The sequence below is a fragment of the Columba livia genome, chromosome 2 (genome assembly GCF_036013475.1).
Source record: "Columba livia isolate bColLiv1 breed racing homer chromosome 2, bColLiv1.pat.W.v2, whole genome shotgun sequence".
Lineage (NCBI taxonomy): Eukaryota > Metazoa > Chordata > Aves > Columbiformes > Columbidae > Columba > Columba livia.
Window position 1 is genome coordinate 20,853,647 of NC_088603.1, and position 1,132,199 is coordinate 21,985,845.

At 37.5% G+C, this 1,132,199-nt stretch overlaps 5 protein-coding genes and 2 long non-coding RNA genes across 52 annotated transcripts; 3 read left to right on the forward strand and 4 right to left on the reverse strand.

The window, feature by feature from the left end:
* Positions 1-159,164: 159,164 nt before the first annotated feature.
* On the reverse strand, positions 159,165-432,223 carry PLXDC2 (plexin domain containing 2). The gene is made up of 14 exons (XM_065050838.1): positions 431,399-432,223; positions 307,090-307,301; positions 286,527-286,673; positions 281,547-281,616; positions 231,232-231,354; positions 228,222-228,340; positions 219,614-219,713; positions 210,043-210,138; positions 209,030-209,111; positions 189,867-189,927; positions 186,787-186,940; positions 185,409-185,447; positions 174,526-174,686; positions 159,165-162,201 (listed from the first exon to the last, which is right to left on the reverse strand). Exons 1-14 carry the CDS (start codon positions 431,505-431,507, stop codon positions 162,085-162,087), a joined length of 1,590 nt encoding a protein of 529 aa, XP_064906910.1. The 5' UTR covers positions 431,508-432,223; the 3' UTR covers positions 159,165-162,084.
* On the forward strand, positions 430,464-450,357 carry LOC110365556 (uncharacterized). Of its 2 annotated transcripts, none has more exons than XR_010469986.1 (4): positions 430,464-431,381; positions 435,248-435,369; positions 446,361-446,439; positions 447,963-450,357. It is a non-coding gene; the product is annotated as an uncharacterized LOC110365556 (long non-coding RNA). The 2 variants fall into 2 exon arrangements; XR_002425129.2 differs by having other exon boundaries at positions 430,464-431,048.
* A 6,131-nt stretch (positions 450,358-456,488) lies between these two features.
* On the reverse strand, positions 456,489-711,812 carry MALRD1 (MAM and LDL receptor class A domain containing 1). The gene is made up of 41 exons (XM_013370091.3): positions 711,650-711,812; positions 707,610-707,750; positions 703,069-703,163; positions 702,830-702,991; positions 700,958-701,051; positions 693,878-694,021; positions 688,781-688,938; positions 682,199-682,291; positions 679,821-680,028; positions 673,098-673,244; positions 670,039-670,148; positions 663,458-663,625; positions 662,689-662,809; positions 661,134-661,280; positions 654,244-654,396; positions 653,989-654,094; positions 652,516-652,883; positions 650,459-650,871; positions 637,916-638,003; positions 635,932-636,108; positions 633,310-633,487; positions 617,868-618,024; positions 614,831-614,941; positions 613,726-613,939; positions 608,330-608,577; positions 602,355-602,652; positions 579,092-579,337; positions 575,887-576,044; positions 553,204-553,384; positions 540,676-540,804; positions 537,067-537,228; positions 530,271-530,428; positions 524,649-524,850; positions 509,174-509,449; positions 503,772-503,897; positions 502,779-502,845; positions 472,246-472,328; positions 472,063-472,153; positions 462,630-462,705; positions 460,923-460,979; positions 456,489-460,190 (listed from the first exon to the last, which is right to left on the reverse strand). Exons 1-41 carry the CDS (start codon positions 711,810-711,812, stop codon positions 460,062-460,064), a joined length of 6,603 nt encoding a protein of 2,200 aa, XP_013225545.2. The 3' UTR covers positions 456,489-460,061.
* Positions 463,924-485,455, forward strand: LOC135578426 (uncharacterized). Its single transcript, XR_010469987.1, has 3 exons — positions 463,924-464,056; positions 472,240-472,484; positions 474,438-485,455. It is a non-coding gene; the product is annotated as an uncharacterized LOC135578426 (long non-coding RNA).
* A 92,976-nt stretch (positions 711,813-804,788) lies between the features above and the next one.
* On the reverse strand, positions 804,789-823,399 carry ARL5B (ADP ribosylation factor like GTPase 5B). 3 transcript variants are annotated; one of them, XM_065050876.1, is made up of 7 exons: positions 823,200-823,366; positions 818,018-818,161; positions 814,427-814,487; positions 813,126-813,273; positions 810,036-810,119; positions 808,205-808,356; positions 804,789-806,330 (listed from the first exon to the last, which is right to left on the reverse strand). In XM_065050876.1, exons 4-7 carry the CDS (start codon positions 813,267-813,269, stop codon positions 806,282-806,284), a joined length of 429 nt encoding a protein of 142 aa, XP_064906948.1. In that variant the 5' UTR covers positions 813,270-813,273; positions 814,427-814,487; positions 818,018-818,161; positions 823,200-823,366; the 3' UTR covers positions 804,789-806,281. The 3 variants fall into 3 exon arrangements, with proteins under 3 accessions (XP_064906948.1, XP_064906947.1, XP_005511647.1); XM_065050875.1 differs by lacking the exon at positions 818,018-818,161 and having other exon boundaries at positions 823,200-823,399; XM_005511590.3 differs by lacking the exon at positions 823,200-823,366 and having other exon boundaries at positions 818,018-818,171.
* NSUN6 (NOP2/Sun RNA methyltransferase 6) lies at positions 823,373-849,882 on the forward strand. 28 transcript variants are annotated; one of them, XM_065050864.1, is made up of 15 exons: positions 824,573-824,696; positions 825,359-825,464; positions 827,266-827,338; positions 828,351-828,425; positions 828,651-828,759; positions 829,507-829,662; positions 831,299-831,378; positions 832,603-832,712; positions 835,024-835,177; positions 836,768-836,849; positions 839,246-839,365; positions 842,125-842,269; positions 844,117-844,265; positions 845,196-845,321; positions 848,993-849,882. In XM_065050864.1, exons 5-15 carry the CDS (start codon positions 828,685-828,687, stop codon positions 849,203-849,205), a joined length of 1,410 nt encoding a protein of 469 aa, XP_064906936.1. In that variant the 5' UTR covers positions 824,573-824,696; positions 825,359-825,464; positions 827,266-827,338; positions 828,351-828,425; positions 828,651-828,684; the 3' UTR covers positions 849,206-849,882. The 28 variants fall into 28 exon arrangements, with proteins under 28 accessions (XP_021155635.2, XP_064906946.1, XP_064906928.1 ...); XM_021299959.2 differs by lacking the exons at positions 824,573-824,696; positions 825,359-825,464; positions 828,351-828,425 and adding exons at positions 823,471-823,502; positions 824,193-824,353; XM_065050866.1 differs by lacking the exons at positions 824,573-824,696; positions 825,359-825,464 and adding an exon at positions 823,473-823,502.
* Positions 849,883-856,665: 6,783 nt separating this feature from the next.
* CACNB2 (calcium voltage-gated channel auxiliary subunit beta 2) lies at positions 856,666-1,102,788 on the reverse strand. 16 transcript variants are annotated; one of them, XM_065050843.1, is made up of 14 exons: positions 1,102,496-1,102,788; positions 1,091,223-1,091,315; positions 936,578-936,697; positions 893,770-893,892; positions 889,347-889,483; positions 887,515-887,591; positions 883,388-883,407; positions 880,123-880,203; positions 879,753-879,811; positions 877,133-877,242; positions 864,543-864,694; positions 863,723-863,818; positions 862,192-862,377; positions 856,666-857,541 (listed from the first exon to the last, which is right to left on the reverse strand). In XM_065050843.1, exons 1-14 carry the CDS (start codon positions 1,102,592-1,102,594, stop codon positions 857,050-857,052), a joined length of 1,845 nt encoding a protein of 614 aa, XP_064906915.1. In that variant the 5' UTR covers positions 1,102,595-1,102,788; the 3' UTR covers positions 856,666-857,049. The 16 variants fall into 16 exon arrangements, with proteins under 16 accessions (XP_064906915.1, XP_064906911.1, XP_064906916.1 ...); XM_065050839.1 differs by lacking the exon at positions 883,388-883,407 and adding an exon at positions 883,553-883,686 and having other exon boundaries at positions 1,102,496-1,102,786; XM_065050844.1 differs by having other exon boundaries at positions 856,666-857,538; positions 1,102,496-1,102,784.
* Positions 1,102,789-1,132,199: the final 29,411 nt, after the last annotated feature.

Sequence of the window (1,132,199 nt, forward strand, 5' to 3'; positions counted from 1 at the left end):
CATTCTATAAATAAGTACGTCATTATTTAAAATAAACACTTTTTTCCCCCCTTTTTCCTGTGACTCAAGATGACAGTGACATCTTCCAGTTTTGTAGCTTGTGCTGATCTTAGGAAGCACACATCAATAATGAGTTAGATGAATTAGGCTCTAAGGGACTGTTTAGGCAGACCTTGATATCTGCAGCTATTATACAGTGTGGATATCTCAAGTCAGATAGGAAAAATGGCATTATCAGGTCTTGATAGCAAGTGGTTCAACTGAGAATGGAGTTCATGTATTTATTTGAGTGACCCAGCTATTCAAGGGACTGTCATTTTCATTTCTGATCCATCAGTTGAAAACAAAGACAAGAATTAGATGACAATTATTTATAATCAGCTAATTAGCTGTGCAGCTTAAATAATTCCTCCATCAACATGGAAGTACAGAAAGTGAATTGGATAGTTTTGGTAAACCATGTGCAAATTGGAGCAAACAAGCAGGCTGAACATCAGGCTAGAAATTTGGGTTGACATTCAGTATGCTTGTGCTTCCAACCTTTATCTTTCTTTCTAATTTTTTCAAAAAAATAATGAGAAAGCTCTGCTCCTCACAGCATGACTTAACATGCTGTTAGACAAATTAATCTTTAATGGAAGAATAGATTCAAGGGCAGGGGTGAGATCCTGGAAGACAACAATTTACAGTTATGCTTTCAAATGCTGAAGTTTCCAAGGTCCTTTTACTTAAACGAACTTTCCCTTTGGTCCTCTGTATTTTCTGTTGGCCCTCTATACCTACTAAAATTATTTTACTCTGCTGTACTTTGAAGTTTGCATTTCTTGTGGCATTTACCATTGTGAGAAGGGGGAAAAGACCAGAAATGTTGGAGTACTTCAAATAACTTTCTCTTCATACAATTTTTCATTGTTATGCTGAATAACATCTGTGGAATATCCTCCATTCCAAGGCCCTTTATTCCACCCTCAAGCAACATCTCAAAAATACATAACATATTTCCTGTCCAAATGCCCCTGGCCATCATGCTCTGTTGCATAACTGTGATTATTATGTAAGGGAGAACGTGTGCTCCAATGAATTCTAGCAGCTGCAATCACAACATTAGAGCAAACACGTAGAAAATATTCCTATGAGAGCTTTCTTAGCTCATCACTCCTTTGAAAAAAGCACCCATCACTGCCGTATCAGTGCTCTGTGAGATCAGTAAAGCTGTAATTTTGCAACTTGGTTTATTTTCCAGATGATCCATGAAGTGCATACAGTTCTATGCCCCTAAAAATTGTTCCTTCTCCAAATACTGCTGGTCTAGTGATTATGTATTTTAGGGTTACATGAATCCTGTTTGAGAAACACAACCCTTTTTTTTTTTTTTTTTTTTGGATAAAATAACAGTAAGTTTTTAATGTCTTTTTGCAACATGCTTTAACCCTGATGACCATTAGGAACCTACAGCTGGACCAGAACTTCACAGCTTGATATGGTAGGTGGAACAAGCCTACCTCATCTGTGCACTAGTTTGTTTTAGAAAGCTTTTTCTCATTTGAATTCTGTACAAATATGCAGTGAAGAGTTCTGTACAAGACTGAGCAGTTTTATGTGGTTTTGGAAAGAAACACTGGGAAGCAGTGGATCATGTCAGAGAGGACCTTATTTCTTAGTCCAGACTAAGGTTTCTTAGTGTGCCATATTTCTTGTCGATATCATGCTTTGTGTTTAGCAGAGGCAAAAGCATAGTTGAAGGGGCAGATTTTATAATATATTTAGGTTCACAACCATGGAGATGAGAGAGAAGTGGGATTTTCAAATCACAGCTGAAATTATCAGCATTGGTTACGAAGTGATGCTGAAAATGTCACTCAGCATTTTAACACTCCAATGAGCTTTAAGAGATCAGTCATCATCCTTTAACGTCCTAACTACAAATAGTGAAAAGTTCACTGAATTAGGGATGATAAAAATTTTGCTCAGGCTTGAAGAAAGTGTCTAACAATGAGACTGGAGCTATATTGTCTTTTTCCATCCCTTTAGTTTAAGAATGTTTAATTATGCTATATGAAATTGGACTGCATCAATGAAATGGATGTCAGTTCTGAATTCACCATGGTTTGGCAGTTAGGGTGTTATTCTTGGACAAAATAATTATTCAAACCCCTTTGACAGTGAGAAGAACAAACAAATCCTGGATCAGGATGTAAGTTGCTGGATTAAAAGAGGGGTAAATATGTCCACTAGTAATGCTCTGAAAGACCATCTCTTCTTGGTTTTATAACAGGGCTGAGATACACCCTCAGCAAAATGTTCAGGGCTGTGAATTGTGAGTAGGGAATGACTGGATGCCTGTGCCATCCCAGGTGAGAAGCTTCAGCCTTGGAAATACTTGAGACTTGGTTTTGGCCTCAGCATTGCCAACATGCTGTCAAGAAACCACGAAGGGGCAATATATAGCACATAGCTCTGAGTCAGTATGTCCTGTGTGGCTGGACACCTATCATGGGTTATTTTTAAATCATGTTGTATGGAATAGGTGAGGGAATGCTCATGTTTGTCTTCAACAGACAGGAAATCCTCAAGCAGAAATGGGCCACCTGGAATAAATGAGGGCCAAATCCCGATTTTGTGTCCCAGCTTTGCTAAAGGTATGAGTGCTCCTTACAAAGCTCTGAAATTTTGCCCTCAATGAGCTGGTGGTGCCTCCCCTCAGCTGGTGAGAGCGGCTCCTGAGCACAGACCTCCTTGGGGCAAGGTGCTTGAGTGGGTGGTCTTGCGGACACTTTTCTCAAATGCTGCAGCTCCTCAGGCTCTGCCGTGCCATTCAGCATTGACTCAGTACAAGCAGATTTCTGAATCCTCCTTTTCTTTTTAAAAAACATTTTTCTGTAAGTTGCACTTTCTGCTTTGTTGCATATTTTTATCTCAGGCAGCAGAGCAGTAGCTGTGGCAGGAGGGACATGGGGACATGTCTTCTGGAGTTGGTGGATGCCGGGTGCTGGGTGGGGATACAGATCCGGGGGATGCAGGAGGAGCTACAGAGCTGGAGGTGCCCAAGTGAGCTGGAACAGACTAAGTCACCTGGGAACTGAGCCCCACCACTTGTGCTGGGCAAGAAAGCATGGTGAATGGTCAAGAACCATTTCTCCTAAGTATGCATGTGAGCACTTGTGATGAATATTTTTCACAATCTCCAGGCCATAGTTTACACCTACAAAACCTGGAGGAAAATAAGGAGTATTCCTGGATTAAAATTTATCTTTTTGCTTTGAATCAAATTATCCTTGAAAATACTGGATGCCTCTCTTGGCCTACCGAGAATTTACAATGAAAAAAAGCCTTCATAATGTCTTGTTTTCTTTCTTGTTGAATTGCAGATCAAACTTCCTCTTGTGTCTTCTTTTATTTGGGCAGTTTCTTGCTGTGATGGGAGAAAAGGTCTCTTCACCTGGTGCAGATGCAGCAATTGGCCAAGACATTCAGAAGCTGCTACTGGCCATGGTTGTTTGCTGTAATTCTCCTGTTCCACATACCACTACCACTGATAGTTATGTACCTATCCACATTTTTCTAAATCTCTCTGCGCTTTTAGAAAAATAAATCTCTAGCAGCCGAGATGGAGATGTACACCAATATCTCTTCCTCTTTTCTATTGTACACTGAAAGGGAGGTTGAAGAGCAAAATACCTGCATGTGAGCTTTTAAAACTTACAGGACTGAGTGAGCCGTAGTGCTGTAGTCCCCTTAACGATAAAAATGCAGTCAAGTATAACTGTCACAAGGGGGCAGATGTGCACCATTAAAAACGTCTTCATAGTTTGTGTTTATGAATTATCAGAATTAGCACCAAGATATAGTCTGCTAACTGTCATCTTATGTGCATAAATGTCTATGATAATTGTGTTAACTGGAATGAAAACTCACATTTCTACATAAAATCAAAAGGCTTGAGCAATACAAATTGATTACAAAATGTCATTTCCAGTGCAGATGAAATCAGACATAACTACGGAATAAAAATGCTTCATTAATATTTTTTTTCTGGATCAGATGAGATGCCGTTCAACTACCATAATTCGACACTTAAAATGTAAACATATTGACACCAAATATTGTGATGCTCAAAGTTATTCTAGTACTTAAAAATGCCTATGTGCTCCATGAACAGTGACTATTACTTGGAAACCTGTGGTGGTGCCTATAGTGGTGTCTTATGAGTTCATAGAGTCAAATGAGAGTACAAAAAGCTGCATATGACTGCAAGAAGAAAGCCAGTGCAGGAGGCATGGTCAAGGAAAAGCTGCAGTAAGAGATGCTAAAGCAGCAGAGGTTTCATTATGCTATTAAGACAAACTAATTTGCTGCAGAGACAGCTACTCATGCTGTGACAGGATTTTCCTCCCCAAACCTCTCCTTGCCTTTACGTACACAGCATCTTCATTACCCGATCTGTTCCACATTTTGTCCAAAGCAAATTAATGTTTTTGATATATTTTTTTTTAAATTAAAAGAAAAAAACTCAAGTTCTAGCGATAAAAGCAGTAATTTTATTTCATGTGATTCCATTAAAAATGAACTTTAATTGCTGGCTGGACATGGACTTAACACAGCACTTCGTTGCTCAAGCAATGCCAACTTCAAAATCTTTTCCTATTCAGTTTCATCTGAAATTTTTCAATATGCAACACACAGAAATGAAGCTTTGCAGGAGCAGGGGTATTTAATGAGAACCTCACTGTGGCTATGTTGAAATTAATGGAATTAATACAAGAGATTAAGCTATTACATTTATGTATACAGGGTGAGTCTGCAATTCAGTGTTCATTTGGGAGATTTTATTTTTCTATGGAAGGAAAATGCACGTAAGACTGTTTAAAATCTCCGTTTCATTGCTATAATATTATGTCAGCAGATTATTAAAACTTGCAATGAAACACTGGGGGCTCTGTTAACGTGGACAGTGCAGAGGTAAGTAGATGATGCTTCCCTGGTGCCTTTCTTGTTTCCAGGTATGTTTCTCAGCCTCGCTTGGATTGTTACAGATCAAAAAAGAGGATATTCCTTTCCAAACCGTTGATATCTGACTGTCAGAGTATTCCCTGACTGATGTTCCCTAAATATATGATTTCTTCTTTTCACCTACTGACCTGCATTACTGACATGATGAAGCAGTTCCTTTGCCTTTTCTTTATGTAGATGCTTTCTACATGAGCATAGCTTTAATCTCTCTTCCACAGTTGCCAAATGTATTATTTACTTAAAAATTTATTCGTATGCCAATTGCAAATAAATTCAGTTCTCTGAATTTCATTTATTTTCTCTTTGTTTCCCTCATTGCCTAAAATGAGTGCAAGGATTAAGAAACCTTCAGCAGAAGCACAGGAAGAAAAACAAGCGCTACATTGCTCTAAGAAGTGAAGCCAGTGACACAGAGTCTAGCTGGGGGTCCATGAGTGTGATGGAGAGAAGAGCCTGGGCAGCATCTCCACCATCAGACACTGCTAAGACTTGGCTACTGCTCCCCTTGGGCCTCTGTAGGAAATCTGCTTCTCTTATAGATCCACTTGTTTCCTCATATTTATTTGCTCTGTAAAATTACATCTCCTTTACTGCTTTCTTCCACCTTGGGTCCATGTCCTCTGGGTCTTCTGTGTCTCTTTCCTACACTGGGGTATCCTGGCCTTGGTGATCCAGTTCATGTGCTCCAAACTAGAACTGGATAACATGGCACTGTAAAAATCATGCTGATCAGAGCATTTGCAATGAAAGTGAATTCAGACTCAGGCCAACGTGGAGGTCTAGATGTGGCTGTGTGGCTTCACCCCTCTGAGTAGAATCAAAGACTGGCTTCAGCCCCTGGGAATGGGCTTCTGGGAAACTGTGCAGTGAAGGCCTCCTTCTCCTGGCTTTCTGTGTGGCACCATACAGGCTCCCCTCCCTTATTTGAGAGTGTAATAAAGCAGCTGCTAAGTGGTTAGTTGCCTTGACTGCCTTTTTCCAAGCTTTGAGTTACTTTTAAGGAATCTTCATGGCCTTGAATTTTCAAAATTAATTGCCTGTGGTTCATTAAATTCCATAGTTATGTCCCTAGCTACTCAGCCTGAATATCACTGTTGTAATAACTATTTCTATATAATTTTAGAAGTGAGAGTTCCAAAGCTTTTTTGTTTCTCTACAGGCAACAATTTACCTAATTAATTCTGACTATAGAGTTGCTGAATTCCTCCACTGTGTTTTGTGAATGTAATAAAGAACAGAACAGAAGATATGAGAGCTTGAGTTTGATTCCAGATTTTTTATTTTGTTTATTGCTAGGTCATCGCCAAGATGTTATAGAGACACTTTGATTAAAAGAAAAAAATACATTACTGAAAGCAGGAATACTGGACACTAAAATAAAGCTATTCAGCATACCATAGTCTTTTAAATTCCCGTTACCTGCTCTGTAAACCTGGGCTAAAAGTAGTTTCTTTGCAATGTGATCCAGTCCCACAGGAAACGTGCTAACATTATGGAAGTAATTTTAAACTTTGTACATTATTTACACAATATGATGAAGACCATTTCCAACTACTTTGATGAAGACTTAATTTATGGTCTGTGAAGAGGAAATGTCTGTCATTGAAATAATTCCCCTGCTTCATCTTTCAACCCTAGTTTGTTTTCTTCCTCAACTTTTAGTTGTTGGTATTTGTTAACCTGTGTTTGACAAGACTGTGAGTACTGCTAGAGAGCTATTTTTAGCCAATCCATTCTTGAAGGTTGATCATCTTTGTCCTGGCATAATGTACAAGTTGTTCCTGACCTCAGTTCTCTGAAAACATGGAAAACAGTATTTCCTAAGTTTTAGTGGAAGATTTGTGATAAACATTACTGTATTTACTGAGTGTTTGTAAAGCATCAAATAATGTTCAGCTAATGACTGTTTAGTGCTGAAGTTCAGCACATCTCACAGCTGGACATTAGCTAATGAACACAAGCTGGACTGAATATAACATCTGTTTATCCTTTCGAGAAAAACACAAGTTTTGTCCCAGAAAGACTGTGTGAAGCTTTTAACCAGACAGTTTTACAGACATGTTGTCATTCCTCAAATTAAGAATATTTCTCCACCACCTGCGCATGCTGTAGGAGCTATGAATGGTGACTCAGTAAAGGAACAGCTTTGTGGCTGATTTATTTAAGGATCCTGACATAGTGTGCTGTAGAGCAATACGTTGCTATGCATAAAATCGTCATTAAAATTGTGCACATGCTCTTAAAGCACATTTTAGAACAGGAGGAGTACTATTCCCTGTGTCCTGACCAAATTTGGGTTTGCATCATTACTTTAATCATTCTAATTACTTTATATTTTCATAATAATTTATTGATTTCAGTAAGACAACATTGATTTTGTTGGTATACATTTTTGGTATACTAGGTAGGGTCCAGGCTGCTGCCCTGACCACCTTTTACTGGCACAGAGCAGGGCTCTTGAGTTCCTTATGACACTAGAATTGCTGCTGCTTCCCAAGATGGCTTGGTGGTACATTTTGTAAGCAATGAGTAATTCACAGGGAATTTCTAATGACTTTTGCTGAAATAGTTATCTCTGATGGTGCTATGTCTTAGAAGTCATGTTACGAGAAGCTTATATATGCAATGACTAGAAAATAAGTCTGGATGAAACAATACTAGATTCTCCAGTGAAAACTTGGACAATTGTTTCCGGAAGATTTTAGTGACTATTTCTCCTATGTTTATATGTGTGCTTTGAAGGCTCTTCCTGAGCAAGTGGACAGGTGATCTGCTCAGTCAGCCTCAGCTTTAAACTCTGAGAGAAGTGACAGGTGGAAGAAAGGAGAGAAAAGAAGACAATAGAACATGTATCTGTCTTAGACAATTGAGAAGTGCTTGTGGTGGTTTTTACCCTCCCCCCCCCCCGCTTTTTTTTCCCCAGTTCTTCAAACATCACCTGTCAAATAATTTAGAGGAATTCATTCAGTAACCCCTGTTGACTCTGTGCAGCAGAATTCATTGAAGATGTGACAGGTGTTTTGAAGTTGCACCACAAAGCTTGCGGTTCAGCTCTTGCTTCCCTGGCTGAAAACATCGTCACAGCCAAACAACTATCAGAGATGGTAACCGATTTTCAGGCCCAGAACTAAAGAGAATATTATGGCCTGTAGATATCTCTTCCAGTTCTTGATTCCAAATATTCAGTGCTTCATTTTGCTCATGGGCTAAATTTGTTGTGAAATGAATCATACGTTTACATCTCTACATCTTGACTAAGACCTTACCGGTAGTACTGTGCATCAGATGTTAAATACAGTATCTGCAATGGTATAAAAAGATTATTAATTGTATATATTAAGGTTCTTGAATCCTTAATTTCTGTCCTACACATAACAAAGAAGGTGATTGGTGCTGTCCTAAAGCAGTGCCCAAAAGTACTAATAAAAGGCAATGCCAAAATATGTTTGGATAGCTAAGATCAAGAGTGTCTAATTATGTCTTAGGAGTGTCATATGTCAATTCTCCCTTGGAAGAAATACTGAGAACTGGGAGAAGAATCACCATTTATTAGTAGCTTATTGGTGACTGAGTAGCTTTTCTTGGCAGTATATGCCACGGATGCAAATCAAATTCCTTAGTGACTAACGTCTTTTAGCTTTCATTTAAAATTATCAAGTGGTTGTTACATGATTGTCTGCTAGAAGAACATTATGGGGTAAAGTTTTGATCCTTTTACTTTCCTTAGGTTCTTGATCCTACCAAGAGTTTGTATACAAGCCAGGTAAGTTGCTTATTTTGTATAAACTAGTGGAGGATGGCTCTTGGTATTTTCACTTTTAAACAAGGTGTGTAGTAAAGATGCTGCTTTAGTTGCTATTCAGAAACTTTCATTTTGGCTTCTTTTGAAGTGTATTCCGATATTTATTGGTCTGTATATATATATATATATATCTATGTACACCTATATATATATATACACACACACCTTAACAGATAAATTAAAAACACTGGGACTTACACACCTTAACAGATAAATCAAAAACACTGGGACTTTGTTGTTTAAACTTTGATTTTGGTTGTGTAAAACAAATTGGAAAGCAGAGATAACTGAAGTTCTGTGAGTTGTTTTACCTGATGTGATCTACGTCAGTGAGTAGATGAACCAGCCCTGCCTGACCAGCCCTTTGTTCTACCCCATACCCTCCTCACTGTTCCCCCAGCAGAAGTATCTGTACTGTAGTGAACCAAATCCAACAACTGAGCACAACTACAGCTAATCCACAAACAAAGGAAGTTAGTTCTAACCTTGTCAATTCCCCATCCCAGGTCCTGGCATGGCTGATCAATGCAAGCTGCTACTCAGGGGTAAAGGTCAGCCAGAAAAGAGCAAAAAACCTGTCAGAGATTTTAGTGGAAGATAAATTTCTTGGTAGAGAATTGTTCTTCAGTGACATTATAGCATTGTTTTCACTGCTGTTTCCCAGAGTGTAGGATAAGCTTTTTTTTTTTTCTTTTTTTGGTAAAAGTTTTTTCTCCACTTCTTAGGGTATCTACCATAAAGAGCAATGAAGTTTCAGTCTTGCTCAAGAACTGTAATAGAAAGAGTAATAGTAAAAGTTTGATGTCCTACCTTGCTAACACCAGTTAATTTCATCAGATGTAGACATCCAGGAAGCCCTGTTGTGGTGTGGTGTTTCACTGGAGAATGTCATGTTGCTCTCATGGTACATTTGTCCAATGTAGGTGAGGTTTGAAACAAAGCATAGCTGCTGATTCACGTAGTCTGCTATCAGTAAGAACTTTTAAAGTCAAATTTTGTGTGAAGCATATCCATTAGAATTTAAAACCTTCTGACAATGTTTTGAGCTTATTCCTGCTCTGTAAGCCAAGCAGCCCACTCTTTGAAGGAAGTTTGCTAAGATTCTTAAGCAAAATATGGGATGTTTTGCTATGTAGCTTAGGTAAATGTATTTGAGGTATGTTAAGACAGATAACCTGGATCCTGCCAGCTGTGAAGCCGTGGCGTGCAAAGTAAAACCTGATCAAGGAGCTAGGTGAGAACTTCAGTGTTTTGCTGTGCTGAACTCTGCCTACTGTAGCTGTCAATACTGAATTAGCTACATCAAGGCTAGCTTGGACATGTTTACCTGAACTGCAGGGACATGTCCTTTGTGTACTTCCAGCAAATAAGAGATAAACAATAATGCAAAGTACTCATTAGAGGATAAACAGCTCAGGTTCTGGGTAAGTGAAACATAGTGGGATTCATGTGGGTTAGGGAAAAGATTGCAATTTGAGATGACAACGTGCCAGTCAAATTAGAGACTGTGGGCAGGAAGTTGTGCTTGACCTTTTCCCTTGATTTTTCCACAAGGGGAAAAATAGAAACGAAGAACTAATAAGCCTAAAAATCAAGGTACTCTGGGGCTTGATTTTATGTGAGCTATACCAAAGCCAAACAGTTGAGGTTGAAATTCAGACACTATAGATATCACTGAGGAACATTAATTCCTGCCATTGATTTGCTCCACCAAGATGTTATCCTCCATGTTAAGGAGAGGAAGACTGAGGTTTTTGTGAAAAAAAAGTACTTTTTTTTTTTTTTTCTTTCTTAAAAGGGAGAAACTTCCTGGGGTACCTGGAAAATCAGTGCCCTTTCACTTGACAGTCTTCAGCTATATCTTCAGCTGATATAGGAAACAGATGCATGTTTTGTTAAGATCTGTTATTACATATCTATTCTGTATATGTGGCCTTGCAGCAGAAAAATGTTCTCTACCAACAATATCTGCACCTTGGTTTATATAATCCCTGTAATATTAATTGGATAACATTAGGGATATCTTTACAAATAAATAATCATCTCATGTTAGTGTTCATTGCTTTCAATTTCTATATTTAGAAACAAGCATGTAAACTTCTGCTGGGTCAGCACAGATGGTAACACAAAAAAATTTTGAATGTTGGGTTGCATGTTTCCTGAATTCCTGTGCAGACCCAAAATAATGCAAATTATATAGGCAGTGCTGGTTATAGGTGTTGACAAACTGAGAGTTTCCTTTCTCTGATGACAATTCTTTCCCGTTCTTATTCCTAACCTGTGGGCATAAACTCATTAGCACTAATAGAGTCATTACCTCCAGTATTTTATTTTCCTTCACTGGAATCTAAATACATTTTCTTCGTCAAAGAAAAGATCATGAATGAGAGCAACGACTTTATAAAACAAGACATTGTAGAAGGAAAGTAAACTGTTTGAATGCCTAGGCTTTCTGCAAGCAAGCCCAATTAGCAATAAAGAAGTTTTGATTTTATGGGAAAACAATGATGGTAACTTTATTAGAATGAAAAAAGATAGGCTATTTTCAGTCTTCATCCCTTTAAAAAACCTTACAGGCATTTACATTTTTTTTACTCTTGAATTTCTAACCTATTCATCAAGAGACAGACGCTTTACCTGTTAAATTATGCTTCTCTGTGTGTATATTCAATTGGTCTTTTCACTCCTGTAAAGCCATTATTAGTCGTATTGCGATGTTTGCTTACGTCTTTTCTGTGTCAGGAAGATTCTTTCTATTCAAGTCTGCATGAATTAACAACATTTCCTAATTTCATACAGTCCTAGTACATCAGAGCAACTCACTGTGCAGTCATTCAGCTGGTGAATTAACTGTACTAATTCCTCGGTCCTTTGCCCATTGACGTGCTCAGGCACTTGCTGCAGGAGAAGCCGCAACTTTCCCATCCCAGCAACCCTGTTAGGTACATCCCTCCCTCTTCTGCTCAGAAAATGAGTACATACCTAAAATGTCTTTGGTGATGAAGAAGGCTTCTTGTCTTAATTTTAAACCTGACATACACAGTGCAGTAGTGTAATTCAGGCTTCGGCTATCAAAAATCCTGTGTCCAAAACCAAGTAAAAATTGTATTTTGGGATACAGGAGAGCAAGAGTTTTAAGGAACATTTGGTTCTTCTTCCTCCCTGCTCCCCTCCGCCATCCCAGCAAGTGTGCTCATAAATCATTTATGGATGAGTTTTTTTTTACAGTTAAGCTATGGCCGTGAGAGCTTGGAATTGCATACATTTAAATATATTTAAAGAAATATAAAATTAACATAACATATACAAAGTCCCTTGAGAAGGGCTGAGTAAGATTCTGTCTCTGAGAGTGCAGCTTAATAAAAGCACCAGGACTCCACAATAGATTTTATGTCTGAAATGTAAAGTTTCAAACTTACTGTGCATCCCCAGAACAACCATATATCATCGTTAAAACTGGACAGATAGTGAGAAATATTTGTAAACATGACCTAATTGGATGAACACTACTAAGTCATTCTTTTCTTTTAAAGGCTTGGTGAGTAACAGGCAGGAAAAAAGAGACTGAATGAGCTTCAAAGCCTTAATTCTGACAGCCAGGCTTTTTCAAATGGAGAAAAAAGAATGAACAGCCTATGCCTTTGCAAACTCAAAGCATGTTGTTGTAATTCCCCCAATCCATCACTCTGATATTCACCTTATATATAGAAGGGGAGTCTGGCCAAAGTTAGCATCCCTTGTCCTGCTATCAGTAACAGCATTTTCTGTTGTATCGAATGAAGTTCGTTCAACATAACTCTTTGATGGCCTTGGAGCTCCAGGCAGCAGCTGCATAGTCAAACAGCTATTGGGAGCAGTGTAAAGTTTACAGACAGCTGTAAAAGCCCAACCTTGAGCCTGTGCAGTTTGAAAGGCTGACATGAGGCATAGTATATGAATCACAAAAACCTCTAAACTATTTTGCAGCAGAATGCAGCTTTTGAGAGATGTTTTAGGCAGCAAGGAAGGAAATACTGGCCTGAATTTAAATTTCATAAAGTCAAAATTATTTTCAATAGCTCTAGAAGGACAGCATGCTGTAGTAAGATATGGAAACTATTATAATAACAATGCATGTTTAGAGACAGAAGTAATAGAGCCTGTAAACAAGAATAGGAGATACCATAACAATCTGAGATTTGATGCTGCAGCTCACTCCAGAGAAACACAATTTGATTAAGTTTCAAGAGCTTCAGAACCAGACACAAGCCAATGTAGAGAGCACTAAAGAAGAATAACCTCCAAATTCTGTTACTGTTTTCTTTATTTTTCTAGCCAGCACTTTTGACTCATGGCTAAACCATTAATATTCCAGGAACAGAAGATGTTGCCTTTTCTAGACAGTTGTTTCCATAGATCCTGCCTCCTTGCATCCTCTTTTGATAGTAAATGGAGGTGGCTTTTGAAAATGTGATAATTGCTACACTAGCTTAAACATGAGAAAAAAAAAAAAAAAAAGAATTTATTTTCAGTAAATTGAATAATTTAAGCAGTACTGTGTGATGGGTCGGGTATCAGGTTTCAAAATGTGCTGTGAAATATGAAAGGATGAACAGCATTATAATGAAAATAGACAAAATTACTGTATCAGCTCCTGGAAAGTAAAAACACACTGAGGATGTCACCTCAGTGTTACAACTCTTTGACTCTGATGTTCTGTGTGATCAGAGTGCACTAATAAGCAATGATTTGTTTTATGTTTTCACTCTGATCCATCTGGCAGTGGAGAAACAAAGATTTCTTTTCTCACAGGACTAGAACATAGTGGAAATAGCTGAGTGTACATTAAAAAGTGTGTTAGCAATATTACTATTGCAATTCTCCTTGTTCTTTTGCAACTAGGTTTAGCCTATGGTCACGGTAGGGTGTCTTGAGGTTAGCAAATGTGATGCTGATCTACAAGAAGGGCCAGAAGGAGGATCTGGGGAACTACAGGGCTGTCAGTCTGACCTCGGTGCCAGGAAAGGTCATGGAGCAGAAGATCCTGAGTGACATCATGTGGCACATACAGGACAAACAGGTGATCAGGCCCAATATCATGGGTTTATGAAAGGCAGGTCCTGCTTGACTAACCTGATCTCCTTCTATCACAAGGTGACCCTCCTCATGGATGAGGGAAAGGCTGTGGATATTGTTTACCTGGACTTTAGTAAAGTCTTTGAGACTGGTTTCCAGAGCAGTCTCCTGGAGGAACTTGCTGCTCATGGCTTGGATGAGTGTACTCTGATGGATAAAGAACGGGCTGGAGGGCCGGGCCCAAAGAGTTGTGATGAATAGAATCAAATCCAGTTGACAGCCGGTCATGAGTGGTGTTCCCCAGGGCTCAGTACTGGGCCCAATTCTGTTTAGTCTTTTTATCAATGATCTGGACAAGGGGATAGAGTGCCCTCTCAGTAAGTTTGCAGACGACACCAAGTTGGGTGGGAGTGTTGATCTGTTGGAGGGTAGGAAGACCATACAGAGGGATCTGGACCGGCTGGATCTTTGGGCTGAGGCCAATTGTATGAGGTTTAACAAGACCAAGTTCTGGGTCCACCACTTGTGTCACAATAATCCCAGGCAGCGCTACAGCCTTGGGGAAGAGTGGCTGGAAAGCTGCCTGGCGGAGAGGGATCTGGGGGTGCTGATCAACAGCCAGCTGAACATGAGCCAGCAGGGTGACCAGGTGGCCAAAAAGGCCAAGAGCATCCTGACTTGTGTCAGGAATAGCGTGGCCAGCAGGACTAGAGAAGTGATTGTCCCCTTGTATGGGGCACTGGTGAGGATGCACCTTGAATCCTGTGTTTGTTTTTGGGCCTCTCACTACAAGAAAGACATTGAGGTACTGGAGTGAGTGCAGAGAAGGGCAATGAAGCTGTTGAGGGGTCTGGAGCACAAGTCTGATGAGGAGCAGCTGAGGCAACTGGGGTTGTTTATTCTGGAGAAAAGGAGGCTGAGGGGAGACCTCATTACTCTCTACAACTATCTGAAAGGAGGTTGTAGTGAGGTGGGTGTTGGTCTGTTTTCGCAAGTAACTTAAGAAAAAACAGCCTCAAGTTGCACCGGGGTTGTTTAGATTGGATCTTAGGAAAAAAAATCTTCACAGAAAGGGTTGTCAGGCATTGGAACAGGTTGCCCAGCAAGTGGTTGAGTCACCATCCCTGGACGTGTTTAAAATACGTGTAGATGTGGTGCTTAGGGACATGGTGTGGTGGAACTGGCAGTACTAGGTTTACAGTTGGACTCAAGGATCTTAAAGGTCTTTTCCAACCTAAATGATTCTATGAATCTAACCCATTAATTGGTGCAAATCTGACTTAGATAAGTTGGACATGGATCTCTGTCCTCTCTGTCCTTTCACAGAAGGAGAGAAGGGAATAAGGTTGTTCTACTTCAGAGGACTTCATTCAGTTGCTTACACACAGCCCATATGCCATAGGGTTTCCCACCTGGCCTCCAGCTACCAGTACAGTGGGGCACCAGTCTCTCTTAGATCCTCTGTATTTTCTATAGCCCCAAATAAATAAACTCTGCCTTAGGAATCAGCCATGCAGTTGTCAGCTTCTTGTGAGTCGATCATCATAAGGCTCTCTTTATAGTCAAAGCAAGGAGTAGAGTTGTAGGGTGAGATTTATCTGACCTATTTTAAATGGCTACCTTAGGATGAGAGGAATTGCACCCTGGAGTCTACTGAGCATTAACTCATTCTCTGTTGACTGAAGCAGGATGGGAGGGCCCGCTCTGCTGTGTTTACACTAGAGATATGTGTCGTTAATCATATGAATGTCGTTGAGTGTGACTGAGCACAGAGCAGCCTGGAGCAGTTTGGGGCAGCTGATCTATCACTTTGTTATTGGTTTCTTGGGACACAACTTTACATTATGTCTGAATTAAACTGCAGAATCCCTTCTGTGCCCAAGCCATTGTACAAGAAGGAGACTTGCCACAAAACTCCCCAGGTATGGTATATTCAGCTGCTCCATAGGAAATTTTGATGCCTTTTTTTTTTTTTTTTTTTTTTTAAATTGTAGAACCAGAGGAATTTTTAAGTGTACAATTCAAAATCGATTCAGTTCTTCTCCATGAAGTTGTCAAGAACTTATAATCAGTTCAGCTGCTGTTTCTAGTCAGAATTTATCCATCTGTACCACTGATTAATATGGCTCCTGACTTAACCAATATTAACAGGACTTGCTGAAAAGATATTATTACATTAGAAGTGATTAAAGATATATTTCAAGAAGCAATAATTCTCAGAACCGTATTTGTTATTGAAATGTCGACAGCATTGGTATCAGGATTTTAATATCCTGCTTGATAATTAAACTTCTGCCTGGCAAAGATTTCCTCTGGGTCTACTGTATGGGAACCAGATATTACTTCTGAGTTACTGAAGAGAATTAAATTCATGTTCTGGTCAGTGAAAGATTGCCACTAGTGCTTTTGTCTTCGTAATGTTTCATGAAGATGAGCCTCAAGTTACAAGGAGCAGCTGCCAGACGAGGAGAAAAATTCAAATTCTCTAGTCTTTGAATATTCCAGCTTGTCTTCAGTTTCAGGCTGACATGCTTTAGGGTACTTTGTGCTGTCAGATTTTCATTTGGCATAGGGGGTGGTAGTGGTTAGGCTAAGGAAAAGAGAAGCTTTATAAAAGAATACATCAAAGAATGATGAACTCCTTGCAGATGTCAGTGTGATACGGCACATTTTACATGAATTATTGGTGTTGGCTCTTCTGCTGAAGTGCAGAGAAGAACAGTCTCAGCTTCAGTTCACTGCTCAGTTCTTGATTTCCCTTAAAATATGTGAAACAGAAGACAGCTTATTAAAGAGGAGGCATAGTTTGGAGGCTGCCATAGAATGCTAACTGCTATCTTCCTGTTTTTCTAATGGATTTTTTTTTCAAAGTCTGTTAAATTAAAATATCTTTGGTGTGGCTCCCTAGGGGAGGAAGGGTTGTAGCATCACTCTGCATGTCTTTGCATAGCTTTCCAAATCCTCTTCTGGATAAGTCAGTTCGTTGATATAAATCCAATCTAATAAAAGGAGGAAGTGCTCTGAAGAACTATAATTTCCTATATGGTTTAAGAAAATATACAGCCAGGCTGAAGATACAGGCCCTGGTATATCCTTATTGAGAGAAAGACTGCAGGGAGAATTCAAATACCAGGTAATCCACAAGCAATAGAGAAAGTAGTGGCTATCCTGTTTTTGTTGCTCATACTTTGGTAGATAACAGAGGTGAACTTAATGGGAGCCAACTTTAAACATATACAGTGTGAACAGCTACACCTGAGCTGTTCAACCTGGAGTTTCTGTACAATCAGTGGAGAAAAATATGCAAATTGTGGTGGTGGCAGAAAGGACCAACTTGCTGAACAAAATCATTCTCTTCCCTTACATACCCTCCTGCCTATATTCCCTCCCATCCCAGTGTTATTCACCTGGAGGTCAAGCTGCATCTTCCACCCCATGAGGACAGACTAGTAACTGGTTAGGCAGGTATTCTTTCCCTGAGTTTATTGTAGCCAATATCTCTATCTCTATCTCTATCTCTATCTCTATCTCTATCTCTATCTCTATCTCTATCTCTATCTCTATCTCTATCTCTATCTCTATCTCTATCTCTATCTCATCTCTATCTCTATCTCTATCTCTATCTCTATCTCTATCTCTATCTCTATCTCTATCTCTATCTCTATCTCTATCTCATCTCTATCTCTATCTCATCTCTATCTCTATCTCTATCTCTATCTCTATCTCTATCTCTATCTCTATCTCTATCTCTATCTCTATCTCTATCTCTATCTCTATCTCTATCTCTATCTATCTCTATCTCTATCTCTATCTCTATCTCTATCTCTATCTATCTATCAGATCCAGCAAAATCTGCCAGTGTATCTCTCCTGTCACCAGGGCTGAGAAAAGATAAAATCTTTTCTGTCTCCCCGGTGCAACTTTTACAGGATATGAATGTTCTGTTATTTCTCAAACATCAGTCCGTGCCCAGAAATAAGACTAGATACCTAATTCCCATTGATTTCCAATTTGTTTGAGTGCAAGTTAGACACCCAGACAGAAATTAGGTTTCCAAGTACCTTCATGAGTGTGGATCTTGCTTCCTATTCTTGCAAGACCAGGTTAAGGAGGAGAATGAAAAAGGAAAAAGAATAATAAGTTAAGATTTTTTTTTCTTTCTGGCATAAACTTATTTTCTTAGTTTTTTTTCCAGGTTATTTTGAAATTTATTTGGAGGCATTTCAGTCTCCGCGTACAGAAAATGTCATTCTAAGTGGATAGTACAAATTGTATTATTCCAGTCACAGATGGGAAAGGCGGTATACAAAAAACTATCTCTATTGTTATTTAAATCTTTATGTCAAATTTCTAGAGATTTATGAGTGGTCAGGTTTAATCTGGAAATGGAAAATTCTAATGTTCTGTATGTAAATGCTGTAGGTAATTTATAAAGATATATATTTTTAATGAATTTCTAGACTGGGGCTTTTTAGAACAGTTTTGCCATTATTGTTCAGAGTGACATTGCATAATTATATAATTTTGAATTCAGAAGGACAAAGTCTTTTTTTTTCCTTTAATAACAGCATATTTAACAGATGTATTGGAGACTATTAATTCATCCACAAAAAATGCCTTATAGCTTTATCTAGTAGTTTTTTGTCAAGCTGAAAATGAATACGTAAAACTTGAAAGGGGAAAAGGAGAATGATCATAATAATGCAAATACAACTTTGCAATGAAAGGAGGAATTTTTACTCTCTAGTGGGGTCTGGCAAGATTTTACGTAGCAGAGGTTTGGCAGATTGTGCAGATAAATGATAATGATCTCCACACTTCAGTATTTAAATCTGCAGCTCATCCATTTTAACAGGTTTCTTTGGACAGACGACTCTTTTCAAACCTTTGTTTAGAGTTCAGAAAGTTGAACATCTGATTGAGCCAAGGTGTCCCACTGAGCTACAGAAAGGCCAGTTTTCTGTGGCTGACAGCACACAGAAACCAGCATGGCTATCACCACATTCAGCTGCCTTTGATGCCTCAGGTCTATCAACTTTGTATTATTTATAGCTTCACAGAGCGGGAGTTTGCTTCCTCATGAGTCTCAAAGGAGGTCTGAACTCTTGCCTCTTGGTCTGTAATAAAAACAATTAAACTGCCTTGTCACAATGTTTTCTTGCTCTGGGATTATTGTGTAAGTATGTGTGTGTTACGTGTATGTAAAATTACCAACATGCACATTGATAATTTTATGCATCACAGTCTTGCTTGAGTAGACCATGTGTCATGATGTGGGCAGCCTGGAAGGTTTTCTGTTTACTATGTCATCATAAAATTAGAAGTTATTGTTGTCAATGAGGGCAGATATTAAAGTTGTTGATACATATGAATGCATGTTATTGCAAAAGGCTCAATGGCCACTCACACAGAGGGCACATCCATTGTTTTGAGGGAGATTGACAGAAATGGCACGTCTACAGAAGAGTTAGTGAACTCAGTTTAAAGCAGTCAATGTGTATGATCCTCCCAGTGGGCTTTATTAGATATTTTGAGAGGATTTAGAATTGGGATTAGCACTTCAACTTTGTTGCTAAAAGAACACAGACTATCAGATTCCTTGGGCTGCTCTGGCAGCTTTGCACTGTGTCAGCAACACAAAGCAATAACAAAGCTAGTTTAACTGGCCTGTTAAACCTGGTTTACAGCTGCTTCGCATCACTGGAGTGGTACAAAGCACCTGGCATCCACTGGTGGGTCTGGCTCTGCGTGCTCAGTAGTCTGTTGCTGGTGCTGGTAGTGGCAAAATGGTTGTGAATGACCTCAGTATGAACTGTGTGAGTGATGTTTGGTAATGTTAGGGTTGGACTGCTGGCAAGGAAACATTGCTAAATTTTATTGTCTAACGAGTGCATGGCTAAGAGCCCTTTCTGAATGGCTGTTTCTCATTTGTTTCCCTTTGAAGCAATGGAGGGTATTAAAGGGCAGAGAAAAGCTTTTCTGGTGCTAGAGTTGAACTGACTTAAGGTCACTTTTTCTCCTAATATTTCTTGTGTCCTGTCCAGTGTTTCTTTGCTTCACAGAGCCCTTTACTAGGAAGTCCTTTGGACCAAGTTTCTCTTAAGATAGAGCATTTTTCAATAAAAGGGAAAAGCCTCTGCCTCTAGTGCCTCTGCCTTCTTTTCATGGCTTCTCTGGTCTGAAGTGGCTGACATAGCGTCACTGTGTACATTGACCCTTGCCAAAACCCTTCTTGTCCTTCTGTGGCATTTCCATGACCTGAATTCACATGAACCCTGAAGCTGTGTGTGACTTGGGGGCAAACCCCTGGGTTTGAATCATGACAAGGACAGGTCACCTTGTGTGCCTTCCCTGGAGATTTTTTCTGGAAATATTTGCTTCCTAATGCAAAACTATATGGTCTGTGTGAATTCTTGTGCAGTGAACATGTCCTCCTTAAATGAAGGGCTGTAGACAAAACCTTTACATTCATGACGCTTTACTTCTCTCATGCCATTGTTACACTGCTGCTTTGTGACCTGAGGGAACAATGCTATATAGTGGCTTCAGTAGGCTTCCTCGGGGTGGAAGATGCTGATGGTTGGAGGCTGTGCCGCAGGCTGGAGTCTGGTAACATCTCCTTTGAAAATCTCTTTCAGGCATTTACTATCCCAGAACTGCGTTTTTTTTTGTTTAGAGATAGGATGAAATGCAATGGACTTAACATCCACAAATGCCAGCAACCTTCAGCTATTTGCATATTCAATGAGGTAGATAAAAGGTCACTTTGGCTCTAAGAAATAATCTTTTGTCTGAGCAGTGACTACTTCAATTAAACTAAACTAAACTAAACTGAAATGTAGAGAGAAGGCACTGGAAAACTACCTGGGACCTTGCTTCTCTTCCTCTGAAGCTCCCGTTCATCAAAGCAAACAGCAACTTGCAGGTCTCCTTGCTAAGCTGGGGTAACTGGGAAATGTCAGAGTTTAAAATTGCCTTTTCTCACCTCCAGCTTCTCAAGAAACAGCCCTTCTTTTCGAGCAAAGAGCTATCCACTGGAAAGAGTGAATGAGCACATTTGTCACAGCGAGCCATTTGTCAGCTCCAATTGGGATTACTGTATAATGCTCTTCCTGCTGGTACACAATATGGCTCAGGCTACCACATACTCCAGTTCCCATAGTGACTGCTGGACTCCTGATGACTGTTTAGTGACCTGGTTCACTCTTCAGAGCTATTGGTGCAGCAAACATCGGTTATTTTAAAGGGGTTTTTCCAGCTTGATTTTTAACTGTCATAGCAGACCAAGAAATAAGGACAAGATTTGTCACTACCTGGGATAAAGTTTTCTCTGTTGAAAAAAAAAAATAGCTATGAAACCAAATTTTAGAACTGAATAGATGAATCAAGTGTCCTACTGTTCTCTAGAGGTGGCTGCATAATATTCCTCTCTCTAACACGGTGAGAATGATGCTCTCAGCACTTACAGCCCTTTTTATGCCAAATCCACCCAAATAAGAGATGAAAGAAAATATGGCAAGCGAAAAACAAACCCCAAGAAACAAAAAACCCCACCCCACAAAAAACAATGTAGAAGGATACTCTTAACAGTATTTTGACAACGGAAACAGGAAAAGTGTTGAATACTGCACAAGATCATCTGCATGTAGGTACAGAGTGAGAGAGAGAAAGAAATTAGAATGGCTGTGGGCAGAAATATAACACAATATCTTAGGAATTCAGGTGTCTCTTTTCTGTTTGTCCTGTAATGCTCTCTGCTGCCTGTTAGGTAGGATATTTGTGTGAATATATACGTCTGTAAGAAAAAGAGAGAAACAGAGTTAGATAGGGGACCAATCTCTCATGTTAAAACAAGTTTGCTGACAAGTCAAAGAAATGTGTGAAAAGCCCTGCAGCAAACATTCAATATCATCCAGTTTACACCAGAGGACATCTGCTACACAGATGGCTTGGGATCAGAGGAGTAAAATGCTGCTTTAAGCCACACATGCCCTCCCTGGTGAGTTGGTGTGTGTATGTCGTATCTGTAAGCAAAGGTTTTTCCTGCCATTCCAGCCCAGGGGGGTGGGACCAGGTAGGCTGTGAGGAAGGGATTGCATTGTTGCCAAACATTTTTTTTTTTACTCTCTTGGTTAATTATACCAGGTTTTGGAATAGAGTATTGTCTTAGAAAGCTGGCTTGGGATATCAGCATTTCAGAAGAGCTTTATCTTCTGTATACAGTATTCTTGAAGTAGGTTGGAATGCAAATTATTTTGCTTACTATATTTTTTCCCTAAAAATCCAAAATGAAAAATGAATATTTTAGATGAAGGGTCCTCACTCAATAAAGCTGGCACCAGTCCGATTCTTCAAACTTTTAAAAAAGAAAAGGATTGTGCTCATTTTCCTTGTCTGTAAGTGTTGCACAGGAGTCTTTGTGTATTGAGGTTCTCTGTAGAGATCACTAATCCTGAGAGACTGCAATGAGAGTGAGCAGATTTCCACATCCTACCTATGTGCTAAGGACAGATAAGGCAAAACAGGTATCTCTGTGGCTTAGATTTTCCTGTGGGGATATAAATACCTGACATATAGTAGAATTTGTAGGGCAGTATGTCCTGTTAGATTTTAGCCTTACTTCAGAATGAACGGCCTGCCTGGTTCTTGATGCTGTGCTTTCTTGATATCATCTTTGCACATTTGGGCAATTTATTTCCTTTTAATGATTAGAGGCAGTAGAGTATGGGAGGATGGACTGTCAGTAGTCAAAAGGGTGCCTCTGAGCAGGGACCGTTAACCCAGTGTGGTAACAGGCTTTCACACCCTTGAGTTGAAAGGCTCGTGAGTTTTACAGTGCAAAAATAGTAATGGTAAATTATGTGATCCAGATTCCCATCATAAAATGCCAAGCACTGTGTTTCTGATTTCTCATTTCTCATAATTTGTTGCTTCATACCTCTCTCTCTATTCTAATAAATATGTACAGTCAACCCTGTCTCTAAATACAAAAAAGCTGAAGTGTCATTTTCCATATACTTAAAAAAAATGAATACAATGGCATTTGCAGTGGATAACTGCGGATTTTTATCAAATAATCTTGTATTATTAAACAGCATGTTGGTCACGTATACAAGGAACTCTAAAGAAACTTCAATTTTAATCTGAAATTCATATTTTGTTCCAAAACAAGTATGGCTGGTGCTGTGGAAAGCAGGTTATCTAGGATATGTTTCATAGACTTATTATCCAAGCCACGAAATAACAAATTTTTACCTTGTTGTTTGTTTATTCATTTATTTATTTATTTTTACACCAAAGAATTGTGATTTGTACTTGCTAAAAAAAAAAAAAGCATCTCTTTTTGATCTTAATTCTGTTTGTTTATATTGAGTCAGGCACCACCCTGGAGAGTCACCATCATTAAGATGGAAAATTTGCAGAGAATGCATGTCAACTGTGGAATTAATTCAGTGCATAGCTCTTAATTAATAAAAATAATATTTACCTTATATTTGTGTTCCTTGCTTGCATTTTAAAGTATACAAGAATTTTGCTCATATTATTTCTAGTGGTTGAAGTGTACTGGACATGTGTTGCTTAGTGAGTGTATTTGAGCTGGCTTGTGAGTGATTTGTATCAACTGCTGTGTGCTTTGGAGCAGCCTTTTGGTTCAATCTCTATAAGGTATATCTAAAGTCATAAACCATTTGATATTTAGACATCTAAGTACATGTTTGCATGTAATTTTATGACAATTCTGTGTGAAATTATCCTAAATATAGTTGCCAATGTAGGCAGTAGTAGTATTTCACACAAACAGAGCCTTAATCACACTTAAAGTGATGTATCTGTGTAACATTATTTTGAATAACATCTATCTACCACATGTACACGTTTTTACAGTGTATAGTATTATACAACAGGAATAAGTTAGAGTAGTTGTGGTGATTGAAGCATTAAGAAGTGAAAATGCAGCAGCTATTCTTCTTACCTTGTAAAAAATTTAACCAAAAAGAAAATCAGCTGTCTGACTGCAGATTGAGAAGACATGGCTATATATTATCAAAAATCACATCAGGCTTCATTTCCCTGCTGCCTGGAGGAAATTTGTAAATGGAAGTAGTTTATATCTTCATTTTGTGCGCCTAGAATTTTTAAAGAGCCAGCCGTTTTAAATTTATAGTTCACCTTCCTTTACTGAAGGCAGAAACCTTTCTTTTACTTTGTTTTCTGCTTCTAAAGCTATGGACACGAGATATTAGAAATGTTGCCATCACTGATTAATTCAGTCACTTTCTTGCTGCCTGAGTTTTGCCAATAAATAGGGGAGTGTGAGTGCGAGGTCAATTTAAAGCAACAGAGGGGAAACTGAAGTGGTAAACTTGAATTGCAATGCGTTTGAATGTTTAGAATCAAATTGCTCTTGCCTAAGTTTAGACATCTTTAGTAGAGATGTATACTTGTGCTAGTGGTCAATAGAGAGTAACGGCAATTTCTGGCATGTGATTTAGATGATCTGTTTTAGATTTCTTAGGGTCTTAGATCTTCTGGTGTGATGAATTTTGATCTATGTGTAGTTGCATATTGACATGTAAAGCCGTCTGACCTGCAGGTTCACAAGTGAACGTCAGATATTTGCATTGAATGCATGTATGTTTGAGGGCAGGAGTCTCACTCTATGCCTTCCGTGTTCTCTGTCCATTCTGAGTTCCCATCCTGCTGCATACTTCTGTGCTATATTGCATGAACTATGACTTTTATCTTTAATCCAGCTAGGTAGTGGGAATATTTGTCATATTTTAGGTAAGGCTGAACATGAAGCTAAAATACGAAGGTTGATTGTCCAGAGTGGTGTACAGTCTTTTTAAGAATAATGTAGTGGAAGAGATATTTCCTTAAAGAGATTTCTTCAGAAATATAGCTATATGCATAAAATTGGCATTTAAACATTTGGGAAGCAAAATGCAAAGCTGTGGTTGTTTATACCCGTGGGCTATTAACCTTAGAATCAATAACACTGTTTTCTCATGGGATCTGCAAAACAAATGCACGATAGCAGTTTCCAAAGAAGCATACACTAAAAAAAGCCTTAGCCTGTAGTCTGCAACATAATAATTGACTTCAAAAGAGTGGTAATCAGATATGAACATTTTTATGTAGAATATTCACTTTACTGTGACATTGCTCAAGATGTTCACATTAGCTTCATTAAGCTCAGCAGACACTGTTGGCTGTGATGGTTTAATGAACCAATGAACATTTAATTGTGGTGTACTGTCAAAACATGTGTGGTGAAGTCCACACAAATTAATGGTCATATACAATCTCATAATCAGTGCGGTAGAAAATATCTGTGATAAGCAGAGTATTAAAGATTAATATCAAAGCTTTGGTAAGGGCAAATATGGCAAAACCTGAGTTCATTTTAGATGATTCTGAAAGTAAAATGCCTTATATGTCCCCTCTCTTGTAAACAATGCATTCTTTTAGTTCCTCTATCACATTTCAAAATGAAATATCACCTAGATACACAACTAATATCTTCCATTTCTCAAAACACTGAATACTATGGAAACAATTCCTACATTGTTGTAATGTGTCTGATATGTAAAAGTATTGAGCTGTCTTTTGTCAATAAGAAATTTATTATTCTTGCAAAAGTAATCCTTGAAATTTTGCTTTCTCAAGAAAATGACAAAAGTTCTGTCCAACTAATTAGAAGGACTATCTACTTTTTTATACTTTCCTACTTGTAGTAGGTAAGTGCAAATGAAGACAAATGAAATGCATATAGAATAAAAAGCAGAAAGGTAGAAATAAATCAAAATGTTAAACAATTGATCTAGAAAACAAAGGGACAACACAAATATTTCATCAAATAAGAGAAAAATGAGTAACAGATGTGATCAAACCAGAAAAAAATTGCTAAGCGAAAAGTTAGATTACAAAAAAATTTTTTGTACAAGCTAGAGAAGGCTGAGCTGACATGAGAAACAAGTTCATAGGTGGCTAAGCCAGGCATTTGAAACACTAACCAGTCTACGGATTTCTTGTTCATATTCTTGAATGTGAAACTGAAGTCCAATTTAATGTTAAGTTATTACAACTTAATCAGTTAACTGAGGTGTTGCTCTGATAATGCTTACATCATTATAACTTGGACTTTCATGTATGGTTTTCCCAGGAATGGTAATTTACTTGATTGTAGATCCTACTAGAAAAATTACTATTGAACAACTATTTATTACATGATAGCTTGAGCTGAGAAGAATAAATGTAACTGTGCATGTTTTTTTTCATGGGTTCAGCTATAAAAATGCAGAATATGGATGATGATGGAGAAATGGATTTCTGCAAGACACTCATATTGTCCGAATGGAACCAAATCCTATTGACTCTTTTTGTTGCCTGTATAGACAATATCATAGAAAAACAGAAAGATTTTGGTTGAAAGAATGCTCTTGAGGTCATGAAGTTCTATCATCTCTCAGAGCAGGGCTAACTTTAGATCTAGATCAGGATGCTCAGGGCCCAGTCCAGGGGAGGTTTGAAAATTTGCAGGGATGGAAGTTCCACAGTCTCTCTGAGCATCTGGTTCCAGCAGCTTAGCCACTTACATGGTAAAGAATATTTTCCCATGTATAATAAGAATTTCCCTTGTTTTAGCTTGTAACCATTGCCTTTCATTCTTTGGCTGTGCACCAAAGTGGAAGTCTTAGTGTCTTCTCTGTAACACTCACATTGTATGTAACTGCAACTAGATTTCTCCTTTAGCCTTCTCTTCACAAGGTTTAGCAAAACCTGTTTTTACAGAAGAGTTCCAGTAATTTTGATCTAACATTTAGATAGATACAAAACCAGGGTTCAATACAGGACATTAAATGTAATTCAGTTTTGTATAAAGTACTCTCAGAAAAATCTGAGCAGTGACCATCCAAGCCCATGGGAGCATAGACTTGCAGTAGCTGTCCTCATTTGGCCCCAGACCTGTGCATCTGTATTTGCCTCATGACACAGGTTATGTGTCGTTCCATGGAATCAGATCATTCACTAAATGCTCTCGTGAAGGAGCATTTCTTCTGGTGATGCAGTATCTTTGTTTGGAGAGGCTGATAGAGGACTGGAATCCACCAGATAATCTCTAAGCACATGTAACACTCACTTACAGGTTAGTAAGTCTGAGAAAATGTAGCTGTGTCATAGCATCACAGAGTAATCCAGATTGATAGGATTTCTGAGATCATCTGGTCAAGTGCCCTGCACAATTCAGACCATACCATCCTGTTAAAACTAGGCCTGAAGGAGGCACATTAACTTTGCCTAACAGCCTTGGGACGAGGGCACCTGAGACTGGAGAGCCCACGTTTGTCCCCTCCTGCATCCAGGGGGTTCTGGCCCACAAATACGCTCCCTATGGGCAGGTCTGTGACGGCCAGCCAGGCTATAGGCTAAAGAGATGTAGGGACAGACTCTCATATGGAAACTATGCTGCTGGCAAAAGGGAATCAAGCTGCATGTTCTGTATGAGTGAATTAAACAGCTCTGGGAAATGCTTCCAGGTGTTGGAAAATCAGTGTTTACTGTTAAATTCTCTAAATGGGCAACTGTGTGGCTTTGGCTTCCTATTTTTCCAGACAGTTCTGCTACTTGGTTTGGGAGCTATTGCAGGCCAGGGACCTTTCCCAGCTGGCAGTTTGCATGTGGCCACCTTGTTTTGGAAGTTAAGAAAGTTTGGCAGCATGAATATGAGTTGTTCCATGCCACCTGACCTCAGGGCCAGGCAATGGTCATGAACACATCTAGTTTACTTACAGAGACATCACTACTGGCTTAGAGAAAGCTGGTGTGCATGAGCAGAAGCATGATTCTGTCCTGAGGGTCACTGCCAAGATTGTCCTGGACTCCTGTGTCTCTTCTGAGTGGTTTCTGCATTTTACATTAAACAGTTGGTTGCTAAACTATAATGGCACTAGAAGCTGTGACCAAAAATACAGATATGTCGGTCCTGACTAAGTGACATAAACATTGGGTTGTTAAGTCAAAGACTGACTTGCCATTGCTTCCTCATTCTCTTATCCTGTAAATTTTCATTTTCAGCTCAGTGCACATACTCGGTAGGATTTGCATTCCCATTCATAAATGTTTAGAATTGGCAGTTTGGGTGCTCTCCTTGAAAGTGGTAATTGCCTAGACAGTATGAAATGCAGGTTCTTATCTCTTTAGGCAGAAAGCATATTGAACCTTTACTTTCCACTGCTGAGATGAGCACAGGAGCAAGTAAGAGTTTATATGAAAGCAACAAGTGGTGTGTCCTCTATGGCATTTTACAGGAAAGTAGAGGACACTATTGCAGTTTTGTGATGTGCTTGCAGTTTTGTGATGTGCTTTGAAAATACCTGCTAGATCACTTATCAAAGGGACTTAAATAGGGAGATGACTGTCATCTGAATCAAACCAGGTTTAGACAGTTATTTAGCTGCTGAACTCTGCAGGTTGCTGATCTGTACAAAGTTCAAGCAGGTGGCTGGGGGTCTATTTTGTGAGCTGAATGTGTTTTTTAGGATGACAATTTGGGGACAGACACATGCCATTCATGTCTCTGGCTCTCAGGTCTTATGTACTTCCCCGATCCACTCCTGCCAAAGAAAGACCAATGGCACACACGTGTAACTTTTCTGTCCAGGATGACATTGTCTCTGTCTTGCATGAGACACAGCCTTCAGTGTCTAATGTCATGGCTGGAAGACTGCATAGCAATTCTGTAAGCCATGAAGCTAGCCAGGATTTGAAACAGAACTAAGATGGATATATACATATCTAGGAGTGAACAGTATCAGATTTTATATCATTTGCTTAGGCCCTCACATATGGAAATGGTTGCCTAACTCTTGTGAGGATTTTACCTTTCAAAATCATGGCTGGAGTCCCAAATACATGTGAAAGAACAAACTGAGCCTTCTGAGCATGGCAATCAGCCACTACCAGTTGCTGAAAGCCCATGCAACATAAGCAGTGCCAAGAGCCAAGCTGTGAAACATTTCAGCTCAGTAGCAGTCATCACCTGCAGCTGCTTGTCAACTTGTTGATTCTAATGTGGTAATGAGAAATGCATTCTTCATGACATTTAATACTTGTGCAGGCATCCAGAGAGAGGGTGTATAGGATGTTGTGGGGACTGAAAACAGAGATGAGGGATAGAAGCTTCTGCTCTTTGTGGTCATAGCAAACTGCAACCAAGTGTAAGGAACTGACAAGGTAATAATTGGCTAACAAATGATAATGAGTCCATTTGGTACTACTGAGCTGTACAAGGTAAGACAATTAACATTTTCTTTGAGAGAGGGGTGTGCCTTCAAAAGACTGTTGAAAAGTATCACTCTTTGGCGTGCAGACTGAGTTGTGCTGTCAAGATGAAAGTTTTTATGATCCAGATCTAACACACTGCCTCTAGAAAAATGTGAAGCATGAGGGAACCTGTCTGGGTCCTTTTGATTTAAACCATCATCTGATCAAATAAGATGCAATGATAGAACAACATGGATACAAGGTATCCAATTTGACTTTTCCCCCAACAGGACATGTGGGGGACTACAGTGGGTCCGTGGATTCCCTGACGGAGGGCATGGGAACAGAAGATGTTGGGGCCTATCTGAGAAAGATGGGAGTAACGGAGTGTCCGGACATGAGTAAAAGAGTAACATTGATAGCAAAAATAGGTGATGAGATGTAACTGCTGTAACTCGTAACCAATAGTGAAGAGACACATTAATTGGTAAAACTGTATAAAAATGCACTTGTGGCAATAAATGGCATCAACTACTTTCATCCTGGAAGAACTTGGTCTATGTTGTTTGTCTGTCTCAACTGTTACAAGGACATTTTTCTGAATTTTGTAATTTTTGTAGTCAAGCCACTAGATAGTTAAGTTTTCTTTATGAATTAATGAAAGCATTTAAGTAGATTCTGCTGGTGTGGGGTGATCACAATTAAAACAATACTTTTGGTTGGAAAGTTCTGATTTGTCATAGGACAATCATATCTCCAGATACAAAATCACCTATTAACACTTCTGGGTTTAGTTCAAAAGGATCTGGAAAATTATTTTCCAAATTTCATTTTTTATGTTCCTACAGTCAAGCAAATCCAGCTGGTACTGCCATATTTCTTCTCTTCAGGATGGTGAAAATCTTTGAAAATTTTTGTTCTGAGATTTCCAAAGATCATGACACAAAGAGCAAGAAATCTTATAAGGATTATTAAAGAGATTTCAAGCACAGATATTATGGACTGGAATCACTCTCACTTACAGGGGAAATTACACACATGGCTAGAATATAATACACACTTATCTCTGAACACACACGCACACACAAAAACACACACACATACCTACTTCTGATAGATCTCCTGGTAAGAAAGGTTTCTGACATCTACATTGTAAAACTTTTCAAAATACTGTATCTCTAGACACCCCATACACAATTTTAGTCTCTTTATTGTGTACCAAAAAGCTTTATTTTTCAAATATTCAAGACATTTCTCCTGCAAAGCCACAGCTGTAACTTGTTAACATCTTGAAAAGACATGGTTACTAAACACTATTTACTCTGTCTAGTCTATCTTCATCGTATTGAATTTAATTGCTTTGGGTTTCTACTATGCAACTAAGCAAGAATTGAAACAATTTAAAATTTTGTGCATTTTATGGACGTTCTACGAGTTTGCAAAACTATTAATAGGTGCTGCAGATACCTTATATACTAGGTTTTAAATGTTTTGTAGCTAGATGATGAGTGCCAATAACACTATTATTACTATTTTGTTTCTGGAGGTGTTCACAGTATGCTGTTGGTGTGCAAGCAGAGTAAGAAATGAAGCAGTTTAATCTATCATCCTTGAAAATCTCTTGGGCTCAGGATGTTGCTAACAAGCTACAATCCTGGCTGGTAGAAGAAAAAAAGCATGTTGATATTTGGTGTGAGAGTGTCCAAAGCTAACAGGAAAATTAATGGCTTCTGTTCACATACTCCAGCATTTCTGAATGCACTTGGGCTTTAAACAAGTCTCCACATGCAAACTAAAATTCCATTGGATCCATAGAGGTTTTTTTTTTTTTTTTTTTTTTTTTTTATGTGTTTTCAGGTCCTTGAAGCTTTTGATCTGCATTCATGGGAAATTTGAGCCAACTTTGACATGTGGCTTGTAAACTCTTGGGTGAACCTGAGCTTGAATTCTGGAACCAGATAGTAGAGCTGCAGCACTATGAAAACTGGCTTCAGACTATTCCCAACATGTAAAGTTAAGCATGGCTTGAAGTTTAAGTATGCTGCACTTGAATTCATTAACAAATTCTTTTACGTTTTTTATAAAGTTGTCCTGTTTGGAAGTGGGGGGATGGGGAGGGATGAGGACAAAAACATGGAACTAAACGAGGTATCTGAAAATATCTAAACTTATCAATTGTCTGAAACAGGAGTCAGTGTTTGACCTACACCAGACTGGGGCTGGATAATGTTTTTGTTCATATGCACTGATAGCTACCAATGGACAAGGGAGAAAAAAAATTACATTACAAGAAAATCAAAGGGAGATTTAAGCGTAAGAAAGTGTGAAGGAAAGCAGTATCTTAACTGCACTGTAGGTATTCAGTCTACCTCCAGTCCCTGTTATTTTACCCTAAATCAAGCACTAAACATATGGTATGTGCAGATGGCTCATGCAGCTGCTCATGCCTAGAATCCAGGTGGGTGTTTCTCTGCAGTTCTATTATATTTTGTTTCAAAATTGTGTTCCAGTTTTTAATGAGGAAGTTTATGGGAATGCAGTAATAAAAAAAGTCTCAATAATACCGGGCAATAGACAGTATCCTCATTTAGGGCTAACTTGCATTATTGTTTAGTGTCAGGCCCTTGATCTGAAATAAGGATCCTCAGGACATTTTTCTTAATGGGTATTTCAGCATATTATTCAGGCTTTTACAGATTTGCTTACTTACATGTCACATATAGAGGTTCTGAGATTTCTGTACCAGCTGACCACCACACATTGTGTGTAAAGATACATACACAAGGACCAATACCAGATTTATTAATATATCCCTAGAAGAGAAGAAGACTAAATACTCACAACAGGACAGGTGGCCAGTGGGAGTTCTTTGAATCAGATGAAGTTATTTAGGGATTTTGTAAATGCTAAGTGTTCATCTCAAGACTAACGGTGATGTCTACGGACAGTGTGTTTTTCCCTTTGCAGAGCAACAGACTAAATCAAATATGTCTTAAGAAACACATGATCATACAGGGTTGTCTTGTCATTTCCCTGTTGATAGCTCTGTTCTATTCTCAGCCAGTGAATTACTCAATATAGATCATGGCTGTTAGGAGACTTTAGTACTGATGCTTCCTGCATTGTCACCCTAGCTTGATTCCTGCCTTTTCTATAGTTCTCTCTGTTCTTCTTAAAAGTGTAGCTGAAGGGGGGCTGTAATTATTCTCTCTCTAGATATTTGTATCTTGCTCATTACTTTGGAACTGTCTCTTTTATTGCCCTTGCATGGGTTATGTGAAAGAGTTGTTACTGCCATGCTGTCTGAACAATCATGAGTCTTACAGAGCTGAAGTCAAGCCACTCTGCTTGTGGTGGGGTGCAGTGGACCTGCCTGGAGGGACACTGCATCCCATTTTACTGAGGCACCGTGGTCTTAGTGTGGTGGCTGGCTAAAGGCCTCAGAAACACAATTAAATTAAATATAATATCTGATATTATTGCCACTGCAATAAAGTTGTATCTTTTACTGACTATGAAACTATGTCTTGTTGAGACACTGCTTTAAGATTAAAATATTGAAGTCTAAAATTGCAGTCCTCAGGATCTCAGTGAGCACCTGCCTGATTCTAGAATTGTCTGAAGTTCAGACACTGAATAAAATACACAGTGAAAGTCACTGGTCAAAATGTGTAACAGAAATAGCCAAACACCCATTTTCACACCACTATGTGGATTTGGGAGTTCAGGCCTTTGAATCTTGGTCAAAGAAACATTTTTTCTTGAACTTCAGAAAAAGATAAGCCAAATGGGGTTAATCTAATATTTTGGTTCTGTAACAGGCAACATCCTGCTTCATCTCCCCTCTCTTGCTCTATGTGCACACTCCCAACCTGTAGCTTGCACTAGTTCTGGAGTTTGTCAAAATGTTGATTTGTTTCACTGAATTTGACAGAAACCTAACTGACCAACAAAACAAGTACTTTACTCAGCTTGGCTGATCACCGGGGGACCGTGTAATTTTCACTGCTGGAAGAAAGGAGAGGAGAAGAAGGAGGAGAGGAGAGGTAGGACCTCATTCATGGGAGCAGTGGGCAGTTAAATCTGAAGTGGCTCAGCTGTCTCACTAAAGCTCATCTTATCAAAATGATGCCTCAGAGATGGTTGGGATTGAGGACCTGTGCCTTAGTTCAGTGTTTCCCTGTTAGCTAAGTTGGATTACTTATTTATTTATTTTTTTAAAATAAGATTTAATTCTGAGGTGCTTTTTTTCTCTGTGCTCACTGATTGTGTATAGGACTGTGAATCCTATCATGTAAATCAATGTTAGGTAATGTGTTGCTGATCACTGCAGTCTCTAACTCCATCCCAGACTGTGCCTACCTTTTCTGTGGGGTGGACATCAAAATCACCCTTGCTTTTCTTTGAGGCAAAATTCATGTAGACTAAAATTCAATTCATGTATTCATGTTTTTCCTGGATCTGCAGGGGATTAGTAGAAAGAGGACAAAAAAACCCTAAAAGAAAAAAAAAAAAAGAGAGGAAATTGCTTGGTATAAATCAAAAAACATTAGCTAAAAGCAGTGCAGTCATCCACCAGCTGAGGATCTTGCCTGTTATATTTCATTTTTGGCTCAAACCATTCAGACTGTGATTTGTTTACCTGTGTTTAAAATGGCTCATCTCCACTGCAATTTTAAATATTTTTTTCACTGAAAACTAAAGAAGGACCTCAAGATTCTGGCTTTTGCTAATTTAATATAAGTCCTTTTAGATGAAATTGCTTCAAGATATGATTCCTTTCTGCTCTTCAGTATAATTTAATTAAGTGGCTCAATCTAAAATATTGGATATATTTCCTTCAGAGCAAACATTTTGTTTATCCCCTTCAAAATAAAACACTTCTCAAAGGAAAAGATGAAAAGATTACTTTCTACTGATATGACTACAGTGTAATAATAATTGAGGTGATTCCTAGACCCTTTGTAAAGCACGTTATTTTTCTGCCTGGGAGGCTTATGTGTCATTGTCTGTAAAAGAGAGCATCCCCATGCTAACCTGGTGCAGTTCAGTCAGGAGCCAGGGGAATACACGCTACAGGAAAGCTTCCAAACCTGGAGTCATAAGTTATGAGAGAACTGAGAGGTACTGGGAAGCACTTCAGGTGAAATGTTTTGCTGCAGAATAGTAGAATTCAGGTTCTGTTGAGAATATATGACTACAGAGCATAAGTGGTCTTGTTAAATTGGAAAATAGAAGGTTTGTGGGTTATTTTTACAATAATGTTGTAATGTGCTTTGGTGCAATATTAATCACAAATTTTTACCTCAAATATGTCATTATTAGTTTACTTCTATTTATACTACTTTTTACTACTTTCATAATTATTATTTTTATGTTGAATCAACCTGTTTTTCAGGAACTTGGCTATAAAAATGCTCTGAATTTGCAAATGTGGTTCATGCTAGGAATCTGCAATATGTAAGATGAGTCAGAGATACGTATGTACTAAGCATTTCTGTATCTATGGTGAGATGATAGGATACTAAAAGTTATTTAGAATGCTATACCTGAAGAATTCTTGCTTGTTTGACTTCTAATTCATGTTTTAGGTTTATCAAAGAGGTAACTTTCAGTACAGTATTCCTATTCACTTTGACGTCTAACATGGCATCTGAAATACATTCAGATTTTTCATCAGCTCTATACAGATTTGAGGAGAAAAAGCCATGAGAGTATTAGTTTGAAGGATCATAAATGTATCCATGTGATAGTGCTTTAAGTGTGTGTTGATGAAGCACGTATACATACTGAGCTTCAGGAAAAACATCTCAAAACATACCAATACTGAAGATGAAATAAAAACCTTCATCTAGAAAGCAAGTTCAATACTTTTCAAGCCTTTGAAAGAGCTTGGCTGACTTATCCTTATTATATTTGCCTTTCTATATATCTGCTCTTGGGCTATTTCCAAAAAACTGGAAGCATAAAATACAATAATATCTTCTCTCTTGAGATTTCCAGCCCAGATTTACTCGCTTCAAGAGTCTAACAGAGCTCTGACTTCATTTTTAGGGTGAATAATAGTTTAGATGAGCAAACATATTTTTTGTGTGCCTATACAAACCAAATTTCAGCTTAGTTTAGGGCTCTAAACACATTTATTTGTACGGAGTATGGACAGAATATATAGTGGTGATTGTACAAAAGCCTCAGGAGTCAGTGATTCTGAGCATACCAGTGAATTTAAACTAGCTTTTTAATCTCAGCTCTGATTTAAAAATGAAACACAAAGAAACAATTATGTATTAATTTTTAATTTTTCTTTACGCTATGTTGTCATATTCTTTAGGTTAATCGTGGTTTAAAAACACTATGCAAAGCTGCACACCTTTTGGGTTTACTCCCCGGAAATCTTCAGGTTGAGGTGACAGTGAATGGCTTAACATCTTATTTTTTATGGTCAGTGAACAAAGGTTGATGAAACTTTTCGAAGAGGAGTACAGGACAAGAGGATGCAGAGGGACTATCAGCCCCAGTGCCAGAGCTTGAATGCTGTCGTATGTTTGCATAAAAGCAACGCTTGGAAGTGCTACTGCTGGCTACAGAGGAATTTCTAATCCCATCTGAAGTTAATTCCAGAACCTTGTAACAGAATAACAAAGTAACCTTCTAGCAAAAGAGCTAATCGCCTTCGGGACAACAAAATGTAAACAAAGAAATGCTCTTAAAAATTACGATTGAAGGCTGTAATGTTTTAATGACTTAGCAGCTAGCACAATATTGCTTGACAAACAAACAGAAACCAATACCAATGTGTCTCTTGGGTTGGGAAGTAAATGTATAATCACTCAGATTAAGCCACTTGCCTTCAAAACAAATCTCAAGGCTACATAATAAGGTATACGTAGACTCAAGCTGCAGTGGGAACTGATGGAGCAATTTGTTGAGTGACTTCGCCACAGACTTAATGAGCACAGAGGATGTCCTCCATGCAGATAAAACATTATATTTGCTACTTCAGATAATCTGATGGCCGAAAAGTATTAGGAAATGAGTTAGAGGCATATTAAACAGGGGCACACACTGAAGTGAGGGATAATACTGCTGAATTCCTTATTCTTGCCATGAGAGAGACATAAATTGGGTGGTTCTACAAACTTTGAGGTTGCCTCTGATAAAATACACATGAGCAAATAAGAATGTTGTTTTATGGAGTAGACTAACAAATCTGATTACTTCCTGCACGTCTGCTGGTTTTCCAGTTTTAGATCCTCTGACTGCATGATGAAGGAAGAGGTGAAGATTGCCAGGTGAGTGCAGAGGGAGGGGTTCATACCTGGCATCAAATGGCAGATCTCTCATTCTGGATTCAGACATTCCTTGCATCGAGTCAAGAGCTTTTGTATGGTAGGTTTCTAAGGACAAAAGAACTCAGGAAAGCACACTAGAGTAAGAAGGGAAAACACAGAAAAGCTGGGTTAGCCTGTGTATTAAAAGAGAAGAAAATAATTATCCAAAGAGACGTTCTGTGGCAAATTTGTATAGCACCTAAGATGAATGAGCTAGTAGTATTTTCCAGAAATCTAATAGAGACCCTAAAGAATTACACAAAATACTTCACTGAATTATTTCTTCTACAGTCTTTCAAGCCTTTCATAACATTTCTTAGCAGCAATTTCAGGCCAAGACCTGTCAAGTTAATGTGGGTAAGGTACGCTTATTTCTGAATCATATGCAAAAGAATAATATATAATAGCATGATGTCTGGCCATCTTTGATTCCTTAGCTCAGCAACACTTACAGCTTGCTTGCTTGCTTGGAGGCAGTCCTCAGCAGAAGTTCAGAGCAGGGCTTAGACCTGTGCTACAGGTTCTTAGTGAGTCTTTCCGACCATTCTACTCCACTAATTACCTGATTTTTTAATGTATAAGTATAGAAAGTTGTATATAAATGCATGGATTACAAAGATGCATGCATGAATGCACATATAATCATGTCATGCATATATTTGGGGTGGGAATACTTCCCTCCAAAACTACAGAGGATGTCTTTGTAAAAGGACAACTATTCAAATTTGCTGTCACAATGGGCTTTAGAAAGCAGCAAAAAAAATGAAGGGTGTAACGCATACAGCGTAACCTGGACCTCTGCTTCATGGAAATATTAAGTATAACAGGAGCAATTAGTTATTATTAAATTCCTGTCCAGTCTAATGATCAGGTTTGGTACAGAAAAGTACATGGCAGGGAACTGCTGCACTTGGGAGGGAAAAAGCAATAGAGCAGCAGACAGCCTTAATTTTTCAGTATGCTGTGAAGAGCAATGCTAAAACAATGTTCTATATAAGCAAATTTGGAAAAATGCACATAAAATCAAGTCATGTTTTTAATGCATGAAATAAGATGGGAGTCTGTGACCTATTTCCAGAAGTGACTTAGAGAGCATTTATACTAAGGAAATAAAAGTTACATGCAGAGGTGTAGCAATTTTAATTTACATCATTAAGCGGCTAAAGTCCTCTAGAGAGATGCTGTTGTCATTGGGAGGGTATCAGTGTGACCACTTCCATGTGAGCATAGCTGCATTCCTGGGTGGGAGGTGTTGGGGTTGCTGATGTTATTATAACAGTAGAGGTAAAGGAGAACAAAGTTTTCATATAGGCGTGAGGATTGCCTCTGATACCTTCACCCACTGAACAGTTGCAATCACCCTCAAAACATTGAACTCTGACACCTTATTTTCAAAGGGTAATTTAGCTCTTAGATTAGCCGCATCATCCTGTTAATCCTTATGATGTCCAGATGTCTAACAGAGACACTACAGCTAAATGCCTAAGCCAAAATGAATTACATCCAGACCCTCTTCAAAATAAGGTCCAGCGCTAGCATTTCTGTGTAGGTTTGCTAACTTTTTTGTTACCATTCCTCTGTAACCAGCTCCTGCTTATCACAGACCAGCCTACCAGACTAGAGAAAGACAGAGATATCATATAAATATTTGCCACAGAAGGTAAATGACACAGAGTCTCTTCATTGTATGCAAAAAATTGATTTATATTACACACATCTTACTACAACTACTACCAGCTACTAGTTGCTTGTATCCTCAGTGATTATCTTCTGTCATGTTAGACTTTAAAGGATTACTACAAAAGGTGAATTTTTAGAAACTGATGTGTATTAAAAGGAAACATAGATGTTATACATTTGCAATGTCCCCAGTGGTTATATGTTGTGGAACTCAAAGCCAGTTCTGCCCATCTCAGCTGTATGCACACCCAGCACTTAGAAATGTGGGACAGAACCTCAGTACTTAGAGCTGAGGAAGCCATTTGTTTAATTTTATTTAAGCTGGTGATCTCATAATGGTTCTTTAAAGTCTTTCCACTTGAGAAAGCTGACTGATAGATTAATAGTCTTTTATTTTTAATAAAGCTATTGTTTAATAAAATCAGTTTAATCTGGAATCATATCCACATGGGGGAGGTAAACTGGGATAGATAAGGGAAAGAAGAAGAATACATTATTCTGTTAAATTACACTGTCATTATGCCAATCAATTTCCCTAAGTAGGAATGCTCTAGTGGCCTGATTCTATGAGACTGGAAATGTATCCTGCAAATCTTATTTGCAGCAGTGCATATGGCTTTTTGTTATTTTTTTAATTGCTTTTCTAATTATTTACTTCATTGCCTGCCAAATGATAGACATTTCTGGACATGGACAGTAATGTTCTGTGCCTGCACCCTTAATTTATGTATTCTGCTCTCAAAAGCAAATTATCCAGATAATATCATATTGCAGAAAACTACTCTATCTGGGCCTCTTTTTTTTAACCTGAATTCAGTTTAGTTAAGTTATAAACCTCTCTATATGTGCTGTGATAATGGAAATGAAAGCATAGTCTTAAATTAGAAAGAACTTTGGTGACAGGTGTTATGGCTGTGAATTATGGATGCCTTTAGAAAGGCATGAAGGATTTTCATTTTCCTGTTATAATTACCAGAATGTGTGTCCTTTTGTTCTGATTGCTGCTGGATTTTTTTTGCCATTAGGAAGGAACAGGAGCATCTGTCTTAGTTCCTTACTAACCAGAAGTCCAGAGGACATGTTGGTTGGAAGACATGCATGTCCTCAGAGTTACTGTACCTGGTAGTGCTCTGTTGCTACCTCTTGTATCAGCTGGAGGAGATCAGGGACACTGAGAGATGCTGGTGTTTGAAGCCACCACTGCTCTGTCTCAGGAAGCGGATGTCAAATTATACGGGAGATGTAATCCCCTTGCTCAAATGACTGGGATTTACTGTCTTCTGTCAAATGCAGCTGGAATTGCCCACCGTTTCAAAAGATGTGGGAGCAGGATGAGGAGGATGGAGTCTGACAGGTGAGCAGAGAGATTGACAGGCATCCACACACAACCCTTGTGCTGCCTTTTCACCTGAAAGCAGGGTAATGAGTGCTTTCTCCCACCAATGAGGCATGAGGAGGAACCACTTGGTGCAGTTAGTGTGCAGGAAGGTAGAGGGACTATACACAATGTTCAAAAGTCTTCAAGAGGAACAATGCCTCTTTCATTGTGGGCTTGATGTCAAGTCACTGGATTGCGGTCCTGGCTCAGACCCGAGGTACCTCCTGCCTCCGACAGTGGCCAGCGCAAGGTGCTTTGGGCCCCAAGAGACGGCAGGTATTAAATGCAAAACTTTACAGGGACATCTAAAAAATTCTGACACAAACATTTTTGTTTCCCTGCAGTTTTCGTTAAAATTAATTACTGGCACTGTGAATGTCCCTTTTATTCATGTCCGTTTCCTGCCTGTCTCTGTATCTTGGCTAATAAACTGTTGGCTTCTCAGCGAAAATCTTCTCAAACCTCTCTCAGGTGGATTTTCATGCTGTTGCTTCTCTGGAGTATCTGCTAAGTCTCCATGAAAAAAATAATTATAGTAAAGTTAATTGGGTTACTATAGATTTATACACTGGTGTAGAAAATAAAATTGCCTTTTGTTTCTCAGGTTCCACTTTTTATATTCTGATGGGGGATGATCTTGAAACTTAGTCGCTGGTCCACAGGGCATGTGTTCTGTCTCTGGCCTTGCTTGTGTTAGGTGTTTTCAACAAAATGTGAGAATGAGATCTAAAAAATAAAGCAATCAGGGAAAAAAAATACTCTAAGTGGCACTGGAGTCACTAGCAGAAGCTTTGTCACTATATTTGACACAGTATCTCTGTAAGTGGATGTGATGCCCTAGCTCCTGGTAGTTGAATTCGGTAGCTTGCAGAAAAGAGGTGTTTGAGATTATAAAGAGAATATGTTTGTTCAGAGTTTTGTGGGTTTTTTTCACCTTTTATATTAGTCAACTTTATTTGACTCTATTCTATGCCCAAGAATTCCATTTTTCCCCAGAATTCCTGATTCTGTGGTTTATCCTAAATTTCTATAGAGCCTGATGGGAACTGAAGGTCTCTTCAAGCCAGCAACTATATCATGGATTTATATCCTATATTTCCATTTTTTCTTTCCCAACAGCAGTGAAGAAACCATCTGAATTGGCTGCAGGTTCAGCATTGCAGGCAACACAATGTCTCTAGAAGCTTTTGAAAGCACAAGAGTAAACATGATAGTTTCTGGGTGTGTTCCAGGACTGAAAAACAAACCCTTCTGCATCTCTTCAGTCTCCTTCTGTTTGGAGACTTGAACACTGTCAACAGTGCTTGATTCACTCAGGGGAGCATATGCATCACAATATGGCCTGTAATTACTCAGTCATAAACTGTTCCTCAAGTAATATGGAATTGTATCCATATTGCTCTGCAACTTCAAATCACTGCTACTTGGCGTGTGCCACAGTTCTGAAGCCTCTTGTGAGAGGATGTAGAATTACATAGTAATAACTAATAAAATATTTGCATATATTTGAATGCTGTCTGTAGACCATATTAATTTTCAGCTAAAAAAAAGGGTTTGCTGATGCAAGGCTGCTGTTTGCAGTGTATGTTTCTAGCCACAAACTCAGTGCAGGTTTGGTATTGGTCTTAGAGGACAGATCCTCACTGGGCTCTCAGGAAATGGAGCAGGTACTGCATGATCTGAGAAGAGTTCTGGGAAGCAGTAGTGAATATGACTGCATTTTCAGTCTTGATGAACATACACCTCATTGTGGATTTATGTTGAGAAACTGCAGATTTTAGCTTAAGGTTAACTCCTTCTGGAATCCGTAAGGATTGAAGTTTGTGTAGAATTCTGCAGGACTTAAATCTTACACTGCAATAGGCCACAGGTTTTTTGTTTGTTTGTTCGTTTGTTTTTCCCTCTGCTCTGTAAGTTAAGAACAAGCACATTTAACATATTTGTGAATTAAATGCATGATCTAAGATGTCATGTGCAGAGTGTCAAGCCATTGCAGCGAGTAATTTTAGAAATGAAAATGGGTATTGGTAAAAGGAAATGCTGATGTATCCAAAACTCTGCAGTCCCAAAGGATGCCACTGTAATGTAATTTGCTAGAGATTAAAGCAAGAGGGGAAGGGTCTCTACTGCCTGTCATACTGCACTAACAGCAACCACAGCACATTCTAAAATGATAAATGGTGAGAGGGTACAAAAAATATTAATTTTAACAGATGTTAATAAACAGTGTTTAATAGGAAGAAGGCTGTGCAGAATGTCTGATATTTGTTTACATCTACTCAGAGGTAGAAAAACTGAAGAGTATAAATTATTCCTGACATCTTGATTCTCAACAGAATTCTGTTGCACGTAGAAAAGCTATGCAATAAGTTTTTTATAAGCCATGTGACCTCTGCATGTGGTTATGAGATCAAATGTTGACAAATGCTTTCCTCTAAGCAGAAAACAGTGCTGTCAGCCTGGAAATGTGGAATTGCTGTGCTTCAGCAGGCACTAAGTCTTAGGCTCTGTTCCGTCATTTTGAGGTGATGGCTGTAATGCAAAAAAATGCAGGCTTGAAGAAAGATGCTTTCATCAAACTTGGGACTAGGGCACTGGAAATTGTGTGCATGGCTGAGGATAAAGAAAAGGTATAAGAAAGGCAGGGAGGAGGTGGTCATGACTTTGTCTCTCCCTCAGAACCTTTTTGCTGGTATAGAAAATGTTCAGAAGTGGTACCCCAGGAAGAAAGATAGTTAAATGTAGAAATTAAAAACGTCAGGACTCTACTATACATGGACACAAGGAGGAAAGCTGCAAATTAACTGCAGCATGAAAAAGGAGGCAAAACCAGATCCTTAGTGGTATAAGTCAACACAGCCCTTTGTGAATCAATGAATAAGTACTAAAGGAACAAGTTTAGGGAGAAAGGTGTCTGGTTGCTCAGTATCCACCCAGAATCATGGGGCAGGGAAGATGCTGCATGTGCTGAGGTTGTGGCCATGGGTGTGGAAAGAAAAGACAGAACGAAACAAAAGCAGATAAAATGATGAAAACCCCCCTGTCCCCCTTCCCGACAGAGGCACTCACTGCTAGACTTGAGGAAAAGCAGACCTGGCTGCAGAGTTGCAGGCTGAGTCCAGCCTGTTGGCTGCACAGAACCAGGTACTTCTCAGTGGGAATCTGGCACTGAGTAGTTTAATTTTAGATGCTTTACTCTTGCCACCCTCCATGGTTGCTATAGAAGGAAGCCTTGCTCTTTTTGGCTTGAGTGTCTCATGCCAGTTGACTTCTTCATGGACTGAATTAAATTTATTTGCAACAAATGGCCCACTCACAACAGATATGTAATATTTGTATAAAAACTGCCATGCTCTGTGTAAATACATGATGCTTATATTAATGAAATGAAGATAATAGAATGTTCAGCTGTATTACTAACACCAGAACTTGTTGTGAGTAATGATATATTTTAAGTAGCAAAAGCAAGAAGAGATTGAGATGGGGACAAAGGGAGTCCTGGTCAGGGCTCCTGGGGAGGAGAAGCCCTATGTAATACCAGAGGGGCTATAAAAGTGTATCTCCCTACTACAGAACAGTTTCCTGGGAAAAACCACCTAAGGAGGAAAATGCTCTATGCTGTTTTACACTCTTTGATTACAAAACCTTCAAAACTTCTTAATGTAGACAGAGCCCCAAGTTGTCATCCTTGCTGTCTCAACAACTAACTTCTACTCTCACCACCACAACCCTTACAGAAGCTCCTCTCAAAGTCTTGCTAACTCTTTTCACCCCAGAGCTATACATCTTTTCTCAATAATCCATTTCACAGCACCTTGCCTCCTCATGATCCTTCCCAGTTCTCCACACTGCTCCCGTTCCCCCAAAACATCCTCCTACAGAAGCTCTTTTGTCCTTCTTTCCTTGGTCCCCAGTCACAGGCTTCTCACCTCAGGCACTCCATCACTCTGTTAACAGTACCATTTTGGTGGCTGGCACTTCCTGCTGCCTTGCCCGTAGCAGATTTTGTGTGTTTTTGTGGAAAAATGAAGAAGAGGGGTCTTAAAATCACCCTCTCCCTCCAGCCCAGAAGCAGCCAGTAATTAAAAAAAAAATCCATATAAAGGAGACCCTGGGGATATTTCTAGGGAAGAGTAGACACATGGTAATCTCGGATACAGCTGTGATGTCCCCAGGGCTTGGCAAAGCATGTTGAAGCCCCAGAGCAAAACAGCTGTTGGAGAGAGAAAGATGAGAGCGGGAAGGTAACTGTTGAGGAACCACCTTCTTAGCCACTTCTCATCTCTCACTGTTAGCAGCTAGGCTTGCTGGAGTGAATCACAGTCCTGTTACCAAATTGTTCAGAGTGTAAATCTGTTAACATACTTGGCTTGCTTATTTTTAATTGCATTTGTCAGGAAAGAGAAATCTTAGAGCCCCTCTGAAGTCCAGCACTCATCCAAAGGAATACCACAGTACACTTCATTTGGTTTGCTGATGCAGTCTTACGAAGTTCACTGAAGTTACAAAAGAAGCCATTCTTTTTTTTTTTTTTTCCTTGTATTCTCCTCTGTCACAGGGCCAAACCCTGGAAGCATATATAATGCAGTCAACCTACTGCATGACATAATCAATCTTATTTGTCTCTCAGTTGTCCTTGGGAAAGAAAATATTCGGGATCAGACTGCAGCTGCCCCAAGTAGATAGCAGGCCAGCTCTTCCTGGTAGGCTGCAAGCCAGTCTCGGGCTACCTATAAAAGAAATTGATCCATATTTACATTTAAGTTTTATTTCCTGTGGTTTAGGTCTTCAGTTCTTGCTACTGTCTCAGTGACTTCAGTGTACAGCCTGGCTGGATCTGTGCTACTGCAGCACTAAAAGGGCCTGGAGAACATGACCGTAGTTTTCAGATCCAGGTTGACACATTTACACAGCCTGATGCTCTGTTACACAACTTCCCAAAGCCTTTTTTTGGTGTAGGTTTGGAGACCTCTGTGCCACGTTTGCTGGTACAGGTGCTCCTGAACAATAATATAAAGGCTCTAAATGGAGTTATGGGACAAGGCATACCCATTAGTCACAAGCTACATTTGCACAGCAGAGTGTTGCAAAATTCTCTGAGAAGAGCAAGGAGCAAGGACTCACTACCAGCCTGGGGTCAGAAAGAAACTTCCTCTAAGGGGCATGCTATTATATATTCATCTTGCATTTTCTGCAGAAGCAGGTGATGCTGCCATTGTTAGAGCAGGATATCAGTTTGACAGCCCCAGGGCAACCATGCTCCTTTGTTCCACTTCTTTCTGCTGCTGAGGGAGCTGGAGGTGGAGTTGATGTTTTCCATTCTCTCCTACAGTCCAGGAAAGGTCTGTAGCATGTAGAATATTGCTTTTCACTGTAGCAGGGTTCCTTGTTTCTGTTGCACACCAGTCTTGAATTATTTAGTGAAAAGCGTTGTAAGATGTTCTAGTGCAAGGTGACCACCTAAACAGGGAGACTTTAGAGTTGTGTGACATTACTCTCTGTGCTCATGCACTGCACCATGCAGGAAGAGGCAGCCACACACATGAAAGTGGTTGAGACACAGAACATTTGGGGAAGGGAGGAAACTATTTTAATGTAAGACCAAGGGCACAGGGGTTTCCCAGGTGGGAAGGAAGAGCAGCAGCAAGGAAGGGACTGAACTTCTGCAAGAAGTTCAACTTGCAGGCTTTCACCTTCACACGTGAACATGTGCATGGGCTTCTAGCTGAATACATGGGTCTCCCATCTGCCAGAACTTGCAAGTCCATCCTCAGAGAGGCTAGGGCTGGGGCACTGTGTGCCATGTCACGAGGGTTCTGTACAGGACAAGCCAATCAGATCTGAGGCCACACACAGGTTTTGTCCAGAATTCCCTCCAGAGTGCAAACCTGCATTGCTGAGCCTTAATTCTATTTTCACTTATCATCCCCAGCTGTTTCAGCCTGCAGTACTAGCTCTTTTATTAGTAACAGCTGCACCAAATTTTAGATGCAATGCTCTTGTTAGTTTTGCCTGGAGCAGATTCTGAATGGCTTGAAATGTCTCTAATGTATTTATGTGCATTTGATATTTGTGTTACCATTCAACAGCAAAAGTGAAGACAAAAATTAAACTCAAATACAGAGAAAGAATAAAATATTGTTAAGTGGGCTACCTTTAGCTTCTATTTTTCTGCTACTGTATTTGTTTTGGGGTTTATGAACCTAATAAATTTCAGAGACTAAGTGGAGTCAATTCAGTCTATTAAGGTTCATTTTCTTTTAATATCTAATCCCTTTGGGATGCCATTTGCTGTAATTGTTTCTTGAATGATCCTCCAGTGTTTAAGCTTTAGCCTCCCACTCATAAGCTATTCTGCATACACTTGGCGGCTCTGTGCAAAGAAAAATGGGACACATGACATCTGTTTCAAATTTGTTTTTCTTTACTTTGCAATTATGCCCCTTGTCCACTTATCTGTCTCCCACCAAAGAAAAAAAAAAAAAGAAAAAAAAAAAAAGGGGGTGCATTTGGCATTAACTATAATGTTTAAGATGTTATATACCAAAATCAAATCTCCTCAGACTGTGTTTTTATAGCCTATAAATTCAGATTTTATGGTCTCTTCTCATACTTCTTTTGTCCTTGGATCAATAGTACTGCCCTTCTTCTGAACTTAACAAACATTAGGCAGGCCCATGAAGTTGTGTTGGCCAGAATGACAGATCGCATTGAAGGAAGACTGCAGCCAGACTACACTTTTTACACTCACAACTGGTTTTGACTTGTGGCCTAAATTCTACATACACTTTCATATCCAGTTCTTTTAGAATTCCATCACATTGTTTAGATTAATGTATTTCACTAGTAAGTATTTATTTTTAACTGTTCAATATTTTTAGACTAATATTTTATTCTCAACACTACAATTTTATTTTCTTACTGAAAAGTGATGAAAGATCTTTTAAAAAGTCCAATCTGTGTTGCTGGTAAAGCAGGTTCTTTCTCTGCATTTTCTAAGTATTTTGTCCATCCTGGCTTGAAAAGTCTCCAAGGTTCTCTGATTTTTCTTTTTTTTAAATGACTTTATTCTTATAGAACTTAGTATCAGGAAAGATATTTGTCTGACATTTAGTATGAATTTTCCTTTCTTAAATTCCTGTCACGGCTACTGGCTGTAACTTCCTATATGGTACTAAAGGATGCCTCACAACCTTTAGCAAGCCCCACCTCCCCTTGTCCTTTAATAGTACACTCAGCCAAACTACACAGACTCTGCTCTTTTAATTCCCCCATAATTCAGTCCCTCTGTGCCCTGAACATTCCCATTTCTGCTCCCCAAGATTCTCCAGAGCCCTGGCCATGACGAAGCATCCCCAGGTGCCTGGGGTTCTGCAGTGTGACAGGACCAGCACCCATCCTGCAGCTCTACCAGCAGCAAACAAGCCAATGGAGCCATCAGGATCTACATGAGCTACAGATTTCCCCCTGTGCCCAATCTTGTGCATCTCTGCTATTGTATTGCAATATGACGCCTTCACTTAGGCACTCTAAAACTGCTCAAGTGTTTTGTGTAGTTATACCTCCTTGCAAGTATGTCTTTCAAGTAATGCTCTGTCCCTGAGACTTCTGTTACAGCATTGGCACTTCTCACATTTCTCACTTAAATTGACTACTGCATGGATAAGATTACATTCCTCTCAACAACCATACAAAAGCATGTGTTTTAATGTATCTACTTGTGGGATTTTGCTAATGTATTTCTATGATTTCCAGATCTGTTCTGTATTATTGTTTTGCCACAACCAGTTTCTGCCACACTTCTCAAGCTACATGCAATGTTTTTCCTATACCATTCTATGCTGTACTACATATATGAAGTATATATTGTATTTATACTTAATATTTATATGTAATACTGTGTCTCAACTTTACATTTCCTTAACTTGTGTTTGTTTCCTTTTCTAGATGATGGATAAAAATGATACCATAAATATGTGCAGAAGTTTATCGAAAGAGTGTTTCACCTGATTAGGAGCTGTTGTTTTCATCTGTGGTTTGCCTTTTTTTTTTTTCCTTCCCTGCCCTCCCCTCCCCCAGCCCCCAATTTTAGCTTACAGTAGTGGTTTTGTTCAAGCTGCTGATTTTCATCCAGATAAGCCTCAGTGAGACACAGTATTTACAGTGAGCAAATATAGAATACAAACTTTGAAATGTAATGTACACAAGACCATTTTTCTTAGGCAACTTTTAAACAAGAACCCTTCTATTATAAAATGATATGAAAATTCTTATGCTTTGCTCTTATACTTGGGTTTCTTCCTCAGAAAGAAAGGAAGAGAGAGGGAAAAGCAATAAGTTGTGGAGAAAACAGTCTTTCTGTCATCAATTTACATTTTCTTACTCAGGAAAGAGAAAAATAGGAAAAAGGGAGAGAATTTGGAAGACGTATCTCTTCTCTTTCCTCTTTTCCTCACTAAGAAATGATTAAAGTAAGGAGGAAAAATTTAGAAGAGTATTTTTTCTTTTTCTTTTTTTATGTTTAATATTATTTATACTAGAATAGTAGGATTTAAAAATGGAGTTTGTTCTTACTAATGGTATTTTGAGGCCAGTGTGAAAAATACTAATGAACTTTCAGTAGGTTGTACTGAAGCCTTATAGCAAATGTTACTTAAGATCTGGGGGTATTTATGTGAAGTGTATCTGTATGGCTGAGGTGTCTCTTTCTGAGGCTTTTTTCTACTCCCTACCCTTCTCTTTTCCTAAAACGTTAGAGTGACTATTGATGCCTGTAATCCTTCATCAACACATTTACCAATGAATGAAAAGGAGCTGTGCCTGCTTGCACAGGGAGGGTTGGTCAAATGCAGTTTATCAGGCTGCAGGTGGTGCAACAGTTGTGGATGTATCATCAATGAAACATACAGCAGAGAGTAAGTGGAGTGAAAAATATGGTGATAGGTTCTGGGACATTGCTTCTGCAGCCGTACACCTTAGTCTTGAATCATTCAGTTTGCTGAGTCTATGGGGATGTCTCCAGCTTCTGGATGTATAATTTTCTCCCTGATGCTCTCAGTTGACAAATTTCTCTGGTGGCAGGTGTATGAAGCCTGGTAGACTGATTGGCCTTAATGGGAATTCTCTGCTGTCTCCAGACGGCTGCTGGGCTTTCCAGCAACTGCAGCAGTGTGCTTCAACCAAGCATCATGCTTGCCTCTCTGTGCCTTGCTCTGCCAAAGTGCAGGATTCAAGCAAAGATTATGTCTCAGCATCTCTCAGCCTTTTTCTTTATTACACTAGAGAAAATCAATTCTTGTAGCACAAAAATGTGGGTCATGAATGTGTGTCCTTTTTCCTTCTTGAAATAACAAATTTAGGTGATTAATCTCCATGCTATCTATTTCCAGCTTTGGCTTCAAAATGGAGAATGTCAGATAAAGTGGTACATATATTCTTCAAGTGATATGAGGCAGCAGCTAGATAAATAAACATCTTCCATGTTCAGAGCTCTAAGTAACAATTACAGTGTTACAATGGGAGGTATGCAAGCTCATGTGGATTAAACTATAGTGAATAAATACAGAGCAACTGCTGGGAAAGCTTTATGAGAAATGGGAAGAGCTTGCCTAGCTAGCTCTGCAAAGTGAACAGCAGCAGCCCTTTGGGGATACCTTTGTTATGGGAGGCAGTGGGTGAACACAGATAAAGAAAGTAAGAGTGTACCTAAGTGATAGGGAAAGGTGGTTTGCAAGCACTATGCTGAAGGCAAACCAGTGAAAGAAGACCAGAGAGCTGAAAAAAAACCTTTTTCTCATCAAAAAGCACTACTCAAGGAAGGAAAACAGCTGGTAAGGGGAAGGGAGGGCAATATCACGGGTGATCAATTGTCTTTAAAAAAGAGAGGTCAGCCATCATGTAGTGAGGTGTTTAGTATGTGAGGGGAGAACAACTGGTGGGTGAAAACACCTCATATATATTTGGCATTTTATCCCAGCTGCTGTATAGCTTAAAAAAACAGACCCTTTAACTGCTGTTTGGTTATGCAGGGAACCTGAAACTCAAGTCTAGTCAGGAATTCTCAGAATACTCCTTCAAAATGCAATGAGAACGTAAAAGTTTCTTTTCAAAAGCAGCTTTTTCAAGACACTAATGGGTTTAAATGCTCAACTCCTATTGACTTTTAATGTGTTAGACATCTGACATCCTTTTATGCCTTTGAAGAACTCCTTGTTAATCCTCAGTTTACAATTTGCCCTCCAAGACTGCTCTCTCTTAAAATAAATAAACTCTGATCCTTCTGAAAGTTTGAAGGGCTGTAAAAGTTTGAAGGGCTGTCTTGCAAAATGCCCCCATGAATGAAGTATATGTGGTGAGGGAGAATTCTTCTTCATTATTTTACTCAAGATCTCTTATGAAGTTTCGTGCATGAATCAGAGAGCCTGAGCATCCATCATTTCAAATAATAAATGAAAGTAAAGGTGCAGAGCAAAGTATTTTAGTCTTGTGGTTCACTGTGGTGAGAGCAAAGCTAAATCATTATGGTGGTAATTGGCACATTATTAATAAAGTCTGATGTTATTGAATGTTACTACCCATATAGAAAATCTCCACCAAGTCCCAAAAACTGAACACCTGCTTATGACTTTTGCTTAAAGAGGAGCTAAGCAGAGAGATGCCCTTGCCTGAAGGTCACATATTATGGAGAACTGCTTCTATTGCCTCTTTCCAGACTCATAAAGCCACAAATGCTCTTTAGTTTTGAAATAAGCTGCACTACTTAAGCTAATGTCCTGAGAGTCTCATCTGCAAACATCTTTGCTGCTTCAATAATTCACATTGTTTTATGTTCTCCAAGGTATATTACTCATAACTTGATTAGTGGCCATATCACATCCTGAACTACAATCATCTGTCACTAAACCATAAACAGATGTGAGTGCTCCATACCCATTTAATAGAGACTTCTCTGCTCACATTAAGAACAAGAGCAAGAGCAGGTTAGAGAGGCGGTGTATGGAAGCAGAATGAAGAATGTAGAAGCACCGAAGGAGGTAAAGATCCAGCAAAGTAAACGTGTATTCCCTGTGTCAATCAAATACCAGCAGAAGCAAAGGTAATAATTCAAACTGCTAAACTTAATGATCTCTGAAGCCAGTGAGGCAAGCTTGCATAGATAATCTCTATGAAGTTTGAGTAATAACAAAAATAATTTAAGCCACAAACATTCCAGATTCAGTGAAAGAGATCCAACCTGATTGTCCTCAGATTTGGCAAATCTGGACAGACCAACTTTGAGATGAGATTAAGGTGCCATTTTACAAAACATGACAAAACCAATAACTGAAAAGAAAGAGTGATGGTGCTTGTCTTCCCAAGTACCTGTTCCACATGTTGGAGCCCAGCTGTCCTGGAGATGGCTGAACCACTGCCTGCCAAGAGAAAGAAGCGAATGAATTCCTTGTTTTGCTTTGCTTGCATGCACAGCTTTTGCTTTACCTATTAGACTTTCTTTAGCTTAACCCATGAGTTTTCTCACTTCTACCCTTCTGATTCTTTCCCTGATCTCATGGGGGAGAAGTGAGTGGCTGCTGCTTAGTTATCAGCTGGGGTTAAACCACAATAGTCACTTAGACTTATGCAGACTTTGTGTGGGCAGGGAACTTCACAGAGCCAGTCCTCCTGATGTCAGTCCAGAACTGTCAACCTGTCATAGCCTGGAGTTTTTGTTGGCACCTGAGAAGTAAGTGATTCAATGGAAGTCAAATTTAGATTTGTAAATTGCTTTGATTTCCATGGAAATCTGGACTAAACTGATTTTGCACAATTTGCATAAAGATTTAGCAAGATTCCTTAACTGTGATTATTCTTCTGGATGTCATATCAAGGAAAATAACTTCACAAACACTAACCAATTTATATGATTATTTCTGTTTCTGATTAGGTTGTCCAGAAAGGAGAGGTTCTCTTTGCATACTTCTGAAGTGATGAATCTGCCTGAGAAGCCAGAGCTGTTTTGTTTTCAAGTGTGAATCTGAGTCCCTGGGGTGATGGTTCCTGTCTAGTGTGTCTCCCAGCCTACCAACAAAAGCAACTGTCCTCGGAAGAAGAAGAAATTGTGCATGTGATATTTAGCTATATTTAGCACCACTGTAACATCTACATGCCTTTTCATTATTTATTAAATAACTATTACTGCTTCACCACTCTTGCATCAAAGATTGGTTTGGGCAAACCAGATTAAAAACATATAGTAATATGCAGAATAGATTAGAAGCACAGTGATAAGAAAAAAACATAGCTAATTTTACAAGTAGTGGAGTTCCTCACTTGAAATGTATATACATCTGCTGATCTATTTCATTGTAAACAAGAACAAAAAATTAGAGCAATAATTATACCTTTGCACTGATGGAAGACAATGCTGATGAGATATTCCAGAAGCCCTCAGAAGTCAAGTAGGTACCTTATTAGATTTCATTGGAATTAAGAGATTAAAACAATGAGTAGATGTTCAACACTGCTGATTTGTAGTAATTCTTTTTCTGAGGAGCTGACTGTGCATACATGCAGCGCAGTGCCAAGATACTCGAGTTAGCTCTGAACTCATTACCTGGGGCACTACGAGTTGTGTAGGAACTTCAGAACTTGGGTTTGCCTTGGTTTCTCAGCACATCTAGCTACCCAGCAAGGTGTGCTTACAGCTATGCTGCTTTTGGCACCACAATAACTCTATGTGTACTGGATGGATAATTATCCTTCTATTCCTTCAAAACTTGAGTTGGTGAAATGAGTTTACTTATCCTTACAAACCAGTACGGGTATGCTAATATTTCTGAAATGGATGTAGTGTTCTTAATTGCTCTACATGAGATTTGGAAAATACACAGGGGTAACAGGTCCTTTCTGCAGTGGTTGTCACAGACAAAATCGTCATCCATCAGCAACTACCACAGAGCAAGAAGATTAGGGTGCCTGACTTACTGGGCTATAGCAATAGTGATTATAATAGCCACTGTATTGCATGGTTAATTTAATGTAATCTCAAGCACTGAATACATTTGAGTAGCTGCAAAGTTGTAGCAAACTTTACAAAAGTGAAGAAACAGAGGAGAGTGGAAAAATATTTTGCTGCAGTGGGATACAAAGGAACAATATATGTAAGTGGAACATCTTTTGTCTAATTATTCTTACCTTTGCTAGTTCATTTTTGCCCTTCAAGAAAAGTGTTAGTGATGTTTGCCCTTCAAGAAAAGTGTTAGTTTATTTTTGCTTTAAAGGTTGCTAGGAAGTGTTAGACTGGTTCCTAAGAATTCCTACAACTGTAGTTAGAAGTGAGGTTGAAAATCCTTTTGGCCAAAGAAGGGAAAGATCTTTTTTTTTACTTTCTGAGATATATGCTAATGTATGCTAGTGTTACTAGCTTACTGCAATTTAGGTTTCATATAACAGCTGTAACCAGATATTGTACCTCTGCCAACAGCTATATTCACAGCAGAGGCAGGGTTCAGATCACCACAGAGGTTTTATTGTACCTTTCCATTTGCACACTCATAACCTCATTTTACTCATTAGCAAGGAAGACTTTTTTTTGGAGTAGGGTCCCCCATGACATATCAGAGTAGTGTAAGGATGATTGTCTCATATTTATCTTCTAGAAAATAAGCTTCAGCTTTGGAATGATTTTGCACCATTCTTGCATCTACATTGCAGTCTCCAAGCCTCAAGCTTGGGATACTGGGTTACACACACACACACACACACACACACACACAAAAATGCTGGCGGGAAGTGGGAGTGTACTGAAATCAAACATCCATGAGTACACAATTTACATGAAACATGTTTTACCATTTCCTTATTAAAGCTATTGTCCTTTTTTGAGAAAATGTATGTATGCTGTTGGCTTCAGTCTAGGTATTTTGTTAATTTTTGTATTTTGTGTACTAATAGAACCAATGAGGACCATTGTATCTGTGTTTAAGGACAAGCAGAATAAAAGAATGAACTAAATTTTCATCAGAGGACATAATGTTTTAGAAAATACAACACATGACCAGAACATACAAGAAAACAGTGTGGAGTACCATAACTGCACTGACTGTAAGTAGTTTCCAACAATGTTTTTCGTGGAAAATCAATCTGATAGGATATAAAGCTCTAATATTTTCTGCTAATTCATTATAGAAGGGATGGTGCAAAAAATATTCCTCTTGAAAGAAAGATTGCCTGATGTAACTCAGAACTTAGACTTTAATGGTTCTTTCATGAGCTGCAAGTAACATATCAGCACTTTCCATTAAATTTCAAGTTTCAAGGCTGGTAGTCCAGAGACAGATGTTTCCCTATACTAAATACAAACTACTTTCTCCACTGGTGGGTACTTACAGAGACCAATCGATCTCAAATTGTCATCATTCCCTTCAGCCAACCTACACTTTCATCTAAAGCTTTAAGATTTTTTTTCAGTTTTTTTTTTTTTTTTTTCATAAACACTCAATGCAAGCATTCTGTCAGAAGGAAAAGACCAGAAAACAGGGAGTCCTTTCAATTCCTCTGATAATAATATATATAATTCAGCAAGATATACTATCACCAGCTTATAAGGCACTGGTGTATCTACTGATTTCAATGAAACTGGCTCGTAGAAAAATATACACCCTTAAGACAGAACTACTGCAAATCTTCAGTCATGATACTATTTCTGTTTCAATATATGGATGTGAAAGTTGGAAATATCAAAGGGATAAACATGTCTAAATGGTTTGAAAGTGAACATCTCAGGGAAGAACTAAGTAGTAAATGGGATGAATCTATAACAAATGCTGACTTTTTGCTCTGTGTGGAAAGGAAATGGAAATATTTAGAATATAGTAATGGTGAAGCTAATGATAACATACCATTAGGCATCTGGGAACCATGGAGAATCCAATGCAAAGAATCTACCAAAAGTCCTCAGGAAGGAAAAAAATCAGGAAGACAGGAGAGAGAAGTAGACGGTACATGGTGATGGGACAATATACATTTGTACAATGTGAGCTTTGATGATTGAAAAAGGACTTGTTCAGGAATCTGATAGAAAGAGGAGAGTGTAGCAAAGACTCCAAAGTAGAGCAAAAGTTCCTCAGCTCTGAACGAAAGCAGTTTGGATGAATAAGAGCAAAAAGTGACTTATGTTTGTTATTTATATTCTGATATAGGTCTTCTTTAGAAGGTTCTGAGACATATTGTGAATCTTCTTTACCCTGGAGCATGCAGCAGAACTAGGGTTAAGGATTTTTTATTTTTTTTTATTTATTTTTTTTTTTACTCTATAGCTGGCGGGAGGTTTTCAAAACTGACATTCACAAGTGTTTTCTCTCTTCGTGCCAGTGCAGATGGTCTTGTCAAACTATGCCTAGAAAGTCATACTCAATCAGAACAAGCTGGCTGGTTCAGGGCTCCACAGGTAGTTTTTATCTGTTTAAGTTTTATCAATATATTTTCCCCAAACATGAAGACTTCAACTTGATAAGAATGTGTATATACCCATGTGGCATTGTATTTTTTTATTATATACAATACACCTGAGTCTAAGAAAAGTACCACAACCACATCAAATTAAATACTAAGTGTTGAAAGAAAACTTATTAAAAATAAATCTTTTATTTTCTTTATGAGTACGAAATGCAAATATCACAATGACAGCAGCTATGTCCTCTGCAAGCAGTAATGCTTCTGACACCAATTATTGTTTGCTGTGTGCTGACACTTTGACTGGCACTACAGTGGACAAGCAGTGGGCAAGCCATCCACCTGGGTAACAACAGTCCCGCTTACCACTGCCCTATTCACATGTTTGAGTGCTTTAGAAATACAAAGAAAGCAAGGAAAACTATTTATCTGGATAGTTACTCTGTGAAAATGAACTGAATAATGTCTTTTAGCTGGTCGTTTGCTCTATTTCTCAGTATTGTGGTGCTTTTTTTTTTTTTTGTTAAGAATATATAGCAAAATTAACTACACGGCATCTTTGTAGGTGACTTAGAATCATGCAAGTATGTGTAATTTTTCTCAGCTAAATAGAGTGAATCAAGGGTAAACATCATAATATCATTGGCAGATAAAAGAGGAAAAAAAATCACAGAACTTAATACTCTGAAAGATCTTGTTTCCTAGCTTTAAAGTCACCTCACAAATATGTTTTATGCATGGCCTGGAAGGATCTCCCCAGAAAATGAATTGAAATTTCAGGTTTTGTACACTTGGAACACCAGACCCAAATTATTGAGGCGTACTTTTCCAAAGCTTTGAGCAAGCTTTGAATCAAGTCCTATGTCTTCAGCTGGCCAGTCCTGGTTTTAGACAATAAGTAATATTCTTTCGTCATCTGAGCATATAGAGTCTTAGTAATTTCTTCTGACCTCAGAGGCTTGTAGTGTACTCATCTATATGTGAACTACTCTTGTAAGGATCCTTTCACAGCTGGTGAAGGGAAATAGGCACTTTTTGGGTGCAATTCCTCTTACCTATTCTATGCATGTACTTAGCGTAAAATAAATGATGTGTCCGCTGCACTGACTAGACAGATTTCCATTGACAGTAGACAAAGCCTTGGTGATTAGCTCATATGGATGTCTGCATTAGGCAGATGAATGCCACCTCTTCGCATTCAAAGCTGACCCTGATAATTTCAGACAAGCTGCCGAGTACACTAGATAATCATTAACGATACAGGACTAAATTCAAATAATTACCTACAGGCTTGAAGATATTTATCTAATTTTCAGTAACTTGGATCAGTCAATATTCCTAATTGTTTGTTTTGGTGAGTACATTAGAATCCTTCACACTAAGCACATTACTCTACTTTAAACATATTTTAAAATATTCTCAACTTTTCTGTAGCACACTGCAGTCCTGTTTAACGACAAGTGGCTTTTCTTGTATGTAAAAATTGATTGCTGGCACTCTGTGTTTTATTACCTGATTTCTTTTTTCCATGTCTAGACCCTGAGCTGCTGACTGACTTCCTAGCTTGACCTCGGACCCACCCTGGGGCTGGGGACGTGTCTGGCCAACGCTGGGCTGTGTCTGACCCTGATCACATATGCTGGTCCAGCTCTGCTTGACTCTTGCACACTGTGGGACCTAGCCAGTGAGACCCTGCCCGGCTGGTCCCCACCTCTCCACGCCTGTGGGGCAGGCCCTGCTTGCTGCACCCTGATGCTCAGGATAGAGAAGAAAAGGTCTTTACAAGAAGACTACTTGCATCTTTACAAATGAAGGTAGTGTATGAAGGGAAAAGCTGCTGTATTAGAAACACTGTGTAAATGATTCTCAACCCTCAACAAAAATACAATGATTTCTTAGGCAGGTAAAGGGATGCATGCTTTATTGCACTCATGCAGTATGTGTGCTTTCATTTCTCAGATGACACTGTCCTCATATCCCATTTCAGACCTTGCATGCTGTCCTGTCCTCACCAAGGGCTATGTGTATACTTTTGTTTTCTTCTTGTATAAAGCTTTCTCATCCTCTGTTCCTGGGAGAAGTTCTGTATGCCTACTTTCCCTCCCTAAGTCACCTATTTCTCACTTGTTGGACATTCCTCCTTCACTGTCTCTGTCTTTTTGGGTATTTCAGGGCCTTGTGCTTCCCTAAGGCAGGCATTCTGTGTAGTTCCTGACAGCCCAAGCTACATTTGTACAGGCCATTCCTACCATACCATTACTCAAGTCCCCAGATTATTATATCACTGAAACAAAATTATCGTTCTCTGAGAGGAGATTACAAACTGATAGTGGCAATACATAACAAAATATGGTAACATGGAAAACACATACATGTAAGTATTGATCATAGTGAAATGATTTGGAAATAGGTCAATTTCAGAGTTTTTGCTATTAGTATTCTGTATTTTCTCATCACTGAGGCCTGGCTCCCTTCAAATAACAGGTGGCACATATACCCTGTGCTGGAAGAAGGTGTTCAAAGAATGAGTATCTGTTTCTAAACCTGTGCACAAACTGTATGTTGAAAATCTGTCTAAAATTAATGCACAAGTTCATTTTTCCCCAGGCAGGCTTAATTTACATGCTGGTATCTTATAAGAATAATTTGCTTTCCCTTTACAGATAGTATGTTTTGCATGTTCACTTGGGGATTCTCTCTTATCTCGTTGACTCTGCTTTTGCTGTGCTTTGTTCCTTCCTGGGTTTAGTTGTTATGAGTTGCCTTGAGTTTTTTTCTGAGGAAGAAGAAAGGCTTAATGAAGTTCCAGCTTTTTTAGTATGTTTGTGATATCTTAGTTGTGACAGAGAAAGAGGTGAGATGGAAGAAAAGCTTTGCTTTGGCAGACCTTACACTAGCTTTTCAAGGTTTCAAGCAGCCAAATATGTTTTGCTTATTCAAGAATCATCCAAATGGAACATCCTTGTTGACCTCTGATAAATTAAGTACCTTTGTATGAATAGTTTAGTACTTGATAGGAACTGAAAGAATAAGGTACTTGAAGAAAATGTATCTCTTGACCTCTTCTTTGGATGCTTTATATCAACATATGGTTTTACTTCTTATAAAGCTTTAATTCCTGAGGGATATGTGCTAAAGCTTCAGTTTTTTATCAGTGATGATCTTATTGCCCAGTGTGGCTGCGTTTGAGAGTCTGAGGTGCCTTTGAAGAAAAAATGAGTAATAGTAATTTGGATGAAGCTGTATCCCAAGAAGCAGAAGAAAGAGATTTTGGAGAGGTATTTTTTTGCCTTCCCTAACTCTGACTTTTCATGGATTGTGAAACTAAGCCATGAGCCCTCTTTTCTGTTTCATTCCTATATTCTCTTTTTTCCCTTCTCTTTCTCTGTCAGCAAGAGTTTGACATGTGTCTGGATGGGGGGCTTGCATTATGGAACACACTTTATCTACTGTATTGCTATGCCAGCCTTAAGAAAAGAACTACTGCTGCAAGAATACCAATTTCCTACTAATCTTTTCAATACATTATGTTCCATTTATTTTGAGAATATAATTGAAAAAAAAACAATTACACTTTATTATTTTTGTTAAGTGGACTTCTCCCTCCCACAGATCAGTCTGAGATGCAGTTCCTCCCCCATGGTTGCCTCAGCAAGCCTTAGTTCCTTGTGTGTGCCTTTGTCCCTTGCAGCAGTGGCAGCAGTCACCCAAGCCCAGGGGTCATGGTGGGGTAAACTAGAAGGAAGATATGCCAGCTTGTTAGGAGCTGGACTCTGAAGCTGTCCTACACCTGAGCTAGCAGGCTTTGGAAGTCACTCTAGCTCTATGACTATACACAAAATCAGGAGGTGAGTCTAGGTTAGTGTTTTAGTTTGGATAAAGGATGAACTTCTGAAATCAGTCTACTGCTGAGCCCTCTGAGGGTCCCAAGGAAACTGAGCTTCCCACAGGCTATGAGGCTGTGCAGCTGCAATTGCATCAGCCCAGGGTGTTCTGACATGGTTGGAAGTTGGATGATTGGGTGATGTGTGGAGGCAAGATTTTGTCCCCTTCTGCATGTCATGGCTTCTGTAGACTCAGAATTTTCAAAGAAAAACTCACACTGTGTTCCAGCAAACATTTCTAAGGGAGTCTTTATCCCTCAAAAGCTGATAAGTGTTTGTTTTAAAACAAACAAGTGATCTAACAGGTTTTTAAAAAAAGAAAAAATAAAAAGCATAATATTTTTCTCCATGTCTTTGAACTTCAAGTGCTGCCAGTGACACACTGCCATTTTAAAGCAGAGTATTGTTTATTTAGAACAAAAGACTGACAGAGAAATCATATCAAAAGCCACTAATCTATCTATATGATTTCTGCCTCCTTCTAAGTCTCATTTTCTTTTCAGTTCAGAGAAAGACTCTGATCCTCACAGTTCTTGTCACTCTTGTCAGTCCCTGGTGTGTTTTATGTCAACATTTTTGAGTATTTTTAATGTCTCTTTCTTTGTAGGACGGTCTCTTGAGATGAAGAATGGGATAGGATGCTTATAGACAAGAGCTTTAGGTATCATCTTTCAGGTTTGGTCCTTATTTGTATCTGAGAAAGTATGGCATTACCTTATTTTGTGTTCTTTCTATAGCTATCATTGAAATAAACAATATTATGGCATATAAGAAACATTGCACTATAAATAATACCTAATCAGAATTCTTGATTTATTGAATAGCAAGTAGTCCTATCTGCCACAGCATTATCCTATGAAATATGAATTAAACATTTGAAAAAGGAAAAATAAAAGATGTATAATTAGCTATGCTATGCCATCTTTAGCTTCTTTATTTAAAGATGTGGGATTCTCATTCCACAGGCAATTTAAAATGTGGAATTAATTAGTCATTTTATAGTAATGGTAGATTGATAGTAATAGAATTTTTGTTGAATTTGCTACCGTGTAAAGCAATGACACCTGGGCACAAAACAGAAAACAGGATGCACAGGATTCTGTCCTTAGGATCCAAATTTCGTTATTCCTAACTATTTCCTAAGTTAATTGAACATAGTCTTTGTACCATAATGCATTCTTTGTCCTGATCTTCCTTTTTTTTAATTGAAAAGTTTTGGTTTTAGACATACTATGAGGCCAAGGCTCTGTGACATGACACTGGAGGTGAGGGGCCTGCTTCCTCACACTACGTTCCCAGAATGAGTGCATTTCATGCAGTTGTCTTATGGTGGTTATACAGCCTTATGAGTCATTCCTGAGACCACGTAGCAGGCACATTCCAGGCAGACTTCCTCTTCCCCAAGACTTTTATTAAAAGGACATTTAAAAAAATGCAAACAATGCAATAAGTAGACATCCCTATGAAATTACATCCTCTAGTTAAGATAACTCAGAAACATTTTTAAGTACTCCCAGGATATGCAAACCTCATTCACCCTAAGTCTGCTTTCTGGAACGTAAACCTGTTGAGATATATTTAATGAGTCACTGAAAATCCTGAAATCTTTACTGTGTAGCATGTTTTCACTTATTTGCTTGTATGCAAAGCCCTGATTTTTTGTCATTGTCTTGACGTATGGAGGTCTGAATTCAGTTGCTGAAACACAGGTGTCCTTGAGATTCCCTAAGGATCTGAAATCTCTGTGATGAGGAGGTACTGTGCCTTTGGATAACTTTCAGTGCCTATATTTGGGCAACAGGATTGAATTCAGAATGACTCTTGCTGAGCTGCCTGGTCTCAAAGTGTAGCCCTGGCAGAATCATCTCAAATCATCGTGAACAAGCCTAGGTGGAACAGCTTAAGAAATCTGAACCATAGAATAGAATAGGACTATTTCAGTTGGAAGGGACCTACAACCATCATCTATTCCAACTGCCTGACCAGTTCAGGGCTCACCAAAAGTTGAAACATTTTAAGGGCATTGTCCAAACAGCTCTTAAACACTGACAGACTTGAGGCATTGACCACCTCTCTAGGAAGCCTGTTCCAGTGTTTGACCACTCTCTTGGTAAATAAATGCTTCCTAATGTCCAGTCTAAACCTCCTCTGGTGCAGCTTTGAACGATTCTCACATGTCCTGTCACTGGATACCAGGGAGAAGAGCTTGGCACCTTCATTCTCTCTTCCCCTCCTCAGAAAGCTGTAGAGAGTAACAAGGTTGACCCTCAGCCTCCTTTTCTCCAAACTAGACAAAACCAGAGTTTTCAGCTGCTCCTCACAGGACATTCCTTCCAACCCTGTCACCAGCTTTGTTGCCCTCCTCTGAGTGCATTCAGGGACCCTCCCATCCTTCTTAAATTGTGGACCCCAGAATTGCACACAATATTCAAGGGGAGGCCATACCAATGCAGAATACATAAGGATAATCACCTCTTTTGACTGGGTGATTATGTAGTGTTTGATGCTCTCCAGGATGTGATTTGCCCTCCTGGCTGCCACATCATGGCAATATAATAAAACTAACAATAAACTAATAATCCATCCCTTCCAAACAACTTATTCTCTCAAATTCTTAACCTTAGAACACAAGGAGGCCAGAAGTAACATCACTGGCATAAGGATAATAAACATCTTTTGCCCATTTAAATTCTTACACCAACATTATGCTTTTGTGTTTCTCTTTCATTTAAGGAGATGTATCTCAGCAGCTTATTTAGAATAGTCTGGCTCTATTCATGTCACAAGGAACAAGGAATAATTCCCAGAAAAAGACATATAAGAAACTTTACAGATCTGTTGATTCCAGAACATAATACTATGTATTAATAAATTAAACAGTAGTAGATAATGCTCTTGCGCACCAGGAATCTGTTGTCTGTACTAGGTAAGCTGTTAGCATGGTCTCATATATGATTGTAGTGATTTCCAAAAGGTGATTTGGATGAGGATGCTGTTTTGTAAGATGGAGACTTTATCTGTGTCTCTGTGACCCTGGTTCCTGAGAAAAAATTCTGGTTATGTCTAATTTACTAACATAGGTATAGCCTAAGAGTTGGCAAAACACCAAGTTCCAGCCCATTTTAATGATAAAATCTGTATGACAAAAAAGACATTCCCATGTTAAGTGGTAAAATTATTTATAGAATTTAAGAAAGCCTGTAACCTTGAAAAAATCAGCAACTTCCCTTTCCTCCAGGAAAAAAATCTAGTAGAGTTTAGCTCTGGAACTTTTTTGTTAAATCCCCAATTTTTTACAAAGGCTGGTTTTCTTAGGTTTGTATTAAAGTTGCATTTTCAATATTGAGAAAAACAAGAAAATAGATCATCTTTGTTGTTGATAGAAAACTCAGCTGCAAAAAAGTCAAACTTTTTCATCACTCTTGGAAGGCTGGACATGAAATGAATGACAGACTCTGTGGCATCATCTTGTAGAGAAGCTCTGAAGGTTGCTTTTAATAGAGTTTTCATTTCAAATCAGCTTAATTATAGTCATCAATATGGTTCATTAAATACCTACAATATTCCTGACCTGACAATAAATTTGGTAAGCAATATTTCTTTGGTTTTCCTCCATTTGTGAAACACTACAGTGTACATTAAACTACAGCATCATCTGTACTTAACCTTGTGTTCACACATATGCACACATTTTTTTCAGTTAATATAGTTTGTGTCATGAAATATAATTTCTAACTATCATAATTATTTTTCTTCCTAGTTAGTTAAAAAATACCCTGATTTTACGAAATTGAAGCATCATAACGTGAAAACCTAATTTCTTAAAAAAGAGACACACTTCATGTCAGTCTTAATGACATTTCCATTCATTATCAGCATACAGTTCATTAGGCCATTATATTTTTAAACCCCAGTAGTTGCCTTACTAGTTTCAACAAAGCCACTAAAATTACATCTTTATATAAGTGCCACAGCTTTTCCCTTTGGGATCAGTAATATAATTATGAATAGACATTACCTGGTTATTTCCATTACCTGGTGGATTTCCATTACACAAAATCTTTGCATTTCATTAGTGGTCTAAGCTGTAAATTTAGCAATAAGTCTGTTTTTAAAATTAAAGGCTAATTGCTTCAAACAAAGCATAGTAGTTAGGATAGCCTATAACAGTTAATTTTAAAAATTGGAAACAGAGAAAATGTTTATGTGACTGGTTATATTGGGTTTACAGGAAATATAATAAAAAGAAAGCCACCTAATTCCAGCCATGGTAAAATGTTGCAGTACTGGTATTGACAGAGTACTGAATATTGCTGCTGTTGGGAGTCTATTGAGCTTTCAGTACTTCTTTGACACAACAAGAAATCAGCACTAGAGGCGTCTAGGAGATTCTGGTTGGAATAAAACCAGAGAATTTTAATCATTACCTACAAAGTGCAAAAAGAGCTGCTAGGAAAGGCGGTGTCATTTATTAGCTAGATTTGCTGTGTTCTTGACAGGTATACCATTTCCCAGGCTGATGGGATTCTGCCTGGGATTTTATAAAGGAGACAGAAATGAAGCAGGTAACCAGCTCTCTAATTTGGCACCCATAGGCACCTCAGAATATCACAAACACTGGGGATTGCCTGCAAGTGTGCTCAGATTAGTAAGCAGACTTCAGGGAGAATTTTGGCATTGACTCAAATCCAGCTTGGAGAAGTCACAAAACCAATGTTTTACTGTGTATTATAAAAAACAGCTGAACTTTATTATGAAGAAACAGGAAAGGTGTAAGTTTCTGTAAAGTTCAGACTTTAGGAACACATCTGAAAATTGTATTTACTTACAATAATACAGTGTCCTGGCAACTGTTGTTGTAACACAGCTACAAGCATGAGCAGGGACACGTGTGCAGTGCACAGTTAATAAGCTTCAGACAGTCTTCACACTGCTCAGCCAGAATCCTGTCACCTCTGCTGAGTAATTTTTCCCTACATGCTATATCAGATAGATGTCTTTTTACAGTGGATGGAGAAGAATGACTGCTGCAAGAGCGGGGTTTTGTGGTGTCAAAAACTGTAGTTCTGTTACTAAAGAGGAAGTTTTGGTCTGGTGTCCATGACATACAGAGAAATAGAGCAGAGTTTTATGTATTAGCCAAAGCGTGTACTACCACTGGGCAAGGATCATTCTTGTGAATGCTAAATAGTGGAAGGGTATAAGCAGAGGGCACATTATAGACACACTTTATTAATAACCCATGCGAGTAGTGAACTTGCAGTCATGCTATGCATTGCTTTACCCTTAGGCTGTAAGAGTGAGTGAAGGAAAAGTTTGGTTGACGGTAACCAGCAACAGGTATTGAGATGTATATGATATGCATGGTTGCCTTCTTAGTCACCAAATCTCAGTAATGAGTGTGTATTTAGCATCACATGTGCTACAAAATATGGAACGTATTCACTTCTTGCTTCTATTTGGAGTGACAGACCTGGTATTAAGATCTTAGTTAGGCAGTTATGCTCAGCTGAGCGTGTCTGCCAGTTGCTGTCAATATTGCTCTCAGCTTTGCTTCCTCTGATCAAATGGCAGGTGGGGAGAGTTGATTTCTTTGAATGCTCAGTCTTCTGTGGAACACCATTTCCAATTCAACATCTTAAACAATCAGGAGGGAACTTTTATGTGAATTTCTTTAACGAGGGAAAAAAAGTATTTGTCTACCTGCCAAGTATAAATGCTTTAGTCATCAGAATCTTTGGGTTTCCTGGCAAAAGACGTATATTTCGGCATGGTGCTTGTACAATACTCTTCCTACCTTTCCTATGAAAATTACAGTATTTATATTCATCTCTGTTTACAACATGCTTCATATCTAGCTTCAGAACACACATTTTTCAGCAAAATGAAATGGATGAGCACAATGAGGAAAGGGAATAAAAATCACATTTGTTTTCAATCCAAGCTCATATTTGTTTTATTCTGTGCCCTCTTTCATTCCTTTATTTAGAACAAACATTAACAGGATTATGACTCCAATTCTCATTTTCATTACAGATGGTTTGGAGGCACTGCCTCATCCCAGCCCAGAGCTTTGACCACCTGTACAAACAAATACGCTGGGTTGGGCCAGCTACCCAGAGTACAGTGTTTGATTTTGTTCTGTTCTCCTTCTGTCCTCTCCCTACATTACCAGGGAGGACAACACAACAGATCCATGGTAGGCAGAGTTTGACCAGGTGGCACAGGGAGACCTGGGATGTACAGACTGGTGTTTCTTATACAGGAGATCATCTGGGCTCTGTGCCACAGAGGCAGCACGTGGTCCAAAGGATGGTGTATACACAAGCCTCGTCCTGGAAGCTGGAGAAGAATGTATGATGTGGGTGGAAACAGCTTCCTATGGTGGAGTGAAGAAATAATCCAGAGAAGTAGGATCATTTGCACTGAGAAGAACCAGTGCTATTTTAAGACCTGGTCCCACTGAACTTGAGTGCTAGTATTCCAGGTAGAATAGGCCTCCCAAAGTGCATTAAATTGTGCATGCACAAGGATGCTATGGCAGATGATCTGGATTTAACTGCCTATCCCGTTGACGTTACTTGAAGGAGTTCTGTAATATTATTTGGTGGATTCTAGTTAATTGATTGTGCAGTTAAAATCAGTTTATTTTGGATTGGTGTGGATTTAGGCAAGAACTATGTCCAGAGCGCCTAATACCCTAAAAATGGCTATAGACGTAATACATTCCAACTGCTTCACACCATTAGAAAACCAAAAGTCTGGACAGTCCACCTCCACCAAGCTCCTGGAACGTCTGGGAGTGTAATTTCCTGCAGCCACCGTTAATGTTGACTCATGGATCAAGGTGTAGATCTCCAAACCATGTGCTACCCTGGCAGAGGAGAGGTGGGCAGCTGTTTTCTCAGTAAATACAGGAGATGGAGGGCAAATAGAGAAATGAAAAAGTAATTCTGAAGTTTACTGGAATTTTGTACTGTCCTTAGCCCTTCCTCATTATAATTTAATCTGTGAGTGAAGTTAGCCACAGACAGTTGTGGCGTTTTTTGGTAGCAACTAATGTGTAAGTAACTAGAAAAAGTTTGAGCTTTTTTTTGTATGCTAGAAAGAAGAAACTTGGTGACAAGGACATGCAAAAACAAATGGCTTAAAGTGAAGAAGTGGTGAAAGACTATTTGTCATTAAAAAAGAATAAAAATAGCAATAGTGGAAAGGACACATAAAAACATGGGAGGTTTTCAATTTAATGAGAGTGGTAAGAATACGGAACACAAGTTCAAGATGTTCAGTAATATTTTTATATATGTGTTTTCAGAGACACTAGTAAGGGAAAATCTTTGCCTGAATTCTAGCAGGAAAAGTGGCATTTATGTCATGAAAAGATTAAAATTTTCTACAGACACTAGGTGAATTTTACTATGAAGATTTAGCAAGAACCTTAGAGCTGAAAGCCTGATTTTATTTAAAGAGTGTGCTGGGAGAAAATGAGACTTTCTGGCCATCTTTAACAAATCCCAAGAGCTCCTTTCCCTGTTGAACTGGTTTCTGTGGAAAAAGTGAGAAAATGTTTGGCTTAATGATACAAGAGTGTCTAAGAGGAGAGAGCTGGTCAACCAAAGAACAAGCTGCACCATTTGATTTCAAAAAAGCTCACCCTTCACGCTGAAAAAAAATTTCCTTTAACTTTCAGTAGTATGTACTTACTTACCCATAAGTAAAGAAGACATAATAATTAATAAACTGTGGAAGGTAAATGTTTCCACTATTTAGCTACTTTGTGTTTATATGCTCCATCCAACTAAGTTTATAAGCTTCCTTCCAAAAACTATAACAAGAGGGTCTGTTGAATATAGTAATGCAGAGAAAAAAAATGCTACTTACTCTTATCATGGAGATTAGACCACTTATTTCACTTCAGGTGAACCGTTCTTCATCTGAGACAGATGTGACAGGTGAACAGCTTGTACCTTATATTTAAAGACTGTTTCTTAAAACAGCACAACATACTTTCTTCTTATCATCATATTAAGCGGCAAAGAAGATTCTTTATTACAGTTACATGAATTTTAATATAAAAGGGATATGCATGTTAAGATGCTGGTTGAATTAGAGGGAAAACTGCACTTTGGAAACAAAAAAAGGATCCTAGAATTTTTTTCAGCAGAATACTAAGCACAGGGAACTGGCTGTATCTACAAATATCTTGACCATACTTGAATGAACTATTTAGGAGCCACCAAACAGGTTAGAACCTGTTCCTTCTCACCTGTAACTGAATTGTGTCCTGAAAGTGTAGGCGACTGCCTAATTGAGTTTGGAGTGGCCAAGCCAAATGCACAGGATTAGTGCTTCAACTGCTAAGGTGGGCTGAGACACAACCTTTTGCTGCTTATGGGTTACCTGAAGAGATTATGTCAAATAAAGGTCCTCAGTCTGTTACTGAAGAGTTTCAAATATTCCTAAGGAGAAATTCAATAAAGCACGCTCTGTCTATTGCTTATCGGCCAACAGTGTCAGATAGGTTAGCAGAATGCTTTTGCAGACACTTTCAAAGGGCCCTAGGAAAAATAAAAATTCAGGAGTCTGCCATACAGAAAATCACAGCAAAGTTATTTCCCAAATGTCAGATGTGAATTAGAGTTGATGTATTGGATTGTGATTTAGCAAAACAACTAAGAAAACAGTAGAGTAGATGTATTTTTAAAAGCCAAGTACACATGCCTTGACTAAGGAGTTAGTTCAAGGCAGGATATTTTTTTTGGGGGGGTGGGATGGGGTGTGTTGCAGTCCGTGTTTTCTGTAGTGGGATGAAAATGACAGATAATGAAGAAATGTGATGATTTGCTTCAATGTAGAAACTTCCAGAAAGGGAACAGTCTTGGCAGTACTGAAAATGTTTTTGAAAAGGGAAAAATGAGATATATATATTGACACAGAGGGACGAACGCAAATATTCAAATTTTGATCTGGGGGACAGTAAAGATACTTGTGGACCAGGTATCTATAGGTGTAATGAAATATAATGCTTTACAAGTCCAATTATGCAACGACTTAAAAAAATTAATTGTATATAGCTACTTCAGTGCTATCCCAGTGTGATTATACAAAGTATCCGTAATTCATATATATGTAGTGGGGAAACATAGTATATATGAAACCTATAACTGCAATGGTTTTTGTTTTCATGCATGTCACCTCTATCTTTATAGGATGTCACTGTTGCAAAAGGAGAAATTACGTGATGAAACACTGTTACTGCAAACACCAGAGGAGAAACACCCTGCTGCCTCCAGTGGCCTGACATTTCTTCTTTCTTACCTGGCTACTTCACTTGATCTAGAGTGAATGTTATTATGACTCATAGTATATGACATTCCCTCTGTATATGAACTGCAGCCAGTCCCATTAGGAATCTTGTAAGTTAACCAGTCATTGCTGTACTCCTGAGAACTTTCTGAACCTATAAAACCACTTTGCTTTGTGAAATAGCTGAGTTTTCATTTTTCATTAAGAGCTAGTCACAAAAGGAAACCTAAAGGCATCAGTATGTCGTCTTCAATTTTAAAAAGTGCTGAGCAGACAACATTTGATAATTATTAACCCTAGGAAAAAAGCAAATCAAAACAAATGAGTATTTTAAGATGGAATCCTTATATGTCATCCTTTTGTTTTTTACCTTTAAGTGGTAGGAATTATATCTTCCAAAGACTAACCAGCAGTTTGAGCAGGCAAACAAGTGAGGTAGAGTGCAAGGGATCTTTTGTCATCATTATTAATAGCACCTTACATTTTCTGTAACACTTTTTCTCAGTCTCCAAGACTGATCTGTGATATTATTGAACAGGGTTGATTTTTTAAATTCTGTTTTTGTGAAGCTTGCTTGAATATTAAGCCATGAAAAACATTAATTACATTTAATAATTATGCTAAACATACATTCAGATCTGTCATACAACAAACAGATGTGTCTAAGAAGCATTTAAAGCACTATATTAATTTATTCTAAAATGTGATAATATTTACATAAGGTTAAAAATGTTGTGTTGAGTGACACTGAAAAGTTTTCTGAACCAAGGAAGAAATGTTTTCAAAATTATGTGAGTTAGAAATAAAATACAATTATAGTTTTGCTCACCACATTGCTGTATATGAGATCTTTTGTAACAGAGACATGAACCAAATCATTTGATGCACCCAGCTGAAGGAAATGGACAGTGTGATCAATTTGACATCTGGAAAAGTAAGTATGAATATTTACAAGGTATCTGAAAGTAGGAAATGTGATGAAAAATATAAATTCTCGCTACTTTAGTGGAGTAGGTTTTGTAGATTGTTGTCAATTTGAGGATATCTAACCCGCCTGTTTAGTGCACAGTTGCCAGGACACGACAAATCCTCCCTGACACGAGAATAGGAGGAGCTGATGGCTTTGCAGAGACATTTCTCATAGAAGAACTCTGCAAACCCCCCATTGGCATGCTTTATGGCCACAGCTCTAAGAAGCAGAGAAAATCTGCAGCCCAACAAAAGAGAGGACTGGGAAGTAGAAAGAAATACTTTCTCATATGACGCCATCAAAATTATATCAGAAAGAAAGTAAAAAGAATAGATAAATAATTATTTGTAGAAATAGTTCATCCTTAAGAGTAACTGTAGCCATGAGAGGATTTTTGTCTTTGTAGCATCACAGAAGTCACTGGCATGGAACTGGAGTCCTGCCTGCAAATATTCCTCTCTTTGACACATTCCAAGTTTGTTATTCTCTGAGACAGCATTTCTCTAACCACCACTGTAGAAAATGGTTTGTCTTGAAAGGCTTGTGGATGAGTGTATTGTACCAAAATTTTCATGCGAGCAATCTTTTGGCCTTCCACACATGAGGTATAAACTGACACAGCAGAGGTCTGACATGGTGGTGATAAGGCTGATGGTAAGCAAGCAAACATTTTTTTTTTTTTTGCCTGTATTTAGGCATATTATTTTGGTAATAACAGGCATTACAAATGTTTCCATTTTAGTCTACCAGTGTATTAAACCAGGGTCTGAGTTATCAAAAATATTGATTGCTAGTACTGAAAATTAAATGTTTTAAAATTGGCTTGAATTAGGGAAACAAGCCTTGAGCAGTGAGCTGGTCCAAAAAGTAGAGTTTACTCTGGAAGTCTTGGATCTGAGATTTCCCCTCAAATATTGCAAGCACTCATTAGAACTATGTGTCAGGTAATTGCTTTAGAAATCTGCTGTGGGATACCTGATGCTGAAGCTGATAATTTAGAGTGGACAAGTGAAGAGCTTAACTGTGCTTTTGATTTACTCATAGCCTCACCTCAGTCCTTCCTCACCAGCCATTATAGAATGGCTGACTCATTGCTCACCTGGACGTGATAGTTTACTATCAACACCAGATGTTGCTTCACCTAGGAAGTGTAAGTTACTCCAAAATTTCTGTGTATTTCTATATTTCATGGCTTTATGAAGGTTAAACTGAGCCCTGCTCTAACACAAAAATTTTTGCCTATCATGTTAGTCATGTTTCATTTTTATACTTGGGAGTTTAAGTGAATGCCATAAAGTAAGAAACCGAAGTAGAATATGGTTTAAATTTTCTCTGGCTGTTTGAATACATAGGTATAAGCAAAGGGTAATAGCATTTTGTTTGCAACACAAACAGAAAACTTAAGAGGATAATGCAGAATTTCTAGCTTAACAAATTGTGGCAGCGTGTTTAATGCTTCATTGATAAAACAATTCATAATGCCACTGTATGGATAGATTCATTGTAGGAATACGCATGGTTAGTCACAGGGTTGATCTTGATGTTAAGAAACTCCACTCCAGACCAGACTTTCTTGCCGTCTACACTGTTGTGTTAAATTAGGGTTCCAGCTTGCACTTGCCTCAACACAGCTGATTGTCTGCACTACCTGCTTATTGATTTATACTCCAACTAATGTCTAGAGCAAACCAGACAATTTACCAAGTGAACATAAACACAAAAAATTGGAACCTGCCTTTTTAGACTGGAGCAACTCTAATCTCTCAAGCCATAGGGTCATGCTTTGTCATAATTAGCTATTTAGTACAGATGAGAAGAGCACAAGAAATCCCTTCCCCAATTCCCCACTAAGTGAGTCTGGTATCGTGATTTCTTCTGGGGCTGTATCTGAACATTATTCACTTTTCATTCTTTCTCTCTGCACACCAATGCTTCTGATTTTTAACGAGACAGCAAAGAGTGACAGAACAGAAAACACTGCTGAAATATTACCTTACTTCTTTAGAGTGTTCAGGATTATGTAGGAAGAGAAAAAACAACCTTCAAGAACATTGAAACCAGTGTTGATTCCTTTCCAGATGTTTTTAAGATCATAACATTTGATTCTGGACAGAGCCTGAGGTCAGCAGTGTTTTTTTTTGTTTCAGCTAATTTCCTGTATTCCAGTAATTTTGCTTCTGATTCCAGTTAATGCTGGAAAATACAGTTGTGCAATTTGCAAACATGAACTTAACTGTACTTTTTCTAACCCTACGATACAGTTTATCACTCAAGTCCATTAACTTTTTGTCATACCTGTCAATGGGCCACCCAGACAATTTTGTCTACCTCTCACTGAAAAATTTCCCTTAAATTTTTTCTTTTTATTTTTTTTTTCTGTTCCTCTGCTGCCTGCTACTACCAAAATATTTCTTAAAAAAAATAAAAAAGGTAATTTCTATGTGAACAGTTGTCAATGCATCTCCAAAGTAATCAATGCCTTTTATTCCAGATTGCCATGGAATTATTGAATTTCTGGCAGACACCCTCTCACTAAACTCATTATACCTTCACCCTTGCAAACCATGGGGATTGAGAACAGCTGGAAGTGTAGTCCCAGTTCCAAATAATTGCTCAGGTGGTGATGTTGTTAGCAATATTGGGTGGCAAATTACTCAGGCTACCCAGATTATGCATCATACTCCAAAAGAGTTAAGGATTGAGATGACTTCTGCATACATAGTTATTAAAAAGGTTTTCTGCAAAGGTGTTTGTAAGAAATTCTCTGCACACCAACAATAAATATATTTTCTGGCATTATGTTTTATTTTTTGTGTAGCTCCTCTTTAAAAGGTACTATTCTATCCCCGGAGATATGAAATGTAACAATGTAAAATGAAACTATGCATATGTAAGGTGTGATTAGAGATTTCTGGTTTTTAATTTAAAGTCTGTTCTCCCTGACCTTTCAGGAGAAATGAGTTACTCATAATGCCTAAGTGACTCCAGAGCCTAAAAATACACCTGTAACATAGATCTGAATTGCAGAATATATGGTGTCAAATGACATGATATTGTCCCCTTAAGACTTCATTCTGTGAATAAAAAATGGGTTAATGGTTCTTTAACATGCTTGTTAGAAATCTCTGTCCTGATAACAACTTTTTTTTTTTTTTTCTATGAATAAGGTTTTCTCAGTGGAAAAAAGGGAGTATGATTCAGTATTCTTTTAAAAAGTCACCACTTCAAATATTGTAAGAGTGAATTCAGAAAAATCCTGATACATTCCTGTATTTATGGAAATGCTTCTCTTGAGACAGTGGGCGAACATTATCTGTTTAGGCCTTCTCACCTCCTGAGAATCTGAGGAAGAGAGAAAGTAACTTCCATTTCTTAAAAGTATAACTTTCACAAGATGACTTTGAGAGAAAGATACATATATTTTTCCTATTTGAAAAAATTTATAGAAAATGGAAAAATAAAGATGGGGAATGTTAGCTGAATTCTTTCTCCCTTCTTACTACTGGAAGTTCAGATTTTTTAAATAAAATTAGATGAGAATACATTTAAAAAAAGACAAGGTGCTTGTTTTTTTTTTTTTTATGATATTATCATTTGTTTGTACTAAAAATCTTTGGTGAATATTTCTGTATGGAAAATGGACATTTTCCATTCAGCTCTTAAATGAGTATATTCACTTTACAGCTTTAGAACTATTCTAGATGCCATTGAACACTGAAAAAAATATATTTCAAAATGACCAGATTCAGATGTGTTAAATTCAACCTTAGTTGCTGTTTCAAATGTCATTTCTCCTTTGAAAAACAGCTGTCAGCCAATAGCAAGCACCAGGAATAAGACACTTGCGTTGATATTGATTAGCTAATGTGGATTGAAAAGTCTTCTTAGGAGAAGGGAGCAGGTGTTAATAATCTGGGCAAAATCACTCTCCTTTTGAGACTGTTCCTGAAAATAAAATGCAGTAAGCGATTCTTGACTTCTTGCCAGTTGGTTTGTTATGACTAATATACTTTATATTCCAGATCTGTTGAGGTTATTTTTGTCTATGTGTTTTGTAAGTTGCCTTTAAAATTGTGCTTTCCTTTGTTGTTATTGATTTATTTAAATGTATTTAGCCAGAAGCACCCCAAAAGATAAAACACCTCATTTTGTTATTATTGTTAAAACTAGACTTGAAAGTGCATCCAAAGCTGCTTTGAGTTACATCTGGTGAAAAACTGTAGGAATTAAAAATCTGCCCATTCTCTATATAGTGAAAATTGAAGTCTATGATTTAAACTGAAGTGGTTGAATTCAAGGTAAGAGAACTGCAGAAGTGCTAAGTAAAGCTCAATTGTTCAGCATGAAACCAAAAAGCACAGCACATCAGCAGAGATGAGACAGAAGCAGGGATTATTATTATTATTATTATTCTTTTTTTCCCAAAGGTTCTTACAGTGTGACAATATGGATAACTAACTTTTTAGCCTTCGTTCGTAGGTTTTGAATTTTGTGTACCCCATGCACCAAAGCTACTGGAGTGTGGGCAGCAGAGTGCCTGGGGCAAGAAGTGTCAGAAGATGGGAAGATGATGCTGGTGCATGTGAGTCCCAGCACAAAGGCAGTGCTGGGGCTGACCTTGGAAGATGCCTGGATTTCCTTTGTGTATTACATCTTCATTTTACTTTGCAGCACAGCCCCCAGCCAGCCTGGACTCCTCAGGCAAACAGGAATGGATTGATAAAGACCAGGAGACTGGTATTTATGCGAGGGACTATGGCTGGGAGTCTTGAATATGTCTTTCGGACTTCCATTTACCCCATACTCTGGTAGGGAAAGGCATATGCTGAGGTCAGTGCTTAGGTCAGCCAGGTGATAACCTAAAAATTGTCTCCATCCATTAGGTAGTCACCTGAGTGTATATACCAGACACTGCAAACAAGAGTAGCTCTCACCACTCAGTTAAAAATTGCAGCTGGAAACATTAATTCCCTATTTTTTTTGTGTAACAGCCTCAAGTTGGTTTCCATGGAGACAGCCTATACACTGAGGTGTGATCTGGGGTGGAGGAGGGGAGCGTGGCACCCTGCCTCTTGCCATGCAAGCTTACAATCATATAGCAAACGTGGTGACCAGGAGGCAAGTGAGACAAAACTGATTCTGTGGGCCAAGCTGTGGTCCTTGTACCGAAGTTTTTATGGGTTTTTTTATGGCCTCCTGAGCCAGCCCCAAATTGGATTTCTGAGCTCCCAAGAGGAGTCAGATCTCAGACACGTCCTGTGGGATAGTGTGCTGGGTGTTGGGCATCCCTCATGTGGTACCCGCTTTTCTCCTGAAATCTATAGAAACCTCAGTTCCTGGCTTTGAGTTTTGGTTTCTCACCCTCAAACCCAGGTGTAAACAAACAAGAAAACAAAAACCAAACAAAAAAACAATATATGCATATGTGTATGTGTATGTATATGTATATGCACACCGCCTAAAGGCGAGACTGAGAGCTCCACAAACTCCTGGGCTTCAAATTCAGGATGTGTTGACTGGTTACTCAAACAGCCCAGACTGTTGACATGGCATAGCTAAGCTATTAGATGGTTTCACCACAAATATAATTTTACTGGGAGCTACTGTGGGTATAAATCACAATGACAGGAACCATTTGTTTAAAAAAGAAATAAAGGATGAAAGGGATAAAAGAAAACTTTGCAAAGAGTTGCTGATTTGATTAATATCTTTAGGGGGTGGTGGGAGAATCACTACCATATCAGCACTAGAGAAGTCTACCAAGACAGCTTGATTAATTGAAAAAGCATTACGTAAATGTATAAGGGCAGACATAAGATGAATTCTTGTAATTGTGAAGTTTTATAAAATATCAGCTACAAGATTAGAAAGATATGATATTGTTTCTTTTAAAAAATTCTGTACAAGAAAGATTCACTGTAAGTTTGTTCAGTTCTGAGTAAGAGTAAAAATAAGGGACAGTCATATAAAATTAGACTTGGGAAAGGTAACATTTTTAAACATACATACAGCATCTTAAACATTATGTAAGTCTGTACATAATTCAGCAGGACTTACTGATAAATTACCTTGTTTGATAAAATGTATTTTCTGTGACTATGATAAACTATTATTTTTGACTCATTACTTCATGCTTAGAGAGAATAGCAAAAAATATACAAAACAAAGCATCTCAGGAACTTTTCTCATACATTTAAAGGGCAAAAAACTTTATACTTATTTTGTTGGCATATCTGTGGTTTTTTTTTTTTTTGTTAAAGAATACAAAAAGAAATTCATTAGATAAACTTACAAGATTATGGATCTCATTTGAATTTATTTTTTTGAATGATGGGGAAGTTGGAAATTAATTCATGGTATTTTGAAGTAGATAATTTCTGTTGTAGGCATACAAAGTTTTACAATAGAACAATTTATTTTGCTTATAGTTAAAGAAATAAAATATAGTTACTTAGAAACTGACTACTTTAAATATTGTCATATTCATCAAGCTGTGCAGTCTCAGTCTCCAGATACTGAATCATGACATGATCCTGAGTACTCAGATCCCACACCTGTTTACTGGTACCATGGATAATGTGCCACCTGAATACTTGGTGATTTCCAGCTCCTAAACATAGTTTCCGTATGAGATGAAGCACAAACAGACACATGTGCACTGTCTGTAACAACTGAGACAGATAGAAAAGCTGCACATCAAATGCTGTAAAATGCATGCATGAGTTTGTGTGAGTGCAACCTTTTTGGGGAAAATGAATAAATTTATTAACTCTTTTGTAAAGCTCATCAACAGACTGGTCGGTGCATCTGGAGAAGACTAATAGGCTAGCACTGACTCCTGATGGTTATCTGAAATGATTTTGTTCATAGGAATCCTAAACCTATTGAAACTTTATCTGTCATTAATTTGGTTTGGCTCTTAAAGCTGTCACTACAGATCTTGCTCTATTGTCCCACAGCCACTGAGGCTATTCCAGGTGTGCGCCTGGTGTGACCAGAAGTTGCCTTTCCCACTTTCATGGTATGTCTATAATCCTGCTGTGGCTTGGCATTTAGCACCAAGACTCTACCCCTGTTCTTCAGCCAGACACACAGGGTCTGTGCTTTAAAGGCTCTGTACAGATATTGCTGTGCTAGTACAAGCTCTTGAGGAACACCAATAACCATTTCAATTTAGTTTTAGAAATTTAAGTTGTATGTACCAAGATGAACTGAATGGGTGCTTTATGGTGCATGCTGCACAACCTATACTTTTATTCACCTAGAATTCTATTTTTTGGTTGTTTTGGCACAGGGCACACTGTCAGGTTTAAGCACCTGGAAAATTTGAGGTAGGATGTTAAATAATTTTAAGGTAATATGCATGTGATATTATTGTCTTAGATGGAAAGAAATTTTAGGCTTGCATAGTGTGGCTAAAAATGCATGGATGGATTTTATTTGTAGGATGCTTTGTTCAGAAGTCCAAATCTCCCAGTCCAAATCAGTCATAATTAGTTGCAAGAATAATATATATTTAAAAATAAACTCTATTCATGCTAATTTCATTCCCCCTGATCACTTTCATCTGCTGTGTGGCTCCTGGGGCAGGTATTTTTTTTACCATGGATCTGTTTGCTTTTGACTATAAAAGGTATGACAGGTATTTCAGAAACACAGTATTATTTTTTGATATAATCGAAAGCATGTTTGTGTACCTCTGATTTTGGGGGGAGAGTGTATGATAGAGGGCTAAGCAATGGTAAACATCCTGCAAACATAGACTGTGAGCAAAGTTCAGACTTAAGCCAACAATAAGTCCCTGGTGAAGAAAAGCGTGGCTGGAAATGCAAAGCACTTGCAGCCTCTCACTGTTTTGGGAACAGTTTGTGTGTGTGTGTGTGTATCTGAAACCACAGTTTGGTCTGCTGTTTGAAAAGGTTGCTTGGGGTTACGTTCTGCCATAAGATTTTGGCATCTGGCTCTGATTGGAGTCAATGGGAGACCTCTGAGTGCATCTGAGGGCACAACATGACCCTTCCGGCTTGTTTTCACTCACTGTATTTTTATTCTATGGCACTTCTGAGCAGGGACAATCTCAGCTTTTGCTTCCTTTCATTCTCTGAGCAGTCCTTAGCCTTCTTTCTTGACTTCCTTTCTTTTTGATTTATTAAGCTACTAATGCTCAGATCACAGTCTATACAAATTAAAACTTCAATCTGAAAGAAAAAATAACCAAGTAGATAACACAAGCTCAAGATAACGGCACAAGCAGCTATTGGCAGACATAGCATATTTCATTTTCAGCTGTCTTCTGAAAGACAAAGAACAGTTCAGTCAAATTAAAAATGTGGAGAGATTTTCCTTCAAGCCACATTGAGCAATCAAGTCTAAAAAACAAGCATACTGTGCTCGTGAAGCAGATAATAATGTAAGTGATGAGGTATTACTATTAGGATTAAATGGCTCCCGTGAAATAATAAACTGATTTAATGGACAGAACGATCATAAGGTACTTTTCATGGATATGCCAGAGGCAGAAATTTTTTTTCCTGGATTGGAGTCCTGATTTGACATTCTTACTGCAAAGCTCCAGAAGGCTTGAAGTTTATGGAAGTATTGTGATTACCATGATGGAAATAGAAGTGGGACCCTGACAGCTGAATGCTCCACAGCCTGTTAAAGTATTCTTCAGGGTCAGCAATGCTTAAAGTTTTCAGTTGCTCATAGCACAACTCTGATCTAGTGTAGTATCTTGTATTAAATATGTTCAATACCTATGGAATTATGGTGGGAAAATGACCATCCTTTCAAGGAAGGCTGCTTCCTATTTAGGAAATTGTGTAAATTGATTTCACTTCTTTTGGTCTTTGAGGGTTCTACTGACCTAGGAATAGTTTCAAACATTCTAAAACTAATGAATGTTAGTGAAGGTGGCAGCCGTTTTGTAGATTCCACAAGCACTGCTGTATTTGGGCTCTTGCACTGGTTAACCCTGGAGATTAATTCTGTGCAACAAAAGTGGCAGAGTCTTAGGGACTTCCCTTGGGATATGAAAGTTGAATGTTAATTGTAAGCATATCCCTTGCTATAATCTGATAATTGTTCAATATGGAACTTCTTTTAGTATCATGACATATTTTAAAATATAGATGGTCTTCTTTACTTCCATAGAAATGTTTCTTCTTTCAATCATTGATTTTAAATTTGCTCTACTTTGAGTACAGTCTTTCCTGTCACTTCAAGTTTTGCACCATCTACACTGTATCTAATCTTTGTCCTTTCGCCATTTTTTTTTTCTTTAATGCTCCATGCTTACCTTTGTGTATAATACTGTAACTTTTGCAAAACAAAATGAATGCTATTGCCTGAAATTTATACATCTCTTCATTTTGTCATTCCTTTGACCTCTTGGAAACAGTGTTGAGACCATTTGTCTTCTAGTATTCAACATGAAGTAATTTTCTTGTAGAATTTGTTTTAATCCTTTGATCTCTTGAACTGGTATCTTGATTTTGTTTGGAGTTCATGACCTTTTTTCCTGTAGATATACAGAGCATAAGATCTTTCCTCCATTCCTTCCCATAAAGCCAATAACTTTCTCTGGTGCCTGATTTGAAGGCACCTCCATCTGATAACTTTACCCAAGACCTAGTTTTCTGTTCTGTTGCCTGAATTTGTATTGTGCATTTAAACCACCTTTTCTTGTTTTAAACCTTTCTGAAGGGTGCCCAGTTTCAGGGGTCATAGCCACTCAAAAACTAGATTACACATCACTCTGTAATATTAGCGATAAACTATTTAAATGTGTAGTTGCCATAACAGGATCCTAGTATGACACCAGGATTTATTGCACAAGAGAGGAAGAATTAGGGACCTCAGAAAAGTTGTCTATAGGGTGTTGAAGCGAAATAAGGACTCAGCAAAACAAGTTGATTCAATGTGAATCACGCTAAAGCCATTTATTACAGAAACCAGCCTCCTTATATATGCAACTATATTCTAATCACGCGTCCACGCTCCAAGCATCGATTCGCTAAATGAGTATCGTGGGCTGTCCATGTGCTGGAGTCTCACCGATGATACGTCCGATGATTCATGCCACGCCAGGACCCCGCTGATTGTGGAACACCCCTCTTTCTCATAGCAGATTCTGTTCTCAGCTTCTTGAAGCGGCCTTGAGATTCCTTTGAGCCTGACTAATTCAGCAACAAATCTTTATCTATCAAAACCCCTCCACAATAGGGAGCATATTACTACCTGTAGGTAACCTATGTGGAATAAGAAACAGAAATATCTGCACATCTGTATGTCTCTGGCACTGGAGCATGCATGAGCAAGCTAAGGTGTGAAGGAAAGACCTCCATACAAGAGGACAGAGAGCTACAATGAGGAAACTTCAATGTAGAAAGGTTTTCTCTGTTCAGAATGCACTGCTGCCTCATGGACTCAGGAACCTGGTCTTGGCAAGCTGTGATCTCTTCTTTAATCCAGTACCACTTGTTCTTATATGCACTCAGTTCCTCATTCACTAGGAAGCAGGGGGCTATCTGCTCTGAAGAACCAAAACCTTATCTTGTTTCCGAAATCCTGTGCTTTCCCCTCAATTCTACTGCTTTCAATTTGGAAACTATCCCACAGTCCTTCTTCCCAAAGAGCAGTCATCATGTCAAAGTGAGACACACAGCACTCTTTTATCAGAATATTACCAGATTTGTTGTGTCAATGACTACTTGCAATACAGATATCCAGATGCTGATCCGCCACTCTGCGTCATGGGGTAGTGAGGTAGAGCTGCCTCAGGAGTTTCTTGTCCTTTTGCCCAAATGGAAAATGCTCTAAATGACCTTACTTCTAATGCTTTGATGACCTGCTGGAGAGAAACACAGCAGGAAGACTCAGTTTGTAGAGAGAAGAGCTGAGCAACCTGGTCTGACCTTGTAGCTGATCCTCTTTTCAACAGGAGGTTAGATTACAGACCTCCTGGGGTCCCTTCCAGCTAGAACTATCTCATGATCTTCTGAGAACAGGACTTCAAATAACTAATCCAAAAAGCTCATCTAACTGAGCTTTCAGGCAGTTTGCAAAAAAAAGTCAACAAGTGAATGTTGATTTTTCTAAAGAGAGCTGATTCTCATATATGTGAAAGCACTTTTTTTGGTAAAAATTTCAGTAAAAAATATAAAGATGCCATCCTTGCAGTGAGGTTTTTTATTATTGTAATTTACTGTTATCTGTACTATACTACTGAACAGAATTCAGTTTTATTTCCTCTGTCACCTTGGAAACATTCATCTCTGTGACAAATGGATGTTCAGGCCAAGAACATGAAAGGAATTTGGGAGTTTCCTATATTGTCTGGTGCCACCTTTGTTTGGTTTTGCTTTTTTATACAGGTGAAAGAAGAAAGTGGTCACAGTAGAAAACTTTCCTAATAATACTTTAAAGATTTAGCTCCCAGGATAGAGCTTTTAGATTCTAGATGACAGTGAGAGCACTTTCTAATTTGTTGGCTCCCCAATGTAAAAGAATCATGAAGTAGATTTTTGTTTAAAAATTACACAGTCCTCACAAGTTTTTCCTTTGCTTGGAATTCCCCAGTATCTGGTGACTTTAACGTAACATCAATAGTAAATAAAAATATCATGCCAAAACAATTCATATTCCAGTTTAAGAAAAATAAATTAAGCAGTAAATAAGTGTAAATATTGTTTCTACTTTCTTTTTTTTTTTTTTTTTTTTTTTAACACTTTCCAATTCTGGAGAAACTTTAAAATGGTTGCTAAAGCCTTGATGAATACAGGGAAAGAAAAATGAACACATTTCTTTGGAAAAATATTTTAGTTGCAAAATGTTTGGTTTATGCAGAGATGTCACTGTGTTCACATATAATTCAAATAAAATGCTTTAATGTCCTGGGAGTTTTATTGCAGGGGAAAAAAGGATTTTTTGGAAACTTTTTTTTTTATGGCCTCATTTATCTTTATATATGAATTTACAGAAGAAAGGAAACATGAAAAATACTGTGGAAGGAGTTTGGAGGGTTCAGAACAGATATGATGGATAAACCTGCCTTCCGTGTATTGGTAAGACAGCAAGAAGAACAAATTGATTTACTTCCATCTTTCAAAACATGAAATTCAAAATATAAAACTACAGAGAACTTAAGGAAGTATCACCTCACCTTTTAGTCTTGAAGATTGTTTTGTCAGAATGACATTTTGTGGCTAAAAAATTGCCCACAAGATAGATAAAAAACAGTTCCTGACACTTCTAACAATTTGTTATCTCATGGTGGGTGCACTATGCTATGAAGTTACCATCCTCAGCTTCTTTGTATATATTTTTTTTGTTGTTTAGGTATATACATGTGAACAGGTTTTCTCAGTTTTCTGATTTATATATAAGAAAATGCTCTGACATTTCTGGCTTTTTGTTTGGGAAAACGTATCACAAAGATACATGTACTCTCACAAGAACAGGAAACGTGTTGCCTGAAAAAAACCTTCATTATCCATAACATTGAGGGAGTATTATGTCACTTGAGAATACATGATGAGTGGCTTTTTCAGGTTCGCATTTCTGGTATGTTTTCATTAAAATTTCCTGAGTGTTTTATGAAGGCTTGTGCATTTTCTATGAGACTGCCCATATACAATCTATTTTCCTAGCAAATTAGCTTCAAAAAACTATTTTATCACTGCTTAGCACTTTTGTGATCGGGTCAATTGTGTCTCTCTGGCAGTGCTAAGTGTATATGTAACATAATGTTATAATTTACCAGTAAAAGCTATCTATTTAGGCAAAGGCACTAGGGAACTATCAGGAACTGTATTCTGACAAGCAGATATCAGTTTAAATGGCTCATATCCCAACAGCTGTTGGGAGTATTTTGTGGAGGGCTAAGGCACAGGAGGACTATACAGCCTGTGCTTTGGTTAATCATTGCTTGGAGGAAGAGAGACATTTTTCTTTGCATATTGCACTGTCTGAAGGTCATGTTAATTGTTTAATCTATTCTGACAAAAATCTGATTAACTGATGGAGCAAGAGAGAAAATGCACCTTTGGGGAATTTTTATTAAACTGAGTCTGGTTTACTGGATCTCTAGTCTAGTATAAACCCTCCATCTGCTTTTCTTTGCATAGCTGGAATACTTGATCAGTGATTGTGTTGAGCTTTCAGTTCAGAGGCATGCAGGCCTTCTAGAAGAGAGCAGAAATAAAGCATGTCCCCCTGGAACAGAGAAATGCATTCTATCTTTGAGCTTAATACTTCAGAAGGGTCCTAGGATTCAGCATGTTTACATGTGGTTGGTGTTGATTTTTCTTCCTGTACATCACATGTCTGAGGTCTTCTGGGGGACTGATGAAGACAGATTATGTGTTTTCACCTGGTAGTTTTTGAATTTCTGTGAAGGGTTTCCTTGCTCAGATTACCTGAAAAGAAAAAAAAAGAAGTGCCACTCTAATAATTGTTTTCTCTAGACCTGTTGCCAGCATTGCCACAGCAGCAACTATATATCTAAGTGCTGTAAATGCTTTTTCAGGAATCATGACATCTGACAGCATAACAATGTAACTTCTTTTTCATGTGTGCATTTTTTTTCTTGTTCCATTAGCACTGACAATAATTATCTCTGCATAGGCTAATGGTATTCCATACCCCTAATTAATCTATAATTTGTACAAATTGTATATATTTCTAAATTATTAAATTACTTGAATTAAAAAAAAAGACATTTATTGTTCGAATATCTACTTGGACATCTTTCTCAATAATTCATAGAATGCCAGGTTGGAAGGGACCAGAGGGATCATTTGGTCCAACCTTTCTTGGCAAAAGCATGATCTAGATAAGATGGCTCATCACCCTATCCATCTGAATCTTAAAAGTGCCATTTTTGCAATTGATTAATGTCTACTATATATTTTGAATGATACAATTTGAAAGCTTGCATTTAAAAGGCATAACTGTATTGTGATGTTTGTAGAAAACTACAGTTCATAAAATGACATTATTTTTAGATGTCAGGGCAATGCGGTCAATCTGGATTCTTAACACGTTGTTTTTTTAATATCCCCCCCCTGCAGTGATTCTACAGTTAGAAAGTGTGCAATTATTTCATTGATTAAGAGATTTAGAAAATGATCCATCTTATTTTTCTGAACACTAGCTCTTCAGTCTTAACAGTGATACCATCTGTTTGTTGATCTGAATAAGAAAGGATACAGTCTTATACAAGAGTTTCACCCCAGCACATTGAAGTTAATGGGAACTCTTTCATGAACGGAAATGGGAGCAGCAGCACAGTTGTACAACACTCCCTGCATACAAATTACCCAACTTTTGTTTGAAAAAAGACAAGAACGGGAAATTGCCAGAAGCAGAAACTACAGCAAGGAACAAAATTTTCACTATTAACAAAAGTTCCTTCCAGGTTCCTTTCTTGGGTTTGGACATGGGGGAAAAAATGTTTCCTTGCACTCTGCTGTGTTTATGGAAGAGGTGGAAGTACTGTTTTAACTAACACTGTCCAATTCCCTTTTATGAGACAGTTAACAAATAGATAGAAATTTTGCCAAAACATTACTCAATTAGGTTGATATTCCATGTCAGATGATGGCCCAAGCCAAAACACCTCTGTGTCAAGCATCAGGGCTGAGGAGTTCGTTGTTTTGGAACTTTGAAGTGTTCTAGCTCTACATCCAAAAACGAACAGGAATCTAAACTCTAAACTTTCTTTGTCACTACCTCAGTACCTTTCTTTGAGAAGTAAGAAGAGGAAAATATTTCTGCTATAGCTCACCTAAAGAATATTTTTTTCCCTGACCTAAATGCAGTCCAAGTTGATTAAGATTTTGCTTTTATTGATATGAATTGTGGATTTCTGTGCTTCGGCCTGATAACATAGTAGTGTACTGTGCGGAAATATGAATTCCTTCAGGACAGGAAAAATATTTTTCTTTCCTAAACTTTTTTCTGATCATTGATCTGTCACTTCTTAAAGGTAAAGAAATGAAAATAAACCACAAGAGTGAAAAGCCACACTGGGCCTATAAAAAATAGTGCAATAACTTCACCCTCTGGGAAAATACTAGATGAACCACCAATTGAGGAGATTCTGCAATTGAAACTTAGAGGCTTTTTTTTCTTCCAGTGTCTGAAAACAGTGAAACTCCTGGCACCAAGTTAGCTGTGTGAGACTGACTGTGTAGGGCGGTTTCATCTCTGAGGTGGATAAGGAAGGGGCAGAATTTCAGGACCATCATTTCCGCAGTTCAAGGGCTTTGGCTCAGTAGGTTGTCAGGGAGCTAAGTTGGTGGGTTGGTAGGAAACTATACGAGTTTCAAACAACCTTATCAAAAATCTATCCAAACCTTTTTTTTTGTTTGTTTTCTTTTTCAGAAAAATGCTCTGTTTTCAACAGAAGACTGAGTCCTAAGGGAAAATGTTTTGTTGGATATCATTTCCACCCCCAACCACCTCTAGAATGTGAAATTACTTTATGATGGTCAGATTCAAGATAATGTAATAATGAAGTGTTCTTATTTATGTTTTAGGGGAAAGGATTAAGCCTTAAATATTGGAAATTATTTAAGACATTTTTTGGTGCTCTTCAGGTATGCAGAACCCAGTTAGTTCTCCTAGAAAGTTAACTGTTTATTTGGCCTCTTTAGATCCACAAATGTGAAAGAATTGGGGGTGTTATTGCTCAATGTGTTTTACAAAATTAATATTAAGAAAATGTATTGCCTTCAGTATGATCGATGCTGTGGCATGAAGAAAGGATGAGGAATGTATGAGGAAGTATGAGAAATGCATGGAATAAAATGCTTTTACTTGCACAAAAGTAGAGCTGCATTGAAAATCTATAAGGAGAAAATTAAAGAAAGGCTGATTATAAGCAGCCATGTTAGTCTTATTCAGTAGCAATGCTGAAACTGAAAGAGTAAAGGCTTTTCAAATTTGAAATGCTAATGAATAATGCAAAAGAATAGCTAGTTTAATTTAATGTTCATACCGCATATAAAATTATGTTGTATCTTAATAGAGTAGGCCATGTGACACAATTTATCTTTTTGCTTGTATCACAACATTTCTTCCTTCCATTTTACAAAACATTGCTGTTTTATTACACCTTAGTAACCATCCATACTGAGGTGCAAACATTGATCTCTACTGCTTTCACATGTATTTTAGTGAATTTCATGAATTTTGCATTCAGGTCTTAATTACATTCATGCGAAATATTCTGCATACAAGAAAGGGTGAAATCTGAATCTATTGCCTCAGTGATTCTACTACATGAATCTGCTACCATGGAAGATCTACATAGATTGCATTTTTAATATGCCATGAAACAATGATGAAAACCAAGTATGAAAGTGATTTGTATATATTTGGAGACTGACATTAAAAAGTAGAGGCTTTCATTTCTCATTAAAAGGCAGCGATGGCTGTTTTCAGTATGAAAATGAATAGGAAATTGTTCTTCCATCAGTTTAATCATTTTAATTTAAAATTATATAAATTAATAGGCTTTATAAAGCACAAGGCAGTCTGCCTACTTCCATGCTAAAGAAAATGGATGTTTAAATACGAGAGCACAGCACTGAATTTCTGGAAGAAATAGAGACCAGATCTAGCAAATCACCACAGTGATTCTTAGGTAATTTTTGTTCATTTCCAGCATTTACCAAGCAAAGTTAGCTGCTCAGTTTTTGAAGTTGCTGATCCAGACTTTTAGTGCCAGTTGGCAAAGACCTCAGCTGTACCAATTTGGAAATGTACAGAAAAGAAACAATCCTACCTCTTGCAGGAAACTTGAAGGTGTTTGAGAAAGGTGCCAGGTGTCAGGAAGAAAATCATGTCTCTTCAACTCGAAGTATTGAGTGGAGACATGAGAGGTGACTTTCAAAACTTGTATCCATGTTATTTTATGAGTTGAGCAATAATTTACTTATGAGAGCCAGAGACATTTCAGCAATGGGCATACCAAAGATTTTGTGCGAATCAAATGGAGTTTGGACAAGCATCCAAATGACAGAGACCATTAGGTCCCAAAGACTAACTGATATGGCACAGTTTACAACCATAGAGCTAAATTATTTTACCCTTGAGTCACCTGTTTTTGTATTAACTTGGAGTTTGTATCTGGAAGGTTTTCTGAGAGAGTAATAAATGGTAGGAGCTTAAAGTGTAACAGGGACTATGCTAAAATCAAATGGTGGTGATGATAAGATGGTGGTAGTAGATTTTCTCTGACACAGTTTTGTTTATTATAGAGCATGAAAGATGTTGAAGAGAAACCTGGAGCCTCAGCTTAACACTACCCTGTGGGCCAGGTTGTATAGGTCAGGTTGATTTATAGCTTTGTTAATCACTCCTTTTCTACTTAGCAAGAGAGTTTCCAACTTATGCAGTGAATTCTTTTTTATATGAGCAGATCCTGTGCAATTGTGCTTGACTGGCATTTAATGGTTTGGAGGACTGTGTCCTGAATGGTGAAACCCTGAAATAACTGTTCATTAATGCCTGGAGCTCTAAACTTTCACCCTCACTCAAGCTCAAACTTCAAATCTACCCTTGACCATTTCCAGCCTTATGCTCTGATAAACATGAGACACTTAGCACTGCAATCACTGTCAGTCCTATTAACTCACCACGTCTTGAAGAATTTAGCAATAAACTGCATTCTGCAGCCTCTTCTCTCCCTAGCATTACATTAATCCTCACCATATCTTTTCCCTGACTAGTATTCATACTACTGTGTCAAATTTCCCAGCCCAAATCAGTTAACCAACCTACCTGATATCACATTATGAGGCCCTGTAGACCTTGCTGGCTGAAGTAGTATAAACATATTTCTATTCAGATACAGGAAGCATGTTCTGCTAGAGGTGAAAGTTGGATATTAAGCTAGGCAAGGGTCATAGTGATGGTATATGCTTAAGTTTAGGGTTAGCTTAATCTTAAGGTGTGGGAAAGAGTAACTAGAACTTCGCTTACTGACATGTTCTTTAATGATTGTTTAATCTTGGAAGACTGGTCATCAGTCAGGATAGCTGAGTATAATATGAGAGGCAAAAAAGGTGTCTGAAGGAGAAGGACTATAGAACAGTATTTACTCCTAAGTTTTTCGAATCTGATGACATCAGGAAAAGGGCTGTTGCTGCCAGAAGCTTAAGATCTCATTGTACTGGTGCGATTGGAAAGTCCTACGTAACTAAAAAGCAATGCTTACAAAAATCCATGAACAGAAATCTCCTGTTTAACTTCAGATAATGGTGCTTTTGTAATGATTGAGACCAGCTTTAGGGTTGGCAAGAGAGTTAGGATTCAGAAAAACAGCATCTGAGGAACTGGCTTGTTGCCCTTTTCTGCAGAGGTCAGTGTGCTGAGGTAAGTGTGTTAGAGATGTAAGCCAATGCTGTACAGCAAACAGGATGGTATACTGGGATCACAGGGTCATACTCAAATTGCAGGTTGATTAGGAAAATATGAGCATGGAGAGGTTTTTTTTCTTTGTATTTCAAGGACTCCACCCCTTGTGAAGTTGTCTGGCTTTGTCCTGAATGCGTTTTAGCAGCAGGGTGGGCCACTGCTCTTTATAAACTTCTGCAACAGCGAACACTCTTGTGCAGCAGTTTGCTGTTTAAAATTTAACTGTGGCTTAACATGCATTAATTTAACAGGAAATTTACTTCTAAGGTGAAAAGAGTCAAATAACTCTAATATAAATTGTCCTGTTGAAAGATTATATTTCATTTCAGTAGGAACCGGAGGCACTCAGTGTCTTGCAGTATCAGTAGTTTAATATCTGTAAATGATATAGATAGTGAGCCAAATAAAGCGTATCCTGTTTGTCAGGGGAACTTCAGCAACATTAAGCACTCCTAGGCTGAGAACTGTGTTTTTCCAGGGGAATGAAGTCAGTTCCATTGCTGAGCCATTTTACACAAGGCTGGGCAAGGCCTTCCTGAGAGCAAGAATCTTGCAATGAAGGAAATGAAAAAAAGTTTCTTAGTTTTTTTTCTGGCTCCTATGGCGGGAAATACTGTCTGCTGGGTAAACGACATGCCTGTGACATTACTATATGAGATCTGTATAAGAAGGCAAGTACAGAAATGAAACTTGGCAAAGTTTTTTGGCCTGATCCTGCTGTTTGTGTACAAGAAAGATTCTCAGAATGATTTAAGGTCATGTCTTTTGACTGAAAACTCCACAGATTAATAGATTGCTTACACAGACTTCCTATTTGTCTGATTATTTAAATAGTTTTATTTATAAGTCAGAAGTTGACCATATGTTAATAAATAGATTCATAATTTCTTTTTAAATAAATTATTTTGGATGTTTTATTTTGGAAAAGCATATTTCATATGAGGTCCAGAAAGTATCAAATGGGAGTTACACCGTCACTATGTTTGTGCTCTTCCAAGCTGCATAATTCTGAAGTGTGAAAAGACTAATCTGATACACATTCTAGTTATTTTTAATGCATAAGTCTTTTGATATTGGAGCATTACAAATATCTCAGAGGGAAGCCGTTAGCCAATATTTATACAAAGCCATGTGAATACTCTGTTATCCCTCTGCAAGCTTTGCTTCCTCTTGCTGGACATTCTGCGGTGACAAAAACTAGGCAGCACTCACTTGTGGAATTTGCAGAAAGATTATGTATTCCCTAAATTGAGTGGACCACAGGCAGGGCTAGGATGCTGCTAGGGAAAAAAAAAAGATAAAGAGTGCTTTCTATTTTGTTCCCTCACTAGTTGTTTAATATAAAATACATTACTTTTAGTATTTGAATAAATTAACTGACAGCTGTAAGAGACCAGTTTTGTAACATTCAATGACGTGTTTGATATTTGCAAACATAAAGGTCTTGGCAGAATATCCATTAAAAACCTGAAAAAATGAATGTGATACTTTGCCATCTGGACTAAGCCAGGTTCAAGGGGAGATGTGAAACCTTTTACTAGACCAGCTGATATAATTAAAAAACCAGACAAGTTTAAAGGCATAAAAAGCCTTTCGACACTTTCGAAATATAAGGCCTCAACCTTCAAAGCTACATGCTAGTGGAGAATAATTGGCTAGAATTTAACTTGCTTACATTCAGTAAGAGATTCAGAGAAAAAAGCTGGTTATCATCAGTAGGACAAGATGCTCCAAGGGAATATCATAGCAAGTGAAGTGCCCAGGTGGTACTGAGAGAGGGAGAACAGCGAATTATTTTCTGACGAACACTCAGTGATTAGTTGAAGTTGAAAGGGAAAGAAAGAAAATTGGTCTGACATAAAAGCAGAATGCTTTTTGTGTCTTTGATTTTTAATGTTCAGGACCATTACAAATTTGAGTTTCCGTGCAGTACAACCACATTATAATACAGGTTAACCTTTCTGTATTTTCCTGAGCAACAATATATATATTGTGTTTGTATATATAGCTAAAGAGGTATATTTAAACAGAAAAAGCTGTCATCTTTGATACAGTTAAGAAAGCAAGCTAAACACATGTCACATTATGTACTCCCAATGGCCATGCCCTTTTGGTATAGGCATTTCTACAGATTAGAGGAATCGATGATCCAGAGGATCACAGGGTTGAAAAAATAGTTGTCCATTAGTTTTATTGAAGCGCTGTGCACTGGATGCATGCCAGATAAGGCGTAGTTTTCTCTAGAGTCACTGAGGAAGAGTTTTTGCAAACTGTGGATACTATATAAAAGAATTAGTGACTCACAGAAGCACGGAAGGATTCCCTCTCGGGTAACTCATCAATGAATGATTTAATCAGGTTTTCTATGTGACAAAAAAAAAAAAATAATTCTGTAAATAATAAATCCAAAAGGTGTCTCTGTTTCCACCCAGAATAATTTTTACCTGAACTGAACTTTTGAACTGTTCTATACCAGATAAAGAAACCAAAGGCTCAGACAAAACACTAGGTCAAAAAGGTACAGACAAGATATGGTTTATTATTAATTTTCTGTATTCACAATTGTGAAGGCTAGCAAAAGAGACTTCTACTGCCCACCTCCTCCTCAGCTTCTTTTTCCCAAGTCTTACTCGTTAAACAAATTTTAGCTCATGGGTATATGTCGTTGTCCTTTGGAGTATCACAAAGCTGTTAGGTATCTGCACATGCATGCAAGGAAAGGGAGATGATGTTATTTCATGTGGGAGTGGAAGAGAGTTCAGCAGAAAGCTGCGTGTTTAAGGGAGGCAAGAATCAGTCCGGAGGGAATGGCTCAGGGAGGAAGAATTTAAGCCTTATTCATGTTCACATTCTCCTCTTACAGAAATAATATTTTGTCTGATGTATTGAAGTTAGAGTTTTCAGGAGAAAGGAGCAATAGCTGAGAACTGTCTGAATTTTCAGCTCAGCCTGAAAAATTCCCTCCAAGTCTCTAGGGAACGAATGCTAAGCACAGATGGAGTGGTGATATACTGAGCTGGGGGAGCTGCCTAGACTGTTTGTTGTTCTGAGTATTTGATTTTCTGAATAGCAATAAAGCCTTTTTCATTGACCTCTGAAAGATTAATTTCTTAATTTAACACTCAGTGGCTAAGAAGCCTGCATAAAAAGAAAAATGTATGTGCATATAATGAATTGTGGTGTTTATAATTTGTATAAGGCACAAAACCCATAATCTGCTGATTGCAGTTGAATTTGAAAAGTGCTAATTCATGAGCTTTGACATTCCAATTATTTTGTTATTAATACATTCTGCATCCACCTGTGCTGCTGTCTTAGCATCATTTCAATAACCCTGCTAAACAACACTAAAGACAGACAATGGGATATGCCATATCACTGTATTTTTCTTAAGGAGGGTGTGGGAAATCTAATGAGACTTTCATTTGATTTAAGGTGGTTGCTTCTCAAAGCAGAAGTACAAGGTGTTGTGAAATTGTGCTGACAAAGGAAGGTAGGAAGATAACAAAAACTCAATTCCATTGAAATTTTAGACTTGTTCAACCAATTATTTTTGTGCTTATCATATTTATGAGTGGTCTGCTGCAAATGGCTTAATATTTCTTAAAAGAGTTACATTCATTTTCATTTATAAATTAATCTTTTTCTCTCTGCTGGGTGAATTTATCCAAGTCATGTTGCCTTATAATTAAAGCGTGCGAGAAGGGAAACAAATAGAAAGGAACAGAGATAATTAAATGAAAGTGCTTTTCAAGGAGTAACCTTTTCTGGTTACAGTGCAATTATTACAGAAATGAAACTGTGATATGGCTTTAATGTTGTGACATACAGACTGTGTAGTATAATAATTCCAGACCACCTTTCTTGGAGTGACTAAAAAAGCCAATGCATTTAAAACCAGACAGGTGTTAAGGTCACACAATTGCCTGGATTTGTGTATGCTGTCAAAAAGAACAACTAAATCCTCTTAAGTGAAACTAAAAGCACTCCTGGTGATGTGATTCAGTCAATCTGCCTGTGTCACGCCAAAGACCTGATGCTCACAGGACCTGGGATGCTGCTCTATGTCACTTCAGTGTACCAGGAGCAGGACTGCAACACAGGACCCTCTTCTAATAGGCCTGCAAGTCCCTTGGGCAGGTTTTATTTCAGTCCTGAATATTATCTCATTAAATATAGGGGTCTTTTTTTCTCTGCTGTACAAACCCAGGAAGAAGCGACATGATTTTTAAAGCACCCCTGGCTTGCCTTATTTTGCCATCTGGCACACAGAGAAAGAAATGGGAAACCAACATTATGGATCTTAATGGCAACACTGAAGCCCAGGGAGATCCAGCTTTTCCCCTCTGACCAAAAGCTGTAAGATAGGAGCCTTTGACAACAAAGCATATGTTTTAGTACTGCTAATAATTCCCCTTGGTGGCATTAAAGATGCACTATTTGCAGAAATTTTAACTTTGAACACATCAGAGTATATCACTTCAAGGTAAATACACTATCTAGCCAAGTGAAGATAGTCTAGAGCATTACTTTTATTCTCTTCATATTGTTATTGAAAGCAATTTTGTGGTATTTTTTTGGTTGTTATGAGTAATGAAACTGGGTGCTTTATTTATTCCACAGACTTTTTCTTAGTACATACAATGGTTACACAATGTTTCCTGGGGCTACTTCTCAAGAAAGTTGTCTTTTCTTTCATGGTCCATATAATGTAAAGATAACTTCTTTCTAGTGATGAAGGAATCTTTATATGGACAAATGTTTTCATTAATAAATAGACTTTCTAATGACCATTGCAATGTGATTAGTTATCACTTCAGCAATTGTGTTTGTTTTGGTCCCCCATGCTCCAACAAACTCCTTTTTGAGAAATTTGCTGGTTAGTTTTCAGTGCAAAGGTAGCTGTCTCACTTTAGTGGAAGGAGAGAACTTCTTGTCTCTAGGCATAAAAATGCAGTAGGAATTGAATCATTAATATCAACATTTGTGCGTTTATTACCAGCCTATCCTGCTTGTCTGTGAGTAACTGTAATAACCCGTTTTCTGACATTTATGTGCATATTATATCAGAATCACATTTAAGAATTCATTTGACTTTTTCAAGAGCTGGAGATGAGGAGAGTAATTTTCATACATCTCTGAAAACCAACCTTTGTCTGCAGCTCCTTATCTTGGGAATACTTCTCAAGTTAACAAAAATTTCAGCCCTAGTCTAAAAAAACCTCAGAGCCTTACAATTAGCTAGAACTAATACCTAATGTAAAATACCATGAAAACTGTCATTTACAGGTATTTTCTACTCAACAAAAGATAATTTTATTGAAATAGTTCTAATAAAGCATTGTGAGCTTCTGTGATATTGTAAAATAAGTAGAATGATTAATATTTTCTGACTATACTGAAATTACCTATTATTAAATACAAGGGATTAACAATTGTCTGCTCTCAGTTTATGAAAACTACAATACAAATTATTATCAAGTCATACCAATTTTGATAAGCACCATCCAAACTGAAAAAAATAATGGAACCACTCATGCCCCAGAGAGCTTACAATCAATAGCAGAGGATAAGTTGATACAAATGATGATAAATCAATAGTAAAGAGATGACACACTTTAGAAAATTATTGACTGTCTTATGGTTTAGCCAGCCCAGTTACACAGCACTTGCTATTAGCCAGCTTAAGTGCTTCATGATCCCTATCAGCTACAATACACTCAGCAGGAACAGTTTTTACTGTCTAGCACAGACACATCACATTGCACTGAGGTCTAATGTGCTCCTAGTTGGGAAAGGAGAATTGTGAATTGGCACCAGTGGTACCCCAATACTTGAAACAGAAGGCACTTAACATTGACAAGTGTTTCTTGGGTGAAGAATGTAGCTTTCTCCCTGCCCTTCTGCTTCTATTCCCCTTGCACTTGAGAAGAAATGAGCCCTTTCTAAGATGGGCATTCTTCCAGATTTCCAGTGAACTGCATCTTAGTCAAGTCAAGTTAGGAGCGAGATAATTTTAAACTCTTGCTGTACTTAATCACAAGAAATAGATATGTCTCTGATGGCAATTTTCACCTTTGGGGGCTGAATTGTCTTCTCCACTGATCTTGGCTTTAGAAAAATCGCAATACATGGGAGCTAAACTGTGTTATTCTGACTTTCCAGATGGACACACGAGTTTAGAGTTCAGGGCATAGAGAAATATTATTTGACAGATGAACACCAGTCCTTGTTGCTGTGTCACTTTGTGACAGAATAAGACAAGCTAACTCGTTAGAGAAGTTTTTGAACTCTCTTAACTGGTACACCTTTAGCTAAGCCTGGAAATAGACCTGTGTACCTATTAGGATAGAGACATGTCTGATTTCTGTTGTGTGGTGATATCTACGTGGGCATGCATTTGTAAATTTGTACTTTTTTTTTTTTTTTTTTTTTTAATTTGTGAACAAAGTGCGCGTTCCTCTCTTGATCCAGAGAGCTAGCAAATCCTGCCAGGCATAGGGGCAAGATCATACAGGATAACAATAGTGTGGTCCTGGGTTGGAGCTGTTCCCACCATGTTCAGAATGCTGGTGGGCACAGGAGGACCTCTCCTCTTTCTGTGGGAAGGGTTGCTGGTCCCCACTTGTCCTGGACACTAAGGGCAAGTCAGGCGATGCTGCTCTTTATAGCAAAAGGGAGAGTCAGGGATTTGTGGGTAGTGCTAGTGAAGAGGATTTACCTCTTGTAATTTTGAGCAGCACTTGAAGCTGAAAGTGTGAAGTGAAGGAATAGAGTAGCACACTGAAATGATTTGTGATAAACTTGGAATATTTTTGATGTTATCGCACATTGCTTTTTCAGCCATTCCAAATCAACAGAGGAATCTAGATCTGATTATAATATTGGCAGAGTAAATATATGTACTCTATGGCTCTGAGACCATGCTGTCCGTATGGAACAGTCCCAGCTTTGTGACAGAAAATCAACAAAAGTTCATCCATTCTGGGTCTGACTATAAACTCCCAAAATAATTAAAAAACTTGAGCATTTCTCAAAGGGCTGCAAGGAGCTTTAAATTACGCTGCATATAGATCCTGAAATGATAAAGAAGTAGCCTGGAGTATCGAGAAAACAGAAAAGAAGGTACGTGTTCCATTAATGGGAAAGATAAAAATAATAGGAAAAGACGCCAAAAACATGACTGCAAAAGGTTTTATTTGAAAGAGAAATTAAATAAACACTTTCTTACACATGGTAGAGAAGATGGTAGTACTTAGATGAGTTTCAAATCTCCACTTATGAGTGAATAAAAAACTTAGCTAGTGACTAGCACTGGAAGAAAAGTGCTTTAACTGAGGAGTAATTAAGGAAAACTTTTAATTCTACTGGTTCTCAAGCCTGTTACATGCAGCTTAGAAGATGAAATAAGATATTGGCTGTTAATGCTCGAACCAAAGCATGAAATCTGTTAAAGACTTACAAAGCATTAAAAATCACAGCAGAAAATATGTTTTATAAATTTAAAACCAGATTTTTTGAAATATGTTGCCCAGATTCCATTCAACCTAATTCTTAACTAGACCAAGTTGTTATATGTGTAACTTTTTATCATGAAAATTAAGAATGCAGGTTTATGGAAATGAAATAATTTTAGAAAACACATTTAGATCAAGTAATTTTCCTCTGTGGATTATGCTGTTAGCTATGCATATGAGTATCAAAGCAGCCAGACACAAAAATTCCTTTGCAAACTGTGGATGGACTATATTCTCGGTAAACAGCAGACCTACAATCATCAAAACGAAAATCTTCTGGGAAAACTTTGCACTTGTTTTGCAGATTGATACATGCAGCCTTAACCCATGAGCTTGACTGATGTTCCCTGGATCCTAGTTCTTCAAACAGGTTTGCCCTGTAGGAATTTCCCCTGAGGTCTGCTGGTCTCCTCACAAGGTAAAAGCTATACTTCAGCCTAGAGATATTCAGGATAAAGTCCTGGTTTTCTAGAAGTCAATGGCAAAGCTTCTACTGGTTATCATGTAGCCTGGATTTCACCCAACTCTCATTAATAAATCTTGTTTTCTTCATAAAGCATCACCACTGAATATGTATGAAGAGTAGGAATTTTACTAGACAGCAAAGAATAGGAAGTTGCGTCTCCAGGAGAATAAAAGACAAAGTCACTTTAATACGATGGGACAGAAGAACAGAATGCATTCCAAGCCATAGTAAGACTGAAATTTTCTCTGTATTTTGTTGTTGAGGGTGGGGGTGGGCATATGGGCAGGCAATTGGACTTCTGGTTTAATGGAATCAAGATCTCCACGTTTGTATGTATTCCGTTCTCTAGCAGAGTACTGATGAGAAGCCCATGAGCTATGCACACTAGGAACACAACCTCCTTGTTTATTAACTTGCTGAAAAAGGCGGTATCTAGTATGTAAAGAGTGGGCAGGAAAAAAGAAAGAAACATAAAGAAATGAAGAGACCATATATAACACAGCAGTTGTATCTGGTCCCCTGAACTGACACGTTTCTGTCCAGTAAATTGCAGTTATCTTCAAACAGGACTTTTCCCCTTTGGAAATGTAGTCCAGGAATGGCTACCACAAATATGCTGATAACAATGAGAGTTTGAGATACTGATTGTTTTCTGTGACTTGAGATATGTTTGGAGAAAACTCTTTCACAAAAAGGCCTTTGTTAGGTACCATTCTATCTTTTACTGAGACTCACGCACTGAGATAAATAAGGAAACAGAGACTGACAATGTTTGCTACCAGCAAACTTGAGCCAACTCCCAGTGTCTGGAATAGAAAATCAATGTGAAGATCTGGAAGAGAAAATGAAGCAATTAACAGGTAAATTGATTCCAACTGATCTACTTAGAGAAGTGACTATCTCTTCTAAGACCTGGTGAGAACTTTGTTGTTGTTGCCCACCATTTACATGGTGTGATACCATTTATTTACTAAATGTATAGGTAATGAAAGTATGTAAATCTGATATGAAAGAAGAAGAAAGTAATTATATTTTATTTTTCTTATTTGTCATTTCTTGCATTTTTCTGAAATGACAGGTGCAAGAAATTACAACTGTCAGCGGTGCAAAAATGTCTGTGTACTTCCCCTGAAAAGAGTCTTACTGTATTTGTATTCTGCACTGACATAAAAACTCACTGAAATAGCATATGATGAGCTTGATAAGGAACAACTCAAAGTTGAGCCCCCCTTTTCAAGTAATCTAAAAAAAGAAATATTTTTGACAATTTGGGATCTAATATCAGATGCATTTAATCTTGGTGCCCTCCTGATAGAAAGGGTTTATTTTCTGTGCTAATTTGTTGTTTCACTGAAATAAATAGGTGAGCTGGATGATTTCTTGCAGCTCCACTTAAGCAAAATTTAAAAAGCTTTTATGGAAACTTACAATGGGTCTCAACTGAAAATTCGTCAGAAAAAATAAAAAGTATTTTTTTGACATGGCTGGTTTATGAATGTTAGTCTTGTGATCCAAATCAGGTCTAAACTGCCTGGACATATGCTTCAATAGTGCTAGATTATCCTCTGTAGCTCGTGAGTTATGGTACCACTGAATCTACATGTTCACAAAAAAAGATCCTATTTCATCTTCTGGAAAAACTGAACAAGAAAGCTTATGGTTGAAAGCCAGTTCATTAATTTTCCCTGCCATATATAAAAATATGCTGCATTTATTTAGCAATGGTGGATTTAGAAGTGAAAGTGTAGAAAATGTGGCTATAGTAATAATAAAGTATTTCATATCGTGGTTAGTTCTAAGTCTGCAATGTGGGAAAGGGCTATCTTCACCGAACCTGTTTATACCAGAAAGGACTGTCAAATATGTACACACACATTTCCCTTTTATTTTCCCCAGGATCAAGAATCATTGCAGTCATTCAAGCTGGTGCCAGCCTTGTTAAAGTAAGACTACATTCACGATGAGGGCATAGGATTACTTTTATCACTAATTCTGTGATACTATGGGTTGAACTGGATGCAGATGAGAAGTGGTGTAAATTACAGAAATGATGAGTTTTAAGAAGTTAAGAACCTGTTATGTCCATGGGTGTCCTGTTCATGTGATAAAGAGATGTACCTGGTTGGCTCTGCAGCATCCTAAGCACCTGCAGCGTGGATATAGACAGTGCTTCAGACTGGGGTGCCCACACTAAAATGACCTAAGAAAGCACTGAAGAGGTGTGCAACCTTTTGAGTAAAGGCCCTAAATGAAAATAAAAGGGTCTGGGACCTGACACAGCCCTGGAGAAAGAGGAAGACACACTGTATACATTGAAAATATCTGATGAGAAAATTGGTCGTTGTTGAAGGGCTGCATTTTTAAGAGCCTTTTCATGGCTGGAAAAGTAGAAATGGGAGGAAGTTGTAAGAGACATTTTTTTCTGTGGATTATTTTTACAAAGATCATTCCTGAATACTGTGTGACCTCTGCAAACCTATCTGTTTGTCCATCTGTAAGGATATGATGAATGTCAACAGAGTAGCAAAAATAAGTTAGAGAAGTAGAAAGGCAAAAATCTGTTAAGAGATCCTTAAGCCAGATTTACTACCAAAGTCAGTACATTATGAAATGAATCTTATATTGCTGTACATTTCTGTGTGTTAAAAACTAAAATAATTTTGACAAAGTAAGAAATGCATTTGTAAACTGGGTCTGATTGATAAGCTGAATTATTTTCTCCTGTTGACGATAGGTCTAGAATATGATGTCGTTGTCTGAAATTAGTCAAGTACTGGGAATGAAAGTTTATTACACACAGAGATGCATAACATCATCCTAGTTTGCAAGGTGCTGAGAGACTACTATCAGAAGCTATTTTGATGACTTTTCTGATTTGTATTCCCACATTGTTTTTCATCCAGCAAAGCAGATCTGTTCTAGTTTCAAGCAGGTGATGGAGTGTACAGGGTTGGAGTGTCTAAATTCAGATAACATGCTTTTCAGCTGGTTTAGGGAATACTTAAGGCTGCCTAAAGTTCAAAAAGTAACAAATAAATTTTCACAAGGGAAAATATATTCAGACTTAATTTTGAAAGGGAAACAATTGTCATGGAGCAAGAAAATGAGCTGATACTACATATGCTGACAATTACCTTCTCGAAATGGCTCTGTGAGAATGGGCCAGGTACCTTACGTCACATGCTCAACTCAAGGCTGTCTGCCTCAAGGATTAAGATGGGAAGGAGTGAAATACACCCACACTCATCTACACACCTCTCTTGTTTGTGGATGCACAGTGGGTTTGTGTGCCTGGCTCCCATCAGCCCTGTTCCACACGCTCCACACCAGATGATGACCAGGGTGATGGTGACCTTTGGTTTAGCACGTGCATGGTAAGTCTGAGACATTGCACAATGATGAACTCACTGTCTAGCCACTGTACTTGAGCACATATTTCAATCTTAGATATCCCAGACAGAAATATGAACCCCCAGGGCTGTAAATCACCATTTTCTCATTGAACCCTAAAGCTGATGAAGCTTGGATTGACCTCAAGCCTGTACACAGACAATGGAGGTGTTTGGGCTGTGAAAAGTCTGGAGGTTTCAAACACATCTCTTCAGACTGCAGAGATTTCAGGTGTGGAAAAGGATGTGACCAAAAAGAGCTGAACAGATGATAGATTTTTATATTTTTAAATATGTTTTATATTCATTCCTATTTCTTGAATCCAGTGCCATTTGCCAGATCTAGGTGTGAGGAATGAATGTTGAACTGCTAGTATTCCTAGGTAGGCAATCCCTTTCCCATCTCATTTTAGCTTGGTAAATAAGGAGACATCTGTTTATTTCATCTCCAAATTGCAAATATTCTTGATTAAGTTCTTTCTTGAGCAGAAAAATTCCCATCTCTGCATTGGTGTGTTTCCAAACATAGTGCATTTCAGCCTTCAAAAAAGAATAAGCCAACCATTCCTTTCCACCTCAGAGCACTTGACTTAAAGTGCTTATTGCATTCTTATACTGACTAAAGATGGATGAAATGTGTTTGGGTTGGTCTGTTTTGTTTGCTGCAGAACAGCTGTACTGCCAACATCTTGTTTTTATAAACATCATCTTTTTTTCCTCTGTAAATATGTGTTTTTCATTTTGAGTAAATATTTTTGCTCACTATTCGGAAGCATCAGGAGTGAATATAAAACTGTAGGTCTACTTCCAGGAATGACGTGAAAATACACGCCATATTAGATTTTATCTTTCATGCTTCTCAGAGAAACAGTTTGTACTATTTGAACAGGACCAAAGAAAAGAGCCATAATTGGAATTTCAGTAGAACTTGGGTTCTACTAAGAAGCCAGGTGGGGAAAAAACACAAGTTCAATACTCAGGATTCTCTCTCTTCCACCACAGCACTGCTCACTGCCTCTGCCTGTGTGTGGTGTTTCCGTTATTATTATTATTATTATTATTATTATTATTATTATTATTATTATTATTATTATTATTATTATAGTTCTTAAAAACTGCTTTGCATGAACTAGAGCTGAGTGCTGTCATGGAAGGGAATGACACTGAGGAAAGTATTCAAAGTCTTCAAAGTTATGGATCCAAAAAGAGTGCTTCAGTTCCAGTTTTCCTCTACACAAATGGCCAGCCCTGCCCCACAGCTGAGGAAATCTGCATGGGAGTCCTCTCCACCAGAAAATATCCATTAGAAAAAGGTAAGAAAAAACAATAAATGAAGTTCTTAATCTCAGCACATTTCCCGTGATCATTGTATTCAGCTGCCATAGCTCTTTGCCTTCTGTCCATTGAAAGCTTTAGGAATGTACCTGAAACAGCAGATGGAAATCAAAGGTGAACTATTCTTGCAACAGTTTTATTTTCTGATTAAAGCTGCCATGTACTCTTAAAGAAGGGATTTTTTTTTCCTGGTACTAAGGAGACATATGCAGGCTGATGCAGGTCAGCTATACACTGAACCCCTCATATTCAGGACTCAGATGCTTTCCCCTAGAACAGATATTGGTGGGATGCGACGTACAAAGGGAAGAGCAGCCCAAGCCATTGGACAGGCAGAGCAAAGGCTGTGCTGCCCCACACTCTTAGAACCGCTGGCTGTGACTTCCAGCAATGTGCCTTAATCATGCTATGAGGCTTTGGTTTTATTATGTGTAATGGGGTGGCAGAACAATTTGCTTACTAATTTACACCAGACATGGAATTAAGGCTTAAAGCTATGGGGTGAGAGAATTGGCCTTTGTGTTGTTTATAAAGTGTCACAACCATTCATATCTTTAAAAATAAAATATTTTCTTGTTCCTCTTGTTCAGCTCTAGCCATCGTGCCTTCTACAGATTGTGTGACACTCTCCAGAGTTACTTATTCTGCTTTTAGTTAAGATTCACAATGTCACTTGCCATTGTAAGATTTTGTTTTTATTTTCAGCTCTGCTTCTGTGAGTCTACACCCAGGGATATATCACATAGTCAGCTTTTCATTACAGTCTGGAAGATAAGTCAAAATTAATTCAACCATTTTAGATTAAAAGAAAAGATAGATGGAAAATACTGTTTGCTTATATTAAAAATGTTTACATGAGAAGCATTTATTATCTGTGTCCTTTGAGGTAGAAGCTGGAATAGCAGTTCATGATTGTTTCTCTGTTTCCAGGTGAAAATGCTTAAATATTCAAAATCTGAATATTTAAATTTAAAATCTCCAGTAGAAACATTTGCCGTATGAGAGACAAAAATATCAATATTTCTCAACTTGTGGTCTCTACCAGAAAGCTAATCATGAAATGACTGGAAATCTTTTATGATGTGTACCCATCTACCCACAGAAGCATGAAAATAAACAAAATGTTAACAATGTCAAATGATAGTTTGAGCTGTCCTTTTTTTTTTTTTTTTTCTCAGATAGAGTGGGTCAGACTTGATTTTCTTTCAGAATGGTAGGGGGTTCTCTTTTTAAAAAAAAAACCAAAAAAACAAGCAAGCTTGGAAAACTAGTATGTAGTATGGACAATGGCTGTATTCAGAGCATTTATTCCTAGGGTGGTCCTCCTGCTGTGCACAGAATGAGACAGACATCCCTCAGAAAAAGAGCGTGGAATCTTATATTTAAAGGCAGAATTGTGTCTGAGGACAGAATCACAGCATGCAAACACAAATGTGCTGTGACAAGCCATATGTTTCAATTCTTGATTTCTTCATTATAAGCAACTTGATATAGTAAAAACAAGTATGCTTCTACATATTGTCCATCATTCTACTTGGTATTCATTTTTGGAGTGTATGCTAATTTCAGAAAATATAGAGTAAGTCACAGCACCATTTGCCCAGGTAATTTTAAATATACAATTTTTTATTAATATTTCATATACAGAGGACTCTGCTCCACTTGTTCAGCTTGAAATGAGTGTAATTTTAAATATTCTACCTGACAAATTAAATGCATTATGTTACTCATAAGACACATTAAAGCAGTTAGGCTTTTTTTATTATTCCCTAAAAATATCTCAGCATAACAGCAAATTTAATCACATTAAGTGCGAGCAGGAAGGAGTAAATAACAGGAAATAATCTATATTTCATAGGTCCAAGCATCAAGCAAATAATATATACTACTCAGTTTCCCTATTGCTGATATGACTTTTTCAGGAATAAAACCCCAGAAAATTAAAAATATCCTCTCATTTTAATATGTTTTACTGACATGAAATTTGATCATGTTGGATCAGTCGTCAGGAATGGGAAAAAGCAAGATAAGCTATAGTTTGGAGACATGCAGGAAGAGCAAGTAAGCTATTTAGTGTAGCAATACTTTGTCTCTTTAATGGTTTTCTGCTGATTGTATAGCTTTGTCTGGAGAACATTAATGAAACAGCAGTGTGAAATATATGTCTGGTGAGACAAAGGCAATGTAATAAGTGACTTAAGGTAATGTTTTGTGATTTTTAAAGAGTATTTTTTGTTTGTTATTGCCTTAAGCTTGCTCAATGTGTTCAATTTACATCTTTTTCTCAGATGTGCCTTCCACGATATGAATTCTTTCAAACAGAAAATAGTGAAGATGCCAAAGCTAATAATAAAGAAGGGTTTAGAAACAAAGTTTTAATCTGAGGCAGACAGATTAAGGTCCTGACTTTTTCCAGCACTGAATACCAAATGGTTCCTGCTGATTTCAAGGTTTAAGAATAATAGTGACTTGTTCCTCTGCTATGGGGTAGTTACAATTTTGTGCTGGACCTGTCTTGGCCCTCTGTACCCGACCTGGCACACTGGGAGGACAGCTGGACCATGAGTGCTGACAGTCTACATACCTGGAGGGTGGTGTCACTATGACAGGACTAGACAACTGAGCATTACGAAGCACAAGATGTTTGCAAGCAGCTTTACTTTTGAATGCATTTATTTTTTCTGCTACTCCTTAAAAGTGGCTATTTCCACTCCATTTCCATTGCTTCTCAATCCTTCTGTCCATGTAATGCTGTACCCTGCAGGATGAGGCAAGGTTCAGATGTGGAGGCTGGTGCCTGTCATGTCATCATCATCTGGCTCAACACAGGACTCCTGCATTACTTTGTGGTAGGGTGTAGAGGGTGAAGAAATGAGGATAAGTTCCTTGCAGCACTTCTCCCCAGCAAAACCATGCAAGATACTCATACAGAGTCCCTAAAGTGAGGGAAGGGGTATTATTATTCATAAGACTTTCCCCAGCTTTGTTCCAAGAAGCATCATTTAGCGCAGTGCTAGAACTGGTTTTAGCAGCCTGTAATATATTTGCACATCTTGCTCCACACCCTTACAGCTCTGTTCCACTGAGCACATTTCCTCCAGCAGGAAGACCCATGGAATTTTGTTTGCACTTTGTCAGTGGGGAAATTGCATGACAGTCAAACATTCCTCACTTCTGGACTTGAATTACAGTTATCCTGCTGTATGCTGTGGAGAGCTTTTAAGTGGAGTGTTTGCCATTAGAGCCTCTCCATGTGAATTATTTACTATTGACAGTGGTAACTAGTAGGGAACATTTTGGTGGGGTGTAGATTTATAATTACACTGTTAGTTTAAGGATTAAAGCTTTTTTTTTTGAAGGCTCAGGGAGAGGTTTTTTGGGTTTTGAAACCATGGGAGATGTATGGGAAATCTGACCTATCATGTTGTCTCTGGCTCAGGAGAGTTAATATGGAATGAATAATAATAATAATAAAAATAAGGCAAAGAATTATTTTCTCTAAAAGCACTTTAATCTGATTCCATGGACAGATGGCCAAAGCAGAAATTGTTGTGTTTATTTGAAAGGTTTGTGCAACTGCCTGGAAGCTATTGTGCCTGCAGCAGGGTGGGCAGTGTGGGCTGAGCAAATTCTCCTGGTGAGCTTCTGTGAGAAGCCAGCCAGATTCAATCAGAAGCCAAAGAACAATAACGTAAAAGCATGGCAAAAATACCATCACCATGGGCATTTCCATGCCGCCCTGGATTTACTGTATCCATACCATATGGTATGGACTCAGAGTGAAAGGAGGGCCACCGTGTCAGAGGCACATGGCTGTGAGGGGTCCATGTGCAGCGTGTCCACCTGATCTGGGTCAGAGCAAGGGGGCTGCTGGGTGGGGGTTTGACTGCTGGGTGGAGATTTGGCTGCTAGGCTGGGGAGTGCTGCTGCCACGATGCTGTGCTCAGCTTCTTTTAGTAACAGTGTGAGGTTAACAGCTGGACTTGATGATCTTGAGGATCTCTTCCAACCAAAATGTTTCTATAATTCTATGATCTTTCACTGGAGAGGCTTTGCATTCAGCTGGCTCTGATCAGAGAAGCTTTTGCATAGACTGTGTGTCAATATGGATATATCCCATACTAAACTTCTATAAAAAGCTTTGACTCTAAATTTGAGTGTCAATGTCCAGATGAAGACTATGAAGAGGGAACGTCTTATTTAAAGACCGTAGAAGGAAGATTTAAAATATACGACTCCATTAGGTCCTCCTAACTTTATTCTCTTTATAGAGTGTAACACTTTTAAAGTATAGTTTACTTATATTCTTTTGATTATTTATGACAATATGACAAAGTTCAAAATAAACTTATAAAGACGGCCTAAGAATACCATCCAACACAAGGTGGATATGTTTCTTTCAACAACCAGTCTGAATGTGATTGGCTTCTCAGAGTGAAAAAAATTGGCTATTCTCTGAATCAAAGTACAAATCCTAACTAATTTTTAGTTTGATTCCTCACTGAAACAGTGAAGGGTAATAAGTACAAATGTAGTTTTCCAATTAGACAATTACAATTGTCCTTGCTTTTGGAAACCAGTGCAACTGTCATAAAAGGAATTTCAGAAAACCACAGTCCAGAAAATGCAAAATTGACTCAGGAGAAGTGCAGCATGCCAGAAACACTTTACATTAACTTACAAAGAAGTTGCTAGCGATTATAATGTCTCTAGCCATGTTACAAGTGGGTGTAATGCGGCCACCAATGGCACAGCCTGGCAGTGATGGTGCACCGGTGTGAGCTACCACTTGTGGCTCAGGTGAAGCACTTGCTAGAATGGCTGCCATGTGCCAGTTGCTAACCCATAGCTAGCATGGCTGTTATCTTTTTCAATCTGTAGTATTTTTCCCAGCTATGGTAAAATGGTTCTGACAAATGCTAGACTGAAATATCAGAAAAATTCCATTTTTCTGCAAGCCTTACTCTCCAAAGTGACACAATATAATGGTGTTCCTCTGTCTTTGTATAAATGACTAAAGCATGTGTCACCAAACTGTTGAGTAGATTTTAAGTACATCCATTTTTAATATCGTATGTATTTTACAATGACTTTCACAGTGAGCTGGCTGACAAAACTATATGAAATGTGTGTTTTTGTTTAAATATTCAGATAAATCAAAAAGCCATTTTCCAAAGATTTTGTCTCAGGGCAGAAAAAAATGTGGCAACTGAATTATAAAACCTTGACAGCCATTTACAGTAAAAATGCTGATACAGCAGGAACTGTAATGCTGTGACCAATACTGCTATAATATAAATATTCTACTTTCCTTTTTGATTTTGCTTTTTCCCTTCAACAGCTAGTTGTGTGTGTTAGCTAATGCATTTGAAATAAACCATGACCATCTCTTTCTCTTCCTCTTCCAGAAAGAAAATTCTACAGGCACAATGAAAACTTCCTAATCAAAACAAAGTTGTGAACTAAGAAAGAAATCTCAAATTGTCGTAAATGTTACTTAGCTCTGTTCTGGTAAGGTTATGGCTGATTTTAAGCTTGAGCTTTTTTGGGGACTAAGCCTTGTTTCATTGAGACCAAGCCTTGTTTCATTGAGACCCTCACAGTCTAAAAGCCTGATTTTTTTTCAGCATGAGTTAATAACAACTATATCAATATGTAGAATTAAATGAAATCTGTAAGAGGTATGACTTCATAGAATAAAAATATAATTTTTAGAATAGTTATAGTTACATGATAGTAAGAATCTATGTACACAAGAAAAAAACTTGTAGAACAGAGGACCAGATTTGGTAAATCCTAGTTTGTAATAGTTATTATCACTTTGAGAATGCCTCAAGGTATGCTAGATGTTCTAGAAGCAGGGCTGAAAAGGACACAGGACCGCTGCTTTGCATGATCTGTGGGGGTGCATGGAAGAGAGCCAGGTCCTGGGTGGAGGAAAGAAGAATAAGGAACCTGACAACCGGGTCCTCATATGTGAGATTTGAAAGATGTGTTGCAGAGATGTTACACTTACTTACTTCTGACTAAAGTAATACCTGAGATTTCGCCTATGCATATTAGAAATATGAAGTAGTTTTCTGTCATCCTGAAATTAATAAGTGCAATTACACAAGCAAGTCTTTCCGTTTCAAGATCACAGAAAAATTTTGTCTCACAAGAAATGTACTTGTTAGATAGATGAGGCTGAAGTCACAAGGTGAACAAGAAAACACACAAATACAAGAAGTCTGGCTGTCTTAGAGGCTTTTGTGGCCTTTTGTATGGTTTGACTGGATATTCATAGTATATTCTGGTCTTATGAAGAGTCTACTGATGAAGAGTAAAAAGACAGCCCAAAAGATACCAGTGAAAACAGATGATAAGCAAGTTTGTGTTTATAATATGCCATGAACGAGAAAGGCACAGCGGATGCTGTTTCCTGGATGAACATAGTGAGGATTACAATGTTTTTATATGTAGTATATTGACAACAATGGACTGGAGCAATCTCAGGATCCTGAGTTGCTTTTTACATGTGAATAGATCTACTAAGGGACTGAGGAAATTTTCTACAGTTCAATGGAAGTTCTCACTTGAGCTGGTTACTGATTATCTAGTTTTGAGGTTGCTGGCACTGCCTTGCCAGAAAATTTACAGAGAATTAATTCTGTAGTGTTTTTATGTTAATAAAGAAGCCCACCATCATTCAGCACGGTGTTTTTTCCTGTTGCAAATGTGAAGATATGGAAAATTCTATAAGGGACAACTGCCTCTCTTGGGAAAAACAAATAAACAAACAGACAAAACCAAACTTAGAATGCCTTGACATAGAAAGTACTTGAAATTCCTACAGCTTACTGCAAAAACCCTACAGTCTAATACTCCAGGCTGGAAATCACTGCCAATGGGATGAACAACATTTTCTCAAAGAATGAGACAATGGAGATATTGCGATAAAGCAATGGAGAAAATTATGGCTGTGTTGACGAAACTTGGAATAATGCAGTTCATCCAAACTGCCTCTGCAGAGACCTGGGGACTGATGACAGGGATCTGCTGAGCCACTCACCAGGATGCTGGGCAGCCTGCCTATTCTACAGCTACTAGGAAAGTAAAGATAGTAGAAAGTGCTGAGGGCTCCACAGATGGAGTATTTGTCAGTGAAAATGGGAGAGGTAGAAAAATTTCATCTTTGCATATATTTAAGCGGCATTCGAGTCACTGTCTCTCTGGGATCAGTTTTAGACTCCATTGATGCAGCTGAGTGGGGCATGTGCAGAGAGTAGCTCTCAGACACTGGCTTGAATCCCGAAAGCAGTACAACACTGTTGGCTACAAATAATACAGCAGGGAATATGCAGGCAATGCTGTTTTCAATACTCATGTTAATCTATTACAAGTTTGCTTTGGTATCTCTCCCTGACACACTGTTATGCTGCTTAGACTTGCCCTTCATGTGCAAGCAGTGAAGCTCACTGATTTTCCTGTGCTGAGGCAATATGTAGCTTGATAGTCACAGCTGTACTTTGGAAAGAGGGAGAACAGATGGCCTGAAAAGTGAACATGCCATGTTCAAAATGTCAGTTAAAGGCAAATTTTATGCTTCTTGTTGATGGATAAAATTCCAAAAGAGAAAAGTCGTCAGTTTATTTTGGTTCAGGTGATTATATAAAAAATGAGGACTGAGGCGTAGCTTCACTGAAAGATTGGAATGAGATTGCTGGGAATGGACAAAAGAGAGGGAAAAGAGAACTTTGAAATCATGCATAAAATTTTTGTCCTAATAGCAATGGAGAAAGAATGGCCAGCCTTCAGGTTACAGGCACACTGTGTTCATTCAGACTTCTGCCTGCAGACTGGAGGAGCCTGGGCTGTGCTTGGGAGATACAAGCCCTGCTGCAGGCAGTTTTCTGACTCCAGTGGCAAGGGAGATGTGAATGACTGAAGACAGGGCTAGCAAACGCCTACACTGTGTCCCTTATAATTACCACAATAATAAAAACTTACTACTGTTCTCAGATTTCTGACAAACAAGAAGGTCACAGCGACGCTAACAGGGAACATTTCTGAATATCTTTATTTTATTGTCTGTTTTATATTAGGTTGTGTCTGATTTGTGTAACTCAAAGCAAGATAAGTCACAGGCAAGTCAGTGCACATTTGTGTGCCAACATATATGGAAATTGTCTATAAATCCTCTGATTTCTACAAATAATTATGATTAAATGAAACAATATTTTAAAAAAGGCACTTCCGTTGCCTAATTTTGTACACAGTCAAGAAGAGATTAAGATGATAACAGTAATGTATAAGGAAGGATGAAACTTGAAGACTGTGATACAAATTATTTTGATCATATACATCTATTTCACCAGAATATTCAAATTATTTTTTTCCCTTCTCAGCCACAAGTTAAAAATCACTTATTTCTTCTCAGAAGCTTCTTTGTAGTTAATAATATTGTGTGGGAACTGGAGTACTGTCAGAGAAGTTTGACACTTGAAGAAAAGGGAGGGCAGCAGTAGTCAGGTCTGAGGGTTTCCAGGCTGGCTATGGGCTTTGCTGGGAGCAGGGGGAATGCTCCACAGCCTGGATGAAATCACAGGGTCATGTCCTAAGGCCGTAGGGTCAGTAACTCTGTGTATTTATACCTCTTTCTTAATCTATATGCATAATAGGCTTTTCCATTTTTGTATGAATATTTTTGAAAGTGTTTCTGGTCTGTATTTGCGTATGCATGCCAGATGATGATGCGTTAAGTCTTCAAGCCGAACTGAACATAAAAACATGCTCAAATGAAGCAGGGAAATATTGCTGTGTCAAAGCGACAGATAATATTCCAGATGCAAAATTTAACCAGCAAGTTGCTGGAAAAGAGCCATCTCTTTGCAACATTTAACTAAAAAGGCAACATTCTTCATTGACAAAGAGTACCTGAGAAAGTAATAGGCTAGATCTTTAAAAACATCTAAAATCTATCTAGCACTGTAAATCAGTTATGCAATGGATTTTGACTAAAACCAAGTTATGATTGTCAGCTGATAAGTCTATTTAGAAAAAAATTTACTTAAACATGCAATTTATACTGCTTCTCAAGTCACCTGAGACTTAAAGTTTAGGAGTATGTTATGCATGACTTCTGACGATAATATAATACGTGTGATATGCCACATCTGACTCTCTTGTATCTGTCCATGCTTGAAAAACTGTTTCTAAAGTATGTTTTATCACTTTCGGTACACAGAATTGCTCTAAGCATTAATGTGCAACTGCTGAGATGATGGTGTGCTACAGATGACATTTCCATTATCACAGATGCCAAATAAGACTTATCTTAAAAGTGTATGCTTCCTGACTCTGTGAGGTTTTATTTAATAACTGCAATGAATATATGCACAGTTTCTGATTTTTATTTTTTTTTTTCCAGATTGAAGTGAGAGTATTATGGGCCTCTCTATTTTCAAAGAAAAGGTTTGACGTTTTCTCTACCATATTTACATTTCATTCTGGGAACTCTGATTTAGCAACAGACAGGTTGACTGTCTTGGCAACTTGAATTCTATAGACAGCATTTTGATGGTGAGTATCTGCAGGCACTTTTTCACTTACGGGGGATCAAACTTCTGCTTTAAATACTAGTGGAACTACAGGATACCAGCAAAATGTATGGTCTGCTTCTCAGATCTTGGCTCTGCAAGTGTTTCCTCTTGCTTTCAATGCCTCTCTGTCCAAATTCAAAGCAGAAGACTTCAGGACATGGAAAATATCAAGCAGGCATAATTTTCATATATGCTTTGACTCATTATATTTTTTACATTGTGAAGTTTGCATTTGGCTTTATTCTTTCGTGGGGCCTGCATCTTCCTCTTTTCTGTCTGAGCTATTTTACTTGGCAAATGTATGATTACTGGAGTTAAACTGTATTTGAACTGCTGCAATGTTCTAAGTGAATGACACTTTCTACTAAATACCTTTTTAACCTTACATAACAACCATCTGAAAGTCAGACAAAGTTGTGTCTTTTCCCAAAGACATAATTTCAAATTTACTAGCCAAAGTTGTCACCGGCAATTGTTATGAAAGGAAAGGAACTAATGAGATAGATAGTGCTCATAATTGATTTAAGCACAGGAAACCTGTGTCAGATTTATTTCGTTGCTCACTCAGATGTTTACTGTACATGATAAAGATGAATGTCTACAAAGATACATTTGAATTCTTTCTTTTAATTTCCTGCGAGAAAGGATACCAGAAAGGTTTGTAGCACTCTGCATACTTCATTGCTATCTATACCCAAGGGTGATTTCTGATCAAAGATGTATTTTTAAAAGAAAACTGCTGAAGATCCTTTAAATAAATGCAAACTTCCTTCTTGAGTTGATCATCTGTATAAACAGGTGATGTCACTACTCCTGGGGTGCATTCTGCAGTCAGCTAAACAGCCAGCTTCCTCCAGAGCAATGCCCAGGATGGCTGCAGGGCATTTGTCTAGGCAGGATAGGTGACACTGCGACAAGCTGGGCTCACAGGTACCTTGCACAGCTGCCCTGCCCACAAGTTTACACCTTTGCATATGTGTCTTCATGCTACACAATGTGTCAGGACCAACAAAAGTTTTTCATATTTTACTATAGAACCATCACTCCTCCCTTGCAACATCACTAAGTAAATGATAGTGACAGTATCGTCTTACCACTAAAGGGATCTTCCTGATGATCTGAAGAAACCAGGACATTAGTCTCCGTATACACTGAAACACCCCCAAAATAGAAATGTTTCGCTTCTGTCTGGACCAGACACCATCCAGTGCTTCTGACCTGATACAGAGCTGACTAAATGCCCACCCATCAGTCTCAAAGTCTGTGTAGAGTCTATGTCTCTATGGGATAGATAAAGGAAAATGCGAGCTTTTTTTCCCCTACCATCCCCCTCCAGTTTTTCAGCCAAATTTTATGACAGAAAGGATATAAAGCAGAATGTTTTTCTCTTTTTTTTTGAATTCTGTGTTGGTGGTGCTAGTCCTAGAGCAGTATAAATTCAATCTTGCCCGGATATCTTTTTAAAATGAAGTTTCATATAACATGTTGGAATGTTCCAGCTGTTTCAATGTTTGGATATGTATATCTGATGAAAACTTTAGAGTTATAGAGGACTGCAGAGACATCCAGAGATTCCAATTTAGAAGAGCATTTAATGCATTTAGGAAGTCAACAGAGGAAGAGTTTTGGTTCTTCTGGAGCCAGGAAACCTGAAGTATATCCTTAAATAAACTCTAGCTTTTAAAATAAAGAATACTTCAATTTACAGATGAGAGCTGTTAAATTGTCTTGATGTATCTTCTATCTCAGGAGATTATCCCAAATAATTATTCAATGTTTTTCAGCAAAAACAGTCTCAATTTGATCAATGCTTTAATGTACTATATGCACAAGGTTTTAAGATGATAGCATATTTTAGTAGGAGAATCAGCATCATTCAGAGCTCGATAGCCCCCAAATACAACTGTTTTTCCAGCTTCGTCAGTCAAGCTAATAAAAGACACTATTTCTTCCTCTAAACTCTGCCTGTTTCTTGGTTAGGGAAGAACAGTTTTTGCAACTTTCTCCTTTGCCATTTAGATGACATTGGCTGACACTACAGCAGAAAAATATATGGGTTTCTAGGAGCTGAGTGAGGAAGATATGGCAGGGCTGCAGAGTAAAGGTAAAAATCCTAGTGTAAAGGTTAAAAATCTTGCTCCCAGCAGAACAGAGGGATGGGAATGGATGGGAGAAGGACAAAAAGGGAGCATCTGTAGAAAACTGTGCAAAGGAAATCTGCAGTTTGAATGAGGTTGCTGCTGTAACAGGTGAGAGCTCTCTTCTTCTGCGTAGGCAAAATGAGCAGCCTGCAACCCTAGCAGCCAGCTTGTGACTCCAGGCAGGCGTTCCTTTCTCTAAAGCTGTTTGTGCAACTCTTGGTCACATTTTACTTCCCAGGAATTTCTGCTTCTCACTCCTCTCCAGGGCTGATGTTTTTATTTTTGCCAATGCATGGGTGCTGGCTGAAGAATCACAGCTGGGAGCCTCTGTGCCATTGCCCAATGCTCAACACCTGAGTGTAAGGAATTGAGGGTTGCGTGACCACAGAGCTAGAGATGCTCTGTCAGTTTATGAATGTTCAGTGGTTGTGTGATGTCCAGGCAACTTAGTAGGCAGCCAATATCTACTTTTTGATTTTTAGTGAAGTTTGGTTAACAGTGATAAGTCACGTCCCTGACATGAGGATGTGCATATTCCTTGATCTGAAATCTCTGATCAAGAGCTCTTCCAAATATACTCAAACATCAATGATTTTCAATCTACAGTAATTTCTTTGCTGGTCCCATAGCAAGTAGAGTATCACTGTCAGTTTCAAATCAACTTTTTATTCATGTGAAAATGGAATCCACAGCCTATTGGTTTTTTTGTTCTTTTTCATTGATGAACAACCTCCACCACTTCATGTTTTCCAGAATGCCGGAAATATTTTACAATATTTTTCTTTCTTCTGAATTTTCTGTTTTGTTTAGATTTTTGTTCATGTGTAGTGTTTAAAAATAGAGGCATATAGTAGATATGTGGTCCAAGATATAGTAAAACAATTAAATTATGAAAGCAGTTTTAGTACATGCCAGAAAGAGATTTGCCTTTTTTGAAGCCGCATTGTGATTTACAATATACTTCTAATCCTTTTCTTAACGTAGTTTTTAACTTCTTACTCCATACTCTGCATTTATGCATTAAATCTTTTTCCTTTTCATGTGATGTGCCTCATACATAACTCATCATGTGTGAACTTCTTTAAATTTCAGAGATCTTATCCAGAGAACTTTCTATTTTGTGTCATCTATTAATTTTGCCAATATATTCTCAGTATAATTTTCCACCTTAGTGAAAATATTGAAGATTTTAAGACATAAGACAAATCTCTGTGAGAATGTATTTATGTCTCCTTTTGGTAGAAAACAGACGCTGAACTATTCTTTATTCAACTTTCTGTACAGCAGTTTTATATAGACCATGTTTCTCTAGTTTGATTATGAAGATGTCATGTCAGTCTGTGTCAGAAGCCATAGTGAAGACAAGATATGTCACACTTAATGCTTCCCACTCATTCACTTAGCCAATTATTTTGTCAGAGAAGGAAATTGTATTGCATAAGCACAATTTGTTTTTGACAAATACATGTTAAATGGTTCTTACCACCCTCTTGGTGTTAACAAACCAATAGGTAATTTGATATTTCTTTTTCACTGTTCTCTGGGGTACTGAAGTTAGGTTGAATAGTCACTGATTCCTTAGATATACCTTTTTATTCTTTGAGAAGGATTTTCTCTTTGCACTTTTTCAGTCCTTTAGAATCACACTGTTCTAAGCATCTTAGATATCAGTGCTAATCGTTCTGAGACTGCTCTGGCTACTGCTGTTGGTCCTCAGGGGCACACTTTGTCAGGCTCTGCTGTCTTTGGTATCTACAACACCTGAGTAATCTTCCATGCCTCTAATTTATCTCCCTTCCCCTTGTTACGGATTACACAATAGTTTCTGTATGATTTGTACCAGTATGTACTTTGCTTTGAAACAGCTGCAGTTCATTGAGTGACTCCACATAAAGTCTAAGTGTTTACTGCATCTATGGCCACTATTGGAAGCTCTAGCTTAGGTCCATGTCCTACTCTCCTTTGCTGTCCTAGGAAGAGAAGTGCTAAGCTTTCCTCTGACATCCACTGGTGTCTGGGGTTTCAGGAGCACTGAGCTCAGCAGAAGGCCTGGTTCAAATCCAACCGGTTTTATCTGTTGGAAGAGTGATGGAGGCTTCAGTTTTCCTTTAAAGGAAAATAAACCAAATAGCTGGCACCCAGAGGTGAAGTTCGAGTGCCCATGCTCTCCCTGGCCCTGCTGTCTCTGTCACTCCCTCACAGGAGCCAGTGCCATGCCAGGGATGCTCTGGGAGTACACAGGAGGGAGACAGAAAGAAAGGACCAGGACAAGAAGGAGCAAGCCTTGTGCTGCCCTGCTGGTTTATGGGAAGAGCAAAGGTTAAGCTGTGGTTTCTGTGCCAATGATTATTCCTGCCTCTTTTGAACACAGAACTGTTAGAGAACTGTTCCTTGTGGTATAAAACACTGGCAAATTTTATGAAAAGCTCATTTTTTAAAGATGTGTTAGATTCTAAAATAATGTTTTAAATAAAATCATTTGTTTATCCACTAACAAGTACTCATTGTGTCATATTTGTCATGCCTTCTGACAACAAATTCAGCATTCACTGCAAGGCACATTGGCTGCTGTTACATAAGGTAACAAAATTGATTGAAAAGAGGGACAGCACAGGGAAAAAAATATCACTTTAGTAAATGTCATAATGATACAGTAATTAATAAAAGAAGAAAACAATCTTCTTGTATAGAGAAAGCTAATACATTTAAAATACACCCCTGGAGCAGTTTGCTGCACTTCCAAGCCTAGGTGAAATCTGCTAGGTGCATTAAACTTTCAGTGTAATTCACTTTATCAGTACTGTGCCAAGCAGGAACACATATAGCAGATATAGCATAGAATATATAGTACACTAGAACCTTCCTTCTGAAATCTGACATTTTTAATTTATGAACTTTTGTACAAAAGTCTTTCTTCTTTGAAAAAGAAAACAGAAGATATACTTGAGCTGCACTATCAGACTTCTTCCTTGCTGCTGCATCAGAGTGAAATATTTTTTTTTAATTTCACAATTGGACTGAATCTAATGGCATGTGTTGACTTCTCTGAATTCTGGTTTGCCTAGAAGTAAAACTGAAGTGGGGAGGTCACTGAAAAATTACTGTGGTTTGATCAGGGAAAAGGAAAAAAAATGTATATGGATTCAATTAAAAACCACCTACAACTACTGGATCTGGAAGGCCAGGTGACTGTTACAAGTCCAGGTAGGTGGTTACTCTAAAAGTTACAGCAAATGAAAACACAAAGCAAAGACTCCTGAAGAGGTATATATTGCCTGTTTTTCCAGGAGAGAAAGAGAGGTTAATTCAGTTCTAGAAGAGAAGGAAGCTGACCTGCTAAATCCTTTCTAGAGAAGAAGGAATGTGGGATAGGAATGGATGTTTCACTTTGCAAAGCTCTGAAGAGTGGGTTTGGCATATTTCAAACAAGTGAGAAGTACATCCCTGAAACAGTTCACTGGCAAGCAAGAAGGATCTCTCAGGCAGAAAATAGAGTTTGTTAAAGCGAGTGTCTCAAATAGCCTAATCTGTGCTGATTTCCACAGACAAGCTGAAGTGAGTCCTTCAGAAATCTTTAGGTCACATTGTTTGTGCAAGTTCATGACATGCATACAGGTGCACAAGTATATCAGCTACAGGTGCACAGAACAAAATGCACCTAGAAAGTCACACAGATCAAGGAGCATAGAAAAGGTCATATGCAAAAGCTGCACAAGTCATCTCTAGTTCCCCAGCTTCACACCAGGGATCCCTCTTGAGATTGTTCATAGGGCAAGGAAATGGAAGGTGATTTAAAAACAAAACCAAAACAAAGCGAACCCCTACAAACAAACAACAACAAAAACCCCAACCAAAACCAAAAAGCCCAAAAAGACAAAACTCAAAACAAACCAACCCAAAAAGTAATAAAAATCCCCTTCCATGAAGTTAATCAAGTGCTAAAGTTTTTAAAAGGAATGTATTATCTAAGGTAAATGGCATTTTCCTGCTATGGTCAGACTACCTGTGGATTTTCTCCTCAAAAATACCTGTAGAAATGAGGTACACAGACCTGGGGGCAAGTTATCTCTTCCTCACAAAAATTTCCTAAGTTTTCCAAGCACTCAATTTTTCAACAATTTCTCTGAAATACTGATAAGAAGAGATTTGAGGAATGAAGAATGATAACTTCATGAAAATGTATTTTCTTTCTGCTCCATAGAAGATAGCATAAAGCAAGGTAAGAGAGAAATCTTGTTTTTTAGACTGTAATAATAAGAGTCTAGTCTCTGTGTTTATTATTAGTCATGTTCTGTCCAGCATGATAAATAGACTTAAAAGATTTACACTTCATGCATAGTACTCAGCAGAATGAATTTTTTTTTTTTTTGCCTTTATAATATTCATATGAAATATGATTTTTTTTTTTAGGATTTGTAAAACTGCTTGAATTTTAAAGTGATTTTATTTATAGAGTGTTTTACTTGTCTCTTATTTTGTAATAACACAAAGATTAGTGATTTCATTCGCCAAACAATATTTCTTTTAACTTAAGCCTTTTTAGGAGCAAAAATCTTATAAAACTTCTTGCAATAACAAACAAGCCATCAGGAGCTCAGAGAACATGCTTGTTTCTAGCTGGCCAGTATTACACCTTCCAAGCAAAACCTGCAGAGACAGCCCTGCTCTGCACAGCCGTCAGTCTAGCAGGAATAACCACTAACTAATACGTAAGAGCGCAGAGAAGGATCCAGTGTAATGGGAATGAGGGATTTTCATACGTGTCTGCTAAAACACCTGTATTGGTTCATTCCAATCACATGGCTTTGGCACCTGAAAGCAAAGTGGCAACAGAGAATGGAATCAAGTTTATAAAGACTTGGTTTTACATCTTCTCGCTTTTCAAGAGAGACATACAACACCACAAAATCATCAATGGACGATCTTTCAGTTCTTGCAAAATTCACCCTCAGGCATCCCAGCTCAAGGGAGATACTGGATCACACAGCCCCTTGTGGTCCCAGGGGCCTCAAAAAGTCTCACTTTTGGATGGCTATTTATACTATCCTGAGATGACTGGCTTTTCTCAGTATTTTTCATTGTGGCCATAATTCATGCTGAGGTGTTCTGGTATGCAATTCAAGCAGCAGATGACACAGGGTTTGCCTGGGAGTGCCTGATGCCCAAGCCACTGTGCTTGTAACCAAGATAACAGAACAACTGGGGCTTATCCTGACATCTCAGAAAGGCCCAGAGGCGCTGCACCACCACTGTATTGTTTAAGATAAAAGTGAGAAGGGCAGGAGGGAGAGAATTTGTCTGGTGTTTCTCCAGGGATAGATCTAAGCTGAGAGTATCTGGGGTTTTAGGAATTGTGTCTTAGGCTATACCTCTATTGACAGAGATTTTCTCATGAGTATCTGTACACATGGGTTTTGGATGACTTTGTGTGTGGCAAAGCAATATACTCAGAGCAATAATTTGGCGTGTCACCTCATTTGAATGCACCAAAGCACAGCTGGTAAAATGCCGGTGGGACAGAAAAGGAGTAGCAGTTGGACACCAAATATATCAGATGTTGTCTTGATGTAAAACAAGTCTGTGCAGAAATACGTACGAAGAGTTTGTAGCGCATTTAGGATGAACACAGAACATGGATGCCTAAACATCCCTTCAAATGTGGATTAAGGTACCTGTTGCCAAATTCATGAGGAACTGGCAGTGTAAAGCTGCAGGTGCCTAAAACTAGCTCTTTGCTAAGAGGTCTACAAGGTCTGGTCTAATAAGGAGCAGTTTTGAGTGAAGACGTTGGACTGATATAATACATCCTTTAAGCTCATATACATGCTTCCTTTGGTGTATGAATGTCTATGAGAGGCAGTCCCTTTGTATTGTTGTCTGGAGTAGGCGGGGATGAAGTTGTCAAAATCCAAGTTTAGACAGCAAAGCTGCTCTACTTCAGGGCTGCTTGGATCTGAGCAGATGAGAAGTGGAGAGATATTTGAGTTATGCCTACTGCTAATCTATATTAACAAAAAGCACTGCAAGCTATTTTCATTATCCTTTGCTTGCTTTTCACTAATCCTTCACTAGTCAGAAAAAATGTAGCAATACTTTGAAGGCTTAAATTTATTTGCATCTGTTCTGCAGATTTGCAAGCATTGAGGAGCATATGCTTAGAATATTATCAGCCCAGGTGTTGCACACATTAATCTAATTGAAGACCACCTGATTGCCTGAATGAATTCCTATTAACTAGAGTTGAACTGGTACCTCTGTTTGTTTCCTCTCCTGCCACTAGATTACATGGAAAAAAGAACAATTTCTCAGAAAGTCAGTCAGCCAGAACTTTTTACATTGGAATTGAGCAGCAACGCAGCCTCTCACTTGTTGCCAAGTTCCTTGTGTGAATTGGAAGCAATAATAATAAAAAAAGATACTTAACATTTACATCCTCATAACACTTGCCCTCTACAGAGGCCAATGACCTATCATCTCCAGTTTGCTCAGCTGCAAATGAAAGTTTAATGGTTCGCTCAAGACAACATGAATAGTTTGTTGTTTTGTTTTGTTTTGTTTTTCCTGCATTTTCAGCATTGCAATTAATCATCTGAAATATTGCCTTTTTAAGATGGTACCAGAGGTCTAATCAATTTGATTGTAGCATACTGATTTTTCAAGATCAAAGCAAAAGCCACAAACTTTACATTGTGTATCCTGACTACAAATCCAGGAACATCCCAGATGTTTTTCATAGTGTGTAAGGAACCAATTGAGCAGGTACATTCAAGAGAAAAATAAAAGACTTTACAAAGCTAGAAGAGCACACGAGATTTAGAAAAGTTGTATCAGATCTCTACATTTGAACAAAATGTTTTGATCTTGCAGAATTTAAATTCTGCTGGCAGTGGTCTCAGAGCTTCTTAAAAACCCATATTGCCATATCAGAAAAATATCTGACACAAATATCCACATTCATAGGTGTTTATTAAATCAAAATCAGAGAAACATTCCTACTGAACCACACGGTGATGGTTATTTGCAGCAGAAAAGGAAAATCAGTTCAAATACATAGAAAAAGAGAAAGCTGAGCTAGAAAGGGGAATAGAGAAATGAAATAACAGAACAATAATGGATGACTGTGACATAGATGGATTATGAACTCAGCTTCAACTGGACTCATAAGGTACAAAAAATGTATTTTCCCTCAACTTTCTCTCTTAGATAAATTTCATCTAAAGACTGTTTTATTTTTTTTTTTTTTTTTTCTCCCCTTTCCCCCTGGAAAAGGCTCTCCTGCCCTGCTGCAATGCCTGCCTTCTTTCCTCAGGCTCTGTTTCTCTGATACAATAACTTGTTTTCCAGGAATTGTCAAGTGTCTGTGATGGCTGGGAGAGCCTGACCTGCTTCTTAGCTGCCAAGAAAGTCTTTTTACTCCAAGGGCTAATGCAGGTCCATTCCAAAGGGACAGGTATTATATTATGACAAGCCTGTGCTGTGTATATTCTCTGGGAGTATAAAACCGACATGTGGGCCTGTTCTAGTGTAATACATTTTCAATCTTTTTAATTAATTGATTTTTTCCTGCTATTATCTAGCTAAACACATCTTTTCCTTGTTTGTCATACAGGTATTTTGAATTGAGGGTACTAGTTTGTAAAGCTTATTAGCTGATGATCAGTGATTCTGCCTTGTTTCCTGGTGTTTTCCAATTAGGTAATTTTCTCTGTCTTCTGTGAACTTCCTCTTCCATGATCTGCACATCACTTTGATTAATCACACCACTTCATTCACTTATTCTTTTTTCAATCTACTTTGCCAAAGGGTTATATGATGCCCCCCATTCCAATTGTTCATTCCAGAAATCAGTCATGCTTAGTTCATTTGTCACTATATTCTTCTCATCTTTCTGCCTGACAGTTTGAAAGATTTCCTCTGGTCATCTCCACTTCACTGGTAATGGTGTTTGTGTGTGTATTCCTTTAGTTCTCTTGTCCATGTCAGAAGTTGTCCTTCAACTCCACTTCAACATCTGCAATGTTATGAGATCAAGATTTTTTTTCCCTGTGATTGTATTAGTATTGATCTACTTTTCAGTTTCCCCTTATTCATGCCACCACAAGTAAAGTCACTGTCATTATAATGTTCCTGTAGACACAGTGGGACAAGTACAGGGTGGATATGAAATGGAGCTATGCCTATTAATCAGTACATGTAATTTTATATGGGGCAAAGGTTTGAAAATGGAAATTGTGCAGCATAATGTCCATTTAGATTTGCTTATTAGTATGGCTATGACTTTTGAAGTAACACTGTACTACAGGAATCTTTAATGATTCTTTACTGATTCCCTCAGGAATTGTCATCTCTGCCCAGGTGAAATGCTTATTGCACATATACATATATAGTGCTATATTTCACACTAAAAGTGAGCAATTAAGACACAAAATTCTACAGTATATTCTGTTTCTCTATGTCTCTCCTCTGCTATTCCAATGGATGAAATTGTAAAGAATCATAGTGAATGAATGACTGTGTGGTTTGGGTCAGGACTGTCAACATAATGGTCCATCACATGTCAGGGAACCAATTATGCTAAAAGCATTCATTTCTGGTAAATCAGTCGGAGAGAGAACTGTGTTCTGCATTAACTCTGTACATGGAGGTATAAAAAGGTCATAGCAATTGCTGTGTTTAAAAACTTCTACTTTATGCAACATAAGAAGCACTCCATAAGAGAACAACAAATACACATCACAGTAGTTCTTCAATCTTGTAGCGTCGGTACAAGCCTCTCCTATGACTTTTTGTCCATTACAATTAAGAAGTGGCAAAATCTTTTTCTTGTGTGCTCTCTAAACACCCTTTCTCTTAGGCTAGGAATCTTTGCTGCATAAATATGTTTTGGTTAGTGATGTCTAGACTAGCTTTTTACTACACACCTGCTAGCAATGAAGTAAAGCTTTGACAGCACCCTTGTCAGCCCCCTTAATATGTTCACAGGGTTTTTAAGCACCATACTGCCGATTTCTGGGTAGATAAAGTCAGAATTTAGCTGAATCTTTTATTGTCCCTGCATATGACCACTGCTTTCAAAGCTCTAGTATGAATAGTTCCATACCTAAAATATCAAGCTGATTAGCAGCGAGCCATGGAGAGCTGCTACAAAGTAGAGCTGGATATTTTGGTGGGTGAGATACCTGAGAAGAGAAGAAGTACAGTAAACTCTATCTGGCTCATTTCTTTCAGTGTAAAATAGGTTTTCTAGTACTTGCTGATCATGTGTGTACATACACACACACACACGAGGCCATGTTCCTCACTGTCCTTAGTGTTGTGAAGAGGCTGGTAAAGCTCTTATATATCTAACACTCATAAACAAAAGTGGGATTCATCTCACTCAGTGATAATCTTCTAAAAATTTAGGTGTATAGGATCTCCCAATAATTGAGAATGAAAGTCTCAGTCTTGCTTGCCACGGACACCTGTCATCAGATGGAATGAATCACTGCTCTGAAGGTGACTATGTCTCCCGAGGGATGACAGAGGTTACTGGATTAAACTATAAATCCTACTTTTAGAGGCTATTTTTTCATATTCTAAATGGAAATATCAATTATGGCTGTAAGTAGAAAATACTGGTTTTTACCTTAGAACGAACCTGGCATCATCAGACATGATGTTATACCAGGAAACAGCCCTATCAGAAATTTCTAAATGCATTGATTTTCTAAACTTGGAGAGAAAAAAAAATAAAAATCTTTAAAACCACAAGCTAAATTAAAAGAAAGTAACTGAGTGAAGTTCACTTTTATTTCTGTTCTTGGTCTTTCTGTATTTTCATGCTTTCTGGGATGTGACTGTCACACTGTTCTATTTTTTTTTTTCAAGAGAAATCTTGTCAAATATTTTATTATTGACAGCATTTAAATTCAGGGTGATAAAACCTCTAAGTATCCGGCCAAATCAAGGAGAGGAGGCAAACCTATTCTCCACACCATTTTACCATCTTTCCCCACTGAAGGGTTTCCAGCTACACAGGTCTGCAGCAGTTGTGGTCAGCAAACTGCTGGTGGTATCTGAGGGACAAAAATGCACAGACGGAGGACCTTGAAGTGTAAAAGAAACTCCTTTCCAGACTGAGTGTTGACTTCTCCTTACTACCTTGAAACACTTGTTAACTTCAGTTTCATTTTGTTCTATTACCAGTTCTACACAGAATCAGAAGGAAATCCTGACTGGGGCATTATGAGTCTGAATTAGCCATTAGTGAGTAGCTGTGAATGTAAAATGAGTATCAGTCACATTATACCACTTTAAATACCTACCTCTATGCAAGAGAGGGTATGCAGAAGCTGTGGTTCCATGCCAGATTCCCACTCGGATCTTCAAGCACACATGTATTTAGCAAAAGTATGGTAAAATTTTTCAAACCAATGTGTCATATAGACCCTTGTCTTTCACTAAGATCAGAGTGAATCTGTTGCAAGGGTCAGCTTTTTGTTTGTTCACATATTACTCTACAGAGCTAAGCGCTGTTAGGCAAATGGTTAGAGGCACATTTTGACGATGTACAAGAATAGAGCTTAACGTTTTTTTCAACAGTCTCTGAACTTTATTGGAAATCTGAATAAAATGCCTAAACAGGTAATGAGAAAGAAAACACCTATGTGACTAACTTAAATGATTGCGAATGATGTCTACTATTGTAGCACTATTTACCAGTTTAAATAATGATGGTTTTGTCACAAAACTGAATGTATAGAAAAAGTTACTGCATATTCTAAAATCTTTGCTGTGAAATAACTGAAAAATATTCTGTCCACATGTGCTGAAGTGTTTCTCTTTAAAAGTTTGCTTGCTTAAAGGTCATTCACTGCTGCGTGCACTGGATAAATAGCAGGATTTGAGGATCTATTTATCATAAGAAAAGGTATTGTATGAAAGAACAGGGTGGTAACATTCCCTTTCAAAACAGCTGTGCTGCAACACTGCATTCATTTAGTGGGAGATCTGAGAAAAGAAATTGTAATGATGAGAGCATCAAAGAGACAAAGAGACCGACGTTCCAGAGAAGACGAAGAGCCACACATACATATGGCAGCTTGCACAAGTGACTAATGGCTAACTGGAATTACGACAGACATCTTTCAATATTTAGTGGGTATGGACATAGAGAAGTGACAGAACTTTTTAGCATAATGAAAACAAGGAAAAGTGTAAATGTCTTGGGATACGAGACAGTTATGTAGGAAATAGTCTATTAGATCTGTTGAAATAATCACTGTCAGTATAACATTGCCCTAGTTTTGGTTTGTAATTTTTGCATGACTGGTAGAAATTTGCTTTAATGACAATAAGTAGGGATGTCATCAAAGTAACAAGAAAACGAAAACTCCACTTTTGAGAAGCAAATCTTCCTGATTGGTGACTTTGATGAGCTCTAGAACTTTATGGAATGCAGTAAAGTCCTGTCACTTGGGACCCTGAGAGAATGGGAAAGATGTAAGGAAATTCATTATAGCAAGCACTTGATCAATGTACTGACAAAGAGCAGAACTAGGTTTGCTGAGGTTTATCCGTTTTAAATTTCAACAATAAGCAAAAACTTTAACTTTTTAGAAACACATTACCCTTTGGCATGTCTATTAATATAATTCAGAAGACACTAGAAAAACCCTGCAAAACAAATAAGCAAAAGGTTCTACTGTGCGAAAGCACCCCTCCTTCTCCATCTTCTGAGAGCTGTGCCCTAGAGAAAACAATGGAGTGAATGTCATTTAAGTTCATTCTGGAATATAAACATCTTCGCCAGGACTGGCATGCACTTACCTTGTTCGTCTACCAGCACAGGATGAGAAACTTCAGCAATTTTCATCATCCACTTAAACACTTGCAGCACCCAGCGAGACATGTGACATAGTATCTTGGAAGCTCACTCCTAGAAGTCTACCTCTGTAACCTGTCCTCCTGACTACAGAGACGTGTGACTCCTGATGGTTGTTCAGAATAGTGGGTTTGATTTATCTTCCTACTCTGGCTGTAGTGATCAAGCACAGGGCTACTTGACCAATAGCCTTGCAGAGCATTGCTTTCGTTCCTTCCTTTGCCCACTCTTGCACCTAGAGTTCTTTGCCCCTATCTTCTCCCAGATAAAGAACCAATCCCTATCTACTTTTTCCCATTTCTGCCAGTTTTGGGACATTCATACCCATATTTGGTATTTCTGTTACCATTGCTTTGGTAATCTTAATCTTACATGGTTATTACTGATCTGGTCACTGTTGACCTTGCAAGACTTGATTAGCCCAGAGGTCCCCAGTGACTCTATCTAGTTAACCCTAGTGATTTCACACATAACTTCTCCTTAACCATCTGTGAAATTCAGACCTCTCCAACAGAGCTCTCTGTAACTTTTGATGACATCTGACACTGTTACCTGTCACATCCAAGGACTTCTCAGGCTAGTTCATCCTGTGGGTTTTCTTGCCCTGTCCATCTTAGACTCACCAAGGCTCAGTCCAGTAGCTGTGGCACCTGCCTGCAGCCCACGTGGTCTGTACTTTTTTTCTCTTCCTCTTATTTCATCCACTTGGTATATTTTATGCTTTCTGAGGTTTGTTTCCTTTTGAATTTTTCAGCTTCCTTCCACTTTGAAAAAAATATTTTCATAAATAACCATAAATAAAACTTTAAAAGAGCAATGTATTGTGATCTTAACCTATATCTGACTATAACTACTGAAAGAAAGAGTGAGTCAGAGTCTGGACTGCCCTGCATGAGCTCTGATGTCATGTGTGATTTCATATTACAGTACGATAAAGGAAATTGGGTCACAGCTTATATTTCCTTGACTTAGTGAAGAAATCTATGACTCCCTGAACTACTGTGTTGTTATTCTGACTAATCCAGCTGGAAGGGTCCCAGCTGTAAAAGACAAAACATAGACCCAGATCCCTGATAAGTGTAATTACAGAAAGGTGGAGGGTTTGGGATCTTTGGATGAATAAAATTGCTAATATGAATATGCCTTAGATTAATGCACTTAATGCATTACCACTGTCCTTATTATCTTATAGGTGTGTTTCAGAGTTGCCTTCTGGAGGACTCATGATAAATTAGTCTACTCCCACATTCCCAGAAAAGCCTGCAGCTCTTTAGGTGTCTCCAAATAAAGGTTTCTGGCCCTCTTAAAACCTGAGCCCAGTGCTTGAGTTCTTGCCCCTGAAAAACTGGATCTGCACTCAGTCGTAACTTATTGTTTCACTGAGTACCACATTTGTTAAAAAGTAGCCAGGTTTTTGTCAGGAGAATTTCTAAACCTTTTTATGCTCATAAGAAAATCATAGGCAGAGATTTAAGTACTTGCACATATCACTCCTTTCCCCTTCCCTAAAGAAAAGTAACAGTCAGTGAGAGTTAATGCTTGCAAAATTGCACTACTTCATTTCTATTGGTATTTTAAATTTTAAAGGTTTCTTTTATAAAATAACACACATACACAAATCACACTTGCTTCCTCCTATTAAAACAAACAAACAAACAAACAAACAAACACCTAGTATATGCACTTCTGTGTGTTCGTATGTGCGTGTGTGCGTGCACACACATGTTCCCTCTTCTATTCAACAACAAAAACCTGCCATCAGGACAATGTAGCCACCTACCAAGCAGACATAAGATGGATTGTACCCTTAATACTAAGATATAATTTGCTAGTTGGGTGTATTTAAGACACACTGCGTGTTGAGGATAGATTTGGCATTTTTTTTTTGGCCTCAACTGCAAAAAGACTTTCTACAATAGAGCTGACTTCCAATTTAGACATTTCTAATATGTTATCCTTATGATAAAATTCCAGTGCTCTAGAAATAACTGGTGTTCCATTTCTGCTTTCCATTCCCCAATTCTTATCATTGTTGATTGTTGCTGTTCAATATTTTATGTTCTTTCAATGTCATAAGCATCTCTGCCATTCTTTGCTATTGCTGCATCTGGTCTTCTCACATATTTTCCCATTCCATTAATACTGATGTTTGAAAATTTTGGTAATGTTTTTTCATTTCTTATTTTGTACATCTTTGTGTCTTCTGAAGATAACATTCCTGTCTTACTTGCTGCACATTACTGCCAACTTTCTAATGCAGTGATTTATACTCATCTCCAGACAGTTAGAAACATTAACTGAACGTGATTTAGAGTTAATGAGGCCAGGTCACACATTTTATTGTCTGAATTCACATTTTTCCCTACCATCTGTCTTCTGTCTCTGCGTTAACATATCTTATGCAAATAACCTATTTTGAGCGGTCATAGTTAAAACTTCAGACTGTTCTGTCTTTCCTCCTTTGTCAGGTCACTTGTAATTTTCCGATTTATTCAATGAGATTTTAGAAAAGATACTCTATGTGGATTTTTCTCATCTTTTTCTGCTTGAGTATCTCTTCCTGTTGTCTAATGACTTATTGTCAGAAGTAGTATATTCCTCAGACAGTTTTGGTTTTGATCCAGTAAGTCCATCTCTCATAGTTTCCTGCCATTACTCATTGTAGTCCCTGACATCCTTCACTGATCTCATCTTCCCTTCTGTACATTTCATGCCAGCATAAAGTCACTTCAGGTCAGAGTTCATACACTGCTAACGTCCTCCTGCTGCTCCTGTCAGATTCCCTTAAATCCACTTTTCATCAAGTCGCTAATCCCAGGCATATGATCTAATTGGGTGGTATGTTGTAGCTCCTCAAGTAAGCCTAAGCATTACTCAATTTCCCTTAAAAATACTCTTTATTTTCTTCATTTCCCTATAATAATTCTTTTCTCTTGAGCTTCTGTATAAAGCTGCCTACATCTGCACTGTTACGCAGCCTATGTCTCTTTCCTGTGGTATCCATACAATTCCTTTCAATTTCACAAGACACTGTTAAATACCCACTCAGAAAGTTTTTAATGAGGAATTAATATCAAGGCAAATCTGCACATTTTTATTCTGTAGAAAACATATGGCAATTGTTCTCTTTTTTTAGTTTTCCAATAGCATTTCCTGTACATTTCAATATTAGCAACTTGAAAAAAAAAAAAGAGATGAGCAAGAGCAAACTAGGCCTTTCCTAAACACTTTTCTTCCTGTTGTGTCAATCTGTTATTTTCTCCATGCAGCCTATTTTAAATTCTAATAACAGAAACCCCTAAAAATTCAAACATATTCTGTCTGCAAATTCTGTCAGTGTGATACTGTTGTATACTGCAGTGTAATTTGCCCAATGAAACTGCAGGGTTTTCCTCACTGTTTGGCAAAGCTTTCCTATCCATATCACCCTTGTCTGCTTTCTGATGTTGGAAAGGTTTCCTCCTCTACCAGCCTCACAAATACCAAGAGAAAGGATGGGTTGCCATACTACTGTGTTAGTATACAAAAGCCTACATGACCTGCTAGCACACCTGAGTGCTTTTGCTTGCTGAAGAAAGTAGTCTGGCAAGAAAGCCTAGATAAAGTTTCCATCTGCTGGGACTTTGCTTTTTTTCAACAAGGCTCTTGCCCTCCATAGTGATTTCTCAATAGAGAAATCAGTGTTGGACAAAGCCATGTTTTGCCTTTCCATGTCAGTGTCACAAAATTAGACCACTGAGGAAAGGAATTAGGATTTTGGCAACTATATAGGAGCACATGATGTTTGGCACCAAAGGATATGATGATGAACACATAATTTAACACAAAACCTTTTAGTGATGTAATAACTGGCCCAGAATTTGCTGACTGCTTGTTAATTATTGAACAAACCCTAACTGTCTAACCAAAAACCTACCCTGTGTCTCCTCAGCTCCTTGTCCCACAAGCAACTGTTTATGAAAGGGGTCCAAGAATGTCCTTGTAGTGCCTTTACTTTTCCCCAGCTCTAGCCAAGTGTCTACATACCAAGAACCCTGAAAATCCAAGCCAAAACCTCTCCCTCTTGGTACTTCCATAAACAAGTTTTCTGTTAGATTTCAAATACAGCTGACACTGAAATATGAAAAAAAAGAAGCTTGAACAGGATTCTTTGATTACAATTTCTCTTAACATCTGAAAAAAAGATGGCATTAGTGCCAGTAACATAGAGAGGAAGGGAAAAATACAAAATATTAACTCATTTGACAAGTAACAAGAGGTAATAGTCTCTAAATTCAGCTGTGAATAATAATACAAAAAAAAAGAAGTTTTTTACACAAATTGTCGGTTCCCGTATCTCTAAGTTTCCAGAAGAATCTGGGGAACAGAGACTAGGTGCTACCTTCTGAATTCTGACCCGAATTTCGAGAGATGAATTTTTTAGGTGAAACCTCTAAAAATGTATTTTTTGTAGAATCATTGAATGTCCTGGGTTGGAAGGGACCCACAAGTATCATTGAGTCCAGCTCCTGTCCCTGCATAGGACAAACCCAAAATTCACACCATGTGCAACAGTAACACCACTCAGCTCACAGAAACACAGCGCTGCCACATGTTGACTTCTGCATGTTCTGGGGTGCGTTACTGCACCCTGTGAGACAGCAATGGACACTTGATACAGCTCAGCTGCTTCCAGGGCCACCTCCAACACTTTGCCAACACAAATCCCAGGGCTGTCCTTGAGCTTAAATACTTTTATAATTATTATTTTTTTTTTAAAAAACAGGTGATTAGTTTTACAAAATCAGATACAACTGAAAGAGAAAACACAGCAAAAGCATAGTTTTGAACAGGTATCTGTCATTTCTGTTATACTTCGCACAGGCTAATGTTATGAAGTTTATAAAAGGAGAGCAGGATTATTCCTTGGTCAACAATGCCCTGATCAACTACTGTCTGAAGAACTTGTCAAATGTGCTCCATCACTATTATTGTTTAATCAGTTTTATTCCTTAAATGCTGTTTGAGCACTGGCTTTATTCATATTCTGAGTTTTAACAACACCATGCGCTAACCCTCCCAGCACAACTCAGAAAATCTTTTCTCCTTAAGAAAAGCTCTCCTTTCTTCCCTCTGTGATATGGTCACATCTATGACTTAAGCCAAAGGAAAATAAATACATAAAATCTTCTGCTTCAGCATAATAGAAATTAATATACCTTGTCCCTTTTCTGTCCCTAAAATCCCAGGAATGTGTCCATAGAAGTGAATAAAAAGCAATTTCTTGCTATGTCCTACACACTAGTAAAGCAATTTCATTTGCCTTTCCTGTCTCTGTGGAAACACTGCCACTTCCTCTTCAACTCTGTTGATTTACTCTCTGCTTGGGAATTGGACCTGCAAGTAGCTTAGATTTTTAACAAGCACTTTTATGTCACTGTACATCCTCTTAGTCTCTCCAGATGGCTTATTTAAAGTCTTGACACCTTCAGGCGGAACATTGAAATATGCGGAATCAAGATTTTTTTTCCTATTTTATACATAGCAACGTGCCTTTTTCATAATCCCTCTCTTCAGTTTGGTTACTTCCCATTGAAACATGTACTATTGGTCTGTCTGCTAAAACGCATGTGCTAATCTACCCCTTGTCTCCTTTGCCTTCATATTGATACTGAATCAGAAACAGTGGCAGCAGCAACCAAAAAGAATTCTTCTCTCCATGTCTCACTGCAATCTCTTCTCTTAAATCATCTACTTGGTGCCACATCAGAGAGCATTTCTTCAACTCAGTTCCTAGAGAGGAATCCAGAACTGTGCCTCCTACAGTTTAAAGAAAAATTAGAGACATGAGGATGGAACTGAAAATGACCAATGGAGTAACCCATCTAGTGCAAGTCAATGGGAAATACTGAGGATGTGGAGTTGTCTGTTTTGTTGTTGTTGCTTTGTTTTGTTTTGTTTTGTTTTGTTTTGTTTTTTACCTAGGTGTTTTCAGGGCTATGACTTTAGATAGGGACTTACAATCACAGCCTTGGATCCCCTCCTGGTAACAGCCCCAAATAATTGTTATTCCCATGAAATGAGTAGTGTTCATTCTTTTTGTTTACAGAAGGAGGTTGATGTCATCATCCATTTTCTGTAGTAAAGTGTAATTATTATGGACATTCTGAAAAATATAAGAAAACTGAGTACAGTCAGGCTGTAGCCAAACAGACACTTAGCCAAATATGTTTCCACCTTGGGTATGCTTTGGTAGTGGGATGAAGGTAGAAGCAAGTCCAAAACAGCTTTGACCTCGGTCATTGACTAAGGTCTTTGAATGAAGTAATGCATACCAGTTTCTTAGCTAATTGGCTGCCTTATATATCTTTCTTCATCTTGTCTCTCTTTTCAGTGTGACAGTTTCCTCTGTGCCTTCAGATTCCCTTCCACTTGTAACCTTCAAGTCTGGTCTAAATTATCTTCCCTACATCTCTTGTTCCAAACAGACTTCCTGACAATACTACTGAAATAACATTCCTCACAAGAGATACTCCAAACCACACTTTTTACCAGGCCAAGGAATACACTGTTTCTCTGTTATTTTGTCTATATCTTGTCTCTGTGCATAAAAAATTGGTTACAGATTCTTCCCCAAGTTTAGCTCTTGAACCCTATGGCATGTCCATGATTGTGTCTGCTCTTAAGTTGTGGTAATCCAGTGCTGGCTGCTAGTGGCTGTCAGACCTCAGGACCAGGACAAGACTTTTGTACTCGGGCCATCTGCCAATATTTGTCATGACTAATATTAGTTAGAGGACTAATAGTTATCCAACTTTAGTTTTTTACAGTATAATTTGATCTAGGAAGATCAGATGTGCTGTTTTTAGAGACACAAGATCTAAGATTTGCATCATAGTTTGTAAAACCAAGCTAAAAAACTATGATGGTTTAAGAAAAAGAAACCAGACATCTGTTTTTTTTTTCTTTTTATGGACTTCCAGTCTCTTATCTCAATGGTTTCTTTGCTTTTATGTCACCACATGCAAACTAGGGGTTGAAAGGCCATTAATATTACTTGAAGATTGTTCAGTGACTAAAAGCTGTGTAGTTATCACACAAATTGTATCTGTGAAATGAGCCTGAATTTTTCCAAATATAACTCTATTAAGACTAGACTATTGATCAGAGGCTGTGCTTTGTGCTAACTAGCCACAACTTGTCTGCTGCCCAAAGTGGAGGAAAGGCTGCCATGCTGCTGCACCTGCACCAGGTGTGACTGTCATGCCTGAGGCTGTTGAGACGGGCACTAGTGGTATGAGTTTAACGAACACAGGAGACTTGGTGTTGATCACAGACCAGGGTGAGGTGTCACCTGGGATTTCTTTTTTGTGCATTGAACAAGTTAGGCATCACATACGTAGCAGTTTCACTAGGTGGGGGAGATTTAACTTGCTTTGAAAAACCAAGTAAGCACATATTTAGCCTCTAAATATTTCTGAATGGCTGCTTCATAATGATCAGAAGGAGTTTGTCCTTTTGTTCAGTATAGAAATACTGCCTCAATTTTATAAGATGTCTATATGTGCCTATTTTTTTAATATATATTCTGTATCTGTATCCATAAGGCCTCATTCAATCAATACAAACATGTTGATTTTACGCATTTTTAATGCACTTCTAGTTTCCAACAGAATACAGAGTGGCACAAATCCCAGTAAGAAAAACATCTTTGGCATGCCAATATGTGATGCAGCATATGCTGTTTTTGAACAAGATAGAAAAAATGCAAAAAGTAAGAATCTGGCTATTTTGGATTAGGATGAATCACTCTTTGGAAGTACATGTCTCCTACAACTAGCTAGAATGAATTTAACTTAAATTAGGTTCTGATTTCTAAAGTTAAGACACATGAATCCTACCTTCTCTGGATGATCTATAACTGCAAATTAAACAAAACCAAATTTCCTTTAATAACTGACCAATGAACAGGGATTCACTGTTTTAGGGGAAATGATATACAAGCACAGAACGTGACAAAAATCACTAGTTTAGAAAAACTTTGTTAGCAATTTAAATAATGACTAAAAATGTTTTAAATCTCTTGGCCTTAAAACAATTCATTACAATCATAACAGATGATCAAAATAATAGTTTGTGTTTCCAAGCTACTGAACAACATGAGATGAAATGGAGCAACCACTATGGGGTAGAATTATTCACTTGTCTTTGATTCAAAGCTGTGTTTCAACTACATGATCATGTTTTAATAAGAACTTCAAGTATCTCCTGTGAAAAGAAACATTTTTGAGAATGTTCTGTGATTAGGCACCAGTGAAATTTGTGATCAAGTACAAGTATTTTGTACAAAACACAAACTTCCTGTGTATATGTATGTTCAGTCACTGCTTATTTTTAAGCTTGCATTGATTTCCCTCAATATTGTGATTCAAAATATTTTTCAACCACATTTCTTCATGTAACACTTAGAAATGAGCAAATATTAAGATACTTTTTCCTTTTGATTCACCGCAGCCAGTGCAAATGGGAGAGGTCTGATGGGAGAGGCCAACCACCCAGGATTTGTTACCTCTAAGTGCTGAAAACTGGGGCAGCTCAGAAAACTGCCCATATTTTTAGATGTTTATTTGAACTTTTCAAATAAGCTAATAATGCTGTTCCTGTGTCCTTGTGCATTCTAATGAGCATGTAGTATAAACAATATTTTAGTTCCTGTCATTATAGATATATTTCAGAAACTGAATATGCAGATCTAATGATATCTAGACCTAAAAATGAAGATAACTGAGAGAATTTCCATGGAAGAAGGAAGACTATTAACATATAATAATAAATATAAATATAATAATAAATACACAGAATACAAACATACAGAAAAAGTAAGAGTTAAGCTGTGTGTGCCATGAAAATCAACATTGTGTCCAAACAGAAGCTTATATAAAAAATGACAATAAGAATAATTTCAGAGTGGATTTGGCACACTGAATCAGTCCATAATCTCTAAGGACCCAATGGTAAAAAAGGATACTTCAAAATACATAAAAGAAGCAAACTGAATATTAATTCTTATGAAACTACATGCAAATATGACTAAGTAGATTGCAGGTTGGAATGTATTTGGTCCAGCTTATACATGTACAATTTACAGCTGTAATTTTTTCTTGGGCAATAGATTTCTGCTATGTCCTTAGCATACTTTCAAACTAGTTTGGCAGTTTCCAAATCCTCATTTGTAATATCACTACTCACTCTAAGAGAAGGAATTGTGTATAATTTTCATGTAAAGTAGCTGATTGTGTCTTTTATGTCTACAGAAACATCAGAACAATAATAAATAGGATGCAATACAGATTAGATTAACTAAATTATTTTAAAACTCATATGTTGGCTTCATAATATCAAAACATAGATTTTCTCCCTGATTACATTTCCCAGAACACTGCACACACAAAGAGGATTTGTAGCCCCTATCTGTTGTTCAGTAGCTGCTAACCTCTCAGATCCAAACTCAGCAGTATACCGTTGATAAATAGTATGCAGATTGAAGAAATACAAATGTATGTTGTGGCCATTTAAATATATGCTATTCCACAGTTAATCAGTTATTCATAAGAGTACAAACCTTCTCAAGTATCCTTCTTTTCTCAAGGAAATTGTCATCTGCATTTATTTCTCTCTGTAAACCCATGATTCCTTCAAGCAGACTGGATTAGCTTTTCACCATAAGTGTAATGGCATCTGGTCTGCTGGAGAGAGTGTATTTACTATATCCTTTTTCTTATTAAAGTATCTAGGCACATTCAGATAAAAGTGGTGTCTGAACTGAAAGAGACATTCAAGTTTCAAAAAGCAACAAAAGTCTGAAACTAGGAGCTTATTAGATGCAAAAAAAAAAGTGTCAGAAGTTACTATGATATTTAATCTGTGACTATCACAAATTGCAAGAGGGAAATGAGAAACTTTTCTTGCTGTTAGATTTTTTTTTAATGAATCACATTTCCTTTTGTGAAATTGAAACCTTATACATCAATGCCCAGTTGATCATGAACAAAACAATTTGAAAAGCTGAAATATGATCTCAAAATTAGAATAGTATCTATTAACTTTTATGTTTATTTCAGAGCACAGAAAAAAACTAACTGAAAGAACACAATATTTTAGATTTTGAAATATGTAATTTTTCTGTCCAGTTTGTAAGTTTCAAGCTATTTGTACATAAGCTTCTGTCTCTAAATGAAAGCTCCAATGGCACATCTGTGTCATCTTCTCAAATAATAATATGTTATATGATAGAATTACGTGTTTGTCCTTGGTGATAGAAATAGTCTTCAATTTGGGCATGTAAATATTTGCACAGTTAATTCAGGACAAAGAATTGACCCAACAGGCCTGCAGGCTGGCTTGAAACCACTTATTTAAACAAACAAGTGTGTTCCTAGTAATAACCTCTACTGCCTTGGCTGAAGAACCTGTCACATGTCTCCTCAGCAAACAGACATGATGAAGTTTGGAAAAGTCTTCGTTTTCTCTTGTCTATGTTTATAGGTGACTTTTTCTGGACTCTTTTTTTTTTTTTTAAGTGATAAACTCTCCCTCCTCCAGCCTTTCGGTGGTGTCTGTAGATGCTCAGGTGTCCATAGCCACCCTCAGCTTATGGCTCTGTGTAAACCAAAACAGTCATCTGTCACAAGTTATTACAGCTGTCCCAGTGACCTTTAGTAATTTGTTTTAGACAACAGATCCTACTGAAGCAGACAGCCAAGAGCAAAATACAAGAGCAGTTTAAAACTGCACTTTTATCACATCATTTCCTCAATTCATTTCTCGCTTTCTTTTCCTTCTCTTCCTAAACTTCACATTCCAGAATGATGAGCTACATGTTACAGACACATAGACTTTATACTGATCCTTCCAGGGGAGCAGGCTCCTGGGTGATGCCCACAGAGTTCTATCTGCAAGCTGAAGGCAGAGCTATGCCTTAGTAGCTGATTTGATTCTATAGTTAAGATTTTGGATTTAAATTTAGCCTAAATTTAGGAAAAACAAAAGGGAATGGGTAGTGAAGAAAGAATGTGAAAGACACATCAGTCCGGTGGAGAATTTCAAGGGCTTTAGTCACCTTTCCTCAAACTCAGAGGATGAGATCCTGGTGTGCCTCAGCAGAATCAACTAGGTAAAAAGGATAATACTGACTTCTCCAGCTGAAAATCTTCAATATATTTCCTGCTCGTCCCTCTCAAAGTTTATTGAACTAAGCTCACTTAGAGGAGAACTGGAGAAACAAAACTAAATACCTTCACTGCCTCCACCTTTAATTTGACAGAACAAACCTATGAGTATTCTTCTTCGTGGTGTTATGGTCTGACAAGTGTCCTTCTGGGAATTCAGGGCTTGGGTAGGACCAGAAAACCACCAGTACTCTCCAGTGATGTCTGTGTAGTTCAGTTGCCCAACAAAGCAACAGATCTGCTTTTGATGCACCCTGATAATACATCAGCAGTTATAAGCAATTCAAACCTGCTCTGTCAGTGAGAGCCTGCAAATCAAGCTACCACAGCCTCTGCCAAAACTGACAGCCAGTTGACAGCTAGTGCCTGTTGTGACATCTTTGCCTGGTGACACCTGTTCATAGAAAAAACCCAGAGACAATCACTTAATTGCTCTCATCAGTTACAATCGTTCAGTTACCCTTTCTTTTAAAGAATACCACAAGAACCATAAATGAACACATCTGGGTAAGCAGTTATGGGAAAATAGCTTTTTACAGTAGGTATTAATAATTTTACTTGAGAAATATAGTGTAGCTATGATAAATGTTGTCTATATACAACTCTTTCAAATGAACTGGTGGTTTAGATTATTTTTATAGCGTTAAGTCTGGTTAACACTGACATTACTGAAGCTATTTGGCAAGTCAGTCTAAGGCTTCCTATATTTACAGTGATCTACAATAAAAACATCTGCTGCTACTGTTATAATTCTTTATATGTTCCCATCTGTACAGCATGATTATTGGCTATGTGCTGAAACACAGCCTATGTAGAAGACCATAAACCAACAACGTAATAGCTGTGTTGATAGTTTCTTGGATCCCAATGATTTTCTTAGGCAGCCTATGAGCCTAATCAGATTGTAGAAGTTTGGCGTACCACAGGTGTGTAGAATGGTCAGGGACAGGGGAAGGGCAGGAGGAACATGCGGAGCTAATGAAAGAGAAAAATTGATTCATCAGCTTGAAGGCAAAATAGATGATACATTAACTCACAACAATTAAAGTGCTTTGTAAATAGTTTTAACTCATTCAAATAACAGCCAAATAGATGAACATACCTCAGTATTGATAAATGCTGAGGGGGGATTTTTTTTTTAGGAAGGTATGAGTAAGTGTACCAAGGGGGAGGAGGAGCAGAGGAAGAATGGCCTCCATCCCTCCACCCTTGAATTGGATTCTTGGCTGATTCTGTTCCACAGACACCAGGCAGTACCTCAGCTGACAGAAACAAAGAAAAAAGAGGAAATTAATTTGTGTTACAATAGCAAGAAATTCAAGTCCGAACTTCCAGGGAGATTACTGCTTTTCTCAGGTTGTTGAAGCTGCTTGGCTTGAAGCCCTGATGGCTCACACCACTATCCAGGGAGCACCAATTGCCTCCAAACACACTGACAGCCTTTTCTTATGGCTTCTTTATAACTTGGGTTTGCTAGCTACTTCTCTTATTTTTATTTTTTTTTTTTAATTTTTAGATTTATTTAGCATTATATGTATTTGTAATGATGGATAATGAAAAATATGATATCAATATGTTAAATCTGTTTGCTAAATTACTCAAAATATTTTTTAACGTCTACACTATTTACCAATATTACTTAGATGAAATTTACAGATAATTATATGGGCAGGGTAGTTTGTTATCTGAGTGTTTTGTTTGCTTTTGAACAAACAAACCAAACTAAGGATTAGAAAGCTGTTTGGAATTACATTGGCTTGACTAATGTGGGGTTAGTACATTTTCAAATTCACTGCCTTAGTATAGCATTAAATAAAGAAAACTAAAGGTGTACTCACAGTAAACTTAGTATTTCACTTCCAGCTCTCACTGGTTTTGCTTGAGAGTGTCAAAATTATCAGATGTGTAAATATTGTGATAGTAAAGGGCACTAAGTGAGCTAAAATTCTGAAGAATTTCATTTAGAGAAAACAATTCAAAGCTTGTGTTTATCCTGTCAAAATCATTTTGCTGCACAGTACTTTCATTTCTAAATGGATGTTTTTCTTCTTGGAAAAACAAGGGAAAAATACATTTAGGTTAACAAAATCCTTGGCATATAAGTATAATGAAAAAAAATAAAATATAAGTTTTAATTGGGAATGAACAGCTCAATGGCTTATTTAATGTGAAATCTTTTGAAAATCTTTGAAAATTCCTAAACAATTAGGAATATGTATGTATGAAATTAATCAGAGTTTTTACAGTTATTCACCATAATTCTAATGCTACACATAGTCAAGTCAGCAAGGTCACTGCTCTCCCATCCAAAGACACAGATGTGTTTCCATATCCTGTGATAAATTTATTCTCAATACTGCATTAATTTAAGCATATGTGTTCCTGAAGGAGATCCGCCAAAGGATATAATATATATTGCTGGCAGTGTTTGTCAATTATCTTTCCCCATGAACTATATCAGTTTTTGTTAGGGGAAATAGGTCTCCTAGGAACGACAAAAATGTGCATTGTCTATAAAGGAAGTGGTGAAAATCTTATCTTTTTGGCATCTCGGCTTTGGAACAGCAACCTATGTACCTTGCTTGGGGGACTTAAGGTTTGAGATAAGAAAACACAAAATAATTGCGCTCCTATTAGGGAGTTGGACTAATGTTTGCACATCCCCAAAGGGTGTCTTCTGTCCCTCAGGGTACCTGAGTACTTCTCTGATTTCTTTGTCTGAAGCAGGCACAGGAGTTTATACATTGGTTGGTGAGACTGATGTTGTCACTGACACTGACTCCAAATTGCAGTGAGCATTCTTGTGGTCACCAGTAAGCACTCAATGAATTTCTGACAGCTCCAGCATTAAATGTCATCTTAAGGTTGCTTGATGTTTATGTGGTTGGGGAGATAGGAATTTCCACTTTGAATTTATGCACCAACAGCCTACTTAAAACCTCACTTATGTAAGCACCTGATTTCTTTTTAGGACAGACTCCATAGTGAACAGCTAGAAGCTTTGGTGCTCATTTGTAAAAGGAGAACTCTTTCAGGCACAGCTGGAAGGATGGATGCTGATGATTCCAGCCTCAGCTGCTGCTGAGGACTTAACTGTCTGAGACATGAGCATGGAATTAGGCCATCACATGTAGTAATATTTCAACAGTGAGAATAAAAGAGTTCAGATGACAGAAAACTTGATAGGGTAGGTGTGCTACAGCCTCTCTAACCCATAGTGTTTGATGAGAGGTGTGTGATTCACTGTGCCATGCACACCATGTACCTCTTGCAATCAAATCAAAAGACCACATCAAATGTCTTAATAAACCCCAAAATTAATATCTCAACATTATGAGCAAACACACTGTGATGTGGTAGGAACAGTTACACACTGCTTCTCTTGCTTATCATAAGAAAACAGCATTTGTTGTTTTGAAATCACCTGGGTTTAACAAGAATTATTTTTATGTTTCCATTTACTATGAATCTGTTGCAATAGTTTAGCAAACATGCAGTCTTATTGTCTTCTAAAGTCCTTCAGTGTTTTGGGTCTATTTTTTTGGAAGAGGATTGTCTTTGTGTATTCCATTTTCATATTCATGAAAGCCACTGAAAATGACTCCCTCAGAAAAAAAATTAAAAAAAATCAACCAAAGGCATTGAGTTTCCAGGGAAAATATTTCATACTTTCATCAGTCGGAAAGGGAGCACTTTACTATAGTAGTTACCAGACATGTTTTTTTTCATATTTCTAAAAAAATTTAAGAATATAATATCATCAGGGTACCACTTATATGTTTTTAAGGACAGTCAGAAGTTTCTTTCCCTCCACATGGGGTTTCATGAGGATGGGAAAATTATCTGGATAAGATGGGTAGTATTCATCCCACCTAACTTGGAAAAAAAGGATTTCTAACTAGGTTAATAACTTTGGGTCCCTCTAGAGTAACTGATGAGTCACACATGCCTCTACAGTTTATTTCATCTTATTCTAAGGTAGATAAGGAAAATGTTCCTCTGGACGTGACAGTTTCTGTTCACAAGCTGTATTTTGGCCCTAGGTATCTAATAGAGAGAGCCCTGCACTTTCAGAAAGCAAAAAAATGGCATGAGGTAAATCCTGCCCTGCTTATCTGGTCTTTGCTTTTAGGCATAAACGTGATTATTCACTAACAAACAAGCTTTTTTGTGTGTGTTTTAACATTATCTGAAGTGCTAATTTAGTGGGTACATGCCGTAATGCTTCTCCACTAGCAGGCAAAGGAAATTAATTTCAGGCACATTTGTGTTTTTGTAATATAGTAAAACACTTAAGTTCATGTTTTAATAGTTTTAAAAATCAAGCAAAAGGATTAAACCGGTAGTTAGACCTTTTATGTGATTACGTCTACTGGACCAGAAGGAATAGTACCTTATCGCACTGAAGCTGATGACCTCCAGCACCTCTTATATTTCTGAGCTGGCTGCCGAGACCTGTGTGTTATACAGCTTGTAAAATACCTGACAAGGAATATTTCATTTCCCCTGCTGTCGAACTTTTAACTTATCTATTCATCCACTTCAGATTCCTCGTGAACACAGGGAATTGATATGTGTTGGAGAAAACACACAGCCCACGATTTTAGTGATGTTCAGTACTATGAAGAAGTGCCCAGTTTAGAGATATTTATCTTCAGAAACTACCCCCTCTTTATCTGTACAGTTGCAATTCCTATACTCCAAATAGAAAAATCATAATAGTAAAAAAGGTAGTGCTTATCAGAGCTACTAGATTTATTTTATGCTAAATTGCATATTTGAATAGTCTTATTTACTCAGAACACACTGTGATAAAATAACAAGTCCATGATTTTTTGATCTGTCTGTTAATAGAGCATGGTGATTTTCACCCAGGGGTACATGTTTTAAAATTGGCAGAGGAAAGAGTGTTTGAATCCTGCTAACAGCAAGAAAATAATGTTTACCCATTAGTTAGGTCTGATTACTGTACACAGGGCACAACTAAAAAATAACCTCTTTTTCTAAACATTGCAGAATTTTGTCAGAGTTGACAACAGTGACTCTTAAATGCAGCTTCTTGTCTTATTCCAAGCTAAGCTCCATGTGGTCAGCTGGACCATTCACCAAGTCTTCAATGGGGCTCCAGTACTCCCTCTATAACTTTAAAAGAATTTGAGTCTCTTTTACCCATTCTCTCTGAAAGGGATCATAATTGATACTACTAAATAATGACATACTGCTAAGGTACAAGTCTGAGCCAGCAGTGGAGCTATGAAGCCTCTCTTTGGATTTTCTTCAAAGATGACAAGGTTTCCTGCAGCCCAGAGAACAAAGTAAGGATGTGGTACTTTTAATCTGAAAGGGAGACAATATATCTTAAAAAAAAAAGGAGTCATAGAATAGTTTGGGTTGGAAGGGACCTTTTTAAGGTCACCTAGTCCAACTACCCTGCAATGAGCAGGGAGATCTTCAACTAGATCAGATTGCTCAGAGCCCTGTCCAGCCTGGCCCTGAATGTTTCCAGGGATGGGGCATCTACCAACTCTCTGGGCAACCTGTGCCAGTGTTTCAGCACCCTCATTGTAAAAAATTTCTTCCTTATAGTTAGTCTAAATCTAGCCTCTTTGAGGTTAAAGCCATTAAACATAAGGCCAATTATTTTGAAAAATAAATTATTGAATCCTCTTTATACATGATAAATAAACATTAAAGAACAGAAAATGTATTTCTTTGGTTTTGTACACCACCTTTAAGACTTCCAGCTCTTAAATAGAATCTTGCCTAAAGATATCACAAATCTGCTGCTTTTTAATGGCTTGTTTTCAGCAAAATAATTTTTCATTTTAATACCAGTTGAAATTATTTGGCAAATATATCACTGGACAAAGACAGGAAACAGAAGCAATATTTAGCAAAGTTTTGTGCTGAAGATACTCAAAGGGTGAAGACAAGACGATTTAAATCTCTAAGTTTCTTTTCTCCATTAGATGTCTATCCAGAACAGTATTAGGTGCACTGCTAAAATGAGGTGTTTCAGATACGCTTCTGTCCTCGACTTCCTAAGTCAGAAGTTTAAGCCTTAAGCAGTCATGGAATTGCATGGCAATCTCCTAGATCTGTAGTAGCTACAGAATGTTCTTTCTTCTTTTCATTCAACTATTTTTATCAGCCAAATGTGACTCTCCAGGGTGGAAATCACCACGTTAATCGTGTTATCAGCACTGACAAAAGTAAACGGTAGCCTTCCAGACAATTCCTTTTTTTTTGAAACAAAGACAACTCCCTCTTTGCCTTGTGCAAATGAAGCTGATAAATATGTCATTTTCTCCTCTTTCATTCTGCTTATTCAGAAATATGTAGGCACTGAACTGACATTTATCTCCAGTGTTTTAATATAACTGTTGAGGGCAAGGAATAAAAAAAGAACAAGGACAAAAAAAACGTTTCCTTCAGTTGCTCATAAAAGTGTCAATGGCAAGTTCTGCTTTAATAGCAAAAGGAATACTGCCGCTGTCTGTTGAAGCAGAAAGAATATACTGCCAAAGGAAAAAAAAAAAAAATCAATGTAAATTATTTTAAATGTCCTACATTACATTATTCTAAGTCAGATAAAACAGATGAAAGCAATGCTGTATGGGATGGGGGAAGGATGTAGCTAAATACTGAAAGGCATGAATTATTTAAAGCTAATGGATGACAGAAACAATTCTGCACAGATGCAGGTGACTTATGATCTGAGAATTTGCCTTACAAGCTTATATAACATAAAGAGAAGCAGTTGGGAACTAATGCAGCAAGTTGACGTGAAATGACAATGAATGAGAAGGAAAAGAAAAGCAAGTGAGAAACCAACATATGTACACTGGGGTAAAGGCTGTGCCTCCAGCAAGTCACTTTTTTTCTCCACAACCTTTTGAACAGGAGGCACTAATAGATCTCAAACTGTGGGCCTCTGAGGCCATACTACTTGAACAATATATCACATGGAGCTCTGTGGCCCAAGGAAGCCTGCTTAATATTGGGCTTTTCAGCTACAGTGTAGTGCTGGGCTTTCCCCCTCCTGTGTGGCCCGCAGTCTTTCCCCATCACCTCCCTGGCCATTAAGATGCCATGGGCAAGTGGTCAAAAGTGGAGACACCTTGGCAATCAGCTGTAGCTTTGTTCATTCAGTGAGGATGAGGGCCAGAGCTGCTTCACTCCATAACCCACAGAAACATTATTGCTGTTGAATGACTTCTTAGCAGTCTGAAGCTACATGGCATCGTTTCTGTCAGGATGTTGCAGTCAGCACATCCAGCAGGTTGAGTGAATTGAAATAATTGCTGCCATAATAAGGTATCCATAAGGCTGCTACAAAGTCACTCACATAGCAGTATTTGGAGACGGGAGATCTGCCTTGCCGAGAGGTATGGGAGCTTCCCCTTCAGTCCCAAAACACACCTTCAAAACTACATAAACATTTCAGTGGGTTGTGGTGCAGTGGAAACCTTTTGAACATTTAAAAAAATGACCTTATGTTTACCAGCTTACGAATGACTGCAGTATAGCTGCTTAAACAACATGGAGTCTAACTAATGATGCTGGCTTCATTATATCTTAATGTGTAGATGATCAATTATTCTTGAATAAATGGAAGTTTAAACAGTCATGTGAAAATTAGCATGTCATGGTATAACATGGCAATTTTAAAGCTATCAGAATGCAGATTAACTAAAACAAATATCATCAGACAAATCAGAGAAGACTGATTACAAAGGAGTACCTGTGTCATATGCCTAATTAATGAAAGAAACAGAAAATTAAAAATGTAAAAAAGACCACAAAATGTCCCAAGGTTACTGAGCAAGCCTGTCACTTGTGCAAGGGCTGTAAATAAGAATAAAACTTGCCTAGTAATATGTGTTTGCATGTATGTATGTTTGATTTTGGTGGTCCTGTTTGTCTAGTGACATAGCCTGAGGAAAGCAGCTCTAAAATGTACACAAAGCAAGGCACTGACAATACATATTTGTAATGATAAAAGCTAGTTTGAGTCCTAGTAGTACTCTATACTTTAAAAGAGTTACAGGATATGAGCAGCAGGAGAAATAGTCAGGTGCAGTCTGATTTTTCTAATAAAAATAAAAAATAGGTTATTCTGGATACCCTGTTATCAATGACATTTTCATGCGCAGCAATGCCAGCCTTGCTATATCAAAGCTATACTTATTTCCAGGATGGCTTTCTATTTCTGACAATTACTATCCTCCTTCCCCCTCCAGACCCCCACATACTAGTCAATAATCCTCCTGTCAGAGCAGACATCTATAGTATGGCCTTTTTAATGTGAGATTTTTGCCATGCATTAAACTGCTGTTCAGTCTGGTATATTTAGCCTAGTTTAGGATAATCACATCCATTGCTATTGTCTATTCTGTCTCCTAAGACATCTCATAAGCAAAATGTAAAAAATTGCATTAGAAATCTAGACCTCCTTGAAGGTCTCAGTTTCAGGTGTTCTTTCATGGGCAAGTGGAGCTTCCACCTTTGCAAGCTTCCACCTTGAGCTTTGAGCAATGCATCTGGAACAGTAGGTTTCAATTTTAAGAATATTTTAGCTGCTGTGAAATACAAAATCAGGAACAAAGAAAAGTACACTGACTGGTGATGCTAGAAGAGATTAAAAAAATATATTTCCCTGCTTTCTGCACAGCCCGTAACAGAGGGTGTTCTGATGGTGATTGCTCTGAATTTGAACTCAGTTTTAAACAAGAAGGTGAATTTTCAAATGTCTAAGTAATGTGCCCTAGCAGTGTGCTTGATTACCTTTCTCTGCCTATTTGATTTTGTCTTTTGGAAAGCTAGGGCAGATGGATCTTCTGTCATCTGCTGGCTTTCACAGATCAAGCACTACTTGTTGCCAGTGCAATTTGAAGTCGACATCTTCCCTTTGACTTGAACATTTCAGAACAATGTGGCTCTAAGATTTTACTTTGTGCAATGGTTGACATTTAACCTATAGGTCTTCCAGTCTTGTGTTTTATTAAGCAAATGGCCTGATCAAGCAGATCTTTAATTAAGGCTCAAATCCAGAAGGCCTGGACCATTAAAATCCATCATCATTAAAATTCAGAGCCATATACCCCTTGCCTCTAGAACTGAAGAAAGAGGACCTTCTATGTAAGATGAGGCTCAGAAGTTGTATTCAGGCTTCTAGGGTGGAATTTTCTTAACTGTATGTAAAATCCCTGGTTTTGAATAACAGACATTTCAGATTTCCCATTAAAGAAGTTACCGACCATTAATAATCAGCTCTAATTAGGTACCAGTTTTTCTCTACTAGCCTTTATAATGCATCCGTGAAATAAATGTTCTTTATCCCAGTAAGAAAGCCCATTGCCACTCCTTTTCAGCAGGTAAACAACAATACTCTGTGTAATATGTTCCTTTGGCCAAATCAATAGTCAAATTAATTTACATTTTTAAGAGGAATAAAGATTGCACTCTGGTTTTGCTTTCTGTGCAAGAAGTGACTGGCTGCACTTCCTGGACTTCTCTGGAAGCTCAATGTACATCAGGATGCATGAATGTGTGGAGCACCTGAGGGAAAAAAATGAACAGCACCATAGTGAAAAGAAAACCCCCTGATGTTCTGGAAAAGTTATAAATACGTGTGTGAAGGACATTTGGAAATAAAATAACCTTGTCTACCATCTTCACACTCAGGTAGGTATTTCCAGAAGAAGAATAGTGGTGAGTATGGGAACATTGATGAGCTAGAATGACAAAGTGTTAATAAACCCCTCAAATTTGGCTCTTTAAAGGTCAGAAACCTTTTAACATTGGAACACTGAAGGACTGGAAAATAGTATACCACACACTATAAATCTTCTAGCAGAAGCCTGCAGAAAGCTATAAAAGATCAGTGTTACAACATACGTGTGATTGAATTTCAACGAATCATCATTTTACAGGGTCCCTGGCATGAAATCTCCATCTTCCTCTGAACCTGAAGGTTAAGAGTGATATACTATTTTAAATTGCCCTCATGTTTATACAGAATTCTGAAAACAGAATTAAGGAAAGCAGAAAATAAAGGAGACATACTAAAAACTATGTAAGACAACAGGGCAACCATTGTTCTGTTGTACATACATAGTTAACTGGAAAAAAACCAAACCAAAACAAAACACCTCAAATTAGTACTGTCCATTCCATAAGTGTAACAACCAAGACTGCTTTGCTTTGGCACCTGTAGCTTTATATGAAGCATACCTAAAATATACATGTCCAATGTTTTTAGATATAGAATAAATTTCGATTTCATTTTTTAGGTGACTAGCTCAAGCTTTGATTTCATCCTGCAATTTCTTGGTTCAAAATATGGCACCAAGACTTTAAACACAGTTCTAGGGAGCAGTATTCAAAAACCAAACCAAACCAAACCCGAGAAACAACACCCCACCAAAACATAAAGAAAACTTATGGCTCTATAAGCTTTAACTTCTGGCTGGATTTGTCAATTGTCATGTAGCAACAGTGTTAACTTTCTTGCAACAGGAGATTTCACATGCCAGTTGACGTCTGTTCTTCCTGTGCTAAGTCAATAGTCGTACATACTGCAATTAGTAATAATCTGATGAGGTTGGTAACTGGTTCTTCACAAAATAATGAAGGTTGATCCTACTGTAAATAATAATACTTACAGGCAGTGTATGAGATAAGTAATGTGCATTATAGGCCTGATTTTGAAAGTGACTTTCCATATTTTCCTAACCAAATAAAAATTTATTGCACCAATTTATTGATTGGGGAAAAAAATAAAAAAAAGTTTAATAGATTTATGAAAGATAAAATCATTACAGTCATAGCACAGGAGAGTGAAAAGAGAAAGGATTATTGCATTGCTGGCCTCTGTGAATGGGATTTAGAGAGTACAGTTCAGTTTCTGGTTTTATCACTGACTCTTGATGTCACTTGTGACTTAGGCATTATGAAGAGATTGTCTATTAAAAAAAGGTGTCATCTTGAAAAGAAGCACAGAGAGTAGTGGGTGCAAAAGGGAAGGACCCACACCTTGGGCATTAACTATAAAAGATTGTTAGAAGTTTGGTGTTCATTAACATTTTAATCATGTCTGGTGTTGCTGTTCAGGGTAACTACACATTTGCTCGGCAATTATTTGTCATTAGTAAATCAATAAACTTTTTCCATCCCACTTTCCACTACTTCCCTATATCATATCCAGTGTTATTCATGGTCTTGATCCTAAAATTGGAAAAGACAGATGAGGTTCAAACAAAAAATAAAAATGCTTAAAAATCAAATTTAAGGGGCAAGACTTCTTCTGTAAGTTGTAATGAATTGCACTTGCACAGTTAAGATATGCTGTTGATGAAGGTTACTGTAAAACTCCTTTTTGCTTGCTGAGGTATGCCACCAATTAGCAGTCAGAAGATCACAAGATCTGTTTTGCAACTGACATGGAATTTTTATGCCAATTTAGTTTCTTAGAGTATGTAGCAGTGAAAGGAGGAGAATTAACAAAGTAGTAACTTTGACATAGCATTTGTATGGAACTTTTTGTCTGAAATAATGTTGTTTCATTGTACAAAATCAAAAAGACACTTCCCTGAGCAAGACATTCAGTGCTGGGATTTTTTTGCACATGAAGCAGAGAACTTGCACTTGCCTGGGGTGAAAAATGCTGTGGTAGCTTGGCTTCTGCCCTGAGTTTGGTCTGTCCTCAGGTCTGAATATAATGTCAGTATGCATGCTACGGCAGACCCTCTAACATACGGTAGAGATTATAGTATTGCCTGGAGTTCCTTATTTGAGAGCTCTGCTTTGTAACTGCACTTAGAAACCTGTGCATCTATGGTGATGTTTGGGACAGTGCATGGGGTTGCAGGAGCACAATTGCTCAGATGTGGGGAAGCCTTCTCACCAGCAACAGGATCTGAGAGAGCTGTATGACATTGGGAGTGGAGTTCCTCTTCATGATGTTTTTCCACATGATTGACATACCAGTTTATAAGGATTTGTATTGATGATGTCTATCACCATATGCCAGAAGTGTGAAATGCATTCAAAGTGAGCTGTAACCTTCAGTTATCAAAAAGATTTCATGTTAAAATGGGATACCTAAGAGAAAAATATAGTTTATTGGTAACCATTATAGATTTTGTGCAGCATAATATGAGGGGTAAAGGCTTGCTTATACATTGGCCACAAATATGTAGGAGGCACACCAGCTAGCTTTAGTGCTTTGGTCCTTTGTAGTTTTGGGCTTGATGAGATGGTAAGAACAAGCATAGTTAGCATAAATCAATGGCACAAGTCACTAATTCTTTGCTTTCATTTGGCGTGAACTTGAGTCGAAATTGAAAGCTCTGAGACTTTTTTTTTTTTCCACTCCCAAGATTTAGCAAGAGATTTTGAAAATTATTCCAGAAAATAAGAAGGGTGAGGAACATTTCTATCATAGCAATGACAAATTTTATCTTTTCTGGACAAGCTGATGTTTTGATTTTGCTTGGGAGGAGCTGCAATGACTGAAGGTCTATGGTAGAAAGAATAACTAAAAATTAACATTTCTGCAATAGCTCAATCACAGTAACAATGAAATAACTTTGAGAAAAAAGACAAATTTCCTGAGATGAACAAACTATAGCAATCACAAAAAGGCCTGCTACACCATGAGCTTAATCACAGCTAATGGTAATAGCATGAAGGACTGAGAGTGTTTCTGTCCACTAATGACTGTGGCTAGAAAAATGCATTGCAGTAAAGCTGAAAGGTGTGCATGGGGGTAGATATCATGCAGTACACACACATTTCATCTGTGTCTGTCTCATGCTCTTTTGTATCAAAAAAGAACTGATGATGACTTTTGTTTTATACCAAGACCAAATTCAACATTGATACACATGTATTTTATTTGTTACTTACCAATGAACCTAACGCTGCAAATGGCATGGCACCTATTGGGCAGTATGTGTGGGAATCTGGGGTACTCATATTGTTCATCTAAGTAGCAGGCCTTTTATTACAGGTTAGTTATAGCCAACCTGGCAGTTGTAAAAGACATGGCACTAAAAGCCCCATGACTTTATCTACCTGAGACTTGCAATATATAATCATAATGAAATGCTCAGCCGGAAATGTCTACTTATAATAAAAGTGAATAGATAAAAAATGAGAAGTTATAGTTCCACACATTTATTAGACTTTATAGATGCAAATGGTGAATTTTCTGAATCAGATAATCATAACATTCCAGTTATTTCTGCTTGTCTGAAAACCTTATTAACAGTGTATAATGCTTTTCCTGTCACTTTTATTGTTTTACATAAGGTTGGATCACGATAAGGTCTTGTGTAAAAATGACCCCTTCTTATTCAACAGATTTGGTCCCCTGCTTAGCTAATCTGTGTATTAATACATATGGTGAAGGAAGATGGGTTTGTAATAATCCATTTGCTCCAGGCAGCACAATTTGCCAAGGCAGAAAAAGTGAGCAAGCTGGATTGTACCTCTGCTCACATCTCACCAGCACATTGTTTCCTGCAGTCCAGTTCCTGGATTAGTGTTAGATGTCAGCAAATTCAGAGAGGACAATCAAAACTCACAAGTATCACTCAAAGCAGAAGAGGAAAACAAGCCACCTGCCTAGACATCTGACATCAGTGTTTAGCCTTATGAGACCTGTATCAGTGGAGCTGATGTATAGGGAAGAAAATGGTCCTATCAACCTTCAGGACGCAGCAATGATTTTTCCAGACTAATACTTAGTCAAAGATACAACTACGTTTATATCCAATAAAACAAAATAATTACGTTTGGAATTACCAGGGACAAAAGATTTGGATACTCACAATGACACTTTTACCAGACACTTTATGTTATGATTCTACATTAGTTCAGAATGATATTTTCTAAATGTAATTTTACTGATTTTTTTCTTGTCAGGTTACTGGTCCAGAGCCCCAACTCTGTGGATTACCACATCTCATTTGAAGTTGGCAGCATAACCGATAGCCATATTCATCCATGGTGTGAACCTATTATGAATATAAATTTGGTCTGATAGGCTGATGCACTTTTTTGGGGAAATAGTTTGAGATATCCCTCAAAGGTCTCCATAAGAAAGCCAAATAATAGCAGGCTGGGAGTCCACAGAAACTTATGATAGGGTATTTTCATACTTTCCTTTCACAAGTAACCAGCACTAGTTTGAGAACAAAGAAATGGAGTTTTAAGTATCACATATTTTTTCTAACATAGCATTTAAAAAAATGACTAATTCATCACATTTTTGGCAGTCTTGGTGTAAAACAGGGAAAAAAGTGAGAAGTTACGTGGACAGAAGTATATAAATGCAACACTGCTTCATTCACATATATAGAAAAAAAGGAGATCTGGTGTGGTGGCTTGCCTCTTATACAAAGGATGTTGTTTGTTTCTTTTTTTTTTTCTTTTTTTTCCTTTTATTTTTCCTTACAGAAGTTTTTACAGAGATCAAGACCTTACATTGAATTCCTCCCAGATAAATTTCTTCTCTTGTGTTCCATTTAACTAAATTGAAAGATTATATTTTATGGTAAACTATCTAATTTAGAAATGTATTTAGCTATCTGTAAGTCCATAAATAAACCCAGCATTTTCTTTGTCCTGTTTCTTATAAATCTATATGTCAGATGCTTTATCTCACTTCCAGTTCCACTGAAATGAGAAAGAGGATTACTCTTTTTTTAAATTCACATTTGCTATCAGTAAAGCAGTCTTGGAGCATTATAAGCCTATCTCTCCATTTAGTTTAAGTAGTCCGATTATTGACCACTGTTTGGAAACAACTTCTGCAATACCCGGGGCTGTGAGATGGATCCCCGTTGAAGTATTAACTAGCCTATCTCAGATCCAATTAGCATTTTGGACAAAATTAAATTGGCAGCATTGAGTTTTGAATTTCATTTGAGGGCAAAAGAAATAAAGTGACTTTTGCTGCTCAGTACCAGGAAAACTCACAAGGAAAGACTAGCTTGTTTGTTTGTTTGTATTGAAATAAAATATTACCTCTTGGATTATAATGTTTGGAAACAGAGTTGCTTGAGTTATTAACAATAAAATGCATTGCCAATGGGTCTTGAAAGCCTGGCTCTGTTTGCAGCCAGTACTTCAGGATTCCTCCCAGGATTGTTGTCCTGTACAGAGATCTCATTATTTCCTGGCATATCTGCAAGAATGGAAATGGAGAATGCTCAGATTTGCTGTCACTGGTCAAATTACACTTGGAGTTTTGAGTCTGATATTGAATTAGACACTGCTTTATACTGGTGTTTCTACTCACACTTGTCTTGTGTGCTTTTACCTGCTTATACTTCCACTTTGGCTTGTTCACCTCCTGCAAGGAAAATAAAACTTCTAGAGCCTGGGAGCTCTTGCTAGCATTCCATAAATAAGATTATACTTTGCAGTTTGTAGTGTTGTCCTCACAAAACCAGAAGTGAGAAGTTGAAGTTGAGAACTGGAAAGTTCAGGCTTTGCAGTAGAAATCTCATAGCTATTATACAAAGAACTTGGTTACAGCTGTTCTGTGGTGAGAGGTGAGCAGACAGGAGCTTCCTTTGGCCATGTTTCAGTTCAGACAGACATGAGCTAGCTGGGTACATGATGAAGGGTATCTGTGCTATTACTGGGCTGAGGCTGTGCTGGCTTGACTTTAGGAAGTCATTGCATAATATCTATATAATGACACAGTCTGACCTCTCCTGGGCCCCCATTACAATTTGTGTTTAAGAACAAGGATTTTTAAAGTAAATGACTGTGGTTTCTTCTATGTGTGCATTTTAAAATGTTTTCTGGAGGTTTTGAAGTACTTCAGGTACAGAAACAACTTCTAATTTTGGCCTCAGTTGTGTTGATTGTTCAACTCAGCCTTCCTAGGAAGGCTAAGGGTAGTTGCACTTTCACTTCGGGAATTTTTATCAAATGGAACATTTTTGTGCCCGTTAGCACTTAAAACAAAAGTCAGAGAAAAGAAACTGGAGGTAGGAAATTCACCTCTACCTCTTGCTACCAGAAATGTCACGTTGTGTTGTGTTTTCTTTCTGCATGGTTGCTCTCTGCTTCCCATTGTTTCCTTATTCCACTGCTATGCCAATAAGGTTTATGCTGGAAACTCACTTCAGGGATCCAAGTCTTTCCAAGGTCAATACCAACAGCAAGAGGAACTGGAGGACACATGGCCATTTACCATTAGGTTTTTGAAGCCAATAATGAAGTGTGGAGTGCTTCACTTCCACTGGTAAAACCACTACCACCACCACTAGAAATGATGGCATGTGGGAGGAGTATGTTATGCGTTCTGGGTTTCTGTCTCTGTTGCAATAAGAGCAGAGGTGTCTGAGGGCCTCAGGGGTGCCATATCCTTGAGGCAGGAGAGCTGATGGCATGTGTTCCCTCCCCCTGAGCCCCAGGCTTTTGCCTGTGCCGCCGACCAGCTGTCAGCTTCTTCCCCAGCCAGGCTCCCAGTGACTGCTTCACCGACTGCCCGTCGTTGTCAGGATTTGCCAATTTCCACAGCAACCTGCTCCCTCATTGATGTCTGTGTGGGCAGGCATCAGACCAGAAAATTCCTTGTGTGAGCTGGATTTCTGTTTTTCTTTTCAATGCAATCGCATGTGTTTTGGAGCAGGGATTTTTACTGGTTGCCAGCAATGTTTTCCTGTAAGGGACTGTGTCTCTGCCAAAGTCATATATGAGCATGACACAAATTACCATCCTGAGTAAAGTTATGTATTGTGTTACATAACCCCTAAAAGAGGGAAAAAAAAAAAAAAAAGAGTACCAGCTAAAGCAGCACTTCTATTTATGAGCAGTATTTCATGGCATTAGTTCCATTTAGTCTGTAATGCTTCTCTGACACAGATGTTTAATCTACTCTTTATTTTCAAGAATGTCATGCTTATGTCATCCAATAATTCTGATTTCAAATCTACCAGCACACCCTCCACCAGCCATTTGACTAATCACTGTTTTAAAAACTTAATAATCTTTCAAGTGCTGTAATGAATTAGCTGAGATTTGTTGTTTTTGTTATGTTTTGGTTGGTGTTTTTTTGGAAGTGGTGGGCAATAACAGGACTGGCTGCTGTGTAGTGCCAGAGGGTAAACCATTCTGCAGGTTACAATAGCTGGTATATCTGCTCTGAAGGAAGAAAACAAGAAATAACAGAGTATCCACGAGGATTTGGGTATTCACAAGTTTCAATATGGTGGCTGAGCATACCATTAAGCTCTCCTCTTTCTCTCCAGTTGTGCATCCCTTTGCCTCCCTAGGAGGTGTCAGTCAGCTAAAGTACCCTATTTTTGGGCACTTCAGTAACTGATGACTTTTAACGGTTTCCATACTCCAATTTAATGTCAGTAGGAGGGAACTCAAGCTTTCTCAGATAAATAGCCATTTTTGGATCTAGCTTTCCCAAGATGCTCTTCATTCTGTCACTGATGTCAGTAGGAAGGTTAATGAAGAAAGATGCTTGTCAATGTATTGAAATATAACTTTTATTTTTCCTCCACACTTTGGAGTTTTTTTGAGTAAAATGTGTAAAAAGACATTTGTATTTTGGATCTTTACTTGTAAATTTTTATTAGTGTTTACATGCCACTGCTAAATGTTTGCTAATACTCCTTCCAATATTTGAAACATTTGCAGTGGTTTTAGTGCTTATGTCAAGGATTGAATTAATTTAATATAGAAAATGAATTTCAAAACATCTGAAGTGCTTTTGCTGATAATGCACGGCACAGCAGGCTGGCATCCTACAGGTAATCAGCAAGGAAAAAAACCACTAATGCTATAAATCCAGGCAAGCATTCACATTTTTAAACTTAATGAAAAAGGTTTGCCTTTTATTCATAGTTTGGGCGGTGATTATGATTATAACCATGGAAAATGAAAGACAACTTTATTCAGATCAAATGTACTGCTGCTTATTTAACACTCAGACTTGTTCTGTTACAGTTTTCACAAAAATATCTGAGTATTACTAGATATGGCGAGGAGTATTTGTGGAGGGTCATTTTACTCATTCTTTTCCCATTACCACTTGTAGCAACTGACATTCTTTTTAATACTTCAGCTGAGCTCTCTGCATGCTCTACAACTATTAATACCCACTTCAGAAAGGAGCAAAAACATGGCTCAGAGTTTCTCTAAGCAAAAGTATTGCTCTTCCATATAGGGACAACTGATAGAACTCTTATTAAAACGACTGTGTTGATAAACCTTGGGTTTGTGTATGTAGTATCTTATAAGTAGAAAAGCTGACATATTTCCAATTTGGAATAGGCCGTGGCTGGAGAGAAGACACAGACCAGACAAATAAAAACTCCATACATCATTTAGTTCCTAAAGTACAAGGTGATAGTACTAAAGCATTTGAGTAAATGGTGGCTAGACTAGCCTCCACACAGCACTTCATCGCTTCTGCAGTGAAGGGTTCATCTGATTTCATTAGTGTCTTGCTCAGAATTTCCTGTTGTGTAGCAGAGAGAAGAGTCTGGCTTTTAGTTTGTGCTGTGTGTGGATCAGTATATTCTTTGTTCTCAGTGATGTTCATCACTAATACCTCAGCACCCGGCAGTAATGTTTTACACATCCTCACTCCTAAGGCACCTAGCAAGTCAGGGAACAGCATACGGTGATTCAGAGCATTTCCACATCAGCTCCAGGAATTAAATTCCCAAGCAAATGTTGTAGACCTAAATAATGGAGGACTGGATTCCTGAGAATGAAGCTGATAAAAAATCACATGATATAAAAGGCAAGGGTGTTTTGCTAGTAAAATAGCAGCATGTTTCTGAAAATCCATATCTTACTGATTTGGGGAGTCCAGCATCCCTGATTTAAGCGTATATTTGAGTAAGAGCTACAACCTCAAACTGCTTCCTACTTGTATGCCGCGATGAAGAGTACAATTTCAAATACCAATTCTAGAGCAGAATTCAGGACCCAGCACACTCCCTGTTCCTCGGCACAGACCTTTTACAGTTGGGCACTGGCTAATCCTGTTCCACACTCACTCTTTGGGGCCAAAGACTCTTGCATCTTTTGTTCATCACGGTGTGGAGCAGCTTCTTTAGAAAGCAGCTGGGGAAGCTTAATGTACATGCCATTAGTTGGGGTGCACTCCTGGATGAAGACACTACACATGCCTCCCAGGCTGACAGTTGCATCTGTCACCTCATGATCAAATGATCTAATTGCTAGACTCAGTCTCTAAGAGGGGTCAGAGATCACCATTAGCCCTGAGTATAGGTGGAGATGGCTGCTGAGCTTTCTGCTGTGACGATTGCTCTCGGCAAGCGTTAAGGATATGTCATGTGTTCCTCTGGTCCTTGAGGTCAACACTGTGAAGGATAACTCAGCAGGATAATTCAGTCAAACAACTTTACATACCAAAGTCACTTCACTAAGGAAAATTTACATCCTTAGCTAAAATTTTAGATGTTAGGTCTTTTAAAAAGATTGATCATCAGCTCCCACCAGGCTCCTTGTCATGCCTAGCTCCATCTACACAGCAGCTGCAGGCCAAGTCAAGCCCCAAGCACTTGCAACCTTTCACTGACATGCTCACCTACACCTCAGGTGACGAGAACAAAGTACTGGGAGGAGATCTATCAGGTCCTCACAGGAGGGATGCATGTTGGTGCTATGGGAGGTACAGAGAGAAACAGAGCAAAACGACTTTGTGTCATCTTTTATGGTAACAGAGTGCTCTTGCTTTTGTATTGTCTGCACTGCTCACTATTCAAGGCTCTATACAGAGAAAACACTTGAAACCCAAAATGCAACCTTGACAGCAGCTGGAAGAAGTGGGTGCATGTGACAGCATGCAAGTGTGCATGTGGGTGGCTGCAGTGTGCCATCCTGCACTGAAACAAGGCTGTGCCCATGCTTCCCGTCTTGGCCCACTGCGCTTTCCTCACCTGGCTGGCGAGAAGACTCTGCTCATCCTCAGCGCTGACAAGGCAGGGGGTGGCATGAGGTCACCCTTGTTTTCTGGAGAGCGGAAGCCTTAGCAAGGTGCCTGCTGTCTACCTGTGGTCTCCTGCCCTGGCTCCTTCCTGGCCCACAGCCCACGTTGGAGAGGGGCTGTGGCCAGGCTGGGGACCCAGCCTGGAGGCTGATGAGCACTGGAGATAGTTTCATCCAGTGACACTGTAGCTGTACATGGTTTACAGAGTTAGTTATTTTCAGTTACGCTCTGTAAGCTAGACTGCCAGACTCCTCTCTCTAGGAAGAGGATTCCCTCTGGAAACAGGCCATTGTGCAAATACACACATGACTATGAAATGCACACCACTTCTTTCCTTTGAGAAAGCTGCATTTGTCACTAAAAGAGCAGTGTGTGGTGTGATCCTGATGTCCCCAGAAGCAAGGCAGAGCTGAAAAACTTAGATAAAAGGCCACGTGTACTCAGACATAACAACTGGATCACAGCATCATTTGCTACCTCCCCAAACAAAATTTAATGTCTCTTATTGAAAAAAACAAAACAAAACAAAAACGACTAAGAAAAACAGCACTCCAAACAAAGCTAGATAGCCTTATGTGACACTTATTAGTGAAAGTAGTAACAGCTTCTAGGTGTCTGAGGAAACAACATGCCACCCAAGCAGTCAATAAACTAAGTATCTTTCAAACTGAGATTAGCAATTAATAGAAGAGCCTTTTTTTTTTTTTTTTTTTTTTTTTAAATAAGAGCTACTCCAAAGGAAATTATAGAAACTCTGTGGGAAGAGTTTAATGAATATCCCTAAACACTATCTTCCCAGAGAGACAACCGAGAACCAGGCATCTACATGAATTGTGCAAAAATATCTGCTTAGTTAAATGCATGTAATTAAAAGCAATGTCTTGAGGCCTGCTTTTGAAGTCCTTTTGTTGCTTTAAAAAAATATCTGGGACAAGTTATACACCGGACAGACCAGTAATTTGTTTGACCAAAATGTCTAAACAAAAAGCTTCCAAGATATTCAGAATTTAGCTTGCTAACTCCCATGGGCAGACCTCAGTCTATAACAGGAAAATCTATCTTCAGATAGTTGTTATTGGCCAGAATCCACATACAGAAGAAAAATCAAGTGGATCTTTCTTCAGATTGAGGCTTATTTTGAGTGTCACTGAAAGTGGTCATTTCAGCATTCAGGGCTTAGAGGAGTGCAAGAAAAAAAAGTAGTGAGAAAGCAGAGTTAGATCAGAGGTGGAGAAGAACCGAAGACAAGAACAAAATGTGATCTAGGAGAGAGGTATTGAAAAATCTTGCAAGGCAGAGAATTGCATTGAAAAACATGAAACACGTCTTGGAAAGACCCTGGAGTCAGTACTGGACCTGTTGAAATGTGAATGAGCTGTGCACAGGGAAGCACCTAGTCTAGTTAGAAGACAACTGTGCCAGGAGATGAGACTCTTCCTATGAGAAAGCTACTTCACTTCACTTGGCAACCTCAACTGTTTTCATTTCCATAAAAATGAAAAAGTCAAGAACCTCTCCTAAGATCTGACAATAAACTGATAAGTTAAAGGCCAGCTTCTGGATCATGATATTGTCTAAATCAAGTCGAATCAGCTCACAGACTTGAATATTTTGTTAGTGCTTGTGCCATAAAAATATTGGCTGCTGTGAGAAAATCTTATTTGACCCTTATAGTTTTATGTAAACTGTCTCCCGCTTTGTCATATTTGGCTTCTGGTAAAGCACTATGGGCACACTGTTCTACCTTAAAATGCTGCCTGTGGTTCAATCTTTTTTTCCCTAAGGGGTGACATAAACCTTCCATGAGACGAGATATGGACTCTGGCAGGTTTAGATGGAATCTAGTTGCTCCGGTGACATTTTTGTTTTTTAAATGATGGAGCTGGACATGAAGAAAGACCTCATGTGTCCTCACTCAGTGCCATTGGCACATGGTACTGATGCTCTCAAGGCTGTGCATAAGGTTCCTTGCCTCTAGAACATATGGGGATACTGACCGCCCTCTCCTCCTGCATATTCTCCTCCGCCTACTCCAAAAGCACCCAACCCCCCCAAAACAGCACCCAAATCCAATTTAGCATTAAATCTGTAAAGAAAAGTAGTAGCAGGTGCCAGCTCCTGAAGTCTCTGTCTAATACATGAAAATTAGGGTGAATGCTACATTATCACTCAGTAGCATTTAATTCCCGAGTTTTTTTAGGCTTTAAGCTTCAAGTAGATCTCTGCAAGAAGGTGCACATGTATAAGGATTCCAGTGATCTTACTCTGAATAACAGTGCTTGCTGCTCTTCTTTCTCCTCACTGGAAGGAATAAATTCCCTGAGAGCCAAAATGTTGATATGAGCTGAATTTGTGCTCTGTTCCAGTTCTTCTCCCAATGGCCAAAACTATGGCTGTAGGCACTATGATCTTGCACAGCTGAGATACCTTCTGGGGGGATGCCAAATCTTTATACAAAACTTCATTGCTGGTGTCAGAAAATAAAAACATAGCCATTGCTTCAGCCACAGTATGCACTCAAAGTGAAATCTTCCTTTGATGGTCTGTGAGCTGGAACATGAAACAACACGGGATATTCTGCATGCTCCTGTCACCCACCTACTATGTTAAACCCTGCCAGCTCATGACAACTGCTTGCAGAGTCTTATGTAGAGATTGTCTGCTAACAAAAAAGACGGATGTTGTCATTTACAACTTCTTTTGCCTACCCAAGAGGTTCTCTAATAGAATATAGAAATATTCTCATGTTTTCCTTGGAAGCATTATTACTCTTGTGTAAAGAAAATATCTTCCCTGTTCACTGGCAAACTGGCTCACCACTTCCTTTTTCCTTGATGTCCACATTTGGATGGCAAACCAATGATTCAATTATTCAGCTGGCTCAGGTACTTGTGTAGTGATTTTTATGGTTTGAACTCTGTTGACCAAGAAAAAATGGTGAAGTTTTCAAAGTCAAATATTCTGTTCAGTTTGTGAAAATTTAATTTGGCTTCCACAATTTTCCAGAATACAGTGATGTATTATGTTTTTCCCCAGAATTCCATCACACACATTATTTGTAGAAAATGCACTTGATGTGAGGCCAAATTATAAGAGCACAATGAAGGAGGTTATAACTTACAAGACATCTATGTCTTCTGTAGCAGAAGCTGTTGAAAATGAGGAAGGCAATTGCAGGAGAAGGAAGAACCCTTGCATATTGGTCTTCTCTGGAAAATTGTCTCCCTTCACAGGCATACTCAGAACACAAACAAATCAAGATGTATGTATCCCTCAAGCATAATGACAATTGGTAAGGAAGAAAAATCCATGAAAAAAATAAAAGAAAAAAGTCCTTGAAGTCTTCTGAGCAGGGTTGGGGCAGTACGTTACAAAATGCAACAAAATTTGAGCAAGGAAAGAAAAATATGGAATAGCTGCTTCTTATGAATAGCCTGCATGCTCCACGTTCAATGCATCACAGAGTGCACAGAGAAACATAGCAGGCAATTAAATAAGACTGCACCATTATATGTATGCACATGGAAATAAAATTATAATTTGGCTACTTCTGCAGTTCCAGAATTTCTTAATGTCTGAATACATATATCTGATTTATTGTTTCATCTTACTAAGATGTAAAGGGCTATTTAGTAATGTGCTTTAAATCCTTGTATCTCAAATTTTCCTTTTTTTTTTTTTTCTGTGAAACAGGATGAACTGAAGCATAGCACTGAGAGTGTTAGGTGTTATGGACCATTTAACACGAAAACGGAAAAAAATAAGAAATAATAATTTTGGGAGATCTTGCAATCATTACATGCATTAGATATACAAATTTACAGGAAAGCTTAAGAGTTAAAATAGCTATTAGAATAAATGTGTCTGTAAGTAAGCATTTAAACAAATGAAATATTCTGAAGTACTTTCAAATGCAGGACCAGTGGGAATGCTAGTTAAGCCACTGTTTCAGAGATCTGGATGGAAATTTCTTTATGAATTTTTGAATAACCTTTCAGCTGGATCTCTGAGAGGGGAGTTATGTGACACTTTTTCGGTCTGGATCAATTAACCTGCTGCTTCGTAAAATTGTAGCAATAGGATTCTCTGTTGATTTCAGTATTTCATCACACCTATAGGTTAGTATTTGTATAATTTTTAATGTGGCAATTTTAATTATTTAAAAAACTAGAAAACCAGATGGAATTACAAAACAGCAACAGATTACTTAATTAACTTTTGCCTACTGGGATAAATAGAACATACCACAGAATATATCAAAGCAGACACCAATGAGACATGAGACAATATACATCCATTAGTATGCAGGAGGTTTTCTCTTCAGATATCAGTTCTTGTCAGACATAAACATATGCCTATCGATCTTATTTAATAAAACCAGCAACTCATCATGTTATAATCCATAACGTATAACATCATGGCAAAAAAGTCCAAAGTAGTACACTATGACGCTCCCCATAGACCAGTGAGATCTGCCACCAAATTCTGAGAAGTGGACAAAGAATGAAAAAAATAATTGCTATTATTTTATAAAGGAGTATGAAATGCATGTTAGTTTGTAAATACTAATAAATATCTTTCAGCTGTGCAAGAGGGCCTTAAAACAAAACTAATCAAAATGATGGATTTTAAAATTACTGTTGTGTTTGTCTAATCATGTTACAAACATTCTGTCAGCTTCACTGCGTGACATGTATTACATACATGGGTAAAAACAAGAAAAACATGAGTGAATCAGCCGAAGTGCAAATCTGTAAACCCATAGTAATATAAATCTTCTTTATTATATGAAATATCCCTTGAACTTATTGCAGCACTGTGTAGATTTTTGTAAATTTCTCATATAATTTGCCAAGATGTGCTCTGAAATAAAAAATATTTCAAACAGGAATCTATCATGCTTCAAATGGAATCTCTACACTTGCTTCATTTGGCCAATGAACCCTAGCTGATGACTTCCAATATTCCTAGAAAAACTAATAATAAATATTGCACACCAAATACGTGTCTAGATGATGTGCACTGATAACTTTTTATTTAATAAAAATGAGTGTCACCAGATATATATGTGCATACATTTGGTTATTGCTATTGGAATTAACAGCCTGCAACTTAATCCCAGTTTATTAGAAACAGGGCTCAGCAGACCAACACAAATTGAAATGAATACTTGCCACAGGCTTTTCATCAGGCTTCAAGACAATGTGTTTGTTAGTACCTTCAGATTAATATCAGTTAGGTTTTGAACAGTTTCAGACTCACACTAGATGATTTAAAACAGATGAAAATAAAAGTGTGTTACACAAAATAAAAGAATACAGAAAATATAGTATTGTATTATTTACTGAACAAAATAACAAGTAAAAATAATGTTTGTTTGTTTTTTAAAACAGCATTAAGTAATCAAATTTAGACCATACAAGCATCAACAAGAAGTGTAAATAACTGTACCATTAAGGTGGTATCTACAACTTTTTTTGATTGCGTGAGATCCGAAACTGCAAATGCTGTATACCTCACTTTAAAATGATTCAAGTGCCTTGTAAAGTATGTAAAAAATGGATAGTCAATGGTTATGATGAAATGTACATACATTACCTGAATTTAATATTTTAATAGCTCAGGCCCAGATCATAAAGTATTTAGGTTCCCACTCCTCATGGAAGATCTGGGTCTCAGTTTATATTAACCCCTTCCATGAAAGGATTAACTGGTTTTGATGGTGTGCATTTATAGTCTTGCCTTTCCCTATACAGGGAGGGAAAAGGTCAATATTAAAGAAAGTGTGGTTCCAATAGGCAGATAGGTTATGGTACTGCAACTACATGAACCACCTTCCCTACACAACATAAAAATATTCTAATATTAAGGATTATTTTACAACTCAGTGGAACTATGCAGTAATGCAATCCATTTCCTTTGTCTGGATGACAAAAATGCAGTCTTAACAGTCACAAGAGCCCGCCTTGTGTTAGCTATAAAAAAAAATATATTTTTATATATATTTATGCAACTACTATGTGCATTAAACAAAATCACGTTATGAATCAGCAGGGTTCAATAACACTTGTATCTGAATTTCGGGAAGGGGTGCATTGAAGTCTGTGGTGCTTCTCAGTAAGGACTCACAATGAAATGGCAAAGGATAGAAACTCATTTGTTTACAATCTTATTTTTCATTTCACATTACCTAAGAAATGATCTGTAAGATACCTTGAAGCTAAAAGGATCTGTTGCTGTTACTTCAGTCTGCTGCTCAGAAATGAAATTATCCCTTGAAACAAACCTGAAAATTAATTTTTAGTGAGCACTGAAACTCAAAATCAGCCCAATTTCATTGTGAACTCTCATGAAATAAAATCATTTCACCATTTTGAAAGTTCTGTTGTCTTCATTTCTTACCAATTTGTGTATCATGAGTTGTTTAGAAGGAAAGTAATCAGCAATGTACAAGAAACATTGTACTACTCCTGGAAAGCACATACATTGTGACTCACTCAGTTAGGTGGATAGTTTAATTTATAACTAAAAAGTGAGTGCATTTCACATCCATTTATAGAAGTATTAGAAAATTACTTTTTTTTCTTCTTTATCTGCATTGAGATACCTTCCTCAATTACCTGTGATCACTGATGAGTGCTCTTTGCACTGAAAGGGTACAGATTTCTCACTCAGTCTTTGAGATACCAGAGAAGAACACTTGAACCAAAAGGTAATACCCTTGTGCACCAAAGCTTTATTATATTTTCGTTTACTGTGCATCCCCATACCTAAAGCCAATAACATGGCACTTGTGCCATAGTTCTGATACCGTAGGTGTCCACTGACAAGTGTTCTGCATGAACCATTGTGTCTCAGTCCACTAACAAAAACTACTGTGCAGTGGTAATCTGGTATCTTAGATAGTTTTTCTTCTTGGACTAAGCTTGTCCAAAATCTTCTATCAGGCTACAGCAGCTTAGGGCTCCTTTTCTTTAAAGAGAGAAAAAGTAAATGTCTTACACCTGTAGGCCAGTACTGGTGTTCTGTCCTAGAAGTTTTAGCACTGCTCCGATACAATGAACCCTTCTTTTTCTCCAACTGGTTCCACTTCAGCATAGGCAGGATGTCCAGAACCTCTTCTGAATTTCATTGCTGGCCATCTGCTTGGACGTCGCTGTAACAGCAAAAACAAGAAAATGAATTTTCAGAGTATGAAGGATACAACAATAAATTATTAATAAAAAACTTCAACAATGCCCTGTAATTTTCATCTCCAAAATCATACTAAAACCCACTCTGTGTAGTTGTTAAAGGAGTGAAGAAGCACAGTTCAGCAGCAGCAGAGGGAATGAATCCCTCTTTCTAAATTTGTGGATGACGGCTGTTCTCAAAGACCTATAGCTACCACTAGTTCTAACAATGGAGAGGATAAAATAGCTCTCATCTAAAACCGTTGACCAGTGGATCTGTGAATTTTGTTATATAAAGATCTGCTGATCTACCACCCCTTAAAAGATCTGTCCACTGTTCTTCCTTCCTAGTTCTGTACAGGAATTTGCTAACATACTCTGCTCCATGGGAGAATGTGTAGGACAAAATTCTGGTATGCTTATGCAGGACTACTACAATAATGACTTCCTATTTCAAATGCTGTAATTTCTACTTGAGTAGATTACCTTGATGGTTTAAATAGAAGCAACCTTTTCATTTAAACTCTTATGAACTTTGGGTACAAGTGTCCTAAGAAGCTGTAAGCAATTTTCATTAGGATCTTTGGTGCCTGCTTTAAAAACCAGCTAATAAATAGAGAAATAAATAGATCTTTTCTAGGGTAGATGACACAATGCCTGTATGACTGTGATGCCTCTGGGAAGGAAAAGTTCTTTAAAAATTCTGTATTTTCACACTAATTAATATTTGGGAAGGCTCAGACTCTGGGTGAGCAAGCCGAATTTCTGTCAAAAGGAACAATTTTCAGGAAAGTAGGGAAACACTTTCTTAAAGTCAGCAGAAAAAGCTCTCCTAAAATGATTATTCCCTACTGAAAATTTATCTGCCAAATATGCTGATACATACTTCTTTTCCTATAATGACAATGTTTACAACCTGCTTGGAAAGAGGGCTGGAAGATATAGGAACCTATATAGAAACATTACAGGAAAATCAGAGGAGAAACAGTGAAGACAAATTATAGACCATATTTTCGATGACAATTCAAAATGTAAACAATTTTATTTTATTTTTTTTTTCTGAAAATAAGCATTGTATTTGTCCCCACAATACCCCATTTTGATTGCGTTCTGATCACTAATGATATTTCATGCTGTTGAGGGGCAGTTGGGGACCACAAAACAGCCACAGCCATGACATTATGCTGGGCTCATGATGCTGTTGGGCAGCAGCCACTAAACAAACCTTGGGGAACCACTGAATCTTGTTACCAACAGCTACACGCTGGTCTGCAGGTACAGCACAAAGTCTTCCTCAGTGATCACCATTACAAGGGTAAAGTATAAAATCAACTGATTTCTTTTTCTCCCACTGCAGGATCAGATTACTTCTGAAGCATCCAAAGTTAAATTGTTTGGCAGGTAATTTAAAATCCCAGGCATTTCAAAGCAATACCTTTCTACAAAGTTGGAGGGCAGAACACTGTCCTCTTTAGTGAATGTCTTTTCTTAATAACAAAACCTAGTCTATTCAAACTTTGCAGACTTTTTTTCTACCTAGGCTTGATTCAGTGTGGTTTCAAAATTAAGAAGGACAGTTTGGTTACTGATAAAGAAAAAGGGTCATATTCTGTTTTCAGACTCACTAAAGTAAATCAAGAATAATGTGATTAAATGTAAAGGACTTAATCCAGATTTACACTGGTATAAATGAGAAAAGAATCTCACCAAGAGGTCTCTAATGAAAAGAGAAAATGAAAAACCACTGGAAAGCTAGGAGGAAAAAATAATTAGAAACAGTCTCAAATGGCAGTATTAAAGGATGAGCTGACTTTGAATCCATTAAGATGCTCCCTAATTTCATTTTAAGATGTACCCATGATTAGTTACTACATTACTGTTAGAAACTAAAGCTATTATACCATTTTGGGCTACACTTTTTGATTGGCCTTTCCAGATAATGAACTATGCAACAGATGTGTACCAGTTCTAATGATAAAATGCCATACACCATAAACATCAGCTGTTGTTCCAGAAATAAACCAACAGATTAGAAGGTCATTTCCAAATATTACAGTTGCAGCTTTCTGTGGTTTCTCTTCATGCCTAAGGTGAGATTTTCCATTCCCAGTGACTGTGTAATTTCAAATTCTTTGTGTGCATGTGGGTTTTGTAAATTGTTGGCAGTCTTAAAAGGAAGCACTGACAAGTTATCAATTCATTGACTTGTGTATTTACCCCAAAGAAGCTGTAGAGGCATCACAGTTTTAATTGACAAAATCAAAAGTAACTTATTTGTTATCAGGAGATGCAAAGGTCTGTGAGTTACTGATGCAGCTCAGGAAATGCCTAATGCATTCTTCTACTTTATTTGCTGATAAGAAGAGCAATAAGAAGATACAACAAAACCTAACACCCCCTCAAAAACAAACAAACAAACAAACAAACAAACAAACAAACAAACAACCCCCAACCAAACAAACAAAAAAACCCAAACCAAATCAACCAACCAACCAACCAAATGAAAAGCACAAAACCTTCAAAACACAAACAACCAAAACCAGGGAGAAAGCAAGCTGAGTATTTTAATTAATTCCTTAGTTTTGTTATCCAATTTAACAGGAAAAAAATATGTTTCTTCCTCTGGAATTAGAACTCAGGGGAAATCCTCTGAGCTGTGGCTGGAGATTTGTAATTCCTGCTTCCTTTCAGTGTTTTATAAAGCAAGAAAGAAGGAATAGTTTCTTTTTCTCATAGGTCTGAAGCTTCCTTGCGTTCATTATTTTAAGAAAACAAGGATGACGGAAAAGCACTTGTGACTTTACATGACCAGGATGCTGAAGATACTTGTCAGGATGCAGAAGAATAATTATGAAACACGTTTTAAAAAAGTTAGTTCCTACTGAAGATCAATAAGATAAAATGAAAGTTGGAAAATCTGTGGGAAATGAGACCCATCTTTCATGTTTCTTACATTACACTTGTCTACAGCAGAGGTGGAATGGATACTATTTCATAGAATTCCAGGCTGGAAGGGACCATAAAGATCATCTGGTCCAAGTCGTCTTGGCAAAAGCACAGACTAGACAAGATGTCCCAGCACCCTTCCAGTTGAATGTTAAAAGTGTCCAATGTTGGGGAATCCACCACTTCTCCAGTGAGATTATTCATCTTACTTCTGAGATGAAAATGGAGGGGATTCCACATATGAATTCTAAAGGGTGGAGACTGGAGTATCTTCTGACTATTATTGCACAGAAAGGTGTCCAAGTGTGTTCCTGTAGTTGACCAGTTTCTTCCTTTTACATCTTCCAACAGGAGGGAATTTTGAGCCTTATTGGATCTTTCATCCATCTAAATGGTATCATCTCATTAAGACAGAAGAAACAAAAATAAAAAAAAAGTTTGATACCTATCTGGGTGCACTTAATTGAATATTATCTAAACAAAATTCAGATAGTATGATATGAACAGTGCTACAGTCCATGACTTTTTTGAGGTTGCTAGCTTTAGACCATCTTATTCCCTGCTGAACAGTAACTTTTTTAAGCAAAAGAGAAAAAAGTGGGTCAAGTTGAAAACTACAGGAAAATTTCAGATAGATCAGTGCTTTCTGTATATTTTTGACTGTATTGGTGGAATTTTACACAGAAATTTCTGGTAAAGTTGACCATATTGAAATGGACAAAATGGAAAAGGACCCATCAGTTATTATGTTACCGGACTCTATTAACTGTCCAGATATCTTTTAGAGTGAAGTAATTTATTTTCTACTGTCAGCAAGGCTTCTACCTATTATGAACCACCAGATCACCAATGATACAACTATAAAATAAGAACAGAACAGTCCACTATGATTTAGTAAAGAGATAAGATTCAGTAAGAATTATGTATTTCTGCACTGACTTACAGACTAGAAACCAGTGTCTCAAATTAATATTATCATGAAAACAAAGGAAGTGATCAATTCAGACTTCCAGCAAAGCTGGTAGAAAATCAATTCAAGACTTTTGAATGAATTTTACAAATATTTGAAAAAAATAAACTGAGTGCACTTAAACAAGAAATGAAATCTACTTTGTACCTGCCACAGGAAAAAAAAATGTAAGGGATAAGCGATATACAAGATCAGTTACATGAGGACAGACAGCTGAACAAAGTTTTATTGAAATGCTGGTATGTGAAGACTGATGCCCCGCTGCTAAGAGATTCCGGTGCTGACATTATGCACCACCCCTAAAATTTATGCCAGTTAATATTTTCTCCTGAGATGGTAATTCATTAAAAGCAATTGTAATAATGTGTATTTTGTTAGCTGCAGTAAGTCTAAGCTTTAACACTTCCTTTCATGCATATGCATGAAGACAAGTTTCTATCCACAATGGACAGAAGGCGCTTGGCAACATGTAGTACATATTTGATATTCTTATATCCTATCCTCTACTCTCCCCATCCCATCCTTGTCCTATCCTTCATTCAGTACAGAAAAATGGAATTAGCATGATTCTGTACAGATCTGCAAGGTCAGAAGAGCAGTGAAAGGAAAACATAATGAAAAATCTGCCCCTCTGTCTTCTCCCCCACCCTGCCACATGCACATTTTGTTCTGAAATTTTTGTCAGTTTATCTAAAGTTCCTTCATATATATCAACCAGCATAAAATCCCAGAGCACTTGTGCACAGATCAGCTCAGTGCTAAATTTGATCAATGGATCTCACCAAGACGCACACAGATTCTCTTTCCAAACTGAGTATACGTGATTATAAATACTTGAATTATCATGAGAAGAGCAATCTTTCAAAGTTTTAAAAGACTTGCCAGAGCTCCCTAAAAAACTTGATTTCCCACTAAACTACACAAAAGCTCAAGTTACTGAATACTTTTTAGGTTGAATGCTCTGATGCAACTTTGTCTTCTCTATTGATTATCTTCCTGTATTTCAAATCTTTCAAACTTCCAGAGGACTGTTTCACTCTTTCTACTGAAGGCTGCATCTTACATTTCCATCAATGCGAATTTCTTTGCCCAATTCAAGGGCATAAAGATACTTAAATATATTCAAAATCTGTACTCTTCAACCACACTTTGCCAAAAAGGCCTACTTAACTTTCTTAACTGGAAAGATATAAATAGAGAGCTATCCAGATTCTGGATAAATTGCCAAAACCCCAGAAAAATTTTAATGACTTACTCAAATGTATTAACAAAATGGGAGAAACCTATAGGAAGGTCTGCTACTAAATGACCATATGTTAACCTGATACCATCAAGAGGCATTAGTCTAAGTACACTTGTCCACTGCTAATCTATGTGTGCATCCAGGCCTTCTGCTTTCTCAGGACAAGGATGGATCTTTCTGTTATAAATTACCTTGTTCAGGAAATGTGTTTGTGTGCTCACAGTTACCTGAAATAATGTTTGGACAGTTTTAATTTGTGGATCAGTCTTCAATCTCTCCTAGAAACACCCAATTTATTTGTCAGAAATTTGTCAGAAATGGATGAGGCTTCAAATATCTGAAACTGTACTTCTGATATGTATTTCCAGGAATAAGAAAAGATCAATTGCCTGACATCAAGTTAATTTCATATTTTGCAGAAACTGTTCTGAAATCCAGATTGCTTCAGACTTAAAATTCGGTAGGATTATTTACAGGCTTAATTTATTTTTCTTTTTGATAGAAGTGCTTGTTTAAAATACCTTTGTGATTTAAACTGCTTCTTGTTATAAAAATGTTTCTGCAGTCTTAGGTTCATCTAAGTAGCTGGCTGCTGACAGATGAGAAACAGAATGCCGCCTTCCTCTCCACCTTTGACTTTTATTGTCAGTGTTGATTATTTATTTAAGTGCTTTTCCCTTGTGGCTGCTTTAGGTTTCCCTTGCTAAGCTGCTGGTTCCTGCTGAGATGGATAAGCTTTGGAAAAAATAACTTTACTATCAGTACAAGGCAATGACAGCGAGATCAATGACAATACTCCAATTGCCAGGATACTGCAAGAGTTTGAAAGAAGAGAAAAATGATACTTGTTCTTTTCTTTTTAATCATCATCTTCATGAAATACAATTCAGCCCAAACTTCTGGGAAAAAGCAAATTGATGTCCATGTCAAGCCTTTTACAAACTAAAAGCATAATTCCCTGCAAAATGTATATATAATAAAAACAACGGGCCATATTGCAAAAGAAATTAGCAGAGCTGTGTGGGCTTCATTACCTTTCTAAGCCAGCTGAGGACCTGGCTCTTTCTAAAAAATGCTTTTTTTATTTCTTTCTTATACTGTCTCCTATTTACTTTTCATTTTTTTGAAGATATACATTGCATCTGTGACATTAATGCAGAAATCTTGAAATGGTGCATGGAGAACAGGGCTGACTGTTAAAGAAAGGCTCTTATTTGTGTTGTGCTGCTATGAGCAGAGATGCATAACAGTGAGCCACAAATGCTCATTAACTCCCTGAGCTCTGAAACACGAAAAACTGTCTCTGGATTTTTTGAATATTTTCTCCTTCTGTTGCCTTCCTCTAAGCAGACAGAAGATGAGAAGGTCAAAATCTGAAGAAAAGCTACTGGTCTGCATGCCAGTGCATGTTTCCAGATACTGCAACACAATCCACTATACAGCTCAATTGTTAGAAAAAATATCCAACAATTAGTGCTTTCTCAGACCACCCCAGCCAGGGCTCAGGATTAGGGAATGGTCCTCATTCAATGCTTACAGTCTGCATGCTGTCACCTTACTGTCAGACTAACAGAGTTAAATGACAGGAATACAGAACCTTCTATGCTGGTTGGTTTCTAGGCTAAAAACCAGTCCAGGCTTATTTAATTTACCAGTAAAGACATAATTCAAGTTAAATCAGGAAGAGGCAAGGTGCATCCCCTAGGCTGTGATCCCACACTATTATTTATTTGCTGAAGATTTGCAGCTGCTCATTCCTTCCTCCCTCTCTCCCCAAGGTCACCTCCTGGCTACATAGCACCAGTTCAAATCTCTGTGTGGCCATATAAAAAAAAACCACCCAGATTTGTGAAATTATCCATCTTAAACTTCCAAAATGAAGTAAAACAAACAACTAAAAAAGACATAGCTATGTGCGAGTGAGTGTACATGCATGATTCTAAGCAGCTGAATCAGCACAATAAACTCTAGAAAACCTCCAGGGAGGGTGGGAACATGAAGGAAAATACTATAAGCTTTAAAATAGGATCTTAACTTGAAAGAACGATGACATGTAACCACAAGCACCCACACTTCTCTTCATTGTGTGACATTATCTGCAATTAAGACATACACAGCCACTATTAAGAAATACACAGGCTCTGTATTCACTCACATCCCTACAGCTTCAGAGTCTATGTGTGTTAATAAGTTGAATTTGGTTTCATACCTACAAGCTGAAGGTTAAGATGGTCCCAACCTGCAATGCTAGTTTAGAGTCCTTAAAATCCCCTAACCTCAGAGAACTATCACAGAAAAATTTTATTCTGCTGTCGTCAAGCTTTACATAAACACATTTGGCCACAGTGTCTTGGTGTCCAGCTGAGAAAACACATCACAACGCCTGACTCCCTGCCTTCATGTTGGCCAGCAATTCTGCTGCTGTCTCCTCAACTGTGGCCAGATCATGCTGCCTTTGTTCTACAAAGACAGAGCAGTGAGATGACAGCCAAGGTAAGTTTCCAAGATTAAAAGGATTTTGGACCAACATATAACTAAGGAAGGTAAGAAAAACACAAAAAAAGCAGGCATATTAAAAATTCTTGTGTCACCTGCAACCCTTCTGTCCACAGATAACTTGGTGCAAACAGGCGCAGGATAGCCGAGTAAAACGACAGTCTGCCTCATGCCTTGCTTTTTGCTTTGTTAAATGTTACCTGGACGTAATTACTTTCAGTGCCAAAGCTCACACACAAATGCAAATCAACAAAAGTTAAAAATATATGAAAAAAAGAACATGAAGAAAAATAAGGGAAGATGTAGAATCTAAAATACTCCTAAAGCTTCTATCTGGCTCGCAACTCATTTAAATTTAAGCAAATCCATCTGACACAGCTAGGAGTTTCTTCACCCATTTACATTCAGATCCAGACATCTATAGCACTTGTGCTATTATTTATATCACAGTCATGTAATCCACTACAATTGGGGCATCATGCTTGCCTTCTTGGCCACCAAACCTGAAATCCTGAATGCAAGTATGCTACATAGGTTAGTGAATAAATTAATTACTTTTTAATTCTGCTATGGTTAGTGTATAGCTATATGTGTTATAGGTAGGTTTCTGACATAAGCTTCTGCTTTGTTGAAAAAGACATGAATAACACTATTTGACATGTATGGTATGCTCAAAAAATCAGTGCAACTAAGTTCAAAGTATACTCAAGAGACAGAAGATTCCTCGAGGTAAGAGTAGGTATGTAACTTGATTCAAAAAGGGGAAATTCTTTGCAATGAAATCAAATTCAAGAGAGAGAAAATACCACAGGGATAAGCATACCTAAATAAAAGACCAAAGCATACAACATCTCTTCTGTCACTGTGCAAGGAAATCTTTAGTCCACATTTACTGCCAGCTTTTAGAATGAGCCTGCATTCCTTGGAACTTTGACTGGAACTCCCTTAACTTTAAAATTTGATAATTCATCCTATCTTTAGGTCACCAGAGAAGTGTCTCACTAAACAATGAAATACATGTTGAATGGCACGGGAGTTGGAAGAAACAGGAAAACATTGCATTTTTATTTGAATCTTCTACACTCTTAACAGAAAGCGGAACTATTTTTTTTTTAAATATTGAACTATTTGGATGGTATTCTTTTAGAGTGATACATTATCATGGCAAATTGAATAGCGTTAGCATTTAAGACTTACAAAGTTATTAATTCAAAATAGCTATTTTTGTTCCAGTTGGGGCCGCAAATATGCATTGTGCTCAACAACCATGAAGAAAACCACTAGAGGAAAAGTTTTCTTCAGACTTTAGGGGTAAAAAAAATCACAGAATAATGTTAGTCTCTTCTAAAACAATAGTTGCTTTTGGAATAAATGGCATTTTCCTTAGCTTTCCAGAATCACATATTTAAACCAACTAATGTACTCAGGATATCATTCAATGGTGCTCAGAAGTGTCACAAGGGATTGCATTTATCAGTGCAAATTTAAACAGTGCAGTCAAAATGTGGGTGTACTTATCCTTATCTGAGGGAGCTCATTGAGAAAAGGCACTACATGACAAACATGAGGGGCATCATGAGTGGGACTCAAGATGAGTTATGTGAAAACTTGAGTGAGGTAGTAAGTGAATGTGGTCTGATATCTGCAGGTAACACAAAGGAATAAGAGACTTAAAGCCTCAGATACGGGATCCGTTTATCATACTTTACTTAGTAAGCAGTAACCCTGACCATAAACCAAATCAACTAAAAGATTATTACATAGCCCTTCACCTAAAAAACCCAACAGAATCTGACTGAAAATTATGCTTTACCTACAGAATCATGACAGCATCCTAGAATCTTAGATGTAAAAGATGTTTCTTTGTTAGTCATGTTACAGTTTTGAATGAATGCTGTGTTTAATGTCAGCATCATGCCTCTGTCAAGTAGCTTCTTTAAAAGCAAATACAAATGGGGCAGGTCTCCATTCTTCATTTGTCCCAGTCTTAGATCTATATTAATTATTGATGACAAATAAACTGATGCAGATCTTGATTTGGCTAGAAAACTTGATGGTAGACTACAGTGTAGTAGTCATTTTTTAGACAACTGCATGAGGAAGCTGCCTGTCTACCTGTCACACCTTGTTTAACTGTGCAACTTGCTTTATTAGTCAAGGGACTCATACAAAACAATATTATTTTCTGAAATACTTATGCATTTATTCTCATTTCATGACCAAGCCCATGGCAACCTTCTTGAGCTCCTTCCCCAGGGTGGTAACATCAGATTCACATTTCATTCATTTCCCATAAATAATTCAGCTTGTCTTCTGTGGGTACCATGTTATCTGTAACAGCTTATTCAGAAATATTTTCCAATTGCAGAAGGAACACTTTTTTGTAACTGTGATCTATTTATACAAGTTATGCTTTGTTATTTTTTCTGTCCTTCAAAGTGCAAGTCTGAAAAGATACATTATCCTCTGTATTGGAAACGTGTACACTCTATAGATCAGATGAATATAAGAATAATATAGTCTACTCTTTATTTCCTGAATTGGTCAAACTATTTTTTTTTTTCCTTTCGAAGCTGAATGATTAAACTTTTTAAAAGCAATTTCATTTCCAGAATGGATCACCTTATTCTGTTCTATTATTATGATAACAACAATGGCTTTAAAGTTTTGGAATTTGTGGAAATGTCCAATTTGAGATTGGACATGGCACTTAGTGCCATGATCTAGTAAATGGACTGGAGTTGGACCAAGGGTTGGACTTGATGATCTCTGAGGTCTTTTCCAACCCAGTCGATTCTGTGATTCTGTGAAATTTTCTACAACACAGAGTAATCCCTTTCTCCATCATTTGTAGTTTTACCACCGTGCCAGTGGCTTTACCCCTCAAAGGGACAGACCACCCTTTCACAGAACTTTTTATAATTCTTGCTAGATGGCTGATTCTTCACAAGTATCAAAATATTGCTAGTAACCAAAAGAGGATGTAGTTTATACCACATTTTGCATAAATTTGATGTTGACTGATTTACTTCTGTCCATATTGAATTATTTCTCCTTTATTTTAAAGAGAAAGATTATATTTTTCTGTTTTCTAAAACCCACATGGCTTGCTAAAAGACATTTTAGCTTTGTCTGTATAGATTGATCAATTCTGCCTATATTTAGTGGAATGGGTTTAACAAAACTGACTAAGGCATCAATGTTTGCATGAAGAGTATGGTATCAACAAATGAAATAAATTAATATGCCATTACTGCACTGAGAACAAAATTACACAAATACGTGTTTTAATTTGGTAATCTTCACTCCTTAAAAAATTGAGTTGCTATTTATTTAGCCTTTCAGTCACATCAGAACAGATAAGAAACTTGTTTTCAACAGCAATTCAAACAGAAACAGCAATTCAGTCTGCGTGTGAAAAAAATAAAGGGACAATTCCTTTTCTTTTGTACAAGGACTTTAGTGAAGGGTTTTTGTTTGTCTATATCAGTGGAGAAGTGGCTTGAAATGTCACATAGAAGTGAAAGAAAACTATTGATTTTACTGCATAGATGCTGTTCCCTGATGGTTAACACAGTTACATCACTTGAGCCTGGAATACTGACAAACAATTCAGTTTGATTTCTGTCACTACTATTGCATGTAAGCAGTATATTTATTATAATATGATTTTAAGGATGAATCATTCTGTTCATGTTCATGTCTCACTTCAATTCACACTGCTGTCACTAAGAATGAATGTCTATATCTTCCTGGTCCAGGCTTTTACCTAAGCAATCCCTAGCTATGTCCCTAGTGCCACTTCCAGTGGTTCTGCATCTTCACTACTGCCCATTAGAAATTGTCTGGACTCTTAAAGGTTAGGGAGTACTGCAGGTGGGGGTTATGACCAATCAGCGTTTCCTTTCATGTTTAGCAACTCTATACTTATCATAAGTTAGAGGAATATTGCTGAGTTGAAAAAAATACAAGTCAGTACAGGTATTCACAGTTTTTTGCAGAATCAAACACCTATGGAAAATGTTCCTTTCTCATATTGTCATGTACAGTGGAGTTGAGCTGACTAAATGCCAGCATCTGCAATGTAGATATCTACACCTGAGGTAGCTATCTATATTTGAGGAGCAAAAATTGTAACTTATCTAATCCCAAAGGAGATGTCTCAAATAGGTCAGATGAATCATGGTCTAAAGGAGTTTGTTTCTCTCTACACTTACAAAAAGAGCAAAGGGAGATGATGCTCTTCTGGACAATTAATAAATGAAAATATTAAATGTTTTCACAGGAAAATAATTGTAAAAAATATATGTCCCAAAATAAAATGCCAGTGCACATAACAACTAATGGCAAAATCCTATGGTGATGGCAATGAAGGATAGGAAGGAGAGTGATATCTGAGATATATCATTTAGATATATGTCCTGTGTAAGAAAAACAACAACAAAAAATATGTTTAGTAGTTAAAGAAGCAGCTGAGTGACAAATATGTTAAGAACAAAAGAGCATCACCTACTAGGTGAGGTAGGTCCCTCTCTTCAAAGCTCACACTATGAACACAAGAATACTTTCTAGATTTAGTTAAGAAAGTTCTGTTCTGGAAACCCCAGTTATACTAGCTGAGTGAAAAGACTAGTGGCACAATATATTACTTACCTCTATAAAGAAGAGACTAGCTGCTGATGTTGGATGATGATACATATAGACAGTCACGAGGATGGCTGCAGCCACAATGAGGACCAAGACTAGAATGCCGACAATTAAACCGGCATGAAGCGTTCCACCTTTCTTCTCTGCCGCACTGTCATCTGTGGAAGCTGCACAAATGGCACACTTATTAGCACAGTAGCTTACATCTTATCCATTCCATTTCACAGCTGGCAATGGAGCATTTGTGGGTTTTTTTACATGTTCCTCATTTTCCACAGCCCTAGTTGGAATATCTCTTTCCTACAACTGAATACTCTCATAATCTTAATGAACAGACATTTCCAAATGTTTTACTATTTCTAACTCAATAAACAAAATTAATATCCTTTCTTTTGAATTCAATCTGGACATTATGAAGTTTCTAATTACCTTCATAATTAATTTTACATTTATTATCTCATAAAACTATTGCAGTTGCCCTACAGACAAAAAGTACTAATTGAATATATTTTCATCTTTTTATTTTTATTCTTTTTTCTAAGCTTCAAGTTGAGACATGCCACAAACCCTTGTGAGATCTAGCTAATAAACACATTCTGAAAGCCTGATTCATTAGCTTGGAGAGGGCTTCTGAATCATCCTGTGTAACTGAATCAGACAGCCAAAAGTGTAACAGATGGATGTTAAATGACCCTGCAATATTCTAATCTTGGTCTGAATGGAACACTCATCATACCAAAGTATAATGGAAGACCATCCATTTACTAAACTTGATACCAAGAGGCCACTCATGTTATGCTCTCATCAGGAGAAAAGAGAGCTGTGTCTGTCACACAAGCAATCTATCAGCAGTGCTTCCAAATAAGTGACCGGAAGTCTTTTAACAACACTGTATCCTTTGTGGAAAAAGTCTCAAAAATTAGCCAACATCTGTAGAACTCCCTGTGCTTGGGTGTGATTCCTAGTTGGGACAACCTGGAATTTCACAGCAAGTACAAACACGGGGATAAGCGATGATTATTGAGCATCCTGATGCATAGAAGCAGTGCTGTTCTATCCGCCACTGCAAGCAAATGAGTGATTCAGAAGTCCTAGATTTAAGAAACAACAGCAGACCATTGGCCATTTGGCCTCACAAACTTGTATCATCGTCCGAATACTCCCACTGTTTTCTGCCTTTCTGGAAATCCTGAAATGCCTTATTCCATATAAAACCTGTCTCGGATCTTGCTCATGAGAAATCTTCTTTCAAATCTACTAGGATGTGGGAGGCATTAATGAATTTAATGAAAAAATGCAAGCAGGCATCCCCACTCAGGTACTGCTTTTTACTGAAAAATTCATGAGTACCTGTTCACACAGGAACTTCAGTTTTAATTGTGCTGACTGCGGACATCAAGATTGAGCTTAAGCATGAATAGGATCCAAGAACCAACCCTCTCTTTGCACAAATCCTACAAAGAGATTTACTTAGCTTTCTTAAAGCTTAGTTCACACAAATGTATAGAAGCTTTTTAAAAATAAAAGCACTGTCAGCCTTATTTGATTTTTTTTTTTTTTTTTTTAACACAGTACATATGGTGAAAATTTCCAGGCCATAATTTATATTGCAGTGAAAGAAAGGAAACATTGCCCAGGATGTGGAAGATCTATTTTCAGATGTATTCCCATCCATAGGGCACTTAAATGACTTCCTAGTAGTTGTAGCACTATGTAGCAAGGGATATGAGATTCATGGAGAAGACAAGAAAGAAAGGTGACACTAAAAAAGGTTCCTCTGACTTTCAGACAGCAAAGTCTTTTACTTGACATAACCATTAATAATTTATTAAATAGTCATTCAGTCTCAGCTTAGAATAAATGAATGTATACAAGGTCCAGTCTTAATTTCTGTTCATGCACTGTAACAATATTTAGTACTTGTACATATATTTCAAATTGCCAAGAAAATGGAAATTAAGCAATTGAAAGGCCATCAGGAAAGGCCAGCTTTATTGAACATGCTCTGGGCTGGGCTATTAATTCCCAATGATGAGCAGTTAGTTGTGTGAGTCACCCTGCTGGGAAGTAACTGCTCTCAGAAGGAGCAGTGGATTCATAGTTTGTCTGTCTCATAATTGTCTTTTTGACAGCTGCATACTCTTCAGCTCTTCCATTCAATGCCACATCGGTGCATCACAAACTACCTTATCACTCGTACCCATTTTCAGGCCAATTTGCACTGAATGCATTATTGGTGTTGTTACTATGTTATGGTTGAAGGCAGAGCATCATATTCTGCAGATTAAAAAATGCTGGACTTCAGCAAAGGTCCTAACCACCATGTAAAAGCCATCAAATTAATCCCCTTTGATTTTATATTTTCTCAGTGTTTAGCATCTAGATTTGTCTCTTCCAAATAACAGGTGACAACTGCCTGCCCACATTTCTACTAGTCTAGAGAAGAGCACTACATGGACATAAATGCTGTGATCAGAATATCAAATACAAAAAACCTCTATGAAATACAATAAATGTTTTTCTTAAATGACAACAAGTGTGAGTAACTTGTAGTTTCCATAATCAAAATTCAGTTCATTGACCTCAGGGCTCAAATACTCATGAGAAATTGATTTCACTTTCTTTGCAGAGAGACAATAAACAGTGTTGTCAACTTTGAAAATACTCTCTGCTGCAAAATCAACTGGCAGATCTTTTAAAAAGCTACCAAGGGAAAGAGATGAAAAAAATTGACATAGAATTTTTTTCAGGTACAGAAATCTTATTACAACAGCACTTCTGCCATTCCAGGCAAGGCTATACCCATGGTGGGTTATATGTCTTATGACCAAACCTTTCCCAAAAGGAACTTTCACAGTGGAACTTTCCCCAAACTTTTCTATTGCTCAAAAAAGCAATTGTTATATACAATATGCATTATTTATAACGTCTCCCCAAATTCTAACATGTACGAACCTTTTAAGCAGAAAGAGCATGTGAACATCTGCAAGGTTAGTCTGCTTTCTCATTATGCGCTGAATGACAGCACAGAAACAGCAAGTAACCTTTTTTGCCAAATACAAAAGCACAAAACACAAACACGAAATAACTGTTCTTCTGCTGGAATGCTGTTTAGAAATAAGAAAACAAAACAAACCACCCCCCTAAACAAACAAACAAAAAGGCAACAAAAGAAAAACACAATAAAAATATTCTTGTTGTTTGCACAGTAAACACATAAAGACCATATAAACCTTGATTTTGTATTACTATACTATGTTTCTAGTTGGAACAGGGTTAACTTCTTTCGGTGCAGGAAAACCAAAAAACTCAAGGATTTATCAGGAATGAAAATCTTTTCCTGTTTCCTGGTGAATGTGATGCTGACTTTAACAGGAACAAAGGTGTGTTCAAACTGGGACTGTTATTTAGAGTGTTTCTAAACACACTGTGGATACTTTCCTAATATTATTTATCTCATTATTGCTTATTGACCATTGAGGTCTGTAAAATAATGAAATACAGTGTTTTCTATTCTCTAAATTTAAGGTTTACACAAAGTTTCTATTGTGATAGTTTTATATATGAGAAAACAAAATTGTGGTACACACTTGAACTCCTGTCATGATATGAGGCAGAAAAGAGTTCATACCAGAGAACAATATCTCTGTCTGTGAGAGGAGAGATACAACAAAGTTTTATGGCAAAACAGATGAAAAATAGGTGAAGTTCTGTTACCTCCTGGCTAGAAGCTTTCCTTTATATAAAGTGACATGGAAGCAAGAGTAAATGACAGACAAAAAGTAGAAGAATTTCACTGTGTGGACTTGGAAAATAAAGCTTTGCTTTTTCCCTCCAGAGCTATGTCATTCCTTTTTACTCTTGCATTTTGATTAGATGGTAAAAAGCTCCAATTCAAACTCTGTTCTCATGTGCATGTGCATCTTTAAGGGATAAATGCAATACCTTATTTGACCCTCCTGACTGACACAGCTACACTAGCAAATCTAGGGATATAAATGACCTAAATAGCAGCAATCAGCCTGAAGATGATAAGTCAGTACTGAGTTTTGTTCTTTTCTCTCCTCTTTTTACCAGATGAATGAATTTTCATGGCAAAACCCTGAATTTGTCACAAAGAGAGAATGAACCCTGTAATTTATTCTCATATAGGAATGCTTTACAACAAAGTGAGTGTTTGCTGTTGGGTCACATGGCAGGAACTGGATGAATTTTTAATGTTCATCAAACTGATTATATTTTTCATCTGGTTGGTCAGATGAATATGAAACTGTACTCAGCACTGGTGAGGCTGCACCTGAAATACTGTGTTCAATTTTTGCCTCTCACTACAAGAAAGACATTGACATGCTGGAGCAAGTTCAGAGAAAGGCAATGAAGCTGGTGGTCTGGAACACAAGTCTGCTGAGGAGCAGCTAAGAGATCTGGGGCTGTTTAGACTGGAGAAAAGGAGGCTGAGAGGAGACTTTATTACTCTCTACAGCTACCTGAAAGGAAATTGCAGTGAGTTGGGTGTCTTCATAAGACTTGTGCTCCAGACCTTTCACCAGCTTTCTTGCTCTTCTTGGAAAACAAATGACAGTCATGTTTCCACATGAGAGATCTCTACAAACAATTTAGCAGCACCTCTTTTTCCATGTGTTTGCTCTCCTCTTTGAGCAGCCAAAGAGCAGAAACCCTCTCTTGCATGGTTTTGGGCTAGCCTGCACCTATAGATCCAAGTTCACTCCACCAGCCGTCCACAATATTGCCTATCATTTCTAGCCTGGATGCTGTATCACCCTATTTGCATGACCATGGCTTTGAGATAATATGCTACTGGTAAGAGGGAAGACCTAATGTTTAGGACAGCTGAGCGTACAGGGTCACAGCCTACAGTGAACTCAGCAGAGCCACTGGATTTTTCCCCTCTTTCAGGCCTCCATTTACATCTGGAATGTGAGTACACCAGGAGACTGCTTGTTTTATGGGGTGGGTATATGGTTCTCCAAACGTAAGCATTTTTCCTGTACATAATGCAGATTCCTGAACAGATGATTAATGACCTACACACAGCGACTGTGGGAGGGAATAAGGGAATGTACAGTTAGAAGGATTCTCCAGAGGCTCAGTGGAAACTCCATAAAAATGTTCTCTCTAACTCTTTTAGGAACAGCCTGCTCTTCTTACTTTTGTGGGTTCATTCCTTTAGCATTTGTTAACATTTTGAGGTTAAGCTATTGCTACACTCTACTTGGTTTCATGATGATTTATAAACTTATGGCTCAGGTAATGCTTTAAAAATTGGTTTCCAATTGCATATAAGGAATGAAAGGTGGTCTTTGAGTGTGAATATTACAAACTGTAACCCACAAATTCTGAATTCAATATCTGGCTTTGCTATCAATTTCTTCAGAACCCAGGGCAACTGGTAAGTTTGTCCAAGACTGATCAACTGCTTAATGCAGCAAATGGATGAGAGTGCACTAAAATAAAAGCCCTCCGTTTATAGGATGACAGCACACTAAATGTGTTAGCTAAGGACTTTCATTCTTCCACTCTAAAATATCACCTAACACTACAACAGTTGTCATCACCATTAATTTTAGTTTGAGTTGCCTGAGGCCATTTAAACCATTACAGTACTTAGTAGCATCAAGCAATGGCGATCACAAATCTCAATATTGCACCATACTGAACACTAGCAAGCCTGTCTGTTCTTTCTTTAAGTCACAAGATTTCTTGAGGAGGAAGAACTTGAATTACACTGACAGAATAACTTAATGTTTCTTACAGTAACATACTCTGTTAGATCCGACACTTTTGCCTAAGTATAATGTTTTCCTATTCTGAGTGCTACAGCTGAACTTGCAGAAAGCAGTGAGCAACATTTAGCTTTCTACATATTCTTGTCTTATTAACATATTTATATCCATCACCACCTGTTTTACATATCTCTGTGCTATGATGCTTTTCTCTATGTCTTTTATTTCCACCACTACTGAAACCATTCCAAAGCTGTTCTTTGATAAGAATTTTTTTATACAAGCAGAGCATACGGTACAGCATAGATAAAGAATACTTTATGACAAGTTGTCTCCAGGGAAATCCTTGCTTGCCTAAAATTGTGTGAACCCTGCAATTTTAGGAGAACAGTTCAGCAATTTCAACTAACTGGAACATAATCCATAACTTCTCAACAGGATTTTTGCAATAACGGCAAAAACTTTAAATCTTCCCTTTTTCATGCAAGAAGAGTAGAAGATGTCTGAATCTTGGCCTGCCAGGTTACTGGACAGCAGTGGAAAACAGAATACATTAGCTAGGACACTGTTAAGAGTTAATGTGAAGAAAGCTCAGGTACCTCGAGGCACACTCTTAACACCTCATTTAGATTCTTCTCTGTAGCTGACAGAGCTAGGCACCTCTGTGTAGTATCTTATGCCACTTTGAGTACTTCTTCTAGGATTAAATGAATTACTTCCTCTTGCCTATTGCTTGCCACAAAAGAAGCGCTTGTGACTTTCTGGTTAACATCAGATGAGATGGAGCCTCTGGAAGGTCATTTCCTGTGGCTAGGCCAAGATCTGATGACAAAAGAAAGCCATACCCCATACAAAGTCCACTTTAAAACATTTTAAACCACCACAAGGATTAGTTTTAGCATTGTTCATTGTTGATTTTTTTTTTTTTTAACTTTAAAACTGGAGATGACACTCAGCTAATTTGTAGTGACTTTTTTTTTTTTTTTTAACCTCAGTTAGCTATTTTGGAATGTATGGCCATAATAACTTTAGCTATGTCAAAAATATTTGCTTTCCTAAAGGGTTGGCTTGCCTCTTTCTTGAAGCAGGTTTCATATAGAAAGAAATGTTAGATGATTATCAGCAGAAATGAACTAGTGTTAAACATGCTGCAGCTGGAATTCAGGGTACACAAGAAAAACAGGACTGAGTCTTCATAATTTGTCAAGAATTCTTCTGGTAAGAGGAGCCCAGGCTGCAATTTTTAAGGGAAACAGGAGGACAGATCACTAATGGCAGCTAATTTCTGGTCATAGGGGACTGTCAAAAAAAGAAAAATAGCCTTGGGCAAATGTATCACTGTATATAAGGTATATAAAGGTACACTTTTTTTCAAAACTTGGGTCTGCATTTTAATTTCTTACTGAGCTTCCTAATATTCCAAGCTCAAATTAAGCTCTGTAAATCCTGTATATCACTAAAGTTCATACCTAGATGATCTTTGAAAAAGTCCACCACAGAGTATAAGCAGCAGGGCACAGACATCTCCTAGCACTATATGTGCTGGGATGCACCTGTACACAAATAAATAAAATAGCTTTCTCCCTCAGGTAGATAGATTTTGCATAGCTTGACTTTACTTATTTTTTTTTTTTTTGTAAAAGCAACATCTGTGCATCTTGATGAATGAGAAGTGCAGCAGTTTCTCTGATGCTGTCAAACACACATGCACTTTTCTATTGACTTATAGAGCTGAAGGACTGAGAAAAACTCATAGAAATCAAATCATCACAATAAGGTACCTAAAAAGGTGAAATAAAAAGTCTAGATGTGCTGGGCAATCATCTAAATCATCAACCAAGGAGTTCTCAACAGGAAAATACTGCACTACTGTGTAGCCATAGGCAGTTTTCCACAATTTTTATGAATAATTAGTTTTTTAAACTGTTTAGTCATCTGTGTTACAATAAAAACAAAATAAAATACCCAGAATCTGCAATTAATAACAAAAATTTGTATTTGTATTGCTGGACGTATCTTAAAACTCACAGAATGTTTATTTTAAAGAGAATAAATATTTAACAAAAATGTGAAGACACATCAGCTATATTTTAGAATGGTTTAGACATGTATGTGTTAGGCATCTAACATGTTTATTAAGACAGAATGAAGACAAAAGAAAGAGAAACAAGAAAATTTGAAATGTATGTTAAAACATGCCACATAAGATTGTGGGTGAGTTACAGTACTAACTTGCAAGTGATTTTCTCATGTAACTAAAAGGTCAAAGCAGTCTGACCTGAACTTGAAATTTAATTTAAATTTAGTTGCTGCTTTATAACATTTAGTTTCAGAAGTTCCATGCAGAGGTGAGATGCAGAATTTCTATAGAATCCTTTTGTTGTACCTAGCCAGATATTGACTGCTATCATTCAAGGACACATCAAGCTATAGGCCATCATTGATCCAATATAGCTTTCGTTTTTCATTATAAAAGCTTCCCTTTCACAGAGTTTTAAAGGATCTAGTGTGAGAAAGTAAAGACTCTGTATTCGTGACCTGAAATAATCTACTCTTTATGAAATGCTGACAAATCATAGAGAATCAAAGAATGCTCCTGCTGCTACAGGGATTTTATCTGAGCCTAATCTAGGGGTCACTGGAAAATTCAATGCACAATTGAAGTATCATCAAAAAGAACTTCTCAGAATAAAAGCTACGTTTACTGTGTGAACGAGAAATCCTGGTGTGTTGCTTTGCTTCTGTGTTGTTTGAAGTCAGTTTCATTAAAAAAAAAAATAAAAATTCAAGAATAAAAGGAACAGCGCAAGGAAAGTGAATAATCACATCAGGCGCTGGTTTGTCCTTCTAAAATGCAGCAGCTTGCTGCATGGAAATGGACTTTCTATATTTAAGATAAGTGATGCCACAATCCTTACCACCTCACTCTACTAAGTAGGCTACAGCCATCCCTCACTTGCTCTACTATTCATCACTTTGCTTTCACAGGGTTTTTTGTTTCAGACCTTGGGCAAAGAGTAGACAAGTGAAATGAATAATCCTGTTGCAATTCCCAGACCAAAAGAAACCTGGAATGTGTTTTCTAAAGCTCACATTTTGAATTATTTTTAGTGTAACAGCATACTATTGAGCTGTTCATGAGATGCTCAAGATGGAGAGCTGCCTGGTCCCAGGCCAGCCGCCTGCCATGCAGCGATGGGTTGCAGGGCAGAGCATGAGTAGAGCTCAGCTGGGAATGTGCCTCATGTACAGAGCAGACATTAAACAGGAAAGTGAAGTGCTGACTGATTCACCTTGCCTGTTAATCTTTAAGAGCACTGAAGCACTTCTCACAACAAAATAAAAAAACAATTGGATTTCAAGAAGTAGAAGAGAAAAGTTCAGGGGCATTCCTGTAGACAAAATGCCTAAAATTATCACCCTGAATTTATAGATGACCTTATTCCAAGGGACCACTTACGTGTCAAAGCCATGTCAAACAACATTGCCAACAAATGGACAATTCAATGCCCAGTATTGCATGTGACCAGCTATGTCATGCTCAGTGACAGCAAAATTAGAGGAGTGACTGGTAAGGAAAGGGATGGCAACTGCATCCTGTGGACTGAGCAGATCTCTAATTTGAGGGATGGAGAAAATCATGGCTGAATATTACTAAAAACAAATGACAGGAAAACAGACTAAAATGCTAAGTGGCATCTGCATACAGTGTTTTATCAAAGCTTGAACAATTCTCTGCCAGGGCCCTGAGAGACTATTATGCTACAACTGCCCCTGGGACCTCTGCCAATGGGCTTGGAGATTCCATTTAAGCTCAAGCGCAAATCTAAACTATGCTGTAGGTGAACTGGTAGTCAGCTCTGTCTTTGGTCTTGTCTTGTGGATCAACCTTGGATCTATGCTGAAGGTAGCTTGTCTCCAGTCCTGTCCTTGTCCATGTCTCCTTGGATGGAAGTTGGAGTTGTGTTGTAGCCTTATCTCTGGCCCCATCTCTTTCTGCTACTGACCAGACTTCTTGTATGGACCTGGTTCATCACTTCACCTTCTCTGGGACTGCTGATGGGAGCTGCTTTCTTTGGTCCTTGCCTGAGCTGTGCTGCTGGCCCCTGTGCTTCTCCTGCTCCCTCACCACTCCCAGCCTTGCCTTGCCAACCTGGCTTCTTGCCTTGACCCCAGGCCTGCCCTTGTCTTTGCAGACTCGGCTGATGGTCAGTAGTCTGAGGTTGCCCCTGTGCTCCTGGTCTCACACCATGCCCAGCCCATTCCTGCTGCCACGATTGCTGCTGGTTCCCCTGCCCCTGGGGGAAGCTCAGTGCTCCCTGCCTGGAGGAAAGGGAAACAGAACCAATAATTCTCCCCTTTATATCAAAGGAAATAAAATGTATTTCAATTTACTCAGCAAATCATCCTCTGCTTTGACAGACCATTCTGAAGCTGGTAGAAAACAACCTAAATCTTTCCCTTCTCCTAAGCAAGCTCTACATCAGCAGTGAGTACAGATCCAGCCTAGATGTAATGATCCAGCCCTGTTCTAACAAACAGCAAAATTCTCAGCAGCTTCAAAGGGAGAAGGAAAAAACTTCAGGTCTCAGTCCTTGAACCCACAATGAAGATAACAAAAGCAGTCCCCTGCAGAACCTCATTTAACAGAGGCCTTTACCAGTAGGACAAGGTGATCTTATTAACTTGCATGGGAAACATGCAGAGAGAAATATAAGATCTCTTCTAGTAGAGAGACACAGATAAAAAATGATATATTTATCAATGAAATGTCATGTAATAATTCTCTACTATGAATGAGTTTATAACACAGTATTATTATTTAGAACTAGTATCGTATCTTCTCTTAGTACAGTTAAATAACATTGTATTATAATACAGTTAAAAATTTACTTGGCATGGCCATATTTGGAAGTTAATTACACCTGTTGTTTTATTAAAGAGTTATAAAGATAGTTGTAAATGTTTAATTTACTGATCAGTTGCTAAGCTTATTTACCCTGCTGCTGTTTGACATAGATGTGGAAGGCTGAAGTCCTTTGAGAGTCTGGTAAAAGCTATTTCTACAGTCTGATTTTGATTAATGAAGTTCAGAGGAGTATACTACTGACATTCTTTACAGACAAAAAAAAAATCATCTCTTACCTCCATTGTCTTTTAGGTGCAGTGCTATCTTCGTGTCATCTATAAAGAAAATTCAAAGTCAGTTGTAGGAAAATGCATTTTTCTACATCATGAGTAATTTTAGGAATGACTTTCTAGTGTCAAAGAACTTTCACAATTAGAAAATTATTTCTTAATGAGCAATGCTTTATTTCCTTGCTACTAAAAAAACATTTATGAGAATGTTGCAGTGTGAAGGAGGATTCAAAATATTGGTAAATATGGGTCTGCCTCATAACATTCACAAATAATTCATTTATCTTACATGTTGATACATAGCTTGAGCATTCTGCCATACTAAGTACTACATGAACCAATATATGAAAATAAACCAATGACTTAATTCCTCTTCTAAGGATCATGAAAAGGTCTACCATTTTTAAATCCTATTTCTTTCCATATTCCTCTTATTTTTGTGAGTTTAGTGTACAAAATGTCAGGGAATAATGCTGCTAATGCAGTCCAAATCCTGCACTGACAGTTTCTAAACTTCTCTTGCTGCCAAGAAAATGAGCCTTTCTTATCAGCAGATTCCCATCTTGAAATACCTTCAGTGGAAATTTTCCTGTCATGAGCTGCTTGAAAACTCTGCCTGTGCCTTTTTCTTGTGTTAACATACAAATCTAACAGAAAACTTCCCTCCCTTTTATATATGCTAAGATTCTACTTGATTAGTCTGGGTTAGCTTTTCTACCCAGCTGAATTTTCCCCAGAAGGACGAAAGCAGAATAGCACAACCACAGAAAAGCAAGATGGAAGCAGCCAGTGAACAAGGGTGGGAACTGACACACCATCACTTGCCCAGTTAATTCCATTCAGAAGCCTAGAGAAACTACTTCACAACAGTGAGCACTACATGAAAAGAACAGTGTCAACTGACTGAAAAAAATGTAAACAGGCAAATTTCAAAGATGTTTTTAATTTGGTTTATCTCTAATTTTCATTCGGCTACACAGAATAGCCAACGGGATTCCAAATTAATTCCGTCTGTGATGGAAGTTTCATCACTAACTTTAGCAGGGCTCTCTCCATCTTCTGTTTCAACAGGTTTCAGAGTATAGCCTGATGGTTAAAGGAACATGAACAACTCATTGTAACCATAAGTTGCCCAAAAATCTGCCTGGCTTGTCCATGCACCCCAAGCACTGCCCCCTCTGACAACACTCATCCCCTCCACTGTTGTCAAAGCGAGTGGCAGTTTAAAAGCAGTAGCAGATATTGCCTTGACTGAAATTCCCCACTCCTTCCACTGTCCAAAAGACAAACGGTCAACATGAACACATACTCAAAGGAAAAAACGTATTTTGGATTTGTAGATGATGTATTTGTGCAATAGAGTAATGCAGTGTATACACTTCACCTTCCGTGGGCAGGCTAGTCGGCAGGTGGGAAGTGGTGGATTCTCTGGTGGTTGTTAAAACTCTGAACTTTGTGGTGGTTGGCAGAAGGGCCGTGCTGGAGTATGGAGGTGTTTCAGTTGTGTCTATATTCTTCTCACAAATCTTATCTTTTGACTGTTGGGAAACAAGAAAAAAAAAGAAGATAAAATTAATTCTCAGTGGAGACTGTCACTGAAGAATTTAAGCATGGACAAGCTGTCAGGATAAAAAGAATGAAAATGGAAACACTAAATCAATGAACTTCAAGAGCTTTTTTTTTTTTTTTCCCTTTGAAGTGCTCTATATAGTATTCAGCAACATATATTTTTCATTTAGCTACGAAACTTACAATGCTCAATTGTTAATGACAAGGCTTCAAAGTCACCCCTGAATGTCAAGCTTTATTTCCCACAATCAGATTCTAGCACCTAAGATTATCATTCAAATTTTCACTCTACTATTGTGAATGCTCACTGCTATTGGTCTGAGTGCCATAAGACATGCTAAAAAAGTATGTGGGACTTAAATTGTAGCTCTTCCTAGTGAGTATGTATAGTTAACTGGAGCATTTAATTAGGCTTTACGTGCAGTTATCACAGGAGAATGTGCACATGTGTACAAACTGTGTGCACGTATTCAGCTTATAGAATATTTATATACCACGCTATCGAGAAACACATTCACTATATACCTATGAATCCCATACAATATTAAAATTTCATATATTATATGTATATACAATATAACAATTATTATATAAAATATAAATGTTCTAAAATATCAACTATAAGAATAATAATAATTAAAATAATTATATTAGTCCACCATAAATAATATTCACCATCATATAATTATTTAACTTCTATTTTCATGAGCAAATATTTCAAGACAAATCTTGAGTCTTTTTTAATTAAATTTCTGGACACTTTTAAAATACTACAGGTGTAACTAATCTTTTCTTTTATGGATCATAGAGTTTTTCAGGAAAATACATCCAATTAACTAGCAGAAAATATGGGAATTGCCTGTAACTCCTGCTGTCCCCATTCATTTTATTGAGAAGTGGAATCCCGCAAAGCCTCTTCATTTTATTGAGATCCATCTGTCAAAACCCAGTGAGTGTTGTCTTACTTTTATTATGCATGGATATTTTATTGTCCTTTGTTTGACAAAAAAAAATATATATTACATTTAAAAAGGTATCAGTACTTGCAGTATAGCTATTCTTTAAATTTCTTCATGTTTTAGCTTGAAAACCACTCTTAATTTCACTGATGCAATTTAATAAAAATGTAGCTCAAAATTTATATTACAAAGAAGGAAACATTACTATGAGAATCCTCACTATTCACCATTCTGTGTGCTAATTATTGATCCTTCATTGAACTCCAGCAGTCAGCTCAGGCATCATTCTGGAAGGTGTCAAGTCAGCTGTTGCTTTTGCTCCAGAGCCTGAAAGCTGGACTGTGAGCAGCAATCAAGTACCCTGAAACTGTGCAAATCAAACTACTAGTTTCTCAGATACGCTTAGTATATCAATAATTTCCTCTCAGATCACGTACTAAGCCTTGTAGCACCAGTTGTGTTGAAACAAGAAAGAAGCAGCAGAAAGGGATGCCACTGTCATGTCGACAGAGGGTTTTGGATAACTTCATCTACAGCAGGAGTGTCAAATTCATCTTCACCGGGGGCCACAGCAAGACTAGCTACATTTATACAGTCCTAAAATTACATTCGGCCCTTTGAAGGCAACCACGAGGCTGACGTGGCCTCCAGTGAAAATGAGTTTGACACCCCTGATCTTCAGGCACATCTGAGTCCTAGCTAATTTTGATCCGGATTTAAGCAATATGAAGGTTGTGCACTATAACAACAAGTACTCCCAGCAACTTTTATTTCATGTTCTTGAAATACTGTCCTCTGCAGATGAAAAATATCACAGAAATTCCATTCTTAAATCGTCAGTTTATAAACTGCAAAGCTGAAGCTCCAAGCCCAAGCAACAAGGCAGTATGCAGGATGCAGTTATTTTGTGATTACAGTTATAAGAAAAAAAATCTTCCATCAGACTGGATTTATATAATTACTTCTCTTTGCTGCTTCTGAGAATAAAACAGAATGTGCTGTTCTAACTAGACACCTGGGGCTACATTTTACCCTCAGTTTTACCTGACATTACACTTCAGAAGGGCTATGTTGCTGAAACTCATGACAGAATGTAGCCCTTTCAGGCAAAATGGAAAAGTAACTGCTTTTTTATGGCCATCAGGAGATTAAAAGTGTCATAAATTAATTTGTTCCTATTACCACACTCCCCAAATGAAAAAAAACAACTCACCAACAAAAAAGAACCCTCAAAGCAAAAAGCCTCCTAAAGGGAGCACATTGGGAAAGAACCAGCAGTAAGATATTAAAAATGAATGGCTCTGGTCCAGAAGTACCCCAAGCACCTCTTTGAGAAAAGGCCTGAGTCCTTGTTTGACAGTATAGCACTACCACAGTCAGATATGTTTCTTGTTCTCTCACTGTCTCTCCAGGAAAGGACATCCAGATGACTTGTAGGTTTTTTGGTTTGGTTTGGTTTTTGTTTCTGTCTTATTTTAAAAGTATTTGAATTAATCTATGTAATTTGTTTTGTACTAAATTATTTGGACAGTTTTCATAAGCAAAATGAAGTCATGAAATGCCTATTTTGCACTTGAGACTGCTCTGGCAGAGGCTTTTCTGCTTTGAGGAACATCACAGTTTCTTCCCCATTTTCCGGCAAGATTCAGAGGTCTAAGTGAAAAACAATGCAGGGACATTGTTTTGGGGCAGGCCTTCTGGTATTTTTATTTTCTATTTAAAGTATTTTTATTTTGTGTCCATTTTATTCCCTGAAATGGGGACAGAAATTGCTCAGCCTATTTTTCTTTATTATGCCTTACAGTATTTCCACTGAATGACAAAGATAAAAATAGCATGTCTTTGGCCTTGAAACCATGCTTCATGATATGAAGAATTTAATCAAAAAGTATATAAATGGCCTCTGATGGGCTGACGATGTAAACTACTCACATACCTCTTCAGGGCAGCCACTGTCTACCCAGTCTTGCCGGTGACGGTCAAATCCACTGGAGCATCTTTAAATGATGAAATAGAAAGGAGTTGTCCAGATGGAAATAGAAGGAAAACAGGAAGAAAAGAAGAGGGAGGAAGAGAATGACAGAGAGAATAAGTAAACAATGTGATTTATTTTAAAATCCATACGATTTATGTGGTATTGCTTTCATTCAAGAGGCTGTTGCTTGCAATATGAGTTAATCATTTAATACACTCAGTGAAAGGCATTTCAATGAATGAGTTATTTTTCTAGGTGGTTTTACTTTTTTTATTATCATTATTTCATAGTTTTAAAATAGGAATGTCTCCCTTCCACTGGATAATTATTCTTAAGGCTGCACTGAACCATAGCATTTTTGATGTCAGCCACATGGATGTAAATTGGTTTAATTATTTTTGTCCAGACTCCTTAGTCAGGAAAATGTAATCCCACAAAGGATGTAGTGAACCAGTCACTGCTTTTATCAGGCAAGGTGATCTGAGACATCAAGATACACACATAATGATGCGAACAATGTTCACAGATTTAGATAAGAGCTCCTCTGAACAGCCTTCACAACAATTAGAGAATACTATACAGTTGCATCTACCTCCTCACTTGCTGCAGAAAACTTAAGTTGTATGCATATTTCTTATCAAATTAGATGAGGGTAATAACCTGCCTGCAATATCTTTTCTCGTTTGCAATATGTAGTGAAGAAATTTTAAAGAACCTCTAATACTTTAATATAATGATTCCCCTGGAAATCCCCATCTCACAAGAGTGTTATCAGGGTTTATACAGTAACTTACGGTTTCCTAGACAGCAAGTAGCATTACAAACAGAAAGCATTATTAAAATGACAAGTAAATAACTAAACTATGATGTCCAACTTTGATTCTCCCCAGTTAGGGTTTTAAATTTTTGTTTGTTTATTTTTGCTTAGTTTTCTGCATTTTATTCCTGTAGTAGTTTGTTATGAGACAGGATGATGTCAGTTGGCATCCATGGTCATAACTTACCTGACTGTAGAGCAAATAACTTTCTCATTGTCTTTTAAAAAGACTGGGCAAGCATACAAGCCCACTGTTATGGTTAATTGTATTTATGGGGTAATGTTTTGTTCTCAATGAATTGAAAGATTTCAAGACATACTAAGTACTACCCTACTTCAGCCAAGGTAAAACAGGTGCATTTGTAGGAACGGAACCATGGAATCACCTTTACAGGAGGAGAGGATGTTACAAGAGGGTGAAAACAATGCTAACAACACGTTTTGTGTAATTAACTTCTCCATATAATTATTCTGAGCAGAATTTACAATGTCTTCGATAAAAGGTTTTAGAAAATGTAGATTTTCTTGTTAGTTGTACTTGCACTAATCCACATTACATCATTTGCAGTGTTACTAAAAAAATGCTCCAACACTAACAGGTGTCAGTTATCACTCACTCTATAGAAACTGACTTTTCAAAAAATATACTGCAGTGAAGAAAAAAGATGTCCAAATGAGAAATGCATTCCAGAGAAATCCAGAGACCTTTTCCCAATGGATGGGAATAAAGGCTACAGTAAAGAGCTTTTTCTTCTTGCTGAAGGGTGAGTGAATTGGTGCTATGTTGGGAGCTCAGTGCTGCCTCCCCATCTTTGGGGTGTTCTGTCCCCTTGAATGCTTGAGAGAACAAGGAGGACCTTCCTAAGATGAAAAAAATGATGACATGACATTCCAGGTATGAATAGAACACATTTTTTGAAGTCTTATCTTTCTTACTTTTCTTTAAAGTTTGAAGAACTTCAAAAGGAATCAGCACACCACCAAAAGCTGAATGCAACATGCAATGACTTGGAATGGCTCTTTCAAACATCTGAGACACTCTTCAGGTGACCCTACCTTAAAAAAGACATTAAGCCCTGGACACTGTTTATTTAAAATTTTCTATGGATGCAATTGTGAGTTCATTTCAGAAGTCAGCTTTATCAGGAACTAGAAAGGCTCCAGCCTGTTCGTAAACTTCCTTTGAGGCATGTGTCAATGAGATATCAGCTGTAGCAGGTACTATCATTGCTCCATCATTGATTTAGAATTCTGGAAACTGTCATTTCAGTGTACCACGCGCTCTGGTGATTGCATTTTTAAGAGCTTTGTCTAGTAGCATGGTGACAATTCCCTGTTGCCATTAAAACACTGGAGCAGATTTGATTACATGGCATTTATGCCATCTGTCAACATGCCATTTTATGAAAACGTTATTTTCGAGTGATGACCAAAACCAGTTGCAAAGCAATAACCAAGATGCTATAGGAAATGAGAATTGTGACATTCATGAAATGTAAAGAATTCCAGGATTTCTGCGGAACTTGGGAGTACTGGTTCAGGGAGCAAAGGGAGAATTAAAGTCTGCAATGATGATTTGGTATAACTAATGCAGCTGAATCTGGGTAGCATGAAAGATGTCAGAATCCTTTCAGTGAAATGTACATAAGAAGAAAGGAGATGGAGATGTCATCACTCTACCAGATGCCATTTACCTCTATTTAGCAGAGAACAGTTACATGACAAGAAGTGTCCATTCAGTGCATGAAGTGAAATCCTTTTCTGCTCCTCTCTTAAGAGAGTTCAATGAGGATTAATAATAATAACAAATCAGATATCCTATATATGGAAAATTCATCAAGGTTTAACCTGTAAAAGCTAAAAACATGATGGAAAATTATTGGGAAAGAAAGGGATAAAGTCTGGATGGAGAAATCTTTTCACCAGGTTGAGCTTGTATAAAACAGGAGTATTGAAATGCACAACACGTGTCCTTTAAATCAATTATTCCCTAGCTGTGTTTTGCCAGGATATCTGTAATAGCATATGAAGAATGAATTTCTGGCAACTGAAGGGCATTTCAGAAATCTGAAATGATTTCTTAAATATCATGTAATTACTCAGCTCAGTTAAAATGTTCATTAACTCCTCTAAATAAAAGGTTAACCTGGAAAATTAAATAGAAAATTGAACAGACAGAACTCTTTCCTGCCTTTAAGCACTAAGGAAAGCCCACCATATCAGGAAAAGATTGACACTTGCTAGGATGTTTGAATTACTAAAAAAAGTATTAGAACATTTTAAAGTGGATTTTTTTTTTCCAAGCTGAGGGAGGTAGGAAGTAATATATATATTTATAATTTTTTTTTTTTTAAATAAAAATATTGGAAGCCTTTAACGTTGTTTCTGTCCAAATGAAAATACCCTAACCACAGAGTGATTTTTGGAGGAAAAAAAGCATTAACTTTGTGCTCGATCTGGCTTCACCTCCCTTTACTGCAGAACAGGCTCTGAATATCACTTTCTTGTCACAGTGTGCTGTCTGGGAAAAGACTGTATTTTCTCCCTTTGTTATTTTCCACTTCTCCTTGTCACAGATGCAGAATTTTATCACAGCCCAAAGCACTTATGAAGTTCATGTGAAGTGTCACTGTGAGTGACTGTGGTATGAATTCATAAGGTATTTGAATGGTATTTGTGCTTAGCATCTAGCTCAATATACCTAATCATATATCCGAATTCCAGCATAAATGTGTGGTCTCTGTTGGTCCTTTACTTAAATGTATTGCTTAATTAAACTGTACTTCAGAATAGGATGACAATTTGGATTGTTGGAAGAAGATTTGCTCCCATTTTGGTGACATAAGGTAAGAATAGCTAAGATGATTTGTTAATACAAGGATTTTAAACATACAGTACTACAAACAGCCTATACTATTTTAATACTTTTGAAAAATTCAAATTTAATTACTAAGGCATAGTTTATGCTCAATGCAGCATATCCGTGTCTGCAGCACCGAATTCCATCATTGTCTTAACATAGCGTGCCTCTCAAAATTTACAACATTCAGATGATTATAAGGATGATGAGAGAGTGGCACAGATTTCAGCAGGCAATCTTCAACCTGATGATGGTTCCACAATTTTATGGGATGGAAAATTTGGATAAATATAGCTACAGGTTCTGTAAAATACTTCTGCAATATCAGGTAAACAGAGAAGTGAAAAAGTGTTAAAGGAAAAAAAACCAAAGGCTGTTATTTTAAAGTAGAAGACTGAACATGAGTAAGACTCAATATTTGTAACTGACAAAACGTGAATAGGCAGTAGGAAATAAGGACTCCCATAGGGAATTCTTGCAGTTGGTAGAGTCTAACAATAAAAGTAAGTGTTATTTCCAATCCAACTAGAAAGAAAGGTAAAAATCCTAGTTAAAGTGAGGCTTGGCAGAGTTCTGATTAAAGAAGAAAAGGAGGATATTTTCTATAATCTTAATGTCAGTTACAACAACAAAGGAAACATACTGTAAAGCAGATAAAGAATAAAAAGAAAGCTTTTGGTAAATGCCCTGCTTTGAATAGCTAGAAGGAAAAAAAAAAGTGTAAGAGGAGAGCCATGGAGTCAAATTTATGCAATTATGGTGGCAGAATTTCCACCAGAATCAGCAGAAAAAAATAACAATCAAATGTGTTCTTGGGAAGGGGCCACACTGAAATCAGTCTCTGATACTAGATCATATTCTCCCACTGCCTTGACCTTTGTGCATTTATACCTGCACAAAGTGGGTATAAAGTGCCTATAGCAACAGAAGTTAGCAGAGAATTCTGATCTGTTGGCATTGCTACCTGTTTTCCACACAAGTAATTACTCAGGGTTCAAGGCAAGGAGCTCTGAAGCACTACTGGGTTTACTTTACAGTCTGCTTAGTGATCCTAACCAGTACAATTAATCCCATTCCTTACCTTTACGTGATTGTCTAAACTCTTTTCTATCTTTGAATATCCAAAATGATATTTTCAATTTTAGGGTGGATGCTTCCATGATCTTACCTTTTTTTTTTTCCTTTATGACATGTTACATTTCCTTCTGGTGAACTACATAAATGTGAGTGGCCAGCTGTATTTTGAAAGCTGCTTTAGAGTTCTTTACACTGGCAACCTCAGAAGTACAGTTAGCCTCACATACCCTTTGCTTTGTCTCTTATTTTTAAAATAAAAATATGAAAATTACCTTTGGATAAAATATTTCCTTTTCCACTTTAGAGGTGAGGAAATAGAGCATAGGAGCCATGAAATGACAAGCTGAGATAGCACAGAATTCTGTAACAGAATCTAGAGTTAAGCCCAGATTTTCTGAAAAGAAGACAAGTGGAGACTAATTCACAGCTCCTATGCTTCCCATAGAACTCCCAGACATACGAATTGCAGAACTGAGAATGATATTGGAAAACATCAAGTCTTGGGTGGCATGGACCAAGGCACAGATCTCATTTACACATTGGCCAAGCTCCCTTTTTTATTCATTGGCTTTTACAGGGATTTTGATCCTGTAGAAAAAACCCACTGATAATGTTAACAAGTAGTAGAGTCCTTGGGACACCATGAAAGTGGTGTGATGCCTGAAGATAGTATGAAATAGACTGTTCACATTTCTGTTATCAGACATGAACCCCCAGCAATTGTGCAATAAACAGCATGGCTGTTGCAGTACTAGTGGGCATCAGCATCTGAGCTGCTAGAAAGAGAAGTGATGTTTCCATTAGGCTAGGTTAGTGCTCCTGTCATCCCTCATTTACAACTCTAAAGAGTAAGAAGTCTAAGGAAGCAGGAGATATGAGAGGAGAAGGAGCTAGGGAGCAAATGAAAGGAAGGACGTAAATCATCCTGTAACTGGTTATGTTCAAACAAACTCAAAGTTCAGAAAGTTGTGTCCCAAATGAGTGTTCTCCTTGCACCTCATTTTTTATCTAAAAGTCAGTGAAATTCTGAAATCAACATTCAGCAAGAACAACCTGCAAAACAAATTACCAAAGAATTACAGAACAGTTTGAGTACATAAATTTTTTTGTTAGTTGTACATATCAATATTTCCTGTCATATCTGGTGGTAAGCAAGTGGTTTCATTAATGCTATATGATAATGCAGATTTTGGAGGAGTTAATAGAACTGAATAGAGACGGAACTCAAGATTTAATGGTGCACAAAAAAATCTTTGATATTTAGGGAGAATGCTGAAAAAACTGTTTATTTCTTTGAAACTGGGAATACCTCCTATAGGGAAATGTTACAGAGTCTCCACTGTTTAAGGTGACTGGAAAGACTGACAAAATAAATTATGCTCTAGAGAACAAGTAGATCATGTGGAGAAATTGAACAGTTTACCTCAGCAGCTTTTAATCTCAGAATATCCAAATTTTATGAATATACATGAGGATTTCAGATTTATCTAAATAAAAATTTCTGGCAACATTACATAAGAGCATGTATATAGCAATATGCAAAATGTAAAAAAATATGCTAACATAATTGACTTTTCATTTATTGCACTTCCTTAAAAAGTGATATCTAGGAGGCTACAAGACAAATATGATTTCTGTGATGTTCAAGTTATATTGAGGAGCACAACCATAAGAGGTTAGCACTTCTGGAAAGAGTTAAGACCATCGTGGTAATTTTGGCTGTTTCTTTACTAGTAAAATGAACACATCCTTGGCACTGAAGATTGCTGACACAGAATGGCTTATGCCTGAACAAGCAAACTCTTTCAACCTCAAAAAGAAGGATGCTGCGCATAAACTGCCAACTGGGATAATTCCTGGAAAAGTCCAACTCCTGCACCATGCCTGGGAACAATTCTGGACAGTGGTCCTGGGCATGGACTGAAATCACATCAGGGAACATCATGACTACTTAATGGCACAGACAATCATTTTCCAATGCCCAGGAAGCTTCATAGGCTCTGTTTGATTAGCAAGTAATTCTATGTCAAAAACATTTAGTATGGGAAGATGAACTACAGCTGTACAAGTGATGATTTTGTACGACCGCTGAACTGATCATTAAACAAATCTGAGACTGCCTTTCTGCATTATATTTCAGTGAAACAGACAAAGTGAAGGAGAAGAAAATTTGATATAGTTCAAAACCTTTCAATTACAATAATCTTGATTTATTCCATTAAAAATACTTGATTCATTTAATTCCTTGTTTTATTTATTTCCCTTGTAATGATAGCAGAGGAAAGGAAGAGTGAAGGTCACAAAACTGGTGGAAGACAGATTTCTCCACAGTAACGCAGTGGGTTGGGTGCTTATATGAAGGGAAGAAAACTAATGCTTCCACAAAAGTACATTAACCTTCATCCTATACAGTATCCTAGAGTCAAGTGTGATAACCTGGTCTGCCTGTCTCCACAGATGTGTCCTGAATTTCTATCCTAAACTTTGAGGTTTTTTGAAATGTTTTGTTCTCAGTTTCTGTTCTTTCACTTTTTATAAACACTTGGAATAAAGAAAGAAAAGGGCAGTTGAGAAAATTATCTAGCCCAAGAATTTAAGATATAATGGGGATGTGGTATCTGGGTTCTGGAATATGAACATCCAAATATTTGAAAAAAGATACACAGCAACTCATTTCTCACAACATGCCACTTTCCAACAGTCAAGGAAGGAGTCAGGAACTACAAATTAAATTATCTCAGACACAAAAGGGAAGAAATCTGACACCTTATTCCTCACTAAACTAATGTTCTGCTAAGAAGGCCTGTTGGGCAAAATACACCTACTCCACCATCATTGTTTTTGCTAATCCATTAATGAACTTTTTTCTGTAACTGAATTTATCAATTGTCCTAAGTCATAAGGCTTGGGTTGGTCAAATTTGTGTATTTTCTAATGTGTCATTGTTGGAAAAGAAAAAAAAACTCCCAAGTTGTCCAGCTGTTGTAGGCTAAGCTATATGACAGTGAGACAACCAAATAGGAGTTTGGGACTCTGACTGTATTCATCTCTCTTTAAATCTGTGCTCATACAGAGGACCTTCCTACCTGCAGATGTCAAAACCTTCTTGAAGATCTGTCTCTGAAGTCAGGCAAAGTAGGTAAAATTTCTGCCTTATCCACTAACTTCTCTGTTGGTGTTTTTGAAGTAATCTTTACTCTTAAGTTAAGTAACTATCTTATTTTTTCTATTTTCATTTCTGTTCTGTATTCACCTAAGCATCATCTACTTATATTTCACATTACTGTATCATGCAAATTAACATCCTAACTGTTTTGCATTATACTTTATTTACCCAGTGTAATGCATAAGCATGTTGTTAATTTGTTATCAGGAAAACCTATTTTCTTTGATAGGTATACCTTGCACTCTTCTGATTATACAATTAAATTCTAATAGTTACATTAGACCACCATTGAAGACATTTGGGAATCAGCCACACTATAAAGCCTGCTGTAGAAACTCAGTCCTGAGAAAGTCCATCTCATGGCACAGAACAATGACCAGAAGTCTGGGTCAATTTTCTTAAAATGTCTAGGATACATATAAATTACATTCTGAAGCATCTGTCTGTGGACCCTTTTCACAGTCCAGTGTCACATTTCACCAGTGAAATAGGAACATGTTTGAATTCACAAACTTTCTGGTAGTAGCTATCAATGTAAAAAATGAACAGGTAAAAATGAAACCAATCAGAACAGAATTTGGGGCTGCTGTGTGATGGAACATGATGCAGTTCTGCCAGTGAATGACAGTTTAATCCCAGAGGGAATGCCTGTTTTATAGGGCAGGGCAGGGCAATACCCACTCTTATGGCTAAACAAACAATATGGAATTAAGTCTGAACTTCACTCTGTTTTGATTTTGCTCTGTTACTGATACAGAAGTTGCAGTTCTAGATATAAAGATTTCATCAAAGACTGAGTGGGGTTTTATGTTATTGCTGTAATAAAATAAATGAAGAATAAAAAGTTACTAGTATGTGAAAGAAATGCAAAAATAGTTTCTACAGAAAAGAGCTGTGCTACGCACCTATTTGTCTAGTGTTTTAGCACTAGGGTACCTTAGGTGCATCTGTGAAAATGAAAACATGAAAATGAGACACAGATTTTGTGATCTTCCTTCAAAATTAATCAGCAAAATTAAATATTCTCAAAGGTATAAATGACAGATGGATGCCTACTTTCCCTCCTCTCAATGGGATTTAAGTGCTTAACTGTTCTCTAACTTTGATAACTACTTTCTGCATTTATAATAATACACTTTAGGAATGTGATGTATTTGATAGAACTACATGAGACAGACTTTGCATTAAGGTCTTAAAACAGTCTAAGAACTTGTCCTTTTTGTATTGACTGTGATATCTGTGTCTTGGCCAAGCTGTGTTGCAAAACTGAATACCACAGAAACCTGGAGAGTAGATAATAATCAGAGATTCTAAGCTCCAGAAGACACATCATAACCTCTGGCAAGGGAAACAATAGCTAGCCAAACCAATCTCAAGTTCTGAAAGGCAAATGATATGGTAAGAAACACAAATATAAAATATGAGTGGTGTGACTGATGTGGCCTAAATAAATCACTGTGTTTACATCTAGTTTAAGAAACTTCAAAATGCTTCCCAGTCTTCAGGTTCAGGAGTTCATAGAAAATATTTAAATAAAAATATTAGGATTTCAGAGTAATGAGACTTATAGCAATCTTCTGCCTATTTTCTAGAAATAATTTGAGGTTTTGTAACTCGGACTTGCCGTTCTTAAAGATCTGCATCAGTTGTAACTCTTGTCCTCATGTTGTTCTGAATTACTCAGTAAAACAGAGCAAGACATACATATGTAAAAGTGTGTGACTGCTGCAGCTGTAAGAGAACTGGCTAGTTTCTGTATGAAAACATGATTTAAATTCATTTGGGTAGATATCAAATCTATTAATGGTGATATAGGGGTAGTTTTATTCTCTAGCTTGGGGCTGCTAAGAACATCAGTAAGCAGAAAGGAGGACACTGCAGAAGAACGTCTGGAGGAAGGAAACTCAAGGAATGAAGCTCATAAGACAAAGTTCTGCTAGTGAAGGAGAAAACTCAGGTGTTTGCCCTGAAAAGATATTCCACATAGCTCTCAGGCAGTATGTATCCATCTTAAGATATCAGCTTTGAACTATGCAAGGGGATGATTCTACTCTAGCGGGTTCCACACTGTACCTAGTAAATTGGCTGGTCTTGTTCTGACGTGTCCTAGGCCTCTGAAAACTACTGTACCTTCACAAGGGTTCTGTTTAGAGACTGAACTTCTTAGGTTTATTTGTGTTAATCAAGGGAAATTACAGAAATTCCATGTTAATTCCATGGAATCCAGCTACTAACAAATTCCACAAACATATCCTAGAACCTAGAAAGGCTATTTATCCATGTATCAATCTCAGCAAAAAGTTGGTTCATCTGCCTACAGGCTAACTTTCAATAAAACATGTTAAGAGCTCAGGGTCATATACATTCCATAAAAGCACTTTTAAAGGTACTGTTATGTACATTTTACTGATATGTACATCTTTATTGTTATGTATTTTTAAATGTACCTTCAGGCTCACTGAAGCTTACACTGTCTTCTAAATAGAACTGTCTTCCCACTTTAGAATATCTACTACTGTGATCTTGTGAGGCTTTTTTCATCAAACAATATAATTGCTGGGCTCACTGTGGTCTGAGAAAATGCTTTGTGCCTTAAGCACTTCTGTGCCACTTTCTTTTCTTGGTTTACTCCCATCAGGCTTGCCATGCATACAAAATTCTCAATTATTGAATGCTAATTTCCTAACAGTTTCTTGCAGTCTATGCGTTCAAACTAGCTTGTCAATTAAGACCGAGCAGCTTGGAAAGGATTTGAAGAAGTTCAGTGTAGAGCAATTTTCTGCTCAATAAAGTATAGATCTAGTTTTCGTATCATCCTTACCAGTAAAGTATCAGGGCTGACAAATTTACACACTCATTCTTGATACATTTGTTGCACTAGATTAAAAAGACCAATTGCTGTCTCAACACAACTTTTAAAACAGAAGAAAAGTATGTTGGATTTTAATCAGAACAAACCCTGTAAAAGGGCCAGAATTTCTACTTCTCAGATTTTCCATATGGTTGCTCCACAATTGGCAAAGAAACAGTACACAAGTTAGAAAAATTGGACTGACATTACTTTTTATTATCACAGGGTAAATTTGACCTAATTCAAGAATCTCCCCATCAAGACCCAGGTGTTAGGACTCTGCTATGTTTTCATGTGAAGCCATTCCAGCATAAAGAACTGCTGGAGTGGAATATAAATTCTATACACAGGCAGAATCTGGGCACATTTCTTTTGCATTGCCTGAAGCAGCAGGATGATCAGCAAATTAATGAAGTTTTACACATTGATAAAATTGAATATACTTTACGGACTACACTATATTTTAAATGTCTAGCCCTTCTAAAGCATTTAAAATGAAATTTCCCTTGTCATTTGTATATGAATCCATTACACTGATTGGATTATATATGCTCCCTCTGGTGGTTTACTTAATCCATACAAATGTCTCATTTTTTAATTTTGTAATTCAATGGCTAAGATACTGTGGCCAATTTTGTAATAACAGCACACCACTGTCAGTTAAACAGTGTAGGGATAAAAACAGCCTGAGTATAAATCAGCAGGTCTTCCTCCCATCTTTTAATTTGGAATTGAAATATGTAATGTGCCTAAAGCAAACAAACAAGGAAGATTAAACCTTCAAATAGTTAAAACCAAGAATTATTTAAAAGCAAGCATTTGAACGAACCTAATAGCCTTTTATTATTGAGTGACTCCATCAGCGGAGAAGGGAAGAGCTGCAGACGTCATCTGTCTGGACTTCTGTAAGGCCTTTGACACGGTCCCTCACAACATCCTTCGCTCTGAATTGAAGAGACATGGATGTGATGGGTGAACTGTTCAGTAGATGAGTAATTGGCTGGATGGTCGCATCCAGAGGGTAGTGGTCAATGGCCCGATGTCCAGATAGAGACTGGTGACAAAGGGTGTCCCTCATGGGTCTGTACTGGGACCAGCACTGTTTAATATCTTTGTCAATGACAGAGACATTGGGACTAAGTGCACCCTCAGCAAATTTGCAGATTACACCAAGCTCAGTGAGGAGTTTTATGTAGTCAGATAGTATGATTTCTTTTTTTTTTACTTTGGAATTCTTATGGGTGATACTTTGCCCAGCTGATAAAATATTTTAGATTACAAAAGACTGTTATACTACAATATTTCACTCAACATATTTTTTTAATAAAAATGGGTCTTGTCAGGTGGGACATACATAACAAGAAACAAACAGAAAACCTAACCCTTTTCCTCTTCCTGATATTAAAAATTTCTAGACATAAACTCAGATTTGAAAGTTAACTAAATATGTTTCCAAATTCTTTCTAAAGGAAGAATAAACAAACGAGACATTTCAAGCTTTCCCAGAAGTTCAGAAGACAAATAATAGGCAACCATTTTTTATTTCAATTACCGTAAGGGTATTGTGGAAAACTATCATTTCATATTTCTACTGTAAAATGTTTTCTTAAGAACTGCAAGTGCCTAAAGATTTTCCCCTCTTTCTAGCTAATCAGCATGGAATGCAAAACAACTTCTTTCTTTATTACCTGCTTAGATGGGAACAGTGATTATCATAATAAAAGATGAGAAGTATCACGACTCAACTCTCATTATTGCTGCTATTCCTAGACACATTTCTGATTTTTCACTTTGCTCAGAACACATTCCATAAAACCAGACATAACGTTTTCTTTTACACAATGAGTGCTGTTGCTGCCATGAGGGATTAAGCATTGAAGTGAAATGTATCACAAATGGGATTCTCCCATCTTTATAGCTCAGGATTGTCCTAAGAGTACTAGAAGCTTTGGGAGTTGTGCACAAACACAAGGACAGAATAACTCTACCTAGAGTGCTTGGAGTGTCCTGGTTCATCACTGCACACAGAAAGTTCAACACTCGAATTCATGCAGCGTGTTTCAGGTCACTTTTCAAACTGGGAGCTTACACTCAATATCATAAACTGGCACGATCTCAAACCAGATTGTTCAATGCATAGTCTGGAAAATAGAGACTTTCAAGGATAAAACTGCATTTAAGCACTTAACATGAGCAAGACCTTTCTGTGAACTGGGACTCACAAAGTTTAACCTCTCTTCCTTTGCAGGCCTGCCTGAAGAGCCGTGGCAGGAGCTGACCCTGAGTCTCTAGGCAGCCACTGCCTGAGGGTAGCAGAGCTGCTCTGAGCTGGAGCCATGCAAGGGGGTATGAGTTTCATTGCTCAGGTTTAAGCACCTTGACATCTAATGGATCATCCTTTGGGGTGACTTGGGTTCAGAGGACCCATGATCACTTATCTCCTGTGTCTTAGGGGATTCTCTGATTGTTATGAGGCTATTGTTGTGTGAAGGGCAGTGCTATACATAATGAGCAGAGGAGATCCATGGGGCTCAGAGACTTCCCTGCTGAGCCCTGCTTGGACTCAGGCAGCTGTAGGTGTTTCCTCAGACAAAGTGCCCAAGAGACCTTTCTGTTCTTAGACACTTAAGTTCAGAGTTTATAAGAAGGTACTTTTAGTACTGCTTTTGTATTCTGCATAACTTCCCTTGAAAAACTAAGTAAACCGGGAAAACACCCTTGTGCATGTAACTGTTAGGTTTTTGGGTCCCCTTTGGACAAGGCCACCAGTTTTGAGGACTTAAAATTTGAATAGAGGTACCAACAGTGACAGCTGAATAAAACTATCATCTAAACTGTTCACAACCCTTGCCCTTAGTCTTTCAGTACTCCAGTTCCCTATCTCCAGTGGGATCAAGCCGGAACACAAGAGGTTCCACTTAAATTTGAGAACAAACTTCTTCTCAGTGAGGGTGACAGAACACTGGAACAGGCTGCCCAGGGGGGTTGTGGAGTCTCCTTCTCTGGAGACATTCAAAACCCGCCTGGACATGTTCCTGTGCGACCTCACCTAGGCGTTCCTGCTCCAGCAGGGGGCTTGGACTAGATGATTTTTTGAGGTCCCTTCCAATCCCAAACATACTGTGATACTGTGATTTAAGTATAATATTTCTGTTCTATTATATTTCAGTGCCAACTCTTCTAAGGTAAATAAACACGATTTATTTCTTAGGCAATTAACTTCAAGTATTTCCAAAGGAACTTACTATTTCAGTAACATGAGAAAGTTGCACAAATTGAACCTATAATGTAACAGCAAAGTTGCCTTAAAGCTTCCAAAACCTTTCCTAGAAAATTACATCTCTAACATGCAGGCTATACCAAATGTCCAGAGTATATAGACATTTGCAGAAGCATGAAAGGATAATATAAACAGATCTAAAATTAATGAATTCGCCCAATTTTTACATGCTGGGAAATCAGAGATAATGAAGAGAAAACCCAAATTTCAGACACAGGTGACTATTATGAAGCAGATGATAAGTATTTCTGACATTTTGCAGACATAGATCCTTGTGCAGGAAAAAGCTAGGATACCATCTTAGCTTACATACTTGTAGTTAGTCTCGTTTACTTATGCAACTGTTCTTATGGAACAGTTACGGAACATATATAGTCAAAAAACAAAACAACAAACAAAGAAACAAAACAAAACCTCTGAGGGAGATTTGCCATCTGCTGAAGACAGAAGAAAACAATGTGTCTTTGCTTCAGTCGTGATGAAACCGTATGACATACCTCGTATTGGATTTCAGAGTGAATAGCTTGTCGATCCCTTATGAAAAGAAAAACTGTGATTTAAGGTTGTAGAGAGCAACAGGAATAGAGGAATCACCTACAAGAAGAACCTGACTCTCTGAGGATTACAGAGTTTGCACAGCAGCTGGGCTGAAGTTACAGGTAGGAAATAACCCACTGTTATAAAGTTATTTTCATTCCAACACGTATTGCCCACATGGGGGAGTACCCTTATTCAGCAATGGCTCTGTGCTCAATTTACTTGTGCAGTTACAGGATTTAGAGACACTTTCTGGTTTTCCAAAAACTGTACTATGTTGTGTAAAAGATTTAATATATGGTTTAAATTTTATGCAAGGAGAAAAAATAGAAAATATGCTGTTCTTTGTAGCAATGTTGCTCTGACTAAACGGGGTTATAACTTGTTGAGAATAAAGGGTTGTAGAATTGGTATAGAGTTTTGTCTCCTCCTGAATACATTTGCTTGTTGCCCACATGGAAGCCTCTCTGCTCTGGGAGATCTCACTCTAAAGTACCGAAGTGCTACTGTGGCTTCACAGGAGGAACATCACTGTCTGTTATAGCCACATCTGGCCCTCATTGCCCCCAAGAGCAAATAGTCATTCTCCATCTGCAGACATTGGAGCACTAGATCAGTCATTAGATTATTGCCACACTGGAAACGCATCATTATCAAGTTCAAAGCCTTCCTCAGACTTTTGCACCAAAGGCTGTTTGCCTCCCCCACCCTGGGCTCTGCCTACAGGCACGAGAGACAACCTCTGGTTTCTCACCTCCCAGAACAGTGTCTCCAGTCAGCTTTGCAACCCAGAAACTCAACTCAGGCATTACTCCCAATCATCTGATTCTGCTTACTTCAAAAACTTCTCTGAGCACTCATTTGTAAGTGGACTGTAAATATTAATTTTCATTGTACTGTAGGCATTTCTGAAATGTTTAAGTTAATATTTCATATAATGCTTTGCCCTTGTTTTTGCAAGCAGATTGTATTCTGCTGAAGTAGAGTAATGTACATCAGAACAGGAGATAAAAGTCTAGGTTGATTTACAAGGCTGGTGACTGAAGAGCAGTGACACACAGAAAAAGCTGTGATGAAAGAACTCACATTTTTCCATCCTTTATGATTTTTAACAGGACATTGGTGCTGTCTTGTTGAGCAAGTGCTTCTCTATCACATGCAAAAAGGACATTTTAGCAGAGCAAATTTATTTTTGTGGGGAGCAAAACCACAATGTGGTTGTAAATGATTCTGAATACTCTCCTGTGATCCAGACATCTCAATTGAGAATGGAATCAGGCTTTTTTTCATATCTCCGTAAAATGAATAAACATGCTGAGGAATAGCAGGGTAAAAGCGGAGGCACTGGACTAAAAGGCAGGTGAGAGTATACAGAACTGGTAGGGAACAGAAAATTGTCAAAGTTGAGATAGGAATGAGTCCTGATCACAATGATCCTGCAGTGTAATGTACCCTAACTAAATAAGTGCTCAGTCTTCACATTTTGGAAAGCAAGTTGCCTCTTTTCATAAAGTATGCATCCACTTATTATTTCAGATCTGTTTCTCTGTATAACTAAATTAGTTGAAATAAGCTGCTCATTTAATAGATGTGGTCTATCTTGATGTCAGCAAGGCATTTGACACAGTCTCTCACAGCATCCTTGCTGCTAAACTGAGGAAGTGTGGACTGGATGATCAGGTAGTGAAGTGGACTGCGAACTGGCTGAAGGAAAGAACCAGAGAATCGTGGTGAATGGGGAGGAGTCTAGTTGGAGGCCTGTATCTAGTGGAGTGCCTCAAGGGTCAGTACTGGGACCAGTATTATTCAATATATTCATCAACGACTTGGATGAGGGAATAGAGTGCACTGTCAGCAAGTTTGCTGATGACACCAAACTGGGAGAAGAAGCTGACATGCCAGAAGGCTGTGCTGCCATCCAGCGAGACCTGAACAGGCTGGAGAGTTGGGTGGGGAAAAGTTTAATGAAATAGAACAAGGGCAAGTGTAGAGTCTTGCATCTGGGCAGGACCAACCCCAGGTTCCAGTATAAGTTGGGGAATGACCTGTTAGAGAGCAGCATAGGGGAAAGGAACCTTGGGATCCTGGTGGACAGAAGGATGACCATGAGCCAGCACTGTGCCCTTGTGGCCAAGAAGGCCAGTGGCATCCTGGGGTGTATTAGAAGTGGGGTGGTCAGTAGGTCCAGAGGGGTTCTCCTCCTGCTCTACTCTGCCCTGGTGAGACCACATCTGGAATATTGTGTCCAGTTCTGGGCCCCTCAGTTCCAGAAGGACAGGGAACTGCTGGAGAGAGTCCAGTGCAGGGCAACGAAGATGATTAAGGGAGTGGAGCATCTCCCTTATGAGGAAAGGCTGAGGAAGCTGGGTCTCTTTAGCTTGGAGAAGAGAAGACTGAGGGGGGACCTAATTAACATTTCTTAATATATAAAGGGTGAGTGTCACGAGGATGGAGCCAGGCTCTTCTCGGTGACAACCAATGATAAGACAAGGGGTAATGGGTATAAACTGGAGCACAGGAGGTTTCATTTAGATTTGAGAAGAAACTTCTTCACGGTGAGAGTGGTGGAACACTGGAACAGGCTGCTCAGGGAGGTTGTGGAGTCTCCTTCTTTGGAGACATTCAAAACCCACCTGGACACATTCCTATGTAACCTCATCTAGGTGTTCCTGCTCCAGCAGGGGGATTGGACTAGATGATCTTTTGAGGTCCCTTCCAATCCCTAATGTTCTGTGATTCTGTGATTTCAGAAACTGGAAGAGAATGGCCAAGAAATGAAACAGGCCACAGACATCATCACCAAAGCCATGTTTCCAGAGAAAATAACAATATAAAAAATAAGGTGTAAAATGTAGTATAAAATGAAGAGGATACTTAGGGGACTGGACCATATCCTCAGAGTTTTTCAAGACCCAGCTGAACAAAGGCATGAACAAACTGGTCTGACCTCACAGCTGGCCCTGCTTTAAGTGGCAGGTTAGATGTATTGGCCTCTAGTGGAACCTCCTATTCTGAACTGTTTTATGATTCTGTATACAGTTCTCCATTTGCTTAAACCAGACTGAACATCATTCATATTTAGATGCAAATTGGATGGTATGACTGTTTTTAAACTACTGAAATTCCTGTGTAGCAGCATAATCTTAGTTTTATTCTCTGGATCCAGCATTTTTTTTAACTAATTGACTCCAGTTCCTGCTTTTCCTACTAGTCAAACAATGTCCAAACACAGTCAGCATGAAATAACAATCTCCCTACTGTCAGTAATGGGCTAATTAACACCAATAAAAATGTTCAGTGTATCTGCTCCAGCTCGTGAAAGGCACAAATGTGCTGCAGCATGGAGCCAGCTGTTTTTGGGAAACAGTGTAGGAATGACTCACAGTAGGTTCACCTTTGATTGCAGTGTAATCTTCACAAGCAAAAAGCATGATTTATTTTTTTTTTTATGCAAACTTTAACTGAATAAAAATAAGTGTGTTGAGTTTATATTTTTCTGCAGTAAATTACACTTTGCTGGTTGTGAAGGAACAGCCACAAATTCACCTAAACATGTAGAGGGAAACACAGTGCAGCTATATGCCTGGTGTTGCTTCTTGCTACTGATAAAGGGTAAAACTCTTTTAGTTCTTCACAGTGAGTTTGTTCTTTAGTGAACAAAACAGATTTTCCAGCAATTCCGGAACTCAGGAAACTGAGTTCTTCAGGATCTCAAGGATCACCTATTTGTCATAAGAGGTCCGAACTTTACAATTTCTTCAAATCTCACCTGCTAGAAGGTAGAACACTGGCCACAAACCAACAGACCTTGCTCAAACTAAAGCCAACAGATTCTCAGTGCTACAACATTTATTAATGGAAGTCGAATCAAACAATTTTTGAAATTAAGAAATGGGTTAAAGCAAGTGAGATCTCTTCATGCTTGCTTGGAGGAGTTTTCTATAAGTATCCTTACACTTGAAGATGTTTGATATATTTTCCATGAAATGATTTAATTTAGTTCTAATTCCACTGAAGAATTTTTTGCAAGACAAAATGACAACAGAGTGACTTCTCACATGATTTACTAAGGCAGCAGAAGCATAAGAAAACATAATAAAAGTGACCTGAAGTTCTGTGAAGTACCGTGTTCATCAGCTATTTATCAGTTCTTCAGCATGATATCAAATTATTACACTGTTTTAGACAGTGATTAAGCCAGGGATAGAGGGAGAAAATATGAATTTTATTACGATTTCTACTTGTTCTCCTTCAAAAGGATTTAAAAGCAGGGCTAAGGAAACAGGAACGAGGGCTCAAGTCATAAACCAACCTTTTTGACCATTCTTGCCTAACTTCTCTGCTGAAGTGAAATGGAACAATGCTATGTTGCTAGTGATTGCAACTGAGGTGTATGTTTGCATGAATACATGTATATAAGATGTAAATATAACAACCTTTTGTGCTGAATAACCTATGGAGAATGTGTTTTGGATACCCTTTGACCACAGCTGTATATCCATGCAAAAAAAAGAAAAAAAAAATTCTTTTCTTTACCTTTGGAGTTTGCTGCACCAGCTGCAGTTGAAACCAATCTGGGCAGTGACACAGGTACCACAGCTGGTAAACTGGAGACAAGCTGGGATGTAGATAAACAAATGCAACTTATTACATTAGTCTCACAAATAATTCTCATAAAAAGCACAGAAGAAGGATACATCTTCTGACAATACATATTTAGGGACTCAACAGGTTCACACGTGTCTCAAATAGAACACTAAACCCAGCCTATCATAAAGCATTGCCAACTGCATGCACAGAGGTACATTTTATCTGTAGGATTCTATTTGTATTCTGGTTTTAAATGTATTTCCACTTACACATCTGTTCATTCAACTTTATTGCTAAATTTTTATCTTCTTGCTTAATATTAAGTATTTCCTTAAATCTCTTTATTCACTAGCTCCAGTATTCCTTGGTGTTGCTAACATTCAGACATAAACAGATAAGACTGGCAGGAAAGTGTTCAAGAACTATAATTGGATTAGAAAAAAGAAAAACAGCTGTTTCCATTTTTTCACAGTAGTACAGCTGGCAGTTTAAACTCAGAGATTTCTAAACAACGTGGTTTTACCTTGGACAAAAGAGGCAGATGAACTGCAATATGTGTTTGGAGATATTCCTTTGCAATGAGACATATAGCACACAGAAGAATTTGTGTTTGCCTTGCAAGCATGAAAACTGTTTTTTTTTTTTTTTTTCTTGAGGAAACAAATGTAAAGGCAATATAATTTTTTTTTTTTTTTTTTTTTTTCTGAAAAAAAAATGATTTGGCACAGATTTCGCTCAAAATCTACTGGGACCTGCATACCTATAAACTTGAGATATAGGATGATGCACTGGATAATGCATCATCCACCTGTGAATAGATCTGAGAGAGGATAAATTAATCTGTCCGTGATTCCAAGTCTACAAATAAACCAAAATATTTTAAATTGTGTATGTATTGCTGGGAGGGGGAAGGGAACCCTTCCCAGATCTGGCTCTTGCTCATGTTATATTTTACTTACTTGGTAGAGGTATCATTTCCACAGCTGAGAGATTGGTAATCTTTGACATCTGCAGCTCCACTCTGTGGTACTCATAAATTGTTCTTCTACGGACATCTACCAGAAAAAGAAAAATAAATATATTTTCACCCTTTACTATATTGTAGTTTGTAGATTGTAAAAAACAGTTGATGTAATGATTGCTCACTGTTCCTTAGGTGCACACGTGACACAAATTTTCCTCAAGAATATATTTTTAACTTTAGACACCATGAAGGAACATGTAAAAGGTATAGACAGAGAATTTTTGACTTGAGAAAACATCAGAGTTGACAGAATAGGTGCCTATTCCCAGTAAAGGATTATGAAAATGCTGAGTGTGCTCTCGAGTATCTTAAGTCATTCATTTAGGCAGAAATTCTAGGGAGTATACTGTCAGACATTTCAGGCTATCTTTCAGATGCCTGCTTTCCTAAGACATTTCTTGGCTTGCAGACTTGATTATATGTTCACTTTGTCAGTTGTTGTCAAGATGTGCAAACAAAACTGATTTCATTGCTTATAGAATTTGTTAGCAACAAGCTAGCTCACATCTAAATGTACTAGAAAATTTCTTCATATTCTAACATTGAAGAAGACAAGCCTTCCTAACCAGCCAATGCTATGCATAATCTTTAGAGAAATGCACTGCACCTAAGTTTCTCAAAGCAGTAATTCAATATAGTCAATGCACTGTTCTTATGGGTTTTGAACACACAGATGACTGTAAGACCCAAACACAAGAGAAGTGTGAAATAATCACATAACTGTTCATTTCCAGATGAATATCCTATCGTGTATTCTGAATACTCCAGATTTTAAGTGCATGGCTGAACTGCAGACTGGTGAGCTTGTACATTTGCAAACAAAAAGCACAGCCTATACTGCCAATTTGACAAAAAAATGATTATTTTCTGGTGTGCTGGATTCAAACTTATGTCCTTTCCGAAGGTCTGTTAAACTAACTGAAATCAATACTACAACCACTGACCCCGTGGAATCATGCCAGAGAGGAATAAAGGGTTATACAACACTAGGTTACTCTGGTCAGTGGCTGGTCTGAGTCTACCTGCAACAAAAGAAAAGGAATTGCAGATAGCCACAGACTCAGTCTTAGGCAGTCTTCTGTGTTGACAGCCCTGTGTGAGTTAGGGCACACCTCATCGCTTGTTAGGAAGTCAGTGTTTCTGCAGCTTGACATCAGCTCACATGGGTTCCCCAGCTGTTAAGCAATCACATACCATGACATCTGGAGTGGTTTTGGCCACCTCTTGTTAGGAGGGATGTTGTAGACATTTTTCAGACAGAAAACAGAACCTCAACTAAAATAAATCAAGAAATAAATACTAATTTTTAAAGGAAAAGAGAAAGTGCACTAAGGTATGCTGTGGCTAAGGCTATTGGCTATTGACTCAAGTGGACAAGGCTTTCTAAGAAAAGCAGGATGGCTAACCTCTAAAAGCACAAGAGTGGGGATCCCCTTTACGTCACACAGAAAAAAAGCCATCAAGTTATTGGTTTTAGTTGAAATAAACAGAAGAATCTCTGAGGAGGGATGGGAAGGCAGAAGCAGAGCTGTGCTGGGTGGGATAACTCTTCTGCCTCAGCCAGGGTGGCTGCATGTGAAACGGCTGCTCTGCCCTCTCTCACTGCACAAACCCCCAGGTGCAGGTAGGCAGCATCTGGCTTTCAGACAATAATATTTCTGTTTAGCTCCAAATCAGCACCTTTGCCAAACAATTCCTCTTGTTATTTATTTGAAGCTGACTTTGCTGTGGCCTCACCACTCCTGAGAGTGCATTTCTCTTTTGCTGTGAAATGCATTTATAATTGAGCTAGTTTTATGTTCTACCTGCAAAGTCATTGTGACGAGTTAAAAGACAGATGTGCCAAATGTTTGCCCCAATATACGCCACAGCAATATACTTCAAAGCCACTGGACAGAAAAGGTTTTCAAGACAAAGCTAATCATGTGCTAGGGTGGAGGAAATCCCCTGCCAGCAGCGAGAGGTTTATGTTCCCAGGACGGTAAGTCCCATAAATGCACCTGCCAAATCAGAGTGATCAGGAAACGTGTTTGAAACTAACTCCTGTCATTGCTGAAGGCTGTAACTTGTTTCCATGGAAATCTTAATCTGTCTCAAAAAAGTTATTACACAAATGTAAATGGTAGGTTCTGACAATTTAATTGAACTGCATTTCATCTTATCAATAGTGCTCAAGACTAACATGATTTAATCCCACTTACTCTAAACCTTTCCTAACAGACTCCTTGCAGGGAGAAAAAAGGAGCTTCTGTCTTTCCAAAAACCCAGTAAGAATCAGTGACTCAGGTCACAGACAGTTTTATCTCATCCAGTCCATGAAATCTCTAAAAAATACTGATTTTAAGAGAATTAAGTTTTTACAGAAAAAAATAAATTCTAATCATGCGTAGTTCAGCATGACTGTTGATACCTTTAAATCCCACTGCCTGGTAGACTCAGATTTGATCTTTTCTTCTTCAGGAAGAAGACTGTGTCAACCACAGATGGTAAGTTTGCATATGAGGGATCTATCTACTGTAAGAAACGTAAGCACAGAGAGGTATTGACATGATCACCTTCTAACAGCTTTGTATATATTTACAGGCAGGTGGCTGGAAACACGAGTGTTTAAATTTATCTTCCTGGCCAGGTTGTAAAAAAAGTAGGTGTAGATTCTTCTGAAAGTCTGACTTGAAAGACGCCATGCTTAGCTCCTCAAAATGCACTTTTCCTCACAATTTAGAATTCTGAGCCTGTATCTGCTTACTAAAACAGGCTAGAAAAGCTAAACTCAACAAGATAAACAGAAAAATGAATGCTCTCCCTTGACACTTTCCCCCTCAGCCTCTCCACACACAGGCCTGCTCCAACCCAAGACACACACTGTCTTTCACTCACGTGGAACTTGTTCTTCTTTGACTTATGCTGTCTATTTAGCTCTGTTACAAACAAGTGCAAGTGCAGAATCACAAAAAGCTTATGAGCCCACGTACTTCAGTATATACCTTAACTTGACAAGAACTAGTGAAATCTTTTGATGTAGTAACAGACAAAAATTTAAGCAGCATGTGCAGGTATTTTACTGAAAATAGGCATTACAGCAAAGGGAGAAAAATAAAAGGACTTTTTGCATGTATATATGCTTCTGAAGTACCATTCCTGGTTCTGAATTTCAGAAAATATGTGGATGTCCTTCTCCTAATCATGAAAATATTTTACTTTTCTATAGGTCTGAGTATCTCAAACACTTTTTAAACATCTGTTTTTTTTTACATTTGGTTTAATTTACAGAATGGCCCAAATTGCACTTTTGTCTGTTTCTGTGGCATGTACAATCTTTGAATACAAGGCAAAGGTACAGTCCCAGCAGAAAAAGATGAAGAAACCACCAGTACTTATTTGAGGTAAGTACATTTCTCAGTGACCTAGAGAAATAACGTGGTGGGTCAGAAGGCCAACTGAAAGACTCCTTTTAAGGGATTAAGCAATGGATTAGTAAATTATACACGTGCAAGGTTCTGGTGAGACAAAATTTCTATATGGTTTTATCACAGTATTTTTAAACTAAATAATGGCATATAAATATTCTATGAAGCAGAATTTCCAGAGTTAACTATATGCACTAAATAGGGAGCATGCTCTGGAGATGGAGCAGTGCCAGAAGTGCATCAATGAGTTCCTAACACACCTGAAGGGTCAGTAGCTAGTAATAAACCATTCCAAATATATGTCCAACAGATGACCAATCTCTCTGGCATTTTTCCATCACATAATCACTTTTCCTCACACAGCATTCATCAGCTAAAACCTGCAACCCAGTGAAATGTGAAAATATTGGAGAAGTCAGTCTGATTTTTTTTAAATTGTATGTTCACTCGAATAAAAAAAATCTTTGCCAGCGAAAGATTTCTAGGGAATTGAGATCAGCCCTATACCCAGCAAAAACTGCTAAACAAGGCCATATGTATTCATACAGCTGCACTTTTGCTTTTAAGTCTAGCTGATAGGCAAAACACAAATGGTAAAAGAGTGCATTTGATTATGCAGAAGTCAATTTGAAGCAAACATTTTATGAAACGTATTCATTTTACACTGCAAGCAATTTGTGAAAAAATATAAGGGATACAGAACAATGGGCAAAGCTGCTGTATTATACAGCCACTGGTTTTGCCTGATAGGAACTTTGTTTAGGCACACTGGCTGAATAAAATCTTCATGCAAATATACATTTTGCCAACCTGCTATGTGTGATTGCCACTACTATAAAAGGAAAGGGAATCAGAAGGTCAAAGCAACCTTTGCTCTTTGTTTTTAACGGCTTCATATTACTAAACTTATCAATATTAACTAGTTCTCAGGGCACCGACACTGGGATCACACATGTCTGTAATCAAATCACCACCACAATTGCTGTTGGCCAGGGACTATTATATGTCTGAATCTAGCTCAAAACTCAGATTGCCTAATTGTATTAATTTTATCATTCTCCTAAAAGTTACTAAAAATGCTTTAAAACCTGGAAGCTGCACCTCAAAGATATATAATCTGCGAATAAGCTAACCAGTTGAAGTAGGCTCTGAAAATAGCTGCTTTATGAACAATGCAGAAGAACTGTTCTGCAGCAATGCTCTGTGCCTACCACACACCATTTACTTAGGAACTCTCCATGTCCTTTCAGATTTACCCCAATTCCTGATGCCAGCTGAGCTGCTCTTAATACAGGATCTGAGTGTTAAAGACATGCTTTATCCCCCTAAGCCACCATGCACCCAACTGTCTAATTCTGAGATTGGTTGATGGCCACTTAAGGCTTTGGCTAAAATGAGAACATTTTAAACTTTGATCACCTCATACCAGTCCCTGAAGTGCTGTTATACCACCAAAGACTGGCAGCATGCCCACCTCTTTCCCTCACTGCTCCTCAATTGGGGATGTCGTGCCAAGGAACCAGCTGCCTGGTTAATGCCTTTTGGGCCAGCAGACAAAGACGCAGGGCTGGAGGAGCTGGCACTCTGTGGAATTAGTTACACCAGTGGAAAGCGAGAATAAATACTGTGAATTTAGAGCAATAAATTTGGAGAATAAATACTGTGAATTTAGAGCAATAACTTTGGAGCCCACTTTGCACAGAGTGACAACATTACCAGTAAGGTAGCAGCAAATTGGACTTTGTGATTTCCCAAATGATGCTGCAACTTCACACAATAAATATCACAACATAAACTCCTAGTTTTCATTTACCCTTCAGGAAGGTAATGCTAAGGTTCTTTCAGGGGCCTCATTTCTGTAAACAAACCGAAGAGAAACCTTTAGCAAACAGTTATAACATGCAGAGTTGTCATTTAATTATATGTTTGAGTTACACTACCTGTTGAATGGCACTAATTGCACTGAAACTGGAATATTACGAACACATAGCTCAGCTACAATTTTATTTGTGTACACAGTGTTGTGTCCAGTGTCATTAAATGTTGGGTTGTCAAGTTATGGATTTCCTAGAAGAGCTCTGCCTAATACAGTAGAGGCCAAGATCATGGACAAGTAGATTTTATTGTGGAGAAAAACCTAGCCAGTATCTGTAAGCTCAAAACTAGCAATTCACTGTTTCGTTCCCCTAAATCTGACACTCTCTCATTTTATCAGTGTATTTCATGGTCTCATGGAAAAAAAAAAAGCACAATCTGGGCTTTTTCATTGCTAAAATGAAATAGCAGGTTGCAAGAAATGCAGCCTCATCTAGATGTTCCTGCTCCGGCAGGGGGATTGGACTAGATAATCTTTCGAGGTCCCTTCCAATCCCTGACATTCTGTGATTCTGTGAAATGCTTTTTATCTTCTTTGCACAATAAAAAGTTAATGAAAGACAGAGAGAGCACTGAATAAAGGAGAGAAATGTAGAAATCATGAAAGAAATGAAAGATTAAGGGAAGAAAGATGCTAATGAAATTAGAGAGATCTTGGGAGTCTGCAGAAGGGAAAACAAAGGACAACACAGGTGACTGAAAGAAGGACTAAGAACAGAATGCCAAAGTTGGCTGAGAAAATACAAGAAGTAGGAGGGAACAGAGATGATAGCAATGAGACAGGCATAAGGTTCCTGATACAGTGAAGATGCTGAAGAGGGAGACTTGCTGGATGATATGTAAAGTGATCCACCAGCTCCATCTTCACCAATAATGCCTTATCTAATTGGAAGACTTTCATAAAACATTCTTAGTGCTTTTGTTACAAAAGGGAAAATAGTTAATGTACAAGTGTTCAGTGTGTCTGCAAAAGAAGTCAGGGTGGTCCACCTAACTTATTGGACAAATCAGAAGCAGAATTCCACATCCTGGCTTACATCACTTGAATTACCTGGAAAAAGCCAAAACTTTTTCTCTGAAATTAATTTGTGGACTTATTTTGCCATATAGATTTCAGAATTTATGGCTTTTCTTGTTAACCCTTGTGTCAAGCAAAAATACACTTCCCTTCACACATTACCATTCATTCCAGAGCACCTCTAGAATATATCCAGGCACATGTATCTCAAAACAAATATGTAGAAATAAAAAATAGTGGCTGATCTGCATCAATATAATAGTATCACATATAGGCTCGAAAATAGAGACATTGTCTGTTTATAAGCAGTAGTAGCAGATCAAGGAAAAAATCAAACATAAAAACCAGGCAAAAAGCAACCTGCCAAAAATCTCCCTTCTCCATGCTCTAGCTCTTATAAGATAAGGTAATAAAGTGTAGGTACCTGTATTTTTTTAGGAACAGATAAAAGGATTATTACTGCAAAGCTTTTAATATGTAGGAGTATATTAATAAAAATTGATATGAAATGCCCAGGTCCTCCATTTCAGAAAGTTCAGAAAATACTTTCTTTTTGCTCTTGGCTCTTCAAAATGATCCATTTCAGCACTCATTAAAATGCACTTTTGAAATGAAATGGCTGATCAAAAAGCACGTTTTTCTCTCCTAAGAATGAAATAGGTTTGCCTGGCTTTAGAACTCACCTTTCAGAAGTATTAAAAAAGTTGTTAATAATGAAACAATATTATAAATGGGTCTAAATCTTCCAATTTTGCTTCTATAAAACTAGGACTATTATGCTGAAATTTTAGAACAGTGAGCATACATAGTGCACCAAAGACATTCAGCATTTTTGAAAACTGAGAGGATATTTTTTTTGTCCAAATAAGCTTGTGTTGCACTTAATGTCTCTTTCCTTTTCAAATGCAAGATGTATACACAAACAACTGACAAAACTCAAGCAGTAGAGTTGTTGTTGTGGGTTGTAGTTTTGTTGCTGGTGCCATGAACATAAAGGGAAGCTGGTCTCTGCTTGACAGAAAAGTCTTTGTTTAAGTGTTAAGCAAGAATAGCTATGCTATCTTAGCCTTCTTTTGGGACAAACAAACAGCAATTTATATTCTTCTGTTGTTTTAAGGAGCTAACAAATGAAGTAAAACAACAATTCTATCATATAACTTTTTCAGTAATTGACTAGAGCCATGGCTGATTTAACACCTCTGAAAAACAAGAATTCAAGAATGCAAGCACATGTCTATTTTAGGAGCATATGACACTCACTCTCTGTAGGTCAACATTATTTACCTATTCAGTCAGTGTCCCATTATTTCACCTGTATGTACCAATATAAACCTGCTTCACTAAAAGCACAACTTGACTTTAGAAAAATCTACTGCAAACTAATGGTTCCCTTGATTAAGACTAGCTCTAGTATAAGCTGCAAACTAGCAAAAAGAATAATGAATTGCTACCATCCATATAAGCATTTGTTAAGGAGAAGAGCAGTGCATTATATACAGAAAAGCAATATAATGCTATCAAAACTATCGTGGTAGTGGCACCTTTTGAGACTCTTTACCTGCATTCTATTTTTCTTACCTGACTTTCCTTAAAGTAACTTAATGAACAGAGTAAGTTCAAGATGAAAAATGACAGATTTTCTGATAATTACAGTCACTTCACTTGTCAGAAAGTGTCATGTGACAAAAAATATTTACAGAAATACTAAAATAGAAGACTAGTAAGGACCTGTGTCTTAATTAAAGCTATCATTATATAGTGGTAGTAAACCAAGGTGCATATCTGAAATATTTCTAATGAAAAGAACATTCAAACTAGAACAAAGACTCCCATATACCATCTATTTTACATATAAAATATGCTGGAGGTCTGATGCTAAAAGATATGCATACTGCTTTCACCTCTTACATTGAATTTCTGTGTGACTATTCTCATAAACTATTTGCACAAGTCAATCAACCTAATTTCTAACTGAATCCATTTTAGGAGCTCTCACAAACTGAAGAGTCACAGAAATATTAATACAATTAACTTACAAACATCACTCAAATTGCTGAATTCCGTTGTCTAGATTCATTTGTTCCTAAGCACTCAGAAGCAATCCATGTGACCACAGCCACATCACAACTGTCTATCATACTTCAGAAACATATTTCTCCCAAGACCTGATCTCCTAAGTGAAATCTGGACAAGTCAACCTCCTTCACACTATTCTGAGTTCACAACAAGCAACTGATAGTACTGAAATTTTCCACCTTCCCCATGGCAGGACATACGAGATACGGGATTTATGCTTCCTCATATCAAATACTGATAAAATGTGATGAAGAGGGGATAGGATGAGCTGAGAGGCAATGGTACCTGTAGCTTTGGTGTCAGCCCCATCTACAGACTGTCTTAAAGATGGGCCAGTTCAGGTCAGTCCTTATGAGCTTTATCTGTGTCACACTTCTGTCAGTGTTCACTTTAGGAGAATATGTCTAGACTCAGTCCTAGGAGGCTGCTTCAAGTGCAGCTCCATCTCCACCCTGTTATTAGTCATCATCAAAAACTGAACTTTGTAAATTTGCTTCAAAGGTGTAAATAAAACCAGCACACTTGGAAAGAGAATATACTCTAATGGCTGAACAACCTCAAAGGGTTCTGAACATAGTACCTTAAAACAAAGCATTAAGGAAATCACATGATTTCCTACTCTTTGTTTGCAGTAAACCCATATAAAGTATACTTAATGACAGAGAAAATTAAATATCACCTGCATTACTGTTGCCACAAACATGTAAGCCCAAGATGTTATTAATATCTCTCCTTTTCTCTCACTAAAATCTGTGTATGAATTTGAAGTTCAGAATTTAAATTATCAAGAATTTCCAGCCTGGATATTTTTGAACAGGTTGTTTCTTCCCTACTACGGATAAGGAGACATCCAGATAGAGTATCTTATGGAATAGCAAATTGTGCTGGTTGACAGTTTATTTTTACATTATTTGGCTGGCCATCTAGTTTTATTTACTTAATTTATCACCTCAAAAGAAACAATGACAGAGAAAGCCGCATTGGGAATTATCAAGCAAATAAAATTACACTTGAATTAACAAGCTGAAATGAGCTAAGTGATTTGTTGTGCAGCTAATGATCCTTGATGAAATCAGCTTATACTCATTCCTCAGCCTCCAAACCATTAGCATCACTACAGTACTACGTACTGGGAATCTGCTGGATCCTGTGCACAACCACAAACGCATCTGAGAGTCCCACCTTCACTGGGTGATTGGTGGAACTTATCTGTGTCACAGCAACAGGAATCTGGAAGACAAAAAGAAAACATAAATGAAATATTTAAGTAAAAAATTCAGACTAAAAGTAACAACACTGTCAGAATGAACAATTAGCCAGTGTAAATTAGAAGTCCAAAATAAATATATTATACAACGCAGCATAATATGACTAAGGATTTATTGAAGATTGAAATTACTGTTTTTAATTTTTACTTTATTCTAGCTTGCTTTGCTTTTTATATAACTATATTCACATCAACACTTTGAGGTGGAACAATTCTTAATGAAGACACAGAAAAAGGCAGTAATTTTCCATAATTAATTTCCCCCAGCTGAAGAAAATGTGGGACAATGTGCCAGTATCAGACAAGGAGGAGGAGAAGGCAATGCCTCTTGTTTACTATTGAAACAAACTGTGAAAGTTCAGCTTGGGATGAACATTTTAAAAACTTATGGCTCAGTTAACTTGCACTGAAGAGCTATCTGAAGAGAGCTCTGACCCAAAAATGTAATGTTTAATATGTCCTGGAATAGTAGCTTTAGATAACAGAGATGCTGACACTGGCCAACATGGTTGTATGAAATCAGGTATCAAGTTTTATTTCATTCTTTGGGGAAGATTGCAGCTTTGGCTGATATTTGTACAGATGAAACAACTTTAGAGTTTTGTATGGTGTTTGACTTAGTGACATGTACTCTTTATACAATATTAACATAGTTAACTAGACTGACTGATCACAAACAGCAGCCACCACTAAAGAAGCAGCTCAAACTTACTGTGTATTTACAGTATATCTTGCTTCTCTAGACATCAGAGACAGTATTCTAAAATTTTGTCAGAGATGGGGAAGGAAACATAAATTTACTGTCTAGCAGTTCTGCAGATGACACTAGCAGAGTAAAAATAATGAAATGCCAGGATCAATTAGCAAAGTTAGATCTTGCAAAAATTACAAAGTTTTAACTGAGAAAACAAAGACTGGAAAGTAGAGGTTTGGAGAGGTTTGGAGAGATTTGGAGACCAGCAGTTCTGGAAGGAATCTCGAGATTGTAGCGAATAAACAACTCCAGCTGTCAGAAGAGACACTGTGGCAAGAAAACTTAACTGATGTAGTATTTTGTTACACAAACACTGGAATATAGGCTAGGACTGGGGTGGTCATTTTACTTGTACCTGCACATTAGATTATTACTGAAACGCGACACAAACTTTGGGAGAGATTGTTTCTTAAAATATGCTGAAAACTTAAGAGAAGGAAGATTAAGAGAGTCATAAAAACAGTTTGAAAACTTCTGCAGTTCTTAAATGCCATTAACAGAAGAGTTAAAGAGCTCTATCTGTTTGGGTTCTCGAAGGGAAAATGGAAAGCTGGCTGGATTACCATAAGAAAGTACTGTCATGAGGAGAAATTACTCAAGGGCTAAAGAGTTTTTTCATCTAGCACAGAAAGATAAAACCAGAAGCTGGAAGAGCAGACAGATATCTTGAAAGTAGAATAAGGCACATGTTTCCTCACTGAATGTTACTGACCAGTGGGATAAGCTACCAAAGGAAATTATCATTTCCTACTCATTGCTGCTTTCAAATCACAAATTGATAGCTTATTTTTCAAAGCAGACCTTCAATTAACCAGCAATTACCAGGCTGAAGACTGAAGAAACTTGATCAAGTGTAAGAAACTGAAACACAAGGTTCTAGCTCAGCTAATCTAATATACTTCTCTGACTTTATCTGTGTAAAACTACCAAAACTATACTGTTGGTCTGTATTTTTCACACAGCAGAAAAAAGCCAAAGTAAAAGTGTAAACTAATGGCATGACTTCTGGTATTTGAGCATTAGCAGTTGTTGTCCTTGTTCCCAAAATATTATTTAGCTGTGCTTTTTCCTGATTACACTGGTATCTATCTAGGGAAGGCTAAATTTGAGAATATTAACAGAAAAAGTGAGTTCTTGTCAATTAAACACTGTCATAAATTTCCATTTCTTTTACTTGATTGAGTGATTCATTTAGTTGGTGCATTCAAGGCTTCTCGCATTCATGATTTGTTTGAGTATAAGAAAAGGAATTAAGTTAAACCAACAAGAAAAACAGAAGTGGCTTGGAAATACTGCTATTAATACATCAGTTTAAATTTGGCTTATATCAGCTTAGCTCTGATGTAGTTATTGGTGACTATGAGAAAAGAAGGCTGAAAGCCATATTTTCAAAGTCTGTAAAATAAAAGACTCACTGAGTTCAGAAATAAGTCTGTAAACTTTTTCCAGCACGAACATATAAACAAAAGAAGGAATTTATTCACAGTCTCAGAGTACTGTAAAGACAAACTTATATTAACGATGAAAGAAACTGTCTTAAAAGAAGATTTTGATGGTACTCTAGAGAAGCTATTGAAAATAAAGTTAGAAAAAGCACTGATGAGAAGGATGTAATGACTATCTTTCAAGTTACAGAGTAAACACAGCAGTTGAAAAAAAGAAATCAGAGTTTTATGGGCACAAAGTGTAGCTGGAATTGGCATTATAAGTCAGTGTGTGACCAACAAACTGTGCTGGCAAAATTTGCAGCTGAAAGCACAAATTGTGTCTGATTCATGAAAATAATTATACTCATTTTCAGATGTGGGTGCAAGCCAGGAGAAGTTGCACTCAGGCCTCCTTGAAGAACCTCCTTGTTTTAATTCTAGTGCCTTTTCACCTGATTCTTGTGAATTTGTGAACAATTTACCTCTTTCCCTAAAACATGATAACAGCAGACTAATTTGTCCCTTTTTTTTTGGGGGGGGGGGGGGGGAGTGGGGTGGGGTGGTGAGAGGAGAGCAGGAAGTAGTTGTGGGTTCTTGCAGTACAGATGCCACAAGTAGTTGTGGTCTTTGTCATTGTTGTTGTTATTGTTTTTGTTGTTGGTGGTGGGTTTTTTATTTATTTATTTATTTTCAATACAACTGGCTTCAGAGCTGGAAAATCACTTTCAGTGTCACTATTTAACAAAACTTAAGAATGAATCTAATATCTGGTACTAAAATAGTAGGCTGTAGACAAGTTGAACAGAAAATACAAACTTCAACTAGAAAATTTTGGAGCAGAAGTATCTCAGTAGATTTTGCCAAAATGCCTCCAGGTGTCTGCTCTCTTGTGCTGGGCATTCTAGCAAGAGTGAAGAACTTGCAGAATAATTTTCTAAAACAAATAACAAAGCTGTAGTAGGGTCCAGTCTAGTAGACTATCGGCTTCAAGAAGCAGCCGAAATTTTCAATATATGTTTTATAAACAGAGTTTAAAACAAGTGCTTGCTTGTGTAAGGTGGGGAAACCATAAATTAGGTTAGTATAGCCAGCTCCTCAAATTGAGGTACAGCCTATGTCCAACAATTAGTCATTCCAAGAGAAATGCAGCCAAAATAGAAGGGAATCCATGACCAAGGAAAACTTTTATTATCTTCAAAAACCACAGTGTTATTAAACCTGTATTTACAAAAGCGTACGTTTACTTTTAATGTGTGGGAATATAAATAATTCTACACAGCTGAATACTTCAGTCATTCAGTGATGAGTGTACTTAGTGTCAATTTATAGGTGAAATCTTTTGAATGAAATGTCAAGATAAAATATGCTTTTACCATATGATGGTCTATTAGGAAATATGCCCTTTTGACAGAAGGCTTGTAGTAAATGGTAAAATAATTTATTGAAAATTACAGTGAAACACAGGTAGCAAGCAGATAGCTAGTGTTCTGAATTCCTCACCTGAATAGCAAGATATGTCATGACAGGCTGGCATATTAAATGGTTGAACAGTAAGCTAGGAATGTGCATGTGGTTGCTAATGGGTGGCAGAGGTTTTATGACCTTACATTCAGAGGATGGATTTTAACTAGAAGAATTCCAAAATCTATGTTAGCTTTACCAAGAACTCTTGTGTTGTACAAGTTACCAGCTTATGAGAAGGCTTTCCAAACGCATACTAGCCCTGGGGCTATTCATGTCGATATTTTGGATTATCCACTTCAACAATAGGGAGAAAGATACTTAGATAATCATTGGAAACTGTAATCTAGACAGTATTTTCCATCAGAGTTCTAAAATTTTACTCTTTTCAACTTTCTCTGAGGACATTTCAGAACCTTACCCTTTAGGAAAGAATAAAAAATGGCCTCTGACCTTATTCTGAAGGAGAAGGTGCAGTTACTGCCCCACTTTAAAAAAAAAATGCAATTACTGCTCCACTTCAAAACTAAGTCAAAGATAAGAGCCAGAGTATGCTGCAAAATAATAATTAGGAACACAATAGTACTTATATAGGGGTTTCACTGTTTCATTGCCAGTTTCCTAAATAGTTCTTAATTTCTCTACAGGCTAAACTCCATGAAACTTCTACAGGCTAAACTGCATGAAACTCAGGCAGGAATTTTAAGTTGTATAAACTGATCACCTCATAAAATCAAAACTCCCCTTTCCATGTTAATATTTTTGATAATAACAAAGGTAAAGAAATACCAGACATGTATAGTACAGGCAGAATATTCATGAAGACTACATTTATTTTTTATGTTTTTTTTTTTCAGTTTTCAGGAAACAGTCACAAGGTTTGGAGTCTTGTTACTGAAAATAGAATATTTTCCATCATGCATAGGAGGAGCACCAATTTTATCTAAGTGCTAGCACTTAAGCAGTTCCATTCAATTTTGCCTCCTTTCATAGTAGAAAGAAATACTACAAGTATCTTTTAGAATAATTTTCCAGCTTCACATATTGGGCAATTTGAACAAGCATTTCAACTTTAATAATGGTTTCTGGATGACTATGTAAATTGTCATTACTATTTAAATTAACAAAGAAAGCCTTCAAGACAAAGATCCCAAACTGTTAACAAAGCCTTTGGTACCTTTGCCTAATTTGTCCTGTATTAATCATGAACAGAAAAAGAAACCAAAAATTACGCTAAGGAACATTACCTATAAGCAATAATGGGAAAAGCGGTATAGAATAATTATTTTGTTCAAAAAGAAGCAAAGCTCTTAAGAACTGAAGTTCTGTGAAATTTAGAACGTAAGAAATGAGTATTCACTGCTAATACATAAAAAGGTATGCCTTTGCAGAAATTTTTTTTTATTACTATATTCTGATGTGTAGTTTGCACTGTAATGTATTTCATACATAGTAGAGGTGCACTAGTAAAATTTTCCTGCCAGCTGTTGTGTCCTGACACATTGATCATTTTCCAGAACACTAACATTTGCACTGTAAACAAAGTAAATTGGTAAAGAAATTGACTTGCTATAGAACCTTCCTATATTTCAGATGGTTTCTACGTTTTGAAAACATGGCTTTACAGCTTCTTCTCCTACTCATTAACTGTTCTGAAAGATACTCTGATGTCTCCAGATTTCACTATCCCGTTGGCTTAGTTCCTTTTCTAATTTTTTTTTTTTTCAGAATCTATTCTGGGTTTTGTATAACAGTTGTGTACTTCAGACTGCTTCCTATTGGAAAAACAAGAGAATGCAGAAGATTGAGCAAAACAGCTCCTTTGATACTCAGCAAACCCCAGCCAAGATCCTGCCTTAGTGGTCAACACCAGCGTTATGAGATAGCAAACCTGATGTGGGAACAGGAAGGAAATGAAAAAGGGAATTTCAAATGGCCTGAGTAAATAAGAAATAAAAGGTAAAATTTGCCTGAAATGCTTTAGACATGAAGGTCCCTATTTGTACCTTGCTTAAATGTATAATCACAGTTATTTTAAAAGTGGATTCTTAAGATAAATGCCTGAAATCACTAGTATGGAGCCCTGTGGGATACTTTATAAAGTTACTGGCAAACTGTCTGCTGCATTTCTTACATGGTGTTTCAGCTTGGAGACTTCTGACGAAAATGCAATGAAGACTTTGTAGATATGCCATACATCACTGTCATTTTTTATGAACTGTGATGCTTAAATAAAATGGCACCAAAAAGAAGGTAGAAATCTTCTTGGGCAACTTGCTCAATTTGCTCATGCTAGTGAGCACTCACACAAGTAACCTTACCGGATTTAATGGGGCTCCTGACAACATGACTCACCATCAAGAAAAATGGTTCCAGGAGGAAGGGCTTCCTCAGAAAGCAATGGATTCAGCACTGGAAAGTAAATCAATTCCTACCCAGACTTATAGCACTAGAGTCAAATTTTAATTTGCAAATGTCTCAGTTTTTCTTTTCAGACAACTTGTGTCTGATCAGTGATTGGAAATTTTATTCATTTTTCCTCATTTAGGTGAAAAGCTGAGGTAGTTTTAATGCAGTAAGGCAAGCTGCAAATAAAGAGTGTAGTCTTCTAGAAATCACAGCCTACAAATTCTTTCCCCAAGTAATTCCCAATGGAATACAATAGTTGTGACATTCTAAGATGTTACAAATATCTTTTGGCAAAAGATTTACAGACCACTAGTAAGTTACTATTACCACTTTAAAAAGTCTCTTTCTTTAACTATGTGCAGTAGTTCTAAAGGGATGTTTGGTAATTCCATTCAGGACAAGAATAACTCAGGGGATTTCAAAGATTCATCAGTGGGAAAAATTAAAATTACCCCATTTGTAAATTCCAATTATTTCCATCTCATTATTAATGAAACTAACATTAGTAACTCCTCCCCACAAAAGCACCGTGGTTCTGGAGGAAGCTTCCACTAGTGCAGTGAGAGCAAGGAGCCTCCACCATCCTAGCACAGAACTTGTTTATCCTCAGTTAAAATGACACAGTTGTATGCAATTACAGGGAACCTAGGTGGAATTCTAGGTGGCCCATTTCTTCCCGTCTTCCTAAAAAATAAAGTTTTATGTTGCCTGGAACCCTGAATCATCATTATATTTATACAAATTGAATGCAGGATACTATCAATTTAGAGCAACGGCTTCTATCACCCATATTAGATGTATTTTGCATGGGGCTGGACAGTAACAAACAGGGCAGAGCACCTCATAACCAAGAACAGCAGTCTCTTGAAAATGTCACCATTTTAATGTCAGAATGTGTATATAGTTCTTCTCAAATTTATCTTAAAATTACAAGTTGAAGTAGTGTCCCTTTCCACTTCTCTGGGTCCTAAAGGCAGGAACTTTTTCTACGGTCTTTAAAAAGATTTTTTTTTCTTTAAAAAGGTTTCACCAACAGGAGATAAAAAAAGCTTTGGTGCACACTCCTTTGGTCAAGTACAGGCTCCATTGTGCTAAGCAAAAGTTTCATGAAGCTGGAGTCAAAAAGCAAATGAACTTTTTTCATAGATGAAGACTATCAGCCTGTGCATAACATTCAGAAACAGAGCCAAAGCACAACTTGCATCAGTATGCGTTTTACAAAGTAAGGAAAGCCAGGTACTTGGGCACGCCAGAAGTGTATTTTGTCTACGAAACGATTCCAGTAAGAGTATCCTGCAGCAATCCTGTTTGCAAGGTACAGAAACATCTGTCTTAGGTGAAGATATGACTGCGGCTAGTAGAATAATAGAATAACCCAGATCCTCACTAGCTTTCTAATGAAGGGGAGAGGAGTCCTATTATTTCTGCCTCATTCAGGTGCCTGGCTTCAATACAGGCATGAAAAATGAGCCTGGAGGCTCATAACTGGTCTGTAGAAAAGAGAGAAGAGAACCCAGTTTTCTCCAAGTCTGAACAATCAGTTGTATCACTGATTACACTTTTTTTAATATGAGGAGGATAATAGAGAGACTTACATCTTAAAAGGAGAAAATCATACTTTACATGCCAAACTGAGATTAAGTAACCAAAAAAAGAGAGATTGTTCTTTGCTCCTAGAGTTTTGAGCTTTCCTACTGTCTGATTCTCATTTGCATGAAATTCAACCAGAGATACAGCCTCTGGACTATATCCTCTAGGACTGTAGCACACACAAACAAAATCACTTAAAGTAACAATTGGAATTCTGAAACATTTAGAGAACAGAGAAGAGCCCCACTGAGACTACGACACATTGGTGCTATGAGGACAAACCAAATAGCCTTAATCTAACCAATGTTATCACCAATATATATATAAAATCTCACAGAGCTAGAGATACAAACCAGTTGTTTCTTATTTGAAATATATGAATTTTGAAAATATGTCAGTTGCCAAGAAATGATAGCTGCAGGAAAAAGGTGCCCTTTTATACTAACCATTGATTCCAGAGTATTTTCAAACAGGCATAGATTAGGTAAACTAATTGATCAAATTAGACCCCACCTTTCAAAACCCAAGAGGAATTCACTAAACAATCAATTTACTAAACACTCAACACTTACAACCAGCCAAAAAAGGCCAGCTGAAATCCAGGAGTAGCACACTTGTGCGTGTTAATGGTTTTCAAGTCCATCACAAGAACATCACTTTTACAATAAAATGTCATTTTCATCAAAATAGTGATCTTATAAGCAATATAATGAAATTACTTTATATAGCTGAACTTTCAAATGTCCCTCCCTCCCCCCAAATGCTGGGAAATTCCAGGCAGGTTTAAAGTAATTTGTCCACTGCAATAACAATTTTCAGACTCAACTTACTTCTTTGTAGCCGAAAATGATACGCCCATCATTGAGAAGGGTGGCCTGAAAAGTGAAACTGCCCAGGTTGTAATTATCCTGCAGATGTACATGGTCCCACTGGACAACTAGTGCTGTGCCTGTGAACCCCAGAGTGGGGTAGAGAGGCAGAGGGAAGAAAAAATGTGAGAAAAATATCAACTGACTGTAGGAAAAGTATTTAACTGCAGTTACTTGAAACAAGAACAGTGATTTGTTTCTTTTTAGCAACCTTCAGCCCAGCATCTTGAAATGCCAAAGATACTACAAACACAAGTTGCAAATGAAAGCCTCTTAAAGGCAGACAACATAGTGCCATAAATAAATGCCTCAACTACTCACACAAAAGTCTGCTGAAGTAAGAGTGGTCAGTAACTTGTTCGGAATTGCACAAGACATCAACAATCAATAAAGGTAGGATCCAGCACTCAGAGGTCAGGGGTGCTGCCACAATCACTGGTCTACAGTGGCTTTTTTTACACTGCACATATATACATGTGTATACATATATATACCCTGATGACTGAAATGAAAAGTGCTAATAGCATTACCTGTTTAGAAAAAGGTATTATTTGAGAAATTTAGATTATTCCATTAACTATGCATTAATATAAATAGCATTTTTTTTCCTGCATGGTGCAAATGGTTGTTGAGGTTCTGTAAGTCGAAAAATAGTAGGTGTTGGCAATAAATAAATGTAGTTTAAATTAAAACCATTAATAATGCATAGATGGGGTAAATTTTGAGTCTGGTGTGCAGAGATATAGTTGCAAGAGGCTCCTTAATATTCATGGGAGTTTTGTAGCTGAATATCCACTCATGGCACTAAAAATGTACCCCAAACGACTTGCATACCCTGTAAGCATGTTTTGCAGATGTTTAGAGTTATAGACACATTCAATCAGCTTGGCTGAAAGACAGTTATCACCAAAACTGTGATGAAAAATGGCTTTTTCATCTTTATATGCCTTCCTCAATGCACTTCTCTCTTTGTCACTAATGGGAGTGACATACTTTGATTCACAGGTGGGTCAGGATGCATCCAGCTCTATGCATACTTGATATATCCTTGTAACATCTTTTGTCACAGATCTTCTGTGCTGTAACTTTCATTAACATATCCTGGCAGAAGATGTCACGAAACTATGAACAACGAAATTTTTGGTGCATACTGCACTTAAGTCCACCGTATTATTGTACGCTCATTAATTGTGCACACAGTGCATTTTTCCTTCTGTGACCATATTCATTAACTGCTTTCTGAATATTTGATTGTATTAAATTTCATTTTAAAGGAATTTACAGGGAATTTTAAAAATTATCGGAGCAAAAATAGCCAGAACTTCTTATAGTCAGTCTTTGAGTATCTCAGATCTATGTGCACCTCAGAACCCCAGGCTAAATTTGAAGTCATCTGCCTCCAAAACAGTCTTCTTATTCCCAGGACCTTTAGGAAGATTGAACTGTACATAAGTTCCTTGCAGTTAGCTCCATGAGTGGGACTGAGATGGGTCACCACATTCTGTGCTTACTCACTCCAGATACTGCTCTAAAGCAGCACACTTACCGGGATAGACTGTAGATGAGTAAGAAACAAGGAACTGAAGATGCAATTTGCTCAGTGCCTTTTTATTTGGGGTACAGACAGCAAATTCTTTGTCCTAAAGCACGAGGTCTAAAAGATCATCATGCCTTATACATGGAGAGGGATCCAAAACCTTAAAGAAGTATTCAATCTTGTCATTAAAGCAATGTGATACAGCCTGATACACCTGGTGTGAAGACTGGAAGTCAGGAGTAGAATGAGAATTAGCCATGTCTTTCCCAGAATCCTCAGATTCTTTCAGTAAAGATTACAAATATCAGGCCGTAATGTCAAAAAATGTATGAAATGAAAATAATATTTGTTTCTGCTTGAAAACTCTCCATGCAAGGAATAGTCTATTTTATTGGATTTTTAACAAATAAATGCTGTAAGTAATGACGAGATTGAAAGGAAAGATTATGACTAGGTGCAGGGTTTATAGGATACATTTTGATTCCTGATCTAAAGAATAAAAATTAACACACCTAGTTGGAAATGTGGTGTATTGTTTGGACATGTTTAGAATTTGTGTTTAAAGTAACTATGAATATACATAAATAGAAGCTCATCCAGGAAGATTTAAAACAATCATAGCTCTCATTATATTAAGTCACAATACTAAACCCTCTACATTTTACATTCAGAATAAACAGTCACTGACATTGTATTTGATCACTACAGGCCCAAATGCCTTTTAATCACACAGGTTATGTTTTCAAAATATTGATTATAACTGACTTCATGAGACAAGTATCCACACATTCAAGGCCTTTGAAATATCTCACAGAGCTTCAAGTATAACCCTGTGTTGTCTTTTACCCTTTCAGTCTTTTGTACAAGGAACTGTTGAGAACTCGTGGAGTAGATGAGTGTATTGGATTCCAGTCCTGGGACTCCATGCGCACTTAGTCATTGACAGGTATATTAACCTTATACCTGCCCTGGTTCTGTGTATTTTTGCTACTGCATTCCACAAATGCTATTTTTGATCTAGCTGGTGGGTGGGTGGTACTCACTATATATATTTTGAAGTAACAGGAACTTGCACTTTTATACGAAACAGAATTTTCCTTTTAAAACTGACAAAATACATCGCTAATTTGAGTCTATGTATTTTAATATCCAGAAGATATTTGTCCAATTAGCAAAAAGGATTCATGACTCTAACTGTGTTCTAAATTAAGAACTGTTTATGGATGTCTAGCCACGTGCTTCATCCAGTCCGTGAGTTAAAACAAAACCAAACCAAACCAAACCAAACCAAACCAAACCAAACAAACAAACAAAAGCAAAACCCAAACCCCAATATTTTATAAAAATCTTTAATTTTTCCTTCAAAAATAGTCACTGAAAATAAGAAGAGCCAAGGGGCACAGACATGTTCATTTATGAAGGACTACTACATACCATTATCAAAGTATCTGACTGTTGAATTTCTTGACACACTGGGGTCAAAATTTGCCATTAAGGGTGCAATATATTGTGTAGCTGTTAGCATTCGATGCACAACTTCTCCAGTATATATGAAACCTACAATAAAAAAACAAATATTGAGACCATTTCAGTAACTTCTGAAAAGATTTAAAGAATGGCAGATTGAACTAGGCATTGCCAGAGCATTAATGGGTCATCTGAGAGAAATTAATCCCACCACCAATTTTATGGTGAATTAAGTAAGTGCTAAAATTTCAGGAAAATGTCTGTCATGCCTGCAGAAGAACAAGATCCAAGATGAACAGTGGAACAATAAGCTGAAAAAGCAAGTTTCCATATAGAAATAAAAACTCAAGGAAGAATAACTCCAGTTAAGAAAAAAATGCAGATATGTGGCATTATCAAAATGAGCCTTTCACTACCATGTATATTCATAGTGCTTTTTATCCCTTCCAAAAATCTGCAATTTCTTTTGCTTTTACAAATTGCTACCTCTTCAAAAGTTAGTCTAACCCTTTTTCTTATTCTAAGGACAAAGAATAAGAGACAATTTCAGACAAGAAGAGGTGAAAACTTTCAAAAAAAAGGAAAAAAAAAATTCAAATGAAGAGTGGAACAGACAGGATTTTTTTCACAATTTTAAGCAAAGCAGCATTTCTGCTACATTCTCTGCAGTGTCAGATCTCACTAGTTTGTCTTATTCATCCCTTAATCTACAGTACTCCTCAGATCAATAGTGGGCTTCTTCCATCAGAAGTGCTCACCCAAAACCTCTTACTGGTTTAGAACTGGAGTTCTTCCTTCAAGGAAGAACAGTAATCTATGGTGAATGCAGTAATACTATAGTTTTCTTCAAAGCAAAACTTTGCGTATTTTTATGGCAGGAAACCCTTATTTTAAACAACAAATGGTCTACAAATAAACCTGTAGTGTTTAGATTTGCCAATTCCACTTCAGTTGACTAACTTCTTTAGATGCTCCAACCTAAAGCCTGACTTCAAAACTTCCATCTCCCTAGAGTGAGTCTTTTCTTAAGTTTTATTTTAGCCTTTGCCTTGCTGGTCTAAACTGACAAACTTTAAGTTGATTGGAGCTACAAGTAGATTTTAAAAGCTAAGGTTTGCATATTACTTCTCCTCTTACAGTGATTGCCAGATGGTACTTTATGCTAAAGTCTTTGCTTTTTCCACTTCTATTGATTTAATGAAGTATATTTCAACAGCAAACACCCCAATAACAATAAGAATATTAGAGTGGACTGAAAATTTTCTAACAGAAAAGATCTAGAAGATGTCTCATGCAAATTAAATTCTTTACTGGCAAATTATAGTATCCACTGCAACATGTCTTATGCTGGTTTCTGTTTTCTTTTAATTCTTCAGCCATATTGACAATCTCTCTTCCTCCACAGCCCCTTTTACTGTCAAGTCCAAGAGGTCCTTTCTTCTCAAATTTAGTATCATCACAATACAACACATTATGAAGGAACATATAAATCTATCACTGAAACACAATTGTGAAGTTCCAGAACTAAACACAAACCTGAACAACTGGTATTACCCTCAAGTTAGTAATACCATTTTCGAGCCAAGTTCAGTTAATACATTGTATTAAAAAAGCATTAGTGTGCAACTCCACTTTCGTAATTGTAGTATCTTCATCCTAACCACTGTGAGATGAGGCAGGTTTGTTAAAGGATTGTTTGACGATATAGGAAATCTCTGAGAGCATGAAAAAATAACAAGTTTCTGGAGTGCTTTAGGCATCCTTCTACTCCTGTTTCTTCTGAAACATGTTGGTAAATGCTCGCTAACTGTTCATAGAACTAGTTCTGCAAGTCATAAGATGCTATAATAAGCAAACAAAAAAGGTGTTTCTTTGGAATAATTTTCCTGTATTACTGCTACCAGTTAAGATCAAGTACCATGAAGTCAACTCCAGTGGAGGTGATAGGAGATCTAAGAAAAAGTCAGGCATGAGGAAAATACAGTAAAAGATTCAGATGGAAACATCTGGCATTGACAAAGGGGTGAGCTAGGAACCTAGTGACTTGCTTCATTTGAACACACCTTTTTATTCAAATGATAAAGTATTTTCATATCTGGATATCTCCTAACTACTAAATTAATTCTTAGGCCTGAATGACAACTGTTTTTTTTTTTTTTTTTGTTTTGTTTTTTTTTTTTTTTTTTTTTTTTTTTTAGTGGAGGGAGACAGCTAAATATCTAAATACCACTTTTTTACTTATTTATAGGGAGAGAGAAAAACCAGTTAAACAAAAACCAGAATAAAACAAACAAACATAAATCTGCCCACACGTATTTACATGTCATGCATAGAACTTGACTTTCAGAATATACAAATGTGGGTGTAATTTTGCTCTATTACTCATCATTTTAGGATAACCAACAGTCCTGCCAAAGTATAGTCCCTGAAATGCATTTTCATTATTTCCTATTTATTGCTGTCTGCTTCTAAAATGTCATTCCCTTGAGAAATATTCCCTCATGCTTATTTAGACATTTTAAATACATATAATTTCATAGAATATATGTGGTGCTTATTATCCTTATGGTCATGTGTACGCATATTTTAACAAAATCTTGGGTACATCTATAACCTTGAAATCATTCCTCAAAAATATTTTGAAGGCAATATAAACAAAACCTTTGAATCCATATTAATGTATTACAATTAGCCTTAAAACTTCAGTACTTATTCATCCCTTGCACAATGCTTCTATCTTTACACAGTTTCCCTTCCATTTACAGTATAAATGTCACCATTATAACTAATAATGAGGCAGATACAATAGGAAAACAAAGAACTTAATTGTGTGGGAACACATAACTAAATAAATCAGCTCAGGTAATTAGTATCCATAGAGCATATTTCCAAGTGTTTGCCAGATGCAGCTTTACTTTAGACAAAAATGGAAAGCAGGAGGTAGATGATAGCTGGGAAGCAGGCAGGCCTTGCATGAAGATCATTCTAATGAGAACTCCAGTCATGCGTTGGAACAACTTGAAAAGCAACACAAAGTCATTTCAAATTATCCCAGAGATTCAAAGGCTGAAGCCACTGTTGAGCATGGACATTTTATCATTGCCACTACTACTTAAAGAAAGCACCAAATGTAAAAGTAACTTATTCCTGAATGGACTTCCACAGAAAATTGGCTTATACTATCTGTGACCTAATTTTCTGACAGTGGCAAATGTCCATGGTTGATTCATTTAGTCAAGGAAGAATTTTTCAGACCTGCAGTTTCCTGAACCACTTAATCTCTCCTTTGTGGAAGGGGTTGGTAGAGCTCTTTCCAAAACTCTTCACAAGTACTATACCTAGAAGCACAGTATGCTCCTTAACACTGGAATGAAGACAAATAGGAAAGACTGCTCAGCACTTTGTAAGCTTTACATGTACATGTAAATCTAACTAAAACTAAGGATGAATTAATACTAAAGCCACTTGTAAATCAAATATGGTATACTCTTAGCATCACAGGGCAAAACTGTGTATATATATACACATATATATATATATACAATTAAAAGCACACTTCTTCTTGATGCAGGGCCCTGACTTGATTTAAGAATGTGTTGCACATCTGAATTTACCCATTCCAAAATACAGTCCATATTGGTTGCATTTTAACTTATTAGATTTACATGTAAGTTTTAACATACAAGATTACAACAATCTGCACCTAAGCTTTCTGTGGTTTCTTTTTGTATTCCTACCTGTGCATAAAATCAGTACCATTTAGAAAGTTTTTCAACAATGTTTCTCAAGTGTGTAGAATAATGGAATATAGGTTCTAGGCAGGATGGGCAATGAGCCCTTTGAAGTTTCTGTTGTGTGTCTATAAAAATATGGCAGGATATGACATATGCAAGCAACATAAAAATGAAATATCTAGGTTGATAACTGACTTGTCCCTTCTAAGACCATGCATGAGCAAGTTACATAAAACTAAGTCTGGTTTTATATGTGCGACATTATGATGAACTTTTTTTGCGTTTCAGCATTTAACCAAATTAAAACAAAACACACTTTAGATTACACTTTCATGTGTGCTTTATTTTGAAATATCTGAAACAACTGGCCATATCTTAAAAGTATCATACTGAATACAGGGTACAAATGAAATAACTATACTTCTATCTGTTTGTACTGAACAGGCTCCATTTCGAGAATATATATTTTAGTTGCTCAGTACTTATTCAAAGCTATTATGACAGCTCATCCTTTACCTATGTGGCGGGTTGACCTTTACCAGCTGCGAGACGCCTACATAGCTGCTCTTGCACTCTCCCTCCTCAACAGGACAGGGAGACAAGATGAAATAACTTGTGGATCCGGATATAGACAGGGAGAACACTTGCCAACTACTGTCATGGCTAAACCAGAACTCACTTGGGAAAAAATAATTTAATACATTGCCAGATAAAATAGGTTTGGATAGTGGTAAACAAAGACAAATGAAAACAACACCTTGGCCACAACCCTCCCTTTTTCCCAGGCTCAATGTCACTCCTTCATTCTCAACCCTTCTACCTCCTTCTCCCCATAGAGCAGCCCAGGGGGATCAGGAATGAGGGTTGGGTTGCAGTCAGTTCATAGAATTTCATCTCAGACGTTCCTTCCTCCTCATGTTTGTCCCTGCTCCAGTGTAAGTTCTGCCAACAGGCTGCAGTCCTTCAGGATAAACCTGCTCCTGTGTGGTTCCTCCATGGGCCATGATTCCTTCAGGACATGTCCACATATCCAGTGTGGTGTCCTTCACAGGCTGCAGTGAGGATATCTGCTTCAATATGGGCTCTTCTGTGGGCTGCAGGGAAATACCTGCTTTAGCCTTGTCTCCTCCATAGATGTTTTGGCACCTGGACAACCTCCTCCCCAGTCGTCTCTCACCTTCATTTTCACAGGGTTTTTTCCCGTACTTTTTCCTCACTCTTGATACTGCTGTGCAACATTTTTTACCCTTTCTTACATATGTTTTCCCAGAAGTGCCAGCAGTTTGGCTGATGTGCTCAGCTGTGTACCGCAGGGGGTCCACTGGAGCCAGCTGGATCCATCTCTATCTGACACGGGACAGCCCCTCACCTCCTTCTAGAGAGGCAGATGCCCCACTACCAAAACATTGCCATGGACCCCTAATACAAGCTAAGACTTAACCTAATATTTTACCTATTTTATATATTACATGTTTCATATTTTATTTTCTATATCAACTATTTTACCTAACATGCAGCAATAACGTTATCTACCTGAATGACTGGAATTTCTAGTCTCTTATTAAGAGGGGTTTTTTTAAAACTATTTTTATATTACTGATTTTCTGCTAGAAGATAAGTGGAAATTTGCAGCTGAAACAGAGTACTTAATGTACCAGTCTTATCCTCAGCAACTGAGAGCTCTTGCCCAGGTCAGATCACTCCCACTATATAATAGCTTTTGTCTTCTAAAAATGGAAAAATGTTCTGGGAAAAAGAAAACGATCTAGAGAAAAAAAAAATCTCATTGTATTTTCTGAAAAATAAAAAACAATAATGGTGCTAAATAACAGCAATGAAATAAGTTGATGTGGAATTACTCCTTCGAATAGCCATGACATTGCTTTCATAAAAAGGGTATACGATTGTGCTTATTCCCCAAAACAATCTTTATTGGAAATAAATACCTAAACCAATACTTCTTTCAACCAAAGAACCATACCAACCAACACATTTGACAAGAATAGGAATGCTCAAAACCACTTTGTATACCTGCCAATAAGTAGTTTGACACAGGCCTGTAATAATCTTTCCTTTCATAGTTCTGAAGAATTTGAGAGCTTGACTGAATGGCAGGTAATTTCCACCAAAGCTCCATAAAACAACTCTACTTACCAGGTGGTTTTGCTATCATAGTAAGAGTTGGCTCATGTACCTTTTGTACAGCAGCATTTGTGTTTCAGTTACAGACATCAATACAGATTTTATGATCTACAAAGCCTGATGTGTTTTAAAGGTAACTAACTGTTCCCATTCCACATGGGTTGACATTATCCAAAGTGTGTCAAGGAGTCCCCAACAAAGGCTTTTTCAGTCATACAACATGCCTGAAGATGTTGAATCATAGGGAAGTAAAAGAAGCATGATGTACATTGTTCTTGGGACACCTTGCTTAATTTGACATCAGAGAACTGAAAAGATGACACTTGGAATTTAAAACCAAATACAGAATTGTGCATTTAAAAAAAACTCAAAAAAAATGGAGTGGTAGAAGAACCTGGAGGTCAAAACAATGAACAAATCTAACCATCTCATACAAAATATTAAATGTAGAAAGAAATAAGACTGCTTTGGAAAAAAAAACAATTTCCCTATCAGGCAGATGATGTTAAGCAAAACCATATGTTAAAACTCTTAGTAATAAAACAAGCTGTGGTTGCTTAGCTGAAAAGGTAACTGCCTGCCAGCAGCAGCTGAACAATGAAAGGTTTTGCATGAGAGAGACTGTCACTGGGCAAAGGCACAGCTGCCGCTCGAGTGCACGGTTCAGTGTGGGTTTACTCAAGTACACTTGCAGCATACAAACTAGACGGGAAATAGCAAAGCAGCTTCCAAAAAACGGAACCAGGGAAAAGCGGTTTCCCTAAGAGCGTAGGTCACAACCCAGATGACCCAAGGGAAAGCCTTGATTTCAATTTCAATATTAACATATGCAATGAACTTTGTAGAAATGTAACAACGCACTCTCACACACCCCCTGAAACGTTATGTAAAGGAATAATTTATTTCCTTTCTCCCTGTTCATTTTCTTACTTAGGCAGGGTGGGAGTACATGACTTCGGCTGCTCATTTTCCTCCAAAAAACTCTGAAAACTGTTTGTGCAGCCAAGAGAGAAAGCTGCAGAGGAATTGGCAGGCACTTCCCGGCTCTCTGGCTGCTTCTCTTTTGGTCTCAGTAAAATCAAAGCCTTCTGAGAGAATCTGCCCTGGGGCATATGATGGTATCTAATATGACCCCAAAGCTACCCCAATGGGTAGCAGTGCTTCTACTCCATCTTTACTATCTTAGACCCAGCGCACTATGCATTTTTTTTGGAAACCATACTTACAGTACTCTGCAGATTAAGATTTACCACAATTTTCAAAACTTTACCCCCAACCTAGCAATTATATTATTGAAAGTATGGATATGTTATCTACCTCATCTACTTCCCTGTCCCTGATGAAGAAGATACTAGGAGAGAAATGGTAAGAGGTTTACCTTGGACTTGTTTAAAAAACCCACCGTAACCAGCTGTGGGGCCAAAGAAGTGTTTAATGCCTGGCTTCTTTCAAGCAGAGCTTGGCGTCACCGACCATGACAAAGATAAGCTGCTCAGAACTTAATGGGGGTTAAAACCCCTCAAGTCCTATAATGGATTCATATACCATCTTGATGTCTGCAGGTGCCAGAGATACCATCTTGCCAAAGAAAAATATTTGGGAAGTGGAACAAAAAGTTTTGCTCCAGGTTCCCCAATTCGATGACTATAATCACTGGTAATGCAAAAAGGTGCATTCACTTATCTTGTTAAATTGCCAGGACAGTAAGAAAAATAGACCAGAGATAGGGACTGAGAAGTAGGACTTGAGTGTTTATATCAACATCCTGTAAGACTGGTGTTCTAAAAGCAATTTCAAAAATTAAAATAATTATCAGATTTAGCGCATTTGAGACAATTATTATTGTGTTTAATTGTCTCCAGCAACATCTCAGCATATTTGCATGAGACTAGCTTTAAAGAACATTTCAGCAATTTCTGGATATTCCCATTTGTAAATAGAAAGCTTCAAATAAATTACATAGAAATCAGTGTATAGAGTTTGTTTGTTTGTTTGTTTTTCTGTTTGTAGCTAGAAAGCCCAGATTTAGATGGTGAAATAAGCTAGTGAAACGTGTCTGCACTCTCTGTAAAGATTACTGGAGCATAGCAACAGCTTTGTGAAAGGCAGGAAGGAAACCACAGCCTCTGCCCTCAGGGCCACCCCATGCTGTGTGCGCTCTTCCCTTGCTCAAATCACTCCAATACCTTAGTCCAGACGTATTAGTGAGTCCAGCTCAGTGGGCCCAGCCCACAGACATCCCACCTAAGATCTCTTCTATTTGCCAGCCACGTGCTAATATGTACCTACAAAAAGAAACACCCAAACCAAAAATCAAACCATTAAAATCTTTCACTCTGTGAGCAGATATTCCTTAATGAACTTTTTCTGTAGTAAGATAGTGGCAAACACAGCTATTATTTGGGAAAGCTGTGGCCTCTCCTGCCTTCAGCACAAACAATCAAGCTTTCCCCAGTAGGAAAGCCAGAATGTTGTTACTTAGGCACATATAACCATCAGCTGGGATCAATATAAGAGAACACAAGCATAACTCAAGAAGATATGCATTTGTATTTTCAGACTGCCAGAGAATTCCGAATTGTTATACCACTAGAAAACTCCACCTTTTAAGCAACTGGTTCTCACGCAGTCATTCACTTCTAAAAGATTTTTGTAAACAAAGCTTTACTAAAAATTAGCACCTAATAAAATCCTGACATACTTTTATTCAATAGTCACCCAAGAAAACTCATTTCAATTGCAGCACACAAAACAACTCATTTGCAAAGACCTCCTCTCTGTTTAAACAAGAGAATAAATTATGTTTTGTGCCACATGTAAATGAGACCAGAGAAACCAGACTCCTCCTATGAAAGACTCTTCCACACACACTAACACCTATTCTTGCTCATCTCTATCTTTTTAATAAATATAATTGTTCTAACTGGTAGGGAAAGATTTGTCCCTTTTGTTGCAGCTACTCTTCTCCAGCGTCATAAAACATTACTACTTCAGATGCACCTTCTCATTAGGTTAGAAGACAGTTATTTAGATTGACACCGTATAAACATGTTATTGAAATAATTCTTACATCATCTTATTTTCACTCTTTCATTTAATTTGCCTTAGTATGATTATAACCAACATCATATAAATTAACTGAGAATAAGCAGACCAGCTCCCTAACCAGTAAAAAGGTATTTGAGCTTTATCAACTGCTAAGATTATCTCTGTAAAGTTGCCACATGTTTTTGCCATTTCAAAATATATTTTCAAAATATTTTTCATCAGTTTATGATCATATCTGATACCTCAATTGGAAAAGGTCAGAGCTGCAAGTTTTGTCTCTGGTTGAAAGCCCAGTTTATAATTATTTTAATTGGAGCTGCTGAAAACAGCTTCAAAATTTTGACTTACGTTTTATTTTCAGGATGCTTCTTGTTCTCCATCTCACTGTTTCTGACATATCCCTTTATTTATTTATTTATTTATTTATTTATTTATTTATTTATTTATTTATTTAATTTTTTATTTTCTATTCCTCCTCAGCAGTAACACTAAAAACCTTATGAAGCTCTTCCCATTTCTGGAATTAAACTGCAAATGGACCCAAAATACACTTTTACATTTGATGGAAAAATGGCAAGATGTTTCATGGGGGAAATAAAACATATCAGGAACAGTGTTGCTCACATGTTTATTTGGTGAGACTGACAAATATTGTATAGGTGTATAAAGCATCGACCACAAAACTCTGCACTGTGTATTTTTCAACTATGTTAAAATGTGTTTTCCCTCTGCTTTTCCTGATATTTGTCCACCAACTCTCTCATGATGAATCAAACTCAAGAATATGTTATGCTATTAAGCCTGTAAAATATATTGGAATGCTCAATTCTAGAAACAGATAATGTAATTTACCTTCAAACACTGTCCTATATAGCCATATTAATATTTCTTTGGTACTTGACTGAAGTAAGCTTCAAGTAAGGTCATTTATCCCCAGATGGCTAATTTATTGTTATGTCTGTGGAAGAATGTTATCATCACTGTAATTGCATGAAGATTACAGTGTAATTAAACAAAAGGATAACAGCAACTCCAGATCCCTCAGACAATCCGTGAAAGTTAAATACCTTAATGGGCTTTCAAGATCAGTGTAAAAATGAACCAATCTCTCAGATTATTTTATAATTTTTTTTCAGCCTTCTGAGGAAAATGAACTAGAGACAGATTATACATATTATATTTTTTGGCTTCGATTTTGCTTGACTGGATTGAATGCAAGAACCCATTTCTTCTTCCAGCCTGAAAAGTGGGCTATCTGAAAGCTAAGCCCCAGAAGGCATAAGTATCACACACTTTCTTAATTGCAGAATCTTACAATGACTTCTTGTGTGTTTGTGCATGAGAGAAAAAAGAAAAGCCAGCCATACCCTTGGCCGTACTTCTGTGTTATCTTACGTAGATATCCAAAGGACAGAGGATTAGTTTTTCACCATTATTTTTCCTGCTGTTTTGTTAATACTAAAAACATTATCTGGAAAAATTGAGAACATGTAATGTATGTCATTGAGTGAATGCCAATAAGTTTCCCATCTTGCTCTAGTTTCCCTACTACTCATGGCTGTTGTGAAAAGTATATGATCTAGTGGAATGCAATCCATTCTGATGAAAATCCTATTCCATTCAGAAAAGGGATTTAGGGGATTATGTATCATGAAATGCTTCCAGTAGAGTTTTTTTTTTTCTGACATGTCACAAGACAGCCTCTGTCAGGAGGTTTTTAGATATCACTAGGAAGTGTACAGGAGCAAGAAAAGCACTTTTAAGGAAGGGTACTGTGATGGACTGCAAACAACTTGCGAATTTAATTGTAACTTTTAATGACTAAATTGTGAATGCTCTCAAGCTCAGAAGAAACAAACCCATAGGTTTAGAGTCTAATGACTTGTATCAGTTCCTGTCTGATCAGGCACATACTTCCCTGGAGAAAATTCTTGGACAGAGGAACAAAATACACTATCTACACAGTGAGATTCCGCCATGCGATAGCTCCCAAGTGCCTCTCAGCTCCAGCCAAACAAAGACCAGTACAGTGCCTAGACAGGCTGGAACCAGAGAAAAGAGGTTGGCTGGAGGATTATCTTGCTTGGGCTGAATATCTTAGCAGCTGTGTCGTTGCAGTAATCTTGGCGCTGCTAAATCCTAGGATAAGGCTTGAATAGAGCTGTTGGGGGGAAAACTTATTTTGCAATCCATTTCTGATATAAGGGTCTCTTTCACGGGTTGGGTAAAATATCCTCATGCCTGAAGAGCTCTTGTCATCAACAAAAAAGTTGGGATGGAACTGAGGAAAACGGTCTTTTAATGTTGGAAAACTTTAAATAAAAAATGGTTCCTCTTTGAATCAAAATGTTGTAATATCAATATAGATTTTTTGTTTCTTATTTATGCTGCTGTATCCAACAAAAATAACAATGATAATATTTTCTGCTTGCCCTGTTTATTCTCCTCTTCCTTCTAGCTTTTAAAGCTAGTTCTTAACTGGATCAATTTTGTAAAATATTAATCATGTGAATCACATGAATCATGTGAATTTAATGAAAAATGAAAGACTTCCAGGTGATGAGGAAATCATTATTATCCAGAGTTTAAAAAAATTAAGTATATAAAATAATAATAAAGTTCAGAAAAATGATGAATGCTGTCAAACTGAGTTTGTCATTCATTTTTACAGAAGTTTGCAACAAGAACAAAACAATGTTGCAGAACATTATTCCTTAAAGTTTAAAAAGTCTGCTTAAAATTTCTGCATAACAGAAAGAAACTTTGCTGAATGTCTCTTTCCTGCTGTAGTAAATCAGTATTATTTGAAATATAATTTTAGGATTATTAGGTATTAGATTAATTCCATGCCCATTATATAATACTATTATATTACTTCTATTAATCTTTCCTAAACTACTAAAGCTAATCCTATGTATATAACATTCACATACTTCTATCCATGTAAAACAACATCCTACAGCATGTCAGGGAATACCGCAGAGGCTGGCACGCATCACTAGAGAAATTTCAGAGAAGCCATTAAACTATGTTTCAGATATATACTTATAAACTAATTAAGAAATAGCATGTAATGAACATGTTTTTCATGCTAGCTAGCAGGAATTTTTCAGAAGGGCATTTAGCTCTGTGTTCTTCTATTGCCAACATCCTGCCATAGTTACGTGCTCTCCAGTTCCTTGTTTGCCCATCATGTTTGTTTGTGTTGGCCACAGAGTTCAGAGGGGAGGCAGTACGGGTTTGCCTCCAGCAGGACTAGTTAGCTCGAAACAACACAAGAGAAGCTGGTAGATGTTCATGTGAAACTTGGACTTCAGGGGAGCAAGTGTGTCTGTTCAGAAAGAGGTTCTTGTTCACGTGTTTCTCAGTTAAAAGTTGGGCATACATAAGCGTATTACCCTGGTCTCTAGTTCAACTCTGCACCCTGCCACGAGGACTCCTCTAATGGAGCCATTGTAACAGAAAAGTAGATGGTTTCTGCCCCTTTCTGTGACTTCACCCTAATGACCAGAACTGGAAACTCCACTCCTCAGGCCTCACTGGACAATTTATTTCCCTGGTTTGTGAACTACTGGGGGGTAATGCTTTGGATGATGAACCTCTACTCAGGGTCAAACAAAAAATAAGACCCAACCCAAACATTTTTGACCAATATACACTTGCTGGTCTAACTCTTACTGAGCTAGACAAAGGTTGTGTGGGCAGGCGGGGTGAGGGTGGGCATCTGGTGAGCTGACAAGGACTGGATAGCAAACAGGGAAATCAATACTCAACCAGAATTGTAGCAGAAATACCATATCCTGAAGTTGAAGCCACCAATTTTGGGCTCGTCCTTTCTTTGCCTCCTTTCTCCACTCATTGCTTCACTACCACTTTGGGCTACACTCTTCGTCTGTGGAGTGGATTTATGAAAACATCTGGCTTAGAACAACTAAAGCAGCAGAAAACTGAGAACAGGCAAAAATCTAGGTGGGGGGAAAGACTAGAATATATTACTCTCAGTGTTTAGAGTTTGGAAATTAGGTCTCATTAGCTCTGGTATCATTAGTAATTCCCTTGTGTTTCCTCTCTTTTGCTGCATTAGTTTACATTAAAGCGAATTACATTACATGAAAGCACTGTATTCATCTGTACTTCAAAGCACACAAACAGAACTTCTGCAAACAGGTGGGAAAATGGACTGACTTCCCTTTGATAAAGGCAACTATTGCCTGGATAAAGTGTTCCTTTGTTATGTTTAGGTTTTTACATAATTTCAATACTAAACATCTTCCTGAGAAAAGCAAAATAGCTTTTTAGTGTCAGTTAGTACAGGAAAATATTCACTCAGATCCAGAAAGATGAAATTTTCTCTCTAAGAAAGTACCTTAACAAAGGTCTCATAAAGGTGTCATGAAAACCTGTAATGTCAAATTCGGTAATTATGCTCTCCCTTCAGATTAATTCTTTTAATCAGAGAAAATGCTTTCCCATATTTTCCTGTTAGAACAGGAACTGTTCTCTATCACAGTTCCAAGTCCAAGGTTTTAACAATCTGACCAAAAAGAATGAATGGGAAAAAAAAAAATCAATACCAGTCTGAACCAGCTGATGGCAAATTTCTGCCCTAGAAAGCATACTAGCCTCAACTTTGAACACAAAGATTGCAGTAAAAGTAACAGCAGTATGGTGCAACTTTAAAAATAAAATTTGTGTGTGAATAAGGGCTCTAAAGGGAAGAGTGAGATAAGTTCTCTTATGGTTATAAAAAGAAAAAAGGAAAAATCTTTAGTTCTAATTCAAGTCATCTTCTTAATATGTGGGTTGCCCCTTAAAATAAAAGAATCTTGGCAGAGGTGAGCCTATGTTGGAGTTGTGCATGCAGAGCTTTAAGAGCATAAAGGAATTAATCCTTCCCTCTGAAGATATCAGATGTGTAATAACCCATCTCTTCCATACAGTCAGTGTGTGGAAATAGGCCATGGCTTGGCAACTGGTGACATGTAGCTCTGCATGTCATAGGCATAAAAAGTCAACAGCAGGAAGCTGATTTGCCTGCAGTCACTGCAAATCCCTTTAGTAAACACAGTTCTGCCAAGTCTCATTGCTCTTTTTTTTTACTACATTTTTAACAGGCTGAAGTGTAGAGTCACCAGTGGGATGCACATGCTGTGATGGGTTGCCTGGACATTTTATCATGTGCTAGCATTAACCCTGCTAGGCAGATGCCTTTAATAAGTAAATTCTACCCCAATGCCTTGAAGCACAAGTGAGCATGTACTAACACAAGCATGAAATTGGGTTTGTTTCTACACTGAAAATACAGCTGGTTCATGTCTTTCAGACATTTGCAAATGACTAGGTCACCTTTCACAAATTCAGTATGCAATGCTACATGATCTGAAAGAAACTCTGAATGAATGACTCAGATTGTAAATGTTTTATACAAGGCTTTCAACAATCACCTGATGAGCTCAAATATGACTACTGAAGGAAGAGTCATAAGAAGTAAATGGAAAATACCTTTAGATTAAACTAGACCAAAAATTAATTTTAAAAGGGCTGAGAACTTAAGCTACAATATTGTTCTACTTTGTGGAAGACATATCATGCAACACACACTTCACTCTGATGATAAATGTTGGTCATTTAATCATATGGTAAGTTACAAGCAGCAGTAGGATATCTGTGGTAAATACCACATAATTACAGAGTACATAAACAGTGATCCCTGACTCCTAAACCAAAGTGCAGGTTACAACATAATTATGTTTAGACTTACTAAAAGTAATCATCACATGTGGCTGGATGGTATATGCCAAGAAAAAGTCATTTAGGTTTTGCTCAAAGAAAACATACTCATTCTTTTCAACATTAGGAGCTGGTGAAGCATAACTGTAGACTCATCACTCATCCAAAAGATAAAAGTTATGGCAGGAAAGCTAGAAGACTACTCTTAATGCATGAAGCCTTCAACAGACATTAGCCGTAATGAGGATAAAGGTGCTTTATCCTGCTGTGGTGGAAAACACAATAGGCTGCTCTTCCCATCAGATGACAGCTACAGAAGAGTGGTGACAGTTTTTTCCATGAGCTTTATACCCACTTCCTTTTGAATGAATAACAAAATGGAGAGTATGGATTAAACCATCAAGAAGAAAATCTTTCCTCCCACAAAATCTCAGAGGGCAAAATATAGTCTTGTTCACATTCTGTTATTTTTTTAAGAAGTGAAGTTCCTGAAAGATTAAATTCAGGAAGCATGCACAGGCAGATGCAGGAACAAAAAGTGCTTTCAGCTACCACCTGTACTCACAGTTGTTTTCATTGTTGGAGGTCATGAAAGGTAGGAGAGAAAAAATGGAGAACATATGATTTTTTTTTACTTCATTCACCTTGTACCAAAAAAAACCCAAACCAAACCAAAACAAAAAACAAAAATCAACCCCGCAGGCTCTAATTATTGCCCTTGAAAGTATACAGACATATGGCTTGGTATCCTTCTGGCTGCTGTCACGGCTGCTGTGGCTTCATTAGGGAACTCATTATTACCTTTACTCTTGCCCAAATTTTATAGCCTAAAAGCTGCTACTTTCACAAGTTGCCATTAGTATAGCAACTCATTCATAGATATGGCAAAATGAATTGTCTTTCCCACATGCCACACTAAGTCAATAACAAGACAATCAGAAAATAAGCCAGCATTTCTGTCACTTGAAGATTGAGCGAGAGGGCTGTGGACCAGATCTGAGAGATTGTAGGCCAGATAAGGAGGCAGACATGAATATCACATCCAAGTAGCTCAAAACAACAGGGTGGTGCTGCACACATTGCAGCACACTCTGAGATAATGAGCAGAAAAAAGCAACAGCTTGGAGGTGCAATCCCCTGGAACTTACTTCCTCAGACTGATATTAGTAAAGCTTACAAGGAGCAAAAGAAATAATAAAAAAGCAGGATAAATTCATGCAGATACTAAAACAGACTAGCAGTTCTTCATGCTTCTTGAGCATACTGCCTCTTGAGTTCACAATACCAGTTTTTGAAAAAAGATTTTCCTACACAACACATGCTACTGGGTGTCACCATTGCTCTTTCAGAAGGAAGTTTAAAAGGTTTATTTGTAATATTGTTATTTATTTGTCCTGTGCACAACAATATTGGAATATGTGCTATATATACCCGTTTACAGCCATAGCTATCATCATGATAGTGAGAATTGATTTATTACATAGAGACTATTTTAAAAAAGATTACTTTTATCAAATCATTTACAGAAATTGAAGCCATATTTACTAGTATGTCACATTTCAGTGATCAAACAAAACAGTGAACCAAGTGATAGAAAAAGCTATTTAAGTACATTTAAAAATATTTCTTTGACGAACATAATTATGTGTTCAGAATACATTACCTCATCAGTTAAGCTGCATATACCGTTATTTAGGGGAAAAGAAAGAATGCATTTTTCTAACACAGGATTTGATGTTCTTTGTCAAGAATTTAAGAACAAGACAGCAGGAAATGATTTCAAATGTCCACACTGAGTATACAGTTTGGGACACTCAGAAAACAAAGAAAATTTTCAAAGCTGGACATCAGTACTATTTATTCTTTGACAACCTGCTCACACAACTGGGTGCCCATCTTCACTGGTTTGAGGGCTCAGTTGTAATGGTCAGTTCTCACCATTACATGACTCCACACTCTCGAGCAACATCTGGGCTACCTGTTTTTAAAAGCCACAGATCACTCCCTTTCAAGGTCATTGCAGAGCATTCAGCAATTAACTCTTGGATGTTTTTGGTCTGACAGGACTGCAAAGTTTTCATTAACATGGGAAACTAATATGAGAATCACATGTAGATAGAAGTACCTAGAAATGTTCTTTTGTGCTTGAATGTCATGGGAACGGAACAGGAAGAAAAGAGGGGCGGTTTGGGCATACATAACTAACTTCTTCAGTGAAAACTGAAACCACAGTTTTGGTCTTTGGCTACAACTTTGAGCAGGAGTTTAATGTTTAAGGGATTTGTAAAGTTTGTGTTCATTTGTGTACTTGTAAACCCTTCTTGCTGGGATAGTTCTAATACACCCATACAGATTTCACTTCATCTATTCTCTGCCTCTGTGCGTAGCAGTTGCAGGATGTATTCAGTCACTTCTTATTTGGAATTTTAATTGCTTTCAGAGCATGGACATTTCGTGGTAGTTTCTGAGAAAAGAGAGTTTGCCTCTTATCGTAGGGTTGATAACTAATGCACTGAAGACAATAATAAAATTGGAAAAAGTAGACATGGCTGCAAGGGAGAGCTGTCCTCTCTACACAGACAAGTGAGATGAGGAGCACACTGAAGCCATGAGTACCTGTATTAATCAACCTAAATGACAAGAGGCACAAAAGTTTTCTGCCTCTTGACAGAAACACCAGAGCTGTGAGAGTGGTGAGAAGTCTGGATATTACCACAAGATACACTGAAGCAAACATTCTGCAGACAAATTTTCTGACCCCAGACCTCCAGATAGCATTCTTACATTCTGGGGTAAAAATACGGAAGAAGCCCTGGTATGTCAGGAAAAACTTTAGAGCAGGGTTTGAGAGTAGCTTAAAGAGGACTCAGAGGATGATGACTGTCATGGGAAAGGAATCACTAGGCAGAAGGGGGATGTTAACCAGGTACCCACAGCCTCTTACACAGCTGGCTGTTCTACAAAAGTCGTTGCACTGAGTGAGCCACCACTGGGCCAGGAGATTGTTGCCTCCACTGCCAGTCACACAGACCCTCAGCTCCCTTGCACCGTCATGGATAAAAGAGCTTGTGCCTCTGCATCTGTCATGGCATAGGAATGAAGAATTGCAGTGCATAATATGACCCAGCTCTATCCCCAGAAGAGTCCCTAGCCTGGGAACCCACTCATCTGGACACAGTTATTTTACATCTTCCCTGGATACTCGTTCTGGCTTATCAGGCCAGTACTTGACAGTTACAATTTTTAAAATTCACTGTGGACATACAAATACATAAAACCAATCATAATTTGTTCTCACCATAAATGCATTTGGTAACATGAAGCAAGGAGGAACCAACTTGTACCCTCTATTAGTAATTATACCACATGTATATGTAGTGCAAGTCATAGCTAGCAGTAACCAAGATTTTGTAACTGAGTCTATGCAAAGCCCTCTCCCTCCCACCCCACCACCCCGAGATTTGATTAATCTGGAAATGTAAAGAAGGGATAGCTGATACAAAGGGTAGTGCAATCCCGAGTCTGGCTACAGCCTTCCCACCCTGGTACTATCTGTTCCCTTCTAATCACGCAAACATTATATAAGGCACTTCAGAAAAACAGGACCCCGATAAGGGAGCAGACCAGCTTCATCTGTACTCTCCTGACATAGGTCAATCACTACAGCAGTGAGTAGTGGAGTTGTAGTGATTCCTGACATTGCCAGAGCACAGTTTTCTGAGCTCAGTGACTGCTGATGAGGAAGGCAACACCAAAAGTGATCAAGAGCAGCACAGTGACTTAACAGCATCCTGTGCATCCTGACTTTCTCATACAGTATCAGTCAGGAAGGAAGGAGTTGTGGAAGATAAAGATGCCATGCAACTTCCTACATCAATCAAAGTGACAGAAGGAAAACTTTGATTGCGATTTACACTGGCATACAATGTGATAGAATAATATTTTTTCTTGTTATAGAAGATAATGGTTGGGACATGTCTGATCAACAGGACCAACACACTGAGAAATCAAACAAGTCAAACCCACTGTGATCACCTCCATATCTGTTATGCAGTGATAATACTGGGCTAGAGGGCTGAGGGATGTAATCTCCTGAATAACACTGGTGTTTATTGCCTATTTTGCACTAAGGTATCTGGCTCAGGGAAAGGCAGTTTCCAAATGCTCATGTCAACTCTCTTCTCCTGTCACCAGAAACACTGCATAAGAGCCAAGGTCAACAGGGATTTTTGAGAGAGCGGTCATATTTCTGTCCTTAAATTCTGTCTTCACTGCCCATATTCCTCTATTTGCAAGATGAACTTTAACTACAGCTTGTTACTCTTCAGACAAACTCTGATATTATGCAGAATGGGCAACACCTCAAAAAAATAACTGCCAAGGATTTCTACCAATGTGATTGCTGTGACTCACATTGATTCTTCTATCCATGTGTGCTCAAGCAAATTATGTAAGATGCCAATTAAGAACAGTGAAGTTCTCAAAACAGGTACAGGCACACCATGAGTACAACTATGTACAGATCCATGCTGTTGCTTCTCCTGTTCCTTCTGCAGTTGCCCAAAAGGAAAGGCCAAAACAGAACTGCTCTGGCAGTGCCTAAAGTCAAACAGTTAGTAGGGCACCATGGCTGTTCCTTTCTCTGATGCTGTTTGCTGCAATGATGGCTGGTATGAGAAGTGAAAGCTTTTCCCTTCTTATGTTCTAGGCGGAACTGCATTTAAATGCCCAGTACAGAACAGGGCTGCCTTCCTTTTGCATACAGTATGGATGGCTGGCACTGGATCCCTGGCTTACACCAAGATAAATGCCCACTATGTGTTTATAACTTTGAAAGAGGTTGTCACTGACATGGCACTAATCTTCATGCCACAGCCTTTTTGCCCCCACGACTAGACTCACACATCTCAATTCAAATGCACCTTCTCAGTTCATTAGCTTAAGTTTAACAAACATACCGAGGTGATGTAAACCTACATCCCTACCCAACATACCGTTGCCAACCACTTTCCATGCTTTCACATCCCTTCTACCAAGTAACTGAAAACTAAGCCAGCAAAAATACCACAAGAAAACCTTCATTACTCCACTGTATTGCAGTACAAGCCATTTTTCTATCATAAGGATAGTGCCCTAAAGGTAGCAGGCAGGGTCAGCAGTGAGCGAAACTGCTTTGTTTGTTGGCTGTATGCCAATTCATTGTCTTTATGAACTTCCAGCCTTAGACAAGTCAGTATGACTAATGTTACTTTGAAACTCCCTAGAACTTTCAATTTCCACTTGAGACTTTTAAGCAGACTAATCTAGTACCTCTCAAACTTCTAAAATTTTTGGTCTGAATTGCATCTAGCAAAAATTTTTACTTCTGCAAGTGTAAAGTAAGTGTAAACCTGCTAGCTAGACTTTACCTTTTTTCGTCAGTTCTAAGGTGAGTGAAAGACCCCTCCTGAACTGAAATCACGTGCCTGCAGGTCTGGGACAGCTAAAAAACTTCTCTCAACAGCAACTGAAAGATGCTTCTGACAGTAGAAGAGACATGCCCTAGAGACAGATTTTCTTCTCATTTGCAAATATACAGCTTCAGTGGCAAGGCATGAGGAAGCAGTCATATAGTACGAAAATTCTGGACCTGAATGTTTAACATCAGATCAGCCACAAAATAAGCCAGTAAAACAGAAAAAAAAAAGTTTATAACAAGATACTTAAAATCACCCAACCAGAAAACTTATGAAGGACCATAAATCTGTCTTTCATTAGATAGGTTTCTCTACGGTGGAAAAAACCCAAATTGGTTCTTCAGAAATCATAGTCCCACACTTTAGTTCAGCTTTTGAAAACTCATTAAACCCCAACAGGTTGAAACCAATGGCTTATAAATTTGATTTAAATGAGTGCCAAGCCATTTCTCAATAGAAAAAAATGCAGGCCTGTCTCTTTAATTCTAGTCACATACACAAACTGTAGAAATAGTATAAGGACGAAGCTCTATTAAAATTACCTATTGAAATAAAACTGGTGAATCCACAAGATGGAATCACAAAAAGAGGGAACTCAACAATTCATGTTAAGTATCCAAACTAAATTTTAATACAGTTTTTCATATACTGATGAAAATCATGTTTCATAAAATAAATACACATTATTTACAGTGAAGCCTATAAGCAATCCATGCATTTTATGACTAAATGTAATGCTTCAGTTATTCAGCAAAGACTGGTAACACAATAAAATGAAAACCCCTAAAGGGCTGAATATTCTACCAGTTGCAGAGATGCCTTTTCACATTTAGTAAATTATAAAAGTATTTAAGGGCTTGAGAAGGCAAAGGCTTGAAGGACCATCAATATCTATTGAGTTCAATCAATATTTAGGGTGCTTACAGAGTACAAAAGGGCTAATGGTTTTGACAGCAAGTCTCTTTTTCCATTTTTCCACCTGTACATTTTTTTTTTTTTTTAACAAAGGATAATGCCTATCTCTACAGCTCCTGCCAATATTGCCATGGTACTCAGGAAAAGTCTATAGCTACCATTCAGCCACACATGGAATAAACTAGTGGAAATTAGATTTAAGCTTCTACAGACTTAAGTTACTACTTTAAGGGTCTGCAGGGATATCTGGGAGCACTGACTTACGGTGGCCCTGCAAGCACTAACAAGACATTCACATGTAGTCCTCTAGGCAGTCAAACATTTGCAGCACAAGTGGCTGAATGCCAGACACAGTGTTTCCCATTTTGTTCAACAGCATCAGACAAAAGAAGAATTCAGTCATGTCTAGGGACTTTTCTGCCTCAGGCTGCTTCCAAGCCTTTCATTCAACCACAAGAAAAAAATTGTATTGATACCTCTGGCAGATGGAAATCATGTATACACCTAAGCATGGGAGAGGAAATGCTTACACATTTCGCACTGGCTGCTCTCACAGCACATTTGCAGATTGCAGAGGCAGAAGGGCCCTGCTCTAGGGAATGAATCCTATTGCACAGGTTGAGAGGCTATTCTTCTGAGAAAGCCAAAATAGGTGCTCTGAATTGGCTCTTTTGTTGCATTGACTAGCTGTGGCTTAATTTGAAGAGTGCTCCATCTCTCCTGCTATGTTTCCTGTTTCATCCTTCCTTCTACCTTCAGAGAGAGGAGAGTTTTTATTGTATAAAGATTATTGCTTCTTTAAAAATCACAACACCAAAAAGAATTTTTGTCTGCTATATTTAATTTAAGATCTATACAACTCAGATAATATTAAGAAGAAAAGATGTCTTATAAAAACTTTTTTTCAGTCATGTTCATACTATTGCTAGCTAGACAACAACTTGACAATGCCACTGATATGCTCTTTCTCTTGAACTACTGAAATGAGCAAGCAGAGAACATATTTAAAAGCATCAATACAGAAAAGCCAATAAAGGTGGTGGGCTAATTTGGGCAAAGGGATGGTTCTTCCTCTCTTTCTAGAATTCAAGATGACAAATGGTTTTCCTTATTTCACCTCACTTCCTGAAGCTGGCTATTTTCTGTACAGATTGCACCAGTCAGTCTGTATGTGGGTGTTACAGGTTAATACATTTGCTTCTATATACCACTGGTTCAGTTTCTACTTAATTTTCTCCTTTTTAATTGTTTTTAAACATGGGTGTTTTTTGTGAAGATCAGGATACCAGAAGTTCACATGGACAGTAAGCAGTGGAGCACCTTTTCTACTAAAATGTGACTTATTTGCACATTTTATTTTCAGCACAACAACACACTTCCAAAGTGAGTAGAAATCTGCAGTCAAAAATATTCCTGCAGTGACAATTTGTTTTCAGCCACACTTAACCTTTTATTTGGGAATGTGTAATTTGCTTGGTTTTACACATTTCATCCTCTTATATGATACGTGAGTTGTGCCTCTTTACTTGACCTGAAAATTAATAAGCTGGGAAAACTCATACCTTGTAGAACAAGCACCAACATCAGCTAGCAGGAGCTATTCTTGGACGAAGCCCAAATGAAACTGCTGTATTTATTACATTTTTTGAGTTCAGAGGACAGAATGTACCTACCATATAATGCCCATCACCCAAACTCAGCGAACACCTTCAGATCTGGTGGCTATGTCTTTTAGAGAATCATCTATCTTGACAGAGCACACACAACTCACACTCTGATACAGCTGAAACACTATGGCTGAGCTCCCATTGAGTTACCAACGTGAAACAGAATGCACAAGTTCTCCCATCACATGTTCGCTTTCAAGTTCATAATAAAATCATGTATGAAATCATATAATGAGTTTTAATTAGTGCCAAATTTAGGCAGATATCCCAGGCATAGTTTTGCTAGGCCTCTAACACACACACACACACACACACACACACACACACACACACAATAAAGCTGGAATCCCCATGGCACTTACCATTGGGAAATGACATCTTTTGATCTGAACTAGCCCATTATGATATCCATGCATTATGTCCATGAGACTGCAGAGCAAAACTGAGCCTTTTTCGAGAATTCTGTCTCAACTTCTTCTGTAAAACCAACTTCTTCATGCTGTGCTAGTAGACAAGGGCTCCTTGGAAAAATATGCATATGCATGTACAACATTTCTTATTCAGTAGATAGTATTCACTTTTTGCAAAATGGACCACACAGAAAGAAAATGAGATAAAAGTAATATCTGACTTATCAAATTCATACAGTTCTTGGGTGCAATTCTTCACTGGATCTACACCCTTTAATCTTATGCATAGTCAGCCAAATGTTTTCTGAACAAGGTGCCAGGAAAGTAAGAACTCTGCTGATCTTTTGATACTTTAGTAAAAGTTGGCAGGATTTACGCAAGTACTTGCTGCTTTTCCTTCCTTTTAGAGCTTATGGAGACAGGAATTTAAGACACCAGCATTACAGATTTAGCCCTTTGCAGGGTATTACTCACTATCCAGTCAAATATATTGAATATTTCTTCTTGACTTTTCACTGCTACCAATCCATCTATGGTCAAAGATAAATTTTCCCTTTACTGTCAGTTCTCAACAAATCACAATTCAAAGTCTTTTGCTTTGCCATCCTCCTTAATCTGAGTAGGTATTTCCTGAGGCACTTGCATTGGTCTTTTAAATACTTTAACTCTGTAATCAAGTTCTGTTTTCTTTCTCAAGGCTGCCTGTTTTTGATATTTTGGGTCTTTCCCCATGAAACAGGCTTTCTGATCTCCAGGTTAGAATTGTACCCTTATTGGCAACTGACTGTCCCTAAGAATTTTAATATGTTTTCTAAACTTCAGTGCTTAATTCTGACTACACTTGTTTTAACTGAAGGATTTTTTTCAAAGAGAAGGGCAAAGGATTCTGTATCTAACAGAACAACTCTCTTGATTTTAAATAATAATCTGTGTTATGCAGCCTGCATACTTCATAATATTTTTGGCAGTATCATAACACTGTGGGTTTCTTAATTTGTTTTCTACAATGTTTATTGCTTATTTCTGTGTATCAAGAATGCTACTGAAGGTAGCTAAGATAGTAGAGGACTACTAGCTCACATAAGCTGCTTTAGCTGCTGCCCCAAATGCACATCCAATTGCTGTGGATTTTTCCATCCTGATAAGTCTCCTGCTGATGACGTCTTCCATATCACACGTTTTGACACTGCACTTCAACAAAGGACTGCTCATTTTATTTATTGGAACATTTGCAGTCTTTGCTACCAGAGATCTGAAAACCTTACAGGGATGTCAGAAGGTGTAACTCTCCCCATTTCTCGGAGTGAAGGTGTGCTGGTAGTATATTCCTCCATCTCATCAGGTATGATCTGCTCTTGGTTTCTCATCAATAGCCTCTTAATGGGAGTGAATTCCTATACCAGGAGCAAAGTGACAATGTGCTGTAGTGCTACGATGCTCTGCTATGAAGATTTACTTCAAGCAGTGCCTCTGAGTTCTGAAACAGCAGACAAATGGGAAGAAAAAATGTGTCTTGGTTGGTAAGATATCCATTATCAAGCTGCATAAAAAACCTCCCTGTTATGTTACCATTTGACTTTACAGGGAAGGGAGTTAATGGGACATTAACAATTCGTACTCTCCCATCAAGCACTACCCTGTGTTTACCCTGTTACAAAGAGTCTCTCAGAAAGCTCTCCCAGGTCTACATACTGTGTTTTGCTGAATCAAGCTTTTCTTTTATTGCATGGCTAAAGAGAATCCAATTTTAAGTAACTAATTCCTGGAGCTTTAGTTTGTTTGGAAATTATCTTTGCTCAATGTGACATACTATATCCTCATCTGAGAGCTAATGTTACTCAGTTAAGTGCCTGCTAGCTCTGTACTCCTCGCTTTTTTTCTCTTTTCTTTACATTAGTGCGGCACAACAAAGCTTCTATTATATATAATAATGAAAGTGATACTTTTTTCCCTATAGCAGGACCTCATATGAGGAATACCTTTCCAAACGCAATCAAACTAAATCAAACTGGACCATGTTGTGATATAGATATGTTACAAAGCTAAACTATTTTGATAAAGACATGCTCAATCAAAATCATTTGAAAAAAAAATTAAAAAATCACCAAGAACCTTGTGTAAGCACAAAGCAAACGTTCTTTTTTTCTTGAAGAAAGAAAAAGGCCATTCTTCTGACCTTTTGGGACTTTTAGATCCATGAATTGTAATTTTTAGTGTCTGTAATTCTGGTGTCATAAGAGCATGTGCTATGTACTCAAAATCAGTGGAAAGAGACCCATGGAAGTATACAGCTAGATATACTATAATATTCTACTGCCAGTTGTTTTTTGCTCTTTGTCTGTTTTCAGAAAATTAGCTGATGCAAGTCAGATATACTATCTGCTGATAGCAAGAAAGCACCAACCATTGAAGCAAACCTTTGTGAGATCCCTCCTATCACAGCTCTGTGCAGTCAGATGTCTTTCCTTCAAGTTCTAAAACAATGAGTCTGAGGTTAGACTTATAGCATGCTGTTTACATTGAAATTTGATATTAAACCTAAATTTTCATTCTTGCTCCAAAGTCACAGTTGGTATAGCTCAAGTGGAGTAATTGATTCTATTATATACCTTTCTGAGCAAATGCAGAAGACCATGCCATAAAATTAATGCAGGTTGGCAAGCTATCATTTTAAGGTTTGGTGACACCAAGTTAGAGACACATAACTCCAGTATTTGTGAGTTAATGAGTAATCTGAATATTGGCTGGAGGCTTCAGACTTCATGTTTGTGTTTTTTTTGTTTGTTTGTTTTTGTTTTTCTTTTTGTTTTGTTTTTTCTTTAAGACTATATACTAGGGGGTGGTTGGCTGGAAAGGAGCTTTGCAGAAAAAGACCTGGAAGTTCTGGTGGACGCCAACTTGAACATGAGCCAGGAATGGTGGGACACATCCAGACACATCCAGAGCTGTGTCCAGCTCTGGGGTCCCCAACACAAGAGAGATGTGGAGCTACTGGTGAGAGTCCAGTGAAGGAGTCTCCAGCAAGGACAGTCCAGTGAAGATTATTAAGAGGCTGTTTAGCCTAGAGAACACAAGGCTCAGGGTGGATTTCATCAAGGTATATAAATAGCTGAAGGGAGGGTGCAAAGAAGATGGAGCCAGGCTCTCCTCGGTGGTGTCCAGTGAAAGGGAAGAGGCCATGGGCATAAAATGAAATGCAGGAGGTTGCCTCTGAACATTATGCAACACTTTTTCACTGTGAGGGTGACTGAGCACTGGCACAGCTTGTCCAGGGAGGTTGTGGAGTCTCCAGCCCTGGAGATATTCAAAAGTCATCTGGACATGGTCCTGGACAACCAGATCTAGATGGCCCTGCTTGAACCAACGACCTCTAGAGGTCCCTTCCAACCTCAGCCGCCCCTCTGTGATTCTGATTCTTTGATGTTCAAAAAATTACCTTTTCTGTGACTGACTGAAGGCAAATGCATGCAAGGCTAGTATGTGTATGTTTTGTGACATATCCATTAATTTTCAGACTAATAAGAAATTCTGCCTTAAAAAGCATCATTCCATAAATGAACATTTCATGAATTTTCTTTCCAGCCTCAGCAGTGTAATGAGATCAAGCTGATATACTAGAAAACAGAATATTTAATGGAGATCAAAGTCATTAAAACACTAGCAGACCTGCTAAACTAATCCAATCGTGGTCCTTTGTATTTACTGCCTGACTATTGAAGTTGTTATCATCACCTGCCCCATGGGGCACAATAATTTCATTCTTAAATTGCACTGTTGGAGAAGCTATAGTTATAGAATAGGACAATCTTACAGGATGAAGTTAGCGAGTCATCCATGAATAAAATTAAGTGGCCAGCTGAATTGCACAAACTGTCTGCAGTTTGCTGATAACTATACTGTTTTCTTACTGCTTCAAACTTTACAGGGAGGTGAGGTACTGTTGAGATCACACCACAACCCTTTTATCGATTTTCTGCTGCATTTCCATGGAAACTTTCCCACAAAAAACCACACAGCTTGTTACAAATTCATGCATACGCTGTGTTCATTTTGTTGACGGGTTGGAGGAGTGGCCAAATCTAAAGGCTCCTTCATTTTAATCATCCAGTTAACTGATAACAATGTACCAAGTCCTATTCAGTAATTTTTCTTACGGCTATTTATTTTCTCAACCTCCTTACAAGATTGAGAAAGTTTCAATGGATATCAATCAGCTCTTTAATGAGATTTTTCTACTGAATGTCTCTTTAAAGTTTCTCCACTCATTCATTAGAGAGGCAACATTTTATTTGTTTCTTCCTCAGGTTTATTGCTCTGAAACCACTGAGCTAGAACTCGCTTATAGGCGTTGCGACACAAAACGGGCTTTTAGGCCAGTGCTTTTAATTCATTCATTTCCTTGAGCAGGTGAAAGGAAAAATTTTCATGCAGTTATGTTTGCTTTCATGAAATCCATCAGGGAAGCAGTCAGGCTTTAATTCTTTCTACGGTACGGACCAGTCAACATATGCTCAGAAAAACTGGTAGAAATGGTTAATGGTTAAATAATGTTAATTTTGTTTCTCTTTAGAAAAACCAAACCAAATCACCTGAAAATTTGTGTGTTTATGAAAACAGCTTCATACAGCTGTACTCAGCTCTGTAATTTTATCCAAGTATCACATAACATCTGTTTAAGATTAAAATAATGAATTAGGCTAATAACATGAAGAAGACATTAACAGGTAAAAAGTTTCTGCATTCTTATGGAAATTAAGTGAAACAAACAGTAACAGAAACCTAATGAGTCCTTGTCTCCCAATGACCATGGTCTGCCCTGCTTCACCAAGTCTACAAGGGCTTTTACTGTTTGACTACAGCCAAACCAGGTCAGATGAATATTTATGAAGCATGGATGCCTATGGGAAGACCAAAGATTGCTCATTTTGCATCACAACATTTTTTTTTGTGTGTATATCAATGCACTAGTGAGTCTCCTTGGTCCATGTTTTAAGCGTATTCTGTGTTTCTGCCTCCCTAATATTACTGGAAATGCTTAAAGTCTAAGCACCTAATTCCAAATTTTATTGCAACTATAATAAAGATTTTAAATTAAATATCTCCCTGGTTTGTATATTTAAATACATTGAAGGAGCAAGTATTTCAAGCGAGACTAATTTGTTAGCCCCCTGCTTGGAGCCCAGGGCTGGACACAGGAATTTCGGAAATCCCTCAATCTGAAGTGTTCAACATTTCTATGATTATTTATATGGCTGTCACATGCAGAGTCCACAATCAGAGGTTCAGCCTTTTCTTCTTTTTTTTTTCTTGCTTTTTGTTTTTTTGAAAGTTTAGCATAAACATGCCATAAACAAAATTGCTCTTCCATCCAACAGCTTTCAGTCTCAGTTAATGACAAGACACAATAGGAGGATGAAGCTAAACTGCATCACAGATTGATTCTCACTCTTGTCGAAGTCAATAACAAATCTCCTAAGGATTTTGAAGAGATAATGTTGCTGCTGAAAGGTTCTGTTTCAATAACTGTTTTAAAGCTCGAGAATATGCTAAAATATAGACAGAAATTGGCTCCATATTGGTAGCATTGTTAAATAAAAACAATATACAGAAGAAACCAAAATAACAGCAAGAAGACACTAAAATAACAGCAAGAAGACAATGAAGTAGCTAGAGACAGAAAGAGAACAAATCAGGTTGAAGCTCTGAGACTGTCAACAGGACAAGAAGGTTTGATATAACCAGAAATGAATGAAATAAGACCAAGAATGTATTAACTGATTCTTCTGTCTGAAACCGAAATGTAATGTTGTATATCATGAAGAAACTAATGGAAAGAAAGCAGGTACAAGCCTGAGATACCCATGTCATTACATTCAACAGAGAAAGACGTTTTTGAAAAGCTGATAACTTGATCAATGCCTTTTGCTCCCACTTTGAGACACCAAAAACCACTAAACATCCATGATCAAGTAGAAGAAACTCTCCAGGAGACATCAACAAAGAACAGAAACAGAATTACAGATATAATTAAAATTCAGTATTATTGCTGGAAATGGAATAGAAAAAAATAATCTTCCAACAGAAAATTCATAAAATTTTCATCACAGTTTTATGACACGCAACAACCTAGTAACATGACCCTTTATTCTGACTAGTCTTACATCAAAAATTGTAGCGCTCTTAAAGATGGATTTATAAAGCTGACTAACATGACTTCATAGTAATTTAAACAAGTAATACACATTTTTCATAATCCTGATGTCACATACATAAATATATATAAGGATATGCATGATCAGATGCATATTTTTTTACTTTTTCTTTCTCTCTGGCAAAAAGTTACTCAAATCAATGAAATAATTTGTGAATTTATAATCTTACTGTGGCCCCATATGGACACATTTCAGTACTATGCTGAGTACAGAAATACCCATAAGCTATGTCTGGACACAGGCTATCTGCCTGAATCAGCTATTGCCCACTTCCCCACAAAAGGGTGGCCATTCAATGTCAAGGCCACACAGACTTTTCACGACACACTGAACCCACCTAGTTCATCACCTGTATGAACAGTGAGGGCATCTCCATTCTGTTGGTATCAACACACAAGAGGTACTAGCTGAGCTTGTTGGGGCTTTTGTGATGGATCGCCTGTGGGAAGGAGGTTCCACCAAGTTGTGCAAATTTCTGTCATGCCAAGACTCATCTCATTACTCCAAAATATGAGACCAAGGTTGCATGATAATACTTACCATAAAGAGATTTGTGAGAACATATTTATGTTTTGACTGACCTTTTGTTCTATGACTCAAAAGCATAATATTATTAAGTGCACCCTACCAGTTGTGCGGAAGCTAGGGGCATTAGCTTAAAGAAAGTGTAAAAAACAAAGCCAAAACCCAACCAAAAACCACCACCAAAACAAACCAAACCCACGACAAACCCCACCAAAAAAAACCCTGCCAAACATACGGAAGGTATGATGTTAGATAATTTGAAGTCAAACTATTAATAGAAATGCTAGTGTGCCACTGAAAATAATGATGAGGTGACAAGATCTCTATAAAACTATTCAAAATGAGCTCTACTTTCTCCTACTCCTTACAGTTTTTTAACTGAAGCTTCTGCTGGTACATTGTTATCTTTGGAGACCATCAGTTTCACATTGCTGTCCAATAAGTATACTTTCAGAGCCTGGTGGCTTAAAGGACAAGTTGACTGCTTGCTAAACAGAATCTTTTTTTTTCCAACTGTCTCAATTTTACATTAATGCATGAGGTGACAAAATTATTTGCCATATTATCAAAATGCCCAGCTTATTTGTTGCAATACAACCATCTTTCTCCTCCAGAACTGCTGTTCAGTTGCAGTACAATTAATGGGCACAGCAGACAGACATGTTAGTGAAAAATGTGCCAGTAAGCTGCCTACCAGCCCTGTGGTGGTGTTTGCTTTTACAGTAGTCAAGCTTCTGACATATCCAGGGAAGACAACTGACTGCTAAGGGCAATGCTAAAGCAGGGTTGAAGAACAAAGAAAGGTCAATATGCTCCCAACAAAAAGCCGCATATAGTACCCTCTGATCATCCAACTACCTGTGGTACAGAGGGAATCGTCAACAGGCAGAGAACTCATTTTAGAAGTTTCTTAAAGTTGATTCATGCCTTGTTAATGCCAAGTTTCTGGTAGCACAGGACAGTAGCTCTGCATTTCCTTCATTTTGAACCTTCAGAACTGTACTAGTTTTTCTAAAAGGGACATTTTTTTATCTGTGTAAAAGAAGAACAATTTTAATATGGTTCATTGCCATCTGTGATTACTGGATTTGCAAGACCAAAAAATGTCTCTGCTAGATGGTCAATTTCATGCAGACCATGTCAACAAGACCAAATGTCCCAAGTCATTATGGGTGGGACAAAAGCTACCATGTGTCCTCATTTTCAGTGATGACTCATCTAAAGGAGCAAGACTGAAAAGGCCTTTCCCATGGAACTGTTTTCTATAAGCTGCACAATGGCAAACAGCAGAATCTGAGTGACCCAAGAAGAGCTGCAAGTTAATAGTGGTGCTTACATTTCATTTTGCAAGACATCACCCAAAAAAAAAAAAAAAGTTACCTGAGTGTGGCATCTTGACAACATGACTTCAGGTAAAAAACCCCAAACCATAAATGTTTCAGAAAAAAAACCAGACATCTAAATAGGAAACACTGAATGAAAACCATGCCTTCATTAATTTTCAAATCTCTGATAAGTTTAGAGTGCTTTTGCGAGTGGAGCTGACCTTTAACATCTGTACTGACTTCCAAAGTGGCTAAATTTAAAAGAAAACAACATGCCAACATTGCTATACTTCACATCAACTACATTTCAACTTCAAAATATTTGAAAATCTTCTTGACTGCTTAGCCACTACTGCATTTTTGCCTGAAAGCACTTTCAACACCCTTGAAAGGAAAACATGTCATATGAGATTCATGAAAATTCTGATATTTCTCATCTCTGTAGCCTTAACAAGAACATGTGAGAGAAATAGACTAGGATTCTGTCAATAAAACATATACATGAAACTGTCTCCAAAGCAGAAACTGCCCATCACATGGATTTTAAAGTAAACATTTTTAATAGATAGAGTACTCCACAGATATTTTTCTACTTTTTTATTTCACAGTAAACTGAATATATCATTTAGTACAGAAAATCCACATTTTACCATTCTTCTCTGGTCTGCATAGAACATAATTAGACCTATAGGAATAACTGGATAATTATACTGGTATCATGTTTCAATGTCCCTCTTTTAAGATGCACATTTATGGACAGATACTACTTGTGGTCCATTTGCTTTTCCAGCAAAATTGTGTCTTCTCAATAAACAACAGTGATGATAGAATAAATCTCACACAGCTCGCAGTGAAAACAGCATGTCTCAAATAATGAAATGTAACCAAATACTCCTTCCAAATGTCCAGAGTTCTTGATTAGAAATACTTGAGTTACTCTTCATGTAGTGTAAAACCAGCTGTATGCCTCATAAATACCTGGCCCTGTTCCCTCTCCTCACAATGCAAATAGATGAAAAATATATTTTTAAAAATTGAAAGAAATGCATTTGCAGGGCTAGATTTTAAAGCCCTTTGAGTTCTGAGAAGTACCAGAGGATGCAAGCTGCTTCACCAAACTTTTTCGCTATTTGTTGAGTAAATATATATGAAGTAATGCCAAATATTATTCCTTGGACATTGTCACAGCTGAATGCACAACCTTCTCATCTATGTGTTATCAGAAGCTTATGTTCATAGTAGAAGCTGGAATTAACAACAACAACAAAATAGTCATAAAAGCTACAGCTGAAGAAGTGTCAAAAAAAGTGCTTTTAAAAACTCAAAAACTTTCCTTAAACATAAATTTTTATGTACATAATCAAGGTGCTGGCTGGCTGTTTACAGAATGCAAGCATGTGTCCTCCACAGTAAAAAATGGCTTCTTTTTCACATCACTTTTTAAAAGAAGTCAATAATTTTGTAGGATGGCTAAGAACAAAACTTGTTTCAAAGAAGGCCTGAAGACCTTTTTCCTGAAATCATGGACATAGATTTTTGTAACCAAGGTAACACTCTGACCTAACCACTTTCTGACACTTGAAGCCATGTACAGCTCAGAGCTGCTAAGGTGGAGAAAATGAAGCAGTGATCACAGGTAGGAGTGTATGATTTAGACAGGGATGCAGGTGTACAGTTCACACAATAATTGGCCTGGTCATTAAGGAGGTCTGAAAATCTCCAGGTCTAACGGCTTACAGAATACCCCTCAGGAAATAAATGCAGGCCATCAGTTAAGAAACACAATTTTGCCCTTAAAATACTGGTTGTAATGCATTTTGTGAGAGAGGTGGAAATTGGAGTGTAGGAATCTGAAAGTAAAATGCAGTAAAAAAGAATGGGTTTATAGAAATTGATTTTGTTGCATCATTAAGTCATTGCCAAATTACATCTTGTATTTGGCTTCACTGCAACACACTAGTGAGATCTATGAAATCACACATCTACTGCCATTCAGCTCAGGACATAACAATCATGCAGCTGGCTCACTCTAATTTATAAACTCTTAAATTAATAAACATTATTTCTTTTAAGAAACAATATGATAATATCTCAATCTTAGCAAGCCAGTTATGTCCTTCGATTCTTAAAACAGCCACCATTCAAGTTCTCTTCAATAGCCTTCAGACTCTGTTCTCAGATGTGCAGGCACGTCCCAGACTGCCACATGCAGCAACTTGAAACCAAAAGTCACCATTTCTACTTGAGCAAATAGCTACAAAAGGATTTTTCAAGGTAAGCGGCCCTAAGCAGCAAGGGTCATGATGCAGTTTTACAAGGTCTAGCTTTCTTTTTTCAGGTTGGTTAAAAGCAGAGTTATAGGCTATACTTCAGCTCGAACAGATTTTGCAGTACAGTAATGGGTGAAGTTAAAACACTTCTAACAGGAATTGCAGGGCAGACCCTGCCTGCTAAGTTAAACCAATGTTGTCTCTGGCAACACAAGGCGGCTTTGAACCCACTAACACTTGAAGGAGCAGCAGCACTCACAGCGATGGCCCTAACCCCACGTGTATTCATCCCACGCTTTTTAAGAGCTGAGATCAGGACTGGTTGGTGAGGCAAGAGTGAGAACCGCACATGATTCTGGCTACCTTATAATTCCCTGGACACACACGCAAAAGGGACACCAACAAGCTGCTTTTCCAGACTGAACTAGGAGCCTATTTCATTGTCACTATCAAAATGACACACATAACATGTGAAATTATTACTATACTTTGGGGGAGTGGTATAGTAATAAAATAAAAGCTCCGTCTAGAATAGTCACAGCAATGTACTGGAACATGAAGAATCTGTTCAAAATAAATGAAAATGAAACACATTAAGACAAATACCTAGTTTTGAGGAAAACTTTCCATGAAAAAAACAAAAACTATTTTCTATTTGTTCCATTTTTCATGATACATAGTTAAATCAATGTTTTGTTCAAGATTTAGGAAGGAAAAAGAAAAAAAAACTCTGTACAAATTCTTTCCTAAGATTTACTTAAAAAGCGAACTGTTTACTCCTAAATTATTCTTTTCCACTTCTCATACCTGGAACCATCTCCTCAGGAACAAGCACATGCATGAAAAAGCTTGAAGGTTGGGGATGTCAAAGCCAAATGACAACACTGACGGAACGGGAAAGGATGTGAATAGAGACAAGGCCAAAATTGTAAGGAAAAGTGAGAAGCGAGTGAAGAAACATAGGTCCCACTTCAGTACTGACAAAGATCCATGGGAACCTATTTATTTCAGTGGCCTCTACTTCAGAAATCAGACTGATATCAATCTGAACAATTTGCAAGGGTAATGAATTTAGCAAGGACTGGCTTGAGACAAGGTTGTTGCCAAGGAAGGAATGATGTTATAATGAAGAAGCTGGCAACAGACAAGTGATTTTTCATAATGTGACTCACACAACAGTTGCAGGCATTCTGTTTTCCAGCTGTTGAACATGCAATCCACGTAGCAGCATTTGCTTTTCTTAAAACTTTCCTAGAGTCAGAGGAGGACAGTCATCACATTCACATTGCAGCACAGTCGAGATACTAAGAAAATCTGTATTCCTTATACTGTGTGTTAGAGATGCTAACAAAATTCCTGGTGCAGACATTTCCTCTGACATTGGCAGATCCCAAATAGGGAAATTAGAATGCTTTATCTGAAGCAATAAACATAAAAAGGTTTGCACGGTTTGGTTCATGTGCTTTTCATACTCTCCAGCAGCCTTTCTTCGGACAGACAGATAGGAAATGGAAATTATGAGTGATCAGTAGCTTTGTATACAACAAAGCAGACTCTTAATAGCAAGAGGAAGAGAAACTATATTTATTTTTTAATAATGTTGCTGGTAACATATAAAACTGACTAAATAGCCTCTTCCTAATGGAAGGCTGTGCCATCAGTAGGATGGTTCCAGTCTTTTTTAATGCTGCCTTCTTTTAGCTCACAAAGGATATTTCATGCTTTCTCATCAGTGAGTACCAGTAGTGGGTCCCTGTGGGCTGATCTGGAACCATTTTAGGATGCAGTTTACTTTGTTAATTATATTTCTCCAGCAATAATTTCAGTGTTCACTTCAAAATCCTTCATTGATTTTAATTAAGCCTGCGTAAGCTTCCAAGCCTTTCTTGCAGATAAGAGAAGCTGCTTACTGCACAACAACCAAAAACTCCACACTCACTAATGCAGCTGGAAACCAAACCTACTGCTACTTGCAAGAATTGTTTTGGATATATTGTCAGTGTCCCAACAAATTAGTAAGCTTGATGTGAAATAAAAGGGGAAGAAATAAGTTTTTCTTCCAAGATATTACAAGTTGCAAATTAGGACATTGTTTCAAGGTTTTAAATTTATCTTTTTCCTTTTTTTTTTTTTTAATATTTTTTTTAGTTATTATTTTTTCATTTTTTATTAATTAGTTATTTGCATGATGGTTCTTCAGGTTATTTATCTATTTATTGGATCAAGTCTTTATAAGCATATCTATTCCATGTAGTGCTGCATCATGTTAGAGATACTAAAGCTAATGTAATGCAATGCAGAGGTATTAGATTAAGTTACAAAGGTAATATAGCATAAGTGCTTAACTGTTGTACTAACATTGTACTAGCTTAAATACCTTGCTATACATCATCATATGAGCTGTTGAAAATACTGTTTACGGTATTAAATTGCACAGCATAAAAGTGGAGAAAGTCTCCTTCATTGCTAGGAAAAAAAAAAAAATAACTGGATAGGAGTGTCATCTAATCAGTTTTAAAAACACCATTTAGTTGAACTGACATAGCAGTTCATGAATTCTTCCAAATATCATATTTCTAATATCCTTTCCTGACAGAATTAAAGGCACTTTATCTATACACATGCAAAAAACCTGCCCATATTACTCTCTTCTTGTACCTAATACTACTAACGTAAGTGGAAAACATCCCCATAGACTGACACTTTACCTTTTGACTGTTGCTCTGCTACAGCTTGTAAATATACTGAGCTATTTCAAAGAGAAGCAGGAGTGTCTACTGGTGCCACATACCATGGCACAACATGGTTTTAACAAAGCAGCTACCTTGAGTTGGAGAATTGCCCTGATTTGAAATATAGGCAATTAGGGAACCATCCTGCAGCAACATGTGGAGCTTTGTATCTTGAAAGGAAGACCCACCCTGTAGGAAAACCTGGATAGACTGGAAGAGTGGGCTAACAAGAAACTTATTAAATTCAACAAGGTGGGGAAACACAATCCAAGAGTGCAGCACAGGCTGGGATCTACCCATCTGCGAAGCAGCTCTGTGGAAAGGGACTTGGGGGTCCTGGTGGACAACGTGCTCAACATGAGTGAACAGTGACCTGCCAACTTGATGCTGGGCTGCGTTAGCAAGGGCATCAGCAGCAGAGACAAAGTCATTATCCCGCTCTACTGAGGGCTCGTCAGACCACACCTGGAATACTGTGTTCAGTTTTGCTCCCTGTTATGCAAAATAAGATGTGGACAGGCTAGAGAGGGTCCACAGAAGGGCCACAAATATGATCAAAGGACTGAGAAGCCATCATGTGAGGAAAGGCTGAGAGAACTGGGTTGTCTTCAGCCTTGAGAAAAGAAAGCTTAGGGGAGAACTCATCACCGTGTTCCACTGTTTAAAGGGTGGCTACAAAGAAGGTGATGACTCCCTCCCCCTTTTTTTTTGTACAGGGAGTCACATGGAAAGACAAGAGGCAATTTGTATAACTTAGTCCTGGGGAGATTCTGATTGGACAAAAGAAGGAATGTTTTCATGATGAGAACAGTCAGCCATTGAAATAATCTCCTCAGGGAAGTAGTGGATTCCCCAACACTGGACACCTTTTAAGATTCAGCTCGACAGGGTGCTGGGCCAATTTGTGTAGATCGTGCTTTTATCAAGAAAGGTTGGACCAGATGATCATTGTGGTTCCTTCTAACCTGGTATTCTATGATTCTGTGATTCTATGATTTTATTTTGATGGCAGTAGGATTAGAATATAGTTTCTGTGATCAATTATTTTAACAGTCATTTCTTAAGGAAACCAAATGATCAGTCAATGCAGGAGTCTGTAGATTTCAGCAGAAAGATGAGGAACAATTTGAATTTCATAAGTGTTTTAAGAATAAGAACATCAATTTGTGATCTTTACAGATATAGATGATGACATGTGAAGGAAATGAAGGCCTTAGTTACCCTGGCTGTTACAAGTAAATAGCAATGGTACATGGTGCTATGGTACCAGACAGCTGTAGTATTGCATAATGTACAGGATTCCACATCCAGAATTTTGATACCGCATTTACAGCAGCCTAATTTGAAACCTAAAACAAGTTCCCCTTAAAGATGAAAGGAAAGAGCCTTCACTGTGATGCACATGGGACCAACTTACAGAAAAGCTTTCAATAGCCCTTTGCACTTAAATTGATATCAGTAGGTAGACAACACATAAAAATACAAACAAGCAAAAAAAAAACCCAAACCAAACAACACAAAACTAACAACAAAACCAAAGCAAAATAAAAAACAAACCAGTAAAAACTTACTTGATAGGCAACAAAGCTTTTGCCAAAGTTAGGCATTAACTTCTTGGAAAAGGCCATTCCTTGATTATATTTGGACAGAGCAGTCCTTCTGTTTAATAATTAATAGTGATTCTGAGCTGAAATTTCAACACATTGGCCTAGCCTGATTAGTCTCTAAATGCTCTATGCTTTGAAAGATTTAATTTTTAATAAATGCTTGTAAATAAACTGCCAGCATGTTTTTTTATTTTGACTTTATGAAACAGATATATACAAGTACTATTTTACAAATGTTGGAAGCTTTATGGACTGAAAACATTTCATTAGGCCCAGGACTTTCACACTAATACACCATTTTTATGAAGCAGTGCCTTATAAAAACAAAAGGCCTGTTTCACACTCTTTATCAGGAATTTCTTTTTTTAATTAGAAACTAAATGTATTATCAATTTTCCCCATCATCTTTCTGTTGCCTAATTTTGGTTTGGGAATGATTTTTTGTTTTTCTCAGTAAATGACTTTTAAACCAGGGTTTACAGAGTTCAGTTATTCAAGCGTTTACATTGAGATTAGGAGCTAAAATTGTGGTATAAAGTAGGACAGACAAAATAAAATGACATAAAATGTCATGAGACTGGACATACATAGCAACTTTTATAAAGTCAATTGGTAGAAAGGCAGAAATGGAATGAAGTTTATTTTTTAACATACAAGCATGCAGCAAACCAAATAAACATTATATTTTGTAGGAGGTATAGAAAATAAAGACTTGTCATCCCTTAAAAATCTTTGCTATGGTGCAAAACCACAATATTATTGAAACTATGCAATGCTACTATAAAGGCTGAACACAAGATACACTCCTACTGTAAAATTCTACAATAAAAAGTGATGGATCCATCTTAGACATAGGTTATGCTCAACAGCTTCCAGTGCTCAGTTGCTGGCTGTTTTGAAGGCTCTTTGCCTTAACATTAAGCCATTTATTTTATTATTAATTGTCTGATCTGCAAAATTATTTAAGTGTTTGTTTGGCATTACATGAGGAAAATGGTTTGGCTGGTTATCTGTTATTGTATAAAACAGAACCTTACAGACACATGTGGTCATTTTACATCCTGTTTGTTACCATGTCAGTGCAGCTACTGCCTGTAAGTCTCACAGTCAAAGTTGGCAAATGCTTTTCTATACAACAGTCAGGGTGATGTCAAGGCATATGGACTTTTTAGTTGTGTTTTTTTTTTTTTTTTTTTGTTTGTTTGTTTTTCAAAAAGCTTATCATTCTTTTTGTCCTAAGTGTTTCTGATTGAATTTGCAAAGATAAAGCATAAGGGCAGGAGCAGAAAGAGCTGTGAGAGTTCACTGATGGAAGGCAAGACAAAACAGAGTTTCAAGGGAAAGCTAATAGAAGGGGGACCCAGTTACAGAAACAGGAGTTCCAGAAGGGACACTTGGCACAGGAATCATAGGAAAAGAAAGCTTTACAGGTAGAAAATAATTTTAACAGCTGTGCAGCAACATAAGACATCAGAATGGAGGATGTAAATAGAAGGTAATTGTGTGAGCTGGTATCTGCCAGTCAACAGTAGACCTGTACAGTCCTTACAGAACAAGCCACCAATGGGTGATGATAAGCAAAATCCCCTGCAACTGACACAGGGTAGCTGGAGTTGCTGATTTTGGCTAGAAGCACCATGTTTGACTCTGCTTTATATCACCTTTGCCATTCAACAGATGTTGACCATAGGGTAACTTTTGTTATCAAAGAGGTATCTTCGTTAAGCGATGAACACGCCTCCCGCTGGCTCCTGTGCTGAAGAGGCCAGCGCAGCAGCAACAACCAGAAAAGCCTCACTGAGGTTTCTGGCGGGACCCAAGAAGATGCTCCATGCAGTACACTGATACTCCAGAGAACAAACTTCACCCATCCACCAGTTTTGAAAATCTAAGAAAGTAGATTTATGAGATGTGGGGAAAATGCATGTGAACATAATTCTCCTCTAAGGACTGGAAATCTGAAAATATTTGAAGAGCCGAGGCTTATTCCAGGCTGAAAGTTTACAGCCACCCTCACTCTTAACAATCTCAGATCCTAACCCTGTGTGGATCCTTCTCTTTCCATAGTGCTACTAAGCTAGGCAGACAGATTTCCCTCCTGCTCAGAGGTACTGCTCTGTGTGCCAACAGAAAAAAAATAGAGCTCAGACAGTGCAACATCAGGCTTTATTCCTTTCAGCACAGCATACACTCTCTTCCTTCATTGATCCTGTTTCTCTGAAAGTCCTGAAAAATGTGATGCAAATTTACATTATGATCCTCTGTACCAGTATTTATTTTTCATAATATCACTCCTGGTGTATTGAAAACAGTACAATTAAACAATCCTGTTTACATACTCATTGTCAAAAAGGGAATTCCAAATATATTATCTCTGCATAGAACTTAAACTTTTAAACAGCTAATCAGCTAGCTATCTAACCCAAGACTTTTTGTCTCCGTTACTTTCCCACAAGCTATATGCACACTAAGAAAGAGTTTGACACTGGAATAAGTGTGATTCTTTCTTCTGAGAATACTAAATGACTTTAAATCAGTCATCCTGACTGGTCAGTGTTTTGAAATCTCGCCCAGCTACCTTGCAGCTGCTCATAAACACAGGTTCCATCACCATCAGGTTTCAGTGGAAAATTTATTTCAATGCCTTCAATGTCTATGATTTAATCTTGAGTCAATAGTAGATAAAACAGTTGTGGTTTTGATGAAAAGATGTGTCTATCTCATATGCACAAAGACCTCACTCTTTAATAAGTACAAATCATCCTAAGCATATGATCTGACCTTAGGAAGTAACATAATCATAAAAAGAGTTTTTGATTTCAGTTTTATAAAATAACCAAATTTAATTTGATGACAGTGGGATTTAATATTGATGTGCCTTTTTATTTCTTTGTTTGGTACTCCATCAACAATGGTAGAAATGCTCAGGCAGCATTGCCACCATAAGAATTATCATAGAACCATTTAGGTTAGAAAAGACGTGGCAGTTGCACACCCCCCCTCTCTCCCCACCCACCACCGTCCTTTGTTATGGAAGGTGAAGGCGCATCCCCCTCTCCCTCAACACATCTCCCCACCCTGCCTCTCCTGCAATGGGGTTAAACAGCTTATTTTGTTTGATCCCAGAGCCTGTTGGCCAGGGTCTTTAAGAGAGAAGAGGAGAGGCAGAGGCACCAAGGAGCTGAGAAGTTTCTGGGCTCCTACAGCTAGAGTGCGGGGGGTGCCGGGAAGTTTTGGGGCACCCCACAGCCAGAGCAGGGGGGCAGAGAAGCTTCTGTCAGCCAGATCTGACAGGAGTATAAAAAACGGGGCTCCCGTTGAGGCATCTCTGTGTGTGTGTCCTCTCAGGGCAGTGGGCCAAATGCAGCCGAGAGACCCTCCCCTTAGGCCAGATTGCCACCTAAGGTAACCTCCAGGGACTGGCACTGCTTCACCGCACCATGTGGGTGAGTGATAACTTAATAATTCCATGCTAAAATAAGTAAGTGTATTTCCTCGCCAGATAAGTGAGTGTATTAAATAATTCCATGCTTAAATATAAGCACGTGTATTTTTTCCTGGAGTCAGGGACAGCTCTGGTGTTGTTTTTTGTAAGCCACATGTATGCACACTGTGGATCTCTATTGTTATTATTTGCTGCACCCCAATAATTTCCTCAACTGATATTCGAACCTGTATTTATGTTACTGGAGTGGTAACTGATTGCATAACCCCCGTTTCTTATCAGTTAATTTGCTGCAGCTTTTTGACGAGAATAAAAGTTTGGTTTGGACCTTTTTGTCCGCCTGAAACTAACTTCGGGGTGCCTCCGTGACAAAAGACCTTTAAGATCACCAAGGCCAACTGCTAGTCTAGCACTTCCAAGTCCAACTCTAAACCACGTCCCTAAGTGTCACATGTACAGGTCTTTTAAACACCTCCAGCAACGGTGACTCAACCACTTCCCTGGGCAGCTTGTTCCAATGCTTGACAACCTTTCAGTGATGAAATATTACCTAATATCCAATCTAAACCTCACCTCAAGCAACTTGAGACCATTTGGCTCTTGTTCTACTGCTTGTTACTTGGAAAAAGAGACCAGCACCCACCTCTCTACAGCCTCCTTTCAGGTAGTTGTAAAGAGCAATAAGGTTTCCCCTCAGCCTCCTTTTCTCCAGGACAAACAACCCCAGTTCCCTCCACTGCTTCTCATCAGACTTGAGCTCAAGACCCCTCACCAGCTTCATTGCCCTTCTCTGAACTCTCTCCAGCACCTCAATGTCTTTCTTGTCATGAGGGGCCCAAAACTGAAAACAGTATTTGAGGTGCAGCCTTACCAGTGCCCCATACAGGGGGCAATCACTTCCCTAGTCCTGCTGGCCACACTATTTCTGATACAAGCCAGGATGCTGTTGGCCTTCTTGGCCAACTGGGCACACTGCTGGCTCATATTCAGCCAGCTGTAAAATTATTTCAAGTAGTTCCTCCATCTGCTGCTCAGGAATGTTCCTCTACTGAAGGATGATTTATCAAATATGATATCACCAGATTTTAATACGGTCTTTACTAATTCAATTGCTTGCTCCAACTTCAGCATCACTATACGTGACTGAATCCCTATCCTCAGATAAATGCCAGAAACTCATTACAGGGTGACTGGGAGCCATTACCTCAGTTGTCTTGAGCTGGAATAGCCTACAGCTCAGCTGACATATGTCAGTGCTTTGTGTCCATTGTTTGCTGTGGAAGTGTCTGACAGTTTCTCTAGTTTCCAGATCTCTGAGCAGTAAGCTACAGCAATGAGGTAATACATGGCTTGCTTTTTAAAGGCCCACCCCTACTGTGCTTCAAAACGTATTGCAGATTTTTGTTGGCTTCTACTGCTGTACTCCCCATACACTCCCATCAGCCCTCTAATATTCCTCATTGTATTTGGCCAATACATGTTGTCTTTGGCATTCCAGGTTGTTTCAAACATCCCAAGTATTTTATTTTCAGTGCTATTTTTTTTTTTTCCTACAAGATGCCATTTTAGCTATCTTTTCACTGGTTTAGCAGTTGCAAGCTTTCCTTGTAATTCTTATATAAGATTTTTACATATGCAGAACATTTTTGACTCATGTTTTTTCTCTGTAACAACACTGAGTTCCATTTTTTCCTGACTTGTATTTGTGCATTTACTATGTGCATGGAGTAAGTGGACATTTCTGGAGCCTTCTTCATGATAGCTGGTAATCTGTTTCAATAGTCAACTCAGTCAGCTTTATAAATCTAAAAATGTAAACATCTGTATATGAGCTGATCACACAATTTCCTTTTTGTAGCAATATATATATATATATATACACATTGATATATAGAGAGAATTAGACACAGGATGCAATTCACCCAGCCTACGCTAAACATCTACCTTCAGTGTTCAAGTGCTCTCCTAAATATACCGATAACATCTCTACTCACTGCATATGAGTTTAGGCTGACAAACGTGGATACAGATGTTGGCACAGTTAGATGAATTGTGTCCTTTGTATATTATATATATATTTTTTTTTACTTGTAAATTTGCTTGCAGGCTATACCCATGACTGTAGCTCATTTCAGACTCTATGTGCTTTCACTGCTGAGTGTCCCTTCCAGCAGTAGCAGTGATCAACCCATCATGAATCAGCTAAGCTTTCACAAAGCAATAACCATGTTGCTCAGTCCCATTTTGTTTTCATTCACCAATTATTAATCTCCTGTTTCTCTGTTACTTTTTACTTCTTGATAGCATACATTTTATTCAAAATGAATTTTTCATGGGATGTCCAGGCAGCTACTAACATGTTTAGAGGACACTGGAACAGATAGTGATCTTTGCCTACTAGAGGTCACCAGGTGGTTGCTCTTAACTTTTTCAATTTATAATCTATCCCCTTACAATTCTGTGGTTTTCCTAGTGCAACCTTCTTACTATTAAGTATGCTGATTTAAATATTTTTCCATACAGAAGCGTGCCACAGTTATTTGCTTTGCATTCTTCTGTCATTTCCAAAGTATTCTTGTTTCACATACCTGCAGAAATGCACTCATTTCCAACATAATAAACTGCATGTTAAAGAGAGCACCAAAGAGGTATGACATTGAAGCTTCATCTTTTCATTCACACCTGTTTATTATTTTCCTCTTGTGCCACTCATCTGTGCTCATCAACACCAGTACAAAAGCTTCCACACTGGGACCTACTACTGAAATTGCCAACCTATTAAATGGCTATTAGTTATCCTCATAGTAGTGACCTCCAGCTTGATTCCTCCCTCCCATCCATTTCTCCTGCAGCTTTCCTTCCCTTTAGATTTTCTGGGATAACACCACCTCCTTGCTATAATCCAGTGCTCTCTAGTGTGGTTTAACTACAGTTGGCAACTAAGCCCCAGGCAAGCACTTCCTCTGCTCCCTGTGGGATGGGGTACAGAACTGGAGAACTAAAGTGAGAAATCTCATGGGTTGAGATAAGAACAGTTTAACATTTGAAATAAAATAAAATAATAACAACAATAAAAGAATATAAAAACCAAGTGATGCACAATGTAATTGTTCACTGCCTGCTGACTGATTACAGTTCCTGAGCAGTAGCCCCTCAGCTAACTTTTCCCTAGTTTATAGACTGAGAATACACGTCATACGGTATGGACTATCCCTTTGGCCTGTTTGGATCAGCTGTCCTGCTATGTCCCCTCACAGCTTCTTGTGCACCTCCTCACTGGTAGAGCATGGGAAGCTGAAAAATCCATGACTTAGTATAAGCACTTCTTAGGAACAACTAAAATATCAGTGTATTATCAACATTATTTTCATACTAAATCCAAGGAGCTCCTAGGAAGAAAATAAAATCTATCCCAGCTGAAATCAGGACACAGTTGAAGCCACATCCAGCTATATTCTACCTTTTCAGTGTATAAATTTCTTTCAGCTCCTTCACCTCACAGGGCTCATGGCTCCTTAATTCACCATTGCAATTCCAACAAAGAACCCCTTCCGCCAACTCATCCTGTCCCCTAATCATCGCCATCCTCTTGTCCTGGTACAGTCCACCTAATTGGGGTCTACACATTCATCTCCTAGAGGGAACTAAGCTGCAACCTTCTAATGCCCTTCATCACTTTCTCTCCTAGATTCAGATCTTATTTTCTCCCTTTGAACTTGGAAATCGGTAGTTACCTGCCTGAGTTAAGACAGAGTGAAAAATTAACCAGAGACTTCAGGATTTAGCTGACAGACCTAATTTCCATTTTTACTTTGCTGAAAGTAATTACTCTTACATTTTGGGGACTAACATTCAAGTAGTAACAGTTTCTTTCAATTCTGTAAATTTCATTTCGGTAATGATATCACAACTAATTGAAATGAATTTGCTAGCAAAACATTCACGTGTACAGTCATAATCATAGAATCACAGGATCATATAATACCAGGTTGGAAGGGACCACAAGGATCATCTGTTCCAGCCTTTCTTGGCAAAGTCAGCGTGGTAATACTTGCATTCACTTCTGTTTTGCAAACCAGTGATTGGCTTTGGGAATAAATCATGATGGATGGTTCAAAGTAAACAACGTCAATATCAGAAAACTCTAGCATGACAGAATTTTTTGGCTCAATCTAGAAAGATTCACCAGCAGTAGAGAAAATCTGACAGAAACAGGTTTTGCACAACAAAACAAAAAACACAATTAAATCCAAGCTGATAAATTCCTTATAACAAAACTGTAAAATTTTTCATTGATGCTCACATGGTTTTCTTTGTAATGACAATTCCTGAAACACTGACTAAATCAAAGGTTATATTGACTGGCAGGGTCATCTAATCTGTTTTGGAGCTTCCAGATGTTGCTCTGCCAGAAAAAAAAAAAAAAAAAAAGCAAAGGGGAAGCAAATAAACATTCAAGTAAGGGAAAATTATTGCCATCATATACTTACAGATTCCTCTAATAGGAATTAGCAGCAGATTAACTCCAAGTTTTACACGTGTATTTGAGGAAGAGTTTTGCTTTATTTTCAGGTGTACAAATACTTTGATAATATTCTAAACACCTTTTCTATGCATTCACTGCAATTTCCACTACTGCCTGCTTCCTGCTACAGACAAAACAATGAGAGGACAGAGGACAGAAGAAATCTCATCTCAGCCCCAGCAAACAGATATTCTGTGCGACTGCTGTGGAGTTCATTACCTTAATGGGGTCAGACAGACTGGGGCTCCAGCAAACAAAGTGATAGTGACTGGAAGGATGAAGGGCTCGGCTTTGCTTTGCTACCTATACAGGGCTCATGCTAACATGATACGCTCCTGGTTTCCATAATGTAGTTTCCTACTGCAGTTTCCTGCACAAAGTCTGTTGAAATATTTCTGGGCCTCTCTGTCACCATAAGTTCCCAGTGCCTACAGGGATGGTGTTTCTCATTCTGTTGTCGCCACTGTGTATACAAGAGGAGTTGGAACAAGAGCCAGGACAACATTAATCTCTGTAAAAGCTGACTCACAGACTTCTACCCAGAAGCCTACAATCTGGGTGTGAGTCCTGCACGGATCCAGCAAGAAGTTTTTGGCTCCTGACTTAAATCCTGTTTACCTAAGGTGCCTTGTGAAGCCACTCTTGGACAAATATTGAAGAATTTCTATGTTGTCAGCCCCATACAATAACCTGATAACCAGATTTACCTGCAGTGCAAGCTCTTAGCTACATTTAGCTGGTATCTTTATCTCTGAAAACTCTACCAGTGTATTCAGTGCTAACTACAGCAGCTCTTATTACATGCACACTATATGGGCAAGATAACTACAATATGAATAGTAATAACTAAACTTGCCTAAAGATTTTAGGGAAAAAATACGAAAAAAAGTGAAATAGTGTTTAACATAGATATGATTGATAAAATCATACGTTATTTTTCTGTCAACTCTAGATAAAATGATACCTCAATCTTGGTTGCCTAGAGGTAAATTCAAGAAGACTGTATAGGCTTATTAAAGTCATTGTGAGGATGATAAAATTATAATCAAAGATGTACCAGCAGAATGTTGCTGAACTCATCCTAGTTCAAAAGACAACAGCACAAACCACTACAAGAAAACAGTGTAAACTTACGTCAGTTCAAGATCTATCTCTGAATCGAACTTGCAATATTTATATGGTACACTACCTATAAAAATCTAGGACCCCCATGAGAAAGGTGGTGTTGCTGCCCGGAGAGCTGTAGCGCAGGGAGGGTTTTCCCAGCTCCACAGTTACCAAGCTCCAGTGGGGATACCAGCGACAGCCACCAAAACAGACTTCATGAGCTTCGCTCTCTGACATTCACAACATGACTCACTAACTCATGAGTGGTTTATTACAGAAATAACTGCACTTGTGGCCTGGAGAGCACAAACTTTAGAAAGCTTCATAACAAAAAAAAAAAAACCATAAACCCTCGTCTGCTTCTTGTGTTATCTACTATTAACAAAGCTTTGAGAGCTCTCCAGAGAGTGGAAGGAGAGAGATGCCCATATCCCAAAGACCCACGAATTACTAATTAGGTTAATAATATGACAAACTGTCTTACCTCCTAGTTATGAATTGAATAGCCTGATCACATATAAGCTAAGGTCAACAGTGAATAAAGCCCTCAAACTAGTTGTTTTCACTCCCTGTTCTTACTTCCCTTAGCCAAACACAATCAGATCAGCAAAACCATTTGGAAGAGGAAATAAACATTAGTTAAACTGAATAAAAAGTTGACTTTTATAGATCAGCGATTTCAAAGTCATGTTAAGTAACTTGGAAACCCTACCATGCCATAACACAACCTCCCTGAAGAATGGCAGAAACCATTTGTGTAGACATTTTTATTGTGACAGAGATTTAATGTGCTATTGTCCTCAACTTTCCTTTTAATAAGGTTATTTAATTTATGATTTGGAGGTAAAAACAGTTTGTAGTGTTGTCATTAGCATAATTAATCACATCCCACTCTCCAGGAAGTGGACATTTGTCATGCGGGACTCCTATACACATTAACTTTGTCATTCTTTTGATCTCGGAATAACCTTCGGAGTTGTTCCAGATCTCTAATAATAGTAACGCCATTGTAAAATCTCAGTTACTAAGAAAGAGCAGACCATACAACATAAAAAGCACTTGGAACCTGTCTCTATGCTCTGTTGCTAGGCTATAAGCCACACTGCAGCACCAAATACTTATGGTAACAAAATTTGCAAATATAGCCAAAGAAAAATATTTATCAGAGAGTTATGACAGAAATAGATCTTTCTTTTCCTGCTAAATGGATGTAGGAGTCTTAAAGTTGTAGAAAAGTTTGCATCTTGTCCTGGATTGACAAGATGACTTAAAGTTACTGGGCTTTATCAAGATAGCATTTTTAAAGTGTTTAGTGACTAGATTCTACTTGTTCATGATCAATTTTGAGGCTGTAAAGTGTCACATGAAAGAAAGAAGTATGTCTGTGCTAATGTCAGTGGCCTATAGTAAAAGGACTGATGTTAAAGTCCTATTTATCTTGAAAGTAAACCATAGATTTATTGAAAGCAATATTATTTTATTTAGTAGAAGTGGAAGAAAAAAAATAAACAAACAAACAAAAACCTCCCAAAACCAAACCAGAATTATCATTCAGTGTTCCACTAATAGCAAGAGAAGAGACCGCTGCAGAGCTGCAGTGATTCTTAAATCCTCACATGCTTTAGAAAACAAACCAACCAACCAAACCAAAACACCTAAATTCCCCAAATGTTCTACACCAGAAGAAAAAATGTTTCCATCACAATTTACTACTACACAGCTCTCCTTAGGAGCTTAACTTTACTCACAATTCTTTGGGGTGGAGAGGGGAAACTAATGACAGCAGCATATTACTGACAGCAGTGGTAAAAATTCAGGGCTTCCATTAAAAGAGAAGGCCCAGCAGAGTGATCACAAGAGAAGAATTACTTAGGGAAAGAGTGAACTTTTTAAGGAACCAAGTTCAGCACTAAGAATAATGGGACATTTCCAGAATGAACACTGTCCTCACTGCTGTTGTTTTAGCTGTGCGACATTCATCCCACCCCATTCTTTCATGCTACAGAGACCATGCACTTGATTTTGGCACCCCATCAAATGCAACTCCTAAAGTGGGGGAATACAGAACTAGGCATCAATGATCAGGCACCAAAATGAAACTAAAAGCAAAGCAGAATAGAAATTAGACAAGTCTCAAAATTCCAGTCAGTAGTTCATGGCTCATCTGATCCAAATCAGCATCAAAATATTGCTGATCAAGAAGAGAAAACCCTTGTACTGAAGTTACCCCATAATGCTGCATCTTTTTACCATTCTGACTGCAAATCAACCATTTAATATCAGCCTTTATCCAACTTTGCCCATCTCTTGTATTCTTCTGGTTTGGTAGCAAAATGTAGATCATGATGCAGAGCATGACAAAAACATCTGTTCCAGCTCTTACTCTTGTTGAGACACTTGCTACAATTTTCTTATCACACCCTACAAATTTAGATTTCAAGTGGGACATGGGCATTCCCTAATCCTGGCCAGCTGGGCAGCCATAGCATGAGAAGGAGAAACCTTGTCTGGGGCAGGTCAGGATCGGTCCCTGGTGATGGTGACCCCTACTTCTGTTTCCTTGTCCTCTAGGCAGAGTACCACCAGCCAGAGTTCATGAACTTGCTGGACACATTCGAGGACCAGAGGATGCTGTGGGTGTGTTCTCTGTGATGCTGTCATCTGCCTCCTTGTTTTCATTTTGTTGACCATTACTCCTCCTCTTTCTTTTTCTCATTTGTTGTCTTCCCCATAATTTCATTTTTTCCTCTGTTCTCCTCTTTGTCTTTCAAGGAGATGGAGCAGAAGGGGTCAATTGCTGTTCCTAGTGCAGGAGATTTGTGCAAGAAGCCAGCAGCAGTGGGAGGGAAAGCCCCAACCACAAGCCACAGCCCAGAGTTACAAGACCAGGAGCCTGAGCTATGCTGTACCCCCAAATCTCAACCCACAGAGGCAGTAAGAGGAACACCACAGTATGGTTGCAGACACCGTACCACACCAAAGCAGCACACTACTAGGGGTTTGTCTTACAGGTGACAAGTTATGTATTTCCAGCAGCACTTCTTATCTTTGGATAGTAAATCTTCTGCCCTCATGCAGACAAACCCCAAATTTCCCTCCTTGTTTTGGCACCAGCAGTAGCTCCACAAGCGCAACTGCTCCAGATGCACACACAGACAAAAGATTTCTAGGGGAAAAATACCTAAATAGAAAATGATTAATGTTATGAAGTCATATACACTGGGAGTTTTTTATAGCAGTTCAACTTGAGCAGCTGGAGGTTTTTCATCATATTGATATTTTGCAATTTTCTTTTCATGGAAAGCAAAATTTCCTATATAAATGCTGCAGTTTATCTCTTGACATATATTGAGGCGGGGGGGGAAGTATTTTAAATAGCTGCAAGAAACTCTTCTCGTATTACTCAACGTAAATGGTTAGAAAGCCACTTACCCCCAGTTGCCACAGTAATTTCACGTAGAAAATGACCATAAAATGGAAAATCGAAGGACAGATTCACTCTCTGAAAGGAACAACACCAGAAAATAAAATCAATATTGTGCAGAAAGGTAAGAGAAAACAAAATGAACAGTCCTCCCCTTCAAACACCCGTTTCATTGTTTTTTATAGCAAGCTGGAACCTTGCTATTCTTAATTTGGAATTGCCAATAGCTAACTGAAAACAACCCTGTATAGCACTTAAACACCTGAAAGCAGTGGATCTTTGTAACTGAAGACTTTAGAAAATAAAATACATCAACAGACACTATAACTTTGTCATAAGAATGTCATTAATAACAATTCGTAGAGCTTTTCCTAAAAAAAACTTCCTAAAAAGCTTTTCCTTAAGAGGAGCCATCAATATTTAAGGCCTTAGCAATAAGTAAGTTCTATATGATGGTCACTGCCTTGGCTACAGGTGGTTTTCTCCTCTGCCAAATGCTCCTTCAAATTCAAGTGCTTTCCCTGACATCCTACTGCTATCTGAGTGCTTATCTGATGAAGGCTGGTCACTGGAAGGCAGGCAATTCCTCCATCAGTTCCACATGACATTGGTTCCTAAACCTATCTATGCTGTTAACTAGGAGCTGAAATGTTTTGTAAAGAAATATTCAACAGAAATATTAACAAGTGCTACTTAAGGTACTTACTACAAAATAAAAAAGGAAAAAAAAATCTTTTTCCCCCCAGTGTGAGCCTATAGGTGACTGTTGTCTATCAGCTGAATTCACAACAGAAAACTGTAATTTGGAGACTCTTTACCTCACTAAGCTCTTCATAAAGCATAATTCAAATGCCAACTCATTTTGCCTCTCTGCCCATGGTTCTCTCCCACCTATTCCACTCCTTTCCCAAAGCTCACTGATTATTGTGGCCACCCATTATCATCACCTAGCGTGCCACCTGGTTCAACTCTGAACAAATTAGTAGCCATGACACAAAGGAATGCTGAAAACTCAGTAAGGTCTTTTCACTGTTTAAATGTAATATCCCATTAAAAAAGCATCACTTCCATAATGGTTCAAAGTGCAAACAGGAACTGGGTATGCAGCTCATTATTATCTGTTATTTAGGAGGAGTTACTACAGTAAAAATTCGTATGAAGATGGGTTGTTGGTGACTGTCCCTCAATCCTAACCTTTGATGTCTCCACTTAAGAAAAGGTCCCTACATAAAAAAAACAAACAAACAAACAACACAAAACAAAAAACCCACAACAAAGCTAAACTAAAAACCCCACAAAACAACAACAAAAACCAAACAAACAAAACCCAAAAGCAACAACAAAAACCCAACAAAAATATTATTTTCCCTACCATTATTTCTATCCTGGCTTTATTATTATTTTTGGATTATATCCGAGTATTTGTTCTCTCATGGAGATTCATATTTACATCCACCAGAAATGCTTAAAGAATTATTTAGCATGAAATTAACAGCTGAAGATTTACAGTAACTTTAAATTAGATTTTCTTTCCACTCAAGTGGAAGTCAGAATTTTGACAGAATTTATTAGCACTTTTTTGTTTGTTTTTAATTAGAATGCAAAATCCATTTGCATTGTGTTAATTGGACTGAGTAGGTTCTAATGACCTTTTCTGTAGATAGATATATATATAAATATGATATACAACTGAACATTTCTAATCAAAATGGCATAAGCAAAAGACAGGTCATGAATTCACCTAAACAAATAATTTTTTTCCATGTTATGAAGTTTTCACTGCTGAGGTGTATGCTATGTTTATGTATGCTCTCCATTTAAATTAAGCCCTTGCTCTACCAAACACTGTTAAAAACATAATTTTCTGACCAAACCTTCCCTCTTTCCTTTATACAGTATTTTTCATTTTACCTATTACGTAATAACATGATAAGCTTTAAACTGCTTCAAAAGATAACTATGTCACCTTAACACTCTTCTAAAGAGCTATAACATTAATATTAGTATAAAGATGTTTGCAATAAAAATGTTTGTTTCTATCCTCTCTCAAGCCAGATATACCTCTCCTATTGACTTCAATCAAAAAATGATGCCTTAAGTTCTGGCAAGGTAAAAATGTTTAATATAGACAACTGTTTAACCTAATACTGTAATAAAGAACCAAAAGATTTAACGACTGTTTTAAAGTGTAATGTTGTAACAGCCACTAGAAAGAAAAGTGTTTTTACTTCTGCCACCAGTAAGCATTTCTCCTTTTTCAGAAAGAACACCAGAATTTTCAAACCACTGGAATAAAAATTATTTCTCCGTGCATGAATGATAGAATGACCTGACAGGAAAGGGAATTGAGCTTCGCAAGTATGAGGTGACCCTGTATCTAATTCAGTGTTTGAGTAATCAGCTATTAGATATCTAACCTAAACACACCGAGCATCCAAGCCACACCTAAAGTTTTACTATAAAAAGATGGTGATAATATACTGAAAAAAAAAACCCAAACCCACAACCCACTATTAGTGATATAAATCCTGTAGTACTAGGCATTTTAATTGCTCCATTAATATCTGTGTGTTACTTTCCTCAAACAATGACTATGCTTTTTATAGAGCCAAACCATCTCATGGATCTTTATTACTTTTTCCTGTAGAAGCAAAACCAATTGGCAGCTTCTGGGAACTCCTAGGATTACATGCTTCCAAATGAAGAAAAACACAGAAATTCAGCATTCAAATTTAGCATTCAAAGAATCCCAGACATGATTAGAAAAAATCATTAATACTTAGTAATTTAACTCCTTGTTCTACTGTCAAATTGGAGAATAATCTTTAGAAACTATCAGCACATAAATCATTAAGTCACTGAAAGATGTACAAAATGCTCTTTTTAAAAGTGTAATGGCAAATATTATCTGTATGGAAGAAATTGCTGCTTAGTTACATATGATCTCCTCAGAACATAGGACTCTACAGTTGTTATACAGTTATAGAGAATACATTTTTTTTTTTTTATGTTTTTGCATATTACACATGGGATTACACATGGGTGTTGTTTGCTTGGACACATACAAGAAATCAGTTATAGAGCCATAAATAAAATATAAAGCCTTACAGGATGACTCACTGGTATTTTTCATCCTTCAGGCGGGACATAAAACAAAGCTCTGAAAACAGCATGTAGACATGGCTGCAGCCACTTGAGTTCACAGTCCAAGATATTTGTGTAAGTATGAAAACAGATGGATATCAGCGTGCTAAATTGGGACCACAGCATTCTCTGACAGAACTGACAAAAAGGCAGAGTGGGCACTTGTTTTGGGGAGAAAGAGTTGAAGACCTCCTGCTGCCAAGCTCCCCTCTGCCATACTGAATGGTCCTCCACATTGATCCCACACCCAGACCAAAAGCATCATTTAATTTTAAACCTCTGGTTCAACGACTTCAACAAAACGTCCCCCTTGGAACTGACATTTTTAAGTGTATAATCTCAGGGATCCAACTGGAAATAAAAGTGCTCAGAACAAAGGCATGGAAGGGTGCAGTCTTCACTAATCATTAAATAATAGGTTAAAAATTCTCAAAAGAACTTCACTAACGTTTAGGTCTCAAGCCTCAAAAATAACTTTTATTAGGGAAAAATGTTTTACCTCATATAGGTATTTTTAGTTCCTTTATTACATTTTTTGTGTGTTTCCATTCTCTCCCTCAACACAGAGCACCAGGATTCCAGATGAAGAAGGCAAGGGAGACAATACAGATTCTTACTTTTAGGTACCTTGAGACTTTTTTCTTGTTAGAAACAAATTGTCCTAAGAAAAGAGCTGATACAGTGTTTTATTAAATCTACCCCAAAGGTATATAACTGCCTGAACCCTCTGGATTTGCATTATTCCTGGCTCCTTACAGTCTTTTTGACTATGAAGAATATATTTTATGTATTGGACTCTGTTAGTCACATGTAGTGGATTTATCACTCCATTCTGCTCTTTGTATTCTGAGCTAAATACCACAGTATTTCTTCTTGCTGCTGCTTACATTCCTCTGAGCCAGTCACCTGGCTGGTGCCAGGGAGATAACAGATAAACTGAGAGAAATGATGAAATAAACTTGGCTTTTCTTTGAGTTTTAAAACTGTTAAACACACCTGCATCTTTAAAAACTGTACAACTTTTAAATAAGGCATTAACTAAAGTTTATTTTTAAATGGGGGAAAACAATGGATATTTTTTAGGAGATAAGCTGGTGAATGGATGAAACAAGAATCTCATAAACCACAATTCTGAGTTGTAATTTTCTCTATTTTATTTGTGCTAATATTGGCTCTTCTGTGTATGCAGTTTCCAGCCACAGCAGAGATCCAAGAATCTATAACTCATGCAGTATTCAATTTCACTTCTAAGTGTGTATGACCACTATTTTCATACACATTTTACCATGCAGTATGATTACAATAAGTTAAACAACACTGGTATTTACATGATATTTATTTGTTGACACCCAAAAATTGTGATCCCCTCTATCACTTCTGTTACCTTATGACCTTGTCAGGAGTTTTATCACTTCTCCCAAAACCAAAAATAAGTGAGACGCATTATACAGAATGGAAGTGCAAACATAGATATGCTCCATGGGAGACTGAAACTTCAGCAACTTAATCCTGAACCCAGTTCTGTTGCTATTGAATTCAGTTGTACAATTCTCTCTGACTTCAGCAACACAACTAGTTTATTGTTTGATACCTTGTGATCCTTAAAAACAGAGGCAAATTTAATATATCTGTAAAGGCATCTCTGAAGGACTGTTATAGCAAAAGGTACAAAATGGCAACTTGGAATCATTTGATAGCAACACTGTGCAAACTTTCATAGCTTAACTAAAATTCAAAGGTAAAGCTCTGTGAACAGTAATCTCAATACTTAATAATACTACTGTGTTGTTCACTGATGAAAAATATCCACATCGGTCCATGAGGAAAAAGGTGTAATAACTTACTGCTGCTTGCCGATGGGTATTGGAAAGGATCCCATGAATCTTCACTTTGTCTTTCTCCATTTGGTCTATATTGACCCACAAATCCCGGCTGGTAGAATCATATGGGCCATATGTCCTTGAAGTATAATAATTATGATCGGTATCCTCCTAAAAGGAGAAGAAAAGAAAAAAAAAAAAAAAACTAGCATGGAAGACTGAGTCCTGTTGCTCCTGGAAGCAGCAGAAAAGACTACACTGCATGTCAACAATGAAGAAAAAGGCACACATTGTAAATGCGTTGCGGAAGACAGCTCTGCGCCTAACCATATGCAGTTAGCAAGGCAAACAGTTACCTCATGCAATCATCTTCTATTATTACTATAATGTGCACTATTCTCATATCCCAATCATACAGTTCCTATAACGGCATCAGTAAAATCCATGGCAAAACATTTGATGGCTTTCAAGGCAAGATGGCCAGTAAGTTCCTGTAACAACAGCCATGCTCTAACAAAGTCATAAGCAGCACTCATAGCTAAAACATTAAAAAAATGTATTTTTAACATTTCTAAACATCATGTACTAGAATATCTATATACAGATGTCCAAAGAATCCCTAATAGCTTTAGGCTTAAAATGCTATTTCATTTTATAACTCCAAAAGATTGGTTTATGGTACATTTGCCACTCAGATAGAGACAAATACACATATATTTGTGGAAGAAATCTTCCTAGTTCTTGTGGTCTTTGAAATTACAGTAGTTGCTATCATGCTCACATCACAGCAAATTCAGAGGTAAAATACATGAGCCCTACATGTGCCGTGGGAGATTGTGCTAGTGGCCCATCAGGCTTGCACACATCCAATCCCACAATAAAGTCCATGGTTCAGAAGACAAAGTCTTGGTAACGATGTCTATTTATTTCAATGTCAGACTCATTGCATGCCACTCAACCTCACTGCAATTAGTTTATACTTAAAATCATATACATTTAGCACAGTAAAAAAAGTAAAGTTTTGAAATCTTATTATGCAAAGTTCAGTAAATGTTTAAAAACCTAAGTATAGGAAATTCCAAAATTTCTGTTGATGTCAGTAGCTTTGATGATCTGTACCTTCATAAAAAATACCTAAGACAGTGAAAAGAAAGAAAAAGTGTATGGTGTGAGGTGAGATATGAAATACATCCCGGATTCCCAGTCTTTCTTAACTTTTTCCAAGCTATTGTTATCATAAAAGATTTAAATCAACAGCATTGACAACATTCTGCTGAATAACTACAAATAATACTTTTTAAAAAGTATGTGCTGTATTTCTCATTTTTTTCCTCTGTTCCTTCTCCTCTGCATAAAACAAAAAATCAACAAAGCCTCAATGGTAATGTTTTAAAATTAGAATAAACTTAGAAAATAAACAGTGGCATACAAAATGGAAAGGGGGATTTAGAATTACCTCCAGTGATGGAGAAGCTCCTCTCCTGCAGCACCTCCTGTATCCAGCAAGCAGGGTGGGACCCCCGCATCACACTGTGCTGCCATGCAGACCTGACACCCCCTCCACATGGCGCACTCCCAAGAACGTATCAAACCCATTTCTACTGACATGGTCCTGAGCTGAAGATACAGTTGTCAAGGGCTTATATGCTAGATTAAACTGTTCATGTTCTAGGTTAAATATATTGGCCATAAATCCTGTTTCAGCTGGTTTTCATCCTACATTAACACCATTACTGATGTTTTACTTAAGCTGTTGCAGATACAATCAGGTTATTTTCTCCTTGACATTTTCTATATCTTCTGCTGTACTTTATATGCCAGGATGTACTCGCCCAGTAAATCTCAGTGACACTTTTGAAGCAACTTCTAGCAACTTCAGCAGCTCTATTTTAGTCACACAAGCAAACATAATTTAAAGTATATTGTCAGGAAGATGACAAAAGCCAGCCTTACCAATTTTTTTGCTTCTTTAATGGTCAAAAGAAACAATTACTGTCATGTATACAAAGGAGGTACAGTAAATCAAAAGCTTTTGACAACAAAGATGTATTGTCCTAGTCCAATTTGTTATTCTGATAGAATTTCCATAGAAACTAAAAGTTGCATTTAAGGCATCACAAAGTCTAAGGGAAAGAGCTCTGAGAGACAAAGAAGAAGAAATAATTACCAAAATAGCTTGTTTCAGATAAAAACACAATATTTAAAGTAGAGTTAAAACTGTGCAGAGTTTTGGCATTTCCAGTTTTTCATAACTAATAAAGTTATTCCACTTAGTTACTAATAGCTAAGGCACTACCTGCCCAGCTAGAAAGCTCTAACACTCAGCCTGGCTGGTTGCTCTGTAAGAATGCTTTACATGGTACATTGAGCCATGCTTGAAGCAGACCTACCATACATCTTGGAAATCACACAGATTATAGTCTTCAGCTCAACTATTTGAGGAATCACTGATGTATAAACAACCACCAAATTTTGTGTCAAAAAAGTCTTTTTGACTGTTTATTTCAAGTTAATTAACCTCAGATACTTCTGGAAGGAAATAAATTCTTTTTTACTTGGATGACAGAAAGAAAACAGAATTGCTCTTGGAAAAGCTTAGTAACCTTCATGTAGATTAAATCTATGAATGTACCATTAATTATTTCTCTCTCACAGCCTATTTTTTTTTTAATCCTATCTATAAATTTACAGTATGACTACAAAAATGAACACACAGCTAAATACTACAGTTGGTCTGAGCAGCTCGGGAGCTCTTAGTAAGGTTAGGATCCATGCTTGTATTCCAAGTGTCTGCCTTCATAGTTTTTAACATGTGTTACCATAGAAATGAAATTGTTGGAGTTTCCATAAAATATTTCTCTACAGCTGAGAAATTTTTGGGTAGCTATAGATACCTACGAGTTTTTGTTCTGACAGACCTCTTTATGGGCTTCGGTTGATTGCACCAACTTCATAATACATTCCATCCGTTACAAGTACTATATGCATAAGAAGATGGAAAAATGTTTCAGAAATTATGCTGAATTTGCATATAAACGAGTGAATTAAGAAAATAATTGTAATATTTCCATAACACACAGATGCACACTTCTGCAGATAGGTACAATTATCTTTCAATACAAGTATTAAGGAAACAAATTTACGGTATGTTTTAATGACGTAGAAGCATGTTACCGAATGAAAGAACATGCAGAAAATCAGAGAACATATCCATTACTACTTCAAGAAAATTTTTATTTTTTTCTTTGTTTTCCAGGTACTTTGGAGAGATGAGTTATTTCACAATGCTTCTCTAGATATACAATCCTGTCAAAATACTGCATATATATGAAGCAGAAAGCATCTATTTTATGTTGACAAGTACAGCTTTTAAGCAAAGGACTTTTCCAGAGATTTTTTGGACAAGCTGTGGGGATTACAGTTGGCAACCTTTGTGCGCGTAAGGGCAATATTTATTAGAACCTTTCTCATAACTCTTCTCTATTGGGGAAATAAGTTATTTTTTACCTGAGACACTCCTCGATGCTGAGATGCTATCTTATCATAGATTGTAAAGAAAATTAATTTCTTACAGTTTTCACAAGGGATATTGTCTGATGACACCTTGAATATATTCCCATACTTCTCCAACTACAACTAAATTTTCTCAGGAGTGCTGAACACATACACTGTTCATGAAATCTCAGCACAACCGAAGATTAAACCTTCTTTAAAGCCTTGGTGTTCAGTATTTGTGAAATTCAATGATTGAACATCCATTCCATACCTTACATATACAGATACTCCCAAATACAGTCCAAATATCACATACCCATTTCCTCAATAACAGCTGTCCCGTAAGACTTTAAGGCTTCAAATGTGCCAGGTGAGCTGCCACAGTCAAAGTAGTATGATGTAACTGTGTGTGATATTTAGAAGTAACCATTACATTGTGTCTTTGAAATGCTTTCAAATTACTAACTGGAATTCTGGCCAAAGATGTATATTAAAATACTAATGAAACAGACATGAAAAAATGAAGTTTCCTCTCAACTAAATAAGACATCACGATTTAACAACGATGCAATCACATAAGTAGTCAGGGGACTTTACAGGTTTTATTCTCTTCCTGTCACGTTTTTTTCTTTAACAGAAACTGAAAGGTACTGTAAATCTCTAGGGGACAGAGGATAATATCAAACAAGATTTAGGTTAAAACTAAAAGCTTCTGTTGACTGGAACTGGATGAATATTTTGTTTTTAAATACTGGATTCAACTGGGTGCAAACCACAGACCTTACTGAACAAAAATTTTGCTACATATCTATATATCTATATCTATATATCTGTGGGGCTGTAACTGAAACAAACTACTAACATCAACCAGAGAAAAGCAGCTGGCATCCAGGAATGAGCTCTTCTGTTGCACAGTAGTACGCTGTAGGGAAACTCTTAGTTTCTCTGTGGTTGAAAGAAGAAAGACATTCACAAAGCAAGTCATAGATCAGCCAGCCCAACAGCAGTTACATGTCGATAGCTGAAGTTTTGGTTGCCTTCTCCCAGTCCTGGGACACTGTGACATGACTGATTAAAACTAACTAACCTAGTAATCCAAGGCTCCTTATCTTCAGATATCTGTAATTAATTGTCATGAATCATTGCCAGCAGCAATAGAAGACAATTAGATTGCATGTAATTTGATAACTGCTGTCCCTTCAGACATTCTATTTATTGAAGCTGCATTTTCAGACTTCCATTGAGACAACACCACAACAAACAAACTCTGAAGCCATCAAGGATATGGAGTCAGACTTCATAGATGCCTGATTTTATCACTGTAAAAGGAAGGTCTGGTATCTTATTTTTAATAAAACATATTAACATATTGCCTAGATGTTTCTAAGGCACAGACTAGACATGTTTTAAAATTAACTGATAGTGCTGCAGGTATTTGTCTCAAAAATTAGTGTTGAGGAAATTAATCACCAAATGCTAAGTTCAGAAAGTCACCTTTAACTCCAAATATAATTTAAGCACTTATAGATGAATAGCCTATGAAATTAATCAGACAATTATGCTTTCTAAAAGCTGCATTTGTAGAATAAAAAGGAAATACTGGCAGACGAAAGCAGGGAGTTATAGATTTAAAAACAGACTATGTTTCAGGGAGAATGCAAAGATAATAATAAAATATTTCTTGGGAAATTCAGAGGAAGGAAATGAGCAAGCAATTAAAAGAATTTCCCTAATGAAGAAAAGCAGTTCTGGGAATTCATTTTGCAGAGGAAAAAACAAAACAACACTTTTTTTTTTAATTAAATTGAGCCAGCAACAAGATAGCCCTGCACAGATAAAACAAAATCAGCTTTCTCAAAACTATTTGCACTCTTACCCAGCCTCACTGAATGCTTCTTACTTTCTTACCACATCTCTGCCTCCCTCAATAGAGCTAAAATTGGCTTCTGAATTGTTTAAGATTTTTGTTAAAAAATTAGTGTCAGATTTCTGAACATCGTTTGTGCCATCCAGCTAAAAACAGCACAGGAGAGAACAGAAATGACAACTTGTGCAGGAGATCAGCTGGGCTCGGCATTGTAGCTGATGGAAAACCTCTTCCAGCCAGCATGTGCTTGAGCCCTGAGAAGGGGTGGGAGAGACACTTGGCCACACTCTGTGTTACCTGGGAAGAGGAAGCACGTGTGCATAGTGTTACAATTGAATTTCCTAATTTATTTACCTTTTCTTTAGGCAGGCACTGAATGAGGCAGAGGTAGGTGGCAAAGACGTGTAGAGACTATCCCTGGTCTAATAGCCATTAGCAGAAGAAATGAGAGAGTATGAAAAAAGATAATTTATCCTGAGATGGGGTCCTAATGGGAAGATTAAGGACAGAGAAAATGAGGGAGGAGACACTTTGCATGCTGCTGCTGTGTAACTGCACTTTAATACAGAGTACTGTAATCATCATCATAACATAGCAATGTTATGATGGAATTTTACAGTTTTATGGGATCTGATAACCGCAGAACCCTGAGGAATGCTTAATTTGAACTGGCCTCTCAGAACATGAAAGCTCTAATTTCAGTAGATAAGCTAGATGTGAACTACCACATGAAAGTGTTTCAGAGGTTATATATAGTGGCTGCTACGTAGGAAGCTGAATTGTTATGAGTGGTTCTCTGATGCTCAGAAGTACTGATTTCATTTCATAAGCACTTTGTACCAAGACTAAACTCTCTTTCTTAACAAAATCATTTGTCCCTTATGAATGTCTACTGAGGAAACACACAATTTAGAAAACTGCCTTGTTGCTTCCACAATGACAAAGGTACAAGCTGTTCTCTTGTGTTTTTTTGTGGGTTTTTTGTTTTGTTTTGTTGTTGTTGTTGTTGTTTTTTTTGTTGTTGTTGTTTTATTTTTTTTTCTTTATTATCTATCTAGTGTGGTGAGAACTTAGGAAAAATATAAATATATATGGACATACCATACTTATTCCACTCAACAATCAGCAGAAACCTGAAGACAGGCTGCAAACATGACTGTTGATTAGACAAGCCTTAGCAGAATCCATTTTTAACAGCCTGTATCATGTCTAATGAATGAGGGGAACCCAATCTAACATAGGCGGAAATCCTTTGTGTGCACTGAGATAAAGAACTTCATCTCACACTTCAAGTGTGTCTGGAAAGCCCATTGTGTGTGTGTGCAGGAGTCCTCAAACTCAGGTTTTAACTATAGCCAGTATGGAAGTCACTTTGCCCAGAATCTCACAGATTTACATCTGAAGGTTGTTATTGTAAACACTGAATTATGTCATCAGCTGGGATGAAACAAAAACATTTAGCTCTCAGCTCTTGCCCCTATGTACACACAAGGCTTTACTCAGCTCTACAACATCTTAAACTGCCAGGTTTTCAAAGCGCACTTTTCCGAACACTTGACAGCACCTGTAATGGGGAGTCACACACTGACAGACAGTCTGGCAGAGGAGGATGCCATAAACCTGCTATTAATCCAAAAAGCCATTTAGTCTTCCCAGCTTTGTGAAAAGTCAATGTGGAGTCATTGCCTTTTTCATGATATTCAGATGCTTTTGAAAGGAAGCTTCCCTCTTGGGGACTGCTATAAAACTGTCAGCCTATTTAGGGGTCATTACAGCAGTCCTATAAAGCCCCATGGACTGTCTTGTCATAAGAGACAAGCTTCAAAAGAGCAGAAGTCTCTGCAATGCCTTACTTAAGAGATGAAAAAAGCCAAATCACCAAGTCACTCAAAAAACCAATTACAGTAGCAAAATATTTTTAATGCAGTTTTGTTCCTAATTTGCTGGAGCGGGGATTTGAGAAATTACATTCTCAAAATAAGCATTTATTGACTGCTCTGCAGCATCCTCTCCACTAAAAGAAAACAATAGGAACCGTTGCAATAAAATGACCATGAAAACAGCTAGCAGCAATTTGATTATGGTTTAATTATGAAACATGTTATAGAGTTTATTTTCTGATTTGTAGATATGTATAAATTACTAATGTGTAATTTCTAAAAAACTAAGACCCAGGCCTAGACTACAGGCATCAGTGGTTATGACCCAACGTCTGTTACCAGCCCCATTCTTGGGGGCTCTTGTGTCCAGATAACGCCACAAATAGTTACATTTTTGTCAACTTAGTTTTTAAAGATTTAGTATTTTAGCTATTTGAAGATTCACTTCTTGTGTGGAATATAACCAACAGCTGTGATCAATGGTCTGACGGGAGGCCTGTAGTTAGTGGGGTTCTCCAGGGGTCTATATTAGGTCAAGTTCTGTTCAACCTGTTCATCAATAACCTGGATGAAGAGAATGGGTGCACCCTCAGCAAGTTTGCTGATGATACCAAACTAGGACGAAGGGCTGATACACCAGAAGGCTGTGCTACCATTCAACGAGACCTGAGCAGAGAAGAACTTGATGAAATTCAACAAGGGCAAGTGTAGGGTCCTGCACTTGGGGAAGAATAACCCCATGCACCAGTACAGGTTAGGGGTTGACCTGCTGGAAAGCAGCACTGCAGAGAAGGACCTGGGAGTTCTGATTTCCAACAGGTTGACCATGAGTCAGCAACGTGCCATGGTATCCTGGGGTGCATTAGAAAAAGTGTGACCAGTAGGTCGAGGGAGGTTATCCTTCCCCTCTACTCTGCCTTGGTGAGGCCACAACTGGAGTACTTAATCCAGTTCTGGGATCTCCAGTTAAAGAACAACGAATTACTGGAGGGAGTCCGGCAGCAGGCTACGAAGATGATTAAGGGCCTAGATCACCTTTTTTATGATGAAAGACTGAGAGAGCTGGGTGTGTTGAGCCTGGGGAAGAGAAGGCTGAGAGGGGATCTTATAAATGCTTACAAATATCTGAAGGGCATATGTCAAGAGGATGGGAGGATTAAAACAGTTTGTAGTTGATCAGGGTTTTATGTAGAACAGTGAAGGAAGCTGGTGTGTGCCATAGTTCCCGAGCAGTTAATAGTGTGACTCAGGGATCCATCAGGGCTCACAGCTGAAATCGTAGGGCAATCAGTTGTAAGAACACACACAACTGATACTGAGTTGAGACAGGCAGGAACATGATTTTATTAATGTGGTAGCTTTTTACCTGTGGGGATAAAACATAATTTGAAGCTTTTAAAGGTGTCTTATGCTCACCTCATTGAGCACCAGTCTTTGCCAGTTTAACACTCAGTTTAAACTGTTCATCTGTTCAGCCAGAGCACTTTTTTTTTAGCTCTCACATACAACACACTTGATTCTTCAGTGACTAAAAGACAGGACTGGCTGAAATACATCACCAATATGCAAACTTTCAAGATTACCATTCATGTCTGAGAAGGATAAGATAGTGATGATTGAAGTGGTTATGCTGTAGCCCCGATTTCTATTGCTCTTTGGAAAGCTCACGCTTTGTTTTGGAAAAAGTATGCATTTTGCTTTGTTTGCATGTTTTTCTATGTACATATGTAAGTGCAGTTCAGCCAGATTATTCTATACAAGAATACTGAATATGATGTACAATTATAACAAATTGTTCTCACTAGCTGCATTTTTTAAGGACTTGTCAGATAAATGCTTCTTTACCTGATATTGCAGTAATGCTCAATAAATAAATAAATCCCTTGAGAGGTCTCATATTAATATAAGTGCCACAACTGCAAGACATCCTATTTAATTGAGATGCTTGATGAGGTACATGTTGGCTAGACAGGCACTTTCAAATCACTCCCTTTGCATAACATCAGACTCCAAACAAGCTTTCTGCAGGATCTGCACTCTTGCTTTTTTCAGTGGAGACACTCTGAGCACTTTGCAGTTCCTCAGACAAGATCAACATGCTAAATAACATCCTTCCTCTGCTGTCTCTGAAAAGCACAACTGCTTTCAAGTTAACCCGGCATCCAGTTGATCCATTATTTTCAAATATTTCAAAATTACACTAACACATTATTTTTCTTTTTGATAGATGATTTTTTTCTTGTATATAATTTCCAACTCTCTGTTGCTCTTTAGAAGTAGAGTTATTCAAAGTGGGAAAGTTTTATAAACTTCTACTTCCATTTTTGGCTTTCAGCTAAATACAGGACACTAGCAGGTAAAACACAAGGTGCTACAGAATTACTTTTTACTTGAAGGGTGTCTTTTCATAATTTCAAGCAAAAAAAGGTGATGGCAAACACATATATCTCCTCCTAACCACTGAAAAACAGAGAAAGATGAATACATGAGATTTTACTTGCATTTCTTGTTGTTGGTATATCTGTAAAGAATATCTTGGCCTTTTCACTTCAGCTTTAGATAAACGAATAAGTAGCTGAACAGGGTGGTTTTCAGGTTAGGCACTGCAGCTGTCTGCATAAGAGCTAGGTTTCTAAGCTCTCATTATCAGAACCACAGACCTAGTAAATGCTGTCAATGAAGGTTTGTCAGCAAGCTCAGCAAGCTTTCAGGTTCACTTTAGAGCAAAACAAATACTCATCTTGACAGCACTGCCTGTACTGACCACAGATGAGATGCAGAAGTTGCCTAAGCACAGGAAGACCCCATGGCCATTTGAGACTTGCAGGTATGATCCAGGACCTACAGCAGACCCATATTCTACAGGAGGAGTAACATACCATTCAGTAAAACCACAATGCCTAAAATTATACCAGAAACCTATAGCTATGCAACTGAATTTCACCTTAAATTTCCACCACCTATGACAGCATAGTTTACCTCACATGCAAGTGTTTGCACATACTTCATGTACTTATGCAACCAAACTGCAGAGCTGAATTTCACCTTCAAATTCAGTATTAACTGCAACTAAAAAAGAAAACCACCTCTACAAACTCCAGCCTTTCATAAATATCAAAAACAGGCTAGTATTTTATACAAATTCATATACATTATTAGAACAGTATACAGATGTGTGCCACCTTTAATTGAATGTTTATGTAAGAATCAAATTTATGCACTGTATTTAAGAAATTACTTTGATTTCCAAGGTGAGGGAGTAATATGCCTGACATGTACCATGAAGATAATAATAATAATACAAGGAAGTCATAATTTATACAATGTTAATGACTAGATAATAGCATCAAATGTTCTATTTCTATTTTTGTTGGAAAAACACACTCAAAGCCTTTTCTCACATTAATATAACTGTAGTCCAGCTATATAGCACATGAATTGCTTTTTCAACAGAATGAAATTTCTCAGAAATAACTTACAATTTCATTCAACTACATAGTCATCCATTGTACAACTCTAAGTATTGGGATTTTGTTTTCTAAACAAATAGGGACATTTAGGGCACTTGCTTATAACTATGGAAGGAAGATGTCACAAACATCCTCACCAATCTTGCTGTAAACCACTGTGTCAGCCAGTCAGTTATACTCCACAAGGGTATAACTGAGCAACCCACAAGGCTGCTGATGTATGGACATCACATTGTTGGCCCACTCCTGGTTATGGCTGAATTCAGTGGTAGCACTTTTGAGCCAGATTATACCTGTTACAGGACTGGAAGGCACTTTTCCTATCATACACGGGGAAGGAGGTATCTGCACTTTGCCTGAGGCAGGAAGAGCCCAAGAAAGCTGCTTGTTTTGCTGTCAGAACTGGAGCAAAAGGAGAATGCCTCCAAAAGATCATGGCATTTTACTGCTTCATCTGTGTGAGATCAGACAGATAGGATTTCAGTCTGCAGTTTCTCCCTCTTCCTAACACTTTTGTTGCTAAGGCTACAGAAAGAGTACGCTAAGACAGAGATGCTTTCATTTATTTAAATATTTTAATAGGAACTCTTGAAAACTCATGCAGCTTGATACATGCATGAAGCAAACCTCCAAGTAACCCTGTCACATCTCTTCTGTTAAATGTTGTGCCCCTTAAAAGTCTGGTGAATATGTGAAGCCTTGCTGTTTGGTTTTTTTTGTTTGTTTTCTCTCTGTTGTTCACATTGCTATTTACTGCAGACTCTCCAAAATCTCCATTGCCAATTTTGTGTTCTAGAAGTAAATATACTCTTTTCTTATTGATAGTCTGTGAAAATCTAGACATGCTGAACATGAATGCATACAAGTGTTACAGATGAAAGAAAATGACAAAAAAAACCCACCCCACCCTGTTATTTTAATTCCTTATTCATTTATTCTACAGCTATTAAAAGTGTTTCATCAGCATTTTCTTCAGCAGTTGATAGAATTTAGCTGGCACTTTTGGAAGGACAAATGGACATTTTACAAATGAAACTTTCTTAACTCTGATCCCTCTCTTGATATGAATTCTGAGCTTTGGCCCTATTTATTATTCTGTTTGAAAAAATCTGTATAGCTCACACAATCACGATGAAGGCATGCTGAAATCTCTCAAGTTATAATTACTAAATTTACACACAGTCAAAGGAAGTGTCTGACCAAATCTCAAATGATGTACATGCTTACATGCCAAGTTGTTACTGTTTTGGGATAACAGAAAATCAACTCTCCCATATTACACAAACACGAAAGATTTTTCAGAGTGGCATGAAGTAATTCATCAATGTCAGCCAGATTCCTACAGCCTTGAAAATCTATCCCCAAGGACTGGTGTTATCCAAACTGGAATTATGTGGCTTAGCGTAACAACTTTTTACTTACCTACTGAAATTACCCTGCACTAACGACTCAGTAATATATTCATCCTCGCTCCCTGCTCCAAACCAGCTATGTACAATTTGCTGTGTGCTGTTATATTAGCTAGGGCTGTTGTTTTGCATGGGTTGAAATGAGCATTGTCCTCAGCTTTTTGCATGACTGGATCAATACAAGTCTTCCTTAGAAGGGTATTCTAGGGTGCACGTGGTGAAGAGGGTCAAAATGAAAGTGACTGGAAATAAGAGACCTTCCCAGTCTTCACAGTCACACTAATATTCAGTTTTCACCAGCTGAAACTATTTTCAGCCAACTTCTGCAAGCAAGGGCTGAGGCATATATGACTGAAATAATGACTTCAGAAAGAATGTACAAGGTCTGTTGATACCACTCGTAGCTCTTTTCAGTGATGAGTTCAGGGATTCTGGAATAATTGTAATGTGCTTTAGGAACTTGGAGATGAAGAGGGATATGGAAATGTAAAATTTTATCATAAAGAAAATTCAAAGGCAGATTCCATTAAATTCTGAATCCCCCGTCTCCTTTCTTGCTATAAAAATTCATTATCATGAGCATATTAAATTAAATGCCTTGTGTGCCAACATAGCTAAGCATGTGGAAATGAAGTCAGGATTACCACAGAGAACTGTGAATTCCCTTACTTAGGAGTGGAAAAACTTGGTTTTTCTTTCTCCTCACTCCCCCCTCCCAAGTTTAAAAGACATAGAGAATGAATCTCACCTTCAGCCTTTGCCTTTTTCATCTATATTTGTTTTATTAGTAGAATCATCACCCCTTGAGTTTAGATTAAGAATAATGGAAAAGTTGACAGGTTCATTACTACAACACTACTTGAAGAGCTGGTAATGAATTTGGTCCAGCTGAAGATTGCAGCAAGACCCAGTACAAGTGCCAAGATTACCTCAGTTTAAGTAAGCAATGCAGTTTTGGGCACCTCATAATAAGAAAGACTTTGAGGTACTAGAGACAGCGCATAGCAGGGCAACGAAGCTGGTGAGGGGCCTGGAGCACAAGTCTGATGAGGAGCGGTTGAGGGAGCTGGGGCTGTTTAGCCTGGAGAAAAGTAGGCTGAGGGGAGAAAAGTAGGCTGAGGGGAGAAAAGTAGGCTGAGGGGAGAAAAGTAGGCTGAGGGGAGACCTTATCACTGTTTACAGCTGCCTGAAAGGAGGTTGTAGTGAGCTGGGCGTTGGCCTCTTATCCCGAACAGCAAGTGATAGAAAAAGAGGAAATGGCCCCAAGTTGTGTCAGGGAAGGCTTCAATTAGATATTAGAAAAAAAATCTTCACAGAGAGGGTTGTCAGGCATTAGAATTGGTGGAGTCACCATCCCTGGAGGTGTTTAAAAGGCATTTAAATGAGGTTCTTAGGGACATGGTTTAGTGCCAGAGTTAGGTTATGGTTGGACTTGATGATCCTGAGGGTCTATTTCAACTGAAATGATTTAAAAAAAAAAAAGTACAAAAAGATATGAGTCTTTTGTCTAGTTTACCACTGTGCAACTGAAAGCTTGAAAGAAAACAAGACAGTGATTGATAAGTCTACTGAGCAGATAGTGTGACATCACTAGTGGAAAACTCAGCTGGAAAAGTGGAAAAAAAGTCAGTAAATTAACGATTGCCCCAGATTCTAATTCTAGTTGCAGGTGACATACGGTTTGAAATGATTTAGTAAGAGGAGAGGACTAGGATGTTTTGTGTCTGAATTGTTCTGTTTCCAGATAAATTCACTTTCGGACTCTTCTTTATCACTATTAAAAAGCAGATTAATAGTGAATTTAGCAGTAATTAACAGAAATTTGAATTTGACTTAGGATGTCATTTGAAGCAGCTTGCTTTTTGTGATAGTTCAAACACTTTCCCTAACATCATATGAAGAAGTGTGGAACATTTTTTTTCCCCTTGATGCTGTTTGAAAAGAGATATGATTTTTCTGAAAATAAATTACATTCTCCATCTCCATAATCTCCAAAGTAATGAAGTAATTTTCTGAAATAAACTCTTGAGGAGTGTGAATAAAAACATTTTAAAATAGCAATAATAACCTTTTCAGATAACAGAGTAATAAAAGTTGTTCAGAACTACCACAAGAAAATCCTATACATCTTAGCCTTAATTACTATATCATTTAAGAAAAATTTTAGTTCTCTTACAACAAAAGTATCACATCAAAATATTCTGCTACATACAAAAGCAAAAGATACATTCACAATGTCATACCACCTTCAACTGTAAAACCACAGTTTTTAGGCACAGTAGTTTGGGCCCTGTAAATGTCAGTAAGCTTTATCTATACTAAAGGACCAAAGGTTAATCAGAGATTGTGAAAAAATATTTGCAAGTCTACTGCAGGAGCCCAAAGTTTCCTTCCCTCTCTTGAATGAATCCTTCACATACACCAAAAATCACATAACATATTAATAATTAACTGTGAACAAGAAAAAAAATATACTTCCCTAAAATTAAGAATAAATGCAACTTTTGTTATAGTAAAGGTCTTGCAAGTAGATCGGGTGAGCTGCAGGCATGTTATTAAAATAGTTAAAGTGCATTTCTTCATTCAGCACTTAAAATTATCTTAAAACAAAATTTGCCATTTCCCTTATTTAAGGCAAGTGCTCAATATTATTTGAGCTCAGTAATACAGTCTATGATCTGTTCCCAAAATGAATCAATGTTAGAAAATAGGCATCAAAGATAAAACCGATTGTCTCTTTTGCTTTTCAAGTGTTTGTTTTGTTTGGGTTTGTTTGTTTGTTTTGTTTTCCCACATGGCTTTTTGCAAATACAGATTTCAGAATAGCAGTACTGCTCTTTTGATCCCTAAAGAATCAGTGAACTCCAGTGACAAATCTGTGCTCTGCAAAGCTTCATTCCTCCTCAGTTGTAAGTTTTAATCTAATAAAAATTAAAAACCTAAAATCTGGTTAAACATTTCTACTGAATATGCACTGTTTTGATACTTTATAATCCACTTTAAAATGTGACTATGCATTAAAAATGAATTCTGTCATGATGCAGAGATCAATAGCATCCCTGTTTTTATTACACTGAATGAATATATCAAAATGTCATCCATGGAATTCATTCTTGCGCTGCCAAGGATCTCCAAAAGAGAAAGGAAGATATAAACACTATTTAAGCAAAATTTTTGAACATAAAATTCAAAAGATAAACAAGCCAGCAACTCTACACAGATAATTAAAGGCTCTAAGAGATGGCAAGTCAGGAAACAGAGTTTAGAAGTAAAGCATGTCTCTCTCACACATCGGGATGAGGAAAGAAAACAGAAATACTTGTTAAACTTACATGTTAATACATATTTTTTCTTAAATGCAGAACATTTTTCTTAGTAACTCGGAAGGACTGTGGTTTTAGAATGCAGTATAAGTAACACTGCTATTTATTCCTAAATCTTTTAAATATAACTGGCATTAAAGCATTGGGTTTAAAAAGAGAAAAGAAAAAATAGGAATAGACAGAGGCAGGCTTGGCCAAACTGACAGCTCACTGTGCGACTGTGATGTTGTTTAGTTTTGAGGCTTCAGTTATAAATGGAGAAGTTTTTCCACTTTTAATACAGTCCATTAGAGCCGTAATCACAGGACTGCCTTATCATTTGTCCAGCTGAGTGAAATTTAATCTTAACCATTATTTTTTTTTCCTTGCTCAGATTTGCAGTGAGAACACAGCAGTGGACACGCTGACACTGCTGTCAGTAGATGAGAGTAATTGCTCTCGAATCCCAAGGGCTGTAAAACTCAATCTCTTCTGTTGTTTTTGCCAGTCAAAATCACACATCTTCACTTCCATTACTGACTGAGACTGATAAGGTAGAAGTCTTTTTCTGGGCAGAAACTCTGGGAGAAAATACAAAATTCAGCAGAAGATTGTTGCCAGTAGGAAATCCACCAGCAGTGTTCTGATAGGGGCAAGACACTTCCTGGGTCTAAACTACAGGAATTGCTAAAATTTACATTTCAAACAGCATCTAGAGAAACTAAAGAAAGGACAGAAAAGGAAGAAAGGTGTCTTCAGTTAGCAACAAGTCTGTTTTGGTTAAAAGAAATACACAGTGGGAGATATCAGTGAGATCCACAGGAATAAATTAAGCACTTCACTACCTAAAAAATAAATCTGTTTTGTACTGAAATAGCCACAATTTTCTATGCTCACAAGTAGTATGTTGGGAGAAGTGAAGAAAGTAAGATACAGCATGTTAAGCATGCTCAGTCAAATCAAACTTGGCTGTTTCTTGCTTGGAACAGGATCTTTTCCTGTCATACAGTTGCAATCATTCATTCTCTTCTAAAACTTTATGTGGAAAATTATGTTTTTCTCACTCTTTTCATAGTGCAAAGCAATAAAACCTTACTGTTAGCAAGGCTGCAGTCAGCTCAAGCTTGACTATGATTTAATCTATTATGTTATTGCTGGATTTCTTTTTTAATATTGGAAGTTTGTGAAAGACTGTTGTTTTGATATAGGATCTCTATACAGTGGCAACAAATTCAAAAGTAATTCATATGTCCCAAAGTTATTTTGCAAAGTTTGTCATCTTCTGCTAACACCAATACAAGCTATATATTAGAGACTGCTCCATTTCAACTTCTCTGTATTTTATTTTTCAGTGTTGTACTGTTCAGTGGGAGTTAGCAGTCACAAGGATCAGGGACAGAGAATAGTAAAGCAAAGGACCAAGCAAGGTGCCTAGAAATCTTCCATACAGCCTGCAGCTAGAGATGCTTTACAGAAGATCTGGGATAAAGAGACAAAAACTATAAATACAAAAGCAGAGTCACCTCTATACAGAGCTCTACATAGCCATAATCATAGGATATCACTTCAAAAACTGTTCACACGTCAAACTGTGGTAAAATTATCATTCAGCATCTACATAATGCACAATTATATATTAATGCATTATTAAGCCTTTTCCAGTGCTCAGTGGCCATGTCTACATTAGCAAGCACTGTGGCAAAATAGTATGTATTTGTGGATACCTTAGGGGTGGATACTAGGGACTTAACATTCATACTAGGTTAATTTTGGAGATCAGTTTCTTCTCCAGTAAATGCAAAAGAGCAACAGGCAACAAGAACCTCTGCTACCCACGTTCATTACCTTTACATCTGCAGTGCTCCAGGGATCAACAGAAGGGTCAGTCTTGCCATAACCATGAATCTGAGTTTAACAATATTAATACATGTAAAGTCATTTGCTTAATAACAGTGAATTATTATAGTGCATACATTCCTTTTATATATGTGAAGAAAGGTAGGTAGTATGTTTATCCTATTTTTCTCCTTGCTTGAAAGAAGACATGCCCAACTAGATATATTCATTAAGATGTATTTTCATGCTCATTGCTTTTTCAAGGACTTACAGTGTTTGCAGCAACAAATTTCACCCCACACATTGCCTTTGCTAGGCTCTATTAATTCTAAATAAAAGGCACTTCTGAATGTCCTGAGCACAATAAACAAACAATAAATGTGGGTTTTTACTGCCACAACACTGCACCTGTAGACCACAAAATTCCTATTCTCCAGCAACACAATGGGCCTTGGAAGTCATCTTTTCCATCCCAAGGTTCCGCTCATTTCTGAAGGTCCTGCACATCAAATAACTATAGCCACTACTTCAGTTAGTCTTTGCAATGCAGTTAAACTTCCACAGAGTCCAGTTAAAGAGAACATCTTTGTTCAAAAAAAACCTGAATACGTCCATCATTTTGCATGAGTTCTGTCCCAAATCACACTGCTAAATAACTAGAGGAAGTAAAACAGCACTGTGCAGAGCAACAGCAAATGTCCTGGAGTCTCTAGTGGCTGCACCACTTCAGCTCTTGGACCAGAGAGACAGCATCTCTAAAGAGAATTTGGCCATTATCATCTTCCCTATATACTGGAGCGGGTCCACCCTGGCTACTGCAAAGATGTGATTAACTGATTTACAATGCACTTCCTATGGCTGTCCATGAAGACCTGAACTTCATGTTCCGCTCAAGTGGATCTTAAAATAGCTTCTGGATGATGAGAGACCCAGGATGATGCTGCTGTGAAGGTACAAAACTCCCAATAATTCCAATGGAAAAACATGATTGAAAAGTCTCATTAGCTGAAAATATAAAGAAAAGCCAGTGGAACTAAGCTATGCTCCGCGCAGGTTGATTTAATTATTTTCCACATTACGATTGCATAGATTTGATAATACTGGAAACATTTAGAGTGATTTTTAAACTGTATGCAGAAATTTCTGCATACCACATTCTCTTTTGTCCTTGTTTGTTTCTTTGGTTTCTTGGTGGTTTTTGCCTTTTTTTTTTGGTGGGGTGCTGGAGAGGTGTTTTGTTTTGTTTTTTAAAGCTGAGTAAAAGTAGCCTCATCATTATAAAGAAGAACAGAAAATAATATCAAGTGAAAATTAAAGATATGCTCATTACTGTTAGCCTTCCAGCAAAAGACATCTTCCCCATTTGCATAACAAGTCTACAAAATACTTTAGAAAGGGAAAGCATCTGCAATGGAGGAATGTTGTAATTCTGTAGTGTCATTAAATATGAATGGCAGGTAGTACCCATTGTCTGGATTTTCTTCAACGAGAACTGCAACATACACAGGGTTTCAAAAAATCAATACGCTCTCCAGCATCACCGATAAGCTCCCAAGCTGCAGAAGACTTTGCGACATTTGGATTCTTTCGCTGTGAATATGTGTTGTAAGCTTTACCTCCTCTACAAAGCTGGGCATCAAGGTTTTTTTTTTGTAAAATGCCTGTGTGTTGCAGTAGGGATTTACAATGGAATCCGATAATGTGTAAAACCACAACTTGGTTATCTTACTGTGCTGAGAAGAGTTTAGAAAAAGAGAGGGCCGTGACAGAACACAAAACCTGAATTCAATAAACTAAGGGTGATATATTTTTGAGGTTAAGACACCATAAGAACATTAATCAGACAGGAAAGTTGTCCCTGGAAAAATACTGTTCTACAGATGTCCATTTGCAAGCATTCATTTTTTTTTCCTGAATGTTGACAGATATGAGTGTTAGAGGGGAAGCTCTGGCCCATTTTGCTTCATAAGAGCTTGGAACTCAACCAAATGGAGATACTGCATGGGCATCTACTGGTAAGCCATGGAAACATCAGCTACACAAACTTGCTTGTATTTGAGACACCTTCCACTTCACCTGCTAAAATAATTCGAAGAAGGATCAATCTGTGTCACGTCTTAGTGAATTGCTACAAGTATAGCCAGATGGGGAATACAGGCAGCAAAAAGACAAATAATAACAAGAACATACAATGCAAAACTATGATTTACCAACAAAAGAAGAAACATAATTAGCACTGTGCAAACTGAGAATCTTAAAAAACAGCAAATGCAAAACATACATCTCGGAAAGCATTGTTATTTTTCGACTCGTGCTGCAGAGACACCATTGTCTCTACAGATGGGTTTTATATTGCTTTGCTTTTGTTATTGTGTAAGATAACAACTCAAAATCTGAAAACTGTTTTGTTTGCCTAAGTGTGAGCTCCTCAGACCTGAAAAATAAATGGCACTGTTGCTGTGGAAGCAGAATATTTTGACTGAAAATATTAAGTGTAACTTATTCCACGCTGTATTTTATTTGAAACCAGGATGTAGATTTTATTAATAGGAAATCCCAAACGTAATACGTAAAACATATCAGTAAAAACATAATTATAATATTAACAGTTGCTTCCTGTGTATAAATACAAAATAAATTCTCCCTAGAATACTTGAAACTGAGAGCAACTTTATAGACAGAACTGGTGCCTACTTGGATTTACATTATGTCAATATGAGGGTAATTTGGGAGCTAAAGTTTTTTAAACAAGCAATCAAAAGTTGAATTAAGCCATAACAAAGGGTGAGAACATCCCAAGATTTCATTTAGGTAGATTTGATCCATGTTATTATTCTTTGGCAGATCAACAATCAAAATTATGGACAAATTCTTTTAATGACCAACCTGGAATTCTTTCCAGTTTCTTATGTCTCCAGGGCCATTTAATTTCCTCCTTCATATCTGGCTATCACTCTACATAAAGACCAGGAAAAATCCCACAAATTGAGAAGTTTATGCAAACTTTTAAGAAATAATTTTTTTTTTTTAATACTAATTAATTTCCCAGTTCTCCAGCAAGAACTTCAAAACCCCTCAACTTCCCATAACTGTTTTCCAGCAGAGATACAGACATCTTCAAGACACTCTCTTCAAAAGTCAGACAGGACAGGGTCCAGACCCTGTTTTCTGCTGCCTTCCATGTGCTGACATGATCACAAATACACACCATGAAGTTCTCTTCCTCTGCCAATGTTTATGTACACTGAAATAAATGTCTTAATTTTTTACTAACCCTCGATCAAAGATAAAAAACTGAATAAAAAAAATAGATAGAATTAATTTCTACCTCAATCTGGGTGGTGTTGTCATGTGCCTCTTCAAGCAGCAGGTCTGTGAAACCCCCTGGCTCAGAGGAATCCTGCCCCATACTGGCTCTGTTGGTGTCGACTGATTTGAGAGACTCTGAGTGCCTTCTCCACCTGTGGCTGCTTACATGTGAATCCACTTGCACATTTTCCTCCACTCGAGGGAAGCTCTGAACAACGTCATAAAACACAACTGTTTGACAGGAAAAAAAAAAAAAAGAAGATGATAAATGAGTGGAACTTTGGATTACTAATCATAACTGAAAACTCAAGAATAGTATTGTAATATTTCAATTTTATGTTTTGAACCACTCCATAGCACAGCCAATTAGCTCTCTGATAAAGCCTCTACAGCAGCATAAGATTTTAAAATAAGAGACAGTGTATTATACTTCCACGAAATTCAAGAATTTTGACCAAGTTTTATAGATTCCTCTAAACATCCAAAATGTTTTACTGTCCTGCTTATTTTATGTATGGGAAAAAATTTCCCTGTAATCTTTGTAAGTATGCTACTTGCTTACCCATAAAAGTCACTTTTCAAAATAAAAGAAATCTATGGAAAAAAAAAAAAGTTAATATAGCAAAACGAAGAAGAGGCAGAGAAACACTGGCAGGGGCTGAGCTTTTGCTACTGATCTTATGTGGAAAGAGCTTGGAAGCCATGGTGCAAGGCAGCCAAATAAACATTATGAGAGGCATGAAATTCCCATAAACATCTGTTCCAGTGTAAAAATAAACTTCCCCATTGTGTAAGTGATAAATGCAAATGACGTGTGAAGTCTGCAGACACCTACTATATCCCCTGCAGAGGGTGAGCAGTTGAGTGGTGTGTTTTACATATTCTTTTTGTCTTTTATTCATGTTCATTCACAACCTTTTCATGCTAGTAAAACTATCATCAAGACAAACCCATAAACTCTTCAGGAGTTTCAATTTTGCCCAATCCAAAAGTCAGTGAAAGTATTTTTATTAATTTATTTCAATTAACACCTTTAAGAGGGGGTAAAGTAATTTTGCAAACTTTACACTGAAAATCAGATATGCTTTTCATACTGTCTTTAGGTCTAAAAGGAGAAGTGGAGGGGTTCTCTGTGCTTTTCATATAGGGGATATTGTTCAAAAAACAGAATGCGAGGTTCCAAATGAAGTCTCAAGAGAAGTGGCCAAGTAAAAGAAAAATACTGAAAGTTTAGACTCATAAAGACATTACTTTTACCAACATTTCCATTGTTCTGTTTGGCAGAAACTTCTGACCAAAGGAAGGCACCACTTCTAAGTCCTTACTAAGAATTGCATATGTTGTCTAGATACACAAGAGATGGAAAAAATAGAAAAATATCTGTTGAAGGTTTAAATAAGAATTAAGATTTTACTGCATCATAGCAAGAACAGGTACAGGCACCATGGATATAGGAGAATCTGGCAGACATTGTTCTTGACAGACCAGAAAGAATTATGGTACAGAAAAAAAAATCCCTAATATGATTTAGGTTCTTTGTGATTCCATTTTTCTATCAATTTCCCCCAAATCTACTAAACTTATTTCCTAAGCTATTTGATCATGGTCAATCACACTGAATTTACGTGAGCCAAAGGTGCTCTGTCACCTAGAAAAATCAGAATTTAACAGAGATGCAAAATAAACAATCTTAGGCCATAACTGTGCTCAGACCCCAAGTAATCAGACTTCTGTTAATTGATGACTTTTTGAAACCTGTTTCCTTGTGTTTCTTAAAAGCCTTAGAACACCTGTCTTCAACAAATTGCCACTGCACTCCTTCTTTTATCAGGCAATCAGCTGCCAGATGCAGAGGGACAGCTCAGCAGATGAACTGACTTATTCCTCCCTGGTCCTTATCAAAATCCATTCAAAGCTGCCCTCTCTGCTTCAGCTTGGAGGCACTCACCATGGAGTTACGGGGATAGGGCATCAGAAAGCTGACAGGCACAGCAACCTTCTCAGATACAATTGCAGAGAGGCACTTTCTGCCTGTGATACATGATGCCTGAGGCTGGATCCATGGAGACAGTGTTTGTCCTCCCACCCAAGCCATGTCTGCAGCTCTAAGACACCTCAGCGCCTGCTGTGGGGCACGGGGAGCATCAGATACCTACAAACAGGAGTCACAGTGCAATAGCTATGTGTCTGCAGGACCTCGCTCCCTTCTTCTCAAGCATCTTCCCTTGCTGCCCTTTGTGAGGTAAAAACAGAAAGATAAAAAACATATTTACCCTCGTTTTGCACTCCCATTGCAGCCTGCTCTTTTTCTGGTCAACAATCAACATGTTGAGGCAGGCACCAAAATTAGCAAATAGAAAATGTGAAAGTTAGGGGAAGGTCTTAAATCCTATTCACCTCAGGCTGAGCCTCCTCTCTAAAGAAAAGCGATTATACTTTTTATATATCCTGAATAGAAACTAATGTGGTTTCTAAGCTTTAAGGTGTTGTAACATAAACTGCTTTTAAAAATAATAATAATAATACAGTGCTGGAGAAAAAAAGGAGATATGAACATTCAGGTATTTCTACTGGCTTGAAAATTCAAACACTTTTCTTCATAATAATAATCTTTTATAGTATAATTGCATCACAGCATCTGAAAAATTTGGCATGGGCCATTCCCTGTTAGAGAAGCCTTTGATGTTGCCAATGCACAACTTTTATCCTGTTTCAGCTGTTTTAATTATGTGATTTTTCTCTTGAAATGGAAAATGTTCTAACCCATATTGTTACTGCCATTACACTGATAAATATTATTTTCCAGGCGCAAGCTACACTGACACAAGGAAGATTTATAAGCATCTAACTGTATTCAGAATGCATTGTATCTTTCTAAATTTAATAGCAGCAAGAATTAAAAGCATGAACTGATAATGTTTTCATGTGCTGGGAAGGAGGAGATATTTCATGTGAGGTTTTTCTTTCTTCACTATTATCTGTGAAAGCTTTTACCAATGTTACCACTACACTAGTTAACTGTCCTAAACTGGCAGAATGGGGATACTGAAGCTTCAATGTGAGAGAAAATCTGGATGTGTTCTAAGGGAATAAAGAGAGAAATTCACTGTAGGCTTCCTCCTTCCTTAAACCTTTTCCTTAAGCTACTGGGGATGGAGAGAGAGAGATGATGGGCTTAGCCAGACCAGCTCTGATCCAGTGTGGTGTCTCTGGTTTATCCTAAAAGGTCTCTAATGCTGAGAAAGGGACAAACAAGGATAGATAAATTAATTTTCAAGTTCTAAACGCAAGCAGCTCATGAAGGAAAAACATTCAGAGACATACAATTCCAATACTTTACAAGTTAGAACTATTTCATGTTTCTGGTTGAAATCCCTGTGTAGATAATAAACTACATAAAAGGCTTTTTTAGAGGAAATATACCAAAGTATTATATTCTTATCTTCTAGATCTCTGAGCTTGCACCTAATTAACACTGAAGGAGAAGATGTCATTCAAATCAATTGGAAAGCGGCCAAATGCTGTAATATCTGATTAATAATAAAATCATAATATTGGAAAACATAAATGAGTAGTAACTTGTTCAGCCTGTATAAGCAGAGGCTCAGAACTACAACAAGCCTTCAAATCATTTAAAATTTGAATTACAGCTTTCAGCTGATATTTTTACGTGCAAAACACAAGAGTGTTATATATAGGTCTGCCACCAGCATGCAAATACCTCAGAGTGAAGGTCTGCAGAGTGATATTGTACTGCAATATTTTGGAAGCAGTGAAAACAGACTACAGGTCTTTCCAATGAATATGTAATTGAGCTGGTGTTTTGGTCTGATCTTTCAGCTCTTGTCCTTGAAGTTTTCATAAAAATTAGCAATGAAAATCATTATGTCTGCAGCTCCTTTCCCCCTTGGGTTAAGTAAAAATTTAAAATTTCAACTCTGTGTTGAATAAAGCTAGAAAGGCAGTAGGGTGGGGGTGTCACGGAGGCACCCCGTAGGTTAATTTAAGGGACAACAGGGTCCAAAAACAACTTTTATTGAACCGGTGAGAAACAGGGTTTTAGCACTCCAAAAGTGACTTAAATACAGGTTCGGATATCAGTTGAGGAAAATTATTGAGAGGCAGCAACTAATACAACAGGCGGTCCACAGTGTGCATGCACGTGGCTTCACCCAAAACAATGCCAGACCCGTCCCTGAGTCCCAGAGAAATGCACACTTGTCTAAACACGGTGTGGGATTATTTTTAAAGAGATACAAGCACTCGTAGTGAGTACGGGAAGTGTACACTCGTGATTCCGCGAGGGTAAATTTATAATACACCCGCAATCCTGCGAGAGTTAATTTACTTACACGTGCAAGTGTGCATGGAATCCTACACGTGCTTATGTGGAAGCACGGGAGGAAAATACACTCGCGATTGTGCGAGGGGCTCTTGGCGGCCACTCACGATTGTGCGAGGAAATAATTTATACACGTGCTCGTATTGGGCACAGAAAGTTACGCGTGCAAGTGTGCACAGAAGGAAAATACACTCGCGATTGTGCGAGGAAATAATTTAAAGTACGCGTGCAAATGTGCACGGAAAGTTACATGTGCATATGTGCACGGGAGGAAAATACACTCGTGATTGTGTGAGGATTAATTTTACACACGCTCATATGGAGCACGGAAAGTTATACGTGCATATGTGCACGAAAAGTATAAATATACTCGCAATCCTGCGAGAAGTTTTACTTACACACGTGGCAGCAAGGCAAGTGGAGTCCCCATCCCGGGGAGGGGGGCTCTCGGCAGCAGAGAGAGCTCTGAGAGACCCGCGACAAAGGGCGGAGTCTCGACGAGAGTCCCGTTTATATACTGTCTGATCAGATCTGACTGTAGGCACTCTAGGAGCTTCTCTGCACCCCCACACTGTCTGTGGGTGCCCCTGAAGCCTCCAAACATCCCCCACGCTGGGCGCAGCTCGGTGTGCCTCGGCCCTCCCTTCTCCTAATGGCCCTGGCCAGGGTGCTCTGGGGCCAAACAAAAGAAGCTGTTAGCCTCAACTAGCAGAGAAAGAGGGAGATGTGCCCCCTCCTTCCATACTGAAGGAGGGAGGGGGAGAGGTGGTGGGGGGATTGCATTCTGCTACAGGGGGTGAGGGAAACAAATCTATAAAAAGCTTTCATTCCTCTGTGATGTTCTGGAGCTAATGACTGGCTGTTGGTAAGTTCAGAAACTCCTGTCTAGTTGGCCAGTTCAGCCCTTTGTTGTCAATATTATTGATCAGAATTACCACCAAATGCTTTCAGGTTATAGGGGCATGATTTACACAAACTCGAAGGACCTATGCAGAATATTTGAGAGGAAACTGGGGAAGGGGAATAGCTGAAATTTACACACAGGCTTACTTCTGCTTACATCTAAGACACGTGCTTTAAATTTCCTTCTTACATGCTCACACGTAAAAGACATTTAAAAGATTTCAGCATCAATTGCCTAAACCACCATATACCCAGATAATAGTTTTTTTTACTAACTTAGCTTGCATTTTAACTATTAGTGAACAAGTTTTTAAACTGTATTAAGCTAACCTGATGGAGGACATACCAAAACCTGTACCTTCTTGTACATCAACACCTGACCTTTGAAGTGGCTCTTCTAGTCTGAGGTTTTTGGCAGGAAGATGTGTGTCCTGTGCTACAAAAATACACAGAACTTCTTAACAGATATCATTAACATAAATCAATGCTGAAAGTGAACAACTGAATACACAGAGAAGTTTGTCTACTTCAATATTGTGAATTATGCAAGCAGCTCTTACAGATTGGAAGTGTGGATTGGGCTATATAAGAAAGATTTGCAGAAAGCGAAGATGCCACCTGACTATGGCAAAGGCACAGGTTCTCTGCTTTGCAAGTCTGCCCTCAAAGAAAAAGAGGAAAATTCTAAGTAAATAAAATAAAATTGAAACAGCATAGCTTGACAATTAAGACAACTCTGATTTAGTAGGGAAATCTGGTTTGCATAAAGCTTTATTTAGAATTAGGATCTAGCTCACATTTTACAAGAATAAGAAACATTGAAAAGTTTATGGACAGCAATATAATTGAAAAAGAAAGGAAGTGTATTTTGAAACAAAAAAGCCAAATACGTAAATTATCTACCACTCATTCAGCTGCGCTGGTTATTTTGTTTGTTTTGTTTGTTTGTTTTTTCCTTTTTCTATGAGGTCAAAGAGAGGTTTGTGGAATGTTTCAGCACATTAGAATTTCAGAACTGCATTTCTGAAAAACACGTGTTAATTACATTTCATGATTGCACATATTTAGGCCAACTCTGCAATTTGACTAATTTCATAACTGCATCATAATCAACAAGACTTTTTTTGAAGTCCCAGAAATACTCACATATTGAAACCTCCATTTAACAGATTGCTTGTGAGAGATAGTATCATCTTTCTAAATCTGCCAGAGCCCAAATACCAGCAAAATCAAATTTATTCATCAAGGAACTGAAAATGCCATCATGCTCTTTTAATGTAAGTAACTTTCTACAGCCCGTTTCACGAATCTTTATTTTTTCTACGACCATTTTATTAGTAAAGATGAGAAACCAAAAAATGTTGGTGGAAGATATGAATACTGGACCCATGAAGTGACAGATTCTTCAAAACATAAATGTTCCTTTAACGGATTCTCCAGGTAGAGTGCTCATATAATGAATGCCCAGTATCACAGTGAAATCAATCATGCTTCTCATAAGAAGAATTTCCAGTTTAAATTATCTCTGCCTATGAACAGCTCAACACTACAGAGCCTTTATTTTCTGCTGCACGTCATTCATGGGACTAGGACCATTTGAATTTTTCAGACCTTAATTTTTGAAAGAAATAACAAATATGCTTGACTTTCAATATGCCCATGGTAATGATAGGATAAATGTCTTTGCAAACTTACAAATTACAGGATTTGTAAAAACTGTCCTACAGTGACAATTAACACACATGCAGCTGTGGCAGTTTGTATCATGATTTTAAAAACAACAAAAGACCACAACCTGACAATTTCTTTTTAAAGTATGGCTGAGACTCCTAAAATAATGTTATGTGTGAGAATGATACTTATGATGACTGTATTTTCACCAAACGGGGTGAAATTGGAGTCAGAGGTTAACAATAACAAAATACTGAGTGACAGATTATGATCACAGTTCTGAAAGTACTGCTGTTGAATTGTATGCTCAGAACAGCAAATAATGTCTAAAATGATAACACCACCTTGATAAATGTTTCTCTTGCAATTACACAACAGCTACTAAGACTCACTTCTAATGCAGAGTTGGTATCAATAATACTAGGTACTGTGGCAGGGAAGAAACATAACTGCTAATTTCCTTACATATGCATTTTATCAACAATATAAATTCAGACTTTTCCATTTGCAACCTCCTTCTGTTCAATAATTATTTTTCACTACTGTAAGTGGTCCCAAAGTGCATATTACCACACTTCCAGAAATTTATCTTTGTCACAACTACAACTGCTGGGGAGGAGGGGCTGGGGGTTATTGTCTGATTTACTTTCATTTTGAAATTATTTATGTAATTGTCCTCCTAAATCAAAATTGTTAAAGTCAGGAGCCTGAGTCCACTGGTAACAATGTCGTAACTTTAATTAGTGAACATCAGTACTTGGGAATTACGGTCTAATTCTTGTTTCATACATACTCTCCAGATACATAACCACAATAATTTACACGCATGTTGAATTTATGAGCCATCTGATTTATAATGTATTATGGGTTAGTTTTGCTACTCTTCCTGCTATTTCCACTTGGGGACAAGGACTGAAGTTTATTGCAGAACAAAAAAAAACCCAAACCAAACTCATGCCTCAAAGAAGGCTTACAGCCTCGAAGATGCTGGGTAATAAGAAGGGAGAGAGTTTTGATCAGTAAACAGTGTTATCAGATATCATTATAAATCTAACTAGTATCAAGATTTTGAGGCCATTATAGTAAGAAGATTTTAAAAGAAAAAAAATGTGTTATCATTTGATGTCCTTAAATTTTTTTACACACACAATCTAGATAGACTGAAGTTGCTTTCACAACTGAGGTTTAAACAGTGACAAGAGTCTAGGCAACATGGATGGTAACAGAAAGGGAAGGCATAGAACATTTTACACCTATTAGGCTCTTGCATGTCTCATGCACATCTGCAACCCACAGGCAGAGACCTTTGGTATTGCTTTTGGAACAGAAAAATCACAATTATGTTTACGCTAACAACGCAGAGTATAATCCTTTATTATAACCCTCCACTTTCTGAGATAAGGAGACAAAATCACTTTGAAAAGAAACCACAGAAAAACAAGATGGAATTGATTCTGGTTTAGCCTTTCCTTACAAAAAAACCCTCTAATAGGCTTAGATACCCAGCCATGGCAAATACAATTTGAGTACTACTCAGCATCCCTATTAACAAAAAAACAGAACAGCCAGAATTGTGTAGTTCTTATTTAATTTAAAACTCCACAAATGTGCTGTTACTGATGTGATATTTTCCAGAGCTTTCAGGTGGATCAGGTCAGAGAGCTGGACCTCAAAGAACACATGAAAAAAGTCAAACTCATACTATTAGTACCTATCTAAACTCAGTACACAATGCACAACTGAAATACTTTCTCCAACTGAAAAATGGGAAGTAAAGAGTTATTTTTCTCATTAAGTGTTGCTTGTCTTAGATGCTGTAACTCCAGTATAGCTTCTCTTTACATACCTTTGGTCTTTGTTATACATACGACCATTTATTAACACTGGCCTTCAACCTCTTTTTTTCAGTTGGTGATCCCTAAAAATTTCCTAGTAGGGTTGTAAATTTAAGCTTACTCAAAGGTATGCTTCCAGGTTCTTGTTTTCCTCTCCTTTCCAGGCCACAATCTTGCATTTTAAAAGGGAAGCCTGACTCTCCTAATCTCACCTGACTAGCAGAAGAGAGGTGCTTCCTGAGACAGTGAACAGTGCTGGGATTCTTTCTTCCAGATTTTTACCTTCAGCTCCCCATATTCAGCATGATTAACATCACTTAATGTTTGCACACTGTACAAATAGGTTTCATATCCACATTGCCAGCAGCACTTCCAACAATTATCAGCAATGCAGATACCAAGTGTACTTAGGTGAATATTTATCACATACCAAGCTTCCACATAAAGCAAAGGGAAGAATATCTGTAATGTTCTTATGTTCCTGGCACACAACTCAAAATGTTCATAGTTCTATTTTCTTGTGGATTTTCAAACTACAGAACAGAAAAACAGGAGGTTAACATTGTTTTAAATCATCTGAGGTTTTCTGATTAACCATTGTAGCAATAGTGTCAAAATGTTCATTCATGTGTAATTTATGTATCTTCTGTCCAGGCTTCACTATATCACAAATTCTTGCTAAACCACAAAATTATTTGTGTAAAAAGTAGCAAAAAAATAAAGAATTCAACAAAAAATTGTCCTGCTAAGAGAAATGGAGTTTTCACCATAATATTCTATTTATATGCAAATTCATGCTTTTCCAACCTAGATTCAAAGGTTTTCCAGAGAATACTAATACCAACTGTATATTATTTAAAGGCATTGGAGAAAAGTTTAGAAAGGCTTTTTTCTAGTCGATAACTGGATTACAGTACAATTGCCAACATCAGATACTACAATCTCCAATGTTTCCACCCCACAGTTCCAATTTGAAAGCATCTTTCTTTTTCCTGAAGGACACAGCAAACCTGTGCACTAGAACAACCCAAGGATGCCAACCCCATGGTGGGTCAGCTTCTCCTCTAGATTTAGGCTTAACCAGAACCAGCAAGCAATCCATTCATCTAGAAGATGGGCACCAATTGTGCACAGATGTATAGATTACAAAAACAGAGTTAAAAAACTAGATGGACAATTTTGCAGTCACATTGTTAGGACTAACTTCTGTTTCTGGGCAGCAGAGAAAAGCATACAAAAATGAAATAGTAATTTATAATTTGAACTGCAGCATATGTTTGGAAGTCCTTTTGCATGACTTGTCGAGGGAGAAGAGAGCAAATATTTGGGATGTGCCAAACTGTGTTAGCTTGGCTAATCTGCACCCTTCCCAGCAGCCAATGGCAAATGAAACTGGTAGAAGAACTATCTTCATTTTCAGCCCAAGGAAAAAACAGGGGCTGAGAGACACACAAGCCCATTGCTTGAAAAACAGATCAGCACAGACAGAGCTAGACTTCTTGTGGTCTGCAGAGGCAAAGAGCAGCAATTCCACGGACACTGCTCTGGCCAAGACACCATCAGTTAGCTCTCCACAGGCCTGTCACTCACGAGTGTCAGAGCAGCATCAGAGGGTAATTGGCTGCCCGGGTAGCCCTGTCAGGCTGACTTTGAGTCAGGTATAAGGATCGGTGTTAGCATTCACACCAAAGGCCACCATGCTGGATTTGGTAGCTCAAGCAAAAAGATACAGAGAAGAAAACAAAACTCACATATCAACACGACGGAACTACCTGTACATACATGTATATACAACATCACCTTCACTGGCACAGATTAATGTCTGAGCAACCCAACGCGGTGGAAATAAGAAAGGCAGCTTAACACCTCATTGGGTACAACAAACCCTGATAGACACACACATCAAAATTTTCTTCTCCTCCCTAATCAGGAGTGCCCAACAGACTGGAATCACCTTGTTAACAAGTTTGTCTACAAAAAGGGACAAACTCTTAAGCCCCTTACTAATTTCTGACTCCTGTGTCAGTGGGCCAAAATACAGCCTAGGTAAAGAGTGCCACCACTCAGAACCTGAACTAACCTGTACACCTTCAAACTAGGAAGATCATGCAACATAGTCCTGGCACAACTAACCCATGACACATTTTTCCTGCTGTGTCCTCAGTTCCCTCTGACTCGCTTGCAGGAGTAGAAAGGAAGTGGTTTGCGGTATTAGACGTTTCACGGAGCTCAGGATTTGGAAAACTGGAAAAAGAACAAGTAATTGCTGTTGCCCAGAAATGTGTAGCAAGGAATGCAATAGTATCTGACATTATACAAGCTGAAGAAAAAAGCTGCACGACTTTTCTTCCACTGTGCTGTACAGGAAAGTTTTCAAAGATGTCAAAGTTAAAATTTACAACTGTTTGTGGAGCCATAACTTGGGCTTTCCTTCAGCTCAGTGCTAAAATGCATGAAGTAATTTCAGACAGAACTTAAAATTTAAACCCCTTCATTTTCACTATGAATTAAAGAAGCGAATTTAATTTCTTCCTTCATTTTCTGTACATGGTTTCCTAGACCAGTGATTCAGAATTTAGAAAGACTATACCAGCTCCAAGTAAATAGCTTGATCATTTGTGGAATTAATGAATTCATTTAATAAAAAGTGAAGGCTTAGTGCCAGAATTCATTACACTGTGGTGTCAAGACAGGGTTTTCATCAAATGTCCTGCAAAAAGTAAAAGTAGTAAATTGGCACACCCAAACATGGAGTCACTCCACAGGTCAGGAAAAATAAACCTCATTGAGGTTATGTGGTGGGGTTACATGTTTAGGACAGCAATGACTGAGAATTACATTAAATATTAGTACTTTAAAATGCTCAAAATGTTTTTGACCTTATTTTCTTGGCTTTACAGAATCACTGAATTATGCTTACTGTGTTTTATTCTTGAGGCTTTTTCCATAGAGACGAGATGGTCAAGACACTACAATGATAATTTTTTTGAAAGAAGAGCTTGAATCTTGTTTCAGTGTCTCTTCACCCTCAACTCACAATTGCTGTTCAACTTAAATTTCTCTATACGTTTACGCAGTTCCCTCATTTCTTCAAAAATAATAGCACAAAACTTCTAAAAAAGAAGATCTATTTACTTCCATTGTTATCCATAGGGTATTTTCAGGGCTTTTGAAAACATAATAATGATTTTAAACAATAAGGGCTCCAACCTGGCCTGATGCAGTCAGTGCTGTAGATATGGCACTCCGTAAGATGAACCACTAGAGAAGTCAGAACCTTTCAACTTTACAGGAAGCACAAAAGAAATGGTGTAGAAATGGTGTAGAAACGGATACAATAAAAGAAAATAAAAATGTACTGTGAAAGCCTGGTTTACTTAATTTTTTATAGTATTTTTGCATAATAGTTCAATGGGTGCTTCACTTTTGCTATCTGTAAGAGGCAGATAATGATACTGGCTTTGTCTGTTAAACATATTCTGTGTTACTGATGACAAGCACTAGATAATAGCTATGTACTATTCTATTACTGAAATACCATTGTTTATTTCTTCCAGACTATCTTACTGTGCAGGGGCGAACTATTTTCTGTCTTATCAAACAAAGATTAAATTTGTCACTGAAATTAAAATGGGTCTAAATGCCTCCAGCTCCTTTTCAGGAAAAATTCTCATTTTAGCTTCATCAGGAGATCTAGTGGAGAAAAACATTGTTTCTAGCACACTAATGGGAGGAATTTAGAGCAGAGACTGTTCTTAAGCTCTGGCACAAAAATCTGCATTGCTAGACTTGATGTGGGAACAAAAAAAAATAAATAAATGGTACATTAAGGAGGAATTGTTGTAGATATGTAGATATTTAGGGTCAAAGAACAGCTGTATTAAACCAATCAAGAAGCAGAGACATAAAAATAAGAATTAAGCCAGTTAGAGATATGAATGATAGAAAGACATTCTTTGGCAGGAAAGAAATAATCCATTTGAAAACTGGCAGAGATACCAGGGAAACAGAAGAGAAAATATTGCATCAATCTTGAAACTTGTCAAAGCAATGAAATTATCTCACAAATGTTTAATTGGACTGCCCGATATATGGAGTATTGAATACTGCCTTTCTGTTCTCCCAAAAGACAGACAAACTAGTACTGTGGACTGTGCAGATAAAGTGCAGAAAGGACAGTTTTTAATGAACCAAGAAGACTGGAAGGACTCAAGTCTTATAAAGGGGTTTTAGCACTTACAAATGGAGTATGGGCATTTTTTGATTTATAATACATTACGTTTTATACTGTTTACATGCACCTCCATTGCCCCAAAATAAAATGAGGAAACTGCATTGCTTTCATCCACTTTTAACACACGGAACTAACACGGAACTCAGTTATTCAGTTATTTGGATAGACAAATTCTGGGAAAAGATCAAATAAATGTTTGTGGTTTTTTTTTTTTCTTCTTTATTATAAATCTTCCAATTCTCCCACAATATTCTCAAGAAAAAACATAAACAGCATCACAGAACTCCTGCTGGGGTGGCTTTGCTTGTGTGCCGTGTACGAACGTTTCATCTGTGCATTTTTTTAATGAGGAGGCAGAGACAGATAGTGCTCACTGCAAAGCACATGGTGCCTTGGAAGCCGTGCAGGGATGAGCCAGCTTAAATTACATCATTCTACACTTAGGAAAGGACAGATTTACAACCCTCTCTGCTGTGCCTCGTGCTTTTCTAAGTGGAAGATAGGGTGTTATGTAATGTGTGAAGATCATTACGCATCGATCATTAAATGAAGAGTATGTTATTTCACTTTTCAGAGGGTAAAAAAAAAACAGAGGCAACACACAGAACAAGACGGTTCGGTACATTTCTTAAAAAAAACCAACAACAACAGCAACAAAAAACAAAACAAAACAAAACAAAACAAAAAACGCAAGTGTACTTTAATGCTTTGGAGTGGCTTATTTTCTAAATGAAGCTGAGCTTATAGGAGCTCAAACTTGGTAGACTCAGTGACTTAGATGCCTGCAAATGTTGCCCAGTGCATTATGAGAGCTGAAGGGATGGCTCTGTGAGGAAGAGACCTTCACAGGAAAATCTGTTTCCTTCCTGGGTAATCATCATGGTGCAGAGCATTTACACTTCTATTCAGTGACTTGCTCCAGCTGTTGCTCAGGTTCTTTATTATCACTAGTTAGAAGGGAAAATCAAAGAAGAAAGAGGAAAAAAATGTCTGGAAATAAGAGTATAGTGGGTTTTAAAGGTTTTAGACACAATGACATCTGAATGTTTGCCTCTTCCTGGCTTATTCATCAAAGACAGGATTACTCCACGTACAGAAGGATTTGCGAAAACAAGTCAGCCAAAATGTGGCCTATTTGTTAGACAGAGACTGATAGATCCATAAAATATACTTGAAAAATCACCCCTGTTTCTTCCTGTTCTACCCACTACAGATTTTATTCCTAACAAGCACAGATCAACACTGTCTCAACATGCTATTTTTTTTCCTTTCCAAAGCACAGTGCCAGCAGTCAGCTGTGATTCCCCATACCCTGTCCTTGAGATTCAATGACAGTAAAGCACTAGCCAGTTGCACAAAAAGCCATCTTTTACAGCAGTCTCATATTTCTATGTTAATGCATCTTGCTGCCAAGGTTTTAACCCACAGACTGGCTGACAGCCCATCCAGAGCCACAGAAGCCACAGTAAGGTTTGGAAACCAACTCTTTACATCTTGCAACATGGAACTGATTCAACAACAGATAGACTTCATTCAGTGTTATAAGAGTACAATGCAAAGATTTACCTGATTCCTGGACAGAATATGACCCTAGAAATCATACTGAAATTTCTCAAGAATATATTCATAGTCCTTTTGGTTTTGTTCCTCATTAGCTCAATACAGAGAAATAGCATGGCATAAGCTCTACCTCCCTTCCACATACATTCACACTGTCAAACCACTTACATGTCATGCAAGTCTCAACCTGGTGAACTTAAATGGGACTTTAATAGTCTCTAGAACTGCTCATCTTCCACAGGGCTGTCAGTTCCACTTCACTGAGGAGTTAATCTTACATTAATCTGTTTTCTTGCTCAATAGCAATTGCCTTCCTCATCATGTACACCTAATTTAGTCACATAGAGAAACAGCTCGGTCACTACAGATATATCATTCCATGTCTAAATTATAGAGGCATAAATTTCCAATTCCTGGATGTCTAGGTGTCCTGGACATGCAACTTCTAAGCTTGGAGAAGCTGGCATTCCTTAGGCAGTATGTCCCACAGACCCATCACTTTCAAACCCACTGCAGTTAACAGGCCTGATCTACAGTATTTTCTCTTCAGACAAATGAGCTACCTAGTAGTAAAGGATGCAGTGAGACTCAGTCAGTAAAAGACTCTGGCAGACCTTGTGTTCCCACCTTACTAAGAGATAATGGCCACCTTTCTTCCCTGCCTGAGCAGCTCCCTTGCTTCTGCTTTCCAGTTTCAGAAAGCTCATGTTCACTGTGACAGAACTGTCTCTCAAAACACAGAGTAAACTCTTTTTCTTTCTCAGTCAGGGCTAGTGACAGTCACAAAATCACAGAATAGGCCCCATGCGTTTTCTGAACTGTCCATCCTCCTCCCTCTTTTTTGCTCCAATTAGTCTTCAATAATTTCTGGAACAACTTCAAAAGCAGGACACCTTGCTAGGAGATGGAAGACCTCCTCCAGGGTAAAGAGAGCCTTGAACTCTCTGTCCTGGTTCCATGGGGAAGACACCAGTACTTGGGCTTAGAAGATAAACTGAGAGCTTTTCTTGTCTCTTGCAAAGACCAGCTGCAAGTACCACTCTCAAAAATGCGTTGCACATGCTGGATCCAATTACGTCTCTTTTTGCAGCCCTTAACTGAGGAACTAATCCCCAGGAAGATGTGGCATTTCAAATATATGATGAACATTGCTTCTTTTTGTTTCTCTTTTTCAGGTAACGCCCAGATCCACAAACAGGTGTTTGGGATTGCAACTTAAGTGTTAACAGTCAGCACCTAACACAAGGCTTTAAATCTGCTTGAGAGTTAGAAAGCTACGATTTTTTTCATGAAAACACTGGGCTTGTAGATGCTCAAGTCCTTGATCAGAGGAAGAGTTCGTTAAACAGTACCCAGTGCTGACAGCAAATGCCCACTTTGTTTAAAGACTAAATCTGCTTCTGAAGCCTGTGTATCACATCTGAGTTTTCCGGTTTCATGTCAGTCATATGGAAGTTTCTCATAGTTTGATACATTTGGGCACATTGTTTGGCTCTAAACGAGCCCCCAAAACCACTGACACTTCCATGAACCAGGGCCTTTCAAAGGCCTGTTATTTAACTGAACTCCATTGCATAACTCCTAGTGGCCATTCTCCCTCTCTTTTCTTTAAGGGTAAACCAAAAACTCACATCTTCTTGTGACCCAAATTAATCTCCACTTCTGCCTGTGTATGCCAAAAGTTGGAGGTTTTCCACACAGTGTATGGTTCCCTTCACATGATTTAGCTAAGCTGTTTCTAAGCATCTGTCTAGTATCATGTTTGTAAAAAAAGGATGAAGCATATATCGCTTTTTGCCCACTCCTGCAAAAGAAAAGTTATAAAAGACAGCACATTCAGCCTCCTCCTCTTACATAAATGCAGTAAGAAGGAAAAAAGCAACAACTTACTTTATTACTCCCATCAGTTTTGCTGAAGTAAAGAGGCTGAAAGCTGTGCAAGATAACTTCCAGTATCACTAATACAGCTTCTCCACAGGAAAAATGGGCTCCTCAATAGATTGTTTTTCAGGTTAAGCTTTAAATGCGAGTGATTTTACAAGCATGAGCTCAAGTAATTTCTTTTAGGTCTGTAATGCACTGGTATTCAAATATATGCAAATTGAGTTTCCCTTTGATTTTTTTTTTTTTTTTTTTTTTTTTTTTTTTTTTTTTTTTTTTTTTTTACCCCTATCTTGATAATCTCTTCCCTTTTCCTCAAGCGCCTGGTCTCCCCGGATCAGCTTGTGCTGTTCCAGGCAGAGGCATGGTGTCAGACCCCATAGAATCATAGAATAGTTTGGGTTGGAAGGGACTTTCAACTGTCACCTAGTCCAACCCCCCTCCATGAGCAGGGACATCTTCAACTAGATCTGGTTGCTCAGAACCCCATCCAGCTCTTCTGTTTAGCCTAGCTGTCAGGCAGGAGGATGCAGACCAGAGCAGAGAGGAAAAGATGATGTTGCATGCAGAGACTTCTAGTAGCATCAGACTAAGGCTTTGGTCCCACTTGCTTCCTATCTCTTCCCAATCTTACTGTCTGAAATCAGATGTTATCCTCTCCAGTGACCTGTCGGAAGAAGATGAAACAGCAGAGGGGAGAGTAAGACTGTGTGCAGCTCTGCCCAGAGTCAGAAAATTGCTGCTCTGATAAGCAACATGACAGGCTCGAACTCTATTTTGCTACCACATATTTTCTCAGTATCACAAAAGGAATCTTATTTCTAGTTTTAAACTTAGGACCTATCATATCTGAACTTAATATCAGAAATGTGTTACAAGTGCATAGCAACAGAACTGGGCTTATTTCACACTTCAAACCTGTGGACAATGAACTTACATGTTTAAAGTTACAGAGTAGTTTCTATGCGTATTATAATTTGTTACTTGCTGTTCCATGAATAAATGTGACATACATCACTAAGAAAATCACTCAGTCAAGGCAATAGCAAAACAGCAAAGTCACTGCATGCACATAGTGACAGAAATAAATAAAATGGCTGTGCACATTGAATCCAGTAGGATGTCTAGATTCCAGGAAAACAAATAAGGTAATTTACTGATATCTAACATACACCACCACCATAAAACTGCTAGTCATAGAACGGGCTTGTCTCATGCCTCTTAGAAAACTCAGATGCTAGAAAACTCAGAAAAAGACAGAATTCTAGTATTCTTCTACTGCAAGATGCACTGTATGTCCAAGAAATGGGCATCTTTAAATCTTACAAAGGGATCTGGAAGCCCTGCATTTTGCATTACAGTGATTAGGAGTACTTGCTGGTGGTCTGCAGAGAGCGGATTAGTCACAGCATGCTGCTTTCTCTGTATTCAGCTATTAAAACACATTTAAAAAGTTAAGCTCACATTAAACATTTAGCTGATATTTATTGTTCCATGTAAGCAATTGCTGCAATTGCCACAGGAATATTATTCTGTTGCCAGAAAGAGGATAATAATCTATGTAACGGCAAACGGGCTGGAAAGTAGGCCCAAGAGGCAACATCTCTGTTGAAACATGAATTTGTGAACAATTTGTATTACCAAACCTTTTGGCCAGCATTGCTTGACATGACTGAGCGCATTTTGCAGGTGCCTGATGGAAGCATCTTTAAGAAGCATAATTTTTGCAGGGTGACCTATTAGCACTTTCTGAACATCCAGAAACATGTCTCCACAGATATCCACCAACTTTTGATCTTCTGGTTCTTCCCATTAGTAAGCTCAGTTCCTTGTTTACATTGGCACTGTCCACACACAGTTCAAGGCTTAGAATTATGATCATTTCTTCTGGGATAAGTAAATGCAAGTATGCAACCTTCTGAAGATCTAATGTTTTCAGTGGGGTTGTGGATGTTCAGAATCCCTTTGATGTCAATCCAATTCCAGTATGGCATGGAGTCTGACTGCAGGTGGAAGCCTCTCTGAAACATCCAGCTGTGGAAAATGCAGTTGAAGTCAGGTGTAACAGACTCCTGCATTTCTGGAAACAGGTACTGCTACCTTCTTACAAATCTATATGCCTCATGTAACGTCAGGTGGAGGAGGATATCATTGCCCCTATTTTAAATCCTCCTGAATACTGCAGTTCTGAACTTTGATCTAGCTCTAATGTTGCTGTATAAGTTTTTCCCCATGGATCAAACCTTTTTGGCCTAACTAACTTGAAATCCTTTAAATCTAGAATATACTAGGTGATCAACACCAACGTTTTTCTCCTTGTATATAGAAAACACTTCAGGCTGTCTGGCTGCCTGTACCGTAATAACTTTATATGTTTTGAAAGCATTCTAAACTTTAACCTGGTGTACAAGTAGCCTAATTTTTCTCAAATTAGAACCCACTAACACATTGCCTGCTCTGAAATTCCCTGTCATTGCTGTGAAAGTCACCACCAGGTCACTGTCAAGCATTAGCATTTTCAATTAGGTAACTGCTATTTGTGGGGAGAAGGAGGACTTGCCAGCAAGGACAAAGTTCAAGAACAAAACATCCCACATTAGCATAGTTCAGCTCTAGTCAAAATAGCTTTTTTTATTTCCTCATTTGAAATTAAAAAGCCCCAAATAAAATCCAGATGTCTTGCGTTTATGTATTTATTTTCATTTTTTAAAAGCAGAAAGTGATGTAGGAATGGTGTGAGAGTTTGAAAGCTCTGAGAAAAAGCCTTGATTCCTGAAGCATTGCTAAACTGTTGTAAAACGTATTTTTCTCAACAAAAATACTAGGGAGAAGAAAAATATATTTTTTTTTTTTTAAAAAAAAAAAAGCTAACAAACAGTTTATACTCAAAACAGCTAAAAAAAAAATTAAAAAAATTAAGTGCTTCTAAACACTTTCTATGTATTTCTACCCTGTATTGTGATTCTAACCAAATGCAGCTGCTTTCTCCTTTACTTATTGAAAATGCAATCAGCAATGAAGTTAATTTGTGTCTGACCAAGGCTCTTACAGTAACTGATTACTTACAGATGCCAAGTCTCCAAGTGAAATTTTTGCCACCTGTTTTCAATTTCAGGATTGGCAGTTTTGTATTTCCACAGCTTACTGACCTCGTGTGGGGTGATACCATCTGTTGCTATATTCTCCATGCTCAATCACCAGTTTCTGCAGGACATCACCAACATCAGAATAGCTCAGGAGTTTTCATCCTTTACAAAAGGAGGCATACGAAATACTACAGCTTGGAAATATCAAAACTGCCTTCCACATCAAAGAGAAATTTCAGATGAAACACTGAATCTTTTCCTGTAGTAAGTGGTTTCATTCAGGGTGTGAATATGGTTTATTTGTATGTCAAATTAATGATATCAAGATGTTTCTATTTATTGCACAGGCCAACTTTCACTACATTTTGATTTGGATACCCATTATCTAAGATGAACATTTTGCCTTAAGTTCTTCAGGAGAGTCCCTTTGATTCACAGAAAGAATGCTATCAACATTAAATCTATGTACTAGAAAATATAACAATTTAATCAATTTTAAAAGGGTAATAAAGACACTTGGGTAATAACAGTTTGGTGATAAAGCAATGAATAGAAATACAGAATAGCTCAATTTTTCCACGAATCTGCAAAGGATATGTTGCTAGTTTTGCAAAATATTTTTCTATTTCAGAATGAGACTTGTTTTCCAAAATACATCACCAATATTGTTCAAGTCATGACTCATCTTACAAACTAATTCCAACATGTATTCTTATTACAACTATTACTAGATGGTATCTGTAAGAGGAGCCAGCTGTGGAAAAGGACTGTTCAATTATTCAGTCTGTAAGTTGCAACGCAAACCTCTAGGGGATGCTGTGTATACTAAATTCACACCACATTTTCACTTTTGGACTCTTTCCACTATGGAAGTCCCAGCTGATACTAACCCACATGGCTTGTGGTTGGTTGACATTATTGTTTTCTGCTTGTATGATCGTAATGGCTAAGTTCTCTCACTGTTAACAAGACCCATGATGGTAGATGCCCTACAAACGCAGAAAAAATAAATTACTGTCTCACTCTCCCTGTTGCTGCATGAAGAGTTAAGTACGTGCTAAAGGTTGTGCCCTGAGATATGCTATAGAGGATGACTGGTTCCTTGTAACATTTTAATCACATAGAGCCACAAGCAGTACAGGACCGAAGGCATCTTGCCTGCAAATGCAGGGTTTTCTGAACTGTTGAGCATCTTCCCACTTCTAAGGTGGGCCAGTGGCAGAGATGGCAGCAGGGGGGGAGGTCTGAGTTGGGTGCTCTTTCCACAGTTTTGGAGTGGGATATCAGGGGTGGAAATGGTAGCCACAGGCATGAAGGGCAGAGTGGGCGTGGATTGCAGACCATGGAAAATTCATTTGGGATGGGAAAAAGGGAGACTGGGCTGAGAGATACTGACCTAAGGCTGAGAATAAGGGGAAAGAGAAAAATGATGACTTTTTGCTAAGACACCAAAGCCCTTCAAATGATTGTTTCCCCATTTTAACACCAACCACAGAGATTTCAATACCATTTTCTCCCTTCTGCTGTAGGAAATGATGGGTGTTCCCATCCCCCCCTTCATGAGGCAACAGAAGCTCTTTTCTCCAAAAGAACCTCTAAACTATTCCCATCAGGTCCAGTATTTGGAGGCAAGAGACAGCACAAGACCACAAGACAAGCTCCAGTCAGCCACTGCTCTTCCAAGCCTGTCAGACTTGATTATGGCTCTCCTGCTGATGCTGATAGACATAGAACCCTTAATTCATCATAACAATTTGATTAACCTTCTGCCATATCATTTGCTCTCACTCCATCCCTAGAAGAGTGAGGGCAATTTTGGCATCAGTCTGAAGCCACTACAGTTTTTATGTCTTTTGCTTAAAGGACTCCGCCAAGCAAAAATTAGACAGGATTGTGGCCCACTCGCTGCGATGTCCTCTGACCTCAGTTAACACTGACATAAAACTAGAAGTATGCTGTTGACTGGAGCACAGCTATTCCCATTGTACAGGAGTGCATCTGAGGTCAGAATCTGACTCAAACTGCTTGCCAAAGACTGCAAAATATTATGAAAGAATGGCTAACAGAAGCTACCCACACCCACTGAGCTGTGGATGTTCAGCTGAGAAGCAGATGTTTTAAGGGTCAGTATTTCTGTAATAAGTAAACACATTTATTGTAATGTAGAACACTGAGCTAATAATATAAATACCAAGTAGAACACTTGAAATACCATGCAAACAACAACATACATCTGAAAAATAACTACAACAAATGCTTGTTTTTCAGCAGAAAGATCACAGGATCAGCAGCTGTTTACTGCTTCAGCAGAGCAATTACAATGTAAGCTTAGCCAATGTTTCCAGTAAAGCCTGCTCCCATCCATCCCATTTCTAATAATCTGTGACATTTTTTCCTGGGTCTGATATTCAGAGAGCTTGCTGTCCAAAATGCTAGCCGAGTTACTCTCAGAGCAAGCCAAAAGATCACGTGCTCTGCTTTTCAGACGCAGTTAGCTAAACTAATTCACTTTGTTCTTTGCAAAGACCCCCTGTTTCTTACTCAGCAGTATAACTGTAGAACACAAATAACGAAGTTTCTGAAGACTAAACGTTTTAATTAGAAACAAACAAAAAAAGCCCTGCGGGAAAAATAAATCTTGGCATTTACTTTTGTTTCAGTGATTTAGCTAAGTCAAATACACTGATATGATAACAGCCAAGCTTTCAGCCAAGAAGCAGCCATTCACATAGATTCAAGAACAGACTCAATATTTGGTGGGCTCTGGCCCAGCTCTCAACAAGGCAAATAAAATCTCACTTTTACAGGGGTTCTGCTTATTTCGATCCTTGTGCAAGTTCTCCACATGCTTCCACCCTTTCAGAAGGAAGCCCCAGAACCTCGTGTGGCACATTGACAGAAGCTTGAGCTGTGAGTCCAGGGCACCAAACTGGGGCAAGGACAGGCTGTCAGTCACAAGGGGGCCACCTGTGCCCATGTCCATCCCTGCCCTGGGAGTGCCTTGCTCCAGCTGCGCTCACCTGCCCACTTCCCACCTGTCCACCAGCCTTATCTGGTGGACTGAGTACACTGGAGGGTTAGAAATGGATACAGAGCCCTGCATCACAGTCAAGGAGAGAGACTCTTGCATTTGCTGCACTATTCAGATACCTTCAAAAGTGCAAAAATTCATAAATGAGCTCATAAGTGGGAGCAACATTATCACCAGACCAATCTAACTGTTGCATCCAAATGGACATTTTATATTGTTCTAGATGTCAACTACTTTGTTTTTATTTTTCATTTTAGTCAACATGTTAAAGCAAAAGTATCATCCTTTTTTTTTTTCTTCAGGAGAGAAAAAGGCTAAAAATCATAGTGAAAATGCATATATACATGCATATTTTTGCTAACATATCTGAAGTTTTGTAGACAGGACTCATCCCTGCAATTTCCTTTTCTAGAAGAAATTTTGAAATATCCTTTATTGTTCAAAATTTTAAAACAAAAGCCCTACCTACTGTTCCACAGAACTCTCTTTCACAAGTTTGGGTTTCCACACCAAGCAGTGAAGCTGCTGCAGGAGAAGCATGTGAACCAAGCAGCCCACTCACAGCCCAGCAAATAACTCCTCATAATCCATTTCAATATACTTAAAACTGTCTTTTGACCTGCAGTTTTGCACTTACCAGCCCAAGGTGAAGGAAACCAGTTTGCAGGCTCCAATAACCAGAGAAAACTTCACAGCCAACTAAGGAAGAACTTGCATGTAAAACATCATCTAGAATTGTACTGGTTTATTCTCATCTTTGAATGTAGTGTCTGCCTATTTAATTATTTATTTTTTAATCAAGAACATACTCTTCTGCTTGGATAAGAATAATTTCTGTCTCAGGCTTCTGTAGCCCATTAAGATACACATGTGTTTCTAATAAATTGGGGGTCCTTCCTCTGTCCCTGGAGTACGAAATGTGAATACAAATGTTGATACAGATAAACATGGATAAACTAGAAAACTCAGGAGCTGAACTGAGCCATCAAATTTAGAAAGTGAATTGGGTAATGTCAGATGACTGGATGAAGGAAGAAGTTTTTCATCAGAGCATCAGCTAGCACCCTCTGGTAAATGGCATGAGAGCAGGAAGAGCTCAGGTAAATACCTCATTGCCAGCTATGAATCTGGATTTTCAATCAGTTCTAAGCTATAAAACTGCTTGCAGAGTTTCATCCACATAGTTTAAAAGCATAAATTATCTAACTGTGGGATCTAATGCTCTGTATCAGTATGTGGAATAGAAAGGTGACTACACTGAAAACAGTATAGTGTGGTCTAACATGAAAGATTTAATTAATTAATATAGTCACTAATTTCAGTTGCATTTCCCTAATTCAGAGTGAGATTTATGCTATTTGCACAGCAGAGGCCTGTAGGACAAGACCGATGACTGTGACATGGGGCTTTCACAAAACAGCCTTGTTCCTGCAGCTTCAAAATAAGCAAAGGTGCAAAGAGAGCTGGAGGGCTAATTCCTTTAATATACAAACTATCCCTGCAAAATTATACAGTGTAATAACCTTATAATAGTCCTTTAAACTTTAGATTTCAGCAAATAGATAACTTAAAATAATACACATAAACCAAGCAGCTAATTTCTGCTTCTTAAGGAGACATGGATGTAAGAACACAGTGATGTACAGTCATCTCTAAATGAAAGCTGCTGACTGGGTAGAACAACAAATAAAGAACATTAAGTCTTTTAGATTTTATTTCAATATAAGGAAACAACAAACATATTAGAGTTATATAATAGGGTAACATAAACTCAGTTTTTTGTAAATCTCTTCATTTTATTTAACTGCTTTTTATGTACATTTTCTTCCTCATGAAAGGTAGAGGTTCGATTGCCTCTTTAAAGTATACTGAGAATAAGGAATCTAATAATCATTAATGTCTATTAGCTGAATTTTTTTTCAAGTAACATTTTGTCTGTTTTAAAATATTTTATCCCTACTTTGGTAAAGCAATTTATCTAGATTAGTATAAATTGACTGCCTGCTAAATTAGCTGAAGAATGCATGGGAAAATCTTTCAGGTTAATATCTAGTTGCTCAGCTGTGTTTTAGAAAATGTTTCAAACAATATTCTCCAGGATACAAAACTTCTTCTGCAAGCCAAGCAAGTTTTACCAGTAATTATGTTATTAATCTTCAGTGTGACTTCAGTGATTTTGTGAATTGCACAAGTGTCAAAAAGCATAATTATGTTTACACATTAGCCTCTTGAATGTTGTAAAGTACCAAAGTAGAAATAAAGGTCTGGCACAGCAGAGGAAAAACTCAGAGTATGCAGAGTATCAATGTAAGATTTACGTTCTAGAATTTCAGAGGTATAAGAAGAGATTTAATATGACAACTACCATTGCAATCTTGCAGCTCAAATGTATTCAAAATGCAGACAATCTATTAGGAGAATATACCAAAAAAAGTAGACAAATTAATACAGCGATTTTAGTACTTTAAAAGCAAAGACAGCAAAACTCTATGAACTCCACCAAACACTTTGTTACCATTCCCAATCTTCAAGGACATTGTTGTTCTAATTGACAGCTGTATATAATCCTAAAATTACTCTAAACCCATTTTCTATCTGTTCTCAATCATCTGCTCTGCAGAGACAGACAAGTTACTGTGTGTTTTTCTTGTCTAATTTTGGGGTGGAAAACAGTCCCCCTGATATGGATAAGTGCCTCCTGGTCTGGTGGAAGTGTGAAGCTGTTAGGAGGCATTTTATGCCCTGAAGAATAAGGATGAAGGATACTGAAAGTCTCCAGATTATTTCAATTTTTTCCCCACACAGCATGAATTTGAGCCAGCAGGAGCATAGGTACTGTAATGAAGGTGAGGCTTCTTGGACATGCACTAAGACATATAGCATCTGCCATAAACAATAATTATTTCTCATATTAGAGGAGAAAAAGAGTGTAAAATTATTTTAGATAATATGAGGGAAGCATTTTATCTACACCTTGTCATCTTCTAGCTTTCAAAATAGGCTTGTGCTTCATCATATGAAAAGCAGATATGCAAATCATCAAGTGCATAAACTTTACCCTCCCATGACACATCCACAAGTCTGAATAATGAAATCACATAGTGAATTTCTGGAAATGTATCAGCCCTACATGTGCTTACATGCACTGTATTCTACACAGCTACAAAACGAATTAAACCAGTGTCAAGATACAGGGCCAAACTTGCCCAAGGGCAGAATCACAACTGATTGGATGCTCCCCTGCCAAAAACAATGGACAACACTCTGCAAAAGGAAACACAACCTGAAGACAAAGTTCTCATGAGCATGCCAACTTCCTTAACACTCCAGGGAATAAGTGGGTAAACTCTTCCTTCCCAGTATAATATCTGAAGATACTATAGGTGTAAAAATTAATAAACACACACACAAAAAAATGGTGCTCACATACTATCCAGGTTTTATCACCCAGGTTTTATTATTTTTCCAGGATATAAGTGCTGCATTTTTCTTCCTAATCTTACTTCAAGACAGTATTTTGTAAGATGTGTCAGACTGTGAAGCTCAGTCCTGCAGGTAAGCTGGCGGTGCTGTGAAGAGCTATACAAAACGCTCTGCACAGGGCTGTTAATTTTAATTTCCAAATGCAACTGACTGAAGAGTGAATATACATTGTGAGATTCAATACAGTGATTTGTTGTTAACTACTTATCAGTGATGGTTTAATAGCACCAGTATTTTCTAAAGCATCTTAGTTCCTCTGATTGCTGAAATAATGGTGTCTTTATGCACTAGATTCTAAGTCAAGTAAATCCCTGGTGTGACTCAGATGTCAGGCTGCAGATTACAGACATTTTCCTATCTCTTCAAAATATCTCTAAAAGTGAAAATTAAGTAAATTTCTCACTCAAAAAGAAACCATGCTATGCTTTCAAAACAAGAATGCAGCCTTGCAAGTAGATTGCTGCCTCTTTCATTCAGGCCCAAAGGATATGTTAAGAATACGAGAACTCTGCTGAGTAGCACTGCCAGCACTAATTGCTGTTTCATGAAGACATAACAAAGAACAAACTAGGGACCAATGGAGAGAGTGATTCACTGACATTTTTTTTGCCAGGGAAAGTATTTCAAAGAAAGCCAGTGGAGTATTATCAGCTGTGACAGAAAGGGCAAAAATACACACCACTTCAATGAATTTAGTACATTCACCATGGGCACACTGACCACTGATGTAAAACAACTCTAGTTTCCAATATATGACTATCTTTGCATTAATAATTCCCAGATTTACCTTTAAAAAGTTTGCTCAGGATGGTAATCATTCTAAAATGTAAAACAGAAATGATACGTATATTTTCTGGGATTTGTAAAATCAGGAAAGTTTTCTGTCACTCCATTTGGTTTATGACTAGTTTTAATGAATTTCTTAAGATATGCAATCTTTTTCTCAGTTGAGCTAGAAAATATAATCAAAATAACACAATCGTACAGACCTATTATTAATGCTTCATTTTTCACCTGCTTGTCTTGTATTTTTTTTTTAGGAACAAATTTTTCCTGTTATCTTCTACTTACGAAAGAGTCTAACTTGACCATGGCCATTTTCCCTTCTTGGAACAGGCTGTATTGCTGATCAACCTGAAGGCATCTTTTAATAAATAAACTTTGAACTCATCTATTTTAGCCTTTTACATTAAAAAGCAGTGCATGGAATATAACACTACTAGTCATTCAAGAAATTAGAAGAAAATAATTATCCTAATTCAAAAGTAATGGAGCCCTTTGAAAACAAATATAGTATGTTACTAACTGTGAGAGCCTATAATATTGGCTCATTAAATACCAACTTGGCTCGCGGCAACTTCTGGATTAGACAGAAATAATAATCTCCTGTGGCCACAGAAATTTTACACATTTACTAAAACCACCTCTAAGTATGTTTGTAAGTAATCCAGAAATTTTGCAGGCTGTGAGATGACGCTTTTACTGTACCACTTCAGTTGAGATGAGCAGATCTGCTGCTGCCTTCAGCTCTGCCTTGTCCTGCTCCCCTGCCCGCAGCGGCTGTGGTCCAAACCAGACACAGGTACAGCTGCAACTGGGGCTTCTCTTTGGTACTCACTGCTGCATGCAGACAGAGAAGGGATTAGTACTATCCAGGACTATTCAGACACACAAAAGACAACATATTTTCCCTTCCTTCTGGTATCAGCTCTAGAGCATTACCAGAGGCAACACAGATATTAGGCACTAAGAGCACTGAGGCAGTGTTACATCCAGAATACTCTCGGCCCTAAAGATCCTGTGTCCAGCTGCTGGGAGGGAAGAGGGGCGTGGGTTGCACAGACATCTGCAATGCTGGTATGCTGCAGCATTTTATTTTAACATCCTGTTTATCCTGGCCTCAATTTTAGCTCATTGCTGGGTAATGATGCAAGAGATCATCTGATGAAGCAAGAACTCTGAACACGCAACCGAATTTCCAGGCAAAGCAGGTTTTCCATTTTCTCCTTGCAGCTGAAGAGCCCCTTCTGCTTTAACCTGGTAATCACACACCACAAGATGAAGAATATTATAGCACAGACAGATGACCTTCTACTGCAGTTTTTACTCCAGGATCTCCCAGCAAGTTCTTATTTTCTATTGCCAACACAACCACAAATAATAGAAGACCTTGACTTCTTCAGACTATATATCAAAGTACCTAATATCGCATCTTTATTGTATTGTTTTTTCTTTAGTATAAATCACATAATACATTTTTACTCACTAAAAAGTTGAGCAGAAAGAGGAGCAGAGCTGAAGAAAGTTTCAGAACTCATGACTACAGAGGTAAAACTCAAAATTTCCTTTTGAGCAAGTTGGAGAGAAGACTCTCTTCTCTTGCTTCCTCTCCTCTTTTCTCTTGTAGAAAAATAAAGTGTTTGCAGGATGCAAGTATCTCTTCTCTTTGCATAAAATTAAAGTTGGTTTGCGGAGTTGAAGGACTTTGCAACTAAAAAGTGCCAGAGGCTGCAACACAAATCATGTTTAACCCAGGAAAGCTAATAACAGACTACCCTGAGCTGGACAGAGTGATAAAGGAGCAGAACTGCCACTGGGATTGTCAAGTCTGCAGACAGCTGCTGGCATGCAATGGCCCAGAGGCAGTGAGGCTCAGCACTGCAGATGGTGGTCCTGCTCAAGACCCCAGCCTGTTAGGATACCTTCTCTTGCTGTTAGCAATCCTCACAGCCCTGGGAAAACAGGGGCTCATGGGAGGCAGCCAGGGCAGCCCTCCTGCCCCATTCTGCTGCAGCCTGTGTGTAACTGCAGTGCCAGTATAAGGTCACGTATGAGAGCAGTGCACTATAGGCTTTATGTTTGCTGAGCTGCCTGTCATTTTGACTTTTAATAAACTATTTTCCTGTTCAGTCTCTCAGAGGAGAAATGTTTGAGAATGAAGACATTTCAAAACAAAGGGCTTAATAAAGTTTCAAAATAAGAACATATAAAACTGCTTGTCTCAAACGCAGACTCATACAGCACACCAAGGCCATGCTCCAGATGCATGGTCACAACCACATTCTCAATACAGATTTCTTCACGCTAAAGATATAAGTATGCAACCCGTTTTCAGATCTTCTGAACTGTGCTCAGGTAACCAAAATTGCACCTTCTGGTTATTTAAGTGTTTTATTTTCCTGCCTTTGCCCTTTATCATCACAGCATGTGACAATCCCAGAAATAAAAATGTAGTTGCTGGTGTCTAACAGGCTTTTTGGCTTCCAGATGCAAACTTTATGATTCTGCCATCATACTGTAACTTGTACAGGTATGATTAGAACTTTTCATAGAGGAACTCGTAGTATTAGTGAGAGGCAGAAAGTAATAGGCAGGGTTTCCCAAAATAGCAGTCAACACTGATATTCATTTTACTGTTGGGAAGACAGGCTACAGTCAAAAATCCAGTGCATTACAGACTGAGGGAAGTAGCTGAACTGCACTGATGGGTTAAACTCATATCTGCTGGGACACAGAAAGAGTAGAATCTCTTCTACTTTATACTATGAAGTAATTAAATCGAAGGCATGCAGTCAAATGCAGCTCTGAGAACCATGGGATATATTCCTTTATATGCCTCACCATTTCACTGGAGACAATGCAATGCCCATTTGAACAAAACAGCTCCAACACAGCTTTTTATACAGAAATTTCACACCCAGACTAGTCTAACCCAGGCACTAATTTGCCAGATTAACTCTGCTGTGAACAGCTTCTACTCCATAAGTATATTCTAAGTGCATCTGACAGAAATCAAAGGCAGTATTATTTCTTCTTTTTTTTTTTTTTTTTATCTCAATAAAAGTAGACCATTCTCCAAGAGAAATTCTGCTTCTAAAACAAGCTCTGATGAAAGGTCAATACTGACAACAGGCTCTAGTGATGGTCATATAACTTTCTATCTAATACCATTATTTCTGCCAAGTCTAATGCAACAGAAGACAAATGCTGCAGCATGTACTTCACTACATCGCACACGAAGGAAAAGAACTTGGAAGCACATGTGTAACTGCACATGCAGTGACATCTGCCTTAACACTTATCTGTTGTCAATTATATAACATAATAAATCAGACATAAAACAACATCTGTGATGGCTACAACAGAAATCCAGCATTTGGGAAGTCTTAAGGACTTTGTTTTACTTTCTCTGATGTCAGCAGTAATTTTGTTATTGACATTAGTAGACATGCAACTGAGGACAAAAGCTTATTTCAGACCTCAAAATAGTTGCTGACTGAGGTGAAAGAAAGATGAATTGTTTGAAGAGACCTTCATTGTAATGCTGGGGCATTTTTTTGAGGTCATTAACCAGAGTGTAATAGGCATAAACGGAGTAAGATAACACAGCTTACTATATGATTACATACACAGATTATTTAGTTTAGTGTGAAGTATTTTACTTGCACGATGTTGCTTCTCAAGATCAGAGCATAAGGGGTTCTGCTGCTTCTTCAGTTAACCAGAACATTACCTGACTAGTATAGCAGGCTATCCTGTATCAATGTCCCTCCAGAGTTTGAATGCTATAGTAGATACATCTATCCCCTTGAATTTTACAGGGATTCCATAAATTACAAAATAGATTTAAATCTGTTTAGGACCAGAGGGAATGGCAGGAACCTATGGCAGGGGAGGTTTAGGTTGGACATTAGGAAAAAGTTCTTCCCCCAAAGGGTGCTGGAGCACTGGAACAGGCTCCCCCGGGAGGTGTCACAGCTCCAAGCCTGACAGTGTTCAACAAGAGACTGGACAACACCCTCAGACACATGGTGTCAGCTGTGGGGTTGTCACATGCAGGGACAGGACCTGAACTTGATGATCCTTGTGGATCCCTTCCAACTCAAGACATTCTATGATTCTATGAAATCTGCATGCAATTTACAGATACAAATTTGGATTTGCAAGTGCTGGTCCATTGACAATTTACTCTGAAATGCCATACACGGGTTTCACTGAAGTTAATGAAAATTTTCCATTAAATTAATAATACCTTAATTTGTCTTCCATGTATTCTTCTAACCTAATGAAGCAACTGTATTAACAACCTGAATGTCCCAAGATATCACCTAGTATACTTGCTTGGAAAGATGAGGGTGGACAGACATTTTGGGGACTAATTTGTGACTGGTTTGTACCACTTTGGGAAAACAGTGTAATTCCTCTTGCTTCAAAGATGTTCTCCTTAGCCAAACAGAAGATAAGTTCTTGAGTAGGTTGCTTTTTGAAAATAAAAAAAAAAACCCAAACTTTCACTTATTTCATGTTTTGAGTCAGGCTTGTAATGCGCTTAAACACTGTCTGCAGAGCAACCAAAGTTTCAATTATCACTTTTTCTTTGTTTTTTTTTTTTTTTCTCTGAGTTGATTTGCCTCTGCACACATTGCTAAGCCTTGCCCAAACGACTTTATCCAGAGACTCACAGAATTTCACATTAAAGGAAATGTAGTAACTTGTCTGATTTTATTCTATTCTACTTTTTAAAAACAGGAACCAGAAACTACAAAATAAGAATCTCACCTCGCATCTAGCGGATTTTCATCTCTTGACACTTTTGACCACTTTGAATTATTTTCTCCAAATTCCAGTGGAGAGGGCATTTCTAGTTCAACAGTATTAGAAATTAAAGTGCCTTTTACTGGAGGGAAGAGCCGCAGAAAAGCAAGTTTACCTACCAAAATATCTTAGAGATCAGAGACGTAGAAGTAGACAATAATTCAATTTACATCCATTTGATATTTGGCAACTTAACAGAGTAAGCTAAAAAGGGTGACAATAAGTATCAGTTACAGTGTAAGTTTTGCCAAGCCAAATCAAAACAATTGCAGGTATATCCACAATACACCAAATATAAAACAAATTAACAGACAGTTAATGAAACACCATCACTTCAGCTTATGCTGACTCTGGTCAGATTTGGACAGAATGATTCATATTTTAAGAAGAGAGTTAGCATTTTTTTCCAGTCTGCCCCTCAGTTAATTTCATTCAATGAGTATTATATTTCCCTAGTGCTATCAAAATTACTGTTTTAAGTACCGGCACTTAACTCTAAGTCTAACCTTGCATACTCCCAGAAGATATGCAGATGCTGTTGCAGTTAGACATGCAGATGCGTTTGAGCTCAGGATGAAGCTGCTGCCAGCTGTACTATTTAACCTGAGACATTACAGAGGAATTAGCATCCTTCATGAAACCTTGTATGTTATTAAATCTTTATAATAATGGTGACTACTACAGTTCACTAGTACTTGGATTTTTCCTAACACTACATCAATTTGTTTCAGCCTGCCTTTTTGAAAATTAATTCTAAGGCTGCTGTCATAAACTAAACATGACTGTGGAATATATGCCCAAAATGTACAGAAACCAGGAATGACATTTGCAGTTGTGATAGTCTGAAACAGTGGGCTCATGATCAGCTCGCTCTTCTGAAATCTGTTTTCAAGTACTGTCACTATTCTTTTAAAAAAAAATGGTCGATTCAAGTGTGGGATTTAAGCATATACCTGCCTCTTACTGTGCCATGTTTTTCTGTACTGCCTTCTGAAAGTCACATGTCCTACCACCGGTACTGCCTAGGAGGCAGTTCTCTGTCTCAACAAATAATCTTTTGGACTTAGCAACATATGCATTTAGTATTTCTGATTTGCGCAGCACTGCAATGCACAGCAACAGGAAACTATGCACTCTCAAGAGGCTACATTTGTTATGAATGCAAACACTGCATTTTCTCAACAATCTGGATTACTGCAAACACCTTCTTTTAGACTATAGTTACAACAGACAACACAGAACTAAGCCATTTATAAACATAATTAAAAAAAAAAACACATTCAGAAGTTTACAAGCACTAATCCTTTCATAATGCTGATTCTTTATAAAATATCATGTCAGACTGATTTTATTCTTTGCCTTTAAGGATCTCAGTGAGAAATTTGCCAAGTTATCTACATATCAAATGAGGCAGATGACTAGCTTGATTTTCAATGCTCAATTCCAGCTGATCGAAATGAAAGGCTTACAAAAATGCTCCTGAAAGTCTCAGTATGCCAACTTGCATCCTCTGACAGTTCTACCTTTGAAAACATGACCGCTGATGACTGCTGGAGTATCTAAAACCTTTCCTCAGGCACTCTTTTCAGGAATGTAGTCAAGATGCTCCTCACTCCTCTGTCCTATAACTTAATCAGAACACGGACCTCAATACAAGAATACAGGATGAAAATCTGTTTAATTTCAGCACCTCACCAACACATGCTATGAGAAGGTCCATTTGTTCAGCATGTCTTCCCCACATATTTTTGTGGGCCTGCATGTGTGTGTGTGCAACACAGCCTTTTTTCCTAAGAGTACGAGAAAAAGAGAAAGAATCATTTGTATAACACATTATGTTATTTACCCTGGTAATCATGGACGAATATCAAGCAGCTCAGCCTTCCTGTACCAGATGGGTGATTTCTATGGCAAGGGTCTGTCACTTAAGCAGTTTATGGACATTTTTTCTCTTCCTGAAATGATACTGTTCTCTTCAGTTATTGATTATTTCATAACTCATGACATAGAGTTCGACCAGGTGTATCTTTTCAAGGATATATCTGATGCTATTAGAGATGTACATATGAAAGGAGTGATGTACAAATTAATTGAAAAAGATCTGGAACAGCATATTCTACATCAGGAACAAATCTGTTCTGCATTAAACCAACTGGTGAACCATAAGAAGAAACTCTCCCTCATTACTCACAAACAAGACTGGGCTTTGTATCCCAGTGAGATGGCATTGCTATGTTTTCAAGTCAAGTCAAGAATAAGAAAAGAAAGGAAGTCAAACAAATGGTGCAAAACACAAAATAAATTTTTCCAAGGAACCCGTATGCCAGCCTCTGAAAGCTCATATAATCTGGCAGTCACTGAGTTTCTTCTCAGAATAGAGGAAAACACATTTTACTTTAAATGCCATAACACACTATGGTGAACTGTCTTATCATGGCTCTGAACACAAGCTACCATAATTTCTCAGGCCGTCCATTAGATTTGCTTAAGACTTTCTTAAGTTTTTGAGATATTCAAATAATCAATGATATACACCTTCAACTTCAGATGACAAGAAATAAAAAGCTTGAACATCACCTAGTAGATCTAGTCCTTTGAGCAATCCATCTGGCTAATTAGAAATAAATTTGCTTTTAATTTACGTGTACTAGAAGAAGACAGGACATATCAGAATGTATTACAACTTTCAGTACTATCCAGCAGCATTGTTCAGTCCCAAAAGGACTGAAGGGTTTAAAATGGGAGGTTTATTCAAAGAGATTATACATTATATTCCTACATGTTGAATAATTAATCAGAATCAATTCTACACATATTAACAGCTTTTTTCTCCTTTGCACAAGTCCCAAAGATCAGTTTATAAGAATATGAAGTGACTCAGATATCCTTACCATGTTTTTCACGTGGTTTTGTTTTTGTTTGTTTGTTTGGAGGCTTTTGGTTGTTGTTTGTTTGGGTGTGATTTTGTTTGTTTGCTTTTTTAAACACCACCTTCAGACTTACTGTAAAAATGGGACTATGTATGGCAACACAAAAAAACTAACAGTGGTAAGGGTTAATAGCAGTCTACTTGCTCAAGTGATAGAGCTTTATGTTGGACAAATCCTGATTTCTTGGATGTTCAAAGTCTATCTTTGCAAAAAAAAAAAAAAAAAAAAGGCCACAAATCATTTTTATTGCTGCCTTCTCCTCCAAGAAAACAAGTTATCAACATAATTCACTCCACAAGAATAGTTTAATACACTTAAAAGAGCAAAGCACTACATTTCTCAGATGGTTGGAACTAAGCCAAAGCAAAGAAAACACAAATTGTTCAAAAGCACTATTAGATTAGCAGGCCTGATATAGGAAACTAGCTGTGCTGACAGGTTTGTCTTATCTAATATTTCCCGAACAAAGTGCAGTGCTCTTATTCTTTGATGATTCCCGAACACTGTGCTTAAGCTTTTAAACTAAGCTAAAAACCGTTTGGGACAAAGAAAACCTTTAATATTTATGAATAGTCTTGTTCAACATCTTACATGTTGAACAGCTGAAATCAAGCAGGCTCAAGTGACAGGTTCTTCTAGTAAATGCCACATGATTTTGTCCTGTCTCTCTCAAGACATGACCACTCTCCAGAAAACTGTCTCTTTCTAGAGATGATCAGCATGGTCCTTCTGCAGTTCACTCCTCTGTAAAGTCATAACACACTCTGTTCACTATGCCACAACTTTAATTCAGGTCCCTTCACTATCTACCTATCACATATGTCAGTTGGTAGGCCTGGACTTTTCCACCTCACTCTGATGTAAAATCACTTATGATCTGATTCTTCTTGGCCTAGAACAGGAAAAATTCCTGTTTACTACTCCTGGGAATGAGACAGGCCCCACGGATACTTTTCTTGAAAAAAGCTTCTCTCTGGAAGATTTTTAAAGATACTGAAAGTGTTTTGCCAAAATACCATATTAGATATTTGCTCAGTGAGGATTAAAAAAGTGTCTTATGCAGTTTGGTACAGAACCTCAGAAATATTCAGAAGATTCAATGTTTAGCATCCTTAACTCTCACTGAAATGAAGAATGCATGTAATGAGTCAGGCTGTAAGTTCTTATTTAAATATTGTCCTTTCATTTCAAGTGTAGCTGAGCTAAAGTCAGAGTCAAACAATCATAACCCTGCTGCGACAGTTTTTCAGCAATTTGTCAGAGAAACATTTCCAGCAGATTTAGCTGGCTCTCTTTCCTCCTGGGTTAACAGGCACTTTTAAGCTTTCCCTTTCAATCCTAAACCTTATGATCCTGTTAGGCCACCTGGATGGAGGTTGACATTTCCCCTTTATTAGCACTCCTACTGCTCTCACAGGACCTCCTGTTTCTCATGGAGACATTTTGTCTCTGAAATTGTTCTCTTTCCTGTTTTCATCCTAACAACTTTGTCAGCAAATCCAACTGACCCTGCTGAATATTATCAAGCAGGTAAAGTAATACTAAATATCAGCTATACAAGAACAGCAACAAAAAGATATATATTTTGTTCAATATGTGTTGCTTAAAACAAACATGACCTCTGTTTCCTCCAAGTTCTGAGACTGCAGCCAAGAGAGATGGCAGCATGTCAAACTAAGAACAGAAGAATATGTTAAAAGTAGAGTTCCCAATTTTGATATGAAATTAGGATAAACACACTTATGTCAAACTCTTGGCAGGGTTGATCTCACTGTCCTTCTGTCACTGCATTTGCTGAAATTTAGTCCCTATGCCAATTATTCCATTGCTGACTTGCTACATACAAATATAACTGATTTCTGAATTTTTCTTTTTGATAAACTTAATTAAATAAAAATAAACATTCTGTGTTGCTAACATCAAAATGTAGATACAAGACATAGATACGTATGATTGATTCATGGAAACATAGATGTGCATAAAAGTAGTCACCCTTTCCTCTTTCAGAAAAAGACTTGATTTAGCTGTGACTTGAATTCAGTCATGCTTACATGTAAACAGCCTGGTCCACCTCATCCTCCAGTGAAGCCTCTGACCAAAGCGGATTGATAGCCTCTGCCCACCGTTTATATAGCACAACTCCTGCCATGTTTTCTTTCATCCACCTTCCTCCCTATTTTGCAGCCTATTCTTTATTTTCTGTGTCCTCTCGTTTTCGCCTTCTCAACTTTTCCCCCGCCTCACTATTTTTTTCTAGTATTTGTATGCCTTGGGTTTATTTTCACCACTAAGGAGCAAAGATGCTTCTTGGCATGTTGCCCTCCTGATGACTTCAACAAGCCACACTGGAAACTTTTTTGGAACTTAAAACTGAGTGTTCCTGGTGAAAAAAGATGTTCAAAAAAGAAGCACTGGTCTTGCTGCTTCTTTTACTTCTTCACAAAAAGAAGTAGCTCTTTCTGTGGTCAGCTGGAATAAAAAGCCACTGCTAAAGGACAATGCAGGTCTAAGTTGTGACAATTATTGTGGCAACTAAAACAAAAAAAGGCAATGGATTAATGTGAAAAAAGATTACATAGGATTAAGCAACTTAATCTTCAAACTCTTATCCACTCTGAAACAGTTTATACCTCAACGGAGGCGAGTGGTTTGCATAAAAGTAAAGATCTATCATCATTTCAAACACTTGTTCACATTTTGGGAAGAATCATTACTCTCAGATATTAGATATACTGCAAACATGCTCATGTGTACACACAGACACCCACACACACTGAGGAGTACCTCAGGCTGTGGAGCGGTGATGCTCCCACTCTCAACAACACTCTGTCTTTACCTGAGAAAGTACGACATACTCTGCGCACACCTTAGGTGAAACTTTGATTTAGCTTGTCATACACCATTAGACAAGCTTTTATTAGCTATAAGGTATGTAAAGTCAACTAAAAATATGTAGAAAAACGCTGAAAAAATAAAGAAGCACGTTCTGGAAAGAAGCCTTGACCATTTTCCCTCCACCCCTGACAGCGAAAGAAACATGAAAAAGAAATCAGAACATTTACTGCCAGCAAAAAACACTCAATGAGCAAAGATTAAAGCTGAACTCATCGTTATGCCCTTAAACCCACTTATTTTTTCTCCTGATAACACTTAAAATTTTTTGACAGTGCATGAGTGCAGAATATTCTCAAAAATTCCAGCATGTGTTCTTTGTGCTAAAAAATGCAGACCAGTGATGTTAAAAGCTTTGTAATATACAGTTGATAAAATATTTATACAGTGCATGCTTAGAACCAAACTATTAAGTGTCCTAATCTCATTTTACAAGGTGTATAAACCATGGCACAGATCTGATTAAATGCTGTACAGGTTCTCTGATCAAATATAGATAAGAAATGCATTCTGATTTTGCAATACATATTGTTGATCCACTTAATGTAATAATTCTAAAAGCACTGGTGAATAAGTTTAAACAACCTCTTTGCCTAGAGGAGTAAGCAACAAGTCAGCAAACTCTTCTGAACTGAGAAAGAGAGGTTAACTTTATCAGAATTTGTTGCTGACAGCTGCTCACCACTGTTAAATTAGCTACTAAGGATGCCAAGGTGTGAAAGGTCCTGCTCCATACACCTAAATAGCATCTGCCACCAAGAATTCAGGCTGCTTCATGAGTGTAAGTGTGGCCCTAGGGTTTGCTGATCTTGTTAAATGACTTTGTTCGTGGAGTGTAGCCTTGATGTAAAACTTTGGAGCTTGATAATTATAGAGATAACACTAAGCTTGACTTGTGACAGTGAATCGTAAAAACACTTGTGAATCTTGTTGTCAACCACAGCCTCAGCAGTATGGTATAATACATAAGTATCATAACATTCCTATTGCAATCCTCAGATAATTTGAGTAGGGGTAAATAAAAAGTTTTTTTTAAGGGAATATGCTGGGTTTTTTCTGCCATCAGAAACTAAGGTAAATACATAAAGTTAATATCTGTAAAATAATCAACAAAATATAACATGGACAGTAAACAGTTAAAATACTTCTATATATTCTGAAGTCTTCAGAAAAATGTGGGTGGGATTTAGACATACCAGATGTGAAAAATATTTTATGTAACACAATTTTTCAGATTTCAGCTTTATATAAGGAGAAAAGGAGAGAGAGGGTGGGAAGAAGAGGAAGAGGTGGAGGGACAGGGTGAGAGAACCTTTGTATCCAGATCAGCTCTGAATATAAGATGTTTTTATTCTGATTTTTGAAATATGAGAAGTTTGACAAGGAATGGAAGCAACCTTTCTTTGAAATTTCCAGGATAAATTAATTAGCTAGATGTAGGAAATCAGGAAACATAAATATTTGTCCCACTGGCGTAAAGGTTTCTTGTTACTACATTAGAGAATGTGAAAATAGGATCTCTGTAATGCTACCATGTTTAACAAGACTCATGGATCATCTGTGATTAAATGCAGGTCACATAAAACAACACCTGTAATGCTGTCAGCTTCAGTGAAGCTCAAGCATGACAGTGATTAAATGCTGGTCACATAAAATAACCTCTGGATTCTATAAAACACAGAACAGATTTGCATTTCAAGTACACACACACAAATACATACACATATTCAGATTATAACTGCTGTAGATTAACTAGCAGGAAATTTTTATGTTCTTTAAGAAGGCTTAGAAGGCTGTAAAGCAAGCATAAATGTGAACAGAAATGTCTTACGAAATCAGGACCTTTACTAACATGTTGGAGCAGTGGTGTTGCTCCTCACACGCAGGAGTGCTGCTGGAGGAAGCTCTGTAGTTCACCCCACAGCACTGGTAATTAAAGATATTCCCACACTTCAACAGCACATGTCCTCTAAACTTCACACTGTCTTTATTGAACATTTGGGGAATTTGTGAGAAAATAAATAAGAAGACCATTTCCCTCTCCTCTTTTTTTTCAATCACTTGGAGTGCTGTCAGTTAGTAAAAATACGCAAGGGAGAGCACTGCCACATAACCTGAACTCGCTGAGGGATGGTGAGGCGGAGGAATAACTGCTTCCTGAGGCACACACGAAGCAGAGTTGGGTGCCAAAAATACAGCTCCTTGCATCAGCTGCTGCTGCCTTTTGATCCAAGAGCTAAGAAAGACGCATTCATTCACATGGGTGGGCTGAGAATGAAACATTATTAACTTTTGTTAGTGCTGTTTTCACAATAGTTAGTTGTGGTATATTACTATAAAAATGACATTTTCAGAAATAGAATAAAATAAAACCCACAGAATGACTTAAAATTAAAACTCCATTATATTTCCTGCATTTTAAAAAATATTCTGCTTCAAAGTACTCACAACTCAAGCTACGTTTTCGAACATTTAGAATACCAGGTGCCACAACAAGATATCAGCAAGTTTGTAAATTCCTGCTTGTCTATAAACAAACGTCACTTTTGTATCAGTTTAAGAGCTAAAGATGCTTTTTTATTTTTATTTTTTATAACGTCCTGCTGACATAGCAAACACATACATCCCATAGTCTTTCTTAGCCCAATAATGGCAGCCCATCTAGCTGATCCTTACCTGAGGTTTTTCATTTACACTAAACCACTGATGTCTTTTCTTCTGTATTCTTACTTTTTCTTTCTGACCTACTTTTTAAACATGAGGCTCTGGGAATACTATTACACTTACATTGGCCTGCTGGATGTCTGGACTTCTGCTAAAGTGATCTGTTCATTCCGACCCCAGCATACGTGACTGTTTTCAGAAGAGGAATAAACTAGCATGTTAGATAATTCACTGCCAGCATGAAAAAGCTACACTTAAATATTTCAGGACAATACCACAAATGAATGCATTTGCTGAAGGTTTCTTAAAATAGATGACTTTTTCAGAAGCTGAATTTTGACTTACAAGTTGAGCAGGTTTGCTAGGCATACTAGCAAGCATATTGACAAAACATGTAATTCTGTCAGCTGTCATCAATTTAGTCCTTTGACCTTTGAAATCTAACGGGAAATCTAGCAAAATGCTCTACGTTACTGAATTTATTTGAATAGGAAATACAATACAAATAACCTGCCAATTAGTTTGGCATCCAGCCCTACCTTGAACTTGAATTTCCACAGCCATTTGGTACTGGGACTTTGGGTACCGAAATTATAGATTTAAAAGAAAAAAGAAAACCTCTCTCTCTTTCCTGTTAACAGGCTTAGAAGTTGAATAAGTGGTTTTATAAAAGCACAAATATTCTACTTCTTTATTCTCATATTTCCTTATGTTCTGTCTAGTTCATAGCCCAGATGTTAAAAGAATGAAGCAAAATCTTCAGTCACTTAGGGAAGAAAGCCTTCAACAATCCCACTTCTGAGGTGTAACTTGTAGATGAAGTGCTTAACGTATGTCATCTCTTAAAAAAAATACGAAACTCTAAATTAATACTAAAAACAAGACTAGCTAATAATTAAAAGAGAAACCTTATGCTCCAAGGACTAGTCTTTGCAAAGACTGTGCACAGGTGCTTTGCTTTGCACATGAAATACAACTCATTAAAATTAATGGGGCAATTCACTGTATGTCAGAGTGTACAGATTTAAATAAAAATGTTTGGAATCATCAAATTTAATCAGGAGTTAAATCAGTAAGCAGAAGAGCTTGACTTAATTCTTTTAGTTTAATCTTGGCTTTCATTTGTAGAGTTTTTTTCTTTAAAGATAAGTTGAATCTTTCTGGCTGGTACAATTTTTCATCTTGTTTTGCTGCCAATGAGCATTAAACACCATATACCCATAAACCGTGACCAATGTAATTGTGTCTCTCAGTAAAAATTTATTCAAATTCTTATTTTTTTATTTTATTAAATATTAATACGGTGAATAGAGTATTTCTTACTAAGTGGATAATGGTTAAACCATATTATTTTACTTGGGTCTATGCATATAGGTAGAAAATTCTATCTCAGCTTAAGTAAACAACAACAACAAATTGAACTACTTTAGTCAGGGAGTAATCTTACTTAACTTCATCCATCTAAAAGTTAAGCACCTAGTCTCAGCCAGTAACTGAGGCTCTGTTTGTGGTCAGTGGAGATAAGATGACATTTCAGTAAAGATGAGACGATTTGCCACCTGTAATGGCTGTCTTCTCCCACCGACTAAAAAGGTAAACCAAATTTTTTGCTTGGAATTCAACAGCTAATGCTAGGTGTAATGATTCTCACTCATATCATTTAATATAAACACTGAAGAGCACTAGAAACATAAGAGAAAGAAAAAAAAAGCTACCGAAACATATACTATTAAATAAATTAATAATTTCAAATGCAAAGGATGCACTATCTATATTTTGCAGTTTAAATAGATTGATTTTGGTTAGCCCAGTCTTTAAAATTTTAGAACTAGTAACTAGTACTTGTCTATCGTATTGTATTTTAACCATAGACTAAAAGTTTAAAATAATACCAACTTTCAAGCTTTTCTAATTTCAAATTGACTCTTAGCTTGTAGGGAATAAATCACCAAACAGAACTCACTGAATAAACTTAAATAAAATACTTCTGACAAAGATTAGGATATTTCTTTCAGAAGCTGATTTTGCACTTCAGCAAATGTATGTTTCAGGTGATTGCCCAATGACTTCCAGTGGTTCACTCAGATACCTTTTGAAAAAGTGTCTACCGCAAACACAGTATGTTAAATATCCTTTTGTTGTTAGGGTGTTGTTGGAGGGGGTGGCGCTTTTTTGTTTGTTTTCATTTTGTTTTGTTTTGGTGGAGGGGGTGTGTGGGGGTTTGTTTGTTTGCTTTCAGGGAATTTGCTCTAGGAGAAACAGATGTTCAGAAAGTACTTGTGCACTGGATCATATCAGCTCATTGTAATTGTGGCTCTTCGCTATAAGAATGTAAGTCTGAGTTAAAATAAGCATTTTACAACCATCACTGTAAAATCTTTCATCTAGATAGCACATATTTCTTCAAAATTTTACATGTTTTTCAGGGACAGAATTATTAGAGAAAAACAAAAACAATTAATTAGTAGATTGCTTGTACCTATCCAAAGAAAGAAAAAAAACTAAAGCATGTCTTTCACCTCTATTTCAGAACATTAAAACAAACAATTAAAGCTATGTTTGTTAGTAATTGCTTATTACATTTCCCATGCCTGATGAAAATACTATAGGAGGAAAAAAAATAAAAAAGAGATTGAGAATTCTGCCTGCTGGTGCTTCTATTAAGTAGAAAATCACATCTCCCCTGCCCCTGGGGTGTTCTGCTAACAATATCCTGCTATAGGCAATAAAACACTGCTTGGATGCTTGTTCTTTTCACAGCAGATTTACCGCTGGAAGGAAAACCAGACCTATTAAAAGCACACACCACCACCACAACTACCCACCCCAGACCTCTGTCTATAACTGAGTTGTGCAAAGACAGGAACATCCTACTTGAGCACGATACGGCTGTGATAACATGTTTAGGATAAAGTAAAATTGATGTACAGTACCTGAAATTGTGAATACTTCAGTTGAGAAGCTGCTGCAGAAGTTATTTATTGTCAGTTCTATCTAGACAACACATGAAGAAGAATTTCTATCATAAAATTAATGTGTCACAATACCACTTAGAAAATAACCTCTTTCTTGGCTTTGAGGTAGTACATTTTGATCTATTATCCTGTTGTAGACACTGCGATAACACTAGAAAATGAAAATATAATAAGGAGCATAACGACCTTGGATTATCCTTGGTGCCTTGCTCTGAACTTTTTCCAGTTTTACCATGCCCTTTTTGGAACAGGGAGACCAGGACAGCACACAGTATTCAATATGCAAGAGCCTCATGTAATGTAACAATTGCACAATGATGCTGTGATGTTTAATTTTCTGTTACTTTCCTGATAAGCCCTACATTTCTATTTGGTTTTGGACCATTCCTGTATATTTATCTGAAGCTTTCACAGCAATATCTGCCATAACCCTTACATCTTGTTTTTCAGCAGTAATGGTCAGCAGCTTAAGGTCCATAATTCTATTTGTGAAGTTAGCATTGGGATTTTTTGCACATAAGCATCACTTCATAAATAAATATTTCTACTGAATTTCATCTACATCTCTGGCCTCTGCATGATGAGACACATCAAGACTGTAGTTGCCTATATGTACCTAAGAGCCTGTTATAAAAACCTGCATCACATTTGCTTCCTTCCAGTCTTCAGACTCCAAGGCACAGTTTTAAGCAAGAGCATAGGTACTCTCACTGTATTCACCCGTGAGTTCTAAGAGAACTCTTTTCTGAACTCTCTCTCATTCTTAAGACTTGCTACTTTTTGTCAATTTGTTCCATAGCAGCTTCTTCCATCTTTTTACTTTTAACTGATGCTCCACCGTGTCCTCCACAGAGAAAGCCACCAGATTTCATTCTTCTTCAGTCATCGGATTTTCATAGTGAAAATCTCTACAGCTCCTTTTTTACAGTGCACATCAACACAAAGATATGATTTAGCTTTTCTATTATGTTCTATGTTCTTAATCTCTTCCTCTGTATAAATTCTACTAGATCTGCAGGTACTCTTGTAGACTTGGTGCTTTTAGTGTGTTTGAGGAAATCTTCACTATAATTTAGATTTCCTTTACTAATTGCGCCCCCAAAATCATAGGAAACAATGTCTACCAGAAATTAACATATCAATGTTTTCAAGAAGTCCAGTGGAAAAAGCTTGTGAACGATTCAGTACAGTATGAATAGGAGTCATTTGACCTGGCTAGAAATATGCCAGAGTTAAAATTCTAAGCATAAGTTTGTAATCTAGATTTCTACTATAATAAAATCAGTGTCCATGGCAAAGGAATCTCCACAAAGGCTATCCCAGTTGTTTCAGAGTGGAATACATTGCTTCTGGAGGTACCTCAATATCTCTATTCATTATGTAATACGGGCAAACATATTTTACACACAAAGCTGTGTATAAAAATTACTAAAAAGCTCAAAGGAACTTTTAATTACTCCCAGACAACATGAATTCACTAGGTAGTTGAAGGTTACTGTTGGAGAGATGTTCAGTAAACTAAAATTTTAGAGCAAAATTTGTTTGAGCAGAAAGAAAGCTCACATTTGTGAAAGCCTTAAGATTAATGTCTGTATTTACCATGGAAGAAACCCTGGCCCCCTCTTCTTAAATTACGTGAAACCTGATTTCTAAAGTGATGCTCAATTGCCCTTCATTCATCTGAGGTTTTTAAACTGAGATTGGACATGGCACTTAGTGCCATGATCTAGTAAACAGACTAGAGTTGGACGAAGGGTTGGACTCGATGATCTCTGAGGTCTTTTCCAACCCAGTCGATTCTGTGATTCTGTGATTTGCAGTAGCTTATGAATATTAAGTTTATTCCAGCAGTACTGTCAGGTTTCTGTACATATGTGAACACTGTGAAGTCTGGCCATAGAAGATATTCAGAGCTACTAACTTTTCAAATGCTATAATCTTTTTAACACTGAAGTAACAAAGAGACATATCACTATGTTTCTATACAACTGCACTTGAGAGTAGCTACTGCCGTTACTCAGGGGATTTTAAGTACAGCAGTGTACAAAAAACAATGCTTGAATTAAGAGAACACCATTAAATTGATTGCACCCATAGTGGCTTCAACTGTGAAACCATTTAAGTGTAAGCATTGAACAGTCAATGGGTAACTTCATAAATGGAAATCGGTAGACATGCCCGTTACAGACATTGTGTCTCTTCTAATTATCTGCACATCACAATTTCAGGAAACTTTCCAAAGGAAGATAAACCAAAACCCTTTGTGCAGAATGAAAACTGGATGGTGTCACATGTGAAATATCTCATGTAAGAGGCAGTGCTAACCAGGCAGTTCCTAGAAAATCACTAGGCGAAGAGAAACCTCTTTGTTCCTTAATCTCCTTTAAGCAACCTGTGTAAGCTCTGAACTACTTTTTTGCATGCTCCCCTTCTGTAAATCAGTGAAGAGAAGTTGTGGGGCAGTGAAACAGCAAAAGGAAGAAGGGGAACTCTGTGGCTAGAGTCTCTCATCTACATTCCTACCTGCTCTCATCTATCAGTTACATAGATGCCTCTTAAAAACAATGTTTCCCCTTTCATTTCCAGGTAGGAGATGCTGCAGCAGAATGGAAAGTAATTTTCCTTAGCCTATGACTTTTTTTTTTTTTTCTTTCCCCCTAAAGAATTTATTCTTTGGAGGGAGCAAATAGCGAACTCTTTGCCCTGCATAGGAACTGCCACCCTTGAAAATTTAACCAAATTAGAGGATGTGAACAATGTGTGCCAGGTACCCACAAAGATCTGGATGTGGTTTCAGGCACTGGAGGTGACACCTCCATTAGGAAAGCACACCTCGAAGCTACAGGCTGGGATCACCAAGTACCAGGTACACCTGTCTGTGACTAGCTGATGACACATCCCATCCTAATGCAAGTATCTGAAGTAAGGAATGGCTCGCTCCCCACTACCTTAAGACAGAGCCTCCCTCATTAATACAAACTTAAGCTGTGATCAAATAAATGCAATAATCATTTTGCATTTTACCATGATTATTTCAAGAAACAGATTGGTTCAAGAAACAGTCTCCATCAACAAAGGCAAAAGAGATTAAAAAAATTTTAATCCAAAAGATGAATGAATGTTTGAAATGTTGAAAGGTAATAAGAACATCCTAAATGCAACTTAGAAAAAAATAGCAGAGGAAGAAGTATAGCTATACAAGAATTATAAACATGAAAACACTTGAGTATAAAGAGTAGGAAAAAACGAAACCACATGGAGGGAAATAATGCAGCTTTCAGGTTTTCTAATCAGCTCTAATTATCAACAATAATTAATACCTATTCAGAGGCAGAAAACTAAGACCAGACATGATCACAGGGACTGAAAATGCTGTTACCTGGCATTTGCATTAAACCCAATCCTGAATAAAACATGCTTACCCTGGGGCTGACACAACAGCCTGCTTGGTCTTGAGTTCTTCTGTTTAAGATCTCATCACAGCTCTGAGCAAAGGATCCAGCCAAAGTGCCCAAGAGACATTTATTCTCTTTTCAGCAAAACAAAACAAAAAAACCAAAACAACAACAAAAAAAACAAACAAAGAAAACAACAACAACAAGAAAAGCACCAAAAAAACATTTACAATGTGCAACTTGGAGTTCCCTTGGCTACAGCTCTGAGACCTTAGCATTCCCTAGCACCTCTCCACTGCACACTGTTCCTAGCAATAGCAAGGCTGATAAGTCATCTCCTTTTGTCTTTTTTCTTTGCAGTCGAATTGTATTCTCCACTGACAGTAAGAGAAATAAATACAAACATACATTTTATTAAAATGTTCATATTAAAAAAAAATTAAGGGAAATAGTTTTAAATTGAACAATATTACTGATTTCTGTGCAAAGTAAAAGAAACATGTTACATAACTAAATTTAGTTACCTAAGATGATTAACATTGCCAGACCTCTTCCTAAATTATTAATTGCAGTTGTCCTGAGCCAGCACTATGGACATCTAAAGGTCTGATCTTCATGGAATGTGCAGAACTTGAACCATCAAAAACTAGGGTACCCACTTCCCTGTCTTGGAGCTACACACTCTTCAGTTTCAAACACAAATGCAACACTAAAACTCCTGTGCTTAATACTAATAAAGAAATTAAGAAAAAAAAAAAAAAAAAGAGTGTAAGAGAAGGTTTCTGAACCGTTACTTTAAACTGTTTAAGCACCCCTACGTGCTGCCAAGGTTAACATCTAAATGGATTGTCTGCCACATACATCTCAGCATGGGTACAGTATTTTTATAATACAAAGATGATGTTTAAACAAACATGCCACCCTTATTCCTTTTCTCCCTGGCTCTGTGGTTTTTCCAGTTTGAGTACTGCAATCCAAACGATATATATTTAAAAAATCTGTTTTAAGAAATACTACTTTGAGATTTCTCAATTAAAGCTTGGCCCAGAGTATTTTTTTAAAACGTGAAATATATAACTGCCTTTATCAAGAAGATTCTAAAACCTGTCACCTTTTAAGGTTGAAATTTTATTAAACTTGAATTTAAAAACCAGAATCACCATTTTGATGCCTGGGGGTAAGCTCTGATTTCTCTAACACATCGGTTTTAAAGTATTTTGTTCAAGATTCTATGTTATCTTCTTCATTTTTAGATCTATCCTCAAAAACACCGGAAATTGTATTTCTCGTACTGATTTGAATACTTTCACACTGCTATTTTGTATTAAGGATGAAAACCTATTTGGTGTCCAAAAATGCTTGTGAGCCATATTAATGATACATGATGATGTGAGCCAAGTTAATGATAAAGGTTGTTTTATAATAATACTAATAACGTTAACAATAATAGATAGGAAAATATTGCATCTGAATGACTTTTCCTGTGTATGGGTTAATGGTGCATGTGAGCTGACCTGGGTAAAATGTCCACCCAGAAAATAAATCCTGAGCATGAAGATTCTTGTCTACAGTTGTGGAACATGACTGCTTTAATCCAGCCAGCCTGGTTGCCAAGGACAAGGTAGCTACAGAGGTGTGCTTGGGATTGAAGCATTCTTGGATCAGAAAGGATTTGCTGCACTTGTGCTGGCAGGAGATTAAATTAAAGTTGTGCATGCCAATGCATAGGACAGTCATCTTCATCTTCTGTGTGGACATATTCAAAGAATAATGCAAGGGGTTTAGGTGATGTTTTATGTTAGGCAATTCATTTCAGCCACATGTAAATAACATAGCAGGGAGGATTCAAATACAAAAGATAAGTAGAAGTTACTTAATGTATGTTAGAAAAATGTTCTGGAACTTACTATATTCAAAACAATGCAAAATACTCAGAGGAATATGTATAGACATTAGAGGTTATTAATCATCGCACACTTTGCTTCCTCAGGGAACAGAATATATATTAACAAAATTCCTTTATTATTAAATCAGAAGACAGATTTTAAACAGAACATGCACATCATGAGGGACTGTGTGTTGACAATGTGCTAAGAACAATGGCCAGCAGGTCAGGCGCTTAGCCTCTTCTGCCACGATGCAAAACATCATCTATCAAAATATTTAACAAGGTTGCAGTTTTATGAAGAATAGATTTTTGCTTGCAATGCAAAGTAAGTGGTAGCAAATCTCTACCATATTGCAAATCTCTAGCATATTGCAAACAACAAACATACCACATAAAAGACTTAAAAATACAGCCACCTCATGTTATCCAACACTGCACACAAAGCCACAAATTAAATAAAAATCACATTTATTTAAAAAATAAGGAATAGAAAGAAAGAGAACTAATCAACAAATTATTTTTCTGGTAACAGGATACAAAGGTTCCCTAAGCTTTCATCAGCGAATAAAATAATGTTCATATGACATCTCAGCCTCAGGATGAGACTGCAGATCTCCAAGGGTGGCAATGAGACAGTTTTGTTGTGTTTTTTTTTTTTTTTTTTTCCCCAAGACTGGAATGCATTAGAAATGTTGTTCTGAACAGACTGTTCAACTCCATAACTGGCATTACCATTTTTGCAGCAGGCTCCTCATCAAGCTGAGCAAATATGGCAACTTGACTCAGGAGTTCACATTCCTTTTAACAAGCGCCTACATGCAAGATAATGTGGTTTTAACCATCCTATGCCAGTGAACAGAACTGACATGAGAACAGCAGTGTCTATCACTAGATACCCCTCTGCCACCAGCACTGACCTTGAGGAAAAGGAAACCAACAGATTTGGTTTTACAACCAGTCATTCTAGAAAAGACAAAGCATAAGAGCTCTACCTGAGTAAAGATGCTTTAAATCAGGTAAATTTTTGGAAATTTTGTATTTTATTCTGTGTTGAGAAGGAAACACAGAGAGATTTTTCTATAAACCTAACAGTCACCTCCAAAAACCCTATAAACATTTAAGCAGTCTTTAAAAAGTACAGAAAAATAAAATATTTTTGTACCTTGACTCATTTTCTCTTCCAAACCCTTCTCCTGTATTTTGCTTTTCTCCTCTAGATTAATTTTGCCAACTATCTTTGCTGTCTTCATAAATTTTTTAAATGTTGCCTTGATCTTCCCCATGATTCACCTGTTGTGACACAGGGCAGATCTGATGCTGAAGTAGGATGATATCTTACTAATTTATATTTAGTGGCTTGTATTATTCCTTCCTACAGAGGATTAAGTATAGTAGAGTACTTTCTAAATCATGTATCTTGCCTTGGAAGTAAAGAGTGTCCAGAGCTAAAGAAATGTAAACCAATAAATCAGTAAATCAATACAGTGTAATTTCAGTGTCCAAAAATGCTTCTCAGTGTAGCAATTTGCCAGTAGGAATGTTTGCTCTTTAACTCTTAAATCTCATTCCACTGAAATTAACAACGAAACTCTTGGGTAATTCTGGAGTGCCAAACTGACCTAAAAATATGTTCTATAAACCACACAAATATAGCAGTATTTTAATTCCCTGAATCACGAAATATTGCTTATAGTGATAGTAGTAACATTTTTCCTTAAAATTAAGAGGCAAAACCAATGAGAGGTTAAACCACATTTCATCCACATTGACTTTAGTAAAGTTCCTTGGGAATAATCATGACCAAATTTCATGTCATCACAACAAATTCGTGTATCAATTCACCTTGTCCTTGAATCATAGGCTTTTGAGGGAAGGATAGTCCAACATCAGGTGAGAAGCCAGGAAAACATGAAACAGACCAGCCATCTTATCATCCTCAAGAGCCCCACAAGGGGAACCTTTTCCTTATGAAGAAAAACAATTTTCTGAAGTGTAAACCAGCTAAAAATGAAAATTATGAGCCTTCTGTTAAGTCACAACTTAGTACCACAGGGCAGTGAAATGGAGCTGCAGGCAATCTGCAGGCTCCTTGCTACATTTAGCTTGGAGGCCACAGGTTCTTTTGATCAGGACTGAAGAGGAGATGAACATGAAAGCACCAAACAAGGATGTGAAAGACCTATGCTGACCTCCACATAGCAGGTTATCTGGTATTAAATCTATTGTTTCTGATCTTTCCAACTTGAAAAAACAAAGGTGCAACACCTGAACTCCTGACAATTAAAAAGAACCCCATACTTGGAAGCATCCATTGTCATTTCACTTTAAGATTTAAAAAAATAAAATAAATGAAAACAAATCAATTTTTGAAATAGCCACCTTCTCTGATGGATTAATTGCCTAGCTTACAAGCTCTTCAAGTTAAATATTACAACTCACATGTTTGTGTATTGGCTGAAGTAGAAAGATTGTCAGCTCATTTGAAGCCCCTGTATGTATTAATTTATATATCAAAATAAGAGAAATGCCTAAAATCTCCTGGGATTGTAAGCGTTAGGAGAGTAAGAATGTCAATTTTAATGTTTTATAACTGTTCTCTTTCAAATATTTATCTGCTCTTTTATAACATATGCCATTTTTTGTTCTCATTTCTTTATTTTTCCATTTCTTATTTCTTTCTGGTATCATTCCTTATCTGTTCTTGCAGTTGCTTTTAGAAATGGAAGCTGGAGAAAACTCCTGCTGAAAGATAACAGCTCTGTTTGCAGATTAAATAGGCCATGAGGAGATTTAACACATGCAGGGGAGCCAATTCTGCTTGGTGCTAAGGACCATCAGTCACACTCTGAGCATCAACAATCACAGCTAGCTTCAGTTGGCTTAAAAGTGGCAGCATTTTGCTGGATTCAACCTTGTCAAAGAAGACAGAAATAAAAGCAGAAAGAAAAATACGGCCATAGCTTAAATGTGAGTGAAGGAAAATGTTGCAATCTAGATGTAATGTAACAGGAATTTTTTGTACATCCTGAAGTCAGAATTACCAACCCTCATTTAAATCAAGCATCAGATATCAAATACCATACGTACTGAAAACCTCACTCTTGCACAGCCTCTAGAACAGCACAAAAATCTGAAGACAGCTTAAGAGAATTCCTGAAACTTAAGAGAAATATATGTCATACTACAGTGACAGGCAATCATTAAGGAAAATATTTGTATGCTGTAATACTCTTCTCAAAGCCAAAGAAATTAATCACAGAGCATGTTTAGAAGTATGCTAAAATTTGAAGCAAAACCAAATATTACTAGATTTTCTGTGATTCAGCCTCCCAAAATGTTCCCTGGTCTCTGAAAAATGACATACAGCCTGAGGCAGTAATCCAGCATTTCCCTGTGGGATATCCTACTTAGAATTGCCTAAAATCAAAGAAAAACAACAGCAATATACCATGAATGAGAAAGGTTTTCTAAGTTTTGGAGAATCTGGCATACTGAATTATACACTTATTAAGCTGAACCAACCACAAGAAATCATCTTTTCTCTACCTTCCTAACATTCTGTGAGTATTTGTGCATCACTAAAGCTAAGACATACAGTTGCTCAGACTTTATAGTGGTTGAAGGTCTGAAAATAGTGTTAAGTCTCAGTCACTGATATAAGCACTTCACAGTTTCTAGTGTTTTTATTTTCACAGTATCCATCAAGTGCTCTGACCATACACAAAGGAGAACAAAAAGAGCTGGAGATTCATTTCAACTTCAGCAGCTCAAAGTTACTAGTATTATTTAGTCTGAATTAGATGCCTCAGCCCCTACAATGTTGAAAGACAACATACCAGCACATCCAGAAGTTCATTTGTCCCAGCATTTCACACATTAGTCTGGTCAGAATCAAACCTGGTTGTACTTAGACCTCCCCACTGGTTACAAATGGATCCTAGCTGATTAACCGATCAAGCGCAGGCTAACCCAGCTCCATAGGCAGCTGCAGTTCATGGAACAGTTTCCAAAAAGTAAGTCAGAGTAATACCTAGCAATAAATTCATGCACCTAAGTAATACAGACTTTCTGATCTTGACCACAGTAATCTGGTAAACATAATACAAGGAAAAAGCAGCAGAGAAAATCTCAGAGTTATACCAAGCCTTTGTTTAGTATTTTACTCAGAGGATCATCCTGACTCTTGGAGTTGCACACATTTTTAAATCAGGCATATGAGGATGCCTTCTTATTTTCACAGGACTACAAGGCATGTACTCAGTAGGAGTGCCGCTGACATGATTATCAAAGTGGAACTGTTTGTTTCACATTAATGAAATAACAAATTTGCTCTGCCTAGGAAGATTAACCTCATCTTTTTTTTTTTTTCCTTTTTTTTTTTTTTTTTTTCCCCCTAGTATTTTTAAAACCACTTTTAAGCCTGAAATCAAGTTCTGGGTTTTTTATGCAGTAAAAAATAGGACATAGATCTATAGCAAACATACAAGTAAATATAGGATTAGAACACACTTCGGAGGTATGCAGAGAACTTCAGAAAGAGAGGTTTGATTATTATTACTAACCCTCTTAACCTGCATTTCATATTAATTTAGGTGCTGTAAACTCAGTACAAGATCCAGTGTTACTTTTGTTGAACTTGTACAAAAAATGTACCTTGCTAGGGCACCGAGACAGCCAGGTGTGCCTCCTGATATGCAGGACAGATGATGCTGGATGGCAACCCTTCTTCCTGCCCACCTCTCCCCTCCAGCTCTCCTTATTCAGCAAAACAGTTCAGAGACAGCTCATTTTCTTGAACTCCAGAGGCTTAAACTTGGTTTTAAAATCACTGACACACTGCTTTGCTGACTTAGAAAAATCCAGCAGCCTTGGATTCAACAATATAGACAGAAGAAGCTGGACAGGTGACTACAAGCACATGGAAGTGTCCCAGGTTTGACTTAAGAGGCAGACGTCTGCATGTTTAAACCACTCATGCAGTTAAAGCTATATCATCCAGTTATTACTTTTTTTAATGAATACATGTTTCTGAATGCTGCAGGAAAGCTGTTGATTTCAGATACATTCATTAAGGGAGCATCATGCTGAATACATCTTCTATTTAAAATGCTGTTATAAATGTCATATGTGCAAACGAATGCAGTCTGTCTGTCAGCAGTGGTTTTTACTATGTTTCAGGGAAAAGCACAGGCAATCAAACAATACCAGGGGGAGAAGTACAAGTTCTGTTTTTCAGTCTGTTGTGCCTTCCAAGATGGAACGGACACCTCACCATTCTTACTGAGCATGTGCAGCAAGAAGGAGGCAGAATTCCTTTCATAAAATTTATAGGGAAATAAGAAAAAGTGGTGGGGGTAGAAGGAAGCAAAAAAAACAGAGATGACTGTAATTTCATTGTGCACAGTGTGTCTGGCCATTGATGAATAAAACAAAGACAGTGTGGTTCATTAAATGGAGACTGCCAGTGTGTAAACAGAGACTGCAGGCTATTGATTTAACTGAGTAAATTCCACCTATACTGGGATGTTGTAGGGATGCACTAAGCTTTCTATATCACTTTGAGCAATTTGGCATATTTCTCCATGTCGTATGTTTAGCTCTCATTAGCAAGTGTTTATTTAATCTAATAGCACTTGTACTGGGAGTACTGAATGTGTGCAAATTCCTGTAACCTCTATTAATAAATAGGCTTCCAGCTCAGTGATACAAGACTCAGTTCCAATAAGCAATAAGGATGGTCAGATGCCTTTAGCAAGAAGCAAGCCTGACAATGCTCATCTTCATATTTTGCTGTGGTGAGACTGTAATTGGAAACAATTTTTCGAAGCTAGGCTAGACCCTGAATCTATCAAAACATTCAATGGACATGAGAACTGCAAGATACTGGTTACCAGAGCCTAAAATTAAAATGTCATGATGTCCCATCTTGGAATTAGCAAAAATTCAGTGCCTGAAACTGCATTTGAGATAATAATTTCCCCACAGAAAAGAGAAAGCATCTAAGCAGAACAAGACCAACACCTTTTCAGTTCCATCTAAATTAAGTATGAAATTTGGTAGAGCTGCTCTATTGCAGTATTACAAATAGAGCAGAAGAGAACAAGCCAGGAGGAAAGAGAGGTTTCATTTAGTCCAGTTGTTATCATTTTGGAGATCAATTCATACGAAGTTATGCTCCATTGAGTGCCTCACTTCCTCTCTTTGGAAAAGTGTATATTTCCATGGAGCACCTTGCCTGCTTTTCAGCATATTCCCAGAGAATGCTCAGCATTACAGTATGCCCTAGGAAAGTACACCTCACTTCTTGTTCCACAGAAGTTCTCATTCATCATCTCTTATTAAGTCTCAAGGTAAAAAAAATCATCTGTTTACTTCAATTGTTGAAACAAAGCAATCCATCACAGTTCATTCATTCTGCATGAATTACTGGCACCAGACATAACAGATTTACTGTGGTCTCTGCCCAATGGATCAATATGTAAAATCTCAAACAATTGTAAAAATTACTGAAAATTCCAGTGTAGAAATGATTTAGTGTAAATTCTCATCTGCTTCCTAAATGTAAACTGACTTTTCCTGGTATTAGACATCTCTGTTTTTTTTTTCTTTTTCTGTTTTTTCCTTTTCCTTTCTTCTGCACCCTCAGTCCTGCCAGGGCCTGAATGCATTCATAACAAACCACTATTTAAAAAAATAAATAAATAAATTATGCTTGAAATCAGTGATTTATATAGCACAGGAAAAAAAAATCTATCATGTACCAGGTGAATGTGAAAAATGGTGGGAATTTTGATACTGTAGAATTGGAGATTTGCAGATTCTGTAAAGATTTTGCTTATGTCCCATGCAGAATGAATGGAAAACTACAAATCCTACAGACATGAAAAAATATTCTCAATTTTAGGAAAATGGAAGTCATAGTCATGCAAATAACAATCTCCTAAGCACCTCTGACACTTTGAAAGCAACAGCCAATGGAATGGACCATGTTTAGGCATATTCCATGATTTGGGATAAACGAAAAAATCCCATATGTTGGTGCTTTGTTTTCTTCCCAAACAATAACCCAACTTTGTTTCTTGCCAGCTGGTCTACAACAGTGAAATCTGAGCAATCACTGGCAAGAAACTCTATGCCAGACATGATAGTGATCCTTGCTTCAACAGTGACAAACTTTAAAACATCTCAGCTTCCATGTGCTATTTCTTACAGCCAAGAAATCTAATTATTTCCTTCCATAACAAGACTGCTATAGCTACAGTCAGACGAAGAGTTTATCACAACTGAGTTGTTACACAGAAGACAATTTTCAGACCAGAACAACCTTCTGTGGGAGCTGAAAACCTCACCATCTTGTTTTTTTTTCAGGTGCAATAGGCACTCCTTTGATTTTGCCAACACAGTATTTTATAGCACACGTATGATGTACACGTAGTTTACAAAACCTCCTTAAAACTAAAGCAATGTTGTTTAAGCAATCTCCCATCTGGAGAAAGGAAAAAAAAGAATGAACCCCATATGACAAACCTCAGTCAAGCTGCTTAGTGTGTTTCTGCAACACAGTGAAAACTCCCTGATAATGGGAGTAGCAAAAATATAAACAGAGCAAGCAGACAAGGGGAGAGGATAAATTATTTAAAGAGAAATATGGCAAACAAACCTATCTTTGTAAAGGACTAACAGTACTCAATACATAGGTACCCGCAAATAGTCTGTATAGAGAGTGATAAATATATATTACAGAACTGAAAACAGAGTTCATAGGCATTTCTTAAAAGAAATAATATAATGCAGGGTATTAAAATTCAAATGAGAGATTTATAAAAACTCAAGACATCAGCTTTTGGTGTTAGGTAAATGAATGTATCCCCAGCAGACACAGCAAGGTCACCCCCATTTAAACAAGATGAAAACTACGCTATTGTAGTCAGTTGATTTGGACTTATTAAGAGAGCACTTGCCAGCTCACCAAAGTGTGTTCTTGTTCCTGTTAAACTCTTCTCATCCAGCATCTTTCCTCTTGATTATTAAGGTATTCATTCAGGTACAAATACACTGCTGCTAAACCAACTGCAAGTCACCTGCTATACATCTGTTTGGAAGTTTGATTGTGTGGTCAGGGGACTCTGACAGGGTGTTTGTACATTAAACATACACATCACACCTACATGTAAATTTGTTTTGCCTCTTGAGCCTCCCGATGCATCTCATCCTCTCTGTCTCTCTGGACTACGACTCTCTGAAACCAGAACCGGATTGATATTTGTGTCTGACACAGAGTTTAACAAATAAGAATTAGTAGCGATATTCCAGGGGGTGTTGTGCAGCAGCAGAGGAAAGCTGTTGCGAGGTCACATGTCAGCGGTGTCTGCTCACTGCCAGCGGGCTTTAAAGGGTTTCAAGAAGAACCCCTGCAGAATACTGAGCAGGAGAACCCCTGCGGAGTCATTCATCCAAACCCTGCATCCTGCCACCAGAAATAACACCCTGGGGAATCAGGTTGGGGAAAGCAAAAAAGGCAAGGAAAAATAAAATAAGCAATAAACTAGAGACATACGTACAGCTGAACTGCTTGGAAGTGAAAACTCAGCAGGGACGTAAATGTTGCCACATAAGTCTGGGACCATATATGACACCAACAGTCTTGAAGACCCTCCAATTTCCACGCAGTTTAATTGTGAGTTCTTTCCTCCTTTAGGAATTAAATCAGTGAGAACCATATAACTTGAAGTGGCTTGTTATGGGCTCTATCTCCCACAATCAGCGCCTAGTTTCATTTTTTCATGAATGCTGCTTCTGTGATTGCAAGTGTTATTTCTCTGCTCCTGTATAACCGGATTGCAGAAAAAGGTGTGTGGGAATTTTCAGATAGAAAAGTCTGCCGAATTTGAATGAGACAGCTCCACACTCTCATTTCAAATCATGCCAAAGGGTAGATGCAGAGGCTGTAAATGACATGCAACTAAGGGCTCAACAAGGCATCCATAAAAAAGATTGAAATGTAAACTGAATGGTCCAAATAAAATAAGCCTTGCCTATATTTTTTTAATTAAAATCCCCTGCATGAATGCATTCTAAAAAGTTAAAATGGGTAAATGAATGATCTTAAGAATAGTTGCAGAACAAAGCTGAACATTACATTTTTCTGTGACTGAAAGAGACAGTGTGAAAGTCAATCAGACCAAATATGCAGCCTTCTTTCTTCTTATTATACATTTATTAATTCAATTACTGAACTATTTGAGACACTCCTCCCCTACTGTTTCTACCCTGCCCACAGAATGCAATGTTTCACCTCGACATTACCTTTTAAACCAAAACCTTTTCTGCATTATAGCCAGTGTGGAATTAGCAGCTGCAGAAAATGGCATTCACTCCCAATTCATTGCACAGGAAGAAGAGGGACAGCAGAAAATTTATTTGCAGAAAAGAAATTTCTTTCCCAGCCCATGTATGAAGACGATACTTTTAATGCCAATTTGGACGCACATTTTTGTAACAGCCAGTGAGTATACGGGTTGCAATTTACACATTCAAATAATATTTATAGGTCTACAATGGCAACCTGCCAGGATCATGGCAGTTGCTACCAACTTCAGTCAAGCATCAGATCAAACTCTATCAGGTTAACTTCACATTTCATTCATTCTCAGCACTTCTTGGTGTTTTTAGTGTTTGGTAACATCCAGGTGCAGGTGTCCCACCACTCCTTTTATTGTCACACGAAAAAAGTTATAAAACTCAAAGTGACCTGCTATTACTTCCAAAAGTTTTAGACCAGAGTAATTTTTGACATCACTTCTGGTGATTCCAGAAGGGTGAATGTTTCCTACACTAAGTGCTAGAAAGATACAACAAAACACTGCACCGAAGGATGAAAAACAAAAGGACCTCCATATTAAGGCAGCTATTCACCTTGAGAGATGCCTCCCAGTGTGCTTCTAAGCCACATGCACACATTTCCAAGCTTTCATCTGTCCACAGCCAGCCCTCCTTCCACATTTCATGCAGGATTCTACAGCAATACTTACAATTGAGTGTCACACATACACACAACAGTGAAATATCCTTTAAGAATGAATGAGAATGAAAATGGCATTTTATGCTTCCTTGAACAGAACTCAATTAAAATGAAAACAGCGCTGTGCTTCATTCATTCACTGATATTCTCTGACAATTAGTAGACATAATCCCTTACAGTATTTGCTGTTAGTAAAGAGAACAAAAAGCGCTAGAAATCATCTTCTCGGGGCAAGATGGAGCTGTGTTGTGGATGGGTAAAAGAACAGAAAGGAAAGGAGGGGCTTGCACAGGTAAATACGTGCTCACATGTTAGTGCCTGGGGAGCTCCTGCTTTGTTCAGCAGGTTACAAGATCTGCGTGACACGGCAGCCTCAGCCACGGCTCACATGTGACGGCAGCTCCTGTCTGGCCCTGGGACAGGCACTGCACAGTCCTGCTGATCCACCGTGCGAAATGGGACTGTGCACCGTGCTCTCTTGTTTTAACGGGGCACTAATGCACCCTGAGGGCTCCCCATAGGCAGGCTGGGCCTGAGGCCACTTTTTCTGGAAGGCTACAACAAACAGATGAGAACCACTGTCTCTGCAAATCACCTTTGAGATATCACTCACCATGCAGGCTCTCTCTCCATTTTTGCTGACTGAACATAAACCGCTCAGATTCACACTTAAATAGATCCAGAAGTGCCTACCCACTCCTTAGTGGGTATTTTGTTCCTGTCACCACGTTTCAGCATGGTTTGCCATCACCCTGTCCTCATGTCAGAGAACTGTACCTGGGAGGCCTTGATTTTTCCTGATCCTAAGTTCTCTATTAGATTTCAAGATACAAAAGGTGCCCAGATGCAGGGATGGATGTTCTGGATGCTGGGAGAGACTGGCAGACGCCCAGGTTTAGCTCAGTGTGCAGATACATCTCTCTGAATTCAGTCTATAACATTCTGTTCTCTACAACGCAGCTTTCAGAAAGACATGCAAAAAACTCTATTTAAAGATTTTACATGTAGGAGAATCTGCTGAATACCTGTGCAAGCTGTTCTTGGGGTTAATTATCCTAGCTATGTTAAAGTCATGTATCTTTTCAAGTCTTAATTAGATTGAAGCCTTCAGTCATCAGAACACTTTACAACTTTCTCCTAAACATTTCTCTTAGAAACGTCACTCTTTTTCTCTCCAACTGATAAGCTAAACAGATCAAGCTTCTCACTGGGAAAAAAGGTCACTTTCGACAGTCTTTTCAATATTATCAGTATTATTTCTGAAGAAACAGCATGACGGCCTCTAACAATGCATAGGATTTCTAGTCCCTCTTAGCTGGTTCATACATCTGCAGATGATGGCTGGTGGAAAGGATGTTCACTGGTCACCATCAAAGCTCTAAGCTAACCTAGAGTTACTGCTTTTGAAAACACCTTGTTTTGTACAAAGGTCACTTTTGTGTAACTCTGTTTTTAGTGGTATCGAGTGGGGTGTTTAAAAAAAAATAAAATATGTATTTCAGATTTCAATTCATCATAATGTCATTTTTTCTTATGTATTCAGTGCTGAAGTTGCAGGGACTGAGGATAAAGAAGTCTGTGCATGGGAGTGGGAAAAAAAAAAAGCTCTATTTGCAAATGGGCAAAATTACCTTTCTGAATTGCCAGGAAATACCATTATAGATGGCCCATTTATAGTTTGCCCATATGTACCAGTATGTATTAGATCATTATCCCTCATTTGAAATATTATAATGCAGTCTGTAACTTTGATCATGTAACCATTTTTTTAAACACTACAAATATTCCTATTTGTTTTCAGCATAAGCATGATGTGAAATTTCTGACGGACTATCTCTGTTAAAAACTTCAGAAGAATGAAGATTAAGCTGAAGCTCACTTTCATTATATTTCACCAGTTATGTCAGGGCAGTGATCCTTTGAACAAGCATTTCCAACTTCAGACAAAAAAAAATGAATAAAATGTTAAAAGCAATCAGAAAAGGGTTGGCTGTGGATGTTACAATGCACAGTCCTGATGCAATGGAAGAGTACAATTCAAAATGTAATAACTGCGGTGTTACATTCATTTCTACAGTACTGCAACCAATTTGCAAATAACAAGGACACCATCTGTTCTCTGAAGAACCATGGGAAAAAATGCCTGCTAGCAATTAAGAGGTTGTACACGAAACACAATTTCTGCAGATTTCACTTCTCCTTTTTTCTATTTCGTTTTGTTTGCTTGTTCTGGAAAGTATGTCATCACAAATACCAGCGGATGGTCTTACCAGTGGTGTTTTTTCTGTTCTAGTCTACTTAGCTTACACATGTACTTTTTTAATCAGTGTATTTGGTATTCATGACTAATGTGAATTTGTAGAGAGGAGATCTGAGAGAATTATGAGGATTTAGGTTTAGAGCTTTTCCCATCCTGGCAGACTGACATTAGTTGAACATTTATTCTGCTCTGGCTAATGTATTCTCTGTCTCTGGCCTCTCAATTATTCTTAGTTTTCCCTTTCTCTTTTTAATAGTTACGGTAGATTAGTGTAAGTACTGTTTCTTTGGGGTTATGCTATTATTGAGACTTTGCTAACATGTGGACAGTGATGCTGTCACAACTAATTTCACTGTTACAGATTTCCACCGTCCTAGGGGGTTTAAATTTAAGAGAGACTATAGATTTGTTAATGCATTTTACAATTTGATTTTGCTGATGTGCTCAGATCTTCAGAACAAGTCTGTGTCCTTTGAATTGTATTTGTGTTTGATTCCTATGCACACAATAACATTCTGGCACATGATACAATTGTTGTCCGAATAAGTCAATAAAGACATAACAAAATGCAAAATAAAGTCATGCAGGAGAAGTAAATGACATAGGCTGCAATATTACTTGCTGTCATACATGTTCTCTTTGGACAAAAAAAGCTTTCCCTAAGTGGTTCCAGTTCACTACTACTATAATACCTTGTATAGTTAGCTGAGTTTTGGTAGCAGAGCTGCAATGATTATTTTGGTTTCTGTTTACAAATTAGCTGCAGTAGGCCTAAACAACACCAAACACTTTCTTTTAATGTGTCCCCACCCTTGAAAATCACATAATCCTCCTGTAAATAGAGCAGTGTAAGGATTAGGACGAGTAGGAATTCAGCTGTAATTTTAAGCTACATGAACACCTGGGCTCCTGCAAAAATCTATCCTTGTTGCAAAAAAAGCTTGTACAGACACTGTTCTAAATCAATCCTCTGTGCCAAACTCCTCAAAAGCCTATATAAGTGTGACTAGTAAGATATGATTGCATTTGTCAGTCACAATAAAAACAGGATTATTGCTTTTAATAGAGAAGGTCAGGACCAATCCCTTAGGACAGAAGATAAAGCAGGCCAGCATCTTCAAAACATCTACACAGAACAATCCTGACTCACATGACACAGAGGAAGCCAAGGGGCACTTTGGTCACACTGGTGTTAAAAAAGAGAAACTTGCAATATCATTACACAGACTCACAGAATTGACTGGGTTGGAAAAGACCTCAGAGATCATCGAGTCCAACCCTTGGTCCAACTCTAGTCTATTTACTAGATCATGGCACTAAGTGCCATGTCCAATCTCAGTTTAAAAACCTCCAGGGACGGCGAGTCCACCACCTCCCTAGGCAGGCCATTCCAAAGCCTGACCACTCTCTCTGTAAAGAATTTCTTTCTAATATCCAGCCTAAATTTCCCCTGGCAGAGTTTAAGCCCATGCCCCCTTGTCCTATTGCTAACTGCCTGGGAGAAAAGACCAATCCCCACCTGGCTATAACTTCCCTTCAGGTAGTTATAGAGAGTGATGAGGTCACCTCTAAGCCTCCTCTTCTCTAGACTAAACAACCCCAGCTCCCTCAGCCTCTCCCCATAGGTCTTATGTTCAAGTCCCTTCACCAGTCGTGTTGCTCTTCTCTGGACCCCCTCCAGCACTTCAATGTCTTTCCTGAACTGAGGGGCCCAGAACTGAACACAATACTCCAGGTGTGGCCTCACCAATGCAGAGTACAGGGGAAGGATCACTTCCCTTGTCCTGCTGACCACGCTAGTTTTGATACAGGGCAGGATACCATTGGCCTTCTTGGCCACCTGGGCACACTGTTGGCTCATGTTGAGCTTCTTGTCAATTAGTACCCCCAGGTCCCTTTCTGTCTGACTGCTCTCCAGCCACTCTGCGCCCAGCCTGTAGCGCTGCAGGGGGTTGTTGTGACCAAAGTGCAGCACCCGGCACTTAGCCTTATTGAACTTCACCCCATTGGAATCAGCCCATTTTTCCAGTCTATCCAGATCCCTCTGCAGAGCCCTCCTGCCTTCCAGCAGGTCAACACTCCCTCCCAACTTGGTGTCATCAGCAAATTTGCTGATGATGGTCTCAATCCCCTCATCTAAATCGTCAATAAAGATGTTAAACAGGACTGGACCCAACACTGACCCCTGGGGAACACCACTAGTGACTGACCACCAGCTAGATGCAGCCCCATTCACCAGTACTCTCTGGGCCCGGCCCTCCAGCCAGTTCTTAACCCAGCGTAGAGTGCACTTGTCCAAGCCATGGGCTACCAGCTTTTGCAAGAGTATATTATGGGAGACAGTGTCAAAGGCCTTGCTGAAGTCCAGATAGACCACATCCAAGGCTTTCCCCTCGTCCACCAGGTGAGTCACCTGATCATAAAAGGAGATCAGGTTGGTCAGACAGGACCTGCCCCTCTAAACCCATGCTGGCTGGGTCTGATCCCTTGTCCATCCTGAAGGTGCTGTGTGATTCCATTCAGGATGATCTGCCAGGCACCGAGGTCAGGCTGACAGGCCTGTAGTTGCCAGGGTCAGCTTTGCAACCCTTTTTGTGGACTGGGGTAACATTGGCCAATTTCCAATCATATGGGACCTCCCCAGTGAGCCAGGACTGTTGGAAGATGATGGAAAGCAGATTGGCAAGTTCTTCTGCTAGCTCCCTCATCACCCTAGGATGGATCCCATCTGGTCCCATAGACTTGTGAGGATCCAGATGGCTCAGTAAATCACCAACTATTTCCTCCTGGAATACAAGGGGCCTATTTGGCTTCCTATCTCTGTCAACCACCTCCAGAGATGAGTTGTCCTGAGGGCCACCTGTCTTACTGGTAAAAACTGAGGCAAAGTAGGTATTAAGTACCTCAGCTTCCTCCTCATCTTTGTTAACTATATTTCCCTCAAAGTCCAACAGAGAATAGAGGTTTTCCTTGCCCCTCCTTTTGTTATTAACATATTTGAAGAAGGACTTTTTATTATCCCTGACAGAATTGGCCAAATTAACTTCAAATTGCACTTTTGTTTCCCTGAGTTTTTTTCTGCATGATCTAGCTAGTTCCTCTTAGCTGCTAAGAGATGCGTTTCAAGACTGATATAACCTGAGCATGTGTAAATTCAGAACTACACAGAGAACATATAAAGAGACCTCACATTCATTTACTGAATTAGTTTAACAGCAAAGAATTTAACAGCAGGATTTAAAAGCAGAGCATTTTACAGCAGCAATAAAATTGCCTCCATACAACTGAGCATGGGCTCAGATTTCCTGGAACTGAACCTTAATTTCGAAGGTATCTTGCTCTTGCTGATGTCTGGTAACATCCAGCATTACACTGCAATAGACAGTACTGGACTTTGATCAATGAGAAAAATTCAATGGTAAGCAGCAATTAAGTGGATCTGAGATGAATGCAATAGATGTATTTTCAGTATTGAGCAAACCAGCCACATGGGTTGCATTCATGGGAGTTATGCTTTTAAATTTGATTTGTACCATATGCTGGAAATCCTATTCTGTTCAACTGATCTACATGATCACTATACCTAAAAATGGAAATGAAGAATGATTATCCTCTTTCACTTTTGGCTAATGTGAGCGACTGACAATTCAAATACAAATGGCAAGTCCTGACTTATCACAGAAGGTAATACTTTACATAAAGAGGAATCTCTGCTCATAGAAAACAGAGGGGAGTGAGCAGGCACACTTCTAGCCTGGACCTCAGAGCACATCTGGGGCCAGGGAAAGCACAAGCCCAGGCGCTCTGGCACAACCAGTGCCGCAGGGGACATGAGGTGATGGCAGGGACCAGCAGTGCTCATCTCCCTCAGCGGTGGGCAGGCAGTGTGTGTGAGGATGGGACACAAGCTTGGACTCGCTCTGGTCAGATGTTTTCTGGTACAGGTACTGGCAGAGATGTACACAGGCAGCACTGGCTGCTCCCTCTGGGCTTCAGAAGCACGTTTTGAATTTTGTTAGCTAACAGAGCTTTCAGAGGCAACCACAGGTCAGAAATCATAGGATTTTTATTTACATTTGAGAAATAATTTGTAGCATGTTTGTGAAAATGTGCCTGTAAACATAGGGCATAAGAAAGCTCAAACATGTCCGGATATTTTGTTGCTACTTCTTGTTTGTGTGGAAATGAGCCTTACTGATTGCATCAGAGCAGAGATTATCTAAGAGAAAAAGCATAACTACTCACTAATACTTTGCTTTAGGGTGCTTTGTGGCAACAGGCTATTCATACTGCTGTAGCTAGAGGGAGATTATATAGGCTAGGAAAGCCAAGGTTTGCCACACTGGCTGTATTTGCATGGATGGTCTGTATATGTCTGTACATTATGAAACATTTCTCTGTACCATCTGTCTGTCCGGTTTATCTCAAAAGAAATGGTGCTGAAATGCACAAAAGTCTTATTTTTCAAAACAATATGTATGGCAGGACCACTGCATATGTCAGTACCCTGCCTGCCCACAGGATCAGAAGGGCAAAGTACCTTCTTCATAGATACAAATGAAGAATACCCTCAAAACACCACTCTGCTGCTGTTTGGTCTTCCATTCACCAGAAGAGGCCATTTAATGAAGTTTACTGAGCTTTGTCTTATCCCTCCTTCACTTCTCCCACCATAATTTCACTCTTAAGAAAGGAGAAGGGTGTATTTTTTTATATCAAATAGATTACATTTTGAAACTGCCATCCGTGAGTAATTCCTGTAAGCTGGTATTGTTCTCACTGCCATTTAACTCTCCAGTTTCAGAAGTTCATATATTTTTCAAAGTGAAAAAATGGTTCATTTTGGCACTCGACAATTTGGCCTGGGAGAAAAATAGCGACAGCACTGAAAAATCATTCTTGCAGTGATCAAGCTGCAAAAATAAAGAGATGACTAGGTAAGGTAGAAAATATATTTTCACAAATTGATCTTTCTAACAGCAACTCATTTCTACTATCAATTTTAGTTTGGTAATACAGGCAAAGATTCTCATTTGCACCTGTGGCATCAACTTAAACCTCTGTTTTTTGTATCTCCATTTAATAACCCATGCCTTGCTCCTAAGGGAATAAAATAAGCATGCAAGCACCAGGCTCAGTATTACAAGTCTACAGGCCAGATACTGACACAGCAAAGATAAAGCACCTCCACTGTAAGGATAAATGTGATTTCTAGACAAGAAACCTTCTCAGAGCCTGATCGAAGGCAGCATAAATGACCACCACAACCCTTATTGCTACCTGCTGCATGCACAGGGCACATTTCTGTGGCTTTGTCCTTTTTCCACATGGGCCTCTACAATCTGTTTAGAGAGGCAAGATGCTATCGTAACAAAGTCTTCATGACAAAAAAGCCCTATGAAAACAAGGTAGCTCACTGCAGACACATGGGCGCTTTCCCCTTGGAATCTGATGAAGGGATAAACGTACAAAACCATATTCTATTTCATATGGCCCAATAGCAATGGTACAAGACTTTAGCTGCACCACAAGTCCAAACACTGATGTAAACAGGAACCATTCTAACAGCCATGACTCGAAGCTCTGCAGCAGCAGGCTTCTCCTGTGACTAGAGCCAGGTTTAGCCTCCAACCCTGCCCCACTCACCGCCATGTTCTTCAGGCTCCAACCCTCTACTTTTCTCTAGGACTTGAGCAGAGTCCCAGGCCACCAGCTACTGCCCTGGAGGACTAAATAGCTAATGCAGACAGCACAATCTTGTATACAAGCATTAGGCTTTTCCCAGTGAACAGCAAAGAAGGTGGCCTGCTCAGGAAACTGCTCAATCACAATAAACCATCTGACACTTCTGCAAAAAACTCAGGAAAGGAATGTGGCATTTGCTACAGTTTCCAGACTTGTCCCATAGAAGTCAAATACGGTTTTAGTATTGATTTGTTTGAAACACTTTACCCTCTGTGCCTGGTTTAAATGAGAATGTTGTCCTCTATGCTCCCTTCCTTGATGAGGATATTCCTGACAGACTAATGAGGAAGAAAGAAGCAGCTACTCATTTCACAGCTAATGAGTCTTGCTTCTTTCTGAAGTGTATCATTCAAAACAGCTGGTGACACTTTTAATGAATCTCTATCAAATATTTATCACTCTGACTACAGCCAGGATTTAATTTGAACTCTATTGATGATGATCTCAAGCAAAACTCTTAAACAATCACTAGAACCCAGAAAAAGACAAATTTGATTGTAACTCCTGTTTGTAATATGCCATGCAGCCATCATCATTTGTCAAAGTATAGAAAAACTGGTGAGTTTATTAACATACTATAAAAGTTCTTCCCTACCTCTCAAGTAGCTGTTTGGTTGTGGTAGTAAATACTCTATATTTACATCATAGCTTCAGTACAAACCAAAGCATGCAAATTTCAAAACAAGCTACATAGCTTTTGTATTCTGTTTCATGAAAAAGGAAGAGGTTAAAAAAAGAAAAGAAGGAAAGGAAAGAGGAAAAAAAAAAAAAGGAAAAAAAAAAGGAAAAGCAAGCAAAGGAAAAGGTAGTAGTAACTGACTTACTGATTTAGACTTTAATTAATGGTCAAATAATTTGTTGAACATCAACAAGGTTTTAACACTCCCCTGAAGGACTATCTGGAAGTTCAATATTGTGTTAAGACTATAGCATGGTTCAGTGACCAAGATAAATCAATAGTTAACAAATCAGGAGTCTGTATTTGAAAAATGGAAATCTGCTGTTTTCTGCTAAATGCTGGATTAATCAGGTATCGTTAGCCAATATTTTTGCCATTTTCAATACCACAAAAACCAGCCCATTACTCACTTGTTATTCCTTCCCTTTTTTACTTGCAAAGCTGTTAACGCCCCCAAAGATGCTAGTCAGTTGAGAAAACCAGGAAGGAACAACAGCAAATGGAACAAAAGATCATTTCATTTGCTTGACTAGGCACATTAATGAATTCCACTTAGACTGAAAAAAAACAGTGAGCACCACAGCATCATATACTGCTTTAGCTTGAGTAATTCAGAGTGTGTGCCATTAAAATGTACAGTAAACTGTAATTAAGCAATTAAACATGAAAGAGCATAGGCTGGACTGAAATCATGTTAGACCCCAAATGCCTTGTCTGTCTTATGCCTTCAGCAGATTCACCTTTAGCTCTGTTTCAAAATGACATATGCCCTGGCAGAGCTGTCTAACTGCAGTTATAAAAAGCTACCTCTTTCTCTTTCCTACCACAAAACAATTCTTTAATTATTTTCTTCTTGCACTTTTGTGTAAGCCCTTTCAATTCCTGTTAACCCTTTTGCTGCTCACAGCAGCTGCCTTCCAAACAGTGGGATGATGGCTAAGAGGCAGGGAATGAAAACCAGAGATAGGCAAGCTTTCTTTACCACTAATAGAAATAATCATCTAATCTACAGAATAGTTTTAGTATAATGTAAAATGGGAGCCAAAATTAACAAATATTTTAAATATAGGCAATTGTAAAACTTTACTGGAAGAATGTAGATTCTCCACACCCCTCAGATCAGAATGCAAAATATATAAGTAGGAAACTCATACGAAGGACATAAAGACAGACAAGGTGGTCTACACTGTAATGGACAGTTATGACTATGTCTCATTTGTACAGATTTTCATATAATTTCAGTATGTAAAAAAAATCCAGGTCTCACAAAGACTCAGTGCTGAAGTCTACCCTATATGGAGCAGCACAGTGAAAAAGGGAATACATTGTAGTAAAATAGAGATCAATACAGAAATGTTATAACATAAGACTTCATAAATTATAGCAGTGTTTTGAATGGTCTGGAACACGATCATTTGTCATATCCATTTTTTAAACATATGTTTTGGTGATCTTAGCTTGTTCCATGCCAGCATGTCAAAGTTTTAGTATTAGAACTTGTAAATATTCATTCTGACCACTGCATGGCTTCATTCAGTGTCTCATAAAGCAGAGATGACACTTGCTGAAAGCATTATGAAAAGATTAGGAAAAAATAATCGTAATTACACAGCAAGTGTTTTGCTGAGAAGAGTTTAAAAACAAATCAAAAAATCCTACAGAGTTTAGGAAAAAGCATAGCTGTACTTAACCTATCATAGTGGGATCTTTAAGCATTAGGTTTCACATTTTCAGATGTGTATTAACTTATTTTTAGAATGTTATGTTTATCCCAAAGCATATTTCTTTTGGTAGAAATAGGAAGGTAAAAATTGTAATAATTATTATTGCGTAACAGCCACTAGCCAGCAAGGTATGCTTCCTTTTTTCTTTCCAAGATAACAAAGACATATACTAGATCTATAGGGTTTATTTTCCCTCTTCATTTTTTTTAAAAAACAAATAATATGTATTTGAACCACTAAAATAAAATATTAAAAGTATTAAACCCTTAGAAAGTAGATGAGATGTGATTTAGGAAAATAATTAAAAAAACAAACAAACAAAAAACCACAAACAAAAAAAAACCCAACAAAAACAAAAACCAACAACCAACCAAACAAAAAAACCCCCACCAAAACTCTTCAACTTTTTCAATTAGAAAAAAAACAGGTACGTAAGGTGTGAGGTATATTATAATGGGTTTCACATCTTAGTCTGAAGCAGCTGCTGCTGAACATCAAAGGGATCAGTCTAGCGAGATTGAACACCAGCCTGATTCAGTGCCACAAATGTTATTTTACAAGGCCTTCTCCGTTTCCAGAGCTGACTCTTGATCCCAGGCAGCATAAGACTTTCCTCCACTCTCAGACAACACAGGGAGTTCATGTTCAGCAAAAGCAAACAGTGTTTGTGAGGTATCAAACCCTCCCTCCTCTCTGCATAGCAGGAAAAACAGCTGTGCAGAGTCCAAGGCAGAACTTGGCTCCAAAAAAAAGGAACAATCATTAAAATCACATTAATCTCAAAAAGACCTTCCTAGCCTTTTTCTAACACACAAACACACACACACTTATTTCTTAAAATATTAATAGCTTATTCATTAGTCTATAGAGAGTCTGCCACAGCACTCCTAACCTCTGGGCAGAGTCATCTACAAAAGAACAACAGTGAAAAAATTGAAGAGAATTGTGAGATCATGCTGTGTTTTGGAGACAGTCAACTCTCTTTTTTCCTACCCCAGTGACTGTCTAGTCATATTCCTGCCAAAACTTTGTTTTTCTCTTTCTGTGTTTTCTGTTTTGTTTTGTCTTGTTTTGTTTTAAATTAAGATTACATTTCAGTTCAAAGATTTAAAATAGCTGAGTTTTCAGGTTTGCATTGAGAATAGTCAATTACCCACTTGAACTCTCAAAATCAATTTTACTTATTTTCTCCAAAACTGTTGTCATATTTATTCCAAATAATTCTGTGAACTGAGCCATATTGCAACTATATATTTAATCAGGCTGTAAATATTTAACAAAAAAAAAATAAGATGGCAGTATTGAATACTTTACATTCCGATTTTAGAATATATAAGTCTCTCAGCAACGACACAAACTTCATTTTGCTGACGTCTTTGCAAAATAAATAAGATCAATTTAAAGGTTACGAAATGGCTTGGCTTGGCAGACTTGCAGATTCATGTCCGCTGTTTTTCAGGACAGGAGGAATGTGGATAGTGGCCAGGACATCTGTCAAACTCCATCAACAGCCATAACTCAGTGAGCCAGACGTGTGCAATCTAATAATCCTGGCAAATCAATATTATGTAACACTGAAGTTGGTGGACTTGCAGGAGAGAAGCATTTAGCTGCAACTAATTATTATGATCAATTTATAGTGTGAGAAGACGCAATTATAGGATCGGTACTGCAGGCCAAACCAAGCTTTTTTTCTCCTTTCCCCCTTTTATTTATTTATTTTTTAAAAGACAAATACAAACCCCCAAACCAGCAGAAACAATAAGAGACAAAAAGGATTATGTCTCAAAACCAAACAAAAAATAACCAACTTGATTTATCAGAGAGATGTAATGCATCATCAATATAGGACATAACATACCAAAACACCCTTAAAATAATTATTCAGAGATTAATTATGTCTGGGGGTGATGTGGTTCAATCCCTTACTCAAAGCATGACTGACATTGTGATTTTTCTTTTCCTTAAAAATCTAACTAGATTTCTTTTGTTGCAACTTGCGTCCATTGCTACTTGTCCTACCACCTCCCATTTTTAGCTGCAGACAGCAGTGAGGTTCCCCCCTCTCCCCTTTTTTCTTAGGGCTTAACAGTCCCAGGCCCCTCAGCCTCTCCTGGTCTTTCCCTTGTTCTTTTTCTTCAAAATATGCTCTGTGCCAATCAGCCTTCAAAAAGAACAGTTCTTGAAAGGTAGAAAAAGCCAATGTAAACTTACTTAATCCCTGTGTATGTTTTATGGTGGCATTTCTGAATATACAGTTACACTATTTTCTTCACAAAGTTTCCAAATCATCCACAATGCAACTCATCTTCAGTGAGTGCACAGAGCTGGTACATTATTCAATGTAGGACCTCTCCTCCTTTGCTTCCAGAGCTAGATAGCCAGTTGAGACTGAGGGAACAGATACTTCCTCACCAAGCTGCAAATAATTTTTGTTGGATTCTTGTCTGATTTAAAGTGTCAAATCAGCTGACACAAGCCAATGCACAAGAGGGACAGTGGCCAGGGACCCAGATTTGGGGACAAGCAGTGCTGAAAAGGAAAGCACAGTCCTTTCGGTGTGCCACCATGTCAGCTCCTCTGGCTCACCTCACCCTGTGTTGAAATAGGTTAACAGCTACTCAGGAGAGTACGTTGTCCTTCCCTCAGGCTTATATTCCCCATACCAATGGTGGATGGTATCCTGTTAACAGAAATGTTCCTGAATGGAGGACTTCCTGGCTGCACAATTACTGGCATTCATGTCCCAGTTTTCAGACATCCTAAATCTTCTGCATGCTCATGCAGAATCTGTGCAGTGCCGGTCTGTGCTTTACACTGGAACAAAACACACAGGAGCTTGCTCAGGATGAGCAGCAAGTGAAGTGTTTCTAGCTGCTGCCAAACTCAACTCAGCACAACACTCACCAAAGGCAGGAAATTTTAACAAAATGTAACTTAGCTAAATCTACACGGAGCTGGGGAAAGGGGCGGGAATCTTTGTAATATTCAGCCTGTTACTGCAAGATTTCAAAGGCAAGCAGAAACCTAAAGACGTCAGAATTTCTCAAAAACACGATCTGACATACTGCACATACATAGTTAAACCAGGGAAGTAATTGCTTTAATAGTAAGTTATTACTGCTCTTTGCATGTAAAAAAACATAAAATAAAATATCCCCCAATCCTGTTTTATCTGGAGAGATTATCTTGCACATGAAATTAACAGACTATATGTAAGCCTGTCTCCCATGGATCTCTAGTAATAGTGCATATGATAAGCTCCCATATGAGTCAAGTACAACCTATGTTTTGGGTAGAGAATGAAAGACAAGAACATTTGAGCGCCACAGAATCATACTGCCATGACTTTGGCTAAAGAAGGAGAAACATCTCCCTTCCACCCGGGTCATAAGTGTCAGGATCCCAATTTTACAGTGTGCAGGGGAAGCAGTCAGTGACAAGATCTGCGTGCAAGGTGGGAAGAGAAAACAATGGAAGACAACAATGTTCAGTTACACATATAACTAAATACATCTCCAGAGGCATTCTGACTCCTAGGCTGTGTTCAAAGCCAACTATATTTCCTCTCCTTAAATCCCAGCCTGCATTTCCTAGAAATAAGGGAAAGGAAAAATAGTTATAAATTCTTTAAGAGGCATTGCAGTAACCTGAGATACATACTAGTTGCAGATTTGGTGCCACTCCTCGTTGTAGTGTTCCCACAATAGGGTTAGGGACAGCCCAAGGCTTCTTCACAACAAAAGCAAAACCCGGCTTTGCCACACTAGTAATAAAGAGCCTGTTGCTGAAGTCAAAGGGCTGAACTGGGGTGCCTGGGAGAAACGGCAACAATCATGGGGAGCTGCTCTTTCTGCTCCCACTGCCCATGATGGTGCAGCAGACCTGCAGGTCCTCCTTGCCTGTGGGATGGACAAAGCAGAAGGCACAGCCATGCTGCGGGAATGCTCCTGGCACTTGGCTGCCCTGGCTTTGTCCATGCCCAGAGCAAGCCTTGGTATAACAAACTGCCAGGCTTTTCTCTCATTAGCATGGAAGATGCAATGATGTTCACCATTTTATCTATTGAAACTGCTACTTTCTCAGTACTAGATGATATTTTGTATGCAATTTATCACATTTTATACATTTCAGTTAAAATGATAAGATTCATTTGTGCTGCCCTATGGCAGTTCCTGAACTGTATTGTCACTCTGAGAAGCCTATGAACAGCCTAAAACAGGGGAGCAACCTGCTCCCACCTTTAAATGTATTGCCATATCCTGCTTGCTTTTCTTAGGCAGAAAGAGGAAAAAGCATGTAATCCCCAGCAAGCAAGCGGTGATAACTGCTATAAACGAAGTTGCACTTACATATGCAAAGAGCATGGGAATTTTACCATTTGGTCTATTACAGGTGTGCTCATCCTTGCCCAGGTTTATTTCTTTAGCAATTTTTTAGCAATTACTTCCTAATGTCACTTATTAAATCTCCTTTTATTTTAAAGAAAGGACTGAACAAACATTTAGGTGAGATTTTAATCTTTAAGTCACATACATTGCTTGATAAATGCAGATTGTCACATGATCATAGAAGCATAGAGCTGGTAAAAATTAAATACAAGCTTTTGAGTTTACAATCACATTTTTCTGTAATAGGAACATTAAATTTTAAAGCTATTTTGTATCCAGCAGTACCTACATGACAGTCCCAGATGAAAAGGACTGTTCAACTCCCCATGTCACTTTGTGTGCTGTGAGCAAAAGCAGTTTATTCCCTTATTCTAAGAGAAAGGCAGCTCAGACTGAAAATATAAACTTGTCAATAAACAAACCAACCAACCAACCCACAAAATCCCCACAACACACCAAACCAGAGATTACCAGTGTGTTAAAAAAAAAATTTCAGCCAATCTTATTGAACACTTCATGACGGATTTTAATGACTTAACAGGTCAACAAAGCATATTCTCTTTAGCTCAAAACCAATGTAATAAAATATTTGAAATTTCTATTAATATCATCCTACCTTGCAAACTAATAAGGAATGTCTCTGCAAAACATGATAATGCTGTTTAGTTTCCTAAGATAACTACACAAACACACGTTGACTGGATATGAAAACACAGCCTTAAACAATCTTAAATTATTCCAGAGAAAATCTGATAAGATTTACTATTATGTTATGAATATTATCTTGTGTTCTCTCTCTCATAATAAAGTACTAAGGACCAAGCTCCATGTAAATAATTTATGTTAGTTCTGACTAAGCTAATTAACTGAATTCACAGTATTTAACTTGTGGTTTATGGGTCTGAAGCTCTGTGAACTCCATCCAAGTTGTTCTCAATAGGTAATTAACAAAAGCAAACCCAGTTTCAGTAAAATAAGATTAGCGGCACAAGCAGGCAGAAGTCACTAGAAAAACACAGAAGCCTATAAATGTACGGTGTTAAAAGTCTCTGCCTTACTGGTTTTTAATTGTCTAGTGCATTAGATAGATGAGTAACATTATTAAAAACATAAAGCAGAAAAAATATGGCAGAGAAAAGCAAGTTACCTGTCTTTACTGAATTGCTTTTAAAGACACACTGATCTCCCCCTCACTGTCTCCTACTGCAATATGACAAGCCATCAAAGTTTTGACATTTGCTACAATGCAGAGTGGCATCTTGTGCAAGGACTTGAAGACATCCAAATAGCAGCATTTTTACTCGACCTTTCTCTCAGCATCTTCAGAGAATTTGAAACTTCTTCAAATAAAAAAATGTAAAAATCAATGCTACTACAAACAAAGAGGAGATAAATTAAAGCAAGATTATGAAATTCTAGCAATTTCTTTTGTCAGTAAATCAGAACCATCTCCGACTACCAATAATATAAAACCACAAATAGCCCTGAAGTTAAAATAGAGGAAACAAGACTGCTTTCTTCCAACATAGAAAAAAAAAATTTCTTCATTTATTAATGGGAAGGTTTTCCTACACTTATCGCAACTGGATCCATAAGATTTCACACTGTGAACAATCACACACTGTACATTCTTAATTATATTCTGAAGGTCTGGAATTACTAAATTCTTTAATTAAATGTTCTCCTACTGGCTTTAACATATCATTAAATAGGTATTATGCTGATAGCCCAAATACATCTCTCTGAGAGATCTGAACTATCTCTATTCCTAAATGAATTGTCATATAATTATAAAAGCCACAACTAAGGCTATCAATCATCCCATTTATTTACTGATGAACTGTGAGTGACACAATTCCACAGAGAGCAGTATTGAAAGAAGAAGCTAAGCGCCAGCCAGCCAGACGCAAGTGCAAACCAGGAACTTTCAATTTGTATCTGGACTTGTTATTGTCAACAGATTACACTGGTTCACAACTTCCATCCAGCCAAAGCAATCAGTGAATTGACCAAGAACAGACAGGATGCAGTAACATGATTCCTGCACCATGCTGGAGAAAGCCAAAGGCCAGTTTTGCTTTTCCTCATTGATTAACATCTTGATGCAATCCTTTCAATTTAGAGAAGGCTTTAACTAATGTTTGGTAAGATTAAGCATCACTTTAGAAAACTCTAAAAAGGGTAAAGGAAGTAATGGAAGCCAGGACATCATCTTGCCTACTTGCAATGGAGGAGTTTCACAGTGGTGCTAAGGGCAACTGTCAGACTAACTTCATGCAGAACACGTTGTGCATTATTAACACTTGGCAACTGCAGGACTGATTAAGAGCTCATCACTACAAATGCTTATTCACAGAAATAATTGCTATTCAGATAAGAAAGCCTACTGAAAACAATGGGTCTGCTACGATGCTCACAAGGACTGAAGTCAGGGTAAAACTGTTCTACAAATGAGAAGCTAAAAGCAATCTAAAGCAGCCTGGTCTATTCTCTGTCTTCAAAAAGAGTCACACGTGTTCTTGAAGGAAGAAAGCAGGGCCTCAGCTTTAGGGTTAGGTGTTTCCTTGGCTAATCTTATTCTATGCTGTGTTGTGCAAGAAATACTCATGATTTAGCTAAGCTGTGGATGGACAATAGTCTCCAACAGATTTAGCAATTTCTACCAAACACTCTAGCTAATTACACAATAATAAAATGCACTATTTTTATCTCAATTTCACATTGAAATTACTCTGATTGCAAAATGTGATAGTAACCTTTAAAAAAACACTTTGTCCTATTTTATACAACACAACAATGAGAAATGAGATAGAAAAATAAGGCATGCCATGGGATTAAAATGCTACTGTCCTTTCACATTTTGCAATACTGGAAATGAGAATTCATATTGCAATGCTTCCGACTCTCACTGTTATTTCAACAAGTGCTTTAACAGAGCACACAGCAAAGACTATTAACTTGCGGCTTCCAAACCAAACACTTCTCCTGTGCTGATCAAGAAGCTGGTCCCTTCCTGGAATATGGTTGGCATTAGAAGCAATCCAGCACAAAAGCAACTGACAATATGAAAAGGGAGCTGCTGAGATCAGGCTTGCTGGGTTACACAAAGCACAGCTGCACACCCAAAGCAGCCCAGTCCCCAGCCCACCATGATGCAGTATGAGCCTTGCCATTTAACTGCTTCTTGCCTTTGAGGTACATACATACTTTCCCATCCTCTTGCCTTCCTGAATTAAGTGCTGTGCAAGTTGTGGACACATAAAGGTTCCCTTGTGTATCATAAGATGAAAAGCAATCTGAAGTATATCTAACATCGGGACAGAGAAATGATACTTTTGTAAAACTCTTTTGCCATTAAAATTCTATTCATGGACACATACATCTTTGTCTGCAGGTCAAGATGGGTGGTGAGTGTTAACTTTAAAATGAAAAGTTTTCAAAAAGATAATAGGTTGCATAATTTAGCCAGTAAAATTCTGGCATAGTCTTCCCCAGATCCACAGGCATAATTTCCATTAATGTCAATAAGAACAAAGTATACAGAGAAAGGTAAATGAAAAAAGCAATCATTTATTATATTATTCTGAATATGTTAATGTAGATTTCACACAGCAGACACAGATTTTCATTTTCACAGTCTATGTCATATTCATATACAGATTTTTTCTGCCTCTATGTTTACCACTTGGCAACAAGCCATTAGATAAACCACAAAGTACAAAGAAAAATGCAAAACAAAATCATGCTCAGAGTCTCTACAATCAGCAGTGCAGACTTCGCCACACAGAGCAGATGATGTGGTCAACAAAGATGCAGAAGGTGAAAGAATTAACCTAAGGGAATTAACAGGATACCTGACACCAGTTGGCTCCCCAAAATCTTTTGTGCTGGCTTCAGCTGTCTGTGCATCCACTGCACATGGTGAGCACGCACAAACCGTGTGTGCCTTTCTCTGCTGTTACTGAATTTAGTGATTGTTTTTACTGTGCTCATCTCATTTCTTTTCCATTACGCGGCTTGGCCAAGAAGCCTGCACTCCAAACACTTTGAATTGTAAATTACAGCCGATAAAAAATTAACCTCTAACATTGTTTCTTGTGCATTTTCTGCATTGTTGCCAAGGTAATAAAAAAGGCCCTTTCTTGAGAACTCCTGTGCCTTCTTCCCATCTCCAGCATAGTATGCTTGCCTGGTGCATCTGCAGTTATTTCTGGGTTTTCCATGTTTATAGCTGTCTACTATTCCCCACACAATACTGTGGCTGCATCTTTTCATATTCTTTCCAGATGTGTATTTTTTTCAGTTTATCCTACTTAGCACAATGAAGATGCAAAGGAAAAAGGACATAAGCCAGGATGACAAAAGTTTTTTTTTCAATAGAGACTTCAGTGGCTCCTGGAACATTATACCTTTGAGATGTGGGATAACACTATAAAGTTAAAAACTTTGGAAGAATTGGATATAAAGGTCTACTTCCTACAGCAAGGGTTGATTTGGGGGTGCCTTGTACTACAGTCTCAGATTTTCTGCATAAAATATAGAACAAAGAAATAAGTATCTTTGTGTAAAAAATTTAGAGGTAATAATTCCAAAATGATGGAAGTTAACTTCCATTCCTACAAGGTATGCATGTGTTTGTGAGTACATGCATGAAGGGAAAAGGAAAAGCTTGTAATCATTTTGCTATTATTTAGAAGGTTCACACTTGCTCCCTGAGGTTTCCTTTACTTATTTTTAACTTCCCTCCAAGTCTTTCCTCTTAAAACTGCTGTGAAGCCCCTCAGTGAGCCTGTGACCACTGTGCAGTGGGGCACAGATCAGAGAGTCCAAGCAGGTCACTGCCTGGGCACGTGCTACTGCAAGCAGTATCATTACATCAAGGTGATGTCACAGGTGACCTAATAAGGGCCATCTCTGAACTACTGGCTCAGGTTCTAACCACTGCTCTCACTGGGACTCACTGCAGGGAGAGGCTAGCAAGGCTTATTACCTGGTTTAATGATGCATTGCCATTTCACCAGAATTACCTGTGAATACTGCTGCACTGTGTAACCTAAAATGCCTGAGGGAACCAGCATGGCTTCCCACAGAATGGGGCAGCCTGTTCAGACAACACATCCTTTGGGACACTCCCACGCTCCAAATTTGTTCACCCTGTTGCTCCCACATTTCTAGGAACTTACCCTTACTGGGGCCAAAATTATTCAATATATTCATTAACGATTTGGATGAGGGAATTGAGTGTACTATCAGCAAGTTTGCTGATGACACTAAGCTGGGAGGAGTGGCTGACACACCAGAAGGCTGTGCTGCCATCCAGCGGGACCTGGACAGGCTGGAGAGTTGGGCGGGGAATAACCTGATAAAATTTAACAAGGGAAAGTGTAGAATCCTGCATCTGGGCAGGAACAACCCCAGGTTCCAGTATAGGTTGGGAAATTACATATTAGAGAGCAGTGTAGGGGAAAGGGACCTGGGGGTCCTGGTGGACAACGGGATGACCATGAGCCAGCACTGTGCCCTTGTGGCCAAGAAGGCCAATGGCATCCTGGGGTGTATTAGAAGTGGGGTGGTTAGTAGATCGAGAGAGGTTCTCCTTCCCCTCTACTCCGCCCTGGTGAGACCACATCTGGAATATTGTGTCCAGTTCTGGGCCCCTCAGTTCAAGAAGGACAGGGAGCTGCTGGAGAGGGTCCAGCATAGGGCAACGAAGATGATTAAGGGAGTGGAGCACCTCCCTTATGAAGAAAGGCTGAGGGAGCTGGGTCTCTTTAGTTTGGAGAAGAGGAGACTGAGGGGTGACCTTATTAATGTTTATAAATATATAAAGGGTGAGTGCCATGAGGATGGAGCCAGGCTCTTCTCGGTGGCAAACAATGATAGGACAAGGGGTAATGGGATCAAGCTGGAACACAAGAGGTTCCACTTAAATTTGAGAAAAAACTTCTTCTCAGTGAGGGTGACAGAGCACTGGAACAGGCTGCCCAGGGAGGTTGTGGAGTCTCCTTCTCTGGAGACATTCAAAACCCGCCTGGACGTGTTCCTGTGCGACCTCACTTAGGCGTTCCTGCTCCAGCAGGGGGATTGGACTAGATGATCTTTTGAGGTCCCTTCCAATCCCAAACATACTGTGATACTGTGATACCCCTCTTCTCTGTATCTCTGGCCATGATCTCACCTAAACTGAAAAAACTACGGATTGTATTCTAGTCAGAAATATCCTTCAAAGGACAAGGACAACATAGTACCTCTCCTTTATCAAACTCTCTGCAACAGGAAATCATTAATCTTTTCTTCCAAACATCCCAACAGTCCCACAAATGTGGCAGGATATATAGGTTGAAGACTTACCAAAGGAATTGAGTTTTTCCAGCTTTTTTCTTACTCTTGGTGAGGTGAATTCAGTGAAAATGAAACTTTTTTAAAAAAAGAAGATATTGGGAATCTATCTGATTCAACAGTTTATGTTTTTATCCCTTTCCACAGCCTCTAGATATTATTTGTACTTTTAATCTTGTGCTAAGACCTTTGCCTCACTGCCGGGAAGAAACCTACAAGCAAAATATGTCCTTTAAATTTTACTCTTTCCCTGCTGTCACATGCTGGTAGCAGTTGATCAAGAAATCAACAACAGCAACATATTCTGCCTTTTGTAACTTTTTCTGTACTGCATACAGAAGTGGCAAATGCACATTATAAACCCTAAAGAATTATCTTTTGCCTCATCTTCTCCTTTGTAGATTTGTTGGCCTACTGAATAACCAAACTTCGCAGAAATGCTGACCAATACACCTTATGTTTACAATTTCTGCTTTCTTAACTAGCTTTAAGTCCAAAAGTAGCATTAACAATTATTTGTTGCCTTAGAAATTTGTGAGCTACACATTCATGCCTTTCTAAATGCACATGCTTTTATTTTCTATAATGCTCTGACAGAGATCTACCAAAGCCTGAATTTTATCAGCTAAGCATTACCTTCTACAATTAAATTATTTATCAACCGCTGATGACCATTTGACTTTAAACAAGGTGCAGATGACTTTTGCCAACTCCATCTCTGACCAGTGTCACTAAAATATTTCCCAAATAATGTTTTGGTTTTTTTTGTGATTTGTTGTTGTTGTCTTTGTTTTCCAGCAAAAATAATAAATATAAATGTTGCCCTCTATTATAAAAGAAAAAATTTGCTGGCAGTTATTAGTTATCATTTTCATATCCAGAGTTTTCTTTGGCTTGGCAAACTAAGCCAACTGCTGGCTTTTAAAGACAGTATCTTGGACGCCGTTCCTAAACCACCTCTTCATACTTTTTTCCATATACATTAAAAGTCTTTGCATGCCCTACAGTGTATTTGGGAATTTATTAGCAAAAACAAGTAAACTTTCTATTACATTACATCCACATTAATCACACCACAGTAACTACATGAATATCAATCAAAATCCTTGGTGTCAGAACAGCCAAACCTCACAAGCATCTCATGTTATCAAAATAACTTTACCATCTAGTCTAAATACATTCCTACCCACCAAATTAGTATGGGGATGTATTTGCCTTATTAGACAATTAATAATAAACAACTGTCTGCTTTCTGAATTAAAGGCGAGTGATTAAACATACCAACCAAGTCTCAGTTCTATTACACAGCCCAACAATGCTCTCAATAAGTGAATCCTTTAGGCAGTCTACATTTGTTTTTGCTTTTCACTTGCTACAGTAGTTAGAAACAGAAACGTAACCAACATAATCTTCAAATGCCCTTTTCAAAGGTGTGCTTACAGCCCATTTTCTAGAAGGCCTATATTGCAGACAGGCAAGCCCTGCTCCACTGAGAGCCTGGGGACAGACGCCAGCGGGAGATGAGCAGCCTCAGGGCACTCGCTGAAGCTGGCACCTGCGCAAAGTGAATTTCACAAAAGGGGGTAAAAGTTCCCTGCAAAGCATTTTGTGGAAATTGGGCCAAGATTTCTATAATACCTCGACCTCCCAGCAGGTGTTATGTTGCTTAAAAATGTGAAGAACCAAAGTCCTAATTAGATTTGTAACACTGTGTTCAGATTTCCCAGGTATAAGCAATTAGGCAGGAACTATATAACAAAACTTGAAAAGCAATTTTACTTCTGCTCTACAGCTGTTTTCTCAGAACATGGTATTAAACTAACAGCAGCAATACCTAAAGTTTCAGAAAATCTTTTTTTTTTTTTTTGTAATCACAACGTTTTTCATTAAGGGTATTTATTACTGTGAGTGAAACACATAATCAAATAAAGACCCTGAAGAATATGGACACTATGACTGAGATGTACAAATAGGTCCAGCAGTCAAGCCTCAAGTTCACATACTAATGAAAAGACCCAGTATACTTATGATTATATTAAAATGGAAAAAGCTTTGATATATGCACAACATAAAATCCTTGCTTTACTTCTCTGCCCATTATTCATCTAGATTTCCAAAGGTACTTTATGGGAAATTATTCTAAACTGCAGGTGATTCTGTACCCTATACTGGGAAAGAAGAAGAAAGCAATTTCCCAACAGTCCCCAGCCATCAATCCTCTTGAAAAATAAGCTTGACCGTAAGCTTAAGGCACCACCAGCCTGAGCTGGAAAATCCCCAAAGGACATTCCAAGCTATGCTGGAGCAACTGACACTTCTTAGGTGAAATGTAAATTCTAAAAACTTTCTAGTTGAAAACGTTTTTTAATACGCTAAGATTTACTGAATGTGTACACAGTGAAAAGCAAAAAGAAATAACAGATACTTGCATTTTTATCAGCTAATGCTTCACAGACTTTAATTAGAAGGAACTTTCTCATTAGTTTATTTTCAGGAAAAATTCCCACTCCTCTAAATGAGATCTAACGATATTTTCTCTGCACTAGAAGTTTTTTGATGATCAGTTATGACAATAATTTATGTTGATTTGTGAAGAACTTGACAACATGGCAAAAAGATAAAACATTGACCTTTCAGAGATTACTATTGTACTTTGTTACATACTTTCTGATGCATATTGATGAGCTCATTGCCTACTTAAGAAAAGATAATTTAAGTTGAGCAATGCACTAGCCATTCTTCACAGCTTGGGATTCTCTGTGGCAAACAGTGCCCACAGTTGACATCAACATTATTAATATAAAAAGAAATAACCAGCAACAGAAGCCAAGCACATAAGGCTGTCCTCGAGTTTGATTCTGTCTTTCTTTCTGGACAAAACCTGCTGCTAACCTCAGAGAAATCAAGGAAAAGTTAATGTTTAAGAATGCAAAACAGATTGGTGTGTTGAATGCATAACCTTTTAGCCAGATAAATCTGTCTGAGCTGGAGCTACAGAGGTGCCATATTCCAGATAAAACAGTCTCATTATTTTTGCACAGATGCACAACTCATTCTTATAGGCACCTCAGATAACTCAGAAACCTCTGCTTTTGTCCAGATCACTTCACAGATCAGATAAACCTGTGAAGGCATTTTAGGAGAACCCCAGAGACCTACAATTAAAAAAAAAGAAACTGAAACCAAGGAAGACTGATGGATTAGTCATAAAGAAAAAAAGGATTCTGTCTATGATCTAGTAAATTAAAGAAAAATTTCCAGGTCTTTACAGGCAAAAGTAATATCCACACCTCTATTTTGGAGTTTTTGCTTAACCACTAGGACTTACTGAATGTATATTCCCCAGCTTTTGCTAAGGCAACACTCGCTAATGAAGGTATTCTAGTCAGTAAAGCCTCTCAAAATAATCCTTACCTGCTTGTAATTATCTAGCTCTCTTCCTCCTATCATTTCTACTACCATCATTGCTAATTTTTTTCTTTAATTAAAATCAAGGGACACCTCAAGAAGAATGATTTCCTTTGCCTGTCAGTTCCTTTTTCCCTTCCCTTTCATTAGCCCTCACTAAAGCCTGCTGCACCAACACGCTTCCAGCACAAGTATCTCAGAGGTCCCAGCTGACATTTCTGAAAAATGAAGTGTTTGAAATCCTTACAACATTTTTCTGACCACTTTAAAACTTTTACTTATAATTTATTATATTTTATTTATTTTTAATATATATAGTCTTAAAGGTTTTCATATAGCACCAAAATCTGAATTATAATTTGTCTGTTAAAACCTACATTTCAATAACTTTGTAGGAATGTATTTGCATATATACCAATAAATGGAAAACCTCTTGCCTTCCTTTGTGATTAAACAGCACCTATAGCAGCACAGTTTGATAACACACAAATCTGTTACCATAAGAAAACAGTTTTAAACTAAAGGAGAGTAGATTCAGACTAGATGTAAGGAAGAAATTTTTTACAATGAGGAAGTGAAACAGTGGCACAGAGAAGTGGTAGATGCCCCATCCCTGGAAACATTCAAGGCCAGGCTGGATGGGGCTCTGAGCAACTTGATCTAGTTGAAGATGTCCCTGTTCATTGCAGGGGGATTGGACTAGATGACCTTTGAAGGTCCCTTCCAACCCGAACTATTATATGACTCTCTGATTCTATACTGTTTAGCCTCTGTAACTTTTCCTCAGCTGTATTAGAAAAATAGCGTTCCGGCAGTATAGGCAGAGACAGGATATGCTTGCAACATACTGTTACTTTACTAGCTCATTTTCTAAGGAAAATGACAGCACAATTTAATTTTGCTTCAGTTGTTAAATGCCTTCTCATAATTGAAACAAAGAGAATATTGACAACTAGTCAACACTAGAATGTTGCTTGTTTTAGGTGACTGGTGTAAAGCTTTCATTTGCTTTTAAATGAACTAGATAATAGGAACATTTCTTTACCAAGAGGGGGTCAAACACTGGAACAGGCTCCCTAGAGAGGTGGTCAGTGCCCCAAAACTGTCAGTGTTTAAGAGTCATTTGGACAATGCCCTTAAAAACGTGCTTTAACTTTTGGTGAGCCCTGAATTGGTCAGGCAGTTGGAAAAGTTAGTTATTGTAGGTCCCTCCTAATTGGGACTAGTCTAGTCTATTCTGTTCTAAATAAATTGTAAAATAGATAGATAAATAAGAGAGAGAAAAAGTCATTAACTGCCACTCCCAGGGAAGTGTAAGGCACCCAGCAATGCGCATCAGGGCTGCCACATTAGTTGTGGGTAGATGGAAGGTATCAGAGCATCAGCTCATGTCTATTATCAGCCTAAGGAATTCCAAGCACTGTAAGTCTTTCTCTCCCTTCTGAAGTACTGTCACTTTACTGCTAAGGGGCCTTCCAACCTCTGCATTACACCACCCAATAGAGCACTGACACCTAAAAGAGGGAGACCTGAATGAATTTGTGAGAAAATACTCTCACTGTGTCAAAAGATGGCAATGCTCGGTGTTTTGTTCATTATTACCTTGCTTTAAAATAACCAACAAACAAACTTAATTCAGTGAAATAAGATCACTGTGAATGCTTTAATTTTGAGATCTGTACAACATTTCATTATCAAACATTATCAGATAAAGCCCTGATTTGATTACTGCATGTTTATGATACGTAATTGGCTAGTTTTCAAGCCCATCACCTGTAAAACAGATATATCCTATATCTTTCACATTGTCTTTACGTTGCCAAATTCAGACATGTAATATGATTTTTAAAAGCCAATAAAAACCGAACTCAAAATGTGGCATGCATTTAGTTGTTTAACTATTCATTTAAGAGCCAGAGCTTTTACCCTACCTTGAATGAATGAACAGGTAAAAATAATCTTAACAGAATGATACATACTTCATCAAAAGTGCATCTGAAGAACTTTTAAAAATTGTTTTAACAATGTCATTCATAACAAATACATACATAACCTATAAATGCACTACTGTCTAACAGCTGTGTATCTCATTCTGAGCTTTGAAAACTGAACACAAACATATTGGCTTGTTATACTTTAAAAGGCACCGATGGACACTTCCTTCCTCTGTTTCATCTGTCAAGCATTAATCACTGCCTTAGTTGGAAATGAAACTTTTATTGGGCAGTTATCATCTATGTCTATATAAAATCCTTGCCCTTCACTCCATGTATTAGGTAAACATGCCATTGCCTTAGGAATACAGCAATAATACATTATAAAATTTGAAATCTAATGAAACAGGTGCTGTGTTTCTTGTAACATCAAATTCCTGGATTTGACTAGTATATAGAGCAGAAATGCCTGATGTCTCCCTGACAACTCCCAACATTACATCAGCAAAAACAGAATGTTCTCCTGGCAGTGCAATATGTGCACAAAACCCAAACAGCATTTCTTAATCTTTTTCAGTTGAGAGAAGAACAAATCAAAACAACAACAACAAGAACCACAAAACAAAACACACAGGTCTCCTTCTCTCTTTCCCTTCCCCAAAAACCTATGACCCCTCTGGTATCCTACTTTTCAAAACTGAGAGGAAGGAGTAATGAAGCAATTATGAAAATAAAATGTTATTGCTTTAAAAAACTGTAATTTTACCCTTATAATTGAAAGTGAAAAAAACATCAGCGATTAGTATGCTTCTGATTATGCCTGTTGACATCATTTGAGAAGACAGAACCTATACTAACATTAGACAACTGTTATATTACCTTTATTTTCACCCATTGTTTGTTCATATGCACAGGGATGTTTACACCTCTTTAAAATTTGTACAGATTCCTGATATTTTTATCTTAAGAAAGAGCACAGTGAGTGAGCAAAACCATGCTAAATAATTAATGAGCAGTCAGTTACACTCAGGCTGTCTAGAACATTTGGCCAAATCTTTCAGTCTTTACTACATGGAATGCAATTTCTGTCCAACTCAGCTGTCTATACACAATAGGCAGAAAGGGAAAAATGTGAGGTGTACGCCAGCCTCTCCAGTCTCGCAGTAAGAGGATGTCAACTGGCAGCTGTTTCTGTAAAAAGTCCCTCAACTAAGTATTCTTTTGAACTGGGATCTATGCAGATGTTTATGTCAATACAACTTTAGTACAAACATCTAACAGAGGATGAAACAAGAACATTAAAAACAAATAACTTATGGTAGCCCCTGGGACAACAAATGGAAAGCCAAGGGGAAAAAAATAAACACACAAAACACTGAAATAAACCCAAACAAACACACAAAAACCCCAACAATTCCTTTAACAATGCAATTTACAGAACTTCTATATTTTTTTCCATTTTTCCTCAGAGGGTATTCAAAACGTAAATGCAACATGGATATGGAGCATCTCAACAGCTTAAGCAACTTTAGCTACAGCTCTTCCTGCCGGCCTTTACAATGGGAAGAATCCACCGCACTCCAAGATGTTTTCTCTATGCTCAAAACAGGCAGGAAATTAGAAATTTTTTATAAGTTCAAATAAACAAAAAGCAAGTAGCAATAAGTAGGAAGACTTAGCAGTTAGGCATCAGTTACTCAACCCAGTTCACTTCTTTAATAACCAAAGCCCAAATGTGAAAAAAAACATTGATTAAATAAAATACAAAAGAAATGGCAGAAAGGTTTTTCAGTGAAAACGTAAGATGTTTTGACTACATTCTTTCATTTTATTCTCTACAAACTTACAGTCATGTGCTTTTTTTTTCCTCCCCATAAAGATTGCTTTCAAACAATTAAATTGAAACAGTATCAAGTTTGGCATATAATGCAATTGGGATTAATAACAGCAAAATGCTTCAGATGTCTAAAGTTGAGATGCATAATTTTCTTCATAGCATATTCATATTGAAAAAAAAACTAAATTGGTTCTCTGTTTTTTGATCTTTTGTTTTCTCTTACGATGGGTTCACCACTTGCGAATTCAAGTGTTACAATAATGACCTAGATGAGTGGAAGCTTATGAATTCTCCTATTTCTCTTTTAAAACTTGCTATTTGAGTTTTATTACACTGCCCATTGGAGCTTTCCTATAAGTAGACTTCCACAGCAGAATACACACTTCTTATCCACAATTAGTGGCTCTGTTCCGAGTATGTAAAGGACACAGCACGGTACCAATATGTGAAAGTTTAACCTTATGTGATCTTCACTCTTGTCTTCACTCAGACAAATCCAAATAAAACAGGAGTTCTATGACAGGCCAAATGTAAGACAGATTACCATTTTAAGAAAACTCTTTACTAAGTAGTAAATCAATACCGAGAGAAGTCAAAATTACAGGCAAGAAAATGATATTTTCCTTGTGTTACATCCACTGTTGTGGACAGAAGTATTAATTCATGGGAAGCAGCAAAGAATAACCATCATCCATCAACTGCAAAGAAATGGTAATGAAAGAGTAAAATACCCTCCCAACACAGAACTCCAAAACTCAAAAAACTATGGGAACAGAGAGAAAACTGCAACAAAACCTCCAATCAAATCAGTGAGGCTTTTAGAAGATACAATTACCTTTAGGTCTTTTTTTTTAATATGAGTAATATGATTTCAAGATCTTTCACTAAGTCAAATTTGTGAAAGATGTATTCTTTTCTGTATGCATAAAAAGCATATATTTTTCAATTTATAGCATTAATTTCTGAGTAAATATTAAAATTCTAGGAAGAGAAAGATACACAGGTGAATTTTAGACAGCTTTTCACACAGACTTCCATCTTCATGCACAAAGTAGACAAACTGTGTGTCTGTAGCTTGGTTTGTACTGGTACTACGAATCTTCCTTCCAAAGGTGTTTCTGAGCAGACTGGATTATTTGCTGTCTATTTAAACAAAGTTCTGGAAGAAAACTGATGTTCCATCCAGAAGCATCATACCTTCCTGTAATCACACATATGGCAAAACTGGAATCTGAAAGAATGTTTGCAGATTACCAGCTTTCCTGCCTGAAAAAAATGGAGAAATTTTACCTGGCAAATTATGTCACAGAATTATACAGCTTTTACGTGAAACTGTCATGCACCACAGAGGAAAATTCATTCCATCAGAATGACAGAAAAAAATAGGGAAAATAATTGGATGCTTTAGGTTGAAATCACCCACTTGCTGGAAAGGTCTAAGCACTTACATGCAAGGTTTTTAGTATATCAAATCAGTAATACTGGTTAGTAAGCAAGAAAAGACCTCTGTTAGTGCAACACGCCTCAGCACATGCTCCCTGTCTGGTCTGACAAAATTATATTAATGAACAGTGCAATGAGAAGATACCACAGTGTGAGGATGAGGCACAGTTAGACTTGCTGGAGATGGGTTCATTAACTCAGGCTTTCAGAAGCCACATCCTGTTCAAGCATTCTCATGCCCTCCTTCGGAAAAAAAGTATACTCTAAGTTCTCCCACAAAGGCAATTCACATCCTAATATCTTCATTATGTGTCCCACTAACTACTAGGCAAGACAGTCCTTGAATGCTAAAGATGCTGTTCATTAAGTTCTCAGACATATAAACACAGGGCAGAGATTTTGCTATATTCCTTCCTCCTGCTAGCTTGAATAGTGATACATAAAAATTCTGCCGAGATTTTAGTTTTGCTTGGGAAGCACTCAGATTCTGATTCATTTTCAAAATATGTACATACTGACATAATTAGGCACCAGTCTCTGAAGAAGGGAAAATTGTTGGGTTTTTTGTATTTGGTTTTCTTTCTTTTGTCTTCAAAAGGCTTCAATAAACTATAGAAAGCAAAAAGAGTTCAAAGGAGTATTAAAGATGAAAAATGAAACAATGCATTCATAATACATTTACAAGACACCTGGAAAAGCTTTAATTGAAGACTTTAGTACCATCAAAGTGCAAACAGAAAACCTGCACTATAACTATTGCAGGAATAGTAATTAAGCAAATAAGCTAAATGCATCTGTAAAGAAACATAATTGCTTCATCTCTTTTAGCTTTGGGACAGACCTACCAAATGCTGAATCAGCCGGCTCCTCAAAAATAAAAAAAAAAAATTAACTCTACTAATGCATGGGATATTAGAGTTTTCTTAAATTCTCAAGAAACCAAATACTATTGGATCTAGAAGATACACATGTAGTGATCTGCAGCTGTTGTGTCCTGTTCCCTAGTCCCTGCAAACGCTTGTTTTCTGAAGGAGTATGTTTGCCAGGTAAAGGTTGGGAGCCAGGGCAGCTGCCTGAATTCAGAGTCAGAGGTGGTGCTGAATAATACAGCACAAAATGTGAGTCCAACCAAAAACCTTTTAGTTTATACAAGCCACCACACTCACTAAATAAAAGGTGAATTCAATTATTTTATTTGTTATTTAAAGCGCTTAATGCTTCAGGATTGGCCAAGGAACAAAAGCAACAAAATTCTTGTTCAACAAGACAACAATTATCCCAGAAGAGTAATTGCAATATGTGCTTTAATTCTCAAGCTTGAAACTCAGGGTGACTACACAACCTGGTATTCAGAGCATCTGAAGGACACTCACAAACACATCCATTATTTACTCTTCTAAAGAAAAGGCATGAACATGTCTGACAGTTTGAACGTTTGAGTTCCAGCACTAGATTATATCACAATTAAGCACACAGCATTTGCCACTAGACTAGCCAGCTCTCAGAAGCCCATTCATATAACACTGCTCCAGTTCTGATTTATTTATTTTTATTTCAAGAAAAATTCCCATGAGTCTCAGGTTTCATGAAGTCCCTGGACTTCATCTACCATTCTGAAGGCAAGAATACAAATAAAGATCCCACTATGATATGAGGAGAAAAAGAGAAGACTGGAGACAAAGTCTTGACCTTATGCAAGACACTGGCAAAGTTTCCTGACTCAGGGAAGTCCAAACATCAGCCTAAGGCCTGTCAGCATATATGGATATAGACAGTCATAGATGACATTTTAAAACAGAATGAAAAGCAAACACAGTGACACCTGAAGGGTAATAGCAATGAATCTCCACAAGTTTTCCTAACTGTTGTTGTTCTAATTTCTTCTGGAAGGAAATACTGTTCTGTTACGCTTTCCTCTGGTTGTGGTGATTGTATTTCTGACATCTTGTCAACATTTTAGTATGTTAATCTTATAAAGCCTGTCCATAATAAACCAGCAATAAAACTTCCCTAAGATTTTTTTTTTCTGAAACAGATAAAAGCTGTTGCTCAGTTCTGTCTCAGAATATTGTACCAGTGAAAGCCCATACTTTACTCCTAGCTGTCAGAATATCAACTCAAATGCAACTTTTCTAACTAATCTTTGCTTTGGGTCTGTTAAGATGATTTCCAGGGTGAATACACAGATGCCTGTGCCTCAGTCACAGGGTCCATCTACGGAACCACGGTCAAGATTTGGCCAGCAGTAGTTATTCAGCACTAGAATCAGCCAAAATGCCTCGAACTAAAATGGTTTGGGAAACATAAATGACTCTCTAGAGAAAGACAAAGTGAGTATCTTTTTATGTATTTCACAGAGAGCATACAAAATTGAGCAAGAGGAAATCTATCACATCCCTCTGCATGGAAGGAGGCTCAATTATACCTCAGATAGTCCTGCCAGACATTTGTCTAATACATTCTCAAGTACCTCTACCAGTGGAGATTTTCCATGTCATTAGGCAATTTACTATAGAGCTTAACTGCTCATACAGTCACAAGGGTTTTCCTAACCCCCTATTCTCGTTTTCCTTGCTGCCATCTAAGCCTGGCACTGCTCATCCCATCCACAATGGACAGGGAGAGCAAACTGTTGTCCTCTTTGCAACTCCTTTTTAAGCACCTGAAAACCACTTTTGTGTTCCACTTCAGTCTGCTGCCTTTTTTTTGCTGCCAAGCCCCTCTAATGTTTTTCTACACCTTCCAGATATGTAAGTCACATTTCCTACATCTTCTTTGTCATCTCCTTTAGTCTAGTTAGCTGGCTTGCATCCTTCCCAAACTGAAACATGCAAGCCTGGATGCAACATTTCTGTTGAGACTTTACGAGCTTAGAAGGTAACAGACAGCCTTACTTCTTCAGATATGTTCTTGCTTTAAAATTTCTATTACGAGTGTTCTGTCTCACCCATCTTTTCTCATTCCTGTAATGGTGCAGACGCTATCCTGAGGAAAAGATTCTTGCACATTGACACATAGAATTGGCTTCTATTTCTTTCAGAATGCTGCTCTCATTTGTCATGATCATCCTGAATCCAACCCTCCAATGTACTTTTAATCCTCTCACCTTTGCTTCATCTGCAAATTCAGTAAGTATTTCTCAGTTGATTTTTCAAAGCTGACAGCCTATTAGTAAATGTGTCTAGCATGTGCAATAGCATCCGAGTTCTCAGTTGAGAGCACAAAATTGCTCATTTCTTTAGTTTCTTTTCAATATTATAGAATCCATAGCTATGGAACAAAATATGCCTATTTCCCTTCCATTATATCCTGAAGTCTCTTTTTTTTTTTTTTTTTTTCCCCCCTCCCAGGTATACTGTCACCCAAGTAACTTGCCTGTTCTTTATAATTGTGTTATACAGTGTGTACTACGCCTCTCATTGCTGAAAGAATGTTAGGGTAGTGTTTGTCTCTACTACTGTTGTTTGCTGTTGTGCAACTTATGATTATATTTACTCTTTAAAACCTAAAATGTTTCCTGTTTTGTAGCTATTACTCTGCAGATAATCTGCTTGATATGCAGCTGTTCATATGAGTTACACAACGGATTAAAAAAAAAAAAAAAGCCTATTTTTTTTTTTGTTTTAAAGTTAACACATGTATAGTATAAAGCTCTTTGTGACACACTTTTTAGGCAAAGCTAGGCATATTTCTTGGACAAAGTCCCTAATCTATTAGGCTGCACTGCCTAGTATCACAGTCTACATAGTACCTAAGTCTCCATTTTCCATGTGCCTATGGGGAAATCATGTTACATTGAGGCCCACTGAAGTCTTAAACTTCATGCAAACAAAACTCATTGCTTCAACTGATACTTCTTACAGCAAAGACTTGGAGGATGGGCTCTGGTCAATAGTCACTAATTTAATGAACAAATTCTACTCCAGTGTGAACACTCTTAATTGAGCTGTGAAGGGAGGCTAAAGACATTTCAGATGGGAGGTTCTGTGAAATAGGGGACGTAATTTGGGGATGTTTCAGGATGATGGAAAGGGTGTTTTCCATCAACATCATCTCCATCATTTGAAGCTGTCCACTGATCTTTGCAGAAAGGAGTTTCTGAAAAACAGGAATGTGGAACACAGCTATTATTACTGTCAATGAAGTATGACACATAGGTAAGAAACAAAAATTCTCTCTCCATCAGTTAGAAAACCACAGCTCTGGCTAATAAAAGCTCTACATTTCATCTCTGGTCTTTACTACAGAATTCTTTAAAACTATTAGCAGCATCTTCTGTTTTCTCAGAATGAAAGCTGATAAATTAGCAACAAAGCGAAGAGCTCCTAAGCTAGACAGTTCACTTGGAGTTGTTATATTAATGGCCTTTCTGAAACGTGTCCAAGACTTGAATTATTCTGATTAGTTGATGGCTGTGGGACTGGCAACAAGCCTTTTCACTGTTGCTCTCACAGTAATTATTATTCTTGTTTCACTGCATATTTCACTAGCATTTCTCAAGTATCTGGTTAAAAATCTCTTAAAAGCCTGAGGACAGTTGACTCAGTAGAGGTAAAATAAGAACAGATCCAAGCTGATATGATTCTTGCTTTCCCTGTATGACTATTTTTGAAGTTGAAAACAACCTGGAATTGATCAGAATACACTTCAAAGAGGAACTGGAATGCCCTAAAGCCTATCAATTTTATTTATATATCACAAAAGGATATATAATTTGAAACAAGAAAGTTATGAGTTACTGCACAGTTTGCTTCTTTTTGTTCAACTAACTTGTTAAAAAAGGAAGCTAACTATAAAAATAGAATTTCTAATATTCATTTCCACAACACATTTTTCCTTGTAGATAACAGCTCTCTGCAGATTCACGAAAGCTCTAAAAGATCTCATTTATCTAATCTATCAGAACCAATTAATTTTACCAGAAAAATATTCCTCTCGTATCCTCAAACATCAGACCTTTCGTGTTCCCATAATTCATCTCTCCAAACTATCAACTCTGTAATTGAAGTTTGTGTCTCTTTGTTCCCACAGTTCTTTCAAATACCACTTCAAGTGCCATCATTTCTCATTAACTAGTAACTTCTGTAACTCTCTTTGATAGAAGAGTCAAATCCCCCAAGTCAAAACTTTATAAATTAGCATTCATTATTCCATGTTTCACCCTACTCTCTATTATCTGCCACTGAATCAGGAATAGAAACTGCTGTCTTGGTTCCTAACATGTTAAATAACTTTAGAAAAGTGCTCTTTCATTGCCCTCTCTACAGATCATTCCTTTGACCCCTGTGCTGTCTAAGAGTGATATAATCCACAAGATATTCCTCTAACAATATGGTGTGACATGCCATCAAAAATCAGCTGTGAAGTATTCTCTGACAGATGCTGTAAGACATTTTCAATGCTGTATGATGACAGTCGATGCAAGCAACCTTTTAATTACTTACACCACATTTCAGCTCTCAGCTTACTTTCCTTCTTGATCTCCTACATCCAAATGGGTAAAGGGCTTAATTCTGCTATTTTCAAAAGATTCAGCTGAAGTAATCTTAAATGAAATATATATTTATACCAAAATAAAATTTTAAAAAAAGATTAAACATGCATCAGTACAGAAGCTGAGTTTCCATTTCAGTTTGTTCAATATGAAAATAGATGGCTGGCAATTGCCAAAGATTCCAACCATAATTTCATCATTTTTGGTGAAGTAGGCTCCAAAAAACTTTCTTATTCCACTAATACCTTTTCTTCTGTTCAATAGTACAGAACAAAATGGCCAGACAATAACTATTTCCATACACACAAATACCATGAATACCACCAAAAAAGGCAAGAAGAAAAATATACTTCATTACCAATATACTTCATTACCGATAAGTTAGACTAATAACTGAAAATATCTCTATGTGAATACAAGATGATAGCAAAGGAAAACGGTGAGTGGGCTGAGGCACTCAGGAAGCAAAGCAGAGAGTTATCAGTACAGACAGACTTTCCCTGGACAGAAGATGATAAATGTGCAAGGGAACTCTTTGTAAACTGAAAATTCATATGGCTGATTAGGTAGAAACAATTTTTCCTTAGGATCTTAGCAGCGTTTTGTTTTGTTTTCTCATCTGACAGTACTTTCAATTATTGAGACAGAATGACAAAAGAGCATATGTGCTCAATGATCAGAGGACCAGCACCATCAAACTGGGCATCTGCTGCTCATTTCTGAAGCATGCTGCAAGTGAGACTTGAGTGAAAACCAGAACACTGAATAGTGCTGAGTTGGCCAGCTGGAGCAGGACCAAGAAATGGGGCTATTTGGAGAAGAATTTAACACAAGTGTTCTATAGAAAGTAATTTGTACCTGGGAATGGACCCTGTAATTGTTTCATTGTATCATCTAAGTTCCAGAAATGACTTAGGCATACATATGGTCAATGACAGACCAAAGAGAGGTGCAAAGGCAACTTGATTTCAATAAAATATCCTTGGCTTTGGTCCTGAAGGGAGTCAAACTGTATTGCCATGACCCAGCCATTAGTCTGCAAAAATATGACTGGATCTGAAGGTACTGTACCCTTGAACAGGATGCATCACAGAAATAATCACCTAATTTATGAAGCTGAAGAGTATTCTCTGACTTGATTTCATTCTAATCTGGCTTGCACCTGCCCCATGCTGTCCTGAATTGCTTACTCATTTTTGAAAATGTTATGGCTACCTAACACATTCACCAGCTGTAACACCAACTGTTACTTCTGTTGCCCTTTTCTCCACCAAAAAAAGTTCTTTTTCCTTCCATCTTTTCCCATAACCTGACAGCCTGGTAAAACACATTTTGCAAACAAAATTCTGAAGCATTTCACAAATGGGAAGTCCAATGAATGCATTGCATAATAGATGCTCAGTGACAGAATCAATAGGGATGCAATGTTACTTATAACTCCTTTCTATTGACTGCACAGCATTTAGAGGACAGTTGCTCTTACTTCAATTAATTTTTGTTTCAATAAGTCTTACAAATATTTTTTTTTTCTTCTTGCATTGCTTCATATAAATCCCTCAATAACCTTCTTAATAATTCAGTGAGAGCACATTTTCTTACATTGTATGGAGACAGTAACTGTTTATAAATGTATGTTGTATAACACAGCTTCTCCTGGAAACCTTTGTAATCTCACCACATTGTGGGAAAGAGGAGAGGGAGAGAACTCCTTTTAATTGAAAGCATGGTTAGGAGTGAGTTTCTTCAAAATGGTAAATGGAATCATGGAATCACAGAATAATTGAGGTCAGAAGGGACTTCCAGGATCATCTAGTCCAACACCTTCTCAGAGCAAATGTATTTAAATCAGGCTACTCAAGCCCATGTCCAAGCAAGTCTTGAGAACCTCCAAGGACAGGACACCACAACTTCTCTGTGGATCTTATTCCAGTATTTGATCATGTTCAAGGTAAAAAGAAAAATCATAATATCTAATCAGAATATCCTATGTTGATATAATTTCTGTTACCCAAGCTTTTAAAATACATGATTGATTTAAAGTCACACTAATTACAAAAACACCTCCATATTTATAGGTTTTGGCCCCTCAATCCCACTAATGCAAAGTTTGATTTCCATTCAATATCTGAGTGGCAAATGAAAATATGTAAATAAAATCTGTACAGGAATTCTGTACAGATGTAGGGGAAAAAAGGGATCCAGAATAGAGAATAGCTTCACAGTTGTCTAATAAGCTATTATTAGCAAAAAAAAAAAAAAAAAAGAGCCTTTACCCAGTCCCCTACTACTCCAATACAAAGAGCTGAAAGGTAGACACAACAACTCCCATTTATTTCATTATAACAGAAAGCTCTTTTCAAACCAGTAGCAAATGGAGAATGAATCAAACTCTTTAAAACTTTGAAGTTGTTTAACAGTTAATGCTCTGCTGAAGGATAACAGGAAAGAAGGGATATTTGTAGCCACTGAGGAAGATAAATAATAGCATTTAAGAATTATATATATCACAGCCCTAAGAATGGTGCCTGCTCCTCAAGCACATTTTTAATAACTGTGTTGGAGATGTTCACATTAGCCTTGTAAGTGACGTTTTTGAAATTCAGCAGAACTCTCAGACTCCACAACTTTTGTCAGTGAGTTCTTACAGGTTAAACATGAATCACACAAAAAAACAAAACAAGACAGAAGAAATCACAGCTTTTGTTTTCTTTACCTTTTTTATTTGTTCTCTTCAGTTTTACTGGAGATGCCTTTCCAACAGCATGAGAAGAGCATTTGGTTTGTATGCTCCATCCTTGTTAGTTTTTCCATCTTTCCTCAGTTGTTGCCTTTCAGTACTAAAGAGTCTAAAACAAAGAGATATCATCCATCTGAAAGGCCTTTTAAACCCCAATTATTTTCTAGCTCACTTCTGAACTCCTTGTCTTTTCATTTCATATAAGATGAACTTTACTTGAATGCTGAGTTCATTTAAGGACAGTCAGTGATATATTTTCAAAGAACAACAGAGGAAAAAAAGCAAAAGGAATGTCATACACAGAACAGATGCAATGAGACAAGCCAGGTGGCTACCTGGGTTAAACAAAGACTAGAATGATTTTTTCTAAAAATTGACAATATGCAATATCAAAGACACTGAAAAAGCAACAACATCAAGAGGTACCTTTACAGAAAGCCCTAGAATGGCACAAAATGAAATGGTGTGTTCTCCCATTCTCATCATTAGAATGACTGGGAATAACATAGAAGGAAGAAACAGACATGCAATCTGCTTGCACCTCAAGGCATTCATCAGTTCACAGAATCACAGAATGTTAGAGATTGGAAGGGACCTCGAAAGATCATCTAGTCCAATCCCGCTGCCGGAGCAGGAACACCTAGATGTGGTTACACAGGAGTGTGTCCAAGCAGGTTTTGAATGTCTCCAGAGTAGGAGACTCCACAACCTCCTTGGGCAGCCTGTTCCAGTGTTCCGTTACCCTCACTGTGAAGAAGTTTCTTCTCATATTTAAGCAGAACCTCCTGTGTTCCAGTTTGTACCTACTGCCCCTTGTGCTATCACTGGTTGTCACTGAGAAGAGCCTGGCTCCATCCTCAGGACACTCACCCTTTACATATTTATAAACATTAATGAGGTTTTCCATAACTACTGCAGCTAGTGCTCTAGGAGGCCTGATAAACATTTCCAGTCTTGGGCACTGCTAATTCAGCAGTGCTCAAAGCATTACAATGGCTGAAATGAGTATACATAACCATAAACAAAGATTGCTCAAGATTTTCTTGGTTCTTTTCCCTAAAAAAGCTCCCATATAGATAGGAATAAATGGAGCTATGATAGCAAGAAAAGATGGCAAAAATATTTCTTAAGTCATGTTAAATCCTATTTTTGCTCATTCTGTTTTCCAAACTTTAAATAATATGACCAATAGTAGTAAAATTTGCCTTTTGCAGTAATAGCAAGAGATTTTTCTGCTGCCCCTGGCTACTGCCAGGAGCCTTGAATTTTATAACACTTGGAGAATTATAGCGGCAAAATGTTATACCACTCTCTTAATAATTTTATTTTATGGAGTCTCAGACTAAAGTGATTTAGTAGTTTATATTTGCAGAGGACACAGTCACTCTGAATGACATTACTCTACTTACAAAGTAAATATGAGCACATGCTTCCACACTACCCCAGAAGACTTCACCTGAAACACAGAAGATCTGTCCTCAGCTGGAGGAGGCTGAATATAGGTGAGTTTGTAAAATTTTATCTGGGTTATCTGGATCTATTTCAACATCCACCTTCACTTTGAAAGATGGGATAGTCAGGTGGCTGATTTGTGAGTGTACAAATCATCCCTTAACAAAAACTCTTAGGAATTTCTTAACATCTCTCTTGAAGGCAACACAACAACTTCAGTGTCCATTGCTGGTTTCACTGCCTTGTTAGCTGCTAATGTAAAGCTAATTGTAGAGCGAGTCACATTCACGCCACTGGAAAAAAATCTCAGTTACTTTTATGGTGCATGACCAAGCCCTAAAAGGAAATAATAAAACCATTAATTAAACCCATTTAAAAGGAAAAACAACAACCAGTAAACACAACCCAGCCGCAGTAATTTAGAATTATGTGTAATTTTTCTAACCCGTTACTTTCCCAGGTAAGCACAGGGGCCATTGCTTTGTTAAGCTTTATGTAAACCAAACCACAGAGCACCTCCTGTTTTCACACACTACCACGCTTGGCTCGGCCTTTGTAATCACAGTATTTGGACTGGAATTTGCAGACATCTACTGGCACTTTCAGTTAACACCTTCTCTTCCTCAACAACACGGAAGATGTCTATGATACATCAGGCCTGAGAACTGAAGCAATGCTTCCTCTGGGTGCCATGTAAAAAGTCTATTTTCATCAGAAGGTAAACACGTTGCTGTTTTCCATAAAACAGCGAATTCAAAACATTAAATAATGATCACATTTCAGAGAATACGAGTGCACTCTAGCCAAAAATACTGGCTGCAGAATATAGCATCTTCATTTTACATCTGTGATAATGCAGACTCAAAACATCCCCTCCTTTACTTATTTATGTGCAACAACAATAAAGACTCTCTTCCAGGCAGCAGCAGGCATATAAAAAAATAGAGTTCAGCCTCCACTGTTACTCTGTGCCTCAGGACTGAGAAGACAGAAATCCCAGCAGCATGGCACAAGATAATTAAAACATAATAAACTATAGCTCAGCCTTACAAGTAAAGTAATCTGTACAAGAGTGACAGGATGCCAAGGCTTTGGCACCTGCAATGCATAAACAGACAACATACCATGTCCAGACTGGGCAGAGCACAGTATCTGCTGTTCACTACGCTATATGAAATGCTTACTGAGACATTGGATTAAGTTTACCTAGTGCATTCCTTCTGTTTATCCACCATGAGGCTCAGTAAAGTAAACAAGCTGTGAAATCAATAGCTTCCCATTTGTTCAACTTTTCAGAGAGGAACAACACTTTTTTTTTTATATAAAAGAGCTTGAACTACGAACATGTCAATGAATCTGAACAGACTTACCAGCCAATGACCCAAGAAGGTAATCAGCACACACCAATGAGCACTCAATGCTTCCCCACAAGCGAGACAGTTTCATAATGGTGACATAACCTTTAACTTCTGGGTCATCAGATATAACATATTACTGTCCAGTAACTACTCAGTGACCCAAATGACAAGAAGAGTTGGCAATCACAGTCCTTTTTTTTGGACTTGTGTTGAGCAATTTCTGGCTAGACAAGTAGTTCTCTACAGTGCCAGGCTAAAGGATGCCAAGTCTACTCTGTTCCAGCCAAGGAGTCACACAGGTATTTCAATGGGATTACCCAAGGTCTTGACAATTGAGTTTGGAGGTTATGTTGGACTGGGACCAAAGTGCTCAGCACTAAGTCTCTCTTGATTAATTTCTCTGATATACACATGTATTGCAAAAAAAAAAAAAAAGAAAAAGAAAGAGAGAAAGGCCTAGATCCTGAACAGTATTTAGACGCTAAAATCCCATTGTTGTAACATGCTTGAATATTTCTGAACATATGATCCAAAGTCACCCTCTACACTTCTAGTTACTCTGTTGGGAGCCTTAGTGAAAAGGCTAGTGACAGCACAAGCATACAGACAGGCAAATCACAAGTGGCAACCTGACATGATAGAGAAAGTCATCATGGTTCACTGTACCATGATTTAGACTCTTTCGTAACTATACAAGTTTCTGCTTCTCTCATTTCACAGTCATCTGTCAGCACTGAAGACTCCTCAAAACAAAAAAGAAAATGCTTCCAATTCTACAACAGTCCTACAATAGTAGCCACAGTTTAATCACAGCTACAAAACAACCAGTATATTACACTGAGTCATATGCACCCATTTCCCTAATCTGTATCAGGGAAATATCCACTTTATTTATGAAGACTCATTTCAACAGCTTATCTAAAACTCTAATAGCTGGATGCTAAAAGAAAGAAGCCATACTAGCCTTTAAATGGTAGCCACATAGCACATTCAGTTGTGGTGCATGTTTTCTCTGTAATTTCCTTTCTCTGAGCATGCAGGCTTTGAGATGCAGAAGAATGGACAGCACTTGTCAAACTATGATTACTTCAGAAATTGAAATACATAAAATAATAACTGATGCAATCAAATGTACATCCAACTATCATTTCCTTGGAATGTAGACAAGCAGATAGCAAATAATTCAATTTATAATTAATTCACAAAAAGGGGGAGTTGAAAAAAAGATATATAAATACATTCTTCAGAACCTGGCAGAAAATAATGACTGAACAAGCATCTCAAAAGGAAAATTAATGAATGGCAACAAGAGCAGCACATGTGTAATGTAGAGATAGACTGTAAGAAAATTAAACAGGTTGCTTATGGAAAACAGCCACCTTCTCCATTTTTTCCTACATGGTTCCTAATTGAATTCAAGACTATTATTCCATCAGAAGCTTCTCATGAAGTCAAAAACTGTGAAAGTATGCTTCTGAAAGCAGAGCCCCAGGAGATAATTGAAGCCTTAGAAGCACAGTGGTGATTTTCTTGAACACTTATCCCCTGGCTATCTAAAATAAAATCCATCAGACATTAAGATACAAATGCAGCAACACAAAGGTTACAGTGAGTGAGATGTAAATAAAGGAAGGAGAAAAAAATAAAATGTATAAACAATTTTTTGGGAAAACTATGTGTGAGTACTTGCACATGAAGGCATGTAAAGTCAACTTTAGTATATAAAACAAATACCTGAAAAAAACTCACATTTTAAGAAATCCTAATTCCCCTTTGAAAGGTCTGTCCAGAGTCTTCACATACCTTTGTAGTGTTTTAAGACACTTGCCATATCTGCAGTTTGAGAACTTAATGACAGTTTTCAAAATAATACTCAAGTTTTCTAATGGAAACACTGGATAAGAGGGACATGGCTGTGTGTAAACACCCCAGATGTCATAGCAGTGCCAAATGAATAACCACATCCTCTGGCTTCAAACTGATTGAGATTTAAATGCAAGTCAGACTTACAAGGCAGATCACAGCCTTACAATTCACACATTATAACTGCCTCACTAAGAGCAAAAAACATTTTTATGGAAGTCGTAGAGAGGGAAAGAAGGGTCTTATTGAATTAAAAATTGAGATCATAAATCCTATAATGCCACAGGATGGAGAGAATGGAAAAGAGAACAACTTTTTTCTTCCCAGGGTCAGTACTGAAATTAGATCTGTGGTCTTCTCAGACATGAAGCCAGCTCTCAAGGACATTCAGTGCTAAATTAAAATGTTAGAGGAGCCTCGTATTCCTCATATGAGGAGTAGATCCCACTCTGTGTTCCCATTCCACACGTCAGCAGATAGTGGTGTGCTAACCTTATTGTTTGCCTTCAAAGTTCCCTCTCCACCAAATGTCACTACTGCTCTGAAGTTAGGGTCAGAGAACAGCTGGGACAAAGATCTGTTTGCACCATTTGCCATTTAGTACTACATATAACCAGTGTACTCGTTAAAGTTAAATGCCAACGATGTGTAAATTGTAAATTCCATCATCCAAGTCCAGCAGCCACTAAAGCTGATTAATTTTTTTTGCCTAAATGAGAGAATTTAGCCATTCTTCAGTCCCAAGGTAGACAGAATGCACACCATACATCATACAGGGATGCAAAACCATCTCTCAGCACAGCAAGGTGCAGCACCAGCAAAGAAGACTTAAAGGATTATCAGCCGAGGGTACAGCAACACGAGCTGGCACCATCTAATTAATGGGCCAACAAGTATGTGGAGAGACCTTCAAATAGGGAAGAAAGACAAACTACTTGGAGTATCGAAGAGCTAGTGGGCAAAGGTGGCCAATGAATGGCAAGATATTAAATAAGCTTAATATACTCCTTGGGTCTCACACATAAAGTGCCATTAGCTCACACATACTCCATCTTCCAAAAAATGGATTACAGAAGACCTGACACTGTTTAATGATTGAAGCTTTTACTCTTTGGCATCTACAGGAAAAAAAAAAAAAAAAAAAAAAAGAAAAAGTCTGCACAACTCGCCAATATTATTATTTCCTAACAAACCCCATGATTTCTGGAGACTCATGACATTTAATTTTGGAGTCAGTTGCATGGTAAAGCTTGATTCATGCAGGCAGGGGTACAAGTCCGTTATCATCAGTATTGGAAAGTCTGAACACTGTCCCAGTGTGAATCTATTGCTTGTTTGATCTATATACTGGAGTAGGAAATATATATTCCAACATCACTGAAGAAATTCTAAAATTTCACATTCTTATTTTCTCTAATTACACTGATAAAATTAACTTTAAAGGATATAGTAAACTAGTGTCAGGCAAAACACTGCAGCACTTGCTCCTCATAAACAGAAGGTTTCTAGTCAGAGCAAAATCTGGCTGCTACAGTAATGTCATTATTAGTATGATGTTTTTCTGACATCTGCTGCCCTATAATCAGTGCTTGGATGCTAATAATGACATGGGCTATGATACTATAATTAGTGCTTCAGCAAACAAAAGACCAAGTCAAAAGCAAAAGAAAGAATCCAAAATCAAACTAACATGGAATGGATGTTTTGGTTCTCAGGTGTTCCCATTACCTGATACATTTTTGATATGTAGTAAAAAAATCCCAACTTTATATTAAATTATGTACTACCAAAATTCATTTCCTAAATCATAACTGTATTTCAAACAATTTCTGCAACACATGCCTTTTCTGGAACTCCTGAGGAAGAGGTGCTCCTAGAGCTTCTCTTCACATGATGCAGAAATGTGTGAAATTGGTGTTGATGGGGCAGGGTACAAAGCTCCCTTAGCCATCCTTCCCTTTCTCGCTGAAGTCTTTGGACATGAGTCTTTATTTGTGTGTGTGGAAGCACATGCAATATAAATACCAGCTTGCATGAATCCTGGAGCCCAAATAAGACAGTTGTGATTTCAACTCCCCCTGTGATTTACATCTAAATGTATTAAAAATTGTCACCATCCTCAAAGACAAATCATAAAGAAGGAAACACTGTTCTCAAAACTGCTGGTGACTAGGCACAGAAATTGATTTTCAGTTAGGTCCTTTGACACAGAGAAGATAAGCTCTTGAAAGAACCAGGATTGAAACTGGATCTCTTGATAACTGGTTGGTTTGGTGACTATCCTACAACTGTAGGATGAAATTATATATTACAGTCTTCATTACTTGAAGTCTTTAAGTGAGACTTCTTTTAAAATACGCATATACCCAGGCCTTAGCAATACAACATCGAAGTTGCAAACTCCCACAGAACTCTGGGAACTGACTCTCTGTTACTTAGCTCCCCACCACAGAGATTTTGAGGTTAGTTTGATAATGGGTAGACATGCAGACATTCCTACCAGCCTGTACGGCCCTGTTATCCCTTGGATACTCTGAAGAATGATGATGAGACATGGGGCAATGGAAGAGGGGTTAAGTGCTTTGTCCCCTCTGAACAGTTTTGCAAGACTGAAACAAGCTCCAAGGAGACAGAAGCAAGAGAACATATTATCAGCATCTCCAACAGCACAGTAACTTTGTTAGACTGACCAGCCAGCTTCTCAAACTTACCACACTAGCAAGTATTCGGAGCTACATTTGGTCATTCTCTCTGAAACAGCTCTTCTGGCCACCAGTTCTACACTTCTTCAAGATTCTCTTTGCTACTGAATTTTATTTCTTTCAAGCATTTCTGGTTTCTTTTGACTAAATAGCACCTCCGAAAAGAAAAACATGGTACAGAGTAAGTATCTGGGATCCTCTCACTATGTTTCCGAACTTCAAATGCCAGAGCCCTGCTCATTCGTCCTTTCAAAGGTTGCTTCCTCTTCTCCTGTCAGTGGGTGCTAGGATAGACACATTTCCCCCCCACACACACACCTTTTTAAAAAAATATCTTTAGATTTTTCTTAATTATGTTAAATTTCTGGATTAGCTTTAAACTGCTTTTGCTAGTTAAAAGCCTAATGCATAATGACAAAATTTTACTAATCGTAATCACACCAACTTTGTAATGACACATGTATTAGTCACATAACTGAAATTACCTTCAGGAGCCAACATGTTCTAAACATGGTACTTGAGCATAACTTAATTAGAAGATTAGGGAATGGGCTGCCTGATGTGCGTGACATGCCTGTATCCCTTCAGGGGAATGTTTGAAGGGCCCAAACACAGCGCTATGATGCTTCATTTTCAATCCTCCACTACACAAGGGCCACAGTGGTTTTAAAAACAAATGACCATGCTGCAAGGTTTGGACAGACTGCAAAAGAGTTTAGCAGGATCATGTAAGTGCCTATGACAGTGTCATTATAGAAAAACCCGGAGTGAAATCTGTAGTTAAACAGCCATGCCATAAAGGCTGTGCAGAAGCCAGCAGGTTAGTCACACAACTGTGATGCTAAAAACCCCACTCTTGTTGGGACAGCTGGAGCAGAAACAGCAAAGTTATGATATAATCTGTACCCACAGACAGCACTGCCGGTGACACTGCAAGCCAAGACTCCTGGACAAAGCCCTGTTGCGATGCTCTCCAGGCAGCAGGAGCTGTGGCATTTGTTTCAGAGTCTAGCACACACAATTTAAGTGTCTTTTGGGTTCGTGGCAGAAAAGGAATTGCAGGGCCAGAACACGCCAAAAAAGTAGATTGCCTCTGAACATGTTTACTTCTCTTACATTTCCACCAAAGACTTTGGACAACACCCCTCCCTTGCACTGTTCCTGCAGGTGTTTATCTGTGGAAGACTGACTGAGCAATGTTGGGAGGCTCATTCATCACCTCCTGAAATGGACTAAATGCTTTCCTCCACAGTATTTACAACAGGACCTGAAAGGAGCAGTTTAAGTAATGCAGTGGTTACAACTGGAGTTGGGAATCCAGCACCCTACAGCCACATATATCTGCTATATAATGCTTCATAAATCTTAGGTACACACTCTCAGGAGAGCTTTTTGACTTTGAAAGGGAAGCACAACTGCTTTATTGGTTACTGATCTTTGTATTTACAGTGTAAATTTATTCATGGCCAATGCATAACTTTTTGTTTTTTACCTCAAATATATCTTCTCTGCTTTTTTCTCCCTAAATATATTTATAGAAAACTATTACTACTTCTTCAAGACTTTATTTTCTGAGACTAAAGAAATTTTTCTTACTTCACAGAGGATTTTGTGTGCTTTCATCCCAAATAGGCTTCCTCTGCACCTGTTGCAATTTGAACGAATTTTTATTGCAACTGAATGATAGAACTTTATGCAATATTTTACTTTCAGCCATACCAGCATACTTCCTCAGGCTGCTGAAAAAGCTGGTTCTTGTATCTTCTAGAGGCACATTCACTTTTTCCACAACTGTCACACATTTTCAGGGTCCAGTCCTTCTGCAGTAAGGAGGCAGATTATAAGTTTATTCAGCTTAGAAGCAGAAATTTTGTCTGTCACCAAATGTGTGAAACTTAACTTTCTATTATTTCATGCCTTTTTCATATCCACCATTTCCTAGTTATTTTTAAATTATTTTCTAGTCCTCCTCTGACACAAATTAAAAGGAATCATCAGTACAACAGCAGAATTTACTGGCATACTCCCACTTTTTATGACAAATTTATGACGGAAATGCTAAAAAACACCAGCCTAAAAGCCAATTTATGAGAAGTTCTATTTGCTTGGAGGGAACCTACTCCTGCTTTCTTTTTCACACAGTCTTGCCATGTCCATTACAATTCTTCTGTTAGTAACCATTTTCCCCACCTGAACTAACAACTGCCATGTGATAGCATACCAAATGCCTTTGGAAAGAAAAGTAAAAGAAGATATACCACAAACTCCTTTCACTAAACAGTAAAACAATGATCTTCCTGTTCTCAAAAATTCCATCACCTAGATCTTAAAAAAATAATAAAAAAACCCTCAATGGTAAATCACTACATCAGTGTATCATTGCAATTTTTAAATTATTGTTTCAAAATGTGTTCTAAAGCCCAAGAATATAATTGCCTGCATCACTGTTTTTCTCATTCTGAAAAATGAGAAACATGACAAAATGTCATGTATTACCAAATAAAAAACAGATTATTTTTTCCTAGAGAAACGCTGAAAACCAAAGGGTGAAAAGGTGAAAGCTTTTTTTTTTTTTTAATGAATACACTTTCCCCATTTAGCCAATTCCTAAAAAAAAAAAAAAAATAAACACATGTTTCTTACAAAACCAGCTGCAAAACAAACCACCCCCTCTACTAAAATGCAGATTGAGCCTGGACTGATACTTAGTTGAGAATGTTTTGATTTGTATTATTATGGGGTGAAGAGGGTAGGGAACTTCTTTGCTAAACTGCTGGATAAACTTATGAGAAATCTTTTTGAGTATGTTTAAGAAGTCTCCTCTTTCAACAAAGCACTTTCTATAATTTGCTTCAACATCTGTGGGCCTGCTGAGCTCCTTCTTTATTCATGTTTCACTAGACCTATAATTAAACCCTCTTCAAAAATGCATCACTTCAGGTGTCCTAATGCAGAATCCTGAGGAAGCTGGTAATAATTTGCTAAAGTAGAGCAACAAAGCTGCTTCACTACTTACAACTATTTCTTGCAAGATTCATTCTCTTCAGCAGATGGAGGGCTGCAGTAAAAGGCAGAGACTCAGGCTGAAGAGGTCATAAAACTCTCAAGAGCAGGAAATTACATAGGCATATCTGCCAATGTGGGCTATTTATGAAAAGTCATTAGACATTCTCAGTCTCTTTAGTTCTTGCTTCCTCAAATAAGAGAACAGCATTTTAGGAGCAGTAACCTCAAATCATCTTGTTTTAATTTAAGCTTATTCTTGCTATTTGCTTTTATATGCTAAGCGTATAACTCATGGCAAGCACAAAAAGTATCCACCTGCTACAGACTAACCAATTAAATGTATAAGTAAGTGGGGGATTTTCTCCCTTGAAACTTGATCCTGCAGCCCATGGGGAGTTTTGAAGCAGTAAATACCTACTATAGTATCAATACTACATGATTCAGCTTTTGTTTCAACAGGAGCTTTAGTCCCCAGTTCTAACAAGCTTTGAAGGCCCCGTGTTATTATGCCACAGCTGTAAGACTCAGGGAGAAGTCACCCGCCTCCCAAGAGCTGCATCATGTGTCAGTTGATAGGACAGCACTGAGGAACCTTCTTCCTCGGGGACGGGAGAGCTCCCTCAGCATCACGCGCCTTCTTCCTCTTGGGCTTCAGGCAGCCACTGTGAGCAGCTGGACCCCGGCTGTTCCATGAGGGCCAGCTATAAACCTTAATAGGCAAATTGTTGCTGGAGCCACTGGGATTCTTGCCAGAGTAAGGAAAGCAAATTTAGACTAACATCTGTAAGCATACAATCATCAACATGCAAAGTCGCTTGTATAAGGACCAGCAAAAAAAAGTGGTTGGAAGAACCCTGATATCCTCATATAGTCATGATATTTGAATGCACTATGAGGTCCTATTAGGAACAGGATTAGGTACCAGTAGAAGTGAAAGGTTGAAAAGTAAAAGTAAACTTCAAGAAAATATAATTATTAGATGCTCTTTTCAGTCTTCTGTTGACTTATCACTTTGATTTTTACCGAGAACAAAGATATTATAAAATACTGTAAACAGTAATTAAGCTAGTATAAAGAATGTTGCACTTTCCTGAATATACCACATTGTATCAATAAACAAAAGCAAAAACTTGGTTTGAAATATACTCTTAGAACAGAAAAAGGAATGTTACCTCTGGGAAGTAAATACACTAAGTGTTCAAAATAACTTACTTATTATAGAGACCATGAAAATAAATGTAATTTGCTGTATAACTGATACAGGGCCTTGTCTTTAAATATGTCTATATATACACACATGTACCTACATACACCCCTTCTATCTGTACATTTATATAAGAGGTTACACACTGATGACAAAATGATTTGCAATTGGGCACCAATGAAAATGGGTTCATAAATATTATCAACATGCAAAGCCGCAATGTCCCACAGCTCCTTGTAAATATTTCTAATTTATTTTGCATCCTTCTGACACAGTTGTGACATTTTACATTTCCTTAAATAACATTTAGTGGCAGGAAACAAAGACAGCCAGGATCATGAGACCTGGCAGCCCCTTGTACGTGCAGCTCAGCTCTTCCCAGACCAACAGCTTCCCTCAGGCCTGTGAGAGCTGCAGAGCTGAGCTCTTCAGGAATCGATGGGAAATGTTTTTCAAGAAACACATGTTCAAATGTCCTGTGAGTACACGGGACTACTGATCAGAAGTCATTGTGTCCCAAGACTGACTTCTATCCTTTTTATATACTTTGATTTCAAGGACTAAATGGCTGGAATTAAGTTTGCTCCCAAGGAAAAGTCTTACAAGGCTGCAAAACCTCCATATTACCTGGTATTATTAAAAATGAATAGGAAATAAACTGTCCCAAACTGAATGTAAAATATAACCTTCTGTACTGCACATCTAGAAGTGCTTAAGGAGATTTTCAGGCATTTAGCTCCCACTGACGCCAGTGCTAAATGCCCAAGATGAAGCACTTAGGGAACAGTACAATAATAGTCAGAGAACTGCATGGTATAACTGTAAGTTAATTTCATCTTATTAACTAAAGTCTTGTACTTTCAGTTCTGCTGAGGGGGTTCCAAATGTAATGTGGTCATTGTAAAGCCAGACATTCCAAGCTTAATGGAGCACATGTTTCATGGAAGTTATTAAGCAAAGGATTAGAAAACTTTTAATATACTTGTTCCTATAAATCTGCTCTAAATATTCAGACAATTGTATATCTTTCAGACTTCAGACAATAATTTTACTTGATGACTTAATTAAATTTCCAAAACAGATAATTGTTCTTTAGAGAAAAGAAAAACATCCAGCTGATGCATTTAATTATAGCAGACCTTAAAATAAATCATACAGGTCATTAATTTTATATTGTAAAAGTCCTGTAAATTAGATTAAATGCTCAGTTGCATATATTGCACAAGAAAATTAACAGTTCACATTTGGCTGCCTTTTCCTGGTCATCATTTCTTTGGGAATAACTCTTCAGCAACTTGGCGTACCTTTTTCAAGGTAAACTGAGCTGATGAATGACTTATATATTGATTTCTAGGCTACCCACTTTACATTCTTCAGGTCAAGGAAAGAATGCAAAAGGCTGTTGTGCTGGGCTCCACATCCTGAAGAATATGGGGCTCTTCTAGCACCAGAGCTTAAATTTTGGGTACCTCTACTGCTGGTAGGTCCCAAAGCCAAGCTCAGTCACAATATCAAGTCAGTTTTTTGCTGACTGTGAAAATGTTCTGCAATTTAGTTAAAAAGCAGGTACATTTTATGTGTAGGCCAGAAGAAATGTTACTTTTTACTTTGTCCTTGCACACTGAGGTAGAGGAATGCATGCTCTTAGTGAAATCCATTGGAAAGGATCATTTGGAAAAATGTCTTAGCAATGTAGCTATCCTTGGGCTATGTCATCTCTCCAGTTTTGTTCTCTTCTAAGATTTCTAGGGCCTTCATTATCTCCTTCACATACACACAAGCAATGCTGAATGTAAGCCTAGACTCCTCCAGGCCTCCATTCTCTGACAAGCCTTGGTTCTAGGACAGCGTGGGTCTCTGCCTGTACCTTTGACCTCACATAACTTCAGCTTTTACTTCTTGCTCATAGCATTGAAAGAAAAAATTAGAAGTAAAGAGCTGAGAAAGAGGAAAATAAATTGCAGAAAGTTTTTAAAAAATCTAAAATGGCAAATAAATACAACCTCTAACTAAACTACTAACTTAACACAGAGGTGGGGTTTTTCATTTGTTTTGAGGGGAGGATTTGTTTATTGGGTGGATTTCTTTGAGGTGTTGTTGCTATTGTTGTTTTGGGTTTTTTTGTCAAGTGTATATCAGTATTCCCACGGAAGCAAAACTGATTCCCTAATTACTTTAAGAGACTGCAACTCTACTCAGCAGTAAGTTTGAATGGCACCTTGCAGCAACAGAGAGATGAAAAACCTGGTCTTGGACTGCCAAATATTTAAATGGAAGTTAAAGAGCTGTTGGCAGTATGGTGGAGTTCTGACAGAATCTGTAAAGAGGCTATGGGCTTCTGTTTTAATGAGTAGTATATTTGAGTCTGTAGTTCTATCAATGTGAAGTATACACAATGTCTGCTCTGAAGGTTAAACATGAAAACACAAATTAGAACTGTGAGGTTTTTTTTTTCTTGTGCCTACATTAAATTTGCTGTGTGTGATCTTGGCAAGTCATTCAATACTCCCATGTTCCATTGGTAAAATGAAAATAAATAATAGCAGTTATTAGACATGGCAGTTTTGTGGCTAAATCCATCAGTCTTTACAAAGAACTTTAAAATATGATGATGATGATGAAACCTATAGAAAAGCTTATAAATAGTTATTTCAAAATTCAAAGCCATCCATTCTAAATCCACAAATGGTAAGCAAAACATATTACATCATATATATCATGAGGGATGGGAGGGAGAAAAAGCACATGTCATGACTTTAAATCATTAAATGCACATGGGACTCCTTGGTGTGTTTGTAGAATGATGGCTATTTTTCTTCAAATGTCATTTGGCAGGATAAATATGAACAGCAGGAATAGCTATAGTTCAATGAACTTCCTACTAATACCTTGGCAGCTGGGTATCATAATCCCTGAGTAAGAGCAGAGATGTCTCATTACAGATAAGAGCAAGTTGAGGGTGATGAGCATCTGTGACCCGGAAACATGTTTTAGGATTCCTGGGAAAGATGAAGACTGGAGCAATTTGCCTTGGCAAACAAAGATAAATTATCTACCATGCCGGTTAACAAATTAAGGAAGTACAGCCCACAATTGCAGAGGTATGCTCAGTGAGAGCAGAACACATTTACATTCAGCATCCCATTTCTAATGAAACCATTATTTTGGGTTACATCTTTGTGATTTGAAATGCCACAATGATGGTCAGAGGATACTCGGTCAAGTTACAAGTTGAACCACTGTTGCCACAGTACAGCTGTAAATATACAGATAATTACCATAGGGCCAAAAGAACTCAGCCTGTACTTATCTTCATCATCATCATTCATTTTTGTTCCTCCCTCCCCCTCATAAAAGCATGTTTATGGGAGTGTATAAACAACTGGATCTTTGAAGAAATGCTATGGACCAGAAGGGCCCCACTCTGCCCTTCTGGCCCATCCTCCCTCCATCTAGTGATGCCTTGCTAAAGCAGGTGTTCAGGAATGAAAAAGGAAGCATTGCTCCTGAATGCCTAGAAGCATAGCCCAGCACAGATCCAGACAAAAAGTCTTTTCATTCCTCAGATATTTTTTACAAGGCGGCCATTGATAAGAGCAGTCACCTGGCAGGGAGATACAGGTCGGGAACCTTCCTTTTCCAGTTTACCTGTCCTATATAATTAAGAAGTTTCTGACATTCCTTAAACTGTACAACAGACAGTTGCTCCTTTCTGTGATTTTCAGGAGTACAGAATCAGAAAAAGTCTTTTGTGTGTGTGTGTTTTGTGTGCTTTTTTCTTTTGCTTCTTTTCAAAGACTGAAAAAGAAACTGAATTAGAATAGAAAATGCAGTAGTTTCCCCTAAAAGAACGCTGCTTCCCTACAGAGCTTCTGAATATATCCTTTCCTATCTCTGCTTTCTAACTCCCTATAGATTTAAATTAAAGGAGCAGAATATTTGTCCTCAAAGTAACCTTTTCTTTTTTTTTTTTTTTAATTAATGTGGAAGTTTTGATCTCTTTCCTCTAGATTTCCAGGCTGAATAGCCCCACAGGATTAATATGGCTGCTTAAATGTATAGAGCGAACTGAATCAGGCCTTTCCTGCCCAGCAAATGTTCTGATAGCTCTCCCAGTCAATCCATAGACTGCGCTACTTGCTCCTCTTTTTCCCATTTCAAGACCCTCAAGCACTCTGAAAAACAACACACTTCCTTCACCCTTCCAATTAAGTAAAAGACATTATCATAAATTATACGTAGATAATTAAATTATAAACATCAGCAACAGACACTCAGAACCTTCCAAATACCTTCTAAGAGTATAATGAACAACTTTGAGAAATGCAATATATGTTCAGTACCAAGGTAAAAATCACTCCCATTCATTCTCTTCCTAGGAGTGTACAAGCCATACTTGCTGCTCATGGGAAAGTGGAATCAAACTGCACTGTGACCAAAGATCCCACACTGCAATATTTCACATACACTAGGGGTTGTTGAGCTCTGGACAGAATTAGAGGGAAGGCTTTGTGGGCTAAAGACTCTTTTCAAATAGACCCAAACTGCTCTTAGAGGAGTAAAATGTGGTTGTGTTGAAGTATGTGAAGGCAGAATTTAACCTTTTTTTTTTTTTCCTAAATTAATTTCTCTATATAAAAGGCCCTATAAACGTTTTAGCAACACCTATCAGTGTGTTCTAGCACAAGTCAGTTTGGTAAAGACTACATACGGACTTCTCTTCAAGAACACACTTCAGTTACATTTTTAAGTGTTATGCCAAATCAAGACTTTCAAGGGTAGCAACTATTTTTCTTTTTATAATGAATTTACATCTTTCTTCTCTGTCTTCTCCTACTTTATAGAAAAGCCCAAAATGGATTTGTATACTACTTTAAAAGCAAAAAAAAACCCAAAACAAAACAAAAACAAACAAACAAACAAACCCACAACCCAAAGCCCCTTTATCGAGGTCTCCAAATAATAGATTATTGGAATAAGTGGGCCAACTGGCTGGCTCTACAACCATACCAGCATCAGTCTCAAAGACTCTCAGATAATTAGAGATATGAAGTTAAAACTGCAGTGGATTTATGATGAGTAATAAAACATGATTGTGTTGGTGCAAGACATAACCAAACACTGGACAGTCTCCACGGCCACAGAGTTTTTAAATTTCAGTAGGAATACTGGCTTGGTATGTACCTCCACTAAACTGTGCCATGAAATAGCAGAATATGGATAAAATAATGAATTTCAAATATAGCCATGGGACAGCAGAGGCTAAAGCTAAAATAATTGTTTTCATTTTACAGGCTACACTAACTACAGCAAACTTCTGCTGATAAAGCTGGACATAACTTCCTATCCTGAAGATCTCACCTTCAGATTATTATCTATGCCTGCCTGGGGAAAAAAAAAAGTGATTCATTAACATCTCTGGGTCATCCCTTGAAGCTAACAGCAAATTTGTTTGTGTAAAGAGTAGAACAATAAACTATAAATTTGTATTCAAGAAACAGCATGTAATAAGTGTTTACACTTAAATTTGATGTGAGCTGTGTGTGCTTATTGCTTCTCAAGCTCAGGCCACAATTCAGTCCCTTGGAGACAGATCATAAAAATCTAAGTGAATATTTACTTCATACATCTCCTAAATATGTCTTGTTCATAACCAGGGAAAAAAAAAAGTATCCTAACACCCATCTCTTAAAGGGAAATGCAACATACATGCATCAGAAGATTACTTTCTGTAGTCCTCTGCTGTTATCCATTACAACAATACAAGGAGGTGGCAGTCATCTTTCCTGCAGAAATTTCTCCAGGATCTGCAACAATGCAGCAAAACTTATTGCCACTGTTGCAAATGGCCCCGTATGTTTCGGCCAACTAAATTCCAATGTCCAAGATCAGAGAAATATCTTAAACAGCTACATCTTTTTGAGTCCACTCATCTGTAGGACACCACTTGTATACATTGCTACTGTTACACAAACACTTAAACACAGTTCTAAATCAGGGAAGTTTTCCATAACTGGAGCCTAGATATGCAACCCCAAATATTCCAAAACAGCAGTGCTGCAAACTGTTTGCTTTGGAAATCATCCTTCTGACTAGTAATTACTGAATCTGGATTGTTATTCTCAAAATTTAATTGCAGGAAAAATAATTTTACAGTTTGTGTAACACCATTGTTCTCTCCAAGAACTCAATGGCAAAACCAAAACATTTTGGACATAATCCTTCCAAATTGCCAGACTGCCAAGTAGCAGAAATCTGACCCAGTATTTGTCTATCCTTCAGACACACTTATGTTTAGAAAAGAAACTTATTACATTAGACTACAAAATGTGGCAGTTTAGGATCTACTGTATAAACAGCTGAGAGACACATCCCTCTCCTGCTGCCAGACTGAAAGAGGAGAGGAACATAAGAAATAGCAAAATCTACAGCAGTCTCAAACTAAGGCTTCTTGTCTCTGCACTAACCACAGCCCTTAGTCAACTTTAATCTGGATTTTCTTCAAGACAGACACAAGTTATTTGATCGGGGTCTGACTGAGATTTAAAAACTTAGATTAGCGAATTCCAGGATGGGAATAAAGAGAGAAATTACAGCCCTGAATTTGGTGAAGAAAGGGGAAACTCAAAAGACAATTGTACTATTGCAGAATAAAAAGCAACTCTTATACTCTGAGACACGAGTGACACATTTTTAACTTGGGCAAGGTACCCACTTTTCCAAAACTACCTTCCTATTTGTAAAATCAGGATATTACCTTACTTCTACAAGATCTTCCCAGAATAAAAATACTCGGGTATATAAAGCATATAGCTATGATGATTATGGGAATAATTGAGAAAGCTGTAAGACAAGTCTGGCCTGCAAACAGCAATGGAAATGTAAAGTGTACAAATTGCCTGCTGTTGAGTGATGAAAATAAAATATCTGGGGTTGAACCTCAGAGAATACTTTACACTAAGTTACGAACACAAGCTGGATTCAAGCTTGCAGTATGACACAATGTTAAAGGATTAAAATTAGTCCAAAGAGCTGAAATAATATAAATTCATATCCAGATGAAAAACAAACAAACATGGGGAAAAAAAAAAAAAGCAACCAACAACAAAAAACAAGTACAAAGGTTGGCCTTTGTATGACAAAACTGCCAGTCCTCAGGCATCCCAGATGAGGCAGAGTATAGACCTGCTTCACTTTAAAAACTAGACCACTTTTCAGGATGTCGACAAGCTAGCTCAAGAGACTGACAAAAGGTAATGGTGGCTCCTTTTCTCCTTTAATGCTGACAAGTTTATTATAGGAAGAGCCATTTTGCAGGTCATTTATACTACTCAAGAAAATGGCTCTGAATTGAAACAAAACTAGCATTACCAACTCTGCAATAAATGTCCATGTAATCGTGCATGAAACAAAGCAGGGGCTGAAAAAAACAAGTATATTAGGTAAAAAACAAACACAAAAAACAAGCAGAAAAACAGGCTAAGCAAAGACAGGTAAAGACAAGCTTTCAAAAAAAGCGTACTAAAATTAAAAATTCTTTCCTATTGTAGAAACTTGAATTGTTATCAATGCCCTTGTTATCTCCTGTGGCACATTATTCTTGGGGCTACTTCTATTTTACCACATGCCTGAAGAGTGTTATGGGGAAGAGCATCACTGGTGGCCTGCGGCACATGGGGGCATGTGGAACAGACAACCATGACACAACTGCTTCTCATCCCAGGGAAGGACTTGATGACCTAGGTAGTCCCTTTTAGCTATGTGGCCCTAGAAAAGAAATTGTTAGGATAACTTACTACTATTATTGTTATTGTTTTATTTGTGCATTGGAAAGATGGAAATGCCTTGAACAGCTTGCAGTATTAGAAGTAAAATGAGAAGGTTTGGGAAGGGTACATATATTAACATTAGCAAAACTGAAAGCTGTTATGGTTTTGCTTAGCTTGATGTTTAATTGAAGGAAGACCCTTTAGGTTTTCTGAGGTTGAATGCAAACATGAAAAGTTGTGTACTTCCACAGTGTACAACTATAAATTTCAATTATTAAGTCTTGCATAATTTGCATAATAAACCAAAAAGCTTTGCATTACAGATACTTTATTCATAAAAACTGCTTTTAAAGAAAATTAATAACAGGTGTTAGAAAAAGTAAATGGAAACCAGAATTGATGATAATCTATAATGGTCATTCACTCTATCCATTTTCTCTGTTTTGAGACAACAACTTAGATCAGTATATGTTTAAATAGGAACAAGTCATAAATTGTTTTGATATTGAGGTCAGGTTTCTGCAATAAACCAAATGCTGAGCTTCTAGTCCATAAATGCCTTCACTGCAAATAAACCATAAATCTATTATCTTTACAGCAGCTGCAATCTGGAAAATGTGCTCTCTTTTAATTTAGTTGCCTCATGAATATCCTATTAACCAAGAAGCAACCTGAATGAGAAATGTGTTATAAAGTTAAAAAACAAATGGACAAAAAGCACCAACAAAAACACCAACAACATCAAATAAACAAACAAACAAACCCCATAAAACTTACTGAATTATCAAGAAGACTGTTTTTTTCAGCCATTACCCCCTTTCCTGTTATCAAATTAATGTTTCTACAAGATAAAATGGTCTGTTCTTATAGGGCTTACAGTACATAGTCAAATTCTCAACAACAGTCTCAATTAGAGATGACTAGAAAGTTCATTCCCCACCCTAAATCAAAATTTTTACCTTGTTCTGATTAAAATGCTTGCTATAGGATATGAAATGAAAAATATTTATATATACTGAGACAAACTCCAAAACAAAGTGCTTTATGCTTATATATCCTAATAATTTTAATCTAAAAGTCAAAATGAAAAATTTTGAATGAGACATTTCATCATCATCAAAATAAGACACTCAAAATTGCTTGTTTTGACACCTCCCAGTGCAAATATTTTGACAAGAGCATGTCAACTTTGTAGTAATTTTCCCATTTAAACTAGCTTTTTCTTTGAACATTTTTTGACTAAGCATATATAACACTTAGTGTTAGTAAACAGCAGTCAGGTATTCCACTTTTTCAGAGTTTTTATGTTGTTCTAAAAGGATTTATAATGCTCAGGGATTTAAAAATACTACATTCAGTCTCTTCATAATTTTGTTTTCACCTCCCCTGCCTCTTTGACAATGTAGTATTTTCTCTCTCTCCCTATCTTTTTTAAATCTCAGTTGACTAATGAGAGCACGTCTTACCCATCTGACCTAGAGCATGGCCACACAAACTACTGAAACAGTGCAAGTGAAGAGGAAGGAATCTCTGAAGCAGGCAGGGAGGGCAATGAGGAGATGAAGGACGGGAGAGAAGAGCCTGGGGATGCTGAAACCTGTCCTGCCACAAAAGGGCTCCTAACAGAGGGCCTTGGGCTTATACCCCAGGGGTGACTGAGGCTGAATTGCAAACAAATACTGTCTGGCTTGCAAATTCAAAAGGAGATTCACATACACCTGCACAGGAAAACAGAAACATGCAGCTGGAGAATATCATGGAGCAACTATAGTAATAAAGACTCATGCTGGCTCACAATTCTCTACAGAGGTAAAGATAGCATTTTCCAATGGATTTTTAGTTCAGCTGCTGACTCACAAAAAGAAGAACCTCCATAGCAGCGAACTCCCCTCTCTTTAACACTTCAATCTTCAGAAAACCCTCAAGTTACAATAGATGATACTTGCTTTTTACAATCAGACTAGTAATGTAATAACTCTTGTGAAGAGAAACACTGTAATTATTCAGCTCAGATACAGTATCAACCATTTAATATTTGCAGAACTGACATTATGACCAAAGGGGAAAAAATAAAAAAAAGGTAATGCTTGAACAGAAGAAAAAAAACATGGCTTGTGGTTGTTACTGGATAACCACTCTATCTATCCTATTCTACTACTAAATGCAGATGAAATTTCTAACAGAATCTGCCCTACTAACTACAGCAGTTAAGGAAAGCTACAGTAAAAACTACAAATGTCATTGCATCCTTGTAATATAAGCAGCCCTTTGACACAGTTCAATTACATCTATAAAGGACCAGAGCTCCTAGCATCAACTGTGAAACAACATATACTTGAAACGTTACTAGAGATAGGTTAAATAGAAAGGTTTATATATGCCATTTGTGGAACTCTCCCTATTCAAGTAAAGCATTTTTCACTCAATGAAATGACATGGGATAAGTGATGCTTCTATAGAGTAAAAAAAAAAAGAAAAACCACTGTGAGAGTATCTTAGAAGAAAAAAAATATATCTGCTCATATTAAAAGACAAAATTTCTAAATCAAGTAAGAACAAAATCTGATTTCAAAAGCCTTATTTCATGACATAAGAACTCTAACTACAGCAGCATTCTGAATGTCTTAAACTTGTCTACAGCCACAAAAAGTGTATGTTAAAATAGCATTAAAGCCACATATATCATTGGCAAATGAGAGGCAGAGGCCTCAAGCTAAGAAAGCACTTGAATTCATGCTCGTATTTTATCTAGGTGGGAACTTCAAGGTGAACCCTTGTGTACTGAAATCTACCACACAGAATCATTCAAGTTAGCTGAGTGAGACCTTGAAAGGTCACATTGTCCAGCGATTTGCTCCAAGGCAGAAACAGCTGCCTTTCTGGACAGAATGACATTTCAGACATATGTTTATCTAACACGTTTTCAGTGATGAAGACTAAGAGTAGTCTGCTCCCCTAGCCTTAACATTTACAAGTCTGCCTTGCTGCAATTTAAGTCATTATTTGTTGTTGAGGACAAGTTAGTCCATTCTCTGTGGAGCCATTTACACATTTGAAGATTGTTACCACGTAATCTCTTAGTTTCATGGTCTCTAGCAGTGTTCTTTCCTTTTGTTTTTCATATGACATTCCTCAATTAGTCCACGTATTTCTAAAAGTGCAGTGCTTGAAACTGAAGGGAATATTCCTGTTGGGATCTTATAATTTTTGAGCAGAGCACATGCATCACTTTTGTGATGTCTTGTATCTATCTTCATATTAATCCTTATATTTCTCTTGATGAATCATCCCATCAAGATGTTTACTACTTTTGAAACTGTGTGTTCAATTCAAGAGTCAAGCCTGACCCTGGATCGGGCTTAAGAACCTGCCCTATTTGCCTGTTTCAGAAGAGAAAAAGGTTGGGCCAAATCCAACTTGAAAATACACTCCTACGCACTGCCTTTCAGTCGAGGGGACATGAAAATGTTACACAAGCTCTTTCAAACCCAGAATTTACTAGGACATTTAGCACAACTGATTGCTCAATGTTGACAGCAAGGAGCGCTAATTGAAGCTCTGTTTATTAGTTGGATGAGGGAAAAGAAAAGAGGAGGAAGTGGAGGAAGTGTTCCCTGATGAGACCCAGCACCCAGCACTCACAAATATTAACTCAGGGCAATGTTTTATGCTCATTTGTCAGAAGCCACAAACAAAAACAAAACCCACGTGTACTTAGCATGGCTTCTCTGCATACTTCTCCATGGAAAGTAATCTCTTGGGTTCTTTCAGTTCCTGCTGTGATTATGCAATTCTCCAGTTTAGTAAATACGACATCTGCCAATTGCATCGCATTAACAGTGCCAGCTCAGCCCTCATCAAACCTAATAGTTGGATATAAGTTCACACTGCTGGCAAGCTTGCAAAATTTCCTTATACCGGATGAGAAATGGTCCTGTCAAATTACCTTTTGTTCACTCTGCAGAGAGCTCGCAGCACACACTTACCTGAACTATTGCCTTCTTAAATTGCTTTGATACTCATTTTCCTTGGGAATCATGAACCACACCAGGAATTCAGAATACGCTCACACCAGTTATCCCAGCTGTGTTCTCAGCCTAAGAGACTGCAGCCTTGCTAAGTTTTGAAACTGGGACAGCTATAGAGCTTTCTTTTTGCCAGCACTGTCAAGGTTATGAGCAGCAGAAACTGCTCAGTACTTCACACAGTCCAGTGAAACCACAGTGACTTTTATCAAAAAGGGAGTCAAACGATGCTTTTATTTTTATTTCTTTTAACGGGAAATTTTTATTTCCTTTGTGGAGAAAACCAGCAGGATTCAACTGACCATGTTTCTTGTGTGATAGCTGTCTTTAGCATAATTCAGAGCAAAGCAACTTTCCAAGCATCGCTGCACAGCAGTGCTGCAGGAAACACAAGCTTCAGGCCCTAATCTCCATCTCCTGAGGTGTGTGCAGGTGCAGCGGCCTGCAGCACTGCTTCACCAAAAAATGTGCCAAAACATCCTTAATGAAAATGCAAACTCACCATAGAGCTGTGATTATTTTCCTCAGTGAGTCTCTCTCATCACCTGACACTATGAATTCCCTCATCTACCTCCTTCATGGTTTCAGGATTGTCTTCCCCTAAAGGAAACTGCCCTCCTTAACTGCAAATTTTTTGAGAGGAATCTGGTATTCAGCAAAGCAGTAGACCTTGTCCCAGCGTTCTGCTCTAAATGGCTTGTCTGTGTTGCTAATAAATTGTTGCCCAGAACAAAATAACTTATCAAACTATGAAGACGTTTCCTCATTTTCTACATTTGTTTACAGTGTAGAGAGCTAGTTGCCCTGTTGTTTATCATCAACTCCAAGTGTCAGACAAAACCTAGCATCTGAGTCAAGTGTTTGCTGGGTTTTAAGTGCCTGTGCGATGATGTAAACTCTGAAGCGGAATATTTACAAACAAAAACACTGTTTTACCCAAGGGATTTTTAAACCTTCAATGAAGTATGAGTATTGATCTTAGTCTAACTTTGTGGAAATGAGTTTCTGTGAAACTGAATTTAATACCTAAGTCAACCTTATCATAGTCTTAAGTTACCCACTATTTACTAACAATATTCAGACTACCCTTTCAGATGAAATGACAATGGTAAAAAGCATGAAAAATAAAAGGAAGAACTAGGTTGAAAGTTTAAAAAGATTACTTCTTCAGAGAGAATTCTTAATAAAATACATATTACATGTAAATCGTATTTACTCTCAAATGTCACTGGGTTTCTCTAATTCTCCATTTATATACACTGTACGAAAAAAAAAAGTAATTTTGAATGCAAAGAGAAAAAAATCCCTATGCACATGTTGTCTAATATCGTATTTCTTTTGATACTTCTACGATAAAAGCTGAAGGTCCTAATGTGTAATAATGGAAGTTGGTTTCAGTTGTTTAGTTTTTACTCAGGTAATACAGAAAACGTGACCATTTCAGCAGTAGATAAATGATAAATAAATATTCTTTAATAGTAGTTTATCCCATAAAAATAATTCTGCCCCTCTCTGAATGCTGATGCCTGGAGACAGCAGCAGTCCATTGAATAAAAATTATACCAGGATTCTGGAATATTGACATAAGAAAAATTACAATAACAGCCTCCTAATTCTGACTGATGGTCTTTGCAAAAGAATGCAACCTTTTGAATGCTTTTTGCGGCAACACTTCAACAAGCAGCGAGCCCTCACTTAAACAACTGGGAGCTGGAATCGTCATGCGAGCTTTCAAAAGACCATTTGCTTCAGTTCACTAAACGCATTTCATATTCAGTTTGCTTACTGTCAAATACACACGCACACAAACCTGATGCTTAGGAGCCTTCATCCTTGATCCGCAGCGGTTTTGCCCGCACACCCCAGGCCCTGTCCGGCCCTTGGGGGGTGATGGGGGCGCCCCGCGCCGCCGCCGCTGCGCCCCCTGGCGGGGCCAGCCGCGCTCGGCCAGCGCAGCCTCGCACCTTCCTCGCAAAAACCTGGGTTGTAAAAAACACCCAGAGGCAGCCAGAGAAGTTCCGGCGTGCCTAGAAAATCATTAAAATTGAATTGAACTGACCTGATTTTACCCGGTAAGATAATTCTGAGGAGCTGGCAAAAAATGCCTGTGCATATCTTTCCATCTCTGTTGGAACCATGGCATATCACTTTGGTAGCATCCTTGGAAATCCTCTCCTGGCTCCAGCTCTGCCACGCCATACTCAACATTTCCATTTCTTGATACTATTATTTCACTCCATTTCAAAAAGGCGTTTTGCTACTGAGTATTCAAAGAATACTCCCAACAGCCTTCCTTTAATAATTTTCAGCCACTTCAAATATTTACTTTTTTACTTGAATTCTTCAAAGGTTCTATCTGAGCTCATCTAAAGGCATACAGTAGATGCTAAATATAATAAAACTTTGAAACAGCACTTTTTATTTTGACCCACAGAACATGAAGTTAAATTTCCCTACCTTTACGTAATTATCGTCCTCTTACTGATCACAGTCCTTCACTGCATTTTTTTCCAAAGAGCAGTATTAATACCAAACAAACAAAAATGCAAACATGTTAAATACAACTCCGATTATGTTAATGACATTTAGTTACTGCTGTCATAATACAGACTTTTTAACCAGGGGAGAAGGAAAAGACACCAGAGCTATAAACATCCAGCAGTCGAAAGTGACATCAGATTGTCCACTTTACTGGTTGAAGAAAAAAAATCAACCAGTATATTTTCTTCTGAATGTATTAAATATCAAAATAATATTTGCCTGATTATAAACTCCTTGATACTTCATATCACATTCAGTAAGACACAAGACATTAATGAATGGTTTATGGGTAAGCAAGCTGTTGGCATACCTTCTATTTAGCACCTCCTGGTGCAGCCATTGATGACTACTACAACTTAATAGCCTAAATGTGTGGTGATTATTTGCCCACTGATAATTTATATTCCATTTAGTTAGAACTAACATTTTCTTTTCTAGATACAATGGCTAGAAGAGCCAACTTTGTAAGCTCAGTCCACTGTCACACAACATAGTAATTTTCTTTTCTAATCTCTACACTACACTCTCTTTTTGTTTATAACTAACATTAACAAATAATAACATTTGTTTTCTACAGCCCTGATAGCAGCAACATTAATTTTGCAGTAGCACATGAAAAGTCTCCTCCTGTTTTTTTCCCTTTGGTCCCAAGTGACATACAAGCCCCAGCAACCTGCTGAGCTACCTTGTCATTTAGTAATTCCCAAACTCAGTGGTAGGCCCCTGCCTGGGAAAATCCTCATTCTGTCTGGCACATTATCTCACCGGTCATTTAAAAAAAGCTCCCCAGTCTCTCTTGTTCAGGTCAGTTATGCTGTGACCACAAAATTCTTCACATTTGTATCAAACCTTCTAGAAAAGAAAGAAAGGGCAGTTCTGTTGCACCAGGGAAGCCAGTGGGCATGTTTCAGCTGACACTAATCTGGCTGGTATTTCAAACATAAAGGTACAGCTTTTAAAAATATCTGTAAGCTAGAAGCTGCTGCAGCAAGGTCCCCTGACACACAAAACCCACGACTTTCCTCACTAGCTCTGTAAATATCTATCCACAAGCTCACCAAGCTTTTCTTTAGAAGCTTTCCCTTCCACAGCACAAGAATGTGGGATACAGAAGCCTTTAGTGATAAAAAGGGAACTCCATGCTGCAGAAAACTGTGGCCCAAGAGAAAGCACTACAGGTGCAGTGTCACGCATTAACAGGTGTCTCCAAGAAGGACTGACAAAAGGACCCTAATACTGTCACAAGTAAACTTAGTCACCAGAGTGAGCCTCTCGCTCCTAACGAACAGGTCCCACAGCCCTGTGGGGCACCCTCCCTTATCTTGCTCCTCTCAACGCCTGGTTTCCAGGAAAGGCTGCAAGCTACTGACTTCCGCCGGGGAGGAGAGTGCCCGCTAGCTCTCCCAGGCAGGATCTGCAGGGAAACTTTCCCTTCCCCTTCCATGGCTCGCTGCCGGGAGAGCAGCGGGGCCCCGCTGCGAGCGGGTGGGGGGAGGTTGCCGGGGCGCCCGGGCCGGCGCTCCTCGCTGCCTCGGGCTCTCGGGGCCGCCGGTGTCTCCGTCCCTCCCTTCCCTGCGCTTGAATGGAGCCCTTCGCCTTCAGAGGAGTCTCGTACACGGCTGGGAAGGAGACTCCTAGGACCCCGCGAAGAGGCTGGGGAGGGGAACAGCACCAGGTCACGGTAACCGTTGGTCAGATTTATGAAAAGAGGAAAACCCCCAATTCTCATTAAAATAAAACATGAAGTAATGGAGAGCTCTTTCCGGAGAAGCCGGGGGAGGAAAGGATGAGAAGCCAGGACCGGGGCACCCCAGGCCTCCCTCGGGAGCAGGAGCAGCCAAACCCCAAACAGCGTTTGCCCTCTCCGGGTACGCAGCCCGCGGAGCTGCCGGCGGAGCTCACGCAGCGCCGGTGCTGCGGGAAGGCGGCTCGGCACCCCGGCTCTCCCCCCCTCCCGGCCCGGCCGCGCTGCCCCGGGCTCCGCGGCAGCACCCGGACCAGCCCCGCCCGACAGGTACCGGCCTCACTTACCGCGGCTCTGCCTCGGCGTCTCTCCGCCGGCGAGCTGGCAGCGCTCGCTCAGGCACTGGAAAAGTAATAGAAATCCAGCGGCTAGTTTGCTTCTCCGCAGTCTCGCCATAGCACGGAGCCTGCCGAGACAACTCTCCGGGGTGCGGGGTGCGCGCCGCTCCTCGTTTGGGGTGGGAAAGTCCGGAGGAGGTGGCGGAGAGTAGCCCTAGCAGGCTCCCAGTCGCCCAGTCCTCGGACGAGCTCTCATACAGCGGGGACGACAGGGACAAGCCGCTGGCGCTGAAAGCGCTGGACCAGGTCTGGGGGGCGGTGAAGGGAGGGAGCTCCGTCCCCCCAACTTGCACGGTCGCGCCGCTCTCAGTCCAGCGGCATCACCGCTGGGGAGAACAAGCCCAGTCTCGCCTGCGAAGTGCTAAACTCTTCCCTCCTCGCAGCCTGGTGATAGATTTCAGGAGAGCCACTGAGATCCTCCCTTCCTGGCTTGCCCCCACCCAGCTCCCTTCCCCCGCGGGGTGAGGCAGGGTGCCTTAGGGACGGAGCCTCCCCTTGGTACACCGCTACCGGCAGAACCCCTCCAAGGGAAATGAGCGGCGAAATCTTCCAGCTGGCCGGCTGGCGGGTCGGCCCTGAGCCCTGGGCGGGGAGCAAGACCCGGAGGGCGGGCGGATGCGCCGCGGGAGAGGACGTGCGGGCGGTGGGGAGGCAGGCGGAGACGAACAAGTTCTCCTTCTCTTTTGGGGCGGTTTCCGCGGCCGGCCGTGCTAGTGCGGGGCTGAACGCAGCCGCGAGAGACGGGCGCTCCCCCGGCCCACAGCGCATCCCCCACCGTCGTGTGCGCCCGTGCTGTCGCCGCCACCCGCTGCGCAAGGGCGGGCGGGGGGGATCGCCTTGGGTCGGGTCCCTGCCGCCCCTCTCGCTCTGCCCCACACCCCTCTCGCAGGAGCGCGGTGGGGTGCAGGCGCTGGTACTGCACCGTCTTTCCAGCCACTGACGGCGATGGAGCGCTCCCGCGGCCGCGCTGAACTGCGCGGGATGCCTCTTGGCCACAACAGGGAGCCGCAGGGGGTTTCCCGGAGGCGCTGCCTTCTCGGGCAACCGGTTACAGCGCGGCTCCCCGCGCAGAGCGGCTCGCTGCCCTGGAGCGCTGGAACCTCCCGTGCATGGTAGTAGGCTGGGGCCGATGCTCGCCCCTTGCGCGGCCGCGGAGCGGCACGGTGTGTGGGCGGGGAGAGGATGGCGGGCGGTACGGATGGCCCTCGGGCCCGGCTGGAGCCCTGCCGCTCCGCGGGATGGAGGGAGCCCAGCCCACCGTCGCCTGGTTATTCAGAAGTTGCTTGGTAGTTTCGCGGAGTGACAAACTAAAGCAGCCCCCAGATCCTGCTTCCTTTCCCCTCCCACCCCCGTGCTTCTGGGGAAACCAGCCTCTCTTCACACTCCCCCACCCACACCCCCTTTGATTTCTCTTCGGTAATCGACGAGTCATCACTTCAAAAGTGCAAGAATTGAGGGATCTCTCCCGCAAAAAAAAAAAATCTATGTGTTTAATTTAACGGACTGTGAATAATCCCATCCCCTACATTAATCTGTGAACAACGGCGCAGAGACAAAATCTAGCAGAGGGCAAATCAGTCAAGCACAGACAAGCAAAAGGGGCAGCGGGGACCGGGTGGTGGCCTTTTACCGGTTCAGCAAATTGTGGCGCTGGTAATCAGTTGAGCTCCATGTAGACATCCATGAATGCACCAGCCTCTCAACCCGTGCTACAAAATAATTAAATTAATTAAGACGACAATTAAATTAATCAAATAAATAGGGCTACAGAATCTCAATCATAGCAGATAACTAATACTTAATCACAAAAGAACCAACAGTAACAAGGATGTGTCTTCCCTTAATTTACCACTGTTTCTGAGATTAAGAATTCATCAGCTCCATTGTAATTGACTTGCTCTTTAATCTTTGATGTGCTTATGTATAAATCAAAGCAGAACACTTGCGGTTGTAAGAAGTATATTTGAAGTATAAGCAGAAATTTGCAAAAACTTCTCAACATATATTCAAATAGGATACTGGAAGCTAATATGAGTAAGGTTTATCCACTTGAGTTTGTGGCAGGCCCTTGTAGTCCAAGCTTTTTGCACATCTCCTTAAACCAAAACAAAACCAAGCAGTCCAGGTCTTGCTAAAATGTAACTGCACAAATTATTTTCTAGGAGAAGACAATACTGAAGAGCTTATGCTAAGTAACATCGGGAATGACATCGTGGCCTCACTGAAATCTGTGGGAATTTGGGGAGCGTGATCACCCTGTATACTAGGCGATCTGGCTTATGCCAGATGTTTGTGCAGATTTGGTCAAGTTATTATTAAAACTATTGCTGTTTCTTAAGAAAAATGGGGGGAGGGGGTTTTCTTCATACTGTTTGAATACCAATTTGTTCCTTGACACTTGGTCAGATTGCCTAATTTCCCCCAAGTTTTGCTGAAGTTGCTGAGAGGGTTATTGAGCTTTTGGCCTTTACTGGAAGGGGTAGGGAGGAAGTCTTAAAGAAGGACTGCTTCTCTCTCTCTCAGCTGTTTGCAGCAGTATTAGGTGAGAATAAGAACAGTAAGGTCTGGAGAATTTTCAAAATCTGTTTACATCTGCTTTTGTAATTTTTATCATAAATTAGCATATCATAAAGTGATAGTAAATTTTAAAATATAGAAAACTTGAATAATTTGAGGAAAAAAGTTTACATGTTGCTGGAATAAATAATAATAAATACTTCAAGACCCCACGTATATTTTTAAAAAGACTGAATGAGGGCAACTCAAATTTTCTTTCATTTGCCATTTGTTTCTCAGTCTTACTGAAGTTAATAGTTTCAGATTTATATTCATCATAGATGGACTAAAAAAAACTTGGTACACTAATGAAAGGAAAGGATTAGCAATAGTCGGCTGAAGCATGCCATTGCAGATAAAAGTACTAGCAACAGACTAGGTCCCACAGTCCTAATTTGCAATGCTTTATGCTGTTGTGTGACAGTTTTGCAGTGTGCATGCTGGGAGGTTAGCATGCAGTCACTGCATTCAATACCTCTTGTGCTCCATGGTAAAATTCAAACCATGCTCTCTGAGGAAGGCTGTATGCATTGTCCCTCTGGTACTCAAACAGATAATCGAGACATAGCTATATCTTGGTACAATCATGTGTAAAAGCACAGGCAAAACATTTTATTGCACTGAAAAAAAAGCTCAGATGAAAGCTAATAATGAATCCTATAATGATTAATGACAACATGTCATTTCTGGAGATGCATTCATTGTTATTTATAAAGCACAAGTAAAACTGAAAGAACAACTTTGTGAAGGCTTCCTGAGGTTATGAGCTGTGGTTATCTGAAGCACAGTGCCTCTGATAAGTTTTCAGTTCTCCTATGTGCTTTTATCTTCACCATCCTTGCACATTATCTCACCTCTCTCAGGGTTGTATTTTGCAGTGGTGTAACTTGTAGTGACTCCATAGAAATCAATGTGAATGCTTTCATTTTCACCAGTCAAGAATATGGCCTTATATTTTTCTCTTCTTGCATAGCTCTGGTATCCCTGATTATGACATCAATCATTCAGGACAGAAAGGTGGGAAGATTGTCCCTGTTCATTGTATTCGACTGTCATATGGTTTGCAAGTGCTCACTCTCATTCACACATTAATTTAAGAATCTGCTTTTTTTTGTATCAACATAGGCTTTTCAACCTACATGTCTTCTGGGCTTATTGCATCTGATTATGAAAAGTGGAGTTTTTAACATTTCTTTTCTCTGTCCTTTTTTTAACATGCTGTTATCTATTTTGCTCTGATAGGTAGAGCTGAGGCACCCCTCAGCTGCACTCCTGTAAGCACTCAGTGCTGCCCTGGAAGGATACCTGCTTTTGAATTTGAGAAGTCAGGCGAGGATCTCCATTTGGGAAAAAGAAACTGACAGGTAATTGCAGCATCCATGAGAGTGGAGAGAATACCTCTGTATTCTCTTCCAGGAACAAACTAAAGCAAGTTTTCCTGTTTAGTGAACTTACATTTGCTGTTGTTCTGCAGGGGATCGCGCCTGCATATTAATAAATACACTACAACCAGCAATATCTTATTCTGCAACTGAGGAATGTCTAAAAATTATCTACTTTCCCAGCAGCAGTGACAAAATGACCTAGATAATTTTAGAGCCGTAAATAATACCTGATCTTCCAGGATTAGTTCTCACAGGGACAAAATTGAGTATGTGACCCTTATGAGGTAAGTAGTCCACAGCCTGATGTTAAGAGTATCATAGACTGATGCTGCACATAGACTTTAATGCCCTGGAGTGAGTTTCCCACTGAGTTTCACCTCCCTCCCTTTGGAGCTCTGCTGATAGCTGATTAGGGCTCAAGTAGGTGAAGAGTATTGCTATTGGGAATTCAGCTGAGGCATTAGGTTTAGTGTTGTCAAAGTAGAGGTGCTAGAGCTGTGAATTTAGAGTGCTGCCAAGCTGGCAGCTGCCTTTGAATCTGCCCGTTCAAAGGACGAGCACAGCGTTTTAGCTGAATCACTAAAGGGCCATGCAAAACTCAGATGTGAAGTATGAAGAGGAGAGATGCCTTCCTTATTAAATAGGGAAAACCAGGAAATTTCCAGAGAAGTGGCACTGCACTCTTAAACGAGCCTTTGTTTCTTACCCTCTTCCCCTGGCTGGGAAAGCCTGAAGTCCCACCACTCAGCTTGAATTCCTGGGGCAAACACTGACATTCCCTTCCTGCCCCTTCCAGGAGGCATCTGCCAAATTCCCTGTAACTCCATGCAGTACAATATGCAAATGCATGAGTTTGCATAATTGTGATTAATTAGAATATGCCCATACTTTAGCTCTAATTGCTGTGCGGTTAATGCTGGTGCAGCTTAGTTCAGTGAAGCTTTCTGTTTATCTTTAGGACAGCAGTATGACAAACCTCCCACATGTACTGCCTTATGCCTATGGCTGAATCTATGGTTAGGGAGAGGTTCTGTGGGGGTAAAGAGATAGTTCAGATTCCTGGTGTAGTGGACACTTTGTGATGGGGAAACTGGGAGTCAGTGTATTTATTGTATGTAGTGATAAAGTGGTTCACTGGCAATTTGAAGGGAGGGGGATTAAGAAGAAACATTTCAGCAAGCAAGGCAGCATGAAAAAATAATAGTGTTTGAGGTTAAACAAAAGTTTAATCTAAACCAGTTTTGATTCCTATTTGAGTTCCGTAATTATTTTAAAATAATGGAATAGTTTTTGAAAAGGAACAACCTTTCAAAAAGAGAAACCAAAATGTTCCAGCTAAAGTTTAATTATTTGAACTAGACATGCTTCACACATTCTTTCAATGAATCTGCCTTTGCAACAACATTGAGACAGGCACCAGCAACACAGCACCAAACAATGCCTTTGCCTACTTGTGATCAGGAGCTCCAAGGACATTACTCAATTTTGAAAACCACAAGGCAGCAAAGCCCAAAACAGGGTCTGAGAGTTCCAAGTCCCACATCCCATCCTTGCAACTCCAGCAAAGGCTGTGGTTGTGACCCTTATTTGACATATGTCCAGTACAGTGATAGCTATGGGACCCAGGAATGGGTAAAGAACCAGAAGGCTCCCAGAATGCTTGTGACGGGGCTGTGTTTAACAGAGAAGTTCACATTTCAGTATAGCACTGGTCAGCAGGCTAAGTTAAAGCTGTAAGAGAACTGAAAGAGGCTAAAGTATGGCACAGAAGATAAAGCAAGCATGGAAATCAAAGTGAAAGAAGAAAAAGACAATTTTGCCAGTGCCATTTCTCTATTGCTGTGATGGAAACTTTAATATATATGGATACAAACTTTTGTGTGATGAGCCATATGTGCACAGCACCCAGGCCTTTTATAATGGGTGGCCACAGGGAAGGTTGGATGGGCTAAAAAGAGGAATGGTGACCAGAGCAATCCGCTAGGCCTCAGTCAGGGCAGTGGCAGTCAGCACAGAATGATATTCAGAATGGACACATTTCTTAGTGGGTATGTTGGTACCAGTGGTCACTGAAGTAGTTAATTTAAAGAAATCTGGGGAAAGTTTTTGAATAGGAAAAAAAAATTAGCTAAAATGAAAACCCAATAAGTTTTGAACAAATCTTTTCATTGACCACATTTTCCAATAAAGCAACCTTTATTAGGATCTGCAGAAGTTTACCAAGCAATTCCACAATAAGGCCTTTCTTACTCATGATCTGGAGCTGGTAGGAGGGCCTGAGTAATTACTATGGCCCATACAATTGTGAGTAGAGTTAACTTTTTTTAATCAGCCGAGACCAAAGAACAAAATCTGCTGCTAGGCACAGCAGGGGAAGGCAGACAAAGGTTAGGACTGGTGTTACCAAAAGTAATTGGATTGGGATTAGGTTTTAGGTCAGCAAGCCTGGGAGAACTTTAATGCTAGAATGATCCTAACAAGTGTTTAGCTGAGACAGCTGACACAGGAGTGGCTATGGCACAGAGCTTCTGCAGAGGGTCAGTGTCGGGTGTTAACTATGGTTGCGGTGGTAGGGGAGTGGGACAGCTGCAACCAGTAGCAAAAATTTGGGAGTTAAGTCTTGAAAACATCAAGCACATTCTTGTGTAGTGGCCACAGCAGCATAACAATCTGCTGCACCTCCTTCAGCTCATTGCCCATTTGCCTTTTCCCAAGATGCCTACAGATGAAACCACACCACAGACTGCTCTGGCAGTTTGTGTCCAGGAAGACCTGTGTAGCTTGGATTGCCACGGTTCGGTTCATTATAGGCATCAAGACTGTGCAACATGCTTAAGATGAAGCTTATAAATGGTGTTTGTTTGTTTGTTTTCAAATTAACACCTGGAAGAAATAATACTGTTGAACAACTGGCTTCCTTACAATATGAGGACTATGCAGCACAGAACTGTGGCTTATTCCCTATCATATGGGCTCACGTATCTAGGCTTAGCTGTCCCCTTTATCAAATATATAAGTCCTGCTTTTGTTCTGGACTTCTATCTATCTGTCTATTTATCCATCCATCTATCTCAGTGTGGTGTTTACACAGGTTAGACAAGCACAAAAGTCCCATTAGACAACACGTGCTCTTTTCTGAAAAAGAGCAGTTTGCTGTATTAGCATCTTGCTGTATTAAGGCTTCATGTTTTTTTCCTTGTAGCACTTGTGTATCCACTTATATCTCTTCTGCAAAACTGTTGAGAGGATTTTGCTTACTTTCAAGGAATAGTCTTGAAGAGTCTTTATTAGCCAACAAAATAATCAGTAAGTCTTACTAGCTGACACAGTCTAGCTAAAGACTTTAAGTTTATGCTTAGGTCGGTATCATTTTCCTCTGCACAGTTTTAATAAACAGGGGAATTTAAAGGCCCAGATTAACACAGAACACTTTAGAAGAGACTTTCTCAATTCCAAAGAGGAGAGGATGAACTTTTAACTGCAAGGCAGTCCTGTTCCTGGGTCTTTTCTGATGTCCAGTTACTCTGCTCGTGTGACCTCTGCATGTGCTTCCCAAATGATTCTCCCATCAGAACCTCACATAGGAGTAGGATGTGTATACCCTGAAGCCTGCTTCAGAAGCGTGTCAGCAGCCTGCATCACCAGCATGGGCATTTCAGGACCACACCAGGGTGGGCAAGCAGGGACCTGATCAGGTAAACCTTTCACAGAAGCTGCAGCCTGTGCAGGCAGGGAATGGCATTTGCCAGAGACATTAATTTTAGCAGTGGTTCTGTTGAACTGAGCTAAATCACCTTCAGTACAGAGCTGTTCCAGCTACAAAGAAATGAGAAATGCAGTTACTCAGAAGCTGTGTTGTCTTAGACATCAGCTTAGAATATTTCTCTTGTGTTGTGATAGAGCATCTTAAAATGCATCATCAGCATTCAGTGTGTAGAAATGCACAGCAGATTTGCAAAATTCCACTGTGACTTGTGCTGATAGTAGGCTTAAGGAGGGAAAATACCTTCAAAGAAGAGTATAATCTAGCATGTGTTCCTCCTTTCAGTCACTGTGGCAATACTTCCTTTGCCAGGGAATTCTTCAAGAAGGGGAGAACTGTGCAGGAGCAGTTGGAAGCTAAAGCTGATGAAGTCCTTACTTGGATATTGCGAATTGAAAAGATTTCTGTAGTGGCTCCTATCTCTCAGAAACACAAGAAAGGTAGATATACCCATTTGCCAGGCAATGGGCTAGCTCCAAGCACTAAGTCCTGCTTTCTGACAGGTTCCACTTCTCTCCACACTAAGGTTTCCCTGTGATTTGCATGTTATTCCAATATACCCTTGAACACCTTAGACTCATAAACATCCAGATGTGATTCTTTGTGGCTTCTGCATACACCATGGAGCCTGGCTTTGTGCCTAATGAGAAATGGTAAGCAAGAGTTCAGTGAAGGGTAGCACTTACTTGATGATTTTTCATGTCAGAAATCCACCCCAGCTAAGTGTTTATCATGAGACTTTGATCTCAAAGATTTAGCTCTCCCTGCAGAGCAAAAGCAGATGCTTGGTAAGCTGTAGCTGTAGTCCTGACAACCCTTTCAAGTGTCTAGACAGTGGAAAGAGATGATTACATCCTCTTTTAAACTCAACTGCAACAATTCAACGTACTTAACATGTTTACCTCAGGATGACCCTATTTACACAGCTTTGTTTCGTGGTGATGCAAGCATCTAATACTTTTGAAAGATGAAGAACGATAAGGTGGTTTGGGATAAAACCCCACTGTTATTAGCAGTAATAAATCTGGCATATGTGCTAGGTCACATACGGTCCCTATGTAGACCTTAGCAGGGACCTAGAGATTAAAGAGTTTGATAATATGCATTTACAGCTTATATATCTCATTTAAGAGTCTTGAAAACATTAACACTTGCAGAAAGGCTATTTAATTAATGCTAATTAAAGAACATGTTAAGTCCCAGAGATAATCTTGGGAAATGTCCAACATTGCTGTATTTACTTTATGCAATGTATTGACCAAGGGAAAACTAAGTTATCTTAGTCATAACTAATGAAGAGCTATCTTAGCGCAGTCCTACAAGATAATAGACTTAGGAAAAGAGATCTGAAAAGGGAAGGGAAGAAGATTCTGGCTTAAGCATGATCCAGAAAGTAAATATAAATTCAGAAGGTTCTCTAAGACAAGTCAGCTGTGAAAATAGGAGATGTTAACATGCCAGGTTTGCCTCATGTCAACCAGGACACTAGAGAAGGTATGGAAGAAGTTTACAGTTAACATGAATCAGGACTACATTAGCTATTTTCCAGTTTTGTGGTTAAGAACCTAGAGCTTTTCCTTTTGGTATAATAAAACTTCTGATTTTCTTATTAACCTGTTGTGGTGTTTAAAATGAGCTCAGGCACTTCTGATAAATCAGAATTTAATCTACCTAAACAAACTGATATTGCTAACAAACCCTTTGAGTACTTTAGAGCTCAGAAAATTTTGGGAATCTCAGAAAATTTATCTAGTTCTATGCTGAATTGTGTGTGGATATTACTTCCAAGAGTCAGATTTCAAAACAAAGCTCTAAGTAAATGTAAATTTCTCTTACCTTTGGCAAAGGCAAGCAGTTGACATCTTCAGGAAAAGCCATACCAAGGTATACATCTTTATTATTGTTACTTAGTCAATTGTCAAGGTCAAAATGCCAGCTTATGCAAACATTTTGAGGTTACTATTTTCAAAATCCAGTCATAAGCTTGATTCAGAAATGTTTCATGCACTACTTTGTCAACTTATCTTTCTCCCAACAGTAATTTTGAACAGTCTTATTTCACGTGATCAGAAAAAGCAATTTCACGGTAGTGTTTGTATGATGACACTAAGTGAAGTCTCATTAAATCAATATGAGTTCTCATTTTTGAGGGATCAAGTACAAAGCTTCAGGACGCTTGTTCACAATTTCAGTTTGTTGTATCTATTTAATTCACATAATGCTGAATAAATAAGTTTTCAAAGAGCTTGCCAGTATGGTCATGTCACCAATTCAGATTGAATTTTCAAAATAAGAGGATAGTAAAAACGTACAAGTGACATATAAACACTCAGTAAATATAAGAGTTTTCTGAGATTATGGCCTCTCAGATTCATCATAGGATCATTTTGGTTGGAAGAGACCCTCAGAATCATTGAGTCCAACTGTAACCTACCTCTAGCACTAAATCGTGTCCCTAAGAACCTCATCTGAATGCCTTTTTAACACCTCCAGGGATGGTGACTCCACCACTTCCCTGGGCAGCCTGTTCCAATGCCTGACAACCCTTTCTGTGAATAATCTTTTCCTAATATCCAAGCTAAATCTCCCCTGGCACAACCTGAGGCCATTTCCTCTTGCCCTATCACTTCCTACTTGGCAGAAGAGACCAACACCCTTCATGCTACAACCTCCTTTCAGGTAGTTGTAGACTCCCCTCAGCTTCCTTTTCTCCAGGATAGACAGCCCCATTTCCCTCAGCTGCTCCTCATCAGACTTGTGCTCCAGACCCCTCACCAGCTTTGTTGCCCTCCTCTGCACTCTTACTGGTACCTCAACGTCTTTCTTATGAAGGGCCCAAAACTGAACACAGGATTCAAGGTGTGGCCTCACCAGTGCTGAGTACAGTGGCATGATTGCTTCCTTAGTCCTGCTGGTCACACTATTCCTGATACAAGCCAGGATGCTGTTGGTCTTTTTGGCCACCTGGACACTCCGCTGGCTCATATGCAGCTGGCTGTCAATCAACACCGCCACATTCCTCTCTGCCAGGCAGCTTTCCAGACACTCTTCTCTGAGCCTGTAGTGCTGCCTGGGGTTGTTGTGACCCAAGTGCAGGACCCGGCACTTGGCCTTGTTAAACCTTATACAATTGGCCTTAGCTCATTGATCCAGCCAGTCCAGATCCCTCTGTATGGCCTTCCTACCCTCCAGCAGATCAATACTCCCACCCAATTTGGTGTCATCTGCAAATTTACTAAGGGTACACTCAATCCCCTCATCCAGATCGTTGATAAAGAGATTAAACAGAACTGGTTCCAATACCGAGCCCAGGGGAACACCACTTATGACCAGGCCCCAACTGGATTTGACTCTGTTCACCACAACTCTTTGGGCCCAGCCCTCCAGCCAGTTCTTTATCCATGGCAGAGTAAACTGATCTAGGCCATGAGCTGCCAGCTTCTCCGGGAGAATGCTGTGGGATACCCTGTCAAAGGCTTTACTGAAATCTAAGAACACAATATCCACAGCCTTTCCCTCATCTACTGGGTGGGTTGCCTTGTCGTAGAATGCTTCACCATGAAGTCTGATCTGAGTTGCCCAGCTGCAACGGTCGAAGTTGCTCTGTTAACGTCAAGAAGAATTAGATTCTTTTATTTCTACTGCATAACAAATATTGCATACAGAAGACAAACAGTGCATATGTAGATTGTAAAACAAAATGTTTTTAAAATCAAAACAGAGAATAACATCTTAAATTGACAGTGTTTGAATCCTAGCAAGCAAAAGGAAAATGATGCTAAATTTTATTACGTTTGGAAGCACTCAAAGAATGTTTAGGGACAGATGACACATAAAAAAGTTAACTGAAGTCTGTTTAGCTCATGAGGTCATAACTCATGGTTTCTCCTCAAACCACACTGTTCTTTTGGCAACAAGTAGCTATTTAATAATATAAAGGAAGGAAAAGATGCAAAATAAACCCCTTATATTTTTTTCAGTAATGAAATAAGAAGTCTATACAGCTAATTCCTTTGCACGTGGTCTGAGAATTTTTATCTAAATTAATTTTATTAGGTACTTTGGCAGCTATTTATTCAAAGATGCAGATCAATCAGTGTCACAAGTCAAACTCTGTTCTGAAAAAGAAGCTACTCTAATTTATAATTCATCATCAATTTCTTTCCACCTGTATTTTTTTTCTTTGTATCTTTCCTTAGCTATCACTTTTTTTTTTTTCTTGTGAAGAATGGTGCTTTGAAGCAAGAAAGTTATAAACTGTAGGCTGTGCAAATAAGTCTATGTCAAACATACTTCAAAGATTTACAATGTCTTTGTCATTCAATTGAATTGTTTTTAGAGGTTTGACAGTAGACTAATTCTGCGCAAGTGTTTTTCAAAATCATTAAATACTTTTTAAATTATAATTTTTGAGGTTTGGACACATCTGATTTTCTTGTTGTTGCTTATTTAGGAAAGAGAACAGCATAATTTTCCAAATTCAGTATTTTATTCATCACTGACTGTTAGCCATACGAGTTCATATAGGTAATACTATTTCTATCAGTCATTGAAACACAAATAGGAAGAAGCCTTAAGTTTCCCATTTATCTACATTCCTTGTAACGTCAATTACATTGGTCTGAATAAGAGTTAAATGTGCAGGACCAGAGGGAGAGGTTCTTGGCTAGCATCAGTCACGTAGCACTGCAGCTTCAACACTGCTAAGGTAATTTAGCCAAGTTAGACAACTGAGCCAGTATGTATATAATAATAACCAGTCGTGGTCTAGGGAGGAAAAAAAAAAACATATACAACTGACTCAGGCCTCCTAGTTTCTTTTGTTTGTTTATTTGGTTTGTGCTTTGTTTTTTTTTTTTTTTTTTTTTTTTTTGCTGCTGTTGTTTGTTTTTGTTTGTTTTTGTTTCTGCTAGTTCACTACAACAATTGTAGAATATTTTAACTCTCTTCTATAGCCAAGCAAAAGCTCCTCCTGGAAATCAGTGTTAGAGTTCCAGGCCGATGCCAGGCAAAAAGTCTTATCTGGTTAAGATATCACAGGAGGGTCTGCAGTTGGTGTGAACTGAAACCCTTGGATGTCCAAGAGAGTTATGTCAGCTCAGACTACTTGAGGCTATGCAATATAATGGAAGAACATGACCAGACTCCACAGTTCTTCAGAACAGCCCCCTAAATGAGTTACAGACTAGCCTGCAGTCTTTCAGCAGGTGAAAAAATTATACAGGTAACGATTAGAGAACTGCTGTTTCCTTAATGTTATCCAGCATTTAAAAAAACGTTATTTATGTTTTTATGACAATAAATGAACTGAGTCTAACATGTTACAATACCTTTAGTTTTGCTGGATAACAGTCAGATGAAATGTAATTGTTAGGTAGCATGACTGTAACTTGGAGAGTTTTACAAAGCTGATATGGAAGGGAAAAGGCAGGGTGGGGGCTTGTGAGGGATGTGTGTACAAGCACACACCTCTGCCAGCTGGAAAATGTGAGCCCAGGCCTCTTTGGTAGCAAGAGAGTTGTGAGTTAACTCCTTCCCATTTGAACTGTAGGCAAGGTTTATTTAGCATATGAGTATCTAATATTCCAAAGGCTCATTACATTATCACACTTCTGTGGTTTTTTTGTTTGTTTGGTTTGAGTTTTTTTATGTTTAGGTAGCCACCATGCAATATTATCAGCTTTTGGCAAGAACTTAAAGACAGGTTCTTCTCCTGGTTACATGGAAATACAGCACTGCATGCTTATAACCTTCTGTCTTTTGTTTCTTTTCTTTCATGTTTTCTTCAGCAGATTTTCTGCATATTAGTAACTATAGTCCAAGTCCAATGATTATTTTTGTGTGGTTTGCTTCTCTAGTTACTGACTCCCTTGGGTGGAGTTTGCTGTCTGTCTAGGCAGACCCATTTAAATCCAACTCTCATTTTTGGAGTCACTTGATAAAAGGTAAGAAAATTAAAAGCAGTCCGTAAAAATGACACATGGAAGCATGGATATGACGTTTTAAGTCCCTTTCCTGCTTTTTGAAAGTTGTGGTTTGTGGACAGATACCAATTTTCAAAGAAGAAGCTGTTCTAACATGATGACTTCTTTTCTCATCTTTTAAACTGCATTTTCAAGACATCATAACTGCTTGAATCTTTCAAATTGCAAGAAAATAAGAAAAAATGCTGAAATCTAATTTTTCCAAAAAGGGCAGCTATTTTCCAAGCTTCAAACTTGTATTTTAAAAAGTTCTAGTCTATATGTTGTCTTTCCACATCCTTATACAAATTTCCTTGGTCTTACTTTCTACCTGCAACTCTAGCAAACATGTTTTCCCAATACAAACATTCACATTTTTTCTAGTGCCTGCAAAATGTGATGCAACTGTAATTGAAAGACAGCATAGCTCAGGGTAAGCTAAGGGTAAACAGGTTCCCTAAGATTAGTGGAAAGATATATAGTTACAAGTGGTCTCATTAACCTGATTTATCAAGGTTCTCAAGCAGATTGGACTTCTTAGTAGAAGAGGAAACAGAGCCAGAAGTTACAGCAGGAGCTTGTCAAACAGAACTGGGCTCAGTCCCTGCTTTGTTACTGGCTTTTTTGCGAGCCACCAAGACAGCAGATTCCCCCTCCTAAACTAAGAAAATAGCCTGTCCTTACCTTACAAAGCTGCTGTGAGGGCCATGCAGGGAGGCTATGAGGTCTGACACCGCACTGGTAAGGACAGCTGTGCAATAGATGGTGCTATTCCCACACTTCAGAACCTGGGTGACCTGAGGTCTGTCAAGCTGCAGGTCATGTGCTGAGGATGTTTGTTTGTTTGTTTGTTTATGTATTTGTTTGTTTATTTTTGTTGTGTTTTGGGTTTTTTTTTCTCCTCTCTCCTATAATGTTCACGCGAAGAGCAGGATTATTAAGATATTTCCCCCACCTTCCTCAAGTAATATTCAGATTTCCTGCTTTGTTTTTTTCTTTTCTTTTTTTTTTTTGTTTTGTTTGTTTGTTTTTTTCCCCTAATATTCTCTCTCCCAACAGCAGTTTTCCTCCACTAAGTTCATCCATTATTCATCTCACTCTCCATACTTAGCCCTCTCTCCCTAGAGCAAGTAGAAGAGGCTCATTCATTCCATTCAAACATGGAAAAAACATTTTTAAAATGCTGGTGCTAACTGCTACGTCTTGGAATAAGTTTAATAATTTGAATCAAATCCTTTGTTCAGAAGACAAAAGAACCAGCAAAGAGGATAATGGATTATCCACTGTCATGTCTCATCTGGAAGTTATCTAAAGACTGCTTTGGTAAGTAGAGTGAGAATCGGTGATGTGACTAATGTGGCATCATTATATTGCTACAACCTATAAAACACAGAGGTACTAGGACTGTAAGAAATACTGTCACAAAGCATCCAAACTGGATAACAAAAGTGAAGGAAACTCTGGCATCTCATCCATTATGTATATTTCATTGTTATAAAAAATGGTGGTTTTTTTTTGCTAGTAGGAGTGAAATAATAGAAGTCCTTATACAAAACACCTTCTTGTTGATGAGGAGAGAGATGTGTTTAGTAAGGCATAAGAGAGTAATTGAATATAGACATACACATATTCAGACAGAAATCTTATCTTAGTTTTCTTGTGGTAACTATAATAATACATACATCTGTCAAAAAACTCCAGATATCACCCTTTAACAACAGTGATAAGTAGGGTAATATATTGTCCGCAGTTCTGCTGATGGCTGCCTGGAAAGAAGAAACTCCACTGACCAACCATTTACTGGACAGTTACAACAGGAATTCTAGTTTGTCTTTAACGCTACTCTCCAACCCACTTGCAATACTTTAAATAGCTCTTAAAGACTGCATGAAAAAACGTTTAATATTTCCAGTAATTTGACAGACAAAACAATTGTCAAAAGCTTGACAAGACTTTGCTGTTGTCCTTGTCTTCCTCCTCCTGGTTGAAGAAGCTGTTGATATACAATAGCAGGTATTTAACTCAAAATTGCCGCAAAGAATAATATTTGTTAAGGCGTCCTATTTGCTCTATGCACTGTTTGTTTTCTTTCCCCATTGTATATTGCTCCATCTGAAACATCTGCATCTCTCATACCTCTCAAAATCTTTGCAGTACAAAGATAAGAACATGGGTATTCAAGAGAAGTGTCTCATGGATTTTGTGTTCATGCATGTGGTAAATTGTTTTTGCCCTAAAATAAAGCATTGTTCTTAAGGACTCTGATAGTGGTTACTTAAGAGTAGGAAATGATAAGTTTATGCATAAAAAAATCCAGGAGACAGACTGCAGTAATAAACTCCAGGAAATATTCACAGGCAAGAGGGTCAACAGAAGTTAAGCACTGACCCCGAAGTAATAGTACATTACGGTTTTCAACTCCAATATACTGAGTACAAAGAAACAAATTGATTTTTTTTTTTTTTAAGCTTTGAAAATTAAACCAACCACAGTAAAAGTGTTTTATTACACATCAGCAAAAAAACTTGTAAACGCTGCCGTAAAAGCTATTCAAGTAAAAACAAATGTCACCACAGACACAGAAAGCAAGATTCTGCTCTTCTTAATTCAGGTGATTCCTCCCTAAGGCTGTCATTCCCTAACAGCTTCATTGCTACAACTGATGGAAGAACTTGGCCTGGCCCTGGGGACCACTGCAGTGTAAGACTACAGAATTGGTTTCTTTTGGAAAAGAGGGAGTTGAAGAAAGAGTTCTGAGATGAAATTGAGGAAAAAATAATTTTTTTTTTTTTTTAACAAAATTAAATCCCCCATTTCAATCTAATCAGGCTTTTTCTTAATCTCAGTATAGGGTGCCAAGAGCCAACATCCATTTCTAAGGCATATCCCATACTGTCTGCACAGGAGCATCTCACTATCCCTACGTACAGCATAGATCACCTACCTCTGAGTAACACAAAACCGAGGATGGATTAGTCCTGCGTTATCAGTCCTTTAATACCAGAGCCAACGTTTCTCCTTTTGCAGGGAAGTGCCAGCTCAAATTCAGCTTCTCTTGCAGGCTGCAACCTGTGTTAGCCTGCTGATGCCTTCCACCATGGGCAAGGCTCCTCTCACCACCAGGCTGCTCCAGCCATTTCAAAGACACCTGTGGCATCTTCACCCACTGCCTTTACACAAGCTGTTTTGAAGTCTTCTTTAGCAGCTGCCCCTCATTAGCTGCTTGGTGGAGGAGCAAGAGGGAAGAAGAGGGAGGAGAGCTCATTGGGGTATTATTAACCCTTCCTGGACGACTGCTGTGGTGTGAAGTGTATATTCTTCATCATGTCTTTCGTAGTTCCAACTGGTGTGACTGGGGGAAGAAGTTTCTAATTGTGAGATGAAAGCAGGCTGAAAGTTATACCTTCTTAATTATAAACTGCATAAAGACCTACCTATGGCTGGAAGGTTACCTATTAAAGTAACACAAACAGATATCTTAAAGTGATGTCATGTAGTTGGCCTGCATTGGTACTGGTCTCAGTTGTCAGTTCCTGAAATCAGATATAACCATCTTCCTACATCTGCAGCTCACAAAAAATGTGTTTAACTTCCTGGCAGAATGGTGTGGTAAAGATATTTCTTGAAGAAAATCTCAACTATTGCTTTTTTTTTTTTTTTTTTTTTGACAATTGCTCAGAAATACCAATGCTAAATGATCTCATTCTACTTTTTGATTGATTGATGTCATTATGAAAACAAAAATATTTCCCCAGATCTTGGTTCTGACTTGATCTTGTATTAAAAAAAGCTATCAGGAAAGTAATTGCATTTTGAAATGTATAAAACGTGCAAATTTTTGTTTATCTGTGTGAGTTGTTATGTGTGTGTATTTTAAGTTTAGAAGCAGAAAAAGAAGAAAGTACCTGTCAATGAGACAAAACATCTTCATTTTGGGTACACAGAGATATATCTTGGTTTCAATAAGGACTAAAAACGTATCATTTGGGGGAGGAGGGGCGGTGGGAACTACACAGTAGAAAATCTGTGCTGAACATTGTTCCTTATACAGTAACATGTGATTACGTTCAAATCTCCTCTTTCCCCTTTATTAAATAATGTACGGCACAAAAATAAAAAAATAATAAAATGTCTGGATGCTCAGAAATGAATAAAGGTGAATAAAGGTATCTTTTAGATACTGTAATAAAATCTTCTATTAGAACTGTTGCTAGCACAACAGTTGCTCAAATTGCATTTTTAAAATGTACATCTGCCTTGTCTCTCGGATGCTCTGAGGACAGATAGATCTTTAATCTCTGCAGACACAAATAAGCACTCCAGAATTTGATGGGTTTTATACAATAGGTTGAATTAACCCTGCATAGTAAGGCACTCTGCACATCCAGTACAAGTATACATTGTGTTGTATGGATTCTCATTTCCAGATGTCAGTATTCTTACTCAGGCTACTTGTTATTTCTTGTAGCAATAAAGACACTTGCACCTTCAAGCTTCAAGGCTTTGGCAGAAAAAAAATCCTTTGTCATTTATTACTACTAACTTAAATATTTGTTCAGCTCTATCTATTGATGTTAGCTGAGGACAGCAGTTTTATAAAGTATGAGAACCAAAGAGAAGTGGTCTTTTACTGGTTTGTGGCCTTCAGCAGGTGCCGGGCTCAAAAGAGCCAGAGCAAAGCACTGTGGTCGCTGTAGCACTTGTAGCCCCTAGTGCATGGTCAGCTCCTTGGAACCTGAGAACACTTGAAAATGAGATAACAAGCTTGTCAAAGATGGAAGCTGGGGTGCCCTGGTTGAACTCCTTACCCGCAGTATACTTCTTCTGTGGGCTTGGGCAAACCTCTGTGCTGCAGGCTCATGAGTAGTGTCTCAGTGGAGCAGGGTATGCAATGAGTGAGACACTGCTCTGAGGAAAGTGTGGGGGAAGTCACCAACCAAATCTCCCTGTAAAATAAAAAAGTAAGCTAGGTGCAGAGGAAGATGCTTCCCATCAGGCAGCATACTCAGGAGAAGGAATCAAGCCGACTGCTGAGAAGTCCTGAGGAGAAAGGGGTATCTCCCTTCCCAGAGCCCTCCAGTGCTTGGACACACACTTACCTGCAAACCTAAATGGTAAAATTTGGTTTCATAGCATGAAAGTCCTTTCTGAGATCTGATTTTGGATAATAAGCTCATTCCCTTCAAATTTGTGATGGTGTCACTGTTAAATGCAGGGCAACAATAAACTGTGGCAGATGCTCTCTGTCAACCTCCCCCCAGCTCCAGCCCTCCAGCCCTCCCCACCAAGACAACAGGAAGAAAAGAGAGAGGGACTTGCAAGTTGGAAAAAAGTTTTAAATTATTTACTAACGCTACTAATAAAATAGAGAAAATAATACAAAATACACAAAACCAATCTTGAATTTCCCGGTACAGTTCAGCGTTGCCCACTGGAGCTGGCTGCTCTGGCAGCTGCAGAGCAAGCACTCGGGAGTCCTGGGCTGGACACCACAGCAAACTGGAACTAAATTCAGGGATGCAGGGTCTGTTTTAACAAAACCAGGACAGATGGGGATTGGGTCTTAGAGTCTGATCCTGGCTTCTGAGAACACACGTTTTCTTTTAAGGGATCAGCAATGAAAGTACATGAAGAATAAGACCCAGGAATCAAGACCCCTGTGCAGAGTTCTCTTGCTTCTGGTTCTCTGTCAATGAATCTTTCATTCACTCTGAAAATGTGTGTTTGCAAGAGAATTTGTGGATCATCTCATGGCTGTAGCTGTTAGACACAAGATCTTGTTTCTCTTTTTCCCTCTTCACGCTGGGCTTGGGCTGAGCAGCAGCCTCACATAAGCACCGTGCTCCTTCCTCCTGAGGGAGCAGAGACTCAAGGGTTGGATGGATGCGGCTCTGGTGCTGTATTAAGGGAAGAGTTCTTTGTGTACAAGGGAAGGAAAAGTTATGGTGAAGGAAAAGGGATGGAAGGGGGTTTCTGGGGCCAGTGAGGGTGCAAGAGGAATCCCTTAGAGAAGCTGGAGAGCAGCATTTGTGTGAAGTTGCATGAGGCATGCCAGGACACAACTCAGGTAGTCCTTGCTGACTCTCACAAGCAGGGTGCACACAGGGTGCATACAAAGTCATAAAGGACCACTGGCTGAAGTGAGGAGGCTTAGGTATGTGGGATGTATGAAGGTAAGGGTAACTATTATCAAAAAGGAAAAAAAACTACTCAGTCTTGAAACATCTAAGAATTGCTGTTTTACCTGTTCAGACATTTAGTGCTTAAGGTGTTGTCCCAAGAACAGGGTTCTTTACCCGATGTGAATGGTAATGAGCCAAACACACAGAGGCAAGATATTGTTTATTACAGAGTTGTGCAAGTCTAGATGTTGTAATAAAGCCAGCATGCCAGAAAGAAAAGTAACTGCCATTATATACAAAATCTTACCACTACTCAGGGCAGTCCTAAAGAGCTAATTGGTTACATATATTGGTTACATAATCATTTTAGTGTATAATGAGTAATGTTCAGTTAAAGGACACTATATCCAACAGTCTCAAGATACATGTTAAAGCAAGACTCAACTAACTGTGCAGGCTTCAAAATGTCTAAAGCTGCAAGGTCAGTAGTGTCTGTAGTTTCTGATTAGGTGTTTTGCAAGCCACTCTTATCTTTGTTAGAGGAGAAAACTAACCTAAAACTGAGAGGATTTACATATCTTTAGGTTAGGAATTGCTGACAAGATTAATTCTTTTAAGTGGTAATGACTACAAAGGCAGTTAAGAAGTAAATCACAGCAATGATATTAAAGGATGCATTCCAGTAAAGCTTAAGCAAGTACTGAAAAATTAAATGTGCGTTTAAAAACGTCACTTAATTTTCTCCTTGAACAGAACTGGTCTGAACTGTGGTATTTGATGCAGTTATGTCTCTTGTTTCATAACTGAAACACAATATTTTATGGATATGAAAGAGAAGCCTATAGCTTTCAGATGATTTAGGCTAGTCAATATTTATGTATTAATATTTAGAAAAAGCTGATTTCCTATAAGAACAGTTCCGAATTTTGTATTTCTGAGAATGTATATCAATATTTTGGCACTGTCATTACATAGCACCTTTTGATACAAAATTAGTCCCACCTAAGAATATCTGTGTCACGTAACCATCATGTAGGATATGACGTGTTTTCTAAACAGCTTTTTTGACAACTCATGATGACCTAATCACACAAAAAACTATAGTCATGCTTGTATAACCTTTATATTGATGGGACTGCTCTTGAATTACTGATGTGTTTAAAATGAAGCACAAGCAAATACCTCGTAGAAGTGTGATTGAGGGAAGGCTTGGTAAGATGATTCATTGGTGTCTTCATGTTAGCTTCAGAACTAATATACCTATTGTTTTTTGATCAGTCACAAATACTTTGTGCAGAAGTGCACTACAAACTGGATCATTGAATGTGTAATTACACATTGCACATAAGTTCAGGACCTATTTCTTTTGTTTTAAGGGCTGCCATTAGTGGTTAACAACAATGTGCAGCATTACTTTCCGTTGAAAAAATATACAGAAAATGTTATGCCATAACAAAAATATTAACATAAGTTTAAATAAAGAATATTCAAACCATTTTTATTTTCATTAGGCTACCCCTTAAAGTTATATTTAGCATGCACTACTAAATATAATGGAAAGTACATATTTTGTCAAATGTATATGTGTAATACATAACACATATAAATACAAAAAAGAACAGAAGATAGTTATATATTAAGCATGCATGGAAATTAAAATCAGCTCCTTTAGTATTTAGATTCTGAGAACACTGATAAAAGAATTTCACAGCGAGCTGTTAATTGTATACAGACAGAATATATCCTATAAGGCATCATAGCCTAAATTTTACTACTGGGCAAGGTGTATTTAGCAGTAGAGATTTTTTTTTTCCCTCATTTTAAAATTTAATCATGATTGTTAAGGTTAAAAGTTCCCAATGTGCAAAACACTGCCCTTCAGCATAGCTCAGATCAAATATTTTGGGCATTTCCTTTGGGCAGTTTGCCACTGTTCTATTGGATTGGAAGTTACAGCAATTGGACTGGTATGTCTATTAATCTGTTTTTTCCCTTAGCTATTGAAAGCAAGTATTGTTGTGTCTGTACTGCAGCTGAAGTGGTTTTGCAATTGAAAACTTGCACATTTGCTTTCTGCTTATGCAATGATCTATTTTGATACAGAGTTCTGTTGACTGCTGCATAAAGTAGCAAGTGCCATCGTCAAAAAAGTACAGCTTTACTAGAATAGCAATACTTCTTTGTTAAATAAAAAAGGCTGCCTGTGTGATTTACAGTGCTGGCAGTGTATTAAATGTGTTACATGGGTGTCAGAGAAGGACAGAATATTTTCTTCTGATGTACAAGTTCCTCCCGCAAGTCTGTTCTTGAGTCCTACATAATGTATTTACTATTTTAAAATAATGTAAATGGAAAAGTGGTGTGATGTATCTTTGTGGTACACTGCAGTTCTGTAGCCAATAATTTTATAACGCAAAATAGACATACCAATATGAGCTCACTATTCACATATTCTTAAGGTCAAAATGTGTCATGAAACTTGAAGCCAAGTAGAGAAAAAAGGTTAAACAAAAGAGAGTTTCTCTCAAGTCTGTGGACTATTTCTTCTCTTTTCTCAAATGTTTCTCAAGAAATTTGAGTTTACTAGTTATAACACTCATTAAGCAAATTTTTATGCAGTAGAGTATCATAGATCCCTGCAACACTGCTGACCCTTGGGCCATATTTTAACAGAGATTAGGCCACTTTAAAAGGTTAAAGACAAAACCAAAACAATCTATCCTCATTCCTGTCTCTGCAAACAATGTTTCTCCCAACAGCAACCAAACAATCTTTTATTATCTACATTTCTCCACAAAGTCACCTGGTGCTTTCCAATGGGAGCTGCATTTGAGATACACAGATATCTACTCCCAAAAGAGAGTGAATTGGGATATTTCAGATATCCAGAATGAGTAAATGTCACAATGCAGGTATACTTGTCCTTTTCATCCATGTGAACTAGGAGCTTTTTATTCAGGAAAGAAGAATCTACTAACAAGTGTACTATTTTGGACAGGGTACACCTTTTCTTCCTAAATTAAAACTTATGGAGGGTTTCAGTGTACCCAGTTAACAAAAACAAACAAACAAACAAACAACCCTACATCTTCTGTGGTTCTAAAGAAAATACCACTTTCATATGCCATATTGATAGATTATGAACATACTTGTACAATTACTCAGAATTGGAAATTCTTCATCATGTTATGTAGTTATCTTTGGACAAAGAAATGCCTGTAGTCACTATTTATGGTGCTTTAACACCAAGCATGCATCCAGCTTTGTGGAACAACTATGTAAAAATGTCACCATTGGCAATGTTCCTTGGGTTATCACTTTGCCAGTACTTCCTGAACTGCTTGTTTTGCACAATTCTGCAGGTTGTTTGCTTTTCCCCTATGCTATGCTGCTTTTTACTGGGACTCAAAGGCAAAGATTTCCATTGACTAGAAGAGGTAAAAACTACACCTAATCTTGTTAACTAGGCATGGCTGGTTTATAGGTAACTGTTCCAAATATCTGAGGCAGAGCAAAATGCCAAGATACCAGATAGAAATCAAAGTGATAGGTGAGCTCCAGAACCAGGTCACTTGAAAGGGGAAATTAATGTATTGATCATATTGTAAATTCAAATTAAAACAACAAAAACTCCACAACAAACTTGTCTTTCTTATTGTTACACTGTTAATTGCTTTGTGGTGTGCTGGAAGGAAAAGCATTATTTGTCTAAAACAAACTCTTCCCTGCCACCACGTGCCCTGCATTGCTTCCCAGGGGTGTGTTCTTTCAACCATCAGGCAGCGCACAACACTCGTTCCACTCGTGGTGTCACAGGATGGCACAGGGTAATGGAGAAGAACAATAATGCTTAAAATGTCTGTCATGGTATGTTTTAGGTACAGTTCCCACAACACGGTTTTGAACTGTCTGAAACTGATTTGATCTAACGGTGTCTCTTCTATGAGAAATGGCAATGGAACTGGCATGAAGCAAAATATAAATGATTATTTAAAACACTGAAACAAAGGTGCCTGAAGTTAGGACTTTCAATCTAAATTTTCGTTGCTAAATAAAAGTTTCTTAGTGTGTCTGGAATTCCTTGAGGTTCCCAGGGATGCAGTTCCCATTGACTTCAAGAAGATATATAGGCAATTTAAACTCTTGAATATCAGGTGACATTATTCAAGATAATCAAGGTAGAATTGCCTGAGGACCAGGAAAGCCCCAAGGAATTTTCAATCCAATATATAATTCAGAGGCAGTGTAGAAAATAAGTATAACCTAACCAGCACGACTGAAACAAATGGCATATTTGTTCAAAAATCCATTTCCCTTTCATGTGGGAGAGAGAATAAGTGAAGGGTTGCATGATCAGTGCACGAGGATAGGAAAGAAGAATATAAGAAGGCAGATAGGAAGATTGAAAGACTGAAAAAGATCAAAAGATTGAAAGCTGAAGTAAACAGCCTATTGGCATAGGAAAAGAAAAGTCCAGCCAAAAGCATAGACGGCTCTCTGAAGTACAGAGATATGTGTGTGTTGCTTGCCTTTCCTCATGGCAGCTAGCATATGTACGTGTATATAGATTTGTGATTAGTTTGTGTCTGAATGTAATGTGGACTTAACAATTTAAAAAACTACGTATGTGCAACTTGATTAATCAGTACCATGGTCAAAGACATCAAAGCTATCCATCTGACCTTCTCAGTGAGAGGTTTTATATTTTCTTTTGTAAGACTCTATGTAAATAATAATATTTGTGAATTATCTTTTCAGATTCAGATAAAAAGTTGTACATCAGTCTGAGATCTGTATATGGTATGCAGTAGGTACCACTTATGTTTTAGTTTCATTTCTAGAGAGTTTTGAAGGAATGTATGAGGTGATGAGTGAATTTAATTGCTGTTTATGGGAGGATGACAAGCTAAATATAAGGAGTGAGCCCACATGTCCCTACTTACAGGCAACATTCTATGCAGCAGCTTTCTGCTGGAATTTTTTTTTGAAGAATTCCCACTACTATTGCAAAACAGAATTTTTGGTCTGAATTGTTTTGAGTTTGTTTTTGTTTTTGTTTTTGTTTTTTCCTCTTCCAGTTAAATTCTTTAAGAATTTTCTTAGGCTAATTTGCAGTGAACTCAGAGAAGGAGCATGTTAGTTTATTCTTTGATTTTTATTTGTAAGTAGGAAATGGGCCACAAAGAGGATACATAGTAAAAATTAAAAACTTGGTCCCTATGTACCTTAGTATGTTGAACATTTACTGAGATTAATTATCTCCCTTGCCTGTCACTGTGCTTCCCCATATATATTCCAAGACAGTTTTGTTGAAATTGAACTGAACAGGGTTTCCCATGTTTGGTAGAAAAGTTAAAGTGAAATACAAAGGCATATAAACAGGAAATTAAAATGAGAGTAAATCCAAATGTGTCAATGCTGCCTTTCAAAACTGTCGCATGTGAGAGACAGATCTTCAATAGAAGGTTCACAAAGCTAGTAAAATGGGCAGATTTTAGAGCCCCTTTTTACAAAAAGAAACAACACTTTACCTGAATCATGTTGAATACTTTAACTACTAAAGTAGCTTTAATACAGAGTTTCATCAGAGACCAACTGTAATTAAGTGCTTATTAACGTCCATTTCTTGATAACATGTGAATACCAAATAGATTGTTGTTAATTCTGTTGATACAGCATGTTTCTGACATAACTATACCTTCCTGTTCAGTCACTTTTATTCTAAACCTTAGATACCAAAACAGTAATAATGCAGACTAAATCCTTACAGATTCACATACCATATATATTGTAAAACACCTGTCAGAGAATTACACTGTTTTATGACCTGCATGAAGTGGTTGAAAAAAATGAGTGATTTGAAGAAGTAGGACTCAAAATTAAAGACTACAATGAAGATCAAAATGAAAATGGCTTTCTTTTGAGGGGAAAAAAAAAATACATATAATTACGGTTACATTATTTAGATTTGGCAGCCCAAACTTTCAAAATATGCTGAAAATATTAAAGCAATAGATTATTACTTTTACTTTTTTTTTTTTCCCCCTCCACAGTTGTGTGTTAGTCATTGTGCTTAGTGCAAATTAAGTTTTTCCTCCTGTTACGATCAGTAAAATGGAAATGATCACATAATTACACACAAGATTAAAGAATTCCCGTGAATAATTTGTGCTTATTTCTTCCTTTTAAACCCATTTAACCCAATTGAGTGTGTCTTGCTGACTTGCCTCAGAGACTCACATTTTCATTGGAAAAGTAGACTACTAACCTTTTCCTCTAGCTGATAACTTTTTCTGACTTTGTCCTGTTGCATAAACATTTCCTTATACTTGACCAGCTCAATAAAATGTCTGAATGTTAACACTTGGTTTAAAAACATTCTATCAATTATAAAAATGGAAAATTATTTTGGTGAAAGGCTTGTCTTGCTTCAGAGATAATCCAGAAGAGTCACAGTTCTCTCAGTAAATAGCTACAGATGAGAAATATTATATTCTTTGAGTTACTTTACAATAATTCTTTATAGTCATATGCGTCTATTTAGGACATTAAATTATGAGTAATGCTAACAGTAAAATGAATATGTTTTGTTTCATAAGGGAGAGTGTGATAAAATTCTACCATTATTAATTTTATCTTTTTCATTATTGTAGTTTTTTAAAGATACGTTATACATAGTGTGACACAATGACGGGAGATGTAAGGACTATAGCATAACCAGCATTTTAGTGTTTAATGAAATTCTGAAAGCAGTGCTAGTCTATTGCAGAATAAATTAGGATTTGAGTATATGGGCTTGACCTTGTAGGAATGTTCAATGCCTGTTTATAATGTGGAGATCAATCACCTCACACAGATTTATCAAAATACCAGAGTTCAGGAATTGGAGGCACTTGGCACTTTGCTGGATCAAGTGTAATCTCTGTGTTTCAGCTTAACAATTGTAGTAAGCAAATTCCATGTTTCTGTCTTGCTTATCTTCTTTCAGAAAGAAAACAACATGTGTGATCCTCCTGTCACAGTTTCTTATTTAAAACCTCCATGAATAACATCTGGTAACTTCCAACTAAGCTCAGCATTTAAAACAGGTGTGTGTACAAAACACGTGAAACTCTGAGTGGCTTCGTTAAAGCAGCCATGGGGCAGGAGACAGCTGTATGAATTCAGGGCACAGAGGAGGAGAAATTGCAGTGTGACTTTGTTACCTGTACTGCCAACCAGCCAGATGTACAGCAGCTGGTCAGCACATGTCACTCTGGGCCAGGTGGGGATTGATGCTGCTTTTTCAGTTTGTATTAGGGAAACATCAGGGAAACAAGTTCAGGAGACACAGTTTTTTGGGTGGGCTACAGAGCCTGGGGAAGAACTGAGGACACTACAGTGGATTACAGAAGAGATGGGGAGGAGAAATATTAGGTTTTACAATGCAGCAGAGAGGCATTTATGATCATATTTCTGGAAAAGTATGGAAAGAATGATGAGCAAACATCTTTGGGAATCATGCCTTGTTACTTCTGCTACCTATCAAACAACATGCCAGTCAGCTAAGAAAACCTAAATCGAAAAGTAGTTCTGTAGCCCCAGGTAGAGAGCTATTCATGACTGTTAAGCTATTAAGAAAAGGTGAAAGAAAATATTAAACAACACACAAAACAAGCAGTCCCATGCATGATGGAATGAAGCCAGGTTTTGGTGTGCTCTTCTGCCTGGAGTCACAAAAGTCTACAGAATTTGAAGCATTTCAACTTTCCCTAAATGAAGGTATCAACAGAGATACTGTCTATTATCAAGTTGTCTGTTTTTATGAAATCTGTAGGAGTTCAGTATCTTTGAAACTTGCCAATAAGTTTAAAATTAAGTAGGCTCTAGAAATACAGTAAGTGAGGAAAACACAAGCACAGCAGGAACACTTAAACCTTCAAGCTAAAACTGACCACTGTGTAATTCAAGTGAGCATTATGAAAGATGACATATTGTCAGGTTATTTAAAGTGTAGACACTATTACGAGCTATGTCTTCTATCACAGAGGATGACCCTCAAAATCAGGAGGAAATCCAGAATTCCTCCCTAATGTCTTTCTCATGTAAGCATGGGACAACATAAGTTTCAGCTGTGTGGGAGGCCAACATATTCAGCAGAAATATGGTTTCCTGAACATGCTAGTTTCCACCCTCTGTCAACCACTAAGCTAAATTTATCATTAGTACTGTGGTAAGCACTGTAGAGCTGATCAGAAGGGAATTTGGTCAGATAAGGCTATCAAGGTTAACAATAAAGATATTTTTTTTTAAAATAAGTGTGCATACCAGCATGTCACATTGATGAACCACGTGCTGAACTGATACGAAAATCCATGATTCATGACCAGCTTTGGTTTAGCTTGATATGTTTCTAATTATACAAAGACTTTTCTTTTGCTTCTGTCCCTTTGAACACTAAAATAGCTATTTAAAGTTCCTTTCCAATGCAAAATTACAGAAATATTTAAGTCATTATTTCCCAAATAATTGTCATAAAATTATGATTCCCAAAACTCCAGAATCTGTATTTGTTTAAACATTTTATTAACATACTGGAATTTGAACTGTATAAATGTAAAATGAATTCATAGTATAGTTACCAATCCCTTTCTGCACCAAGAGAAATTATAGCGGACTGTATGTTTTACTTGTATATGGATTCCATTTTTAATAAAAAGTTACTTTCTGAACATAATTATTGTAATAGAAAAGTTATTCTGTGAAGAGTTATTCATTCATATTGCAAATGCTGTAGAACCACTACATACTGTTGGATTTTAGAACAAATCTTCAGAAAAATAATTACACGCAATATTGATCCTGTTTTATGTCTGTTTTCAAGGAATTGCATAATTTTTCCATATCTTCAGATGCTTCACCATAAAGGGGATTTGGAAAAGAAATAGCATTTGCATCTTCATTAAAAGGATGCTAAAAGAAAAAGCATATAATTAAATATAAAAATGAAGTAATTAAATTCGTTTGTTAGAACTGACAGATTAATGGCTGTAGATCCATTACAAAACTAACATATGATATTAAGTTCAAAGAAAACTATAAAATTCCTGAACTTTTTAGAACAGATTTTCAGCTGATAAAAATTAACACAGCTCCACCAAAACCTTGATCTGATACATACAGCTGATCAAGTCATTTAAGCTTCTTTCCAATCTGTTCCCACCTTTACTTGTGTCCAGAGCTCTTGGTCTAATACACACACAGTATTATTTTGGGGGAATCTGTGTACAACAGTGTCATTGAAGTGAGTCACAAATTTCTGGTACATGGTATTGCAACTTAAACAAACAGTTTTAATTTTCTTGAATGAGGAGTGTGTGAGAAGAGAGATCATGTGAACTCTTCAGGTAAGGACTTCTGCAGTTCTAAACATTTTCTTCAGTATTGGCCTTACTGGAGAGCGTTGAGCTGCCGTATGTTGTCACAAGTGGCTACAGTAAGCAACATTAATGAAATTGCTATTATGAGGTCCTTGTCAGCCAATCCAACTCTGGTTGTCTTTCTCAGATTTCCAGAGGTGCTAACATTATGAGTAGCAATATACCATTGACTTTAAGTGACTTTTTTCCCTTTCCTCTGTAAATGAATTTTATTTAATAGCTCAAAACATATTCTACTTTAGAAGAGAAACATGTGGTTACATACCTCATGCCATGGGGAAACACTGATTTGAACAGTAGGTGAGATGGCATGCACAGGAGACTATAAAAAGAAATAAACTGCTTCAGAATACTTTTAGTGAGCTGCAAATAATATTCCAAAAATATCCTTCCATGTGGCTGTCTGAGTAACACACTCTATGAATCCAAAACTGTGAGGCAATATTATAGGCAAGTGTGTGGTAATGCAAGTGCACATGGTTTTGGTGTTCAGAAAGGTCTGGAAAGAATTGTTTTTCTTTACAAAACTCGTATATGCCTGCAAGTGCGTAACTTGTGGGTATTCAGCTGGAGATGGGAGCTGTTGCTTGTGTTTTACCATATCTTTTCATTGGTAATACACCGTTTGGATTTAAGGTTCATCAGACTCAGAGAAAACCCATAACTCTTATTTTCCCTTTTAAGGGAAGATTTAGTGAAAACACATATTTTCCCAATCTTAAAGACAATAGAGGAAAATCTGCTACAGCACTGGACTTCAATCACAGTGCCTGGGGCTGTCTTCCATGAAAATGTCTCTTTTGACACTGTGCTTCTGTTTTTCAACTTGCTATTAAATGAAGACTGTCAGGAATCTATTTTAACTAGAATAAAAATGTCCTGATAAATTGGGCATGATCGTGATGGGAATGTTTCCAACTTGGAGCTCTCACAAACCCCAACCTGTAAGTGAATTAATTTGATCTAATGTCTCTAAAATCAGGTGTAAGGAACCTTTTATAGAAAGTAAATGGCATGTCATAGTTAATCCTATTCAAAGCTACAGTGGAATCTTGTATTACTGACTGTGGAAAGGGCAAGGAAGTTTTATTTTCTATTTCAAACCAAGCCTGGTTCTTTCAGTGATAATAAGGATAGTATAAAAATGAGGGCAGGAAGAGTGTTTTAAACATTTTTTTTTTCTCTCTTTCTACCTCCAAGATGCTTTTTCTGTATTGTTTTCAATGATAAGTAGCAGATACAGATGCCTTTTAAGTCAATCATATTTCTCTTGTTAAATGTAAAACACAAAATTTATCTAGCACTCTAATTTGATAATTAAATCTTACCTTGAAATCTTTTGCTATACTATGTTCACTTTTACATATGCATTTATTTACAGACTTCTTTGTTGCTCTTAATTATGATCAACAAATAGTATTAGGGAAATGTATGAACAAGTGTTTGTTCAGTGTCAAGATGAATTTTACAGTGATGGGAATAGTAATGCACATTTACAGTATTGGGAAGTGTTATAAGCTATTTTATTAAAGTTAAGTAAATGTGTAAAGGCAACCTGGGTGCTGAATTATGCATTGTGTGATTTTGGTGATAGTGGTGGTTTTTTGTTGTTGGGTGTTTGCTTTGTATTTTTTTTTTCCAGAAGCAAAAAGAGACAAGTCCCAGTGATATTTTTTTTCTTCTATATATCTGACTAAATATTTCATCCAAAAGACACTTTTTTTCAGATTGAGCAGCTCACAGTCAGTTATAATACTCAAAACTAAAAAATATATTCTCAAAACTGAACTGATTTCAAATCTGCCTATGTTTTGAAAATGCACTGGAACAGATCTGAGTGCTGTGGTATTTTTTCTTGTTTTATTAAATAACATTCAGTGAGGGATTACACTGCTTGTTTTAATGAAAAACATATTTGAGAATTACAGCCTCATATTTTTCTGAATGTATAGAAGAAGCTATTGCTACTTACCGTTGTTTTCCCAGATGAACTAAAGTCTGCATACAATGGGTTGGCAAACGAAGCATTAGTGGTTTCCTCCAGTTTCCTTGAAAAGTCAAGCAATCAACAACAAAACACCCACAATATCACACAGGTTAGCAAAGAACCAAATGGCTCTAGGCTGAAAAAACTTGAGTCAAAATATTTATGCTAAATATATTTCTGACTGAGCTCTACTGATACGAATGAAATCAAACAAATGTTCTGTGTAAGTTGTGTGTGGGTTAAAATAATAATTTTTCATTTGTTGCTGCTAATAATATGTATGATTTTGGATATGCATGGGCCTATTTGGTATTCATAAAATGCAGGTAGAGCACTTTACATTAAATAAAACATGATATTAGCTAAAAAGCTACGTTGCTATAATTTGTTTGCACATGATGAGACCACGTTCTTTCTGTGTTTTGCTACAATCACACTACCAATTCAATAATTATCATGGTCTTAGGCTCAGAGATCAAGAACACTTTAGTTATTTAATTGTTTTAAGAACTTTTTTCCAACAAATTGAGAAAGAACTTACATTTGAGGTCATAATCATCAGCATTAGTATTAAAGCTATAGTCTCCCCCCATACCTTTTGCTACAGAATCAAAATTATTTAAAGAATAACTGAAGTTACTGGAATTCAAAGGTTTCATCAATTAACACAGTGCCTTAAGTAATTTATAACAGATGAACAGGACAAATTTTACTAATTATGGGTCTCATGTCCATTACCTCAGCTAGAGGTTTTAAGATATGCTTTCCTGACAGAGGCCTTCACATATTCCTTTTTTTGGAAGCACTTATGACCTGTGCAGTTAATCCCATTAATTCTGCAGAAGCAAAGGATATTTGGGGATGGAACTTTCTGCCTATGTCTATTTTTTTTCCATATATCTGGCTGGTTGCTAATATTCTACAATACTTGAAATCATCAAGACTGTTCCAATACTATATACAAAGCAACAGCTGTATTAGTTAAAATTACTGAAGAATGAAGCAGAAACATATTTTTAATCTTTGTTTTTGGAGACATTATTATTTTCTTTTTTTTAACTAATGATTTTATGAATAAGCGCATATCCATGCTTTTGTGTACATAGGAAGCTGTGTACAGGATTCTAAAATAAGAATTTCCCTAAAGACAATATTCAATCTCAATGACTGAAAGGTGCATTTAGTTGTATTAAAAAGTGTTTCTATTCAAAAGCTGCATCTATAGATGGTTTAAGCAGTGTCTCCCTGGGAACTGACAGGCTCCGTGTTACTTTGGCAGGCAGGACTGAGGGGACAAGAACAGTCACGGAGAAATAACAGATGGAGATGTTGGGAAGGGAAGCTGTTGTTCATCAGCAAGAGCCACAGAAGAGATAAATTACATTTCTCTTCCTCTTAGGAGGAAGGCACAGGTAGGCTACAGAAATATATTGCCTTATGAGTTAAATCAGTGTGAGAACCCAAGTTTGGGGTTTAGACTAAACCATGTACATCTGCTTAAAATCTTTCACAACAAGACTGTCAGAAAGTAATTCCTTCTAATGCCAGTCTCATAATTCAGTTTGATTACCTGACACAGCAATGTGGAGAGCTGAATATTTGAACATGCTGATTTGTTCATTTGATCTTAACCATAATAAATAATAATATTCTGATGCTTTTATTTAGTTTAGTGAAACTAAAATATATTAGGTCATTTATAGGCCTCCGAAGTGTATATTTGCATACTAATCCTTCTGAATAAAATCTACAAAATGTATACAGAATTGTTTTTTACTCTAATAACACACCATGGCTCACAAAACCTGAGACCAGAAGCAAACTCAGATAAGAAGTTTTCAAAGAACTTGACTGTGCTCCTAAACTATTGCCCAAAAGGCCAGATTTGCATGCCTTAGTTTTGGTGTCTCATTTAGACATCACAAACCAACTGTATAGCCTAACAGCATGATACAAAATTAAGCATGTCAATTCTGCTTGCAGTCAGTGGAGACATTTCCAAATGGCAATGAAAGTCACACAGTTCACTAGAGGGAATCACCTTTTATGTGCAATTGACAAATTATAAAGATAGGGATAGGTCTGATTCTCTTTCCTCCTCCACTCTCCTGCTGAACTTAAGCAATTTGTGCAAGACATATACGTTACTTATTTGGGCAAGAACACACTGAGTACTCAGGTCTTTCCTGAGGGCAGGAAGGACACCGAACAGAGATCTCCAGTGTCTTCTGCAAGGAGGATAACTAACCAACAGAATACTGTGCCAAACCATGGGCACCAAAAAGAGAGCTGGCTGAGCTCTTCAGCAGCATGTCTGTGGTTGCTGTGTTTAGTGCTGAAATTGGGTTTGTCTGTGTGTGTGAGGTTTTCTCAGGCATGAAAATTGGATCTTGCTCAGATTGTCCAGCACATTTCAGGCATCCCTCCACTTTAGGTCTGAATCATGAAAGAGCATATGTAGTTGAGCACCTAGTCTTAGGAACTATGGGAATTTTAAGGCCTAATATATGGGCACTGGTTGAATTTATGCACCTTGGATTAAGGTGAAGTGGAGAATACCTTGTCTCCTGTTCTTAGGAACCTTTTTGGCAAAGCAGGACTTTGGAAGTCATCTTGAATATATTACCTAACATATAGTATATATGTTGCACATATATGCTCATAGATGGATATATATGAATGTATTTATACAAACATATGTATGGTTAAACCCTATCTATGATTGTATAAAAGCAAACAATTATTTCCAAGGGGTACCAATAAGTATCCTTAAAAATTTCTGAGATATTTTTGAATTACTTAAAAGACCTCAAGAAAGTGCAAATTTAATCACATGTTTATACAAGTTCTATAATTCATTAGTTGGATGAAGTAGTAACTGGCCGAAGACGTCAATGTTTGGGAACTGAGGTGACATATTCATACTACATGTTGAGCATCCACCCCCAGAAGTAAACACAACACATTAGATCTTTAATTAATTAGAAATATAAAGCTTTCCTTATTAAAGCAAAGCAATGGTATGCCCACTCTGGCGCTCTGGCACCAATATAAATACTGCTGAGGAAAGCATAAAAGTGCAGTATTAGTCAGTGGGGGGATGCCTTCTGGTCAGCAGTTTACACCCTAGTTTTAAACTGCTTGATTGAATGGTTTAGCTTCATGTACTGCAGTGGCTTGAGTTAAGCTCATCCTTGCAGCACTTGCTGTTACTTGGTTTAAGTAGAACATTGCCCTGATAGAAAATGATACCTTAGTGCTACAGTAAAAAGCAATATACCCATCACAAGGTCTTGTGATGGAGAGAGAGTTACATATGTGTTACAACTATAAAGTAAGGGCAAGGGTAACTCATCACTCACAAAAATTAAGGTGCAGAGAAATTAATCAATGTGAAATGGTTATAAATCTCATTTATTAAAAAAAAAAACACAAATGCCAAGTTCAGAAGACTGTACCAAGCAGGGAATAATTAGGGTTAAAAATGCAAAGCATAGCATGATTTAGGAAAAAAAAGAACAAACTCAAACATGTGGGTGAGGCAGCTCAGAGGGTATTGGGTTTTCTAACATAACCAGAAATACCACAACAGGAAAGGAGAGGATTAATCATCTTGCGATGGTCACATGGGTCACAGCTTTGCTAAGCTCATCTGCATTCTTTAGTAGCAAATACTACTGTCTTGTCATAGGTTTCTCTACTACAGCTTCACAGAAATGGGAGAAAGTTGAATGCTCCACAAAATACCTGCCAGTATATACAGGGACTGCTTAGTAACATCATGCCTTTAAATGTAAAACTGAAGTATCTAGATTTCATTTGTTTGGATGTAGTATCTCAGAATTCTGTACTTTTCAATGTATCATTCAATGAAAAATCAAATATTTATTTTAGAGAGCATACACATTTGTAGTAAATAGAGTACTAGAAGAATGTTTACCATCAGATCCACAAGAGCAAGAACAAAATCCTAGTGGACTGAAGCTACTAATTAAAATAATCCCTTAAAATTATTCTTTATAGATGTTCTAAAGCTTCTGTTCTAAACACAAACTGTAACTCAAGATCTCAACTTCCAAAATGTTTTAAAAATATTTTAAACCAAATTTAGATTTGCAGAGGTAGGCTATATTTTACACATCCCACAGAGGGAACAGGAGGCATGATGCAAGGAGGATAGACTTTCTAAAAGCTGTATTTGAAATAACTGGTAAGTCACTTCAATGCTTGATTAGGCTTTTCATATTCTCTCTGGGCTTCCTAGGTGTGCACTTTGTACCTTTTGAGACACTTCAGGAAACTTAATTATTTTTTTTAAAAAACAGTCCTTTGCATCTTTCATCTTGGTGATCTTGAAGACTATACACTGAGACATTTGCTCTATTTCAGCATGTCACCTCCTATTTCTTTGCAAGCTTTCCTATGTGTAGTGGTTGTGAGATGTACATTTCAGAAAAACCGAAGACTTCTGACTGTAGCGCTGTGTTTCTTCTTTCAGAAAAAAATATGATGCAGAAGAAGGAATGGATTTGTATAATAGCATTAGACTAATAAAACAACTCTCAAACAACAGTTTATGACTGCTGCTTCCTAGTTTTGCTTTTCTTTGAATCATAAAACTGCATTTTTTTCTCTCATTCTAGAAAAAACAGTATCTGTCTCCATTCCAGTTCACAAGCTGAAAATAGTTCAATAAATGTAGTTCTATTGTCATTCTTCTTATCACTTCAGGATATAGGAACAGAGGCATAGCCAGCAACAACCTCTGACAGTCCTTCAGATCTGCTTGGAGACCCCTCCCTGGACTAAGTTATCCAATTCCTCCAGACCTCCAGAAGTGTATGGGTCTAATTGGAGAAAGTCCTGGCAACAGCAACTGGGAATCATTGTAATAATTGTGAGGAAACCTTAACCACGAAGAAAGGCTAAAAGCGCTGAGCTTGTTTAGCCTAAAGAAAGCACCGTGTAAGGAGGCATGATAACTGTCTTTAAGTATGTAAAAAGCTTACTGCAAGGGGGAAAGGAATGATCTGTTCTTGTCCATGGTGAATAGGAATGAACTTCAATTGTAAACAGATATATTAGAAATTTGAAAAAAACTTTCTAACATTAAACTTTCCATCTACCTAGGGCACCAGAATTGCCTGAGGATGCCATCAAATTTGTGTTGTTAGACATCTTCAAGCACAAACCCAGAAGTGATACAATTGAGTCTGTCCTGTGGCAGGATGAAAAATGGCATTTGTGGGTTCTGTTTTCCCATGATTTTCTATAATTTTAAAATATTTTCTCAGAGCACCTCAGTTTTTTCCTCTCTTGCCTGTGTGGCAAGATACATTATTGATACACTTCGGAAAATCTAATGTTCTGTTTTCATTATGACTGACAGACTAATAACAGCTGTGTTACATTAGCATTGCAGCTGAAGGCACAGATCATGAATAGGAAAGGAACAAGCTGAAAGGGTCCAGGGACACTGACTTCTTTGGAAGCAATAGCAAAGAAGCACATCTTAGCTGGGTGGAAAGTATTTGATTCTCACGTTTTAAAGTAAAATGAACCATGAGATGGAAGCTGCAATAAAGTGGAAGCTAAAATGAAGTTTTGCTTCTATTTGGTCAATAAGGACAAAGTGGAGTAACTGGCAGCCTTCCCTTCTGGACTACGAAATGTCATCTCTGGAGCATGAACAGGAATGTGAGAAACTTGTGAGCTTTCTCTGATTTGGAGTTTATGTACAAAAATTTCACATATTCCCAGCTGGGAGCTGGGAAGTAGCTTGATTATCTGAATGCCATTGTGGTAATGAAGTACACTGCTGCCAAGCCACGTGGTGGGCTGCTTTTGTCTATTAGGAAATAAACTTACATGATGACTTCCAATAACTCCCACTCAGGCACTGAATAATTTAAAGCCTGCAGATCAGAGAGGAAATTCTTGCTAAGGGAGGAGAAGGAGAGAGCAAAGGGACAGCAGGGCATTCTTTCCAGGTTGAAAGGAGGGATTAAGGCACTATCACTCTTTCCAGTGAAGAAAAAGATAGCCAAAGTAACTCGTATTCTCACTACTGTTAGTGACAACTTCTTTGCCAGCAGTGGTCTAAGGGGTCACCAGCCTACCCTTACTGCCTGCTACCTGGTTTTCTGGTGAAAAAATTAGTTCTGTTGGACTTAAAAACTTCTCCTCCGGCTCTTGTACACATTCCTGTGCTACTTCCATCATGGCACAGATGGATGTGCAATCCATTTTAAAATACTCTGGGAGCTAGCACCTACAACTGTTGGTGTGTCTCTGAAGGACGGTCTGCCAATGCCTGCATGTATGATTTTATACCAGTAAAGAAAGAGGAGACACTAATAGAAATGATTAAAAAAATAGCTAACAAAATAACTTATTAAAAGGTAGTAAATATGGGCTCAAGTGTGTGAAAGCTTCCCTATGAAAGAATGGCCAAGCAGGCACTGCTAGAGTGCCTTTCTTGTCTAATGACTTTAAGAAAACAACATGATCCAGGAAGGTGGACACAAGCCTTGAAGTGAAAATGAAGTGAAGGAAAGTATCATGCATGTGCACAGTTAAATTCCTCTAGTTCATCAAGTCACCTTAAAAAAAATCAGGAGTAAAATCTCATGCCTCTGTGTGGTGCTGTCACATTGTACATTTTACAGACTTATGCAAACACAAGTCACTTCTTATTCTAAAGCCTTATCTTAAAGATCCAAAGTTCAGTATGATAACATTGGCTGCATTTTGACTAGTCGCTTCTGATTACTGATTAAGCACTTTGGGAATAGCTTGCTTTAATTTACCACTATGTTTCAAGCTGTGGTTTTTATATACCAAAATATGCTAGGCACTAGGTAGTTGAAGACGGAGAGGTAGACTGCCTGGCTGTGCTTATCTTCTCAAATTCAAAGTTTCAGATTTTATTGTTTTCACGATTTAACAATTTCAATCAAACTGCCATGTACTAGCTAGATTATTTCCTGACATGATGCCTATAAAATGCATTTTAACTTACATGTTAAGTCAACTGTGATTAAAACCAATGGAAATAAAAAGTTTTATCCTGTACCGTGGGCAAAACGATTTGACGATCCTAGTTCCTAATAGACAAAACTTGAAACCAAATATATTTCCGTCATAATTTACCTTTCTGGCAGCTCCAGTAAAAACAATCAAGACTGGAATGAACTTTGCTGTGTAAACTATCTAACCCTCTATTTCACAGCTCTGATTCTCTTCACATCAGGGCTGTAATAAATGTAGTGCCATTGTAAGAAATCCTCATTCATCCCTATTTTATTATATACCTAATAGGACTATTTGGCATTATATTGCAACAGGGTACCTTTTCATGTGCAAAAAAAGACTCTATTTTTTTTTAACATGTATAATTGCAAGAAAGGAAAGAACATTCATTGAATTCAGATATGTGGGTAGAAGAGAAGCGGATAACTATGCAATAACCCTTAAGCAGACATTTATGAAAGAAAAAGGTAAAAGGGAGTGTTTAGAGCACAGGAGAAGTAGCATAAGAAAAAAATACTCTTTTGTTGATTAAAATACTCCCAAACATGTTTTGAGAAGAGACATTACTCTTTTTTTGGGTCAAAATTATTAATGGAAATTACAAAAACAAAAAATCAAGCGGGTCTTATAATACAACTAATCTTGCACTTCTGAGGTGCCTTTCCATATGTGTACCTCAGCAGGTTATATAAATATGAATGAATTGAGTCTTAAAGCCCCTGTGAAGTAAGATAAGGAAATGCTGTTATTCCCACTTTACAGAAGAAGAAGCAGACATAAAGAGAGTAGGTGAAGCTATGCACTCAGTTAACAGTAGCACAACCACTAAATGTTCCTGCTTCAGCATTTTGCTTCTGTGTCCATAAACAGCTCCACCTGTCAGGGGTAGCATGCTGTGTTAGGAGACGTGTCAGCACCAATAACATCAGGACAGGAGTCTGCACTGTTTAGTACATAGTTTGGGAGATAACAACATCCCCAAAGAGAGAAAGGTCATAGGAAAATAGACAGTTTTGAAGATGAATTCTGGAAAAGAAACTGAGGGGTAAGGGAAATACAACATGAAAGTGGACAAGGGAATGCACAACAGGAATTACTGAAAGGGAGGGACAGAGGTGGGTACTTGCTGACAGAGAAAGGTCTAGTAGAATAAGTCATGACATGGGCAGACAAGAAATACAAGTGTTAGAAGAAAATAAGAAACACCAATTTTTTCTTTCAAATCTTAAATTTGTGAGGAGACAGAAAGCTTATCAGAGGGATGACAGGAATGGCTAGGAAATATATTTGTGAAATAATGAATTGCCAGTCTAAGGCATATCTTAAAAAAACTCTGAAATCAAATAACTGGATGAAGAGTTCTCTCTAGTACTAGTAGTACTGTTATTCAAAGCACTCAAAATAAATTTTGAAATAGACCACCACTATTTTTTTTTCATTTACTGAGAATGCACTTTATGTTGTAGGTTATCAGGAGATAATTTAGTTGCTATTTGCACAGTACTAATAGCAAGCATAATACTGGATGGAAGAAATATAGAATTTGAAAAAAAATAACCACCATCTAGAGCACTCATTCAACATGAGTAAGACAGGTACTTTTACCACAAGCCAAGAGGTCTGCGGACCTAGGGCAACAAGGCTGTACTGGATAGTGGGTGTGAGATGATGTCGCAGGGGAAACGGGTGAAAGGAACAGGTAAGGTGACATTGATGGAACACATCCAATGAACCACTGACCAAGATGACTGTGCTAACCAAAGGGGCCATATACTATGTTTTGTAAAAATGGTCACGTAATTCTGCAGTCTCCCAGCTTGCATTTTTTCTGATCTATTAAAGATTTTTTATGAAAAACCCTAACATTTTATGATAGAAAACCTCCCACTTTTATTCCATCCAGTTATCACAGGGAAAATTCTCAGATGTGTGTAAATATTGAAATATTTGGGGCAAAAATGTCTCCTCAGGTGCATGTGGTACTCAGTAGCTTCAAGAGGAGCTGTGAATTTGCTTGTAAGAAACTAATTTGGCCTCTCAGGTTTCAAGAAACCATAAATAACCTTCTGTTTTTCACATTTAAGTATCATGTACAAAAATCAGGGCTACTGCTGTTAAGGTGGGTAAATGATGAATTTTATAATTTAGGAATAATCATACAACATTGCAATCAAAACACTCAAAGCAGTTAAACTGTAACTCATTGTTTCCAGACTGAGGTCCACTAAGGTCAGCTTGTGTTGTAAAGCTAGGTTTTATGCTTAGTGTGGCATATGAAGGCAAACAGACTGTAGGGTGATGTAAAAGTTGAAACCAAAGAGACTGGGCAGTTAGCTGTTTCTTTGTTGCCGCATTTGTCTCTGCTTTGCACAAAAGTTTCACTTACGTTTCTGGCTCTTTCTTCTTTGAAAGGAAATACAAGGCAGCAGCTGTAATTTTAATCAGCAAGAAACTGATACCCAACCCAATCCAAATATCTGCAAAATCAGAGCAATCAAAGACAGAAATAAGTAAAATGAAACATTCAAAGAATGAATTGAAAGATGTTTCTTTCTTTTTACAGACTCACCATTTCGAAGAAGACTTGAAGATGGAGGCTGAAGAGGTTTAGAACTTATCTGGCAACGGTTTCCTTTCCATTCTTTTCCACATCTGTGAATAAAACAACAATTTTTGGCAAAGAAGGAAGCAAGGATCGTGAACAGTGACAAGCACACAAGAAATGCAAATCCTTTTGATTACTTTTGCCAGTGCCTAAAGCTTACCCAAGAATCACAAAGAGCAGCATCAAAGTTAATAGAATGAAATGTAAGAGAGAAATAAAAAAAAATGAATTTAAGAGAGAGAAAAATAGAACAAAACAAAGTTCAAGTGTCTTCCTTGTCTATATTGCCACCGTATTGTTCTCCCACAGCAAATAAATTTTACTTATTTCCCTGTTATCACCCGTGTGAGGGTTAAATACATTTCTGAGCTGAGGAGGTGGGAACCTAATATAGAGAAAGATAGATGATTAGAGATGAGAAAGATGTTTTTCTCTCCCCACCTAATCTATCTCTCTTTCGTTTTTCTGTTACCTTGTAAAAAGGATACCCCTTCAGCAAATGCCTCTTCAAAACTGAAGCACTGCATTTGAGCTAAGAACTGCAGCCATGTAAAATTACACTAAATTTGCTGTTTGGTTCAAATCCAGTCTTTCTTTGAAGTGAGCAAAATACAAACAATTTGACACAAGTTTGATATTTGACTTTACAGTTGTTGCTTAAGTTACAGTGTATCATTTCTCACTTTAATTTGTCTGGGTTTAGCTTTTGGCGACTTGCTTTCATTGTGCCATTCTCCATCGGAACGAAGGTACCTTGGAGACCCAGGTGAGGGTCAGATGCCTCTACTGAGACAGGCAGCAGTTTGGAGCACCCCACACTGTCCTTCTGGGTACCCCAGAGAGCCTCAAAATGGCTGTAAGCACGTACATTACAAACCCTTAATGATGACTAGTGTTAGAGGTTGTTAGAGGTATAGCTACATATTGACACCTAGATTTCTGGTGCTCCACATGATGAGCTAAATCCCACCCTGAGTGTCACACTGGAATGACTTACACCAACTTTTAGATTATCTGCATGGCTGATGGTTTATGAGCTTCATAAATTTTTAACTTTTTTTTTTTTTTTTTAAGTAGCATCAGAAAGAAGTAATGGTATTAGTTCTGTTTCAGTCCTACTAGTATCATATGAATAGGCAATTAGTTTCACTTCTCATGATTCTTCTCTTTACAGTTTCTCAAACTGTTACTGTGGGGGAAGATTGTGTATTGAATTGCTTTCTTACTGTAACAGCAACAAGTTTTTCAGTCACCGATTTTTATAAAGTAATTTCTATTTTGTAATCATGGTTTCCTCTCCTTCCCTTAAATGCATAATATGAAATCTGACATGTACACAATTAAATCTTTATATTAAAGCTATTTGAACATGTGAGAGAGGACTTCGTGTTGTTTGTCGTGGTTTGGAACATGGTATTGCCCATGTGCCTTATCCTAGCAGTTGCATACTGAGTTATGAGGCAATCCAGAGGGGGAGAAGTATTTGATTTGCTCAGAAAATGAGTGTGGTGGATGCAAGGAGAGAAAGGGTAGGAGGAGGAGCAGAAAGCATCTGTCTACAGCCTCAGTGAAATTTAGGAGAATCCTGAAAGGATCAGGCTATGTCTGAAAGCAGATCTATATCCCAGTCTCAGATCTACTTGAGCACAATTGGCAGAGATAGATTTATTTAACCCTCACAGACCTGAGTTTTCTCTAGTTAAAGAGTTACCTTGTTCAAGGTTAGTAAATGGCATATGAACGAATCCTAGCTTTAGATACTAGAGTCAGCAGCATATTCTGGCATGCTCATTCTAAAGAAAAAAGTGGCATAATTTCATTTGATAGCTCTGGCTGAGCTGGAGACCCATTGCATTCAGTGACTGAAAATACCTGCTCCCTTCAGTCTCCTTCTTCAGCATACTACAAAATATCATGTCATTTGGAAGCTGGTCTTTTATGCAGACTGATGATTATGTACAAGTGTCAAAGTGCAGCTGGGCTCATACCAAGCCCTGTAGATCCATGTAGAAACATTACAATGTGATGGCAATCACCCATTAAATTCATTTACTGATTGTTCTCAATTGTATAATTTTCTTTCTTTGCATTTGCCAGATTTTCTGTTGAGCTGAATATGCTTTTAACCAAAATTTCCCTCTTTCTTGTCGTTGCAGAACTTACTTGACTGTAGAAGAAAGAATGAGAAAACAGATTTGCAGCTGTGTGGAAGCACTAGTCAGACATGACAAGAGAGGTGCCATCTGCTGCTCTGGAATCACTGAGATGTGGATCACCTCAGAGGTGTGAAGAGGTAGTTCCATAACGCAAGCGTACGTAGGCACGTACATTTACAAACCCTTAATGATGACTAGTGTAAAGGGTTATTAGAGGTATAGCTACATATTGACACCTAGATTTCTGGTGCTCCACATGATAAGCTAAATCCCACCCTGAGTGTCACACTTCAATGACTTACACCAACTTGTACCAGTACAAGTATAGGAAAATCCTACTACCCAGTGATAACTAAACTTATCTTTATATGCTATGTTTCCACCTAGTGATGAAATATTTCCACATATTAATGGTGTTTAAACTGTTTTTAAAATTTAATCACCTTTTAGTTAGGTAGATAACTAGTTCATCTTCTTATATTTACATACAGGTTTTAAAATCAACTACTAACTTCCTTACATTGACCATGTATTCCCCTCCACATCTCTGAATCCCAACATATTGTTTTATGTTACGTGACACATACCGGTTGGGAATCTGAAGTCAGACTATCAATGGGTAATTTTGATCAGTGAAATGATTTTCCACTGCGTGGCACTAGGTTGTTACCAAAAGTGTCACCTTATAATACTGCCATTGCTTATTAAAAAAATATTGGGAAAAAATGGATTAAGGTGGAGCAGAGAAAGTATCTCTGAAACTTGGCAAGTGATTAGGACAAATTAAAAAGCAAATCAGTGTGAAAAATACAGCAAAGCATGAAGCATGGGTACTCTTTATAGGGAGAGGGAGAAGGAAGGCAAAAAAGATGAAGACAACATAACTAATCCTCAAAGACCAGGATGGAAAAGGAGTGCTAATCAACAAAAATTTTGAAGACTGAGTATATCAGTTGGTTAAGAATTATAATGTGTATCTTCATATATTAATTTGTCTGTTCATTTTTCTCTTTGGCAGGGGAAGTTAGCAATTATCCCTGACACTGAGATAAAATAAAAGACTATCAGAAAAAAAAAAAAAAAAACAAGTTATAATTTGGAGATTCATTCAACTCTTCCTAAGGTTTGTTTGTTCATTACTTACAAAATTCATCTTCTCAAGTAAAAAACCAAACCAAAACAAAACAAAACCAAAGCCAACAAAACAACAACCAACCAACAACAACCAAAAAAAAACCCACTAAACCAAACCAATCTAAAAAAAAAAATTCAAAAGTGAAAATAAGAGTTACAGAGACCTGAGAAGCCTGCAACTTTCAGTGAGGTTGCAAGAAAAAATGGGAAAATTTTTCATTAACATCTTTGGCTCTTCACTGATGCAACCACTGCCTCTGGCTTTTGCTGAAGCCAAGCATTTCCTGCCTAGAACAGAGGGGAATGTGTCTTAAATATCCAAACCAATCTTCGCTTATAGATGTCTCACAAGATTTTGGTTCTTTTATTTCTATACTTTGTAGAAACTCTACCTGACTGTGGTGACAGCTGTGATGGAGATATTACTCTCTGACTTAAGAGAACAGAACGGTGCAAGTATCTGTCAGTAACTCAGACTAGGGAAGCTACTCCAGTTATTTCACTCAGCATTGGAAAGCTGAGGAGTACTTTCAAAATGAATAAATATTGTGGGCATGGTCTTATATAGGATCATAGGAAGTTTTGATAAGAAATGCAGAAGATTGAGACTGGTTTACAGAACTAAGAATAATATACATTTATATATCATTTTCTATTAAACAAAATACAGAAACCATTATTTTGGAAGGTAACCAAAACTTACACAACAAAACAAAGAACCTGTTGTCCTTAAGGTATGAGATGCATGTACCCACTTCTCTGAGTCTGACTCTATGTAGCCTTCTGCCTATGCAGTTCTTTGCAACTGTGTGAGGGGGGTGTTGAAATGGTGTCATTCTCATCTGGTGACATTTCCCGTAGACTTTACACTCTGTCTAATGCATGTCGGACTGGGTGATTGATAGAAGAGCAGAAGTCTCCCTCTTTTCATCAAGGAATAAAATGAAAATATCAGGAAAAAAAAAAAAAAAAAGGTGGGAAGGCAAGTTCCAAACTAAGCATAATATTAGTTCATAGTGTTTTTGAGGACATGGAAGATGTTTCCTTAGCTATTTGTACTGCGGACACAGAATACATATTCATGTGCTTTTGCAATCATGATAATACAGTCTCAACCTGCAGACCTGGTCCTTTGCCTGTTACTGCAAAACTGTATCAGTGAATAACAGTAATACCAAGCAGCTTTATAGTAAGTCAAGTCAAACTTCACCTTTCTACTGTGCTGTCCTTGACATTTGTAATCCTGAAGTGAACTTTAATTACTCTAACAGCTCCAGGTAGGTCAGAAGAGCAGCCTGTGTTATGCACCCAAGAGATGGCTTACTTGAAGTCCAGTTAATGAAGGAGAACACTCTTAATTAGCTACCTACTGCTGTGCATGGACTGCACTTACAGTGCTTTACTTTCAGTTGGGAGGCAGCTAAGTTGCTTCTTCGAAGGCACTATTAGCTTCCTCTCTGGTAAGAGCAGCTGGGGACTTGCAAATGCTGATGTGGTGAAGGACCTTACAGAGTGCAGATCAACCATGTCTTTTGGGCAATGTGTTAAATCTTCATTAGCAGGGTAATAGGAATTTTGAAGAGCTTTCTTAATAATCCTTTTCTGCTGTTTTATTTTTAAGACAGAAAACTGTGAAAAGGCTGTATTTATCTCTTGAGCCATGAAGCTGAAATTCCACATTATTTATGTACAATTAATTTTCTTGGACTAATTACATCTTGACTAATTAGCAGTAGCACATTTTACACAAGTCTTAAGCTTATCTGAAATACAGAGATAGCCATTGCAATCCATTCAGACAGGAAGTTCAAACAGGAGGAGTAAAAGAGAAAGACAGATGAAATAGCACTTGAATACTTCCATCCCGGTGCACATCCTAATCTACCCTGCCTGACAAAATGTCTTCTGCTATTAGCAAGATCTTACAGGAAAGTCACCCTGGAGGAGAGAATGTTAACCCTCCAAATTTGCCTCTAGGATTTCCAACTCATTTTTTCCTAATGTAGATGTTGGTAATGCAGAGGAATGAACTTAGCATTGCCTGTGTTGCTGCATCCTGTGCCTGGGGTTATGGCTCATTTCACTCAGAACAAAAAATAAAGACCAGACAAGGTGTCTGTTGATTTTGATGTTCATTCGGGACAGGTTTCATTTACAAGGACATGTCTGGCTGATGCAGTTCTGCATTTCAGAATATCAAACTTTGTGCTGTATTAAAGGTAGCATATGTGAAACTCAAAATAAATACAGATGTGTAATTGGTTTCTCATTTTCCTCCTGGCACCTGATTCCTTGCTTGTGCAATTATTTTCTTCAGTCTGAGGTAGATAAACCCTATCATTCTAATGCATTGGTATAACATATGGCTCTCGGGTAGGGGCAAACGACAAGAGAAGAGCTTTGCAGTGGGGAATCAAGTCCACAGCCTCCAAGAAGAAGCACAAAGCCAGCTCCTTATTAGCTTGGAAAGAAAAAGTTCCAACAAGCTGCATTTTCAAGGAAGACTTACTTTGATAGGACTGGAAAATTGAATGCTGAAATCTGATGGGTTTCTTTGTTTCTTTCTTTCCTTTATTTATTTATTTTTTTTTCCTGAACAGCAGTAATTATTAACATTTCATAATGACTAAGGTTGTTCGTTAAAAAGCAGTGCTCTGCATTTTCATTTTTGAAAGTTAGCTTTTGTAAATATAATATATTGGTTTCACTTTTCCCAAGAGCCCTCATGTTTTATGCTGAACCTGATAAAAGGTTAAAGAAAATATTAAATCATACATGATGTTAATCTAGGAGCATTCAGGCATTAAAAACTAAATATCCATTAGGCATCTCTTCTATACTTCTTCAGATTTAATCATTTAAGTGCCAATCTCATATATATTAAAAAGATTTGCATTAAAAGGCAGACTGAGCATTAAAGAAATGTCCTGAAATGTTAATAATCTTTTGCAAACATGGAAATACCAACAGAATTTTATTTTTACTTATTTATTTAAATCTACTCTGATGTGCAAAAGGAATAGCTCAACAAATACCGGAGACAAAACAGAAATATTAGCCGCTAGAGAAGGCACAGTGACCATAGCTGCTTCTGGCCACAAAGATTTCGTAAGTAGATAAGAGTGAGGTACACCCAGTGTGTGATAAATGTTAAACCAGCACTAATTTCTATTTTTTTTTCTGCAAGTGTCTCTGAGATAACTCAGTTACTGACAGAAAACAATTAACAAATGGGAAGTACAGGACTAATCAGGACAGCTCCCTCTGTCCTTCTCACCAATACCTTTTGGCCAAAGTACACCTCTTCTCTGTTGTGAGATACATCTGCTTTTCATATTTTTGTCTGAAACACTTGTCACACAGAAAACCTAATCTGTTATGTCTCACCAATACCTTTTGGCCAAAGTACACCTCTTCTCTGTTGTGAGATATATCTGCTTTTCATATTTTTGTCTGAAACACTTGTCACACAGAAAACCTAATCTGTTATGTCATGTGTACATTCAGAATGTCCAACAGTTAGTCAGCTGTTTAGTGCGCATGGCATTAGTAGTATATAAATTAAAGAAGTAGTATGTGAATTAGAGTGCACTGTCAGCAAGTTTGCTGATGACACCAAACTGGGAGGAGCGGCTGAGACACTAGAAGGCTGTGCTGCCATCCGGTGAGACCCGGACAGGCTGAAGAGTTGGGCAGGGAAAAATTTAATTAAATATGACAAGGGAAAGTGTAGAGTCTTGCATCTGGGCAAGAGTAAACCCAGGTTCCAGTGTAAGTTGGGGAATGACCTGTTAGAGAGAAGTGCAGGGGAAAGGGACGTGGGGGTCCTGGTGGACAGCAGGATGACCATGAGCCAGCACTGTGCCCTTGTGGCCAAGAAGGCCAATGGCATCCTGGAGTGTATTAGAAGGGGGGAAGGTCAGTAGGTCGAGAGAGGTTCTCCTTCCCCTCTGCTCTGCCCTGGTGAGATCACATCTGAAATATTGTGTCCAGTTCTGGGCCCTTCAGTTCAATAAGGACAGGGAACTGCTGGAGAGAGTCGAGCACAGAGCAACAAAGATGATTACAGGAGTGGAGCATCTCCCTTATGAGGAAAGGCTGAGGGAGCTGGGTCTCTTTAGCTTGGAGGAGACTGAGGGGTGACCTCATTAATGTTTATAAATACGTAAAGGGTGAATGTCACGAGGATGAAGCCAGGCTCATCTCCGTGACAAACAATGATAGGACAAGGGACAATGGGTACAAACTGGAACACAGGAGGTTCCACTTAAATATGAGAAGAAACTTGTTCATGGTGAGGGTGACAGAACACTGGAACAGGCTGCCCAGGGAGGTTGTGGAATCTCCTTCTCTGGTAACATTCAAAACCTGCCTGGACACATTCCTGTGTAACCTCACCTAGGTGTTCCTGCTCCGGCGGGGGGGATTGGACTAAATGATCCTTCAAGGTCCCTTCCAATCCCTAACATTCTGTGATTCTGTGAATTATTGTAGTAATATTTTTCTGTTCATTAAAATAAGGTGTATGACTGCACATTTTGTAGTATTCTCTAGAGAACGTACTTTGGATCTGCCACAGTGCACTAAGCTACTGTCTTCTGTGTGAACCCAGATTTGCCATTGTTATGTTTATAATACGTTTGCTATGTTTCTAGTAAATTTGATATGTTTATAATATATTACATGGCAATCATCATACACGAGTGCTGACATAATTCAGGAACTGTGCTGTACCTATTAGAGTGTAGTTTACTCCAGAAGTGGTGATGGAGGATACAGGGAAAAGAAAATGAACAACTCACAACAACAGACTTTACATCCCTCTGCTATATCAGCATAGAAGTTGTTTCTCTGCTCACGAGCCTTTCCAATCACTGTTATGCAAAATAAGCTTCACTAGATGCTCGTGAGTATGATAAAACCAGCAACTCTTTGTTCTATTATGGGAAAAAAAATAACCTGTACTTCAGCAATGTAATTATCTGTTTGCACTCTATCTGCTATTAACTACGTACTCAAAAAAAAAAAAAAAACAAAACCAAAAACCACACATATTCTCTGATTAGTCTTTATTGCTGAATCAAAGTATACAAAATTCCAATAATAATGTTGCATTAATGGCCTCAGAAGATATCGTACTTCGGTTGAATGTAACCTGTTGCCTGCTGACTGTAGCTGGAATTAGGAGCCACGTAACTCCATTTATGGTTAAGCTCTGAGGACATGTGAGACAAGGAGAAACCTCTCTTGGAAAAGACAGGTGAACCAAATGGTAACCTTGAATGCCAATAAGCTTCAGATCAGGCACTCAAACACCACAGCTAACCAGGAATCCAGAGTATAGCGAACTCAGGAGTGAAAAGATGTACAAACTGTTTTCTTCTGTATTAAAATAGTGGAATCATAGGATGGAGATGACAGAGAAAGTAAAATATGTGGATACATTACCATGTGACTATCAGTTACCAATGCTATGTAACCTTAGCGGGAACGGAAGAAAAAGGACACATGAGTTGTACAAGAACATGCTGTAACATGTGGATAAGGGCACATTAACTCACTGGGAGACAGTCTGACATTCTCTGAAGCACTGTGTGCAGTTCTGGTCATTCGTGTTCAGAAAGAGAAATCAGAGTGGGACAAGGCAAAGGTGGACTGCTATGATGAGCTGAAGTATAGAAAGGCTGTCTCACAAGAGGATTCTAAAAGAGTTCATCTGGTTTAGTCTAATGCAAGAAGAGTTGAAAGGCTGTTCTCTAGCAATGGTTCGGAAGATAAACAACAGAGGTATTAAGGTTAAGGGAGGATAGTGGCACAATTATAAATTGGTATAAACTGTCTATGAAAAAAATAATGAGGAAATTATTAGAAAGTATCCAAACAGAAGAGGAAGGCTCTTATCCTTCCTGCATTTCTAATAGTATGCTTCTTCAGAAGAGTCAGCTGTTATTCTCTGTACCTGGTATCATGTAGTCCAAAGAACCTCATATGCTGGAAACTCTCAGTAACACAGTGAGGTGGAGAGGAATGTGCAAAACAAGAATTCCCCATAATTGCTCATAAAATAGATATATGCTTCTGTTCTGGAAACTGCTAAAATTCATAACTGGCAAATACAAAAGAGTCAACATGAGGCAGAGTAATATGAGCTATAAACAGATTCTAAATGAAATATAAGTACTCTGAGAAGAGATTTGGGCTTCCTCATCTATTATTCAATGAAAGTAACTACTCACTTTGTATCATAAAAGCAGGCACTATGCATAAAGAATAAGATAGAAGATATTAGAGATTACAGTGATTAAAATCATATGGCAGAGACTGAAAAGATCAGGTTTAATTTATACAGAAGATGAGTGGGAGAAGAGATGATGAAGGTAAACAAAATGATATATGGTAAATGGAAGAAAAATTATGTGTTGCTGTCTGTCCTCCAGAATGTTCAATCAAATGGAAAGCAAATACATCTTAAACTAATAATATGAAAGATATTTGTCACATATTGCTTAACTGACTTGGAGGAGTTCTTGCCATAGTAAGCCTTAGGAGTCCAGAACTTAATGATATGTACTGGAGAGAGCTCAGTAAAAGAGGGAATAAAATAAAAAGAAAAATAAAAGAAATAAAAGAAAATAAAATAAAAATAAAAAAATAATAAAATAAAAAGAGAGAATAGAATTTTCTTCCAAATTGCCATCAGTTAGCACTTTAAAATCTACAATTTCTGAAAATTCATATATAATACTACCATTTTCTACATGTATCTTCTGGTAGCTTTGCTCCCAGGATGTGCTATCAGATAATCCCAGGTCCCCAGCATGACACAGTGTGATTACTCATTGCTCTTATAGCCACATTGAGAGATTCTAACTACAACCTCTACTAAATAAGATAAAGATAACTATTAGAAGGAAGGACTCATTCAGTGCATCTAATTGTTTTTTATATAGATATACTATGAAAGTATGGTGACCAATTGTAACGTTTAGAGTGGGACTTAATTTTTCTAACATTAACCACCTGAAACGGGAGGTACCTAGAGACAACTCAAACAAGATTAAACTATGTAAAATAGAGGAATCTTCATCTGGATCCTTTACCCTTGGTTGTAACAGTGTCACAGAGACTAGTTCAGATTAGATAGGTGCATTTAGCTGTTATACAACTAGGGAAGAGGAACACCACCTTAGTGCTTGCTGTTACATGTTTAAACACAAAACAAGCAGTGTCTGATGTTAGAGCAGGAGTATGAGGGTGACCTTTGTATCACAGACAGCTTGTGAATGACATCCTGTTAGACCCAGGCAAACCATTTATTAAAGAAGGAAGGTTAAATATTATCTCTAGCTTCAATTATTTTAAATACAGATAATCAGAAAATTCCAGAGCAATTATTTCTTCACTGAAATTAGTTGACATATGAAACCTGCCTGATCATAGAATCATAGGATAGTTTGGGTTGGAAGGGACCTTCAAATGTCATCTAAGTCCAACCCGCCTGCAATGGGCAGGGGCATCTTCAACTAGATCAGGTTGCTCAGAGCCCCATCCAGCCTGGCCTTGAATGTATGCAGGGATGGGGCATCTACCACCTCTCTGGACAAACCAGTGTGATATTCTACATGACAGATTTATTTTTTATTTTTTTTCAGTGTATTTTATCTTATAAGGAAATGCAGACCTATATGGAAATAATTTTCTGTGTCATTTGCTTTTGTGTCTTTACTCTTCAATGATCTAGGCCTCAGTAAAATTTATTGAGTGTTGGTATGAAGCACCCACTCTATTTTATAGCACAGATTCATTCAGCTACAACAGTGAAGGAGAAGTATGGGCTCACAGAAGACAGACGTGAAATTCACTATTTCAAACAATTACAGTCTTTCTTATGTTACCTTTTCCCACCTTCTCAAATAATAGTTTTCTGGTGACAGATTTTCTACTATCATAAAATAATGATTAAAAACCCCAGAGCTACAAATTGTGATGCAGCTTCTGGCACTGAAGAAATTATTTGGTCCTAGATTCAACAGGGAAAGGACTATTCACTTAGCTAACCCCTAAACTAAAGTCTTAAGACTAAAGTCTTAAGATTTCTTCCAGAAAGAAAAAAAAAGGATATTTTTTATTTTAAAATGGAGTTTTTTCTTGGACAAAGCCAGTATTTCAACCCAAACTTATTTAAAGGTCAAACCACCAGGCAACATATTGTTTAATTCTAACTGATGCTGACATGAGACAATCACACAACAGAAAAACAAACAGCTTGAAACAATGTAGTAGGTGCATTGATCACTGATCACTGGAGATCAGAGTTCAAATTACGACTGCGTCCTGAATTTCAGCCCACTACTTTTGAGTCTGGAGCTGTGCTCTGTAAAAAGTGACCATCAGAATAACTAACTTTGCCCATAAAAATCTCTTGTCATTTTAAACTTGAATAAACCAGTGAAAATTAGTCATTTTGTGAGCTAGAATTAAAAGATAGGATACTGGGAGCATGGGGCTGTCACCTTGCCAACTGAGGGAGGTTTGGTGCAGTTACTCCAGGTGGTACTCATAGTACAGAGAGCATTTCACTAATGAGATAAGGGACTTACCTCCATTTTATCTTACTCTAAGGAACCTAGGAGATTGAAGTAATATAAATTACCATTTATAATATGAAGTGAACATGCTCAACAAGTCTGGATCAGTACAGTGGTATCTGAACTGTTGAAGTAAAGCAAAAAAGCACACCAAAGATACACACCTTGTCTTAAATCAACTTATAGTAAAGAACAAGTCCTTTATACCAGTCTCCATGTCCATCTTATTTCCTAGTTCCTTTTTTTTCTGTTGTTCAATCTTACATGCCTTTCTTTCTTTACCCCTTCTACGTTTATCTTTCTTCTATACTTTCCCTCCCTACTTTTTGCTATTTGTGAAACATGCACTTGGAGCTGATGCTTGATTTGCTCTTGAAGAACACTCGGAGAAATGGAAGAGCATAAAGAGAAAGAGAATGAGGAAAGAGACAGAGAAACACAAATCTCTAAAAATACTTTTTACATGTTTGTGTCTCAGATACAGACCCTAGCTGCAACTTCTAGAGGACTGAATAAAGATTAAGGAATGACCTGACAGAAATCCTGACTGTGCAGCTGTATTGACAGCTGGTAGCAAAATTATTTTGCTTTCAGAAATGGCACTGATTTCGTATTTAGGTAAAATTGAGAAATAATTCAAGGAGAGGTATCTGGTTTTAATATAGACCTGTTAATTTCACAGAAAAAAGCTTTTTACTTAAATGACAGTACTGTTGATGGAACAGATGGTGTTCTGTATCACTAGAAAACCTAATAAAAGATATGAACATATTTACACTGACTGGATTTTTCCAGAGAGACCTTAATTTTCTTGCTTTTTATTTGCTAGCTTGTGGGTTTGTTTTTTGGGGAATGGAGAGGGTTTTTGTTTGTTTGTTTTGCTTTGTTTTGTTTTACTGTTTCCTCTTATTGATTTTAATCATACTGTAAGAGTAGTCATATTCACTAGTTCTTTATCTGCACTGTAACTAGTTAGGTAAGAAATAATAGGCATTTATTGCAAAATTGGATCACATATCTGCTTTTCACTGCAGTTTACCCTCTGAATAGATTTCACATGGATTTATCTGCAATGTCCAGATGAAATTAAATAGTTAATTAAAAAGCTTGAGCAATGGAAGTGTTTTGTCTGTATTAAACCACACATTTGCCACCCAAAACCAAACCAAACCAAAATGATAAAATTTTTTTCTTTCCTGCTGTCCCTTTTCAGTATTGGTCTAGTCTTTTTATCAGATGTAATGGTCTGCTTCAACCAGAGCCTGCCCAAACGGGGCATTGCTGCTTGCAGGTGGATTGTAGTATATATTGGAGATTATAAATCATTGTGTCATTCTTAGACAGTCATAAATTTATCTGCCTACATGAGAGACAACACTGCACAATAGCATCTCATGCTGCTGCTTCTCAACATTGTACAAGCTAGATGCACAAGTAGAGGCTAACATTAGATCAAAATAAATATACTCTTTAAAATGTTTTGCTTGTATTTTGAATGTATGCCTATAAGGAACAAGCAAAAATACCCCCAAAAAGCCACAAAACTTCTCTTTTGCTTGCCCTCCATGTAATACAGGCAGTAGTTTACACTCCATTTGAACCACTTATGCACCATAAGTTCTGAATAAGTTCTACACATGCCAGTGTGGTCCAGGGAAAAAATAATGCTGAGATGTTGTCTGCATAAATTGCACAGTCCTCTCCTGGTACTAGAGATGAGTTTCACAAAAGCTTGGGGAAATCACTCTCCAGTTTCTTGCTAACAAGTTAAATTTATGAAATCTTCAGAGAAATGACCTTTAAACAATTTATGAGAACCTAAGACACTTTAGATGCAATAAAAATAATTTCGTCACAACCTTTCCCCCAGCTTCACATTCTGTTAGTGTTGCTATGGTTACAGAGTCAAGACTTGAGAATTTAGGAGAGACTGGAATTAAGGATTCCCATGCAATTTCAATTCAAACCTTCATACATGTGTGTTCAGTCACAGTATTTAATTAGAAGATCACAAACTCCCCCTTCACCTCCCTCCAAAATTAAAAAATAATAATGATTCTGATATTCAGCACTTAGATTTACAACAAGAGTAGTTTCATGGCATAAAGCAGAGGTAATTCACTATACCTAATAAAAACCAGGGAAAGACTGTTGTTATTATTAATAGCTAAATAATCTCTTCTGTCATCAGCATTCAAACCTGCAAAAACCAGCTCTTAATACTACCCTATTAGTTGTCATGAAGAGAAATTTGAACTCCAAGTACATTCTTGAAACTTTTATTGAGGAGAATAGATAGCTCTAAAGATGGCTTATTTGCTTAAATGTGACAGAGGATGTAAAGGCTTATTTCAAATGTTATACTTGGCCCTTTGATAAAGCAAAATCTTTCTCATGGTCTTTAGTGCTCCACATATTGTTAATAATATATGGTGAACTACAGCAAATGTTAGAAGAATTTCTAACAGCATTCCAGCATCCATTCAATAATGTATTTTCTTGGTTGCAGCCAATGAATATGCAGTATAGATGAAAAACTGAGAACTGTTTCCCTGACATTAATGTTGCTGTGCAATGAATCAGTGTACTTGTACAATTCAGAGCAGCATTTGTGCTCCTTTAACATGTACCACCAGCCAGAACAAAAACCTAGTTAACCTGCATTGCCAGTCAACAGCTCTAACAGACAGAGAGAGCATCCAAAAATTTGTGAGGTCAAAGAATCCCTGCGATGTTATGTTTTTCTACTGATGATTTTATGTCAACAGTTGGGATAAGGTGGCAGGGAGCCATAACAAACATTCCATATTAATAAGGGACAGATTTACATTTTGCAGAGGCACAGGACCAAGCCTTAATATAAGCTGAAGTCAGTTTTTATACAACTGAAAAACTGGTTTCATCAACCCACTTCTTTGAATGCAAGGACGTTGCAATTTTTCATCTATTTGAAATAAAAAGTGCAATTTGTTTTTCTACATGATTCCAAGCAGATGATTTTTTTTTACTACTCTTCAAACAGACTGTTACAAGGGTGGTACAATGCCCTGCCTTTACTTTTCCATGTTAAATAACTGAAAATCAAGACAAGATACCTTAATTTCACAGCTCTTTTCAAAGAACTGAGCAAGAAATGTATCTTATTACACATCAATTACTTTTTAGTAATTTATAGTAAATAAATTAACAAAATACTGTATCAAAGCATGACATATTCTGAAATGTGTTCTCAAATATGACTCAAGTTAGCCAACTCTGTAATGTGTAAAAGGAAACTGAGCTTCTTTCCACAACAGTTTTCTGTCTTTTGAATAAGATCAGGCATTGATAAGATGTTTTCTGATTTATTTTTCTAGTTTTTCTTAATAGAATGATTTTCTCATAACAGTTCTTTTGAATCTGTTAATGTAAAACCAAAAATAACACAAAACTTTATCCTCTTTTCATGATGTACTTGATGACCTGCTGCTTTACAGAACTGCCAGTTTTGTCATTGAAAAATTTCCTACCCATTTTGTCTGTCTTTTTTCTTGTCTTGGGATGTACTCTTAGTTTTAGAGCTCACTAGCCTATGGTAACTTTTTTTCTCTCTCCAAAACTTGTACAGTAGTACTTTTTTGCTTATACTGTGATATTAACCAAAACTCACCAGGAGGACTGATGTTCCATCTGGACCTGGACTACCAAACCCCAGAAGATAGGGTGTAGGCACCAAGTGTATGCACAGAGCCATGAAAATAGTGACAGGCTAATGCAAGGCTAGCAAGTTGCCCATTCTTGCCATTTTATCACAGGATGTACAGAGCTTGTTTTACATATTGAATATCTGAAAATCTCAGCCTGTTCCTTTTCAAATGTAAATACATAAATAGAGTGCATGTTTGTTTTCAGCCTTATGTTCAGTTCCTTTAATCAGCATGATTAGCTTTGGTTGAACCTGCTGATGGAGGAAACAGGTTACTTTTTTTCCTGAGAAACTACTGAGCAAACGGAGAAGAGCTAGGGAGTAGAGCAGAGACCACAGATGAAACCAGGCTCAGCAGGACAGGGAGACACAGAGTTGCCAGCTTGTGGCTTACATAAAAAAGACTGAGAAACAACTGAAAGGAGAGAGTCAGGCCCTCAGAGCCCAGGGGATGATTACTTGGGACCACAGAAAAAGGAGCAAGATTTGCAGCCACTCAGAAAGTGTCCAAATTAACTGCAACAGGCTGGGAAGTGAGGACACATCCCTTGAGGACAAGTAGGAAAAGGGACAGCTGTGAGTAATGCTTTTATTTCTACTCTGTTCTCCCTAGTCACACTGAGTTTTCTCTATTTGAATAGTATCCTAATTCAGATTCCAGTAGAAGCTGGCTTTTAGTTTAAAAAACTTTTTCTATTCAGTGTGGGCACAACATCCACTTTTAAGACAGGGTATGTTGCAAGTAGATCTTATTGTCCTTAATGTGCTACCTTCAACTTAATTTTTATCTCTTCAAGTAATTTACCTCCACCTCTAACACTGACATTGCCCTATTTCAGTTATTAACCAAATACGTCCCTCTCTTAGTTAAAAGTCTAACAAATGTTTTCAGATCCCACAGGGTTCTACCAGTTTAGAAACACATCTACATATCCCCACAAGAGAGATTTCACTCCTAAAATGCCTGGTCTGCTCATGTCCTTTCAGAATCCTCATTCTCTCTGAGCTTAACTGAGCAAGATGAATACAGAGGATTCATGTCTCTGCTCAGGCTGACCTGACGAAAGTTTAAATTAACTGACTTGCATGACAGTGAATAACTACTATTTGTGAGTTAGATGGATCAGAGAAGAAATTTTGGCTCAGGCCTCAAACATACACATGACTGAGAGCCCCGTGAGCCCCCACTCCAAAATTTCTTGCCAGAACATAAAGACAAAACCTGAACTCTAATCTTAAATAAAATAAAATAACAAATATCCAATTATTTTTTCTCACCTGCTTATAATAGGGAAGAATTTTAAATGACAGTACTTAAGAAACGAAATTTTGGGATGCAGTACCGTGACTCAAAGTTTGATTCATAAATATATTCGTAATACTTTATGGATATATAGATTTTCTTCTTTAATCAGTTGAAGTTGTGGCAGACTTCTATTACAAGGAATTCAATTCAGGACCTTTTGTTCAAATATCTGGGAGAGAAAGGCATGTACAAATTGTAGAACTTGTATGAACATCAGTGCAAACTGAAGGATCTCCTCAGTTTTATAAACTTAGTACTGAATTTTGTTTTTTATTTCAACATTGAATTGTTGCTATTACCTCAGATAACCCTCGGGCTTTTCTTGAAGGCTTAAGGGTTAACATGAGATCAACACTTGGTGTTGATGCACTTGGTGTTCTTGTGAATAACCCTTTAAATTATTTTGTTTACCCTTGAGGTCAATTATTTTTTCCTGAGCATTTAATGCTGCTTTGGTGCTTGTCTCTGAGCAATTCAATTCCAGCTCTTCTTTTATTTCTTCCGCAAGAAAGAAACTTTGAGAACTTACTTTCCATGAGGATTCAATAAAAACAGCCTTCCTGTTGCTCTGGTCACCCACACAGCAAAAAGGAAGTTAAACTGTTTGCTGACATATCTCTTATGGTTTGGGACTGAGCCTTTGCTCTTGAGCGTGCTGCCAGAAGTTTGACTTGCACAGACAATACTTTGTGGGTGGTGACTTCACTGGGAAACAAGAGCCAAGAATTGGAGAAATGTCCTGTGTGCCATATCTGTGGCGATTAGGAAAGCATTACTGGATCCACACTTTTAAAGTTACACCATATGTGCTTATTTTGTGGTAACCATGCAATGGAAGAAATCCGTTCTCTGGCCCCTAAACCTCAGCTTTGTTAATCATAAGGAAGGTTAGCAAATGCAGTATTTTTCTCATGATATTTCATAAACACAGTGTTTCAAAATGAATGTGGATGGAAAGGCAAATAATCCTTGCATCCCTTGTGATCTGCATAGAATTGTGGTTTCCCTGAACTGGATGAAAGCTCAGGGTAATTATTGGGAAAGATCGGCACTGGTTAGAGAGCTAATGTATCTATATCAATTCTTATTTTACCCTTGCATTCTTTGGAAAATGCAGATGAATCTTCATACATTCACTGTTAACAGATATGTAAGGTCTATCCTAGGTCCAGAAGTGGAATTTCAATTAATATAATTGATATTTCCCTACAAGGAATTTAGTTTATAGGCAGCTCTAAGGAAGCAGAAATGGACACATAAACCAATATTTACATAGAAGAAGTGAGTAGAAATTAAAGATGTAGAGATATTGATTGCTGTCTAACCTAAGGATATCTGATTTACTCCTATATATTCTGTGAACACAAAGGCAAAAACCTCAGTGAAAACTGAGCAGTGATTCCAGATAGAATAAACAATTCCAGTTTTGCTTTAGTACATTACTGAAGATAACATTTATTGAATATTCTTAACTAGAGTCTGGTTCTCATTACTAATGTCCACCAGAGTTTATTTATCAAACTGCTACATACATCTATTATTACCTTACACTGACAGTAGTCTTCCAGAAGCCTAAATAACATTTAAAAATAAATAGCAAAAGTGTGATTTTTATTAATTTGGTTTTCAACTTTCTGAAATAAGCACATAAGAAAATCTGAGTGTTCTGCAAGAACTCGTATCATGCTTCCAAGCTTTTACAACAGTACTGTTTTTTTCAGAAACTCTTTCACTGGCTTCTCAGGATACTCAAAAGGCTCAAAGAGCATGTAGAACCTTAATATTTGTTTATGCACTTAAAATTTACTATTACAGATCCTGTGTTTGTTATTTTATCTGGGTCCCATTTTATCAAGACAAATGAGAATCCAAAGAGTCCCTCTCTTGAAGGTCTTGAAACAAACACACCAAAAAGGGCTGGAAAAGAAGGAGCACTGTTATAAGCTCATTACTGATGAAAAAGTAAGTCATAGAGAGGAAAAGGGTGAACTCTATTAATACTTAATACTGTGTCAAAAATCCTCTGGAAAGTGCAAAGGTTATGGGCTTTTAAGTTGCTTGTATGCTTTGGAAGACTTTATATTAAGGGAGGTACACATGCTGAACTCAGAAATCCTCAATTCCATACTTCCAACTTTTTCTCAGGACTAGTTTTATACCCTCAAAGAAGCTGAATGAATGGATATGCACAGTAAGAGCTCAGTTACTCAAGCATTTTTGTCTGTGGCCTTAGAATTCTTATTTCAAAAATGTGTTTTTCAAAAGGCTCAGACATCCTTCCTACCAGGCTTCATAAATACAACTGCAGCTTGAACTGCCCTAAAAATAAAAACAGCAAAAAAAATGTCAATGTGGCTTCTTTGTTGCAGAAGAGTGAAATTAGTCATGAGGAATGCACACACTGGCACTGCTCTGAATACTTAACTTCAGTAATTTTTTAAGCCACAAAATAATTTTTGTTTTACAATTTTTCTGTGCTTCCTGTTTCACTGACAATACACCAGGATATGAGCCACAAATAAAAGAGTCTTCTGACAACTTTTGTGTTTTGGTAACATTAGAAGGGAAATTGTTTTGGGATACTGGGTGGAAATACTTTGTAATGAGGACACCATTCATGAGAAGGAAAGTTAGTTTTTGGATGCTGAAAAAGTACCACAACTCCTGAGAACCTCTTCTCTTCATCAGGTAACATATATATGTTCCTGATGTGTTTGTACAGTGATAGCCCAGGCTTGTATTGAGAACAGTGAATCTTGACTGGATACTTCCTTAAAATTTATAACCCAAAAAAGCCAGAAAGGTGCAATCTAAGAATTAAGACAAGTATTCTTCCTTTCTAAATATTCCAGAGATTTTGGTTTGGTCAAGTGGGATATTTTCCCTCAATAATAGTTTTGTAGGCCACTTTTCTGACTAGACATTTTTTTGCAGAATATTTTTTGAAATTTCTGCTTTTCACCAGAAAACTTCAAATGTTTGTTATTCTAGAAAAAAAAAAAAAAATGATTCCTTGTCTGGAGAATTTGAGCAAAAATAACACTATTTACTACTCATTGCCATGTCTTTAAGTGAGGGGAGTGAAAGCAGAAAAAGGGATCAAATTTCCAACGAATCTTCTAAATCCATTGTGTAAAATTTTACAAAGTTTAAACAACTTAGAATTTACAGAATTTGAGTAAAATCTGCTGGTCTATTGAAGAAATAATATTATATCCCTAGCATGCTATAAACTACATGCCAATTGTTATTCTCACAGTTCCAAGGAAAAAGAAATGTTTGTTTGGCCCATGATGTTAATACAGGTGTTGTTTTCTGCGTTTGTTGTTTGTTGTTGCTTTTGGTTTTTTTTTTTCCTGAAAACCCTTATGAACTATAAATTACATTATTGAGTCAGCCTGAAAAAGGGGGAAGTTTTCATTTTTATTACTACTGCAGCACATGTGTGCTTCTGAAATGTCAGCAGCAGAGTTTTGAACATTGCAGTCTAGCATGCCTTTACAAAATAATTTTACAGTTCACTGCTGTGCATTTTTTGGGAATACTTGTACGTTCTTCACAGTTATAAGAAAAAATATTCAAATAGAGATGGCCTTGAAAATTTACTGAAGAATTAGCTTTGGGTTTTCATGCCAAAACCAGCTGTGAGGACTTCATACAACCAGAACAAAATAGATTATTAAAAAAGAAGGCTAGAGACTGAGGATGAGAAAGTTGTAAAAAAAAGCTCAAATGTCAAAGGCAATATTATCGTACTATGCTTTGATTTTCTGGTTTTGTAGGGAAAGCATATGCTTAATTCCTTCGTGGGCTCAATCCTTTTTCATGCACATTTACATTAAGTTATTTTGAAAGAGATACCTGCTTTTTCTTCACAAAGTGTAAAGTGTTTTGTCAAATTGTGCTCTAAAATTTGACAAGGGTGCAGAGACCCTGGATTAGCAGCCAGTATTTGAAATGTTTCTAAATATACTTGCTAAATGAGAAATGATAGATGGAATGGGAATCAATTATGAAGGCTTTGAAAGCAGGGTGAATAATTAGCATTGATGCAATAAGAAAATTAACATTGATGCAATAAGCAAGAGTGAGCAGAGATGCAAAAAGAACAATATGGTCAAAGCAGTGGTCAGAAAAATCCTCTCTGCAGCTTCTTTCTGAGGAACATCAGCATAAAATCCTTGCAGTCATCCAAGCAAGGAGAACAGTGCTGCAGTAACTGAGATGCAAGATGACGACAGCTTGAGCAACAGCTTTTGTTAGATGTCATAAGAACACATTTTAAAATGAAAAACTGAGAAAGAATGTGCAAGGTACAGACGTAACCTGCTTGTAGGTATTACAGGAAGTTAAGAAAGTAGAACTGTGGAGTAGCTCAGGATGATTAAGGAAAAGGTTTTCTGGAGGACATTTTCACAAGACTGAAACTCAAGTGACACTGACCTGGCAGTAGGTATAGACTGCATAGAGAAACCTGATTAGATCTTCACTCTTTTTCATACAATAGTTCTGCCATATAAAACATATATATAAAGCAAAATAAAATACATTATCGGGGTCACATTATGACATCTATTAAAGCCTTACTTTGGCCTTACTGTATGATAGATTTTAATGGCAACATAAATAAATAAATATTTTTAGAAAACTAAGAAAGAGTAGTTTGATATTTTATCAACTTCTACATTACATTTAAATACACAGTTGTGCTGCATATTCCCATCCTGAAGTGTGATGCTCATAGTTCTCTAGCAGTATGATTTTTATAGGTCTGACTAAAGTATCAGGCACAACTTCTGCTTTTACAGTGACTTGTACCTTGCTGTCCGTAGTAACAGCACAGTGAAAAGTATTAGAAGGGCACAAAGTACTAGACAGATAGGTGTAGAACCTATGTATGTGAGTCTATATATATAAGCTAACAGAAGTGTACTAGTATAATCCAGTTCATGTTATTAGTGACACAGCTGTATGCGCATTTTTAGCTTTCCTCTACTATCTTATGATCCATCAGAAAAAAATTCTCAGATACTTACATTAAGTAAAACATTATCAGTCTGTGGAAGCTGATCTTATTACAAAAAAACATACTGAGAGGCTTTACTGATAACATAATGGAGGCCCTCACAAATGGAGAAGAATTTGATAAGATACCTGTTAAAACACTTGAACTATAGTAATGAATAATAGCTGATGTGTAGCCTCAAAATGTATTCTGCCAAATCTCCTCAGCTTCACCTCTAGAAACAAAAACAACGGGAAGATAATCTCTGTGCATTTCTGTGACTATGCAAACACAATATTTTCCACATACTAAAATATTAAACAAGCTTTAAGAGATATTTCTTCCATTTTCCTAAGTCCCAAACAGATTTCACATTAATAAAGTATTAATTTACAGAAGATATAAAGAAAAACAAAGCAAATAAAAGCCTTTTTTTTTTTTTCCCCACCTATTGAAGGCTGTTAATAATGGATGTTTAAAAATCTCCTGCTGGCTTTTTTCTTTTTTTTTTTTAGTAGACTACAATACAAGCCAAACTGTGCACTTTAATTCAGCTGATAAAAATCAGTGGTTTGCAAAAGAGTATCTGAAATCTAAAAAGAGAATTACCAGAGGAGAAAAAGCTATTTATAAACTAGAATTCTTCTCTGTAAAAACAAATGTTCTGATATTCAGCTCTATGTAGCACTGCTTGAAAAGGTTTTGTTCTGCTCCTAGCTTCATTTTACAACCCTAAGCAATATTTTTTTAAATTTTATTTCTAAAACTTTTGCTACCAAACTCAGTTGAGCAGGCATTTCATCAGTGGAAAATACAACAGTTAATAAGGGTGAATGGCAAAAGGATTAAAGCACAAAATTGAAAAGTTCTAAGTGGAAACAAGGAAACTCATGAAGTAGTAAAAATAATTTTCTTATATACTAAGTTAATGGCCCAAGGCTTAAACGTGTTTAATGTTATAATTTAGACAATCCTTACTGTAGAATCTCACTTAGCACTTCTACTTAAGAAGCCATTGTCTCATATAACTGGCTCCAATACTGTTTTATTTTCCAACAGAGACAGCTGTTGAGGGTTAGCCTAGGTGCCATACATATGTTGATGTACAGTTGATACCTGAAATCCATGCAAGGAATTTATACTGCTTCCAGGGTGCTCTAAGTACATACCAAACTAGAGATAAAAATGGAGAAGCCAGTTTGGGCTTGTTGACAATCCTTTCTCACCACAGAGAGGATCACCACAGTTTTGGCTTCCATGTGGCTGCACCGAGGGTGAGTTAAGGCATGGTTTAGTTCAGCATAGCTAGGAAGACATATGATAAATTTCCAGAAATCTGGCATATGATTTATCTGTGTTCTGCTTTGTTATCTAGTCTATTGATACAAAAGAACACATACTACAACTAAACAAAAACTGTCCGGTAATTTGTCCTATCCACAGGGAAATAATTTACTTAAATCCAAACCTTTCTTACCTCCACCACTTAAAAACAGACAAGCAAAATCTCAGCCTCCTGTAGTTTACTGAATTCTGAAGGCTGGCTTGATGACTGATGTTTATTCCTGCAGTAAGTGTGGTGTTGATATCAACACTGTAACTCTTGCATGAACCACATTAACCTGATAGACTCTAAAGTATATTTTAATATTCACATATATCTCACAATCCATTTACATTTAAAAAAAAAAAAAAATCTGTACATTGAAAATATGACTTGCAGACCAGATGCAGACAAAATTAGTATAGCTTAAATATATATGTACTTTTCCCTAGAAGAAATACAAAAGTCTGTGTGGGAATACCATATAGTTACTTCTTCCTGCTTAGAGATGTAACCTAGTACCTGATTACAGCAATAGCAAACATGAAAAGATCCTTCCAAGTGCTGAGAAAAATCCGCTGTGTTTGTATATGTGTTTAAAATGCACGGAGCTTTCCAGATTAGTCAACACTGCAAAAGCTGGCAAGAAAAGTTCAAAAGTTCTTAATTTAGTAGTATTTGCTGCTTTTATGCAATCCCTTAGCCACCTAGCAACAGCACAAAAGGCATAATTCTTGGAGACATAAATTCACACTGGTTGAACAAGAGGGAAAATTGCAAACATGCAAGATAGCTGGACGGCATTGTGACACCAGGAAGCCTATTGGGTAGGACTGTGTAGGCCACATATCAGGACATAATTAGTACAGAATAGGAGATGTATGTCTTTCCTACACAACTTCTGCAATAATACAGATTCTGAAATGCAGATCTCCACTATCTCCATCTTTCCTGCCATCCTCAGCACAGACCTATCTGTATCACAGTCTTCCTCACTGTAGTGGATGTAGGGAAAAAGAACGAAAACATTAATTAGTGATACCTGAATATACACATTCCACAAATCTCCAGGTGAGTTCAATTGGCCGTTACATATGACTGTTAAAAGCAACCACAAAGGGTGTGAACACGGCAATTATTTTTTTTTTAATTAAAACTCTTGAAAAAAATATCAGTATTCAAGTGTTTTATAAAAAACACTGTACTATCAGCAAGGATGCATGAAAATTTATTGGGAACCAGTTCTATTTAGGCTGCATATACTTGTGGTTTTGTGTAGCTTTGATTATTTCTTTTTTATTGAATGGAATCAAAACACTCCTGAAGAATTCAGTTTCCTCTGATGCTTAGCTTTCTTGTATCACATGCATGTTCTTAAGGACATCAAGTTTGCCTTTTTTGGAAAAGGCTATGAAGTCAGAAACATTAAAAATTAAAAAGCAACAGTATTATTCTATTAAGAACAAACATCTTGATTTCACAAAACTTGTCTGAATAAGAAAGCATATAGAATAAACAGAAAATAGTATACGAGATAGAGAAAAACTTTAGGAAAGAGTTTTCTGTAAGCAAATTCTTAAAGGTGCCTTTCTATCAATATACTGTATATTTTCTTTCACAACAAGCCGCATCTAATTTATTCTGGAGAAGAGAGTTAGTAACTTGCCTTTCTATTCTCAGTTTTACCCAACTCAGCATCACTTTTCAGATGGCACTTGGGTGACGGAAATATATGAACAAATTTCTCTATGCTAGCTATGTATGTTTGTATATATGTCTCCATAAAAGAACACACCTTTGACTTCTTTCTCCCGAAGCAAAATGTTAGCATAACACTCCTTTTCAACGTCTTATCCTTTTCATTACTTATCATGGTGTTTGTTTTCATTCATGCTTACATTTTTTTCCGTTCCTCCCCTATCTACAATTGCTTTTGCATGACTACCACTTTCTTGGGTACATATATAGGCTCTATATAGCTTTATCAGCTTACCTATGTCACAGTTCTACAGCAAATCTGAAAGAAAATTTTTATAAATAAAGTGAAATCAGTACTGATTTGCTTTTCTTCAGCAGCCTATAATCTGCAGTGATTCAGCAGCTGCTATAGCAGCAATCCTCCCTCCCCACAACTGAGGTGGGAATCTCTGAGAGCAGCAAGACAAACAGCTAAAGTGGAAACTGCCATCTTCTCCCATTATAAATAATAAATATAATAAATAATAATAAATTCTCTTTACTCATGAACTGGATATGTCTATCTTGTCAGTGTCTAGGCTTTGTATTTCTATCATATCACAGGCTAGATGCTTCCAAGCATTTTATTTTATTTGGTGGAAATACTATTATCATTCAGTTTTCATGACATACTGTGTGATATTAGAACAATCTCCTGACATTTAGTTTTTAAAGATAACTACCACCATCATTTCTCAAAAATTCGGTAAAACAGTACATGTAAAATTACATCCAAAGGCAAATATATTTAGAAAACCCCCTACATTTCCCTCTGAAAGACATTGCCCAAATAGGATGTGGAATTCCCATCCTTTTGCACATGAGATATTTGACTGCAAAAAGCGTTGAACAAGCCTACTGTGGCGTTAAAGTTCCATGCCACCTTGTAGGGCTTATCATCAAAAATATAATATGTGTAGCAGCCTTTAGTATTTTGAAGATAAAATCAGATTCTGAGAAATGTCTCAACTACCAAATAGGTAATTTTTTTAATGTTTGTGGAATACTATTTGTTTTTGTGCCATTGAGGACGAAATACTTTATTCATCTATTAAAACAGAATGTTTGTCATTATAATAAAGAGCAGATTTTAAAAATGAGAAGAAGAGAAGTAAAAAAACAGAGGACCAAATAGCCTGTAGCTTTTCTAAGAGGCATAAGCAACAGTCCTCGCCTCTGAATAAATTATAACCCTGTAAAATCAATTACTTTTTAAAATGTAATAGGGAACATAATCTTTTTCACTTTTATCTCATAAAGCAAGTGAACAAAATAATTCTGTTTCTATATCTTGGGCCAAACCGGCATTTAGATACACAGCTACGAAGATAACCTTAATTAATTACATATATATAATGACTCCTTGAAATTCTAATCTCCACAGCTCAGTTAGCTAGATGGTACATTTAAAAACTGTTTCATGAAGATGTATTTCTAGTTTATAGTATGATTGTTTAATTACAGGCCTGTGAATGCAATTACATTTTCTGTTTAAGGATAGAGCCTTCTTGCACATCACACATTAATAAAAGCTCTCTCATTATACTCTTTAGTACTAGTCAGTGTAACCTCTCTGAAATTTGGTATATTACCAAGTGTTTGTATAAAATAAAAAGATGAGTGCAATCATGCATTTATTATACATGAGTTTTAGTACACTTTAAATATGAATACATTGTATTGATCTTGTATTGCTGTAAGAGTTAAATTTATGTACTATCAGTCTGATAAGAAATTTTTGTTCTCAGGGCCTTTTTTCAGCACTGGTATCTTTGAAGCCTCACCCTTCAATTTCAGTGTGTTACAGAAGCACTTTTCCCAGCTTGCTTATTCTCATCAATATTCCTTTCCTATGTTTACAGAGGTCTGTGGTCTCACTTGAAATAAACAAAACCAAAGTCAACAACCACCCACCATGACCAACAAAAAGCAACACAAAACAAACCACTGGACAAATGACTGGGGAAAATACATATATGATCAAAAGAATAACGTTGAAATCAGACCACTGAAAGTGCAAAAGTCCTAAACATTTTTGCTCAGATTATCATGATTTTCATGTATGGCCACAGTAGTTACCAGCACTAGCCACTCATCTGCGCATCCACAACAGAAGGGGGACTCAGTCAGGACAAATAAGAGCCACAGTTTGTGACATGAGTGTCTGTAGCATTTTAGACTAAAGCACTATTTAGTCTCGCAGCCAAAGAGGATACTCAAGAAGTAAAATGGTTAAGATAAGCATATTTGATATGAACCCCAAGTACTCTCCTGACCAAGTAGGAGAAGCAAATGTAAATGGCTTTAAACCTAACTCAGAAGTCCAATATCAGAGAGGACCAGGACAGCCATTGAACTGTGTTTCATTCAAGAAGTAATCTAACCATCACCTGCAAAGCACCTTTGCTCTGCAGTTACTCACAAACTCTTGATAAGAACAGCTGCCACTCTATCAATAGTCATATTCTCAAATACTGTGGTCTGGCATGTTACGCAATTCATTATGTGTCAGCTAAGAAAATCTTTTTTCAGTAGCATGAATGGAAATGACAGAAACCTGGTATACCAAACCCTTTTACCCAGTCCAATATATACTGAAACTATCTGGACTCGTATCCATTGTTACCTCTTCCAACTAGTGTACAGATACCTTTTCATAGAAGAATGTTAGAGCTCACCTTCCACCTTCTACTGAACCCTCTTAGGTACATACTGCTGAAAGGATGGCAGGTTGGCATCCTGAGTAATCACTTTATATATCTAGGCAAAAATAGTGCACACGTGTAAAAATATACAGTGTCAAAGAAACTTGAGAAATATTAAATATATAAGTTATTGTCGATTTTCAATCTCTTCAAATAGTTGATTTCTTTCTCATGCTGACATATTAAACTACTTCAAGGAGTCTATAAAGTTAACTACTTCAACTACATTGCACTAAAAACATGGAAAAAAGCCACCCCATGTCACCAGAGGCTATTGTCTATCAATATAACTCCAACGAAGGTAAGAGGAGCATCAGTTTTGATTTTTATGGGAATGGGATGGAACCTTGAATCAGACAAAACTTCGAGATCTGATGAGACTGTTGTTGTTGTTGTTAAAACAAGCTTCTCAGAGAAAGCCAAAGAGACTTTTAAATTACAGGATCAGATTTTAATTTATAGAAAATGGAACACAAGAATTTCAAGCAGAGGAAGACCAGGATCTGTTATGTAAGAAAAACTAGAAATAAAAGAATAAAATGTTCCCCTTGCCCACTCTGTCACTGAAGACTATTAATCAAACTTGATGACTTTTGGGATCACTGTAACTGACACAGAAGTACCTCTGGGTATCCAGGAAGACTCTCCCTCTTGCCACTCCTGTGACAGGGCAGTATCCATCCTTTGCTCTTTTCAGGCACCTCCTTGCTCTCCCACAGCCTCCCTGTCTTCTTTTACACTCTGTTTTTTTCTCCTGATCTACCCTGCAGTCCGGAAGAGCAGTTGCTCTGAAGAAAAGATACGTCCACCCTAATCTATCATCCCTTTATCAGGATATATAAACTAAGAAATGAGGGGAAAGAAAAAAAAAAAAAAAAAAAGAAGTGTCTTTTCTACATTCATTTCTAGGATTTAAATTTTTTCCCCCTGGGGAATGAAAACTCAGATACATTTTTATTCCTTTCATTGTTTTCATGAAGCAGACATGTTGGATTTTCAAATATTATGCAGATGCTTATACTGGAAATGGCTAACTCCCCTGTTATATATATGAGCAATTTAAAAAAAAAATATTATAAAGCCTTCAGTGGTAGTGACATTGGACTGCTGATCTGGCTATTCCTTTTCTGCTCCATTTGCATTGGAACAAGCTGCCCAGGGAAGTGGTGGAGTCATCATCCCTGGAGGTGTTTGAAAGGCCTTTAGACGAGGTTCTTAGGGACACAGTTCAGTGCTAGAGTTAGGTTAGGTTAGGTTATGGTTGAGCTCGATGATCCTGAGGGTCTCTTCCAACCGAAATGATTCTATCATTCTATGAACATGTATTACTTTTCCAGTTTTCTTGAAAAGAAATGACCTGTTTCCCCAACGCAAGAAAATACAGGTCTTGGATTTATGCTAGCTCATAAGATGGGTCATTTTCATTTATGTGCCTTTGCTCCATTTACCTATTCAGTATGATGTTTCTCACTGAATGCTGAGAAGTAACCTATTAATTATCCTATTGTTCCGACTATATTTTATTTCTGTGGATAAAGAAACACTTGCTATTTTTGTTTCCTTTCATTTGCAAATCCTAACATAAACTCAATTTCTATAAATCTCTGGTATATCTAAAATCTCAGTTGCTCTCCCAGTGCCCTACAAGCAATTTTCTTGTTGTTCATTTGTTTAATCTACCAACTGTAAACTCCCTGGCTATTCTCAATCCCTTCATTTTCTGGCTATCCATTTCATTTCATCTGCAACCTTCCCCTATGTTTTTAGTTCCTTTCTCTCTTTCTGTGTCACAAGAAGTTTTGAAATAGTCAGCTTAATGAAATTCCAAGCTTCTTGCAGAAACCATTCTCTATTCTACAACAGAGGAGGTTCTTTAGGAAATCTGCAGATAATTAATAGTTTTTTTCTGGGAGCTGAATCAAAGTACTCCATATGGAAGTACCTGTATTTCCTGAGTGTGTTACTTATCACATTTCTTCAACCAGTAACGGGTAAACTTGTCTTGAAAGATACAGATTCTGCAATAACTGAAATTTTGTCAGCAAGCTTATTAAAGTGAGTTTCCTAGAGACTAGGAGGCAAGCCTTAATGTTTGATCTTGACTAAGACAGATATCCTGATAGAACAGTTACTTTTTTCACAATTTGGTAAACTCTTCAGCAAGATCCACTGAAGTACGTGAAGGACAAAAGTATGATAACATGTAACATTGCTTTCTTTTGCACTTTAAAAAGTCTCCTGTAGTTCCCCAGTGGGAAACAGAGTAGTATCTTGTGTAAATGAATCCTGTCAGATATCCTGAGACGCTTTCTAAGGACTCATAGATTCTATATCAGAATTGCATACATTATTTGTATTTGTTTTTCAGCATAAAGAATTTCCAGAAAAATACAGGCATATATTTAACCCCTTTTTCAGTATAAGTGGAAAAACATTACCTCTTTCTCCAAATATATGCAGAAAATAATGTATAACAGAAATACATCACAAGTTCAGGTAAAGATGAGAACACGGCCTGCTCTAAATCTCATCTGAGATACACAACACCTGCTGCATATAAGGCATCATATTTCATAGAAGTGTGTATTATATGTTGATGTGAAACATGACACAGAAAATTTAAGGTGTCAGGTCAAGAGGCTTTCTCACGTAATGGTAGATTAAAGTTACAGAAAAATCTATCTGATAAACAATATTCTTCTCTAAATGTGTTTTACTCAGCAACTGTAAATAAATATAGAGACTTTAAAAAATACACTTCTATTGAACATCATTTCAGTTCCTGGGGAACGGATCAGCTCTTCCAACAGCACCTTTTCCCAGCTTCAGGCACAAATCAATCCCCAATGAAACTTACTGGCATAAGGGAATGTCGTCTTTGATGATGCATTTTCCTCCATTTTTGCAGTATTCTTCAGGACAAACTACAAATATAGGAATTAAAATGATAATTTAAAGTTTCCCCCTTCATTATTGTATGTGTTATTACTGATTTTCAAAATAGCAGAATATTCACACCTGTCATTTTGGGTGCTTAACACTTCCAAAGACTCTCCCTTTAGACCACGGGTGTCAAACTCATTTTTGCTGTATAATAGGACTGTATAAATGTAGGAGTAGTCCTAAAATTACATTCGACCCTTTGAAGACAACCACGAGGCTGATGTGACCCCCAGTAAAAATGAGTTTGACACCCCTGCTTTAGACTTTGACTTGGTGATACAAGTGTCAAGTCATAAATACAATATAGTCAATAAGCTCTGCTTGACCTTATATAAATCCTGGTGCTCCACTTGAACAGGCTTGTAATTTTCTCAAGTCAGAGTTTCATTTGAGTCCAGAAATGGAGATTTTGCCACTTACTAAAATAACTGAACTTATATTTATTTAGTACCTAAGTCTACTTTATTATTAATAGATTTTTAACAGGGGTGATGAACAGACACTCCTGTGTTATCAGCCTTCTTATTAAAGATGTTCAGAATTTTAACACTTAGAATTACACTCTGAAAAGAATTAGAGATATCAGTCTTGAAAAGAGTAAAGCTGTATAAGTAGAGGAGTATGTCAGTGATACACTGTTGTCAACTTTTAACATCCCTTAACATAGATTTTCACATCATCACATCTACTTTTACAGAAGGTTAGTTTCACATCCCTACAGCAAGAAAAACCCCAAATCAAAACCACTATTTGATCTGTGTCATACTTTCATCAGGAAGATTCATGCCTGTTGTAATTGGATTAAGTTTTAGCAGAGGGAAGTCAAGTTTGACGGCTGCCTAAAGATTCAGTAGGAAATGACTATACTTTTTAGTTTCAAATGATATTTTTATGCAAAACTGAGTACCTGAGCAGCTGGACTCATCAATGCTGAAATCAATGCAGTCTGCAATGCCATCACAACGCTGGAAGATTGCTATGCATTGATTAGTTGAGGCACATAACAAAGAACCATTGAAACAATCTTTAATGGCTGAAATGAAAAGTAACATGACAGTTATTATCAGCTATATTTATTTTCCTCACTATTAAAAAACTACCAGAAAATTTGATTCATACTATAGTATATAAACTTGCATCTGTGTGACCTCTACAAGCTTTTCAAAGACATACAACTTTAGTACTGAATAGACAAATAAGTAAAAAACCCAGAGCACAGGTGTTATAGAAGCTGGATTTTCCTGTTAGATTTGTTAAGGGGGATGTTTTCACTTAAAACATTGATAGAGTAAACTGCAAAACCTCAGTGAAAACCCATCAAACAGTCACCTCTCATTCATAACCTAGATTTAATATGATGGAATTAATTTTTAAACATAAATTTTAAAAAGACATTATATACAGAGTGTTTCAAAAAGATGTACCTGATTTCAAAACAGTAGTGAATTCAAATTCGGTCCATCTCTTTAAAACACACTGTATTTTTCTTCTATTACAAGAACCCAAATACTAAAAGATAGTTAACATATAAAAAGTAGAGAAATACTATACTGAAAAATCTAAACTTGCACACCTTTTTTATTCTTGGGCATTTAGTAATATGTTCTATATTTGTCCAGAAGAATTATGAGGGATAAATCTTGCTGGAATAACATAATCCCTCAAGTACTGAATTACTCCTGAATCACTGTTCTACAGGATGTGCCTGATACTCTTGCAAACTCCTGTGGACTGTAATACAATTTTGTCACTTTATCTTGCACAATGTTCTCTTATGCTGCCTTAAACTATTGTTTTTAAGGTCGTTTTTTGTGTAATTTAAGCTGAACTCTGTCACCATGATGCTAATGCAAATCAGAGGGAACTCTTCTGACTCCATCAGTGTTAGATATATTCACATTAGCTTGTGAGTTCAGAGTGAGAGAAAGAATTGAGGAAAATTAAAAATACCCCAATGCAGCATCTAAATTCAATAATATTTCCTGTTCCTGGTCAAGAGCCAATATACACAGTAATAAGCCTCCCAAGCTGGATGGGCAGGCTGCTGGAGGATGCATTTGTTACAGTCTCAGCTATAATTTAAATCACCGGTCTATATAGACTGAAAGAGTGTGCTAAATTTAAAATGCTGCAGTTCAATTTAGACCACAACAATGGAGGCAAATCTTACCAGTTTTGATCTTGCCAGTCAACTCTTGCCAGTTTTGATATTCTTTCAGAAATATGAAATTACTCATGTGAGTAAGGGCTTGTGGGATCAAAACTTTTGATTACATGCACTGACCATTTACTGTAGTCTGCAGAAAAATTTTTAGAAGAATACTAGCTTGCTTTTTTTCCCAATTCCAAATCATGTTTATGAGAACTTTAAAGTTCTGGCTGATTTTAAACCATCACTGTACTGTTCTGCGCATGCATTTAAATCAAAGTCTCTTCAATTGACTGGACAAGTCTTGACAATGGAGAGGGAGTTTGCTGGTAGTGACAGCAGGATAAAAGCAAGACCAAGAAGAATTAAAATTTCCTTTTCTGCTCTCCATTTCCTTGACCATTCAGTTCAGTGGAACAGGTTGTGGCAGATTGAAAAACCACAGCAGACTACAGCATCACTGCACATTCGTAGCATATCCTACCATCTATCTCATGATTGTCAGCTTTCCAGAAAGTAACTGAGAGTCTCATGCCCTCTGCTGCAGTTTCCTAACCAAACAGTAATCTCATACTTATTTTGGTGCAATCAGACCAAATCCTGTACACCCTTTGCAATTGGGGGGATGATGTCCCAATGTTATTTGAACCAGTTTTATAAGTAGTTATTTGCACACAAATACCCAGTCTGTAAACATAATTACATATTCAGACTAGGACTTCAACAGAAGCAAAGTTGGAAATTTGACATAAAACACATTGTTCTTATGTGCTTTAGAACTTTTTTGTCTGCATGTGTATTTTGAGGATGCTGTAAACTATGTGGACGTAGAGTACTGCTTGTAGTTTGCCATATATATGACTGATAAAGAGATTCGGTTCCTGAGCTCTCACTTGCATTGACGGTTGGTGTAAGAACAGAAGGTGTAATATAGCCCTTTATTACTTCCCCTAGTTCTGGACTGGACTGACTGCTGGGTAAAATAGAAGAAAGGCTGATTTGTTTTCTTTCATTTATTTCTATTGACCATCAGGTTGGTTTGACATATATCTTTACCTTGAACAAGCTTATTGCGCTGAGATTTTTATATGATTTACAGAGGGAACAGTCATAGTAATGGATATGACTGCTGAATACTTTGCACAGATCCAGAATTTCAGACAGAAGGGACAATGAACTAAGTTATAGGTGCTGAGGTAAAGAATGTTGAGAACACATTTTAAAAACAATGCTATTCTTTTACTGCACTTAAACTAAAATTGATATTGCTTATTGTTAACAACGTTACAAATAGCTTCAAATTACTCCAGCTAGTTATTTTTTATTTTCATGAGGGGCCTTAAAGTATTTTTGGGATAAAGACATTAAATGGAGGCAAGAACAACAGTGAAGACATGAAAGTGAAAACATCAGCTTTTTGTCTATATTTCAATTTTCAATGTCCAAATTAAATTTGTAGAAAGGATAAAAATATCTCAGCCAATTTGAAAGTATATAATTTTTAATATTTACTAGGTAGCTGAAACTTACAGGACTACAACAGATACATTTTGGTACATTACAAAGAACTGTCAGATGGTGTTGGAGTCTGAGAAAAATTACTATATATACCCCATTGGTGTTAACGTGTTTGTTTTCCACCCCATACTATTTTAATCAGGCAATTAAAAAAATATTAAATAGGTGAGATAAAGTACCCTTCACTAAAACTGACAACAAGAAGGCTGGCCAAGTAGAACATTTAAAACTGGAAAACAGTTCCAAGATTTTATTGTTAAAAGCAGCAAATAATAAAATCCACCACATTAGTAGGTATAAAACAGTATTAATATAATATTGTACAACCTAACTGTTGAGTGAATTCTATGCAAAATTATGTCTGCATAAATCTCTATGTCATGCAGAAAAGCATCTATGTGGTAAAAATGGTGGTTGTAGTAGAGATCTGACTAATGCTTTTTTTTTATTATTATTATTTTTTTCCTTTGCCCTGACCTTCTTTCAGGTTTTATACTTAAACTTTGAAAGACACAAGATGCATTTTGACAACTGGTCTTCATCGCAGAAGACAACGTTCTCTGATGAATCCCTGAATTCAAAAGCCAGAACATTTTTGACCACATATTGACACTTAAATGACTGAAATTGCTAATGAACAGGGCACACACAAAATGGAAGAGGACAGTAATTCCTACACTGAAATTTTCTAAAATCGACAGGAAATTTTACCTGCACCAAGAAAAACAAAATAAAACAAATCAAAACAAAACACATCAAATCAAAACAAAACACAAAACAAAACAAAACAAGACTTTGCTACTTAAAATTTAATCTGTGTTCATAACTGCTTAGATAAAAAAATATTCCATTTCAATTTAAAACCTGAAAAAAAACCTCACTCCTAAGCTGTGCTGTTATTACAGTACATATAAGCTGGAGTTACTAGCACAACAACCAATTTTATAGATTATGCACAAATTTCAATAAAATAAATACAACTTGTGAGATATTTGATTTTTTCTCTCTGACTTTTCTTTGTTGACAAACATACATGGTATTTCACATGTTAAAAGTAGACAGCTAGAGATGAAATGTTGCACTTTCATGGCATATACATTTTGATGGCAGAACCAGCTGGGACAGTAATCACCTTCTCAATTATTCCATTCCAAATCACCACTAACTGCTTTCTTTTTGCTTTACCTGCAACTAGCATCATCTTCAAAGAAGGAATATCAGTTGCTGCTTCTGTATTCCTGTCTTATATTGTCAACACCTACATGTTTGTATAGTCCAAACTGAATTTTGTAGTAACAATGTGATTACAAATTTAGCTAAGTTTTCCCATGGTGTGCAATAACTATGGAGAATTTTTGTTCTTTCAATAGACCATTACTTAGTTTCCCCTCATATCATGAGCATGGCTTAGAAATCAAAAGCAATGAAACAATATCTCCATTGCTTGGGGAATACTGATAACCATGGAAATCTTGTGGTCTTCGGATTTTGGGATTTTAGAACACATTAGCTGCTGTAATGTGGATCTGGGATGTACATGTACTAGCATACAGCAGGGACGTCTCTGATAGAGGAGACATTGAGGAGGAAACAGCGCCAAATGAAGATTAATGAGGTTTATCTGAACTTAGGGACATATAAAATTTCTACATGCCTTCAGGGCATGTAGAATTTAAGATAAAGAGATACCTGCAAAATCAGGCCTTTTACTAACAAAACCACAGAGCCTGCTTCCAAATGAAAGTGCCTAGAAAGACATGTACAGATAGTATACAAAATCCATACTGGTTTTGTAATTTGTTAAAAGAAATGGCACATTCAGTGGCCTGCGTTCAGTAGTTTTGATACAAAATATTAAAGAACTTGAATTTCTAGTTCACTGGAAACTGATACTTAGTAATTGTTTTGGTACTGATAGGATGAAAAGAAAATGTTAAAAAAAAAATTCTTCAGAATGAGAAGTTTAGGAAGAAATATTTTTATATTTTTTTTTTTTCTTTCTTTCTTTCGTCCTGTGTAGCTAATTAGTTTGACCTTCTTGGAATGAAACATTTTGCCTCAGTTCATCTGCCAATAACAAAATACTTTGAAATGGACAGACACTTTTGTGTCTATCTGAAGCTTTATGGTGTCTCATTACAATTACAGTTCAAAGCCTGTTTTCCTTGTGTTTTGCTTGTGAACCCTTTTCCTTGGTCAGAGTAGAGATTGCTGCTACTGCATGAACAGACTTGATTTCAAAATCCTTGAAAGGTCAGTACTGCTTTGAGTGTTACTGAAGTACAGAACTGCAAAAGTCTATCTATCTGTCATGTTGTAGTCAGAGATGAGGCAATGCAAATGCAGCTGATCGTTCTATGGAAAAAAAGTGGAAGTGCTTCCAATAATTAACAGAAATACAATGCAAATGATTTGAAACATTTTTTGAAATTGATAGCCAGGGAGTAAGAATGCATAAGTTAAATTATTTGCAAACGTAGAGTGTCTTTCCAGGTAACACATTATACGTGATACAATTAATGTTTTTCTTGATGAGAGGATAGTGAATTTACACTGTACTTCATAATGTTGCTCTGTTTCACATCACTGTTTTAGGAAAGTGAGTTAGCATCACCTTAACTGTAGCAATGAAAGTAACTTACGGCAGCCAACTTCATCTTCATTAAGGTGGCAGTCAGGCACACCATCACATCTCAGGAGGGATGGGATACACCCTTCGGAATGACACAGGAACTCTGTTTGCTTGCAGGAACCCGGAGAAGTGGCAGTAGGTGTCTCCATGGGACAGTTAATTTCATCACTTCCATCCATGCAATCTTCAGCCCCATTGCATTTTGCAGCAAGGGGCAAACACTGCTGCACATATGCACATGTAAACTGGTCACTGCTACAAGTTGGAGGGTGTGGATCAGCAGGTCCTACAAGAAAAAAGGGATATTTATTGATTCTGTTCTTTCAGTAGTTATCTATACTGCCTTTGAGGTGAACATAGGGACTGCTAGGAATGCAGCTGATCCTGACTACTAAAATTATTAAAAAACCCATAACAACTTGTATAAAAACACAGCTCCTAAGTACAGAACACGCTACTGAAAACATCATACTAACTCCATAGTTGTTTTTGTTGCAAGATTTCCTTCTAAAGTTCAAATTCAGCACTTGTTTTGATCCTGTTGCTGCTTGTGCCATGTATGTATAGAAGTGTCAATATCAAAGTATTAAAAAAACTTATCTTTCACTGTGTAACAGGAAAGGGTTAAAATAGCCCTCAAACTACAATCTTCATCTATTTGTATAATGAATTGGTGAACAAAAATCTGGATCAACATGGAACTCATTTAACGGAAAGGTATTATAAATTATAAGGGCTCAGCCCTCAACAGAGTGAGAAAAATATTTTCATAAAGTAACTAGAAAGATTTTTATATCAGAGTGATATAGTTTATTATCACTCTGATTCTGTATCTTAGCTTGATGTGATAGAGAATTAAATCAAAGAAAATAATGCATAAAAGTTTCCAGGGTACAAATGAATAAAAAAAGGAAGTATTTTTAAATTTCAGACTTTAATTCAGACAGCTGACAACAGAAGAAGAAATATCCCATGCTTACCTGCATTGCTGGAAAAAGTAGTGGAAAAAAGTTTCTGTGATACCTTATACAAGTGAATTTTTCTCATGCACTTAAGTCTTTCTTCCAATGATAATAATTGCAACAGGTTTTTACCAGCAGAAGCAACAGAACTGTTTATGGAAACTGATTTATAAGAAGCTGGCTATGCCAATGCTGTGTTCTTTACACCCATGGTGTCTCCCATAAAAGCAATGTGATGATTCCTGTAATTTTTGTCTTATGTACTGGGGAAAAACCAAAATGAAACAAAACAAAACAAAACAAAAAACTCCAAACCAAAACAAAACCAAAACCACCTCTAGAATTTAACTCTATGTATTTAATCTTTTCTAGGTCAATTTGCCACAGGTGAGTATAGAAAATATTATGCTTGTTAGAGACAAGGAAAAACAAATTAATTTCACCACCTCTGTAAAGAACAGGAGTTTTGCTGTTGACTTGCACTGAAGCAGAGCAGATCAAGTGCAAAAGTTCATGGGTGGGTTTTAGTTTGCCCTTTAAAACAGTGCAAGAATTGCTCTCTAACCTCAGAAGTCAAAAGGTACTGCTGCATTAGGACTGTAAAACAATATGTGGATTTTGGCATTATTTTACTACTTCTAGTCCACTGAGCATAGGAGTATGTTTTTATGTTTTGTGATACCAGGATGGGGTTTTATAGCAGGAGAACTTTGCTGGAATATGCTCAGTCTCTAAAATACCTGCATCATGAACAACAATAGCATTTTGTACAAAAAAAAATGAACTGCTAATGCATTCAGATAAACAGAATAGTAGTATTTTACCATCTCGTTGCTTGTGGAACAGTTTCAAGGAAAAAGACTTCAAATTGCTGTCTGACTTTGAATTTGCTAACTTTTGATGTTCATGTTGACTTCAAGTCAGAAAATCAGCACTGGAAAGTTTCATACAATAGAATATTCTTGACATAATTTCATACCACTAGTGTTGTTAAATTCTATCATGCAACTAGAAAAATAGCCCATCATACACTGGATATATTCTAAACATGAAAAAACAATAATGGATTTTTCTACAGTGAAAATAATAACCTACTGATCTTTTGGCTTGTTTGTACTCAGGATTACATCATAAATCCCTTGAAGACATGTACTTTTAAATGGGACTGAAAATATAGAATTTTCGTTATATGTTTTATAAACATATTAATACAAAAAAACCCAATAATGATACTTCAAAAGTCTTATGAAAGTGGTCTTTAGATAGATGATTATAGATCACATAGTGAATTTATTTTTGAATAAATGAAAATAAATTTGGATTTTGCTTTTTTTTTCTTCTTTGTTCCCACATTTTAGTAGATAATAATAGTAGCAGATAAAGTTGTTAGAACTGGGTTCATCATGAAGAATTTGCATATAAGACCATGATTCTGTCAAGGTAACAAGGAAATGGATTGAAAGTCATTGGGAATATATATATTTCTATCTTTGTTGGTATAAAACTGGTACTGCTAAAAATAGAGCAGATCTTACAAAATGGATTTTTTTAATGAATTATTTTATATTTTTAGTTTGCACTTGCTCTGGAGAGGAAAAAAAAAAGTTTTAAAAAAAGTACATTTATATTAGATAGTATTTTTTTTCCTTCTGTTCTTCTTAGGTGGCATTTAGGCAGCAAATATGACTTTAGTTGGAGTCAGTTCCACTCAGGCATGCACTTTTCTAATTGAGTAGTCCAGTTTTAGGTTTTTTTTGTGTTTGTTCTGATGCAGTGGAAATGAACCCCACGCAGCACCAATACAGTTTACTATCCTATGTTTACTTGTTTATGTTGCAGAAAAGATTGCTTTTACAGTACATTTGTGAGCATTTTTGACCCAGTTTGATTCTCTATACCTGTCCTGTTCGTCATAGTTTGCTAACAGGTTTCTACCAAGCTTTGTTCTGAAAATTAAAATCCCCTCTCAAACTCAATAATGCTTGAATGTATTGCTTGTTGTGAATCTGTTCTTGAGTGTTAAAATATCTTCAGGCTTTGGTAGCTCTGATCAGCTCAACCTTGTGTCTGTGCTTGTGTCTGGAAACAATTTCATACTAAATTCAGCAGTTAGGCAAATGGTTGAATGCTTTACTAAAAGGAGCATTTTTTAATTATTATAATTTTCTATCATGATTCCCTACCATTGTTAGAAAATAATGCCTAGAAAGAAGCCTTTCCTGACTTGCATACCAATTATTTTAGAGTGTGCAATACTCACTGAGAGCAGTGAAGATGTCTCCAATCTATTTTGGAGGTTAAATTAGGGGTAAGGTTAACTAAGGGTGTTGTTGATGTTCATTTTATGCTTTGAGAACATCAATAAAAATCCAAAGTGATACGCTGAAATAAGCAAAATAATTTTAGATCTGAACGATAAATAAAATGAGAATATACCTCAAAAACCATAAGGATACCACCTTGCTTATTAACTCACATTATTTATTAATTAGTTCACAACTTCTTTCTTTCAGAAGCAATAGGAAAATTGTGCTCTGGATGACATTTTATAATACATTATGATTGCTGTGATTCACTAAAAGTGTACAATAAATACTTCAATTTATTTTCTTTACATAAAATAGTTTTCTTAATTATAAATTAAATGTCCATGGTAAAAGTTTTTGAAAATTTATAAAACATTAATTTGTATATAGCTAGCATTTAAAACTGACTAATTAGGAATATGTACATTTAGAAAATCATTAGCTTATTCCAACCGAAAAGAAATCTCAAGCAACACATTAATGTAAAACTACATGCATTCAAAGCTGCTGTCTATGTAATTATATATATTAAGCTCATCATTGCAGTATTTGCTACTGATATGTTTTATTCTAAAGAGTGGCAACATTAATTCTGCTTTCTGGGAAAGAGTTGAACTAAAATGTTAACACTGCAATGTAGTTTGCAGTGAAAAATGAGCAGGCACTAATGGGAGACTCATAAATACTCTCCATTGTGCTGAGTTACACAGTGGTATTCTCACCTGACTCAGCTGTAGAAACTAACTTTAAACTTATGCATATAAATGAATACTTCATCCACTCTTGTAGATATATATGAAGGTTATGTAAATAGCAGCAGCTGAAGTGTGTTTTTTCGATGCAAATTGAACTCTCCTTTTGTGGCCCACAGGCCATTTCTGTCACTTAAGATCATTAAATTCAACAGTCACCTAATACTAGCATGCCAAAAAATGTTTCCCTCACCTTTTGCCAAATGCAGAAAAGATGTTCCCAACCCAGCACTCACCTGAGTACTGTGTGGCTCTCATTTTCAGACCACATTCAGGAGTGGAGGAGATATTGTACAGGTTACTTTTGTAAAAAGCAGTATCTATTTGAAGCTGTTTAAGGATTTGGAGATAAATCTACTGAAAATGATGTGTTCTAAGGAACACAGGATAAAAGCTTAGCTTTCTGTATCCAGGCTGCATGATCATTGAAAAGCAGGAATGGAGATCCTCAGGAATACATTCAGAATTTTCACACAGATGAAAAGAAAACTAATCAAAAACAATTTCAGAGAAAATAACCTTTACTCTGCAGAGAGCTTAGTCTCCATTTAGATCTGCATGAAAAACAGCAGCAAATTGTTGATGTTCCATTATAGCTAAAGGAGTCATGAGCACATGTCCTATTTTATTTTACTTTGCACTCAGTGTTTTATTTTACACTTATTTTTACCTTGCATATGGCAAATACCCAAAATTAAAGAAAGGGTTTAAAATGTGTGTGTAAGATCTATGTGTACATCATAAAAAAGAAGTTTTAATTAGATTCTAAAAAATGGTATTTTAATTCAGTCCTAAATCTTTATGAAACCTAGTCATGCAGCTGTGCTGGGTGAGGTATAACCTAAGGACCAAGAAGTGCTAACCTATAAGCATCCTCACACTTTGAAAAGAAATTAGGGAGTTGAGGTAGATACAAAAAAAGCAAAAATTAAACCAGTGTATAAACTAAACCAAATTTGGTCTGTAATGCTTAATGAATTGCAATAACCACAGGTCATATACCTGTGTTTCATTGTTGTCAGATAAAATGTGTGCTTTTAGATTAATTTTTTTCAACATGTTAACCATCAAAACATAAGTTACACTAAATAGAGCTCCTGAGCTGATGACTTACATTGTGAAAAGTGTTAAGTCAATAAGTGCTCATCGTCAAGGACATAATTACATATTTGCAGGATAGGGATTTATTAAATGCTTACTGTTGTCTGATGAACACTTCCTGTACACATATGCTTTGTTGTACTACTGTCTTTGTCATCCACAGAGTGTACTGGTCCTATATCCTGACTGTATGCCAGACTCCACGGGTTGGCACTGTACACATTTTGCCCATGAATCACAGGAATTCAGTCACCAGAAACCACAGAATTGCTATTACCTGAATGCTAATCTAAAATAAATGTTTGTATTACACAACCATTTACACTGCCAGAAAGAGACAAACACGCTTAATTTGAATGAAACAACACCTCCATGCTATCCACGTATTTTATACCTTTCTTGTTCAGACACCAAGATCTCTGGCACAGAGAATATCTCCATTTATATTTATATATCACCTGTAACAGTGAATTCTAATTAAGAATAGTAGACACTGGCATTAAAGTCGACACCAGGAAGCATGAAATAAAGTTTACACATGCTATTATGCAGCATTAACTCAGTTGTATTGGAGTTTGCTCTGAAGTCCATTTAGGTAAATGGAATAACTCATACTGATTTTAATGAGCCTTGCATCAGATCCTTGAAAACTAACCTGTCTGATATATTTGAATAAGTATTTTGCTTACTAAACCAAATAAAAACAGTGAGCTTATTAACTGTAGTTAAAAGAGGCCAAAAATAACGCCCTCCAACAGTTTTCATTAGACAAGAGTATAAATTAATTGGAGGCCCAACCCAATGCATTAATTAAGTTGAAATAAGTGGCAGTCCTCTCACTTCAGTAGACATTGGATCAGGGCATAAAATTAGCCCATTCAAGGTGGCTGCCAGAAAATAACCACGTTAAAAAAAAAATTACCACACTAAAGGTGTTCCAATACTTTAACAATCTGTCTGTGAGTGTTTATCAGTGTTATTTTCTTCTATAAAATAAAATGTTAATTTCAAAGCTTATAAAAAGACAAAAAAAACATAAGGAGAAGTTGAGTCTGGCCAATGGAATCTTTAAATCTCTTTCTTTTGTGAGAGCATAGAAGTATGGGGTAGGGTGCTGAAAAGGATCCCAGAGACCCTGTTACAAAAACAGAATTAACAAAAACAGGACTGGGCTTAATGTTTTCAGAGTTGTATATGTCTGTGAAGTATTTATTTTAAATGATCACAGTTTTCTCACAAGCAAACATAATGAAAAACAGACAGGTTTACTGCCAGTAAAATCAAGGTATGATTTATAGTTTCCACTCAGAGAACTACCACTTCTGGCTGGAATACACTAACTACCTGTGACAGAAATATGACAATATTTCCCATATTTCTGCTAAGAACAGTCCAGAAATTGCTGGCTATGTTCACTATTGTGATAGATTTATTTCTTCGCTTATTTATTAGGAGCAATGAAGAAAACTACGGTAAACTCTATAATTTCTGAGATAAATCTGAGCTTGTGATTTACTCTTATTTAGGAGAGAGGTAAGTTTTACATAACAAAGAATTTGAGAATTTTCTTCTCTCCAAGACAGAATAATAAATCTTATTAAATCTAAAAACTATTTATTTCTATCCCTCCAAGGAAATATGTTGATTTTTGTGAGCAAACTTAGCAAGGCAAAATATCATCTCTGTGATTTGAGTTTTGCTTGGGGTTTTTTGGTGTAAACAGATGGGTTTTGGAAGTTCAATATTTATGAAATTATTGTCATCCACTATTAATAAATCCAAAGATTTTTAATTTCCCAAAAGACATCCAGCTTGAATCAGAAGATTTTAGTATTCTGTACAGGTATAAGAAGACAGAGAGAAACTGAAAGATGTGGACCAAGGTATTATAGTTACTTAAACATACGTTATATAATTGCATTCAGGACTTGTCATTAATTGTGCTAGTTTATTTAGTGTAACTATCTTATCCTAAATTTATTCCCAATTTCCCTTCCTGTGAAATCCATGTAAAATTGTGGCTTCACCACCAGCTAGTTCTGTGCACTGGAGGATGCTGAAATAGGCTGGAAAATCTAAGGTACTTTGCCCTGGATCATAATTTTTACCCTTTCAAAACACAGAAATGCCCTATGTCTGCCAAGCAATGAGAATCTAAAGCATATTCTGATGAGTTTCTAGGAGAAACTAATTAACTAGAGAAACTATTCACAAATATCCCCAATATACTCAGTTGTCTATCACTACTAACCTCGCTTTCCTCTTCCCCTCCTTTGTTTCCAGAGTCAGTCTCCCCCAGCAACTCCCCCTGAATCTTCTCTTGCCCTTGAGAATAGAAATTCTCTGAGCTCTCAACCTGCGAGAGATTTCTGCTTCACTGCAAGCATGAGCAGACAAGCTAACAGTGATTCCCATGGCTCTGCAAGTTAAAAAATCAGAAGTCTCCGCTACAGAGTTTTTCCCAGTGATCTAACACTGCAGTATCAGCAGCTCCAGGAGTTAACCCTTTCAGTATCTCCTGCATTCCGGCTGTGGGTGTTTCAGAGATGGATCATTGACTTAATCTCAGCCTCTGTTAGATGAGTTTTGTTCTGCTGCCGAGTTTTCTCCCTGTTGCTTAACATGCACATGTGCACACACTGATGCACACCCTTCAGCAAGACTTTCTCTGCACCACTGGGCTATTTTTTTTTTCACAAACAACACATGCAAAAAAACTCTACACTTTTTGAGTTTTTGTCTCTTAATTAGGTACAGGTGTCAGCTATGCTTTTCTTATAAGATCAAGTGAAATAAGATCTACCAAAAGTACCAGAGAGCATATAACATTATCTGGATGGTTTCTAGACTGCTTGGTTATTTGGCTAGTTTGCCCGTAATGCTTTTGCTGGCCTGCCTGTTTAGGGGCTATGCAAGAGAAACATTTTGGCCATTTTATATTTTGCTTTTTGTTTCAGTTCAGAATTCTTTCTTTTTATGACTTGGAAAACAAAACCATTTTGGACATTTCCAATCTGATAGCCAAAATTGTAGAGGTTACTTTCTTTCATTCTCTTTTTAGTTGGCAGGTAGATAGCATTATGTAATAAGAAGTAATTATGGAGGTAGGTATCAAATATTTTTGAAATAATCACGCACTCTAGCTGTATGCTTTATAGAAAACTGCTTCATAAAGATAAATAATTCTATGTTTGGAGGGCTATCTGGATAATGTGTATGGAGAAAACAAAATATTAAACTATCTCTCACCAGGGATTTCTCTGTATTGGAGAAAAGTACTCTGAATAAAATAGTATTCAATAATATGGTTAAAGATTATGTCATTGGATATAAACACACAGATCATGTTGTGAAGCAAATGGAAGTCTGTGACAAGAAGAGCAGGAAAGGTTTATAGACAATCAGTGTTCAAAGAGTGTGTTCCATGAAGCAGAGATAAAATAGGGAGAACAAGTTTTCAATATGTGACAAACAAATAAATAATTACTAGCCAAGATTTTATGAAATTAGTATTTCCAAGCATCAGTACCTTTGCTCTGTGATTTATAATCTGAAATCACAATGGGCTTTATTTCTGAAGAATGGCTACTTAATGTTTTCTAGAAATTAAATACCATATAGCACCTAAAATTATAATAGCACAGACTAGTGGTTGATTTTTAAACAGTGACCATTAGCTCATTATCCACATGGATTTTTTTTTTACTCTTTCTTTATGCTATCTATGCTATATGGAAATAGAATTCTTTTACTGTGTTACTTCAATGAAAAAGTATTAGCAACAATCTTCACTCTGCTACATTTTAATAATGAACACTCAACTGAGACAGTTTATATTAGATGTCAGTGATAAAGTCCATTTCCCTCTACCTTGAAGAAGGAGAATGGTCTGTAGTTTTGGTCCATGTGACATTCTCCTCAGCTTGGTGCCTGAACCTGCACGTTTCATACATTTTTGGTATGACATTGCATATGGATATTAGACAAGGCCTAATTCTGCTGTTTTTGGAAGTCAATGGAAATTGGTTTGCTCTGAAGGAACTTAAGTATTGGGTCTGTCAGGCAAATGTCTGTTATGAGATCTGAAGCTGCAACATGGAGAAGTTTTGAAGAAATCCTACCCACCAGACAGAAGAGTGAATCACCAAGATTTAAATAACATTTTTATACATTTCAGAACCTAAATGAGAAAGCACTGAACAGCTATTCTGTTCATGATGATAAGCCTAGATTCATACAAGCATCAGCATATAACTTAATTCCTAAATACTAAAAATTTCCCTGGTGTTAAAAGGGCAACCGACAGGTTCAAGTTAAAAAAAAAACCAAACAACCAGTAGATCACTATTCTGAAACAACATACAGCTCATGAAAGCTCTGAATTCCAAATGGCAGGCAATGGGGAATGTATCGGGGGAAAACAACATGTGTAGTTCCCCTTTTCTTATACTCTTTCACAGGCATCCATAACTGTTGGACCTCTTCCTTGTTTACTATGTCTGACCTGAAGTTCTGAGTTTATCTATCCTAAATTTTGTGATTGAAATATAATTTCCTTTGTCCAAGCATATCTTTGCAATAACAACTCTTCTAGAAAGTTAGGGAAAATTACCTATAGGAATGGATCTAGCTGCCTTTCATGACTGCCTTATGGTGGCTCAAAGAAACTAAAGACTCAGTTTCTGGAGGATGTTAGGTTTTAGGATGTAATGTGAAGCCTTTGTGTGCATTTTTTAAAAAACCTTTAAAGTACAAGGCAGCTTGGGCTTGAATGTAGAGCCAAATCCAGTCCTGTAATTCACAGAATCTGATTTGCTGCTTCTATTTGTTTCTTCAAGATAAATGGAAGCTCCTTCAATGTAAGGATTATTTAAAGCCTTTACAACAGGTCTAGTTTGTGTTTTGCTATGGAGCAATGGGAAGACTTGGATGAGTTATGGCATGCCAAAGCAAACTTTTCACCTAAGTGAAAGCTGTCAGCAACCACAGAAAATTTTACTGTCACTTCAGTACATAAATGGCAAATCTGACCCTTTTGTTGGTAGCCTGTATGACAAAGTCAAGAACTGTGACAACATTAGGAAAAAGCCAACACACAGCAGTCTGGGAAATAGCATTGCTTTTTGAGCAATTTCACCATGCTTAGATTAAATAGAGTTAGAGAAAAATATGTCCTGTCTGTGCTGAGTGTTTTGCATTATTTCAGTTACCCTTTAATCTCCAATGTATCCTTATATAATGTTATTTTCTGCTGCAGGCAAATCTTTCAGGTGAAAGTTAAGCTGCAGTAGGTTGCAAAGCAAAATCTATAACACTGACAGTCCTTTCTCATGTATTAATCTGGTAGGCTAAAAAGACTTTTAAAAAAGAAAATATTTTGTAAAGACAAGAGAAAAGAACAGACGAAAAAGAGAAGCACAGAAGTAGAAAAGGCTTTAAAAGAAAAAGTGACAAATAGTAGTTCACAGAACAGAAGAAAAGTATTTCAGATAGTACTGAGTAGCTGCAGTGAGTAAAATGTGAAAACAGACAGAATTAAAAAAAAAAGAATTAAAAACTACAGTATGATAAGGAAAGGAGTAGTAGAAGACACAGAAACACCTTTGGATTTATTTTCTTCAAATTTTTAATTATTTCACTAGGCAATGTTAATACAGAACTGGTGATAAATACTGGAAACATGACTGGTTTCTCAGACTCTTCAGAGCTTAGGGCACTGCATGATGTTTGTACTCTTCTTTATACCCAAAATGCAGCCCAAATATTAATCTTAAAGCATCAACACTATTCTTTTTTAATAAGCCAAAACATAAAGCAATTACTTAAAGCAGTAGTATTTAGAAGTATAAGTTCACAAAGAGCTGTTGCTAAGGCAGGGATAGCAGGTAACCTCACCACATGAAAGGGCTGAAGCAGTAGTCAGCTTTGATTTTGTGCTGAGATTTACCTTCCTCCAGCAGAAGACCTCAAGCACAAATGTTTTGCTTGGATGATCTCTGAAGGAGGTCACAAAATATATTTACTATTTATTTGTTTTCTGAGAATAGTCTCCTAATACTTAAAAACACTATGTAACTAATACCTCACTATTTCAATTCCACAGACTTTGTTCATCTAGTTTATTTCTCCAGTAAGGAGTGACAAAACACAGCATTCTGATTTATATGAGCAGAATAAAGTTCGGGTGTTAGGCATCTTTGGGCTAATGCTGTGATTTAAATTAAGTACAAGCAAAAATTTTAAGAATTTATGTGATGTCTCCTATTTCAGCTGAACTAGAAAATACTTTGAGACAGATATTAGTGAATACAAAATCTAATTAAATACTTTGATATTCTCAGTCCATTTGAAACTGGAAATGGAAAGGGTTTATTTCACTTGTTTGTTTTTCAAGATATTAAATAAAAATAGAGCCATTTTAAAAGAAATCAAGGTATTTCATAAAAGTTTAAAGAAGATGGTTAGAACTGAGCAACAACTAAATTATTTGGTCCTGAAGAGGCACTAATTCCTGTAATATAAGGTCTTCACACGTCTTTATCAGCAGAAAATAAAGGACTTCGAAAAGTGGTAAGAGTGCATCTCATTTAGCAGTTGATTCTGAACTAAGCAGATCCTGTGCCACTGATAGCTGGCACTGCAGTTCTCTCCATGCATGGGCATCAGCTAGAAGTTACTTCCGCAGTAGGACAGGGAGTAGCTTGACCACAATTTGTTTAAATGCTAGGAAATATTCTTGGATCTGTAGAAACTCTCATAACAAATGAGGGCTGACTACTTAAAACTAATAAAAACAGCTGCTGAATTGGAGCTGCTGGTAATGCTTTATTGCTTAGAGCTCCCAAACAGCTAAATTGTGATTGCTTCTGTTTAGAACATGTTGCCTCAGGAAACCCAAAGTAATTAAAGACAAGCTGAAAGATAATAATTCAGACAGAGGAAAAAGATCTGCAGTAGCAAAGCTATCTTCCGAAAGGGAGAACATAAAGCCTGTAGTGCAGGTAATATACTTTCTTTGAGATAGGTCTTTGAATAAACATGATGAGCAAAAATCAAAACAGGACTGACAGTCAAGGCGGTAAACCTTCCCACCCATTTCTGTTTAAGGAAAATTCTTGCTGAGATATCTACAGGGCACTAATTTTATACTATCTCAAGGTAATATCTTCAAATTTTACCATCTGAATTCTTAAGCAGTTACTTATCAAAAAATATTAATAAGAAATTGAACCTCCTCCTAAGTAGCTGCTGTTTGTCAGGAACAGCATTAAAAAGTCAGATATAGGTTCTTCCTCCTAAAATGCTGTAGTTTATTTTATTTTACAGATTTTGTGTAGTTCTCTTGTCTTCTCACAAGCAGAGATTTGGTCTACCTGGTCAGCAAGGATTATCAGGATAGGACTTTTCCTAGGACAGCACAAAACCATGAAAAGCAGAGTCAGAATGTCAGCACACACGTAAGTAACAGCATCCAGATATTATTTTTTGTCTGGAGAAGAGATTGTGTGTCAAATCACAAAAAATCACAAACTCATTAGGAGATTGCCTTCCATTAGACCTTGTTTTTTTTGAGAAACAGTAAGGCAACAGTAAGAGTGACAATAAGACTGGGGGAGGGGCCTGATGATAGAAGAATGTTGATGTTTTTCTAATAACAACTAAATTTGAAACCATTTTTCCAATAACTAAAAATGTGTGTATATTCAGAAAGAACTGGCTAATTCACAGAATAAAAACCAGATGAGACTTATCAAAAAACATAAATTTTCAGAGCTTCAGAAAGTCTCAACGCCAAATTAATAGAGACTGGGAAAGACTGGGGCAGGGCAGAACTTACTATATTCTGTCCTTCTAATACATTTCCTTGGATATCCATTATTGGTCATACCAGAAGAATTGCCTGGGCTGCTTTCAGGGTAATATAATTTATGGCACTCTTTCCAGAGACAAAGAATAGACTTATAAAGAACAATGTTTCATAAAGAATTCATGTATAGATCTTTTCTATACCTCTAGAAATCACCATAAAAATTCAGAGAAATTGTCAGGACCATAAAAGTGAATACAAAGACCAGTATCCTGCATTTAAGTTAAATATGTCAGCTGTACAAGAAAAGGTCTGTTTCTTTTTCAGACGAGATACTAATGTTATAGTATGAAATAGAGCAAGATAAACTACTATTTCTATCTTTTAAGTATTGCAGCCTGTAAGAACCAATTCCAGGCTGATTACCAGTTTACTATAGAAAGAAATAAGTTTACTTCTGAGCCATCTGCCTCTTCTGCAGCTGGGCGAAGAGCCTAGATGACCAACTAAGACTGCACTATCTGATTTATTTTTAAGTGATTGCATGTAGGTAAGGTATGAGCTTTTGACTTATCCAACAAATTGTAAGCAACCAATATAACTCCAACAATTTTTCTTCAGCTTTTCCTTATGATACACCATATTTGTAAGACAGAGTGTGATACAAGTTAGATACTTTGAAGTATTCGGCAACTGAAAATCTCTGGAGAAAAATAAGGTGATTAGAAAATGTTGCTCCATAGAAGTTATCTTATTTCTATAGTTATGATTATTTCAGGATACCTTAACATACACTTTCCATAGAAGAGTTTTCCTTTCTCTGAATTCATGCTTGTTCATAATAAATTACCAAAGTTCCATTAAAATTGGAAAACCAATTTATATACATTGTTGGAATATATACGTAACTCTTCCAGTTAATTAGAGGTACTTAAAATATATAATTTGAAAATTTCACTTTCTATTATGCTATATAATGCATTAAACTGCTTAGGGAATTCTTAAGGTATGGCTAACAAGAGTAATTAACATAATAAAGCTAGAACAAGTACTTGTTTATGGACATAGGCTGCAGCTAATAGAATAACATTCCAAATACAGGATGTTTCAAAAAGATGGACCAAATTTCAAAGATATAGTGATTTCAAATTGAGTCCATTGTTTTGAAACACCCTGAAGCATTTGCCTGAGCCTTTTGGTGGAATTATTCAGAGAAAGCAAACAAAACTTTTGTTCAGTTTGAGACTGAGCAGATGCCACCTGTGTGAATACATTATTTCACTTTAAGCCTTAATCAGCATGTGGTGAATTCTCCAAGGAGCTTTTTAGTCATTAAAACAGAACAACGCCAAACCAAACAAAAACAAACAAAACACAAAAGAACCCCTCAAACCAACCAAAACAGCTTCTTGAACATCATGACAACTAATGCATACACAGGCTATCCTATCTGAACAACAAGAACTGTAAAAATACAAAAATACAAATAAATGTTACTCAAGAACATTTTTATAACTTCTGTACTGACATTTATTTAACTATCAAACACTTTATTGACCCTTATAAATGAAGGTCTACACTAAAAGCTGTTTCTTTCCTTGGTTTTCTTCCCCTTTTGACTCTTCAAAATCAGGAATGGCTGATGTTCCTATCAGAATCTGTTTACACATATACGTATTTTTTTTTCTTCCGATACTGTATCCTATGCTATATTTCATTTGCAGTAAACCACTACCTTTATCACAGAATAAACATAGCATTATAAGGTGTTAAAACTTAACTGTTTTGGGGTCGTTTTGTTTGTTTGTTTCACAATTCAAGTCACTACACTGCTTGTGTAGCAGAAGTGAGATTGTAAATTCTCCGAGAAACTGGCAGCAAAGTAAATTTGCTACACTGCGGAGATACTTTATTAAGAGAGCAAAGATTAAAGAGCTAAACATTTTGTCTCTTAAATAATTATGAACCACTTTGATACTACATAAAACTCTTCCACCACAAATGAAGACCTCTCTGACTGTTTTCATACAGAAGAAAACCAACCCAGTTGAATGATGATAGATCCTCCTCAAGTATGGTTCATAAAAACACTAACAAGCCCTCAATGGCAGCCATATTCTGAGTTGCCGTAATTACTCATATGTTCAACCACTAGTTATAACATGAAACTATCTTCCACAATCCATGGGCAAATATTTTTGTTCAGATGCTGCACCCAGCCGAAATAGATAGGAGTTCCTCTGCTAGGTATAATGGCTCTTTTCCTTTCATTAAAAATTCGCCACAAGGGTCATACACGATAAATTTGATCTTTCTTTCATCTACATATTTTTATTTCCCTTGAAAAACACAAACTTCTTTGCATGATTGTGCTGCACTCATTTGTTTTCAATGTTTTTTTTAAGTAAAAGCATAGCAGCAGTAGAATAATTTCAAAAGAAAACCAAAACAAAAATGATTTTTTAAGTGTGATATACACTGAAATATGAAATGCCACAATTTTCCTCTGGTCTCTGAAAAGAAAACAGGTATCGTATATATTTGTGTAACAGCATACCTCCATCAATGCATTCTGGGGTGAAAGAAATATCATCAAGAGCAAATTCGGTGGGTTGACTCCAGCCCACTTCAGCCTCGAAGACAGCTCTGAAAGGGCTGTTACTGGAAAGGACTACATTTGCATACATCCATTTGTTTTCTTCATTTCTGGTAGAAGACCACATAAGAATATCCATTCCATGTTCTTCAGCTGCGTATACCTGTTGTAAGTAAAACCCAAGAGATGCAACTGAGCCACCATGGGGCAGCAAAGGAGTGCAGCTGTCCAGAGAACACAGCCCAAGCACAGCAGTGCAGGTACCTGCCTGGGGTACTACTGGCCCTCTAAGATATGGTTCGAACCCACACCTTATTGGTGATGACTAAATGTTACTGAATATTTTTGCTAATGCTAGTTCAGCTGAAAATAAAGAGCTACCATGAAAACAAAATAAGAAGAACAGTAAATACAATCACTAATTGGAAAACGTACAGAGAGCCTTAGCCTGACATACAGAAGTTAATGAGTAAAGACCAAACCCCAAATTCACCAAAACATTGAAGAAAAGACTCAGAAGGATCCTGAGCTATCCTTTCATCTCTAAAAGGTGACCTCCAGATAGCTGTAGACTGGGTGAAGATTTTAGAGATACAACTTAAAAGCTTAACATCTATGGAATTAAGTCCATAGTCTGGTAAAACAATTTATAATGATGTTTCAGGCAGTCATGGTAAATTAGCTCAAGCTTATTTAGGAAAGCCATAAATAAAAAATAAACAAAACAATTAAACAGTGAAAGTAATAAGAATGACAATGAATGAATTCACAATTAACCAACAACTGATGAATTAATGCCAAGCACACACAAAAAAAAATCTGGATATTACACAGGTAGCTGCTCTTCTCACTCAGGTATCCAAAATCTTTATACAATTAAAAAATGGTCAGAAATAATGAAAAAAAATGGAGTAATGAAAGTAAGCATATTCTAGCCATTCCAAATGATAACATTTATTTTAGGGACTGAATATTTTAATCATTCTCTCCTCATTACTTTCAAAAACATCCTTCTCTTAAGACTTTATACGAATTTTCCACTGACCCATGGGTTTAAGTTCCTACTGGAGTGCCTCAGTTCAATGATGGAGCACAAAACCAAAGGCTCAAGAAAGTTATAAACTTAAACCCATAATAATGATCTGTATGACTACATATCTTTGATTGTCCCAGCCAAGCTGGTGAGACAAATAACCTAAAAACCCAAATGCCACTGTGAACCACATACTTTATAGAAGGTGGTGTGTTGATTAATGTATCTCTGTTGCCTGAATGCTCTTGCAGTTTATTTCATTTTTGGAGGAGAGGAGCATCAAGAAGACTGATGTATGATAGTCCAAATTTGGACCTAATTTTTTCAAGCCTGATATTTGGTTACAGGACTGTGTAATAGCAATATCATGTCACTGTCTTCTTAAAAGCATACATCTTGCAGGGTAAAAGGACAAGTGTCGAGAAGAAATGGCTCATTCAACCCATAAAAAAACGAAAAACTCTGTGTAATAAGACTCTAAAGCCTTAATAAGTTGAAACCTTTAATTAGAATAACTCTACATGTGAGGTTAGGACTATGAGTCAACAGCCGTATGTGTCACTGGAATTACTCACTATTTTACAAACCATGAAATATAAAAAACTCAGTGATTTAGAATTTTACAGCACATAATAATGGTAGTGTGGTTTTAACTGTTACTATGTCATGCAGAGGTATTTTCTGGTTTTTGAAGGTTAATATTGAGATAATATCACCTTCAAGATACCTGATTGTGAAGTCTCACAGCTGCACAAATAACTGTTGGGGACGAGAGCAGAATCAAAAACATTTGAAGACAATGGTAGAGTGTCTTTTAACAGGACTGTTAAAGACTGAACCACTGCTTAAAATCAGATGCTTTTTTCCATTCCTTTTTGTTAAGTTGGGAGGAGAAGGTTTTCACAGTAAAAACTTCAAAGCATGTGGCCTGCTTGAGCAATTCTGTCTACGTACAGAGAAATTGTGTCATGTCCATACTGAGCCTGGTCTCAGGTGGAGTGTGGATATATTCTGTGTACATAAAGATCAACCCTGCATCTCAAGCTCAGCACAAACAATAAAACTATCATGAAATCTGCTGTATGTATACCGGCTACTGGGTCTGGGGTGGCAGCAAGTCAAATTTGGTCTAAAATGCAACATTTTGATGACAGTAGCTTCTGTTCTCATAGCAGTAAGGTAATTTTATATGCCTTGTCTTTCTTTTCTTTGAGTTTTAACTCATATTTACTGTACAATAAGGACATTCAGACATGTTATTACTATGGATTAGTTGATATGTTGTATTAATCTGCGTGGCTCTTTTCTCAGTCAAGTTTGACTGAAGTTTAAACATAGTGTATGGTTTCTCATAACAAACACATAGGTAACCTGTGGAAACTGATAGCATTTAGTGTAAATCTCTAAACTGGTACATAGGAACTGTCAGGTGAGCTCCCAGCTCTGCTCCATTTTTCATGTGTACTCCTGGGGAAATCCATCAATCCCACTTTCCACCGAAGTACTCCTGAATATTTTACTTAACTACGCCAAGTCTATATCTATCCATAACTATGCCAGGAATGGTTCTGTTTTCTATGTATCTTAAAAAAAATTAACCTAAATTTCTAAAATAACAATACATAATTCAAAATATATACTAATTCAAAAGAGATTACAACTGAATTCAGAAAATTGGGAAGCCCAAGGAGTCTGTTCCTTCAGTTTACAAATCTTATTCTCTCATAGTTTGTGCCCATAGAAAGTGAAGAAATAATTACAAGAGGTAATACTGTATTCTCTGCTAAGGTTACCCACATCACTGAGAGTATGAAGCATCTTCTGGGTCAGGAAGTGCATTTAGCGTATACAAGATTTTTGCTGACCTGCGTAACCATACATGGCACTTGAAAGGTACAGCAAATTCTCATGGATATGAGGTCCCTGGGTAGCTACAGCTGTGTGGTGCTTAGTGCCTTCAGAGACCAAAAAACCTCCCTACACAGCATCCTATGAACTGTGTACAAGCCAGCCTGGTGATGGAAACAAGTTAACATGTGAAAGAGAAAAAAGCTAGCAAGATGGATCCCACTATATGATGTATAATGAAAAAAAAACCTGTAGCGAAGTCCCATTCAGCAACTCTATCTGTCAATAAGGGGAGACTGTGCTCCAGCTAATACTTGTCTGGTTATGGACTAAATCCCATCATTTTAATTAAAAAGTGACAAGCATGTCTGTACTAACTAGTCACTGTATCTGTGTATTCCTCATTCTGTGTTGACACCATTTCTAGATCACACACACAACTGAAATCAAAAAGAATAGGAACCAAGAGTAGTAGAGCTATCATTTCATTCACTGCAGAGTGAAAAGCTCAGTGGAAATACCCAATATGCACTTCGTAGTGATTTTAAGAAGAATTTAGCATGATAATCTTCATGAGACGAATGTGTGAGTAAAGCTTTTATACTTGCTTCGTGGTCTTTCTCCAAGGTGCCTTTGTCAGCTGGATCATTTGTAGTCCATAAGTGAAAAGCATTCTTTAGCACATCCTACTTTCCTGCCTTAAAATCATGACTCATTTCTAATTCTCCACAGCATGTCCTGTGTGTCAGAAACTTCTGAATTCTTTTTTACAGCTTCCATTTCATTTTGGGGATGGCAAAAGTGCATGTACTTTTGAAGGTCACATAATATAAACTGCTATTTTCTACTCAGTCATCAGCAGTTACAACTTATGTGGCTCTCCTGTACCTTCATGCTGACTTCTCAAGATACAATAACATATTATCTTCCTCATCTTGCCTGACTTTGGCTGTTGGCATACTGGAAGGTAATATGTTCCATCTGAACTGAATAATCACTTAGAAGTCAAAGTAGATCTAAAGGGTGAATAATGAGAGGTGAATTCTCCCATCATTCCCAAGATATAGTCTTTAATCACCAGTCAAGGAAGCAGGAAAACCTTGCGAAAGAGAACTTGTATTTTCACTTCATTTGGCACCAGAGACTTGTGTCAGCTGAGGAGACTTTCCACTGGCTCTGGTGAATAATGACACTATGGCTCTACATCCTCCAGATCATGCCTCAGTTCTGTTAGTATCAACAAATATCAAGGCAGAAAAATGATGTATTAGAGTTATACTATCATATCAGGAATTAATTTTGGTTGTACTTCTCAATTTTATCACCAACTCCTGAACGGCAGAGATAGAATGCTTAGTGAAAGCTGAAAGCCTTGTCTCTCTGACACATGACTGATAGGATCCCCATTGGAATGAAACAGGTGTAAAAATCATCTCCATTTCTTGCTGAAACTTCTCTCATGTTTGATTGAATGTAACTAAATAGTCATAAAAATGTAAAGAAAAACAACAACTTTTTAAAATTTACATTTGCAGCAAATGCAGTAAAAATTGTTTATATTAGCTCTTGAGCTATACTTCTTCAGAGCATATTAAGTTATATTTTAGACTAGTCATTTATTTAATGCTGAATAACTCACCTGTCAAAGGCTGTTGCCATATGCTCCTAAGGAAAGCTAGTGGTTTTGTACTTAATTGTTAAAAAGCAACTTATTTCTCCTGTTGGTTAATAGTTGACTGATGTCTCAAAGCATCAGTATTCAGATCTCTTTTAAATAGCATCCATTCTATATTACTGCAAGAGCTGCTGTAATCATTGTGTCCTTTTTAAATATAATAATAATCACCTATGCTTTTGGTTTGCCTTTGAACAAATTCTAGAGTTTATGACAATGGAAATGTGCAATTGAAATGTGTATTGAGAATGCAGAAGAGAAGCACTTTCAATTTCTTTTACTCTATTCTCAATGCTAGTTCATTTTCTAGGTTAAAATAGGATTATTCCCATAACTTCATATTATTTTGTGTAGTTATACCACATCTACTTCCTATACGAATACATCCTTCATTTTTATCTTTCTTTTTACAGATTCCCTGTATGTCATTTTAGTCACACATCTTAGTACGTTCTATATCTACAGTCCATTTTTTTTTTAAATTCAGACTTGAGCAGATTGCTGTATTTCAGATAACAGCTATAACATCAGCTTTTGTACTGATGTTATTATATTCTAACACATTATTCAGACTTCCTATTACAGTTTGACTTTTTTCACCTCCAGTGCAACCTGGAGAAAAACCTTTACTGAGCTGTTGCTTTGAAGGTTTGGGCTGTTGATTTTGCTGTTTTTCTTTTTCGTTCTTTTAGACTTTTTTTTTTTTTCACCTAAATGGTTACTGTTCATTTATATTTGTGATTTAATAACTGCAACAGTTGATGTTGAAATAGATTATTATTTTGATAAGAAAAAGCAAAACTTCTATAATTGTAAATTGGGTCTGTGTTAGGATGGTAACTTCTTGCTAAGTACTTCAGTACTTGTTATATGGCCATATCAGCAAAAATTTTGTATAAAGGTGTAACTATGATTAAGTACTGCTAATCTCAGCTCTGAGATTATGCTCATTCTAGACACAGAAATGCAAATACTACTAAAACAAATATTACTGTCTCATGATGTAGTAGAATTGTTTTTACCTTACCTTTAAGACTCCTGTTTGTCTAGAAGCAAACATCCAGAACCAGAATCGGACCCTACAGACCCCAAGGCTAGCTGGGAAGAGTTTGGTAGTAATTATTCTTGCTCTGTTTCCTTCCTTCTGGGCAGACGAATTTACATACAAAAAATGTTGTCCTTTACCTTAATAAAAAGATTAAAAAATATTTATAGTTTTTCTTAACTACTTTATGATTCAGAGCATGAGCATTATTACACACACAGTTACTCGTATCTTTTACCACACTCATGTGTATACCCTAACTTGGTTGTACAGAGATCTTCCATGTTAATAGTCTGTATCTTTGTGGTTTTTACATACAATATTAATATAAATTTCCTTGTGCTCACTCTGTCTTTTTATCCTTCTGTAAATACTTGATTCATAGTTGAATAACAAATTAAAAGCATGTTGCAAACACAAAAAATCACAGATTCTAAGGATCTGTTTGAAGGTTGACATTGCAGGTGTCAGGAGCACCTTTGCTGACAGCTCTTAGCCAGGAAAATTCCCTGTATGGTAGTAGGGAACACCTCAAAGTCCTGAGGCTTGTAAACGGGCTAAGATATCCACATTTCCTACTATTCAGTTGCTGCTGAAGAACCACAAGGTAGCATAAAAGAGAATTAATCATTCAGTCCCAAGTAGAAAAAGATGTCGCCCTCTTAGATCTTAGGCCTGTCACCTAAAGTGAAAACACCACTAAATGCGAGTGGTTGAATAGGCAAATCATGCTGCTGACTTGTTTCTTTTATTAGTTAGCAGTAGCCCCTTCTTTGTAATAACTTTAATTCCATCTGCTACAGTAAGAGGAAGAATATCCAATGTGGAGAGGACAGCATCACAAAACCTTCTATGGTAAATACCTCTTTCACATAGAGGAAGGAAACTGTTGGGACTGTCCTGACCAGCAATACAGAGAAGACCTTAGCAGACAACTTCTTCCTAAATTCAAAAAACCAACACAGCTGAGTTCAGTAGTTGTTCCTGTCTGGTTGGACCACTCCAAAGATAAATTCAACCCCATGGCTATATTCTTGTCCCTGATGTAAGAGAGTGAATTCCCCTTCATTATAATCAGATGAAGCTTTTGTCTTCGTGTTCTAGACCTTTTCAGTTTTCATTGGGAATGAAGTTCTAACTTATTTCCAGATTTAGTTTCCCTGTAACTTCACTGACAACATGCTATGAATTGTTAGCTATCTCAAAGGGCTTCTTCTGGGCACCCACTGCCTAAAAAAACCTACAACCAAACCAAACCAAACCAACAAACAAACCCCACAAACAAACAAAAACAGAAAAAAAAATCCCATTCTTCTACCTCAATCAGTTCTCCGAGCATCTTAAATAATCTCAAGACCATAATCAGGCTCAAGAACAAAGCTTTAGCTTAACTTTGCAGTCCTTTTCAAGGAGAAGCTTGAGAGCGATTGAGACTTTGAGCTAGAGAGACTGGGACTGAGAGAGGCTAGGAAGGCATGTCAGGAGCCAGGCAGCATATTTTATCTAAGGCAAGTTCTCTCCTGTCAGGACCCTCTTTACTTTTGGAAATGTGGCTTATTTTTTTACTGCTGGTAGGCTGAGCGTGGCATTGAGACCTGCTTAAGAGAGGTGAAGCTGGCTGTACACATGCTGGTATCTGCTGAGGGTCAAGTAGAGAGTAGCTGTAACAGTGTTATTAATACATCAGTGTCTAAGCATCAGTGGATGAAATGCACAAATCTTCGCCCACACCACCTGCGAAAAGTTATTGCAAGTGGCTGCTGAAGCACTGGGCTCACAGCTAGCAGGTCTGGGCAGCCTCATAAGCCTTTTTGATGTAGTTTTACTGAACAAACAGCTTTGCTGTCAAAAAGGGAGGGTAGAGATACATTTTTTCCTCTAAGCTAAAGGACACAGAGGGCACTACAATCAAGCTAGGCCATTCAGACAGTTCTGCTGTGGGGGTATATGCTCCAGTCATGGCCATACAGACAGTCTACATACGAACTCTGAACATTGCTGTCCCAAAACACACAGCACTTCTTTAATAGTATTCAGAAAGTCAATCTGTCCTATCTCTCCTTACACAAATGTATGAAGTGATGGAACACACTGGTAAGGTACAAATAAAAAAAATAAATTAGTAAGCCTGCTTACTAAGCTTTATTTCAGCAATAACTTTTCAAGCATGCTCTCTCAAGACTCTATTTTCAAACTTTTAAAATGCCTCAGTTATTCAGGTAAGATAATTTTCCTTTTCTCTGTTGATGCTGTTGAAGGTCATGCTTAGTTTTCCCAGGAGAAAAAAAATTCTGAATTTTTAACATCAGAAATGTATCCTAATACTTCTTTTAAGGGGCACAAGACATATAAAACATGATCAGAATCACAACAGTAGTCCAACCAGCCTCATGTGAGCTCTTGTAATCCTCCCTGTAAAGAGCTGATTAACAAGTGTCCTTCTGCACTGAAGTAAAATAATTCAAGAATGCATATTTGTGAAGAATAAGGTATATCCTTTATGTGTCTGTGTGGGATGCAACTTTTAAGAAGGTATGATTGTGAAGAGAGCAGCAATTGTGATGGTCTTGAGGTACATGCACAGAAGAAACGTTCAATGAGCTAATTGCTATTTTGGAAAGGAAATAAATATTTGTAAAATAAACTGCATAGTGATGGACTCAATTTCTAAAATGTAGCTTTTCCCTATATTGACAAATTATTAAAATAGTGTAAGTACCATATGCTAAGGCATGGTTGCTAAATTTTTGGCCAGACTGATGAAAACCCCCCCATGCTGGAAACCTCATTACAAGACCCAGAAGGCAAATGATTTCCTTCTCCTACAACTTTTCCACCAAAAAAAAAAAAAAAAAAGTATTATGAAAAAAAATTTTATTTCAGCTGTACAATTGGCATGGGATACAATCTAGGACTCCTTATTAGTAAGGTGGCAAACACCTTACTAATTTTAGGAAAGCAAGCCCAAAAAGCTGCTTAGTGCCGTGCTACTTCAAGAGTCAGACCCACTTGGACCAAGGTGAAAATATCAAAAATAATTTCCCATCTGAAGTGAGCTGCAGTTATTTCTATGTAAAATTGACTGCAATTTTAGGCCTTTCACTCATAAAATGAATCTATGTAATGGGCTTTCAAACTGCTATCCAACATGTCATTCTTACAGACCTGCAACTGGGCATTTGTTCACGGTGAGAATTATTTGGTATGGATTTCAGTCAAAGGAAACCCAAAATTTGTACTATTTGTAAATAATAATGGCTATCAAGGAAATGTTCTTAGTTTCTCTTGCTGTACTTGAAGCAATCTTCTTTGAGATTATGTTTTCAGATGAGGTTATCTGGGTATCACGTTGTGCCTCAAGCTTTTTCAAGAAACAGTTAAATTTTCTCAGGAGAGAAAAACCTATTTGAGAGATTATAATGACACAGATATATTAATACTATCTTCTTTATAAATAGAATGGTCCTGTATAGTTGCATACTGGCCAGCAAACTAGAAGACCAAGGTGCCTGGCCCCTTGGTACGTGATATAAGATATATGGCAAAAATATACGTGACATACAGCAACAGTTAAATAAGTTTTCTTTGGTATTTGGTTGAAGATTTTGAGGTTGAAGTGTTCTGCACTTGATTAGCTACATCTTCTGAATATTTAAATAGTTCATGGTTGCAATGTCAAAAAGTTGGAAGTGTCCTGGTTTTGAGCAAGAAAGAACTATTTCAGAAGGAAATGTATGGAAAGGAATATTTTTGAATTTGAGACCTGCATAAACTACACACTAGTCAAATTACAGAATGTTAAACAGGTGAAAGACAGTTGTTAAAAGACAGTTGCTAAAAGTCTTTGTTTTCAAATCACAGGATTTATCTTCTCCCAAAGACTGTACCAATGCAATGTTAATTTTGTTAAACTGATGCAAAATTTTTTCAAATGTACGTTTCTATCTGTCTGAAATCTGTAATGTCTATTTAAGTTTTGCCAGATGAAGCAATATAAGACACTTTCAAACCAATATGAGATTCTTCCAGACAAAGGTGTGCCAATTCACCTCATACAAAGTTGATATAATATCATGGGCTTTGTTACATTGCTATAACGGTATGCCTGTTCTGTGCAATGAATTTATTTGCTTAGTAACTAAAGGAAATGAGTTGGGAACAAGAAGGGATTGGATTTAGGTCAAGAATGGGCTGGTGTGTACTTCTGAACATTAGAGGTCATGAGCAACTAGGCAACTTGGCAATTCTGACAAGTGATTTCTCTGTAGTTAATGTGGATATTTCTTGCCCAGTTAATTTACAAGTAAATTATAATTCAGAGTAATTTTGCAAACACATTTGCTTTAATTTTGTTTTCCTTTTTCCTTCACTTTTTATGAACTTTGTTTTTCTTACAATTGCTGGGTAATGTCACAGAGGCAAAGAAGAACCAATTAAATAAGAAGTGAAATAGAAAAACAGAAAATCTCCCTGATGAGCCAGGGGTTACTGGTTGTTTTGTCATCATTATGCATCAAAGAAACAGCAAGAAAACAAGTCAGACTACTGATTTGCAAGGAAAAATTTGCCTGGGACAACTGCAATATTTCTACCTCTACCTGTCTGTTCTATTCCTTTTCAAGAGGAAAGAACTTCCACATTTACTGCCTACAGCAGCAACAAAAACTAGTATGGATGTCTGCTTCCTTTAAAATGAAAAACTGATTTGTGGCAGATAAGCAGTTTCCTCATGATCAGATGAGCAGTTCCTGCACCAGGTGCAGAATTCTCTAAAGGAAAAAGAAAGATAAATGAGTAGAACAGAAAGAGTCACAGCTAACTGCTGACAAGATGTCTCTGTTGGTTTTGGAAACATAAACACCAAAAAAAGATAGAAAATTGGAGATCATGCTGCTTACAAATTGAAGGGAAAAAACAGTAGAGATGTGATGTTTTTACACTGAATATCAACTATTCTTTGCTGATTAGATGGAAATTAAAATAGGGTTTCTAACCACTAAAGCTTCTGGAAAGCTAAACATTTCCCAAATAGAGATTGGCATATTTATGATGGAAATTAATATTCCATCCAGATTTATTATATTATACATCCTATCTAATATATTGATATGATTATGATATTAAATGATATGATGTGATGTGATGTGATAATAGTTCGCTGTCTACAAATACAGATAACTATAACTGCCCATCAATATAGTTCATCCTCCTGCCAATCAACTGTCATTTTGGTAGTAGTTTGTCAGCAACAACTTGTAGGGCCATCTAGGGAAACACTTCAGTATTAATATTTCTGCCAACCCAATATCAGGGAGATAAACTGAGATTTTTAGGTAGGAGCCTCAATCATGTGCATCCCCATACATTGTTCCTCAGCCACTCCTTAAGGACTGGTGTATGATTGCACGTTTTTCTAGACTTCATTAGGAAAAGTAGATTATTCAAAATGTTGTCAAGGAGAGAAGTATTATTGTAGCCAGTTACAATCTCAAAGAATTCAACTTTTAAAGTCAGACTGTTAAGAAAGAAATTGTCATTCATACTGCAGTTACATTAACAGAAACCACGATTACTGGGGCTTGACACATGAGGTTTCATAGAGAAATTTCATTTGAATCCTGTGACTTCTGTAAAGGAGTGAACAAAATACTAGTGAAAGAATAAAAAAATGCAGAGTTGGTGACTGAGAGAGGGAAAGATAAGAACAGATTAAGCTTGGTTCTCAGAAAAACTGGTTCTTGAACATAGCTTAGCTAGAGGTTAGCAAGATGTCCTGACGTTGCTTTGTCTGGGTGCAAGACAATACTGGAAACACAAAGCTGATACTTTCTTGGACCTGCCTATAGAACTGCCTACAATGCAAAAACATCTTCCAAAGATTGACTACAGCACGATTGGGGTCATTGGGTGGTCTCAATCAAGGTGCTACATGATATAAAGTCTACACTGTGCGCTCAGCTGACCTAAAAGAAATGGATGACTGAACTATTATTTGTGCCTTTGCTTAGTCAAAGGTTTTCAGCCATTTAGCAGCACATGGATTTACTGTCACAGCATTTCTGAACAAGACCTGATGGAATATCTTAATGACTCGTGATTATTTTCAAATATATCATCTTCCATTGAGTTAAAATTTTCATATCTGTAGTTTTTTCTAAGTTTTCAAATAGACCTTTAATTAATAGTATAATTGCAAACCTAGAGACAGTTACTGCCTCTATACAAGCATGCTGTACTGGTTTAGAAGGATGTTTGTTGTGTCCCAGATGTGATAATTAATTAGTATCTTCACATGTATTTAGCAGCTTCTTTTCTAGCAAATAACTGAACAAATGCATCAAGCTGAAGTGGAATATAAAGACTGATATAATCATGACCACTCTGAAAACAGTAATCTACAGTGCTGATGAAGCAATGATTAAAAAGATTGGTAATAGGTTACTTTGTCAGACTGTTTGGTTTTCTGTTCAAACAGAACTAGAAGTTACTAGATAGTATAAATGACAAGATTCAACATGTTAAAACACATAATATATTTTTCGCATGTTTTTTTTTTTCCTGTGATACTTTTCCTCTATTGTAATTTTAATATGAAAGGAAACACTTTTAGTGCTTGTTGGAACTGCTTTGTGAACTGTATTAAGTGCTCACTGTGATTTTTCTGCATATAGAGTAAGATCAGAGATTTGCTGTTATCTTGGCACTAATCTACAGGATTGTTTTTTAATTCATTGAGTATTTCATTATCCCAAAAGTGATGTAAGACACATGCCAATACCTGGTGTATGGTCAGCATCAAGATCCATTTGCCCAGGGACAACACTGTTGCTAATATTCCAGTCAAAATCATCATTAGGGTCTTGTGTTAATCCACATGCAGTGGTCCATTCTTGATCTTGTGTTTCAAAGTTGCAGCTTCCAGGAATGCTTGTGTAGTAACCTGAAAATACAGCAAGAGGTAAGTTATTTTCCCTGCTCTTATAGGTGAAAGTTGTAATGAACATACTCTACATAGTAATGGAAAGGATTTTGTTGGGCTAATGCTATGATTCCCTTGTGTTACATGTACTGACATAATATATGGTAGTTAGTAAGGAAAAAAATTCACCCACTGCTTCCTGGACAAGTCCTAAAACTACATTTGGCCCTTTGAAGACAACTGTGAGGCTGATGTGGCCCCCAGTGAAAATGAGTGTGACACCCTTGCAGCAGACCTTGTTTCGAGCAGGAGGTCGGACTAGATGATCTCCAGAGGTGCCTTCCCACCTTCAGCATCTGTCCTTGGGTTAGTGCTATTCACAGCATCGCCTTTGGGGATCATGACAGGAATACACAAATGCACTGAGAATCCACAGCAACACCGAACACCCTCACACACAGGCAGGACAAAGAAGGGAACCTATTAACTGAAACAAGTACAATTTTCTTGTGCATTTCTAATAAGATCTAAGCCCAAATGCATTTAGAATGTATACAATTCATAAGAGATTACCTGGCTTCAGGATTTTTACCCTAATATATTAACAGTGCATTCAGAAGGCAATTAATAATAAATATTTATGAACAATGTTTACAGGGTTGACGCAGTCACCCGACATCTGCACCTGGTGGGTACTTTTTATTTTATGGGTACACACAACCTATTTAGAAGCCATCAGAAGAGGATTGTTCCATTTATCTGAAAAACTGCTCTTATTTCAATAATTCAAGCATTGCTCTAGTTGGTTCATCAACACTGAGGCTTGCTGTTAATAAAATCATCGTGTATAATTGGCTGAAATTTGTGCAAATTGAAACTGCTTTCATGTGTGCTTTTTTCACCTCAGTACTTCCAGTGGGTTAGTGAAAGAGAATGAAAATTTTGTAAGATTGTCTGACTGGACTGAATGAAGCATAGAGTAAGTAATTTCCATGAGTTTATTAAAAAAAAAAAAAAAAAAAGTCCACCAGCCTACATGGATACAATTCATTTCATTCTGATTCTGTTGTATATTCTGCACAGAGGAATTGCTGCTGAGTAGATTATGGTCCATTTACTTCTTTGGAGCTACGCTAGTATAAAACTATAGTAGAATGTGAAATAAGCTTGAACCTTGAGCTCAGAGAAAAGGAGAAAATTGCAGACAAATGTGGCCATAACCACTTGTGATGGGGCAGGCTAGACTGTGAAGGGCTTTATCTGTGCTCGTTTTTCTGATTAAGCATCTCCTGTTGCCTTTTTGTTAAAAATGAAGTTTCTAAGTCTAAAAGGTATTACATGCCCACTAATGTTGTTTATTCCCATTTATAAGATACACGCTCAGGGAAAAGGCATGTTTATCCAAATGTAAGGCCTCATCTATTAGAACTAAGATACAACAGATATGGAAATACTATACCTGAGGCTTATCTGGGTATTCCGTATGCCAGATTACAGTATCTCTCCTCTATTGTTAACTTGATATTTTGTCAGTCCTGCAGCAACAGCAAGACTAAGACTTATGAAAACATTTTCATGTAACTACAGCCTTTCTATAAACAATAAAAGGATAATTCACTCAATTTATTTAAAGTGAATGTCAGCATTTATTTTTTGTCTTCCCTTAGAAAAGCATTTCTGCAGTATAGCAAAGACTGTGTTGCTTTACTGTGATTCAAGATAATTTATGACCTGAAATGTTTGCATTATCTGACTAAGAAAAGAGTTGATGCTATCACAGTCCTTCTAGACAGCACAGGACTACTTCCCCCAATGGAACTACTGTATCCTGTAAAAATATTTACAGAATAAATCAAACGTCTTGATAGTTTTCTGAATATCTTCACAGAGGAGTTTACGTTGGACAGAAATTCAGACTTGCTGTGTCTCTGTTAGGTCTGTAAAATGTCATAAGGATGAGTTCACAGAGTATTCTGCTGCACGCACTTTGTGTATCTCCTGAAAAAATGTGACTATTATACAAGAAATACAGATTATAAGTTTAAAATCTATCTTTTCCTGCAATCTATTTGAAAGCGTGCTAGTTTTTTAAAGTTATCATTCAATGTAGACTCATTTCCATGAATATGACTCACAAAATTTGCTGGAATGCAAAACACTGCAGGAGGTAGAAACCAGATATAGAGGTGCCAACTTCAGTGTATGTACTTCAAAGCTGTTATTTACTTTTATGAAAACAATAAAGAGGAATAAACTCCAAGTTAAATCTCCTATAGTAACATCTTCACATGTATTCCAGGTTGTAAGTCTGCAGTCTGGTTAAAACAATATAATTTATGTCACCTCGTAAAGGATCATTATTTTTGTAACCCTGTCCAGTTAAAGTACTTAGTAACCCCATGCATGAGAAAATGCCTTTGATTTTCAAGTGGTCAACAACTAGTGGTTGATTTTCATGGAGTATTTGGACTTCATCACAGTGTGAACACTGAATTGCTGCATGTGATGCATTTACTTTGTCTACCAAGGTTACTTTTGATCATATCAGCATTATGGCAGAATTTGGCCCTCCAGTTTGAAGATTAACAATTAGACTGATTACTGAACTGTATGTACAGCTTGCTAAAACTTCCTGCTACAAAAGTCTGGTCTGGACAATGATTGTAAATAAACAAAGACATGGAGCAGGAACAAAGGCATGATGTTTCACTCTTTTTGAGTTTCAAGTCTGAACTGGAAAGCCTGTTGATTTGATCCAGATTTTCAAAACTGAGCTGTGTCCTTCTATCTCAAACAACATTAGTGAAGAATACCTACAGACAAATTTGGTCTCAGTATTCACCAGGACTGCAAAAATATAAACAGACTGGATTTTGTCCAACTGTTCTATAATAAGAGTGTTAGCAAGAAAATATTTTCATATCTCTGCAGTAGCAGCAATAACAAAGACCATGGAACATATAGTAGTGACACAACTCATCACAAAAACAAGGTTAATCTGAAAGGAAAGACAGGTCTGGTTTTAAATTATTACTTTTTACAGCAGAATCATGTAAATGTTATTGTGGATTAATTTACTTAGCTTTCTCTTTCAACATTGAGAGCTCAACATACTTTCAACTTAACAAATGAGTTTACATTTCTTCTCAGAGTTAATTTCTGTTGTAATTCACGGATTTTATTCCATAAATATGTTTTTAGCCCTTAAGGTTTGTTTTTTTTTATCAAGATATATTTAATCTTTGGTTTGAGCAAGTTAGCCTTTTGCAACTAAATCATACTTATATACTTTTTGCAGCAAATATCTCTGAGGATCTGAAAATGTCAGACCTGTGTTGGGGGAGCAAGCAACCTCCTTGTATTATAATTATCTGCTGGGTAGCTGTGGGAATTCACCTAACATATGCTACAGAATTTAAAGTTATAATTTGGACTGGATGATACACTGACACACAAAGAGATACTTACTGCAGTCAGCTTCATCTGATAGGTCTTCACAATCTGGTTTATAGTCGCAGACGAACTGAGACTCTATGCAATTCTCATTCCCACAGATGAAATCAGTGATGGCAGGGCATTCCCTGGGATTATGTCCAACTGAAACCAATAGGACATTTAAATCGTTATTGTAATTAAATCAAAAAATGATCTTTTTTACTTATTTAGCCATTTTTCACCATGACTTCAGTGATTTACTGCTTCCAAGAGCCACTATTTGTTCTCGCTCTTCTAATGACGCATTATGCGTGTCCGAACTACTGCACTGGTCTTGCCTAAAGCTTCCAGGGTAGGATGTTTTGTCTGGAAGAAAATTCAGTTCAGCATCAACACGACTGTTTCCCCAGTGTATTTGTTGTGCATGTTCCATAAAAAAGGGTTCTGTGAGCTGTTGAAAAGTACACATGCTAAATGCTTTACTATGCTCACAATTACAGGACATCATTTGGAAAATAAGAAGATTTTAAACTGAGAAAAATCACTGATATACAACATTTGCGTAATGCATAAACTTTTAAAGCCTTTATAAGATGTTTAACATTTTTTGAAGAGTTTAGGGAAACTTCTTTGAGTGTGTGAACTGCTCAGAAGTTCCTCTTATGGCATTTAATATGAAAATCTGTTTTACAACAACAATTTTTGATCACCCTGAAAGTGAGTGAAAATTGTGTCAAAAAATGAAAGTAACTTAGTAACTTGCACATAAAGTGCTAGGGCCAAAGCCAAACAGTGCTGGCATTCAGCCATTTCTGAACTGTCAGACTATAAAGAAATGTACATAATTTATTTTTAGTTCAGTGCACTGGGTGCATAACTTCAATTGGCACTAATTGAAGCAGCTCTGATAATCCCAAACGCAACATTTCAGATGCACTTCTATTAACCTAAGATTGTTTCTCAGTCTAGAGCTCCTAGTTGTGCAAAAAGACATTTAGGATAATATATTTTGACTCTCTTCATTGCAATAAGTTTCGTTTTTTTCTTTCAAACATGACTAAAATGTGGCACGTCATTAAACACAGTCTGGGCAGAACATCTTGATATTTACCTTTGTGCAGACCCATATTTATAAAAGGGGAAGTTATTGTTGTCAGGCTATCAATCTTCTCAAATAGAAGTACCTACTGAATTTTATAGACAGACGAACTAAGTTCTCATTGAAGCAAAATAGGAAAGGAGAACTAAATCTTTGGTTTAGTCTAAACATGTACACAAGGTAATATTGAATAGAGAAACAACATAGCGTTAAAGTGTAATTCAAACATTTAGAATGGATAATTCAAAAAAAATCCGGTGGTAAGGTTGGTTACATGCAGGACCTGACTTAAATTTTGAAATACATACATCCGTAAACTTTGCTATAAATAAAATCTAGTTTCAAACTGATATTTGTCTTCTTGTTTTTGTTTTAAATTTTACACTGACAATTTGATCTCATTAGGTGTCAGGGAATACACAGACAACAGTATTGCCATGAATGCCTTAAGTACAGGAAAAGCTATCGCTGCTTTCTACAGAGAATTCACTTACCAAAGAGCCCTTAGCAGAGGAGTAGACTCTTGAGAAAAAAATGACTGAAACACTTCAGATGTTTAAGGCAGTTTTCACACCACTCCCAAATTACGTGCTAAAACATGATTGAAAATACTATCAACAAATCATTGCTATGGCTTACCCTAAATTCTGGAAAACCACAGAAACACAGAATAGTTGAGGCTGACAGGAACCTCTCAAGATCGTCTAGTCTAACTGCCTGTTCGAACAGCCTCTACTACTGGTTGTACAGGACCATATCCAGTTGGATTTTGAACATATCCACAGACGGAGACCCAACAACCTCTCTGGACAATCTGTGCTTGTGTTTGACCATCATCACAGTAGAAAACAAACAAACAAACAACAACAAAAGTGTTTTCTTGCATTCAGATGAAATTTTCTGGTTTTTAATTTGTGCCCATTGCCTTCTGTCTTGTCAGTGGGCATCTATGAGAAGACTCTGACTCTGTCATATCCTTTCCTTCCCATGAACTGGAATTCCTGCACTGGAAAATTAAGTGACTTTGCCAAGTCACTCAGTAATTAAGTAATGACAGAAATTATTTAGTGGCAGAACCATTAGGGTACAAAAATTTTCATATCTTATTTCACTGCCTGGGAAAGAGGTACATTATTACCAAACAGGGGAATGACATCTGAAAATCCATGGCTTTGTGACTGATCACGTTCCTCACCTTTATCTCCTTTCCCCTTTAATCAAGAAAATGTTTTCTTATTCTATCATTTATATTTAGCACCTAATATTATTTACAGTAGTTATTTTTTTTAATAAGATACTTTACAGTATATTAGGCATACCAGAAACAGCATCTAAGAACATTATTCATTTCTTAGTTTATCTTAAAATAAAACATGTGATCCATAGATAGACAGTCATAATTAGAACTTATATCTCCAGAGATGTGAATGTCATGAAGTCCAAACAGAGTAATGGATCTGTGAATTTTATCCTTTTAGATTAAGACCTTTTGTATATTTAGGGATACCAAGTTGCATTTATAAGGATGAAGATTCTGCTACAGCCTTTGGAAGAGATAAAAATAAAATCCCTCTCAAAATTAAAGTACCAGCATTAGCATAGCAGAGTAAAAATAAATATTCTGAATTTCTATTCAGAATTGTGGCATTAAAAACCAGCTTTCTAGAGTACATGTTCACTTTGACCAAAACTCAAAAACACCAGCTAAAAACTAAATCAAAACAAGAATTATGGGTGGGTTTTAACCAAACAACTTCAATATCAACACCACCAATAACCAAACAGATGTGTACACAGAAAAAATAGCTTAAAAGTCTCATTTTTACTAGACATGATTTAAATACAAATTTAAATATATTCTTTATTAAATATAAATTTATAAAAAATATATTTAATCAGAAAATGCTATTGAAGAACATAAGTTCTCAATTCTGAGGGTTGAGCCACGATCTAACAAGAACAATAAAGTTAGAGACAACTTTGAACAAAGAAAAAGAGAGGACATTCAAAATATTATCTTGCCCATTTCTAATTTTACCATCAAAATTATGGGGTTGTCAAGATCTGAGATTCAGTCTATCAGTGCTGAATTTGGAAAAGGATGTTTCAAACCTCCCTCTAAGGAGTTGAAGTCTAAAGCAAAATATGTCTCCTAACGAACACCTCAAAATATGTTTAAAGCTGGTATTTCAGATAAAAAGAGAAATTTTAATAATATTTTATTTAATTGCATATGTTAATTGTGTGGGACTCCATGTAAAAATGTATTCTTCATATTCTTCATTTTTACTTTGATTACCAGGAAGTAGAAAGATAATCTGTATTGGATGAAGGCTGCCTATATATAGCATGTCATATTATACATCTGTTTTTCCCAGTAATCTGACTCTCAATATTCCATTAAAATCCAAAGACACAGAAAACCTAAGAAGAAAAAAAACATGAGAAAATATGGCTAATTTTCTTTCTTGCCTCTTTCTTCTAACAACAACTATAAGGAAAAAACATACCATTGAATACACCCCAAACAAATTAGGAAAAAAATATATAATTAAAAAACCCCAGTTTGCTCACTGTGTTGCTCTGTAGTTATTTTTGTGAAGTTACAGCATTAAAATGGATCAGTGACCCAAAGTAAGCAAAAGAATGAGTTGATTCCGTGCTTGAAAAAGCCAGGGATGTGAAACAGTTAAATATACGATACACAAATGTGGATTTGTCACACAATGGAAATGAGAGGAATTACAGGGAGTTGAAATATTTTTGGTAAGTACTAAGGTTATTTCTGAATATGCTGTGAAAAGTTTGAAGAGAGCTAAGATATCCAAAAGCAGAAAGAAACATTTCATTTTAATTTAAGAAAACTCTTGATCAGAAAGAGACTTGCACTTAATGAAAAAGCCATAAATGTTCTTTTTTGATCTGACCTGCTTCCAAATCTTTGGCTTAACCACTAAACTGAAGAGTCCATTATTTGCTTGAATCTAAACATAATTTTACATCATGGAAAACATCCATACATATGTGGGGTGTTGGTTTACAGGCGTAGAATGAGTGATAAAGGAACAGCATAGAAATATAAAAATTGGGGGTGGTGGGTAGGGGTATTTGTTTGTTTGTTTGTTTTTAATGACAACAGAAGTTCAAACAATATTTATTAATTTCCAACACTCTTGGACATTCTTGGAAAAGTTACTTTTGTTTTTCATTATGCTTTGCTCTCTCCTCTCCTACAATTATTTAATCCATAAACTTGCAGGATCTGAAGACTATACAGATATACTGCAAGTCACAAGACCACAATGCATTCCTTTCCCACAAAACGAGAATACGGGCAACAAAAAACCCCACCCAAAACAAAACCAAAAGAACATAAAAACATGAAGAAGAATTTCATAGCTTATGATAACAACCAAGATATAGATCAGCACAGAAATAATTAGATTAGCAGGAATGAGTGGAGCAATTAAATTTTTCTCTAGACCAAAGCTGACAGACCACAGCATATATCTTTGTAAACCACGTATATTTTGTAAACCATGTATATTTTGCAAACCACCTTTTTTCCCTTACAGTAGAGTCTCGTAAGTTAAAAAAAAAAATGCATAGTGAAGTGCTAATGTTTTATCATACACATTTATTTGTTTTCCCCTTGAAACTGCAGCATTTCCTGAAAACCAGGACACCACCACAAGAGACTAGCACCGGACATATTATAGATCAAGCAGGACCTACTGACTCCATGTTATGCAAATCCCTGCATCAACTGAAGTGGCAGTACTTAAAAAGGGAAAAGCATGCACGAGGTATCACTTTTAAATTAAATACTGTTTGGATTGATGCAGCAAAGAGCCATATAATCTTCTGAGTAGTTTTTAACAGACCAACAGAACTGGCTTGGCTTTTGGATCACTAAACCCTACAAAAGAAGCATGTTAATGATGGTTGCTGAACAGTCAATTTTATTTCTACATATTTTTTCTGTACAATGTAATACTCAGAATATCAGCAAAGATAAGAGCTTTCTGAGTAAGAATACATGTGTGTATTTGTATATACATAGAAAACAAGACACAGATGCACATAATGCATACCACAGATAAATTTTGACTCTACTGTGGGTACATCACAAGCTCTATATTTATATCTGCCTCCAGTACATGGTATCTGTGGAAGACTAGTCCATGTGGTGCTCACAGAATTTATAGGCATGACAAGATTCACTGGGATATAGATGATAAATCACAGTATCACAGTATGTTTGGGATTGGAAGGGACCTCAAAAGATCATCTAGTCCAATCCCCCTACTGGAGCAGGAACGCCTAGGTGAGGTCACACAGGAACATGTCCAGGCGGGTTTTGAATATCTCCAGAGAAGGAGACTCCACAACCTCCCTGGCCAGCCTGTTCCAGTGCTCTGTCACCCTCACTGAGAAGTTTTTTCTGAAATTTAAGTGGAACCTCTTGTGTTCCAGTTTGATCCCATTACCCCTTGTCCTATCATTGTTTGCCACCGAGAAGAGCCTGGCTCCATCCTCGTGGCACTCACCCTTTATATATTTATAAACATTAATAAGGTCACCCCTCAGTCTCCTCTTCTCCAAACTAAAGAGACCCAGCTCCCTCAGCCTTTCTTCATAAGGGAGGTGCTCCACTCCCTTAATCATCTTTGTTGCCCTACGCTGGACCCTCTCCAGCAGTTCCCTGTCCTTTTGGAATTGAAGGGCCCAGAACTGGACACAATATTCCAGATGTGGTCTCACCAGGGCAGAGTAGAGGGGAAGGAGGACCTCTCTCAATCTACTAACCACCCCCCTTCTAATACACCCCAGGATGCCATTGTCCTTCCTGGCCACAAGGGCACAGTGCTGGCTCATGGTCATAAATACAACATTATTAACCCGAACACTTTTTTTTCAGTTACCAAGAAAAGATTTGCTATGAAAACAATTGTCTTTCCTTTAAGTTTGCTACTGCATGACAGCACTGGACCAGTGACTGTTTGTCTGACTCTGGGTACAAGAGCTTTCTTTAAATGACGCTTTCCAAGACGAAAATATTCCTGTGATATCCATTACATCTAAAACAGGCCAAATATCAGCTCTGTAAGATACAGGTCTTGATTGTCTGAAACAAAATGGATACTGCAAACATTTTTTTAGTTTGATAGACAGCAGTAAGTTTCATAGATAGCATGGTAGGTTGACAAAATGAATGTTCTCCTATTTAAAACATTTATCACAAAAGAACTGTTTGGTCACACAGCCAAAAAGAAGAGGTGCTCTTGCCATGTGACATTACAACACTTCAGCATTACATATAATAGGTTGTTAGAGGTTGGTTGACAAGTGCTATGTACTTGTGAAAGGCTTAGAGTGACTACCAAGTTATCATGGCTGCTAAAGGCTGGGGTGAACAAGACCTTGAGCTGTTTTGGAAAGCAACGTGTAACTCAGGGTCAAATACACTGAGCTATTGCTTGTGAGAGTCTCATCTTCACTGCTCTCCAAGAGAAATGTATGCACTCACTCAACAGTACACCACCACTGTGTCATCAGTATAAAACCAAACATGTAATGTATATTCAAGGGATACTAGACTTTTTTCTCCTTATGTGTCTTTTTAGAAATTAAGGTCCTTTCTGAGTAGAAAGGTTTTCAAATTACAGTTGAAAGTTCACCTCTTTCTATTATTAATTTTAAAAATTGTGTTGTATAGTGAGAGTATATATATAACTTCACTTCTCTCTTCTACAACACTTGACATGTAGGAATAGTCAAAGACAAAATAATTAAAAATGTTTTGCTGAAAATATTATTCAGTGAAAGGAACTTTACTTTCCAAGTTTCACCCTTTGTTTAAATTAAAGTGTATGAAATACAAGCTGCTAGAAGGTTTCATTAGAACTGGAACTCAGTACTCCGAAGTTCAGAAATTATGAAACAAAATTTGCATCAAGGTTTTCATTTCCTTACCCCAATTGTTCAATACCCTTTTCTACATGACTTTTTATAGAACATTAAAACTCTATTAGCAAACTCATCAATAATATTTCTCTCCATGGATGACCTTGGCAATCTTTTGTGGGAAAAACTAGATGAACATTTTCTACTCGTGCCAGCTGGATATAACTTCAAATAAGGTTCTTTTGTAATTCAGAAACCATAGGGAATTCTCCTCACGGAAAGTGTCATTTAAAAGGCCAGATTAAATTCTAAGATATCCTTTGGCCCTGACATAACAGCAGATCTAACAAATTATATTGACTCTTAGGAGAGAATTTCACCTGCAGATAAAAAAGTCTTCCTAAGAATGCTCAAAACAAGTAGTATTATGGTGCCTAAGGCCACCAAATAAACTGGAAATGTACAACTCGCTCTGGCTCAACATAAGAGATTGGAAAAATATTCTCTTCAACTTCTAGTGCTGATATCATGGAATATGTAAACCCACACCAGACATGGACAGAAGTTTTTATATTTGATTGAGACTCAAAGATCAGACTTGGTGTAGTGTGCATCAGAAGAATAAGGAGCTTATATAGGGAGATGCCATGTTTTGCTTAATACTAAAGAAGACACCAGGAAGAAGCCCTCAGGACTGAGTGATGAGTGAGGATCTGGTGCTCTAGGCTTTATCTCTTTGGAGCCTGCAAATGGCAAAAGAAAGGGAGGAGAGGAGAGAAGGTGAAAAAATCAAGTGATGCTTTTGCAGAAAATTCTATTTCCCAGTGTTTATCATAGAATCACAGAATTATAGAATTCCATTTTGGTTTGGAAGGGACCTTAGAATCTACCATCAGATCTGAAGAGTAAGCAATATGTGAAGCTAAGGCCAAAATGATGAGAGTTTAAATTTATTCTGAAAAGCTGCTTTTGCAGCCACTTACTACCAAACCAAAGCATCTTTGAAGTCAGCAACTTCTCTTCAAGTTTCACATGAGATAAACAGAAACTGAAAAAGCCACTGAGGTCTCTTCCTGAAAATGAGGTAACATCTAAAACTTTCTTCTCATGTTCAAAATCTGTGGTAAATGACCTCAAGTGTTTTCCTAATAACAATCTGAGAGCTGCAAATGGAGAAAATATCTTTTGGTTCAGCTCTTGTGCATTTTTTATGTAATCCCAAATAGAAATAGCAATCCTGGAGTATTAGAGTTGTGTAAATGACTTCTGGACAGTGACTAAAAATTTAGAGAATATTGTGATTTTCAAACTGATGCCATATTTATCTTCTTTCCATTCTTTTAATCTTCCCAAATAAGACTGTAAAATACAATATTCATTCCTTGAATTCAGGCTATAGAATTTTTGCAATGCTGTTTAAGCAATAACCCTGTGCATAACATGACTTGTGCAGGAATTCAGGTCTTCCTCCAGTGTAACTCTGGGAGCCTGTATGATGGGTTGAGAGAGCCTGTATTTCCTTCGCATCCCTCCTGAGCACATGTCCTTCCCTGCGGAGTCCTTTGTACAACGGCGTTTGGGATGTCTCATGGAAGGCAGCCGTGGCTGTCTTCCACGTTTCCAGAAGAGAGATTATTTCTTACCTAGAACCAAACTGTATGTCATCTGTACCCTCTTCTGTATGTAATTAGATCTGAGTTCAGTAAGATTTTCACCCAAAAAGGATAAAGCACATTCATGTTAATGTATGTAACAAAAATTAAACTACAACTACCAAAAACTACTAGATTTCTCAAAATGAGATTTCTTCCTCTACGATGAAGCAGATTCGATGGATATCAGCAATTTATAAACTGGCAGCTCAAATCAAATAATAATTGCCTTCCAAAGGCAAAATACAAACATTACACTAACCAATAAGAATTTTACCACTAATTTCATCTACTGAGAAGTTTTAGCCAGGTGATGTAATCCCAGTGTCCTATATCAGAATATTCTGACACTGACTTTTTATAAAAACAGGTGAAAAAAAAATCATAAAATATTAAAACATTTTGAAGAGAGATGAAAAAAAGAATAAAAAAAAAATCAAAAACCCCAGGTAACTGAACATCCATTCTGGCTGAATGCAAATTCACATCTTGAGTGACTAAATCAGCTTTCTCTGCCTGAATTCCCTTTACTTTCACTTCAGGGCCAGGTTTGTACTGAATATTTCTGTTACAAGAGTTTGAACTTTTCTCAAGTGTCTGAGCAGAAGGAACTAAATTCTCCACTGAATGTAAAGCTTTGCATGATACATAGCTTGGGATTCAAAGAAAACACTGGTTTATTTTAAAAATAAAAAGTTGGCCTACTCACTGAAACACTAGGACATTTTAGTTGTTTTCTCCCTGATCTACAAAGCTAGATGGAATTCTAATGAGAAAGTATTTCTCTGCTGAGACTTTCAAAGCTTCTTGTTTATGGGAGCATGGAAGCAAAGTTTTTCAAAGGGTTTCAGTATCTTCACCTACACTATTTGCCATAAACAGTAGGGAAGGAGGAATACAAATGTATGAGGAGAAAGGGAAAGAAAAAGTTTACCAGCAGGCAAAGCAAACTTTACTATTTTTTAAAGAAAATTTCTGTTCACCTCAATTTGGCAAATCAATTTCCTATTAATAGGAGTGCCATGGCATTTTGATTTTGTTTTTTTTTAAAAATGAAATACCACTTCAAATATGATTGAGTGTGTAACCTATTTACCTTAAACATGAGAAGAAAAGCTTGTGAAGTTTGTTTCCAAACAGGTAACCCACAAGAATGTGGGGGGAAAAAAAAAAGTAATCAATTAATAAATAAATTAATTTAATATTAAGAGCAATCTTTCTCTTGCTGGGATGTGACTCCACAATTTTTCACATTTTTCAATTAAAGTTGCAAAATAATAAGATAACAGATTTGGTATTTAAATTATGTTTGCTATCAAAACATAACTTACCCTCTCACAACCAACTGATAAGAGCCTTTGCCATAATCTTTTTTTCTATCTCTGACAACATTTCCAAGTCCACTTACATTTCCAGTAAAGCCACAGTTACTTCTCAGTCTTCACTTTCAGAGAAATTAATGAGAGCTGAGGGAAATGAACCTTGCAGAATAGGGTCTCAGAAGCTCAAATCATAATAAATAAAGTTATCTGTAGTATTCTACCAATATAGAAGCTTTTAACTAATTAATTTTCAAAAGGAGATACTGAAGAGATTCTCCTTTGTTAGTTGAAAATACCCATGTAACGTGAGATATGTAAATCACAACTATTATATGCAAGTGAAGAACAAAGAAATCAGAAGACGTAATCTATCTCCATTAAGATTCTGTTATGGTATGTGCAGTTTCTTTCTATAACACAGTGTATGAAAGCAAGCTGAAGAAAAACATATGTACACAAAGTCAGTATTTGGATTTATCAAATTATGTGGTAACCATTGAACATTAACATACTGCATAAAAGCAGTTCTAATATTCCTGTGTCCAAAGTCCCCACACAGACTACCTCCATCTTCCCTCTTCACTTTCTCTGCTTGAGTACATTACTGCTGCAAAGAGGAAATTATTTTATTGTGTTGACTGTAAACCATGATCCAGGTACACCATTCAGCAGCTTCCAAAAAGAGTCTGTGAGGAGGAGACTATCCCAAAATATCTAAAGGACTCAGAATTGCTCTAACATTCTACCCCATCACTACATGCCATCTACTGAGAAGCAGCTAAACATTCAATTTTTTTTCCCAAGGCACTTAAAGGCTTTCTCATTTCCATTCCTTTCTGTTTATTTTAAACCTGTTATTCAAGTGTTAATTATTTTCAATTATCTTATAGTTTTTTTCTGTGCATGGTCTATTCCTCTGCTTATGTAATTACCTTGGCTAGCATATCCATAATATTATATAAGATTTTAGTTTAATTTAATAATTCTCAGTGGAAAATACAGATGTGGCCTTCAGTTACCCCAGAGGACCCTGACCGTGTGTCTAGCTCAGTAATTCTGCAGCTATAAACACAGTACATGAACCAAGTTATTTTACTGAGAAGAAACCCCTGACCCCCTTCTGGTTTGTGCGCTACTCTTCTCCTTGTGTTTGGCCACAGTAAAATTGTGTTTGCTGCCTTTTAGCTTTGTTATAACAGACACAATAAAAACTGTGAATCTGCTCTGTGAAAGAAACAATTTAGACATGACATGCTTTCTCTATCCTGAATGCCCTAGGCTTGGGTCACATGGGAAATGTTATTTTTGAGAATCTGGCAAAATGTACTTTGTTTGTTTGTTCTACAAAAGTAAAGAATCAATAACAACAAGAATGAAAAAGGGCAGACCAGGCTCCTTCATGTCATCATACCAACAGGAAGGTCAGCATACCAAAAGCCTCAGGAAAATTAAGCAGGCAGATCTCTACTTGTGGAGTAGAAGGAAAAAAATAATGCATGGAGCTGATGTGAAAGGTGCTAAAGACAAGGCAATGATTCCCTCTTGACTTTAGTTTGAGCTCAAATATCACTGCAGATTCAGAAAGAACGAAGCAGGGGGGAAGGGTTTTTTGCAATTGTTGCCTTTTTTTTTTCCAGACATGCACTGGTGCATGTGCACATACATATTGTTAAAAACTAAATATATGATAGGGTCCTGATCCTGATGAAGAACAAAGAGATAAGTATGAACCCATTTCTATAGAATACATGCACCTAAACTTTAATGAAAACTCTGCTGTGCCTAGCATATGTTACCAGATGTGCTGTAAGCTGTAAGCGAGCCATTTCCTGATTATATAAAGACTGTACCTTATTACAGTGCAAAAACATCCACGATACAAGTGACAGCTCTATAAATGGCCAGAATCCTGGGTTTCCAACTGTTCTAATTCAGTCTTTAAAAAATATGTATTTGTATGGAATATAAGCCTTCAATTGTGTATTTCAAAGTTCTATTAAAAAAAAAGAAGGCAAACTCTGTTCCTCTTTTAGGCTGTGTCCACAAAAAGTTGAATTAAATGAATTGACTAATCTGTGAAGGAGTCAAAGCTTTTCTTTACTTTGCTGGCCTTAAAACTTGAACTGAACTGAGAAAAATAATAGTGACAAAGTTCATTTGCAATCTCAACTCATTTTTATGGCACGGGTCTATATGATAAAATAGGGAGATCACAGGCTTCACTTGGTATAATCTGAAATAATTTATATAAAATGATAATATACAACATAAGAGACTCAATAATTTCTCAATGAATCAAAGAAGGAAAATTCTTACTCAAAACCAAATAAATTAATGAAACAAAAACTCTGGCATTTCTTGGATTTATCTGGAATAATTTAGTGTGAGAACACTGCACTAATACAAGACTTTCTGTATGATTAGAAAATGTTATTGAAGTTGAGTGAATACTGTATTCATAACTGATTTTATGAACAGTGACATCGTGATAAAAACATTAAACCAATGACGTATTTTAAAACAAGAAAGAATATCTTACATCTGCTTTAGCATCCCTCTAGAAACTTCCTTTTGAACTTACTTGTAGTGCAGTTGTTGAACTCTATGTCATCTATTGCTGCTCCTCCTCTAAGGTCTCTGGTACGAATGCCTTCAAAGACAACTTCAAAATTCCTCAGTTTCCCCAAGTGTAACTCGACTTTATTCCACTTGTCACCATGACTTCCTGATTCACCCCATATTTTCACAATTCCAGCATCAGTCTGAATTTGAACGAAATATATATATGGATTATCAAATACCAATTTTGGGAAAAACAAAAACACAAAACCAAGCAAAACAAAAACAATCCAAACACAAAATGAAACAAGAGAGAAGATTGGAAGACAACCTTTCTGTTTTGTTGAGAAATGGTAAAGATATGCTTTGCCAGGATAAAAAGAAAAACAGTGAAATGAGATGGTTATCATACAAATCACATAAACATCAATAGTAAATGGAGTCTTGGTATGAAATTACTATGTGCAAAATTGAACTCCAAAATAGTCCATATTGGTGGAGTTGAATTTGATTTTATATAATAACGAGATTTGCTCTTTTCGTTTAGAATATATTATTCAATTTAGTCTACCATTTTAAAATTAGAGCATCCAATGAGCAAAATCTTTAAAAAGTTGTGACAATGTTAGTGACAAGGCAGAAAAAAACCTAACAAATATAAGATAATCATATGTCCAATTTAATTTATTTGAAGGTATTATAAATAAGAGCATTCTGACTTTCAAATAAGCTAATAAATTTTAAAGATTTTCTTTAAATATCTAATCATATAATGTAACTGGCAAATCAGCAGCAACTTGCTTCACCTTTTAATAGTAGTGTTAGAATGCAGATACACCAGTTTCAATTGCTGTGAATAGAAGACACATAGAAAGTACAGAAAGTACATAAAAGTACAGAAAGTACAGAAAGTACTTACTTGCAAAAATTTTGTATATGTCCCAGTTTATTTTTATGATTGTGTAAATAATAATCCAAATTGTAAATAAGACATTTTTTGCTAGTCTTTACTCAGCAAGTCCATTAGGACTCCAGCTAGGGTTAATAAAAACACCATGCAATGCATCAAACAGCTAAATGTGCTGCACAACAAAGCTTCTAAGGAAGTATTACACGAACAACCAAAATCTGAGGAAAATAGAGACAACAGCAATAACAGGCAGGGAAGCAAACTAATTACATTTTTTTATACATGGTGAACCTGTTAGATCAGATTTATGTTAATAAGATTGTCTTATGCATATTTATGATAAGAAAATGAAGGTTGGTGCTTTAGATACTGTATTCTGAGTAGGAAAGGGCAGACAAGCATGTACAAAAATGTTCTATTAGTTATTCCTGAACTAGGGAATTCACAGAATTGTTGATGTCTTTTAGAAGGAGGTCCTCAGACCTACCAAAACATAGAGATATTGAGGTGTGACTTCGTGACATTGTTCTGGAAAATAATTTCTAACTGTAAAGAAGTTAGTTGAAAACAATGGCAATGTTACTTTAAATGGCTGAATAGGAAAGAAAACACAGGGAAGTGTCTCCATAACTGCATGTAAAGTCACAGATACTCAGCTGAACAACTCCATTGCTGCACACTACTAATCATCTTGGAGTAGCAGTGACAGTAGCCCTTTTATCAGCCACAATGACTGAAAACACAAGCACCTCCAGAGGTAAGTTTAGACATTGTGTCTTCAGTTGTGTCTCATTGGTTTAAAGCCAATGAAACACTCCCTTAAAGAGAAGATACTGTAACAGGACCTTGTTGGTGCTTTGCACCACTAATTCCACAGTCAATGACAACTGGTGATGATTTTCCTGACTTATTTCTCCCAGTGAGACTTCTGACTCAACTTATGTGCCATCACATCTGAGATCCATTCATTTATAGGGTAGGTCACAACCCTTTCAGGCCTATAATCAATACAGTTGAGGGGAACTGGCATAGAATTAATGCTTTCTAAAAATTCCAGTTAAATTTCGACCTGGAAGCACAGCATAGAGGACTCTTTATTAACACTGAGATAAAATGAGTAGATACAGTAACTGAAGCTGATTTTAACAGTGGTAAAACAGTTTTTCAAATCTAATTTAACTTTATTCATATTACTCTTTTTCATCAAATACGTGGTCAAGAATTTATCTTTATTTGAGTAACTCAACAACATCTATTCCATTGATTCTGATATTTTTCAATAACCTCCAAAAAAGTATCATGTATTATTGGGGTAATTTGTTTAGTCTGGAAACATTTTTCATCTATCCATTACACGAATAAAAGGGATGGTTATGATGAGTTACATTTGGCTTTAAGGTCTCCAACATGGAATACAAAACAAAACTTAGAAGAGAAGCAATTTTTAACCCTTAATCCATTTATTTACTCTGGAACCTCTTCTGTCTGCCCTTGAGAACTCTTTGGAACAGGAAAGTTTTCCAAACATTATTTATAAGAAAGTACTGATTAATCTTTTCAAAGTATTTCAGTGATATTAGTGGTGAAATTAAGAGACTTATAATTAAGCTGATAATAATAATACTAAATGATAAGGAAATTCCTTTACTTTTGTGCATTCAAGCAAGAAAAATTCAAAACTTAAATCTATGCCAAAATCAAGTCCTAAACCTATAAAAAAATTACATGTGTTTAATTTTGTATTTATGATAGTCAGTGGAACTTCTTAAAATATAAAGATACAAGTATTTATTTAAAATCTGAAAATGTTAGATGTAGCACAGTTGGCCAGAATATGAGCTTTACTTTTACTGTTAACCTGATTCTGATTGATTTCACAGTATATTTTATTACTTTTTTTTTTGTTAAAACTTCTGTTTATCATGTTGATTTTTGAGTAAAGGATGCTGTGAGTAACAAGTAACACTGATCACATATTTGTTTAGAGGTATCCACATAAAATATTGTAGCAATCAATTTGTAAACATAAACCATAAACATAAAATATCAAGTGTTTATACAGTTACAGGAACAGTGCTATTTTTTTCCACAGTGAGACACTTTGTAGTGTATGTAGAAAACCTTTTGCCAGAAAGAATTTTTACAAGAGAAATGGCCATCTCCTTGCATTTCAAAAGTTCTTGAATATGAGTACATGAATAAAACATAGAAGAGAGAGATGTTTCCTTTCCTGTCTAGGTTCAACATTAGCAGTTCCTATACAACAGCAGTACTTCATAAAGCATGAAAGGCTCAGCTACAGCTCTACATAACAAAATGAAAAGCAAGCTCATCCTCTGCATAGCTGCATGAACACTGCTCTAATCCACAGTGAAAAGTCCCTTGAAAAACACAAGCCTTGTACATTGTCTGCATGAAACAGCTGAGGAAGAGGTGGGAACGGGAGAGACAAGCAGGAAGCTTGGCTCTCCTCCTCTCCTCAGGTCCAGACAGTGGAGCTGCCTTGACTAAGAACTCTAAGCTATACACGTCTGCCGGATACATTCTTGGCATGAGAGGATCATTATTTGTAAGCTTTGCAGATTCCATGTCATAAATTATTGTTTTGTTTTCTGCACTCCCCAACCATTTAATCTGGCTGGTGCCCTGGCATTCCTTTCATATCTTTGGAATGTGTTTGCTTCTAAAATAAACATAAATATGTCCTGAGGAAGGGAAAAAAACAGTTTGCACTTTAACCTGCCCATTTCTTCCAAAAATCCTTTCATCTTTTTCAGATGATATACATTTATTAATGTAAGACAGAGATATGCAAAAGAGAGATATGACAATCAGAACAAATGTGTCTCAATGTAGAGGAGGCTGGACACCACATTGACACCTTTCAGTTTTTATGAGGCTGTTCTACTGACATATATCGAGTGTCTAGATTGTGCTTCAACCAGGCCTGGTGGCAAAAGGCCCAATCTAATTCTATGCTCCAACAGACTGATAAAAGATGGTTAAGATCTGTTGCTTTGACGGATAGTACTGCCTGTGTGAGGGGGGGGGGGGGGGGGTTGATCATGCTGATTGTTGGTCAGAGCAGAAATCCCATTTTCCTGTTAACCTGCTGGAGTCTAGCTACATGTGGTTCTTTCACAAAAACCCCAACCCAAACCAAAAAACTAACAAACACAACACAACAAACAAAAGACCCAACCCAAATGAACAAAAGCAGAAAAAATCTCAAACACATGAACCAAACCAGAACCAAAACCAAAACACCAAACAAACCAAAACAAAACCAAGCAAAACTGTAATCTGTTTTGCTGCCACTCATCCACATCTCAGGTTTCAGCCCTCTTCTACACTGTAAGCATCATACCCTAGGCTCCACATTTTCTTCTTTGCTACACTTGCTTGCATGTAATTCCAGTCTCTCTCTTCGTATCATACCAACACCTTTGTATCCAAGCCACATTATTATCTTCCTCATGTCTCATTACATTTGCCTTGGCCTTCCTTCCAGTTCGTATTTGTTCACCTCACACTCTCCCTTACATTCCTAAAACCATGTAATCATCTAGTTTGGGATTTGCATCCTCATATTGCCTGCATTTCTACTCCAGCAGAGTGATAGACCATCCTCAGCCAAAGAGGGTATTCCAAAGTAACATGAAAAACTAGCATCCAGAAAACACTGTATGTGGAGGGAAAAATAACCTTATCTTTCCAAACAAAAGGTTAAATTTCAGTTCTGAATCCTGAACTATGAGACTTTACAATAATTTTTATTTACTATATATATTCAAGTCTTTGAAAGCGGGGAGAAGAGAGAGTCTCAGATCTCACTGAGACAGAATGCACAATATTTTTGCCCTAAAAACTTCATCAAAATATATTTTTTTAGCAAGATATCTCATTTGACAGCAAAACACTAACAACGACACATCACTACTAACACATGACAACCACCAGATTTTTTTTTCTATTCAGGCTAAAATCTCATGCTATATCTTAAATATCTTTCTGTGGATGTCACCCTCAGTTGAGGGGAAATGTGGCTAGAGTAATTTAATCTTTCTTACGTTTTCTTTTATGACTTCTGTGAACAGCCCCACAACCTGCATGCCACTCAAGCTTGTAATTTTATTATTGCTGAAATCTTTCTGAATCCTTATGCAGTTTATGTTAATATTTTGAAACTTTTCCTGTTAACATCTCAAAGAACATTATAAGTTAAAATTCAGTAGTTCTTATAATCTGATAGGTTGAGGGCTGATAAAGCCTTCATCTAACTTTTTTTTGACCTGCACAGCCCATTCTTTTAAGTATTTTGACTCTTTCTGAACTCATTTTACCTCCTCTAGCTGAATTCTACCTGTAATGTCAAACCAAACTATTTTGAAGTGTCTTTTATACCATAGTCCCAGCTTTATCTTTTATTCTTTGTCAAGAAGTTATTTCCTTGCTGGTCTAACTCTTGATACAGGAATTCATTGTCCATTTATTACTTATTAAAATGTACAAATCCATGTTTCCTTCTGAGCCCCATCCCTCTTCTGGGATAAAGTATTTGCAAGTTAGATCTAGAATAAAATTCTTTCAAACAGTATAGATATGGATGTACTTCGGTGACTCCCAGTCACTATCAACAGCATTTCATAGCTCCTTTGAAAACCCAGTGAACCAGTGTGTCCTTTCAAAAGCCTGTCTTTGTATGTGCACATACATGTCAATATTTCAATTACAATACCTAATAATTAGCACTTAAATAATGAGTATTTTGGAGGCAACAGTACAGCACTAAAGTATCAATAAAAACTCCAAGTATTATAATTATTTTTCTTGGGAAGTCGGATATTTTCCTTACTCAAATAAACAGGGAACCACTAGAACTTCCTATTAATAAAGGGAAAAGAGGTACAGAATGTTGTCACAAGAGCAGGCGGAAGATTCACTGTGCAAGTACTATCACAGCAGCCACCATAGTGCAAGTGCTTCTGTGGATCAAAAAAAAAACCAAGAGTCATGCTGCCCAGTTATACCTCTTGACACACAAAAAGTTATTTTGATATCAAACAAGTTAACTTGGTAACATGTATCTATACCTATAGCATAAAAGAAAGAAATAGAGTCTGATTTATCAAGTGTCCACATCATAGGTCCAGATTGCAGTAAGTTTGTTTGTTCCATCCTGGAACAATGGGAAGGGAGGAACCCAAAAGTCTCAATAGCCTTAATAGTCACCTAATCTTGTTGCAGAAAAAAATAATTAAAGAGGATTATTTTTTGGTAATATCCATATGCTTTAGAGGACAAGAGGATCATGGGATACAATAGAAGAACACCCGCTTATTGTGTTTGTCACTTGTCACTTTGGACTTATTTCTTCACTGCATGGGGTCCACTATCCCCTAAACTCAACCTGACAAAATCTGAAAGTCCAATGTTATTGACACGTCAGCTAACAAAATTTCATTTCTTCCCAAAAACACACACTGAGACAACTAAAAACAGATGTGAAAGAGAGTGTTTTCGTTTAAGGCACTAAAAAGTTGTTATTGATTGTATGTCACTGCCCTCTATGGGTTAACATAGGTGAAGGGCAAGCTGAGGTGATAAGCCACTATTAAGGAAAACTTGACAGTAAAAGGCATGTTTTTCCATTGACTCGTAGCAATGGGTCATGGTTTCTCACTGCCCCATCATGCTAGGCGATAAACCCTTTCAGAAAATGTCAGAATTTTCTCTAAGAGGAATATAACCTGGTTAGATCTATATGTCTATGTCTAGCCATATTAGAAAATTCTGTTCTTATTCAGAGGATTTTTATATACCTTCTGGTAGTCTGAGGGGAATTATTTCTTAATGATTTCATTACATTGCAATTCAGAATCTTATTCATGCTTGTCTTCATCTGAAGAACGATCTAAAGTGTTTATAATCTCTCTTCTGAGAACTTCAGGGAGAAAGTATATCTTACGGGGTTCAATATCCTCATTAATTCACCAGGGGATACTAAGAATGAAGGACAGGGAAGGATTTCTTTCTGCCTTAGAATTCCTTTCATTTTGTGGCTGGGTTTAATATTTTTCCTATGTGGCAGAGACCACCACTGTTCTTAAGGCTACATTTCTACAACAGTCAGAACAATGTTAGGAACTTAATCCAAAGCATGCAAGAGGAGTATGTCATTTCCCGTTACAAGATATTGCAAAGAAACTTCTTATGAATGCACTCTCTGTCAGAAGAATACACTAAGTGTTCCAGATGCAATTATAAAAGTTCCGCTATGATACAATCTGCCTCGTTACGTCTGCAGTGAAACAGCAACGAAACACAGATTTTGTTCTTGATCTGCACCTCTCCTTCTATTCATCTTCCTAGCTGGGTTCAAAATATTTCACTGATTCATTTGCATCTGATATTTATTTCAGCAGAGCCACAGGAAATGAAGCTAACCAAATGGATGGAGGCAATAAAAACATTTGCTAAATATTCCTGGACTCTTCAAACCAAATATACTTGAAGGCTTTTTAACCATAGACAGAATATTTTCAAATGATTCATCAAAAAACATGATCTGTTTTTTATCAATACCATAAATAGAATTTCACGATTTACTGTATCAAAAGGCTTCTCTTTCTGCAGCACCCTTCAGACTTTTGAGAGAAGTCAAGCTCTTTTTACATATTTTTTTAAATGTTAGGAAAAAGCTTTTCTCCTATCCTTTCAGATTCCTTTGAAAACAGTATCTTCCTGGCAAGCTATTACCATCCCAAATTTTCAAAACAAGATATGTGTTATGCAAAGTGCAGAAGCATAATATGGAATGAACATAATGTGACTTTAACTATCACTGCTAATTTCTCTAGCTTTTGATGCATGGTAATCCCTCTGTTTTACGAGAGTATTTCAGGAGGGCAGTTTACTTTTCATGCTACTACTTGTTTTAGAATCAAGAATATTTTCATGAGATGCAAATGAAGTTAATAAATAAAACTGGTTTTAATGAAGTTTTACTTTTCTTGGTGTAGTATAATCATTAAAGCCTTTTGAAGGCTGAACAAACAGTTTAAAGATGGAGTATCCCATGATGAGGTATGTTCCTTCCCTACCCCTTTTGTTCAATACAGAGTAGAGGGCAGTCCTGTGCTTTTACATGTGCATAAAAGAAACAGGAGGTGAAAGGAAGAAAAATCCCATTTTCCTCATTTTACCGTATTTTGAAGACCTCTCCTATGAAGCTGTATTTCTCCAAATCACAGAACAGAGAGTATCTCTTCCTAGGACTAAGTCTGTCAGACATAGCTAAAAATAAAACAAAAACCACCTTCCCAGTGCCCCCAAATAAACAAAACAAACAAAAAACCCGCAACACATTAAAATGCAATAAAACTGAAGATTGATGCTGTATAGCAGAATCTCTTATCTTAAAGGAAAAGATGTGAGTTATTGTGTCTTCTTTACCTAAAATTATTTTCTAAGCATATAACAGATTCTATCTCTTTTTTTTTCATTTCTCACTGATTTCCTCTTAAAACCTAACTTCCTAAAAGAATATTGCTTAGATTATTTGAAAACAGTAACTTAAATGTACAGAGTTTGACCTTATGTGTCATTCAAGCAAAAAAAGCTCTACATCAGATAAATCACAGAATCACAGAATGTTAGGGATTGGAAGGGACCTCAAAAGATCACCTAGTCCAATCACCCCACCGGAGCAGGAACACCTAGATGAGGTTACACAGGAATGTGTCCAGGAGGGTTTTGAATGTCTCTAGAGGAGGAGACTCCACAACCCCCCTGGGCAGCCTGTTCCAGTGTTATGTCATCCTTGATGTGAAGAAGTTTCTTCACAACCTATAGTATCAAATTATTGAAATTATTTACGTGAATCAAAGAATGAACTCAAGTTAATATTTGTTCATACAAGATTTGGATTCTATGTTCAATTTTCTTTCCTCTTCTCTTTTTTCCTTTTTTTCTTCTTTTCGGTCATGAAGATATGAGTTATGAATGAACATGTATGTCCTCTGGCACACAGTCACCAGGCTGACAACAACTCAATACAAGAAGTTCAGTGGCACTTTATAGCAGCACTAATTACAATAATTCAGCCTTGGCAAACTACTTAATTGTAGGGAAAGACACATACTCTGTATGGCAAGTGTCATGTTGGTAGGTGTATGCAAACAAACCAAATAAAACATTTTTACATGTTGTTAATCATGTAGGAAAATTTGGGTGCACCGGTAGTTATTTACTACTCTGCCCTTAGCTACTGCTTTGAAGATCTGTCTCTCCTATTACGTGACCCACAGACACTTGTGGTTAAGATTACTGTTGCCTTTAGAAAATTACTGCTAATTATCTGAATGTTGAAGCTCTGCATTAAATATACGATTCAAAAATTATTAAGTCCGCCTAGAACAGCTCTGAGATAGACAAACAGAAACAATTTCAGTGTAGGGAGAGATTTTAAACTCGAAATTTACACTTTCCGTCACTAAGCTAAGGGATGCTGAGGGATGCAGATAACAAAAGGCAGATAACAGAACTGCAACAATCTACAGAGTAGTATTCCCCAAAGACCAAAAGATAGGAAAATGTAAATGATGAGTAATGCAAGAGGATGAGTTTTACTTTCGGGATATGCTGCTGAAAGTGATGAGCTTACTCAAGTTCCAGTGACTTCAATGAACATTCATCATTCTCAGTACTGAAGAGAATACATTAAAAATAAGTTTCTCTCTAATGTTTCAGAGTTCTATTTTGAAAGGAACCAGAAATGCTGTTTGGTATGTCTCTGCCTTCTATAAAAACACTTGAAAAAGAAACATCAAGATGATCAAATGGTATCTTTAAGAAATCATTTGATCTGAGCAAAATGCATGAAAAATTGACTTCACTTGTAAGGATAACATACAAGATCACATAACTGCATTTTCACAGTGCATTATAGAAAGAAGGAAAACAACAAGATGAACCACTGATATTTCAGTCTTCAAGGCTTCTATTAAACAGTCCGCATGTATTAGTCTCAGCAGATTTTCATAATAACAGCTAATGACAAAGCCCATCCATCTACCCATCCATCCCTTTCATTTCCTCCTTTGTGGAAAGTATTAAGATGATTTTCACTCTCCGAAATATCTTTTCTCCAGTTTTCACTTCCAAAATTAATATCACTGTAATAAAGAAATATGCATTTCAGCAAGGGACATGAACAAATTTGATAAATGAATTTATGCTACTGATGAAATTCCTTTTTTTTAAATGGACCAATTTTGGAATTCTGAAATTTCATATTGAATTCCTTTAGAGCATCAGAAGGCATTAACAGCTCACCCTGTCATGAGTGACAGCACTTGCAACATTTCTAGGAGCTAAATGTTAGGCTCTTGTTTCTTAATTGCTGTAAATACTGAGTTGAGAAAAGCCAGTTTCAAAAACACTTCGACAAAAAACAACTGATAATTCATTTGGATACATGATTTTGTTTGAAGCAGGTAGGCATTTCAAGTTATGACAATGAAGTTATGCATTGAAAACTCTTACTTTGGAAAAGAAATGTATACTGGGAATGCAAGAATAATGTATTGATTTTCTTTTAATTATTCTGTGTCACCTTCCTAAAACTTTGATTATCCTGTCCAAAGGCTCTTAAAATACATCTTCATCATGCGCATTATCATTACCAAGTAAAACAGAGAAATAAAACAGTTCCACTTTGTCAAAGAGGATTCATTATCCACGTTGTACTACTTCATCCTGTCTTCATTTCCTAACCTTCCCAGCTCTCCTTTCTCCTCTGATGTAAACATTTCTTCGTCATTTCCTAGTATAATCTACCTTCTTTTAGTTTTGTTTTTCAGGTAGCTTAAGGGATACAATTATTATTGCTTGGTTTTCATTTTTTTTCTTTTGGTTCAAATGCTGATTAAGAATAAGCATCGAAGCCATTTTTTAAGACCATTAGCATTTCAAGCAGCTTACTTACATTTTGACTCAAACCTTGTCACACCTATGTTTTAATTGTGTTTTAAAGGTCTCCTCAGATTGTCCACATCTTAGAGTTGAGTAATAATAATTCTCAGGAAAATTGAAGCTTGAAAAAGAAGTCACAACTACAAAAGCTCTAGGAAGACTCTGGACAACTGTTACAACCCTCCACAGTGTGATAATCATTGTGCAATAGTAGATTACCTGGATTACAAGACAAAGGTCAAACCTTTACTTACACTGACTACCTAAACAAATGCAGAACATATACAGTATGGGATGCAAAAAAACAGCTTATGAATCAAGATAATAAAAAGACATATACAGAAATGGTAGAACCTCAAACCTGTCATGTTTTTCCTCTTACAGAGAATACTCAGAATACCATATTTGAAAATGTGAGACATAATCACATATAAAATTTCAGCCTTTTATTACGCAGCTTTAACTCTTTGACTCATCTTCTACATATCTTTCCCCCATTAACATTCTTCTTTATCAGTTGGTTATGGAATGAGACAACAAATACAAAATTGTTGTCCAAATAGGAGGTATGTGCCCCTAATAAGTCTTCAACCGGTGGTGACATCCATGTTTCACCCTGACTTCAGAGTACTCAATAGGGAGAGAGTTGGCTGGGCACAGCTTCCTGAGTGCCTTGGGAAGTCTGTACATGCAATCAGCCATGGTGAAACTGGGACATGGGCAAAACTCACATCTTAGGACCACAGATCACATCAGATACCGCCAATGTGTATTTGTCTAAGATGTCTTTTAGGTGTGTGGTGAAGCACCTTTCTTTTCATGTATGCCTGTACCCATCTATTTATACACACTGTCTGAAGTAAGTCTGATGGTGCAGAGTTGTTTGGCACTTTCATGGCCCCTACTGAATGTTGACTAAAACTCTCAGCTAGGATTAAAAGTATTGCTGAGCTGCATAAAAAAAGTTACTTTGTCGGCTTTCTCTGTGGCCAATGAAACAGGAAGTACGTACTAAAAACGAAAGAAATTCATCTGGTCTAGATCTTCTCATGCTGAATTGCTGTTTAATAGAAACTAAATTGACAAATTGCTCAACTCAGATAAGTATCTACCAGTATGGATACTTATTCAATATTCACTTGATCTGTAATTTCAAATTTTTCTGGCAGCAGGACCAAACTTCGCTTATGTATTGACTGGTCTTATCTTGGAACGATTTATCACCATGTGTGGTGCACTCCTGGGCAAAGGTATGCTTGGAAGTGGTGCACCTTACTTTAACAGTCACATGGATGAGAGTACTGTTTGAGTGACACAACAGGCAGGCAGAATTTGAGCTGGTGGGACTAATTTTCTTCTGTGAAACTTCGACAGTTTGTGACTAAGGTCAGAAGCATTTTTCTGTTCAAGGTGTCACAGTGTTTGCTAAATCATTTCAATGAAAAGGAAACCATGGAATCAATCTGCGTGAAAGCCAACTCAGCTCTTCAAAATATGAAGATTTGTTCATGAAGAATTAAAGCATTAGGGTTACAGCTGCCTTGAAAAATAAAAGCCCCAAAGCAAAGCCAATTCAGCTGAACAAAACATCTGGAATCTTTCAGAGATTTTGTTTGTTTTAATCAGTATTTCAATTCAGCAATTCTCCTCTAATATCACCTTGATTCTGTATATGAAACTGATTGTAAGGAGTAGGAAAACACATCTTTACAGGAATTCTGCTGAAATAAAGCAAAAATAAAAAACTTTAAAAAGGGAAAAAAGTTCATATATCTGCTGTAAACTGAACATGTTTGTTTTGTTTTTTAAGTAAGATTATTTTATGGCAGTACAGTAAAATAATAAGACTAGAAAGAATTCTTAATATTAGCAATGGTAATTCTTAATTCTTGTACAATGGCACTGAAATTTTTGAGGTTTTATTAAATATTTCATTGGTCACTTCTTTGAAGTGACAAGTCTGCAGGACAGAATTGACATGAATGTTCCCTACTAATTTTCAAAGAGTATCTTATGCTTTTTTGGACACATAAGAGATTGATCAGTGTTAGTCAGATTTCATCCCTACTTTGATGTAGTGGGATGTTCACTGGTATAAAACTGTACTTCTTTCTTAGTGACACTTTCATAATTTATTTGTATTCTGTTAGAATATTCTTTTCAGTTGGATTGTTACTTGGGGTTTGTAGATATGTAGAACAGATGCTCTGGGATATTAGATGAACTGGACAGGCTCAGGGGAATCAAAACACTAAGGCTGAAAAAAATAATAAGCTCTTTATATAGTCAAAGCTCGATTAAGTATTCTTAAGCTTCACTGAATTGATCCTGAGCAGAGACATCTTTAAGAGGAAAACTCTAATATCTGATGGATACAACTATTTATTCCTTAGAGAATGCCAAGGAATCAGATATCTGATTTAAATTTTTAATCTGTAGTTATGAAACATATTTTCTACTATGTTATGATCAAGGACATATAAAATTATAAATATCTATACCATGGTAGGGATGTAGAAGATGAAAGTTTGCAAACAGATTGTGGTGCTTGCATTGACAGCATAGATAGGAAATATCTACATAGGTATTAAAAATATTTACAGAAATATCCAAAATTCAAATATATATGCAAAATTCAAATATTTATCCAATTACATTTCTGAATGTACCCAATATTGTTTATCAAATATTAGTATATACAGTTGCATGTCTACAGGAAGCTATATGGAAAGTAATATCCACCTTTCCTCTTATAGATGCTTACTTTAGGCTGAGATAAATCATACCACAAACTCCCTTTGACATAATGAGTAAAACCCCATCATCAACAGAGAGGCTAGAGTGACTGCTGCAGTGGCTACACAGGAGGCATCTATGACTTTAAGTAACAGGAATTCCATCCACGTTGGGACAAATTACAATTTAATAGCAGATTCTTAAATCTTAACATGTTTATTGAAAAAGAAATCTACATACTGGAGAAAATGGAGCAAGCTTTTCCTAATATGTCTTTCCTGTGCTAATATAGAAATGATTTGCCTACATAAAGGCAAAATGATAGGTATGAAAACATGCATCAGCCACACTTCAAATATGTAAATGAAACTTCATAACAACTTTCAACCTGTCAAACAAACACAAATAGAACTAAGGTGGAAAAGGAAATTTAGTGATATGTTTTTATCTTTGTTTTTTTTTTTTTTTTTCCAATGAAAATCCCTTGGCCCTCCTTCCCTTTCTTCCCAGTGCAGCCATTGTTACATAATCTGTTACATAATCCACTTCTGGTTACCAGTTTCACTAGTTGTGATAACCTCGATTCCCTGTTTCCACTTGTTCAGTTTTTTCTCTAGATGCTGCAGATAATGCAGAAGTTCTATCTGTGTTTTCTAAATGGGTTTATTCCCTACAGCAAATAAACAGAGAGCTAACTACCAGAAGAATAGAAATCTCTTTGTGTGAACTAAGGAACCATTGCAACATTAAAAAAGGCAAATCAGAGGAAAAATGTAACCACTGAGTGATAAAATTATGGAAAATAACAGAATGTAAAGGGATTTTTGGAAGAACATACTTTATCATGTTTGCATGGAAAGGGTGATTTTAAGATGAAGTCTGACAACTTTCTATAGCAATGACATCCTATATGTGTCACCTTATGATTTCTAGCCATCTGATTGGTGGGCTCAAAGAATTTGAACTACGTGACATCTCAATAAACTAATTGAGAAGCTAGCTATATAAAATAAATAGTATTATGGTATTGTACAATTGCATAAGTTTCCACTGTGGTTTCCTATGACCTTTCCACAACAGCTGTCTCACATTTAAGCAAGAAGAGTAATCAACCTCCAAGTTGTTCATAATTATTAACTGCAAAATGCCACCTGTGATATCAAATTTCCCCTAGCATTACAATGGGAAAAAATAAGGTTATTTACACCCTTTTGTTCTCCACGCTTTAAATTGTTTTCATGATAGTATGACTAGTAGAACTAAAACTAGTTTATAATATTACTGTGTTTTTATTTAATGACTGCTATTCAACAAAATTCGCCCTAGAATGTTTTCCATCATAAGAACTTTTTTTTCACTTGTACAGGTTTTAAAGTTAAGAAAAAAATTGGTGTAATAGTTTTTATTTATTACAAAAATCTGAAAAATATCCACATGATTATTTTGATAGAAGACACATTTTTTCTTTAATATCATCTCAAGGGTTTTTTAGGTTTTTCTTTTGATTTGGTAGGTTGTGAGGTTTTTTGTTGTCCCAACTCTCTTTAGCATACAAGACCTCAATCCTTCTAAGAAAGTCCTCATATTTTTGCCACAACCAGTTATTCCTGGTCCACATTAGAGCCCAGCATTACAGCTAAAAGATAAATACTTATTTTTTTTTTCTTTTAATTCCATAAGAACCGTGCTCATAATAGAGGTAATTAATTTCATTTGCATTTGTACAAAGCCTTTAAAACTTTCATGTCACCTAAAACTCCTAGAGCTAAAGAAAAGTTAGTATCACAGACAGATTAAGAGCCTTAACCATTTTGATATATTGGAGGTAAGAAATGCAATTTTATTGTTAATTTTGTCCTTTTAGTGCTCTTGCTGAAGGCAAAATCAAACATACTCTGTAGACCACACAGTTACATCCATATATTCCAGGGACTTATGCAAACAGCCTTTTAAATTCCTGATTTTAGTAGTAGTACAGTATAATCTCTCATTACTTCACTAATTCAAACAGAAAATCACATTAGCATGGTTTCTTCTGCTAAGAAGACTTCAACCTTAACAGTAGTACTAACATTCCTTAAATGAACTTCTTGCCTTTTTAATTTTACAGATGAGGCCTGGAAAAATTTGCAGGAACATGTTACAAAAGAATGAGGCTAGGTGGGAAGTGGTGAGGGTAGTAGACAACCTGAGGTGTCTGACTGGACATGAAGGCCTGTCAAAAGAATTTGAGTATGAAAACATAGATAAGAAACTCGTATGAATGGACTATGGAGTTTTCATGATTCTGCAGGCAATTCATCTCTAAGCTGCAATGACTCTCTCATGGGCTGGGAACACAAAGTTACCAGGTCATGGAAAGGTAAGTAAGACAGTGGGAAGAAACAAAAGTCTTTCAAAGTTCCCATTATAATGACCCCATTAGTCTCTGCTGCAAATGATAACTGCTTTTTCTACCACGTAGGATGTCAGTGCATGCAATGATAAGACAATTCTACTTAAAGCAGCCTTTCATCTTTCATTTAATTCACCATTACATTATGCTATGGGGTCAAACTACAAACAAATACACATCCAGATCATTAAAGTAATAAATATAGGCATTAAAAATATCCAGTATGAACCTTGCATGAAATTAATTGGAATCAGATACTTCCATCTTTGTGAAACAAATTAGAGCAAACACAGAAACACAATTTTTTTTTTCTTTTTTTTTTTTTCATTTTCCTTGTGAAGCTACTGTGGATTCAAAACTGACAAGATTTCTCGAAGCACAAAAATTAGACTCTTTGTGTCAAGACGCTTTATTGATTCATCAAAGTAATTTTGATCACAGTACAGCATGTTACTGCAAGGCTGGCAAAGATCAAAGACTACCAGAAACTAGAACATCTCCAAGACACTAAAAACGAATTATGAATTAAAAATAAAAGTTGCATTAAAGGAATATAAAACTGGAAACAAATTAATGTTCTACAATGAGCACTAGTGCTACATTGATACTTGCTGAATTTTTGCCGTTATAACATCTGTTCAATTCAGTCTGTTTGACTAAAATGATACTTTTCTTGATGGAAGACACCTTGGGCTGTAAAAAGAGATGAGAAAGGAAAATAGAAAAAAATAAAGATCTTCCACCTTTTTTGAGATGAAATTGAACTCTTGGAAATGTTCGGTGTTTTTTCGTTTTTTTTTTTTTCAAGTAGTTGTTGATTAGGAAAATGAGATGCTGTCTTGGGATTTCGGGTTTGATCAGTGCTATATGCTTTCTAAAAGATGCCAGCAGGCACCAGGTTGCATGTTGCATTAATTATTTTTATTTCTTTTAAAGACATGTTAATTTAATTTCTAAATTTATCTATTTAGAATAAGAGATATAAAAACTTAATAAAATGGTCAGAGCTCAAGACTACACTTCTATCATTTAGAAAAAGTCATTTGTCTTCATAAAAATACGTTTCTGTTTTACCGCTGCTGTATAAAAGAGACCTGATTTTGATGCCTGTTGCTTCAGTAAAAATTGTTCAATAGCAGCTCTATGATCCTTAAAAGAACTCTGTCCCAAGACACACTTAAATCACAAGTTTCTTGAATGTCTGCCCTGAAAAGTGTTAGGAAAGAGCAAAAGAAGTCTGACCTGCAAAGATCCTGGAGATGTTTTAAAGCCTCATGTGCTAAAAAGCAGCAATGTAACCACTGTCACTCTGTGAGACTATAAATGTAGAAAACCATAAAGTAAATCACTCCCAGAGATCTCTGATTTGGGGAATAAGTTCAGTTAAACAACCCTGGAGAACTGTGTAGAACAGAGACTTAAAGTGCATTTTTCATCTATGTCACATGGCTTCATGTTGCCAGTTTGGGACAGAAAATAGGAAGGTGGGCTTATGATTCCAGGTGTAATGTTACAGGATATTGTTATGTTGCCTCGATGATTCTGTATGTATTGTGCTGTCTAAATCTGTTAGCCTGCTCAGTTTTCTAACCAGGCATTGCCCTGCCTGGCAGAAGACATGCCTTTAGTCACACTAATCCTTTACTACCCATTGTCCTCATCTCCTAAGGGAGAAAAAGGTCAAGTTCTCAAAGAATTTTAACAAAAAATGCTGAATAATTCATATACTAACAATTTCTCCTATATGTTTCTAGAAACACGATGATTTTAAATTACAAATCCCCTGATGAACCTCTGTCTTCACAAGCAAGATTCCAAAATACAAGTGTGATTCTTTAACCCTTCTTCAAAATGTTTTTTTTCCTTCAAAGCACATCTGAACGTATTATTCCAGCTCACCAACTTTTTGGAATGAATGCTTACATCTGGTTGCAGTATAAGAACACAAAGAATTACATGATTTCAATAATTTACAGTTAAGAAGATTGAAATAACCTCCAACTGTACTCAACTGAGAAAATAAAATGCACTGAATCATGTCTGCCCTTATCTACGGTTGTGCATATTTCTTTGTTCCTTCTGCATAAACTGTTTTTTTAGAAATGAAGCTCCCACTGAAAACTGACTTATTTCTATTTAATCATTGTCTCAGACTCCATTTACTTGGAGATACGCTTATGTAAATGGTCAAAATCAGATCTAAAAACAACCTGTTTGAAACAGTGACAAAAAAAGGTGGGAAGTGCTGGTTTAGATTCTGCATTCAGTTCAGGAAATGCAAATATAAAAATATCTTGCTCTAGGAAGTAAAGCTGCCATAAAAGTTAATCTTCCTCTCTTTCTTGATAGTACGGTATTTCACAATATCCTCACTGATCTCCTGTAAAGCTCCTGGGACTAAGGTGATGCTACCTTATCCTCAGTCACTAGTCAGACCAGACATTCTGTTGTCCCAAATACAACTTTTAATAGCAGTTCACAAGTCAACAATGGGAGTAAAGGGGGTTAAACTGTGTGCCTTTTGAGCAGTATAAAGAAACTCGCTAAATAAAGGCCATTACCATTGTGCTTCTATGTGGAACCAAATTCTCTTGAATATGGCTTATCCTGGACTTAGTAAAGGAAAACTATTTGAAATAAAAAAAAATTACTAGGATTCAGAAGAAGAAAAGGATAAATGTAAGCTACTGAACATATAGCTAGATATATTCACACATGTATCTCACTCATATGCAAATACTAGAAAACATTAAACTTCTGCATTAGATTCAAAGAATTTCTCCAAAATATTTATTGTCTAAGAGGGCAAATGAAAAATCTACACATTTTCTACATTGCTTGGAGCATGGTTTGAAGTTCAACAGACTCCTAAGTAAAACATTCAAGCAAATCTTTGAAAATCTGAAGTTTCTTCCTCTAGCTGTATGGAGTTCAGGTAATTTGCTTTAAGGATACCTGGATACAATGGAATCTATAACTTCAATATTAACGTGGGGAGTTGATTGTTTTTCATGAGAAGAATCAATGTAGAAATACAGACTCTGTTTAAAGCTGTGAGGCAAAATAAGTTGTTACCTTAGACTTTATTCTTGAGTCACTTCCCAGAGAAGACGGGTCAATTACATTGATTTGTGAAAATTTCATTTTAAACTACTCACTCCCAGAAATACAAATGTCCAGAAGGTATCAGCTGGCATCTGTAGCATCTCTGCTGAAGGTTTTCTGGTCAACAGCTCTGGAAATTAGGCTGCTCCACTAAAAATAGCCAGGAAATCACAAAAAAAAACAAAACCAAACCAGCGCTTGGGCTGCATCAGCCCTGAGCAGTGTGAACACTGGCTGCTGGCTCCAGCTGCCCACGCCACTCTGCCACTCCAGCAGTGTCAATGGGAGCTGGCCAGGAAATCTTGTCCTCCTGAATATCATTATGTCTTTGTTCATTACTAACTGGATGGAATTAATTCACTATGACAAATGCTTGAGTAGGGTCCACTGGATATTCCTAAGACCCTGTATCTATAGGCCTTGTCCCACTCAATGGAAGTAGTTTCTTGTGGCAGCTTTCATCTTCCTTGTACATCCACTTATTTCTTTTTAGAGGCTTGTTTCAAATCCTTGAAAAAGGTTCTTCCTAATTCTATTAGATGCTAAATTATAGTTTTTAAATGAAAAACTCTTTATTGGAGGCAAGTAACATTCATCCCCCCAAAATTATCATCAACAAATCGATTTATTCTTTGATTGTTGTTCCTTTCCCACTGTGATACCTAAGACTTGTTTCTTTTTTATGACAAAAACAACTTAAGTGGCAATAGGAAACTTCATGTCAGCAGAATAATATAATGTATCATTACTTTTACTTAGGAATGCTTTCTTGCCTCTTTACAAACGTGTAAAAAACACTGGTTCTTCTGATTAATAAAATAAATCAGTATTGAGTGCCAATGAGGAATGCCACCATCACCTCTAAAAGAAGCATAGTGAATATGCTCTACTTTAGCTTCAGAATATCTCTTATGATGGATTGTATTCTTTTACAATTGCCAAATAGAAGATTAGAAGTATCTCAAAATCCTACTGCAGTTGCAAAGCTTTGACGAGTTATATCCAGATCTCTTCTGGTAATATTCTGTTTGCCTGGGAAGCTTTTGAAATTCTATTAAGCACATCGTAATTGCAATGGCTGGTGAGTTCAATATTGCAGGCTCCATAAATAAGTGTAATGTCAATATCTTTTATTTGCATAAATGTTGAGGGGGGTAATTTGAATACTGTAATTTTGCAAGTAGTTCATCTGCCCATCATTTTGATTGGATTATTAATCTCTGTACAGAGAGGTTTATATGAAGAATATGTAGTACAATTTGAGGAGAAAAACAAAACCAAACCAACCAACCAAAAACCACCAAGAAAACAGTGGTAACTGTAGAGAAATTCCCTTAGAAAATTAATTTATTTTCTCTAATGCAAACCTTAACATAAAGTTTCATGTTTGGTTGTGGTATTTCTTTTATAATCCTGCAGTTTTATTGGTTATATCATTAGCTGAGTTACTACAGTACTATGACAGATAATATTCTTAAGCTTCTTGAAAGTAGTCAAGCAATGCCAATACTAAGAGATGACACCAATACACTCCATGAACTATGATTTAAAATAAATGGCTTTTTACTCTTGTTTACCATTTTTCTTCCAATGTGATATTCAAGAGGAAGAGATCTGTCTTCCTTATTCTGCCTACATACGATATTTCCTTATCACGTTTTTCTTTCCTGTGCCGTTGGTGTGTATGGCGTTCACTCAGTTCAACTCTTATTGGATATGGTGAGACAGCTTGCTAAGCTGTCAAATTTGAGATGCTAAATTCCTTCACAGGTCATCTCCTCTTCCTTGCTTTTTCAACTATACCACAATCTGCTTTGAGTGATATTAATTTCAAATCAAGAGTTACTCAAAATGGATGGAGATATATTGGTGCTGCAGTTTGAACTAGCAAGAGAAGCTTCCGTATGACTTCCCATGAGTATTTGTTGATAAATAGTTTTTATTCATACAGACACTGCTAAAGAGAAACTCTACTTAGAATATTGACTTAAAAATCCTTACAGGCAACATAATGGGTAAATTAGGTTGATCTGCAAAACAGTCCCAGATGAGAATAATTTTTCCTACCTCCATGTAGAATTCTTGACTTCATTAAAAAAAAGAAATAAGAATAATAACTCATTACTCAAATGCCCTCTATTTACACTGTCTTAAAAAATATCTTTGAGCTCACTAGAGACATGGATTTAAAATAATAAAAATAATTAATGAAAAGTTTGTTAGGATAGTAAAATCAGGTAAAAATGAGGAGATGGTTCTTGTCAATGAGGATAACTACCTGGTAATACTCTGTTCAGGTCAATGTTGTAAAAAAATTAAAAACTAAAATTAAAAATTAAATCCTTTGGTCCGTCTTAAAGTGGAAAATATATTTAAGGATCCATGAAAAAATCTCCTAATGGCTCATTGTTTTTATATTTCAGTCAGACTGAGCTTAGGTTGTTTCTTTAAGACTATTGAAGTGTTTTATCTTCCAGAATTTTGAATTATTCTTATAATATCCAGAACATTTGAAAAAAAAATGTTAGAAATTTATTTCTCTAGGACAAAATATGATTTATCATTAAAAGTTAGGCAGTGAACATGTTCTTGGGAAATAAAACAGAAATTTTAATGCAGTTCACCAAAATAACTTCTATCCCAAGATTTTTTTAGACATATTGGAGAAAGAGAAGGTAATAGAGATATGGCAAATAAATTACACCATGATTTAGACTTGAATAGCCAGAACTCCCCACACAGATACAAGCACAAATACACAAGCTGTCATTTGAAAAGGTTTCTATTACATTGTTCATTGTGTTGGAACACTATTAAAATGCCCAGTGGTATTAAAATGTGTAGTATGCCCAGGGAGGTGAAATATATGCTTTTGCTACACTGATTATTAATTCCTACATTTTACTCAGAATTATGTTATGATTTAAAACTTGCTTTTACAAACGTGTAATCCTTTTTCTTTTTTATGAACAACAAATGGAACAGTTAATTTTCAAGGAACCTATCGGTTTTCACTTGTAATTGAATAACTAAAGAGTTTTTTCTTTTTTACTATATATATTTTTTGTTCATTGCACATTTAGTGAGAAAATGACAGTTCTAAAGGCAATTGATTATGTTTTCTCTACCTGTCTACATAAAAAAAGAAATAATTTAATAAAGTCATATTTTTGCATTTTATTCTCACTTTGTGTGGGTTGCTAGATTATTTTTTTGGTGGATGTCATCCCATCAGAATGACAGGGTTATAAATTGATAGCTACCAATAGGCATGGCAGCAAAATATGAAGATAGGTCTCACATGGAGAATATAAAAGAGAAAGGTATTGTGTGTAAAGAGGGAAAATAGAAAAAGGTTTGTTAAAAGATTTTCTGTGGCTTTTGAGAGAAACTTCTTTTGGAAGAGAAAAGGTAAAAGCATTTTCAAGAGACCAGAATAACAAAAACAGTGCAGAACAAGGACGTGTGCGGAAGCTCTTCCAGCCTACAAGCCAAACAGAATGTCAGTGCTGAACCATTCTGCTGGAGTACATACACCCTTACAGATATCAGTTATTCCAAAGAAAAAGGGGGTGTTTTATTACCTTAATCAGAACCTGAATATGTCCCATGGCTTTTGATGGCTTGAAGTACCAGAAGCTCAGCACACAAGTCCCACTTGATTCTTTCCATTGGGAACTCTTCACATGGGCTTTTTCATTTTTTAGGCTTATTGCAGTGGTCTCAAGATACAGGAAATGTCCTGAAATTAAACAATGTATTACGGAAAAATTGTTTTGGACTTTCAAATTAGGTTCTGAAACTCAGCGAAGAAAATACAGAGACATATGAAGTATGCTTCCTATATTATATACGTCCTATACAAGTTAAGCTCTGCTTAGGGTAAGAAATGACAATACTTCCATGTTTCTCAGCTCCTCAGATTACGAGTCCTTGTCCAATGTCATTAGTTGCTATTTTGACAGTACATCAGACAATAGCCACACTGTGGCAAATTTCAGGTGGAAGTTTTCTGAAAGATAACCTTCAAAATAGTGAACCACACTATACAAAACCTTGCGAAACAGGCTAAAAATCCTTCATATATTTATAAATCATTAGATATCCCTAATGATTCATATTACTTTCAGCCATCTGTACTCTAATGTATGAATATTAACTCACATTTAAATTCTTTAGTCAGGGGAAATTTAAAAATGAGATGCCTGCAGTTAATATTTTCCAAAACTGTTACGGTCCTTGAGTTTTTCATTTCTGCTTTTAATCATAAGTACAATAAATTCTACAGGTTTTCAAATTCAGTTTTGTATTCTGTATGAAAAAACAAATGTGTTAATCACGTAAGCATACTATAAATAACACACTGGCAAATTTTAATTGCAACTCTACTGAAGTTTGTATATGAATTAGAAAAAAAAATATTTCATTAGAGGTGGAATAAAATGGGCTCTTTCATTCATTCTAACTTTGACACTGCTCTGGCTAATTTACAACCACAGATGTTTACCATAATACTGTGAGTTTTGAAAACTGAAGTCAAGTATATCTGTAACAAGCATAGCAGCATCTCAGTGATATTAAAAAAAATAGAAAATGTAAATGAAAACTTATTTTTTCTGCATCTACTATTTCATATATTAGATAAGCCATGTACATAAACACTACGAGATATCAAAAATGTGTCATCTCGTGGCATCAGTGTCCTCTAGGATGATGTGGCTAGGCTGGATTCAGTGCTGGAAATGCTGATGTTTGTTAACACCTGTTTAAAATTAGGAAAACCACTTTTGTTCAGAGGAAAACAAACAAAACAAAAGGTTTCAGAGTCATCTTCAGTAAGAAAACTTGACTGACTAAGGTGAAAGACATAGGACACTCTGAAAGACACCTTGATCTGAACTACTAGGACCAGCAGTGTGGGATCATGGCTAGTCAAACTTGGCTAGGAGATAATATGACAGATAACTTAATTCTACCCAGAATGATGTAACTCTAGTTGTAAGCAACTTTTCAACATTTTAGTGTTGAAAATTGGGGTGCACATGGGAGTTACCATTAAACAATTGCTAGATGCAAGCTCAGGATATGTAATTTCAGAAGTAACTGCTGAAATTGCTCTGTGTCTTTCTTTGTGCAGCTACTGGTGACTGAATACTGCAGTATTCCTACCATATATGACAAAATTTTAGCAGCTGAGCTGAATTTCGTTTTGATTCTCTCATGGTGAACAATGAGAACAAGTGCTGTCAATTCTAGCAATACGGCCAGATTCCACCTTCACCTTTAAACACTTGACCACATTAAAATTGTGAAAAGTGAAATGAATTCTAATTGAGAGCACAATTTCAAGACTATAGAGCAGCTCTTGAGTAAAAAACTGAGAATTTGAAATCTTTGATCACTCACCACAACAAAAACACTTAACTTTCAGATTACAGAGTAAATTTCTAGGCTAGGGAGTTAGATCAACAGTCTTTTTATACATATGTTGAGTGCATTCCATGTATATATGACAGAGACACATAACTAGTTATTCTAAAACGCAAATGAAAGCCAGGGACACATTGGAGGACACTTCTCTTGTACTGCATCTTACTCTGAGGTCAGTGAAATGCAGCCAGGCTGGACTGTCTCTACATTTAAAAACATCTGAACACTTAATCTTTGTGATTGTTTGTTCCTGCTTCACTCTCATTCACCCTGGCAAGCTTTCGCTAGTTCCTGAGTTTCAACATATCTTCAAGTAAACTTTGGTTTTATTGGGTTTTGTCCTTGGGCAGTTCAAGGAAACATTCAACAGCTACTAAATACAAGTCCCATGCCTTTGTGCAACTCTGCTGTGGAATATTAAATTTTTAGATCAGTTTTGAGCTCAGCTTTGATAACATCTTTGCCTGACCTATAAGAACTTCAAGATCAGAGGATGAAGGCACAGAACTTGTAGCAAGAACAAGAACAGACAACTGGATGCTTTGGCCAAAACAAGTCAGGCACTGCACTGGCACTAACAAAGCAGATATATTTATTTAAATGTATTAGCTTAAAATTACCTAGAATTAAATTATGAATAGTCCTTATAGGTAACTTTAAAATTCCAGATCAGTTTCTTAACTGCTTTTTTTTTCCTGTCTTTCTTTAGGACACAATTTAGATATGATTAAGAAGCTAAAAAAAAAAAAAAAAAAAAAAGGATTTTCCTAAGGTAAAAAAGGCACTCGTGCATCCATTTTAATCAATTATCAAAGAGAGATTATCAAAGAGAGATTGAAAAGTTTTATTGCACTATTGCACTTTGCAAACATATATTTTTAATGTGTGTTAGATGTTTGGCCCTACTCAGAACTATTGATACCCTCTATATAAAATATCATATACCAGTGTAGAATTTTTATTACTCTCATTCAGAATGTTGCAGCATGTTCCAACATTAGGTACAGCCTCCTGGAAATGAGCTTAGGCTCTGGAGGAGCAGAACCCAGTGGATCTCGGAGCTGACCTAACTTACCCTTGCAAGCTGCAGCCAGACCGAATGCCTCTCTCCTGACAAGTAACAAACTGTCTTGCTTGACTCACACAGTAATTCGTAAAGAGGAAACAGCGAGAATCATTTTTTCCTAGTCTAAAGTCATTTTACAACAGTAATTAGTCTTTTGATATTGTTACAAATTTAATTCATTAAAAATGACACCCTAATTAGACATGTTAGAACCCACTTGTTGCCTCTGAAGGGAGGCATGAAGAGAAGATTCATGAAGACAATTACATCTCATTTGTGAACTGACAACATACCAGTTCTATTTCCAAATGTGTGGTCCCCAGGAGGTCTAAGACTTTGAGGTGAGCTGACCCCTAGCACCCAGTTAAAATTGTCCGCCAGGGAATTTTGCCAGCCGCATCTGCCATTCTCAAAGGTGCAAGAAGTTCCACATTCACTCTCATCTGTATTATCCCCGCAGTTGTCTTCAAAATCACAGCTTTGTTCTGGTCTGTAACACTTGCCATTCTGACATTGCAAATAGCCATATGAACAGGAGCCTGAAAAGAGAAGAATGGGGGTGTCCCAGTGAATCTCACTGCCATGCATCCCAGCAAGGTTACTGGAAGGTTACATCTCATTGAGCTTGATATTTAGGAGGAGGAGGGTGGTCCAGAGCAGTTTTATTAAAAGCCTTTGGTTTCCCTGAAGTGCCAATCCATTATCAGTTTATTTCTTTTGTATTTTGTCAAGAGATTGCCTAAATAAATGACTGTTTCCCTTGTAAAGCCTTTGAGGGCAAGCTCCAGCCAGGCATTCCTTCACTAACAAAGCTTTTTAGTCTGACTTAATTGCTGACATTCTCCTTTCATGTGGTGTAGGATTAAACAATTTCATTTTAGCTGCAAAGCTGAGCTTACTTCAGCAGCCCCAATTTGGAAGAAAGAGCTTTTCTATTTTAACTATAGAGGTTTGCCTTTTAATGGATATTTTTTTCCCAGACGAGTTCAGTGGGGTTATACTGTCCTTTTTGTGCAGCTTTCCTTGCATCACTGAGGGTTAATTCTGCTATTGTACAGGCTAAAAATTGCAGTACTCATTTCACAAGATTCATTTCCAACATTCATGCTTTCATTTCAGATCAGTTTCTGCAGGGAGGTGGATTAAAAACAGCCCCTTCAGTACATTCTCTAATCAGAAAGGGAGACACAAAATTCTGAAATTGACCCTCCCTATTTCCTTCCATTCTGCTCTCCCAGAAATAAAGCACATCATAATTTTATTTAAAAATAAGAATATCACTATATGAGATCATCAGACATAAAATTAAAATATATATGTGTGTGAAAGCTGTACAAGTATGGGAAGAATTTTAATTAATTGATACTGAAAATCACATGGTAATTTAAAGAAGGACCTGATTGAGCTAAATTAAATTCACATAAGGCTAGACTTTATTAAGAGCTCAGAATAACAGAGATTAACCAAAAGAAAATATAAGATGGCATATTCAACTGGTGTGTTGTCAGTTTCCGTTCCTAAACCTTTGTTTATTCCAGACTTTAAATTAGAAGTCTCCAAAACTAAGTGAAAAAGCACTGCCATTCCCTTTTGCTGCAGACTTTGGGTATAGTGAATGCAAGCCCTGAATCACTATATGTTACCTAAAGAAAACAAGCATTAACTCCTCTTCTTTAAGTAAAAAAAAAAAAAACTTACTAACATTTACTTATTAGAAATAGATAGATAGATAGATAGATAGATAGATAGATAGATAGATAGATAGATAGATAGAAAGAAAAATACTGGAAAACCATGGAAATACCTAGGAAGTTTTCCTGGGAAATAGTTAATTTTCAAATCCTGATTTCTCAATAACATAAAAGCACGTATTGTGTTTGCTCTAGAAGTCTATGTTTAGCTTCTTACAGCTGCTCAGAGAAAGGAGGTAAAAGTCTTGAACAGAAAGGAACAAGGTGGAATAAAAGTCTGATAATGACTTAGAAAGTCAAGAACGTCAGACAAAAGTCTCCAGAAATGGAGAAAAGGAAAACGGGTAGGCTTTGACTAAAAGAAAAAGACCTGTTTGAAGTTCACTGCTACAACTTTATGAAAGCATCAGTGTGACCTTTCTCAGTACACAATCTCTGAAAATGGTCCTGGCCAAAAGAATGTATTGATGTATCAGTCAGTGTCTAGTTACTGAAATCTGCAAGACAGTTGGAGTCCATCAGAAACTTATCTCTATCGATCTGCTTCAGAATTTTAATCATCTGGATTATTTCCCAAAGGGAGAGAGAGATTTGTTATAAAATTGCTGCCTAATTAAAATGGCGTGTATTTTTAGGAGCTAGTTATTATAACACTACATTCCTTTTATGTGATTGCACTAAGAATTTAAGCAAAAAAAAATATTTTTGTCAACAAAATAGGAATTTAAATTTCAGGATGCAGTCCATGCTTGGAAATATTTTTCCTTGTTGTTCATTTTAACTGATAATTGCAATAACTACTGCATTTTGAGATCCATTTGTAGCATTGCTTTCACTTTCAGATTAAAACAAACAAAAAAGTGAATTGAAAAGGGAGGAAAACCAAAAAAAAATGCATCTTGAAACCTCGCATGAATGCATCTTTTCAAGCATATGTAGTGAATGATATTGTTCTGAGTCTGTAATGTAACTTGCTTCTAGACACACTTCCATAGTATGTTTTCTCTTTAAATGATATGTTCCTAAGGCTTTAGAACTGAAAACCATGACACCAATCAAAACACATACACACACAAACACCATGTAAGAAAAGTGGTTTTTTAAGCTCTTTTCCTTTCTTCCCTACTTTTTCTCAATACTAATAATCCAAACACTCTGTTATATAGATGCTTGTGGGTATAAAACAGATATTTAATTGAGAGGAACTTCTTAACAAGGCTCAGTAACTTTTTCCTCCAAGCAGTATTTCCAAAAGATTATTAGCAGGCAGACTTTTTGCCCTATGCGGTAACTACTACAACACACTAGGCTACAATGGACCCAAAGGGGCTGTTAGTGTCTTTCGGATCAATAACCTCTGAATTGAGGAGGATTTACACAACAAACAGTCGCACCAGTCAATAATCCCCTTGTTTTATATACCCTGAGCAAAATTAACAGATGAAACATTTATATTTTAAAATATGGAATTAGGACAAGGATTTGTCACCTTTATTTTATAAAGGTGTTTCTCTTAACTGTATTTTGAAAAAAACGTACCCGCAAATATCAAGAGAAAAAATAGTCCTACTAGCAGAACCGAAATATAGTTTATCTTCTGTATCAATGAACTCTGAATATTAATAAAGATAACATGGTGTATAGACTGCAGCACTGAGGCAGAACAACAATAAATTACAGAAATACATTCATGCATCTATGTGTAAACTTCAAAGTCTGGCAAGAAAAGTTACGTTCTCAAAGTAGTAATTCCAGAGAGGAAAAAATTATTCTTTGATCTTTGAAATCATAGGCTGTGTCACAACAGGACTTTTCTATGAGGTAGCTAATTTTTATATTACTCTATAGCATAGTAATAACTTTATTGCTTGTTTAGCTGCTCTCTACAAATAAATTGATATAAAATTTTAAATCCTGTAAAATAAATTAACTCCATTAATATATGATAAGGTGATACACAAGTACTGTTTTATTTATTCTTTTCTGTTACTTTAGCAGATGAAGATATTTGAGAAGGACTTGATTTTTTCCACTATTACTTAAAAGGTCTTAATGTCTTTGGATAATATTCCTTGATCTCTGCTCAAAAATACCTTATACTTAAAAATATTTTTTTTTTCTCACCCAAATTCTTTATCAGTTGTTTGTTTCTTCCACAATATTTCATTTACCTTTTATTTCACCATAAAAATCCCATTTATGTCAGGTTGAGAATCCCTCATTCTTCCCGTTATAAAGGTAATAGCTTTTTTCTTTTTCTTTTTTCCTTTTTTTTTCTTTTTTTTTTCTAATACAACTGGTTACTTTACCATTAAAATCCATTACAAGTCCTAACAAGGTGTTTGGACTCATATCTGAGCATGCATTCATTTAATTTTTATTTAATATTGATTAAAACAAATTGTGTCACAGTCACTTGGATTGGCCATGAAAAATTCCTGAAGGAATTTTCTGATTACACACTTACACTGAGTAACCAAATGGAGCCAAATTAATGTAATTTATGAAAGACAAGCTTAAGAAATAGCTTGATCATGTTCTGTAATTACCTGTAAGAAGACAAACACTGATCGCGGAAAGCTCTAATCTAGTAGAAAGAACCTGTAATATTACATGCTGGAAAACTGAAGCTAGTGAAGTTCAAATTAAAATAAAACCATTCAACAGACAACAAAAGATTGTGATAATTTCTTTATCAGTTAAGGGCTTTAAATAGAGAGTGAACTTTTTTTCCCCAGAGACATGCTTTAGTTTAACTTAAAAATTATTTAATAAATCAAGGAAAACTGTAAATGGAAACCTGGTTAGAGGTATACAGGAGGTTGAATTGCATATTAATAGCAGTGTCTTTTGGTTTTACAAATAACAGTGCAGTGGTAAACCTTAATTTTCTCATGTAATTAGGAGCATTTACAACAGATAAACTAAAAGTTTATCCACGCTTATAGTAGCTATGAAACAGAGATGAAAATCTCAAATTTATCTATTAGATTCCAATTTTCTTGAAGCTACTCCTTTTGCTTATTGGAAATAAAGTATGACAGTTAAACTCATAAAAATAAAATGGATCAGGACTTCTAGAAAATTGCAAAAATATCATTATATATGGTATTGCACTAGTTATGACTCTGGTCATAAACATTGAACACTTCTCATAATTTAAACTTGTTTCTTTTTCAGTTCTTATTTTATGTCAGCATTGTTTTAAAATTACCCCACAAACTAATCCATGTTTGAGAACAACAGGAAACAGATTGGTGATAAGGATATTCCAAAAGTTGTTAAACTTGTGCATCTTAAATGTATTATATTTAATGGTATCATCATGAATGTTTTCCAAACCTAAATCCAACCAAATTAATGGGATAGTTTACAATTCTCAGAGGTATCGGAATAACACATCTGTAGGCTTGAAAAGATCTGCTTCAAAATATTTTCAAAATATTTTGTTTACGCTCACATAGCTAGAAGTGTACCTGTTCCTAAATCAAATCCAGCATTCCTGTAGAACCTTAATCTGGTATAGAGGCCAGAGTAATTAATCACCAGGCTAAGAGTTTGACAGCCCAAGTATAGGGGCTCTCTAGATAATTTAGATCTCTGAGTTTTTCCCTGCAACAATTACTCCATTATCATTATTGCTCTGAGTTGACATTACTGTATGACTGAATTGCATGTGTCCTTAAAAAAAAGAACTGTTAACAGGAACATCTTTCCTCTAATATCTCACCAGTATAACCCAAGGTCGCAGAGTAAAGTGCTTTCATCACAGTTGATAAAGCATAGTAATAATGACTTGTCAACACAGGATTGTAAAAAATACATCTCATTTCAAAAGCAAAGCTTTGGAAATTACAAGAATTTTTAAAGACTTTCAGAAATTAAAGTGCTGGGAAAAAAATTGACTTAAAAATTACTAAACATTATCAGCTCTTTCTTTTTAGAAACTCTGTTTTATCTAGGACTGAATGTAAACAGTAGAATTTTTGGTTTTGCAAGTCTCTCAAGTACCTTGACATATTAATTTGCATTCTGTACAACCCAAAGTTTAAAAAACAACAGCTTGAGTTCATTTGAGAAAGGGAATTTGAGAAGAAACTGTTAACCTTCTATGAAATAATTACTCGGGGGGGGGGGGGCACTAGTGAAACTAATTATCAGAAGTACCTTTATTGAGAATAAAGTTATATCCACATCTTCAAAACATAAGGCAGATGCTCGTCATGTAAGAAATCTCCTCTGCATGGTTCCCACCCAACCTGGCCAACATTCTTGCAGGTTAGTAAATGTGGGGAGCTCAGTGTGCTAGTACTGAGAAGTACAGAAGGTGGAGAGGCATGAAGATACCATGGCCAGGCTCTGTGTACAAGGCAGGTACAGGAACTAGATGGTACTGTTCACATAGCTGCCATCAAATTAGAAATAAATATTCCATTCCATCAAAAATGCTGGTTGCTGAGCTAGCAGATGTGTCGAAATGTGTTCTGTGGACGAATTTTGCTCATTATAATCTCATTATAATACCAAAACACACCTCCACCCCAAAAGCTGCATGCCTCCATCACATCTCTATGCTCCCTCGACCATACTCCCCGAATTCTTCTAAGTCTATACCTTTAAATTTGACGCAAGACAATTTTTGACCAATTGGTAACAAAGGTAACTCAAGCTCCACCAAAGTGTAGAAAGTAGTATAAAATAAACTAACAATAAGGGAAAGTTAGGGAAGACACCATCATTGAGAAGTCAAGGAGATAGCATCGCAGACTTCTGGGATCAGTTGACAGGCTGATCCTATCTTCTCCTCTAAAAGGAACGTTTTGGGTAAGATTTGTACACTTGGTTATACTAAGTGTTTCCCTGGGAGACTTCAAGCTTGTATTTGTAATCACTTTAGTAATGCTATATAGTCACCTTAGATTATATAAATTTGGTACCAAGGTGTATTTTTTGCAAGTAAAGTGTATTTTTGCAGACAGTGAATTTTGTCAATGGTAATCTAAAAGAATTTGTACCTGTTCCTTTAATAAACCTCATTATTTGTAGATCTAGTTGTGAGAAGCTCTCATTGGATATGCTCAGACTTATAGTATACATTATACTATTCATGAATCTGTATAAGTGTGTAAATTCAATGACCATGACCCAAACCTGCACTATTAGTGAATCCGTAATTGTTTGAATTCAACATAATGCCAGACAGGCTGTTGAGCATGATCGGACTTACAGTGCCAGCTTGGGGTCATGTGGTGTAATTGGGCATCACTCAGAAGTTCAGCTGCACTCAGCCTCCCAGTGAAATACTGAGGACAAACTGGAATGCAAGGGAGCTTAGCTTCTGCTAAATTTACCTCCTTAGCACAACACCTAAGTTTCTTCCATGCCAAAGAGCTGATGAAGGCTTCTCCAACAACCAAAACTTCCTCGGTTGATTTCTTATATTGTCTGTTTCCACATACAAACACAAGAGAATTCCCTTCAAGTAATCAGATCCAGATTCATCCTCAGAGCCATTAAGAATCAAAAACATGAACAACAAGGTAGTCTATCACTGTTCAACATTATTGTCTCTATCCATGACAGAGCAACAAAAATCAGTGAGTCTTGATACTGGGTTTACTGAATATACTATAGGCAATACAGAGGAACTCTAAAAACAGCGTTATAAAGAATAAAAGCTTCAGTCTCAAGTGCTTATGTGCATGTGAATGTGCATTCACTGAAAAAAAAATAATTAAAAACCAGGGTTTTACTAAAAAAGACCTTCCTACGTATTTTTCACTCCTCCACTATTACACTATTGGTGTACTAATATTGTCAGCAATAGAAATAGCACATACCTTCCAATATTGCTTGAATAATTCTACATCTATTTAGTCTATATGTTAGCAGGTCAACTTAAAAGGAAATTTTCAGTTAATCTCTTCAGATGGGAAATCACCTTGATGAACAAGAGACCTAGATCCGGATGCATTGACAGATACTCCTTCTATTGCAATAACATTAAGACTGTTTTGCTCCTTGCCAGAGAACGGAAACAAGATATAATACACGCTATAATGATTATTCCAGTGCTAATTACATGATTTAAGTCTCTAACATAAAGAAGTTGCCAAACCAGGAAAACTATTGGAAGAGGATGTACGGATAATGGGAACAGGGACAGACATATCAATTCTTACACACAATCTCCCCTTTCCAAAGCCAACTTAAAATTTAGAACCTGTCTTCTTGGGGTTTGACAAAGAAATACTAAGTGTAAACAGTAAAACTGGAAAAGCTTAAATCACTCACCTCAATTTACTCTTATTAAACAAAATAAAATTAAACAAAGTTTTAATTCGCCATGTTCCAGCTCAAACAAATTAAACCTAAATATTCACTGCCTAAACTTCTTAACAAAGACAAAGAAATAAGAAATGTTCCTTAGCTATAAAATCCACAATCCTAAAAACATCCTAAATATTTTAATTCTTTTTTCTTTCATTTGTGCCTTTTTTGTAGTAGTACACATTTTTACGTCAAAAGGTTTAAACACAGTCTTGCATCTCCAGCTTTCTTCACCACAGGAGGCAGCCATACAACCCCTGTGCCATGTGCACCAGATCTGGAAGGAACCAGTCGACCCGCCTTCTGAAGATCTCTAGGTTTGACTCCAAGTTGGAGCATGCCCTTTAGAAGCACAATTCAACAGCTCACTTAAAATGCATTGTATAACTGTACACTGACACCTTGCCTGAGCAGCTAAATGTTATCATGCTTTTATCACAGCCTGGGCTGATGCATAACTGATCACAACTTTACCTTAGAGCCTGAAGTCATTTACTTGTGAATCTGCAGATTGAGTCAAAAGATGGCTTGAAGTAAAGCAGAAACCCATAAATCAGAGGAGTTTGAGCATGAGAAATGGGGTGCATGAACTGAATAGCTGCGGTATGTTAGAAGGGAATTTCTATAAGAAGACCAAAGGAGAGCTGGATAGACTGAACAAAATGCATTTGATATAACTCAGGCTGAAGGAAACTCTTCACTGGCTGCACTGGAATATGTGTTCCCTTCACATTCTGCACCACACTCCAAGTTATTGCCCAAAGCATACATTGAAAGGTGTAGCTGCAGTGCAGTGATAAATCCCCTTTGTACAATTTGTCGGAGTGGTTGGATTGTGCTCAGTAAATGAGACAGGAGGAAAATAGTCCCCTTACATTCCACTCAAGGCCTGACCAACCAGCTCTTATTTACAGTCACAGACCTGACTCTGAGACCAGAGAGCAGGACACTCTCCTGGCCACATATAACACAGGTGAGAGAAGGCAGTGAGTGGACATGAAGGCCCAGAACTTTAGATACACTGGTTCCACAGCTGGAAGTGTAAACCAAAATACATTTAGAAATCCCTTCTCTTACAAATAAAAGCATGGAAAAAGACATGGCTTAAGCAGTAAAAGTACAAAATAGTCACTCAGTGGTTATACTATACATCCACAAGACCTCAGAAGTCTCTTCCAGGAACTGGATTTTTTTTTTTTTTTTTGACAAATAAGACACTATGAGGTAGTCCAGGAATGGGTTAAAATTGAGGGAAGTCTGTTCACTTTTCGAAGGGGAAGATAATTATGAATATCTATTTTAAATTGGAGATCTCTACTATTAATGAATGTAAATCTATTTCCTTAAATCAGCATTAATGTTCTGTGGCAGTTGCACTTCCTCCCTCTGAAAAGTGGTGTGGCAGTTGCACACGCTGCTCTCCTTCAATGGGGCAGTTAATGGCTCTTTTGTGGGACCCGGATTTGGTTGGACAGGGTCATTAGCAGAGGAGGGGGGAGCAGAGAAGCTGAGAAGCTTCTGGAATGCCCACAGCCAAATCTGATCAGACTATAAAACAGGGTTTCCGCCGAAGATTCCCTTTGTGTGGTCTTCTTGGAGCAGCAGGTCTGTGCCCGAGCCCTCTCCTTAGGCAGGAACACCATCTAAGGAAACTTCCTGGGACTGGGAGCACCTCACCTCCTTGTTTGGCTGAGTGATAATTTAAGTCCTTGCCAATCAGGCAAGTGTAGTCCTTGCCAAACCAGGAGAGTGTTTATTTCCTAGGGGCATCCAGGGCAGAGGGCTCTGGTTTTGTTTCTAGTGAGTGTGTGCATGCACACTGTGAATCCTCATTATTCTCATCTGCTGCACCCCAATAATCTCTTCAACTGATATCTGAACATTTATCTTATGCTATCAGAGTGCTAACTAATTGTACAAATCCTGTTTTGGTTGATCTGTTGTCTGTACTTTTCTGGCCAGAACAAAGTCTGTTTTGGAACTTGTTTTGCTGCTTAAAATAGGTTTTTGGGGTCCCTCCGTGACATGTTCAAAAATACAAACTTAAATTACAAAGAAAATTACTCTGGAATATTCTCTGTTATGTATAGATGGGATGAAATTATGAATGAGCTGCTAGAAAAAGAATTTGCCTATAATTTCTATAAACTATTACAGCATGTAAACACAGCAGTATTTAAACTCTTCAGCAATACTTGAGTAAGAGTCAGGAGTAGGAGAAATGAAAAATGTCCAAACCAGATTAAATTGAATCTCATGACCCCAATCTCTTATTGCTCAGAAGGAATAAGTTTCAGGATTGCTGTTTTTACCATATGATACTAGAAATCTTTCTATCTATATTGGACAGAATGCTACACTGAGCTGAAGACAACATGATGATTAAAAGATTTTATGGATGTCTTGAACAGCCTTCCACACACCTTTGAGCCTCCGCTGGAAAGGTCAATACTTTGGAAGAGAGATACCAACAAACTCTTTAATCACTCAGTATCTCAAAGAAACATAACTTCTAACGTGGTCAGCTTTTCCCTTTCTCTGTGTTATTGTTGAGTTTGTTCTCAGAAAATGAAAGAAAAAGAATAAAAATATATCTATAAAGTCAGCATAAGTGGTTTGAGGAAAGACTCTACAAGTGACAACAATTTCATTTGGAACCTATATGCTCTAATTAATGTCACTTATACTGTTAATGTCTCCTACAGTGATCAAGTAATTCTGTTCCTTATTTTCTTCCAGCCAATATGAATAATTAAGACAAAAGCATTTTTCATTTATTTTCTTCAGTTAATGTTAGTCCAATCTACCACATTTGTTTATTCCCCAAAGCAATAATAACTTTATTAACTATACCTCAATTCAGTACGTGTTCACATTTGGCAACATTCTTTAAGGTAAGCAAATAGTAGCAAGTAGCTCAACTAGCAAGCTTAGCAAGTAACTGAAAAAGGAAACAAGTTTAGGGTTGGAAAGAGAGTCCCGATGAAATGGATCTTGGGCTTTAACAGTAAATTCAAGTAAATTCAAGTCATTTGGACTAGTTCAGTTCTATGAAAGGCAACAAGTTCAAACAATTCTTCTCCCTTCAATACAATCGGTATTTTTTTCCATTGCTGCTACCAGAAGGCTATTTTTTTTGTTTTCAGATAAGAGACCATTTTAGCATCTAGCCTAAATTTATTCATGACCAGTTCAGATACACTGATTTGTATACAGGCTCTGTCATCAGCACTCCTCTATGCAAAAACAAAGGTTAGGGAAACACAGAAGAAAGAACAAACAGGTCTGAAAATCAGCAACCAATAGTACTCAAAACCCTCACATTTACCTGGCCCAAAACTTCAACTGAAAGCTAAAAAACTTCAACAGAAGCTAAACACTTTCTTACACCAGTCTTCCTTTGAAGTCTGGCCACACAAAGCTAGACAATTTCAGAATACGTAAAAATAATTTTCTGTCTATGGCTGTGACAAAATAATGAGGAATACTTCTCCTGTGGCATTTCTGCTTTTTCACAAACTAGGTCTCACTCATTTGAAGCTAGACATCCAAATTCAAGATTTTTTTAGAATCTAAAATACATCCCTGAGTCTTTCCATGTTCACAAATCAGTCAATCATGTTTTGCATGCACCAGAATACTGGATATAGGCCTGGCAAACCAAGCACTCAAATTACCAATTTCAGCACTTGTAACTCCTTATGTCCACAAAGAGGCAAATCTCCTCTCAAAACTCAGAGCCTCAGTCCTGAGTTATTCTTCAGGGACAGAGAGTGGTACTCTCCCTGTGTTGTAACATCCTTACTACTCTAGCTTCATGAGTGGAATAGCTTTTTGACAAATGCATAGCATCTACTTGCAAGTCATCCTCTTGGACATTTACATTTGGATGCATCTGTACATCTCCTTAAAGTCACTACACAGAATCACATAAGTATCCTTCATAGAAATTTGTTCCCAAGGGAGTTGTAAAGTATGTATGAAGCCACCTCTGTCCCTACCTGGCACAACAGAACAGGAATAGCTCTACTATAGAAAGGATCTTTTCCTCCTTTTATGAAGAGAGATGTAGGCTTTTAGCTTAAGATAGTATTTGATATCTTATTGCAAAAAAGTTAAGAATAACAATAACATTTCTGTCTTGGACAATGAATAATTGTTTGCTGTGTCAGCTCCTGTTTATTCCTGACTGCTAGACAAAGTAACTTGTTATCTGCCATGCCAAGTAGGTTTTATATATTCCACTAATTATATTTAAGAATGATCAATAAGAGAGAAGAAGGTTTAAAAGCATATGAACAAAATCATGCCTGAGTTTATCATCATGGAATAATTATCACTTGCTTTTGATATTGTCACCTCCAAGGGCATCAGCGCAGCTGTTACACATTTTCTCAGTAGGGAAATAGTTTAGAACAGACATTCTGCTTGCACAGAACATTTTGGTGTGTGTTGATTTTTGCAGAAGCATGAAAAATGTCAAAATATCACAAGAAGAGATATTTCAGCCACATTTGCCAAGATTACTGTCTCAAAGAGTCTGAGAATTAGAAATCAGTATTTGCTCTAGAACTGTGCAAGTGATTGTACATATAGATATGCAGGGGAGAAGCAAATATAAGTGCTCTGTTGGGAGGGAGAGAGTCACTATAAGTCCTGATCTGGTGTACAGGCTGTGTTCCTTTTACTCTCAAGAAACAGATGGTGAATTTTCACTTGATAATCAGCTATTAAGTAGCCATAGTTAATTTCTGCTGATGAATGTCACATTTCTGTTTTTTAACAATTAAAATATAAATTTGTTATATGTAAAATGTAAAACGAATTGTTGCAAACATTTGCTTTGCATGACTTTTCATCTGAAACTGAAGACAATTACTTTTTAAAGATTTTTTTTTCACCGTCTCTGCTACCCTTCCCCTAGGGAATATGATCTTCAGTGCACATAGAAAGAAAAAAAACTAATGCTTACAATTCAGCTGTTTAAATTAACTAGTTAATTATATGAAGCATGCATAGTAATACTGAGTGTGAGTTTCAAAATATTTTAGCTAAACAACATGGTTTAATTAATACTGGGACTGAGAAACTCAACTTTCAATCATTCTTGTTGGTCCTTGTTCTATGATTGTTTATCACAGCATGAAACTAGTGTTTCGGCTTCCAGTTTTAGTCAGTTCTCTATCTCTAGTTGGGTCTTACATAGTTAGCATGAAGTATGTTATTAGAACTCTTCAGAAAAGTAGAATTACTCTTATGAAAAAAAAAAAATTACATTGGCATTCTGGATCTCATTCACTGAAATGGGTATAAATTTTCTTCTGATGTAACACCTTATCTTACCACATAATCCCTATCTTTATTGCATACAATAGGTTATCGTTTGTAGAAAATAATTTGTGGGTTTCATTATGCTAATAAAAGAATTTTTGATGCCACATCTTTAAATCCTTGTGCATTCTCTATCTAGTTACACAAAGTGCTCCGGCTGATGTTCAACAAAATATGTCCTCCTAAGCTCTACTGTTGTACCAATGTAAGCACATGCTCAACTAGTGAAAAGATCTGGAATAAAAAAGCTGTAGAATCTGAGCACTAGAATCATGGGAACTATTTCATTTATTTGGAAAACAATTCAGGTTTTTCTACAATCTCACCTAATTGCAAATAGCCCTGTGAAACACAGGTGTTAAACAAAAAAATGCAAGATATCACGTCCTACACAACTGCAAAGACGTGTTAGAAGGCAGACATTTGGCTATTGTTATGCTAGCAGCAGACCTTGTACCTTAATTCAGCCTTATGGAACGGCATCAGCTACAAGCATTAGTTCTGAAAACTTTCTGTCAAACAAGGCACAATTTAGTCTGACAAAATACGTAAATGATGATTTACATATCCTCAAGCTGGCTGTAATAGCATCAAAGTAAAGATGTAATGTATAAAGCTTCATACAGTCAATTCATAAACACTTTTATCACAGTAAAAGCCTTGAACTAGGTGTCCGTAAAAAATGGTGGTGCTGGATTAAACACATAGAATATTAAAGTCTATCACTAGTTCAATTATACTAGAGAACTTAAAGAAATAAAAGATCTACAAAATAAACCCAGAAAACAAGAAGGCATATTTGAAGGCCTTCTCCTATAACAGCTATGAATTATTTGTCATCTCTTGATTTCTAGTATTTTGAAGAAAGTAATCTGACCTTTCAAATTTTTATCTGAAGCTGACCTGGTATCAGCCATTATCTTCAATCTCTGCTGTGAAACCTTTGCACAGTAATATTGGCAGCATTAGTTTCTGCCAAAGACCATTCAGTGTGAGTCTAATGTCTTAAATGTAAAATAGTGTCTCCTTAATGCCTCAGTCTTGAATAGTTGTGGTATCTAGGTGTAGGATAGTTCCACTGCACTTCCATATGCAAAAATGGTAATTATATGATCTGAGTAGAGTCAACAAAAGGAAAGGCTGAGGGCCTGTGGTGACAACCTGGCAGAAGTAGATGCGAGAAGCAGAAGGGTTTTGCAGAGAAAAAACTTAGAAGGATCTCATAAAGACAAATTCTCATCTCTGTAAGGTGAAAAGGAGGGAAATGCTAACAAAGCCAGTGAGACTAGCATGTTGCAGCCACTGAACATGACCAGAAGCAGACTTCATAGGGAATAGACATCACGCACTGCCATCTCAGAACAACGGGTTAGTCTACAAGCAAAACAAGTGTGTCACATCCCGTACATGAGACACTGCACCAGAATTATGGGAAACTCTCCATATCTCCCAGCACGCTGAGCCTGTCAACTTAACTGTTAATCACTTGGCAGTCATTTCTGCTTAAGCTAATAGCAAACAAAATAAAAAAATATTTCTTATAAAGCAAATCTAAACCAATCTAGGAAGAGAAAGAGACCTGTAAGAGACGATGAAAATAAAACTATGTCCAAAAGAGTTCTAAAATAAAATCTTAGATGGCAATCAGCTTACGAAGATATGTATACATTTATGTTTCTATGTCAGCAAGCTAAGTGTCTAAGTTGCCATTAAAACTGATGGGGATGTGGTTGGTAACAATCATTGGACTCCAAAGGGTGATGTCATTGTGCTAAAACAGAAACATAGGATTTTATTTGGTTGCCCACATAGCATATCATAATGTGCAAAACACAATTTCTTGTTACCAGCTGCTACCCCTGAAGAGCATATACTTGACATGCATCCTGTGTTATACACCTGTCAGAACTGTGAGAATTTCTTAGATACCCAACTGCATCACAATATATGCCTTTGTACGTGCAATTCAGTTGTGTCCTGAGTGACTGCACAGCAAAAGAACAATATAGTACACTGACTGTAATTGGGATTTAGATACCTGACACATCCTGAGTACACGTAGATGTACATGACATATGATTTGAGTCTTCATTTGGAGCTGAATCCCACTCTAAATATTTCAGGTCCTGTCTAAGTCTGATAAAATTTGAGTTTACTTAAAGATTCATTATGCCTGTTAAGATCAGTTTGTTTTTCTCCCTCCCCAATTTTATTTTTCACTTAGATACCTAAAAACTCAGCACAAAAATATTAAGGGCCTTCCTCACACAAATAAGTGTTTACTGAAATAGAAATTTTGAGAGAAGAATCTTTGGTCTCTTCAGTTCACTGATGCATTCCCTCTCCAATCTAGCTGAAGATGGAATTCTGCTAGTTTTTCTTCCTCCTTGCTTGGTAAAGACTGTGCAACTTTAGTCATGAACATCTCTTCATTTTTTTCTTGAAGACAGCTTCTGTGACTATTGATGACATGGTGACACAACCTTTGCTTGTATTCTGGATATTTGGAAGTATCCAGAGATTTAAAGAAGCACTTTTTTGATATTCCTTTCCTTCAATTTCTTCCCCTTGTGCAAGGCAAGTGAAATGACCTGACTTTTGAGCATAAACTGAGTGTGGTCCTTCCACACTCAGGAATGCTTCATACATTTTGAGAGTTAATAGTCTTTTTAACACTTATTTGTTTATTAGCTTTGTTTATCCTACCATTAAACAGCAATCCAGATGCATCTTGTGGTAATTAGGTATCTTGTGAGAGTTACTATATCATTCTACTTGGAAGGCATATTCTGTTGAAAAGTTTGAGAACAAAATAAATCACAGAATGAAAATGAAACTGTGCAGTGATTTGCCTCAAGTCTTCTATAATATAAATCAGAAAATATAAAATGATCTTTCAAATAAAATTTACAAATATCTTATACAAAATAATGTTTTTCTTTGTCTAATGTACACCACCTTGAAAATGTAAACATTGTAACTGGGGAAGGTAAATACAATCCAAAATGACTATTGATATTAAGTGCTGAAAAACCACTTTAATTTCAGCTTGTTTCATACAGTTAGAGAGGGAGAGAAAAAAAAGCACACACATGCGTGCAGTCTTCATCACACATGGAAATTTTATTCCAGGTTGTCTAGACAATTCAGCTGCCCAGCAATTGTACTGCACTAAAAGTAAGATAGGATGAGATACTGTAAAATATGACTAGATGCTGTGAAATATAACTTCTTTTTTTCAGATTTCTTTTCTTGTTGCAAGACTTAATAGTAAAAACATTTTATATTTCTAAGAATTCCCTGTATTGCAGCATTATATCTCTACCTTCAGATGTATGAGGAAAAAGTAACAATTACACTCAAGTAAGAGTAATTTGTTAGCTAGATCTTGGAATGCAAAGCAGGATTAGAGTTTTCACATTCTCAGTTCACCCAGGCAGAGGCAGGCTCTGTATATGGAATATGTATTACATAGGGAAAAAGTTGTGCTAATCCTATTGTTATCACCAATGGTGCTGGGAAAGTTAGACACAGTAAACATCTTCTTACTTAATTGTCCCAGCAGGGAGAAAATAAAAGACCAGGGTTCTTCTTTATAAATATACTATCAGAAATTCCTCCTGCATTTTTAGGAACAGTTTGCCTTTGGTTATAAAAGCTATTCCCATAACTTAGCTAACCATTGCCAAAAGGAACCACCAGCTTATACCATGAAACTAGATATAAATACCTGCCCTCACCTCAGAGACACTTCAAATTGCCAGCACTGAAAATTCATTTCTCCTGACCTGATACTTATTTGGATGACTGCTCTGCTACATGCTTCTCAGAAACCTGTCTGGGAAGGCCCGAGAGCTAAGGAAAGTTTTGGAGTTGTTAAATTGTTTCATGAAACAGAAAAACAAGTTCTAGCAGTGCCCTATCTCCAAGGATCTTAGATGACATTAATCATGTTCTGTTGTCCAGCTTTCAGAGTTGTAATGAGTTATGGGCCCAGTCCAGGCTCTGCTCTGACTGTGGATCCAAATACTCTTTGTGCTTTATTTCACATTCAAGGCGTTAGGTCTGGCAACAACTAGGGGAAACATTTTATTGTGTTGTGATAAAATTATAGCAAATTATGAGAAACTGCTGCAAATTATCTGTGTTTTTTTGTATGTACAAATATTGCAGTCAGTTATGGACAGAAACATATCCTAAATCCCCATAGAATGTTGAAAAAAACCAAAACTTTAACTCCAATGTATCTTTAAAAGTACAACTGACTTGGAACTTAGCTGGAGAAAGCTTCATAGGACCAGAAAACACAATGTAAAAATCCTGGCAATATATTTTTTCTCCTTCACTGTCAATAAAATATCATTTTCTTTGTAATATTTGGACAATATTTGTGGGACTTAAATTGAAGTCACCTGCATGCATGACCACTATTAGCTTTGCATCAAGCTACTAAACCAAACTACAGTATTTCTACCACTTTTCTGAAAAGCTTGGAGTAAGAGTTCCAGGAAGGAGAAAAAAATAAACATGACTCTAACCACTAACTTTTCATACCGTTATAAAGGTAAGAATGAAAATTTCCAGTTGTATGGAATTTCATTTTAGATACATGTGAGAGTCTGTTTCTGTTCAGGCATTAATTAAGAAAAAAAGTTTGATAACCCACTGTACACGCTTAGGGCAATTACAAAGGTATATTCTATCGTCAAAAAGTTCAGGGCATAGTAGAAATTGTCAGTTCTCTTTATAGGCTTGGGGTTTTTGTGGTGTTTTTTGTGTTGTGGTGTTTTGTTTTGTTTGGTTTTGTGGGGTTTTTGTTTGTTGGGGGTGATGGTTTTTTTGTCTTCTTTTTTGTTTGTTTTCTTTTTCCCCCCCCAGAGCTGTTTTTGAAGTGCTTTAGACATTCTATATTATTTGTTTGACATCCTGTTCTCTCAGACAATGGTTACTGTTGGTTGCTTCAAAGAAAGATGTAAATGCTTGGTTATTCAATTAGTTGTGCATAAGGACATATTTTTTCCTCTTTTCACTAGGAGACCGCACTCTGCACTGAAGCATAAGATGTGATTGTTCTTGTAATTATATATTAGTTAGAATAACTGCCAAGTTTATTTCTATTTATGTGTCTGTAAATTTTTATAAATCTGATTATATTTGCAAAAGAGTGATATAAGCAATATCCTTTGGTCTTTAGAGTACACATTAAAGTTTTAGGTAATATTTCAAATTAAAATGTTTTGGCAAATCCGATTTCCTGACTATTGCCATTCTTTGTCTCCATTTTCATTTTAGCTCTGTTGCTGAATTCTACATTTTTTTTTAATTATACATTTATTCTAAAATTATTCAAAAACCTGTCTGCAAAAAAACCCACAAACTAACAAAAACAGTCAACAACAACAACAAAAAGTAGCAAGGCTGTGTTCTTTAACACTTACTCATAGAAGACCAGTAATGACTCAAGAAACTCTGCTAGTGATACGAGCTAGGAATAACTATGAATGATAGGAAAAATATTTTGTGAAAATGAAGTTGCTGAAAGAGATGGTATCCAGCACTTGCTGCGCACTGCGCAGCCTTCCTGACATCAGCCATCGTGGCAGGGCAGAGGACTTTCCTGTAATCCCTGTAACATATCTGTCAGCCCCAAGCAAGTGTGCCAGATATCTTATACAACTACAATAGAGCTAAACAGCTGCTGTCAAGCAAATGAATTACATCCTGAGTGACTGGCAATTAATTGCAATGTTAATTGAGTTACACAGAACAATATAACCCATCTTCATATATAGGTGATGAGCTACAATCACTATCACTGTTAAGGAGTGACACAGGAGAGTACTGCAGATAACTCCAGGAACACAACAGCCCAATGCCCAAAAGGGCAAAGCAAATAAAACTTTAGGATTTATCAGGGAAGAAAGTAAAGAGAAAAAGAATCCTTTTGCTACAGTATCATTCCACTGTTTGCTCATTTCCTAAATACTCTACACATGACTTTATAATCTCAAAATATTATAGCAGATTTTTTAAAATATTGAGAGAAAGGAAAACCTATGGAATAGTTTCCATATAAGAAATAAATTGTAACTCCTTGAGTGTGTAATTTTGCGTAAGGACGATTGCATAGAGATCAACTCAGAGTAGGTGGGTTTGTCTGCTGTTCACCACCACTTTCAGTAAAAGACATAATCAAACAGGAGACAGGGTAAAAATGGAGCTGCTTTCTCAGCAAGCTACAAACCTGTACAATGTGCTGCCAAAAATGGGGAGGGGGCTAAACTTTTGAATGTGTTCCCAGGGAAAATAAAGTCTATACAGAAGGCAAATACATTAAGGTCTACTCCATATGGAAAACCACATGTGGTAATAAGGACTCTGAAAAAGGAAATATGAGGAACATTAGAAGGAAGTATCATAGCTGCTTGTTCTTTTTTGATTCTTGCTTAGCATCTCATTGACAGCACTGGAAACAGGATATTAAGTGAAATGGACCTTGATGCGATCTCTTGTGAATACTCTTCTTAAAGACACGCAAAACATTTCAGCGAATCTCTTTTAATTTGTTGGAAATAACAACTGTCTTCTGTATGAAACTGAAGTCAGCAGTCACCAGTTCCCTTGTCTCAGGGAATATATTTTCTCCATTGTAGGCTGCTAATCTGATCAGACGGCCCTTGGCAACTGTTGTATTCCCAGGTAAATTGTATGGAGACGTGAGCAGAAACTCTGATGGAGGGATTTGCCATTTTTATAGCCAGTAACGACACTTCAGGAGGGAAAAGAGAGAGATGACAAGGAAATTTGGAGATCATGGAAGTTATTGTCAAACACATGATGTCTCTTTTGTAAAAAAAAAATATAAGTCTAAAACATGACTCATGCCAATGGTCTCACATTTTGTGGACATAGTAAAACAGTATCTCTGAACATTTCTGGGGGGACCACAAAACTCCCTTTGAAATTATGGTTGCTGTATGAAGAAGAAGAGGGTGTGAATGCTTCCTGGAAAGGCCATGACCTTGAAAACCATTAACTCCCTTCTATTGGGAAAAGCATATAGAAAATAGCTGTCACTGCATCTTTGAAATGTAATGGAGTAAAAGAGTGTTTAAGTGTGGAGACAATATGTTACCTGACCTACACTATCCTGCCAGCTTGCCAGGTCCATCGGAAGGTCTGAATTTTTTCAGAGGAAACAAGGCTGGAATTACAACTTTTCAGAGTTCAGTGTGGCCAAGAGCTGTTCCTGGGCTGATGTGGGTACAGGCAGCCCCTTACATGCGGCAGAGTCTAATTTGATAATCTGGCCACACTACAGGGACAAAGCAACAGACATAAATAGATCTGTCAGAACAAAACTGTCTTTGTAACTTCCTACACACAGTACCACTGTAGGACATCAACAAAACCTGATATTCCCCCAATATATCACTATTCATGCAGTAAAGGTTCAATAAGAATCAGCCTAAAATAATGATTATTGTTTCTCTGGTACAACATTTTAAGCAGCTCTCAGTGGCTTTCTGCTTCAACATTGATGTTGCTGAGCAGCATCATGAGGATAGTCAACAGCATGCTGTCAGTGTACAGAAGATGACAATCTTAACTTTCAAAATTGTTTTTCTAGTTGTCCGGTGCACATTTTCAGGCTTTAGGTATTACTGCATGTTTGTCCAGAAGAAAAACCCCCCTAGAATGCATTTTTTTGGATGTTTAGAACTTCAAAGAGTTTACAAAGAGACAGGGAAGAATACTTCTGAACAGTGATGTCTCTGCCACAGATAAGAACATTTAATAACTCTACTCTGTTTAGTCCTTACACTGTATCCATTGCCATAACACTCCATGTGCAGAAATAACAAGCTTAGACCACTTCAGTATACCTGTGTTGCACAGGGATACTGCTCATAAAACTCAGAAGGATCTCCCCTGATGTAGACATTACAATGAATTACAACTTTTTTTTTTAATAAGACATTAAAAAGGAATTGTATCAGATTTTTTTAATGTGTTTTGTTCATTTTGCAGAATACCAGGTATAGATTAGTATGTCATAAAAATTACAAAGCAAGCTCTTCAATCTGTGAGAAGGAATACTGAATAACCAAACTTCATGTGGGTGAAGGGGATGAGAACATTATGACAGTTACTAATCATTGTGCTTTTGAGTACCTAAAATGAAGGAAACATTCCTTGCAAGTACTGAGAAAAGGAAACATGGCCAAATATAGTAGAGGAAGCGTATTAGCCAGCTACAAATACATGCATCTGTATCCAATCTGCATTATCAAGTTATGACAATAGACCTCAAACGCTATGAATCTCTTAGAGAGAAAATCTTTCAACTTTCTTAGCAAATATTCTCTTTAGCTGGGGACAAGAAAGGAGTCAATCTCTGCTGCATCATGTTTTTCATTTGCAGGAACTCCAAAAAATTTGAGCAGGGGATATAAGTGTTTCACTTTTGGTTAAGCTCTCCCTTGTCTCTGCATATAAGCAGAGAACTTCAGGAGTCCAGATTTTTGCTGCTGATCATCACAGTCATTCTATGTGGCTCTAGTTTATGAAGATACATCACGGAGCACTTTTCAGAGCCTCCAGCATACATACTGCCACTGTTCAGAACATTTCTGTGGCAGGAGTAAATTTCATACTCGGGTTTCTAAGCCTGTATTTCAAGCAATTATCCAAACAGGCATCACTGCTAAATAGTAGCTGTAAATTGGAACCCTCGGTGACTAATGTTAACTCTTATCCAGGACAAGTGAAATTTGTTGATATAGAAAAAAATATTCACTATAAGGATGAATTTAGACCATTATATCAGTGTTGTGAATCTACAAAGTTCACAAAGTACATCTTAGATGAGCAACACCAAGAAATGTGTCTCTGGTGGCTTTTTCCTGAAATTTTAGTAGCTTTTTTATTATATACGTCGTAAAAGTGTTTTGAAACATCCTTTACTATCAAAAACAAAGCTTTTAAAGTTTCTAACACTGCCACAGGGACTTGCATCTACCATTAAGGGGACAGAGCCTGAAAACTTCAAAAATAAAGAATCAGAAGTCTAAGCTAGTGTTCCTCTAGGGACTACATTCATATAAAGCTGAACTTTAAAATACCAATCTAATTTGCAATAAATTTCCATGACTGTTTTGACAGAAGTGGGAAACCAATACTACATACTATACCTGGTAACTTATTGAAGATATATCTGACAAACATTGCCCATATCTTTACTGTTTACCTTGTGTACAGTGCAATTTCTTAGGTTTGATGTAGTCTCAGTGTTATTTCCCAGTGCCTGAGCAGTGCCTAATGACATCCTGAAGAGAAAGGCTACTCATTAGCAAAAGTAACAAAGCAAACCAGCTCACATAAATTAATGGTTCATTCTCCCAGAAGTCCTTGACATTGGGAAATATTAACTTTGTTTTATTGATTAGAAAGACAGAGAAGTGAGATAAAATTACTTGCCTTAGCCATGCAGGAAATTTGTAGTAGGCCCAAGGAACAAAATGCATCTCCTAAATTCCACTTTGGGAGCTTACGTTTCAGTAATTCTGGTGACAAATGTGGAAGGAGGAAAGAGATTTGTGTCCAAGGAAATATTAGTAATGAACGATATCGGTGCTTTCAGAAGTAGCTCTTACCTTGGAGTTATTTGGATCCATAGCTATCAGAAATTTATTATTTTTCTGAGTCTTATTTCCTTTGTGCAGTAAGTAGGGGTGATGCAGATAATTGCACCAATGCTGCCACCACACCACATGAGAAGAAGATGGATATGCTGCCTAAATGGTATCAGTAGGAATTTCCCCTAGCCAAAAAAAGCATGAAAGCCTTCTGGCCTTATTGCAATCTATCCATATTGGCTCTGTTCCACTCTCAGTTATTTATTTTACAATAACTACATTTCACAACTTATATTCCCACCTAAATAAGCAGGATATGGTCTAAGTATACATGGCTGGACAAAAGGTCTTCCAGATTCATAAGTGTTGACTCAGTACCCAAACAATTATTCCATAAAAAAATTTTATTAGAAATGTAAAGAGCTACCTAAAAGCATGTTAATTTCAATATGGTCTTTAGCAAGCAACGCATTCTGTTTCTCTTTTCAAACAAAAGACATGAAAGCAATGCTGTTATTTATTCTTTCCAGACTTACACAGACCTCTTGTCCACAGCAGGAACATACCTGTTGGAGGCAGCACTGTGGGTTCTGCAGGTAAAAACTCCTGGAATGGTAAGCAATCCCTGGAAAATATGAGGTCATCAAGGGCTATGCCACCTTTAGGACCTTTTCCAGCTATCCCTTCAAAGACAACTTGGAAATCTTCTTCTCTATCTCCAGTCAGGATAAGTGTCTTGCTCTGCCAGAAATTTCCCTGGTTTCCAGTAAGATTAAGGAGAACTTTTTCATGTTCCAACCTAGTCCTCTGGTAGACAATCAATGATCCAATGTTATCTCCATACATATGGTAATAGAAAATCATCTGAAAGCAAGAACAATAGCATCAAATATACAATAGGTGACTTTAGATTCATTCTGCTGTTGTACATACCCTAATTATTAAATGGAGCATCATTAGTGGCATTCAGAACAGTCTTTAATTTTACTGATTCAAAACCAATTTAATTAAAGGACACACTAAATGACTTACTAGTGAAAATTTTTGAACTATTCCATAAGATGAACTTAGAAGCCAGCATTACAAGACTGCGACAGCTGATCTTACATTTCTTTTGAATAACTCTTGTATATAAATGCAAAAGAATGAAAATACATGATAAAGAAACAGAGGAACGGAGCAGTGCCACTTAAAATATTGGGAAGTAACTTCAGTTTACTGAACACTTTTCTGGTTGTAAATGTGTTTGTGCTAGATTATAGAACGTGTAATTAAAAAATAGTCTTCTCTAATCTAATATGTGAGCAAGACTTCTACCTGGACTGCAAAAATGAAGAAAAAAAAAAAGCTAAAAAAAACCCCAACCCGTAAGAGGTTCTTGGATTTCTTGGATTAGAAAACAAGGATTTTTTTTCTTTTAGTAAAAGTGGGGAAAACAAATTATGAAGCACTAAAGTAAGATCAAGCACTTGCAGAACACAGAAAATAAATTACCATTAACTGCTCTCAGTTATTTTCAAATCAAGAGCAACGAAAGAATGTATGTATTTGATCAAATTAATACTTAGTCCAATATCTTGTTTCTGACGAAGGTCAGAATATTTCCAAGTATGATATATGCTCCTGAAAGAAAGCTATGTGTACTAAAATATGCAAGAACTTGTCTGTAGCTCAAATTTCTTCCTAGTCTAATGCATAACACAAGCCCTAAAGAATGAAAACTCTATATTATTTATTACAGCTATAAAAACATAATAGTGAATACTATGACACCCATGTAAATGTAAAGTCACACCCCTTTCTGTTACCTGGTGCTATAGGATTTTATAGGCTTCTGCAGTCTATTGTATTGCATAAATGTACTATTTTCTAAGAAAAACCTAACATGTTTCTATTTAATTGATTTTCTCTAATTATTGATTAGTAAAGCCACCAAGAGCTTTGTGTAAAATTTTTTTGAAAGTTTTATTATGTTCGCTTTCAGAATGTCTCCTATGCAATGAAGAAGTCAAATACAGGCTTCATAAGTCAGTTTTCTTGTATGCAAATATTTCTATTCACCTGCCCGTTTCCTGTCCTGTAACTACCCTGTTTATTTTAAAAACCTTCTTTAAATGAGGCCTGCATATATAATATATATTCACTTATCTTTAAACTATGCAATGCTTTTCACATTCTCAGCATTGATCTCAATTGAAGGAGGACCTGTGTAACTACAGGCTGGTCAGCTTCACCTCCATCCCTGGGAAGGTGATGGAACAATTTAGCCTTGGTGCTATCACAAGGCATATCAAGGATAAGAGGATCATTAGGGGCTGTCAACATGGATTCACCAAGGGGAAGTCATGCTCAACCAACCTCATAGACTTTTATGAGGACATAATGAGGTGGATAGATGATGGCAAAGCAGTGGATGTGGTCTATCTTGATTTCAGTAAAGCATTTGACACAGTCTCCCACAGCATCCTCCCAGCTAAACTGAGTAAGTGTGGACTGGATGATCATGTAGTGAGGTGGCCTGTGAACTGGCTGAAGGACAGAAGCCAGAGAGTCATGGTCAATGGAACAGAGTCTAGTTGGAGGCCTTTATCTAGTGAAGTCCTTCAAGGGTCGGTACTAGGACCAGTATTATTCAATATCACAGTATTACAGTATGTTTGGGATTGGAAGGGACCTCAAAAGATCATCTAGTCCAATCCCCCTGCTGGAGCAGGAACGCCTATGTGAGGTCTCACGGGAACATGTCCAGGCGGGTTTTGAATGTCTCCAGAGAAGGAAACTCCACAACCCCCCTGGGCAGCCTGTTCCAGTGCTCCGTCACCCTTACTGAGAAGAAGTCTTTTCTCAAATTTAAGTGAAACCTCTTGTGTTCCAGCTTGATCCCATTACCCCTTGTCCTACCATTGTTTGCCACCGAGAAGAGCCTGGCTCCATCCTCATGGCACTCACCCTTTATATACTTATAAACATTAATAAGGTCACCCCTCAGTCTCCTCTTCAAGCTAAAGAGACCCAGCTCCCTCAGCCTTTCTTCATAAGGGAGGTGCTCCACTCCCTTAATCATCTTTGTTGCCCTACACTGGACCCTCTCCAGCAGTTCCATGTCCTTCTTGAACTGAGGGGCCCAGAACTAGACACAATATTCCAGATGTGATCTCACCAGGGCGGAGTAGAAGGGAAGGAGGACCTCTCTCGATCTACTAACCACTCCCCTTGTAATACACCCAAGGATGCCATTGTCCTTCCTGGCCACAAGGGCACAGTGCTGGCTCATAATATACCCGTCAATGACTTGGATGAGGGAATAGAGTGCACTGTCAGCACGTTTGCTGATGACATCAAACTGGGAGGAGTGGCTGACACACCAGAAGGCTGTGCTGCCATCCAGCAAGACCTGGACAGGCTGGAGAGTTGGGCAGGGAAAAATTTAATGAAATATAACAAGGGCAAGTGTAGAGTCTTGCATCTGGGCAAGAACAACCCCAGGTTCCAGTATAAGCTGGGGAATTACCTGTTAGAGAGCAGTGCTGGGGAAAGGGACCTGGGGATCCTGATGGACAGCAGGATGACCATGAGCCAGCACTGTGCCCTTGTGGCCAGGAAGGCAAATAGCATCCTGGGGTGTATTAGAAGGGGGGTGGTTAGTAGATCGAGGGAGGTTCTCCTTCCCCTCTACTCTGCCCTGGTGAGACCGTATCTGGAATATTGTGTCCAGTTCTGGGCCCCTCAGTTCAAGAAGGACAGGGAACTGCTGGAGAGAGTCCAGCACAGAGCCACAAAGATCATTAAGGGCATGGAGCACCTCCCTTATGAGGAAAGGCTGAGGGAGCTGGGTCTCTTTAGCTTGGAGGAGACTGAGGGGTGATATCGTTAATGTTTATAAATATGTAAAGGGTCAGTGTCACGAGGATGGAGCCAGGCTCTTCTGAGTGACAACTAATGACAAGGGGCAATGGATACAAACTGGAACACAGGAGGTACCACTTAAATGTGAGAAGAAACTTCTCCTCAGTGAGGGCAACAGAGCACTGGAACAGGCTGCGCAGGGAGGTTGTGGAGTCTCCTTCTCTGAAGACATTCAAGACCTGCCTGGATGCCTTCCTGTGTAACCTCACCTAGGTGAGGTTCTGCTCCAGTGGTGGGATTGGACTAGATGATCTTTTGAGGTCCCTTCCAATCCCTAACAATTCTGTGATATTCATTCCCATACTTAATTCGCTTTGCATCAGAGTGTATGCTAGCTCTCTAGTCTTAGTTCTCCAAGGTTCTCTGGGTGTCATCATTCATCTTTTGGCTACTTGACCTTTTCGGGTATATCCTGAAGAATTTATCATAGATTTTTGAAAATGAATAATTATAACAACTAGCTCTGTTTGTAATAACTTTTCTGATGCTGAAATACAATGATTAAAATGCAAAAATATATAGAAAATACAACACTTTCAACAATAAACAGTGCCCTCTCCTTTCTACTGTGCATACTAGAATGCAATTGCTGTTTTAAATGACATCTTTCATATTTTTTATTAAGATTCTTTGACTTCATTCTTAAATTCCCCTCAGAATCATGATGTATGCCTTATGCTTTTAGTTCCTTATTGGAGTTAAACTTAAGACTTCGTTCCAACACCATCTATTTTGACATCATAGTCTACAACAATGCTGCTTCAGCCCTGGTTCTAAACAGCAGATCTCAGGCTGGTATATCTGCACAATGTTCTGCAGTGAATACTAATCCAAATAATGTGTTTAAAGTTTTTTAAAGTACTTTCAATACAGTTTCTTTACTGTTCCATGAAAATATATGAAAATTTTCTGGTTTTCTCATGGTTTGACATATCCAGATAGTATAATCATTTATCACTGATGACTTGATGTAGAATTGTCCCTTTTATTTCCTAGATTTATTTTGGAATAGTGTCACTTTCTTTCTACTTGGACTGTTTGCCTTGGATTTCAATACTTTTTGAAGATGCAACTTGGTTTGTTAAAGTTTTGCAAACAGACAAACAATTTTTCTTAATATATGTCCCTGTTTATACTTGCTGATGCATATTTGTTTTCTATGCACAAACCCCTTGTCCCATTGATGTACATTTTCCATTGATCTGAATGTTCCTAAGATTCCAAACAAAGTCTATTGTAACATATTATGTACCTTTTGCTTCTCTAAAAATTCATAGAATGGAATAAAGGACTTTAAGGGACTGTCTGATCTGATAAGATCAAGCTCTGGGTCTAGAAATAATTTTTTCCTTCATACAATTTCCTTTACCAGAAATTCCACTTCCCTTGGTCAATTGCCTAAAAGAATGTTTCAAAAAAGCACTATAAAATTGCATAAACATGACTGTTTGTTTCAGGCCATATCATAAATGTAGAAGTTTTATCTGTAGAAGTTGAGTTTTTAAAATAATTTTCAGTGAGGGAAGTAATTTGTTCCCATAGTTACAATTCAAGAATTTCATTTAATTTAATGTGTGATACATCATAACTATTCAGATGTGCACCTGTCTTTGCATACATGTTTTACTCTTCATTGATGGAAGTCAAATAGCATGGTTGTTTTTCAAGCTTACAACCAGATAAAATTGAGAAAGAGATATTTTCAAATATGCATCTAGAGAAAGAAGCAAACATCTGCAAACTCATGTGAGCAGATTTTTTTAAAAAATTATGTTTTAGGCAATACAGAAAATTAACTTAGAAAACATGAGGTCATGGCTCAAATTTTGAAGATCTTTTATAATGGCTAGTTTAAGTTTTGCTACTCATATATTGAAATTAGTCAAATTTTGTTTGGATCATAAAATCGAGCCATTTATGTTTATTACTTCCTGACTTCATTAATTCTAAAGAGTTTTGAGAGTTTTCAAACAATCACAAGAATTTCAATCAAATGAACTGCTTAGAAATCTCAAACATAAGCAGAACTCTTCCTAAGTTTCAGACAAACTCTTTACAGGTTTTTATTTTCCTCATGAGTAGTGAGTCTTATGTAAATACAAACTAGAACAGTTTTAAATCCACGTTTGCAGAGAAATGACCAAGCTCTAAACAATATGATGCACTTATGTGTTTTGGAAAATAAAGGCTTACTTTTCCCCACTCTCTATAGGAGAGTCAGTGACAAAGCCTTCTGTTGCATGTCCTTCCATTTATAGTTGTGCTCCTGGAAAGTGAATTGCTACTGTATTTATATACATATTCTCCATAAAATCACAGACCATTACATAGTTGTGTGCTACTCAAGGCTGGTGTCACACAAGAAATTCTAAATCAGGTGCTGTTTTACCCGTCAACTTCATCCAGATCTCCCAGAGTACTTATTTACTTACAGAAATCATTCTTCTCTCACAGCAAGATACATGTTGTGTTATGATTTCCAGGAAATAAGGTCAGGTCCTGACTGTTCTACAACTTTTTTTTTTTTTTCTCAAGAAATATTTCAGTGATCATCTTCATTCATTTTAGGAATATTATCTTGGTGTAATTTAGAAATCACATTCTGCATTCCTGCTAGTACCACTTCCCCACATACCTTGCAGTTTCTATTCTTTCTGCTTAGGACAGGACTAGAAATCCTGGCTTTGTGTCCTGGTAGCTGAAGAAATGAACTCTTTATAAAAATATAATGACCAGATGGCTCTTGCAATGTATGATCAGTGGCTGGTCCGGTGCTCAATTTTGCAGAAGTGCTGGTTCTGAGGTTCCAGTCAAAATCATCATTTTCATCTTGCTTCCATCCACAAAGATCAAACTCAAAATTGCAATGCGCAAAAGATTTACCTGAAAGACATTTGCACACACATGAAAAGATATTTTTTCAATAAGTTAATTAGAGACATATACAACTTAGTACTCAAATTATCCATTAAAAATAATGTTTCAATAGAAAAAATAATATCCAATGTATCTGATTAAACAAAGCATTTTTAATGATCTAGGACATAGTACAGGATAAAACTGCATATATATGAGGTAGGTGCCCTTGTTGTTATAGACAACAGAGTCCTTGGTATAAAAGTAACAGAATTTGGCAACCTATTTTAGGTCAAGCTGAATAGCTCTTCAGGGCCTCATAAGCAGAATTGGTGCCCTCCACCAGGCATCAAAGGAATCTGCAGAAAATCAGGGTCTTATTGGAGGAACATGTTGAGGCCAGGTGAGATCCCTACAGTGCTGAAAATTGTAACAAATGTCTATATTTAGGGAACAGAAACCCAACCAAATTAATGTATTGAGCACCATAAAGACATAGCCTCCCTACAAACACATACAGGTAAAACATAGATGTAAGTGTGCTTTCAGCTGAATCACACCCAAACACAGTTTACTTTTGCATGTTTCCAGGAGAATTCACACAAGTATTTTCTTAGCCAGTATGCAAACACAGATGATCAAATTTTTCTTTGCATTGTATTTAATGACTAGAAAAAAGAAAACTGTCATAATTTTTGTTGGTTTTTTATGACACAACATGCATGCTCTTTACTGATTTTCAAGTCTTGAGTGTCAAAAAACCAGCATGGTCAACCAACTGCCCATGTAAGTTAAAGTTAAGTCAATTGCACCACTCCAGAAGTTTAAGCTGTAAATATTTTTCTTCTGTGCATCTATAACCTCATTGTAACTCTTACTGAAGAAAATGAAATTTGCTGAAATAACCTGGAATTTTGGTAGAACCTTCAAGAGACTTTCAAGTGTGCCCTGTGTATTCTTACTACTATTGCTGGAAAGGAAAGGGTTTTGAAAACAAATTTGTAAACCATATGGATCATTTGGTCTGACAATATAAGAAGTGACAAAAGCTCTCTTTTAAAATGTAAACAGAACCTGAGCCTCTTCTGAGGTCTGACAAAGCTCAGTCACTTAAAAGCAGCTTTATTTAATTGGCAGCTGGTTGGAAACCTCAGTAATGAGGAGGCCAAGGAGTCCATGCATTAGTACATACAATTAGTACATACAGACACCTCTAAAATTTCACACTGAAATCAGAGGAAAGATTTCTTCCTTGCTTATTTTTTTTTCTTTTTCTTTTTTGTAGAGGTCATAAGGGTGAAAAAAGCTAGAACCTTTTTCTTAAAAATATGGACTATTTAGCAAAAATAGCTTCACTATCCTTTACCTCTGTCTGCAAACATGATGCCATCTGAAATAACAATTAAAAAAACCCAAACTTGATTTACTAAATTACATAATTATCATTTATGCAAAATATAGATTATAGTCTACCTCAACTGAATTTAACTGCCCATAAAATCTTCAATTCCTTATCTTATGCTCTATGTTCATTTAGTTACTTAATATTTCAGTAACCAAGTTAAAGAAATTCCTCCAATTACTTATAAATTCCATTGTGAGTCTATAAAATTCATGTTTGCAACTGACCATTTTATTTTAAAGGTACATTTTCAAGAATCAAGACCTTAAGGTATGAGCAGTGAAAATGCCTGCTAATGCTGTGTATATTGTACGTTACCTAATCTAAATTTAGATGTCCTTGTAGGATCTTTATAATCAACAAAGAAAAATAGTCATATCTATAGGACAATTTATCAAATCTAACTCAAACAACCAACTTTAAATTACATGAACTTCAGCCTGGAAGTGAGTCACTCTACTGATGAAAAAGAGAACTCAGGCAGTCTGCTTAGAAGCTCAAGCTACAGCAGATGACTCTGCATTTGCATATTAAATCTTTGGTAGTAGGCACTTCTGTGAAGAACTGTGAACTCTTAGTAATGAAGTACAAAAGCAAAGTTAATCCTTTTGTCTGCAGAGCATTGACACAGAGCTGTTGAATTAGTCTACTGGATCAGTTTAATAATCTAAGAAGAACACTTAACAGTAAGTATATGAATTGTATTATATTGTTCACAAAAGATCTAATGAGTCTTTGTAATAAAACAAGTAACTGAAAGGAGAAAAATTGAAACTATTTTAAGTTATATTATTCCCAACAGCTGTGTTGAGATGAACAAGAAGTACAGAACTACAGGACCAGATCTGTAGAGCAAAACACCTGATGCTGAGGACCTAGAGACATTTAGGGGGGTGGTGAAGGAAAGAGGACTGAGCTGGTATAGACTGATCCTGAGGGCTGAATGACCACTAGTGGTCAGAATACCTTTGATACCCTCCTGGAGCTCATCTTTCAATAGATATTCTAATGAAAGGAGGCTAGTTCATATGCCTCAGCACACTATATAATGCAAACCAAATAATAATAAACAGAAAAAAAAGAGAGATTTGCTTCACAAGCACACTGGTGAGCTAAACCAAATATTAACCAAGCTCAGACAAACCCAAACATCTATCAAGTACAGCCACCTGCGTTGACACTAATCCATATTTCAGGCTGGATAACCACTACTGCTCCACAATCATTTTCACAAAAATTAATTTACTAGCTCTCATAAAACACCATTTCTACCTCAAGGAGGCATGCCCAGCTCAATCTAACCAGAACTGCCTCAGAGACCTTCCTTTGATATGCTGATAACCTCGAGCAGCATAAGGCAAACCCCAGCAGTTTCTGAACAAGGTTGAAAGAGTGCTACCACCAACTACATCTCCAGAACTGTTGTAGTTTATTTTGTTCTCATATACATGTAGAAAGAAAATACTACTAGCAACATTGTACTTAAAGAAAACTCTGATGATGGATCACTCATGCAGTATCTAATGGAATAATTTCTAAAGATTTGACTAATCAGTATTTCTGTTAAAATGTGTACTTATTTTACAGCAGTGATGTCATGCAACTAGCTAAAAAGAGCCCTTTACAAAGAAAAAAAAACCCAAGGCACAGACATGTCAATAGCAATTTAACAGCTTTATGAGGCTTAGTTTATATCTCAGCAACACAGGCTTTATCTAGACTTTGCTAATTGGACTTAATGAATATTATGGAGAACAGAGACTAGTTTCTTTCAACACAGAGCAGAAAGATTTCATTAACTAAGATAGGATGACTCTTCATGAACAGCTACAACTGGCAATCCAGGAAGGTCTACTGCTTAAAGGTACTTTGGAGATGTCTTGAAGCTACACAGTTTTCATGGTTTTTAAACACAACTGCCATGCCCAGGCAAAACTGCCCATTTCTTGTTTCCTATGCCTTGATCTATCATGCTTTCCCCTCCTAAAGCCTTCTTCAGGCTTCTGAGTCTGAGGTTTTCAAGCTACTGTTTTGTGGTTCAGCAGTGAGGAAACAACTCTTCTCTGATGGCTCCAAGGAATGAAAAAAAAACGTCACAACTTCACAAAGAGTGGAAATATGTGTTTTCTATAATTATATTCTCTTTGAAGGCAGCCTGCCTCATGAAAAAGCTGTGAAAACAGAACTAGCATTTTTATGTTAGGTATATTATCAGCAAGTGTTATATATTTATACTTTATTAAACATACAAGGCAGTCAGCACCAAAAAAAGAAAAAAACAGATCTTTCAGCACACAGTGGAAATGTAAAGCTGCATAACTATTCAAAATTGGGGAAAAAAAGGAAGGCAAAACTAAGTCTAATTTCTGACACCGATATTGAAGATTTTATTGAAAAAAGCACTCCCAGGCCTAAAAAAGAAAGTAATAATTGGTCACCAAGTGTTTTAGAGCACAACTAGACATTATGAATTGTGATTTTTTATCTGAGGCAAAATCCATGTTGATATAGAAGTTTCACTCCAGTAATTACCCCCATGCTCTTAAGGCTCCATAATACTTCATTGTAAAGCTTCCTGTTAAAATGCAGTCAAGGAAGGGGTGGGTTTTTTGTTTTGGTTTTGTTTTTATGATTTTTTTTTTAACTTAAAAAAAAAGTTTAAAAAGCACTTTACAGTAAAGTACTTTCTTTGTTGGACTGTATCAGTTCGCCTTTTTTCCAACAGGGAATCAGAAAGAAATACTTTAGAGGACTGCAGAACTAAATCTCGTTAAATCGTTTGAATCATCTTGCCCCTAATGCTTCATTCTTTACTTGGCTGATGGTGTTTCATGGTAAAAACAGACAAACTGGAGAACTCAAAAAAAAAAAAAGTAATTGGCAAACAGTCTTTAAATGTTCCAGAAAATAAAGTAAGTATGCAGAAGTATATCAGAAAATAACATAAGTAATTTTAAGTTGCAGAAGATTAGAGCTGGTCTCCATGTAGCTTAATGACATGTTATTCCCAGTCTGGAAATCACTGAGAAGTTTAATAGTACAGAAACAGTTGGAAATACACAGTCCCTTGGCTACGTTCCTTGGCTTCATAGGATATCAGCATACCTTTGCTTCATAGATCTGTATTCACTGGGAATTTGGTAAACTGCATTCATAGTCTCAAAAAAAATGAGGCAACTGTTCATAAAGTACAAAAAAAATGCAGATTTGATTGTGTGCACATTTCCCACAATTGTACTGGAAAAAATAAAGTTTTAGTACTATATATTGTGATCCATTTCCTCCAGAGAAGAGTCCATTTGCTATGAAACATCATTCTTTGAATCTGATACTTCAGATGTTGTTTCTTGATATCTCTTGTAAAACTAAAATTGTACAGCATTCAGATTAAAATTACTTGCTAAGAGACCTGACAATCCTTGAATTATCAAAGGAAGTAGGTCTCTCATATCCCAAAGGTATTACACTTCAAGTATTTTCAGCCTTAATACATTCTTTTCATATGGAAATCATAAGATTTTTATTCTGCTTTTAAAGTCACCCGCTTTCTGAGTTATTTTAAGAAATTCACTAACCTCTCTTCTTATTTTCTATCATATGATTTCCAATTAAATAATAGTAATTTCAAATCCTTAAAAGCCAAGGAAGAGAATTAAATTATTACCTTCTTGTTTGCTTTCTCAGCTGATGAACTGGCAACAGTATTCAAGTAGCAACATTTCACCGTAGGCAGTTGTTTATGATAATTATATTTAAAAAACTACCATACTTACTGCAAACAGTAGGGCTCTCATCTGAGTTATCTGCACAGTCATTTACAAAATCACACAGATTATCCTTTGGGATGCAGTGCTTGTTGGCACATGTGAATTCCTCTGATGTGCAAGGTCTGCCTGAGATGAGCAAAGGGGAACAATCTTCGAAGGTAATATCATCCACTGCCACATCTCCCATGTAACTGACACCACGTTTTGCCCTGAGAACAATCTAATAAAAATTACAGAGCTATTACAGTAAGACACTGTTAAGATATAGAAAACGTTATACATGCAAAATGAATAGAACAGAGACTATGATGGTCCTTCACATCTTGGAATATGAAGTCATCAGTTCTTACTGCACAGTTCTATGAAAGCTTGTACCACTGCTTGTACACATCTGTAATTGTAGTTATTGAAGGACCATCTTCTAACATCAGCCAAGTAAAAACAAAAGGAAAGAAAGGGAGCAACATGAACAAACACTAGTCCACACTCCTCCTGAATTAATAGCAAGGTTTCCACCTACTTCTGCAAAGTAAGAAAGAAAAAGACTAGTTAGAGTAATTAATCAGTTATTCCCATTAATGTAAAAGAAAGTTTTGTTAAAAGCCATCCAAGGTAGATGTTACAAGGAATGTAACACATTTTTAAATATGTTCCTAGCTGCCTATTTTTTTAGAAGGATACAACTAGGCATGGTATACCCATGACTAAGTATCTCCAAGAGGCTTAAGGAGCAGCTCATGTTTCAAAGCCAATTTCATGCTCAAGACTTTTTTCCTAAACCAGATGTAATACTACTACACACTAAGGAGAAGGAAGTGGAATAGCTTAACTTGAGTTTGATTCAAAGGTAGGAGACATTCTCCATCTTAAAAATGGATATCAGTCTGAGATCAAAAGGGAGTGAGAAATTTCCAAAAGCTCATGCCCAGTTCAGATAATCAATCAGACAACCAAAAAGATTACTTTTGTTGCTCAGAAGGGAAGGTACAGTTTGTGCATGGGGTGAAAACGGTGAAATTAGGTGAAAAGGGTGAAATTAGGAAGTGAAGAATGCATAATATGGAAGTACCTTAAGCCAGCTGTCTAGAGCAAGTGCTATGGGAATACACACCTGAAAATTTGAACGAATTCCTAAGAACACTTCTGCTCTGTTCCATTGGGGACCTTGGTTACCACTTTGAGTCCACAGCTTAGAAGTCTTGTTACTGGTTTTACAGAGTACCTAAAAAGTAAATAATTGTAGGTCACAAAATATCTTTCCATTACTAGTTCACCTTACGTTCCTTAATTGTATACAACAATGCAAGAATATCTTGTACTACTTATCTCTATACCACCACTAAATATCAGAGAATATCTCAATTTGAAAGCAACCCATAAGGATCATCAAGTCCAACTCTCTGCTCCTCACAGGACTACATAAAACTGAACCATATGACTCAGAGCTTCATCCAGCCATTCCTTGAAATCTGACAGGCTTGGTACCATGACCATTTTCCTGAGGAGGCTGTTCCAGTGACCAACCACCCTCTCACTGAGGACTCTTGCTAATGTCCAATCTGTTACAGAGTAATATTCCGGTGTAAATGACTGTTCTAAGAAAATAACACTCTAAGATTTTCTGATCTCCTCATAAACTTACTCGGTCCACAGCTTTACGTGGACTAACTTATCCCATTAATTTATCCAGAGTGGCTAGTCACAAATAAAAATGGCTAATTAATGGATTTGGATCCATTTTTAAAAATGGAAAAACAACCAACAATAAGAGTTATTGAAAAATGTATAAGTTCATGCATCCATTAAATTACTCCATTCAGAGACAGATTTTCTTGTCCTTACTCTTGGGAAACGATGTTTTTTCTTCTACAGCTAAAAACTTGTTATTTTCTTCTAAAACCCAAATTTCATCTATTTAGGCAATGGAAGACTCATAAATACCCTTAACCCCTGTCAATAGGCCTTGATTTGGGGAAAGGTGACACTTTTAGATTTGAGCACAAAGTACTAAATATGCTTTGCTCCAATCTCCCGGGCATCCAAATTCAACCGAGCTGACAATAACAAGATGGGCATTTGATGAAGTGTGTCGAGCTGTGTCTCCAGCCAGTACTCGTGGAGCAAAATATCAGTTCACCTGTTGCCTTAACCACTTCCACTTTCAAGGATTTATTGCTACTCTGCATAATCTTCTTAGTGCAGCTCAGACATTTTTCATCTTAATGAAAATAAAATGGGTTATTTTTGAAAATTTATGTAGTGCCATGCATGTATATGATATCGCGTAACAGGAAAGTTCTGCCAAGCAAACAGCAGATCCTGACACTGAAGAGATTTCATTCCAGGTGAACGAAATAAACAGGTGTAATATATTAAATTGAACAAAAAACCAAAGTGACACCTGGCTTTATAGACAAGAACTGCCCACAGAAGACAGGAACATTACAATTTTGAAGTTAAATACGCCCGTAAATTTTTGTGCTATTAACATACAAGGCTTCCCTGTACCTTAATGTGTTTTGAAGCCCTATGCATTTTGACTACATCGCAATTTATTGAAAAAGCACATTTAACACTTTGTCAGAGTTGGTAGAGTTACCCATGCCAACTCAGAGGCCAGAAAACAGACAAAAATGGTTCCAACCAACAAATATTCAAACCAAGATTACACAATAAAGTGACACATAATATTTTTCAAAGTCATAGAAACATAGGAAGAAAGCCATTCATGCAAATAGTGGGGAAAGTCTTCACCATGTCTTATATGATATTTGATGGCATGAATGGAGACTAGCATGCAAAAATCCAAACCTGCGAATTAAACAAAAATGTGCTAGTCTTGAAAAAGAAGGATAAAAGGCCTTTAGTGATTTTTAAACACAGAAAATACTTAGAACACATAATACTTAGAACCTTTACAAGAAAATGAGAAAATACCTAAATAATTTTATATTCTGAGTTATTCCTGCATTCAGTATTAATTGCTCAATTAAGCAAGTGAAACCATGTAATTATTTACAATGTTCAAAGCAAATTGGTCTGTCCTAAGACTTAAAATTGAGGACAAACATCTTTATATTTTAATTTGCCTCTAATTCTGATGAATTAAAATTTGACTACTTGCCAAGTAGTCTAACAAGATATTTACTTACTTGAGAGAAATTCAGCAATATTTTAAAAACTTATTTAATAAGAATTCAAGAAAACTCAGAGCATGCTTTCTCTGAACGTCTAAAAAGTCAGATGCATGGGATGAAGAACACCACATCTTAGATTTCAGTTCTGATGTCAACGTACATTTTAATTTCATCTTCAAAACAGTTGAATTCTACCAGTTTTTTATTATGATCTGTTATTCAGAGTAACCAAGCTAGTGAGAATTTATTTGTACAAATAAGACCACATCCACTGGCCATACTCAATTTGATGCTGAGTGCATAGGTGACTGGGTAACTTATCCTGAGGTTTTTTATTCAACCCATTGCTGATGCTGTAGTTATTCTGCAACATTCATGGGAAATCCCATTATAGTTACTCAGATATTTGGCAGAAAAAATGCTGAGAACAATGCTGTTGTTTTATTCACTCACTTTGCAGTAACTCATTTGATCTACAAGCAGCTGAATGAGTTACCTTTCCGTTACAGAACTGCTTTTACTTCAGGATTTTAATAAAAAAGTGTGTTATGTCCTACAACTAATTCAATGCTACTTACATTAATATTAATCTTTGAAAGATACATGTTAAATTTTCTGAGGAATAAGCTGTTTCTACAAAATTTTACGACAAATTTTAATACAATTACTTCATTCTTTTTTGTGCTCCCATATTCAAGCTAAGACCTTGGTTGTCCAAATATGATGCTTTTCAGTGTCAAACAGTATTGTGCAGCACAAGGCTTTTCTGGTATGGAAGTTCCAACTACAATATATCTATAAAGATCATAATTTCTGGTTGTTACATTTTCCCCAGCTTACTCAAGCTTCTTTCAGATCAAAACAAATTAAAAGCAGTGAAGTGCTACTAATTGTTCATTTACATTTATTAGCAGTTAAGCATTAATGAAACTAAATGACAAGGCATGAATATTCTTACAGCAATTTCAGGCATTTAAAAAACTTAATCCAAAACAAAGAACATCTCCCTACCTCCAGAGAACCTATTGTTGTACCATTCATGTAGTTCCAGAATACAATTTTGCATTTGGGCCCTGTAAGGGAGATGACTGGGGTAGCAATGTCAGCTGTGTGACCAAATTCTCCATTCGAGCTGTCTGTGAACAGATACCAGCCTGCTTCAGTACTCCTGCTTACAGAGAAAGGATTTCCTTTATTAAAACAAAACATTTAATCATAATTAAGTTCTAGTTGAAGTTAAAATGGTAATATTTCCTTATACAGCTATAGTATCTTCTGTCTGAAGATACAGATCTGAAGTCAGCCTTTACCCACAGGTCATATAGATAAGAACTGGAGGACCTCTAGATTTCATCACCTGCCCTCTTTCCTCAGGGAGGAAGTCAAGAAAAACCCAAGAAAGCGAGTGAAATTCTTTCTCCTGAGCTACTGGGAAAGATGAGACTGCTTCTGCAGACCCTGAATGTACGGAGAGACCAGAAGTGCAGTTCTAGTGTTCTGGGTATCTAAGATTTAGCTCCTAAAAAACTTGCTTTTCAAAATAAAAAGCAGCCGTTGACCAAAGATAAGATTCTGTTCTCTTCAGTGGAGCTGCTCAATGTTCATTGCTTCTCAAAAGAAAGAACCTTTCCAACAAAGGTTTACAAATCTGACAACAGGACCTATGCTTGTAAAAAGGCCATGGTGTTACTTTTCCTTGCTTTTTGGTTTTCCAGATTGGCCAAGCTCTGAGCAACTGTCCCACAAAGTTGCTTCAGTGCAACTGTGAAAAGGCAGTGAACATGCCCTGCAAGCACTGCCAAGAGAAACATGGGGTACCCAGAGGGTTTTCACAGACTGAAAGTTCTGCCAAATGAGAAGTTGGGGCTTCAACTGCAAAGATTCAATAACTTTATTTTTTTCACTAGCCATCTCTAAGTTTTTAGGCTTAGAGCAATCTAAAGGACCAAAAGACTTCTCTGCTTGTGGTAAGAACTCAGTCCAGTGCAGTCTTTGCTGCAGGAGCCCTGCAGTATTAAACAAATAGTATAAAAGCTACTTTTTCAATAACAGTGAAATTTGAAATCCTGTAAGAATTTTTTTCTTTAAAACATGTTATAAAATTTTAAAAAAATCTACACAATTTACCTCTGATTGCAATACCTATACTGAATTCAACATGCACCAATCTGTGTGATAAAATAACATGAATTTAGCACATACAGGTTTATCGTTGCGAAGTTACAACTGACAGATTACATTTACTCTATAGAATAATTTGCAATAAATAATCACAAAATACTTTAATGTACATTAATTGAAGTCTGTGACATCCTCTGGAGGTCAAGAAGAGACTGAATTCTATATATCCTATCACTTTAGGAATAGCACATCCTATTCAGTATAGTACATAATATAAAGTAGGCTAGAAACAGGCAAATTTTATCTCTGTACTCACACATCAACTTCCTCTGAGGACCTGAAGAATGTTAATTAATTCGCTCATCCTTAGAATCACGTATGCAGTAACTTGTTTCTAATACAACCAGTGACAGATTGACAGGCTGCAAACAGCCTGATCTTCCTTTTGCGCAGGGCAAAGCATTTAACAGAGTTTCTTCTTATCCTTCCTATAACCTGTGGTTGCTCTTAAGAGTATATTTAAATGAAAATAATTTTCCATCTCTTTCCATTTGTTTATATTTAAGAACGTTAAAAAGTAGCATAGAATGGGTTGCCTAGGCATGTATAGTTAGTTGGAAGTCAAATACACGGAGGAAAGTAGTGGTCATGATCAGAGTTAATATTTTTAGTGCCACCCATAAAACACCCATAAAACAGAATTAGCTACTCAGCAGAATTATAATCTTCCTTTCTTATAAAAAAATGTCCCAAAATTCATAGTAAAAGTTTCAGTTTCTAAGCGTCATACAAGTAGCTATATTTTTGAGACAAGAACAACATTTTTTAAAAAATGTGAGGCAAACTTTCATTTGCTACAGGTGAGATCACTGGGGACTGCTGATAATCAGGCCAACAGGGACCAAAGTCAGTCTAGTGGGATTCTACAGGAGAAGAGTAATGATCTGGCAAAATCTGCATCTATTATTTTTCATTCAAAAGCAGGTGACAGAAGTGTCACTGAAACTTTTATTTTGTCATAGTATCCTGGCAATTCAGAGATTTTTATCATTATTGCATGCATTTACATCATCCTTGATACAGTAGCAGAAAAATTTGGAAGTGAACTATTGCAAAAGATAAACACAAAATAAAGTAAAATACAAACAAGCCTTAGGTAAAAACAATCCCAAAATCAAAAGCAATAGAGCATTTTTGTTAAAACAGCTCCACCTGACAAACTGCATGTACTGTAAGTGATAATTGAAATCTTTGAAAACTACGTAGTTACAGCTGTTTCAAACAAGACTGCATTTGGTATATTGATTTATTTCCATCCTTTCTGCAGAAAAAAACCTGTTATTTCAATGGTTTTTGGTGGTGTTTTGTGGGGTTTTCTGGTGCTTTTTAGATTGTGTTTGGTTTTTTGTTTGTTTGGGTTTTTGTTTTGTTGTGGTGTGGGGTGTGTGTTTGTTTGGTTTTGGGGGGAAGGGTCATTTGTGGTTTTATTTTTCTTTCTTTTTTTTTTTTTTTTTTTTACATTTCCCCCATGGCACTGAGTATTCTACCAGAGTCTTGAGATAAAAGAATATCCAGTTCTATTATGGTTTTCAAAAACACTTAAAAATTCAGAATTTCTCTGCTACTGGGAACTCACGACTTCAGCGGTCCAAGAGTGTCAGTACTGTATTTAGAACATAATTCAAGGGTGCTGTAAGAAGCAAAATCATAAAGAGCTCTGAAAAGCAATAGCACTTATAGAACTCATACTTCCAAGAGTATTCAGTGTTATGTTCAGGCCTTTCAGTGAGATTAGTTTCAAAGAGAGGAAGGGTAGAAATCAATACTATGACATAATTCCAACATCCACCTCTTATTTAGTGTGTTCTGTCAGACATGCCTTTGTTCTGGAGACAGACCAAAATTATATCTCTGCCTAGACTCTGCTGGTCCCTGCATCCTAAGAAGGCAGGCATCATAGCATTTTTTTATCCCTTGTTTCAGTGTTTGCTATAATATCACATATAAAACTAGTAAACCAGATCAAAGTACTCTGTATGATACACTTCACTAAGCACTAGCCCTTAAATATGGTGGCAATATGTGGTTACAAGAATATTAAGGATGTGTGGGAAAGTAGAGGAAATTGAAAGATCAAGAGGGGCTGGATAAGAGTGTGTAGAGCATCGTTGTTCACCTTCACTTCTATCGCGGAAACTTCTGCACTTAGGACTACAAGAGTAGTATACTTGTGACTTATCCATGTTGTTGTTTAGAAGGAAAGCTTTCTTCTACTGTCTGTAGCTGACATTAACTTGTAATGTTTGCTCACAGGGCAAAGCAATCTCTCTGTCTTGAATTCTTTAAGCTGTCTGATATAGCAACCTATATGCAATTTACGAGTAAAAGCTCATTATATAGGGGGAAGAGTTTGAAGAAAGTAAAAGAAAATAATTCTGTTTGCATATAGTTTACATGGTAGAGTATCTGCAGCTTCTATAGATGCATATTTTGTAGCAGAGCCAGTTAATGTACATGCAATCATCTGTCCAGTTTGTTGAGCTGTGACTTTTAAAGTAAAGGATTTCTTAGCTGGCCAATGTGTATTTTAAAACATGAAGTAGTATGCAGTCACAAGGTATTCCAAAACTTTCCATAAACCTAAATTTTCAGTCTCTCTTACCCTGCTCAGAAATAGTTCTCCTCCTCATGCTACATCTTTGTTCTTTGTCTGATCTTCAGAAGTGAAGATCTTCATTGTGTGATTTAATCATCTGACCCTCTTCTTAAATTCCTTTACTTCCTGTTCCATAAAAGTTTTCCTCGTTTTGTGTTGTTGTTTGTTTGTTTTCTGACAAATGACACCTCAAGAAGTTGATGGTACCAGGTATTAAACAAGATAGTGTTTAACTTGTTCAATAGTGAATAATTCTGGCTTTCAATGTAGATCTTATGTAAGTGCTGAAATTCAGCAGAACACATGCAGGCTCCCCTGCCAGTAAGTGCAAGATGTCAGGCTCATTTGGAAAATTATCCCATGGAAAAACTCTTAGTTGATAGCTACAACATGTGCCATTAAAATCTTGATATTTGTCCTCTGAAAATAATTAATTTTACCTCTGTACTGCAAGCATTCCCTATATAGAGACATTCCTCTGCCAGTGCAATAATCCTAATTAATTTCAAAGGGAAATTCACAACATTTTAGTTGATACAAAAATTCAACATAAGCAACTGAGCTATATTTCCATACTTGACTTTGCTAATAGGTTAATCTTTCAAGTGTCTTTTAAAATAGATAGCAGAGTATACAAAAAGAATCTTCACTGTATTTCCTTCTTCAAAGCAGTCAGAAGAACACAGGAATATGAATACACTAAATGGGATTTAGTACTGAGAGAAAGATTAGGTGTGTTAAAAAAAAAAAAAAAAAAAAAGTTGAAGGCCCTATCAAAAAAATTAGGCCCAGCTTGGATCTGGTAGTGTTATCAAGTAAAGTCTCATGCTGTGAATTACTCAATTCACAGTAGTAATTGTCTATTGTAATGTCTGAAAGTGGGTCAAAAATTAACCAGCTGAACTAAAGAAAGTTCAAACTCTGATTCAATTAATTGTTGGACATATCTCAGTTTTTAATGTGTTAATTCATCTGCATATCTTCTGCAAGTTGTTTGAGAATCCTCATTAGGCACTTAGATGGACTCATAAAATACCCTTTAGTGTTTGGTTTTCACTTAGAGTGAAAACTAAATCTGGTTAGAAAACAAATAACTCCATTTCATTAAAGAGTTCTGATTTCCTTCCAAGTCTCATCAATAATGAGAAAAAACAAAGAAAAAAAGGCAAAACAGAGAGGGAAATTTCAGTTTCCTTAGAAGGATAAACATCCCAATGATTAGCATACCATACTAAATTTTGAAATTTAAAAAGCAGCTGCTCCCACATTCTTTTCTATTTTTCCTGGATCTGTAAGTCCATAAACACTATGCAGTGTCTATACAGCAAATCAGAGTCCCATAGACATGTTTGAGCTATTATGTATGTAAAGCACTATACTTCAGCTCTCCCATACCATCTGCCAAGTTAGTGACCTGCTATTAGTCCAGATGGGTTTCTGTGCAGAGAGAGACCCCAGACTAGTGGTCAAAAAAACAGTAGGGCACTAGACAACATCTAAAGCGAGCCCTTTCTTGACCAAAAGAGACAAATTATGGGTTAATTGACATGAAAGGAAAATGTGGGCCACCAAAGCTCGATTTGATGGTTTGAATCAGACAAGGCAGTGGCTTCAGTTTGCATTTATCACATCCCTTTCATCCTTTATCATATCCCGTTCATCCTTTATCAGGGTGGTGGAGCTTGGTGAGATCAGAGTTTTCCCTGTCTATTCTTTTTCCTCCAATAGCATAGACAGCCATTTGACAAAATTTTTGCCAAAGTTAAGATATTTGCAGGAGAATTTTAGTTCTACATTAGCCAGGATTTCCTAGCTAGAAAATATTTCATCTAAAAATTTCTGAGAAAAATGTTTAGATTATTGTCTGATTAGGTAAGAGGGAGTTAAATTCTCTCATTTTTCTTCCTAACAACTGTATCTATGTTGACCTCTTTTTTTCTTGTATTATGTCATCAGAGTGTAATATTAGTATTTTAATGCCTTATCTATTTGAAACAAGAGGTTTGTAAACAGTGATACTTTGACCTTTCCATCATGCTAGCTTCATTTTGTGTAGATTCCTACTATTTTCCATTTATAGTGTCAGAAACCAGATTATATGAAAGTTATGGTAAAAAAATTTAAGTAGGTATCAAAATAAAAGTCTATAGTAAAAATCTTTAGAAAGTGTCTAACATTTCACATTTTCTAGCATTGGTAACAAAGGTTGCAATAGAAATATAAAGCATCCAAAAGTCATTAATATTACAGCATTTCTAATGAAACAGACAAAGATACAAGGAAGGCTTAATCTTTATCTTTGTATGTGTCCATATATAGTCCAATGTAACTTCAATATGTTAACCATAAAAAGGGAAAGCCATATACACATCATGCCTATAGCACTGTTAACTTGAAATTGGGCTTTAAGCTAAGAAACTTTTGAAAGGTGTGTGGAAGCAATATAGAAATATTACAGAAAGAAGGAAAATTTAAAAAAAAAAAAAAAAAAAAAAAAAAGCAAAACCTAACAGTTCCCTCAATACTGCATCTGCCTGTAGAATTCACAAAAATATGTTTTAAATTTCAGAAGTAAAAGAGACCTTAATATTCAAGCACTCATTCAAGAAGAAATGTGTCACCTCATTTGTACTCTGGGTAACAACTACTCAATGCTCTGTCCATTATGCCCATTATTTCAGCCAGAAGACACCACAAGATGTGGAAAGGAGAGGGTAAGCTGTGGACAGTGGCCAAGATGTATAATGACTATGAATCTGAAAGAAATGTGGCGGAACACTTCACTAGGAAGCGTGAGTTTGTGAGGAAAAAGAAGGAAAACGAAAAACATTACCTTGTTTCTTTAGTATTTGCATTTGCTAGATACTCAGTGTCTGCATCAGAAACAGTTTGACTACTTGGCCTCCTGTAGATAATATAGGATGGCCTATTATAGATCATAACATATGAACAGATCTTTTACAGCCCCTGTCTTGCAGTGACTAAGATATAACATATTCATTGGCTTCAGCCGGGTTATTTCTCAAATAAAGGACTACAGCTGTGAGGACATTATTACAGAAAAACAATCTATATGCAAAATTAAAATGTCATTAAATATGTAACTTTCAGTAATCTTAAAGGACAGTAAGAACTCAAATAACCTAATTAATTTTACTATGTATCAGAGAAAGATTGAACATTTCCAAGCACTTAAAGACTAATAGGTTTTAAATAGTAACTCAAACCTGTATTTAACATCTAGAAAGAAAATTTTTAATAAGGGAAAGGGAAAGGGAAAGGGAAAGGGAAAGGGAAAGGGAAAGGGAAAGGGAAAGGGAAAGGGAAAGGGAAAGGGGGCTTTTCTTCAATTACATTTGAGCATTTCTGTAAATAATTCAAAACATTGAAAAGGATTTGAAAGCAAACACTTATCAAGGAATAAGGAATGAGGATCTCCAATTACCCATTTACAATAATATGTGATAAATTTAATTTCAAAGAGTCATAATTCTGAAAACAGTAAATTCTTTTACACACTTTTAATCTAGTAAGCTCCCACCTCTATTAAAATTTAACATTAATGCATATTAAACTGAGAATCCAAAACCTAATATAATTATCATGCCATAACAAAGTGGACATAAATTTTTTTGGAAGACTGCTTTTGAAAGAACATAACAGAGCTACTTCCTATTGCAAAAGCCATCCCTTGGCTGGGTGTACTGCCTGTATATTGCTGGATGCTAACAGACCTAGTTCTTTGCACAGTGCTAGAGACAAAATTTTCTATCTTGACCATTTAAACTTTGGCACACAAATACAGGACCGAGCTTCAATGGTTGTTTCAAACTGAACAGAAACAAAGGTGTTTAACGCACTGAAGCACTAGCAACATACTGAGATGGGTAACTGGACACAGATTAGAAAGATGCTGCAAAGGAAATCACCACAAATGTGAGAAGGAATCCTCGCAGTAAATCAAAGTGCATTATATTTACTATCAAACACTAAGAGTCAAAATTCCAAAAAAAAATTGCTACAGAGAAGTACTAAATTCTTAGACCATGTTACAATCATACCACATAAAGCTCTGAGTACAACTCTCATGCCTTGTTTGACGTAATAGATGTGAATCCCAGGAAGAAAACGTGTTGGTAAAGGTTTACTCACACACAGTGATTAAATTCTTCACTGTTCAATCTATTTTCACTATGAGATTGATCCCATGCTCTAGCATCCTAAAATACAGAGCTTAAAAAAACTTTGAGTAAATTTTTCTTCTCGGTACAAAATTTGATATGATTAAATTACAATTACTCGAAATGTGCTAGTTATTTGACACCATTGTGTAAATTATTTCTGGTCATTAGCTTATTCTTAAAAGTAATCAATATTTCACAACTACATATTTAAGTTTGACACACAAGCAATATGTATACTTTTGCTTCCCAAGCAGATACAGCAAATCTTAGAATTACATTTTCAGCACTTTTCAACCCCCAACTTTTTTTTTCCTAAAAATAATTCAATATGTGCTTCAGTTTCATTAAACACACAGTACAAAGATTTATCTTACAAAAATATTAAATGTACAGTTCTTAGCATTTAGTTTTTAGTCAACATATTGCTTCAGGTGATACTAACATGTATTATCTATGCTACTGTGATGGCTGTGTGCACCTCCAGGTTATTTTACCATACACGTTCATCTGACCTTTGACACTAATGACACTAAAAAATGGATTTCAACAAGGTCAAAAGACAATCTTAAACCTGAAGCCTGTTAATAGTCCAGACTTCATTACAGAAAGTGACTAATTTCTTACAAGTGCTGGCGGAGTCACTTGGTATTCGAAGCTGAATTTATGGTTCCAGTTCTAAAGGGACAAGAGGAGGATAGAGAAATCATATGCACAATGTTACATCAGGATTCTTTCTAGAGTGCACTGCAAGCACACATAATCTTCACTTTTTTTTACTGGGTGTAACCAAAGAATATAGTCTGTATTCTCAGAAAGTGCTTTTAAAGTTGGGGGGTTGGTGGAATGAAAGTGTGTGAATTGATGATTCTATAAATATATACAAATTAAATCAGTTCTTGTTGTTTACTGCTACCTTATTTCTCTAGATGCCTTCAAGTCTCTGTTCTGACAAAATCTACACCCATTCAACTCAAGAATTGCAAGAATTTCATGTGTTTAAGCACAATACCCATCAAAGCCTGTGATATATAGAGACACTGTAACATGCTCAATAAACTTCTCTTTACAAGGCTGAAGTATCCCCTTTCTTTCATTTTCCATTGTATTTAAGAGTAATATAAATGTCTTACAGACAGCTGTGGAGCCTATGAGGCTTAATGCTATGGGTTTCACTTCACTGTGAATAGAGGTCTCCAGCAAGATCAATAGAAATTCACACACGTTTGTCTAAACTAAATAATGCTACTGAGAACAGATCTATGGAGTGTAAAAGCATCACATAAAGCTCATATTTTTCCTGCACTTTGACACAACCGTAATTAGCTACAGTACTCTCAGGTACCATTTATACTTTCCTTTTAAATACATTGTAATTCATTTCAGTGTCTTCAAGCAATTCCTTCTTAAATATACAGTAGTGAAATATGTTGAACTCTTTGAACACCCATCCATATAAAATGAAAAAAACAGAGTTGGTGTATTAATCATTTCTCATGGTATCTTGCAACGAGGCTTGGTTTGTGCCTTGAGGAAGATGTTTCTTCTCATGAGGTCTGGGGTTTTTTTTATCCTTTTGGTTGGAATAATGCAGACAGCTTTTTGTTAATGTCTATCCGTCCTTTAAAAAATCATTCCATACATTATAAACACATTGAACTGCTTTAGGGTTTATGTCTACAAAGTAAAGGTTCTGATTATGTGATAGAAATATAGAGATTTATTTTTAAATATATTAATGGGGAAAAAATGTATACTATAATCTCATTACTCTATTAAAATAAAACATGCTAAAAGTTCACAAGAAGCAGAAAACTCTATAAGAGTTTTGATAAAGAAATTTAAAATGGAAAGTACATCTAAACTGTCCAGAGCATATTCTGAACAAGGCTTTACAGGAGAAAAGAATTTTACAATGAAATCTTCATTACTTCTTGTAGATTCATCTGGCACTGTTATTCAGCTATGGGGAACAAAAAACTTGTAGACTTGGTTGGAGAAAAGACTGGAAAATTGGTGCACATGAGAAGTGTACAGATGTGCCTTTGGAACTGCAGGAAGTACTGGGTCCCTTAAGAGCAGAAACTGCACCATTGGTTTGAGGCTACTTTAAAATAGAAGAAGGCTAAAATAACAGAACAGCTGATATTGAAAACCAAAGCCTAATAAAATTAACTGCAAACAAATAAAACTTTGTATTTGAACAGTAGAGCACAGATTAGTATGTTGTTCAACAGCCTAATCTCCTTTATCTTTTTTTTTTTTTTTTTAATTTGTTCTGTCAGCATCAGAGAATCTCTCAAGATTTATCAATGGCACTTAAAAGCACTGCAGCATACCAACCACCACACAAATCAAATGGCATCAGAGATCAAAGATTCTATGTTTTGATCATAACACAACAGTCAGTGGTGCTTAGTTGGATTTTCTCCATTGGATATTTTAGTCTTATGGCTTCTGACTGATGCAGGGCTGAGATTAATTCATGGTGCTTCCGTGGCTCATCTGAACCTGCCACATCTCATTGACATTCTGTCATATCTCTGTAAATTCTGTGAGGTTGAAGGCAAAAGGAAACATGAGGAATGAGATTCCTTCTCAAGTAACCAAGCTTGAGGTGAAAAAGCCACAAAAATTTCTAATTACAGTGGGCATTAGTTTTAATTAGCAATTTTCTGAATTACAGTTTAGTATAAAATTGTATGTTACTGTAGAAGACTCCTCAGTAACTACATTTTTACTCAGCATCAAATATCTAGTATCTATCATCCTGTTTCTTGCCTTATTGTCACCTTAGATATTTACTAGTGTGCACAGTATGTATTTGATTACCTATGATGCTTTGTTAATACTTTAATGAAGTACTAACACAAATTAGCCCATATTTCACAACCACTTAGGGAACTAGCGTATGTGGAGCTAGACCTTGCTAAAAGAAAAAATACAGAGGAAAACCACTTTTCTGAAACTTCATTATCTGCATTTTTATTCTCTAAAAAATTCCAAATTTAACAGAAAAAAAAGGATTACAAAATAACTCATACACTTTTCTTTTTTTTTAATGACAGTCAAGACTTTCAACAATTACTTAATCATTTGTAGTAATATAAATCTAATAATAAATGTAGAAATAGCAATACATTACATTGGTCTTTCTAGGTAGACAGAAAGGCTAAATTTCTGTTTTTAGGAAAATGTTTGGCTAAATCACCTTTATAACAGAAAATGCGGTTTGAATAACTGCTGGGCTAAGTGTAAGCATGTTCCTGTAACTTCTGCATAGCAAGTAACTCTAGAGAAGTTATTGTCTCCATATGAGAATATATGGACTTTTGTGACACATGTAGGATAATCCATGTGAAGTATTGACATTAAGCTAGTGAGAATGAAAGGCAACTTCAGAAAAGCTCTCCTAGAATGGTCCTAGAAGTAGCTGCCTGTGCTGAGAGTATGGGGAGGACTGGGAGCTCCAGCTGTCTTCTTGACAGCACAAGGCAGCTACTGCAGTGATGGGAGAAGGGATGGCCTTGGCTTCTCTCATCCTCCCATTTTCAACACTGTAGTTTGCCTTTGGCTTCCAACTTTGCGCCCTTTCATGTAGGCACGAGGAGGCTGCTGCAGCAGTGAGTTTCTCCTTGTTCTTCAGGATTGTTCTCATGCCCTTTCACCTCACAAATCCTTACACAGTTCAGTCCTGATGAAAACTGTGTAGTTGCCATGTAAAAAGAGTTATAGGGGGAAATACGCTGTACTGGTGAGAATCATTATCTGTGAAATACCCTGTTGCTTCTCTTCCTATCTGGCCACTGGAGACAGTTCTCCCTCTATCTCCTTTGGTATTTTTTTACAAAGAGAAAAATCTTACCTTCAGAGTCAATGCATCCAGCTATGGATGCTCTAAGTAAAGCTTTACACATATAAGGTTGTCTTAACATTCCTTGCACAACATTCTCCAGGTCATTGCTGATCAGGTCCCTGACCGCTTCGCACAAACTACACCTTAACTGGATTTAACTATTTTGGAGACTACCTAGTATTCACCACGTACTAAAGAATGCATTTCAACGTATATTTCAATGCTCTTTTTATTATCCCTTCACTGTCAGGCTCAATGGCATGAAACAAGGGTGATTTGTTGATGCAATAATATAAATGTTTTTGGGTTTTGGTTCTATCAGCTAAGTGAAATGCAGTATGGATAAAGAAGTGCTTTCAAATAGTTGAATTCAGCTTTCTCCTTTTCAATGTTTCATGAGATGTGTCCTGTGGATTAAAATTTTTTGCATTTATTTTGAAATTCTTAGACCCTCAACTTTAAAACTTTTCTTGACTGCTGTAAAAACTACTGGGTTTAAGTATAATACTTAAAGTCTTTAATTTTTCCTAATTTTTACTGTGCTAAATTCTGATGATGATTTTCTGAAAAGCAGATACAAAATCAAGACAGATGTGTTAAACATATGGGTATCAAGAGAGCTGTTTACACAGCAGTAATCAGCATGTGAGCTTAGAATTTTAGTTCCACATCCTTTTTTGTTTTGATTCATTAGTTTTGATGACAGATTTGAGTATGAATTATCATACCAATTAAGTACCTACAAAGTTTTCAAACAACAGCTGTACCCAAATATCACTAATAATGTCAAAGAATTTGCTACATCACTAACCACTTTCTCTAAAATTGAAATAAATTTACAGAGTTATCCTTTTGCTGGTATCTATTCTATATATTTGTTTAAGCCTACACAAATTGATACTTCCACTATTATAGCATTTAGAAACCAACTGCAATATAGAATTCCCATTTGTTAAGTGTAGAAACATGCCATAAAAGGTCCATGTTCATATATGCATAATGGTCTTTTCAGTGCAAAATGCCAAAGTCACCTAGTTCTTTGCAAAACCTGTGCCAGCCTTTCTCCAGCCAAGGACAGTCAGGCTGCCATAGCAGACTCCCATAACAGCTTCTATTCCTCCAGCCTTAGGCTTATCTACGCACATACCAGCTGTTCCATCCTCCATTTCTGAAGTCATTGCTTTCACTAAATTAATGTAATTACAGCTCAAAAGACTCACATCTCCACCTTACAATCCATCATCCTATATGTGGCTAGCCCAAACACATACTCTGTGGAAGCAGATGGTCTGAATCTCCAACTATTCACAGGTATTTCTGCTGAAAGGTCTCATTGTAAACTGCACCGTCACCTGCTCTTGCGTCAGGATGAATCTAATCATGTTTACAAATAGTCCTCTGTGTTTTATTTTAACAAGCAAACACACAAGATTACAGTATTACAGCTTCTCTCATCTAACTCCATGGGAATTTGGATGAGAAAATAGAACAAAACATTACAGGGTTTTAATTCAACAGAAGCTATACTCTGCATCTCCTGCTGTAGCTTGGAAGCATCACACTCCCTTTATTTTCTATAGGCCAAAAAAAAAAGAAAAAAAATAACGGGAATGGAGAAACAGTACAATCAAATTACATCTCATGTGGAATACCACAACAGCAATACATTTCACTGTTGCCTGAAAACTGCAATCTCTGTGGATCATTTGCTTTCTCTTTTCATCAGTCTTTTTCACTATACTGTTAGTTGCATTAAACCCTGAAAATATTTTGAAAAACAGTAATGAAATTTCATGTATCACTGTGCACATGCAAATTTACAGTGGAAATGCTGTGAGAGGGTTTACTAAGTATGCATACAGTGCTGGTATTGGCTAATATGAAACAATTAAATAGCAGTCAATGAAAGATTTTACAGCCAATTTATCATAAATAGTTGCTCTTTTTTATGGAATACACCCCATTTATACATCATGTAGAGACCTGGAAACAATGAAGTAGCACTGTGGGTTTTGTTGTATCATTGACTTTTTTTTTTTATCTTGAGGGTTGTTCATTTGTTGTTGCTGTTTTTCAGTTGTTTGCTTGAGTTTGGGGTTTTTTTGGTAAAAATATACAGTGATTTTAATGAAATACACAGTGAAACTAATGTATGGTAGATGATTTTTTAATAGTGATAGAAATAATCTCAGGCTCAGTAAATGCAATATAAATATCATTTGAAACTAGCAGCAATGTAGCAAACATTTTGTTACAGTGTTTTTAATTTAAAGTCCATTTTTGCACTCTGTGGACTATAGTCACAGAAAGCAAACATGCCTGTCACTAGAACTAGGCAAGTATTTTTCTGTTCAGAAGAATGATGTTGTTCAGAAATTTCCTCATTAGATGAACTGAAGTTATGTGACACTGAAAATTAATTGTATTTAATACAAACCAAAATACATAACCAAATACATTTGGGTAAACCCAAATCTCCATGGAAAAAAAGCTAATTTTTGCTCTTTGAGACAAATCAAAGGAATGTCTTTGGGAGGAGCTGATAATCATCATAAACAATCTACCTAGAATCCAAAATTAATTTAGAAATTTTCACTGAGAGAATAGAAATATTTTTCATTTTATTATAAAGTGATATCATTTATCAGAAAATTGTAAAATATTAAATAAACTGAATTTAACTCTACCTAGAGTAATTTTGAACTGCATTAGTTTATTATTATATTATTATTGTTGATGTTAAATATCAGCAGAATTCACAAGACTTCATGGGAAGAAATATCTGCCAAAGGAACTTGTACTGCCCACCCTTGGGCAAGCCTGCCTGGACAACAATAGCTAGTAAGGCAGAAAAGGATGTGTACACTGTGTGAATAGGATCATCTAAGAAGGTATTTACCCAAAACTGATCAAGATGATGACCACTATCAATTAAATTAAACAGTACCAATGAACTGCAAAGACACCTTTAAAACAAAGGCGAAGTCAGGTTGAAAAGAAGTATAAAAGTAGGGTGAAAATGTACAATAGTGGGGAGAGATTATGAAGTGGAAATAGCAGCAACCAAAACATGTTTTTGACACGCCAGTGGTCATCTTGCTTGTGCCACAACCACTGCATAGACCAGATGGAGCATCATGTCCACTGGATGCTGCAAATAGCCTGCATCCATCTGGTGGGCTGGCAGTTTGGGGTGCTACAAGGAGGGTTTATTTCTCATGGTATATGTGTTAACAGATTATAGGCAGCAGCATGTACACACATAAAGCTGGGTCAGCCATGTCTCCAAAATTTCTTTCCCATACCGGTGAATATGCTTGTACCTGACATGTCTTCTGGGAAAGGGCATTCACATGTCTGTCTGGATGGGAAGGTACTGAAACTTTTGGAAATTACTTATAGAAGGGTTTTTAGAAATTGGTACCTTTTTTCAACCTTTTGTAATTTGATTCATGTATTGTACCAATGCTATTGATCCTGCCTATCTACTTCACTGATTGTCAGTTAATTACATGCCATTAATAAATCAGTAAACTACTTCAATATTGTGAACTGAGAAGTTTTCCTTCCTGACAATGCATATATGGCTAAACTAATGCAGTCCAGCAAAAATTCAAGTACCTGAAAAATTGTACTCACGTAGTATGATCAATTAATGGGCAGTGTTTTTCTTCCTCGGGGTGGAGATTTGCCCCTCTTCCAAGTTCCCACTTGAATATGTTTGTGGTATGGATAGAATCATTTCTTGACATCTGTCTCAAGGTCGGTTGATACCATCCACAGTGGTTTGTATCTTCAAAGTCACAGACTTCCATAACTTTAGAGATGGACAGTGAATACTTTGTGTTTATATAAAAATTGGAAATCAATAATTTATGTTATGATAAAGTAAACATCATGGAAACAAAAAGGAGTCTATTTATAGTATTCATGAATACTGACATAGTGCTAACATGCATAGTTTTTCCTCTATTGATAAAATATCAATTATATTTTCGATGTTCTTTTCTATTAAGCAGATTATAATTTTGGGAATATACCAATTCTTTTGCACCTCAGTATTTGCCTTCATATGTGTTCTGACCAGCTTTCAGCCATTCTAATGATCTGTTGAGTGATATACACTGAAATGCATATAAAATTAATCAGCTACAATTGTGACAGCTGCTTTGTGGTTCTTTCTTCAGTCCTGTAGACTGGTATTAGCAAGCCATTGCACATTGTGTTCAAAGTTCACAACCAAAACTCTAACAGACCACATCAATATTTCAAGCAGTCCCCACAATACTTGAAAGTCACATAATAATGTAGCTATTTGGTATTGGTGTCAAATACTGAATTGTTATCTTACTCAATAAACAGAAGCTGCCTGTGCCTCAGTTTTTGATTTTTGAGGAACTGGATAAGAAAAATGAGCTCACTACCACCCCCTCCATCACAATGCATCTTCCAGTAAGAATATGTAGGGGAAAGAAACCCATTTATTTTCCATTTCTGTTAGGAATATTCCTGAATATTTTGCAGAAACTTTGTCTAGGTCATCCAAGGTGAGTCTTGTCACTCTCCAGAACTTTGAAACGGATGAGTATACTGAAGTTTAACTGACTTCTCTGAGAATTGTGCAGGGAAATGAGAATTTATTTTAACACATGCAACTCAGATGTTAGCATAGCTGAGGTAACTTCTATATCAAGAAATCACAATGCTTTAGGGGAATTTGGCTGATGCCTCCTTCCTAGGAGGCTAAAAATGTTGTACTAAGGAGAGAGTAAGTTATGATTTATAGTTTTTTATACGTCCAATAAAATGCCAATCACAGACAATGTGATGTCACGAATAACCCATATAGAGATTTGTGGTGCTTCCCAAGAACGATAAGTGGTGTAGTATTAAGTGTTTATTTCCATTTTTTAAAATGTTTATAAACATATTTCAAGCGCCTCTGGGAAAGATAACACCTTCCTGAGAACATATTTCTACCCTCAGTCTGGACATGCTTAACTCCCATTCTGGCATTGTCATTCAAGTGATAAATTGACATCATTACTGTAGTGATGGGAGGCTTCAGACAGAGCAAATATATAAAGGTGTATCATCCATAGTATTTATCTCACTCAGAAAAAAAGGATGGTTTGTAAGACAGTGTAAATTTCTGAGAGAATAAAAAAAATAACCAACAACAACATTCTATCCAAAAGGCTCTGCATTCGTTTTTCAGTGTAGAATTTCAATGCTTGGTGTTTTTTCACACTATAGGAAATTACCCAATGATAGTTGTATATCAGATTCATTTCTGACAGTTATTCCCACATAAGGAATAGAGAGAGGGAGTCTAATGTTACTGTTCCTCATTGAGCCCTCAGCCCTGAGAGAGATGATTGAGCTCCCTACACAGTGTAATGAATGCAGAGTTTTGATCTTCAGTGAGGATAATTTAGCTTGTAAAGACTGCTGAGGTCACTGTCTCTAGATGTCTGTCTGCCTCATTAGTCAGCTTCCATACAGCAGTATTTTCAAATATTGTGCTTTAAGGCAAAACAAAATCATTGACAGTTTCTTCTGAAGTGCTACAGTGTGAACTGCTGTAACTCAGAAGCAATCAACAAATGTCTTAGACCTCTACGGACAAAATGTGGTGACTCTGTCCATTGTCCAAGTTACTGTGTTCCCATCTGACTATCAGAGCTTTAGAAATTTACAGGCTAAAACTCACTTCTGTGTGGAGTAGGCTGAATTTCCCAACCACTGCTGCTGCTGAAAATACTTTGTATAAAAAAAGAAAACCATATTCCTTGAAGTAGGTAAAAAGTGGGCCCAAGTCTCCCCAATGTGCACCCAAACAAAAGACTGTAAAGTTATTCTCTCTTCCGGTCTCAACTGGCGAACATTTGAAAAATTTAAATACGTCACAGGTCATTTAATTTGGAAAATTCTGCTCAGTTAAAAAAAAATTGTCATGTATAGCTACCAATCATTGGGGCACTGAGGATTCCTTCCCCCTGGTTCCCTATTTCATTAGCAAGTTGAATTCAAATGTCAAGTCTGAATCATCCCATTAAGACCCAGAAAGTGCATAATGTCTCAGAGTCCCACACCAAGAGCAAAATGTTATTAAGTTATTATTTTCCTGGAGAAAATCACATTAAAATAGCATCTAGGTGTTAATATCAAATCGCAAAGGTAAATACAGAGTAGCTAAAGCGATGTGTCCAACAGTTGCGAACTAACAAGGTAGCAAAGTAAAAAATTTAGTACACTTACCACAAGCTGATTCATCAGACTGATCAGAGCAGTCAGGTCTAAAATCACACTTCTGGGTCATCTGGATGCAATGGCCAGAGGTTCTACAGACAAATTCCTTCTCTGTGCAGTTGTTCACAGGGAGGGTGACAGGAACTGAAGTTGCTGAAGTAGTTGTAGAGATTGTTGGCAAGTTTCCTTTGGAAAACAAAGCAACAAAATGCTGAGTGATGAGACCAAGGCATTCTAGTTTTGCAAGGATTCCTGCCTTTACCTCTCCCTCCCCTCATCAAGGGTATAGCTTTACTGGAAACATACCTGGGTGTCCATGTTGAATGACCTAAATGCTGCGCAGCAGGAACTGAACTGAACATTTCTGTAGTGGAAAGCACTAGATTGGTCATGATGGCCAACCACCATTCATATAATCCTTGACATTTGCAGGAATTTATTTACCCCTTTACTTGTCTTTTGAAGTTGGATTAAGTCAGTGAGTCATTTCAAAAAACTGAAGCCACAGAGACTGACAGAACAATCACAGAAACTTGATTTCCCTGTGAACCAAGGCTAACAGATTATTTTGATGATAATGGCTTTTGTTTCAAGACATCAATTATTGCAAGTGACTGTGGAAATTACCATGTAACCTACTTACCTTGTAATTTCATCACTGAAAAAAAACATTTTTTTCTCATTAGAAAAATTATTCTGTGGTCATAATCTTGTTCCACCACTTCTTCTATGTTTCATTCAAACTCAATACTCATTCTTTCAAATTAATTGTTTTTGCCTTTCCTCCTATTCTTTACTATGCACCTTTCTTCAGGCTTACTCTCATTTCTTGAAAACTTTTGCTATTACTGTCCATAAAATGAATTTTCGTTATATAACTCCTTCTTTAAATTTAACCATTAATAAAATTATTAGCTGTAGTGCAGAATGCACCTGAGAAATACACTGGAGTTAATTAAGAAGTACATGTTAAGACATTTTATATAAAATGTGTCCGGGACAGCAAGGTATTTTTTTTCCTCGCTGAGGCCTGGAGCACTAAGACTGACAATAAATTCCCCATGAGCAGGAACCATTTCTATTTCATAAGGTAGAAATCACATCTATGACATTAAGTGCATTATACTCTAATCAAATGAATGACACTCCCATAATATTCTAAAACACAAACAAAAGACCCAGTGGAAGGAATCTTTTGAAGGAATAATTGCATGATATAATAAATATATCTACAACTCAAAATAATATCAAGGACCTTATTGGTCAGAAATTCTAAAACATAAGTCTCTGCTCCCAATCTGCTGGAATAGGAGGAAATATTTTGAAATACCATAAACTTCGTAACACATGAAAAGAAAGGAGAATCAGCTCCTTGCTGTTTTGAAATTATTCATTTTCTATGATTTATGAAATAACATTTTTTTCCAGAGCAAGCATCACTGAATAGCCTTTGGTTAGGATATTCAGAAGATGCATCAAAGCAGTATGGTCAAGTTTTGACGTCTTTAATATTTCATATGTAGGACTTTACCACCAAGCTGTCAAGCCCATGTCTCTTCAGTCAGTATCTGGTCATTTGAGGTGGAATGAGAGCAACAGGGCAGTTAGTGCTTAATTCTAGGGTGCAGGGACATGGGAACCCCACTTTTTTTTTCTCTGATCCATCTTGTGTTAAATATGGTGGAATATGCTGTAGCTATTAACTGTTTTGCAGACTGTTTGTACAGTCTCTGACTCTTTCTTGGTTGTTTTGCTTTTTTTATGGCATGGAGGAAGTAAAATAGAGGCAGAAGGACCCAGGACTGTCACAAAAAATTGCTCTCAATACTAAAAACATTTTAAAAATGTACAGAACAGCCTATTCAGCTCTGTCTACCATAGTGCTTGATTATTTTTTTAAATCTGTTTTTTGCTTTTCCAGTAACAATATTTATAAATGACAGCAAAGAGTCAGCTCACAGCTAGGAGGTGATCACTTGGAATCTGTTCTTACCATTGTATAGAGTACAACCTAGAAAAGACAAGTCATCAAGTCCGATATCTCCAGTGAAACCATCTCCTATGGTACCTTTCACCAAAATCTAGGGAAACAAGAATTATGAAAACATTTTTCAGTGTACAGTAGTATTCCACTTCTCATTAAATATTTCATATCAGTTGATAGAGGAATAATTTGCCACATTTCACACTGAAAATGAGATTAAAATTGTTCTAGGGGATATATTTTATTTAGTGATACATTACGAAAGAAACTAATTACGATCAGTTTTCACTGCTGGTCACATTAATCACAGTGAACCATAACAGACTGGTTGGCTTCACAATTGTGTAAAACCACTGAAACATTGTTGTGATATAAAATGATGGCAAGACATTATCATAAGTGGCATGTAATGATTAGCTCCTTTGATACTTATTGTATGATTGTATAATTATGATTAATTAGAATAACTTTCATGTGAATAAATTATATACTCTTATAAAAATCCCATGGTGATGAAAACAATTAAGCAGGTTAGAGGTGTGCTATGGAGCCTTATGAAGAAATATATTCTAATATTTCTTTACAGTTGCCAATGCTGTATATGCTTACTGTCTGGTTACTGTCCCAAGGAATGGGAGAGGTTAGTCTTTGTGAAATACTCTCTGGATGACTTTTGTTCTGACAGTTGCTGAATTGTAAAAATCCAAGCAAGTGATTAGGGAATGATTTAGTAAGCCCCTTAATTCGACTAATTTATAAATTCTATTAATAAAAAAATAAGGGCTCATCAAACCATACATTTAAACAAAAGATAAATATGGAGGGTTTTGCTGCTTTACTGGACTTCAAATGTTAAAGTATTTATTTGCCCTCTTTTTTTTTTTTTTATATATATATTTATGCCACATCTTACACACACACTTTCAAGCTTCCAGATTATTCTGGAATGCCTCATAAAATTTCAAATACATTTTTCACTATTTCTTCCTCAGTTCAATAGACAATTCCTACAAAGGAAATAAGTATAAAGAGCATCAAAATTACTGCCATACTGCTTCACAGTACTGTTAGTTCAAAGATTTTTGTTATAATTTACTTAGTTGCAATTCTATTTGCAAAGTAAACTTATTTTCAACAGGTAATGGAGCACTGCTCCAAACTCAAAGATGCAAAACACTTCTGTGTAGATAAGTGTCTCAATTATTTTTATCAATTGTCATTGGTATTTTGGAAACACCTTCACATCAAATGTCATTTCAAAAATATATGCTTCCATTTTACATTTTAGCTTTCCTGCTGCACAATGGCTTCCAGCTCCTCTTGTTTGTTGCCCATACTGTGTGCCTTAGTGTACATGCACTTCAAGTGGGCTGCTGATTTCACTCTTAATTAAGGCTTTCCGTGGCACTTAGTGCCATGATCTGGTAAATGGACTGAAGTTGGACCAAAGGTTGGACTTGATGATCTCAGAGATCTTTTCCAACCCAGTCCATTCTGTGATTTTATATTTTAGTATTTCTTTTTTCGTATAGTAAATGAAGTCCTGTAAAAGATTTCCAGTTTCAGAAAGAAATACTCGTCAGTAACTTCAGGGAAATAAAAGAGTTCATCTACATGCTAAGAACTGTTGCTCACCTGGTATGTATGCATGCAGAGATTTTTGAGTCACACTTCACTTTAAATTTATTAACGTGCAGAAAAAGAAAATTATTTAAAAGCTGCAAGGAATAGCCTTAACACTGTAAGAGGGCAATATCAGTCTTAATGTCTGAACAGTAACAAACATGTTTCTGCTATTCTGAAGTTGCATACGAACAGGAGATTTGTTACTGATGCTGACATCACCAGAATAAATAAAAATTATTACACTCCATTTATGTCCATTAGGCAAAATAAATGAGTATACTAAAAGAAGATGGATATATGTCCCTTACTATGTAGATGCTGAAGATGGATTATTTTAGCATAAAATGTATCTAATGTGAATGAGAAGAGTAAATTACAACATTGCTTACTATTGCTCTCATCTCAGTATGAGATTCTTACTTTTCCCTCAGAATATGCACAAGTATTCTTTACAATATTACATCTGTCTATTGTTTCCAATTTAGGTTTAAATGGGGGCAATGTTGCAGTATCAGTACTAATCAGCAGGAGTAATTCAATTCAGAATAACTCTTTATATTGTTATTATGATGATTTTCATTGTATTACTTAAGATCTCCACAACAATTCTTTTTGTAAATTTCTTTATGTACTTGCATCAGGAGTCTGACACATCAGCATATAGCATGAATGCAGTAATTAACACAAAATTTAACAAAGATGGAGGTAAATGTTCAGATAGACTTAAAACTGAAAATAGGGCCAATTTATGAGTTAGTGCTGCAGTGTAAAATTTAGCATCTCTGCAGCTGTGGTTAAACATTGACCACTTAAATTCATTTGCCAGCTGAAATTCTGCAAACTTCATGAGCTGTTATTAAATAACCTCCAGGGAACTCATCTACCATGGAGCTCATTTCACATCTCATTTATTATTTGAATGAGGATAAATAGTTCCCAATTTCTCCAGTTTTCAGAACTCTAGAGATCCAGTCTGAATGAAATCTATAAATGTAGCAAAAGGTGTGCTACATAAAAAGGGAGGAAAAAAAACTCCATGAAAAGCAGAATGTATTAGAACGACATTCTGTATACAGAAAAGGATTGATTCCTCAAGATTTTGAACAAAAAAGGTTTTCAAAGGGTGAAGGAACATTACAAGAAGTATTAATAGAGCAATTACGAGTAATGCTATTCTATACAAATGTTCAACTTTAACAGTAACGCTCATTTCTTTCACTAGCCAATTCCCACTGAACGTTAGTAAAATGAAATCATAATTTCCATACAAGCGTAGTTTAAGCTAGAATTGAATTCCAAAAAACTGTGAGGTATTAAAAATTCTGAAGATTTATGAATGTTTAGGAAATAGTGATATTAGTTCTATCGTGTTTACATAGTAATACAGCTAAAAAATATCCCAAGTTTGTCACAGGAAGTGTCTACTCTATCACTTACTTATATTATTAGCAGTTAGAGTATGGCAATTTTTATTAGGTTTGCTATGATTATTTCTGGCAAGAAGCCATGTGAATTGATCGGAAGAAGAAAGAACAACCACACAAGTGGTTAATACTACGAATAACTTATAGAACATTTTGTCATCAGAAACTTTCATCATAAGTTAGTGAAAGTAAACGCAGGATTGAAAGTCATACACATGTCATTGCATATCTCTGAAGTAAACTACTCCTATATTTTAATGCTATGTATAAGTAAAAGAAAATGTCTCATAACTTTTCATCTAGAAAAATAACCAATTTCTTATAAGATAATGGAACTTCTGTAATTAGATAAAGGACAAGCCACAGAAACACAACTTGTGTGAGATCTATATCAAAATTCCTTGCTTCAAAACTTATTTTTATCAAGATACCTTCATCCAACAGTCATGTCACCATAAGTCTTCCCTGGGGGATGATTTTTTTCAAGAACACATGAACATATTCCTATAATGTTATCTCCAGAAGTACACAAAAAAAAGGAAAACTGTTATATTTACCAAGCAAATCTATTTTTTCAGAGAAATTGTGATTTAAAAATCATCTGAGAAATTCAGATTTAATTTTGACTTCTTGTGTTATTAGTTATGTCAAATGAGTCCAAGCATGGTTATTTTTTCCTTCCTGGTTTTGTTTCTTTGCTTCCCCAGATGCCATTAAAGTAGTAGGTACTGTGGAACCCAAGACCACTTCAAAAATCTCCCATCTAGGCATCCAGTAGTTGCATCTGACTATCTGGCACTGGACTGTTCCTCTGTACCTATCACACCATGGTTTCTCTTGGGGGAAAAACAAACAAACAAAACCACAACAACAACCAAAAAAACCCCAAACAAACAAACTAGAAAAACACTTAACCAACCAACCAACAAAACCACACGCACACAAAAAACACCCCAAAAGCACACACACACAAAAAACCCACACAAACAAACAAACCCCACCAAAACAAACCAAAAATATTTGATTTTTTACAGTGCTTGATTTTACGAGATACTGAAAAAACACAGTTATAGCTAGTAAAGCACTATAAGCTTGTGAACCCTCATGCTGATTTATTATGTTTTTCCAAGCATTTCTCTGAAGTACAGGGAAGAATCACATTTCTGCCCTGTTTTAGACTCTGGACTGATGTTGGTCAGATTTCTGACACGCAACTGTTTACATATTCTGGGAGTCAGTACTTTGCTGTATTAAGGCCAGAAAACTTAAAAGAAAAGATCCTGTTTTCACTCTCCAATATTAACGATAGAAGAGTTATTGTGAAAGTAGTATATAGTCAGTGCCCAAATACAATTTTGAGTGGAAAAAAGATTGTTAAGACAGCTTAGATATTTTTATTCTCGATCCCCTTTGTGCATATGTTGTGACTTGATGACATCATGACAAGTCTTCTACTGCATACCAATAAAACAATAATGCAAAGAATTAATTATTTCTGTTGCCACAGAATGGGTTATAGCTTCATAATATTAAGTATTGTAATAGCACTCAACAAAAAAGCAATTTCTTTCCCAAATAAAAGAACTAAACCCATGAAATTATCCCTGAAGGTTTGCACAAGGGACAATATGTTTTCCTCACTTCTCATGTGGTTTTCTTGTTTTCACAGTTTTCTGTGCTCCGAAATCCACTTGTCAAAAATGGCAGTGCTGATGTTTAGAAATGACTTTTTAAAAAAAACATACTGGTTTTTGTTTTTCAAACAGACTACATTGCACCACACACATTTACAATACCTAAGTTCTCTGTATTTCACCTAATACTGTAGGTACTGAATAGTCTTCACTATCGACACAAAGTTCACTACCAACCACAAATTCTAATGGTTGTTTTTCACTCTTTCCCACAAGTGTCCCAACCCTGATATTAGCATCCTCTTGCATGGCTCCTAGACACCCTGTAACCATCTCTGCACATCATACCTTAGCTAGACACATTCTAAGAAGACCTGAGAGGTAAGTATCAGTAACATGGCAATGCTTTTGGTTTGGGGGGGCATTCATTTTTATTTTTTTTTAGTCTAGCCTACAAAGATATGCAGGCTTTAGCCTGGGCTACATAAAAAAGTATTGGTAGCAGGTCAAAGGAGGTGATTCTCCCCCTCTACTCTGCTCTCATGAGACCCCCACTTGAAGTCTCACATCCAGTTCTGGGGCTCCCAGCACAAGAAAGACATGGACCTGTTAGAGTGGGTCCAGAGGAGGACCGCAAAAATGTTCAGAGGGCTGGAACACCTCTCGTGAGAGGAGAGGCTGAAAGAGTTTGCATTGTTCAGCCTAGAGATGAGAAGGCTCTGGGGAGACCTTATTGCAGGCTTTCAGTAAGAGGCCTTAGAAGAAAGAATGGAAAGAGACTTTTTACCAAGGGCTGTGGTGACAGAACAAGGAGCAATGGTTTTAAATTGAAAGAGGATAGATTTGATATGAGGAAGATATATTTTATGATGGTCGTGGTGAGACACTGGAACAGCTTGCTCAGAGAAGTTGTCGATGCCCCTTCATTGAACATATGCAAGGCCAGGTTGGACAGGGCTTTGAGCAATCTGGTCTAGCACAAGACATCCCTGCCTGTGTTGGTGGGATTGGACTGGATGATCCTTGAACATCTTTTCCAATCCAAACCATTCTGTGATTCTATGATCAGTGAAGGATTAAAAAATGTAGGTAGCAGTTCCCTGGCACTGTTACTCTATTAGCCATTTAATAATCAGTTGCTCCAGAGGCAACTGCATACCAAACTGTACAGGTCAGCCATCAACCATAGGCTTTACATTGCCGCAGTGAAAATAAAACCGAGAACTATGACTATAAACAGATAGGAAACAAATAGCACAAATTCAATCTGAAAAACAGAGTAACATGCAAACACGTACCAGGCATGAAAGAATACACAGATCAGAGATGAAGAAAAATACTTAATGCCCAGAAAGAGATCTACCAAGCTGAAGCAAATGTGGCTGGATATCCATATATTTGGAGTAGAATTGAAGGAATAAGAAGCCACAGAAGCACGTGCTAACCTGTAAATGGAAAAAAAAAAAAAAAAAAAAAGGAAATACTAGTCTCAGCAGATTATTAGAGAATGTACAAAGGAGAAGAGTAAGAAGAATAGAAGGGAAATCAGGAATGACAAATTGAAAGTTGAAATTGAAGCTGTTGCTAGAGTGGAAATCCATGATGACTAAATTTTTGTGTGAAAATTGCTACCAGAGAATGGATCAAAAGCAATAACAGAAAAATAGTCACAAGTGGGTATTAGAGGTATTATAAATATCTTAGAGAAGTTCTCGATAAATTTGGAGCTGCTTCAACACCAGATTTTAATGAAAGCTGTGTATCTGACCAACTAAACACTAACGAACTCTTACTGGTATGTCAGCACGCATTGAAAATTAGGTCCTGAACAAGTAGCCAAGTGAACAATCAAATCAAGGCAGAAGGCTAACAACACTTGACAATAATAAACCTGGTTCAATAAGGGTGAAAACAACTGCAGAAAATCTGAAATCATAGTTAGAATATCAAACAGGGTGAGCCTTCCGATAGACTGAGAGCTGTCTGCAGCACGATGCCTCACAGCATGAGGACAGCTGTACCAGAGATCAGGTCAGTTGTCCAGCTCACTGCCTCTTGTGTGTCCCAGTGGCCTGCTGCCACATCACCGGTGACAACGAAACAGGCATGCAGTGGGAGCTCCCAGACTCTTGGCAGTATATCACAGGTGGGAGATTATAACTTCATTGTTATGCTAATAACCCTTAACAGACTTCGCTTTCAATAATTTGCCAAGTTATTTATTGATCCCATTCATACTTCCTTGTACCTAAAACATCCCTCAGCAATGAATTGCACAATAGGCCATCCTAAAATAGCATTTCCTTTTGTTTTGATCATGTTGCCTGATAATTTCACAGAGTACCTCTCATTCTCCGTATTCAGAGAGATCATTAATCATTCTCTACACTGCTTTTCCATGACACTGTTGATTTTATGTTTCTCTGTCACATCTCAACCATTTCTCTTTCTAAGAGGAACACTTTTTACTCAAGTATTCCAGAAAGGGTCAAACATTTCTACTTCCATTTATTTTAAGCTTAATGTTCCTAACATAAGAGCAAATACACAGTTACTTTCACTTGTTCTCTTAGGATATATAGAACAAAAAGTACAAACTCTTCAGAACCAGTTTCCTTCTAACAACAATGCAAATGGTAAGGATAAGTCCTCGATATGTGTGCTGATATGCAACTGTGATAGACTGAAACATGGTCTCCTCACATTGCTTTTCACACTAGGAAATAATACGTCTCTTTGGTAAAACAAAAAGGTATGCACACTCTTCCAGCAAAGCCACATGCAAGAAGCAGAATATAGCTAAGTTTGCTCAGCTGCATTTTCTGGAGTACACCAGTGTAAGCCCAGAGTTTCAACCTGATGCTTATCAGTTAACAATTAGAGAAGACTGAAAAACTCACACACTCTAAGACAATCAATGCAAAAGTGTTTATATTACGAACCCCAATGAATATTTCCCTCAAAGATGCTGTGAAATGTGATATGAGATCTAGAACCTGTAATTTCTATAGTTCTGATGCTTGTTATGTAGGAAATTAAATTTTAAACTTGCTTACTTCGAAGACATTATAGCTGATGAGGAAGCCTAGCAAGTCATTATCTTTTCTTAAATTGATACAAAGGGTATTTAGTCTACTATAACAAATCTGGCTATACTATTAATGTATGAAATATAAATATCACCACTAGAGATGCATTAAATAAAACATTAAGTTCTGAAACCTCACAATTTGCCGTAGTACAGGCTTTTTGTTTGAAACAGAACTCAAATCTACATTAAAAGTAGTTTCCAAACTAGAATTATACCAAAGAGCTCATTTGCCACTAGAACCCTGAGTTTTTCATTACATAAATGGCTGGGGCTGGAGGAAGTGGCGGCACGCGGTGTTGATCAATCTGCACTCTTCTCAGAAAAGTAATTGCAGCAAATAGCTAGAACTGCAGAAATGTCTGAAGAGTGAGCTTAGTGATCCTGTTTCACTTATTGTAAAGCAGATTATCAAAATCTCCAAAGAAGAATGACTATCTCTTAGCCTTGCTTGTCTCTCTTTTTAGATGAATAGTAAAAGCATGGATGCAAATAATGTATGATTACTACACAATGTATGTTTACTATGTAAACTAAATATGTATGTTTACACTACACTAGACAAACACAGACACCAAACCGATTTTATGTCAAGGGCATACCAAAACCATTATACATGAAGTAGCTGGGTACAATTAAGGAAAACCTAATACAATCCTATAATCAAGGTTGAAAATACAAGTGTAACTGTGTGCCTCCACAAGTATGGCTAAAAGATAAGAGTAACTTAAAACAAAGTGTGTTTGGAGTGAGCTAATTTGCCTTTGAATTTGAAAAATCTTTGTAAGAAAAGGTACAGTATGCCTTATATCTCCATACAGAAATGCAATGCTGAAAAATGAAGATTTAAATAAATGTTTTAAAAGACAAGACAATGATGTTAATCTAGTGTCTCAGAAATGAAGAATACTTCCTTTAGATCCTTCTGTCTCTAGACAAATTCTGCTGCTAAAAATGAATCACTTCTCGAGTGAGCACCATTCAAGAAGTATATCTGAGAACTGGTGAGTTGGACCTAATTGTAATTATCACTTCACCTTTCCCTTTTGAACAGACATACAACTGATGTTATCTTTGATGATATTGTCATGTATCACAAATAAATATTATTAGTGCTGTGACTAACTTAGAAAATAATTTCAGAATTAATTTTCTCTTTCATCCAAAGTACTGTGAAACATATTAATTTTATTAAGGGTTTCTTTTGGAGCGACCCAAAACTTCCTCTTCAACAGACAACAAAGAGCTGTTAGGGGTAAAACTCCCAAGGTGGTTGTTGGTCTAAGTTGGGACTGATTATTGTTGTAGTGTTTCACTTGGTGAATATCCTGCTGTAGCAAAGTAAAACAAAAGTTTCCTTCCTTTCCTGAAGGCTGGCTTTCATTTCTTCCTGTCTGCAATGGTAAGGGGAACCTAGCAATTCTCAACGATGTTTCCTGCTGCCTGATCTAAAAATGATGCTCAGTGACTCTAACAGGGAATGTCTCCTGGTTCAGCATTGGGTGGCTACAACATCAGATGCTCTGAGCTGAGGAACTTAAAACAGATATGGCATGTGGGAATCCCTAGGGGTTCTAGAATTTATGACAATAACAACAAAAAGTAAGCTGTCACTACAGTCATATTGAACATTTCTACCTTGTGGATGCTGCAAGACATCTCACATCGTACTATTTAACACCACATGAGGCAAAAGGTTTTTCCAAGACCCTTAATTATTTTTATATACATTGGCAGGCCACAGTAACATACCAACATCAAAGTCCTTTATGTGAGAATGTTTGAAATAGGACTGGTCAGTGCTTACGCTTTGATAGCTCAGCCTGAGTAAGAGACTGAGCTATTCAGAACAAAAAAGAATGAAAAGATACATATCACATTTTACTTTAACAAAACAGAAGTCCACTTCACGACAGAACGTATTTTTTCCTCAAACTGAAAAAAGCTTTTGAATATACAAAGATGTCTTGTTTTAAATCATGAGCAACACATGGTGCAACCACGATATCTGAAAACAGGCTATTAGAGTGTCAAAGGTACAAATAACAATGTACACATCAAAGAGAAAGATTCCGCTTGTGAGTCAGCTGTTTACCTTCCTGTGTTTGATCATATTCCAGACCATTATACCTGGTTTAAAATGCTGCTCAGGAGCTTGAAAAATCTAATTTAAAACATTATCAATATATTCAGGTATACATGTTTCAGAATCGGATACTTAAAATGCAAGAGAAATTACACTGAGAAGAACATAGAAATAGTACAACAGATGTGAAAAACAGTATCGAGAGAAAGAAAGTTGGCTTGTGTTTGTAGAACATAGGGCTATTCTATATTCACAGCAAATACGACATTCTGATTTTCAGTCAATATTCTATTACTTTCTAAGCTAATAACTAATTGATAAAATTATTGCAGTGGATTTGGTTGTTTGCTTTTCTTAACCACTTGTAAAATAGGAAAATAACAAATACATTTTATGGCTACTTAATTGCAATTTTATTATGCATATAAACTTCCATAAGATAGTATTTTTAAATAATTTTTCATCATTTATTTTCCCCTGATTTTGGTCCCTGTTTTTCACACTTAAAGAGAGCAAGTTTATAGTTGAAGGAACATGTAAGGGTTTATATATGATACTCAAAATATTATTTTTTAGTAATTATGCTCAAGATAACATTAACAATTCTTCATCTACTTAAATGGTGTATTTGCATTTTGAAGTTTCATAACAGGGAACTTAAAAAGTCTAGACTGATCGTTATAAAATCATCACAGAATATCAGACTCCTTTATATATTACTCATGCTTTGGAGTATCAAAGATCTATTACCATTTTTGTCTACAGAGATATATATACATATTGCAGATGGGCAAAAAAGCTAACTGTCTTGGGGTGAAAGTATCTTTTTTTTTTAAATAATGTTGTTTGGAATATAGCAAAGTTGCCCTAGATGTCGTATGATGGACATGGCAGATATGGGAGTTAGATCATGACTAAAAAGAGCCTACATTGCCCAAAAGGATTGAGATACAGAACTTTACCATTGTTCACATATCACCATTTCCTTTTTCTGTATCTGCAGAAATTTGAATGAATAGAGCAAGCTAAGACAGCTATATTTATTTAAGTTGTGAAAATAAAATTTTTGCACTTTCTTCTAAGCAGAACCTATTTCAGGTATTACAGTTGTTCAAGGAAGATAAAAACAAACACTATTCATCATCAAAGTAAGTAGGCCACCATGGACACATTGTTATTTTACTACCTTTTCAAATGTATTTTTAAGGAAAAGATGTGTAAGTAAACTTCTCAGGGAGATTAAAATAAATGTAGATCAACTAAAGAGAAAAGTAAATTCAACAGCCTATTATTTTTCATTTTGAAACAAGTGTCACATATAGTAAAAATGTCTATTTTGAAAATTAATATAGCCTTAACCTGAACTTTTTACAAAACCAAACAACTATAATTTCTTACAGATTATTAAATCCTTTGCAGATTTTTGTTTCACACCAGTTCTGAATTCAAACGGAAACTCTCGACCACTAAAGCCACAACATTTTTGTCAGCTTGTCATCATTATTTGAGAGATATCCCTAATTTTGTCTCAGAAAACTGCATTCCTGTAATTTAAAAAAGTTACATCCAGCTATTCCTGTTACGCTCTCTGATGTCACATTTAACACTCTGATGTAAAACATCTAATGGAACAGTAACAGACTTCAGACATTTTGATGGCAGCTACAACAGTAGTTTTCTAAGAAATTTAAGATTCTGACATGTAGTGGGAGGTGGTGTGAGCAAAGGAAGACTTCATGTGCTGAACTCCTTGGATTTCTGCCAGCGCATTCAATTAAAGGTCCTACAGTTTCATATCTCTAGAGTTCTAGACTTTAAAAAGAGAATCTGGCTTTCCAGATGTCCTTAAGTATCTTTCTGTATGGCTTTAAATTTTTGGCTGAGAACACCTCTTTGTGTATATGCACAATTGTTTATATGCTCTCAAAGTTAGATTCCCATGCTAGTAAATAAATTGAAAATGTAAATTTGAGGTGTTTACTTTTCATAGTGATTATTTCTTTGAAAGTAGTAAATAAATAACAGACTTAAATAGGGAGAGAAGAGAAAGAGGGGGTACCAGCTGAAGGTCTCTGTTAAAAAGACTTAGGCCACCTTTGCTCTTGGAGTCTAAAGTTTTCTATTCACTGGAACCTCTGAAAAATCTAAACAGCTGATAAGATGCTCTGGCTAGAGACAGAGAAGGAGATTAGGATGTCAAGACATGTATTTTGATAAGAATATTAGCAAAAAGTTTTATCTTATTTTTCAGACTTTCAAGGTGTGGGGGGTGGGAAGCACATTCTCAAGTGAATCTAAACATTTCCTTTTAAGCATGGAAATGACCAACAAGACTGTATGTGGTGTGGAAACACTGAACCATTAACTTTATAAAGCTTGAAAAACAAAAATAGCATCTACTTTAAATACCTTATGTCCCTATTCAAAACATTATAATCATGCGTTTTAGAAGGAAAATTAGATTTCACAAAAAATAAATACTTCAGACACATTTCCACACAAAAAAAAACAAACACAACAAAACCAAATCACCAACAATAAAACCGCACAAAAAAACCCCAACCACAACTTCCAAATGTATTTTGAAGTCAATTTGATCAGACAGTTACAAATAGCTTAGAAACTGCATAGTCATTTATATACTTGAAGTGTTTTACAAGACAACAAATAAGCACTAGACTAGAAGGATCATACCTGAAATGGTTTAGAGCTTCTGATGTGAAGTGTCTGTCTGATCCATCTGTTTCCTTGATTTCCAAACTTGTACCACAACAGCCATCCATTTATGTTACTCACACTTCTCTGCAAGACTGACAGCTTGTAAACTTGCTTTCCAAACATATGATAATGAAAGTTGAAAATGCAGGTTTCATTGCCAGGAGGGTTGAAAATAGGACTAAGCAAAATTGCTTTATCTTGGAATTGGTGTGGCTTGGAGGATTCTACGTAGAGGTAGTGTCCCCTGGCTGTGCCTGTAGTGTGATCCTTCAATGGGCCGGTATTAACTGTGGGGGTTGGACCCTCTATCCTGATCCAGTCTAAGTCATCCTCAACATCCTGCTCCCAATTGCACAGCCCATTTTCAAAGTTACATTGTAGCTCAGGGTCTGGAATGTAAACAGAACAGACTGTTAAGTGAAAAAGTGAAAGCAGCATCAAAAGGTGACTGGGCTTCAACACACTTTCATTAAATGTCTAACACAATGAAAAAAAAAAATCATTGTCTCCTTGTACAGATTCACCTCTGAAGAATGAAAGTACACTGGACAAAAACAAAACAATAAATCCTTCACTTAATTACCTCCTCTTTCAATATATATCTGGTAAATGGTAAAAAAATAATTTATTGAATAAACAGAACTGTGAATAACATTTAATTATTTATATCACTAAATTTATGTATTTTTATAATTTAAGCATGCAAAGTTCTTAAACTGAAATTTGACTGAGTAAATATTTAAAACTGAAGATAATTGCATGAAATACACAACAGGATATAATCTTGTATATATGTGTAGTAAGTGACCTAATATGTTTTTGCATGACAGAAATAGTTCTAAAATTGTGTTGTGTTTTAAATCTTTATTATCCTCATTAATAGTATTTTGATCACTTTATCAAAGCTAAATTAAAGACAGGCATTTATAACAGAACTGCACTTTATTATTTGACACCAGACAAAATATTTGACACAAGACAGAATATACAAAATATATATATTTTTAAAAAAAAAAAAAGTTTATCAGATGTGGAGAACTTGCATTTCATCATTGTATCTGCTTTTTATAAAGAGTAACTGACATATTAGCCACTTTTTTTTTTTAATTAAGCTGTTATTTTTTGTGAAGTTTTAAACTGCAAGTCAAATAGCACCTTCTTACCATAGACATTGAAATGGGTTATAAAGAAGACATGTTTTAAAAGTGTGAAAACTGAGATAGGCTGGAAAGCATTACTTTCTTTTAAATTCAGATCAGTTTTAAGTTGATATTCAGTAAATGTCATTGTAGGCTTGTATCCCCTCAAGCATGGAAGGCGTCCGCTGTTTCTCAAACTCATTGTGATTTGCATGATTTAGTTACCTCAGGATATGGTAAAGCAACTGCTAGTTAATTTTATTTCATATGAATGTTCTTGAGTTCTTAAAATTGATGAATGCATGCTTCGAGGAAAAAATCATCAATGGAACTCTTTGGCACTGCAAGGTGAATCTCTAAAATATGACCAACTCATAGCTTTTCTCAGCTCTTATAAGATCTCTCTTTGAAAGGGGCAATCATGCACAGCATGATTAATATCTTCTAGTACAGATATTTTAATGTTTTTGAGGTAGAAAGACTTGTATGTCACAAAAAGAGATAGGACATACACTCCTCTCAGTCCATATACATCCTCCACTGTACTTCCATCAGTGCAATCAAAGACAGCATGTTAACCCAAATCAACTGGCAAAATGAGAATTCTCTCTTCTAAAATAAACTCATAATGCATGTGTGTGCTTTAAAAAAGTTAAAGAAGTACAACTTATATTAATAAAGGAGGTTGCATTACATTTACCTGCAGTTGTAACTTATCATATGCATTTAGATTAAAAATTTTCAGTTTGTTTCATCAGTAACTACATTCAGTTAAAACGTCAGCCGCTGTGACATTGATAGGCTGTAACAGTAATGTGCTTCTTTACTCTAAGGATGAATTTGGCAAGTAAATTTTTGTTTTATGTGAAGTAAGTAATAATGGAAAATACTTACTACAGTTCTCTTCATCCGATCCATCCCCACAGTCATCCACAAGATCACAGACCAGTAAACTGTCAATACAAGCTTTTGTGTCTCTGCACCAGAAATGATTAGGACCTTCACAACTTAATGCTCGAGGTGGAAGAGCACAGTTTTCAAACATAATATCATCAATCGCTGAGATACCATCAAAAAAACCCAGACTGATTTTAACAAGTGATAATTGGAAAGGATGTGGAAGGCGTCCAAGCTGAATGACTGCCTTCAACCACTGATTTCCCTCGTTGTAATATGCCCTCCAAAGGACAGTAGGATCTTCCAGCCCATCCACAATCAAATGCATCTCTGCTGCTCCAACTGACTGTCCGTAGTTGTAATACCTAAAATCATAACAAAACAGTTAAGGGTGCAAATGATGAGAACGGATCACATCAAGTATAATGACCAATATATTTTCTATCATAGCTCCATGAAATGGTTCATTTAAATTTAACTCACAACTTAAGAGATGCATTTGCTTTCACATTAAGTAATAAACACCACTAACTCAGATGCATAGTATGTTTTTTTTATAAATTTAATTCAATACAAAATTGCAAAGTTTCAAGATGGAAAGCCAGAACACTTAACTGAATGAAAATCACAAGTTCTATCGATGTTGGTTATTCCTAACATGATGCATTTTTACAGCATTCTTGGAGGATCGCAAAGCATTTAAAAGTCATATATACATAGGAGACAGTCATACAACAAAATTGGGAAGAGAACCAACAAGCTGTAATTTCCAGAGCTATACTCCAAGTTCGAGTCTTGAGTCTTTAATAAAAAGGTATTACCCTCTTCCTATGGTAAATGCATTTCACATTACTCAGAAAAACTGCACTTAATACTATCAAAGTCAGGCTTTTATTTTAACAGTAGCACCACTTTTGATCTTAGTGGATGGATTATCACCTCTTACTTTTTCTGTCCCTCTTTGACAAGACTGCACAGAGACTGAGACAAGACAATAACTGAAAGGGTTTTGCTATATATGTGAAAAAAAATCTTGAAAGCAAAGCTCCTGTTCTTTCACTGGAACTTTTACATAAAGATGATATGATCTAATTTTGGATAAGTGACTCAAGCAGCTACAGGATTTTGGATGGATTATTGTTCTTGGGCAAAAGTCTATAACATTTTCAAATTATTTTAACCAAACTAGAAATTTTAGCAAAATGATTGTGGTATTTGTCTACATATATGCAGACACAATCCTTTACAATAATTATGATCAAAACCTGGCAACAAAGTCATCCCATGTTCTCCAAGTGCTTCAGCTTATTTCTGCTTATTGTTCACAATGAAGACTATATGATTAAAGAATAAAAAAAAAAATAAACACTGAAGAAGCAGGTGTGTCTATTGCAAACTATAATCTAAATTTCAGTCCAAGAGAAGCAATGTGAGATGATCCATGAATTTTAAATCCAAATTATTTCATACCAAAAGGACAATGTGCAATTTGATCCAGCTTGCCTGAACTTCGGGCTTCCTAGCCCAGCTACTTGTGAAATGCTGCTGCTGTTTTCCAGAATGAACATAAAATGACCTGTGGAAATAAAACAGAACACAATTTTTCAGGCTGAAGAAAGAAAGTTTTTAAAGGTATTTAAAGCCTTCACGGCCTCCATTTTAAAACTGATTAAAGAAGAGGTGTATCTATGCCACTTCTTTGTTTCTAAACCTGGCTTGTCTTACCTTCAGATGTGTTGTAGGTGTGATCCCACAGAGGAGCTTGCTTCTGAAAATCAGGGACAAGAGCACTACTGGAACTTCTCACCCAGTCAAATCCATCTGCACCTGCAGTTTCAATCCAACCACAGTTATCTCTTTCAAAGTCACATACAGCAGCTGAAATGGGGGAAGAGACATTACTTTACTAAAGAAGATTTGCAGTATGAAAAGGAAATAAAATGTTTCTAATATGTCACTGATAATCTAGAAAAAAGTCTAGGAAAAGGGTGCGTGGAGACAGAGTACAAGATGGGAGAATATTAGTTTCGTAACAGTTGGGTAAAACAGCAGTCTTACTGGAACAACCAAACCATAGTTTTGTGCAATGTATTCAGTAAAACAAGCCCTTCCCTCAAAAGGCACAGCAGTCAAAGCACACAAAGCAGGTGTGGAGGCAATGACAACAGGCTCACCATCCTCACGTTACAGAAGAGGAACACAGACATGCAAAGCAGTAACAAGCCTTCTGCAAGATGTTTTAGGGAATCAGTGTTGGAGCTAGAAATCAATTCCTTATCTCCTGAATCCCAGCAAGTATGCTAATGATAGCAAATCCCCTTCTCTAGTTGTAATAGGGGCCAAGTTAAATACCAGGCATTACTGAAACACTCTGAAACACAAATGACCGCAGTTAAAAATATTTGAAAAACATATTCAGCTGCGTTCTTCAATTCTTCATTTAAAAGAGCAGTGATATTTTAGAAAATGTATATACACAAAATAAAGGAAAGAAAGGAGTGGAAAGGTGTCATGTATGAATGAATATAATTTAACAAATATTTATTGTGTTAAAATGAAGAAATACAAGGTTTCCCTCTTCTGCACTTAAAAAAAATCCTCATTAAATCATAAAATGATATTTTTGAGTTCTGCAATTATAACAGACTTTTAATAGAAAACATTAAGAAAATTATTTCAATATTTTTAAGCAATTATTGATTAATATATGTAGATTAAGTAAACAAATATTCAGACATGATTGTCAAGATTCTACTCTAATTTTGCCATGTCTTATCACAATTTCTGGTAGCCATGTCATTATGGTAGAGAAAAGATACATTTCAGAATCAAATGAAGGCTTTCTTTTTTTCTTTCCATTCTTCTTTAAGAACTGTATCACATTAAGTTATTAATCATTAGTTATAAAGAATGAAAAAGTCATTAACCAGTTAAGTTAGTAGTATTGTTGGTTAAGACTTCTAAAAAGACATGATTCTGTGAATTATTAAGCAAAGCACACAGAAATGCACAGTTATTTGTGTTGCTTAAAAAAAAATCATTTCACAAATATGGAATGCCAATTAACATTTACAAGATCAAGGAAAATATGAGTTTGCTATACGTATGGTATATGTGCATCAGAAATGTCAGTGATAAAATTATGGACACCAAGTGTGACAAAAGAGAAGGAAGAACATTTTTATAGGATGTATTGATCAAAAAAAATGAAGATAAAATTATTTACAAACATTCAAGGACCTAGACATGATAGAAAAGATTAAGAAACCACTGGCCAAACACAATGATAAGGGAATATCGAGAGTTATTTCTGACTAGTTTTTTGCTCGATAGAAGACGCTGTCTCATATTCCCTGGAGAAAAGCAACAGAGAACATAACAAACCTTGGACACAGATGGTTACGCCAAAAGAGGCAATTAAACAAGATAAAACTGTGAAGTCTGAGCCCAGACTTCTTGCCTCTATAACTTTTAACAGAGACAAAACATAAAAGAAGGGATGCATCAGACCACACATTTAACTTTAGTATAGGTGAATACATTGAGAGAAAATAACCCTGATATCTGCAACTACATCTTAAACCAACTATTTAACATCTAGAAAAAATACAAGGATAGAGCAAGGTGGTAGAGGCTGGGTGAAATACACTTTGATCTTGATGCTGCACTTCAATTACCTAACTGTTCCATGACCTCTTTGACTGGCACTTCTGTTTCAGACTGAAGTGTCCTGAAATAAAACGTAAGGCTTAGGTGCCTCTGTAGTTTCTCTCACAGTGAACACATGTAAACTAATCTGCCTTCTCTCCTAGCACTTTATTTTCTGCCTTTCCTTTATTTCTTGTTTTCTTACATGCTCTCTTTAACCATCAAGCAGCCATATAGACTCTGCCAGGCTTTCTGTTCCTCATGTGTTTGAGTAATATATTGTTAGTTATCCTTAAAACTTTTTGTGTCATCCTTACTGTGTCAGGTACTTGGCAAAGTCCACTAGACTGTTCCTTCCACATAATTGCACGGAAAAGTTCCAGTTTTATTGATCTAAACAAAAGTAAGATCTGAGGGTCATTATTCAGGCATGTTATTATTTACCCTGTAATTCTCTACCACTGGATTTCATGCAATATTTGTTGTTATGGTGCACAGTGCATAATTTGCAACAAAATAGATAGGAGTAACAAGAAGATATACTGATTTGGCCCCAAAATATTACATAGACATGTGTTGGCAGGAGTAGAAAAGTCAGATTCGTGACTTCAGGGTTCTGTAGAAATTCTGAAATTTTGTGCAGTCTCCAGCAGAAAAATGTTCTTGCCCTTTCCTCAATAGTCTTCATTGGCACAACCTATTGCCCCTTTTACCTATTCTGCTCTTCTTTGACCCCTCATCTCAGTCCAGCTTTCACTGGAAATCCTCATTGTCTTTCCTCATCCAGACCTTGTCTCTTTGCCTGGCCTTTTTCCCAGACATCATCTTGCTCTAGGTCCTTTCATGGTCTCAGTTCTCTGCTACTTAAAGCCACTATTTCTACTTATCCCTTCCAAAGCACCACTGCTCTCCATCCATTTTCCTCATTCCTACTCTTCCCTTGGTTTATTCCTTCTTACCAAACTTTTTATTTTTCATTGTCATTCTCCTTCCTGACACTGTCTCTTTGACTATCTGGTCTCAATCCTTGCCATACAGCAGCCTGGGTCTTTTCTGCCCCAGCTCCCTTCAGTCCCCTGGTTATACTTGTCTCCCACATCAGCAAGCTCAGGCAATGCAGACTCTGCAGCCATTCCCTGTTCTTCACAGACAAAGGTTGTTTCCTCTCACTGTAGATGGCTCTTTAGTCCCAACTCTCCCCCATTTAGCATCCACAAACTGATCTTAATGGAGTTGTCTATGCAATTTCAGTCTCAGGAACCTTCTTCAGTTTAGAAGCTAACAATCTTTTCACTCCTTGAACTGGAGTCCATCACTGTGAGCTGGCTGTTGTTCCTGCCCTCACCTTTAAAAATAACTGATAAGTCTGGTTGAAGTGGAGTAGCAAGCATATAAGGCACACATTTTGGTATGCAGGATTTTGACTCCAAAAATGAAATTTTGGAAGAGTTGCCTTATAAGCAGAGCAGAGTTTTTATGATTTGGCAAGATTAGTGATGGGTAATAAGGGGAATGTTTCTTACAATACTAGGGAAATTATTGTTACTTACATAAAGATAGACATTAATAACAGAATGATGTTTAAAGTTAAACAATTATGCCACAGAAGTGGTTTTTAAGAGGGAACACATGCATAATTCTCTTTATTTGCTTTCTGAGTCAATTTAAGCTACTTAAAACTCTATGCTAACATACAGATTATGTCCAATTTATGAACTACTTAATTTAAGAGTAGCCTGAGCATGCTTATGCTGCACTAGATTGTATGACATAGAGATTATCATGAAATGCATATCTCATTTATAAAGGCGAAAATACAAAACAATATTATATGTATGTTTTGTTTTTTATCCAAATGTAAATTATTTTATATGTATTTTATATACAAAACCATATTTTGTTTCTGATAATCCACATCATAAGTAGACAGGAAAAAAACAAACAAACCAACAAATAAACACAACCAAGCAACAAACAAAAACAAACAAAAGCATGGGGAATGAACTGCTAAAGGTCAAACAGAATACCAGGAATACATTCATGTTACCAGATTACTTTCCAACCTGATCCTATTCCCTACACTACCATCATGGTTCTTAGGTTGGAAAAGCGGCATTTAGACTTCACCAAATGCCTAGGATGTAGACCTTAGAAATTATACTGTACATTAATCTTCCAGAGCACAAATACATAATGTGATATGCATGTTAGGTCACTGCTATAAATCTGACGCTAGATAAAGGCAGCCGCTTTTCTCTTCTGCTTTAATGCATGGAAGTTATAGATTTACAGCCATACTAAATTGTTCAGCTGTAGAAGAAAAGCTGTGAACTAACAGTCAGTAGTAGTGGCACTGAAGAAAGAGAACTTTTAATAGCTTATATTTTTCTCAACAGGACATATATTTTTCGTAAAATGCAACTAGGAATCTTGAAGAAAGAATAATGTCATCATGTGTCAGGATCAACAACATAAATGTGGACCTAAGACCAAAGAGGATGTCAGTGGAACAAATTTACTGACCCTCCTGTATATGAAGAGAAGTGAGAAAGATAGTGTCCTCCAAGAAGTGGGAAACCTACACTGAAATAAGAAAGACACTCTGAGAAGTGAGGATTTTGAGTGAATTCTTTCAGTCCTGACAGAAAAAACTCATTTGAGAGAGAATAAAAATCAAGAGATGACTCAAGAGATGATCCTGTGAGATAAGCAAATTGCATGGAGTCTCTGCTTGTTTAGTGTACTTGGTGGACCAAAGCATCTAAGTAAATCATGTCACTGGAACATAAAATAGAAAGATTTAAATGAAAAATATTTAGAAAGATATTTTAAGTCCACATAATATCCTTGCCTGCTTCTCATACTGAGATGAAAAATTTAAATTAACAAGGTTAAGGAGCATACAATCACCAGCAGACGGAACATCATGGGAAAAAGGTGTTAATATTGATGAAAGGAATAAGATAGTTGCAGGTGGTAAAGTCAACAAAACATCTGTGCTTACCCAAGCTAAGAAATTAGGAAAAGTGACTGAGAAAAATGTAATGTTTACATACAATTGCATGAATTTATATAATAAAATGTAAAAAGTAATGGTACAAGGATGGATTTAACAGCAGTTTCATCACATTTCTGCCATCCTGTCATGACTGGAATACTGTGATGGTTATTAAAAAAGAAGTAAACACAAAGATGGTGAAATACCATTTATGGAAGATTAATAAGAGATATTCTAGTGCCGCATGCTACCAGACTAACATGGTGAAAGGTAAATTTATTGCTTAGCAATACTCAACATGCCAAATTACTTGCAGAGACATTTGTGTACCTGCATTCTGCTTCCCACACTACAAGCAGCAGTGCTAACACACATTGAGCCTACTCAGCAGTACAACGATTTATAAGTAAGCAATATATTTTGAGCAAAGATCACCATAAATACACTTATAACAACTCCATAGTTTAACCTTTGGCATAGACTTGTTCATGTATAGTCTGGACAAGTGAGACAGGTACAGCAAAATTTTCTTCAGTCATATAATTAAAGAAGAAGAAAAGGCATTGCCATATGGAAAGCTTGCGAGTAAGGATATCTAGGACACCTAACTGGACATTTGTCTTCACTTTTAGATACAATGTCAAAATGGAAATGCAGGCTGAATACCTCAAAGGGTGTTTTGAAATATAAATTATCATATTTGCAGTGAACACAATCCATTTTAGTATTCTTGATTAAAAGTTACCAGTTAACTCTTATCCCAGAGCAGTGAAAGAGACGCTGCATGCAACTAAATCTGTTTAGAATGTTTTTAATTAGACTATTGATTTGGTCAGAGAACAAAATCCCACTACTTGAGCATAGGAAGGCTAACAAGAGAGCAATCCAGATTATCAGAACCCAATACTACTTGGGATGCATAAGCACATTTTGAAGAAAAGTACAAAATCCATGAAGCGAATCAAAATGCAAAAGAGTGTAATAAGAGTTTAAATATGAGTAATGTGAGCAGGGTGGGAGTAAAGCAGTAAACCTCTTCTCAGTGGGGTCAAGCAAAATGAGAGGCACTACTTGTTGCACTGTAAGGGTGATTTAACACTGAAACAGGTTGCCCTGAGCAGCTGCATAACCTCGATTCTCAGAGATATTCAGAACCCAACTGTGTAAGGTCCTGGGCATCCTGCTTCAGTGTACACTGCTTTGAGCAGAGGAGTAAAATGGATGGTCCTCAGAGGTCCCTGACAACCTCATCTATTCTATAGTAACAGCAGAATTTTTCTGCTATCTTTCATCTGTCCCATAAGAGGAAAGATATTCTACCTAGGGAACCTTTAATAGTTATCTCTGGTCTTAGCTAATCAAAAACTTATCTAGTAAAAGATAACTCAGTTTCCTAACTTCAAGTTCTGTATAGTTGGAATACAAAACATTCTAAATAACTAAAACACTGGACACCAGTGCTTTAGCCAAGAAAGACTGGATGTTGAAAGTGTAGAGAAATTGCATGAATACTAATGGAAGCTGTCATTATTCTTTTTATCAGCTGAAAGTTAAATGGATTTTTGTTTATCTGAGCAACGCCTCTCAAATTTCCTAATAAAAACTATAGAACATGAACATGGATTTTGTATTGTATTAGCACCTGTGAAGAAGTTTAGTCTTCGTGATACATAACATAGTACAGTCAGAATATACTATAAGTATCTTGTCTACTGCATTTTAAGTAATTCTTTCTATTAAATAATTAATCAAAGGCCTTTTTTTCTGGTTTTGATGCTAAGAGGGAAGTAGTTGCTATAGAAAATAAAAAGGGGGAAAATCAGAATAGAATCAAAATGAAATAACTATTTCTCAAGAACTTTTGCTTTTAATCAAATTACATTTCTGAAGTCAAGAAAGCCTGGGAAATAGGATCAAAACAATGTAGTCATAGGAGCCTAAAACCAGATTTTTTTAAATTTTCACTTACGGCACATGGCTTCGTCACGGTTATTTGAACAGTCAAGTGTAAAATCACAAAATTTCTCAAATGAAATACATTGTCCATTCCCACACGAAAAATACCCCAGTGGACAGTAAAAAGATGAATAATTAGCATCAGCAAATTCTGTTTTCCCTTAAAAATCAGAAAAGAGAATATAAGTAAAAACACACACATATATAAAATTCTAAGATACGCTTTTTGTCTTTGAATATAGTAATGCACACAATATCTGGAACATAGTATCACCTATGAAGTGAGCCAGATTATATCACAACTGATAAGAAACACAGCTGATATTAATGTCTGATACTCTTACACTATATATTATTCTCCACAATATTCAAACATTTGTGTGAAAAATTATCAAAACCCCCTTGTAGTTAAAGGGGCAGGCTGCAGCTGGGGGCGAGGTGCTGTGTACAGCAGTCTGCTGTTTACCCCAGAGTCAGGAGCGGTTCTCAGGAGAGCTTTCTGCTGTAATGGTTGTTTCTCTGCATTCCGCTCACAATGAATGTTCCAAGAAGCCAAAAGTTTGATGTAGTGTAAACATGACGATCTTGTGCAAACTAGCTTGCACCCCAAACTACACATTAGAAAACACTTCATATTTCAACAAACGAGGGAAATAAAGCTGAGAAATACTGGTTTTACTTCACTAGATTTCTGTAAAGGTAGCAACTGAGAGGAATGACACACTTTTCAACTTTTTTGTTTAACATTATTTATTTAGATAGTCATACTGCTATCTAGACAGAACTTTTTTTAGATAAAAAACTCCCTTCTGAAAGTAATACCCTTGTGACTGATGGGTAAACAAGGGAGTTTTAGGGGAAAATAATTGAAGAAAATCAATGTTTCTTCACATAACCAGCTACCATCACTCAGACTGTATACAGGGATCAGAGAAGTCTTAAAAACATGACACTGAAGTTTTCTATCATGCCTTTAAATTTTCCAGTAAAGAAGAAATTCAGATATCTGCTGGGTATAACCCATCAGTATTACCGCTGGATGCATACGTGTCCATGCCATTTCAGAAAAGTCATTAATAGTCAAGAGGACCAGAAACAGTAGTCAGAAGGTTACAGTTATTCTATGTTTCCATCTGTTTACACTTCAAGATTACAGAGTGTGAGTAAACAGACAAGTTCGGTGGGAACTTACTCTTTGTTAGGTATTTGTCAGTAATTATGGGTGCACTCTCTTGCCTTAAAGATAATGAGGTGGCATTTGGTGGAAGATGTACGATGCTTTGCTTCTATCTCTGTATCCAAGTGCGAATGTGAGCAGGTACTACATGGTAAGTAGTATCTAAAAACTCCCACCACAGCATACTTCCCAGAACCAGTGCAAATTACTTATAGCAGCCAGTACATAACACAAGGCCAGAGTTCTCATTACAGATGGTGTCTAACAGCAGACGGACTTTTTCCTCAGATTATCCCCTACATTTTTACAGGTGTCCCCTGAAGTTGTCAGCCTAATCACAGTCACACATAACAGGCATTGGGAAAAATGTATTGGAAACCATAGAACTTGCCTTCACTTTTCTGACTGGCACCTGGAAGAGGTTTATTCACGACTCCACATTCCTTTGTTATACTGATGTCATCAACAGCAACAGTAGCATTTGCTGTAAGAACAGTAGCTTGTAAAATAATCTGTAAAGACAAATAAATAAATTAGTTCATTAAAGGTGACATGATAAAAAGACACACACATGTAGATGTATATACTCCTTTATAATTTACCCCATCTACTCAGGAAGTAAATATTGTCTACAAGCAACTTGGAATACTAGACAGCAAAAACTGTCATTAAGATTTGATCAAAGTTGGAAATTCACTCCTCAACTGTCAAAGTCACAACTAACTTCACTTATGTGAAGTTATGCAACCCAGGTGACCTTGCTTCAATCTGCACTGGTAAAAACCATCATTACTTGAATGAATCATCTTCCTGCTGGAACCATTAAAAGTCACACACCTTTTTATATTAATTATTCAAGGTTACCAAATGTGATGGTTTACACCACCATTTAATTATTTTCATGTATATTATGCTTTGGGAAGTCAACAACATGTGGTGCTACTTGACTTTTATTACCAAAAGGTGATTCTAATGCATACAATACTGAAACAATGGCAGTGTTCTTTAATAGGCACATCTATTTAAAAAGCTAAATGAAATTATTTTTATAATGAGCATTAAATAAGTTCTCTTTTTGTAGTTATAATGAAAGAAAATTAGTTCTACAGGTCATATGAAAGCAGCTTTTTGAAACTAATGTAAATGTAATTTTTAATTACCTGAAAAGGTAATTCCTCAGCTGCACTTTCTACAGGTATATTCACTTTTGTCCACTGCATCTCAGGCAATCCTGAAATGTCATGCAATTTTTCCAAACTTCCATCCAGTGCAGTTCTCTTAAAGACAGAAAGCTGTGAATCCTGAGATAACCGGTACCAAAACCTTACCTGTTGAAAGAGTTTTTAATGAAACACATTAAAAACAACATCATTGATCTGCAGTACATTCAGTACCAACTCATATATGTACATTATAATGTAGAATGACATGACAGGTCTCAAAACAGCCTGGGTGTAAAAGACATACGTGAAACTATGGCATGCTGAGGAGTAGTATTATGACCAAAGATAAAACCAAGATTAAAAGTAAAGCTTATTTTTAAAACTTATTTTTAACTCATGCCTATCAACTGATGAAGACCAGGTGATATGACCCCCTCTTAACTCTTTTTAGTTTAGTAATCTCAAAGATTATTTTTCTTTCCAAATGATGAATATAGGACAGCTTCATAAATATTTTAATCTTAGAAGGGCAACAGTCAAGGTGCTTTTATGAAAGAAACCTTATGGTCTTCTATATCCACAATCAACACATGTGAAAATTATCTGAAAACAGATGCTTAAAATAACCTATTGCTCTGCTGAAACAAGTGAAGTGACCTATAAGAAGAAAAAATATGACTGCAGGAGAATGAGGATAGAAAACCTGTTTGCCAAGCAGAAAAGACCAGAAAACTGAGAATCCCAGTCCACTATGCCTCAACTGGCAATACAGAGTAAACCTGATGCATTTAATATTTTTTTTTAATATAAATACTACACAGGCAAAAAAATCAACCGAGAACTGCAGGGAAGAAACAAGATTTTCAAACACTTTTTTTTTTTTCCTTCCCCTTGAGTCTTTCCTCCTTCTTCACATAGTGAAATACTAAAATTTCTTCAATTGCAGACTCCTTACTTCCCTGCAAAATCCTTAATAATACTTGAATCTTCATGAAGGCAAAACAAGAGCTGTAAAAATAGCTCTTCCCACTCAGTTGTCTGCACATCTTCATATGATCTTACACTGTGAATCTTGGATCACCACACTACAGAGAGAAGGTTTCCTTTTATTTTTTCATATTACCTCATCTTTTAAACAGAGTTAAAGAATACAGGCCATTTTGAGCTAGCAACCAAATGAAACATATGTATTTTTTTGCAAGACAATAACAAATAAGTCAAAACTCATCTTTAACCTCAAGACAAACACAGATGCATGTGTTAGCCAGCTTTTCAATTAGACATGAAACAATTCAAATATTTTATTTGAGCAAGACAGCTGACACAATAGGTTCTACGGGTCATGGAAAAGCGTTGGCTTGGACAAGCGTACTCTGAGCTGGGTAAAGAACTGGCTGGAGGGCCGGGCCCAGAGAGTGCTGGTGAATGGGGCTGCAGCTAGCTGGTGGTCAGTCACTAGTGGTGTTCCCCAGGGGTCAGTGTTGGGTCCAGTCCTGTTTAACATCTTTACTGACAATTTAGACGAGGGGATTGAGACCATCATCAGCAAATTTGCTGATGACACCAAGTTGGGAGGGAGTGTTGACCTGCTGGAAGGCAGGAGGGCTCTGCAGAGGGATCTGGATAGACTGGAAAAATGGGTTGATTCCAATGGGATGAAGTTTAATAAGGCCAAGTACCGGGTGCTGCACTTTGGTCACAACAACCCCCTGCAGCGCTACAGGCTGGGCGCAGAGTGGCTGGAGAGCAGTCAGACAGAAAGGGTCCTGGGGGTACTAATTGACAGGAAGCTCAACATGAGCCAACAGTGTGCCCAGGTGGCCAAGAAGGCCAATGGTATCCTGCCCTGTATCAAAACTAGCGTGGTCAGCAGGACAAGGGAAGTGATCCTTCCCCTGTACTCTGCATTGGTGAGGCCACATCTGGAGTATCATATTCAGTTCTGGGTCCCTCAGTTCAGGAAAGACATTGAAGTGCTGGAGCGGGTCCAGAGAAGAGCAACAAGACTGGTGAATGGACTTGAACATAAGACCTATGGGGAGAGGCTGAGGAAGCTGGGGTTGTTTAGTCTGGAGAAGAGGAGGCTTAGAGGTGACCTCACCACTCTCTATAACTACCTGAAGGTAAGTTATAGCCAGGTGGGGATTGGTCTTTTCTCCCAGGCAGTTAGCAATAGGACAAGGGGGCATGGGCTTAAACTCTGCCAGGGGAAATTTAGGCTGGGTATTAGAAAGAAATTCTTTACAGAGAGAGTGGTCAGGCATTGGAATGGCCTGCCTAGGGAGGTGGTGGACTCGCCGTCCCTGGAGGTTTTTAAACTGAGATTGGACATGGCACCTAGTGCCATGATCTAGTAAATGGCCTGGAGTTGGACCAAGGGTTGGACTCAATGATCTCTGAGGTCTTTTCCAACCCAGTTGATTCTGTGATTATATTAGGGACTGTAACAGGCAAAACAGCTTCAGAATGGTGATGTAATTGTCAGTCAATTTAATTTATTGTGAATTAGCATAAACTTCTAATCACTGGTTGTCCTACTGAGAGAAAACAAACAAACAAACAAAAAACAAACAAAAAAAAACCCACACACAAACAAACAAAAAAAACCACACAAAATAGCCCAACCAAACAAACAACATCAACCACCACCACACTCATAAAAACACACTTAAACACAAACTTGACCAAAATGTTCTCCCACCGCTTCCCCAGTCCAGTTTACATCAAACACTTAGCCTGCCACCTTCCTAATCTTAATTTTTCTAATTTTTGCTGCAGGTTACACTCAGTCTGGCCCAATTCCTTTGGTGAGGCAACAGGTTGAGCAGGAGTTTGGGCATGTGAGTAACAGTTTCTTTCTGGTGCTCCCTCTATGTTGCCCTACTCTGCTCATTGTTTCTTACTCTTCTTCCTCTTCTTCCCCTGCTTCAGCTCAGGGCTTTTACAGGCCACAGTCCCTCTGGGTTGGTCACCGTTCCTTGGGGGTGTCCCTGTCCCACCATAGGTCCCCCACAGGTGCAGTTCTCTCAGAGCCATACCTATGAGCATGGACCACCTCCTCCTGTGGGCACATCTCCAGCTGTGTCCCAGCCAATGTCCCCTTCCACACCTCTCCTCATTTGTCCTCAGGAGATTTTTTTTTTCTTAAGGGAAGTAGTAGTTTACAAGCAACCAAACCCTGAGAGGAGTCTTTCCTTCAATAAATTATCACTTTAGTATCTCCGTTAAAAGTATAGACCCTTAGCATGCCAAAGAAGAGGAAGAACAGGACTGACGAATTTACATTAAAATCACTGACCGATAAAATCATCATGCATATGGATTCACTACCTTTCACTTCTGACTCTGAATTTAGTCCATAAAATTGGCAAATACACCAAAGATGAAACATCGCTATGTATAAAGGGTTTCTTTTTGCTTGTGTTACATAGAGGTTTTTTTACAACTCACTTTTTTATGTCTTCTGGCTTCATGGGTGGTGGACTTGCTCTCTCCATTTCTCATACTGTCCCTTTTTCTTCCCACTCACTAAATATTGCATTGTATACCATAATCTCAAGATTTATTAGTAAATTGAAATACTTTCATGTAACATTTTTCCCCCACCAGAAAGTTTAAGGGATACAAAGCAGAAGGTATACAAACACTTTTCAAAATCAGCTGTTTGAAGAACTGTACCCTAAACAATCTAGACCTAAGATTTATATTTATAAAACAGTTTTTTAAACAAATCTCTGTTTTCATTGCATAAGAAATAAAATTACCGTCCCTCTCTACAATGACTACTGAGTCTATTAACGAGTCATAAACAGAGCTAGGACTAGAAATTTGCTTGCACAACTCCAAAACCTTGAGCTAAATGAAGATGTTTCTTAGCTGACATCTACAGAAAAGACTCAGCTACAAGGAGCTTCAGAAAGAAGTTAATTCTAAGCCTCAGTTAGCCAGTAAGGCACAATGTAAAACTGTTATCCCTCAACTCCAATTTTCTTTCTTTTTTTTTTTTTTTTTTTTTTTCCAACAATGGGAGCCAAAGAACTTGTAAAGCTATTAATAAACATAGATCTCTTTATGTAGATCCTTTTATCGTCTCAGTGGGACATCTAACAGAGGGCAACATCTCACATTTATACGCAGAGTGCATAACACACCAACACACATCCTAATGAGCAACCCATACTCCTTTCTCTTTCCCAGAAATAAAAGTCTGCAGTGAAAATGTGGCAGAAAGCCAGGCTTCCAGTCTTCGGAAAGAGTCTCTTTTTAAACACATATAGCTGGACAAGAACTTGCCCTAGTTTTTGTTGATTCTGGGAATTTTATAAATACATTCAATATGTACATACTCTAAAATGGTTTCTATTCTGACTTTGAATTAAAGAAATGGATGTGCATCCCTGCTGCATTTGTATTTATTTTGATTGCAGATCAAACTCTGCAATAGATCTAACTAGAATGATTCACTGATTCACATACCAGTTGCGCCCAGTTTGCCTTTAGGGGTTCTGACATAAGTTAATCTGAACCTGAAGGGTGCTTATCTACTCAGTATCAAAGTCTACAAAATAGATTTGCAACTTCCTGAACAAATGCACTGAGCATACAAAGGCTGCTGGTATCCCAGGGATAATGCAACATGCAGGATGCTGATGGGATGCTGAGAGGCCTTCCATGTTCCCTGCAGCAGCATTTTGATTTATTTCATTCTGCATCTATTTTATGTCTAATTCTTTACAACACTAAGAGCCATGTGAAGATTCAGAACCGAGACAGTGAATTAAATGACAGCTGGGTTCTGTTCTTAAATAGTTTAAGAAGCTTTTACTCCTCAGCTACAAGTTGCAACCACTCAGCTGACCTCTGGCAACTCATTGATGTGCCCAGTCAAAGTCAGCTACAGTCTCAAGAAATTTATCTGAGCCAACACTTGTTTCAGGCCCCATACTCTAGAAAAAAAACTAAGAAGCCTAGGTTCTGCTGGAATAAACTTCTGCTACTTGTTGGGTCTTGTAAATACTGCATATTGTTTTCTGACATTTTTATTTTTAAAAAAAGTGTCTTCTATGTGAAATTACAGTTTCTATTCTACATAGAGTCCAAAAAATTAAGCAACCGGTCTAAATTTTATTTTGTTTCTCTAAAGACTGTCTGTGTCATGGAACACAATAAAATTCTTTTGGCAAGCTTTCCCCACATTTTCCTTTTCTTTTATGTGACTTCTCAAATCAGGAGGCATTATGCAGCAGCAGAAAAAATATAGCACCATAACTTGCACAACTTAGCTTCTGCCTAATATGGCATAAGCTATGAAAAGTTACAGAATAGAAAACAAAGAAAAACTCATAAAATTGTGCAGCATCTATTCATTTTATTCAGTGGCCAAAAGGATAAAAAAATACAGTTAGGAATGTTTTTTGCATTATGTTCTTTAATAATATATACATTTAGTTTATGTCTTTGTACATATTTTGTCAAAAATTCCAACATCCTCATTATAAAACTGCATTTTCATTTTTCATCTAAAATTTTTCAATATTTTAATCCTCCTGACTCATTCTCTCTAGGTATCTTTTCTAGTTTCTCACATCAAACAGCATCCTGGCTGGTTTCTTTTCCATTCCTCTTGTCCACAACACATTTGACAAAAAAAAACCACTTATAAGTAAACTCTGAAGTACTGCATCCTCTTGAAACCATCAGTTGAAATTTAGTATGTGTCTAGAGCACGGTAGCTAACTCTCTCAGGTCACACCAACATAGTTAATATACATAGCGACTTCAGACTACAGGTCTCCTGGTATGGGACGCTGGATGTGCAAGTCTTTCCTGCCTGCAGACAACAGTGTGACTCTTTACCAGCTTGTGCTCAAAAGGCAGGCTGTGAGTCTATATGGCCCTGATATTGCTGTCCAGCTGTGTTTGCCACAGCATACAAAAACGTGAAGCACGCTTAAACCTGAGTCACCTGGTGGATGCTTCAGAAAGAAAAGCCTGGGGAAGAGAAGGTTCCAGGGAGACCTTATTACAGCCTTTCAGTACTTAAAAGGGGCCTATAAGAAAGATGAGGACAGATTTTTTTTATCAGGGTCTGTTACAATAGAACAAGGTGTAATGGTTTTTTAACTAAAGCAGGGGAGATTCAGGCTAAATACAAGGAATTTTTTTTTTACAATGAGGGTGGTAAAATGCTGGAACAGATTGCCCTGAGAGGTGGTCAATGCCCCATTCCTGGAGACATTCAAGGACAGGCTGGACGGGGCTCTGACCAACCTGATATGGTAGAAGATGTCCCTGGTCATGGCAGGAGGGTTGGATTAGATGGCCTTTGAAGGTCCCTTCCAACACAAACTACTCTGTGATTCTGTGCATAATAATCAGATACAACAATTTGGCAGTAAAGCAGTAAGAAGCCTGCTGCATCTCCCTCCTCCCAAAGAATTAGTCTGTAACTCCTTCTACTGGTATTGAAATTGAGCCAGTTTTTCTGCAGCAACACTTACAGCATGAAAAATACCATATCTGCACATCAGGTGAGCGACAGCTTACGAAGGTGGGGACAGTTAATATCAAACTGTTACCTGACAGCAAGAAAGTCCAGGAGACAGCTTGACAAGGAGAGGACTCCCCAGATGAGACATGGACATCTTTGTGTTCATCTGATGTGATCCACTGAAGTAAATGAATGCTCCTGTAAACAAAAATCAAAGAAATATGAAGAATATATCATGCTTCAATGGCAAACAGCTACCTTAGAGAGCTAACTATGTGCTCTATGAGGCACATAAAACTTATTCATAAATGTAAATAAATGAAACAACTTTGCTGTCAGTTCATTCTCTGTGGATAACAAGGAGGGTGTTGTGACAGGCTGTGACAATCAGCATCTATGTAGGCAAAGACAGAATAGAATTGTTAAATGCTCCTCACTCTTTCCTCCACAGTAAAATTAACATGACTGAGTCCAAAGATAAGGAAAGTGAGGAAAGGAAAAAGGAGTATCTGGGCAGCCATTGCTAAAAAGACCTTTTGTTGGTACCTGTAAGTACTTCAACCTGAGGAAGTAAATACTGAGCACTGCAAAACACGTTCAGATGCTGCTTCTGTGAGTGCTTTACTATGCAGGCCTATTGGAAGTATTGTATCTGCCTTCTTTAGGCAAAAACCTTAAGACCTCCATCCTCCAAACACTACAACTACTTCCCATCAGCACAGTGCCCTTCTCCTCTCTGCACAGGCTGAGGCGAGCGTAGGGATTGCAGGAGCTGCAACACAGAGCACCCTGGAGATCAAACAGCATAGACCTCAGCTGGGATCCCTAAAGGACACATTTTAATTGGCTTAAATAATGTTTCAAACAGAATTTAGAACAAAAAGAAATTTCCTTTAGGGTACAGTATTCAATCTCAGTGCAACCCAGCCAGTTTTAAGCATGCTAACAATATTGCAGACCTTGGGAGCCAATGGAATAAACTATATTTTCTCATGGGGTCCACAGACTTCACATTGTTGCCTGTGCTAGTGGGGATGAAAGCTTAATTAAAGATCTAATCTGAACTCTGGCAAACGAACTGCCTTTGGATTTGAACTGCAGCAGATGTGCTTCAGACAAAGGTAGGGAAGGATAAACATCTTCAAGGGGCCCTAAAGCAGCATATTTTGAATGCCGTCAGTGCTGCCTTCACTGAATACCAAGACTTTTTCATGAAAGTCTATGCAAAACAACACTAAAGGCTCAGTCTTGTTTGCACACTGATATTACACATATTGCCTTACATCTTGGAAAATCAGCTATTGTGCTGCCACAGTCATACTCCTCAGCCATTTATTTCCCATGGATACATAATGAAGCAGAGGGTTAGGTCCAGCCCCACATGAATAATCCCATCACTTTAGCAAGGCTGGCACAAAGAGGTGACCGTTACAGCTCCTTGTGCAAACAGACGTGCTGCGCTGCACAGCGCGAGGGCAGCTCCTCTCTTTTGAATGCAAGGGTACTTCAAAGGATCCTCTTTTAATTCACAGATGAGGCATAACAGTAGCCTTGTTCACATCTTCATTAATCAAAATTTGCTGCTGCCCTCCCCAGGTGAGAAGACAGACGAACACTGCGCAGTATCATAAACAACTATTGCAACCTGAAGGACCTTGATTTAATGTTGGCAAAAACTTGCTGAAATTTTGGAAGCCTAATTCTAAAGCAGTGATGTGGTTGAAGCAGCCACAATGCTAGATGGGAAAAAAACACCTGAGAAACACCTTTGCACTAACTTATATGGGGAATGCAGTATTACTGTGCTTGAGAGATGCTGCATGGGAACCTCAAGATCCACTTGACAGAGAGGCTTTAACCTGCAGCAACAAATAAAAATGTGAACCTAACTTGTAATGATTCAGGTATCAAAGCAGCTGAAGTGTAGCAGCACATAGTTCCATATGGGATAATTTAACATGCTGCTTAGGATGCAGAGCAGATGTTTCTTCCAGCAGCCTTCATTATGGCCATATTATACCTCAGATCTCAGCAGCACCTCGAATAACACACATGGGAAAGACACAGTCATATCATTGCCCTTCTCTGCAGCTATGAGAGTTCAGAAGCTGTGACACTGTAATGTTTGCAAAAAATGCAATAATGTAGATCCAGTGCCACTCTAGAAAGAGAACAAAATGAAATATCAAATAGCTGCTGAAAAAGTGAATGGTAACTTTGCTACACATCACTCGGGGACCAGTGGAGAAAAAGACATTTGACTGTACAGTTAGAGTTACTATATAGCGTACACACACATACTCATGCCCCACTAGGTTTTGCTCAGGTAAATTTTAATCCTAGAATTTCTCTATTTTTTTGAATTGTCAAGGTGGAATACTTAATTTTTCACATTCCTTTAACATGTGGAGGTCTGCCTGTAAGATAAAATGCATCATTTAAAAAATTAACTTTAAGGGATACTAGAGAGTAACCCAGATTTTAAAGTAGTCTAATTTCCACTAGGATACATGTGAATAAAATTAAAGTGACAGAATATTTGTCAAGAATATTTTACAGTGACAAACATGCTAGGCAGTTTTAGTTTTGTACAGTATTCTGTAGTAACATTTTCCCTTCAAAAAAATACTTTAAAACACCCTACAGCTGGAATACAATTTTTCCAGCTGAATGCATTGTATAGCAACTATGGGCTAAAGGAAGAATAACTACTCAAGGGATATCACACTCACTATATTTTTCCTATACTAAACTGATTGATTTATCTGTATTTTACAAAAATGTACAGTATTTTTTTGTCCAAATAATATTTTCAAGAATTGCCCTTGTGTGAATATTGACTACAAAAATGGTTATGATATACGTTAACAAAGTTATCTATGCCAGTTCAAAGGTCAGTATCTCAAAGAAATAATAGCCGCATCAAATCTCATACCTCAAAGGCATAGTAACCAAATTAAACCTAAGAAAGAGCATCTTCGGAAGACTAGCTTTCTGTAACACTTGAACTATGTTGTATACATACTATGTAGCATCCCTTTCAAATCAGTTTTCATTATCAGTCTGTCACCATTTACAACTACTCACCACAGAAGGAAAGTACATAAATAATAAATAAACAAATAAATAGACAAATGGAAATCTCACCATGTCCAATATCAGTTGTATGACCTCTGCCAGGGAGTCTCCTGTCAGGAGGAGCCTGCTCTTTCGTTACGTTCCAGTTGGCATCACCTATGCTTAGTGGCTTCCATCCACAGAGGTCAGTCTCAAAATCACATATAGTGTAATTAGCTGTCGGAATAAGAACAACAATAAGATATCGTTAAGCTGAACTAAATGCAACAGTTTAATGCCAGACCTATGGCTATTTTGTATTTGAATGTTCTTCAAGAACAAGTCTCCAAAAAGCACCGGTACGTTTCACTGAAATCCAGATTATTCAGATGGACAAAAGGTTCCAAAAATACCAGTAACAGATCAGGCCAGACCTTCTCAATCAAACTCAGAAGCACAAAGTAAACCATTTATGACAGAATACTCTATATTGTATTAAAGATGAGACCTGTATGTAGGCTGCTGGTAGATTATGGAAGTAATATTTTTTAAAAAGATTAATTTTATTAGAAATTTAATTATGACTATGTGGAAAAAAATCAAAATGTATTTAGTGCTTTAAACATGCTGAAAGTAAAGATAAATGAAGCTTTCACTTTCTTTTTGAAAATTAGCTTTAAGTTTATGAATCATTTACATCTCCTAGAAACTTTTATTACAAAGTAAAACACCATTTTCTTAGTTGGTATGGATTAGAACCACTTACACTGTATAAAAATCTCACACACTCTTTCATTTTTTCAGAGAAATTAAGTATTTTGATGAGAAAATAGTATAATCTGAGAGTTTTCTTTCCTAGTACAGAACAGCTTCTCAAAGAGCCACACGTAACACTTACTGCAATTGTAAAAATTGTTTTTGAGCTATATTTGGCACTTTCCAGACTTCATAGTACACTTATCCTACCATATCAGCCTCAGGCATGATTATACATATTACTCCAATTTTCAGATTGTACAAAACTAAAATTAAATGTATCTTTATTGAAGCACCAGGGCAGTAAAGCTCCATAGTGAAGGCCTTTTTGGTACAAACCCATTATTTAAGCACTTAAATCCTGAGATACAAAATAAATCACAAATATCAGTATATTTTATCTGGATTTACTATATACATTAAAATTCAATGAAGCATGCTTTTCTGTTTAGTGCAATATTTTAGTTAAACATGAAACTTTTTTAATGTCTTTAATTACAGAATTCTCATGCTTTTGACAAGGCATCTTGTTAATTAGACTTCAATTCCTAATACATTAAGGTAAAATATGCAAATTGATATCTAAGACTAAGCTGTTTCACTGTATGATAATTAATACTACACCTAGGCATTGTGCCTTCCTTAGCTAAGCAGTCTTGAGAGAACCAATGTGACACCAAAAAGCAAACATTCTTTGCTTAAACATTTCTTTCCTATATCCTCCCTAAACCCCACAAAAGGTTTTCATGTAGGAAGCTGACTGCAGTGACTGCATACATATCCAAAAAGACATGAATAAATGACTACACGGAGACAAAGAACTCACTGTAATGTGAACTAAGCATCCAAAAACCTGTTCCTGGAAGGAAAATGGCTGGTGAAAATTGAAATAATGGTTTAGACACGAAAGGGAAATCAAGGTGGTACTAATGATTCATATTTTACAGCTCAATAAGGTATGTAGCTTAGGAATTTTTTTATTAGGTTGTCTGGGGTTTTTTTTAATTGTTGTTTTTATGTAAACAAAACTACTTAGGACCATGAGAAGAACCTGTGTCACAATATGAAGAACAATATCTTTCATGTACTGATGACACCAGATTTGTTGTCATCTAATGTGGCTCAATACCAGGCTCAGTTTTTTTCACTGGCTTATAGCGAAAAGCTGACTATTGAGGCTACATTTGCAAACCATATACTAAAAGAACCTGTGAAGCAGCAGGCTGTGGTCAGACAGAGCCCATCACTGCCCTTGATGCTCAACAAGAAAGAGAGAAGTCTGGTGAAATCATAATTTCTTACACTGGTAGCCACTAGTATAATTTCTTCTAATATTATGTACTTAGAAAGAAATGTATAAACATCATCTGATAGGTTGAATATACTAGCAGTAGGTAAAAAAAAAAAGAAAGACAGGCACATACAAAAAGACAATTCCAAATCAATGAAATTTGAAAAAAAATGACTGGGCAAAATAATTTGTAGTCCAAACACAATTATAAAGGTAGGAAAAACATTCATGGTATTTGGTTTTTGGTGGTTTGTTTTGGTGTGGCTTTTGTTGTTGGGTTTTTTGTGTGGCTGGTGGGTTGGGATTTTTTTTTGGGGGGGGAGGGGGCGGGGCAGGGAGGGGAAAAATAAAAAAATGTTGCTCTAGTTTGTTAAATGTGATAATGTTGAACACATTTTAGATGATGCTATTTTTCCTTTTTATATCACAACTATGCTTTTAAAATGATAAGCCCTATAAAAACATCCAATCATGCAGAGACAATGGGCCTGAGTCACTTACCAAGCCCAAGTGTTCCACCACATGTAGTTTATGGAAGTGATACTTTATTTTTAAAAGCATAAATATGCTAGGGAGCAAATAAATAGGCTATAAATGTGAGTGAAACCCAGTCATTAAGACTTTCACTTAAATTTTATCCATAATTAATTCTGAAAACTTAAGGGGTGCTTGTAAATGTTTAATCAAGCTTGAAAAAAAGATCTTTGCTTTGACTAAAACTCAAATGAGTCAGTTTCTCAGTGTATTTTTTCATAGCTTGAACAATAATATACTCTGAAAAGTATTCCTTTCCCCCTAAAACAGTGCATGATTTTTGTTATTCACAGCCCTGTTTTACATTTTTATTTGAAACTTCAGGTGATTTTAGGGAATGTTTTACTATGCATAGTTGGCAAATAATTGCCTGTACAACCTATATTTTCTGAGTCATACTGCAGTTAAGTTAAATAGAACTAAAGCATATTTCTGGTATCTCATGCCCCTTCCTCCTGTACCTCTTCCCATCAGAGGTTATGGTTTTGATTTCACTGGGAAGATTTCACTGGATTCAGACTGCAGAAGGACTTTTCTACTGCAAAAGCAGTTAATTCTCATTTTTGGACATTTATCTATTTATTAAAAAAAAAAAAAAAAGGATGCAGGAAACAAAGTACATATTCCAAGATCATTGGGAGGTTAAATGGAAATGTTTTTCTTTGACTAGCTTACTTCATCCATCCAACTCCTTTTGATCCTCCTGGGGGAAGAACAAAGCAGTCCTGTCAGCTAGGCTGGGTTACCAGCCAATTAACGTTGCTTCAACTTTACTAACCTGAAACTAGATCAAGCTTTTCAATCCTACTCTGGCAGCTCAATCAAAGGAACAGAACTGAGGACACACAGCTTGTCTATCAGGTTGGTGTTTCCCTGACAAACAGTATTGAATGAGGAGAGCTCCTGCCCTCACTTAGGGTGGCAGCACTCAAGCTCCTATGGAATTTGTAGTGTAAACTATCTGTATGATCAATGACCAAAACATATCTGTGTGATTACTCTGTAATTAATGTTTTGTCATTTCTGGCTAACATTTATTGTCATTTTGGGAAAGGGAAGGGCTACACACATACCTTCTGACTATCCATGTATATGCCCTATCAGTTTATGGTTAGTTTTATTTATCAAGAATTTATTAAAGGATTAATGCAGAAAGATCACAGATGGCCATAGGTCATCTAGCCTGAACTTCCACATATCATAAGGCATTAGACATATCTCTCACAACACCCTAATCCCTCAGGTGAGCTGTCCTCATCTCTTTCTGAAACTACAGTTACCGTGCTTAGGGTCCAGAGACTGGTGCTGTTCAAAGAAACTCGTGTCAACACTGGGTCTGCAGAGGACATGCTTACTTTGAGTCAACTGTTCTGATGAAAGACAAGGTCAATGCTACACAGTGGTCATAATCAGGGAAGAAGTCTGTGAAAGTAATACGGATGCAGCTTCTTTTTCTCAACATGTATGTACAAGATTGATGGACAGACACTCACAATTCCAGACAATTAATGTGTCACAGAAAACATAAACATGTAGTAAAACAAATGTTTCAGACTGAAAAATACTCCAGTCTACTTTAAAGCTGAATGGTAATGAAAAGATTTGCATACGAGTTCAACTGCTATAGAAGTTTTCAAGAATTTGCCATTGTAAATTGCTATACTGTAAATGAAATGCAGTAAAAGGTACGAAGATTTAAAATTATACAAGTTTCCTTCATTCTATATATTTTCTATTAATAAATTATACACATACTATGAAAGGCTGAGAATATTTAAGCTGATGATAGAGATGCTAAGTTAAAACCAGAAGAGTTAAAGACAGGTGTTTTAAGGAAGTTTCTAATTAGGTTAAATGGAAGGTGACATTCTTTCAGAAACTGCTGTAGGATGATCCACTCCACAATCATTTTGAATTTGCATGAATGCTGATAAGTAGGCAGTTTCCAGAAACACCACTGTATCAAAGTGTAGTATCACTTGAAAATAGGAAGTACTTACTAGATTTCTTGCCAGGTTGCTAAGATTCCTAGCTGCTTATTCATTTGTGAAGTTTATTATATGTATTGCATATGTTATGTATGAACAATGTATAGTAAGAGTAAATATAGTGCTTGAAATATTTTGCATGGCATGTAGCGCAAAACTTCCTTTACATTAAGTAGGAAATAAAGAAAAGGCATCAGCATGAAAGACAGGTTTCTAATCCTTCAAACGGTCTAAGTACTCTATCCCACTTTCTCTGTTTTGAATATGTTAACTAGTTTTTGATCTTTTATTATTAGTCACTGTGAAATAAGGAGTTTAGAAGTGATCTCAAATAAGTGGTGTCAAGACATAATGAAAATTTAGAATTTAATACTAAAACCATTAATTTTATAATTTCTCACTTTATTAGATTTATTTATTTCAGTAAAACTACTCAAATAAAGGCTATTGCTCATGTACGTAAGCATTTCCTAGATAAATTCCTCATTTTTTGAGACAGATCCAAGAGTCTTCTACTTAAATACATATTCATGTACAAATGGGCAGAGATCAAAAAGAAAGTTTAAGAAGCATTGAAAACATATGTGTACTTATTCTTGTAATCAGCTATGTTATTGTAAGACCATTCAGGCCATGATAACACCAGCCAGGAGAGATATTTTCCCTTCCCCATTAAAATGAAGCAAAGAAAAACCTCAAAGAGGGAAATCTTTCACATTATTAATTATCAGCTGTCTGTCTTTGTTTTCATTCAGTCTGGAGATCTGTCAGCTCTTTCAGCACATAACAGTACTTCATCAAAGGAGAGTACTGAGGATGTGTCCAAGGATAGATGCTAAAGTATCTAAAAGAATAGAGGCTAAAATATGCACTATTGTACAAGATAGGAATTTTTACTGAAAAATTAATGTGAATGACTGTAATGCACTCTGAATAGCACGGAGGACAATTTCAGTATCTTGTGGAAAATGTACATAATTGGAGGAAAAGAACAAAGAACAGAAATAAAGGATGATTTTTCCTTTATGTCTCTTTTCTTCAAGACTGTAGAAACTGTCAGAAAGATGAATTTTCTAAGCCAAACAAACTGCTGAAGAGATAAATTCCACCTTTAGGGTCCTCTTTCCTGAAAAGGCGTGTATGAAGTATCCAGGACTAATATTAGCCGTTAAAATAGACCCACCTTGGAAACAGTTATTTTAAAGACAGATATTTTTTTCTTTTCTTTGTTCTCAGCCAGTCAGAGCAACACACAACTACTGTGAATTCCTCATATTTTAGACAGCACTTTTTTCATACTTTTTTGAGAGGATGAATACACTTTTGGACACTGCTCCAGCAAAAGTGTACGTCTTTAACCTGCAAATGCCTCAACAGAGTGAAGCACAAAATCCCTATGTCTCAGGTTCAACTGAATGTGGTACTTTCTTTAATTTAAAATACACTAAGGGTTAGTGGAGAATCAGTGCTACATAGTAAACCAAAGGTAACTGCAGAGGCAGTAGGACAGAGGAGTGCTGGGCAGTGCTAGCGTTCTGCAATGGCTGGACCTCCTGTCAGCATTTGCCTGAGCACCCTAATTCTGAAGGTACCACAAAGGACAATGTTGAGATCCCCAGACCATTCTGACTTTGCTTTCTTCTGTCCACTATCCAGTTTTTCTGATCCATTCACATGAGCACAATGGAAGCAATATTCTCTAGATTGAGTCCAACTGTGGTCTTTAAAATACTGACTATAACTAGGCTATTTGTTCATCTTTCAGTTACACAATGCCAATGTTTAGTGTCTGACATACAGGGTTAAGCATATGCAAATATCACATCACCTAATGCATTTTCTGTTAACACCTTACAGTCTAAATTAGAAAAGTGTTAAAACAAAGAATCCCAAGAGAGATTTTAATTCCTCCTGAACTGGGGAAGTAGAGGTTATAAACATTGTATGTAGGGAATACATTTAAGCAGAAATATGCAAATGTTACATTTCTGCAGACATTTAAAAAGTTACTGTGTGGATCCAAAACATATTGCTGAGGTGAGAGAGAGAAATAGAAAACAATGGAAAAAAGAAAAATACATGACAGAAAATGCTGTGACCTAACCTGTACATCATTAAATATTCTGGGGAAAATAAGCTATATAAATAATAACTAAATTTTCTAGCCATTTCTTGGATAGACCTGTTTAGGTTTCACAATACTCTTCAGCACAATATCCTTCTAAAGCAATGTAATTCACTTACAGCAGGCTGCAGGACCCTCGTCGCTGCCATCTGAACAATCTGGGTGAGAGTCACAGGCTGATCCAGGCTCTGTCAACTGTCCATCAGCACAGATGAATTCTTCTACGGAGCAAAAACCTTGTGGCTCTGATGGTGTAGTGTCCAAGAGCTGGATGTTATTCAGACAGATGAAACTTGCCCTGTTCTGGAGTGTTCCTTTAAACATAAGCTGTAGATTGTTACAGTTAAAATAATTGCATTACAGACAACAGTTTTTTATTTCCATAAAACAGTAATGTCCTATGTGTAAAAAGCACTGGATACTCTCCATTACAAAACTATGTAACATTTTAAATGATAAGCTGTAATTTTGTATAACTACCTCAAGCTGAATTTTCTGAAATTTTTTACTAGAATGGTTTGAAGAATTCTAATAATTAAGTCAAGTAAAAGCCCATTTTAAAGAAAAAAAATCCCAATATCATAACTATTTGGCTAAAAATTGCAATGTCTCAGTGCTTTAGAACAGTGACCTGAAATGTAATATCCTAAAGACTCCATCTTCTGCTCTGAAGTATCTTCATAACATAATTTTTCAGATGCCCAAGAGAAAAAATTTTGGTTACACTCACTTGTGAATAAAACGGGCTAGCGACTGTCCTCGGACACCAAATGGCAGAGCATAGCTTAACAACCGATATATCTTTCTACATCCAGTCTGCGCAGTGGGATCAGTTCCTGCTTGCTGATAACCCTTGAACTGTTCCAGACACTGACTGGGAGATGGCCAATTTGCTTGAGTGAAAAACTTGCTAGGGACCATGTTCATGTTTTCACTATACGGGCTATCATATGCCAATCCTTGGGCATGTGCCCTGGCCCTGCTTATTTTACTATTATTGGCATAGACATAGAAATTCAGGAACATTTATCTCTCTGACAGCACTCCCTTAGAGCTGACCAGATTTGACATAAGCTGATTTAAAGCAATTAAGCTTCTGAAGAACATCTCTTGTTCCTGGCCACTGTGGAGCCCAGGTCTGCTGGGTCTAAAAGTAAGGAGATTAACCCACTTGTGCTCTCCAAGTTTCTTTCACCTGAGCTAAAACAGCAAGGAGGAAGCAAGCTTGGATTAATCAGAAAGTTTAAGACTGCAATGAAAGAAAGCACTGAAAGACAAGAGCAGGAGTTAGAAACATAAATCAAATATGGAGTAGTGCGTTTTAACAGGCTGGAACACAACCAGAGCACGAGTCTTAGAAAGTCTCAGTGCAAGAGGCAGGAGGCACAATGGAAGGAAATATAGACAAGAGTGTCCAACAAAACAGAAGGAAACTAGAAGAGATGTGGCTGAGGGCATAAACAGTAGGGTCTAACACACTCCCCGAAGCCTGGGAATTTGGTTCGAGTGACAACGTATGTCATCTTCCTAAGAAATAAGAATGATCTATATAATTATCTTCCACTAGAGACAATCTATTCAAAATTACAAAAGACTTCAAATACTGCCTGTTCTCAAACAGTTCAAAGAGCAGAACGCTATGCTGAAAACATTACATAGTCACTTAACTAAAGATAGTGTCTTTCCTTCCCCAAGCACTAATAATCCTTGCTGATTTTGTACAAGAATGCACAGTCTTGGATTTCTATATATATACTGCAGTTGCCTTTTGTTTACTTATTTTTAGATACATTAGATAGTCTCACTACATATCTGGTTATTTCTTCACACTTTTCCTTTTGGGAAAAGAAGAGAAAGGCAACTTATAACCTGCTATCTTGCTGAAATGCATTCATTCTAATAAATGTCAGAACATCAATTCCTGAAGCAGGCTTAGACTTCATCCTCTTGAAGAGATTACATTTTCAGCTGATTGTTGAGACAATAAGATACGATGGTTATTTACAGAATTAAGAAAAAAATGCAAATGTAAGATTACTAAAAATAGAAACTTGTAAATTCATATAAGAATTAAGTAGCTGCATCTTTGTGTTCTTCTCCATGCCTGAAAATTCAAAGGGAAAATATTCTCTCACAATTACTTGTTTACATCTTTTCACTAAAATCCCACAAACATCGTTCACATTATCTCACTTAATAGCATTTATATCTAAATGAGTTGGTAACACCTAAGATAGACATAGGTGACTAACTAATATATGGTGAGATTTCTATTCATTTTCTTGCATGTTATTTAAGACCAGAAGCTTCAACACATGATGTTTGTGTAGATGTTCTGTTGAGCTATAACTAGACTTTTACTTGCAATGAAGCAATGAAGAACAGCAAGACCTTCAGAAACATATATTTTTAACAATCTTTTAAGTTTCTTGGAAACTTTATAAACAATAAGGTAAAGCAACTTCAAAAATTGAGCACGTGCATTTTTCATTCATACCTTCAGTTTTTCTAGTTCTGTTGGTAGCTGTATATCCACTTGGACCCATTCCTTCTTAGTCATGGTGTTGGTTTCCCACAAGACACGTTCCTCCTGTAAAACGTAGAATATGATGTTATAAAGCTGATTTTTGTATCTCTATAAATTATCAAGGCCATTTTTTGTTCTCAATATTTTAGTATCCTAGCTAAAGAACCACTGTGTACAAAGCTTTTCTACGTGGGGAGATAGAGATTCACATATTCATTTGCAATCTTTGCACTGAAATCTATGGGAGAGAGGGGAAACAAGACATGTTTACTGTGATTAAACAGGCTAATAATATAATTATTAGGGGTCAGCTTGGTAGAATTAAAGTGAACTAATATGTAAATTAAACCATGTTATTTCTGAATTTAACAATAGGTTTCCATGATGGTCTCTACATTAGTTTCTTTTTAATAAATAACTGCTTATATTATATTGTGTCACGATTAGATCTCATTTTCTTAGAACTGAATTTGGGGTCTGTCAAAATAACCCAATAAACTGTGTTAAAACTTTTTTTTTTTTTTTTTAAATCTGTAAGACAAGCAGGTGTAGTAGTACCCAACAAGTCCTAGTTATTTTCTGAGTTACCTTGATCTCCATTCTCACTCCACCTCCTAAGGCTAACAGCAAGAGTTCAAAATATGGTAAGGCTCCCTTTATGCAAGCACTCCAAGCCCTTTTGGTTCAACAATCTGACAAAAACAGATAATGTTCATTCTGTTTCTGGTCATGATCCTAACTGGAACATGCTGAGGCCAGCATAAAGAAACATAGAAATGTGAACTTCATATCCTAAATAAAATCTTTTCAAGAATCATCTCCAAAATAAGGCAAAACCAGGAAGACAGAAAAAAAATGCAAGAAAAGTAAACACAGGCTATACATACAAACAGACTTACCATTACAAGAACCAATAGTGAGATTCCTTTTAGGATACTGTGCATAGTACTAGTCATAACTTTTCCACAAAGGATATTACAGAATTAGAGTTAGTTCAGAAAAAGATGCATATCAGGATAAGAGAAATGGAAAGCCTTTCTATGGAGAGAAATCAAAATGATGAAAACAGTTTACCTTACAGGAGATGTAAGGTATGGGGGGATGTCATAGGTATGTGAAATATTATCATTGCTATAAAAAAGGACAGTTATCTTTTTTCCTGTCTTGCGATATAAAGAAGAGGAGGAAGATGTTGTCTACTGCTTGATAGACTGAAAGTTCTGAGCCAGCAGAACTACACTGATATGATTTGTGACAAGTAACCAATTACTTAAGCTCTTTTCCTATCAAGGCTTCAACTGTTGCAATACATTAACAAAGCTGGAAGACTAAATCTCTATTAAACATATATATGAAGATCAGTTTTGGAAAACTGCAAGATACAGCCAAGACCTAATTCCAAACACTAAATAACAAAAAAGATCAAATTTGGATAAACCACATGAGGTACTTCATTTGAGAAATAAGAGCCAGCTGTGAGTTTCCACATCAGTAAAGGATATAAGTATTTGTCAACTTGATCATGTGATAGATATTCAGCAAAAGTCTTTCAATGTTGAGGACACTTCATTTTGCATAAACCGGCTTAATTTGCTAAATAATTCGCCTTCCAAAGAAAATATATTAATGTTATTAGCCACAGTAGCCACATCTGAGACAAAGAAAAGGATAATCTACTAAAAACCATACTGCATGGTAGGTTAAATTCGTAGCCTGTGGTTCAGTATCTGCTTTTAGAAATATTTTAATTAACGTGTTCCCCCACACACGCACATATGAATGCTCCAAATACAATTGTATAATTTTTTGAAACACTCTATATTTGCTGTTTATATGATTGAATGTATCTGGATACTATAATTTTATTCATGTTTAATTAACAGCTTAGATACCCATCCCCATGATCATCTCTTTCTCACAGATTTATTTTAATAAAAGAAGCTTGTGGCAGTAAACTTGAGTTTTCTGTGCACATGCCACTATCCAGACTTTCTAGGGCTGTTTTTACACTGAGAGCTGTAAATCAACACAGATGCAACAAGTTTTTAGCATTCATCCTGTTTGTCAGATTCTTCCACCTCTTTGGTACAAACGTGTTAATCCTCTCGCACATTCCTTGCATCTCTGGCCTTCTTTTAAAATGTTGAGTATATTGCTTTTCCAGTACTTTCCCTCTAGATATATTTTGGTGACACAGGAGAATGGTTGCTCGAAATACCTTCACTCTGTTCCCTTTATTGTGGTATATTACTACCTATAAACAATTTTTGTAAAGCTAAAGTAGACAAGAACAGTTTCTTTTTCCAGCAGTGTTTGGTTTTTTTTTTTTTCAGATAATGCTACTCAGAAATGAAGGATGGAATAGACAATCATGACTTATTTTTATCAACTCCATTTGTAAAACAATCTCTTTTTTTTGTTTTATTTTTGACATTACAGTTACATTCACTGCTGTGCAACTGCAGTCATAATTTTGTTCCTGCTTCTCTCATTTCAGAGGTGGTTAATGGATCACCTTTAACTTCTGCAGAGGAGTGTACATGCATAGTTTTTGCAAGTGTTGCTGAAAACTTACAGAAATTTTGTGCATTAGGGTACAAAAACGCTTGCATATATAAACATCAGTTGAAATTATCTTTTACAGTTTAATTTCCATCTGTTTTGTAAGCCATACAAGATATAAAGATTTAGAAGATAAAAGGATGAAGTAAGAACCCGTTACTTAATGGGAGGAATGAGCAAGTAGTGAATAGCGAAAGACTGAAGACAACATTATGTTCCTTGGTTCCAGCTCTCACAGAAAAGTTTATAATTTATCAGACAGCTAATATTGGTAATATTTTCTGTTAATAAGACAGTTAATGGAAAATGTGAATGCAAACATGGACAGGAATAATGTTACAAATATATATAAGGCAGAAGTACTGACACTGGAAGAGAACCAGGAAGATTTAAGTAAAGGTTACATAATAGAAGGGATATTTTATCATCAACAACTAACTTGAAGAACCTGAGGAGAATGTGTAGAGAACTGGGATAAAAAACTATATATATCACAATTCCGGGAAAAATATAAACTATGCAATTATAGGTAGTCAGCTAAAAGTTGACAGCTCATAAGACACTGGAACAAATTGCTAAGAATAATCTTGTAAGCAGCTAGAGAATTAGGACATGAGAAACTTACATTAGCTGCTTCTGATGAAAAGCAAGTCATGTTTAGCCAGTGTATTTTTTCACGGTAAACAAACTTGAAAAAGTAGAAACTACATTACTTTATTAAGGTTTGAACGTAATCACATAGCATATTCTTCAAGCAAATGGAGGAGATTTTGTGCAGATATAATCACTGTAAAATGGGAGTACAAAAAGTAGTGTGACCTTATTTAAAAGAAGATGTGTCAATAGTTTTTTACCAAACTAAAATAAAATGATAATAGGGCTCTGCATTGGTCTGTTCCAGGACATGACATAATTATTGTGCTGACTAACTCTTTGGATAGTGGAATGAAAAATAAATTTTTAAAAAATGTGAATAATACTAAATTGGGAGGAATTACAAGACATCATTAGAATTTAAAATCACCTCAATATACCAAAAAAAAAAAAAAAAAAAAGAAAAAATCAAACCAATGACACAAAGTTCAAAGACATATGAATCACAGTTAGGAAAGAAAAATCAAATTATCAAATGCAGTAATATTGAATGAAGAGTGACTTTGCTCAGCCATCAATAAAACAGGAAAAGTTCTGAAGATTATTGCGGACTGCAAGTTAAGTATAAGACAACAACAGGTTACTGTTGACAAAGAGAGTACATTTTCCCTTTCCTTCTTCATACTCAAGTGAAATTTAAATTCCATTTCTTCCAACTGATGTCATAATGTCTATATTAGAAAATATGTCCACTCATCTCTGGCCTCTCTGTTTAAAGCGTAAGGAAGGCTAGGGATATATCTGCAACTTCCATGGTGCTTGTCTTCAAAGACCTGTACTGAGAACTGCACATGAAATACAATCCACTCTCTGCATCAGGCTTGTCAGTACTGGGAAACAGCAGGAGTTATTCAGACATAAGAGGTTCTGACCATTAAAAATGGTAAAAGGGGTGGAGGGAAACTGCATGGTACAGGACCATGCAATTGAGCAGTTATTTTGAATAATAGCCTCTAGGAGACCAGATCTGTTTTTCTTCCAGGGTCAGAGCCATCACTTGGGTCTCACTTCTGTTTCTCAGCATATGGTTAGTTTTGAAGATTCATTTGCTTTTCGTAAGCAACCTAATGATTAAGAAACAAAATGAGTAAAAGCTACCCCCTCAACTTCATTTTAGTTTGGAAAGTCTTAAATATGAGTCTGTAGGATTTTTGTTTTGAAGTTACCAGCAGAAGCTTATGTTTCTGAAGGTTTTTCTGGCCAGTTTTGCAGCATGATTAACTCATAGCAGCTTTAAACAAGTGTACATGCAAAAAATACACTTCTGACTGAAGGAAAAATTCATCAAAACAGCTAAGATAAGCTGTGGAAACAGAATAGATAGAACTGATGTAATAACTGCCAAAAATGTTATTCTAATACGTATGTAAGGAACTGAGAATCAATTAATTGAATTTAGGCTCTCATTTCTATGAGTTCAAATGTCAGTTTTCTCATGTTTTTGACTCACATGATTTGATCTGTTTTTAGGGAAACAAAATTCTTAAATTGGATCCATTGATACTACGTAGACGAACCACTGAAAATAGTATTCTTATAACAAAAAATGAGCAAGACCTGTTTTCACGAATACTTGCAGACACAGTAGGAAAGAAATAAGAAGTTTCCATTGTCTGCTCCTATACTTAGACCCCTTGATAGTGTTACACTTTAGGTTTTTTAAGCACCTTATCTTTGTAAATGAAGTGGATTTCTCTTTTTAAATACTTGTATTGTTGGGTGAAAATAATTCAAGTCCAGCATCAAGATATGAGAACCATTACCTTAATGGGACAAGCTGTACTGCTCGTTTTTTTCATTAAGTAGCAGTACAATAGCATCAATATTATATTATTAAACACATCTTTCGAAAGGGAACATTCCAACAGCAGAAAGACCCCACAAAGCAAGAGAGGTAAGAAACATGGAAATAGTTATAATTGCTCAAATGGCATTTGTGTTTCGGTTTGACGTGGCTATTTTACTTACTAATAGAAGTTGAGGAATAGAAAAATTATTCTCTAAAACACAGGGAAAGCAAATTATAGAATCATAGATTCATTTAGGCAGGAGAAGACCTTTAAAAATCAGGGAATTCAAATGTTAACCTAGCACTGTCAAGTCTACCACTAAACCACATCCCTAAGCACCACATCTACACGTCTTTTAAACACCTCCAGGGTGGTGACTCCAGCACTTCTTTGGGCAACCTGTTGCAATGCCTCACAACCTTTCCATAAAGAAATTTTTCCTACTATCCAACTTAGACTTACCCTGGTGCAACTTCAGGCCATTTCTTCTTGTCCTCTCACTCACTGCTTGGGAGAACAGACCTTTCAGGTAGTTGTAGACAGCAGTAAGGTCTCCCCTCAGCCTCCTTTTCTCCAGCTTAAACAACCCCAGTTCCCTCAGCCAATCCTCATAAGGCTTGTGCTCCACCCCCTTCATCAGCTTCATCACCATTCTCTGAACTCTCTCAAGCACCTCAATGTCTTTCTCGTAGTGAGTGGCACAACACTCAACACAGGATTCAAGGTCCAGCTTCACTAGCACCAAGTATGATAACTTCCCTCATCCTGCTGGCCACACTATTTCTGATACAACCCAGGATGTTGTTGGCCTTTTTGGCCACCTGGATGCACTGGTGGCTCATGTTCAGCTGCCTGTTGACCGACTCCACCAGATTATTTTTCACCAGGCAGCTTGCCAGAAACTCTTCGCTGAGCCTGTAGCATTGCACAGGGTTGTTGTGATCTAAATGCAGGACCTACCACAAACCATCATTAAGCTCTAGACAATCAAAACACTCCGTAACATACAGGGCTACCCCCAACTCCTCTCCTACCTTGCCTATGATTTCTAGCCATCCATTGCAGCGATCCAGTTGTGTGAGCCAGGTGGCTAAACAAGAGAGCTTTCCAGACATTCTAAGCCAGCAACTTTCCTTTTTTTCTGTATCACCAGAGAGAAAAGCACAGCTTAAGCCTTCCTGCCACTTATTTTCCCATTTCAAGAATGGGAGGAAGGCTAGAAAAGCTGCTACTATGGATTTTTCTCTTGAAATCCCCAAATTGTTTAATTCTGTAACAGCTAGGGTTTGTCCTTAAAGTCTTATTGCAAAACATCCACCCATCAAATTAGTTTATAGCTAAGATGGCCAATACCCAGGTTTTATGATTAGCTGAGAGGCCAATATCCAGATTTTACAATTGCATAGATCAGTGAAATGATACAAAGTTACTTTATTACACAAGCTGTCTTAGGGGATAGGCATGTGCTAGCAGGCATATTTCATCTTGTTTTGGCTGGTAACACCTGGGCTTTACCCTTTCAAAATGAATGCATATTTCTTCTTACCTGATTAGTAAATAGTACCACTTTGAGAACGCTGCTATCTGCCATGGAGTAATGAAACTGAAAATGGCAATTCTTGCTGGAACAATGACACATGGAGCTGTTAAGATAAGCACTTTTATATAATGCATTGTCATTAGCTTCTAACCACTCAAAATGGCCTGGGAAAAACAAAAAAAAAAAGTGCATTTTTTTAACAAAACATATTTTTCTTGGTCTTTGGAAATAAGGATTGTTTCCCTGTATATTAAACCATAGACCAAACCAAACAATGGAATATGATTGTCATGCTGATTATGATACTTTCATGTCATCTAAGTGTTTTTGATTAAAAAGATAGCTATATATCTTCATTTGACTCACAGATAATCCCAGCAACCAAGAATTACATCATTTGACAATATCTTGAAGTTACCTTTGCAGCTTAAAAGCTGTAAGCAGTCCCACATTCAGGTCAGCCTCCTTACATTTACAACCATTGAAGACTTAATTGAAAATATATTTGGAAACTGGATTTTATTTTTCCACTATGGTTTCCATTTTTATAGTAATACTTCTGTAGACTTTACAAAGACGAAAAAAAAAAAAAAAAAAAGGGGGGGGAAGTATTCCACCTTACTGCTACAGGAGGTAGTAGCATCTCTACCATGTAATCAAGGTCTCTACTTCTCAGCCAGAATTTCTGCAAGAAAATGTTGGAAACATATTGTCTTCCCATCTGAAGCAGAAAAGCAATTTGTGCTCTTCTTGACCTACTGCCCCTTGCAAAGCATTCTTATAGAGATCTATAAGAGTACTCCATCTCCTCAACAGTGTCTTTTATTTGTTGGAAATAAAAAGGTTAAATACTTTTTATCAAATATATCAGGTCTTCTCCTTGTCACAGAATATTTTTCTGCCTTCTGAAGCACCTATTAAAGTAATAAACAGGGACTGATTAAAGGTCTTAAGTCCACTTTTCTGTGTTCATGCCTCTAAATACGACTTATCTCAACTGCAGATGTAACACAGTTTACTTCAAGCTGAAGGGAGATAGAGTCATTTCACAGGAAAAGTGTTTAATTTTTATAAGAGACCACATTGTTTTCCTTTTGTTGCTATTTTACTCTTTGTGTGTACACTGAAATACACAGCTGCAATTTCATTGGAATTAGGTTTGCAATTTCATATTACAGCAGCTAACCTTGATATAAGGAAATATTTCAGGTTTAACCCAGCATTATGTTTGCAAAGGTCAACAAATCTTCTATGCTTCTATTGCTGCTGTCTTCTGCATCAGAGAAATATTCACCAACATTAGAATTGACACTATCAATTCTTTGTCTACCTTCAGAATTCTCCGATGTCATTATAAAACCAAACAATTTTATTTTCTGAGCCTAATGATAATTAAAATTATTTGTTCTCTTTCAATTTAAGTTCCCGAATTTTTAAAAACAGACCAAAGTGAAGCTGGCAAGATTTTTAGATATGAAAGCAAGTGAACAGCACTAGAGAAACAGAAGTTCTATGAAACATCCAGAATGATCATGTGTCCACAAGGGATACTGACTGTTCTTTAGGGCATGCATTTTGCACAAGTATTGTGAATGCTTCTGAAACAAATTGAAGCCCACTTTCACAAATGAAGACTCCAGGAACTTCTGTCCTGGAAATACAGGTTTTCTATTATTATTTTCTCCCCTCTTCTCTATAGCCTGTAAAAGTAGAACTGACAGTTTAACTGGACAGGCAATAAACTATACTAAAGTATTTATTTGTTTTCACTTTTCCAAGGAATATTTTTTTTTAATTACCTTTAGCCGACAGCTATTGAGTAGATTTCTAAATATTAACGATATTAGGAAGGCTTCTCTTTCATTTCTTACAAACTTTGCTCTTCTCTAAGGTTTGAATTTCCCTTAGTGCAATACACTGCATAACATATTACTGTGCTTATACTCTGACCTTCTTTATATCTTGTTCTCTTGAATTTTCATGACTTTCTGTTTCTGAAGTGCCAAACTTCACCATGTTTTTAGAAGTAGAATAGGAATCCTAGAAAAATCACTTCATTCCTGCCAATGTGGTAGTAGGGCTATTGAGTCATGGAGATGTGTGTGTTTCTGGTGAGAGATGATGGGATCCTTGCCAGGATAAAGAATGCAGCCTTTAATATCTTTCCATAAAGCCTTTTATTTTCCCCACATGGCTGCTTAATCAGGTGCTAAATAGACAGTCTTGTTTCTTTCAGTTTTGAAGAAAAATTTCATCTGCGATAAGCAAAATCTTGGAGTTTTGCAGAAGGGTCAGCTCCTGACTGCAATGGAGCCCAACTAGAAGCAGAGCTTCCAACTTACTGTTGAGGTGGCCCAGTGCCTTCTTAGAAATGAGATGGGTCAGTGAACCTGCCTGTATCCTGCTACACTAAAAACTCAAAGCCTATAAATCTTTAGCTGCTTGGCTCCATCTTAACCATTTTCTGACTCAATTATTTTGTGACTCCTTCTGCTTTAATCCCGGTTTGGTTTTTGTTTGTCTGTTGGGGGCAGAGGAGAGAGGTTGTTTGGTTTTGTCTGTTGTTGTTCCACAAACTGCAAATACTTTGAATCTATGCTACCAATTTTAGAGTAACAACTGAGCCTTCAGTTAGAACTAAGCCACAGGATGGGACCTCTCCTTTCCTAGAAAGTTCTCTTCTCCAGCAGAGAACTGTTCAGTCTCTGAAACAATCCCCTGCAACCTTCTCACTCAACCATTTTAAAGAAAGACGACATCTAATCTGAACTGCTATTGTTTCTACTCTGCAAAGATAAATTTTCATAAACTTGTAAGTCATAGATGAAATCTTGTACAAAAAGAAACAAAAGAGTAATGAAATAGTATCACATAATCTAATGGTTTGACTGTCTTTTCCATGTTTAAACTTGGAGATTTTTTTATCATCAGTTATCTGAAATGTAAGGTTAAAAGCCATAGCACTTCCTTTTGTTTCTTTTTCGATCTCCTAATCTTGATTTTTATCATGCAGATAATTAGTTTCATTAATTTCTTATTAAAGTGTTACACCAGATGTAGGAAACTAGATTAACCCAATGCAAGAAGAATGAACTATGGAAACCACATAGCATGCTGGAAATATAAATAAAGAAAACAAAACCAAAGTACTTTATGAACGGTATTACAGAGGAATACAAAACTTTTCTAAGAACTTTTGACACTGAATAAATTAAGAGTAAGAGTTATATAGAAATACTTATGATACAACACTGGAGAAAAGAAGCAATGAAAGAACAACGTCTGCCAAGGACATAATGTGTTTTATTACATTTAAGAATACCAAGAAAGGAGGATTATTCAAAGCCTGTAAGAAATCCTTTCTTTATAAATATAATTGTCTAGACCTCTGCTTTATAATTTAGTTTCTTACCTCTCTTCTATTTATAGTAGTGAAAGCTTTTATCAAAATCAGAAACTAAAGCTTAGTCAAGCTCTATTTGCATTGCAAGTTTGAGCCCTCAAGCATACCATTCCTTTAGTTTTCAGAATTTTACTTAGTATTCAACTCTTCATTTATGCCTCAACAAATCTCCATTAATAGAAATGCTGAATGTATTGAGAGATGAGCAATCATAGTTCAGATTTTTCAATACTTTCCAATATAAACGATGAATTAAATTCTGTGTGTTTTGACGCTGATTTCTTCTCAAATATTCTTTTTTCTTTTATGATATGGAAGTACAGGGAATGTCCACAAGCAGCTGTTTGTGCCATATGTTCAGCCTGCTCAGCTACCTGTGCATATTTATACAAGAATGCACAAGCACCTATACAACATGTATTTCAAAATTAGTTCTTTTTCAATAGACATTGCTTGTGACCTGGTCCTGTAAAAGCCACTTACAGAATTTCAGTATATTTTCTGTTAAGACAATATTGCCATACCTAGAAATTCATATCCATTACCAGCCCTTAAAGTATCATGTTAAGGTATGGCACTGATACTTTTCATTGAGGTGTTTAAAATAAAATCAACTGGAATGTGTCATTTTTGTTAGATAGCCCAATGGAAACTGAAAGGTACTGTGAATTTTTTTTTTCTTTAAGATGATAAAAAAAAAAAAAAAATGTATTTTACTGGTCTATATGCTCTCTGTTGTACATAGATGTTAACATTCAAAAATTCATCTTAGAGTGTATACACTCAAGCACTTTTGTTTGCTAATCCATTGCAATTTGACTTATAGTTACCGAACATGTTGAAATACATGCTTAAATTTACTTTAAATGTCTTTCTAAAGTGAAAAAAATATCTAAGCATTCACACTGCTACTATCAATGAGATGTACTCCATTTCTGTGGGCTCAGAGTTCAAGCAGTAATCTCAACATTATCAGTTGTTTAAAAGTACATCACAAATTATATCATTACAACTAGTGCTACTTAACCCCTTTGAAGGCAGCCTGTGTAGACAATCCAAAAGCTTAGCTGGCAAGGTGATTCCATTTCACATTATAACACTTAGACATTTATATCCATTAAGCTTTCAAAAACACATCCCATAAACCCGTAGGCAAGCAGTACACAGTGACTTCAAAAACAAGTGCTGTTCTTTACTTCTGAAAATTGCAACTGGATTAATTTTATTATTTTTAAGAGTAATAAACTATTTTGTATAACATTTTTTTCTCTACAAGTCCCCTAATTAAAGGTATAAAATGAAATTCCTGACTGTAGGCTTAAACACAGTAGTACTACACAAGTGAAACTGTCAAGTGTCAGAGCCAAAACGAAACAGAAAAAACACACACAGGTTGTGTGTGGTTTAGGTAGATTTAATTTCACTAAATTCTTACATAGATCTCATACAAAGAATTAACTGAAAATTAAATAAATTTTTAGCTTATATAGGAATTCTTACATTAAAATCTCCCATGTTTTACCAGCACATGTTCACACTGCCCTTATTAAATAGTCAAAGCAAAAGCTAATTTAAGTACAAAATACATCCAATTACTTTTCATGTTCTTGTTCTGTTTCTATGTTGGGTCACTGCCTCGTCCTAAAAGCACCACATTCTTCATGACAGCTAGTAATTGTGCATTAACTTACATTTCCCACCTTCAGTATTGTTGCTCCAATCTTTCAGGAAGGAACAGGAGGCAATCTTGTGTCTGGCTTGCAGTCGTGCCCACATAGCAGGTTCAGCTGCCTGATCTAATTGCCACGCGCACATGTCAAGCTCAAAATCAGAAGTCTGCAGAGCTAAAAGACAAACAATCACTTGACTTCTTAAGGAATCATTATTTATGAGACTACTTCTCATGAGAAACATGTGCTTATTAAACAACTTGACTACTCTTCTGCCTGTGGTTACTTCAAAAGAATTGTGTGTTATTGAGTGCTGTCTAGTGTTTCGGGCTGCCATCTTTAATAATACCATTTTAAAAAAAATCATTCCTTAAAGAGGGATGCTTCTTTCAGAGCAATGGACTGCTATTTATGTTAGCCAGACATTGCAATCTCTATGAATTAACTTCTTCAGAAAGAGTTGCCTGGCATTATAAAAAAAAAAAAAACGTCGTAACAAAAAAAACTTTTCTTGATGATAGCTACAGAAGAGTCACTTCTAACTGAGAGGTTAAACTCAGCAGCATCTCCATAATGCTTGCAACAGAATTCTTCTTTTTAGAACCAAGTTCCTGGCTATATCACCATATATTTTCAAGAACTTTTTAAGGGCAAATCGTGCCTGGCTAATCTCGTGGCCTCTACAATGGAGTGGCTGCATGAATGTACAAGGGAAAACCTATGGATGTCATCTACCTGGACTTCTAGACAACCTTTGATACAGTCCCCCACAACATTCTTACATCTAAATTGGAGTGGCATGAGTTTGATGGATGGACTGGGAGATGAAAAAGGAATTGACTGTTATGGCCATGTCCAAAGAGTTACAGTCAACAGCTCAATGCCCATTTAAAAAGCAGTAGCAAGTGGTATCCCGCAAGCATCCATATGAGGACCAACGCTATTAAGTATCTTCATTATGACATAGATAGTAGGATTGTGTGCACCCTCATCAAGTTTGCAGATGACACCAAGCTGAGTGATGCAACTGATTCACTTGAGGGAAGGGATGTAATGCAGAAGGACCTTCACAGGCTTCAGGAGTGACCCAATGAAGCTCAACAAGGCCAAACTCAAGATGTGGCACCTAGTTCAGGGCAATCACCACTATCAGTACAGACCGGGGGATTATTTGATCAAGAACAGCCCTGCAGAGGACTTGAGGATGCTGGTGGATGAAAACTTGGACGTGAGCTGGCAATCTGCACTTGCAGCCCAGAAAGCCAATCATATCCTGGGCTGCACAAAAAGCATGGCCAGCAGGTCCAAGGAGGTGATTCTTTCCCTCTGCTTTGCTCTCAGGAATACCCCACCTGCGGTATTGCATCCATCTCTGTGGTGTCTGGCATAAGTAAGACATGAACCTGTTTGAATGGGTCCAGAGGAGGGCCACAAAAATGTTCACAGGGCTGGAACACCTCTCCTATAAAAAAAGGCTGAGTTGGGGTTGTTCAGCACAGAGAATAGAAGGCTCTGAGAAGAACTTATTGTGGCCTTTCAGTATTGAAGGAGGCTTATAAGAAAGATGGAGCATGACCATTTACCAAGGGCTGTAGTGACAGGACAAGAGGCAATCGTTTTAAACAGAAAGAGACTAGATTTAGATTGGATATAAGGAAGAAATATTTTATTATTATAGTGGTGATACACTGGAACAGGTTGTCCAAAGAAGCTGTGTATGCCCCACCATCAGAAGCATTCAAGGCCAGGTCGGATGGGGCTTTGAGCAATCTATCCAGTGCAAGGCAACCCTGCCCATCTCAGGGGGACTGGACTGGGTGATCTGAACTGAAAGGTCCTTCCCAACCCAGACCATTCTGTGATTCCATAGTCTGTGAAGTTCAAGATGCCAGACTGTTACTGCAACATTTTTTGTAATTAATCATGGCTACAGAAGGACAATAATGATTTTAAGCAGAATTGTACCAATAGTGGAAGTTCTGTTTCTTAATACTATTGCAAAGGAAAGACAACCTTTCGGTTAAGACACACTTTTAAATAGAGGCCAGCGTATCTCAGAGAAAACATGGAAATTCCTGACTGTACAGAAGAAATAATTTTATGACAGTAGACATAAACATTACTGTCTACTGTATTTTAGAGTTGTGATATTCAGTACTGACATATCAGTGAAACATCCTGTCCAGCTGATGCTACAAACTTCTCATTTCTTCCTTGTTCCAGTGTTGCATGAACATCTACACTTTTTTCAAACTGTGTCTATTTAGTTAGAAGAACTTGTGGAAAACTTGTTTCCCATGGAAAATTCAAAATTCTAGAATGGTCTAGAAAGGATGGATTTTGTAAAATTTCAACATTTGAAAAAAAATTTCAAACTCAAAAGGAATCAGGCTCTTCTTTAAACACTTTTTAGTTATTGAAACTAAAGATTATAATCAATTCTGCATTTTTTTTAGATGTAGTTGTAAATATTTCTGAGGTGGGTTGGCTGTGTGTTTTAGCAACAATCTCAGTCTCTTGGGACAAAAATACTCATTTCCCAGCTCTTAATTCTGCAGCATGTCAGACAACAGTAAGACTAGTATTTTGGATTTTCTGGCTCCCATCCCTGTAGTAGCTCATTTGAAATACCCTGCATGTCATTCTGCACCTGTGATATGAAATATTACATCTTTGCATGATTAAAATTCACTAAGGAACTAAGTTTGAGATGTTTCCAGTTGAAGTATTCTTATTGGATTTTTGTCAAATTTCTGCATTGTAAGTTTATATATACACATATAATTATTTCAGTTTTCCAGGGCGGGGAAAAAATAAACAAAAACACACCCACCAAAAAAACCACAAAAACAACAACAACAAACCCACTAGCTTTGCAGAAAAGGTATTCCACTTCTCCATTTCAAGTGTCTAAAGGAAGACAAACACCTCATTCTCCCTTGTAGTATTACACTTGCATGCCCTGGGGTTCTTCGCTTTCACCCCTACGGCAAGATCTGAAAAACTACATTAATAAAGGAGTTCATCACATATATAATTCATCAGGAGTCAAGAGATTTCTGCCGGGCAATTACACACTTGGATAAGAGTATGAAGCCTTTGTACAGGAGATCTACTAAAGGTATAATTAAAAGGAAATATTGTATTACATATGTTTTAGCATATGTTTTAGGGCATAACTTCAATATTTTCTATTTGACACCTAATATATTTTTTTCTGCAGTACATACGTAATTGTATAATAAAAAGCTGTGGAGTGCTTGGGTGATAACTGGAATAATATGGTAGCTGTTGGGAAAACTATAATGACGACAGAGCCTTGTTTGTTTTTTTTAATTCATTAATCTTACTCTGTAGCTGAACTGGACAAGAGATAGAAGGTGAGCTGTTTGGAAGACAAGAGAGGGAGAAAAGGTAAGAAACAACTTAAAACTTAATGAAATTACATTTATATTTAGCCGTCAGAGTTTGTACCAAGAAACTCCTGGAAGCACAAATACTTAATCTATTTTACTCATGACACTAAAAGCACGGTCATAAAAATGAGTAAAAATGCACATGTCATTTCTTATGTGTGTTTACACTGGTATTGAAAATCATGAAGGGTACATCACAAATGCAAATTTTATCTATAAATTTCATGTAATTAAGGTGGTCTTGATTGAAAGTCTTTTTATCCAGACATTCCATAAGGACTAAAGAAAAAATTATTTCAAATTCAAGAAAACACTAATGTAACCTTTTGTTCTAGTTATTTGAAAATACTCAGTGGTAAAATTCTTCTTCCAGGGAGAAAATTAAGATCTTTTGGCCCTATTTTTGGCTGCTGTGAGCAATTCAGATGTCGCCTAATGAAGCTGAATTTTCCTGATAGGGAAGCAAAGGATAAGGGCTTTCAGAATGAACCTGAGGCGGTTAACACTGCAGCACCTCGATATGTATGCTGCTCTATATATTTCAACAGCTTAGATTTATATGTTCCGGTGAGTCCACCTTGTTTCTGTCTCAAGTTTTGATTTTTTCATTTCTTTGAGACAGTATTTCATCTCTACAGCTGATGTGGTTTTATATCTTTGTTTGCTTTAGAAGCACTTAGTTTATGCAAAAAGCACAAATATATTTGTACAGAGAAATTTATATCCTCCTGCAGGAGTTGGCTAAGAGATCACACATGTTGCCAGAATCCAGCAATGCTTTCTTTTCTATTTTAAATCTGCCCTTCCAACTTCTTTCTTTTCCTTGGAGGATTTCTGAAGATGAAAGGATCACACATCTGTCCTCTTTTGATTGTCAGTTTCAAATACATTTTTGCAAAGCAAGCACATCGTGAACCTTCCTGAGTTCGTAGACAAGTATCTCAGTTTTAAATTGACATTCCTGTTCATTTAAGGTAGTACTGCTAGAAAACCTTTACAAAAGAGAAAAGCAAGACAGGTCCTAGCATGAAAATATTTATATAACAAATACTTCTCCATTGTAAGAAAACTGAAACATGGAGAGACTTAAATGACCAAAACTTAAATGACCCGAAACTTTTGGTTGGAAGAGACCCTGAGGATCATCAATTCAAACCATAACCTAACTCTAGCACTAAACCATGTCCTAAGAACCTTGACTATACACCTTTTAAACATCTCCAGGGATGGTGATTCCACCATTTCCCTGAGCAGCCTGTTCCAATGCCTGACAACCCTCTCTGTGAAGAATTTTTTCCTAGTATCCAATCTAAACTCCCCCGGCACAACTTGAGGCCATTTCCTCTTGTCCTATCACTTGCTACTTGGCAAAAGAGACCAACACATTCCATGCTACAACCTCGTTTCAGGTAGTTGTAGACAGTGATAAGGTCTCCCCTCAGCCTCCTTTTCTTCAGGATAAACAGCCCCAACTTCCTCAAATGCTCCTAATCAGACTTGTGCTCCAGGCCCCCCACCAGCTTTGTTGCCCTCCTCTGCACTCGCTCTAGTGCCTCAATGTCTTTCTTGTAGTGAGTGGCACAACAGTGAACACAGGATTCAAGGTACAGCCTCACTAGTGGTGGGTACAGTGGCATGCTCACTTCCCTAGTCCTGCTGGCCACACTGTTCCTGATACAACCCAGGATGCTGTTGCCATTTTTGGCCACCTGGGCACTGCTGGCTCATGTTCAGCTGGCTGTTAAGCAATACCCCCGGGTCCCTCTCTGCCAGGCAGCTTTCCAGCCACTCTTCCCTGAGCCTGTTGTGCTGCCTGGGATTGTTGTGACCCAAGTGCAGGACCCAGCACCTGGCCTTGTTAAACCTCATGCCCAATGATCCGGCTGGTCCATATCCCTCTGTAGAGCCTTCCTACCCTCCAGCAGATTAACACTCTCGCCAAATTTGGTGTCATCTGCACTCAATCCATTCATCCAGACAATTTATAAAGAGAATAAACAGAACTGGCTCCAATACTGAGCCCTGGGGAACGCCACTCATGATAGGCTGCCAGCTGGATTTGGCTCCATTTACCACAACTCTTTGGGCCTTGCCATCCAGCCAGTTATTTATCCATTGAAGAATACACCCATTCAGGCCATGAGCTGACAGCTTCTCCAGGAGAATGCTGTGGGAAATGGTGCCAAAGGCTTTTCTGAAGTCTAAGTACACAACATCCACAGCTATTCACTCATCTGCTAGGTGGATCACCTTGTCATAGAAAGAGATCAGGTTGGTAAAACAGGACCTGCCTTTCAGAAACCCATGCTGACAGAGCCTGATCGCTTGGTTTTCTTGTATGTGTCATGTGATGTCACTCCAGATGACCTTCCATGACCTGCTCCATAACCTTGCCCAGCATCGAGGTTAGATTGACAGACCTGTAGTTCCCCAGATTCCCCTTCTGGTCCTTCTTATAGATGGGTGTCATGTTTGCCAACTTCCAGTAAACTGAGACCTCCCCAGTTAGCCAAAATTGCTGATAGATAATGGAAAGTGATTTAGTGATCAGCTAAACAGCTGGTAGCTCCTTCAGCACCCTTGGATGTATCTCATCTGGCCCCATAGACTTGTGGGTGTTCAAGTGGTATAGCAGGTATCTAAACATTTCCTTGGATTACTGGGGTTTCATTCTACTCACAATCCCTGTCTTCTGGCTCAGAGGGCTGGGTACCTGGAGCACAACTGGTCTGACTATTGAAGACTGAGGTGAAAGAAAACATTTAGTACCTCAGACTTCACCTTATCTCCTGTCACTATGTTTCCCCACACATCCATCAGGGGATGGAGAGTCTCTTTAGATTTCCCCAATATAGGTCACATTTGAAATAAATATGTATGCCTGCCTGAATTATTACACTAGGATCTGTATCTGATCTCTCATGGTGATCTGCCTATGGCTGCTCAGCACTCTAATATGTTAATAACCACGTACATCTATTTTCAATAGGCTTTCCTACTCGGAAATCTAGAGAGTTTTGTTTTAGACCACAATATAGAAAACCAATCACATAACCTAGCTTGGTCTACATCAAACACTGCATTCCATACCTTAGTCTCAATTTAAAGACAGAACTCTCAGTGCCTGTGCTATTCCTTTCCCATGAAAATACATTAGGTTGACAAGAGAAATAGCAAATACTTTGCTAAAGAATCCTGACATGCACAGACAGTCTGGCTGCAGAGCTGGCCAGCCTGACGTTACAGCTCTTGGATGCAGCAGAGTGGAATAAAATAGCCCGGTTACACAGCTGAGGATCACAACTTACACACATTTAAAAATACACCCAAGTGTCCTGGGAATCTCCCTAAAGTCAGCTCCAAGGCTTTTCCTGAGCTGGCTGAACACATCAATTTGTAGGCCAAAAAAGAGTGGATCTTTTCTGCCCATTGAGGCCTTAGTGCCCTCCTGGATACAGGAAGTTACGGTTGTACAGTACCAGATTTCTTAAGATATTTATTGTCATTCTTTGTAACTGTGTTTAGATATAATATGACAGATAATGGTTTAGAGGAATTAAAATAAGGCACACGAAAACACTTCTGGAGTTCAGAAAGCCTTTAAATACCAAAAGATTTTCTTTGCATTTTCTTTTCTCATCTAAGGGAAACACAAAGTAAAATGATCTGTCTCCTGAAAAACATATATTCTTACCACTTGCCAGAGAACATCCTTCACTGAAGGTGATATCATCAATGGCAACAGTTGCATCTTGTCTCTGGGTGCCCACCATCCCCCAAAATATAACCTGCAAACATTAACAGTAAATCAACAAGGAATTTCATTCACCATTGTCACAGATGAGAAAAACAAACAAACAAAACCAAACTCCAAGATAGGCCAGTCTAATCAATAGAGTTTCTATTAAAAACACATGAACTCAAATCATTCACTTATCAATTTTGGATGACCACCATCCTGGGTTTTTTTTCACATACCTGTGGCTTGTCAGATGATTAGACTGCATATTTGTGCTAACCCAAGAATTAAATTAACAGGAAAGATTAACAGGAAATATCTGAAAACCACAATAAAATGCATTAAAATCTAAGCAAGGATCATGACAGTTAAGAAATGGAAAGTATTTTGTGTTTTATCAAGCCATTATTCCACCAGAGACTGGAAACGTGAACCTTTTCAGTTGTTTTCAGAATTTGTCAGCGACCTAGAGTCAAATATATGAGGTTCAACAAGGCCAAGTGCCAGGTGCTGCACTTGGGTCACAACAATCCCAGGCAGCACTACAGGCTCAGGGAAGAGTTGCTGAAAAGCTGACTGATTAAAAAGGATCTGTGGGTGTTTGTCAACAGCCAGCTGAACATGAGTCAGCAGTGTGTCCAGGTGGCCAAAAAGGGCAACAGCATCCTGGGTTGTATCAGGAACAGTGTGGCCAGCAGGACTAGGGAAGTGGGCGTGCCACTGTATTCACCACTGGTGGAGCAGAAGTCTGATGAGGAGCAGTTGAGGGAACTTGGGTTGTTTAGCATGGAGAAGAGGAATCTGAGGGGAGACCTTATCACTTATGAAGGATGACAAAGTAAATCTAGAATTAAACCCTTTTGGTACAATCCTGCATTGCTATACACACACTCATATCAGGTAGAGTTACATTATTGACAAGTAACAACATTGGTACCCATGTTGAGTTAGGTACAGGCATTTTGTAACATACATTCTCAGTCAGGGTTGAGCAGGCAAGCATTACTTCAAAAACCAAGGTCTTGTTGGATGCTTTAGCACAGTGTTACCTCTGCAAGTCAAGTAATTATGTTACTCATATGGTTTACTGGAATGAGGTTGTGCTCTCATGCCTTCAGGGTTGTATGCTAACCAGCTCTTCACTGTAACTACTGTCTGAGGAAATGACTCTGATTTTCTTCTCTGCTCCCCACATTCCCTCTAGTATTATGCATAATAATGAGTATAGATCATCCACGATATTGTAACCCTAAGTTGCATCTACTCTACTAATGTTTTGTGTAAATGCACATGTAAAAATATTTAAATAACTTATGAGACTTACATTGGTTTTCAGCAGCTTTGAGCAAAATAAAACCATGTGCATGTGTTCTGTTACAAAGGCACAAAGCTCCACTGAATAGTTAAGTATTTATCACCTGAAGTACCCCTACAGGATAGTATCTCATAGTATACAATGGTATTTCCTATATAAATTAAGCCTTAAGTTTATCTGTACAGTTAGATTGAGGCTAAGGGAATACTGTAGCTATGGACAGGAATACTGTATCTATGGGCAGGAAGATTTATGATGCATTGAGATGGACTGTTTTATTTAAGGAACATACACAGTATTAGTAAGATTTGTCATTAGTTATCACACCACCAAGAGATAAGAAAAAGCAATATTTGTTAATGACAACCATGAACTTCCAAATGGGTTCTCTCTCTTTTACTTCATGGTAACACTTTCCATTTACAAAATATTTCATTTTGACTTATTAAAAAAAACCCAGAACTTATAAACCATTTAACAGATGCAATTTAGAGTCACGTCAATTTACCAACCTCATACTTTTCAGTGGTATTGATCATGATGGTGTTTGCTTTCCACTGATTCCACAATTCTCCCGAATCTTGCCAGATGTTAGTAATTGTATCTTCAGAGTGCTTTCGAAGCCCCACTATCAATGTTCCACTCCTTTGACTGATCCAATAATGAAATGTAATCTAGGACAACAAAAAGATCTGATTATTGCAGAGAATTACTGTGGCAAAAAATAAAACAGGACTGTGCATCAAAATACCTGACAAATGTGTTCATCGTCAGTTGGAAGGAAAACATTGGTCCTTAAAGTTGCAGAAGAGTCTTGCATTTTAGAAGACAATGAGAGGAAATAAGCTATGAAAGGGAATAAAAAAATAAATCTTAGAAGCTTGGAGAAAAGTTATGTAAAATACAATAATAAAACAAGAAAGAGGCACATAAACAGGTATGAATTAATAACTAAAAAGTCAACAAGAAATCTTTCCCCAGAAAAGATTCATATCACACTTGTAGCCATTGTGTGCCAAGCTTTCATTCTTGTTAAATATTGACATACATTCCCACTGAAATTTCAAGCAGGGTTCCAAAATCTTTCATGTGCTGATGGCTTGAATATTCAGTAAGTGCAGAATTGTGGGACAAATATAAGACTAATTCAGTAAGTTGATCAAACAGCTTAAACCCCAGTTACGGAATAGATTGCGTATTTCATGCCTAAACAGCTAACTATTGTGAGCAACAATACAGATTTATTGCAACAGTTCAGTTCTTTAAGGCGGTGATGGAAGATAGGAAAGGAACTTGTGGTGTTCCTCTGTTCCATAGACATGGGTCTGTTTTTCAGCTGCTCAGAAATTTGCCTAAATTGCAGAGGGGAGGTTGTGCTATTCCTGTGCACATTCCCAGTATGAAAGGCTGCCCTCTGCATCTCCCACTACCATTGAAGTTACCATATCTTTCCATTTATAAAACAAGTCCAAATTAAAGTTTTGCTTTACTCGAAAGTGTAACAGGTCCACAAGAGTCAGTGAAATATTGCTGTTGCTATGCCTTTTAGCTGATTATGTTTCTTCCTGACAATGTTGTTTCATGTCGTCTAAATGATGCAGAGCAACCATGCTGGTTTAGGACACCAAATACTGCTAGTCAAAATTTGGCTCTTCCTGAACATGGAGATTTCAGAGATGTTATATGTTAAAAGATGCAATGGGAGGAATTTTTTTTAAGTCATCTTTTTTCTCTCTTCCTTCCCAAACTCCAGGCAATGTCAGGTAAACTGTTGCCCCCAACATTAACATGTAAATGAAAGGTAAAAGATGAAAAAAGGAGGAAAAAACAACCAGCCAACCAACCACCACAAGTAGGACTGAGGGGGAGAAAAAAAAAAAATCCTAAAAAATAAAGATTTCTACAGAAACCAAGTATCAGACGATATGTAGGAACATCCAAGTACTTCATTTATAAAACTCCTCACTTTGACCTCCCATCCTTGTGTTCAAACGGAAAGTCACAGACAAAGGACCGTAAGACCAGCTCAATGTGGAGCCAGCTAAGCAATCCCCCACAGAGCAGTGCTTTGCAGCCTGCTACCAAAGCAGCAGCCATGCTGCCCCCCAAGATTTTAGGCCTTTCATGACTGCTCAGGCAGCACTTTCAGAGCCTACCAGCTACAAGGATATCCTTTCCACCCACAACAGACAGCTTACGCCTCAGCAGAGCTCTGTCCCCGAGTCCACTGGTTTTTAATTTCCATTAAATTTTGAACATTTTTGTTTTGGTTCCCTAAAGATAAATTTATCTAAAACTCATAAACAAGGTCAGATTTTACCTGTCACAGGAATTTCAAGTCTTACACAGATGGTGCAGAAACGGTAATGTTAAGGAATACTTTGAACACTGATTTTACATTACAGTTCTACACAGATAACAGGTTTTAATTGCTAAAAAAAAAAAAAAAAGAGTTTAATTTGTTTTAGTGGTTGCCACTAGTCTATTCAGCTATATTTTCAATTAAAATAAGAACCATGAGAAGAGGCAGAATTAAACAAAACCTGTTATGTTCTAGTAAATGATTACCTAAATCTTCAAAGAAGTAACATCTACCAAGTGATCTTTGCTCTTCTGCTAACATGAGTGCAATTACTTATCCTGATGGCAGGAACTCTTCCCTTTAATACTCTGCCATAGAACATTCTCCTCTCAATTGTCACCATGTAATATAATATCTGGTCTTTAAACAGGAACTGATTACATAGTCTGTTGAGTCACTAGCAGTGGGAAAACCTGAATAGCTGCCACAGGGACACAAATATTTCCTGGGTGATTAGAACCAGCATTCATAAAATGAAAGTATAGTTTAGCCATTCTCCAGGTAGAAAATGGAAATAACCAGATACACTTTACTCTCTTTAACCATTCAGTTCACAGATCTGAATACACAGCCTCTCAGCAAGCTGAATAGATGCAAGTATTCAAGCTTTATGTTATCTGATCAAAATAAATTTGATTAATATAGTTACCATACAATTCAGACCTGGCATACACAATGATGACTGAGCACCCAAAACAAGTCAATGAAAACATACAGGTGACTGAACAGTTTGTCTCCTCTGCAACAAGCACTTGAAGTAGACGATTCTCAGTCTTTTGTTGGCTTTTGGGTGCTGCATAAGAAAATTTCTTCTCCCACCACCAGTTCTTTGTAAGATAAGAGTAACTTTTTTATTGGATATAGGCAATAATATCTTTCATGTCTTTGCTACATCCTGATGTGATATATACCACCAAGCAAGCACAAAAACTAGAAACTCCAACTAGACTAAGACTGTTGCCTAGTTAATTAACTAAGATTCTAACCAAGAGTTCAGTATATTTTTATTTCCAAAGTAGTTGTCTTTTACATGCTTTTCAGTGAGAAGACCTGCTTTTATTTTGAAGTGTTTTACAACTTATGTATTAGAAATAAATTTATGAAAAGGTTTGGTTGTTACTCATGTTTTTCTGCTAATGTCAGTTTAAGTCTCTTTAAAAAGAGCCTTGTTTTTCAGAAGCATAGTACACTGTACTGGTTTTGGCTGGGATAGAGTTAAATTTAATCATAGTAACTTGTATCATGACATATTTTGGATTTGCGTTGAAAACAGTGTTGATAACACACTGATGTTTTAGTTACTGCTGAGCAGTGCTTACACAGAGTCAAGGCCTTTTCAGCTTCTCACACCACTCAACCATCAAATAGGCCGGGGGTTCCCAAAAAGTGTGGGGCATGAAGGGTTTGAGATAGAGGGTAATAGAAAAGATTTGTATCTGTTAACAATTGTGGGTCATGATATGGATTCATCTCTTGTCAATATTAGTTTTTCTGATCCATGCCATGCTCTTATGTTGCTGTACATGTTAAAGATTGGTGTTGGTTTTTGCAGGATGTGCTTGTATGATACACATAAGCAAAGAATGAAGTGTTAGAAGAACACTGCATGGGTAAAGCATCCTAACTACAGAGCATCATGAATGTTAGCTGTGGACTGAGAACTTGCAGGGACATGTAGAGGGGGTTTGTTTGTTGACAGTTTTTCTATTAATTTTTTTTAAAGTTCTGTGATATTTTCATTTTACAAATTTCTAAGCAAGTTTTATATTGATTCACCTTTAAACTACCAATTGGCATTAATCATTACATGGAACTTCTATCTGTTTGGTACCTTACACAATATGTAGGAGATGCCACTTGCTCAGAACAGTGCAGATTTCCACACCCCCAGATAATCACAGCTCAGGAATAAAGTGAAAAACACCTAGGCTAATCAGTCTTAGAACAACACTTCCGTCCCACATAAGATCATACATTTCTATACTCCCCAACACCGCATGCCTGCCTTCAGGTGCTTTCTGTAAGGACTGCTCAGGCATAGGAGAGGTGAGAGGGTGTGGGTGAAGAAAAGGGAAAGAGAATAACTGAAAATGTGGTGAAGATAATTGAACACTTTAGAGTGATCACTTCAACCAGGTCACATCTTGGCTGACAGATTCAAGATCCCTATCAAGTTCTTTCCCTCCTTCCTTGATTTCTTGCAAACAAGCTTTCTAACGGCTTTAGAAAGCAGAAGGTTTACTGCAGCTAAAGAAGTTGGCTAAAAAGTTATGAAGAAAATCACGTATTAAAGGAGGAAGAAGCCAGGTTTTGGAAAGCAGGATTAACTTGGCAATTGGACAAGCAAAAGGAACACACTTTGTCTGAGGACAGGGACGATTAATTACTTAGCTGAGGGACAGTCTTGATACAAAGTGGAATTTTAATAAGATTTAGAGAGGAGCTGGCTCAGACTATCAAAGCTCTTCCCTGTCCCCATATCCAAAGTCACCTTCTCCAAATATTTGAAGTGGTAATATTAGCCAGTGGTAATAGATGTGCACAGTCTGAGCACTCACCAATCCAAGAAGAGATCAAAATACATATCAAAATGTGGGAATCAATACTTATTTCCGAACTTTGCAACCATCAAGACTGAAATTGTCACCTAATATATCCAAATCAGGTAAAAGTCACTTGGGTAGATGAACTCGATCCTTGATGACTGATGCCATGATAACAAGAATTGCTTTCTGGAATACAGTCTTTATTTCTGGAATTCTGAGTTATTGTTATTACCATTACCTAAAATCCTGGACACAAGCATTCAAAAAACATGTGGCAAAATCCAATTGAACTCTGAGGAATATAGTAAAATTCAGCAAATAAAACTGAGACCTACATAACTTGTAAGGGGCTATGGTTCCTTCAAAGAACGTGAGAATTCTTACCACTGTCATTCCCATTGTGGTCAGAGTATGGTGGTCCCATGCCAGATCGACCATTTCTTCTTATCCACCCAGGCTGCAAATTCAATTCATTAAGAGCTTCGCATAGATCAGTTTCAAAATCACACTTTTCACAGGAGGAACCTGAATTAAACAAGCAACAAAATAAACCTCAAAAAAAGAAGCAAAGGGATATATTGTTACCATTGCTTGCTATTTAATTAACCACAGAAACACTCCAAATGGACTTCTAGAAAAAGCAAAAAACAACAGAATTGTTAAGGTACAAAGAGAAACAGGGCAGTGGAACACAAACAAGAGAGAATGAATGTTTGGGAGAACACCAAACAAACAACAAAAACAAACAAACAAAAAAACCCACACAAAACAAACCACCACACACACCAACCACCAAGCCCTCCTCCCAACAAGCCAAACACCCAAAAAGTCCACTTATATAACTAATAACATATATCTTTTTCTTCACAAATATTTTTGTAGCTACCTATTTGTAGGAAACTGACCAAGATAGCAGAGTTTCTATGCAGAGGCTGTTCTTGGAATTTAGTGCAGCTATCAGTTGGAGAATTTCAGTATATCCTTTGTTTATCCAGGGTTCTTGCACAGAAAAACAAGGACTTAAAAACAGGAAATAACCAGATATGAAAAATGTTTCATTTCACTACTGTTCATTTCTCTATTTTGCAACGTGCATTTTTCAGGAAGTTAGAATATAATCCCAGTCTTAGAAATTCCCCAGGATCTAATAACAGAAAGGTGAGGCTGTCATCATGTGACATACTCCAAAGTTTAACAGTTCTGTCTTTACTAAACTGCTGCATTAAAGCAGAATCCACACTGTTCAGGAAAGAGCTGAAAAAAAGTCCTCAGAATGACAGAGCCCACCCATTTGTCTTTCCTCTGACCTTTTTTCTTCCATTGCACAAAGCAACATGGTCTGGAAGGATGGTTTCTCCCCCTTCTGCATCCCCTGTAGGGGAGCATGGGTTAGAAAAGGAAGGCAGAACATGTCTTTCTGGCACGAGACCCAGTTTGGTGTACCACTCATTCAGGGAATTTGAGGTAGGTATGCGACCAGATAAACAATTGCTTACTGGAGGGAGGGACATGTTCATTTCTGCTCTGCTGTCAGACAGCCCTTCTTCCATTGCATCAAAGCTGAATGAAAGAGCTTGCATGTGCCTGACAGGCTAGACAGACACATTCCTTGAACCACTTATTTTGATGGTGAAAGGACTCAAATAAATAAATAAATAAATAAAAATAAAAAAACTGCTCAGATGCATCTGCAAAGAGCAAGCCTATTACAACTTCACCCAAAGCAGAAGGGCAGATACATGGGACTGTGCGCAGATTTAATACACTGTGCAGAATCCTTAAGTTCACCTGAGTTTTCTCTTACACAGCAGAGGAGGGTAGGTTAAGATTTCACCTTCTAATCAGGATTCTAGTTAGATATGAGAGCTACAATGCCTTCACAGTTCCTCTCAAATTGATGCTCACTCCAGCCCCCTGTTAATATAGAATAGACCAAGAGTATTATCACAGTTCACTAATCATTTTCAATGAAGTTGCAACTTCAGCATTTATAGTCACACTATGATGTCCAATTTCATGGCCTTCATATTCACATCAACTTACTGCAAGTTAATTATAAAGTGAGAGAAGGGAAAATAGATATAGTTCACACAAGCATTCCAGACTCAAGTTAATGTGAAGATTGGCTGATTCATCAACCAACTTTTTATTGCTTCTTTTATTCCTTAGCTCTTTAGATGGCTGAAAAGCATGTCAGTGGTTCATCATAAAGCACAAACCCCGATGAGGCATATCTGCTTCGTAAGACATTAAATGCACTAAATCACATTCAATATTTCCTTAGGAATTTTGTGATAGATTAAAAAAAAAATAAAAACAACAAAAAACAAAACAAACAAAACCACAGTAAAATATGAAATAGCAAGAACAGAATCTTTTTAAATTGAAAAAAATTCCTTGATCATTCATTATTATTTTCCAAGGGAATATTAATTTTCACAGAAAATAGAACTTGAAAGCAAACCACTATAAATTTGCCGGAAGATAAATTTACAAGGATAAAGTCACTGCTTAGAGAGGAAAAGGCCAAAAGGAAGAAACACGTGGGATGTTCTAGATTTTTTTTTTTGCATTCCCTGTGAACAAAACAAATATTTTAAATAACCTCTAAGGAAAAATTCCAAGTCTCACAGAAACAGACTACAGTTTAAGGGCCTATTTCAATTGCATGTGTGCATAAAATTTCAGTTTGGGATATTCTGGGAGCAAAGTATTTTTAAGAGTAGATAGCTATTATTCATCCCCTAGTGAATATTTTTCAATAGTAGTTCAGAGTTTAAAAAATGACTGTAGAGTTTATTCTGCTCCTCTTCTAATGCTGTAGCAAAGCACAAACCAACCACATATGAAATACAGAATGAAGATAAAAACACATCATCTGAAATTACAATTCTCATATTTTCAGTGCAGAAACATCCTTAAACTTCCCTAAATCCCCCAAAACACTAGGAATCTGTTGTGAACATGAGATTAGAGGGCTGAAACCTAAGCAGAAAAATAATTTTGCAATAATCTCAATAAATGTCCATAAAAATTAATGGCAGAATGCATCTCTTGCTGCATATTCTGCAATCATAACAGAAAATGTTTCCTAGATGAAATGCTCTTTTCTAGATAAACCAAGAACAATGAAGGATTTCAAGGCTATGCAGTGAATCACAGTATAATCATCATTTGTGCAAGTGATAAAAAAATATGCCAACCTGAAATGGGTTAGTCACACATCAGCTGATTCAACAGGCATCATTTCCAGCCATTGGCATTTCATGTATTTTCATACAGTTCAAAAAAGTTTAAAAAAAAAAAAAAATATTGGCATTCAATAAACTCTTAACAATTGTCTTATTTGCAAAGGAACAAACCCTGTGTATTCTAGAGTTGATTCTGGGCAGTTCCAAGAGCGTATCTTCATCATATTTGGGCAAAACAGGAAGTCAATATGACAAAAGAAAAAGCTCAGGTATCTGGGCACACAATTGTAATTTGAGGAATCTGGATTTAAGTAGCTGTTCTAAGACTTCAGCTGCACTAAATGATTGTTGACATGCTCTAATTAACACTTTTCAGTCTGCACAGAAACACACAGGCTCACCTAAAGACAATCTAAATTGAAAGCTAAACCTCAAAAAGCCAACAACTATGGTAGCTTCCTTTATTGCACAGTAAGTGGAAGAGCTTGGACAGTCTCTTAGCTAAAATTAGAATTTTTGATAAATCCAAGCTCTTCTTTGTATTCCAGAGCAAAGTTCCTCAAAGAGCAGGACTATCGCATGCATCACGTGAAATAATTCGCAGCAGGATTTTCTGTTACAGTATCCTGGGAGTAGATTTCTGGTGCAAATTTACCCAGACTGTAGCAGTTAAAATTCACTGTCACTTCTTAGATCTTTCTTTTAAGGAAAACAACAGCAACTGCAGTCATAGCCTCTGAATGTGTCAAAGATTAAGCTAGGACTATCTGTTCACGAATTAAAGCAAGTTTTCTACTTTGTCCAGACCGAAAAAAACAAACAAACCCAACCAAAACTGTTGTTTATACTTTGGCATAGGTATTTCAAATGAAATCTGAATTTCATCACACAATTTTACCACGAATTAAAGAAAAAAAAATAATTATAATGCCTGTTAAATTTCCATTGAATTTATATGTATGTGGAAATAGTCGCCTTGCTACATAATATCCATATTAAGATTTATGAAAGAGTTGCACTGTATAGAAGTCAAAAATTAAGTGGAAAAAACAAAATTGAAGCAGGAAGAAATGTCTTAGAAAATCAAATTAAGAAAAGGGTGGGGAACACCCTGAAAAACAACACCCTGAATATTTTTAAACATTAAAAAAAAAATCCCTCCCTAGTTCGCCCTGTTGTCGTGTTCAGATATTGAATCATATCCCACTTGTGATAAAGCCCACTGAGACTTACCTTGTTTCTTTTCACTGCTGTTTCCATGCTGGTTGGTGAAAATGCACAGTTCCCCAGAGAAAGCAGCAGAGCCATCAGTATGTTGGCACTCACTTCCTGTAGGTAACTGAGTATCTACCAGAGCAAAACAGGACAACACACAGAAGAATATGAATCTCTTCATGGGCTATGCTACTATCCAAGCTTTTGCTTGGAAAAGAGCTACTTTAATCATCTAACATTGGTCGTGAAGTGTCTTTGAAAAAGTTGTATTCACAAACATCCTCCAAAAGATATTTTTAGAACCTCACTTTCCAAATCTGCAGCTTAAGGGAAATGTGGCTTCTGCAAAGCTGTGCCTTTCAACCTGATGTGTCTTTGGATAATATTTAACGTAATTATAACATTGTTTTATGACTAAAAAAAAAACGGTGCACAATATGCAAGTCAAGTGTATATCATTAACTTGCTGATTTGATTTATTGCCTGAAAGTTTACAAATACATTAGATAAGAAAACCTGACAACAAGGCAGAATTACGAAGTGATCAAGATTCATAAAGGTCTCTCTTTTTTCAGTGGGAGTTGGCAAATGCTTACAAAACTTACGAAGTTTGTGCATCAAATCTAGAAAACACTGATTTTGTATCCAAGGGATTGTGACTGATCTAGATCTACAGAATGAATTAGATTTTTCAGACTATAGACATATGATGCCAGTAGTTGAAAGTGGTACCTATTTATTCTTGACTAGGGCTACAATTGTAGATAATGATAAGATTATTTTAGAGTATCTGTTAGTTAATGGAATCATATCTGCAACCACAATTTGCATAAATGAACTGACTATTAACAAAAACTTCCCAAGTTACTATATTCCTGTATTTTCTGGAAAAATCATATTTTGTATTATGCTACCAGTATTTCTAAAGCTTAGGGAAAAAAATAGAGATACTTAGGATCTTGTATCTGAATTTTTATGAACAGTGAACAATATGACCATATAAACAAGCACAGCCAGAATTCATCAAAAATAATAATAATTAGCACTGCAAGAATCCACCTTTAGAGGAAACTACCATCAATACCAATCTCAAATATATTACCCTATCAACATATCCAGTCTCTGTCCAAAGTTATTTAGTAATTGATATAATCCTTCCCCCCCTATAATTTTCATAATGACTAGTTCTGAAACAAGAGAAGAGGAGGCTTAGAGGTGACCTCATCACTCTCTATAACTACCTGAAAGGAAGTTATAGCCAGGTGGGGATTGGTCTCTTCTCCCAGGCAGTTAGCAATAGGACAAGGGGGCATGGGCTTAAACTCTACCAGGGGAAATTTAGGCTGGATATTAGAAAGAAATTCTTTACAGAGAGAGTGATCAGGCATTGGAATGGCCTGCCCAGGGAGGTAGTGGACTCGCCGTCCCTAGAGGTTTTTAAACTGAGATTGGACATGGCACTTAGTGCCATGATCTAGTAAACGGACTAGAGTTGGACCAAGGGTTGGACTCGATGATCTCTGAGGTCTTTTCCAACCCAGTCAATTCTGTGATTCTGTGATGTCTTTAGAAGAAAAAATGCATAGTCAGAGGTGACACAACAGTTGCTTATTAAGCTGTCAAGAGTGGTGTTTGCATTGTGTAAATAGATTTATGGTGCATTACATGGTAAGCTAATCAGGGCTCACCCAGCAGATGGGCATTACTGACACATCCTCATACAAAGGACTACCAGCACAAGAGACAGAAACCAACGTGATTAATTATAGTCTCTTTGATACAAAAATCAACTTTTAATTTCTCAGCTGTGTTTCACCAAAACACACCATTTCTGCTAAAGCTTTTACATGGATTAATTAAGGATCTTCAAATTAAAGGTGAGGGAGGGGTTGAGAGATATCCAGCCAGTCCAAAAGGCCAATCTTGTGAATGAAGATTGAAACAACTTGTTTTGTTCAGCCGAGCAACATGAGAAAACAGGCAAATTATATTAAGTACTCTAGATGCCCTAAACTCAGGGGAAGGAGAGATAGTAGGAAAAGGATAGAAATTATTGCAAAAGTCAGAGGACAGCATTAGCCTAATGCAAATTACTGTGAAAAGCAGACAAAATTAGGCTGACAATCATGTAAACCTGACACTCCCTTAATAGAAATAGAGGGATGAAAAAAAAAAAAAAGTAATTACTTTTAGTAAAGTGATGCAAGTGCATCATAAAAGGATCATACAATTGCCCAAGTGGCAGCTTGAAGTACGTACTGATGCCAGCAGCTCTGCAGATTTCTTAACCTGTAAATTCCCCAGATCAAATAACTGGAATATACCAGGGGAACATACCCCTGCACATACCTTTAATTTGCTTGTTAGCCCTGGTTAGCAGAATGGAGGCAAGGTATATCTCTGTAACTGGAACATGCTGAAAAGGAAAGACAAGTACTACCATATCTACAAAGAGAAACAGACAACTTCTGTCAGGAGGCATATCGATCATTGCAGAGCCATATTTTCATAATGTAAGAAGTGTCTTGTCAAGGTACAAAGACCACTGCCCCAACACTGCCTGAAGGCTGGCAGTTCAAGTTTTGGTGCAACTTCCCATATCTCCAACACCAGAGGCAGACATATGTTTATTGTAATAAAAATTCAGTTCTGCCTAGAAAGCATTTTACAGCTGATTTGATTCAAGTCCACTCGTTTTATCTTTCTGTGGACTTCATTTTATGTCCTTTATTTTAACGCTTTGTCCTCAGGGCACAGAGCTGATTGGAAAATTTCCTGAAGAAAAGCAGAGCTACTAATAAATGAATTAAGATTTTATTGATACACACATCTGAGTTCATCAGTAATGTGTATCATTGAATTGCTTGCTTTTCCTCCATAAGTAAAGCTTAGATTAGAAGCTTCTAGGTATATTAAAAAAAAAAAAAAACAAAAAACACACAAACAAACAAACCAAAACCACCACACAAAAAACCCCATAACTCTTCCATATAATGCCATATTACTACATTTGCAAAGGCTTAAATGTCTTATGCTACTCAGATGCTTTGTTTTCCAATTTTCTCCAACACACATTTCATCTTACTCCTCCTTTTCCCGTACATCTTCTGAAATTCCTTCTCATGCTGCTGTACTTCACAACGACAGGATTTCCCAGTCTTTCGGCTTTCTCTCATTTTATTAAATCTTCTGCTGCAATATTCTTGGCTGTTCTCCTTCTCTGTCTTTAGCATAAAATCTGTACACAAGTTTTGTGAGTAAGAGAGTTTCAGCAGGAACTCGTATCCTTTACCAAGTTTATTATATATTAAAGCTTTAATATGAAGCAAAATTGCATAATCCAAACAAGTCAGAATTGCCGTAAGGTCTATTATGGGTGGAAACAGATGAAATATGCCCAATATTCAGAAAGCATTCAGGATGTTACACAAGGATTTTGAGTGAAGAAAAAAAAAAAGTATTTTAGTGAAGATCTAACAAAAAGTGCAAAACCAAATAAAAGGTGTATTTTTTTGCAACTATGTGGCTATATACAGGTAGGGAGAGTTTCTTGACAAGTGCAACAAGTCAGCCCTCTTGTCAATTAACAACAAGAACATCTCAGTTTTTCACAGCTCTGAGAAATGCACAAAAGGGAAAAAACAGTATTTGGAAGCAAAAAACTTGCAGAGAAAGTCAAAATTATAAACATTCCAAGTACTGAACTGAAAGCACCCTGAAAACAGAATAATCAAGATCTAGAAAAAGAAGAAACAGAGAGAGAATGAAGTTTCATAAACCAATAAAAATATGCAGCATGTCAGGAAAGCAGAAGGATGGGCAATAATGAAAAGGGTTTTTTTTTTTTAAAGCAGCAAATACATTTTGCAGAGAAGCTAGACTAAAAGGAAAACAAGCAGAGTAGATTTTCTATTTTCTACATTACTTTAACAAAAAAGCATTCATTAAAAAAAAAAAAAGGTTTAAATAAAAAACTTTATTTTACATCAATACTGGATTTATCCGGCTTAGCCTAATTCATTTCATTTAAGCCAGGACAAAATACATTTTCTGTAAGTGGAAAAAAAGACTGCCCTCTCAGCCTTTCCACTTAAGTAAATTTACTGAAAAGTTACAGATATTTAACCTAAGATTTCTAAGAAACAATTCTTAAAGAACTCCAAACAGACTCTGAAAGAAGGCCAGAGAAGTTTTGCATTTTTAAGTCTACTTTTTATGTCAACAGAAAGCTATTTTCTTAAGCAGAAAGTGGACTGCAGTCAGTGAGTTTCCATTAAGCTTTTGCAGAGCCAGTTATTATCAACACATGAAACAGGAAAGAACTCAAACAACGCGATATTAGTTTCACCATCTGAAAACAGCATACAGATTTTGCTGCTACAACTAACTTTCTTTCAGGGAAAAGTCTTACCGAATAGAAAACATAGTTACATCTTCAGATAAATAAAAATTTCACTGAATTCAATATAACCTTTAAATATCCATGTTGTAACAACTGTATATGTGATTAGAGCTGGAAGCATTACAGCACCAGTGTATGTACCTTTAACACACATTTCATTTTCTCCTAACATACAGCTTTACATACATCATTAATTTTAATACAAACAATTCTCCAAATTTGTTTATGCTGGAAGAATTTTAGCTTATCATTAAGAAAAATCACCAAAATGGTATTTTTGAAATAATTCACAGCTATTCAGCCGAAACTTTGTTTTGAGACCCCCCCTCCCAAAATATGCTAGTTGTTTTATCAGATGACCACTGTAGTTTTTAACTGTCAAATTTACACTAAATAAGTTCTGCAAAGTAAAAGAAAGTCAAGCAATATCAGTAACATCGAACTGACCAGTTTTTAACAAGAATTGACAGAATTCTTTACTTTTATGTGAAAGGAAATAATTGCATACTATCTGGTTCCCATTGAGTGGCATTAATTCAATAATTAGCTTGAGAGAGGACTAAGTTATTAATACATCAGGTTAAAAATAATTCTAGGTAACTGTTCTTACTACCCGTCTCCATTTGCTAAAAGAAATTAGTAAAATCATTTGAGAGGTTAAAACCAAAGTTAATATATTGATCAGTGTACAGCATGAACACTGCAGTTAAAACTAGTGAAGAAAAAGCCCACAATGTTAATGTGAAGTGTGATTAACTAGATGAATTCAGGTCAACATCCTAGGTCATTGCAGATTGCAATAAGGCAAAGCTTCAGGAAAATTTTTGGTAGTATAATTTCTATTTTTGTAATGATGGACCATATCACATTCAAGAAGACTGACAGATGACTATAAAAGGGAAAGAAAATAAGGGGAGACACAAAAGATTAATCTGATCCCTATAGGTACCATGTAATAAATTTTATCTCAACACATGAAGTTTGGTGAAAAAAATATTTTAATTCTGAACTGTCAAGAGCACAACACAACTTCCCTTCTCTCAACCTCAAAGTAAGAGGGGGGAAAAATGCCTAAAATGCTGCTAATCCATAAAGTAGTATCCTATTAGAAGACAAAACCACACATTGGCATAATTTAACTCTGATCAGACAAAAAACCCACATTTCTTCCTCCTACCTACTACTGCTTCTTCTGAGAAACTGAAGCAAGAGAGGAATAATGATTTTCCCAGCATTTGCTTTCCAGTCCAAAACTTCCAACAGATTTCAGCACATACTGCTGCCACACAGTCTCTCCAAGTCAATAGGAAAGTGTTTTTTCCATCACATAATTCTATAATACCAAGGATTTTTGTTCTGTTCTCTGCTATAAGCAGCTCTCTGGTCCTTCAAGCCCTCTTCAGCTGAAACTAATCAAGTAGCACTGTGTCACAAGAGCAGAGCTGTAGAGTGAAACCCATGGGGCTGAGGACCAGATGCATTATGTAACATGAAGTATTACATCACATAACCAAAAGCATTTCAGAAGGTGTTAAACTAGTTCCAGTCCGATCGCACGGACCAAACACCAAGCACCAGCCAAGATGTATTAAGAGTGCTCCTGGAGCTTTTCCTCTACTCTAGTCTCATGCAAAGGTGTCCATTTTACACTCTACACAGCTGCTCTGTTTTAGGGCACACAGTGAGTAGGAATAGTTGGGACATTTCTTTCAATAATACACCCCTTATTGCAATGAAAATGCTAGTGTGCTAATTATGCTTAATGGCTCTCAGAACAAGAGCTGGCCTTCCTCTCACCCCCAAGAAAAGTAAATAGATCTAGCTTTTTCCTGAAGTTTGTAGAGAAAATATATTATAATAATTAAACTGGAAACAAATTAAGCAGTTTTTTTTCCTATCAATTTCAACTGTATACATTGGAGTATTTATTTATCCTAACTCTGGTTGCTAGTGACTGATCCAATGACCAAAGGCTTTGCAGGTAGCAGAAGGAGATAGACACCTTCCAGGAGAAAATCACCTAAAGACATCTCTCTCTGAGTGAAACTCCTTTAGAGATGCCTGGTGATTTCCATCAACAATAAAACAAGCTTATTCTTTAGTATCATTTCTAGTTATGCAAGTAAGGACAAACAAACCGTTTCCATGGTCCATCTGCATATTTCTGTCTGTCAACATATGACATTTAGATGGGGGGAAGAGAATTAAAAAAGTACAACCACACACAACAACAAACCCCACCAAAACAGGGAGAAATCTGGAAGAAAGTAATCTCACTGAGCTTATCTCCTAATTGGAACAGAATCAACACAGCCCAGATTTATGACTGCAGCAATATTCAACTTTAGTGCTCCAGAGTTGTGACTAAAACAATATTCACCTTTAGTCCTGAACTAAGTCCATGTGCCCAAAAGCTAGAAATTAGGTTAAGACCTAGAGAGAGTCTCAACAGAACATATATCTTAGTAACCAGATTATAAATACATAAATGAATCCACCTTATTTTTCCCACTATTATTAATTTTGGCTTTAAGACATCTCTGGCATGACACTGCTCCTGAGGGCTTCTCAGCAGTCATGCTCGCTCCACACACTTCTAGAAGTTATCCCTCAAAAAAAGGTACAGGAATACATTATTACAAAACTTTCTTGATCAGAACTTCAAATTATCTCAATTTCCTCATCTGTAAACAGAGAAGTGGTCTGAAAATTTCCAAATTGCTCTATTAACTCCTGATAAATTAGACTAAATAGAAATTATTATTCCCAAACAACTTTCCTTCACCAATTGTAAGCTGATCTCCAATATAAGGGGAATATCTTGATTTCCAAAGAAATAATATTGCACTAAAAATAAAAGAGGAATACTTTGCAGTTCTGATTTTCAGAGAGATTAAATGAAAAGGTGACATTCTCAACAGAGAATATCTCCTTCAGAACATATTTTCAGTGCAAATAAAACAAAAGTTGAACTTCATGCAATAGAGACACATGCATGGTTTGGGAAGAGTCCTGGGAGTTAAAGCACTTGGGAGATTAATGATAGAAGCTTAACATTTACACAATGAAATTGTGTAAAATTCAGAGTGCGTGCTTCATTTGGAAAATTTTAATTAAAATAAACCTCAAGGTCACTATGTGCTGTCTCAATATAGCAGTTTTATCCTAAGTCTAAAGCGTCTAGATATATTTCTTAAATTAACCCAGACAACACTAGAAATTGTACTCAGAATAACCACCTCTCAACTGGAGCTACATAATACTTAAAGCAATTCCACGTTTTAAGGAACTGTAGGAAATATTATATCACTCTTACTAATTTGATTATTTTATATTCTACCACCACAAAAAAAAATATACCACTATTAAAAAAAAAAAAAAAATTTTGATCCAGCGACCCATTTAATCCTAAAAATCTAAGCTAAATGAATATGACTCTCAGTCTAAACACATTATTGGGCTGACCTGAAGTGCAATACATTTTCACAGATCGTTAGAAGGTTAGAACCCTCCTTACTGGTTCCAACTCCTTGTTACTGTTGCTTTGTATTTTGAGTGAATCTACTTACAGTAAAAGATCATTGATGGGATAAGCAAAGAAACAAAACAGCAACATAAACAAGCAAACAAACCCCTTTCTATGCTTTTCCTAAGAGGGCTGCCACTAACACAAAGTAATTTTTCTACTACCCTAAAAACTCTTGTAGAGCAGTAGCTGTAGGTATAGCTTAGAGGGACCTTAATGTTGTATCAGATGTTTTTTGAGAGTCAGGCCAAATAGAGAATGAATCAGAAACAGTCCCATACCACTATTCCAATCACCCAAAGCACCCCAAACAATATAAACTCCAAAGAGCCAAAGGAAACACATTATTCTCCCCAGTTACAAGAAAAAGAACTAAATCCTACCCAGAGCCTAAAAATCTCACATACCTTAGCCCAGCACACAACCTCCAAATCTTCCTGAGTTCCTACTCCTCCTCTACAGTCCTTAACCAGCCTGCTGCTTCTGCCCAGGTGATTCATCAGGTAGTGATCCACTACACCTGCATTAAAATAAACAGTTTTCAGCTGCTCTCTTAGAAAAAACATATTTTTTTTTTTCTACAAGTTGCCTATAAAATGGATATATTTTATTTTCCTGCAAAAGCTTGAAGTCTCAGAGTACTGATGCCAGAGAAGCTGCCACGGCAAGGGCCTACCACCGTGCAGGTGGTCCTACAGTAAACAAAACCAGTTGCAGAGTTGCTTTGAATGCAGTTCTTAGAGTGTCAAAAACTGAGATAAAAATAAATGTTTTCTCATCCACTCCTCTATGAGGTCCATTACACATTGTCAAACTGCAGCTGATATAGGTGTGACTGAGGTTTTACATCACCAAGTGTTTATTTCCAAAGTTTAGCATGATCGCTGTTTTTCACAGTTATGTATTGCCTACCAGCAGCAATAGAGAGAGTGACTGAGAGAGACCAGCACAGGGCAACGAAGATGATTAAGGGAGTGGACGATCTCCCTTATGAGGAAAGGCTGAGGGAGCTGGATCTCTTTAGCTTGGAGAAGAGGAGACTGAGGGGGGACCTCATTAATGTTTACAGATATATAAAGGGTGAGTGTCATGAGGGTGGAGCCAGGCTCTTCTCAGTGACAACCAATGATAGGACAAGAGGTAATGGGTACAAACTGGAACACAAAAGGTTCCACTTAAATTTGAGAAGAAACTTCTTCTCAGTGAGGTTGACAGAACACTGGACGCCTTCCTGTGTAACCTCATCTAGGTGTTCCTGCTCCGGCAGGGGGATTGGACCAGATGATCTTTCGAGGTCCCTTCCAATCCATAACATTCTGTGATTCTGTAATAGATTTCAGTCCTTATCAGTCTTATTGGAGGCTTGTGTTGAACTATGAAGTTTAAAATTAATGTAATAGTTACATGTAATAACAGGTTATTTCAAGTATGACAACAAACTTCTGTTGCTTTTCCCTACTGATTTAAAATTCTAGAAAGCTGCCATGAATTAGGTATTTACCACATCAAAAAGACAATTCATCTGAGTGAAAAAATTACTATATGTGGTTTTTTTTTTAACTCTGTGAGCAGCTCCATTAAGCAACTCTAATGAAGATTTTAGCTGAATGGTATCAAAACATTCAGGAAAAGGTTGAGTCTTAAGAAGTTCTAAGTTAGGCCAAAAATTTCTCCAAAGTGGCAAATGTTTAGAGCCTCACCAAAGTAATGAGTTATTCCACCTATTCCAGTGGCTGTATTTCAGTAAAAAATAGATTAATCTGAAATATATGAAACTGTTACACTCAAAACCTTGGAAGAGTAATAGGGAAACACATAAATATGGAGCTAGAAATTTTAAACAGTCCAATTTCTGTTTTAATAGTCCAAATATTCTTAGAAAATCCTCATTAACCTATTTGAGGCACCTGACCTTCGACGTATCTAATGCTTTTCTTCCTGTGGTGTTCACCTCTACAGTGGTCCTCTGGGTCCAAAACATCAGCAGTTTCAATCTCCCTCAAGAAGAATAAAGAAGTCTTGAGACAAGTCATCAGCAACGTGAAGTCTTCACTGGGAGGGGAATTATGCAATTATGCCTTCTTAGGGCATAATTCAGACAGTCTTCATCTTTGCACTGTCAAATTGACATGAAGCTATGGCCTGTGACTAGTAACAGTAAATATGTTATATACTGGGCTATACAAAAAGGTGAACCGTACAATATTTTGACTTTTTTTATCCTTAACCACTTTCATATTCATCAGCCAGACATCTTCTGTGAGGCTTTTCAACAAATAGTGAGTGATGCTTTTCTCCATGGGCACATAATTTCAGATCTACGATTTCAAAATCTTCTAGATGTTGTACCTAACACTGAAACTTACCATGTTCCTGCTCTCAGTAAAAACCTACTGATTTATGGACCTTCCGCTTGTCTTTATAAAGCAAAAAACATCACTGACTGCAGTCAAGGAAATCTGAGGACCCCAGAAAATACTGAAGCAATTTCAGCATAACCTCCATAGGACACAAAATCAGAAAACAGATAGTAACCAACATCAAAAGTTGTTATTTGACAGTAGTCAGAGCTCTACCCTAAATAGTTAATCTTAAAAGGCTGGTAAATGGATATTAGTTGATTTAACGACTACTAAAATTCTATTCTGGAGAACAAATTCCCAAGACACAATAAAAAACTGAATGGACATCCATCACTGCAAGAAAATTACAGTTTTATCATTAATTTTGTATAAAAGAGATAACTCATCAAAGAATACTTGCGTAACTTAATATCAGGTGAAGTTACAGTTGTGGAGGAGATAGAAGCCCAGTGTAATGTTTCACAAGCAGGCAGAAATTATTATACTTTATAACAACCACTTGATCTTTTCCTATATACATGCTAAAGACAGACCACACATTGGTGTCCATCTTCTATGTTCTGCTAAGCTTAGAAGAGACAACTACTAACAGTAATTCAATTTAAAAAAAAAAAAAAAGAGATGAAACACCCAGTGAATTCAGCCTGGTCTGTAAATATGCTTGTACAAAAACTTCCTTTATAATTAAGTTTTAATAATGGAAGTTTCCAATTAGCAAAATGAGTTAGAAAAATATAATCCCATTTCCAAAGAAACAGAATATATCCAAGTACCATGATGAATATTTACTTTACTGATTGCCACTTCACAAGTGGGAATAAGAAGTTAGCAATGTCCCTGAAACAGATTCTCAAGAGATTTAAAATGTCAGAGCTCCTTTATGTTTTTGTCAATTTACCTCAGACTTTATTGTTCTTCAGTTTCTTTGTTCATTCTGCTGAGGTTGTTACCACCAGAGGTGCCAGTTTTGGCTGTAGTCATTTCTGAGTCATAAATCATGGACAGCTTTGATATAACTGACCCATTTCATGGGAGACAAGCAAACAGTGACTGACAGGTGCTAATGAATTTCAGCCCCCAGAGGCACAAATGAAATATTCACAGCAATGTGTAAAGATATCTATTGGGAAAGTAGGTAGAACAAAAGCTTGTGGTACAAACCTACCAGTGCAGATCTGCAACATGGCTGGCTGAAAGTTATGTAATAACATCAACCAACAACTCTAGGTAACATTAGGGACTTCATTTCTACTTGGAACCCAAAGAAGTTTTGAATAAATAACTCCAAATCAAAGAGGTCAACTCAAAACCTAATGCAGAATGACTGGCAGGAAATGAGAATGAATGTCGGGATGAAGCCAGGTCCTGCAGCTGGCTGGCTGGAGGTGCAGTAAGTATCTGTGACAAAGATTAGACATCTCTTTTGGGTTGTCCCTTGCACAAAGCCGTCTAGTAAGTGGATCACCGACACGATAACTACACTGCCAGAGTTATAAGCCTTTCGAGGAGGAAAACCAGGCCATGCTAAGGGAAAAATATTAATACCTACCAAAGTCTATACAGACAGTTTGGAGACAGACAAAAAACTGCAGTTACTTAGTTGTCTTCTAACACTGTATCAGAAGGTCCTGTGCCTTCTCATCTCCTTCCCTATAATACACTGTGTGGAATGTGTGCTCTCTTTTTTTTTTTTTTTTTTTTTTTGTACTGGAAAAGAGCAGTTCTGACAAACAGTAAAGAAACTCCTTGTTTTTCTCAGATTTCTTTTTACCATTATGACATCTTAGTGGCAAAACCTTTCCAATGAAAACTCAGAAAGACCATTGCAATGATTAGTGTTTGCCTGGAGGTGTCCAGGCTGGTGCATACAGACGCAGGCGCATCTGGAAAAACAAGAACAGAGACAATTCACAGCATCTTGGCATCAGACTTTGCCTGCAGGGTCGACAATGCCTACTTAACTGAGAAAACTGCTGGCAGGATACATGGAGCCCCAGGGCCCTGGCTGCAGCTGGCATGTAGCTGATTACACAGGCACCCTCTGAGTAAGCGAGACCCATATTGGGACAACAGACCGCCAGAGCTGCTTGTGCTCTGGGACCTATTGGCTCCATTTTGCCCTGGGAAATCTCAGCCTTTTTCTGACCACCTCAGACTTTACGCACTGAGAAAAGGTCAGGCAAAAGAAAAAGCCTATCTGCCAAACTGCTCACTAATCCTTCCTGCCCTGCCAGCATGGTGAAAGGGATGAAGGGCAGTGCTGAGCTCCTGGTGGAGACAAGCTCCTTACCAGACAGTCCAGAGCTGGGGCTCAGCCACTGCTGCACCTGAACTTTGAACCAGTTTCCCTTAATAATCTCTGTAATCTCCACAGAGAAATGCACAAGAGACCAGTCAACAGATGTTTCATTTGGTCATGCATTCACTTTACAGAAGACAAACTTCTTTACATTAGAACACATCTCTCTCCTAAATAATTTTAGTGGAAGCTATGGACTTATAAAAAATTCTTATGAATATTAGTGAATTCTGAAGATAGTAATTCTATAATAAATGTTGTTTCATTGCTCAGATACCTATGCTACTGTTCTGGTGAGGCTGCATTTGAATTAAGCATAAAAAAAAAAAAAAAAGACAAAACAAAACAAAGCAAAAAAACCCACCAACACCTCTGTTACTGAAAACTCACAGAGAACTGTTATTTATGAGAAAATGTGGGTTTGTATGTGTTTGCTCATTTCTGGCTATTTCACATCAAAATAAGTAGCAGTGAGTTTTCTTGCTCTTCTTACTGATTAAGATAACTAATTTGGACTTGGGTTAACAGACACTACACCAAAGTGTCTGATTTTGTACACTTTAAGTTTTACTTACACTCTTTCCACAACAGCTGCAGGGTATCCTTGGAACCAGAAACCAGAGGCAAAAAAGTCAGCAATGCAGAATATTGAGAAGAGCCATGGGTGTTCAAAAGGAGAAATTCCCTGAAAATTGATAGGAAAAAAGCATCACCATAGAGCGCAAAAGTGGGACAGACATCATATTTTCAATTAATTGCAGGAGCAAACTTTATTTTTAAAGTCCTAGGAAGATAGAAGGTAGTGAGAATAAACTATTAATTCTAGAGGAAGCTAAAAACTGTGGTGGTTTACATCAGATAAAATTTGATACCTCCTAACCCAGCATGAGAACTCTGAGGAGATTTTGAAGATGGGAATTTAAGTGGAAACTTTCCTCTTGCTCTCTGGTGATAAATTATGTTCTGACAGTGTAATCAACAGTGGTAGAAATAAATTTTCTCTGGGATCTTTAAGAAGAAAACCTGCTGACAACCTCAAACTACGCCCCAGTTTAGAGCTTAATTATGTATCTAGTTTTATTTGATGGAATTGGCTTGCCACAACTTAATAGGGGAGGGGCGGGAGAAAACATGCCTCTTTGGTTCAGAGAAAGAAGATTTAGATGCTTATTTCTAACACCTTATTTGTGACTTTTAAGAAACTGAAATCCTTAGTATCGCCATTTGCAAAAGGAACACAATGACATTTACTACTGATGCACAACTGCTGGGTTAAATTATTGTGAATAGTCAGACCAGATTACCAGAACAACCTCCTTTTGTCTTAAATTCTGCCCTCCTTTAAGTTATTGCTATTATACAAAACTATATTTATTAATGTTTTTATGTATCTTTAAGAATCTTGGAAAGTCATTTTTAACATTCACTTGAGTCATGGTGTGGTTGTTTTGTTTTAATTAAGTACAAATGATAGAGTATTTCTGATGACAGGTGACCATATTACTGACAGAGACACAACGATACAAGGGTGGGAAGGATTTAAGAAAGGAAATGAGAGGGGATTTAAAAAAAACAGAAGATAAAGCTAAGACGGGATAGAAAGCCTTATAACAGAACCTCATGAAAAAAAAAAAACAGTAAAATGGACCAATAACATGCCAGAATGGACAAGACAGCTTGGCTTAGAGTTGCTACATTTAAATTCCGTACAAATGTCCAAACAAGTAAATCAGAACTAGTTATCTAGGCAACAGAAGAAAACACATCTCTGCTAGCAGATCCACCACTAAAGGGCATAATGTCAGAATTCTCAGTGCTGCAATCTGCATTTAGTTTAATTTGTTAGCAGAATTACTTTCTGAAATTTTAAATAATACAGTTACATGCCTCCCACAGTCACTCACAGCTAAAAGCACTTACAAAATGAAAGCACTGTGCAGAAAAATGAAAACAAATCTGTCACCCACACAGAAGTATACAAATCTCCAAATGGATAGAAATGGGCCTTTATCCAAACAGTTTGCTGGCACCACAACACTAAGCTAGTCTTTGGCTCAGTTCACTTCTGAAAAAAATAATTGGGGTTGTTGTTGAGCTGGACTTTCCGAAATCCAAACCCCATTGTGTTTTGGGGGGAGAAAAGCAGGAACATCAAGTTGTTGCACAGCTGCCTCTGCTAGGAAAAGCAATCCTCTCTGTTTTCTTAAATCTGTATGAAAAAGCAACTAAGAAAGTGTAATATTCTTTTTTCATACATTGCAAACAAAGTGAATCTTCAAGATTTTCACCTTCTCTTCACAGGCTGGCATCTGTCTTAAAGACTATACCTTATCCAAGCTTGTGTCCAGCTCTGGTACCAGAACACCCAAAAAGAGAATGCAAGAGAAAAAAACATGAAAAGAGATCTGCTTAACTCATAGCTACGGCTCCTATGCCGACTTGAGAAGAAACAGAGATACAAACAGGAGTGCACAGTACATGCAAGTACAGAAGTTAACCACAGGAGGTAAGATTTGGTAAACATCAGGCTTGTGCAGGATGGAGTGGGTGTTTCCTAGCGATAATGTGTCTGAGCATATGTGTGTATGGATATGTTCAGATGGTGGAACACTGGGAACACTTAGGTTCCAAGACTTGTCCCTGAAAATGAGTTTTATTTGAAGATAAGTCTGCTGTGAAACAAGTCTACCACATGGACCGGCTTTCAGATTACAACAGAAGATCTGGATGAAATGCAAACAGTTTTTTCTTTCTCACTATTCTGTAGAAAATGGAGGTGTCTCAGTTCCATCCCAGTGTAATGCTGAGAAGGCTGAACCAATTCCTCTCCCATCCACAGAACTAAAATTCCAATAAAATTAAGTGGAATTAAGATATAAACTTAATTATGATAATAAAAATTAAGCTTTAGAGCCAAAAGAAGTGTTCTTTTAATTACTGACAGTAAGTAAAATATGAATGAATGTGTCATAAATTGGAAAACCGTTCACTGTGTAATAGAAGCTCCAAATAGGCTTACAGATGGAAAGTTAATGAGCTGGAAGAGAAAGAACAATTGCACTGGGAATGCTGGTTTTCACATTATTCATTGTGTGAATCTGAAGAGATCCCACTGTACTGACTTTTTCACTTCAGTTTAGATGGAAATGTACTGGCTTAACAGAGAAACACATTTGCATTTCATTTCTTAACCTTTCTAAGCATGTAAGAATATTAAACCATTTCCTTGCCAGAAGTACTAAAAAATATATATATATATTTAATTGTCAAAATAATATACCCAGCATCATAATAATAATTTTTCCCAGGCTCATTAATCTCCAGGTACAGAATATATATTTGTTTGAAATATGAAATAACTTGCTTTATTTTACTGAGAACTGAAGTGAAAGTATAAACATAAAAAAATATATATATATATTAAATCGTGGTTTGATCTGACTTAAAGAACATATTAAATTTTAACTTTCGATAAAATGTAAGCATTTGTAAGAGAAACCTGAAATGCATACATGTGGCAGAATCCATCTAGCATCCTCTACCTCCTCAGCCAATATTTAGGACAGGCTTTAATGCCCATGGAACCACAAGAAATCCTGTGAATTATTTCAAAAAGCTTGAAATCAAGCCCTGCAGAAGTCACCAGGACTATTCATAAGTATAATTTTAAAGTGTAGTTGTATGCTTCTCTGCCTTGGTAAGCCAGCATACTGTTCTGCTACTGATTGCAAACCCTAAGCCTGCTTTTGCCATAGTGTGAAAAAGTCTTCCTTTGTTTATCTTCCTCATTCAGGCACCCAGTTCCAATATTTTCTTCTAAATTTGTATGAATTATATTGTTTCTTTTTCTTTGAGTACCTGTCACTGTTGTTTTCTTCCTATAAAGCAAATGTAACTGTGTAACTAGTGCAGGAATACATGTCTGAACACTCTCCCTCCAGTCTCCCTAAAGCTTTTCATTACATGAGCTGATAATGTTTTCAGATTGACACGCTTAAGATAAATGCAATTTTATCACGATAGATGGAGACAGTTAAGATTTGTCTTACAGCCCCTCAGTCAATAAATTAAGATTGTGCAAAGCCCATTTTTATTATATTCATGATTACTATTCCTTTACCACCATCCTCAGATTTTCTACCCGAGTGAACACTGGATGAACATAGATAAAAACTGAAAGGCAAAAATGAAGAAGTTGTCAAATAACAATGTTTCCTGAAACATTACAGAACAATTACAGATTAGACAGCCTAACTTTATGTGCCTTTTGTTTTTTTTTAATTTAACTTTTTTCTGCTTCTTAGCATCAGACATTTTAAATACAATTCATAGAGGTAAATCAAATAGAGTCTGATGAGTTGCCATATGGGGTCCAATGATGCCAGTCAAATGACATTGATAACCATTATTTTTTATCCAATTCTTCATATTTATTAAAAAAAAAAAAAAAAAAAAGAAAGAAAGAAAGAAAGAAAAGAGAAATCTTGTTTCTCTGAATACACCATGAGTCAAGTACAGAAGAATGATTTGAAAATACCCAATGTAAGACTCCTTCATCCAGGACTTCTCTGCAGGTTTCTCTCAGGCCTGTTCCCAACATTTGTTCTCACTATGGCTTTCATTTTCACTGTCATACACTCACTTTTTCTCCTCTTTCAGATAGAGTCACATTCAACCAACAAGAGAAGGACAGACAGAGGCTTTCTTGGTGAATATGTGATATAGTTTGTCTGAGGTTTGGATAGTGCCAAGTACTAGCAGCTCTCTAGGTGAACATGGAACAGCTAGTATTCTGTTTCATTTGCTGTAATGAAGAGCTATTTCATTCATAGTGTGAACAAATTTTAACCCAACACCTACAATTCATAAAATTCATCCAACTAGAAGCACTAACTAGCTTTAAATTGCTCTGCCCACCTGCTTTGACTGCCAGTGCTGGTGATAGAAATTTATCACCTTAAGTATGGCTTATGTCATTGTGTCCATTCCAGGCATAATGGGTGATTGTAGGTTTAATACAGTTATTTCAGATTTCTGAGGTTTTCCTGAGTGCATTTGTTTTTAGGATTTTGGCAGATATATAAAGATTTATAAAATAAATTAAAGTCTTGATTGATCCTCTTAGGCTCATACTGATACAGTTATTAACTTTGAATTGCAGAAATTAATTTTTTCTTTTAGTTATTCGAGCTGATATTTTATCTAGTCATCTGGTCCTGTCAAAGAAACACTCATTATAACTCAATTTTTTTGTAATTATATTTTGTCAAATATGTTTCATGTATGATTCTCTTTTTTTGAGCTTTTAAGAGAGCTTCTGCTTCATATATTGTTTTCTTTAATAAAATATAAAGATGGGGAAAACAATTTGTGTGTGTATGAGACAAAATAGACAGGCTGTTGTTTGTATGGATATTTTTAAAGCATTGATATGGCAGTTTTGGACCCAAAATCTCCACGTGCTTAATTCAAGATGAACACAGCAAGAAAAAATGGCGGTTGGTGTTTTGTTTCAATGAATGAATTTGTCACATGCAAGCAGATTACAGAGGAAAAGCCAAGTTACAAAATAGATATGAGTTTTCATCCTGAAAAGGGTTAAATCCCTGCTCAATTTCTTTGCACATTTCTTCTGAAAGACATGAAACAATTTTCTGAGCAGAACTGAAAAATTCACTCAGCTAATCAAAGCTTCCACACATTTTTGTTAGTGATTTTACTGCTCCCGAGTATATGGAAAGTCAGCTCACATTAACTTGATGCCTTCATTGTCAAGGTACAGGAGCACAGTGAATTTCATTCTTATGCACTGTTTCAGTCCCACTTTAGAATAGCAATGAGCAAATTATGGACAAAGAAGCTGACTTAAAAAAAAAAAAAAAGCCAAACAAAAACACACAAAACCCACGAACAAACAAAACCAGCAGCCATTGAGTAAGGTAATATTTTAAAATTATGGGTATTGAATCATGCTGGTAAAGCATAATTTTTGCCTTCCATAATACTGTGTCCTCAAGTACTTCAACTACTAAAGAGCAGTTTCCCTAACAGTTGTACATACTCCAGCTATGAATCCTCCTCCAGGAACCACAACATGCATAAAAGGGAGGAGACCAAATCCTGGCCTGATTTACAATAACATTAATCAAAGGCAGGCAGTAAAGCAAGAAAAATCTGGTATCATCAACATTTTGAAGGAATGACAACCACTCCTTTGCTGCTTATCACTTTCCTGAGTGTTCATTAATTAGTAAATTTGGTTTACTATTTTGTTACATAATGTGATAAACTGTTCTACACCCATTCCACTAAATAAATAGAATCGCAGAATTTGCAGCACTGAAGGAATAAAGCTCCTAACATCAAGTTATGCACTAGATGAATTACTAACATAATTAGAGTTACTAGAGGAACACTGCAAATTGTCTTGTCAATAATGTTTAACTCACAAACTGGTAGAAATTGCTATGAGTTTTGTTAGAATTCTTTTTTGAACTGCCACACTTTGCCAGTAAAAAGTGTATTTTTTGCCTTTGTATCCCTAACAATCAATTATGGGAGCCTTTGTACTTAGTCCACAGCACACACAAATGTTATATGACATTAAAACCATTAAACTTCTGGGGAACTGCTTGCCATTCTTATTGTTGTACTTTGGATAGATAAACAATACTGTAGAAAGTGCATATCTATTAGTCATTTTATCTTTGTTGGGTGCTTAGTTACAATTTCTTTATGTGACATGGGAACATGAACAAAGTCTGTGAAAGACGAAACTTGTCATGGATGTGTCCACATAAAACAGTTTATTCTTAGATCATAAGTTGTTGTGTGCATATGTTCTTAGTGAAAGGTTCATAAGCTATAGGACATAGAACCAATTTCCAGTTGCCATGCAATAGAAATACTTGTTTATGCAACGGAATGCTATTCAATGAAATTATGAAAAAGTGAAAGTGTGTTTTATTAGCAAAATAGTATTGAGTATTGACAGTATGTTTTGCTGTTCAATGCTACAAAGTAGGTTTGCGATTAAATGCCTGATGACAGAACATTTTCTTCTTGCATGTGGGTAAAACTAACTAATTAAAAAGCACAAAACAAAGTACATGCAATAATTTAACTAAGATACAATGAAAATAGAGCTGATATTTCTGTTTGAATTTTAACCATGGTTTATTCATTATGCTTACAACAATGCTCTTTTCTGTTTGTGTTAACTTATAATGCTTAAAATCATAGGGTCTTTAAAGATGATACCACCTCAGGCAGCTTGGATTCAGTATGTCGAGTTCATGAACAGGAAGAAGAATTCAAATGTAGTATTGAAAATCACAAATGCATCTCATCAGCCAGCCAAATTTGGATGTGGAAGTAATTAGCTGTGTCAGAAGAATGAGTATTCTGCCTTGAAGGAAATAACAAAAGTTGCATAGAATTTGCATACAGCATATGAAATATGATAATTTCTCTGTAAACAGATGTGTTTTCAGATTTGATTTACTGTCATCAGTCTTTGATTTACTGTCAAACAGTCTTCAGTTAATTGAACAAACTTTAATAAAGAGAAATAATTTGATGCTTGAAAAGAGGTAAGAAGTTAAAACAGAAAATTTTAAAATAATCTGGACATGAGTGCTGTAGACAAAGAAGGGATGACATTGATTGGAAACTGAGGGGAAGGTTGCTGATGGTTTCAGAAATGGTGTGCAGAGAATTCATCATTGCAGCCTTATTTAATATGCTTTTTATTGCTAACAAATTTTTGAACACTTCTGCTACATTTAGGTATGTTATTACATGAGTAAGTAAAAATATTGTGCATTCCTTATATCTTAGGCTCAGAGAGATATAAGGAAGAATTTTAAATCTGAGCAAACCTTTGTACCTCAATCCATAGATAGACACATAAACCATTGCTGATCACCCTCATATTCATTACAGTTAGCCAGAGTTGGAAGTATTTAGGACTTCTGACACTAAATTATTTGTATTTGTGTACCTAAATGCAGAATACATACCTTATTTCCAAAATACCAAAGTTAAAAAATTCCTCCTGATGGAAGATAGGGGCAAATGGATGAATTTGAAGAGCTCATGTTAAGCATACCAGTCTGGAGGTCCATCTTAAAATTTTTCCTTCTCTTAGATCCTTTCATTACTTCTTGAGATATAAGAACTGTGTTTACAGAACCCAGGGGCTCTCGCTTGTAATGTCCTCTCTGATACATCTTCAAAACTATGTTGTTTTGGCTGTTTGCATTGGATAATGCTGACTCCACTGAAATTGAAGACAAATTTCCCATAGACTTCACTAAAGTACAGGTTTCATTCTTTTCATTAAGAATACAGTTTCTGGAAGGGAAGAGGAAGTTGACTGAGATTTTTAAATTATTCCATTTTAAAAGTAAGTTTTAAGTTCCAATGTGAACTTTATTCTTTTTCTTACAACATTTTTTACTCCTAGAAACATGCTTCTCTAGTAAACTCTGGACATGAAAAACTTATCAATCTAACACAAAAACAAAACAAACCCTTGAATTTTTAAAACCATATATATATGTAAAATTCCTTCCAATGGGTGTTAAGGAAAAACTTCAGAGAAACAATGACACTATGCTTTACCTTTGACATGACATTTTTGTATGCAGCCATAACCATTGAAATAGGAAGGTTCTTGCTGTACATCAGCATAAATTTTGGTATTGGATAAGTAACCATGTTAGCTGAAATTCAATATTGAAGTTTTTATGGATTATTATTACAAAATAACACATCTGTGGGATATGCCTGAAATTTTAAGAACACAAAATTTATATCTATGCATTTAAAACATATCTGTTCTTATTCTGTGATAGAAGTTGTTGTCTTCTGATCAAATAATTTTATTGAGCCTGGTTGACCAGTTCAAATTTTAAGAGACATTTGAATGCCTACATTTCTCTTTAGCCTACTAAAGTAGATGTCAAGATACTACTTAAATGAACAGTGTGAAATTCTAAGCAGTGTTGGTAATGTCAGCTAGACAAATTGCGAAAAGGAATGAGAAAATAAAATATGAATAGATAATTTTAAGATAATAAAGAGGGTCTTAAAAAGATTTTTACACCAGACGAGTTAAATAGATTAGCAACAAAGTTACAACAATTTACACCGCATATATTTTATTCTGATTTTATCTTTTGGAAGTTTTTGATAATGATCAAAATCATTTCTGTTCAGTCATTTTCACAGCCCTCTTGCATGTTCTATGTACTCTTTCAATGAATGTACAAGTACACTCTCGGTAAGATTGAGAAGAAAAATCTGGATAATATGGTGTAGGTGCACAGTTCTGTATCCTGGAAACTAAAACAGTATTGGAAGCTGATCTTGTGCCTATGCTGCTTACATAAAGAGCAGACTTTTTTAGATCAACAATAACAATAAAACATTTGCCTGATATAAATCAGTTTTTAACTCAATCCCCTGAACAAAACCTGTTTATCTGAGTTTTATACAGATACAAGAGAGCAGCACTCTACAAATGCCCAAACTCTTCTCCACACAAAGAGCTTTAGATGTGCAAAATAAATCTGTCTCAGTGTCTTTTGCATAAAGATTAATCTGTTTTTCATTTCTCAAGTGCAATAAACTATGACTGTGATTTTCAACCCAGATATGGTGATATTTGTATATTTCTTTGCCATCAAATCCAGTATCTTTCCTGTCTTCTCTCTGAAATACTTCTATTCCAAACATTCATTTCATACTTGCAGTAATTTATGAAGTGGTTATTCAAATAGGCACATATTACTCTTGAATATAAACAACATTTTAAAAACTGCTATAGCATAAAGAAATCATATAAGTATCCACACAGAGGAATATTTTTGGAAGTTATAAGTTGTAGTAACTGATTTTAAAACAGACTGTAGAAAAATCAAAAAAGGTACTTGAGAACATATTGAATATAAATGTGAACATGAAATAGAGTGTTTTAAATATTTTGGGCAAAATAAATCAGATGTCATTGCTGGTGACTCTTTGGTAAAAAAAAATAACAGACTCTGTAGAACATTATAGATCCATCAGCTCAAAATATAGTTTTTAACTAAGGTATTGACAAGAAAATTTGAAATTTCATTAGCAGTATTAACGAAAATTGAACTGGAAGATGTAAATCCATCTCCTGTTCTCTAATTACTCGTTTTGTCAATTCTGCTTTATAAAGATAGTTTTATTTATAGATGTATACCAAAATGCTGGGCTAATACATCTGGATTTATTTTTTTCTATCTCAGGAGTGTATACAAAGACACTTAACTTCTATCTTCCAGAGACACCTGCAGAAAGATTTGATCAGATAATTTTTGAGTATGCATCACACTAGTTTTGTGAGGGTGACAATAAATCACTGATATTTCAATCCCAATCTCACTAAGAAAATAATCCTTAAAAAAAAAATCTATTCATAAAATAATCAGTCTTCAATTATTTTTTGAGTAATGCTCTCTGAAGTTTCTTTACATGCCATTAAAATTCAATATTTGAAAGTAATACAACAGTAGCAATAAAGACCTATATTGGAATGACAAACGCTGTACACATCAGCAAGCCATCAGCTCATTTTGGAGTTTCTGACATTTAAGTTATCTATTAAATATAACTAGAGGAACCATCTGGAGAGCTATTGTATATAGAATGGCCTAATAAATGCGATTTGTCATGATGGTATGCCTTTAAATTATTTATCTTCTGTTCGGCTGCAGTCTGAACTAGTAATTTCTTTACTGATTTTAGAAAATTCAAATTTAAATCATTTAAATCCCTGTACTATTGCTTACATATGATAGTATTTGACTACAAGATTATCTCTGGAGATCTGACTTTAGAACCTGAATTCATTTCTTAGCTGAATAGGAGACTAGAAATGCAAATTTGTTTAAAAAATGAGCAGTGTCCTAGTGAGGACAGTTTGCTGTTGCTTGGTGCCTTCACCTGAAAACATGTAAAAATGGCACTACAAATGCCAAAATGCTGAATGGAGAGAGTAAGTGTGGGAAGAACTCTCACATCTTCTTACAGATATATGAAATGCTCTCTCTGGAATTAACAAAATTAATTAATCCAGGGATTTTATTCTTAATTATACATGGTCAGTCACCTCAATATCTACAACACCCTGCAGCACAGTGAATAATTTAGGAATAATTCATGCTGATTTCTTGGACTAAATCCAGTAGTGATTTTACAAATGCACTGAATTCATTATGTGAAATTATTTGAGAGAAGGGGTAAATTTCCATTACCTTTCCACATCTGCTAAATTCTCTGTTGAGCAGTAAATTATACTTTATTGACATCCCCAGCCTCCCAGCAATTCTGATTTCACAGCGACCCCTGATCATCACCGGATTTCTGCATATTGTCTCCTTCTGTGGGTCCCAACACCTTCAATAAAGCCTGCAGAAATCTTAACTGGCTTCTCTTCCCCACAGGCTGTGAGAAGAAATAAATCAGAAAGCCTGACTTTCCCATAAACATCAAACATATGCTGTTCCACTGATCTTGCATTTTAGAAATTATTTTTCTAGGTCTATGACCCACTGTGACTCATCAGTTTACACTCCAACTAATATTCCATTAATTGTGAATGAATAGTCTCTAAATATCTTGGCTTCATATTCCTAGGGTGATTTAAAATTCTTAAGCAAGTCACAAAAAATTATTGTAAATAGTGTTATTTTCATTTTCACTTAGCCGTACTCGTGACGTTTGACCCTGACCCAGCATGTAAAGCAAGAAAATCAGAGCATCTATCTTGGCTCCATTCCAGACTTCAGCTGGTAGCTTACATGTCATTAGACTTAGGTAATTTCATAATATTTCATTTGAACTAGACCCTCAAATGAATCTAGCCATCGTTGGTTTATGAATCATCAGTCGTAGTCGAGGCATTTCAAAGCAAACCGTACATGCTTACCAATAAAAATACATGCTCTAGGAAGCCTGAAGAACCCAACAACAACAATGAATAATGGTCACCAGAGACAGGTGGTATGCAGTCAATTTAAATAAAGCAGTATTCAAAAAATGTTTTGGTTGTTGACCCTGTTTTACCTCTGGAAATCATTCTAACCTGTAGTTAGGTTTTTAGAAAGCATTCTAAATGTACCTCTTGCACATAAGAGAATATCACTGATCCATCATTGCTAGATATTCTTTGACCACGCACTTGTTTTATTTCTTCCAGAAACTCTGAAGGAACAAAACCATGCATATTAAAATAAATTTTTAAAGAAACTGTAACTCAGAAAACCGTATTATACTGTAGTCCTTTCAATTAATAATGTCACAGGCAGTTGAGCACCATGGAATTAGAAGCTCCACAATGCACTACTCCACATTTCACAAGCAAAAAAGTATGACATACAGAGTCTTATTGCTTAGAAGAACACTGGAGCTTGAAGATCATGCATTAAGTTTGAGCAACATTGGTGAAAATGAGATCTCATTCCCTCATTATACAATCCGACATCCTTCATCTAAAACCAAATGAGATAATAAAGGAAGAGAGATGAGATATATTTTCTGCATAAAGAACCATATAATCCTTTATCTGATTTAAATAATAGATTCATAAAATCTTTTTTTAAACATCCAACTAAATGATGCAGTGAAATATTAATAAATATGCATGTTTAATAAAACTAATACCATATGTTAAATGATATCCAGATTAATTGATATCCCTAGAGAAATACCAAACAATACTAACATGGTTGTGGTTATCTGTTGGATCTGAAGTTTTTAAAGGGTTGTATATAGAAGCTGGTCTGAGTATTGTGCTGATTCTGTCACGTGGTGTGTAACAGCACAGCACTAAAATACTGGCTTTATTTTATACTTGCATATATTTTTGTTGAAGAGGGGACTGTGCTGATGTTTGAGACTGAGTTGTAAGTGAAAACACCCTTAGTACTTTACAAGACATTTTCTTAACTTCTTGTAAGAAAGAAATCTCAACCATTCTTGAGAATCAATGTGATGGGGTGTTTTCAGGTGTATGGAAAGCATTTACCTCACACTGGTATGGACATTAGGGCCTAAATGAGACTTTTTATCTTCTCTGACTACTTTGCAGCTGTGTCAAGTATAAATTCCCAGTAAGAAATAAATTGTCAGAGAATATTATTTGTTAAAAATCAAAGAGACATTAGAGGCAAATAAAAATTATCCTGCATTTCCCTTGAGGGCCCTAATTAAATGGAAATTGAAGAACCAAACCCACTGCTGGGTGAATTCCTGACAGAGTGAGTGTTCAGAAATAACAGGAACAGTAGCAGGAAAATGTTTGCTGTTCGATTCAAGCTGTGGAGTGTTTTGCACATTTTCTATCATTTGCAAGTACTGCACAGCCAGGAATTAATTTTTCTCTATAACAACTCTGCTATGTAAAAGAGGGTCTTCAGGCTTTTAAGAACAGAGAACTGAGGCACAGAATTTAAGGTGCAAATATAAAATACACTATATCAAAGTATCTGTAAGGAAAATTACGCAGACTGTAGGCAGGTAGTTTCAAATCTGAAATCCTTTAAAACCTGGTCATTGACTACATATTTCAGGAGATCCCTAAGGCTCTAAATGCTTAATTCATGTGTCCTGTTTGTCTGAAGAATTCATATTTTCTCAGAAGTACCTTAGAGTTGAGAGTGCAAAGCAATATGATTAGCTAATTAGTCCTTAATCCCAGTCATTATATTTAATCTATCTCCTTTCTAGTTACTGGGAGTGGCAAGGGGAGTGTTATCTAGTAGATCATTAGGCTGTCTCCAGAATTTAACAGCAAGTACTACAGTCTTCAAAAAGTGCAGTGGAAGATACAGATAAAATACACAAACACTCTTTGGAAGAAGGACTTCACCTAGGAGTCTCTGTGTTAAAAACTAGGGTAATGTCCTAGCAAAATTTATTTATATCTTCCCATTTGAGAAAATAACAAACACTAGAGAGTCTGAAAAGAGGTGTATTAAAATAGGGTAAAATATGACAGTGTAAAGCACAAGGTCATATGAATTTCGTTGATGGCTAAAATAGGAGTTTATTGGAGAGAGAAGTGGGGAAAGACTCTTAGGCTATCAGCTAACCATGTCATGCAGCCACAAAAGATATATGGTGAACAGAGCTAAGTGTAATTCCATTGTCCAAAGCACTGGTAACAATGCACAATAAATAATTTGCAGAACATTAGTCCTTCAGTTACAAAAAAGTTTAATAACAGCAATAAGCATTAATTATCTAGACTGAGAAGAGGCATGAAGAGACAACCTTACAAAAAGAGGCTCAAATAAGGTGGCAAGCAGGGATATAATTGTTTGTAATGAGTATATCAGCAGGCAGGACGATAAACACATCTCATTGAAAGGACATACTTGAAATAAAAGGTTGCTGGAAAAAATAAACAGGCATAAACTAACAAGGAAAGGTCTCTAACCTACAAAACTGTAGTTCTGGAATACAAACTGGGGATAAAAATTGACTTTTGATTAACTAAAGAAAGATGCTATGGTGCATAGATTTCTGAAACCTCAGCAGACTGGGCATCAGAAGCTCAGGAGGTCACTTCTCATCTCATTTTACAAGATACAAGTGGAGAAGGTTCAAAGTGAAGCGTTTTTCAAGATTTTTAAGTGAAAAATAAAGGAAAGCTTGGTTAAAAATCACAATGTTAATGAAAGATAAAGCTGAATAAAACAATACTGCATATTGCAATGCTTACAGTTTAAAACATAAGGAATGTAAATCAAAATACTGAATATGCAGAATGCTGTCCAATGAAACTAGTCAATGAAACTAGTCTAATATCCCTGAAGTTTATAAATATATGAAAACAGTAAATATGTACTGATTTTCCACTGCTGATACTTGCAGGTTGTACATTTCATAATATATTTCCAATTTCAGAAAATAATGTATATTTAATGATTAATTTTCAAAGATGTAAGTTTAGAAATTAATAGAGCTATCCAAGCAGAAAAGGCAAAAGAGCATGAATCTTCCGCTATTGCGGTCTGATTCACACCAACAACCATGGGAGAATGACTCCTAAATTCATACACATTCAAAAATATGTTGTCAAACAGTTAAGGGCTCTATCTACCATTTTTAATCTCATGCTTGCCACTAATTCAAAGCCAAGTCTGTTTAATAAGCTGGAACCCTCTGAAAGGAGACCACCAAAAGACTATAAACCCTTCTCAGCTAAAATATCAGTATTTTCAGGATGAAGAGGAAAATAAACAAATTTTAGAAGGTAAACAATTTCATAAGTAGATATTTCTACACAAATCTGCCTTCACAAAACAAAAAACAAACTAAAATATAGACATGATAAAATGTTTTCTCACCTGCTGGACACAAAACAAACACTGCCTGAGGTTCTAAGTCAGCAGTTTACCAGCTATCTTTTTTTTTTTTTTTTTCTGAAACATCTTATTTGGAAAAGTTTTTGTGGAATATTTTAGTCTTACCAAAAAAAATTTTCCATTATAATTTTTTCAACCTATATCTGATGTTTTAGAATACATTTTTAAATTGTAGAAATTTTAAAATATAAAAATAAATTTCAATTAAAATGTTCAATTACTTAGCACCTTGCTTAAGAGAAAGCACCAGATACAAAGAAGCCCCTTAGGTTATTGAAAGAAGCTGACAACTGCAGCTAAGCATGAGTGAAAGAAAGGACTCAGGGTGATTAAACTTTGGAGGGTATTTCCCCAAACAGGAGCCAACACTGCACTTAAGTTTTTTTATTTCTAATCAACATTGTTGACTTTTCTGGGGGAAAGGTTTTAACAAATACTTCAATGTCAGTTGATTCTTTGTTCAGCATCTGTAAATGCCATTATCTGTTTTCAGTTAGCCTTGCTTGAAGGGCAGCCTTTGACATTTCTGTGCTGTATTAAGGTAAACAGAAAACAAAGAAAAGTATGTTCCATACTCAGATTAGAATTTGCAGTCATATACATGATGCACACTTAAGCACATGGTCACATGAGATTTGCCATCTCAGAGAAGATGGCAAATAAAAGAAGGAACTATGGGCCAAAAATATCTGAGCCAGGTAGATACTGGCTCAATAAATATATCATGGTATGAAATGCAACACCGTGCGGTGTAAGGAGGTCTGAATGGATGATCTACTATAATCTAACAATCTATTCCAGCCTTAAATTTTAAGGCATTCTGCAGCCTTTCTCCCACACTGGTTATTTCTGCACGCAATTTTAATTATGCTTACAGAACGGTTCTGCATAGCACGCTATAGCTGGGGTATGTGATAGAGGATGTCTTTCCTGATGCCGACAGTGTTTTCTAGTTGCCTGTGATGGGAAGTAAAGTGTTAATTAAGCTCCCCATTGCCCTGTAACTGTCAGGTTTGTTTCAATAACTGCAGAAACCAGCATCATAGAAATAGAGAGGGTTACATCTGAATTCCACAGATTTCTTCCTTCACCCTCAAATATGATAGTTGTAGAAAAGATCATTCTCCATAGGAGAATTGTATCAAAGAATTATGTATACTAGTTCAATATAAGGAGAAAATTTCCCTTCCTTATATTTTAGAAAAGTAATATTAATGGAGTTGATCTGAATATAGAAGTTACGTTATTCCACATGAGGTATTTCTAAAGATTTTTGCTGTCCTTTGTTGGAACATAGGGAAGTTCATAAATCAACAAGAAATAAATTGTTCCCTTGCTATTATACTATATTGTCATTTCACTAAAGTAACTTCTGTATTGCATCCAAGGAAAACATCTTTATTTTGGTTGAACAAATTAATGAATTTGATCAAGAGGCCATGATAACAGCAAAATTGTCATTCTATCATGCAATTGTATGTTTCACACTGTGTCTTTTGAAAAGGAAAGAAAATTGCACTTTGTTTAGTTATAGTGCTTTATATACAAACCTCATTTCCTCTGTTTTCCTGTTGTCATATACATTCACTTGATCATCTCCTCTTTCTGCCTCGTGGAGTAAGGCAACTCCTCTACCCCCAGGAAACAGGTAAAATAAGACTGATTTATATCTGAGTTACAATTCTCATCAAATTATCATACTTAGTAGATACCTTCTTACATGAAATATTATTTTATTTTAAACACCTTTTATAAAAGTATCAAAGTCATTGAAATAGCAAAGAAAACAATGTTTTGTCCGATGCTTACTAAAATTGCTCCTACAGTGCTTTAAAAACATTAAATTAAGAATCAGCATTCCCTTGGGAAATAAATGAAGGAGACACTATGTAAGTAGATTGCTCACCCACCACAGCATTGCCTCTAGACAGCAATTGCTCACAACAGCTAAGAACAGACAGTGAGAAAAGAATCTCATAACCGGCTGAAATGGCACAGGGAATTTGGGAAGGCAGAATGCAATTACCTGAGATGGAATTTCATTGGAATGCTAAGGTTATACCAACAGAGCAGTAATGATCCCGTTAGAGCCACCTTGGAAGTAGAAAAGCAGAACTTGAGTATAATAAATACACTCAGAGAATTCAGGGTGTAAGACACAGAGAAATTTCAGTTTTCCTGCCTCCCCTAGATTTCACACTGGAATGCACCTTGTCCCTTTTGAAGCATTTTTTTTTCCTTTCTAGTGGTCATCATTATAGCACCTGAGGGACAGACCTAAAAGAGGACTGACATGCCAAGAGGGGCATAAACAGAATTTAGATACAAAAAGAAGCTAGAACCCCAAGCCTGAAAACCTCCTAACTAATCTCAGCTGAAAGCACAGCCAAAATCCAGAAGGGTCTTGAGAACAGTGAGGGGAATATGTGTTGCGGAGTGTACATTGTCCTCTTAAGTCCTATAGACCACGCAACAGATGACATACATTAGGAACTCTTTTCAAGAATCTCTATCCTTCCAGAACTCTGAACAGCCATGAAGAAGGCAGATGTCACACAGCCCCATGATCTTAAAGAAGCTCTCAATTACAGGGTAGTTTTCAATACCTCTGATTAAGATAATAGGACTATATTCTTAACTATGGATTATTCTTGTTGCAGAAGTTTGATCTAATGTCAGATGCAATAAGAAGGAAGTTGCAGCATGGCACATCACCACCTCACTAAGGTGTTAGGAAGCACATAAACTGTTTGAATACATTATTTCCTTGTAATCTTACATTGCAATGTGTTTCTTTCTTGATGCATTTAGGAACTGGTATATAATGAAGTTTTAATGAACTGGAATATGGTCTGTTGCTCCTAGCAAATCACTGTGACCAGAGCTGACCTCATTAGGAGACTATTGTTATACAAAGGACTAACCATTGGCCAAATTCCTTCTGTTTTTTTTTTAAGCATTCATAATGAATTTAAACACTATTTCCTATGTAAACACAAACATAACATTGACTGAAGAGGAGAAAGTAAAAAGCTGGTTTATTACAGATTAAACTCCATTCTGAGAACAGCTTGCAAAACAAGCAGAAAATACACTTTCTAAATCCTCCAAAAATATACATCAACCATATTCAGCCATTAATAAAGCTGCAAATTGCCTCCTGTAATTTTGATCCTATCTATGATCCCAGAATTCCAGGTGGATCGGGAATTTTGTATACCTCTTCTCACTTCTGCTCAGTTGGAGCATTTCTGTTTTTATTGGATTATTTGATTCTAACATCATTTGCTGGTTTATAGACAAGACTGTCGTCCTTACATCTATTCAAATTAGCCCAGATTTCAGATGCAGTGCAATTTCAGTAAGAACAGTGTTGATTTTAAGTCTCGTATACAGAGGGATCAATGTTGGGTCCACAGAGCTACTGTCCCAAAGAAATATGGAAGAAAACCTTCATAATACACTCTGCTTAGTGTGATGTGTTGTCATGAACATATTTCAGTTGTTTTTCATCTGTTCAATTACCTCTGGTACCCTTCCTTTAGGACTCAGTGTGTTGACTCTAATCTGTATGTTAAAGAGCCGTGTTTCATGGAACTCGTTTCCCATATATCAATGCAGGGGGACAACATAGCTGTCCTCAGAACAGTTTCCTATTTCAAGACTCATTCTCATTCTTAGGAATAAAATAATTGGATCTTAGAGTTTAATATAAAATGTTATTTTGGTCAAAATTCTGTATCAATGAGGTGGCACAATGTGAAATTGGCCTACTTCCCTGAGACACGATGTGTGTCATCACCCAACTTCAAAGTTCTTGCTGTCTGATGAAAAGGTGGAGCTACGTCTGGATATTGATCCATAAATTCTTATATGGCAAAGACAAGCAGCAGTTGTCAGTGATTCTGGATTTATCATGGGACAGAAAGACAGAATCTCTAAAGCAGATATGGTGTTGTTCAGCAGCTTATGTGACTCTGTATCATTTTCCAAACAGTTGTTTTTCAACAGACTTTGATTTTGACTAGCATATGGAGTTGCTTGGAGAATAAAACCTTTGCTGTCTTGGAGACCAAAATGCTTTCATAGTGGCAAATCTATCTTATGGGCAGTAATACATGCCATCAGTCTGAGTTCATATAGTATATTATCTATATTCCACATGAAACTAAATAAACAAAAATATGCTTCTTTAAATCAGGTAATATCCCACAGAATTAACATCCCCATCTTTGAACTGATGAAAAAAAATACACCAATGATTATGAACAAATAAACTTCTGGCAAACACTATCCAAAGAAATACTGATGTTAATATATCTGGCCTGTAAATACGCTTCTAGTAGACTGTATCTTCATTTAGTACTCACAGAAATTAATTTATGAGTGCCAAAAGTTCTCCATCCAGGTCAATTTGCATTCCATTCAGAGGTACAGCTGCTTTTTCTAGTTTGGTCCAATACTGACTAAAAATGTGATGGCTTTCATTATTTCATGTTTTCTTACTCCTTTCTTGGTCACTGTATTAAAGGAAAATACATTTTAAAAAAAATCTCAAAATTCAATTTCTTAACAAAATATCACTTGAGGGTTCTCAGTTTTGATATATCCATATCACAATGGTTTAAAGAAGTAGTGTCCATAAATATATAAATATAAATGCGTCCAATAATGCAAGCAAACATATCCACATACAAATATGTCAACATATAGAAATAAAAGATATTTTTCAAAGATTGAGAACTCTGATGAAGTGACATTGACCAGCTACTAAAAATAATAGTGTCCACAGAGAAGTCCCAATGACCTAAAGAAGATAAGGCAAACATTACTCAGACCATAATTCATCACTGTAAGACAGGACAGGGTCCATTCAACGGATGCAGCTATATTCTTTAAAATTCAATATCACTGCACTGCTGTCTAGAGATGTACTTAAAAATCTTTAGCTTTACTCCCTAAAGACCTTTTGGAAATTGAACTTCTTGACCCCACACAGTCTTGTCCAGGCATACACATTATTTTGATTGTCTGGTACCTGAAAAGGTCCTGATGGGGTCAAAGTCATTATCTATAAATTTTGAACACTAGAGAGAGAGACGGAAAAAATGGTTTAACTTTTTCATATCCTTAAAACATAGCTGGATAAAGAGTACTTTTCCAAGTATGAATAAATATGATACACAGCTGATATATACTTTTAAACACAAATTAGTCTAGGGACTACAGTGCCTAATTGAACACCTAATGCCTAATAATAAAAGTATAATAAAATATTCCAAAGTCAGAGACAAACAGTACAAAATAAGAAGAGAGGTCTTCAGATCATTTATACTTGTAGTCACTGTAGAGATATGAGAAAAGTTTTCAGAACTGAAACTTTCTTTATTTGGAATAGATCGCAGAATCTTTCTCTTACAAAAGTGTCAGTAGCAGAGGCTCCAGGAAAAAAAAAAAAAAAAAGGAAAAAAAAAAAAAAGAAAAAACCAACCAAACAAACAGAAAATGAGAAGACAGAATTCCAATACCAGAAAAAGTTCTGAAAATTTGAAAAATAAAATTTCAATATTATAAACTGTGCTGCTAAGCTATATTCCTTAATATTGTATTAGTACTGAGTGAATGAAACATGACAAAAAAGCAATTTGTTTTTGAAAGGCTCTGATGGTAAAATATTGAAAACTGTTTCTGGCATCTGCACTGAGTAAAGCAGTAGAAACTATAACAATCACAAATACACAGAAATATAGAATTGGTGATGTTGGAGAAAGTCTCTGGAGACTGTCCAGACATAGTCCAGTTCCTGCTCAATGGAGGACAACAGAAGCCAGTTGCTTATGGCAATGCCCAGTCAAATTTTGAATGTTTCCAAGGATGGAGACTCCACACCTCTCTGAGCAACCTGTTCCTTCTTCAATCACCCTCGCTGTAAAAAAGTTTAACTTTTTTATGTGAACTCCAGTGTGTCCATGTCTTGCTTGTCTTGGGGAGCCCAGCAGTGAACACAGCACTCCAGATGTGTCTCACCAGGGCTGAGCAAAGGGGAAGGGTCACTGGCAATGCTCTTCCTAACATGGCTCTGGAAGCTGACAGCCTTCTTTGCTGCAAGGGTGCATTGCTGACTCATGCCCAACTTCTTTTCCACCAGCATCACTAGGGCTTTCCCTACAAAGCTGACTTCCAGATGGCTGGCCCCAGCCTGTAGTAGTGCATGGGGTTATTCCTCCCCAGGTGCAGGAGCACTTTAGGGAAAGAAGTAGTAGCATGTGTGAAACAACCTGACATTCAAATGCCCTGTACTTTCTACTTCAGCAGGTATCTCACATGTTTGTGGGAGCAAAGGAGATACAGGAAGAAGTAAGTAGACAGGAGTAAAGGACAGACACAACATAGGGTATTTCGTTTGAGGATGGTGCATACATTGCTTGACCCTGGAAGGTGGATATTGAACTGTAGGTCTATGAAAAACAGATAAATGGAGAAATGTCACTTTCTGTAGAGGAAATATACCTTGAAAGTGAGTAAAGAAGATACAGATATTGAAGTAAAGCTACTGGTAGATATCATATTAATATTTGCAAGTTGGGTGGGTGTTTTTTCTCCAAAAGAATGCTAAAGCCTGTTTAAATTTCTTTTTAACTGCCTGATTTGATTTTCCATGTGTCCATCTTGCCTGTCATCTTTCTTGTATCATCAAGTCTGAAGGGATTTTTGAGGAAGTCTGAGTTAAATAACAACACTATACACCTTTTCTCCTTCTTGTGTATTTTTCATCTTTGAAGATCAGAATACTTTTTCATCTCCGTCAGTAAGTAAATGAAAGTCACATCTCTCTTAGTCTTACAGAAGGCGGCATAATCTTTGCCTTTTGCACCCTTCTGCCAGCATGGACTACTCCACAGTCCAGGAAAATACTTTCGTCTTTGCAGTGGTAGGAGCTCAAAAAGACAGAAAAAGCTGCAGAGCTTCACAGAGCTATTTGAAACACTCCTTGCACATGAAATGCATGCTGCTTTGGGCACATGGCAATTCACAGGACACAATGGACACCTGCCAAGCAGGTATTTTAGCAGATCTGGCTGACCTCAAGAAACATGGCCTTTGCCTTTCACGGTGTTACTTCATTGTTTCCCAGAACACTTATATTTCAGGATAGTATGCTCTCCGTGCAGGTACACAAACCTGAGTGCCTTTAAATGTTCAAGGTGTAAGCTTACTAGGAAAGCTAAAGAGGCTGGACCCCATTTTCTCTGTAGCACAGGCCAGCCACAGAAATGAACGTAGTCCTGCCACTTTGGCTGGGTCTGGTGCAGGCACAGTGATTTCTTATCAGACATTATTTAGGTTGTGAGACATTCAAACTGGCAAATTATTCAAGTCCAGAATGGTCACACAGAGACCACAGAAGTGTTTTGAGTAAGTCACGGGATACCATCACTAGATGATAAATCCAAATGGAAGAGAGAAACTATAAAGAAAGTGACACACAAGTATTATCTTTACTACTCAAATCTTCTCCATTTACAAAGTAGATAAAGCAAGCTTTTCTGGTTTATCTCTCACTTCTTTCAGTTTGGAGGAAGTTTTGCTGCTTTCTAAGGCTTAGAGGTCTCTCAGACATGCCACATACACATAAGCAGAAACTAGAAAATTAAGCAATGAAAAAACTGTCTTCTTTGTTTGGTTACCAGACAGTTATATTGCTGTATATTTACTGGAGCAGAAATGGCTAATTTGGCTTGAGTCACTTCCTTATTCACACACTTATTTTAGTGCTGACAGTACAGAGGCTACAAGAACAGGGCTCAGTGGCTTGTGTTTTGCTCATCTTCTGCCTGACAAGCTGTTTCACTCTCAGTGGTACTAAATCACACACTCAATAAAAAACAAGTTCAGACTCTATAAAGCTCAGACACGCTTGGCTTTGAAATGAACAGCTCTTGATATTTCTTAGGTTTTTTCATTTCTTGATTAGAGCTGTGGAGATTTTTTTAAAAAGAAAGAAAGATTTTTCAGTCAGGAACATGCTGTCTCGTTCTGAGACTCCCACAATTTCCACCCTGGAAATAGTAAAGCGTGTGCTTAACTCAAAGGACAAGAGCAGTGCGACCGTGTTCTCAGACTCTGGCCTAACACCACTACAGTCCACTTTTACCCTGCTATATAATTCACTATAAGCAGCAAATGCACAATCAGCAATGTACAATCTAATAGAGCACAACTTCAGAACACCAAATCCTGCTTATCTTATACTTGGAAGTGCTGTCACTGATGTCAGAGAAAATGCTCAAGTGAGATTGCTGAACAACCCTATTGTGTCTTATCTTTCCAAACTAGCATACATACTTTCACGGGATGAATAACACAGCTTCCTGTACCCACACAGCATTATGTTTTTAAAACTGCAAACTTTATACAAGCCCTGTATAAGTAATATAAACAACAATATGTTTCCTCTTTTAACATACAAATCACACACACAAAAATCAACTCCTGTTTTTGTTAGGGTTTTTTCATCTTTATTATCAAAACAAAAATACACTTCAAAAGAAATCATTATTCCCTGCATTTGAAATGATACTTTGCTTATCTTTTGCTGCACTTTAAAACTTCAGAAAGATCCTGGCTCTCATCCAAGATTGCAACTACCCCATCTTTGGTAAGGACCTACACATGGCAAGAAGATATCCTTAGGATTTCTAGGTGTTTGTTTTAAACAAACACTAATCTTTTTTCTTTCTTTTTCTTTCTCAGATGAAAAGGCTATCAGCAATGAAGTGGAATTTGCCTGTTTTCCATTATTAAAACAGTTCTGCAAAATGCAGTCCTAATCACAGTTCACTTTATCAGTCATATTAGGGTATCATAAATTAGCTTCTAGACTTCCTAAATGACACTTGACTACATCTCCCCTACACATACTTAAAATTAGATATTGTGTAGGTGCTCACAAAACATGCCCAGGAACAAACATTAATGAACAATGTTAGATGGTTCAATTGTGAGAGTTAAATGTGATAACTTATTGACTATCCACTAGCTCAAGCTGCTGCAAATTTCAGACATGGCCATATACATTAAATACAAGACTTCAGGGCTTTTTTACACTCATTGGCTCATTGTCCTGGGCAGGTATCCTTTACAGATTTAGATGAGCAAGGAAAACATGACAATGCTCAGCTGCTTGTTGCTGACAACTGGATGGGTGTTGCTGTCTTCATTTCTCTATATGTGAAGGCAACATTCCCCAGTAGTTCCAGTCTACTTAAACCTGTCTTTGCCTGGTCTGTACAGGAAACTGTCCATATGGTCCTTTCTATCAGGTGAGCTGTGGGGTGCTAAATCCTACCACCTTGCAGTGAATAAAGAGGACATCAGTGTCTTCCACCAGCACAGAAGTTTGCAAAGTGTCTGCCCCTGACCTAATAAGAAAGTTGTGCCAGTAAAAATAAAGGTCTTATTTGACACTTAAACAGTTAAAGTTGCACAAAAAAAGATTTGTTGATGTTCTTTTTACTTTAAATTCTAAAAAGCAGGACAATCTTTGAAAGAGGAGTATCCATGAGGGGAAAACAATTTATTTTAAATATTATAGTACAACTTTCCTTTGGACAAACTCAATTTCTTCTAACTGTGAAGCTGGCATTATCCACCAATGTTACATTTTTTAAATCATTCTCTCCTGGTCTAGAAGAGCAGATCTGTTGGAATAAATATCAGTGATGACTACATTTGCGGGGTTGGTTGATTGTTTTGGTTTAATTTTCATTTAGAGTGTTAAATCTCAAAATTCTGTTTACAAGTGCTAAAACCACCCACATATGCAAAGTCACAACACAGCAACTTCTTAATCTTTCCTACCTCATGCCCAGATATTTCACATTCACCCAATCTAGCCGATTTTGGTGTGATTGACTTTGATTATACCAGCTATGCACGCCACTGTTATCCAGAACACACCGCACAGGAGACAGGCAGGGCTTGTAAAGGAGCAGCATAAGAACCAAAAAATAACCTCAAATCACTATTTTCCTCTCACCCATTCTTTTCTCATTGTTTTGGTCATGATTTTCCTCATTACATGCTGTGGCTCACAAGCTCCTCCTTCCCTCCATCATTTTTTTTTAAAGTATTTATCAAAGAACCTCCTGATTTTGCTATGTTTTGACAGATTTCCCACATTGAAATCACAGGTTTAAGGAGGTAATCTGACGCAAATGAAACTAAATTGAACCACCAGAATGGTCCACATGGCAAAAACCTACCAACAGGAATCTTCTCAGACTACTGAAGACAAGGAGACTTGTCCAGTTTTCGGAGGGTCCTGATCGCCATAAGAACCCTTTAGGATGTGCAGCAAAGTACAAAATGATAATTCTTCAATCTGTAAGAAAAAAAGCAGTGACTAGACAGGTTCCCAGTGCTATGTCCAGTACTGCATAGCTTTGTTTCCCAACATTGTCCAGAGTGGACATTGTCTAGAGAATCTGTCAGAGCAAAGTATGGTTCCTTTCTGGCTTGTGTGCACAAAATACCTTCCCACTGGTGCAAAGATATGGGAAAGAGAGCAGATAAATACTTGGATGTCAGCTCACAGGGAAGGCCCTGTGTGCTCAGGAAATGGGCAGTGCTCCTGAGGGACCAGCATAGATTTAACTAACATGTTGTGTGTCCACCGTTAAGAAATATTGAATAGAAGAGTGCAAGAGCAAGGAAAGGAAATGCATACCCTTTTGTTATGTGAAATCCAGCCACATACCACGTTACAGTGACCTTCTCGGGTTTTCTGTGTTTTGATTGCCTGCTGTCCCATCCACCTCATTCCTCAAAGGTTAATGAGACTAAACAAGTAAGAAACAAAAAGGTCAGTCAACGAAATGCTGATCTATTGACAAAGCCTAAGGAACACAAAATGCTGTTGTTCCTCCATTACTGATACCATGCTAGGGCAAACCCATACACACAACTCCTTCAGAAAATTTTACTGTGCATGAAGTAGAGAAGTAACCCTCTCTCAAGCCCAAAAAGCTGAAGCTTTAGTGAACCAATTGTTTTACACACTCAAGGCTGAAGTTTCAATTTTATTATAACCATGGCATGGTGAAGAATGACGAAGAGAGAACTAGGGATGAAGTCAGGAAAATAATTCTACCTCTCTAACTAATTGATCACAAACATGATGTAGGTACATGAGAGATAAGATCAAAGTTTGCCTCCCAAATGATCATGTCACTTCTGCTCCTCACCTCCAGGCTCAGGTCTTTCACCAAGGCCACGTAAGTGTGGGTTGTCACAGAGACTCTGCTGCTCTCAGAGGTGATACAAGCATGTGTATTACAGCTGGAGACTTTTGTCTTCCTGTCACCAAGGCTGACAGTAGAAAAGGGCAGAGAATCTCTCCCTCAGTCCAAGCGACAACCAAGAACAATGCCTGAAGAGCAGCTTATGATGAGAAAACCTTTTCTTTGTAAAAATTTGATCACTCAGGACACCCACTTTTCAATGGATATGGCACTTCAGCCAATAGGAAGAAATGTCTGGTCAAAATGAGCAAGGAAATAAACATTCATTCCTTCCCTTTACTGTCTGTCTGAGTGGGGACTTTAAGCTGTTATTTTTAATAAGAGGAGGGAGGATTTGTTTCAGATTCAGAACGCAAAATTCCTGCAGTTCTGACTTGTTTCAGAAAACTGCAAATTTTTAATTTCCACAGAATTTTTAAAAATCTATTCCTAGTGTTGAAAGCAGAGTGAACATTGGCTTAAAATAGTCTGCATTGTTTACCTAACACAGATATCTATTTAAACTTGTAATTTGTTTCTTTAGTTACATTTTTTTGACAAGCAATGGTCTAAAATAAAACAATAGTTTGCAAAACTCTACCTGGACTCCTTCTCTAATCAACAACGATGTTGAAAACAGAATGCTATAGGATTATGGAATTGAATCAAAATGGCTAGAGCATCGGATTTGAAATTATAGTCTATAAACAATCATGTGTCTGCAAGAACATTGTGGAGAGTTGATGTGGAAAGAATATTGTAAATTTATGCTTGCAAAACTGCCCTTTACATTTAAAGAATTTTAAAGGTTAATTCAGCAGATGTTTTCAGCAGTAAATCTAAGCAGGGAAGGAAGAGGGGAAAAAAAAAAAATAAAGGAGAATTGAAAATGTGTTTTCTTAGCAAAGTGAACTTCCTTTGATGAAATTAAGCGAAAAATTTCATTATCTACAACATGTCACATGTTGCATGGTTAAAAAAGAAGAACGAAAATTAATTAATAACCTAATATAGTTGAATCTACTGCTTACAAAGAGTAAAATCATACAAAGATTTCAAAACACTTTCTCATGTTTTATAGCTCTCTCCAATCCCTTTCTGTTCTGTTGCCTTTTGTAGGGATGGCGAGCCATCCACACCTGTCACTAAACTGCTAAACAAATAATGTGTCTTCCCTTTGCATGGACCACTGGAAAGAAATTGCTGCCTGGTGCTTCTATTACTTCTCCCTTGACATAAATTATGAGCCACTTACAATGATGTAATAGGACAGATTCTTTTTCTTTGACTAGAAACTTACATTCTGGATACTCTGGAGTTTTGATTAATGTTTCTGCCTCATTTTTTGTGAGAGCTAGGAAACTAAATATAGTTGGTACTCAGTAACTGCATCAGTATAGCGGACAATAATGAGACATGGCTGGGAACAACTGAAGGTTTCAAATTACTAATGGCATAAATGAGACCTGTTACAAATCTGGAGGCTGAATCAGAATGAGAACTCCATCCTCAGTCATAATGGTGATGGAACAAGCTACTATATAGTCAGAAATTTTGAGCACAGAATACTAAATACAGCACTGTACCAGTAGTTGTGTGATCTGTCTCCTACCACTGAGAAGTACTTTACTGAGGTATTTCTTCTGAGCTAAATTACTAATGGCTGTTGTATTGCCTTGGAAAAAATGCAGATACAGGAGGCAGTCAGTGCCCTGGAGGCACCAGCCAACAGTTATTTTCATGTTTGGGGACCCCAGGCAGTGCAAACGTAGTGAGCATTCACAAGAAACTTTAAGCTTTTTTTGCACTGGTTTGCACAACTAAGTAGAAACACCAGTTTCCATACAGAAGCTGGATATAACAGCAGAAGAAACACAGCATAGGAAAAGGAGGGTAATCTGCTGTCATTTTGATTAGCTGTACACACAAGAACTAAGTTCAGAGTCAATTCCTACAGTTGAAAATTCCTCTTTTTGAAGAAAAAGCTGGAAGTTATTCATTATCAATATCTATTCAACTACAGTAATATTACTGGCACTTTATTAAACCCATTGGAAGTAAATTTGCTTGTTGTTCTCCAGACTACAACACTCTGCCATCTAAGTAACATTTCAAAGTCTAAATCTGAAGGCCCAGATGCGCACATTTCACTGTTTCCATCTGACCAGAGATGAATGCCTGAAAGTCCATGAAACAATGTCTGAGCCTAAAACCTCAGGGTTTACTGCCTAAGGAAGAGCTTTGCTATGTGGAAGGGGAAAGTGGAGCAGGAGAGACTCCAAAATGGCACCTGGAAGAGATGCAGGGAGCCCATTTAATCTAGCCCTCTGCATGGCCACTGACTTTGGTTTACAAATGAGCTTCCTTCACATTCAGATATTTCCTTATGCACCAAATTCCTCTGGGACAAAGTCGGTACACTTGACTTTTTTTTGCAATATATTACTTTTTAACAAACAAACACACATACACAGCCCTTTATATATGTATGCAAACACATAAATAAAGATTATAGAGATAATGTATGAAGCAGTAGTTGGATGACAAATACAAGAACATAATTTAAAAGATAAGAAGACCATCAAGGTTGCTGAAAAGAAGGTATGAGCTTATATGACGAGGTTACTTGGCCAGGTGCAGGCAAAAATATTTATTTTGTGGGTTTTATGTACAAAATGGACCACTAGGATTATTTAGTCTTAAATTTTGAATAACAGAATTTATAAATGCTACAAGGCATTTGCTAGACCTTAGTTGCAGCCTGGTAACATCATCCCAGAGGAAGACAAAAAAGGTAATAATGGAAATATTTTTTTGCTGTTTTAAGGAGTTAGACAGTGCAATGTAGGTCTTACCACATCAATTAGACCATTGTTAGAAATATAATCCTGTATCCTGTCGGAAAAAAACTATGAATACAGTTAAAAGACAATTATGCAAAAGCATGTGTATGAGGGAAAAACTATTTTCTACAGTCATTGCAGGTTTCTTTTAGAAATCAGTGATTGAATTTTCCAAATAGAAAGCTCATCAATATTAAAAAGAAGGCTTTATTAATTACAAAATAAGTTACCTAGTTCTTGTTGATTTGATTAAACATAATGAAAAATTGAGTCAGTTAGTGAAAACGAGAATGAGATAAATTAACTGGTTTCAGACATACCTTCTTAGGGGTGTCTGTGACTTTAGAGTACACAGTGATGCAAATAGGCACAACTGTACTATCATCCTGAGCACAAAGATTCAGAATACCTCCCTTACTGCATGGGCAAACTCCTTCTAGTTATAGTTCTTGCAGCTCAGCATTAGTCCAATGTCGAGATCTTAGCAAATTTTGAGGTAGCACAACAAATTCACTTATAGCCCACTAGAGATCTGTTTTAATAAAGGCTGAGGTAAAAATTTTTACTGCTACTGCTGGATTTGAATTCCTTTCTGCATAGCAAACTTGCAGCTGCATTTTTAGTGTGTTGACCCTGGCTAGCTACCAGGTTTGCACCAAGCTGCTCTATCACTCTTCCTTCTCAACAGGACAGGAGGAGAAAAATATAACAAAAAGCTCATGGCTCAATGTAAGGACAGGGAGATTACTTACTAGTTACTGTCACAGGTAAAACACTTGACTTAGGGAAGTCAATTTAAATTCTTGCCAATTAATCATAGTAGGATAATGAGAAATAAGAAACCTAGAAACACCTTCCCCCCCACACCCCTCCCTCTTCCCAGACTCAACTTCACTCACAACTCTTCTACCTCTTCTCCCTGAGCAATACAGGGGGATAGGGAATGAGAGTTGTAGTCTCTGACATTCCTTGCTCCTCACAATCTTCCCCTGCTCCATCATGGGGTCACTCTCATGGACTACAGTCCTTCATGAACTTCACTATCATGGGTCCTTCCCATGGGCTGCTGTTCTTCACTAATTGCTCCAGCATTGGTCCTTTCCATAGGGTTCAGTTCCTCAGGAGTGGACTGCTCCAGTGTCGGTCCCCCCACAGTGTCATAGGTCCTGCCAGCAAACCTGCTGCAGTTTGTGCTCCTTTCCACGAGGTCACAGTTCCTGCAGAACCCTGCTCTAGCGTGGACTCTCCACAGGGTCCCAGCTTCCTTAAGGGCATATCCGTCTCATCCAGCATGGGGTCCTCCATGGGCTGCAGGTGGATCTCTGCTCCACTGTGGTCTTGCATAGGCTGCAGAGGGACGACCTGCAACACCATGGTCTTCACCAGTGTTTGCAGAAGAATTTGCTTCAGCACCTGGAGCACCACCTCCCCCTCCTTCTTTACTGACCTTGGTGTCTGCAGGACTGTTTCTTTCCTTTTATCACTTCTCTTCCCCAGCTGCTGTTGCACAGCACTTTTTGCCCTTTCTTAAATACATTATCACAGAGGTGTTACCATTGTCGCTGATGGACTTAGCTTTGGCCAGTGGTAGGTCCATCCTGGTGCTGGCTGGAACGTGCTCTGTCAAACACAGGTGAAGCTTCTGGTGTCTTCTCACAGAATCCATAGCAGCCCCCCTGCTACCAAAACCCAATGCAACATTTTAAAGTTATGATCAGCTATGGTGACTCATTCATAAAGAATTGAAATATTTCCTAAATTAGTGTCATAGTGGGATTTACCTAGGAAATGCCTGCCTCTGATTAAATTGGTGGTAGTTAACTTCCTGCATTAGCTAGCCTCACTTTCATGGTTCGAAGTTTATTGTTATCTCAACAAGAAAGAGTTTTTATCACTCGAGCTCTTTTGAGAGGAAAACCCCTCTTCATTCCATGGATTCAGGTGATGTCAGTTTCCTGCAATACTAACATGTACCTGCTAAAAAAGGAAAAGCTGCAAACATTTCATTTATTTCCAATATATCACTGTATTTCAAAAAGTATTCAAAAATCTGTATTAAAGCACTGTCCTTACAGGGTCACTCAGAACACTTAGAATAATGAGCAATTATCATGGTCATACTGAGGCACATCAGGCTAACTTGTATGTTTATTCCTTAAATCAATACAAAATTACCCCTTTGGTTTGCTTTAAATAAAATTATTTCAAAATTATTCCAGTAGTTAAGACAAACACACCCTTTTTTGTTTTCATAGCAATAAACTATCTGGTGTTTTTTCAAGGGTGGGAGCATAACATGCACTGATTTAACTAAAAAAAAAGAGGGGAGAAAGAAAAAAATGAACAAATAATTGAATTAAAAGAATGTGGCCTATCACACATAAAAATACTGCTTTTCTTTGCAATACATTAGTTTCAAATAAACAAACTCTTTTTTCCCTTTGAAATAAAGTCTGTATTTGGAACAAGACGCTGTAAAATAATTTATGTTTTCATTAAATAGCTATTTAATTTTGGCCTGTTGATCTGCTAAATTCATGGTTGCATAATAGGCATAGCTCTGTGGACTTTGAGAAAAGTACTAATTTGTAACTGATAAAGAGCCAAGCAATTTCTATTAATCACTTGTATAACGAATTTTATTTTCTTGACACTTTCTATCAACTAATTTCCTTTTTCTTTCCAGGTCTCAGAAATAATTATTTTTTCTTACTGAAAAATAATTCCTTCCAGAGATAAGATCCTTTCTGGTACATTTAATTAAACCAAACAAGGTAACACTGAAAGCAGAACCAGTCTCGCACACAAACAAAAAGGGGGACGATTGTAAATCAATACAGCAAGGAAGGTCAATATAAAACTTTAAAACAAATGTAATAAAAAATGCCTACTGGATTAAGATCTGTGACCACATTAACTTAATTTCCCCCTTCACACCTCAGCAGTTATTCCCAAATTCTACTGCAAAGTTTCTGCACTAATCCAGAAAGCAAAGTAGCTTACACCACTGGAGACTATTAAAAACTTTATACACAATGTGACTATTAGAAAGACTTCAAGATACTGCTATATAATTAGAGCATCAAAAACTGCAAAAGCCAGAATGTCATGTGTCAGGTGACTTGTCTCGAGGACAGTGGTCTGTACCAGGCTCAATACTTTCAGGCCTGATTTTAGAGGAATGAGGAGTTCTTAGTCCCCTGGAAAAACAACTGAACCAAATTACAGCTTCAAACCAATTATATAAGGTGGCTTCACTGCTCTTCCAATGCATGAGTGAAAGAACTCTCATCTATATCTAGCTTTTTAATGTATGTAGAGGAGCTTTGAGGTTTGTATCTACTTTAACAAGATTTTTAAAGACAAATAAACTATAGCGAGAGAAAGACATTCTTTAGTCAAATTCCTAACAGAAGTTTGTTTTGTTAAACTAGCATCAAAAAGACATTTGGATGGATGCCCCCTTTTTCAAAAGTTTAATATTTGGGAAGATTTTGATACAGTAGAACCTCATTTTAGGTCTATATCTTCAGTTAATTAATGGAGGTACTGTATCTGCAGCTATATGAGTAAATTTATTTAATTAATATATTGATAAAAGGAAAAAAAAAGGAAAAATTAAAACTTTAAAACATATTTACTGTAAGTTATTTAAGTGACATCTGGCAGAACAACTGGGTGGCGGGAGGCTGATATCGTATTTCAGTTGTTCACATTAATAGGTTTCAGATAATCCAGTGTTTCATGCATGTGTGCATTGACTTTCGATTTTTAAGGTCATTAAGATGGTAAGGACATCATAGGCTTCTTCATAAATAATAGTGTAAATACAATTGTTAAGGACACTTCACACATGATTCAGGGATTTCAGTAAAGACATTAGCTCCAGTTAAGCACTTCTAGATTCAAGGACACTCTATGTCATTACTGGCATTTCCGAGTAGTTTCAACAAATCTCTTATAAATTCCAACATACTGATATTAGTGAAGTGACTAATTTCTGCTGCTACCAGTATTAAAATTTCAGAATAGCAATGAGAGAAAATGCAGTTAAGCAAAACACGGTCTGAACTAGAAAGAGGCCAGGGTAGGGTCATATTGAGTGTATGCTACTATCAGTTATAATATGCTGCAAAAAACTCTCTACGAGGAATGCTTCTGGTAAATGCAGAGTTACAAATAACCAAGAGAAATACTGCATATTACTATAGTGCCCTGCTCTGTTTTTAACCATGGAAATAATTTATTCTGTACTGATGGGAAAGCTGACCAAAGAGGATATGTCAAACAAGTCAGAAATGGAATTGCCTGCTTTTTGTCCCTTGAGAATGTGACTAAAATAGCAGAATCTCCTAAACAGATTTATAACCAGAGGTACACTCACAATGATTTTATTTACATACACACGAATGAACACAGTCTAATTTCCTTCTCTGTATTTATGGACTTTCTTAGGTCTGCTGACTCTCTTATGTTAAATGGCATCGGACTCATAGCTGAGGCTCAATTCTGACTTCCGTCTGAAACTGCCACTTTTGTCACTTCAAAATGCAGGGCACATAACTCCTCCTCTCAATTGAGGATGATGACTCTCGTCATGAGTTGGCATACAAAAGCCAAGTAAGGCAAAAAGAATGGGTGGAAAAGTCAAGAAAAAAGGCAAGGGAAAGTTGGAATATTAGGTAATCTAGTCGACTTTGAGGTGTCCTTTTTGTAGGAGTATGATTTTCCCCAAAGGGAAAAACATTTAGTAGGAATAATTGGGAAATGGGATTAATTCATATTTTGCCCACCTCAAACTGAAAGTCAAACAAATTGTTAATGAAATAGGGAAAATTCAAAGAAGCTGTTTAGGCTATGTTTGACACCTTTTCTACATAGTTTACTGTGAAGGTCCCAGAACATCTTATATTAATCCTATGGAAAGCAAAAATGGAAGTTTCTCCCAAGGCAAGAGTTCACACTCCCAGAAGTATTTTTGCTAAGAGCACGATGGTCAAACCATATTAAGATTTCATAAAATCTTGCTTCATTAATACTGTAGTTCCCCTATAATCACAGGTTCATTAACGGAGATAATTTCTGTAGCAGGCAATTGTACCTTGATCAGTAAATCATAACAAAAAATACACTGAGATTTGCATAGCACTTCATCATTATTTTTCTGAATTAAGTTTGTTGTGTTTCTGTATTCAGGTACCAGTAAGTCAAACTAGTCTTCTATCATATCAAGTTGCACCCCTAGACAATTTTTTAATTATGTCCTTTGCTAGGTTATCTTGTTGTTCAATGAAACAATTATTTTGCAACAGTTAGTGACATATCCAGTTTTAGAAACACTTTAACAGATATCTTTTGTAGACAGTGCACTGATTTTCCATTCTGTAGCTGTCAGGTAGATATTTTTTGCAGATATAACTTCATTAATTTCCAATAAGTTATGCTGAGCCTAGCTCAGAGGAAAACATCTGCTGGTTTATTTCTTCATACTAATCACAAGGGGGCATGGGCTTAAACTGTGCCAGGGGAAATTTAGGCTGGATATTAGAAATAAATTCTTTACAGAGAGTGGTCAGGCATTGGAATGGCCTGCCCAGGGAGGTGGTGGACTCGCCGTCCCTGCAGGTTTTTAAACTGAGACTGGACATGGCACTTAGTGCCATGATCTAGTAAACGGACTAGAGTTGGACCAAGGGTTGGACTCAATGATCTCTGAGGTCTTTTCCAACCCAGTCGATTCTGTGATTCTGTGACCAGCAAAAGTTGGAAATTTTGAGTTAATTTCTCTTGGAGTAGCAGAGGTTCAAACTCAGTTAAATTTATATTGGAAGAAAAGGAGCTTCAAATGAGTCTTGAAAGCCAAAACGCTCAGACTGAATGCATTTCTAACGTAACTTCGCAGTGCAGATATGCCCCACCCAGCAAAATATGCCCTGTCAAGCAACATTGCCATGGAAAAGCACTTTGTATACTTTTTATCTGCCTCATAAAGGAGGGAGGAATCTAGAATGATTTTAACTACTCACCAGATAATGAAACTAAAGGTAAGGCAGTCAGAATTGAAGGACCAAAGATAAAATTTAAACAGTAACAGGTCTTAAGCTATTTGTTTGTTTGTTTCTTTAGTACAAATGGCATGATAGAAATAAAGCCAAGCCAAAAGTAGGAAATACAATAGCAGAGGAGCTGAGACTTATAGGAGAGAGGCAGCAGAGAAGATTAAATTATTACTTTTCTGAAGACCATGTCCTATACAGTTTGATCTGGTTACCAAAGGAATAATGGACAGAAACCATTCACAGATTTAACTGCAAGGTGATAAAAAATCCAAGAGTTAATTGTTGCTTTGAGAAGGAACACTATAAGTGTCTTGGGGGATCCCATCTTGTTTGTATTTCCTTTATTCTATTTCATGTTCGAGGACATTTCACCGAACCCAAAAATATTCTTGTCACTAATGGCACAAATTTCCCTGTGCTGTTTTTTCCACATCAGCCTCACTAGTAAAGGCTGCATGAATCAAACTACACCTACTCACCTCTACTGATAGTAGAACTTCCATGAACAGCTTTCTGTTCACATGACAAATGAAAAAAGTGAAATTAAAGCTGTTTTAAGAGATGATGACACTTTCACTTTTCACAACATGCAGCCACACTAAGTTGAACAAGCATGGAAGTGCATTTAACTTCAGGCTGGTGTTACTATTTTTAAGGTGTTTATAGTAAATAGTGTTAAGCACTCATCAGTGTATCAGAGTAAATATCACGCAGACACATGAAATGACAGTTTTTCATCAAAGTTCAATACTTGTCCTTGAAGTCTGCCAAATTCTGTTGTTCAGCTGTTAGGACTGTACAAAACAGAGACACTGAAAAGAGAATGAGCATTTTCCAAGATTGTTTTTCATAGGCTCTAAGATAGATATATCCTGTTTTTAACAAGCCCTTATTTAGAGTTCCCAAGATTAGGCTCTAAGCAACCAATCAAGTAGCCTTCTATCACCCTGACACAAAAAGATTTGGAAATAGTAATCCTTTGAATAAGAAGATATCAGCATTTGGAAGCATGCAGAGGTATAATAAAAAATTCCACTTGACTTGGTGCATTGTTTCTAATTCTTTGCTTGAAAATCCCTTTCCACTGCAGAAATGTTAATAGTATCTAGACTTAGTGTACTTCAACTACATCCGATGCTAAATGATGTTGTTCTCAGAATTTCAACTGAAACAAATCCGTTAATTGTAGCTGAATGTTTTGCCTGATTTTTTTGTAGCTGTATTTACAGACAAAAGTAACTGTGTATATTTCTAACTATCTTCTCCTTAGAGCTTACACAATCATTCCAATTGCTTTATTTTACAGTCTGGCAGTTACTATATGGATTTTTGAACATACGCTATAGAAGAATATTGCTGACACCTCATGTGCACCATATATCAGTGTGAAGTACAGTCCTACATGTACATTTCATGATCATTCCTTCCCCTGTGAGTGAAGCAGGTGTTGCAGGAGACATAATTCTCACTAGCTCTAGCTGGGAAGATCACATTTTGCAAATACTTTTGTCCCTCTTGCAAGTCATATGGTCAATCTTCTTTCCATTAAATTTGCTTTTGCTAGTTGAACACGGGTAGGGATGATGCAGAAGCTTCAGAGCAGAATCAAACTCTGTACCTCTTCATCAAGAGCTTAAAGCTTTTGGAGTTCACCAATCTGTACTTTGCATTAATAAGTATTCATTTACAAATTTAAAAGAAGCTCATTAAACATATACTAAAAATTAATATGATATTTTAAAGATCCTACTTACCATTACCATATGAGATTTCTTTTTAAAAAATAGTCAGTTTCTGCTTTTAACACATCATTGATATATTAATGTAAATGAATTTTCTTTTTATAAAATACACTATCTTAGAAGACAACAGAAATTCCACATTCAGCTCTCACATAAAACTATACCTTTTAGTCCTACTAAAAGACATACAAGCTTTGTGAAGGAAGCAAACATATTACTCACTTTGAACATGCACTTATCTTGCTGTCTTCATAAACCACACTTTTTTTCTAAATTAGGTTTTTAAGTTTTAGGATATTTCTTGAACTGGAAGCCAAACTAGTGATTAAGTCATACACCAAAGTTCCCACTAAAGATATTCAAAATCATTTTTCTTCTTATGTCTTAAAAGTTTTATTTGCTAGCCAAGTGTGGAGTTACCTCGATCTACATTAGAAGATGTGAGTAAACTAGTAGAGGGGTTGCAGCTACTACTGATGTGTACAATCATTTCTATCAGTACTCTTAAAATTCAGGCAACTACATTCTCTTCTAACATAGATCTGAACCAGAAATATAATTGGTAAATCAGATGTCGGAAATCCACTTTGTAGGGGTCTTCTATGAAACAATTTGTTACTGAGTTCCCCTGTCCCACCAGCTCTAAATGTCCATTCTTCCAGGACTCAGGGAAAATCTGCTTGTAAGGACAGGAGAATTCTCAGATTGGCAAGTGTGGAAGGCAGACCTGTTGGCCAAATTTGTGATTACATTGATGAAATGGATATATTTATTTTGTAGATATATGTCAGCAGAATGACGTGTTTACCTTAGACACCATGATTATTTCTCCCTTAAGTATGTCCTGTCTGAGGAAGAGCACTCAGACATAATTAACCCATTATAGGCTGGAAAACCTTAATGCTCAAGGACATAAAGTTTCACATGCAACTTTAAAGCAGATTAGGGTCTATTCTTACTTTCCTCCATCACAGGACATTCACTATTCTTTAATGTTTACCGTTCTCCAGCAATTTACTTAAAACAATTCTGTATGCATATGCTATATTACAATAGATATTATATAAAATATATTATGTATCATAATACAGTATCTTGTGTAATTTTGAATTGTTATATATATACATTTCATGTATCATAGAATAACATTATTTTTAAATAAATATTTTAATGTATTTTTATCAAAGTCATCCTTCCTCCAAATATCAGAAGCAATCACACACACAGCAGAAAGAAATTATAAATGCCACTTGGGGAACTAAAGGATACAAAGCTTCTGATGAAGCAATTACAATGCTTTATTGCATGTTCATTTTTCCTACTGGTGCTATACCTCAAATTAAACTAGCGATTTGCAGGACAAAAAAGATGTGAAATTTTGCTTCCTAGCACTTCGTAAGTACCACAAGCCACTTGTAGGAAACCTTTCCCCTAAGACAACAAAAGAAGACAAAACCAGACTCTATCAGATTTGTATGACAGCCTGAATACAGCTTTCAAAAACACAATCATCAAACAGTTATTAAAAAGTGATGAGTAGCTAGAGCTTTGATTGAAACTAACAGGAGCCCCAGCTGCCCTAAATCTTTAAGAGCCATCCAAATTATGTCCAGTTCCTTGAAAAAGTACAAGTGCAGCTGAAGACAGCAAATCCTAATACCAGCTAATATTGTAGCACAAAGTCAAAGTCATTTTCTGTCAGCTTCCATGGTTTCTTCTAGGCATATGGAAAACCAAACCAAACCAACCAACCAACCAAAAAACAACAAACACCACAAAACAAGGATTCAGGGCTCAGGTTGTGACTACTTAGATGAAAAATAAAGCTAAAAATTTTGTGGAGCACAGCCCCAGCAAAAGGAAATTGGGAACTTCTGCAGCAAGCTATTATCCAAAGAGGAAAAGGAGTAATGGAAAACCAACATGCCTATGTTACAGAGGTGGAATTATCTGACTTGCTCCTCTTTATATTCTAGCAAACAGTGGAGCATGGAAAACAGAAAGATGTGACAGTATAGAAAAAAATATGAAAGGAACAGACAAGTTTCATGAAACTAATGTTATTGTGCTAGTTCTGTAAACTTCTTCATAATTACAAATGATGTCTCTTTAATTATTGCACTAAGTCTCAGCACTGCAGAAATTGAAATGACATGGAGTGGAAAGCTCTGAGTAATATAGTGTTAAGCTAACAATTCTTCTAATAGAGATTTCGGTCTCTGCTGCCGAAACAAATAAGAAAATAAAACAACCACAGCAGCTGCTTCCATCTTTACATTATAATATTGAACTGTTTATTTCTTAAGGACAGGCTATGTAGAAGTCACAAGTGAATTTTATAAAATGGCAGGTATTATAACCTGTGAGATATCTCAGGTATTTGGGCCACAACCTGAAATGTTTATGAATTTTTATGGAAAACACATCCAACAAAAATGGATAATTAATGCATAGAATTCCTACGTTTTGCACATCAAAAAGCATGAAATATTCTGTAATATATAAATCATCAAAGAGTCCAAACTATTGCAGCCTTGAGTACAGTTGTTTGCTAACAATGACAAAAAAGACTAGCAAAAAGGCACCCACACACCAGAAAACAAACCAAACCAAAACAAAAACACCAACCTGTATGTGTAATGGAAACAATAGCTGTGAGCCCATGTAAAATAACACAAGTGAATGAAAACTCCAGTAGCATAAAGAAGAGCTGATCCGAATTGGGCTACTAGAATGCCATATCAGGGAGATTTTTTTTCTTCTTTGTGATTCCCTTTACTATCACTTAGTTCACTTCATTAGATGCACTCATAGAAAAATTACTGTTTTAAAATGTAGCTTTGGATTTTCCCTTGGAGAAGGATTATCCAAATCTCACCAGAACAAGCCCACAGGGCTGAACTTCGCCTAGGACGAGTTTCTACTATTTGTTGCAGAAAAACACGAGTTGATTCTTGTGAAGACGAGTGATTTTGAGCAAGACTCTTATTAATACTCAATTAATTGTAGTGGAAGGGAACAGAGACAAGCAGTAGGTCTTTCTAAGAGCCTGTTCTCCTCGAGACTGATGTAAATGGCAGAGCCTGCAACCATCACACTGCAAAACTATAGCACACAATTTCTGGTGAGAAATGGAGGTGTTGAAATTTTGGCACTGTATACCTAGTAGTCATTTGAGAAAAACTTGGGTAATTTATGTCAGGACACACACTGTAATGAGCTGAGTTACTAGCTAAACTATTGCAAATGAATGTCAATTACACCATGTATTGTTTATGGACTGTGAACTTGCTTCTCATATAGGAAAGACTGACTGAAGAGAAAATCATGAATTTGTTTTAGTTTCTGGTGGGTGGCTTCTGACCTACTCTTTTGGACTCAGAGGCTGGGAGCAGCAAAGCAGAAGAGAAAAGCTTCAAAGAGACGAAGATCTACAGATGTATGGAGCTCCAGCTGTAACCTGTGGAGTCCCAGACAGCTCTGCATCTCCATGTCTACTCCGATTCCTAGTTGAAGTATATCTTGTGACAGATGAAGTCTGTCTTAGTGGATCATGAATATTATGTTTTTTCTTTACTACTAACAGTCGTGGGAAGCTGGACCAGCACTGCAGGATGCAGATCAACAGACCAGAACATGCCTCCAGTGAGGCAGCTGGGCAATGTCTGACTTCAGGAAGATGTTTCAAAAAGACAGCGCATTTATTCTGCGAGTGAGGAACGAACCAAAAGCGATGGCATCCTCTGCAATGACAGTACAGTGTCAGATCTAGGAAACTGAGGAATCTGGCAGAGTTATGCTGGGAACAGCCACTTTGAGGAGCCACTCTTCCTGCTAACTTTTCCTATGGACCCTATAGAGTCACCAAAGTTAACACGAAATGTGCTAGAGCCTCAGCTACATAATTGCTGTCACTAAGAAAGTGTTTTGCTTTGCATTATAATCTATAAGAAATTAATAAAAACATTTTTCTTAAAACTAACCACAAACTGAATAGAATAGATAAACAAAGAATTCCAATACGAAGCAATATCACCTCTGGCTAACTTCAGTTCCTAGCCTCCCTTGTTGCCTAACTAGTTGAACACAGAAATCAGTAATTTAAATTGTGTCTTGTTGTTTTCACTCCAGCATTTTAGAGGCATAAGATGCGTCTCCAGTTACTGAAGGGTATATGATGATATGTGAAATCCAGGGCGAATACTCCATCTCGTGGCAGATCATTATGTTCCTTGCTGGCAAAAATATTAAACCAAGATTATATAATTCTGTGAGATTATTCTGTCATTCAGTTAAGACTGAAAATGTGAAAATACATACTTTTCCCCAGAATTAGAGCAGAAATACCTGTACATATGTATGTAGTGGTAGAAAGCGATTACAGTTTGAAATCCCTAATTTTCAGTAACACTTCTCCCCACCAAAAAGAACAAAAAAACCCATAACAAACCAAAAACCAACAAACAAATTAACAATAAAATCAAATTCCTAGAATATAAGAAACAACCCAGCACACTGACATAAATTCTTCACAGCTTTCATAGAAAGTACAGCACAATGGAATCACTGGATTAGTTAATCTGACTTTCTGTTTATTATAGGTCTTGATCAAATTGATTTGATCAAATTGATTGTATTGATCAAATACTCTACTACATATACAAACTATTGTAGTCTTCCAAAAACTAAAAAAACTATGCTCCAAAGAAAGAGCACATGCTGCCACCTTAATTTTTTGGAGATACACTCAGTTAGTTCTCTTCTGATCCACACATAAATAGAAAAAAAAATCAGTTGTCAAACAATTCTATGGTTCCTTTTCAAAACCAGCATTTTCCCTTATTCTCAAGAAGAAGCTAGAAGCCCTTGAAATTACTTGGATAATATCAATATCAAGTGAAAATACACCCCAAGTAATCAGAAAGTCAAAGAACTCATAAAAAGTAACAGTAGTTCTTTGACTATTGCGAACACAGCACCAAAGTATTATTTTCCTGACAATCATGTGAACAGACAATGACAGTTATGAAAAGTGTTGGGAAAAAATCAATAACAAAAAACGACTGCCCTGAAGCTGTTTAATATATGAAGGCTGCTACCCTTAAAGGCTCACAGAGATACTGTTCTTTGTAGGTTCAGATTGGTCTAATCTCTTAGCTCTCTAAGAAATTATCATTTTCCTTCAAGAACTCATGTTTCTTCTCCACAAACTGCTTTAGGAGATATCATGAGTAATAAATACCAACAATAATTAGATTTATCCTGCATCATATCCGTTGTGGGAACACACCAGACTACATCTGTGTCATTGGAGCCTCATCTGCATTATAGGACTGAAGAATGTTTTCAGGTTCGCTGCAGTTTAGCCATGTGCCAATTCTGTATCATCATAAGATTAACAAACACTAGTGTCTCACACATACTCTTGTTTTCATGGAAAGGAACTATCAATTTGCAGATTAGATGGGAGCTTCAGCATACTGGAAAAAGAGAGTTTGCAGGCAGCCTGAGTGGTTGCAAGCATTCTGCCTCTGCTTCTGATCACAGCTAGAACCTTTATCAAAGGAAACCTCCATACTTCAAAGGGAGAAATCTCTGATTAAACACCTATGCACTGACCAACTCTAAAGCAGCCATCACACTATTGATGCCACTAGTTAATTTCTCATTACCTAGATGCATTTTCAGAATAATACCAGATTTACAAGTTTATAGAAAGTCTGCTACATTATCTGAACATCCAGTTTCCTGAAGCACATTCTGTCAGACTCAGATCAAATGAGACATACAGGGTACAGTGCTGCTCTCTCAGATAACCTCTTCCTTATCCGTGGTGGAACACACAACCAGAATTCACCATTACAGCTAGTAGCAGCCAACTGGATAAATTTGTCTTAGAGGTGAGAAGTTATGATTAATAACTTGCAAACTGAATCTTAAGCTTGATTCTTATATTTCATTTTCAAGATCTTCTTTAAGGAAAGTACTAAGCCAATATAAATACACATGGAAATCATCCAGATGTCTGTTATACTAAATGTGATGGACTGCATATCTCAGCCATCCCTGCCCTAACCCTTGCTTTTAATATTTCATAGAAGATGAAATATCAAGATAGACAGGCAGAAATAATTTTTTTTTTTTTCTTCTTTTTATTACCCTCAATATCATACAAAGTAGAACTTCAAACTTGGGATTCATTCTAAGTCTTTATTACTTTTCATTCCCATTACAGTTACCATCATCTGCCTCTGGGTGGAAAAATATCGCCACCATTTTAGATACATACAATTGTGTTTCAGACACTCATGATCTTCAGCTATATGACTATGGCTCATAGCTAAGAATGTCTAGAAATAGCAGCAGCTGGTCTTAAATTCTGTGGCTGTCTACTAAGTGTCAGAGGTCACCAAGAATACACGAGACTACTACTCCACTGTCTATATTGACTCTCCAAAGAATAGTGCAATTCAAAAGCCTTTTTCTGATATGCATAGCCTTTATTTGCTTTAGAACCACTTGTCTGACCCACCAGAACAGGCACTGATTAAAAATTGTGAGAATAGCCATCAAGAGTCAGTTTCATTTTTAACACTACATTTATCCCAGGAATCTCATACGAAAAGTATGACAAGGACATTTATAACAGAGACAAGGAGAACGCCATATGATCTCTTTGTGATTGAAGACTCTCAGATATCCAATACTTGGACAAAACTATAAAGTAATATACAAATCAGTATTCAGTCAAGATTTTGCAGTAAGCATGATCAGCTTAATGCAATTTTCCCTTATGGTAGGCAATATTGGTGATTTTTGATAAACAATTTATTTTTACCATTAAAAGCTATTCTAAAAGAAAATTAGTATAAAAAGAATCAAGTGGTTAATAACTAGTCATTTATGTCTACTCATTACTATACCCCTTAAGCTCAGCTAAGTTATGGAAGCTTATGAAAAAGTGAAGTACGAACAAGAAGTCAAATAACCAACAGAACCTTAAATTCAGTAGACTCCAGGAAAATCAGTGCTCTGACTACATAAAGGATTCCAGCAGAGGTGGGGAGTGAGGAACTAAGTCACAATTAGGACAAAAAAAAAAAAAAAAAAAAAAAAGAGCATTTATAAATTTCAAAAAAGAAAGTTTTAAAATCATCAGGACCAGATTGTACAGGCAAACTAATATAAATAGGGTAGCTGCAAGAATTCAATATGACTCTTTCTGATAAAATCTGATTAAAGATAACCATAGAAACGTTTTCAGTAATGTAAGCAATCTATCACCACTGTTTTATCTGCTATGATCTTGCTTCTACAGACAGGACATTTTTTTAACTTAACTGAAACAAAATTAAAATAGCTCCAAATTACATTCCGACTAACTGAATTCCCTTTCCTGTGTCAATTAGAAATAATGTTATTCAATTCATGCTCCTTACTAAACAGCTGATGTTTACAGCCCTAGAGCATGTCACATCTCAGCGCAGGTGAGTTTATTTCTATGTACATATTCTGCAATGTAATCAGGGTGAAAAAGGTGCCACATGCATAAAATTACTACGGATGTATGTTTTTCATTTGGATAAGTCAGCGTCTTTGAACTTCATAAAGTTCTCCTCCTCTGTATATGCTTTAGCCTCCTCACCAAGATCTGCATCCCAGAAACACTGTGCTGCTCATTGTGTGACCAGATATGTTACCCTTCTATGGAATCATCTGGAGACTTCCTGCTGAACACAACACAATTATCAATGTATATAACAAAGCACAATAGAAAAATAACATAAAATATGAATATGTAGAGGTGTCAGAAGGAACTAATTTTCCTCTAGCCTCCTGGAATAAAGTTCTAAGAGGAAATAAAAAGACCAAACATTTTCACAGCCTTCCAGTAGAAAGATCAGCTGTTATGAGATGTGAAAATGTGGTGCTCAGCACATTTGGCTGCTCGATGTATTAAAGAGAAGTGTTTATCTGTCTACACAAGTGTTTAGATAATATTTCTAAAGCTAATACTAGCTATGTTTCTACCAGACAGCAAATTCTATGTCTGACATTCCTGTCTGAACTATACTGGGATTTTAAAAAACCCAGAGAGAAAAAGGATTCCAAGGTAACGCTTCACCATCAGCTGTCCATTACCCAGAATATTAACTCCATTTGAGTAATTGACTGTGTATATTTTGCAGTCTACTTGTCCAAACCATTTATATAGAAAATATTTAATTTCTGGTTTTGTACAGCACTTTTTATTCCACTATGCTTTAACTGTCTACAAAGAGGTATAAAATTTTTTCTGACAATTCAAGGTAAAGATAGTAAGCAATTTCATTACGTAAAAATGACTGCTCACTGGTCTTCCTGGTAAAATGTTTCTTCTCTAATTAATCCAAGAGCTTATAAATAGAACACAATAAAATACAGGAAATAAAATTCTTCCACTTATTTTACCTGTATTCTTCAGTCTCTTCCTTTACTTTTTGCAGCCATTAGAGTCTGGAGCTACCAGCACACTTTCTGAACCAGCTGGGCAACTCAGCAGTGGTGACCACCTGTTATTCCTCCTGTTCATTTGCCATTGCTGCTCCAGGCTTGCTCAGTGCTCTCTGTCCAGGACATGAACACTTAGAGAAAACAAATCTGAACTGATGCTACATCTCTTGAAGCCAGTAAGAAATACTTAGAAAAAAAAAAAAACAACCTACATTTTATAACTTTATACACTAATGAGTTCTGAAAGAGTCTTAGTTCTTTGAACACCTTCTGTACAAAAAAATCTTGCTTTACACATTCAACACATTAAATGCTAAGTTTTATAGCAATGAGTCAAATCAGTAGGGTGTCTTGGCAGAGATACAGTTGATCTGTATATCTGACACCCAGTAGAATTTTAATGACATTTGCCACTAAGACAAGCAAAGTTACAAAGTTGGTTTTTTTTAAGTTCCAAATCACATAAGTTACTTCGTTTTTTAAAAGTACAGAATGGTCACTTCATGTAGAAAAGAGTAGCCTCCTTGTAACTGCATCAAGACCTAAAGCTAAAACCTTTTTCACCTTCTTTTCTGGAAGACTTTGAGGACTTTGTCACAAAAGACATAAAAGATTTCCTTGGTTTTGTATTATTACTATCATTCTATAATAGCACCTACAGCCACGCTAGAGACTTATGCTATTCACTGTGTGTTTATACTGTAAATTGGGAAGAATAGAAAAAGGAAGGTTACAGTCCAGAGTAAGCTATTTAATTAGATGTTTGACAGCAGAAAGCTTTCTGTGTTAGTCAAATGCCTCTCCCACAGAAAAAAAAAGTCAACTGGGAAGACAAGTGCTTCAGCATTTTCTCAGCCTTTTTTGTGAACTAACACTGTAAAAAAGAGAAACAAGGCAGGGAAGAGAGTGCAGTAGGAGGCTGAATAGAAGGGGAAAGATGAGAGGTGGATTATTGGTTTTAATAAGTTAATATTGAATGATGAATAATTGTTAATAAGATTCTAAACTTCTGCTTCTTTTATTAAAATAATTCTAGTAATTGACCGAAGAGGGAAAAAAAATTGGTTATGAGCTCCAGTATTGGTAAGTCTTCATCCTTTCTTAAACCACAGTTAAATCACTAATCCAACCTATTTTCTTTTAAAATGATTGTACAGGATACCCCATATAACACAGGACATGAGAACTTTTAGTCATTCTTTCCTCTGACCTTCCTGCAGCTTCTTTTTCAAGTAAGGTCATCTTTCTCCTGCTTATTCAAAACCTGTCTGTACTTTATCTTTCTGCTTTTTTTTCAGCCCAGTATGGGGCCTGAAGCTCAATCCAGCTCTGTTGCTGGGGAGCGCTGTAACTCAGAAGCATCAAAGACACTCAGGGCCGTAGAACAGGAGTGTAGTAGACACCATCTGCAAGAGGTGAAGTCCAGAGAGTCAAAGATGCTGCTTGTCAACATCTGCATTTCATATGTCAGGTCATGGAAACTGTGGCAGGAACAGAATAGCAAGTAGAATTGCAACCCTGGACTTTAGTAGGGCTAACTTTGGCCTTTTCAAGCAATTGCTGGGGGAAATCCCATGGGCAAGACTGCTTGAAGGAAAAGGGGCCCAAGATAGCTGGGTTGCATTCAGAGATTGCTTCTTCCACGCTCAGGATCAGAGCATCCCCACACGAAGAAAGTCAAGGAAGAGAGCCAGGAGGCCTGCGTGGTTGAATAGGGATCTGTTGGGTGTGCTCAAGCAGAAGAGGAGAGTTTACAGGTCATGTTAAGCAGGGGCTGGCCACTTGGGAAGAATATAAGGCTGCTGTTAGAGGATGTAGGAAGGCAGCTAGGATAGCCAAGGCCTCCTTAGAATTACAGCTGGCGAGAGGGGTCAAGGACAGCAAAAAGAACTTTTTCAAATACATAGCAGATAAAACTAATACCAGAGGCAATGTAGGCCCACTGATGAACAGGGTGGGTGCCCTGGTGGCAGAAGATACAGAGAAGGCAGAACTACTGAATGCCTTCTTTGTCTCTGTCTACTCTGCTGGAGGCTGTCCTGAGGAGCCCTGTACCCCTGAGACCCTGGATGAAGCCAGGTCAATGGAGCAGTTTGCTTTAGTCGATGAGGACTGGGTTAGGGAGCAATTAAATAGTCTGGACATCCATAAATCCATGGGTCCAGATGGGATGCATCCGCGGGTGCTGAGGGAGCTGGCTGAAGTCATTGCTGGACCGCTCTCCATCATCTTTGCCAAGTCTTGGGAAACGGGGGAGGTACCCGAGGATTGGAGGAAAGCAAATGTAACTCCAGTCTTCAAAAAGGGCAAGAAGGAGGACCCCGGTAATTATAGACCAGTCAGCCTCACCTCTGTCCCTGGGAAAGTAATGGAACAGCTTATCTTTGGTGCCATCTCAAGGCATATCAAGGATAAGAGGGTTATTAGGGGCAGTCAGCATGGCTTTACCAAGGGTAAGTCATGCTTGACCAACCTCATAGCCTTTTATGAGAATGTAACAAGGTGGATGGATGATGGCAGAGCAGTGGATGTGGTCTACCTTGACTTCAGTAAAGCCTTTGACACAGTCTCCCACAGCATCCTCACAGCTAAGTTGAGGAGGTGTGGTCTAGACAATAGAGTAGTGAGGTGGGTTGCAAACTGGCTTAAGGAGAGAAGCCAGAGAGTGGTAGTCAATGGTGCGGAGTCTAGTTGGAGGCCTGTATCTAGTGGAGTGCCTCAGGGGTCAGTACTGGGGCCAATATTATTCAATATATTCATTAACGATTTAGAAGAGGGAATAGAGTGTACTATCAGCAAGTTTGCTGATGACACTAAGCTGGGAGGGGTGGCTGACACGCCAGAAGGCTGTGCTGCCATCCAGCGGGACCTGGACAGGCTGGAGAGTTGGGCGGGAAATAACCTAATGAAATTTAACAAGGGAAAGTGTAGAGTCCTGCATCTGGGCAGGAACAACCCCAGGTTCCAGTATAGGTTGGGAAATTACATATTAGAGAGCAGTGTAGGGGAAAGGGACCTGGGGGTCCTGGTGGACAACAGGATGACCATGAGCCAGCACTGTGCCCTTGTGGCCAGGAAGGCCAATGGCATCCTGGGGTGTATTAGAAGGGGGGTGGTTAGTAGATCGAAAGAGGTCCTCCTTCCCCTCTACTCTGCCCTGGTGAGACCACATCTGGAATATTGTGTCCAGTTCTGGGCCCCTCAGTTCAAGAAGGACAGGGAACTGCTGGAGAGGGTCCAGCGTAGGGCAACGAAGATGATTAAGGGAGTGGAGCACCTCCCTTATGAAGAAAGGCTGAGGGAGCTGGGTCTCTTTAGTTTGGAGAAGAGGAGACTGAGGGGTGACCTCATTAATGTTTATAAATATATAAAGGGTGAGTGCCATGAGGATGGAGCCAGGCTCTTCTTGGTGGCAAACAATGATAGGACCAGGGGTAATGGGATCAAGCTGGAACACAAGAGGTTCCGCTTAAATTTGAGAAAAAACTTCTCATTGAGGGTGACAGAGCACTGGAACAGGCTGCCCAGGGAGGTTCTGGAGTCTCCTTCTCTGGAGACATTCAAAACCCGCCTGGACATGTTCCTGTGCGACCTCACCTAGGCGTTCCTGCTCCAGCAGGGGGATTAGACTAGATGATCTTTTGAGGTCCCTTCCAATCCCAAACATACTGTGATACCGTGATACTGTGAAGTGAAGACATACTGGAAAGCAGGATAACTTTGAAAAACCTGTAGGCTGGTGGAAACTGGAGGACCATCAAAGGGAAATAAAACATTTTATACTTGCTTAGTTCTCTATCTCCTTCATGAATATATGTTACTAATCTTTATGATGGAGAGGAAACCTGGGTGCAATTTTTGGTCTAATTCCATACAGCCAATTTTAGGTAGAATCAAGGAAAATACAAAATAAAGAAGGGGAGAGAGATTAAAATAAAGTGCATAGATATTTCTGCATCAACTTGACTTACAGATTTCTCATCAGTTTCTTTGACTATCTTTTCTGTTGCACCCTTAATGCTAAATGAGTTCCAAGTGACCTCAGTGGCTCCTAAGTCTTGCCGTCAAGATTTTCACCATCTTGATTGTCCTCCTCTGGAAACAATCTAATAGTTTGATCTCCTTCTTATACTGCAGCACCCAAAACTGAACACAGGACTTGAAGTGGGGCCACATCAGTGCAGTGTAGAGTGGGACAATCACTTGCCGTGGCCAGCTAGCTATTATGTGCTTGATGCACCCCAGGGTACAATTGGCCCTTTTGGCTGCCAGGGTACACTGTTGACTCATGCTCAACTTGCCATCAACCAAAACCCCCAGGTCTCTTTCCGTGGGGCTGCTCTCCAGCCTCTCATCCCCCAGATTGTACATATAACGAGGATTGCCTTGTCCCGGCTGGAGAATCCTACACTTACTCTTATTAAATTTCATGTGGTTGGTGATTGCCCAGCTCTGTAGTCTATACAGATCTCTCTGTAAGGCCTATCTACCCTTGAGGGACTCCACAACTCCTCCTAATTTAGTATCATCAGCAAACTTACTTAATGTGAGATCATTTGTAAAAACACTGAAGAAAACTGTCCCAAAACTTGAGCCCTGGTGAATCCCACTGGTGACTGGCCACTGGCCTGATGTAACCCTATTTACTAAAACTCTTTGAGCCTGACGAATCAGCCAATTGCTCACCCAATGTATTATGGAATTGTCTAGCTGTGTGCTGGACATTTTATCTAGAAGGATATTGTGAGAGATAGTATCAAAAGCTTTGCTAAAATCCAAAAAAATCCCACACCTACTGGTTTCTCTTGATGATAGGCTGGTCATCTAATGCAACTTGCTGCTTTGAGCAAGGTCAAGAGTGAATTCAGACTCTGCTGTAATAAGTGGCTTCAAAGTCAGAAAATACATTCCAACCTACTTTCATATGGATAGAACATTTTAAAATCAAAAGCACTGGCATCAAATATTAACAGAAACTCCCCTCAGCACATCAGGAGATATACCTGTAGAGCAAAAGAAGCATGTATTTTAACTAAAGCAGTTGCAAGCTACTCTCCTTTTCTGTCTTTGAAAAATTACAAGAACTTGCAACATCGAGTACAGAGTATATATGAGGGTATTCTGGTTTTGACTGGGATAGAGTTAATTTTCTGTCTAGCAGCTGGTATAGTGTTGTGGTTTTGATTTAGCATGAGAAGAATGTTGGTAATACACTGATATTTTGGTTGTCAACAGGTAGTCAAGGACTTTACAGCTTCCCATGGTCTGCCAGGTGCACAAGAAGCTGGGAGGGGGCAAAGCCAGGACAGGTGACCCAAGCTGGCCAAAGGGGTATTCCTTACCATATGACACTATGCTCAGTGAATAACTGGCATTGGCCAGGGTGGCCAATACCATTGCTTGGGAACTAACTGGCTGTTGGGTTGTGGTAGTGAGCACCTGCATTGTGCATCACTTGTTTTGTAAATGATATTATTGTTATTAGTGTTGTTGTTGTTATTATAATTATTTTATCATCCTTTGCTGTCCTGTTAAACTGTTCTTATCTCAACCCACGGGTGTTTTCTTGCTTTCTGATTGTCTCTCCCATCCCACTTGGCAGGAGGGCAGGGGACATAGCCAGTATGTGGTCCTAGTTGCTGTCTGGGATTAAGCCACAATGGAGGGCTGTACCAAAGTCCTCCAAAGACACAACATGTTGAGTACACCTCTCTCTCTGTAATAAAGGCACAGTAACAAGAAATCATTGCAAATTTTTGCAGTATAAATACTTGTTGTGTGGAGGGTAATTGCAGGTTTTCCACTATGCACTGTATTATAATCAATCTAACACTGAGTTTAAGACTGAGAACACTGAAACTGTGCTGTTCACAGGGGTAACAAGTATTCCTGTTTGCTACCTGAGACTTAAAATCACTAGGTGGTAGAGTATTTCACAAGAAGCTGTTTGATAGAAAAGGATAACAGGTCAGAGCACAGGGCAGACAAAAACCAAAGCATAGTTGACAAAATAACGCTTTGGTGCCTCAGACTATAGTGTAAGTTACAACAAACAGATTTAGGTATTCCATTCAGGAAGAACAATACAGAACATGAACATGTAGTAGAGAAAAATCATTAACAGAAAATGAAATAAAATCAAACGGAAAGTACATTTGTAAAAAAATGTACAAAAATGGGAAAGGGTGGATGCATATATTGACATCGGACCGCAATTTAAGATCACATTTGGATGAATTCTTTGTGCTGCAGTTACCCTCTCATACAACATTTGAAGTGAAAAGAAAAATTAAATACAGCAAATCAGTTCTAACCACGTATCTCAAGGAAGATTTCTTTAAGAATAATCTTATTCATCTACAGACAAAATGTAGTCTTTGATTTCAGCAGGATTTCCTGAGCTGAGCTGATCTCCCACTGGCTTCAGTAGAAGGCCTTGATTTTAAATCTTGCAAGCCTCTCCCAGCTCCTGCCCATGCCCTCACTGTCCATCAGCTCAAGCCAATGAGAAGCACCCAGGTTCTGCCAGGCCATTCCATGTCTACATGCTGGCTGAAGCTTCCCTCTAAGATTGCTTCCCCATGGTGAAGGGAACTGTCATGGGGGTACCCCAGAAATCAATTTAGGCAGGCGACAAGCTCCAAACAGACTTTATTATAATTAGAACTGTTTAGCAGAGAAACCAACTAGAAATGCTTGGGATTTTTTTCAAAAATATGCAGCACTCCAGCAACATTTAATAAGCTGCAAGTTCGACATACCAGTTGAGGATAATATTGTACAACTACTCACAAAAACAAGAGGTTTCTTTCACTCAAGAGTACCCTCAGAAATTCTTCTTAGGTGGCATCCCTGATCTAAGGGGAGGGTTCTGTTCACCGACCCACTGCTCTGAGAAGACCACGCAAAGGGGGTCTTGGACAGGAGCCCCATTTTATAGCCTGTTTAGATCTGGCTGTGGTCATTATGAGCATAGTCCAGAAGGTTCTCTGGGCATGGACACCTCTTTTGTTGAGGACCCTGTCTACTGACCAAGGGCCCCACATCTCCTGCTCCCCTTGTGAAGGGGGAAATGAATGTGAGGAGTCACTGTGCCCTGGTGTGGGAGTAAAGTTACTGTCAGCATCAATCAAGGTGCCTATGGGAGGACAGTCACAGTGGGACACAAAAGGTGCTAAAGAGCCATCAACAGCCCTATTGAAAATCTCATCAGGGCCATACAACTGCCACAAGGACTCTACCTGGATGACAGTTTTCACAGAAATCATGCAAAAGGTGTTACCTATCAGGTTTTCATCACTCTACCAAACTGTTGGAAAAATAAATATGCTCCAAAATTATTAAGCAAGAACTCACAGGTGAACAGACAGTAGGGGATTCAACTGCTTAAATACTGGTGTCTAGTGCAATTTTTACACCCTGAGAAATCACAATACCCACCCAGGACTAGCAGATGTGACCCAGGACCTATTGGACTCCATTCCCTTTTGGAGTGGCAGCTATAAGCCAAATACAAAGTTTTAAGGTATTAAAAATGACACTGAATACTTTAGCAACCGAATTTAGCTGGTAGTGTGAATATATGTCTTGTTTCTCTACAAAATCAGGTTTATAAAATAAGAACAAATATTTAAATCATCAAGCAGGAAAAAATTCTGAGGAGCACTAAAAGTTTCCCATCTGAATGATAACTGACTATCATTTGTATGGCACATCATATTTTTACTTTTTTTTTTTAGATGAATGTTGGAAAAATAACCGGACAATCCATATTTTTATCTTATTGCAAAATGGTTTTACATTTCTGGATGCATTTCCAAGTATCCAACATGGTTCCATCTAGTTTCAGCCCACTTTCTTCTTTTTATATAGGTACATTTCTATGGAGAACAACAACCATTATTTTTAGTTCTTCAGTTCTCCAAAATGCAACATCATCAAATGAAAAACTGCACTATCATTATCTGCCAGTTATCCCATTTAGTGATTAAATTTGAGATAAAAAAGGCCAAATGGTTTCCTATATGATAAAAACTGGAAAAGGCAGATTGCTTATAAGATAAAAAGAAGAAACTATGATAAGTCAATCATGAGCACAGGAGATGAGTGTTAATAACACATATCAGTGTGATGAAGACTGACATGTCCATTACCAAAGTGGAACAACTTTTAGCAGTAAAAAGATTAAGCATGCTGGTATGAAATAAAAATTGACTAGACTTTCTAGAACATGGAAGTTCAGGAGCTTCAAAAGGATTATTAAAATCTGCTGTGAACAGAAGCCTCCATGAGTAAAGGAATCAGAGAAATTATGCTACACCTTAATGCAAGAAAAAAAAACAACCCTAACTTATCTTCTACAACCATGCAAAATACAGATAAATTATTTATAAGTTAGAATAGTAAAATAAGAGTGAAAAAGCACAGTCAGCTGCAAACTACTGCAGAGAAAAATGACAAGAGCAGAAGGTAATTGCTAGGCAAATACAAACCTCAGCATTGCTATTTAGCAATCTAGAACTTGAGGAAGATACTTTTACCCATGACGGTAGCAGGCATTAATTTATTGGACAGTATTTTAAGAAGCTGGTCCTTTACTGCTGATTATCTTATCAGAAGTTGCAATAGGTATGATTTTGTTCTATCATCTTCGTGGGCCTTTGATTCATATTGCTATTGGATTATGTAGTGAGTGGCAAGTCCTTTATCTTCAGGGCAGTACCTGAGTTCTCAGAAGACGAAGGACACAGTCCCTTCTGCACTGGCACCACGCACCAACAGATTTCCACAGCATTGTGTCTTTTGAGATGGTTAGTGAGCCATAAACCAGCAGATAGAGGCAATATTAATGCTTAATTCAGCTTTAGAGATGCATCCATGCATACAACTGAAGACAACAGGACTGGACCACTGTATCAAACACCATGATACTTACACTATGCTGATGATTTATATCATTGGAGGTTCAGACCTTTTACTCCTCAGATTTTATACTTTTCATTGAAGTTTTGCTAAACTGGATTTACAAGCCTTTTGGTTTAAAATCTAAGCAAGCCATCAGGAGAGATGTTTTGTTCACTATTATCTTTACACTTTTAATTATCACAATTTGCTTGTATTAGAAACAATCTTACGAAGTTTGACCAAAGACTTTTAGCACTTGCATCTTACCATGGATGTACATGCATGGATGTGCATGTGTGCAGCTTTTGTTCAAGGTATATTTAAAAGACAGATCTTAGAATTTATTTCAGGGGGTTATTTTAAGGGTGGGTGGTAGCAGCAAAGAAATTAAATAAAAAAAAAAAAATAACGTGGAATTCCAGATTAATTCCCTTTACACCTTTCATTGAGACAAAAAGATATGCTGGAGAAAAGATGTGTAGGATTAGTGACTGATTTTATAATTATTGTCAGCACATCATAAAATTTCAAAGGTAGTGAAAGAAGGTATCAGAAGGTATCACTGAAATTTAGAGATTGATTGCAATGCTATTTTGAATGGACAACCACCTGATATGGTGTCATTTGTATCTATGATGCCAAAGATATAAAAGAAGATAATTTCATTTAAATTACTTTTACTTTATTTTAAAATTTTAATTATGAAAGCACACCTTTAAATTGTATCCCCTAATGGTACCCAAGCAGATTCACAGAGCAGCTATCAAGTGTTCTGGTTTAGTACCAACATCTTGCACTGCTAAGAGAATAATTATTAGGTAGTGCTCTCTCTTGATAAAAGATGTACTTTCAAATCAGATATACATAAATGCTCTGTGAATTGATTCACAGTTGTAGAACTGTAGGCTTTCCGTTTCAAATAATGAACTTTTAGTATTTTAATTTACTTTGTTGATTTTCCTGTAGTTTGTATCAGTATAGTACAAACATTTCAAGATGCTCAAGGAGCCCTCACCTACCCTAGGGAAATATTAGTCCTTTGAAAAAGATCATTATTTCCTCCTCGAAAAAAGAATCTTCAAATAATTATTAAGTATATGCAAATGCAGTAAACTAAGCATCTTTTTAAGCCTGCCTGTAGACAAATTAAACCAAAAGCACCAAAAATGCATTCCTTTCAATGGATACTGGTTTCAATAAACTAATGATGGTATAGGGTGGGATTAATCTGACTTAGTAAAAATGTCTACATCTGAGCTAATCACCTGTGATTATCTCCAAGTGACAGCTAGTTACAGTCAGAGGAGGGAACAGCAACAGTCATGTCATCCTGGTGTTGACTTCTAATAGGGGTTGAGTGAATCACATGCTAGTTCTTTTAGATGACTGCAGAAGGAGCATAGTGTAACTAGCTTAACTATTAACAGCAGTATTTAAATGTCTAAATTTAGGATTGATGACTGTCATCCACAATGTCTAACATGCATTATTTCTGTTTCTGTGGATTCACTTATCTACTGTTTGTTGCAGAGCTGTTAATGCCCAAAGAGTGCAGTTGCAAGTAAGGACTGATAGAATGAGAGTGGAACTTTCAGTTGTTCTAAAACTCATGATAGGCACAGATATCAGTACTTGACATTTCCCATTTCTGCAGAAGTTTGCTACCCCCTCATGTCTAGGTCTTTAAAAGTCTGGGCTGAAAGATGGATAAAACTGCAGAGATATTGCCCTCTGGATTTCAGATAGCACACAACTATTACCTGCAGAGAGAACTTTGTGTTTTGCTGAAATAGATGTTTGAACTATTTTTTGAATCACAGCACTCAGAAGATATCTTTAAAACTGAGATTTGCTTCAAGAAATAGCTATTAGAAACCAGAGGACAAAAACATAAGTAAGAGAAAACCAATCTTATATTTTACCATAAGTAATAGTCCTTTCTATGAGGTCTGCTTAATTATTTTCACTGAAGAATCATTAGCCAACTTCAGTTCATACTAGTATTAATAAATTAGAAGGAAAAATCTACAAAGTGGTGAAAATACTGAAGGGAAAAAACAGGTTTTAGAAGCGCACAGTTGCAGCAACTGAGATTGTCCAGTTGGTTTTTAACTGCCAAGTTTTCAGTCATTATGGTACTTTGGTTTGTGGGTGTGTGTGTGTATGTGTGTTAATTGTGGATCTAATAAGCACAGTTACCTTAAGCATGTTCCTAAACCCACCAAAAACAGGCAAACAGGCTGAAACAAGCAATAGCAAATACTTCTGAAATACTTCTGCAAATCATTATATTCTTTCTTGTTTTTCAAGCTTCTGGGTGAAGTAACTTTTTTTTTTTTTTTTCTTTTTTCTTTTTATGATCTCAGGGACACCTACTGCCCAATGATCGTGAAAACACCAGTTTCCCAGTAGTCTGTTGGCAGCACGGTGCAGAGAGTACAGTGGAAGTAGTTTGGGATAAACTAAAAAAGCAAGAAGCAATTTAAGCTTAACTTCATGAATGTAGTCCATGACTACTAAAAATAAAGTTCACCCCTTTTCCTAGAAAGAGGATTGAGTCCCCCTGAGCCCACTCCGAGCAGGGGTTCACCTCCTCTTCCAAACTGGGTTGCACTCAAAGGAGTATTCCAACCCAACAAAAAAGTACAGTCACACTCATAACAAACATGTTAATTTTAAGTAAAGACAAATTATTTTCTATTCAAACAGGCAAAAAGATTTTTTCAGGAGTCTCTGATAAATATGGGTTCAGCAAGATAAGATCTGGCCTTCAGTTTTTACAGCATGTGTTACTGCCTGATACTCCCTACTGTGTAATAGAAAATAGGGTAAGGCTAAACATCTCCCTCTGTGTTAGAGAAAGTATGCTCTAAGCAGACATCAGAAGAAACATATAGAATTTTATTTATTTACATAGTATATGTAATGAGAAGAAGAAACCCCAGCTCCACTGTTTCCAAATGAGACATTTTTATTCAAACAGGAGAGGTAAGTCAGGTCTGTAACATACCAAGCACACATTTCTTTTTCCAGAATTTATTACTTTAAAAAATAACAGAGTAGATGTTAGTCAAAGAACTGTAGTCAAAGAGGAGCAGCTGACATGTACTTTGTGAGTAAATGCACAACTGAGAGGTATAATAATTTTCATTTTTATCACAGTATCTTTTGTACTAATTAAAGAAACAAGAATATTAATCAAATTGGACCTGTAAAACAAAATAATAAAGTTAATTTTGGTTGACATTTCCTGTTATCTAGGCAACATACATTAATATTTGGTGGTAATATGTTTAACAAATAACCTTTATGTATTTCTTTTTCCACCATGTTTTCAGAAATGTTATAAAGCTTTGATTTTTCTCTTTGCTTGTTACAGAGATGAGGGTAGAAAACCTGTACCATAGTCTAATATGGGTATCTGAAAATTCTTTCAATTCTTTGTCCCTTCCTGTGATGCCTTTGACTGATCTAATGCAACAGTGTCTATTAAAAATAGACAAGAAAGATGAAACTTGATAAGCACAGGAAAGTCGTTTTGTTAAGCCACCTTGGGTTTATCTTTTTCTCATACACAGCTGATGCCATTTTTGGAAAAATGCCTGCAGTGTAAGTCAGGATGCCAGCAGTTATAGCACTGGCATGTTATTAAGAACTAGTTTTTCCTATTGTCATGAAAAAAAAGTAATTTTGTTGACATGCTGAAACTTTTCAGCAGTTTATTAAGCCAATAAGAATGCTCACGGGCATTTCTCTCTCTTCATGAGAAAAAAAAAAAAGAAAAAGAAGTAACTTTTAACAGCACTAGCTTTGCAATCAATCGTCTCATTGATTTTGTGTCATGATCTGAAGTCTGAAGAGAGAGAGGCGTTATACTTCTGAGTTATGTTACTGGATGTCCTGAACACCTTGAGTATCAGAACAGCATCTAACCTGCAAAGATGAGGGATGTTCCTGTTGAAAGTGTCACTACTTCCTCCAGCTCTGAGAGGAGAAGGATGTGTGCCCGGTGCTTCCGTCTGGCTCACTGGGGCTGCTGCAGCCCAACCAGGAGCAGGACCTGGATACTGAAGGGAGCAGGTCAGACCTTTGGCTGCTTCCCAGGCAGGTTCAAGCAGGAAGGCAGAGGGTTAAGCTGGAATTACAGTGAAGGCAGGAAATGGGGTTTATTATTTTGCTTTTTATCCAGTGGATTACTTTGCAACAAAACTAATGTGTCCTGTTCATATCAAGGCAGAAGAAAAAAAGAAATTGAGAGCTTCCAAGGACTTTTTCCTTCCAGCTCTCAAATGTGTGGGAAAGCCTTGGGATAAACATAGTCTCATATCTGTAAAAGCTCCCACATCAAACTTTGGGGAACTTCTCTGGAACAAAAGTGCGTATGTGAGATTTGACCGACATTACATCTTTAACTGCAAATAGCAAGACTGAGAATTCATTTTTTTATGAATGAATAGAATGAAAATTAAAAGCCTATTCACTGTCCACTAAAACGATAAGTTTTATTAGCAGTAGCAGTGACATAGGGGTTTCATCAATGGATTCTGAGAAGAAAAAAGCAATTGTAGCCTGGGGAAGATTGAATGTATAAATGTAAGGATTCTTTTTTTTTCCCCAAACATTTTCACTACAGATTCAAGCAGTAAGAGAAGTCAACTTTCTCTCCAGCAGAGAATATGCCAACCATTGTTTTAATGATAACAATTTAACAACTTTATTCAGGTAGATTCCTGATTCTGGAACAGGTCAGTAGATACAGAGGGTAATTTGTGACCACTTTCCACCTAAGCACAGGTCAAAGCCCAACATATATTAATTCTACAACCATGGTGCATCATGAACTGACATGCTATTGCTAGTGCGATTTTAAGGAAGAGGTGGTTGGGAAAGATCAGAATCGCATGACATGTTGATCAAAAGCAAATGGAAAAGACAAACAGAAAGCAGCATGGGAATGACATCAGCTCACAGGATCTGTACCTCAAACGTCTTCCTTAGCTGGTGAGACGTCACAGTTTCACTAAACATGTCCCACAAGTTACCTACAGTTTGGTCAGGGTGACTATAATCACTTACATTTGTCCAAGGATTCTGGTACATCTCAACAGCCTTTCTCATGCAGAACAACTATGCAATACATTCAACTACTGTCCTGCTTGGGATGTGGAGTTTTCTTACTTAATTTTTTTTTTTTTTTTTTTTTTTTTTAAGTAGAATTTACAGTCCCAACATGCACATGATAAAAGGAAAATAGAGAGAGGAGGAAGCAACATCTCTTGGGGTAGTGATGTCTTAGGAAGGAAAACACAGATTAGATTTAAAATCCCTTCAGCAGCTCTACTGCACCTGTCAGCCTCAGCTCTCTCAGAAGTTTGTAAGCTATCATTATTCCCTATTTTTCATACAGGGAAATAGGCTAGAGAGGTGAAACAACGTTCATAGACCAAGTCAGTAACACTAGTGGCAATAGGCACTGTTACTAACATGAGGAATTCAAATTCAGCCATCACTGTATTTTTTTTCCAAATTATTTGACTTTTTAGAAGTGATCAAGAAATTGTTTACACCTGTTAAGGTTGGTGTAAAAGTAATTGCGTTTTTTATCCATGTATTTTAAATCATTATAACTAGGCTCAAACATATCTTTGTTAATCAAAATAGGAAGCACTACAATCAACACACTTTTGCCAATGAGAAGTAAGATTGTTTATTCCTGTAGCATAAAAATCCTTGTGTTTGACAAACGCAAGGATTTGACAAACTCTTGGAAAGCAGTTTCTTCATCCTGCTGGTTATACAAGTGTTTTCCCTGCAAAAAGTTGTTGAGGTACTCAAAGAAGTGTTAGTTGGCAAGAGGTCATGTGAATACAGCAGATGAGGCAAAACTTTGTAGTCCAATTTGTTCAACTTTCAAAGAGTTGGTTGTGCGACATGCGGTTGGGTGGTGTTGTGGGGAAGAATTGGGCCGTTTCTGTTGACCAGTGCCAGCTGCAGGTGTTGCAGTTTTCAGTGCATCAATTTGCTGAGCATAATTCTCAGATGTTACAGTTTTGCCGGGATTCAGAAATCTGTAGCAGATGAGGCAGGCAGCTGACCACCAGTGATCATGACCTTTTTTTGGTGCAATTTTGGCTTTGGAAGTATTTTGGAGGTTCTTCTCAGTCCAGCCACTAAGCTGGTTGCAGCCAGTTGTCACTGGTTGTCGTATACAATCCACTTTTCATCGCATGTCACAATCTGATCAAGAAACAGTTCATTGCTGTGTAGAATATGAGAAGATGACACTTTAAAAAGTCAATTTTCAGTCAGCTCATGAGGCACCTTCTTATCGGGTTTTTTCACCTTTTCAATTTGCTTCAAATGCCAAATGACTGTAGGATGGTCAATGTTGAGTTCTTTGACAACTTCTCATGTAGTTGTAAGAGGTTCAGCTTCGATGATTGCTCTCCGTAGTTCATTGTCAACTTCTGATGGCCAGCCACTGTGCTTCTCATCTTCAAGGCTCTCATCTCATTCTTGAACCACCACTGTGCTGTAGGTTCGTTAACAGTTCCTGGGCCAAATGCATTGTTGATGTTGCAAGTCTTCTCTGCTGCTTTTTGACCCATTTTGAACTTGAATAAGAAAATTGTTCAAATTTACTTTTTGTCTGCCTTCTGAGCAGCCTGCTACAGGTCTCTCAAAGCATGGAGCACCTCTGCTACACTTATTGGGTGTTACATTAAAGAAAGGAAGCGATGAAACACTCCTAGGAAATTATCCTATGCCATTTAAAGCTTACAAAATAATGCACCACTCCTGCCTCAGACATCAATGACTCCAATAAAAAAATGTTATTTTGAATGGAGTTTTGACCACAACAGGTTCAAGTAACCAAATAAGTATCAGACAGGCTGTATCATAAAATCTTCATATTTTAAACTTTGTCAAGTCCAATTAATGGGTCTTTTTTTTCCTTTGAAGAATTGTACCTTGATGCTTCTTTTCAGAAAGACTTAAATAATATTTTTTTGTTTGTATGTTTTTCTCTTTGATTTTCCACCCCTCCTACTCTCAGGACCCCATATGGGCGTATTTTCTTGTACTAATCCCTTATACCTCGTTTTCAGAAACTTCTGTCATCTGCTTGTGAGAGAAAAGTTAGCTGAAAGCCTATTTGTTCAACATCTCCATTTTACAACACCTCTGTACTCTGAAACAAATAACAGTTAAAAAAACCCAAACAAACAAAAACAAAAACCAACAAACCAAACCCACACTCTCCTTTGATGCATAAGGATTACCTGTAAGGCAACTAACATTTAGGAAAGACATTATGGTAGTTTTAGAAAGTATTCCCATGCAATGATTCCCCAGTAGCAATAAGGGTAAAACAAAAAGTGTTAGTGAACTCCACCTTTTGGAAACTGGCAAGCCCTACATCCCCTGCCCTCCATTCTCCTATATTCATTCACTCAGGATAAGTGGAAAAACAAAACAAAACAAAACACCAAACCCACAACCCTCATTAAAAGCAAAACAGATGGACTCTGGGCCATGAGAAACATGACATTTTGTACAATGCAACAGCATGGAGACAATGAAGAAAACCAGGGTTGTTTGAAATTGTAGGTAAGGACAAAAAGCTGGATAAACTGAAGAAAAAAGCTGCTGCACTTGCAATCTAGGAGACAGAGGCACAGACTTAGGCTGTGGGAGGGATTCAGGATGACAAAAATTTGTTATGTAGGAACTTCACTATAGGTGTTCTGCTCTACTGCATTTCTAATTGCCTAGTCTCTTCCTCGGCTGACCAATGCTCAGGCAATGTCCTTGGCACTGTATCCTCACTTTGGGCTGCATTTGCTGTTTTCTGGCCCTCCTAAGTCAGGAGATAACGGCTGCTACACAGGCAAGGAAGAAACAGGCATGAGTGAGAGGGAATCTGGAGCCAATAGACGAAGACTGGGAAGTGACGTACTGAATTACGCAGATTTTATGAGCATGTTGCAGACACGCCTGTCTGAATCTCTCAGTGCTAGATATTTAGGATCCGTCCCACTTGGTTCAGTGGAGGAGAGCAGTTTTCTGGTCTGAGGAAACTGCACTGTGACCACACGCAGTCACCTCACTCAGGGAACATGTAAGAATCTGTCCCTATCCTGAACACACCAGCTACTTCTGTATAATAGGGCACCAGCTGCTGCTATTTTCTGTCATGAAATTCACCTGGTTGGAAAAGATAACAACCTAAATAATAATTGAACAAACTCTACAAAGTGCTGTAGAGCTGGTTAAAGGGGCATTTTATATGATGCCTTTCAAATATCTGTACTAGGTATGCAAATAAATCTATTAATCCAGTTGGTTTTGGATTATATCTGAAATCAAAGTTTACTTTCAGGAGGAATCTGATTACTACTTCCTAATTTTATATGACATTTTGAGGGAGATTTAACATACAAAAGATAAGATACAGTGAATAGACAAAACACTTCTATTTTATTGTTCCTTCTTGAGTGGTGTTCCAAGCTATGTGCTTAATAAAGATAAAAAGAATAAAGAACATCACCTTTGTATTTAAATCATTAAGTGATTCAGTAAAAAAAGTTACAATTCTCCTCAGGCAACACTTATTTTTCCTTCCCCCTCCCCCCCCCCCTTTTTTTTTTAATTTAATATTTCATCCTGAAGATGAATGAGTCTGATTTACTCAGAACCAATTTCATGGCAAGAGAAGCACATACAGGGCAGGAAGCCACTGAGAAAGCTTTTTCACACTACTACTATGCCAAATCGCAACATGGCATTGGTATATAGATAAATGTCCCCTGGGGACAACTGCGTGAACTCATTTTAACTTGTGACCCAAGCCAGATTAGAATTTGAGCTGGTACCTGAACACACCAAGCTGGGAAAGCTCCTCACAAGCAATTCTGCCCATTCCCCTCAGAGCAACTAATTTCAGTCACATCAGTGAGCTCTTTTAAGCCTTGGAGACTTGTACCTGTGAATAACTCCTAACTGCTCTAAACCCTTCTGATGCCCAAGACGGATCTTCAGCCTTTTCACATGACATTTTTTTCACATTCTTTCATGTAACATTCACTAGTACAAGGAAACTGTTGAATAAACATTTTGCAATGAGAAGTGAGTAGGAGAGTAAGTAGCCAAATCAAGAAAAGAAAATGAACTGTCAACATCCATACAAAACTTCTGAGTAAGAATTACAACATCACCAGCCTAGTCTACTACTCTTTGTCTTAAGTCTCTCACTTATCAGGTAATGGTTATATTAAGACAGTTCTCAGAGTAGGGATTATCTGTTAATGCTTCATGAAATACACTTTGAGCATCCCTGTGCAGACTCAAAACATAATTAGCAATATTCATTGCTAATATTTTGGTTCTAACTTATACATTTAGGAACTATCCAAGCGGTTTCTGACACATTTCAGTGTGATACTTCCACCAACGCTAGACTTACTAGCTTCCCTTAAGGCAACTATACTTATGTTAAACTTTTCAGGTTACATCACGTGTTTTGGGTTGGGGTCGACAAAGATAGAAAACCTTAATTTGCTCACAGAAAGTAGCAGAACTGTTAGTGTGTTTTAAACAGGCAAATAAACTAGTTTGTTGCCAACTGTTTCCTCCTCCTCCTCCTTTCTTATGGGAATGAAGACAGACATAAACCCAACGGGAGAGGCAGTAACAAAGAATACACATGCAAACACAGCTGTGTTTGCTCATGATTTTGTTCATTTTTAAACACAATTTAATATTTATGCATTATGTATTTTTAAGAAGACACTGTCCCTACAGACAGTAAAATCTACAGTCCCAAGAAGTTCAGAACAGCTGCACGTGGTTCAAGCCAGTACACATTTCAGATGAAGTTCTTTCTACACAATGTAACCCCCCATTAAGCAATCTCACTAGAGAACATGCCGCAAAGCTATTAATTATACATTTGGTGGAATATACAATGAAAATAAACAAGGTTTTATTATTTAACATCTACCTAATGTTTAAAAATGCATGCTTGATGTTTAGACAGCTTAAATGGCACTCAAGTTTCATACACTATGTCAGATGCAGTACTTTTGCTAACTCTCAGTGCCAAATCACAAAACCAACACTGTTTGGCTCTGGTCTGTGTTTAGCATGAGAGTTTGCTAATAAACTTTAACTCAGTAAAGTATAGATACTGGAAGCAATGCAGCATATTTAATTTTCACAGGTTATTTATCTCGCCAACATGATCTAAGTTTTTCTGATAAGTGAGAGAAAGCTACGTTGTGCTTCCTTTGTGAATGTTCTAATTTGATCCCTGTTCATTGTTGTTTCTTTAAATTGCTGGTGATAAGCAGACCAACTTATGTGAGACCTTTGCAGTTTGAATAATCCAGTATACAGCACAACACATGATCAGCTGACAAAGTAATTCACTGATAATCATGGAAGAGCACTGATCAGTAACAGGGGTAAAAATCTGCAGCTTCAGTGGAAGGTTTGTCAGAATTGAATGAATTTTAGATTATTAGTTTGAAACATTACATGCACACAGATTAAAATGTGCAAATTCTGTCAAAAATCTCATTACACAAGTGCAGATGTTGTTGGGGTATCTGCTGAATGATGAATTCATTCTCAACCAGAAGAGGAGCTGACTTGGTATATCAATCACTCCTGCAATCCTTGCTCTACAACAGTATCATTTTTATTTATTTACAGAGGCTAAACATCTGTAATTTTCACAGTTCATAGCAGTTAACATGCTGCTCTTCCAGCTTTTGACTTTAACTGCCACCAAGACACTCAATCCCAAAATTTGTCCACTTTCAGTTTTCAGAGTTGAAGTCATGTTTAAACTGGTGGCCATTTGAAGGGCTAGTCTTTAGTATCTTTGTAGGATGTACTCTGTGTGTTATGTTTGCAAAACACATTTTGCTGTCATGAAAATATGCATCTAATGTTAACTTCATTGAGACCTGCATTTCTAAGGGGATTGATATTTTTCATCTTCTTAAAGTCATGACTGATAAAAGAAACCTGAGGGTTTTTTTTTTACTGTATGATTATTTTAATCAAAATATTATTTCACAAGTCTGAAATAAAAATATGTTTTAATGTACTGATTTGCAACAAGATATTTCTGTACAGTATATGGTTTGAACTAATCCACATAAGAAGCCACTTGTTTTATGACAGTAGAGAGAGTCCTGTTCTTCTAGAAACCCAGTTTATAATAGATGTTACCACTTCCTGTATTTTGATGGCAAATGCAAAGTTGAGTTGGAAATGTAGGCTAAATTTCAATACAGTTAAATTTACCAAACATCTTTAAACTTTAAAATCCCAGTGAAGCTGGGCAGCATTTCATAGTATGGCATACTAGATGAAAAAAATTGATAAAACTGAACTATATTTCTTTGATCTCTAGAGGAAGAAACCAAAATCAAATAAGATAATGAATAATACTGCTGAATAAACCAGTTTAAATCTTTGGAAAAAGATATTTTATATCACAAGTCCATCTCCTTTAGGCTTCATCCAGTATAGGGTGGGGGAAGAATAGAAGGTAGGACTGGTGCAGGCAGGAAGAATTTAAAATGCATATTGTCTATATTTGCACAGGGCTCAGGTTATTAAGCACTATTTTATGTTGAGAAAACTGTTATAATGAAAAATGTATGCAACACACAGAAAATATTAGTTATTTATATGACAGTGGTATTTATACTCTTCACGCTACTCAGATAGACCAATTTATTAGGCTTATATTCAGCTCCACTGTAATATACAAATCTTGAAAACTCAAAATCTTCAATCTTTGAAGTTGATGATTCACTTAGAAGCTTGGGAGGGAAAGAACAGAAACAAAGGAACCATAGGAAAAACATTCAGAGAATGACAAAGAACATTAAAAAAAAAAAAAAAAAAATCAGAGCCCAGCATACATTTCTTTTTTTGCATGGTATCTGTAGAATACCACCTTGTATAGCTTTACTGCACCTAAAGCTTTCCCTTCCCCCAGCTCCATTCCCACTGCTCTTCTCTTTGACTATATGAAAAAAAACAACATGGATTTAAATAACAGAAATGCAAGATCTCGGAACTAGAGCTGGTTGTTAAATTCAAAGTACTATTGCTAAAGCTTGATCTCCATGACATTTGATTGTCCTATTATCATGCTATATGCTTCGAAAACCTGAAGCAGTGCAGCAGATATCATTTTAAGGTTATTTATAAACAGTATAAAGCACTGAATGGCTGTGAGAGTTAGCAGATCTGTACACAGAATCAGTGTGAATGTGACAGCTCTCCATTGCAAGTGGAAAGCTCCTAGAGGCTGAATTAAAGGTTTTCCTGTAACAAAGAATAAACCAGAATGAATACTTTGGCTGTCACACTGAGCTTAATATTAGACTACGGAAAAGCTGAGCAAGATCTGGGACAGGAAGGTTTTGTGAGGCTTTTCTTTATTTAGTAAACACCAGGGTCTGGATTTTACATACATTTCAGTCTTAGAATTAGAATTGAACCATAGGTTTCAGTGAGATTTGAGAAAATGACAAGAAATGCTTGTTTTTCCACCATGTTTTTGTATGGAGCCTAAACTCGAGACATTACTGAGAAATGTACTTACACATTTTTTTAATTTTGTTTTCAGGGTTGTTTCGAGACGTGACAAGAATGGAATAGCTTCTGATTGTGTTGTCCATTCTTCCAAAGCACAATTTATATTGCTTAAATTTCTTACATGCTTAAATGCAAGAGGTTTCCTACATCACTCACCTGTGTGTGCACGGCAGGGGGAAGGGAGACAGGACAGTTTTTACATTTGCAAAGGAGTTGCTTTTTTCTTGCACCTCTTCACCTCACTTCCTTCAGGAAGAGCCAAGAGAGCACGTTGTTAACAACAGTGTTGTCATTATTTCTCTTGAAGTCACTTAATGGTTGATTTTTAGACAAATTGCCTCAAAGACTTCCTGTGGTTACACGAATGCCCAACCTGATGCCCTGGGCATGGAGAAATGGCTGCAGCTGAAGCAGTTGACATGGGTTAGCACTGGTACTCACTGCCCAAAGAGGTTCACACCAAGACAACCAGACAAAGCTCTACACCTAAGTTTGAAGCTGGCCCTGCTTTTGGTCAAGCACTGAGCTAAATGAGCCCTAAAGAAATCTTCTAGTCTCAATTATTCTATTGCAGTTGCCACAGAGCAGGGGTGCCCTCTGACTCAAGCAGGCTCCCATGTTTCCTTGCCTGGGCAGACTCAAGGCACTTTCACCTCTCACCACTCGTCCCTCCTCCCTTTTCCCTACTCATTTCAGCACACAGGCAGCATCATTCTGCACTCCATAAAACAGCCAGCAAAGCAAGCATCTGCTTTTGAACAACTACTGAATAAGGTATTGGAAAGCACATAAAACTAAGAAAATATTCTGAATACCTGTTAACAGTTGAAATGGTATGGAAACGTGAAGGACAACAAAGAAGGTTTAAAACAGAACTTCCATTTCTGGCTATCAGAATTGAGTTCAGGGTAGAAAGGAAGACACCCACAGGACTAGTTCTGAAATACCTTAAGCACACTTTTAAATAGACAGTATGAAGAATAAGTGAAGGCATAAGGAGTCTCCAACTAAAGATTAAAAAGATAAATTTATTATTTTTAAAGATAACCTAGAAGGGATCAGATAAAAAATAAGAGTGTGGGACAAAATGTTAAAGAACTAGACTCAGAATTACTCTTTCATTAAATAATAAAATTCCCAGTCAAATACCACTCAACTAGAGATGAAGCTTATGATGTACAGAGCAACCTACAGCACCACAGAAATCAAAAAAAATGGGAGAGGGGGCCTTGCAGAGGTTAATACCGAGTCAAAACAAGCCAAAAAGTTGCACAGAACATTAAACTGTGTGGCAGACTCGCAAACCAAGAATATGCCCATCACTTAAAAGTAAAACAACAAAGAGGATTCCATAATTTCACAAGCAAATGCAAACACTGGCAGAGTATATAAACAGCATTAGCAGGGCTGGAAACAGCATTACTAATATATTGGAAGGAATGAACAACATTGCAGTAAAAAGTGAGTGGGATATCAATTTTAAAGAAAGCAGAATGTTAATTTCAAATTGGACACAGATGAACAATCTGGTGTTATCAGGACACAGTAATTGTTGCTCTTGAGAGAAAAGACGCAGGAAAACAGATGAAACTCAAATGTTATAATAAAGATTCTATTCCCAACTGAAGAAGTTTATGAAGTAAATTAACAAGAAACTAAGGCAAGGGAAAAGGTACAATCTACAGTATTACCTAAGAGAGAAAACAAACAAACAAAAAGTCTCAAATAGAGTAAAAGATGTGTCATGGTCTGTGTTTCAGCATTGGGAAGCCCTTAAGAGGAGCATCAAGCCAAAAGAGCTATGGAAGAGTGGAACATCCTGAGAGCAGTACTGAGAGAGTTCATGTGCTTCATGCTCCTCAGGCACTGAGAGCAGGTGAAGCTTTTCTTGTGTGTGGGACTCACCAGCTGAGCTTGGACATGTGAAACAAACCAGAGAAATAACACTGCCTCCTGGCTTCTGAACCAGGGGACTGACCTTTTGCCAGTTCCCTATTTGGTTCAGCACTGCCTGACTTGGCCTACATACATTTAATTTGTTTTTACTTCATCAGGATTCCACTTGTGATAGAAATAGGGCTTACAGGGATGGCCAAATACAAACACTGTATACCAGCCTTTAACCACTCTGTCTATCACACAAAGTGTTTTACAGACAATGTTTTTAAACAAACCAAAACAAAAAACCCACACAAAAAAACCCAAACAAACAAAATGCAAAAATCCAATTAAAATATTCCATCTAAGCACACGTGATGACAGGTATGTAATCACTACTTGGAAGTTAAGTGCATATATCTGTAGGATTAGTGTTATTTCTGCGCATTACTCCAATGGAAATTCCCTTAATGTTTGTGTTTTTAAATATAGTTAATAGGCATTTTATTTAAAAATATACATTATTCTGCACTCAAATGTTTTATTTAACACTTTCAGTTGTGTTCAGAATGCCAATAGCACCCAAAAAGAACATAGTAGTGAGGGTATAATTGACCTTGTCAGCTAGAAGCAGTCTTCTCTTTTTCTTGGAACATTTAACTCATAGATGCAGTCAATTACCTTCAGGTAATGCCTGCTTCAAGGGTTTTATTGCTCGCTTCCTCTGAAATGAAATAAATTTACTAGCCTAAGTTAGATCTCTTTTGCCTGATGTTCCAATGGCATTTAAGCATGATTTTAGCAATATTAAAATTCTCTCTTATTCTACTACTAGGCTTTAAAAATAAAGCTACTTACATCTGTGTTTCAAAGCAATCAAATATTTATGAATTTTTCAAGTATTTTTTCCATAACTCTGAATTCATTAGTACGCATATTAGATTCATAGGTTCAATGGCTAACTTTACTTGTTGCATTGTAAGGGTATTGGACAACTTTTAACCTAAAACTGTGTCTAGCTTCATAATTAGTTGGGATAATCTGTAGGTGTTTGGCTTAAGGCAGAAATTCTGGTAGAGCTAAAGCAGCGCACAGCAGTACGTCATGGTTTCCTACTCTGTCACCAATAGTCTCTGCCAGGAATCTTGGAGAGTTTGTGTTCAGTGCTGAAAAATCCCAGCTAACAAGAAGTCAATAGAACAACAACTCAAAAGAAAAAGGCTGGAATGTAAAGCCCATGGCTCACACATGGGCCCCTTGTCTAGCGGTTGTTCAGCACAATCAGAAACCTCAAATTCCTTTCTCTCCCAATGAAGCTTTTCAATTAGTCACACAGCAGAAGGCAGACACAGATTCACACTAGACAAAAATGGTCTGGCCTTAGATGAGAGTACTTTTGCCCTCTCCTTATTTCAACTCATATATAGGTAACTTCTCTTTCCCCCTTCAAATATTTATGAATCTATACATATACTAACAGAAACAGTCTTGACTACACAGAAGAGACAATCAAACCTACTGAATTAATCAAAGCTACTGAATCAAGAAGGTACTGAATTTCATTGCTTATTGTCCAGGTATACACAATTGATGTCAATGTAAGATCCCATTTTCATTGCAGCTAAAAAGCAAGGCAGAAAGATAAAAAGATTCATAAGCAGCAAAAGAAACTGCCTGCGACACTTGCAGAGAATCAGCGTATGGAATTGCAAACAGTCCGGTATTTTGTTCATTAACTCCTAATTTAGATAGTTCTATAAAGAAGAATGAGCACTGCTGGGTTATATATCCTACTGAAAGTCCCCAGACATTTCCTATATTGCATTTATTTTCACAGAAGCAATAGGATTTAATTCTACAGTAATTACTTCCCAAGTTTCCTCCAGAGCAGAAGTATATTACATTTCCTACTAAACTGAAAATGGATTCTATCAAGTAGCTGCTGTCTTGCAACTTACTGATAAAAGAGCAAAGTGAAAATATTTAAGAGTTTGTATTAAAACATGCTGAGTCCATGAGCAAAAGCAGGGCTAAGAACAGTGTTTGGGCCTTTGTAGGATCACTGCTAATTTTGTTCAATATTCACTGGGTAGACTACAACACGCCTCTGCATCAACCTCCTTTACACATAAGAGACATTTATATATACATCTCTAAAAAATTGTTTTGCTACAAATATTATTCTTTCAATTGGCTCCTGCAGCTTCAAACTGCAGTTTACTAAGCTGAAATCTATACTAAATTTCTAGTTATGCCATTTTTTATAAATGCATTCAAAGTTTTTCCCAACATTGGAGTTTGAGTATTGGTGGTAATTGAAAATATATTTTTGTCAAACTTTAAAGGTTCACCAAAAAAAACATTTTCTCAACATGGGATTAGAATAACACATCTCCAAGCCTAGTATCTGACAGCAACTTCCTTTTTGACTCTGGTCAAACTAATGAACTTACTGCTCCAGTTCTGTTGTCTACCGAATGGAATCAAACCTCCAAAGAGATGGAATAAAACCTCCAAGGAGATCTGGGAAAAGCTGATGGAAAAATGATAGTCACTCAAATGATTCAGTGAAAACACTGCTTAAAAAGTGTAATCTTGAAAAATAAGGTCAGAAATGAGAGTTTTGTTTTGCAAAGAAAATGGCCATATTTTTCTTAAAACTGTCATAGAACATTTTGACCAGTATTAGCTAGTTACCAAGATCTTAAGTAAGTCTCAGTTTTAACAGCACCATTTTCAAAACATGTTTTCTGAGATAGTTTGAAATAACTCAGTAGACATTTTCCTGTGACTAAGAGTGCCTTTTTATTCATTTAATTTTCAAAAGGTCAGTGGTTACAACTTAAAATTTTAACCAATACTTTCATTACATTTTATCTTAATACCTTTAATTTCAGCTTCCAGTGCCTTCATTGATTATCATGGCCTTTTCTGGAAAAACTGTGCAGTGAGACTGAAGTCACTTCTGGAGGCAGATCCGCCTCAGTCTTGGTGGATGCAGTGAGTGTACCACACGCCACTGTGCAGCACAGAAGCCACTGCATAGGGCTTTGGAGGCAGCTGCTGAAGGCTGGACAATCCACCCACAGAAAGGCTGCACTTAGACAATAAGGGTGCGGAGATCTACAGGTCAGCTTTCTTCAAAAGCCAATCCAAATCTTGAAATGTGGTTCTGACACAATCCTGTGCTAGTCTATTTGCCTGAGCAGCTTTGGGAGCAGAATGGGATGTCACCCTACAAACTCAGAGCCCAGTTGAGCTGGACCACAAGTGCTCCCACCCACCCCAATAGATATCTAAATTTTAGCCATTAAACTCTTAATTTGTACGTAAAAGTTACTTCTGCAATTAGCTGTGAAAGATGCAGAAACAGATATGAAAGTGAGTTTCAAGAAGTTCTTGCTCATCGCTTCATCAAAAAAAATCCTCAGAGATGAGATGAAAGAAATTACAGCCTTACAGACTTTGCTCCCTTCCCAAGGCACCCCACAGTTACCACTTCTTTTTCAGGATGGAGGATGAGCCCTTTGAGACCCTACATACAAGTCAATTCCACCTGTAATGAAGCTTGGCCAGTAGTAACTTTCATTGTGGACATATAAATGAAAAGCTAATTATTAGGTAATACTTTGTCAATAGTCATAATGTAAAATTTTTTAAAATACTGTTTAAAGGGATATACACAAATACAAACCCATGAAATAAATAGAATTATAGCTTCCCAATTGCATTTATATAAGATTGAAATACGTACAAGAGGAAAAAACAAAGTATTTTGCAAAAAATCACTTTAAATTCTGCCCATGTGCTGCCCAGCTGAGGATTGAATACTGTTCCATGATTAAATGTGATGGCACTGGGCTTTGCAAAGTCATGAAGGAAAGATTTGGCAGAGACAGGAGGAGAGCTATTTTGCTGTCTTCCCCAAATTAACGCTGCTTCTGCCTGTGAATGGAGCACTAATTCTAGTCAACCATTTCAACTGCAAGGTCTTGGTTGTACTACCACTGCCTTGCACTAAGTTCCTGCTTCCAGATTCATTCTACCTGGCAGAAACTCCAAGTTTTAATAAAACAGAGTGTAACAGAACTAACCACCCTGAATTCTGCTGGATATGCAAAGAGAGCAGTGGAAGAAGTGATCAGAAAAGGATGAACTGAAGAAATTTAAACCAAAAAGCAATGGCAGAAACAGATGATTAAGAAAAGGGTATTTTCTTCTTCATGTGCAGCACTGCCCATCATTGAGTAACCACATCCTGCCCCTGCTGTTGCTTTCCTGCACTTCCTTCCACCTTTGTCCCTCTCTGTCCTCACTGCACACCATTGATCTTGAAACTCCTTTGATATTGCCCAACAGTTCTGGGTAAATACTTTTTTCCAAGCATTCTGGAAGGTGTGAAGTGCATGAAAGGATACTGACATTACACATACATATTAAATAAACACATTCACATGCATAGCTTGTGTCTCTCTAAAAATATATATAATTAGACCAAAATTTTTCCAAATATCTCAATATTTGGAACAGACTGGCAATGTTTTGTATAAATCTTTTTTTCAGGCCAGAAGCAATAACTTGTAAACTACAAATAAGTTGAGAACAACTGTTTTGAGCTTAGTTTGATTTTGTTCATGAACCATTAGAGAAAAGGCAGCTCTAAGTATCAAACGGATGGATGCTAGAAGGGTGGATATGGTATAGTAATTCCTCTGGGTTAGGCAGAGAAAAGCGGTGTCCTTTCTACGTCCAAAGTGTCCTTTTGGCTACAAAGGTACTTATTTATTCATTCATCTAGAGTTCCATTTCACACAAGAAGCATAGCTGAAGATCCTCATTTCACCACCATCAAGAAGCCATCATGAACACTTGTCAAGAATTTGCACTGACAAAGCCTCACATACAAGATTGCCCATATTTTACTGTCTTCAAAGTAATCAATAAGACACTCCTTGGTAGAAGCTGGCATCCTGTTCTCTCAAACAGCACGGCATCATTTTTTTCTTATGAATTATCAAATCTAAAATGCATGCATGCAGCTTTCCAAATGATGTGTCTACTGATGAACTGGTAGTATGACACGTCACCATGCTGTGCTTCCTTGTTCCATTCCAACATTTCCTCAGCAAGAAGCAGTATTTCAATAGTACAGTTTAATATTTGATCTAGTTTTTCCTCTCACCCTTTTCTGAATTTTAGAGAAAGAAAAATCTTGCAGGAACAACTGCTTCAGATATTTCACTTATTTTCATGAAGCCTGGAACATTTGGTACCACTCTACATTCCTTAGGTCTCTAATTTCATTCATTTTGATTAAAACTGAATCATTTAGCACCAATTGTACAAAATACTGAAAATTAAGCAGTGTTTCACACAAGACATGCATTACAGCAACTGCAACAGAAATGACATGGGCAGTGAAAGACTTGGTGGTACTGCACATTGGGACCACTGCTATCCTGAGATCTGCTTACCACTAAAGATAATGTAAACATTGCAAAGAAACTGCCATTTTACCTGAACTTTGACTTCTTATGTAATAAGTATAAAGGGAAGACTAGAAATCATAACCACAGCTAAACATAAGGCAAGGTATGTTTTAGAGGTACAACTGACAGTTCAAATTGTATAGATCCCAAATGTTATAAGTATTTGCCTTGCAATTTCTGAGGAGCAGTAATACCACTGTGCAGAGCCTCAGAGGAACAACTGCCAAGCAACCAAAGCTCAATAATTATTTTCTTGTCGTGGACAGCAGACAGAGGTTATTATAAAAGTTAAATATGTCAGGAATTGTATTAATTTTCTTGTCTCCATTCTCAGATGGAACAACAATAAAAGGTGTGGCATATAATTCTAACTATAAATCATGAACACAAAATGCTTTGAAGCTACAGAACTAAGTTTCAGATTTATTCAAAACTCATCATCAGCTTCCCTCCCATCCCTCTGTGCTTACTTGATTTTATCTAAGCATGGTCCTCACAAGTAATACACAATAACTTAGTTTTACTGAGGTATTTTTAAAGTCCCTCAGGTCAATGCTGAGCACATGAGTTAATGCAGGCTTGGCATGGCTAAAGTGATCCTTTCCTGCCATCTAGGGGACACATACTGGTGTACAAATGGAGGAACAGACTATTGTCTTCACAGTTACATACAGGAAATTTTTCTATATGAAATGCTTATCCCTATGCATAAAAAAAAACCAAAAATCAATTTCAGATTAGCACAACTATCAAGAAACAAACCTAACTGAAGAGCAGCACAACTGTTTTATCAGGGACCAGATGGGTAACAGTTTAATTCTAGAATAACCCTACAATTTTCTACAGTAAATTTCAGTTAAATGCCCAGCAAAAATACTGAGTTGAGAATTTAAGCCTCACTTTTATGACACACAGCCGCCTCCTGAGCTACTCAGCCATATGAAAAGCCTTTTCATTTCCTGGATACCTCAACAGAGTATAAGATCTACACTGCTATAAACCACATGTAGCCATCAACAGCCAATACAGTGATAAAAAGGAATGAGGTGCCTGTGGTCCCAGAAGTAGAGAAAGTCAGAAAAAAGCAAAGTTGCATCATAGCTGATATTATGAAATCTCAGCTCAGTGTCAGAACTTTCTTTTTGATACATCCTTTACACGAAGCATTAACCTTCTCAGAGTCTCATTCTGCTGCCTGCATCTTGAGCAGTGCAGAAACTTAGTTCGTGACAGTGTGCCCCACATACTGTACAGACAGAATGCACCTTCCTATTGCTCTGCCCTAGGAAATAAAATATAGAAACACTCAATGTTGAAGGATCATCAAGTTAATTTTAGAAAACAACGAAGTTTGTTCCAAGATGTAAGTTCCTATTGCTAGTATTGGTATTGCAGCCACATTTTTCTTATTTGCTCTCTTCACTGTTGCCTTCCAGGCTCTTTCACACAGCAGACTCTACAAAAGGAAAGGGCAAACTCAGCTAAATGCTCAGCATCAGAGAAATGTACACACAAATATCCTAACTTTTTTCCTTCTCTTCCATTCGGATTTGTTTTGCTCTTGTTTTGAAAGGGAATCATCCATCCACCAAAGCAACCACCCTTTGCTAAAACAAACAAAGACCCATGCTTCCCACGGCTGAAAGGCTCTTCAGGATTAAAACTGGGGCTTCTGCTGGGATAAAAGGAAGATGGGTGTTCAACCAACATGTTTGGTGAACTGGCTACAGTTGCACAGGATAGAAGCTCTGATTCTGCCCCTGTGAAAGGACTGAAGATGAAACACTCTCCCTGACCCCTAGACCAAAAGTGACAGTGTTACACCACTTGAATACAAGTACAGACTAAAAAAAAACAACCCAAAATTTAACAGAACAACTCTTCAATTTTATTTTGATAGAAAAAAAAAAATATGATTAGCTCTGCCCAAGTCTTCTTCTCATGACTGTGTGCAGTGCGTTGAAATGGCTGAGAAGAATCACCGGCTTGGGGATTCTGAGGCTCTTTACCACCTAGGCCAGGAACTCCAAAAAATAAAACAAATATAAAGCCACATGCCAAATCATTTGCAGCAGTGTAATATAAATCTGTATAAGACACCTTAATTTCTTGAACTGAAACAGCATATGCTTGCACGGCACAATCAGAAGTTTGAAAATAGATCTACACCGCTGCTGAAAAAACACTAATAAATCTCTGCAATATTATACTTATGAAATTTGCTATTTACAGGTTAAAAAAAAAAAAGTCTCCTGCAAGCTCAGGGTAACAGCCTGCATTTCACCAGAAAACCCCCAGTGGTGACTAGCAAGCCTTAAATTTGATACAGAGGAACTTGCAAAGATAAAAATCATGCAAACTGCTAGTGCCCACAGACATTGTAGGAAGCTGTGTATGGATCCCAAGTGTTAGAACAGCCTGACTGGTTAAATTTCAGGAAATCTGTGCTCCTGTGCCAGAGACTGTTGTCCAGGTTCTGCAGAACATCCAGCTAGCAGACTCTAAAGATCTCCAGATAAAATGGCAGCTATGTCTTGGAAATGGAGACTGCTCTGGGCTTGAAGGTAAACACAAACACAGATAAAATGGATTTAGCACAACAGCTGTATGAGGAAAATGCAGCTTTCTTGGTAAAACCTGTAGTGTATGATCAATATTTTGTTCAGGACCTCACATGCCTTTGTCAGCATCTTTAGACAAGAGAGTACAAGGCAACGACACCTCAGGGTGGCAGGAGGTGGCAGAGAAGAAAAAAACCACAAAAGCTGAAATTAAAGACATGATGGTAAGGTAGTAAGGCACTACCAAGAAATCAAGACAGCTTGTTTCCTAAGCCTGACCTCCAGTGGTGAGTACAGAGACTAAGATAAGGTACACCCATAATGCAAACTGCCATGAACATATTCATGAACAGTGAAAAAAAATCACACGATAGCTATTCAGGACCTCTCAGATTGACCACTGTACTTTGTGAAGTGAATTATATGAAGACATCATTCAGACAAAAGAAGAACTTTTGTACCTATGAAGCTGACATGTTCCAGCTTTGTTTTTTCTGAAAACAATGCAGTTTCATGTCAGACCTGACTACCTACAGAGACATTTGTGTAGCCTTATAGAAGTTCTGAGCTACCCCCAATTCCATAATTAGTTGGCTTGTATCTGCAAAGTTTTCTCTTCATTTAACATACGCTTATCTTTCCATAAACTTAAGGAAGCAAAGCCAACAAGCATGTGAGGTTTCTAGATCTGTTTTCTAAATGTGATAAAAAGTACGGTTTCTGGAAGGAAACTTTTTTTAGTGTTTCAGGAAGTGTATTCCTATGCAAGAGACAGATCATGTCTCAGTAATTGCAGGTAAATATAGGCACACACTTCTTTTGCTACTCTGGCCCTTCTGCTTTGAGAACAGTATCCTTTATTCTTTGGGAAGATTTTTGGAATTACTGAGGAAAGAAGAAACATGTTACATTAGAAGGTCAAAACTAACACACGAGGGAAACACACTGAAAAAGTATTTCCTGTTTAAAGCCTGTTCTTATGAAATAGTGTTGGCATCAAACAGAAAACCAGGAATCCAACTGGCTGTACTTCCCACCCCCCAGCCCCATATTCACAACTCACCACTAATTACTGATCTGTCTGTAAATATTTGTCTACAAGTCATGGTTTGTTTACAAGCTTTTTTTTAAAAGCAAACAAAAAAAGAACCCAGAACACAGGTGGAAGTATTTTTAAAAAATTATTTTAAGACCACAAAAAAATTGAACACTTGAATATTTTTTCAGATTTTTTTCCCAGCCCCAAACCCTTTTCTAGCATCTGTTAGAATATTTACATATTGGAGTGACTACTAGTGTGACTGTAGAATTTTATTTTCAAAAGTGGAAAAAATTCAAATTGTATGCTTTACGGGGGAATTTCAGTTTACGAGGAGCAAATGAACTTTTCAAAAATTCAATATATGAAATTATAATATAGAACACTTCAATATTTGCAAGCTACAGTAATTGTGAACTGAAGGGTAAAGAAAGGAAATAAAACTTTCCTTCTCAACTACAAATGACCCACTTCAATATGCTATGTGGTACAAAATGAAAATCAGCTTTTTATAAGTACCAAACATATTTTTTCCCTTAGTAAATGGTTTTCACATGTTATTGAAGCAGGTGGAAGTTAGACGGACAAAATAAGATAGGAAAGATAGTACACTCACTACTCAGTTAGCCAGCTTATTTTTTCTAGCAGTTATTTATGCAATAAGGCTTTATTCAGTCTTAAAAGGATTAATGGGGAGGGAAACATTAAAATGATTACTGGATCTACTTAGTAACAACAGTTAGCTTACAGAGAAAAACATCAGGGAAAAGCTGGGGGAGGGGGAATTCTTATTGTAAGACTAATTCCACTTCAAATAAACCAGGCAAATTCAATTATGCAAAAGAGCTTAAAAGTCTGCAAAGACTACTTTAAAAAAGCAGATCCTGCCAACCTCATGCAAGCATGACAAAAATCACTCAAAGATGCATGCTCATAAAGCTTGCTACACAAATCAGAACTATTTCTCTCATAATATTATGCATTATTTTAACACAATGGGTCTGATTCTATAAATCAGACTATAATATGCATATCAATTACTTTATTACAGTATCCTGTATTTTGATCGAAACTGATAATTCAGGAGAAAAATCTTTGTGATATTTTACTTGGGAAAGTTGTTAAACATTTCCTTACATTTGTAATTTCCTCTGAGAGGATGATTAACGGTGTTTTTTGTGAACAGTATATTAAATGCAGAATATTTTCAAAGTGTAAAAACTACCTGCAATATTTACAACATACAGATTAACAAAAATTATGCAGTGTTTGGCAGTGCAAAGACACATGAAGTGTTCTAAAGCACCCCATTGTAATAATGATTTTTGATCTTGCAATCAAAATAATTTCAGTTTAACAGGCTCTGAAGGTGATAAAAAAACTAACATCCCAAAATTCCACACAAAGCCTTTTTCAAAAAAGAACCCAACCCACAGCATAAATGACTAGAAAAAAACCTGATAACATAAATGGAAAACTTGTAGAAAATGAAGCAGTAGGGTGATCAAAATCATAGCTGTTGTAAAAAGAACGTTTCCTTCTGTAAAGGTACCCAAAGGTCAGAAGTGTTAAGGAATCAAAAGCAAATTTTCATTATTCTGATATTCTGAGGTCTACAATATGACCATTTCTCTTAATCAAACTTAGATGTATTACCTCAAGTGAGACTGGATTTAGTTATCAAACTATACATTTACAAATGGTTTTACCTGGAAAGTGTTAAACATAAAATCATGCTTGCTGCCTTTTTTTTAATAGTCAAAGGGCTACACATCCAGCTAGTGCTTTTTATGAATATTCTGGAATACATTTTGAACTACATAAAAATAAACCTACCTTATGAACTGAAATGATTAAGTCACCAAACAAGAAACCTCATTCACAGTATTATTTTATTTTTTCATTTATAATTTGCTTCCCTAAGAAGAAAACAAATCTTCTTTTCACACATTAAAACAGTTAGCTTGAACACCAGAGCAAGAAGCTTTAATACTAGATTTTAACCTTGCCTTATATTCCTTTTTTTGTTTAAGCACTACTTTTCACTGATGCAAATTATTTTCTGAGCATTTTGACTTGACACTCAACATAGTCTTTCCCCTAAATGTGACTAACCAGCATTAATATGTAACTTTATTCAACCAATCACTGATTCCAAATCTATTCAGTCTTCTTTTTAACATGACATTATTTGTTGATATTTTTAAAATTTCATTACGCTTTGTTCAAATAAAAATGGAAACAAATTTCATTTACAAAACTTAAAATTTTATTAAGGAAAACTCAGTGTGCTTGAATTATTAAAATAAGATTTATCAAAAACATTTTGTCATTGAAGGATTCTAATCAATTGGCATAATGGTTCCAGTAACCTGGCTACATGGGTTTTAGGCACACAAAAGTGCAGGATGGTGCTTCTGGAAAGCCTGACAAGCGTTTATGTAGGTTAGATCCTTGACTGCTGCTGGGATTCCACTAGGAACTGGGTGTCTGCCACTTTTTTTTTCTTCTGATGTTCTCAATTAACCTCATCTGTAGCTTTAGATTCTCTTTACAGATTTAACTTCATTCCCTTCAAATTGAGAGTAAGGTCCAGTCTTTCAACATCTGTTTTTCAAGTGGAAGCTTTTTACTTTTTCAGCTTTTAGTTCCTAAATTTCAGGTGAATTAATTTAATTCAAACATCATCAAAAGTTCCCAGCTCCTGCAAATAAGACTGAAAACAAAAACTAAGGCAAAATACTTTCTTTGCAATAGAATCTGAAAACATATTTGATAGTATGTAAATAAATGTCAAGATAAGCTTCACTCTGAAATCTGCAGATACAGCACCATTATTTTGTTCTGTTTATAAATCTGGCATCCCTTTTGATCTTGCATTCATTTAGAAAACAACACTCTCACTAAAATGTAAGGAAGGCTCATGTATACAGTATTTAAAATTTTAACAGATTACAGCAAGTCTACACATAACACTGGCTGTCATGATTCCAAATTTAATTATCAAGAGGATTGTTTTTAGAAAGGTATTCAAGTTCTAGATGACTAAACCAGCACTTCAAAGAAGATTTCTATCCACTGTACAGAGATGCATTTTCAAGTAAAAGAATTATATCCTAGAACTACTTACCAGAGAAACTGAGAATGAAATAGATTTAAGGCAGAAGTTCCATTATGTACCAGGTTGAAAGCCAGCACAATATTAACTATAACTAACTTGTTCAGCATTTAAAAATTTGCATTCATAACTATTAACTCCTGTGCTGGTTGGAACTTTAGTGATGTTCCAGGAAGCCCAGATGGAGATACGGTTATCCTTAGGGGCTAAAGCTATGCCAGAGTAAAGTCAATCTACTCACTACTTTCTCATTATTAAACAAACTGCATTCATTGATGTTATTAAGTTATATAAGGTATTTAGAAAGAGAAAGTATGAAATATTGACGATGAGAAAACAGATTTTTAAAAGCTATCATTTAAAAAGTTAGAATACATATTCAGAGGAATATCAATGTTTAAAAACAGATTCACATACGTTCATCTAGTTGAAGATTAGTGTATTAAAAAAAGTTAAGAAAATACTTTGTGTTTCAGTTCAACTGCACTTGATTCAAGTACAGCATGGGGTTTGGCTGATATAAATTAAACATGGTCACTGCCTCAGCAGCCAGAAGTACAGAAAAATGTACATGTTCACAGGATAAATAGAAGTCTCTTCTTTTGGGAAAGAAAAAAGAAGCTATCTCACTCCAATACGGGAGGACATCCACTCCAAGCCTTGGCATAATCTGAAAGATAAGAGATATTATGTTGGTACTGGTTCTATTCCAACTTATTTGAAGAATTTTCTACTTGTTTCCACATTTAAAAACATCTACTTAAAGTCAGCTGGAATTGGGATTGAAATTTGAACAGAGTAAATAGTGTTTTAAACTAAGTCTACTTAGGCTTTAACCATGAGAAGATGGTCAAGCATGCTATTTTATTGAAGCTTTACACTCCTTCCATTTTTTTCCCTTGTAAATCTAAAAAACACTATTCTTAACATGCTTACTCATAAGTATTGGGAACCAAATAAGTTTTTTTTGTTGGTGGTGTTTTGTTTTGTTGGATTTTTTTATAGGTTTCCCCATGAAAGACAGCCTACTTGAAAGCTACCCTTACATACTAATACTAAAAGACAAAGGACAGGTACCCAGACTGAACCGGTTCATGAAAATACAGTGTATTAAAAACTCCAAAAGCCCACAACAAAAATAAAATATATTTTTATTTAACACCAAGACTACATGAGATCTAATCTGCATCTCTATTTAAAAGTTTTCGCTTTTCTTTGATGTTCTAGGGACCCAGTTGCCTAGTTTACACCATCTTTAAACTTTACCTTTGTACAGTATATGACAACATAGCTATCCAAGAGTTCTATCTTCACTCGCACAGGGCCAATCTCCCTAGTCTTCAGCCAGATCCTCCCAAGGAAGCTTCAGCTCAGTAGTGTAACTCTGGGAATTTTTTTATGAGTTGGTCTCACTCCAGTCACAGTTTTAATTATTCTAATTATTCTTCTTTTTTTTTTTTAAATAAGAAAGAGGCAGCCTAGGATGGCAAACGTTTCTAAAGTAAACTTCATATTCATTAATTTCTATCTTTCTCCAAATGCCAACTTACTGAAGATCTAAGTTAGTACAGAAAAGTGACTTTGGCAAAACTCGTAGTAGGAAAGCAGAGTTGACTCTTGGAATGAAACAATACAATCCAAAGACTCAATTAAAAAAACTGTTCACTTTCACTAACACATCCCACCCTAAAGAAGTGAATGCTACTGATCAATCTACAAGACACCTCCATTACAATGGAAAATACTTAATGCTAGAAGTGCAGAAGATGCTCTCACTTCTCAAGTACTCAGTTGGATTCACTATTTTTGATGTCACAAGACCAGAAAAATGTAAAGGTTGTACAACACAGCTGAAAAAAGCCTCTAACTGTGACACATTAGAAGACTGCCTTAAGAATCAAGATGAAAAATTAGCACACTTCAAATCATGTAAGCAAGACACTATCCAACTCTTTATAGGCATCCAAAAATATTTTTTTACCTTTATAGACACACGTAAAGCTCAGCTTTTCATTTTAGTAATTGCTGGCATAAGGCATAGAAGTTTCACAATTTTGTTTTATACCAGATCTATGTGCCTTTTAATCCAAACTACATTTGAATGCTTATCAAAAAAAACCAACCAACCAAAAAAACCACAAAACCAACTCACCACCACCCTTAGAAGATTATAGCAGATCAGAATGCAAAGGAAGACTAGAGGAGCTTTTTTCTTTAACTACACAAAGCCACCCAGAAAGAAAGGGCAGTGCACAGAGAGTAAACAATTATGCCAACAGCTCGATATTTGGGTGCAGGGAGGGTGTTGGCATTTTTTTTTTTTTTTTTTTAAACAATAAGCTGGAAAACTTTCATCCAAATTTGGAGTTTGAGCAATGAAAAAAACCCCACAAGGTTCAACAAAGAAAAGGAAAAATTCAAAGTGTCCCTCTGACTGCAAATCTCAGAAAATATGTTCTTTCAGGAAATCCATTTTGGTGTCAATAAGCTTCTAAAGCAGTATTCTCATTTACCATCTTCACTATACCAAGCATAAGCATTTACCCTTCTCCTGTCAAAGCACAACAGGACTGAATGTGCCACGGGTGATCCTTTATGGAGCTAAGGGTGAGGTATGCAGATATCTCAGCAGCTGTCATGCAACCTTTCATGTCCTGCTTGTTTGCAAAGATGAGAACTGCAGCCTTCTGTAAATCCTAGAAGTAATTTAGAGTATTCATAATAGTTATAATAAAGAACTAAAAGGTTATTGTGTTAACTGGAGTTTTTCAAGCTAATCTAAAATTACACAGCAGCACAGAGTTTTAACAGACTTACTGCACTAAAAATTAATTACACTAAGACTCAAGAAACCAATTTATTCAGAAGTGTTCTCCACCACAGAGAATCAAACTATCACATATTATACAACTATCCTTTTGGTGTTGACCACATGTTCGTATGTTAACTAATGAAAATCTTGTTAAAATATATTTCATAAAGCTCCAAACCATCCAGCCAGTAGAACTATTACTGGATAAACATTCCAAAGTCTATATTAGCTACTACTGAAATGGAAAATGCTACTATCATTTCCTGGAAATTACTTTCAACTTCATTAAACAAAGTCTATAGTAATTAAAGCAGTAATCATTTAAGAAAGCTATTTAAATTATTGGAATTTTTATCCTGTTGTTGCAAAAAGGAAGCTCTAATAATGCTGCAACAGCTTCAGTAAAAATAGAAACTAATAAAAAGTTGTTTTGTTTCTGTATGAAATTAGGTTTCCACACGGCAATGAGACAAGAACTGGGATGTATGATTTTACAAGTGCAGAAGGGTAAACAAATGCAGTATTAAGGAAGCTGACAGTTGTAATTAAAAATGTCCAATACATTTAAATGCATCTAAAATTTTGAAACTATTTCTCCCAATATTTACAGTCCAAAGTTGAAAATTCACTCCTACAAGTAATCCAGTCTTGGTCTGTTTTCAGGACATGGTAGATCACAATCTCGTAAGAGTTTATAACACTGGAAACTAATAAATTACAAGGTGAAAACTTCACCACAAAAAAGTAATCTTTCCACCTTTTCTTGGTAGTATATTTGCTCCTTACCACCAGACCCAAACAACATTACCATAAACTACAAAGTAAAAACCTTACTCATTTGAAGCAATGCAAATCCCTCAGAGAAATGAACTGCACAGACTTACTTGCATTGTACTAAATACTTTTACTTCAAAAATGAACAGAGATATTTAGATTTAAAAAAACCCTAATTTAGCTTGAGAGTGATCACAGAAGGTTTTAATGTACTTTGGCTAATCCAGTGTGGATGTTAATTTAGGATGTTTGAGGGAGTTGACCCAATGTTGAACAGTCCTCAATACAATATATAATAATAAAACTATGAACAAAACAATTCAGAAGGAAATTGAATTGAAACCAATTTATCCATAGGATTAGAAATGCTCCTTAATTTTAAGAAACCAGATTAAAAAAGAAAAAAAAAGAAAAATGGAATTGCCTACTTTCTAATTTTTCTTTTAAAGTTCAATGAAATGTAAACCATTTAATTGAAAGAAGAGAGTTAGTTGTAGAGAAAAATAATACTTGGTTACATTAATATGAAGTTTAAGATATTTTACAAGTTCAACATTTGCGAAGTAAAGGCTGATTTGATTACAATCAAGCAAGTCCTATTAGCAGGTTGTTTGATAATAATTTTCCTGTTTATTTATAATTTACATGGTTTTAAAATGTGACCAACATGCATACACATTTAGGCCAAAAATTTTTTTTTTGACAGGAATTTTTGCTAACAGAAGAAGCATATAAATTATGTGACTGCTTACAACAAAAGAAAACTACTATCCCAACTCACCACCATACCTCATGAGCCAGCATTCTATAAAGTTCTTCTTTTGTAATAGAAAGTCGCTCTCTATCAATGCTGTCAACAACAAGAATGATGAACTAGGGGAAAAAACAATAGTACAGTATGTCAGTACAAAGTATAAATTACAGAAAGCAAGTTTTCAAGAGACCACTAGCACAAGTCTTCCTATAAGATAGACATAGACTCTCAGAACCCAGTAGAAAATAGAACAAGGTTTATTGTTACAGTCTTTTGCTAGAGCGCTGGGTATCATACATGAAGTTTAAAAAAAAAATAAAATAAAAAAAGATTGTGCTTGCACATTTCAATAGTGCTATTAAGATCTACTTTCATTTACTATAGCTAAATCTCTGTGGTGGATTTTCAGGCCCTACATCATAAGCCAAATAGTGATGTATGTACCAAAAGCACCTAGAGATAATAGATTACATTTAAAATGTGGATGACAAACTTGCTACATAGTTATCAATGAAAACAGCTATTAATATTACTGTCCACTACTACTTGAATACTCTGAACGCTATAGAACTGAAATTGAAATTCCCTATTTTCAAAGAAGCATTTTTAACAATTTAGTACTATCTTACTCCCAACGTGTAAGAAAAGTTATTTCAAAGCAGTAAATCAGACCTCAGAAAGCTATGTACCTATAGTGCTTAGCATTATGATGTTGCATAACACCTTAAACCTTTGTAATGAAAAGGGCCTCTGCAGCTGGGTTCTCAATGACGACTTTGCACCATTCCACCCGGGCACTTGGAGATGCTATAGCAATGATTTTACTTTTACTGTTCCTGCCAGGCACATTATTTTCATGGCTGTGCACTTGTGAATCCTGAGACACTGCGGGGTCTGGTACATCTAGTCTCCTACTGGAAGCGATTGCCACTGGTATGAAAATTACTCTCTTTTACCCTACTCTTTCTGCCCCTTGTGTTGTAGTTTCTATTGTATAGCCTAACACCAGAAGGGAAAAGGACATGGTGTCATGTAGTAGGTAATGCTCAAGTAAATGCCTGGAAGCATTACACAACAGTAGGTGTGTACAAACCATCAGTGGCCAACACTTGCCCTGCTCAGAGTGTGCTCCAAGCTGTGCTAACAGCATCATAGGTCGGAACAACCAGCAGGGAGCTCAAACATTTTCTGATGAAAACTATACAGATACTACTGAAAAAAATAAAATTACAGGGAACACACGCTACCCTGGAGAGGAAACCAAGGAGATGACATTCATCTGAGAGACTCCATCACTTTTGATAGGAATACTTCTGCATCCCTTTACTCTTTTACTAGAACTCTTTTTGTTATAGTAATCCCACCCCCAATAACTTAACCATGAGAGCTCCCTCCCCTATCCTCTCCCCCCAAATCTTGTGTCTGTAAGCCTGTCTCAATATAATTTCTGTAAGAATATGCTCTGACTCTTAAAACAGAATTGTAGAACTAGCCATATTAAGTTGAAACTAATTAGGACAGATATTCACTGAAAGCTTATTTGGGGGATTTTTACATTACTTCAAAGATTTCATTTAGATTGCTTTAATTTACAAATAAGAAACAGAAAAGATAGTAACAAAAAAGGAAGATAAGAAGTCATCACTACTTTTCCAACATATGCTTCAAATCACTTTGCCTTAAATTAAGGAGATTCATTACCCTTTGAAAATTACCACAAAGTATAAAAAAAACTAAGTCAATTTAATGCTGCTGTGACTTTGAGATGTCTAGCAGATGAGGAGGAACAGTAAAGGAATTATTTGCATTGTGAACGCTATGGATTAGCATATTAAACAGACCCCTTTTCTTCCTCAACTGTTTCAAGCAGACAAAGCTTCTAAGTGAAGGAAAAGTACTTCTTTCCAAGTGCAAGAAAGGACGGGATTTCAAACACTTACTAGCCAGAACATGATGGAGAACATGCCAAATAGGATTAAAAAAACCCCAGCAACAACAACAACATAGAAAAAAACCCAAATAAAACAACAACACCCCCCCGCCCCAAACACACATAACAAATACATGCATCTCCTCAAATTACAAAATAAAAGATTCTCAGAGAACAAATATCAAGAACTTATTGTACCAGACAATGTGGGCAGAAGTGTCTTCACCCTCATATGAGGGTGTCTTAAATGTAACCATACTTTTCAGATAAACTTTAAGTTTAAAATACTAGATATGAAGGTTGAGGCATGATCACCAGGCTTTCAGTAAACAAAAACGTTTCTGAACATCAGGGATGGATCACTCTAAATTCCCTTCTCAAAGAGGGTCATAAGGCAGAAAAACTCATTTCACAGGAGGATGGAATGCTTATACACTGGGTAACATGTACAAGAGGTCTCTACTTTTAGTAGAAATGGTAAGAAATTAAGCCCAAAATCTTTCACATCAATGTAGAAGCCTCAAAGTGAGGCTACAGAGATTTTATGTGCATGTTCTGTTGATAACCTCTTGCATCAACAAGACTGGCATAAAAACAAACCCCCAAAAGACAACTGTTGCCAAGTTCTACTCCAACCTTTCCAGCAATGGCTACAATGGGTGCTGCACAGCTACACTTTTCTTTACCCTTTGGATAAAAGACAAAAGCTGATGAGCTTTTTAAATACTGCTGCCTAGAGAAAGTTTCATTCCTCATCCTTAATTACCATTACTTCAGAAACATTTCAGACTAGACGTACAGAAGTTAGGTTAACCCCTGCAAATCTTCACTGAATATGCAAAGTACATTGCAAAGTTTTCTTTTTGACCTACTTGAAAAAACATGCAAACGCCCCATTTGATTGGAAATATATTTTGGTATCATTTCATTGTCTAGGAAAAAAGTCTGACTTCACATTTTATGCCACAGATCAAACATTACTGTAAAGTACACAAGAAAAATACACCAGATGTTACCCAAAAATTGGTTGCATACCAGAGACACCTTACACTTTTTGGGGTTTTTTTCTTCCTCAAAAAGATTCAGGAACAATATGGCTGCAATCTTTATAAAAATCTACCAATATTCCTAATAAAAAAAATACAATTTCAAACAAACTTATTGAATTTCCAAATCTCAAAGTAGCTTCTCATACCTCTGTGTTTGAATAATAGGTATTCCATGAGGACCGTAACGATTCTTGTCCTCCAATATCCCACATTAAGAAATGAGTGTTTTTCACCACTATTTCTTCTACATTGCTTCCTATGGTCGGAGAAGTATGAACCACTTCATTCATTAAGCTAAAGGAAACAATATCACACCATAAAGACCAACCAGTAAAATCCACAGCTCAGTTACAACTAATTTGTTGCAGAAAAAGTAATTATGTCTACCTCTGACAAAGAAAGATTTAAAAACTAGGTATATTTCAAAAAGCTGCACATTTCATTTTTTATAGACATGAAGCAAATACTTAAAGCAGCTCTTTAGTAAAAATACTAATTGAATTTGAATTTGGACTGAAAACTGTCGATGAAGTTCTAGTGTGCTTTTGTAGCATGCTTAAAGACATCAGAAATGAAAAACAAGCACATAAAAGGCTTAAAATACAGACATTTATCCATTTGGTATAAGCGGCTTCTCTTTTTAAAGGACACTCTTTAACAGACACTTAAAACACACTTGTTGCTCTTCTAAAGATCCCAAATAAGGGGAACAGTAAACTGTCCAAAATAAGAACCAGAATACAATTTTATCAGAGCTCTCAACTTAGTAACTCAATATTAAAATGAATTCCTAAGGATTGTTTGTTTACATAGCTGAAAATTTCTCAGTTCTAACTTCAAGCTTTGTCAAAAGTGCTTAGGAAAAGGTTATTTGTAAAACATCCTCTGCTGTCTTTGTATCCAAATACACGCATAGTAATTTGGCTACACCTTCCTCCTCTTCCACAATTACAACAGTAATTGTGTTCCTGCCAAAATTATTGAATTTATCATAGATATTCTTGTAATGCTGGCAAGATTTGGGTGCAATGACGCTATTGAAAATGCTTAAGGTAGGATCTAGGCAAGAGGAAATACTATCTTGAAGAATCTTCCATCACAAATTTTAGACACTGGAATCTGGAAACACATGGAAACACTTATAGATTTTTGCAGAGTGGCTATAATTCCCATTAATTTAGAAATCACTTTCTTCTCTGCAGTTCTTGACGACAGGATTATTTCTATGTTTAAAAATAAAAATAGGCTTTGATTGCAAAATCATTTTGTGTTTATATGTACAATTTTGTTGTTCAATTCACAGTTCAGTTTTAAAACACTTCAGTTCCTTCACTTTATCCTTTAGAACCTTAAAGATTCTGCCAGGTTGCAAAGCTGAAGTTTCAATGATTAAACAGTGACAAAAACTAAAATGTAAACAGAAAAACAAAACAGCTCATATACTTACAATTGGTAAAGAATAGTAGTCTTTCCAGCATTATCAAGTCCCACTATGATTACTTTGTGCTCTGTATATACACAAAAAAGACAAGAATAAATGAGTAGCAACAACAATAATTAGAATTCCGGTTAATCACTTTTCCTTACTGAAGAAGGCAACTGCTTGTTTGTCTTATTTTAACAGCTTACAAAGACTACTGGTGACTCCAGGACAGAAGAAAAAAAAAAAAAATCCACAAAGCCTCATCTTCTCTTGAGATTACAGTTTTAGGAAAAGTCGGTACTGGAACGGTACTGGAAGTTTTCATAAAGGAATGCTCACTAATATGATTACTTCATTAAAAAAAAAAAAAACAGTTTTGGAAAGAAAAGTACAATTAAAAAAATATAACTCATAGCAGTGAATCACCTTAAGAACATCACCAAACATCCAAAGGCTACACAAAATACTAGCCTAACATTCAAGGCTCAGTAATAACCACTTGCTAAGGGACCACCCACCATCATGTGCACAGTAATATGCTATGCACAGTAAAATACACATAGATCAAAAATCCCAACAATGCAATTTCTGAACTGAAAAGCCACAGAACAGTAGGGTTGAGGTTGGAAGACACTTCTGGAGGTCATCTGGTCCAAGCCCCCTGCTCAAGTAGGGCTACCTAGAGCCAGTTGCCCAGGACCATGTCCAGATGGCTTTTGAGTATCTCCAAGGATGAAGACTCCACAAGCCCCCTGTGCAACCTGTGCCAGTGGCTCAGTCATGCTCACAGTGAAAAAACATCTCCTGATGTTTGGAGGGAACCTCCTGTGTTTGTGTGTGTACCCACAGCCTCTGGTCCTGTCACTGAGCACCACTGAGATGAACCTGGCTCCATCTTCTTTGCAACCTCTGCAGTTATTTATATACATTAATAAGATCCCTTCTGAGCCTTTTCTCAAGGTTACACAGCCCCAGCTCTGGCAACCTTTTTTTTTTTTTAAATATGTGAGATACTTCAGTCCAGTCCCTTAAAGATCTTTGTGGCCATTCTCTGGACTTCCTCTAGTATGTCCACATCTCTCTTGTACTGAGGAGCCCAGAACTGGACACACTGCTCCAGGTGAGGCCTCACCAGCGCCAAGCAGAACGGAGACATCACCTGCCTGGACCTGCTTGAAAGTCTAGCTTATAGAATAGCGATCTTCCAAATGCTGCAATGTTCTTTTTCCAGGCCCAGGAGAAACAAAACCAAACAAAACCAACAAAAAAACCCACCAGAATTTATAGGTTTCTCTGTAGTTAATCCTTAGAATTTCAAATACAGCAGCAGAGCAAACTAGAATGGTGGTTCTTTTGATATATGTGTCAAGTTAGAAGATACTTATCTGCTTACTGACAAAAAAGCAAATCACTTGAGCACAGAGAATTTACAAATGAATACTAGAGGTAAAATTTGCATTAGAAGTCTGAGAATAGGCTCGCTTTTGAAGAGGTAGTATTTAAAATTCTAGGGCACCTATTCCAAAGCAAAACATGGTTCACAGCTTAAATATTTCCTCTAAAATAGCACATTATATCTACAAGACTTACAACAAACTATTATAAGGTTAGAAGTTCTACCAAAAAATATCAAATTGGTGGGGTTTTTGGCCTGCAAGTGGGCGTTTTAAGGAAGAATTAAAGCGGGGTTCATTTGTCTGTTTTTTGTTAGTTTTAATATACTTATATATAACCACCTAGACCTTTTCATACTGAAAGTGACTGTAATAAAACATTCTCTTGCTTGGGACTCTCAGAGGTTTTGCTATGCGATACAGCCCTAACATTGAAATGCATTTCCTTGTATCTGTGCCCCTACTGCTGCATCCTGCCAATGCATTCCAAGGAAAGAACTTTTCCTGGCCTTAAATCCAGTAATAAATTTAGCCCCGTAAGAAGCAGCATCAGTAATTAATAACCTTTCCCAATACATAAATGGTACTTACTCCCTTCTGCTTTCAACTCTAATAAACCATTTCACATAGCTAGACTGTCCATCTCTTCTTCAGTTTTAAGGGCTTTCAAAGTTCAAACACAGAAAAGCCCTTCTGTTGTTTTCAAAACAGCCATATTGTCAACTATTGTCTGGAAGATGACTCTATTTTTTCAACATTTTGTTAGAGTTATTTTCAAAGAGGAAAAGAAAAGGAATTCCAGTCAGTATTAAACTGCTTTTTCCCACCTTCACATCAGAATACAGAGTCTTACTTAGGAATGAATAAGAAAAGCATTGGATGAAACAACATCACGCTACTTAAAGTAATGAAAAAAAAATTCCCATTGAGGTGACTGCTTTTGAAAGCCACTGAGGCATGAATGGTTCAACATTATATGGGAAATAAAAGGCACAGCTCAGTCAAATGGTATTTTATAGAGTAATGAATAAGTACAAACAAGAAACAGTCATACAAGTCTTAATTGATGTTGATTTTGGGATGAAAATAATATGATGAAATACATCAGTATCTCATACAACTAGTTTTCACCTTTATTAATGGCAGGTGCTTTCAGAATTGTCATCTATGGTAATGGAAAACTTCTTCACTTACAAACATACTCAGAAGTTGAATTTCTGTCTAGTTTGGTTAATTACAGAATTTTTGCTTATATATGATATGTGCATTACAGGAAAAACATGAATTTATGCACTGGTTTGACTGAAAGCAAGTTAATTTTCATTATACAGATAGAAACTTTCATTTTTCATGGCTAGCATGTTTGTTGTTTGGATTTAGTTTGAGAATAAGAAGATAACAGAATTAATGCTCTCCTCCAAGTAAGTTTTCAGCATTTGTTAGCTGGAACGAAGACTATGTAAGAATTTAACTGTTATCTTAGTTGCTGTCGGGTGGCCAAGGTCTTTCTGGGCTCTCTGCCTGAAGGTGTGAGGCAGCTGGGAAGGAGGGCATGGATGGGACAGACCTTGACTGACATTCAGGCTGATCAATGAGAATATTCCATGCCAGTACTATCACGTTTCATAACTAATGAGAGTTGGATTTTCTGGCTAGGGAGATGGAGACCCATTCTGGTTTCTGCTCTTTTGGTGGAGTTCCTCTGTTTGGCCTTTTGCTGTTCTGCCATTTTGCGGAGGCCTCTGGGCCTTTCTGCCTTTTTCTCTCCCCAGCATCAGCTGTTCAGGCCCAGGGTGCTCTCTCTTCCTGTGACTGGGTGCTTGGCACGGACAGAGTTCATGAGGAATTGCATTGACTTTTATATTCTATTTCCATTTTATGCATATTGTTATTATTAGTAGTATATTAGTATTCTTTGTTATTTTATTAAACTGTTTTTATCTGAAATCACAAGTTTCTTCCTTCACTTTTGATTCACTCTCCTATTTGGGGGTGGGCAGGGGAGTGAATGAGCGGCTATTGTGGTTTTGATTGCTAGCTGGGCTTAAACTGCAACAACTTAAAAACTGCTGAAGTAAGAACAAAAAACAAAAGTAAAAACAAGACCAATACTTGTTTACAAGAGGGACTAGTAGAAGATAGATGCTACATTTAAAAGAAGGTGAATTACGGAGTAAACTGTAAGTAGTGATTTATGCTCATATTTGTATTCTGTACTTACAGACTAACCCAAGTTTCTCCCTTTTACTGGCTGGTATTCAAACTCAGTTTGGGTTGTACTCGTTAATATCTTCCCAGTCCACCACGTTCTTTGCAAAGGAAGAAGAAAATCCATAACAGAGTTGCCAAAGCAGAAGAGCAGAGCCTTTATAAATCAGGTAGAAAGAGTAGAAAAAAATAAGTAGAAAAACTAGGCAAAAAAAAAAACAAAACAAAAAAAGAGAAATTAAAGACAGTATTAGACTACCATTTTGAAAGAAAACAAAAAGATACATGTAGCACTGTTTAAAAAAAAATCTGGCAGTCTAGTATTACAAAATAACATGACAGTGAAGATGATCTTGCAGATGTTAGAAATAAGACATAACGTGCTCCCTTCTTCACTTACTCTTCTACATTGTTCTGTGGTAAGAGGACCCAAAACTGAAGATTGAATTCGCACAACTTTGCCTTTTCCTCTAAGTGGTGAAAATTAAAAATAAAAATATTTCTAAATACTTCAATGATGAGCAAGGTTCTTCCAATTTATTTGAAAGAAGACATTAATATTGTATAGGGTACCAACACTTTTGAGGCTGTGAAACACAAAACCCCCATCTAGTTCTGAGGAATGATGATTTTGGAGTCTTCAAGGCTGAACACAGAATGCAGACAGAAGTTTGCTAAAGGGGAGGCAGAAGGAATAGCATTTTACTAAAGTTTAAAGACATTTCAATACAAGGATTCATTCTGCACACTAAAAGCTGCCTTAGTCTTCTTTTAAACACAAAAGAACTGTTTAGATACAATTATATTTCCAGAGCTGATTACAAGAAAGTAGCCTTTAATAGTCACTGGAACCAAAATCTATTCGGCTTTCAGGATAATGGTCTCTGTTAACCTGACTGTACAGTCTGGGAAATGCCAGCAAGACCAAGTGAAGTACATTTTAGACTTCCAAAAGTTTAACCATCTTTACTTGGAGTTTACTATTACTTCTGTTCCACACCTATGGCATTTATTCAGAGAAACCTCGAAGACTATAATTAAAAAAAATTAAAATACAGATTTGTGAACTTCTTAAAGAACTCTGCCAGCCACACACACAAAGGAATAAAGTATTGACAATTGTCAGAGTTGCCTTTATCAGTCGCTGACATTCACTTGTTTTTTTCCTTATGATTTCATTAAAAGAAGTCTTGATAGTATTGATGGAATGATAAGTCTAGCAAGTTTTATTGAGCTTTATGTTAACACAGGCAATAAGTTAGCTGCTCCACCATTTATTGATATTACTACATGTCGCTTAGAAGTCCGGGCCATTTGAGTACTGAATCACAGCATAAGTCAGTAATTTTTGAAGTCTAGTATTTTAAACATACACTTATTTCAAAAATAACTCTTAAAAATAAGTTCATTTTGAACTTCTGACACTTTATAACCAGACTTTAAATGGCTGCAGGGCACAATGTGTTAAATGAAAACAATACTCAGGCAATGGTTTTTGTCAATTTCAAACATAAGGAAAAAGAACCAGGAAGCCATCAGTAAATTGCCTAGAAAAAAGACAAAAGTCTATTTTTAAGCCAATTGCTTCTCTTCTAAGTAAAGTATCTCTATTTCGCATTGTTAAATTACTAGATTAAGAGACAATATATATTGAGAGTTCAAAGAGACAGAAACACTTATTGTCCTCCCTCCTTCAACCTTTAACCCCTGCACTGAAAAGCAGGGAGACCAAAAAACAAGAATATTAAACAATTTTGGAACAATTTTGTCCACTACTACCACCCAAATGAAACCAGCCACTGTTTATAAAGACTACTACCAAACTCAAACTGAAAATGAACCCTTCCAAACATATCCACAGAACTAAAGAGATATTCCCTAACAGACTGAGCTCAGGGCAGAGGCTGCTAGCCTTTCTCGCTTTCATCAGTCACTGACTCACAGATCAGCACAGGCGTCACCCAGTTTCCTCAAACTGCTCTGCACTGCAGCTTTTCTCCTTCCATAATCCCACGTACCAGATTTGGAGAATAGGCGGTGCAGTGCAATGGAAAAGCAAGTGCATTCTGCCAGGGGAGCAGGAAAAATAGCTAAAGGCTTTCCTCTTCTAAAAGTTCCTAGCACAGGTCAAAGCCACACAATACTATTTTAACCATTACATTTTTCACTATGAGCCAGTATGGGTTTACCAAAATGGGTAATCATAATCAAAACGGGCTGAACAAACTGGAACAATTTCTGCTGCATGTATACCAAGTTGAAACAACAACAGACTGGCTCAAGTTCCTGGTAGGAACAAACAGATGCCACCCAAGTCACAGGGCTACAACAGTGGAACACCAGTAGTAACAAATGCTGCTGGAAAAGGTCAGTAGATAGCACTAGTCAACAAACACTTAATGCTGATTGTCTTTAGAAACAGATTAGGTCAAGCCTCTCAACCTTCCTTCCCCTACTTCACCCTTGCCATTGGAAAGGATGGTAGGAGATTCAAATTGTAAAGCAGTAAACATGATGTGTAAATTAATAAAATGACATTCAGTGCTTTAGCAGGATATAAGGTGCCTTCATCACAAGGTTTTTCTGCTAGAACTCAATCTTCTGTACACAGCACACGTACTCTAACTGCACTGAACCCTGAGCACAAAAATGCATGGTGCTTATTTTAAGATGTTAGTTATCTCAAGATGTACATTTTTCAGAAAGCTACTAACATACCATTAACTCCATGGAGAAGATACTAGCTCACCTGTAGACATTTCTTTAACAATGTCCAGACAGTATTAATCAAATACCTTTCAGATTTGGCATTTTCAGGTCAGCTATTATTCACATTTATGTAAAGAAAAACTGCACTGCATAATCAATACTCCAGTGAAATGCCAAATATTTCCTGTTCTGTATCTTCTAGCACTTAGGCACACCTTCTCACTCATGCTCTACTTGACTGAAGACAGATAGTACTTTATAAATCTTGGCTTTGTTCAGCCTTTCATTTTGTCAGTATCACTTACTTCAGACACAATTCACAGTTGTGGCACAACCCACACTAGCCATGGTGAACTGATGATACTCTCCACACACGTAAGGGTTTATTTGCATCTTTAGAATGTTCCCTCCAGATAGTCAAAGGCATTGTGTAAGCTACTGGGCTAGTCTGCTCGGCAAGCAGTTTCATGGGCTAGCCTATGAACTCTCCAAGAAATTGTCTAGATTTGACATAACTAGATAAGAGACCAAAACAAACTCAATAATTACTATTAATTACTACCCTTTTAAATTAATAATCATATTATTATTTAGAGGAAAATAGTCACGAAATCAGAGAATAATTTCCCACTAGACAAGTCAATAAATTACGTTTTAACACAATTTTCCACATTGGAATTTCAATTTTGGCCATGAAAAGAAACTCACTTCCTCCTCAATGGTCACCAAAAGTAGTGGGGGGCAAACAAACATACAAATAACAAAAAAACCCAACAAACTAAACCAAAAAGAACAACAAAACAAGACCAGAACACACTCCAAAAGCTTCTTCTTGAGATTAAAGTATAATGGTAAGTATTTCATGGTACTGCCTCTTTTATCTTAACTGTGATACTAATTTTTATTAACATTTTAAATGCATGAAGAGTAACCTTCCTTCCATTAATTAATAGACAGTAACAAGGGCATGTTTTCCTCTAATGGAATGGAATCAACAGAATCAAATGTTGTATGCTAACAAAAACAAACAACCCCCACAAAACCAAACACCCAAACCAACCACAGAAAAACAAACCAAGAAACTGAACCTCTTACTTCCTTTCTGAAGATAAATATTGACATTAGAAGGCACCATACTGACCAACACTAAAAGCCACAAAAATTATCTCCTGATAGTCCTCTGCTTGTACATGTCTCTTCAAAGTCCTTCACAGAAGGAAAGGTATCACAGATTTCAATATTTGATGAAAACCAATATAGTACTTATTAGTTTTCTGGAGAACAGGAGGAACCTCGTATTTTACCAAATGGGCTTTCCAGTTCAGACAAATAAGAAAATTCAAGTCAAAACCAACAACAAATTCAGAAGACTTCACGAAGGGCACAGTGGAATAGCGTATGCAGGGAAAAGACGGGTTATGTGCCCTGACAGTAACAAGACTACTAACAGGATACCAAATGTACCTGCTTCCTAAAACTTGCAAAATTGCACCAGCAACAACATGTTGCACAAAAAAAGCTTAACTACACTTTCAGTAACTTTAAAACAGGAATGAAGCGTGTATTTGGAAACCTGATGAGAGAATCACAACAACATCAGCTTGCCTGCTGCAAACTGAGGGCCCCAAGGAAAAACAACACAAACACTGAAGTCCTCGACTCCTTTATTTTCTAGCCAAGAAAGGCTAGGTAAACATGATTAATGAAAATAAATAAATAGATAAAACATAATTTCCTATTTTTCTGATAACTGTCTGAGCTAAAGGTGGTGACAGCCACAAGTTTTGAACTCTGAATTAGAGCATGAGCCATTATTGTGCAGCCGGGTGCACTGAGTAGGAGGGAACAGAAAGCTATCTATCCTCTTACGACCTTTTATTCTTGGCTTGAGAAGTGATTTTCTTGAGTCACTAACTGATTTTAACCAGTATCTTTGCCAAAACATAAACAAATCTTTACCTCAGAGGCCCTGACACAAGTTCGGTGTTTTTTTTTTTTCTTGATATTAAAGATAAAAATAGGATGATTTTAACAGCAGGCTCCGACTTGTGAGCAGAGGGTCTACAAAGACAAACAAGCCCTTCACGGTCCATCAAAGCTTCAGCCGCCACAACAATGACAAAAACGCCCGAGCGGCACCAGCATTCACTACTCTGCGAACTCGGGAGCACAGCGCTTGAAGGGGCTGCCCGGGGCAAGCCAAGTGCCTGGAGCAGCCAGGGGGGGCTGTGGGGACCATCTCAGCCAGGGAAACAAAGCGGCTTCAAGCATGAGGCGCCGCGGAACCCCCGCTCAAGGGGCTGCAAAGGGAGAAGCACAACTTTTGCCTGGGCGCACCCGCACGGGAAGCTCGGCGGCCAGAGCAGACCCCCGACCTCCAACGGCTGCCCGCGGCCCCCTCCGCCCCACGGGCTCCGCTCGCCCCCTCACTACCGCCGCGCCGCCCGCCCCACCTCCCCACAGCCGGCTCGGGCCCCCGCGCCCACCTTGGTTACCGAAGAGACTCCACAGCTTGGCAAATATCAAGCCCATGCCTGGCCTCGACTCGCCGCCGAGCCCCCAGGGCACCCAGGGCTCAGCCAGGCAGCGGTGGTGTCCCCGCGGTTCCCGTCCGGCGGACGCAGCCCGCAGCGGCCCCGGGCCAGCGGTCGGGTGGGGGAGCAGAACGGGGCGGGCAATCAGCGCTGCCCCGCCCCGCCCAACGGCCGCACGGCGCGAGGGGCCGGCCCAACGCCCACACGGCTGCGGCGTCGCGTCACTCTGTGCGTCATCATGTACGCCCACCTTGGGTGAGCTGGGTGGGTGTGGGAGCTGCGGCGGGAGGGGGCGGCTGGGACGGTGTCTTGCAGGGGCGAGCTGCGAGGCGGGGCCGGGCTTTCCCCAGGGCTGGTGAAGAGCCGAAGGGCCTGGGGTCTCTCACGGCCGGGGAAGGGAGAACCGCCCGGCAAGGGAGTGGTGCGTCGGGGTGTGCTTGTTCCCCGGCCGCGGTGTTCAGTGCCGGGGTGGGGGCAGCGGCCTTCTGCCGTCACCGTGTGATTCGGCCGGGCGGTGCTGTGGCTGGTCCGCGGCCTTCGTCTCTCGTGGTTCTCATGGCTGTCAGTTCTTCCGTGTATAATAAAGCACTTTAGAACAGCAGACTCCTTTTCGATGCGGCACTATAGGCTCTTGCATATGGAAGTCTTGCCTGGGTACCGCGGTTTTCTCACTTGGCAGCACCTTGGGCAGGATCAGCCGAAGAGCACGAGCCCTGCTCTGCCTTAGCAAAGGAACCTCGAGGCACTTAACGTGCAGGAGGGGTGGAAGTACAAAACCTGTTACTTTAATCTACTCAGCAGCGCTTAAGGTTTCTCATGCTAAAAGGGGAAACAAAAAAGAAAAAGCGCTGTCAGCAACGTTTGTCATTGTCAAAATTTGTCATTTGTGTATTGAACTTGTGGCCTGAGCTACTGCAGCGTCACAAACTCGTTGCTGTCCCATAGCACAGGGACACGCCGCTCCACCGCAGGCCCCTGCCGGCAGCGATGCGGGTGGCGGTTCCGAGACGCCGTGAAACCGCGGAGCAGGAGAAGGACCTTGCGGCACAGCGTGCTCTGACCGCGGGGGAAACCGCTGCGGCCGCACGGAAGCGGGGACAGGGAAGGTAATGGCGCTGCTCGCCCCGGGCGGCCTCCGCGCCGGCTTTGCTGCCGCCCTTCCCCCATGCCCTGGTAGCGCCCCCCAGCCCCGCTGCGGCGTGTCTGGCTACCATAGTAACAGCCGAGCCGGCACCTCCCTGTCGACCGCCAACCAATCCCCGGCGGCCGCAGAGGCGGGACTTCCTGCCACTGCCCGGAGGAGGCGGGACCGGCCCTGCTAGCGGCGGTAGGTGGGGACGTGGCGGAGTCCGCAGCGCCGCCGGGAGAGGGTGGAACGGGGCCCGGCCCTGCGTGCTCCGCCCTGCTCGTGCTGTCCCGGGTCCGGACGGGGCTGGTGTCTCCGTGGGTGTACGCCGGGGCTGAGGGGGCAATGGTGCCGGTAGCGGAGCGTCCCGCTGAGGCGCGCCGCCTCCTGGGGACCCCGGGCCTGGCGTGAGGAGCCTCGCAGGGCCTGGGGGAGGCTACCAAGAGAGAGCTGTTCCCAGCTCCACACCCCCCTTAGTGTTTTCAATAAGGGCGCGATGTGGGAATAAGAGAGCCCCAGGTCCTGCCCCCCACAGCAATAAGCTGGCTGAGTTTTCTTCCTCCTGTGGGAAGGGGTGGGGAAAGGAAGTTTTAAGGTTCAGGCTTGCTCGGCATCTCTGGGCGCTGGCTGCGTTTGACAGCTTGCAGGGCTTATAGCAAGATCAAAGCCCTGGCCCAGCATCGCATCCCCGCAGCAGCTCCCAACAGAGGCACAGGGAAACCTGTGAGGAGATGGTTATGCTCCCTCGGGGGCTCTGCTGAAGTCTGTCAGTCCTTTCCTGGGGCAAGGTATACTGTGCAGCAGGTCTGTGGAAAAAACAACAAAACAACTCCTTTTGGTTTCAAACCTGCCTCCTGCTAGTTCTGTTTGAACTCCAACTCGTGTGTTTGAAGAGGCACTAGGCAGTCTCCCTCATCAACTTTTCTTTCTGCCACACCTGAATTGATAAGCTTTTCTCACATTCCCTCTCAACTGTGTTCTCCAGCCTGGAAGATTGCAAACAGTTTAGTTTTTCCTTATTTGAAAGCCATTCCCTATCCCTTTCGCTGAAGCTACATTGCATGTCTTCTGGGATAATGGGCACTGCAAGGGTATGTATATGGTGCTGAAGCTGCAGGCTGTGTGCATGTGCTCTGAGCCTCCAGTTGAGTGGTTTTGAAATTTCCAGCCTGCTCACAATAGTTTTATTCTTTTGACTGCTCTTTTTAACTGAGGAATGGCTTTTCAGTTGTGTGTTTTTCCTGTCCCTGAACTAAGCACAATGATAGTGTCATTTGAATGCATGTGTCGAGTTCACGTGCCTTACAGTTGCTGTGACAGAGCAGCTCTTCTGCAGTAACGTTTTGTACCAGGCCCTGGGAACTAGTCAGGGTCAAGTCTTAACTTCTCCTGTTACATGTTTGTTGATTTCCTGAAGTGTTCATGAATTGTGGTTAAAAGCACATGTGTAGCATCATGTTTCTGCATGACATCTATGCTGTCTACACTGGGAGGAGTACAATCCCTGTTTCTATTCTTGTTTTTCTGTTGGCCCTCATTTATTGCAGGCACTGTAAAATACTTGCTGTCCTGCTTAGAAGGATGGTGGTCTCTAACACATTATAACTTTTCTATTTTGATATGAAATTTTCAGCCATAGAGATCCTGCATTACATAGTTGTCTTGTTAATTTGTATCGTGGGACTAACACGTCTCTTTATACTTCATTTAGGGACCTTCATTGCAGTTCTGTCTACTGTGTGCGGTGGTTTTGACCAAGAGTTCATGGTTTTCACTACCTATTGTCTCATATTTCATGGTAGCACTCAGTTGCATTTTAAAAATTAGGTAGAAACAAGTCCCGTTCCCAGCATGCTGTTAGATCAGTGGCTGGTTATCCATGAAGAACTAACTGTGATTGTGAATGACCTCAGTCATTCAGTGTGATTCTGCAGTTATCATAAAATACCCATTTAATGTCCTAAAAAGATGCCTTCATAATGTCATAATGTCATACTATGCCTATGTAGCCAAAGGGTTCTTTTTTACCTGCGTAGTAGGCTACTACGTGGGAGATGATCCCGAATCCTGGTAAAATTAGGATGTAGACTTCAGGGTGGCCAAAGAATCAGAAGAGATGTTGGTACAGCACTGGGTCACCTCCGCCAGCAGGGTCGAAGAAGGTAGTATTTAGGTTTCGATCTGTGAGCAGTATTGTGATGCCGGCAGCAAGGACTGGGAGGGATAGTAGAAGGAGGACGGCAGTCATGAGAACTGATCACACGAATAATGGGGTTTGGTATTGTGAGAGGGCTGGTGGTTTTTTGTTAATAGCAGTTGTGATAAAGTTGATAGCCCCTAGGATAGAGGAGACACCAGCAAGGTGAAGGGAGAAGATGGCAAGGTCTACGGAGGCTCTGGCATGAGCTAGGTTGCCAGCTAAGGGGGGATAGGCGGTTCATCCTGTTCCTGCGCCGGAACTTGTAGGGCTCATAAATAACACATATTTCTACCAATTTCCAAATGTCTGCTTAATTCTGTTCAGGATTCCAACTCTTCAAAAAATTCACAAGTGTGTGGGTTTTTTTTAAATGCTTGTTTATTGTATTTCTGAAGAAAACCTTTTCAAATGTGAGCCATAGGGTTGGGTTTTGTGGGTTTTTTTTGGTGATTTCGTTTTCCCTGTAATGTAGGCATGCTAGGACAACAGCTCAGCGGCGTAATATGTCACATTGTCTGAAATGTTAAAACAGAACTTTGTTAACTTTGGTTGTAATATGAACTATTATACTGTTAGATTTAGTAGAAATCTCAAGGTAAGGCCTTTCGGGCACTTTGTTAGATTCTAAAAAGAATTAATTCGATTAATAAAAAAAAATATTTAATTCCATTACAGTTTATTTCTTTCAAAAGGTGCTAATTTCGGGAATAAGGCTTTGAAATTCCTACCCATGAAGCTGAAAGTTGCCTTTGTCTGGGATCAAAAGTAAGTCTAAAAAAGGTTACATTCTTCTAGCATTAAAACTTCAGCTGAATCTGAAATATGCATATATATGTATAAAATATTTTGAGGGGTTTTGTATGATAAAAGTGACAGCCTCTTATTTAAATAGAATGAATACCCAGCTTTCTGATGTTTGTTCTTCAACTATATTTAATCCAATGAAAATGTAGTATTTTGTTATTCAAATTTCCTTGTTGTGGACATGATAAACCTCACTGACAGGGGCCATGTTCTCACTTTCCCTCCATTTAAGTTAGTGTAAACAAATTATTAAATATTTAGGAAGTCTCATTTCTGACTGAAGTGTGTATACTCTTTCAAAATACAAGCAATATAAGGGTGGGCAGATACAATTTGGGAAGATAACTGTACTTTATTACCTACAGAGAAAAACAGAGAATAATTACAAAGAATAAAAGCTGCATCAGTGCTGAGCTACAACAGGGACTTTATAGTTTGGCTTTGCAGAAGGAACTAAAGCAACCTCTGGAAATTTCCTGTAAATTTTAACCATGTAATCTTTCACCAGATGAAGATTTTCAGTGAGGACCAGCAGAGCTTCTGTTGCATTCATGTTTCACTAGTTTTGCTGTGAATTAAACACAGACTCAAGAGAAATGTGTTACTTACAGTTCTTCTTTAAATTTTAAGCATATATGGAAAAAATGAGAATCATTGTCCACAGTCATGCACATGTCCCCCTGTTATGAAGTTAGTATAATGTGAAGTATAGAAGAAACCTAAGAAATTAAGCTTGAGCAGAAGAAATCTGACAGGGAAAAATTAGAAAATTATATCTTAAAATGAACAGATATGATGATGTAATAGAATAAGAAATTCGAAGATGGGACTTAGAAGAGTCAAAACTAGACTCTATGAGGAGCCTTTGTGAGTGAATTCTTGGACTAAAAAATGGCAAGATGTCCCCAAGGATAGCTAGGGGAACTTTAATGAGACAGGATTTAGAGGTGGTGACGTTTTATTCACGTTTCAGACACTGATACAGTAGCCTTGGAAGGTTTGGCTGGGAACGACATGACAGCAGGGAAACCAGTAACCTCACTGTAAGGTGATTGCAAATACTAAACATGTTAATGAACATATTCTGAAATCTAATTAACAGTAGTGCTACAGTCATATCCTGAGCAATATTTGGAACTTTGAGTACAGTAAAATTGCGTTATTAAAGCAGAAGAATCAGAAACTGCAGCTTAGTTTGTGGGTTAATCTTCTGTTACTTTTATAAATTTATAGACTGATAAAAAACACTAAGAAGATATTTTGCTTCTTTCAGTTCTTTACCAGCAGATTTTAAAAACTAAAGGAAGATGTCTTTTTTCCCCAAAATCTCTTTCCAGTGTGAGGTTGAAGAGTATCTTACCAAAGTTTTCAGAAACAATGAGGTATGTGAAATAGGTACTACTAATCATCAACAAATATTTCCTAACTGAACACTGTTAATATTGCTTTGATTTAATATTTTGTGTGACTTTACTACCTTACATTGTCTTTGCATTACACAAATATTTTTATATATAGTTCTATTTAAAATATAAAATTATGCCTGTTGGCTCAAAGTAACCTAGAAATATTTAAACTAAATGTAGCATAAATCTTAGACTCCAGTTTTGGATCCCACTGAAGTATGACCACTGAAAAAATGAACCACTTCTCAATCACATAATATTGACAAAAATTATTCTCTTATTCCAGTGTAGAACCAAAAATCCTATAGACAGTGTATGAATTCCTAATGTCAAAGGACACAAAAATGATGTTTTTGTGTATCAGAATAAGAGTTATTGATTCATAGTTTTGAATCTTCCATCTCCTTGCGACTGTTCTTGGTACAGCATCACAGAGCTCACTAGCAGTTACTTTAGGTACTTGCTGCTGCCTGTTTACAATGATCTTGCTAATACAACTGTTTTTCCAACAATACCTTTTCAAGAAATGTATGGGTTTTTTACTGGAATTAGGCCTCCAGGCATAGACATTACTCACTATGGCCCACCACACAACCATATTCCTCCATTTCCACAGAATGGTTATTCAGTGGGTTTTGCTTTTTTTTTTTTTTTTTTAATTTTGCTGAGCAAGAGGCTGCTTTGTGAATCTCTTTAATATAAAATCTCTTCTTTCACTTTCAGCTTGTCACTGCTTTAGGAACCCAGGAGGCAGAATGTAAATATCAATCTCTGTTAAGTCGTCTATCTCATCCACCAAGTTTCACCACTGTTAGAGTTAATACCCACTTGGCCTCAGTGAAAAACGTGAAAAAATTGCTGTTTGAAGAGATCCAGAAGGTTTGTGGAATTTCTTTGTTACAGCAAAAACAACAGGCCATTTTATCTTTTGCTTGATTGTGAGAGCTTTTCATTACTGGAAACTATTCCTTAACTTAATATATGTCTGCTAGTATTAACACTATGCAATCATATTGATTTCCTGTCAGCATTAAATGTTCAATGAAAATTCGTTGTCTAGCATTATTCCTCATCTAATATATCCAAGAAAGGCAATAGCAGAGGGAAAAGAAAATAACTCTTTCATATTGCAGATCCAGACCTTAGATAGGATTGGGGTACTACTGTAGTAAATACTCTAAAGGCATTGTAAGTCTAGAGAAGATGGTAGAAGGAGAAAAAAACGTGTAGTTCAGAATGTTTAGAACATTTTTATTTAAGATTAGAGGAGAATGGCTCCGTGTCTCATTGCACAGACTGTTCAGGAAAGTAAGAAAATCTGTATATTTTAGAAACTGGAGCCAGAGTGATGCTCTGCAGCTTCTGTGTTTTCTTTTTTTAACCTGTTTTTTAATATTTATATATATTTTTTATTTTTACTCACCTTAATTAAACAGTTATTTATCTGATAATATGTAAGCCATTATGTTTAAGAAGTAGAGTATTTTGAAATTCTATCCTAGGTTTTCACTCTGTCTAAAAAGACCTAGTTGTTCGTTAAGTAAATTATTAATGCTAGTGGATGTGCAGGGAGCTACTGCATGACAGGAGCCAAGACATTTCTGTGATGCAGAGGTAGTTGACAGTATTCTGCTGGCTGGAATGGTAATGAGTTATGCTAATTTTAGTTTGATTGTAGAAATCTGGAAATATATATTGCAGAATGATATTTTGCTTCAAGGGAAAATGCTTTGCTGAAAACCAAATTAAGACTGGCTTTTCATAACCGTTTTGAATTGTGGTTATGTTAGAAAAGGAAACCACATAGAAGGTTTTAACAAAAGTATGCTCTTGGATTGTTTTCTTAAGAGAAAATACTTATCAGATGCAAACTAATTTATGATTTTGCATGGTTGAAGGTTATATTTTAGAAGGCTCAGGGGAAAAAGCATCATCTTTTTAAAGTTCAAGTTGTAAGCTGTCATTTCTTCAACTATATGCACAGCTCAGCTCTCAGTACCCAATGAAAGTTAAGCTGAAAAGAAAAATAACAAGTATTACCAACCTGGCATATTAAGTAAGACAGGCAATACATTAGATTTAAACAGTGTTTTATAATTAATAACATCGAAAAGATAACACAGACTAGACCCAACCTTATCTGGTGGTGTTACTCTGATTTGATGATAACTTGACACAGCCTTCTTCTAGAAGAAAGCAAAAACCAATGGTAGGGTTTGATGGTGGTGGTAGTGTCAGAACACCATTCCACTCCCTGAGGTCACATATTAGTGAATCCCTTAGTGGCCTTGTTGTTTTTCAATTTATTAAAAGTTTAGCCTTTTAGAGCAGTATTTTTTAATATGGAGTATCTCTTTATACGCTATTTCCCATCTTCTTGTACTGTTTTCACTACATTTGTTTTTATACTCTACAGCTACAAATTATGAATGGAAAATTGTTTTCAGTCTAATTAAGTACTCAAATGCTATTTTTTTTTAGAATTGCCTAATAATTATGTTTTTTAATGAAACAGCAATTTAAAGGATTATGTGTTCCAGTTCTTGAGCACCCAAAACTCCAGGACATCTTATTAATTCCTGTCATTGGACCCAGGTTTGAAATTTTCAGTCTTTAGCCTTAAAATGCCATAACAAATATTTTATTTATAGACTTCTTGTTAAGCAGTTATGATAACTAACTCACAATAAAAGAAGCACAACTTCGTATGTATTAAGACCTAGTGGACAGTCCATATCCTAACTAGGTGAGAGATTTAGTCCTTAAAAGATGTAAGAAAACATAGAGAGAGTTCTCTCCTTATTTATGAGATTAACTTTTTATAGGGAAAATGTAACATAAGTACATCCTGTCTGGCAGTCCAGGTAGATGGCAGAGAGAAGAACTAAGCTTCTGTGGGGGAATACAGAACTATAGCTGAACAGGCAGAGATTTCTGCCACTGTAATCAAGTCCAGAGCAAGACTTAGGGAGACTGGAGCAATAATACCGAGAGGATTCCTGAATCAATTTTATCCCCTACAAAATGACTATTTGTTCTTCATTTTCAAGATATGTTTGGATATTTCTCATGTTGCATCTGTGTCTGCCCCTATGGAGGTTCTTCAGTGTTTTACTGTATTCAGTTATGGACATTTTATTTAAAGTATCTTGTTCATAATGGAGACTAACCTACTTCAGATTCATTTTATATTGTGATTAGGGAGAGACTGCTAACAAGTAGTACCGGTTCGTAAATGCGGTACACTCTAAAATAGCATTTAACACTTTTATTTATTCTTCATTCATTTAATTCTCTTTGCTAGCATCTTTTTCTGAACATTCTGTTCTTTTTATATTCAAATATATTTGCACTTTAATTGAAGTTCGAGTAACTGTCTTCCTCACAATTCTTATTGGCAAAGTTCCTTACATCCGGTTCTACATTTATTATAGAAGTACTTAGCAGTTGTTAAACACAAAAAATCACTTTACAATTGTCTGGCGTAGGAAGGGATAGAGGACTATTATGCTCCATCTCAGTATAATTTATTTGTATTCCTATGTCAGGTTCGTTATAGTGACAGAATGTGTCAGTGTGTCAGAATCTGGTTAATTTTGAGGACTAGTTTCCTTCTTGGCTCTTTCATTTGATTCTTCTGAGACTAAAATAAATCTTTTAAATGTAATACATAATAGGTAACTATGTTTTCTATTATGTTGTGACAAACCCAGTATTTATGAACTAGAGTTTACTTGGAGGGTATTTTGTTTGTGGTGGTGTTGTTTTCAGTATACTTTTTTTTTTTTTTTTAAGCTGAACTACATATTGTATTTTTAGGAGAGATTTAAAAAAACATGCATCTGAAGTCATTGTTGGAGCCCAGTGTGGATATGCAGTACTTCGAGGAGCACATGTTTATGTCCCTGGAATCATATCTGCCTCAAGATGTAAGACTTATTTATATACACTCAGTTAAGTTGAAGAAATTTCACCCCTTGGTGACAGTTTCCAATAAATACTGACACTTTTTTTTTTCTGTTCACAACTGAAATTTATCTTATAGTTGTAATTTAAGGTAAATATGTATTTTTTTAAGTTCTTTTGGTGTTTTCTGGGAGATAAGTGGATGTATGTTTATTATTTAATAGATACTACTTTCAGATATATTATTTCTTCATTCAGTCACAAAGGCACTCGCCTTCATGATCCTGTCAGATTCTATGATACAGATCTAAAAAAGCAGATTTTTTTTCTTTTAATTCACTGGTGATTCATTTTGATATTGTTTAGTAAACTAGTAAAAAGTTGGGTTTTTTTGTATGGGTGAGAAAAATCTTCAGTTTTAACGTCAGATTCTTAAGAAACAAATTTTTGTTTCAGTGTTTGTGAGGCAAGAAAAAGAATTGACATATACATGCTTAGTGTTCAGCAGCCTATTTATTTTTTATTTAAAGGTCAAATTAACTTTATGTGAAACCAGTATAATTTTGGATGATTCATCTCATTATTCTATTATGATGAGATCTACTAATCATCATGGTTCTTATTATTAAACAAAGTGAGTCAGGGAAGCATTTATCTAGCCACTTAACTTCATTCCCTTCCAGGAAAAAACCTTCAAGAAGTTTTAACCATGTGCTTATGTCCAATTCACTGAACAGGAATGTTTTTTCAATCTAGGACTTGATAATGAAATAAGTATATTGCCGTAGCAGTTGTTCAAACTGCTTATTTAGGCAACCTCATAAATATTCATATCACTCTTTGAGTCAGCTAGTGATTTATTATAATTGCTGCATGTAATTATGCATGCAACATCAATTCAAAGAATGAAAAGATACTATAAAACTTTAGGAACACTTCAGGGGAATTGCAGATAGGAAAATAAAATAAAAGGGGATGCTACCCACTTGAAGCCAAATATAAAAAAGCTGTGTTAAGCACAGATGGTCTAACTAGGAAAAAAAAGAGTATGGGAAGAACACATATTTAATCACTGAACTTGCAACCCAAATGAGGGTAAACTAATTATCAGGGGGCTTTGAGTTTAATTTAACTAATCAAACTCTAAGCTTTATGTTTATAGAATGACAATATAAGCTACAAAAAGCTTAAGAGCTTTTCAGAGTACTAATGCATTTTGAAAGGATGGTTGTTAGCAGAGAGTGAAATAAAATCCATGCAAAAATCACTGCCAAATATGCTTGATGGAAGAGTTAAATTACTGCAAGTTTTGTTCAGTGAAGTTTAAGCAGACAAAGTACTAGGCTATCACATAATGTTTCATGTCACATTGTGTAAAAAGAAGCTACCAAAAAAGTACATGTTTAGTGGCTTCCCAACAAATATGACCATTTAAGAATTCCAAGGCATTTTGCATATTAAGAAGGCCACTTGGAAAAAAATGATTCCTAAATACAATTTAAAGAATTCTTGGGAAGCTGAACTGTCATTACTCTTAATTGTCTTATCTTCTGGTTGCTCCAGCCAGTCAGACATATCAGAAATGTAATTTTAGAAAACTATATATTGCTGTCAGTGGAGGCCTTTATTCTTAAGGATATTTTTCAGCCAGTCAATGCATAGAGTTTGTCTGCTATTCTACAGAATCACCTAAACCATCCCCCTTTTCCATCTATATTTGTTCTAGCTGAGAAAGTTTCAGTCCCCAGGACTACACATCTAGAGTTTGGTGTATATTTACGTACTGATCTGGAGGGGTTTAACTGGAGATGTAAAACTCTATTAGAGGATTATTGAGAACAGCAGTTGCCTTAGAGTGAAGAGAGCCACACCAGAAAAATTGTTTCAACAAGAATATATAATCACTTGTATCAAAGCAATAGTTAGGGAAAAAGCAGCTATGGCTATGTTCTACCTAGCTATTGAGAGGTCATTAGACAAATTTAGTGTTATTACCTTTGTACCTTAAGTGTGAACCAGTGTTTTTGGATGTACTTACATGCTTGGAGCCCAAATAGAGGACTGAATCCTCAAGGGCTGCTTAAAACTTATGGGTGAAGATTTGTCTGGCCTCTTCTTCAGTAGCCATCATTCACCATGTACACTGTCAAGCCTAATATAAGTTAATCTTTTTCTTTTATTATGTTAAGTTTAATGATTATGTTAATCAAATTTAAATTTTGCTATAGTGTAGGAGTTTAAGTAAGTAGTCTACTGAGGATCCTAAATTATTTGGTCACTACTGTCTTGTCAAGGATAATACTAATCTCAAAATTTCTGTTCTTCTTTGCACAGTTATGAAAGCTGGAGATCTGGTCTCAGTGTATTCAGATATTGAAGGGAAATGTAAAAGAGGAGCCAAAGAATTTGAAGGAGTCAAAGTTTTCCTTGGAAATGGGATTTCAGAACTGAGTCGCAGTGAAATCTTTAGTTCCAGTTGCCCATTGAAGTAAGTCCATAGTAACTGCAATCTACACCTACAACTGTACAAAGGGAAGGAAGAAGATGGGAAGACATTTTGAAATGCTCTGTACTGTTTGTGAAACCACAAGATGGCTTTGACAGAGACCTTTGTTGCCTGTTTGGATTTCCAGTAATTTTGGGGAAGAGTTAGTTTCTGGCAGTATAATAGAATTGTGCCACCTGCTGTCTTCTGTAGCTTCTCAATGAAGGTAGCGGCAATGTGATGGCAATTATGATTAAAGTACTACAGTAAGATTGTCAGACTCAACATTTATTTTCACAGTGGTATCCAGACACCAGTTTACTTGAGACGTAGGAAGAAATAAATGGGAGCCTTTTCAGAATTTATGTTTAGCGTATTACTTCAATAATATAGAACAAACAGAAGTGACAAACATTCTCACTGTGGCAAAATTGCATTTTGGTAAATTGTTCTGTGCCTCTCTCCAATTTGGAGGGAACAGAAGTGCAGCCTTGTTGATTTCTCCATCTCCTAAAAATATTCATGGGGCTTTTTTTGGTGGGGCAGGGGACAGGACATAAGGTCAGACATTTTAAAAAAATAATAGCATTTGCCAAGGTAGTTATCTGTTTCAAGATTACTTGCTTCTCTATTGTATTTAATTTTGTTCTTCTTCTGTCATCTAAAACATATATGAAAAGCAGTGTAGAAGAGCATGAGCATCAAATTAAGGACCAAGAACAAAGTACAAAAGACCTAGTAAAAAAGACTACATTGTCAGAGGATTCCTTATTTATTAGAGCTTAAATATAGTGAAAGTAGCGGTGGGATATACCTGTTGAACTGAAGACGCGGAATGACAGCATGTAACACTAAATATGGTGTCAGCAAATTTGCTTTCTCATGTCCTTCCTTTGTCTTGTTAGACTGTGCAGTGCATATGCAAAACAATCTGTTGTTTCCAGGCTCAGTTTTGTTGTTGTTGTTTTTTTTTTCTTGTTTTTATTGTTGTCCATTTCCTAGTACATTTATCTTAATTAAATCTGTGTCAGAACTTCATATTTAAAACTTTTAGGTTGCTTCTAAGTTCAAACCTTTGTTTTGCAGGCAAATCAATGTTCTTGTAAGGCTTTCGAAATAGACTTTCTTTAGGTATTTGACTGAAATCTCAGACAGTCTAGAAAAATGGAGGAAGATCTAAGTAGGAAATCGTATGCCAGTGCCCTAGAGGATACGTGACTCGCCAAAAGCAGTTATGGATTGAAATGAATATATTTAAATCTGTTTTTATGAGTTTCTTTACATTATCAAGACTTGGATTAGATCTCAGTTTGTGTTGTGTACAAGAAAAATAAATTTGTACTGTTTTTACTGATACTTCAGATTTATAACATAGTATATTTTTTGTTATGATTTACCCAACTTAATGATGTAATTTTAAAGAATTATCAGATTAAAAAATTGTAAAACTTTTTTTCCTAGTTGACTTAGAAGTGCTTTCAGTTTTGTAAGACCATTGTTTCAAGTTTCTATTTGTAAACATAGTAAGTTTAACTGAATACTGTTAAAAACTATAAATCTGAATAGTTGAAATATTTTTGTCATGTTTTTCAGTGGAATGGGCGTAAAAATGATAGAGCCAGTCTACCTTAGTCCTTCGTTTGACAATGTGCTTCCTAGTAATTTGTTTTTACAGGTATGTTACTTACAAAATAAAAGTCTGTACAATTTGTAGAATAATTAATATCTTCTAAGCATACATTAATACTTCATATAATCATTGTTTATTATGGCACCTAATTCACTCATTGGATTTAAAGAAAACAAAGTGTTTAAAATGCAATCAGTACCTTCATGTAGGTGGTTTAATCACACTGTGTCTGAGCTGTGAGAAGAGACTTCAGAGTGACTTAAGAGTTACTCACTTAAAAACTTCAAAATTTTTTTGTGCACAGGTACTATGCATAGAAGTTTTAGGTTTTGGAGTCTGCCTATCAGCTCTGAAATATGAGCCTTGTTCAGGGTACATCCTTCTGTAGATAATTAGGGAAATCTCCAAATATTAGGTTAACTTTAATTTGAAGAAAAAACCTGTACCTTTTTAGCCCTAATGAAAAATACTCACCTGAACAATATAACCATGAAAAATCTTACAGTAACAGAGCTTTTGCTACCTCTTAACATAAAACTACGCAGCTTCCAAAGAAGGACATTTTTTTTGGCGTAGTTTTATTGTAGAATTAAAAACTTACTTCAAGCTAACTTTTCCTTCATATCTTTGATATCTGTGATACCTATACTCCTTTTCACCTTCAATAAAACTAATTAAAAGCAATACTTAGACATAAGAATTGGCCACCTGTGCTGTGTTGAAATGTAGGATGATGAAATCACGGAACTTTCTAGTTTTAAGATGATTGGGTAAAATCCTTGATTGCAGTTTGCTGATGTAAAAAGATCAGGTGAACACCTCAGTTAGATTTCTAAGACAATTAGTGTACCAACAATGGTATTGTATGATGATTTAGAAGCAGAGTTTAAAACAAAAGCTGTCCAGCCTTTAGAAAAAAAAGTTATTTTAATCTGTAAAGCAAATGTAAATTTTACATCAAATAAACCCTTGTTCAGAGATGTTATCTGAAATTCTAAGTTATCTCCTCATTTGATTTATATTACTAGCACTCAGACAGTAAGTCCTTTATTAACAGTGAATCGTCTCAGTATTTCTTTTGTCAGAAGAATCAGTCCAGCTGATGAATTATTTTCATGTATATATTCTCTTTGTAATTGAACTTAATATTTTTAAATCAGCATCAATTCCATATTTTGAAGTGGGCAAATGTTAGTTTATCATGCAATATGTTGTCTCATGGTCTGCAGTAAAGAAGAGGCCTTTTCTTCCCTCATTCAGCCTATCAGAGCACTTGCTTTCAAGGAGCAGAATTTTTAGAGAGACAGGTTGTTTGAGAGACTGGTGCACATGAGAATCTAGATCATATTTAACTTCTTGTCCACCAGGTTCTCCAGGGCCTTCCAGCCAGGCAGCCCCAGCTGGTGCTGGTGCCTGGGGTGCACCAAGTGCAGGAGCGTGCACTTCTCTGTGTTGAGCTTCATGAGGTTTCTGTTTCTCCATTTCTCCAGCCTGTGAAGGTCCCTCTGAATGCCAGCACAATCTTCCAATTTATCAACCACTCTTTCCAGTTTTGTATCCTCTGTAAACGTCTTTAGGGTGCACTCTGTTTATATCCAGGTCGCTAAGGAAGAGGTCAGACCCCTGGTGAACACCACTATTGACTGGCTTCCAGCTGGATTTTGTGCCACTGATCACAACCATTTAAGCTCAGCTTTTTTGGCTTTAATTTGCCATGTGTAAGATTAATTATTGTTCATTTATTTTGTTAACATTGTGGCATGGAACGTAAAACTATGCTAACCAGAGACAACATATAGTAAAGACAACTTTGAAATGTTTTTATACCTTCGTGCTGAACTAAGTTAGAAGAGAATCTTGAAGAATGTTTCTGTATTGTGTAAGATGCAATATGGTGCACAATTAGTGACTATTATTTCTCTTCAGTACATCTGTTCTATTTTCACAATTAATAGTGCAGTTCAGCTTCTTGGTACCTTAAATCAACAAGTTGAAACTCCTGCCTATTGATATTATTCTTCATCAGTAGGTCACCAGTATGTTCATATAGTACATGTTCCCATAAAAAGGTCAATATAAAATATTTGTTATATACAGAGCTGCTCTGTTTTTGTGATAGTATCAGCTTATTTTATTTTGTCTTTTAACACTGTAGTCTATGTAGTCATGAACCCTTAAACTTCAGACACAGATAGTCATATATAGCTTTAAATAAAAAATGAGCCACTGGAGACTTCTGACATATACAGTCTTTTTAATATAATCCCAGCAGTTAATTTTCTGTTAAGGACCTTACAGCAATATCACAGGTATCTTCATTGCTGAATGAATTTTTGTTTCAACAAGTTTCTCATTCCTTAATAGAGGTCTTGATACAGAACATAAGGTTTGAATGGTTTGAATTCTCTCTCTCTCTTTTTTTTTTTTTTTCCCAATGTTAGAACTTGCCTTCTGTGGTTGTGAGCCATATTTTAAACCCTCAACCAGGAGAAAGAATTTTGGATATGTGTGCTGCACCAGGAGGAAAAACAACCCATCTTGCAGCATTAATGCATGACCAGGTAAGATAAATCATTGAGCATTTTCTGTCTTGGTGAAGAAAGTCTGACCACTGTTCATTTGCAGAGCTCAGTTCACTTAGCTGTCAGAATACATAGATAATTTACAACAGGAAACAGTACTTGAACATTCTGCTTACCAGTATATTTTGCTATACATCAGCCTTACTGAAATGGGCACAGACTATCAAATAGTCACCATCACATTTAAAAACTTACTTGCTGCAAATTGACCTATTGAAATATCTTTGATTTCACTTTTTAAATGCTATTGATTTGTTTGTAATGGAGGAATTTGTAACATGCAAGGCAAAGTTATGCAGGAATATGCTGGATTCATGAAACTGAGAATACATGGAAATCAGGAATTACTACTGTGTGCCAAAAGAGTGCACAACTCTGTACAAAAACATATTAAAAAGTTACTAATCCAATTAACTTCTTCTCAGTAAAAAGTATGAATTAAGCAGTATAGATATGATCTTAGATTGAATTTCTAGTGTGAATCTGTTGTTCTAGGGTAGAAGGGCCACCTTCTACATTAGAACAACAGATTCACACTAGAAATTCAAACCCAAAAATATTTCATGAGAAAGCAACAAGGTGAGAAGAAACAGAAAATATTTAGAGAAATACCAAGGAAAATAACACAGAAGCAAAAAAGAATGTGGATATAGGAATAACAATTTGCATATATTGAATTGCTATAAGCAAAATGTAAAACAAAAATACAGATTATTCTTTTCTGGCAGAGAAGGGAAAAATGTGTAATGTTTCCTCTAAAAATCTGGTAAGGTTATTATTTGCATTGGAATAGGGTTCTTAGAATATATCAGATTGTTTAGAAGTCTTGCAGTTACATTATGCAGTACTTCAACGGTTGTCTGTGCATTAATGGGAAGGTACAGAGGGTGGTGATGTGAATATGTTTAGAAGAGATGTATTCAGTTCTGTGATTATTTGCTTATTGAGGTGTTTCTTTCCTCAATATGGAAAGTTTGCAAACATGCATTAAACATGAATTAGACAGATATTAGACTAGATTTATAAAGCTTCCACTAAGAAATTTCAATGTGATAAGTAAAGGAAGTCTGTAAAACATATATTTCTGTCATGGATACATTTTACATTTGTACCTTTTCTGTCTGTGTATGTACATTTTGTATAACTTTGTATAGTTTTTCTTTAGTCCTTTTAGATAAGTGGATTGTGCTTACCTCCAGCTGAAGTGGTAAAGATTAAGAATACAGATGTTGAGATTTTTCTGAGTGTATAATTTGAATTTAAGATGTAGAAGAAATGCATTAGTAAATTTGCACTGCTTTTTGCTTCTTAAGTTCCATTCAGAGATATTCCATACTAAATTTTCATAGACAGCAAATTAAATCATTAACATTTCAGAATATTTGAATCAATCTCATATTTTTTGTAATTTAATTGTAAAAATTAGTTTGTAGATGTTTTGGTTTTAGATGGGAAAATGAACATGTAAAATTACTTTGTATTGTTATGAGCTTTAAGACAGAAATTGGGAATAGTTAAAGGTTGAGAATTTCTTATTATCTGGATTCCAGTCCAGACCACTGTTTTTTCTACATATCTTTCAGGAAGTTTTTCTGGCAGCAGTTGCCGTGGGCCAGATGGGGAAGAACTGTTGTCTTTCAGCCTGTTCTTTTTTCTGAGAGTCTCCCAGGAGAAGGACTTATCTCTCTATGTATCCACAGCACATGTGCAGCAAATCCACTGTTCTAGCAACAGACCTGACTTTCAAGCACCATCAGTGGTTGGTGTGCAAGCACCAGAGGTTGTGTGGTGACAGGGAGCAGCAGTGGCACATGCTCATGGGCTGCTCCTGTGGGAGCTGATTTAGCTCATGGTAGCTGAAGGCTGGACACAACATAAATCCTTTTTAACTTCTCAGTCCTAGACCTACTTACTGGCTAACATGACACACAGTCAACAGCTTATCTTTACTGAAGTTTGCTTGGTTTCAGTTTGTTTTCGAGTTAACAGATTTTATCTAGCAGATAGTGATGTATGTCCCTTTTGAGTTCTCTTTAGGAAAAGAGAAATCTTACATAAAAGGAGAAGAATATGTCGTTGTGATTCCCCTCCCCCCATCTGAATTTATTCTAGTATTTACAGTATTTCCCAAAGTGACTTGAGTGACATCTACTGCAAGTGTAACAGTATGTTAAGAGTCTGAGCAAGCCAGAGGCCCAGCTGTGGGCCTCATTTCCTCAGGACTGTTTCTTACCATCTCCATGCAAATTTAAAACCTCTTGACTTATTTTACCATATATTTGAGACTTCTACTCTCTTTCAAATGATTAGATTTTTATCTAAGTTAGTGCCCAGTAAAACAGTTCAAAACAAACAAATAAACCAAAACCAACCAGCCAAACAACAAAACCCAACCAACCAATCAAGCAAAAACACAAACAAAAAAAACTAACACAACAAGCAAAAAACCTGCCCTTGTCAGAAGTGAGACATGATAGGGTCCCTTAGGGAGTGACTGTGCCCAGCAGCTGGTGCCAGTCAGAATGCACATGGTTTCAGACTAGTATCTAGCCTAATGCGGATATCACGGAAAATATGGGTGAACAAGAACTACTAGAGTGTGGGTTTAAGAACAACAAAATTCTGTAGGGAAAACTAAGCTTCATTCATTACACTGCTCATGGGCGCAGGGAGGAAATAAGAAACTGTGCATCCTTTTAATCCCTGTGCTTTTGATAAAAACTTCGTGTTTTTTTCAGGGTGAAGTAATAGCCATGGACAAGACAGCTAACAAGGTCAAAAAAATTAAGCAGAACGCTGAATTGCTACAGTTGAATTGCATTAAGACTTTTTGCTATGATGGAACAAAGGCACTTTCAGTTGAGAAGAGAGAGGATGAACAAGGTAAACTGCTTGAGTAGTAATAGCTTTTATAAGAAAACAGTAATCAGTTTTGCACTAATAGTATTAATCCTGCCACAGGTCTGCAAGTCCTTGAAATCTTAGCAATACCTAAGTTGCTTCAGCACTGTGAATGCTCTTTTATTTTCTGCTCTTTTTTGATTATTTGCTTCTCCATGAAGCAAATACAAAACTCAAACTATCTGTCCTTATCACAACCAAACATGCTCAAAGGGAATGCATTCCTTTTCCAGTTAATATGAAGGATGGAAGAAACCTTAAAGGTTCTTTCATTATAATGTTTAACCCCATACTCTGAATTGTTTGATTTAGTCTGAGAAAAAAATTATTTCCTCAGAATTGCTTGGCTTTTCTGCCTCAGAATCCTCATCTGTAAAATGAGGTTATTAATACCTAACTCCCAGGGCTGCTGCAAGGTTTAGTTCATTGATGTTTGTTCAGCTGTTTAGAGGAAAGTTCTGTGGAAGCACAGTGTATTATTTTAAGCTCATTTCATTTGCTTTTCTGAAGTGCAGTATTTATCATACTGGTTCCTTTCCCATGATGGAACGATTTAAACAGTATTTGCTGTCTTGATTATTTTTAGTTTGTTGTGCAAAGTGTGCTGTTCTTTCTCACTCTGTTCTATTCCAGTCACTAGTTAGCTTAAGTAGGCATTAGGTTGCATAATTCACCTTCCTTCTTGCTATGCCTTGCCGTTATTCTTGCTTTGGAGGAATAAAGGTATTTCCTGAATCGTCTTTCTATGAACATAAAATATGGTAGGTGATATGTAGCACTTACACAGATGAACAAGAGCTGGCTGTAATACTGAGAGATCACAAAGGCTTTTTTATACAACCCTGCAAGTAAGACGTGACATATTTTGAATGTTGTAGTAATGGATCAGAAGCAGATAAATCAGATAGACTTGTTTTGTAGTGTTGGAACAAGCTAGGTAGCAGTAGTATGAAGTCACTCATTTTCACTTGTGACCTAACTTGAGTATTTGAGGAACAGAAGGAGAAAAGGAGGTAAAGCATATGTATGGCTTTCTTCCTCATTGGTTACTCACAGGTACACCTATGGAGCCACTTTTGTCTTGGTGATGCTGAGCGGAAGAGTGTCTCTAGCACTAAGACAATATAAACGTTTTGGCTGTTGAGCTAGTGGGTTTCAGTTGAAAGGATACATATAGAAGTTATGGATTCCCTTATCTATGCAAGTAATATCCAGAAATTGTTCATGTCTTCACAGCTCTTGTTTACTGAATTGTTCTGCAGCGCAGACAGCATTAGCATGCATTAGGACTTGTAATATTTCATGTTATTACGAAGTGCTCTATTTTCTACAGATATATATGCATCACAAGAAATAGTTATTCTATAGACAGGCCAATTATTATTATTCTTTAAGGCAGTCTTTATGGTTAACTACAGGCTTCTCTCTAACAGTTTGCACACTTGGTTCAGTTATGAGATGACTGTGGTTCATTACAGCCTATATGTACAGCTCTGTACACAGAAGCTCTGACCAATCATATTTCAACATTTTTGTTTGATTACTTTACATTTTACTTTCAAATTATTAAATTAAGCTTAAAAAGATCATTTCCTAAAGGGGCGATGTATTGTTTGACCTCACAGAACTAAAATTCTTTAGTTTTCTGAGAGGTGAAATCTACGACGAGCGGTGCTGAGAGCCATCTCTTACTGCAATTACTTTTGCAGGCACTATGTATAGCACATAAATATTTTAAGTCAAGGATGCAGACATAGATTGTACTTATCTGTGGAGAAGTCTCAGGGAAAGAAACAGCCACATTTTACATTTCTAACTGATTTTTACAGATGGACCTCCATTCTCACCAGAGTCATTTGATCGAATTCTTCTTGATGCTCCATGTAGTGGGATGGGACAGAGACCAAACATGGCTTATTCCTCAACTTTAAAGGAAGTGACCTCTTACCAGCCACTTCAGCGCAAGCTTTTCACTGTGGTATGTATTAATCATTGAGTAGATAAGCTAAACTGAACATAATGCTTTTGCAGCATAAAACGTTAATACTGAAAGACAGTGCCTCATTTTCCCTGTCTTTTCAGCAGTTAAGTGAAGAAAATAGCTTTAAGTTCTGTTGCTAGGTGAAGTCAGTTCATTGGAACATGGGAAAGGTATATGTAAGACACAGTAAATAAAAACCTTTGTATGTGTTTTTTCATTCCTTCAGTTTCATCAGTTTTATTTTATAATCATCACAAGGGTCTAAGTCAGGGAGCAGGCTAAAGTCTTTTCTCTGCAGCAGCATAGACTTTTCTATGTTCACTGCGTAGATCTCCAATGCAGTGGTGCTGTGAGGTGCTGTATGGGACAGGAGATGGAGTACAAAGCCAGGAAACCAGATTGCAGTTTTTCCTGCTAGTAGGAGTGTGCTTGGGATGATGCTGAAAGATGAGATTTCCTGAAACTTGTCTAAATCTGAATTACAGGTCTTCAAAGTGAACCACAGCTTGAAAAGCAACATAGATACAACTTCCACTCCAAATATGTGGAATAGTTGACATCTAATTTCACTGATTAAAATATTGTGTATCCAAGGTTGGCAGCAGGTGATGAAAACAGAACTAATCTGTCTGGGATTTGCAGGGCTGTACAAATAACAAATCTTACAAGGTGGATCATCTCAATGGCATTAATAAACTGCATGAGCTATAATGCTGATTTGGAAAGAAGAATCTTTCTAATCCATGGGATCATTTACTGCATTTCCTGAGAAGAATTAGTATCCTAATGCCTCTCTTAGAAGGATCTGAGTTTAATTAAGTGTTAAGTTTTTATATTATAGCTTAATGGTTTCTTGGTTAATGTTGCTTAATATGGAAGTTTTTACATATAAAAATAAGCTGAAATATTGTTTATTTCTCTCTGCAGGCAGTGAAATTGCTGAAGCCAGGAGGTATTTTAGTGTATAGTACATGTACGATTACACTCTCTGAAAATGAGGAGCAAGTTGCGTGGGCCTTGAAAACTTTTCCTTGTCTCCAGCTTCAGCCACAGGTAATAGTATTTTCAGGGTACTTCACACAATCCAGTGATCTTGTGTTGGTACTATAAAGTTACGTGTTATATTTACTATCAATAAATCTCTTTTTCACTGCAGAAAATTTTAACTCCTGTGGATGGAAATAACACAAGCATTTCTAAGGCTCTTTTAAATCTATTTTCATGTTTAACTGAGCTTCATTTAGGGACTGTTAAGCAGTTTCCCACTGTGTAGTGTGGTTGTCTTGATTTGTACAACAGTTATTTAAAACACAACAGGGAAAAAAGATAGTTCAGACAGGTTAAAATTTCGCTTGCAATTGTTCTCTAATGGATATATATTACTTGCTTTTTTTGCACATTCACAAGAAAGGTGAAAGATTTTTTATAAATGCCACTGAATTAGTGAAGATTTGCATGAAGGATGTGAGATAAATGGAAAATACCTTGTGTTTTGAGGAAGGAGGATTTTATATGTATGGGAGATATTTTTGCATTATATAAAGGAATGAGGGAGTAAATTTATTTCAGGCTCAGTGTCCCAAGAAGGTACCTTGTCTTTTTTGGATGCAGTGTCTACCATTAAGATGTCTGGGAGGAGGTAATATATAGGGAGATAGTAGAATTTTTCATCTATACCATATATATATTTCAAAAATATCTATTACTTTTATTAGTACCTTGGAGAGAGTTTATCATCAGACCATATGCATCTCTCTTCCTCTTTGTTGATGTGATGAGTTGGGTGGGTTAGTTGTTTATCATCACAGCTTTGAGGAAAAGTCTAACTCTGATACTTGTGTAGCTTACTTACACATTCTGTGATGACTTGTATCTGTTCTAAGAATCACAGAATCATTTTGGTTTGAAAAAACCTTTAAGATCGAGTCCAGCTGTTAACCTAACACTGCCAAGTCCAGCACTAAACCATCTCCCTAAGAACCTCTTCTACGCATCCTTTAAACACCTCCAGGGATGGTGACTCAACCACTTCCTTGGGCAGCCTGTTCCAATGTCTGACGACCCTTTCTGTGAAGAAATTTTTCCTAATATCCAATCTAAACCTTCCCTAGTGCAATCTGAGGCCATTTGCTCTTGTTCTATCACTTGCTACTTCGGAGAAGAGCCAACACCCTCCATGATACAGCCTCCTTTCAGGTAGTTGTGGACAGCAATAAGGTCTCCCCTCAGGCTAAACAGCCCCAGCTCCCTCAGCTGCTTCTCTTCAGACTTGTGCTCCAGACCCTTCGTCAGCTTTATTTTCCTTCTCTGAACTCTCTCCAGCACCTCAATGTCTTTCTTGTATTGAGGGGCCCAAAACTGAACACAGGATTCAAGATACAGCCTCACCAGTGCCGAGTACAGTGGGATGATTACTTGTCCTGCTGGCCACACTATTCCTGATACAAGCCAGGATGCTGTTGGCCTTTTTGACCACCTGGGCACACTGCTGGCTCATGTTCAGCTGGCTGTTGATTAATGCCCCAAGCTTTTTTTCCTCCAGGCAGCTTTCCAGACACTCTTCCCCAAGCCTGTAGTGTTGCATAGGGTTGTTGTGACCCAAGTGCAGGACCTGGCACTTGGCCTTATTGGAAGTTTGGATCCAACCCTTAACTGTAATTAAAAAAAATTATATATAATAGGTGTATGATTATATGAAGGCTTGTAAAGATTTAACAGAACTGAAGAAGATTTGTATGTTACGGTTCTTCTGCCTACTTTGTCACCATCTATTTACTAGCAATTTTTCAGTTCCAGGTATTTCAACTGGGATTATATATTTTAAGTAACAGCATAAAATTGTCCTCGATAGAATGACAAAGCAAAACATTACCCCTATTAACTCAAATGCAAGATCAATTCTGGTTTCATAGACTTTCTCTCGCCAGTAATATCGCTCTTGCATAATGCACTAGCTTTTACACAGAAATGCCATCTCTGTAAAAATTAAGCTTTCGTGTATGGTATATTTTAAATGAGATGACACTGAATTGTTTACCCACAGCTAGTGTATAGTATCTTACAACCAGTTCCCCAGTAGTGTAAACCCAGGTGATCTTTTCCAATGAACAGGAAACTGGAATCTAGGGTTGACTTACCTCATAATCCTTTACATATTTTTCATATTCTTTAGTCTCTTGGTGAACACCTCCTCACGTACCCAATCCACTGTCTCCCACTTTCTCAGTTTGGCAGCAGATCCTGGAATCATGTTGGGTACGGAAAAAACAGGAAATAGACACATAGACATTGAGCTAGTAGGTGGAGGTTACTGCCTGGCAGCTGATCCTTTGTCTGTGCAGACTTACTTCCTCTTAGGAGTTTACCCAGGAGATGCTTTACTAGAAGGGGAAAGGAAAAGGTCGAGGAAGAAACTGGTCTGTCTTTGAGCAAGTTGATTGACCCTGTGTACTACCGTTTTCCCTAGACTTTTAGCTTTCCATGCTTCTATTACATTACTTCAAGTCACTAGCCCCATCTCCCTTTGTATGCTATTTTTTTCTCAATTTGCAACGGACGCCTCCTTCTGTCTCTTCCTTGGAAAGCACTGAAATCCTGCTGAGGGAAAGGAAGAGAAGAATCAGGCTACAAACTCTTGGCTGCCCAGCTTTACAGCACACAGTGTGTCGTTAAGCAACCATCTCACATCACGAGCTGACAGGGTGAACTTGTGTTAGCTAAGAAGTATGATGGCTCAAAAATACTCTGCTGTAAGGTGCATTATGGACTGCACTAGACTAGATTTACAAAGGAGATCTGGTTTTGATATTGCAGTGCCAGCTTTTGCACATTTTATTCTATCTGTTTACCGAATGCATTGAAAGAACAATCCAGCTAGAAATCAGATTTTTTTTCCAGGAATCAGTGTATTAAATAAAAAACAGTCAAGGCTACTCACAAGAAATGCTGAGAAAAGGGCTGTGATTTTAAGCCTTTCCCCTCTCCAGGATTTTGATGCCAAATGGCATCTTCTAAATTCAGATACCTAAACTATTCCTTTCTTTTTCTGCCTCATACACATACACATGTAACAGTAGTCCTGTTTACCTGTTAGTCTAATTACAGTGCATAGAAAATCCGAAGCTCAGGTTTTTCTGCTGCATCATCTTCCAAAATGCTGCCTCTTCAGACAGTATAGTATCCTGGAATGGGGCTTTCGGCTTCTCCAGTTTAAGTTTTTAATGGGAAAAATCCAGGTATTTCTGCTACTGTTACTGAGTATATTAGTAACTGGCTAAGGAATCACTGGTTTTGACTTAACCATAGCTATTAGTCAGTACACGGAAGTGTTGCATCACTTAAAAGAGACAACCTAAAACCTCTAGTTTTTACTGTCTAGTAATAACAGCTTTCTTATCATGTTTCAGTGCTTTGAGTAATGAATTGATTTAGACCTGTGTACCTGTCCTCAAAAAGTGCTCTAAACTGCTGGGCTAAAGTGGATTAGGTGCCCCACCACCTCCTCAAAGTACTTTGGACCTTGTATATATGCTTCTGTACATACTGGACAGATGAAGTCAAGAACAGAAGTGCCAGTTTATTTTTAAAACCTCCCTGGGTGTGAATGATACAAACTTAGCTTGTCCATGTTAACAGGCAGCTCTGCATATACTTGGCAGAATACATTGAGGGCATTTAAGAACTTTATTGATGCAATCATTTGCTTTTCTTTGTTACTAAAAAAGGAACCTCACGTTGGAGGAGAAGGCATGAGGGGTGCTGGACTGTCACTTGATCAGTTGAAGCTGCTGCAGAGATTTGATCCATCTGCTGTGACGTTGCAAGGAATGGATATTAATTCTTTGGAAGATTCCAGGGAAGATGATCTGATTTCACTGGCAAACAAGGACTGTATAGGATTTTTTATTGCAAAATTTATTAAATTGAACAGTAAATAAGCAGTTAGGAATGCAACCTGAAAAAAACACCTCTGTGAGTCTAAGAACAATTTGGAGGTGAAGTGTTTCTCCTGCTCCAACGTTGCTGAGGCAACGGGCTGACGGCAGGGTTGCTATGGCAGCCAGAAAATCTGCCAGCTGTTCTGCTGGGAAAGAGCCACAGGTTGCAGAGAGAAAGTCATGGCTGGGGGAAGGGTAGGATCACTTGCACATCTCCATTTCCTTTTGTATTGACAGCAGATCAGTGCACGAATGACAAGTGTGTTCACTTGTGCTGCTGTCTGGTCTGTCTTTCCTCATGTGAGTCGATTGTCTAGTGCAGCAAGCATAGGAACAGGGTTTCGCTGGGAGGGGTGTAAGCCACATCATGAAATGCAAACATAATATTTGGAACTATTATCATGAATTTTGGAAAAGGTAGTTTCTATGGAGGTTTACCAATAGTTAATGTTTCATTAAATAGTGCTTCATGAAACACTGTAACTTTTTACAAATAACTTTTATAAATTGATACTTAGAACCTCATTTCTCTTTTATTTTAATACAGGCAAGATTCTCTGTACACATAGTATATACACAAAATACGATCAGGCTTTGTAGCATGTCTTTTATAGCAGCATGAATATATTAAACCATCTCACTCTGGGAATGTAAATAAATATTGTTTCAACATCAAACTTCCCATGCATAAACTGTATTGGTTCTGAAATAATAGCCTATTGGACTGGCTGACAAGTGACAATTTTAAAATGAAACATTTGCAACAGAAGGGGCTACAGTTGTGATTAATATATCAAAAGACAGAAAACAATGCATAATACCATCTGAAATGTTGCAAATCACCTTTCAAACAACTAAGAATATTAACTCTTTATTGGTTAGAAAGCATCACCAGCTAAAATCATACGAAAATTGAAACTGGGGAAGCAAGCTAATGAGAACTGCCTTAAAACACTGCTCAAAGTTTTAATAATCTAATGTTAGATTAATTTGAAAATTTTGCTCCAGTTGCCAGAGATGTTCTCTGTTTGAACAGTTTTCTGTTTTCTTGGTACTGCTGGAACTGACGGTAGCACTAAAATTAGCGGGAAAGGGTAAGTACAATTCAAAACCATAAACTCGCATCTCTGTGTGTTTTTTTCCTCAGTCATCAATTTCCAGTTGTTAAAAGCATTATCTTAAAAATGTCTGTCTTTACAGACATAACTATTTGGTTGGATTAAAAATAGTGATAGTCCTTTTAAAATTTGTCTTTATACTGTCAGAAGTGCTTTTGTATTTGCTGGCAATCAAAACAATTTATACAATTCTGTTTCTCAGTATTCTCATTGTTTACTTATATTTGCTATAAATGTTTTTATACTGTGTGTTTTTTACCGATTTTAAATAAAACAAATGGCCCTTCTGTTCTGCCAGGGTTGACCAGTACATCCTCTCTAAGGCCTGTGCTAGCAGGGTAGGAGAATAGACTTGTTGTCTACTACTACTTGGCTGCTCTTGTTGGTCACTCCTTTCCATTAACCATAACATGTCTAAAGAAGACTTAAAGTATTTTGTTTCATCAGTAGTAGGTGAGATACCCTATTTAGAGTCATGAAAGCTCATGCTATAATTTACAGTCTTTTTAGTCTAAATATGGCTAAAATAATTACTTGGTAACAAAAGGGATTAGTCCTTTATTGTAAGTACATGTTGAATTCTTTAACTCAGTGCTAGTAAAAAGCGTTTTCTTTTTTGCAGAATAGATAAATTCTGTAAATGTGTCCCAGCAGACATAGACTATATCCTGAAATTTGCATATGTATATAAAGTAGGGAACTTTGCCTCCAGTTTCAGTAGCAGGATTTGTGCAATGCTGAATTTGAAAGAATTAAGATTGCTGAACTTTTAGTGGAAGATTTGTTGAGACTTTCCAAGATTTCTTTCATTTTGAATAATAAACAGGCTTTTCAAGATGGTGATCTCACTTGATGTTATACGAGAAGTTTCTGGGCTGGGGGAAAGGCAAAGTAATTTAACTCACTTGTATTTGGTTCCAGTGTAATTGTAGACCAGACTTCACCTGAAAAAATTACTGATATCTGAACTTTTACTAGAGTTGTTTCTGCAGAAGCCAACTGCTGGACAGAAGCACACTGAGCATATGAAGGGGATGAGCCTCAGCTGTTCCACGGAGTCCCCTCTCTCTGCTGGAACTGGGGAGCAGGGTGTGCTGGGAGAGAGACTTCTCTATCAGGCAGGTCTGAACAGAAACCCTATTAAAATGCTCTAAAGCATCCCGTGAAGGAGCCAGAGTCCTTCCTTTGACTATAAGCTTGGCTAAGTTAGATGACTAAAGTTGGATGGATGCCCTTTTTTTTATTTCCCAATCTTACTGTGATTTTTAACCAGAAGTGCAGGAATACTTTCTCATTGTTACAGTTTTGGTGAATGGTGTGTATATATTTTAAACACATAATAGGATTAGTTTCCTGATAAGAATGCTTTACACACTGAACCATCATGCTTCAGTGTTTGGCACTGAAGAATAACTGAACATATATATGTATTTATATGCTGTATGAGATATTTATATATATATATATATTTTTTTTTTTTAAGTTATTGTCATTGTAATGAAAGATTAACCCTATAAAACAGATAGGTTAGGCATGCAATCAGATCCTGTCTTTAAGAAAGTCTGAAAACTACTTTATCCATTTGCAGACTCATTAGTAATAGTGCCAGATCTAAATATTTATATTGGTCAATATAAATATATTAAAATAGGCAGCATAGTATTGTATTAAATTGTTATATAGTTTCTTCCTTTTTCAGTGTCATGGAGTCTATGAATTTCTAGATCATAGGATTTCATAGGCTTTTTGAGGAAAAGAGAATAGTTTAGTAAGAAATATGGCTGATGATGATCATCAACGAGAAATTACTTTGGAGTGGGTACTTTAAAATAGAAAGAACCTTCTTTTTATGTTTAATTGTTCAGGACTAAAAAAATGTATGAGCAAATCTCATTTTGTACTGCTGGAATTCATTGCAGGGTAAGTAAGCATGGTAGATAAAAGTGGTAAGAATAAAGTAAGAAAAGAGAACATGGATGAGTTGGAAGAACCAGCTTAATCTCTATTATATCTGATAGAAATCTTTTTTGGGGCTGCGTAGGAACACATCTCTAGGATGGTAAGTTATAAAAAGAAACTGTCTATAAAACTACTGTAAGCTCATATGTAACAGTTTGTTATATAAAAGTGGGGAAATAAATTATAGACAAATTGCCAAGCAATAAATTCAATTGAACAACATTTGATTAAAAACATTCACAATAAAAATGGCATTCACAGACTTTACAGATGATAGAAGAACTAAAATTTTGGTGAAAGATCTGCAATAAAGTAATAAATATGTGTACAACAGAAATGTTATATTACACTTTGAAAAATAATTTATCTGTTCTTCCTTTAGACCATGTAATAGAATTTTTTGCAATATGTGCTTTGTTTTCGTTGACGGAATAGAATTAAAGTCAAAAGTCATTTGGGAAATAGCTTTCAGCCTGATGTGTTAAAGCAATCAGAGGTCAAATGTAACCACAACCCAAAATAAATCTTGAAGAGGCTTTAGTAACTAACACAGGAAGTGGTTTACACCAACCTTTTGACTTTGGACGGATGCTGATTAAAAGCAATCAGACCACTTAGCATTCCAGCTAAGGGAACGATAATGGGCCACAGTAAAACCGCTGCAGGCGTCACAGAACATGAATATGACTTTACAAACCGAGAGAGCTTAACAATGATAATTCCTAACACATTCCTAAAACCCAGTAAGTAAGGGACAGAGTGTCAGACCTGGGCAGGAGCGGCAAGTCTAGGACGAGTAACCAGATAAGGAGGAAGAAGTGAAGACAGGTCTCTACTTTCACTCAGGGTTTGGTGAGTAGAACTTTATTTCCTTATCCTCCATTTGTAATAAGGGCTATAGGTTAAGACTTCACAAATTAATGTGAAAGCAGGTACTGCACTCAGACTCATGGTGGCTTTAAAACCAGTCTTCATTAATTAGGGCCAAATCCTTAGAAGAAACTATTCAACTTTACACCTTGAGAACTAAAAATCCTGGAACTCTTCTCCAATTCTGAATTCTTGATGCCAGACACAGAATATGAATTAATGAGTACTCTAGAAGATTTTAAAAATTTTCTAGGCAGTAATGTATGGGTTGATTTCAAAATAGTTTCAGGTCATAACTCCTGCGGATGCTGCCTTTATGCATAAACCTCTTTGCTTATTCAATCCTGTGTCCTGTCCTTTAACAGGTCTGGAGACTGTTACTCTCGCCTCCTTCCAGTCCCTCATCGAGAATTCTTTTTTCCATGATGTCTGTGTGACACTGAACAACTGATAAAGGATAGACTTGGGCTGCTGAACAGCACTGATATGTATTCATTTGAAAAGACATACAAAAATAAGGTTAACATTTAACATATATACATGTACATGTTAAAATGCATCCTATTCCTTCCCTATACTGAAATTCTTTAGAAAAACATAGAGTGAGAGCTGATGAGAACTATGTGTCACTTAAATATTTTACCTTCCTTTCCTTCTGTCTCACTGGTTTTATTATCGTTTTAGCTCATTTGAATATAAATTGTACAGGTTGGTTTGTACCACACATACATAAGAAGACTTTGGAGCTCACTGGGACCTCTACCATTCCTCAGATTCAAAGCTCCTGAAACTAGATGCAGAAATACGAACTCAGTAGTATCCTAATGCAAACAATAATATTGAACTTTCTATTGGAAAAAGTCCGCAAAGACATTTCATCACAATAACCTTTGATATGTCCTCCAGTTGGAGTATTTTTAAAGCTTCTTATCGATATAATTCTGTTAAAGTGCTTTTCAAAGTAGTGCTCAGCAGGCAGGTGGGATTGTGCAATATGTGTAGTACAAGCTCACATTACAAATTATTTGTCACTCTTAAAACAATAACTGAATGAAAGTATCTTAGCAAGGCTAATAAAAACCTACTGAGCGAGTCTGCCTAAGAAATGCAAGTATATGTTGTCTGTACATAATTAGTAGCACTATACAAAATATGATTCTCTCATTAGTTGGATTTGGACATGCCTTTTTGTGATATTTATTTTCCATAAATTAATATATAGGCCATACTTAAATATTAGGACTTGGACTATGCTCTTTATTTTCTCATTTATTTGTCTATACATTGCCACCTACTCTATGGTTTTCATACGCTACTCAGTGCTTTGAAATTCTGCCAAACATTCCTTAAAAATACTTTTAAGAAAGATTGAAAATAAACACTGTGGAGCAGAAGTTAAATGGAAAAACAAACAAACAAAAAACCCAAACAAAACCCCCAAACAAACAAACAAAAACCCCAACTAAACAAAAGATAACAAAACCACAAACCAACCAACCCCCAAAATTCAAGATATTGAAGTGGAATCCACAGATCACTTTCTGGAGGACACAGCTGCCATGTAACAGTTGTAGGGAGAAGCAGCATTTACTGAAGCTGGTAAAACAGCTAAAGCCAGGCTCTGCAGAGTAGGACAACAGAACTTCTCTTCCTGTTTACATGGGATCTGATTGGATTCAAACAACAAAGTCTTTCAATGTCATTTTTCCACTGATACCCTGAAAATCTTCTCATATCAAGAGCCACTGCTTATATACTCATATATCCATTTAGTAATACAACAGATCTACTTACCTATGCTTCCTTTGTCTACATAGTCATTTAGTGATGTTTAGATGATCACTGAGAATTTTAATTCTAGGAAAAAAACACCCTTTTCCTTGTGTTCCCCACAGTTGATGCTTTGAATAACCACAACAGTCAGCAGCACTGGGAGGGGTGGCCAGATACCCAACAGCAGAATTTGGAAAACAATGCATATAAAGCATTAGGGACAGCGGTGGAAGAGGGAGGACAGAGTATGTTTAAGGGAGATAACCTGAATTGCTTGGATGCTGGAAGAGGAGATTGAAGAAAACATGCACCTGCCATATATCTTATCCATTTCACTAAAATGATATTAAAAATCAGGCAATGCTGATATTCCCAGAATTAAAATAATAAATAAAAAGAACTTCCAGCTAAATTAATTATTAGCCCACTACAGTCTTTATATAATGTGCTATTTACAGTGAAATACAAAAAGTATTTCATTCATACAATAACTACAAAGACCATGTGTGATGCAGAACAGCTTTTACACTAGGCAAGAGTATGGAACCTGTAGTCAAAAATAATAGTGATTTTCCCCCCACTTACCAGTGCAATGGGTGCTCAATGCAAAAATAAGTGTTCACTCCCTTTGATTTCAATGCCTTTTCTCTAGCAAGCTCATAACAGTGTTTCGTCACAGTCATTTTTCTAAGCTCTCACTAGCAGCACAACAGTTGAGGTGAAGGAAAAGCAGTGAGCTGGCTGCAAAGCGGGAATGCAGAGGAATTGGCAAGTGTAGAAAAAGTGGAGAAGCTACAAAAATTTATTTTCCAACAAAATAACTCTCCACAAGCTGTGTAAACTTTTCTTACTAAAACAAATACTCTAAAACACAAAGATTTTACATTTCCAGTGAAACACTCACAGTAACATTTGCCTGTGTTTACTCTCCTGAAGTCTCAACAAAGAGCCAGCAGATTTATGCTTTCTCAATTACCTGGGACAGTAAACTCCCTCATATTCCTTGACTGCAATTTGGATTTTGAAATTCACAGACAAAATGAAGAAACAGACTTGGGCTTCTGAATAACCTTTGTTTTCTTCAGTAGGTTCTCACGCTTCGCTGCCTAATGTGCTCACGCACACGTCCGCCCATCCACCACCCACCCGCTCACATACACACCTCTGTCATCTGTGCTCTGTTATTCTGACAATAAAACAAAAACTAAGCTGTGTCCATTGCAATTTCGTGACCTGTACAGAGAAGAATAATTTATAGTAGTAAGTTTGTTATCTTTACCATAAATTTAAAATGCAAAATTGGGTTTGCAAGGACTGCGTAAGGTATAAGAGTTAGACCCTTTATCTCAAGCACTCATTCATATTTACAATAAGTATAAGCTTTCTGCTACAGAAGAAAGAGTATTTAGATTGAACACTGTTACAGATTTCCTAAATGAGGCTAGTTCCAGTTGCCAGTAATTCAAAAGCAAATCTGCTGACTTGGCATTAGGACTCTTAAAACAGTGTGATCAAACTTATATAGTAAGAAGGTGTCTGCAGAAATAACATTTATAAACTGTATATACAGTACACAGTACCAGTACATAGAAAATAGATCTTGACTTCATGATCCCCTGTGTGTAAGGCAAGACTGAATTCTGTCTTCGAATGGAGTCCACCAGAGGTTCAAGCAACAGATAGTGACTCGCAAATCAATATGCAAATCAAGTGCATACAAATGAAAAATCAGAGCAGACAAAAAGGTTTAGATTTTTTATGTGCTGATTCTGGCTTGCTGAATACACGGGAAGTTATTAAACATCAAATGTACCTTTTTTTAAAAAATACTAACAACACCTTGATGGCAACAGATATTGTTCAAGTGGCAGCTACCAAAAAACAGCTTGAAAAATGGCATAGTACAACATCAGGAACCCTGCGGTCGTACTACGCTAATTCATATAGCACTAACCAAAAAATAAGTATATGAATATTCTATTTCATGCTATTGCTATGCAAGCAACAGCAATACAAATCAGCATACAGAAAGATACCATATGTTCTGCAATGAAGAACCCAAAGATATTTTCAGGGGCATTGTTACAAGACTTCAAAGAAACACAAGACTGCCAGAGGCAAAAGTTACTGACGGATGTAAACATCCCTGTTCCATTCTCCTGCGTCGTTACGTTTTTTCGATATCACTTCCCCATCCTTGTCGCAATATTGGTCCCTTGATTTATGACGACTACGCTGTTTGTTGCATTCATTGTGGTCCTGCTCGCGGTCCCTCTCCTTTGAGCGATGCCTTGATTCTCTGTGTCTGTGATCACTGCTCCCGTGGGACTCGTCTCTGTGATTGTGATCCCTGTGAGAATCATAGTGGTCACCGTGCTCATGTGAGTAGTCCTCCTGTGGCTCCACGTAAGCCGAATCTCTGCTGTCTTGTGTTTCCGAGTCAAAAGTTTCTTGCCTAGAAAGGCCTCTAACACCACTGCGATGGTTGTGGTGTTGGCTCGAGGAAGAGCGATGCTGGGATTTCTTGATGGATTCAACCCGTGCTTCCTCTTCAATTTGTGAACCGCTGCGTTCAGGGACTGAATGGTCATTCCTCTGGTCTCCTTGAGATCCCTGCTATCACAACCAGCAGTTAAGTTCACGTACACGAAGTACACATCTAAAAGCCTTCCCCAATATCAAATTCAACTAGAAAGTATCATGAAACCAAAACAATTTAAGTACACAACATTCCACTGTGAATCTAAACTAGAAAAAAAACCCAACACATTAGAATTCAACTTTTACTGAAATTTCAGTATTATAATACAAACAATTCCATTCATGCTCATCAGAATGGAGGGTAGCACTCCGGTTATTCTGCAACACTTTCTTGTCTCCTGTGATGTTTCTGACTATTGCCATTAGGAATAATTGCCTACCACACTCCAGACAAGAAGAGAGCATGCAGAAGCAGGACAAACTGCAGAAAAATTAGAGGACATATTGTGTTGAGAGTTTACAGATGCCTGCTTGGAAACAACCACTATGGCAAAGTGATTTTAAAGGGCTGAGGAAGTGGATTCCAGCAGAGAACCAAAATACGAAACCTTGGCTCTTTTAAAGTAGCTTTTTAAAAAAAAAGGCAATTGAATCTAGTATGAATGATGTTTGTATTATGATACTAATAGTACCACTGACCTGTTTTTCTCAGCAATAATTCCATTTCTTCACAGTAATGAAAAATTAAACTTTGACCTCATAATTTTAACAGCTCAAGAATACAGGTCATTGCCAAGAAAAGCAAGAGGAGAGTGATATTATCACCTACAGAATTTCCTAGCACACCACTACTATTAAAAGACTGAAATAAAAATTACCAGGTAATAACAAACCTACTCTTCACCAGCATAATGCTTTGAAATCACTGCAAAATGAACAAGTGGCATTATTTAACTCATTTGGGGTTTTCATTACATTAACCTGCTTTTATTTCCAAACCACAGGCAAAGGCTTCTCAAGATTAATTGCCAAATTTGAAGACATAGTTTATAGTGAAACTAGATTATCCTTCTCACATGAGGTGAAGAACATCAAGACAAAAGCATCTCTACTGGCACAAAATTAAAGTAGGTTTTAACAAAGTTATCCAGGCATTTGTATGTGAGACTGTTTTGAATTTACCCAAGTTAGTCTTAAGTTTGCCCTCCTATGTTCAGAGTTGTCTAAAAATAAGGACTGCCTCCAGGGCAGCCCACAGATGTATCTCCTTTCTGTCTGTTTTGTGGTAAAGAGCTAGGGGAAAGAGGAAATGTTGTCCTTCAGCCACAGATCCTGGCAGGTGGGTTTCCTAGCAACCCAAAACATAAAATGATAGGAAACTGGACAGGAACAAATCTATATTTTATCAGAAAATTATAAAAGGCAACATATTTGAAATTGGCAATTTGATAAATTTGACAAATCTTCATTTTCTAAGACAACATTTCATTCTGTAAACCTCCCAGTGACAAGCTGGGCTGCTCCTTGTGTTCCTAATTTGGAACAAATGGTATAAATGAGAACAAGGTAACAGTAACAGTAGTCAAATTTCTTTTTTGTTTTTGTTTTTATGATGTTCAAGGTGAAGAGAAATGACTGAACAGAGGTGAATTATAAATTAAATCAAGTGAAAAGCTAAGGAGTCTAAAGCAATGCCTGCTTTGGATGTGCAAACACATTTCTATTCATTCACAAGCATGACTTTTTAAGGCACATAAACTGGGTACACATATGAAACCCTTGAATTCTCATATGGTCAAAGGCCAAATATGTATGTACCTATAGACATAATTGCGACTAGTAAAATCTGTCATTGCTGTGGTTTGAGAACAAATGCAAAATTTGAAGCTGCTTTGAACAGAATGCTACTTTTACAAACTCAGATGCATCTTCTCTGCTTTGATGAGACGTGTGGAGGACCACAGTCAACAAATTTAGAACCAATACCTGCAATTTCATGATAGTGTTTGGGCTACTGGGATTTGTAGGCAAATTCATAGATGGTAACTTATCCTAAATATTACAGGGACACTGAGCAGGTAATGTTTGAATCTGGATTAGGGTCTGGCTTGTGGTTCGCAAACAAATTAGGGCTCTGATTTAAATTAGATACCACAGGGCAGGAATTTTATGGCACAATCTCATAAGGTTTTTTGCCTAAAACGGAGAAAGTCTGAGATAAGCCAGTTTCATTAACCAGGTTGTAATTTCAAAGATGTAGGGGTCCTTGGAAAGAAGTTTAAGCGCTACTGAAAAAGAGAGAGAGAAGTCTGTGTCCACACAGTCAATTTGGCTTGCTCTCTATTTCCATCCAGTGGTCCCTATCCACCTGCACCATGTATGTGTGAGGTTGCTCCAGTCTTCTTTTTGGAAATAGCCAAGTATTTCCCTACAAGAGGAAACCTGAGAACAGTTGTCAGGACAGTTTGTTCCAAAGCTCTCCATTAGATAGACAGGTGGGGTATGGTCTTCACCGACTCATTTCACACAGTCCCAAGAGGCCTCACACGTCCAAGCACCTCGTGCCATGCAATGCACACAGTAGCATCATGCTATAAAAATACCACTCTGGCAGCTGGCAACACAAACCTGTCATTACAATGTACCCCCAGGACTGAAAAACCAGAAAAGACAATTATGTCTTATGGCAACGGGGTGCTGCACTGGACCCAAGGGAGAATGATTCAAATGCTTTGCAGTGCGGATGTGGCCACTCCAAGCCAAATGGATGGTTTTTCTCTGCTGAACAGTCCAAAAAATGGCACAGACAGAGACTTTAAATTCTCCAAATAGAGGGTCTTAACATTATTCAGAGAATGGACTGAGCCACTGTGACTAGAAAATAAACCCACCCTATTCCAAGACCGTGACAGGGTCAGGTTTGAGATGTCAGCTGAAAATGTACCATAGGAAAATGAAACAAAAGGAATGTAAAAGTTCTAATCCAAAGGGACCCCCGTTGCTTCGCACTTTTGGATTAGCAGACCTACAAACAAACTGTGAAAGTGCAAATACATTCTCATTTTTGAAATAAAAATCTGTTAATCTTAAAATAAAAATCTGTTAATTTGTAAGGAGATAGCACACCATTCAGAAAAGTGTTATTAGATTTCTGTACAGTTCCTCCAGAGAATGTGGTTAATAAAATGAGTAAGTGAACTCTAAATCCACACTCAAAAGGCATAAAAAAGCCAAAAAGCCAAAACAAACAAACAAAAAAAGCAACTTGGAAAAATAATGAGCATGTCTAGCAAGTCTGCACACAATACTGAATTTCATACTCAGAAATTCTTCCAGCTCACAATTTTTTCAGGGTGTTTCAGCTCTGAGGACAGAAAAAAAGGCAGAGATGAGCTACAGCTTACCGTCTCTTTTCCTGCAACTGCTTTTGAAAGCGAGAGAAGGAGATGATACCCTGCAAGGTGGCTGAAGCAATTTTTCTTGTTAAAGAACAGACCTGCCAAGTCTGTGGTTGTCTAATAGGGAATGAATTCTTTGACACAAAAAAATCATTTTGCAAGATCATAAAAACAAAAAGCCATTTTTTTGGCATTTTAATTTTGGTGCAGACTTGGTTTTTTTTGTTTTTTATTCTTGAAAAGAGGAATATTTCTTAGCCAAAGTTATGAATTCTAACAGACATACGTACACAACTTATGGGCATATATGGAACTTAGGGGGAAATTTAGATGTAGTATGCCATTATTTCAGCTGGGACAGATGTATTTTAACCCCCACTGTGATTTTCTCAGCTTCAGAGTGTCAGTCACTGTTTATAATGAAGTACCGTCTTTACAGACCTCATTTAATGTCATGCAACACATATACAAAGGAGAGGATCTCCTTATGCTGCAGACTTTAATACAATTATATAAACCAAAAGCTGAAGGAGAAAAGAGAGGACACAATATGCCCAAAATCAACAGGCAGGTCAGCGCAGAGATGGAACAAAGGCTGTTTTTTCCCTGCTCACTAGACAGCACTCTCACTGTTGCCTCTCAAGGTCTTTCTGTACAATGTGCAGTTGGATTTGGGTTTTATGTAAGAGTTTGGTTTGAAGGAAGTATGTACTTTTCACAGCAATAGCCAATGAATAAAAGAACAAAGGAGACACTGGAAGGGCCACTTTGACCGCGAGACTTCACAAATACAGTCAGTCATTCTCTACAACTCTACAGCCTGCAGGAGGAGAGGAACAGATTCCCTGCAACATCTGTGGATCTGCTCTGTACATAACCCAATTTGTCACACAGGGCACCTGGGGCTGGGATTTGCCTATTAGCAATAGTTTGCCCATCAGTCAGAGAGCTACCAGAGGCTGTAACGTGCATAGGATTAGGCCAGTTTTATTCCTCTGACTGGATTACATATGGCCAGCCATAAAAATGCTTGTGGCTGGTACACATATTACTGGCACAGTGGTGTCCTGGGCACAATGAAATCTTAAGTATTCCACTTCACATAACCATATGTTTTCAGTCAGGCTGGCTTAGTCCTTGGAATCAAAACGAGCCCCCTAGTCAACACATAAACACATGCTACTGTGAATACAATAGCAGTAACAATAATGTGCCTGTATTGTATTTGCCTTTTATTCTGAAAATGGGTGAATGTCTACTGAAAAATCTCTTACTTTATCAAAAACAGTAAGATATATTCAGCATATCCTAGTATCAGACTACCACTGTGGTTTGGAAGAGGAAGAAGTTGACAGAAAAAAAAGAAGAGATGGCATAAAAACTGTACCTGTAAATTAATATTTGAACCTGGGCTAATAGGAAGAGTGGCTGTTGCAAGTGTGCGAGTGAGAAGCTGGTTAGGAGGATTGCTGCTAGGTGGATGTGTGGCCTTCCAGTAGGCTTCCAGATAGTCAGCAAGGTGCTCACAAGCATCTTCAAGCTGGTTCTCATCAAGAATTACATCAAACATTTCCTGATAAAGGAAAGGTTTTAGTGAGAATAGCCATCAACTAAAGGCAGATCAGCTGGAAAAATTGATGACAACACTCTTCATTCAGCAAAAATGAATCACATTTCTAATACTTGTGTTAAGATATTTCACCTTTTTTTCTTTTTTTTTAAATGCAATTGATACAAAAGACAGCAACCATAACTAGCACTCATGTTATATTTGCTAAAGTGGGTCCTCATGACTTCCACTTAATAAAGTGCAAATGGTCAGTGAAGATAGGAAGAGGCAGCCTGAGCCAGTCTTAAAACTCAAATATCCAGAAAGGTTATATATTGAATCTTTTAGCTATTGAAGCAAAATGGAATGGAAAGAAAAGAAATTCACTCCCCATATCTAGAATAACTAAGAGAAAACTAAGACCAATAACTAATAACAATTAGAAACACAAGTAATACAGATCATCCATTTTCCAAGTGTGGTATAAATATTACGCAAGAGATTAGTCACACTGTCTAATTTTAGGCATCTAAAGTTAGGAGGCGAGTTTCCTCCATTCCCTCCCTGGTCTGGGAGACAGAAGTCCTTTTGAATGCAGCTTCGAGAGCTAAGCAGGTCTCTGGCATTGTTCATTGACTTTTGGGGACCTGAGGAGACTAGTCTCTTCACTGAGATGCTTAAACTGAAATGATTAAAACATTCCCCTCACTCAGCTCCGTAAATATGGCACATTTGCATATGTGCAACTGAGCTGAATGGTCATCTTCTGGTCTCTCACCCATTCGCTTGACAGTTGAGTATGCATGCAATAATATTTGTCACATCCAAAACACAGTTGGGGTCTCACCAGCTCCACTTTACAGGTAGAAACTGAGAGACTTTGCTTCAGTGCACACCAACAGAAGAACTGCAGAGCTCTCAGTTATGCCGTGACCCACAGCTCTTTGCCAAAACTGTGACCAAGAACGCCAGCAGTGATGGGCTGTGCTGACACAGGCCCCAGGGGAGCTACCCAAACCACCAGCCTTACACTAAACTGCCAGAGATAAGCACAGTCACTAAGCGGGTTCATTTTTAGAGCAATAACTCCAAAAGAGTTACATCAAGAGTTATATCAAGTAAAACAAATGCTCAGTTTGTCTAAGTGGTGAATGTATCAGCACGCATCCTAACAACTACTCGCGACTAGGGCTGTTTTTTCTCTGCACCCTGGTGCAAGAGCCCAGAGACCTCAGGAGTCGTTCTGCAAAAACGCAATAGTGAAATATGGCCAGAAGAGGGCAAACATTCCCAGAAATTACATAATTAACCTCGTGCTTGAAAAGAAAGGCATCTTTCAAAGATGAGACATAAATGAACAGTGACTCACGGGAGGACACTGTGCCAGTTTATCAGCTGCCACCATCTGAACATTAAGGTGTTTGGCCTGAGATTTCCCTCGAGATTTTATTAACCTCTGTAAAACCTGTCAAAAATAAGACATTAATGCAAACGAGCAGGTTTGGACTTAATGTACATATGTAAGCACTTAAAATATTTACATTTTTAACTGTCCCCTTGAGCAGATCAAATTCTTCATTTGCTGGCATCAGGAGCATTTCCCATGCTGTTTACATCCAGAACAAGCTAATTTTCACTTACTTCCCAACATTTCCTTTCCTGTTACGAACAATAAGAAGTTCCCCTCCTATATTCCTCTGCTGCTTCTGCTTTTGTTTGCTTCTAAATTTAAATTCTTTAATTGCCCTCCTGAGTTCTCTTCCCATAAATTTGTTCTTCTCTTTCAAATACCTCTTCACAAAGTCTGTGCAGGTTTTTTCACAGAATGAAAGAATACATTACCAGATGTTAAAGTTTACCAATCAGTCTGATATTCGTTACATGAAAATCTTTCTTTTCTTTCTGTATTATTTTGATTTAAAAAACTGTCAGCATTACTTATGTGATTGACACTAAAAGTGTAATCCTACTTTAAAAAAGCACCAGAGCTACAGCATCTTTTCCAAAATGGCTTTTGATAACATCAGACCTAAGACAATTTTTTTTGATTAATAATATTTCACCATCCAAATGGAAGCAATAACAATAAAGCTCTGAGCTTTAATGAGGACATGTCATTACCTGCATTTAAGATCAAAAAAAGGAAAAAATCCCACAACTGAAACAGTATGAATGAATAAAATATTTACCTTAGGAGAAGATATCTTTACGTATACTATAATGGGAGCCAGAGAGGTTTTGCTTAGTTGAGCTGGGTGGTTAATGGTATCAGCGTCAAGCACGACCAACTGCAGTGTCCTTGCTAATTCAAAAATCCGCTCAATTTCACTTTGAACTTCAGCTGTGGATAAGTAGAAAAACAGAGTTATGAAAACATTAAATGGTAGATAGTTTTAAGAAATGTGAAAATGTGGCAGACTGGTGTGATGCTCCTCCTCAAGTTGACAGGAGCTATAATTGTGCATGTCCATGGCACGCTAGGGAAACGAATGCGACGTTAATGTTTTGTCCCCAGTTTATTGCCCCAGCAGGCAGCGCTGCCTGACTCTCTCACCTCCACCACCTCCTGCAATCCCAGCCTGGAGAGACACTGTTAACACTTTCTTAAAAGACTTCGGTCCATGTATGGAAGAAAAAAAAGAAGTAAGAATGCCTCCTGCATCACATACCGATCTTACTATGCCATTAATTCCCTACATGTAAAGAATTTCAGGTCAGACTTTAATTCTACATAGTAAGCAAATTACTCAAACTGGAATGCCTGAGGAGATAGGCATTAAGATGTACTGAGGTGCCTATATTAGCAGAAGCTCCTGTTTTTCCACTTACTTCAATTAATCAAAGCTGTGGAAAACAGAGTTTCCTTCATATACTGGCCTCAGCATGGTATAATATAAAAAATTTGGTTACTACGTGTAAAACACTAAAAATAAACAAACCAAACCAAACCCAAACCAAACAAACAAACAAAAACAACCACCACAAAAACAAAACCAAAAAAACCAACCCCCAAACCAACAACAACTCAATAATCCAAGTAATGCTATGGTATCCTCTTCACAACTCAGGAGTTCTGGAAAGGTGATTTTCCCAGAAAAAATAATCTTGTCTTCTGCTAACTCATGCTCCCAGCTCCTCAGAACCCTGCCTGATCGCAGTAGTTGCCAGGGCAAGCCTTTCCAAGACAGATGGACTGTGTCTACTTTCACGAGTGATGCAGAAACTGTCTTCACAGAATCACAGAATGTTAGGGAATGGAAGGGACCTCATTCCCAAATAAAACAAAAATAAATCTTAAAATAGCAACATCATCCTTGAAATGGATTAACAGTTTCCTGCTCAAATCTTGCTGTAAATTGACTTCACAGAGAAATTACAGAAGTTGCGTAATTTGTGCAAATCTATAAAGTTAGAGAGTCACACAAGACTGTAATTCATATAGGTTTCCCTTTCAAGGTTGTGCACATTCCATGAACCAAAAGCAGACTAGATATGTAGCTAGTTCAAAACAAATATCAGAAGATAACCAACAGACACTTATATGGCAAAATGAGGTAACACCAATTTATTTATTAGGAGTTTCTTGAAATGACATTATTGGCATTTTATCTATTATGCTGGCACAAGCATTATGTTTGCTGGAAACCACAACCCATCTGATCCGGCTAGAGAGAGTTTTCTATAGTGAATGGCTCTCTATAGAAGAATATCTCTTTCAAGAGGTGTGAAGAGATTGATTTTCATTTTTGTCTTAGAATAGCAGCAGCTGAATAAATTAGGCACCATGACAGGGTTTCAAAATTTCCAAGAGAGCAAAGCATCCCAGCTAGTCTCCATTTAGCTCAAATTCAGTACAAGTTGAGAGGTGACTACTATGACCATTTTATAAATCAAGTAACATCTTAAATGGCCATCAGAAAATCTCTAGTTGATGTTTTCTATTGGAGGAGGTTGACATTGTTTTGGATTTCTTAGAGATCACCTCTATCTATTTGTAGTTCTCTCCAGTTTTGGCTGGGTACATGCATGTCAGTCTTTTACAGCAGAGAACGTTACGAGATGTGCATGGCGTGCTCGTATGGAAAACATTGGTGCATGTTTTCCTGCTTGTGAATAAAAGCATTGTGGCCCAGCTGCTGTCTGAATTAGGATTACACATTTGAAGACAGAACTTCTGATGGTTCTTGGCACATTCACAATCACATTTGCTGTAACTTTGCTGCATAGAGATATTGCTACAATGACTGAATACCATTGTCTCAGTGACTTAGAGGATAGTCAGTAGTCTATCCCTTATTTAAGTCCAAATGACAACTAGAATAAACATAGAGAGATAATTTGTCATACTGTTCTGATGCTGAGTTTGGATTGCTTCCCTGCAATTTCAAACCAGGCTCAACACTTCAGTCAGTATAACAATATCAGTTAATGTATCATTTTAAGACCATTCCAGACTGCTAAAAACCCTTGTTCAAGACAATTTATAACTAGCAAAATCTGTCTCTTTTGACAGTATATCATAATTTTGTCTGGAGAAGCAGTATTTTGCTACACTGCTGGAAGCACATTTCTGCCAGTATAGAATACATCTCTGTGAACTAGATTTCCTGCTATACTTTTTGAAACAACCTTTTGCCAGGGCAGAGTATGCCTCAGGGTCTCTTCTGTTGTGAAACACAGCCAGGCCAATAATCGCAGGTAACTATGGTCCTATAAACCAATAGTTTCCACCTGAGTCTGAAGACAGAGAAATAGCTTTTCCATCAACTAAGAAGTATTTCAGTATTTATTTTTCTTAACTTTAGTATAGGAGAAAAGTTTAAAGAACTACACTGCATGGCTGATGAACAAATATGTTGTGCCTGTACCTCTCCAGTCAGGAATGGATGGAAAAAATGCAACAGAGATTGCTGAAGAGGTCTGATGTCCCATCCCTTAGAGTATGTTTTCAGCATCTGGAAAAGCCTGCATTTTGCTTAAAATTTTCTTGTATTCTATCTTTTTACTACATGTGAGATTGTTGCAATTACTTAAATAATAATAGCTTATTAGTTGACACAGGCTTTATTTATTAATACTGCCGCAGCTTTGGTTTTCATCTTTATGTAGCAACATCTCTCAAAAAACAAATTAGATACCTGTAAAGACTTCTTCCCAGAAAGACACTCAACACAAATTTTCTGTCATACTTTGACCAAAGTAAGCAAAGAACTCTAAATGTCATGTGGGGACAGAAACACAAATGTCACTAGTAGTTAAAACAGGGAGCTCAGAACAATGACAGTGTGGTATCTTCAAAGCTGCACAGTAATAGCTTAGCAATCTTCCCACTTCCATGAATATTTATAATAATGTCCCTTTTGATGCACTGGAGAGGCATGACAGTGAGGCTATAACAATTAACTCCAATAAGTTATATTTGCCAATCATTACGAGAGGCATAAACATAATTAGATCTACTGTGACAATCATCATGAAATGCTGGCAGCCCAGCTACAACACTCAAAACCAAAAATAAGCTATCAAATTTTAAAGTGCCCCTTACAATCTAGTTGATATGGTCTCCTTGGCAATCAGAAAGTAAACAGGTTTTAAATGACAGGAGGACTCAACTATTTAGTTCATACAACAGGGAGTCAGATTGAAGAAACAAGAAGTACCCATCTCTCAGCCAACTTTAAATACTGCATATTCAATCTTACATATATTAATTTCAAATATCTCTACTGCCCCCTGAATTCAATGCAGTAAGAACACAAGTAAATGGCTTATCCTGTTATGGGAGAAGACAAATTTTCTTTACACTGGTTGGACCTTACAAGTGAATTTCAAGCAAAAATCTTGAACAGTTCACTACAATAATATAATGTAAAGTAAAGGTAAAGACATAGCAACGCTGCATTGCATCTATGTCTACTCCCTAATAACTATGGTGGAATTTAGGGTGGCTTATACGATGCCATGATAAAAGAATATTCTCTGCTCTACACAGTTGGAGAAACACAACTCTCCTTCAAACCTGGGCAGAAAGCATCCATAGCAGCCAGGAGTCATGGGGACACCCACCTTGACAGAGCAGTGGCTGCCCAGCACTATGTTTTAGGAAGACCCTGATGAGATGGCAGTTCCATGACGGAGACGCAATGCAAAATGCCCATACTTCTGGCCTGCAAGTGCCAACGTAGAAGCACAACATATCACTTATACTCATCCAAGAGGTTCTGATCTTCAGCAGGAACAGTGAGGTTCCTATACTGTCAGCTGACTAGAGTGTGACTTTAATATCCCATTCAATTTGACCTTGTCTACTTATCTTTGGTATCGTGGCAGTTTTGTTCATAGAACTGAATTTGTAAATTATTACTTGGACTCCAACACCATAGAGACAAAGCATTCTATTTTTCTAAACAGAGCTGATACTACAGATACAGAACATACCTATGTCAACGCATGTCATATAAAATGATGAGCAACACCTTGCAAAATTGGCTTTCAAGTAATATTATAAATTAAGGAGAATAGATATTAGTAGTCATGATTTTTCTTATGCTAATTCTTTTATACAAGCACATTTATCTAAAAATAATTAATCACTAAATTCTATTAACATAATCAAACAAATGAGAAGTTTAAGGCAGCCTAAAGAATTCCAAAGCAAAGGCAAAAGAAACAAATATGCAATATATCCCCAGTGCCTTAAAAGCACATAGAAAATACTGCGCCAAAAAAAGCTGCTGAGAAATGGATAAATGTCATATCTGAAATCCATAAAATGAAAAAAGAAAAACAAAAAGGAAGTGATGACTATTGAGTTGTGCCCACACACCTCTTGATTAAGAAGTAAATCACGAGCTTCACTGACAAAATTAAAATTTTAAATTTTAATTTGTGAGCATGTGTGTGTATACACATGCTTATATTGTTGGGAAAATCTCCAAAGTGTCTGCATTAGGTATCACACTAACCATTATGCCAGTACTTCGCCACAGCTGGCAAGCCTAGACTACATTTGATACCTGTCCTCTCTGTATACATGCTGGAGAGGCCAAGATGCTACTGATGGTGATACAGAAAGCTCCATATTGTGTGAGTAGTCTGGAGCAAGCCAGTAAGAAACGCCACACATACGTAAGTGCTTGGCCTCTTCTTATCTTCCCCTTTCTTCCCCTGAAGCACCAAGGGCACCCAGGGTAGGCAGGGAGCTAACAGTGGGGTCATGCTGGACGAGGGATGGTTGGCTCCATCCCTTCCCCAGCCAGGGGGGTGCTGCCCTGTGGTCTCCAGGCAGGAACAGGTCTCCCACCCCACACCGGTGGCCATGCTGGGGAGCAGAAGCCTCTGTGCCCCGCTCCAGCACACACAGCTAAGAAGCAAAAAGTCCTGGAGAGGAACATAAGTCCGTAAGAGGGAGTAAATGCTCTCAGTCCTCAGGCAATGGGCTGGAAGATACCTGGATTACAGGTGTTTTAATCAAATTTCTAACATAAATGTACTTTTGTGAGTATAGTTACACTTCCTTGGTCTCAACCAAATCCCTAGCTACTATCTTGTTACATAAAAAGGGGAGGGTGAGAGTGGGAGGATGGCAGTATTTTCCAGGGAAAGCGGCTGCATGTGTTACTCATGCCTGGCAGATGGGGCTCCAGCGAGGGACAAGGCAGCAAGGAGAGGAGCATGTCGGCTGCTCCGCCTGGCGCTCCTGCCCGGGCTCCGCTGAAGAGGAGCTGTGGGTGAGCTGCTGTAGGCGCACAGGGCTCTTCTTCTGCCTGCTGAGGCTCCGTTTAGACACAATTCAGATGGCCTGGAATGCACACACACGTCCACGTGGTATTTACAGATACAATGTGGTGTTTGGAAACCTCAACACAATCAAGATCAATTTATAACAGACTAACATCTCCTGAAATGCAACACTGTAATTATGTGAAAACATAAAGCAAAGAGTATCATCTAAAAATACTAAACAGCACATGAAAATGTCTACTTCCTCCCCTATTTCTCTGGGCTAGTAAAACAGTAGCATTCATGGAATGATGCTTCTTATGCCAGGTTTAATCTGGAAGCAAATTTTAACAGCCTATGAATGGAAAAGCTCAAAATCAGCAGATTGCAGCAGAAACACAAGAGGATGAGCCCTGCACAGGGGAGAGCTGCACTGAAACAACTGCATCAGGTAGAACCCCAGCCGCTCCAGAAGGTGCCATGCAGTAACTTAGCATGGCTCCCATCATTAAGCTCCCCTACACTCCGTTCGTGAGTAACTGGGATAGTAAGACTGGGCAAAGCAGCAGTCTAACATTTATTTTGCCCAGAGGACCACGCAGATGTCTCTGCATAGTTCATAATGGAAATCATCACGTCAGGCAGGCAGTAACTTGCATATTTGTGTACCATGCTTCATTACTCAGTGCGGTTCTACAGGCTTTTACAGCTCTGGTCCATGCATAGACACTAAGTAAGTGTTCCTTGGGTTTGTTGTTTTATTCAGAACAAACATAAATAAAAATGCTCAGCCTTTCTCACTGATATGATGTGAAACCACTCCATAGCTGGCTATTCAACCCCTCCTGCTGATGCTGTGCAACTCACAAAACATTTGCATATTCACTGAGTGGGAGAGAAACTGACTCTGCAGCCTGATGCTCAGAGTGGGAGGCAGAACACGTGGATTCCAGTTTATTCTCCAGGGAAAGTTTAATCATAGAATCATAGAACAGTTTGGTTTGGAAGGGACCTTGAAAGTGCATCTAGTCCAACCCCCCTGCCATGAGCAAGGACATCTTCAACTAGATCAGGTTGCTCAGATCCCTGTCCACCCCAGCCTTGAATGTCTCCAGGGATGGGGCATCTACCACCTCTCTGGGCAACCTGGGCCAGTGTTTTACCACCTTCATTGTAAAAAAATTCTTCCTCATGTCTAGCCTGAATTTCCCCTCCTTTAGTTTAAAACCATCACCCCTTGTCCTACAGGCCCTGCTAAAAAGTCTGTCCCCGTCTTTCTTGTAGTCCCCTTTGAGGTACTGAAAGGTGGCAATAAGGTCTTCCTGGACCCTTGTCTTCTCCAGGCTGAACAGCCCCAACTCCCATCCTCACAGGAAAGCTGTTCCAGCCCTCTGATCATCTTGGTGGCCTCCTCTGGACCCTTTCCAACATGTCCATGTCTTTCCTGTACTGAGGGCTCCAGAGCTGGACACAGGACTCCAGGTGGGGTCTCACCAGAGCAGAGCAGGGCGGCAGAATCTCCTCCCTTGACCTGCTGGCCACGCTCCTTTTGATGCAGCCCAAGATACAACTGGCCTTCTGGGCTGCAAGTGCACATTGCCGGCTCATGTCCAGTCTCTCAACCACCAGTACCCCCAAGTCCTTCCCAGCAGAGCAGGTCTACGTCCATTCATTCCTCAGCCTGCACTGATACTGGGGGTTGCCCCAACCCAGATGCAGAACCTTGCATTTGGCCTTGTTGAACCTCATGAGGTTCATAAGAGCCAACTTCTCGAGCTTGTACAGGTCCCTCTGGATGGCATCCTGCCCCTCAGATGCAACAACTGCACCTCTCCATTTGGTGTAATTATTATGTCAGGACCAACTGACAACCAAAATGGAGGGGATCATAGCCCTGTCCTGGTGATGGAAACTCTGAGTTCACACCTGTTAGCAGAGAACAGAAACAAACACAGACTTTTTTTGCAATCTGGTTGAAAAACCCAAACCATTAGTCTTGAATAAAACAAGGATACAGACACAAACTTTTTATCACTTCCATGATATACTGAATCAATTCAACCTACAGGTGTGAATAATTTTAAGGGAAGTAAACTGTATTCTTAAGTAAACAGCTAACTTGCTAAAACTATTTAATTCACCTATCCAGGTATCCTAGTTATTATACAGGCATCTGTGACCTTAAAAAATATTTTGTCACACTGCTATATTGCTTTGTCTGTAGCACGTTTTTTTTCATCGTAGTTACAAATCATATGTATTTCAGCGAAGTACCATGAAAAAATAGTGATGTGTTGCTGACAGCTATTACTTATTTACAGAAATCAAGATTTTTTTTTCTCTTATGTCCTTTGAAAGCACTCAAGAAGCTTAATTTAAAAATGTTGTTTGTACTGTATCAAAAAAGTATTCATAAGTTAGAATAGTGGAAAGTTAGTATCAAACTTCTAATGCAGAAGTACCTGGCAAATTCATTAGAAAGACTCTGACCCCAGATGTTAACAAAATCAACGCTGGCGCAGGAGAATAAAAGAGCATTTTGAGACACGCAGGCCTGATAAATTATAAGAGGTTCAGGATCTTCATGCCACTCTTTCCCCATCTGTGTGCAAAAAAGAAGTGTAGCTACATCCTCACGATAACCCAAAAGCTCTTGGCTGCTGTATTACAGCATTCTTCTGGTTCAAGGCAGCCTGACATTCAGTAGATTACCACATCTGAGATTTAATGCCTGCAAGTAAGAGTTCTAGACATTTGTCCCAGCTATATTGAAGATAAATAAAGGACAATCAGGACTTTCCATAATACATGGAACACCTTTTTTTCTTCCCTTTGAACTATATTAGATTCTTGAGATTCTGAAATGGAAATACACTCTTGGTCAAGTACCATTTTTTATTCCTGTTCTACTGCCTCTATAGGTAGGGAAGGATCATTACATGGCTTAGCTAGTGCTCTTTTATTTTACAGTCAGGGAAGCATTTACTTGAAACATACTATATACAACTGTTTTAAATTGACCAAACATGGGGAATACATATATATAATGTGTGTGTGTATGTACATATATAAAATAGTTACCATAGTTTCAAGCATTCAACTGACTTTTCACATAAACATCAAGAAAATAAAAATACAAAGCTGAGATTTGCACTGACAGTCCATTCCTTCAAGCATTTATGTTTCATTTTCAGAAAACAAAACTCTAGGATATCAACTTAATGATGTGAATGGGAGACCTATGCATTTTCTAGAGACAGCTTTCCATAGGAAGGCAATCAATTGCACATGCAAACTGGGTGCATGTAATGCCTGACAGGTTACTTCATATGCACACAGAAAGCAAATAAAGAGCCATTTGACTGCAATCGATTTACTGTATACACAATGACATATCGCCCATCAGCATTCACATGGCTGTATTACAATATGCAGATCAGGTGCACACACCTTAGAAATTTATGGTGGAAAACCTAATCTTTAGGCTTTACTTGTCAATCTCAACGTTAATTTTAGAATTACCTGAAAATAAATAAGGAAAACCAGAAATTTTCTGAAAGAAATGCTTAGCAACATATTACAGGATTGGCTTTTGTCTGTCAGTGAGCCAGTTACAAGAAACACACGGTGGTTCTGTGAGGTACAATAAAGCACTGAACACAAAACAGCAGGAAGAGTAATTTGCAAGCTTGTATACATACCCAAAACATCTGGAAAGGGAGAGCATTAATGAAGCAAAGAATGGAAAAAGCCAAGACAATCAGGTTCTTGTACAAAGCATACAGCATGAGGTTAGGTTACAAAAATGTTACATACACAGAAACAACAACAAAAAGCTTTGGGTCCTTTGATGAAGAAACGCAGCAAAAGCACAAAGCTGGTTCAGCAGTTTCTGCAAATGGCATGTGAAATTTAATTAAGCCAATTGGGACTGATGTTCAGGAGAATGAGCCTCAACCATGTACTGTACCTTCTTGGAGAGAAAAGTCTTTTCAAAATTACCAATTTCTTCTAGGCTTTTCAAGAAATGAATCAATTGCCCTTTCCTTAAATTTAGTTCTAGCATTTCACATATTAAGCACAAAGCAGTGCTGACAAGCAAACATTTCTTTTTTTTTTTTTTTTAATACAAAATAAGCTTTCCTATAGGAGAGGAATAAGACTGTACTGTCCTAAACCCTTATGAGCTAGACATTATTTTTATAAAATATTAAATATATTAGTTTTACACTAGAATACTCAGTGGTAGCATTGTTTTCCAATGAGTCAAATCCCAAGTCTATTTTGAACTGATTCCTTTACAGAATCAAACTTTAAGTCAATAGGTATGTGTAGCATTAAGCCCATTGAGAGAACCCCATAATCCTGTAAATCCAGTTCTTCATGGCAATTCCTACTCCTGATAACCATCTGGTTTGTCTGTGCCTCCTTGAAATTAATTTTGGGTTATCTATTAAATCAGTTCCAAATAATGGTGCTCACTCTGCTGTTCACTATGCTATGCAGTTATGAACAATACGCATGATACTACAAATCTATATAGGGTGATAAGGGAAGAGCTGTTCTCAAAAAGAGGTTCATTTGTTTCCCAGAAAAAGGTATTTGTTATTAATATATCAAGAACATTACCTTTCTACTATATTAACTCATTGATAGAACACTTATGAAAATAATACTTACATAAAATCCAACAATATATTTTCATAAGTCTAAAAAAATAGCCTCCTCTGCTGCAGCTACAACTGCTGCTCCCAAACATGAGCATAACCGAGGGATAAATCAAGACCTTGACTGTCAAGCTGCAGGAGGTACCACTATACCAAGGTACCCAGTAAAGGAAGAGCTTCACATTGAACCTGGCAACTGGGAGGGATTTGTTTCAATGTAAAGCAGTTCTGGGGAGCTATATTTGCTATAATAAAAATGCCTTTTAAAAATGATACTGGATGCAGGAATAAACACATGGCGCTCAGTCCGTGCACCACTGACTGTTCAAGAAGGAGCGAGACAGACAGCAACCCAAGCCCTGCAGCCGGAAATTCGTTCAGAGCAAACCAAACCAAACCTTGTTTTTAATTAACAAGATCAAATTTTATTGCAAGAAATACCATTTTAAAATATGTAGAGCAGAACTACGTCATTGTAGATAGTCTGTACAAAAAAAAAAAAAAAAGGGCAGCACAAATTTAGTGTTTCTTGAACTTCTGTCTAATTTTTTGTTTTGCAATGATCTGGAGAAAAAGCCCTGTTATTCTGATGATGTTCTTAAAGGTAAAGTTCTTCATGAGATAAAGGTGTACATGTTGGGCTGCATTTATTTTTGCTAGATTTTTTCTTTCCTATTAAATTTTTGTCTTAGCTGTTTTACACATATGAAAATATTTTATCACAAAGAATAGATTATACGCTTTTTACTGCTGCATATATTTGTGCAGTATTGCATAAAATTGCACATGGTTTGATGTTCAGTTTGGGGAATTAATCACCATGATTCTTTTTATGTTCCATGACTGGGTGACCTCCATCTTTATTACCAATTTTCAGTTCTATTCAAAACAAGTGACGCTTTATCTTTTCATTAGATTATTAAACAGATGTTTGCAACAAGACTGAAACTCACATTGAAGAATATTCTTGTGTGTAAAGAAATCCATTGTGTTGTTACAGTACATTGCATTTTAGTATTTCAAAACACTTAAAATAAAACATACTTGCAAGCTATCAGATTACTTGCAAATAAAGATTCACAGCCTCCACACAGCTGAAAGTAAGGGTTTTCAGAAGCAAATTTTCAAGAAAGGGAACTTAGACGTTTTAAGGCAGAGCAGCTCATTCTAAGGAGGACAGCTATATTAGGCAAATGTTAAATACTCAGTCAAAGCACAAGTGTACTCAGAAATTTTGTTATAAAACTGATAAAGAACCCATTTAATAGGACAGATGAGACTCTTCCTCTTCCACAAATTCTACAAAATTTCAAGATACAATGCTGTGCTCAGGGGAAACCAAGCTCTCTCAAAGGCTACTAAGAGGAATCTGCAGCCTTGTAAAGACAGACCTGTCTGGGGCATGCACCTGCGATCCAGGATGTTTGAGTTTTTCCGTTTTTGTATTTGGGCAGGGACTTGAACCTGGGTGTCCTGTATCTCGGCTGGGTGCTGTAACAGGAGTATGTAGACTCCTGGCAGGATCCATCTCAGTTACCTCCAGGTGTCCCTTCACAGGGAATGAGCCAGCTGCAGTAGCAGAGACTCAGATATAATTCACCTCATGCAAGCGAAAGGCTGAGGCCAGTCTCCATGAGCTGAGACTCCGAAGTGGCCACCTTTCCCTGTTTACTCTTAAGGACACCTTAGAATTACAAGCTCCAGTGTAGCCAGCTGTATTGTAGACAGCGACATTTAGTTATATCTTCCCAGCTAAGCTTGTTTTTCTTTCTGCCTAACAAATGTTTAAATACTTGTACAACTGGACAAGCTTCAGTATAAAAAGACTCATGCAAGATGACAGATATGTATGTTATAAACTTAGCTACATATATTAGTTTTTATATATTTAACTATATCATAGTTTTCCATGCTTCATTTTTTGTACCAAGCTCAGCACTAGTTTAAACTGATATTGCATTCAGAAAGTGTGTACTTCTGTAATTTTTTTGAGGTCTAACATCAGTATCTATCACTACTAGTAACCTTATAAAAGATAATGCATAATACCAATAATATCCATATAATTGCAGCTATTCTGAAACCATTACTTCTATTTAACCAGAAGAACATCCCTTCAGATTTTAGTTACCTTATGGATGGTTACTTGTCCCCACTGAGGCAAACAGCAAAACATGAAAACTGAACATACGCAGGATAAAACAAAATCAGCACTAGATGAAGTTTATCTTGTAGTGATTTTAAAATTATTTCTAGTGCCAGGATTTCTGAATTATGGGAATTGTGATTTTTTTCACAGCAGAGAGAAGGCTATTTTTAGCTTACACATATGAATTGAGAGTAGTATACTTTACAGCCAGTTTGTATATAGAATCATTATAGGTACTTACCTAAGCTTGATCTTGTGTTAGATCGCTCTATTATCGCATGCTTACTGGGGTTGTTTAATACTGAGCGTTTGGCAAGCGAGATGTCTGCTGTGACTCGTGTAATTGATATACTGCATAAATAAAATACAGTAAAACAGAATGTTATTTATCTTGGAGGGATGTGAGGAGAAAAAGAGACTTATTTGACACTAGAAAAAGGATAAGACTACAGGAAAACAAGTTCTCCTCAATAGCACAGAATGCTTTGCACAATGTGAACAGAGAAGAAGCTTTAACTAATACTGTTAGACGAACTATTGCTAAGACATCCCACTTTCTGCACAGTACTGAAATGCAGTGTGACTACTGACTGCAACGCTACATGTGTCTGGGGAGAGGGGAGGCAGGAGGAGGTCAGGGACATGCTGCAGAAGATGGGACTTCCCTGGAGGCTCCAGGCCTGATATGGTTAGACTTTGCACCAGAATGCCCAGTATGAGTAGGCTGGTTTCTCCTTTCCCTAATTTGATTAATTTCTTGACAGGTACTGAATGGCAACCTGGCTTACTTTAACCATATGTGTAAGATATAGAGGGGTATGCAGAGTTAACAGGTAAAGGTAAGTCTTAGCAGGGAAACTATTAAAGTCATATAACTATTCTTTTTATTGTTCAGTTTGCTAGCATACATTTTTTAACAGAGTGCAAGTGTTACCTCTAATTTTCCATAAAAACCCAGCAATATGCTGGCCACCCAAAAATGTGGACTGTAACATAGAGAAGGAACCAAATGAAAACTCTGGGCTGAGTATTTGGCAGGCTCAGTTTTGTGTTTACGAGAAAAGATGAGCCAAGAAAGAAGTGGTTACTTCCAGCTGGTTGCACTGACCTGCTAAAAGCTTTCTGCATATTCTTCTTCCTAGGAAAACAGTTAACTTGGTTTGTTTTGCTTTACAGGGTCAAAATGCACCCTTTGGATAAATTCACTTTCAAACTTTCTGGTCTAATGAGGTTTAGGGATCACATTTTTCCAGTGCTGAGAGTTAAATCAGACTGATGTTATTCCCTTGTTCTTCCTTGTGTGGTTTTATTTGCAATTTGAAAAGGAGGAAATGGATTTGCTAAGAACAGGGAGGGCGCCTCTCTAGCAAGCAGAGTCAGATGCTGTTCATCTGAAATGTAACCAAATAGGTAATTTCCAATGAGCTCAGCATATGTATATATTTATCCTAAAGCCCACATAATGTAACAAAGCCAGAAGTTAACACAAAAAAACTTTCTGGAAATTTAGGCATTATTTAACTTAAGCTAAAAATACAACTAAAGATTGTGATTTCTGGCACAGCTTCTCACAGATAATGCTGTTAGTCTTAAAATGAAATCCAACATGTAATTTGAGGTACTCATTACTTATCTTTATTGGCTAATTGATGAACACGACAAACTTCTACAACTTTTTTGTTTTATTTTGTTTTATTTTCTTTCTTGTCAGTCTTCCTTCCTCCATGCAACAGATCTAAGATTTGAATAATCATGACTAATATAAAGAGGGACTACTAAGCGTTTAGGTCTCAACATCATAATTCTGACAGAAAATCCAACAGCTTAAGCCACAAAGTCCAGTATTATAAAGAGCTGAAGCTATTGATAGAAAACCTCAAGCTCCTTGAAAGTGTGACAGCACCAGGACACACAGAATGGTGTTACTGCTCTGCCCATTTCCAAACTAAACAGAACATTCACTGAAGTTAAAGACATTATAACAGGACCTTTTCCCCCCAGATGTCAACCCACTAGCACATATTACTCTAGGGCCTAATCCATGTGGAGAATCCACCTGATGTCTCTTGTCCATGGGCCTGTGATGTTTGAATTACAGAACATGCCACTGCTTTTAGAGGTGGACTTATTATTTAACATTTGTACTATAGCTATGCCTGGAGGCTCAAACAGAAATCAGATTGGGCCTTGTTGAGCCTGCTGTGGGGGACAGGCTGTGACAGTGTTCAGATTGAAACCCAGTGAGATGCAGCCTGCCGGCTACCAAGGGTGACCATCTTTCGACAAGGTGGGGTCAGTCCTCCCCAGCAGTCCTTTAGAGACTTCCCATTATAGAGTCCATCACTACTGTCAAACCTTGCTCCCAGCTGGAGGGATCAAGAGTTTGACGATCATATACACTAGATAGTCTTAAACTAGTATCACTCTTTCCAAGTGAGATGCCACTGTAAGGAACTAGAGCTGAGCAGGAAGGGTGGCTCTCCTCAGCTTGTGCAGCACCCAGGGAGCATTGATGAGATATCACTCCAAAAAACTTGAAAAAACCCTTTTTAATAATACACATTTATTAAATTTGTAGATAAATATCTAGCAACTTAAAGAGTGAATGCCAGAGTCATCAAGAAGAGGACATCCTTTTTTCCACCCTTAACAAACGCACGCCCATGAACACTGCCCACTGCAACACAACCTCAGCATGCTCTAAGGAAACTTCCAATCCACACTATAGTTCACTGATCAAGGAATTAGTTGCCATTTCTACTTTTCTACAATATTTTTCCAAGAATGTCATTATATCTTGAAAACCTGGTGGTTCCTAAATAGGACCTTAAGCCTTTAGTTCTGCATTGCAAAGTACTTACCGTCCTTCAAATCTATGTTTTAAAAAATCAAATAACGCTTTTTGCATCATATCTGTTACCTAGAAGCAAACAAACAACAAATTAATAATCACATAAGAAACTCGTAATACTTGATGCTAATAGTAATATGTAATAAAGTTGACAGTAAATTGCATATCTGAATAAAAGGATTGGAATGTAATTTATTCTTAATCTAATTTCTGATATGAAATAAAATACATATAAGCAGCTATCTAGTAGAAACAAAAATTTTCTAGATGTTTGCCTCTGATATAAATTATGTTATTCTGCTTAACTACCTTTGGACATTCAAATACAAATGAAACACGATATTTTTGGCAAAACAAAACCATTCACAACAATCACTTACCTCATATCCCTTCAGAGAAGGCCCCACTAAAACTACTGGTCGCATAGAAGGCACTACATCGTAGGGAGGGATGTGCTCTGTCTGCAAAACAGAAAAAGCTTTCAGCATCTCAGCACCTAGAGAAAGCATTACTTATTACTTACTACATAAGGAACTCTGAATTTCCGGTGATGTCACTAACACAGAAATCATGGATTCATTACCATTGCCTGAAAACTGGTAGTACAAGATAACGACATAACAGGTTCAGGGATTTCTTTTGAATAAGCTTTTCTTTGAGTTTTGGTTTTCTTATTGTTTTCATATTTGCTCTGGATTGCTGCAAAACTGTTATTCTGGAGACATTCACATCCCACTCCATAATTCCTAACTGGTAAACTGAAAAGGTTATTTCCAATAGTTAATGATGTGAAATGATTGACTCTAGAGCTGTGACATCAGTTCACCACCAAATATTTATGTAGGCAAACTAGGAAGGAGAAAAATAAAACAAAAAGGTAGGGGAAAAACATAACATCTCTTTTTATGTTCAGATCTGCCCACTGCTTGACAAAACATCGTGACACCACAGCAAATTCTCATGAGAGCATTGTCTGTATGACTTCCACGTTTGCATCTGCAATCCACTTGCAAATGAAATCAAAATAATGACTGATCAAGTTAGTATTTCTAGAAAATTTTCATAAACAGAGCTTGGGATAGCAATCCTTCCACTTGGGGAAGAAGTTCCTGTTACTCCCAAGAATGGATTCTGTTAGTACGATATTCACCAAACTACTAACTGATGTATTGTGCATAATTTAGGAAAAGTATTTTAAAATGAAAGATAAGAAGATTGCCTGGTTCCAAAGATTGCATAAATTTTTATATTGTTATAAAAATAAAATATAAACAAATAAAACTTTTTTCTTTGATAGGTGGCTGTTCAATATATACCATTAAGAATGAGTCTTATCAGAAAGTGGGTTTTGTTTGTAAAGGAGAGCTTAATTTATCTCTGTCTTGGGGAAAAAATGATTGAAATCCCAACCTAGGAATACATGGGTGATATTGAAAAAGGTACGCCAGATCGATTTTTCAAATGCCTACATAGTACAAATACATCAGTCAAGACCACAGAATATGGTCATTTTTCATTGTTTCACTATTCAAAGTATCCCAAGGTGTTTCACAATAACATTAAAGTAAGTATATACATTCCAAAACACAAAAACACAAGGACAGACATTAATAAAGTGACAGCACAAAATGCTACACAAGCAGTGGTCTAAAGCAGTCTAAAACATGGAAAACCCTTTTGTGGATGTTTTTCAACATAATTTATTTTTTTTGTTACCTGTAGCTTCACCAGATAATTAGTAACATAAGAATGAATACCAGTGCCCCAGGCATCATAAGCATGTGAAACAGATTTATTTTACACAGTGAAGAATCTGACTCAACCCATTTCAAAGCAAACCCCTGCAATTACACTGTGCCAGTATCAAAATGCAGCCCTCCACTGTTCTTGCCAATATCACTAATAATCTGATAAGTGTGTTAGAGACAGACCCTAAGAAAAATTCATTACAGATGTGTGAGTGCTTATGGCAGGAGTGTCCTGACGCAAGAGATCTTTGTCTTAATGTCACTGACTCAACTGAAGATATTCATGCTAGAACTTAACCAGCTATTTCAAAATTAGGGAAAGCACAGAAATTACCCTATTTAATGGAATATGGGGTATTTTTAAAATCTGTTCTGTTGAAACATGCACCTTCATATTTTTTTCTCTCATCTTTACAGCTTCAAGTAATGAAGCTGTCAGCAGAAATTGAGTAAAAGTTATCCAATGGAAGCATTAAGGTTGTTTAATTTAGCACTAGAAAATCGAATATATTCTCAGGGACTGGCACTGAGCTATACAGCTTTCACTTGCTGATTCAAGTCCAAATATGAACTTGAATGTCATCCAGTATTTACTTTAAATGTCAGTACTACATACCCACTATAACAAGTAATTATTCTGATACTGAAGAAAAGAATGGAGAGATGGCAATAGCCACCATCCAGGTCCAAGTTGGTTCATCTAGAAGCTGCATCTTCAATGATGCTTATGCAGACAGCATCCAATACATGTCAACATGTATTATTCTTCCTTAACACTTATATCTGGTTATAAATATTATTAAGTAGTAAATTGCTCAGAAGCAAGAAACTGCTGTTGATTTCCATAGCGGGCTGTGAATGACATGGTACTTAACAGACTCTACTGAAGCAAATACCAGTGATTTTGGAAATAGGAAGGATTCAAAATTATTTAAAAGAATATAAGAAGAAAAGAGAGAGAAAAAATGAATTTCATTTACTGAACATGAGAGCATCCACAGCATGGGCAACAATGTCACTTGGCACTGTTGATAAGCAATGTAACAGTCTGTTGTTACATGCAGATTTAAGTCAGTGGTTATAAACAAATGAATACGAGCTATGAAGAATCAGGATTTAAAATAAGAAAATAGAAATGTGATATTTCACTGAATAGTTTGGCTGCTACCTGATGTCTTGGTAACTTATTCCAGCAAAGATCCTAGAAATGTATTGCAGTTTGCTGTAAAAGGATGCCAATTGCATAATTCTGTAGTTATCTGGGTTATCTGTGGAGAGACATTGGCTCTCCTGGGAGCTGCCAGTACCATTTCCACTAGCTGAGATACTGAAAAATTCTGACTGATGGATGGTGAGGACATTTGGTTGATAATTTATACATGACAACAAGAAAAACTCAAAGTAAACCATCAAAACAAGCCTGTGGTTTTCCACTGGTCTTCTTCACCTGCAGATTTTGCACCTACTGAATTAGAAGTTTAAGTACTGATTAAAATAAAAAAAATCTAGTTTGTACTGTTTGTTTTCCAGGTACAATCTGAGTATGTGATTAGATTCCAATAATTATTTCAATCAACTGAGTTACAGGGTAAAAAAAAGAAAGTTAGAATAAGCATGCACTTGAGAGGTTCATTATATGGATTTGTTAGAAATACATTTCTCAAAATTTCAGAAGGCCTTCTCAGTGTGCCCCATTATTCCATCAAAAAGGATAAATACTACGTCAGAGTTTCACAGATGCACTGAACTTGGGACTGTTTGTTTTCTGGTACTGAATCCACTAACAGCTCAACACATTTCTTCCTTAATTCTAGAACAGCTACATTGCTAATCTGGGGTAATAATGCTCATGATGCCAGTGGCAGGATAAACACAGGTAATGTCGATATAAACTTACCGATTTCTGCTTCTGCTTAGCTACAGCAGCATGGAAAAGAAACAAAGAACAACAAAGCATGCATGTTATTGGCTTGTCAGAGGACGCAGACAGTTAACAGGACTAGAAATGTGACGCAGTGCAGGTGAGCAGGTGGACAGATGGGAGCTTGGAAGTCGGTGTTACCTTCTTAAAGAAGGGCATTCTTTTCTCTTTGGAGTGGGGTGATGTGACACTGTTTGCACTGGGTTTGGGGGAGCGATGGTTTGCTGGAATATCATTTTCTTCTGCATCTAAGCCAGTGGCATCTATGTCTATAGCTATATACAGACAAACAATTCAGAATTATCAGATGACAGGGAAAGTAAAGATAGGTTAAAAAGGAAGTAACAGGTAAAGAAAAATAAAACCGTCCAGAGTAACAAATAAATAAAAATTTTAAAAAATCAACCATGAGTACAAAACACAATAAAACAAAGGGAAAAATGTGAAGGTGCTGTCATTGGGATTAGAAGACAGAAGGCAATCTGCAGCAGCTACTATAATATTTTCCTCTGAACCCCTTTCACATAGCTACACCAGACATACATGGAATTACTATTACAAAACAATGCAACGGTCAAGTTTGTTCTCGTTACACTAGTGTAAATCCAAACTAGTTCACTGGAATATATAAGACCTTCACCAATGTAAACAACTGAACTTGGCCAACAACATTTGAATTATTTTCTAGCAATAAACACTAATTCAAAATGAGTATAATGAAATTTGAAATGTCACTAGGATGTCTATAGGAAATTAAGAAACAGAAGAAAAATCACTTTTGAAGACAAAATTGGCCTAATACTGGTACAATAACCTCTACGCTAATCTCCGGGTCAAATACCATTGGCATTTTCAATCATTTTGACTAAAAATGCACAGTAGACATAAGAAACATTTACCAGAAATAGAAACAGACTGACTAATAGTGAAAATTAAAAAGAATGGGTAGCAGAAGAGAGGAAAGTGATCCCAGCTTGTCTCAGAGACATGGATCCTGTTGTAAAGGGTGAGGATGTAGGCAGGGCAAAATGGAAGTGAATACAATAAACCACTGCTGTTCAACCTCTACCCCAAAAGAATATACAACACACAATGCTTATACCATAAAATAAAATATTTAACCTCTTTAGCAAGTAAGTAACAACAGTTTAAGCAAAAATCATAATGGACTCAGAAATAAATGTATTTTCAAAATGCAAAGCCATGTTATCCAGAATGCTGATTCCAACTGATACCTGCAAACTACAACCAAACCAAAACAAAAACTTTCTTGTTTACAATGCTCAATCCTGATCTTCTGTAATGTATTAATTTTGTCTTCAGACAGCAAGTACACAAAAGTGATCCACAAACATGCTGTACAACATCACTCTTGTGTGCAGAGATCATACCCACCTCCTGACACACTCTGGCAAGTCATGCTTATCTTGCTGTGCCATTGTATCGAACTGAACCTAACTCTGAATACATCTGTAAGCAGTACCGTTTGCATTGACTTTATCCAAACCCCTAATTAATCACTGCAAAGTATTATGATATCACCTTAGTGACCTACTTCCAGCTGCTTGATGAGTGGGACACCAACAAATACAGTGGCCTGTGCTATTAAATTATGCAACAAATAAATATTTCTGTCAAGCCTACGTGCAGCTAGGGATTTAAGAGACACTTGGGGCAGTGATCCCTTCTGGTTGAGTAAAGTACTATTTTCCCATTTGAATTATCCACAGATCTAATGCCACAATGCTTGACAATCTTTGAGTTACAGAACTGCGCCACTGAGCAGGAAAGCCTGTGAGTAGATCCGCACCCTGTTTCTATTCTCCTGCTCCTAAAAACAGCCACAGAAATCATGTAACATTTTCTTCTAGCAACACTGTTCCTTCAGCCTCTTCGTAAGTATAAAAAGAACACATTATCTTTTCTTGAATACAGGCCAGCACAGATGATATAAATCAGTCATAATGAGGTACATTAAAACTCCTTTGGTTCTATGTCCAACTAAAATCGTCAGTAAAGAAAAAGCAGGGTGTATTTTTCTGTAAAAAGAAAAATGCAGCATTTGATCAGCTAGATATCAATCTATCCTTTTCTCATTCTCAGTCTTCACACTATGTAACATCTTTCATGATAGATGTTTTACTGTTAATTACCTGTAGTTCACTGAGTTTTTTTCACAGTTATTTTCACCAATATCCTCATCCTATTTGGTGACCCATAAGGATTGTATGGAATGATTACTGTATCAATATAATATTATTTAAATGGATATGAGCCTCCTTTTAGTTTGTTTTTCAATGTTTTGTTTTGGTTTTGTGGCACTAGTTTATATTGAAAAAAATCTGACTCAAAAAAATGAAGTTAACTTATTCGGTTAAAACCTCTTCAACTCATTGAATAATTTGTGTATTTGTCATTTATTAAACTTTCAAAAAGAGGAGGCCTGGGAATAATAATTAAACTGTACTTCGAAGTCATTCGAATTCTTGTGTCAGTCACAAACTGTGCCTCTTTCACCCTTCTTGGGATGTCTTAAGAAACAAACAAACAAACACTGCAGACCCAAAATCTTAAGATCACAGAATAAGTTAATGTGCACTTTTCATAAATATTCTCCAAATTTTCAGTGTAAATGAATAAACTTTATCAGATTTTCCTTCTTTCTCCAGAAAAGCATGTTCCCCAAAACTACCACCTGAAGAAACAATTCAGTACAATGAAAATCACAAGATGACAATCAGTCAGTTGGTAATCTAAGTATCTCATCTGTTCTCGTACCTGTACATTCTGGAAATTTTGTATGTACTGATTTGCAAGTGTTTTTAGGAAACAAAAATATTATAGCACTTCAGATGCTCTAACTAGAAAATTGCAACATAGGTCCATGGACACTTTTACGACAAAAACGCAGCTGTTGAAAAAGTGGCCTTAACAGCAAATATGACAGCTTAAAGCTATCATAAACTAAAAGATTAAAGTGTGTTCTATAGACTCATGATGACACGTATTAGTATACTAAAAATATATATTTTTAAAAAAAAGTAGAACTTAAGTGGGATTTTGACACACAAACTCCAGTCATCATAAAGTTGGTTGTTACAAACAAATCCATAGTTTCACAAGAAAGACAGAGATATTTTTCAATTAATTTAATCAAATGAAGCTACTACCATAACGTGACTTAATTTCTCCGTCTCTCTCTTAATGTCCATGTAAATACTTTAAAATCTTCAGGATCATTTGAAGATGCCTGCTCTGAAGACCAGACTCCATATAAACTAATATGATTGGAAAACACACATCTTTGCTTCAGTAGACAAGGCACTAGCAACATTCATTAATATTTTCTGATTTCAGGTATTCAAAATGTACATTTTCTATTTCAGGACAAGGTAAAACATCCACAGTAACAGAGCAGTTTAATTCAGTATATATATTTTTTGTTAATTTTCTGCTATGCGTTTTTTCAAGAAGCTAACGCCAGTTTCTTCCACCAACTTGCCATATACTTGCTTCATATCTCTTGAATCCAACCTAACTAAAGTTCAGTCTGTCTGCTGATGCTCTAAATACAAAACAGTATTTGTGAAAAAATTCTCACAAAAGGCAAAAAATATCCAGCATGCTAGAACTACGTGAAGCACATCCTCACTATCAACTGTGAAACTAAAAGTTCCTGTTGTTATAAAATAATGCTGTTGCTGATGCTACTGAAGAAACTTCTTGGGATTTTTTTATTCTTATTGGTGCTTTTTCTCCTGTACCAGAAGGTATTTCTTGTTCAGGAGTGCTCAGACCAGACCAAGCCTCTAACTATCCTACTGCAACACAGCCTCATCATTTTATTACATCTTTGCTATAAAACACCATGATAAAAGCAAAGAGGGAATTCTGTGGATTGTTAAGGGCCCTATCATTGCCTGAACTTGTTGGCATTGACTCCATTACTTCAAACCAACCCAAACCAGCCTTATGGGGCAACGCAACCACCCAGCCGTCTATCTACAAAGTATAGAGATTAAGATGTATAGATCCAAATGTATATACATTTTAACAGATGAGATGCATGAGTCTGTAAACCGACAGCTTCATGACCTACTCACCAGATGATGGAGGCGTCGATTTTCTGGAACTGGGAACGATGTCACCCAAACTGGATGAAGAGTTTCCTCCTGATTTACTGGAGTAAAGCAACAAATTACTTTGAAGTTTCATAGCTTTCTCAGTATTTATTCTAGTTTATTTATTACTTGCCTTCTAAGTGAGCTGCTAGCCAAAAGACAAACAGTGTTTCTGTCAGTGATATAAAACACACATCTTACACAAAATGTGTGTAAATTTTGGGGACTGAGGAACTGCAAACATCAATCATGCTCCTCGTTCTGCTGTGCAACTTCATTCTGTTGCATATGTTCTCACTACCTCATGATCTTAATGTGATCCAGTTGTTAATATGGCTACTGATATATAATTACTAATATAACTGCTCGTTACTATGACTAATTCTTAAGCCAGCAAGCATTATCTGTTTCCTTTAACAGAAAAGTTATTGATAGCTCCCTAATGAAAAAGTTAGTGGTTCTGCCTAACATGTTTTCAACTGAATTAAAGTACAAGTTCTTTTGCTGACTCAATACAAGGTAGGGAAAAAAGTCTCTTAAAGAATGATAAAGCAGTGTAGGGTTTTGTCAAGTTCTGCTTTGTGAAAACCTGTCCAAGTTGTGAAAATAAAAGAATATTTTTAGTGATTTTATTTCAGTTACCATAACTAGAAAAACACTGAAAAGAACGTAAGAAAGGCTATTTCACTCTTCAAATAATTCAAGTGATAGTATTAGTTTCCACTTTCTCCATCTTAAAATATTAACATACACTATGTAAATGTATTTGTGCTGTAGGACAGTGTTATCTGCCGTAAGGAGTTCTGGAGCATGGAAGCCTCTATAACTTGGAAAGGGACAGAATCACAGGGTCAGACTTGGCTGTATGAGAAGCGTCAAGAGCAGAATGAGAAACCCAACATCCTCCTGCTGAGGACAGCACACTCATGGGAAAGGCATTTCACAGCTGGCGGATGCGGCCCTGTGCTGCAGCATCCCGGTCTCTTCCCAGCATAGACATGCTCCTCAAATACTGCTGTCCTTCCCATGGAAGCAGGAAAATCTTCCTGGCTTCCCAGATGTTTCCCAGCTGTTTTCTCAATCTCATGTGCATCCCACTCAGGCACACTGAAAAGATTTGTTTCCTATAAACCCAAGGGGAATCAAGCGGCATTTGCTTCCGCATGTGTTTACTAGAAAATTGCTTTATTAAGAATTTTACAGTAAAGATAACATTATTACCATCTTGCAGTATTGTTCAATACATTTAGATACTGAACATCTGTATCTAACCACGGCTGCAGTCAGAGACAACAAATGACATGAAGCTTCCATCATAAAATGCAGTATTCTTAAAAGCTGTATTTGTGGGCAAGGAATTTGACATGACCAAAACATTTTTTTCCTAAGACTTAACTAACAGGCACTGGCTTCAGCTTATAAACCAATTAATCTTAATGTTTTCTGTAATTTCTAAAATCAGCTTTAAAAGTGCTTAGAAATTGCAAGATCATGAGAAGATGTAACAGTTGCTAAAGAATTTAGGGAAATTGATTTTTAAGTCGTGTACTAACTGCAATGCAAATTTGCAAACATTTTATGAAAGTAAAATAGAGTAATAGCCACTGTACTCCACCACGGACCACCAGTCTAAATATGTACTTTCTTTCTCAAAGGACAATGACATTAATTATAGAAAGAAAAATTACGTCCTTCATTGACTCAAAACATTTGCAGCTGCCATTACGACAATTACACAGAACTACAGCATGCACAGCATAAACTCCCAAGTTGTGTCATGCTCATAGCTACTATTTTTAAAGACTTGTTATTACCTGGAGTAGAATTTTCCTTGTTTTGCCTTTTGTTCATGCTGCAGCCTCATGTTTTCTAGTTTGACTGGGCTTGGTATGAATCCTATTTCACAGCCTTCTTTTACCAATCGTCCTATCCACCAGTCATTATTAAATTTCTAGAAATAAAAAAAGAGTCATGTACTAAGAAATCACTGTATTTGGGATACTATTGTTATTATTTTTCATTTGCAGCTAAGTCATTTTATGTAATTCTTCCCTGACATTAATCACTGTACTATCTTATTATGGCAATTAATAATTGTGGCAATATTCAGAAATACATTAAAATAATTATAACATTGCAAATTATTAAAATGCTACAGTGCTTAAGCAGAAAACTTCCTCCATAGACTTCATGATTCTCCCTGGCTGTTATTTCCACCCAGTTCATCTTTTTTTTTTGCTTCACAGTCTTTTCCCCTCATACATGAGAACTGCTTTTGTTCTCCTTTGATGTTTTTCCTTGGTAGAAACCAGACATTTCTTCTGATCTGCTTCTACCCACTGCAACAATGTAATAATTTATTTTTCTTATGCCACTATATTCAGTTCTCCACTTAAAATAAAAACTATTACTTCTAAAATTCCCCTGCTTCTCTGAACACACTAAAATCTTCTGAAATATGACTACATTCCACTGCTTATTATATTTACTGCATACAGCTCATGTGATCTGCATCTTAAACATACTATGATAGATCCACAGGGAATGGATATCTTTGGATAACTAAAACAAACTACAATTATACAAATGCACAAGAAAGGCCAATTAACTGAATTTCAGCTATATGAAATATGAGCTAATGACTACTCTAATTTAATAAAATTTATTCATACACACACAGGGGGTTTTGTTTGTTTTGCAGAGGTCAGTAGAACGGAACTATTTGCCTTTTTCTTTGTTGTTTATTCACCATTTTTGGATGAGAATAGGTCACTGCTATGTATGGCCCCACATGCAATATTTTAGGGGTTCCATGGGAAGAACTACCATTAAATATGAATTTTGGATAATTTGCACTATTTATGAAAGTGTAAGAGAACATCTGAATGGGAGAGAAGTTGCCTTCTTGAATCTGAAGCTATGAATGTAGATATTATAGTGGATGTTTAATTATTTAATTAGTTTTAACAAGTGTGCATTTAGGAGTAAAACATGTGAAATGTGTGGGCCTCCATAAAAAGGAATCAATTTAACAGAGAATACAACATTGGTGGATCAATGATACACAACCCAAATTGCAGTATCACCTTTCATTTTGGCTACTATAGAAATGCTGTGATGCTTGAAACCAACTTTAAGACATTTAGCTACCAAAAAAAACCACATTAAAATAAACATACTTTTAAGCTCCTAAAGTTTAAGGGGTTCTATTCCATTCCTCCAATTAGATGCCTTTATGAGTATGAATACAACATTGAATAGGGATCTAATCTGGAATAGCAGTTTCTCAAAGCTGTATTAGACTGAAACGTATTATTAAAATTATAACCTTTCACTGCAAAATCCTAACTGAAGATATGCATGCACATTTAAAATATGTTTTAAGATAATATAGGTGGAGGAAGACTACAGCAATTGAGCCAACAGAGGTTGCTGTTACATGGATCTGCCGTATAGTATACACGAAGTTTGCAGAAGTAGTATCATTAACTTGGTAAATGGAAGAGATAGATTAAAAAAATACCTGAACAGCCACTACTTTTTTATACTGCCCTAAGCTACAACAGACTACTTATAAAAAAAAAAAAGACATGTGGAATTCACTCCTGTAAAGTCTCGAAGCTAAATGCTGTGTCACTACAGGAAAAGGAGAATAAGATAATTTTATAAGTAAATAATACAACACATAATACTTTCCCATTTTAAAAAACAATAGCAGAAATCTTGGTAGTGAGGTGTCCAGCTCTCAAGGTGCTGTTTGGGTGAGTGATTCTCTATAATTCACCTATGCTTGGGGTGCCAAGGGAAGCACAAATATGAACTAAATGCAAAGCAGAATTATGGCCATGCATTAAAGCTTCAAAAAATTCAGGAGTGACCATGATGCAGCTCATGTTTCTTCATGCGGGAAGGAATCCTTCATCTTTGTATATACCAAGTTTTAATGAACGTAACTTAATAATGGAAAGAAATTTTCCTCATACTCCGTCACTGCAGTACTTTTAACCATTGCCCATGAACATTCTGAACTGAGGTTTTTCTCATCTGAGCCCTCTCAGCAGCACAAATTGGAGAACTCTCCTCATGGACAAGAAGAGGACAATAGTGATCCAATACAGCATTCCTATGCAGGCAAACGTTACTGGAGATTAATTTAGATGTCTTCACTTCTAGCAAACAGTTAGGTATAAAATAGAACAGCAAAACTGCATTTTATAGTCAAATACATCTTTTTTTCACTTTTCATCTGCACAAATAATTAAAGTTTGGACATTTCAGTTCTCACAGCATTAACACTAAGGAGCACCAAAATTACTGCAGGAACAATATCTGGCCATGGGAGATGGAGCAGTGGACACGGCTGTGTAGGGCAGGGCCGCTGCTAGGGGCAGCCTCCTGGAGAGGTTCAACCTGCCCAGATGGAACAGCTGCCGCCAGATTCAGGACCAGAGAGTACAGGTTCAAGTCTGGCTCCTCATGGATCCCTTCGCACCTTCCCATCCCAGTGGTGCAGCTGGCATGGGCGCAGGGTCCCTTCCCCAACCCGGCTCTGGCCTAGCACCACTGGACATTTAATTTTCCTTAAATGTTTAGAGAAAAAAGAGGTATTTTTAAAGACAACTAGCAGAGTGCCTGTTCTACTACACCTGAAGCTGCAAGAACATCTTAATCTCTTTTACCATTACTAAGTGGTACACACAGCCACAAACACCATAACAACTCAGCTGAAGTAAGAATCCTTTTAAGGCATTTCTGGAGATCCAGAAAAGTTCTGGAAACCTTTTCTTCCCCATTTTCTCTTATGAATATTTATATCTAAGTTGTGATGTGAGGAAAAAAGCATAAATTATAACAGAAAATCTCCTAACATTGTGTTTCTGGTTCATATGGCAGCCGTCAAAAGACTTGATGTGAAGTCTGAGATTACAAGCTTGTTCAAAATGCAGATGGAATAGATGACCATACAAAATAATTTAATCTAACCAAACTGAGCCATATTTTCCAGTGCTTTTAGTCTCACTAGAGAATGCTGATGGTTTTATTTGGCCAGCACTGTGCCTGATCATCTCTACTTTTGTCACAAGGCAAAAGAGAACAATTCTTTTGCACTATCATCAAACAAAAAAATATTTTCTTCACTACATACAGTTTGAATCCAAATTATTCCTTTTTTGTGTGTTAAGTATATATGGAAAACCATGAGCATTAGTCATCAGTATGAAGGCACTAGAAGTCCATTTCTTGTGTTTCCTTAGTCTCTGCCCACCTGTATTTCTACCTGTGTATTAGGAACATTTCTTGCTTCTGTAAAGCACCTGCACAAGCAGAATCATTGTGCATCGTCGGTCATAACTACTGAGGGACTTTTAATAATCTGAAATGAGGCAAAGATATAATTTCAAACACGTGGCTAAGTTGCTCTCATCCTTAAGCTAACTTCCTATTTCTTCTGCTATAAATTTCCATTTCCAGATGGGCATTTTTGTGACAAAACACAATGGAACATGACCAGAAGCTGTGAAATCTCTTAAAATGAGGGAATGTTTCAGAAGGGAGCATTGGACTGTTGAAGAAGGCCTGTACAGGCAAGTTACCAAGATGTTTGCTTTGAACTGTCTTGGAAGGAGCAGAGAAAGAAAATGACTTTAGGTGTTTGAAACTGTAAAAAGCAAAAATTTTCAAAGCCAACCTAAAGGAAAACCAATGTAGCAAACGCAAAGCGCCTTTTCTGATAGTTGCTATGTGCATCTGGAAACATTACATCAGTTCTTCAGTACGTAACTGTTAATAAAATATTGCCTGTGTCAGGGAAGTAGTTTCAGTGAAAAAAAGGAGAGCTGAGGATTTTGGGGTTGAGATTCAGTCAGACAAATGAAAGAGAATCAACCCTTGGCTGCTGAATCAAAATGAATCCTCAGAGTACTACAGTGGTAAAAGACACAAATATTATATAATTGAACATGCTGATGTAGATTTTTAAAGCTCTAAATAAGTTATTTTTACTAGAGAAGAAAAGCATTTGCTTTCCAAACTTCAGTAACTTGACTGGGAGGATTTTGTACCATTGTTTTCAGAAGAATAGTATTTCAAGATTTAGCTGCTTATACACAGTTACCTTATTTATATAACATTTGCGTAGGTTTTGACAATGTGAAATGTTATCTTAACATTAAGAAATAGTAGCACTATTACTCAAATAGACTTTAAAGAGAGATTTGCTTCTCTAGTTTTACCTACTTCTTTAACATGAAGAAAATCTTTAGCCTCAAATGAGATGGCCATGCCTGGGACTGGGACATCGTCATCGTGAGCTGCACTGTACCCAACATTTGTCCGTACTGCAAATGCAACAGGTTTTGTCTGCAAAACAAAAGATAAATAGCATGTAGATTTCACTTGTAAACACATACATATGTGCAAACATATACACAGAGGATTATTTCTGTAAATTATCTTTCTAAAATCATAAAAATGACAGAGACCTCTCAAAGCATCCATGCAAAACATCATGAAGCATCATGCCGACTTACCTCAGTTATTTACTATCAACACATTCGATAGAACACAAGACTTTTACTAGTTACTAGTGCTCTGAATTCACTTGGGATAAGTCAAATCAGTAATTACAAATCATAAACCAGCTGGCAATTCATATACTATGCTCACCATGCAGTTCCGCTGCTGTGCTTGTCCAGTAGGACAGAGGAGCACTTGCCAGACCCCAAGTGGTCTTCAGGGCAATCACAAATCAGGAGGTCCGGTGCCAGCAGCTGCTGGTGACACCTATGCAAGACATCTCAACTGCAGAGCCATTCTGAGCCTGCAATAACGTGCCCTCAGATCATCAGGTTGCTACCAAACACCAGCCAGAATGAGACTTGCTGGCTTCCATAGCTCATACTACAACCTATACTGGTACTTGATACCAGTGAGTTGCAGGATTTTCGTAAGTTGTGTTTTCAAGAAGCAGTTGCAGGAAGAGGCAGTGCGCCCCTGGCTGCACAGCTGCCCTCCAGCTCCCACACAGCTTCTACTCCCCATGCCCACCAGTGCTGAGCACCTTTCTGCACAGCTCCCGTTAAACAGGTGGTAAGAGATGCCATCCAGCTCAGCCCAGCCTAGAGCAATAGAAAGCTTCCTCTTCTCAGAGGTACAACCAGAATACAGGAGGATAACCTTCATTCTGGTTTATTCTACACCAAAGAACACCTCTCCTGACAGAGGATATCACACAGTATCCCTGGGATCCACTGTTGTCCTACCCCAGGCTAGACTTTTAGCCCACCTCAAAAACCTCCACACTGCTCCTATGGCCTAGTCTCATGTCCCTGTACATTACGGCTGATAAAATATTTTTAAAAACATGAACTGAATCATAGAATGCTAGGGATTGGAAGGGACCTCGAAGGATCATCTAGTCCAATCCTGCTGGAGCAGGAAGACCTAGATGAGGCTACACAGGAACGTGTCCAGGTGGGTTTTGAATGTCTCCAGAGTAGGAGACTCCACAACCTCCCTGGGCAGCCTGTTCCAGTGTTCTGTCACCCTCACTGAAAAGAAGTTTCTTCTCAAGTTTAAGCGGAACCTCTTATGTTCCAGCTTAAACCCATTACCCCTTGTCCTACCATTGTTTGTCACCGAGAAGAGCCTGGCTCCATCCTCATGACACTCACCCTTTGTATATTTATAAACATTAATAAGGTCACCCCTCAGTCTCCTCTTCTCCAAACTAAAGAGACCCAGCTCCCTCAGCCTTTCCTCATACGGGAGATGCTCCACTCCCTTAATCATCTTGGTTGCCCTACGCTGGACTCTCTCCAGCAGTTCCCTGTCCTTCTGGAACTGAGGAGCCCAGAACTGGACACAATATTCCAGGTGCCACAATATTTCCCAGGTGCCCCTCCGTATGAAATGAGTCCCAGAGGTGCTCATGAGTGATTGAAGAAGGCATGCATAACTTTTCACCTTAAAATATACTAAACTTCTACCAGACAACAATTTTAGCTTTATTAGTTAGTATCCATCATCGCTTTGGCTTGGCTAAAAAGATGGTGTTTTGCTGAGATGACAAGCAAAAAAATATGTCTGATTTCCTACATGAGGAATTGCTTCCATTTATTCTCAAAAACGAGTATATGAAAATGTATCCCCTATTTCAGGATAGCAAACTCGAATACCTGAAACAAAAAATGTGCTATATTTTTCCATTTACCAAAAATCCCTGCCTGCTCTATCCAGAATTACACTGACAATTTGCACAGTGCCACAAGACAGAAATCTACCACGTTAGAATACATGATAAAATGATGAAGGAGATACGTAAATAATTCTAAAGATATTATCATGCCACCTGGCTTGAAAAGGACAGTTGGAAATAAAGGCAGAGAAGGTTCCCTGTTGCTTAATTTAGGTCTAATGTGCTGTAAAAGCCACAGGGTTCCAATAAAGCAGATTTAATTTAGAACTCCTTAAATAGGCCTGTATTTGAATGAACTACCACAGTCAAACAATTTACATCTAAGTGCACATTTAGGAAAGCTTTTTAATTTAGAAGGAGAAACGATAAGCTCTTTCATAACAGTGGGGTCAAGAGAGTCTCTGTGCCCAGAAGTGAAACAGGCAATTTAAAGGGAAATAAATTTTGGAAGGGTACTGCAGAATGGGCTTCATGTTCATGTGGTATTCTGGATCTAAATATGTATTTGTACAAAGAAATAATAAATAAATTATAAAATATAAATAAATTATTGGAAAAGGACTTTATTCCATCTGTTCTTTCTTCTGGAACTAGTGCAAAAGTCTTAAGAAAGACAGGGTAGAAGGGCTGAAACTGGTACCATTCAAACAGGCACTTGTTTAAACTGGAAAGCCTGTGACACCTGTCTTGGTGTTTAGCTACAATTAGAATATTGCAAATAATTGATTGCTTTTATTTCCAGGTCACCTGTTCTAGAAAAAAAAATCCCTAATAAATTAACGAATTAGTGTATTATGTGAAATGCAATGAGGAAAAAAATGAACAGGATATTTTTAAAGTGGCTGTTTCCTTTCAACAAGGAAAATCCTATTGCTGTTGGAACATGCTGGGGATGTTACTCAACAGATGAAGGTTATATAACCAACTTTATATTTGCACTGTGCAACAGAAAGAAGTTAAAATCAGAAATAATATTTAAAAAATACACAGGCAAAACTGATAAGTGGATCAAATTAATACATTAACAGGAGAAATATGTAGAAAAATACATATAATATGTATTGGTTTAGATGAATTTACTAGATGTTCTTATTAGCTACCATCCTACGCTAGAAAATGATAGCCACTTTTTTGTTTTTAACAGATATAAAAAACACAATCAAAGACCAATAGCTGGCTTAACTCATAGTGCTGGGCATTTTCCTCATGCTGTGAACTCTTCCAGTGTGCTGCAAAAGGAGTTGAGGCACCTAACACAAATTTCTGGGCTCCAGTGTGAGAGAAAGGTATGTAAATGCGAGGCACACATGTCCCTGAATAAGCCCTTATTAAGTTCACCTTGTCATTAGAGAGATGAACTGTTAGAAGGACATCAAGATATGATTATACATTCATATTTCCATTTCTGAAAATGGACATTCATGAGAACGATCATCCAAAAAAAAAAATAAAATTTGGTGATCCTTCTATATCAATTTAAAAACCTTGTAGTGTTGATGCAACCCAGGCACGTCCACTTCCTGGCAGCTCAAATTTGTATCTTATTAAACTCCTCTGCAATTCTATCAGTTGTTACTAGCACTCAGTTACCCTATGTAAAAGCCTGCAAACTATTATAAAACTAGGCACACCACAATGAAAAAAAATAGTCACATAGGCACTGAATTCAGAGATATCAATTATCTTCCCTAAAAATAGAAGATAACATAAATTACTGGGTTTTAATATTTATGCAAAACCCTACAACTTTCCTGAATTTAAAAATTACAGAGTAGACACTTTCTATTCTATTACTCATTTCAATACTGAAAATAGAGATATGAATAAGTATTAAATTGTCAAATCTCCTAAACAATACTTCATCATTAAATAGTACAGCATGGAATAAACCATACTTGGTTATTAAGAATGATGTTTTTGTAAAGCATAGTACACTTATTGCAGAAATGTATCTCAGAACAAGAATGGAAATATTAAGGAACAATCTTTGCCAAACACTGATAGGGGCAATAATACGCTTGCTTATCCATTCTCACATTTGCTATATCCTCAGGAAAAATAAAAAATGCTCAACAGAGTATTGTGACTTAATCCTAATAGTATCACTGGATGAAAGACTTTGGGCTGACTAAAGACTTTAAAATCTCTGCTGCATTGCAACAAAAAGACATCTTCAGCAAGCTAATGTCCTTGACATACTTTTTAGAAGTGATCTAAAATTTCCTGTTGGAGGGCAACAGCTGACTACCCAAGAAAAAGAGAAAAACGGAAACTACTCCAGAACTATCTTAATATGAAAGACAAGCAGCAGGTAAAAAAAATCCTCTGTCACCTTCTGCTATCGAAAAATTAAAGTACAACTCCGAGTGGGAAAACAAAGCAAAAGATCGAGCTACACATATTCACAGAAACAGTATGTCCCATTTTTGATACTTGTCATACTGGCAGAGAGGGAGACTGAATTACCATGGGACTAGACCACAATAAAGAATCTAATTGAATATTTAAAACTAATTAATTTATAAAAGATAAATGCTAGCCTTTTTACATAAATAAATAATTCTTAAAGTTTCATAGAAGGGTCAAATTAACGACTTCTTTTCTTGAACTACATAGTCTTGAACTAAAAAACTCCAGTTATTATGTAATTAGGGTCTTATAAAAAAATGAGATATATATATTTTAAAATATATCTAGCATTTGCTTACATATTCTATAGTTCTGAAATTAGATTGGGTCAAAACAGTTAAGCACTTTCTGTTCATTCTCTAAATCTCTGTAAAAACACGACAGCTTTTTAACTTTCAGTTAATCCACAGGCTGGACTACATGGATAGATGCTCTCAGACGCTAAACAGTTCAACATCTCATCTCCCTTAAGAGAAACAATGTAGGCTGAAAAGGTTCACTTATCTTGAGAATGAATATTTCCACCTTTTTTTCCTTTTTTTTTCCCTTGAAAATACAACATTCAATAGACTGAATAACCCCACAAGGAGAACAATAACCAGACCATGAACATTACCATCATCTGTACTAGTAGGGCAGCAGGGAACACAATCTGGAGTGGGGTTCTTCATGAACAAATTTCAACTTCTAATTTAAACTCAGAATATAAAACTATGAAATCTTATTCACCAACGGTTACACCAACTTTGGTTTTACACTTTTGGTAATGGACATAAATGAAAGTGGGACTAGGGAAACCTTCCTTACTTTTCTCTTTTTCTGTCTGGATCTCATTTCTTCCTTTAGGTTCACAAATTATATTCACTTCATACATCTTCATGCCAACCCTCATTACTAAGTCAATAGTATCTACAGTATTATTATAGTCTACTACTTATATTCCCTCACTCTTGTTTTATGACTAAGCCATATTCAATCCATAAACGAGCATTTCCACATTGTCTCTGTCTCAGTCAATTTGTCAGCTTAAATGAGTTTGCACCTGCTTCGTTGAATTTGTATTTGAGAAATATTTCACTCAATAACAAAGCAAAATAATACAGTCGCTTTGCTAGTAATGTACTTAAAACATGACAGGACCCTTTTTTTCCTATAACTCATTTCAGATTTTTTATGCTGTGCCATAAACCCAGTGGATGCAACCTCTGGGGATCCCAGCCAATAAGGTAAATTTTCTGACACAGAATTTGCTCACAGAACAGGTCATCTCCCACACGGCCACTCATTTTGGGAATGCTGCTTGATAATCGAGGTATCTCTATTCCCCATCCACTACCAGAATGTAGAAAAACAGATCAGAGCATTTTCCAAACCATTTTCATTTACACCTGATGGCAACAAAAATACAAGCAAGGCTTAAGGCTGCCTTTACTTTCTTCAGCAGTAGGTAATGAGGATCTAGGGTCTCTGATCTATCTAATTTCTCACTGTATTACATCATTCCCACAGTAAAGGTACACTGCATTCACCTCAGTTTCCATGAAACCAGACTGCTAATCAGAATGCACCTTTTATGAAGGCAATGCCACCTCAGTCAAGAACTGACTCAGAAAATGACTTCAGTTATAATTTTGACAAAGTGCTTGTCAAAGTTGGCATCTGTGTTAAAGTCTGGAAAATTTGTCTCAAAGGAAGCATCCTTCCTCACTGTGACTACAAAATGCTACACACTCTTCATCACATCCACTTTCACAGATGCCTTTAACATTATCCTGAAAGTAAGGAATTATTTTTCTCTTAGGTAATTACTATAATGGATCTCTCTCAAAACACTAGCAGGTTTGCACTCATGAAAATTTAAAACACCACACAGTCTTTTTCAGCTGACGAAAGATGATACAATTATTGAACTTTTCATTAGTAGTCTTGGTAGGGAGTAAATATGCCAGAACATGACCTATGTTTGGCACTATTTCCACAGAGTTGCCCTGTACTTAGTGTTTAGGCCACAAGCAATATTAATACTCCACACAGGACAAAGATAAATAGCAATGTGATGGCTTGATAACTGCCGTCTTAAAATATGTCACTTTGCCCTGCTCTTCACTTAAAGTCAAATCTATAAAGCAAAAGCAGTTTAAAACCTAGATATTTTACAGAATTACATGATTTTCATGATTATTTTAAGTAAGTTTATAATGTTATGAAATATACACTGTAACAAAAGCAATTCAAGAACGGAAAAATAAAAATAATAAAAGAACTTTCCTATTTTATATTTTTTAATTTGTGCACTAATTTATGTACCTGTTACACAAGAAACAAAAATCAAAACCAGCTGAGTACACAAACAAATCACAGGAAATTTATGTCCTAAATGCTGATTATTGCTGGAGCCTCCTTACAGATAAGTAACTGTCCAACCTCTGCTCTGTCCATCTGCTCAGCATGCTCATTGCAAAGGAAGCTGTTCACGGATGTTCCAATAGAAAATTAGAGCTGCCACTAAAAGTGGTGATCAATAATATGACTTCCCAGCAAAGATCAGGCCTTCTTTTATGGGCATGGATATATATATCAAACAAGTCTGGCACCAAGAGAGAAACACAGAATAAAGGTTAAAAGAGGCCTCTGGTGTTGCTTGGTCCAACCCCTCCCCAAAGCAGGTCTGGTTAGATCAGGCTGCTCAGGGCTGTGTCCAGAGGAGTCTTGAGCACCTCCAAGGACAGACACCACAACCTCTTTGTGCATCCTACTCCAGTATTTGACCACCCTCATGGTAATAAATCCATACAGGAGCTATAGCTCACTCACATATCTATAAGTGAGGGAGACCAATATCTATAACAGACACCAAATACTGAATTTTATACTCCAGTACAAGGAAAATGAAGCGTTATTACAAGTGGAAATCACAAATTTCCAGTTTTAATTTTAAGTGGTCTAAAAAGAGGAGGCTTTTAACCACTAGGTTGGGGTTTGTGTGTGTGGCATATACAATTGTTCCAGGTTAAGACAGCAGTTGTATTACTTTCCTACAGCAGATAGTATTGCCCTCATAGCCATCTCATGCCTGAGGCTCGAGTCTTGGATTACTGACTCCTGTGCAAGGTGCTGTACTCAGCATTTCCAGCCAAGTGAAGGAGCTGTACAGTGGGAGAACAAAACACAAAAACCATGTAGCTAATAAGTAGCAGCCTGAGTACAACAATAGTATAATGAGACTTAAACTCTTCTGAATTATTAAGGCTTTTGATAGCATGGATCTTTCCTGAGGGATTTGGGAGAGAAGGGGTCAGCCAGAACATGTAGTTCTGGAGCCAAACTTCACTACTGACTCAGATACTGAGAAATTATTTGATCTGCGTACATTTTACCACCTATTTCCAAAATGAAGGAAAAGTGAACTATGCCTGGCCTCTGCCAATGCTTGCACTGCTCCCTTACAGAGCGTTGGCTCACCCACGTCTTGACTAGGGAACATCGCAACTGCTGCTCTGTGAGGCGTCACACAAGTGTGGACCCTCCTGCAAGAGCAGCCAGCAATGGGACGTGCCCATTCCACAAGCCACTGCCACCACCAGCCTTCCTCTTGGACTTGCCCAGCAGGTCGTACGTGTCACTGCAGGGTAACTCAGCTAAAGACTGAGTGTGATTCTCAATAGGGTTGAGGGCCACTGATGAAATTTGTTGAGGGAACCTCAGAATCCTTACAATTCCTTGGTATCTCTGCTACAACAATGCCTGTGCACTCAATGTTAAGGAAGGAAAATTTAACACATCCAGCAGGTACAAAAGAGTCTCCAGATCCCTTTTTCCTTAACAATAGGAAGGCTTAAGAGAATTTTGTTTTGTCCTCTTGTACTCTCTAGAGATACTTCTGTTACTATTTTAGCTCATCTTCACACACAGCTAGAGACTCATGCTTCCTACTTCCTTTTACGAAATCACATTTGAATAGAGAGTCACCGATGTCGGTTTACATTCAGCTCAGGAGGCGGCAAAGACTGAAATAGCTTCAGTGACGCACACGGAGCTTTCTCATATGAGCGGGGTCTTTTTTTTATTAGAGCATAATGCCAAAACTCATCAGTGGCCCTGTGTTGTCTGCATGCAAGTGTGCCAGAAAGGTGGCTCTTCCGTACCACCCACTTGGGGCGTAAACGGGAACAACTGGAAACAGGCAGAGCTGAAGAAGTCTGTTCGTGCCGGCTGAAAACACGCTTCTTCTGGCAGCCAACGCCACCAGATGAAAACTGTTGTTTGCAATACAAATACTGTGATGGGATTTCAAGATCTTTTCTTTTTTTTTTTTTCAGTGTCACAAGTGAGGACGTTTTTCGCTTATGAGACATTTTAAGCTTATGAGACAGGATTTTAGCATAACTTTAGTACTAGAATTTTAGCTAAATTATGGTTCACATAGAGGAAAGATCTGCAGTAACATTTTCAGGCTATTCACAAGCAAAAATTCTCCAGGAAAAGCATAAATCTGTGAGACAGCAAGCTAAAGTAAACACTAAAGAAATCAGCAATGCAATGGTTGGTTAAAAATATATATACTGTTATCAAAACCTCCTGAAAAAAGCTACATCATTGAAAATGTTACTTAATTCAGTATTATGCATGTAAGTTTTAATAGTTTAATAGTTTTAATATTTAAATGATTTTGCATCTCAGTTGGATCAGAAAGTCTCTACGACTGCTAGAACCAAAGGTTAATTTTGTAAAAATGTTTCACTATTACGTAATATGTTAAGTATGTGTGTTTTAAGAAACTATGCTGATAAATTCTTCCTTTATTAGAAACATACATTTTGTATAATAGCTAGACTGCTCTATTTCCAGGAGTTACATGAATACACGTTCCAAGGATGATATTTTAGAGTCTGAAAAGTCAAATGTTATATTACCTCTTAACTAATATGCTGAACTGAGAAGTTGTCACCACATGGTAAACTCTACAGCTGACTCAATGTTTCTGCCCCTTTCATATGATCACATTTTCTGGTCGCAGCTTATGTTACCCTACCTTCAACTGAGTGCCTACTGTTTCTGTAGGTCTTGCACTATCTGAGATACTTCTCATATATAAATTCAAATGGCGTCTCTACTGCAAATGTCCCTAACAGCCTAGATAATGATTACAGAAATTATAACACACACATTTAAAGTTGTGCTAGAAGAACATTTATTAAAGTTCAAAGTTAAAATTCCCAGACTTAGGAAAAGTGAAAATGAAGGTACCGTCAACTTAGGGGAATGGTGGTGGTATCTTTAACTTATTCCTCACTATGTACAGTATTACAGTACAAACATTAACTTCATATTTTCTCCCCCATCTCACAAGGAAACACAAGGAGGTGTCTGTAGTATCCTATACCGCTCAGATGGATTAATTTTTGCCATCAAAGAGTGAAGTTCACCCAGCCCAACAGAGAAAGGCAAGCAGTCTCTAAAGCGTGGTTGTCTTAGGACTGTATAAATGTAGGAGCAGTTGCATTTATACAGTCCTAAAATTACACTCAGCCCTCGGAAGGTAACCGCGAAGCTGATGTGGCCCCCTGTGAAAATGAGTTTGACACCCCTGCTCTAAAGGATGATTAATCTCTCTTAAAATAGCAGGAATCACCATTTCCCTTTCTTTATCACCCAAACAGGCAATTAAAGTACCAATCCCTAGTTACCCAGGCATACCAAATCTTACCCACTACTCAATGGTATGGATGGTTTCTTAAATTTGTCGCTCAACTTTCACAGAAACTTTTGGTCTCAATCTATGACTTGGTGGCCCAGCTGCAACACTCTAAGGACAAATCAATGGTCGCACAGCATTCAGATAACTTCTGCACAAGGTCCCATGAAAACAAGAAATCATTAGAGAAGAGAATACTTCTCTCTTCTTAAAATGCAATAAATACAACACTGAGCCACTACAAGAAATGAGAAACAAAATAACCAACAACTACTTAAATATATTCAGACTACACTGTAAAGACCATAATTTCCCTGTGCAGAAGTATAATGCTAAGCTAGTAGAAACCACTTTACATCTTTCATTTTCTAGCTCTGGAGTACCTGACATTGTATACTTACTTTGTTTTGTTTTTTAATTTAATTTTGTGTGTCCATGCATGATTTTCTATGTTTAAATAAAACAGCAAAAAGATCGCTTTTCTAGTGTCACATTGACGTTTTCATACACCATCAGTATGACTGAAATCTTTATATTCACTGACAAAAACTCTTCACAACTTCAGTCACAGAATTAACAGACTGATAATGGTTTAATATTTTTTAAGTGTAATAGCACTAGAATTGAGGCATGCTTCAACTGTGGTCTTCTCAAATATTTGCCGAAAGCAGAACAACTGTAAGACTTAGGAACTAAAGTTATTTAACACAAAGCTAATAAAAAATGTATTTTAAACGGGGGGGCTTCTTTTGTTTTTGTTTGTTTGGTTGGTTGGTTGTTTTTTGGTGTTTTTTGTTTGTTTGTTTGTTTGTTTGTTTGTTTGTTTGTGTTTTGTTGTTGTTGTTTGTGTTTTTTGTTTTGGTTGTTGGTGTTTTGTTTGTTTGTTATTTTTATAAAGTTTACCTGAAGCTGATACCAAGCATATAAAATATTAGGCCAACTATCTCAATTTTGGTAGAAAGACAAATAAAACAAGAGTAAATTTTACATCACTAACTTCATCTATTATAATTTTCCTGTATCTGTTGTAATCCTCCCGCATGGGAACAGAGCAGAAGATTGGCAAGGAGGTTGGTTAAATGTAAATACGCTCAAGTGACTTGTATCTGTGGTCTAGAAAAAGCATGTACATCACACTAATTGTTTTACCAACCTTGTATGCTTGACAAGTACAACCTCTGTGTCAGATAACACAGGCCTGTGAGAAACTCTAAGATACCTTATCGCTATGTCTGTGATTCCTGCTTTGTTGTGAGAAAGAGCAGGAGACTGTGTCTGCTTGAAGCCTTGAAATACAGGTGAGCTCAGAACGCCCAGTGATCTTCTACCAGGGCTGAATTGCTGCAGCACGGGCATCCCTGCTTGTGTTACTTCTGCAGGGGAGCTTAGGTGCTACTTCGGAGATCCCCCGGTAGAGAGGTAACTAAAATAAAACTTGCTCTTTGCAAATGCATTTGTGGCCTCTGGCTCTTCTCCTGACGAGCCTGCATTGGTTTACACACCTCCTTTTGCCCTTCAGGCAAAAAGGGACATCCTGAGTCCTCAGCCTGGCCATCACTCACACATCTGGGAGACTTCTCTTTGCACGCAAGAGCTCCCAGGAGGCTTAGCACCAGCAGAGCTGCCCTTGCACTGCGGTTCTCCTGCCCTGTTATGGGAAAAGGGTATGTCCTGGAGATCGCTTTTTGCCAGAAAAATACTCCAAGGATTTAGAATTAAATTAGAGCAACACTAGGGCTTCTTTGACATAAGCCAGGAACAAGGCAGAATGATGCGGGTGAGACACCAATGTAAGAGTGGCTAAAAGCCAGGCTTTGGGCCATTCTTTGTCTGAGCTGTGCTAAGAGCAGCCCATAATCAGAGCCTAAAGATTTAGGAGACTTCTCATCCCATTCTTGTCCAAAACCACTCTCTCACAGTAATGTGCTAGAAATAGAATTACTTCTCTTTAATACTTCTTAATATTCTTATTTACTTTTCCTTAAGACATCTTATTTGGATTCCTTGCTTGGAGCACAAGATAAAACAGGTTTCCTGGTGGGTGTATGAGATGCAAGAGTGAAGTGCTGTGACGATGATATCCTTACAGAATATATTATACAGCTGGTGCACAGCTAGTCATCTAGCCAGCAGATGAAACACTAGCTGGCAATAAACCTTCCTCTTATTATAGCTCTAGAACTGCTAAGGTTTAATTCCAGGTTGGATGCAGCAAGAGTTATTACAAAAGCATGAAATAAAATGACACAGAATTGTAACAATTTTCTCTTCGTAGGAAAAAGAGACAGGGCATCAAAATGCAAAGCTGCAGTAAGAATTCTAATTTAGGTTTCTAGACATTTTTCATTTACTTTCTTTGGCTCAGTGGCCTGCATTTCTGTGGGTGTGCAAGGATGTAGTTCCTTAGGCAGAAGCAAGGCAAGTGGAGCAGTCCATGCTCAGTCTTACCAGGGAATCAGCCTGAGCAAGATAATACCCTTGTATGATACATCTGCCTATCTACACAGTTGTTTTATCCACAGACAACATGTATCATACATATTAGCATCGTATTCATAAGCAGCTGTCATTTACACACTCAACATTACAGAGGGCTTTACATCCCTTCACTTGTTGCAACAAGTTCTCCTGGGAAGCGACTGCTACTAGCATGGGAATCAGCCCTTCTCCCCTCCAACCCCCAAACTGTCTTGCCTTTTATTTTCTAGAGTTTAGTTTATATTAGAGAAACCTCAAATGCAGTTTCTTTCTCAATGCCACATACTGTAAAAGGAAGAACATCCGGAGAAGAACGAGCGCACTCATCAGGGGCCCCATCACTTCTTTCTCCAGCTCTCCAGCTGGCTAATGAGAGCCTCCCCCCCCTTTTTTTTTTCTTCTCTCTCCCCAGGGCTTTTTTGTTGCTGTTGTTGTTTGCTTGTTTGGTTTTAATTTTCTTTTTCCCCAAAAATACCTTTCACTATAGAGACTTGATGTATGTCATCAACTATGGACCTGGTGATGCAGCTTTGTGCCTGTAAGCGTAACTCAACACCCCCTGTGCACCAACATCATTGACATGCGATACAAAGAATTTGTGGACAGCAGATATGGTTTGCTAATAAGAAACTAAAAGAACTATTTTAAAATTACACACCTTTCCTCCAGTATCAAAATTATATAATATCCATGGCTATATTCCAAGGAGACCTGTAATCCTTTTTGAATTGCGGGTAGTCAACCAGAAGGTTGTAAATGGCCACAATGGTATAACTTGGGTGCACAAAGTAATAATGGGGACACAGGAAAATAGATGGTAGGATTCTGCTCTTTTTCTTTTTTTTTTTTTTTTTTAATTTAAATGAATTTTATAAATAGCCATAGACTATTTCCAAATTTACTTAAAGAAATTAAGAGACCAAAGTGAAGCTTTAAAGTACAATATTGAGGCTTAATGCTGTTAAAACATATTTTTGTAAAACAAACAAACAAACAAACAACTGTTTACAAGATATGGAGAATGGAGAGACAAACTAAAATCAGTAGGTGTTATTTAAATAATATGTTTTAGTCATGTTTTACATTTCTATTTCATAGCAAATAAATAGTCTTATTTTCTAGGGTAACTTTTTAAATTGTTTGATTGTTATCAAATTCAAGATTTCTAGTACTTGTTTTTATGGCTTTGTTCATTTTTTGAGTCAGACATTGGAAGACAAACACTTTTTACTGGCTTTCATCTAAAATGAATAATTTCCTGCACAATGGGTATAAAAACCACTTAAAATGAATAAATACAAACACAATATTAACTTTATGCAACCAATTTTTGTTTTACTTTAATGCTTAAATTTTTTAGCTTAAATTTTAAAATATTTGTTGCAAAATAACATTTAATATAGTGTATGATATCATGATGGATTTATAAAGTTCGGTTTCACATGAAACAATACAGATTGTGTACCCAATTAATAAGCATCCTTTCATTTGTTAAAAACTGAAGACAACTAATTCATCTGTTTACATTCCACGAAACAATTTGCACACATTTTTTGTTGTCACTTGGCTTTCTCACCAATCTGGTAACTGCAAGGAACTGGAAGTTCACTGCATAAAAAAAATAGTGTCTTAATTAACAAAACAGAGTTGTGTGATAATTTGCATAATAGAATTTACATGAAGTAGACAGCATTTTCTGGAAAGGAAAAGGAAGATGTCTCACATAACAAATCTGTAGACTGCCTCTAAGGTTCAGAATGCACCATGAGACACACCATTAAAAGTCTTTGATTTAAGGATAAAATTAAGGGGAAAAAAAAAACCCAAACAAACTATTGAAGGGAAATAGAAGAGATGTTATAAGCGATAAAGCCTGGAGAAGATGGTAAGGGTTTTATATTAATAATTACAAATCATATAAAGATAGGTCATTGTCTTAATGGCATATTTAAACTACGTAGACATTCACTGAGAATGGAACCAAGCAGGATAAAAGTAGCACCTTTGAATGTTCTGGAAACCACAAGTGGGAAAAACAAAACAAAAGGGGCTCTTGTAGCTTTGTTTCTAACCAATTGCTGGAAAGTGTTTAAGAACACGAAACTGGAAAGAAACAAGTGCTTATGAAATGGAGAAACTCAACAACAGTGAGGAAAGACTAATAACAGGAGATTGAATGCAATGGTCTCCAGGAAAGCAGATTTTAATATGTTTTCAGTGTATTCTCAAGTACAACTGCTTCCCATGGGAAGCAGTTCTCAAGGAAAAAATTAGTTCAGGAAAGTGACAGGTCCTCAGTGAAATAATGTTAAGGGCACAAGCACAAACTAACCTATATGAAAAACGATAGAAAGTACATAACCTGAAACTTAGAAAAGAATACTAAAGGGAAAATTAGTATGAATACAACACCCAAATGAAAAATCTAAAACTCTATGTGCCTGACAAAGTAGAAATACCATGTATATTTGATTCAGTCTTCAAATTTAAAAAGTTCACTATTCCTGCATATTTAAGGGAAGCAAACAAACAATAAAAAACAAACAAAGAACAGGGAAAAAACAAACAAACAAAACACACCCTGATGATGAAGGAGTAGAAACTATGGGTAGAGAAAGAGAAGCACAGGTGAGACAGAGGTTTAATACAAATCCAGCTATAGCATATTCTGCTCTGGTGATATTTGAGCCATGGTAAATGAGGAAAAAGGACTATGACAAATGGAAGAACAGTTAAGATAACTTCAGTTTCTAGAAAAACATAATTAAAATAAAACACTTACGCAGAGAGAGAAGATAACAAGGAAAACTTCTATAACAAAATATGTCACACAGCCCTAACTTATTTCTGTAGGAGAATACATGGAGAGTTGGAAATCCTCTGCTGCTGGACTGACTGATGCTCTGAACTCTGCTCCTCTAATAGTCACCAACAAGCTTTAAAAGTGTTGCTGAAATAAGGGCCACACAATGGATTGGAAAAGTTAACAGTAGGTTGCTATCAAATATGGAAGATGGATTAACTGATTTTCTGCAGCATTGTATCCCTTCTCCATTGCTACTCAGTATTTCCATTAACTATTTGGAGGATGGGATACAGAATGTCCTCCCTAAATTTACAAATTCTCTTGAACTGGGAGAAATCAAAAGAATGGTGGAAGACAGTGGCAAGACTTCAAAACTATCTTTCCAAACCAAAAGAATAATCCAAATGAAAAACAGACCACAATTTAATCAGAAAAGCTGCAGATCACCAGCTAGCACTCATCAGCTCCACCAGTAAGAAACGTGTAACTGACTCAGTGGTTGTCCTAATGACAGAATTTAAGGACTGGATCCCAATTAGAAGTGCCTGTCATACATGTGTGAAATAGAGTACTCCATGGAAGATGACCAGGGAAGAATACAGCCCACATGGCACATGATTCAAGAGGGGCTGGGGCCTCACTCAGGAAGTGTTACAGCATCTCAGGCATGGAGCTTCAAGAGGGTGGAGGAAGAAGAGAAATGGTTTGGACAGGGACAGCAATGATGATTAGAGGTGTAGAAAACAGCAGGGAGAACACAGAAACCTTACTTATTTCCTAACTGCCTGAGGTTTTAAGTTACACAAATACCTATAAGGAACTGCTTGGGTACAAGTCATTCTGAGTTGACGTAGAACAGACTTCTTGGACAGGCCTTGAAATCCCTTGAAGTCTTAATTTTATTTTACTCTTTGAGCTCTTTCACATTTATGTAAGTTTCTTTTTAAAAAAAGTATGTCAATCTTATTAAACTAGCTGAATTCTAGACTTTATCTCTAGTCTTTGAGAGCTTTTACGTCAAAAGTGTGACCATCTAACACTATTTAGATATTTAAAAAAAAAAAAAAAAGGAAAATAAAAAAGAACAAGGGAAAAACAAAACAAAACAAACCCAAAACAAAACAGAAAGATAACATCAGCCACCAGGCAATGGAGTGTAGAACTTAACACTCACAAAACACTCAAACTTTCTCTCTATTCCACTACTTCCGTTGCTTGGTCAAACTCATTCTAGACTTCACGGAGTCACCAGCACAGCTAATCTCTTTTCTCTTGCATATCTCATACTGTTGTTTTCTATGAACAGAGATATTTCTAGTAAATTATTTTTCAGCTATTTTTTGTTCCCAAAGCAGACAGGCTCTATATACACACATATTGGGTTCTTTAATTATCCTTTTCTGGTATGCTATGAATTTCTCATGTGTTTATTAATGTGGCATATAAGTGCTATATATTAAAATCCATAAAAGCGTTCATATGCAGCTCACAATGGCAATATACAGACAGAGAGAGAAGCATACAACAAGACTAGATGTAAAGTGACACAAAGAAAGATTTTTCTTTACCTTGGGTCCTAAAGGAGACATGGTGGGGTTTACTTCAACTGAGAAAGTTACTAAGATGCTGGGCAGAAAACAAGCTTTAAAGAAAAGACCAACCATTCCCAGGCCAGAAGTGACCTTCCTCATTTCGAGTTTTCTCAGTTTCATGAAGTTCGTTGATCTAGTTTTAAGTAGTTTAGGGAGGTCTGAACACACTTCAGGCTCAAATTTCAGTAAGAAATATTTTTTGTTTTGTTCCTGTCACTGTGGTAAGAGGGACAAGACAGGACCCTGGCAAAAGAACTGAGTCACCAGAAAGGAGAGGCAAGCCCTTGTGTGTGAACAGATTGCTCCTATAAGAGCTGAGCAAGGCCGATTTGCTGCAACTGCTGCTCAGTTCAGTGAGTGATGGTGCAGAGGGTGCAGCTGTAGAATATAGACCCAGGAGAGATGGAACGAGCTGTAACCCAGGTATCTCGGGTAGTAAATGTGGTACATCACCTTCTGGGAAGAAGTAAGATGACACACAGGCCAAATGCCTGGATATTCATCACTTCTGGACAACCCAGATCATGAGACGCTACCAATGACTTCATGGACAGACAGACTTAACTTCTAGGTGGTATGGCAGTGTGGAGAGAAAATATGGAAAAGAAGGGATCCCATGCAAGGATTCTGGATGCCTCCAATGGCACTAAGCTGTTTCCCAGATATAAAAAAGTATTTACTACTAATACTTTAATAAATGAAAGTTTGGTTGACTGTATGAAACTGAGTAGAGAAATAGTGATATGCTGCCTCAATAGTCAAATAAGAGGCTCTAGATATTTTTAAATGTATCTGCAGAGGACATAATTCACACTGGTGAAGTTTACACCAGAAAGTACTTCTGCATGCGCTGTAATAGCTCTAGAGTGCTACTGACTAAGTTTTGGGGCAAATAAAACTGTAAGGAGCTAACCTGGAGAACTAGCTACAGTTTATGGGAACATCTGAGAAAACTGCAAAGAAAGGAAGGGAAGAAAATGTAGAAGCACTTGGGCATCTTTTGAGATTGGAGAAGTAACACTTTAAGCTTCAGCAGTGAGGTCAGATGTATGTATAGGACAGCACTCTGCCTTGCATGGGAGGCTGCTGTGCAGGTTGACGGGTGTGGGGAGGATACATGCCCTGGTGGGAACTACAGGCCAAGATCTCCAACCCCACGAGGAAAAAGGTTAGATTAATACTGAAAGACAGTCCCCTCCAGGGACACACAGGGAGCAACCCACAGAGAAAAGATGTCACTCTGTAGTAGGTCAGGTAGCAACTTACTGAGACACAGAAAGTGCAGCATAGTGGCCCATAAAGTACTCCTTGATCCTTCACAATAAGGGGGCTGGCCCATGTTTGTGGGGAAGAGAAGCAGATGAAGCCAACCATGATGGTGGCAGGTGTATCTGTGAGCAGAAAGGTCACAGGCAGAAACAAAGAAGTATGTCAGGAGATGGAAGCTCAGAAGAGACAGAAAAATTGCCAAACCTCCTGTATTGCTGAACCCAAAGGTCATTACCAAGAAGTTAGCATTAGTATTCAGCTCTGTGCCCTGTGTCAATGCACAAAACCTAAGGCACAGAGAGAAAAGCATCACGTTTCTGCCATTCCCTGGCTGGTCCCAATCCTAAAGCCAACAGACAATGCAGTGAATTCAACACCCACACTCCCAAGCAACGGGCAGGGAAAAGGACAAGAGATGTGAGCAAGGTGGTACTCCAGAGGGCATTTTGTTTCAGGATTATCTGCTGCAAGGAGGCTAACACAGGAGGGCCAGGTAACCATGCCTTGGCCTCCATAGGCCCTACAGGGATGTGTTAGAACTTGCTGATCCAATGCTTTTTACACCTGCCAGAAATGTGACATTAGAAACACCTTGAAGACTGAAACTGTCACAGAGGAAAAATAATACATAAATAAGCAAAGGAGGGAGAAAGACTGAGGCAGTTTAAGCTGTGAAAGCACGTGTTAAGAGAGAAATTTATGAGACACTGCTCTGTCACTTGGCTTTGAGCAGCAGCTGACCGAGCTCACTGGAAGCATCCCCAGCACGCGAGCCTGTACCACCCTGCATCCCAGCACTGCTCACAGGGAAAATCAGAAGTAGCGGTAGATCCAGCCTTTAGCTTTACTTCTGACATGATTACCAGAGAGCTCTCCCCAGCTGGCAAAAGCACAACAGCCGGCAAAGGAAGGACAGAGCCTGTTACTCAAAATATATTTTAAAATTCATTCCCGCTCCTCATTTTCCTTCTGTATTGCCACGCCCCCCCCACCCCCAACAGCTGTTGTGCCAAGCATTAAAGGAAGGTCATAAGCGGTTCCAAAGTGCAAAATTGTTCACTATCTGCCTGGTCTATGTAGCTTGGCTGACCTTCCTGCTAAAATGTGAATGTGTTAGACCCGGGGGTGACAGAGAGGAAGAAAAATCTGGTAAGTGACCTCAGTGTTCACAATGAAATGCAGCTATCAAAGCAGCTGAGGCACTTCAATGGACAGTGGCCTGGCCTCAGTCAGACACTTCTGTCACATTCCACATCCTTCCCAACCTCAGCACTGCAGTCAGGTGGGCATGAAACACCTGCATCCTGGGAAGCCTGCCACCCCATGTGTTGATTTGGGGCTTTTTGTTGTATAGAACTAATATTTCCATTGTAAATCCTATCTTTTCCAGTTGTTTGCACTTTTGCAATTGGAGATACGAAAGAAACACAATCTAACTTTTCTCATCAGTTACAACTGTAAATTGGTTCATTTAATTTATTCTCATTTTACGTAACAAGTCAAAAGCAAAAGATTGGAAGCAATAATTTTGTTCCCACTGTTTTACAATCCAGTTCTGTATACCGTGTTCTGGACATGTAACTCAATGTTCTCATAAATCCCCCAAAGCCCAACCCTTTCTGATATGCGAGCACCAGTATTATTTACTTACACTTTTTCTTCTTCCCCGCTCTCCTCCCCCCCTTGCCCTTCACAGGATCAAATTAGCCGTTTCTGAATTCAGAAGGAATAACAGGATATTGTTTTTCTATTGATCTTTGCATCAGGACTGTATTTTTCTTTGTGTCTGATGTTAGAAGCATAGGAATTATGGGAAAGCAGCAGACCAAGGGAAAGTGTCTCTCAGCATCATGCTCAGGAGGCTGCATCTGACTGTGCTCTGGTGGTACCTGTGCAGCCATCCCACACACCATGATCTCCTCACCCCATAAGGTTTCAGTCTTTCAGATACATTTGATAGAGGGAGTAAAAGTCTATACATTGCAAGTTCCCTTAAATTTTGTGATGATAAGTGAGCAAGTAAAAGCAAAAAAAGTGTAAACAGTGCAACTAAAGCACAAACTTAAAACCACACTTTGCAATCAAAAGTCAAAGTCACAGAGAAAAAGAACATTTTGTTTAATTGGAGAACTCCTTTGTTTTGATGGTAATACAGTAACATGACACCCTCAACAAAGAGAAATTCAATATGAAAAAGGATCCGAGGTCTAAAAACTACATTTATTATCCTAAATATCAAATTAAGTATTAAATGCAATAAAAGGTAACATCAAGACATTTTGTGAAAAAGCTGTGCTCTTTCAAGCAACCTGTGAGAGTGCTTTTCTGCCCGATGTTACAAACAAGCAGCAAAAAGCATGCTGCCTTTCACCAGCTTAGTACATTATACCAGATGCGAACCACTATCATTGAAACGAACCAATGAATTCCTCAGGAAGCAGAAGCCGTAGCTGACCCAGTAACCCTTGAGAGCCTTAGGCAAAGCTTAGAGTCTTTAAAAGTAAAGCAGACACAAACACCCAGCAGATCCTCCATCACAAATATTGTTTCCTCTCTGGAAAGAGATAATCCCACCACCCCAGTGAAAATACATTAGAAGACAGATCCTCCTTCTCACACAGAGACATTTAGTCAGACTGCTGAGAGAAGCACCACCCCCTGGGATGCAGGAGGGGAGGGAAGAGAGAGAGGAGGCTTTAATTCCTGGGAAAATGCCTCATGAGGTCAGGAGATTATTGCTGAACAGGCCAAGAAAAGAGATGTAACTGTTCCGAGAAGGAAGAGGGAAAGAGCAAGCAACATGAAACCTTTAACCTTTTTGTTCACCATATCAAAGTGGCCAAACAAAGGGTAACAGTAGCTGACTAGCTTTCACATCCTATAACCTCACAAACCACTAGAAACCCTGGCCTTCTCATTTCTCTCTCATCAGCATTTCATGACCTGTTTCAAGTACACCAAAGAATCTACCTTTCCTGCTAGTTTTGTTTGTTTGTTTGTGGTGGTGGTGTTGTTTGGGGGGTTTTGTTTTTGTTTTGTTTTGTTTTTCAAATTATAAAGGAACTCTTCTATTACTTGACATTGGCAAAGGTCTGCCGACTTTTTTTCCTTCTTCATCTTACACATACATCACTGAGTGAATAAAGGCTGAGCTACCAACGGCTGACTTGAAAGAAAAAAACAATTCAGTTCATTACAATTACACTTGTACCCAGTGCCAAGAATAGAAAAAGGCCAAAAGGCCAGGAAAGTAAACTCCCATGTTAGCCCAAGCCTGGCATGTCTCTAAATGGGCAATGCCTAAGAAGGAAAAGATTCAAATATTCCAAAGCTTAAAAATCACTACCCTTTCCTTTGCATACAGAGGAAAATGAGAGCATTTGCAGGTATCTGGAGTCCTTGAGGCTAAAATGTCATCCTCTGAACAGACAATATGACAGTATCTTGACACAATAGTAAGAAAACTGTGACTTATTTGCCCTTTTTTTTTTTTTAAACGTATGCTACAGAAGTATGGGTTTTTTCTGTTCACCTTTTAAGGCAACTTACAGAGTAACTGTGCTCCCAGACAGAAGACATAAATGAAGATAGCAAGGAAGATATGCAAATTCAGTGACAATCTGACACTCCCATGTACTTCACTAGTTTCCGTCATCAAAATGAACACTGAGGCCCTTCACACAGCATGTCTTCCCTTCTCCCCACCAGCATATCCAAGAGTCCTCCAGCTTTAACCGCAGACCTTTCTGCAGCTTAGAGAAGCTCCCAACAGGCTCCTGGATTTCAGTGTCCTGAGCCCATTCCTCCAGCCTAAGGCAAAGCAGCAGCCAAGGCCTCCACTGCTCCCCTGGCTGCCAAGCTGTATGGGGAAAGGGCACAACCTCCCTCCACTGCCCAGTCCAGCCTCAGCCTCTCCAGCCCAGCTGCTCTCCTTGCCTCCGGCAGCCCCGATACTCAGAAATCTCACTGACTGCTGCAGTGCTCCCATTGACTGCCTCCTCTCATTCAGCACCCTTCTCCTCCCCGGCTCCTGGCTCCCTGGTTTCAGAGAAGATGAAAACTAATTGCAGTTTTTGAGCTGAATTTCATGGTTGCAGTGCTAGAACTTTACACCAGTGTTAAACAACCTCATTGAACTCTGCTTGCTATCTTTGCAGGGGAACAAAAGTTAACGTGATTCCCTGGCAAGTTAAAATGAACAGGATCAGTTTTGGTTTTATACCTCCCTTTCAGCAAGGTAATGCCTGACAAAACGTTCTTACTGAAGTACATTGAAGCATGGCTATCTACTACACGTATTTCCAAGGAGAACTGAACGGCACAGCAAACCATGACAACAAATCACTCAAGTCAAAAACACAAGTATGAGCTGTAAATACAACTGAGGAAACACTGTATCTGTCTTGACCAAAACACAGGTTATAAAATCCTTATTGAACTTAATGGAGCTCATTAATTGTGAAATGGCAAGGTGGGTAAGTTGCATAAGATTCCTGAAAGAAAATGGTCCCTTTACAGACACAAAGGTAGGAAAGCCAGATCCTCAGAGCACAGCCAGGTCCTGCCTGAAGGGCTGGGTGTCTGGGCTACCCATGTGCCCCCCAGCAGTGGATGCCGGAGGTTGCAGCCTCCACACAGGCACAAAGCTCCTCTTGCGCTCTTTGAGCTCAGCTAAATACAAACTAGAACAAGACAGTACGTGCATTATTTAATTATTTAAGAAAATACTGTCCAGGATCTTCATCAACAAGACTGTTCAGGGTTAAGACTAAGCAGGTATTTCCACTAGAACTGTTAGCAGAGATGCTGCTCTCCAACCTTGGTTATCTCATGGGAAAGGCTGCTACTGAAAACTAGCTAAGGGAAAGCAATTCCACACCTCCCAGTTTTGTAAGCAGTCCATGGAGGACTGACCTCCAGCCGCTCCATTTCTGTTTTTTGATCAATTGACTGTTTCTAACATAAAATGTGAAATTGTGCAACAGGCTGCAAATTGTTATTTGATCTACTTGTTCCAATATGTAACTAAGCAGTGCTGATTGAAAGTTACAAACTTCTTGCTGCAAATGATGCTTAGTAATCCTGGTAGACAACTTTTATATCTATCAGAAAGTTCGGGGACAGTTGGAAGTAGAACTCATTAAGATACAATAATCTATAGGGTAAAAATCCATAGTAAAGTATCCTCTAAGGTACTATGACAGAAGAACATAAGTAACTAATTAACTGTTTTCAAAGTGTGATAAACCAGCTGCTTTGAAATCATATCTAGTGTTAATTTAAAATAAAAATGTGTTTTATAAAGATGTGATAATCAAATGAGAGTGCTCAAAACAGAAAAAAAGTCTCATTTTTTTTTTGAGTTGCATTAATTCACCAGTAACAATCTTGCATTTAATACAAGATTCTTGATATTAATCTGCTGTCCAAGTACATGACTATATAATAAATTTCAATTCAGCAGGGCTACTATCCTCCATACAATGTTATTATTTCCATTACTAACCTTTCCGACTAATAGGCTAAAACATACCAGTTTTGCAGGCCATTACTATAATGCAATAATCATAAATTACCTTTCAGTTGCCATTATTCCTGGACAAAAAAATGACCATCACAAAGGGTAATTACAAAATCACATATATAACTTCAAGCGCAAAGAATAGTGCAGTGAAGAACCAGTCTCAAAAGGGGAAACTGGTGAGACAGAAATCCTGAATAATACATCTTCCAAGAAGAAAAAGGTAAGCCTCTTCCTTAAATATATAGAATTACTAACATACCAAATTCTTACCAGAAAGATACAAAACAAGGATGACTAGTGAGAATGCACAGACCAAGACCATGATGAACAGCTTTTCTTCGTTCTCCCTCTGCTGTGTAACCAGCCTAAACAATGGTAACATTTTACCATGGAAAAATGTTGTACAGGTCTAAAAGGCCACAATAAAGCAGCTTCTATTGCTACCTGCATGCATTCCTGACTGAATAAACCTTGAAGTTTACGGCTGAAACTGTGAACTCACAAGTATTAAGTTCTCTGATGTGCTCTAAATATATATCATTTAGGTCATAATTGTAAGAGATGCAAACAGTCCCCTGAGATAATCCTCATGTGACACTGGTATTACTTTAAAAGGAGTTATTTCCATAATAACTCTTGATTAAATATAGAAATATGACAGCAGTGACTAAATCTAGGTGCTGTATGGCTTTTTTATAAGGCTCTTCACACAAATGTGCCTGTGCAGCCACTGGACGGACAAGTGCTAAGGCTACTTACAACAAAACCGGTTTCTTCCTTGGTAAATTAAAGTCTCCTTTTGAGGTATTTGTATCTTTTTAAAGACGTTCTCTAGAATGTTTTCAAAGACACAAACTCCAGGGGAAAATAAAAGACTATCTATAGACTTTGTCACAAAATGGCAATAGGTATTACGATCTCTCTAGATGTCACTAATCACTTAACATTTCAGCTATTATCTTCACTGTGTCCATTAATTCCCAGAACCCTTGAACTCAGGAAGTCAGTAATGTGCTGGAGTGTCTCAGTTACCTGCTGAAGTTATTCAGATAAGATTTGAAACACAGAAGAGGAGGAGATGTACAGATGGTCAGATAAACTAGGAGACAGTTTTCAAGGGTGAAACAGTAAGGAACATTCACAATTCTCATCTTTCTGTCAGGTAATTGCTTTGTGAAAGCAAGCAAATAGTGTTGCCAATGTGCATAATTTTAAAAATGCTGGATTATTTAGTTCTTATTCTTCAAGTCCATGGTCTTAAAATTTTATGATTTAGTTAGAGTTTCAGCTTTTATTAAAACAAAACAAAACTAATATTCTAGTCCTTACAATTGTGAAGGAAGACTTGAAATATTTGCCAAATCCTGCCTAAAGACTCAGAAACCTGGGAGTGAACTTAAAAAAATGACAGCTGTTTTTGAACACACTATTAACAACGTTTTAAGTGGAGGTCGCATGACATGAAAGAGGTGCCAAAAATCAGGACCACAGGGCTTTCACAGTTTTGGGGCTTCAGTGCTTGTAGCACAAGAGATTAACTTAACTTACACTGCAAGCAATATCACCAAAGTCATTACCAACTCACTGTCTTAAAGATGGAGAGAACAGATACAAGAGTGTGTGGGTACTCCAACATATGTTATGATGCAAGAGGTTTTCTTATCTTGAAAATCAGGCTTAGCAGAAAAGAAATGTGAATGGAAGAAACTACAAGAGGAAGAAAGAGGCAGCCTAAAAGGCTACTTTGTGTTAAGTTAGCATACAGCATCCAAAGTCTTACATGAGTCTTGATTGAACCAAATCAAGTGCAATTTTTTATTTCTTTTTTTATTTCAACAGATTATTCATCAAGCAAAAGTCTGTGTCCCAAAATAAAGGCGGGCGTGTATTTTATAAAAATATGGCAATAGATCCTAATTCTAATCTATAAAACATTATGAAACACCAGTGAAAACTCTCTACTACATCCAGAGAATTCAGCATGGAATCTTAGAGGGGAAAAAAACAAAAGGTCCATTCCTTGAAAATGAATTGAGACAAGCAAAGTTGTGTCGTATCTGAGAGATTTACTGACTATGTTTACAGTCTGGTTTTCTCTCACACTATAAAATGGAACTTGTAATTTCTTTCACGTGAATTCAGCTTCTTTTTCACACAGAACATCACACAGGTGTGATTTAATGACCTGCTAGTTGAAACATGTGGGACCACTTTGAAAAGATTTAAGACTTGATACTTTAAAAGATTTAAGACCTGATACTTGAAACTAATCTATGTGTATATAGACACACAATTTTAACTCTGGAGATCATATGTGTTCACCTTTTCGAAAAGTGATCTGTATATTGAGTACAACTACTTTTTACATATTAAAAACTGCCTGGACAAAAGACATCCTGAAATTAGAGAAAACGTTGATGACTGTTACAGAAAGGGAAACAGAACAGGTTAAATACCCCAGTTTACAAAGAGAATATAAAAAGAGCCACTAAAGAACTGTAAGGGAATCATTCAAGCGTGCATTTGGAAAGACTCCACACATTCAATGATCCCTTTTCTCACTGCTGGCAAAAAGAAGGAACTTCCTGCTCTGTCTCAAGGCAGCTCAGTGCATCTGTTGTGATTTTCCCCAACTTGCTGACTGACTGGCAAACACATGAATGAAGGCAGTCAAGAAAGACCCCAGCAGTTAGACTGGACATGAAGGGTAGATGATGCGTGCTGTCTACACAGTTGGTTTTCTTTCCACAGCTGAGGAGCCAAATATTGGTGATGAAGGAATTTCTGCAAAGGAGATCACATCCTTCCCCTCAATTTCCTCTCTCCTCTTCAAACTCAACACAAGGGGCAGCTCTCAAGCTTTGCAAAAATGACATTTTCATTCTGTGTGACTGGTGCCTCTTTTGCACATGTGGCAGGCAGCAGTCCCGAGCCCTTGCTGGCTGCTGGCCTGTGGAGATGCTCCAGCCAGGCCTGGTGAAGGGAGCGGGATGTCTGGGACTCCACACACCTCATCACTGTGGCTAACAAGGAGAAACTGAGGAAAATGCGGGAGGAAAGAATTAGAAATCTGAAGAGAGTAACAGGCCAGGTAAAATTTAAACCGAGAAGAAGAAAATCAGGGCAAAACCACCACCAAACAGAGCTATTGTAGCTGTCCTACAAACAAGATGTTGATCTGGACATCTGTAATGAAATGTTGTAATGAAATCTAGACAAACCCTGTCTTTCAGAAAATTAAGACTAGTCAATTTATGTATACATCATATAAATTAGCTATCTCCTCTATAAAGTATCTGTTTGAGAAATACAGAAGTGAGATGAATGGCCCTGGATCAGATGTCATGTACTCATTATTTATGAAGCGAAGCAGAAATGTCTTTAAATGCACTTTCAAGGGTATTTTAATAATTAAACCAAACTCTAATTCAGAATGTCCTTCAGGCCAGTTTTATGCATACTTTCAATTATTTTCAGCCAACATCCTCACAAAAATTAAATGCTGTCTTCCTACAACACACAAATTATAGCTTATTTTTCCTGTGCAGCCTCTCTCCTGGTCCCAAACCCCACTTTGGATGGCAACGGGGAGAACAGGATCACAAAACTTACACTGCTTGTATCTATTTTTTCTTATTAGGCTACATATAACTGTAATAATACTCAGTTTTATTTCACCATGTCGTCACATAAAAGCTTTTCCAGCAAGAGGGCTGGACCACAGCATTCATTTGCAGGAAAAAAATGCATAAAATTTACAGCATTAACTGATTAGTGCAGTCCAACAAAAAATTAAATAACTGTGAATTAATTCTGCTTATGAACATGTTTAAATACAATATATTTAGAATACGTTTCTTTTTCAAATGTACACTTTATTTTGTTGCTGATTTCATGCCTTTTTAAGTAATTGCAGAATAAAAGCACTTTGCTTCATGAACTACGCTTTGACTTAATTCGAAAGAATTTCACTATTTAATGTGCAGAAATTCACTGCAGCCTACTAACAAACAGACAGACCTCTTTCACAGTCAGTGCAGGCCTATTTCTTTACCTATATTTATTATTTGCATACATGCATTATACATGCAGTAAGTGCCTGCTTTGATAGACATTCTTGACTTATCAGAGTAATTTTAAAAAATTGCAAAAGCCTATCTGCTAACTTCTACTTTAACTAGGCTAAATATAATGACTAAGCCCAGGCTTGAATACAGAATTCATATTACAATTTAAACATTCAACAGTAAACAAAATATGTTACTCAAAAGTGGCTTTCTGCATATACAGCCTACCACCTCACAACTTGAGGGAAAGTAGGAGTGATTTAGGTGCCATTTAATATGTGACAGATCTTTTTCTTTTAAGTTCTAGAATGACACCGAAATACACTTTTCTCCTATTCCTCTGAATTTGACTCTGAGATGCAATAATTTAAACATGTGCTACTAGATCAATCTATTAAATTTGCTTTGTAGTGAAGCTGACCCACAGAATTTTCCTTCTAATTGGGCTGAAACAAGATCTCAAAGCAGCTGACTGGAAGCAAGACAGTGTCAGTGTGGGTCTGTGCATCATCTGCTGGCCATGGCCTTGCTTTTAGCAAGGTTGTTAAATCTCTGAGCTGCCGGTCAGTGAGCGAAAGTAATTTAAATCTTTTCCATCCCTCACAGCAACTCGAGGAGAATCTGGTGTTCAAGTTTCTGTTGGTCAGCCCAGGGGGAAGACACCAAGGAAGCACGTGTTGGAACTCAGAAGTGAACAGAAGATGAGAAAAAGATCAGAAACATCTGCAGAATGTTCAGTGAAGATTTGTGAGATTTAATTCCCTCTGCCCCTTTCCAAAATGAAATAACTTTCTATAAACACAGAGTTTCTCAGACAATGCACCATGAACCACAAGTATTAGGAACACCTACAGACAGCATCAAACAAGAATTTGGCATTGGAAGAACCTGAGATACAGCTCAACATAAACTATCATACAATAAAAGTGAACCTACAGTCATACAAACAGGCCTACTTGATCTGAAAAACTCAGACAAAGCAAATATGTGAAGAAAACTTTTGCAAAGGATGAGCAAGGCACAAGCGTTAATCCTATCCATTACAAGTGTATTTCATGCAACAGAGATGTGACAATGGAGGTGGCTAATTTACTATAATTATTCTAATTATATTTTCTATTTTATTATCCTCTCATTTTTATTACGATAATCCAAAATCAGTACATGTTGCAGCCTGACTAGAGACAGCTGATAATTAAAGGGCTATGAGATTGCCCCAGAAGTGGAGAAACAGGCTGAGCTTCAACAGAGCTCTGAGACACCACTGACCACCACACCAGCAGCCCCTTTGACACGGCAGAGAGACTGATGCATTGTAGCAGAGATGCTCACTGCTATAATACAGTCCTTAGTACCCATCATTTGGCATTTCACAGCTAATTAGAGAAGCCTTACTCTTCACACATGAAATTTCTTTGTGTGTTATTCAACTCACTGCTAAATTTGATAGTGTTATGCAAGAACACATTTGTCCCCCACCTCTGCAAAAAGGTTTCTCTCCTCTGCATACTTGATGCTGGTTTCACGCAGGGCCCAGCATTCGCTAAAGCTGTTTCTGTCCTTAATATAGGCAAAGCAACACAGCAGCTACTCAGTGGTTGATGAAAGAAATCATTTGAGGGTCTTCCATGGTTTCTTTTCCTTTTTCTCCCTTTTGCTGTAGTGAAGACCTCATACTTTACTAAAGATCTCAAACTTCATATAAAATGTGAAGAGCCTGAGTCAAAGGAATATTCAATGTACTGGAAATAAAAATAAAAATAACTTAAAGCCTCTTTTTTTTAAGCAATAATCTACTGCAATAATGAGAAGTAAAAAATTACATTTTTAAGGTTTAGAATTCTGCAATAAGCAACAAAAGTGTATAAGAACATTTTTGACACTCTTGGAAAGAGTATTTGTGACCAGACTGCTTACTTACATTTATATTCTTTGAACAAGATAAATTTGGGGTCTTAAACCTTGAGTAGCTGCTTAATTTACTAGTTAAATTCAAACAGTATGTTCCGAAATGCCTCAAGATGTTATAAAACTTTATCTGCTATTTCCATTCGAAGTTCTTCCACTGAAAAAAGAGCATCAACAGATTTCAGTAAGTCGATAAAACCTCCTTCCCCTTTTATCTCCACCTAAGCTTTCAGTTTGTTACAAAATGTGTTAAACAAGTTATAGAAAGAAAAAACGTCAGGATATTCAAAGCAGATAACTTGGAGCAAGAGAAACAAATTTAATTCCTTACTATAAATCCAAAGAAATGGTGTCCAATCTATGTCTCTCATATGTCTCATACATGCTTAGATATTTCTTAGCCCTGAATTGGAAAAGAGATCTGTATATGGACTTCTCCCCAGCTGCACTAATGCCACATAAATCCGTGTGTGCAATTTGTCACTTGGTTTCTTTTACGTCTACTTAAAATATTCAGAACAAAGCTACTAATTTCAACAGGGAAAAATGTTATTTGTGGGTTTTGACATGGAGATTCTTGAGTTAGCTGTGGTTTCTAGAAATTTCTGAAAAGAAATGAGTTTATCAATGAAAATCAAAGCTTTTTAAGAACTTTTGAAAAGAATTGGCATAATATTTTTATAATGCGTAGAGCTTGATGCTATGATTATATGGATAAACAGAATCTGAACAGACAGCATCACAAAATACTGCCACTGAATACTCTGTATGAGCACCTAAATGAACCATCTCATAAAACAACCACATTTTCTGCAACATTTCAAACAGATTTAGGACTTGAAATTATTTTGTTTTGTACACATGCATAAGAAAATTGACAAAATCAGTAAGGTATTACTTTTTTATCACTTTTCGAAAAGCAAAGTATCTCTGTGTTCGCAATTAATAAAGTTTCTACTATCAAAACATACAATGAATTTTAGCTTCATACACGCACTTGAGAGTAACATATAGTTATGGCATATTTAGTAGCTGTTCATTTCTGGAATTCCAGGCTCTCAGAAAGGAGTTTGCTTTAGCAGGCATGGTTTATTACAGGTAGCATTTTTTTTCTGATGAAAGATCACTGTGGTGAGAGAATCCATGGGAAGTCATGTACAAGGACAGATATTCACAGTGCCTAGAATGAATGATCATAGCTTCAAGAACTCAGTGATGAATAAAACACAGGAAAAGGTATAAAAAATTTGATTACATGAAAGATGCATGCAGGATGGTATTGGTATTAAATGTTCTAGCTGTTGAATTATGCTTGTCATTATTCCTAAGTGTGCAACAGTCCTGCAGTAATGGCAGAGATCTTATAGTTCGTGAATACAGGAAAACTGCTGCAATACACACTGAAGTTTAAAGAGAAAATTCAGGTTTACTTCTGACTGTGGAACACAACTATGTGCCAAATTGTACTCGGCAATTTTTCTAGCCCGGATTTGCCAGCGATATTCAGGAAGAAGTACTGAAACATGTCATTTTTGAGACAAAAATAGGATCTTCACATTTCATGACAGAGTGAAGCAGATAAAGCAGATACATTGCTTTATGCCCTCTTATCTCTTGCTCCTTTCCTAGGATTAAGTAATAACAGTGTAGACATGTCCCTGTTCGCATCAGACAGCTTCTGCAGGAAAGTCCTGAAGAGCAATCAAATTCACTTGTGACCGATGAACAACCAACAGTATGTGCTGTATCAAAAACTAGGATCAGTGGTAAACAGAAGATACTACCCCCGACAAGAGAAGATCAAGGATTTCTCAGCTGAAAAGGGTTCACTTACTTTTTCAGCCATGTGGTACGGAGCACTTAGTCTCCATTCACATCCCCACACCGCAGCACGCCGCCGGAGGCCGCACCGCGCTCACTGTGGATACCTGGCCTGGCTTAGCAATAACTCTGCCAAAACTAATGAACTGAGCAGCTGCAGATGGAAACTTCTTAAACCAATGCTTTGGAGCTGAAGCCACTGCCACGAAAGTACATTGCCAGAGAGACACAGCATAATAAAAGTGTGAGAGACTGTTGAGTCTGAACAATGAAAGGTAAAAGCTGAGTCTTTCAAACCTGCTCAAGAATGTCAACATGCAACTCGCTCTATCTCCTCCTTCCCACCAGATTTGTCTTCAAGCTGAATCACAGAACAAGTCTGTATGAAGCAATCCAAAATTATTTTGCTCTGTTTCACCCTCCATGACCTCCCCTCATCCTCAGGCCCTGCACCTCAATCATGGTCTTTCAAAACAAACTCCTGCTTTGACAGTTTTCCTTGGAGACTTTACCCAGCACTGAGCCTAATGCCAAGATGAGTTCTTGCTCTGGAAGGCAAGCAGCAAGGATACAGTTACTTGCTGGGTGATTTAATCTGATGGTTTTATGCTGAGAAGAGTTTAAAAGTAGGAGTAAGGAATCTTTTCCTTTCAGAGGAAAAAGTAAGGGTTTCAGCTGCATTTAAGTTCACACATACATAGCACATCTACACCAGCACAGCTCCACAGCTTTTTCCTCATGGGAGGGAAGCACCCTTCTCCTTTGTCACAAGCTGCTGGAGTTCTCTGTGTCCCCAGGTCACTGCCAGCAGAGCTGGGACAGGACTGGAAGGGGATCTTATCAATGTTTATAAATATCTCAAGGGTGGATGTCAAGAGGATGGGACCAGACTCCTTTCAGCGGTGCGCAGTGACAGGATGAGGGGCAGTGGGCACAGATGGAAGCACAGGAGGTTTCATCTGAATATGAGGAAAAAATTCTTTACTTTGAGGGTAATGGAGCACTGGAACAGGCTGCCCAGAGAGGTTGTGGAGTTTCCTTGTCTGCAGTCATTCAAGACCCACCTGGACACATTCCTGTGCAATCTATTCTAGGTGAACCTGCTTTAGCATCTTTGGATCTCCAGAGGTCCCTTCGAACCATAACCATTCTCTGATTCTGTGAAACCCTCCTTTGTCAGGGAGGAACCTCATGTCACGTCCTCATTTCTGCAGCAGGCAGCTCTAGCACCCAGAGAGGCTGGAATGGGACGCAGGTCCATGCTCAACCCCCACCAGATCAGCTTCACTGAGCTCTGTGTTACATCTCAACTGGATTAAACTACCAGGAAACACCAGGGGAGAAGGCAAGGAAATTTGTACTTTGTGGGTGACTCACTCGCCTCACTGCAAAAGGGCAATAAAGAGTCAAAATAATGAAAGAGCTGGGATAAATGTAATAAGTTCCCTTACAGCTCCTCTGGGAAAGACACTTTCAGCTGTAATTTGACTGCTACTAAGAGTCAGAATACATCTGCCTTTCCAATTACTGCCATTTATTACTGCTGGTTATTAAAAGCAATGTGCAGAGCTGATTCGCAAGATGGCAGGTACTCAGCATTTCCTCTCGTTTTTATTTCAGTCAGGAAATGTTTCTTTCATGACAGCCAGAGGAGATCTGGAGTTACAGTAACCCCAAGTGCTTTGTATTCGTCTACTTTACCACAAGTGAAATATGAGAATCCAACCATTTTGTAAAACTCAATTTTCCAATAATTGGCAGAATGGATGGAGTCAAAAAGCAGCAGGCACATCTCTTCTCTCACTTCAACATTCTGACATCTCCAGTCAAAATAATCAAAGCAGCTGCAGCTTGATCCTTCATCTTCCTTTTCAAGACATTTTTCCCTTTGCTTTTCCTCCAATCATTGAAAAAGGAAGGCTTGCAGATCAATAACATGAGTATATTTGCACAATAAAGACCCAAACCATGGGGTGTATCCTTGTTTTCCATACCTGTCAAATGCAGATCTGTTCAAAATAGTGAAAATAGGGCACCAGTTTTCAAACTGAATTTTGGATTCTAGATATAATAAACAACAAATCCCACTGAAAATAGGTATTTACATGAAAAAATTCCCAAAATGAGAGCAAAGGATGTTCTTGTTGATATGTATTTTAGCCATATATTTACCTTAAATATTTTATTTTACCATCAACGTACTATTATACCTTTCCAAGAACAAAAAGTACAAATTTTAAACTCATAAGCCAAAACAGGTTAAGCTGTTAGCACAGAAAGATCATTTTATAAGAGTCACAAAGCTGGAAAAATTTTATTTCACCAAGCATTCCAACAAGCAAGAAGCGAGTCTCACTTCTAAGAATAATCAAATGCGAATGTCACGTTTTAATGCCAGTTATTGAAGGCTATGAAAAGAATAAACAAAAAGTAATATAACAAGTACAGTATGCTAAAATTACCCAAATATGGACAGGGAGGAGACTAATCAAAGTAAATATGAAGATAGCAAAGAAAAAGAAAATGGGAGAAACCCTTGGATTCTCGCAAGCAGTATTAATCTGAATTGTTTGCACAGCTGTATTGCTTGACATTGTATCACTTTTTAAAACTTAGGTACCATCTGCATGTGTCTTTGTATCAATAAACTAGGATTTCACTAAAAAATCATGGATGAAACTATCATTTTCTTGATCTACTTAGCAAGGAAGAGAAGGGGTTTTTAAGAAAAATAGCTGCAAGAAGTAATATTTCAACGAGTACTATCTCAGATAAAGCTAGAGAATGCCACCTGAAACTTACATGTTATGATTTCATATCAGATCTAATAAAAAGTATTTGATTTCTTCCTTACTTGCTACTAGAGCTGAACTTTGTCAATCAAGTAAAAATAAAACTAGGTAGTTGTAAAAGTTGTATGACTAAAACCCACTTGTGACATTTACACGACAAAAACGGAGGGAGAAGGGTAAATGGCTATCTTTCATAAAAGATGTCTGTTTAATTTTTGATATTTTGTGGCAGCCAAAAATACACCTCAACATATATATATTTTTACCTCAGGATTGATTTTAAATGTATAAAAATAAAGGGTTTATGCATCGAATATTCTGTATCATATTGAATTTGGGAATACAACCCAAGTAAATATGAAAAGTTAGAGAAAAATGCCAATGCGGGATTGGCGGTTACATGTACAAAGGAGATGTTGAGAGGTTTCTGTAGCTCCACAGGTGAATGTTAGGGAAAGTTCATGCTACGTTTTTTCCTCTAGGATGGGCATTGGCTTCAAACAGAATATATATAAAAAGATGGCAGGAACACAACCAGAAGAGCATCAGTGGGGATGTCTCTGAATCTTCATTTTTAATTAATTTCTGTCATACTATGAATTATGCAGAATCCAGACACTCTTCATAGTTTAAGCTGAGTTTGCGCTTAAAATGTTCCTAACCTGAGAACAGAGTATCGTCCTCCCAGGTATCACTGGTTTACTTTGGGCTCCTACTGAGTTGTTGGGGTTTAAGTTTTATAGAACCAACAACTAGTTTATGTAACTAATATTAAATTTTCCAAAGCAAATGCTTTTGAATTGGCTCCTAATATCAGTCTAATGTTGTACCAAAGCACTCTACTGCTACCTGTAGTTAGAACTCACTGGCATCTTGTATGTAATGTCATACTTCATGTTGCAATTATGAAAAAAAAAAAAAAAAAAACCAACTAATTTTGAAGCTTCCATTTTTTTCTGATTAAGTATAAAACCAAAACTACAGATACTTGATTTATTCTTTTTTCTTCCCAATTTTTTTGGAAGAGTGGGTTATTGAGGAGGGAGGGGATTCAGATCTTTACTAAGGACTTAATTGTGTCTGGGGGTTTGTTTTCATTGCAGATGACAAGTACCTCTCTTCATAATAACACACATCAGTCAGGTGTCTGATCTAATAGAAATCAGGTTAGTTCCTGAACTGGCTGGAAGAACAGCCATTTCAGTACACCAGCAGAAAGCACAATGCTTTTCTTGTCCAAACTAGTCTTTCTCCAAGCCACTGCACCGCATCCCATGGGTCTGAGTTAACTGGGCACGTCTGCACGGTGACCTGCTGGTGGCTGCCCTGAAGTCCTCACTCCACCTCACTCCTGCTTCCCCAGAGCCCATGATAATCCCACCAGCACTGACCACAGGATAACTTCTGTCTTCCCACAAGTTAATCCTTTGGTACAACAGCTCTCCCTGAGTACAAAATGAACACTTTACAATGGGAAGTTACCAGCTATAGAATATATATGGCCAGTTCAAGTCACCGGTGATAGTTATCTAATACATGCAGACATACATACAAATGTATATCCATATACATACATGAATATGTATATGGATGTATATAATGCATACATATAGGTATAAGCACACACAGATACAAACACAGGTCCAGATCCACAGACATTTAACATCCTATATTTTACTGAACGCAAAAATAACTAAGAGAACTAATGCTTGTATAAACCTGCATTGGTAATACCTACCTTGAAAACATTTTACAAATACATTTTTTATTTTAGAAAAATAAAAGATTTTTTTAAAGAGAAATTCACCCCCCAAAAGTCCAACCAGATTCTACATCAAGTTGGAATTGAAATGGGAAATATACATCAATCGTTTAGAGTGGAAAAGATAAAATTGTCTAAATTATCCCCTAAATAGACATTACAGATGAAGAAACCTCAGCATTTACCTTAAGATAATTACAAATATTTTAGCTACCTTTAACAATGGCCTATGCTCTGAAACCCTCTTTTCCCCCTATTTTTGAATTGGTATTCCCTTTTAAGTAAAAAGACATACGTTAACTGCTTAAATAAGCACAGCACTTGGAGACCTGGACCAGCTGCTGAGAAAGGTGGAGTTCTGCATTACAGCATACTGTCTGGGACATTGGCAAAAGTAAATGAGACCCTATAAAACCCAAGAAAGTTAAGAAATCAGGCCATATATACTTTGCTAAGAGTGACCAGCAGCACCTACCTATATCTAACATCAGTGGAAGTGCTGAGCAGCCTGCAAAGGCACACCTTAATTCCTCCTTTCCCAGGGTCCATCAACCACACTCCCTGCCGGTCACTGAGACCATTCGCAAAGCTGCTTCTCATCCTCTTGTATGGTTCCCAATACCCTCCATAGCCCCTGCTGACCCACACACGAGCCCCCGGCCTGACACCCAGAACACAGGTCACCCCTGCCCTGAGGAAACTCACCCTGCAGAGGGGGGCAGCAGCCGCACGCAGGAGGTCACATGTGGCTGTCACCACGTACAACCAGCCAGCAACAGGCACACCATGGTTTGGGGCTGTAGCCTCTGCAATGCCAGCCCTGCAGCAGAGACTGGCAGCTGACAGGTCGTGTCTGCCACACAGACCCAGGGGAGGAGGAGGAGGAGGAAAACCACTGGACAAGGATTTAACATGTAGGTATGTGTTCACACCTGGTTTACAACGCTTACTTTGGCGGTTAAAATGTTCCTTCAACACTTCTTTTAATAAAGAATAGGTTTAGTTGTACAAACAAAATGTAATGTTTGTATTACTGCCCTTTATACAGGAATTTTGGCATACAGATAAAGTCAGAGCAAAGACATCTTGTCAAGGAAGGGAGCAGGCGCGTGTGGAAGCTGCAGGTGAGAGCAGGTGGAAGAGCTATGCGTGGCCTCGGGACTTATTCTCAGTATTATCTCACTATTCCTCAAAGACAATTTATCTCCTTCTGCTGATTATTTAAAGAATGTCAGTATACTAAAAGAACTATCTACAGTTATGTATCTGCATTTAGGCTGTGTTAATTTCCTTCTACTCTTTTTTCTCCACTCATACTCAAGAAGCAGAACAGGAAAGGAGACTTACGAAGCAGATTTGATCACTCTGGAATCACAGCACGAATGAGAGATGGCAGACTTTTTTTGTTAGAGCGGGTACTACTTCTGCAGCATTTGATTCCAGTTTGCATGAGACCCCACTGGAAGAAACAATCCAAACCCCAAACACTGCAGCTCAACAGTGAGAACGGATCAACTGTTCAGGGAAATAACCAACATAATGACAGGCACTAGAGCAGAACAAGTGTATATATTAAATAGATCATGAACATAAACAAGAAAAAACTACAGATCAGTTTAAAGGGAGCTGCTTTACATCCCAATGTTACAGTCCTAATAAAAAGCAGCAGAAATAAACGAAGAAAATTTTAAAAAGGGTAACTGTAACCCGATACGAACATATCCAGCAATGCAGAACTTTCCTCCAGCTAAACAACAACCAGATTTGCAACTGTACTTTTGGATCAACAAGTTATTTATTTCCAGCTAGAACACTGTGCCAACTCCTATGTAATCCCAGCAACTCTGACACGCAACATTAGCTAAATGATAACATGCAACGCGAATATTCCAAAACAAAAGGGCAAATGAGAAGAAATCAATGAAAAAATATTACCATACACAACAGCCAGCACAAGGTACTACCTTAGCCTATGTTACTATGGCTTTGGGTACTGTTCAGCACCATGACATACTCAAAATTGAGACAAAATAGAAAGAATCTCCGTGATGGAACAAGGTGACATAATATAACACACACCAACAAGATGGGCACTTGTGGTCTGTCAAAAAGGTACTGCAGCTCCAGCAGACATACCTTAACTAGCCTTGCAGCTGCCTGCTAGCAGCATGGGGTCATTCAGAGGCTGTGAAACCTGTCTGAGAGTGAAAAAATACTTAAATAACTAGTCTTAGCACACTGCACTGGATAATTACATTCGACAATCTTTTTTGTGCCTTCAGCCTTGCAGAGATACGTAGGCATTATCCCAGTCTGATACACGTTCCAAAGCTGTGGTCCCCGGCACATGCATGGGGGCACAGTATTACACTTAAGATACTGCACTATTACTCAACAGTCACAAGCCATCACCACTACTACAGCACACATCAAGAAAGTAAAACACAACAGCTTGTATTAATGCCTAGGAGCCAGCAAGGGATGCCTGGTACCAACATTTCAGTGGTGCACTGTCCTAACAGAAAAATTATTTAAATGGTGTTTTAAACTAGGACTATGGATATTTCAAGTTTCAACAGACTCCTAAAAGGATGCTGGCAATAGAACATTAGGTGGACTGCAAACAAAGTAGAGCTGAGTGGAACTGAAATTTCCTATTCTAGACACAATTACTGACTTCTATAAGGCCACACTCCGACTTTGACAGCCACTTAAGATGTCTCAGGACCAAAGGACGCTGAGAACAATCTTTAAGAGAGAACGAAGAGCATAGGGCTCTTAGTGCCAGGTGAGAAACAGAACCTGGATGATTAACTGTCACCTTAAGTAACCAACGTACTAGAAATAACTGAAAAATTATTTCATCTCGCAAAATGCTGAAAATATTCTATATATGTCATTTGAAAATTGTCTATACATAAAGAGTTCTAAGCCATGGGAAAAAAAAAAGAGGTGAAATCTAAAAGTCTGTAGAGAAGAGACTGAAGAGAACAAGTTACTCTTGCAGAAAAGCTTTACAGACTACCTAATTATATTCCAGCCAAATCTAGTACATAATGTATTATGTGCTTCTGGCAAAATAAATCAACAGAATATCTGAGTCGATTTTAGTGGCATTGGAAAAGGCCAAAAATCATTACTGAAGCCCCCTTTCTTATGTAAAAACTTTAGCTCATTTATTACTGAATTTAAAGGTCTCATTAATACTTGTACCTCACAGTTTTCCTTTGATCTCATCCCTGTCACTCAGTTCAATATTTTACGGGATATTTAACTGAATACTTGCAAGGAACGGGCAAAAAGTATATTTACCTACTATCATTTATTTTTAATCCTCACCCTTCAAAACGGAAGGGTTTTTTTCTGTAGAAATGAAAATTTTAAAAATATTAACGCTAAAAGCAATTAAAATAATTGAACTTTCTATTTATTTTTTTTTCTTGTGAATGCTTAAGATTCATATTTTTATGGAAATGGGAAGTTCAGTAAAATATCAGTACAAGCCCTTTGATAGGGGCATTGTTAGCATGCCCTACTCAGCCACAACACATCCTCTTTATAACGGAGATAGCCACATGCTATGGACTATGAGGAGGATACAAAGGAAATCCTCAATGCTTTGAAATATTTTATTTAAAACAAACAAAGCAAAAAAACCTCAGGCTTTCCACAATTGCATTGCTAAACTGTTCTAACCAAGAACACTTCATCTCAGCTTTCGGTTTAAGAGCTTCATTTGCAGATGTGTTTCCCCTGGGATTAGCAGCTGCCCTGCCCGGTAGCCTCAGCAGGTGCCTCTTAATTTTCCATCCTGGACTCTGAAGGTGCACCCATGGCTCCACCTTCCTTACAGTCGGTCATGTGCCAAAGTGAGTCAGCAAAACATGCTTAACCATTTTCCAGAGAAGAGATGCTTGTAAAAATAAATAAATAATTGAACAGAAATGGACAGAATGTGTATTTCCTTACAAGCGAATTTTGTTTTTATTTTTCCCTGCTTGGATACCTATCAGATATGCATATTCTATTCTGGCTTCATGTCAAACAAGCACCTAGAATCCATAAAAATCCAGATTTAAAAATCTTAAAATCCTCCTAACAATCTGCCATTGTGTGCTTTATTGCTATGTTTTTCTCTTCAGGTTAAGGTGTTTTCCCTAGCTGTAAGGAAGGCAAATGGATGTCATTAAACTGTTTTCATTAAGTGCGTGACACAGTTCCAACAGTTTTTATCTACCCTTAATTCACTATCATTTTCCCTCCACCGTTGCATTATTCATGTATGTCATCCTCTTCTAATTCCTGTGACAAATACAACTGTAATGACTTTATTTAGGATCAACACTTGCACTCACAATATTAAAAGACGAGAAGTTAAAGCGGCTGCAGCCCTTGTCTCTGCCCGACCGGCGGTCAGGGGCCGGCACAGCCATGGGGAGCAGGAGCAGCACAGGGCTGGACGCACACAGGAGCCGGGCGGCACCAATGGAAGCCACCGCTTCATTAATTTTACTGCATTTCAGGGAGGTGAGGGGCTGAATCACCATTAGAGGCAGTAAAGCCACCCTGTCATGTTTTAGATCTACTGGGTTAGGTTCAATTTATGTCTTTTAAACATTTATTTCAAACATAAACACCAAATGCATATAATATTTTACTTAATATTATTAAATATTACACTAGAGTACATATTACACTACTATACCACTACATTAAAATATTTCCATACATTACAGCCTGGCATGATTTTTAACATTTGACTCGAGGAAAAAAACTGCTAATGTAGTTCCAGCTTTAATCCATTTTAAATCACAAGTGATTTAAATAATTCATTTTGTGTTTTCTGTATGACTGGAATTACCTATTGTTATAGCAGGTTGATTTTGGCAGTGTCTTTGCTACTTCAACTGTTTGCAAGTTGTCTTACAGTCTCAGACGGTGTCAGACCTAGAGACTATATCTTATGCCAGCTGGAGTGAGAACATTGCTTTGATGTATAGAAATACAGTTTTAAAAACTCAGGGTCTGGAAGCAGTTTCGCTACAAACTACAATGGCAGCTGTGCTAGAGGTCATGAATATTACATAAGGGCTGTCCGTGCACTCAAGCCAGCATCAGTAAGCCAAATTCCCATAGCAACACTCGCATAGATTTACTCATCGCCAAGAGATGCATCAGTTCAGCAGCAAGTGCTGTACTGCTACCCGGATTAGTCTGCAAGATACTATTACTTCAACTCTTCTTCTAAAGATTGTGCATTTTCTGATAAAATTCAGCACTTCACCTGAACTTCAGGGCAGCCTTTATCATCTTTCCAAAGAGCAAAGAAATCTCACACTTTGCAAAAAGCAACCTTGATAAAACTGAAACTCCTGATTATGATCAGTAACATCTCTAAGATAAAAGGTGGAAGGGAAGCAGCGGGCTGCTTCTGTGGCTTCTCAGCTATACTGGTCCCAGGACAGCAAGACCCGACTTCAAAGAGATGTTCAGCATCTTGTACGCTTGGCAAGTTCCAGTATCTTATCAAGAAGCTGCTTCAGGAGCTCTTATTAAATATTGGTAAACAATTACATTTTCCCTGTTGAAGGTTTTTGGCTCGATGAAGCTGTCTGCTTCTGTTTGTGCATTATGGTCCTATATTATTTATGAAGCTGGTCCCTGACATACGATCAGGTGCATAGCTCAATGATCTGACTCCTGAATTCTGAAGAACCCTTGTAAAACAGGTGGTGTAACAGGCAGAGGCAAAGCTGGCAGCAGAAAAGGAAACAGAATGGGGAACGGGAGACAAGGAAATAAAAAAAGGCAAAATGGAGGAGGGGAGTCAGAGAGAAAGTGAGAGAGAAATGTAGATCTGAGGAGGGATCTCAACAATGTATTTACAATTTAAATATAAGATATGAAAATGTTGAACATCTTGGAAAACAGTAATACAGAGATCTGGCAGATAGGATACAAGAAAGAAAAACTGGAACAAAGTGATAAAGGAATGATCGCAAATAAGAGAAGGATGATTTTTACAGGTACAACTGTGTTTAAAGATACAGCACAGATGAAAGAAAACCAAGCCCATACCCTTTCACTCCTAAAACCCTCACAGTCCTAAATGTGTCTCAGGGAAAATATATAAACACAGAACAAGAACCTAAAGCTCATTTAGTATTTCCTTACTGAATTGCCACTATCTGCTAGGAGTATGGAGAAAGAAGGAGAAACCTTAAGTCCTAGAGCATATTACTCACAGGGTCATTTAACACAGAAACTGTAAGCCAGTGAAGTCTTTAGGCAAAAAAGACCTCTGTAACAGATTCTCCCTATTTACATATGACTTGTAGGGACTGATCCTTCATTGATGGCAGATAAATAGGAAGTTTGAGTGCCACAGCAATCCACGGGCAAACTTTCACAAATATCTTCAGTAAGAACTCAAAGCTTTGACCCTATACACTGCATATAAACAGGTATATTCAATACAAGAAAAATTGCACACATTTAAGTAAGATTATTCTGAAATACGCAAGCCAATCAAATACTTTTTATGGAATACTGATTCTCAGTGATTTTTCCTGGAAACTATATTTTCTACTGTTGTCAGGAAAATCTTTATAAGAGGTCTTAAGCTCTATGTTAACACATTAAAAACCATTGTATAGGTAATGGATGAGATGACAGTCCTTTAAGCTGAACATTTTATGAGTCCATGACATGAAGTAACACCTTACCTTTGCTTTTTCCAGCTGTGCCTGGGCCTGTCGCTCTGCCTCTCTCCGCACTGCTTCCCTGTCTTCTTCCAGAGATACATCTGAATCAGATGGACGGCTGGTGTAGGAGTCCGCCGAACCCTGCACAAGAAAAGGAAAAATAATGTCACAAGTCGTTTTGGTGTTCAAAAAAAAACCAAAACATAACAGTGGAAGTGGTTATACACCTTGTATTTTCTCTTACTTCTGGATCCCCGAAAAGAGAACAATTGCCCGAAAGGGAAAGTCACTTGGAGAAATGGAGTCTAGGTAAATGTTTTCTTGTGGAGCCTTTCCAAGAGTGCAGGTGTCTTCCCCAGTGCTTTATTTCCTGCACTATCCCCGTGCTCTTATTTGTGTGCTTTTCAGCAAGCAGAGCCAGTTGCTCTGTAGTTACAGCAGTGGTGCAGTGCAGGGCTGAAGGACACACAGCAGCTTCAAGGAAAAATGAAAACTCTAAACAGTGACAGTATTAGCAAGGAAACAGACTTTTTATAATCAAAATGCAAATTCTGTATTAATAATTACCATTACACAACATCACTCCTAACAGCTTTAATCTCTGCTATCCATTTTCACTTTAGGGCAACCTGACACACTTTCCCCATCAGAACTGCAAATGGCTCATATCCATCTCTGCCCCTCAGCAAAACATGCAAGTGACCACAAATCAACTTCCAACTAATAAAATCCGTCTGGACTCAACACATGTCCCCGTATCACCACAATGGAAGCAGCCACAATGCCAGAACAGCTCTATAAATAATGACAGCTCTGCTTTCCCTCTGCATCTCCTTGCATACAAAACAGAGTTCTGCTAATTCAATCAGAATGAAAACAACTGTCCTCTCCTCACCGTCTTTTTTTCCCCTCCCTCTCTGCAATATATATATGCCGATAACAAAAACGTAGGGCTTACACAGATATCAGAATTCTTCAGACGTCCTCCTTTGGCTCTTTTCAGAAGCCTGATCCAGGTGGCCTTCATTAGCCAGACAGCTCAGTTATTGTCCGCAGCTGCAGCGCCCGGCACTGATCTCATAAAACATGTGCACAGTGAGCACCGCAGAATCACAGCTCCTTTGCTATCCATGCTCTGCTCTGAGAGCCTTCCTTCTCTTCCCTCTGCCTTTCAAGCTTGCAACCTCACTGTTTCCGAGTAGTCTACTGTGATTAAATTCTCAAATTTTCTCATGCCATTAAAAAAAAAAAATCCAGAAAAATCCCCCAAAAATCCACACCATCTCCAAAAATCACAACTTGAATGATAAAAAGGCAAAATAAGTCAGGTTTCAGATAAATGCTGTGAGAGATGCTTCAATTGATCTTAAACTGAGATCAACCACAGAAAAATACCTAGGGCTTTTTTCTTTCTGTTTTGGGGGGCGGATTTGGCTGTTAAAAATAGTGCTTATAAGAGAACCTTTTAAAATCCTGTGCAAAATGTATTCAGTGACATTTGCAAGTGCAAAGTTCATTTCATCTCTTCCTAGATTGGCTGGGGGTGGGGTAACAGGCTGTTCTTATCACTGGGCATGCTCCATATGTGCAGCCTTTTACGCAGATGCTCGCATCACACTGGGCTGTTAGCCTATGCCAAATTGCCATTTTACGACTCAAGGGTAAACAGCTGGAAAACGCAAGTTCTCCGTGAAACTGGAAGAGCTGGTACAGCATCTCGTTCCTGACATGTGTGTCTGCTACGATCCATGTCTGCCTCGGTCGCTTGGATCTGTCACACAGCACTTCCCTCCGCTGCAAAGCGCCGAGCTCCACTCCCAGCTCTCTTACAGAAAAAACGTAAACCCAAAAATATGCCTGTTGAGCAGGAATTTAACCCCCTAGTTACTGCTTATATTTTTCTGACATTAGCAGAGGAAAGAAGCAAAGAATAACTGCACCACTTAACTCATAAATATTAGATCCTAATGTGGCAAAAGCCAAACAAAACACTGAGTTTCTATATTCTCCTTTTCAGAGTCACCCCCTATCCTTTCATAAACTGACATGAAAATAACATGATAAGGCATGGTTATCTACAGCATTAATGATTCACTGACAGACATGTAACAGCCTAGGCGAAAAAGATCACTGTAGCTGATTGCAGCACCTGCCTTTGATGTAAGCTCACAGTGACAAGAAAAATAGAGAATAGAGATTACAGCTGGGAACAGTGGTCACGCATGTGTCATAGTACATCAGGATGTCCCAGGAAGGACTGAATCCTGCCATGGTTTGAGTCCATGTAACAACTAAATCGGCCCATTACAAGTGATGCAGCAGCCAACATTTAACCACTATTAGAGCAAACAATGGTTGTCACTAAACTGACACTTTAGAATAAAGGCAAATTTTAACTTTCAAAATGTTGTTTTGTTTTCTTTCCTGAAGCCCATATGAATTATAACATAGAGTTTAATAACCTGTCTTTGAACTGACATAAAGAACATTACTCTCCAAGAGATATTTTGCGTATATGGATCCAAATGATATGTTATAGTGATCTTCTAAAACTAAACAGTCTATTGAGCTAAAGCAAAAGGAGCAGAAAATAAAATACAATCAAACTCTTCTTGAATTTTTAAAAATCATGCCAATTAGGAGAATACTCAGAGGCCTTTCAAATTTGTCTATTCTTTAAAATTTCCCTTTGCCACAATTTCTGACCCATCTGTCCAACAGAAACAGTGGCGAAAGATGAGCAGCAACAAACAGACAGAAGTTGAGTATAGAGTTTAAATCCTATTCTGTTTGACCCAACATCCTGTGGTTGAAACCATTGATGTTATCACAGCATTAAGGAATCACTAAGACAGTGATGGACTGACTGCCCCCTCGCCCCACTCCGAACCCCAGCCCCCAGGACACTCTGGGGTCCCCTGACACTCAACCCCCTTCAGAAAAGGGACATTTAAACCATTCCCCACCAGCGCTGCAGTTCCTTGGTGCAGCTTTGCCATCATGCTGGGCACAGTGTCATAAACCAACCCCAACGCAACAAGACCTTTAAATCAGAAGAAAACAAACAAATCAGCCACGAAGCCTGACACGGCAATCACACAATGGACAGTCTGCATGTTCGCTTTCTACAGCATTTTCACAGTGAACACATCAGATTTTCCACTGACCAAGTGGCATAGCATCACTTTTACTATCATCCATTCTGCTGTCCAGAAAGAATGCTGCCTAAATGGTCCTCACCCTACAAAAAAAAAATCATAATGCACAGAAACATAATTCATATCTCCTGTAAAAGGGCAAGATGTCTTTTGGGTCAGGCCAGGATTGCTAAAATTGGAATTTCATCTTCCAGGCCACAGAGATCATTTCTAGTGCTGGTCATGTCTTGTGTTGGCCACAGTCCCAACACACATCCAAAAATTATAATGATTCAATTTATTTTAATTATATTGACAAATTGCTTGAATCAAACTCAACATTACATTTATTTCCCCTGTGGGACAGACATGGTCATGTAAATTTTCTGTGGAAAGCAGAAGTTGGGAGCTTCTTCACTTCTTGAATATGAAAAAAAATTAAAGCCGATCAAGGCAACGCAGGAAAAAGGGGAAGCACACAATTACAATCAATTCATTTGATAAACTGCTGAGTATTTCCACATAAGCTAAGAATGCTTTCAACCACTTTCAGAGGGAAAAAAAATCAAACTCAGATAAAAACTATGATGAAACTACAGTGGAAATACTTTGACTATTTAAGGAAGATAGGGCCAAGTGGATGAGCACTATCTATTCATTACCTCCATGGGCTACACAAGGTTTTCAGGGTTGCTCTGGAGTACACTATGGATCTTTTCCCAAGAGCTTCTGAAATTCAGCCTTTCTGATATTCTGCAGGTCTCCATCTCCTTCCACTGCAATATGGAAGAGCTGCTGTAATATATGTATGTAATGCACGCTACCATAGCCCCCAGTTCCTCATCTTTCATGGGAAGCTGTCTAATAAAAGTGAGATAAGTCACGTTAATAATTACCCCATCTATTTATTCTCACTTCCTTTTCTTTTCCTCCTTACCTGGCAGGTGTACAAATCCAGTTTGCTTGATAAATAATTTCCTGTTTTAACTACATGCTTGACAAATATTTACCAACTATCCTGACACTTATTCTATTAGAATATAATAGTTTCTATAAGGTATTCTTTCAATATGAAGCCACTCTTTTCACACAGCTAGTGGTCATACGTGATCATATTTGAGGTCCTTCTTTAAGACCAAAAATGTCTTACCTTTTGTAGTTTATAAGTGTATCGAAGTCAAGTAAATTCTGTAAATACAATTTTTTTTTATTGCTATTTTCCTTTATTTGCAGGTAGAAACTCCTTAGTTAGATTAGGCATTGCCTCTAGATCTTATTTTTCTTGTTAGTTTTCTGTACCCCTGCTTAACTTGGGTCAGTACAGTTGGAGCTGAAGTACTGATTTTGACTGCAGTCTTACATTCACAGTGTAAAATTTGCTGATGTGTTTTGTCTGTTACTATAACAAATTCTTACTGGGTTATTACAGCTATCGTTACAATCGCAAATTCAGTCATGGTCTTTATATTATGTCATCTTCAGAAAGTAAAAACGATCCTCTGAGTACCACATGTTTCTCTTTAATGGGGTAATTCACTTACGAATTGAATATCATTAGGGCAGATAACTTTCCAAATTTCTGAATATTCTCAGATAATTATCTTCTTAAAAAGATCAAACAAGTTACTTCAAGTAAAGACTTATTACATTATTATTTATCAAATAAAGGCATGAAGCAGTAAGCAAACATACAAAAAGATCTTATAAATAATAAAGAAATACATGTGACTGCATATATATATATTTATAATACCAGGTTCTTCTCCTAGATACATTTTTCATCTCTTCATTCATGTAATGATGAAGAGAATTTTAAAACGAAAAAGAGAAATATATTTATGTCTTCATTTGATCTATACTTGAATATGGAAAGCTCAGGCCTCACTGTGCCAGTAAGAGGAACAATTCATTTCAATATTCAGAATTTCTACACAGATATTGCTAACTGCTTATCTTCTCATCTTGTTGAAATAGTCAGAATGACATGGCACGTCCTTTTAGGACATGATTTGAGATGGTGTATTATGTCCCTGTGATGTACTTCTTGAGTGCCAGGAAATAAGGTAATGAAATAAAGTTGTTGAAAGGTTATTTCCATAAAATTTTCATTTCACTCAAAATCTTTAAAACTTATTCAGAACTAAGGCAAAATGTGAAACGTTAAATTTTAGCATGAAGTAAAACTGCTGACATTGGCGTATTTTAATTATAATTTGCTAACAGGGAATACAGATTGTGTTCTTTCATAATAATTTTACTCAAATTAAATGTATGGGCCACACAATTAGAAAATCACGAAGCACACCCCCAAATGCACTGTCTGTAGGGATCTCAGTTTGGCAGAGTGGCCACAGGTGGCGAATGTGAACGTTTCTTTTCCATAAAGTTTCCTTCAGATGTCTACGCAATGTCACTATTTTGAATGATGTTGAAGAAAGCACAAAGTGCCACTCTGAGAATGCTATACAACCTTATATTGATGTTAAAATTATTTACTGAAGGATAGATTTTTTTTTTTATGGAAAGACCAAACTAATTCCAATTAGTTGTTTGGCATGTATATTTGGTGCTTATGACAAACTGAAGAAAAGTAGATTAATGAAGAAAAAAAGAAAGAGTTCACATATTCATTAAGGGGATATCATGCGGGAATTGTTGACTTCTTATTTAAGGGCCATGGACCCTCCACAGCCTGGCAGCTGCCAAGTGTACTCCTGATGTCCTCTCCAGCCCTCAGCAGGGGCTTGGCCATTTGCTCTCTATCCACACATTTACACTAAAACGCTGTAAAACTGGGCTCTCCCACAATTGCTATACAAGAAGGGCTACCAGTTCCAGATATCATCTGCTATATTTGCATTTAAAAACCCACACTAAGGTAGATTCAGGTTTTTTTGTTGAGTATTGCTATGGCATTTACAGCCATGGGGGACACTCAAATAACAGGAGTGCAATTTTAGAACAGCTGGGAGCTTTAGGGTGTCAATGTGATTAAAAAGGAGATTATCTAGGAAATCAGTCTTCTCTTTACCCTTAACATGACTTTTGTGAGCTTGATCACAGCACCCAGCTCAACGTTAACTGGTTTTCAAGGTCCTAATCCAATCAACAGCTGGATGAAAGCAGAGTTTTTTAAAATATCCTTTACGTTTGCAGAAGCCTAGATTTTGGTATTCATGAACCAGTTAAGCAGTTGTGTCAGGTAGTTTATTAACGAAAACCAAAACAACAAAACCCAAAATAACCCCACACACCAAAAAACCCTACACATTTGCACTCACATTTTCATTATATTGGCTTAAATGTTTGTTTTCCTGTTGTTTTGCTAAAAAAAAGTAGCATGAGTAAATATTTTTAGAGGAATGATAGTCTTTTCATAGCGACTCTTCAGAGAAACATTGGCACTATGCAATTTGTTTCCAAAAAGCCGCTGCAGAGCTCAGCCTCATAAGCAAACAAACAGAGCCCTGAGAAGCCGAGCTAAGCTTTGCACAAATCCATGGAATGCTCTGCTGTGTTAGTTTCACCATTTTGTGCAAAAAACATGAGGGGGAAAACTACTTGAGACCCTGTTGTACCAGGCACTGTACAGTCACAAAGTGAATGACAAGCCCTGCTTAAAAGAACTTGCAGTCTAAAGGATGAGAGAATATGAGCAGGAAAAATAAATAAATAAAAGGAAAAAGAGAGGGATCAAGGTAGCAATTCAACAAAAAATAAAGAATTTTAAAATATTTGATACCAGCATTATGACTCATCTCTTGCATAACGATGGTGGGTTGTTTAAGGCAGTTTTCTATATGTATTATGGCAGAGATTAGTTCTGTGAAAGCCTCTGAAGGAGGATAATCTGGTAGCTCTGTATATTCTGACAGAGAGATTCTCCCACTTATGAAACAAGAGAAAGTGCTTTTGAGGAAGAAGGCAACAACAGGAATATAAGGAGGTCTCCTACTTTATCAAAATATGTTTTGTAGACAACATAATCACATAATTGAGTATGTTAAAAAAAAAATCCTCAAAACTAAATAAAAAATGGGATTTTTTTTTTTTGAGACAATTAGTTGGATCTAGTGGATGGTATTAACTTCTTAGTTATTTTGAGCTGTAAGGAAAAGTCAGAGCAATGACAGAGCTAAGATGTTGCCAGTGGAACAACTCAGAGACAGGTGTCAAAGGAAGAAAAGTACACCAAGGAAATGATTGCAAGCTGCATGAACCTGAATCATCTCCCTTTTCTCTCAAACTGTCAGTACACACATGTATATCAGCACAACGTGGTTGACTCATGATAACTTTTTAAAGCTCTGGTAACTTGATTATATGTCTAAGCCCTTAAGCAAAGGTATACCAGGATGATTAGTAACAACAAAGTGAACTGTGGTGGAGTTTACTGAGTCAGAAGCAGGCAAAAAAATTTAAGGTTTTCAGGAAAAATGAAAATATTTTGGACTAAATTTATTCATCAACAGTGGATATCGCAAATGAAAGATTTTAAATTGCAGAAAGAAACTCAGAAAAAGGATTTAAAATATAACATGCTATGTGTTGCTAAAAGAGCATAGAGAGAAAGACAAAGATTGGGTCAGCCAGAAAAGTACAAGGGCTCAATTAAAAAGAGGAAAAATGGAAAATACATCTGGGATGACAAGGAAACAGGAAGACAACTAGAAACGGAAAGAATTTGAAGCAAAGCATGGCAACCATCATCTCAGTTTGTCTCAGCTCAGTTTAAAGTGCCAATTTAGACTCTCTGTTCCAGATCTTCAGTATATTTTTATCTGGGATTTTGGTTCGAGTCATTAAGATTTTCTGCATACTTAAAAATAACTTCCTTGAAAATTTAGCATGAAATTCTGTTAGCAATGGAGAATTTTGAAGTGAAAAAAATTTTCTTTGTATTTCATCAAATTATCTCTGTATGTACAATCCCTTCTTGGTTTTAAAGTCTTCCACAGATATCAAATGGAAGATTTGTTGCTTTGTTTGCTTGTTTGTTTTTTAACGTCTTAAAAATGTTGAGGTTAAGTATATAAAGTGAAGTCTTCCCTTTTTTACTATTTCAAATGTAACAACTGCTTCAATACGCATTTTTGTTTGCTCCCCTTCATTTCTATTCTGTAAATATAACATTCATCTGTTTAAATAATTATCTCTTTTTCATACACCTTCACGAGCTAGTTTGGCAAGTACATACTCTGGAAAAACTGCTGTCATACACTACTTGTCTACAATATTTTTCAACATCTGATAAGTTTATTTTCCAGCCCATCGTCTATTATTAAAATCTTGATTTTCTAGTCATGATCTTTTGTTAACAGCAATCAGTGACTGTCATGACATAAAACACTGCAGTTTGCTCGCTGCTTATATTAGGAGAGGTTTTCATATCAACACCTTTCTTAAATTACATACAGTGAAGACTAAGGAATTAATTAATTAAATTCCCTAACCCAGGCTCCCGGAAAGCTCAAGTTTGTCAAACAGTGTTTCATTTATGAGTCAGCCCAGGTATCTCTAGCAGGCGCGATCATCCCTTAAGCATCTGCAGCCTTGCTCCCTCTGATACTACCAGAAACAGCAAGCAAGCAGCTTTCACACGGCGTGATGCTATTTACTTCAGGATAAAAATGCTAAATAAAATACGCATCTCCTCATCAATGGGCTAAATGTAAGCTTAGTTTCCAAGGGTGTCAGAAGCCACAGGAGTCCTTGTGGTTTCAGATGTTAGACCTTTGTTCCAGCCTTTATCCTCATGTACGCTGCTTGAAAAATACCAGAACTGTTTCTTTACAGCCATTACCAACCCTCCAGGTCCAGCATAAACCAAAGTAAACTACTTGCAATTTTTCCAAGAGGATGAGCCTCCTTACACCATTTAGATATTACAATTATTCTCATCTTCTTTCAAGAATGCAATAGAGCGTAATACTTTCTCATTGATGAAAAAGTCTTTGGAAAGGCCTTTTGTCCCTCTTGCCGATCACATATTAAAATAGTAATGTTGGAAAATTCTCTCTCTCCAGCATACATCTTCACAGTTTTTGTTCAAAAACCAAAATATACAGTTCACAATGTCAACTGTTCACATCCATTGGCTCTTCTAGATTTGACTCTAAAAGATACCTAACCTAGCATATCCACAAAGAGGGGCTGAGGGTCTCAAGTGTGCCATGTGTGATACCCACCTGAAGGCAGAAGCTAAAGCAAGCCCTGCATGCCTGGTTCCCCCATCCCAATCCACGTGGCTGTCATTACTTGTAAGGCTTCACCAACTGCCTTGTGAAAGATGCAGAGCAAGATGGAGTTCATGATTCTGACTTATTAACCCTTCCTACTGCACTTCCTGGAGCACCATTCCCACCTCTTTACTAAGAAGTAAGACTGAACTCTCTGGATGTTACTGCCTCTATTTTCCATCTGCAAGCAAATACAATAGTAAGAATACATACAAAGCTAGTTTACAAAAAAAACAAGTTAGTGAAAGGTTGTGGGAAACCATCTGACAGTATATAATCTCTAATAATGTATAAATCTAAGTATATTTTCATTACAGCTAAAACATGTCTTGTATTATGTTTTTATATTAGCAGCACTGAGATATGATTGTTTAAATAAAGATGAGAAGTTTAAAAGAGGAGTAGATGTTTAAAGCAATTTGGAAACAGAAACATGCCAGCTACTGAAGATGGTGACGCTGATTAGATGCTAACCTGAAGGTAAATAAAATATAAATGAATTGCAATAGAAAAATTAAAGGCAAGCATAAGAGCAGTACATGGTCTTATGACCTTTCTTAACTCATGTTGGAATATTTTTTTGTGCTCTGGAACATTCAAACCTTAGTAGAGTACAACAGCCACTTTCCAGGATAATGAGTGAACTCTGTTTTTTAACATTATTGCAACCTACAAGTCCAAGCATTTTCTGGTTTTCAGACATAAAAGAAAAATCAGGAACAGACTTCTTTCTGATTCAGAACAGGCTTTGTCTGGGTCAGGACAGCACATTACATCATATGCCTTGCTGAGCCATTTCTTCCTCTAGAGAAAGCACCAAATATTGGATAACTGGTTGCTCTTTCAGCTATTGCTGCAATACTGAATATTGGCACAAACTACATGTTTGCTTTGATGATAAACCCAAAATCTTAAGAAAGGACGACTGAAGACTACAATACCTGCACAAGCGCCCTGTGTCAGAGCTATGACAACACCCTGCATGTTGTGCTCAGGACCACAAGATAGTTCAGGCAGAAGGGTCTCAGGTGGCCTCTCTAATCCAACCTCCTGCTCAAGCTGTGAGACCAGACCAGCTTGTTCAGTATTTTATCCAGTTTGGTCTTGAAAATCTACAAGGACAGACTCTGCATAACGTCTCTGTGAAAACCTGTCCCATTGACAGACTACCCTCATGGTGAAGATGTTTTTTCCTATCATATATGCAGTCTGAACAGCTCTTCTTTCAATTTTCAGTGTTTGGTCTCTTGCTCTCCCACCACGCACCTCTGAAGAGCCTGGCTCTATGCTCTTGATAACCTCCTTGTAGATGCTGGAGGGTTTCAGTTTCCCCCCAAAGCCATCACGTCTCTAGGCTGAACAAGCCCCAGCCCCTCAGCCTGGCCCTGCAGGCCAAGTGATCCAGGCCAACCATTCTGGGGGCTCTTCACTGAAGCCACTCTGATTTATCTACATCTTTCTTCTGCTGGGGAACCAAAACTGGTCCCAGTAAAGCAGGTATGTTCTAGTGAGTGTGGTGCAGAGCGGTGTGATCACCTCCCTGGCCTGTAGTCCTCTTCATATAGGACTCAAGAGTTCAGGATTTCAAAAGAACCTGTGACTTTGGAAATATGATAGAATTTTCATCACAAAAGAGCCAACATACTTGTTGTAAAACCTGCATTTATAGATGTGCTATACAATAGTAAAATTCATTCAAAAATGTTAAGACAAGGAATGCCTCACATTGCTGTAAAGCAACGTTATTAATATGCTACCAGGATCAATCAGCTTTGTAAAACCCCTCAGATAAAGAGATGCCCTCCAACACATCCCTAGCAAGTTTCTGGTCACAAGAGAGTCTCCAGCACCTGCAGGAATGAAAGACAAAAGAATGGAAACTCCAGTTCTGCAAGTCTTAAAATCTCAAAACATGTTGTGTTCTCACTGAAGAAATAAAAATGAACCCATGTATGCCACCCCTAATAATTTATTTCCTCCAGGAACTGCACTGGCCAATGCCTGCTTCTTCGTCTCTGTTCCATTTTCAGGAGATGAAATTAATTCTTTCCTTAAACTCAGCCAGTTATGCTCAATTAAAAGTCATATTTCCTCCAGTTTATGAGCGAATCAGTTTCTGCTTAAGGAATCACCAACCAAACTTATCAATTCTACCACTGCTGCTATCACCACTGGACTCCTGCTGAGGCGACAGGAATATGACAAAGATGTCACTGAGATTTCTGCTGTGCTACTTAGAAAGACCATTATTATTTGGATGAGACTCCTGAACATAGAGGAAGAGAGCGACCAAGGAGCCGGCAGAAAGTAGGTAGGTGGATGATGGGCATCATCTGTACCACACAGAAGAGGAGCACCTGTGACAAAGCAGCAAAATGGACAAGGCTTTCAGGGGAGAAATACCAGAGAAAGATTTCAAGAATGTAAGAGATGGACAGCAGGCCAGCAAGCATTTCTGAACTTTTACTAGTTCTTGCCACTCTCCAGTTCAGCAGCAGAGATCACAAAGGCAGAAAGATATCTTTTCTAGGATGAAAATACTGTATAAAAATATTGTCAAACAAAAAAATTATCCTAATGTTATTTGTACTTATATGCCTGGCACTACAAGGAGAGTTAGTAAGCTAATAACTCCCTTTTTTAAAACAATATGCATTTTTATGACACCTAACCACTTCCATCTCTGTACTGTATGCAGTTTTCCATTAGAGCCAATAAATATCCAGTGGTTCTAAGTCTCCAAACTGAAGTATATAGGCAGAAAACTAATCCCACAACTAGCTTTTCTGCTAACAAGCATTCGACAGTTTCTTTGTGTTCACGCTGCTCTACATGAAGTGAGTTCCCAAAGTATTCATGGACATATAAGAATTACAAATGATAGAGAAACCCAAGACACATCATCTTTTCCATGTCATACCTATTGCCTACTTGGTAGCCATGTACATTGTATATGTGCTGCTATACCACAATTCAAATACATCTGTACTCAAACCCTCTTGAACGTTCTCCAGAGACACAATGCTGGCTTCCATGGCCAGGTTAAAGTCAAAAGTGAACATTAAATGCAAGACAGGCTTTTCATGCTCTAAGAAGTCTGACTCTTCCTGACTTTCAACATTATTCCAGTTTGTTTCCATTTTGAAAAAAAAAAAAGGAATTTAGTATCTTAATTATATGTGTGTATATATATATTTTTAAAACATTTATTCTCAACTGATTTCAATTAAGCTGAATCACTTATTACAAAGTATTGAAAACTTTCATTTAAGGAAACCAGAATTTCACTCTAGGTTTGCACTGCTCTCCTTCCATCAGTCCTTCTGTAATAGTTATTCTATCTATAATCAGCAGTAATTCATAGAGTTAGCATCTCCCTTCCCGTTTGAAGTTTTTGAGTTTACAAAGGGTAAAATAAAAACGATGGCTTATTGTTTCTTTCCTCATGCAGAAGAAAAGGAAATGTTTCTTGCTGAAGTTGGCACAGGAACAGAAATGTAGTCTTGTGTTCTGTTAGCTGTCTGCAGGCATGGATCTTTTTTACGATTTGAAAAGACATCAGCATTTTTAAGTTCTGTTCATTTTCAAAATCATCATAGCCTATGATCTCAATAGCAGTTCCTTCTTGTTTCCTCTTTGATTACGCTAGAATAGACCTTATTTAAACTGAATAGCATTTCATTCACGTCATAAAATCTACCAGAGAAGTGCAGGGGCAATTGTGACAATTGTCACAAGGCAAGCTGATCCACAAAACATGTTGTGTAAATGGCAGAACTAATCTCTCCCAGCACACTTACAAACACAGATGTCCAGGTTTATTTAAAACAGCCCTCAGAGAAACAGCACAATAAATGTATGCTTTTTACTGGGAGTCATTCAATTACAGAAAGAGCTCAGATTTTATTGCTATGCTGACAAGGCAGCAACGGCTCGGGGAAATGGTATCAGTTTGATTGTATTTTCTCCCCCCCAACACACTGAAGACAGTCCCATCCAGATCATTTCCCGCATGTTCTTGCCTGCGAATTCCATCGAACCTCTGGATCCAAATTCATCAGAACATTATTTTGTACTAACAAGACACAGCTGAAGAAAATTATTTGTTTTTCTTACAAATCTATGTTACTGATGGAGAGAGGGGGATAACATTCACGCATGCATGGGAAAACTGTTATACTCAGAAGGCAAACCAGTTTAAGTTATCAGCAACAGATGTATCTGGTGATTATTTAAAAAAAAAAGGCTGTTAAGTTCTAGAGAAATGACAATCAGTGAAAGAAAAATTTCACATATGGTACTAGAGACATTTACAATGAGCCTTACAGTTTTACTTAAGTACACAGAAGGCCACCTATATTCTTGCGAGTATGCTCATATAGTAAATAACAGAATTACAGTAAACAATACAAATAAATTCATCTTAGAAAGACCACAGGACAATTAAGGGAAAGAGAACACAACTTTGGGATAAACCACAATACGATACATATGATAATTTGACTATATTTGAGCCACAATCTAATGCCCCTGTCCTTCAGATCTCACTTTATAGATATATCACTATATTTATATGGAATGCAGATGAAAGCTAAAAAATCATAGTGAATTACAGATTAGAGACCTGAAACTTCAAAATTACATATGGCACCCTTCAGCAAAGGGAGCTAAATCATGGGCAATTGTCAGACAAGATGAAGACTTCGAAGAGTGAGTTTTGACTTATAAAACATGGGAATTTCTACTTAGGTGCCAGTAAGATTTCTATATAGCCTGTTTTCTCTGAACAGAATCACAGAAAAAATAGGTTGGGAAGAGGACATCTGGAGGACAGGACACCTAGTCCAACCCCCTGCTCAATGCAGTGCAAGATTCAAAGCCAGATCAGCTTGCTCAGGGCCTTGTCTAGTCGAATTCTGAAAATCTCTGCGGATGGAAATTTTGCAACTTTGAACAGAATTTTACTTTTTAATTTCCTATGTAAGAGAATCTAACTAAGAGTTAATCTAAGAGTAATCTAACATGTTAAGATAATAAATTAACAACTTATATGACCTCTAGCCTCAAAGATTAGACAGCTGAGCTCCTTCACAAGCAGACAAATACAATGGTACCAAGTTCAGCACAGTTTTAGTAAAGCCAATTTATACACTTGAAAAAAAAACCTTAATTACTTCCAGTGAATAAAAAAAATGAGTTTTCCATTTACTTTCAGGCAAATACGCTTCATAAAAAAGATGTGCAGAGGCCCTTTTCTTATCACATTGACTTGCTCCTTGAAGGAATAGCTTTGCAATATAATTATACTCTTATATTATAATAGTCTAATAATAGGTATTATAATACTCTAATAACAGCTATGCATGTATCAGCCTTGCTCCTATAAACTGACCTACTATGCTTAGAATTCCTATAATGGTCTACCTGCTTCTAGAATTCAGAGGAGGGAGGGAGGGAAGTGGGGGAAAGGAGGAAGGGACGGATTATCAAAGAAGTTTCAGATCAGATAATCTGAAACAGAATTTTTGGCCCTTGATTCCCCTGTGTGGAAGGTTCCTATCAAAATGACACTGTGCAATATCCAGTCTGCCTGCTAGGAGTACTTAACTAAGCTGTTGTAACTACTATAGTGTTGAAAGGTCAAGAGAGCAAGGAGATACCTAAACTGCCAGACACCACCTCATATACCATTGATGGGAGAAAAGTAGCTATGCTACCAGGATAGCGCACCTAAATCAGGCAGGCTGCCGCAGTGGGCAGGCACGTGTGGCAGACAGCGCCCACGTGCTGGTTCAAATGTGCTGCTGGGGAGTCACCATTTCATTTCTTCACATAAAACATCCTGCATATGTACCCGTTCTGCTAATTTACATTCATCCACAGACTGAAAACATAGACATAAAAATGCATGTCACAAATACTTAACTGGAAAACAGACTAAAATAACTCTATAGTTAGAGGCACCACGTTAAGGGCCCCGCAAGATCTGGAATTTTCTTGTACCACATTCATGTGCAGCATATACAAGTTCCATTTCTTTAACTAGAGACATTCAAGCTACGTCCTTCTAAACAGCTACAACTTTTCCATGTAGAGCTTCAACCCAAGAGTTAGAAATTGATGACTTTTAAAAGGCACGTCAATAGTATCCTTAAGAACAAGACTCCTCTAGCTACGTGTCTCCTGACATCTAAGTAAGGAAGAAGTATGAATACATGCGGTGTAATAGGTAGCAAGTTGTAAAAAATTCTCAAAAGCCTAGAAGCATATACATACATATGCATGCAGAAGAATCCAAGATAATTAAGTACATAGAAGCTATGTGAATCAGAGAAGCACGATGAATTAGCTCTGCCCCTCCTGGCATCCCCTGTTGTGGCTACGTTAGGCTTCATTCAAGTTCCTCACTGGAAAATAGCTCCATTTTCAATATCAAGACCTGTAGAGCAGATGACAATAAGAAAAAGAAAAAAACTCAAGTATCATCAATCACAAAGTTACTACTTAGAAGTTCATGCTGGTTCACTTCAGTGAGGTAAACTCTCCAGAAAGAGAGATTCACTAGTGCTTTGTCAGGAAGTAGGTTGTGTTATCCTATTTATTTCCTTCAGATGGGAAAAAAAGCTGAAACCAAGACCAATCAATTTAAAGATTTCATCCAGACTTGGTGACATCGACACAAGTAGAAGCAAACTATTCCCAGATACTGTGCAAGAGACTTCCTTCCCTCCTTCCCACTGCTGTCTCCTAAATGGAAAAGCAGCCAAGAGGTACAGATGTACCTCAAGCAGTTTGATGGAGGGCACCCAGAGATGGGTCTCTTCACTCATGCACACCCTTTGTTTTTTTCCACTAGCACTTTCTACGAGATGGAAGATGATGGTGAGAAGAAAAGGAAGGACCTACAATAAAAAACACAAACAAAATACTCAGCATTGGTGAGGCCACATCTAGAGTAGTACGTCCAGTTCCAGGTTTCTCAGTAAAAGAAAGACACAGACATACTGGAGAGTATCCAATGAAAGGCCACAAATACGGTGATGGGACTAGAGATTCTCTTACATGAGGGAAGTCTGAGAGAGCTGGGACTGTTCAGCCTGGAGAAGAAAAAGCGCAGGGGGAATCTTTGTAATGTATATAAATACCTCTAGGGAGGCTGCAAAGTGGATGGAGCCAGGCTCTTCTCAGTGGTGCCCAGTGACAGGACCAGAGGCCACGGGCACACACTGAAATACAGGAGGTTCCCTCTGAACATCAGGAAATGCTTTTTCACAGTGACGGTGACCAAGCACTGGCACAGGCTGCCCAGGGATGTTGCAGAGTTTCTATCCTTGGAGATACTCAAAAGCCACCTGGACACAGCCCTGGGCAGCTGGTTCTAGGTGGACCTGCCTGAGCAGGACAGTTGGACCAGATGACCTCCAGAGGTGCCTTCCAACTTCTGCCATTCTGTGATTCTGTGTAAAGTGTTCACAAGGCTGTTCACCTACACCACATGTGAATGCCAAGTGTAAATACTTTGGTTTCGCTATTTTGCCTTCACATTTGTAAGGTGAACTGCACTGGTCCTGCCAACCCAGGCCAATCTCCACGCTCTACATCTCTTTTCCTCTACTCTGTAAACAGATGTAAACTCCCTTGCTATTTCATCACCTGGAGTTGCTGGCTGGTTTCTAAAAGCTAGAAACTATGTGACTTTTGCTCACTTCACAGGGGCTCTCTCCCATGCGTGCTTCAGATATGAACCTGCTTCTCAAACATGGCATGTTAATTGTGATCCACTTCCATGGTAAGAGGTATTCTCATTCCCTTTCTCCATTGCCTTCAGACACCACTTGGCACTAAACCAGTACAAAAGGATCCAGGCTAATTGTAGTCATTACTTTGCCTCATATTTGCTGTCAGAAATATCTATTTCTAGAAGTTAATTCCTGAAAGGAGAACACTGTCTTTAATCTTTGAGAGCTTCACATACCCCAGGATGCCACAGTATCAAATAGGTATGTTGTGCTCTACATGAGGGACAGCTGATCGACAGTTCATAGACTCAAGTACGTAACAGGACTTACAGCTCAGTGCCTCCAACTATGGTCTCCACAGAGCTCCCCACCTTTCTCTTGCCTGTTTGTGTGCTGGATCATGGGGACAGAGGCAGGGGAAGGCCAGACACAGTGTAAACCCCTCTGGTATACTCTCAACAATCAAAAAAGCTCCATTCTCAATCAGTGTAATTCAAATTAAAGAAATGAGGCAAGGAAAGGAAAGTTATGTGAAGGTCCAGCACAGGGCAACAAAGACCATTAAGGGAGAGGAGCATCTCCCTTATGAGGAAAGGCTGAGGGAGCTGGGTCTCTTCAGCTTTGAGATGAGGACACTGAGGGGTGACCTCATTAATGTTTATAAATATATAAAGGGTAAGTGTCACGAGGATGGAGCCAGGCTCTTCTCGGTGACAACCAACGGTAGGACAAGGGGTAATGGGTTCAAACTGGAACACAAGAGGTTCCACTTCAATTTGGGAAGAAACTTCTTCTCAGTGAGGGTAACAGAACACTGGAACAGGCTGCCCAGGGAGGTTGTGGAGTCTCCTTCTCTGGAGACATTCAAAACCCACCCGGACTCCTTCCTGTGTAACCTCATCCAAGCGTTCCTGCTCCAGCAGGGGGATTGGACTAGATGATCTTTCGAGGTCCCTTCCGATCCCTAACACTCTGTGATTCTATGATTCTGTGATTCAAACAGTCGTATCATTATTAAAGAATATGCTTCACAGACACTACAGGAGGTTAAACATGTGTTTTGGGAAAAAAAGTATGGTTACTACAGTTGCACAAATCACCAACTGGAAAGCACACTGGGTGTCTTGGGAGTTAACACAGAAGTCCCTGCATGGGTTTATAACGGCTTTCCTCTCTAGCATTTCGCTATCCTAAACTGAAACTACTTCAGGAGACATTCTGCTACACAATCAGAGCTAGCAGCTCTCCCAGGCTGGCTTCCCCTGGGGGGATCCCAAAACTCATACACAACGCTTAAAACACAGCTGAGACATCTCTGAGCTAGTCATGAGGAACGATGCCACACAGCATGACCCTCATTTTTCCAATTTAGGAAAGCAAAACTGTATTGCTGCTACACTTTGGCTGCTGCAGAGAATCAACGGGCAAAGGCTTGCTCAGGGTTACTGTTTCACAGACTCACATACAGCTCTGGATGTTAGCACATCTGTCTTTCACATAGAGCAATTCTCACAAATCACCCTGCTTTAGGCATGAATAACTCTATTCCTAGTACACACGTACAACATTTGTAGTTGAAAATTATTAAATACTAGCATTTGTTATGTGTAAAGCATGTATTTTTAAAGGAACTTACCAGCTTTAAAAAGTTAAATCTTTATCTTTACCAGAAAAGAACGAAATATCACCTAAAATTTAAACGTAAATAAACAAAACATCAAGTGATTTGTCATGACGCTGAAACAAATCTCAGAAGCTGAATTTTCATGCCTTTCAAGTCTATACTTCAAGTTACACTCACATGTGCCATACAACTTACTCATCTGAACATAGCATTAGATGTTGATGCCTTAGGTTGACCTAAGGTGAAAAGGAAAAAGGAAAGTAATTCCAAAATCTCAGGGTTAATATTTTACAGCATTCTTCCACAGGAAATTTGCAGAACTCTGCTTGCAATCCTGATTATAATTTTTAGACATATTCCTGTGTTAATCCACAGCATGATAAAAAACACTGTTGCGAACAGTTACACGTGACTCTCTCCAGTCTTAAACAACATCCTTACTAGCTTTTCTGCCTTTGCTCAATTTCTGAAACAAGGTAAGTAGCGACGACTCAGAGTAAACATTGAAAACACATCAATGTGTTCTCCCTACTGATTTCTAGGACTTACAACAGCACATTTCTAAAATAGTGGGGTTTTCCCGTCACACAGCAAAATTAGTCCTATCAGCAGCACGCCTGCTGCACAAAGTATTGGGGTTTGTCGCATTCACAAATAGCACTCAAAAAGTAACTCTTCTCAAAACTGAACATCATTTCGCTGTTTCAAGATCTTCCACTCCTTTAAAAATTTAGCAGACAGTTCTTCATACTTTTCAGAAGATAATGCCACCTTGCAGGACGCATAACTGGCATCTATCAACATCAAACTTAATATTCCCTAAGAAGTGCTCCCACCTGCAGGAGGACATAGGCAAACCTCAGGGAAGTGAAGATTTAATTTAAATAGACAACTTTTGCCCAGAGAACACAAGTGACAAATACTGCATTTCCAAGGCAACCAAAACATTTGCTCTGGACATCACAATCAAATCCCCAGAATTATTAAGACCTCTTAATAAACCTTGTAAAGATTGCATTTGATGCAATAGAGTGAGTGAAATTCAATGATTTTCCTTAAATGACCAGTTCTCAAGAAAACTCCTCCCTGACTCTGAACTACTCTGCTACAAAATATTTTGCAACAATCTGGTCGTTCTCATCATAAATCCTAATTAATCATACACTTACCCTCGCAATGCCTGACCATCCTACTACAACAGAGCTCAAAGTTTCTACTGGGAAAGACTGGGAGGAGGGAGGAGAGGTAAAATGCCAAGGTGTCCCATGTTGGTGCTGCCAGCCTTGGCCTGCAAACGTACACCCAGGGCTTCCTGCAAAGGCAACGGTGGGATGGTGGGACATGACTGGAGATGCCCAGCACCCACAGCCAAGGCAAAGCACCTCTGCAGCTATGGGGAATGGTCTGGCCGGGCCCCCAAACATGCAAGCACTGTCCTAGATCTCCATCACCCCTTATGCAGCAACTCAAAAGTCTGTTGGGAGTAAGTTTTAGATGCCTTTGCTTTGGGAGGTTAATGTAGAGTACAATTTACCAGCCAGCCCTGAAAAGGAGCTCCCACTTTGTTCTCTATTTTTGATGAACTATTCCAATTCTGTGCTGCTATTCAAGGTTGATTTTGCAAACAAACAGGGAAATCCCTACACAAACTTATAGCCACAAATGAGATTGTTTGGTCTGGAGTTTTTATAGTTTCCTGTATTTACAAATTTAAATTGCTTTCTGTATTCAAACAACTTTAAATTTCCAGGCATATGGCATAAAAAAATGCCTTAAGAGATCACAAAAGATACCATATGTTTATTCCACCATTTCTTAAGAGGTTAATAAGTATCTGCTTAAAATACTAAAATGCAATGTCCCAAATTGGGACATTTATGCAAAAACTCATTCAAACAGGGGAGGGCCACAGCCACATGGTTTTATTGATGATTTCAAAAATATAGCATTTGTCACTATGTTATGAAATAACACCTTTTTTTAATATGAATTGGTCATAAATTTCTGCATTGTCTTTTGATAACTCATCCTTAAGCAATATTATCTTTGTTCAGATAGGGTTTATGGGAGATGACCTAAAAATTGATTGCTGGCGCTGCTAGTTATCTGGACTTATTATGTAGTCAGAGTAAGCTAATAATCCAAGCTTGTTTATACACAGGAACAAAAAGAAAGCAAAAGACACCACATGCAACAGCTGATTGTATCAGTCTCTGGAGTTTCCCTGTTAAATTTAAGTTAGAATATTGCTTCAGATGCTCAAGTTTCTGCAAATGTGTATGTGTGCTCATGTGGACATACATGTGTGCATATAAAATACACATAATGACCACAGAAAGTTCTTTTTCTCTATTACTGTATTTAAGGGTTGGATTTTTAAAGAGGATGTTATTGAACTCCTCTAAGAGATGTCTGAATCATTCTATGTTTCATTTTATTAATAATCTCCTTTCTAGGGTTAAAATCAAATTTTATACGCATAGCTAGAATGCCTCAAACTAATTTCAAATTGTTTGAAATTAATAGTGAACTTTAAATCAAATCCTGCAATTCTTCCTCCACTGTCACTCTTTTCACTCACTTCGTCCTTCAGTGACTCACAAGTAATTGTTTGTGTGGGAAGATAAAACAAATGTCTTTTCTACCGTGCAGAGCATATGGCTTCATGGACTACAGATCTGTGCAAACAGAAGTTTGACATTGATTCTATCTTTTACTGAACAATAAAACTGTTCTTCAATCTTTATATAGGCCATGAATTCTACTTTACTTATCACTGACTTAAGCAAACATCTTGGTAAGTCTGGCTGCCAAAATAACTCGAAAAATGTGCATCCATATTTTCCTCTGAACTATCCTGCTTTAAAGAAAAAATAAGAAGAAAAAGGTACTTTAAAATTTCAGACCCAAAGTTTCACCCTCTATACAAACCAGCAAGTAACTACACAGGGTATAATGGAATGTAGAGACCAGGCAGAAATCTAGAAATCTATTACGAGAGATTCGCAACCCCTTACAAATGGCGACAAAGATGTAATGGATTAAGAAAAATAAATCAGTCCTTTAAAAGCTTTGAAGTTGGAAACTTTCATTTACTTGTCAATTTTTATAAACAAGTAACCAGCCCATATAATAATTACTGCAATGCCATGTTGTTTGCTGCTTTGGAGAAACTCAAGTTCTTTTCAGTTGCTTTGCTTGTTTTGGGAAAGTTTGTGTGGGTCGAACACACAAATGAGTTCAATGTGCAGACAGCTGTGTTTAAATTATTTTCCTCAACAACTTTTTCTATATTTCCTGCATCTCAAAAACATAGCTGGTTGGAATTAAAAAGAAAAAAAATGAGGAAAAAAATCCAAAATAACTAAATTGAAACGTGTTGTAGAACCCAGACTGCCATAAAAGGCGCTTTCATACTTCAAAGAGCAACTTCAATAATCAAAACATCTGCAATTGCCAGTTATATGCAAAGAATGTGCCACTTTTTAACATATGAAATTTATTTTGATGTCCACTAGTAGAGTTCATACACATTTTTTGGTCTCATTATTTTTCCCCAAAGCTCCTCAGGTCTTTGCTCAGTCACGAGTGGTGCGTGGGTGGAAGAATCCATCCATTTTGCTTATGAAGTAGCACATGAGCCTCAGGCTGCAAAACTGCAAACTTTTGTGTCAGCTACCAATGCCACGCAGAATGTGGAGTTATTTGTGTTTTTCTCCTCATCATCATGGACGTATTTCTGATGCCTTTTTACACAAATACTGAAGTAAAGAGTGTCAGATCTTAATGTCAGTGTTTGGTTTGGTTTGTTTTTTTTTTAAGCAAGCTTTAATGATGAACATCACCTTGCAATGACATGTTTTGAATTCTACAAAAGAAACAGTTTGGTAATGTACCCACAAACATACAATTAAGGGCAGTTCTGTAAGCTACTTGTAGTCTATCTACATCACCAAGTATGAGACAAATTCTGAATTATTTGGAAGCATGGTTTTGCTTAACCCAAAGCCTGAATTGCTTAATACTACTGGGTACTTGAATATTTTCAATATTACCAAAATGCAATAAACATGGAAAATAAATCATATCTCACTACTTGAAGAACTTGCAGAAAAATGTCATTTTTTAAAAAGAATACAACTGGTAAGTACTAAACCCCAACTACAGAAAGCACAGCACTGACAGGAATTCAAATCTGCCCAGTAAATTCTGAGAGACAGGAAACATTAAAAGTAAATAACGTTTAAAAAAAAAAAAAAAAGGCAAAAAACAACACAACCTTAGTTTACATCTTACCGCTTCGTAATCCTCACTGCCAAAAAGGTACATTGCTACACCTCCACGTCCAGAGCGCCCAAATCGCCTAAAGCAAGACCTTCACCAGCATCCTCAACTTCTGCGTCTCAGGGCAGGCTCGCAGCTGCCGGACAGACCCAGCGCTCCGTTCCCACGCCCGAACTGCTCTCCAAGTGTTCCTCTCAGGCACGAAAACAAAACCGCTGCCTGCAAGGGGCCGGGGAACCGACGGTCTGGCGAACTGCTCCGAAGGAGAAACTCCGCAGAGGAGAAAAGTGGCAGGAGAAGCAGGAGAAGCGGCAGCAGCAGCCGCCGACCCGCGGCGGGCCGGAGCGCGGCCGCGGGCAGCGCCGGGCTGTCAGCGCCGAGCGGGGCCGGGCCGCTCATTCCGGCTCCCGCTCCTCATCACATGTTGCTGGCGCTGCCCCGATTGGCTGCGGGGAAAGGCAGGGTCGGGAAAAAACGAGTGGGAGGCCGGTGGGCTGTTGTTCGGGATGGGAGAGCCCGGGAAGATCGCAGGAGTGGCATTTCTGGAGTGGGAGCAGACACTGGCAGTGTTCATCACTGAGGGGTTCAGGGAGCAAACGCAGCTGTCCGGTGAAGCGCTCGGTGTGAGCCAACACAACTAGTTTAACTTGGATTGAGAACAGGCAGTTCACAATCTGGATTACTTGAGCTCATCCAAATGTATCGCTCACTCTTCTGATAGTTCCGTGAAAACCCATGGAGCTATCTCACTATCTCTATTAAAACAACAATAACAACAACAACAACAAAAAACAAAAACCAAACCAAAACAAACAAACAAAAAAACCACCGGCCCAGGATAGTTTTCTGTTGCTATGTTTCACTGACTTCACTGCCTCCTTCTGCTGATTAATCCCAGATTGCTCTGCCAGCGAAACACAGTGCAACTTTACAACACAAATGGCACTTAGGTCACAGAAAATCTATACCTGCTACCTCACGGCAAGGGAAGCAGATCCAGCATATGATACTGCACCATGACAGAAGAGCCTGAGGACCTGCCTCGCTCCTGGCCAACTTCCAGCCCAGGCAGAGCAGGCAAGAAAGAGTAAAAGCAGCCAGAGAGCAGAACAAAATGCTGAAGACTAAAAGACATCAGAGACTAATTCACCAACAGCATTCCCAATCTAATATTAAAATAGGGCTTTAAAAATAAATCTCATTAAAGATGGTTTAGGAATACAGCATAAAGTAAACCAGGCATACAGAAATATTGCCCCCTAGGAAAGGCTGTCCTTCACAGCTGGGGAACAGGCCACCAGTTGGTATCCAGTAACACAACCCTGATGAAAACAGCTTTAAAACAGCACTAGGAAACAGAGCGACTCTCTGCTCAGTCCTCTAAATTCCTTATAGTACATGCTGCTGCTACCACTGTATCCCATAATCTTTACATAAACTCTAGGAAAAAAATATGGAATATGTAGCATCTGAAGGAGAAAACGTGTAGGTGTATGCTTACCCATTTATATCTATAATTACATTAATATCATATACACAACATACCGTGACAAGATACCATGAACGCATATAGCATTGAAAACCAGTTTGTGCTACTCAACTTCCTCCTTTTGCACACAGGAAGGAGGACAAGACCTCTTTCCTAACAAAAACACCAACTGAAAGAGTTCAAATACATTGTAAACAGCCTTCCTGTTCCTCCCCCCACCTTGCTCCCCATTCATTTTAAATAGATCTTGACTACCTCAGTTTCTCTGCGTGAGTTAGTAGGATATTCTTTTCTCAGTCTGCCTTCTCTGTCAAAACAGACCTTTGGTCCTCTGTTGACTGTATGTGATGTGAGTCATGAGCCTGGATTTTTTAAGTTCTTCTATGTATTCACAAGCAGAGTTAAAGCCAAGCTGTATACTCTTGGAAAGAGCAAATTAGAAATCAGAAGACATTAATTTTATTTCCAACCATATGTTTACAAAATAGCAGTAGTTTAATCTACCAGCCAAACTGGTCATTTCGCATTATATCAATTACAAATTACGATTCAAACAAGTAATATCATAATATTGTGTTCCCAGAAAGTAAACAAAACACGCACCCTTTCTGCATGGAGGTAAATAACGGACATAAGACACTGCTAGTGGAATGTAATAATCACTTGGCCAAGTTGGTTGCCACAATTGATTCTGAACAAGTGTGGTTACATACACGTATTAGTTTTAATGTAATTGCCTAAGCTTTACTGCACAGCTCTTTTAGTGTGAAATCATACCTGTCAATACGAGGCAAAGCTAGTGTCATCATCCATTATTCGCTTGTCTGATACAGCTCTTATATGCAACGAAAATTTGGGTGCCATAACTTGATTGCTCCCTTGTTGGATATGGCCCTCATAACTAAATTTGGCAGAAAAAAATAAGCAGGAATGTCACAACTGCTCCTACCATCACGAATAAGGAAAACATATTGCTTTCTATGTATTAAAAATTACGGTGATTTTTTTTCAATAGTTTCAGTAGTTCAGGCATGAATATGAAATCAGGGAGGACTGCAGTTCACATGCACTCGGCAGAGACTTAGGGAATTATTCAGACTGTCACCATAAGTGACTTACATGTCACAAGTAATTCTCACTACAGACAGTACAAGCAGCCAGAGTCTGGCAGGTTGGACAGTAAATAAGCTGAATTGCTCATTGCTCTCTTGAATTGAAACATCATGACAGGTAGCCAAGTCTATCTCAGGGCTACACCAAGCAGATCTGTATATAGTTTTTATGGTTCAAGAGTTAAAGTCTGCAAAAATGCCACCCCTGTTGAGGGCATTTAAACTTAGCACAACACTTCTGGATGACCTCTGCTCCACTCCCAGCCAAGTGACAGCGATGGGTTTTCTCTGCACATCCTTCCCCCAGTGCCTCAGTGCAGCGTGGGACTGGCCAGCACAGGGTGGACAGTGTCTTGCTGGTGCAGACCCTTGAAGCCAGGCAGTACAGAGGAGAATCCCATGATCCACACAGAAAGAGAAAGCACAGAAGTAGGAATGGGAGAGAGAGAGAAGTAGGCTGGAAAAAGGAATCTGGCAGCGATGGGACTGGAGAAGCAGTAGGAATGGGAAGGGCACAAAACTAGAGCGCAGAATAAGGAAGGAAGCAGTGTGGCTGTGTGACCTACGAGGAGGGGATGCCAAAAACCAGGCCAGAAGACACAAATTAAGATGAGGCAAGAAAAACATTCATGGTAGACAGGGAACACAATAGGATTTGAAAAGACCTGCATGGCAACAGCTGACTACCTGACTAGCCTAGATCTAGGAGGTAACCAGGGAAGAGAAGAATGGTGAGGAGCAGGGCAAAGATGCTAAGGTGGGATGTCTGGGCAGAACTGGCTGATCAAGCAAATAAGGGCTACTGAAAAACCTGTAGGGTGAAGACTTCAGTGAGAGACAAAGTTTAAGAGAGCAATGGAACTGGAACAAAGGCAGAAATTGTCAAAACCACAGCAATGGCTCTATAAAAAAAGAAGGTGGAAACAAAGCTAAGGTTGGAAATGCTCCTCTCCTCCACTGGTACTTTCCGGCAGGGCATGTCCTTGAAGATGTATGACAGCTACACAGGTATACAAACCCAACTTGATGAAGACTGGGCCTTAAGAATCATCCTTCAGACTAAAGAAAAACAAGCTACCTGGAGGCTTGATGGTGAGAGTCAAGACTACAGTCCAAAAGATGGGTAAATCACAACAATAAAAGAAATAACTTCAGCTTTCTACTGTAGCCAAGTACTTTTAGAGCAGACCTTGCTCATCTGTAGTATCCAGGACAGCAATAGCAAGATTGAACAGGTGTTAACAGAGGCAAGTAGATACAAATGCAGGTGTGTGAATATGGGTGGACTTTGTTTGCTTCGATTGTTTCTGTAAATTCTGTTCCTTTCATAAAAATCAATTAATGTGCATAATAACTGATGGGAGGGAGTAAAGAAGACAAAACCAGACTCTTCTCAGTGGTTCCCAGTGAAAGGGCAAGAAGCAATGAGCATGGATTGAAATACAGGAAAATCACTTAAACATAAGTATTTTTTGTTGGTGGTGCTGGGGTTTGTTTTGTTTTGTTTCACTGTGAGGGTGACCGACCACTGGCACAGATTGCCAGGGATGTTGTGGAGTCTCCTTCCTTGGAGATATTCAAAAGCCATCTGGTGCTCTGAGCTGGTGACCAGACTAGCTCAGAGATGCCTTCCTACCTCAACCACTCTGTGAAACCATAATAAATTCATATAAAAATATCTGATTCACGTTATTTTAGTGTTTCCACATCTCCATTTTAATTTTCAAAGAATGAGCATATTAACTTTTCAAATTTTCTAGAAGGTTAGCATTTAACTCTGGTATTTAAACTCTGACCCATGTCTTTTAAGCATAGCTATGAATTGTCTACACTATAAATAACTTCGTGTATCATACTACTTCAACATAATGCCTTTGGGAAAACAAACAGAAAAAGCTGCTGACATGGTTGTCAAGGTTAATAGACTAAACAGACCTTCCTTGATAAACAAGAACCTTTCAACTTGCATCCAACAGTAACGACATTTTTTTCTTCAGAAACTCTAATGGAAAGCAATTGACTCTCTATTACCTAATTCAGATTCAAATTCAAACACCAGTGAAGAATGTCAACAGCTGGTAACTCTTTTGCACAGCTAGGAACAAGAATTGTCTCTTGTAAACAGAAGTGTTTCATTCTTAAGGGAACTTCAGCAATGCTTCTATTTTCACTTTTCATTTACCTGTTGCAAAATTCTGAAGAACTTATCCCCTTTCACATATGAGACCAAAGAGCAAGAGCTATTTCACTTTAATTACCTATCATCCACACTATTCTATCCCACACCAGCACTAAACAATTGCTTAACGGTGTTACTTAGCTGGCAAAATTGTGATTAGCAAGTAATTTTTCAGTTTTTCCTATGAATTTTAGCTCTCCCATTTCTCCCATGGTGGTCAGGATAACTGTGGGCACTACGCTTCCAGCAGCATAAACCATGGCTTGCCTACACCTCTAGGAATGTTATTGCCCTGCAAGAGTTCTTCTCATTACCATTGGTACTCCCTGTATGCAGCGTGATGGTAACCACAGTGTCCCGGCGTCAGGAGCAACTGGGAAGTAAGACTGTGTTCTAAGAAACATCCAGGTACTTTATGAACATGATAGAACTACCTCAGCAACGGGGACTGCAAACAAGCTAACCCAGAAGAGTGGACAGCTTGGTCATAGCACCGTGCTGCTCATAGACTGAGTTTTGTGACAGCTGAGTTTGAGCTTCCCCAACTCCTGCTAAACACCCTAGTCTGGATGTTGGTGGGAGGGAGGGAAGAAGTGGGATGGAGGGGCCAGGACATGATTTGGACCTCCTCCTTCACTTCTTTTGAATGACACCTTCCTTACTTTTTAAAGTACCCCTGAAAACCAGCATATTTTGGGTCAAGTTAAAAGGGTTTTGTTTGTTTTAATTTTCATTAAATTCTGCAGAAATGCTGGGCAGTATCCCAGAACATGGTGCAGATTCCAAGCCATCAGGATGCTCCGTGTTCATCCCCAGCAGACTTTGTATTTATTTTCTGAATATATTGGTTTTAAATCTAGAGATAAAAGTCCATTCCTTACATAAAATACCATATATCATGTAGGGTATTTGTAGTTCTCCTTTACAGACGGTGTACATCTGAAAGAGGGTTGATAAGTAACATTTTATTCTATGAGATTAAATTTAGGTATATAATAAAGCAATGTCAACTAATTCAAGATGCAATAATGAAAAAATTCCTTAAGGTTATTGTCACATCTTAAATCTCAAAAACAAGCGTAAAATGAATGAATAATAAAATAAAATCTGAAAGTATGCTCATGGAACTGTTGGAATGCTATCTAAATTCTATTTTTAAACACTGAAGCTGCTTATCATTTACAGATTGTTATTGGTTATTATGGTTACCATTCTCTGACACAATCCAATCTGCCTGCAGTTTTCTATTTCAGGACACAGCAGTGATAACATTAACAGCAAACTAAACTTCTCAACTTGCAAAGATGCGTACATTAGAGGCACATGCTATCTCCTCCTGCATTGAAAGATAACATGAGTATGTTCTCACAGTGTCACAGAAACAACAAGCTGTCGATCTCCTTCCAGTCAGATGTTAAAACATTTAGCCCAAGTCACAATGAGTGTCAGGAACATAGCAAAGGTTTGAAGCCATTTGTATTATGAACACTTAATATAAATACCTGTTGTATTATGGATCTTCTGCATAATTCAGATATTGGAGAGGTGCTTTATAGTCTATAAAGTTGGAAGATCTGCCCACAGGTGATTGTTCCCATGCATGGGCAAGTTTTATTTTTTATTTTTTATTTTCTTTAATGTAATGCAGAGTCATGTGTAAGATTGAAGCCTTGCAGCAGTGAAGCACAGAGAATGAGGATACAGATGGAAAGGACAAGTTAAGTGTTCAACATGCCATTGCTGGTCTAAGATGCTCGTGCAAGTCACTTGCAACTGAATGTGCAGGCAAACAGTTCTGAAACAGCTGTAAATTTTGTCAGATCTTTAAGTGGTTGAAAAAAGTTGTCTCCAACAACCATATTTAAAATACATAATACCCTGAAGAATAAAACAAATATAATGTTCATTTTGCCATATTTATTAATTGCAAGAAAGGAAATGTGCTTTTGAGCACAAGAACGTCAATAATAGAACCCATCTTCACAGGTAAAACTAAGATCTTGAAGCAAAATATATAAAACTTACACAACACTGGAAAAACAGTCTGTGATTGCTGATGTTCCTTAAAAAATACAGCTTTCCACCGAAAACTTACTATTTTAACTCCGTAATGTCACCACTACATTCTGCTACACTGAGAGCTACATTAAATAAACATTGGGATATAATCTCAGCAAAAGGCTTTTAACTCCCACACTCAGCACATGTCTGCTTCTGGGTGCATTGGAATGTTTCAAGTGCCAAGAGCAGCTCGATGATGGCCAGTTGCTGCTCCAGAGCAGGTGGCTGAGGAGTAACTTTGGCTTGTAGCTGCATACAGGGCTACCATGAACAACCAGGGATATTAACCACCTCTGGCCACAGCCAAGTTCTGAAAACGGTGCCCGAGTCACAGGTTGTCCTCTGGGTACTATTGCTGTGCAATCCCCATACTCAGGACATTTGACTTATCAACTGACACTTCACAAAGGAGAGGTTCAAGTCCTTTGTCCTTTACAACTGTTTTGGTTTTAAAAATGAGGTTATAATTCATGTATAATACAAGTCCAACCACATCTCAAAATCACATTTACAAAAGTAATTGTAAAACTTGAGCTATTGATACCTCTAAATTCTGTTCTCATTGCAGAAACAAATACACGTCTGAGTGGCAGAACCACAACAGCAGGCCACTGGAGGCTTTTTGACACATTTTGCCTTTGTTTATGCATTTTTGGCACAAGTCATTCTTCCACAATTCCATCAGTTTAAGTTATTGGTTCTCATCAAATGTTGTGGTTTCTTTGGCCTCATCACTTCTTCAAATCTCAGTTCCCATTTCTCATTTTTACTGTGTTTGAAGAGTCTAATATTTCTGATGTTTGCATTTTGGGCAATATTAAAGCTTTTTTAATTATGTTTAACTTTTGGTGAAGATTGGCTTGTACAATTTAACAAGCCCCAGTGAAATGAATTCTGGTGAAATATCAAAGCTGGAAAACTTGTGTCTGCAGAAAGGACTATGTATCACTTGAGATCCACTTCAGAGCTCAGAATAGGAATTAAGTGGAATTTAGGCAGCACGTGTGCTGTTGTAATGGCCTCTCTCACCTGTGGGGATGGGTGTCACCCTGGCACTGCAGAAACATACTTTAGTGTAATGAGCAGGGAGACAGATGTGTAACCCCGGGTACTGACTCTCAGGGCACCGTGGTGAAAATACAGACAGAATAACCAGTGTGTTAGCTAAGCAGAGTCAGTACTTTGCAATGGAATGGATAAAATACATACAATAAGTTGGTCGTCACAGAGAACTAATGCAACGTGTTAAAACAACATTCGCAGAACTGCCCTGATGAGATGCAGCACGAAGGTAAGATAATTTTAATCAAACTTGCTTGTCTGTTCAAATTAGCAGAATCTTGTTAGCAGAGAGTAAGAACATGAATACTTAGGGCAGAGTGGAAAGGTCTTCCCTCACTGAAATGATACATATTTTCCCAATTATATTCTCCTAGATTGGTGCAAAAATGTTGTTTTTTTTTTCAAGTTTTTCTGTTTAGCAGACTTTTTCCTCTCCCTCTTGCTATGATTTGCAATTGGTGTTCATAAAAAGAACGCTCTGAAGAGCCTGTTTCCCTGGTGCTGACAACACCGAAAGCTTGTGCATCAAACCAAAGAGCGCACCTCAAAGTGCGTGTCTGTGTCAGGTTTGCCTTCTCTGTCGGAGCCCGTGTTTTCTACATCCTGGTTAGAGCTTCAAAGGGGAACCAGTGTGTGTGATTCAGCACTCACCCCCACTAACTTTCAGGTTCAAATCCATGATACTAAGGTGAGTTGGATGAGGATTTCTGAAGTCACTGAGAAACTCCTCCTAAATACAAAACATTTACTAGACAATCAATTTACCATGATGAAATAAGTAAACAATGTAAGAATTCTGATCAAATATATAATTGTTGATCTTAATATGGTAGTGAGCTATAAAGACAGTATTTTGAATTCGAAAGTACAAGAATTTCTCCTCTCCTAAATTCATAACACTGAACCTAAGTTGTATGTTATGTTGTGCATGATGGGAACTCAATAATAGATTTACAATAAACCAGCATCAATGCAGAAAGTTGCTTTAAAAATTTAAGAAGGAAATTATTCACTCGAGCAGTTTGGTTTAGACACCTTATGCTTCTCTTAAAATGAAAGACTTTCATTATTAAGATGCAAGTTGCTTTGTTTAAGTCTATACAAATTCTAATGAAGTTGGGAGATCCATGTGAAAGCACAGGGATAGAAGCTGATCACATTTTCCTGACAGAAAATATTCAGCCAGACAACATTCAGCCAGAAAATATCATCATGTTCTGGGAACTCACTGATTTACTTTGAATTTGGCAGAATGTTATCAAAGTGGTTAGTTTTAAAATTACTTTTCTAGCATTCCACCATGACATAAGCTATGGAAAGTATTATATAATTAAGGATTAACCCATTACTTATGTACCAATGTGACCCTGTTTCCAAAATGAACTGGAAATATTGCTGAAAGGCAGTATTTAAAAAGTTGAAACATTACTCTTTCCAATGCCTTACATATATTCATTCACTAGTTTCTAGAGAGCAAATACTGAAGAGATTACTCTTTCAAATAATGCTATGATTTGAAAATAATTGTTTCATTGTTACATTATTAAAAGGCAAGAAAGATATGCTTATTTTATTATTGTATAATGGTAAAGTATATGTGAATGACATATAAAGAAACAACCAGAAACTTTCAAATAAAAAACAGTCACTGAATAGTGCTTAAATGAATAAGCAAAGTCATAGAATCATAGAAGAGTTTAGGTTGGAAAACACCTTTAAAGGTCATCTAGTCCAGCCTCCCAGTCATAAGGCTCATGATAGAAGGAAACAGGTAAAGCCCAAGAATGTCTGGGTCACACCGATTCTCAAAGAAACTCTACTGTGATGAACCAGGCTGCTGAACTGTGCACTTACAAGACTGTGCTGAATTACACAGAAATTATAATACATACTTGACTGAGGACTACAGCAAACTGAGAAGACATTAAGTTACATTACAGCTGTTGCAACTGTGAGCAGTATTTCCACCAACAGCCTTTGATCAGCATGAGCCCAACTCGAAGTGAAATTTAGCTTTTATACCTAGAATTACTAGCAGAGCTTTAAAATGATCTTTTTTTCTGATGCTAATATTCTACTAATATCATTAACTAACAACCTAATAATTTTAAGGGACAAATATTCTAAGTCATCGATCTGTCAGCATCCTTTCAGCAGCTCCAAAACATTCAGAAAAAAACCCAGAAATTTATATCCGCTAAAACAGTGCAAAACGCAGTGGATCATTAATGATAAGCAGAAGAAAAACAAGTTGTTTTGTGAACAGCAGAAGTAACGAAGCCTGGATTCCCACACACACCTCCACAATACCTTCAGCTCTCTCTCCTTTTCCCTACACACCACATGCTCTGCACCCTCGATTCCCCTTCCCAAACCTCCCTTCCCTTTCTGCGAGTTGCTGGTTGAACAAGAGGCAGCATTTGTTTCAGCAGCTCTGGAGTTAAACTCCTGCTCATCGGCTGGCTGGATGCTGGATTTCGGATGCCAGAGCAGTCCAGAGAGTGCCTTGACTCTCACACGCTGGCATGTTGAGCAAATGGCTTTAACCGCCCTGTCCAGCCCACAAAAAGGTCTGTTATAAACACTCAGTGCTACTGAGTGCAAGACCGATTTAAATTGGCCATTGGACTGAAGTTACTGAGAAGCACAACTAACAGATGGAAAGTGGGATTGCATAAATTTTTGTTTTAGGAAATCAACCTGTAAAATCAGAGCTGTTATACAAAGACTGTCCACACGCTTTAATGCTCAGCAGCTTGCTTAAATATAAGATGATGGCATGAGCAGCAATGTAAACATTTAGTCTGTCAGTGAGTATGGAGAATTTTCAAACTATTTTTTCAGAGAACATTTGTTGCTGTTATTAAGCAGTGGCAAGTATGATATAAACCACAGGCTTTCATGCAGTGTACATGCAGCACCAGTGGTGCATAAAAGTTTGCATAAAAATACCGTACTTATAACAAAGGATCAGTAACTAAAAAATTGTAGAGAGTCATACATGCATATGTAATTAGAAAACTTACTTTCAAAATTGTTACATCTTCTGTATTTTGGCCCATAGCAAAAAAACCCAACCAAACAAAAACAATCAGTTCAGTGATTTAATAGCCTACATCCCTGGAAATATCCAAGGCCAGGCTGGACGGGGCTCTGAGCAACCTGATCTGGTTGAAGATATCCCTGCTCATTACAGGGGGTTGGATTAGATGAGCTTTGAAGGTCCCTTCCAACCCAAACTATTCTCTGATTCTAGGAAAAGGGGTATCTGAGTGCAATGGAAGTTTCAAGGCACTTTACCCACCCTCCTTTTACTCCATTTTATGCTGCACTTTCACACCATCCACCCTGAGAAGCAAATAGCAGAATCCACCCTTTAAAGTTTATTAATTCCTAGGCTAGTCCACTGCAATTTGAAGACAGAATAAATAATAAGAGCAGCAATTATATATTCCACTGATGCTAAAAACATAAATGCAGGCAGATGTGGGTAAATTGGCAAAAGGCAGGATGTCACTTCTCTGCATAGTGGGTGAGGTAAGGACAAAATGGCAGCCTCAGGAGACTGGAAGGAATTACTGTGCCTGATGTACTTAAACTTTCTGCCACTTAACGGACTTTCCATACTGAAGAATTTCTATGTCACAAGAACTGTGTTGGTGGTGAAAAATGTATCACTCATTATGCAATAAGTATTATTTTATGCCATTCTACTCTTTTAATTTACTTGAATACCTCAGGGGTCAACTTGTTACAAGGGACATCCTGAAATTTGGCAATTTATAAAAATGTTCCCATTGAATGGTTATCTGATTTTCTGTTCAATTATGTAATGTGTATCCACTTTTGGTGCAACATCTGTCATTAGGAGACTATAATCAATAGCCAATTTACTTAATTACACATGCCAAGAAATATGAAAGTTCTGAAGCTCTCTCTTTTTAATCTTCACAATCTTCTCATTACTTTCAGCCATTTAAACAATTCCTTTTAAAATCAGATAACGTTTGAGGACTAGTACCACTAAAAACAAGCTAATTTACAAACAGAGCTTCCTGTAAAATGCGTCTGAACAAGAAGTGAATACAGTGAAAAATCACATTAGCAAAGTCAAATGGTCTTCTTTCCCTCATCTAGAAACTAGGATAGAAACTGAGGAAACATGAAAAGAATGGTCATCAACCATAACTTTGAAGGGTTGATCAAATGTTCAGAAATCCACGTAATATACACAGCTGAATCCCCTCAGCCAAATTTTATTTGTTTCCTTCACCTGTCCTGCTTTGGTGCTGCTTCTCAATTCACAAGAGCTGTACATCCACAGCATGGCTCCCTGTGATCTACAGTAACTTCTTCCTCCATCAACCAGGACCTCTATGACTCCACCAAACAGGGCTTGGACTTCTACATTTTACTTTATAGCCCAGATAAATCAAATTCACCTTCCCCTTGATGACATTATTTGATGACAAGTAGGCAGAAAGATAAAAATGTTGCATGGAAATGTGGGCATTTTTTGTGCTATGTTCTAATATCAGATAGCTTCTCTTTTTAGGAAAAGAATATTTTCCAGCTGATTATTTTTTAATTTTACACCCTTTACCCATCAAAAAAGTTATTCTCCAATTTTTTCCCCATTTAAAAATATATTGTGATTGTCAGAGAAGTCCAAAATACAGTAATTCTTCAGAGCTCTTAAGAACTGCTTGGAAAATATGTATACTGAAACTTAATTTTTTAAGCTTTTAACTATATTATTTTAACATAAGAAAAGGCTAAAGGCAGCTATAGTTATGGTTGGACTCGATCTTAACAGTCTTTTCCAACCTAAATGATTCTGTGATTCTACTAGTAGCTGATTTCTGCTGCTCTGAACATCCATGCTGAAAGAAGTCCAGAGGAGTTGTATATAATAATCGTATACCTTCCTACTTCATGACACACTCCCTGTAAGACCCATTGTTGCATTATTCCCCTCACAAACATACAAGCACATTCTAATTTGAGTAAAGTTGTCCATGAGAGAAGGACAGAATGGATCTTAGCAATAACTACTCAGCTTCCTATGTGGAGATCCCTAAATAATCCAGGAATAGGAATGATCCAAAGCTGATTTCCTTCTAGAAGAAAGCTGTGGAACAGCTGTTACAAAAGACACTGTCCCTGGGTTTTCTCAGAATAACTCTGGAAAGCTACTATCATGCCTCTGGTACACTTCTTTCACTGCAACTACATTAAAATCTCTTATAAAGGTTATAGGAAGGAGCAAGTTTAAACCAAACATTTGGCTGAAATTTATGCCTATGTTAATTTTATTTTTTTTATCTTCATTTTTTTGTTTTCTACCGTGTAGAAAATAAAACGTATACAATTAGAGCTTAGGAAAAAATGGTCATTACTTAGATTTTATTTCATGAGCACAGCTGTAGTGGCATATCTGCTACTTTAGGTCTCTGGCTGCAGGATACAGATACCTGGTCAAATGCTGCCAAATCAAAACTCATGAGCATGTTACATCCTAACCAAACCAAAAATTAACAGAGAGTGTAACATTGTGTCTGTAAAGAGAATGTACTTCTAACTACTGCCAGCAGAGAGTCCCATTGCTCTCATATTGACACAAAAACAATTTCGCACAGTCCCCCAAAACGCAGAACAGCAAGCTACTTAATTTTAACTATTTTAATAGGATTATAGACAGAAGCACTCTCAGCAACAGCCACCTGTCAGTGCTTTCCCATACCCTCAAATCTAGTTTTTTGCAGCCTTTCAATGGGACAGCAAGCTAGTACATTTGAAAAAAGGAAGCTCAAAAATGTAATTTGAACTTCCATAAAAAGGATGGCATGTTTCTCAACAACATTTGTGCTTGGCTAGATGAGAGCAAAGTGAAACAGTTTAACTGTAATTAACTTGCAAGCCAGCCTGTACAATGCATTGTAAAATTAAAGGCCTCCCCAGCATCTGGCCTGCAGTCCTTCAACATATGCTTACCCCAGGAGTAATGTGCTTAGTTTGAGGAGACATCAGGCGTCTGTCAAGCATGTCAGCCTCGCTCCACGTGGGCCAGCCCTTCCAGCAGCAGCAACGCTTCTTACAAGGAACAAAACCTCCAACGCAAAACAGCGCACTAGCGAAAACTTCAGCAAATCAGCCCGCATTAACCATCGTTCGAGATACTCGTCCATCTAAGGCCCGGTTTAAAGTGCCCAGCTTTCGTCTATGTGGAGCGATACTGTTTGCTGGTGGCTGCTCTCAGCTGTTGATCTGATTCAGTCCCGATGTTGGGTTACAGCTCAGCAGAGAACCCGTCACCATCGATTACCCAGGAGGAGTGGGAGGGCTCCGTGCTCCCAGTGACGTCAGTCGCTTTAGGAACGCAGCCCGCACGCTTGCTGGAGTAACATAACATTTTATTAATCTCAGATGCGTGCCTTGCAGCACGCATGGCCTCCTGTTAACATACCACAACTGGCTACGCAGCCAGAACCAAGTAACGGAGAAGTATCTGAACATGAACACTGGATAATCGGATTTCTTAATGTTTGTGGATATGGATATTTTTCTTTCTTTTTTCCACCCTCCCTTGAACAGAGATATTAGGCACTGGTATTTCAAGTTGGAAATCTAAATTCAGGTTGGAAATCTGGAAAAGGAAAATTATGCTTGATCATAATTAAGGCAGAAGATATATTATGGTAGAAGATACATTCATGTGAACCTTAATCACGGTTCTTTGTATAAACTACTATTCTAAAAAAAAAAAAAAACAAACAGAAAACCAACCTCATTAGATACATCAGCAGGGCAGTACTTCCATGCATTAGCCAGTACGCTACAATCATCAGGAATATTATTGCTCCTAATGTATTTAAGAGTTTGCAAGATTAGGGTCAACTGGCTTAAAATTAGACTGTAGGTTGAATGTAAATAAGAAGAATGAAGGATACATGCCTGTATTGCTCAGAGCCTTCTGGAGGTGTAGCAAAGAGGAAGAAGGAACAGGCAGCAACAGGCAGGGAATGGTATGAAGAGAGAAGAAAGTGAGGAGAAGCAGCTTTATGCTCCTGCTACCGCTGAGATAATAAATGACGAGGCAGTGACTCCTGAGAATAGCAACAAGCGCAAACATTTTTTTTGGCTCCTGCTGCTCAGTGAGCTGGGCAATCTTCACCTCTGCTTACGCCTTGAGACTGGCCTTTAGTAGGCGTGCTAGGCAAGCAAATTCCCATGAAGTCAAAACTCAGGTCCATGAGAGCTGAAAATGTTGCCTATTTCCAAAGGCCAAACTCTTAACACTGACTTTGTAATTACTCTGTAAAGTGGACAGTAGTTGGAGACTCCACCTACATGTGTCACAATAAGAATCAAAACATCTATTTATTTATTTATTTTTAATAAAGACGTCAGAGTGGCTTCCATCTGTATTAACTGGTTTCTACACATATTTTCACACAGCTACTTTTAAGGTGGACCAAGGTCAGTTATCTTCGTACCTCCCTCCATCACTTAAGATGTGATTTCTTATTCATGTTAGCTGCGCACCATATTCTTAACAACTCTAACTCACTGACACTAGAGGTAACTTTTAGCTGATGCATAACAGGGTTTTTTTTTGTTAGGCTGTTTGTTTTGTTCAGGTCTTTTAGTTTGGTTTTTGTTTTTTGTTTTTTTGTTTGCTTGCAAGGAAAGTCTGGAAATGCAGGAATGTTAAAATTTTACCACTGTTTCAGAAACCAATATTCATGCTAGGTTCAGTTCAGATAAGTAGAAACCTTGCATAAGTTGTTTTTTTTTAATGATAGCCAAATATTTATTTCTCATGAAATTGAGATTTCTATTTACCTGAAATAGATTCAGCAGAGAAAAATCCAGAGAACATTGACAACTTCTTGTATAATTTGTTTTGACAACTACTGTTTTCAGAGGAGGAAAATAGTAAACTTCAATGAATTCAGTTTTAGAAGGCTGTGAGAAGTATGGCCGTTTCTGATGCAATACTGTGTTAATAAAGGGTTTTTTTAATAGCACAATTACTGAGCTAGTTTTTGGCAAAATTATCATCCTTAAAAAGTTTAACACATGCTGTGTGACACAAATACCTTGGGGCAAGTCAGAACTGCTCTGAAGAATACATAATCACAGTCCCAGCTGGAATATTGCAGTTAGGACAGGGCAGCTCTGATTCTAGAGGCTTATCTTCTGCCCTGCAGCACAATTTACAGAATACTGAAACTAAGCTTGCAAGACCAGGCTGTCACAATGGCAAATTTTGGCACAACAATATTGAAACAAAAGAACTTTGTACTAGAAAACACAGTAAGAAGATGATTTAAATGCAGAAACAGCAACAGAGGAATTCCCTGGTACAGATCATTAAGTTTCAAAAGCTCCCACACTCTTCTAGCCATAGAATAGAAACCACGTTGTTTTTGTATGTTTTTGTTTTTTCTGAGCAGTCGTCAGTCACAGAATGAGTATGTAGTAAATGACAGATGACTTCTGCCCTTTTTTACCCAAGAGAGTGAATTGTCACCTCAGACGTACCAGGTCTGTTAAAAGCTGCCTGTTGTGCATAACCTTACAAATTAATTAAGATGCCTTAGAACAAAACTGAGTGACATTCATCCACTTACAGGAAAATCTAAGGTCCTTATTAAGAGAACAGGAACACAATTCATCTAATAATTATAGTTTTCATTCTTTAATCTTATATAGCACTAATAGAGAAGCAGCTTTAACATTAAATATTACTACTATATTTACAGTGTTTTCATCAGAAGTCTCGAATCAATTGTAAACATAACCTTATGAAATGTACTATACACCATAAATACCAATAAGCACATAAGAAAATAGAAGCACTGACTAAAGACTCATTCTCAGCAGCACACTAACAAAAGTTTTCTTGTGCATGTTTAAGTTTTTTTGGTTCTGTTTTTCTTAGTTTAGCAAACCAAGGTATCTGGACTCTGCTTCTTTCTATCCTAAACTGAAAATGGGTGCTTGTCTAAGAAAGTTCTTCTTGACAAACCAGATCATAAATGAGTTGTTAGAGATCACAACACTCAATATCTCAGAAATAATAAGGACTTAGATATATGAGTAATTTTTCTCATCACCAAGTTATTGTGCATCAGCTGCTCCATATGTGGACATGTGGGCACTCTTAGCATACGGCAAACAAATTACGGCAATTTATTGTAATTCTGCCTCACTATGGATTCTGTTCTGTGGCATTTTCTGATGGATAAATGTATGAATAGGTAATGCATGGAAGCTTGTCAATCCACATGTCAATCTAATATATACATACAGAAGGGTTCTTCTGTTTCTTCTTCCCATTTTAAAGGCAGATACTGTGTTTGTTTTTCTCCAGTTACCTGAGATATCAAATTTACTTTTATTCAGTCATCAGGTACCTCACTAGTGTTACAGTTTCTCAAAAGATAACTTAGTCGTGCTTCTGAGATTCCTCAGCCAAAGGTTTAGGTATCCTAGTATTCCATACAAAGATCTCAGGCTGAGTTAAGTATGGTCTAAGCCATCCCCTTTTTCCTATTTGAAGGTGAATATTTATCCCTTTGCTATTCATATAAGTTATATATGTTACCATCTCTTTTCACCTGGCAAGAGTCAACTTTGGAAGATTTTCCTTTCCCCTTTGACAAGATCCAAAGTATTCTCAAAAGACATCAAGGGATTAAAATCCCTCTTTTATTTAACATGATATGACAGCAGAACTCTGCATACGCCTATGCAAAGTTGATGAGAATTTTGACATGTACAAAATTTTTGTTGAGAAGACAGATGATAGATTAGTCAAAGCTCACACAGAGTCAACAAGTCAGTAGCAAACAGGCCCAACCCAGACTTCCTACATTGACGCAACAGCCTTTCAACAGAAAACACTCAAAACCACCCGGTTGGCAGGAGTTCAGCTCCCTTGCTCATGTCAAAGCTCATGAAGGTTTCTCAGGTTCATCATTCCCTCTCAGATCTTTACCAAAGGGCCAGTTCTGTTTAGTGTTTCGCACAGTAACTGAGTAGGGCCGCTCACGCAGCAGAGTCCCAGGCGAGATGCTGCAAGAGTTGCCAATTGATTGACACTTCTAGCAAAAGACAGAATCGCAGCTGCTCACCCAGCACAGCCAACTACTGCCCACGTACACTCTGCCCAGTTTGAGTAAGGGACACAAACAGGGTCTCTCACCTCCAAAGTTTCTTCACTACCAGATATAAAGTCAATCTCTTGTTTTTTCTCTCTGTGGCTGTGAAAATAGTCAACTATTTTCTATAAGTGAGACAGGGTTCACAACGAAAATTTTGTCACACAATAAAGAACCAAATTCTGTAATGCCTAAATATTGCAAAACAGGTGTGAAGGTTTGAAACAGGTGAGTACTCATATCAGTAGGGTTACTGGTCATAACACACAAGGAAGATTTTATTTTTTTATTTTTTTTATTTTTTTTATTTTTTTTTAATAAGGGCAAGCTGACTTGGATAGATACCTATTGGGATAAAAAGGTTCACAGGTATGTTTTACAATTAAAATGCACAATAAGAGTGCCTGGCTTACCGTGACCTGCACCTTCATACTCCTCATTTTTGACCAGCTAACTTGAGGAATTTGACTTGCAAACTGTTACTCCCAAGAGCTACAGCTGCATCTGAGAGAAAACTGTTGCATCTTCATAGATGCTGATCTTCTTGACTTCAAGTACACAGTGCTTTGCCAAAAATCAATTTAATGAAAAATGTGGATTTCCACCAGTCTAAATATAGTCCCACTTTTACATGACACTGCCTTACTGCCAGGTCCACAAGGCAGGATCAGTACAGTGCCTTAGGGTTAGGTGTTGGTTAGGTCTTCTGCAGAGAAGGAACTTCAGTGATAGATGAAAATGTAAGTTCCCTGATGGCACTAGAAGACATGTAGGAACTTTACAGGAATCTGAGTACAGCATATAAAATACAAATAACACATGAAACTGCTACACTAACAGTTTAAATAAGTAAATACCACTGCTGAGAGCGGAGCTCTTGGTCCTCTCTACTCCCATCCCTGGTACTGCAGCAGCACCTTCCTTCCCTCTCTGTTGGTCCCAGCACATCACACCCCTCCAGGAGGACAGTGACATACCCAGCCCAGTAGGAAACTACTTGCTTGTTGTTTTTTGTTTCGTTTTGTTTTGTTTTTTCTTTTTGTCTCTTTTTTTCCTGCCAGGTCAGTAAGACAAAACAGCCAAAGGGAACAAAAGCAGGGGAAAGGATGCTGGTAGTGGTGGGGCAACAAACCTTCTCCACCCAAACCTCACAAGATAACCCACCAAGGGCCTAACTCCCTTTGTGAATTTAATTTCTATTTTGTAATGCACAGCAATAGCTTTGCAATGCAATGCTGTATCAGTTTAAAAGCAGAAAAGACATCTACTTCAAAAGAAGTATCTCATACTCAAAACAATAATTAGCCACCCCCACACAAACACTTACTTAAGTAAACAGAAAAAATGACAGCTTTAAGATACATACAGTTGTGCTTAACATTTAAATGAAGTCTTTTTTTATTAAAGATAATTCATGTCACATTTTTCCCCTTCAAAGCACAAATTTAGCTCCAGCCCTACTGAATAAGGCACACTCCTTCATCCATACATTTTGGTTTAATACTTACAATAGCTACAGACAATGTTAGCTTACTGCAATCTCCTTCAAAGTTAATTCTCCTGAAAATGTTCTTATTGGCATGATCTGAAGCCCACAAGGCTCTCTTCAGTTGGCTTGGGTTTAGGTTCTTACATAACTGTAACATCTGGGACCTGTTTCTACTATGCAAATTCCAACAGACACAATTTCTGTGTGTATAAATTCATTTCTATTTAACAGATGCCTGTATTTTGGAAAAGCAGAACAGATACAAAATTCTGTTAAATTGAATATACAAGCTAATACATATTCTCCCAGAAAATAATGAAATAAATAATGTAACTTTGTATGACATACATACTTAATGTGTTTTGGGTTTTTTATTTTTGTTTTTGTTTTTATTTAAAAAAACTTCTGTGCTTTGCAAATTCATGTCCATCTCTGCACAGGGGATAAAAACCACAGCAGACCATTATTACCACAGCTGGAACTACTGGAAGGGAGAAGGCCCAGGGTCAGTACTCTTCTCCTACATCATTTTTATATGAAGTATGCAAAGTATTGCATATACTTTTAAAATTCTAGATTAATCTGTGATGTTTCTCAGGATATAGTAAAGCAATCCAATACTACAGTACAAAAGACAGAAAGTACCATTGCGGAGTCCACATGAAGCAACTGTCAATATGTGAGTGAATGTGTATTTGTTCATGTGCAACTCCACAGCGAAGTTTGGAAGGCTGCTATCAATTAGTGAAAACTCCCCATACAATAGGCTGTTAGGCTATATGTAATGGAGAATTATCACGAACTGTTACAATCAACTTTCTTCTTAAGCATGATTTTCCCCCAATGAGAAGCAATTACAATTTCTCGTTGTTCTTCTGTTTTTCTACTGACTATAAAAACATCGCATGAGGTTATCTATATCCATCCTTGTAATTGCACAAACAATCAAATATTATCAAGATTATCAATAAATCCTTGTGAAAAACTCAGTATTACTACTATAGGAAAAGCCTTGATGAAATAGATAAGCCAGAACTACTAGCCAGCAAGGTGCACTAGTTTACAGGGAATCAGAGAATAGTCTTCAGATTACCATCTCTAAGACTGTACAAAAAATAGGTCAGTACAACAGCTCATAAAAGGGACTAAAAATAAGTTCTTTTAAAACTATTTTCCCAACTTCTATCAATGCAAGAAGAGTGGATTATTCACACTCTCATCTTTGTATTTCATGTTCTCTGTTGGAGAACCATTTATCACAGAATACTACAGCCTACAAATATCTGATATTCTCCTTCCATACTGAGAGAAGTTAGAGTTTATTATTCTGATAATGCAGAATTTTCAGGGATCCTTCACAAACAACAGCAGTCTCCACTCATCCATCTAAAAGGCACTGGACTTCGCAATTCACAGTCCAACACTACTTATGTGGATTAGGAGAGCAATTACTTGCAAATTAAGACACGTAAATAGGCTCAAGAAAATGTAACACAGCAAAAAAATACTAACTTACTCTTTTTAATAATAGCAAACACTTTAGTGATTTTTTTTTTTCTTATGAGCACAGAAAGAATGACAAAAAACACAGCCATACCAATATATATACCACATATTACACATAGAGCCTACTTTGACAGAAAATGAGCAAGACTGCAAAATAAAGCAACTGAGTTTTTGGTCAACTTTAATTGAATTCCCTTGTCTTCACCTACATAATCATATTTGGATTTCCAGAGAGCTCCTACATTTTTCAGCACACAGACAAACGTTTACTGAGCTGCTATGTTCTGTATGTATTTTTTTCTCTTCTTTGTACTCCTGAGTTTTCAGGCCTCAGGCCTTCTCTATTATTAACTTTTCCTTTGAATATTCTGAGAAGCTCATCACTAGCATTTTCTATAGATTCAAACAGAATTTATCTTCACAATAAGAAGCACAAGATTAAGATTTTTTTTTTCCCCACTTGACAGATGAGAGCTAAGGCAGGCAGAATATGGTCAGAAGGGGCTGCTTGTTCCTCACCTCAGCATCTGAATTGGGAGCATGTGATCTGTTTGTTGCCCATGGCACTAAAATTTGGTGTGTAAGAGAAACCCTCCTGCTCCCAGCAGCAGCACCTCACCTCCAAGTAGTTGACATCAGTAAGAGATCCTCTTGGAAGGCCACAAGTCTTTGGAAGACGTGCAGAATACCTGTCGGGCACTCACAAGATGACCGAAAAGAAGCTTTTTTTAAAGTAGAAGGAACACACTAACTAATGGGTAAAACAGAATTCAAATGCAGACAAATGCCATAAGGCAGAAGTGCCCTTCCTACTGAATTTTGATTTCAAAGGTCAGTCCTCAAGAACGAACTGGAGCCAGCTCAACCATCCCAGTGTAAATTTGGAAATAATATCTCTGTAAATAACATGTGCAAAGAATGACAAAACTGGACCCAAAATGTGAGTGGACAGAACATGTTCTTGGAATTCAAATCCATTGAGAGCCATTGAACGTACATTAAATAAACCTTGGATACAGTACCACCATCGCAGTTCTTGTGCTACATCTTGTGGAGAATAAACTGTCTTGTGGAGAGTATCTCTACACACTTGCTTTGTGTTTATATTTCTCCCTATTTCTGCTACTGCTTACTATTGGAAACAGCTAGATGAATCTTTGGTGTAACTTGATACAACCTGGTTTATGTCAAGTGCTTAATTAACAGCTAAGAAGGAGAGAAGAAAAGGATATGCATGCCGAGTTCTTCAACTTTCAAAGGTAGCTTAAAGGCTGGTAAGAAACATACCTCCCAGGAAGCATCATGGTGCTGAGTTGCCCCTAAGGCTTCATGGCTGAGAGATGCCTCTGCAAAATCTTCCAGGGAAGGAGTCTGCTCTTAAATATAAAGTTTCATTTTCATTCCTTTTATGTTTTTCTTTTTTAACTCTGGTTCTGGTCTTGCGATCAAGGACTTATCTTTCCCTCTGGTAAAATAAAAAGCAACCTCTTGTATTGAAGCACAAATTCTCCAGAAGCAGTCCCTTTAGATGACTGTCTACAGGAGAAAAGAATGCACATTCAAGGAACTGCTGTGCATTTCCATTAAACTACATAGGTCAGTAGGGATGTTAGTACTGTCACGTACCAGGGTATGGGAAGGAGTTTTCCCTAGAGCCTTAAATAGCGCTTTCAACCATGAACCAGGCAGTGGAGGGACAGCCCATGACACCAGGAACTGCCCAGAAGGTTACATTATCTCTGCAAATAGAGACTTCAGCTGATAATGTTGTTTTCTTTTCCTCCTGAATATAATTTCAGTCCATTTCTTTCCCATGATTACTCCCTTAATATTTTCCAAAAGTCAAAGACATGATGCACCCTGCTTTTAAACCTGATTTTGCCCATAATCAGAAGTTACAGTAGATATTGTGCTCCCTATTTAACTTTGCCGTACAGTCAATGTCAGTTTTTCATTTGAAAAGTTTTATTTTCAACATAGAACATATTTGTGAAAGTATTATTTTTCAAAAGCAGAAGAATATGGAGAACAATTTAATCAAGAGTCTTAATATTTTTTGACAGTGCAATACCACTGATTGCATTTCAGATCAGCTGCACAGTAAAAACAAAAATATTATTACTCTGCAGAACAGCTACTGCTTTATGAATTGTTATATCATGCACAACATGACTTACAAATGATGGCTAAAATGCAACCTTGGCTGTGCAAATGCCCATCTTTCATAAAAGGGCAAAAGCAGAAACACTTTACAATAAAAAAGAGGTACCTCCATGGGTTGGAGGAAGGTCAGTACTTTTTCTCCTGGCTCATTTGGCTCCTGGTCCACTCCTAGCAGTTCAAGCAATCACTGCAGGGCCCCAGAAGATAAACTGGTGACTACTAGTGTGGGACAGTGCTCCTGGCTCCTCTTACCGGGGTCTAATGTATCAAGCATGCCTGGACTGCTCTCCTGACCTAAAGCCAACTGGCTTGGAGTTGCCAAAGTCCACAGTATTAAGCTAATTCTCATCCCCTTCAAAAGGAGATGGCTGAATCCAAACCATGCCGCAGGAATACTACCAGGCCTGTGCTGTCTCACAAGGGATGCCAAAGAGCTGCCTGGAAGCCTGCGAGTTAGTCCCAGCCAAACACACACCTGGGACGGCTCTGACAACTACACAGAGCTGCACTCCTGTGCCAGGAAACCTCTGATGCTCCTCAGCTCCTGCGCACAGGAACAACCTCAGTGCTAGACAGCTCCAATAACTCCAACGGGCAAAGGCAGGACCCATTTAGGGACACAAAAGGTACTCTGAAGTGCACTCAGGCAATTGTTTCACCATCATAAGACAACTCAAGTATTTCCATTTTATATCCTCACCTGCTCATTTGGAGTTTTCTTGTAATCTGGCACCATAAGGCATCAACCCAGACACTGTGCTGCTAAACCTCCCCAGTGTCTTTCCAGAGACTCCTCTACCTCCCTGCCTGATGTGACAACCAGACCTGCCTGGTGAGAGAGCTGTCCCTGTCTGGTGGGACAGCCAGCCTGGCCAGGTGGGACAGCCAGCCATCTCCTGGGCAGGCACGGCCAGGCCAGCGGCTGCCCACGCAGCGCAGAGCATCTCACAAGGCTTGACTTTCAGTCAAATCTGAGCACCACTGACAGCGGTTTATTTCTGTTCTGAATCTTCTTCATTTTTCACTTTAATTCAGTGAATTATTTTCATAAGGCTTTATTAAAGTACGTACAAGGAGACTTAGAAAACAAAACTATGTTGAATGCAGAACTGTCATTGAAACGCATGGTTAGTTTAGTATAATTGATGTTCAGTTAAGGCCTAGGTTATGTACACATCCATCACACTTCCAGACATTTTACAGACAGACTTAGGATTGCTGATGGCATGCATTGAAGAAAATACCTATTTATCTCCCTGCATCTGGGTTTTTTCCTATAAATCTCTTTAAGATAAATTTTCACTGTTACTGACCAACGCCAAACACTGTTTCCCTTCGTATCACATTTCCACACCAAATTTCATTGTCTTTTAGACACAGCAAATATTCAGATCAGTATAAAATAATACAAACTAAAGCTCATGTTTGCTTTGTACCACGTGGAGAGGATTTCAAACTTTATGGCTCCCCAAGACCCTTTCCTCCTGTACAGCTGCAGAGAGCACAGGTTTTGGCAGGTTGGTTTGTTTGTTTTGGTTTTTATTCTTGGCCGATAAAAGATTTTAGTGGCACAGCAAATCAAACATACTAAATCTGTGTGCTTCAGCTCCAGAGGCTGGTCCGAAGCAGAAAGTAATCAGAGACAGGAATTAAGAGAATGATTTTGTGTCCCAGATCCGGGGAATGCCACGGGATTGCTGGGCAGTATTTAGACAAGAGGCTGCTGGAAAGAAGCTTCTAGAAAAGAACACAAAACCAAAACAAACAGAACACAAAACTCCCATTTGCTATTTCTGGTATGTACAGATATTTTAGGCTTAGCTCATGATGTGGAAGAGGTGAATACATTGTAGAACAGAAAGAATGAGAATTATAAAAGCTATTAGGCTGCTTGTGTAACAGAAATAAAAGAACGGAAAGGGATTAAGGAAGAGAATGAACCTAACACAAGGATTTTCTACAAGAGCGTATTTTACTACAGGAATGATGCTGAATCTGCTGCATGGCTGCAGCAGGCTCGGTGCTGGTCTGCCCAGCCAAACCCTCAGCCTGCCCTGCAGCTGAGCCTGAGTGAGGGAGGAGGGACGTCCCTTTTCCAGCTCCTGGACGGTAAAGAAACATGGAATTCATCTTTTACACATCTTCCTTAAATGATTAGAAACTGAAATTATCTTGTAGACTGTACTTTTAGTTATTACATATTTTGTTTCATTAATAGCACATACAAGATAGAAATGAAGCACTCTTCATCAGGCTGTGTTGTCTCCCATGCACCGTGCAAATCTTGTTGAAACACAGAAAAACAGAAGAGTACACAGTTTTGTGGTATCTGGCAACACTGAGCCCCGAGTTACACATACAAAATCAGTATTCAGTTGCGTGTGATTATCCGATTATTTGAATTGCAAGTACCACTTCAGTACATCTCAAAACATTAAGACATCAACAGAATATCTATAAATCAGATGAATTTTTAATAATTCAGTTTTTCAGATTACTTCTGTTTTAAATTAAAGCTGCCTATTTCTATATCCACCTTTCTTTTTTTTTTCAAGCATAGCTGTTACTCAAGCTAACTTAAAAGCTCACCTTCAATTCTGGATTCATTCTTTTGTGTGTCTTGTCTCCACTTCCATCTTCTGTCACTCATACACATCATCATCCTCTTCTCTCTATATCACTTGCTGCTCTCACCATATTTTGATTTTTTTTCTTTTTCTAATTAATATGATTTTCCTTACAATAGCCTTTTAATCCATTCTACTTATTCCATCATTTTTCTACATATCAGCACTCTAAAAAACAAACAAAACTCTGCAAGAAAACCCCTGCTCCAGATCCTAGTTTCTTTAAACACCCAGAAAAACTGAATTTAATGAAACAGCAGCAGAACTTTTGTTTTAAATACCTGAAATCTCATCTGAGATCTGTCGGAGTACACAGTCTCCTTAAAATAAAAAAAAGTCCTAATCTTTTTTTCCTTATGAAATCCAGTAGAGCTAAAAAAAGATCCATTACTTGTAAAATTATTTATGTAGTAAATCTATAAGTTCAGCCATGACTAAAATGAATTTGCAAGGGAGAACATAAATCATTCAGATACTTGCAAAAGTTAGGTCACGTGGAAGGTGGTACATCTCTAGTATTTTTGGTTTCAAGCTGCTTTACAGAACATTTTGTGACAGATATTTTTTTGATGGAAAGTTCAGAGTCCCCCTCTCTACTTGGTTACGTGTTTCTCATCTCCTGACATGCTTGCACATCAGTTCGGGTGAGAAATCGCACACAAGGAAACAGAAAGACCCCGGTATCAGTTTGTCACTGCCCAGCCCAGTACAGTCATGAAACAGGTCATGTCGTGGCTGCAAAACTGTCAGGTTTAATTACTTCTTTAAAATGGGACAGAAAGCTATTGTTGCTGATAAGCAATGTAATTTATTTTTTTCCCCCTTCTTTGCATGACAGGCTTACTTAAAATAAGGAGAATGCTGCAATTTTGTTCATAAACGAGCAAACAGTTATCACTGAGTTTATTGATCCATCGAGGGAAATGCCCATAGAGAACAGAAAAATTAACTTTCCATTATACCTGCTACTTTCCCAATTTACTCATTATCTTACTGTGAGAGGAAATTCAAGCACAGTTTTGACTCAGAATGTACTCCCTTGCACACCCCATCCAACTCGCCGGCAAAGGCCGCACACAGGGGGGCTGCAGCTCCTGAGCCTCCTCCTTCAGCGACCCCCCTTGTCCAAGCGCTGGTGACACACGGCAGCCGCGGGTCCTGACACTGCTCCGTGTGCCACACAGCGCCCTGCCCACCCGTCCCAGCGTGCCGCACGGTGACTCTTTCTTCCTAAGGAGATTTAGGCAGTTTGCGTCAATCAAGGATTTAACAGGAGACATAAATGCCATCCCCTCTTAACATAAACAAACAGCTGCCAGCACCTTCCTTGATGAGCTATGGGTGCATGGGCGGCTGGCAAAAATTATAAAAGTTAGTCATTTCTAGTGTATTCTCCCCTTTCAAACATTCTACCTAATCTTATGATTAGATCATAGGACTTATTTTAAAGGCCTTCCTTTTTCTGCAGTAGCAAAAAAAATAATTAAATATACTATAAAGGCAAATATAAATAAATCTTACGAAGAATAATGACATTAAATGCCCAGAATTAACAAAGAGTTATATACAGAGTACGAACAGTAAAAACACAGTATGCATAGACTATAATTAAATGTTTCTCTAACTATCTAAATAAAGAAACCAAACTCAAATAAATAATTATTGCATAAGGCCTGCTCCCTGCAGTATATCTATATCGGAACTATGGCTGAAATTAGCACTCATATCTGGCTTCAAGTCTTGTCAGGTCTTTTTGCAGTAAATAGAATTAATAACAATACTACAAAAATCTTGAAATTAATTGTTTCAGATTAAAATATCTACACAAAACATGCTTGAATTTGCAAGCAATGGTTTCTGCTTTTTAAACCTGACTGTGTTCAACACATACTTGCCATCTGGACAACTACACAACAGAATTATGAATTCTTTAAAACCTGTCCCAATCATTCCCACAATCAACTTTGTGAAATTGGCATTAAAATAGCAGCTTGCCAGATGCCCAGTAGAAGGCATACGAGGAACCATCCCTGCCCCACAAATGGTCTCAGCAGCAGGGCTGAGCTGCTCTTCCTCACCCCCTTTCACACTCTTTGCCACCAACACACACGTGCAATTTTTTTCCAGGTGAAAATGAAGTGGCCAAAAGACAGCTCACATATTGCCCTATTTCCTCACAAAATAATTTAAATCCAAGTACCTCTTATAGGCCCTATATTCTCCCTTAAATAAGATGTTTGGTAGCTCCCACCACACACCATTAAATCAGTCTCGTTCATCCTTTCAGCAACAGTTCCAAAAGTTCTGTTCACAATGTTTGAAGCCTATTATAATTATAGCACCTCTTAGAACTTGAACTTTTGATCTGGTTTCTTAAAAATAGCAAAGACTTCCAGATCAAAAGAACATTATTGAAAATAACAGTATTAATGCTATTTAATCAGCTCCAATTTCTTCTAGCCTGTTGAAACAGAAGGTAGCATGCTGAATATTCTGTTCTACATTTGGACTAAATCAAAATTCAAAGCTGTGTCTTTGAATATTTCATTCTGACACCACTAAATAGCAATTTGGGAAAAAAACTACGCTAACATTTTGGGGTAAAGCTTGTCCATCTTAACTTCCCATGTTGGGAGTCAAATCCAAGAGTTTTGTCTTGAGTTTCCTTTCTATACCCCTGCACAGGCTGGGATGATTGTAGGACCTTGTGGGCTGAGCACTCTGTGGCTTCCTTAGGAGCCTTCCCGCTTTTCTGGAAGAGCTCTGTTATCAGCATCCACTTATGGTCTACAGATGTTTTTAGAAACCTTTGAAAACTGTAGGTCCTGCTCACAGGGCAATACTGAATAGTTTCTTAGACAAAATTAAAATCAGAAGTAATTATCTTGAAAGCAGGGTCCTAAACATACATATTTCTGAAATGAAAACAGGCTCTGTGACTTTGTAGAATAATTTTGCCAACACATCATCTGATATCTGACTATACATATATATACACACACTTGTTTTGTTGTTTGTTTGTTTGTTTTGGGTTTTTTTGTTTGTTTTTGTTTTTTTTTAAATTAAAAGGGGTCTGAGCTCACTCCTATCTGGGAAAAAATAATGTCACAAACATACCATACCACAGAAATTTAAACATAAAATGGCAATTGCCGGGACAGTTCCTGTCCTCGCTCATGCTCGCACAATCCTAATTAACACCAGGCAGAATTTGGCCTCCTGTGCAAGCCCCATCTAATCCCTGCACTGTAGTCTGCCATGCCAGAAGGTTATTCCTTGAAACACTCTCCAGTAAGCCGGATAATTCTAGAAATGACATTTCAATGCCACTGAATCAGTTTGCCTAGTGCTACAATGTAATTTCTAAGCCTTTTCCACTTGCCTGTACTTGCATGGCAACATAGAAATGGTGACAACAGTATCTTTTTTGAGAAAGAAATCAAAAAAGACAATAACTATTTTGGCCTGTAGATTGAGACACTCTTTTAGAAGTAACTGAGTCTTCGCAAGAGTAGCCTCTTCCCTCATTTATTGTATGTCTACAAGGTACATTTTAAATTATAAAATACAAGAAGAACATTCAGAAAGGGAGGATCAGAGAGATGGAGTACCATGAATGTGTAAGATAAAAATAACAAACCCATTTGTTTAACATTTTAGGACTGCATCAAAAATGAGACACTGGAGAAGCTAGAGCAGAGCATCTATTTTTTACAGTATTTATCTCCAGGCTCCCAGAAAAAGGGCCTGTGAGAGCAGGGGAACACAGGGACAAGCAATGGATTGAGCATCCCAGAGGCTGCTGGAGCAGAGCCAGGGAAAGTTTAGATTAGGTCATGTCATTGTCCCAAGGCTGATGGCTCAAGGCCATTTTGCACCTCCTCACTTGAGCTGCACTTAGGGCTCATTATCTGTATAAGGCTGAGGGTTTAGCACAGGAAACTAAGCTTTATGATATAAATAAAACCAGATCCTGCAAACAAATAGTTCTTCTCTATTAAATGGAAACCAGTTTTATAAATATTTCCAAGTTGAGCTCCTTGCTGTGCTGTCACTATGATCTGTGTGGAATAAAGGGCGACCTGCAATGGTGCAGACTCTGAGGAGAAGAACTCCTGATCGAGTCTCTGATTTCCCACTTATGCCATGTAGGAATTGAACAGGGCCAGCTTCTGCATCAGGTCACGGTGTTGTGCTCTTTGGCAGCATAGCTTTATGAACTCCTTGCTCACATCCAGCCATCTGCGTGGGTGAGGAAGAGCTCACCGGGCTCTGCCTATGCGCTTGCCTTTTATCCACGGCTCTACAAAACAGGCAGCTCGCAGCAGGGCTGAAAGGAGACGCTGCTCTGACTGATATCAGCGCCAGGAACACCACACTGTGCACATAAATACACCTATACTTTTCAGTATATACTTTTCAGGATATTCTTCTCCTCGTGACATAAGGGACACGAGTGACATGACATATCTCTTCGTTTTCACTGATACGTCTCCTCAGAACACCTGGCTACCATTTAAAGACCACTGATTTTGTTAGAGCTCTTTTTCCAATTTCACTCCATTTCTTCACCTGCTGTCCCTTGCCTTGTGTAAAAATGCTCAAATTTAGTATCCATGGTAAAACACATTTTTGACTCTGGCAGTTATGATGCTACCATGATTTTTCTGCAGGTTTGCTTGTTTTTTTTCAGAGGAACTCAGTATGATATTTCAACCTTGGGATTTTAATATACCTACTTTAATATTTTTTTCTTATATGTACGATTCAGACTAATCTATTCAGATTTACTAAAGAAAATTTAAAAGACATGTTCTTATTATTAATATAACCTCAAGAGAATTCATCTTGAAACTGGGACAATACAAAATATGGAAGGATAAAAACATCCTGGGCTGCCCACAGCATGAACTCACGTTATGGCAGGATTTTGTAGAAGGGAGAAGAAGAGAGCAGATTAAGGATCTGATCCTGCACCCCCTCACACAGGCCAGCGAGAGGCCCTGGAGGGTCCCTGCCCGCAGCCCCAGCCAGCCCGGGCAGCGTCCATGCATCGTTTACATTTCTCAAGCATACCGAACACTGCAATTAAAACATCTTTCTCTGAAAATTTAGAACCTCAAAAAGATGACCTTAGACTGGCCAAACCAGTTTTCAGCTCAGTGATCTGCAGCCCATTGCCATGTCAACATGGACACTTCATTTCAGCGTGCCTTTTTGCTCTGATTTAATTTTTTCTCATGTCAAACTGCATGTAAAAGAGAAAATCATAAGTTCGATACAAAAAAGGCATTAAATGACATCCCAAACCATATTTTTTATGAGGGCTGAAATCTTCCTGGTACAATATAAAAGACACTATGGAATGTTTTAAGCTTAGCATAATCCTAATATTTATTATACAGCATTTTTAGATTGAATTATCCCAACCTTGAAAAAAGCGTAATTCATGCACAGTGTTAGAGAACTGACCTGTACAATCTCCCATCACAAAGGTGGTGCCAATCGCAGTTGGGCACAGTTAGACTGAGCTGCTCATTCAGAATAATGCATGAGGAGTGTAACCCAGCAAGGCACTGGGCTGAATTTCGAGCTGCCTCCCTGGACCACCTTCTGGAGCTACAGGCACCTCAGGCCATTTTGACTAGAGCCACATCCAGCTATGCCAGGCAGGCAAGGACCGCGCCAAGGTACCACGGGAAGCATCAGATCCAGGAAAGGATCTGGCAAAGGTAGAGGCCAAACCCAACGTTTCAACCTTGAAAGCTCTTTCCTGCAAGGCTCTGAAAGAAGCATCTTACTCTTGAGATGAACAAGAGCGCAGCTCCTAGCACAGAGATCCCGGCCTAGCTCCACCTCATCCTGCCGCCAGACTTCAGCTGGCAGCCTCAGAGTGTGCACAGACAGGAGCGAGCTGCTGCAGCACAACACGTAAAAGATTGATACCCAAATACATACAGAGTTAAAATAATGAATGTGTAGCTGTTTGAAAAGTAGGGAGAATCAGCTGATTTCAAGCACCTAGTCTGCCAGACTGAAAAGCAGGAAAGCAATGCTGAGGATCATGTTCTATCACTTCTAGTTAGAGCCGCTTGAATAATTCACATTTGGGAGCAGGGGCCAAATCAGTGTCTCATAACATTATGCAATGTCTTGTACCATACTAGGAACACAACAAAAGGATTTTTTTCAGTTTACTTTTACTGAAATGCAAGTACAAAATGAACCATATGAGGTTAAAAATTTAATATTTTAAAAATTAGTGTCTAATTCAAGATTCAGTTTTAAGAAATATCTGAATTAAGATTGTATGTTACTGGTACAACTCCTCATCAGAAACTTATACTTATTTGCAGCTGGGTAATGAACAGTGTCATGAATTCATCGATGATTTCCCCTTGTAGCTCAGTAACAGTTAAACTTATTTCCCATCTGCCAGGCTGCTGAGATTTCAGTTTCAGCTTCCATCCTACATACTCATTACCACAGTTAATATTAATTAGTAATCAAACAGAAAAGCACCTGAAGCAAATAAACAAGTCAGAAATAACTTTTTTTTCCCACCAGGCAAGAACAGAGACATGGCAATAGGGCAGTATTATTACCATTTATGTTTACCCTGTACATAATAAAAGACTTCACCAACCAGAGTGAACAGATATTTTTCATCAGCATTTTTGTTTTTCAAACAGACGTTTTCTTAGTATATGCAAAATCGCATTAAGCATGCAAAATTAATTATTCAGTTATTTGCATAAATATCTTCCACGGTGTGCACAAAACTTGACAGCTGTGATTTGCTTTACTCATGCATAAATAACAACAAAAGTGGCCCCAAGACTTTTACTTCACATTTTAAATGTGAAGCCTAACAGGGCAAAGAAAAAGGTTATCACTTCCAGAAATACTGGAAAAAAACTTAGTCCAGACCTAGTAAGAAAGCACTAGAAAAGAAAACAGGGCAAAAAATGATAATAAATAAAAAAATACGAAATTCCTAAATCTCAGGAGATTTGTATACTCTTGACTTCAACGCTGAATGGGACACAAATACAGTAACAAGGGCTAAATCTGTAGATATTTCTTTTAAATAGTAAAGAATATTTTAAGTGTTTTGAGAACTTAATATTTCAAATATCCAATATTTGTGTAGTTGGAAAAATACAAATATTTCAAACATTCAAATTTTAAAAAGAAATTTAAAAATAATTTAAAAATAGTTTGGTTTATCTATTCTAAAATTAAACTTTAAGATACTTTAGAATTCTATAAGGAGTAGCCACTAGCCAGAATTTACTGAAGGTTTGTTATTTGCTTTTTTCTATAACCAGTTCTAGCTATTCAAAATGTGTGTAAAAGTAATTTTTGCTTTAGTGTAGGTGACTAAACTGTGCCTATGGAAATGCAGGCTCGTTATTTGAGGGGATGATTTTCTCAGATTTAACCAACTTAGAAGGTGGGAGTGTATGGAAGAAAATGACTGGTATAACCTTTGCCTTCTTACCCTACCAGGTCTAGAGCATTTAAAGACTTCAGTCAAAGTATCCTCCTTAAACAGTATAGGATTTATTTAGACAATAAGCTACTCAAGCCAGACAGGTTTATTATTTGCCTTCAGCATAGTATGCACATCGGTTACAGCAGAAAATCAAAACTGCTTTTGGAGTAAGTTCTACAAAGCAACACTATAACATGAATATAAAAATGAAAATTGAACCATACAATGAAAATAATTCACTAATAAGTCTTAAATAGTTAGAATTAGAAGGAAATGAGCCAAGAAAAATTTTTAAAAAATCAAATAATCTTAAGAGAAATACAGGAAAATATATTGCTTCCTATCCCATTGAAATAACTGAAACTTCTGCAAATTTATTACATTTGAGGGTTAACCATCCTCACTCTGATTTTTCCTTCATTTTTATTTACAGTTTCTACAACATGACTTCACAATTTTTTAATTATTATTTTTTTTAACTTGCAAAAATGTACATCAGGACAGTTTTTGGATAGGAGTCTCGTTTCTAAATATTTACTCAGGTGGTTGCTTAATAGGAAGACAGCAGAAATTCTGTTACCATCCTTATGCTAAAAATGTTTAACAGCATTTGGGGTTAAGCACAATATGGCCTTGCCAGTAGTTTGCTGTCTTGTACCGGAAGGCACATAGCACAGCACAGGAAAAGAGCCTTGAGGCATTAGTGTAATCCACCGAGGTTAAAGTAGGAAAGCTAAAATTATTTAATACATTTTAAGCCCACAGAACAGTAAATGATCCGTTGCTAGGAAGCAATCCTGGCTAAAAATACAGCTCTTTTTAATATGCTGACTTCATGTCTGAAAAACGCCAGGAGCAGGTCTCACTGAAGGTATTTCGCACACCCTCCCGCTCCTTCAACAGAGTCCCCATTTCACAATCAGGAACGTAGGAAGCCAAATTCCTTCTGAGCCTGGAGGTTGTGTTTAACCAGGATAAGGCAAGCTGAAAGGACGGATGATCTTTACTAATGTCTTATCAGCAGTGCCCACATCTTGGAAAATTGGAAATAACCACAAACTCTCCAAAATTATCAGATTTGAAGTTTTGATCACCCACTCTGACCATGGACTGGCCACCCATGAAGGAAGACCTCCACACCAGACACCCCAGACCCCAGAGACAGGCTGCCTGCCGGGGGGGGTGGGAAGCAGGAGGATGCAGCAGGGAGTCCCAAACCCCACCCTGTGTGCTACATTCCCACAAATAACCCCAACTTGCCCTGTTCTGTGAAAACAAAAGCATTCAACTGTCCTAATTTACAGCCGTAAACAGATGAAGCAATGCTTATTCATGCAAATTAAAAATTTAAAACCTCAGAAACAGAAAGCAGAGTTTGGCAGTAACAATGCTGAGGAGCTGAGCTAGAGAACTGACCAGTTCTCTGCTAATACTGGACTGGTAAATTCAGTACAATTAAGGAACACAACACACCATAACACAGTTTGCATGGAAACCCAGTCCTCACAGGTGGCTCTGGATTAAGTCACAGTTGTTAGATTTTGTGCAATAGGTCCACTTAGTCACGTTTCAGAGGATTAACAATATATTAATGGAAGAATAAAATAAACAATCCTAAGCACAGAATTGCAAAGGCACCATGAATTCCTGTAAGCAACTTGAAGACTTTGATCACAAAATATTACACCTGTCAGTTCTACAGTAAATCTTTACCAAATGCATTCTTTAAGTAAATTGTGACATAAAACCTGTGTTTCTAGCTACATAGTGTCCCTGAAAATGAATGTTTGAATAAAAGTTGACAATGACCTTAAGAGACAGCAAATAATGTATAATAATTATTTTTAATCACTAGATATATTTCCTATTAATAATTACTGTTATTCCTGAATTATTTTGTAATTCAACTTTTTAATGTTTTCACCCTACAGTCCTTTCTCCTTTCTATGTGGCTTTCTGCTAGAAAGGAAAACAGATTGTTTTTTACTGCACCAGTATTTAATTTGCTACTCTTACCCAAGCAACTGCAACTTAATAGAGAGGGTTAACGAGGAAAGGTTCAGAACTTGGTGTATCTTTTCTTCACCTTACACTAACTTATAATGGGAATCAATCACTCTCTCAGAGTGTGGTATCAGAACAAGGTCCCATTATCTTCCCAAGTCTTAAAAGTTAATCCCTGATCCTACACATTTGCTATTCTCCTCAGTTTCTTTACTGGATGTCCTGAGGGATGCAGAGCAGCAAGAGCTGGAACACCTCTGACGGCTTTGCAATGCCGCTTGCACGAGAAACGGCCCACCGTGGATGCTCACAGTTAGCGCAAACTAGTTTAAGATAAAAATGCAAAGGTTTCAGCATTCCTGAATGTCCTCTGCCCTTTGCACAGACTTTCTTCACTTTCACAGACAGTCTCTGTTTTCAGATTTTCAGCAGGTTTATTACGTTTTCATTAAACTCCTTTTCCTCTGCCTCAAGTAGAGAACAGCCTGCTCATCCTCTTCAATGAGAACCAAGTTTGCCCCTGTCCAACAAGCAGATAAACATGTCTGTTATGTTCATAAACATTACATTTGGAGTCCGGCACTTATCAGTTAATAAACAGTCCTTCGCATCAGAGACGTATAAACTTTCCTTTTTTCTACAATAACTACTTGGTACCTTTAGGAAGGAATTTTTCCTCTTTGGACTTAATATTCTCTGTCACTTTGTACATTATAACTACACAAGATGTGAACATCTACCTAGGCTAATTTTTGTGTAGCTTGATACAAGGGCACAGCTGATATCAGAAATAATAGAAATCACTCTGGAAACACTGGTTCTGAATGGCTTTTCCTCAATGTTTTCCTTTTAGTCAGACACACTCATACAAGCAAAATCCCACTGGAACGCATGCATTAAGTAGTTAATTTGGGCATGTACCAAGTCTGTAAGGCTCTGATTTCAGTGAGAAACAATAAAGCAGTTTTTGCTCTCTGGATGTGAGGAATTATCTATGGATTTTTACAAATTACACAGTTTGGCAAGTCTCAAAATTTTCAACCTAAACCACAATTTTCACAATGCGATTAAGTCTCTCGTTAACGATGGGTGGACACCAAAACATAATGTACTTCAGAGATATTTTACCCTTTGTTTCCAAATATGCTGCAACATTATTATCATCGCTAATATTTCTCTTATGTGTATTACACCTGAAACAACTACAGAAAGCTACCTCTCCTCTTTTTTCACATCATAGTGATATTTGGCCTTGAATCTTCAGTAGTTCAATTTTCTATACAGATTTAGAACAGTAATGCCATTCAGTGTAGCAACAATACAAGGGTTAATATAACTACCCAGCAGGTATACAGCTATAAAATCACACTGCTAAAACCCACTGGTAAGACTTCAGCACACAAAAATATATCAAGAAGAAATCAGCTACTGCCACTTGAAGAAGAGCCTGAGTTCAAAGAGCACTATACAACATTATAATTGACTAATCTGGAATGCCTGAGTTATTGCTAAAGAGCTTTTGCATTCCTTTTCCTTAAAAATGCCATATTTACAACAGAGAGTTTACACTGTCAGTAGGAGAACACCAGTGTTACTCATGATGTAACTCGCAGCATGAGGAGTTCCTTGAAAACTGTATACTACAAGAATACAGTATAATAGTTTCCATCAGTGTGGGAACATACTGTATTTCTCATAGGATTCAAAGTATTTCCCTTATCAACAATAAATCTATGGAACAAGAAACAATGGACCAGTTAAAAGCATTGGTTGTAAGTGAAAAGAAGTCCTTAATTCACTATCAGGAGCCAGTCTAGTACCGCTGAAGTCATAAATATGCAGAAATTACTTCAGTAGTTTAGAATAATTGGGTTTTGGATTTCAACTTAAGTGATTTCTTTTAAAATTAATATTATTTTTAAATGAAGCAATGTGCATACTTTTAAGATTTTAGTTACAAACACAGTATCAAAAGAGGTACTTTAAAAACAAACCAGATACTTTGTCTCTTGGAAGAGGTCACCTACAAAATGTTTCTTAAAATGATCTCTTTCCAATTTACCAAGACATTATGGGAAATTTACAGGAAAGGCTACAATTCAAAAGCCATTTCTTCATGAGTGCTTGAATCACCCACAAAAATAGTTCTAACTAAAACCGGCATGCTTGGATCTGATCACTTAGCACATTGCTTTCTTAGTAGCAGCTCAGATATAGAGAAGTACCAGTGCCCCATTTACCCATCAATACATGAACCCTTCTTCATGACCATCAAACTGGTAACACAGTGTGTAGGCAACTCTACCAGTAAGGTGGTATAAGGTCATATTATCTGGGCAACAACGTCAGTCAGACGCACCAAAATTGGGACCTACTGGAGGAAAAAAAAAGAGTGATTAAGGGCAGGATGTTTATTTGGGTGAGAATGAGGGTGGGAAAAGGGAAGAACTCGAGAAGATAGAAGGGAAAGTAAGGGTTGGCAGATTGATGTGGTGACTGATGGTGTCTGGGTGCTTGTTAAGCAGCCCCAGACCCGATCCCTACAGGTCAGGTCGTCCTGCAGACGGCTTAAAACTGATGGCACTGGATTAAATAGCCATGCTGCTATTGCTTCAGGCAGAGCAATATCTCTCCTCCTCACACCAGCTCTCTGCAGTCATGCACACCAGCTAAACCCCCACTCGGAGCCTTTGGTTTCCTTCCAAATCCTGCTCAGGGGGCAGGCACTGGATTTGCTGATATAAATAAACTTCCCATTGGTTTTGGAAAGGTGGGACATTGGTTTTAGTCATTTAAAAAGACTGCCAATCCAACAGCATACAGAGGTGATCAACTGACCACAAGATCATCTGATGGAGAAAACCAGACCCAACAACACATGTATCGCAGTGCAGCCCACATTTCCTGTCATCCCTAACGCAGGTGAAAAGACTGAAATATCTACTCTGTTGACTGTGCAGAAAGATGTTGTGTGACTGACGTTATCTTACTCATCAGAAATACAGTATAATCATACCTAGTGCTGTCCTCGCACCGTTATGCAGCACAAAGAGGTTACATCAGACTATATTTACTGACTTCAAACAAACATTCAGAGATAAATTTCTTACCCTTTTATGACATTAAGCACGTGACAGAGCTGATGACATTTGAACAGATACTTGAGAGTACAGTTTGTCCAGAAGAAAGTTGGAAAGTCACTTAAGAGATTTTGTTCTATCTTTGTGTCATTTTGCCAGGAACTAAAGAGCACAGCCCCGTTCTGCCCTGACCCCTCTCCTGCTGCTTTGTTGGCTGTAGCACTGGGAACACTTCAAAATTTCTGGCAATCTGACACTTCTCAACTTACTCTTCACGTCAAAGCTCACAAAAGAACTTAATTAAGTTTATGAGCTTTTGTAAGTGACCTTGCAAAAGCCCAATTGTCGGCACTGAAATAGCTGGCATGAAGCTTGTTTAATTTCTATTTACTACGGGAAAAATCCTCTACCACAAGTCTCCCTGATACTGAGAAACATTTTATAATTAAAAAAAAACCAAAACAACCAACTAACCAAACAAACAAACAAAAAAAACCCCACACCACCAAACAGGAATTTGTCAAAAAATCTTAAAATTAAAATTACCTAAGTGAAACTAATAACAGACATTAATACTATATTAATATTACAGTAATACTTTTTAACATTCGAAAACATGTTTGAAACTAGATGTTTTATTTTTGTTGCAGAAGAATACAATTTATCACTTGCTGAATTGCAAAACTTCTTTAGCTGGCAAAGGGTGATTATGTTTCTTTCCTTCTTCCTCTACAAAAATCTGCTCCTAAAAATGTTATTTAAGAGGAAATTAATGTCCATTTTCTAGTTATATTTTGCCTCATTCTCTATCAAATTGTTAATGACTCCAAAGGATATCACCATGTATTATTGCCTCCCAAGTACAGTCTCCCATGCACTTACACACGCCAAGTACTTATGTGTTCCTGTTTTATCAGTGTACAGAAACAGACATAAAACCTGAACTTCCTTACAATGGAAAGTGTGGTAAGAATTAGAAAGAGTGCACTCTTTCCTTACTGGTCAAGCAAACACTTGACAAAAAATTAGTTGTCTGGTCTGTGAAAAGCAAGTCATGGTATATGAGCAGCCGCCGAGCCCACAAATCAAAGTTTTAGTGAGAAGTCACGAGTTCTTGCATTTGGAGATTGTCCTGTGGTGCTTCTGCTGCATATTTATCTACCTGAATCAAAGCAGAGTACGTGAACGGCTGCTCTAATTTTTGACAACCAAAAATAGGCCATAGTTATGCTGAAGCATTCCAGTAATGTCCCACTTTCACCAATAAGCAGGAACCTTTCTCGGACTAGGCTGAGATGATGGTTTGTGAAGAGGAAGCAGTATGTCAGAAGATGTCATATCTGACCCATACTTTCGAAGGAGAAATAAATACAGAAGTAGATATCAACAGCTGAGACAACACTAGTTTGATTTCCCTGTTTGTGTCGTGCTTTGGGGATTTCATTCTGGTTTTCTCAAAAAAAAAAAAAAAAAAAAAAAAGAGTAAGCCAGAACTTTGATTACTTATAGTTTAACAACAGGAAACCATATTGAATACTGCAGCAATGACAATATCTCAAAACTTCTATCTCATATATTAGTGCACTTAACGGACCCAACATATATATCAATTTTTCTTATAAAAGCATTGTCTCTTCTTGGTTTTAGAGACATTATGTTTTTTAAATATGTCTCTAATTGTTTCCTAGTTTTATTCAAGAAGCAACATTTAACATTATTTTAAAATATTATTCTTATTCACAATAAGAGTACCTAGTCCATTTAAAAGTGTTTATGCATTTCATGGCCTTCTCTCTTCTTCATTTTCTCCTCTGGTGCCTATGAATTCTGTGTGCTATATTCAACACACGGCAGATATAGAGGGAAACCTGGCAGTAAAACCTCAAAATTATTGGAAGGCTTAAGGGAGATTGTATCAAAAAGAAGTGTGATTCACTCTTTGCCACAGGGTAGATTTCAAATTGGAAGCAAGCTTCCCAATGAAGAAAAAAAAACCCATAAGGCAGGAAAGCCTGCAAACACTGAACATATATGAGCCCTGCAATAAAATAATTCACATCTGAAGAATACAGTATTGGTTTGAAATGCTGAATACTCAAAAACTGAAATGTTGCTTGCAAAGCACCTCCTATCATTTTCTTAGTATTCTGAAGAAGATACTATTATTTTAACTATCAAAGTGCCTTTTGTAGTTTATAAAATTAAGTTGACTTAATCAGTTGGTTATCAATATTTTGCATTCAAGAACCAGGTTCCATAACATGGCAAAAGTCTTGTGGAGTGCAACTTGCCCTGCAGAGTGGCCGAGGACATGTTTCAGCACTTGGCCTGGACACAGGGCAAAAATTCAATATGCTGTATCTGACAAAACTGAATCTATTACAGTAGCCAGATGCTTATTTACCAAAGCCAAGACGAAGCAAACAAAATTAGGAGGCAGAGACAGCAGAAGTCAGACATGAAGACAATCCCTGGGGCCTCTGCAGAAAAGATATCACCAACAGGCTCCAGGCACAGATCTGGATTTTTAATTCTTGAAATGTAAATTTTTTACAGTGGTATTAACTTCTTTGCTGTTTTCTTCAGGGCTAATTATTTAGATTCTCTAATGTATTTTGAATCTCTGCTCTCATTTCCAAGATGTTTTCACTCGTGATTTCACTTAGGAATCATGTATCATTGGAAAGAGAGAGATCTGCCTTCCCAGCATGTATTTTGGGAATGTAACATATGCTTCCACACATGTAACTTTTCAGCATGTTATTTGTACACATATTTTTTTTTCTCTGTGACATACCTTTGCGTATCATTGCCCAGATTTATCAAGTCTAGTAATCAACTGCTGTATTCTTTATTAACAAGGGACGATGCTGTTTTGATTGAACTACAGACAGAACGCGTCTTTCTGACACCGCAAGAGGCACCAAATAAACACTTCCTAGTAACTATGTAAGTATATTCCTGATCACTCAGAGAAGTATGGTAATTGTGTTATTTTTCTTTATTGTGATAATTTTTATCACAGTTCTTTCTGCCACAATAAATGATCAAAATATGTGCTTTACTTGGTTTAGTTTTCTGCACAGTATTACATTCAGATTTGTTCTAAATATTCAAAAACTATTTCCACATGGGAATCCTGTTCTTAGTTTCCTTCAAGACAAGGATACCTAATGAAAACAGAACTTAGGAAGGCTTTCAATGTAATCAGTAGCCCTTATGAATTCAGTATAAAATAGTTAATGTCAGATATAAATACCCTCTTATGAATAAGTATCAAGAAATAAGGAGATACAGAAACAGAAAACCCCAAGCATATAATTATTAAATGTCCATGAAATTCTGACCAACTGTATCCAAAACTTTATGACTAAAATATGGACACATTTCTTACAATATTTCTTGTGAGCCTTTCTTACTGTATGTGTGATTTTTGCTGGGTAGCACACACTACTCAAAGAGCAATATAATTTGATGGTATATAACTGCAGGACGTTACAAAATCCATATACAAGTGGTGTTCCAGCTGAAATTTAACAACTGTGGCAGCAAAAGGATTTTCAAAAGGGAGAAAGATTAATCCAAACAGAAAATTCTATAGCCTTAACATACAGCTCTAGTCTGCTCAAACCCAACATAACATTTCTATGTCACCCATAACATTTATCAAACATGAAAAGGTTAACTCTTCCCCATCTATATTCATAGAGCCTTCCTAGTGTTGCAATAGGTTCTCAGCCCTGTATGCCCCATAGCTGTTCTGTCCTCTACCTATTTCCCGTGGCTACCATATTTTTAGGAATAAATCTCCCATTAATACACTGATGATTTGAGTGAAGAACTCATAAATACTTATGCAGTTACATGTTTAAATTTGTCACACATCACTGGAAAAATAAAACCATTTACAATTTAAACACTCCAGGCTCATTTATGCCTCTAGAAATGCAGGATCTATCTGGCAATTTGTCATAAATTTAAGTAACAGGCAGACCTCAGTCAGCTTTAGTCTTTGCAATTCAAATACAGGAAAATTACACTGCAAATTTATATTGCAAGGCTCTCCAATTTTAGTAGCCACGCAAAACTTAGAAATGAAAAAGGGAAATGACAATACAAATATCTAACCCACTGGAATATATAGCTGGCATTCCTGTATCCAGATTCTAATGTCAAAGGCCAGTACACGTACTACTGAGAAAAACAGGCCATCATTTCCATTTATTCACAGATGCTTCTGTAATTTCACCTTTTATTTTATCTCAGGCAACATTACCTTCAAAGCCAGGTTTGTATTTTTTTCCTAGACTCTATTCCAGAACAAACTGCAGGTCTCTAAAAATTTCTCTTCAAGAAAACAGTTCAAGGCAGCTCAAACTGACTGTGACTGGGTCACCTAGTAATTACTTCTGCTTTTTTGTTAACTCTAGACACAGAAAAACAAATTGACTTTTACATCTTAAAATGGGGATAACACATTCCTCTTACCTTTTGAAACCCACCCCTTTTGTGTGGTTACAAAAGTCTGTGACATTAGAAGTAGCAATTAGATGTCTGTGGTAAATGCTTATGTATTCTATTACATAGTATTAAGAAAAAACACTCTAGGAAAGTTAACATCTCATTACCGTATGAAGTCACTCAACGGCAACTTTCTACCTTTAGCATAAATTATTCTCCAGCCTCTTTAAATTGCTGCATGGCAGTCACAAACTCAGCATAGTGCAAATAAAGATGAATTACTAAAATTGATAGATTCCAATTTGGGATGTATCATTGATTTATTTTTCAAACAGGATTGCCTAATTTTAAAGATCATGCCATCTGTCTGAGTCAAGCAGTGTTACCAACAGGGATGTATCACCCACATTCAGTCCAGAGTCCCACCTTCAGCAGAACAAGCGCAATCACAGCCTTGTGCACACAGTCTGGTACCACCCGCAGAAACGACCACCAGTGCGACTCTGCTGGTGCAGCCCAGCAGCAGTGAGCACATGGGCAGAATGCTGGTTCCCCTGATTCAGGGAAAACATTCCGAAATTTCAAGGGAAATATGTCCTCTCACAGCAGACTACTTTAAGATCTGCATGTCCTGACGACCTTTCTGCTAATCAGATTATGCATGTGGCTCCAGCCAAAATCAGTGGGAATTACACGGATTAATAAGTACAAAAAAATCAGAAGGGGGAAAATACGCAACTGAGATTTTTGGCTTTTGTTTCCTAGTGCTTCAAATCCCATGAACTTTCTGTAGCACACCACCTGAGTCCTGGCAAGCAAAGGGAGATGATCCACAGCCAGAGCAGCTTTCCCACCAGTTTCCCTTTGAAGGATGGAGGCAACCCAGGCCCACCTCTATTCACAGAAAAAACCTGGGCTGTCAACAGAAAGAAGCAAAGTCCTCGTCAGAACTTTGCCAAGGAAGCTTTCCCTATCATCCAAGAATGCTAAGAGCTGTCTCCAATAGAAACTAAGGACTTGATATCAACCAGAAGGAAAGCAACTGTCAATGTCATGTCAGTACATGACTATTTGACCAAATGAGTATCACATTAGTGCACATTAGGCCAGGCTGAGATAGAACCAAAGCATCACCCACATTGATTTACTGGAAAGAAACAACACTTCATAAGCAGTGTAACAAACATGAGATTTTTTTTTCCTTTTATGTTTCTTTTATGTTTCTCCTTTTCTTTTTTTTTTTTTTTTCTTTTTTTTTCCCCCAATAATGTTGTATTTCAGCCAAATATATCCCCAGCTGTTTCAGCTATGTCAGGAGCTTAAATGTCAAGAGCCTTGCTTTATCAAAGGACAAAGTCCACCATGCAAGCCAGAGTTGAGTAATCAACTGCCTCTTGCGCCAAAGACCACTTCAGCTACTGCATGGAGAGATCTTTAAGCCCACAGAGATATTGCTGCAGCAGACGTTATCTGCTTAGATCTTCCATCAGATCCTTGTCTCCTCTCTTTCAATAACATCTCAAAACAACCCCTTGAACTGAGCAATGGCTCTATTATCAGTTCACAGACAGGTGATATTTCCATAGTATTTCTTGACTTCACCCACTTCTGTAGGTACAAGCAGTCTCCTCACAAGATCAATACTAATCTAAACCAGAGTACTCGCATGCCTGAAAGTAGCGTGTGTTTCTCTCCACGCTTTCCTCACCTCCATGTACCTTGAGAATCTCAAGCATAAAGAACGCATCCGAGGGAACCTTTTGTCCTCTCTGTTAGAAACACAGCAAATTTCATTTGTATTATCACTATCCTCCATGTTTCAGGGTAAACACATCCTCAGATAATTTTCCAATTATTTCAAGCTTTTCCACTGTCCTTCAAACTACTTCTTTAATTTTCTATTTTCGTGTTGACCCCAAGTGCAGAAACAAAAATAATGCAGCCACAGCCTCCTCTTGGTGTTTCTGCATTTGTTTAATCCTTCCTTTCTACTACTATCACATCTCTTAAAATTCTAAGCTCTAGTTTGTCTTTCTCTTAATCTTTTCTCCCTCAGAATTTTATCTTATCTGTTTTTCTTTGACTACTTAATCTTTCATTTTTTTCAAGTTACTCCATATTTTGAAAGTTTCCAAAACCATAGAATGGAACTATTATTTACATTTTCCACACATGTCCCATCCTCTCTTGAAACTTTCTGAGCTGCAATAAGCGTATTTCACTATTTTCATCCTATCTTTCTTCTTTTATCCTTCACTTTCTGTACCATTGTGACACTCTGTGTACCACCATGTAACTTCTTAAGTAATAAAGTGATACAGAAATATCAGTCCCTTTTATTAACTCAGGGAATTCACCAGGAACTGTAATTTAGTTAATGACATAAAAGTCAGTCTTCCTACTCTGTAAATTTCACTCCTTTGAATTTGAAAGATACTGGGTGTGTAACAAAGATTGTTAATAAGTAAGAGGACAAAGAAAATGGAAACTTTGCAATCAAGAAGATTTCTCTCTTAAATAACAATGACAACTCAATTTAAATATTAATAAAAGCAGAAGCATCCTTCGTATGCACTCTTAAGCACCCTACTGACAGTAATAGCAATGCAGCAAATTTCCTACCCACCCAAACCTGTCCTTTAGGGAAGAAGAGTCATCCTGCTAAAGTGGCATACAGACTTTTGTTGCTGTTGTTTTGGTTTGTTTGTTTGTTTGAGGGCTTTTGTGGTTTGTTGGTTGGTTGGTTGGTTGTTGTTTTGTTTGTTTGTTTGTTTTTGTTTGGTTGTGGTTTGGTTTGGTTTGTCTTCTATAGGTACCACAGTCTACAGCTGCTGCCAGCAAAAAATGACAAGAAGCTCCACAGCTTTCAGTTAAAGAGCTTGAATTTATTTTGGGGTTTCCGTGGCTCAATGACCTTTCTGCTCAGAAGGCAGCCTTGGCACAGAGTCAAGGTTTGCAGCCCCGCAGCAAGGCTTGTGTGGCTCCAAAGGCCAGAGGATGTTTGGAGAGAGAAAAACGGCTGTAGCTGGAACTCTGTAAAATCATGCTACCCTTGAAAATGGCATCAGGTAAAAAATGTCTTTTACAGAATACTTAAAGGTGTTTACTCTTTTAATAGAGCAAAATAGCAGACTGGCCAAATATTTTACAAGATATATAGGGAATAAATCTTTAACAGCCATAGAACAGTATTTTGAAGACTCAATAGTACTTCAAATTTAAAAGTTCTTTTAAGCTCAAATCTCACCAGCATCTACTGCTTAGGTCAAAAACATAATTTTTAAAAAATCCACCACGTCTCCTAGCTGCATTTGTTGTAATTTACTGTCTTTTTCACAGGTGCAGGCCCTACCTAAAGCTGCCACAGCTCAAGGACAGGATTGCTTGTATGTACATAAAGTAACAAATGATAAATTTGCTGATATTGGACAATAGAAATGAAATTCATGTCAATAGAAGTCAATTTAACAAATTTATTCCATTAGGGATAATTAAATGGATGCATTTTGCAAATCAAATTTAAAAATCCCAATGCATTAGATAAACAGATTTTACATTCATCTTGTCTAGGTCAGCCTCAGCTCTTCCCAGTAACTTTCAAAAACATTCAACAGTCTTTAGAGAGAAAGGTGAAAATATTCTCTATGTAATTTAAAACTAAAGTCACCACAGCTCCTCCAAGGCCATTTAATGGACTTAAAAAGCCATAGACCATGTGCAGCAGTAACCAAAGATTCCTCAAGACTGCATGCATGAAACCAAGGCTATAATTCACATCCAGAAGCCCTAGAGCCTATAGCGAAGTCCTGCAGATCTACCGAATGGTATTTGAAGAGCTTCTGGGGAAGAAACAGCCCACTAAGGAGCTGTTGTTTCCTCGGCTCTTCAAAGACAGAAGAAATTCATCTCTCAGCCCTGTGATTTCTGAGGTGAGAGTCCCTGCAGCAGTCAGGGCTCTGTCAGACACATTGGTGCAAAATGTTGGCAAAAGTCCCAGAAACTTCCTAGCTTTTAAACACTGTAGCAGCTTTTTGTTTGTTTTCCACAGGGGAATGCACCCAGGTAGGTACTTGCCAGCAGGTAGCAATCATTTGTACAAACACACACCATGATGGCATAGCTTCTGTCCTCTAGAACTTGCATGCTAATGACACAAAGATTAAACACCGACTTTAATTACAGAATAACACAAATTTAGCAAACGCACTAATTCAGAAATGTGGTTGACCACAAGCTTAAGTTTTAAGCGGGTAAGAAATGACGTGAAATTTCAGCAGATGTTTAAGTGCTTTGCTGGATTATATCCAAATTCTTTCTTGCACTCATCTTTGTGATTCAGCCTTGGACCTTCATATTTTCACTGAATATCCACAAAGGTCAAGATCAAATCACAAGACAGGTAAAACTTCCAGAGTCAAATTCCAGATTTTTAGGAAAATTGAAGATAATCTCCACTTGTTGGGATTTAAACCAAATGACACTTTGAGCAGGTATCTGATTCTGTAAGGTGCCCTTACACTTTACTTCAGGGTATCTATCTCATGTTTTCAAACCATTAGAGCACTAAAAAAAACACCCAAACCAATCCACTCTTATGTTCTGAAAAATTCTGATCACTTGTTTTAAACTTCCTCAGTGAATAGCTATTCTGATTATTTTTTTTCATTTAAAATAATGGTCACAGAATTATCTTCATACTTACTAAGAAAATGATAACTTCCACCACTAAGTAGTGAATAACCATTATACTATATTGCCAAAGATGGACGAAGTGATTAAACACACACCCTTCCACCCAAGAAAACCAAAGGGAAAGAGATGAATGCAAGAATTACATAGACCTATCGTCCTCTTTCTATAGAACTATGAATTTCTTTCTTTGGCTCTTTGTGTCTCAAACAGATATTGAGTCACAACCATAAATTACTAATAAAATACACTTATTTAACATTAAGTCAGAAATCCTTAAAAATAATATTTGCAGTTTTATTGATTTATTTTTGAAGGGGAAAAGTGTTACATAAAGTAGAAGTAATCCCAAAAGCTACAGTGGTTTGGATGCCACATCTGTTTCTTTACAGAGCACACAGCTGCAACCTTTAAATAGCCATTTTTGCACTGGATTTTTCAAATCAGTTTATAGTTTACACATTTCACATGTATAACTATGGGTTTAGTGAAACAACTAAATGTCGCTCATGTTTACAATACAGAGCTATGCCATCATACATAAACATACATAAATGTAACAATCATTCAATTGCAATTATTAACAAAATGTACTGTTTTCATGACAGGATACACGTATTTCCTTCTGTATGCAAACTGGTAGTGAAAGTATGGAGGGGGAGAGAGGTCTTACTTTTATTATTTGCGGTGATTACTCCATGGTACAAAACTATGGGTCAGAGTAAGTACCCTGGCATTCTCCAACATAATCATCAGAAACAGGTGGTTTAAATACCTAAACCTGGAGACAATCATAGCTGCAAACATTTGAGTTTTCTGCATCCAGGAAGACACACTGGGTATGTGAGCAGTTTATCCTTCAATACCTAAGTCGGGAGATACAAACACCTATCAACTACACTTCCATACAACCATAGCCTGCTTCACAAACACACCAAAATTTCTAAGTCAGTTGGAAAGTAGTGGATTTTCCCAGCTATTAATCACTGAGCAGCCACTGGGAACAGAAGGTTTCTGCACCCTCATGTCTGGCAGTGACGTCCTTCATTTCCAAAAAACCCCAGCACTGTAGACAAGGTTATGGGCAACCCATTTGGGGCAAGATTTGGGATTCAATGAGGTCACACAAGAAGCCCTAAAGCCATATATGGAGGAGCTGCCGGCATGTCCAGCTTTCTGTGTGGAGCTGGGGTTTGATGATGCTTTGCTGCTTCGCTAGAGCAGGCTGGGTGCCAGCAGCGCTGTATAATCGTACATGACGGGGGATAGGAAAGGGCACTGTTACTTACTCTGGAACTGTATTTCATGGCTTACTTTATTGCCCAACAGAGAAGCCTAGTTTCTGACACTGAAATAATGTATCAGGACAAAATAAAAAAGCATTTTCTTGGTAAAAATGAAGAAAGTCTACAGAAAAGACACCGAACACAGACTCCTTCATCCCACTGTGTTACACCTTATTGGAACACACTGAAACAACTCCCAGGACTTGTTTAATAAGGTTTAAAGACATGGATCATATACCTACAGTAAAAAAATCACTGAAATATACAAAAATAGAAATTTAAATATCATTAAAATAATTAATCCCCTTCAAATCTTTAAACCTTACCCTTAAGGCCTTGATCCTGTACCCTGAAAGCCACACCAACTTTGCAGTTGATTTAAAAGTACACAGCACAAACCCTCTACTAGCACAGGTTAAGAGTTTATATCAAAAACAAGTTGAAAGCCTATAATTTTAAAATTTCCAAATATAGTTCCCTCAAAATAGTTGTGTTCAAATAAATGTATTTTTTATTTTTCTTAATTCTTAGGAATAATTTAAATAGTTATGACATGAAATCACTTATAATTTTTTAATCTACCTTGCACCTCATTCTATTTAAGTTTATAGCTGCACATATATAGAGAGCAAAGTATATTCATATATATCTAAAAAATGCATATTCATAGAAACTTTTTTCATCCTTTTGTACTTACCCAGGACACATTTTTAGCCTTGGGTGTTTTTAGCATGGCAACATGCAAGGCTGAGACGACCAACAACAGCCCCACCAGCATGGAAAGTCAGATGGAGGAGCAGTCCAGGTGCCTCTGTTACCCCAGGGAGGACAGTCCCTTAGCCTGGCTGACACAGGCACACTGAGCATGTGGTCAGGTAACAATAAAAAAAGTCATTTTTCTTCCCGATGTATAATCCAGTCAAACAGAGACAAATCTTTGCAAAATACCTGGCTTCAGCACCAGCTGGCTGTATTTCTGTATATCCATGAAATCCGAAGTCGGCTCTTCTCTTGAAAAAGTTAAAACTGAAAGTCAAGAGGACCCACTCAACAGAGACGTCCCCCTTCCTCCGACAAAATGCAGTGCCCGGTTACCCACGAAGCTTCCACACAAGCTCTGAGCTTTTAGGAGAATGAAGCCCAACACTGGAAGCCACTTGCCTTCAGAGGATGTCGAAGAGATGCCCAGTTGCTGGCTGCACCATTTAACTGCTGCTATGCCTGAATATTTCACAATCCCAGGATCTTTCGTGTAAAGAAGAGAATTAGAACCTCAATGTCAATAGATAACGCACAACAAGAGGTCGTGTGGGTGCCTGCTGTGCCGTGCATGCTGGCAGTGAGGTGGCCACTGCTCCCACCCTGCGGAGGCACCGGTGGTTCCAGCCCCCACCACGGCGCCTGGTGCACCCGCCAGCACAGACACGCGTCCCAAAATGGGAAGCAAACGCAGAAAATCACTGTCCCTGCTTGTTTCTCTTTGTTCCTCTGCCCTTCTGTCCCTTTACTTTTACCTCCTGTCAATCTAGATTACTAGAGCGGATCCAGGCTAAATTTTGCAACTATCAGTAGTGATTAGAGTGAGTTGATTGAAATCGGATTATACAGGAAGACCTCTGCCTCCTCGCTCAGCACACGGGCCAGTACCATTTGCAAAATACTTCTGCTTCGCCGCACAGCATGAGAGCATTTGGAGCAGTCCATTCCAAGAGGAACAGAGAAGTATGAACAAGCCGGACTGCGCTGTTTTTAAAAAGAGGAAAATGGAAACGGGATCCTGTTTTTAATAGCTACATTATAGGAATGTTTCAAACCATTTCCAGATGGAAGAGCTTACTAGAGCCTCACAGGTTCACCCACGAGAGCACGGTACATCAAAGAGTGGCATTCTGTACCTAAAACACTCTGTGCATCAGATTGCTACTGCTCAAATCTGGATCCAGTATGAGCATCCCTGCGTGGCACCTGAGCACCAAACATGTGAGAAGTATCATCTTCCCCCGGGTAATACCTGCTGAATCCTGCCAGTATCTATGCTACTCATAACGTAATTCAAATGTGCTTTTTCCAAAGCATATCATTAAATGTATAAGAAAGTGACCTGCATGACCCATATTCAAATATATATATTCAGTTATTTAAATATAGGTACAGGCTATCAAACAAAAATGTAGGACAAATTATGAAATTATAGTACCATCATAAAAACGTGGTATTGAATCTTGAAAAGAATAAATCAAAATACAAAAGGAGACTGGTGGAACAGAACAAATAAGGGGGTGAGATGACAAAAAAATAAAAAAATGTACAAAATTCATTTAAGTCCATCTGCCAGACACTGTGAATGTGACACAGAAATGCAGTTTGCATTACAACATACAATTTTTCTAGGACTTCAAAATAATAACTTTAATATTATCTACACATGATACAGACCCAGATTATGCTCCAAGCATTATCTGTCACTTTACACTCATTATTTAATGTATTTGTATAAATGCATGATTTCACAAACTCATTTTGTGGATGGGTCCGTGATTTGTTTATGGGTATTAAAGTAATATTAAGGTCTTTTCCCAGATGATAGCATAAACTTTTTATTTTTTAAAAGAAACAGAAGCAAAATACATGTGTTTTCCAGTGGAGATAACTCTCTGATTTCAAAACAATTACAGTCTTCTGCAGATTTATAGTCCACACCGAGGGTAACTAAAACAAGTTTGATACACCCTGCTTTGTGTATGCTAGAATGAAGGCTCATACATGCATAGCTGTATCTATACTGCCAAACTGTGCAGCACTTCTGGGATACAGAGACGATCCAAAATCTCATAACTGTTCTCTCGTATGGCATATGGAATAATTTTACTCAATCTCAGAACAACTCTGGCATTGATATTCACCAGTGAGGTGCATTCTTCTTGGTTTCATCTTTACATGAATCATATATCAAAGATATCTGTTGTCCCCTTTGTTGTTCATGCCGACCATAGAATCACTTGCCAGCAAGCCATTAACCAGTCACTCATTATAGACCTGGTTAGCAGATGCAAACAGAAGCTCAGGATTTATGCAGTTCCCCCATGATGCTTTTCCTCTGACTTGTTTTCAGTCAGCGCTTGCCATTTCAGGCATTTGAATGATCCTTCTCCTGGTGATGCAACAGCTTACCCAGACAGAGGAAAAGCATCATGGGAGTACTGCTCACTCCTAACCACAGAAATACTTTGTACCAATAATGTTTTATCTTTTCTGAGAAAGCAACTATCAAGTTTAAAACCCAACACTTTAAGGCAGAAAGACTAAAAATTCTTTGAAGTAGCATTGTAATTAAGATGGCCAAACAAAGGCCTCCCCCTTCAAAAAACAGAAAGAAAATGTATAAGCCACAGATGGCAATGCACAAGTAATGGTTTTCAGGGCATAAAATGCCATAGAACGAAACCTACAAGTTAACATTGTGTGGAGGCAATAAACTACAAGCCAACCTTGAACACTTTAGCACAGCTTACTGGTGGAGCTGCCTTCCATGCATCAGTGACACAGCATCAGGAACAGCTTTTTAGGTTGTGCATTTATTCCTGTTAAGAGTCATATACTTAAGCAATGTAACAATGAAGACTGTGGTATTTTTATCTATTAATTTCTATTGAAACATCTTAAATCTCTTATGTGTTACTCACCAAAGACAAAAGAGGGCATATGTTATGAATAACTGTGTGCTATAGATTTGCACTTTCTCTGAATATCACTGGAACAGATCTCTGATAAAATATAAATTACTTCTTTCAGATGAACACATTGTTTCATCTCATATATGGTTTTGTTAGCAGTAGAAAACCATCACTGCCATTTTTCTACTTATGGTAACAAAATATCTCTTACATATTTATAGTATGCATGCATGCTTCTTTATACATATGTAACACAGGCAAATATCACAACAGAATTCCCATATACTTCGATAGCATTACTTCCCGCTATCTGACTTTGACCATAAAATGATAAAATATACGCAAGTAATAAGGTAAAAAAGTTCCCAAAAACATTAGTTCTGGTAGGAACAAAACAGATGAACATGACAGAAACAAATGCAAAGGAAATTTCAGCACTATTCTGCAACAGGTTTGTTCTTAAAATGGGAAAAATAACTTCAGAAGATAATTTGCTTTCCTGAGAGCTGACTGAGAATCAGGCAGATGTATTAAACAGTCAACAATATTTTCATTAGTATGTCCAGTTATGCTCAGCAATTCCCTCATTTCCAACGGAGTGAAACTAAGAAACTGATGTCAGCAAGAGGAACCTGAAGCACCCTAAGCAGACCTGAACCTGTGGTTTTGCAGTCTCTGCTGAATCTGCACTATCATATATAATTGATAAAGGAACTGGGCTGAGACAAGTCTGCCTACAGCCAGTTTAGGGAAAAGGGAACCCTGGAGCGTACAAATCCCATTTTACTTCTGGGAAGGGGAAAAAATGGCACCAGTATACATATATCAAAAGAAACATTAATTTAAGTAGGATATGTAGCATACATGTGGCTGCCATTAATTACCTGCAAATAAATTAAAAGGTAAGAATTTCTGGGCTTCTCAGAATGCTTAAGGTGAGCACTTGTGTGTTGCATGCTTGCCTAGACATAAACACACTAAACATACATTCATGCACTTATATAAATTTCTGCTTCCCAGTTCAATTTTCACAGTTTCTACTGTTTTCATGTATCGTAGGTGTATGTCCCATGAAACAATCTAAGTTAGTGAGTGCATTTAGATGCCAGCTTACAATTGTGAAGTGAATCACTACCAGCACAGCAGAACATCAGCACATCTTTTCCGAAAGTCCGAGTACAATGTACAAACATATGCTGTCCATATGTACGTATGGACAGGATGCTGTGTAGTAAGTGCTCATTACGGCACACACCATGTACCAGGCTCTCGTCCAGATCCCACAGCACAAGAGCAGTAGCATCCTTGGAAAAACTCTATTTGTGAAGCTACACTCAATTTTTAAATTGAGGCCCAAATAAAACTGTGGATGATTGCATCCAAGAAGTGCATTGAGATTCAAATTTTAGTAGTTGGACTGCTGAAATAAAGGGGTATATGACTGGATGGACATCCCTACAGCTGCATGGCGACTTTCCATAGTCAAATGCTTGAAAGTACAAGAAAGATTCTCAGTGAGATATTAACCAGTTATTAGAAACAGTTCTGTTTCAAATATGCCATGTCTAGACATAGTAAAGGAAAAAAATATTTCACAGAGAAACTCATGAGTTTATTCCATTCTGAAAGTTAGAGGATATAGAGTTTGCCACATTTGTACCTAACACAAAGGTATCTTACAATACTGTCACCGGTGTAGAACAGATTAGGTCCAATCTGATCCTATATACTGTGCTAATAAACACACTTGGTCCCACACAAACAACCTGGAAAACAACTGGCATTTGAGTTTTCTCCTTCTTGATATTAACCCAGTTCACAGGATTTTAGAGCAGCAGCTGCTGAGGGTTTGACAGACATATGCTCGACTAAAATGAAATGTAATAAATATATTTCCTCACACAGAGGGATTTAGAAATACTGAATTTTACTTAAACAGCTACCTTAGTGACAACAGGATGCACTAAGAAAACCAAATTAAAAGACAATAAGTATTGAAAATTTAGACACTATCAAGACTAGAAATTGCAGAAATTAGCTCTGTTGTATGTTGGACCTATGTTCTAATCTTTAATTCCCGAGGACACAAATTTTCTTGTGTTATAGAAAACAGAAGGTCCTCCTTGGATGAACAATGCTGAACAATAAACCTAAAACAATAGACATATTTTGCACATGTTGATCATGCATCACCTCATTTTTGAGGATGCATTTCTTGTACACTCACTGCAACTTCTGATAGGGGTACCATGAGCATGTTTTCAGAGGATGCTTGTGAGGGGAGATGCTACTATTATTCTCAACTGATAGCTGGAACAATAAATTCCAGATGAGTCCATTAGCTAATGACGACTCTAGTCTGAGAGGATTCTGATCTGATCCTTCCAAGAATTTAACATTCTGTAATACTTTCTGTACTTAGAGCACACTTGTGAACTTCCGCTCTCTTGTATACTCAGCAGTTCCACAAATAAATCTTGATTACTTCAGTTTTGAGGTCAGAGTTGTTTTAAGCCAGGTATTCCCAAATGGTGGTACACGAGACATTTAGAGAATGACCTGAATCTCTGATTTAAGCAAAGTGTCCAGCCTTGCCAAGAGCCAAACAAGCGCCAAATCCATTTCTGTCTTAAGCACAAAACTATCCTCTCTCTTCCTGTCTCATGTTCACATACTAAGCTCCTACCTCAGCAACAGTGATGCCACACATCAAGTAAATTGATTTTTTTTTTTTCCTGAGTATCAGCCATGCAGTGATGAATACAGCTAAGATCTTAAGAAGAAGAGAATGTGCTGCTTGGTCTTTAAATACTACATTGTGATGTATACACACAATTCTTAGGTGTTTTGCCTTTCAAATAACTATTTTCCTAATCTGAACAATTTAAAACACATAGGTTTTCCCTTTTTAAAATTTTTATAGGTTTTAATTAAAGTCCCAGCACCACTGACACACACACACACACACAAAAAAAAAAAAAAAAAAAAAAAAGAAGAAGGAGGAAAAAAACCCACACACACCAAACCAAACCAAAATCATATGAATGCATGGATGCATGGAATTGAATGGTTTTGATTGCAACAAGCTTCACGGTATTGCCTGCAACTGTCCTCAGTTCAGAGCTGTGGCTGAAACCAATGCACTTTGCCAGAGTCATTTCAGTTTGGCTCCTCAGAATATACAGACACTGGAATTAACATGTCTGGTCTCTAGATATAAAACAGAAATAACAACATAGCCTTACAAAGAAATGCTCTAAATTTGCTCATTAAAGTTTGCGAAGCAATTAGATGAACATTATGGAAGACTGCACTGCTTAATGAAGATCATTAAAGAAAAGCCTTTGTACACATAACACAGGAACCTGTGACATGGGCTGCCAAAGCATAATTGTTATTCTTTACATAGGCTGGGCCATCAAAAAGAGTAAGGCACACGGTCTTCTGCTTGCTGATACTAGAAAGATACTGCAGCTCAGACCCTGGCATCCACCCCTCCCTCTCCTCCTCCTTCTGTCTCCACCAGCTCCGTATCTTGGTGGTTATTTCCCCCCTGCCATCAAATAACTTGTGGCTGCATGGCCCAACTCCCAGGCCTCTCCACCCTCCTCCAGCTCCCCTGCCTTCTGTCCCTCCTGTCAGCCCCGGCCACCAGCGCTGCAGCCACTCTCTCAGACAGCCAAAGGCGGGACAGGGACAGGCCCCTCGCTTTAAGCACATCCCCACAACCTGTTCCAAGTCACATTTGTAACTGGTGTTCCTCAAAGGATCAGCTTATTTCCTCTAAACTGATTCTGAAAAAAACCTCTTCTGGAACGGAGACCATGGTTGTAGAAAACCTCCAAGCTGCACAGTTTGGAAGCCAACACGTAGGGGACGAAATGAAGGGCTGGGTAGCAAGGGGAGGTGGCTACTGCCATGGCAGGGCTGCCCAGCAGGCAGGGAGGAAAATGGGGTGGATTTACAACAGCCACAATCCCCAGGACTACAAACCTGTGAAACCAACCAAAACTCAGAAAACTCAAAGTTTGATTTAAAAAGAATCCTTCAGCATTGTAATAGGGTCATAATAATTATTCGTCTTTTCAAAACATATTATCTGAGACACTGCAGCTGACTCAGGGATTACGTTTCTCAAAATTGGAAGAAATACTATGGATATTAATAACACAGAGAATCCATTGTTTCCAGTAGTTTCTAAGTAGATAGGACAAGAAGCTTCTTTCCATATCTGTGCTACTCAGCAATACAGAGCACAAATATAAATGTTCCAGAACAATGCAAAAAAGTGTAAAAAAAAAAAAAAAAAAAAGGTTCACTGAAAGAAATGGAAAATACCCATGATTTTTACAAGCTTTGCATGACGCTTTAGATCAGGGGTGTCAAACTCATTTTCACTTGGGGCCTCATGAGCCTTGCAGTTGCCTTTAATCGGTGGAGTGGAATTTTAGGACTGTATTAATGTAACTAGTCCTACACTTATACAGTCCTAAAATTACATTTCACCTTTGAAGGCAACTACAAGGCTAATGTGGCTGCCGGTGAAAATGAGTTTGACACCCCTGCTTTAGGGGTTACTGAAAAGTTCACATTGGATATTTATGAGCAGAAAATTAATGACGCGCACAGCAAAAGAAAGCTCGAACAGTATGTAAATGTAATATTTCAATGGTATTTCAGTTCACTGTATATAATAATAATTGAAGTACTTAAAATGCTCAAATAAGTAAGATTTAATACTTGGGGAGTGTCATGTACTAAATTGTATTCAAAATCACAAATAATCAAAAGCATCAATCAATAATCAATGGTAAGTCAAATCAAGCCTTTCTGTGAAAGAAGAAAATATACCACAAGTTAAGAAAGATATTGATTACTGAGATAATATATTAATTCTAAAAATATCTTGATAAAACAAAATTCCTTAAGCCTTAGTGAGCAATAGGAATTCTGGTACCTATGACTTCTTCAAAATTATTATTTTTTTCTATATGCATGAAAATATTTGTGTAATTCTTACATAAGAGTATCAAAAGTAGAGCGAGTACACTTCGAAACCTGCTACCACAACTCTTGGGCATGGATCTCTCATCCAAATATATTTACATTAAATAAATGTTCTTAGCTGCATTTCTTTATTTGAGTAGTTGAGCAGTATCCTTTACTATGACTTACTGACATCATGACTTGAATATTTTCCTTTTTATTTTTCTGATTTTTAGTCTTATGAGTACTCCAACAGTTTACTCAGAACACACACATGTACGCAAAAATAAATTAAAGTGACTCATTTGCAATATTCTATGTAACGAAACAACCAGAACATTGTACAGACGTAAGCAATATTAGATGATAATGTTCTCCTGTGGCCATCTCTTGCATTCATTGAAAATTCACTGATTGAAAAGCCAAATATCCTAGACTACAGCAATAACAGAGATTATAAAACCTTCAGTTATACATTCAATGTTTGAAAAGGACAGGATGCTGAACCTATTCAATGTTCAATTGTTTGAAGTATTTTTTTGTATCAGATACAGTGTAGGTGAATTCAGCCTTCCTACCATTGGTAAGATTTTCTTCTCTATTGTTATTAGACATCATCATTAAACATCTCAAGCCCAAATTGCTAAAAATGAGCAATGAGGTTTAGAGAGCATTGATATCCTAAATCACTATTAGACCTGTGCAAGCCTTTCAGAGAGACAGTTTCATTTTCAACTCACACAATGTTTTATTTTAATCAATTAAATCACCAGTGAAAAGCCAGTACAATTTAGAATCTCTTCTACTATGTCACATTGTTCCTCAGGGACAAGCAACATACTGTGAAGCAAGGATTTCAAAGCCAAAACACTTACAAACATGCTCTTAAAACAAATCTGATAATATTTGCCATCTTGAAGATCGTGTGCCAAGAAAGATACTGGCTTGTACAGCCTTTAGTGATGTCACCTTTCTCACGCCTCTTTATATTTGCTATAGACGAAATTATATGTTGGATCTGTACCTTTGCTTCTTGTGTTTTACTGTCTACATGTGAGTAAGACAGCAGGTGTTCTGTGAGCAGCCAGTGCAGGACAGATCAAGAGAAAATCCCTGACTCTGCCCTATAGAACCTTTGTAGTTAAAGTCAACAAGAGGCTCTCAGGGGAAAAAGCAGAAATGGGGAGGGGGGAGGGAGGGCAAGAAGAAAAGGTAATTAAGTAAAGTTCAACTTGTTCAGGTAATATTTATATATTACATAGACAGATTATCCTTCCGGGCTTCCCAACAAAATCCAATATAATCAAAAGTATTGTTCTGGAAAAAGGCCACAAATTACATCATCGCTCATGCACCGAATTGAATGTTCGAGCAGCAGAGCGGGCTCAGGAGCACGTCTCAGGCGTTGATGGATGAAAGCGATGGGGACTATCACACAGAATGATGTTCAGCAGTTTATGCTGCCTGTTACCAGGAGTGTTGGGAGTGAGTGGCAGCAGTGAGCAGCCTCCTGAGCGGAGAGAAGAGCCAGTGGGTAAATACATGACGAGAAAGTGGAACAGATTCTCACAAACTCCATAACCTAACACAAACACCTCTATCTCAACAAGACTCACAACATGTAACACTAAGGCTGCAATATATCTTAATTTTAAGCTAGCAAAGAGGCGGCATCACTGCAGCCTCCTCCTCCTGCGCAGGGCAGGCCACTTCCCGCCAGGCTGCAGCGCTCAACAGGCAGGAGGCAGCGACCACAGCGGCCACGGCCACTGGTGGGGTCACCCCTCTGCCCTCCTTCAGAGCAAAGTAGAGCCACCGGAAAAACTGTGAAACCACATTTTGACAAAATGTGTGAACCCTGGTATACACGTTGATCTCCAAGAATTTAGAAGGACATACGTTTGGAGATGAGTTTACCTCACACAATGGTTCCTGCAGGTTCCTCCATTCTTGGTACCACCGAGGTCCCTGCTATTGTGCTGGCACAGATATCCTGCCCCCACAAGCTGAAACTGAACTAGGCTTGCTGGCTGAAAAAAGTCCCAATTGTACCTTCCCCAGCTTGCTGGAGTCTGCATCTACTTTAGGCAAGCAACACTCCATTACAACTCCCTCAAACAGGCCTTAAATTCACCTGATCAGCTTGCCTTGGGCAATAGACTTTACCTACCTGAGTTGTGAATAACTGCTATATTTCACTTTCTCATCCCAGCTCTGACTGGGAAATCTAAACAATTTTCCAGCCTATAAAGAAGGAGTTTCTTACAAATAAATTTTTCCCGGGTTTCCATATCCACTGTCACAGGTGAATCCTACTGACTAGACAAGCTGATCTGTAGTGTTATGATAACAATATCACATTGCACCTGTTCATCTGGAGAATTGCACTGAGAAATCTCTGCAGTTCAAACTGGAAAAAGTTAGTCTACCAAAATAATAGTAAGAGTTTTGTCTTTGCTTCAATAAATTAGTTGCTTATATTAATTTCTGTATTAAGAATTGTATATCTAATTTGCTACATCAAATCAAGGAACCAGAATGTAATCATTCACTTTAAAAAAATTTAAATAAATTCTTTTCCACTTTCTAGATCAGAAATTCACACTTTACGTGATGATAAATTGACAGAGAAGTTACTCTTAATTTGCGATTCACACAGTTTTTTAATTTGGAGAGCACTCCAAAAATTTGTCACATACACAGAATGCAGCCTCTAAAGGAATGACTACAAATGCAAGTTTTATTTTGTGCTCCAATTTGCCCTTTTTTAGCATGCTTTCAATTTTGAATCATGGAAGTATGGGAATTAAACACAACCCACAGGCATACGAACATGTGAGCATCATTTAATCAGCAAATCGCACTGACCTTGGCAGTTTTTCAAAATTTTTCTTTCCAGCTGGTTGAACTGTTCTTTAACTATTTTATTTGATTTTACTGCAGTAGTTACGAATTGGCTTTTCTGTATCATCTATCATCCGTGGGTTTTGTCTAAATGTATTTCTACCAGAATATATATGACTTCCCTAATGCAAAATATCTACACTGTTCCTTTGGTATTTTTACAGTATTTAGGAGAAAAAAAAGATATTCTTTTTCTGCCTATCATCACATCACTTCTCAAAGCATACAGAAAACATTTCTGTTCGGTAGTCCTGTGGCAAAGCCTCACAATAACAACTGTTCCTGCGAGCAAACTTTGCACATGAAGGCAGAGAGACTTTCTTTGAATTCAGCCAGATCTCAGCCATGAGCGACTGAAGAGAGCTCACAGAACAAAACTCACCTCTGTGATCTCTGCCTGTACCACATGTATATATATTGCTATTTCTGGAAAGACTTCTGTTTGTTTATTTGTTTTTCCCTCTGCTGTCTCCTTTTAACTTCTCTCTTAAGAAAAAGTTATTTCGATTCACGTCTGAGGTTTATTTCAATCTACAGTACTTGGACATTTTTCTTTAAGATTTACAAGGATCACTTCATCCAGATTAGAAACGTAGCTATGACTGGAGTGAACTCCTTAACCGTAAGTACCAGTAGTACAATGAGAAAATTAGAAGATGATGCCATATCTCTTTGAAACCAAGGTGATTTTAAAAGTGAGTATAAAGTAAGGGGACAATATTTGACCTACGTACCACATTTGCAAACGCACGCCTGGAGGGAGGGTCCCCTGCAGGAAGTCCTGTGTCCATGGCTGGAAGGAGCTCAGCCATGGCAAGACTGGGCCAGGTCACTGCACCAGGAGACATTCCCTGTGCAACACGACAGTTTCCTTCGAAGTCTCCTTAATTTTTTTCTCATATTTTTTTTTTTTTAATTTAGTTGTTTGTTTGTTTGGGTTTTTTTAAAATCTTTGTAATTTTTAAGAAATCCAAAGATCACAAAAGGAAAAACATTTTTAAAATGTTTTGTGACAAGCTCAGTTGAAACCTGTTCAAACGTTGCTGTCTCGGTTCCCACTAGCAAGTGGGACACATTGGGTTGCACAGACTCACCTGACCCTGGGACACTCTCTTCTACGGCAGACTTTGTTACCTTTGGACAACCATGAGGATGCACTGGACAAATAGAATATTTCTTAAAATATGCAATGAATACATTAGGATGTTTGACTCACAATAGGCTTTGGGTGAGACAGGTTACCACCCAGGCATTTTCCAGCATCTAACACAAACCTGATTTAAAAAAAAAAACAACAAACCAAACCAAAACAAAACCCTACAACTTCCAAAGCAGTCATCAGTCAAAAACATTTATAAAAACAAAAGTGAAGAAGCTAATTCCTTCTCCAGAAACATTCTACAGAATTTCCTGTTTCTACTGCATTTTCCCTCTTTCTGTATCTCTTAACTCTTAGGCTGCAACCGTCACTGAGTGCCTCTTTTTGGTGAAGTAGAGCTTTTTATAACCAATCTGATCACTGAAGTCTCCCTCAGTGTTGGCCACTGACACTTATGAGTTACAAAACTGCACGGTCAGTCAAAATAAATAGGGTTTTATTTCCCCAGAGGTGCAAACATTGCCTTCTTAGACCAGGTATTATCTCATGTACTTGACTGGTTTAATGAAAATTTCTTTGTCTCAATGAGGGTAACATTTCTTTCCTTCTCCTGCACTTTGGTGTCTGTTCCACCTCTTGTCTTCTTTAAGGTTTGTACTGTAATCTCTACGTAACCTACACAAACGTGTTAGCCCATGTATAGACTGACTATTATTAAAATATAAATAAAATTACTGGGTCATGGCACATCGCTAATTCAATAGATCAAACACAACAACACTTAACTACTAGCAGCCATTAGCCAACGTAGTTTAATTAAAATCTGTAAAAATTCAGCTGTCCATATTACACAAATTATGTATCTGTTTGCAGACACACACACAAACATAAGTATTTAATGAAATGTGTGCAATAGTTCATAACAACATTAACTACTTCCTTCATAAGAAAAGGTTCCACATATGCAACCCCCCTCCATCTGATTTTTCTACACACGTGGCATACCTCCTCAGGGTCTGCTGAATTCTTCCATTTGGCATCCTCTCTAAATTTCTCTTCATTCTTTCTCTAATTCTTTCAATTTCTATGGTTTATTATTTCACACAAACACAATCTAGATTAAACTCACTTCTAGACTTGCATTTGGACTTTTACGGATTAGTTCTACTATAATAATAACGAATATTCGGGTATGTTTTACCAAAAGCTGGAAAACTCAAGATAGAGGAACTGCACTGACAACATAACTGCTAAACAGTATTATTCTATTCTAAAAATCTATACCCCAGTAACAATGTTTCATCAATTATTATTTTAATAGTATTATGTGGTAATAGAGATTCTACAAAATGGACAATAATCCATTGCCATATTTATTTCTGCTTACAGGACAGAGTAACATCAATCAATGGATACAGTCTTAAAGCCATTGTATGACTAAGGCTTTCCTTCCTTAGCTGCTGGGGACTAAGAATCAGTATGTTCTACTTATTTACTGGTGCTGGTTTTGTGTAGGCCACGCTATTTCAGCACACTTTCAATATTCTAGGAGAAAAAGAGTCCTAAAACCCATGAGATTAAGTGTCCTACACAATTTTTTCTTTCTTCTTTTCTGGACAATCTTTTACTATGTTTGATTCTGATCAGGCAGATAATTAATCAAACTAGTTTATCTTCTGAATCTTTCACAAGGCGTGCAGTGGGCTAAGTCTTGCATATATATATATATGCTACTCTTAAAAATTATAAAATATATTGGTTCTGTAAAATCTGTGTTCCCAGATTAATTCAATAAAAACAACATGAAGAATATATTATGTAATACATCTAGTTCACATTTACAACTGGAAGATAACAGTTAAACGCACCTACTTATTTCCGCATCAGGTAAAAAGAGAGAAACCTTGAGAAAGTTGTATACACAAATTTCTGAACAAAACGCACATAATCACCAAATATGGGAAAAGCATTAGTAAAGAAAGTTTCTGGAAAAAACAAATGGAAACAGAGACGCAATAAATGAAGCAAGATGTTTCTAGTGAAAACAGAGGTATCAATGCCTGCTGTAGTAGACCAAGTTCTGTGCACAAACCCATAAACAGAAAGGATCATAAAATGTGAAGATAGTGAGAGTTATTGCTAACAGTCTGGTTATAAACTCTGAAACAGACTCTACAGAGACAAAGGGCAAGATGAAGCATCTGACTGCATTTTGCCAGATGTAGGAAAAGTAGGTCAATATTCCCATAAAGAGAGTCATTTTCTCTACTCTGTAACAGATCAAAGTTTGCAAACACTACCTTCCAAATATTTATTTCCAGAAGCAACACAAAAGCCAAGAACACTCCTCCTTTCTCTTCGTGCCTCTAATGCCACAGTCTGCTCTGAGCCACAGGCACATTTGAACGCAGATGCAGGATGGCAAGGACGCGCTGCAACAGTTCCTTCAGCTGTTAAACATACAGAATTTCAGCCAACTGAAGCAGCAGAGTGGTTCCATCTAGAGGAAGAGTGTGTAAAAGCTACTCGTCCCTCATGACTAGCTATTTTTAAATACAGAATAGGCACAAAAAACTAACACAGCGCACTCAGTATAATGGGCCTGCTACCTGGTGTCATAGCTCCATGAATATCTGTTTCTTAGAGCATAGTGTGCTTGGCTGCACTGGACAGAAAAGACAATGTAGTAACCAGAGTTACTGGACAGTCCTGGCAATATCTGCACCCACAAATAATGTGCAAGTAGATGTGACTAGGATAGACATATACAAGAGCTCTATAACGAACTTGTGTAAGGATGTGTAAATCGTATGTTGAAACCAATGCAAACCGAAAACACCTCCTTGACTCTCAGCTCTAATTCCATTTCACCTTGCCACAACTAGCAAAACTTTTTAAGGACTCCACGAAAGCCAAAAGTTTTTTGTTTGTTTGTTTGTTTGTTTTTTGCCACACATAAAAGGCACATTAACACATTACTTAAACAAAATCAGTTCTTTCAGCTCTTTTAGGATGAAGTAAAAAGCTGACCTTTCAATAATCTCATTCGGCCTCTTCCAGCTTATCTGGACCTTGACCTTCTCCATTTCTTCTTTCGTTCACTGACCAACAAATCCCTTTTCCTTCAACATTCCTCTGGAAGGGAATGTTTAGTCATACCAGAACTACTGCAAGGCCTTTTCCAGAAAAGTTTGTGCTCATTGGAGCATTCTTGGCTATGTTCAGCACTTCACCAATTCTATCTTTTCAATTTAAATCTAAAAGTAGTTTTTTGGTTTTGTTTTCTTTTTCCTCTCACATCCCTTTTAGTAAGTTATTAATTTTGCTACTCTAGTTAAGTATAAAGATAGCAGGAAAGACATCAAACATAGCAATCTTCCTCAGAGAAGTCAGGAGACTCAATTAGTATTGTAGGACAGCCAGTTAATTTATCATGGCTTCACGATCTCATAAAATGGTTATGGAATGGCAACTCATCAAAAAATGTATTAACATCGCCAAAAATAGTTACATTTTTCCATCACAAGTGAAGTCTGTAAGCATTGTACCCAAAGACATTACACCCAAGAAGAGCAGAAAGAACAAGAAAATGTTGAAGGGAAGAAATATAGTCAGAACGCAATACAAAGAAAATAAACCAATAAAAAACTTAGAAGGAGAAAAACATTTTTACCAACTGAGGACAGCAAAACTCACTATGTATGAAGTGGGGAAAAGGCAGAGGGTAAAAAATATGAAGCAAAAAAAAAAAAGGATGAAAATGGGTTGTACTTAACTCATCACAATCTGTTAAGTTAGTTTAAAGTGTTATTTTTAACAAATACTCCTTTTTTTCAGGTTTTGTTGAAAACGGTACACTTCTGCACACATACTTGTGCAGCAGGATTCTTCTTCCATCAAAGAATAGCAGCTTTGTGGAAGGGAAGCACCTCAGGCCTCCTTCCACATGACTCTTCCACAGCCACAGGAGAAAACACTGTTGAGTTTGCATGCAGAGATTACAACTCCTGATTCCACTTAGTAACACCAAGAGACTAATAATAGAGCATGCAGTGTATGGCTTACTGCAAATTTGCAACTTATTTTCATGAATATAATAGAGGTTTCAGAAAACACACAGACTTTTTAAGAATGACATTTAAAATACAGTTTCAGAAAACTCTAAAATAATATGCATAAAAACAGTGTCAAGGGTGCCACTGGTATAGGAGGAGGATGTTATGAGAGACATAGATTGGCTTCACAAGTCTTGAGCTTTTCTTGCCAGAAACAATGCAAATAAGGTCACTTACTTTGATATACTCAAATTAGTGGAGGTTAACAAAACAATGCCCTGGTTTAGCGATTAGTGATAGTACTACCAATGGAAATATTAATTCAACCTTAACAGATGAGACTACAGGAAAATAACTAAAATGGGGTTCTCTAATTCTTTATTTCAGTGTATTTAAAGTTGTGATGTTGCTGCTGACTTGAAATTTTCAATATTTTAAATCTCTTATTCAAGCAGTTACATTACAAACAAAATGAAAGAAAGCAGGCCCTTATTACATATATTGCCGCAAAATTTTATCCACCGGTGATACTGTTATATCGTTTTACCTCAGAATGCACAATGAGCTATAAATGTTCCATATAATTCACCTAAATGTAAGAAAGCTTTTCAATAGAAACCCCTTTTTCTAGTTAATTAAATTCAAAGGTTGTGTCTAGGGAATGCAGCAAGAACTTACAGAAAGTGGGACAAAAAATATATTCTTATTTCTTTTTCTTTAAACAAAGGCTTTGTAGTCCAAATTCTATGCTCGTAAAATGGAGCACAATCATTTAAATGCAGACATGGGAGTCAAAAATAAGAAACTGTGGCCACCTAGTATGTAAAAAACAAAATATTTAGAGCAAATGTGTGAAGTTTAACTTGAAAGGACTAGAACTGCAATGGAAACAGGTTAGCTTCAGTAACACTCCACAACATAACAAATATAGGCTCTGTTGGACTATTGTAGCAAAGGAAATGCAGATAAAGGGGATTTATTTCCCTGTGTTTTGGGCAGTGCAAAGTTTGTTCCTGGATTGGCTGGTATACAATGACTGACAGTCTTGGTTCAGGTTACTTGCTCTTTAAGTATTGCCACATCAGTTTATTCCACTTTATTCCCCTTTTGTTTTCTTTCCATATGACCAAACAAAAATCTTAGAAAAGTAGGGTAGAGAAAAAAATGCAAAAGGACTTCCAATAGATGTATAAAATACAGAAAGTTTCCCCAAAATCCAGAGATTCTGGGTTGCTTTCTAGCAGTTTTATGTCAGATATACCCACCTCGTCCCATGGACAGTCCAGTCACTTTAAAAAGTTAAAGGACTATTTTTACTCATCCAGCCAAGTCTTATAAATACACTGTGTGTATGCTAAAACTTGTAATTTACCTCTCATTATCAGAAAACTACAACTTCTTTATACATTTTTTCCTCCTCTCAACATGTTTTTCTGCCTACAATACACAAAGGACAGAATCACGGAGGCAAGTCCTGATAACAACAGTTCATCAACAGCTGCCTTTTGGCTGCAACTTCTTCTTGTCAACAACTCCAGCTTGCGCTAAAACTGATAACAGCAGCAACGGAGAAAAGAAGAGAAGGGGGTAGGTACAAGGCCAGGGCTCATGGCACAGGAGTACTAAAGGTCATAGAAATAGCCCTGGCAGGTGCAGTCCTGGGAAGGGAAAATACAAAGCTGGGACTAATGTCAACAGGAGGAAAAGAAGTTTGCAAATGTGAAGCAAGATTTCTGCATGTCAAAACCAGAGAAGCATGCTGAAGAAGAGGAGGGAAAAAAAACCAGCTGTATCTGGAAAACAAAACCAAACTATAAATCAGCAATGAAGAGATAGGGAGGGAGTGAGCAAAAGGAAGAAAAAGGACAGCATCTGCTACGATAAAGAATGATCTGGCGAGAAACCTGATTAAGTGATAGATGGAAAAGATTATAGTATCAAGAAGAACAGACAAATAACCCTAGTCCAAAGCTAACAACACCAAAAAGAGAACATTCCCTCAGGAGGTCTGAGATATCCTCCAGACACAGGCACAAAAAGCCTGCCGTCTGGATCCTGCTTGCTGCAGGCAGGCAGAAAGCTCTCCAATTACAGTCCCCAGCATCACAAAAGAAGCATCTTGAAATAAAACCATACCAAGGTCCTTAATTACTTTAAACTGAAATACACAGTACAAGCCATACCATAAATCTCACTACTAATCTTTATTTAAAGTTTCTATTGTTTTGGAATGCATTTTTTCACAGTATCACAGTATGACAGTATCACAGTATGTTTGGGATTGGAAGGGACCTCAAAAGATCATCTAGTCCAATCCCCCTGCTGGAGCAGGAACGCCTAGGTGAGGTCACACAGGAACATGTCCAGGCGGGTTTTGAATGTCTCCAGAGAAGGAGACTCCACAACCTCCCTGGGCAGCCTGTTCCAGTGCTCTGTCACCCTCACTGAGAAGAAGTTTCTTCTCAAATTTAAGCGGAACCTCTTGTGTTCCAGCTTGATCCCATTACCCCTTGTCCTATCATTGTTTGCCACCGAGAAGAGCCTGGCTCCATCCTCATGGCACTCACCCTTTATATATTTATAAACATTAATGAGGTCCCCCCTTAGTCTCCTCTTCTCCAAACTAAAGAGACCCAGCTCCCTCAGCCTTTCTTCATAAGGGAGGTGCTCCACTCCCTTAATCATCTTCGTTGCCCTACGCTGGACCCTCTCCAGCAGTTCCCTGTCCTTCTTGAACTGAGGGGCCCAGAACTGGACACAATATTCCAGATGTGGTCTCACCAGGGCAGAGTAAAGGGGAAGGAGGACCTCTCTTGATCTACTAGCCACCCCCCTTCTAATACACCCCAGGATGCCATTGGCCTTCCTGGCCACAAGGGCACAGTGTTTGCTCATGGTCATCCTGCTGTCCATCAGGACCCCCAGGTCCCTTTCCTCTACACTGCTCTCTAATATGTAATTTCCCAACCTATACTGGAACCTGGGGTTGTTCCTGCCCAGATGCAGGACTCTACACTTTCCCTTGTTAAATTTAATCAGGTTATTCCCCGCCCAACTCCCCAGCCTGTCCAGGTCCCGCTGGATGGCAGCACAGCCTTCTGGCATGCTGTTTTAAGGCTGTTTGGTTGTTGTTGTCTTTGTTAGCTGATTTTTTTTTGTTTGTTTTGTTTGGATTTTTTTTTTTTAATTTTGAATTGTAATAGTCTTTTGGAAAGGATTATAGTCAGAGTAACGAATATTTGTCTTGCAGACATCATCTCCATGCTTTATCAAATCAGTTATATATCTAAGAAAAATCTTTAAGATACAGGTTCAGACTTGTTCTGAAGTCTTTTCAGGTAAGCAAAACCAGAGTTTGATCATTCTTTAAAAAAAAAAAAAAAAAAGGTAAAATTTTAAAAAGTCAGCAAGATGAGTTTTCAAACTACCAAATAAATAAATATTGGTGTTTGGAAATCCACACAACCAAAGATTTTAAGCTGTTATTAAAAATAAAACAGATTCCAGCCTGTGGCTTGCTTATCCAGATTATCATAAGATGTTGGCCCTCCCTAGCTACACCCACCTACCCCTTGTGCAGCTATAACAGTGGCAATAAATGTGCCCTGCAAACACACCTGCACCCTGAGAAGCCAAGAAATCCAGAATTGCACTGAAGTGCTCAATGCACTTGCAAATCCAAGATTTGTACACTCTGGTAGGTGACCTTGAGCTATGAATTAGGTCACCTCCAAGTTAACCGTCTTGAAGAGCCTCTCAAGAAACTGTATGGACTCTCCTCATTGCTTTCACTTGCCATGGATAAAAAGTTCAGAGTCAATTACTATTATGTTGTCATATATGCAATTTTTCCAGTTTGACAAGCATGCTGCACCACTGCAAATGAGACCATTCTCCCAGCAATTAGAGGTGACAGTACATACAGCCAAGCAGAGTGGTTGACAGCTAATTGTTCTGCTCGCAAATGTGCAGACTTTGGAAATATCTCAGTGTCTGTATTCAAACAGTCTTCATGGTGAGTTTCCAGACATATCCAGAGAGAATAGTAGAGAGCTGAAAACAGTGCAAGATTCCTGAGTGACTTCCATCAGATTGTAACTCCTGCTGAATGCTCAACCAACAGGTGGATAGACTGAATTAAAGTTTGAAAGCTAAAATACCCTGGTTAGTCTTTAGGCTCCTGTGCACTTAGATTTCTGAGACATGCTGTCACTGTGGGCTGTGAAACATTTTTTGGGCAATATACAAGCAGTACTAATGTTTTAGACTCCATGTTCCAAAAAGAGAGGAGATTGTCTCCCAGAAAAGCTCAACACAGCTGTTCCTCCACACTACCCAAAATGGGTACCATTTGAAAAGGTAAAGATGTTATTCAGCATTATTTCCAGTTTTTCTATGAAAAAGTCCAGTATAAAGATTTTTATTTCTGGAATTGAGTATTAACATGCAATCATATTGGCCATATGAGACATCCTGTCTTTAGAAGCTGCAGGTTATGCTACAGAGTATATTAAACAGATTGCATTAAACAGCCCCCTCAATACCCAGCCACAGAAGAGAAAGAATGGAAGCTTGGTATAATAGATGCAGGCAGTACAGGGTGCGGTGCTGAAGGAAGAGTCAATGATCAGGAAAGCCTAAGAATACCCGAGCCAAATTTAATCTTCTTAACATTGTGTTACCTGCACATCACTAAAATGCAGGAAAACCTGGAGAAAAGTTGAAGTCTGTATTCAAACACATGGATACGATCCACCCAGGCCTTTAATTTTATCCCTGCATACAGATGCAGGACTAACCTCTGTGCATGAGAGTCTAATATCATAGAAAGGAGCAACATAATACAATCACCTTCTCTATCAATAATACTGCTCCTCCGAAGAAACAACATGATCCCACATAACTAGTTGCAGTCGTCTGTCTATTCTTGACCCAAAAGACCATCAAAGGGATTGATTATGCCCAAGAGCTACACAACTTTTAGGACCTGGACCAGAAACGGCTATATTGGTTGCAAAACAATGGTCAGCTGTGATTTGGTCACAGATTTTTGGATACATACAGTAAAATACCTTAAACTCCCAGAAAAATAATAAAAAAAAAAATCAGAACTTCTGTGTTAGATCATTCATCACTACAATTCATAATCAACTTAAAATCTGTAAACTAATAACCCAGAATAAAAGTCTGATGTTTTTCCCCAGTGAGTCAGACATTAATAAAAAGGGTCATACCTTGGCTCACTTTAATTTCAGTGCTTTCATCCCAAAAGAATCACACAGTACAACCTCAATTAGCCCAATGCCATGGGGAGCACCAAAAAAAAAAAATCAATAATAACGGGTTTGGATAATCAAGGATTCAAACAACAGAGAGAATTTTCATTGTAATTAAGTTATTTGAGAACACGGTCATCCTTCACGTAATGGGGTCTGGACCAAAAAGATCAAGGGCAAACTCCATTTCAATTATCCTAAGACGAAGCATCCTTTTTGTATATAGTCAGCTGGGTACTCAGAATACCATGAGGTCCAGCAGCATTGCACAATATCCTTTACACAACAAGTGTAACAAAATAAGGTACAAACCTTAGTATTTTATTATACATTCACTAAGCATCTTTCTCTCCCTTACCCACATATACCCAGAAAAATGACTGAGCTCATGGAGTTCAATGCGTTTAGTCTGAGACTAAACCTAAGTAGATGTCATGGTGGTTCACAAATGAGTAATCTGATACTTCCAGGTTGTGAAACATACTTTACAAACAGGCAAATATTTTATTCTGTCTAGATAATATTATTCACAGTGACTGGTGTTATTGTTAAATAACAATAACAAGATGAAATGAAAGAGTGGGTGATGCATCTCAAGAGGTCGTTATTTTCATATGCCCCAGTCTCCACATACGAAGTTCTTTCAATGTATCCATATTTCAATTTCTGCATAACAGTGAGCATAGCTACATATCAAATAAGTATCTGCATAATGCATGTCCAAGTTTAGATTTTCTATGGAATTGATGGTTAAAATGACCTACACATTGGGTTTTGTATAATTTATGCAAAATACTGTACTTTTTAAATTCTAACCTTGAGCAAAGATCTTATCTGCATCTCCATGCTTCTGCCTGCTTCTTACAGAACAGTATCAACTGTTGCACCAGAAAGAACAAAATACATCCAAAGTCAAGTTATCTGCGCAAAACAACTATGACAACACTTACATTTCTTTTTACATCTCTGCCATGAATACTGAAGGAGAGGTATTTTTTGTCTTTAGTAATTTTGTTCTCTTCATCAACCCCATACAAAAACTTTGACTTAAATTACACCTATTTATGACCTTGCATGTTCTGTGATCATTTTTTAAGCTTTGTGTAAAAGAGCTTTCTATGACATAAACACACAGCATTCCTGACAACAGAACCATTTTTCCTGATATATTTGCTCTTTTCTTGTGCAACAAGCTACGATCTGCTTGTTGCAAATACTCAGCAATTTCAATTTGCAGCTCAGCCAGATCGTTTCAGCCTCCTGTTTCTTATCACATCTCTCTGACAACTGAATAGCAGAATAGAAAAGGAATGTTAAAACATAAATGAATTACTTAAGAGATTGTCACATCAGCTGAGTATGGTTCAGACATATTTCAGGTAATAGACAATCTTTTTCATTACTAATATTTAAGCTTTGGTGCTGGCCTTCCTTGTGGAATTTATTAGAGACAGCCATTTTGCAATACAGAGCAGACTTATATCAGAGTACTGAAATACCCTGTTCTGGAAAGAAAACAAACCATGCAAACGATCAGGCCATACTTCTGCCACTGTCCTACTGCTCTTTTTCAAAAGAACTAACTCATACGAGGATTTTTATGTGCCTCAGGGTCTTCCAAATAATATTTATGCCAGTCTATAATTGCTTATAACTTTAATTGATTTTCCGTTATCATATACAGATAGAGATGTCCTTTTCTAATGACTCCACTTACACAGAGCTACTAGCAAAAAAAAAAAAAACAAACCAAACCAAACACCACACGATTTAAGAAAGAAATCAGAAGGGTCAGGCTTCCAGTCTTTTAACACTGCAGCTTATTTTGAAATAAGATATATTCTCGATATGAAGAAGTTCTGAAAAACAGATGACAAGAAACTCATACCTGTTAAAATGATCCTGTATCTGGTGCTCTGGTTGGTCAGTCAGATATACATTAAAATACCTGCCTGAGGCATACCATACCATCGACTAGATTAGGAGTTGAACATACATGTTAGCATCATTCTAATACAAATGAAAACTTACATAGGAAACCCGTACTCGCCGTCGGTGCACCAGCCCACAGCACTGCATGAAGAGGACAGCAGACAACAATCAGTGTACGGTTTCACCAAGCTTCAGTCATTCCTGTCTCCTCTGAGACACTGTCCATCTCTCCTCACTTTTCAGCCCCAGGTGCAAGGAAACAGGTAGAAAAACAGCCACCCTCCAGCTCTCAAGCTGTCCTTTTAAATTAGCTTGAAGACAGATGAAACTTACTTTCTCTGAGTAAATCAATCTCTTCTCTTTCAGATGATTAAAAAAAAAAAAAAGGCATAAAAAAGCCCAACAACAAAAACCCAGAGGCACGTCTTTTATTTCCTCAGCATCCAGCTATTACAAAGCAAATTCTGTATTCATATACATCTTTTGCTACACGTGGCATAAGGTTTGTATCAACCATTCTGAACTTATGAAAGACGAGAGACGTAACAGGATCTTTATCTCTCAGACTACTGCAACACCCGGCTTTCCAAAGGTCTCTTGCTGCTGCTGCCGCCGCTGCTGCTGTTGTTATTGCTGCTGCTGCTGCTATTACAGCTTTCTTCCCAATGCACAAACCAGCAAGAGCATCCTTGCTTCAGCGTTACCTCTATTCTATCTTGGGCATATCTGATTTGTTATTTATCCCTTCCCGACAGCCTGAAAAAATGACAGAGTCTAGACTTTAATTCACTCTGGATTCTCAAGAATACAGAACCACCCTCCAAATAGTCAGATGCTTTGTCTGGCGATACGTGTTTCATATGAGGCAGGACTGCCGAGTGGCCTTACTACCTGACTCGCATCAGAGGCACAGTCTCCTCTGCTCATGCTGTTTACAAAAAGAACTTGAGAGAACATCAAATACACTTAGACTTTGGGATTAACATCCTTTTGGGTTTTCTTTCTTTTTTTTTTTTTTTTTACCTAAAACACTGACAGAGCTAATTAAGAACTTGGATAATGAAGACTTATAGATAATGGTTTTGAAAAGATAAATATCATGAAAAATTACTAACCTTAAAGCAATAAGACACATCTGAAATGAGGTCAGATTAAATTAAACTGTTTATGATCACAGTTCATCACTCTTCTTCTGGGAGGGACTGAATATCCCAGTACTGAAAAGGCTTAATAGCTATATTATATCTTAAAATTAAATCCTTCAGTACTTTACAGCAGTGGTCTAAGAGTCTGAAATGTCTCCAGTACTGTACATCTCCGGTCAGATGAATACAGGATCACTTACTTTTATAACACTGAGATAGACTTAACTCTTTCACCACCAGCACTTTGCTAAAAAATAGGATATACAGTATGCTTAAAATAGTAAAAAAGGAGAACCAGTATATTACTTTTAAAAGGTAAAGATAAAGGTACTTTTATTTTAATGTAATTACTGAGTTTAATGTTAAAGTCTGCGATGAAAAAATTAGAGATGATACATGATATTTCTATCCTGGATTTCTGTAGGCTGCGTGCTGATGGCTCATGAAAGGGTGAAATCTTCTCAAAAGGGTAAAGAAAGAGAAGGCGATGCCCCTTAGAAATTAGCTTGGCTTCCAAGCTTGAAAGAGAGGACTCCAAAGAAGGCAAGTTATCTGCATGCAAGAAAAATGGTACCAGGTATTCAATCTAGTTGAATGGCCAGGAGAGTTTTCTGCCAGTGGAAGACAGTGCAGCTCTGCCCATAGGAGCAGGCAGCGCTCTGACTCTGTGCTGAACCCAAGTGGCGAGAGAGTTAACATTTTCAAGCCCAAAGTCTGGCATATAAAACTCGATTTAAGGCAACTCCTGCCAATTTCAAGCACAATTTTTTCATATGCAATTTCCCTCTTTATAAAGAAAGAAAGAAAAAAAAATCACATGTTAAGCATCTATGTATCTTTGAGGACCAAAATGCATCTTTAGCCATGTAAATATCACTAGTTTGACTGGTTTTGGAGTCTTTTTGGTAGGCTTTTTTCACACCATCTGACAACCAGCAGGTGCTGCGGACACCAGTGGATTACTGGTCTTTCTAAGCCAAATGCACTTTTGGTGAAAAGCCAGAATTGTTAGTTAAGATGTATAACTCATCTCAATTGGACCTGCAGATGCTCTGAGCATCTTAAAAAAATATAATAAGACTAACATAATTAAAAACAGGAAATTCTGGATGTAAGGACCTAATCTAAGTTACACCTAAATCTAACTTAGCTTTATTCTACCTCCTACTACACAGCCAGACAGGTCATCATCTACCTTTAGCAGGAGGACAGAAGTTGGTACTTCACAAAGACACATAAGGAAGTGTCCTTGTAACAACTCCACAGTCCAAAAGCACTATACCAGACCAACAAACAATGCAGCTCAGGACTGTTTAGAGTTATTCTAAAAAATCCATTAGTAAATGTACCAATAACAAGGACTATTGGGAAGAAAAAAACATTTGAAATTCAGGACATATTGAACAGTACCATAAAAAAGAATCACTTGTTCAAAACAACTAATTAAATAAAGGCAGAAAGAATAATGTAGTAGTTGCATACATACATACCAATTAGTTCTCTATACTCTCTCCTTATAATGACCACTTTTTACTCTTAGAGAAGATCCATACATAAACTAACACCAGTATGAAAGCCATACTTCAGCTACATGTTATACAGTTAGATTTTTTTTAAATATTTGTGACATTTATTTGGAAATCATCAATAATATTGGTTTCATATATGTGATTATAACACTGGTAAGGCAAACAATATGAAAAAGCAGCAATTAATTTCAGAAGCTTCAGTTGCTTCTGAAGGAGATAAATGCATCTGCATTTCTAACTCTTCCTAAAATTCATCAAGAATACCCACAGTAACCATAAGCACCCCTTATAAAATCAGTATCACAACTCTTATTCAAATTATCTTGCATCTACTCTCACAACCAAAATTTCATAATCCAACCATAAAAATCTCTCCTTTCAATATAGGTAGGAAAAGTGTTCGGTTGTCTGTCTCCCCTCCTACTCTCAAATTACTATAATACTTTGTCATGATCACACTTCATGAAGGTGTGGGAGGGATGAATATTTTGAGGATAGAAGAGACACAAGTATCTCCAAGTCAAACTCATCAGTAAAATTTTATGTTCTGCAAATATGACTTTGTTTACAGTCCCCATAGGACAATGCAGTGAATACAGAACCAGGCCATTTACATCCTCTCTTAAATTTTCTTCAGCACTCACACTGGATTTTACTTTGTTTTGTCTTTCCATTCTCATTACCTCGTTTATGACGTCTAGCAGTATTTATTGCATTTAAAGAAACAAAGATGACTATTCAGGCAGCAAATTTTATTGCTATCCTTCCTATACTTCCTGGGTGGGCTTAGTCTTTAGGCCAAAAGCAATCTAATGATTCTTGGTAAATCCACAACCAAAACCCTCCTCAACATTGTCGCTCTAATAAAAAAATCTCCATGCTACCTTAAGTTGCAGGTGTAACAAGGCATCTAATCCAAAAAAAACCACGAAACCCCACTAAAAGACAGAATACTACCAAGCCAGTGAAAAATATTTTTTCATGCTCTAACATTGAAAAAAAATAGCTTTATCAACACAGCAATTATTCTAATTTTGTATTTCTTGTGATACATTTTTGAAATTAACTTTAAGTTCACCATCATTATTAAGACAATACCAAGGCTAATGTTCTCAGTGAATAATTTTATTTTTGCACACAAGGCATAATGGTAGCATCTTCAAAAAAGGAGCTTAAGAGATACATATGAAATAATATTCAGAAGATTGGTACAAACACTTGGGAAGCAGAAAGAAACAGTGACACACTGGTAACAAATATATCATCAGGTACAACAAATAAGTAGAAACTTCAGAAGTGTTTTGAAGCAATCAGTGAGGTTGATTTTCAAATATTTAGAGGCAGCTTCTCCAATATTGAAACAACATGGAAGAAAGGACAGAAGTTTTTATCTGAAATTAAATGAGCAGGCTGGAATAAAAGGTTGAGTAGGAATGAACCCTTAGAGGGTAAATGAGTGATACAGCTATTTGTATTCTCCTCAAGTGCTTCATTTCACAGGTTATGTAAACTGAAAAGTGGGAAGAGAAAAAGAGGCTGTCAGGAGATTGTTATCATTTACTTTGATTGGCTTCCTCAGCTAACCAGCACTAGCTGGGTGAAGCCTCTGCCAGCTCACAGTCACCCCAAAGCTCCTGGCCAGACTTCCCATAATCTGATCAAGTGACTGCTCAGAGCTAATGAGATGGATCTGAAGTGTTCAGTGCCAGCAAGCTCAATGCACAGCTGCCCCAACTACCTCAAATGGCATTGCACCCATTCCAAAAAAGATCAATGGTGGACTAAAACCATGCCGAATCCTTCTTCTGGATGAAAAAACAAACAAACAAACCCCACACCACAACTGAAAAACACAATCCCTCCTCAAAAGCCCCCAAAACAAGTAGTTTCATTAACTTATTATTTCAGTTTATCCACAGAATCACAGACTGGCTGAGGTGGGAAGGCACAGCTGCAGGTCATTAAGTCCAACCCCCTGCTCAGCACAGGCTCAACAAAAGCAGATTGGCCAGGGCTGTGTCCGGGGGCCTTTTGAGTATATTCAAGGATGGAGACTCCATAACCTCTCTGGGCAATCTGTTAAAGTGCTTGACCACCCTCACAGAAAAAAAGCTTTTTCTTTTCCTACGTTTAACTGAAATTGCCTATATTTCAATTTGTGCCCATTGTCTCTTGTCCTGTTATTGGGCACCACCGAGAAGAATCTGGCTCCATCTTCTTCACTCATTCCATTCAGATATTTATACATTTGGAGAAGATCGCCTGAGCCTTCCCTTCTCCAGCTGAACAGTCCCAGCCAGGCCTCTCAGCCTGTCCTCATATGACATGTGCTCCAAGCCTTTTTTCAAGTTTGTGGTCCTTGGCTGGACTCTAGAATGTCCATATCTCTTTTGTACTAGGAAGCCCAGAACTGGACCAAGCACTCCAGATGCTGAGCAGAGAGCAAAGATCACCTCCCTTGACCTGCTGGCAGCACTTTTCCTAACACAGCCCAGGAGGCTGTTGGCCTTTGCTGCAAGTACACATTGCTGGCTTATCTTAACTTGGAGTCCACCAGGACTCCCACAGCCTTTTCTACAAAGCTGCTTTCCAGCTGATCAGCCCCAGTCTATATTGGTACATGGGGTTATTCTTTCCTGGGTGCACAACTTCGTACTTCACTTTGTTGACTTCATAAGGTTCCTGTCAGACCATTTGTCCATCCTGTTGATGTCCATCTGGATGCCAACACAAACTCTGATTTATCACCCACCCCTCCCAGTTTTGTAGCATCTGCAAACTTGCTAATAAGGGTACACTGTGCTCAGTCATCCAGACTATTAATGAAGAGGTTAAAGTGTATGGGCTCCAGAACCACCCTTAGAGCACAAAACTAGTGACTGGCCTCCATCTGGGCTGGACTTCATGCCGCTGATCACAAACCTGCCAGTTCTGATTATTTCAGTCCACTTCACCATCCGCTTATTTAGTCCATTATTTTGTCTATGAGGATGTCCTGGGAAACAGCTTGGAAAACCTTGTCAGAGGCAAGATAAGCAGCACCCAAGCTTCTCCCTTTGTCTTCTAAGCCAATCATAAAATTGTAAAAGGCTGTCAGGCTGGTCAAGTCTGATTTGCCCTTTGTATACCTACGCTGACTACTCCCAGTTACCTACTTGTTCTACACATGTTTAATAATGGTTTCCGAGAGGATTTGCTCCATCACCTTCACAGGAATAGAGGTAAGGCCGACCAGCTTGTAGATGCCCAGATCTTCCTTCTCACTCCTTATGAAGACTGTGGTTATATTTACTTTCTTCCAGTCCTCATAAACCTTCCCGATCACTATGACCCTTCAAGGATTACTAAGAGCAATTTTTCTATGACATCAGATTAATGGTATGGATACTCAGTGTAAACCACTGTCCCTCAGAAAGGCCTCTCCCTCTAAAATTTATACACACACATATTTAGGTTCGATTTTCTCACTTGCATCATAACAACTTCATTTTAAGCACTTGACCGGATTCCTAACTTTACAGCAAAATGTTTACTTTGCTTCTAATTGTAAAACTTCTGCTAAAGCTTTTCAGGCCCACTTCTTAGTAGTATATCTGAGTCAGCATTTATGAAATAATGTATTCTTTTTAGCTAAAGGTTTTTGGCATATTAGTCAGCTGTTAAATAGATTAATTTACTCAGTACCATTTAACATTCTTTCCATGCAGCACTTCAGAGAAACTCAATTGAGATATTTTAAGTCACTCAGTTATCTACAAATAAAGCTTTTTAAGGATTCATGCAAAACTGTATGAGGAGTCTATGGTGACGGAGAAATTGCGATAAAAACATCTCAGACTTTTTGGCAGAATAAGCTGTTTCTGAATCCCTCGGTTTTGTGAACTGCAGAGAAGAGATGCAGTCCCCCTCCTCTAATATCAAAAGCAAACCAAAAATTTGTTTTGCTTATGAAGTGAGTGGTACAAACCTACATGAGATTCTCAAAAACAGCCTTTTACAAAGCATTTGGTACATATTATGCAATGCATTACATACACAAACATGCAAAAAAAAAAAATAAAAAAATCTAGTTCTCAGAAAGTGCTGGAAATAACTTTAAGAATCTGACTTGTCTCCAGTGGTGCCATCTTTCTCCATGTGGCATTTTACTGACCATATGCTGTACCCAATTCCTTCCAAGGCTTTCTGAGAACCTACTTTTGTTGCTGCCCAGCTCCTCCACTGCTTGAAAGGGCACAATGAAATCCTCTTCAGTCAGCTTCTTTTTTTCAGTGGTATTCCAAATGGATAACCTCTACTGTATCATCCATACATGATCTGTATTCTCTGTGAAAAATCTAAGTAACTAAATTTAATATAAAAAATACGGAATACTAGCTCCAGACTTCGGCATTCAGTTAACCTTCTTAAATAATGGTTTGCTGCTTTAATCATTGACAATGAGTGTTGCCAACTATGGCTCCCACCTTCCTGTCTTCCACCAGAAATGAATGTTGTTGACTTTCTATTAATGTTATAAACATCCTCTTCTCCGCCAGCGTTTGTCTGGAAAAGAGTATTAGCACTGAGGAGTCTTCATTTTCATTAAGGAGCTTCATGCTGCCTGGCTTTACTTCAGAGCCATGCTGCTCAACTTTTATTTTTTCTTATAAAACTGCTGAAGTTGCAGACAACTATTTCTTAATGTAGACTGAAAAAGAACAAAACCCTTTTAACCTGAAATCTTTTGATTTAGTGATCTGTCACTATGCTATTTTTGCTAGTTAGCATGTATTAATTAGCAACACTTAAAACCTTCTTGCCTACATGATCTATGCATACATAATTTCTGAGCAAAAATAAGTTAAATAATTTCAAAATTGTCTTTTAATAAAGCAGTCCCTCATTGTTATCATAGTTGATCCTAAAAGAGGCAATATGTGCAAACCTTACCATGCTTGTTAATCTAGAAAGGTAAACAAAAACCGCAATTTTAGCAAGCTCATTTTTCAATGTGTTAAAAGCTCTCCACAGACAGATAATAAACAATTTGTCTCAAATAATCACTAACTTTGGTTTATACAAATCTGTCAAGCTATCATCCTAACTATAGCTGTAGTTGTTCTCATACCAATCTACGTCAGAGAATCGCAATCAGCAAGTCATAGTTTAAACTTTCTAGGAGATCAGTTTCAAACAAGTAAAATAAAGTACTTCTTACAACATGAGGCATGAAGTTCTGGAATTTGCTGCCACTGGCAGTACGACAGACACTACTGGGGAAGAAGGGACTGCACAAATTCAGGGATAGCAGGTACATAATCAGAAACAAACACAAATAGTCAGGGATATATCCTCTGTCAAAACAAGGAGAACAAGGGACCTCATAAAGTCATCAGGTTCCCTCATGCCCTGTCTAGCTAGCATTATTTTTAGCTACAGTTAAAAATACAGAGACAGACTACTGTGCTACAGGGACCACCGCTCTGATGCAGGAGGAGACTTTATGTTATCTGCTCTTCAAGTTATCTAGTCTTAAAGGGATTTCCACTCACAGATACTTGTTGTCATCTTCATGCCCACTGAGGTTCTTTATGCCCCACTGTTCCCTTCACCTGCACTTCATTCTGTCTCTTGTTACTCAGAAACTTCAACAGTATTTCATCTTGTTTTCTGGTGATCCTCTACTTGTATCCATCATCCTCCAGATTGCAGCCTGCTTTTCAGGTTTTCCTGTCAGACAGGTGTTTGAACACACCATGTTTCTACATGGTATCCTCTCTTATTTCCTCCAACTTGCTGTTTCCACCTGAGAACTCTAATTCTCAGGAATGTTCTGCCACAAGTTCAGGTCATACACGCTAGGCACATACAGATGTTATTAGAACTCTCATTAGCAAAGCACATTTGGCAGCTTCTACACCTCAACATCTTTGTTTTCTCCTTCAATGTGAAGGTCATCTCTGATGCCATCTCGAACACTGTCAGCACCTCTCCCCAGTCCCCAGCTCTAAAGTTAAGGACTTGTTTCTTTCTCATTAAAGACAAAGTCTGCACCATGTTCCCCTTTTTTTTCTGATCTTCTATTTACTCACTCCTGTACTTCAGGGATTGACTGAACATATTCCAACGGTTAAATAATTTCCTGTATTGAATCTGATAATATGAATGCTATGACAACATTTACACTGTTTCAGTTTCTTATTACACACAGAGTGCTCTCTAGGCCATATTTTGATCAAGATATATGATGGCTTTAGATTAGGTTTCTCAGGGAGCAAAGCTTTATATAGCTGAGTGATCCTTCCTTTCATCCAGCAGATCTTCTTGCCTTTCACCACCTTTCAGAGAATTTAATTCAAATAGCAGAAGTTTCAAGGTTATTTCTTTTCTACAGGTTTGGCAAGTACTAGAAGATGGATAAAATAAGAGACATTCAAACCCCAGATAATTACAAAATCATACTAAATTACAAAAAAGTGTCACATGCTCTGCCAGGACAATTACACTATATCATGCCTGTATGTGTGGGAAATCACCACATATGTAACTTTGAACCAGTAACAGCATATGCTGTCACGTGCCTAGAAAGAATTTTTGTCATTGGGACATATGAAAAAAAAAAAAGGACATATAATAAAAGGAAATCAAGCTTCTGTAGCTCTTCTCCTCAGAGAACAGCTACATTTTTTCCTTTGGAACCTAAAAGAGACTGGAAGGAGATAACCTGTGTTTAAAAAACAACTTGCTGGAATGGTGACTGTAATGTTTTCCAACATTAAATATCACCATCAATTTCAAATGCCCATATTAACGATAGAGATGCTTTTTTCCTGTTGAAAGAAACATCTCTCTAAATTTAGTAAAAATGTATTAAACAAGGTCAGTTAGAAGCATGTGAGGAAGACAAAAGAAAAAAAAAAAGGTAATGCTTCTATATTAAAAAAGTAAATTAAAAAGAAAGAAAGAGGGAAAAAAAAAGACTAAATATAAGTTATAAATTGGGGAGCTGCCTTGCCTGTGGCTTGGCGTAGCCCAGAGACGAGACAGCAGATTTTACATGTGCTACAAGGATATTAGAGGAAGAACATTCTGTAGTACATACAAGCAGTGACCTAAAATTACATCTTTTTATGTTAGATTTTCACAGGGTTTACAGTTTTTCTTTTGATTCTATTACAAGAAGACTACTTTTGTAAAGAAAAAAAAAAAAAAAAAGACAATTGTCTAGTATTAAACTTTCCTATAAATTCATTTACTAAGCTTTTAAACCACATTAGAAGCTAAAGTGCTTATTTTCATAAACCTATTATGAGTGGTTTCAGCTGCATCTGAAAATTGTACCAACATAAAAATCAGAGAATATTAAACGCAAAGGAAAAAAATACAGCAGTGCTGTGCTGCATTAGTTTTTTAAAAATAAAGAAAATGAACTGTTCTGTTTAATTATAGCCACTAGGTGGCAAAGTTGGCCAAAGAACAATTACCAGTAACTAAATAATTTGAAACTTGACTTTGCATCTCTTTGAATATAAAAAGACTTATTAAAAATGCCACAGAAAATAGTGTGAAATAACAAAAGGCCAATAACGAGAAACCTATTTTATGACATTATCTATAAATATTATTAAACTGCTTCATCTATTTATTAAAATTCCTGAAATACTTAAGGTAACACATTTTTAGCAAATGTTCTTGAAATCACATGGAGAAATTACTGCACCGGGCAACATTAAAAATACTGAATACAGATGTTAAGTTTAGAAAATAAGTCCTATGAACACATTCACTGCCTTGATATCAGGCACAATACTGCTATCTTTCGACTACAGATGACACGGTACTCCTTATGTTTCTTGACATAAAAGCTGCTTTTCTTCCTTTTTAAATCAGCACAGTCAAACTCTCCATATGTTTAAATTCCAGCAAATACTTTAGAAAGACAGCCAGGTTTTTTAACCTTTTTTTGTAGTACTTCCTTCTCCTTAACCTTTTTTTTGCTTTTTAGTTTGTTTGTTTGGGTTTGTTGTTTGTTTTTTCCCACCTCCTTATTTCAGCACATCTGCTTGTTTATTCATAGAATTATTTTGGTTGGAAAAGACCTTTGAGGTCATCAAGTCAAACTGTTAACCTAGCACCATCAAGTCTACCTCTAAACCATGTCCCTAAGACCCTCATGTACATGTATTTTAAACACCACCAGGGATGGTGACTCCACCACTTCCCTGGGCAGCCTGATGCGATGCCTGACAATCTAAACCTTCCTTGGTGCAAAATTCCAAGCTGTCCACTATATACAGTTACACATCCCAAGGTACTGGAATTAGTGGTACCTGCAATGAAGGTAACAGTGACATGAAATACACTACCTTAGTTGATCCACAAGCTCTCTGCAAATACACTGCAGAACAAACCTCATTTGATGCATAGGGGCACATGTTAAAAAAAGGAGTTTGGAAAAGCTTTCCTGTCCTACAGTCCCCATAGAACTACAGAGCCCTCAGTTAATAAAAAAATCTATTCCCAATACTAGTACCTCCCTCTTCCAAAAAAATTCATGGACTAGGAGCATGAAGTGCCCAAAGAGTGCAGAAGGAGAGGAGGATCCTGGCTTGTTTCTTCATCTTTCATGAGACAAGCCTGGCAGCTCCAAGATAGAAGTATGGTGAACTCCACAGTCGAGGGCTTTTGACTTGACTAAATAACTTAATCAGAAAATTATAAACTTAATCTATTGAATGAGATAGAGAGGGTGTGCTGAAGGTAAGCTCTTGTCATATCCAGCTCAAGCTCTTTAAAAGTCACTGGGGCTACAGCATCACATTGTCAAGGAAGGAGCGTGAGCATCAAAGGGGAGGCAACCACTGCAGGTACTAAATGCTTGACAGTTTTGATCATATTCCTCACAGTAAAAGGGGAAAAGCTAATGCTGAGTATTGACACTATTTAGTTTCCATTTTCTTTTAAGTGAAAGTCAACTAAAAACATCCCACTCAGAATGAGAAGGAAAGAAAACAGAATAAACCAGACTGAGAACGACTCATTCCAAAGCAATGTGCACTGCCTGTTTGGAAATTTACCAGCTACATGCAATAGATGTGGAATGTATTTCTGCCCAGTAGCATCCACCCCCATTCCTAGATGTGTGTCATTTCACATGTCAGTAAACCACTGATCGCAGTGACGCAGCTATAAAATCTATGAGCTTCTGTGTCACAGGAGAGGTTAAACTAAACAGCCAGAACCACACTGAGTTTGAGCTCTACCTTGATCCCAGCTCAAAGGCTGAAGTTTTTAACCTAAACTACTGCAACTCTCTGTCCAAACGACACAGCAAGGGGGTGGGAGGGGATGGAGGAACAAAAGACAAGCCACCTGCTAAGCAGTCCAGTTTCTGGAGCACATGAGAGAGTGAGAAAGGTATTCTCACAGCTGGCTGCCTTTGATTTTCAGTCCCAAAACAGCAGGAGTCTGCTGAAAGGTCACTTGGAAGCAGCTTACAATGATGTCCACAGTGTGGGCTCAGTCTGAGTCTCTGGACCTCAGGAGGGCTCAAAAACAACTGGGAGATGGGGAGAGCTCACCACATATTTCCAACAGGGCATAATCTTGCAAATGTTCTTCCCCGCAGAAAATCATCTTCCCCAGAGAAACACAGCCTTATCAAGACAGACATGGACATACTGGAGCCAAGTCCAGCCAAGGGCCATGAAGGTGATGAAGGGCTTGGAGCATCTGTCATGGAAGGAGAGACAGAAAGCTGGCAACGTTCAGCTGCATAAAAGAAGGCTCAGGGAGACAATATCCATATGTACACATACCCGAAAGGATGCTATGAGGAGTCAGACTACTCAGTGGTACCCCATGACAGGACAAGAGACAATGGGCACAAAGTGAAATACAGGCAATTTCAATTAAACAAAAGAAAACTATTTTTTATAGTGAGGGTGGTTAAACACTGTAAGAGGTTGCCCAGAGAGGTTATGGAGTCTCCATCCTTGGATATACTCAAAACCCCTCTGGACACAGCCCTGACCAACCTGCTCCAGCTGAGCCTGTGCCTTGCAGGGGACTGGACTCCATGATCTCCAGTGGTGCCTTCCTACCTCAGCCAGTCTGGGGTTCTACAAACACTGAATGCATAAAATTCCTCAGAATTCTGCCTAAACTTAACTGGCAGCAGTCTTGTTGCTTAAAGAAAGAATTTACAATCTCTGCTTATTATACTACTTAATGTTCAGCACTGAGACAACAATAGGGAAGTAATGCACTACTACTTATTCATTTTAAATAATAAGCAAAGGCATCACCAGTTTAATTTTTATTGAAAAGAAGTCTGGCTTTCTAAATCTGTCCTTATTACTGAAGAAGAAATGTATTCAAAAGACAATTACATGAAAATTTATAATTGTTTGGTCAAGCTTTTATTGTTATTAAGAAGACGCTGGAAAGTTTTAAGAATGTACTGCTATGAAAAAGTAAACATAAGCTACAACATTAAGAAACCCCACAAAATTTTCCTTTTACAGTAGTTTCAATATCTTCCAAAGCCTTTTCAAGTATTCCCTCCATAATTACCAAACTTGTTGGACCCTTAGAAGCCAGCTGTCTAATGTATTTGTACTGAACTGTGCTGTTACTGATAGGCAAACCATAACATATGGAATGGGGAAGTTCAAATGCAACACAAAATTCTTAAGAGTTTCCGAGTACCCAGAGAAATTCCCTGATAATTCTTTTTTACAAAACAAACAAACAAACAAACCCAACTGTGAGATATATATATCACAGCCTAAACAATTTTTCAGTAGGAATATAAACAGAATCTAGTATAGTAAAAGCAGTTGGTGCAACATGACGAGGATTTTCTGAAGATGAAGGGCAATATTTCATGATTTCCAGACAGACAGAAGTAAGCAAATAATAGCCTTGTAGTCTAGTTTCTTAATAAAATAAAACTTTCTCCCTCTATGTACTAGGTTCATTTGCCAGTTTTTGACTGAGGGGGAGAATCTCACTAAATACTAATTTCCTACAGATTTGCCTAAATAAGTAGCCAAGTAAAAAGAAACTGGAGGTTCTGTAGAAAACACTGAGGGATAAACATCCCCACCATTACACAGAAGTCACAAAAGTGCCTCAATTTTGAGACAAAAAGCCTTAGAAAGTACTGCTAAATGGATTTGAACATATTTTTAAATAGCAAAATAATGTTGTTTTATTGTTAACATTTCATCAAACTTCATTAAAGTCATTCAAAACATTTTTCTCCAATGTGACCCGAGACCCAAAAAGGATGTCTGTGTTACACAACCGTAAGTGATACAAACCACATGTTACTACCAGGTTTACGGCATCCTCCAGGCTTTGCCCCTCTCCATGGGGATGAGGGTTTCCTGATCCCTGGTTCCATGGGCAGCCACCAAACCCAGACCAGGAAAGCCCAAGAGCCCTTGAGCCAAGGCTGTGGGGTAGGAGGTGGAGAGAGACAGCAAGCCACAAGATATATCTCTGCCACACATCAGACTCTGCCAAATAAAAGACTTTTCCCAAAATTGAATTTTCCAAACAAAACTCAATTGAACCAGGAGACCTGGGGTTGGTGATGTTCCCCATGGAGCCCATTGGAGGCTCTGGTGGGTACAGTTTGGGAAGCAGAAAAAAAGGGAGGTAGAGAGAAGGAATATCCTGCTGCTGGCAACCTATAAAGAATTTTAAGGGACAACTGGGTGAAAAGCAGAAGGAAAAGAGGCAGCACTTGGAGCGTAGCAGTACACAGCAGCAAAGTTTGGGCAGACTTCGTAGTGGACCAGGGTAACCTGGGCAACTCGGATGGAAATTGATTCTTTTATTATTTATTTGTTTTTAATAAAGACTTTCCAGTATTTCTCCCCATTTTATTTTGGGCACTTCCAAAGCAACTCAGACCAAGCACCTTGGAGCTCTTCAGTGTCCAAAAAAGGCTGCAGCATGTGAATGAACAAGAATTTCCAGATGGCACATCTCGGGAACTCAAATAAGACATCCCTGGGGTATTAAGTCATGAAATTTCTACTTCCTCCAGCTACTTGTTGCCTGGAAGAATTCAGATGGCACCAAAGTGTTTCACTGGAAATGAAAACATTGTTGACTTGCAGTCCTTATTCACTTGAAACCTGATGTGGTGTCAGGAAGCCCTTGTCACCTGAGACAGACTGTGTACATGGTAACCAAAGTTTGACTAATCTTGGCTTCTGTGTTTGGATGGTATTTAGTTTTGATAACAGAGCGATCAGAAGTTCAAACGCAGGCATAATTAAGTCATGAAGCATTACTAGTTGCAAATGAAAGTGTGGCACAGAAAAGCAACTGTAGTGCTATGTGCTGCTAATAGCTTTACATTCCCTTGTAGATGCCACTTTGAATCCTGAAATGAGGAGAACACTAGACATGAAGCAATGACTAAAATAACAGAAAAACTGCAGATTCATTCTGAGAAGCAACAGGAGCAAATAACTAAAAAGATGACAGAAGTCAAAAGATATCCTGCAAGAAAATATTTTTTGGACTGTTACCGATTAAGAAAGTAAATTGCGTTCAAGTAAAAACAAAAAAAAACAGATTGTTTACACAGATATGAACAGTTCAGGAAATAATAATATTAAAAACCCCAAGCCTTTTGTTTGATCCATAATGAAATCTCCAGTTTCTGTAGTCTTAAACTAAACTTTTTTCCTTTTTTTTTTTTTAAGGAAAAAAAGAAAGAAAAAAAAAAAGTCAGCCTTCAAAACAAAACACTGTCTCAAGGCCAGAGCTTAAACTCCCTTTCAGTAACTTTATTAATTTATATTGTGGCTTAATATCCTGCAGGGCTCTGCTGGCAGCCAGCCCAACACTTCCCCACTGCCCACTGCCTCCTCCCCAGGGAGAGGCCGGGAATCAGCATCAGCATCGCTCACAGATGAACAAACACAGGCCACTTCCCGCAGCCTCCAGCGGTCCGGCTGGGCTGGGAAGTGGCCACTGGGTGACAGGACTGTTGGGGACAGGAGACATCTTCTCCAACCAGGCGCTACCCAGTGTGTTGCCTTCAAATTATCACTGAAAGAAGGCTTGGGTGGCCCAAGAATGTCTAATTTCAACCTATTCAACGTCACCAGTGAGTTGAGGCATGAATGCTTAAGAAATGGCAAAGAGAGGCCAGCATTACTCTTTCACGCTACTACAGCATACACAAGGGTTGGAAATTCAGAGCTGGTATTTCAATTTCAGCTTCATGAAAGTCAAAAGAGAACAAATCTTTTGCAAAAAGATGTTCCGCTGTCTCCTCCAGTCTCTCACCTACTCTTCACAATGCATAAAGATCTTAACTGATGCTAATTCGGGACTGTCTATCCTTATTTAAAGACAATCTCCTCCAGAAATGTATGCTACAGTTCTTTTAAAAAGCAATACAGTACTTCTGTGCCTTTCATCACAGTTTTACCAGGTCACTACAGGCAGTTACATAAATCTTGCTTTCTCCCATCCCTTGACAGCATTTATTCTTTTTAGGACTTTTGCTCTTACAAAAGAGATGGTTGTCATAGTTAGTCTTGCCAGAACTTCCTTCAAATATTACAGAGGGCAAAAGTTAGGTATTACCTAACTGTGTGCAATATGAATACATTTTGGAAACAGGACTAAAAGCAAAACAGGATTAAAAGGCAAAATAACTTTCCATGTCCAATTTTATAGCCTCACTGCTTTTCCACAGAGGATTGAAAGTACAGTATACCTCACGAAATGGTTTAGACAATACCTGCATATTGCTTTGGTTATGAGAGAGGGAATAAATGATATTAACAAAGAGCGCAGCTGGATTCAGATCAATTTTAGACGTGTTCCTGCATAGCATCAAGTATGCGAGGACTTGATACTTGGTAACAGGCTAAGCACGGCTACCAGGCACCAAATGCTTAGTCCTGGACAAGTATCAACTTGGTTTCATTCACAGAATGAAATGATTCAGAAGGATCTACCCCAAATTCTCTTTGCCCAGGATCACAGACACAGGAAATTTAGTACAACTTATGTTTAGCCAGGCTCTCCAGCTTGTCTACAATGTGCCACCAGTACTCAACAAGTTAGTAAACTTATTTTTGAGAAATAATACATTATATATATATATATATATATATATATTCAGACAGGGAATTAATAAAACATATTACAATTTTGTAATTTTATACCAGTGACTGAAACTGGTTCTGAATTTACATCTATTTCTCCTTCAAAACACAACTGTGGTTCCTAAAGGGACTACTCATAATCAACATAAAAATTGCTATGTTTTACTTACCTACCTACCTGTTCAGGTAATTATTTTACAGGGAAGAAATACCGAAAAGACTGAAGGAAAACAAAGTCAGGGTAAGTAAGGGAAGTAAGCAGGGTAAACAGAGATAGGAAGAAAGAGTCCAACACATCCTTCCCATTTTGAGCAGCCTGACACCTGTGCAGGGAAGGTGAAAGAGGATGCACCTTGTACACGCTAAGTTGTCTGTTCCCTCAGCAGAATTAAACACAGAAGTGACAGTGTTAATGAAGTGGCAAACAGGTCCACACAGCAGAGACAGATCCAACTCATGGAAAAGAAAGACATTTCTCAACACAGTCCTACATCTTAGAATAACCAAGAACATTCCTTGCCATCAGTGACTCATGGAGATGGGTATCTGTTTCACTGCTCACAGATGTCACATTGTTGGCACTGCATTCATCATAAGGACAGCAACCTTCTGGCACCACAGTAACTCTCAAACTCACTGACAGGCTTATCTTTTCAGTATCCAGCTACCTTGACAAAGAACAGAGAAGACAAACTCACAACTACAATTACAATCCTGAAGCTTTCTTTTTTCCTTTTCTCCTTTCCCCTTCATACCGCATGGGGTTTTTTTCCCACCAAGGGAAATGATAGCTGCAGCAATTAACTATATTCACAGTATAGGAAATCGTTTCATCCAGCTGCTGCCACACACACAATAGGCACAGAATGGTTCTGGCACCAAACAAAGGAGGAGGCAGTTTTCTCTTGAATGAAGAATTCAGTTGTTAAATACGTTTATGGACTTACTGTTTGAATTTATATCACGCTCCATCAAATTGTGTAGATTTAATTGTCAGTAGGAATCTCAACAGTACATTCGCATTTTGTTAAAATACCATACGATCATAGAATGGTTTGGGTTGGAGAGGACCTTAAAGATCATCTAGTTCCAACCCCCTGCCAAGGGCAGGAACACCTTCCACTAGATCAGGTTGCTTAGAGCCCCATCCAACGTGGACGGGGGATGTCTCCAGGGATGTGGCATCCACAGCTTCTCTGGGCAGCCTGTTCCTGGGCCTCACCACCCTCGCTTGAATAATTTCTTTCTTATTTCTAACCTCAATCTACCCTCTTTCGCTTTAAAGCCATTATCCCCTGTCCTATTACTACATGCCCTTGTAGAAAGTCCCTCTCCAGCTCTTCTAGTAGGGTTCCTACAAAAATATACAACACATAGCAAAGCAAGGTTTGCTTCCTGCACATTTGTTTTGTAATTTAGTTCTGAGTGCTATATCTTAAACAAAAATCAGAAAAGTAGAGCAATGGTGGGGATGCTAAAGTTAACCCAAAGTGACACCTGAATTCTGGAATAAAACAAGTAAATATTTTCCTTTTTTTAAAAAAAAAAAAAGTTTTATGTATATTTTTTCCCTTTTGTTGCCTTAAAAAAAAATGTCGGTTTCATCTAGTTTACTTTTCGTCATCTAGAATGTGAATTTAGGTGGAATATTTGTAATACCTGACAATTTTCATTCCTTTAACTGTGCAAAGTACTTCACAGAACTCAAACAGAGCAAAGCCCATGTTCCAAAGAGATTACACTGTAATTTTTTAGAAATATCAAAAAGGGGAAAGAAAAGTGTGACAACAGAAGAAAGACATTAGTCCCATCAACAAGGACTCTATTGCTAATAATACACAAAACGCATTAGTTGACAAACTGACAAAAAGGATGTTTAGTTAATATTCACACCGTGCTGAGCCATTAACGTCAATTCCACACTCAGAAAAAAAAGTGACAGATTTAGATCTACAACCATTTTCAGCAAAGAAGCAATAAATATGTAATTTCAGGAGAAGCTTCATTCCACTTCAACTCAATTCTTCAACAGAAAAATTTTCACTTCTAGAAATACAAGAACATTCAATAACCAGAGCACATCTGGTTTTCTGCTGAAACAAATGTAAAAAAAAAAACAAACCAAACAACCAACCAACCAACCCTACCTCTAAAGCACTATTGCATGAAGTACCAAATGTCCCTTAAAAGAAAAAGGACTCCTGCACCACTAGCAATATTTTGCCTGCAGTAAAAACTGACCTAAACCCTAAGACTCACAAATCACACAGGCATGATTTTGTGGTTTTGCTCTTAAGGTGCTATTTTGAGTTTAACCTTTTTTTTTTTTTTTAAGGAGGGAAAAAAAAGCATATAAAGGCTATTTCCATGCTAACTTGCAACTAGACACTAGATGTCTCTGCCTGAAACAGCACCAGAAGCTCTTGCTCCTCTTCTTACCCTACACTGACATCCTGCAGTCCTACTCCAACTCCATGGCAATTTCTTGGGATTTTTACAAGCAAGTACAGCTCATCACAACTAAAGAAGCCAAAGATGTCTCACTTTTGCTGAAGAGGGATTAAGAGATTTATTACAGAAAGACAGTTAGAAATGGAGCAGACTTCTTTAGGGTATAAAGGAAATCTCTGTAAGAAGTAATCTTGCACATAAACTGTATTGATTACGCTTTTAACAAAACCTGGTATTGTTTAAGCATTTTTACAAGGCAGCTCAGAAGCAAAATATTACAGGCAGGCTCAACATAAAATAAATAAATGAAAAATGCTTCATCCATAATTAAAGATTTTCTAGTTGCTAAATAACTACAAGAACTAAAACTACACTCAAAAGTATCAAGACACACCTGATACAATGCAGTCGAATGCATTCCAGTCAAAATCCAAAATTTATTTATGCCACCATGGTGCGTGTAACATTTCCTGCTCAAGGACACATTACATATGACTTGGCAAAAACAGATTCTATTCCTATGTGTTCATGTATCCATCTGCACACCTACCTTCAATACCATCCACATGGGCAAATATTTTAAGACAAAGATTGATTTTGGAAGCAGCCCAAACTATAACCAGAGCACAGCAGTCTTAAAAGTATCCTTTAAAATGCAACCACTTAAAATGAAAAAATTCATTTACCCCTATGTCTCCAGATGTCAGATTCTCAATGCATCTTTGCTGACCAGGGTAGTTATCTAAATTAGTGGTCTTCCATTTTCATTATCTCATATACAATGGTAACAAAAAAAAAGAATGAATGAAATGGAACAAAATCACATTTTACCCTCTGTTGCAATTTTCACTATTACAGCAACAGCTTCAGACAGCTTTTCTCAATGCTATAGAGTCTTGGGTGATTTAATTTTTAATTAAGCAGACTATTTAAATAATAATTTAACTTTTAATATGAAGAATTATGCTGAAATGTGCACCTACTTTACTGTTAGAGGGTCTGCAATATAGTATTGACTCCTTAATGGCATTTATCCTCTCTTTAACAAAAATTAATAAAGTATTACAACTGTGAAAATCCATATTGTTAGATTAGGACAGGGCCCAAACTCATAACTCATACAGACTGTGACAGAAGGTTTCCATTCTCTCAGCAAAGCACATACGTGAAATAAAAACCCTGCAAGTGCCATTTGTACATGTGTTAGAAAGGGTGCAATTCAGAAGTTAGTTCCTACATGATAAACGTATCTCTCACAGAATCAAGAATTGTGCTTTGCATTCATTCCTACATGATCCAATGTTTCTTCAAGATGCAAAAGAACCATTTTTTTCGTTTTTAAACAAAGGCACGAAACCTAAACCAGAAATTTTAATTATTTCATTTTAAACCAAGTGACAAGAACAAACAGAAAGAGAAGTGATAAGAAATAACAGTGGAAAGTATAAGTGCCATGACTACCTCTGATTCAGCTGTTCAGATGGTAAGTAATAGGCATATGTGCTATTCAACTTCAGCACTGGAAATAACAGTAAGAAATAATTCAATTCACTATGTTTAACACCATACATCTATAATGCAAATGCATTGAAAAAATTTAAAATAAGATGTAGTGTGAGCTGTGAGGCAATTAGCTAGGCTGAAGAATTCTCATTTCACTTACACCAGGCTTAGCTTCATCACAATCAATGGAGATACACTAACATATAAACAGTGCATAATACATAAACTGGCAGAGTGATCCAAATGTTTGCAAAGGTGTATCTTCTTGCACTTCCAAAGATCACATGTAATTTCCTCAGAACCCCTCTTAAAATAACTTATCTTTATTCCTCTTTACTGACAATTAAGTAATATTTAAGAATAACTCGCATCTGAAAAGGGGCTATCATGAAGTTTTCCTGTCTCAGAATGACTTCCACTTCATGACTCAAAGCCTCTCCTCTGAAACAACTCTACCAAAGCCATTTACAGATGCACCCTTGTGGTACCATTTTCCCATCTTAGAGACAGAATCACACAGCAGGTTCTTGATCAAGCTTCAGGACATAACTAACAGCATCTAAACACTCCTTGCTATTTATCACTGAAATGGTGTAGGGAAAGCGGAATGAGGATTCTAGAGCCTTCCAGGGTGGCAAAACTTCGGAACGAATGGAACTTGTTTTACTTGTGGAGCACAGCACCCTGCAGAGCGAGGTGCTGCACCAGCCCACCGCAGCAGCAGCAACCCTGGTCCTGACCCGCAGACGGCACAAAACTCTGGGGGCTGGTTAACCCCAGCAGGAAGGTGAAGAGCCACCACCCTCCTGCATCAGAGACTCCTATTGAGACCTCAGAGGCAGGGCAAGCTTTGCTGCTGCGCTGCTGCACTGGTGTCTCAATTGTGGGGTGTAAGCAACATAAATCAAGGAGGAGATACTATTAAACTAAGTCAGGTGACAGGAAACCAATCACTGAAAATTTGCTGTGGGATGTGGATACCCTCACTAACCTGCTTCAGATATGGCTTTTGTTCTGGATACAACTACTGGGCATGAAAAATAATCTGATCTTCATCTCAGAATAAAGATAATACGTCATCAGCATTATCTCCACCAAGGACTCGTTCATGTCATCCTTAAGAGTATTTCCTGAAAATCTAACTTTTGAAATCTAATAGAAACTAATTTCTTTTTTATTTTTAGGTGCCAAATCCATCAAGAGAAACTACAACACAGAAGTGTTACAAGTGCTACACGCTGCCCTGCACTGGTTTTGTTTGAGGCTGGTAGCAGGGTTGTAATAAATTTTGACTCGAAATTAACTTGAATAACACAAATTTATTCCCGATGGATTTCAACGCAATAAGCAAAGACAGCGCTGGGCGACCATGAGCTTGGCTTCTCCAATGGCGCGCCGGAAAAACTTCTTCCAGCCTTTTTATAGGGTCCCGGGTTCGTTGCTCAGAGTGCCACGTCACTCGTTCTTTCTGCGAACGTGTCCTCTGTTGTCAGGCGGTTAATCTCCTATCTTCTCACCTACCCCTGTCCCCCTCCCAGCTTTAGAGGATCGAACATTTAAGGCAATTGCATAACAAAGGGCAGGGGGTTCCCATGTTGCACAATAACCCCTGAGCGTTTCCTTTTAACAAGTGTTAATGAACAAACATCTCTAACTCAATAACCCCTGAGCGTTTCCTTTTAAGAAGCTTTAATGAACAAACATCTCTAACTCTTAGAATTGTTTATTACAGGGTGAGGGTTGGAGGCCAGGAGAGCCGTGCTCCAGCTCATTCCCCCTCTGAGATCCCAATCGCTGCTGCCATCAGGAATTGCTGGAAGGTTCAGCTGCAACCGTAACTTGCAGACGGCAAAACCAGCCTTGTGGTCTGGTGGGGCAGCTGCGCCGCCATCCCTGGAGACCCCCCAGGTCTCTGTCTTCAGGTGTTCTGGGTGCCTTGGATGCTTGTGCTCAGTTAGAGAGTGAGATACGGCAACAAAAACAATTCTGCCTAACAGTGAGTTAGAAGAGTTATTTTCTTCTAATATTAAGCATTTGAAGAAAGACGTATCTGCAGAATTCATTAAACTAACTTTGCAACTAATTTCTGTCGAACCATTGTATCCAACAGTTGGTGGCAGAAAGCATCAATTAGTGTCACATTACTCTATCTGCCGTCAGAAAATATTGATTGCAAGTTAACTATTACATGGAGTATCACAAAAAAAATCTAAATGACACTTCACACGTAGGAGCTCTCTGCACACCATAGCAACAGGGAGAGATTGAAGTAAAATGGTCTGGTTTCTATAGCAACTATCACACAGACCATCTGTAATCAAAGGAATCGTAGCAAAAGAAACAAAATGGGGGATTTTGCATCCTGGAAGACTTTGTGTATTTAAAACATATCACTCCTTAAGGTCCAACTCTAGTGTTGAAAAATTATTTAAGTGCAAGAAATCTACACAAGCTGCTGAAAAAAAGTTTTTACTTAATAGAATACTAAAAATCCACCAGCTCTAGCTGTGGATCTAACTACAAAAGACACCTTTATACAAAAGCCAATGTTTTTCAGACATCAAATATATATGACCCTCAAGATCCATAATAAAGTTTTTGGTTACTATTTTATTCTGAATCTCAAATACTGTAAGAGGATTAATGGCATAATATTTCTATGGTCTATTATACAGAACTGTTTCTAGAAAGGTATCATATCAGATAGAAACATTTAACTACCCTGTTCCTAAAATATAAAGGCTCATCCAGCTTTTGAAAGTTACTCCCTAATAAATCAAATAAATTAGGATACAAGAATACAACAAAGTGAAAACAAAACAAAACTCTCTATAACCAGAGAGACATCTGTGTCACACAGTCTGTGTGCTGAATAGAACAATATTATAACAAGGCACACCACACACGAATAGAAGGTACATCCAGTGTCAGTGAAACAAGGTGCACTCTTTACATTTCACTATTATAAATGCTGAGAACATAAAAGGGACTGCTATATGTACATGGGCAAATACTTTTGTGTTAAATGTATTTTTGGTGGAAATCAACTGGCTATAAATAGGCTTTTAATAAATTATAGAACCAGGAATCAGTGAATAAAAAATTATTAACATTAGTCCATTTCTTTTGCCTGGGAAAATGCTGATTTGCTGAGCATCAATCACTCATGTGCTGAAGGCAGGCATTGCAGCCGCCTGGCTTCATGCAAAGCATAAAGGGGGCTATCTGGAATAATCTTAAAGCTACTTCTGTCTTCACTATGGGAAGGAGCACAAAGGCACCACCATGGTGACCCTATGCTGTCAAAAGTTTATTCTTCACTAGAGCTGACATGCCAGCTGCTTAAACCCACTTCCTCACCATTAGGATGGATGAAGACACAGATGCTCAGCCCACTGGCTGGATGGTCAGCACAGCTCCTATCTCCCTGCCCTGGGCCATGGCAGCAGGTGACTGCTCCAGCACACACCACCCTTCTCTGCTCTGCCTGAGGCACTGACGTGAGAAAAAATATAAAGGAGTCACTGGACAGGATGGCAGATGAGAGCAAATCATCACGGCCAAATATTCACCCAGCCTGCAAACCTACTCCCTGCCTGTATCCAAACAGCACTGGGGAAGGCACACAGGTCAGACGAATCACTGTGGCAATGGCTGCACACCCCCTGCTGCTGCCTTTCCCACTCTTCAGATATGGAAGAGAACAGCCCGTCCAGGGCTGCCATGCAGCTGGTCCTTCAGGTGCTACACAAACTCCACAGCATCCTGTCTTCTCATGCCATACAAAAAAGAGTCCTAACCCAGACATTAAAGTGCAATGGGATTAAAACAATTAAAATATGATAATTTAATCGAAATGCTTTTATTCTTACAAGAAACACAGGTTGCATTGGCACTCAAAGTCAGTAGTTACTTGACTGAGTGTAGCTATGAAAGAATTTAGAATAAGTTTTGTAAAAGGAGTTCAATTGAATGCTAAGAAGTTTCTTTCATGTTTTGGACCTTCAAAATCCCATTTGTAAAGATGTCTGTATTTGTTTAGATGTGAGAGTAATCTCAGCAGCCAAGCCATCTTAGCTTGGACCTATAATTATCCTGAGTTATAACCAACAGCTGTAGTCAGTATAGACTCTTCTTTTGCAAATTCAGGCAAAATTAAATAGATCTAAAGTGTTGTTTTCACATTTTTGCCCACAAACCCATTTGTTGAGATTACCACATTACTGATGTCAGTGAACAATAAAAGAAATGTTGAGATGCTATAAATCCTTCCTGATAATAAAAATGTGTAGGTAACAGATGTAAAAAACAAAACTTCTGGCTTCATGAGTACCTTGTACTACTAAAAATCATTACTTTTCTTTAGCCATAAGTCAAGGCAATACCATATCTTCCAATATGTTTGCACAATACACAAGTAGTGGAAGCCTGTAACTAAAAAAACCCCTCTATTTAACTCCAGTAGTAAGAAGCTTTACAAAACGCACTGATGTTTATACAAATAAGAAGTGGGGAGGTTGTGGGATGCTAAGGAGGAAGCCTTGCAATGGTTTATCTAAGGAAGTCACTCACACCTGCAGAAGATTATATTCTTCATGGTGTCTCTGTTAGCAATCATGCAGCACCACAGGGGTCATTCAGTAGATTGAAGAAACTGGTGCCAAGGCCCCTATAGGTCTCCAGTATATGCAGAAACATTTTTATTTCAGACAAGATTTAGTCTTGTCCCCAGGACAAAATGTTTCCAGCACATATATGGTTTAACCATTGGTTTGGACCACAGTGGCACCATATAGGATTGGGGTATATTTGGGGCACATATAGAGATTCTGCTTTTCCACACAGCTTCCTATCTAAGGAATCTGGTACATGCTTATCAAAACATTTCTATAATCAGGAGATTTACTTCCATGTCAATTTGTAAAATATTCTCATACATGAAGGAAGATGACCCTGAAATCTTCCAGTAAACTAGAGTTCACTTGAGTCTGCTTTTCATGCAAAATTTTCAGCACAAAGTCAAGGGACTTTATGAGTTTTGTTCATTTTTTTTCTTCAGATGTGTGAGAATGGGAACATGAGAGCAAATACACCATCTAAGGAGATAATGACAATTCGGAAAAATCAAGAAAACAAAAAAAAAAACCCAAACCGCACGACACTCACATGCACTTTAAAACCAATCTTATTAAAAATATATTAAAATATTTCTTAAATTTTTAGTAACAAATCAGTGTTTGATCCAATTTGCTTCACATTTTCAAAATATATGTCTTACCAAGTTTATGAACATTAATAGTAATTATATCCTCAGAGACTCATAACACAGCAGAACTTCTTCCCTGCAATTAGATAACTAACATATAACTTATGATATCTGGGAATTCTATGCTGCTTTTTTTCATTATGACTTAATTGCTTTACTGTTACATCTATGATAAATAAATGTGCACTATCATATAAATTTAAATCTATACTTTCTTTTTTTAAATAGCATGCATGAATTTTAAACACAAGGTAATCGTGTTGGAACAGAGATCTACTTCCAGCACATGGCTGGTGAAGTATCAGATGGAATCAAAACTATTCTTATTAGAAAGTTTGTCTCCATCTCTGACATCTATAAAACTGCGGCATGAGACATATTCCGTTTTAAATAACACTGCCAAAGGTCAGAATAATTCCCCTAGCTTTGTCCAGGCTGGCACGATTGATACTTGTTTTAGGCAAACTTAGTATCCATGTCATGAGTATTGTACTAAATATAAAATTTAGAGACCAGGAAAAACAAACATATATTTAGAAATTAAAAATGGAATTGCGTTTTCCAGACCAACAAAAACCAATAGTTCTGTATCCAAGAATATAATTCTGCAAATATTAACCAATTCACTGTCTGCCATCTCATTGGACTTACAATTTATCTGGAACTTGCATACAATTGTGTGGAAAACGAGTGAAAACATGATTAACCTCCTTGCTGCTCTACCCTTTATAATTGTAGTAGAATTTCTTAGAGCTGCTTTTTTCCCCTGTAACTCTTCGAATTCCAAAGCGATTTTAGCAAGTATATAAAAAAATCAGTTATTGTTATTTATCTCCACCATAAATATGCTAAATAACCATTTAAGACTGGGTTTTGCATATTATTTTTTATTTTAACTCATCTAAATTGATTTAAATAACATAAAAGGCTGGTTTTAGTATTCATTAACAAAACTTCTCGTGTCTAACTTTTAACTGCAAAATTTAGAAGACACATTTGCGCTGCAGTCAATGCCACTTTTCCTTTCATCAGACACTCAATTAGCCAACACAACTGACAGATCATTTTCTACAACCACCCTTGAAAAAGTGATTTACTGCACTAACCTCTGTGTCTACTTGTTGCAGCCTAATTCAGATAGAGCTGAGTAATTGCCATGCTTTGGCTTTTTCACTGTATTGAGAAACTTGGTGAAATATTAAACAATGAAGGACAAAATCAGAATTTTGGAAGCATATTTTAATCTGTGTCCTTAAGCTTAGATATCTCTTAAGCTGGCAGCAACACTACAAAATATATAACATTTTGTGACCCTGAGATAATATGTTCTGAATATTACAATTATTTGCATCAAAAGTTTTATCCTCAGAGGACACATGAAAACATAAAAACATGAATCTGCTACACACGTTCACATGCTGCTGGACACTACGTGCAGTAAATACGTATTAGGAAAAAAATACTGTGTACTGGCAGCGCATAGTAACTTCAGCTCTACCACATTTATCTCAGCACTAGTCTAATGCAAAAATGACAAAGATAAACATGCATATTCAACGGGACATAAGCCTGATTGCTGAGCAGCAGGAAGAAACAAACTTATTTACCAAAGAAATTACGCAACTTATATTTTCAAAATGTTTTGGTTTTATTTAATTGAATAAACAACATCGCCCTATAATTATTATAGGCACAGTGCCTTTGCAATTCAAAGATATGTATATGATATATGATGCTTTTCTAACAATGATTCATATTTTAGAAAATACAGATAACCATATTTTCTGTTTCCCTGAATAAGTGTTGTTGAGATACAACAAAAAAAAGTTACTCAAATAGGGCATCCCTGTTGTTGCCAGGAAAACATTATGACTTATTCTTAAATAAAGTTATTGTACTTCCACTTGGAATATTATCACATTCTGAATGTGTTTTGGTTTGTTTTTTTAATTTTACTTATAAAATATGGTAGAAAATTTTAATGCTACTTTACTCTGTAAATAACTTACAAAGTATGGGCAATAACCATTGTGAAGAGCTCTCCCTTGTGCGATAAACACAGGGACACACATGTTTCAGCAGTGATCATGAAGAGAGAAAGAATTACGGAAACCAGCTCTAGCAGCCTCTCTAAAATCTATCCCAATCCACATGCATTTGGACTGTGTTTTTCCTTACAGTATGCTTTTCCCAGTTATTACTGAAGCAGTGACAACTTCTTATCCTCCCTTGCCTGATTCATCAGTCGCTATCTTTGATTAACATAATTAACCTGTTTGACTATATTTGCAGTCGCAAGAATAAAAATAATTCAAATTTTAAAAGTGAACAAAAATACTTAAAAAAATCCCAAAATACTATTGATCTCATCTTTATTCTTTTTTTTTTCTTTTTTGTATGATAATTTTTCCTGTGTATAGTCTTTAGAAAAGTTACTTAGCTTTATATTTAACAGATGAATTGATCAAGCTCACACATCTGGAATAATACTTGTCTGCAATATAACTCTGCCTTCTTACTGACTTTCAATAACACTTTTAAGCACTTTTTATCACTTTCAGTGTGATTTCCAAAAGATGTCAATTGCAGCATACAGCTCAGCTTCATGGAGTTTACACTTGCAAGTGTATTATTTGCCAAAAAAATCAAATGTTAATTCTCATAAATTAATTGGCATTCACAGAACAGCACATATAAAATTTCATTGCACATTTTTAAGTGTGCTTTTTTTTTTAGTGTTTGCTTTATATATGACTAGAAAATGTCCTGAAGCTGGCCAAGAGTAAATCACTGGACACTGATCTTTATAATCTGATTATCTGAACTGCAGAAGCAATCGCTGGCAGCCACTTTGGAGACCACCAAAGTGGTGCGGTTTTCTAATAGATAAGGCAATTTTTTAGTAACACCCAAAAAAGCATCCTAGAGATCACAAATTCAGTCTTTTTTCTTGCAATCTATGTCTAGTGCTATCACAAGCCAGCTGTGAAAACTCCCCTCGAAGACCTGACAGCTTTTAATTCAATCTCCTTGCATGGTAAGTAGATACTCCTCCGAGCTACAGGAAAAAGAAGGTTTTTCATTAAATTCTTCAAGTAAAATGGGATTCTTGTGGCTATATTTTGAAGGGTCTGTACAAAACCAGATTTGTTGTATTAATAAACTAGAAAAATATAAGCCTACTTTCCAACCAATTATTGCTTATAGCAAAAATGTAGCCTAAAATGTCATGCAAGACTAACAAACATCACAGACTGATTTGTTACACACTACATAGGCATAAAGGATACAATGCTGGCCTTAATGAACTTAAAATCAAAACTGTTCCTGATATTTCTATAGAGAACAGCATTGAGTCTGCATGGGAGCTCGCAGCTACATGGTAAAACAGAGCAAAAGTTAAAAGAATTTGGACATTAGTGGATCCCAGAAGGCTGGGGGGGATACGACTGACCCAATTTCCATACCATTAAAAGAAGTAGCCTTCCAAATAAATAAAACACTTCAATATGGCCTGCTTTTATATAACTTTCCTACATTTTTGTAATAAGTCAAACCTACCACAACACCAACTGTCTTCAGTAGGACAAAGTAATTTTATACACTCGATTCAAACTGAACATTTGAGCTTCACAGTCAAAGCCTCCATGGCCCAGAGTCTTAATCTTGTCAAGTCCCACCTTTATATAACCATAACAAATCTCCTGTTGTCAGACTTGAGAGACATTATTAGAAAGTTTATTTGAACAGTGCCTGGACACCAGCAAAATATTTATAGCAGATAGCTTTAGTAGAGCAAATTCAATGGGCAAACCATTTAAACAGGACATGCAACACGACTTAACTTCTATACTTACATCATAATGCGCTATTATTTAGAAATTATTATTCCAAAAAGAAATAAAAAGTTACACGGAAAAACTCAAGTAATTTGGCCTGGCAACACTTTTAAGACTTGTTCTGAAAAATGCGGTTGAAGGCCATCTAACTTTTTATCTGTTTCTTCTTGATTTACATGCTTGCACACTTTCCGCTACAGTATTTTTAAGATAGAAAATATAAATTTGATAAAAAATTTCAACTACACAAATATATCATTATTAAAAGGTGTTACTTGAAATTGAAAAAAATCAACAAAAATTATTATCTTCTAATTACCATTCTCCTTCTGCATTTTACAGTGTAGTGGCTTTTTCTACAGAGGATGGGCTGAAGTGCCCAGTACCAGCACGATGTCTGCAGGCTTATGCTCCCCCATGGAAGGCAACAGCAAGACACAGTAGATACCACTGCTGTAGCCAACCACAGCTAACGATCAATAGAAATCTATACCTCTCCCTAGTAGCATATGAATTATGTATTAGTGTCATAACCATGTAGGATTTATCTTTGGAAACAGAGCCTAGGTCTCAAACAGCACTCTAAGCAGTTTTGTCATGGCGTACCCGAAGTGATGCAACACTGGATTTCTTCTGCTGCTCTAAAAATATTTGCTTCATGCTTCTAGCTATGAGTATCTCCTGTTAGAACTCTTTCATTTTGAAAAACTAGGATACTACTGTCTTTTTTTTTTTTTTTACCTTTAATAAAAATAGCTTTTTCAGATAGGTTTGGTCTTAGTACTCTGACAAATAAACAACATTAATTAAGAAAGCAAAGTGCAAACAATTACCTTTCATCCTAAATATGGAGCCCATACTCAGGACATATCTAACATGTGAACATAAAAATGGCTAAAAGGGATCAGACAAGTTCAGCAGAGCTAATGGCAGCCTAAACCAGCAAAAAATATATTTGTCTGCGTTAAGTCCTTATGCATTTCCCCATCACAACCATCTCATTAGTCCAGTGACTCTGATGCCCTATACTCCCTCATGCACCAACTCCCCATTCTTGGCAGCACCACAGTGCTCCCTGTTTCCACCAGCATCCTCTCCCACCTCTGCAAGGCCAAGCTTCAGAAGACAGAGGCTCTGCTGAAGGTGCATATCTTCTTGTTGCCCCCTGATGAACTTCACATTTACTGACCATCCAACCATTGCCAAAAAGAGTAGGCAAAGGCCAGATTTTACCTGTCTGCCCACCCATCCACTTCTGTCTGCTTCACAGCCACCCTGTTTTTCACAAAATCAGCATAACATTAATGTCTTTGGGATCTCCACTGCTCTGCCAAATTTGATTAAATTAGACAAAGAGTTTGCAGGAAAAGGGTAATGAACAAAGAGGACACTTCACTGGTAGGCTGATCTGAAAACTGTAGGATGCAATAAACAATGATGGAAGTAACTCACATATGTGGAACTTGGCCCAATTAAATTAAGTCAAATGCACACACCTATTTAAAAAGGGGAACTAGGTAATAGCAGAATACCTAAGAAAATGGTAATCTAGAAAGGATCATGAACAATCCTGGTTTCACGCAAAGTCTCTCTGCAGGTCTGTAGCCTAGAAAGTCAGCCTGTTCTTTGAACCTTGAAAGAAACGTTGAGAGCAGGTAAGTGGTGTTACGATATCAGCAAGATTATTATTGGGATTATACGGGCAGGACAGGTGTCCACACATCTTTTAGGCTGCTGCTGAAAACTGTAACATTTCAGTGAAGTGCTAGAAAAATTACTTTGGGCATTTAAAAGCAGCTGAGTCTGTTTATCGCAGTGAGAAAGTTAAGAGGTGACCTGAACAAGGATTACATGTAAACTAAAGCGGGAAGGGCTTTGTACAGTAAACAGGTCTTTAATCTAGTAGAAAATGTCACAATAAAAGCAAAGGATTACAAGCTGAAGCTAGACAAATTAGGTGAGAGTAACTGCATTTTGGACAGTCTTTGAGAATAAATGTAGATGGCAAAGTTCTTAAAAATCAGGAAAGGCTATTTGGAGGGATGGGAGAGTGGAGAAAAGTGAGTGATTTTTTTTTTTAGCATTAAAATGAATAGAAGAAACTTGTGGTGATCACTATTAACCCCATAAATACTGAAACATAGAGAAACACCTTTGATCTGCTTAAGTAATTCAGATAATATGAGGCCTAAATTAATGTCATCTGAGACATAAACCTGATTGACATTGCTGTGTTTTCTTTTGTAAACCAATCTCAAACTCATGCTTTCTTCTCCTCCTAAAAACTTGGTATTGATTTATGAAACCTTCTAATTTTAATCTAGAATCTGAAATCATGCATATAGTTCGAGTTTGTGTTCTGGATCATTTGCCATTTGCTGCTGTGTGCCTTTTCCACTCCTTGGTTTGCTGAAGTGAGGTTGCTGGGCATTCACCTACCTGCCCCTCTGAAACTAATCTGCTGTTCTCTGTTTTCACAGTTCACAGGGCCTCCTGAGTCACCACTTGTATTTGCCTAAGTTAGGGCTCCTCATTACGAGAAACGATTCATAATTCTCCAGCTGCTCCCCCAGGTTTCACATGGGGCTTGGGCAAACTGCCATTTTAAAGGGCTTTAGCATCATAAGGTAAGTCATGCAATACATTTTCTTCACCTCTTTTAGCACCAGCTTACTGACCATGGCCAGGGACAGCTAAACTCAGCTTGAAAGAATCAGCAGTTTCCTGAGTTTCCTGATTCAGCTTCAAAACCAATGGCTTACCCCAGGTTCAGACATGAGAAGTAATCTGCCAGTAAACAACAGACCAACCTGAACAAGCCAAACTCATTTTCAGTTGCTGGCTTGAGACTCAGCATGTTACACATTTATAAAGCAGGACTCACCCAGGACAGGCCAATGATGTAGGGCAACACCCCACATCCAAGTGAACCCTGTTACAAATCACAAGAGCTATCTCAAATGCCATTAAAATAATTCATGGAAAATTCACAGAGCACTAGACGATCTGACAAAATTTGTACATGAATCCCCTTAAGAGAAGGAAGCCATCACCATGGGCATTGCAAATTCTGGCAAATTAGATGCTACTGAGAATAACAAACAGAAATCAGGCTGCTTCAGATGCAGGATACCCATCACTACAAATATATGTTTCCTTCCTCCAAGGATATTATCAATCTAAATCACTCACAAACAAACAAACACAAGAGCGGCACATTCTTTGGCACAGAGCAACATCCACTCATTCTAATGCACTCTGAATATATGTGAAGATGACATGCAACTGCGCTCCCCAAAGAAGACACGATGTAACAAACACTGGGAATGAGCCACTACTGTAGACTCCAGGTCCTTTAAGGGTTGCTTTATATCTGCACCCAAAGAAAGCACTGACAGAAAGAACTAGTGGTATGAATGTTTATGTTATATCAAGGAGCCAGTCTGAAGTGAACTGCAAGTTTCTTTATGTGAGATCTATTAGAGTAATTGGAGCAATCAGTGGAGTTATTCTCATGGAGAAGGGGAGTAGAGCATGCAGTGTAGAATGGGAAAACACAAGCAGGGCAGGGCAGAATAACACCTTGGGAGTAATGCTGAACCAGCAGCACCAGTGCAGAGAACAGAGCCATAGGTGACCCAGTCAGGGAAGTCTCCCAACCCTTTTGGGTTACCCAGAAACACAAACATTTGGCTAAGCATTTCACTTGTTCTTATGTAAGCATACACACATTTCACAAGGACAAATGCAGCCTTTATTGGAAACAATCTTCTCCTGCACCCAGTTCAGTCTGGTTCCCATAACAGTATTTGCTTCTGGTGTTATTGGGGGCAGCCATGTGCCACTGAGGACTCCTCATTTGTAGACTAAGATTGATAAGAAATGGTGGGTTTCTCCTCTGTATGATGGTGCTGGGCTGTCCACTGCCTATCCTGGATTGGTTTTCGAGGTAAGAAACCAGAATTTCCTAGTCCATTAGGCTGGCATTTCTTGCAAGCACTACTTTCACTTTAAAGAGAGACTAATAGTGGAATATCTGAATCATTACAAAATTATGCCAGAAAAGAAGGGGAGGGAAGGAAGGCGGGGGGGAGGGAAAGGGACAGAGACAAAGAGACAGAAAGAAAAAGACACTCAAGACCCATAAATCTAATAGAAGTCCCTGAATATAAAGGCTGGGGAATGAGTGGCATTCATACTGATGTGTTAGAAAACAAACTGTATTTAGTTCAGGCATCTAATGAAACTGCAGGTTGTAACTTCTGTTTACTTTCTGTCACCAGGCAGAATCTGCTGTATCTCAAGTTGAAAAGTTCATAAACTAAACATTATTTTAAAAGTTCAGGAACTACACACCCATCATTATATAATGCAAGTACTTAGTTTACAGAATACACTGAAATTTTGCTTTTGACAGTCCTAAAAAGGCAGAAATATTTTTAAAAGCATAGACTGAGCATTTTGTATCTTTACTAAAAATATCATTATCTAGTTCTCTATAAATTGTTCTTTACTTGTATTTACCTCACATCAAAGCACTAATGGAAGTAACTTCTAAACTTATTTATATATATATTAAAGTATTAAGACTAAGAAATTTCCTTAAAGAGAACATAGTTTCTAATTAAGCCCTTCTTTTTAGCTAAATTAAATGTTTATTAGAGAGTTTAAAGAAACATTGGGATCTACTTTAGGTGAATTTTAAAAACAATAAAAAGAGCTTCTGACTCTAAGCAAAGAATCCCTGCCACGTGCCAAGATTTTTGCAACTTTATCAATGTGATTTATAGTTGAAAGAGGCCATGTACACATACAACCCCATAACATATGGGTCCTGCACATACAGTCAGCAACAGCAAAAAGAACTCGGGAAAACTTACAGAACTAAACAGCAGGAACTGTTCCCAGCTATTAGACAAAGGGAGATCTATGCCAAAGAGAGTGCTTTCATGGAGCTGTATTTCTATGTTCTGAAACTGTATGTTCAGCAGCGTCAGAGCAAAGTAATAAACTATGCCAGGATTAAATCACAAGGTTTTGAAAATAGCCCTTGTCCTTTCCTGACTCGCATACTTGAAGATGCACATTGGGGCCGATTTCCTGTCAATTCAGCTTTACAAACCAGCCTGAAGAATGTAGGACACATGTAACGGGATCACAACTGCTCGTTAATCAAGCACACTCGTACATTCGGCAACACTAAGTGCAAACATGTGGCAGCCTGTGCTATATGTCATACCAAAACAGAGCTCTAACTATGGCACATGTGCTTCGTGGATTACTGCTGGAACAATTCGGTGCAAACTGCAAAATTTCACAAAACATACGGTAGAGTGAGCAACTGATCTAAGTAACAGGAAAACTAGATGGCTTTTATATTATCATAATGACCAAATAGTTTCACATTACAATACTAATGCTTTATAGAAAAATTACCTGGATAAAAAGATACCAACGATGCACTGTTAAAGTGGAAGTTAAGGAATTCCTTCATATTTTAACCTTACAGATGGACTAATATTCTCATTTAGTGAATAATCAAGACATTTGACAAATAGAAAAATCAAATACTAAAGTCTAAGATTTAGAGTGAAATCTGCTCAACCAAAAAATTATTTTTAGAAATAGAAAGCCCTGCTTCAGCAGCATTTATTCTTCAAAATGTTAGTACCTGAGTTTTTACGTATCACACTGATTAAGGGGACTACCATCCCAACCTGCTTTTCTCTAAAGCTCAGACAAACCCTAAACAAGAAAAAAAAACCTACTCAAAATCAGAAGTTAAGATTTTTCTGACAGACAGTCGAGGTACTCTGTAAAAAAAAAGATTTTCAGATTCCTGAATTGTTCTAATGTCAGACACTTGTTAATATTCCTGTTGTATTATTAAGTATTCTATCATCCAGAAACAACAGTCATCTTTTCATTCTGACAAGGAGTTCTTCCTAACGTTTTTCGATTGCGAGTTTTTCAAAAGAACAACACTAGATAAAAGCAGTCAATCTGTCAATGCAGATGTTTTGCAACAATGCTATATTTAACAAAAGTTTCCTTGTGACAGACTTCTCAAGTTCAGGATGGGACTTCTGGTGAAAAATTAAATTTAAAAAACTCCAAAACTCTTAGCACAAAACGAGTATTCAAGGAACAAAAGACACTCATGCAGGATGCAGATACCCAGACTGAGATGCAACTTCTGGTATTACAGATTTGGACTACTGAGTAGGCAGAAAAGATACAGACCTGCTAGCCTGCTGGATGGGACACTCACCTGGAACACAGGAGAGGTTTCAACTACCTGCTGCAGTAAGTGCGCAACAGTTCACACAAACAGGAAAACTTTGCAAACAAACATTAAGAGGAGAACATTTCTGGGCAAGAACACAGTCCAGTGTTGAGGACATAACTGTTTCCTGCAACACAGAAGAGCAAGGACTCGTGCAGCAGCAAAAGATCAGATCACCAGGACTGTTCATCAAAGCCTGTTTCTCATTCCTGACATTTGTTTGACCCTTTTTAGGAGCAACATTGAAAAAGATGTATAGTTTGTTCCAATGTTAAAAGGTTGTTTTGCATCTGCTGTACTTAAAGGCTCCAATATCCATGTATCTCCTTGAGCTGTGTGATGGCACTGTGGAGTGGAATTTTCTGCAGACAAATAAAATACCACAAAAAAACCAAAGACTATTGCAGGTAGGAACAATCATATTTCTATAGCCTTACTCAGAACAGAGGCCAGAAATTTCCAATTGCACACAAAAGTCCACCTCCTATTAGGGCAGCTTCAATTTATCCACTATGCATAATGCCCAGCAAGAATTTAGCTATGTAGGTCAGCTTGCAACAGATAATCTCATTCTGCTCAATACACCTGAGGATGGCAGGAGCATACAGAAACTCCTGCCTAGCTAAGGCCAAAAAGTTTGCATGGCACGCACCAAACAGCTCTGCCCCACAGGCCTTGCTGGGGCTCACAGAACCTACCTCTACAGACATAACAGGCTTAATCTTTAAAACTCAAGAAGCCTTCTCAAGTATAATTAAGAAAACTGTAAGCTTAAAATTGTTAACAAATATACCACTGTAACCATAAAAACATCCCAAAGCTTTAACATATAGTATGTCTTTGCTGTACCTGCCCAGTCTCAGGTTTAGTGTCCTGCGTTGCTTCAGCAGGAGCAGATTCCTCCAAGTCCTCAGGTTTAAGGCCTTTAATTTCTTCTACAGGAATTGTTTCCAGCTCATCCTTGGATCTAAGATCTAGAGCATCCTCTGTCAAGTCTGAAATATTTGATTCCTGCAGACTATTGGGTGTTGGACCCCACGTCTCTTCTCCAAGAGCCGATTCCATTGCTAACCTGGTGCAGAGAAAGGTAAAGCGCTCCTTGCAGAAGTGACCTGGTAATGATAGCATCGGCTCTACTAGGGAAAGATTACAGACACCTGAACCCTGCTCCTATCAAGTAAATAAAACAAGAACCACACCTGTTTTAAAATAGTCACATTTTCAAACACCAAGTCTAAATAAGCAATCCTTTACTCTGCTCATGAGCTATATCTAATAAAGATTAGATTTAATGTTACTTGAAGGAATTATCGAAAAGTAGCTTATGGGTAAAAAATAGCACAGTGCGTCCTATAAGAAGGTAGCTCTAGACTTTCCAGTGGTGAGACAGAGCTAAAACTGATGCAAATAATTCAGGCTTACTGAGCATCAGCTCATTGATACCTGTGTGTTCCAAGGAGTCTTTTTAAAGCTTCCAGTAACCAGGCCTAGATTTCAAAGTAACCCCAAAAATGGAGCCAGGAACAGAACTGGGAACAGACTTCTTCCAAATCTGCAAGAGGACAGAGACCCAACGGGAAAGTAACACTTGGTACCAAACTGTCCAGTGTGGTGGGACCAGCAACAGTGTCGGAGCTCTCACGCACAGACATGAGTAACATGAAGGAAAGTTACGTTGTTGGTGTTCAAAGTAGTGTTCCCGCAAATACAAGATGCTATAGCAGGAATTTGCTAATTAGATTTACCTAGTTTAAGTAGAAGATGATGCAAGCTTCTCCAAGGGAATTATAGATTGAAAGTATGAGACCAAATATGTAATTTTAGAAAGAAAGGAAAGGGCAAACAGAAAAGGCAAAGGGGAAAAGCTGGCTACATCTTCAATTGATTGTATATATTTAATTAGCATTTTACTGAACTCCCTGAGTCGCAATAAACATGGATATCCTTTGACTGTCTAGGAAGAAACAAATCCCATGTAAGGCTCCATGTAGAACAGCTGGAGAGCACTGCTAGATAAAACAGAAATTTTCCCCATACTTTTGAATAAACATATATTTATTCATTAATAAAAATAATTTTTAATGCATAACATTTTAGATTATTTTCACTGAATGGCAGACACCTCTTGCACTAACATTGTTAATGTACTAGCTAGATTTTTAAGTCACAGAATAAAAATCTAACACCAATAGCCTAAAACATTATGAAGTTGAACAGGCCCCAAAAAGAAAAGTTAACAGTAGATAGTAACAGTGTGCAAATCGCTGCCTCTACATCCCCTGCGGTTAACAGGACAGCTGCTCACAGGCCATGCAGAACTGTGACCATGGTTGGAGAGTGGAATCGGCTGCCTCTGCTCCAGGGTGCAAGAGCCTTTCATCAAGACCAGGGAAATTCACACTCAAGAAAACAAAAGCTCACAGACTTTGCAATACTTCCCACAACTTTTGTACCAGGCCACTATTTCAGAATCTCCAACATAAATAATTCAAACATATGTTGAAAAAAGATATGAAGTCATTCGTGAGGGCAGTGAGTTCTGTCTTCAAGGCATTTTTTCCTCCTCAAAATAATCCATTACTTAAAGCCCAGATGACAGCTCCAAGAGGGGAAAATGGCTGTAACAAATTGTGCCTCTTTAATCCTAAAATTTCTGGGCAGATAAGGACAGCAAGTAGTGAATGCTCCTCTCAGCTGTTCAAGCACTTCATGTATCTCCCTCCCTCCCTGCCCATTTAACACCATTAACAGGTCACAGGTAGTAGACGCTGCAGACTGACACACGTGTGCCTCGTGCATGTGCTGACAGAGACTAAGAACAAAACACTCCCATTTGCTTTTCAGGCTGAAGAAAAAGCGTGGCACACATTTTCTTTCCTTGGACACCCATCCACAACTTGCTCTTCACAGAGTTGGCCCCACGCTTGTAGGACACCAAAGAAATGTCATGAGAGGCTATGTTTCCACCATGTTTGCCATTTCCACTCCGAATTAACCTTCTCTTTGCCTGTTCATATCACTGCTCAAGGTTAAGGCCCTCCCTAGGGCCTGGGGAAACAAGGGCCCAAGTGGAACCCAGCAAGCCTCTGGGGGGCTCCCTGCCTGCTCATGGCTGCTGCTTCCCCCCTTCTTCCCATGGGCTGGTCTGGGAAAGACAAATCACAATAGTAGAGATACTACAATATAATCATGCAGACTGCAGGGGTTTAAAAAAAAAATAATAAATAAAAGGACCAAGAAGATATACTTTTGAAAAACTTTTGAAAACAACCTAGTCTAATTCCCATAAATATTTTAGAAAACAGTGAAAGTCTGTGTCCAACACATTCTAAAAAGATTATGTACTCTGTTTTACTGCCTGTAGCACAATGGGGATGTTACTAATCAAAGTTAAAAAGAAATTTCTACAGAAATTTAAAAATTATTAAGCTTGGATAAAAAATACTTTAAAACATACATTACAAACATACTTGGAGTTCTATATTGTTATAAAGTTTATTCAGTAATTAGGCAAGGTATGGGAGGCATATTTTTTTTTTGTCTCGTACTGTGAAGCTGCAAATATTTGGGACATAACTTTCTGATAAAATTTTCTTGGTTTACTCAGAAGAACTTTTACTACAACTTATTCACAGACCAAGGGTATATTTTAAGCTGTGAAAAAGAATAAAGGTTTGGACAAAATAACCAAAAAGAACAAAAGTGACTTTTTCAGCATTTATCTTAACCTAGAGGTTAAGAAATCCAGGCAGACAATGAAAACATATCCAAGGTTGTCTGTGGACTTCAGGTTATGGTGTTGTGGTTGTGTTGTGGTTTGGTTGTGTTGTGGTTGTGTTGTGGTTTGGTTGTGTTGTGGTTTGGTTGGTGGTTGTCCAGACAGTTTACCTGTCACTCACTCATTTATATTTCTGTATCTTGAACCAAGATGTGACAAAACACCATCTACTTGTGTTGAGGTATGATCTCTAACCTAAACTGGAGGTAAAAATATGAAGTTATAGGAAGCTAAAGAAATATTTCTTAAACTGGAGTTTCTGCATCTAGTCTTGCACTTTCACAGTCTCTGGAATGCATACAATGTTGAACAGAGCAGATATCGTTTAGATGATCCAAAAAAAAAATAAATCACTGTGAGTCAGGGAACATTGCCCTCCAGCAACAGTGGAGCAAATTCATACATCAGGTGCTCACCAGTTTGCCCAGAACTTTGAGGATAAAAGAACTATTTTTATATCCTCTGAAGGAAAAGAAAATCTGTATACACACACATGGATAACAAGAAAAGTAAAGCTCTTTACTTCAGCTTACACATACACCTCATGCTATCCTCTTACAGCATAAAAAAGAGGTACTATGGAGGAAAAACTTAACAGCAGTTCACATGGAGCAAAAATATTCTGAAAAGGTCCACAGAGAAGAAATTATTTAAAACCAGGAAGTTTAGCTTAAGTTTAAAACTGCCCATACATTTTACCATAGTCCAAATCTTCATCTTGTGTATGTTACTGTAGCACATTCACTACCTCAAAAGTTACCACTCCCAAAGGATACACAAATGCTGCAAACTCTAACACTCACCATGAGGGATGTTACAGCTTTTTCTCCAAAGAGATAGACTTCAAGTTCCTGAGGAGCCAGGCTGTGCAGACCTAGGAAAGCAGGCTGCTCCTACACCTAACCTGTCTTTGAACAAATACTACTGTCTTTGAAGGGCGAGGGCTGAAGCCTTACTCTTCCAGAGGACCCTTCACCGGTTTTGCTTCCTAGTTTTCACTTGTTGTTTCTGCAACAGGCAGAATTCATTAATTTAGGAGCAATTGCTTGCGAAGATGCACATTACCTTCAGCTTCTCTTCACTTTTAGAATCTTTTATACTGAAAAAATTAGACTGTATAGATCCTACCTTTTTGGTTTGGGGATTTTTGGAGGGAGGAGAAGCAGGGGAGACAGGAGACATCATATTCCAAGGTGAAGTAGAAAGAAACAGTTAAACAAGATGTTAATCCATCTAGTCCTCCGAATGAAGAAAAGTAGCTCCTGAGCTGTGCTCTGCATTAGAATTCTTGTCTAAATGGGAATCATAAAACTACAGGGGAGCAAGGCTGTATGAGATTTTCCAATTGTTTTATTATTCTGCATTACTTTATAGACTACCATTACATAAAGTAAGAGCTTTAAAATAGTTTTCAAATTAATCTCTTGCTGAATCAGGTGGCTGTCACCATTTTCCAAGCTTTGTATTGAAAAATAAAGAAAAATGTCACTGCTCAGAAGAGCATCAAGGTTGATATTAATGACAATGAATGCTATGAGTAACAGAATTAAACTGCAGCCTTTTGAAACTCTTGATCCAACACTCCCTCAGGTCTGAGTTCCAAGACATCACTTTTTGGATTCTGCAAAGGAGTCCTTGTATTGTATTTTCATTTGTTAGAAAATCACATGTAGGATTGTTACACATAGGCTATAGTATTATCAATAAAGTAAACCTCACCATGCACCATCTGAACAATAAGCTTTTTCAACATAATGTTTCTTGGGAATTACAGTATTAGATTAATGTGATGTTTTATCAACTCAATCTCCAGAGCAATGAGTCACACCTAAATGCAGAACAGGAATAAAATTAAAACCAGCTTATGTGCTGCTGTATTCTATACCCCATAGGTATGGGCCACATGATTTCAATAGAGTAGAACAGATGCAAAAGGTTCCATAGAAATAAGAAAGCTGCATAGATGCAGAAAACACTGTAGCAATGTGTGCTGAATCTGTGCTCAACTGCTAAAGAGGTGCTAATAATGATAAGCAGCTGTAGAAATATCAACTGAGAAGAGCATCTGACCATCAGATACAGGTATGAGACTATTCACAACAACCAACCACAGGCAGCTAAATGAGAAATCTGGTTCCCTCATGTTCCCCCTGTACTTAGTGGGACTACAATTACCCTCTTGGGAGAGTAACTCAGAGCAGAAGACTAATTTAGGTAATAAAAATCAACTTCTGGAAGAGCTGGTCTGCCTCTATAGCCATCAAGCCTCCACAGGAATGCTGCTAGCTCGGGTGAGAGCTCAAGTGGCACTTTCTGGCTTGGCTGACGCCAACAGCACACAAGGCACACAAACTGTGCTAAGCAACAGAGAGGACTGACTTTGTACCAGGTTCTCCCATTCCTCCTAGAAAAGCAAGATAAAACCAAGGAAAAAAATATTCTAAAATAGCATAGTACAAATTGTACCCTGTCTTCTCATGAAAAAACAGACAAGTTTACAAAGTGGATAGTAATTAACAGATACTCTGCTAGATGGTAAGGATGTACCATATAAGGCAGAAGCAATCTTTATCCAAATACCTCAGTCGCCCTCATTTATGGTGCCTAGAGACCTAACAAACAACAGACTGCTAGCAATCAGATAAATCAGTTCTATTCAGAAATCCCTAGTATAGTCTATACAGCAAATGGACTGTATAAAGTATTTGTAGGCACAGTGGGAAAATTTTTCTCCATTCACTCTGGTATGGTGGGTTTTCTGCTTTAAAAGGCTGGGAATTATTCTCTGCTCTGATATATTAACTTCATTTCCATTTCTGTCTGTTCCAGACCTATTTCAGACTGAGCACCTGCACACTTCACAGTTCCCAATGCTTTTTTTTTTTGTCAAAACACTCTTTCAAATCAGGAGTTGATCTCTCCTTTTAGTAGCTGGAGACACCCATGACAACATGACAGCTGTGAACCTGTGGGGTAAATATCCTGCAGCCCCATGGAGAGAATGTTCTAGCCACTGCCAAAACTCAGAACCTTCTGGGAACACACAGCAGGTTAGTTTTCATTCCAAACTCATTTCCTTCCAGGAAAACCATGATGCAGAGATGAGGAAAAAGGCAACATTGTCCACGCTTATTTCTGTTTGGTAGAGTGAAGGTAGAATGTGCTCCAAACCCAAGGGCTTCCCACAGTTTGGGCTAAACCAGAGGGACTAAGGCATCCAAGTTCGACAGTTTTTGGCACAATTGGGTCTTCAACCACACTCTTCAGCCCTGGGCTGTACTGTATATAGTATACACCCAAGTGACTACTCCTATGGTCCTCTGTGGCTGAGAAGCAGCATGCAGCACATAACCTGACGCATGCCAGCAGTGCCCAGGCCTCCTGACTGCTGGGCTGGCCAGCTGGGGCTGGGGGGGTGACCTGCTGGGACACAGCATCCAGATCCTTCCCCTTGCAGCAGGCACAGCAGCCTGCGCAGCCCCACAAATCGTGACCATGGAGTCTGGCAGCTGCCAGCATTGGTAAATTAATCTTCAGCAGGTTGCCCGCTTGTCTGAGGGCTGTCTTCTTGCCTCCACAGCTGGCAAACACTCTCACCAGCTCAGTGTAAAATGGGGAGAAGTACTTTCCCAAGTTGGCAGAGATTGGTTTATAACATTTCAGATTTTGGTGTTCTGCTTTGGGGATAACTTACATAATAAAACAGATGACATATTCAGAGGCAGATCGTGCCTTACTGGAAATGTAGGAGCTATTGAATTTCAAACTCTTGAGTGACCACTAAAATACCACTTTCACAGGTAAATGTAATGATGCATACACTGTTAAAGAGACTTGAAAGGAGGGTTCATTAGTACAAATAAGACCAAGTTAAGGTCCTGTTCCACAGCTGGCAGAACCACACTGGTGAGACATTTCAAAAAGCCTTATAAAGAGCTAGTAGAGAAAAGCCCCTGAGTGATACTCAGCATAAGCAGAGGTAAATGTTTGCCAGATTAACTGTAAGTTGCAGCTGCTTGACTTCAAATATGTGTTCTGAAAAATCATGAATAATACCAGTCTTATAAATACAGTGGACTTTTCTAAGATGAAAAATAAAATCTTGCATGTGCTGCCAAGAAAGGCTGCCTAGAAACTTTTGTTTAAGTTTTGTATAAGCTAGGAGTCAGATTTCCCCAAGTCCAATGTCTACCCGACAATAACAGGAAAACAATCAATGTTTAAATGAAGCACTCTCATTTTCTGATGCCTAAAGAAATATAAGCTGACTGACCAGAAATTTCGCATTGATGTAAAATTAAAACTACCTTGAAAACAGCAGAGTTAATAATTTCATCTGGCCAAGGCCTGTCTCTTCTTGCAAATGGCCTGCAGAACCAACAGAACTGACAAGTTAGTGTTTTACAGCAGAAAAATTAGAAAAATGGAGCATATCAAGGCCACCTTCTGAACAACATGTTTCAGTCTTTAGTCAGGAGCACAGCACAGGCAGATCCAGTTCAAACCCAAGGGAACCATCGCAGAAGACAGACTCCCTTCCTGATTGGGGCCGGCATGGGGGGGAAAGCTGTGAACTTCTGTTCTGCAGAGGTGATAAAAGCACAAATGAAGTAAAGATCTGCCAGAATTATAATACCTTAGACCCTACTTGCTCCCATGCATGAATTTTCCCACTTTTATTTAATTAGGCAAATACTGCAGCTCTGGGTTTCACAATTACTTCATCTCTCTGTTTCCCCTGGTGATTAGTAACTCTTAGCTAAATGTAAGTCACCCACAAGTGCTTCCCCACATGAACAATGAGACATCCATAGCTATAGTTACAAGCAGGAAATGAAGTACTAAAGATACAGATTCTTCCATGTTTCTGGGCTGCACTTACCATTTCTGAAAGAACTAATAGGATGTTCTGCAAAGCATATACAGTTGATTCATCCTGGAAAGAAGCCCTGGATTTATCTGACCCTGCTTTGTGGGAAAGCACAGGGTATAGCATAACAAAAAGCACACGACATCACATTTTAAAGGAGACCAAAGGATTTCCTGAGTACGGTGTGAGGATTTAGGTCTGAACTGACATGATGAATCTTGCCAAGGTAGAAAGCTGATTTCTGGTAGAAATAAGAATACCAGATTAAATGCCAAATTCCGAACTTGTGCTAAAGTGAATTTCACCATGATGACTTTCAGGCATACAACGAGTACCAATTAAGTAAGTTCTGAGTTGCACTCTCAATAGAGAAAATTTGCAGGAAAGATAAAATGTGATACTGCTGCTGTGTAGCTCAGACTGCCAGGAGTTTGGTCATGATATATAGAGAGAGATAGAGATTTATAGATTCATATAAAATACATACAACTTGCATATGTATTTTTATACATATCCATAGCAAAAAAAACGTCTATTTCAAGTGTTCATGATCAAACTGGAAGTATGTAAGATTTCTAGAACTACCAACACTTGTAATTGCACAGTCCTACCACATTCAGAGGAAGCCTCCAGGTGTTAGAGAGAGAATTGTAAGAGCAAATGTAACCACAGAGTTGTATTTTGTCACAGTGTCAAATCTTCTTTGGTCCGAGATGAACACTATTCATTTTTTTTTTTGTTCTTTTGGAATGAACAAGTGCTTAAATAAATACTCTTTGTATCATAAAGTAATTATTTATTGCATCAGTCTTTGAGACACGGGTCTTTCAAAAAGCACAGATACTTGAAGAAAGTTAACTGTTTGACACAAACAAGGGACATGGATCCCTGAAACAGCAACCTAAAGCTAATTTACAACAAAAAAGGACTTTTTATTTCTTTTCTAAAATTCCCACTTTCTTCTAGAAAAATTTGCCAAGTTCCAAGAAGGTAAATAAAAAAAGAAAAAAGAAGTGGCCTACTAAGGATATGCAAGATAACTATTGGTAATGCAATTCCATTCTTTTTAGAAACAGTTTAGATTTTGTTGGAGTAGAGCACGTCTCGGAAATCCTTACATTAACCTGAAGAGTTTATGTGCACACTGCATGCACTCACCTGCTCAGGTGAGAAGTCCCTTACAGTGTCTTGGAACTCTTGGTCAGCACCACATCCACGAAGCCCACAAAACTTACCACACATCATGACCATGAGTACATCAGTTAACATAGGACATATACACCAAGCAGACGTACAGAAACCTTACATATACATTTAAAAAAATGTTTTCCTCATTCAAGAGCAGTCAATCCAAATCTTTAAGACATTAATCATAGAATGTCCTGAATTGAAAGGGACCCACAAGGATCATGGAGTCCAACTCCTGTTCCTACATATGACAACTCCACAGTTCACACCATGTGTCTGAGGGCATTATCCAGTCTCTTGAACATTGTCAGGCTTGGGGCCGTGACACCTCCCTGGGGAGCCGCACCAGTGCAGAGCAGAGCGGGACAATCACCTCCCTCGCCCAGCTGGCAATGCTGTGCTGGATGCACCCCAGGACACTGTTGGCCCTCTTGGCTGCCAGGGCACACTGCTGGCTCATGTTCAACTTACCATCAACCAGAACTCTCAGATCCCTCTTCGTGGAGCTGCTCTCCAGCATCTCGTCCCCCAGTCTGTAGGTACAGCCAGGGTTGCCGTGTTCCAGGTGAAAAACCCGGCACTTGCCTTTGTTGAACTTCTTGTGGTCAGTGATTGCCCAGTTCTCCAGTTTGCTCAGATCCCTCTGCAGGGCCTCTCTGCCCTTGAGAGTGTCAACAGCTCCTCCCAATTTTGTGTCATCGGTAGTAAGTAATCCCTCAAGTCCTGTGTCTAAGTCATTTATAAAGACACTGAAGAGCGCTGGTTCCCTGTGGAACCCCTCTAGTGACTGGTCACCAGCCCATAACCCCATTTACTAGAACCCTTTGAGCCCGGCCTGTCAGCCAATTGCTCACCCACTGCACTGTGTGTTTACCCAGCTGTATGATGGACATCTTGTCCAGGAGGATACTGTGAGAGAAAATATCAAACGCTTTATTGAAATCCAAAAAGATCACATCCATGAGCTTCCCTTGGTCAACTAGGTGGGTAACCTTTTCATAGAACCAAATTAAGTTTCTTAAGCAGGACTTTCCCCTTATGAACCCTTGCTGGTGGGGACCAATGACTGTGTTGTCATTCAGATGTTTTTCAATAACTCCCAGAACCATCTTCTCCATGATTTTGCCAGGCACAGAAGTGAGGCTGACAGACCTGTAGTTGCCAGAGTCATCCCTGTTGCCCTTCTTGTAGGTTGGGACAACGTTTGTCAGCTTCCAGTCATCTGGGACCTCGCCAGATTCCCAGGAGTGTTGAAAAATCACAAGGCGAGGTCTCCCTATGATGTCAGCCAGCTCTCTAAGTACCCTTGGATGAATCCCATCAGGCCCCATCGACTTGTAGGGATCTAGCTGGAGTAGCAAATCCTGTAAAAGCTCTGAATTGATTGGGAGTTTATTGTTCTCGCAGCCATGGTCTTATAACCCAGGGTTATGGAGCCCCCCAAATTTACATTGTTGTAAATTAGGGAATATCTCTCATCAGAGTCTTATAATAAATGTGACTGTGGCTCATAAACAGTTAATGGGTATTATTTGTGTATATAGGAAACTGTATTTAGAAGACACAATACAAGCACTGCACAGAATATGCTTTGCTTCTCAATCCTTTGTTATATTTTTAAATTGTGGCTTAGATTATTCATTTTCAAGTGTGCCACCAGAGATCCTAGCTGTGAGTGGGAATAAAAGAATCCAGCCCCACTGGAAGAAAGATGACATTTCTTGGCTCTTTTTCAAGACAGAGCAACTCACATAATCTGCTCACAGGGTTTCTGCAGGATTTATGATAGTTGTGTCTATTTGACAAGCTATTCAGGCAGATACATAAAACCATACAGTTAAGCAAAGAGATGAAGAAACACAAAAGAGTCTACTGGGTTGAGATGAGACTCTTGAGCAAGAATGGAAAAGGAAAGCCACTCTCATGTTGAAAAAAAAATTTCTTTCTTTGGAATCTTCCTCTAAATTCATTTTCCCAGGTGGCCTCTTAACAAGACCTGCTGGTTCATGCAGAAGTTCAGGAGTCTATAGACCTGGACCCAAGGGCAACACCTTTCATTACAAGTTACAGTTTAGTGTACATGGGAATTAGATACCTCAAAGTGCAGAGCAGATGCTCTGCATCTCTCAGTGAATACCCTAGATACAGGCCCATAAGAGCCCCAAGCTTTGACACAGACCTGGTGATCACACATTTTCTGGACATGCGGAGCTCCCCCACACAGTTTCCATTGACCAGCACTGCTCCCTTGCCCGCATCTGAGCCTAAGAGATTTAGAACTAGTCACCCTAGTTTAAGAAAGATCATGTTTTGTGGTAAATAAAAAAAACTTTCAATACATAAGTTTTAATACAGCATTAATAAATCATCTAGGTAGTTTAACTAGGGATTTTAGGAAATAGGTGCAAGGAGAGGCATCAGAGCATCATAAAATGGGTACTAGCATATTTGCCTCAGAGTAGAGGCAGGGAGAAGAACCTAATCTGTGGCTGATGGTTTGGTGCAAGCACTTCTCACACCCAGTGTGTATCACAAGGATGCTCTGGCAGAGTGACTGTCTTCGAATTGCCATAGCTAGCCAGGACTGCACTGCTGAGATAATGGCAAAGCACACACTTTAAAAATAAAATAAAATAAAATAAGATATAGCAGTGGTTCAAATAAGAACTGCATTCTGCTAATGTATATTGTGGTTCTTGAAGTTCAAACACTACCTATGGGAGGTAATCCTAAAATTTTCTGCAAGTCTGCTGACAGAGAATTAGAACCTTCAAGCACTTTCTCTCTTTAAAACTTTCAGCAAAAAAAATAAGGTTTTTTGCTTTTACCTAAAATTGCAAATTCAAGTTATTTTTAATTGTATGCAGTCTTTCTAAAATAAATAAATATATAGCACCTGTAGGCTGAACACTGCAAAAAATGTAAGTACTATTCTAAGTAGTTCTTGCTTATGAGTAATTAATCAAATAATATTAGAAAAATCTTAAACTCTTCAGAGTTAGGTCATTTCTATAAAAAAGGTACACAGCACACTGTCAGTTCTTCCAGATTATCTCCAGTGAACCACTGCTGCTTACGCCTCAGCCTGATGCTGTCTCTCTTCCACTTGGTTGTTCCATCTCATTTGGAGGTTTTATCTCAACACCACACTTTATCACCAAACTTATTTATTATGTAAGGTTTTGACTCATTTTCTACATTCAGATTTCAAAGTAGTACAGTAACAGCATAGTTGGTCGAATCTATTAATTTACTTTCATTTCTTTGTCATTTCTGTAACAGTATTTTAACTACTGTTTATTTTTCTCAGAAAATAACAGAGACATGAAGAATTTGCAAATTTTACCCTTTGATATCTTCAAACTGCTGATGGAGTTTGAGCAAATGTTATTTCTCATAAGCATGGGAAATTTTATTTTAACATTTTACTTTAGTGCGGCTAAGGAAAGCATCTTATTTCCATTTCAGTATAAATGGCAGATGATGGATAAATTGTAGCTAATGTTGGGAAGAGATGTATAAAACCAATCAACTTCTGATTATACTCTATTACTAAGTCTGGCAATTTCCTTGGCAATTATTTCAAGGACAAGGCTGAAATAATCTTTACTCTTTTCTTATTATAAGCAAACATTTCCTTGACATATTACTGTTTTCAAAAGAATTTTTAAAAAGTCAAATAAGGTCAAAGAAGGTGGACAAAGAATGATTTATTTTTCAGAGAGCTATGCATGCAATAACATGTTTTTAGAAAAGCAATAAGGGGAGATGACTGAATGTATACTATAATTTTTGTATTTTGTAGGAAAAATAAGCCCACCTAGCAATGCTTCACTGTTTTTACAGGAACAATAGTGCCTGCCTTCAGCTCTGTTCCTCTGAAAGCAGTATCTGATAAGCAGACCTCTGAGAGCCAACTGACCAACCATGGCTTAAAGCTGTATTTCTAACATAAAAGACATAGCATCTCAACCCAATTCAGCATAAGAGCAGAAGTCTAGTTTTCATATTGTAACAGCCTTTCCAGATTTCAGAAATATTTTCTGTTTCAATCTGCAAAACAACTGAAAACTCAAAAATATCACTGGAGGCAATTGGAGGAAAGACATCAAAGGCATTTATAGATGTATTTTTCCCCTTGTCACCTCACCTGTTTGCCCCTCTTTCAGCTCCTCACTCACTGGCAAGAACCAGTTTTCTTTCCTACCCAAGCCTTGATCATCCTACAGGTAAACCACTTGGTGACAATTATTTATATAGAAGGCTACAGGTTTATGTGGAGCTTAGAATTAATACTACACATCTCAACAGGATTATTAATGACCTCCTTTAGCAGAGGTGGAAGAATTCAGATATCTCACAATATCAGATTTTTTTTCTAGTTTTTCATATACCTATAACTGCTTCAGGCCAGTTATATTGGGAACTAAAATATCATGTGACCATCAGTGAAGAAAAGGTGCACCAATTGTGGTCCCATGGATGTCAGTCCATAATCCAATGCCCAGAAAAAAGCTTTCCTGTAAATTTATTTGAAGATTTACAATTAATTTTAGAAGTGGTGGAATATGAAGCTGTTCAATGAACCTGAGCAAAGGAAAGTCTGAGTGAGATCGGATGAAAAAAGTGACATTCAAATCTACAGAAAGATATACCCAGTGTTGGAAGTACTGTCTAATTACATTGCCCAAGGCAGCTCTCTGCTGCAACTGTCCGTAAAACTGCCAACTTTGTGACTAACTGGATGGAAATGGCACTTGCGTATGTTGTAATGTACCTGCTTAGTGAGGTACAAAACCAAAAACGCCTGAGTTTGAGAAAGAGCATACTGGTGGGGTATTAAGAAAGATAAAAGATTCGGTAGATCCCTCTAGCTAATTGTGAAGTACCTTTCTTTACTCCCTGAGCCTTTCTTTACTCCCTGCCAGTGACTAGGAACAACTCAGCTCCATGCCAAAGAGACACTGAGGCAGCTCTCTGCACGTCGGCCAACTGCTGGTTATGTTTCCTTGGAACTGCTTGCATTTTGGAGCAGAATGACATTTGCCTTACAGAGCATCAAACTGTTCCCTTGTGTCAGGTGTTCGTTCCCAATCAAAACCATACAGCATAAATGCAAGCCCTGAAAAATCAATATAATATTCAAAATGACAAAAATCACTTCAGATTTACTTTTCCACAAAGGGAACTAAGTCAGCAGCTATGTTTATGGTGCTTTTACATATAAACTTGAACTTTGTGAGTGACTTAAACCACCTTATTAAAAACAAACAAACAAAAAGCCACCAAGAATAAAACCCAACACATATTTTAAGGCCTTGTCAAAAAAAACCAAATTCCAATAGACCTCTCAATCTAAGAAAAAAAAAATTAAACCCTCAACTCCATAACAAATCCACTCCAACTAAACAGGCTTGTAAGAAGAAGTTGTCAAAATACTGCATTTATCTTCATAAATTATTTTTGACAGTTTTTGCATTAGCTATAATTAAATATATTTATTGGAACTCTTGCCCCATTGCAGACACTTTGTATGTCTGTGCTTACTATAACTGGAAGACATCTATGATAGCATGTAATAGAACCTTGCTTCTCACCACAATGTTTAAAATTATTTTGAGTAAGACAATGCTGCACACGAGAACCAGGAACCGCAGTGAATTTCCTGGGAGAAACGGGGGACAAAACAAAACAAACCACTTGATTCTCATTCTGTCCTATTCCTAATTTTGATCTTAACTCTTTACAACTGTGTAATTTTTTTCTTGGGGCTCCCACTACACCCCACCCAAAGGCTCAACAAATACTGGCAAGGAGGTTTTTGGTACAGTTGTAAGGCTTTGAGAGATTCAGGTCATGCAAAGCACACTTCAATTAGCACAGAACTGAGACTGCCAGAGAGCAGTGGCCAGTCATGAAGATCCTTGGCCAAAGAGAAACCCTAAAAACACAGTTGGGCTTGAGCCTTCTGCTCTTTTCCCTACCACGCACTGTGATGGAAGAGTCTCAACTGTATCTTCAGAAGAGTTGCAAAGATGATGCTTTAGCTCCATCAGTTTATCTAACTGCTTAAAAACCACTCACATATCAGACTGCCTGAGCAGCCAAGCCCATGCCTCCTCATCTTCCTCCTCCTCAGGATGGAGGCAGCCCTGACACCTGCAGAAATCCCACATGGCTCAGGGATGCACAAGCCCTGTCAAACCCTTCAAATGTCCCACTATAAAGGGACACATCTGACGCTGCCAGACTCAAGTGCAGGCTGCGGTAGTTCCTGAGTGGCTGGAAAGCCTCATTGCTCCCTGTCCCTTACAGACCCAGAGGAGAAGCACACAACCAGGAGGCACATGCAAGATGGCTGCAATGGGAATGACAAAGGAGAAGGTCCAACAGCTGCCACCATTGGGGATGCCACCTCCCACCTCAGGCCTCGCTTCTCTCCAGCCCTCTCACAGCGGGCCACACGTGTCCTCTCCGACACCTCGCAACGTCCACCCAAGCTCAAAAGCAACACTGGCAATCGTCTCAGCAGCCACCAGATATGAGCCCCATCTTCCAAATTTCCACGACTCCTTGGAAAAGGATGTGTTGATTTCAGCTGCTTGCCAAGTAACATCAAACATGTATGCCCATCCAAGACTATAAAGAGGGCTCGTATCCTTTAGTTTTTAATAAGTAATATATTTAATTGTTACCCCTGTAGTTTTCTCACACCCTGCTACAAGAAGAATAAATAGACACATAAGAAGAGCTTTACAATGATTTGCCTGTTTGTTTTGGTTAGAGGGTGCGTGGGTTTTTTTAAACACATGGCAGCATTTTGATTTCTATTCTTAGAAATCATTTGAGGCAAAACAAGAGCCCATGAAAGAAATGAAGTCCGCAAATGAACTTCCTTTCTGCTGAGTTTTTCTCAGCCATCTCCCCTCTAGTCATGTGTGCCAAAATCCCATGCTTTATAGGGGCATCTGTTCTATTCTCTCCAGGCCAAAAAAGGAGACTTTTCAAACCCTTACTACAGCTGAGGAAATCTATAGCTCAATGAGCATAATGTGATTTTCCCACGTCTACAGAGCCAAGGGCAGCTCCACAACTGCCACCAGAAGGGCAAGTCTTTTTCTCCTCCCTCCACCCTTCCTCCAGCCACGCACTCCCAAACCAAGCCTCTTCTAAAATCTGTCCTCCTCCCACTCCCCATCTAGCTTGTGTTTACAACATGACTGAGGACCTGAAATATCAGCCATGAATTAAACTCTACTTCAACAGCTGAACTGACATATTCCTGTGAATCCCTACACTTCATATGACAAGAAATACATGAAAAATAGTCACTTTCCCATACTAGTGTTACTCTTAGAGACAGGATATATTTTTGTATCACAACAAATACAGACTTAATAGATTTGACTAAAAACTGATTAACATTGGCCTTAACAGCAAAGTTTGGCAGCTCCCACCAATGCCAGAACAACACAGACACAGTACTCCATAAGCCAACCTCAGTGTAAGGTGGCTTTATCCAAGGGTAATACCTTTCCTTCGAACACTTACATTAATAATTCACAGTGAAAAACACAGAATGCCACAATTCAATCAAATTAAAATCCCACAAAATAACAGTTTGAATGTGTTTCAAATAAGCAGATGTTCCAGCCCCTATCACTTGTGTGAGGCTTCAAGGCAGCCACAATAACAAGCACAGGCCACAAGTATCACAGCTGTGGCTTTCGGTGAAATCAGCAGAATCAAACAAGAAAAAAAAAAATGGAACTTGCCAAAATATGCCAAGATAGTAGCATCAGAAATAAAAGATGAAAAAATTAAGTTGAGCAGTAGGTATACATTTTCATGTATTACAACAAGTGTTTGCACAATTCCTCTAAACATTTATGACAAACTTTGTTTTCTAGTGTGTAAAACCTGAAGGCAAGTCGGAAAAGCTCTTTTTTTTTCTCTAGAAGCCAAATGTCTCATAATTAGAGGCACACAAAGAATGTAAGAATATATTAATTTTCAAATGCACTTTTAAAAAATTATTAAGATTTTTCTGGCTACACAATCTTGTTCACATATAGTATTTAAGAAGCAGGAATAGTCCTAGCACAGAAAGCATAAGCAGCTTTTCAGCACAAGATTGTTAGTGCTGGTAAATTAAGACCAAAGCTAATATCTCTGCCCACTCTGCACCAGCTCTTTGTGGCTCAGCCTGTAAATGCATTGTCTCACTGGCAGGCATGAATATAAGCTGAATAAATAAGTTCTTCCCCCCATGAAAAGGAAAAAAAACAATAAATCAATGTTAAGCTATATTTCTGGAAAAAAAAAAGGCAATTTAAAGAACAGAAATACATTTTGACATGGTCCAGTTCTCTGATGAACTCAAGATTAAGAGGTGTGTTTATGAGCAAAACTGAGTCAATATTTTCAAGTCATTTTTTAGTGCAAATCTTAGCTTTACCATTCATAAAATTCAATAGGTGATTACACAGCTAGGCAAATGTCCTCAGAGGAAAGTGAAGAATAATGAATTCCCTACATAATTATTTATAGCTGTATTTTTGAGTGAACACAGTGTAACAGGCATGAAGCCAATACATAAAGGGAAAAAAAAACAGATTTGTAAAACCTTAAATATTTCAGTAAGCAGATCCATAGTCTACAGTCTATTTCACAATCTAATCTGCCTTTGCAACATGTAAAAATCCCAACAACTTAGACTGCCTCTATGATTAATCATTAGGATTTAAAATAAAACCTCTACAAAGGCAGGTCCAGAAGTGCAACCACAAAATCTATAATGCTATCAGAACATGAAATTTGCTTAAAATAATGTTGCTGGGAAGTGCCATACTGTTGTCTGCAAAATATTTTGTCTGATCTGTATTTTAAAAAAACTCTTGGGAACAAAATCATTACCACACATCAGTCAAAATGGCTCCAAGTACAGATCAGATCCAATTCAGCCTTTCATAGCTAACCCTAAGAACAAGCTGCTTATCACTCCAAAGCTCAAAAAAAGATGATGAAAACTATGTAACACAGTGTTCTTCAACTCCCTAAGGACAACTGATTAAAGTCGGTTAGGAGCTGATTGGTGTGCAGTGATGCTTCTGTTTTCCAAACACGCTGCTTAATTGCCGACAAGACTTCACAACACAACAGAGGGGAGAAAAATTCTTCCCTTTCCTAATACAGAAAGTCAAGCAGTAGCTGCTGGCAAGTGAAAGGAAGGCCAAGTTGTTATGTTTTTAAGCTCCAATATCATCAATAACTTTCTGGAGACAAAACTAAACAAACAAGTTTTTGTAACAAACAAATAGAACATGATCCAAAACACTCTCCTAAAATCCCATAGGTTTTACAGTGTCACAAGTAAAAAATAGAAATGCAAATCTATATCAATAGATAAAAATTATAGTACTGGATTTAAAAGAATGTTTTTTTAAATTATATTTGTAAATGCTCTTGCTTTGGTTTAACGCTCCTTTTATATACATTAGCAATAGATTGTTCTGCACTATTTCAGCACTCTGAAAAACAGATGTAAGTGGAAGAGATCATTGTGCACAGGGCTGTGCAAAGTGCATTTCATCCTCTTTATACAACAACAGGAATTTTCAAGCAATTTGAAGCAAAACTAAGTTGGCATTATTTTTCCTACTGTAGCATTTTGTATGCATTGCAGGAAACTTGCCAGGTACATACTGGAGCCAGCGGTGCAGATGCCCTTAAGTAAAAGGTAAAACACAGACACAATAAAGCTTTGTCAGTGTAAGTAATGGATACTAACTCCCTCCGGCCTGCAGCAACTTTAACTTAAATGGCCCGAGGCTCTGTGGATTCAAATGATTGAATCGCATACACAGGAAGTTAACTTGCTCTTGCACAATAGGTCCGCTGCCTTCCACATGCATAACAGGTCTTCAGGACTTGACATATTTGTCTTCTCTTATTCAGCACCAATTTATTTCTCTGTTATGAAACGTCCACTTTACACCCATGCTTACAAGAAGAACCTGCACACCTCCAGCCGCCCTTCTAGTTTAAGGACAGGGAAAGCTAAATATGACACAAAGCTCCTTCCAAATATTCTTCCTTCTTTATGATGAATATAGGAAGACCTTAGCCATAAATGTTCAGGACAATCCCAGGATTCCTTCTTGAGAGCAGAAGGGAGTACTTGTAGAAATGCGCATAAAAGTTGCAGGCCAAGTTAAGAAGTAAATGTGAAAGGAGACAGGAAATGAGAGGAAATAAGGGAATTCAGAGGAGAAAGAAAAAAAAAAAGGCAGATATAGGCATCATAAGCATCACAGAAACAAGCAGTTTGTTTGCCTACTAAAAAAACACCACAAACCCCTTTCCAAGCCAAAACTGACTTCCCAGTTTTAAAATATCACTAAAATAAAATAATGTAAAATAAATGGCTACGTCATCGATTCTGGTCTGCTGTTCTGTAACTTTTACCCACCTCAGAAAATACACCAAATCATTGGAGTCACTTTTTCTCCTGCAAATAAATGGTTATGGCAAAACAACTGTGTTCATGTATAACATGTAAAATATCCTCCAAGAAAGATGGAGTCAAGCAATATGCAGCACCAAGGTGTTTTCTGGAAGGGCACAGCAGCAGAGCCAGCAGAAAGTGACTGCACTCGTTCTATTTAATATCTGGGGTGCTGAACACCCTGGTCATGCTGGTGCCAATTCTTCCTTAGTGCAAGAGAAAATCAAGCAGTCCCAGGGAGAGAATCAGAACAGAAAAGCCTGTTGAAAATGCAGCCCAAGCCCTGAAGTAAACCTCTCAGCTTCAACTGTGAAAGAGACACTTCTCTTATACATCTACTACAACTCGAACAACTCTGCCTTTACTTACTAGGAATGTTTTGTGATGATTTTCTTATTTTAAATTTATTTTGTATGATGTCACATCAATATTTATTCATTAGCATCCCTTCATTATCTTCAGTGATAACAGCATTTCTAAACTGAGTTTTGCTTCAGCATTCTATTAAATCTCTGGGTTTTTTTGCAGAAGCCTATTTCATCATTCAGTCATTTTTATCATATCACTTGAGTAACTACCAAATTTGGATTTATTTCAGGGAAATATATAAATCTCTTCTGTAAGAATTCACACTTGAGGTAGTCATACTCTATTCTCCCTTTACAGCCCTGGGAAAGATACAGAGTCTTTCAGACTGGAGGTCACCAACCCTGTTTTATATGTCTTGTTTTGCAGATTTGATAAATCATGCCCCACAGTCTATAGAGCCAACTAGTTCTCCTCTAGCTACAGGAGTCCACCTCAACATCTATATGTAGTTTGATGATCTACCTCCTTGTGCTGCATCCTCTTTGCCCTGCTCCCCCTCATGACAGCAAGAAGAAATACTTCAGACCAACTTCAGACTTCGTTTAGGTAAACAAGAAAGGCAAAGAACCATGTGCAGCCGATGTAAAATAAACACTCATACTCTGCAAAAAGTGTTCCAGAATGAATTTCACATCCACAAGGAGCTAAGGAAAACAGCAACACAGATGTCTTTAAAAAGGCTCATTGGAAGTGGGAGAACCTATTGCTGCTCCCAAACACTACTTGGACTGCTTTTTCCTTTTAAACAGGACAAAATGTCACAAATAAGTAATTTATTGATCCAGGTTTTCATCTTGATATGGTTTACTGCCACTGAAAAACTCCCATGAGCAATTAATATTTCACAACTATATTCAACAGACACTGAAATGTAATGGGGGCCTGACTTTATCAAATCCACAGCCTATCACAAAACCTGCTATCATGATCACAGCAGGACGAAGTAGATCGATTTTGCAAACAGAAAATGTGTGCTGATACAGTCAATGCAACAGTAGTGAAGTCATTACGTGTTTTGAGATGGAGGAACGTGAAAGATAAGCCGGTGGAGAACGAGGTCTGGTGCGTGCTTATTGCAAAAACAAAAAGTCTACAGGGAAACCTCCCGAATTCCAGAACACTTCCATAAAAAGACGGCAAAGTCTGTATTTGCAAAACCACAGCTTAAATCAGCAGGCCATGAAGAAGAGTATTTCAGAGTTTGCACTGGCACAGTCACTGTGATACTCTGGACACCCTTCGTGCTCTCCGCGTTGTTGCCAACCAGACACGCATCAAAATGCATGCTCCTTCCACAAAAGCACAGCTTCAGTAGCACCGTTCTGCAGCGAAAGACCACACCACGCTCTGGATACCCTTCCCTGCATTTTTTGTCACATCTGCCGGTGAGATCGAGGTGCCCCCAAGCACCCTCACAGGTCTGGGACTCGCTTCAGTCTCCCCTGTTGAGGGAGAGAAACGTAGGCACAGGTCACAGGAGCCTACGGCACCACTCCACCCTCTGCAGGCCTTTCAGCATCGGTGTGACGGGGACAAATGCTGCCACGCATTTCCCCTCCAACCCATGCTTTAAAATAACACTGGGATGTGGGAGGAAAGCATCTAAGTTAACGCTGCCTCACAGAGCACTATTTTAAGGAGGTAAACCCCAAGGATTGTTAGGGCTTCGATGCTTTCTCCCGAATGTTGCCACTTTAGTCACTGCCATCAAACCACACCTCCTCCTCCAGCTTTAATCACCTGATGGCATTAGAGAAACAAAAATAATGCAAAATACTAGACACGGAAATGAATAAGAAATGAAAAAGTATTTTTCTGCCAAAATCAAAACAATAGCAACCAAATATTTTTCACTGTGTTGGCAGAGACTTTTCGTATTTCTCAGGCTACAGTGTCACTCTTTGATTTGATAATTTACCTAAAAAAAAATATCACTTGAACGTTAAGATCAGCAAGTCTTTTAAAAACTGAAAAAGACATACCTGACGTACAAAACTGTTAGAGGTAGTGTCAGAAGATGTACTCCCATCTGACCCTTTGAATCGGTTTTTCCTTCTTGCGCCTTTACCATAAGACTGTAAAAAAATAAGATTAAAGGAATAGCATTAAGTTTGTGTTGCACAGAAAGCTTTCACTACAAGCATCACTAATGCCTCCTAGGCTAGCAGGGATTCGGATAATTAGCTTTATGCTAATTAATAAGCACATATTCAATAAGCAACTGATGGGGCTCTGTGCACAAGTGCTCACCAACACAATCAGGTTTGGACAATTGAGCCCTGCCTGTTTTGGGGCTTTTTTTCATGTTCAGGTACGGAGAAACTTGTATACTTGTAGTATTATTCACCCAAGTCACAATAATTTAAAATGTACAGTTTGTTTTGCAGTAAGTTTAAATAAACAAGTTAGGAAAGAAGAAAGAAGATACTGAGGCAGTCTCCAGTACCTCACAGCTATGAGCCAAGTCAACTGAGGAAATATTAAACAGCAAGAAATTACCTACAACTTGCCTATTCAGAGACAATCCTACAACTGAAGAAGAACACATAACAAAACCAAACCAAAACAAACAAAAAGCTGAAGTAAAAGCAGTATAACAATAAAAAGGACAAAACATGTATTAATATCTGGAAAAGGGATAATATACAACTAAAAAGTAAGGTATCATTTTTGTCTCTTCAGAAATCAAAAAGACACCAGGAGAAAGCAGTGGTTGGCTGAAGCAAAACTTATTAAACTATGGTTTAGAAACACAGCAAATGCCCCAATCCCCTCAAAAAGCTATTTGTTCTTTATGATGAATATGGACCATCAACATATATATTATAAAACAAATTTCAAAAAATATGAGAAGTTTAAAACTCTGCCATTTGCAACCACTTATTTTTGTGGTGACTGTAAACTGTGCCATAACACCACCTCAGCCCCTTCCCAAGGCATCCTTCCCAGGTATAGCAAAATCTTGCAGATTTGTTTTGCACAACTACATTAAATGACAGCCCTTCCTATCTAATCGCATTGCTTAAATTCATCTAAACTTACATCAAAATCATGTCTTCACTACTTCAAACATTACTTTCCTTGAGATAGCGATTTTTTTTCCCCTCACTCATTATGCTATTGTTGAGGTCATTTTACTAATCCATCTCTCTGGATCATGTCTCCTGTCTTTAAATACCTCCCACAGTTTCCTGCAATAAACAGGGTCTTCATGTTCACTTTCAAGGTCTCTGTTGGCCTATTCCCAATCTTAGCCCTCATCTTGCATTCAGCACTGAACTTGCAATTTCTATAATAACTCAGAAAAAAAAAAAAAAAAAAAAAAAAAAAACACACAAAACCAAAACAAAACAAAAAAACCCCACCACAAAACAAAAAACATCAGCCTCCATCACCTAACATGCTAAATTTTCTGAGACTAATTTAATTTCCTCCCCCATACTACCTCACAATCCTTCTCCCCAGAACAGAAATCCCTTTACAGAAATCTCATTGTTCTCCTTAAAATATATAACTACAAAACAAACAAACAAAAAAACCCTCTTGATGATGATACTAGCATGCTAGTATCTGAAAATATTACAGTAATAAATTATATTATTTATCCACTATTATTTCCTACAAGTCCATGCATGAACATCCTGCTGTTGCCTTTGGCCCTAAGCTGCAGTCGGTCCTGGGTTTAGGCATGATGAGAATATTACGATCAGCATATTGGAGAACGTGGCTGCAAATGTGTTAACAACACAACGCTCCTGACAGCCTGGCCCTGATACAGGAAACCCTGGGATAAAACTCTGCCTGGTGCACAAAGCATGTCCTCCTCTGGGCTGCCGCCATCTCCAGAGCACCACGCAGAGCTCTGGGCCTGTGGCCCATCAGTTCTTGGGGTAGGGAAGGGTGGGCTCCAGCACAGGCTCAGAGGCACAATTAAAATCTCATACTGGCACATTTTTAAGATCATGACTTCAAAATCTGAGCCGTACCTCTTAGCAATAACACACATGGTGAATATCATAAAATATTTTGCAATCTAAGAGTAACTGAGGAGGACGACAGACAGCCACTACTAACTTGCGATCATTTGTCAAATTGACAAATTCAGGTAACTTGCTGCCATGACATGCACAAGATGCATAAGAATAATGTCGGACTGTATCTGGACCATCACTGTTGATTCTGGAAAAGCTTGGAGCACTGGTTCTAATCTAATATTATACCAATCTTTTAGAAATAATGACTTTAGTAACATTAGATCTGTCAGTCTGACACTGATTCTCAGCAAAAATAATTTAATATCTATTATGCCACTGAACTAGCAAAGACTTACACAAAAAGCAATTATTTCCCCAAAAATATATATTTATGGAAAAGCTGTTTTTCTAAATCAATATGATTTTTACAAAACTGTAGGAAAGCCATATAAGAAGTTTCTAAAAGGCACATGAATCAATACTAGGTGTGTTGGTTAGAGCAGAACTATATAAAAATCAGCATGCTACACATTATGGGGATGAAAATAGGACCTTCTGATTAATGTGGAACTGTAATCCAGTAGGTTATGAAATATAAAATTAAAACTGAATGGGGAATGGCTTTGCACAGTTGTATTTCTAAAAGAGATCTTTGATAATAAGAGAAGTTTTTGATAATAGAAAGGTCTTCATATATCTATAAGAATAAAAAGCAGATCAGAATTGCTGTTACCAGCAAATTAATCAAAACATTTTACAGTTACTGTTGCAACAGACAGTAATATCAGAACCATCCTTTTCCACACAACATAATATTCCACCTAATATATAATATTAAGGCGCCTAGAATACATTAAAAATATCCTTGACATCGGTATTCTTCAAATAAAATAACATCTTTAAATCAAAATTCACCTCTGTGAATGCAAAAGAGGGACTGCGTCTGGAGTCAGGAGGATAAAACAAACAACAGCAGAATAAAAACGTGCTACAAGCACAGATAAAATGCACACTTCTCTACCTGCGTAGCAACAACTAAAAGCATTTATTTCAGGCAACATCACACAGTAAATGCAGCTCGGGCTGAAACACACCTTGATTTTTCAGTTTTGGTGGGGTTTTTTTGGGCACAGCAGCATGCAAATTTGTATTTTAGTCTTACATAAGTGGAAACGATTCAGGAGCACAAGCTAAATCCTAACTTCAAACACAAAAAAGCAGTTGACACGATGGCAGGCCATGGCTATGCAGTGCAGGGAAAGTCAGTTTTGTAGCTGCTTCTGTGCACAGACCAACTCTGAATCAAAGGAAAATTAGACCATTTCGGCACACGGGAAAAGTGGGATTTGATAACTGTTCTCATTGATTTAAAGGATGCCAATCTGGGTTAACATTTGTCCTCCAGGCCTTTCGAGCTTATTCCCACAGTCAGAAATGCCTGAAAGTTACTTCTAGAAATGAGATAAGTCTTCCATAAACAAAGAAGATTCTTACATATTTAAAAAAATGATTAAATAACTTTGTCATGTGGAGAACCATGAATACTCATCCTGTCATATTCATTAGCTTTTGCTTCTTTGAGTGTATTTTTTCCATAATAGCCTAATGTGAGAGCAAGACCTTTGTGACCAAAAAAAAAATAATCTACCAGTTACTTTCAATTCAGTGGGGGGAGAGGGGGTGTGAAAAAAAAAAATTTAACAACAAACTCAATATGTTGCTGTGATTTTCATATTAAAATTAGCTGCCTTATCTGTGTTCTGTGCAGCAGTTGGCTGCAATTAGGTAGCTAAAAATAAGAGGCTGAATCATGATGTGCGGACATTGGCCAGTAAAAGCAGCAACACGGGGCAGTCATTCTTAACCTATATGGTAGATGTACCTAACAGAAAAACCATAGGGGACTAAATGTCTCTGCACCCCAGTGGTAACAATCTCAAAACCCAGCATAGTCGGCTGAGTATGGACTATCATCATCTGCCCCAGCTAATGTTAATGCAACTGACTCCAGCCCTGTGAACAAGCCTATTTATATAAAAAGTTTGCTGACAGGAACATTCTCATGGGATTTCAGCAGAACATCTTATACAAATAAAGTTGTGTATACATGTGTTTACAAGATCGAAAGTGTAGCTCAGTTTATTAGTCAGCTGTGTGAAGTTCTTTCAAAATTGGCTGAGTTGCCAAAGGCGAGAAACACAACACATTCATTTATGTCTGTCTACCTGACAGCCAATGTGAAACCTTAATAAAAAAAATAAAAATTAAATTTTGAAGAAGGCACCAAAAAACCCAAACCAAAACAAAGACCAAACACAAACCTACCAAAGTAATCTCATAAAAAACATTTCATCATCAAAGTCTTAACAGAGCAAAGAAAGACTCTTCCTTTCAACTCTGCAACCTTTACTCAGCCCATGTAATCAAACGAAATACAGGAATCATATGAAGCATTAGAGGCATGCTTAGCTGTTTCATGATAATTAACAGTTTCATATACATTTATTTGTTATTGCAAACAGATGAGACCAGTGTCACTCGGCAGAATCCTTTAATTTTCATGAGGTTCTGCCTCAATGCGTGAAAAGCATGCATCTGTAACATTTAATCCTCTAACACACATGACAAGCAGAAGGCATGGTTTATCACTGTAGGAAAAATACTCTCATCTGGAAGAAGGAATATAAAATATTTTAAATGACCAACTCTCTACAACCAGAGAATCAGTCTTCAGTGAGAGTCTTAAAATGCCCTTCACCAGCAACTACTCCATTGGTATTTTGTATTGAAGCAGACAGAAGAAGTATAGACAGGGTGAGCCCAAACCTTTGCTAATTATAATGGGTAAAATAGCACCAGTATTGAGACTGATATCATGGTAAGTGGCAAAGATGAACTCTTAAGAACTAACCTATTAGTCTCATTCAAAAAATAAAGGAAAGGTGCAGAAGAGTCACTTCTCAAAACAGTCAGTTCTCAAAAACAGAAATAATGATGCAAGAAAGGAGCTGGAGAGAACAAAAACAGAAAACAAAAAGAGCTGGAATGAAGCTTACGCAATCTCAGATGAACAAATGACCAATTACAAGGATCAAAAGAGTACCTAGAGGTAAAGAGTGACGTTCTGAAGGATTAGAGAATTGCTAAAAGAGTCAGAAAAGAAAGAGTGCACTCAGCATTTTTCCTTCCCATGCAAAAACTTTAAATGATATTTTAAAAAGCCCATGTCCCAACTGAAGAATAGCATGCCAGGACAGTGCAGAACACATACATTCAGCTCCATTCACCTCTTAGAAAAACAAGTCATTGCCACTATTACCAATTCGTTACAAGGCAAGAGTGGTCCTGTACATCAGACCTCCTGAGCCCTCTCTGATCAATGGCCAGACCTGCCACCACTCAGAAATTATAACATCCAGCTACTGAATGGTGCAGCCTCCAGTATCAGCTGTGTAATGGTAAATCCCCATACCTGCCACTCAAATAACACAAAACACATGTCTTTAGATATAAAGGGTCAGCTGGAAAGAGACATGAATATTTCTGATCTTTGCATGACAAATCCCACTAATCTCACAAAGGAGGGGAGGTCAGCCTTCCGACAGTACAGCCAGGGGCTGGAAGATATACGTGGACTTTGGTGACAAGCTCCCCAGCACTTCACCGCTCCATTCCACAACGACAACAGGGGTAACAGTGCAATGCTGAACATAGCAATATATCCTGGCTTGCCTCCATCTGAGGGCTGGGGTTTCAGGTCACCCTACACAATCAACACCGATGCAGTCCCATGGCAGGCACCCTGTGACATACCTTCAGTGATGAACCTGCCCGAGGGGCACAGACTCATGTCCCCATAACAGAGAAGCAGCCCAAGGTTTGGTCTCAAAACCTGGATTTCTTCAAAGAAACAACATTTGCTATCAGGACACAGTTCAGAAAATACAAGGCTTCCCTTCAAAAATCCTGTCAAATTGAGGATCTCCATATACAGTCATTAAGTTCACACAAGCTACAATAATGACTCTGTTAAATCCATTCCATGGTGCTTTTATAAAATCCTCCACAAAAAGAAAAAAATCCATCCAAACAAAACAAAACACCCTCCACAAATTATTTATTTATCCAAACTTGCATACATACTCCAAAAATAACCGTTTGACAGATGCTTCTTTTTCCCCTCATGAAAACAGAAAATCCATTTCTGCTGAGAAATCTGTAACAGGGTTAAAACTTTGATGCTCTTTTCTGCTGGCCTGTGATAAAGCCTTGCCAATAGTGCAGCTAGAAATAGCCTAATTCTCACCAGTTCCTACATTCCTAAGCCGTCTCCCAGTGCTCTCGCTCTGGCATCAGACCAGGTCACCTGGCAGTTTCCACCCTGACAGACAAGAAGTAGGGGACCTGGTCCACCCTCCTCCTCCCCAGTGGCTTGGGAACCCACCTCGGTGCAAATCTGCTGCACATCTCCCTGTAACACCAGTGATGAAGATGTCTGCTCCCAAGACAGCAGAACAGGAACACACAAGAGCAGTAGGTGCTGAAGCTCATGTCCAAACCCCACTGTGCCTCCTGCAGCCTTTTAAGATTGGCAACTACAGTTGCAGGCCATGTGCCTGCTCCAACCCACCTGCCCTCCATGGATTTCTGTATTTCTCTGACACAAGCAAACAGAAAAAGCGATCTGGCTCTGTTGCAGAAAGATATTTGCAGGGAGCAACAGCCCCTATGTGGAAGATTCCATCTGCTAAGGGTCTGCTTCCCTGCTGACAGAGGGAGGGTGATTTGGGTTGTTTTGTGTTATTTTGAAACTCTTCTATCCTGGCACAGGAAAGAACAGAGTAAAAGAAGCAGAAGTAACCAAGACTCCAAAGAAGCTAGCCTTGGAAGAGTTCAGGAACTTTTCATCTATAATGGTTTGAAATTATAAACCTGGAAACAAAACAACACAAAAACAGAGGCAGCCTCTAGAAGATGGTTACCAGATACACAAATACCTCAGGACTGAAACTGCTGAATTGTTTCAAAGGGATTTTACTCTCTAGGAAAATGTAAAAAACAATTATTATAGCACATGTATGCTGAAGCTGTGTAATACCCAAGTGGCAAATAAATGTCTCTGGAAGAGATAAGCATGCAAGATCACCTATTACTGTTGGATTTCAGGACTGCAAAATAAACTGAAGAGCAGAGGAGAACCGCTGAAACCTGAAGGGCTTTCTTCAGTGAAGGACTATTAACATCTATTTTTTTCAATAAGGAGCACAACACTGAAAGGAAGTTACCAAATCAAGAGAGAAAACCCTGCTTCTTGCTGAGGACCATAGGAAAGTCCAATGAATGCAGTTTGATCTAATCTCTTCTTCATTCGCATATGCTCCACTGAGCCACTGACACATCAGATCTGGCTTCTACAGATGCTACTAGAAGAGAGAAAAACCTTCCATGCCTATAACAAATGGTTATTGTTATTACCTAAGTAAGCAAATGGATATAAATTTTATTTGTTTTAGCACTGGGAAATACACTGTTGCAAAATGTTTATTTGAAGCATAGGTAAACACGGTGTGAATTGTGATAAATCAGCTCAGCTGAAAGAGAGCAGCAGAGGGCAGTGTGATTAATCTGCTGAGAATAAATCCCTGGCTATTCTTTCCATTCCTCATTACCACAAGACAGGCAGTGAGGGAATGGTGCTATGCAACTGAAAAGATAGCTGGAGATCCAGGAAGGACAACAGTCTGTTCTAGGGCCAAGTAACTAAGCTGATGTTCTGGAGTCACCACATGCCCATTACTCTAAAATTCACATGAGTAACAATCGCAGTCAATACAGAAGGAAAACTGAAGAAGCCTGTCCCTAAACCCATGCCTGCAGTTTACCTTCAGCAATACAACCCCATCTGCTGGAGCCCAAAGCTCCCGGGATGGTGAAGCCTTTAGACTTCGAAGGAGGAAGCACATAACAGTATTAGGGCAGAAAGGAAATCCAAATGCAAGTGAAAGAGCTGAAGAAAACAATCAAAAGAACTGGTTTCATTTAAAATGTGTCAGGTTGTTAGGACCTGCATTGACAGATGATGCATAAGAAGGCAAGAAAAAGAACAGGAGGAAAATAATAATGGGGAATAGGGAAAAACTAATTTGGGATAAGATACCTTCCACAAGGAAGTCTGTAGTTCCTTGACGCAATGTTACAATTATAGTTTCTTTGAAACATCCCGTATAATTTACTGATCTGATTTGCTATGACTGTTCCTATGACACAACACAGGAAGCTTTATGAGAAAATAGCAATAGAAATTGAATCTAATGATTTCTGGGGACTGAGGGACTTTTAAGTAGGATCAGAAAAAAATTACATGGGAGGGAGGAAAAGAGAAGAAGAAAGACCAAGAGTTACCATGAAAGGTATTAATATACTATGTTACAATATAATATAAACAAATCAGCATGGTATTTGGGTAAATTAGAATGATTAAGTTGAATATTCTACTAATTCAGCTTCCAAGAATTTGGGAGCTCTTGAAATAAAAAATTAAAAACAGGACTGGAGTTCATTATTTAAAAAATAGATTCTGATCATCAAACACTGATGCATTCAAACAGAGTTTGCTTGTCTTATGATTTCAGATAATCAAATCCATGTTTTATTACAAAAGGACCACAGATAAAACTGACATGTTGTCAATAACTCCACAGTGTAACAGTCAGTGTGTCCATTCATCTGGATAAAACTGGACATCTGAAACTACAGCACAACCCCACCTGGATTAGGATCACTGTGAGTACCCAGAACTATGTTTTTACGGTAACGTGGAACTAAAAGCCACAGAATATTAGGTAGTACAGAATAACACACCAATACCTTGTACCCATTGCAAAGAACTTCACAGGGAGAATACAGTATAACTGTCACAATCAACACCTGAAGGGATTTTATCTTGTTTGCAGAACTTGTTAGGAAAATGCATTTTGAAAATAAGAAATAGAACTTATCCAGGAATATTTCACATATTTAAGCACCTTTTAAGAGTAATTACTTTCACAGTGTTAACTACATTCACTCCTCTGCCAAGTGGTGACAAGTTTGGCCAAAATCGATAGACAGGCACAATCCAACATATCAACCATGATGTACAGCCAGGTTAAAAGAAATCCTCAGCTTTGCAAAAGCAAAATTCTCGAATAAGAGAAATTTTGAGGCTTGTTACAACTCTACAAAATCTCTTCAATTTTATTTTGCTAAATCTTAATTTGCAGAAGTAGCACTTCAGAGAGAATACTTTTAGGAATGATATCACTCCATAAGCTTGTGTGTTGGTTGCTTTTGTTTATATGACACATTACTTGGCATGAAACGTTTCTAGGATTGATACTCAAGTACCTTAGTGAAAAAGATGGTGGTGGGCACAACTGAAGTACCTGTAGGCAATCTACTTGATGATTCACATGTTCTCATTAACCCTCTGTGTTCTCATTAACCACTGTGAATGTGTTCTAAAGCGGCAAGATCTTACAATATCAATTTTTTTGAAATCATGTTAACAGAGCAAAAATTCAAATCAGAATACTTGTCTCTCAATGCAGTGCATGCTAAGGAATTAACTAACATTATTATTTAGCCAATGGCCTCTTTTGCTTCCATAATCTTATTTCCTCTCTACCAAAGGTTTACGTACATCTAGAATATATATCTACAGAGAAGATACGATTCTTATTTTGCTTAATGGCTTTGATTGTGAAAACTGAAAAACAGTCTCTGAACTAAAATCTGCATTACTATTATCTTAAAAAGTGGATCATTTTGGCTGTGAATGTTCAGAAACCAATTCTGTAAAACAGAACATCAGGCCTTTACCTGAAACATAAATAATGCAGGTATTTGCAAACTATCCTTCCTCTCTAAACAAACTATTCTTCCTGTCTTTATGCCTAGTTAAAAGGGGTGAAGATCAATTTTATCATCAGTATTAGACTTTTGTCCAGGCAGAGCAGCACCATATGTTTTGACAGTTGCCAATTCTGTGCTTAGGGCCGAAAAGATATAAAAATGCGAAATTTGTAGGTCATAAATTAGTTCCCTTGTCATTGTTTCTGGGGAAGCTGGCAAAGCATATGGCCCTACTGAAATGTCTGCTCTGCACTTGGAGGCTGCAGTCAAATTCACATCCAAAGAGACACTTTCTCAGCTAAACCTAGTCTCTGTTTCAGTGCCTGGATTTTGTTCTGCTGTCACTGTATAGATCAATTAGTGAGTCTTTTGACAGACTGACAGCATTTTCTTCTGGCAATTGAGCACTTCTGTGATGAAACCGGACCTCCTTCTCAAGGAAAATAAAGCATCGGAGATAGCTTCGGCAGCAGCAATAAAACTTGCCACCCCAAAAGGAAAAAAACTCTGTCCTAACAAGAACAAGCATGTTTGTAATTTAAAATGAACGCAATCAGATTTTACCACCCTTTTACTGGGTTTAAAAATAGCACCGTCTTTGTAGCCAACTATTGCAAACTCGAAGATATTATGCAACATTCATATATTAAACAGGAACCACCTTTCAAAATATAAAGTCTTTACCAAGTGTGCTGACATCCACACCCTGTCTCCCTCTCTTCATCCATCCACCTGAACGCAGTGCACATGGACTAAGTTGTTAAAATTTCAGAGATGACTGTACAGCCACCTTCCGCATGGTAATCGAGCAGCTTAAACCTGCAGCGTGCTCAACACCTTCAGCTTCCTCCAAAATCCTGCCCAACAACCACCGTGAATTGCCTTCCCCCATCAACACAGCCCGATAGCAGCCTGTGTCACAGCTGAGGAAGGTTTCAGCAGTGCGTGGTAAGCATCAGGTAGAAATACAACAGGTTACTGGAGCAGGGAAAAATAGCCGTAATCTGGGGGTAATACACGCACGGAAGAGCACCTTAAAAGCAACGTATTCTTATATGTCCACCTTCCAAATCACTGAAAGATTCTTTTGACTTAGGGTGCTTCTATGGCTCAGAGCATCCCACTGTGCATCTTAATTAAATCACATTTGAGGGTGAGGGAGTACCGGGGTTTCAGGCGCCTTAGGAGAGCCCTCAAACTTTTCCGATGGCGGGGAGCCGAAGTTGAAGGACCGGCAGCTTCGGCAGCCCCGACGCTCCCCTCCCCGCCTCTCCCAGCCCGCCGCCCGCTGCCTCAGGGCGAAGCGTTCCGAGCCCGGCCCGGTCCCGCCGCCCCCCGCCCCGCTCCCTGCCGCAGCCCCCGGCCGAGCCCTGCGGTCCCCGCGGTACCTGCGCTGTCCCCGCCGCGGGCAGGGGGTTGTCCAGCAGCTCCATCTGCACCTCCTGCGCCGGGCTGGGAGGCGATTTGGACATGTCGCTCTGGACCATTGGCGAGCAGAGCGGGCGGCTGGGCGCCGAGCCCCTCGGCGGGGCAGAGCCGTGCCGAGCCGAGCCGGGGCGGCGGGGCGCCCCTCAGCACCCGGCCATGCCGGGGTAAGGGGCGGACGGGCGGAGGCGCGGCCCTGCCTGCTGCCGGCGGGGAGCGCGCAGCGCGGCGCCGGGGAACGGGGCACCGCCGGGCGCGGGGGCGGGCAGGGGGCGGTGCGTGGGGAAGAGGGAAAGTGACAACGAGCATCTCCCGCCCGGCAGCAGCTCCCGGGCGGCGCCTGCCTCCCGGTGCGGCTGGGGCTGCGCGGCCGAGGGGCAAGCAAGAAAGTTGGGGCTGAGGCGCGGGGGGGTTAGGCCTCGCTTTTCCCAGGCACTCGTGGCCGAGGGCGGGAGGGGCTGGCTCCCGGCAGTGACTTATTTGCGAACCACGCTTCCCAGCGGTCAGACAGCTCTGGGGTTGCCGGGCGCGGTTTGGGTAGAAGTGGTGGGGGAGACGCGCTGCGCCCCCGCCCCCAGCCGGACCCCTCCGCTCAGCCAGGGCTGCGGGGTGCGCCCCTCTTCCTCACCCCTGCGGTGCTGCTCGTCCCTGACCGCATGGCGTCGCATGTCCCAGGCCGCACCGATGCCAGAATCATGGGGTATGGTTGGGTTTAGTGAACGAACCCGCACTTGCCAAAGAGGTCTTGCCATAGGTCTGTCTCGTTGATACGGTTTCTTCCTGTACTTCTTGAAGATAGCCGTGCACATATCCACAAGGGATGAGTAATTCCTAGCTATCAGGTGAGATGAAAGCCACTGCTGAATTTTCATTGTGCTATCAGGTATTACACAGGAGGACCTGTTTAAAACCTGCCCCAGGAAAACCACTCTCCACCCCAAGATGATTTATCATCCATTCCTTGGAAAACAAAATCCAACATTGTGACTCTCCTGATAGAGACTAAACCCTCTCACCACATAGACACACAATGGGCTGATATTTGTAGTCAGAGAAGACTTGGTAGAGGAAGGCTTGTTACCTCTTGTTGCCATTTTTGGTTTGGACCCAGCTGCGCTCCACACAGCACAAGAGGGAAACTACTGTGACTGACTGTGAAATCACTTATCAGTTGATTGTAAACAGTGAAAAATCAGTACAGAAACTCTGAGTGGCCTCATGTCGTATACTTAGAATCACAACCATCATTATGACAGAGCGTTATAATAGTCAGATACAGGAAAAGAAGCCAGCGAACATGAACCAGCACAAAATCCAGTTCAGCTTCAAGAAGTACTTTCAAGCTTTCTCTCAATTTTGTGGTTGATTCATCTCATTTTCTGTAAGAGTTAATAAATTTTCTCTCTGAATTAGCTTACCCCTATGGATTTTCTCCCATGTACAGTGAAAATATCCTGCAGGAACTACCCACTTTTTGTGAAGAAATTGGCTTTCAGTGCAAGTGCTTGAGAACTTGTTCAAGAAGTTTCACATTTCAGTTTGAAAAGTTGTCATAGTATTCTTCAACAATAATTTCTATAACTTTGTCCAAATTGTTGTCTATGGCAAAACAGAACCTTAATATTAAGGGAAAAGAATGTCATTTATGTGCTTACATTTCACTCACACTGTTCAATCTTGGAACTGTAAAGATGATAGATATTCTCTTAATGGCTATAAACAAAAAGATATTTTCTCTTTACACATCTGGTGGGAAGAATACATACTTCACCTTCTGTCATAGGCCTTGAAGTAGGTATTTCTTTGCCACTTCCAAATGATATTATTTTAATGGCATTACTTTTTGTGACCATCATAATAATGAAGGAAGGATAATACATAAATATAGATTTACAAAATACCTAAACACAGTATTCCTGTTAATGATTGCTTAGCAGGGTGTTGTTACGGAAAGATGTTTGCTTTGACTTCTTACAGTTTTATGGTTTATCCTTCTGTTTCAAACCATTCTCTAGGGCAGGCACTTAATCCACTCTGATTCACTAGCTTTGGTTGGTAAATTTTCAGGTATCCATCAGAGATCGCTTGTTTTTCTCTCATGCAGAGAAGGGAGTAGATGTTATTTAATCATGTAACAGTGATGCTTCATATTGCTCTCTGAATTTTTCACTTTGTAAAGAGTACCTAAATAACACAGCTTTTTTTTTTTTTTAATATACCATTCTTCTATAAGAGTAGTAGAGATCATTTTGGAAGCATTATAGTTTCTAAAACCATAAATTCTGTATCTGAGTTGAAGGGGTATATATACTCCCTCATAAATTAGAGCTTGAATATATCAAATGAAGTTAATTTTTTATTTGCTGAGTGTTACATCTTTTATGATTACTTTGTCTTCTTTTCTTTCTTTTATAAAAAGATAAAGGTGATAATTTTGCTTGCTTATATATATACATACAAAGGCTGCAGAAAGCAGGGACTCAGGAAATAAGTTTTTAAGGCACAAATAAACAAAAGAGAACTAACTGACTTTAAAAAGTAGATATAAATACTTGTGTTGTACAGTAGTCTCTTAAAAAAAAATACACACAATAAACCCCACAAACACTAATCACCTGCACATTTCTAGTAAATTTGTTTGGGTTTTTTCTCTGAGAAAACATGTTCTACCCAAGTGTTTTTAGTAGATATTGTCATTCATTGTCTTGATATAATGAGTGCCTAGATGCTTAACCTAGAAAAATAATTGTAAGTGTCTTAGTCTGTTTCACTGCCTTTGTTTAGCAGTTGAACAGAGTTCTCTGACCTTGAAATATGCAGTGAAAATCCTTCAGCAGAACACATTCACATGCAGTCATGCCCCTGCATACTGGTTTTGGCCACATTTGCTCCAGGATAAGGGTCAATATGTAAAAGCAATATGCAGAGATTCCAAATTGCTCATTCTTCCTCAAGAGGAAAACAACCTGCTATGCCTAATCACTTCTCAGCAGAAAACCACTCTGCTGCATTTTTTTACTCTTTTATCTGCAATGAAGGGGTGTTGTGCATGCTTATTTGGATTTTTCTAAACATGTAAATGTTAGAAGACCAGAAGAACACATAAGGTGTTTTGTTTTGTGGGGCTTTTGTTTGTTGGTACTAAAAAAGAAAAAAATATGTCCTTAGGCTGACAAACAAGATAGATAACCTGATTTGAGTGCCAAAAAAGTAGCCTTTTTTGTTGTATGAGATATTAGATGTTCTTTTAGAGCAAAGAGCGCTGTATTACTTTGCATGTTTAATTGTCCTTTACTGCCAATATAAGAATGTGGTGTCAGCACCGTGGCCTAACCTTTGCACACATGTGCAGTGATTACAGCATTGATTTATTCTGTAACTGTCACCTGAATGTGCAAAAATAGGCCTAAGATGGCTGGCTGATATTTGTGTAAATGCAGCTAAAAGCTAATAACTTAGGCCCAAGGGATATCATTAAAAACTTGCATAAATAAGGGCTGGTGAGCATAAGTAGCTCTTATGAAGCTACTAAGATGCTTCTAATTGAGCATATGTTTAAAGCCTTGATACAGCACATTTATTTAGGCATATCAGTTGAAAAGAAGTGCTGGCCATCTATTACTCTGTGTCACCTCCTATTTAAAATGCATTGTAGCTAGAAATGTGAAAAAAAAATTCATTCGGTTACCTGGATTTAATATCTTGGAATAGACATAATTCATCTTCTTCTCGAGTGATAAACTGGAAGCTGTCTGTCACAAGTGCAAACTAAAGAGATTCTTCTTATTTCTGTACTTTATCTTTCACATGACAAGTCTGAACAAGACCACTCCAGACAGGCTCACTTATGAATCTATTATCAGTCTGTATCAGCGCACAACACCGCCTGCCTGGATTTAATGAACGAATCTGTTCCTCCAGCTCATGTTTTATTATGCTTGATTCTGTAGCACGTAGGTGAGGTACAGCAAAACCCTGATTCATATTGTTATGATATATTCTGGGAATTGGAAGGAACAGGGTTTCTATACAATGGAAGATACGAGCAAGACACAAACACTCGCAAAAATGCTCCTAATGCACGGGAAGGCTCGCAATACTTGCAAAAGCCACAACACCTACTAAGCACATATTTTCAGCCCTTTGCAAAACGTGACCAAAAAAGGCACACTCCTGCTTGCAAGCTCTTCACTTTGCAAGAGGCAATGTTGTTGTGATGGGTTACATACAAAGTTCATATTTGATTAAGCACGCCTGCAGAAGTTACTCATTTCAGCTGATATTTTCTTTCCTTTGCCCTCCTGTCATAACTGAGACCCCATATCTCTTTTTGTATCCCCAGTCCTTACCAACTATGGTGTTGCTATTTATAGCATTATTGCTCTCTTATTATTAAATACTTGAATCGCAAGACCACAGAAAGGCTTTGCAGCACTCTCACCCACAAATATGCTCAATCCATGTGAGTTACTGACACGAGAGACAGCTTTTAATAGACCCTGCACCATGTGTCCATGGATGGCATCCGAGCTCTTCTCAGCTACTTGAGATTGGCCTTCCCCCTTCATTAAGCCCTGTGCTCAGCTTGGGCTTTTCTGTTTTAATTTTTTTTCCACCCAAAAATCACTTATTTGTGGCACTGAAGCAAAACTTCATTCACAGTAAATGGTGCAAGAAAAAACAATGACATCTTCTAATCTGTATGAGGATTGCAAAACCATCAACATGGTTGGCAGTTAACTCATCATTGCCAAGGTTGTTGGCAGAGTTAATACGCCTAAGAGTTTACAAATTCTTTGCCAATTTATACCTACACAGATCTGAAGTGCAGATCCCTGATGGCACAGTTCCACATTACCATCAAGTCAATTCAAACTGTGAGCATTTGCCTTCCCTCCTCGCCTTGGCTGCACTATGCGGATCCTCCATTGCACACTGCTTGTGCTTCTCTGAGAACCAGGGACGCCATTCAAGAATTAAAAGCAAAATGTAGCACAAAATTAATTACCTTTCCACAGGGTTAATTCTCTGCTGCTTTATCTCCAGGAGTTGTCTTACCATGAAGTTGACAAGTGCAACTACCAGGGTGAAAGGGGAAGCGGGGGACAGGAGGAGTATGCAGCTTAGGGCAGGGCTGCAGGAATTCCTTCCTGGCAGCGCACCAGCCCTTAGGGCAGCTGCAACCAGGGTCATTTTAGAAAACATCACTGCAGAATAACGTTGGTTTGGCTTCTGAAAAGTAGTTCTGGATAAGTACTTTGAGTTTATGCAGCAAAAAGAGTGAGAAAAAGCAAGTCTTCAAGCTTTTGTTTGTTCCTCCTTTTTCTCCCTTACTGCTAAGCCTCTTTTACTCAACTACCTCCCAATCTTTACCAAAATTGAAGTTCTCATTTTGTGAGGAACCATTTTCAATAAAGCTTTAGCAGCCTTCAAGTTTCATAAGAAAAAATTATTCTGAAAAATAAGATATCATCAGTCATATTAACATTGTGATGTAAATCTGCATTAGCCACAGTCAATTAATTGCCATCAAAACCATCTTATCTATTTCCAGAGTAAAATTTCGAGAGAAACATTTGTCCACCTGAAACATGAAAAGGTGCATAAGACTTCACCATCTTCACTTCTGATTCTGTGCTGCCTTGCATTTTATTAAGATAACTATCATTGAAGTGTCCTTCAAAAACCTAAGAACCAAGTTTGTGCTGAGATGATAGATAGATAGATAGATAGATAGATAGATGATTAGTAACATCACAAAAGTATCCCATATGACTTCTGTAGAAAAAAATGCCAGAAGCCTAATAGCAACATTTTGTTCCAGTCATGTGCAAAGAAGAAAACTGTGGCAAGCATTGATCAGATTTACTCTACACTTCATAGCTAAATATGTACTTTAATATTATTTTGAAACCATGTATTTTAAAATACACCCGCAAGTACTTTCTATGACATGTTTCTTAAATCTGGGTGGTTTCTTTATATCATTAAATGCTAAGAAAACAAATTTCCCTTCAATTTTCCCAGGTCTATTTTGGAACGAAAAATAGCTTGAAATAGACATAATATCTTTTTTTTTTTGTTATAGAATTACACTGATAAAAATAATAGGAAACAGTCAGCTTTTAAAATGATGTAGCTATTAAAAACCAACAGCTAATGTATTTGCATCCAAGCCTCTGATACCCAGGACATTACAAATCAAACAACACCGTCCTGTCCCTGCTGGGTAGCGCAGGAGCTGCTGCTCCTGGTGCAAGCTGTGGTGAGACACGTCCACATCTGTTCTTGGATTACTGTCCTGAATGGGTATTCTGCCAGCAAGACCTTAACACTAGATATGAGGAGAGCAGACTTCAGGCTGCTCAGAGAAGTACTTAGTAAGATTCCCTGGGAAGAAGCTTTTGAAGATGTTGGCGTCCATCAGTGCTGGTAATTTTTTGAGTACCACCTACTAAAAGCACAGGACCAGGCAATTCCAAAATGCCAAAAATCTAGCAGGTGAGGCAAAAAGCCAGCTTGGTTGAGCAGAGATATTCTTGTTGAAATACAGTGAAAAAAGAAATTACATGGTCATTGAAAGCAAGGTCAGGCAATATGGGAGGAGCACAGAGATGCTGCTCACCACTGCAGGGAAGAAATTTGTGCTGCCAAACCTCAATTAGAATTGAAGCTGGCCAGTACTGTGAAGGACAATAAAAAAGGCTTTTTAAAATATATTAATGGAAAAAGGCAAACTAGAAATAACATTGGCCAATTACTTGATGATCACCATCACCTTATTAACAGGGAAATAGACAAAGCTGAGACATTTAATGCTTTCTTCGCCTCCATCTTCAACACAGATGATGGACTTGAGGGGTCCCATAACCCTGGTTTATAAGACTGTGGCTGCGACAACAATAAACTCCCAATCAATTCAGAGCTTTTACAGGATTTGCTACTCCAGCTAGATCCCTACAAGTTGATGGGGCTTGATGGGATTCATCCAAGGATGCTGAAAGAGCTGGCTGACGTCATAGCAAGACCTCTCCTTGTGATTTTTCAACACTCCTGGGAATCTGGAGAGGTCCCAGATGACTGGAAGCTGACAAACGTTGTCCCAATCTACAAGAAAGGCAACAGGGATGACTCTGGCAACTACAGGTCTGTCAGCCTTACTTCTGTGTCTGGCAAAATCATGGAGAAGATGGTTCTGGGAGTTACTGAAAAACATCTGAACAATGCAGTCTTTGGTCCCAGCCAGCATGGGTTCAGGAAGGGAAAGTCCTGCTTAAGAAACTTAATTTGATTCTATGATAAAGTTCGCACCTAGTTGACCAAAGGAAGCCTGTGGATGTGATCTTTTTGGATTTCAGTAAAACGTTTGGTACTGTCTCTCACAGTATCCTCCTGGACAAGATGTTCAGCATACAACTGGGTAAACACACAGTGAAGTGGGTGAGCAATTGGCTGACAGGCCAGGCTTAAAGGGTAAAAGTAAATGGGCTCAAAGTAAATGGGGTTTTGCTGGTCTGGTGACCTGTCACTTGCAGGTTCCGCAGGGATCCATCTTAAGGCCAGCACTTTTCAATGTCTTTATAAAGAGAAGAGAAGAGCAACACGACTGGTGAAGGGACTTGAACATAAGACCTATGAGGAGAGGCTGAGGGAGCTGGGGTTGTTTAGTCTAGAGAAGAGGAGGCTTAGAGGTGACCTCATCACTCTCTATAACTACCTGAAGGGAAGTTATAGCCAGGTGGGGATTGGTCTCTTCTCCCAGGCAGTTAGCAATAGGACAAGGGGGCATGGGCTTAAACTCTACCAGGGGAAATTTAGGCTGGATATTAGAAAGAAATTCTTTACAGAGAGAGTGGTCAGGCATTGGAATGGCCTGCCCAGGGAGGTAGTGGACTCGCCGTCCCTGGAGGTTTTTAAACTGAGATTGGACATGGCACTTAGTGCCATGATCTAGTAAACGGACTAGAGTTGGACCAAGGGTTGGACTCGATGATCTCTGAGGTCTCTTCCAACCCAGTCGATTCTGTGATTCTGTGATTCTGTGACTTAGACACAGGACTTGAGGGATGGCTTAGTAAGTTTGCCGATGACACAAAATTGGGAGGAGCTGTTGACAGTCTTGAAGACAGAGAGGCCCTGCAGAGGGATCTGGAGAAACTGAAGAACTGGGTAATCACCAACCGTATGAAGTTCAACAGGGACAAGTGCCAGATTTTGCACCTGGAACACAGCAACCCTGGCTGTACGAACAGACTGAGGAATGAGATGCTGGAAAGCAGCTCCGTGGAGAAGAATCTGGGGGTTCTGGTTGATGGCAAGTTGAACATGAGCCAGCAGTGTGCCCTGGCAGCCAAGAGGGCAACCGTGTCCTGGGTGCATCCAGCACAGCGTTGCCAGCTGGGTGAGGGAGGTGATTGTCCCACTCTGCTCTGCACTGGTGCAGCCTCACCTGGAGCACTGTGTGCAGTTCTGGATGCCACAGGACAAAAAAAGTCATAAAGCTACTGAGAGTGTCCGGAAGAGGACTACAAAGTTGGTGAAGGGTTTGGAGAGGAAACTGTATGAGGATTCGCTAAAGTCACTGGATTTGTTCAGCCTGGAGGCGACTAAGGGGAGACCTCATGACAGTCTACAGCTTCCTCACAAGGGGAGGAGGAAGGGCAGCGACTGGTCTCTTCTCTTTAGTGACTAATGACGGAACCCAAGGGAATGGCAGAAAGATATGCCAGGGGAGGTTTAGGTTGGACATGGGGAAAAGGTTCTTCCCCGAGAGGGTGGTGGAACACTGGAACAGGCTCCCCAGGGAGGTGTCACAGCCTCAAGCCTGACAGCGTCCAAGAGACTGGACAACACCCTCAGACACATGGTGTGAACTGTGGGGTTGTCATATGCAGGGACAGGAGTTGGAATCCATGATCCTTGTGGGTCCCTTCTAACTCAGGACATTCTATGGTTCTATGATTTCCGAAAAAGGCAGCAAAGTACAATAATGATGAAGCATTGTTCTTTCAAAGGAGAGAATGTCAGGCCATCAGTGATCTCACAAAGCATCCCATGAAAAAAATGGAACCTTTTATTTTACTTAAAACAATCCCTTAATATGAAATCTGAACAAGTCTTGATTTTCCTTGCAGCATTTGTTAAATTCCTTGGTCACTGAAGACATGTGTTAGTGACAGACTGAATCAACTTCAGTGTGCTATCCGACGTCTGCCCAGGTTAATTCAATAGGCAGAGGCAGCTCCATGGCAACAAATACTAGAGAAGCAGCCTGGTAGCCAGAGACCTAATTCTACAAAAATATGTGGAACATATTCTAGCACAACAGGAAGAAAAATATGTTTCAGACAGTGATAATTAGCAAAGCCTTAGAAAATTTCCTCCTCAATAATGGAAGTGGATCATGGTCTTCGGTATCTAGTCATTTTTATGTGCATTAGATGATTTTTTCTGAGAACAAAATAAATTCATGATGAAATTTTACAGCCTTTGGTCAATATTCAAACCAGTTTCACTCCATTGTGGGTTTTTTTGCTTGTTTTGGTTTCGTTGTTGTTTTATTTTGTTTTTAAATATAGTCAGTGTGTGTCTATTCATTCACAGCTCAGGAAGTCCTAAACCAGGAGTTACTGTAAGAACAAGAATATTGAACCCATGTATCACTAGGCTAGTACCTGTGGACTGTTTCTATATAAGGAGTCAATGAGGATAGAAAAAAATATTTTTGAGTGTCATTTTAACCAATATGAACATTAAAACAAACAAAAAACCCCCCAACTGTAAAATAACCATTGTTGTGGCTTTCACAGTAACATACATGAATACGTTTCCCCATGAGTGAATCAATGCAGAGCTCACAAAAGCAGAGAAACTCCATCATCAAAGTCTCTTGTTTTCTTCCATCAATGTGGTATTAGTGAAATGGGTTTATTTCAGGCCCCCAAAGTAACTAGTCAGAGGCAATTTTAAAGCATGGCTTACTTAAGGGATTGTTGACATCGATAATATGTAATAACTTAGTTTTAGAGTTACATCAAAGGCATATGTGAAGGTTTGCTGAAATCATACAGTGTTTTCCAAATTCATCTTTAATCTTGTTGGCTTCCTAGCTGAGACATCTCTCAGTAGGATCACCTATTTATTTGCTGACATCTAGATTTGGCTAGAGAAACTGGGTACAATTTAGTCATGTTCTAGTGGTAAGAAAAGCAATTTTGCATGCAACCCTGAAGCCCAGCCTTCACTCCTAGTCCTACTGAGTGCAGTGCAATTTTACATGCCCATGGGAAGACAGAAGCATCAAAAAAGAGAACAATTCATGTTCATCTGTTACTTAAGCCCTAGTTTTCCTAGATTTGTGAATGAGCTGTATATAAAAACACCAAAAGGAGTCCTGCAAATTATTAATGTAAGTAGCTTAATTAGCTTCACAGCACCTTTCACGAGTTATGAGGTGCTCTACACTATATTTTAACTGGATACCAGTATCTCAAACAATACATTTTCTCTTTCATTGGATAAATTTCAGTATGGCTTATAAACACTAACGCAATTCTTCATGCAAGTGTTCCAAAGCACTTTACACAAACTAATTCAATATTTACTGCAGTAAATGCTTTTATATCTTCCAAATGCTCATCTACTATGCAACACATAGTGAAAAACATGTTTTCATTTCTACAGGCTGACACAAAATGTTTAGAATAGATCAAACACATATGAAAAAAGCCAACATTGTTTACCAGACTAAGTCTTCTTATAATATAATATTACATTAGTCAATGGCTACTTGCATAAGTAGTATGGCCAACATCATAGGAATTACTTATCACTGTAAATCTCATTATTAACTGCTAAGGGATCTGCAGTTTTGTCCACTGTGAGGTTGTTTTCTTAGAGTAAAATCTCTACTGCATGCTTTTAATAAAAACAATACTGTTTTATTCAGTTTTGTTATATATGTCACCCAGCATAAAGGAAACAATGACAGTAAACACAGTGAGATAGTTAGGACCAAAATTTCAGCTGTTTGCAGCCAAACTGTTGTTCATGAATCAGCTCCTGAACTCCTGCTGTTTCAAATCCAGTATGAGAATTTAAAACAAGATTAATTCTTAGTTCTCACTAATCTGTTGAGTGCAATAGCTCTCCAACCAGTAAAATAATCATTTGGCCGTCATTATTGCTGAAGCAGCAATGTCCTGAAGCAACATAGTGGCCAGCTGAGAGTGGTCACCCATTCAGTGATTCCAACTTCATTTGCTTTATAATTCCTTCTGGAAGAAACATTAATTTGACTGCAGTCTTTGTTCAGCCATTAGTGTAAACTAAAAAGGCCTTTACTAGGAACTTTTGCCAATGTAAGTACACCAATTAATCCTTCTTCCTTTTTCTTTTTTTTTTTTTTTTTCTCTAAATAAACAAGGTTAAAGTGGATTGAAGTTGTAATAAGGGCTTTCATATGCCTTTCTTACCAATTAACAATACAGAGTGCACACTGAAGGATCAGGTAGAACATGATCATGTAGGACAAATAAACTTCTCATATCCTTCTTGCTCTGAGCCTTCAGAAACGGAAGATTAGGTGCTGCTCATAAGTGCTCCTCACAAAGTGCCGCCTTCGGAACGCATGCTACTCCACACTCCGCCCTCAGCCCACAATGTGGCCGAGTCTCTGCTCTCTTTTTCTGGGATTACACATGTGCTGTTGTGCAATAACAGTCTATAAACTCCATTCAATTAGCATTCATGTTGCTGTTTGCAGCTGCAATAAAAGTTTATTTACCGCAAACTAGTATAGTGTGTGTATATATAATTGCTTCCTTTGCGTAGCTGAATTCTGAATGTTGCAAGAAAATTCAGCAGATTCTGCATTTGCTACCATGCTTCAGTTAGAGAGAGAAAACCAATTTCAAGATAGGTGTCCGTGCACAACAAGTGTGTGTTCTAGTACATTTACTGCTTTCATTATTCTTAAGGTCTGATAGAATTAGTAATTTCTCTAATTGTCTTGCACCATATAATTTAAATGCAATCTTTTTTATTTATGGTTTCTTGCACAGAAATAGACCATCTACAGATCGCAAATGTTGATTAGGAATAATAGTATAAGAAGTCAGTGAAATTATAACTTACAGGTCAGGAAACAGAAGTACAGAGTAGTTAAATGTTTCCAAGGTGAGACTATTCTGGCTTTTAAACTAAAATAGGCATTGGATAAATTAAAATGTCCTTTAAGAACAGGAATCAAATCTCAGGGTTTTCCCATCTTCTCAGAATATTCAGCCATCAGATTAAAAACCAATATTTACTTTCCCCCTCATTCCTAGTCCCAAGGAATCTTGTTTTCAGAACAGACCATTCCTGATGGTTACAGGAACCTCCTAACAGATAAAGAACATGGATCTAAGCATCCTTGTACATGTTTCTTAGGGAAAAAAGTTGCCTGGTCTTTGCTCATAGGTACAACTCTGAAAGGAAATACCGTGTCCATTCAGTTGAGTGCCTCTGAGATCGCTTGGCAACCCAGGAGTGCTTTTCAGTTTTGCTCTTTGCGACTGCGGAACTTCAGATCACATTTTATGAGACTAATCCCATTTTTAGATCAGACTTTATATTTTAGAGGTAGCTTCAATTTCAGACACCATCTTTTAGAGGAAATCCAACTTATTGTCAAATAAAAAATATTCAACTTAAAAAGAAAAATATGACAAATGGTATTGAAAACACAAGTAGTAAACAAAGCTGATATTATTTGTCTAAGTATGTTCCTTTGTGGTTTTTAGGTAATAAACCAGACATTAGATTAGAAACCAAAATAGCCTTAAAAATAGAAACCAAAGCTCTTTCAGCACAGTTACTATAGGTCCAATTTGTCTATGTACATACATATTTTTACTGATGAGCAACACAAATATTAAAAGATAGAATGCTTGTAAATGAGCATACTAGTACAAAAAAAACTATAGCTGAAAAATGTTTGAAGAGTAATTCCTTTTACAAAAACAATTCTAAAAAGAAAAAACAAACAAAAAAACCACAAGCAAAACGTGAACAAAAACCAAACCGACCAACCATCCAACCAAATAAAAAACCAAACCAGAACAAAACAAAAAAAGCACAATCAGTTTGTCCAGGAGATAAAATTATATGCTACAACTTATCAGTGCAAAGAAACTTAAAGCATTTACTAACATTTCCACATCTTCCTCTGTAAGTATACTCCTCACTAAGGAAAGTACTTAAGAATAAACCTACGTAACAGATGCAATATTATGAAAGAGTAGTTTCATTAGATTTTCAGAGCTCAGAGAGGTAGAAGGAGCATTGTTTTAAAATTGAAATTTAACGATCAGATTGGGAGCCACATGCACAAAGTGCATAGGATCAGTTGTATACAAAAGCAAACACAAAAGAACGTCTTTCAGGGTTTAGTATCTTAAAATTGTTTGCTGCCTAGTCACTGTCATCAATGAAACAACTGGAGTCAAACCTCTTTAGAATAATTAGATGCAAGTACTTGATAACAGTGTTTATCATTCGTACAAAAAAAAAGGAGGGCAAGATTTGACTGGCCAGTTTTATTGACAAAAGCATATAGCAAACCCCACTTGTAGTCCTTAGCTTAGATTGAGCTCTCTGTGATCCAAGAGCAAGTTTGGTGAAAAAAAAAATAAAGGAAAACTGCCAGTAGAGTGAGTAAAAATAAAGATCTTGCAAGACTTGAAAAGTGAAAGCACAGGCAGAATTGTTATTTGATAGAAAACTATTGTTTTCTATAGAACATAAAATATTTTCCAAACAGTTTTAGTATTTCCTTAGCCATCCAGTCTAGCAACAGTAAAATCACATTATTAAAATGTGAACTGATCCCAGCCTGACAGGCTGTTAACTCTACCAGGTTGTCTCATTTCTCTGTCATCGAAGCAGTACTGTGAGTCCTCAGAAAGTGTGAATCCCTGAGGCTGTGCTGCTGCAGAATACAATAGCTCCTTCATAATTTGTTAGATGTTTTGGACAAGTACCACATGATCTCTGAATCTTCTTAAATTGTTAGTCAATAAGAAATTACACTTCTCTATGGGACCTCTGATTAACAAGTATCAGCTTTGTCAAGAGGCATTTTCATAACCTCTGTATCAACTTACATTGCTTTCTGTAAAAATACCCCAAGATATTATTAATATTGTGAAAAAAATCACACCGGCAGATAGATGACATCTTCACATTTCTAGCAAAAAAAACCCCACAAAAGTATGAATTGTTAAATACTTGTCAGTCAGTGGCTTTGCTGAGAGCGAATTGCTGCAAATTGGAAATCCGAATTATTTCATCACCTTCTGCCCTGCTTCAAAATGCTTTTGAAACACTGCTGCTGATCCACAAAGGTTTATGATTCCAATGTGAAATGAAAGCCTTCTGTGGAACAGCAACTGGTCTGTGACCACAGGGTTTAGTTAAGAGTGTGAGGGTGTCTCAGGTGTCTGTACTGCCAGTGGCCAAGGTGAGCCGGCTGGGCTCAAAGGAAAGCAGCGGGATTCAGCGAGGGTTGTGTATTCAAGCATGAGCAAGCTGTTGGTACTCAGGTAGCTGGCACGGATTTCACTCTGTCCTGCTGTACAGTATGCTGCTTTTGTGCTGGCCAGCTGTTGTGAAACTAGCTCTGATTTATGGGTGCAGCCTGTGTGATCCTTGGCTATAGTGGGACACATGCTAAAACTCACAGGTAAGCTATGTGCAGGGCTCTCAGAGCACCTCTAACATTTCTGGTGTTTATTTTCCTTATTGTTTTGGAGGGGAGATGGTTTAACTAAAAATTGCTCCATGTGACTATGACTACATTCATGGAAACTATGAGGCCAAAATGCCCTAAGGGTAACACAGCAGGATTTAATGAATGGGAAGTGATGCTTGGCTACCCTCTGGATACTGTGAGTGAATCTCACATGCGACGTCTGTTAGCACTAATCCCCACGCATTTAAAGCAAAGACAGATTAGACTCCTGTGGTGGTACTTTCCAGATTGCACTGTAATCAAGAGAAACCATACAGACTTCTCGTATTTCCTGTAGCCTAAAAATGTGTGCGATAAAAATCCGTTCACACAAAAGGCCATGTAACTGCAGCCCTTGGAGCTCTCCAGGAAATAATGCACAGTGCCAAAAAGGCAACTACCACATATACCACGAAGCAAGGACATCAGGACTGACTGAACTGATGATAAAGTTCCTGGAACATCTGGTAATTAATCATAGTTTGGAAGGATTTAAAAATCTTGGCTTATATGACCAATTCCCTTTTACTCTAGTAAGTATATATACACGAAGAGACATTTGCTTCTACAGCTCTTCAGTTGCTTTTCATGAAGTTGAAAAGAAAAATACGGTTAGAGCTGTACATCCCACTTAGAAAAAAAAGTCAAAATGTCAAAAAACTACACAATGGTGATAGGCACCAAGGAAAAAGTTTTATCTATAAGGGGAACAAAATGAAAAAACAAGGTTCATTGGCACAGATTAAGCATGATTCTCCATTTCAGAGTTTGTAATTTATCTGATGGCTGCTTATACATACCCAGCAGTTTGGCATATGAAGTACCAACCAATCAAATATATGTGGTTTTGAAACACTGTGGTTTGATGCAATAACAATTGAAGCCATCATACAGAATGAAATGAAAATGCATCACTTGTTGCCTAATAAATCTGGTCACTTTCTTGAGGCTAAAATTCCACAGTCTGCTCTCTAGTGGCTTCTACCTTTTCATCAAAGCAGCAATTGCTTTGTTACTCCATGTTGTTCCATGTTATTCCTCATTATTCCATGCCCTTGTACTCTGGTATTTATTCTGACTTTAACTTCTGATATCAATACACTTCCACATGGGGATTTTATTACTAGAGCCCTACAGGACTTGTATCCTGGTTATTTTAAACATATATGGGTTGTAGCTGTCATGGAAGCTTCCCAAGTTAACAGTGATGCACTTCTAACCGTACTTGTCTCATGTGCAAGAGTGCTGCTGGTAAAAATGCTACATATGATAACATTTCCAAACACATTTCACCAGTGTTACTCATGAGCATAAAATCTCCCCTGAGAGACTTTTCAACATCATGCCCATGTTACCAGTGGCATGACAGACAATCACATCGTACTGCACCAGGTCTAGGCACAGTTTTTGAAAAGCTGGTATTTTATTTCAGCTCCAAAAATACAAATGAAGTCTAATAAAGGATATCTTATCAAGCAGACTAGAATAACAACAATAATAATAACAGCAACTCTCTGTGACATCAGCTGTCCTAGAATGACTACACCTTTAACAGCAGGCCAGCTGAATATAATCCAATTGGGATAACTTATTTGTTATTTTGACTAATAAACTCCTATAGAAGAGTTCTGAATTGAGGCAGAGACCATGCATGCTTTACCTGTTTTAGTAATAATTTAAAACAGTTTTTCCTGACAAAAATCTTCTATATTTTATACGGATGAACTATTTTGGAGTAATTATCATAAATCTTCTAGAGAAAAGCAAAACATTAAGAATATAAATATGCACTCTCACTTATAAACAATCATCTCCTTTACAGGCCATAGGGAATGTTTCAAGCTGCTATAGAATCCATGCTAGCATCGTAATTGTCTTTAAAGTGATGAGTCACTTGGATTCCAACTAAGACAGCTCAGTTTTTATAGCTGCCTGCTGGCATAATGAGGTAGGATACAGACACAAGCCACCCTTTGCCCCTGAGATTTTATCAGGAATAGTTTTTAAGTGCTTTTGTCACATTTCATATTAGCATGAGTGCAAGAAGGGTTGCTGAAATTAGGTCAGGTTCTCTGAGCATTGCCAGATAAGACACTCCAGAGAGGAGATCAGATTTTTCTAGTTTGATTGTTCCAGTGCTCTGGGCTTCTATCAAGTATTAAAACTGCCATGAGGTGAAGCTGCTTTATTGCAGTTCTCTGAAGTTGCTAGAACTATTGCTCCTCAAAGAATTTATAACCCTGACAGCTATTAGATAGACCTTTTTGCACAGCAGCCTGAAAAACAGGTTTGGATACTGAATGGATATCTCTTCCCTATATGGATGCAATAATGTCATACTGTAATATTAAAGAATCAAAATTTGGCTTATAATCCACAAACCTGAGTGACACATTTATCTAATTCCCATCCTCACGCAACTCCCCTGTACAGTTGCATCTGGTGGAAATGTCAAAGCTGGGGCTGTAACATAGCCGTGTGCTCCCCAGCCCAGAGCTGGGAACTCTGGGCAAACCCATTGCTCTCACCCTGGTATGCTGTTATCCTGCATGCTGATGAAAAAAGCAGGAATTGCTACAGCTACATTTACTGCCATCTTCTCCATTCCTCAGTAGTAACTTCACGTGAAAGCAGCTTAGCTTACTTTCATTGCCAACCTTCTTAATAAATGAATAAATAAATACAAATCTCACTTTAAGATTTTGTGCTAGCCACTGTTTAAAATCCTCAAACCCTTAAAATGAGATCCATTCAGATAGATATTATTATTTCCTTACAAAATATCCTCACTGAAGATACCTGAAATATCAGCCTAATCATCTGAACCTCTATAAAATATTGGGTAGAAAACAAGTTCACAGGGTAATAATCTGTTTTAAACGGCACCCTCCAGATTTTCTCTTCCATTATGTTAAAAGCCTCAGACAATTTGATCTTGCTAGGAATTCCCAAACAAGAAGCACAAATACAGTTAAAAGAAAGGAATGCTTTCAAATGAGAAAAGCTAAATATTACTTCAACATTTTTGAAGCTTTAAAGCCTTTTTCTCGTTTGGTCTTGGCACAGTGCTTTGTATAAAACAACAAATGTAAATATTTATTAAGCCTGGTTTTGTATATCCAAAAATTTTAAGGATGACAGCCAAATGTCTTGTCAATTCACTGGAAGAGCCCAAATAGAAACAGCTCTTTGTTGTGATATCCAGTACCTAATAATGGAGTAAACTCTCCTGCCAGAAAATAGCTATTAATTTTCCTTTCTGCTATCTTGGATCTGGCCCACATCATAAGTAAGTGGTTAGCATGAAGCATACAGTATTCCTAAGAATGCATTTACTACCACTTTCATGATCTCCAGATTTTCTTCAGACCATAAATGTGTTCTGAGGGCAAACATGCAACATATGGGTAGGGTCACTTCTCTAAAGATGTTAGTATTTTTACATCACTTGTGATATGAACTGTTATTGCTCATAAAATCACAGCGAATATTTACCTGACCCAGAAAAAAATTACAGCATTTAGGAAACAGAGACTATTTCTTTAGAGAAGCCATATCATCAATTTCTGTTTTATATTGTTTATACCTAAAATATGTCAAGAAACAAAATCTAAAAAACTCCATGGTGAAATCAGACTGGATTACAAACCAATGAGATTAGAGTGGATTTTACACTAGACCCGCTAAACTGTGTCATGGAAAGGATAGGAGTTACACTTCCTAAGGAAACTGCATTTTAGAGATTTCACATTAAATAAATTCCTTGATCTATTTATTTGGGACTAAATATTATTGAAAAATAGCATTCCTTGGCTGAATTTGGGTTCTCTGCACAAGAAAGAGATTTTCTTTCATTTTACCACAGTAAAATATGAGTCATAAGGCAAATAAAAGAGCTTTTTCTAGAAGAAAAAAAAGTCATCAGGAACAAATATTGCTGCAATAAACTCACTGAATATATTCCACTTCATCTTGTAGCACCTTTGTGAAGTGCTAACCAGTTGTAGTCACCTGATAAACTTTTGAGAAGGCATGTGATCAAAATACTAAAAGTAATTGAAACAGCTCGGGAACATATGTCTGTGAACTTCCAAAGAACTCATTTCACTGTTGAAGAGATAATTTAATTTCGGTTTTCTACAGAGGAAATGTTGGACAGGTAACTACATTTACATCTGTAAATGCTGATAAATTTCTGATAGGAAGAAATAAACAATTCCATTTTTGTGATGAAAGGTTAAATATATGAACTGGCTGCTCCACTTAGAAAGAGGCAATGTTTTCTCTCTGTCTTTTAAAAATAATCTTACGTTTTCATTAGCCTCATAATTTTCTGGACCAAAGCAAAACAACTTTTTATTTTCCTGCCTGTATGATTATGAGGTTACCTAGAGACATACAGCTCCACTGAGAAGACGGGAGACTAACAGCACTTCATAAAGCAAAAGCAATCTAAACTTATTTGGTGCTTAGTCCTCAGTCTACAAAATACAAACACAGCGTCAGTACAGCACAAATCTTCACCAAAGCTTCAGCAAACACTTGATATTGTTATCATATTTTAAATAGCATGTCCACTTAATGTTTTAGCCAGACTAGAAGTGCTCAATTTGATTTATTTTAAATTTGAATTTTGATAATTTGAGTGTTGGTTTGGATACTGTTATATTTGAATAGCATTTTAGAAACCTGACTTACCTTTAAAAAAGCTTTCTTGCATAGGAAGACAGTAGTTTGGAAAAAGCTTTTGAAACTCAAACTGTTGTTAAAGCTTTGAACGTCAGGGTGAACTACAACATACAGGGATTCTTTTAGCTTAATTTTGATAGGGTATAAAAGCTGTATGATCAAATGACTTATTAATCAGTCGGTTCCCTGCTTCCACTCTCAACCAAATTTGACAGACTAAGTTGTAAAACCCCTAATGGGAAGACTAGATGGAGGAGCATGACCCAGGTGATTGCCATCACAAAGAAGAACAGGCTGCACCTGGCTGTTGCAACACAGGCTAAAGAAGCCAGTGGACCAAAACCCAGTGACACTTTTCTCTATCTGCTTTTGGAGGTAAGAGAATCATCGCGTATTCAGGAGATAAAGAAGGTGTTGCTTGTGGGAGAACCATTTTTGGACCCTTGAGGATACCAGAGGGAGCCCTGACATCTGTCAGCTGGTGTTTCTTTCAAAATTACTCCTTTGCATCCCTGCAAGGGTGCAGAACTGTTCTTTGTAGATGAATTTCAATTCCTTCATGCAGGAGTCAGGCCTGAAACTGCTATAGAAATGAAGCAGGAACTCTGAAAATTATTCTAACCAAAGGGTCTAAGACTTATAAAATTTGCGTTAAATTAAATTATACAACTAAAATGGATTGAGATCACCTTTGAGATACATTTGGTTCATTATTGTAAGTCACTACTCATTTTCATCATTAATTTCTTTCTGGTTTCTGTCAAGATGATCTCTGAAATGCAGGGGACTATCACTTTAACTGAGGACACATTCACTCACATAAAGAGACATCTTAGTAATAGTAACTTGGCATTTTAAAGCTTATGTTCCAGAGTTATGAACAACTTTGGAGAGGCAAGAAGTGCTATCCAAAGAGAAAATTGTTATCTGATGGGCACATTTTGTCATTAACAAAAGCACAGAAAGCTCCTAGTACAGTCAGAACTGTGCAGTGCAGGAAACCAAAGGAGTTTATTGATAGCAGTTAAACTGTTAACTTAGGAAAATAAGATGTTATTCTTTGAATTTCAGATTTCCAAACAAGCTTATTAATGAACTGGTGTTTGGGTATTTCACATATTCGCATAGCTTTGGCAGAACTGGAGAAGGCTGGAGATTATAGGTAGTAAGTACAGTTTGCAATTTTTATTTTTCAAAAATGCTGACTTGTCTAAACTTTCAAACATAAAAGTCTGTAGCTCTAAGACTCTTTGATTAGCATAAGCTGTACTAATTTGCAGGGATGTGGACTGTCTGGGAGTGTTAGACAGGATGAAATAACTATGTAATATCTGTCTTGTCTCATTCTCCTCCTTACTCTAGAGTCTATAGCAGTAATTTGACAGTGAGTATTGTACCCTGTGGGGGCAGTACAGCTGGATGGAAAGCACAATGTCAGGGTAAAGTTACTATATGTGATAACCTTGGACCAAAAACGTGTGACATTTGCTTTCCTTCTGTAACTCTAGAACCCATAGACTATGAAGAAGCTTGGAGCAGACGTTAAGCAGAATCTAAGCACCTAGTTTAAGTTTCAGTCCTGAAGCATCTACTCATTTGATGCATAATTTTTAGAGGTATATAAGCACACTGAGTAACTCCTCTTTGACTTGTAAGCTCCCTAAAGTTCAGTTTCTGTCACATGAGCAAATCAGAATTTATCTCTTAAGGATTCAGCATCTACAAACTCTAGCACTCTAAAAGAACTAATTTATGGTAGTAGGTCAAAGATAAAGTAAAGAAGGAGCATGCCTAGCAGGTGGTACAAAAGTGGAAGGAGTGTCTGATACACCGGGGGTTGTGCTGCCACTCAGAGGGACCCTGACAGGCTGAAGAAATGTGTGAACAGGAATCTCATGAAGCTCAACAAATCTAAGTGCCAAGTCCCACCCCTGGGGAAGAATAACCCCATTCAGCAGTACAGGCTGAGGATCAGTTGGAAAGCAGCTTTGCAGAAAAGACTCTGGGAAATTTTGTGGGCAAGCTGGACATGAACCAGCAGTGTGTCCTTGGAGCAAAGAAGGTCAAAAGCATCCTGGACTGAATTATGCAGAAATTGCCAGCAAGCTGAGAGGGGTGACCCTTCCCCCTGCTCAGCTCTGGTGGGACACTTCTGGAGTACTCTGCCCATTGGTGGGCTCTCCAGGACAAGAGACACATGGATGTACAAGGTCATTGAAGGTCTACAATGATGTTTAAGGGTTTGGAGCATTTGCTGCATGAGGAGAAGCTCAGAGAACTGTTCAGCCTGGAGAACAGAACGCTTAAAGGCATCTTATCCACGAATATGGATAGCTGAAGTAAAATAGTAAAGAAAATGGAGCCAGACTCTTCTCAGTGGTGGCTAGTGATAGGAGAAGAGGTGATATGCACAAATTGAAATGCAAGAAATTCTACTAAAACATAATTTTTATTTACAGTGAGAGTAACCAAGCAGTGGCATAGGTTCCCCAGAAAGGTTCCGCAGTCTCCATCCTTGGAGATTCTCAAAACGTAGGTTGACATGGCAGTGGGCCACCTTGTCTAGCTGAGCCTGCTCTGAATAAGAGTGGTTGGAATAGACAATGTCCAGAGGTGAATTCCCACCTCAGCTCTTCTGTGATTCTGTTACAGTCCAGCTTGGTGACCAGTTTATCACTTCTGGACTCTAGTCTTTGCTCCAAGTACTGTTTCTGTATTTCTATTTCATAGGCCATGGAGAAAATATATAACAGTCTATGGAATTGGGACTAGCTAGTTCTGGATTAGATTTTGAGTATTCTTATTTGCCATGGTGTTTTATAAACTTTGGCAGAACAACCTCCTTTAGACAATCTCTAAAAGAGAAGAGCAAGAATATTCAGATCTTTGAAAGATAAGGTGTGTGTACTCAGGAGAGGATTAGATAGAGTTAGCCAGATCCAGATAAAGGATTGTCCCTGCAATCTCACAGGCCTCTAGAGAGAACGGCTAAATTAAAATACCTTGCCACTTTTTGCATTAGCCAGCCTGATAAATGTCTGGCTTCTGCACAGGATATTTGGGGCTTTTCGCTGACAATTGCATTCTTTTCTACTATCCTTGTGCTCTCTTCCAAAGTCTAGTGTAGAGGTAAGACAATGTACCTAAGGAGGTGTCTTTTGTTGTATCTAACTACTAATAGACAAATTGACAAATTTACCAAGCCCTGGGGGTTACATGAAGCACCCACAGATGCTGCTTAAAACTGCTGGGAAATCCCTGGATTTTGAATTTTCTATTGAACTCTTGTAGAAGTCTTGCCAAATTCTTACCTTTCTGCACAGCTCAACTGATGGGATAATGTGACAGACAAGGCATAGAAAAATCTCATTTGGGAATGAACTTTCTTCTTCATCCCTGAGGAAGCTTGATCAATTGTTTCCTCATTTAAGTAGCTAATATGAAACACTGTGTAACTGGAATGAAAACAGTAGATGACTATGTAGCCAAGAGTCAGAGTTGAAGAGAAGCAACCTAGTGCCAAAACTATTACGTTGTCACTGATGATTATTATCTAGCAATCACAGACATACTGAACACTGCATGAAGTTTTGTTCTGTCTTATTTGTCTTATCTTCACAAGGACCCATTTGCACTGTAAGGTGCAGTATTATGTCATTTAGAAGTTTACTTTCAACTTTTATTTTTTGTTTTTTCCTTCCCTCTTGGAGCAGATTAATTATGGTGCAAGTATTTGCAGCAGCCTATCTGTCACCAGAAAACAATAACATAAGGCAGCCAGAACTGTAGTGGCAGACTTACTGCAAGTGTATTACACGATCAGGTTAAACTTAAGAAATGAATTTGCTTCTGTTTTGCTAAAAATCAGTTCCACAATGGATTAGCTAACAAAATGTCATTGTGGTGACTGAAGGATGTAAACCAGATACAGGTTTGTCCAGTTTGTTTGTAGAAGAGATGTTTATATCTCACATTTTAAATAAATGTGGGGGATAAATGAACATGCAATGTGTTTTTCATCAAACATACTGCCTAGGAACTTTCAGTACTTGAGAAATGATACTGGTTGCCAGCTGTATTTCAGATGATCTCCTTATCATGTAGATCTCAGCAACAGAGGCACTGTGCAGACTTGGGTTTTTTGTTACAAAGAATGTAAAAGCCCTTCTGTTGTTATTGTTAATACAGTACAAAGGAGAAATTATTGCTTTTAGTAAAATTTCACCAGTATAAAACTAACCTGAGAATTCAGAATTCGTTTATGTAGTTACACGCTATGAAGCAAGTCTCACTGATTATAAGAGCATAAGAGAGCAAAGTCTTAATCTGAGATCTGACACTATTTTGTAAAATGAATATAGTGAACATGAATGCCTCTTCTGCCAAGACTGTTTGTTACCAGGTGAACCACCAGCTTCACTGGGAATAAGCTTGACAGGTAGCCATTTCTGAAATAAGTAGTGCAGAAGAGATAAAAGGGCCTCTACCATTCAAATAGCCATTTTGAACACAGAAAAAAGTGATTCTTGGGAAAGCTAGGGACCTGTAGTTTTTTTCTTATTGTCTTGAATATGGGATGTGTTTTGTGTTGTGAGTTCTGGAGGAAGAGGGAATGATATGAAATATGCAGTATATGACACAGATATGAGAGAATCAAAAGCGACTCTTGTTAAGGCTGTGGTTTATCTTCATACCAGAACTGTAAACTGCAAGAGCAAATTGCAAGTTGATTAGTATCTACTTCAAGTCACCAGAGATTTTCAGTTTACATTCCCTAAATCAAGTAGCTATCCATTATTAGAAACTGTTTTTTCTATGTCTTTGTATGTAATACTAACAGGCTATAAAAGTGAAAGTGGTTAGGAATTGTTTTACTGAGAATTTGCAAAAGATTAGGCACATGCCCAGTGTCAGCTAACATGTCTCAGCTGGGAAAGAGTAACTTCAAAAAAGTGTGATTGAAGAGGTGCAGGGGATCTGTTCACTTGGAGTCTGGTGTAAACAGACTGGTGAATGCCAGTGTTGGTATTTGCACTGTGCCATTTAATTTTCTTTTAAAGTTGGAGCATGCTTTCTGATACCATCAAAAAGTGGGTAGGAACTGCTCTTACTCTAGTTATGTTTCTTTAGAATTCAGACGATCCTTTCTGAGGTCCGTCTTGCCCATAATCCAATATCTGCTATAATTATGAAATGTCTGGAAAAAGGTCTTCTGACAAATTAGGTTTTCTCCACCAATACTGAAATTTAATACATAGCAGAAATTATATTGGGGGAGAAATGGAGAGGAAGGGGAGGAAACAAAAAACCCCAGTTCACTCAAGTGAAGTACATTATAACTACTTCTGAAAAACATGATTCCATGAAGGAGAATCAAAGTTGAGAATGGAGGATTAATTAAGTGCAATCAGACCTAAGAATTTTGATGGCATATTAAAATATTACATACTAGAGAAGAATTTACAACAAATAGTCATGTGCTTTCCTAGTCCACTCCAATAATGCCAGAAACACTGTGCCAGACAGTCAGCTATTCTGTTGTCTAGACAAATGGCATATTCTTGCTAATTGCAAGTACAAAAAGCCAAATTAAAAAGTAGGTTTTATGGCAGTAGGAAATGATACAAAATGGACTATGATCTCATAAGCTTTTTTCCTTCTCATTACTTGAGATGGAATTGAAATCCTACACACAAAATTATACAGATTTCAACTATGAATATGTATTTTCCAAAATATATGGCTGTGAACATATGGATCATATTTTCAATGCATGTCTCAAGTTTAAGAGTTGTTAAAAGTCATCTGTTTTTTAATATTTAAACTATTTCCAGTGTTAACGCTCAGTTTCTTAGACACGATATTTTCCAGCAACATTTGCATAGAATTGTGTGGGTTCTGTGTTTACTAATGAGAATGAACCATGAGGAGGAGAAGGTAATATTCTTTACATATTTGTTGTTTGTTTTGGCATTTACACAGCCATCTACAAGAACTTTCTGCTGGACACTTCCATGTTCTGGCTTTCCTGTTATGTAGATGTTTTGCCCTTTTGTCTTGAAGTGGGAAGGGAGATGCTTTATATTTGTGCAGGATAATGAATCACTATGCCATTTAGAGTATGGTGCCACTTGTATTAGTTTCTTTACCAAATTACAGAAGGCGCCTTATTCTCCACCACATCTTTTCCTCTGAAGCTTGTGCAAAAGCGCACAAAAATAATTTCATCAGTGAGGTCCTGGAGTATGACAGAATGATTTTTATACTTATGGGACTCCTCATGTGGACAGTACCTGGAAAAAGAACTGCATTCACAGCTATTCACAGTTCTGAATGTCATGTTTTGTATGCTGTTCTGGGCATACTAAACTACCATATGTATATTGTCCACTCACATCTTTCTAAACTTGCTGGCAGTTACACCTACTTGCTACTGAACTGCTGTACTATGCATATAGATGATTTTTGTTTGTATACTTAAGAAGTACAGTACTCATCCTCTTCTGGATTGGGATGTTAGCCATAAAGTAGGTGCACCTCTGCTCCAGAGCTCATAAAAAACCTTTGCATGGAAGTATGAGGATGGCCTTTGAAATCCTGAAATTAGGACACATGACCAGTTGCTAGTGACAAAACCACCCAAGGCCATCAACACAACGTCAACACACTTCAGTGTGGAATATGAAAGAATTATTTGCTTGCGCTTGTGTTCAGTACTCATAGCAGTGTCTCTCAAATAAGAAGAGTAAAATTGCTGGTACCAGAGTGTAGATAGTAGTATCTCCTGTGTGGTTCTCAGTGAAAATTCCAAATCCCTGTTGCCCTTTCTGAACGTCAGAAGTCACAAATAGTTGCAAGAAATTTCTCCAATCATCAGTATGCATGGTGGAGGAGAACAGTTAAGAGACCATACCATATTTGCGTAGTGCGGACAAACAGGACAAGTGCTAGAAAGTCCTTGCCAGAAAAAGAATTTTCATGTGAGGTGGTGTGCTGGTGGATGCCATGTCTGGTATGCAATGACAGGGACACCTGGGATACTCTGAAACAATTGTCAGGCTTGAGATATGGCTGCTGTTCACCCACCACATACCCTGGGGAGGACAACCGGGGCAGCTACCTAACAGACCAGTACAGACATTGTCCCGGTGCCTTCCTTGCAGTATGAGAGTCCATGGAGACACAGCAGAATTTGGTGTAGTCTTAAATTAAGACTGGAATGTGTTGACTAGTCTACACCCCTATGCATATCTATTGTCATCTCTCTTATCAAGTTAGTGTCTGCTGGCCTCTGGAAAAGGAGGGTTCCCTAGCCAGCCACAGCGGGACAAAATGATGTCACATCTAGATACACCTATAGCAGTAAATTAGCAGTTGGTCAGCATTATTTTGGACCAATACATAAATAGTTGGTAGGCAGAATTAGGTTGCCAGTTAATCCTGTGTTTAATGCTCTCTGACAATGTCCAAGCTGAGACCCTGGGGAGGAGAAACCGCCGCACCACGCTCCATTTGGGTGCCCTGTGGCTGTAATGTGGAAGTGGACCACCCTGGTCATGAATACAGGCCTTCTCCTTTATTTCTGAGAGTATCATGGGAGATTCCTCTGCAGAGAAGGGACATTCCCTTGGGTCACCCTAACTGCTGTGGATTATTGCACTGTGGGAGACTACACCAACAGAGTTATCAGCCAGATCACTTTCCCCATATCCTTCATGTCCAAAGCCATGACAATTTGAACCGTCTGAGAATTTGCCCTGAAAAGAGCTCCTGCAGGATGCTACAGAGACAACTATAAAACCTTTGATCCTCCTGCTGCAACTGTTGAAGTGCTGCACTCAGTATGCCCCGCTGGCGTCCCCCTGCCTGCTCTGTCTCTTGTCATCCCTGCAAAAGGAAGCAGCACCAGCCCTCTGCGATTCCTGCACCAGGAGGCTGCTCTGTGCTGCCGATGACGGGAGCTTGGCAGCGACTTCAATGCAGCCAGACGTCTACGCAGGGTCTCCCATTGTGCTCCGTCCTGTTATCAGAGACATAAAAGGAAGAAGGCACTTCTTACATTCTCCTACGTGACCCAGAGCACCAGCTCCGTGGTGTGGATTTTTTGTTCTTTTGGGGAGAAGGGAATGAAGGTGGGTCTAGTAAAATAAATTGCAGAACTTTTTGTTTTGATTAAAGGCATTGTGTAACTACCACTCACATTTTCTGCAGTTGCATTCCTATGGCTACACTCACAATAGAACACAGCTTATTTTTAAGATGAGATGAAGAGCTGACGAAAGGTTACAATAAAACAAGAAAAGCTGACCCTTATTATAAAATTATCAGCCCTAATCCTCACTTTGGTATAAACCTGGTTTTGGTTTCTGGCTTCAGGCTCAAAATAGTTACAATGATAATATGCTTTCTAAAATGCAATGTCAAGGTAAGAGAAATACAATCCAAAGATATGTATCCAAAGTAACCATGCTTTCTTATATGAAAAAGGCATTTTTTGTCTCTGGAGAAATGCCATATTAATGCCTAAAGCATAAAATACAGTGAAGGAATAGATGGCAGTATTTAAAACATGCAGATGAGCTCCAGAAACTTCTAAGGGCATTAGCATAGCTGGCTGCGAGGAAGGCACTATTTATCTTAGGAGTCACTGGGTAATGTGTAACATACACAGAAAAGAGAGGTACAAGGTCAGCTGTCTTATGCTTAGGAGCCCTGGTAGTTTGGAATTGGAGGTATTTTTTGTGAGGCCCTCTGCCATTTAACTTCCAGGGAAAAATACTGTAGCAAACAAATTCTTTCAACCTTTCCTTTTCTCTCTCATTTTCTGTGTAGGAAAGCAAGTTGTTGTTTTATGTTTTTTGTTTTTTTTTCTCTTTTTCATAATGAGAGTGCCTGAAAACAGAATAGATGAAAGGGAGAAATACTAACCAGCTTCTTCCAGTAAAAATTCCCATATCTATGGTTTCATATATTTTAGAGTTTCAAAGGAACATTATGATTATCTAGTCAGAACTGCCTGACAGGCTGTAAAACCTCAAGAAGTAATCTTTCCATCAAGCACATAACATCTGTTTGAGTAATTGCATACCTCTTAGAGAGATACCCAGTCATGATTTAAGGGCTGCAAGTGATGAAGTTCTGCAGTCCTTACTCAGGATTTGACTCAATGAAAACATTGGCATACTATGCTCTCTGTCTGTTAGCTTTGGAGGAACAGAAAGAAATACCTGGCTTTAAATAGAGCCTTGTTTGAAATCTGTATAAATAAATCCTACAGAATTTAAAACAAACAAAAAGAGAAGGCATCATAAGAATACTTGTGCATCACCTTCTCTTTTCTAAGGATGCAAACCCATATCCATCTATCCTTCTTGGGCTTTTCAGGGGACATCGACAAAACAGATGAATCCTGCAGGTGGATATCTTTGGGTTTCGTTCTCTAATTCAGTGACCTACAGGAATAATTTCCAGCCTTTTGTGTGATGCATTGTTCCTAATACACAGTCTAGTCTTGTTTTACATATGGTAATGCTTCACCTTCAGTATCATTTTGAAGATATTAATGTCAAGAGAATTACAGCAGAGGCACCAACTTTAAGTATGGGTTCCATAAAAATCCAATCTTCTGTATGCTAATGAGATTTCAGGTATTCAGACTGGACACCAGGGCAAAATGGTGATGAAACTGCTCACTTACTGACAAATACTGCAAAAACATCCAAATTCTGTGACAGAAATAAAGACTAACTGGCACCCAACATATTTGTGCCTGCGGTGGAAGCTGAATAAATATACTTGGTTGTTAAATGTGATCAGGAAACCTGGTAAATATATATAGTCAAAAGATGGCATTTTCTGAACAGATGAGGATGCAATATGTTCACAGATCATCTCAGGATCTGAACCTATGTTCATATGCAACTTTAAAGTACAAACTGCCAGAAATTACTTGCCCTCTTTCAGATACATTAATAAATAATAGGAAAACATTTCAGAATACATTAACATTACTGAAACATGACCATATTGGTAATCTTGTTTTTTGTAGTGGTGAACATTATGCACACATAAACATGCAAATTGTGGTAGCCCTGAGAAATAACAGATGTTTTCAATATTCATTTGCACCATCCGATACAGGAATAGATTTTGCTTACGTCCAGTGGTGTCCTGCTATTGCTTGAATTGACTGTCACAGCTGAAGG

Bases quoted from the DNA above. Each gene is read 5' to 3' on its own strand.
- PLXDC2 (XM_065050838.1), bottom strand. From the start codon at position 431,507: ATGGCGAGACTGCGGAGAAGCAAACTAGCCGCTGGATTTCTATTACTT. The intron at 189,928-209,029 runs GTAAAGAAAAGA...CATCATTTAAAG, and splicing joins TGGTGCAGCAAACTCCAAAG to ATGCTCCAGTGGATTTGACC. The intron at 186,941-189,866 runs GTATGTGAGTAG...GTTTCCCAACAG, and splicing joins ACAGTGGCTGCCCTGAAGAG to TCAAAAGATAAGATTTGTGA.
- CACNB2 (XM_065050839.1), bottom strand. From the start codon at position 1,102,594: ATGGTCCAGAGCGACATGTCCAAATCGCCTCCCAGCCCGGCGCAGGAG. The intron at 887,592-889,346 runs GTAATAACAAGT...GCTTTACTCCAG, and splicing joins CAAGGAAAATTCTACTCCAG to TAAATCAGGAGGAAACTCTT. The intron at 857,542-862,191 runs GTACAGTTTTTA...TGGTTGTGATAG, and splicing joins GTTCAAATATTAATTTACAG to CAGGGATCTCAAGGAGACCA.
- MALRD1 (XM_013370091.3), bottom strand. From the start codon at position 711,812: ATGAAGAGATTCATATTCTTCTGTGTGTTGTCCTGTTTTGCTCTGGTA. The intron at 673,245-679,820 runs GTAAGTGAATTA...TTATTCCGACAG, and splicing joins CGAGGGTCCTGCAGCCTGCT to CTAATTACACTATATGTGAT. The intron at 618,025-633,309 runs GTGAGTACAATT...CTCTGTAAGCAG, and splicing joins CCATTAATTGATCATACTAC to GAGTACTGAAGCAGGCTGGT.
- ARL5B (XM_065050875.1), bottom strand. From the start codon at position 823,245: ATGGGCTTGATATTTGCCAAGCTGTGGAGTCTCTTCGGTAACCAAG. The intron at 813,274-814,426 runs GTAAGTATATGA...TGTTTCCTTTAG, and splicing joins ACTACTATTCTTTACCAATT to CTTAATGAATGAAGTGGTTC. The intron at 810,120-813,125 runs GTATGAGAAGCT...TTTTTCCCCTAG, and splicing joins CCTATTATTCAAACACAGAG to TTCATCATTCTTGTTGTTGA.
- NSUN6 (XM_021299960.2), top strand. From the start codon at position 828,685: ATGTCTTTTTTCCCCAAAATCTCTTTCCAGTGTGAGGTTGAAGAGTAT. The intron at 831,379-832,602 runs GTTTGAAATTTT...TTGTATTTTTAG, and splicing joins ATTCCTGTCATTGGACCCAG to GAGAGATTTAAAAAAACATG. The intron at 836,850-839,245 runs GTATGTTACTTA...TCCCAATGTTAG, and splicing joins CTAGTAATTTGTTTTTACAG to AACTTGCCTTCTGTGGTTGT.